The sequence below is a fragment of the Pseudorca crassidens genome, chromosome 10 (genome assembly GCF_039906515.1).
Source record: "Pseudorca crassidens isolate mPseCra1 chromosome 10, mPseCra1.hap1, whole genome shotgun sequence".
Lineage (NCBI taxonomy): Eukaryota > Metazoa > Chordata > Mammalia > Artiodactyla > Delphinidae > Pseudorca > Pseudorca crassidens.
The window spans coordinates 12,006,532-13,132,040 of NC_090305.1; the positions used below are offsets into that span (position 1 = coordinate 12,006,532).

The 1,125,509-nt window shown below is 42.3% G+C and overlaps 3 protein-coding genes, 6 long non-coding RNA genes and 1 other non-coding gene across 32 annotated transcripts; 7 read left to right on the forward strand and 3 right to left on the reverse strand.

The window, feature by feature from the left end:
• Positions 1–124,089: 124,089 nt before the first annotated feature.
• On the forward strand, positions 124,090–141,384 carry LOC137232967 (uncharacterized). The gene is made up of 3 exons (XR_010947255.1): positions 124,090–124,301; positions 137,487–137,593; positions 141,232–141,384. It is a non-coding gene; the product is annotated as an uncharacterized lncRNA (long non-coding RNA).
• Positions 141,385–282,171: 140,787 nt separating this feature from the next.
• MYLIP (myosin regulatory light chain interacting protein) lies at positions 282,172–326,547 on the forward strand. Of its 2 annotated transcripts, XR_010946675.1 has the most exons (10): positions 282,172–282,458; positions 283,568–283,758; positions 295,219–295,404; positions 296,701–296,898; positions 297,436–297,600; positions 298,550–298,970; positions 300,593–301,006; positions 302,560–302,720; positions 305,781–305,919; positions 325,936–326,547. XR_010946675.1 is itself a non-coding variant. In XM_067752061.1 (7 exons), exons 1-7 carry the CDS (start codon positions 282,372–282,374, stop codon positions 300,680–300,682), a joined length of 1,338 nt encoding a protein of 445 aa, XP_067608162.1. In that variant the 5' UTR covers positions 282,172–282,371; the 3' UTR covers positions 300,683–302,379. The 2 variants fall into 2 exon arrangements, 1 of the variants encoding a protein (XP_067608162.1); XM_067752061.1 differs by lacking the exons at positions 302,560–302,720; positions 305,781–305,919; positions 325,936–326,547 and having other exon boundaries at positions 300,593–302,379.
• A 39,487-nt stretch (positions 326,548–366,034) lies between these two features.
• On the forward strand, positions 366,035–449,454 carry GMPR (guanosine monophosphate reductase). Of its 3 annotated transcripts, XM_067752060.1 has the most exons (10): positions 366,051–366,145; positions 375,380–375,505; positions 416,530–416,649; positions 418,849–418,932; positions 421,968–422,141; positions 429,903–429,984; positions 433,662–433,768; positions 442,261–442,303; positions 444,451–444,610; positions 449,020–449,454. In XM_067752060.1, the coding sequence occupies exons 3-10, from the start codon at positions 416,605–416,607 to the stop codon at positions 449,198–449,200; spliced, it is 876 nt and encodes a 291-aa protein (XP_067608161.1). In that variant the 5' UTR covers positions 366,051–366,145; positions 375,380–375,505; positions 416,530–416,604; the 3' UTR covers positions 449,201–449,454. The 3 variants fall into 3 exon arrangements, with proteins under 3 accessions (XP_067608160.1, XP_067608161.1, XP_067608159.1); XM_067752059.1 differs by lacking the exon at positions 375,380–375,505 and having other exon boundaries at positions 366,035–366,145; XM_067752058.1 differs by lacking the exons at positions 366,051–366,145; positions 375,380–375,505 and adding an exon at positions 409,734–409,969.
• Positions 379,584–382,748, forward strand: LOC137231591 (uncharacterized). Its single transcript, XR_010946681.1, has 2 exons — positions 379,584–381,453; positions 382,042–382,748. It is a non-coding gene; the product is annotated as an uncharacterized lncRNA (long non-coding RNA).
• On the reverse strand, positions 449,064–453,150 carry LOC137231592 (uncharacterized). Its single transcript, XR_010946682.1, has 2 exons — positions 452,248–453,150; positions 449,064–451,381 (listed from the first exon to the last, which is right to left on the reverse strand). It is a non-coding gene; the product is annotated as an uncharacterized lncRNA (long non-coding RNA).
• Positions 453,151–454,241: 1,091 nt separating this feature from the next.
• On the reverse strand, positions 454,242–849,411 carry ATXN1 (ataxin 1). 9 transcript variants are annotated; one of them, XM_067752054.1, is made up of 8 exons: positions 849,273–849,411; positions 750,432–750,553; positions 697,946–698,074; positions 642,832–642,889; positions 604,231–604,359; positions 481,749–481,875; positions 474,727–476,779; positions 454,242–459,959 (listed from the first exon to the last, which is right to left on the reverse strand). In XM_067752054.1, the coding sequence occupies exons 7-8, from the start codon at positions 476,617–476,619 to the stop codon at positions 459,429–459,431; spliced, it is 2,424 nt and encodes an 807-aa protein (XP_067608155.1). In that variant the 5' UTR covers positions 476,620–476,779; positions 481,749–481,875; positions 604,231–604,359; positions 642,832–642,889; positions 697,946–698,074; positions 750,432–750,553; positions 849,273–849,411; the 3' UTR covers positions 454,242–459,428. The 9 variants fall into 9 exon arrangements, with proteins under 9 accessions (XP_067608155.1, XP_067608156.1, XP_067608152.1 ...); XM_067752055.1 differs by lacking the exon at positions 481,749–481,875 and adding an exon at positions 667,074–667,124; XM_067752051.1 differs by lacking the exons at positions 481,749–481,875; positions 849,273–849,411 and adding exons at positions 841,198–841,312; positions 848,016–848,029.
• LOC137231590 (uncharacterized) lies at positions 680,514–686,179 on the forward strand. 5 transcript variants are annotated; one of them, XR_010946678.1, is made up of 3 exons: positions 680,514–683,286; positions 683,585–684,941; positions 685,112–686,179. It is a non-coding gene; the product is annotated as an uncharacterized lncRNA (long non-coding RNA). The 5 variants fall into 5 exon arrangements; XR_010946677.1 differs by having other exon boundaries at positions 683,585–684,016; positions 684,535–686,179; XR_010946680.1 differs by having other exon boundaries at positions 680,514–683,473; positions 683,585–686,179.
• A 193-nt stretch (positions 849,412–849,604) lies between the features above and the next one.
• On the forward strand, positions 849,605–909,882 carry LOC137231593 (uncharacterized). 7 transcript variants are annotated; one of them, XR_010946686.1, is made up of 5 exons: positions 849,605–849,731; positions 850,315–850,711; positions 856,504–858,149; positions 861,376–861,596; positions 875,120–881,351. It is a non-coding gene; the product is annotated as an uncharacterized lncRNA (long non-coding RNA). The 7 variants fall into 7 exon arrangements; XR_010946685.1 differs by lacking the exon at positions 849,605–849,731 and adding an exon at positions 909,145–909,882 and having other exon boundaries at positions 849,786–850,711; positions 875,120–875,253; XR_010946684.1 differs by lacking the exon at positions 849,605–849,731 and adding an exon at positions 902,879–906,249 and having other exon boundaries at positions 849,786–850,711; positions 875,120–875,253.
• On the reverse strand, positions 870,199–870,305 carry LOC137233237 (U6 spliceosomal RNA). The gene has a single exon (XR_010947396.1). It is a non-coding gene; the product is annotated as a U6 spliceosomal RNA (small nuclear RNA).
• A 120,055-nt stretch (positions 909,883–1,029,937) lies between the features above and the next one.
• Positions 1,029,938–1,037,854, forward strand: LOC137231595 (uncharacterized). Of its 2 annotated transcripts, none has more exons than XR_010946690.1 (3): positions 1,029,938–1,030,051; positions 1,030,241–1,033,403; positions 1,034,807–1,037,854. It is a non-coding gene; the product is annotated as an uncharacterized lncRNA (long non-coding RNA). The 2 variants fall into 2 exon arrangements; XR_010946691.1 differs by lacking the exon at positions 1,029,938–1,030,051 and adding an exon at positions 1,030,105–1,030,175 and having other exon boundaries at positions 1,033,324–1,033,403.
• Positions 1,037,855–1,125,509: the final 87,655 nt, after the last annotated feature.

The window sequence follows — 1,125,509 nt, forward strand, 5'->3', positions numbered from 1 at the left end:
GTGGAGTTCATACTTTCTGGCAGGAGAGCCTGCCTGGGGAGTCTCATGTCTCTCCAATGAAAGCAGGAGCCTCCTGCCTAACCGGAAGCTGACCAACCTGGCTGTTCTGAAAACAGTAGCTGTGGCCACGACAGCAATGACAGTTTCACACCTGCTCCATGTGAAAAGGACTCTGATCATTTCAGTCACCTTCACACAACGTGGAATCATCAGTGTGTGCAAATCGCAAAGGGAAAAAGTACTTGATACAATTGACTCTCCATTCCTTGTGGTTTAAGACACTCTAGAACCATCACTCACAGGGCTGGGGCAAGCTCAGTGTCCTAGAATTTACAGCTGTCAGCTAGGACGATGGTGTCTTCCCTAGCTGGAAAAATGTCTCAAGACTTTTACACTTTTTACAAAATATTGTGTTAAAATTGTGTAAAAAAAATTGTGTAGGCAAGTATTGTCATTGACAGGCTATTTACATTTAAGATAGCAGGTTCAGGACTTCCCTGGTGGCCCAGTAGTCAAGATTCTGTGCTTCCAACACAGGGGGTGTGGGTTCGATCCCTGGTCGGGGAACTAAGGTCCTACATAATGCGCCACACAGCCAAAAAATTAAAAAAAAAAAAAAAAAAAGATAGCAGGTTCATTTAGTAATAATAATAGGTAACATTTACAGAGGAGTTATCTGGTGTTAATTTTTTCCCTCCAACAGCCCTGTGTGTGAGGTATTATCTCATTTTACAGACAAGGAAACCAAGACACAGGGAGTTTAGTAACTTACCACACAGCTGGTAAGTAGTAGGGTTGGTTCCAAAGCCCACATTCTTATCCATACACAATGTTAAAAATTCACATATGTAACCTATGTGCTTCTTATCTTTAGTTGCATAATTGATTTTGCCGTGTGGACAAAGGCCATAAACAAGGGCAATGTGGACAGCAGGGAGGTACTAAAGCATAGCAGTCCGAAGCATGGCCTCCCAGTTAGATAGAAATGAACTAATACCTCATGTCCAACACATACATCTGTGGGAGGCTGGACAAATTAGCAATGTCTTGGGACCTCAGTTTGCTCATGTACAAAATGGGAACGATAAAGATACATAACTTATAGGATTGTAATGGTTAAATGTGATGACTGTAACAATACCTAACATTTATTGTATGCTTATTTTTGTGTCAACTATAAGATGCATGAAAGTGACTGGTTTCTCCCTTGACACGAGAAAAGCATTTACATAAGTTATTACTATTGATATTATTATTATTTTCTCACTCCGTGTCAAGCCCATTTTGACAAACTTCAAGAAATCGTTAACTTCTTTTGGTTTAATGAAATTCTGACCCACTGAATACAGTTCTTAATAACTGGGTCAGGGACAGAGCTCAGAAATCTTCTTTGTTATGTGCAATTTCACCTATAATTTATTTTCCATTTTAATCTAATGCATAATTGAACACACTTTTTAGAATATCACATTCTATATTGCTTCTATTATTCTTGGAAAGATGTTATCTTTGTCATAGGGCATGACTAAATCTAGCTGAATCTCCAACTTCCCAAGGACCTGATAAACAGGCGTATTTCTCTTCACAGATTAGTAAGGAGGTGGGAATTAAGTCTGAATCCTAGTTCTTATCTACAGTGTAGGACAAAATAATCTACAGTTAAAGTAACTTGAAATCATAGTCGTAGTTCCCTCTTGGGCAGAGTGGTGGGGTTACACTGCAGCCCTCAAGGCTACCTGTGAGCTGCAAAGGGGTGAATGCCAAACAGCCTTCATTTTCTAATCCATTTCACAATCCATTCTTGGCAAGAAGCACTTTCTACCTTTCCAACCGTCAGATTCTTAGGCTGGGCAAATTGGGGACAGCTTTTCGATTATGCATTCCATTCCTTCCCAGCTTACAAAGTGATTTCCCATCACCAGCACGAGTTATCAAGGGGAGAGCCGTCTTAAGACACAAGCCTAAATTACAGAGGCAGTCCCGAGGTGTACGCAGAAGCACTGAAGAATCACAGATATAATGAAACGGGGTGAGCCTGCTACTACCTGTGCCCTAGATACAAAAGAGGCTCGTCTGATAGCCTGGGAAAGCGGGCGCCAGCACCCCATTTTATGAGGGGGCTGCTGCTTCCACTTTTCCACATCAGGGAGTCCTATGTCTTAGTAATTGTCACAGGAGCTAGAATTGGACCCCTTAAAAAAAGTAGCCACGTTTGGGTCACTATCATCAAGCAGTCAGGCAGTCTCTTGATTGGGGTCACCTGGACGTAGACTAGTTGCGTAAAGTTTGCTTTCTTCTTTCTAGTCAGTGTTTCTTCTAAACCCTGTCTTCTTGTCCCTCCCCCACTGGCCTTCCCACTTTCTTCTAGTAAAACCAGCTTTTGCCCCCTTTATTCATCAGTAAAGTGCTAGTATCTTCTTAAGGCTTTTATTCTTGTTCTCCCAACTCTTTCCATTACCAGAGACCAAATCCTTGAGGAAAGGGATTAGGAGACAGTGTGATGGAGGGGCCACTGAATCCGAAGATTAGAAGTTAGAGGGCTGGATTCTAGATCTGCTATGTAGCAGGTGTTGTCACCCACCCGTCCACTCTGGACCTCAGTTTACCTGTTGGATGGCTAAATTGGAGAATCTGGATTTTTATAACTCATAGGCTCATGGATCATTAATGATACTCATTTTGGAGAAGAGGAGAGAAGAACATTGAAAATTTTTTTTCCAACTCAATGTTCTGCAATTCTAACAGTGAGTGTTAGAATCTAAACTGGAGGAACATTTGGAGGCTGTCATCACACCATCCCTAAATATATGTCTCATCAAGGGCACGGAGATGGAGAGAGAAACGGGCATGAGTTCAGTGCCTTTGTTAGTGAGTGCTTGGTACCTGCAGGATTCTCACCATTGCTCTTCTTTTATTTAAGATTTTAAAAATTTTTTAAATTTATTTTTGGCTGTGTTGGGTCTTTGTTGCTTTGTGCAGGCTTTCTCTAATTGTGGCGAGCGGGGGCTACTACTCGTTGTGGTGTGCAGGCTTCTCCTTGCAGTGGCTTCTTCTGTTGGGGAGCACGGGCTCTAGGCACGTGGGCTCAGTAGCTGTGGTGCATGGCTTAGTTGCTCCGCAGCATGTGGGATATTCCTGGACCAGGGCTCGAACCCGTGTCCCTTGCATTGGCAGGCGGATTCTTAACCACTGCGCCATCAGGGAAGTCCTTCACCATTGCTCTTTGAAGGAGATGTTGTCATCACCAAAGTGCAGGTGAGGAAATTCACATTTAGAGAGGACTTGCCCAAGCCACACTGCTAGTAAATGGGAGAGTCTGTCAACTTCCCCATTCTCTGTCTGCCGTAAGACTGGCCCTGGAGCATGTCTGACTGAAAGATAATTCTGAGCGAATTCCCAGGATTCCAGAAGTGGGAAGTCCCAGCTGCTCTGTTTGCTATTCTCCAACAATTTTTAGAATTCAAAGAGTGAGGATTTCTCTAGACACTGGAGTCCAGCACAAAGGTGCAGTTGTACCAGAGACTGCCAAGGAGCACGCCTTACCTGGGCCACTTGACCCATAGGTGGGGGTGGAAGACCAGCTGATGAGAACTTCACCTACTTCCAGGTGTTGAAAGAGGATGGAAAGGTCTTCTATTGTGCCCATCCCTTCCCTGCTAGGGAGGTCAACTTGTCCCAATTTGCCTGGGATATTGTCAGTTTTAAACCTGGAACTCCCAGGTTCAGCAAACACCACTGTCCCAGGCAAACTGGGATGGCTGGTCACACTACAGTTTCCTGAGCTCTGAATTTCTGTATCTGGGCAGACAAGCCTTCCATTCCATCTACAATATAAATAAAATTACATCTCTGCCTGTTGAGATGTTACCTCATCGAATTTGGAGGTTGTGTTTAAGATTGTTGGCTGCAAAATAGAGATGTCTGCGGAGTATCCAAAATTCATTTTGGGGCTTTGGGGCAGGAGGACGCTCAAATGAGCCCAAACCTGGATATAGCGAGAAGCCTTGTGATTATTGGTTGGAAAAGCCATGCCACAGATACAACCTCACGAACAAAAGCAATAACCAATGGGCTCAGACAAGCTCCTGATTGACGCTCCAAACTGCAGTAGATTTGCAATCAAACTACTTCCCACCTGGGTAACTGCTGGGTGAGAATCGTAGAGAGCTGCTTATTTAACTGGGAGCTACAGTTAATGCTTCTCCTCGGCCAACATGGGAAAATCAGGTAGTTAATTGTAAAATGCAAAAGTTAAAAACTTAACTTTTAACTTAAAAAGCTAAAAACTTGCAAAAAGGTAAAAAACTTAAATGTACACACACACAGAAAGATATGCCACACCCTTGTTCTAATAGAAAGAAGGAACAGAGATTCCCAGAATTCACGTGACAGAAATGGACACCTTCTAGCGAAAGGAAAAGAGAATTGCCATTTGTTGAAAACCATGCGAGGCATTTAACAGATAGCATTTGATTCTTTTAGTAACCCTCATTTTACATGGCTGTTCCACTACCCAGCCCCAACCCCATCCATTGTACAGATGAGGAAACTGAGGCTCAAGCCCAGGGAGCAATTGAAGGCTTGCCTAAGTTCACATGGCTGTCTGACTCCATGCTTTATCCAGTATGCTGATTGAAGGCTAGGACACAGAGAACTGGCTTCATTAGTTTGTCCGAGGCAGACCCTGTTACACGGGAATTACCTTCTAATTTTTGTGACTAGGGAAGCTCACAGACGGACAGTTCTTTAGCACAGCTTCATCCTCCAGGAGACAACTTGGGCCCGGATGTGGTTACCGAAGACCAAATATCTCCAGACAGCCCTGTACTGCTGGAAGGTCCAGAAACCAGAGGGCCTAGAGACAGCCAAGCAAAGCTTCCCAGGAGTCCCATAGCAGGGGGACCCAAATGTGACTGAGCATCAGAAAAGGGGGGGAGGGATGCAGCCAACAGCACCCTAGTCTCACCCTCTGGTGATTCTGATGCTGTGGGTCTGAGGCAGAACAGAAAGTAAACTTTTAACGAGTCGATTTAACCACTACCCAGTTTGGGAACCACTGATTTACAAGATAAGACACAAAACCTGGAAAATGAGGCCTGCGTCCTATTTCTTGCTCAGCTACAGACACAGGTTTGAAGGACAATTTTAAGTCTTAAGAGTCTTTTGTGATGGCGAGAAGGGATGAATTGCCTCACGGGCGGGCAGAACGCGGCCCAGCAGTCATTTATCAACTCCGTGCCTTGATTTCCCCAAATGCACCTTGAGGTGGCATCTGAAGGTGCTTTTCTGAACTCTTGTAAAGATAAGTTAAATGCATAATAGAATACATGAGCTTTTAGGAGGAGAGGAATTCCACCTGTTATTATTGAAGCAGCATTTACTGTAGTAGCTCAATAAAGTGCCACTTTTTGTTCTTCATCAGTTTGGAAAGAAGATACAGTTCTCGAGTCATGAAGCCCATAAAAATCTCTTTCATGGGAAACTACTTAGAGCCACGTGCATGGTTCTCTATCCTCAACGGAGAAAGCAGCCAGCAAGAGCCCCCACCCACCTCACAGACATGCGACGTAGCCTCACGTGTCTTTCCCTCATGGGTACAGTGACCAATTATTCATCAATACTCCTGAGTTCTAATTCTCATTCAGTAGCTGATATAGGAAACCTTCACAGAATCCCTGGTGTGCAAATGGACGTTGTCTCAAAAGTTCATTTGGAACTTGGAAAACTATCAATACAATGTATTTAAACTACGGTTGGTTCCCCTCCCCTCCCCGACATCCATAAAATACCATTTAACCTAAGCGACACCTAAAGTCTTGAATGAAGAAGGGGATAGAACCTAGTGATGCAGTTTAGCAATGTGTCTATGGGGAAATACATCCAGCACAGTAAAATTACCTACCAGCCGCAGTGAGCTCTGGGGTCTGGGACACCTACCTTCCTCTAGGAAAAAGAATAGTCTGGAACAGCTGGCCAGGGAAGAAGGACACTCAGCTCTACATGGAATTTGGTGGCTCCTATGACCTGGCTGGGTAAGGTTGGGGCTGGGTATTAAAGGGGCAGGGATAGGATTGTTGGCTCTTCAGTTTGGGGATGGAGACGTTCAGATTAGATGAAATGATACTCCAGGAGACAGGAATGGGAGGGTGGAGTGAGTTGAATGGTGGTCCCTACAAAGATATGTCCATTGGAACCTGTGGTTGTGACCTTATTTAGAAAAAGAGTCTTTGCAGAAGTAATTACATTAAGGATCTTGAGATGGGATCACCCTGGAATAGAGTGGGCTCTAAATCCAGTGGTAGGTGTCATTAGAAAAGAAGAGAAGGGGGAAGACTCAAGAGGAGACCACATGATAATGGAAGCAGCCACGAGCCAAGGACACCGGGAGTTCCCAAAGCTGGAGGAAGCAAGGAAGGATCCCCTCCCAGAGCTTTTGGAGGGAGCGTGGTGCTGTCAACACCTTGATTTGGGACTTCTAGCCTCCAGAGCTGTGAGAATAAATTTCTGTTGTTTTAAGCCACCCAGCATGTAGTAATTTATTACAGAGCCCTAGGAAATCAACACAGGACAGGACACAGGACAGAGGGTAAGGAGCTGCCAGGAGTCAGCTCTGCCAACCCAGTGCCCAGAGACCTCCTTTCTTTCCTCAGCTGGTTCCACCCTTCTCCTCATCACCCACTGAGTTACCTACAAGCCTCCAATCTGGTTGACCCTAGATGGCTAAAGTACAGATTTTTTTTTTCTCCATAAGAGCAAATTTAGGAAAAACAAATGTTTGCAGACCATATACTTTTTCTCCAAAAAAATATTGTTTTTTTTTTCAATGAGAGAACTGTGCGTAGGCATTCTTGTATTATTTCTTACCAAGATCACAATGGTTTCTGTATCAACCAATTCAAAGGACTTATTTTCAGGCCTTACCTTTCTTGATGTCTCCAATTGTTCTGGAACCATTGACCACATTCTTCTTGAAATGCTCTTTACTAGGTTTCTGGGAGCCTTCTTGCCCCTCAGTATTTTCTTCTACCTCTCTGACCACACTCTGTCCTTCGTACCATGTTCTACTCTATCCAGCCCCATTTTCTCCTTTAATTCTTTACTTTTGTTACTTATACCCACAGCTTTAATTGACTCCATGCAGTTGATTCCCACACTTCCAATCTTGACCTCTCTTCTGACCTGCTTGCCCAACTCCCTCCTACGTATTTCCTCTTGGACTTCTCAAGGGCATCTGAACACAGCATGCCTCAACCCCAACTCATCATCTTTCCCCTCCAACCTGGTCTTCTTTCCAGTATTTCCAATTTTGGTGAATGGTTCCACCTGTTACACAAGCTAGAAATGTAGGTGCCATCCTTGATCCCTCCCCGCTACACTCCCATTTCCAATGTCGCCAGGTTCAATGATTTCTTTCTTCTAAATATCTCTCAGATATGGTCATTGTCTCCACTCTGGTTTAAGCTCCCATCATCTCTTGCCTTGACTATTGCAATGGTTTCTTAACTGGTCTTCCCCATCACCCTTGCCCCTGTATTCCATTCTCTATTCTATAGTCAGAGTGACTGTCTTAAAAGGCAAGCCTGTGAGTGCCATCTTCCCTCCTTCCCTCCACTGCTTGAAAGATAGAGAACAAATAAGCAAGCAAGCAAAGAAACAAAAAACAACTCCTGAACCCTGGCTACAGATGCTGCATGGACCTGTGGACTTTCTTGGCCCAGAAACTCCCTATCTCCCTACAATCTCGGTCCCAGTCACTAGTGACTACTTTTAATTTCACCTACCTGCCATGGTCCTTTCTACCACAGGGCCTTTGAACATACTTTCCCTACCTTCTTTGCCTAGTTGACTTCTAATTATTCTTCAGATCTCAGGTCAAGACTTCCCTGGCCTTACCCCTATGCTCATAGCAGCACTATTCACAATAGCCAAGACATGGAAACAACCCAAATGTCCATCGACAGATGAATGGATAAAGGAGATGTGGTACACATATACAGTGGGATACTACTACTCAGCCATAAAAAAGAATGAAATAATGCCATTTGCAGCAACATGGGTGCAACTAGAGATTATCCTACTAAGTGAAGTAAGTCAGAAAAAGACAAATACCGGATGATATCACTTATATGTGGAATCTAAAATATGCCACAAATTAACCTATCTATGAAACAGAAATAGACTCACAGACATAGAGAACAGACTTGTGGTTGCCAAAGGGGAGGGGGTATGGGGGAGGGATGGACTGGGAGTTTGGGGTTAGTGGATGCAACCTATTACACACAGAATGGATAAACAACAAAGTCCTACTGTATAGCACAGGGAACTATATTCATACCCTTGGATAAACCATAATGGAAGAGAATATAAAAAAGAATGTATATACGTGTATAACTGAGTCCCTTTGCTGTACAGCAGAAATTAACACAACATTGTGAATCAGCTACACTTCAATTAAAAAAAGAAAAAAAAGACTTCCCCGGCCTTTTTGACAAACCAAATCTCCTAATCTTCTGTCCTGCATTGTATACTCCTCTCCTTAGCACTGGTCACACGTGAGCCTTCGTCTTAGTTTAGAGGGTAGTGGGGTATTTTATGTTAAAGAGGACTTATTTCTCCCGTCATCAGTGTCATTTTGCCAAAAACCATAGGTGGTTCCTATAATTAGTTGACTTTGAGAGGTCTCACTGATGCTGAGTTGAAAATAGGGATTGATCCCCATCCCTTTCTACTGTTTCCTTAGCTGATATTCTTGGAAAACAACTGGTGATTCAGAAAAGCTCTTTTGAGTTCTTGAGCTCAAAAGTCTGGTGGCAATAATATTTGGAAATAGGACACCAAATGGCTGAAGACATTTTTCCTGGGTCAAAAGTATCTCCTTTTCCCTGTTCCACAAATGAGAGAGTCATTTAGGTTAGCAGGATCCTCTTCGGAAGAGAAAAATTCTCCTTAAGCGAATTCAGATTCATTGGTACTTTCATGAGAATTACTGTGACCAGGAAAACAACTTCTAGCTGATACCCTGGAAGTTGGAAGATTTGAAATTTGATGGAAGGTTTTTCTTCTAATTTTATGTTTCTGAAAATCGATGTGAGCATATGATTTGATAATGTCTTTTTCCCCTGAAAAAAAGCTGTTTTTAAATTGACAATGCAATTTTGATTTGATGGAATCTTAGCACCCTGTCAAACTTAGGATGAAGGGCTAGCAGGCCTGGGGGTGTTATGTCAGGCCTGCTGAGGAGGCTCGAGGCTGTCACAAGGGTACTGATCTCCTGGGGCAGGGCAACTGGGCAGTGTGGAGTGAGTGAAGTCGTGAGTCAAGTCCTGGAGGGATGCTTTCTGTTACATGCAAATAATTCACACTTTCCCCGGGTTATACATAAAACCATTTCAGCTGTAAGTATCTTTTCTAATCCTTTACAACTTTACATTTTGACCTCTAGTCATTCCCTGCATTTCCTTTCTCTTGCTCCAAACCTGTCCATTTAAATTTTTCTGGTATTTGGTGTGGCAAAGGGCTTTATGAGGGATGCAATAATTTTCCCCTTATCTTCAAAAACTAAATATCTGGGAATTCCCATAATTCACCTGCCAAACCACATCTCCCAAGGTTCCTCTCACACTTAGTACAAAAATACTTCGGCAGAGTTTAGTTTATGGAAAATATGGGCATAAGACGACCAGGTTTGCCATCACAGAAAAGGTTCACGCTCACCCGGTTGTCATTTTTACAATACAAAGCATTCATGCAAGATTCCAAAGATGCTAGTTTTCAGACATTTGGGAAGAAGCAGCTGGTGAGTTGCAGCAGCAAAGCTGTGCGAAGCCCGGAGTTCCCTCCTCCCCTAGAAGGTTCGGCCCATCATTCACCGGCACGGAGAGAAGAGCAGTCAGTGTCTGGCACACGCCAGCGGACTCTGACGGACTCGGGACAAAGGCTGTTTGCTTGCTGGGCTTGCTAGTTCGTCTCCATTTGCTCTGCCCCCAAATCACTTCTCTGCCTTACTCTGCGCTTGGGAAGGCTGGTCCTTAACAATCATCACCCGGGCTGCCCTGCCCTCCACTTCCTGTTGTGAGCAGCCAATGGGAATCGCACAGGAGCCTGGCAGCGGCAGAGAAGTCAGGGTGTTTCTTCTCTGCCCATCCCTGCGCTGGCAGCGCATCGATGACCGTCCTCTCTGGGACTGCAGCCCTGCCTTCATTGCTCTCTGCTCGGGCCCATGGGTGGTGTGGCTTCTGCTGTGTCTGGTCTCTGGGGGTTGGTATATTTAGCCATGCCCACACCTGCTTTAAAGTCTCTGCAGTTAAACTACCTACTCCCTAAAAATAAAATGACAGTTTCACTCCACTTAACGAACAACTCTTCTACCAACAGCAATCGTAATATCCACAATACTCCTACCTCTCACACCAATACTCTCCGTCTTCCTACAGGAGTTTAGGTGAGATCAGACCAAGAGCCTTCAAAGCCCTAAGCAAGTATAATTTACTTAACTCCTGCCCAATAAGGATTGCAAGAGTATACCTCACATCAATTGAATGCAAATCAAACTTTAATTAAGCTAAATCCTCACTAAATGGAATTCTATCTCTCGGCATGATCTCAACCGATTCCGTGGACTATGCTTGTGTTCAAGAGGATTTGATGCGGTGCAGTTGGGTTCCTAACATTCCCCCAGAGCTTTGTTCTCGCCACTTACTGTCCCTTTTGAGACCACTTTGGTCACCCGTCCGACCAGGCCCAGGGGCGGACAGTGGAGGCTTTCCTCGGACGCTCGTCCCCTCCCAGCGCACGCACGTCCTCTGCAGCCGCTTCCCCTCTACCTCCACCCTCTCCTCTCCTCCTGCCCGCAGCTCACCTCAAACCCCGTCCCCTTTCCTGTGGGCTTTCCTCTCCCGCTGAGCTCTCACCTTGACCAGAAGGATTTTATCATCCCACCTTCTCTTTTTCCTCTGGTTTCTGTCTCTCACAGTCTCATCACCCCCGCCCTCACCCGCATCCCCGCTGCAGCTCTCTGCCCCCCACCCCATTCTCTCGATCCTCTCCTTTCCCAAGACCTCATCAGTAGCTCAGCCTCCCTTGCCTTGTGAGAGGCCGGACTCTATGACTTGTCTCTGATCCTTGACACTGTCCGCTTCAGTCCGCACTGTGTTGCCTCGAAGCACAGTCTCCACTCACTGGACTCAGTAGCCATGGTCCCACTGCCCTTGGATTAGGGTCCAGCCCCCTCGGTCGGCGCCCTAGCTCCCACTTCCTCATCTTGTCTCTTGTTTCTTTTCCTCACAGGTGTCCTCCACTTAAGACAATTCAGGCCACCTGATGGTCAACAAATCTCCTGTCTTCCTGCCTTTGCGTACATTCTTCCCTCCCTATGGAATGTTCTCTCTTTCAGCTCAGCAAGATGGAAGCCTACCTGATTTGGGCTCAACTTAAAAGCCACTTCCTCCGTGAAGTTTTCCCCAATCTCACCGGCCGCAAGCAATTCCTCCTCCTGGGTACTCCCCGCCTATAACACCACACTAGCCTCTGCGAACACGTTCGCTCACGTTAACGCTGCCAGTTGAGTTGGCCGGTCCCCTTGTGCTCTCTCCGCTACTAGATGGTAAATAGGAAACTAATGGGTGCCGGAGAAAATGACTTCACTTAGAACGAGGAGATGGGACTCTTAAGTCAACCTACTTAGGAACCTTGGAAATCACTTACTCTTTCTGGATTTATGTTTCCTCATCTAGAAAATAAAGTGGTTACACCTGGTGTCCTTGACCTTCTCTGCCAGGACTAAGGCTCTATGAACTTATTGTCAGACCTCTGAAGTATAGCCTATGAGATGCATTTATTTTCTCTCCTTGCTTCTGCCTCTTCTGTGAAGTGGTGAGAATTGGACAACTGGGCGTCTTCTCAGTGGCCGGTGGACCATCCAGTGATGGGGCGGGAAGTATGATGGTGGCTAACAGCATGGGCTTGGTTGATACCAGGTAAGAGCTTAAAGCCAGCTCTATGCTTTGTAGCTTTGCAAACTCAGGCAACAATTTAACCTTTCTACACTTTAGTTTTCTCACTTACAAAATGGAGATCATAATAACATCTACCCCAGGGGGTCGCTGACAGGTTAAGTCAGATAAGTTAATTCATTCCTCAGTCTGCTCCTTAACGAACGCCCATTAAATGGAAGTATGAGCGTGGAGACCTACCTCTTCTTAAGCCACCATGGAAACTATTTAACCAGGAGAGGAGAGAGGCCCTAGACCCCCGATGCACTTTAGGCTCATTGGGGAGCTTTGAAAACATACCATTGCCTGGGCCCAGGTCCAATCGGACTGAATCAGAATCTCTAGGGGTGGGGACTCTGGCATCAGTATTGTTTAAGAAGCTCTCCAGGTTATGCTAACTTACAGCCAAGGCTGTGAACCATTCCTCTAATGAGTATTTAATTGACCCCAGGAGAGGAAAATCCACGTGTTGAATAACTAATTCTTAAGTCATGCTTCAGAGGAGTTTAAATTCTGTGGACAAAGAACTTTCCCAATTCAGGGTCAGTAACTAAACTCACGTGTATCTCCTCAGCTCTTCCTGGTAGGCCTAGATACAAAGCTGCCTGCCTGAGTGAGGAACGGCCCTCATGAAATGACTGGTGACTCATCCTTCCCAGCGTGTGAAATTATTCTGGAGGCGTTCAAATCCCTCAATGCTCTAACTGATGATATGGATTTAAAATTCAGAATCTCTAGTCAACTACTTTTTTCAGTTCCCTGTTCCAAACTATAACTTAATAGGATGTCACCATGGAAACAGGTATTTCTATTTAAGGACCAAGCCTCCCCTTGGAAATTTATCTCGTCTATCTTTTGATTATGATCAATGAGAGGTGGTGAACAATTGAGATTTGTATCCATGGAAAATGTGTAAAAGATCTGGATTTAGATTCCTAAGGGTGGTACAGCCCTTTCTCTGAATCTGTTAAGGTTTCATTTGTGATAATAAGATACTTATCCCGTTGTGGAAAGAAGAGAAAAAAAAAAAACCTCTGCATTTCCCGAATATTGTTCAATGTTGGGTAGATATGGTTCCAAATATGAGAAAGAAAAGTTACCATTATAATCTGCCTCACTTTCATTTTCTTGGGCTCCGAAGGATAGAACCAAAAAAACAGTCCAAGCCTATTTCAGTCTGGTTAGAGGGTGTCAGAAACCCTGGGTCTGGGGTCTGCACCCCAGGTTTCCATCCCACTGAAGAGCAGTGGTCCCCACAGCCTGGTTAGGTAGTTGCTGGGCCCTTTTGGGCCCTTCTTGATCCTAACAGTCTCTGAAACATCCAATCATCAGACACTTTGACCTTCACGGATAATGGGGAAAATGAAAGGAAGCAAGGAGGGAATCAGGTGGGAAGGGGACTGCGGGAGAAGACAGAGAAGGGCAGGGACAGGTTGCTTGTGCCAAAGACGCATGTAGCCCTGCAGGGAGGAGCTGGTCTCAGAAAGTGTGGCGGCGTTGTCATGTGTCAATGTGGCTAGTCTGCACTGTGCATCCCAGATGTCCCCCTCCCTGCATATTTCCAGTTAGGGTGGCCCACGGTGACATTTTACGCAAGACTGGAGACATCCACACTGCCTTTGTGCTTAGCAGCCCACGCACATTATCACTTATCTGCTGGCACGTATTGTTGGTGTAGGACAGTGGCTGGCCTGCAGCTACCTCACCTCCTCTGGGACCCTCCCTCAGCTTTTCAAACCCCTGGGCCAGGCGGCTGTTTAGCTCCGTGACAAAGGGGTCTAGCTTCTGCATCTTGCGGGATAAAAGCTCATCATCAGGTTGGAGGCATAAGAGGATGACGTGAGTTTCCATCCTTCCTGTGTGTTCTGGCTTGTCCGCAATGTCCCCCAACTTTGTAAGGAAGCGTTTACAAATTGCTTCTGTATGTGGCTCACGGCACAGTTTATGGTAACTCATCATTTCCAGCACGCAGAGTATCTCCTGGTTGCTCCTGCAGCCTGGTCAGGCTTCTAGGTCACTGTCCCATCTGCTGAACCCCCAGGGGTCAGTGAGTGATTCTACTGTGCGTGGACTCTCTCCCCAGCCAAGTGAAAGAGGCTGATGTTGGGATCAGTCAGAACAGTTCTACTAGCAACAGCAAGACACCTGGTTTTTCTTATTTGAAATTGTGCCATTTCTTCTCTTCTTTGGTGCTATTAAATTAAAATTTTTTCCAGAACATTCTTTTTGCCTGTTATAGACTCCCTTTGCACAACCTATAAGCTATTCATATTATTATACAAAATACTACTTCCATTTGATAACGTGTCAAGCTCCCAGAAGCCCAATCACATTTTAGTAACGTGCAGCAAGGAACCAGTCCGTGTTTATGGGGCTCCAGTTATAAAGGCGGCTGAGCAGTAAGAATTGCAAGAGATTCAAAGATGCCAAGGACAAGCTCCCAGCCCTCAAAAATCTCACCGTCTGGATAAGCTCAAGGACCAAGGCACTGAACTAGGAATGCACACCTTTGAGTCAGGTCAAGGCATAATTTTCGTTCTGATCCAGCCCCCCTGCCAGAGGAACAGAAGTCCCCAGTTGCAGCCAGCCACAAGCATTTACAGCTTAGCTTGGTCTACAGGAGACTCGAGCCAGCTCGGCACATCCATAGCTTTTACTTGCCCAGTGTTTACATCTTCCAAGTGTTTTTGATAAATTCCAAAACAATTTGGAGATGTCACAGAAATGGAAGTCACAAGTTTTTGTTGCTGTGGCACTATTTTTAAACAACTTGTGTTGGATTCTCTTCCTGTCTGGGCTCTAGGTGGCCTCTTAGTTCTGCCCGGGACCGCTAGTGCCTGCGGTTGTACAAATATTTGGAAGGAATTGAAAAGAGGTACAGATGCAATGAGGGGGACCTGCCTAGTGGGTTGACTGCTGACACAGTTCGGTGTCTGGTTCAGCTTTGAACATTTAGGGTAAAAATAGGGGGCTGTCTTACCGTGCACAGCCTGTTGCCTCCGAGGCTTACTACTAGCCAGAGTAGTAAGGCGAGGAGGCGGTCCCCTCTCCCAGTCTTCTGAGACCTTCTTCAGTGGGGAAAGAACTTCTCTTGAAGGTGGCTATGAGGGCGCCAGCTGGGTGGGGTCAGCGTCAGGGATTCCTGGGAGGGCACGGTGGTGTAGGCTCCACACAGCTGTGACAGCCAAAATCAACACCCCCCAAGCGTGCATCATCTTCTTTAGCCAGGTCTTGGAAGGTCCTGCAGGTGGTAGTGATTGCTAGAGTTATTAGGGACCTTGGAGGAAAAGGCTGCTGGGAACTACCTAGTCTCCTTTTTTTTGCCCGTGGGAGTGAGTTCTAGCCGAGGGGATTCTTCCTTGCACCAGGTCAGCCATGCTGGCACTCAGAGCGGCAGTGGAGTCAGGGTGCTGGGATTGAGGTGCCTGCCGAACTGGCAGAGCACCTCCGTCCTGAGGCACAGGTGCGCTTGCTGCAGCAGTGGCACCTGTGTCTGAGGCGCTGGGCTGTGCGGATCTCCTGTGGAACAGAGGTCTGGGTTTCTGGGGCTTGCTGCCGTGACACAGGCCCCAGGATGACAAGATGCAGCTGTGGCTCAATGTACTTCTTCTAATTACAGGCCTGGGACTGGGCGAAAGAAGGTAGAGCTAGAGAAAGGGTCTGGGCACTCTAGACTTAGAGGCTAAGAAGGGGAGTAGCCTCCAGTGAAGAAGAAGGCATGGCCAGAGAGGTAGGAGGACAACCAGAGAGCTCAGTGAGAAAACTCTCAAGAAAAAAGAAGTGATCAATTGTCAAACACTGCTAAGAAGTACAACGCTGCTCTTGGATCTGCAAGATGGACGTTGCTGTATAATAAAATTTGGCTTGCCTTTCTCCTGGGTTCTTTGGAATTATCCAAGTGGTAGGCATGTCTTTTTTATTCATGGTGTGCCTTGATAATTTATGCTAAAGAGGTGACTCGGGGTGGGCTCCTAGATAGCTTATGCTAATGAGATGATTCATGATGGGGGTCACCCATGCCAGAAAGATCAACCCTGTGTTTGGAGGGTTGGAGCTTTGAGTCCTGTGATAGCAGCCTAATTTTCTGACCTTGGGGAGTAGAGAAGGGCTGGAGGTTGCATTTAATCATGAGGCCAGTGATTCAATCAGTCATGTCTATTACTGAAGCTGGCTGGAACTTTCTGGTTGGTGGCCACACTGATGTACTGTGAGGGTGACATGCTCTGATTCCATGGAGAGGGGCACACAAACTCTGTGTTTAGGACTCTCCCACACCTCGCTCTGTGAGTTCCTTCATTTGGCTTCTTCTGATTTATATCCTTCATAATAAAACTATTGTATAATCATAAGCATAGTGCTTTCCAGAATTCTGTGAGTCCTTCTAGTGAATTATGAAACCTGAGAGTTGCGGGAACCCCTGAATATGTAGAGGTGGGAACCCCTGAATGTGTAGGGGTCACACTGATGACCACACCATTGGTCATAAGTGTGGGTGGCCTAGGGACCCCTGATCTTGCAACAGTCTTCTGGAGACTGAGCCCTTAACTCGTGGTGTCTGCACTAACTCTGGGTGGCTAGCATCAGAACTGCACTTACAGCAGGGGTCCACCAGTAGCATGGATGAGTGGTGTGCTAGGGGTGGAAACGTGAGAATAGAGGGTTTAGAAGAAAATATCAAGAAAGATGTGAAGACTCAAGAATAGACAACTTCGGGGCATTCTGTTGGGAAGAGGAACAGAAAAATGGGATGATAGGATTATACCAAACTTCTCTAAAATATTGATTATCGGTTTATAAGGGGATAAAATCCTAGACAGGCATCCACATGAGTTGTTTTGGAAGAGCAGGTATGTATTGCGTGGTCATGATTAGCAAGTCATACAGAAAGAGAGTAACCCACGAGGAAAGGCAGAGAAGTAGTATTGGAAGAGGCACAAGAGTTGGGGTGTTTGAATGACACAGCTAGTCTGAGAACACAGAGTAGAGGCACAGGGTAGGCGAAAGGAGTGGGAAGAAACTGATCCAAGGTAGGGCGTGAGGGGATGGATAGGAGAGGTCAGGATGGCCGAAGAACTGGGCCACCACCATGGCTCTGAGGGATTCCAAGCAAACAGAAAAGCCCCAGCAAAAGAATTCATTTACCAATGGATCATCTGGGCTTCTCAGCTTTAACTGGCTGTGGGGTGACCAGGGCCATGAGCTTATGTCTTTCTCTTAGTGGTCCCAGCACAGTACTTGGTGCAGATGTTCAATAAATGCTTGCTGAGTGAATGAAGCTTTACAATACTACCTACTTTGTCAAATTTGAACCCCCAATTCCCCCCTCTCCCATCATACCCTCAAATTGTCTATGTGGGAATCTAACAGTCACGATGAGCTCCACTGGGTGGAGAAAGTGCTGGCAAGCCAAACCGGATGGACACCTGCTGGGGACTTCTGAACAGTAGTTCCTGAACGCAGATGACTCCTCAAGTCCTTGCTAACAAAAGAATCTTTGGTTCCATGACCTCCAGAGAGGCCAAGAGAAATAATAATGATGGCAACAATTAGAATGTCAATAACACATACTGCCTGCTTACTGTGTGCTAGGCACTGGGGTAAACCATCAGCATGTATGCTTTCGTTTACTAATACCTGTGAGGTAGATACCATGACTAGGTCCATTTTACAGATTAGGAAACTGAGGTGTAGAAAGAATATGTGACTTGCTCGAAGTTGTCCTGCTACTGGTGGTAAAGCCTTAACCCGAAGTGTGCCTTGACTATTGGGCCAGTGGTTCCCACATCTGGCTGCACATTGGGATCACTTGGGGAGCTTTGAAAACCCCCCAAATCCCCGGGTTACAGCCCAGACTTGATGACATTAGAGTGTCTCAGATGAGAGCCAGGCTTTAGTATTGTTTAGAGATCTGCAGCTGTTTCTGGTGTGCAGCAAAGTTTGGGAATGACTTACTAGGCTATATTGACTCTCAGAAGTAGGTTGAAGTGGCTAAGTGATGGCCTGGGGTGTGTAGGAGAGAGTGTTCACCCCTTCCTGCTCCCTCAGGTACAGAGCAGAGCTTCCCAGGTGGGGGCCATGCTGAGCAGAGAGGATGACAGTCCTGAGGCTGTGGTGGCAGGTCTCCCTTTTAGTTTCAAGTTCTCAGCCCTACCCTGCAGACTCAGAGGAGGGCAAGCTGAAATATTACAGAAGACAGGATTAAATTGATATGAGATTTATTATTATTGTTATTTTTATCATCATTCTACAATTTAGATCAGCCAGAACAGTTGTGTCCTTTTTTTTTTTTTTTTTTTTTTTGCGGTACGCGGGCCTCTCACTGTTGTGGCCTCTCCCGTTGCAGAGCACAGGCTCCAGACTCGCAGGCTCAGTGGCCATGGCTCACGGGCCCAGCCGCTCCGCGGTATGTGGGATCTTCCCGGACCAGGGCACGAACCCGCGTCCCCTGCATCGGCAGGTGGACTCTCAACCACTGCGCCACCAGGGAAGCCCAGTTGTGTTCATTTTAATAAGCTAATGAGTACTGTAGGAGAGAGCCTCCCCCAGTGATTCATGGTGATGTATTACATTAAATGTTAATTGCCAAGACCAGAAAGTTTAAAAAAAAAAAAAAAGACACCCACACTTTCCCTGTAACCTGCCCTGCAGGGAAATTTCTCAGCCTTGAGCTGGATATTCCTGCGGAAAATGTAACCTATAAATGCAGCCCTATCATTTACAGACAATCCACTAGGAGAGACCATAAACGACTCTCCCTTTCCAACAGCGTGCACGGGAAGGAATTTGAAGGATACAGCCTGTCTCAATTTTGTGGTGCAGCAAGACCAGGCCATCTATTACAGCCAGTAAAATGAAGCAGACAACTCGAGGGTCGTGGAAGCCATGAGGCAGTTGGCACCACCTGTGATATCTCAGGGCACTGAGTACAGAAGGGCTTTGGAGTGAGGGTGAGAGGTTATATGCCAGATGATTGAGTGCATAAAAATAATCGATTGTTTGCAGAAAGCACATGATAGCCACACTCAGGGGCAAAGCAGGGACTGTAGGGGTGATCCTGTCTGTCACAGAACAGCTTGGTCTCTTCCTGTCCTCACATGTTGTATTTGCCTTCTGTTATAATGGGGGAGTTGTTATATTTTGTGTTTCTAGAACCTTCTCTGGCAGGGTTAAGAATGGAAATGGGGGTAGGCGTGGAGTGTATGAGGTATCTGTGTGGTAAGGGCAGACCTACATTTTAGGGTAAAGGAGGGGGGTGTTACCTATTAGCACCTCTGTTAGTTTCCTATCGCTGTGTAAGAAATTACCCACACATTTAGCAGCTTAAAGCAATACCCATTCATTAACTCACGGCTCTGTTGGTCAGAAGTTTGGGCATAGCATGTCTGGGTTCTCTGTTCAGGGTTCCACAAGGCTGAAATCAAGGTATTGGCTGGGCTGTGCTCTCATCAGGAGGCTTGACTAAGGAAGGGTCTGCTTCCAAAGCTCATTCAGGTTGTTGTGGAATTCAGTTCCTTGTAGTTGTAGGACTGTGGTCCTATTTCTTTGCTGGCTCTTAGCCAGTGGCCACCTGCATTCCTTGCTTTGTGGTCTCCTCCATCTCCAAAGTCAGGGATGGAGAATGTCCTTCATGATTCAAATCTTTCTGGCCAAGAATAGTCCTATCACACTGAAGAGATCACCTGATTAGATCAGGCCCACTGAAGGTAATCTCCCTTTCCTAAGGTCGACGGACTGGGAATCTAATTATATCTGCAAAATCCCTTCACAGTAGCACTTGGATTAGTGTCTGAGCGAATAACTGGGCAAAGGGGTGTGTACACCAGGCCACACCTGAGAATTCTGCCTACAACAGCGTCTTAAGTCAGGTTCTGAGAGCATGCTAGTGGTCATGAGTGGTGTATGGACCCAGTAGCGAGGCCGTTTCTGGGCACATCTGCATGCTTGAGGCTTCCTTCCCCGTGACCCTTGGACACTACAATGCTTGGTCTATGGGTATGGTGTTAGAACTGGCAATAAAATCTCACAGTGTATATTTGTTTTTTGCATGGCTTATGGAAATGTTAACATTAACTCACTAAGGAGTCCTGAGGCTGACCTTTCCCAGCAATTTACTGTGGGACAATTAGTGAAGGAGAAGAGCTGTTGCTGTTGGAGGAAGAGAAATACAGGAATAAATTAATAAAAATGGTTTTACTGGGCTTCCCTGATGGTGCAGTGGTTAAGAATCCACCTGCCAATGCAGGGGACACGGATTCGATCCCTGGTCTGGGAAGATCCTACATGCCATGGAGCAGCTAAGCCCGTGCGCCACAACTACTGAGCCTGCGCGCCTAGAGCCCGTGCTCCGCAACAAGAGAAGCCACCGCAGTGAAAAGTCCATGCAACACAGCGAAGAGTAGCCCCCGCTTGTCACAACTAGAGAAAGCCCGGGCGCAGCAACAAAGACCCAACACAGCCAAAAATAAATTAATTAAATAAAGAAAGAAAGAAACTAAAAAAAACAAATAGCTCTTTTTAAAAAAATGGTTTTATTATACTTCCCACTTAGAAATTGTGCATCACAGCTAAATCAATGAGTTTGAAAACGCATCTATCAGACGACAGCCTTTTAGATATCTCTGTAAAAGGAAGGTCTAGTCAGTTCTTTCTGAGATGAGGCCAAGATGGAGTCGACTGAGAGGTGCAGAGTGCGGCCTTAGCTGAGGAACATGGCGTGTGTGATGTTAAAGGCCACATCATAGAGCCTGGTGGGGAAGAGGTATAAAACCAACAAGGGTGGTTGGGATGAGCAGGGGAGAGGAGATGAGAATTGAAGGGGCTTCAAGACATCACCAACGCCTGTGGCTTTTCTGGGTGCAGAGTGAAGGTTACTGATATGAATATATTTATGAAATACCAGGCATTTGGCTAGATGCTGGGGTACAGGTGTGTTCCCTCCCTTCACGTTATTGGGAGAAACCAGGACAAGGGCCGAGAGTCTTAATGACCAGTGGTAAGAGCTACGAGCAACGCATGTGGAGGTGGTGGAGTGCGGGGCACACACCTAATTCCAACTGTGTGTCAGGAAAGTCCAAGCTGAGTCTTGGAGGGAGACTAGAACAATCTACCATTTATTTGTCCGTTTCCAACACGTGTGTGTCTCATAGGTAATGAGAATGCCTGTCCAAGTGCCAGACTCACAGGAAGCATTCAAGAAATATTAATAATTACCATCATCATTGTTTCATACCGTTCCCTCCACCCCCATATACATTCTTAGAACTTTGGATCTGAAAGTGGTGGAGAGATGATCAATGATCAGGTCTGATCTCCTCGTTGTCAGGTGCAAGGTGAAGCGACCCAACCTAAGGCACTGGGTTTGTCCGTCACCGGAGTGACTGGCATCCTGTTTCCCATTCTAAGCGCTTCTGCGGTGGTTCTCAAACTTGAGTGTGCTTCAGCACGTGAAGCGCTTGATAAAACGCATTGCTGTGCCCCTCTCACCCCCGCATAGGTCCTGATTGTTCAGTTGGTCTGGGTGGAGCCTGAGAATGTGGATTTCTAATGAGATCCCAGGGATGCTAATGCTGTGGGAAACCTTGAAACCACTGCTCTGCAGCATGCTGTCATTCACCTCTGTGGACGGTGCTTGCAAAGTGTTAATAGAACATCAGATAGTTGGTAATTTTACAGTGGACATTGATGAATTTGACCTTGGAGGCAACTCGCTCTAGTGAAGAATGGCTACCCAGAGGAAAAGGCCTGAAGTTCTCTGCCAAGACGGTGAGCAGTGAGGATTTTAGGAAGGTTGTGATCAAGAAGGGAGCCACCTGCCTGCTTGCGACCTCCTGTATCCTTATGCTGGTGACAGAGCAAAAGACAAAGCACTCAGCATTTCCCAGAGTGACTCAGAAATGATTAATACCCACAGCTCCTCGAGCGGAAAGGTGGGCATGCAAGATGCAATTAAGATGATAAAGAACCCCAAGAAGCAGTGCTTAGCAGCAAGCCGGGGACGCTAAGGTGACGAGGAGAGCTACTGCCTGTCTCTGGCTCTGCGGAGACCGTTTATGAGATACAGAGAGACGGGGTACATGATTCTGCCAGGCTCATCAGGAGAGAGAAGAAAGGTAATTGGAAAGGTTATTTCCAAGACGTGGGTGTTTCTTTGTCTCCCTCCCTGGAAGGATGTCCCTGGAGGGATGTCTCCCAGGAAGGATGGAAGCTCCAGCAGTCACTGATAACGGTGTTGATGAGAATTTCAATGGGTGGTGGGTGGAAAAAGCGACTGTGATTTGGTTTAAATTCAGACTGTGTCTGGCTTGGCTAGTAATTGACAGAGGGAAGTAAATGACCCGAAAGAGGTACTCAGCGTGATTCAAAAGTCTTGTGTGAAATTCTAAGGCAGCACAGGCTATATACGCAGGGCCAGCTCTGTCAGGCAGGAGAAAATCGTTTCTGGTGCTGCTTTGCCTCCCCCTTCTGCCATTCTGGACACCCTGACCTCTCTCCGGGGCCAGGTAAAGGCTCCTGTGCGCCATAAATATTCTCATTCCTTCAGCAAACTGCTGTAAAATCAATTAACTAGATTCATACCAAATGACCAAATGGTGATTTAATGCATCTGTTTAGGTCATTGGCTTCACTCTAATAAATAACCCTGTAACGGTGGAAGGGAAGCAGAGAGGGGGAGAAGGTAGCACCGGGCGTGTATATCCAACTGCCCACTCAGCCCCTCTGCGTGGATGTGTAATAGGCACCCCGCTTCCACGGCTAAATCTGAGCTAATTTTGCCCAGCCTCTCACCCGGACATGCTCCTCTCCTAGTCCCCTCCACTGCAAGCCATTGGCAGATCCTTCTCAGTCTATCTTCAGAATACAGCCTTAATCCTCCCCACTGGACTCCCTGCGTCTACTCTCTCTCCCTACAGGTAGTTGTGCACAGAGCAGCTGGAGTAATCGTTTAGAAAAAGAATAATCAGATCATGTTGCTTCCTCTGACCTCAACCTCCAATGCCTTCCCCTAAAAATTGGCCTGAAATCCAGTGTTCTTATACCTCTCAGGCCCTGCCTGAGCTGGCCCCTATCTGCTTCTTCTCGCTCACACACTCTTCCTGATCTGCTGACATTGTCTCTTCCTGCCCTTGAACACCCCTATTTCCATCCCAGAGACTTTGCACTTGCTTTTGTCCCTGAACGGGATTCTCCTTTCCCGAATCTTTGTACAGCCTACTCCCTCATTTCCTTCCTGTCTCTGCCAGATGTCACCTCTACGGAGAACTTCCCAGGTCACCCCCACTCACCACCACCCCTGGTGGTGACTTGCTGGTATATTTCTCGTCTGTCTCCTCCTTAGAAGGTGGACTCTTTTAGGACAGCAACTATGTCTTGTTCCTGGTTCTAGCCATAGTGAGAATAACACCTGGCACATAGTAGGTCTCCCAAACTATTTGTTGGAGGAGTGAGTGCCAGTTATTAGGAACTTGGTAGGCAGGGACTTGTGGGTATGTATGCATTGGCTAATCTGTGCGAGCCACACTCTGCATGGCAGGCACCATCGTCACCATTTGACACATGAAGAAACGGAAGCTCAGAGAGACTATGTAACTCTTCCAGGATGATGCTGTTGGGAAATGGGCAACTGTGACCTGCCCTTCAGCCCTTCTGGGTCCCCTGGCAGACTAACAAGTCAGATTTTCAGGGCAGAGGAGCCCTTCGAGCACATCTCTAATGATGGTGTTGACAGGAATACCAACTAGCACTTACCAAGTGCCTGCATTGTGTCAAGCACTGTTTATTTTCTTGTCTAATCTTCCTAGTAACCCTTTGAAGAGGTATTTATTCTTATCCCTGTTTTGTAAAAAGAGGAAAGAGAAGGCACAGACAAATTTAGGAAATTTCCAAGGTCATCTGGCCAGTAAGTGGTGGAGGCAGGACTCGAAACTAGGCGGCTGGACTCCAGAGGCCTCACACGTAACCTCAGTTCTATCTGCTGCAGTCACCCAAACCTGAACCCCGACGCTGTCTTCCCAGCCCCTGGTCTGGGAATAGTTTCCTGGTCCCTCATTCCCCTGTCCTTCCCCCGTGAGGGCTGTGACTTTGTCTGTCTTATCCTTTCCTGTATCTGAAGTGTCTAGAGTACCAGGCACTGAGTGGAAAGCAACAGAGGTCGGATAAATGAAGGAAACAGTGAAAATTTCAATAGGGAATTTTTCTATCATCAAATTGCTTAAAATTTCCCGTTGGAGCCAGTAAGTCTTTTAACAAATGTTGCCACCATGAATGACTGATGTTAAGAAGAGTTGGCCTGTAAGTTTTTGACTTTGGAAGCATCGAACAGATGCTTGTGTTTATGAGAAGGAAAAGATTTTCCATCATCTAGAACTCTGTCACTTTGTTCTTTCTACTACATTTTAGAATCTGGAAAGGATAGAGCATTAATGAGGGCCCATGGAAGAGATGCAGGGCTGGAACAAACTGAGGAAGTTGCACACATTTGCACAGATAAAGCATGTGCAAATGTGCGTGTATATATACACAAATCCCCGTGAAGCAGTGTTAACAGTACAAGTGTGTGTTGTGTGTGTGTGTCCTATCATTCAGGGTCTAGTCAGGAAACAGAATCCGCGTGAGTTACTCTAATAGAGAGAATTTACTCTAGGGAATTGAGTAAACAGCTGTCCAAGGACAGGAAAAACAAAAAGGGAACAGCAATGTGACAGAATTAGCACAGAGACAGTGACTGCAGGAAGCAACTGGAAGCTCTAGGGCTGGGAGAACGAAGGCAAGAGGCTGAGGTCTCCAGAACTGAGAAGCTTGTACGGGGGCCCACATGTGTGACAGCCCTCTGGGGAGGACTGCCTGACTACTGCCCAGGAGCTTGGAGGAGGAACCCCTGGAGCTGGGAGACAGAGGGGGTGTGGGCTCCGGGAGCCAGGTTCTGGGAGAGTGAAAAGAAGCTGGCAACGGGAACCACCTGCAACTAGAACCGACCTACAGGTGCCACAATGTGGGGGTGGGGTGCACACAGGCACAGCAGCAGGTCCCTCTTCCGCCTCCCCCTTCCTGTCTTCATCTAGCACCCCTGACTGCTGACGCCTAACAGGGAAAGGACAGTCTTAAAACTGCGCCACTCAGATGGGATGTGAACTCACGGGCTGGGACTCAAGCTCAGCCAAAACTCAGATTTGGGACTTGAACCCACTGTCTTTTTTTTTTTTCTTAATTTATTATTATTATTATTAGTTTGGCCGTGCTGTGCGGCTTTCGGGATCTTAGTTCCCCGACCAGGGATCGAACCTGCGCCCCCTGCAGTGGAAGCTCGGAGTCTTAACCACTGGACCGCCGGGGAAGTCCCTGAACCCACTGTCTTTTAATTAAGATTGCACACCTGGTCTCAGGACTTAATGAAGCTCGGGTTCTGTTTGTCTCAGCAAAGAAGAAATTCAGGGAGAGGCAAAGTGATAGGTAAGATGTGGATTTATTTAGAGAGATACACATTCCACAGACAGAATGCGGTCCGTCTCAAAAGGCGAGAGGGGTCATGGGAGAAACACACTCCACAGACAGAGCATGGGCCATCTCAGAAGGTGAGAGCAGCCCTGAGATATGAGGCGGTTAGTGTTCATGGGTTGGGTAGTTTCATAGGCTAACAAGTGGGAAGATTATTCCAACTATTTGCGGGAAGGCGCGGGGATTTCCAGGAATTGGGCCGCCGCCCACTTTTTGGCCTTTTATGGTCAGCCTCAGAACTGTCCTGTGGGTGTGTCATTTAGCTAAGGCATTACAATGAGTGTGTAACAAGGCTCAGGGTCTACTGGAAGGTGACTCTTCTGCCATCTTGGAACTAGTTGGTTCCAGCCAGTTTATGTCTATCCTCAAGGACTATGTCATTCTTTTAAAGGTTGTGCCCTGTCCCCTTCCCTCCTGTTTGTCTCACTCCAGTATCACTGAGCAGATTGTAGAAGGGAATTTAGAGCTGAGAGAGAACACTTAATGACACACAGACAAAGGTCCTTCACCATGGCCAGTACCCTGCATACCCTTTACAGGAGACTTAACATTTATTTGGACCTAGATTGTTCACCAAGATGCTCCTCACCAGCCTCCCTTGAAGGTTCTGCATCAAAGAATACCTTCCCCTGGTCCAGTCCTCACGAAGAGAATAGACACAAAGATGCGTCTATTCTCTACTTTCAATAATATGACAACTCTTAATTAAATAATATACTAACGTGTATTGACCACTCTCAGGTACACAACATTTGCAAATGTTATCTGATATAATCTTCATTAAACTATCTCAGTAAGTCTAGTTAACAACCACCACCACACATAGTTACATTGTTTCCCTTGTGATGAGAACTCTTTAATATCTGCTCTCTTAGTAACTTTCCAATACACATTGCAGTGTTATTAACTAGCCTTACTGTGGTGATCATTTCACAATATATACAAATATCAAATCATTATACTGTACACCTGAAACTCATATAATGTTATATGTCAATAAAAATTTTTAATAAAAAAGGAAATAAGCTTTATTATCATTCAGATTCCTACTGGAGCAATTTTAACTAACAATGCTTTTCTTTGTTCTTGAAAACTTACCATTCTGGTTAATGGTTGACCCCAATTCAACTATAAGGCCTACCTGAAGAGAGCGCAGAGTTGTTCAGAGAGTGATTCCCGAGAATCATCTGGAGGGCTTGCTTGTTCAGATGGTAGAATCTAAGGCTCCACACCGGATACACTGAAAAAAGAAAAAAAAACCCTCTCAAATGGTAATACTTTTATCTCCAATTTATGGACGAGAAACTGAGGCACATAAGAATAAAGCAATTGACCCAAATTTATAAGTTCATATGTGACTAAGTTCTTGGACCTGCGTTCATATCTTTTCTACTTTATTGCATCTAATCCCTTAGTGAATAAATCTCTAGATGGGGACTCAGTTGACTTCAGCATAGAATAGAGTTGTGGTTACAACAGATGCTTTAGAACCAGAGGAAGCTGGTTTTGAGTTTGAGCTACGGTTCTTGCTACGTGGCAAGAGTGACCATGGACAAACGGCTTAACCTCACTAAGCCTTAGTTTCCTCATCTTGAACATGGGGATAAAACTAGTATTTGCCACAGAGGTTATTTTTAAGGATTAAATGAGATAATTCATACACATCACTTAGTATCATTTGTTACACACAAGTGATAATAACAGATAGCTTTTTAAAAAGTTATCATTATTTTCCGAAGTAAAATTGGGAAATCCTTTGTACTTCGGTTGTAGGACCTGAGGATGGTGGTGGGAGGTCCACTGCTAAGGTAGACTGATAGCCAAGTTGTGGAGCATTGGGCTGTCCCACAGGCCCCCATGGTCTCGGAGGAGTTGGAGGCTGAAGCCACCTCCAGAGGTAAGAAGGGCAGCGGTGGGAACAGTAGCAGCTGAAGGGTGGGCATCTGTGGCAGGTCAGATCTGGAAGATGCAGAGAGGCATGACCTGGTCAAGACACAGCAAATGGCTCCACCATCTTCTGCTTGACATCTGGGAAGAAGTTTCACTGGACTCCACTTCCCACATCCTGCCTGGGGTAGACTGAATGCTGGTGTTGAAATTCTCAGAACTCAGTGCGTTCATTACTTTACATGGTAAAAGGGACTTGCCGATGTGATTAAGTTAAGGATCTTGAGATGAGGAGATTATCGTGGATTATCTGAGTGGGGGGCAATGTAATCACAAGTCTCCTTATGAAAGGAGGCAGAGATCAGAGGAGGAGAAGGCAGTGTGGTGATGGAACCAGAGACTGGAGTGATGGGGCCCAAGGCAAGGATGCAGACAGCCTCTAGAAGGTGGAAGAGGCAAGGAAGGGCTTCTCCCCCTGGAGCTCTCAGAAGGAAACAGCCCTGCGCGCACTTCGATTCTAGCTCCAGAAGACTCATTTTGGAACGTGATCTCCGGAACAATAAGAGAATAAATCTGTGTTGTTTTCAGCCACCAAATTTGTGATAATTTGTCACAGCAACTGCAGGAAACTAATACGTTGCCCAGCTGACTTAGTCATCCCTTCTTTACCACTTTTATCTCTTTACTTTGTTCACACCTATATTACTGCACAGATAATATCAGATCCCACTGTGTTTTCTTACTTTTCTATCTCTCCTACTAGATAAACAGCCAAACTCCTTGAGGAGAGGAGCCTCAAGAGGACTGAGAACGTAACAGGCTACGTACATACATACGGGTGACCCGATTAACATGTGGATGGGTTGGAGGGTACTTGTTACTCTTCTGAGCAATCTCAAGTCTGTGACTATCTTTATTTAAAAATTTATTTATTTACTTATTTTTGGCTGCATTGGGTCTTCATTGCTGCACATGGGCTTTCTTTAGTTGTGGTGAGCAGGGGCTACGCTTTGTTGTGGTGCACGGGCTTCTCATTGTGGTGGCTTCTCTTGTTGCAGAGCATGGGCTCTAGGCATGTGGGCTTCAGTAGTTGTGGCTCACAGGCTCTAGAGTGCAGGCTCAGTAGTTGTGGCGCACGGGCTTCATTGCTTCATGGCATGTGGGATCTTCCTGGGCCAGGGCTCGAACCTGTGTCCCCTGCATTGGCAGGTGGATTCTTAACCCTTATGCCACCAGGGAAGTCCCAAGTCTGTGACTATCTTACAGGACCTTCATAAGCTCCCCTCCTTGGCTTAAAAGCATAAAGATGGTGTCAAGAATAAAAAACAAAAAAACAAAAAACTACACTCTGAATGTATACCCACAAAAATGACACATCCGTGACCCCTTTGATATTTCCCTGGCTACGGTCAACTTAAAGTTCAAAGCAATAATCTTCCACTGAAGGATCAAGACTAGAAAGAGGGGTAGGAGGAGAGAGAAAACGTTCGGAGCTATTTCGAAGAGGAGTGTTACAAATATAATTGAAGAAGTGATCGGAATATGCAGCACCGGTTATTCTAAGGAAAATAAATTCATGAGATTCAGATTTCAGCATGACAGAGAAAAAAGGGGATGTTTTTCACATTCTCCACAAGATGTTCAGCAAGACGAATCTGTCGAGAAATGGGGGGAAAGGTCACACAAGAGCCAAGGGAAAACCGTGGATGGAATTCGTTCTGTCACATGGCATCATCTCAATTAAAATATTACTGGGGGACTGTCATTTAGACTCTTTCCAGAATCTTTTTTTACAGAACATTGACAGGGCTTGTTTATTCAATAGGAGAACCTCTGAAATCTTGCCATTAGGTTTGCAGTCTGAAATAATTAATGTGTGAATTGGTCTATTGCCTCTATTTTGACAGGAGCTGTCTCAGATGTGTGAGAACTTGATGGTAAACAAAGCAGTGCGTCCCCTGAGATGCCCAGAGTTTGTGGAATTCTACTAGAAGGTGCCACATCTGGGGTTTGCCCCACAGGGTCACAGGAATCTGGAGACCAGACACACTCCCTGGGATGAGGTCTCCGTAACAGGAAATAGACTGCTGGGAGAAGCGTGGTTTAGGGGAGTGTGGCACAGACAACTCATGCTCAGGATGAGTGGTAGGTACAGTGTGGACTCAGAAACCAGTCCTGGGTGGGGAGGCACCGCGTGGATTTATTTGTAATGGTTGCTGATTTCCAGGGTGTAAATATTCCTGCCATAGCTGGTTTCAATTAACAGCAAAATTCTTGAAGAGTTAATGACCAGCTCTTGTTGGCCAGTACGAACCAGCTCCAGCATACCACTGCATGGGTGTGGCTTGCAAAAGGCAGGCATCAGAGGGAATACACGATAGGCAGAAGACCAAATTGAGAAATTACAGGAATAGACTGCAGGCAGGTCTAAAGCGGGAGCTTGTCTGTGGGGAGGGGGCATGTGTTGGGAAACTGACCCACGATTTACCAGTCTTGCAATGACCTGCAGGAAAGTGCTGTGGTCGTTGCCGGCTTTTTGCGTCTGGCAGGTGAGCGGACATATGGCTAGAGTCTCCAGAACTGGGAAAAATCAGGAGAGGACTGGATAACAGTGGTGCCATTCTATTTTATTAAAAAAAAAAATTGTTTTTGACTCTGCATTGTGTGGCTGGCAGGATCTCAGTTCCCCGACCAGGGATTGAACCTGGGCCACGGCACTGAAAGCCTGGAATCCTACCACTAGGCCACCGGGGAACTCCCGTATTTTATTTTATTTTACTGTATTTTATTTTAATTTTTTGATGGTCTACTACGGGTCACATGCCATATTAGTGTCTGTTTCTTTAAATCCTCCCGACAACCTTGCAAAACTGGTGCATTATTTGCATTTCTTAGCTGCAGGTGAGGCAAGAGGGGTTAAGTACTTGCCTGACATTGTGCGCTGGTAAGTAGAAAACACTAGGGTTGGAATCCAGGTGTTTCTCACTCCAGAGTCACTTCCTATAATTGAGCTGGGGGTGGGGGGAAAGGTGGGAATGGGAGGAGATTGGACAAACTAACCCAGCCCAAGACTTTCTTTCCTGAGAAGCAGTGTCTCAAGCTCCTGTCAAAGCCGGACTAGCTTCCAGAGGCTGTCACAATCCCAGAGTCCTAATTCACTGGGTTTGGCCTGGGTCCAGCATCTGAGGCCAGGGATGACACTAGAAGTCAGATGCTAGTTAAGTAAGTTTCCGGGCACCCAGCGCATTTACAGCACAGCCGTGAGCCCCTCAGATTGGGGTTTAGGGAGCTGGATATGGCCATCTTAAAACGGAGGGGGCCAGCCAGAAGGAGGTAGAGGGTCAGAAGCGCAGCTGGAAAGAGTGGCGTTCAGGGCAGAGTTCCACACTGCGAAGGAAGTAGACTGCAGTAGGGCATTTCGGGAATGCGAGACGGGTCACAGAGGGGTGTCTCCCCTAAGTAGAGATTACACAGTGCCCACCACGTGACCACCCAACCCTTTCTCCCAATTTACAGAGGCCGTTTTAAGGGAATTGTTATTGAACCAAAAGAATGATCAGAACCATACAGATAAATACCAGCTCCAGGGTCCCTTAGGAACTGAGCTGGTGATTTAATAATGCAATTAGCCTTGGGCACCCTCAGCAGCTGATCAAATCACCCCCGCAAGATGGTCCTCGTGCCCCAAGTGGCTCTGTGCAGAGCTGAGACGGAACAATACTGTCCTGGCCGACAGCAGAGGTCTCAACCCTGTGCCTTGGTGGCGGGGAGCTTGGGAGTACTGCAGAGATTCTGGGAATCCCTCTGTGTATACGTGTATTATCAATCAGTGGCTCCTCAAGGTACAGCTATTATCCTGTGGACATGTTACTGATATTTGAAACAGGAGAATTTTATACTTAAAAAAAGGAGAACCAGAACGGGAAGGCAACAACTGAGACAAACAGTTTAAAAGCAAATCATTTTCGTTAATTGATAGTGGGCAATCTAAAACCTTTCCCCAAAACACTGGTGTATGTGTATGTATGTGTGTGTGTGTGGTGTGTTTATGTGTGTTTGTATGTCCTTGGTGTGAAAGGGGAGAGAGGGAGGGAGGGTGAGAGAAGGGGGGGAAATGAAGTATGTCTTGACCACGGGGCTATGTGGAAGGCCAAGCATGTTGGTGAGACGGCAGGAAAAGAGCCAAATGGAGAGACAGCGAATATGGGCTGAGACGAGGATGAAAGAGAGAATTCAGTGCAAGCTCTGAGGAACTGTCGGTTTGCCCCCAAGGTTCCCACGTTTCTCAACAGGATTCTGATTCATGAGCGCCCAGTGTGTTAGGGACCATCAGGAATCCATGTCTGGTCTTGATGTCCAGGAAAGGGAAGGGAGTGGAGGAGGTTTTGGGGTTGAGTGTCTGACTCATAGACAATTGGGCTACAGGGACATTGGCAAGCTCCCGAGCAACTGGCTGCTTCATTTACTCTCTGCTGGAGGGACACGGGCCCAGTTCGGGAGCTGGCACGGCAGTCTGGGGCAGAAAGCAGGGAACAGGGCACTTTCTGCAGCACTCAATCCCACAGCCTCCAGCTGTCACCCCACAGAGACTGCCAGGACAGCTCCCCATGGGGATGGGTCAGAGGACCCACGGCCAAGCTCAAATAACTGTTCTTCCAAAGAGCTCTTCTTCATTGCTCACCACATCAAAGTTCTACCCAAACATTTCATTTGTTCTTCTTGTAAGGTGGGATTGTAATGAATGTAAAAACTGGAGGATAAATGCTTCCTTCACTATCTCTATTTATTTATTTATTTATTTTTAGTATTTTAAAGAAGATTTCTTAAACTCTAGTTTTAAATTCACTAAGTGAAAAATGGTATATTTAAACCCTGTATTTACATGAATGAAGGCAAATGAAAGATTAGAAGAGAAATAATATTGCAATATTACATTAAAACTAAATATCGTAATTCCGAGGAAAATTTTACAACAAATGAGGACATCCAGCATGAACTAATCATCTCTTTTCAATCACAGAGAAATGTACCAAATGCCTACAAAACAATACGGCTTTAGAATAGCCTGCTTCAGAATGCAATCATCTTAAGTGTTGTCTTGTGGATTGATTAACCCAAAAGAACTTGGTGGTGAATCTGCTCTCTTTTCTGAACAGGACACCCATTCATCACTATTCTTTTTCTTTCTCTTAAAATGATAAGCCTTGAAATATCAGATTTTGGGTAGGAGTTTTCAAGTTCATTAGCATGGAATTCTTATAACTCTTATTTCTCATTACTAGTCACAAAAGTAATTCACATTCATAGTAAAACAACCGTAAAACATAAAAAATGAAAAATAACCCCTTCCTTAAAAGAATCAAACGTAAAATCCTGCATAGTCTCGGCACCCGGAGTTAATTACTATGCAAAATTTGGGTGCATTACCTTCCAGTCTTCTTTCCATTTTTTTGAAAAACAAAATTAGGGTCATAATACACATTGAGTTCTTTGTATTAATTTTTCCTTAATTTTTAACATTTTCTCACATTGTTAAATACTTTTTAGAAACATAATTTTAAGGATGGTATCATAAATTACTTAGCCCTTTCCCAATTCTTGAACTTTTTTTTTTTAATATTTTGCAATTGTGAAAGTACTGTGATGGATATTCTTGTATAAAGATCTTTGAGTGAATCTCGATTATCTTCTTAGGATCAATTTGTAGAAGAATTGCTAGGTCAAATAATATGAAGAGATTTAGGTCTCCTGATGTAGTGAATGTCTCTCAGGTCTTTTTAGCATTTGGACACAAGTGAAGTCACAGACTCACAGTCCTTGGTATGTTTTAAGAGTTAAATAAGATACTCAACCCTACTGGCAAAAGGAACATCTAACATAGAGGTGTGATGAAGATCAACACCCTTACTTGGCTCAAAAGTAGAGCAATGTCTGTGATTCGACTGAACAGGGGGCTGTCTTACATTTCGCCAGCAGCAAGTCCTCCCAGGGTCATCGGGAGACTCACCTGTTGCTGATCTGACCTGAGCACCTGTACCTTTTCAAGAAGCGGCCAGCATTCACAAGCTCAGAGGAGGCTGGCTCAGTAAGCAAAGGGCTGTAAACTGAGATGTGATTTGTTTTTTATCCCATAATCCCAAAGACTTGTATTGATGTGCGTTTTCAAAACAAGAGGTAATGAACTCAACATTCAACATTACAAAAACAAAAAAAGTACACAGCTTTTACTAGCCTGAGGACCTCTCTTTTTTTTTTTTCTTTTTTTTGCGGTACGCGGGCCTCTCACTGTTGTGGCCTCTCCCGTTGTGGAGCACAGGCTCCGGACGCGCAGGCTCAGCGGCCATGGCTCACGGGCCCAGCCGCTCCGCGGCATGTGGGATCTTTCCGGACCGGGGCACGAACCTGTGTCCCCTGCATCGGCAGGTGGACTCCCAACCACTGCGCCACCAGGGAAGCCCAAAGGACCTCTCTTCTTATTTGAGCACCTGCAGTTACTTGAGTCTCCTCTGTAGCTTCCTTTTCCTCTCCAGCCTACCAGGGAGTGTCTAGAGGGCACTTCACATTGGTTGACGGTCCCTCAGACACATGGGCACCCTCACTGCTGATGTGCCTCTGAGATGCTCTGAGATGCACTTCTCTGCTCTGGGCTGCCGGTGCTCACCTTCCCTCCTTTCTAATATCCAGTGACAGAGGGACCCCATTAAGAGATTCTTGGGCTGGGAGCTGTTATAACCTCTGTACTAAGAATCTCTGGTTTCAAATATAGATTTTTCTCCCTAGAACATCCCTGGTGGCTGGATCTGTGCTTGTGTCCAAGTACTTGTGCTCTTGCCAATGCGCTTGGAATCACTACCTTGTCCATTTGGAGAACTTGTTGCCTGACAAGTCTGTCTGATTTTTCTTCCCCATGGAGGATTTCCTTCCAAGGACACTGTTTTTCCTCTTAAAACTTAGCGTCAGGTGGCCCCATCTCACTTTGCCAAGCACGTCTGAACTTCAGACAAAGACATATTCCTAGATAGTTCCAAGACAGCTTATAGGCTCACCAGCAAATCAATGAATTTAAATAGATATTAGGGTAGAAGGTCATTACCAGGGATATTCCAATATCAGTCAACATGTCAACATGTCTGACTAAAGTGTTCTTTAGAAAGGATGTGTCCATTTCGTTTCCAAGAGAAGCACCTACATCCCTAAGCCATCACCAGTATTATATGCCATCACCGACAAAAGGTTTTTGCCAATTTAGAGGCAAAAAAAGAGTATCTGGTTCTTTTTACCGGCAATTAGTTAGTTATTAGTAAATCTGAATACTTCTTCACATGTTTACAGTCTACTTTTCTTTATTTGGCAATTATCTGTTCTTTTCTTTTGCTTAATTAAAAAAAATCTTGAAATAGACATCTTTTTCTCATTAACTTTTACGTTTTACGGATGTTAATTAACCATCTGTTCGCCAGGTGGGATACTTTCAGTTGCAACCAACAGAAAATTGAAGGGATTTATAGTCTCATAAATAAGAAGACCCACGTAGGGCGGCTCTGAAATTGGTTAATTCAGGCGCTTCATGGTGTCACCAGGGACCCGGGCTCTTTCTGTCCTTCCACTCTGCTAACCTTTGTATATGGCTTTGCTCTCAGCCTCACATCTTCATGGTCTGGAGATGCTGGCTCGTAATTCCAGAAATCACCTCCTCATCACAACATCCAGAGGCAAAAAGAGGCTCTTCTCTTTCATGAGTCTCTTTTCAAGTTTGAGGAAAACTGTTCCCAGAAGCCTTCAAGCCACCTTGCCTTCACAGCCCATTGGCCAGAACTGTATCACATGACCATAAAGACAGCGTCATGGGCAAAGGAGACTACTGTGATTGGCTTAGATCAATCACCACTGGAGGGGTTTCCCTGGTGGCGCAGTGGTTGAGAGTCCGCCTACCGATGCAGGGGACACGAGTTCGTGCCCCGGTCCGGGAAGATCCCACATGCCGCGGAGCGGCTGGGCCCGTGAGCCATGGCCACTGAGCCTGTGCGTCCGGAGCCTGTGCTCCACAATGGGAGAGGCCGCAACAGTGAGAGGCCCGTGTACCGCAAAAAAACAAAAACAAAAACAATCACCACTGGACCCTGAATAACATGGGGGAGGAGTGGGTAAATACCTCAACGAAACAGGGCTCTCTCAGTAAGGAAGGATGGGAGAAAGACCTTTGGATTTGCTTCCAATAGTATCTGCCACACCACGACTTTCATATGAAGATTCTAGTTTTGAAACAAAAATAGTAGCACATCTGAGATCTTTCTCAGAGCAGAGGCCGTGATGCCAGGAAGGTCTCTTCATTGCTAACATGCAATCCTTAGCAGAGGTGCCTGCATCTCACTGGGGGTCAGAAGATTAATTCCTTAGCTCCATTACAGTGGTCCCTCTGCATAGCTCAGACTCCCCCAGCTTAACAGGCAGAGATGTTAAGATCAAGGAGTCTGAAAATATTTCCTTTTCTCCTAACAATTGCTTGGAGTTCTCAAGTACTTCCTTTTCCTGAGAGGAGCATGAGGTATATATCTAGCCCTCATCGAGACCAATTCAGACATCTGTTATGTTCCCCTACTCACCTGGCAGGTGTGTGAGTTTCCCATGACCATAAACTTACAGGCTTAAGACAACACATGTATATCATTTTACAGTTCTGGAGGTCAGAAGTCCATCTGAAATTGGTCTTACTGGGTTAAGATTAAGGTGTCCACAGGGCTGCATCTCGTCTGGAGACTCTGGGAAGAAACTCTCTCCTTGCCTTTTCCAGCTTCTGTAGGCTGCCTGCATGCCTCAGCTCATGGCCCCTTCCTCATCCTACAAAACCAGCAATGGCCGGTTGAGTCCTTCTTACACTGTATCACTCTGACCTTCTTTTCCATCTTCCTCTTCCACTTTTAAGAACATTGTGATTACACAGGGCCCACCCAGATAATCCAAGATAATCTTCCCATCTCAAGGTCACCTGATTAGCAGCCTTAATTCCATCTGCAACTTTAATTCCCCTTTGCCGTGTAACCAAATGTATTCATAAGTTATGGGGAGTAGGATGTGGAAATCTTTGGGGGAAATCATTGTTCTGCCTCCCTTTCCTTTCCTCCTCTATAATCTTTACTGTCATTGTGGGTTTTGTAGCTCTCAGAGCATGGTTGTTAAGGTACTCTGGCCTCAAAATTGTCCTGCTTTGGTTTTCTAGAAGCCGTTTCATTCATCTCCCTCTGGGCCCATAAGGGCTGTGCCTCTGGCTTTTTGCTGAAGACTCAAAATTTGAAATCAGATCGAAGAGCTGAAATATCTCGTCTTCCAGTCTTTCTAAGACTCTCTGCTCCTAAGAATCAATATTTCTACCCAGTTGCCCTTTATAGAACCTCCATCCCACTCTGCTCCTATTTAGGGTCGTACTGTGTGTATTCGTTCCTCTTTCTATGGCCTCCTTGTTGGAATAAATCCATCTCGGAGCAGAGAGTGTGCTTACTCCTTTTTGGCTTCCTTCTACATGAGTGTGGGAAACACGTACTAGGAAGGAGTTAGCCCAGCTCTAGGCTCTGATGGGTCCTACAAGCTGTCCTTTATATCAGACATTGCCTTAGGTTATTTCAACAGGTCAGAAGTAATATCCTTTCGCTCTTCTTTCCCTCTTCTTCCTGATCTCATTTGTTACACAACACGCTTTCTCACCATTCCCTAATCCAAATTAATCACGATGGGAAAATCAGAATACTCGCAGGTGGGGCAACACGGCAGCAGACAGCTCATAAAAAAACAGAAAACAGAAGGAATCTGTGCACGGTCCACCTGGCACTTAAGACTTTACACTCGGTCGGTCTCTGTACATTATCGGTGATCTGGGAAACACTAAAGATACAAGTTATTTCTCTATGTTTGATGAGTTCAGTGTTAGCATTTGAATCCCAGTAACATAAAAATGTCCAAATAGAAAGCTCAATGAACTCTCACTTCAGAACTCAGACTGAAAATTGTGGATCCTTAAGAGATCTATATTTCACCAAATGTAGAGCCCTTTGAGGCTAAAAGCCTTAGCGGAAGCCCCATAACCCTCAGGCCATGTCTGAAACATGACCTGGTATAAAATTGAAAAGAATAAACATGTTTGAATCATGCTGATTTAATTTTCTTTACAAACTGGTGTGGAATCCTTGCATCATTACCTATTTGGGGTTTCTACAACCCTGGAATGCGGGTGGATACTTACCGCCCCTGGATGCATTTGAATAATTAGTCACTGGCTTCCGAAGATACGACGCTCGGCTGCTGAGGGTCTGTATATTTTTTGAAAAACTGATTTCAGCAAAGGGTGTTTTTTTTTTTTTCATCTCTGCTTTTTAAACTAAACACCTGGTTTCCATGAAACCCCAGGCCTCGAAGGCTCCTTTCCAGCTAAACACTAAAGAAGGCACCTGAGTCTTTTTTCCACAACAGACAAGAAGCAGGAACAAGGGATTGAAATGAAACAGCTAGAATGGGGCAGGGCCTGGCGCCTTTCTTTTCCTTTTCTCTCCTTGTCACACTCAGGCTTGACGGTACAGCTCTGTGCTGTCAGTCAAAGCTTCTACCAGGCATTATTTTCTTATCATTTATTCTCCTCTCTTCCCATCACGTCATTTCTTAGAGCCCTATAATTACCCAGCCTGTGCATCTGGGCTGTCAACAGGCTCTTCTGAGTGAAATATAACTAAATAAACTCCTTTAATGAGGAAGGACCGGCATCCAAGGTGGGTCCTTCTTCTTCAAACTCTTCTACGGTTCTGGTCGGCCTCACTCTCCTGGGACTGCTTGCTTATTCACTGCAATGCTAATCAGACTTCCTTCCAATGAGGGTGAGACTCTCACCTTGCATTTCAAATTAAGCCCACACTCCCAGGAAGCCCTGTGTTTGTGTAAGATGTGGAAACCAGCATTGAGAATACGGAGGATGCTCTCCTCTTGATCAGATGCTCATGAGAGGGAGCTTTGCTGGTTTGCCAGCTCGATTCCTTCTTGTTTTAAAGCATTTAGAATGTAAGCAGCCCTCTGGAGCCAGCTTATGAGTTTTGAAGACTTGGTCTACTTTGCAGTCCTGAGGGGATTATCCCTTGTTCCCTGCGGTGGGCAGAATAATGTTCCCTCCCATAGAGGCCCATGTTCTAATCCCCAGAACCCGTGACTATGTTACCTTACATGGCAAAGGGGATTTTGCAAATATAATTCAGGTTGAGGACCTTGAGGTGGGAGATGATCCTGGACCATCTGGGAGGGCCCAAGGAAGTCATTAGGGTTCTCATAAGGGGAAGAGGGAGGTAGGAGAGTCAGAGAAAGAAGTTAGCATGGAAGGAGAGGTTGGGGTGACGTAGTTGCTGGCTGGGGTCACAAGTGGGGGCTACAGACGCCTCTAGGAATTGGAGAAGCCCAGAAAGCATTCTACCTTACAGCCGAAGGAACACGGCCCTTCCGACATCTTTGATTGTAGCCCAGAGAAACCTGATTCAGAGTTCTGACCTCCGGAACTGCAGGATCATGAATCTGTGTTGCTTTGGGTCCCTAAGTTTAGGGTAATTTGTAATACCAGCAAGAGGAAACAAGTGCATTCCCCCAACCAAAACGTGTTTTCATTAGGGTCTTTTAGTGGCAAGGCTCCAGTGCATCTCAAACAAGGACATGTTTATCCCAGGGAGACCTGTGTTCAGAAGCCCGCGCTCCACCCCCCCCCCACCAGGAAGAGCAGGACCCGGAGGTGGGTCCGGGAACCCAGCAGGACACCCAGTGGCGCTTGGCCTGACCTGGCTCCTTGGCAAGTTTCTTACCGCCACACCCCCACCCCCCCTCGCTGGCTTATCTCCCCCTGTTCTATGCATTTTATGTTTCATTCCTGATCTGTTTCCTTTCAGTTCCTGCTTCCTCAAAACTTTGCCCTGAGAATGGTGCTTCATGGCTGCTACCCCACCCCAGACTATTTCATCAGCCTCAGATTCTGTTATCTGTCCCGTTCTTTCAGCTCACGTTCCTGAGGAGACCCTGACTGACCCAGCCCAGTTACCATACTCGACCACGTCCCAGGTTGCTGGTCAGCCTATAAATGGACTGTCTTTGGCTCATGTGTCACCCCCGGTCCCATCAGCTGTGGCCAGGGTTCAGAGTGCTGGGTGAGAGATATGGCTGCCTGTGAGCTCTGTCCACTGGGGGCGTGGCTGCCGAGAAGGGGCAGCAGGTGGTGAAGGTAGGGGCGCTGATGGTTATTGAAGCCAGTTTAGGGCACAGACACTGACTTGGAAAGTTGCTTTTCTTCCTGAATAAGGAGTATAGAAAAAACTTCCTATGAAATCTCTTCCTGATAAACCCTAAGGAGCCTTGGGAAGCATTGGGGTCTGCCACCTTCCCCCCTCCCTCCCTTGCTGACTCTCCAAACAAGAATGAATAGCCATTTAGGTTGCTTCCATGACCTGGCTATTGTAAATAATGCTGCAGTGAACATTCGGGTGCATGTGTCTTTTTGAATTATGGTTTTCTGAGGGTACGTGCCCAGTAGTGGGACTGCTGGGTCATATGGTGGTTCTATTTTTAGTTGTTTTTTTTTTTGCGGTACGCAGGCTTCTCACTGTTGTGGCCTCTCCCATTGTGAAGCACAGGCTCTGGACGCACAGACTCAGCGGCCATGGCTCACGGGCCTAGCCGCTCCGCAGCATGTGGGATCCTCCCGGACCGGGGCACGTACCTGTGTCCCCTGCATCGGCAGGCGGACTCTCAACCACTGCGCCACCAGGGAAGCCCCCTATACTTTTAATTTCTCTTTGCCTTGTTTTCCTGACTTATCAACTTTAAAATCAATAGAATTTATGATTTTCTAAATTGTGTTAAATAAATAAAAATTAAGCACCAACCTCCCAAGATTGTTGTTTGGATTTTGCATGGAGGACACCTAGCACGTGCCTGGCCAAGAGGAGGAGCACATTATTTCCATCGCTGTGTCCCACTGTTCCTCTCCCTACCCTGCCCTGCAGCACACCCTGCTGCCCATCACAGCACTCCCTGCTTTCCATGACTAAACACAATGTTCATGGACTCTCTGGGTCCTCTGTCTGCCTTTCTATTTAGGTCTCCAGACAGGCTTTTGAATGTGAGCAGGATGAGTAAATATGTGCTTCTGTACTACACGGGCCGCACAGGATGTTACTTTCTCTGCAGTATATCAAGAAGTATTTTTTTTCCCCTTTAAGAAATGGATAGATGTTCTTATATTTGAAGATATTTGAACATGAGTGTATTAGGGCTCTCCAGGAAAATAGAACTAATAGGATACACACACACGCGTGTGCGCGTGCACACACACACACACGCATTTATTATAAGGGACTGGCTTATGTGATTATGGTGGCTGCCAAGTCCCAAAATCTTCAGTTGGCAAGCAGGAGACCCAGAAGAGCTGATGGTGTAAGTTCCAGTCCAAATCTGAAGGCCTGAGAACTAGTAGAACCTATGGTGTAGTTCCAGTCTGAAGGCTGGTAGGTTCAAGACCCAGGAAGAGCCAATGTTTCAGTTCAAATCTGAAGGCAGGAAGAAACTGATGTCCCAGCTCAAGGCAGTGAGGCAGGAGGAGTTCCCTCTTACTCAGTCTTTTGGTTGTACAGTATTTGAGCCTTCAACTGATTAGATGAGGTCCACCCACATCAGGGGGGCAATTGACTTCACTCCGTCTACTGATTCAAATGTTAATCTCATCCAGAAACATCCTCACAGAAACACTCAATAATGTTTGAACAAATGTTTGGGCAACTATGGCCCAGCCAAGTTGACACATAAAACTAACCATTATGGTGAGGATCTCTTCCATGGGTCCAGAGGACAGCAGCTGGGACCCTAGGTGAGAACACCTGGCAGGTGGCTTACTGTAGTTGCCCCGTCCATCCTTCTTTACCTAACATTTCTCATTCCCTTCTCTTGTCTGGCTGGCTTTTTTGCCTAAATGATTTAGAACATTGGGGCCCCTAATTATCCACAACACAATTTGGTCAACTTTGTGGCAATCATGATATTTTTTGGGAAATATGCCCTTTTGCTCTCCAATTTTGGTAATGTTACTGCAAAAATCAAGCCAGCAGTTTCCTCTTACTTTTCATCCCAGAGATTTCTGTCCAAATACATCATTTATTGCCTTGTTTCCAAGATACATTTCGCACTCTTCAGTCTCAGATATCTGAAATCTTGGAACATTTCTTGCAGAGAGCCCCAGGAGTTCTTGCTGATGCTGGCACTGGATTTCCCCTGGTTTCAGAGCATGTCAAGTAAAACAGTGCTTCCTGCCTTAAAGGAACATAGCCCCTCCATACTGTTCTGCATAGTGGCTGTACCAATTCACATTCCCACCAGCAGTGCAAGAGTGTTCCCTTTTCTCCACACCCTCTCCAGCATTTATTGTTTCTAGATTTTTGGATGATGGCCATTCTGACTGGTGTGAGATGATATCTCATTGTAGTTTTGATTTGCATTTCTCTAACTACAAATAGAACTACCATATGGCCCAGCAATCCCACTACTGGGCATATACCCTGAGAAAACCATAATTCAAAAAGAGTCATGTACCAAAATGTTCATTGCAGCTCTATTTACAATAGCCAGGAGATGGAAACAACCTAAGTGCCCATCATCGGACGAATGGATAAAGATGTGGCATATATATACAATGAAATATTACTCAGCCATAAAAAGAAACGAAATTGAGCTATTTGTAATGAGGTGGATAGACCTAGAGTCTGTCATACAGAGTGAAGTAAGTCAGAAAGAGAAAGACAAATACCATATGCTAACACATATACCTAGAATTTAAGAAAAAAAAATGTCATGAAGAACCTAGGGGTAAGACAGGAATAAAGACACAGACCTACTAGAGAATGGACTTGAGGATATGGGGAAGGGGAAGGGTGAGCTGTGACAAAGCGAGAGAGAGGCATGGACATATATACACTACCAAAAGTAAGGTAGATAGCTAGTGGGAAGCAGCCGCATAGCACAGGGAGATCAGCTTGGTGCTTTGTGACTGCCTGGAGGGGTGGGATAGGGAGGGTGGGAGGGAGGGAGACGTAAGAGGGAAGAGATATGGGAACATATGTATATGTATAACTGATTCACTTTGTTATAAAGCAGAAACTAACACACCATTGTAAAGCAATTATACCCCAATAAAGATGTTAAAAAAAAAAAAAAGGAACATAGCCCCTAATCCTGGGAGTTCAGGAGAGGGCAGGGTGTTTCATTCAAAAGCAAAACAACTGAATACCTACTTTCAACATGTGAAAATAACAAGTACTGGCACTATTACTATTTCAGGCATTATAAAAATGTTTTCTTTTCATGGATAAGTTATGGTGGTGGTACATTATTAACTTCTATGAATCTTTAAAAAATTATTTTATGATCTTGCATTTGTTGAATTATAAAGTCCCTTTACCTAGAATCATACACCATTTTTTAAGGGCAGAAAGGACTATGGAGTTTTTCTGGTAACTTAGGCCACAGAGTTAAGCCACATGGCTGATTGTGGACTAAGCCAGGAATATCACTCATGTGTTCCTGTTTCTCCACATCACACAGTCTACCAATGACACACTGACGGCTGCAAGTGTTCTAAAAGTACCTCTCCTCCAACCGTCTTTCCTTGCACACTTGATTTTTTTTGTGTGTGATTCCTGAAGGGGCAGATTGGCATTGGCTTTTGCATTTTTTAAAGCCAAAAGTAGGTTTGGGTATATTGAAGACCAGATGATGGCCTTCTGAAATGTAAGAGCTATATAAAACCAAATAAATAACTAAATTACTTTTTTTTTTTAAAGTAAAGGAGTGTTTGCAGATAAGGCAAAAGTTACCCTTGCAGCTAATGGAATTCCCTGAAATTGCACTGAAACCTGAAGAAGAAGAGATTGAATAAAACTAAGACCTGCTAATTGACTCCCATCTGGGAGGCATTTTAGTTTTGATGACATCAAGAGGTTGTTATTAAATTGATGATTTCATTCCTTGCTATTCCTTGGATAGGAGGCATGAAGAGGGGATTTGGCCTGTATTTTGTGGGAGGGAGAGTTGTAGAACAGAGCAGAAGCTCAGAACTACCTTTTCTCCTGGTCTCTACACTTAAGAATGTCTCTTTCTCATTTTCTGAAGACCTCAGGAGAGGGATCACATCCTAGCAGTCACCTATGCCTGTCCAACCACTGCCACCTCCCTCCAGGTACGCCATGGCCCTCCTGTATGACATGTGGACACATATGCCAATGGGGGGACTTTTGTGACCTCCATAGCTAAGTACGGGCTACAAAAAGCAAACCAGCTCTGCAAGTCACACAGTCTAACAGAGGACAATGTCAGAAACCCATGTCAGCATAGAATTTAGCTGATTCTCATAAACCTCTGGTTTTCTTTTTGAACTTAGGCTTCATAATTTTCTTGTAATTTTCTCCCATGTGCTTCGAAGTATTTATTTTCAAAGAACATTCAATTAATTTATTTTCCAAAATAATGGGAGGAAATTGCCATGCAAGCAATAAAAATGTTTTCTGAACATGAATAATTCCGGTACTGTTTTAGGACAACCAGAAGGATAAAATAAAATGATAAATCAGCAGCTGGGAACATGGGATTTGTGTAATTCTAGAAAGAACCAGTAACTTTAAAAATTATAAGTTAAAAAACTGATATTTCGGCATTTGAGATCTCAATAATTCAGGTCACATTTCAAAGATTGCCCTGGGTAATTTATTGTTTCCAGTTTGACATCGATAGGTGTCTTGCCAGCATAAAATGGAATGCTACAGAAACCGAATGTAATATCCTCTTTTTCCAAGCTTCATTCAGTGTCTCCTGAGAAAACGGGTTGTGTCAGGGTTCATGTGTAATCTACTCTTTCTGGAAGTGTGTTAGAGAATTACCATGTGGATAACACTTAAAAAGTCCTTCCTGGGGCATTTTATGAGAGAAGTATTATTCATGTTATTTTGCGAGCAGGATTCTTAAAACACATAAACACAATAATTAAATGGGATATGTAGTAGAGGGTTACCAAGCTAATTTTTGAAAACCAGTAAGTTATCAATAGATTACAATAGGCCAAAAAAAAAAAAAAGTAATGAGTATCCAATCACCACACTGTACACTTTAAACTTACACAATGTTACATGTCAATTACATCTCAATAAAGCTGGAAAAAATAGCTTATTAAAATGAGAATTCTTTCTCACATTTAGAGATGTTTCAAGCTCAAACTAAATATTTTCTTTTAAGTATCCAGTTTATCAAACAAGTTCAATAGAGTACAAGTAGAAAACTGCTGTATTATTTTCCACCTCTGCCTCTTTCAACAGGCTCCCTCAACTCACTCCTCCCTGCTCCTGCATACGATCTTGGGCGGGTCCTAGAACTTTCCCAGTCATTTTCATAACCATAAAAAGTGCACTGGTCACATTCAAGAAAGAAGTCCAGGTCCTGCAAAGTCCCATACAATTAAGCTCCTGTTCCATCTAGGACCTGCTCAGGGTTAGAAAGCAGTCGGGGGGGGGGGGGGGGGGATGGGGGTGGGGGAGAGGGGTGTGGCCAGCAGCTCCATTTCCACGCCCTCCTCCTCATTCCCCATCACCAGGCAGCATCTGGGTCCTCCAGGGCTGCAGGTTGGGGAAGGAAGAGGGAAGCCACTGGAGGGCTCATACTTGCCTGTGTGGTTGTAGTATAATGTTGGGCCCCTGGGTGGCTCAGAATTCAAATGCTGATTTCCCTCCTGTGGGCACCTGAGCAGTTCTTTTGGAGGTTCTTCTATCTCCAGGTCCCTCTCACCTTTGCCTCCTCTGCTGGCAGCTGATGAGCTGCCCTAGGTCCCCAATTTCTGCAGGCCCACCCTCTCCGGTGGTCACCTGGCCTCTCCAGGCACCCTCCTGGGAGGAGGTCCTCTCCAGGTGACCCAGTGTGGCTTCCTTCTGCAGAGGTCATCTCTGCCCCATGCGATCTCAGACGTCTTGGGCTCTCCAATGTGGAAATGCAGGCCATTTACACGCCAGCCACATCCCCTCCCAGGCAGGTGTCAAGCACTAGACCCTGTGTTCCTCCAATTCCAGGGACTGAAACAAGCTCTCAGAGTGGTTCACTCGAGGCCTCTCATACCAGCAATTTACTCTCAAATGGCTCAGGAGAGAGGTTTTTGTATTATAATGGTAATTTTTCTGTGCATTTGAAATTGTTCCAAAACTTAAAAGAAAATCATGTATATATATTACGTGCATAAATACATATGCTAAAAACATAATGAGGCTATATACTATATACAAAGCCTATATCCTGACTTTTTACTTAATAGTTTGTTATTAACATAACTGTATTAATATATGCAATATGTATAAACATTTTTAAAGTATATACAGTTCATTGTAGGTAGATACCATAATTTAACTAACCAAGCTTCTCTTCTCATACTTTTAGATCACTTATATTCTTTTAATATAATAAATTGTGCTACAATGAACAAATAGATTTGGACAAAGATACCATTGTTGTGCATAATGAAATTCAGGGGTCTGGTTTTTCTGCACATTTGCTAAACTGTAAGGAGGCTCTTATCTTAATGTCAGTTATGGACTATTACTCCATCCATGAAAGCCAGAAAGGACTGATTTTTCCCTGCTTCAGAGTTCTTTCTGACTAGGCTCACCAACCTTGGAAGTGACATCTCAACATTGTGAATTTTCTCCCATTTAAAAATCCAAAACAAAGTTCCTTTCAACAGTGTCAGAGCGCATTAGATCCAGAACACAGCCATTGGGTTCATGATCAGAATGCTGCCAGCACCACTGGGTTATAATGAGGAGACAGAAGTGATGATGGATATGGGACATGGCTAGGTATGCAGCTTCTTTCTATGACTGTGTTGAGGAGAAGCAAGCTGATTGGCCAGGTCTTTTAAAATATATTTTTTAATGCTGTATTAGAATTCTGTTGAATACCTATATTCAGTGACTGAGATGTTGGGCCCCAGATGTGCTGACAATGATAATAATAATACCTAACACTTACATGGTGGCTTAAGGGTTTCAAAGCCTTTTACTTGTATCATCAAATCTGATCCTTACAGACTCCCTGAGAGGTGATCAGGGAAGGTATTAGCATCCTCATGTCGCTGATCAAGCAAGCAAGAATGGGAGTTGAGTTTGTGCTCAAAGTCACAATGATAAGAAGAGGCAGAGCTGAGATGCGGATTTCTCACCATCTGCTCCATGTTCCTGGGCGCCCAGTGCTTCCGCCCCACAAGCTGCCCCACCCTCAACTTTCCATCTGGTACTTCTGTCCACACAATTGTTCAACAGACTGTTTTTCTTTTTCTTTTTTTAAAATCACCTCTCACATCCTATTTATCATGTCCTGCCATTTTACTTCTGAAACATATCCCAAATCTGTTTTATTCTCTCCATCTCCACTGAGTGCATCCCTGTCCAAGTCAGCATCATCCCTCACCTGGACGAGGGCAACAGCTGCCCACCTGGCCTCCGCTTCCACTTCTACATCGCATGGTCTGTTCTCCACAGAGCAGCCAGGGGACTTTCCTAAAACACACAACAAATTCTATTCCTTCCCTGCTCAAAAACTTCTAATGGCCCTTTGAATAAACTCTAGAAGTCCTCACCCCAGCCGCTCGTGCGCAAAGCCCCACACGACCTGATCTCTTCCTGTCTCTGACTTCCCCCATCCCCATCTCTCAACTTTTCTTCCATCTCCTTCTGTGTCCCACATCTCCCTCTATCTCCCACCCTCTCCCATCCGCTCCATGAGACCCAGCCACGCTCAGCTTTCCCTCTGTTACTAGAACACATCAAGCTCACTGCTGTTCTATAGTCTTTCAAAACCTGAAGCGCTCTGTCCCCAGTCCTTCCTCTGGCTCTTTCTCATCACCCCAGTCTCCCCCTGAAGACTGCTTCTTTAGAGAAGCCATTCCTGAGCAGTACTTCGTCTGAAGGAGACCCTGTCACTCTTTGTCATGTTGCCCTTTGTACCTCATCATGGTACTTACTTTATTTGTTTATTGTCTATCTTGATTCACTAAATACAGTCCCATTTATTTAACAAGCACTATATTAATTACTATGAGTCTGGCACTGTGCTAAGTGTCTTAGCAATATTAACTCATTTAATCCTCATGATGACCTTTATTCACTTTTCTTAGATGAGAAAATGGAGGCACAGAAACTTCCTCAAAGTCACCCAGCTCGTAAGTGGCAAAAATCAAGATTTGGATCTAAGCAGTTTGGTTATGTGTCCTTGCTGTTGGATGGGGGTCTTGTCCATTGTGTATAACCCTGAATGCCCATCACGTAGACTGGTGCCTGGCTCAGGTAGGTACTCAATAAATATTTGTTGAATGACTGAATGATTTCATGGTTTCCATGGAGACCCTGACACTGGGTGTCCATGAGCTTGTCCTGGGTAAACCCCCATTATCTGTCTGATCCTTAGACCCTTGGTATTATTCAGGAACTGGACTAGTTAACACTTTCTGAGCTATTTCAACATCAGCTTCAGCCAGAGTAATGTTTGAAACTAAAGCTATCATCTGCCTGAAATCTACACAATGACAACTAACATTTACTTGGTGATATATAGTTTCTTTAGTGCTTTCCACATGCATCTTCTCATTAACAGTGGTCAAAAAACAAGACAAAACAAAACAAAACACCATTTCAAACCCCTTCGGGAGATTAGATGAGACTGAAGCAGTCATTCCCATTAGCTCAGAGGGTGAATGTAATAGCTTTTCACCTGCAGTTAAATTCAGAGGCAAGCAACCACATGCTATGAATCCGCCTGTGTCAGTAACATCCCCAGGGAACAGTTACCTGAATTAGTAAGACTAATTCTGAGTTGGCAGAGTTAGAGCTTACTGAGAATGTCCAGTTATGAGCGAAAAAAAAAGGTGGGAGGAGTTAGATATGGCAGGGCCAGGTACAGCCATGTTTATTAAATACTGGGGTTTTAAAGAAACCATCTCCCAGCTTTGTACATTTCCCTCCTTGGTTTCACAGAGCGCTCCCATCATTATACTGCTGTCGACCAGCCCTGATCATTTCCCTTATTTCCCTTAAGCCTGCCCTCTCCTAGTTAGCCTACGTTCTGACCCTTTCTAGGTGCATCCCTGCCTTTAAAACATATCTTTCCTGTGTCCCATTACCTCGTGGATTCATTAACTGAGTAACTAGTTCTGATAATGGTCAACTCCAGACGTTACAGGAGAGTTGCTTTTTCCGTGATCACTTCAGTACATGGTACTTTAGTTTTCGCATTATTGTCTGTCTTCCCCAGTGGGTTACAGGCAACATGAAGCTGGTCTGGTGCAGTGTTAAGAGTATGGGCTTTGATGGCAAGCTGCCTAAGTTCAAATCCTTGCTCTGCCACTTACTAGAAGTGTAAGCTTTTGCAAAGTACTTCATCTTTCTGTGCAACCATTTCTTCTTCCATAAAATGGGAATAATATAGCACCTCTGTGAGAGGGCTGTCATGCAGGCTGTATTACTACATAGAAAGCACTCAGAACACTGCCCAGCCCAATGTAAGTGTTACATCAATATCATTATTGTTGAAAACAGTGACAAGTTTTGTACTCACCATAGCTCTCACATACATAATAAGTACTCAGTAAACGTGTGATGGGTCCAATCTCATTGGTTTTCTTCATTACAAGTCTCTATGGATTACAGTAGTATTTGTCCCAAATAGTACTACACCAGAAACTCCTTACAGACGTTTAAAATAAATTTGTAAAAGAGTAATAATTTTTGCAATAATAAAAACAAAGCATGATATTATGAAATTAATAACTGGGTTTTTTTTTTTCAGTGAGAGAGAGAAAATTGTTTGCAGTCTTTTAATAAGATGGCTCTTCAAGCTGGGGAGAGCTGTAGGTCAACACCCACATCCAAACGTGATCCATTACTTTGAAGGTCATCAGGAATGGTGGCAATATTTGATGACTCTGTTAGCTGGTTCAGGATGTTCAGATCAAAGATGGACCCAGAAATGATGGAGAACTCACTCTACACCTGTGGTCCAGCCTAGCTCTGTTAAGTCCAGCTGGTATCTGTTCAACTGCAGGTTACCTACAGATATGTGAGTGTGGAATTAGTTTACTATTTTAGCTACTGAGATCTTGGAATCGTTTGTTATGCAGAATTATTACAGTGTAAACCTCTCTAGGATGGAAATTGGTACAGGAAGCAGCATATGGCCTAAAATGTATGTGGCAGTGGCTTTGAGCTCCATCAGCACATAGTAAGGAAACAATAACAGAGGTTGGAAAAATGATGACCCATGTTATGCAGTGGCAAAATATTTGGCAAAACTGTCACCTGTCAAAATCTGAAAGGCAAAAAATGTACCAAAAGAGCTTAGGAAGAGGGTTAAGGAGGTTTTGAGACAGAATATCAATGGTGTGAGCTGTTTGTTACAAGTTGTATGTCATAAAATACTACAAGAAAGAGATGGCATCTGAAAAGAACTGGTTGATTTGCAAGCAGAATAGAGAAGAAATATATAGCGCTCAAGAATTTTGGAACTTTCAGGGTTGAATGGCAAAACTGTTTCTCATCTCCAACCAGTAAAATAGAACGTTGAGAAGTTCTATAAGTACGAAAAACCTACTGAGGCTGAGCCTCCAGGGAAAAACCAAATCAAGCTTTTAAAAGGCATTGAAAGGATGAAAGAGGTGCCTAATCGATTTTTTTCTCCTACAGCGGGGCACAATGGACCCACAGAAGCCTGATATATCAAAGTAATGGCTAATAAGTAAATCGGATATCTCAAAAAAATTGTGAATATGATTTTTGTCACAAAGAGTTGTCTAGAATCAAATACAAAAAACCAACAAAGTTTTGAGCGAGTATCTTGCCCAAAGCACCATAGGCTGGTTTAAGAGACTGATCTTTCAAGATGTAAAAGTATCTTTGGGCCTCCAACTTTCTACAGGCAGGAAGCAGTCTGAGAAAGCTGCCCCGCTGCTAAGGAGGTAGAGGGACCAACTCATCCTGGTTTGCCTGGGACTTTCTTCTTTTGGTACTGAAAGTCCTGCAGTCCAGAAAAACCCTCAGTCCTGGGACGGTTGGTCACCCTTCAAGGAGGGCATATTCTATAATGCTGTCTTTTATGTAGCCAAGAAACATAATGAAAAGGAAGGAACTCCAGTCAGTAGAGTCAAGAGTCATGGAAAACAGTGGGCTTGGCACCCGTTCCCACGGAGCAGAGCCAAGGCTTAATTAAGGACCATTTCCTATCCCTTAGGGTCGGGAGACCCGATGTGATTTCAGACTTGCAGAATTTCAGGTGCCCCTGACCACTGCCATCCTTCCTTGACCCACCTTGGTTAGAGCCATGGTTTCAGTTGTTTCACACTCTGTGCCAGAAAATGTTCAGGCCCCATTTGGGATTTTCCCAGGGACCCCTTATGAGCTAAATGACAGGCCCAGACAGACCGTAAAATGGGGTTTATTTCACTGGCATACAGTTACTGAGGGTCCTAGTTTTCCCTATGCAGCAACAGGGAGAACTGTCAGGGGTATCCCAAGATAGCAACCCTGAGCTGAAGGCCTGATTCCCCTCAGATCTATGATCCACAAAAGAGAGTGTTAGATCAGGCTGTTTTGGAGCAATTTGGTATGAATCGTCTCTCTTTATGTGATTGCGCCAGCCCGCTCTGAGGTGTCTGAGTTGCTCGTGCCCAGCCTGTGAGAGATCATCCAAGCACAGCCCACAGGTCTAATCTGCGGTAGGTAAGGTGGTAAGTAGCTGACTCTGCCTCCCTAAGATGCTGAGAACAATGGACACAGGAAAGAATGTTGGGTTATGTTCCTTAAAAGGTGACTCTGTCTATGGTATGCACTTAGACACCTTCAATCTACTCTTTAAAGTCCTAAAGAAAGATATATTGCTGTGGACATTTCATGTATCCAACAAGACTGGAGGTGTAGAAAGTTTTAGGCTAGAGGGGTCTTTTAGCTGGTTGAATCATTCATATGGGTAAACCAACTCAGATGCTGTAGAGATGACGCTATGGTTTTACCAAATCTCATTTCATTTTCTTCTTCCTGAGCACAAAGGAGTGTGTCTTCCCAGCCTCCTTTACAGTGAGGTCAGGGCCATGTGACTGGGTTTTGGACAATAGCCATAAGACCCCCTGTCTTCTATCACCTCTTCCATATTCTCTCTCCCCCTTCCAGAGCTATCTTCCGTGACATGTACCTGCCACATTTAAGCTGGCAGCACTACAAGATGGAAGGGGCTTGGGATGCCTAGGTTACTGCTTGCAGGACAGACTCCCAGGAGAGCGGCCTGGCCTGCTTTGGACTGTGATGCAGGAGAGATTTGGGGATTGTTTGTTATACCTACTAGCATTGATTACCCTGACTGCTAGAAAAGGCCAAAGGAATGAAAATGGAGACTTCACCATACTGTTTTTCTCTTACCTCAGATTCAACAACTAGTTTAACGTGACATCAGGATTTGTCACACATGTCATTGATTGGCCTCATAGTTTTTGGTTGAAGTTGGGTGGTACAGGGAAGGAGGAGATACTAGGATGCAGTGTGTGTCATTGAATGTCCTTGTTCAAAGGATGCACCACAACTGAGCAGCAGAGGTCAGAATATAAAAATATTTACATATAAGAGTCTAAAAACAATGACACCAACAACATAGTTTCTTTCCTTCTTCCAGGCTTCAGGACAACTATTCACATCCAACCCCCTGGGGATCTCCCTCCCCATTCCTGTTACTTTTCTTTGTTGGTTCCCAGAGGACCCATTCACAAAGTATGATACATTTATTTCTCTCTCATCAGAAATAAACCCTAAACGTGGAAAAGTTCATACCAGCCCTGATGGCATGCTGGGAGTTTAAACTAGCTCGGAAGTCTCGCTGAGGCAAAGATTTTATATTTGTCTTAAAGCCCTAATAAGGTCCTTAACAAGCAACAAAAATGAACCCACTCCCCAAGGCACTGACCTGGAAGTGTGTCTTTGCTGTTTAAATTATGATTATAGCTTTCTGAGCTACGGTTTGTTAATGAGCTCTAAATGGAAGTGTTTATCTCAGGAGGAAGTACTGTTTCTTCCTCTTGTCCCTGGTGACACACTAAACATACTAATTGATATGAAGCTGATTTTTAGGAGACAGGAAAGCCCCAAGGCCTTTGTCATATTGACAGTTGTGGCAAGAGCCATCACAGGACTTGTCACATAGTCATCATAGGGCTGAAAACAGGCTACTCTCATTTCACGGCATCCCTGGAGCATATGGTTCCACCAGGCTCTAGTAGTTTACATCTCATGCAAAGAGCCGCCCTTCTTTTACTTGCCCTTATTACCTGCATGGGGACCTTCAGGAGCTCTGGGAAATGGCCCTCTCCTTTATATTTTATGAAAAATGTCATATCACTTTATTACACTGCCTCCAATTTTATCCATTAGAGAGACATTTGGATGAAGAAGACCAGGTAATCTCCTCTTCAAAAATGGGGTAAACTGCAACACAGATGGACGACAAAGCATCCATCCTTAATGCATACAGAGAATATGCAGACCAAGGAGAAAAAAAAGTAGACAAATTGAAAGACAAAAAAAGAGGTACATGAAAATATGAAATATCAATGGTCAATGAGCTCGGAAGTCTTTTATTAAACAAATTAACTTTACCAGTAAGTAAAGAAAATAAATGAGATATAATATAAACACCACGAAGAGAAATGGCCCCTTGCCTCCAACCAAACTGGAAAGTATTTTATTTTTTTTACAGTAGCACCTAGTGATATTGAGGGTGTGGGGAAATAGGCAGGCATTTTTAAAATATTGCTGGCCATGGAGCAGAGTAAATTGGAGAACTATTTGGAAATATTTACCCACGGTCTGGTCTTAAATTTCACTTCTAAGGATTTATTCTAAGGAAATAAATATGAATGCATATCAAGATTTATCTAAGGAATATTTATTGCAGAATTACTTAAAATAATAGAATTGGAAGACAACCAAAAATCTAACAATGGGGACTTGGTAGAATAAATTATGTAGCACCCAATGATAGAATGCAATGTAGCTGTTAAAAATGAGAGTCTAGACTACTTAATGATATGAAAAAATATTTCTGACATGTTAAGTGAAAATGGTGAGTTTCAAAAAAATATTACCCCAATTCAGAAAATTAAAAAGAAAAAACATATTTACACAGAAAACAGATTGAAAGGATACACACCAAAATGTTAGTAGTTATTATTTTAGTGTGATGGGATTTTTTTTTCTGTGTGTGTATGATGATTTTCTGTATTTTTCAGTGTTTCCAGTAGGAGACATGTATTTCTTTAATAAGCAGAGAAAAGGTCTCTTTTTTATTTAAAACATGAGAACTTCTCTGCAAAAGTTCAGGTGGAAAGTTACTTTCACAGCCACTTGTACTAGCTTGGCTGGCTAGCTTTTTGTTGAACCCTAAGTGAGAACTGCATGAGATTTTAGAAAGAGAGGGAAGAAAATAAAGGCCATTTTTTAGTTTGGAGCATTTGAGAAGAAGCAGACCAGAAGCTCCGGGAGACCATGGGTATAAGGTGACAAAGGGAGAAAGACCCACAGGTGGGAGAGAAATATAGACAAGATTGTGAGAAAGGCTGAAGACTACATTGTCTGCAGTAGGTACCAATGCTTTACCCTCTATTATCTTTCCAATACCCATTTGGGAAATAGGTGATGTTTTAGCTCTTTCAAAAAAGGTATTCATAAAGAATAGCTATGATCTTAGGCTACTACTGAACGGGAGATGTGCCTTTTCCTTTCCCTTAATTTTTGGAAAAGATTTACTAGGAACTGGGGATAATGAGGAGGAGAAACTGTAAACCATTTTAGTGGGATACAAAATGGAACCAATAGAAAAGGCAATTTTTTGGTCCCTGCTATAGCAGATTGAGTTGCCAGCAAGCGGAGTGGATGAGTTGACCTGACAGGATCCTTTTCAGCCCTGGGGTGATTTGCTTTCTCAGGCTTCAACTTCTCAGTGCTCCAAATTCTTTCTATATGAAGGTCATGTACAAAGTAAGTACCAGGGTTTGACAGGACCTGGGTTTCTGATATTGCATATGGTGTACATCAAAGATCTCTTTCAATATATCAAGTAGTAAGCAAAGAGATATGAGTGAACTGGAGAGGTCAACAGGGATGGAGACAAGACTGGAGACCCTGTCCCATTAGGGACAATGGAAGAAAACTGGACTTTTTTTTGGCCTGGAAAAGAGAAGCTTTAGTGGGCACAGGATAGCTGTCCTCATCTAATTTAAAATGTCGTGAGGAAGAGGGAATAGATTCCTTCTGTTTGGTTTCAAAAAGTAGAAACAAGGACCAGAGATTACTAGGGCGTTAGCTGTGTTTCAGGATAAGAAAATTCTAATAGGTGCAGTTGCTAAGCAGAGGATTTGTGAGGAGGAGTAAAAACTAGGTGTTTTTGTGTATGGTGTTAGGAAATGTTCTAATTTAATTCTTATAAACTCAAAATGGATTAAAGACCTAAATGTAAGGCCAGACACTATAAAACCCTTAGAGGAAAACATAGGAAGAACACTCTTTGACATAAATCACAGCAAGATCTTTTTTGACCCACCTCCTAGAGTAATGAAAATAAAATCAAAAATAAACAAATGGGACCTAATGAAACTTAAAAGCTTTTGCACAGCAAAGGAAACCATAAACAAGATGAAAAGACAACCCTCAGAATGGGAGAAAATATTTGCAACTGAAGCAACTAACAAAGGATTAATCTCCAAAATATACAAGCAGCTCATGCAGCTCAACATCAGAAAAGCAAACAACCCAATCCAAAAATGGGCAGAAGACCTAAATAGACATTTCTCCAAAGAGGACATACAGATTGCCAACAAACACATGAAAGGATGCTTCACACCACTAATCATTAGAGAAATGCAAATCGAAACCACAATGAGGTATCACCTCACACCAGTCAGAATGGCCATCATCAAAAAATCTACAAACAATAAATGCTGGAGAGGGTGTGGAGAAAAGGGACCCCTCCTGCACTGTTGGTGGGAATGTAAATTGATAGAGCCACTATGGAGGACAGTATGGAGGTTCCTTAAAAACTAAAAACAGAACTACCATATGGCCCAGCAATCCCAGTACTGGGCATATACCCTGAGAAAACCATAACTCAAAAAGAGTCATGTACCACAATGTTCATTGCAGCACTACTTACAATAGCCAGGACATGGAAGCAACCTAAGTGTCCATCGATAGATGAATGGATAAAGAAGATGTGGCACATATATATACAATGGAATATTACTCAGCCATAAAAAGCAACAAAACTGAGTTATTTGTAATCAGGTGGATGGACCTAGGGTCTGTCATACACAGTGAAGTAAGTCAGAAAGAGAAAAACAAATGCCGTATGCTAATGCACATATATGGAATCTAAGAAAACGGTATTGATGAACCTAGTGGCAGGGCAGGAATGAAGATGCAGACGCAGAGAATGGACTTGAGGACATGAGGTGGGGAAGGGTAAGCTGGGACGAAGTGAAAGAGTAGCACCGACATATACACTACCAAATGTAAAATAGATAGCTAGTGGGAAGCTGCCGAATAGCACAGGGAAATCAGCTTGGTGCTTTGTGACCACCTAGAGGGGTGGGATAGGGAGGGTGGGAGGGAGACGCAAAAGGGAGGGGATATGGGGATATATGTATACTTTTAGCTGATTCACTTTGTTGTACAGCAGAAACTAACACAACATTGTAACGCAATTATACTCCAATAAAGATATATATATATATATAAAAACTAGGTGTTTATCTTTTGATCCCTTGTTGCAGGTGAACTTCCTGGGAGGCAGACTCAGAGATTAGCTGTAAGAGGTTATTAGGCAGTGTTCTTGGGATCAATAATTGTGGAAGGGAAGGAAGCAGGATTGTGCAAAGGGAGGAGAGCAGGGATGCTGTCGCATTGGAAGCTTCAACGGATCCTACAGAGCGACTTGGACATGGAATGTTCTTTGAGAGCTATTCTGAGTTTGAGTGAAAGGGCTCAGCCTGTATAAGACCTCTGCCTCAATCAGTGGGCCCAGGCTGCCCCAGGAAGGCAGCATGGCCTTGGGAGAGAGGTCCCCTCAGCTAAGGAGTCTCTCATGTTTGAACAGGGATCTGGGTGGTTCATTACAGCATTCATCATGACTTGGGAGAGGGTAGGAGTTTTAAACAAGACAGAAAAATTGATTTGACTATATTAAAAATAGGAACATCTGTTTGTCAAAAGATGCCATAAAGAAAATACTTACAATTTGGGAGAAGATTTTAACACACACAACTGAGAAAGTACTAATATCAACAATATATAAAGAGTGCCTACATAAAATCGAATAAATAATACAGTAAGAAAATGGACAAAAATCATAAACGGGCATTTTATGTAAGAATAAACATGTTCGATGATGCAAGTATTGGAGGGCGTGTGGATCAGCAGAATTTCTTATACATTGTTGGCAGGAGTGTAAATTGTTAAGACTGCTTTGGAAAAGTTTGGTATTACCTTGGAAAATTGAATATTCACACCATATAATCCAGTAATTCTGCTGGATTCTACACATGTATAAGAATAGACATAGAAGCACTATCTGCAATAGCAAAATCTCAGAAACAAGCCAAGTGTCCACTGACAGGAGAATAAATAAAGGTACATGTACACAATGGAATATTATATAGCAATGAAAACAAATGAACTACAAGTAGCCATCTGGATGAGCCTGAGAAATTAAACATGCACTGAAAAAAGTAAACCTAGAATATTAACTACAGTATGATATCCTTTTTATAAAGTTAAAAAGTAAAACTAAACAACATATGTTGGGAACACATATATATGTAATAAACTAGAGATATGTAAAAACAAGAGAGTGATCAACAATACATTAGTTATCTTGGGGGAGGGAAGGTTGGGAGATAGGAAGAATACAGAGCATATAGGTAAATACATACAATTAATATCAATACTCTAGTTTTTGTGTTGGATGGTAGGCTCATGAATGTTTATTATATTATATTAATAAGTGAATAAATAAATTATTGAATAAATAAATTTTAAAAATGTAAGAGGAAGCCATGTTTGAACCAGTGATGATGGTGTGTCATGAACCAGGGATTATGATTAATTTAAATGATGCATCTGAGGTCCAAAAAAGGAAGTGGAGCAGGAGAAACAGGAGGGGAAAACCTTCTACTGTTTTTAAAGTGGCTCAGGGAGAGGCTGCAGGTCCCATCTGTCGGGAGTATGGTGCTCATAATTTCCTTTAGAAACAATACAGAAACATAAGGGACTGCTAACTGAACATTATAGTCATTCTCTCCCCCCATGTGGAGACCCCACGACCCCAAAGACAGCTTAGGGTACATGTCCATCCATTCTTCAGATGAGTCTGTTGTCCTACTGTAAATGACCTGCCTGAGTGACATTTCAGCCGTCTTTCAGATGGAGACATTTGACTGTTTTGATTATTCCCAGTTACTTCACAACAGCAAAGGAAAGGTCCTTTAGAGGTTTTTATGGGAGAGTACTCTGCTGCCAGGGGCGTTTACTTCTAGGTAATAGACCTGCCTGTGTTGTGATTGGAAGTCTTGGGCAGTTGGGATGTCTTGAAAGTGGAAGAGGTGCTTTGGGAGATGGGGAGTTTCAAGCAGAATTAAGAGAGGCATTTGGGGGATGTTACTGAGAAGATTTGAGCTAGATGACTAAGGTACCTTCTACCTCAGGATATGAGTCCAAGTTCAACCCTCCTCCAGAGGGCAATCAGAGCAGACCACCCTTTATTTGACTGAATGCTATTTTAAACTCCACCCATCCCCCACCCTCTAGGAGCCATTTGGTCCTAAGTTCTTTTAAGTTAGATTGTAACACTAATTAGATATCTAGCATATGGGGATTTATGAGCCTTGAAAATAAGGACCACGCAATCACAAGGCCAAAAACATTTTTATCAAGCTTTTCCCCTTCCCTGCAACAAAATCCCATATTCACAGAGATAAAGATGAAATAAGAGATGTGATTGGTAGCCTTCATGTATCTGTATATTTCTTAAGATAACAAGTACCTGCAACTGATCTTGACAGCTAGAGAACTATTCACTCAGGTTATTTTTTTCTCATAGTTTTTATCTGGCATCTTGTTTGGATTACAGGCTTCTCTGGATCAGCTTGTGATTTGATTGTCTGATCAGGGAACATACTCATTAAAAATAAATGTACAAAGAGCTTTGGAGATTGAAGTTTCATGCTTTATATGTTGAAAAGAAAGAGGTCATGTCAGCTAATCAGCTTCAACACACATAAATGCAATTCCCAAGCCTCTGAGTGCAGGGTTTAAAGAAGAGATGATGAACCCAACCCATTCACAAGTACTGAGGGAGGTTCCTTGAGTGCCTGGGTAAATTTGGCTTCTACTGAATACAGGCTGACCACCCAAGTGGCCCCACTATGGGGGCTTACCGGCCCGTTTAGGATGGGTCTAATAGGCTGATTTTGGAATAGTTTACTCTAAGAGTCAGGATAGTTTAATTGCATTTATTTAAGCATTCTGTTTGTACAGTGAACATGGGAAGTGACTCTTTCTAGGGAAAATTGTGAACTTCTATTATCTTCTTTAGTATCTTTTTCTCCTTCAACATGATGTTAAGTATGGGAGGGGAAGCATGGGCTTTTGAATTAAAAACAAAAAAGAAAATGTGCTTCAGACTAGCTCTGTTACACGCCAGTTTCATGACACTGATAAGGTATTTTACAGCTTTTTTACTCATTTTTAAAATCAAAAGCACAATTATACCCACCTTAAATGGTTGTGTGAGAATTAAATGAAACCAGTTGTTTATGTGTTTTGAATATACTTTGCTCTGAAAATTATTTAAGGTAGCTTATACATAAGGCTCTGTTAAAGACACATGCACATAATCACACATGTCACATACAGATGCACATACTTACACATATACTATTCACAAATGTAGCATAAATTAAAAACCCAGATAAAAGATGAAAGGAAAACAAAGGTGGAAACACATAACGAAGACAAATGAGAATTAAAATATGAGTGGGATAGAAAAAAGGAAATCTTGTCTATAGACTGCTTCACAGCCTCCATAATATAAAAAAGGAACCAGTTGTCCAAGAGAACTGCCAAATATCATTTGTTCCAAGACCAGGCAGGAAATTTTTCCATGTAAAGAAGACAGTGTATGAAATAATGGCAAAATCTTTGACAAGGGGCTTACAGTTCATGTGATGATGAGCTTCATAGGGCTGTCTGTTGTATTGATTTTTGATGGCATTACACCAGAGTAAACACAACCAGAAAAACAAAACAAAACATGTAGAAGTTGCCTGGAATGTATTTCGAAGTATCTTCCACTTTGATGATCTGGCTTGCCCCCCTGGGAGAATGGATGAACTATGTATGTTTCAAGCAATTCTTCCTGAACCAGACAATGTCAGTGAGCCTATAACAACAAAGTGCTGTAGAACTATGTGTACTTATTCTTCTGGTACCTCTAAAACTCACCAGAAATCTAGCTTGTGTCCATACTTGTGGACCTGTCATGATTACAATGCAGCTCCAAAGACTTCTCTGTGATAAAGTTGGCTTACAGAAACTTAAAGGGTCATTCCTGTTAGGAATATCTGCATTTTAATAAGCAACTCTTGAACATCCCAAACCCCTAAAGGTCCAAAGGAACGGGTCTTTTAATGGGAGTGCTCTGTTCACAATGGCAGGAGGGGTTTGAGGAGATTTTTTTTTTTTCTGGAATTTTGTTATCTACATAAGTGATCATGACTCCATTACATATAAACTACTTCCCTAAGGAGAGATACAAGGTCCAAATCTAATGAACTTTTTTTTGTTTAATTTTCAATTTTTTTTTTCAAAAGCTATCCATTTTACAAGGCAAAAACTTTCATTGACTCTGCATCTTCCAAGACAACTGTTGCTAATGGAAGCTTGTTCCTAATATGTCCTTCATGATTCCAGGGTGATTTTGCCCTGAATAATCTTACTCTGTTCCCAGTAACAACATGCCATTCACAACAAGATCTGATGGGAACAATTTATTTTCAAATTGATTTTCCCTTCTGTAAGAAGCTCTTACCATTCGTTTTATTTAAAAGTTCCTTCTAATTAAAGCACATTATTAAAAAATTCAGTTTCAATCTTTATGCCATTAGGTAGGAAAATGCTCTGAAAATCAAATAGCTTTCAGTGTCACAAAAGAAAATGGATTCTTCAAATTGGGAGTTGCTTTGGAAAGAGCTTTCTATCTGGAAAGCTGATTAATACTTTCTTTGTACCAATTCATTAATGTATAACAGTCAGTCAGAAGTGGAGGCTGTGATACTAACCAATTTTATGGAAAGGATCACAGTAAGCAAGATGACGTCTTTTAGCCTCTATACTCACAATGTCTTTGGCTAATGGAAGCCACAATTGCTCACCTGACACCTACAAACCCTTCTCATTAAAAAAAAACAAACCCCACAGTTATTTAGTTGCTTTAGACTAATAGAGTCTGTATGTTCAGCTGGAGTTCATCAACGTTAACAATGGGAAAAACCATACCATAAATTGGTTCTATGTATCCTTCTAGGTAAAGAAGAGTTTCTTTCCTTCTTTCTTTTTAACTGAAGTGTAGTTGACTAAAGAAGAGTTTCTTAGGGGCTGAAATAGTGTCTCTCTCAAGGAGGAGTGTTGTTTTTAACCAAGTTGTTTTTATCCATTTTACCTGGAGAAGTCATTATTCACAAAGAGAGGGGTGGGCATCACTTTTTGAAAGGCTGCAAAACCATTACATAGACACATTCATTGATTGTACCAAACTCTTTCTGACCAATTCCCTGGAGCCCTGGTGGATACAGAATGAGTCCAGGAAGGGAGTGAGATTACGGTTGGTGATCAAACTGATGGTCATTTGGGAAGGGGGTGTATCAGTTGAATTCCAATCAGGAGACAGAAAGCACACAGTAATTTAAGCAGGGGAAATTTACTGTAAAGAATTATTAAGCAGTGATAGCGTAACTATAAAAATGTAAAGATAACTCTAAAGGGTACTACCATAGGGCTGAGGGAGAGTATCCGAGGAAGGACAAACTTGTGACGGTGCCTTCCCCAAGCCTGAGGCTCAGAAGGCGTAGTTGAAGCCCACTGGGTAGCGGAGAACTTTGCTGGGCTGCCAGTTCTAGAGCTGGTCTGTAGGTGCCAGGCAAGTAGGAAACATCCCTCTGAGGTGCAGGTAATTGGGGCAGGTGCACAACAAGGTGGGCAGATGCAGAGAGAGTAGGGGTACCACTGTGAGCACACGGCCTGGATTGCTGGGTGTCCACATTGGGAAGGCCATGAGAAGGTGGTCACCAGGCCCACGCAGGGCTACAAAGTCATTGAGGGACTGCAGATATGCAGCTGGGGCAGAACACCACCAGTTGTGCCCTCACACATGCCCCACTAAAAGGCCATGCAATAGGAACAAGAAAAGCAAAGTGCAGTAACCAGAACCTGGAAGAGAAACCTCCTACCTCCTGCAGTGTCCTTGCAGTGCCCTCTATTGACAAAGCTTATATCACATTCAATGTAAAGGAGAAAAGCTTAGGGTCCGGTCCATTCTGGCAGAGCAGGTACTGAAGGATGCATTTGGAGTGAAGAGGCAATGCATTGATAACTGACTCACTTATGGTGATACAGAGCTACTTACAAAAGTAGTGAGAAGGTAGGAAGGGGGAGGGAACCGGCAGTCCCATCCACCTCATATGCCAGAGGAATTAGCCTTTGTGCTAATGTACAAATGCTGAGATTTGTAGAACCTGGTCTAAATGGATGATGGGATAGACAACAATGATGCTCTACTCGGGTACAATTGTGCTGCCAATCCATAAATTTAACTAATTGCTTACCAAACAATTAATTTTGTTCCTGATAGCATAAGTGAGTAGGTCCTACCCTATGTATTGCTACTGTCAAAAAAAAAAAAAAAAATTCAATCAAATCAGCCAAGTCAGGGAAGAAATCATGTTTGTAGCTAGGGGTCAGGTAGCAGGAACAATGGGTTGATCTTTCAGTTTTCAGACAGCTGATGGAGAATCTATCAACTCAGCTTTGGCAACAGTTAAATAGGCCCCTGTACTTTGGGAGGGCTGTAAGGGAGGCACAGAGATGACTTTGACAATTGCTACTACAACAGTCTAAGAATCAAAAATAGTAGCTTTTAATGCCCCCTCCCTGTCTTCCTATTACCATGGCAACATGAGACTGCTCCACATGTAGCCCATTTGTAGACTTTCCTTGACATTTCCCGTAACCCATTTTCAACCTAGATGGCATTGCTAGAGGGGGAGGGAGTGGGCAAGGCGGGGGCTCGTACCTAGTCCTCACATTTGCTAGGAATTGCGGCACCTCCCACCCTTTGGCGTGTGGATTCAGGCTCCTGGTCTTCAGAGGCTGTTTCTGCTCCCCAGGAGTGCTCAGAGCTGCATATTACTGTGCCATCAAGATATGCTCTAAATGGAAATGCATTTTTTAAATTAAAATAAATAGAAAAAGCCACCATGGGGGCTAATACTGGGAACACGTGGGAAAACGCAGTTGCCTTTGGTTAGGAGCAGAGAAACAGCCAAATACATCTATCATTGATCACAACAGGCTACAGCTAGTTTGTCGAAAAATAGGACATCTCATGGGTCTTTTCAGTTTTACAGACAGTAAAAGTTCAACCAAAAATTTTTAAAATGTGCTTGGTCTCAATGACTTTGGGTCTATAATGTATAAAGTGATGGTGATAACGATTATCACAGACTTGTGATAATAATTTGCTTAATATAATCAACTTAGGTAAATCACTTCAAATTACTAAATTGTATGTGTGTATGTATCTATATCTGTATATCTTGCATTTCTCAGACTTCCCAAATAATTTCTGACTCTTCATAAATCCTTACACCATGAAGTAGATATGATCGGAATGAAAAAAATGTTATTAAAATTTGGTTTTACCGAGCTTATTTATAAGGAATAGTTAAGAATTTTAAAAGGAATTCATTATCCAACCATTAATAGTTACCAACATGATGTAGAAAGTCTTTGTGTGTGTGTGTGTGTGTGTGTGAGAGAGAGGAGAGAGAGAGAGAGAGAGAGAGAGAGAGAGAGAGAGAGAGAGAGAGACATTCTATGAAATGACTTTTGCAGAGACATTCTGTTGAATGACAGAGTGCCCTGACTGATAACAGGACTTAGCGGGGACGTGGCGGTTTTTCATAAGTGAATTACGTTTAGAAGATAATTATGTTTGGAAGACTTTTCTGTTTTCAAATTTTATTAAGCCCTATGGGGACTCTCAGAATTACTTGTCTGGAATCATCAGTGAATAAGAATAAATGGTAATTCCATGACAGGCCTGCATATTTCTCTTCTAAACCAAGAAGGTGACACATGGGCAAGGGTGCTGTTGAACTTCTGAGTGTGCTGAGAGCCACTGGGGACCCAGCTAGAGAAGTCAGGAGAGTTGAGAAAAAGGCTGGTGGGGCAACTTTGAATTGTCACAGTTCTATCAATACATACCAGGCCACGTTTGCCCCTTGTCTGTGGGAGGAAGTGAAAAGCAGGAATTGTCGTTTCCATTTAATGGATAAGGAAAAACTCAGAAAGGTCAAAGGATTTATATGCCCAAGGCCACATAGCTGACATGTAACAGAACTGGGATTGAAAACCCAGTCTCCTAACTACAAACGCTGTATTCTTTCTAGTTCATTACACTGACTCATATCCGCCAAGTTCCTTCTCAAGTTCTAATTTTTTAAAAAGTCCACAAAATAAATGTGTGGAAATTAACAGTGGATGGGTGGTGTACTTCATTTTGTAAGGATAAATGTCTTCCTTTGTTGCTAAATAATAGTAATAGACTCTAGATATTGCCATAAAAAGTATTTAATAAAAATGCCTTAAGCATTCTTTATAAAATCAGAGTTAAATGAAGTAGATTAAATCTTAATAAGGACAGCATATGATCAGGCCTCATAACCAAATAAGGTTTGGTAATATTTTTAAGGATGTGTTAAGTAAATAACACATCTTGCTCTAGTAAGTCAGTGTGCAATGTCAAAATTTAACCAAAATTGTTCCTGGAAAATAAAGTTTCCATGTTACGTACATGTGATGTACTTTGTTTGGGCTCTCATGGGATGGAGCAGGAATGCGGAAATAGAAAAGCATTTGTTAATTCTTTTTAGCTTGTTCCTTGCAAAGAAACAAGAGCTGGCAGCTTTAGGAGTGGTAATAGGAAACAATGTCCTCGGTACAAAGGAAATTGCTGGTTTAGACTGTAATTGGAAATGATTCACCACTTTACTAGCTAGTGATTTTTCAGCAACCTGGATAAAAGTGATTTGAAATGTGCTGTCATACTGGGTGAAAAGAAAACTCAAAGCCCTGGTCCTAATAACACCTCCAACCAATAACCACACAAAACAAAGTGACTTAAACTTGTTTTGACATGGCTTCTGAGAATTTCAATAAACCTTCCAAGGGATCTAGAGATACACTATAGGTAGCCTTAAAGCAATAGTTTTCTATCAGTGTTTTGCTCTTGGTAGCCCCCAAACATTATGAGGCATATCACTATTAGAAACAGTTTCACTGCTCTGTGTGAGGTGAGTAGAAAGATTAAACATAATACCTGCTTTTACCATCCCTAATGCCCTTTGAGGCCCCTGGGGTACTTCCTAAGGGAAATAAGTTTAAAAATTATTTCCTTGAAAAACATTTATTTGTTGGTAGCCTCTGGAAAAACGTCTGAAAAATCATCTGTTACCTTGCCCTTAGAAGTTATAGAAAATTGTCTCACATTTCATATGCCCAAAGGTATAATACATGCATAATTATGGATGAACTGTCTTTGCATAAATTTTAAACTATTAAAGCAATTAATGATTAATGACTAGATTAGGGAAGATGCTTAGTCTCTTCTGGAATCCCAAACCCATCGGCCCCCCCGGGAACAGCTGATCAAAAGGACATTCGGAAGTACCTGGCTGAGGGTGGAGGACAGTTAGAAGGAAGGATTTCTGCTGCCAGTGATTTTATTGTAAGCTCAGATATGTAACGTTATCTGAGTGATTACAATGAAAAAAAGGAGGGATTCAAAAATACTGACATGATAATATATAATATCAAGATGAAAAGAAGAGTATCTTAGAAATGGTTATTCTTGAACTTAGCCTTGAATATCAAGGAAACTTGAGCTAGATCTGAGCTTGGTATACAATCTCAGAATGTGTAATTAGTAACTTTTACATAATTTTATGCCGATACAGAGGATGTATCAATATACAAGGTATTTAATTCAGTAGCCAATCCACTAAACAATTAATCAAAACGTTCCAGAATGCATTTTTGAGATACTTAATCTGCAGATTGACCATAAATACAAATGTTAATGTACTTCCTTGTATCATAGCCAAATTGTAGGTGTTTAGAGAACATTTAGGAAAACTCGCTTTTACTCTTAATCATTTAACTTGAAAATAGTTAGTGGTGCACTTTTGAATTTAAACTCTTATTAAATACCTTACTATCTCAGCCACATCACTAGTATTGGCAATAGTTTCTTTTCTTCTTTATTTTTTTGGCTGCGTCGGGTCTTAGTTGTGGTGCACGGGGGTCTTCGTTGAGTCATGCGGGATCTTTTGTTGCAGCGTATGGGCTCTGCGTTGCGGCGCGCAGGCTTCTCTCTAGTTGTGGCACACAGGCTCCAGAGCACATGGGCTCTGTAGTTTGCAGTACGTGGGCTCTCTGGTTGAGGAGCGCGAGCTCAGTAGTTGAGGCGCGTGAGCTCAGTAGTTGTGGCACGCAGGCTTAGTTGGCACACAGTCTCAGTTGCCCTGTGGCATGTGGGATCTTACCTGACCAGGGATGGAACCCATGTCCCCTGCATTGGAAGGCAGATTCTTTACCACTGGATCACCAGGGAAGTCCCAGGCAATAGTTTCAAATCCACTGATGTTGCTATATCAGAAGTGATTTTTGTCCCATTTTGAATTTCTGCCTTCTTTCCCATATTGTAACCAATACAGTGATATGGTTATAAGGCATTATTAATGTTACATACTATTATTATATACACAACATTTGAAAATCTCTAATCATAATCATCACTATGACCACAATATTTTTATTGTACTCAGAAAGACTGGCCAGAGATTGGTTTTTCTCTCTGCATAATTTATAAACTCTCTGAGCTTCAGTTTCTTCATAGCCATAAAATGAGGGTTAATAATATCTACCTTCTATAGTAATTATGGCGATTAGATGAAATAAGGTATATAAAAATGCCATAAACCCAAAGAATTATAAAATGAATTGTGGAAATATAAAAGCAGAAGCACAGGAGATAAGTTAGATTATAGTCACACAAAAAAGTCCCTTCAACTTTTGCTGCCACCCTTTTATGGCTCAGGTTGAGCCATAAATGAAAATGCCCTAATGAAAAGGTGTGTGAGATTGCTACCGTTTCCATTTTTTGAATGCAACTCTTAGGTCTTCTGCAAGCTCAGATGAGCAGCTTGGGGAAATACTAGAAATACCTAAAAGCTAAAATGCAGTTCTAGATAAAGCATCTGAAGTTTTACAAGCTTTTTACAATAACTGCGTTTAGTCCTGACACAAATAGAACAAGCCTTGATCCAATTCCTTTTAACTCTTCTCTAAGGAAACACAATAAGTCATCTCATGAGATATTTTTAAGTTGTCTGTCAGCCTTACTGTCTCTTCTTCTCCTTTTGTCTGGCAAAAACAATGTGTTAGTCCACGAAGCAAAAACCTATTATTGAATTAATGCCAAGAATTCTGGCTTCTAATGTTTAAGGTGTTCTCAATGCTAGAATATTCTGGGCTCTTCATAGGAGGGTACAAAAATGACATGAAGTAGAAACAGACTTAACCCAATGTAATATTACAGATGAATTAAATATCAAGGGTTTTAAAAATCCATATTGTCATTTAGGGTGAGCATGATGATTTTCAAAAAGAATAAGTGACTAGTTGACTTGTCACCTTCTATCTGCTGCTGTCATCTGAGCCTATGTTCCTGCCAGGAGAACTTCCTCCTGCCCTCTCTGCCTGGCTGAAACCTACTCATACTTTAGACCCAATCCCACTTTTACCTGCTAGGGCCACATGAACCTAGCATGACCCCTTGCTCCTTAGAATGCCTTTCATACGTACATAAATCACCCAGGTGGCTTTAAGAGCAGCTTTTGCCTTCATTTTTATTTTTTGACATTTATATAGTCTAACAAGTGAAGTTTGTTATCAATGTTTGAACAATTATTTATTGTCACTATTATTATTATTGGTTACATTAATATATTTCTTTGGGGTTTTTTTGATTGAAATATAGTTGATTTACAATGTTGTGTTAGTTTCAGATATACACTAAAGTGATTCAGATCTATCTATCTATATATAAAATCTTCTTCAGATTCTTTTCCACTAAAGGTTATTATAAGATATTGAATATAGTTCCCTATGCTATACAGTAGGTCCTTGTTACTTATCTATTTTATATACAGTAGTGTGTATCTGTTAATCCCAAACTGCTAATTTATCCCTTCCTGCCCCACTTTCCCCCTTGGTAACCATAAGTTTGTTTTCTATGTCTGTGAGTCTATTTCTGTTTTGTAAATAAGTTCATTTGTACCATTTTTTTTATTCAACATAATGAGTGATATCATATGATATTTGTCTTTGTCTGACTTACTTCACTTAGTATGATAATCTCTAGGTCCAACCACATTGCTGCAAATGGCATAATTTCATTCTTTTTTATGGCTGAATAGTATTCCATTGTGTATATATACCACACCTTCTTTATCCATTCATCTGTTGATGGACATTTGGGTTGTTTCTATGTCTTGGCCAATGTAAATAGTGCAGCTATGAACATTGGCATGCATGTATCTTTTCAAATTAGAATTTTTGACTTTTCTGGTATATCACCCAGGTGATTCTTAATCATGTGCTACCTTCAATTGTTATTTCACTTTTCATGTGCACATCTCTTAGCTGCTCATTTGGGCCACAAGCTTCTTGGAGGCTGAAGTAGGGTATATTTTCCAAAGTTTCATATCTACAGTATGTGCATGGTAAATAGCTTTTAAATTAAAATGGATTTAATTGATAGACGAGTTTTAAAGGTGGTTGATTAACATTTCCCCAGCAGCTATAGCATAAAATTCCAAACAGAATTCTGCCATTTGAGATGTCAGAGTATGATTTCAATGCCTGATTTTGTTGCTACAATACAGGTCTCCCAAAGAGGACAGAGGCTGCTGTTAAGTGTCAGAAGGTCAGAAGTGTCCGTTAATTTTCTTTGGTTTCGGAAAAGGAATTGAGAAACGAACCTGTTTTGCTCACATGTTGAAGGACTGCATTTCTAACTTCTATATGCAGTATTTAATTCCACTCTGGATTTGGGCGTAAGTTGGATTAAAGACCTCCAAGGCAAATTTTTTATTATTCCCACTCTGGTTTACCAGGTAAGAAGAAGTAGGGGGCTACACATCAAGCCCCAAGTTAGTTTTCTATGGAAAATTTAAGAGGATTGTTTTTATTTAGCAGCTTTTGAAGTGCTTCCAAATACCCCATCAGAATTTGTAGACCTTTCAGGAGAGAAGAGAGACTCGTTGTGAAGGTGGTTTAATCAGGAGATCAGGATCCAAGCAGCCTCTGGCTTCTCCCAGTGTGAAGTTGGGATTACTACTCTTCCTGCCATTCTCCATCCCTTCTATTTTCTTCTCTGTTTTCTAAAGGCTTTCCAGTCCCCATTTTAATCTGATTTACTTGCATTTGGGGTAACTGTGACGGCTTTCCAATTTGAGAACATTGGTTGATTTTTAAATACTTGTCAGTATTTAAAATCAGTGTGTGATTTGGGAAGTTTCTTCTTTAGGCCATTTCCCCCCATTTACCCCAGAATCTGAGAGTTGGAAGAGTTTGGTTTTGTAACCAACTCTGCATAATTCACACAGCCCTCTGCTTGTCAGAGATCATGTGAGCTTTGAGTCCAAGGGAAAAACTAGTTATTATATTTAGAATTACAAATCCCCCAAACCCAGAAAAGTATCTAATAAACATATAGCGTTTCACTGGCATATAAAATCAAAGTCCTGGGAGGGACTGAAGTTCTTCAAAGGTTATTTTTCTTAACATTATTTTTCCCTAACTCATTCCTAAATTTGGTGCCGTACTTTGCTCTTAAAATTTTCCAGGGAAGAAAAATTTACTACATTCTCTGGCCTTGTTTTAATGTTTGACAGCCATTGAAATGAGAAAGTTGTGTGAAACCAAAACTCTTGCTGTAGCCTCTGCCTGACCTCACTCCTCCTGTCTTAACTGGAGACTGGGATGTCAATTCGTGCACAAGCATTAGATAGAACCCATTCGCAGGGAGCTCTAGGGGCTTAACATTCTGGCTCGGGCCATTTCTTTTGACCTCTTCTCTGGTAATGAAGATGACTTTCTACTTGCCTCTCCTGAGTTGCACTGTACACGCCACCCGCTCTGGTCTGTTTTGTCTCCTTCTGTTCCCTGACACTTGCATCTTGCTTGTTCCTCTGTGTGTGCTTTGTTTATGCTGTGTCCCCACCTGGCACACTGTGCTCTGTATCTCACCACTGGGATGTAAACCCCAGGAGTTTACAAGCAGGAACCTTGTCTTTTTCACTTGCAGCTGTATCATTAGATGTGTCTCAGTCATGTCACTCATACTGCATGCCTACAACTCCACACATATTGGTTAAGTGATATTTAATAGTTAATATTCAAATTCTACCCAAACATCAAAGCCCTTCTCCAGAGAAAGAGAACAGCATAACCTTTCATTCAACACAATTACATGGGTGTCTACAACATAACCAATATTGTGCTTCTAAATTTGCAACTACAGTTATATTCAGTTGTTCTCTCTTCCAAATTATAGGTTTTCCTTTACGTTAAGAATGAGCTTCCTACAATTGTTGATGAGTAAAAATATTGGGCCTCAATAACACATTAAAGTAATATCCTCCAATTCTGGACTGAGACTGCAATAAGAGAGTAGATACCATTTATCGAGGGCTTAGTATATTTATATAACAAATACTCATATAGTACTTATTGTGTGCCAGGCACCATTCTCAATTCTTAGGGCTTTATAAATCTTAACTCACTTCTCTTAAGCATGCTGTGCATTAGGTACAATCATTATTCCTATCTTACAAGTAAGGCTTCTGAGGCACAGAGAGGTTAAGTAACTTGCCCAAAGTCACACAGCTAGCAGAGTCAGGCAGTCTGCTTCGAGAGCCTGGGCTTTAACCACTTCATCATATTGCTGTTTTCTTGGTACACCACTTGAGTCCAGGTTTTATGTTCCTACTTCTACTTTCTGCTGATGGGGACAACTTTCAGTGCCCTAGACTGCCACTCCTTCTACACACAGATACTGGTTTTATGAGTCAGAAACTCAAAGTTGGCTGTTTCCATTCTCAGCCCACATTCAGCATTTCCAAGGCTTGCTTTCTTCTACTCCTTTCTGTTATTTATGAACACACCTGTCTCCCTGATGCAACTGGTAGCAACTGTGAAGACAGCAAATCTCATCTCCCCTCCCTCCCTCCATTTTCCAGAACACAGTACAGTGCTTTGGACATAGTAGGCATTTCATAAGTATTTGTTAAAGAAATACATATGTTTAGAGAGATTTTCCTGTTCTTTTATTTAAAGCCAAACTGCTCATAAGAGTTAAAAACACTAAAACTCATGTCACTTCTGAGCTGGATTACAGGGAAAGTAAATAGAGAGTCCAGTCCAGCTGTGGGAACACAGGCCTAGGTGAGCACCCAGAGAGCCCTTGAACCTGGAGACTAAGCAGTCTTAACGTTTTCAGTGGTACAGTGGCCAGGAGCTAACAGGTTGCATTTAGGGAGAAGGATGAAGTATGTTGTTAGAAGATAGTTTCCTCTGTGGTGGTTTTAATAACACAGTCAAAAATATTTTATGACCTTCTAGGATAGTTCTTATCTGAGAAGGTCTGTGGTCAGTTAAAGATGGCCACACATTCTTTGCTACTTCATCATTCAGCAGTGGAGTCTAATTTCCCTCCTCTTGAACTTGGGCTGGACTAGTGATTTGTTTGACCAGTTGAATGCAGTGGAAGTGATGCCACATGACTTCCATGTCTAGGTCAGCAGGAGCCTTTTGGCATCTTCCTTGGCCTCTGGAACACTCGCTCTTGGAACGCAGCCACCATGCTGTGAGGAAGCCTAAACAGCCCCCTGGGGAGGTCAGCATGGAGGGGAGCCAAGGTCTCTGGCTGAGAGCCACAGTGGAGGTCCCAGCCTACAGCCAGCACTGACCCGCCAGTCATGTGAATAAGTCATCCTGGACTGGACCCTCCAGCACATTAAGCCACCCCAGCTGACGCATGTGGAGCAGAGATGCTCTGTCCCAGCAGGGCCTTCCCAAATTCCTGACTCAAAAAAATTGTGAGCAAACTGAAATTGTTGTTTAATGTCACAAGCAGTAGAGAACAGCAGCAATGTCATAATCTGCACAGTGAAAACCAGCCACAAACACAGCCCATCAAAGAGCTTTTAACGGGCTTCCCTGGTGGCGCAGGGGTTGAGCGTCCGCCTGCTGATGCAGGGGACACGGGTTTGTGCCGGGGTCCGGGAAGATCCCACATGCCGCAGAGTGGCTGGGCCCGTGAGCCATGGCCGCTGAGTCAGTGCATCCGGAGCCTGTGCTCCGCGGCGGGAGAGGCCACAACAGTGAGAGGCCCGCGTACCGCAAAAAAAAAAAAAGAGCTTTTCACTTCATACGTAATTTTTCCCAAAACATACCCACTAGTACTACATATTTGGCCTGCTCTCACCCCTTGAGTCATGCGGTGCTTTGGAAAGAAACTGTTTGCTTCACACGTAATGGTTCAAAACTGTATCCAATGAGGAAAATAAAACAAAACTGAACAAAACCCTATGGCTCCGTTATTCTAGGATCAAATTGTGAGGAAATTAAAATGTGACACCCTGCACTGGAAAAGTTCAACACATAAGCCCATGATTGCTTTAAACCCACATTTATGGTATTAAGAAAAAATCTAGGCCTTCAACTAGATCAAACATTTACTAGATCAATTATTTCAGAGGAATGTTATAGAGCTGATGTAAGGCCACCCCATAATATAACAGGCAGAATAAGAATATCTTCCCACCTCTAACCCTTGAAGCCTATTACTAAGAGCTGATTCATTTGTCTTTATAGGATCCTTTTTAAAATGCAAAATATAGTGGGAGGGTTAACACAGTAACAGTTAATACAGCTCTCAATCATTCACAGTTAATACAGCTCTCAATCATTCACAGCTCTCAATCATTCACATTTGCTGTGCAGCAAAATTCCAGTTCACTGTGTAAGCATAGGGGGAAATGGGGTGACCTCCCGAGGAATCAGGCAGCAGGAGGACGCAGGGCATCTGGGAGGCAGAGAAGAAAGTCTGGGAGACAGAAAGGTGTAAAAAAGGGAGGTGGGGAGTGTCTGAGAATTTCTCCTCCTTTATTGGCGTCTTTTAGGCAGACCAAACTTCTGAGACTTACAAGAACTTTTGATAAATCCAGGCTTACAAAGGGTTAAATGAAACAGCCAAGAGTCCTCAGTTGTTCTCTCCAGTTATTGTCTCATCATGTTCTGCTTCCTCCCAGTGTCACCTCTTTTCTGGCCCCTTTCAAGTGCTCTTTACAATTGGATGTGCTTGACCTCTCGGTGACCGTCATTCTCAGTGGAACGGGGTATTCCTTCCTCTGCTCTCCCCATATGGCCTCAAATTCTCCTGGCCTTATAGTTTGGCAGACTGAGGTTTATTTCCTACAAGTGCTGTTTTCTTCCTCTGTGATGCCCCATAGCTCTGGTACTGGCATCTATACAATGCAGTGTACTTGTTACCCATTTCTCTTCCCATTAGACTCTGACCCTCCTTGACAGAGGGGAGATTTTTCCATGTCCCTAGAGAATGGGACAGTTATGGCATACGCTAGACCTTCAACAAACATTTGCTGCTTGAATGGCTGGCCGAAGGGATGAACGGACAAATAAATTGCATTTCCCTTGAAGGTAGAGTTTGTGTTATACCTCCTGCGTCCCTGGTACTTAGCACAGTTCCTTGAACAGAGCCTAAAGTCAGTGGATGCCCTTTCAGCATAATGATCATTGGAACAGGTCTTTAGGTGATGAGTTATGTGTGTTTACTTTATTTCTTTGTTAGTTATGCCAAACTTACTCCTGAAAATGATTTAGAGTAACTGAACATTAGAATTAGGCTTTCCCCCCAAATATCCTACAGACTGCAGGATGGTTCTTCTGAACTCCGAAGAGTCAGCTGGTTTTACTGCAACTTATATGAGCAAACCAGAAACCATCAGCCCTTGAGCAATGGAATCCTGGGTGTGGTATTTGCATGGTTTAGCCCAAGCATGTCCCCATCCTGAATGGGACAACCCACTTACAAGGGAAGGGACACATGGTCAAGTGATGGTTTTTAACATCCTGTCACAACTACGTATTTAGCTGGACTGTCAACAAAAAATGAATGTGTTCTAAAAGTCACTTGTCAGTTTCAGACCCATTTAACTTCCTTTAAAACAGATCACATGCCCCTTGAAAGCAAAGACTATGCTTTTAAGCTATTTGTGCAGTGAATGTCTATAACTACTTTCAAATTTATGGGATTATAAGGCCAGGTCTTCTCATGCCCTAAAAATTGGAGTCCAGCTTAAATTAAAATGGTCTTCTGACTTAAACCATGAGTGCCCTGACTGGCAGGCTCACAACTTCCTCTTTTTACATTGACTAAAACGTTCTTTTTCTTAATCTCACCCTTCCCCCACCCTTGTCTTTCTCCCCACCTCAACAAAATCACCAATTTATCAAATAACTGCTGTGGAAACTTCATTAGAGCTGCTATATTTTACTTTCAGTATCACCCACCCAGGGTGCCTTGCCGAGTGAGAGCAGATGTGCTTTCCTTGGCTGACGGCCAGGCCAGCCACTGAGCCATCACTCCTGAGGTGCGTGTTCACTTCTGTGAGCTCATCACAGGAAGGGCAGCTCTTTCCAGAGAGTTCTCTTAATGAGAGAAAAAAATCTGTCTTGCTTTGTGCTTTAAGTTGTCTGCCCCACGTGCTGGAGCCACCTCTGCACAATAGTCCAGGGGCAGAGAATGGGGCTCTGTGGTGTTTTGTGCTGCACAGAAAGTCATGTTTTTGTTTTCTCTCCTGATCCAGGCAACTCTGTGTACCGCTATAAAGGGGATTCAGGCTAGAGCTGACAGCCCCCCAGGCCCTCTTCTGTTTTGTACCATCCCTTCTCCTCACTCACCCAGAGCTTTCCCAAGTCCCTCTTGCTATAAATTGAATTTTGTCCCCCAAAGGAAGATGTGCTGAGGTCCTAACCCCCAGCATCTCAGAATCTGACCTTATTTGGAGAGAGGCCCTTTATGGAAGTAATCAAGTTAAGATGAGGTCATTGGGGTGGCCTGTAATCCAGGATGACAGGTGTCCTTATAAAAAGGGGAAATATGGACACACAGACACGCTCAGGGAGAAGATGATCATGCGACTGGGGTGATGCAGCTACAAGCTGAGGAATGCCAAGGATCACCAACAAACAGTAGAAGCTAGAGGAGGCTGGGAAGGACTCTCCCCTGGAGATGTCAGAGAAAGCACAGACTTGCTTTTGGACTTTCAGCCTCCAGAACTGAGACAATAAAATTCTGTTTGGGTAAGCCACCCAGTTGTTGGTGCCTCGTTACAGCAGCCCTAGGAAACTAATACTCCTCCCTTCCCAGCACTTGAAACAGCTACCTCAGAGGCCAGGGTCCCCCATCATTATATTACCACTCTGGCCACATCCCAAGTGGCAATTCTTTCTCCTTTTGCCCTCCAGCTACCAAAACTTGTCAATCTTATGTTCCACTTCCCCATGGCCTTGGCCTCTGCAATGATTAAGTAGTAATGAAGTGACTAGGAACAAATGTATTGTAAAGCAGAAAGGGTGGGCTGACAGATTAATTGGCACAGTTATCAGTTTATATAACATTTCCCAGAGGTTTCTTAGGAAGAATAGCTTACAATGATGTTTCTCAAACTGAAGTCTGAGTTCTCGCTGAGAATTTTTTATCCTGTGTTTGCATTTACAAGACAATCCAAAAAAAAAGTATCAATTTTCTATGCATAAAATTAAAACTTCCGTTTTGCCGTGGTTGTTACAATTGAATGCAATTATTATAGAAGACATTATGTTTTTTATTTTTATTTTTTCCAGCTTTATTAAGGTCTAATTGATAAATATTAATTGCATATATTTAAGATATACAATGTGATGTTTTGATGTTTGATACATCGTGAAATGATTACCACAATCAAGCTAATTAATATATGTTGTATAATCATCTCACATGGCTGCCTTTTTCTCTGGTGAAAGGACATTATGTTTTAAATCAATTTTTCTCAAACTGAAGTTTGTAAGACACTTTTTGTTTTCCTTTAAGAAGAGCCTATTTATTTCTCAAAATTTACAAACACTGCTACATAAAAGGAATGGTCAGAGAGGAACCTGGCTGAGGGCACTTATGACACTCTGCAATCTTACCACTTGCCTATTCTGATACTGAGCTGGATCTCATTCAATGCCGAGCCAAATTTGCTAGCTCATCATTAGCTATTACATGTACCTGTATATTTGCTTGAGGTTTTTAGAACATAAAAAGGATTGTTCACCTGTCTCTCTGCCCATTTAAACTGCCTTTGTGCATGACACTCTCTTTTCCCCTCATGGAGCACATATGTCATGAGCTACTTTTAAAATCAATTATTCAGGGTCTTGGAGGCTGGAAGATGGAGCAGAAGTTCCCTGGAGTATTTTGAAGTAAACATCAAATTATAAATGAAGCACTCTTTATAAATAGGTCAAAGGAATGGGGAACAGGGACATAAGTGGATGGGCTAGATTCCAACCCCTGCCTAACCCCCAGGAAAACTTTTTCCCCAGCATGAGCCTGAGTTCACCTGCTGGGAAAGCGCTTGGGAATCCTTGGGGGTAATGCCCCTGCCTCTGAGTCAAGTGAAAAGGTTCTCTGATTCACAGTGTGTGTGTGCACGTGTGTGTGCACGTGTGCGTGTGCGTGCGCATGGGGAAAGAATCCTCTTCTCCAGGCCAGGCTCCTCCCTCAGCATTATCAGCTAGTAAAGAAGACATGCTACCTCTGCTAAGGTTGCAGAGAGGGGAGAGTGGGCTCAGAGCAGGAGGGCAAAGTGGGCTGGGTGGCCTCTGGCTCGCAGGAAGCCCCGTCCAGGCCTCCCTCCCAAGGCCTGATTTCCAGCCCTCCCACGGCCTGTCCAGGGCAGAGGGCCTTAGCAGCTGCTTGCAGAAAGGTTTAGACAAGCAGAAGAGCAGGAGACAGTCTGACAGGGGGTGATTTTTTTGGAATGGAATGATGTACAAGGTTTATAATTAGATTCCTCATTACTCTAAGTTTCCAAAGCAGGCCAGGCAACTCTATGGATCAGGCCTCCAAAATGGCCTTCAGGGGCCACAGGCTCTTTTTGCTCTCTCTTCTTCTCTCCATAGAAAACAGTTAAGTAAACAAGCCACCCTGGAAACTTCCTCTTACTGGACCTCTAGGAGCAGCAAGGATTAACCAGGCCTTGGCTGAGGAACGACAGGTTATGTGAGCTCTCGCCAGGTACTAGAAAATCCATCTTAAACACCCTTGCACAAAAATCCCCATAATGTTTAATTAAAATATAATATGTATACATATGCTTATACACTTTTATATTATGTGATCTTTTCATCACGTGTGTTATGTTTTAATTAAACACTAATCAGTTAAGTTTCAGTTAACGAAGGTAAGCTCTAAAGATCTGCTGTACAGAATGGCTATCATCAAAAAGAACATGAATAACGAATGTTGGTGAGGATGTAGAGAGAAGGGAACCCTTGGACACTGTTGGTAGGAATGTAAATTGGTGCAGCCACTGTGGAAAACAGTATGGAGGTTCCTCAAAAAACTAAAAATAGAACTACTATATATACCACCAAGCAATTTCACTCCTGGGTATATGTCCAAGAAACACTATGTAATTTGAAAAGATACATGCACCCCAATGTTCATAGTAGCATTATTTACAATTGCTAAGATATGGAAGCAACCTAAGCGTCCATCAACAGATTAAGAAGATGTCGTATATATATACACACAGACACACAGACACACACACACACACACACACACACAATAGAATACAACCCAGCCATCAAAAAGAAGGAAATTTTGCCATTTGCAACAACGTGGATGGTCTTAGAGGGTATTATGCTAAGTGAAATACGTCAGACAGAAAAGGACAAATACTGTATGACATAACTTATATGTGGAATCTAAAAAATACAACAGACTAGTGAATATAACAAAAAAGAAACAGACTCACAGATATAGAGAACAAACTAGTGGTTACCAGTGGGGAGAGGAAAGAGGGGAGAGGCAATAAAGAGGTAGAAGATTAAGAGGTGTAAACTATTACGTATAAAATAAGCTACAAGGATATATTGTACAACACAGGGGATATAGCCAATATTTTATAATAACTATAAATGGAGTATAACCTTTAAAATTGTGAATTTTTATACCATATACCTGTAACTCACATAATATTATACATCAACTATACTTCAATTAAAAAATAAAGATCTGCTGTAAAATATGGTACCTGTAGTCAATAATACTGTATTGTACACTTAGATATTTATTAAGAGGGTAGACATTATGTTGTACTCATAACATACTAAAATAAAATACAAAATATATTTAATAAAAAGTAACCCTTCTCCTCTCCCAGATCTTCAGGCTTTCTCTTCAGAGGCCATTTATCCTACCAAACATGTTTCTATGCATTGACAAAACCATACATGTATCAGTGGACACATATGTGTTGTTTTTTACATACATGGGAGAATATCATACCCAATATTTGGGATCTTGCTTTATTCACTTAACAACATACCTAAGAGCCCTTTTCATGCCTACACAGAGCCATCTAACTCATTTTTAAAGTCATGGGTACTGCAGTGAACATCTCATACATACATCTCTTCTCAGGTGTGCAAGTTTATTTGCCAGATATATTTGTAGCAGTGGAACTGTTAGATCAAAAGTATATGAATTTTTTATTATGATAGATATTGACAAATTGCCCTCTAAGGAGAACATGTTGATTTACATTCTCTGCCTGTCTGCACTCTTACTGGTGCTGTACGTTTTTAAACTTTCTGATCTTTGTAAAATGTATAAGTAAACAAATGTGTCTCAAGTGACTTTCCTGCTTCCGGTCTTGCTCCCTTCAATTCAGTAAACACCCTGCAGCTTGTGTGATGTTTCTCAGACGTGAATCCGATCCTGTGACTCAACTCAGCACAAAACTCTTCCATCTCCTCACTGTCCTTGGGATAAAGCTCCGTTTCTTTGACTGGCTCACAAGGTCCTTAGTATTTGGGCCCCTGCTCAGGGCCACTGTCACCCTCTATGCTTCAGCCATGCTAGACGACTCTGCCTTCCTCAGACAGTCCTGCTCTCCCTCACGTCCACCCAGGCCTCTCCTCTGTGCTCCTCCTGCCTGAGGACACTCTCCTTGGCCTGTCTCCCCTTCTCTGGCTCATTCCTACTCATTATGCTGGTTTCACCTTCCATGTGGCACCCACTAGGTAATGATGGGGAGCACCCTGGCTGCCTCCACAGTCCCCTGAACTTCACCTTTTAAATTATGTAACATTCAGCATGTAAAAAATAACATATATATATGTACATATATGTAAGTTATGAAACATAACCATAACAACAAACACCTACGCACCTACTAACCCACCTTAAGAACCAGCTGGCTGCCAACACTGTAACATGTACTGTTTTCCTTGCCACACTGGGTGGTAATGGTCTCTATACTTGTCTCATTTCCCACCATAGTCTCAGTTCTAGGGGCCATGGGTCTGGGTCTGACTTGTGCATAGTGATATCCCAGGGCCAAGCACAGGGCCTGACAAGTTTTATTGCAGGCCTTAACAATATTTAAAAATTGAATTTAACAATATCCAGAAAGGGAATACTTAAAAAAAAAAGTAACCAGGTTCCCAGAGAGCAGGCTAGTCATTAAGAACCTACCACCAGTTCACTCTATATAATTTGGGTCATTTTTCTAAGGTCAAGGGTCAGTCTGTAGAACTTAAACCTCCTTCTCTGGCTCCTTTGGTGAGGCTAGGCTGCTGGGACATATTTCTTTTCTTTCTTTTTGTTGTTGCTGTTGTTCATTTACATTTTCAAATTGTTTATCAACAAGGTTGAACAGCTTTTGAGTTACCAGCAATTCACCTTAATGTGGTAATTGCAAAGTGAATGAGTTTATTTTCCTTATTCTTTTTTAAAAAATTAATTATTTAGTTAGTTATTTTTGGCTGTGTTGGGTCCTCGCTGCTGCGTGTGGGCCCCCTCTAGCTGCCGCGAGCGGGGGCCACTCCTTGTTGCAGTGAGCTGGCCTCTCATTGCGGTGGCCTCTCCCATTAGGAGCACGGGCTCTAGGCGCGCGGGCTCAGCAGTTGTGGTTCGCGAGCTCTAGAGTGCAGGCTCAGTAGTTGTGGCACACGGGCTCAGTTGCTCCACAGCATGTGGGATCTTCCCGGACCAGGGCTCAATCCCGTGTCCCCTGCATTGGCAGGCTGATACTCAACCACTGCACCACCAGGGAAGCCCTATTTTCCTTACTCTTTAAAATTGTCCTGGTCTATGATTTTAAAACATTTTTTGTTTGTTTTTGAATTGCAATCTTTACTACTCTTTACATGGTATCGAATATTTATTAAAAGAAGTAGAAAAAAGAGAAAATCACTTTGCTCTTAATAATTCTTGGTTCTATGCGGTCATTCACTGATTTGTTCATTTAACAGATGTTTGAGTGCCTACTGTATGCCAGGCATGGTCCTATGTGAATAAAGCGGAAAAAAATCACTGCTCTTGTGGAACTTATATTCTAATGAGAGGACACTGGCAAAGATATGTGGTAATAAAAGGGAAAGTAAAGCAAGATAAGGGGATGAGAAGGGACAAGTCTGGATGTTTCTTTAAAAGAGGAGTTCTGATGAGGTCTCCCTGATGAGATGATATCTGAGCAGAGAAATCAGTGAAGGGAGGAGAGAATCAGTGGAGGTACTGGGGGTGGAAGGTGAGGAGAGGGGGGTCCCCGGGTAGGGCACACCTGGCTGTGTGTGCACATTCATGCCTACTTCATAGAATATCCCAAGCTATAATGTTGCTGTTTACATTTTATAATAGATTCTCTTAGATTTGATAGAGCTTATGGGTTGAAAACACTACCTTAAGCCCCCAAAACAACAAGTTTCTCTTTACTTCCAGGCCCCTGATGGCTCCTGGCCCTTCACTAAAAATGTAGCTTCACCCTTGCCTGCTTCCTGTTGACTTTGAATGAGAAGGTTGCTCAGCTACCTACTTCCCGTTTAGCGAGGCTCCACAGAGAAGAGATGGAGGAGGTCTAATGAGATGACACCTATGAAACCCCAGTGCATGTACTTGCATAGAAGTTTATTGCTATTTTGGTTACTGTTATGAGCTTGGAAGTCAGGGGTACTCAGTACAGTTGTATTTATCAAGAACAAAGATGTTCATTCTCTTGTGTATTAGGAGTCAAGCCATTCAAAGCGTATGTGTATTTCTATCTCTCCAAGCAAGCTGGGACACATTAGACCAAACACCATGTGGGGTGGTCTAAGCAAAAATAAAAACCCCAAGGAGTTGCCTCTGTTGGGGGGGCTCCTCAAAGACAAAGGTGGTCCAGGGCCTGGCATCAAGTAGCCTGAAAGAGGCACCAGAGAAAAGAAAGGGAGGATTTCCACACAGGATGGGTGGAGCGGAAGGGAGGGACACCACTTAGTGGGAAACAAAACAAACATATCCAGTACAAATTTGCACAACAAGAGAAAGAACAGAGGGTTTACCGTGCCAGTTAGAGAATAAATAAAATGTGCATATTGGCAAATTGGCACATGGAATGAACAGGATGAGAAACAGTCGATCAAGAAGGATTATTACTGAAAAGAACCATGACTTAAAGTGTAGCTCGACTCCAGCTTCAGAGTTTCTAGGGCTCTCGAGGTTTGGTTAAGGTGGATGGAAACTACCTCCCAGCTATGTTCACAGTCATGTCTGCAAAAATAGAATTGCGACAATGGGAAAAGCCTGAAGGCAGATAAACTGCTGTTCATATTCTGTCCACTCATGTGCTGCTTCAGTTTAGCCTTACTAAACAGGCACCAACCTGTAGAAAGATGGGGGTATTTCCCACTCAATCATTAAGGTGCTCTCGCAAAGGAACTGTCTACCAATAAGATGCATTTGAAATGATGGTAAGAGACAACAGACTATTAAATAGTGGAATAATGAGAACTTACAGCTCACTTTCAAGGTCTCAGGAAAACAAAAAACAGAATACCTCTGAAGAATTTAGGAGTGCCTCTCTTTCTCTATCCTTCTCTCTGTCTCTCCTGCTTTGCAGTATTTATGAAAAACTAGTAAAACAATTTTGCATGGTTATAGATTCTCCAATCAAGTTTCCCCTGGGTTACTATTCAGACAGACTTAGGAGAGAATCCTACGGATGATAACGACCATGATAATAAAAGTAATTTCCATCATCTGCCTAGGCCATTATGGTTCATAGAGCTCTATCACTTACATGGTCATGTTTATTCTCCACGAGAACACTTAGGTATCATGTATCCCTGTTTTATAGATGAGAATGTTGACCCAGGCTCATGCTGCCAGCATTGGTAGATGGTAGAGGTCAGAAGAACAGAACTGTTAGGTCTAAACAGGGCTATGTATTTTATCTCCCTCTGCTTTCCTCTCTGCCCTGGTGGGAAAGAGCACCAAGCCCTGGCATTGATCCTCACCCTCGCTCCGTACACTGTGCCACTAACTTATAGTTCTCACGTGTCGGAACCTCTTTATGACCCACAGCGGTTGGAAGACAGAGAAATGGCTCACCCAGGTATAGGCAGAGGTGAGCAACCAGGGGCCTGCCTGCCAGCCTCAATAGGCAAGAGGACTTCTAAGGTCAGCTTCCCAGAAGCTGGGGCCCTTGTTCTCACGGCAGAGTTAGGCCCTCGTAGGCACCAGCTCTGTGTCCTGTGCTTCTTTCAGCAATCCCGTTCTTTGCCTCTTGCCAGAAAACAAACCCTTTGAACCAGTGTTTGTCAAAGTATTCACCAGACTGTTCTGGAAGACGTTATGAGACACTGGGATGGTGGAGGGGGTGACAGAAGGATTCTGTGATCAAATGAGCTTGGGAAATGCTCTTGAAGATTTATAAGCACATTAGTATATTAAAGTTTCTGGGAAATCCCACAGTAAAGAACTATTTAATTTTATTTATTTCTGTGGTTCTGAACCTCTTTCTTTCTTGTAACCCCTATTAATGTCTAGAAGAGTATTTCTTTACCCATTATTGAGCTGCGTAATTATGCAACACTCCAAAATATACCAGAGCACAGAACGTTCTAGAAATGCAGAGCTCCCTGTACATGACTTGGTACACAGCTTAAGAATGTTGAAAAATTTGAGGCATTTTCTAAATCTGTGGGGGTCAAGGTGCACTACATATATAAAAGAATGAAACTATGACCAATTAAACAACCGTGTTCATTTGATAATGGTCTAGATCAGGGGTTCTCAAATTTTGCTGCAATTAGAATCACAAGAGGAGCTTTAAAAATTTTGATGCCCAGGCTGTACCCAGACCCATTAAATCAGAAGCTGTGGGGTGTAACCAAGGCATTAGCATTTGCAAAGTTCTCCAGGTGATTTCATTGTACAGAAAAAGTTGGGAAGGAAAGGTATAAATGATTATCCTAAAGCAAAGAGCAGACGTGGGACTGACAAAAGCTTCTGGGAACTTATCTGGGCCACTTAAAAACTGTCCGTGAGTTTATGAAATATCTCCCCTCCTGGAAAGAATAAGACAAATGCTACAGACTTGGCTTACCGTGTTACAGTCCTAATCGGTAAACATGTGTTCCTAATATGCCTGATATTGGTTTAATTATACACAAATAAGTTTGGCTTATTGTAATTGCAGAAAGCTGCAGATGTGAAGTTTTAATTATCACATCATGTGGCATTTTAGTTCAAGATGGACAAATGCAAGTTATAATGAAAGACACTGAAGAGTTGGCTTAGAAAACGAGTTTTGGGGGATATACAACATAATTGGCTTCTGAACCCACTACTGAATTCAGAATGCTGAATGCTCTGTGGGAAATACTTCCCTTCAAAAACTACTTGAATAAATATTCAGATCATGAATACACAGTAACAGTGGCTGAGAGCTAAAACTCAGGTTATTTTGATCACTCCAGAGAGCCATGAGGAAAGAGGAGACACTTAAGATGGGATGGAGTCAAGAAATTTTTAGAGCATAGAACTCTCAAGAAAGGGCAGACCTTAGTGAGGTCATGTATTGAGTTTTGAGTGGTCAGGAATAAAAATAATACTAGACTTTACTGAGCACTTCCTACAGGTCAGGCTGTCCTGTAAGTGCTTTACCTGTTACTTCATTTAATCCTCACTGAGGAGGGAGGTACTGTGGTTATCCCTATTTTCCTGATGAGGAACCTGAGGAGACTAAATGAGCTAATGTATGCCAGGTGCTTGGTGCCGTAGCTGGTACATGACAAACACGCAACAGTGGTAGCTCCTAATTTTTGGATCACAGAATCACAGAATGTTAAAGTTGAAGAGAATTTAGAGATCATTAGTGAGACTCATTTTGTTCCTTAAAAAGAAAGTAAACAAATAAAACTGTAATAAGAGGGGAGTTCAATATTTGGGGTCTGCCTTTGATTCAAGTCATTCAAGTGAAGCAAGAGGAAATGGCCATTTCATTTGATGCTCTAGGAAAAGATGTCTATAATCGATAACAAAATTTAAGTGTCTGTTCTTAAAGATGGTGTCATAAAGGCTATACTGTCTCATCTTTATCTTGTAGTTTAAGAATTGTTCCTGCAGTTCAGGTACAGTGCCACCAGCGGAAGATAGGAAACTACAGTCACTTGGATCAAGCTTCCAGGTGTTTCAGCTTTTCTGTGATTCAAGATAATGGGTCTCTGATTAATCCACTCTCCCTCTAAACAATAATAGTGCATTTTCAAATTTTGAATAAACTATATATTTTCTAAAATATAAAAGTAAGCCGTCTTTGAGAAAACTCTCTACAGAAAGATAATACCTTAGAAATGGGATTTAGCAAACTTTTTCCATAGAGGGCTAGAGAGTAAATATTTTTAGGCTTCATGAGCCATGCCGTTTCTGTTCCAACTATTCAACTCTGCCATAACATGAAAACAGCCATAGGCAATATGTAAATGAATGATTGTAGCTATATTCCAATAAAACTTTATTTACAAAACCAGTTGGCGGGCTGGATTTGGCCCATGGCTTGCTGATCCCTGCCTTAGAATAAGTATTACAAGTTCAGTTGCCTACAGTGAAGCAGGGTGTGTCCGGTCCCTGACAAGTCAGTGAGCACATCTTCCATTTAATAGCTGACCCCACTCAGCCCCGGCTGATGATGGCCGTGCAGATGTAAGCCCAGCGTGGCCCGATCCTTCTATTTTTCAAAAACAGCTGGAAACAGATTTTTACGTGAGAGTTTCTGATCTTTTAAAATTTGGCCATTTATTCAGACAGCCACTACCCTGGGTACTCAGCAGAACAACTCGGCAGATTGCATCTGGCCCTGTTGTGCTGCTTCTGCTGCAGAGCAATTTTTAAAATTAACCAATATGCTCAAGATATAGATGTGGAGATTTCTACCATTCTTCTTTTTTTTGTTTGTTTTAACTGAATAAATCTGACATGCAGCACTGTGTAAGTTTAAGGTATACAGGGTGTTACTTTAATACACTTATATATTGTAATATGATTGCCAATGTAGTGATATTTGTCACATTACATAATGATAGCAATATATTATTGTCTATATTCATTATACTGTGCATTACCTCTATGGCGTATTTACTGCTTGTTACCGTTGTCCTTCTTAATATAAGCAGACTCTTACAGAGCACTGATTAAATGGCAGGTCTTGTTCTAAGTGCTTTATATGTATTAGCTTATAAATTCTCCTCACAACCACCTTGTAAGGTATATGCGATTACTATTTCACCTCAGGCAAAGGAAGGTTGAGTAGCTTGCCCAAGGTCACACAGCTAACATGGGGCAGAGCTGGGATTTAAATGTAGGCAGCGTGAAGGTGGAGTCTGTGCAGGGAAATCACTACACTGTTCCTGTCTCCCTTCTGGGGCTACCGCCCTTTTTCCACCCTGCACTAAACTTCAGCAACAGTGATAGAAGGAGGGAGAAGGACTCTTTTTCTCTCTCTTATAACTGGACTCAGGGCTCAGGGTCCCTTCCCAGTCAACCTATCTTTCTGTTCTGGGGACTTGGTGGCTCTGGGAAAAGTCACGTCTGACATGCCTTCCTCAGCGGCCTGTGTGAGGCACGCACCCAGCAAATGTCAACTCAGAGGTTTGGGTCATTCCATTACCCTGTTTGTATTTTATTATAATTATTTTTCTGTAAAGCCCCACTCTGCTCTTGAATTTGGATTAACTCTCCATACAATATTTGGTTTAATTATCCACCTTGCTTTTCTAATTTGTCCTAGCAAGTCCCAAGCAAATGACTTGAGATATGTGTGGAAAGATTTTTTCTTAAAGTCATAGTGCTAAATTTAGGGAAAGGAAAGAGATGAAAATTGTTTTGAAAGGACAGTAAGAATTCATATCTAACTATGATGAGTGGAAAGTACACTAGTTTTGAGAGAGAAGTGTAAATTTTTATTTTCTCTAGCAAACTTAAAAGAAATTGCAGAGTAGGTTCTTGTATCATTTTTCTGAAATGCAGCTATAAGTTTTACTGTTGATTTTTGAAGATACTCTGTAATTTCAGCTGCAAAGGCAATGCAGGAGGCAAAATAAATTATAGTCCCCCTTTTTAAAAAAGGCAAATACTTCTGAGAGGCCATAATTTAATGTGCAATTCTTTATTCAGCAAGGCTTTCCTTCTAAAGCCCAGGGAAGCTGGATTCTATTGGGAAAGGAAAATAGATAGTTTTAGAATTCCGGGGTCATGTGAGGCCCATGGCAAGAAGGGATGTGGCTTTATGTTAAAAACGGGGCTTTCCTGGAACTGTCCCAGATTTAAAACTGAAAGCCCCATGTCCCAGGAATCCTCCCAGGCCCAGGCAAACTGGGATACTTGGTGATCCTAAAATATGATTTCCTGTCTAGCTTCCTGATCCCATGCTCTCCTCTCCCCACAGCTAAGCCTTCCTCACCTCTACTTGCAGGTGTGGCCCCCAGTCTCTAAATAATCTCCTTCAATGTTTTCTAAACTTCTTTGATCACAAAGATCATCTGGATGCTTGTAAAAACACAGATTCCCAGGCTGCCCTCGTTTGGGGCAGGTCTTGCGAATCCGTAAGTTCACCAAGAAGGCAGGGGAGAAGTTCGGGAAGCAGGCCCTGGGTAGCCCATATTCAGCTGCGATACAAGGCCCTCTGGTCCAATAATGAGGAGACTCAGCAGTGATCCCTGAGTTCTGTGGTCTGACTTAGACCTTGGCCCACTGCTAGCATTTGGCTTTCCAGAAGGGTCTGTACTCACAAAGATCAGGGACTGTCTCTGAATCTTTGTCCAGAGGCTGATCTTCCCTGTTGGTGGACAGAGGTCTCTGGTGTTTCCTGCCTTTCTGAATCTCTTAAAGAGCTCGTTCTGGTTGTTGCCCTCTTCTCTCTCCGTACTCTGACATCACCTACCCGCCCAGAAGGTGACCTCTTGCCTATCATCAACCTCTGTAGCATAACACTTAACTCCACCTGCAGGGGTCCTGGCCTCTGCCAGCTTCTCCCACAGACTGCGTTTAACACTTTTCTGTCCAGACATTTTAAGAGATTCAACAGCATGAGAAGAATGCAAAAGGCAGGGAATGCTTTTGAAGGGTGTGAGTCCCTGAACTGACTGCTGAGGTTGAATTCCAGCTGTGTGACCTTTAGCCTCAGTTCTTCATCTGTAAAATGGGGGCAATAACAGTGCTGTAATGACTTCATTACATTGTTGGCAGGGTCAAATGGGAAGATATCTGTATCGCAGTTAGCACAGTGCCTGACACATATCAAACTGTTAGCTGTCACCCTCAATGTTATTATTACTGGTGCTATCACAGTCATCATTGTTGCAATGATTGTTTTTTACCAGGAAGTAAGAGAAAGGTACAGAAGATAAGGTAGGAGGAGGTCCTTTATCTTTTTAAAGAACTGTCAAGGGCTTCCTCTGCACCTCCCTCCTCCGCATCTCTTCAGCCTCCTCATCATACCAAAAGATTACAGCAGCCATGTTTTCGAGGTGAACATCAGGATCTATGACCTGGCCATTCAGTAGCAAGGAGTTAATACCTGAACCCTTCTAGAAAATTCTGGCAATATTATCATTATACATTTGACCTCTTCTTAGAGGACCAAGAATTTGGGCTAGATTATTAGGTTCAATAAAGATGCACTGGATGTATGAAAGCTTTGGTGACCTGCTCTATGAACCCAGCCCCCTTTTGTATTGTGAAGTCCCAATGGCCAACTCACATCTGACTTTTAAGGATATAACCTTCTGCTACACCACCACCGAATGTATCATGTTCTGCCCCAACTCAGTGCATCGGAGTACTCTTCAAAGGGAAACACATTTACATGAATCAATTTATCTCTCATTTCATATCAAAGAAAGCCAATCAGATTATTTCAGCCCAGGGAATCCATTACTAGAGGAATAATTTTGCCTTCTAGCCCTTACTGACGAACAGGATTCATCTTATTTGTGATACTCACATGAAAGGCAAGACCCTCGGCAGATGAAAGAAAGACAATTGCCTCAGCAGAACACTTCAGAAGCATACGCTCAAGGATTGACAATGGCGCTGGTTTTCCAAGGTCTCTCCAGATGGAAGGGCTAGAGCAGAGGAAGGGCCAATTGCACTGTTAATTCAAGAACCGCTGAGTGCTCCAAAGTGTGGTTTTAGCAATACATATTCTTGACCCTTGGCCTTTTGTATTGCTGAGCTCCTCAACAACGGCTCAGGCTTTCCAGTGGTGGGAGAAGCATTCTGATAACAAGTTTTACAGGTTTCCCATCACAGCTAGTATTGCACAGGCATTGCAAATTTAGAAGGTGTGGACCAAAAACGTCTCCTGCCGCATCAGTCAACAAAGGATGTTGCAGCCCTCAAGCCCTCAGCCACTGCAGCCGCCCAACTGTGCACCCTGAGGGGATTCAGGATGGAGAAAAGCAGGATACTGCCCCTCAATAGTTAAGGTGCCTATCAAAGGAATGATTTCAATGAGCCCAGACTCTTGCACCTTCCTATACATTAACTTGAGATGTCTGATTTCTTCAACAGTCATCTTCTGATGTCCTGACTCCCTGGTTTTTGTGGCAGAAACTCCTATTTACCCTGCTCCTCCCTCACCTCTTCTTAGTCCCTCAGAGCTACCTGCAAGGCTACCTCCTGGGCTGAAGTCCTCAGAAAGACCACCAAATAGAACATAATTCTCAACTTCAGGGTTGTGAATTTTTCTTTTCAGTAAACAGTAGGATGAGTCCCACCCATTGTGGGATTGATGTTCTTTGAAGCTTTAAGGTAAGTAAAGGAGGTCCCCTGGGAGCCCCCGTGAACCCCAAATCTCAAAGAATTTTCACCAAAATTGCAGACAATGTTATTTCAGTCAGAAATGTACTTCTCCAAGGGAGAAGTGAATGCCTCTCAGAATCAGGAGTCCAGACTCCCTCAGTAATAAGGCATGTGGCTGCCACCAACCATGTGACTTTGTGCCTTTGACTTGGTTCCGTGGTGTAGGAATGAAGAGGTGCTCCTTGCAGGCAGTGGGTCGTGGCTCTGTAGGGGCCCAGGTTGCCCCTGAGACGCCTTTAAAAGCTCACTCGCGTGGGGCATCTTCTGTGCTGTCCATTCAGACCACTTCCACTCTGGCGTCCTCTTCCTTGGCCGTTCTAGTTGGCACCGTAGAGCTTAGCACTCTAGCATTTTAGGCATGCTAGAGTAGCATCCTCAGCTAGAACTGTAGGCCCCTTGAGAGCAGAGGCTGTGTGCTGTTCTTTGTGTCTCTCACAGCTCCTGTAACCCCAGTGGCTGAAGAAGATGAAGGTGGTGATGCTGAGGATGGTGAAACCGTGGGTAATCATTAGTTAAATCCATTTCACCTGTAACCTGCCTTCACTAATCAAGGTCGTTTTAATTGTTGCCACAGAAGGTTTGCATGTCCTCCCAGTGGCAAGAAGCCTTAACAATGAGGTGTTTGAGGTGTTTTCCAGGAACTTGGAGTCAGCTGTGTCTAGTTTGAGCTGAGCTGGTTAAGACTAGAGAGGACCACGACCCTTCAACTGGGCATGTGCAAGTGTCCACTTGGTGACCTTTTGAACATGGGAAGACCTGTAGCTCATTACGCCTGCTCAGAACAACGATTACCTCACCTTTTCCAATCACCTTTCCCCACGCTCCACTCCCCCTGTCCCCATGCCTCAGACCGGACCGCCGTGCTTATTCTTTATCCCATGAAGACTCTGAGCCCTTCACCTTTGGGGAAGTGGATTTGAGGTTTGTTCTCTCATGTCTTTGCTTGGCTGCCTTGAGAATAAACCCTCTCTTGGATGCAAACCTTGGTGTCTCAGTGTTTTGGCTTGCTGCACGTCGGGCATAAGTGATCCTGGTTCGGTAACAATAGTGTTGATGAGGACGTGTTAGCAACAGGCGTAACCAACATCCACTGACTGCCTAAGCCAGGGCAAAGCCCTTTTTATGGGTCTTCTCACTTCATCCTCCCAGGAACTCTTTGAGGTACAGATAAAGAAACTGAGGCTGGAAAAGGGCAAATGGGGTTAAGGTTACTGTAGGGTTGCACAGTGTCCTCCAAAATTCATGCCGGTCTGGAATCTGTGAATATGACCTTATTTAGAAACAAGGTCTTTGTAGAATCTATTAATTCATTTAAGATGAGGTTGTAGGGGAGGAAAATATGGGTTTCCCTCAGTCTTTCTAAGTTCTTAGGTGGGGATCCTGTAACCAAAACAGATTCACAAGAGAATAAACCAACAAAAGTTTATTATCATGTATACTTTCTGTATACATGGGAGATACCCAGAGAATAGTGATTAACTCTCAGAGGTGGCTTAGAATTTAGGCTGAAATACCACCTTTGGCTAAAGATGAAAGAGAGAGGAGTGTGGAGGAGGCTGGTTATGGGAAGGTGACCAGGAAAAGCTTTAAGGTGAGCCCTAAATGCAGTGGCTGGTGTCCTTGCAAAAGGAGGGAAATTGGGACACACACAGGGGATACACCCCGGGAAGACACGCCATGTGAAGACGGAACACTGTAGCTCTGCTGCTAAAGCTGAGTAACACCAGGGACTGCTGGCGACCACCGGAAGTGTGGACGGAAAAAATGCACAACATAAAAGTTGAGAATTATGTTTTATTTGGCGGACAAAGTGGAGGGCTTAAGCCTGGGATGCAGCCTCTCAGATAGCTCTGAGAGAGGCTCCGAAGAGGTCAGGGAGGAGCCAGGATATCTAAGAGTTTTTGCAACAAAGATCAGGGAGTCGGAACTTCAAAAGATTACTGTTAATTAAAGAAAACCAGATATCTCAAGTTAATTTTTTTTTTTTTTTTTTTGCGGTACGCGGGCCTCTCACTGTTGTGGCCTCTCCCTTTGCGGAGCACAGGCTCCGGACGCGCAGGCTCAACGGCCATGCCTCACGGACCCAGCCGCTCCGCAGCATGTGGGATCTTCCCGGACTGGGGCAGAAACCCGCGTCCCCTGCATCGGCAGGCAGACTCTCAACCACTGTGCTACCAGGGAAGCCCTCAAGTTAATGATTTTAACACTTTAATATGTATGGGGAAGATGCAAGAACCTGGGTGCTTGGAAATCATTCCTTTGAAATGCACCTTAACTATCCAGGGCCAGTATCCTGCTTTTCTCCATCCTGAGTCCCCTCAGGGCTCACCATCCGGGGTGCCTGTAGTGACTTGGTGGCTGCAACAGCCTTTGTTTACTGATAGAGCAGGCAACATTTTTTATTTCACAGAAGCTAGGAGAGAGACCTGGCCAGATCTTCCCTCGGAGCCCTTGCTGGGGATCCCAGCAACCCACCCAGCTGATACCTTGATTTCAGACCTCTGGCCTCCAGAACTCTGAGAGAATAAATGTCTGTTGTTTTAAGCCACCCAGTTCGTGCTAACTTGTTACAGCAGCCCTTGCAGACTACCACAGTCACATAGGAGTCTGATGGATACATGGTTGACTAACTAACCTGGGCAGTGACCTAAACCAGCCTATAACTCAGCTCCCCTGTCTGAAAGATCTGGATGATGTCAGCTGCTATGAGATCTGCCACAGCGTCATCCTTGGTGCTCAGCATACCTTGTTCTTTGTGTTAAAGCATTTCACAAAGTACAGCAATCCAAGTGTCTGATATGTGCAGAGCACCTCTGGAAGCATCAACCAGGGGGCACCTGGGCCCCAGGCAGCTTTCCTGGTGGCTTTGTAACCTCGATGGAATATAAGTGGCCCCCAGAAATAATCCCACCCACCGCCAATTTTTCTCAGGCCAATCCTTCAGGTTCAGTGAACTAGCAAGCAATGTCGTTGAATCAGGGGTGATGAGCTGTGCCCAGGGTGGCCTGAAACACCAAGGCAGCACGTTCAGGAGAAGGAAGCGGCATGAAATCTACTTCCAGTGAGTTAAAGTGGAACTGTACTCATACTGGCCTCCCCGCCCCTGTTCCCACCTAGTCTTTCAGCAACAAAATCGTGACATTTCTCCATTTCTCTAATGCACTGTAATATGCAGCATTTGCAGTGGATGGAATTGCCACATGGGGGTTTTGGACACTGGTCTCAGAGGAGGCAGCCGTCCCATGAGGAGGTCTGTGCAGACCCGGTGGGAGGGCTGTCGGGACTGCCAACCCAGCCCAGCTCCTGCCGGCATCTTGACAGACCTGAACCACTCTTATTTTAACTCACAGAATTGTATGTTTTTCTGCTCTTACCCTTTCCCTTAGCTAGATTTTTTTTTTTCCAATATACCCATTTCGACTCAAAAGGAAATTTTAATAGGGAAGAAATAAAATCTTCACCTTGCTAGGAAACAAACAGGAGTTGGAGAGGTCAGAAAGTGTTACCAATTAAAGAATAGAAAAAAAAAATTGTGACAGGCAGACCACACGGAAATGTTTTTCATTTATTCAGAAAGTCACCTAATAGAAAGAACCAGTCTGTCAGAAATACTAACCGGGCACTGGCATGGATTTAGAACAAAGACTACATCTATAAACAGGAACACCCATGTTTTGGGGGATCTGAGCTAGATGGCAGATCTGTTTATTAATATACCTGGGATCAGAGATGCCCAGCCTAGTTAGACCTGATTGAGAGTCACTTTTCTCGAATCCATTGTGCTTGCAACACCTGTCTGCTTGAGATAAGAGAGGGGCCCAGGAAGGTGGCAGAATCGGCATCTTGCCTGGTTAGACCAGATATCGGGGTTGGCTTTATCTAACGGAGCTGTGTGGCTTTACATCCCCAGTGTAATGACTGATAACGTTATTTGTTTAGAAGTAATGTACGTAGTACTACCTAAGTGTAAAACCTCTCTGAATCTTCCCAGCCAGCCAGCGAGAGCTAGTTGCTGTTGACATCTTCTCCAATTCACAGATTAGCAAACTGTTCTGAGGTTAAGCATCAGCTTATAATGATTAGTATTTGGACCCAGACAGTCTGGAATGAGTAGGCTATGCTGTCTTACTAATCCAGTGGGCTCTTTATCACAGGAATTGCTAGCAAATTTTCATCCCAGAAATATCTGCTGAGATTCTGAAGTGCTGGGTGCTATGCCTGGTGCAGGGGTGGGTGGTGGAAATGTGGATCAGACACAGGCTCGAGCCACCAGAAGCCAATCTTCTGCTGGAGAAGACAGACACCAAAAATGAGGAGATGATGGGCCGGGCATGGGACCCCTAGAGAGTCTCCTGGTTTAGACTTGTGCTGGTGGTATCAGGACAGGCTTCACGAGGGAGGCAGATCTCATAGGATGAAGGGAGAGTGAGTGGGCGGAGCGTGCATACGGTGTGTGGTGTGTGTGCAGCACGTGAGGTATAGATGTGTGTGAGCTGTGTGAGGTATGTGTGTGTGTGTGTTTAGTATGTGCGGTATATGTATATAGTTTTATGTGTGTGTCTCTGAGGTGTACGTGCAGGGTGTGTGTATAACATGTGAAGTATAGGGCTGTGTGTGTGTGTTTGAGTGTGGCGTGGTGTGTGTGGTGGGAGATGTCTGAGTGTATGAGGTGGGCATGTACAGTTATCCCTCGGCATCCTCAGGGGATTGATTCCCACCATGGATACCCAAATCCAAGGATGTTCAGCTCCCTTACATAAAATGGCACAGTATTTGCATATAACCTACATACATCCTCCAGTATACTCATCTCCAGATTACTTACGATACCTAACGCAATGTAAATGCTATTTAAATAGTTGTAAATACAATGTAAATACTATGTAAAGTGTTGCCAGTGTGTGGCAAATTTAAGTTTTGCTTTTTGGAACTTTCTAGAATTTTTTTTTCCCCAAATATTTTTGATCTGTGGTTGGTTGAATCCGTGGATGTGGAACCCATGGATATGGAGGGCTGACTGTGTGTGCAGTATGTGAGGCACATGTGCATGTTTACATGTGTGTCTTTGAAATGTATACAAAGGGGATCAGAATATATTACCCCATGTGGCGTACGAATTATTTTGAGCTAAAGGCGACTGAGAAGAAGGAGCCACAGGAAAAACTCTCTGCCCTCCTCCTCTCTACCTGAAAGCATAGCATAAAATCCCCTTCGTGAAGGGGTCTCCCCTCCCCTCTCCCATCCCAGGAAGGGAGAGTGAAGCTTATCATGGAAACAACACTGAGATGAGTCTCATAAACAGAACCTTACTAACTAACCCTTATCTTCCCCATTTTATTAGTTTTCCCCGCTTATTTACCTTCCCACAATTCACTGCCCCTAAAGTCTAAACCCCTTTCCCTTTGTCTTGTCACTTCTATGCAAATTTATTGCTCTTTGTTAAAGTGATATATAAAGCCCTTGGGTCTAACTGCTTCACTATTTTTCTATGAAGGTCACTGTATACATATGTAATAAACCATTTCTCTTGTTAACCTGTCTTTTGTCAGTTTAATTCATAGATCCCAGCCCTGGAACCTAAGAGTACAGACAAAAAATTTTTTTTCCTGTCCTACATATATGTGGGGTGGGTTTGTGAGGGGTGTGTGTGTGTGTGTGTGTGTGTGTGTGTGTGTGTGTGTGTGTGTATGTGTGTGTGTGTGTGTGTGTAGTATGTGAGGTATATGTGTATATGTTTATGTGTGTGTCTGAGGTGTATATGTGGGTTTGTGTATGAGGTATAGATAGGTGTGTGTTTGTGATTTGTGTGTGGTTATGAAGTGTGTGTGGTATGAGATGTATGTGTGTGTGAGGGGGGATGTATCTGTAGTGTATGAGGTCTGTGTGTCCCTGAGGTATAAAGGTATAAGTGAGTGTGTGTGTGTGTGTGGTGTGTGGCGTGTGTATGTATGGTGAGGGTATGTATGTGTAGTATGTGAGAAGTGTGTGTTTACATGTGTGTCACTGATATGTATGTGGTGGGTGTGCGTGTAGCAGTGGAGGACGTGTACCAGCAGACCCACCTGTGGAGTCAGGGAGTGAGGAGAAGTGAGGGTGGAGGTTGCACCCGGAGCTGGATCACAGGGAAGCAGGTTGTGTTGTGATGCCAGCTTCCGTGTGAGACACACATCCGTCTCTGATAGCAAGAGCCCTGAGCACCCGCGGGGAGGAAGTCCACAAAGTCGGCTCTGAAGACGAGTACAGAGCCTAGCGAGAGGGGTAACAAGGACGAGGGGTGTTTAGCCTTTGGGTGGCTGAGGTTCCAAAGGTCTACATCAGGGAGAGCATGCTGGGCTGCCCTTCAGCAGATGAGACCCTGGGAGAGGTCCTCAGAGCCCCCGGCGTGGAGGTGGGGAGGCAGCAGGTCGCGGTTTTGAGCTGCAATCCTGCTCCCTCCATCCACCGACTGTGAGATTCGGGATAAGTCTTTTATTGTTCCCGAGCCTCATTTTCCTTCCCTGTGAAGGTAAAGGAAGGCCTTGCAGGGAGGTTGGGAGGATGACATGAGTAGTAATGTGTGTGTCTCGTGCCTCATGGGCACTCAGTACAGTCAGCTTTCTCTAGGCACTTAAATCAGGGCCTCCACAGGTAACCGCCTATGATATAATCAAATAGAGGTAGAATGATATGGGGGAAATCTGGCCCCAGGAAACGAAGGCAGTAGGTGGATTAACTGTTACTTAAAGGATGGCCTAAGTGTCTTGGTTCGGATGCTTTCCGTTTATGTGTATGAGATCATTTCTGAGAGAACTACATCCCAGCTCTAGAGGCGCCTCCAGTGAGCGGCTGGGGAGGCACAAGGGCTGCATCCAGGAGGGGTCAGGTGCATTTGGGAGCATAATGATTACACTCGCTCATGCTAGATCCCTCTGAAGCCTGGCTCAGCCACTTATTACCTGTGGGAACTTACACAAGTTCCTTAATCTCATGTCTCCATTTTCTCATTTATAAAATAGAAACACTCGTATGTATCTCAAGTTAATGCACACTAGGCACGCAGAACAAGGCCTGGCATGCTGTAACTACCATGTAAGTAGGAGCTCTTACTCTCAGTTTTCATCCTAATGGCCTTGTATTTCAGTTCTTCCTCAACTCCTTGGTTGTTCATGCCCTGCTTCCTTCCTTCTACCTCGTGAAAAGAACCTACTCTTCAGTGCCTCATTTATGCTGATTGAGAACGGCACTCAAGTATTAGACCTTCTGGGTACGTTTTCATATTAACTGGGAATTATGTCTTGAGCTTAAGGGTGAAGCTGCCAACTGTGTATAAGGGAAGGAATTTGGAAAAATGGTTGGGCTTCTCCTAGTTTCCTGGAATTTCCTCTTTGAAAGCATAACACTCATTGATATATATCCTATGGTGAATATAATCCTAAGAATTGATCATTTATGGTTAAAAGATATTTCAGAAATATCTTAGAAAGACTAGCACTGAAGTTTCTTATGTCAGCCTATCTTAAACTAGAATTGTGTGTCTGGGTGTGTATGTGTGTAGTCAGTGTATCTTTGATTGGAAATGTATATATATAGAGAGAGATAGATATACAGATATATAGATATGTAACATATGTTAATTTTTTCCTCTTTAAAAGAAATGCATGTACATCAAATTTGATAACTTATATGCATCAAGGACACAATCAGAGTGAAAAGACAACTATAAAATGGGAGAAAATGTAAATCATATTTCTGATAAGGGGTTAATATCCAGAATATATAAAAAACTCCTACAACTCAACAACAACAAATAAAAACCTGATTAAAAAGTGGCAAAGCGGGCTGGGAGCTGAGGCTAGGGCTTCAGAGGTCAGATCCCAGGGAGAGGACTGGGGTTGGTTGTGTGAACACAGCCTGATGGAGGCTAGTGTGCCACAGCTAACTGGGAGGGAGTCCGGGAAAAGTCTGGACCTGCCTAGGAGTCAAGAGACCATTGTTTTGTGGTGCATGAGGAGAGTGGATTCAGAGCACTGCCTAAACAAGCTCCAGAGACAGGCGTGCGCCACGGCTATCAGCACGGACACCAGAGACGGGCATGAAATGCTAAGGCTGCTGCTGCCGCCACCAAGAAGCCTGTGTGCGAGCACAGGTCACTATCCACACCTCTCCTCTGGGAGCCTGTGCAGCCCGCCACTGCCAGGGTCCCGGGATCCAGGGACAACTTCCCTGGAAGAACAAACCACGCACATCAGGCTGTTGTAACGTCATGCCAGCCTCTGCTGCCGCAGGCTCGCCCGCACTCCGTACCCGTCCCTCCCCCAGCCTGAGTGAGCCAGAGCCCCAGAATCAGCCGCTCGTTTAACACCCTCCTGTCTGGGGGAAGAACAGACACCAGAGGGCGACCTACAAGCAGAGCCGGGGCCAAACACAAGGCTGAACCCCAGGAGCTGTGTGAACAAAGAAGAGAAAGGGAAATTTCTCTGTGAGCCTCAGAAGCAGCAGATTAAATCTCCACAATCAACTTGATGTACCTTGCATCTGTGGAATATCTGAATAGACAATGAACCATCACAAAAATGAGGCAGTGGACTTTGGGGGCAACTACAGACTTGGGCCATGTGGCTGACAGGGTCTTGGTGCTCCGGCCAGGTGTCAGGCCTGAGCCGCTGAGGTGGGAGAGCCATGTTCAGGACATTGGTCTACCAGAGACCTCCCAGCCACTCGTAATATCAATCAGCAAGAGCTCTCCTATCTCTTATCTCAATGCTAAGACAGCTCCACTCAACAACGAGCAAGCTCCAGTGCTGGACACCCCATGCCAAACAACTAGCAAGACAGGAACACAGCCCCACCTATTAGCAGAGAGGCTGCCTAAAATCATAATAAGTTCACAGACACCCCAGAACACACCACCAGACGTGGACCTGCCCACCAGAGAGATCCAGCCTCATCCACCAGACCATAGGCACCAGTGCTCTCCACCAGGAAGCCTACACAACTCACTGAACCAACCTTACCCACGGGGGACAGACACCAAAAACAACGGGAACTATGAACCTGCAGCCTGTGAAACGGAGACCCTAAACAGAGTACGTTAAGCAAAATGAGAAGACAGAGAAATACACAACAGATGAAGGAGCAAGGTAAAAACCCACCAGACCAAAGAAATGAAGAGGAAATAGGCAGTCTACCTGAAAAAGAATTCAGAGTAATGATAGTAAAGATGATCCAAAATCTAGGAAACAGAATAGAGAAAATACAAGAAACGTTTAATGAGGCCCTAGAAGAACTAAAGAGCAAACAAACAATGATGAACAATACAATAAATAATATTAAAAATTCTCTAGAAGGAATCAATACCAGAAAAACTGAGGCAGAAGAACAGATAAGTGACCTGGAAGATAAAATAGTGGAAATAACTACCACAGGGCATAATAAAGAAAAAAGAAAGAAAACATTTGAAGACAGTCTCAGAGACCTCTGGGACAACATTAAATGCACCAACATTCTAATTATACGGGTCCAAGAAGAGGAAGAGAAAAAGAAAGGGACTGAGAAAATATGTTGAAAACTTCCCTAATATGGGAAAGGAAATAGTCAATCAAGTCCAGGAAGCGCAGAGAGTCCCATACAGGATAAATCCAAGGAGAAACATGCCAAGACACATATTAATCAAACTATCAAAACTTAAATACAAAAAAAAATATTAAAAGCAGCAAGGGAAAAGCAACAAATAACATACAACGGAATCCCCATAAAGTTAACAGCTGATCTTTCAGCAGAAACTCTGCAAGCCAGAAGTGAGTGGCAGGACATATTTAAAGTGATGAAAGGGAAAAACCTAAAACCAAGATTACTCTACCCAGCAAGGATCTCATTCAGATTCGACGGAGAAATTGAAACCTTTACAGACAAGCAAAAGCTAAGAGAATTCAGCACCACCAAACCAGCTTTACAACAAATGCTAAAGGAACTTCTCTAGGCAAGAAATACAAGAGGAGGAAAAGACCTACAAAAACAAACCCCCAAAAATTAAGAAAATGGTAATAGGAACATACATATTGATAATTACCTTAAAAGTAAATGGATTAAATGCTCCAACCAAAAGACATAGACTGGCTGAATGGATACAAAAACAAGATCTGCATATATGCTGTCTACAAGAGACCTGCTTCAGACCTAGGGACACATACAGACTGCAAATGAGGGGATGGAAAGAGATATTCCATGCAAATGGAAATCAAAAGACAGCTGGAGTAGCAATTCTCATATCAGAAAAAATAGCCTTTAAAATAAAGATTATTACAAGAGACAAAGAAGGACACTACACAATGATCAAGGGATCAATCCAAGAAGAAGATATAACAATTGTAAATATTTACGCACCCAACATAGGAGCACCTCAACACATAGGGCAAATGCTAACAGCCATAAAAGGGGAAATCAACAGTAACACAATAATAGTAGGGGACATTAACACCCCACTTTCACCAATGGACAGATCATCCAAAATGAAAATAAATAAGGAAACACAAGCTTTAAATGACATATTAAACAAGATGGAATTAACTGATATTTATAGGACATTCCATCCAAAAACAACAGAATACACTTTCTTCTCAAGTGCTCATGGAACATTCTCCAGGATAGATCATATCTTGGGTCACAAATCAAGACCTGGTAAATTTAAAAAAATTGAAGTCTTATCAAGATATCAATTACAGGAAAAAAATCTGTAAAAAACACAAACGTATGGAGGCTAAACAGTACATTACTAAATAACCAAGAGATCACTGAAGAAATCAAAGAGGAAATCAAAAAATACCTAGAGACAAATGACAATGAAAACACAATGATCCAAAACCTATGGGCTGCAGCAAAAGCACTTCTAAGAGGGAATTTATAGCAATACAATCCTACCTCAAGAAACAAGAAACATCTTGAATAAACAACCTAAACTTACACCTAAAACAATTAGAGAAAGAAGAACAAAAAAAAAACCAAAGTTAGCAGAAGGAAAGAAAACATAAAGATCAGATCAGAAATAAATGAAAAAGAAATGAAGGAAATGATAGCAAAGACGAATAAAACTAAAAGCTCGTTCTTGGAGAAGATAAACAAAATTAATAAACCATTAGCCAGACTCATCTAGAGAAAAAGGAAAAAGACTCAGATCAATAGAAGTAGAAATGAAAAAGGAGAAGTAACAACTGACACTGCAGAAATACAAAGGATCATGAGAGATTACTACAAGTAACGATACGCCAATAAAATGGACAACCTGGAAGACATGGACACATTCTTAGAAAAGCACAACCTTCTGAGACAGAATCAGGAAGAAATAGAAAATATAAACAGACCAGTCACAAGCACTGAAATTCAAACTGTGATTAAAAATCTTCCAACTGTGATTAAAAATCTTCCAACAAACAAAAGCTCAGGCCCAGATGGCTTCACAGGTGAATTCTATCAAACATTGAGAGAAGAGCTAACACCTATCCTTCTCAAACTCTTCCAAACTATAGCAGAGGGGGGAACACTCCCAAACTCATTCTACGAGGCCACCATCACCCTGATACCAAAACCAGAAAAAGATGTCACACAAAAAAGAAAACTATAGGCCAATATCACGGATGAATATAGATGCAAAAATCCTCAACAAAATACTAGCAAACAGAATCCAACAACACATTAAAAGGATCATACATCACGATCAAGTGGGATTTATCCCAGGAATGCAAGGATTCTTCAATATATGCAAATCAATCAATGTGATACAAAATATTAACGAATTGAAGGAGAAAAACAATATGATCATCTCAGTAGATGCCGAAAAAGCTTTTCACAAAATTCAACACCCGTTTTTGATAAAAACCCTCCAGAAAGTATGGAACTTACCTCAACATAACAAAGGCCATGTATGACAAACCCACAGCCAACATCTTTCTCAATGGTGAAAAACTGAAACCATTTCCACTAAGATCAGGAACAGGACAAGGTTGCCCACTCTCACCACTGTTATTCAACATAGTTTTGGAAGTTTTAGCCACAGCAATCAGAGAAGAAAAAGAAATAAAGGAATCCAAATTGGAAAAGAAGAAGTAAACCTGTCACTGTTTGCAGATGACATGGTTCTATACATAGAGAATCCTAAAGATGCCACCAGAAAACTACTAGAGGTAATCAATAAATTTGGTAAAGTAGCAGAATACAAAATTAGTGTGCAGAAATCTCTTGCATTCCTATACACTAATGATGAAAAATCTGAAAGAGAAATTAATGGGAAACACTCCCATTTACCACTGCAATAAGAAGAATAAAATACCTAGGAATAAACCCACCTAAGGAGACAAAAACCTGTATGCAGAAAACTATAAGACACTGATGAAAGAAATTAAAGATGATACAAATAGATGGAGAGATATACCATGTTCTTGGGTTGGAAGAATTAACATTGTGAAAATGACTACATTACCTAAAGCAATCTACAGATTCAATGCAATCCCTATCAAAGTACCAATGGCATTTTACACAGAACTAGATCAAAAAATTTCACAATTTGTAAGGAAACACAACAGACCCCGAATAGCCAAAGCAATCTTGAGAAAGTAAAATAGAGCTAGAGGAATCAGGCTCCCGGACTTCAGACTATACTACAAAGCTACAATAATCAAGACAGTATGGTACTGGCACAAAAACAGAAATATAGATCAGTGGAACAGAATAGAAAGCCCAGAGATAAACCCACGCACATATGGTCACCTTATCTTTGATAAAGGGGGCAAGAATATATAGTGGAGAAAAGACAGCCTCTTCAATAAGTGGTGCTGGGAAAATTGGACAGCTACATGTAAAAGAATGAAATTAGAACACTCCCTAAAACCGTATACAAAAATAAACTCAAAATTGATTAAAGACCTAAGTGTAAGGCCAGACACTGTAAAACTCTTAGAGGAAAACACAGGCAGAACACTCTGACATAAATCACAGCAAGATCCTTTTTGACCCACCTCCTAGAGAAATGGAAATAAAAACAAAAATAAACAAATGGGACCTAATGAAACTTAAAAGCTTTTGCACAGCAAAGGAAACCACAAACAAGATGAAAGACAACTCTCAGAATGGGAGAAAATATTTGCAAATGAAGCAACTGACAAAGGATTAATCTCCAAAATATACAAGCAGCTCATGCAGCTCAATATCAGAAAAACAAACAACCCAATCCAAAAATGGGCAGAAGACCTGAATCGATATTTCTCGGAAGAAGATATACAGATTCCCAACAAACACATGAAAGGATGCTCAACATCACTAACCGTTAGAGAAATGCAAATCAAAACCACAATGAGGTATCATCTCACGCTGGTCAGAATGGCCATCATCAAAAAGTCTACAAACAGGGCTTCCCTGGTGGCACAGTTGTTGAGAGTTCGCCTGCCAATGCAGGGGACACGGGTTCGTACCCCAGTTCTGGAGGATCCCACATGCCGCGGAGAGGTTGGGCCCGTGAGCCATGGCCACTGAGCCTGTGGGTCCAGAGCCTGTGCTCTGCAATGTGAGAGGCCACAACAGTGAGAGGCCCGCGTACCGCAAAAAAAAAAAAAAAAAAATCTACAGACAATAAATGCTGGAGAGGGTGTGGAGAAAAGGGAACCCTCTTGCACTGTTGGTGGGAGTGTAAATTGGTACAGCCACTATGGAGAACAGTATGGAGGTTCCTTAAAAAACTAAAAATAAAACTACCATATGACCAAGCAATCCCACTCCTGGGCATATACCCTGAGAAAAACATAATTCAAAAAGAGTCATGTACCACAATGTTCACTGCAGCTCTATTTACAATAGCCAGGACATGGAAGCAAACTAAGTGTCCAGCGAAGATGAATGGATAAAGAAGATGTGGCACATATGCACAATGGAATATTACTCAGCCATAAAGAGAAACAAAACTGAGTTATTTGTAGTGAGGTGGCTGGACCTAGAGACTGTCATACAGAGTGAATTAAGTCAGAAAGAGAAAAACAAATACCGTATGCTAACACATATATATGGAATCTAAAAAAAAGGTTCTGAAGAACCTAGGGGCAGGACAGGAATAAAGATGCAGATGTAGAGAATGGACTTGAGGACATGGGGAGGGGGAAGGGTAAGCTGGAACGAAGTGAGAGAGTGGTATGGAGATATATCCACTACCAAATGTAAAATAGATAGCTAGTGGGAAGCAGCCGCATAGCACAGGGAGATCAGCTCCGTGCTTTGTGACCACCTGGAGGGGTGGCATAGGGATGGTGGGAGGGAGATGCAAGAGGGAGGAGATATGGGCATATATATATACGTACAGCTGACTCACTTTGTTATACAGCAGAAACTAACACACCATTGTAAAGCAACTGTACTTTAATAAAGATGCTAAAAAAAATTGCAAAGGACTTGATTGACATTTCTCCAAAGAAGATATACAAATGGCTAACAAATTCCTGAAAAGATGCTCAACATCACTGATCATAAAGGAAATTCAAATTAAAAGCCATAGTGAGATACCACCTCACATCCATCCATCCTTCATGATGGCCACTACTAAAAAAAATTACAACAGTAAATAGCAAATGTTGGCAAGGATGTGGAGAAACTGGAACCCTTGTGCACTGCTGGTGGGAATGTAAAATGATGCAGGTGCTGTGGAAAACAGTATTGCATTTCCTCAAAATATTAAGAGTAGAATTACCATATGATCCAGCAATTCTACTTCTGGGTATATACCCAAAGGAACTGAAATCAGGGTCTCAATGAGATATTTCTACACCCATATTTATAGCAGCATTATTTACAATAGCCAAAAGGTAGAAGCAACCCAAGTGTCTAGTGACAGATGAATGAATAAACAAAATATGGCATACACATACAATGGAATATTATTCAGTCTTATAAAAAGGAAGGAAATTCTGCCACACATTACAACATGGATGAAACTTGAAGACATTATACTAAGTGAAAAAAGCCAGTCACAAAAAGACAAATACTTTATGATTTCACATATATAGGGTACTTAGAAGAGATAAGGGGCTGCGGGGAGGGGCAAAGGGGGAGTTATTTTGTGGGTATCGAGTTTCAGTTTTTCAAGATGAAAAAAGTTCTGGAGATTGACTGTACAACAATGTGATCTGTTCAATTAAAAACAGTTAAGATGGTAAGTTTTATGTGCATTTTACCACAATAAAAATTTTTTAAAAATTTTTTTAAAGGAATATGTAACTCAAGATAGATTATCATGAGTTGAAATTAATGTCAGTTTTCCAGTCTATATCTACACGTAATATATCTAGAAACAAAAATCTAATTTTATAGAAAAGACAATTTTACAGATTGCCAGTGACTACCAAAGTGGAATTTTAAAAATAATTGTAACTGAAAGGGAAATGTGAATATTTTGAATTTGAATTATAAAATACACTATTTAGGGCAAAGGTAGGGAATCATTTGAGAGCTACAGACCCAGAAGGGAAGATAAGGACCACGCAGAAATAAAACCAACCTAATTTTCTTAAGTGGAGGGTTTTTTTTAAGGAGAGCCATTAAAATGTTTTATTTTATTCAAGTGAAGTTAAGCAACAAGATTTCACACAACGTGTGCTGATGTATATATACTTTTCCCAGCTCCCCATTGTGACTAAAGGTGTATAAAGAAAGAGAAAATGAGGAAGGAAGGCAAATGACATGGAAGCAGAGGGTTCTGAGGGGCTAGCTGAGCTGCTCTCAATGTCTCTTATCAATATTCAGAATTTAACGGGGACTCTAGCCAGCACGCTAGCCCCAAACGACAAAGGCCACAAAGACTCCTGAGTTCAAGTTTCAGCTGGGAAGTCCTTCTCTTTCTTGGCCTCCCTTCAGGTTCTTTGCGCACACAGAGAAATTACTTATAAAACCTTGAAACAGAACATTTCTCTCCCTTGCCCCACCTCCTTTTTTAGGAGCTACTGGCTAGGATACTGGTTATGTGAAGGGCTATAACCTATTGTTTCCTGGCCTCAGAATGGCAACTAGCGACTTCATCAGTGAAAAGGGATCTGGTTTCACTGCAGTGACTGGAATTACTTTGACAGGCCCTGCTGAGGTGCAATTCGGTGACTCCGCAGACAGGATTTCCTGGGGAGGATGGCAGCTGTTAGTCCCATGGCCACCGGGGAGAACTGTCCCAGAGCAGGCTGCGCTGTTGCTCCTGTGATATTGTGCTTGCCTTGCTAACACCCGAGACCTCTTTGTCTCAGCTCCCGGTGGGAAGGGTCGAATGTTAACGCACGGGGTCTTTCAGTTCTGACAGGCGGCCCACCATACTCCCGCCCTAACTGGTCTTTCCTGTCACACACAGGACTGAACAACCTTTGGAATCAACGAAGGGGCAATAATAACAGTAAGACCTTGTGTTCATGTGATGTTTGCATGCTCTGTATAAGTCATGTAATTTATACCATCTTATACAATCATATGCAATCTTATTTGAGAACAACGGCAACACAAGTTTGACAGGGTCAGTATCTTTCCCATTTCATGGAAAGAACTGTAAAAGGAGGCTCAAAGGGGGGCACAAAATGCCAGTAATGTCCTCAAGCCCACCCAGTGAGTTAGTTACAGTGTAGGGGCTAGAGCTCTGTTCTCTGGACTCTACTCCGAAGCTTATCAGAAGCACAAGCCCAAGAGAATTTTGTGGCATTTCCTTTACCAACATTAAAAGAGTTACAATGTACATTAGAAAACAGCTCCATATCACGAAAGGACCACTTGGCCACTAGGTCTTAATTACAACTATTTTCTCCACTCCTACCCTGCATGAAACTGGATATAGGGTCTTTAGCTGCTACAGCAAATTTCAGCGGTTCTATGTTGTGTTGAGAAACCAACATCCAGGATCTGAGCTGGGTCTCTGATCCCCCAGCAGACCCACTGGTTCCTGAGTGACATCTCTCCCTTTTCTCCTAATACAGACTCCTTAGTTTTTCCTGGTAACGAGGAAAAATTTGAATGGCGTATGCAGTATTTGATGGCCAACTGTGTCTCAAAAATAGGGTTGCCATATTTAGCAAATAAAAACACAGAATACTCAGTTAAATGTGAATTTCAGACAAACTACAATTAATTTTTAAGTAAGAGTACGTCCTAAGTATTGTATTTTATCTGGCAACCCTACTCATAAATGAATAAGAAAGAGATATTTTGAGTTGTTTGGCTGCATTTAACAGCTATTATGACAGCCATCTAATATTCTCCAGATTTTATTTCCAGGGAATACCTCTTATTTTAAAAATATGTATTTTTTGTCATCTTAACTCTAATAAGGCACTTCTAAGTTTCAGATAATTAAATTGAAATGGAAACTCTGATCTCTTTGTGAATTTGGGTTCCAGTTTGTAAAAGATGATCTCTTCTACATTCGAATTAATTGAATATTGAATTAGAAGGAGTCTAGTTAATTCATCAAGAGAAATTTAATTTCGTTGTTGACTTGAAACATCTGAGTCCTCAAGCAAGTGCTCTAAATTCACCTAAGATGAAAACTTACAGCAGAAAAGGGAAGAATGAAACTGCCTATTTGTGAGATTAAGATGGACAGAACTGTCTGCTGTTTACATAATTAAATGAGATGTATGTGATCATCTCCATGGTAATAGGTCACAGGGAGACATTCAGAGTAGGGGGAGATCAAAGGTTTGGTTTAATAGAAGGTTTGCTTATGGAGATATTAAAAAATCAAACAGAACTGTAATGTCTGTAACATAAGGGATGAAAGCTAATACGTACCCAGCGTAGTGTAACATGCCTTTAATAGCGCTTATCAATCGAAACCTGCATTTTTCTTGAAATGTAAGGTTGAGAAAAGTGCAGAAGGATCCTGGCAAGTTATAGGAGTGCCTGAAAGATTAAAAAACTTCTTTAAAACCTGGTGTTTTATGTCAAGTGCAGTTGTCAGCTCTGGCTCAATTGTATCCATCCTCACTGTACTGTGATTCATGTGGACAGACATATTTTATTGCTTTGTACCCGGCTATAACCTTATGCAGCATTAGAATGTCAAATTCAAGTTCACCTCACTCCAAGTTAGGAAAGCACAGTGGATATTTATGAAGCACAATGGAACTCCACTTCTGGGAAATGAATCAATAAAGCTGTGTAGCCAGTGGAGATGGAGGGCTATGACTGGGCCATCTCCACGGTCACAGCAATTCACTGATTCAAGTCAACAAATATTCAGTGAGGGTCCTCTAGGTGTCAGGCACTATTCTAGGCACTGGGATTTGTCAATTAAAACAAAACAGATTTAAAAATTCCCACTCTAATGGGAGGATTATAGTCTAGTAAGGGGAGACTAACAATCAAGGCCATTCATTTGTTTGTTCCATAAGCAAATATTCATTGAACCTCTGTGTGCCAGGCACTGTTGTAGACACTGGGATATAGTGAACAAAACAGACAATGATCCCTGTTTCATGGAACTTGCATTCTAGTGGGAGGAGCCAGACATTAAACAAATTAGTAAATTATATGTTAGGAGATGATACACACTAAGGGAAAAAATAAAGCAGGGTAAGGGGAAATAGGAATTTTTTTGGGCGGGGCGATGAGGAGTACAATTTTAGATGGAGTAGCCAGGGATGGCCTCGCTGACAAGGGAACATTTGAGTAGAGACCTTAGGGAGTGATGGAGGGAGCCACGAGGCTTCTGGGCCCCAAGCGTCCTTTGGCTGGGGGCAGGCATGTAATCCAAGGCAGGCTGATCACAGTGTCTCTCTGGGATTTTTCAACCAGAGCTGACCAAAACCTACCATTTTTCCTCTGCTTCCAAAGCTGTAGAGAGAGAAGCCTGGAGCTGCTTAAAGTGCCCTTGTTCATGAGGAAATAATGATGGAGTACAGAGAAAGAGGGGAAAGAAATGGAGAAGATGGTCACGGGGGGCTAGAGACCCTGGGTCATGTGAGCTCTGGGGCCAACCCCCTCCTGTCCCTTCAGCAGCTGGATTTTATGAGCCAACGTTTTCCTTCTTTTGCTTAGGCTAACCCCAGTTGGGTTTCTGTGACTTTCGAGCAGACAGTGTGACCACACGGAAGGGAGCCAAGTGGCCATTCTGGAGCAGAGGGCCGGGGGTACCATCAGCATTTGCTGGAGGTAAGTCACCCGAGAGCACCAATTCTTGATGGCAGGTGCCTCGTGCAGGAAAGCTGAGCTATCAGGGGCCCTTGCCAGAGTAATGTGTCCCAGATGTTTACCACTTAGGGCTTGTAAATCTTCAGGAAAAATTTTAAAAAGTAAGTTGGGCTGGCAACTTTCTCTTTGGTCAAGTAAGGGCACGAGAGAATAAATAAATACACCAGCTACCAACCACTTTCACCATCAGTTCATACAGGATGGGGGCATCTTCGAACCCCAAAGGGGGAGCACAGAGTCCAGAATAAAGGATGGCATTGTGAATGGAATAAAATAGTGCTGTGAAAGACCCACGTTACTTTCCTTGTTTCACAAGGGGCTGGAGAAAGCTCCTCAAAGACCAGCCTCAGTGACTGGGAACTACTGCCCTAGAGCACATAGGAGTTAAAATTTCAAGGAAGAAACCAAGACTAAAGGGCCAGGTTGCTCTTCCCAATGAGGTGATTTGTTTTATTAGACACTAAATCCCATGGGTGAAAAGGTTTTGTTGCTGGCCTTGCCTTGAGGGAAGGTAGAATATTGACCTTTTATCATTGGAGAGAGAGAGAGAGAACATAGGGTTTTGATATCTTGGGATACTTGTTCCCCAAGGCTGGCCTTTTAGGAGTTTGCTCAGCCTGCGTGAGGAGGTAGTCCGACCCTGGTGAACTTTATATAACCTTTCACACTGGTCCCTAGGCCTTGGATAATCTCTAATAGCTATGCTGTGTTACTTCCTTAGAATTTTCCTTTTCTCTAGGATGGCTGTTTTCCTGAGCACTGCCTTGTGCTAGCCCAGATGTTGGCAAAGTTTTTCTGTAAAGCACCACATAGTAAATGTTTCAGGCTTTGTGGGTCACACAGTCTTTATTGCAGCTACTCCACGCTGTTGATGTTGTGCAAAAGCAGCCATAGAGGATATGTAAACAAATGGGCAGGGCTGTGTTTCAATAAAACTTTATTAACAAAAACAGATGGAGAGCCAGAGGTCCACAGGCCGTTGTTTGCTGACTTGTGCTTAGACCCTGTTTCAAAAGTACGATTTAACCCTCTCTTTTTGTTAAAGATGCTGATGAAGTTTGTTGCCTTTACCCAGGGGTAGAGGGAGTGGGGACTAACTGTTGTACTCTTACTAATACCCTAGAACCTGGACTTCCCTTCTGCCTTACTACTAGGACCTTACACCATATTTATTCTCTGTAAAACAGAACCCCGGGCTTCCCTGGTGGCGCAGTGGTTGAGAGTCCGCCTGCCGATACAGGGGACAGGGGTTCGTGCCCCGGTCCGGGAAGATCCCACATGCCGCGGAGCGGCTGGGCCCGTGAACCATGGCTGCTGAGCCTGCGTGTCCGGAGCCTGTGCTCCGCAACGGGAGAGGCCACAACAGCGAGAGGCTCGCATACTGCAAAAAAAAAAAACAAAAAACAAAACAACAGAACCCCAATATTTTCATTATGTGGTGTTTTCTTATGAACTTATTTGCAAATGCTTTGACTGATAAGGGAGTAATATCCAACATATATAAACAGTTCATACAACTCAATATCAAAAGAGCAAACAACCCAAATAAAAAATGGGCAGAAGAGCTGAAGAGACATTTTTCCAAAGAGGAAATGCAGATGACCAACACGTATTTAAAAAGATGCTCAACTTTGCTACTCATCAGGGAAATGTAAATCAAAACCACAATGAGATATCACCACACACCTGTCAGAATGGCGGTCATCAATAAGAACCAGATAACAAATGTTGGCGAGGATGTGGAAGAAAGGGAGACCTCATGCACTGTTGGTGGAAATGTAAATGGGCACGGCCACTGCGGAAAACAGTATGGAGGTTTCTCAAAAAGTAAAAAGAGAACTACCATATGAACTAACAGTTCCATTCCTGGGTACATATCTGAAAAAAACAAAAACACTAATTCAAAAAGATACATGCACCCCAGTGTTCATAGCAGCATTATTTACAATTGCCAAGATATGGAAACAACCTAAATGTCCATCAACAGACGAACGGATAAAGAAGATGTGGTACAATATATACAATGGAATACTACTCAGCCATAAAAAGAATGAAATAATGCCACTTGGAGGAACATGGATGGACTTGGAGGGCATTATGCTAAGTGAAATAAGTCAGATGGAGAAAGACAAATATTGTATGATATCACTTATATGTGGAATCTAAAAAATACAACAAACTAGTGAATGTAACAAAAAAGAAGCAGACTCACAGACATAGAGAACAAACCAGTTGTTACCAGTGGGGGAAGAGGGGCAACATAGGGGAGGGAGAGTGGCAGGTGCAAACTACTGGGTGTAAGGTAGGCTCAAGGATGTATTGTACAACACAGGGAATATAGCCAATAATCTGTAATAACTCTAAATGGAAAGTAATCTTTAAAAATAGTATAAAATTTTTTTAAAAATTAAAGATAAATGATTTCTTATACCAGGAAATAAATTAAATGTTCTACCCAACCTAAAATTTTTTTAAAATAAATAAATTAATTAAATGTTCTTGTTACGGACTGAATTTATACCACCCCCAACCCCCAATTTATGTGTTGAAGTCCTAACCCTCAGTGCCTCAGAATGTGACCTTATTTGGAAATAGGTCTATTGCAGATATAATTAGCTAAGTTAAAACAAGGTGATACTTGAGTAGGTTAGACCCTAATTCAGTATGACAGGTGTCCTTATGAAAAGGGAAAATTTAGACACAGATACACATACTGGGAAGCACCATGTGAAGACTGGAGTTATGCTGCATAAGCCAAGGAACTCTTAGAAGCTCGGAGATCTGGAATAGATTCTTCCCTGGTGCCTTCAGAGGAGCATGGCCCTGCCAGTACCTTGATCTCAGACTTCCAGCCTCCGGAACTGTGAGAGAATAAATGTCTATGGTTTAAGGCGCTCTCTGTGTGGCACTTTGTAAAGGCAGCCTTGGGAAATGAAAAAGGGTGACCCAATGTAGACCAATCATGGATCTCACCTCTCACAATGGACATGTCAGTAACAACAAGATAGAAAGTGGGCATTCCTAAAGAGTGTCACCTGAGATTATAGACTGAAACAGAGTTGTTGATGTTTTCCTGGGTTGATCCAGCTTTATGAGGAGACGGTGTCTGGGCCTCATTGGGAAGGAGCACAAGGCCAGATGCCAGGGCACTTGGAAGGGCCCACCGTCCACATGGGTGACATACTAGGCCTCCCTGGGAGAGAACTGGGCTGCAGGGGTGCTGCTGCCTCTTCCTCGTGTGTTCAGGGCACCTAGTTTCCATCAGTTCCTCTGTCTTGCTGGCTTGGGCTTTTTTCTTTGACTCTTAGGTATTTTTTTTGGTATTATTTAAAATTCCCTATTTCCCGCTGATATCAAGATACACAGAAGTAGTCCAAAATCTGGTGGAGTGAGCTTAAATGTGAGTCACACAATCAAATTTATTTTTAAAATCTAACAGATTTTTGGTCTCTCTCAGCTGAAAGCATGTATTCTTCACATGAGCCTTCTGCCCAGATCATGGGAAGGAGAGACTTTCTCAGGTTTATCTTTCCTTAAAACATGTACCAGGGATACATCCTTCAAGGGTAAAATTCTGCTCTTCCTTTAAGCCTTGCTGTACAATTTCCTGGCAGCCACCAGAATTCCAAACACTAATGACTATTCCAAAATAGGAATACAACAGCTCTACAGATAGGTAAGCCAGTAGAACTGACGCACCATTGTCATTCTTCTATTCCACAAGTTTTGACTGAACTTCAAATATAGACCCTACTGTTCCCACCACCATTTTGTAGGCATTCCAAAAGGTATGGCAAAAGATGCTTGACATCACTAATCATTAGAGAAATGCAAATCAAAACTACAATGAGGTGTTACCTCACACCAGTCAGAATGGCCATCATCAAAAAATCTACAAACAATAAATGCTGGAGAGGGTGTGGAGAAAAGGGAACCCTCTTGCACTGCTGGTGGGAATGTAAATTGATACAGCCACTATGGAGAACAGTATGGAGGTTCCTTAAAAAACTAAAAATAGAACCACCATATGACCCAGCAATCCCACTACTGGGCATATACCCTGAGAAAACTATAATTCAAAAAGAGTCATGTACCAAAATGTTCATTGCAGCTCTATTTACAATAGCCAGGACATGGAAGCAACCTAAGTGCCCATCATCGGATGAATGGATAAAGAAGATGTGGCACATATATACAATGGAATATTACTCAACCATAAAAAGAAACAAAATTGAGCTATTTGTAATGAGGTGGATAGACCTAGAGTCTGTCATACAGAGTGAAGTAAGTCAGAAAGAAAAAGACAAATACCGTATGCTAACACATATATATGGAATTTAAGGAAAAAAAAAATGTCATGAAGAACCTAGGGGTAAGACAGGAATAAAGACGCAGACCTACTGGAGAACGGACTTGAGGATATGGGGAGGGGGAAGGGTGAGCTGTGACAGGGCGAGAGAAAGTTATGGACATATACACACTAATAAACGTAGTAAGGTAGATAGCTAGTGGGAAGCAGCCGCATGGCACAGGGATATTGGCTCGGTGCTTTGTGATAGCCTGGAGGGGTGGGATAGGGAGGGTGGGAGGGAAGGAGACGCAAGAGGGAAGACATATGGGAACATATGTATAACTGATTCACTTTGTTATAAAGCAGAAACTAACACACCATTGTAAAGCAATTATACACCAATAAGGATGTTAAAAAAAAAAAAAAAGAGTCATGTACCACAACGTTCACTGCAGCTCTATTTACAATAGCCAGGACACGGAAGCAACCTAAGTGTCCATCGACAGATGAGTGGATAAAGAAGATGTGGCACACATATACAATGGAATATTAGTCAGCCATAAAAAGAAATGAAATTGAGTTATTTGTAGTGAGGTGGACGGACCCAGAGACTGTCATACAGAGTGAAGTAAGTCAGAAAGAGAAAAGCAAATACCGTATGCTAACACATATGCATGGAGTCTAAAAAAAAAAAAAAAAAAGGTTCCAAAGAACCTAGGGTCAGGACAGGAATAAAGATGCAGACGTAGAGAATTGACTTGAGGACATGGGGAGGGGGAAGGGTAAGCTGGGACGAAGTGAGAGAGTGGCATGGACATATATACACTACCAGATGTAAAATAGATAGCTAGTGGGAAGCAGCCGCTTAGCACAGGGAAATCAGCTCTGTGCTTTGTGTCTGCCTCGAGGGGTGGGATAGGGAGGGTGGGAGGGAGATGCAAGAGGAAGGAGATACGGGGATATATATATACATATGGCTGACTCACTTTGTTATACAGCAGAAACTAACACACCATTGTAAAACAATTATACTCCAATGAAGATGTTAAAAAAAAAAAAGGATGTGTTTGCCAATGTTTACAACACCAATTGTAAAAGAGGCCAAGGGTTCAACAGACACTTGGCATTGATCTTTTCAAATGTTGCCTCAACTCAGCACAGTCCACTAGGATCTTTGTAAAAGGATGTTCTGTCACGTTCAGCATCACGGCCTTAACCTTATCTTATTTCGTCAGTTTTCCCATTTCCCGCTCCTGGTTTTTCACCAAGCTCTCTGGCTCTGACACCTGCCCATCTCAAGACTTGACTGGAAAGTACATGGAACTGCCCATTACTGCTCTCCCTCCAACACACTTTCTGTGCCCCTTGGTCCTCTTCTGGTTCCCCTTCACTAGCAGCCCCCCTGAAGTCCACCCCATTTAGGCATCATTAATGGTACTTCATAATATGTTCTTACTCTTCCTTCTTCTACCTTCTAAACTCTCCAGCCCCAAGGCCCACTTCTGTAGACGTGTGCTCCTTGGGAGTTCTGAGCAAGAGGAGGAAGCACTATCAGTGGGGTAAGGATGGTGGCACCGGGCTTGGCAGTCGGGCAGAGGTGGCTTCCTAACATTTAATTGCTTAAACCAGTGGTGAAAGCTTTTGCTTTGGGATCAGCATTCCAGACGGCACGCTGATTAAACAAATGGCTACCCTTGCCTAGTGGACACAAACCTGCTCTTTGGTGGGTACTCAGTAATGGTGGCTATCATTGGTATTATTATCATCTCTCTGTTAGAAGCTGACTGATAAATCAGGTCATGTGTACCCTAAAGCTCATGGAAAAATGTCTCTTCTGATACTCTCAACAATTTGAATTTGCCACTGGTTTAGTGACCCTAAAATCTACCATTATTTTGAACTGTGTTGGGTTCTATGATTAAAGAGAAATTTGAGACCGTAATCTCTGTCCCCAAACATTATAATCCATTTGAACAGAAGATAGATGATACTTTACTTGATGAAAGGCTGGACTCAGAGTCAGGAAGCCTGGGTTGTAATCTCAGCTCTGCCATTAAAAAATGATGCAATATTTATCAAATTGTTATTGGATTTGCTTCAGTTTTCTCAGCTATATAATAGAGGTAGTTGGACTAGATATTCTCTGAAGAATTTTCCAGCAACAACAATCATTCATAGATCCGTACAATAGATTAATCTGTTTTGGGTGCTGGAGATACAAAAGTAAACAAAATAGACAAAGCCCTGACCTCATGGAGGTTACATTCCAATGTAAGAGACAGAAGGTAAATATAACATGTAAGAAAACATCTAGTATGTCAAATGGTGAAAAAGGCAGAGGAGAAAACACAGCTGGAATGGGGAAAAGAAAGTCTAGTACAGCTTGAGGAGTTGACTGTAATTTTGAATGGTGAAGGCCTCGCAGAGAAGGTGACATTTCATCAAGTCCTTAACAGGCTGAAAGGAATCCAGCCATGTGGCTCTTGTGGGACATGCCTTCCAGGTAAATTAAACAGGAGGATGTTCTGGAAGGAGCACACCTGGCATGGGTTAAAGAATAGACAGAAGATTAGTGTCACTGGAGCAAAGTGAAAGGAGGGGAGAGGAAGAGAGGAAGTGGGAGAAGTGATGGTGGGGAGTCCAGATCAAAGGGCCTTGAGGTCACTGTACAGATTCTAGATTTTGCTCTCATTGAAATGGCAGCCACAGATGGGTCGACCAGAGGACTGATGTGGTCTGGCTTATGTTCTAAAAGAATCCCTCTGGCCACTGTGTGGAGAGTAGTCTGCAGGGGAGCAAAGACAGAGCAGTAGTCAAGATGAGACCTCATTGTGGCTTGGGCCAGGGAAAGGGCCATGGAGCTGGAATAAGTCAGGATGTATTTTGAAGGTAGAGCTGGCAGGATTTGCTATTGGATTGGGTATGAATCAAAGAGATGAGTCAAGGACAGATGCAGAGTTCCTGGCCTTGGTCTGAGCAATGGGAAGGACTTAGTTGACATTGAGTGAGATGGGAAATACTGTAGATGGAGCAAGTCTGTGGGAGAAGATTAGGAGTTTGATTGTGGGAAAGTTACATTTCAGATTCCTGTTGGGTATCCCAGTAAGCTGCTTGACATATGATTCTGGAGTCCAGGAGAGAGAGAGCTAAATCTTGAAGTTGTCAGTTTATAACTGGTATTTACAGCCGTGAGATTGGATGTAAGGACCAAGGGAATGACTGTAAATAGAGAAGAAAAGAAGCCCAAGTCCAAGTCCTAGGGTATCTGATGGTAAAGGGTCAGGAAGATGAGAAACCAGCAAAGGTTCCCAAGCAGTGGTGACCCATGTGGTAGAAGGAAATACAGGAAAGTGTGGTGTCCTCTTAGAAGCCAGGTGTGCAAACTATTCTAAGGAATCTATAATTCTAGGACATAAAACCGTCTGAAGAAATGAGTAAATGGCCATCATAGGTTCATGCACAGGCAATTAGAATCCATTGTTCCCTGAAGTTCCTGTGAGCCCAGGGCAGGGCTGGTATTAGTCTCCAGCCCTGGAGGGGATCTGGGCTGGGGAGGTGGGAAGGAGGGTCTGCATAGAAGTTGTTTATGGATTTATCCTTCAGCCTTTTCTAAGCAGGTTATAACTGGGACTGACAGAGTGTGGTCCTACGATGAGGTATGAGTCAGACAGCAGAACAGAATTTGATGAAAGAAAAAAATTTTCATTTTGGATCAAAATTCTTCTCCACCTCAAGGTACTAATGTTTTATTCCTGTGCTTTTTTACCCACACTGTTAATTATTTCTTGATCAAAAACATGTGTCTGGGGCTTCCCTGGTGGCGCAGTGGTTGAGAGTCCGCCTGCCGATGCAGGGGACATGGGTTCGTGCCCCGGTCCGGGAGGATCCCACATGCCGCGGAGCGGCTGGGCCCGTGAGCCGTGGCCACTGAGCCTGTGTGTCCAGAGCATGTGCTCCACAATGGGAGAGGCCACAGCAGTGAGACGCCTGCGTACCGCTAAAAAAAAAAAAAAAAAATGCGTCTGGATAATACCTAGGCGGGTCAGCTGTTCCCCAAATTCTTTTGAAACGCTGAATTTCAAGTTCTGAAAGTTGCATCTCCTAGAAGAGCATCTGAAGATGAAAGTCAGACTCTCTCCCCCTCAGCAATGAATTATGTGGACCTCTCTTATTATTCCCTCATTTTTAAGAAATGGAAACACTTTCACAATGTCTAATGGGCTCTTCACATGTTATTTCACGCACCATTAACATAACTGGATAATAAAATTGATGTTTAAAATACCCTGCTTGTCCCATGTAAGGTGAGAATATGCAGTGACTGTGATTAACCCATGACAGAAGAGGGCAGGCGCAAACAAGGACAGTTCTGAAGCTCAGGACGTGGGTGCCCTGCCTGCCCACTGGGGAGAAAATAATAGTGAGAATAATTATCGTTTTATGGTCTATGCCCATTCCCTTATTCAGTCTCCATATAAATCACATAAGGAAATACTGCCCCATTTTCTTGCAGAGGAACCTCACATTAAGTAGATTACTTGGATTCCCTGTCAGAAGGGGTGTATTATGCACTGAATTGTGTTCCCCCTTCAACAACATTCATATGATGAAGTCCTAACCCCCGGTGCCTTCAAGTGTGCTTGTATTTGGAGGTGCAGTTTGCAGAGCAAGTTGTCCTTCCGCGGGAGAAGAGAAAAGACACGCAGGAAGAGAGGGTACCGGTGCAGCCTCCAGACCAGGGAGATGAAAGATAAAACTGCCCTATGATACCGGTTTTCTGGGAGGCCCTGCTCTGCTTCCTGCCCTTAGATTCAGGCAGGGTCTCTGTATCCTTCCAACAATCCCCTTCATTCTGCCTGGATTGAGTGGATTTGTCTTCCTTGCAACCAAGCAGTTGCTCACCAAACCAGTCTCCAAGCCCACGCTCTTTCCTATAGGTATAGTGTGTCAGAGGCCTGATAAACGAATCCCTCACAGCCCAGAGACTTTCCTGAATGTACAGGATCGCTCTTGTTCACTACAGCCTTATTAATCTTATAAATGTGTTTTAGATGCTGCATTTGTCAGGGTTCTCCAGAGAAACAGAACCAGGAGGAGATCAGGTTACGGTGCCTAGAAGGGGTGGGGCTGGAGGGAGCCAGGAGACGGCTGGCAGCCTATGGGGGGATTTGGGATTAGATATAACAGCAGCTTGAACCATGGTCACGGTGGTGGGACTGGAAAGGAGGAGACATTGGCTGAAAACATGTCTGAGATGGCATCTACTCCACTGGTGACTAAGGGAGGAGCTGGTGTGACCGTGGGGTCTGAGGCCAGACTGAGTGAATAATGGGCCCAGTCACAGACGTGCATAGTGGAGAAGAGAAATGTCAGGTTCTGAGGGGAACACGGCACATCCTGACCCGTGTCCACCGGGCATGCCGCACTGAGCTCCTTTCTTCACCAATATCATCACTACCAACCATCACACTCAGTCCTTCCACAATACAACAGGGGCAGACCTAGGATGTGTGCAGACTGAAGCTTATGCAACTTGAGGGGCCCTTTTTGAGAAAGAGAACCGGTAAGCAGCTCTTTGCAGGAAACCGCCCTCGGCAGGAAGCCCCTTCTCTTGTTGCTTTAGCAAAGCTATATCATAACTAACTCTGAAACCAGGCGCCCCCAGGCTCTACTCATCTCTGGCCCAAGCACACCTTTCAAATCTTTTAATCACACAATACCTTGCCTAACTTGTCAGTTCTTTCTACAGATCAAAGAAACGAAGAATAAGTATTGAACAGATGACCAGATCCCTTCCTAGGTTCCCTTCAGTAATCTTCCGAGCAAACTAAGTGACCAAACTGTGTGAACAGGATAACACCTGGAGAAAGATCATGAGGAGGTGACAAGCCTGAACATAAACCTGCACATAAACCTGCACACAGCGCAGGGTGGTGATGACTCTGCCCCCCCACTGTCTCAATGATTAACTGAGATGACTTCCCTGTTTCCTCCGAAAAGATTTCATGGTCCAGCAGAATCTTCAGAGGTGGTTTTCTGGGGACGTTGGGTCCACCATCTCCCCAGATTGCCAACATTCTGATGAAAGGCACCTTTCCTTTGCTACCAACATTTGTGAATATTGATTTTGTAAGCGGTGAACAGTGGAACCCCCAATTTGATAACAAAACCAAATTAGGAACAGGGTCTTGGAAGGGGGCTATGCAAGCGAGGAGCCCTGAAGCTTGAGTTTCATATTTATACTGTTCAGTCTACCTTTAAACACCAAGTCAACTGCTAAATACATTCTCACCTAGGCTCACATTTATTTGGGGAACTCTCTGTTTTTTTCTTAACGAGAAGCTCCTGAAAAGCAAGGAGGATGCCGCCTCCCTGTGCTATGTGGCAGGTTCATGGCTAATATCTTGATCTAATCACCTACGGAGTTCCCTGCTTGAAACTAGACCTTGGTGCAGGCTTTCAGAATTTAAAAGTCCTTGAGCCTTATAAGGGGGGCTATGAAATGGCTATAAAACAGACCTACTAGAGAATGGACTTGAGGATATGGGGAGGGGGAAGGGTGAGCTGTGACAAAGCGAGAGAGAGGCATGGACATACATACACTACCAAACGTAAGGTAGATAGCTAGTGGGAAGCAGCCGCATAGCACAGGGAGATCAGCTCGGTGCTTTGTGACTGCCTGGAGGGGTGGGATAGGGAGGGTGGGAGGGAGGGAGATGCAAGAGGGAAGAGATATGGAAACATATGTATATGTATAACTGATTCACTTTGTTATAAAGGAGAAACTAACACACCATCGTAAAGCAATTATACTCCAATAAAGATGTTAAAAAAAAAAAGGACCCCTGGGCATAGGAGGGACAAAAGGAGGAAGCAAGGTAGAGCTGACAACTGAAGACCATGGCAGTGGTGACAGCGGCAATGAATGCCAATGGGGAAGGTTGATAGGGGAGACAGAGGGGGAGGGGAAATTCTAAAAAGGCAGAGAACCCAGAAGTAATTGGGTTTACCTAAATTTGGTCACGATAATATTTTCTGCAATCAAGCAGAAGGTGAATCATTTAATTATGATTAAATTCAGTTATGGGAAAGAAAAACAGGCTCCATTTCTTGTTCATCCATGTATAAGGCTTGCAAATTTGTACCTGCTCTGCATATTGAAACAATGCCCACTCCCCACAGGCATCACTACTGGGTGGTGGTGAGGATAATGCCTGGAATTAGTACTTTTGCTCAAGTACTAAGTTCTCTTACTGCAGATTGCACTGAGCTGTCTCAGATGACTTGTTCACTGATTCTCAGAATGCTCTTTGAGTGCCTTCTCTGCTTAGCAACAGGCGTAGCACATTGAGGGGACAGATGCATATCAGATCCGATTCTTTCCTTCAGGAGTTCCCAGTCTGGGAAGTTACTGAAATACGAGAGAACAGAGTTCCACTGGCATTTACGAGATGATGATGAATTGGGGGCTGGAATAATCCCGACCCTTGCTAGTATCCATGGACCAGTAGCATCAGTATGACTGGGAAATTAGGAGAAATGCAAAGTCTCAGGCACTACTCCAGACCTGGTGGATCAGAATCTACATTTTAACGAGATCCTCAGTCCACTGTCCACACTTTAAAGTTTGAGAAGCACTGCTCTGGGAGAGTTGATTCATGAGCAGAGCTTTAAAGAACAGGTAAGATTTGTAGAAGTTTAATATATCTATTGGTGTTAGATTTCTTTAGGACTTAGTATAAGGAACCCTCTCTGTAGCCTTGATATTGAAAGCCCTTCTGATTAATAAAATGAAGCTGGGATAAAGGTGAGCAGGGGATATTCAGGCAGAAAGAAGATGGAATTCCAAAAAGCAAGGTCATTTGGAACAACTAATTATCTAGATATGAAGACTGAAAATACATGAATGAAACCCTACTTGTTCTTCTGAATGTAGACCCTTGTGAAAAAATTTATATTTGTAACCATCCTGCTCGGCATTCGGTTAAGCCCAAAAGAATTCTTGCTAGGATGTGTATAAGAAGCCCTCCTGGAAACATCCAGACTTCTTATATTTAATTTTATTTCTTATGGGATGTAACAGTTCATCTTAAAGACCTGCATGAGAAGTGCCTCTCCTGGGTAACTAACTGGCATCTCTAATTTCTGAAGTTTTATAGAGCATGGATTCTTTTGTTTCGTAGAAGAACTTAAAAAATGTATCTGTCTACTCTGCCTTTGGCCAAAGGGAAATAAAAGTATTAGTGATCCTAACTTGAAGGTTTTCTTTTTTGTCAGATGATATCCTGTCCTCTCCCCTCACAAGTGTCTTAGCTTGACCCCAACCTCCTCTCTCTCCCCCACCGTCTCCACCCCTTCTCCTCTTCTACATCTCCCTCCCTCCGCCTGATCCCCCACTGTAGCTTCTATAATCATCTCCACTGCAGTCACGTTGTTCCACACACACACACACATGCTAATAGTCTCCCAGGCTGTAGTTGTTTTTCTACCCAGGTTGCCATTCCCTTTGCTTCTCTGAAGCTCAAATGTCACGTTCCCAGCTGTTAGGAATTATCCCACATCTGGACCCCATAGCATTTCTTTGTGCCTCACAGGACTTTCAAACCTGTAATTTTGTGATGTGTGTCTCTGTTTTGAATGTCTCCTTAAACTGTAAACTGCTTGAAAGCAAGGATTTTGCCTTATTTAGCTTTATACCCCACAACGTCTGACAAGACAAAGAGCAGGTGTTTAACAAATCACTGTTGAATAAATGAATAATGATAGCTAGAAAGATGAGCAAAAAAGTTCTTGACAGAGGAAAAAAATTCTCAGAGATATGAATGCCGAGTGGAGTGAGGGGATGACGATGTACATTTAGAACAGGGTTCCCCAGATGTTTTCTGTAAAGGGCCAGATAGTAAATATTTTAGGCTTTGTGGTCCATGCAGTCTGTCTCAACTATTCAACTCTGCCGTTGTACTAGGAAAGCAGCCGCAGGCGATATGTCAATGAATGGGTGTGTTTTGTTCCAATGAACTTTACTTATGGACACTGAATTTTGAACTTCATATAATTTTCAAGCGTCACAAAACACTATCCTTTAAAATTTTTTTTCCAGCCATTTAAACCTTTAAAGGCTATCATCAGCCTGCAGGCAGTACAAAAATGGGGTGGGTGGATTTGGCTCTCAGGCCACAGTTTGCCGACCTCGATTTAGAAAAATGATTAAAATATTACAATTAAAGAAGATTCACATCAAGGTCAAAAGGACAATGATTGAGTAAATTATAGTACAATCACTTATGAAATTCTTTGCAGCCAATTAAAGTAATAAAAACTATGTAGCAACATGGAAAATGCTATGATAAACTGCAAGTTGAATAAAGCAGCCTTGAAAATTATGTTTGATTATAACTATGTTGAATGAATCTTGAATAAACTATCTGCAAATTATGTATGCACAAGGACTGAAAGGGAAAATGAAGGCTGTTTGATTTGTATGAAGTTGGGACTATGGATAATTTGTTTTTCCCTAAATGTGAGTATCAAGCTTCCTTCCAATTCTCAGGTTCTATGATGCCATTACCATGGATATTCAGCTCAAATTAGTTCATTAAACGATCTCTCTTTGCAGACATAAAAGGAAGAGGACATAATTTAGAGAGGTCCGAGGTCAGGAGAATTTTAGACAGCGTTCCAGTTAATCACTGCTTCATTACGAACAGCCCCACACTTAGTGGCCTAAAACAACCACCGTTTTATATTGTGCTCACAGATCCCGTGGGTCAGAAACTCAATCAGGACACAGTAGCAATGACACATCTCTACCGTCCAATGTCTGTGGCCTCAGTTGGGAAGACCAGAGTAGCTGCAGGTGACTCGAATGTCTGGGGACTGGAAGATCCCTCTTCTGAGGTGGCTTCTTTACCTCCCACCTGGACCAAGGGGAGGGACGACTCCAAGGATGCTATATTAGTTTCCTGAGGCTGCCATTTAAAAGTTCCACAAATAGGGTGGCTTCAACAATAGAAATGTATTGACTCACAGTCCTGGAGGGTGTTGGCAGGGCTGGTTCCTTCTGAGGTTGTGAGGCAGAATCTGTTTCACGTCTCTCTCCTCATTTCGGGTGGTTCCCTGGCCATCTGTGGCATTCCTTGGACTGAAGGCGCATCACACTGATCTCTGTTCTCATATTCACATGGTGTTCTCCACACACCTGTCTATCTCTGTGTCCAAATTCCTACTGTTTATATGAACAGGGGACATATTGTATTAGGCTCCACCCTACTGACTTTGTCTTAACTGGATTACCCACAAAGACCCTCTTTCCAAATAAGGTCACACTCACCAGTACCGGGGGTTAAGACTTCAGCATCCCTTGAGGGATACAATTCAACCCATAATAGCTGAGCTCACCTGTTCATAGCGCCTACACATGGCCTGACCACATGGCCTGGAGCTGGGTTCTGAGAGGGAGCATCCCCAAACTGACCATCCTAGGTGAACTAGGTAGACGCCGCATGGCCTTTCATGAACTAACTTTGGAAACCATACTTTATTGGCGGAAGCAGTCAAAGATTTCCCAGATTCAATAGGAGGGACAGAGACCTCACCTCCAGGTGACAGGAACAGCAAGGAATTTGCAGCCATTTTTAAAACCCACTACAAGGAGGGGTTTTTAACCCAGGATTTATGGACCCATTGGGAATCCACAGATGGCTTCCAAAGGGTCTAAGAAACCCCAGAGGCTATGCAACGTATTGCATGAGCTCAAGTTCTTTTTTTCTGAGGCATGGGTCCACAGAGCTCATTCTGTGTTCGAGAGGGTGTATGACCTACAAAACGATCAGAAAGTACTGGAATATTGAATCCATCGGCTGCTTCTAAACAGAAAAGGACACTCCTCCCTTTCTCCAACTCAGCAAAAATGTTTTCTGTCTCTGGTTTGACAGCAGAGCCAGCCTTTCTCCTTCCCTGAGGCAGCTTCTGCCATCTGCCAAATGGCATTGTTCTGCGACCCTGGTGTCCTTGAAGCAGCTCAGCAGCCGTAGAGGGAGGTCCCAGTGATCCCAGAATGCTCTGGCTCCTTGGTGCACAGGGATGGACTGAGAAGCAGCCTGTTTCCCCACCTCCTGACCTGGGAGGCTCTGTGACACTCTCCACTCCAGCATGAGAGACCCAGTGAAGGGGTGGGCTCCTGCCACAGCACTGGCCCTTCCGGTTGTCCTTCTGACCTCGTTCATGCCTCTGTGCTATTTGTATACCTGCCTGTCTCCTCCACTAGCTAACAAACTCCTCATTTCTCTTTATATTAGAAAATATTTAATACGCTGTTTTGCATATGATAATGCTCAAAACGGTTGGTGGTTTCTGAGCTGCAGAAAAAGCTGAGCTGCAGAAAGTTAGACCAGGTCCCCAAGGACTCTGGAACACGGTGCCTCACGGGCTCCCCATGCTTAGGAAAGTCTCGTTTGGGACACGATATCAGCTGCAAACAGGAGCCACAGGGTGAGGTAAGGAGACTGGAGGGGGGGTGTGGGGAGTGAAATGTAGAGCTGATCTGGGTCTTAATCATAGTTCTGTCACTGACAATCTGTGGGGCCCTGGCACGGCATTTCTACGGGGCGTAGTGGAACCACAGTGTCACTCTTGCCTCTCCTGTGTAACAACTGTGAGAGAGGCAGCTGGTGTACTGGGTAAATGTTTGGTCCCTAAAGCTGGACTACCTGGGTTTGTGTCCTAGCTCCTCCTCTGCTGCCTGTGACCTTGGGTGTTCATGAAATAGGCCTCCACTGCCTTGTCTGTAAAACATCCCTTCCTGAGCTCACCAGCCTCCATGGAGTGCCCTCCGTGAGACAGGCACTGTTCTAAGTGCTTCACACGTATTCACTCCTTTCCTCCTCGGAAGAGCCCTACTGACCAGGTAGTATTATTACCCATTTACCAATGGTGCAACTGAAGCACAGAGAGGGGTTAACACGCCCACAGTCACATGCTGCCAGGGCGCACGACTAGCACTTGAACCAGCCAGTCGGGCTCCCTGGGCCTGTTTGTGCAACCAATGTGTCACCACACAGCTTCCTGTCCTGATGAGCCTAAGCTGCTTAGCACGTAAATGCTCAAGAAATGTTAGTTGTTAGTAACGATCATTCCTAGTTTCAGTCTCATCTTTAAGTTGGGGCTGATGCCACCTAATTCATGGGAGGAAAGGACACAGAAAAAGCACTAAGCTGTGCACCTGGGGCTGAGATGCCTGGTTTTTTGTCTTTGGTGTCGGCTGCATGGCAAGTGGATGGGCCCCGGGCCCCAGTGACACAGACTTGGGGACCTTCTAGCTTGCACAGTACTTTGCTCATGGCAGATGCTCAAAAATATGGTTTACTCAATTCTCCAGAACTAGAGAACTCCCACCAGTCCTGGAGAGGCTATTTTAGAAGGACTGAGAGGAAGGATACTAAGTGCTTGGACAGAAATAACAATTGATCCCACCCCTGATTTCAGTCCTAGCTCCAGAAAGAAACTCGCTCCTCATGCAATATATAAGCCTCCCAGCAACCTACTTCATGCTGGTTTCGTTGAGCCCATGCATGGATCTTGCTACCTTTGCTCGTGCATGACGGCTGCTGCCCTGTTCTCACTCTGCCTGTGCAGATCAGTAGTGTCTGTCCCAGGCTTCTGGCTGCCACAGGCTGGGGACCTTGTCTACTTGCTCACTGTCAGTGGTGCAATGCCAAGTAGCAGGCTCAAAAACGTCACTTGGCTGATTCAATAGCTGTTGAGTCTGTTGGAGGTGAAGTCTAGTCCTGGTTATTTACCATCTTGATTTCTTCTCTCTCTGCCCCTGTCTGGGGTGGGGCAGCAATTCTGGGTAACTGTGCTTGCTCTGCAGACCAGCCTTTTCTCTCATGTGGACTGTCCCAAAGTCTACATGGGGGAGTAGGGAGGGAGAGGCATGGCTGAGAGCATTCACAGGCCCATTGGTCACTACCACAGCCGCAAAGGCCAACTTGGATTTCTGCAGGAGAAAGCTTACATTTTGATCTCCATCTATCTGATGGTTCTGAATTGGGGTACTGAAGAGAGGAGAATAAATAATCCACTTAAAAGCCCTATCAATCAGAATGCATGGGAAACGGGCCTGTGGTCTGGCTGGAGAGAGAAAGCCTTCCTGGTAGACAGGAGATGGTCTCTCCAGGCCCCTGCCTGAGGAAAAGGAAGGAGTAAATTGATAAGTTGGGGTCTCTGGCACAAGACCACCTGGGTTCTGGTCTGAGCTCTCACCCTTCCCGGCTGTGCTACTGTGGGCAGATTAGTTTTTCTCCCTTCTCAGCTCTCCCATCTGTAAAACAGGACAGATCAGAGCCCCCTCCCTCATAGGTGTGAGGCTTAAACAAATTAATTCATATAGAGCACTTTGGGCAGAGGAGACACTGAGTCTCCTTTAGAAAGCCCCCAATAGATGTGAGCTATTATTCTCTAGAAAAACAGTCCAGAGAAATGGAGAAAAAGAAGTCACTATCAGACGCAGATACAGAGTGTCTTCGTCTAGATGAGCTTGGGTAAAACGCAGCAGCATTTAAACATCTGGGCTGGCACACTGCTAAGATGGCCAACAACAACTCAAGGCCCGAGAAGGGTGAGGAAGAAGGGGATCACAGGGATCTGCAGGAGGGAGCCTGAGAGAGAGGATTCAAGATATCGTTCCAGCCATTAAGGGAAGCAGCTCAGCTTCAGCGTTTGGCATTCCTTAGCTTCTGTGCCTGCACTCACCTCCTCCTGGAGCGGCATCCAACCCAAGGCTCAAGAAACAACATTAAGAAGCCAGAGACAGTGATCCTACCCAGGAGATTGATGAACACGATCTCCCGAGTGGAGGGCAACGTGAATACATCTCAGGACCCACCCTCCCCCTTGGGCGTGCTGTGGTCCACATGTCTGTGTGCTTCCTGTCATGGCGCTGGTGTGGTACTGTTTTGATGTATGTAAAAGTAAGACTACCTTGAATGAAGTTGCTGTTTTCTTCTGAAGTCTGTTTGCAGCCTGTTTAATCCTCCAGGGACATTCTGAATCTGATTCCAAGAATAACTTTGGAAAGTTAATAAAAAATTTTCTGAAAAACACTGGCAAAGAGGAACTTCCACAGTAGCAGACAACTGTATGGGGCTGGCAGAATCCTGGCTCTCAGTGAAATCTTGCAGCGTGGGGCAAAGATTCCAGAGGAAAAGAATTCTGGGAGGAGAGTGTTTTACAGAGGAAGCACTAAGTAAATCCTCACTCATGCAGTGCAAGTTTTGACATGGAAGTCCGTGTTTATAGGGGATCGGGGCCAAAAGGAAGGCCCTGTAGGTTTCCACTAGGCTGCAAGAAAGTGGATATTAAATGAGAAAGGAGGTGTAGGGGAGAGAAAAGAGACCATGTGGAATGAAAACAAACAAACAAAAAAAGAGTAAGTAGAGAAGGATGAAAGAGAGGGAGTGCTAGAGCACGAGAAAATAGAGGGTGTGGGAAGAAGGAATATTTGATCCTCCACCTTCCTCAAACTTTTTTTTATCACAGTATATGCATCTCTAAGAGGCAACTTTATCTTGAGAGACTGATTTCAAACAGCAAGGATGCTCATATTGCTAACATTGCTAATTGACTAATGCTAATTGACTTATATTGTTCAACACTGTGCTTCCCTTGCTAAGTTACTGCTTAAGACCAGGCAGAAAGAAGCCTGGCTAATTACCACATGAGGATGGAATTGTGTGCCTGGAGGAAGAGCAACATCTTTGCCATAGAAACGATAATATTTATTCTGTGCTGGCACTGTGCAAGGTTCTGGGGACGCATATGGCTGTGGGTGAGACCCAGTACCTGCCTTCATGGCAATTACCAGCTAGAGCAGATGACACACGTTAAATGAGCCACTGAGGTTTTTAAAGAGAAAGGTGTCATGTTCATATTTATATTTTACTAAGAGTTCTCTGGCTATGTTGTGGAGAATGCATTAGAAAATGGCAGAGTTGGAGGCAGAGAGACTGGTTAGGGGGTTAGAAGGCTGTTAATAGTAGGTCAGTTGAGAGATGATGGATGCCTGGGAGAGAGAGTAGTAAATGGGGTTAAAAGACATTTGGGGTAGAACTGGCATGAATTGGATATGGATCAGAGGAGAATGGGGTAGGGGCATTACTCACAGTTTCAGACTTGACCAACTGGGTAGAGGGAGTGAAATTTACAGAAATACAGGGCCTAAGGAGAGAAGCAGTCTGTTGGGAAACGATGAGCTCTTTGTTGTGAGGGATACAGTAGATTGAATCACTTGACCTCTGTTCTACACTTCTTCTGGTGGCCCACCCTGTACTCCAGAATCTAGACAGCCCAAAGCTACATGGTTTAGGTCCATCAATCGGCTACACTCACATGAATCTTGAATTCAGAGCAGAGGCGACAGAGTCCAAAGCATCCATCTGGCTGAGTCAAATCTAGCAGCTGTAAGAGCCTCTGAATCAAGTGATTTTGACCACAGCTGCCTGCCAGATGCATCAGAGCTAAGCTTGCATTTGGGACAACAGGCTTCTAATTCCTCAGCTTCTTGCTGTGGCAAAGATAGCACTTCCCCTAGAGGGTTAAATCTGCAGCACTATTCTGGGTGTCATTCCTGGACACCTCGCCTGGAACCTTCTCTAGTCTTTCCAACAATGCTTAAGCATGCAATTCCCTGTAGAAGCCCTTAAAATATCTAGAATGTTTCTGCTTAAAATATCTAGAATGTTCCTGCTATCAGCAACTAAAACTTAACAGATATACTAGAAGCAGTGAGCTTGTAGAACCTGCAAGATATGCAGATATTAATACATGGATGACACTCAGATACATGGGTCTGCAGTTTAGGAGAGAGGACTGGACTGGTAATTTGTGAGTTGTTGGCATACAGATTGTAATGGGTGAGATCACCTGGAGAGATATTGCCAAGAAAGAATTTGAAAGGTGAGAAGAAAGGAGGGCCTAGGACAGAAACTTTGGAAATACCAGTTTTTGAGAGATGGTTAGAAATGTTAGTTGGTCATTGGAGGAAGAGGGCTAAAAGGTAAGAAGAAAACCTACCTTAATATCACAGAAGCCAGAGGTAGAAAGTGGGTCCATAAGAATGGATCAACGTGGCAGATGCTGGAGGAGGTCAGGCAAGGTGAGGGCTGGACATGTCTATTGAATCTGGTCTTTGGTAACCTTGGCAAGAGTTTGATTATAGTGTTGGGAATAGGGTTCAAATTAAAAGGACTTCGGGTTGAGGGAGAGAGAAGGAAATTGATACTGTGGGAGTAGGCAGTCTTTTTAAAGAAGGTTGACCATCTCTAGAGGTGATGTAGGATCAAGACCAAGGGAGGGAGGTTTCTTTGGTTTGTTTTAATGCTTAGTCAAGCTAATTCATCCCTCCCCCCAACCCCGTGAAGCATCAGTGAGATAGTACGTAAAATTGTGATACGTATTTCATCTAAATAATGAATCTTTCATGTTGGAGAAAGAGGCACATGTTTGGTGGTGATGAGATGAAGTCAGGAGAGAGTTGTCTTGGGGGAGATAAAGGAGAGGAGACATTATGTATTTTAATAGCTGTGAAAACATAGGAGGGGGTGTGATCCTGATGCTGGGATAGTTTTAGGCAGGGGAAGGGGTGTAGATGAGGAGATGGCTTTAGATAGAGGAAGGATGGGGCAAAGGGAGCAGGTGCATCAGGAATTAGACGTTGTGAGCAGGAAATCCAGGACATGCAGTCTGATGGTATTTATTCTCTTTGTACAATAATAGACAAAGTTCTCTTTTTGGGGGTTTGTGGAGTGCTGAGGATTGGAGATTTCAGGAGAGTGAATAACGTCTTAATGGTCATTCTGTAGAATGAAAGAGCAAAAGCTCACTAACTTCCCATCACTGTCAGGAGCCTGCTTGGGTTTAACAATGAGGAACTGATGGAGGGATCAATCCATCCTAGAGAGATTGGTTCCAAATACAGTCATTCTGTCCATGATACAGACAGAATAAGGGGGAAGCAAGGGGACAGTCACCCAGCAGACACAGTCAGACACTCTGCTAAATGGGTTGTTGGGGAGGGGAGCAAGAATGTGGGTGGATCATGGCTAGAGCAGGATAGATTTCGCCAGAGAGAAATCTCACCCTCGAGTCATATCTTCTTTGCCAGGAAGAGGAAGCAGCTTGCTTTCTTGGTGAACAAAGGCTTAGCTTGCGTGAACGTCTCTGGAGAGAAATGTTTTTGTACATCAGGCTGGTAATTAAAGGCTCCTAACAAACCAAGTCTCATTACTCAGCTTAAGGAGCTGCCTAGATTGCGTCTGGCACGGTGTCAAGTGTCTGCTCGGCACAAAGCTGAGCTGGAGGTGGCCCCTACCCGGGGAAAGGGCCCAGGCTGGGGGCTCACTGAGACCTGCCTGTCCTGCCTGCCTGCCATCTCCCCATCTGCACCCCTTCCCTTGCACCAGGCTGCACTGATGGGAAACAAGCAGGTCCTCACACTGCTCAGGCTTCATTGTTCTCTTTTCCAGGTATTTAAACAAGCTGTAAAGAACAGGGCCATGTCAGCTGCCTGATTCAGTAAACATTACAATGATTAATTGCTGGGATCTCAGTTGCTGTAGGGAACCCCATGCAGGTTAAGTTCTCTCAGCCTCGAGGAAGGCTGCTGCCAGCCGTTCTTCACTAGCCAGCAGGAAAGTCTGTTAGAATCAAAGTTCAGATAAGGTAACACCATTAGTTCCTTCTCCACAAAATAGAGCTGTGTGGTTTGCACTTCACAAATATTTGTGTAATTAATCACTTTCACTGGGGCATGGGGATAATACCTTAGTTTTGTAAAATGCTTTCAGGTTTGCAAAGTACTTTCCCTCCTATCATCTAAGCCCCTCTTTGCTGTCAGGTGTTATTTCTTATCCAGATTAGTATTAATATTAAAAGCAATCACTACCACCACCACAATAGCCGCTGACTTTTATCAACAGCTTTCTACGTACGGGGCACTGTTTCACGTGCATTACAAGTAGCGTGATCAGTGGCAATTAGGGAAGCCAAAAGAAGGAAAAAGATTATGGGTTTGCTGTGCACAGATGACATTTTGCATGTTAGCCAGGGGGACCCGACAGTGGCATGCATTTTTGTACAGTTCCTTGCTAGGAAAGAGCTTGCTTCCTGCAACTAATTTCAGTATTTCTCATCATTCTTTCCATGGCTCTCAAGATGTTCCACGATGTAGGTCCTTCTCTGTATTATTCTGAACAATCCTACTCACTCTAATGAATAAGAACAGCTAACACGGGACACGTCTCTGTACCAGGCTCTGCTGTGAGCAGTTTCTAGGCATCCTCTCATTTAATCCTCACAACTATCCCATGAGGTGGGTAGAACGATTATCCCTGTTTTCAGATTAGAAAACTGAGGCATAGAGAGGTTAAGTGACATGCCCAAGGTCACTCAGCAAGTAAGTGGCAGGCTGGGAACCTAATCCAGGTGGTCTGGCTCCAGCGCCCACACTCCCGGTCACCATGCTGGGCTGCGTGCCTGATGGACCAGGTCATTCCTTTCAGTCAAGCTTGGCCCCAACTTGAGGAACATGGGTTGGTGAGCCAAGATGAAACCTATTTGCTCTAGAGAGAGGTCAGGTGACCCCCTGAGGAAGCTACTTCTCAGTCTTCAATGTCCAAGTTCATTGCTGTTTTCACTGTACCACGTTGTCACTCCAGGTCTCAGCATCTGAAACCGGAATACCAAAACGTGTTGCAAGAGGCACGGGTCAGCTGCTTTTTTGAAAAATCAGGCTTTTGGGGGTTGGATGGTCACCAATTAAAACTCATTTTTTTTCACTTTCCTCCAAAGAAATGATTGTTTCTCTTATCCAGAAGGGAAGAAACCACCAGAAGCAATAATTTGCCTGGCCCTCCTGCCCTACCCATTGGCCAGCTGTTCTGTGGACGAGAAATGTCCTGACTGCTGGGGCCAGAGCCCTGTTTCCCATGCTCTGCTTTCTGGGTGCTGACTGCCTGCCCTTTGGCTGCCCCACAGCCCCACCTGCTTGGGCTTCCCAGGGGAGCTGGTTTGGGGTGTGGGTGGACCGGGAAGTGAGGTCAGGCACCTGATCCTGGTCCTTCACCTGGGTGCCCTCCTTACGCCGGTATCTTTCAGCAGGAAGGGCAGGGCCCCTTTCATTCTAGACAATGGAATGAAACACACTATCACATGTGTAGTACACAGACAACTGGGTGAATGTTTTCCCTTCGCCAGCAGAGCATGAGACAGTTCTTACACTGCAGAAAGGGTGCTCAGCCTGAGGCCTCCTGGTTTGCTCCCATGAAAATGGAATTAGTGGTTTGTAAAAGCAGAACATTCCCGAAATCATCCCTGAAAGAGCATCATTCACCATCTTATGGGCTACATATTTCATTTGCCCACTTGACTGTCTCTGTAGCTTTATTTGTTCTGAGTTGTTTTTTTAATTCAAGTCACAGCTTATCACCAGTTTTAAAATGTGCCTAGAAGTGGAAAGGGGCTTTTCCTTATAAGAGACCGCCAGCATTGCCAAGGGTGACCTCCACTGTTCCTGCAAACAGACCTGAAACAGCCGGCCACACCCACTTCTGAGCACGTTTGAAGGGCTTAGTAAGTTGGGCCATAGGAACCCCTTGGTGCCACACTCCGCAAATGCTGAGCATTTTCAGATGATCATACATGATGTGGTTGCTAAAGACACAGCTTATGTGAGACCTGAAATGCCACAATTGTTTAAACAGTCCTGAGAAAATGACCCTGAAGTCACAGGTACGGAGAGGAAGTCCATTTCCTCTCCACTTGCAAACCTCCCAGTATGTACACACACACACGCGTGCACGTGCATGCATGCACGCATGCACGCACACACACACACACACACACACACACCACTAATATATCCTGAGGCTATCGAGGCTCCAGAAAGCACCAAAACACCACACTGTGCACAACTTCATTTAATCTAAAACCCTCCAGTTCTCAACCCTGGCTGCACATTACAATCCCTGGGGGATTTTGAAATCCTGATGCCCAGGGCCCACTCCCAGAAGTTCTGACTTAATTGTTCTGGGGTGGGGCAGGGTGGCCAACTGCGCCTGTTTGTCCGGGACTGAGACGTTCCCAGGATGCAGGACGTTGCTAAAATGAAGAACATCCTGAGAATCTGGGACTAGTTGGTCACCATGCGTGGAGATAGTTTCTCTTTGTAAGTGTTCCTAGTGATTCTAATGTGCAGTCAGTGTTGAGAACAACTAGTCTAAACTTACACGCTGAGGACAGGTAACAAGATTTGAGAAAATACTGTTCTTTTGTAGAGGATTCTTTTAAAATGACAACAACGATAATAATAATAATATGAGGCCCTTTGTAAATGAGACTTTCTGACCAAATGGCACCCTTCCCACTCGGTGAGGGTCCCAGGAGAGTCACCACACCCAGGGAGCAGCTTGCCTATTTTCTATTCTCATTGGACTGAAATCCAAACACTGAGCCCCTCTGTTGAAGTGGGGAGGGACCACGGAGTCGATTATTTTACAATTGAAGAAGACCCAGTGCATTCCACGCTGGGTCCCATGAGCTGATGCCGTCTGGCAGAAACACCCAGCAGCTCAGACACTCTTCCTTCACTTTCCAGTTGGCTTTCAAATGACTTGCTTACATCCAACAAGCCTTGTAATAATCACTTGTTTATATCCATCCAACTTTCTCCTGAGTTGCTGAGCTGAGAGTGAGAGAAGAGCATGTGTTTCTGGGAAATTTCTAGATGTGCAGTGATTCTCAACCCTGGTATTGTATTCAATCACCTGGGAGGCTGTTCAAAACCTAGAGCCCATCCCCAGGCCAATTAAGTCAGAATCTCAGCGGCTTGGGAACCAGGCAGTACTTGCTGAAAGCTCCCCAAGTGATTGTAATGTAAAGCCAGGGGTGAGAATCACTGCTTTGGAGCCTGGTTCTCAAAGTGTGGGACCTGAACCAGCTGCTGTCAGCATCACCTGGGAAATTATAAGAAATGCAAATTCTCAGGTCCCATCCTGGACCTACTGAATCAGAAACTGTGGGGATGGGCCCCAGCAGTCAGTTTTAACAAGACTTCTAGGTGATTCTCCTGCACGATAAAGTTTGAGAACCAGTTTAGATGGCAAGATAGTATTTTTGCAAAATCTGCTGCGATACTTAAACTGTTAACTGTTGCCTCTAATTTCCTTGTCTGCAGCAAAACCCAATTTGCTCTTCCTGATGATTCTCACTAATAAAGTGATAAATCTTGGCTCATCTAGGATGAAGAAACACAAAAGATACACCTGAGGCCCTGCTGCTATTTCTGGTCTGGGAACCAACAAAGCAAAAATAATCTTATGAAGCAATGGCGACAAATTATTTGGTCTCCTATAATTAAGGCATCTGTTTTAGTATTGTTTTATAAAGTTTCTAGTCTTTACTTATTGTTTCTTTATCTATCAAGCTTGGAGCAGCCAGAAAAAATTATGCCCCAAACAGTTTTAGAGAGATACTTGGTTGGAGTTCCCTAGAGAAATCTATGATACTATAGGAAGGGGTGATTATGATGCAGAATTGAGGGTAGAGAGCCTAAATTCGCTCTAAGAGAGAAGGGTTGAGGCAGGCACCGCAGGAGGGAGGAGAGGGTGGTCATCAGTAAGCTGAGTCAAGAGACGCAAAAGCTGAGACGACTTGTTCTCCAATCTGGAGAGTTACTGAAATTTTAGGATCTGAGATCTGCCCCAAGAGTTACTGAGGGGCACAGATGAGTGATTTTGCATTGGGGAATTTCAGACCTCCTATTCCTTACTCACCCCCTCTAATTTATAGAACTAAATAACAGAAAAAGCATTTATAAGTTCATACAGTTTGGGTAGCCAGAATGTTATTTTTTTTTCAGTAAAAATCAAAGAATATTAGGTCACCAATTGACACTTATCCAGACAAGTATATCTATTATGTAGTTTAATCCTCATAACAACACTCAGGTGAGTATCATTGGCCCATTTTTCCAAATTAGAAAACTGAGAGTCAGAGATACTAGGCAAGTAACTTAGTCATTAAATGACAGAGCTAAGATTCTAATCCAGGTCCGTCCAACTCTAAGACCTTTGTTTACTTCCTTGGTCCAGAAAGGTATTAATTGGAGCCGAGGGCTGTGTAGCCAGCTGACAGGTCTACATCCAACTACAAACAAAAAGATGAGCCCAGAACTTCATTCCTACAGGTGGACATTATTGAGGGCAATTCTCTACGGTGTTTATATACATCTTGTAACATTTTCTATCCCAGAAAGATGTGGTTTAGCAAAGATAGAGGTCTCTCCAGGGCAAAAGGCAGATTTGTTTCCTGACTAGCATAAAAAAAAGATCCTATCTCCTTCAACAGTAAAGGCTGGGCAAGTTTGGGGTTATAAGATTAGGGGTTTCAACAACTCAATAACAAAAAAACAACCCAATCAAAAAATGGGCATAGGACCTAAATAGACATTTCTCCAAAGAAGACATACAGATGGCCCACAGGCACATGAAAAGATGCTCAACATTGCCAATTTAGAGAAATGCAAATCAAAACTACAATGAGGTATCACCTCACACCGGTCAGAATGGCCATCATTAAAAAGCCTACAAATAATAAATGCTGGAGAGGGTGTGGCGAAAAGGGAACCCTCCTACACTGTTAGTGGGAATCTAAATTGGTGCGGCCACTATGGAAAACAGTATGGAGGTTCCTTAAAAAACTAAAAATAGAACTACCATATGACCTAGCAATCCCACTCCTGGGCATATATCTGGAGAAAACTCTAAATTCGAAAAGATACATGCAACCCAGTGTTCACAGCAGCACTATTTACAATAGCCAAGACATGGAAGCACCATAAATGTCCATTGACAAATGAATGAATAAAGATGTCGTGTATATATATATAATAGAATATTGTATATATATACAATATATATAATATCAGCCATAAAAAAGAATGAAATAATGCCATTTGCAGCAACATGGATGGACCTAGAGATTATCATACTAGTGAAATAAGTCATACAGAGACAAGTATCATATGATATCAGTTATATGTGGAATCTAAAATATGATACAAATGAACTTATTTATGAAACAGAAACAGACTCACAGACATGGAAAACAAACCTATGGTTATCAAAGGGAAAAGGCAGGGGAGGGATAAATTAGGAGTTTGGGATTAGCACATATAAACTACTATATATAGAATATACAAAAAGGTCCTACTATATAACCCAGGGAAGTATATTTAATATATTGTAATAAACCATAATGGAAAAGAATATGGAAAAGAATATATATGTATAACTGAATCTCTTTGCTGTACCCTAGAAAATAACTTAACATTGTAAATCAACTATACTTCAGTTAAAAAAAAAAGATTAGGGAGTACAGCTCAAGGTTCCTAAGTTGTGACAGGCCCACTGGGTGCACAGCATCTGTTCACCTGGGCCTGCCTCTGAATTGCCCCCATGGGACTTAGAAGCCAAGGAGAACCAGTATTGTCATGACTAATAAAGTTTTTTGCGTCTGGCCCAGGAGTCTTGTATCTTCTTCCAGCATCTACGAAACCATGGCAGGCTAACCTAGCTTGCAAGCAGGGGAAAGTCTCAGAGCCTTGGCAGTTCCTGACATTGACTCCTAACCTGAGTATTACACATACCAGCACACTGTGCTCCTTCCCGCCTCTCAGTGCTGAGTGGATGCAGCCAGCTCCCTGGAGCTCACCTGTTGGAACCTTCTCACCATTCTGCTGCTTCCCCATCCATCCTGCTGTGATTACTGAATCTAAGCAGTGACTAGAATTGACAGGTGGGAATTAGGAAGATAGCCTTGGCAGATGTCAAATTCAAAAAGACCTGAGACTCTCACATGTGCACCAAACCGAAACACCAGTGCCCTGGAACCACAGCTTGAAAGTGACGTTAGTTGTTTAGGCCACTTTTCACTCAATGTGGCAAACGTTTTTGGAAACTCTTGTCATTAACAAGATGGAAGCTCATACTTAAAAAGGAAAGTGAAAGTGACACAATAGTCACCTACCTGTAATTTCTTCTCTTTAATCCCAGCCCTGTCCTCTGAAAACACACAGACTAAGATACTACCCCCATGCCTACAGCCCCCAAGTCTTCTCATTCTGGATTAAATATTTTCTGGTCCATTAACCACTTCTCCTTAAGCATAGTGATCAGACCCTTTACGATTCAAGTCATTCTCCTCTGAATATGCTCCATTTTATCCATCTCTTTGTCTAAGTCCTTACAGAAAAGTTATTTGGTCTCTGAATAGGTGATGCCTGCATACAGTACAGAATTCAAAAGATACGAATATGTTTCCTTCCCACTCAACCCCCAGCCACCCACTTCTCTCCTCCAACCCCTATTATTAGTCTCTTGTTCTTTCTTCTAAAGATATCCTCTACAGAGTCGATATTCATTGAATGGGCTGAACACACAGGGTACAACCAGAAGACAGCTTTACATTTTTTTCATTACTACCTTTAAACACAGTGAGCAGAAGTTTGTTTTCTTACTTATTGCTAGCCTATCCGCTGAAACTCTTTAGGCATTAAAAGGCCTATTCTAGCACGAGATTGAAGCCTCAATCTTACATTCAACACAATGCTTCTCTCTTCCTTCCAGCTCAGATGGGACCTTCAGACCAGGGACCAGCAGCGGGGTAGTGGGACATGGTTTGTGGCTGCGCTGTGCATCGATCTCCTCTCTCTGCTGCTTCTGGTTCCTCTAGGGTAAGGGGTGCAGGGGCGGTTAGGGGGGAAGGGCAGAGTCTTGCTCCAAGAGTGCTGTCCTGATAGGTCTTTGATACCTCTGTGACCACTGGCTATGCATCTATGTAGTCTCAAAGCAGAGTACCTAGTAAACACTCAACAAGTAGTAATGAATTTATGAGTAAATGGATGGATAAGCTCAACAAATTAGTAGGTATGTCCAGATTGACAAAAGATCACAAGAAAGACAAACAAAAAATAAGCATTCTGCTTATAGCTCTGCTTACCACAGCAAGGCCCAGAGAGGAGAAATGATAAACGTGTGTTCAGGTTAAAACTTTGTATCAACAATGGCCTTTTGGAAAATGTACTATGCAGGACTGTATTAACATAATACTAGTGTGGAGGATAGTAGAACTCTGTATTAATATCCCTAGTTCTCAGTTTCAAGTTCTCTCATTTTGCATGTAAATAGTAGATATTTTTAAACCCAAAGCCAGATTTTATGTTTATTCTCACTAAATTTTATCCTTTTAGTTTTCTTTTCTTTTTCTTTTTTCTTTTTTTTTTTTTTGCGGTACGCGGGCCTCTCACTGCTGTGGCCTCTCCCACCGTGGAGCACAGGCTCCGGACGCGCAGGCTCAGCGGCCATGGCTCACGGGCCCAGCCGCTCCACGGCATGTGGGATCTTCCCGGACTGAGGCACAAACCCACGTCCCCTGCATCGGCAGGCGGACTCCCAACCACTGCCCCACCAGGGAAGCCCTATCCTTTTAGTTTTGACCTATTGTTTCCCTCTCTTGAAATCTGATACTTACCTATTATCCAATACATAATTGGCCCTCCAAGATTTTTCATCTATAAATATAAGATCACCCATAAGTTTAAGTGAACTACTGAAGATATTGACCAAATTCAAAGCCAATAGAAATCCTCCTCTAGGTTGACATACATTCACTTTGGGCCTCTCACTGTTGTGGCCTCTCCCGCTGCGGAGCACAGGCTCCGGACGCGCAGGCTCAGCAGCCATGGCTCAACGGGCCCAGCCACTCCGCGGCATGTGGGACCTTCCCGGACCGGGGCACGAACCCGTGTTCCCTGCATCAGCAGGCGGACTCTCAACCACTACACCACCAGGGAAGCCCAATAACACTCTTTACCTCCATATCAATTAAGATTAAGTTCAGCTACATGAAACAGAAAAATAAATAAGATAATTTAGTTCTTTCTCACTTAAAGTAAACCGAAAATAGACAGTGCAGAGCTGGTATGGCAACTCTGAAAGATATCAAGGACCAGGGGTTTTCTTTCTTTCATCTCCCTTACATGTGGCTTCTATCTTAAGACCACCTGTGATACTGTGATTTATTAAGAAATATATATTTGGTCACTCAGATGTGACCAAAATATATTCTTCATATATATCTAGTCTTTGTCCACAGTTCTTGACTCACACCTTCTCAGACCCTCTGAATCTCCTAAGTGTTGAGGGTGGCAGAAGTGTCTCTTGGTATGTTAATGAGACGAGTTTTGGATCCTATCTAAGGATGGGAAAGTTCTAATCCTCTAAGCATGTGGAGAACCAACCATGTGATTAGAGGTCTGCCCCCTACCCTCCTGCCCATCAGGGGATGGGAGAGGACATGGAGGTTGAATCGATTGCTGATGGCCAATGAGTTAGTCATTCATGCCTTTGTAATGAAGCTTTTATAAAAACTTAAGAGTAAACAGTTCAGAGAGCTTCTGGGTTGGTGAACACATGGACATTTGGGGAGAGTGGTGGGCCTCGAGAGAACATGGAAGCTCTGTGTCCCTTCCTACATATCTTGCCCTATGCATCTCATCCCTCTAGCTGTTTCTAAGTTATATCCTTTTGCTATAAACTGGTGATCTGTTAAGTAAAATGTTTAAGTTCTGTGAGCAACTCTAGCAAATTAATTGAACCTGAGGAGGGGGTCTTGGGAACCTCTGATTTACAGATAGTTGATCAGAAGCACAGGTAGAAACCTGGGCTTGCTACTGGTGTCTGAAGTGGGGGAGGGCAGTCTTGTAGGACTGAGCCCTCCGCCTGTGGAATGTGATGCTATCCCCAAGTAGATAGTGTCAGAACTGAGTTGAATTCTTGGACACCCTGCTGATGTTTGAGAATTACTTGTTGGTGGTGTGGAAAATGCCCCCTCCAACACATTGAAATTGGTCTCAGAACACCAAAAGACCATTTAATGGCTCAAGATAACTGCTGGAGCTCCAGCCATTACATCACTAATCCAGACAATAGGGAGGACAAAGGATAGAAGGAAAATGTATTCCTTCCTTTGAAGGAGTCTTGAGTACATTGGGTTTCTGTTGCTGAGGCAGAAGGAGATAATAGACACTGGGTTGGGCAATTGACAGTATTCCCATGTCAGGCGATAAATTTCACTTAACTGGAACGTAGACTAGTTTCTCCAGAAGGACATGAGAGAAATTGTGTTAAATTCCTTGCAGCTTTCGTTACTAATAAAAAATGAATTCCTAAAGAGATGTAATCTGCTGGCACGTTTACTGGGGCAACAGCTGTGACAAGACAGATGGAGGGCTCTTTAGCCCGGTTCTATTTCTCATACACACCCTGACTTTAAAAGCCTCACCCCACCCCACCCCCAGGAGCAGAGTTTAGTCACTGGAGCTTGTAGGGTTGTGGCTGCACCAGCCCCACCCTCCTCTCACCTCTGCCCTTTTCAGATCCTCTTGGGTCCTGAGGGAACCCCTGAGAAACAGACTCTTGCTCAACCAGTGGGACTGGACTGGATGGTTAAGTAAGATTTCTGACAGATGCTCATTGCAACTGGCTCAAAATTGATCCTGACTGTTTTTCTTAGGAAAAATCCTTGGAGGCAAAGGCAAAGGGGAGGAGGGGAGGAGCACACTACAGGAAGAAGAGGGTGGAGCTGGTGGGGATACAGTTACTCTGGACTTTTCATCTTAACTCCTCAAACTCAACAGCCAGGAGGTTCATCCCCCATCACCCACAGGGTGAGAAAATTTGGGCCCTTCTCTGAGATCAAGGAACTGGGTGTGCAGAAGGTAAGGCTAGCTGTTTTGCAAACTAATCTGCTAAGATTTCTGAGGATTGGAAGAGTCGTTAGAATTGAGGAAAGTCTATTACAACACTTCTCATGCATCAATGTACACACTGATCACAGGGGATCTTGTTAAAATGCAGATTCTGGTTCAGGGGGTCTGGCTGGGTTGAGACCCAACATTTTGCATTTCCAACAAGTATGATATCTGACTAAGCTGTAATTGCTGGAGCCTCCATTAGGGTCATGGCCACTGTTGTGGACTAGAAGTCTGTGTCCCTCGCCCGCCCAAATTCATCTGTTGAAGTCTTAACCACAGGTGTGGCTGTATTTGGAGATGGAGCTGCTAAGGAAGTAATTAAGATGAAATGAATAACTGAATCACTTTGCTGTACACCTGAAACTAACACAACATTGTAAATCAGCTATACTCCAATATAAACTAAAAATTAAAGAAAAAAAAAGATGAGTCATAAGGGGGCCCTGATCCAATAGGATTAGTGTCCTTTTGAGAAGAGATATCAGAGTTCTCTCTCTCTCTTTCTCCCTCTTTTCCTCTCTCTCCCTCCCACCCCCTCTCCCTCCACTCAATCCCAGAGGAAAGGCCACGTGAGAACACGGCAAGAAGGCAGCCATCTACAAGCCAGGAAGAGCGTTCTCACCAGAAACCAACCATGCCAGCACCTTGATCTTGAACTCCCCGCCTCCAGAACTGTGAGGAAATGAATGTGTGTTGTTTCAGCCCCTCAGTCTGTGGTATGTTTTTATGGCAGTCCAAGTAGACGAATACGGCTACTGTGATGTCTGCTCCAGACATTCTGGCCCCATGACGTTTAGGAGTTCTGGAGAATCAGAGACTCCTGTGCTCTAGGACATGACAAGGGACAATCTCAAAGCCCAGGCAGGCTGACTGCTCCCTGTACTATATTTTACCCCACCCTGATGCTTCAATTCACAACTTCATTAGTCAGTGTATATCAACCTTAGCTGCACATTGGAATAATCTAAGAGCTTTAAAAAGCTACCCCTGCCTGGGTCCCACCCCCCAGGATGCTGATCTAATTGGTTTGGTGTATGGGCTGGGCATCAGGATTTTTTAAAACTCCCCAATTGATTCATTCTACGGTTGAGAGGCACGGCTTCAAGTAAACAGTTTAGGGCCAAGAAAGGGGTTAATATAAGCCTTAACTCTGTTGAGGGAAAGAATATAGCTCTCTCTATGTGGGTGTGGGTGTGTGAAGGGATTGGCAACAGCAGGAAAGGGTTTGGGAACAAAAGCCTTCACTCCAGAGTTGCAAAGGGAACAGGAACTGGTCAGCCTAATTTCCTGCAAAAGTTCTGATCTGCTACAGAGGCGTGCCCCCTCTGTGATGAAAGGTTAAAGAACTTTCAGAACCAGGCTGTGGAATTTAGTTAAGTGAGAAGTAAGTCCCTGATGGGTAATTCCAAAGCTTATTCATCCAGGAAGGCTCCCCAAATGTCAGTGTCAGCCTTCTGATCAATAAAAATCTCCTCTTCTGCTTTCTTGTGGCAGGAGCTCCAATTTCCCCTAGAAGCGCCGAGTTGCACTTACTATTTTAGTAGACAGGGCCTCACAAGAGATAAGGCTTTTATTCTACTTCTCCTTGGAGCTCTCTGAGTTCCCTCTCCTACCCTGAGTCACCAGAGTCAGATGGCCCTCAAAGAACAATTTTGAACTGAGATACTAAAAGGAAAACAAAAGCAAATGATATGATCTCTTCTTCCTTCATTTATCTGTTTAATTTGTGTTTACATTTACCAATGTTGCACTGTATTGCTCCTACCAAGTCACACTGCACTTCATTGATTTCTGGAATGAAGTTAACTGCTCTGTAGCTGGGCTCATTTTTATCCATAACCTGAGGATAATTCCAACACCCACTGGTGATTCAATCCCCATCTACTTGTGGATTTAAATGATCCTACTTGACAACCTCAGATGCACAGTGCCTGGGTTTGTTGTGCTGGATGAAGCAGTACATCCAGGTAGTAGGCATGTCTAGGAGCTAGATTAAAGATTTAATAGATGCAAACGTCTCTAATTTAGAGGTGCTTTATCTTGTATGTGGTGGGAATAAAAAATTGCATATCCCATACCTGGTAAGAGAAAACACTGAACATATTGTACCCCTTTTAATTCTTACAGCAACCCTATGAGAATAGATATTATTATAATTTCATTTTATAGATGAGGGAACTGAAATTCTAGGACATTCGGTAGTTTCTTTGCCCAAGGTCTTGGCACTATTAGAACTGGGATTTATGGTCTGGCCATTACATTCCACTGCTCCTAGGAAAAGTCTGATTGTCCCCATTTTATGGGGGAAGGAATTAGGCTCTGAGTCTAGATAACCTGCAGGAGGTTTCCAAACAGGAAGATTATAGCTTGCTCAGCTGCCATACATCTTTCCATTGCCTTTTTTTTTCCCCCCAAGACAGTCATGAGCCTCATCACTGATGGAAATGATCTCCATCTCCATCTCACCATTTATGGGATCTGATAGTGCTGATGGGTTGGTTTCTGGAATTTCTAGTCATTATTGGGCTTTAGGATAGAGACTTCTTTTCTTTTATCCCTTCAAAGGTCTTTTCAGGAAGTGGTTAAGCGGGCCTGAAATTACATGTGAAATCAGATGACAAATTTTTTTAAAGCTGTGTTTTTTCTCTCTTAGCAACAAAATATAAATGTGAGCACTTTGCCCTTTTCTGAGATTTACAGCACCCTCTCATCACCTTCTGGTGCCAGCTTCACAGTGATTGGTCTTAACACCTGGATGGCTAGAGTTCTACAGTATCTCATCATCATTTCTATTTAAGAACATAATGAAAATGCAGCTGTCTTAAAGTTACACAGCTTAGAACAGGATGGGATCCTTTACCAATATGGAGGCCTCTGTGACCCAGTTCATTGGAAGATCTTAGCTGGGTTTATCCAGTGACTGGGTGGGTTTTGCACTGGCCTCTCTGACAGGTCTTCTCTGGATCATTGTTCTTGTTATCTCTGTGACAAGGTTGGTGAGGGTTAGGCTTGTGGTTTGGATAAAGTAGTTCTGGATTAAGATCAAATCTTGGCCTCATCAGCAATATAATCTGTTCTACGAATGGAAGTAGTTGGTGGAGTCTGACCAAGAGTAGGTGAGGTTGGTACTTACTATTTAACAGACCCCCACTAAGGCCCCAGAGGCCTCAAAATACCTTTCCTTTGTATCACTTTGGCTCATATTGCCCATCTTATGTGGACTGAAATTAACCCAATTACCTATTTTTACACTAGATCTCAGAAGTTCAGCCGCAGGATTTCAATTTTTCTCAAAATACAAAGATGCAGACATTATGCTGGGAGACCTTGAGGAAATGGTCAAGGTTTCTTCTATTAGTACATGTTAGGTCATTAAATTAGGCATCATAACTTTAGACAGTGTTGTGATTTGAATTGTATCCCCCTCCCTGGAAATTATGTTGAAGTCGTAATCCCTGCTACCTGTGACTGTGACCTTATTTGCGAATAGGGTCATTGCCGATGTAATTAAGGTAAGATGAGGTCATACTGGAGTAGATGGGTCCTAATCTAATATGACTGGTGTCCTTATAAGAAGAGGAGAGGAGATACAGACACACAGGGAGAATACCATGGGAGGACAGAGGCAGAGACTGCAGTGATGTGTCTATAAACCAAGGAATGCCCAGGGCTGCTGGAAACACCAGTAGCTGAGAGAAAGGCATGGAACAGATCTTCTAGAGCCTTCAGAGGGCACAAGGCCCTGCCAATACTTTGATTTCAGATTTCTGGCCTCCAGAACTGTGAAAGAATCAATTTCTGTTGTGTGAATCCACCAGGTTATAGTCATTTAAGGTCATCACAGGAAATAAATACAGATAGGAAGGAGAGGCTGGCCTTGATGTAGGGGTAGTGAGTTTCCATGGAGCTAGAATGCAGGGTGCCATCTCCCTTGATGGCTGTAGATCAGAGGCAGGAGCTACCAACAGCTCTGTGTAGGTAAAGGTGCAGGCCTGGGGTTCAGTCCTCCAGGGAGACACTCCTGCAAGCCAACCAGAGTTCTGCTAAGGCTCTGGGCGTCACCTTCAGGAGGAGCCTGAGATCCCTGAGCAGAGCCACACAGTTTACAAAGGAACAGGTGCTTGGACGGGTGCCTAAAGAAAGAGAAGATAGCCCAACTTTGTCTAATTTTTTTTTTTTTTTTTTTTTTTTTTGCGGTAAGCAGGCCTCTCACTGTTGTGGCCTCTCCCGTTGCGGAGCACAGGCTCCGGACGTGCAGGCTCAGCGGCCATGGCTCACGGGCCCAGGCGCTCCGCGGCATGTGGGGTCTTCCCGGACCGGGGCACAAACCCGTGTCCCCTGCATCGGCAGGCAGACTCTCAACCACTGCACTACCAGGGAAGCCCCCAACTTTGTCTACTGCACAATTCAGCCCAGGCCATTTCGCTAACAGGAGACAGAACAGGTCAACTCTTCTTTTTGCAAAATCTCAGAGTTAATTGACCCAGCGCCTGATTCCTGCCTATTTGATCTTGCACCACTCTCCTTAGGGTTAACTTACATTCTCCATTCATATTTTTCCATCTCCAGCGTTGCCTATCTCTGTGTTTATGGCCTGCCAGGAAGATGGTCCAGGAAGCCAGTTTAGGTGCCTTTTGTCTATTAATTCTACTAGGTATCCAATAAATGTTGGTTAAGAGATTTTTACTTTTCATCCAGTAACAGATGTCCTTTGAAGTGAATGCTATAGTGCATTCTCTGGAATCCCCCTCAGGACTGAGGCAGTTATTCTTCTGGCTGCTGGGAATGTTGGCTGCTGAGAGCTCACAGGAGAATCCCTCTCCAGGGACTGCCTTTGCCTGAAGCAAACTGTCTTGCTCAAGTTATTTAATGAGTGGTCACTGCAGGCGTACAAAGACTCGCCACCCCTGCCTCAGGTCAGCACGTCTCTGAAGGGTCATCCCAGCTCCAGAGCTCCCCAGAGGACTGGCTGAGGCCTTCAATGCAGCTGCATCACTATTTGACTTCTGTCCAGGCCTGCTTCCCTCATCTTCATGCTGGTCTTGTTCCTGAGAGCACTCCCGCCTGAATACCCCAGCACACAAATGTCAGTGTTTTCTCCAGGGAACCTGATCTAAGATATGTCAACCTTTTATACATATATATATATATATATATATATATATATATATATATATATATATAAAATACATACAGAGAGAGAGAGAAGAGAAATACATTGACCACATTTACTGGTATCGATATGGAATCTGGAATGCGAATAGCCATAGGCAGGAAAATAGAATGCTACCATGTCTCTGCATTGTCTCTGTCCTCAGCCTGATGGCTGGATCTTTAAGGTTCTACTGCTCCCCAGGGGCTTATGAGTTCTGAGCACAGTGCACCTGCTTAGTAAATATTCATAGAATAGGGTAATAGGTGAGTGTTCATGGAATTCAGCTTGGTCCTGGGATGAGCTAAATAGGTCTTTCAAAGAGTTTTTTTTTTTCTCTTTGTGATGAGAAGAGTCATCTTTGGAGGGTGTATTAGTTCCCTAGGGCTGTTGTAACAGTAACACAAACTGAGTGGCTTAAACAATGGTAATTTATTGTCTTACAGTTCTGAAGGTCAGAAGTCTGAAATCAGAGTGTCAGCAGAGCCCTGATTCCTCTGGAGGCGTTGGGAAAGGATGTGTTCCATGCCTCTCCTTTAGGTTCTGGTGGTTTTGCTGGCAATCCTTGGCATTCCTTGACTGATAGGCACATAACCCTAATCTCTGCCTTCATGTTCCCATAACGTTACCCCTATGTGTGTGTCAACATGTCCGAATTTCCCATTTATAAGGACACCAGATATTGAATTAGGAGCCTGTCTTACCCCAGTACAACCTAACCTTAACTAATTATATCTTCAATGACCCTATTTCCAAATAAGGTCAAATTCTGAGGTACTGGGCATTAGAACTTCAGCATATGAATTTGGGGATTCAACCATTTTCTATGGGGGTTCTATTTCTGGTTCTGGGATCCCAGAATTTCCACCATGCCCTGTGTTAGAAATACTGGGGCTGCAGAAGGGCCAAGGGAAAGAAAGTGTGACCTGCAGCAGTGGGGTCTTAGTCAGAGGGGGCTGGGTTCTAGTTAGCAGAGGAGTGGAATGTTGAAAAGCTTCACCTTTGCCACTGAGGCCTGACTGGATTGGGAACAGATTTCATGCGTTTAGCTAGTGGATGCAAGCACATAAAAGAGGTCCCATCCTTTAACTGATGCAGATACTTCACCCTCAAGGAAAGGAGTATAATTCCTCACTCCTTAAGTGTGAGCTGCACGTAGTGATTTCCTTCTAACTTGTACTGTGTGGAAAAAGGAGAAAGAGGAACCTTTCAGTAGAGAAACGTGACAAACACCACCTCAGTCAGGTGATCCAGGTTAGCATCAACAGTGCTAAGCGATGTTGACCGTACATACCAGGACATGACGTGATGAAAATGGAACTTCACCTCTGTGATCTTTCTCCCCCAAACACATAGCCCCAGTCTAATAATGAGAAAGCCATCAGACGTACCCCAACTGAGGGACAAGCTACAGAACACCTGACCGGTACTCCTCAAAACTCAAGATAATACAAAATATGAAAAGCCTGGGTAACTCACAGCCAAAAGAAGCTGAAGGTGAAAGATGATTAAGTGTAATGTGGTGTCCTGGACGGGATCCTGGAACAGAAAAAAACATTAGGTTAAAAACTAGAGAAATATGAGTAAATTATGGACTTTATTTATTATTAATGTATCAATATTGGTTCATTAATTACAACAAATGTACCATACTAATGTAAGAGGTTCATAATAGGGGAAACTGGGTGAGGGGTATAGGCAAACTCTATTTTCACAATTTGTCTGTAAAACTTCTAAATAAAACATCTTAATCTCCTAAAATAAAAACGTTTTAGAAACCGAATTTATAAAGTACCACCCTAAACTTCCAGTCAGAAGATAAATAAGTACAAGGAATATAGTGTACAACATAATGACTGTAGTTAATGCCGTTATCCATTCCAAATGAAAGTTAAGAGAGTAAATCCTGAGTTCTCATCACAAGGAAAAAATTTGTTTTTCTTTTTTCCTTTTTATTGTATCTGTATGAGATGATGGATGCTAGCTAAATGTATTGTGGTAATCATTTCACAATATATGTAAGTCAAACCATTATGCTTTACACCTTAAACTTATACAGTGATGTATGTTAATTAGCTGTCAATAAAACTGGAGGGAAAAGTACCATCCTTTGATTACGCTCTCTGAGCACTGATAGGTCAATCCTGTGTTGAAAGAATTTACCTTTGCTTTCACTGGGCTTTCTTTTGTCTCTTTTGAGTATATCCTTAATCATATACTAAAGGATAATTGTTGAAAAGGCACCCATGTCTCTGTCACTAGTCTATGTCTCTGAGTTAGTGCTGCCTACATGCTCGAGATTCTCTCATGAGACACGTCTTTGTACGTCTATTCTAATCCAGTCATCCTCAACCTTCCCTTTTCCAAATATTTCTGTAGAATAATTATCCACCTTGGCTACATACGGAGTCACCTGGGAAGGTTTTGCAAATCCTGTTGCCCAGGCCCCAGCCTGCTCCCCAGGTGACCCAATAGGCAGCCCGGCTCGAGAAACACCCCCAGGTGCTACTCTCCCTTGGATGCCATCTGTGTTATAGGTAGCTTACTGTCCCACGAACTACAATTCCACCTATTCCTACTTTAAAAACTTGGGAAGTTTGCATTTCTAAAACTTTAATAAAGGTTTTCTTTTCTCCTTTTTTCTTAGCAAACAGTTTTGCCTCACAGCTACTCAAGAACAGAAGGTAGGTAAAAGGTTGTTTATTCTCAGGAGAAATATTTAAAAGCAAGCAGGGACACTGACCAATCAGACCATTGGTGGAGCTAAATAATCACTCAGGGGCTCATTGGCCGAATATTAGCCCTGTTTATTCCACCCTCGTCTCTATTTAACCAGAGAACTAAAAGGAGAAGCTATGGAGGGAAAAGAAAGAAATATGATTCTTAGTGCTCTTGGCTTGCTTAGAGTAATGGCAGGACTGAAGCCCCCAAGACACAAAACCAGAGGTTCTAGCAGCTGTTCTGCCCCCTCAACAGAGGGGAACAACAGGTGTGACCCCAGAACTTTGAGAAGAAAGCAAGATGGGAGCTACTCCACCTTGAATTAATTTGCTCCAGGTTTTATCCCCTTAGATTATGATTTGTACCCCTCTGATGCTTTCATGAAGTTGTTGCCACTGGGAAACATGTCCAAGGCTCACCTTTACTCTGTAACAGAATCAGTGCTGAATCCAGAGAAGATTCAATCTGTTCCCTTCTCCGGTATGACATGAGAATAAAGGGGTCCAGAGTCCAGGTCTTTTATTTTTTTAACCTGGACCCTGGGAGCCAAAGGACAATCCTGCCCAGGTTTATCTTCCTCCATTACTGGTCAATTGCTTTGACCTCTTGACCTTGCATCTGGCTAAGAATCCATGGGCAGCTCTAGGTTTGCCCCATCCAGCAAATGTTGATCTAACCTTTTGGGTCTCCTGACACTATTACGAAATCTATTCCATCAGAAACTAAGTTTTTAAGAGAGGGAGAACTTTGCTTTTGTTTATTGTTTGTTGTTCAAAGAGTATTTATAGAAAATTGCAATATTACCCTTCCACGAGAATCAATCCACGTGTTGCCACTTTTACAAGCTAGGAGTGGAGAAAAGGTATTCTTTGTTTTAGAACGAAGGTTCTAATACCCTATTCCTGTTTTTCAGTTTCCTGCTACATGCTTAAGAAGATCTTTCACTGTCCATTAATTTTGCTATAAAATATTTACAATAAATAAAACAAATAAATATTAATTTTGTCTGCATAATATCTTTCATGATTTCAAATGATTTTTTAAAATGAATCACATACATGCACAGGATTGTTTTGCTTACTTTCTATTTCCAGTCTTTAAAAACTGTTTTGATAAACTAAAAACATGTTTCCAACACTAAATATCTTTAAAACTTTAAAGGCCAAAACAAAATATGATAACAATAAAAAAAGGCAATGTTTAGTCCAAATAGACACATACTACTGTTGAAAGTTAAAGTGGTTTTCGTTGGGATCTGCATCAGGGGTTTAACTGCATTTTCCAATATTTTTGCAGTCTGAATGTATCTGCTGACTAAAGTTAATTCTGTTAAATGGTATTTTCCCAAAGTTTTCCTTTTGTAGTTTCTAATTTGGTTTAATTTGGAGAACGAACATTCGCCGTACATAGAATGACAATGAAACATCATATTATAGTAAAACTTGTATATATGCCACTTTATTTTAAAATAAATGTTTCAGCCAATTCCCAGATACTTGTAATCTTTTTACTATTACTTGTTAATGAGTTTATGGAAAGCAGTAATACTTTTGTAAATGATTCATTATTCACTTGAAAATTTTTCTGCCTTCTGAGTGTTTATCATAATGAGTCATTTAAATAAGTATTTTATTGAAAACAAATTAACTGAAGAATAGTTTTGCTTATTTTGAGTTACATGTTGCAAAATTGTTATGATACTGACTTGATGAAAATTTGTTTTCTAATTATGTTTTAAATTAGGAAAGTAATATCTGCTCATGTTTCTTAGGAGGTATAAACAGCTCCCCAATCACTCTCTTTTGTTAAAGTTTAAAACAAATTTTTTAAAGTATAACCCATATAGAAAAATTTACAAATCACAGGTGTACAACTCAGCGATTTATAACAAAGCAAACACCCCAATGAATAACCACGAAGGTCAAGGTAAAAAACATTACAAGCACCTCAGAAGTGCCCCTTTCCCTCCTCAAACACAACCATATCTTGATTTCTAACACTAGAGATGATTTTTTCTGTGTTGTACTTTATATAAATGGAAGCCCACTACATGAATTCCTTTCTGATATCTTCATTCAACATAATGTTTATGAGATGCATTTTTATGATTGTATGCAGCTAATGACGTCCACCATCACTGCTTTCATTTCCTTGTGTGACCATACACGAGTAAGCTCTCCTACTACCGATACATAGTTTGGTTGCTTCTAGTTTGGGGCTTGGGATGGTTAATTTTATGTCATTTGACTGGGCCATGGGATGCCCAGATACTTGGTTAAACACTTTGGATATTTCTGCAAGGGTGTTTTTGGAGGAGATTAACATTTAAATCTGTAGACTGAGTAAAGCAGATTGCCCTCCTAATGTGTGTGGGCCCTATCCAAACATTTGAAGGCCTAAACAGAACAAAAAAGCTGACCCTCCCCTGAGTAAGAGAGAATTCCTCCTGCCCGACTGCCTTCAAACTGGGACATCAGTTTTTTCCTGCCTTCAGACTCAAACTGAAATGTCAGCTCTTCCTGGGTCTCAAGCTTGTTGGCCTTTGGACTGGAATTATACCATCGACTCTCCTGGGTCTCCAGCCTGCTAATTCACCCTGCAGACCTTGGGACTTGCCAATTTCCTAACTGCATGAGCCAATTCTTCATAGTAAAATCTCTTTTTATCTATCTATCTATGGCCTATTGATCTCTCTCTCTCTATGTGTATATATATATATATATATATATATATCTGACATATATATATATATATATGGTCTATTGATCTCTCTCTATATATCTGACATATATATATATATATATATGGCCTATTGATCTCTCTCTCTCTCTCTATATATATATGGCCTATTGATCTCTCTATATATATCTGACATATATATATATATATATATATATATGGCCTATTGATCTCTCTCTCTCTCTCTCTATATATATATATATATATATATGGCCTATTGATCTCTCTCTATATATATATCTGACATATATATATGTATATGGCCTATTGGTCCTCTGATGAACCCTGACTAACACAGGGCTCTTATTAATAATATCACTGAACATTTTTGAACATGTCTTTTGGTATAGACGTGCATGTGTTTCTCTTAGCTACATATCTGGAAGGGGAATTGCTAAGTTGAAAGGTAAGCATATGTTCACCTTTAGCAGATACTGGACAACAGTTTTCCAGAGTAATTATGCTTGCTTTCTACCATCTCCACCCTATCCACCAGCAGGGCATGAGTGTTCCCCTTGTTCCACACCCAAGACTGATAATTCTTCTTTTACTGACAATTCTTCTCTTATATTACTGACAATTACTGACAATTCTTCTTCTTTACTGACAATTCTTCTCTTATATTATCTTATATATATTATCTTTATTATATATATATATAATATATAATATATATCTCATATATATTATTACCAAAGACAACTTTGGTGTTGGTCTTGCCAGTCTTCCAAATTTTAGCAATTCTGCTGGATGTGTACAGGTATTGCATTTTGATTTTAATTTGCTTTTCTTTGATGACTAATGCAGTTGAGCACCTTTTCATGTATTTATTGGACATTTAACTATTTCCTCTTGTGAAGTGTCTGTTCAAATCTCTCGTCTATTTTTCTAGTTGGTTGTCTTTTCCTTGATATGTATGATAAAGTTTTTACACTGACTTTAGTGTAAAAAGATGATGTCCCCAAGATGACTGCTATAATATTTCCAGTCCCACAGGTTCTTCTAGAGCTTTGCCACTCTCCCATCGAGAGGTGGAATCTATCTCCACTTCTCTGGAACCTCAGGGGGCTTCTGTTGACTGCCTTGCCGAATAGAGTCCAGGGGAAGCACTGCTCTGTAGCAGCTGGTACATTTTTAAAGGATGCAATAGCCTCTCAGATTTTAGTCTAAGTCATAAAGGCAACATAGCTTCTGCCTGGTTCTTTTTTGGAACACATGTTTTTGGAACCCTGAACAATTATGAAAGGAGTCTGGCTACCCTGAAGCTGCCATCCTGGAGAACCCACCTGGGCAGGCTACATGGACATAGAGATGCCAAAGAATCCCTAGTCCTCATCTGTCCAGCCCTCTAGTCTTTACAGCTCAGGGACCAGACATGTGAGTGAGGGAGCCTCCAGGATGACCCCAGGCCCAGCCATCATCTGACTGCAACCTCACAAAATGCCTTGAGCCAAACCACCTAGCTGAGCCACTCCCAAATTCCTCACCCCCAGAAATTATGAGCGATAATGACTGTTGTTGTTTTAAGCCATAAATTCTGGGATGATCTGTTATGCAGCAATAAGAACCAGAATAATAACTTACTGTAAAACCAGTGAGGGTGATTAGACCCATAGAAAAAATGAAGAGAGTTGACTTGTCTCACTCAAAGAAAAATATTCCAAACATTAAAATCAAATCAATGTTCTATTCTTATTCTGTACAGCTACTTGAAATGATGTATATTTTAGTTTGCCTCATATCTGAGAAAAGGTTTTCTGTACAGATTTCTTAATTTTTTTCAGAGTTTTTATCTGGCATTCCTTTTTCTTGTTAACAGAAAAGATGATTGCTTTATATTTCGTATTGAAATCTACTTTCTTCTTGAAGACATTCTTCACAGAGTCCTCTGACTTTTTGGGGCTCACTCCTTCCTAGATTTGCTGCACAATCGTCAAACTGGGATTTCGTTTCAGTATTCTCTGGATTAGTGCCTTATGCTTTTGAATCTCATGCTATCCTTTCTCTTGGGTTCCTTGTATGTTCTGTTAGAACACATGCTTAAGTAATTTGTTAAAGATGCATGAAACATACAGTTTCTTTGTCATTGTGTATCTGTAATCTTCTCAGTTTTGCCTTTACACTTGATTGTCTGGACTCCAAATCTCTCTCGGTGTTTTAGACGTTACGGCATTGTCCTCTAGCTTTCAGGGTTGCTGGAGGTTTGCTGTCCATCTTATACTTGTTCTTTGGCGGTAATCTACTTTTCTTCCTGGAAAGCTTCGGGATTGTCTCTTTAGCCCTCGTGTTCTACAGTTTCTTCAGATGTGCCTACATACAACTGAGGGTCATTTTATTCAAAATCTTGGTATTTGTTGGATTTTTTCAGTTTTTCAGACCTGAGTCTTTTTTCAGATCAAGGTACTTATGTATTTGATTACATCCTTCCTTCCATTGTTTTTAGAACTGCTTTTAAAAAAACACTGAGCCTTTTTAAAAATCTATTTTTACTGACAATTCTTCTCTTATATTATCCATGTCTTTTTCTTTTTTATCTAGCTTTCTGGGAGATGTCTTCACTTTAAAAATCATGTCCATAATTGGGGCTTCAACTATTTCCATTCCACTGTCTAGATCTTTCACTGAATTCTTAAAAATTCTGATAATCATTTCAAATTTCCAATAATCCTTTCTTGTTCTCTGATTCACTTTGCCCCCTTAGCAGCCAGTACTTTTTTAAAGGATGCAGTAACCTCTTGAATCTCTGTGAAGATAATTAGATATTTTATAAGATATCTCCCATTATTTTTCCTCTGTTTCCTCAAAAGCCAGTCTGTGTTCACCTCAGTCTTTATCTTGCATCTTGTTGATTTTCCTCAAATGTCTGGTGATCCTTTGTTGACTATTCATATGTACTAAGAACTATATTGATAAATATAGGTTGACTGAGTGGATTTCACTAATAGGTGTGTTTACTCAGAAGGCCATTTTCTGAATGGGAAGGCTGAGTATAGCCCTGTGTAAGTGGGTGGCTTTGCCAGCCAAGCCTTCATTTAGCCAGCAAGTTCAGGACCATCACTACTGCCCAAGGCAGAAGAGCTTTACCTGGGGGTAGAATTCCACTTCAGAGTGGAGATGGATTTATGTCCATTGTGGAGGCTCTAAAGCTGAGGCTAGACAATACTTCTTTCTGCCTCCACCCAAGCTCCCATTCCCTTCAGGAAGATCTTACTCTCTTCACAATGCAGTCATTGGTGCTCCAGCTAAGGATAAAGAGCTGCTCTGTATGTGGAGTGGGAAGGGAGGGCCTGAGTGGCCCAGTTGTTCTGTGGTTTGTCTGTTCTGTGGTCAACTCCCCTGATCACTGCCCCAGGCCCTTGTTTGTTCTCTCTGCCCACGTGCCCCAAGCTTAGAGCCCCTCTAGGTGAGGATCCTGGCTGAAGACTTAACACTCGCATGTTTTGGCTTGTGCATTACTCTGCTTTGCTACATCAGTATGGTCCCATCTGCTCTCTGACTCCCAGAAATTTATCCAAGTCATTGAACTTTCTGCTGTGGACATTCTATTTGTTTTCAGGATTCTAATAGACTTAGCCTTTATATATCATTATTGACATTTCAATAGGATCTTGGGAGAAGGGGTAGGCAAACGCACATGCTCTGTCTTTTTGAACTGGACCTAAAACATTTTATTCAGTCATTAAAGCATTTCTACATTTCCCTAAAACAGAAAGAGAGGGCATAATTAATTGTATTAAATTTTCTAATGGAAAAACAGCAGGTCTAAAATGTCAGAAGAATTATCTTGTCCATTATCACCTTCCTAACAATTAGAGTAGCATAGCTGTTAAAAGCCTGGTCTTTGAGTCAGACAACTTAGGGCAGACTCTATGTTACTCCACTTACTAGCTAGGTGAAAATGTGCAATTACTTAAAGTCTCTGGGCCTCAGTTTTCCCATCTGTAAAAAATGGGCATAATGATGCTCTTTTTGTGGGTTTTGTGATGATTCAAGTATTCAGCATAATGCCTGGAGTGTGGTAATCTATTAGTGGTAGCCAGTAGCAGCAGCTGCAGTAATATCACCATCAACCCAGTCAGGAGACATTTTCCCTGTTATTCTGTCTTCTCCTAGGAATTGTTGCTCTAATTAACCAGAGTTATGAGACCTTTATGGGTTTGAGTTTTGGTTGGTTGACCTTCAATCCCTGCCTCTGGTTTAATCTCCAGATTGCAGGGAGCATGGCGACGATAAGAGAGCACAAATTAAATACTGACGATGGAGCAGCACGAACATAATCAGAGCACACAATGGTTTTATAGCAAAGATTTTCCAGCATTTATCTCATTTATTCTTTCAAAACATTTTGATGTATGTAGTTTAGGTATTTATTGGATTTATCCAATCTACTTTTTTTTTTTCTTCTTTGGAGCAAGTTAACTTTCTGGGTGTCTGTTGTGGAAAACAGTAATAGTTTTCCCAAGTAACAGAGGATTTTCAAAAGACCCATTGGTATCAATTGTATTCCTCCTGATACCCGGGCCTTTGTTCTAAATGATAGAAATACTTAGTTTTAAGAATTAAGACAGGAATGCCTTCGTAAACCTAGAATAAAAAGCACTGCCCTACTCTAAGAGTTTAAACTCTTTGAACTCTTTTTTTTTACATGAATCAATCCTACACAGAGCTCCAATATATAAAATAGAGGGAAGCAGAGCTTCCCTTGTTGAGGAAGGGGTGTGGACCAGAACTCTGCCCACTAGGCGGCCCCTCTGCCTTCAGCTACTGCCAACATGGTGGCTACAGTGTGGCTGAGTGGTGGCTTCTTGGGCTCTAAGAAACAGAGTTTGAAAACCATTGATCTGACTTATTCCAAGGACAAGTTTTCCTGTTTCTATGAAAAAGCTACCATTTTTGAGTGCCTTTTTGTTGTGCCCAGCCAATGTCCACAATAGTTTTAATCCTCCCAATTAACCACTCCTGGGAGGCATTTACTATCCCATTATTATAGTAAAGAAATCAAAGTCCAAAGAGGTGAGTAACTTACACAACATCCCACAGTTAACAAACAGAGGATTTGGCTTTTTACTCATGATTGGTTCCAAATTCTTTCTCCTGCCTCAAAATGAATAAGGAAATCTCTAAATTCCTTTCTAGCAATAAAATTTCATATTTTCAAGATACCTTTAATGAGCAGAGTACAAAACATTGATCAAAACAATAAACCCTGAGCCAAACTCAGACAGAGAAGGAATAATAAGTACAAACGAAACAGAACATTTGAGTGGACACAGAGAAATCAGTTTTAACTATTTGGCCAGCTTTCTCTAGTCACTGGCTTTTCCTAAATTTATTGTAGTGAGAAATGTCATTTCTGATGTTTCCTTCCCAAGTATCTTTGCTTGGTTTCCTCTTTTTTCAATAGAAACCCTTGTTCCTTACTTTCCGGCTCATGGCCATTGGGTTCTTTTTGTGTATGGTTGATGATCTACTTTCAGACCTATTCATTTCTTTACTGAATTTTCTGGGCTCTCATAATGTGCAAGGCAGTGCATTAAGTGTCCAGAGTCATAATCCCTGGCCTTCAGGCACTTATCAACAGGTTGGAATGAGGGAGCCATACCTGTGTGAGATAGCGAGGAACACACACCACACAGGCACAGAGATTATGACAGGAATGTAGAGGTGGGAGGCGTCACTGTGCCTGGTCCAGTCAAGACAGGCTTTCTGTAGGAAAAGGAGCTTGAACTGAGCCTCCGGGATAGACGGGGCTTTGAGTGAAAGGAGAGGGGGAGGTGAGGATAATTCCAGGTGGGAAACAGGCAACCAGTAGGACCACCTGGTTGGAGAAGAGGGTATGTGTCTGTCAGAAGGTACTTAATGCTGACCCCATTTCACTATGGGAATGCAGGCCCAGAAACAGCACCTCATTCCTATGAGCTGATCTTGAGTCTTTGGAGAAATAAAAATTAGTGTTTCACAAAAAAAGAGAAAAGGGCACTTGCACTTACGATGTTTTTCCTTGTGTCCGTCCTTCAGGGAAGGAATTGTGTGGGTCAAATTCCTCCTAAAACAAAACTTTGGGATTGTATTCATTTCCTAAGGCTGCCATTAAAAAAGTACCATAAACTGGATGGCTTAAAACAACAGAAATTTTCCCTCTCACTGTTCTGGAGGCCAGAAGTCTGAAATTGGGGTATTGGCAGGGCCATGTTCCCTCTGAACCCTGTAGGGGAGAATCCTTCCTCCCTCTTCCAAGCGTCTGGTGGTTTATAAGCAATCCTTGGCACGCCTTGGTTTTTCAGCTACAGCACTGTAATCTCCGCCTCTGTTGTCAAATGGCTGTCTTCTCCCTGTGTGTTTCTGTTCCCTTCTTTTAAGGACACCAGTCATAGTGGACTAAACTCTTCCACCCCCGACTCCAGTATGACCTCAATTTAACTAACTACATCTGCAGCAATCCTGTTTCCAAATAAGGTCACATTCCAAGGCACATGGAGTTAGGGCTTCAACATATCTTTTTGGGGGATGCGAGTCAACACACAACAGGGATGAGCAGGACAACTGCGGACCTTTAAGATGAGGGTTCTGGCTGAAGAGGAAGAGTGAGATTTTTGAGGATCCGTTAGCATCTGCCTCAGAGACTGGTCCTCTGGAGGGCCCCCCCACAGACCACTTTTTGGCTCCTTGAAGAAAACAGTTTCAGATGAAACTAAAAGAGTGCTTTCCCCAGAAATCTCTGTGAGACTCTGGGGTTGTGAAACAGAGAATGAAGCACAAATGCTGGGAGAAGGAGACAGGGGAGGAGAAGAGAGGAGAAGGGAAGGGATTCCCAAGTGGCTAAGAGTACTTGTTTGGCGGTACTCAAGAGTATCATCAGTATGACTTTGTAACCACAGAGCACGATGGGGACAACATGGAGACTCCAATCCAACATCACTTCAATCCTCATGAGATATGACCCAGCCAAACAGGAAGAATCTGGAAAGGGTATACAACTCGATTTGTAGAAGAGAGAATAATTGAGAAAAGTTAGCTATCACTTGGAGTAAGAGTAACATACCATATCTGCTACCACAGCTGATGACCTAATTGGATATTAGTTCAACTTGAACCCAGAGGCCAAGTTGCAAAACCAGTCCTGATGGAAAGATGCCTTATTGTCAGGGAGTCCATAAAAAGTATTTAGTAGGAGAATTATCCTGAATAACTGTGGGCACATGGGTCCTGGATAAAAATCTGATGGATAAAGAACCTCAGCTCCCTTAAGACACATCATAAGAACTTTTGGAATAATCACAGGGGCTTTGGGGGAAGGTCCCACAATCACTATGCAGAGACAAGCCTGCGACGGATGTGTGAGCGTCTCCCCTCTTAGACAAGGAGTCTTTGCTCCCACCCCTGTCCCCACACCGTCGGTATTTGGAGTGTGGTAGGTCCTCATTGCTTGCCAAATACACAAAACCTGACTTCAATAAAAATAAAGCAGGGTGTGAACAGAAAGGCAACAACAAAGAAAAAATTCAGCAAAGGGTGGCATTTCACCTACAAATGTAGATAACTATTGCCCTCTCATTAAGAATGTATAAGAATGAATAGAAAGACAAATAGGACAAAATTAAAAGTCTGGAAAGAGACAGAAGAACACATTTAAGGTATGAAAAAGGTGCTATCTCAAAAAAATGGGGAAAGTTGGATTTTTTAATAAAAGATGTTGGGACAACTGAAAAGCCATTTGGAAAAATATGAAATTGGATCCATACATCATACAGAATACCAGGAAAAACTCCAAATGGGTTAGAGATCTCAATGTGAAAAGTGAACCCATTTATTTTTCTAAGAAAACTTGGGTAAATTTCCAACCTAGTAGTTGGAAAGCCTTACTGTGACTCACTGTTCAGAAGAAATAAAGAAACAGGTCGATAAACTTGTCCAAGCATTAACACTATCTTTTGTGTGGCAAAAGTCAAAAGACAAATGACAAACTGGGAGAAATACGTGCAACTTATATCAATAAGGGACTAAGCTCCCGAATAGTTAAAGCACTCTTTAAATAAAATATCATCAACAAAAAAAGAAAAATTAACAGAAAAATGGGTAAAATGTACAATCCATGAGAAAAGGAGATGGGCTTTAAAAATATGTTCAACCATACTTGTAATAGGAGAAATTTATATTAAAATTATATTGAGCTATATATTGATATTATACTGAGATTGGTGAAAACTCCGAGTTGAACAATACTTTCTGTTAGCTGGGCTTAGAGCATCTGGCACTTCACATATTGCGGGTGGTGGGAGTGCAAAACAGTACAAGCTCTATGGAGAGGAGCTCAGCAACAGCTCACCAAGTTACATATGCATTTACCTTTTGACCCAGCTCCTTGGAAATCCCCTAAAACACATCTACCTCCACCAATATAAAACATATTTGTATAAAGCCATTAATTGCAGAATTATTTTGTAATAGCAAAGGATTAGAAAGAGAAATGTCCAAGAATGAAAACCAGTGAGGTGAATAAACTAGTACTAAGGGCCTAGAACACAATGGAGTGCTTGGCAGCCATATAAAAAGAATGAGAGAGTTCTGTAGACACAGATTGTTCTACAGGATACACTGCTAAGCGAAAAAGGGTGCAAAATAGTAATGTGCTGTGCTATATTTGTGTATGAAATCAGAGGAAATAAGAATATAAATATACACACACAAATATACTATACGTTCATGCATGTATGTGTGTCTAGGTGTTCTGGATCTTTTGTAGAAAGAAATACTGGAAGAATAAACCGGAAACTATGGTCACCTATAACAGATGTGAGTAGGGGGCCAGGGAAGGGGGAATAGGAATGAAAATGAGACATCTGTGAGAAAGACTTTTTATATCATTTTGATTTTGAACCATGAAAATGTGTTACACAGTAAAAAATAAAATCAGGCAAAAAGGAAAAAAAATGAACACATTAACCGGATCATTGAACAACCATCAGAAATCAGAGAGATTCCTGAGTTGAAACTTTCTCCATAAAATGATAATTACTATACAAGCCCTCTGGCACTCAGCAACCTCTGGAAATATTAATAAATATGGGGGATGAGCACTCGGCCCAGGTGCCCCATAACAGGCATAACAGGAATTGCCTGGAAAGAGCGACGGTAAAGACTGCTGGCTCTGGAGACATGGAAAACTTGGGTTGAATCTGCCACTTGCCACTTCCTGGAAGGTGAGTTTGAGGAAGTAACTTAAAAGTGTCCATCAACAGATGAATGGATGCAGAAGTTGTGGGATATACATACAACAGAACATTCTTCAGCCTTGGGAAAGAAGGAAATCCTGCCATTGGCAATACCACGGATGAACTCTGAGGGCATTATGCTAAGTGAGACAAGTCAGACAGAGAAAGACAAAAAAGCCAAACTTATAAGAACAGAGAGTACAGTGGGCTGGGGGAGGGGGGGGTTGGGGAGATGGTGTTGAAGGTACAAATTCATAACCAGTAGACAGATTAGTCCTAAAGGTCTAAGGCATGGCATAGGGATTATAGTCAAAAACACTGTGTTATAAACGTCAAAGTTGCTAAGGTCTTAATTGTTTCCCACAAAGAAAGAAATGATAATTATGTGACATGATAGAAGTTTAAGGTGATGCTACTGAAGTAATCATATGGTAATATATACATTTATCAAAATCAGCACAGTGTACACCTTGAAACTTAATATCTGATCCTGTTTCATCACCTGTAACACGGGTACCATATGGATTAAGGGAAATATTGCACAACATTGTCCCTGGTTCACACAAAATTAGCCCCATCCCCCCTCTTTGTGGAAGGTCTACAAATCCCAGGGACAAGAGGTGACCGTGTAAGCGAGCAGGACCCTATGAGGCCTCCCCAGAATAGAACCCACCCATGTTGTCTGCCAGCCTTTTGTCTGTAGGAAAACTTTAGTCAAAGAATAAATTTAATCAGAGAAGTGAGAAAATGCAGAAAGAAAGGAAAACAGTCAAACAAGACAAAATAATACTTTAGCCATTAAACAAAGTCAAGGACCTTTAGTTCTTCCTCAAGGACCATAAGTACTATTCTGAGCCACGTCCTTTGAGCTGTTTTGCAGCTACTGAAACCCCACCAGGTGGGAGAAGTGAACTGTCTGCTGCCCAGAAGCACGCAGATCCCAGACCAGTTGGAACCAGCAGGTTGATGATGCCGACTCCCACTTACCTCACCACCAACCAATCAGAAGAATGCCCACGAGCTGATCACGCCCTGCTCCCTGAACACTGTAAGACTCCTCACTAAGCCTTCTTGGGCGGGACACACAGTCTTGAGGGCATTAGCCGGCTGTGGGCCCCCTTTGCCTGGCAAAGCAATAACACTACTTCTTTCTACTTCACCCAAAACTCTGTCGCCGAGATTTAATCTGGCACCAGTGTGCAGAGGCCGAATCTCAGAAACAGCCATGATATCAGGAGACCCACAGCCTCGGGAGGAGAGGGACTCAGGAAGGAAGTGCACCTTGCTTTGTGGTACAAATGGCAGTTCAGGTGCTGGTCGCCCAGATCTGGCAAACACTGGAAACAGAAAGTTCCCCTGGAGAGCCTGCAGAGCAGGGCACCGAGAATACCTGTCCAGGGACCCAGAATTTAAACCCAGTCACTTCTGGCCTCCACTGCCTGCTTCGTTTTTCCCCTGCAGCAGTTTCCCTTCCTCTCTGGAATTCTCCAGAAATGGCTGTGAAAGAGTTTAGATTCCTTTGTTCTCTTTTGACCTTTGACTAAGAAAAGTGATTCAAAGTCTGCTACAGTGCAAAAAATGAGCTTTGAAAAGTACCTGCAGGAGATCTGAAAATCTTTGAGCTCAGTTTGGATGTTACCAAGGACCAGACCTGGGATTAGTTTTGGTTTGGGGGTTCTTTTTGTTTGTTTTTTTATAATTCTTTCTTTATTTATTTATTTTTGGCTGTGGGTCTTCGTTTCTGTGCGAGGGCTTTCTCTAGTTGCGGCAAGCGGGGGCCACTCTTCATCCCAGTGCGTGGGCCTCTCACTATCGCGGCCTCTCTTGTTGCAGAGCACAGGCTCCAGACACGCAGGCTCAGTAGTTGTGGCTCAAGGGCCTAGTTGCTCTGCAGCATGTGGGATCTTCCCAGTCCAGGGCTCAAACCCGTGTCCCCTGCATTGGCAGGCAGATTCTCAACCACTGCGCCACCAGGGAAGCCCTGGGATTCGTTTTTTATTCATATAATTTTGTCTCAGGAAAAGGCAGAAACACAGATGCACCTCCTGCACAAACTGTCAAGGTTTGTGCAACTGAGGGATGTCGACAGAAAGCAAGGGGCCCCTGGTCTTGGCTCCAAAGTCAAGTCGCTTTCAGTAGATACTGATTCCAGGTATGGAATCAATTTCTGAGTCTGGCTGATTAAGGAAGAAGAGAAAAGAAACCGAAAACTATAATGTTTAGGTAAATCAGTCTTGAAGACACACTGATTGACTGATTGATCATTTATTCATTCATTCATTTTACTCATCAAATAAACATGTATTGAGTACCTGTTACACCAGCCTGCATGCTGGTTGGGGAAGACAGAAACAGAGAAACCTGATTAAGGTACTCGCCATGAGAGGAGAATTAAAATCAGGAGGGATTTCCGGTTCTTAGGTTTGGAAGGAATCTTAGAGGTCATCTCACATTACTCCTCAAGATCAGATCTAGCAACTGAAGCCCAGAGCAGTCCTACCCAAAGCGATATAGCTGATTAAGCGCAGAGCCAAGAACAGGCTTGGGTCTCCTAACTCCAAGTCCAGTGCTATTTCCATTGCAACTTGCTGGTTCAGAGAAAAATTCTCGTGTGTCGGAGAGAGGAAAAAAAAAAGAGAGCTGGAAAATATGTATTTATTTGATACAATGAAGAAAGGTGAGTTGATGGCTTAATTTTCCTCCTTAAAATTCTGGAGGAAGAGAATTCCTTAAAGACAGGTGCTGGATGGGTAGGGAAAATGTATTTAATTAATCATTTCAGGATTCACTCACAAATATGGGCTTCTTGGGATAATATCCATTAAGATCCTGAAGGAAGGCCTCAGTGTGCTTCGCTGCATTAGTGAAAGATGAGTCACCTTACTATCTTACATATTGGCTTCCTCTTCAAAATACGTCCCTTTGAATAAAAAGGCCTAGCTATCGTGGTTGAACTCAGATTCACTTGGTCTCCATGGCAACAACAGCAAATCCCCACAAGTCACCGGAAAGGGGCACTTGACATCTTGAAGCACAACAGACAGACCCTTTACATCATAGCGGTTCCTCTCACTGCTAGAAGGGAAGGAGACACCATTAAACACACATTCCACAGCTGCAGAATAAAAACCTCTGCACCCAGCCTGATTCTTGAAGCTGTTGCTGAGTTCAAGAGTCATTCATGAATGTCACTACTTGTAAGCTGACAATTTCAGATGGCTCTCTGACACTCTCCTCCACCACGCTTACCCCAGCCCAAACAGAATTGGACCTAGTTATAATTTACATCTATCAGAAGCTGGTTCGGGTGCATAAGATAGACCATCCAAATGAGCAGTGACTTAAACACTCAAGGTTTTACTCTTTCACTTAAAAAGTCTGTAGATAAGCAACCTGATGCATTTACAGCTACCGAGCAAAGCCTTTAGTAAACAAGGCTCCCTCCAATAAACTGCCCCACCATCCATCCCTAGGGTATGACTCTCTTCCTCGTGGTGCAAAAGCTATCAAACTTCATTCTGCTGGCAGATGTGGAAAGGATTTTGTAATGTATGTGTGCCAGCTATCTTTCTAGGAGGCTCTACTGCAATTGCCGAAAAACGTTTGTACAAATATCTCATTGATCAGTACTTAATTATGTGGTTACACCTGGTTGCAACAGAGGTAGGGCAATATAGTCTTGATTCCTAATAGCTTTGTGCCCTTTTAAAAGGCAAAGTTTCTATTATAAGGATGGAAGGGAGCCAGCAGTCCCTGGTATAACATGTAATCTAGGTCCTTTGAAGAGCTACCTGAACCGTTTAATGCCTCTCCGTACAAACGGCAACTCAATTTTGGCCCCTAACTCCAGTCCACAAGCCCAGTGGTTAAAATGGTCTTCATATAATCATGGGCTAGTGATCCCCAGGTGACGATGTTGGTTGGAGGGGTTACCGCTTAGTGTAGAAGCAGTGATGTAATGAAGTTACCAGGCAGGGGGGTCTGGGGACCTCCATGCGTGACTAGAATTCATGGGCAGATGTGTCTCCAGGTGGTTGTGTGCTCCTGTTCTCTCAGCAGCATGCTTGGGCTGGGGCACACCTGGACACAATGAAGCAGAGGGATGCCACCCCACTCCTGTGGACCCACTCATTGACTGCTGAAGCCAGAATATGCATTTGGGGGTCAGCTGCTGAGAGGAGGCTGGGAAACCTGGGGACTCCAGGGCCTGGAGGCCCAGGTGCATGGAGACTGGATTCGGGTACAGCATCTTCTGCTAGGTTATTTATGGGATAATCCTGCTTGCCTCTCCCTGGAATTAGAGAGGGTCATATTTTCAGGGTTTATAGCTTCAAGGAGGGAAGGCCACAAAAGAACAACTTAAAATAAGACCTCTCAGCCTTTGAGATTCAAAATAGACTTTCGAACTCCCAGCAGATATAATAGGTTGTCAGAAAGGGCCTTTGTGTCCCCGTGCCTGGCTCCTGAGTATTAAAAGCAAATGTTTCTGCCATAAGCAACAGATCTGGAGAAAATGCTTGATCCTATGACATAAGAGCCAATGTGCTCAGCTCTTAAGTTTTGATTCCATCTGGGGACAAGGAGACAAGGAGAGTCAGGGAGGAGAATAATAGAGAAGAAATGATGGGCGTCTGTACCCTGCTGCCTTTGGCCTAGTCTTGAAAGGCAGGGTGCCATGGTTCCTCTACATCAGTTTGGGCGTTTTGTGCCTTAAATTTTCCCTGGGGTTTTGAGAGATGGTAGGTACCCATGGTGTCTGCTTTTTCACTGTGACACAGGGAAGGAGAGATGACAGCAGGGGACACCTGGGGAGATGGGCCTGAGGTGCCTTCATGTAAGCCCCCTGCAGACCTATGGAGCACAGGAACTGTGATGTTTTCTCAAGGGTCCTAGAGGAAAGGATGCGGTCCAGTGACAGAGGACTTGGGGGCAGTGCACTAAGGAGATGATGCTGCGTGTACCCAGGCCAGCCGGTAGGGCCAGCTGACCTCCTCAATGCTTTGCCTTTCCACAACCTTCTCAGAGTTTATGTGGCACCCCAGGGAGAGAGAGCAGCAAGTTCTGAAATGACTCAGAGAACTCTGACTTGCCATGTCAAGTCACTTCTGCCATCAGTAAATATGGGGCTCAAGACAAAAAATAAGTACAGTTATGATAAAACAAAGAGCTCTCCATATTGGGCACTTCTGAGTTTGTGGCCTGAGAAATTCGAACTTGCTACAAAATTGTATATCATCCAGCTTATTTTAAAAACTGGATTTTATTTCGTATTACCTGAATGAAACAGTAAGAGAAGGATGTTACTTCTGGGAGGGCCTCATGTGAGTAAATAAGAGTTACTGGGGGGTTTCTTGCAATTCTTTATGAATAATTTTTTTTTGCTAGTAAACACATTTAATCAAATACTGTTTAATCAGGCATTATTCATATTTGTGGATAAGCAATTGGATAGAAATCAAATAAGGATATTCCGTAATCAGCTTATCAAGGGGTCCCAGCAGAGACCCGGCCCTGGATCTTCACAATCTTCCAATTATCCCTGAAATCTTACTGGTTAATCTGCAAGATGGGCCCTGCTGCTCTGCTTAGCGGCTCTAGGGTAGTTATGGGCATGGGGCCCCACGGGGAGTTGTAGTGTTTCTCTTACATGTGTTATGGCACCTCATGCCCTCAGTGCATTTCATTCTCTCATCCTGGAAAAAATAACCTATCTGTAAATGCCTTAGTGGAGGGTCTTCCCTGGGCCTGTGGGCTCCTGTTCTGGTCACTATATTAGGGATGATTCTCTTTACCCATTGGCTGCGACACTCGGACTTGTTATGTCACATCTCTTAGCCTCTATTTTCTTGGGATACTCACACCTTCCGCATGGAAATGTTGTAGGAATTAACATAACCCTCAACAGCCGGCACATAGTAGGTGCTCATCGTGTTTCCTCCCTTTCTTGAAACCTCTTCTGGAGTGGAGAAGAATGGCTGAGAGTTTCCTCCACCCCCAAATCCTATTGGAATTTCTGGATAGAATTTGCTGAAGTTCTGCTATAACCAGTGACATATTTTGAGCCCATCCACAAACTTGTATATTCATACTTCATTTTTTATTTTTAAGAGATCTGAATATTTGACTGCTCTTCAGTAGGAATACTGGGAAGCCTTGATATTTCTCAAAGGGAAGAATGATTTGTCAGTCAGATAAATGTGTCCAAGCTACTTGACATACAGGAGCCCATTGTTTCAATGTTAAGTATTGAATTATGTTAGACAAAGATCAGAACGCTGCTTCTAACTTCCCAATGGATGCTAAAAATAGCTGGGATACTGCAGTTTCATTATCTGGAACAGGGGAGAGGAGACTTAAAAAAATTTTTTTAAAAAAGTCTAGCTGAGGGCCACTCAAAGTCAATCAAGGTCTATTTCAATAAATAGCAACTAAATGTAGTGGCTTAAACAAAGAAAGAGAAAAAACAGAAATCATTTTCTATATTGGCTATTAAAATAAAGGACACCGAACATAAAACTCTATCCAACAAACAGCAAAACATAAAATCACATGCTGTAAGATTTTGATTATCTGGAGCCCTTTGGAAAGCAGCTGATAGCTGACTTTTTCTATGTAGCTCAGGATTTATATTTTCAAGCAATGAATTTTTAAGACTTTAAATGGAAATCTCTCTAAAATAGATCACACTCTTTTATATATTCTTTAGCAGAGTATAAAGAACATAATTTAACCTCTTCCTGACTTGGGATTTCAATTAATTCTTTTTAATATCAATTATTATACGGTCCTGTGTTAAGACAATGACGCCCTCAAAATCAGTTTTAAGTCCATGGGACTGTTTGCCTCTTTATTAGTCCCAGATTTCTGCGTTTATCAGTATTTTCTCTCGCTACCTGCTGTCACTTCTCACTGCTGTCATATGTCCATCTTAAGTGGACATATGACACTTCCTCCTTCCTTATTGCTTTCAGTGATTGGTAAATCCAATCCAAGTTTGTTAAAGCTATTTGTAAACTAAAAATAAATTGATTCTGAATGAACATTTGAGGGTTTGTGAGGAAGGGGTATGAGTCTTAGTGACTGAACTTTAAGATACATTTTATTCAGAGATTTATTTATTCATTTATTTATTTATTTATACTCTGCTGGTTCTCAACTATACCTGGTTATCAGTTGATGTGTAATACACTAAAACTTTTCATAAACTGTAAAGTGCTGTACAAATATAAGGTACTGTGGATATCTTTAGAGACTTTTGTATAACCTGCATCATTCCCGACCCATAGGCATGCCCAGCTGTTTTAGGCCCTGAACTGATCACGCTTGTCTACATACTGGTGGACAAGTTATTATTATGTGACTGAGCAAATACAGAAAGATGGTGCTGGGAGTGGATTTTATATTTAGGGCCCTGGATCATGGATTTTATATTTAGGGCCCCTAGTTAGCTAACAACTACTTGGTGCAACAAGCGCAGCAGGGCATCTTGGCCACCAGGCTGTTGCAGGCTGGGTACCGGTCCTGCCAAGTGGTTGAGATGTGCTTCTAGGCACATCTCTGTGATGCCTGGAGGTGGTGGGATCTGGGGCACCTGGAAGCCTCAGGCCGGCCTCTTTTTGCCTCGAGCAGACTTAGTCGTTTATCTCAGTTTGCTGTACAAATATTCTCACTTTCTCTGTGTGTCCTGGTGTGAAAATGTGCTGAGAAGGGCTGGCGTTAGGTAGCTATGCTGATTGCTAGGGGCCAGGCTCAGGGGTATGGATGGCTTATGCTTTCCCAGACCTGCTATCTCCTGGCAATGCTTTGTTCTTGTCACAGTAACAGGGACATCTATGTGATTGGGTGGTCCAAGAGGTCACTGTCACCAAGCTGCTGACCCAGCCCTCTGTGAGACAACCAAGCTGGTCCTAATATGTGGGAATTGTTTAAAATTAAGCTCATTTGGGACTTCCCTGGTGGCGCAGTGGTTAAGACTCCACGCTCCCAATGCAGGGGGTCTGGGTTCGATCCCTCATCAGGGAACTAGATCCTACATGCATGCCACAACTAAGAGTTTGCATGCCAAAACTAAGGAGCTGGCAAGACACAACTAAGAAGCCCACAAACCGCAACTAAGATCCGGTGCAATCAAATAAATAAATAAAAATAAATATTGAAAAAAAATTAAGCTCATTCAACGTGTGCTTATTGAGCACAGACACTGTGATAAACTCTGGAGATGCAAAGGTGGGGGACGTAGGACCCCCATCCAATGAACTTGAGAGGGAGACAGGTGTGTGATGATGTGATGGAGGAAAGCCCCACACAGTTGTGGCCTTCATAAGGGGACGCCTGTCCTTCCTTTATCCCCCAACCCAAACAAGAGATGAACATAGTGTGGCAACAACACCCCATGGCACGTTTGAACTCCTGGGTGGTATAACTGCTTATTACGTGATTGAAGAATCATGGGTCCGTGAAGCTGGTAATCCTGCCATTCTACCTGCAGGCCTCTAGTCCCAGTCTCTGGAGGCCCCCCGGGGCATCCGACACGTTTAACCACAGAGCAGGAGAGCAGGTTTAACGTCGCTTCCTGCCACACTGCAGATGCAGACATGAAGTCAGCGAGGAAGCAGACACAGTACAGCAGTTTTCCTCTGAGCCAAACAGCTTTGCAAACAGTTTGTTAAGCCTGAAAACGGCACTCTGAGTTAAGTTGACATTTTTGTTGAGAACAGTTTGGAATTTGTCAGATTGACCCAACTGGACTTAAAAAAAATCTTAGTCAACCATTAGGATAATAAGTTTTGACCTACAAGAATAGGAGGAAACCAAACAAGTAAAACAAAGCCCGTCCAAGGATAGCATCCTAAGTGCCTTGTTTTACAAATCCACGGAGATTTTCAGCTTCAAAAGGAAATACGTTAGGCTTCCCTGGTGGCGCAGTGGTTAAGAATCTTCCTGCCAATGCAGGGGACGTGGGTTCGAGCTCTAGTCCAGGAAGATCCCACATGCCGTGGAGCAATGAAGCCCGTGTGCCACAACTACTGAGCCCACGCACAACTACTGAAGCCTGTGCACCTAGAGCCCATGCTCCACAACAAGAGAAGCCACCGCAATGAGAAGCCCACGCACCACAATGAAGAGCCAATGCAACCAAAAATAAAATAAAATTTAAAGAAAAAAAAAGGAAATATGTTTACTTACGATTCGAAGGTTGTGGTTTCCTTCTTAAACAAAGTGATATGAGATTTTGTTCAGATAAAACTTGAGGGCTTTGTTCCTCTGAATACCTAAACTCTTTAGATTGAAGCTGGGGTTTATTCCTTCTATCCAGTAATAAGGACAACTAACACTAGTTGAGCATTTGTTGGGGACTGTGACAACTGTCTACATGAATTATCTCTTGTTAATCTGAAATACAGGGCATTTTTGGTGAGTCATATTTTATATTTCTTTAGTGTTTCTCACAAACATTGCTTGAGAAAAGATTCAAGGGATACAAGAGAAAGAAAAATGGGCTATCTCAATACGTATATGGCATCGCTGTTGTCTTGGCGATTAGCTGAAGCACAAGATTACTTTTGCGAACATGATCATTCCTCCTCCGAGACTAGCTGTATTTTGAAGAGTTCACATGATCCAAGGACAGAAGCTGTGTTTGCTATACATTTGGATTCCTTCTTTGTACTGTATGGAACCCAATAATGTACCAGCAATGAACTCAGTCTCCCATATTGAGAAAAATGCTACTTTGGCTGTGAGGAGGTTTCATGAGGCAAAGATTTTTAGACACCCTGAGCAGAATTTTGTGATTTTTCCAGGAAAGGTTCCTGTTTGCCAGGAAAGGTTCAGATGTCTGGAACATCTGAAGTACATGCGCTCCTGGATTAATGAATATTCCAAATTCAAGCAACTCAAGGGTTGTGTTGAAAACAGGAAGTCTCCTCAGAGGCCTGGAGACCGGAAAGCAATTGCAGGGCTCTGCCTTTCCTTCTCCCAGGGCAGCCAGCTCACTGGGCTCCAGTCACACCGGCCTCCTTCAAGCCACACACAACCCTTCTCATGCCTCAGGGCCTTTGCACCAGCTGTACCTTCTGCCTGGAAGACTCTCCCAGCCCAGCTCTTCTTAAGCCTGATTATCATCATTCCCCAGGTCTTAGCTCAAAAATCAAGATGCTTTCCCTGACTCCCTTATCTAAGTTAGATCTCCCCAAGTGAAGGCATTTATTCTAATCTATGATTATCTTGTATGTTCACTTGTTTACCATCTGACTCCTTTCATTTCCACATAAGATCCATGGCTACAGGGCCTGGGTCATGTTCACCACTGTATCTGCACTGCCCAGCACACTGCTCAGCACAGAGTCATGACTCCATATGTACTGAGTGAGTGCATGAATGAATGAGTAAATTAATTAGTGAATAAATGAATAACATTGAATTTAGCTATTTTAACAAGATGGGGTATTATGAGATATCACATAAGCCTTCCTACATTTACAGTGTTGTTTCTCTGAAAGATGCCCCCATTGAGCATGCAACTTGGGAGTAATCGATAGACTACATAGAAGGGTGAAAATGGGCTAGGACATAAAAAAGTGGGAATAACAATATGGAGATATTAAATTTGCCTCTGAAGAAGTGTAAGGAAAGTCTGTTTGCCCTTAAATAATCTTTGTCTGAAAATATCCCATCTCTCAAAATCTTGTCACTCATCACTGTTTCCCACTCTTGATATGACTTCTCCTGAGAAAATAGAAATGTCCACCCACATTCCTGAATGCCTCATGCTTCCCATAAAAATTGGGGTGGACAAGCAGGGGAGAAAGTATATTGGAGAGGTGTTAAAAAGCCTCTTTTTAGACCCTAATTCTATGGTCTGTTTTAAGGGAGAAAATCCTATCTTAAGCCTTAGGCTTTTGAATCTGTGAAAGTCTGAAACTAACACAGTAAGCTGTTGTCTACTAGGAAATGAAGCAAACAAATATAATGCTAATTTGATGGGTGGAGGGAGGAGGATATTTATTATGAGAAGCCCAGAGTTGCCTGCAGGCTGTGGGAGAATATGGGCTTCTGGAGGAGGGGGAGAAGACTGGAGGAGTTTGAAAGAGGAAAACAAAGTCCTCTCATTCTGAGACCCTTCCCCAGAGACTAAGAGGCTCAGGTGGAGTTTGGGGGTTAAAGGGAAAGGACAGGAGCTGCCCTTTGGGAAAGTTCTTGGATCTGTGCTTCTAACCCCGTTTGCAGCAAAGCTACTGGAATTCTCCAAGGCTTAAGAATAGGAGAAGCACTGTGGCCTCAACTGTGTAGAAAGAAAGATGTTGGCAATGCTTAAAGGTTCTTGTGTCAACATAAGGGTAAGTGGGAAGCTGACTCCCTGCTGCTGAGACCTGTCCCCAGGTCTTGGAGACACATTCTTGGATTAAAATCTACCAACATAAGCTCCAAAGAGTCACCATCTCTTTTAATAAGTCCTAAGTACCACTTGAGGGGTGTCAGGTACCATAAAGATCTAGAGAAGGAAAAATGCACTTCCAGATGTGGGTCAGAAAGGCTTCAGGAAAGAGCTGACTATGAGAGCTGACTATCCACGTAGACCTTTGCTGGATAGAGAAAGAGAAGCTCTCGGGTAGAGAGACCAAAACAGCAAGAGCAAAGACATGGAAGAAGCAACACAGGGGCAGCTGCTAGAGGCTGATGTGGAGACCTGCTGTATTTGGCTGGGAGGAGAGGAGGAAGTCCACTGGCCGCTGGGCACCATGGAAGTGGGAGCGATGTCAGCAAGGAGAAGAGTGAAAAAGCAGATGCTGACGACAAAGGGGACACACCTGAAAAATACCACCTTTTCCAAAGATTGATGGGTTTTAACTCTCCCGAGTGAGGTATTCATTTATTTACCGACAGATATTTGTTGAATTTCTACTATGTTGCCAGGTACTATTCTAGCTTTGGGGAGAAAGCAGGGGTCATTATAGACAAAAGTCCCTTCTTCCATGGAGTTTGCATTCTAGTGGGGAGCAGAACAGAGCCAGGCCAGGGAATGACGTGTCAGGTAGAGTCAGTGGCACAGGGACCATTTTGTCTCATGCCTGCAAAAGCAGACAACTCTCCTTCCCAAGGACTCACTTACTCATTCATTCATTATTTATTTATTCATTCACTTTGCTTTCTAGAATTTTTTTGCCAGATACTGTGCTAGGCACTGGAGCAGAGCTATAAACAAGACAAGTAAAATCCATCCCTTTGGGAGCTCATGGTATAGTAAACATGCAGCAGATAAATAAATAATATAATTGGAAGTATGATCATTGTGATGGAGAAAAATAGCAGGGAGAGAGGGGGAATTCCCTGGTGGCAAGTGGATTCTTAAGCGGTTAAGAATCTGCTTGCCAATGCAGGGGACACGGGTTTGATCCCTGGTCTGGGAAGATCCCACATGCCAAGGAGCAACTAAGCCCCTGTGCCACAACTACTGAGCCTGCACTCTAGAGCCCACAAGCCACAACTACTGAGCCCATGTGCCACAACTACTGAAGCCCACACGCCATAGAGCTTGCCCACCACAACTACTGAGCCCATGCTCTGCAACTAATGAGCTCACATGCTGCAACTGCTGAAGCCCACGCACCTAGAACCTGAGCTCCGCAACAAGAGAAGCCACTGCAATGAGAAGCCCACGCGCTGCAATGAATAGTACCCCCATTCGCCACAACTAGAGAAAGCCCACACACAGCAAAGACCCAACACAGCCAAAAAAAAGAGAGAAGTGAGCGGGTTCTGAGGGGATGATTGAACAGAGAAGGGATGAACCATGTGCCAATGGGTGAAGAGTAATCCAGAGGAGAGGAAAGCAAGGGCAAATGCCCGGGACAGACTGAGCTTCAAGTGTCATGGAACATAAGTTCATGGGTTGTTATATCTCTCCTCTCCTCTCCTCTTTCCTTTCTTTCCTTCACTTCTTTTAAACACACTCTACTTCTTAGTAAGGACCTGTGTAAATCAAGGCCCCTCTTACTACAAGGGGAGAAACAGTGTGACATCATAGAAAGAGACCACTGGTGTCTAGTTAGAAGACTTGCCTTTGTTTTCTCATCTGCAAAATTGGGGTCGCAGTCCATATGTTCTAGTCTCTTGTTCACAAGCATCGAGCCTCTGCTTCGTGATGGAAGAGGTACCAACAAATGTTCTTAAGAGGGAAGGAAGGTGAGCTTCTGCCCCCTGCCAGGCTGGCTTCCTCCACACATTCTGGATCCTCTCTAGTTCCATGGCTGCATGTAGTGACCAGGGCGGGAAAGAATTCCACTGGACCGCCTCAAGGTCTGTGCCATAGAGTTGAAAGCTTTGCTGATGTGTGTGGTAGTGATCAGCGAAGGCACTTTGGACCCTTGCCTGGTACCCAGTAGGAGGCACAGAAGTTCTGAGAGCTGGAAGCTGGAAAGAGCTGGTCTGGGGTCCCAAGAGGTGACTCCTTCTCAGTGCATAGAGCAGGGGCATATTGGTGTGATAGGCAGGGGATCCCTGCATGGCTACAGGCACCATTAGTTGGCTCACTTTCATTCGGTTTCCCCTGAACCCCTGACTCTATGCACTGCAGTGTGGACCAGGGGTTCTAGCCTGGGAGTCTGGTCTGCAGCATCAGTGCCTCACTGGGGCGGAGAGTGGAGCTTTTACTGATGAAGAGAGTGAGGCTCAGGCCGAGGGAGGGACTTGCCCAGGGCTATGCAGTGGTAGGACAAAAACTTGAGTCCAACGTCCCTGATATAGGATGGCATCTTAAAGGAAGACCGTTATGCTGAAAGAGGAGGTAGAAGCATCCTAAACTTCCAAAGACAGCCCTACCCGTGGCAGTGACTCTGCACCCTGACTGCACAGAACAATCACCAGGGGAGCTTTTAGAATTCCCGGTGCCCAAGTCTCACCCCAGGCCAAATAAAACAGTATTTCTGGGGCTGAGTCCAGACACCAGTGTTTTTTAAAGCGTCCCAGATGGTGCCAACGTGCCACCAAGCTTGAGGTGCACTATCTAATGGCAAGCTTGCGGATGGCTGTTGAAAATAAAAATACAGTCATTTAGAAACTCTCTCTAAAACAAAAAATAATACTGATAATTTGCTCCTTCTTCTTTTCCTGGTCAATTCAAAGCAGTCATTTTTCAAGATAAAAACCTGGGTTAAGGGGGTGTAAAAGCAGGAGTAAAATTTATAATAAATTACTAAGTGAGAAATAAAAGCCATAAATAATGTAAAAATGAGAAGAGCTGAAAGAACTAGGGCAGGAAGCAAAGCCAAGAAAGTAGAGAGAGGTCACTTGGGGAGGGTCTGTGGGTCTGAATACCAATGGAAGAAGGAAAGCTAGTGAGTGAGTCCTGCCTTTTTTTGTTGTTTTAAATTTTTATTCATTTATTTATTTCTTGGCTGTGTTGGGTCTTCGTTGCTGTTCACGGGTTTTCTCTAATTGCGGCGAGCAGGTGCTACTCTTTGTTGTGGTGTGCGGGCTTCTCATCACAGTGGCTTCTTCTGTTGCGGAGCACAGGCCCTAGGCACGCAGGCTTTAGTAGTTGTGGCTCGCAGGCTCTAGAGCGCAGGCTCAGTAGCTGTGGCGCACAGGCTTAGTTGCTCCACAGTATGTGGGATCTTCCTGGACCAGGGATCGAACCCGTGTCCCCTGCATTGGCAGGTGGATTCTTAACCACTGCGCCACCAGGGAAGTCTGGTCCTGCCTTTTTGAAACTTCAGAGCAATAAGCACCTTGGATACCTGAGGGAGCTCAGCCTTTACAAATAACTAACAAGCTCCACCACAGGCAGCCAGAGCCTCCCAGGAAGGATGGTCATGGCCCAGCGTGTCCAGGACCGAGCAGGGATGTTGTAAAGGGCAGTGGAAACGCAGTAACACTAGCCTCAGGCGTTCGCTCAGCTAGGAGGTGGGGTGTGGGCAAAGTGTACCAGAATCCATGGGGGACAAAGAGGGGAGAGGGGCTTTGTTCAGCTTGAAGGGCTCGGGTGATTTGGACACACTCCTCCCCTCTCCTCTTCTGTCCTCCATCCCTCCGCTGAGAATCACTGTCCCGAAAAGGCTCCCCTGAAAGCCCCAAACATTCAGGAACTTTGTGATTAGCATATTGTGTTCACTTTCCAGGTGGCTCCCTGAATGACCAAACTGGTAAGGGTAGCAGGTAATGATTTCAAATCATTGTCACTTGAGGACCAACTTTAGTCTCAGTAGTGGTTCAGTCAAAACCTCTCAAGGGGAGGAACATCAGTCACTGTCCTTTGATCAACAAACAATAAATTCTCTGAGCAGATTTGCTTCTGACACATTCCCAGCAAGCTCAGGCTGTGAATGAAGATTTGTAAACTCCAGGTATTTTATTAAATGGTAATCGTTTCTTTGCTTTATGGTTTCAGAATAATCCTTCCTCCCTTAGACACAGTGCACTGAAGAGAGGACTTCCCAACGTAAGCTTCACTCGTCTGAACTGGTGATTCTTTATCATCAGTTAATTATGGTTGAAAGTTGAGAAGGTCCATAGGATTGCCAGGTGTTTGGGGACAAATGGAGATCACTGAGTTTCATAAGTGACCTCGATTAAACTGTAGCTGAGCTGGGGCAAGATAGTGAGCTGTGTATGTGGGTCAGCTTTGTTCTCAGGTATTGCAAGAGTTATGTGTGTGCAGTTCCCTACTTCAACCTCTTTGACCTGCACAAAAACCTTCTTGAGAAGATAGAGGAGTTTAGATTAAGAAATACTCATTATGCTATTGGAAGACCTTGTCTCTAAGTCTAGAATATGTAAACAGTTACTACATGACTCTGGCTGAAGGGAAAAATCTGCATGAAGATTTTTCTACTTTCTTGGTATACTTTCATTCAGTGCCAAGTGGCATCTTTCCCTGCTTTATAATGTGGTATTGTTATGGACATGAATGTTCATTTCCCCCACAAATTTGTATGTTGAAACCCTACCCCCCTGATGGGATGGTATTAGGAGGTGGGGCCTCTGGGAGGCAATTATGATTAGAGGCAGTCATGAGGCTGGAACAGTCATGAATGGGATTAGCATCCTTGTAAGTGTCATGAGAGAGCTTGCTTCCTCTCTCTGCTCTCTGCCACGTGAGGATACAATAAGTCACCACTCCAGAAGAGGAACCTCACCAGAGTCCAACCAGGCTGGCGCCCTGATTGCAGACTTCCAGGCTCCAGATGTGCGAAAAATAAATTCCTCTTGTTTATAAGCCAGCCAGCCTATTGACTTTTTAATAGCAGCCTGAACTAAGACAGGTATATTTGAGAATGTTCTCAAAGCATTGACTGGAAAGGCAGATATTATCATCAAAGTGTGGTTAAACAAATATCAACACCCTCAGTGATTCACAGTGTTACTATGGTTTCCTGAAGAAAGAAAACAAAAGTTCCAAATTGGCAGATCGGCATAAGCGGTGCATGATGAGATATCCTTTTGAATGTCTAGCTTAGGAAATGGGTGCCTTTGATGTGAGCGTGTGTAAACGTGCTTCTGACACCTGTGTGTAAATGCATAAAGCAAATATTGAGATGCCAGGCCAGCAGAAACTGCTTGGCATCCACATAGAAATTGCCAAACAAACCTTTAGCATCACAACTCTATAAAACTAATCCTACTGTTCCCATTGAATCATCTAAAATAAGAGGAGATCTCTTTTGCCTGCACAGAATTAGTCAAGCTCCTCTTCTGCGTGATTACATCTCTGGCAGAAGCCTCCTTTGGGCCTAACCCACTTATTTAAGCATGGCTAGTGTTGTACACTGGTTAATGGGAAAGGGATATCTTGTATCTCTTAAAAAACACAACAAGGTTGGGAAAAGAAGAAATAGTCACAAGTCGTTCGATTGGCAGCTGGGAGAAAAGTCAGCCACAGGCTCAGCAGTTGAGTATGTCACTGACCCCTGGGCTCATCCACAAGAGCACAGCAAGAAACAGGCTTACTGACAGAACATTCAGAATCCCCAAAGCTACCCGGCCCAAAGTCAAGCCATGTTCTGGGAGTCCACTGACAGCTGCCATATAGACTCCAATTGGGAAAGATCATGCCTTAAGGAGAAATAGTATGAGTTGGCAACCTTTCTGGTAAAGGCCCAGAGAGTAAAAATTTTAGATTTTGCCAACCATGCGGTCTCTATCACAACTCCTCAGTTTTGCCATTGTAGCACAAAAACAGCTACAGATGATACGTAAACAAATGGTCATGGTTATGTTCCAATAAACCTTTATTTACAAAAGCAGGCCCTGCACCAGGTTTGGCCGAGGGCCGAAGTTTGACAAACCTCTCCTCCCTGATTATATCATTGAGAACAGTATGGATGAGTGAAAGGTGCACATGTTCACCAATTACAGAATACGATTTTTAGAGGCAGCCTAGGGTAGCATGAATTCAGATCCCAGCTCCACCACTTCCTAGCTGGACAAACTTGAGCAAATTACTAAAGCACTCCATGCCTCAGTTTATCCATCTATACAATGAGGGCAATAATAGAACTTAGTGCTTGGGTAGTCCCAAAGCAGACCCTGAGGAAAGAACTTAGGCGCAGGTGATTACTTGAGAGGTGATCCCAGGAAGCACAAGTGAAGGAGGGGGGGCAAGTGAAACAGAGAGAACGTCATGCAGAGCCATCAAGGCGTGGGTCAATCCTGAGGGGAATGGGGCGTAACCATGCCGAGGACCCTCGGAGGTTCTGTGTAGGGTGGAGCAACCAGGATGCTCATCACCGACAAGCAGTCCTCACTACCAATCCACACGGAACAGTCCACTGGGACTGCAGGGGTAATCGGGGTGGACCGGGGACATGTGAGAGTGTCTGGCACAGTATGTCATGGGGTTATTAGAAAGATGATGTGAAATAATATTTGTGAATCACTTAGAAAAAAACGCCTGGCATTTAGTAAGTACTATTTAAGTGACAGTCAAATAAAGAGTGGACATCCTTCGAAGCAGTAGGAAGAATATTAGGCATGACAAAAACTAAATTGTTGAAATTATGTATCTCTAAAGGCAATACTGGTTGAAAATTTAAATAAGTTCCACAGTGGATCATGAAGGAACACGAGAAATGTTGGGAAGGACGTAGGTATTATAGGCAGCGGCCGCTCCAACATTCTAAAGCTGTGACTTAGTACTCAATACTACATTAGCTAATGGCAGTGATGCAGAGTAACTCTAGTGAGGCTGCGGACAGGCTATCAAATAAAGCTCACACCATATTTGGTGTATGCAGAGCTGTTACGGTGGCATGGCAATCAGGCACAAATAATATGCCATTTGCATAAATTACTATAATTTGTATTACTTTTATACAAGCAAATAAAAGTTTTGCTCTTCTCACACTGTCTTCCAGTATCTAAAACTAGGAAGATATTGACCATTTATCCTAATACGGTTGAATCATCCCAACCACCTGTGTTCAAGGACGAGGGCCCTGAATTGTATCCTGTGTAGTTTGGGCTTCCCTTATTTACAACCTTCCTGACTCTGAATTCCACTCATTCTCACTCTGCAGGTCTCTCCCAAATGCTCCCATCCATGGAGCTCACTTTTCCATGGAGTTTTAAAGCACACTCACATGTTCCCCCTTTTCTTTTCCTGAGTGTTCTGGCTGCCAATGGGCTCTGTCTGGGGAAGGGGCCACAGTCTTGTAACCATATTTTGGCAGGTTGGGGAGAAGGATCGGTGACCAAGGAGATCCTACTCAGGAGGGGACAGGGAGCACAGAGGGAAAGAGCACAGTAGCTTTAGCATCTAGAAGTCCAGGTGGATGGAAGGTGAAGCGTTGGTCTTAACGAGAAATAGGTGATGAAAAGACAGTGCTCGCACCAGTTGGTTCTTGTTTCCGGGATTCATCCGCAAAAACCTGGGCAACAATCTTTGGCACTGGTCAGGAGCTGTACAAATAAGCCTTTGATTACTTCCACAGGCAGGAGAAATGACCTAGAGTGGGAAGAGGAGGAAAGAGCCGTACCTCCTACTCAACCTCGCCAGGCACCCATGTTACTAATGTAGAATAATCTTCACAGACATTTCTAGACAATAGCGTGTGTCTCAGTCAAAATGCTTTTGCTCACAAGAAAGAGAAACAAAACCAACTGAAAGTGGCTTAAACTAACAGGAAATTTAGTGTTCTACAAAAGAAAACATCCATGGTCATTAAATTCATTGCTTCAAAAAAAGGTCATCAAGGATCCGGATTCTATTCTGCCAGCCTGGGTGTATCATCCTCATCCTTAGGCTCACTCTCCCCATGGCTGAAGATGGCTGCTGCCTTTTTGTGCATCACACACAGACACAGCCACATTGAGAAGAAGAAGAGACCATGTGTTCGTAAATGTCTCTTTTCAGAGTGAGGAAACCTTTCCCAGAAGCCTCCCAGAAGATCTTCTCTCTCAACTCATGGGTCACAATGGACCACAGCTCAGTCCTAAACAATCCATGGGCAAGAGGAGTAGGAACACTGAGGTTGGCTTAGATGGGTTAGGATTTGCCCCTGTAGCTGGTCTGGGGTTGGGATCAACCTCCCCTGATTCATGTGAGGGAGAAATAGATTCCAAACCAAATTTGGAGCTCTGCCGACAAGGCAGCAGGTGGATGGAATGTTGCCTGACAACCGACAGTAGGATTTTAGAGAGATCATGAAGGCCCACCTGATACTCTTTTACTTCCTGAAAGCTTTCCTACTTATCTGCAGGTGGCTAAAACCTTTTTAAAGGTCCAGAGGCCTTTGAATACGCAATTTCGAAAGAAAAGCACAAACATATGAATATGGCTGGAAAATAGTGGGAGTTGCATGAGTTTCCCTTTGTTGGGATGCATGCCTCCCCCACCATTCTTTGCGCCCATTATGGGCAGGAGACTACTATTCATTGTGTCCCCAGTATGCAGCTCAGGCTGACACTCATTTCCTGTCTTGCCAAGTCTCCCATGTGCCTATCTTGATGGGAACCATGATGAGACACAGTCCAGTCATGCATCCCAGACGTAAGTCTGACTTATCCTGGTCTAAATGGTTCCACCCCAGGCTGATTTGGTACCTTTTCTTGGTCCCAGTTCTTGACAACATATTTTTCAGAGAATTTATCCAAATTTAATGACTATACATACACCCGCCCCTTAAGCCTGAGCTGTTGTTTTTCTCCTGCATATTTAGTCATAGCGTCTCCATTCTCCACCAGCATCAAGTTCCAGAAGACACTTCTCTCCTTTATCTTTAACCAAGTAACAGTCTACAGATTAGTTTGACATCTATTATTGTTATACCTCTATGGTTTTGCTTTTGGTTGAATTTATCATTTCCTCTAATACCTTGTTTTCTTAAGTTCACATTTCCTGCTTTCCCCACCAATCGTCTCCTCTCCTGAGACCCATAATCCCCACTGTTCTGTTCTTGCCAGTCATCATCTACCTATTATAAAGGAGCCTCCATCAAACTCGCATTTCTATCAGCAAAAGATAATCTGTGTCCACAAACACAAAATGGCACGGACATATACACACTACCAAACGGAAAACAGACTGCTAGTGGGAAGCAGCCGCATAGCACAGGGAGATCAGCTCGGGGCTTTGTGACCACCTGGAGGGGTGGGATAGGGAGGGTGGGAGGGAGGGAGACGCAAGAGGGAGGGGATATGGGGATATATGTATACGTATAGCTGATTCACTTTGTTATACAGCAGAAACTAACATGGCATTGTAAAGCAATTATACTCCAATAAAGATGTTAAAAAAAAAAAAGTTAAGAGAAAGTACCAGAAAACAGTGCCTCACAGGGTGGCTGAAAATATTGAATTTGATTTCCTTCAGCAGGTACCCCTTGCTGTTTACACAAGTACAGTTATTAAGACACCAGACATGATTTTCCTTGTAATAAAGTTTCTATATTCCTCTGCTCTTTGGAGAAAGTAATAAACTGCTGGGTACACAACAAGTCCAATAAATACCCCCATACACTTAAAAAAAAAATTAAAAAAGAGGCAGTACCAGACTTACAAACGTCTCATACAAATGGCCAATTTGTATGTACACCATCCCCCCACTCCCCATCACCTCCTTCAATGCATATAAACTAGGAATTGCAACATGCATAAATTCAGTGCTTGTAGAAGCCTACCAAGTGGAAACCTAATGTTCTTTTCCCTTCTACAGCTGATCCTATTTTGTACCCCATGCAAATGGATGCTGATATTTATATAACTTTAAAGGGCTTATAAAGTCCACAAAGGAATCTGACACCCATATTAAAGTTGTATCCTTAGTTCACCTCATTGTAGAAAAGTATTGCAAAATATTTGAAGTTAATTCCCATCTGGCCACCTCCACAATAGCTAACCACAGCAGGAGAACTTAGACAAAATGAATTCCAGGCATGCCTGATAATTTGTTTGCTGTATGACTTTAAGCGAAAGCTTTAACTTTCAATATATATTTGATTTTCAAAATAGGCTTCAGAAGAATACAGTGAATGTAACTGTTCCATTGAGGTGTGACAGACTGTCTCAGGGTTCTTGGAGTCTGCTGTGGATTTTGTTGATTCATGAGGTTGGGTTATATTTTGCAAACTGTCTTTAATAGTGTTTATGTATATTATACATACATTGTAGGATCTTCTTTACTCCACTGTGGAGATTACTGCATAGGCTGTGAATGTCTATTCCCAGTGGAGCATGCTTTCTGCTCTGGAAAAAAAGAAACCATGAGTTGATCAGAGATGGGGTGTTAGAGCATATTTAAAGGCACAGAGACCAGTGGTAAGAATGAGTTTATGGAAATACTTAGTACCAGTCCCTAAGGGAGTAATCACAGATAGACTTTGAAGCTGCTTAAGAACTGGCAGCATCATAGATTTTTATAATCACCCTAGTAGCTGCACTAGATTAGCCTAATGTAGTTCTGGCACATAGAAGATGTACAATAACCACTTGTTGAACTGAGCTGAAGCTTAAGAAGAAGGACTGAGGCTTAGTACATGCAAGAGGGGAGGAGCAGCTAACCCTTTTTCAGAAATGAATTAAATCTCAATGCTCTTTTATCCGCTTCAGAGTTTGAAGTCTATTTTCCTATGGTCAGTGCTTACAGGGGAAGGAATGGGTAGCAGAAGAAGATACAGGAAGAGGTTATAAAGATAACAGCTCACACTTACTGGGAGCTTACTATAGACCGAATATTATGATGATGGCTTACGAGGACATCAGGGGAATGAAATGAAATTCTGGACCCGTTAGCTTTTAACTAACTTTGTTCTTTAATTATGAAATTAATTTCTAATATTTCTTCATAGTATTCCAATCTACCTGGGCATTTTAAAATAAAGCAAAGGCATTTTAGTTTGCTCTTATACTTGAAAACTCATGATGAAACAGTAATGAAGGATTTCATTATGTCAATGAAATGACAGCTGTGGATATAGCCAGACTGGTGTTGATTTATAAAGAAAAAAATTGATTGGCCAAATTTTAACATGGCTTTGGACATTAATCACAGTAGTCTTGAAAATAATTTATTCTAACCAGCCTGCCATTCTCCTCTGGGGCATAAAGAAGCAGTGTGCTTGGGGCTAAACAGGAGAGAAGGGCTTACTCATTCATTTATTTATTCAACAAATTGTTATTGGCTCTTATTAAGTGTCATGCGCTGTGCTAAGCACAGCGGATACAACAATGACTAAAACTAACTCCTTCCTCCCAAGGAGCTCATGTCTAGAAGGGAACACAGATATGTAAACAATTAATGTCAATAGAGTATGAAAAAGATTTTAATGGATGAACTATCAAGTATAAGGAGCCTATAAGAGGAGCATCTAATCCAGTCTTAGGGAAGAAAGGGAGAGAAGAGGAAGGCATCTAAAGCAAAGTCCTGAAGGATGACTTATCAGGAAGCCAAGAGCAGGGACAGGAACATTCCAGAGACAGGGAAGGAACCACCATCAAACAAAGGCCCCAAGATCATGGCTGTACACAGGAAGAAACAAAAACAGTGGTGGAGTCACATGGTGAAATGGGATGTTGATGTGGGCATTCAGGCCATATTCCTAAGGGCAACAGGACAATAATCATTAATCCAAGTGGTATAAATAATTGAAACGACCGCCAAAAGAACTAGGACAGCAGGCATATGAAATATGTCTCGTGAGGTTTGCAGCATGACTCCCAGCACTTTAGGCTCGTGACTTGCACTTGCACATAGTTGATTGCGTGAATCGAAATGTACACTAAAAGCGAACATTTAATGATATGTGCACATGTATATTCGTGTAGGCCTATTTACTATTGAGCTGCATGGAAATTGAGCCTAAATAACTATAATCAATAGTGCTTTTACAGAGTTAAGCCAATATTCTTTTCTCACCCTGTTAGCTCCTAAATATCTATTATCAATGAAATGTCATCAACTGTTCCTCAGCTCACAGCTCACTTGCAGATTATATACAAGTTAAAAGACAAAAATCCAATATATTATTTCCCAGGATCTGGGGTTCTTCCCATCACTTCACATGCTCCATGTTGAAATAACATTATGTATGAGTGAATCAAACAAGTGAAGTATTGTATGGTTAAACAGCAGTAAGGCAGCAAGTAGATTTTGAAACTATAATTAGTTTGGGGAGGAGCATTTTTATGGTGAGACATAAAAAGAACCACAGAGTAAAAGGCTTCTAAGGAAAGGCCAGAGACCATCTGGATGCATAAAAACAAGAGGGCTCGTATGGTCATTAAAAGGTCTTTGGTTACTGTCATTTTACATCCGGGTTTCTCTCTTCTTTCTGTGACTGTTTTTACACTAAGGGGAGTTGTACCTTTAGCAATGGAATAAACTGTGCAGTCCATAACAATTTTGAACAAAAGTAATAAATCAATGGAAACAGAGTTGGCGAAGGCTATACATCAAAGATTGCCACCTCAGTAACTGCAAACACAGAAAGAGAAATCTTTGTAATTTGCATATTGACTAGTATGAGCTTCATTAGGCTGATGGGAGCTACAATGAGACAAGCTTCAGATCATCAGATGAACTAGCCCTAGAGGAACTGCGGAAGCCCAGGGCCCAGGCCAAAAGCAGGACAGCCTTTCTCCTACCACTCCTAGTTATGGGTTCCGTCACTATCTTACTGGCGGGGAAGGAGGGAGGGATGGATTGTTAGCAGTAGAACAACACAAGAGCTGTATCTGAACATTATTTCAAGTTTGCTGTGTATCTCCCTGCATATGGAAGGATAGTGTTCTCAGTCTTCTTCATCTCTTTTGTTTCTTTCCATCCCTGGTGATCTGAAGTTATGCTATGAATGGTAATCAATGTCCGCAAGAAAAAAAATTTTGGGTCCTTTTGATCATTTTTGCAAACCAGCAACGCTGGTATCACTTGGGTACTCGTTAGAAACAGCAGAATCTTGGGCCCTACCCCAGACCTACTGAATCAGAATCTGTATTTTAACAAGAAACCAGGTGGCCCCAATGATGTGGGTGAGCCACACTAAAGAATCTGAAGCACGTTGTGAGACTCTAAGAAGCCACCATCATCCACCAGCATGGAGCCAGGAATGAAATCTTCACAACCTTCACGACAAGGGTCACCTGTTGGATGGATCCAGGACACCGGGAGAAGTGGAGCAGAAAGGGAAAACTGAAGGGAGAGGAATGTGCAGGGCCTCCCAGGAGCACACTGAGGCTGACTCTGAATGAACTGGGAGGTGACGCAGCAGGGTAAGTCACATTTTGTTCTATTCTTTGGGCTCTTCTTTACTTGTAATCAGCTTCTTGTAGAAACGCATCGCCTATATGTGTGCTATTTTATGTTATGAGATATGATGACTTATCTTTCGAGTTTTCTGAGGGTAACTTAGTCTTTTTTTTTTGTTGTTGTTATATGTGGGCCTCTCACTGTTGTGGCCTCTCCCGTTGCGGAGCACAAGCTCCAGACACACAGGCCCAGCGGCCATGGCTCACGGGCCCAGCCGCTCCGCGGCACGCGGGATCCTCCTGGACTGGGGCACGAACCCACGCCCCCTGCATCGGCAGGTGGACTCCCAACCACTGCGCCACCTGGGAAGCCCGTAACTTAGTCTTGTTTAAAAATGTTAGTTAGAGCACATACTTTGCTGGCTTTCACTGATCTCTGTTGATGCAGGACCCAAGTTCTCCACAACGTTTGCTCCACAACTATTCGGGCGACCTTCCCAAAGGAATTGCACATGTGCTCCCAAGCTGTTACCATGCGGCATCTGTAGGATCTCCTGGGCTTTTCTGGATAGACCCACCTTTACTAGGGAGAGTTGCCAACGTTGAGCATGCGTACCACTTCTGTTGGGTTCCGCTGGGCCTGGAGGGCTGTGGCCCATGCTGACTGGACTCTTGCAACACCGTTGCTAGAGAGGTGGAGCCCCTATGGGCCAGCAGCCAGGTGAGGAGGGCATACGCTTGGAGAGTTTCCAAAGCCTCTCACCCTGATATATGACAGAATTTTCAGTTTTTACCCCCAATCCCTCTGAAACTTCCATTGGACCTGGCCTGTGAAGATCCCTCTTACACTGAGACTTTTTCTTTTGAGGTAAAGGTGATTTACAATATTTTGTTAGTTTCATGTGTACAGCCTAGTGATTCAGGGGTTTTTTGCAGATTATATTCCATTATAGGTTATTACAAGATATTGGGTATAATTCCCTGTGCTGTTCAGTAACTCCCTGTTGCTTATCTATTTTATGTAGAGTAGTTTGTATCTGTCAACCCCTTGCCCCTTTTCTGGTCCTCCCCCAACAAGCTTATTGAGTTAGTTTGAGTTCATGAATTCTTTCCTTGGCCCCATATAAAAATGGACTTCTGATGGGTCCTCCCCACCAATCTATCCTAAATGTTCAGATATTTCTTAATCCAAGAGATTCCACAAAGCTGAAGCTAGGCTGGGACTCCCACTACCTACAAACCGTATTAGAGAAGAATTCATACCTCAGCACAGATTCAGCTCTCTTAATGGAAGTATTTTTAAGATGCACTAAAATTTTTTAAAGGCATCAGGGAATTTCCAAGAGCTTTCCATTGCTATTGTATCAGGGCTACTTCTCACACTCAAGTCCTCTCTTTATGTCCCCTCTCTCTTCCTTGCAGTGGGTTCAGGGACTCAGCCTGCTTTCCCCTCCTGGTGGTGGCAAGAAGCCTCTCTATCCCAAGAGTGACTGCCAAAAGGGGAGTAGTTTCCACAAATATTCCAAGTTCTTGCTGTACCTTAAGACTAATACATTGAGTTTCATTGTTAATCCCTTTAGGAAACAGACCTGGGAAAATAAAGACTAGCTCCAAGGTAAAAAAGGATCCGAGTGCATCCAGAACAATGTTACATTACAGAGTATTTTCCCTTCCACATTTCCTGCACTACTCTCCCTACCTCTTCACCTCCTCTCTGCCTTCCATTTTGCTCTGTTGTTGGGCAGAGAAAACACAATTATCTGTCCACAAATAATCTGTCTCAAATTCTTCCACCACATCCACAAAAGAAAGGCAGAAAAAAATGAGGAAGAAAATGTAGAGTTTAAGTTACGCCCCCAGAGTCTGAAGCCTTGAGTTTGAGATCCAGATCTGCTATGCACTAGCTGAGAGATTTGGAAAATTTGCTTAATCTCTCTGAGCCTCAGTTTACCCATCCAGCAAAGGAGGATAACTATACCTATTGCCAGGGTCTTTGTGAAGGAAAAAATGAAGTATTTCTAAAAGTACCTGAAGTTCTTGAATATTGCCTGACACAGACGATATATTATTTATGAAAGTCTTTTGTCATCTCTAAGCCACTATATAGTTTTTAAAATTAGTTTTATATATATTAGTTATATATAAATTAGTTTTAACATTATATATATAATATATGTGAAACTAGTTTTATATATGACTGTGGTTTTTACACTCCTTGATTTCTCTGAGGTTCTAAGTCCACAGTCTCATAATTGTTCACACTTTGTAAGGCACAAGATAAATAACAGCATTTTATTTCAACTAAAATTTTGCCTTTCATAACTGAAAACTAAATGGCCCTGAAATGAGAGATTTGGGAACATGCTGCTAGGACCATAAAATTCCTAAATATAATAAAACCCTTCTTAAAAAAAGAAAAACTTAAACTAATGCAACTAGAAAAGTTGTACAATTAAAAGTGATTCCTATTATCAACATATACGCACCCAACATAGCAGCACCTCAATACATAAGGCAACTGCTAACAGCTGTAAAAGAGGAAATCGACAGTAACACGATAATAGTGGGGGACCTTAACACCTCACTTACACCAATGGACAGATAATACAAAGAAAAAATTAATAAGGAAACAACATATGCTTTAAATGACACAATAGACCAGATAGATTTAATTGATATTTATAGGACATTCAATCCAAAAATGGCAGATTACACTTTCTTCTCAAGTGCACGTGGAACATTCTCCAGGATAGATCACATCTTGGGTCACAAATCAAGCCTCAGTAAATTTAAGAAAATTGAAATCATATCAAGCATCTTTTCTGACCACAATGCTGTGAGATTAGAAATCAATTAGAGGGAAAAAAATGTAAAAATCACAAACACATGGAGGCTAAACAATACGTTACTAAATAACCAAGAGATCACTGAAGAAATCGAAGAGGAAATCAAAAAATACCTAGAGACAAATGACAATGAAAACACGAGGATCCAAAACCTATGGGATGCAGCAAAAGCAGTTCTAAGAGGGAAGTTTATAGCTATAAAAGCCTACCTCAAGAAACAAGAAAAATCTCAAATAAATCATCTAACCTTACACCTAAAGGAACTAGAGAAAGAAGAAAAAACAAAACCCAAAGTAAGCAAAAGGAAAGAAATCATCAAGATCAGAGCAGAAATAAATGAAATAGAAACAAAGAAAACAATAGCAAAGATCAATAAAACTAAAGATGGTCCTTTGAGAAGATAAACAAAATTGATAAAACATTAGCCAGACTCCTCAAGAAAAAGAGGGAGAGGACTCAAATCAATAAAATTAGAAATGAAAAAGGAGAAGTTACAATAGACAGTGCAGAAATACAAAGCATCCTAAGAGACTACTACAAGCAACTCTATGCCAATAAAATGGACAACCTGGAAGAAATGGACAAATTCTTAGAAAGGTATAACCTTCTAAGACTGAACCAGGCAGAAATAGAAAATATGAACAGACCAATCACAAGTAATGAAATTGAAACTGTGATTAAAAATCTTCCAACAAACAAAAGTCCAGGACCAAATGGCTTCACAGGTGAATTCTATCAAACATTTAGAGAAGACCTAACACCCATCCTTCTCAAACTCCTCCAAAAAATTGCAGAGGAAGAAACACTCCCAAACCCATTCTATGAGGCCACCATCACCCTGATACCAAAACCAGACAAAGATACTTCAAAAAAAGAAACTTACAGACCAATATCACTGATGAATATAGATGCAAAAATCCTCAACCAAATACTAGCAAACAGAATCCAACAACACATTAAAAGGATCATACACCAGGATCAAGTGGGATTTATCCCAGGGATGCAAGGATTCTTCAATATACGCAAATCCATCAATGTGATACACCATATTAACAAATTGAAGAATACAAACCATATGATCATCTCAATAGATGCAGAAAAAGCTTTTTTTTTACAAAATTCGACACCATTTATGATAAAAACTCTCCAGAAAGTGGGCATAGAGGGAACTTACCTCAACATAATAAAGGCCATATATGACAAACCCACAGCAAACATCATTGTCAATGGTGAAAAACTGAAAGCATTTCCTCTGAGATCAGGAAAAAGCCAAGGTTGTCCACTCTCACCACTATTATTCAACATAGTTTGGGAAGTCCTGGCCACGGCAATCAGAGAAGAAAAAGAAAGAAAAGGAATACAAATTGGAAAAGAAGAAGTAAAACTGGCACTGTTTGCAGATGACATAATACTATATATATAGAATCCTAAAGATGCCCCCAGAAAACTACTAGAGCTAATCAATGAATTTGGTAAAGCTGCAGGATACACAATTAATGCACAGAAATCTCTTGCATTCCTATACACTAATGATGAAAAATCTGAAAGAGAAATTAAGGAAACACTCCCATTTACCCCTGCAACAAAGAGAATAAAATACCTAGGAATAAACCTACCTAGGGAAACAAAAGACCTGTATGCAGAAAACTATAAGACACTGATGAAAGAAATTAGAGATGATACCAACAGATGGAGAGATATGCCATGTCCCTGGATTGGAAGAATCAACATTGTGAAAATGACTATACTACCCAAAGCAATCTACAGATTCAATGCAATCCCTATCAAATTACCAATGGCATCTTTTACAGAACTAGAACAAAGAATCTTAAAATTTGTATGGAGACACAAAAGACCCCGAATAGCCAAAGCAGTCTTGAGGGAAAAAAACGGAGCTGGAAGAATCAGACTCACTGACTTCAGACTATACTACAAAGCTACAGTAATCAAGACAATATGGTACTGGCACAAAAACAGAAACATAGATCAATGGAACAAGATAGAAAGCCCAGAGATAAACCCACACACCTATGGTCAACTAATCTACGACAAAGGAGGGAAGGATATACAATGGAGAAAAGACAGTCTCTTCAATAAGTGGTGCTGGGAAAACTGGACAGCTACATGTAAAAGAATGAAATTAGAACACTACCTAACACCATACACAAAAATAAACTCAAAATGGATGAGAGACCTAAATGTAAGACCAGACACTATAAAACTCTTAGAGAAAAACATAGGAAGAACACTCTTTGACATAAATCACAGCAAGATCTTTTTGATCCACCTCGTAGAGTAATGGAAATAAAAACAAAAAAAAACAAATGGGACCTAATGAAACTTAAAAGCTTTTGCAAAGCACAGGAAACTACAAACAAGACGAAAAGACAACCTCAGAATGGGAAAAAATATTTGCAAACGAATCAATGGATAAAGGATTAATCTCCGAAATATATAAACCACTCATGCAGCTCAATATTAAAAAAACAAACAACCCAATCCAAAAATGGGCAGAAGACGTAAATAGACATTTCTCCAAAGAGTACATACAGATGGCCAAGAAGCACATGAAACGCTGCTCGGCATCACTAATTATTAGGGAAATGCAAATCAAAACTACAATGAGGTATCACCTCACACCAGCTAGAATGGGCATCATCAGAAAATCTACAAACAACAAATGCTGGAGAGTGTATGGAGAAAAGGGAACCCTCTTGCACTGTTGGTGGGAATGTAAATTGATACAGCCAGTATGGAGAACAGTATGGAGTTTCCTTAAAAAACTAAAAATAGAATTACCATATGACCCAGGAATCCCTCTACTGGGCATATACCCAGAGAAAGCCATAATTCAAAAAGATACATGCACCCCAATGTTCATTGCTGCACTATTTACAATAGCCAGGTCATGGAAGCAACCTAAATGCCCACTGACAGACGAATGGATAAAGAAGATGTGGTACATATATACAATGGAATATTACTCAGCCATAAAAAGGAACGAAATTGGGTCATTTGTAGAGATGTGGATGAATCTAGAGACTGTCATACAGAGTGAAGTAAACCAGAAAGAGAAAAACAAATATATATTAACGCATATATGTGGAACCTAGAAAAATGGTACAGATGAACTGGTATGCAGGGCAGAAATAGAGACACAGATGTAGAGAACAAACATATGGACACCAAGGGGGAAAGCAGCAGGGGGTGGGGTGGTGCGATGAATTGGTCGATTGGGATTGACATATATACACTGATGTGTATAAAATGGATGACTAATAAGAACCTGCTGTATAAAAAAATAAAAACAACATCAACAACAACAAAAGAAACCTGGACATCTTTTCTTAGGTTTGAAAGCTATTTGTATTGTTTTTCAAAGTATTTAGAAATACTTAGAAAATAATGTAATACTACACATATAAGGCAATGATGTGCACATTTAGCTTTCAGTGGACTCCTAAACGTTTTTAACCTGGGTTACATATACTATGTGTCAGAGGATGACACTCATATTCAAAGCCAGAAGTTCACCTGTGTTGCTATCGGGATTAACAAAACTTCATTCCTAAAAAAAAAGTGATTCGTACTTCTAAAAGCTCTTCTAATCATGTCAACCTACAGATTATATTAAAATAGAGGAAATCTGAACAAATAAATATTGTAAAAAGATCAACACACCTCTTGTCTTGGTTTTGATAATCAGATTATTACTTGAATTTCATTTAATCATAAGTAATTTTTTTTCTCCCAAATTTAAGTGTGAGCACAGACATCTATTTTCCTTGGTTTTTGTTTTTTCCTCTTGAGTATTCCGTGGAATTGAAATCAAAGTGATGTAAAGTTCACCCTTTCTGCCGCCTCTGGTCTTATGTTATAATCTGATAGACAAGGCATACATTTCTTTTCTCAGTTCTAAAAATACCGAACATATGTATATATATAACTGATTCACTTTGTTGTAAAGCAGAAACTAACGTACCATTGTAAAGCAATCATACTCCAATAAAGAGGTTAAAAAATAATAATAAATAAATAAATAAATAAAAATACTGAACCCCAATAGCCAGGAGTCAACTGTAAAAATTTAATTAGAGTTCTAGGAGAAAACATCTCAACTCAGAATTGGTAATTTGGCTTTAAAATTAGGGTAAAGGAGAAAACTGATGCTCAGCGGCTCCATTCTTGCTGTCCCCACCGCCATCCTCCTTTGTTGGGGTCCCCATGGTTTTCCTAGGAGCAAAACACCCCCAGGCCCCTGGCTAGCTAAGAGATCAGCCTCGTTGATATGACCTTTTACTAGGACACATATCTGGAAGGTCGGTGGGGTGGGTCTTTTAATCAGCAAGCTGACATTTACATGAAGTCAGAGTGTCTTGGCCATAACAAAAAGCTGGTTTTCACTACATTTAGAGATGGCTGGTTCACCTTTTTGCATCTTTCTATGCCAAGTGTAGAGCTGTAACTCAATTAACATTTTCATTTCAATCGAGTTAGTGATCTTGTTCTTGACCTTGTACTCAAGGACCTGTATAATTTAGCTGAGAATATAGCCTTTTGCCATATTTATAACTAATATATTAGCAGACTTGGGGGACATGAAAAGCTAAAAGAATATAGGATCCATGTCCAAGTACCTAGAGAAAGCAAGAATTAAAAATAATTTGGGGAGATGGACTGGGTCTTTTTAAATATATGTGATGTTTCCCAGTTGGAAGAAAATAGCTGCTGGGAAAGTGAGTTGGAGGTCAAAGTTTTAGGGATACTTCAGTCTTACTGACGTGCACTCAATTTCACGAGAGTCCAAGCATGGTTGCCTCTTATTTTCACCAATCCTTATTTCCATTCAAGTGATCCCTAAGACTAAATACATGTATGTCTTATTATATAAAAGCCATCTGTTCAGTTTCAACATTATGTTACGTTCTTCCCCCCGCCAGGTTTATTGAGATATAACTGACATATACTATCATGTAAGTTTGTGTACAATGTGATGATTTTATAAATATATACAGATATACTTCTATATCTATATATATTATATAGAGAGAGGAATGATTAGCAAAATTAGGTTAGTTAACACATCCATCACCTCACAAAGTTACCTTTTGTGTGTGTGTGTGGTGAGAAGTTTTAAGATCTACTCTCTTAGCAAATTTCAAAAATACAATACAGGATTGTTAACTATAGTCATCATGCTGTACTTTTAGATCACCAGATCTTATTCATTTTTGTAACTGGAAGTTTATACTATGTTACATTTTTTTTGTGATTTTTTAATAGTATATGGATTTTCCAATATTGGTAAAGATCTTTTTGATAATTCCCTTAAAGATTTTTTAATATACAAAACATTAAAACTTTCTTGAAACAATAAAAGGCTGGGAGTCAAATGGTAAATATATCCATGGTAAAATAATGGTGCTGTTGTTTTTAGCACCATGAAGGGAGATGTAAGGTAGGTAGAAGAATAGCATGTTGGTTCTAGAAGAGACTTCAGAGATCAACTCAACCCTCCCATTTTACAGGTGGGAACAGAGGCCTGGAGAGTGTTCATGACTTGCCGGAATCACATCCAGTTCTCCTGACAATTCAGTAATTCTTGTGCACCATAATTAAATCACACAATGATTGATTATATAACCATTATTTTTAAAATGTTTAAATAAACATTATAATTAATACTTATAAAATTACATGATTTGCCTTACAATCTTTGACAAGGATATAAACTGAAAAGTGTATTATTACACAAAGCCTCTTTCCTCTGTCCAGGAGCCAGACTGGACCTAATGGATCCTGAATTGTTGGTTTCCCCTCATGTTCAAAGCAATAGGAAACATCCAGCTGTTTCTATAATAAAGAGTCTTATTTGTTTTAGGAAAACAATTTATTTAAGAAGCTTACCAGAAACCTTTCAAAACTGAGATATTATCTGTGGAATAAACTATTCTGCTTAAAAAATAAATATTTAAAATGAGATCATTTGATTTCTATCTATCATTGCTGTACAGCTCTCAGGATTCTGGAAAAATAAAATATATGTCTTTCTTCCCTAACCTAGAGATAAAATTTCACTTATTCTTTTCATGAAAGAAAATTCGTGAAAGAAAGAAGATTCAAAGCAATTCCAATCAAAAGCCTAACAGGGCCTGTTTGATTTCCTTTTGTTTTATACAAAAAACTAACACACTGACTCTAAAATTTATTTATAAATGTTGAGGGCCGCAAGCAGTCAAGGAAAGCCTGAAGAAGAGCGAAGTGGAAGAACTTGCTCTACCAGACATCGAAACTTAATATAAAATGATGAAAGACAGCGTGGAATTGTTACAATGGTAGACAACCCAATAAAACAGAACAGAGTCCTGAAACAGTTCACGTGTATATGGTCATTTGATTTTTGACAAAGCTGGCACCGCAGAAGAGTGGAAAAAGGATGATCTTTTCAATAAATAATGCTGGGTCAGTTGAGGTCCACGTGGGGAAAAAAAATATGACCTCTGCCATAGACAAAAATCCAGTCCGGTATATTATTAATTAAAGTAAACTATATGCCAATATTATAATTGTAAAAAAAGATTAAGTTGGGCTTCATCAAAAATAGGAACGTATGTCCTTCAAAAGACACAACTGAGAGTTAAAGGCAACTGAACAAGTAGATCTGTGCTATACTCAGCATACATATAGAATTTCTACAACTCAATGAGAAAAAGATAAAGAACTCTACATGAATATTCAGCTAGACATATTTCATTTTGAGAGTAAGTCCATTCCTTCTCAGAATTTTTTGAGCTCACTTTTGGGCACAGTGTTTCCTACCCTTAGAAAACTACCTATTCCTCAATTTAAGCAGTAGTTTCAAAATAAAGAATGTGATGGCCCTGTGATAGTAAAGACAAGGAGATAGAAGTTACTTCGTTACTTGAGTTACTTCAAATCTGATATTCCATGTGACCTTTTGGAGTTTTTATTTGTGTTTAAAATTTAAAACAATAAAACAGAGTGCAGACTGCAAGGTGTAATTTTGCTTTTGGCAATGGAAAATTTTACCTCATGCATGAACTCTTTTATTGAGTTTGAATAATATTTTTAAAATTTAACTTTATTATTTTTAATTGTTAGTTTATTTTAAAATGAAAGAACAAATCAGGAAAATTATTATTACTGATAATTATGTAATTGCTTCCAAAACTAATCTTATCACATAAAGTGTTATAGATACTATCCAGGTGTCAAATACTCTACATTTTTCTGCTACCTTGGACTCAAAAGATGTGTAAGATCCCTACTCAAAAAATCTATAAAATGTTATTGGGAGATATTAAAGATGTAGATAAGTAGAGAGGTATATTTTGTTGAAGGATTGAAAGAATTATTGTAAATACATTAATTCTCTTTAAATTCTGTATTACAGAATTAACTTTGTATTACAAAGTCAAATCAAAATCCCTCCAATTTTTAAAAAATGAGACATAAAAGAATAAAAATAAATTTTAATACTTTAAAACTAAGAATATGTGCTTACCAAAAGTCACTATTAACAGAGTAAAAAAGCCAGAGAGTGAGAGAATTATTTGAAATACATATAACTGACAATTAACTCATATCCAGAATATATAATTAAGAAACAAATACATAATTAACAAATATATAATTAAGAAACAAAACACTGAAAATAATCCAAAAAGCCAGACACAAAATAATGCACACTGCAGATTTCCATTTATATGAAGTTTAAAAAAAGAGGTAAATTTAAATTCTAGTTTTATGACTAGATAAAGAAAATGTGGTATATACATACAATGGAATATTAGTCAGCCTTAAAGTAGAAGGAAATACAGCCATTTGTGACAACACAGATGAACCTGGAGGATATTATGCTAAGTGAAATAAGCCAGACACAGAAGGACAAATACTGCATGATTCCATTCATGTGAGGTATCTAAAACAGTCAAACTCACAGAAGTAGAGAATACAATGGTGGTTGTGGGGGGGGGGGGCGGGCAGGGTTGGGGGAAATGGAGAGTTGCTATTCAAGGGGTATAAAGTTTCAGTTACATTAAGTCGAATAAGTTCTAAAGATCTGCTGTACCACATAGAATCTATAGTTAACAGTACAGTATCATGTACTTCGAAAGTTAAGAGGGTGGATCTTCCGTTCTTACCACCAAAAAACAAAAACAAGGGACACAAGGAAACTCTGGGAGGTGGTCGATATGTCTATTACTTCAGTGACAGTTATGGTATCACAGGTGTTTGCATAAGTCCAAACTCATCAAATTGTACACATTTAATAGGTACAGTTCTTTGTATATCAATTACACCTCAATAAAACTATTATAAAAAACCCCAAACTCTAGTTTATCAGGGATGTCATCTTAAGTGGCAAAACCATACAGAAAAGGAAGGAAGTGGTTAGCATAAAGGTTAGCGTAGTGGACATCTTTGCTTGGCATAAGGTTGGCTTGTGGGAGGCTGAGAAGTTCTATTCCTGGTTACATGGGTGTGTGCTTTATGGCAACTCATTGAACTGTACATTTGTATACACTCCTCTGGTTTTGTGTTTAGTTCACAATAAAAACATTTTTCTAAGTTAATGGGAAATGATAAAGTGAGAAAGTGAGTCTATCTAGACTTCTCTTTCAAGAAGCGTGGTTGAAGGTTCTGTCCGGCCTCTTTAATGAATCAACCAGGCCATATGAACTTGTGCCGATGCCATGTTGTAGGTGAACTGGGGCATGTGTGGTTCTTTTGGTAAATATCAACACCACAATAGTGAAAACTATTAGCCTTTCTGTGATGAAGTGTTTTAAGAAAAATTACAGACCACGTAACAATCCTCCTAATACTACAGCCCTGCCACCATCAATCTCTGAATCCAGAATTCTTCCAGGCCTGGTCTTTGTTCTCTCTCTGCTCCTCATTCCACAATTCTCTTGGTTTCTCTCTGCCCATGGTGGCCTCATACTTTGTTTATTTCTGCCTAGCCCCTTCGACAGATGGTTTTGAACTGCCTAGCCAGCCTTTGGCCCTGACTCCTCTCTCAAGTCACAATTCTGTTACTGCTTTCGAGCTCAGATACGAATGTTTACACCACCCAGCAAAGAGGGGTACAGAGGTTGTGCCCAATGTAATTGAAATCTTGTAACTGCAGAGGTGCTTTATGTGCAGGTTCTAACATGGCATATGAATCATGCATAGGATGCAAGTATTCTGGTCTAATGGGTTAGACATCTTGGCCTTGACTAGGTGTCCTTTAAAACTATTAGCTCACAAAGTTTAAAAAAAGCAAAATATTTTACTTAAGGGAAGTATTCATAGTCAAGTCACATTGCTGGAGCATTTTAGAAATTGATTCCCATTTCCAGTAGTTGAATGTATAATTTAGTGTTTATTAAGTATATGGTCTAATGTTATTATTTATGTTCTAAAAGAGTCAAGAAGAGGTAGTATAAGCAATAACTTTATCTGAAAATGTGCATGCTATAATAAAAGTAGATATAAGTCATCTTAAATACTGCATATCAGTTTTTAGTTCATTTTATTAGAAATCTTTGCATTTTCCTACAAATATAAAAGGTATCCTTTTATTTTTCCATATCAGAATGCACTTCCTTTGCACAGGAAGAATGACATATTTCATAATAGGTATTTAAAAATTCTGAAATAGTTAATGTTGATGTTTTAATAAATGACAAATGACCACAGTGTTCTAGGCAGGTATAACTCACTGTTTGATGTTTCATTTTAATCCAGTTTTCAGTTAACACACACTCTTCTGGTATAGTAAGGGAAGAAAATGAAAGAATCTTTCTCCCTGGAAAGCTAAATATTTCAGTCGGGTTTAAAAAGTATGTGCACGAGCCCTACAGCAGTAGTAATGAATGATAAAGGCCATTCTCCAAGGATTTGGTATAACACGGTCATTTTTCACCACTATTATTTTTCTGTCATTTTTTAAAAAAACCCATCCCATTGCCTTTTCATGCTATTATGTGTGACTTTTTTCCCCTCAAGATTTCTGGGCTGTTGCTATCACAAAAATAATGATGAAATTTTGCTTAATGTTCTTTTGCTCTTGAATTTCAAATGAGGAACTCTGCACTGTCTACATCTCTCACGTTGCCCACCACAGGCCTTGTTCATGCAAGAGGAAAAGGTCTCCCCAGTACTTAACCAATCCATTTATTTTGGAGAACAGTAATTTCACCAGTAAGCAGCAATTTCATCACTTCTACAATCCATTTCCACCAGAATGAAGAATAGTTCTGAGATGAATTTACATGATGCCACTTAGGTATCTTTCTCCTAAATTCAGTCAATGAATCCTGCAGAGTGCTTAGGGATGCTGTAACAAAACTAATAAGAGTATATTGTATTCATTTATTCTACAAATATTTATCATTGTCTACCATTAGCCAGGCATGTGGCTAGGTACCAAGGATACAATATGGAAAAGACAGACATGGTCCCTGCCCTCATAGGAGACACGAGCTCATGTTAACATGGAAAAGCTCATGTCCCAAGTGTTACAAAAGCACAGCATACTACTGGAACACCAGGAGGGTTATGTGATCGAATTTTAGGGAAACAGAGAAGGCTGCCTGAAAGAAATGATAGCTAAACAGGGACATAAGCAATGAATAGAAATTAGGCAGGCAAAAAAAATGAACCAAAGAGAGAATATTAGTTACTTCAGTTGGAGTGTGGATTTCAGGGGAGGGGTAGAGTGAGGGCAGTATGCCAAGATGAGGCCAGAGAGAATGCAGGAGGTGGAGGGCCAGATTTTTAAGGACCTTTTAAAATGAGATAAAGACTTTGGATTTGATTATCTGTGCAACAGGTAGAAAAACACTGGTATTTTTCGGCATGTGCAGTTCTGGTACTAGAACTGGCTTCAGAGGAACAGAATCTTAAGGATGAGTTCTCTGAATTGGTGACTGTTCCATGTCAATCCCACGGGAGTCCTCTGGGGCTGTCATTGGAAAGCTGCTGGATGAGTCTTAGTGCTTGGAGGATCGTGGGGCACCCTCTGATCTGATGAACAGCACAAATAACAAGTGGGTAGTGGCTGACATGGCTTTGGAATTAACTCTGTTTCACTTGGCTGGGAATTTTCCTTTTGTGCACTCAGCTTGAGAGTGAATTTGGAGGGAGGAAACTAATGATTAGGTTGGGTCTGTACTGGAAAAGTTAAGGGCACTGGTCAAGTTATTCTTCCCGAAGCATGACTAGCAGTTGCTGAAAATAACACCAGCATTGCTAAGTAGAGAAAGGATCATTTGCAAGGCTTGTTGTTTCCCAGCTCCTGGTTTTCTGTGCTATGTAGGTTAGGAAGGCAGGTCGCTGTTCAGGAAGCAGGGTGCAGGACCTCCCCTGGCGCACAGAGTGGTCACAAACTCAGAGAACTGTGTTCTTCACCCCAATTTAGGCTTAAATTGAACACAAATGTCAGTGCAGACCTTTATCACATCCTCATGACTGTACAATTGAGAGAGACTCCTAACAGCCTCCTCCTTCAGGCCACCCCGACTCTTGGGCATCAGCTCCCTAGAGCATCAGTTCTACCATGTTTCTCCTCTACTCAAAAACAACCAATGGCTCCTCAGTCCCTCTAACAGTGGTTCTCAGCTCTAACTGCATTATTAGAGTCACCTGGAGAGAATTTTTTAATACTAGTGGCCAGACACTTGAATCAGAGCTATAGAATGAATGCTTGTGTCACCCCCAAAAATTCATATGTTGAACTCCTAACCACCAATGGGATGGTATTAAAGGGTAGAGCCTTTGGGAGGTGATTAGGTCATGTGGGTGAAGCCCTAATGATCAGGATTAGTGCCCTTAAAAAGGAGACCTAAGAGAGCCCTCTTGCCCCTCTGCCATGTGAGGACACAGAAAGAAGATGGTTGTTTATGAACCAGGAAACTCTTAACAGACACCTAATCTACCAGTGCCTTGACCTTGGACTTCCCAGCCTTCAGAACTGTGAGAAATAAATGTTTGTTATTGAAGTCACCCAGGTTTTGGTATTTTTGTTGTATCAGACCAAACAGACTATGATAATCAGCATATCAATATTTTTTCATATCTCCTTAGGTTATTTTAACATGCAGCAGGGTTAAGAATTGTTGACCTGTATGACAGAATTTAAACTCCTTAGTTTGATATTCAAAATCATCCAGAATCTGGTCCTCACCTACATCTCACCTGGTGTGGTATGTCCAGAACACTTTCCTACCCAGGAAAAAAGGATGCTGCAATTTCATGCCACATCCTCCATCATAAGGTAAGTCAGATATATACCAGCATGTGGGTTACCTACTGCATGTGCAGATGGAGAATGGTTTAGATAAGAAAGGATAGAAATGAAAAAAAAATAGAAAGAAATGAGTTTAATAGTGTCTACTGATGAAGATTAATGTCATTAGTAGTAGGAAAAGACAAGGTAGCTGTACTTTGAAATCTACACAACTATTTTCTGGATTCTGTTCACACTTTTGATAGGGAGGCTGTGGCAACAGTGGAAATAGAGCTGGTGATTGTTTGACTGGGATGACCTTTGGGAGTGAAGAGGTGAGAGAGGTGAAGGAGAGCAAATATAAAAGTTCATAGTCCTGTGCAAGATCCTTACTGATGCTCACAATAGATGATCCCGGTTTAAATTTTTAAAAAAACCTTTCTCTGAATTTCTCTGTCCTCTGTGTTTTGAGAAGCTGTAGCAGACATTTTTTTCCTGAGGTTGACATTTTCATCAGAAGAGAAAGCCTGGGGACTCTGATAATAGCTGATCACAGGAATCCTGGATGACCAGTGTGGGTTCCCCTGCCTTGATTCTACTCTAATTAGGTGATCACAGCCATCTCTCTTGACATGTCTGCAAGGTGCTGGAGATACTTGGCAATGAATCTGTCAGTCACGCAGAGAGTACAAATGGGTTGGGTCAGAGGTAACCAGAAACCTTGCCTTTATGTCGCATTATTTATTTGGAAATTGGTCCACAGGCATGGAAAGGAGGATATAAAACACGGTAAATATATACTACATATGAACCTTGCCATATTTTATTCTAGGTTAAAAGATTTGAAATTTGAGCTATTCTATAGTAATAAAAATGAAGAAAAATTTCACATAAACCCAGGAATACTAAAGAAAGCTATGAATAATAAATTTGGGTAAGTCAATACTGTTTTGATATGCTAGCATAACTTGCTACTTAAAGGAATTCTGTAATGAGTATTTTTGTAATACAAGAAAACCTCCTGTAAGGCTCTCTGCATTCTAAATTGTTTTACAATTTTGATTTTTCTGAAAGTTGTGTATACCAAGCTACTGTTAGATAAAAGACATTAAATTGGGGGTTGTGGTTGTTGCCCCTTTGTCTTGCTTTTCTGGGTTATTTAAGCCATGATGACAGACCTGAATGACTGCAAATCAGGGAAATTTTTTTTAATACTTAGCTCTAATGGTATGGGGCTCAATTATACGCTGCCTTATGCAGCGAGGAGGCACAAAATGAAACCCATCTGAGCACAAATCGTTGGCTCCTCTCTTCCTCCTGTGTCCTTCCTCGTGTCCTGTAGACACCTGACTTTTGAGGTGTCTACTTCAGAGCTGCAGGTTAGGGACCCAAGAACCCTTCTTCATTGGGAGCTCTACTGGGGAGAAAGTACTCTTTGACAGTCAAGACATCTTTGGCTCTAAAGCACACATTTATAATCAGATCCACTCTTTTCAGAAAATCAGGAACAGGGCACCCAAATGCAAACCCAAACTTCGCACAGCTTGAGCTTTTCAAAGTAAGCAGGGAATAATGACAGCGAATGAGCCAACACTGTGCTAAGTGTGTGATCCACACACCCTCACTTAGTCCACAGAGCATCACTGTGGGCGGATGTTACTCTATCTCCTTCCTACAAATGAGGGCCTCTGAGGTTAAACTATGTGCCCACAGTCATAGCTGGCAAGTGGCAGAGTTAGAATTTTAACCCAGGTGGTCTGGCTCCCTAGTAAATGCTCCAAAACAGTATGACCTCACTGGAGTTGCCACATCATTTCAGCTTAGCAGTGAGCTGTTATTGCCTACTGAATCCCTTTTCGGCTTTCTGGATCTTTTTCACAAAAGCCCTCTAAATGCCCAGGCTTGCTGATTATATATATATATATTTTATCTTTATTTATGTATCTTTGCATCCTTCTAGAATACACTGCAAAGGAATGGTGATGGGTGCTGCTTATTTGTTTGCCTATTTATTACCCCTGATTTTGGACAACACTTTTAGTCCTGATACAGTCTTCATTTCCATCTGTCTTGAGGAAATGAGATGGAGAGAGAGAGAGTGTCCCCACTGATCCCTGTCATAACTGATAAAGTTCCATTGGGACAGAAAGCCCTCACTGGCTTCTCAAAACCTCTGAATTAGGCTTTAAAAAGGGCACTGGGGTCCAAGCACAAACAGCAAATCTTCCTTCCAACTCCGTTTTTAGACCAAACAGTTGTATAGTACCTACCAGAGCACAGTAATGGCCAAAGTTTATTGTTAATTTTGATCACCCCAGTGGGTATCATTGTTCCAGCCACAAAGAACCAAGGTTACCACTGTTACTGAATGGTAATACAGGGGGTACATAAGCAAAATTTATGTGAAAATAAGCAGCAAATAGTCTCTGAATACTTATTTTATGTCAGTCACTAGAGATGGGATATTGATCTTCACAATGTAGCAGAGAAATAAGACAATAACCATGTAACATCATCTGTAAGTGCAAAAGAAGTTCTCTAGACTTTTTCTCAGTCTTAATCTATTTTTTCCTTCGCTTTTCCCCTACCACCTACTACCCCTCCCCCCTCCCCCCACATCTCCTTTGTGTGCCCTGTGTTTTTAGAGTCAATGCTGGCTCTCATGGCTGATTTCCCGTGAAGACCTCAATTTTTTCATAGCGGCAAAGATAAACCTGTCCCAGCTTTATCTCATATAACAAATTTAATCTTCTTGAGTTCTACTTCCTCAAACAGTTGACAGGCTCATCCAAAGGTGTTAATTGCTTATAAAGTCTTAACGATCATTTATATGTTAACAATCACCTATAATATCTTGACTCCTAGGAGCAAGAATTGAGCTCACAAAAACAATAGGTATTGAGAGACATGAACGTCCTGTTAAGAGACAAATTTGTCTAACTCTGCTTGCGCTTTTTAACATGAGATTTCCAGTCATGTCACAGTTTCCAAATTGAAATCCTTGCCATTTATCTGGGCCTTCTAGAGACTTCTCTGACCTGTATGTAATTTAAGAGGAGAATTTTATTTTCCTTTGTAAAGATTGCTTTTATCTTTTTTTTTTTTTTTTTTTGCGGTACACGGGCCTTTCTCACTGCTGTGGCCTCTCCCGTTGCAGAGCACAGGGTCCGGACGCGCAGGCTCAGCGGCCACGGCTCACGGGCCCAGCCGCTCCGCGGCATGTGGGATCTTCCCGGACCGGGGCACGAACCTGTGTCCCCTGCATCGGCAGGCGGACTCTCAACCACTGCGCCAACAGGGAAGCCCAAAGATTGCTTTTGTTAGTCAAAGACATCAGCAGCAAGTTTGAATTTGCATTTTAAATTTAGAATGATTTATTTCCAACGAAAAGTGTATCACTGCTGCAGTTAGTCTAGGAGTGACTAGGGGACTAATAATTTATACTGAAAGACTATTAGAAATGTGAGCTTCCTTATAAAGGAAAAGATTGGCACACTTGACGTCATAATTTAAAACCTCTATATGACAAGAGACTCCCTAAACACAATTATGTGACAAACAACAGACCTGGAGAAAATATGAATACTTGCAACATACATAATCAAAAGGTTAGCACTAAGACTGCAGTAAGAAGCTCCTAGCACGCAATAAACAAACAGCAAACCACCTAATTTATATGGGGAAAAAAATAAAAACCCTCAGAGAAAAACACAAATGATGAATAAGCACATAATAAGCTTAACCTCACTAATCAAAGATGTGCGAACTTTCTGCTTATCAGATTGGCAAGGTTATATAATATTTAGTGTTATTGCTGGCAAAGAGCACTGCCGTGTTGTCTGTGTAAATTGGGAGTCAAGTGGCCTCGGTTCTCTGTAGTTATTCAACAACATTTATCAAAAATATGTGTCTTTTTGACACAGCAATTCTTCCAAGGATCTATCTGGCACAAATATGTGCAAAAGTGGAAAACATGTATGTTCAAAAATCTTAATTGTAGCATTGTTGCTACAATTGTTGTCTTGGAAACAATCTCAGTGTTCACCCCCAGAGGAATGGATAAATGCATCAAGGTACATGCAAGCCACACATGCAAAGCAGCTGAAAAATGAATGAGAGAGTACTCACATGGAAAGATATTACCTGCTTTGTATTTTAAAGTTCCAGGGCAATTTCTATTTCTATGTAAATAACAACAAACACCATAATCATGTCTGTGGGTATAAGTGTGGATGTGTGTTTATAAAAAAATGCCTGGATGATCCAACTGTTGGCAGTGATCTCCAGACAGAAGCCTGGGATTGGGGCAAAGGAATTTTTTATTTTATTCATTTCTAAGTTGCATTTTTAAAAATTACTTTCATTATTAAAAAAAGAAAAGTTCTGGAATTTTCTTATAAAATAGTGTGCCAAATGACACAGATTCCACTATAGTGTTTTCATGTTTCAGAAGAATTATGTATCTCTTTAAATGCTCCCATTGATAATGCATATTTACTCATTTACTCAAATTTCCCATCAATTCTTTAGAATTCTGGAACGTGCACTGCACAGAAAGTCAGGATATTCAAGTTCTAGTTTCTGTTCTATCATGCCCTTGTTGCTCAGGTATCCCCCAATTTTCAAAAGTTCACTTTACGCCACTTCGCTTTTACAAAAGACTTACATTAGCACCTGTTTTTGCTAAGGGAAAGAAATCCAAAGAGTATTTTCGCGTTTAGAAAAACAACTGAAAAGCAAAAATAGTTTCAGCATTGGTTTTGCAGCAGTCGTTACCGGGGCAGCGCCCACCGGCCCCACCCCACCCCTGCCGCCTCCCCAGCAGGAACAGCACCACTAAGCCCCTTCCCTATGCTCAGCATCTCAGCATCAAGCCACGATAGCTTTGAACTGTGTCTATGAGCATTGGTCCTTCATTTCCATTTACTTTTGGCATCTGTTAGCAAGATGCGTCCTAAGGTAACTGCTTCTTCGCTTTATACCACTTTGGCTTCTAAAAGGTTTAACAAGGGTGTTCAACTTTCAGATGGTGGGGAAAACATGTTATCTCTTTGCAGACCAATCATTTCATGTCTCCGAATCTCTGAAAAACGAAATCTGGGCACCATTTATTGTTCTCTAACTCTGGTCCCCGCTGACCCCAGGCTCTTCTCCACACCTATCTACCACCCACCACCCTGCTTTTCAACCAAAGCAATTCTGTTTGTCTCCATTTTGTTTATTTATTTATTTATTTATTCACCTAAGATTTTGTCTGATTTCTGAGCAAAAGTCATTTGAAAATATACGGAAGAGATTATTTTAAGCTCCTTCCAGAACAAATACTTCTTGAGTCTATGAAATCCAGGCTCTGGTCAGGAATGCAGACCTTTTAGTCAGTCCTTAAATTACCCCAGCCTGGAATTACCCCTGCCTTTCTCCCTGTGCATCAGGCCAGAAACACAGACCTTTTTTATCTTTCCCAGAACATAAAGTTGAACTGTACAGGCTGCAATGGATATGAATGAGAAAGGTCAACACACATGTGCCAGGAAACAAGGGGCAACATGGACTGCTGGGGAAAAGGGGGAGCTCTTCCTATCCCCCCCCTTCAAATGACCATTGGATCAGTTGGCGTTGCTCCTGGCACAAGGGTTTTGCTTTTGCTTATGAACATGCTCTGTTAAGAAATAATAGTGGGCAGAGATCCGTGCGAATACATTCACTAGGGAGATGTAATTCAGGCTTCACAGTTAAAGGTCAGACCAGAAACCAGCACCAGCTCTCAGTCAGCAGCCAAGGGAGGAGAGAGTCAGGGCCTGATCTTCTCTCTCAAAGCCAATGAAACACAGGGCCTGTGTTCAGGGTCAGCTCCATTCATACCGTAAGTTGGGTAAAATTTAACAATTGGGTGGCCTTTTCTTTCACTTGGGTGAAAAAACAAAATCAAGAACTTCTAGAGAGTTCTAAATGGAAGCAGACATAGCAAAGTTAGAGCAGATGTTACTCCACTGCTGCTACCCATCCCATCCTTTCAAGACACGTGATATAAACTCTACAACTCACCTCTGACATCACTGACTGCATCACAAGGTAAGAACCCATGAAACTATTTGCCAAAGTAAGAGGCAAAAAAAGAGGGTCAAGATACAGCACTCATTTGTCATATTCTCATTTGACAGCCCAAACATAATCTGTGAGGCCACCTGAGAAGTGAAACAAATAGATGGGTTACTTATTTATTCTAAACTATTTTTTCCATAAGAAAGTCTTAGTAGCGTGCTTAAAATATCACAGACTAAACCTACTTGACTCCAACTCACTGAATCCCCAGTTTCCTCTCAACACCTCTCTCTATATCACATATTAAATTCATTCTTATCCTTCGGATTTGTGTTATTGAAGGGAGGGCTCTGTGCCCTATTTTTCTTACATGCCCCCAGAGGTCCAAATGAAATGTAACACCCTGTAGACTAAATATAACTAAACTGTTTTGCCATTAAAAGGACGTGATACAGTGTAGAAGCAATTTGAAATATGTTACTTTGCTAAATAAGCATATTAAATTTGACAGAGACTTCAAAGCATAAGCTACAAAGGAAGGGAAGAGTAGACAGATGGGAAACTACCTCTGTGATTTAAAAAAATATAAATTTTGATCACCAAAGGGCTACTATGTAAACAACTTTTCAGCACTTCCTGTGTGTCAAGTTTTTTATATAAGTTAATTACTGACACAGTAATGCTGAGAAACAAACTACCCCAAAACTCAGTGGCTTAAAACAATAAGCATTAGCTCAGCAGTCTATAGCTTGGTGATTTAGATTGGGCTCAGCTGGGTGGTTCTTCTCATAGGGCTTGGCCTACATGTCCGGGGACTGATTGGTTGTCAGCTTCAGTTGGAGTCATAAGGTTAACTGGATCAGGTGTCTCTCACCCTCTAGCAGGCCAGCCCAGGCATGATTTCATGGTATTATCAGAAGGCAGGAACCCGAGCAAGTCCCAACGTCCAGGTGCTTTACAAGCCTCTGCTTGCATCATGTCTGCTAACATCCTATTAGCCAAAGTCAGTTGTATGGTTGAACCCAGGGACAGAGCAGGAGGAAGGGCACTCAGATTTACAGAGGAAAGAATCTGAATATGTGAAGAAATCAAGAATTAGAGCCATAAATGCCATCTCCCCAGAGACTCTGTACTAATTTAATTGACTTCATCTCCTTTAACTTCACAATAGCTCTAAGAAGTTATTACTATTATCCCCATTTAATAAATGTGCATACTAAGGATAAGAGAGGGAAAGGCTAACTAACTAACTGGTAAAGGACAGAGCTACTAACTTCTTCTGCTCTAATATGTGATCTGTCCCCACACATTTCTAAGTTTCTTAGACCTTTATTATTTACCAAAAATACGGAAAATTATGGCAGAGAGAGAGAGATTTGGCAAAATTCAGAACTGAAGAACCTAGTCGTCTTATTCCATTTGTGTCATGAATCTTTTCCAAAAAGAATGGATTTACTATATGTAAGTTATATACAAATAAAAGACAAAAGAAAAGAAAAAGAATCTGAGTTGACACCCAAAGAGAATACCAACTAGAGTTCTGGGAGGGAACCAGTCAAAATGACTCAAAAAAAACATATGGAAAACTAATAAATAAAATACCAAAGAACATTCTGAAAAGTCAAAGTATTGAAAGTCATTTGTCTTTCCAGATACTGCAACACATTAAAAAGTTACAATAATTTTTAAAAGTACTGTCATGTGAATTGACAGACAAATCAAACAGACCAGAAAGCACAGAAGTAAGGCAGAATCCACATAGGAATTTAGACTGTGATAAAGGTGACAATTCAAATCAGTGAGGAAATGATGGATTGCTTCATAAATGATGCTGTGGTAACTGGATAGTCCTCTGAAATTTTTATTATATTTCTGCAATACCTTACACTATAAAAATTTTACATCTATCAATGATGTAAAAGTGAAATGAAACAGTAATAGCATGTGAACAAAATACGAGAGTACGTTTTAAACACATGCAAAATGAAGGAAGATATTTTTAGGTTTGACATAAAACACAAGTCCCACTGCAACCCAGTCAAGGGACTGTGGAACACACCTCAGAATTATCCCACTGAGGAGGGAGGAGGCCAAGTTATTTATCCAGAACTCCGGGAGCATTAATTTCCAGCACTTGTGGCTATTGCAAGGAACCTCCACAGTAGGCCAAAGGGATATAAGAGGGCACCAATGGCATCTGATAAATATGGGAAACAAAAATGTTATGGGTCATTCTTTAGGTGAAATAGTGAGAGATAACTCTCCTACTTCCATGCCTTCGTTCTGCACTCATGAAATCTGGTTATGGGAGGATGAGCACCAAATGTTGATTGCTTGTTCTAAGTATGTGGAACATCTTGTAAGACAGCCCTCCAGATTGTAAAAGGTTTGGTCTTGCAACTACCACCATAGTTGGATCTTGCAAAGTCCATCCCACCTTTTTTTTTTTTTTTTTTTTTGCAGTACGCGGGCCTCTCACTGCTGTGGCCTCTCCCGTTGCGGAGCACAGGCTCCGGACCCAAAGGCTCAGCGGCCATGGCTCACGGGCCCAGCCGCTCCGTGGCATGTGGGATCCTCCCGGACCGGGGCACGAACCCATGTCCCCTGCATCGGCAGGCGGACTCTCAACCACTGCACCACCAGGGAAGCCCCATCCTACCATTTTTAAGGTCAGCTTTTCCTGGGTGACAGGATTCACAGTAAGACCAGTGAACCCCACGTGTATGTGCCTATTGCCTATCTTCTGCAGTAAAATGAGTTCTTTGTTCAGAAGCAAGACCACCTTTGGACCATCAGGCCATGATGCCCAAGTAGAAGAGCTGCTTGAATTTCAACTTGAACCAGTTACAGAGCCTCTCTAGCTTTGGGCCACGCTCATGACCACCATCTTTAAGGGTTACTTGGCAATAGGTTGGAGCATTGTGCCTCTTTCTTAATGTCAGAGAATGTAACATGATGCAAACTGTCTTTCACTTTGAAGGGGACATCTTGAATGTCTCACAAATCTCCAGAATCTTCACTGAGATTCACTGAGGTCTCTGAATTCTCATGAGATTTATCACCCACCTTATGGCACATACGTGTTTTATCAAGGTATCTCGGGTACTTGATACTTTTTGCTCAATCAGCATGATCTAATCAATAGAGCCATGCCCTATGGGATGATGAAGTGATCGAGGTCTCTACAGATAGATTAAGGCAGCCAACAGGATGTCAGTAAGGATGTGTGGCTGCTGGATAAAAGCAAACTGCATTGAGTGGTGTCTACTTATTGGTTAGGAAAAGCGTGTTTGCCAGATTGACATCTGCATATCAGGCTCCAGGGACTGTGTTGATTTGCTCCATAAAAACAGATTACATCTGTAACAGCATCTGCAGTTAGAGTCACTACCAGTTAAGTTTCCTAAAATCCAGCTCTTCTCCCAGACCTCCAGCACTCCTGCACAGCCCAAACGGAGCTACCTGTGTGTCAAGTTTTTAAATAGGGAGACAATTGCAATCAATTCTCACACATTTTCCAGGTCCTTGATATGGTCATTAATTCTGTAACTCCTCCTAGGATGTGGTATTGCTTTGAAGTGGGGCTCCCACGTAGCCCATCTTTCCATAGTAGCCCTCATTCCAGGAGTGAGAGAATAAGTGTGGAAATTTTTTCAATTGCCAGATTATGCATTCAGGAACTAGACAAATAAACTCAGGGTCTAGTGTGAGACAAATTCTAATCAAAACTCTCTTATGTCGCTAAAATCCCACAACACCCAGTCTGACCAGTGGACCTGTTGTCAGGGTCCCCAGGAAACTCTGGATACTGAGATGCTTGTGGTGCCCATACAACATTGCTTCTGACCAAGGAACTCTTTTTACCAAGAAGAAAAGTAATGAGCTCACACTCATGGGATTCTACTCAAAGACAATATCCAGAATTGCCCCCAAATCTGGTATCCCTCTTTCCTCCTTGCACAGGCACCTTGGCAGGTCAATGCAGAACTCTTTAGGGAAGGCTAAGAAATGTATAATACACATAGGTGGTAATGCTGTGTGACCTTTTTTAAAGGAATGAGTCTCCCCTGCATTTAGGGGTTTAGAGCCTGTGAACTGGCTCAGATAGGGAAATTTGGTGGGGATCTGAGTGTCCTCTGGTGAATAGTCACCAGGCCTAAAGTTTTATCAGTTATATAAATCAGGCCTTAGAAGGTTGCCCATATAATTCAGTACTAGAGATGAATGATCCATTATCTAGGACAAAAGATTTCTGAAGGGAAAACCATTTTGATCACTGATCTGGCCCTGCTGCCTCTTGCAGTGACCACACCCAGCTTAGCTCTCATGGTTAACTAGGCCTCTGTCATTCTGGGATCTCACCATCCTCACTGCATTCAAGAATCCCATTCCAATGGCAGGACCTCCCACCTTCATCCCAGGCTCACTGTCAGAGCCAGTTTCCTATCTAGAACACTATCTGCAAGGGAGCCTGGGAAACATCATTTTTAGTTTTCTAACTCCTGTGACACAGGAAGAGGCTTGGAATGGATGCCAAATCCAATAGATGAGAACTTTATGAGAGAAAGAGCATTTTCTGTGAATTTGGAGAAAAGGTTGAGCTTATGCTCATGAGTAAGATAGATGAATGGATTAGGAATGTATGCGGGGTGTACAGAGAAGCTTCTTCAGTCTAAATGGGTAGGGAACATGTCCTTTTGTAAAACTGGTCTTTTGATCTCCTCAAAAATAAGTATAAGAGGACACATACAAAGCAAAGACCGACCAAATACAAACTTTTGCAGTCAATAAAAATCATGTTTGCAAAGAATATTTAATGGTGTGAGAAAGTGCTGATTATATCACACTGAATGAAAAAGGGGTTACACAAGAGCATATATACATTTTTAAATCTTTTTAAAATAAATTTATTTATGTATGTATTTTTGGCTGCACTGGGTCTTCGTTGCTGTGCGTGGGCTTTCTCTAGTTGCAGCGAGCGGGGGCTACTCTTTGTTGGGGTGCACTGGCTTCTCATTGCAGTGGCTTCTCTTGTTGCAGAGCATGGGCTCTAGGTGCCCGGGCTTCAGCAGTTGTGGCACGTGGGCTCAGTAGCTGTGGCTCGCGGGCTGTAGAGCACAGGCTCAGTAGTTGTGGCGCATGGGCTTAGTTGCTCCGCAGCATGTGGGATCTTCCCCGACCGGGGCTCGAACCCGTGTCCCCTGCATTGGCAGGCGGATTCTTAACCACTGTGCCACGAGGGAAGTCCCGAGCATATATACATTTTAAATTAGTGTGTGGATGTGTATACACACATGCACTGTATACACATATGTTACACACTCATATACTGGAAGGAAGCATCTCAAACTGCTAAAAGTGGTAGTAGAACCACAAATGACAATATATTTTTCTTTTAAATATTTTTCCAAAATTTTTGCAATTATGTCATTTTAAAAGTTAGAATTACTTTATAAAAAATATTATACCACAAGAAAATGGAACAGCTAATGAATGTTTTGGTTACAGTCTAAAAACGACTAGTGTCATCATTATTCTACAACCCTAGAATTTATTTTCTAACATAGTGTAAAAAGAGAACACTTTAAAAATTAGGCCCAGGATTGGGAGAGAAAAATGTGTTTCTAAAACCTTTAGTTTGGGCTTGATCTCAGAATCATGGAAGTAAAAACTAAACTCTGGACACTTAGCCTGATTTCATGTTTGACTGTAGCAATAAATCCTCCCATTGTTTTTAAATGAAAACATAGATGAACTCCTAATATCCAAAACAAACGTAAGTGAAGTGCTTCATTTGAAACCAAACCCTCTAGCAGGATGCTTAACTTTATGAAAATCCACTTGAAAGCCACTGACCTAGTCCAACCCATCATTTTCCAGATGAAGGGATCTCCAGAGGGAAGGGGCAAATCTACCCTATAACCAAAGGTCAGATAAGAGGATGTCCCCACGATACATGCAGGAGTCTATGGCCAGGTGCCTCTTATCACCATTCAAGGCATGAAGTCCAAGATACAGAAGGAAATCACGTCTCAAAGGGCTGTGAGAGGGCAAAGTCAAGGGTCCAAACCATGCGGTTGCCTTGAAGGATCAGAAGGCAGGGACAGAATGCAAGGGCCAGCTGCTGCTTTTCTGAGACTCTCGTGATGGTTTACAAAAGTACTGCAGGTTGGTTTAAGGAGTTGGAATGGCACGGACCTGCAATAGCTTGCTGATGGCCACATGACCCTTAGGACTAAAAACCACATGTCCCAACTCAGTAAGATGGCCTGGCTAATTCACACACACACACACACGCCTGCCTGCAAGTAATCCTCATAAACTTCACGCTCCCATATCCACCTAACTTGAACAGTCTTTACTCAGCGTACTGCCAATCCAGTGGATAATTTCATTCATTTTCCTACTTGGCATCTCCTTAGTGCTTTCCTTTGCCCATCTTCTCAGAACTCTACAGCCCTCTCCCATTGCATCAATTAGCATCTAGCTATGGTGATAAAACTTTGGTGTGCCTGATAATCATCTGAGAAGCAGGATTAAAACAATGATGTGGGGTCCCAATTCCAGAGGACCTGGGGAAGGAGAGGGTACAATTTTACATAGATGGCCCTTGAATCACAGTTTGAGATACACTGAACAATATGGTCATGATTCTCAGTCTCCAGCCCAGTCTTTCTCCAGGGCTCAAGGCCTAAAATATCAACTGCCTAATTAATTTGGACAAATCCTCTCACGGTAAATTCATCATGCTCTTATCCACCCACCCCCACATCTACTGTGTCCTTTCCCCGCTTGCTGTGGTCCTCTACAACTGTGAGCCCATTGTTGGCCTTTGCTATCTCTTCTCCCTCACTCATTTCTAATGGCTTAAGCTCATCCAAAGACAGGAAGAGCCACTGACTTTATACTGATCTGTCATCCCCAAATTTCTGAGTCCAATCATTGCAATGGCTGCTACCTGCTTCAATGAAGGGAAGGAGAAAGTACAGGAATAAATATATGACTAGTTCCATGCCCTTGTGAGTTTCCCAAAACACTATTATAAAAGGCAATTTGGTAGTCAATTTTTATTGAAGCTTCAGGACTAATTGAGGGACAGGGAGTAAAAGCAGTGAGCAGGGTTGTTATACAACTGATTGCTTAAAACTGAATATTGAGCAGCCTTATTCTCAAAACTCCTTCAGTCAATCCCCTCCCCACCTTCTTCTCTTCTATTCAGGCCACACCTCCTTCCATGTGGCTCTGGCTCCCTTTGAGCTTTCCTTCCTCTCCTCCACGTGCACCCTCTGACACTCCCACTTCGTGGGCATAGCTCCTGCAAAGCAGAGGAGCTGTCCTTACCTCACCCAAGCCCATCCCAGTCACAACTGGAGAGCAACCTCCACAACTAGAGTGAACCGTCAGTGGATTTTAAATACAGAGATGTTTCTCCTTCAGGAAAAAAACTGCTGCCAGCTCTCAATCCAACAATTTTTTCTCCCTGTGTCATATCATTACTTGGCTCTTCTCAAATTGCTTTAGTATTAGCCACAGTCTGACCACAATGGTATTTTTTATTCCTTTCCTCTTGTGAGGGTGGTTGTCAGCTGTAATCAGGTGTTAATGAGGCTGGCCTGGGGTTCAAGGCTCCTGAGTAGTAGTTAGCTTTGTACTGGTCCCAGGTGGTAGTCCTTTCCTCCCTCCTGTTAGCAACATTGCCAATGCATGTTGTTTATTACAAGGAAGACCAATGTGGGGGAAAAAAGAGGGGGGTGTGGGGAGACCTTTTTCTCATTAACCCTAAAAGATCAAAAAAAAGAACTAGAACCCCTATTTCACTGAGAGTTCTGGTTAGTGAATTTTTATGGTAATATTTAGTGGCTCCTGGTGGCCTAGGGTTTCCTTGGTAAAATTAGGTTGGTTCTTGTTAAATCTCTTCTTAGACAAGGCAACAGGCTCTGCTTGTCCTTGGTAATAATTATAATTAGCACTTTCTATTGAAGGTAGCCTTGAAGAAACTATGCTTTCAATTTTTTAATTTAAAATCTAAGACCTTACATGTGCCAACAATGGATATATCAATGGCAGAACAGAGCCCTTGCTTCACCTGGAAACAGGCTAGACAGGCATGTTTATTTCTAAAGAAGAAAAATTTTTAAGTCATTCAGCAATCATCTATGAGTAGGGAGAGATAAGGCTGATGGTCTGATGACCATTTTAACAGGGACTGAACCAATTATAGACATAATTTTGTTAATGTGATTTGTTGATGATGTCAATATAAGAGAAGATATGGCCTGTATATTTCTGTAAGGACTTTTCTTAGCTCCAGAACTATCTGGGTAATTTTGAGGAACATACTATCCAGTAGGGTCCTTGGTTTCAACATTTATCAAATGAGGGAATTAATATTTCTAGATCTCTCCATTGCTCTATGACCCTTTTGCCCGCCCCCCGCCGAAATTTTTTTTCAGTAGGACTAGCAATACAGCCTGTTCCAGTGAATAACATAAACCCTCAGGCCTCTGTGCCATTCTTATGTTGGACAAATTCAAAATTGCTCTTCTACTTCCATTAAGTGGTCCTTTTTGGGATAATGGATCCTTTTGAGAAGCTGATGGATGCTATGAAACTTCTCAGTTTGGAAAAAAAATAAGAGGAATCTATACACAAATACACAACATAGTACATATGGTTTTAGAAGATTCACTGACCTCCTGAAGCCTGTCAATGGACTTTGTAAAGGGCCACAGGCTCCCGTTTTTTAAACTCTGGACTAAATGTTAACTTTCAGATTCCATCCTTAGGAACGAAGATGTAAACAAGGTCTGTCAATGGGCTACGGGATATAGTAGGTTCCAAGAAGTCTCTGGAATTCTATGCAAAATTATATGAATCTGTGTTCAAGAAGAGGGCCTCCAGTTTTCATCAAACCCTCAAAAAGGATCTATGACCACAAGAAGTTTAAGAATTACTATTAAAGTTAAATTGCACCTGGAAAATCCACTGAATTACTACTTAATTAACACAACGATAGGAATAGGGCCCAAAGGTGTGTGGGAATGGAAATCTAGCTAGAAAGATGTTAAGAGTTGTCCAGGAAAACATAAGGAGGGCCTGATCTGAGGATGACAGTGGAAACAGAAAGGAAAGAACGAATGACAAAGGCATCTTTTAGACAGCCAATCCCACCCTCGTGTGCTTTGTCATGAATGGGTTTTCATGGATGAGTGATCCTCTTCCATCACTGGGTATTTTTAGCTCTATCTACAAGTTATCCCTCCTGATGTAGGGGTTCCATTTTCCTTCTGGCCTTATAGCTTTCTGAAACATAATACATAAATAATTCATCCCTAATTTTGGAAGGATAACTTGAGGCTCCTGATGTATGAGTGAGGAATAGAAAATGTTTTGCTGAGTTTGATTTGAGAAGCAGTATAGAGAAAAAGAAGACCCAGCTATGGGGAAAAGTGGCTTGAGAAGCTACTGGGGGAAAAAGATTTCTGCGAGAGAGAGAAGAGAGATGAATCTTTAGCAAAAGGAACTCTGGAGAAAAGCAAAGATGTTAAAAGAAAAGGAATATTTAAGAAGCTATGCTGTGTGGCATGCAATAGAATGCTTTACTGTACTTTCTTACTGATGCTTTAGTAAAGTCCACATCATGTAGATTGGCATAAACCCATAATCTGGACTAATGGTTTTCAATCTTGCCTATACATTATAACCACCTGAGGAACTTCTAATCAATACCCACAGTGTTGGCCCCATCCCAGATATTCTGATATACTGGGTTGGCCAAAAAGTGCCTTTGGTTTTTAAGTAAAAATAAAAGATACATGTTTCACTTTCACCAAGAATTTTATTGAACAACGTATTCACCCTTTTGGCAGGATGAATCCATTAAGAGGCCATATATACTGCTTCTTATTGGCACTAAATAACTAGTTCCCTGCCCTTGGTGTCTCACCCTCAGAAGGTATTTATCAACATTTTACTTCTAGGCCAAGTAAATGAAAAAGAGAGTAAGAACCTACCCAACACTGAAACTACCCTCTGGATGAAAAAAGAGCAAAATGTTTGGGATAAATGAAAACATCCAACACAACCCTTGTTTTGCTTAAATAATTAGCCCTTTAACATTGGTTTCTTATTAAAAATCATTCACAGTGGTAAATGACAGGAACTCTGGTTTATAGTGATATCGGGTAAAAGAAAAAGAAGACTACCTTTAGAAGAGCTGAGGGCCTTTCCTCACTGGCACCTTGTAAAATCATGAAGGCTTTTGTCCCACAGCCAAAAGCCTTTCCCATAACTCACCTCACAGTAGCAGGGGACATTTAGCACTGTCACAATGTAAGTATTTGGGGCTCAGATTTATACAGAAGCATAAACACACACACACACACATACATGTATACACACATAATATCTTAGATATATTCATAAGCATACTCACACGTGCACACACACACACTCATATGATTCCTTTTAGCTGATTCTGCAAATTCTTTTCTTGTTCGTAATATGTGGAAGCAGTTAGCTGGTACTACAGTGACTATTCCAATTTTTAGGGCAATGAAACAGGTTGCCTGCAAGCCATAAAGACTCTTTAATTTTTAAAAAATGCCAGTGTTTTGTTTTTTGGCAAAATTTGTTCCTTACTTGCAGAGGACAGAACTGTAATTGTACAGTAAACCTGCATTTTGTCACTCTGAAAGCTGCTGGCATGCCATTTGTTCAAGAACATGACACTATGGTTATCCTCCTAGTACCTGAATTCTAATCAATTTTCAGGGTTGTAGTTTCAGTATGAAAAAGAAAACAGAAAGAAAGGATGAATCAAAAGTCTAATCCTGAGAACTGAACAGAGCTAGTGAGAGCCCACGGGCCATTCTAGAGAAAGGAAGATAATCTTTAATTACTCTAGAACAGCTCAAACTTAGTCCAAAGTCCAAGAGACCAATGCCATTGAGTTAAGAAGATCAGATTGATTATAAAACTATCTACGTAGCAGGAAGTATACTGATATGAAAAATGCCTTTATACTGACACATGGAATATAATTCAGGCAGGATGTGTTTTGTTTTGTTTTACCATAACAAAGTAATAAAATGAAAACCCAATCATGATACCAACATGATACCAAGCCATTATGGAACTTTTTTTTTATTGAGTCTGAACACAATGGCAGAATTTTGTGCCACTTTTTAAAAGCACTACCTATTTTGATTCAGTGACAAAAACAAGTTTGTTTCCAGGGACAGTGGTTACTTTCCTTTTGCTTCTGTGAGCCAGGACAAGAGGGGAATTCAATCAGCCATGTGTTTACTGAATGCACAGAGGAGAGAGGAGAAACCATCCAGCTGGGGAACTACATGGTGAAAGGCGTGGGGTAGGGATGAGCAGAGAACCATGGAAGGCAGGATGAAAGGACGCTAGTGAGACATGTGTTGGAATTCTGGAGAAGATATATAATCTCCATGCCTCAGTTTTCTCATCTGTAAAATGGGGATACTAATAATATCTACTTCATGGAGTTGTGAGAATGATTAAATGAGTTAATACATGTAAAGGGCTTAGCACAGCCTCCATAAATATTAGCCTCTATTAGTCATCTTTGACTCATCCTTCGTCTACCTAATACATCCAGCTCATTTCCAAGACTTACAGATTCTATCTTCACAATATCTCTTGCATCACCTCCATGTTTTTCATTTCCACCACTGCTTTCCTAGTGCTGGCAGGTCCTCACTATTTCTGATCTGAAATTCTGTAGCAACCTCCACAATGGCCTCCTCACCCTCTACCTCTGGTCCATTGTGTACACTGAGACCAAAGTATTGATGAGAACCACAGATCACAGCCTTCCACTGTGCAAATAGCTGGGAGTGCCCTGTGTCCATAGAATGAAGAACCTGGTACTAAGGCTGTGCACCCTTCGGCCCCCAGCAGGCTTCCCCGCTCTGTCTCCCACTACTGTCCCCAGTGTCCTCTATATATCAAGCCTAAGCATGAGGCACACATCTGAAAAAAACACTGGGCGTTCCCCACACTGTTTCCTGTGTTCAGCATGGGCTACATCCGGGCTGTCCCTCTCTTCTCTCTCCCCCACTCCCTCCCTACCACCCCATCTGAACATTTCTGCTTGTTAAAATCATACCCATTCCTTCTGTTTGAGCTTAAATGCCACCTCATCTGTGAACCAGCCTCCCTCCGGCTCAGCAAACAGATTTAATGTCTCATCCTTGAATCCTTATAGCACTTTCTGAATATTTCTCTAAAGTAATTCCCCCCCCACTATGGTACAGTCATGGGTATTTGTGTAATCTTTTTTTTTTAACATCTTTATTGGAGTATAATTGCTTTAGAATGTTGTGTCAGTTTCTGCTGTATAACAAAGTGAATCAGCTATATGTATACATTTATCCCCATATCTCTGCCTTCTTGCGCCTCCCTCCAACTCTTCCTATCCCACCAATCTAGGTGGTCAGGAAACACTGAGCTGATCTCCCTGTGCAATGCAGCTGCTTCCCACTGGCATCTATTTAACATTTGGTAGTGTATATATGTCAATGCTACTCTCACTTCGTTCCAGCTTACCCTTCCTCCTCCCGTGTCCTCAAGTCCATTTTCTACATCTGCGTCTTTATTCCAGTCCTGCCCCTAGGTTTGTCAGAACCTTTTTTTTTTTTTTTTAGATTCCATATATATGTGTTAGCATACAGTATTTTGTTTTCTCTTTCTGACTTACTTCACTCTGTATGACAGACTCTAGGTCCATCCACCTCACTACAAATAACTCATTTTCGTTTCTTTTTATGGCTGAGTAATATTCCATTGTATATATATGCCACATTTTCTTTATCCACTCATATGTCGACGGACACTTAGGTTGTTTCCATGTCCTGGCTATTGTAAATACAGCTGCAATGAACATTTTGGTACATGACTCTTTTTGAATTATGGTTTTTTCAGGGTATATGCCCAGTAGTGAGATTGCTGGGTCATATGGTAGTTCTATTTTTAGTTTTTTAAGGAACCTCCGTACTGTTCCCCACAGTGGCTGTATCAATTTACATTCCCACCAGCAGTGCAAGAGAGTTCCCTTTCCTCCACACCCTCTCCAGCATTTATTGTTTCTAGACTTTTTGATGATGGCCATTCTGACTGGTGTGAGATGATATCTTATTGTAGTTTTGATTTGCATTTCTCTAATGATTAGTGATGTTGAGCATCCTTTCATGTGTTTGTTGGCAATCTGTATATCTTCTTTGGAGAAATGTCTGTTTAGGTCTTCTGCAAATTTTTGGATTGGGCTGTTTGTTTTTTTGATATTGAGCTGCATGAGCTGCTTGTATATTTTGGAGATTAATCCTTTGTCAGTTGCTTTGTTTGCAAATATTTTCTCCCATTCTGAGGGATGCCTTTTCATCTTATTTATGGTTTCCTTTGCTGTGCAAAAGCTTTGAAGTTTCATTAGGTCCCATTTGTTTATTTTTGTTTTTATTTCCATTTCTCTAGGAGGTGGGTAAAAAAGGATCTTGCTGTGATTTATGTCATAGAGTGTCTGCTTATGTTCTCCTCTAAGAGTTTTATAGTGTCTGGCCTTATGTTTAGGTCTTTAATCCATTTTGAGTTTATTTTTGTGTATGACGTTAGGGAGTGTTCTAATTTCATTCTTTTACATGTAGCTGTCCAGTTTTCCCAGCACCACTTATTGAATCAGCTGGCTTTCCTCCATTGTACATTCTTGCCTCCTTTAACAAAGATAAGGTGACCGTATGTGTGTGGGTTTATCCTCTGGGTTTTCTATCCTGTTCCATTTATCTATATTTCTGTTTTTGTGCCAGTACCATACTGTCTTGATTACTGTAGCTTTGTAGTATAGTCTGAAATCCAGGAGCCTGATTCCTCCAGCTCCATTTTACTTCCCCAAGATTGCTTTGGCTATTTGGGGTCTTTTGTGCTTCCATACAGATTGTGAAATTTTTTGTTCTAGTTCTGTGAAAAATGCCAGTGGTAGTTTGATAGGGATTGCATTGAATCTGTAGATTGCTTTGGGTAGTATAGTCATTTTTACAATGCTGATTCTTCCAATCCAAGAACACAGTATATCTCTCTATCTGTTTGTATAATCTTTAATTTCTTTCATCAGTGTTTTATAGTTTTCTGCATACAGGTTTTTGTCCCCGTTTATTCCTAGGTATTTTATTCTTTTTGTTGCAGTGGTAAATGGGAGTGTTTCCTTAATTTCTCTTTCAGGTTTTTCATCATTAGTGTATAGGAATGCAAGAGATTTCTGTGCATTAATTTTGTATCCTACTACTTTATCAAATTCATTGATTAGCTCTAGTAGTTTTCTGGTAGCATCTTTAGGATTCTCTATGTACAGTATCATGTCATCTACAAAGAGTGACAGTGTTACTTCTTCTTTTCCAATTTGGATTCCTTTTATTTCTTTTTCTCCTCTGATTGCTGTGGCTAAAACTTCCAAAACTATGTTGAATAAGAGTGGTGACAGTGGGCAATCTTGTTTTGTTCCTGATCTTAAAGGAAATGGTTTCAGTTTTTCACCATTGAGAACGATGTTGGCTATGGGTTTGTCATATATGGCCTTTATCATATTGAGGTAGGTTCCTTCTATGCCTACTCTCTGGAGAGTTCTTATCATAAATGGGGGTTGAATTTTGTTGAAAGCTTTTTCTGTATCTATTGAGATTATCATATGTTTTTTATCCTAAAATTTGTTAATATGGTGTATCACATTGACTGATTTGCATATATTAAAGAATCCTTGCATTCCTGGGATAAACCTCACTTGACCATGGTGTATGATCATTTTAATGTGCTGTTGGATTCTGTTTGCTAGTATTTGATTGAGGATTTTTGCATCTATATTCATCAGTGATAGTGGCCTGTAGTTTTCTTTTTTTGTGGTATCTTTCTCTGGTTTTGTATCAGGGTGATAGTGGCCTTGTAGAATGAGTTTGGGAGTGTTCCCCCTTCTGCTATATTTTGGAAGAGTTTGAGAAGGAAAGGTGTTAGCTCGTCTCTAAATGCTTGATAGAATTCACCTGTGAAGCCATCCGGTCCTGTGCTTTGTTTGTTGGAAGATTTTTTTTTTTTTTTTTTGCGGTAAGCAGCCTCTCACTGTTGTGGCCTCTCCCGTTGCGGAGCACAGGCTCCGGACGCGCAGGCTCTGCGGCCATGGCTCACAGGCTTAGTTGCTCCGTGGCATGTGAGTTCCTCCCGGCCCGGGGCACGAACCCATGTCCCCTGCATCGGCAGGTGGACTCTCAACCATTGCGCCACCAGGGAAGCCCTGTTGGAAGATTTTTAATCACAGTTTCAATTTCAGTGCTTGTGATTGGTCTGTTCATATTTTCTACTTCTTCCTGGTTCAGTCTCAGAAGGTTGTGCTTTGCTAAGAATTTGTCCATTTCTTCCAGGTTGTCCATTTTACTGGCATATAGTTGCTTGTAGTAATCTCTCATGATCCTTTGTATTTCTGCAGTGTCAGTTGTTACTTCTCCTTTTTCATTCTAATTCTGTTGATCTGAGTCATCTTCCTTTTTTACTTGATGGGTCTGGCTAATGGTTTATCAATTTTGTTTATCTTCTCAAAGACCCAGCTTTTAGTTTTATTGATCTTTGCTATCATTTCCTTCATTTCTTTTTCATTTATTTCTGATCTGATCTTTATGATTTCTTTCCTTCTGCTAACTTTGGGTTTTGTTCTTATTTCTCTAATTGCTTTAGGTGTAACAGTTGTTTATTTGAGATTTTTCTTGTTTCTTGAGGTAGGATTGTATTGCTATAAACTTCCCTCTTAGAAGTGCTTTTGCTGCATCCCATAGGTTTTGGGTCATCGTGTTTTTATTGTCATTTGTCTCTAGGTATTTTTTGATTTCCTCTTTGATTTCTTCAGTGATCTCTTGGTTATTTAGTAGCATATTGTTTAGCCTCCATGTGTTTGTATTTTTTACAGTTTTTTTTCTGTAATTGATATCTAGTCTCATAGCGCTGTGGTCTGAAAAGATACTTAATATGATTTCAATTTTCTTAAATTTACCAAGGCTTGATTTGTGACCCAAGATATGATCTATCCTGGAGAATGTTCCATGAGCACTTGAGAAGAAAGTGTATTCTGTTGTTTTTGGATGGAATGTCCTATAAATATCAATTAATTCTATCTTGTTTAATGTGTCATTTAAAGCTTGTGTTTCCTTATTTATTTTCAGTTTGGATGATCTGTCCATTGGTGAAAGTAGGGTGTTAACGTCCCCTACTATTATTGAGTTACTGTTGATTTCCTCTTTTATGGCTGTTAACATTTGCTTTATGTATTGAGGTGCTCCTATGTTGGGTGCATAAATATTTACAATTGTTATATCTTCTTCTTGGATTGACCCCTTGATCGTCATGTAGTGTCCTTCTTTGTCTCTTGTAATAGTCTTTATTTTAAAGTCTGTTTTGTTTGACATGAGAATTGCTACTCCAGCTTTCTTTTGATTTCCATTTGTATGGAATATCTTTTTCCATCCCCTCACTTTCAGTCTGTATGTGTCCCTAGGTCTCAAGTGGGTCTCTTGTAGACAGCATATATACGGGTCTTGTTTTTGTATCCATTCAGTCAGTCTGTCTTTTGGTGGGAGCATTTAATCCATTTACATTTAAGGTAATTATCGATATGTATGTTCCTATTACCATTTTCTTAATTGTTTTGGGTTTGTTGTTGTACGGCTCTTCTTTCTCTTGTGCTTCTTGCCTAGAGAAGTTCCTTTAGCATTTGTTGTAAAGCTGGTTTGGTGGTGCTGAATTCTCTTAACTTTTGCTTGTCTATAAACCTTTTAATTTCTCTGTCGAATCTGAATGAGATCCTTGCTGGGTAGAGTAATCTTGGTTGTAGATTTTTTCCTTTCATCACTTTAAATATGTCCTGCCAGTCCCTTCTGGCTTGCAGAGTTTCTGCTGAAAGATCAGCTATTAACCTTATGGGGATTCCCTTGTATATTATGCGTTGCTTTTCCCTTGCTGCATTTAATATTTTTTCTCTGTATTTAATTTTTAATAGTTTGGTTGATATGTCTTGGCTTTAAAAATACATCATTTAGGAGATTTGGAATGTAAGTATAAAAATGGGACTTTGTTTAGAGTGTGTGTGTGTGTGTGTGTGTGTGTGTGTTGCGCGCGTGTGCTTGTGCATGCACACGTTGGTGGTTTTGGTATCGAGTATCTTATAATGATTGAGCAGTTTTCTATCTACAATGAATACTTTAGAAGAGTTTACGTAACATAGGACATATTAGCTCCTCTGGGTCAGAATACATCTTTAAATATACTTTCTTGTTCCCTCTGTAGTATTGGATTTTCAGTTTTACAGCCTTTTTTTGCTATAAACATTACTCATTTATATTTGTATGTTTAAGTATATGTTAGATATTTAAGTATATATAGATATATAAGTATAAAAGAACAAAGTTTATATATTTTAAGTATCTATTTTGCTAGATTTTAAAATATATTATAATAAAGCTTAAAGAAGCAGTGCCTCATTTGCCCATTTGTAATTTCATAAAGAATCAATATTGTAAAGAACAAATTGTACCCCTCTCTTCTTTGGAGATATGAAAGGATGAAAATTTATGTATTTTCATTTGTGTTTTCACCTGCTAGACTTGGGATTTGGAATTTTATATAAATAAACTAACTTATGAATATATTTTATATATTTATATAACAATTTTATAGAAATAAACTAATAATGTCTTTATTCAGGAGGCATTTGATCTCTGCAACCAAATGTTTGCCTTGTGGAAGTAAGGTGTTACTGGTTTTTTTTTTTTTTTGCTGCTTCTCTTACTTATAAGTTAATAAATGCATGTTGTAATTTGAAAAACATATATACATATATGTGTGTGTGTCTTGCATGTTTCTCCTGTAGGGGACTCTCTGCACTTCCTGGACTTGATGGACTATTTCCTTTCCCATGTTAGGGAAGTTTTCAACTATAATCTCTTCAAATATTTTCTCAGACCCTTTCTTTTTCTCTTCTTCTTCTGGGACCCCTATAATTCGAATGTTGGTGCGTTTAATGTTGTCCCAGAGGTCTCTGAGACTGTTCTCAATTCTTTTCATTCTTTTATTCTGCTCTGAGGTAGTTATTTCCACTATTTTATCTTCCAGGTCACTTATCCATTCTTCTGCCTCAGTTATTCTGCTATTGATTCCTTCTAGAGAATTTTTAGTTTCATTTATTGTGTTGTTCATCATTGTTTGTTTGCTCTTTAGTTCTTCTAGGTCCTTGTTAAACTTTTCTTGTATTTTCTCCATTCTATTTCCAAGATTTTGGATCATCTTTACTATCGTTACTCTGAATTCTTTTTCAGGTAGGCTGCCTATTTCCTCTTCATTTGTTAGTTTGTGGGTTTGTACCTTGTTCCTTCATCTGCTGCATATTTGTCTGTTTTCTCATTTTTTTAACTTACTGTGTTTGGGGTCTCCTTTTTGCAGGCTGCAGGTTCATAGTTCCCATTGCTTTTGGTGTCTGCCCAGGTAGGTGAGGTTGGTTCAGTGGCTCGTGTAGGCTTCCTGTTGGAGGGGACCGGTGCCTGTGTTCTGGGGGGTGGGGCTGGATCTGGTCTTTCTGGTGGGCAGGGCTGGGTGCGGTGGTATGTTTTGGGGTGTCTGTGAACTTATTATGATTTTAGGCAGCCTCTCTGCTAATGGGTGGGGTTGTGCTCCTGTCTTGCTAGTTGTTTGGCATGGGGCATCCAGCACTGGAGCTTGCTGGCTGTTGGGTGGAGCTGGGTCTTAACATTGAGATGGAGATCTCTTGAAGAGCTCTCGCCGATTGATATTACGTAGGGCCAGGAGGTCTCTGGTGGCCCATCTGCTCTCCCACCTCAGAGACTCAGGCCTGACACCCAGCTGGAACACCAAGACCCTGTCAGCCACACTGTTCCTTGCTGAGCAGCAGCAGCAGCTGCTGCCAGGAGTGTCTGCCAGCTGCTGTCCCTGGGGGGCCCAAGGCATGGCAGGACATGGGTCATGGCGCCCTGAGTCTGCGGCACGGTTACCTGGGCTGGATTGCGTCTGGGGCCACCGCGGCAGCCGTGAGAACTGCAGGGCTGCCGCTGAGTGGGCCACCAAGTGGGCCGTGGCACGGACAGTCTGCAAACTCTCAGCCCTGGTGGGGCTGCACGCAGCATGTCCACACTCGGCCTGGACACTGCAGAAATGCTGCTCAGGGGCTCAGATGACCAGGGCGGGGTTCTGTCTGTAATTTCTTCCTATGCTCCCTTACTGACCTCTCCAACTTCTCCACGCTTCTGGGCATGCAGCTCCATCCTCCTTTTTTTACTGTGAGCTTTTTCAGGGCCTGGCCCTCTGTCTTACTGATCTTTGTCTCCACTGTAATACCTAACCTCTATGGTAGCACCAAACCTACACTGAGAGCTCAATAAATGTTTATGGAATGAAAGACGTGCATTGCAATTAAAACTTGTTGATTTTGCAATGACCAATGTAAACACACACAAAAAAAATGGTGGTTGGAATAACCCACTGTGAGAGACACAGTTGGTGTGTGAGAATTTGAGAATATATTTCCAGCATTGAACTGAGGCCACTTGACAAGTATATAATTATTGTGGAGGTGGTGCCACGTAGCCTCTTGAAGCACATGGAAGATATTCCTTAAGGAATTCTTTGCCCTTTGTCCTACTGTTTAATGAGGTTTCCCAGACACCTGGGTTCCTAGGAGAGAATAGACTATTCAATGGTAAATACCTATATCTTCATGACATATGTATTTTCCATAGAAAATTAATAAATTGGTGCTTTGGTTTGCAAATTAATGCAGTGTGGAATCTTAATTCAAGGCCTGATCATTGCTGGCAAATTGCCAGAGTGTTCTAGCTGTGCAGGTTGCTAAGGTTTGGTCCTGCCCTTGGATGCCCTACTCAAGGCCTTAGAAGAAAGAACAAAAGGAAAACAAAAAACACCCTTTAAGAGCCCACCTCTCCTTTTATTAAAACAAGTCTAAATTCCCTTTTGGGCCTCAGACTACTTCTGGACCTTCTGATTCACTCCAAGTCTTTATAAGTCATCTCTCCTCCCCCTCCACACTCTGCTCGGGGCCAAGTCTAAAGATCAAAGGAGAGGACATGAGAGTGAGGATCTCGGACTGGTAACTTAAAGTGATCTGCTGGCCAGGGAGGGAGAGCCAGTGTGTAACTTCTGCCCTCCCAGGCCCTCTGTTTTTCCTTTAGAGCCCTCCCAACCCTCCTTGCTCTCATGGAACCATCCCCACCTCTTTCTCAGGCTTGGTTTGTCTCTGGGTGGGAGTCTCTGAATGTCAGCCTGTGTGCATCTGTCTCTGCTAATCTGTGATGCTATTAAAGTCGTTAGGATTGTATATATCAATATGCAAATTTATGCAACAAATAATGCGTAACTTAGCATTTTACTTTTGAGCCAAAAGACAATACATGATTACTTACACTGATTTTATGTCCCGAGAAACTTCTGGTTATTGAAAAGACTTCTCTGCAACTCGTCTGGTGTAGTCCTTGTCTCTGTTGCTGCTCTGCCACCAAGAGAAGGCAGAGGGAACGTTACTGATAGGACTGAACATATTGGAATGGGCCCTAAAAAGTAAAGCATAAAAGAGAGGTGTACAAACTGCTAGCATATGGAAGCCAAGAAGGGAAACTTTAAGCGGAAGACACTGAGCATAATCATTTTTAAGTGGCACTGTGTGAGTGGGAAATGTTTCATTAACGAGTCCTTAGAGAATTGAGTTCTACACTAGAAAAGGAGGAATCAATAATCTTAAATGACCTGAAAAGAAAGCAAATACATGCCAACACTCATCCACTCCATAGAATTAATGAGCAAAGCAGCCAAAGTTTGCTACATGGATCTAAGAAATTATAAGAATAGATTTTTCATGAAAGTGAAGTCCTTTTATTTTCTATTCATTTTATTACACAATAAAGCAAGAAATTTAAAGGAGCTAGGTATTTTGAGAACCTCATTGTTTGAAAAAAGATCAGAAGTGTTTTTTTATTCCCAATCTTCTTCCCCTACTCTTCAAGGGCAGCCAAGGTCATTTCTCACTCCTAGGGCAGCCACATTCTGCACCGACAAACACTTAAGCTAATGATTCGGGGATTGTGTTTCTTTGTCAACTAGCCTCAAATTCATGATGTTTTAAACTATTCTCCAAGGAAGTCTGACTATCCAAGCAGCATGCCCCACACCTCTAAGGGAAGAAGCCTGGAGGAGCCTATCGGTGCAGGAGGTGGGTGCATGATCAGGACCAAGCAGTAAGTGAGACGGGAGGCGAGAGGCAGCCTAGCCTCCACCCTGCATTTACGTACAGAGATGTTTCGCCCTGCAGCTGACTCCGCAACACACCAGTTTCTTTTCTTCTCTGCCTCCTTTTCTCTCCTTAGGTTCTCTAGAATCCCATCTGTCAGGGCTTTTTATGCTTCCACAACATGTCAGTTAGTATCCCTTTGGGTTATATGTAACAAAAAGCCAACTACAGAGGCTTAACCAAATTGAGCTTTATAAGCTGAATCAAAAGTCTAAGGGTCAGCAGACTAGGGCAGATACTTGAGGAAGTCATCAAGGGCCCAGGCTCCTAGTTTCTTGCTCCACTGTCCTTACTGTGTGCTTTCATCCCAAGGGTTGCAGGATGGGTACTCCACATACAGAAATGGTGTCTACATTCCAAGTCGGAAGAAAATGAAAGAGAAGGGAAAGGGCATAGGCCAGCTGAAACTATACCTTATCAGATAAACAAAAACTTCCCTAGAGGTCCCTCCCTGTAGACTTCAATTATGCCACCAAATCTGGGTCACATGGTCACTCCTAGCGGCAAGAGACTCCTAAGGAGGTGAATATTTTTAGCTGGGCACATCATCATCCTAAATAAATTTGCATTTCTCTTTGTAAAAAAGAAGGAATGAATTTGGGTAAGCAATTAATTAATGAAGAATATTGGGGTGCACTTATCACATGCAGGTAGTCTTACAAGGTGTTACATGAAATAGAAAGGTGTCAGACAATCACATTACTTATTGTATAAACACTATGGGAGTTTGGGAAAGGGCAGGAATACTGTAAGACCTGGTACTGTCTAGAGTAGGAATCTGCAAGGTGAAAACTATTTTCCACATGAAAAGATGTTCAACATCACTGTCACTAGGGAAATGCAAATCAAGACCACAACATATCACTTCACACTCACTAGGATGGCTATTATCAAAAAAAGCAGAAAATAAGTGTTGGTGAGGATGTGCAGAAATTGGAATCCTAATGCACTGCTGGTAGGAATGTAAGTGGTGCAGCCTCTGTGGAAAGAGTTTGGTGGTTTCTCAAAAGGTTAAAATACAACTACTATGTGACCCAGAAATTCCACTCCTAAGCATAGACCCCCAAGGATTGGAAACAGGAACTCAGATACTTGTATGTCAAATTCACAGCAGCATTATTTACAATAGCCAAAAGATAGAAACAATCCAAGTATTCACCAACAGGTGCATGGCTAAACTAAATGTGGTTTATATGTTCAATAGGATGTAATTCTGCCATAAAAAGGAATGGAGTTCTGATACACAGATACACTTTGAAAACATTATGGTAAGTGACATAAGGCAGACACAAAAGGACAAATACTGTGTGATTCCACTTATATAAAATACCTAGGCAAATTAATAGAGACAGAAAGTAGATTAGGGGTTATCAAGGGCTGGGGGGTTGGGAATGGGTAGTTATTGCCTGATGGCTATGGAATTTCTGTTTGGAGTGATGAAAAAGTCTTGGAAATAGATAATGCTGATGGTTGCACAATATTGTAAATATAATTAATGCCACTGAATTGTACACTTAAATATGATTAAAAGGCAATTTTGGTTAACGTATCTTATATGATAAAAATGTAAAAATGATATTTTATAGTAATACTAAGATATCACTTGCCCCTTCTACACTCATTCTCTCCTGCATACCCAGTGGCATTTCCAAGGGGCTACAGGATGGGTGAAGACATCATCCCTCTGGTGCCTAATGGAATGTGTGTTTATGTGGTGCTGTGTTTAAAATATTCTCAGTTTTAATTTCCAAAATAATCAATATTGATTTCACCCACATAAACAAAGGCTTTTTAGGCTCCTCGATAATTTTTAAGGTCCTGAGACCAAAACGTTTAGATACCACATCTGTAGATTGTGCCTTGAGCAAAGTACCATTTAACAAAGATTGAATTGAAACGAAGGTCTGAGAGAGGAGGTATAATTTCAGCCAGACCCTGAAACCTGAGAGGGACTCAGGTAGGGAAGATCATAGGGGAGGATGTTTCAACCTGGGACAACCATCCGAATCTATAGGCTCAATTTTTTTCCCCACCAAATACACTAGACAAATAACACTTATAATTGTGATATACTCCACCTCTTTTCTTCAGAAAAATGAGAATGCCATCATCACAAGGACACCCTTACCAATGACCCTGACTCTGTTGATTACAGTAAAAAATGCCTCCTTTTGGGTGTTCTGGTCTTTTTGTTTGTTTGTTTGTTTCTTTTTGCGGTACGCGGGCCTCTCACTGTTGTGGCCTCTCCCGTTGTGGAGCACAGGCTCCGGACGCGCAGGCTCAGTGGCCGTGGCTCACGGGCCCAGCCACTCCGCGGCATGTGGGTTCTTCCCGGACCGGGTCACGAACCCGCGTCCCCTGCATCGGCAGGTGGACTCTCAACCACTGCGCCACCAAGGAAGCCCAGTGTTGCCTTTTTTTTGGCTTTACGCAGGCCTCTCACCGTTGTGGCCTCTCCCGTTGCGGAGCACAGGCTCCGGACACGCAGACTCAGCGGCCATGGCTCACGGGCCCAGCCGCTCCGCGGCATGTGGGATCTTCCCGGACCGGGGCACGAACCCGCGTCCCCTGCATCGAGCAGGCGGACTCTCAACCACTGCGCCACCAGGGAAGCCCTGTTCTGGTCTCTTTAAATACCAAGAGGGCTGCATGTGACACCTGCTTTACCTTTAAAGTCACTTATAAGGAAAGACTTTTCCTTTATAAACAGCACCTCCGTGAGACTCCGTTTCCCCAGCTGTCAAATGAGTGCAATAAACCAATCTCTGATGTTCCTTCCACTTCTAAATTTAAAACTGGAATTGTCACCAGCAAAGCCCGTTAACAATCCCTGGGAAGTAAAAATAGAATCTGGGTAATAAAGTCTAACCTTTTTTTCTATTCTTCTCTTTGCCTTTGTGTTTAATTTCATTTGCTCACAGGGTGCCGCGAGCAGAGGCCTCGCACCCGGCACTTCAGACCCGAGTTCCTAGCGCCGACCGTCCGCACTGGACACCTCAGCTCACGGAAGGTGTACAAGTGCCAGACACGACACTGCGATTCAAGATGGCGGCGGCGGGCCGCGCGCAGACACGCTGCGCGCGTGACGCTTGCGTCTGGAGCGTGCGTAGCACAGCTGCGGCCCCCTCCCTGCGGAAGAGATCCCTATAAAGCAGCCCCGCCCACGGCCTGTGGGGAGAGCATGCGCTGTGGCGCGTCAGCGCGCACGTCTCCGTTCTTTGATCAGAGAGTAAGGCTTTCCTTTGCTTCGGAACCAAACTCGGCCTCATTCTTTGGCTCGAAGGACACTGGGCAGGTGGACCCTTGCTGGGGCCCGACTCGGGAAGGTCAGTAACAAAATGAATGTCACCCGCTCTGCAATGGGCATAGAGGGACAAAAGAGCAGTGCCTGCCGCTTGGCTGCTAACGTCAGGCACGTGCACTCGTCAGGCCTGTGCTGGTTTCAGGAACATGCAGCCTGTGCAGCCAGACCGGGTCCCACACTTGGTTCAGTGCTCTGCTGCTGCAATCTTGAAATTCTAACAGTTCTTGAACGAGAGGCCCTGAAGTTTCCTTTTGCACTGAGTCCTGCAAATTACATAGCTGGTCCTGTTATATAGGTCGTTATACAAGAGTGATTAAGAACACAGATGCAGTGTAAGCATGTCTGGCCCCAATCCCTGGTCTACTGTTTACTAGCCGAGTAATTTTCACAAATGACTTTCTCTCTAAACCTCTATTTTAACCACAGGTAATGATGATGGTGCACCAACCTCATAGGGTAGCTGGAAGAATCCAAAAAGAAAATGCATTAAAAAAATACTTAGTGCAGCACTCAAAATACAAGAGAGTATGCAGAAATATTAGCAGTTATGACTTGCTACGTTTCATTTATTAAATTCATTCAATGAAATATTTATTGACCACCTACTATGTGCCAGACTCTCCTGGGCACTTGAGCTATGTCTGAGAATAAAATAGACAAGGATTCTCACCCTCCCAGAGCTTATGTTTTTCAGGGTAAGAGAAAAACTTGACAATGAGCACGATGAATATAACCGATGCTATAGTAGTTTAGAAGGAGGGAAGAGCTATGGATAAAAGAAAAAACAAAGCAGGATAAACAGGGAAGGAGAGATATGGAGAGTGGGTTGCAGCATTAAATAGGGAGCTTCAGTGAAAAGACAAGATTTGAACAAAGACTTAAAGGAGGTAAAAGAATGCACTAAATGGATATCTGGGGGGAAAATATACTAGGAGGCATTTCCTGAGTAATGGGAGGGGGATGGAGGTGGGAATGCTTAAAGGCGGAGCCTCTGCTAAAGTGATGTCCTTCCCAGCGAAAGGCAGAGAAGTCTAGAACCATCCACCAGCACTCCTTGTCCACAGCAGTGAGGAAATACTGTGTAATTGGCAATTGCTAAAATGTTTTACACAGTTGGGGACTGTAACTCCAGCATTTGCATGCCTTTGTCTGATAACAACCAGTTAGTGAAATCTCTCATTTTCTTACAGTTTAACTTTGAGAAATAAAGACGGAGACAGAAAATTCTTACAAATATTATTGCAGATAACCAAGAGAATAGTTTGAGCTAGGAAACTCAATATACAAATAATTGAGCTAGGATGGATCATGAAAGAGCAGACAAGGAGAGAGGACCAAGACCAGAACCAGGACAGAGGCGTAGCTTTCAGCCACACCTGGGAAAGGCTTTCACCTTGTTGATGGTGGAGGATGGTTAGTAGGGACCAGGACCACCCTACGTCCATCCTGTGTGCTATATGGTGGGTTTTTCATTGTAAACAATTCAGAAATTTCTGTGTTGTTTTAGAGTGGGAATCTGCTCTAATCAAGGTGTAATTAAGATCTGAACCAGATGACCCAAACTGGCAATTACCAGCAAAATTCTGGTATCTAGGCTGGATGTTCTAAAAAGCAACATTTATAGAAAGTATCCTAAACAAGGTACTATTCCTATTTGAGAATGCCAAGTGGCATGAAAGAATGAAAGAAAGAAAAAGAAAGAAAGAAAGAGAGAGAGAGTGAGAGAGAGAGAGGGAGGGAAGGAGGGAGGGAGGGAGGGAGGGAGAAAGGAAGGAAGGAAGAAAGGGAGAACGAAAAGAAAGAAAGAGGGACACATACAGTGATTAATTACTGTTTATACCATTTGATGCTTTTGTGGTCCAAGGGAAACCTGTAACTTTTAAGATAAAAAAGATGCCCAGTGGGCAAATTGTCAATCATGAATTGTTTAAAATATAACTTCAAACCCCAAATATAATGGAGTTGATTTTGAATCTTTTGCTGAACAAAAGTAAAAGAAACCATGAAGTGAGTGTCATTTAACATTCTAAAGGCAGTACCCTTGTAACTGGGGTAATTAGATGTTCACAATAGAAATTTCAACCCAGCGTGGTGATTCAGTCTCCACAGTAAAATCTCAATAATTTAAATCCTGCTAATGCACGCAAGAACTGTGCTGAACTTTACCTTTACTTTACCGCTATGAGGAAATAGATTGCTTAGTCAAATTAAATATGAATAAGGATTTAGATGGGCTACTTATCAAGATAGCAAAACACTCCTTAGCAGCACTATTTGCCTTCAATGTACTAATTACAGTAAAAATTGAAAATTGTGTTAGTGTATATTACTGGCTTAAACTTCACTTTAAATAATTTTTATTTTATATTGGAGTATAGTTGATTTACAATGTTGTATTGGTTTCAGGTGTACAGCAAAGTGATTCAGTTATACGTATACATATATCTATTCTTTTTCAGATTCTTTTCCCACATAGGTTATTACAGAGTATTGAGTAGAGTTCCCTGTGCTATATCGTAGGTTCTTGTTGATTATTTTAGATGTTGTAGTGTGTATATGTCAATCCCAACTTCCTAATTTATCCGTCCCCACCACATTTCCCCTTTGGTAACTGTAAGTTTGTCTTCTAAATCTGTGGGTCTGTTTCTGTTTTGTAAATAAGTTCATTGTATCATAGAGTCCACATATAAGTAATAGCACATGATATGTGTCTTTCTCAGTCTGACTTCACTTAGCACGATAATCTCTAGGTCCACCCATGTTGTTGCAAATGGCATTACTTCATTCTTTTTTATGGCTGAGTAATATTTCATTGTCTATATATACCATATCTTCTTTATCCATTCCTCTGTTGATTGTCATTTAGGTTGCTTCCATGTCTTATAAATAGTGTGCTACAATGAACATTGGGGTACATGTCTCTTTTTGAATTATGGTTTTCTCCAGACATATACCCAGGAGTGGGATTGCTGGATCATATGGTAGCTCTATTTTTAGTTTTTTAAGAAACCTCCATACTGTTCTCCATAGTGGCCGCACCAATTTACATTCCCACCAACAGTGTAGGAGGGTTCCCTTTTCCACACCCTCTCCAACATGTATTGTTCGTACATTTTTTGATGATGGCCATTCTGACCGGTGTGAGGTGATACCTCATTGTAGTTTTGATTTGCAGTTCCCTAATAGTTAGCAATGTTGAGCATCTTTTCATGTGCTTTTTGGTTATCTGTATGTCTTCTTTGGAGAAACATGTATTCAGATCTTCTGCCCATTTTTTGATTGGGTTGTTTTTTTGATATTGAACTGCATGAGCTGTGTGTATATTTTGGAGATTAACCCCTTGTCAGTCACATCATTTGCAAATATTTTCTCCCATTCTGTGGGTTCTTTTCATTTTGTTTATGGTTTCCTTTTCTGTGCAAAAGCTTTTAAGTTTAATTAGGTCCCATTTGTTTATTATTGTTTTTATTTTCCTCACTTTAGGAGGTGGATCCAAAAAGATATTGCTGCAATTTCTGTCAAAGAGTGTTCTGCCTATGTTTTCCTCTACGAGTTTTATAGTATCCCATCTTACATTTAGGTTTTTAATCCATTTTGAAACTTCACTTACTTTAAAACATGGTGTTAATTCAGATAGTAATTTATTTTAAAATTGTGAACTGTATACTGTGTTAGGCAGCTTCTAGTCTGGCTGAAACTCCTTCAAAAGGGAATCTAATTGCTTAGTAAGGGTTGTCTTCGGGTTGATACAAATCACATTTCTGGATAGAAATTTATCCTCGAGCTAACTTGCCATAGGAAAGAAGTCTCTGTTCTGCAGCAGATCTTTGAAAGCAACTTCTAAAGAGCTGCCATGTGGCAACTGTCAAGCTCCTACCTGAATGCTGGTTCCCTGGACATCTAAAACTATTTTTAACCAGCTTTGCACATCTTCCACTAATAAGTGATTTCTCCAGCTCCACCGTTGTACTGCAACTCATCAGTTTTCCCGAGCACAGCCTAAATGCAGGCATTTGTCCTTGTCACAGATCTGCTGTGTGGTTCGGTCTCTTCTGTGCGATATTGCCTGGGACACATTAGGGCTTCTTTTCTCTACAGTGATACACAGGTGCATCTTTGTGCTGAGCTCTGGGGTTGATCGCCTGCCTGTCCTCAGAAGCTGGTCAGTGCTCCTCACCGTCTTTTCTGCTGGCTGAGCCCCGTGGAGGCTCACCCTAATGACCCTGCTTAAAGAGAAAGAACAAAGGGGAGGAAATGGCTGGTACATTGTTTTCTTTGGGAATTACTGTACAGCACAGGCAACTCTGCTCAGTATTCTGTAATAACCTATATAGGAAAGAATCTGAAAAAGAATGAATATATGTATAACTGAGTCCCCTTGCTGTACACCTGAAACTAACACAGCATTGTAAATCAACTATACTCCAATATTAAAAAAAAATTAAATTTAAATAAATAAAGGAATGGAATGATGTGTCTGTAAGCTGAGTTGCCTCCTTGAATCTGTCAAAGGATAAGTGAGGTGCATCAAATCCTCCTGGAAAGAAACAGGAGAGCATTGAGCTCTACCTGCTCCCCAAGTCAAAAGCACCCCCTGGGGAGTGCACTACTCTGAGAGTAGCGAACAGTTTTGTCCCAGAACAAAAAGTTAAAAGTCAAGATCTTTCTTGTTCATGCTGGGATCTGAAGACGGAGTGTCTTCTACTTCTTAGAAAGAAGTATACTATGGAGAGGAGCAGTTCAGTTTACAGAACAAGTGCAAATTACCAAACCCAAAGCTTACCTTAACTAATAGGCTAATGGGAGATGTGATATTCACTGTTAACCTCCTGTTAATGGTTCCCCCTTCTTGGGGGAAAGGCATTTAGCATGGCATACGGGTGTCTTTGCTATTTATCTCTACTTCTAAGTGGTTCCTGTTTCCATTTTTTTTCCTCTTTTGATACTTTAGAACAAGTTTACCAATAGTCTTGAATGCAATATTTGTTTATTCCAAAAAAACATTTATAATAAAATCATTGTAGAAGGAGCTCTAAAAAAAAAAAAAAGACAAACAGGGGCTTCCCGGGTGGCGCAGTGGTTGAGAGTGCGCCTGCCGATGCAGGGGACACGGGTTCATGCCCCAGTCCGGGAAGATCCCACATGCCGCAGAGCGGCTGGGCCCGTGAGCCATGGCCGCTGAGCCTGCGCGTCCGGAGCCTGTGCTCCGCAACGGGAGAGGCCACGACAGTGAGAGGCCCGCGTACCGCAAAAAAAAAAAAAGACAAACAGACGCAGAGACACATCATAAACAAATACATATGCGGCCACAACATCACTAATCATCAGGAAAATGCAAACCATAATGAGATATCACTTTATATCCATTAAAATGACTATTGTATTAAAAAAAGAATCATAAATATGGTGAGGATTTGGAGAATCCAAATTCCCATTGCTGATGGGAATGCAGCTGCTGTAGAAAACAATATGGTGGTTCCTCAAAAAATGAAACATACAACTACTTTATGATCCAATACCACTTCTGGGCATTTACCCAAAAAAACTGAAAGGAGGGACTCAGATATTTGGACCAATGTTTGTAACAGTGCTATTCTTATTTTCTCAAAAGGTAGAATTAACCAAATGTCCATCAATGGATGAATGGGTAAACAAAATATGATACATACATACAATGGAATATTATTCAGTCTTAAAAAGGAATGAAATTCTGACACATGCTGCAACATAGATGAACCTTGAAGACATTATGCTTAGGGAAAGAAGCCAAGCACTAAAGGATAAATATTATATGATTGCATTTATATGAGATACCTAGCGTAGTCAAACTCATAGAGACAGAAGGCAGAATGATGGTTACCAGAGGCTGGGGAAGTGGGTAATGGGAAGGTATGTTTTAATGGGTACAGAGTTTTAGCTGATGCAAGGGTTCTGGAGCTGGATAGACATGATGGTTGCACAACCATGTTAATGTACTTAATGCAGTGAATTGTACACTTAAAAATGGTTAAAAGCATACATTTTATGTTACGTATATTTCACCAAAATTTTTTTAAAAAGAACAAATGTGAGCAAAGGGGCAGAGTGGGCTTCAGTAAGAGTCATTCCATTTGCAAAGGGGGAAATTACACTGAAAATTGCTTTTGCCTGTTCCTTGCGGTCAAAACTTAACTTGTCCTTCATTTACACTGGCTGAAAAGTCTTCAAAGAAAGTATTTATGCTATCAAATCTTATCATAAAATCAGATAAGAATGTTTAGGAATTCAGAACATCAAAGGAAATTATATAATTTCATGGCTAATGTAGATAAATTTTTTTGTTTTATTGGCAGAGCCCACATCAGCTGTTTCCCCTGAGGACAGTGCAGCAATGGAACACTTTGGGGGGGTTCATTTTTATACATTTTTATACGCCAAATGGGGTAGAGCCATCGCAGAGGCACCACACAGGAGGATGGGCCAGCATTGAACACTACCTCAAGGATGCCAAGAGCAGGTGAGTGGAATAGAGTCAGGGCAGGGTCAGTGTGTACCTGGGCCACGGTCCAGGCTTGTCAGGCAAACACCCCTGGAATGGGTTTGTTATTTCTAACCAGTTGCTTCCTGCTTCTTTGCCTTTTGCCTGCTTTGACGAGGCCAGTCCAGTTGGTGTTTGTCAAATCAGGTTTAAAGCAAATGTATCCCTTACCCTTATTTTCTAAATATGATTGATAATTTTTAAAACTGGGGGAAAAAAGTTAGACCTGCATAACAACTCTTGTCAAAAATTCCAGTCATTGAAAATCTCCACCATGGCATGAGTCAAAAAAAGTACGCTTTCAAGTGGCATGATTCATTTATTTTATGCAGACACCTGTAGCTTGTTACCTAATGCAGGTCTGGAACGTGTTTTACCTTGCTTGAGAAACCTGTAGTTCTCATCTCTTCATGCAGATGCATGTACTATTTCACACACTGCCATAGACCGCTCTATGGCTATTTGAGTAATTGAGATGGAAAACCTTCAAATTGTCATATTTGGGCCCAAGAAACTAAGGGACTTAAAAAATACCTTGGCATGACAGTAGTCTAATAAGATTATCCCTATTGAAGCAATTATTTTTGGTGAGTGCTATGACTGTCCTCGATTAGATGGCTTTTCAAATTTTCATTAGAGCCTTCAGCAAAGTTAAGTGATTTTTTCATCCTCACGATATGCAACAGAATTTCACACTCAGCTTTCTGTCAACATCTCAATCAACATCAAGATAGGATTATTGCTTATACTTTCATTTGGCCCTCTAGCTCATGGAGATAGCTGCCATTTCTGCAGAAATTTAAATGACCAACATTCTTCAGAAAGCCAAGAACTTCACAAAATTTTGTCCTCTTCAGTCTCGGTGACACTTCAAATAATGGTGACAAGGAATGTAAGTTTAAACGTCAGTTCTCTGAACAAGGCTCACTGCTCTAAAATATGTCTTCATTTTCCAGCTTCCCTTCTTGAGCCTTGAAAAGCTGCAAACAATTTGCAAGGGCAGAAATTACTAAGAGGTTCTTCTGTTTCTGGCACTGTTATAGATAAGGTGCTATGGACAACCTTTCCTCTGAAACAACTGAAAATGCTGGGTAAGGTTTTTAACAATCATTGAAAATGCATCGGGCTTCCCTGGTGGCGCAGTGGTTGAGAGTCCGCCTGCCGATGCAGGGGACGCGGGTTCGTGCCCCGGTCCAGGAGGATCCCACATGCCGCGGAGCGGCTGGGCCCGTGAGGCATGGCCGCTGGGCCTGCGCGTCCGGAGCCTGTGCTCCGCAATGGGAGAGGCCACAACAGTGAGAGGCCCGCGTACCGCAAAAAAAAAAAAAAAGAAAATGCATCAATGAACTGGCAATAAAGAAAGGCATCCACAGAGGCCAAACGTCAAGTGAAAGCAAGAAAGTGGAGATGGAAGCAAGCACAGAAGCTGGCTTTCACCCTGGGAGCAGGGCCCGACCCTGGCCACCTGAAGCTTCTGCTCTGACAGCTGCGTGGGGTGCAGGAACAAAAAGACAAAGACAAGGGCCCACCCAAGGTGGGAATCTAATAAGAGACACTGCAGAAAGCTGGGATGCCAAAGGCTCTCATTGTAAAGGTCTACCAGAAATAAACCTGCTTCACAGGTTGAGACAGAAAAGAAAAAGGTAGCTGGCTGGAAGGGAAAACAATTTGACTCCAAACATTTACAGCCGAAAGCTGACTCTTCTGAAGATTTGCTGTCCAAATGCACCCTACCTATGTTGTCCTACAAACCTCAAGTGAGTAAGTTAAAGTATCATGGGTCTGTAATGCCCACAATAGCCTAGAGAAAGCCAACACAAATCCTTGCTGGATAAGCTGAAAGGAATTATATACCAATCCTCAAAGAAATTCTACAAACGAAGCATGAACCTACAGTCACATATACATGCACAAATACACACACACACACACACACACACACACACGCACGCACGCATATTACAAAGAAATAAGCCACCAATGCAAGAGCCATTAGAAATAACACACAGCAAAATCAAAGCCACAAAAATTTTAGATGTTGGACAGAGACTAAAAATTAAGTATTATTTAATTGTTTGAAGCTATAAAAGAGAAATTAAAAATATAAATTAGAGACAATAAAAATAATGGAGGTAGGGAAAGGAAAACTATTCATTTTATCAGTAAAAATATATTAATTAAAAAGGAAAGCTTAAAGGACTTACTAACAACAGAACAGGCCCAATTTAAGAAAGAATCAAGTGAACAGGAAAATGGATTTGAAGAAATTACTCAAAATGCAGCATGGAGAGACAAGGAGATGAAAAATATGAACGATTAATGAGAGTCATGGAGAATAGAAGGAGAAAATAAGATATACATCTCATGGCAATTTATTTATAAGAGAGAATGAGGGGCTTCCCTGGTGACGCAGTGGTTGAGAGTCCGCCTGCCGATGCAGGGGATGCGGGTTCGTGCCCCGGTCCAGGAAGATCCCACATGCCGTGGAGCGGCTAGGCCCATGAGCTAAGGCCGCTGTGCCTGCGCGTCCAGAGCCTGTGCTCTGCAACGGGAGAGGCCACAACAGTGAGAGGCCCGCGTACCATAAAAAAAAAAAAAAAAAAAAAAAGAGAATGAGGCAGAGGAGATAGTAAAGAGATATAGTTTCTAAAATTGTTGCAAGATACTAATCTTCATATTCAGAAACTAAAAGAAGGTATAGTGGTCATATATTAGTTACTTTAAAATAATAACCATTCATTGAGTGTAGGCACTGTAATAGCATTTTATATATGGAGTAATTTCACAGTCACACACAGGCTTCCAAAAATGTATCTTTATCTTTGTAAAACTCAATGTTGTGTTCCATCTCTAAGCCCCGTTCTGTCTTATGCAGACACTTAATCCAGTGGCTTCTATGTGAACTCAGTCTGTTTCAGTGACTTGTTGAAATCCTCTTCTCACCGTTCCCCTGCCCTTCTCTCCTGGAGGCATCTGTCTGTCTGTTTCAGTGACTTGTTGAAATCCTCTTCTCACTGTTCCCCTGTCCTTCTCTCCTGGAGGCATCTGTCTGTAGGGAGGGATCTGTCAGCTTCTTAATCTCAGTCAGCGGTTCTCAACCCTGGCTGCTCATTACCATCAACCAAGTCGCTTTTGAAATATGGGAAAGCCCAGACCCCACATATATTGATGGATACTCTGATGTCAAAGCGTCGGCGTGGAGCCCAGGCGTCCATATTTTTAAATATTCCACGTGGCTGAAAATCACTGATCTCAGCCCCATAGGGACCCTCTGTGACCTGAGGGACTGCAGGTCAACCTCAGCCCATCTGCTTCTCACCCCTGACCGTGAACAGCAGCCTTCTGTAACTTTAATGTGTGTATGAGCTCCGTGAGGTTTTTTTTTAAAATCGTTGATCCTGATATATAAGTTCTGGGATAGGGCCTGAGATTCCACATTTCTAACATAATGTCCAGGTGATGCTGATGCTGTGGTCTATGGACCCCACTTTGAGTAAATAGCAAGAGTGTACAAACTAAATCATCAATTCCCAATCTTGATTCCACACTGAAATCACGTGGGTAGCTTTAAAACATAGCGATGCCTCTTTCTGTCTCTCTTTAGAGACCCCCCAAGACTGAGAGGCTCTCCCTTAAACAAAGACCTCGAGTGATTGTAAATTTGATGTGTTGACTTGGCTGGATGACAGGATGCCCAGATATCTGGTTAAACATTACTTCTTAATGTGCCCATGGAGGTGTTGCAGAAGAGATTAGCATTTGAATTTGTAGAATGAATAAAGTATGTTGACCACCCCTGCCTCTGCCCCAATGTGAGTGGCCCTCATCCCAATCTGTTGGGGGCCTGCATAGAACAAAAAGGTGAAGGAAGAGAGGGTCTGCTCTCCTTCTGCCTGACTGTGGAGCTGGAACGCCAGTCGTCTCCTGCCCACAACACTCCTGGTTCTCAGGCCTTGTGGCTCTGGCTGGAGTCTCCACTGTCAGCTCTCTGGTTCTCAGGCCTTTGAGCTAAACCACCAGCCTCCCTGGGTCTCCAGCTTGCAGATGGTAGACCATGGGGCTTCTCAGCCTCCATAGTCACATGAGCCAATAACTTATAATAAATCTCTTTCCAGATATAAATATGCACCTCCTGGTTCTGTTTCTATGGAGAACCCTGACTAATAGGCCTAGGCAACCTGCTGACGCTGACTGTTCCCCTGGGGCTCTGGTGCCGGGGATCTGCTCAGACGGCAGCCTCCTGCCCCACCTCATCCTTGTTCCCACTCTAAAGCCCCTGCAGGCTCAGCAGCTCCCTTATTGCTGTTTTCTCTCACGCTTGCACCAAGTAATGTTTTCCTCCCACGTGGGGACCCTGGGATCTTTGAGCCGAGCTGCAGCCCCATCCCTCATTTGGAAGACGCCAGCATCTTGGGATGGCCAGTAATCACTCACCCCGTCCCTCACCGTCCTGCAGCCAAAAGACTCGGGCTTCTCAGGGGACCTGTGGGGGAGGGGACTTTTCTACTCTCACGTCCCCCAAACTTCACATGGGAGCATCTCCTGGAACCTTTTCCTATGCTCTCAGACTTCCTCCTGGCAGGATATGGACACCCCGCTAAGCTTTCTTTTGTTTTGTTTTGTTTTGCGTTACGCGGGCCTCTCACTGTTGTGGCCTCTCCCGCTGCGGAGCACAGGCTCCGGACGCGCAGGCTCAGCGGCCATGGCTCACGGGCCCAGCTGCTCCGCAGCATGTGGGATCTTCCCGTGTCCCCTGCATCGGCAGGCGGACTCTCAACCACTGCACCACCAGGGAAGCCCCCTCTAAGCTTTCTTGGTTTCTCCCCCAACACTCGCCTCCTCTTCAGCTGAGAGAGAGGTTCTTTATGTCTAGGAGGGGGTATAAGCAAGGAAAATCTTTTCTCCCTGTTCACATCTCCTTTGATGTCTGCTTTGTCTTACAGTGTCAAGGTGCCTTTTAAACTTAAAAGCAAAGAAGTTGGTACCAAGACACAGAGAATGCGTGTAACTTAGCCAAGGACACCCAGGCAGCAGGTGAAGAGTCAGGAACCAGGCGGCAGACACTCATCCCCAGCACATCCAGTGCTGTCACACCAGCCTCCCTGTCACCATGCCCTGTGTTTAAAGGAACATCTGGTACCTTTAAACTACGCAGAGATTCTCCGCATGTAGCTCAAAGGGCTTCTGAAAGCTGTAGCTGGAGAAGAAGATGAATTCAATGGCCAAAAGAAAAAAAACATTCTGTCTTCCTTCCTTTTCACCTTAAACAACCCACGCATGTATGAGGAGCACAAAAGGCATTACTCCCCAGAATCTTCTAGCTGTGTACGCAGTGAACTAAAAAAAAGGAAAAAAAAATTTAACCATATTTTCAAAAGATTAAGGAGTTAATCATGACCTAAAGACAAAAGCTCAGCTTTCAAAACAAAACCTCTGTTAAAACATCCATTCTGACAGTAAGTGTTCCTGATGTTATATGTGAAAAATACAACATAAAATGTGGATGTATTAATAAAGATTAGAGGGGATAAAGTTTTGTGGTCACATTAAAAGTAACTAACATTACAGATTCTTATTCCTTTTCAGTCATCTTAGATTATCAGGCTCTAATCAACAATGATGTGTATTCAGCTGTGAGTCAAAAATACTTTTACAATTCATGTTCTTATATATATTCTGGTTTACTTAAGGCAAAGAATGATGTCGGATAATTCCAGCTGTGCCTACATGAGGCAGATGTTTCAGACTTAACAATACGGTATGACTGGGAAAACTGTTTTTTTATAATTTTTCATCTGCCACAAATCCTGAGTACATGGAAAGATGTAATATGAAAATATTTTGAAGCAGATAAAATTCACATCATTATGAAATCTCTCGGGAGTCAAAATTCAAGTCAGTAAAAACAGCAATTCTGGAACAAGTCTTTTCAGAACCAAAAATATTTGTTGCAGGAAGCTTTGTTATCCTTACTTCTTGCCCCAAAACTCTGGGAAGTTACGGCGAGTAGGGTGAGAAGCGATCTGATAATAAAGCTCTTGTCGGCTAGAGACTCACATATTGAGAGCAACCAAGGAATTAATGAGGTCCCCTGAGTTCATGAAGGGTTCACCTCATAACCAGAGAGATAGAAATTATTTTCTATGTTTGCACGACATCGGAGAAATAATTTCATTATAAGCCTTTCCTTATTACAATGCATAAAGTGTTTTTCAAAAAACATTCAATATGAGTATGTAATGTTCTCATTGTAATCACTGTATGTGTATCCATGTGCCTAAGTCTATGTCTTTTCAGTAGTTTTGATTTCTAATATCTCTCCTGTGTGCCATGATCAAGAATTATTAACAAGTGTTTGTGAAAAGTATTCTTTATGTTTATGAAGTTTTTAGAAGTTCAAAGCATGTTTCTTCTATCTGCACACAGCCTCTTAAACATATACATATATTTCCTGCTTAAGACAATTTCTTAGCAGGAATTAAAGAACTTCAGAGTGAGATGATCATCTATGTGCCCATGAGACCATGAGAAGTGATAGGTACTTGGATTCTATTGCTGAATTTAGGACCAAAATGTGACTCGGGAGAGAGAGTGATGGGACAGCACAGGGGCTGAGGGACTGACTACATATATTGGAGTCCAGTAGATTTTCCACTGGCATCTGGCCTCCTCCCCCATCACAATAACTGGAGGGAAGTGGGGATTGATTGGTGTTACAGTGGGTGAACCTTCCCTAGGCACTATTGAATCAATTTCTCCTCATATGATACTTCTGAAGCCCCAAATACCCAGCATCTCTCAATTTAAGGCCTGTCTGCTCAGTCACAATAGTTCAACCAGAGCTGATATGCTCTTCCTGAATCCTCTGCTTACACTTCTCATGATGGATGGTAATTATCGAGTTACACTTTGGTCTATTCTGCTAGAATATGAGCTCAGGAATTCCTTGAGCTCAGGACTTGTGTCTCATTTGTTGTTGTATCCTTAATACTTAGAACTGAGCCAGGTACACAATAGATGCTCTGAAAATCTTTGTTGAATGAGTAGATTGCCATAACGGGAAGACGGGATGTGGGGAATCTATCCCTTAGGATGCTTTCAGCTAAGTAACAGAAAGCCTAACTCAAAGTGGCTTCAGAGTTCCCGGCAGTTCCATGGTAGCATCCAGGTCCCGGGTCCTTTCTGTCTCTCACTCTGACTTCCGTAGTGCCGGCTTTCTGCTGGTTCTCTTCAAGTTTGCAGGGTGGCTTCCTGGAGGAAATAAGGCTGCACAATTCTCTGTTTGTGTTTGGAGCTAGAGAGTGCCGACAGTCCTTCCTTTAGCTGGATTGGGCCTCATCAGGCCACATACCCAGCCCTTAACCACTAGCTGACACCTGGGGCCTGGGTTCCTGAATCAGTAAGTAGCCAGGGGAGTGGGATTACCATAACTGATTTAAACTGATCGCGGTCTTCTCTGAAACAGACATCAATTCTCCAAACCTTATTGCTCTTCTACAATGAATGAGGGCTGGGATGGAGTTGAGAGAATGACACACAATGTCCACCATAGGGGTGCAGGTGCCAGTAGAGATCTAGATACACCATTAATTTCTAAGTAAAGTGATTGCTGTTGTCACGTTTTCCCAATCAGTGCTAGTCTTTTTACAAACACCAAAAAGTCTATATCAGATGTCTATGCTGCATCTTGGCAATGCCACACAACAAATGAACAAGCCCAGGGTTTGAAGTTTGGTTACTATTGCTTTTATGGCTGGGGATCCAGAAATTAAGTTCTACTCTATCAATAGATGTAGAAGAGCTCAAACCCAAGACAAGTCTCCTGGAGATTTGAAAGCACATTCAAGTATGAGAAGAACTTGCTTAGAAGGGATGGCACCTTGTCTGGGGTATTGAACTACTGGAGATCAGCAAGCAGGAGACCCAGGGGCAGAGTGTACTGCAAGGATAATGTGTAGGGAAACCTGGGGATTAGGGGATAACAAGATGCTTTTCCGGTAGTCAGTGATGGGAATTAGACAGTGTCACGGCCCAGACTGAGGTCTCATATAATAGCATCTACCTCTGTGTCCAGGACACTTCTATGCTATCTAGACTAATAAAGCATCCATGGGAGATAGCTCTTGACATATTTTTGTTGGTTCAAGGTTGGCCTGTTATTTACTCAGAGCTACTCCAGTTTTCACCTTTGCTCGTGCAAAGTCTGTTACCATGATTGGAAAAAGCCCTGGCAAACTGCCTGGTAAACTCCAGGCAACAGCTAAGGAGATTTTTACATTTTCTCTTTCATCTCTTATATAAAAGGAGAAGCAAGAGTATTTCTTTCCACAGAAGTGATAACAATTAACAATTGTTAACAATTGTTAACAATTAAGTGATAACACTTAAGTGTTATCACAACAATTAAGTGATAACAATTGACTTTACTGTTTCCCAAAGCAAGCGGAGTACACTTATGTCTCTTTTCAAGAAAACGAAAGTTATCCCAGAGTGCAAAGTGTACAAAGCTTAATACTCAGCATAGAAATGAAGTCTTCCAAGAAAATTGGATTTTAATCATTGCCCTGTTGTAATGCTGGCAGAGCAATCTGTGGTCAGGAAGGGGCCACGGTGCACCAGAGAACCAAAGGCTACAGAGAGTTATCATTTCTGCTCAAATACCTTTTGTGAATTCACACAACAAATTATGTTTCATTTTTATGCTTCACAAAAACTTCCAGAAAAGACAAGAGTTCTAAAAAACTAAAATCTCCTCCTCCATAAAAAACTCTTTCACATAAGCAAAGCTTTTATTTCAGCTTTTACAGTGCTCTTTGCCATTTTGTGCTTTGTCCTGAACTCTTATAAAACCAAGATTTGGCTCTTTTATAATTCATGGCATGTTATGTTTTCGACCCTTGGATTTTCTTTAGACAAGGAAAGTGATTATACACTTCAGTTCTATTGCATGGGGCAGAGGGTCTTTATTTTTCTATGAAAGCTGAGGATTTAGACTTTTCCTGATAAAATCAGGTACCTATACGCTGCTGTCTCAAAGTCTAGCAAAAAATATAATCATGTCACATTTTTTAAAACTAATTGGATGAGAAGGCAAGCTAAATCAGTAAAAAGTTTGAGTTACAGAAATACAATTTTATTTGCTTTCAAGCACAGATAAACTCAAGTCAGGTTAATCAAGTAGTGTCTGATAAAGGTCCTTTGAGGACTTGCTTTAGCAAATAAACAAGGATGAAGTGTAATTATCACAACTCATTGATTAGTATTCTTAAATACCACTGGTTTATGATTAGCTCACCAGTACTCCTGGTTTATTTTTATTTCACTTCAGTCTTGCTTGTGTAGGTGCAAACTTCTCAAGTTTATTTACTTAAGTACTTAAAAGAATCTCGAATCTTTTTTGCAATGTTAATTTGCTTAATAAAGCATGATTTCAACCATACCGCTTTGTAGTCAAGGTTTAGAGGGAATCTAAGCGTTAGAGGGGTCTGCAGCTAAATGATCTTTAACTCTGATTTGATGGTGCCCTTCAGTGAAGTGTGGTTTAGTGGAGGAAAAAATGAAAAGACCTGGGTTGGAGACAAATTATTAACCCTCTCTGATTTTATTTGCTCATCTGTTTGAGGTTGATCTATACCTCCAAAGACTGTATTAAGATGTATTAGCTTTCAAAATTGCTCTTTAAACAGGAAAGCACTATTCAAATGTTGGGTATTATTACTATTTCAAAATCTGGATTGCTGAAACTCAACCTAATGAGAGGTTTTTTTTTTTTCATGTATGAAAAGAACTTGTTCAGTCAGCATTTTCCCAGGGTGAATCACTCCTTCTAAGTAAGGAAGCTTATTGGGAACTCATCTACCTTTCCCAGGAGTCCAGAGGGCTACCCTGTTTGCAAAGTGTTATCCAGGGGGTTCAGAAAAACAAACTTACCTCTCCTGGAGCAGCCAGACTAAGGTCTGTCTTATCCAAAAAGCCTGCTGTGATGACTTCATCTCAGTTATCTCTCTGCCTCTTCTGTGATTAGATAAAATTCAACAATTACTGAAAACCCTCCAGGGAAAAGACCACTTTGCTGGGTGCTGAGGTAGAGGGTGAGAGGGTGGTAGGACCTGAGATGGAAAGAGGGCTCAAGGGCACAGCCAACAGTCCACTGGCCCAGTCCTCTGGAATTCGCGGTCTGCAGAAGGACACTTGTTGGACGTTCCCACCCTATCAGGCAAGTAGGGGTAAGTGCAAAATAGAGATATAAAATGTGTGTAGAAAGGGGAGATTAATTTGGCCTGGGAATGTCTAGGAAGACTTCTTAGAGGAGATGGGATTCTAGCCACATCTTGAAAAAATGTATGGGATCTGGGGAAGACAGCTGCCTTCTCACTGTGTCCTCACGCGGCCTTTCCTCAGTGCATGGGCTTCGAGCAAGAGAGGTCTCCTGTTTCTTCCTTTTCTTATGAGGGCACTAATCCCAACACGAGGGTCTCACCCTCATGACCATATCTAAATCTAATCACCTCCCAAGGCCCCACTTCTGAATACCATCACATTAGGGGTTGGACGTCAACATATGAATTTTTGGAGGGGGTGGATATAAACGTTCAGTCCATATCAATAATGTGTGCAGTAAACTCAGGTCCATGCAAAAGGCAGGACTGCTGTTGGCTCTGTACCAGAAGGAATAGTTAGGGCCCAGCTCCTTGTTTGAAACAGGGGTGGAAAACTGGAACTACAGAGAATAAAACTCAAGGTAATAATATCTCAGAAAAGAAAGCAGTCACGTATTTTATAGCTTTTCTCATATGGCTGTATTTTGCTTTATTTTGATCGATTTTTCAACCTCACCATATTGTATGTACCTTAAGGCCAATAAGTAGGTTTTACATCTGTTTATCCTCTATGGCACTTAGGCGAATTATATGATCAGGGTAAGCATACATACAAACGCACACACACACACACACACACACACACACACACACACATACACACCCCTCAAAGGACATAGAAATAAACAAGAACTTCAAAGTCACAAGAGTTTCTTATTTTGTAAGCTATTTCTTATTTTTCTTATTTTTTTATATTTTTATATTTTTTATATTTTTATTTTTTATATTTTTATAAATATTTATAATATTTTTTATATTTTTCTTATATTTCTTATATTTCTTATTTTGTAAGCTCCTTTTAGTGTTAAGTGATGGAGAAATTCATACTTAGTATCACTGTAAAAGGTTTTAATTTGCTGAGTAACCTTCACACAGGAAACTTACCCAATAGAAAAGTTATCAGATACTGCAAAAAGACCATGGTCCCTTGAAGCCACATTTCTAAAGGTTGCAGTGGTTGGGAGCCAGGGGGATTAGTAAATTGAATGTCTTTATTACCATTACAACCAAGCAAAGCTAAAGGATCCCCTTCTTTCTCACATAGGCACACACAGAAATATAGATACAGACATAAGCTGACTAGAATTCTAAATAGAGCGTGTATGAGATTCCTACGGCTACTGTAACGAAGTAATACAATCTTGGTGGCTTGTAAAAATAGAACTGTATTCTCTCATGCTTTTGGAGGCCAGAAGTCTGAAATTAGTATCATTGGGCTAAAATCAAGGGTCAACAGGGCTCTCTCCTTCCAGAGGCTCTAGGTTCTAAAATGCCTTCCTGGACTCTTTTAGGTTTTAGTGGCTCTGGCATTCCTTGGCTTGTGGCTGCCTCACTCCAATCCTCAAGGCCAACGTCCTCAAATCTCTCTGCTCTGTCTTCACATCACCTTCTCCTCTGTGTGTTAAATCTCCTTCTGCCTCCCTCTTATAGGATATGTGTGACTGCATTTAGGGCCTACCTGGATAACCCAGGATAATCTCCCCATCTAAAGATCCTTAATTTAATCACATCTGCAAAACATTTTTTTTCCGTATAAGGTAACATTCACAGGTCCCGTTGATTAGGACATGGATATCTTGCAGGGGCCACTTTTCAGCCTACCATAGAGATGTTCTTATGACCAACCCCAGGGACCCCATATTATAATTATTAATGGGATGATTATCCAGTGTGTAGGCTATTTGGGCTTTTGCTTTCCTTCTCCATTTCTCTTTTTTCTGCCCCGTTACCCTAGGAGTTGGGAGACGAAACTCAAAGAAGTCAATTTAACAATTATCCACTCCAGTCAAAGGTTGATGAAGAGCTTCATTAGTTGACTAAAATGAAAATCATATTACCTGGGATTTATTTATTTCTTGCCTAATTGAGTTCAGCTAATCAAGAATCAATGATATATGTTCAGTAGAGAACACAGAGGTAGGTCAAATAAATCCTTTATTTTCTTTCTGTATTTTCTTTAGGCTTTTATATTGCTAGTTTAGCAAATTGCAAATTAATAAGCCATGGAGAAGTGGATTGTGAAATTCTGACCTAAGAGGCAGGTTCCGTTTCTATTTACTCTGCATTTACTCTGACCAGTCACTTCACTTCATTGTGGGAAGTTTGAAAAATGAAAATAATGGTTATATTTACTTTCTGTATGTCGTATTAGGATTCTTTAAAGACAGCAGGTGTAACGGATTCATATTCATTTTGTACAAAAGCTTTAGAAAATAAAGCATTCTAAGTGTGCTTTTGTGTTTCTAATGAAATGTTTAAAACTGTGGTTTAAATTTTTGTAAATTCATTCATTCACTTATCTGTTTATTCAGCAAATATTTACCCAGTGCCAATGACCTGTCTGCCACTGTTCTGGTGGCTGGGTACTTTAAAAGCCTGAATGTGCCTGTAAGACTCTAAAAGCATGGCTTAAATACTGAGAGAATCTAGTTGAATTAACGTATGTTGGTTTGCACTCCTAAGAAGAAGGGTGTTAGAGAAATCTGAGTTATGGGCCTTCGCTTGCTCCTTTGAGTTTCAGGCAGCAGTGGCAATGGTGAGCAGAACATAGAAGTACCTCCTTCTGATTCCTCCCAGCCTGGCTGCATCGGAAAATAGCCTCCAGCCAACTAGGATGGAGACTGGAAGGCATGCCTTTGGAGGGTTTAAATTTATGTTTCAACAGTCCCATGTGAAATAAAGGTCTGGTCGATTAACCAGTTGATTGAATCAATGAAAAGAGCTAGTCAAAATTATCCTAACTCTGGAAAGGATTTTTTTTCATCTAAATAACCCACTGTAAAAGCCTAATACATCAATCAACTGAATAGTGATCATTATCAGGATATCGGTTTGACAAAGTTTATGTGATTTTAGTGCTAAGTAGACACAAACTCAAATCTTGCGTAGATATAGCCTCCCTTTCTTCTGTACATCCTTCATGGCCTGACTTTGTATGCTTATAATTTTTATTATTAAATAACTATCTATTTTAATGATAAACTCATTTCTTTCTTTATTAAGACTATTTACAATTCAGTCTATATTAGGATGGTTGACTTTCTTAATTGCTTGGTATGCACTAAAACCAAGAAGCAAATGAATGTAACTTAAGGAGAAAACAGAGCTAGCAGTTGAGAGGAGGATTAGGAAGGACGTGGCACCATCCTGGTACTGACCTGTGTCTGACCCAGAAAACAAATTCTCTCCTGTTTGGAATGACGAGGCTATTGTTTGGCAGGGAAGACTGCCTCTACTAATTCATGGATTTCTTTTCTTTTTTTTTTTTTTTTTAATGTTGAGCCTTCTTTCAATTTATTTATTTTTATTTTTGGCTGTGTTGGGTCTTCATTTCTGTGCGAGAGCTTTCTCTAGATACGGCGAGCGGCGGCCACTCTTCATCGCGGTGCGCGGGCCTCTCACTGTCGTGGCCTCTCCCGTTGCGGAGCACAGGCTCCAGACGCACAGGCTCAGTAGTTGTGGCTCACGGGCCTAGTTGCTCCGCGGCATGTGGGATCTTCCCAGACCAGGGCTCAAACCCCTGTCCCCTGCATTAGCAGGCAGATTCTCAACCACTGCGCCACCAGGGAAGCCCCATTGATTTCTTCTCCTCCTAGAATGTGAATATAACATTTACTTCAAGGATAATTTCTGAGTGTCAAAGACAAAAATACTAAGGTATTTGCTTGACATTTCCATACACCAAACGTCCTATCTACTTTTTTACCAAGAATTTGATAGTATCCAAAGTGGGTGGCTGGGTTTTACCTATTTGCTCACGGGTGTTTTAAGAAAATCATTGAGTACAAATAAGTATTTATTGGGACTCAATAGTCAGTTCCCAGCTTTCCGTTGTCTTCTCCTTCCCGACAGCCCACAACTTCTTTTTCAGAATTATTGATCAGGTGATAGTTTTATTACTTAGCTTCAATGTATTGGATCTAGGCTGTCCAGATGACCTGACATGGCTAGGAAGGATTATACCTTGCACTGATGTGACAGTAGGGGGACAGATGGGAGGATGCCAAGGGCTCTAGGTGAAGCAGAAAGGAGCAGACACTGGTTCTGCCCATTGCTAGCTACCTGATGAGGACCAACAGATCTACCCTTTCTGAACTGCCAATTTCTCCACTATAAAATGTAGGCAGTGATAAGCCCAGTGATCGCTGGGTTGACGTACTGAGTCAAATGAGGGTCTTCATTTACCTAATGTGCACAGTAAGTGCTGACTTGATAGGGCTTATCTATATCCCGTTCTTTCAGTCCCAACCAGCCCTCCATACCTTGCCATGAGGAGAATTAAGTAGAAGAGAGTCTTTTGTTTGACAGGCACCCTTTCTCTATCAAGCCTATACTTTTTCTCTGGTGAGTGGGTTTAACTAGTGCAGGTTTTACCTTTCCGTCTTGACTGTGAATTAATTCCTTAATGGTACGGATTTTGTCATACTCACCTTTGTATGGCCACCATCTTGCAATGTATAGCTGTTTGTTTCACACGTGTATGCTAAAATGAAATGAAAAATAGATGTAGAACCCACCAGAAGGTTGTTTCTCTTCAAATATGAGTATAGATGAATTTATGCATTCACGCGTGCATCAGATTGTATTGAGTACTTTTTATGTGAAAGATGCCCAAGCTCCTCTTATCAGCTGTAACACGCTTCAGATCTATAGAAACCCATGAAGGAAAAAAGTTGAGCCCATGAAGGAAAATAAGCATAGCCATTTTTAATGACTTATCTGAGGTAGTTCAGCTATTTGAATACCTTTTCACTGCAAAACACTACTATCCATCTATGTAGGTACCTTTTCTTACCAGGATCCTCTCATGTACTGAAGCCCCAGTCAGCTTCAGTTGAAATTTTCACTGTTTTGAACAACTCATTCCTCATTTTCTTTGCCTTGAGGAACTCAGAACACTCCACATACCTTTACTGTCTTCTCTGCAATCTTGCCTGTTCTATCTCAACAATCTGTTAACTCCAGACCGTCTTTGCCTTGCATCATCTGAGAGAATAACTCACTAGCAAGTGAAACTGCCTTTGTCCCAAATGATAAATAGTAGTAGTAATTAACAATAACAAGAGTATGGCTAATACTTGCACAGCACTTACTCTGTACTAGGTGTTATTCTAACTGCTTTACACTTAACTCACATTCTCCCTCTTAGGTAGGTATTACTATCCCCATTTTGCAGGTGAGAAACCTGAAGTTAAGTAACTTGCTCAAAGCCCTATATCTGGGAAGCAGTGGAGCTAGAATTTGAACCCAGGCAGCCTATCAGAATCAGTGCCTATACCCACCAGGCTCTACTGTCATAGGGTTCAACGAACAACTGCAGGTCAGCTACATTCAGAGCTTAATCTATACACAGACAGGGGCTGCATTATGCAGGGGAATTTGTAGGGAAGGACCTTGGAATTTGACAGGGACTGCATTATGTGGGAAAGTCCTTTGAACACTCCCAGGACTCTGGGAGTATCATCTAGTTAATCTGTAGACCTAGAGGGAGTCCATGTTTCTGCTGTATGGCCATGATACCTAGCATGAGCACTGTATTCAGGTGCAGCCCAAGATAGGGCTGTAGTCTGTAGTAGATGCTCAGAAAATACTAGCAAAATACAAAGCCATTATTAGATACAAAAGGGAGAGAGCTTCAACCTTCATGGCTGTAGCCAGTAGACCTCCCTCTTACGAGATAAGGAATTTATAATGTCAATGTTGCTTTTCTGTAAATCCTTGTACTCAACATAATATGGTGATGTTCTCAAACTGAGTACAGGTGTCTGCTGCACCAAGCGTATTACTCATGGCCGCTTTATTTACACTGGATTATTGTAATTTAAGTTGGCTGCCGTTATAGTTTGATGTTCAGCAGCTTGCAAACTTGTTTAGCCAATAGAAACGAAGAAGTTTGGAGTCCAAGAGGAGATTCTTATTTCCAATATGTATGCAATAGAGTGATTTGGTGTAGGGGTGTCAATCTGATTACTTCAATATCTGTTACCTGAATAGCTCAAAAGGAAATAGAGTCTGTTTCAGTCTTATCTTGTAGACTGTTATAAGACCAAATGAAATCACGTCTATACACTGTCTTGAGCTTTTTGGTGGAAAATACATTATAACCAGTGTGTCTTCTTGTTATACATAATAACTTGTTGCTGGTAACAAGCTCAAAATTACTTGACATGGAATGTGATCGGGAAATTAATGTCAGTCTCCTTTGCACTTATTTTTGGAAATGGCCAATTTTCTAAAATAAGAAATGGAAATTTCCAGGGGCAAGTGTAGAAGATTAGAATAAAGTTTTCCTTTATTTTAAAATTCTTCCCCAAACTAAAGAACCAAAACCAACTCTGTGTGTTGGGGGAGGGGGTGTAATTCTCATGAATCAACTGGGTCCATTGATTTCAGGAACTATTCAATCCCTATATGATGGGGGAGGGGGAGGGTTACTGCTCTTCTCTTGGTGTGGTTTCTATTTCTGAACTACTTACTATGCTCTATTCTTATCGTACACATTGATACATACCCTGAGGTTCTTTCTACACTTGCAAAGTGGACTGAGGAGCAAGCCACTACTGAAGATGACCTGAGTCACAGTAACGTGACAAAGGTGTTACGACTTTGTGACCGTATCAGATCTTGGCACAGTGGGAATAGGCAGAGGCCGGTTCTGGGCCTCTGGCTCAGTCACTGGGATCCAAGGTCATCTGCGACCACGGAGGCAACGTCACGAGCAGAAGCCTAATCGCCACGACTGATCAGGCAAGGCAGGCACGGGTAGCCCGACCAGAGCCTTTCGAGAGGCCACAGTCCAGGTGTGAGGCTGGGGTGGGAAATGGAAGCGTGACCAAGGACCTGGCATAGAGAGGCCTGTGTGGATTTAGCAGAACCTTCTGTGGCCGTTTTAACTGACTTCTATGCCTACAGGCTCAGGCAGAGGCTTTCACTGTGAGGCAACTCACAAGCACCTGATGAACTCTGGCCAGATACTTTGGGCAAACAGAAGCAATTGTACAGATTTGTATAGGAATTGTTCACTTTATGTGGCTGAATAAAGCCTGGGACCAGAACTTTGTTCAATAGAAATAAGATACGCCTTCCAGGATTTTCTGAATTTGTGTCTCAATCAATTTCATTAAAACAGAGCAAAGTCACTCAACAGGACAGATATGAGAAGTAGCTGATATGAATGGAAACTCACCCAGAGTGCTGTCTGATGGATGTTGATAACACCAATCCAAGGTAGGCCAAAGGTCTGTGTGTCCAGGCGAGGTGAGGTCAGGTGCTCAACACAAGGTCAGAGGAGTGCAGGGCTTAGGGGAGCCTGGCCAGCAGGAAGGATCATTACTGTCCGTTTCACAATTCGACCTTGGATCTAAAGGGTCTGGTGTGGATGGCCCTGAAGAAGTTTGCATTTCCTCTGCTTTTGGCCAAAGGTGGATTCCCTCATTTGAGTCCTGAGATTGGAAAGAAAAATAAAAGACCTTAACAATACAGTTCAAAATATTTCACCTTGTGGAATAAATGAATTTGATTGAACCATGTGAAACTGTCATCTGTGACCTTAACAAATTCTTATTGCTCAGACATCCCTGTTAAGTGTTGTTTAATCACATTGGCATTGTTGATTTATTTATTGCATCAGTGAAAGAAACAGAAACTAGTAAATGTAAACACATCAGTTAGAGGATGTTTCTCACTCAAGGGATTTATTAGTAGAATGACCTTAGAAGTTGTTATTTCAAGTCAGACAAAGCTGTATAAAGAATCCAAAATTCAATCGAATATAATGTTAAGTATTTTAAAGTGCTGTATGGTCCTAAAACAAAAGAATGAGAGAATCCATCAAGTTCCAACATCTTTAAAATGGCATTTCTTGTGATCCCATCAAGTTCAAGGTGTAGAGTTAGAAGGAGAACGACATTTATTTGTCTTAAGGATTTACCAACTTGAGTGGGAGCTGCGGGCTCTTAGTAGTTGACAGAAGAGCAGTTCACGTGCTTAACTTGAATCCAGGGGAGGGGCAGGTGATCACTCCCCTCTTGAATTGAAGGTACCCTTGACGAAACATCTGTAAATAGGTTAAGCACCCCCCACTTGGAGTCACAAGAGAATCCAAGCAGCTTCCCACCTAAATCTCTATAGTAGATATCATCAGTTGCAACAAAACTGGCCACTAGCAGCCTGAGGCCCTCCTGTGTATAATGACCAGATGAGGGCTACATTTCAGAGCACTCTGGAGCTCAGCCCAGGAGGTTTCCATTCTCTTTCAGCTACTGTCTTCCTACACCTGGAGGGCACTTGCTGTCATCGTAGACCCCTTCTCTTCCGTGTCTTTTCTATGCAAAAGGCCAACAATGGACCCTCACCAACATAGCCATACTGGCCAGGAGACAAGGCTACAAAGATGATTCTGGAAAAAGTCTGCCTTGGCCCCAACTAAGTGAACCCTGTGAAATTCTCTCGACCATCCTCAAAGACACAAGCATTTCATTGTGAGCTGGCCCTACGTCACTTCCAGAGACACTTGGATAACAAACCACAACCACATCCGATTTACCATTCAAACTAGATGAGGCTAGTATCCCAAAATATTTAAAAAACCAAACAATCTGGTCTTTGGTATAAACAGACTTATTTGTTAGTCTTCAGCTGGGGAGGTAAACCCACCCATGTGCCACCATTAAGGGGTTGACAAACTCAATTAAAACTGTAATATGTACTTAGAACATTTCTCAGTAATCTGTGAGGTCCATACCAGATGGATCTAGAATGTCCTGCACTTCAGATATTGACATTGAAATAGATGAAAAATAACTTTGTTAAGGCTTTTTTCATTGTTCCCATAAGAAAAAAAAAGATGAGGCAGATTCGTGCAAATTTTGGAGAAAATTTAAGACCTCAGAAAAGTCCTAGAGGACCTTCCACAGCCTTGTGGCAGCTTCAGAGTAAGAGGTAAATGATTTAACCAAGACCACAACCAAGTTTTGAAGAACTGGATAAGGAGGCAGAAGACACAATCTCAGGGCTATTAGCATGAACCGGAAGGAAAATCACCAGGCTAATACCAGTTGTAGGGTGCACAGGTTTTGCTTGCAGCTGTAGTTTGCTGCTCGCTAAGTAGAAGATCCTTCTTCCTTCTTCTCATCTTGATCATTTTCCCTCAAGTGTCTCTTACAGTGATGATGAATAATCATAATCCTTAGAAAGGTATGATCATAGCTTCATGACTATATAGATTTAAGTGTGGATTCGTACACCCAGGAGCAGGTTGACAAGAGAGACCAGCCCCTCCATCATCAAAATAACTTGATAACCCATATCATATATTCTAAATGTTTAAAACATAGCTAACAAAAATATTCCTGATTTTTCACTCCCTCAAGGTCATAGCCCTTTTGTTCTTCAGTAAATACTGTGACTCCCTTTCTTTTAAAATGAATACCTGAATTTCTCTTCAGATATATACCACACTTTGTTTATTACCCTTGCTTTCAAAATGTATGCTTGGATCTGGTTTCAAAACATGGGCTATGGGACGCAGTGGTTGAGAATCCACCTGCCAATGCAGGGGACACTGGTTTGAGCCCTGGTCCGGGAAGATCCCACATACTGCGGAGCAACTAAGCCCGTGAGCCACAGCTACTGAGCCTGTGTGCCACAACGACTGAAGCCCGCGCGCCCTGAGCCCGAGCTCTGCAATAAGAGAAGCCACCACAATGAGAAGCCCGCACACCGCAACGAAGAGTAGCCCCCGCTCACAGCAACTAGAGAAAGCCCGCACGCAGCAACGAAGACCCAGCAACGAAGACCCAGCAACGAAGACCCAATGCAGCCAAAAATAAATAAATTTATTTTTAAAAAAACAAAAACACGGGCTAGAGTTTATATTATATGTTTGGTAACTTGTGAGTACAAAGACCTAACTAACTTCCCTTGTGGACTGCGGAACAGTTTCCAGAAAGGTGGTGAGGAGGGAGGCTTAGGTTATAGTCAAAACAGAACATTTTTAAAAACAATGTGTTAAGAATTCAGATGAGGTAGTGACCTGACTCCTAGCTGGTGGATGCTCCTTCATTTCTTCTTGCATGCAGATTTTTTTAAGCAAAAGCCTTTTTTTTTAAAAAAAAAATCACTAGTAGAGGGAGCATTTGCTAACATAGATCTTTAAAAGACTTTAAAAGGTTATTTAATGTGTTCATAAATTTGAAGCATGAAAGTGTGAACAAAAGTGTCATGGAGACCTGATTCCAGGTACTGTTATATTTTCATCTCTTATGTTAACAATAGCCATCTGTGTTGTATTCATATAACAAATTGGAAGAAAGTTGGTATCAGACAGGCTGAAACAGTTTTTAAATAGCAAGAGTGAGGGCAAAGGGCAAAGCCACTTAATGAATCAAGTTATGTTTTAGAGCACTCATTCACTCATGCACTCAGCATTTATAGATTGCCTTCTGCGGGCCAGACCCCATGCCCAGCACCATAGTTATAAAGCTTAGTAGGGTGAGATAAAGAATAAAAGTACTAAATGACAAGCAGAACAGTGGAAAGATTGACAAGTTATAAGAGTAGGGCAGAGAAACGAGTGCTTAATTCTACTTGGGAGAAATCTCTCAGAGAAGATCTCTGGGATCTTGAACTGATTTGAAAGCATGAGAATTTTTTTCCATTGGGTTTTAGAGGGAAGGAACAAAGAGATTCTAGGAGAGACAAGCACATGTTCAAGTGCATGATTCAGCATGGCACGTGTATGAAATTTCAACTATTTAATATTATTGGAGCAAAGTGTGCAGAGGACAGAGCAGCAGTTGATAAGGCTGAATTTTAGTTAATATCCAATCTTAAGTCACTACTGTTGTCTGTCTCTTCTTTATTCTTTTTCCCAATTCAACAACTAGTTTCCTTTATTACCTTTCCATTTTCTCTGCAATTCCCTAAAAAATGGAGTCAAGGCAAATGTTTTTAAGGGTCATTGAATTAAATTCCAGATACGCAAGGAAATGCTGCCACCTGCTACTCTCAGAAACCGCCTCCTTGTGCGTCGATGTGTCATGCCATCAAATATTCCAGTAGGATTGCTAAGGTGATGGCAGTCTTCTTCAGGGATGCAGAGTCAGAGTCCCTATCCCAGCTTCTCCCTCTGTGAGCTCTGTGCCCTGAGTAAATTACTGTAGCTGAACCCCAGTTTCCTCTTCTGTGAGATCTGGGCAGCTTCACAGGGTTGTTGTCTTAAATACCATGCAAAGCCCTCAGACAGAGCCGGGCATGGAGCAAGCACTCTGAAAGGTGGCTGTAGCATTGGGGTGGGGATTCATGTCCACACAGGCTTCGGAGCCCAAGCCCCACTCTGCAATCTTTAAGCAGCAAAGCAACACTGCTGCTCCCGTGGGAGAGAAGGGAGAAAGCTGAACGTGGTCCCTCCCTTGTTGTACGGCAGGGTGTGTTCATTTCCTGTGACCTCTGTAACAAAACCCCACAAACTGAGCGGCATAAAACAACAGAAATTTATTCTCTCGCCATCCTGGAAGCTAGAAGTCTGAAATCGAGGTATTTGCCAGGTTGGTTCCTACTAGAGGTTCTGAGAGAGAATCTGTTTCATGCTTCTCTCCTACCTTCTGGTGGTGGCTGACATCCCTTGGTTTGTAGGTGCATCAGTCCAATCTCTGTCTCCATCTTCACATGGCGTTCTCCCCTGTGTGTGCCTGTATCTCTGTTTTCTCTTCTTTTAAGGACAGCAGTCATTGGATTAGGGCTCACCCCAATCCAGTATAAACTCAATCTTTTTCCAAATAAGGTCACATTCACAGGTGCTGGGATTTAGGACTTCAATGAATCTTTTGGGGGACACCATTCAAACCATAATGTAGGGTGGAAAAGAAATAACATCGTTTCTGTTTAGTGTTCCACTTCCTGCAGTGCCCTGGAACACCTTGTACCCTTTGTCTTGGCAAAGGGACAGCAGGGAAGAGAGAGCTTTTCCCACAGAAAACCTACGATCATTCAATCTACACCAAGCAACACTTGGACCAGTCCATGGGAAAGCAGAGCAGTGCCTGGCAGGATTTTGGATGAGAGCTTATTTCTCTCTTTCTCGTTGATAGTTTCAGAAAGGAGGACTTAGGTTGTCCACTGACCATTTCTACATCTTCTTTCCTTGAGCCTCTGTCTTGACTGACAGCATGAAAATAAAAGAGCATGTTGAAATGCCTCCTGAGCTGAAGGATAGTGCAATGGACACGTAGAAAATTGTCCCTGTGAAATATGCTATCTGCTTCCAACTCCGCCCCATTCAGGTAGGAAGAGGTTCAAAGTGTTCATCATATGGTATCTTTATTAAAACCTGCTCAACTATCTGAGTTAACACTCTAGCTTTAGATCAGAATGGATAAGACTTTTTGGTTATGCTTGTCAACACCCAAAAGTTGGTACAGGCATATCTTGTTTTATTGTACTTCACAGATACTGTGTGTTTTTTTGTTTTGTTTTGTTGTTTTACGAAGTGAAGGTTTGTATTAACCCCACATCCAGCAAGTCTATTGGCACCTTTTTTCCAACAGCATTTGCTCACTTCGTGTCTCTGGGTAACATTTTAGTAATTCTCAAAATACTTCAAAATTTTTCATTACCATTATATTTTTTCTGGTGATCTGTGATGTTTAATGTTACCATTGCAAAAAGATTACGACCCACTGAAGGCTTAGATGATGGTTAGCATTTTGTAACCATGAAGTATTTTTGAATTAAGGTATGTACATTTTTTTAGACATAATGCTATTGCACACTTAATAGACTACGGTATAGTATAAACGTAACTTCTGTATGCACTGGGAAACCAAAACAATTCATGTGACTCGCTTTATTGCAATATACGCTTTATTGCAGGGGTCTGGAACCGAACCTGAAGTATCTCCGAGGCACACCTCAATTATTTTATTTTCTTCTTGGTCTGTTAAACTTTTCTATGTCTGTCATGAGAAATAACATTTGGAAAGAAGGACATACAGGGCATTAAGAATATCAAATTATTTGCATGCATGATTAAAACTTTTAAAAAATCATTTAAGATAGCAGAATTGCTTTGAAAAAAAAGGTTTCAATCCTGAACTGTGAGTGCATTTCAAGATTTTGGGATGAAAACCAGGTGCCTGTAGCAGCTGTCTGAATTTTGTCATGATCAGCAATGACGCAAAATCCTGTAGTAGTAACCCTTGCTGACATGTCTTAAAATGTATGACAGTTAAGGGGACTCCTCCCCAAATTCATCTTGGGCACTATTTCAATTATTGTTAAATTGATTTTACCTTACAGATAATCAAAAAAAGTAGACCATGGAGTCTGCATTATTGGCTTATTGAATATAATTGTTCAGCCTTTCTTTGTAGTTATAAAAGAAGAATCAAAGGCATACAGCACAGAATTCTCTGGAAGCAGCATTGCACTTCTATTTCCCATATGTATCTTATTGGGTCCTTTTAAATTGTTCAGAACCCTCAAGAGGGGCCACGTCCACATCAAATCACTTTGACCAAACAAAGGTGTAATTAATACTGATCTTTCAGCCTAGTTTGACAACAATATCTGATCTAAAGTACAAGTGTGAAGTCAGCCTACAAAGGATTAAAGCTGCTACATGGTATAGCAGCAGGTCAATCTTGCTTCAAAGATGAAACAAAGTCCAACAAAAGACCAACAGGTGTTTAAAGCCTGGTAAGTTAAAGGTGTTACAGTAAATATAGTATTGAAAAAGTCATAGCCAGAGCTTCGGTTGAGACTTGTTAATTATGACAATAAGAGGAAAAAGTTGGGTTTTGATGTTGCTGTACTGTCTTAGTCTGTGCAGGGTGCTATAAGAAAAATACTATGGACTAGGTGGCTTATAAACTCAGAAATTTATTTCTCCCACTTCTGGAGGGTGGGAATTCCAAGACCAAGGTGCTGGCAGATTCAGTGTCTGGTGAGGAGGGCCCACATCCTGATTCATGAGCATCTTTTCACTGTATCCTCACGTGGCAGAAAGTACAGGGACATCTCTGGGGTCTCTTTTATAGACATTAATCCCATTCATGAGGGTTCCAACCTCATGACCTAAACAACTCCCAAAGGCCCCACCTCCTAATACCAGCACATTGGGGGTTAAGAATTCAAAATATGAATTTTGAGGGGACACAAACGTTCAGTCCACAACATGTCCCAGGCATATTCCAAGAATTCCCTTAACTTAGTTTTTTCTAATGCTCAGAGATCTTTAAGATGACATCAATATGGCTGACACATAAAGGTAGTTACCTACGTGGGTTAGATCAAGCAAGGGCATTTTTATATCAGGAAATATACAAAGTATAACAAACATAAATATATATATAATATAATATATGAAAATATAACAATTTGAGCTTTCCTTAGATCGTTAGATATATTGCTATGAGTTATGCCAAAATGAAATGTCCAAAGGAAGAAAATCAAATCCGTGTTATATTAGTTATACTGGAAACCATGCTGTTGTTGTGTTTTTGTATAATAAAATTTGCCCAAAAAATGAAAGCATGACTTTGATAAGAAAAAATAATACAACGTCTAAAAGCACAGACTATCTTGCTTTTTAAAAATGTCATTCTAGGGCTTCCCTGGTGGCGCAGTGGTTGAGAGTCTGCCTGCCGATGCAGGGGACACGGGTTCGTGCCCCGGGCCGGGAAGATCCCACGTGCTGCGGAGCGGCTGGGCCCGTGAGCCATGGCCGCTGAGCCTGCGCGTCCGGAGCCTGTGCTCCGCAACGGGAGAGGCCACAACAGTGAGAGGCCCGCGTACCGCAAAAAAAAAAAAAAAAAAAAGTCATTCTAAACTAGGAGCCTGGAACTGTCGTCTTAAAACTGAACTGCTTCCTCTTTTAGTCTAACATAGTACTGAAATGTACGGCTTTATCCTAAAGTAGAACTGACTAAAATGTAGCATATAGAAAAAGTATAAAGATTTTTTAAATAAACTTGTAAAATCTAGGCACTGAGAAGTTTCTGAGTTAGATATTTTGTTGTGGTTAGGTAAACAGTAGCTAAAGAGAGAGAAACGTTCCAAGGTGAGTTTTAGATGATGTCTTAGTTCCTCATTGGCTTTAAGCAAACTTGTGATGTATAAGGACAAATTTTTTCCATTCATTTTTTCACCATGAAAATATTTTCCATTGTAGTTCAGGGAAGGGTGGAAGAATATCTTTTTTTGGCAGGCGTAAAATGCCAAATAGTATTGGCAGTCAAAGCTTGTTGTGGTGGGCTTTCCTGGTGGCGCAGTGGTTGAGAGTCCGCCTGCCGATGCAGGGGATACGGATTTGTGTCCCTGACTGGGAAGATCCCACATGCTGCGGAGCGGCTGGGCCCGTGAGCCATGGCCGCTGAGCCTGCGTGTCCGGAGCCTGTGCTCCGCAATGGGAGAGGCCACAACAGTGACAGGCCCGCATACCGCAAAAATAAAAAAAAATAAAAATAAAAACTTGTGTGGTACAAGTATACAGATCACACAGACATACTGTGTGGTCGCCTCTATTTTTATTTTCTGTATTGTTAATGGAAAATAACCGACTAGATGGTCATCTCTCTAGCCTCTACCCCCACAGATGCTCTGCCAGATGGCTGAGAAACACATGGTAAATTTGTTACCTAGGGGATGGCATCTTTCTGATGTTCAGTATTTCCCTTTGCTTGTGGCCCTGGGTCTCTGAATCTGATGACATTGCAATCCTATTTCAACCAGCAGTTGCTGGGAATGTCCCAACTAGAGGTTTTGTGAATTGCCATACCGGATGGTGCATGTCTCAGTCTTCCCCAACAAGGACTGAGTTTATCGCTGGCAAATTGAAAACAGTGATTGATGCAATAATTGCTGACAAGGAGCTTTCCTTCTTATTCCAGCCACTGTTTATTCCAGCATCTGTAAACGTAAACTTCCTTAAATAGGTTGGTTATGGGTGGCAGCAGCAAAATGAGAAGAACTTTGTTGAAACCTTTGGATCCTGGTAAGGAAATCCAATGAGAGAAAACTCTTATTGTGGCCTGAAAGTTGATTAGTGCTCACTCCTCCTGAAGAAGCAAAACTCTTCATTCTAATGTCTGTCTTACTGCTGCCCCTATAGGAACATCAAGTAAATGAAGTATTGGATTATAACAATTATTTGTTGGAAAGGTACCAGCCTGGGCTAATATGGGTAGGAGGAGGGATGGGATTGATCCTAACCTGAAACCAGAGGTTTGTTCTGAAACACACTCTGCCTGTGTAATTAAAGACGCATTTTCTCGTTTTGAAGGTAGAGCCAGGAATAGGTTTACCTTCTGCTAAGCTGCTAAGGTTGTGCTCAGAAAGTGGGCTTGCTTGTACTCACTGGGTACAAGGGAAACACAAGAAAATTTGAATGCCACCAGCCATTAGATCCCTAGCAAGAAGAGGACAAGAGATTCTGTTTCTCTCTACTCTGTAGGGGGCCCTGAGCATGCAAGGGGGTGGGAGAGGGAAATATCCTCAGAGTCTGCAGGCACATCTCAGGCACATCAGTCTGCCCCAGAGTGAGGGGGCCACCATTTTCTCTCTCTTTATGGAGTCATCTGTCATGGAGAATCCCCAGGCAAAAGCAATTAACCAGCTTTTAAGAATATATTGCAATATACCACTAGTATTCTTTAGGTTTTAATATAGCAGTTGCAACTAAATTTAAACTGCCATCCTAAATTCAAGTTGCCTGGGCCAGCTGTATGTGTTAGGGTCACCAGCTTCAGCTAGCTCAGGAAAGTCGGCCAGCCAAAGGAAGGAAGTCTGTTACAAAGCGGTATTTGTTTGAGAAAAATACAGACCACCCCCAAACTCCCAGGATTCTTCTGCCAAAAATGCAGCATTTACATCAAAGTCATCTGAGTTTCAGTAGACATTTGGAGAGTACCAGTTTCCATGGTAAGTCCAAGGAAGATATAGTTTCCCCAACTGTTGATCTTTGAGTACAACCTAAAAATGGCATCACATAGGAAAGCCTGACCCACTTCAGTTTGAGGCATAAGATCACTTTCCGATTAAAGCTGTATTAATTCAGAACCTCCTATGCTATTGTATAGATAGTAGATAATTAATGCCTGCATTCCTTTTCATGGAGACTGAAGGAAGCAGTAGGATATCCTGGAGAAAATTCTAGGAGTGGAAGCCAAGGGTTCTTCTGCTGGTCCAAAAATTTGTTGTGTGATCTTAGGCAAATGACTTTAAATCTCTGGACCTAGCCTCCCAGTCTGCACAGTGCAAAATTATATCTGGGTCTCTTAAGATCAGACTCAGCACTAAAACCCTAGCAACGTCTAGCTGTGCTGTAGCCTAGAAAAACTGTTCAGCTTTCATTTTCAAGTCTTATATCTAGAAATATACTTTCCAATCTTCCTTGACTTGTGCAATTAATATTTGCATAGGAGAATTTCCGCAATAATATTTCGGAGATAGTTACTCTGTGCAAAAATGCAAAACTCTTAAGTGTTTCAGCACGTTACATTTTTGAGTGTTTGCATTGTGATTTTTCACAAGACTGTTTCTTCTTCTTTTTACTCTTGAACATTAAAATATTGTGAATGATTATTAACAAAACTGTGGATCAGGATTGAGTTTGCCTGCGTGAGAAAGGGTTAAAGTTACCCTTCTAGAGTGTCTTACTCTCTCCTGTCATAAATTTTGGATTTTCTGACAATATAGGAGTAAGTAAACATTTTTAACCAGTCATGGGAAGTTAAAACACACACACACACACACAAACACACACTTATGTACGTATGCATATAGGCATGTCTATGTATATATGAAAACCATGCTAATTTTCATCAGATGTTAAAAGCTAATTACCAGGCTCCACTTACATAGTGCTCTAGAAATATCTATCAGGCAAAACATATAATATTTATAAAAAGAAGCTTTATTGGGCAAAGGTCCTAAACCACAAGATATCATATTCAAATCAAGATTATAAGCACATTTAAACTTCTACCCGTCTTAAATCTCTACCTGTTTCACTTCAGATCCCAGTAAACCAGCCTTACTTTCACCGGTTTTTACAACTTGGAAAATGATTTGGCTTAAGTTTCTTGGGAGATTCTTGTCCTAAGAAATCTCTCCACGTTCTCACCATTACTGTGAAAGTCTCACATTTAAGAAGTCTGCTGTAAGCAAGTCTAGATTTGGAGAACTAGAGATTCTCTTCCCCCAACCTTACACAACTCCAGACAGTTTTTAAGGGTGTGTGTGTGTGTGTGTGCGCGCGTGCATGTGCATGCGTGCTTGTGTGTGCACACACGTTTCCCCTTCTCATTTTAGCTTGAACAAACAAAAGCGATATATGCCAACTATTTATTTACAATTCCAACATACCTAAATAAGATTCAATAAAAACTCTTTGAACCTGTTTTATCACAGTAACTGTAATAACCAGTCTTCAAGTCGTATTCAGCTTCTGTCACAAATTATCTCAAATAGGAGTTGAATTTTACTTACACGCCCATAAAATAGAACCATTTTATTAAATATTTATAGTAGTATCATTTATGCACTATACAAATATTTATGTAGCTCTTCGTCTATGCTAGGTACTTTGCTAAGCACTGAGTACTCAAAAAGCAAAAATCCAAGAAAATAAAGATATTATACTAAAGGCTATCACAAGACACCCTCTTATAGACACTCGCTTCATCTAGAGCTTGCTGCTTCTCACTCCCTTCAGAAACAAATCGTAAAATGCATAGAATCCAAGCGACGCATGAGGTTCTTACCACGTCTTCTTTCCATGCCAGGCTACTTTAAAAATATGCAAACTGTGTTGATGAGTATAAATAAGCTCACAATCTATTCAGTGGGATTCCAATGTGCAAAACAAGAAACTTTATTTTCTTTAATGGATCTTATCTTGCTCTTGAGCTCAAAAGTGCTCCATTTTTGGTCAATTAAAAAGTGACAGATTGGGCTTCCCTGGTGGCGCAGTGGTTGAGAGTCCGCCTGCCGATGCAGGGGACACGGGTTCGTGCCCCGGTCCGGGAGGATCCCACGTGCCGCGGAGCGGCTGGGCCCGTGAGCCATGGCCGCTGAGCCTGCACGTCCGGAGGCTGTGCTCCGCAGCGGGAGAGGCCACAACAGTGAGAGGCCCTCGTACCGCAAAAAAAAAAAAAAAAGTGACAGATTATTTTGTAACATACTGTGCAGAAAGAGTAAATGTGGCAGGCCTGAGACTGCTGTCTTTAGAAAGGCCAGCTTGCAAGGTTGGCCCTTGGCTGGCGTCTGGGAATTTGGAATTGGGAAGGGTTCTCACCAGTCCCAGAACTGATAAGAATGATTCATGGTTCCCGGGCTGTCTATGCAAACAACATGGTTTATGCTGCACACCTGCTTTGCTTTGGAGAGTCTGAGATTTTGGCACCTGCCAGGCAGAGGGTGCTTATGTGTGTGACCAACTTGCAAAACAAACCCTGGGCCCCGAGTCTCTAATGAAATTTCCTGGTAGACAGCGTTGTTCATGTCCTGTCACAACTCATTGCTGGTTGAATTAAGGGTGTCCTATGTGACTCCACTGGGAGAAGACCCTGGGAAGCTTGTGTCTGGTTTCCCTGGACTTCATCCTCTGTGCCTTTTCTCTTGCTGAATGTACCAGGTAGCCTTTCTCTGTAAGCAGTCTTAGTTGTGAGTACAACTCTGTGATGACTGCTGCCAGTCCTTCTAGAAAATCACCAGACCTGGGAGTGGTCTTGGGGGCCTCCAACACACACATAATTATTATCTTCTATGTGCCAAGCACTTTTCTACACCTGAGGATATAGCAGTGAGCAAAACAAAATACCTGCTCCAGGAAGCTTACATTCTATTTGGAGGGGGTAGAGAGAAGACAGGGAGAGGAGGAAGGCGTCAAGCAATAAAATATAAACAAGCAAATTATGGACTGTGCCTGATGGTAAGAGGTGCTATGCCAAACAAGAAAGCAGGAAAGAAGGTATGGAATGTAGTCATGAAAGGCTTTGAGTTAAGAGCGGAAGGAGGTAAGGAAGTGAGTCGTGGCAATACCCAGGGACAGAGCTTTCTAAGCGGAGAGAACAACTGGTGCAGAGGCCCTGAGGCACAGCATGTTCAATTCAGGAATAGCAAGGGGGCCAGTGTGGCTGCAGGGCAATGAGCAACCAGCAGGAGAGGTAGGAGATGGGCTGGAGAATGAGGGGGACCAGATCACGTGGGCCATTACCAGTTTTCTGGCTTTTATTCTGAGTGAGACAAGAAGCCATTGGAGGGTTATGAGAAGAGGAGTGATTTGATTTTAAAGCATCACTGTGGCTGCTTATGGAGGACACACTGTAGAGCGGCTAAAGCAGAAGTAGGGACATGAGTGTAATAGCCCAGGACTTGTAGATGGATTAGATGTAGGGTGTGTGTAAAAGAGAGGAGCCCTAGGTTCTAGGGCTTTTCTCCTGAGCAATTGGTGAGGTTGTCATTTATTGAGGTGGGAATACTGAGGAAGGAGCAGAGTTGGCAGATGTGGAAGTAGGTTGTTTTGGGGTGTGTTAAGTTTGAGATGCCTAATAGTCTAGCAAAGTTGTACAATTATTTCCATTTTGTAGATGAGGAAACTGAAGCATAGAGAGGTTAAGTGACTTGCTCAAGGTCACACTTGGAATCATCAAAATTAAAGTGACTCTCCCAGGGTGCAAGAATAAGCACATTTGAATAATAAATACATAAACATTATTTAAATAGTATTATAATAAATACAATAAAAAACAAATATCATTGTCATTAATATGCTGCAGCTTATCAGTGTACGGTTAGTGGCTAAGTGATCTACCAAAGCCCAATTTTCCCCAGATAATTGTCTATTGGGAACAGAAATTCCGGGATTGTGCATTGCCATTTGATACTGGTTTCCAGCCTAGGATCAATGAATGATAGTTTGGGGACTGTTGGGCTTCCCTGGTGGCGCAGTGGTTGAGAGTCCGCCTGCCGATGCAGGGGACACGGGTTCGGTGCCCCGGTCCAGGAAGATCCCACATGCTGCGGAGCGGCTGGGCCCGTGAGCCATGGCCACTGAGCCTGTGCATCCGGAGCCTGTGCTCCGCGATGGGAGAGGCCACAATAGTGAGAGGCCCGCGTAATGCAAAAAAAAATTTTTTTAAAATTAAAAAAAAAAGATAGTTTGGGGACTGTTGAAATGTTTCTTCAACATTATTGTCACAATGATTTAACATTTTGATTTGCGTGCACTTTTAGAACTTTTTAACTTTAATACGGCAAAGAAAACACAGAAATAATCTTACTATGCATTCCAATGCAGTCACTGCACAGATATTTTAAGTAATAAATTGAATTATTCATTTAAAGGAGAGACGGCAATATCACTGAGATAAATATATAATCATTTGAATAAGTGGTATGCAATTGTAATTAAAATTCAATACTTTTTATATGTCAAGTTCATGTTTGTAAATATCTTACTTTACTATATCTGGAGGCTGCATTGATAGTTTTATTTTTTTAATTAGAGATAATTACATTAACCTGACATACATTCCCTTAACCAAGGGACCAAGGGCAACGATACATCATGTCAATATCTTCTACCCTGACAGGGTGCAACGGGAATGGCACCTACAACTCTGCCTCAAACTCAAATTGAGGGACATTCTACAAAATACCCAAGCTGTACTTTTCAAAACTGTCAAGGTTGTGAAAAATGAAGGACGTTTGAAAAACTGTCACAGATCAGGGGAGACTAAGGATACATGACAACTAAATGTAATGTGGTATCTTGGAGAGGATCCTGGAAGAGAAAAAGAGCATTCGTCGAAAAACTGGTGAAATCCAAAAAATGTCTGTAGTTTTATTTAATGGTATTGTACCAATGTCAGTTCTTAGTTTTGACAAATGTATCACAGTTATGCAAGATATTAACATTAGGGGAAACTAAGTGAAGGGTGTATGGAAACCCCCGGGGACTATCTTTGCAAATTATTCTAAAATAAAAAGTTTGTTTCAAAAATGACTCCCTTAATATATATCTACTCATAAGTTTGCTAAAATATAACTTGCTTTGGGAGCTGAACATTTATTAACTCAAAAACATTTCGATACCCCTACTATTTGTCAAATAGTTCAGAAAGGACTGGTTTAGCCTGCTGAATACATTATTAAGCAATGAGAACTCAGGTTATATTAGCCCAGATGACAACCCATTTTCTACTTTCAAGAGTAGAGGAGGAAAAGTTTTGAAAGCTTTGGTTAGAAGTGGAGGAAACCAGATAATGAAACCACAGACATAAAATAACAATCTGTGAGGATTCTATTCAAACTAGGAGTTTTGAAGAATATTAACTATTAATAAGTTGGATTGATGACCTGGAACATAACTTCTGATTGAGGGGGAAAGGCCATGCTTTAGATTCTTTTTCATGAAGATAGAGGAAAGTAGATTTTTTTAACCACATATGAAGATCAAAAAGATAAAATGGGGGCTTCCCTGGTGGCACAGTGGTTGAGAGTCCGCCTGCCGATGCAGGGGGCACGGGTTCATGCCCTGGTCCGGGAAGATCCCACATGCCGCGGAGCGGCTGGGTCCGTGGGCCATGGCCGCTGAACCTGGGCGTCTGGAGCCTGTGCTCCGCAACAGGAGAGGCCACAGCAGTGAGAGGCCCACGTACCACAAAAAAAAAAAAAAAAATGTTTCGCTTCCTCACACCTGTATAATTTTATATTGTATGTCAGCTCACCCTTTAGAAAACCGTATAATGTACAGTAAGTCATAACCAGGAAGGTAGAGACTAAAAAAGGAATGCCATTCTTTTACTGAAACAAAAGGACAAAATAGGAGAAGAAAATTCCAGGATCAGCACAAATTTAAAGAATTCTATAATTTTAAAGTTCTGCATTTAATCTTAAGGTCAGTATTGCTAGTTCAAAGAAACCATTTGGAATAAACTGTTTTGCTAATAGGTCCTTTTTTTTGTTTGTTTATAAGTTAAAAGTCTAGCTAAGCCAAATAATGATGGAACTACCAGCATAACAGTTTAGTGATTTTTTTAGTAGTGAAACAAAAGGCCACATAGAAATAACCCTGACTTAGAACTATAGTCCACACTGATCATCTACACTTACCTAGATTATGCTACAGTCTCTACAGATGATCTAGAAGTGCTTTTCTGCCGATCAGCTATCATACCACCTACTTGCATTATATTAGTAGCCATGACTATGCTGAATGAATTGTGGTCACCACAGAGGACAGTGTTGATAGACCTACTTTCCAAGAGCCCAAGGCAAAAGGCTATTTAGGACAATGCGGCCAGTTCAATAAAATGATGAATCAAGTTCAACAACAACAAAATGTAGCCCAAGTTAAATACTTCCTCACATATTCAGTACAAAATGAAAGAAAATCATATAAATTGGAAAGCAGTAGAATTAAACTCAAAATGAAATATAACTGGTAATTAGAATTTTGATAATGAAGTTTCAGAATATATACTCAACAGCAGTGATTTTTAATCATTTACCAAGTAAGTTCCACTAAGGAAGAACATATAAGAGGCAGGTTCTTTTAAGGTAGCAGTAGGAAATTCTGAAAACGATTTTGACGTAATCTAATCAACCACCTTCTTTTCCAAATGAGGAAACCTATGGAGTTGTAACAATGGCCAATAATTATTGTAGGCTTATTGGGTGCCAAGGACCCTGCATAATCTCATTTAGTCCTCACCAAAATCAAACAGGCAGGTAAACTCCTCAGAGATTATGAAACTTAGACTAAGCAAGGTGAGTAATTTACACATGATCACATAGAAAGTGGCAGACTTACAACGGAATGATCTTACAGTCAATGAATAGGAAACATTGGAGGTTGGTAACAAATGACTTACCATTTAACTTAGCTCATAAGCTTTTAGAGAAAGCATCGCTTTATTTCTCTCTGGAAGTATCTCAGACATTGTCATATTAAAATATATACTTGGTGTGTGTATATATATATATATATATATATATATATAAAGACATCCTTCTGTATGAAAATGTCTTTAGTATGATTCCGCTTGTTCCTCCAGTTAAATTGGTTCCTTCCTTTACATCTGAAACTACATGTTGGTGTTACTGGAAGAACCGTCAAAAGGTTCTGCCTTAATATTTGTCCTGGGGCAATGAGATGATATTATTATAATTAACAAGGTTCAAAGGACTTTCAGGTAAGTAGAATGTATGGTATGTTAGAAAATAAGAAACATGGGCTTAGTAGAATTTAAGGACTACCAGAACTACTACTTTTCCAGTAACCTACTTGTCCAAGTATAAATACCTGCTAGATATTATTTGGGGAAATAACCTGAATGTTAATTAGTATCTTGAATTGACAGAGTGGGTAGAATAATATTAATATTTATCCTTTGAAGTGTAACTAATGGAGTTTCAGTCTATTCATAGTGGAACTCCATATCAAAGTTCTATTTCTTTGGTTAGTTTAAAATACCTCATAATGTTTCGAGTAATGCTAAGGAACTACAAGAAGACTATTTTTAATACTATTTTTTTTTTTTTTTGGTACACGGGCCTTTCACTGTTGTGGTCTCTCCCGTTGCGGAGCACAGGCTCCGGACGCGCAGGCTCAGCGGCCATGGCTCACGGGCCCAGGCTCTCCGCGGCATGTGGGATCTTCCCGGACCGGGGCACGAACCCGCGTCCCCTGCATCAGCAGGCGGACTCTCAACCACTGCGCCACCAGGGAAGCCCATACTATTTTTTTAGATAGCAAAAGCAACGGCGACTCATTTAAATTTCTAAAATAAAGAAAATTAGGTGGTTTTTAAAAAAATTTCTTTTTATAAATTCCTGTTAACCAAAATAATCACAGCCAACATTTTTGTGTATTTCCTTCCAGGTTATTTTCATTCATAGATTTGGTGTGTATTTTACATTCTGTTAGTAGTTATATTACCCCAATGGTTCTTAAACTTTAATCAACAGTGAAGTGAGGAGGGAGGGGTGATCCTAAAGGCTCTGCCACCCTGGCAGATTCTGTCTGCTCTCTGTTCTTCTCTTCTATTATTTTTGCTGGGTATGGGGGATGCTGAACCCCAGGGGCTGGTCACCCTCAGAGGCCTACAGGAGAATCTTCCTCTGGGGTGGAATATGCAGACAGAGGCTGAGAGTATCCTGAAGGTGAGCACCTAAGGGTTAGACAGGGCTGAGGTATCTGATAAACCAACCACACAGGACTTGCCTGCTATGTGCCACTTGACCCTTGCATACTTTTCCTGCTCCTTAGGTGGCTGTGACACTCATTTTCCATTGCCACACAAAGGGAGGGAGAGCTGACAACAGGAGCACCAGCAGGAGAGCTGCAAGGCAGTGAAGCAGTATCACCAAGTGACCAGAGTCTCGTTATTAGGGAAGGTAGGAAGGTTACTGAAACTGGTAAGAAGGTCAAGGGAACTGAATAGTCCCAGCGATGAGGGAGGGACTGGTGAACAGTGAACCCTTTTCATAGTTTAATTTCTTTTGATGAAAGCATACAGTGAGGGCTTTGTAGCTTGGAAAACCTGCAAATAAATGAAGGTTAGTCCAGTGAGGAATGGCCAAGCCCTCACAAAGCTGACTGTCAACCCATCTAATTGGAATTTGATCGCAGCAATTAAGGGCAAGTGTCTTAGCCTTCTCTCCTTATGACCTCCAAATAAGATTTCAAGTTTGAAAGCCCCATCTATGACGACAATTAATTTCGGAAACTGCAAAAGTGTGTGAGGGACATTAAGGAGAAGGTCTGGCCTTTAATAAACCCTTTACATTTCTTTGGAATAGGTGTGTTACATTGTGTTATCTTTGCTTTTACTTTAAAAATGATTATTCTCAACCTGAGGCATATTCTACAAGATCTATACTCTTCAAAATATCAATGTCATAAAAGACAAAGACTGATGAAATGTTCCAGATCAAAGATGGATAAAGTGTGACAACTGAATGCAAAGCATAACCCAGAGTTTTTCTTTTGCTATAAAAGACACTAATGGAACAATTGGTGAGATATGAATCAGGTCTGGATATTAGATAATAGTATCACATCAAAGTTAATTTCCTGATTATGATAATTGCATGTGATTCTGTAAGATAATATCCTAATTTGGGGATATGTGGATATTCATTTCAATTAATTCTTATCCTTGAAGTATTTAGGGTTAAAGGTAGCATCATGTCTGCAATTTACTCTCCAACAGTTCAGGAAAAGATTACATACATAAAGAGAAAGAAGGATAAAGCTAGTGTGATCAATATTTGAGGATTCTGGTGTAAAACTGCATGGAAATTCTCTGTACTATTCTCTCCTGTAAGTTGAACATTATGTCAAGTAAAAAAAATTTAAATAATAAAAGATGGCTTTTAAACCTTAAAAAATGTTTAACATGGTCTTATTAATATTACATAAATATTGCAAGGCACCACTGTAAATACTTAGGATAGTTTTAATTATTGATAATGTGTTTTCCTTTTCATGACATACACTAAAATTCTAATGGCCAAACATGATTTTACATTTATAGTAAGGAATGATCTAACTGGTCTTACTACATATCACCAGAAACAGCAAATCCCGCCAGTCATCCACCAGCAAGAATTGTCCCCTAGGAGAGCTGATTTACACAGCAGTACATCAAATGGATAAGAAAGGCACAGAACACAGGTGAGCGATTTAAAGGAATACTACCATTTTACACTGTACATTTGAATATCACTTTTTCTTTTCTAAGTATTTTTGCCCATATTATCTCATTTTATACCCTGCATTCATGTACCATCTAAGACTTGCTGTTTTTAAAGCAGGCATTTTCACAGCTAGATGAGATTTTTAAAAAATCTATATATATTTGAAGATGGTTAGAAACAACTACAATCTGAGAAAGACCTCTTAATGACTGGAGCTAGAAAAGGAAGGGGAGGATTTCATTATTCTCAAAGCACCTGGAAATGTGAATGTTGCTTATTCTTAATCTATCACAATGCTGAAATCCAACACCTGCCTTGGGCTGTTTGTCTATGATAAATCAAAATAGGTTTTAGTCATGACAAGAACAATGATATCAACCCAAATAGAATCTTGTTTCCATGAGTATATATTTGCCCTACTCTATTAAACTCAAGCCAATTAGAACTTTGTATTACAAGATTTCCATCTAAATTCAACCCCAAGATAAAGAGATTTGCTGTCTGAACATTGTTTTCCTTGCATTTACCACTGGTGGCCAGATTCTGAGAAATGGATGAAAAAAAAAATGTTTAGGGTTGATGGAAAAGAAAAAAATAATACTGAATTTTAACTTTCAGTATTTTAAAGGAAAGCCACGTTCAAATGTAAGGATTTTTAACAGAGATAATTTGTCAATTATTTACACATATAATTCTCTTGGACTTTATCTTCAAATATGAAGAAAATAAAATGCAGTTATTTTTAACAATGGATATAATTCAGATTCTACTGTCACTCCTCTGCCTAATTTCCCCCTTACCTTCAAGCTCATACCCTGCCCCCAAACATCAAAACTTTTCACTGGGGATTTGCCCTTCTGGGAAGGCTTTCCCCACAGATATTCATTCACAGGACTCCATCTATCCATCCCCTGCATCCTTTGGGTCTTGCTTCTGTAACTTTCTCCATGAGCCTTCCATGGCCAATTTATCCAAAACTGCAAATCATACCCCACCCCAACTCCCCATACTTCCTGTCCCCCTGCCCTCAGTCATTTTTTGCTTAGCATTTACAGTTTACTTGCTTATCTTGTTTATGGTCTATTTACCTTCCTGGAATGTAAGTTTCATGCGGGAAGTTTTGTTATTTATTCCATCCCTAGTGTCTAACACTTTTTTAGCATATCTTTCATCTGTTAAATAAATGAATGAGTGAATGCTAAAGACCAAATAAATAATAGCAATAATAGCTTATCAATGAATAATAACAGCAACAACAATAATAATAATAGCAGTGAGCAAATTTATGAACTGTGTACTGTCAAAACTATCAGTTATAAGCATTTTGTTTGTTGGTTTGTGTCCTTACTTTTTTTTAATTTTTAAATTACTTTTAGTGTGGATAAATAAAAGAATATGTTCAAATTTCACAGTAGTAAGCAAATTCCACAGCAGACCCTCAGCTCAGTAAACACTAGTGTCTCCTGTAAGCATGTGCTAGAAAGAGTTTTACTCTGGGTAACAAGTTACTATGTTGCTCAGTGAAAATGTGAACCAAACCTCAATTGATGAGCTACTAATAATTCCTTCCTCAGGTCAATATGAATAGATATATATTTGAACTTATTCATTATATAGAAAATGTATTAAGATGGGAAATGTGTGTGGGAGTACATGGAATTGGTGCATTCCTAAATGTTATGGACTAAATTGTGTCCCTCCCCACCCCCAATTCGTACATTGAAGCCCTAACCCTCAATATGATGGTATTTAGAGGTGGGACCTTTGGAGGCAATTAGGATTAAATGAGGTCATGAGGGTGGGGCCCTCCTGATGGAATTAGTGCCCTTATGAAAAGAGACACCAGAGAGCTTGCTTCTTCACTCTGTCTTTCCACCATGTAAGGATACGGGGAGCAGGCAGCTGTCTAAAAGCCAGGAAGAGAGCCCTCACCAGAAACTCACTATGCTGGCACCTTGATCTTGGGCTTTCCAGCCTCCAGAACTGCAAAAGAAGACATTTCTATTGCTTAAGCCACCCAATTTATGGTATTTTGTTACAGCAGCCTGAGCTAACTAAAACACTGAACAAAATTAAAAACCAGATCCTCCAAGGTGGAAAATAAGAAGTAAACATTCCATATATGTAGGCAGGTGGACTTCTCACCTTTCTCTAGAATTACTCCTTATAATTACTATTATTGCCTCCATACTGTCCCAAGAGTGGTTCTATATAATTTGTTTTTGTTTGTTTGTTTGCGGTACGCGGGCCTCTCACTGCTGTGGCCTCTCCCATTGTGGAGCACAGGCTCCGGACACACAGGCTCAGCGGCCATGGCTCACGGGCCTAGCCGCTCCGCAGCATGTGGAATCTTCCCGGACTGGGACACAAACCCGTGTCCCCTGCATCGGCAGGTGGACTCTCAACCACTGCGCCACCAGCCCGGTTCTATATAATTTAAAACTCAGATGCAAGTGAGATCCTGAGGTCATTCCCACTATATTCTGTACAAAGCTAAGACAGGACTGGGCTGTTTGGACAAGTTTTACATGTGATTAAGGGATAACCAAGGGTAATTACATAAAAACTAAGGTCAGCACAAGACCTGGTTTGCTCTCTGGGCTTCACAGTGCCCATCTAGGCCTAACTCTTGGTGGGCACCAGATTCACACCAACCACTGGGGCGCACATGCTCAGACTCTTCTTCTGGAAGTCTGGGCCTTAGGAAGGGAAGCATCTTTTGCTTGAGCCAACCTGAGAAATTCCCACAACCCCCACCTAATGACTGCTGTGTCCCTGGGCTCTGGTAGCTGAAACGGCTCTGATGGAGGGCTAGGGTCTGAGGTTCAGATCCATCAAACCACATAGGGAGAGACAAGGTTGCTTTCCCTCATCCATGGATGCAGATGGCTTCTTGTCCAACCTCTCCCAAGAATTCTGAACCAGGGGAGAGAAGGGGGAGGAAAAAGCAATGGACAGAGGATGCTGGGTACTTATAGCTACTGAGAGATTGCCAGGGAGAAAGCAAACCTTTGTTTTCAAGTCATTTTCAAATCATCACGATCTCTAAAATCACAGCAAGGACAAAATATTGAAAAACTGAGGCAAGGGTACGATTTGCATATCAAGTGTTATAATGTATGCAAATGTCAGGCACAGTAAGTGAGCTGGGGAGAGGTGGTGTGGTTGAAGCTTAGTGAGAAGTTGCTTCACCCCGAATCACTCAGTTTTCATTATCTTGTTTAATAAGAGCTTGTGGTTCTTCCAAAGTATGTAACTGATTTCATGTCCTTTTGCCATTTCTATAGCATTTCTAACAGTGGTCGTTTTATCCCTGGAAAGTTGGTACTACCTCATGAGCCACTGATTTTGAGAGTGGCCACACCCACTAAGTTCTGTGTCACCCCCGCACACACACAATAGATCATGCTAACCCCGTTTTTACAGAAAGGTATGCTCGGACATGGTGTGAGGGGCAGGGAAGGGGGGTGTCATTACAGAGCAACTGGTTAGAACACCTACCAATTAGGACAGGTTTGTGAGTTTGAGCCTCGGGCACACTGGGTCTGTCCTCTGTTCCATGGCTCCCAGCTGCATCCCTAGCATCTATCTATCTACCCAACCTCATTCAAGATCAGAATGATTGTACACCTTGTTGTGGGTGGAATAACACTTGCATATCACCAGACCTGAGAAGCAACTGCCTGATCATTGATCATCTCCATAAATAGAAGACAGGTATTAAAGTATTACACAAAATGGTTTTGTTGTCACACAAAACCTGCCAAATTGGAAATTATTTCCCAGATCTGAGCATCTCTCAACTAAATGTTACATGCCAAAGAAATAAACATGTCATAAAGTGTGACATATCAGGGCATACTAGGAGTAAGAAGGAAAATAGAGAAAACGGTAATATTTCAGAAAATTTAAAAAAAAGAAGAAGAAAGCTGAGAAACAGTAATAGTTGGAATTTTTTCATGGAGGTTGTTCTTTCTGTTTATAATTTTCCTAATATTCGTAACACTAGGTTTAGATTTGGAACTCCCACGGCAAGTGTCTCTTGCTCTCTTGATATTTCTCCAGAAGTTCATGTGCAGTATTTGATTATATCACAATCAAAATTTAGAGCACATTGCATGCAAAGTACAAAAGTAAAACATCAGTACTAACTGGAAATGCCTGATAAAATACACCTACTTCGTTTTTTCCCTTGTACTTTTCAATCTTTTCTAAGTAGATTACCATAACTCTCACAACTAGGAAAAAAACCATTTAAACTGCCTGCTAATTAAGACAATGCTATTTAATATGTTCCAGAGTTTGTAACACGGGCATTGCCTATTCTCTCTCCATTCCTTCTTTGACTCTTCAGACAGCCAGTTTTGGAAATGAGATGCTCTGCTTTGATGGTAGGCCAACAGCAAATTAAACTACTCCTGAATTTCACAAGTCTAACATTTCAAATGAGATTTCAGCTCACTCCACACAGTGTAGCACACTTGTGCCTGATGAAGCATTGCTGATAGAATAATTAGCTTGAACAATGTGTGAAAGCCAAGGGACAGTTTTTTAGGCAGTCACTAACTGTTGTTCCCTCTATGCTCTTACAAATGAACGTTCAAGAGGTGAAGAGGGAGAAGGGCCTTTCCTTTGACCCAGCACAGGATTTCTGCAGTGGTGTGTGCAGCGTTTAGAGAGGAATGCACGTGGAGAGGTATCCAGCCAGCCAGATCAGACTTCGTTTGCAGCCAGATGACCACCACATCTTATCCTACAAATATTATCTGGTGCTCAGTCTTGAGCCCTCATATATGAGAGAGTAAAAGTGTGGAGTCTGGGTGTCTTTGAACAGCCACTTAAACTATGGTTTCTATTTTTAAAATCTACCTTCACGCAACTGATCCTTTTACTTTGCTGGTTAATTTTAATGCTATCTTTAAAAGATGATAGCTAATCGAGAGTGTAAGATAGCAGACACAAGTAACATGTAGCACCTCTCTGGCTAATCTGGAACTGCGAGTCGCAGCTCAATCCAATATAGTTACCACCCCCAGGCCTGGGTGTGCAGGCTTATTTTGGAGTTAGACCCAGCTGAGGCTTGAAACTGGCTCCAGGCGTTTCCTAGCATTACCAGACAGTGGGATCCTCTAGGAAGCAATTCTACTGTGGGCTTTCTATTCCCGCACCGGGTCTTTGAACATAATTCTGCTTTCTCACCCAGTAACCAGCAAATTCAGCCTTCTCATTCCTGACTAACCTGTCTCTCCATCTCTCTACTCAAGGAAAAAAATTAGGAAAGAAAGAGAAAGACAAGGAAGAGAGAGGTAGATTAGGGTCTCCCATTTCCTGTATATGCTAAGAGAAGCCAGTATTCCTTTTCTTCTTGGTCATGATGATTTCTGTCCCCTCCCCAAGTGCCGTTTTTTCCTACTTTTAGCATTGTTTTGTTTTAAGAAATCCTTCTCCTCTAAAGTCTTATCTGGTGATTCAATTTCAAAACCAACTGGAATCTTTACCAACCATCCCATAGCCAAAGCATAATCTGGGTTTGTATTAAGAAATATCCCTGGTAAAATCCCAAATATCTGGTGTTTGGTTGTTTTGTTTTTTGATTTTTGTTCTTGGCCAATCAATATGTCTCCCTTTCCATTCATTCATGCCTAGTCCCTGCTGATTCTGTGAGCTCCCCAAATTTGTGTACCAAATTCCCTTTTGCTTAAATTAGCCAACTTTTGGTTAGTCGTCGTTGGTTTAGCCAGCTTAGTCGCTCAATAAACAAAAATGTTAACCAATACACTTGGCCTCCATCTTGCCCCTCACCTCTTCTCCCGGATCTAAAATTTCTAGAGATTAAGCATAGATTAGATAACAATTATCCAAATGTTATCTCCCAGATAAATTTACCAGATCAGTAAACTGAAAGTAAGTGAATGAGGAACAAGAGCTGATACAAGACGGGACTATTTCAGCAGCGCAATATCATGAGGTGTATTCTTAAAAGACACAAAGAAAGATGTGAGTGCGCATGCCCGTCTGCAACACTGGTGGTCAGGACTTGGTTTCGTTTTAGCCAGAGTCGGCTTTAGTGAAAGACTATTGGAGGAGCCTAACCAGTAGTCTTCTGCTCTGATACCCTTCTTACTTCTTCAGAAATGAAGACAACCAGGACAGAGATAATTGGAACTTCGGGAAAGGGATAAGGACAGAAGTCATAGGCAGGCAGTGACAGAGCTGACGTTACAGGTTTCCTTATATGTATCATGTACCGGGTCATTCAAGTGCTTTTTGTTTTTTGTTTGTTTTGTTTTGTTTGCGGTACGCGGGCCTCTCACTGTTGTGGCCTCTCCCGTTGCGGAGCACAGGCTCCGGACGCGCAGGCTCAGTGGCCATGGCTCACGGGCCCAGCCTCTCCGCGGCATATGGGATCTTCCCGGACCGGGGCACGAACCCGTGTCCCCTGCATCGGCAGGCGGACTCTCAACCACTGCGCCACCAGGGAAGCCCTCAAGTGCTTTTATGAACATTATCTCTGCTGCTCTTCACAGCAATGCTGGGGAAAGGCGGGGCAGAGATTGTGGTCTCCATCTGACTGCTGAAACACTGAGCTGCAGAGAGATGAAGTCAGTTTTCATCGGTCCAAAGCTGAAACCCACATCTCTGGCTTCTCCTATAAAGAAACCAGAGGTAGGCTGAGTAACGCGTTGACTAAGAGAAACAAGTGGTAAATGAGGGAAGACTTGTAGACCTTCAATTATTAATACTTTCTATTGAGATTCAGAGATAAGTCCGTTACTCTGAAGGTGGGGATAACACCTGGTTGCCTGAGAGAAGGGACTGGCATTGGAGCAGGTGCTCCATTAATGTTTAATGAAAAATGAGCTAAGACGTGAGATAGGCCGGACAACCTGAGAGAGGGCCTTAGTGCCCGTACGGGGTTTTGATTCTGCACAACGGGTAAATAGAAGCCTTTGGAGAGGTTTCATAGAGAAAGCACTAGGTCAAGCTCCCTGGCTTATTGAACGACAGCAAAAACTTTTATACTCATATTTTGTTTTCTCAATGACGAGGTCTAAACTAAAGAACAAAAATTCCGCCTTCCTACAGCCCACTGAGGCAAACCCCAGGGAAATCATCATTTTCTTTTCAGGCTTTGGGGTTGCACTCTTTGCTATCTGCTTTCACCACGACGACCACCACCCCGCCCCCCAAACGCGCTACTGGAGCGACCCAAGGCTTCTTTCTGAAGGCGGTAGCTTGGAGGCGTTTAATCACTGTATATTCAAGTCCGACAGAAAGGCGAGCCCACGTGGGAGCCCCGGGCGGTCGCTGGCTCGGAGCAGCGTCTCCCAGCGAGCAGAGGTAGCAAGCGCGTTCCGGGGCCTCCCTCCTTGCGCAGCGCTCAGCCCCCGCGAGCTACCACCTCCCCGGCGGCCGGGGGAACTCAGCCGGCTCTGGGAGGTCGGGCGGCGGCCGAACGGCCGCTGCTATTGGCTGGTCGGGCGGCGGCGGAGGGGCGGGGCCTCCGTGATTGGCGGGGGCCCCAGCCGGAGGGGGCGGGGCCGCTATATCAGAGAAGTCCCCGCTGCGGCGCAGGCAGTCGGGCTGCTGGAGTGCGGCGACGTCGCGGGACTCGGAGAGCCAGCTGGCGGGCGGGCTGGAGAGGGGGTGGCGGGGAGGGCGCGGCGGCTGCGGGTTGCAGGGCAGTGGTCTGCAGGGCTTCAGCCTCCCGAGGGCCAGCCTCGCCGAGCCCGGAACTGGGTCTGAACCCCGCGCACAGCAAAGACGAGGCGGCTGTGGCGGCAGCGGCGGCCCCAGCCATGCTGTGCTATGTGACGAGGCCGGACGCGGTGCTGATGGAGGTGGAGGTGGAGGCGAAAGCCAACGGCGAGGACTGCCTCAACCAGGTGAGGACCAGGGGCCAGGCGCGGGGTCCAGGCCGGTTCCCCGAGGCCGAGGGGCCTCGCTGTGGCGCCGGGACGCGCCGCTTGCCGGGGTCCGGTGGCGCAGCGGCGGCGGCGGCGGGGTTAGTGCGCCCCAGGCGCCCGGCCTGCGCCCCCTCCTCCACGAGGCCGTGGGGCGCACGGCCCCTTCGTGGCGTGCCGGGGGCGCGTGGTGGGGTGGGGGTGGAGGGCGCGGGGGACGCGCGGCGGGCCTGCCCCCCTGCCCCCCAGCCCGGGACTTTCCCGGAAGAAGGAGGCCCAGCACACCTGCCTCAGGTGTGTGAATGATGCCTCCTGTCGGGTCCCCGCGGGGCCTGGCAGCGCCACCTGCGTCCCGGGATGAGGTGGCTGGAGGCGGTCGCAGGTCCCTCGGGTTGCTCGGCAGAGACAAGCAGTGCCCTTGTCTCTTGATGCTTCTCAAATGGAGAAGCATTTCTTATGCACCTCCTTGCATCTCCCGATTCGCGGGGAACGAGAGGACGGTAGGTTTGGGTCGTGGACTCCTCGGTTGTCTTTAAGCACGCGTTTCCTTAGGAGTGAGGAGGAACGGTTCCAAACAGTGCATAGTGGTGTGGCAGAAAATTTGATCTCAAGTGAAACGCTGTGCCCTCCAACCCCCTCGACCTGAGATGTTTGGAAAACCTCCTGCAAAGCTTAGCTGACACTTGTGGCGTGTTTCCTCAATGTGTTTGCTTTTTTGGAGTCCAGATGGTTAAAATTGTCCAGATAATAAGCTGCCAGATCAGCTGTGCAGATTGTGCTAGTGGAGGGAATTCCAGTGATTGGAATAAAAAGGAAAATACCCCGTGGATTCCCGTCCTCAGCCTTTCTGGAAGGCTACATTTTGAGAACTCCTTTTGTGCCTCTATACTACATCTAGTGGTTTCGCGTCACTGGAGCCTTAGAACTCTGTTGTTTTAGCTGACAACAGGAATTGTAACACCGTTGTTGAACTTTGTTATTTTTTTTAAAAAAAAGAACAGTCAGGAATCTTAGACTCAGATGGAGCCTTTGGGTTTGCTTTGACCACATGGACCGCTTGCTCATCCACACTGCATTCATTTTTGTTTTAGGTGTGCAGACGATTGGGAATTATAGAAGTTGATTATTTTGGACTGCAGTTTACGGGTAGCAAAGGTGAAAGTTTATGGCTAAATCTGAGAAATCGGATCTCCCAGCAGATGGATGGGCTAGCCCCTTACCGGCTTAAACTGAGAGTCAAGTTCTTCGTGGAGCCTCATCTCATCTTACAGGAGCAGACTAGGTAAAGTGACGCTAAAATAAACCAATGTCAAATAGACCTCTGATTCCATTTAGGAAGGGCCACTGCACCTTCCCAGAGATGTTCATAGGCAAATTTGTTTTGATACAGAGTGAGTTGGTTATAACTTAGAAGTTTTCCATAGCACAGTTCTTTTGTTGAGGTGAAAAGAGAGCTGCATAGTTGGCCTGGGGTACATTTTCCACCTCTTCTGGTGTTTTTCTTATTTTTATAGACAATGGGAGAGTAAGGTTGAATTCTTACAAACACTTGAGATCAGTGCCACAACGCAGAAAAATTAAAGAAAGAAAGAAAAAAGACCTAACTGACTTCCTGATAGTGGCATCTACTGCCCGATAGTAACCTCTGTCTCAGCAGTGTTACTACAGGTCATTGCAGACTGCTCTAACAGAAAGCAGGAAACAGTTCCTCTTGGGTTACTTAAACTTGGTCAACTTCTTCAGCCTAGTGTCAAGTTACAGTGTGTAGCAAAGAGCTCTGTCCGAATTTTAAAAGTTTTTCAGTTTCTTGAAAACTTAGTCAGAAAACTCTTTTAAGGCCAGTAGTAATCTAACACTACCCCACAGATAGTTTATACATGATTGTTGGGTTCAGATTGTTAAATTTATCTCTTCTAGAAAGCCACCACTAGTGGTAGACAATTGGAGCATGTGGTTTCCTTTTTCAAACAGAAAATGGATTCTCCCCTGGACTGGCTGTAATACTTTTCTCAAGGATGAGCCAAGCTAGGAAACTGGTGTTTAATATTTACTGCTGAAATGCAGGAGACCTAAATCTTATAGTGGCATGTAAAAAAAAAAGAAAAAGAAAAAGGAAAATGACTACTTTTAAACATGGTAAACTTTGGATCTTAGTTCTAATGTTTTTCATAATCCTTTGGATTGGAAATTTGCCATGCACATAAAAAATGTGAGTGTGAGAATTATGAGTAATGAGTGAGCCATATCCTTTAAGAGTTTTTAACATGTCATTTTTTTGGTTGTTTACCAGAGGACGTATAGACACATATTTTGAAACACTATTTATTTGAATTTGAAATCTCTCCTTTGCCTTTTTATGGAGCTTTAAATGGTGAGAGAAGTGTTCAATTTTGTATCTGAGGGAAGCTAGTATATTGAATTCTTAGTGCTCCTGAAAATATGTTGCAAAATATTCAAGTGATTTCATATTTAAGGATGTTTTAGCTGTCTATATGAATCAGGATAGGTTGGGTTTTTTATTTTTTTATTTTTTTTTAAATTAAAGCGGATTTGTGAAGTGCACACTTTGCACTTCAGTGTGCACTTCAGTGCACTTCAGTGTGATAACTTGCAGTTGAGTAAGAGAAAATAATATATATATTATATTTATATAATATATATAATATATATTATATATATAATAATATATAATATATTATATTATTTATATATTATTATATATAAATAATAATATATATATATAATATATATATAAAACACCTTGGAATTTTCATTGTGTAGCTTTATCATTATTTTGCAATTATTACAGGGCCTCCAGATTCAAATCTATTTTGATGACACAGGTTTATTTTTTAAACCTGCAGAAACTTGGAGGACCAAATACATCATTTAAACAATGACTGAGGGACTTCCCTGGCGGTCCAGTGGTTAAGACTTCGCCTTCCAATGCAGGGGGTGCGGGTTTGATCCCTGGTTGGGGAGCTGAGATCCCACATGCCTCGTGGCCAAAAAACCAAAACATAAAACAGAAGCAATATTGTAAAAACTTCAATAAAGACTTTAAAAAAATGGTCCAGATCAAATAATCTTAAAAAAAACCCAGTGGCTGCAGTCATAATATAATACGTACATCTGTATTATAAATGCTTACAGATTTTACAATTTGCTACTAGTCTTTACCTGTGCTTTCTTGTAATAGAGTGAATAACTATTATCAGCTCCATTCTATTCATGCAAGAAATAGAGATATTTTATGAATTAGAATTGGAATCAAATTTCCTACTTTATTGACTCAATTGACTTTGACTCGAGATTCATGTCTAATAGCACTCAAACATTGCACATACCTAGTTAGACTAGGTAATTTTAATTGATTTTCATTCCTTTTGAAATTATACTGAAAAATTCATGTGATTTTGACTTTTAAAATATTGGTGTGTTTTACTTGTTTTTGTGGGGTTGTCTGAAATAAATACAGAATTTTAAGAAAATGCCACCTAAACTTTATATAGCATTCTGCTTTAATAACTAGATAAAGTGCGTTGTAATTAGCATTGTACCTTTTCATTAGGATCAGTAGTCGTGCTGCGTCGAATGTAGTTACAATTAGCATTGTGTTTATGTGCATGATACTACGGAACAGAAATACTTATTTTCCCTAATATTATGTTATCAAGATAAAGCTGGTTGATAAACTTTTTTGATATTTAATCATTTGTTGTAAAATATTCATATAAAATGCCATGAAAATAAAATCGATCTGTTTACATGGTGAGTAAGCTCAGCTTTGCCAGTCCAGTTATGAGAGGTGATATTTTCCCAGCTCTTCATCAAGTCATGAGGTCAAGTCATCAGTCATTTGCATTTAATACTCAGAAAGTGTCTGGACAGTTTATTAAATGTGCTGAAATATCCTAGCCAAGTTGTCTCTGTGGACAATTAAAGCAGCCTGCTCACAGTAGCTGGCCTGACTGGGGGCCAGTTAATATATTAGTTTGCATTAGATTAGGGAAGCTGCTGTGAGAATGACAGGCAGGAAGGCCTGTCTGTAAGAGCAGAGCTCTAGGGGCAAGGCAGAAGCCCCTGCGTTCTGGGTCCAGCTCAGCAGTCTGCCTCCAGCATGTACAGCCTTCCAAGACTTGAGCCCAACTGAAAACCCTGAAAGAGATTCTTTAAATCCCTTCTAGCAGTAGACTTTTTTTTTCTTGGCTTCTGCTTCCTCTCCATATTATTTTCCTAATGCTTTTTCTAAATACATTTCTCTGAAGAGAGGAAAAAATATATCCAATGTCTGCTTAGATTGGTAGATAGAGTTAGTCTGGCCTCTGATGTGGCCTGATTTTAGATTTGATTCTTTACCTGGATAATTATGTTTGCTCTGGAATGGGGGATTCTGGAAAGTAACCAGAGAGTTTTGTTTAGACTCAGCTGGCACCTTTCAGAGATTGGCGACAGCAGGTGTTTTCAGCAGATGTTTGCCATGCTATGGATTAAAACGAAAAGTGAAATTAATATATTCCAGAAGTAAATCTGAAATCATAATCATCTTTGAAATTATTACCTTTCAGAGGCTTTCGGTTATTCACAGCAATTCAGACCAGATTTTGTCAACATTTTCAAAACCAGAGATTAGAGAATTATATGCTTCATCTTCAGGGATGGTAATTATACCATCCATTCCCAGTAAAATCTTCCTGTTTCTCCTTGACTGCCACATTTTAGCAGAGCTCTGTGTTCTTTGCTAGAGGCACCCTGCTTGGTTAAGACTTACCAACACCTGAATCCTCTATCCCAGAAACCAATCCCAATACAGGGGCTCTGTGAGTGCTGAACTACATGTTCATGGAAATGCTATAATCCTGAACGTTGCATCTCATTAGGATCTTAAAAGTCGCGAGCAGTGATGCGTTTGGCTTCAGACCCCAGCTCACTCATCACTCCCCGGGGAAGCCTTCTCCAGGCGTGCTCAGGAGACTAAACTCTCCCAAGACATCGTGTAGCTTTCCTTTATAGCATTTAATGAGTGTGTAACACTCCATTTACTTATGTGACAATTTGCTTATTGTCAGCCGCTCTAATAATCTAAAATTCCATTAAGCAAGGAGCTGATCAACCTTGTATACCCAGAATCTAGCCAGTGCTTGGTGTGTAAATATTTGTTGAATCAATGAATTAAGAACTTGGAAATAAAAAAAAATAGGGTTAACTGATACTGTGATAATATAAATTTTCTTATAGGTATTGAAATGTTTGCCAGTTTGCTTCTATAACTTGAAAAGTTTGAGAATGTCTAAAAGAATTCTCACCACTAAAAAATGTTTTGTAGTGATTTTTCTCAGTTAAGAATTTGCTCAGTGCTTGGCATTCTTTTGTTTGCTTGCTTCCTTCCTTCGCCCCCTCTACCTCATTCCAAGGCGTTTGTTCATTGTGGTTGTTCTTATCTAGAATGAACTACCACGCTCCTGGACCTTTTATGAAGTTCAGATAGTTTTCAAGCCACAGGCTCACTTTATCTAATTTCACCCAATTTGTAGGTCCTGACTACTTATTAAACTCAATTTTTCCCTGTCTCTCAACAAATATTACTTAGACAAGTGAAAATCAAAGGAAGATGGCATCACTGAAACCCACAAAGCAAATGCCACATGCAAACTATAGGCAGGTGGGGGTGGTAATCTCAAATCAGTACACAGCTGAATCACATTGACCCTAGCCAGTGCCTGTAATCACATTCAAAGTCTTATAAAACATCATCAGGCAATGAGAAGCCCACGCATCGCAGCGAAGAGTAGCACTCGCTCACCGCAACTAGAGAAAAGCCGGCGCGCAGCAACGAAGACCCAACGCAGCCAAAAGTAAAATAAATAAAATAAATTTAAAACAAAACACATTGTCACGATGGTAAAGGTTGATTACAGAATTTACCTTTGTGTGATTCAGGATGGGTAAATTCCATAGGATGCATTGCAGGAGTATTATGCTCTTCATATCAACTACATGCCTAAGAGTGGAGTGACACATTCTTTTTTTTTTTTTTTTTTTTGGTATGCCCAAATACAACACAGCCTCCAGGAAAGTAAAAAATGGTAAAGACAGACGTGTATATTATTTCCAAAGAAAGTATTACTTACATTTCTGAATTCTTATTTATCTTTTAAGTTTTTCTTTCTGTTCAGAGTACAGGACGTTTGTGGTGGTATATGGTTATTTTAGCCACAGACCGCCCGCCTGGGCCCCTTCAGTCTCTTTTTGAATTTCTGATACTTATATATGTGTATGAAATATCAGAGAACATTAGAAATTGATTTTTATGTAACCAAGATGAACAGTTCATTTTGAATGTCATTATAAATAAAATTTGAATATTTAAATGGCACAAAGGGCAGATTCAGGGTGACCAGTGGGATCAGGTTCCAGCTTTATTTATTCTCTGAGTCGTGTACCACTACAGCCCGATCCCAGACCTCTTCTGGACCTGATAGCCCTCCACACTAATCTAAATTGTTGAGAAAGAGATTGTAGTTAATGCTCTTAAACTACAAGATTGCCCGGACTGTTGTTTGCCTAGGGACAGCTATCTACTGTGAGTAATCATATTTTTTAGAAGTCCAGATTTTATGCTTCCAAGTGTTTTTCTGCTGTGAGTTGTAACTACTTTTGAACTTAGGAATTTCCCTCACCTGTACCCTCCTTATCTTTTAACTGCCTTGGAGCTGAGGAGAAAGCAAATTTATCGGTGATTCCCATTTTGCATTTTGGGCTTTGAGGAGGAGTTCCTTAAACCTGAATAGAGACCTGACTTGGTAATTATTGGCTGTGACAGGTTTGTCAATTGTAAGCCTTCCATGAAGTGTGGTAGATGTGATGGTTCATTTTAGGTGTGGCTCTTCATTTGAATTCTGAACCTTGACCCTAGGGATTTTAACTGGTGTTATTTTCTCAGCCTCTTACTATGAAAAATTTCAAATGTACGGATAAGTTGAAAATTTTTACAGTGAACACCCAATACCTAGATTCTACTATTAACAGTTTAATATACTTGCTTTATCACATATTTATCCATTTATTGATCCCTCTATCCATCCATCAGTCTATTTTTTCATGCTTTTCAAAATAAGTTGTGTGTGAGTACACATCTCCCTAAATACTTCAGTATGCATATCACTAACTAGAACTCAGTATTTGCCTACAGTTCTTTTTTTTTCTTTTGATTGATACAAAATTTATATATGATGAAATGCCTAAATCCTAATATACCACTTAATGAGTTTTGGCAAATGGATGTACCTGTTTAAACAAAACCCTTATCAAGTATGAACCATCACTCCAGAAAGTTCTCTCATGCCTCTCTGCAGTCGTTCCCACCCCCCCTTCCCTACCGCCACCCCACAACCAGGTTGTATGTTTTTCCAGCATAGTTTAGTGATGCCTGTTCTACTTCATGTCAGTGGAATCGCACAGTATGTACTCTTTTGTGTCTGGTTCCTTTTGTTCATCATAAATTTTTCGAGACCCATCATCTTATTGTATACATCAGCGGCTCGTTCCTGTTTATTGCTGGATAGTATTCCACTGTAGGAACGTGCTGCTGTTTGTTTATGCATACTCCTATGATGAATACCTGTTTTCCAGCTATCGTGAATAAAGCTGCTCTGAGAGTTCAAGCACAAGTCTTTTGTAGACATGTGTTTTCATTTCTCTTGAGTAAATGAGAATGGAAGAGCTGGGTCCTAGAGGAGGTAATTGTTTAGCTTATAAGTAACTGCCACATCTTTTCCCGAAGCGATTGTACCATTCTGTACTCCTGTCAACAATGTACAGGGGACCAGTGCGTCTGCATCCCTGCCGGGTTTCAGGTGGGTTTATAGTGGTAGCACATTGTGGTTTTAATTTCTACATCTCTGTTGATTAATAACACTTTCATGTGCTTATTGGCCTTTTGTACATCTTTTGCGAAGTATCTATTCAAGTCACTGGCCCTTTTTTATTGAGTTGTTGTCTTTATTTTTGAGCTGCACAAATTCTTTATATATACTAGTCCTTTGTCAGATATATGTTTTATAAGTGTATTTTTTTTTTTCCTGTGGTTTGCCTGTGTTTTTAATGCCTTTTGATGAGTAGAAGTTTTTAACCTTGGTGAAGTCTCATTTATCCACTTTTTTCTTTTACGGTTTTTGCTGACTGCATCCTGAGGGGAACCTACCTCCAAGTCGTGAAGATACTCTCCTATGTTTTGTTCTAAAAGGGTTACAGTTGTAGCTTTTACATTTAGGCCTGTGATCTATCTTGAGCTGATTTTTGTTTCACTGGAATTTAAGATACAAAACAAACCTATAGCAATTCTGTTGTGACTTGATAATTTTTAAATATAACTTGGCAGTTCGAGCTTGTGGTTTAATGACTCATTGGACTGAGGCGGGCATATGGGTGATCTCAGTTGGTGTCTCGCTCTGTGAGGGACAAACCAGCCATTACAACGGAGGGCCAAGTTCAGTCAGTCTCTTGGGGAGAAATTCACTTCAGTTATTAGGACTGGAGACTTTTTAAAAATAGCTACTTAGCCATTTTCGCGATGTCTTAGGTTAGTTACTTAATTTTGAGTTTAATAGTAAATGTGGAGATAGTTGTTTTATATTTGTGTCATGAAAAGCTCTTCAAAATTATGTAACTGGGAAGATAACTGGAGGGCAGTAATTGAGAGTAACTGTGATGAGCAGATCGACAACTCCCGATTGGTTTGCAGAGAGTTCTGCTTTGATTATTAGATGATTTCTAATATGATTTCTAATGATTTCTTTATGAGACAAGCCAGGGTTTAGAGGAGAGTGCTCTGATTACAGTTCTCAAAAGGTAAATGACCTAACTTTATTCCGTAAAGCTATGGAAAGGAGTTCATTTTAAACATAGAGGAAATCTGAAGTACATACTCTGAAACAAAAATATATTAAAGATATGTGACTCTTTTTTAAATTAAAATATGACATATCCTTATATTTATCCCCCCCCCCTTTTTTTTTAAGTCTTCCCTAATGCTGCAGCAAGTGTGAATTCATTAAATGCAAAGACATGAGTTAGCTAGAATGTTTCACTTTGGGGCTCCAAACCCCATCCATATATTGAAAATGTATCCGTTTTCTTAGTAACTGGGTAAAGCTTGAAGAGTCATGAATTTCAAGGTGCAACCAGAACAATGTTTAGAAAATGAGCTTATGTCTGTTAGGACATATTCATAGACATTTGCTTAAGACAAAGAAAGCATTTTTTCCAAAGGCTTTCTTTCTGTTTATGATTCTAACATGTAGCCTAAATTGAATTAGATAGGCCAACCACTTTTGATCTTTAGTTAAAAAAAAAAAAATTCACTGCAGGCCTGACTTCTTTGACCACATCTGCTCATTTTGATATTATTGGTAACTTTTAACCACTTTACGAAATGGGAGGTGCAGGGCGGGGTGGGGGGGAATCCACGAGCCAGACAGTTACAGGCCAGATGGTTGGAGAGAAAATAATAGGAGAAAATACTTGACTGAAAACCACCCCTAATTATTGAGCCATCACTGGATTCCGTGTGGAAATGTTTCTGTATGCCCTGCCATCCTCCCTCTTCGAAAGAGCACATTAAATAGAGTCTGCAGATGGCCTGCCACCGCGTGACCTTTGCTGTCACTGCTGCACGTGCTCTTCTCCTGGAGAGCATAAACTTATCACCCAAGAGCCAGTTTGTAGCCAGAGTTATTTTGATAGGATACATTCCTTGACACCAAAAGGCTGTACCTTCCATCGAAACAGGAGCGATCAGATATATTCACCCTGGGACCTCGGCATAGGGCTTGGCACAGTGGCGATGCGTGGCAGATTTGTTGACTTGAAATGAAAAGGTTGCTTGATAGCCATGAAATGGCAAAATGCAGGAAGGGCCTTACCAGAAAGTTTCTGTAAATGATGAGGAGGATTTTTGTACTCACAGGGTATCGACCGCAGTGCAGCCGAGAATGTGGAGTATGTTGAAAAGGATATTGTCCCCCACCTCCTTTTGGAAAATTCTGACTCCCAGACCGAGGAAGGATCACATTACTCTCAGGCTGCTGACCACCTGTTAACATTTTGTTACTGCTGCTGCTTTGCCTTTGATTTTGACAGCTGTCTGTCCAGAAGTCGGTCCTGGATAGTTTGGAAAAGGAAATTGGATCAATTTTGAAACTCTTCTTTTGCAGGCTAAACTAGTCTCTAACTTAATACTTAGGAAATAAGTTAAAAGACATTTTCACATAAGCAGTAATTAAATTGAGAAGACTTAGTTGGGGTGATACCCTTAAAATCTTTCAGCACATACTTCTTTAATGGAAGTACATATTTAGGTTTTTGGGTGATACCCTTAAAATCTTTCAGCACATACTTTCTTCTTTAATGGAAGTATATATTTAAGTTTTTGTTCCCTATTGACATGTCCACTGATGAATGCAGAGACAGAGGTACCTTAATCAAGATGGCATTTACCGAACAGTCCTCTAAAAAGCTTTCTGAGGGCTGAAGCAGTGTTGTAACACCAAGATTTTAAGGGACGGCTAGACCTCAGTCCTCAGATAGCTATTTTAAAACAAGTTATTTTTGTAGTTATTTCTTTGCCCCAGTAAGGACCCTCTTCTCAGTTTAGCAGTATGTCAGAAATACTTTAAAGACAAGCAGATGTTTGGGTTAATAAAAACCATGCTTATCTTCTTCCAGTGCTATTATGCATTCTTCACTGTGATTTCTTCATAGGGTGCTTTGAATAAAGAAAAAACTGCAGTGTTTGGCAGAGTCTGATAATTTTAAACATTTCTTTATCATTATAGAAGGCACAAAATGTTGAATTTAAACATTTCTTAAAGGAGGATTAAATGGCTCTTGTCAGCCTGAAGTTTTGAGACTCTCAACAGAGCCCCTCCTTGTATTTCTAGCCTCAAGTTCCCTTGCCTCCTTTTTTTGCATTGTTCACGTTATGCCTTCTACCTGGATGTCCGACACAAGGCTAGCATATAAAGAAAAGCATCTCGAGGACTGGAATAAGGGTATCCAGCTGAAGGGGGGGAATTTAGGAACCCTGTTCAGAGCTTTACAATGATGATCGTAATTCATTTGTTAACAGAAGGAATAGTATGGCGTTGCAGCATGTTTGAGAGACTGTATTGAGTCATCCAAGGAAGGTTATACATTTGCCAGAGACAGATTTCATAATCCAGGCCAGTGTGCCTATGACAGTTTAGATACTCTGTTCAGAATCTTCGGCAGCACGGATTGGCAGCCAACAATATGTGAAGTTTTCCAGGATTTCTAATTCTCACATACCTTTCGGTAAATGTAGAATGCAGTGTTGTATACAATTAGGACAGGCTCAGATGGAATGGAACCAGGATGGGGATATAAACTAGTTGCAGACACGTGTAGTTTTACGTACATTTATAGAACTCTGATGTTAGAGGCACTTATGAAGTCAGCTCAGGTGCAGCTAAATACTAGAAGTTAGAACATGTCAAATATAATAGAGGAATAGATAGTTTGCATGTGATATAGACAAAAGGGTATCCAAATGAGGGGACAGGAGGAGTGGCCTTCAGGACAGAGGGAACAGCAAGACCAGAGACGTGGGGGCGTGAATGTACTTGGTTTTTCCAGAAGGAGGAATTGTCCCTTTCCTGGGACGTAGTGGCTGGAGGGAATGACAGGAGATGTGGCTGGAAATCTGGGGCCAGATGTGGAGAACCCTGGGTTCATGCTGACAGTGTGCTTCCTCGGCAAACAATGGGGATCTCTTGAAGGATTCTGGGTGGAGAAATGGCAAGTTTATATCAGAAGCAAGCAACTTGGAAGGTGGATTCACAGAGTCTAGAAGAGAGATCAGCTTAGAGGATATTGTAAATTCTCTGACAGTTGAGAGCTACAAGTAGGATAGAGGAGGTAAAAATGGGAAAAACGGAACTGGATTTAAAGAGTTTTCAGAGACAGAGGAAGATGAAGAGTCAAAAGTGAGTCTGTGGTAAAAATAACAAATCAGTCTCTGGTTTCCACTGGGAGAAAAAGTGGGTTTGGGGAGAAAGTTTGGCTTTGAAGAAGGTGAAATTGGGATACTGAAGACCATCCAGTGGAGAAGCCTGTTAGCACTTGGATATTTGAATATGATCCTTAGGAGAGAAGTTGGGGTTAAAACTAGAGATTTGGGGCTTCCCTGGTGGTGCAGTGGTTGAGAGTCCGCCTGCTGATGCAGGGGACACGGGTTCGTGCCCCGGTCCGGGAAGATCCCACATGCCGCAGAGCGGCTGGGCCCGTGAGCCATGGCCGCTGAGCCTGCGCATCAAAAAAACCTAGAGATTTGAGGGTCATTTGAATAAAGGTGAGGCTTGTAAGATAATAATTACATGTCAAGATAAAGTTTTTCTGATTAAGATCATTTCTTTTAAATAGTGTAATGCAGAAACGTGTACATAATTATTTTACATTTTGTAACTTGAATGTTACTGAACTTGTCATAGTTAGACTTGTTTTGTTTGGGTTAAGACTTTTTGTTTCAGAGAAACTTAATCCTTAGACTTACTTTGCCTTACTGCTCATGATAAAAAAGGGTCTGTAACTGTAAGCATTTTTAAGGTAGCTTTCTTCCTTGCTCTCTTTTCCTTACTTAAATGGGATTATGAAGTTGCTAAGCGATTGGGTCCCATACCAAGTTAGTCCCTCAGCATAACCTCACTCTCACATTGCTTTGCAGGCATATCTTTTTCTTGCATATCAAGGAGGCCCTCCTGGCAGGCCACCTCCAGTGTTCACCAGAGCAAGCAGTGGAACTCAGTGCCCTCCTGGCCCAGACCAAGTTTGGCGACTATAACCAGAACACAGCCAAGTACAGCTATGAAGAGCTGTGTGCCAAGGAGCTCTCCAGTGCCACCTTGAACAGGTGAGGCTGCAGTTCAGGCTCATGTTTATTGTCACAGATCTAGCAAATTTATAAGAATTTCCAGAAGAAAATCAAACTATGATAGATACAGGTAATTTGTGAGGTTGAGACTAGACCATTGCCCAATATAACCAACTATTTTCAACAGATTCTTAGCCTTTTCTTTGAGAAACTTACAAACACAAAACATAATCCACACAAATAAATGCCCTTATACAAAATACTATATAACAGGAATTGTAGCATCTCTGACCTTTTAAGAATGCATATCTCTTAAAAAGTCTGTCATGTTTATCAGCATTTTCTTCATCCCAGCAAGGATTAAACCAAGAGACCTAACAAAGATGTCTTAATTATCTATTCCTGGGTAACAGGGTTACCCCCCTAAACTTAGTGGCTTAAAACAACAAAATCATCTCACAATTCTCTGGGTCAGGAATCTGGCCGTGACCCGGTTGGGTTCTCTGGCTCCAGATCTTTGAGGAGGCTGCAGTCAAGCTGCTGGGGGGGTTCAGTCTCATCTGAAGGCTCACACGAGGGAGGGATCTGCTTCCAGTTTGGCTCAGGTGACTTGTTGGCTGGCCTGTGCCTTCACTACAGCGGCCTCTTCGGGGGGGCTGTTTGATAACGTGGGGACTGGCTTCCCCAAGGACGAGCAGTTGAGTCAGAGCAAGAGCAAACACCCAAGACGGATTCAAAGTCTCTTTATAACTTAATCTCAGAAGTGAGTGACAGCACATCACTTTGGCTGTATTCTGTACATTAGAAGCAAGTCATTACTCCAGCGTACACTCAAGTGAAGGAAGTTACATGAGGGCATGGATACCAGGAGGTGGGGACCTTTAAGGATGGTATTGGAGGCTGTCCGCCCCAATAGATAAAATAGATCCTGCATTTTTCAGTTGCAAATGACCTAATCAATCCCATATAATGCTATATTATAATGAAACTTAGAAAGCAAATCTAGACAAATGGCATGAGACATTGCTACGTATAAATTTCTTATGTATATTTTTAGAGATTTTCCATAGTTCTTTTAATTCATCCCCATCTGGCATCCCCCATAGTTTTTTCTCCTAATGATTTAATAGTTGAGATCTTGAACAGTGTCTTAAAAGTATTTTACAATAAGTTTGCTAAATAAATGAAATATCAATAGTATATAGCTTTGAGTTTTTGTGATTCGTAAATGACAGTGTCAGTATAATTCACTAGTAAAAATGATACCGATTTATCTCTGAAGACTACATCAGTTAATCTCTCTGTATGCCTCTCTGCCCTTTTGGTGTCTTGCAGCATTGTGGCAAAGCATAAGGAATTGGAGGGGACCAGCCAGGCTTCGGCTGAATACCAGGTTTTGCAGATTGTGTCCGCAATGGAAAACTACGGCACAGAATGGCATTCTGTGAGGGACAGCGAAGGGCAGAAACTCCTCATTGGGGTTGGACCTGAAGGAATCTCAATTTGTAAAGATGACTTCAGCCCAATTAATAGGTAACCCAAATCTTAAATTTTTGTTTAGACCTACGTGTGTACGTACTTTTGTAGCTCTGATGGTGAAAATAGGAAATGGAGAGGGATTTACTAGACAGTCATCCTTTAGGAATAATGTGTTTCATTTTGGGTAGGTACATTCATTTTATTCAGGCCTTGATAACCATTCCAATATTTTTTTTTTAAATATAGGCTCAAGTGTACTGATGTGACAGAGTTAATATTTTTCACATGTCATCCACGGCTATAAAAATCTCATTTCACACACACACACACACACACACACACACTCACACATACACACACTCACACACACTCACACTCACACTCACACTCACTCCAAAACTTGCGCCAGTGCTCCTCTCCAACTCTTTTCAAAGAGCCTTCATACCTAGGGAGCAGAGTGCTTATCTGACGGTCCCAGGCAGAGTGTCTGGCTTTATGGCTGGGCCCTGAGCACATGGGAACCCTGCAGAAGCACACACACGGTGACCCATCTCCCCTGGGCTTGCTCACTTTTCTCTTCCCACGTTTCAGGATCGCTTACCCTGTCGTGCAGATGGCTACCCAGTCAGGGAAGAACGTGTACCTCACCATCACCAAGGAGTCTGGGAACAGCATCGTGCTCTTGTTCAAGATGATCAGCACCCGGGCAGCCAGCGGGCTCTACCGAGCCATCACCGAGACGCATGCTTTTTACAGGCACGTACCCCCGTGCACCCCATAACCCCAGCGTCTGCCACAATGCTGAGATTTCCAGGTGACAGCAAGGCTCCTATGGTTCCTGGTATCACTGTGTCAGTGAACCTTGTATAGAGCTTAAGAAATCGGTTGTTTTCGAACCCTTCATTTCTACCATAGCAGTGGGGTCCTTCTCAACATCATCCTGCTTTTCCCTCAGAGTGTGTGTGTGTGTGTGTGTGTGTGTGTGTGTGTGTGTGTGTGTGTGACAGAGAGAGAGCTTCACTCTACTGCTTATCTCTTAGCCCTTTCCTCAGAGCTCCCCTTCCCCGAGGTGACTGAGCGGTGGGGCCTGTTCAGCCGCCGCTTTTGCCCTTTTCCCGCAGGATGACCCAAGTCGTCTTTCCTTCCTGGGAGAGCTGCTACGCTGAATCCTCAGTGTGTAGTGAGGATGTCTCGATAACTGTATTGATAGCCTTATTTCCAAGGGTGCTTTAAAGTAGACTTGTGATTTGACTCAAATATTTGGAAAGTTTTTTAAAAGCTAAGAAGTTTAATTGGCAGGCAACCAACCCTTTTTTTATGTTAAAGTAGACACACACATTGTGGAGCAGAATGGAAAATTTGTAGCAATTTTTAACATAAAGCCAAGACTACAAAGAAGAATTTCCTTTTTCTTGCCATAAGCTGCTTTGGACTGTAGTTCTGTCCCTGGAGGTGGAGGTGCCCTCTGGTTTACAGCTGCCTGATCAGGGCTCCTTCCTTTGCAGACACTTGAGAAGCACAGAGGTAGAATCATTGAAATACCTAACACCTATGAAACTGGAAGAATTCATTTTCAAGCACACAAACAAAAATATTTAATGTCTGCTCCCATGAGCATCATTATTCACAGCAGTGTTTAAGGTCTGGCTCGTGGGGATGCCCAGGCCTGTCAGTACTGAGGTGGGTGTTACATCTCTGTCCGTAGGTGCGACACGGTGACCAGTGCCGTCATGATGCAGTACAGCCGAGACCTGAAGGGCCATTTGGCTTCTCTGTTTCTGAACGAAAACATCAACCTGGGCAAGAAGTATGTCTTCGATATTAAAAGAACCTCCAAGGAGGCGTATGACCACGCCAGGAGGGCTCTGTACAACGCGGGTGTGCTGGATCTCGTGCCGAGAAGCGACCCCAGCCCTCCAAACTCTCCCCTGAAGTCCTCGGAGAGCAGCATGAGCTGCGGCAGCTGCGAGGGCCTTGGCTGCCAGCAGACCCGGGCCCTCCAGGAGAAGCTGCGCAAGCTCAAGGAGGCCATGCTGTGCGTGCTGTGCTGCGAGGGTGAGATCAACTCAGCCTTCTGCCCCTGCGGCCACACTGTGTGCTGCGAGGGCTGCGCCACCCAGCTCCAGGTGAGGATCTTCCCAGCTCCAGGTGAGGGGGCGTTTCCAGCTCCAGGTGAGGTTCCTCCTGGCTCCAGGTGAGGGTCCTTCCGCCTCCAGATGAGGGAATGTTTCCAGCTCCAGGTGAGGGGGCATTTCTAGCTCCAGGTGAGGGTCCTCCCAGCTCCAGATGAGGGTCCCCCGGCTCCAGGTGGGGGTCCTCCTGGCTCCAGGTGAGGGGGTGTTTTCCAGCTCCAGGTGAAGGGGCGTTTTCAGTTCCAGGTGAGGGTTCTCCCAGCTCCAGGTGAGGGGTCAGCCGGCTGGCATGGGCCAGGTGCTGACTTGTGGAGGCACAGATGGAGAATGTCCATCTCCATCCAGAGGGTCTTTGTATCTGTGACTTGGAAGGTGTTGCCCTTTGGAAACAGTTTGGATTAGCACACTCTTTTCAGCAATGTAATTACTAAATCACAGGCTTCTTTCAAGTCCTGGATATGAGGTTCAGATTCACAAGGTACCACATCTAGTTAGTGGCTGAGCCGGGCAGTGGAACCCAGGCCTCCTGGGGGCTGGTCACCTCCTTCTCTTCCCTTTTCACGTTGTCTCTGCTGCTTGACACGTCGGAGGATGGTCTTTTTTGCTTACTTGTATTATTTGGGAAAGAATTCTTAGAGTTTTGAGTGATAGTTAACTCTCACTTATCCATGGGTGGGTTGTCGCCTCATTTTTTGTGATTAATTTCCTTTTGGTACTGCCTATGCCTCCGAGGTCCCCTTGGATTAGCTCTCACTTAGCAAGTCAAACTAATTTTAATATTAGTAGAAAAAATAAAAGCACCTCTTACATAGTATCATTTCTTTCTTGCACCTTGCATTTCCTTTTACAATATTCTCAATTTGTTTTCATTTCCCAGAACGGTTGGCTAACTGTCACTGTAATTTTACGTAAAATTAGCCCTAAATAACATCTAGTCCCTTGGAAGCTGCTAATTTCAGAACTATTTTTAGGGCTATATATGAGCCAAGAGGATGCCCATGTCTTCCTTAGAGTAGATCACGCTCCCAAGACGAGTGATTTCCCCAGGAGTGGTCGTGGATTTGCCTTTTTCATCCACATAGTCTGATTCTCATGCCTACGGTGCCCCGTGTGGCTGAGGAAGGGACATGCTTGCTGAGAGGCCAGCCAGGGGTGTGGAGCTGTGACCTGTGACTAGGAGCGGCCATGCTCACCGGCCACGTGGCATCCCCCCGTGATGCACCCTGAGCCCGCTGAGCCAAGGACACAGTCTCCGGGAGGGTCTCCTGCATCCCTGCCTGAGACTTCATCATCAGCCCATGTAGGGACCACAGCCTCATTGCACAGCAAGAAGTCTTCAGTAATCACTTTACTCACGGTGCCTTGTTTAAGAGTTTGACTGAAAACCTGATTAATTTCATTCATTTATACTTTTTCCTAGTATTTATTTTTAATCCTTTGTCAGGTATAAAATGTCAGACTTGTTAGAAAGCAAAGAGCCCTCCCAGTGGAAAGCTAGAAATAATTGTGACCACAACGTATTTAGAAAAAGCACTGTAATAGGTACCATGGGTGAACACTGAAGACACAGACCCTTGGAAGTGTCCTAACCCGTACTGTCGGCTTCTCTTTTCCAGTCCTGTCCTGTCTGCAGGTCACGGGTGGACCACGTCCAGCACGTCTACCTGCCGACCCACACCAGTCTTCTCAACCTGACTGTGATCTGATCTGCTGTGCACTTACCAGACATGCCATGTCTCCATGAACTGCACTGGTATAAACTATAAACATGATAGATTGTGGAGAGAATAAATACTCCAACGCCCATCTGCCGTGCAACGTTTAGGGGGAAAAAAAAAAAAGGAAGACTAGAAACAGTATGACTACTCCTTACCGCCAAAATGTACCATGCGTAGAATCAGCACGTCTGGGTTGGTGACCAGGAAGAGCTCTGGGACCCAGACACGTTCCTTGGACTTTTCTTCTTTTTATGATCAAGTAAAGAAATCAGGAAGATCTTTGACGTCAGTTAGTGGCAGCATAGCCCAAAAGTGAGTACCTTTTAGAAACTGATGTTTAAGTCTCCTTAACGTATCCCAAGGTAAGTTTCCTACTTGCAGCCAATTTTGTAAGGATTCATTTTAAGGATTTACTTGGTTCCTTTTGTACGGGTCACAGAGCTCTGGACATTTTTAATAGGAAAATTTTTCTTAAAGAGATAGTTGTCATTTTAATGTCATTTCTGTTTTTCTAACTTGTTCAAGAAAGATTGGGAGGCAAACATATTTAAAAATCGATTCGGGGACTTTTTTTTTTTTTTTTTGCCGTACACGGGCCTCTCACTGCTGCGGCCCCTCCCGTTGCAGAGCACAGGCTCTGGACGCGCAGACCCAGCGGCCACGGCCCACGGGCCCGGCAGCCCCTCAGCATGCAGGATCCTCCCGGATCGGGGCACAAACCCGCGTCCCCTGCATCAGCAGGCAGACCCTCAACCACTGCACCACCAGGGAAGCCTGATTCGGGGACTTTTTAAAGTGGACACAAAGTTGTCAGATTTAAACCAGTCTAACCAGTGGAAAAAAGATCCCTCCACGTGGATGGTGTCCTATTCTTTCCCCCTCTCCTTACCCTGGCCCCAAGCCTTTCAATTATAAAATGCTACCAGTCTGGTTAGACGATTTCTGTGGAGTAGTCAGCACTCCTTGGGCCTCTTGAGTTGGTGGAATATTTTAAGATTGAAAAGGGAGCACATGTTCCTTGGAAGGAAGAGCATTGCTCGCTGAGATGAAGCTTCGCCATGTACAAAGCAGGGGTCGTTCGTGAGTTCTCCGACGCACCCTGCTCCAGCTTCAGCCAGTGGGGTTGCTTTTGCTTGAGCCATCAAGCCTTTTACAGCCTTATAGTAGGTATCCTAGATATCATAAGCTTTTTTTTGGTAGTAAATGCTTAAGTATTAACTTTTTGTTGTCCCTCTATATGTTTTAGAGGGGTTTCGGGGGTTTTTTGTTTCTATATTCTTAATCATGTTTTCCACTCCCACTTGGGCATTTTGGAACCTGGTCAGCTTGTTGGTTTTCTAGGATGTCTGGAACCTGGATGACCTTATTGGGTGCAATACTAGCTAAGTTAAAGCTAGAAACCTACACTGTCACTTTACTGAGATTTCTGAGTATACTTTTCATATTGCCTTAATGTAGCAGTAATGTGTTTATGCATTTGTTTCTTTGCACAGACATTTTGTCAGATATTAAAACTCTACTTTTTTATGGCACATATTAGCATATAAGCCTTTATTCCAAGAGGTATTTATTTTTTCACTTGTAAAAAAATAATGTTTCACATATAAAGAACTCTGTTATATCTTAAAGGATTTCTGTCTTTTATATTTAGGATAATAAAGATGTTAAAGCAAACACGGGTGTTTGTATCTTCACAGTTATTGTCATTTAAGCCAGATTTTATTCATTTAATAGAGCATGGATAATGTCATGGTTGGTATCTAATGTGGTCCTTTGTGGAAAGTTTGAAAATGTTTAAGGTATTGGCTCTAATCAAGGAGACTCTTTACCCAGTTACTCATTCAGCTATGTTTTCTGGTTTATAGGATTGGAATGTAGGTGAAAATAGGGTAATATACACAAGCAGACGAAAAGTAACAATTGGGAAAAGGACTGTAAAGTATTGGAGAAGGAAGGGAATGGCGAAGTTGGAAGTTAAAACTCTAAACCCAGATGATGCCGCTAGTGCGTTGCGTGGTCAGGACAGGTGAGTGCCGGGCTGGGTCCTAGCAGAGATGGCCTCAGCCCACAGACTCTAGGGCTGCATTCTATAGGGCGGCTAGCCTGCTGCTGCTGGGACCTCGCTGCCCTGAGTGTGCTCACTTGTGTTGCTCAGGAAATACTTTGTGGAGTAGAGAACAGTGCACATAATATATGTAACTCAGAACTATCTGTCACAGTCAAGTAATTTCAGCTGCTACAGAGGTTCAGTTCGGTACGAGTGCAATGATTTCAAGCAAACAACTTTTTAAAAATCGAGAAAAACAAGATTTGTTTTCCACTATTCCTATTCCTAAGTCAACCTCCCATCAATTTCTAGGAACTAACTTATTTATTCAATCACATTTATTGAGCACCTGCTAAGTTATTATTGAGCACTGGAAATTTAATAATGATCAAGACACGAATGATACAGGATGCCCATGTCATGTACTTAAACCTGTAATTTACACTATTTGCTCTATATATAGAAATTAAATAATATTCAAAATGATAGAATATTAACACTGGAGGGGATCTTAAATGTGGTAGTCTCAAAATGCTGGCCAGAGTAATGGATGGATGGGTGACAGGCCAACAAATGGATAAGATATTGTTCACCCCGCTACACCATGGACTCCTCAAGCTCAGTGGCTAACATGGAAACTACTGTATTACAAGGTGACTTAGGAGAGCTAAAAGAAAAGTGCTGTGTAGGCACAGAAGGTGATGGTTAATTCTCCTTAAGAGCCAAGGGTAAGGGTGCTTCACAAAGACCCTTTGAGCTGAGCCTGAACATTCTAGTTGAATTTTACCAGGTGGAAAAGAAAGTATATGGTGCATACAGGGTTAGAACGCAGTTTGGGAGGCTGGCCCCTCCCCCTGTGGTCAATGAAGTGGTAAGAAATGAAGTTCTGAAGGGAACGTGGTTAGAGTTACCGTGGTGAGCGACCTTGAATTCCAGGCTTCACTTGGACTTGGTTCTCCACTGCCTTCAGAACCAGGAACTTTGGGGATGGGAGAGTGGCAATCAGATCTGGTTTCTTGCATAGGGAACACAGAGAGCCACAGAGGAAAGCATACACAAGAGCAGGAAGAGAACAGAGGCAAGAACTCAGTTTTGATCATCTTTCGACATGAAAATGAAACAGATCAAGAGCCTTCGGAAGTATGAGCAGTATTTAGTGAGACAGAGGAGTCATACACCAATTCTGCTTATATCTTGGAACAAATAGTCGTTAACAGAGGGACAAACAGGGGAGCAAGCCATGGGGGTAGGAAGGGAATCGAATCTGGTTTTGAACATGATGCATTTGAGATGCTTGATGACTGGCAAACCTAGGGTCTGTTGAAAACTTGGACTGGAACTTACAGAGGATGGAAAAGGTAAAGAGAAGCATTTAGTGGCCATTACATTTAATTGATATTTGAAGACATGACAGTGTAAGAAGTCATCATAGGGAGAGCATTAAGGGGGGAAATGAATAAAGCTGAAGATGGAACCCTGAAATGACCTAGACCTAAGGTGGACGGTGAGAATAGGAAGGAGTCTGAGAAAGACAAAGGGACGAGGAAAAATCAAGGGACTGAAAGCCAAGCCCGGAGACAACTTCAAACGGGCGCGCCCGCTCCGTCCAAACAGGCAGGCCAGCAGAATCAAGGAGCTGGAGGGCCAGAAAAGGCCGTACAAATGTGGCAATATCAGGTGGTCCCAGGTTCCAAGAAAGAGTGGGTGTATTTTGAGATTGCGGGCATACTCCAAGGTTGCCAGATTGTAGAGAGCTATGTATGAAAGTGAGACAGGGACATGAACGTGATAAAGGGGGGCCGACATGCATTGGTGACAAGGTGGAGTAAGTCAAGATGGTACCGTAGGAGGCGGCGGGCTCAAGAGAAGCGTTTGCGTTTTGCATTTTAAATGGGAGGACTCGGGGGCCGTGGAGAGGGTGAGTCAAAAGGTACAGCAGAGAGGAATCAGCGTTGGAACTCTGGAGAAACAGAAGCCTCACGAGGCTGTTCTGCCAAAAGTCACGATCCATGAGATGTGAACAAAAGCATTCTTTCATCCTTTTATTAAGGGTTACAAAAAGGAGTGGTGAAGCTAGAGACATTTCCCCCACCCTATATGTCTACACTGATCCTGTTGCAGATGTCGAGCTCAGATGCAATGTGGGTACATTCTGGGGTTGTCCCCTTAACCCTGCCATTGAACATGGAGGATCAGAATCCCCACGGGTGACTACTCTTGGGCAAAGCATGAACTCTTCCAAGAAAAATGTGAGAAAGAAATGCCCTATAGCCCAGAAGTTTGAGCAAATTTCCAAACACAGGCCTTGGGAGAGTGCATGTATGAGTCACCGCAAGGAAGCCTGAAGCAGGATGGTGCAACGGATGCTTTGGCGCTGAGAGAGCTCAGAATAAACCAGGAAGCCAATGTTTTTAAGATAGTTTTACCAAGCAGTGGAAAACGAAGCCTACGTGGAGTTTGAGCACAGTCAGAATTTAAGACCAGATGCAGCTATTTTTGCCTTTCTCATTGCTTATCATATTTACTGCCTTCTCACAGAAATCCTATAACATTGCAAATTACTTTTATTCATATTTGCAGAATCTCCTTGAAATGAGTTTGTTTAAAAACTGCAAGATGTTAAAGAGTTAGCCCTATGCCTTTTAAAAACCAAACTATGTCAAGACCACACCAATTACACAGATTTAACACACCTGCCAGATGCTTATGGAAGAAAATACACTTCAAGCAAAAGCTAAACATCTGTTGTTCATAAACTTGTGCTAATGCTAAGGGGAAGCAAAATCTCAAAAGCATAAGCAAGCCTTCTATCAAGGAGCAATTCCTGTGGTTGAGAAGAAAACTCCTATACACGTGTGAAACAAAAAGATGATAGTTCTAAGACCAATAGTATTGCACATACATGTATGTATATATGTATATGTGTATATATGCTTAAAACTTTTCATAAATGTTTAAAGAATGTGAAGAAGTCACTGTGGATTGGGTGCATTTGGGGAAGGCTTTTTGAAGTAGATAAGTTCTTTGCCTTGCATTCAGTACAGAATTTGGATTGGCGGGAAGGAAGACAAAGCAGAGGATGTGGAAGAGCCTGCAGGTGAGGGACAAAGGGTGATAAAATAGGAAGAAAGTAGAACCAAGTCATAAAGAGACTTCTGGAACAAAGATCCTAAGTTTGGTGAGTGTGTGAAAGATACAGTAAGATCTTTCTTTATCTGGGGTTCATTCGGTTTTGTTTTGTTCTTTTGCGGTACGCGGGCCTCTCACTGCTGTGGCCTCTCCCGTTGAGGAGCACAGGCTCCAGATGCGCAGGCTCAGCGGCCATGGCTCACGGGCCCAGCCGCTCCGCGGCATGTGGGATCTTCCCGGATCGGGGCACGAACCCGTGTCCCCTGCATTGGCAGGCGGACTCTCAACCACTGCGCCACCAGGGAAGCCTGGTTCATTCGGTTTTTATTCATGAACTTGGACATTGATTTATTAACTCAGCAAATATATATTAAGCACCTGGTATACATCAGGCTCCCTGTTAGGGCTAGAGCTGTAGTTCTCATCCGGGCTGATTTTCTCCCCAGGAGGCACTGGGCCATGTCTGAAGATGGTTCTTTCTCATCACACCGAGGATGGTGTGCCACTGGCATTTAGTGGGTAGAGACCAGGGATGATACACAGGACAGCCCTCACACCAAGAAATTTTCTGGCCCCAAATGTCAATATTGCTGCTGTTGAGAAACACTGGACTGGAGGGTTCGGATATCCTAGGTGAAGTCCCTGCCCTTTCAGGATCACAGGGGGAGCTGACACTGTAAGCTAAGAATTCCGGTGCACTACGCTCCATAATGAAGCAGGTACCGGGAACTATGGAAGAGCAGAATAAGATGCCACTCACTTTGCTTAGGGTTGAAAAGATTTCTGGAAGAAAGTCACATTGCAGATGACTCTTAAAAGATGAATTGAAACTTGCCCAGGTAGGAGGTGTGGGCGGAAGGAGCGTGTTCAAACATGCAGCGTATTTGGGACCAGTGGGTAGTTTGGCGTAACTGGAATATAGGCTCTGTGGTTGGAGGGGATGGTGCGAGATGCGGCTGGGAAGTTAGGTTGGGACTACATCCAGGAGCGTGCTGTGGGCCCTATTCATCTCTATCCCAGCCACACTCGAGAAGGACAATGTCCACCAAGGCAACCTCGAAGTAGCTGGGTTCTGCTGTTCTGTTTATGGCACTCTTGTCTGTAGATTTCATTTCCTCATCTGGGCTCCGGTAAGCATGTGTCCTCTGAGTTTTGAGTAAAGGTAATAGCGAAATAAAACTCTTGCTGATAATTTGTCCTAAAGATAGAAGCTGTCAGATAATCTTTCAGAGTTTAAAAGCTCATGTCAATATTCCTTCAGATGAAAAGAACGGTAGGATAAAAATATAGCAGGGCTTATTAGTAACATCTTACCCATTTTTTCCCTAAATGGTTAGAACATACTGCCTTTCTCCGCTCTTTACATCACCGTTTCTGTTATTAAAGCTGTCTATTTTTCAGTTCTAAATCCTGGGAGGATTTTCCCCATGAATTTAACATGACTGAGGAAACTTGCTCCAGGGTAGAACTTTGCTGCAAATTACCTAACTGAGACTAGGCTGCTTAATAAAGAGACTAAAAATGAATCACAGGCTTTTTGTAGCTTCAAATGTGGAGTTGCCTTTCTCCTTCACCCCCAATTTCATGATTGTTCATAACAGAAAGAGGCCAGCTTTATACAATGATTTCATGGAAGAAATGTCCTTTGTGTTCAAAACTGGAGGCTGCCGCTGATACGGGCCAGGAGAGTGTATGTGGAGAGAGTTAGGGGGTACTACCTAGTACTCCTAGGTAGGGGAGCTACCATTTCTAAGCTTCTTCAAAGGCCACTCCTGCCCATGCCACACGATGCTTATCACTGGGGGGCGTGCATGACACTCCTGGGGTCAGGCAGTGCCTTGTAAATGGCGCTCAGGTTATCTGTTCAAGCCCAAGTCTCTGCATGTGCATAACCACCACCTTACTGGGTTTTAGGTATTATGTAAGTTCTACCAAGAGCAAGTGTATACAAATAACCCATTATACTGGAAAAGGAACCTTAAAGCAGAATTACAAATCTTTCTCAGCGCCCCCTCTTCTGCTTTCTGACTCTTTGCAGGGGAAAGTGTAAGGGGTACCCTACACTCTAGTCTGTGGGAGCCTTGAACCCCGCCCTCATTTTTCAGTAATTGATTCTGGAAAGCTTTTCCTTCTTCCTATCATCCTGATGTTTGAAAGTTCTTTTTCCTTTGGAGAAGCCACCAAGCTTCCCCTCTCCCTTCTGGTATTTAACCTAAATTTATGCACAGTACTAATTAATACTCTTTGGTAGGGTCCCTTAGCATGGATGTCAACAGAGGTCCAGCACCAGAGGCTAGACCATTCTAACGGCTTTAGGGGAATCAACTCGTTTCATCCTCACAATGTGTCCGTGAAGTAGGTACTCTTTTTGGCCTCATTTATAGATGAAAACTTGAGGCACAGAAAGATGAAGTGACTTCTAAAGGTCACGGAGCTAGAAAGACGGAGAGCCAGCAGTCAATTGTGATGTGATTCATAATAAAAATATATATTCGGTCTTTGTCACCATTTCTGGCACGGAGCTCCTAAAACCCTTGGCATTTCCTTAGTGATGAGAGCAATAAATATGTCTTGGGTTATGTTAATGAGGTAACTTTTGGACCTCGCCTTGCCAGGGTCCCCATCCATGAGATTAGAGGGTCAGATCTCTCAGTCCCATCCCCCAGCCTCTGGGAAGGGGAGAGAGCCTGGAGCTTGAATCAATCACCAATAGCCAGTGAATTAATCAATCATGCTTATGTAATGAAGCCTCCATAAAACCCAAAAGGAGAGGGTTCAGAGAGCTTCTCGTTGGTGAACATGTGGAGACTTGGGGCGCCTAGAGAGGGCATGGAAGCTCGTCACCCTTTCCCACACACCTTGCCCTAAGCATCTCTTCCCTCTGGCTGCTCCTGGGTTTTTTTGTTTTTTATAACGAACTGGTGATCTAGTAAGTGAAATGTCTCTCAGAGTTCTATGAGCCGCTCTAGCAAATTAATCAAACCTGAGGAGGGGGCTATGGGAGCCTCTGGTTTATAGCCAGTCAGAAGCATAGGTAACAACCTGGGCTTTCGATTTACCTCAGAAGTTGGGGGAGAGCAGTCTTGCAGGACTGAACCCTTACCCATGGATGGTGTTAGAACCCTTACCATGTAGATGGTGTTAGAACTGAGTTGAATTCGCGACACCCTGCTGATATCTGAGAATTGCTTGGTGGCGTGTAGGAAGCCCCCATCCCTGACACCCACACTGGGATTAATTCACAGATGCAGGCCAGTGGGGTTCTGAAGCCCCATCCAACATGGCGGCAGAGTCACACAGGGCCTCAGATGGTCTCACCCAGAACGTCTGAAGGGACTTAACGGCAAAGAAATGGTTTTGCTTCTTTGTTTGTTTGTTTTAGTGAGCATGGTAGCCCAAATGTTCTCCACCCCCTTGAGTCTGAGGGTACAGCTGTTGATTGCAAGAATCCTCACTATTCGTGGTTCTTATACTTCTGCTTTGAAACAGCCCAGCTCCACCGCATGAAGCAGTTTTTTAAATCATCATGTGTTTACTGGGGGCGGGGGGGAACCTTAAACAAACAAGGTATACAGGTAGATTAGGGGATGGGATTAGGAGTCTGGGATGTCCAGCACTGTGTTTTTGACCGACTGAAAGGATTGTTGAAAACAACTGAAGGACTTACATCTTGGCTAGCTTGTGCATTTTCAAAGTATCATTGTTAATACCCATTTCTTCGCCAGCCCAACTCAGCTGGCTTCATGTTACCACCAGTAATCCCTGAGGAGAGAGCAAGAGCCTGGGCTGGTTAGGCCTTTGAGTTGGAGGGGAGAATGTGTGTGCACTGCATCCTCTTTCTGTAACCAGCACGGTGGACGCTCGGAGGGCAGCCCCCGTTCCAGGCCCACACCCACCAGGAAAAAGGCCAGCATGCTAGAGCCAACTCCACAAAGCGTTCTTGAGAAATGGATACTTCGCTCAAGACATTGAGGAAAGATAGGAAAGGACTCACATTATATATACACAGTGTGGCAAAAATGTCTAAAACCCCCCATGCAAGCATCTCTGTTCTTCCTTCCCAGACATCGTAAGCAGCAACAAAGAGAGGAAACAAGAAAATGAGCCTAATAAATATAAGGAAGGAAAATACGGAGGAAGAAAGAACAAAGGAATGGAAAATAGTTTTCTTTAAACTCAGGTGAACCAAATATCTTTGTTGGCTGAGTTAGCAAAGGAGAGTCAGCTGGGGGGTGATAGTGAAATAAACTCGAAATGGAAGTATTTGTTCCTTCTTTTCTCTTAAGGGCTGTTTATTACTTATGAACCATGAGGGTAAAGTGCAATGTCAGGAGAGTGAAGATGGTAGAATTCATTCCTTACTGTATGTCTCTGACCATCGATAGTCATCCCTCAGTAGCCATAGGATTTGGCTCCAGGACCCTTCACAGATTCCAGAATCTGCAGATGCTCACGTTCCTTGTATAAAATGGTGTGGTATTTGCATATAACCTAGGCGTGTCCTCCCGTATACTTTAAATCATCTCTGGATTACTTGTAGTACCTAATACAATGTAGCTGCCATGCAAATAGTTGTCACCATGCAACAACTTTCAGTTTTGCTTTTTGGAATTTTGTTTTTTCAAATGTTTTTGATTCATGGTTGAATATTAGAATATGGAACCCACAGATACAGAGAGCTGACTGTATATGCAGTTTGTCAAGAGACGATGCAAGCCACATCTGTTAATGGAAGCCTTCACTGAGGCTTGGTGCAAGAAATCATTGGGTTATCAGTAGATCTCAGCTTTTCAGCTCACAAGTTGCTCAACTATACTGTAAGAGGAAGAAAGTGAATGTCAGGGCCTCAGTTTACTGCCCTTGAACTTGAATATCAGTGGCTTAGAAATGAAGGAAAGATCATATTTGAATGTAAATGTCTAGCTTGCTATCCTGAATCATCTGAGTCGTAAGATAATGCCCCTGTTTAAGGAAAACCAAAGACTGCTTATCTCAGTGCTACTGGGTGTCAGCCACCAGGGCCAGCACCGCCCCAGGTACCTCTTGACAAGGCATCCAGCTGACATATTACTGTTTGACACATTGCTGCCTATAAACACATCTGCTCAGGGCACTTGCCACTGCTAGCAGAGCTCAACCCATGCTCCTTGAAAGTCAAAATCCTTCATCACTTAGCCTCTACATACCTTCTTAGACTGGGTTTTTGTTCCACCTGTTATCCCACCAGTGCTGAGACTGGAGTAAACTATTCAGCTCTTCTGAATGTGGTTTGCATCCCCTCTCTTCGCACTCCTGGACCTTTGCTGAAATGTTTCCTAATGCCTGGAGAGCTTTTTTTTCTTGCCTCTTTGCATCGTGGCTGTATTCACCTGACCTAAACTTTCTTCAGGCTCCAGCTTAAATCTCCCCACTTGCACAGATTCTTCCACGAATCTTCCCTTCTCTGTCAAAATGAATTTCTTCTTCCATTATAACTGAGAGCACTGTGCACCAACACACAGCATCAGAGGGTTTTCGTTTGCATTTTAATGCATATGCCTGGATTACAGTAGTTACTCCTTTGTACTTACCGTTATCTAGCATACTATATATTTACTTATTTATTTCTTTATTGTCTGTCTGCATAAAGCACAGGGACTTTGTCTGCTTTGTTTATTGCTGTATCCCCATTGTCTGAACAGTGCTTAACGGATAGTAGGTACTCAATAAACATTTTTAAAATTAATAAGTGAGTGACTCATGGGAGCCTAGAAATCCCAGATTGCCCTCATCTTTCCATCGCCTCAGAGTGGCTGGCAAAGTGCTTTGCACATGATTCTCGAATCCAGCTGGATTCAAGAGCCAGCCACCGGGATCTGGCTATGTATATCTCCTCTGCTTTGAAGAGGAGATGCGGATTTAACTGCGATTGTACGGCTGTAGTGCTGTGAGGCAGGCAGACATGATGGAGGATGAGACTCTTACAGGAAAATTCTAGGTTAATGGGCAACCCTAATTGCTAAATCTAATTAGGAAGAGGAAATCAGTTAAATTAAGAATCCTTCGTGTAAGAGAACCCAGTAAGAAGCCGTTGGGCAAAATTTTTCATTTCTCATTCACTTCAATCAGCTTCCTTAAGAGAAGGCAGCAAGACAGCAGGACTTCAGCAAGAGTATTTTATTGGCCCCAAAGCTAAGCTCTCATGACTACAGAAACCAAGAGGAAAGGACAACCTGGTCTTTGGCTACTAGATTCTTCTTTGGCATGTGCTCGGGAGGAAGCTGCCATGTCGTCTCTCCTAAGATTGAAAGGATTATCACTGTGAAAGCTCAGGCTCTCATGCTTGAGTCTTTGCCAGCATGCTTCCAATTTGGAGAGCTAATCCCCCTAATTGGGTACAATCAGACCCATCTCCACTGAAGCCAGCAACACAGAAGCCCCATGCAATTCACCTCTATTGCTGAAAAAGTTACTTGTCTTCAGTTATTTGGTCTGAAAAGATAAATCCTTTTTCCCGTTAATACTTGCAAGTTTAAAGTGTTTCCATCCTCATCTTCTGCAACACCTTAAGAATCACAGGGTCCATTCCTTTTTTCTGAGAAATCCAACAAAATATATTAAAAATGAAGAGATACAATAATATGAATATAAGAATTACCAACATCAATTCCAACAGAATTATTTTATGTAAATACATGTAGTCAGAGCTCATATTCAGAAGCAGAGTGGTAACCTTAGTATCAGCTCCATCAAGATTCTAGCTAAGCTCTGTCACGAACAGTGTGAATTAGGGCAAGCAATAACTCTGATTTCCTCATCTATAAAGTAGGGATAAAAATAATACCTATTCACAGTTATTTTGCAAAGATTAAATGAGATAACGCTCATATAGCACTTAGCACTGCACCTGGAATATAGGAACCACTCCATAAGTGAGGAGTGAATAAATGAATAAACTGCCAGGTATCCTTCAAACCACTGATCCAGACCTGCTACATTTCTGAGACAACAGGACTTATTCTCATGCCCCAAACAAGTGGGTCCCAAGGCTGCTGTTTACAGCTGTTCTGGTTGTAACCTAAGGGGCACCATTCACAGTTCGTACCCCAAGGATTTGTATATTAACTATTACAATTTTACTGCATATTACAATCCTTTTCTAATAGATGGAAAAGTATCAAGAGGAAGGGGAGACTTTTTCTACTTTGCACAAAGGCACTGTACGGGCAAGTCCTGGCCCTGGGCAGTAAAGACAAGCATTGGCGCCAGCTCCCTGCATGAAAGCAAGCTGGGTTAGATGACTGGTTTTAGCCACAGTTGAGCTCATTCACAGGACTCTAAACACTATAAGTATTGTTGAATAGGGCTGAAAAGCTGCTCTCACTGGACAGTCATTTGGTTTGTAAATGTTAGCTACTGTGTTTGCTGTCCTTACTATAATCATTATTTCATTTTACCGTATTATTTATTATGTTCGAATTCATCACAGAGCCCATGCTTGTCTCTGTGACGAGACAATAGTTTGTCAGCATCATCTACCTGCCATAATGAAGATCAAAAGGCAAACCAAGTTAGCATAATGCCATCCTGAAGCCAGCCATCCCTCCCTGGAATTAGGCCCTCTGCAGACCCAGCCTCCCTCTTTGGACTGAAAACAGGTCCTGAATCTGGACAGAGGACCTGAACTACCCCAGCTGGCTAACTGGGGGATGACAGAAGGATGGGCAAAATAAAACAAGGTTTGTGAGTTCTGGGAAGCAAAGTTAACCATCATGGCAACCACAGGGCAGCAATCAGAGATGGCCTTTTGAGTGGCTACCTGAACAAGGTGTCCTGGGAACCAGAAACAGTCACAAGGACAGGCTGTAGCTCCAGCATAGGAGTCTCTCCCTTCTTCAAGCCCCTATAACACACTATTTGTCCCTCCCTATGTCAGACTTATACATTGCGTGGTCATCTTCCTGGAAGTGTGTTCATAAAGGGCAAAGGATACAAGAACCATGACTCCTCTCTTTCTTTCTTTCTTGTTTATACTGCAATAGCAAGTCCATGCTGGTTGATCCACCACTTTCGCAATACACTTCTCTCTATCTTACTTATCGTGGTGGTGGTTACACAACTATATCATTTCTGAAAACCCACAGAACTGTACACAACAAAAGAGTGACTGTTATTGTGTGTGAGAGGTGATGGCAGACACCATTGTTGCCTACCCAGTAGCCTTTCTCCCATACCCTGCCTGCCAATTCCTCTTGTCATTGGTTGGTTTAAGAATGACCTTTGAAAATGAAAACGCAATGTCAGAGATATTTGTATCTCCACATCCATAGCAGCGTTATTTACGATAGCTAAGACATGGAAACAACCTAAGTGTCCATCAGCAGATGAATGGATAAAGAAGATGTGAGATATATATGATAGAAGAGTGTTAAGCCATAAAAAAGAAACAAATCCTGCTATTTGTGACAATGTGGATGGACCTTGAGGGCAATATGCGAAGTGAAATAAACCAGATAGAGAAAGAAAAATACTGCGACATTTGGCATAATTCTTACCAGTCAAAGATGTGAAGGTGTGGAAGCTTCTGCTTGTGTTCTTTCTTGAAAAAGCGGTTTTAGGGGGGCTCATGTGCCCTCTTCTTTTGTGGCTTTCGGTATTGTGTGAGGATGTGATGCCTGGAGCTGCTACTGCAATCTTGTGAAGATGAGGAGAGCTAGCACACATGCAGAGTATGGCAGATCAGGCAGGTCATCCTGACAACACTGAGCAGCTGAATTCACTGACCCTGGAGACCGGCCCACCCTAGCCCACTCCTACTACCTCCTGACTTAACCGCTGGGGGAGGTAATACATTTTTTCTTATTATTAAAGCTGCTTTATTTGGTTTTCCTATTACCTACAGCCAGAAACATTGTGATTAACACACTGGTGCCATGCTGTTAGAAATGGGTCAGGAGTCCTGCTGTAGAGTTGTATCCAAGAACAAACACACAGCAGATGTCTGTTATGCCATTGCCAAGATACACTTTGTTTTGTTGCAGCATTGTCTCTTGATTACCAGTTGGCTTTTGCTACCTGTGGAGCCACTTGAACCTAATTCAACCAATAACAAACTCTAGAAACTTAAGGCAACAGCATCTTTAAGGCTGTCGAAATTTGTCTTGGTTTCCATGATGATCCATTTCCTTTTCCTCCTCTCTTTCTGGGTCCTTTCCTGCTGGATGAATACTCCATTTTCAGCCCCTCACATGTATAGTCTCTTACTGAGTCTGCTCTCAGTGGGGCTTTCCGATGACTTCTTTGTTGTCTTCATCTGTCTAAAGCTTCATCTTTCTTTAGCATTTATTTTCATCTGAAAACTCTATAGGGACTTCCCTTGCGGCACAGTGGTTAAGAATCTGCCTGCCCATGCAGGAGACACGGGTTCAAGCCCTGGTCCAGGAAGATCCCACATGCCGCGGAGTGACTAAGCCTGTGTACCACAACTACTGAGCCTGCACTCTAGAGCCCACAAGCCACAACTACTGAGCCCACGTGCCACAACTACTGAAGCCCGCACGCCTACAGCCCATGCTCCGCAACAAGAGAAGCCACTGCAATGAGAAGCCCGCGCACCGCAACGAAGAGTAGCCCCCGCTCGCCGCAGCTAGAGAAAAGCCCGCATGCAGCAATGAAGATCCAGCACAGCCAAAAATAAATAAATTTAAAAAAATTTTTTAAAAACTCTATATTCTTCCTTTCCTTCTTTTCTTGACTTTGCATAAAATCAGGGTGGTCCAGTGAAAGTTATGTTTAAGAATTAATGTGAAGAAAGCAATCTTTAAATCCTTTATGCCTTTTTAAAAACCGCTTTATTCATCACCTTATTGTTTTATTTTTGTTTTTCATATTTTTCCCTGGTTGAAAATGTTTGTCATCCAGGTCATTGGAAGCCTCTTTAGTCCTATTGAACTCTTTCAGATTCGACATCTTTGTCCTTTGTTAACTGAGATTTGATGATCTCCTTATTAATCCAACAGAAAGGGCCCCTCCCCTATCCTTTCTGCTCCACAGCTGCAAGAAAAAAAATTATTTGCCACCGGCATCTTGCAGGCAGTGTGCCAAGCAAGCAATACATCAGGCAGCCAACATTTTTCATCAGAACTCAACCTATTTCATATATCTTTCCCTAAAACGCCTAGCACAGTCATTTGTTGAGTAGATGCTCAATAACTTAAATTTTTTTGAATAAACTTAAATTGAATGTTTATAGTCAGTACTAGATGACAAGCAACACACAAATTTTGGCTCCTTTGGAACCCATGGAAAAGGACCTCAACACTGGCAGCATCTTGAGATCCCAATACAGTTCAAGCAACTCAGGACCATCAAGAGCTGAATATTTGTGCTGTGAGTTATCTAGTTCTAGTCCTTTGCTTCACCTTCTGCTTGCTGACACCTCTTGTTCTAATATCTAAAATATCATTATAAAATATCTAGTATGTATAAATTAGTTAATTGGTTAAATGCCAGGAGTTTGACCATAAGAGGAAAGGTTTGGGAATCTTAGGAGAATTACAGTATCCAGAATCTTAGCCTTCATGAGGAAGGAGGCAGGATGGAATTTGTATGAAGATTCTCAAAATGTCCACTCAGTTTATTATTACTATTATTATTTTTAGATGTTGGGGGTAGGAATTTATTAATTAATTAATTTATTTTTGCTGTGTTGGGTCTTCGTTTCTGTGCGAGGGCTTTCTCTAGTTGTGGCAAGCGGGGGCCACTCTTCATTGTGTTGCGCGGGCCTCTCACTATTGCGGCCTCTCTTGTTGCGGAGCGTAGGCTCCAGACGCGCAGGCTCAGTAGTTGTGGCTCACGGGCCTAGTTGCTCCGCGGCATGTGGGATCCTCCCAGACCAGGGCTCGAACCCGTGTCCCCTGCATTAGCAGGCAGATTCTCCACCACTGCGCCACCAGGGAAGCCCCAGTTTATTATTATTTTTGATTGCAGTATGATATCATACAGGCTTTCATATCTTATTTTTGCTCCTTCTATCACAAGTCCTCAGTTCTCACCTCTGGTGGCAGCCAGATTTCATTTCATTTATTCATTCATTCACTTCAACAGTTACTTATTGTGCATCACCTGGGGGCCCAAGCACACTTCTGGGTGCTGAGTATGTATAACAGGGAGCAAAACAGACAGAACTCCTGCCCTCCTGGAGCTTACATTCTAGTGTGAGAGACCCTGGAATGTAATAAATCCATAAACTCAGGAAGAGCTTAGTTCTTTTTAGATAAATAAAGCTGAGTAAGGAACTGTTGAGGGATGGCCTCTCTGAAGAGGTGCTGTTTGCAATAAGGCCTGATTTTAAGAGACTTCTTATTTTTGAACATTCTTTACCCATTTCCTTCTTTTGTCTCTGTTAGAGGTATCTTTCAGCAAGAATAGAAAGACTGAAGTCTAGTGATGTGATGTTGGGAAAGCCCCTTTACTTCCCTGGTCCCCACTTTCCATGATAGCAAAATGAGGTGGCTGGATCACCCAGAGGCTCTTTGCAGTTCTGAAATAATAACAATTTTGTGTTAATAACACTTTATTCCTACAGAACACACACAAGAAATCCCTCTACTCACTATTCGACTTTTCTAACAGTTAACATCTTTTTTTTTCAATATCAGGAATCTAAGTGGTCAATACTCTTTTAATGTTTGTCTGTGGGATCACTTTGTTTTGTAAATTGTGAAAAGAGAAGTTGGTACAATCCTAGCATTTTCATGAAATAGGAAACATGATTCAGACATGTTGGTAAGATATACAATACTGGGGACACATCTTCCGTTGGGGTTTAGATTGTCAACAAATTAAACCAGAGAGATGTCTAAAGGGGTTCTGATCTTGTCTATTTCTGCTTGCTCTCCTTTTTTTTAAGGGATGAAAAGTTCAGAAAACTCAGGTGAGAAATAAGTAAAGAAATAAATATTGAAATCTCTTAAGGCAGCTGTATCTGACCAGGAAAAACAACCACTAAAATGTTTGTCAGCGCAAGGGGGAAGGAGGTAACAGTGTTGATATTTACAGACCTCTGGTGCTCATTTTACCTCGGGGAACTTTATGGACATAAGATGCCAGCCCTCTCAACAGTCAGGGCTGCCTGGTTAAAAGTCAGGTCTCATTATCTCCTGGTTAACAATTCACATTTTGAAACGGAAGACCTAGACTCAAATGTAATCCTGTCTTCAGGCTTGAAGAGAAGTAAAGCACTATTTTAATCTAATACATAAGTAAAAGCAGGAAAATCCTCTCCGGACAGTAGAAGATGTTCATGGTTCTATTGTACTTCCTGACTGTAAATGCGTGAAAGAAAATTTCAGGAGAAAATATTCCCCAAAGTAACCTTTTTAAATGTTAAACCACTGCATTTTGGAAACCGAGATAAAGAGCTTTGTACTCCCAGCTATTTCTCTGTTCCTTTTCCCTTAACTAAACCTCCTGTGTAATAGTTTCTTTGGTGTGCTTTGTTTTGAAGAGATGTTTCATGTTGCTGCCGTGCCTTGTTTCAGGAATCAGAGGCGCACGGAGTCAAACTTGGCCTTTGGAAAACAACCCGGATAATGACTGCCTGTAGTTATATAAATGTTTAAATAACAACGGGTTTTTAATTTAATTTAATGTAGGAAAACTGAGCACATCCTTACCCAATGCCTCTCCTTGTAAGTGGCTACTGTGTCCTGTGGGTAACCTTAGGATAGAACCTGGTAGCACAATCAGAAACATAGTAGGTGCTTTAAAAATATTTAAAAGATGAATGAATGAATGAATGAGTGAATGCTTAATAAATGTGCTTGGTCTGATCCTAAAACAACTTTTTCTTCCCTTTAGAAATTTGGCCTTTTAGTTGTCACTTTTTAACATGTTAATTTCTAAAGTATCTGACCATTGAAGAGTAATTAACAACAGAGAGTAATTGACAATATGCCTTGTTTAACACTGTCCCTCCTTCCCAAATAAATTCATGCGTTATGACCCTCCAGAGATGGATAGAACAAAACCAGCTGAGATGGGAATATCTGATGGCTTTTTCCCCCCCACAAACTGTCTTGTATTCAGAGCAAAGCCACAGTTTCAACGGCCTCAGGCGTCCGCACTCCAGGCTCACTGCAGAATCTTCCCTTACTGACCCTAGACTTGTTTAGCAGAGCCTAAAGTCACCAACCTTCGGGGTAAATTACCCTCCTCCCCACCCCTCAACATTCCCAAAGGTTCATCTCAAATTCTGTTTGTCAAAACGGGAAGTGTGCTTGGTCTCACCACTTGAAGCCAAAAGTTTTAACTATATTCTTTGCTGTTCCTCCAGAAAGACACTCTTCTGAAGTTTCCCAGATCTTACTTTGAAGTGCTCTCTGGAGTTAGCCAAACAAATAGGAAAAGTCTGAGTAAACTATGCAAGAACAGCAGCCAGTGGATAATTGGATGAACCTAGCAATGCTGGAACTTGCCTGACCCAGGAGAGAGGGCAGCGCTGAGAGTGCAGTTTTCAGGTCAAAGCCCCGGGGTGCTGACCACCACGGTGGGGAGGTGTGTGTAAAGGAGGGTGCCTTAGGCACCCACTCAGGCAGTAGAGGGAAATGCTTAACCCCTGAGGTATCTCTTCCTTGTGTTTATTTACTCATTGACAACTTGGAGGACCCTTTAGCATTCCTAGAGAAAGCTCCAGGGTATGAGAAAGTATGCAGTGGAATGGGGGTGTGGGAGTGCCCCCTTCTCCCCAGACACCCTGTCCTTTTCTCTCCACTTCTCACAGATACAGAATCTCCAGGCACTGAATCTACTGGTGATCTCTGTGACCAGACACAAGCAGCTTCCCCAGAGGGCAATGTGATCTCAGTATGACACAGTCACGTTTTTTTTTTTAAATAAACAGCTGTTATTTAACTTATGGAAAAATCTTAACAAACAAAAGGAACAAACAATAATAAGCAAACACCTATGCCCACCGCCAGGAGAAGGCAGGTGTGAATAGTTGGCCTATTCACTTTAGTTCTTTTTTCTTTAAGAAATAAGATTTTATAGCACCCTCCCTCAAATTAAGTATCTCCACAGCTATTCTCATCATGGTTTCTTTTACAAATTGCTTTGATTTTAATTATGAGCAATTCAAAAGTGCAAAAACAGAATAGAAAATGATGACTATCTTTATACCCACCATCAAGATTATTTATTTTGCCTTATTTGTTTTAAATCTTGCTCTAACTTCCTATTCTAGAAACTTTCAGGCATATACAAAAGTAGGAAGAATAGTATAATGAGTCCATGTACCCATCAACACCCTTCAACGATTATCAACTCATGGCCTTGTGTTTTTTTGTTTGTTTTTTTAAGAAGATGTTGGGGGTAGGAGTTTACTAATTTATTTTGTTTATTTTGGCTGTGTTGGGTCTTCGTTTCTGTGCGAGGGTTTTCTCTAGTGGCAGGCGGGGGCCACTCTTCATCGCGGTGCGCGGGCCTCTCACTATCGCAGCCTCTCTTGTTGCGGAGCACAGGCTCCAGACACGCAGGCTCAGTAATTGTGGCTCACGGGCCCAGTTGCTCCGCGGCATGTGGAATCCTCCCAGACCGGGGCTCGAACCCGTGTCCCCTGCATTGGCAGGCAGATTCTCAACCACTGTGTCACCAGGGAAGCCCCATGGCCTTGTTTTATCTATAATATAGATATAGAGGATATAGATTCTGTACGTCCATTCACTTCTACCCATCACATTAGTTATCTATGAATATTTCAGTATGTGTCTCTTAAAGATAACTTAAAAAACATATCTGTAATGCCATTATCATACTTGAAGATAATGATAATTTACTAATATTAGCCAATATCCAGTCAGTGTTCAAATTTTCAAATGTCTTATAAAAATTTTTTTATCGTTTTTATGCTTGAATCAGGATTCAGGTAAGGTGTACCCATTGCCATTGATTTGATACAACTTTTAAATCTCTTTTAATCTTTAAGTGTGTCTTCTTTATTCTCTCCCCCAATCCCTGTGCCTTGTAATTTACTTACTAAGAAACCAGGTCTTCATTTTTCCTGTAGAATTTTGTACAATGTGGATTTTTCACCCCCGTTGTGTTGTTTAACATGTTCTTGTGTCTTCTGTATTTCCTGTAAATTGGTTATTGGGTCTGGAGGCTGCTTCAGATTCTGGTTATTTCTGCAGGGCTTGATGACTTCATGGGGGGCAGGGGTGCTCTTCCAACAGGAAGCAGATAAAGTCCGGTTGTCTCTGTGATATAGGCAGCCTTGTTGCTCAATGCCTAGATTCATTCACTCATCAGGTGTTGCAAGTTGATTCATTTCAATTCTATCATTCCTTCATACTTATAGCAAGAATATTTCTATGAAGAGAAAATTCCCTGTATCTCCTATTTGACTATCAATTGCATGGTTCCTTGGGAGTGGCTGGATTAATGCTTAACCAGTTTACAAAATAAGATAGTTGTTTCCTAGAATCTTCCAGTGATGATCAATTAGGTTCTTGTTTGTTTGTTATTATTATAAACTTACGGATTTAACATATTTGATGTGTTTCAACCCAGTGCTGTTGTTTTTGGTTTTGATGGTTAAATTGTCCCATCTTTGGCCAGTGGGAGCCTCTTTAATTGGCTCCTGAATCATTAGATGTGACTCTTTGATACCTTCCTTGCTATCTGGTATGACAAGTTGTTTCTGGCTCCTCTGATACATTTCCTGCCCCATACCAACAACCAGTGCACTCTAGGAGATGCTATTAGAAACATTAATCTGGGCTCTAAGGCTGCTCATTCGTAGTAGGTGGTCATTATTTCTAGGCTATTTTGGTAAACAAAGTTGGAATATATATACTTTTCTTAAGATGAAATATATCATGAGTTTATGCTGATAATTCCAATTCAGATTCTGGTCTAACCTCTTTGATCTTCATCTGGACCTTCTTTTTCCCACATGGAGAATCTTGAATCTGAAAACAACAGAAAGGCTAGAATTCAAAATAACAAAATTACTCATTTGCTGTCTCCCACAAAACACGCCCAACAGTTTCAGAATAATAATATCAACCCTGTCGCTAACAATAGGATTCTTGAACACAGTTTAAGAGAGTCTTGTCTGTGTGTTTTGGAAGACCTTATATTTTCTTAGTGTGTCTTCTGTCAAGGACATATTGTCAAACTCTTGTGTGTAAAATCACTTAGAATAATTTTCACTGTGTGCTTTCTGCCACCTGAATGTATATTCAGGTTCATTGCTTTTATTTTTACTTCTTAGATTTTATTACTTTCAATTTAAAATTGTTCAATTAATTCCAGGTTTTGTAATTAGGTATAAAATATTTACATGGTTCCAAAGTCAAACAAACAAGACAGTGTTTATTCAGAGAAATCTAGCTTCTATACCTTTCCCTTTCCCTAATAAAATTGCCATTTCTTAATGTTTAGCCTTCCATTGCTTGTTTGTTTTTAAATAAAAGCAGAATATGGGCTTCCCTGGTGGCACAGTGGTAGAGAGTCCGCCTGCTGATGCAGGGGACACAGGTTCGTGCCCCAGTCCGGGAAGATCCCACATGCCGCGGAGCAGCTAGGCCCGTGAGCCATGGCCACTGAGCCTGTGCGTCCGGAGCCTGTGCTCCGCAATGGGAGAGGCCACAACAGTGAGAGGTCCGCGTACAGCAAAAAAAAAAAAAGCAGAATATATGTATGTGTGCATGTGTGTATGTGTGTGTGTGTCCCATTTCTTAGCTAAACAGTGTCATGCCGTACATATTCTTCTCTACTTGTTTTTTTTCTTTTTCAAGCTACAAATATATCCTGGAGGTCACACCATACTGGCACAGAGATTTTTCTTAGTACTTTTTCAGCTGCATAGTACTCCACTATGTGGGTGTACCTTAGTTTATTTAACTAGTTTCCTAATGATCAACATTTGTTTCCAGTCTTTAGCTATTGAAAGTAGTCCAGTTATGACAAGCCTTGTACATATGTCTTTTTATCTTTTCCCAGGAATCTTTGGTGGGACTCTCTGAGGTTGCTGGGTCAAAGAGTAAATGCACATGCAATTTTGTCAGATATTGCCAAATTCCAAATACCAAATTCTGTAAGGGTTCTACCATTTTGCATTCCCACCAGCAGTGTATAAAGAAGCTTGTACAATATAGCTTTACCCACAGCTTTACCGATATAGTACCTTGTCAAACTTTTAGATTTTTGTTAATCTTTTAGAGAGAAATGGATCCCAGTGGAGTTTTGATGTGCATTTCTATTTAAATGAGTTTGAGTAACATTTCATATGATTTAAAGATATTTTCATTTCTTTTTTGGTGAACTCTCAATTTCTCTAGTACTTTTTTCCACAGCAGTGCTATTTAATATAATTCCAGTGATGGAAACATTCTATACCTGCACTATCTAATATAGTAGCCACTAATCACATGTGCTGTTGAATATTTGAAATGGGGCTGGTGTAACTGAGGAATTAAATTTTTTATTTTATTTAATTTTAATTAATTTAAATTTAAATAATCACACGTGACTAGTGGCAACTGTTTTAGATTGCTCAGGTGTATCAGGTTTTTAGTCTAGTCTCTCTTTTTAGAAACTCTTTATATATCAGGGGTACAGCATGAGAAAGAAGCAGTCCCTGACCTTTGAGAGGTGGCCTGCCTCAGCTGGACCTCAGTGCTGCCAGGGGTTTGCTAGGTACTGACGGCTAGATGGGTGTCCCCCGTTGGATATAAAAATCTGGTAGAGCACCGGTATGATTCAGACAAGGTCACTCTGCCACCATGATAGCAAAGCAAAACAAAACAAAACACCATTTGAGAGTCTTTTCTAAGCACAGACAAAAACAAGGTTACTGTGTAAATCACAGAAAACTAAACAAAAAACAAACACACACACACACATCTTCCTATACTGGCTAACATGGGCGACTGCTGCTTCTCTACCAATTGTGGCTTTAGCTTTGATTCATTTCTCCCGCCCTAGAGATAAGGTTTAATAAGATAGTCAATAATAGATTTGCTTACTGTTCCCTGACAGCATCCAATCCAGAGCCAAGCCCTACTTCCTTGAACCCTCTCCAGAGTTGCCTAACCAAACCCCAACTCCTGTAAAAAGTCATTTTCAAGACTGCCTTCCTGAATCCCACTGTGGTACCCCGTGGTGGACAGTCTCCTTTGTTACAAGGGGCTTAAATCCAAACTTGTTCATCCGCAGGTGTGTGCTTGGTGGTCTTTGGCTGGAGGGCGTTGATTACACTTTGCGATTTCAGTTACTATTATTCTCCCCAGTTTGTCATTTTCCATTTTACTTTACTAAAGTCTTTTTTACTATGCAAATTTGTATTTTTAAGAAATAAAAAATAATTTTAATTGCTCTGATTCCAAATCATAGCAAAGGAAAATTTCCCCACCCCCAAGCTATAAAGGAATTTATTCATATTTGCTTCTAGTACTTGTCTGGTTTCATTTTTATATTTACATTTACCTGGAATATATCCAGTATATGGTGTGAAAAAGACATTAACTTTTTCTAAATGGTCATTCAGTTATCCCAGGACCACCAATAAAAATCTAACTTTTCCTCTCTATTTTGAGATGCCACCTTCACTGCATTCTACATTTCTGTACTTAATTAGGTCTATTTCTGTATTTTCTCTTCTCTTCCATGGGTCTATCTGTCCATTCATGTGCAATATCACACTGTTTTAATATAGAGGCTTCATAATATATTACTTCTGGGAGGGCTAGCCCCCTGTCCCTGCTCTGCATTTTGGGGTTTTCCTACGATTCTTGGGGATTTTCTTGCCCTTCTAGATGAATTTATAATCTAGTTGTCTTGTTCTAGGGAAAAGCCCTAATGTTAACTTTATTGGGATTACATTAAGTTTATAAACTGACTTAGTGAGAACTGGCATGTTATGGCTGTTGAGTCTTCCTACCCAAAACCATGGTGTGACTTTCCAGTTTTTCAGGTCTTCTTTTGTATCCTCAGCAGTGTTTTAGAGATGACCTCACATAAGTTCTGAGTGTTTAGGTTCATGCCTGGGTTTTTTTGTTTTTGTCTTTTTACTGTTGAAAACAGTGTCCTCTCTTCCATTGTATCTTATATTGGATTTTAATTAGTGTATGAGAAGGTTATTGGTTTTATATGTTAATTTTGTAATCTGAAACTATTTTTATTGTTTAAGGTGGTTTTTCACTGGTTCTTTGGAAATTGCATATATGTAAAATTATGTTGCCTACAGAGAGTTTTGCCTCTTCCTTTCCAATTTTTATCCTTCTAATTGCTTTTTCTTGTCTAATTGTATTGGCTAGTACGTCCATCCCAGTGTAAAATAGTAGTAAAGATAATGCATCCTTGTCTGTTAATCACGTTATTGAAAAGTTTTTAATGTTACCACATGAACTAAAATTTTGGCTTTCGATCATAAAAAGGAAGTAGTCATCAATTTCTATTCTATTGAGTACTTTTAACATGAGTGAAAGTTCATGTGATCAAATGCCTTATCCACCTCTGTGGAGATGATTGTATGATCTTTCTCTTTAGCTCTCTTAATATAAACGATTATATTATTGAATTTTCTAATAAGGAATCAGCCCTGCTTTCTCAGAATAAATCCCACTTGCTTGTTATATATTTTTAATGAGGTGATCTATTGTGTGTTTTAATATTTCATTTAAGATTTTTTCCTATGATATTCATAAGTGACATTGGTCTGGAGTTTTCTTTTTGATGCAATCTAGTGTACTTTTTAGTATAGTCTTTCCAAACCTGGATGGTACAAAAAGAGCACTGGGAAACAGAGTTAAAGATAAACCTAATTCCTGTAGCAACTAAAATGGAAAATGGAAAATGACACGAATGATTTCAGAAAAAAAAATCCAGATCCCCTATTTGACAGGAAAAGAGAATTTACATACCATTCATGTTTGTGAGTAAAATAATCCATTGCTACTTATTTTTTAACTCTCCCTGCACAGCAACTGTAATTAGAAGTGAGTTCTATACACACCTTTTTTTGCAGCAGCTATTGCCAAGCACATCCCCAATTTCTAAAAATGCTTTTATTCTTTAGCAGAGTAAACAGCAAAAGGTGCTTAAAGGCAAATAATAATAAATGTGCGGGGCACAGGAGCCACACATGCCCAGGGTAAGTTTCTTGATGCCTAAAGCCATTTGGCTTTGAAGAGAGCTAAAGAAACAACCGTCTGATGTTCAGAAGTTAAGATGAAAAAGTTAAAGAGCTACCTCCCCAAAACCCATAACCCCAATCTAATCATGAGTAAAACATCAGTTGAATCCTAACTGAGGGACATTCTACTAAATTCCTGACCATCACTCCTCAAGACTGTCAAGGTCACCAAAAACATGGAAAGTCTGAGAAACTCTTACAGCCAAGTGGTGCCTAAGGAGTACTGAAGACTAAATGTAATATGGTGACCTAGATGGGTTCCTGGAACAGGAAAAGGACTTTAGGTAAAAACTGAGAAAACATGCATAAATCATGGGCTCTATTTAATAACAATATTATTGGTTCACTAACTGTGACAAATGTGCCGTACAAATGTAAGATGTCAGTAATAGAGGGAAATGGGTATGATGTACATGGTGACTCTCTGTACTATCTTCACAATTTTTCTGTAAATCTAAAACTATGCTAAAATTAAAAGTGTATTTTTAAAAAGTTAAAGGAGCTTAAAATATAATACAGGTGCACCTTTTCTCCAGATGCCAAAAAATATAGAATTAGACCAACAGGTACGTGCAGAGATGCTCAACATCACTAATCAGGGAAATGCAAATCAAAGCAACAGTGGGATATCGCCTCACGCCTGTTAGAATGGCCATCATCAAAAAGACAAGTGATAAATGCTGGCGAGGATGTGGAGAAAAGGGACGCAAATTAGTGTAGCCACTATGGACAACATTATGGGGGTTCCTCCAAAAATTAAAAATAGAACTACCATATGATCCAGCAATTCCACTCCTGGTTATGTATCCAAAAGAAATTAAAACAGAATCTCAAAGAGGTATCTGCACTCACATGTTCATTGCAGCATTATTCTTAATAGCCAAGATACAGAAACAACCTAAGTGTCCATCAATGGATGAATGGATAAGGAAGATGTGGTATACATATATATACAATAGAACATTATTCAGCCATGAGAAAGAAGGAAATCCTGCCATTTGCAACAACATGGATGGACCTTGAGAGCAATATGCTAAGTGAAATAAGCCAGACAGAGAAAGGCAAAATAAATGGCATCACTTGCATGTGGAATCTTAAAAAAAAAAAAAAAAAAAAAACCTCATCGAAACAGAGAACAGATTGGTGGTTACCAGAGCGGGGCACTGGGGTGAGAGAAATGGGTGAAGGTGGTCAAAAGATACATACTTCTAGTTATAAGATAAATAAGTTCTGGGGATGTACTGTACAGCATGGTGACTACAGTTAATAATACTGTATTGTATATTTGAAAGTTACTGAGAGAATAGATCTTAAAAGTTCTCATCACAAGAAAAAAAAATTGGCAACTATGTGAGGTGATGGATGTTAACTAAATTTGCTGTGCTGATCATTTTGCAGTATACACAGGTATCAAATCATTATGTTGTATGCCTTAAACTGATACAAGCTTGTATGTTCATTATACCACAAAAAAACTGGAAAAAATGTAGAACTGTATTCTTGAATTCCCTATCAGTTTTTTCAAACTACCCACGAGTGTCAACTCAATTTGCAGTTTGCTTTTTCACTCAGACGTATATTTAAGCTTGTTTTGGTGAAGACGAGTGGTGGGTGGAGTGAAATGGGGAAGTGTTTTGGAAGAAAATCAAGATGCAGAATCAGAGTCCCAGGAGGGACAGACCCACTACCTTCCTTTGACGAGAATTTGCTGATGGACAGTCTTCTTTTCTTTTCTCTGATCCTTTTCTGTCTCTCCTTCTTTCTTTTTTTTTATTTTGGGGACTTGGTGGGTCAAGCCTTCAATGGAAAACAGAAACAATACCACCTTGAGGCCTCTCTAGCTCCTGGTGGTGAAAACATGGGAGGCTGCCTTGTGGTCAGTCTGGTGGCTCCAGGCTTTTTGGGTTCCTGTTTATTATTGGCTCTTTCTTGTTGTCCACAATCTGTCCCAGAAAACATCTCAGCTCAATCCTTAACCCTGGTCTCTGGGTCAGTATTTTCCAAGAGGCTTAGCTTTGATTGCCCTGTTATTCTGCCCAACATAGAGATAAAGCTCTCTTGTTCTTTTGGAAGCAGCCTAGAGTCACCACCCGGAAGATGTAACTGAATCTTCCTCAAGATGTCTATAAAAAGGAACCAGGCCCAGTTCCTCAGATGCATTTTAAAGACACCCAGGGCATTTTTACTCTGTTCTATGAGCCGTTTAACGATGTGGTGCTCGTTCAGGAAACCTGGGACAAAATCCATTGCAAAAGAGTTCATTATTTCAACCAGGAAGCAAACTATTCTGAGTTTTGTGACATATCAATGTACACAAGTCAAAAGACACAAACACAAGGCAGGCCTAGATGTCACCAATGGCAGCTGTTGTCCAAACAGCTGTGGGGACTGGGGCATGGCCGGCTGCCCGGGACGGCTGTACATTTCAGTCCACTGGGGATCTGAACCTTGAACTTAGAATGTCCTTACTGCAGTGAGTTCCCTTTCCATTGTGTTCAGATCCTCTTCAGTTCCTTCATATATTTTCTATGAGTAGAATGAAAAAAGGACTGTTTGTGGTTTGATTCTGGTGCAAGACAGGGAGCTTGTTTGAATTAACACAAAAATGATTTTAAAAGGAGGATATGCTCTTAGTCTTTTGGGGATACTTACCCAACGCTGTCAGGCTTTTAGAGAGGGCAGCTCTGTTGTTCAAAACATCCCAGCGTGACACAATAGGTTTTTGCCTTTAACATTTTATTATGGAATATTGCAAATATATACAAAAGTAGAGACAACTGTACATATAAAGAATCCCCAACCTCAACAATTGTCCCCTTAAGGCCAATCTCATTGGACATATACTTCCAATCACTCCCTGAACACATTCCTCCCTCCACCTGCCCCAGTATTTTGAAGCAAATCCAAGACTTTAATCTCCTCTAGAAAGATTCACACCTCTAAAAGAGTAGGACTCGTTTTCAAAACATAACCACTATTCTGTTATCACATCTCACAGTTGGAAAATAATTCCTTAATACGTTCAAATATCCAGTCAGTGTTCACATTTTTCCATTGCCTCATAAGTATTTTTTGAATGATTTACTCATTTATTTTCTTTCTTTTACTTTATTTTATTTATTTTTTATACAGCAGGTCCTTATTAGTCATCAATTTTATACACATTAGTGTATACATGTCAATCCCAATCACCTAATTCATCACAGCACCACCACCACCACCACCGCTTTCCCCCCTTGGTGTCCATACGTTTGTTCTCTACATCTGTGTCTCAATTTCTGCCCTGCAAACCAGTTCATCTGTACCATTTTCTAGGTTCCACATATATGAGTTAATATACGGTATTTGTTTTTCTCTTTCTGACTTACTTCACTCTGTATGACAGTCTCTAGATGCATCCACATCTCTACAAATGACCCAATTTCGTTCCTTTTTATGGCTGAGTAATATTCCATTGTATATATGTACCACATCTTCTTTATCCATTTGTCTGTCAGTGTGCATTTAGTTTGCTTCCATGACCTGGCTATTGTAAATAGTACTGCAATGAACATTGGGGTGCATGTGTCTTTTTGAATTGTGGTTTTCTCTGGGTATATGCCCAGTAGTGGGATTGCTGGGTCATATGGTAATTCTATTTTTAGTTTTCTATGGAACCTCCATACTGTTCTTCACAGTAGCTGGGTCAATTTACATTCCCACCAACAGTGCAAGAGGGTTCCCTTTTCTCCACACCCTCTCCAGCATTTATTGTTTGTAGATTTTCTGATGATGCCCATTCTAACTGGTGTGAGGTGATACCTTGTTGTGGTTTTGATTTGCATTTCTCTAATAATGAGTGATGTTGAGCAGCTTTTCATGTGCTTCTTGGCCATCTGTATATCTTCTTTGGAGAAATGCCTGTTTAGGTCTTCTGCCCATTTTTGGATTGGGTTGTTTGTTTTTTAAATATTGAGCTGCATGAGCTGTTTATATATTTTGGAGATTAATCCTTTGTCCGTTGATTTGTTTGCAAGTGTTTTTTTCCCATTCTGAGGGTTGTCTTTTCGTCTTGTTCATAGTTTCCTTTGCTGTGCAAAAGCTTTGAAGTTTCATTAGGTCCCATTTGTTTATTTTTGTTTTTATTTTCATTACTCTATGAGGTGGATCAAAAAAGATCTTGCTGTGATTTATGTCAAAGAATGTTCTTCCGGCCTTACCTGGTGGCGCAGTGGTTGAGAGTCTGCCTGCCGATGCAGGGGACACGGGTTTGTGCCCTGGTCCGGGAAGATCCCACATGCCGTGGAGCGGCTGGGCCCATGAGCCATGGCCGCTGAGCCTGCGCATCCGGAGCCTGTGCTCCGCAAAGGGAGAGGCCACAACAGTGAGAGCCCTGCATACCGCAAAAAAAAAAAAAAAAAGAGTGTTCTTCCTATGTTTTCCTCTAAGACTTCTAGAGTGTCCAGTCTTACATTTAGGTCTCTAATCCATTTTGAGTTTATTTTTGTGTATGGTGTTAGGGAGTGTTCTAATTCCATTCTTTTACATGTAGTTGTCCAGTTTTCCCAGCACCACTTATTGAAGAGACTGTCTTTTCTCCATTGTATATCCTTGCCTCCTTTGTTGTAGATTAGTTGACCATAGGTGCATGGGTTTATCTCTGGGCTTTCTATCTTGTTCCATTGATCTATGTTTCTGTTTTTGTGCCAGTACCATACTGTCTTGATTACTGTAGCTTTGTAGTATAGTCTGAAGTCAGTGAGTCTGATTCTTCCAGCTCCGTTTTTTTCCCTCAAGACTGCTTTGGCTATTCGAGGTCTTTTGTGTCTCCATACAAATTTTAAGATTCTTTGTTCTAGTTCCGTAAAAAATGCCATTGGTAATTTGATAGGGATTGCATTGGATCTGTAGATTGCTTTGGGTAGTATAGTCATTTTCACAATATTGATTCTTCCAATCCAAGAACATGGTATATCTCTCCATCTGTTGGTATCATCTTTCATTTCTTTCATCAGTGTCTTATAGTTTTCCGCATACAGGTCTTTTGTCTCCCTTGGTAGGTTTATCCCTAGGTATTTTATTCTTTTTATTGCAATGTTAAATGGGAGTGTTTCCTTAATTTCTCTTTCAGATTTTTCATCTTTAGTGTATAGGAATGCAAGAGATTTCTGTGAATTAATTTTGTATCCTGAAACTTTACCAAATTCATTGATTAGCTCTAGTAGTTTTCTGGGAGCATCTTTAGGATTCTCTATGTAGAGTATCATGTCATCTGCAAACAGTGACACTTTTACTTCTTTTCCAATTTGTATTCCTTTTTTTTCTTTTTCTTCTCTGTTGCCGTGACTAGGACTTCCAAAACTATGTTGATTAATAGTGGTGAGAGTGGACATCCTTGTCTTGTTCCTGATCTTAGAGGAAATGCTTTCAGTTTTTCACCATTGAGAATGATGTGTCCTGTGGGTTTGTCGTATATGGCCTTTATTATATTGAAGTAGGTTCTCTGTATGCCCACTTTATGGAGAGTTTTTATCATAAATGGTGTTGAATTTTGTCAAAAGCTGTTTCTGCATCTATTGAGATGATCATATGGTTTTTATTCTTCAGTTTGTTAATATGGTATATCACATTCATTGATTTGCGTATATTGAAGAATCCTTGCATTCCTGGGATAAATCCCACTTGATCCTGGTGTATGATCCTTTTAATGTGTTGTTGGATTCTGTTTGCTAGTATTTGGTTGAGGATTTTTGCATCTATATTCATCAGTGATATTGGTCTGTAATTTTCTTTTTTTATAGTATCTTTGTCTGGTTTTGGTATCAGGGTGATGGTGGCCTCATAGAATGAGTTTGGGAGTATTCCTTCCTCTGCAATTTTTTGGAAGAGTTTGAGAAGGATGGGTGATAGCTCTTCTCTAAATGTTTGATGGAATTCACCTGTGAAGCCGTCTGGTCCTGGACTTTTGTTTGTTGGAAGATTTTTTTTTTTTTTTTTGTGGTACTCAGGCCTCACTGTTGTGGCCTATCCCTTTACGGAGCACAGGCTCCAGACGCGCAGGCTCAGCGGCCATGGCTCACGGGCCCAGCAACTCCATGGCATGTGGGATCTTCCCGGACCGGGGCACAAACCCGTGTCCCCTGTATCGGCAGGCGGACTCTCAAGCGCTGCGCCACCAGAGAAGCCCACATTCTTTATTTTAAGTTCTATTTTATCTGATATGAGTATTGCTACTCCAGCTTTCTTTTGATTTCCATTTGCAAGGAATATCTTTCTCCATCCGCTCACTTTCAGTCTGTATGTGTCCCTAGGTCTGAAGTGGGTCTGTTGTAGACAGCATATATATGGGTCTTGTTTTTGTATCCATTCATCAAGCCTGTGTCTTTTGGTTGGAGCATTTCATCCTTTCACATTTAAGGTAGTTATTGATATGTACGTTCCTATTACCATTTTCTTAATTGTTTTGGGTTTGGTTTTGTAGGTCCTTTTCTTCTCTTGTGTTTCGCACTTAGAGAAGTTCCTTTAGCATTTGTTGTAGAGCTGGTTTGGTCATGCTGAATTCTCTTAGCTTTTGCTTGTCTGTAAAGCTTTTGATTTCTCCATCTAATCTGAATCAGATCCTTGCTGGCTAGAGTAATCTTGGTTGTAGGTTCTTCCCTTTCATCACTTTAAGTATATCATGCCACTCCCTTCTGGCTTGTAGAGTTTCTGCTGAGAAATCAGCTGTTAACCTTATGGGAGTACCCTTGTATGTTATTTGTCATTTTCCCCTTGCTACTTTCAATAATTTTTCTTTGTCTTTAATTTTTGCCAGTTTGATTACTATGTGTCTCGGTGTGTTTCTCCTTGTGTTTATCCTGTATGGGACTCACTGCACTTCCTGGACTTGGGTGGCTATTTCTTTTCCCATGTTAGGGAAGTTTTCGACTATAGTCTCTTCAAATATTTTCTCGGGTCCTTTCGCTCTCTCTTCTTCTGGGACCCCTATAATGCGAATGTTGTTGCGTTTAATGTTGTCCCAGAGGTTTCTTAGGCTGTCTTCATTTCTTTTCATTCTTTTTTCTTTATTCTGTTCCGCAGCAGTGAATTCCACCATTCTGTCTTCCAGGTCACTTATCTGTTCTTCTGCCTCAGTTATTCTGCTGTTGATTCCTTCTAGTGTATTTTTCATTTCAATTATTGTATTGTTTATCTCTGTTTGTTTGTTCTTTAATTCTTCTAGATCTTTGTTAAACATTTCTTGCATCTTCTTGATCTTTGCCTCCATTCTTTTTCCGAGGTCCTGGATCATCTTCACTATCATTATTCTGAATTCTTTTTCTGGAAGATTGCCTATCTCCACTTCATTTAGTTGTTTTTCTGGGGTTTTATCTTGTTCCTTCATCTGGTACATAGTCCTCTGCCTTTTCATGTTGTCTATCTTTCTGTGAATGTGGTTTTTGTTTCACAGGCTGCAGGATTGTAGTTCTTCTTGCTTCTGCTGTCTGCCCTCTGGTGGATGAAGGTATCCAAGAGGCTTGTGGAAGTTTCCTGTTTCCCTGCTAGTGTTGAGGGTCCCCTGCAGAGGTGGGGGGGTGGCTCTCTACTCATTTATTTTCATATTTTGTTTTAATCTGGATCAAAATAAGATCCATACATTGCAGTTGTTTGACATGTCTCTTAAGGCCCTTTGATGTATAAAATTCTCTCTTTGTACCTCTCTTGCATGGGCACAATTTTATTTCTAAGAGAAACCTGGTCATCTCTTCACAGTCTGGACTAGCCAGAATTTTTCTACAGTCTGGATTTTGCTGTCTATTTCCTCTTGACATTGTTTAACATTTTACTCCGTCCCCTCACAGACTCCCCACTCCCTCTCCACCACACACCTGTTTTTTCCTTTTTAACTTGGATTCGGTGAAGTAAAGCTCTTGAGGTGAAACTCAGGGACAATAGATGGCACTGAATACGTTCTTCTTTTGAGAAGGTGACTGTCTCTGGTGTTGGGAGGTGTTTCACTTTTTTCCCACGGATACCAGCAGTCCACCAAGTCACCCCCTAATTTGTCTGGAGGGTTGAAAGGATAGCAGTAAATCCCAGAACACAAGCAAACCTGCCTATTTATTTTCTAGAGTTTTAAATAAAAGCACCCAAGTCCTGAGTCTCAAGGAAGCAGCATTTGTCTACACAAAGCATACTCTTCTTTACAGCAGCATTTGGTTTCTTTTAAATAACCTATTTTTACTCAGTTAACCCACCCCACTCCTGCATGCCATCTGTCTAGCCACAGGGGAAAAATAAGGAGAGAAGAGAAGCTGAAATATTTAGTATGTTGCCACCTGAGTCCATTTAGATTACTTCACACAGACTTAACACAAACAACCTGTTATGTTGATCCTAAAACAGACTCCTTGAAAACTCCATGCCCCTCTTTTCCTTTCCCTTCCTGCACCACCTGCCCCTCAATCCCCAAATGTTTTAATGAAAGAGCAATGGACCAGCATTGTTGAGAAGGAAATGCTGAGCTCTCTCCCAACTTGAGATTTGATTCAGATCTTTGGTCCACACTCCCTGACCTCAGGAATTAAGGACTGCTGTCCAAACACCCAAGGTTTCCTTCCCATCACAGAACTGATTATCAGTTCAGTTCTCTAAATCTCTAGAGAGTTCAGTTTTTCTTCCCTCTTTTTTTTTTTTTTTTTTTGGTGCGCGGGCCTCTCACTGTTGTGGCCTCTCCCGTTGCGGAGCACAGGCTCCGGACGCGCAGGCCCAGCGGCCGTGGCTCACGGGCCCAGCCGCTCCGTGGCATGTGGGATCTTCCTGAACCGGGGCACGAACCCACTTCCCCTGCATCAGCAGGTGGACTCTTAACCACTGCGCCACCAGGGAAGCCCTTTTCTTCCCTCTTAAGCGAGGTCTGGCTGGAAGAGGAGCTTTTCTAGAACACTTGGCAGAGCCTTTGGTTATGCTCAGTGCAAAACAGGCTTAACTAAGTCCTCTCCAAGGGGGCCTTCTGTGTCCCCCGCAGGGGACTTTGCTCTTACTCCCCACCTTCCTCAACACCCTGCGTCTCTGCTCTGCCTCCCCAGTGGGTTAAGGACTCTTGGTTAGTCAAAGGAAAAGAGTAACTGGTCAAGGAACCTGCCCCCACGGTATTACTTCTAAAACAAAGGGCATTTCTTGAGTTAGAATGGGAGAGAGAAAACAAATGGGTTTCTACTAAGATCTGCTAGTTCAGGGGAGTTGGTTCAATGAGGGGTGTGAATCCCCACCCCAGCCTGCCTTTGTGCCGAGGATTCCATGACCTTTGTGGTCAAAGCCGTGACTCCAGGTAAAATGTAAATGCCTCAGATGGTACAGTGGTGAATGGTGTACATGATCTGGAATCTTAAAAACCTGGAGTCAGATTCTACCTCTGCCATTTATGACCTTTCCTACTTTGGGGAACTTTACCTCTCAAAGCATCAGGTCTCTCATCTGTCAATGAGGAAATTGAAATATAGACTTCATAGGGTTGTTGTCAGGATAAAAATGAGATAGCATCTCCAACCTACATCAATAATATTGGATCCCGAACTTTCCTCCCTTCCCCCACCCCCAAGGGGTAATAGAGTAAGCCATTTATGAGTCAATAAGATGAATTATTCTGCCGTAGCTTTTCCAACTATAGCAAAGCTGAAATGAAATAAATCGCAGGTTTTGTCAAGGGAAAAGGCTGCAGAGACAGAACTACAGGATAGGCACTCCCTGTGTTTATAGAAAATTTTTAAATGGTAGATGACAAGAAGAAAGTAGAAAATGTAAGAGCAGAGAGAAGGGCATCAAAGAGGAGACAGGTGAACCCCAAAGGTACATGTCCTCTGTGTTGGCAGTTTTGTCCCTTGCTAGTTCTGATTTCATACCACATGTCTGCTTTTTTGGAGACTTTAAAAATGACACACAAGCCAGAAAGGAAAAATACTCTGGTTGATATATTGCTGCCATAAAGGCAATTTAAAATAGAGGTTTAAAGATTTCAGCTAATTTTCCTAGGCAAATGAATCTTCCATATTACAAATGGCACCATCAAAATCTAGTACGTTGAACTGGAATATCTATACATGGTTTTCTCCAGGGAAAACAAGTTATCTCTTCCAAAGGACCCAGTCAAACATCTTTGAGAAGGAGTCATCCCATCCCTGAAGATATGTAAAGTTGCACCCCTCAGGCAACTAGGAGAGAAGGGAATTAACCTAAATTTATTTTCATGAAAGTAGAAATATGCTGGAATCCAGTTTTACTGAAATGGTTGAAATGTACCATTTAGTTTATGTAGTCTCATTAGAGCTGTAGACTGGTTTTATAAAACATACATATGGAGCCTATAACACATTCTCTATTTTCCTCATCAGCAAAAGGAAGTAAGAACAAAACTGAATGCCTCTTAGGAACTCAATTCTTCATACAACAGTATGGAGTGGGATTGTTGTAAGAATCCCATTTTTCAGCCAAGGAGTCTTATGTCCAAGAGTTACTTGCCTAAGGTCAGTAAGTTAGTACAGATTAACCAGGAGTCCCACTTTAGCCTGCCAGTTCCAAAGTCCTCTTTTTGTTGCCACACTCTGCTTTGCTCTGACAACAAATGAACAACATACAAGAAAGTTCTTAGTAGGCACTTAGTAAACGTTAACTTCTCTAAATCCTCCCTTTCCTTCTTCAAAACTTGTATGCAGCTCATCGTATTAGTGACTGGTCCCTACCATAACTTAAGGACCAGAGGACTTCCCTGGTGGTCCAGTGGTTAGGACTCTGGGACTCTGTGCTTTCATTGCTGAGGGTGCGAGTTCAATCCCTGGCCGGGGAGCTAAGATCCCGCAAGCCACAAGGGGCAGCCAAAAAAAAAAAAAAAAAAGCATTAAGGACCAGGGGTTCTAAGAGCTTCCCCCTGCAGGGGTACAGAGTAAAAGAGGGTCAAGACAGTTTCTGAGAGTAACACACACACCGACAGACACACACACAAATACACAAACAAAACATAGAACACACAGAATTCAGGATTAAAGGCTAAATGGAAATAAGCTACGTCTAATAGGTCTACATTAAGGGGGGGGAAGTATTATTGACGCCCCCCCCCAAATAGTGAGTAGATGTAGTTAGAGAACTGAAATGATGGGGGCAGATGATTGGGAGGAACAGAGAAAATCTAGAAGAGTTGTTATTTTTGTAAGCACAGCAGCCTGGCCAGCGAATCCCAGCAGAGGGCTTCGGATATAGTAGTGCTCAAAAAAACGTGTGTTGAATGACTCATTGAATTTGGCCATTCTGTTAGCAGTTATAGCTTGCCATGCATACAATTAATCTGGCTACAGCCATGGTTTCCTAGAATGAAGTTGGCTGAAATTAATACAGAGAGCTGTGGTCTAGTTCACAAATAAGTTTAGCAGGTAAATCCTGGTTCAGTGTAGGATGTTCATGTCCTAATTCCTGAGGGGAACAGGAGTCTATCAAAAGCCCCAGGTCAGGTCCTTCCCAGCACATAGCTTAAGACTCACTGAGAAGTGCTATTCAGAGCCTGGCCACCAGAGTAAGAGATGAATGTGAAAGATGGTCTGTAGATCTTCACAACATGTCTAGGGCTGTGTCTTGCAATTGGTGTCCTGGGACAGGCTGAGCCCTGGAAGGACCAGGTTGGTTATGTCTGGTCCTTTCCTAAAATAAAGTTGAAGAACAAACGGGGACACAAGTGTCTGCAAACTACTATTGTCAAGTGTTCTTTGCAATAATTTTTTGAACTCAAGATATGCCTCTTAAGCATGTTTTTCTTCCTAATTTTTTTTTTTGCGTTACACGGGCCTCTCACTGTTGTGGCCTCTCCCGTTGCAGAGCACAGGCTCCGGACGCGCAGGCTCAGCGGCCATGGCTCACGGGCCCAGCCGCTCCGCGGCATGTGGGATCCTCCCGGACCGGAGCACGAGCCCGCGTCCCCTGCATCGGCAGGCGGACTCTCAACCACTGCGCCACCAGGGAAACCCTTCCTAAATTTTAAAAAAGTCTATTCTGTAAGAAATGGAGCCTATACGCTTGTTTCCTGTACTCATCAAACTGATGCCCAGTTAATGGGAGTTGATGACCAAATATCTTTCTATTAAAAACAGGAAAATATCTTTCATTCACTTAAACAGATTAAAACTCGAAGATGTTTGAATTTGGTTTGAACTGTGTTGCCATAAAGCTTCAAGTGAGATCTCTAAACTAGAAAAAGCATTTTCTAAGCCTTACTCTCATTGTCATGCTTGGCTTTCAGAGTTCCTTGATACGCACAATACACATTCTGCTGAGAATCAGGGAGAAAAAAGGTAATACTGAAACCACAAGACCACAGTCAACCTCATCCAAGTCCTGTCAATTAACTCTTTAAGACCCTACAGAGCAGTTCGATGACTAAGCTATTCAATCTGGTCATAAAAAATGGTTGGAACCTCTACCACCACCTAGAGGTCATTGAACTGAACTGCAAAAACAAGGGGAAAATGTTATTGCAGTGACTGTAAAGTCCCATGCATATTATGGTGTTTCCATTACCGTATTGAACTGACATAATATTAGATCCCTGAGAGAAACAGATGATCCTCAGGAAAGAGATAGTTTCCAGCCTCCTGAACATAAAGTAGGTCAAAGAATGGGGAAGACCATCTGGAAAAAGAGGTTGTTCCAAAAATATTCCTGACTTAGTTTAAGTTGCCACTTCCTGTACCAGCAACTATATTTTGAAGAACATATGTTCAACACGTGCTCCAGAGAGGCAGCCATTAATACCATCATCTTGCTTCCTGGGGAAGGATGGCGTAAGGGGCAAACAGAAATGAATATGTTGGAATCCAGCTTTTTTGTGGTTGTAGAATCCTACCATACTGTTCTTTATATCCTGGAACCTAGACTCCTTGTTCATTCTTGATTTATTTAGGCAAGATCAGAAGAAGCAAATTTAATATGTATCCCATGATTCCATTCCCTTGAAAAAAGAATCATTTTCTTTTAATGTTTACGGAACAGATCAAAAACGTCCCATCTGAGACACTTGAGAGAAGGAAAAGGAAAAAGAAAAAGAATAAGAAAGGGTCTCTTTTTCCTCCACATACTACTTTAAAAGAAATATGTCTTCTATGATTCAAACTTTGCCTCTCAGTAAAGGTCTCAGTCCATTTTGTATCTCTACAACCAGGTTGCTGGTGACTCTGAAACCACCTTAGGTCTACTCTGGATTTGGGTGGACTTCTTCTCTGTGGAACACCAGCAGAAAGTTTGGATGTGAGCTATTGGATACCAAGACCCTTCCCACAACCAAACAGACCTTCTGGTGGAGGTTCTGGAATTGGCTATTGGGTCTTAGAACCTGTGGCCAATGGAGCAGATTGTTATTTAGTCTGTAGGGAATCTCACCAATGCATAACTACTTAATAAATGACCACCAGGATCCTCCCTGGAGACCAGAGAAGCCTGTGGATACCTCCCCTGCCCTCTCCCTCTTGCCCTTTCCAAGTCAGCAGTATCTCCCTGGAAGGAGTTTGTACACATGTCTGGTGCCCCACGTTTTGTGGCTGCTGCCCAAGGAATGGGCCCTTGTATTGCCTGCCTCTGATAGCCAAAATGGCTTACATTTATAAATCCCACAGGACTACGGAAAACAAAGAAGCAGTTCTCAACAGGCACAGGAACTCTACACCATATGGCTATCCGCCTGGATGAAGCCCAGAAAGAGCAAGCAAAAATGCCCATCTTCCAGTTTCTCCCTAGAAGATACTTAACTACATGCTTTCCCAGCTGCTCTCTGAAAGTCTGAGTTCCAGTCAACCTGCATCTAGGTGCTGACTGCCATTCTCCCCTTTGGGACAGTCACAGATCTTGGCATACCCTAAGCTCCTGGGAGGCACCAAGAATAAAGAAGGCAGCTTGGACAATCGCAAAGATTTGAGAGAAAACCAAGAGCTTGGGCCAAGTTGATTGATGAGGTTCACCGTCTATACAAAACCACTGCGTCAAGGCTGGGAGAGTTAGCTGTTTTATCTAATGCACAGAAGCCAACACAGAGAATTGAGGAAAATAAACAGAGGAATATGTTCCAAACAAAAGAACAAGATAAAACTCCAGAAGCAGACCTTAATGAAACAGAGACCATTGACTTACCTGGAAGTTCAAAATAATGGTCATAGGGCTTCCCTGGTGGCGCAGTGGTTGAGAGTCCGCCTGCCGATGCAGGGGGACACGGGTTCGTGCCCCGGTCTGGGAAGATCCCACATGCTGCGGGGTGGCTGAGCTTGTGAGCCATGGCCGCTGAGCCTGCGCGTCCGGAGCCTGTGCTCTGCAACGGGAGAGGCTACAGCAGTGAGAGGCCCGCGTAGTGCAAAAAAAAAAAAAAATGGTCATAAAGATGCTCACCATGGTCAGGAAAATAATGCATGAACAAGAAAAGAATTTCAACAAAGAGACAGAAAATATTAAAAAGTACCAAATGGAAATCACAGAGCTGACAGATAAAATCATTGAACTGGAAAAGTCAATAGAGGGGTTCAATAGCAAACTAGATCAAGAAGAAAGGATCAGTAAAGTTGAAGACAGGGCAGTGGAATTCATCCAGTCAGAGAAGCAAAAAGTAAAAAGAATTAAAAAGGGAAGAAAGCTTAAGGGACTTATGGGACACCATCAGGCAGGCCAATGTATACACTGTAGAGGTCCCAGAGGAGAAGAAAGAGAGAAAGGGGCAGGAAGCTTATTCAAAGGAGTAATGGCTGAAAACTTCCCTACCTGGTGAAAGAAGTAGGGAGAGTTTCATACACGATGAATCCTAACAGACCCTCACCTAGACATATTATAATTAAATTGTCAAAAGTTAAAGAGAAGGAAGGAATTTTAAAAGAAGAAAGAAAAAAAGCAACTTATTACATACATGGGAACCCTCATAAGACTATAAGCAGATTTTTCGTCAGCAACTTTACAGGCCAGAAGGAAGTGGTACAATATATTCAAAGTGCTGAAGGAAAAAAAACCCTGCCAACCGAGAATATACTATCAGACAAGGTTGTCCTTCAGAATTGATGGAGAGAGAAAGAGTTTTCCAGATAAGCAAAAGCTAAAGACAAGTTCATCACCATTAGACTGGCCTTAAAAGAAATTGTTAAAGGGAGTTCTTCAAGCTGAAACAAAGATGCTAATTAGTTACAGGAAAACATATCAAAGTATATAACTCATCAGTAGAGATATTAAGTCCTGAATACTCTAAAGTCATAATGGTGGTAAGTAGATCACTTATAACCCTAGAATGAAGGTTAAAAGACAAAAGTATTAAAAATAATTAGAACTACAATATAATTTGTTAATGGACATACAGTGTAAAAAGATGTCAATTGTGACATCAAAATCATAAAATGGGGGCAGTATATATATGTAAAACTTTGTATATGTTCAAAATTAAGTTGTTATCAGCTTAAAGAGACTATTATTAATATAAGATGTTTTCTTTTTAAAATACAATAAAATGCACGAGCATCAGAGGGCCACATCACTAAAGTACCACCTAGTGGTCCAGCCTCTTGCCCCGAGCATCCTACTGTGAGTAGAGCTGAATGGAACTATGCCTATAGATGGGCTACTTAGAGCATGAAGAAGGGGAGGGCATGCAGACCGCCTTGTGTCTTCTGGGTGCTATGTGTGGTATAATGAATGACTGCTTGACATCCAAAGTGATTTGAAGTTAGTGAGCAAAATTAATAAGTAGACTTCAAAATTAAGTTTTCTTCCCAATTGGATGATGTCAAAATGAACTGCCTGCAGATGGTTTTCATTGCATGTAAGAGGAAAATGTGTGCTTTTGCCAGGTTTGCCCGCTTTTGCGTCTGGGACTGTGGTGGGGTATTGAATGGTCTTCTGTGGTTAGAAGCTATCTCCTTTTATGGTGATGCCAGAGGTAGGATTGGCTCCAGGGATCTCAGAGCATTCATCTTTCCACTCAAGAAAATTGCCTTCCACCCAATGTGATTCTTTGAAACACAAGGACAATAGAGTTCACTGAGACTCTCTGCTGGTAATTAACTGCCTTGGGGCCCAGGATTCTCAGATGGGAGCTCAGCATACTTCTTTCATTACAGGGAAACCATTCAGACCTCCTTTGATGAAAGCAACCAGAGTTGGCCGTGGAAAGAATTAGTATACTTTAGAAACAAGCAATTTAGAAAAGCAACAGACGGTAGGTTTGAGGCATCTCTTTAATCCAAATGGGAATGGTAAGGAAAATGTCACGAGAGAGGTTTGGACATGTTAGAGGTTTGTGACAAATCCAGGATAACAGAGAAAAAAGTATCACATGGCTGTCAGACAGTGTCCAGTGAAATCTCAGTTGGGTGAGAATGGCATCGACTGAGTTGGAACCATGTGAAGAGGGGGGTCTCTTGAGTTACACTTGGTGGTTCTAAGCCTAGACTAAGGCAATAACAGAAAGACCAGTGCTGTGCAAAGAGAGATTCTCAGAGAGGTCTCCTCAACCATGGATAAGCCAAGGCATGCCCTGAAAGTCGTGAGTTGGGCTGAGGGCAGGTAGCTCTGTTGAAAGGGAAACTTTGCAACCTATAGCGGAAGCTAGAAGGGAAAAGGTAGGAGAGAGTTGGGGCCCAGAGCATCCGCTGCCCCGGTGCCAGTTCTGGTTTCAAGATACACATCCTTGCTAGAATAACTCTTTTTCATCCTTTAAGCGCTCTCCAGGCTGTGTGTTTTTAATTAAGAAAACTACAACTCAGAATCTATTTAAATTACACTGTGAAAGTTGAGGCCCTTGAACTAAAACTTATAGAGGCTTAGGTCTAGTAAAGTGGTTCCAAACAGAAATGCCTGAGAAATTTGATTCTTTTTTTTTTTTTTTTTGGAAGGCTTGAGGGTAGGAGGAAGCAGAAGTAAGAACTCTTTAGGACTTTGTTATATGAAGAGCTAGCATTCCTCTAGGGTTTCAGATGGAGTGTTTGCTCTTCTGTGATGATGGTGATTGGCGATCAGGATTATTACAGCTAATTATAACCATTTTGGGGGACTGCTAGGCACAACGTGAAGTATCGGATTCATGGGCTCTGTGGTATACCCGGCTTCAGGAATTTGGTTTTTTCATCTTATGCTCTCATAGTACTTCAAACTGCACCAATCCCCAGACACCCCTTGAAAACGTGCAATCAGAACCACTGTTTATACGTGCAGAAACAAAGACACACATTGTTAAGGGAGAGATTCAGGGGAGTCCAGGGTGTTGTATGACTGGGGACATTGCTCCTGACTCTTGTCCTGTTACAACCACCATTGAATACAGCTCTTTCCCAATCCTCTCGCTTCCTGTGCTTCTGTGTCAGTGAGGTCTAGCTTTCCTGTGGAATTTTAATTATGCTCGTTTGGACCTATGCTAACCTCCTGTTTGTGCAATGTCCTGGTCTTGAACATATAGAAGCCAGTAATGTCATGGGGCAGGGGGCGATGTGCCTGGGTAGACTGCCATCTATGTCCACATGTTCCAACATCACTGAAAGGACTGGATTCCCTGATGGTTTTTCCATCTTAGCATTTAACTGTCCTTTCTAGAAGATCAGCCTCCCTTTTCACCTCTACACCACAGAAACCACAGAAACCACAAACCAGAGTTATAAATTCTTTAAGTTAAAAAATTGACAAGAAAGGTCAAGTCCTTGCTTTAGAATTAAGCATTCTCAGCTTGAAGGCTGTCCTATCTTTCCTGTAGCTCGAAGTCTATATGCTTGACCAGTAATAGTGACCCAAGGCTGCTCCTCTGGCAGGACCTTCCCAACAGGTCAGGACCTCTGTGGAGTCAAAGAAAATTATGGTCACCCTGTCCAGTTTCCCATTCTTTAACTGGTTTATAAAAATTAAAATTGAATTGAGTTGAATTGAATTGAAGTGTTTAGAATAATGGCTGATTCATGCTTGGGGAACAAACATTTATTCATTCATTTATTCATGCAACAAAATTCTGCCATCCTGAAGCTCATAGCCAAACAAATGGCTTTCAGAAAGATGCCCAAGGGTACAATGAGGATGGAGAAAACACTTGAAAATCCAAAAATGTAGAGCCCAAACTTGCTAAATAAGAATGACAGGGTCTACCTTAACAGCAATAGAGAGATTGGAAACAATGAAAAATTACGTCTAAAATTTCACAACTTGAAAAATTTTTCAATTTTATTTATGGAGGCTTATGTTTCTACACAACCAAAGGATTTCAAAAATGGGCTACATCAGAGGGATCTTGGGGAAATGCTTTAAAATAATGAGGCTTTTGAAAGCAAAGCGTGTGTTGCAGAATAGGCTGTTCATTTTCCTTTGGGGTGGAATCATTTCCAGAAACACAGACCATCTGAGTTCGTAAAACAAAAGCTTGAGTTCCAATAATATGGACTTTGAGCAGATTTCACTACTCAGTTTGAAACATAAACTTGAAAGGAAACAAACAAGGCTTGAGGCCCAAATTCAAGCTTTCCAAGGACAGGCCATTGGTGCGCAGAGATCCGGGATAGGAAAATGGGATTCTCTAGCTGGAAGTACCAAGTGTGCTGTAACCTCTCCCTGCAGAGGAATGAGCTATCCCTCTAACCTCAACCCGCCAGCTTGATTTGGGGCCTTTGGCAACATTTACTGACTCCTGGCACCATCAGTAAGCCCAAAGGAACAACTGCTCATTTGGTGCAGATGGCAGAAAGAGAGCTTGGTTGGGAGATCTGCTTTGATACGCTGCTGATTTTCTCCAGCTGAACTTCCACAGCACTTAAGACAACATGATTTCCTTTTGCTTGGTGGAAGCAATGTCAGTTTCTGTGGGCTTGCGATACTTGTATATTTTGAGAAGAGGGAAGGGTGTCCCTGCACCAATAATCTTTGACTATCTGGAAGCTCAAGAACAGAGATAAATGAAGCCCCAAAGGCCTAGGGCATTTAGTTAGAGTACAGCAATCACTCTGGCCCTTTATATAAACCATGAACTGCAGTTAATACACTGTTCGCTATATAAGTTAAGAACATTCAGACTCAATAAATAAATTCAATAAATATTTGATGAATGAATAGATGGTGGTAGAAACCAGTCAATACTGTAAGTCCTCAGTGGGTGTTTCAGGGGGGTTTTGATCCATTCTCCTCTTCAGCCTCCATAGGTAAAAATCTAAGCTGAACTTAAGCTTAACTTGAAGGACATGGGTGAAATGAACTGAAAATAAAAGCACTAGGTCTAGGTCAGTCACAGAGTGAATAATAAGTGCAGCCACTACTATGTGTTGGCCATAGTTTGGCAACCAGCGTGGTTGGGCTCTTTTGAGAAATAGGAGTCTAAAATGGTTAGACTCCTGGGGTCAAGAACCAGAAGAAGAAACCTGTGGTCCTTCTGCTCGACCCAACAGATTTTCACTGCTTTCTCCCCGAAACACATGCTTCTTCTCATCCTCATCTCTTTACTCTCACTGTGCCAGACACTTGAAATGCCCTCACTTAAACACTCTACCTGTTGAAATTATACTCATGCTTCCTTGTCCCGCTTACTTAAAAGCTGCCTCTTTTATGAGTCCTTTCCAGCCTGAAGTTACTTCTCCTTCTTTTGAGGCTTTGTAGTATCTTTTTTTTTTTTTTTTTTTTTTAAATTTTGCAGTACGCGGGCCTCTCACTGTTGTGGCGTCTCCCATTGCGGAGCACAGGCTCCGGACGCGCAGGCTCAGCGGCCATAGCTCATGGGCCCAGCCGCTCCGCGGCATGTGGGATCTTCCCGGACCGGGGCACGAACCCGTGTCCTCTGCATCGGCAGGCGGACTCTCAACCACTGCACCACCAGGGAAGCCCTGTAGTATCTTTGTAACTCGGGGTACTTAGATATTTCCTTGCACTGGTATTATTGGTGAGCTTCTCTTGTCTATCCTACAAATTTATAAATTCCTGGAGAAAAAAATAAGTGTGTGTGTGTGTGTGTTTACATATATCTTATCAATATATATTAATAATAACATGACTTGGGAACACGATGGATGCCAAGATGGCAATGGATGTTAATTCAATAAACTAAGCCTCATGCCTGGCACAGGGAAAGACCCAGCTATAGAAGGGCTCATTCAACTTTTCTCTAAGAATGTAATTTCTTAGACCCACTCATGTAACCAAGATGTCAGCAGAGTCTCCCTGCCCCCTGGTATCAGAGATCTGATAACCTCGTTGAAACCCTACTTCTATGGCCTGAGATAATGCAAAGCCCTCCTCATAATTTCTGCAAATTCTTGCACCTTGTTTCCTCCTGTCTCTCAGCCTCAATGCTCTCATCTCCAGGCCTGCTGACTCCTAAACAGCCTGCCAAGCTGTCTCTTCTTGTTTCAGCAAGAAGTTCAACCACAGCAAGCAGTCCTGAGTGTTTTGTAGACGTTATTCAGTTGCAGCACAGGGACATTCCACAAGTTCAGGCTCCTCTACACTCCCTCTTCTCCCCTCACCATTCTGGAGTTATAAATAAATCCCTCCTCCCTTCCCTTGTACTGGCAACTATGCCTATACCACGTCCCTTGGGGTTCTCATCTACTACCTCAAAGGACTTACTACAGAATTTCTTCCAGACCTATATGGTGGTCTTACAAGAAGAATTCTGGAGAATATTTTCTCCATTCATTGCCTGACAATATGCCACCATATTGGACCATGATATAAGGAGCCTGTTTGGGGTCTTCCGGTTTTCCATATACTTAGAACCGGATCAATCAGTATTGTGTGCTTTTTTTTGCTTTTTCACTCAGTCTTCCTTATTTCCAACTCTTAGCTCCTAGTTCTGATTTCTTTCATTCATTCGTTCATTTATTTATCTGAGATACATTTATTGAGAACTTACTACGTGCCAAGCACTTATTTTATAGAAACAAATAAGACCAATTCCCTGTCTCCGGGAACTTGGTTAAAACTGAGCCTGACTTACCTATTTGTTCACCTAGTCGAAGGAAAATAGTTGTAGGTATTTCCTCTTATACTAAGAGGTAACGGCTCCTTACACGACCCAAGACTCTGACCAAGTACCAACTGCCTACGCTTTTAGTAGATACTTGGGCATCTTGGTTTAGTAGAAGAAATTAGTAATAAAATTAAGCTTAAGACTAACTGAATATTAGACCTAAAGAAATATCTGAAACCCAAAACAGCTAGTTGAAAGTTAAAGAATGGGCTTACTTACTCAATCCTTTTGGAACAGATGAGGATGTTGTGAAAATAGCCTTCCTCTTGTGACCTTTAAAATGTTCCTATGAAGACCAAATATCTCTCTTTCTTGAATACAAATACTTTCCTTTAAATATCCTTGAACTGTTTGATCAACTTCTAGAACTAAAACACTATGTACCTTCATTAGCTATCAAAGAAGGAGCCAAATATTTTGAAATGCTTGTAATCTTTTTAAACTGCTGTATCAAGATCAAACTTACTTTCTGACTTACTGAATTGTAGAAAGAAGAGCATAAACTATACTAAAAATCGGGTGACTTTTGCTGGCACTGTAAGGGAAAGAATGGAAGGGAAGTAATACTTATTAAGTATTTCTTCCATGCTGAGGGCAGTGCTATGCACTTTATATGCTATTTTCTTTAATCCTGAGGGGAAATCTCCTTAAAGTAGAAACTGCTGTATTGTTGTCCCCGCTTTAGAGATACGGAGAAGGTGAGAGTGAGTCTGACCCGTGACTCCAAAGCTCATTCTCTTTAATGGTGATTCCGTTTAAACAGGGGATTTGTCTCCTTATCGCATGAACTTCTGAGAGTTAATTCATGAGCCCCCACTCAACACTCAGCTGCAGAATTCCAGAGATACTTTGTCCACAAATTATTAAGCTGTAACTCATAATTTCATGGGTATTTTTGTTTGCATGAGGATTATAGTTGACACATTCATTTGTAGGAGGAAAATATATTTCTTGTATTTCCTTAGAATGGTACAGAGGGGTGAGGAACTGCAGGTGGGGTTGTTTATAGTCCTCTAGTATCTGACTCATTACATTTTGTGTTAAGTAACATTGATAACATAGCAGCTGATAAAATCGATCATTTTGAAATTCAAAGAGAGAGGTCCTCTAGTACAGTGTTTCTCAAATGTTGGTCTGTACACAGGTTAATCAGAATCACTTGGTTAGTGTTACAAAAATACAGATTCTTGGGGCTCTCCTAGGCCTTCTTCAGCAAAGTCTTCAAGGCAGGATACTAGGAATCTGCATGTTAAAGTTTCTAAATTGATTCTCAGTCACAAGGTTCCTGCCTTTGGAACCACTTAGCCAAGTCTATCTTCAACTCAGTAGAAGAATCCCCCCAACACATCTCTGACTTGTAAGCAGGGCAGCCTCATCGTGGACACATACGGAGGGAGAGAATTTACAACTTCACAGAGAGGTTTTGTTTGGGGGGAGGGGGTTTTTTTTCAATGGGATAACACTGTTAGTTTCTTAATTTAACTTAAAATATGTCATCTTAAAACTTCCATTCATTGGTCCCAAATCTGCCCTCAAAAGATTCACAGGATACATGAAATTCCTTACAATACGAGCCTTCAAATATTCAAAGACAACTAATACAGTTTGCCTTTGATGTGTTCTTCTCTGGGCAAAGGCATTCCTTTAATCCTTTCTTATTGGTCACATATTCAATAACCTTCCCTCTATCAAAAAGACAGTCCATAGAAGATCAAATCCAGTAGCCAAAATAATAAAAATTAATAGTATGGAGTGTAAATTAAAATAACATTTTATTTTATTTTGTACTCATCAGAATGGCAAAAATTAAAAAGAGCAATAATATTTATTGTTGGTAGAGATGTAGGGAGAAGAGTATTTTATGTTCCTGGTGAAAATGTTCAGTTATACAGATTTTTGGAAAACCATCTGGCCGCATCTGTTAAAGTTAAAACACGTGCACACTTTGACTCAATCCCACTTCTGGCAATCTATCCCTCAGACATAAAAAAAACTTACGTACAATAAAAATGCCACATTTTGGCAAGAGTAGGGAACAATCAAAACTATCATACGCTCCAAGTAGATGTTTAAATTGATACAACCACCTTGAAAACCTGTTTGTCCGTGTCTTCTAAATCTGAACATATGTATGCCTTGTGATACAGATGTACCACTCTTTGTATATGCCCACCAGAAATGTGTACATATCTTCACCAGAAGAAATGTAGAAGAATGTTGACCACAGCACCATTCATACTGGCAGCTACCCAAACATTCATGAAGATTAGAATGGACAAATTAATGGTCGTATCCATTTATTGGTATGCTGTACAGGAATAAGAATGAACACATTATAACTCCAAACATCAATATGGGTGAATCTCAGAACAGAAGCCGGGCATGACAGAGTCCAAATGCATGATTCCATTTATACAGTTTAAAAACAAAATTCAGAGAAATCAAGAGGGTAGCTGTTAATGACAGAAGGAGGCATAATGAATGCTTCTAGGGACCTGGTAATGTTCTGCTTCTCGACCTGAGTGCTGATTAAATGAATATGTTTAGTTTTTAAAAATTTATTGAGCTGTATACCTCCAATTTGTGCACCAAGTTGTTGTTTCCCCAAAATAATCACATGCGTAGGATTTTTAATGCATTGTTCTTAGTGAAAAATTGTAAAAAAAGCAAATGCTGATCAGGAGAATGAGATGGCCAATAAATTATTGTATATCCACATTATGGATAGTATACAGCCATTAAAATGAATGAATCGGGGCTTCCCTGGTGGCGCAGTGGTTGAGAGTCCGCCTGCCGATGCAGGGGACATGGGTTCATGCCCCAGTCCGGGAAGATTCCACAAGCCGCGGAGCGGCTGGGCCCGCGAGCCATGGCCGCTGAGCCTGCGCGTCCGGAGCCTGTGCTCCGCAACGGGAGAGGCCACAACAGTGAGAGGCCCGCATACCGCAAAAAAAAAAAGAATGAATTGGCACTATACCAAATGATGTTAAATTATTTTCTTGAGATATTGTTAAGAAAAGGGAAATTTAAAAATTATATATTATTCCCATTTTGGTAAAACAAACAGTAACCAAAGCAAGAACAAAAAGGGCATTGTATATGTTAAACCTTTAATCCTCATAACAACCCTATGATATTGTAGGGTTATTATTCCCATTTACAGATGAAAAAAACAGAGGCAAGAAAGACTGACTCACCCAAAGTCACAATGCTGGTATATGGTGGAATTTCTGGAAGCTAGAGAAAGTGAAATGGTAGAAATTTCAATGTCCATCTAGAACACCACATAGAGAACTCTCTTTATCAATATTTAGCCATTAACCAAAACTCTTTGGAAATGGATGTTCTATAAGGTGCAAAGCCAGCTAGTAATATTACCATCCAGTCAATGTATAAACGTCTTTGCATAAGACTAGGAATAAGCTAATGTTTGTGGAGCGCTTACCAGGAGTCTAAGCCCTTTCCCTACCTTTCCATTAAACAACCCAGCTACACCGGAACAAGTACTGCTGATCACCTGCATCCTGTAGATCAAAACAAAATTCCGGGGCTCATCTTATTTAGCCAGTCCTGCTGCTCCCTAATGTGCCCACGCACATTACCTATGACTTAATGGAAATCACATGGGCTCTAAAGTTGGCCAATCTGGGTCTGTATGAAGCCCCAGCTTTTTACCAGCTGTAGGACCTTGAACAAGTTATTTAGCTTCCATGTGAAATTCTATAACAAGAACTTCATGGAATTGTTAGGAATTAGTGAGATAAGGAGTATGAATCAGGAGCATAGCACCTGGCACACTGCAGGCCACCTGTACAGGCTGATGTCCTTTGGAACATGGAATACCCTTCCATTGCCATATTCCACCCTTGATTTTTAAAATTTTTATTCTATATTGGATTATAGTTGATTTACAATGTTGTGTTAGTTTCAGGTGTACAGCAAAGTGATTCAGTTATACATATATACATATCTATTCTTTTTCAAATTCTTTTCCCATTTAGGTTATTACAGAATATTGAGTAGAGTTCCCTGTGCTATACAGTAGGTCCTTGTTGGTTATCTATTTTAAATATAGCAGTGTGTACATGTCAGTCCCAAACTCCCAATTTATCCCTCTCTGCCCCCTTTCCCCTTTGGTAACCATAAGTTTGTTTTCTATGTCTGTGAGTCTGTTTCTGTTTTGTAAATAAGTTCATTTGTATCATTTTTTTTTAGATTCTGCATATAAGCGATATCATATATTTCTCTTTCTCTGTCTGACTTACATCACTTAGTAAGATAATCTCTAAGTCCATCCATGTTGCTGCAAATGGCATTATTTCATTCTTTTTAATGGCTGAGTAATGTTCATTGTATATATGTACCAGATCTTCTTTATCCATTCATCTGTCGATGGACATTTAGGTTGTTTTCATGCCTTGTAAACAGCAATGTAATGAACATTGGGACACATGTATCCTCTCAAACCATGGTTTTCCCCAGATATATGCCCAGGAGTGGGATTGCTGGATCATATGGTAGCTCTATTTTTAGTTTTAAAGTCCATCCTGGTGGAAAAAATACCATTCTATTTAATTTTGAAACCTGTAATAGTACAGCTTTGTAGCACAAAGATGAGTATCCAAGTTGTGTAGATTTAATATGAATACCATTTATTGAGTACTACTGTGTGACGGACACTGAGCTATGTACTTGATATACATTATCTCGTTTAATCCTCCCTGCTCTAAAAGGCAGTAAATACTAATATTGGCATTCAACATTCACTCCAACTTCCTTCTGGTATGCTTTTCTCTACTTTAGAGGCTGGAAAGCTAAAAACTACATTTCCCAGACTGCCTTGTATCTGAGGTTATTGTCTGGAGATTTCGGTTTCCCAAGTTGGATGAGATTTGGAGGGTGGAAATGAGAAGGAGGCTTTGCTCCTGCTGTTTCGCCTGGTCATAGGATAGTGGGGGCATGTACTTTTCCCCCATCATCATCAGAGGCTCCCGTGTCCAGTCATAGCTACACGGTGTTATGAGGCATGGCATGGGGCATTCATTTTACTGGTACTAGCTGTAGCGAGCAGCCTTCTAACCACAGTGGCTTCCTAATTGTAAGGGCTCCTGAGTCACAAGGGTGGTATCCTCAGGAGCTCATGGCTTCCTGACCTGAGAAGAGGCAGGAGCTCACTTTGATTTGGTTCTGAAGTGCAGCTTTTGTGAGTCTGCTCCTTCTGGCCTCTCAGTGAATCTGTAAATCACTTACTATTTCTTCCTGTGTAGATTAGCTAGCACGGATTTTTTCTCTGCAACTCAACCCTAACCAGTACCGGTAGGTATTGTTATGGTTATTTTACAAGGAGGGAAAATGAGGCCCGGGAAGGCTAGGTAACTTGCTCAACTGATCTTCAGCCTGGGTGGATATATTTATACTCTCTGAAGCGGGAATCATGACACAGCACCATCTTTCATGAGGCCTCTTCATAGAACTGAACTCCACGAGGACTCCTCTCTCCTGGGTCTGGTTGTTTGAGGCATGTAACCTCCTCACTCTGAACTTCATTCTCACGAGGAACAGGTAGGAAAACATGGCCTCAATGGCAGAAATGATACTTAGTACATGCATGTTTCAGATGTATTTCAGTAGTACTTTCCTCCTGAGAACTTGTATATCTTATAGCTAAGACATGGAGATTGATCTGTTGGTAAATAATTGTGCCTGTATTAGCACTCTTGGTTCAGACTTCAGATATATCAGATAAAAAAATACTAATTATACTGATTTTTTTTTTCATTTCATCCAGGTCAAGCTCAGATCTTATCTGCTCACTCTTTCTTTCTTCCTTTTCTCCCTCCCTCCCTCCCTCTCTCTATCTCCCTCCCTCCCTCTCTCTCTCTCTCCCTTTCTTTCTTCCTTCCTTCCTTCCTCTCTCTCGCTCTTTCTTTCTTTCTTTCTTTCTTTCTTTTCTTTCCTTCCTTCTTTCTTTCTTCTCATGAGCCTACAATATGCCAGAGTTGTCGGGGTAATAAAAAGATGAGTAAGTCACATTATGTACCTTCTAGGAACTCAGTCTTCTGAGAAGTTTAGCTATACCAACAAACATACAAAATGAAGTGTTCTATAATATGGTTACTCCCTAAGTTAGAAGAGGAAATAACCAGCTCTGCCTGGAGGAATCAGAGAAGGAAGACTTTACAGCCTGTATGGTCAGGCCATTCAAGATGGCTATTCTCTATACATCCCCTGCTCCACTAGTCCCTGCTTCACTCACATGACTATCCAATTCCCTTAATTATAGGTCTTAATCAGGAACTGCCTACGTGCTTGCCCCCGCCCTAGCTGCTGGTTTCCCTGGTAACTGATGAGCTAACCTGACGTCAATTCCCCCTATAAATGGCGACCAACTTCTCCCCTGAGTAGTGATGGTTGTTGCTGTGTCCCGTTTGCTGTCTACAGTGAGGTGTTGCTCCAGGACCTTTTGCTGCAAATGTGTAAGATCCCCCTATCCAATAAACCAAAGATGTCTCTGTCACTCTTTCCCAGCTCTTTCTTTGGTCTCGAGGCTGGGCAACTACAAGGCTTGCTGGCCTGTGGGGTGCAGCCCAGCACAGCCTTAACAGGAGTTCACTCAGCAGCCATGGAAACTGCATGGGCAGAACCACTAAAGAGGATAGTGCTCTGTGCTACATTAGAGAGAGGGGAACATCTGGGAAAAAGCTTGGGTGGTATCATGTTGTTGTTTTTTTAAAATATGTGTACAATGCAAAGCAGATTTATTTGCAAGCCCAGTAATGATGGTTGGGATACTAGATAAAAAGGAAGCAGTCTTCTGACAAATAGAGAATATCAAGTCTCTTAAGTAGCTGGTTTTGGGACTCACTGTAATGGGAAGACTTGTTGTGTTGCCTTCAAAAGTTAAATCTCTTCACCTGAGGCTGCAGCGGGCTTTTCAAATAGGGCTTCCCACTGGGCTAGCTCTTCTAATTCCTTCCAACAGCCAAGATGGTATTCCAGAGAGGCTATGTCCTTCATCTGTTTATCCAGGAACTCTCCCACACAGTCTGAGAGAGCAGCTTCATTATTGTCAGAAGCCGAGGTCTTCAGGTCTTGCAGGACCTTGCTTAACATGATCTCCAGCTGCAGAGCTGACCTTAGAGCTTGTGAGCCACTTTCCCAGTTATCTCTATCAGGCCTCTTCATCAACAGAAGACAGATGCTACCCTCACGTTTTCTTAGCTATCTTAGGTCTCAGGATTGTTGAATATAAGTTGTCTGTGGGACCGTCTTGGAAGAACTGTATGGTGAGCAATTTGTAAATATGGTACTGGTATCAGAAGTGCATCAAGGCTTGCATTGTTAGTTTTTCTTAATGCTTAGCTCAAATCATTACCTTCAAATGTTCGTGCTTAACCCACTTCTCTATAGGTTGTTTTTTGTTTTTGTTTTTTTTGCGGTACGTGGGCCTCTCCCTGTTTTGGCCTCTTCCGTTGCGGAGCACAGGCTCCAGACGCGCAGGCTCAGCGGCCGTGGCTCACGGGCCCAGCTGCTCCACAGCACGTGGGATCTTCCCGGACCGGGGCATGAACCCGTGTCCCCTGCATCGGCAGGCGGACTCTCAACCACTGCGCCACCAGGGAAGCCCTAGGTTGATTATTAATTTGACTTTTGAGTAGCTGCTCATGTTCTTAGCCTTTTGGGCCTGGGCTTTTGATTTCGTTTATAGAATTTTTTAACAAATTAATTTAAAAAAACATTTTATTTTGAAATAATTTTAAACTTACAGACGAATTTTAAGAATGATATCAAGACCTTCCCTATACCCTTCACCCAAATTCGGCAGTTTTTACCAGTTTTTAACACGTGTCACATTTGAGTGCTGTGTGTGCATGCACTCTCTCTGCGCGCGCACACACACACACACACACACACACACACTAATTTTCTTTGAACCATTTGAGAGTACTCTGCAGACATCATGTCTCTGTACTCTTTACTAGTTCAGTGTGTATTGTCTAAGACCAAAGCAGTAATCAAATTCAGGAAATTTAATATTGATGTAATACTTTAATTTACAATATTATGCCAGTTTTACCAATTGTCCTAATAACATCCCTGCAAAGCAATTTTTGATACATTATCCAGTCCAACAACACATTGATATTCTTTAGTATAACTAACAAGTCCATATTATTTTGAAAACACTTCGTTGTCACGAATTTATTTTTAATGTGGGCTTTTCATAAAGTTTATTCAAAGATCAACAAACCCATTCCCCTTAAAGAGATCAGTCCAGTCTTGAAAGGACTAAGTTTGGAGGATAAATTCCCTTACTTATACACTGAAGTATCAAGGCAAAAAGTAAAAAATTTAGAGGGAAAGATTTGGAACTATCTGTTTGCTGTGTGCCAGCAGCCTAAGAGGTGAAGGAAAACAAAACTGTTTCTCACTTCTCTGTCAAAATCCTGGCATGCGGTGGACCCTCTGTTGTCACAATTAACTGCAGAATCTTGACTGATGAATGGGCATTTTTTAACCCATGCTGACCATTTGAAATTTAAAATTAGCAACGTAATTCTATTTACTGGGCCACTGATTGAAGGGAAATTGCACTCAGCTGATGAATTTCCATGTGAAATGGGTCATGGCAGCAGATGGCCTTCCAAGAAGCAAAAAATAACTCTGGAGTTGGTCGCTCTTTCTTCTGGCTTCCGAAATTGAACCCTGCTGCCTGGGAATGTGACTGCTCAAACTACGTTAAGGGAATTTGGGGTGTCAGATCATCGGAGGGAACTGTGAGTTGTTAAAGAATAATAATTTGATCTTAAATCACCATATATTGAAATCTGAGTATAAAACTAATGCTAGGTGTCAAATCATAATTAATGTTTATTAAGTACTCACTGTCACTGGTACTATTCTAACTACTGCACGTGTATTGACTTGTTTAATCTGTAAACTATGAGTGAGGATTATGGTCTGCATTTTACAAATGAGAAAACAGATTTGGAGAGTAAATTGGTCAAGTTCAAAATGAATGTTTTTCTCTTTTGTCATATGAAACATTTAACTGAAGCCCCAGGAGATTTTATCTATATTAAGCTCTAAAAGATCATATTCATACTGTGTTTTCTAAATACATTTCCCAGTTAAAACAAACAAAACAAAACAAAACCAGGGCACCTGGAAGAAATCATTCCAGGTCTGGTGCTAGAAATGTACAAGAAGAACCTAGTACATCTTGTCCTACCAAAACATCAGAAATCCATCAAAAGCTATGTGGATTGTGTCAAAAGGACTCAGGAGTATTGGGCAAAAGGGACAGATCTGAGCATCAATAAGTGTGATAATTAAAAAGGATTTAAACACATAGAATACGTTTATTTAAACACATAGAATATGTCTAAATGTAATGGTTCATAATAATAACAGAACAGTAACACACTGATAATTCTTTACCAGCTCAAGGGAACCAATGCACTATTTTGAAAACTTATCAGTAGAAAGAATCAAACTTCTTTTTTCTTGCCCCTTCTACAGGAATTGTATCTCAGTGTAACCAAGTATTTAACAAGAGGAAGTTTATTTTTACAGAAGTAATCTAGCTAATAAATGAAGAAGGGATGATAGAAACATCACTATTTGTAATGCCTAATGAATTAGTGTTTTTAGGCAATGATCAACTGTGGCTGATAACATCAAAAAAGGGACATTGTACGTCTCTCAGTGGAAGTATTCCACCCACCTATATAATAGTCTTGCCAAAGAAACCAAACCAGAATTTGTTTATCTTACAGGAAGTACAGAGGACAGAGGAACATGCTAAGAGACACCATGGGGATGTAATCTGGACTAGGGGAAACTCAGGACAAAGGGTCCAGTTTAAAAAAAAAAAAAAAAACAAGAGCAGAAGTATAAAGAGGGAGAATCTTTTCATTAAAATAGGCTTAAATTATTAACCAGTGGTAATATGTGGACCTTTTTGGATCTTATTTCAAACTATATAAACAAAATACAACAAAAAAACTAAAGTTAGAACATTTACGGACAATCAGGAAAATAAGAACACTGATATTAGGCTTATAGTTGCAGTTTTCAGGATATGATATTAAAGTTATGTTTAAAAAAAAAGAAAGCCCTTGTCTTTAGAGATACCTACTGAAATGTTTTCAGATGAAATCATATGTCTAGGATTTGCCTCAAAATAATCATGAGTGGTTGGGAAAATGGATGGTGGCACAAAGAAAAAAGATAACTAATGACAGTTGCTGAGTTAGGTGACATGTACATGGAATTCGTTATACTAGTCTCTCTAGTTTTGCATATGGTTGAAATACTCCATGTTAAAAGCATGTTTTTAAGGTAGCTTATACATCTAAAATTGAAAGTTTATTGTTTATTGGCTATATGATATAATGCAATGTTTCTTAAAGTACATTCTTTGGAACATTAGTTCTGAGGATGTTAATTGATGTCTTTCATATAACAGGTTCTGCTATTAGATTAGAAAATACCAAATTAAACAGGTTTCTTCACTACTCAGAATCTTAAAGATGTTGATATAATTCTCCAAGAGGATATAACATGTAAAGTTTCCCCCTACTTGGTCCATAGAATTTGTTTGTTTGTTTGTTTGTTTTGCGGTATGCGGGCCTCTCACTGTCACGGCCTCTCCCGTTGCGGAGCACAGGCTCCAGACACGCAGGCTCAGCAGCCATGGCTCACAGGCCCAGTCGCTCCGCGGCATGTGGGATCTTCCTGGACCGGGGCACGAACCCATGTCCCCTGCATCGGCAGGCGGACTCTCAACCACTGCGCCACCAGGGAAGCCCCTAGAATTTTTAAATATCCTTTTATGGGCCTAGTGTTCCACAGAATGTATCTTAGTAAACACTGATGTGATGGACTGAGCCGCAGATGAGGAGTCCTCAGAACTTGATCCTTGTTCTGACTCTGATAAATTGGGTTATCTTAATGTCATCTTTCTGGCCTTCCTTGCCATCCAGCAAAAAGGAATATGAACAGGTCAGCAGTTTTGGGGGTTTTTTTTTGATGTTTTTATTCATTGAAACTTTGTGCAAATGATTTTTTTTTCTGAAGCTCAACATATACAGTAGATCAAGGCAGATTAGAAGGTAGTTGAAGGAAGATTAAAATCCTAGAGGTCTTCCCACTGGACTTTTTTTCTCCCTCTCATTCCACCCTGCCACCCCTGGCAAAGGCTCTAAAGAGTCTCCAAGGAGAACAGTTTGGAAATTCTGAGTGAGTGGGTGTCTATTGTTTCTTATATGTTGGGGGGAGGGGATCGCTGCTTATGCAGTGCAAAATTCAGAGAAGTTTCTGAACTTTCAACAGTTGAGAAGGTGTTTCTCAGCAACACCTCAAAAAGTCAAGATGCTCCTCTTGGTGCGAGTAGGACTCTGGAAGTGAGCAGTTAGAAATGGACTGAGCACTGAAGTTCTGGAACAAACACTCAAGACGTGGGTCAAGTTTGGAATCGGAATAGGAATGCAGCTTCTGGTTACAATGACAGTACTTGTGCTGGCAGTGTGCTTGTGGTCCCACTCCAGGCAATTTAAGGATCTCACATTCCAGCAGTGCATATAAGTGAAAAAAGCTTGCAGTACAGTGGCATGTTTCTCCTATCAATATCACCTTTGAAAGGAAAGATGGTGCCCCTGAGTGCTGTTCGGGGCTGTGAGAGTCGACCACTCCAAGGTTTGCCTCTCAAGCCGAGATGCATGCAAAGCTCAATTTCTCATCCTCCTCGGAGATTCCTCACTGTCCTGCCTTCAGGAATGACTAAAACAGTTTAATGAAGCCTTATGTCAAGTGTCATGTAATTGTATTTAAAATTGATATTGCCTTTCGTTCCTATTTCTGGGGTTTTGTAGGTCTGTATCTGGGGTGTTTGGGAGTCATATGCCCACAGGTGGTGCAATGGACTTCCACAGCACCCAATCCAATCCTCATCCGCAGCAACATGCTTAGGAATTGACCCAGCTCCAGACATCTGAGTTAATTCCAGCAAACCCATTTCCTATATTCACGTCTGGGATGGGTACAGGGTCCAGAGTTGGCAAGTGATCCAATTTGGCTTTATCAGACCACAGGGAAGGCCCTTTGCTCCATGATGACAAAGAGCCTCCTTTTCCCCCAGTGGATGTGAATTATGAAGCTTGAGCCCCAAATACTGCTGACAGCCCTCCTCCCACAAAAGGGGCCCAGCTAGAGGATGAAGCTAACGCTGGAACAGCATTAAGGACAGGGGGAGTAGCAAGGTCCTTGTTTACATTTTTGAACCGCTGAAGTCACCAATAACTAAGCCCACACAAGCACCTCTGAACTTCCTATTAAGTAAGATAAGAGATTTCCTTGTTGAAACTATTGGAAACATCGTTATTTGTCAGATGGTGCCAAAAGCATCCTCCCAGTTAAAAGTAGCAAAAGCTAGAGTGGAGTTTTTTGGTAAATTACTCTTCCTATGAAATACTCTTGAGTGAAGGAACCATATCATATCCATAACCATTCTGTGTGCCATCACATAGAATTAAAAGAATTTTAAATTTTTGTCCATCTATTCTAATTTACATTTCCCTGATTATTAGGGAGACTTAAATTCCTTTCTGTATGTGTATTAGCCTATTGGATGTCCCCTTCAGTGAACTGCTTAATTATATCCTTTGCCTATTTTTCAGCTGGATAGTTTATCTTTTTCATATTGATTTTTTTAAAGTTATAAATACATTATTTATATAATTCTTGTTATTTACTTGTGTTCCCTGGAAATACCTTCTCCCATTCTAAGTTTGTTTTGATCTTTGCTCTTGGTCTTTTACTGTGTAGAAATTTTAATTTTAATATACTTGAACTTATTTTTTCTCTATTGTTTGTGCTTTTCTGATACATTGCTTAAAAATTATTTCATACTTATAGAACATAAAGATCTCTTATTTTTTTAATAAAAATAAAATTTTCCGGGCTTCCCTGGTGGCACGGTGGTTGAGAGTCCGCCTGCGGGTTCATGCCCCGGTCCGGGAAGATCCCACATGCCGCGGAGAGGCTGGGCCCGTGAGCCATGGCCGCTGGGCCTGCGTGACCGGGGCCTGTGCTCCGCGACGGGAGAGGCCGCAGCAGTGAGAGGCCCGCGTACCGCAAAAAATAATATTAATAATAAAATAAATAAATAAAATTTTCATTGTTTACCATTAGATATTTACTGCACCAGAGATCTATTTTATATTTAATGTTGGATGGGGTCCTGAGTATTTTTTCTGTACAGATTGCCCGTTTTTCCAGAACCATTTATTGAATAGAAAGACTTTTTCCTCACTGATATGTAATGTTAACCCTGGCAAATACCATTTTCCACATAGGATCACCTTTGTTTCTAGGTCTCTAGTCTGTTTTATCGGACTATTTGTATATACCTATACCTGTATTACACAGTCATCATTGAATAGCCATATACTAAACATCTGTATCTTGGTCCCTTACTTTTCTATACACATTTCAGTATCAGTTTGTCAAAACCATCCTGTTGGGATTTTGGTTGATACAGAGACTAATTTTAAGAGAATAGCTTTAAGACGTTTAGCCATATCATCCATGACATGGTATAATTATTTCTCCATTATTAAAGTTTTACATACTTTGGTGAGGAGATAAAACCCTTCAGTAATCTATAACACTTTATCATGTATTCTAAAAGATAAAACAATCAAGTAACAAAAATACGCTTAATGTTTTACTGCCTTGAAGAGATGATCAATATCAAACTCTCCTTCATTATGTTGAACAAATACTCTCACTCTCTTTTTACAATGTATTTTTTTAAAATCTCTTTTCAAATGTAGTAGCTGTAAGATCTGAGGTATGTTAGTCCCTGGCTCTGGACTCATCTCTTCCTGGATGCAGATCTTTGGTAAAAGACAAACCTATATTTAAAATTTTGAATTCATGGGATGTTTTTCTCCATAGTTCCTTCAATAATGTTTTCTAATTTTTCTCCAAAACAGAATTTCTCATCTTTTATTGAGTTTGTTCCTTGGTTTCTGTTGCTGATATGGAAGATTTCCTATTTTCTATTATATTTTTAAGTTAGATATTGCTGGAGTATAGTAACATTCAATTTGTATGATCATTTTATATTAAAATTGTAAATATATACACACAATTTTCTTGAAAAAAAGTTGAACACGCCAACAGTGCTGGTGAGAATGTAAAGTGGTCTAGACGCTTTGGCAAATAGTCTGGCAGGTCCTCAGTATTAAACACAGAGTTACCATATGACCCAGTAAGTCCACTCCTAGGTATATAGTCAGGAAAAATGAAAACGAATGTGCACACAAGAGCTAGTATGAGAATGTCCATAGCGATATGATTAAAAGTACCCAGAAAAGTAGAAACAGCCCAAATGTTCATCAACTAATGAATGGATAAAAATGTGGTATATCCATATGATGGAATATTATTCAGCAAAGCAAAGGAATGAAGTACTGATACAGGACACAATATGTTTGAACTTTGAAAACACTATGCTAAGTGAAAGAAGCCATTCACAAACAGTGACATGTTATATGTTTCCATTTATATGAAATGTCCAGAATAGGCAACTCCATAGAAACAGAATGGGCTGGGGGCGAGAGGCAGGAATGGGGAATGACTGCTAACGGGTGTGGGATTTCTTTTGGGAGTGATGAAATATTTTACACTGATTGTTGTGACGGATGCACAACCCTGTGAATATACTAAATATAATTGAATTGGACATTTCAGTGGGTGAATTGTATGGTGTGTGAATATCTCCATAAAGCTTTTTTATGCAATTTTTAAATTAATTTTTATTGGAGTATAAATTGCTTTACAATGTTGTGTTCGTTTCTGCTGTACAGCAAAGTGAATCAGCTATATGTATACATATATCCCCTTTTTTAGACTTCCTTCGCATTTAGGTCACCACAGAGCACTGAGTAGAGTTCCCTGTGCTATACAGTAGGTTCTCATTAGTTATCTATTTTATACATAGTAGTGTATATATGTCAATCTCAATCTCCCAATTCATCCTATCCCCCCTTCTCCCCTTGGTATCCGTAAGTTTGTTCTCTACATCTGTGTCTCTATTTCTCTTTGCAAATAAGTTCATCTGTACCATTTTTCTAGATTCCACATGTAAGCAACATTATACGGTATTTGTTTTTCTCTTTCTGACTTATTTCACTCTGTATGACAGTCTCTAGGTCTATCCACATCTATGCAAATGGCACTATTTTGTTCCTTTTTATGGCTGAGTAATATTCCATTGTATATATGTACCACATTTTCTTTATCCATTCATCTGTTGATGGACACTTAGGTTGCTTCCATGTCCTGGCTATTGTAAATAGAGCTGCAGTGAACATTGTGGTACATGGCTCTTTTTGAATTATGGTTTTCTCAGTGTATATGCCCAGTAGTGGGATTGCTGGGTCATACAGTAGTTCTAATTTTAGTTCTTTAAGGAACCTCCATACTGTTCTCCATAGTGGCTGTACAGGAATGGGGAATGACTGCTATTTACACTCCCACCAGCTGTGTAGGAGGGTTCCCTTTTCTCCATGCCCTCTCCAGCATTTATTGTTTGTAGACTTTCTGATGATGGCCATTCTAATAGTTGTGAGGTGATACCTCATTGTAGTTTTGATTTGCATTTCTCTAATAATTAGTGATGTTGAGCATCTTTTCATGTGTTTGTTGGCCATCTGTATGTCTTCTTTGGAGAAATGTCTATTTAGATCTTCCCCCCATTTTTCGATTGGGTTATTTGTGTTTTTGATATTGAGCTGCACGAGCTGTTTGTATATTTTGGAGATTAATCCCTTGTTTGTTGCTTTGTTTGCAAATATTTTCTCCCATTCTGAGGGTTGTATAAAGTGTTTTTTTTTTTTTTAAGTTTAACCTGAAGAGTCTAGAGATAACTTCCATTTACAAGAAGTATGAGGGGATAAAGAAACATGTTAAATGATACCAGGAAGTAAACATGTAAATCCAGAATAGAAAATAATCTACAAGACAACTGACCCAGTTTCTTCAGGAAAGGAAAAGGGAGGGTAGAGTACTCTGGTTTGTAGGAGACTCAGGAGACAAAACAATCAAATGTGTTGTGTGACCTTGCTTGAATCCTGATTAGGCCAAAGCAAGTGTAAAAAGAGTTTTTTGAGATTATTGGGCAACTGTGGTTATGGACATGGAATTGGGTGATACAAAAAAAGTTATTGTAAATTTTGTTGTGATTGATAATGATATTGAGGTCTTTAAGGAAATATCTATATTTTTAGAGAGCTATATTGAAGTGTACAGGGGGTTAAGCTCTCCAGGATTTGTTTTGAAAATATTTTAGCAAATAAAGAAAGGGGGGAAAGAAACAGATAAACAAAAGGACAAAAGAATTTAATTTTTATTGTTGAATCTGAGTGATGGATATTCTATTCTTTCTCGTACATGATTGAAAATTTATCCTAAAAAAGATAGGAGGAGGAAGGAGAAGATAAATGATTTATATAAATTTGACATTGTATGTATTGAAGACATTTTTTAAAACAAGTTTTTCAGTACTTTTAATTTAATATATTTCTGAAGAGTTATTTAAGTTCTTGAGGCAGTTTTGTTGTTAATTCTAACAATGTACTTAGAAAGAAAGCACAATATATTTATAAATGTTGGACTATTGGAGTGGTATACTCTATAGGAAAGGTGTTTTAAGTTTGTAGAAGAAAACAAGTATTACGAAGTTCCCTAAAAAGTTATTAGAAAAATCAGTTAGACATACAAATAAAATGATAACATTTCTAAGGTACACTAGATTTTTAAAATTATGTTAATAATTGAATATTAATTCTTAAGGAACAACTAAACATAAATCATTATTTCTGCATACAAAAGCCATCCTTGCGGACACTAAAGAGTCACATCAATCGTACAGTTTAAAGAATAACAATAAGATAAACAACAGTGCACCCATCCTCCCTCAGATTTATATACTGCTGAATTGAATCTTCATAATTTTATTACTTTGGATGTATCTTTATACGTGTGAAATGTATGAAGGCCAAAAGAACAGTGGCTTAACCATGATAGGAATGCATTTTCTCTCTCCTAACAGTTTAAGCATTCCTGGTGGATCCAGAGGCTTCATGGTGTCAGAAACCAGAGTCCATCTCATCCTACCATCCTCAATTCATGGCTTCCATCCCACACTCTCAGATGGTGTATCCAGGTCTCATCATCACCTCCACATTCCAGCCAGCAAAATGAAGAATGAAATACACTCGGGGCTTCCCTGGTGGAGCAGTGGTTGGGAGTCCGCCTGCCGATGCAGTGGACACAGGTTTGTGCCCCCGTCCGGGAGGATCCCACATGCCGCGGAGCGGCTGGGCCCGCGAGCCATGGCCACTGAGCCTGCGCGACCAGAGCCTGTGCTCCGCAGCGGAAGAGGCCACAACAGTGAGAGGCCCGTGTACCGCAAAAAAAAAAAAAAAAAGAATGAAATACACTCCTTTTGTTTAAGTGGTATCATAAGCTGGTAAAAAAACATCACTTCCCCTCACATCCTCTCCTTATTTCCTTTCTTCTACTAACTTTAGGTTTACTCTGTTATTGTGTTCCTAGCCTCTAGAGTTAAATCTTATTTCTTTTCAGTCTTCCTTGGTTTTTAATTATGATATTTGTGTCTACCACTTAAATTGCATCCTCAGTCCTTAATATGCAGTAATTTCACTTTTTGTAAACTCCCAATATTTAAAAATTTTCAATGATAATTTTTGTTTAAATTAATATTTTTATTTCTAAAATTTTAATTAATTCTTTTTTATATCTTCCTTTTTTATTTATGCTTGGCTGATTTTTAGAAATATAATCTGTTCTACTTCATGGATATAATTTCCTTATCTTGCTGAGTATTCCAGGCATAACTATTTTTAGGTCTTTTTCAGAATGTCCTTTACAAGTTTATCCAGAATCAATTTATTTCCTGATTGTTAATTTTGGAAGCTGTTTTTGTTGTCATTCTGTTTTTTGTTTGTTTGCTTAGTGTTATATTCCTTGATATGTTTTGGAATTGGGATTTGTAGGATAATCTTGTCTTTGACTTTTTTTCCCAAATCATTCTTTCTATTCTGTCTACAGGGTTTGCAATTGCCTCTGTTATTACAGTCACCTCTATTCATTACAAAGTCTGAATGGACCTCTCTGGCCCTTTATGATAAAAGTGAAATCACAGATATAATGGAAGCTTGCCTCCGTTTCTGATTAAGAGGCTGTGTCTTTGTCCATCTACCTCCCCAGATATGCAGTATTTTATACATGGTTCCATCAAGCAGCATTTTTCAATATATATTTTTCTTGAGTCAGACTCCAGCAGTGAACCTATCCCAGCCTCTCAATTTATGGGAATCACTGTTAGCACTATTCATTTTCCAGGAGCTGAATCTTTTTGCTACTCTTTATGCTTGCATTCCTACAGTGTAGTGGCCAATTACTTTACTTCCTGCTTATTGTTTTGTGTTTTTGTTCTGCCATTGGTCTATGGAGACATGTACCCCATGGAGATGTTTGGACCACAAGGATGTCTTACTATGTAGGCAGACATTTTTGTGTTTACTAAAATCTGTTTCTTCTATTTTTTTTTTTTTTTTTTTTTTAAGTACGTGGTCCTCTCACTGTTGTGGCCTCTCCCGTTGCGGAGCACAGGCTCCGGACGCGCAGGCCCAGTGGCCATGGCTCATGGGCCCAGCCGCTCCGCGGCATGTGGGATCTTCCCGGACTGGGGCACGAACCCGTGTCCCCTGCATCGGCAGGCGGACTCTCAACCGCTGCGCCACCAGGGAAGCCCCGTTTCTTCTATTTTCACAGCACAAAACTAGCCTACATTTATAACCTCCTTTGCAATTTGGTATGGCCATATGACTAAGTTATGGCTAAGCAATGTGGGCAGAAGTGATACATGACATTTCTAGACCTGTCTCAGAAAAAACCTCTGCCACATCATGTCCCACGCTCTCTGTTTCTCTTAGTCATCGGCTGGAAGTGAGGTACTCTTCAGAGATGGAAGAATTACAGAATTGAAGGAGCATGGGTCCCGGAGTCACTGCATGGAAGGCAGCCCCTGGACATCTGATTGAACTTTACGTGAGTGAGAAATAAACTCTTATTGTATTTTACCCCTGAGATTTCAGAGATTGTTAACAGTAGCTAGCAGTAATGACACACAATGTCTTTCTAATTTTGTTTTTATATTTACATGTTCTTTACTGTTTGCCTATTTTATATATTATTGCTATGTGTTTGGGGGCGAAGGGAGGTCTCAGGGAATAAATCCATAAGGCTATTTTGGCCAGATTTCTGACCAGACATTTTGAATAATCTCCACATAGCATTTTCTATTCCTGATCAAGACAATATCAGTTGCACAGAAATGTGAAATAATGCTGTCATTGAAAACTCATAGCAATGTTTCTGTGAATTTTATCTCGACCACTACAGCAACACCCTGTACTTAGAGCAAAGCATGACTCTTAGGAGCCCTGGATTTATTTGCTGCTATTTTCGGAAGCATCCAGTAACAGACTCCTCAACACAGACCCATCAGTTTCAAACTGCTCGATTAGACGTGTTTTTGCCAAACCCCTTAAATATAGGCTATTGCTAGACCAGTGGCTAGCTCTGTGGCAAGACCCCAAGGTACAATTTGTCTAAAGACAGTCGGCACTCCCGATGCATCTTCAATCCACTTGTAGTTAACCAAGCCATCCCATAGCAGGAGAGAGCTGCCTTCTTTTATTAGGAATAGGAACGAAGGTCTGAGTCATCTCCACCACTCAAGGCAGGTTTTGCCTTGTGGCTTGACCATATGCCTGCTCTTCCTTTGACACACGGTGGATTCTCAAGAGCATACTAAATATGTCACCTGAGATTTCTGTTTTGAGATGACAGCAGAAGTACATGCCTCTGCCTGTCAAGTCGGATTCTGTCACGGGGCATCTCCTGCTGGGGTCTTTTGAATTCAGACTTTCTCCTCCCAGCCGTCCTCTCACATGCTTGCTTCAAATTGTTGTCAGCATCATTGCATTGCTTCTGAAAAGCAATTTTGCAGATCATTTTACTCTGGGGTCCTCCCTTCCCTGGGTGCCGCTGAGATTAAGACAGAATAAACTCCCATGTAGTGTTACCACAAGAGGTTTCCCATAATCTTCTCTTTGCATTTTTTCTGTGAGTTTTACTTATTTTCATTTTTTGCACCTCTGTTTCCTTTGAGTTCCCCCACTGCATTCCCTTCCTAATTTTTTGGCAATCCTTCATTTCTTTATGTTGACTATAAAGAAAAAGTTTCTAAATCCTCCTTAAAGCTCATCTCCCATGGATGCAGCTGTAGAACCAATTTTGCTTCGGGAGACTAACCAGAGTAGAATAGCTTTAAGGAATCTGTGTTTTTGTGTTCATGTGGACTTTTCTGGGAGGAAAATCCATAAATTTTATTAGAATCTCAAAGTCAACTGGGACTAAAGAAGTTTAAGGACTATTATTATTGTCAAACTAGTTTTTTCCTGCAACATCCTAGCAGTGAGGGGTGGAGAAAGCTTTTAGGATCGGTTTTTCTAGTTTATAACACACCTTGTCTTCTGTCAACCTCACCAGTAAAAATAATAGATATTTGAACCCAAAGCCCTGAATGTTCTTAAACTTGATAACAACAGGAAGAAAATCAAGAGCAAGGTTAAAGACTTAAGACTGAAATATAATTCCTGTTCTGTTTCAATTGCAATAAAAACTTTCATTTTGAATTAAGTGGTGAGATTAGAGGAAAGGACAAGAGTGGCAGAGCAGGGAAGAACTCTTTGAAAAGCTCTGTGAATTATTTAAAAATCCTAATTACAAATTTAAAGTATAATTGCAATCATTTAATTAAATGTATCATAGAAATTAAAAAATATAAATGGTCACTAATAAAGGAAAGTGAGAGAGGTTAATGAAGAGATTACAATTCAAAGTAATGACACTAATCAATTCTTAGCCTTCAGTATATTAACATAAAAGAGCTAGTTCCTTCTAAGAAATCTTTATTAAAGGAAGGTATTTTTTAAGTCATATGATTCTTCTGCCGTTAATTTTATGAAAGGTCATCCCCCTTTCCTTCCCAATGGTTAATGCAACTTCTCCTGTGGAAATGACTATCTTCATTTTCCATTTCCATGACTTTCTTGGGGTTTGGCTTCACCAGATGTCCTCACAGATCTGTACTTTTGCTTCTGGCCTCTGGGCGTTTGTTCCTGACCCCCCTCAAGTCATCGTTACCAAATGTCTGATCAGTTGGTGTCTAAGAGCTTGATGGAGCTTGAATCCTACTGGTGACACATAAGCAGCTGTAGACCAAGTGTAGTCAGAGCTCAAATGTTTCTTCAGGGTCCATTGCCTTGCTTGACTCTCTGTAGTCAACATTCCTTACTGTGAGCCCAGCTGGCTGCTTTCTCTCCTCATCTTCACTTCATGAGCATTGCCTTCCAGAGCTTTCCCCAGCAAATCTGCTATGGAGTCCCAACAGCAGTAGGGGCTCAAGACACCACATACAGAGAACAGAGAAAGAAATCCCCCCAACAAGCCCCAGCTTCTATTGTAATGACGCAGTTTGCTCCCTGTTCCTGATCAAATCCTTTATAGGAATTGCTCATATACGGTAAAAATATTTTTAGTCTCTTTTCATTCTTTCTACTATTTGGCATCAGCTGAGTAACAGCATCCCCAAAAGTCAGGAAACCCTTAAAAAGGAGGAGAGGCCCAAGGCCAGTGAATCCATGAAATGGATAATCAGCCCCTGAATAATCAGGATCTGACTGTACCGTAAACAACCTCCTCCCCCCTTTCTGGGAGCCAAAGGCAAAGCACAGCCAAAAACTCTCTGGAGGAGATCCGAGAGATTTCCTTCTGCACACACCCTGCCCCCACCCCTACCGTGCAGTCAGGACCATAAACAATCCCCCTTCAGCTCAGACATATCTTTCTACACATGAGTAAATTTTCTGGACTTGAACATGAATGCAACTGACTGGCTTAGAGTTTGCATAAGCACTGCTTTGTGTCTCTCTGAGTTTTCCCCAGTGCACATTTTTACATCTGCTGGCAAAGCCAGGCAGTGGCACTCAGAGGGGCATTTGAAACCGCATTTTTTGGCTCATTAAATCTATTCTACCGATGTTGCACCCCATGTCATTCAACCTATTTTCAAGCCGTTTTCTCAATGGGGCACTTCAAGGAGGTTGGGCATGGATTTTGCTAAAAACTGGATTGTGTCCATAAGCCTCATCAAAGCCAGTTTATTCTCAGGCTCTGGCAACCTTTGAATAGCTCTTCCACCTTTGCAGGGCTGCCCCACAAAGCCTGCTCTGCACAGTTTTCCTGCAAACCAAGACGTTTATTTCATCTTGTTGCTGAAGTCTTGGGGGCCGTGAGGTTACCTCCAGTGAGGGAGGAGGGTCTGTTTCCACCTCACAGCAAACAGCCGCCACAAGTATGTACAATCTCAGAGGTCTCTTTGGATACCTTCCAGATCCCAGCCAATCAGGGAAGTGCTAGAAGCACAGAATGCTTGAAAACATTAGAAAAACATGCCTGACTTGGAGCTTTCCTCATTAATTAGGATGGCCTACAGAATTTGTTGACTCTAAGTCTGAGAAGAAAAGAACTTACTTGGTTAGTAGCTTGAAAGAGCAGTGATTTTCTTTTCTGTGTCGATCTGCAGAGGGCAGTGCGGATGGCGGGCAGGAGCCGGGAGGTTTGTCCAGGTCATGGCTGCAGTTCTGTCTGCGTGAGCCCCAATCTCTTCCTCTGCGAGCTCCTCCATTTCCCTCTCTGGTTGCAGTCCTAAGGGTGTTAGCCCTCACAGAAAGGGTTCTACATCCGAAGCTGTTCCCGTTCTCTTTCTTTCCTGGTGTCCCAACTCCCTACCTGGGAACACTGTAGTAAACTGACCAAGCACATGCCTGATTAGTGCCAGAGACTTGTTTTGCTCTATTGAAATATACCCTGGGGAGCATGTATCTCTCGATTTGGGGGTAAGCTGAATATTAAGCTTTAGCTGCCTGGCTAAAGAAGCTGGAGCACTTCTGTGATGTCTGATAACAGAAATTCAGCTCCTTAGACAGCTGAGATACAAAAGGCCTTAGCCAGGGCAATTAGGCAAGAATGAAATACAGGAATCCAGGTTAGAGAGGAAGAAGTTAAACTATATTTTCAGATGACTTAATCATGGTTATAGAAAATCCCGAGGAATCCACTAAAGAACCATTAGGATTAATAAATGAGTTCATCAAGGTTATGCAAAAATCAACTGTATTTCTATGCAGGAGCAATGAGCAAACCAAAAATGAAATTAAGAACGAATTTCATTTATAATAGCATTAAAGTAATAAAATACTTAGGAATAAATTTAACCCCCCAAAAAGGTTAGACCCGCTACACTCTGAAAACTACACACATTGTTGAAACAAATTAAATAAGAACTAAAAATGTGGAAAGGTACCGCAGGTTCATGGATCAAAAGCCTTAGTATTAGTAAGATGGCCATACTACCCAAATTGATCTATAGATTCAGTGCAATCTCTATCAAAATCCCAGATGACTTCTTCTCAGAAATTCACAAGCTAACCCCAGATTCATATTGAAATTGAATTTGAAGGGATCCAGAACAACCAAAATAATCTTGAAAAAAAGAACAAAGTTGGAGGAGTCATACTTCTCAACTTCAACACTTATTACAAAGATACAGTAATCAAAACAGTGTGGTACTGGCATAAGGACAGACATATAGGTCAATAAAATAGATTTGAGAGTCCAGAAATAAACTCTCACATTTAGAGTCAATTGCCTTTCAACCAAGATGCCAAGACCTTTCAATGGGGAAAGAATAGTCTTTCAACATATGGTGCTGGGACAATGGGTAGACATGCAAAAATAAATTTAAAACAAGAATTTGGGCCCTATCAAACACCATATACAAATCAGAATATATCAAAACCTATGCAATAGCTAAAACTAAAACTCTTAGAGGAAAACATAGGTGTAAATTTTTGTGACCTTGGGGTAGGCAGTGGTTTCTTGGATATGATACTAAAAGCATAAGCAAATAAAGAAGAGACAAACTGGGCACAATTAAATTTTGAAACTTTTGTGTTCCAGAGGATATCATCAAGAAAATGAAAAAGACCCCACAGAATGAGAGAAAATTTTTTGTAAATCATATATATGATAAGGGACTCATATCTATAATATATAAAGAACTATTGTAACTCAACAACAAAAAGACAACCCATTTAAAAAATGGACAAAATATCTGAATAGACATTTCTTCAAAGAAGATATGTAAATGGCCAATAAGCAGATGATGCTCTACATAATTTGCAATCAGGAAATGCAAATCAAAACTATAATTAGATACCAATTAACACCCACTAAGATGGCTGTAATTTAAAGAAAATAACAAGTGTTGGCAAGAATGTAGAGAAAATTGGAACCTCATATATTACTGGTTGGAACATAAAAGAGTACGACTGCTTTGAGAAACTGTCAGTTCCTCAAATAGTTAAACAGAATTATCATATGACCCAGCAGCTCTACTCCCACATATATCCCCAAGAGAAATGAAAACGAAAATGTATGTCCACATAAACATTTATACACTAATATTCAAAGCAACATTGTTCATAATAGTTAAAAATGAAAACAACCCAAATGTCCATTGGTAGATATATTAGTAAATGTTCTAAAGAGAACAGAACCAATGGGATATATATATATGTTGTTCTGGATATATATATACACACACACATATAAATATATGTGTGTATATATATATGTATATATATATACACACACACACACATACACACACACATATAAATATATATATATGATGAAATTTATTATAGGAATTGGTTCACATGGTTATGGAGGCCAAAAAGTCCTACAATCTGCCATCTGCAGACTGGAAAATGAGGAAAGCTGATAGTTAATTCAGCCTGGGGCCAAAGGCCTGAGAACAAGGGGGCCACTGGCATAAGTCCCAGAGTCTGAAGGCTTGAGAACCAGGAGCTCTGATGTCCAAGGACAGGAGAGGATGTATATCTTAGTTCAAGAAGAGAGAGATAAAATATGTCCTTCCTTTGCCTTTTTGTTCTTTTTGGCCCTTCAGTGGATTCGATGAGACCTGCCCACACTGGTGTGGATGAGTCTTCCTTACTCAATGGCAGCCAGGTCATATTTGAATATTCTTATTCTCCTCTCTGCCTCGAAAATCCTCCTTGTTTGTAGAGAGAGTGGTCTCATTTTTAGCTTATAAAAGCCAAAGTTGACATTTTCTGTTGTTGTGTTTTGTTTTCAAGGCTCAGACTAGCAAGCAACAAAGGCTTGAGGGACCTCACTTCCTGTCTGGCTCCCCAGCGCCCTGGAGACTTGAATCTCAAATAAATGTTTCTGTCAGGAGGCTGAGCTCCCAGCTGTGTAAATTGGTCACAGATGTAATTGCATTTGCCCTCTGCCCTGGAGGAACACAGGCCTGTGGTTGGGGGTTTAGACGTCTCAGAATGAAAGACATTACTCCTGACTCTGGTTAATAGCCGTGAAGCCCAAAATCAGCTGCCACAGACAGGCCAAAGTGTGGCCAGATGTACAGGGCTGTTGCTAGCCAGACTCCAGTCCTGCACAGCCAGTTACCCAAATGGGATCATTTCATTGGCCAGTCAGGCACAGTCAAGACCCAAGCTTTTCCATTGGCTCTTCTTACTTCCAAACATGACTCCAACCACACCCTTCACCCCCCTCCCTCCCTAATGCGCACAGGACCTCTGCCAACATCTCCAACCCTCATTTTCTTGAATAGTAGGCAACGGCAGCCCCAGCACATTAACACTGCCCGTGATATAACTGCTAGAATCCAAAGAAAATAAACAGAGAAATATGTTGCTCACACCCATCCAGTACCCTGAGATCCTAACACAGGGTTGACTTAATCAAACAGCATTTCAGTGGTGCCTGGTGTAGAAATTGAAGCCTAGAGACCGGACCTCAGCAGGGGGCGATGAGGCTGAGTTAGACCAACTCTTTGGGCATTTGAAGCCCTGGATATAGGTAGGACATAACGAGGCTGTCCAGGACGGAGAGTCAGAGCCAGTCTGTACTTTGCTGGGATGGAAAGGGTGAAAAACACTGCCTGACAATCCCTGAAAATACTGTGAAAGGACCTTTACATCATGACAATTCCTCCAGCTAGCTTTCTAAAGATCACCGACCAGGCAGCTGGGTCTTTTGTTCAGGAGCTGCTGGGTAGCAGATCTCCAGGAGACTGAAGATGCGTTGAATGAACTTTTAAACAATGTTTATGGAATGTTCCTATTTCTGGGGTTTTCACTCTCATTAGAGAACTGGCCGACAAGTATATGCTCCAAGCACTGAGACAGACTTGGACTTTCTTGCACCACCTACTGTAACGGGTCGTGGCTAGGGGTGCAGGCTCTGGGTGCAGGCTCTGCCTGGCTTGGAATTCACGCTCTCCCATCTATTAAACTTGTGACTTGGAGAGTCAGTCTCCTCAATTTCCTCATTTGTAAAATGGGAATAATAAAAGGCCATACTTTATAGAGTTGCTAGGAGACTACATAAAATAATTCATGTAACATGCTTTGGAGAGAACCTGGCATATGAGAAAGAGAGGGGGTGGTGGGGGGAGAGAGAAAGGAGGAGGGGAGGAGGGGCAGGGGCAGGGATCATCATGTGATTCTTAGCATGCAATTCTGAGTTCAAAGAACTGAGTGATTTGCAAGAACAAAAGTAGGGCTTCCCTGGTGGCACAGTGGTTGAGAGTCCGCCTGCTGATGCAGGGGACACGGGTTCGTGCTCCGGTCCGGTAAGATCCCACATGCCGTGGAGCGGCTGGGCCCGTGAGCCGTGGCAGCTGAGCCTGCACGTCTGGAGCCTGTGCTCCTCAATGGGAGAGGCCACAACAGTGAGAGGCCTGCGTACCGCAAACAAAAAAAAAAAAACAAAAACAAAGGTATACCAATTCTCATCCAACGATTTATATGAGCTAGTTGTCCAGTGTTTACACTTAGTTATAAAAGCAAGAATAGGAATCAAATTAATGTTTAATTGTGTCTGAGAGCCCTAGAAGTAATATTCATTCATAGGTATATGAACTCAGTGGAGGAAGCACACATCTCATTAATAGATGAATTTCCAATAAAAGTTTACTTTTTACATGTAGTTATCCTTTTCAAAGTATATGAAATATATAGGTTGTTTTGATCAATTGTGTAGGAATAATAAATTAATAGTAACTCAATCCAGATTAATGTTTAATACTTTAACCTTTAGTCACAGGAATTTTTTTAAAACTAATTTTTTTTTTTTTGTTGAAGAAAAATATGATAGGGTGATCAGTAAATGACTCTGAAGTATAAAATGTATTATTACAACAGGATATTGTGGGGAAGTAGAATTGAGATACAAGTTCAAGGAGAAAAAGGAGAAATTTAAAATTTACGTTCATTAAAAAAAGAACTTGTGTATTTTAAATGGTGATGATTAAATGAGTAATGTTCATAGTTTTATTTTAAATTTTCAATATTTGCCATACATCAAACCAGACATTTAATCTTTTGCAATAACTTAAAACTTACGATAAAACCTTTTAGGTGACAGTCTTAAAAATATAAGGAATTGGGGACTTCCCTGGTGGCACAGTGGTTAAGACTCCACACTCCCTATGCAGGGGGCCTGGGTTCGATCCCTGGTTAGGGAACTAGATCCCACGTGCATGCCACAACTAAGGAGCCAGCGAGCTGCAACTAATGAGCCTGCCGGCCAAAACTAAAGACCTGGCACAACCAAATAAATGAATTAATTAATTAAATAAATATTTTTAAAATGCAAGGAATTGGATAGCATTACTATTACTATTGTATAGCATTACTATTACTATCAAAATTACTATGGTATATGTGAAAAATGTTTGAAGATGACCTATTCTACGTGTGTGTGTACGTGTAATTATTCCATTGAGACAACTTTTTACCTTCCTTAAGTCCATGGAAATATAGAAGTCAAGTATATGTTCTAGATCTTTTTTTTTCTATGGCAGGGATCCCCAGTCTTTTCCTGGTGTTATGGACTGAATTGTGTTCCCCCTCCGCAAATGCATATGTTGAAACCCTAAACCCCAATGTGATAGTATTTGGAGATAGGGCTTTTAGGGAGGCAGTTAAGTTTAAATGAGGTCATAAGGATGAGATCCTAACCTGATTGGACTGATGTCCTTATAAGAAGAGGAAGAGATACCAGAGATCTCTCTCCTCTCTCTCTCTCCCTGCACACTCACAGAAGAAAGACCATGTGAGGACACGGCAAGAAGGCGGCCATCTGCAAGACAGAAAGAGACCTCACGAAAAACCAACCTTGACAGCACCTTGATCTGGGACATTCACCTCCAGAATTGTGAGAAAATAGGTATCTGTTGTTTAAGCCACTCTGTTTATAGTGTTTGGTTTTAGCAGTGCTAGCAGACTGTTACACTGATGATGATCCTTTAAATGATCACTTGGAAAGAAATGTTGATAATGAAAGCTGCTGACACAGATGAGGCAGGTTATGAATTAGGCTGCAAGGTCAAGGTTATCTGGCAGCTGGTGATCAGACTGCTGGCAAATATATGATGACTTCCGTATGGTGAGATTTCCTTAATGATGCAGTAAGAAGACTCACTGTGGGCAGATCACTGGGGAATATTTCCTAGAGGACATGAGGTGGGCAATGAAACATGGGAGGTTCTAGGGGTGGCATTTAGGATGGAAAGATAGTATGACCAATGGCTCCGAGGAGAAGAGGCCATGACTGTGCCAACTGTGAGTAGACCTGAGGCAAATTTTACCCGCAGAGGAGTGATGGGCTCTGTCCCTACCCTGAGATTCACCAGCACAGTTACATGGAAGGGGTCCCCAGTTGCTTTGTGCATGAACGCACTTTGCCCCCCAGTTTGATTTAAACTCTGTTAGGCTAAGGACTCCTTGACTGACTTTCTCCACTTGCTGGGACCTTCTGCTCTTCTGCATTTCCATCTTGGTATGGAGGGATCACATCCTCCCAGGACTTTCATTATCACCTCTACACTCTCTCCTTTATTTCTGTATCCTTTAGGACATCACATGGCTGCCCACTCCCTCAGACTCCACCCTGCACCTCTTCATTCATCAACTCCCTCAGTACCTTCATGGACCTCATACAACCTGTGAATATCCTAAAAACCATTGAATTGTACACTTTAAAAGGGTGATTTTTATGGTATATGAATTATATCTCAAATTTTAAAGTTAGACTACTATATTGAAAAAAATCATCCCTATAAAAATATAACTAAGAAATGGGCTTCCCTGGTGGCGCAGTGGTTGAGAGTCCACCTGCCGATGCAGGAGACACGGGTTCGTGCCCCGGTCTGGGAAGATCCCACATGCCGCGGAGCAGCTGGGCCCGTGAGCCATGGCCGCTAAGCCTGCGCATCCGAAGCCTGTGCTCCGCAGCGGGAGAGGCCACAGCAGTGAGAGGCCCTCGTACCTAAAAAAAAAAAAAACAACTAAGAAACAGATTGAAATACGGAATAATTTTTATTCTGCTAAGATTAAATGTTGGTGTTTGATAATCAATATAAAATTTTATGATATTTGTTTTAAATTGTTTTAAAACCCATTGGTAAATAATTGAACAAAGATAGTGGAAGCATGGGAGAAATGAATAGAGTGAAGGGCATTTCTGTAGGAATGAGTCTGGGTAAAGTGCAGGAGGAGGGAGGCAATGAGAGACTGGTGGGAGATCTATCTGGGAGGAGAATAAATGCTGGCTGAATGAATAGAGTTTCACATTTTTTGTATTAGGGTAAACAGGAAATTAACAGCAATCGCTTGCATTAACATTTGAACAAGTTTTAACACTGCTATACATGCCAATGGAGCCGGTTTCAGACTGAACCATTTTGTATGGGACGTGAGCTTGCAAATGGAAAGACGAAGAATTCTGAAAACATATGCTGGTGTCAGTTTTTACAGGCAGTGTTTGAATTTGCATTTTAATGTTATGAGAAATGTCTTTAGTGAATAAAGCCTGTGCTTCTGGGTAAAGGATAGTTTACCCTCTAAGGGGTTCTCAATTCTTTGACTCTCCACCTCATTTGGGAGCTCCTGGACCTTCCACATTCTAAAGCAGGGTTCCTCCCAAAGCAATCACCACCTCATAAAATGTACAATGGGCTGGGCTTTTTATTGAAGGAAACAGTGATACCATCTCAAGAACTTTGCTTTATTTCTCCCCATCCAAGCAGAAAGCATGTGGCGGTGAGTAGGTACATTATAAAGTTGGAACTAGAAAACATGTTTATGGCATAATGATTACAGGGCCCCAGTAAACATGAAGAAAAAGCAAATGAGGATTTAATATATCATGAATAACATAATTTACTGAGCTTAAAAGATCTTGAGAGAACATTATAGACCAACGTTCTCATTTAAAATATGGGAAAACTGAACTCCTCTTCTGGGAAGATGGAGAAGTACTTTTCACTATCCCTTCTGCTAATGCGACTGAAACCCCTGGACGTTATATATAAGACAAAGGTAAGAAAACTCTGAAAGGTGGAGAAAAGAAGGCAGACTAGCAAGGGAATCTCAGGACCAAAGGACCAATTCTACACAATGTCTTCCAGAAAAGAGAAGAGGAAAGATCACTTCCCAATTCATGGTTATGAAAAAAGTCTTACCCTGATAACAAAAGCAAAGACAGTACCAAAAGCTACAAAAAGCTACAGCTAACATTATACCTAATGTTGAAAGACTAATTTCTCCCTAAGACTGGCAACAAGAGAAGGATCTCTGATTTTATTACTTATATTCAACATAGTGCTGAGTTAAAAATACAAAATTAAAAATACAGTACTGGACTTCCCTGGTGGCGCAGTGGTTAAGAAGCTGCCTGCCAACGCAGGGGACACGAGTTTGAGCCCTGGTCCAGGAAGATCCCACATGCCGTGGAGCAACTAAGCCTGTGCGCCACAACTACTGAGCCTGTGCTCTAGAGACCGTGAGCCACAACTACTGAGCCCACGTGCCACAACTACTGAAGCCTGAGTTACTAGAGCCTGTGCTCCACAACAAAAGAAGCCACTGTGATGAGAAGCCTGCACACCGCAACGAAGAGTAGCCCCCACTCGCTGCAAATAGAGAAAGCCCACATGCAGCAACTAAGACCCAACGCAGCCAAAAATAAATAAATAAATAAATTTATAAAAAAAAAAAAATACAGTACTGTCTATAATCAGTCAAAAAATGGAAATACCTTTTCAACAAATGGTGCTGGAGCAATTGGACATTCGTGAACAAACAAATTGAACCTTGACCTAAGTCTCACACCTTATACAAAAATTAACTCAAAATGGATCATGGACTTAAATGTAAAGCATCAAACTATAAAACTTTTAGATAAACAGCATCAGAGAAAGTCTTCAGGATCTAGGGCTAGGCAGTGTGTTAGACTTGACACCAAAAGCATGATTCATAAAAGAAAAAAATTAATAAATTGAACATCAAAATTAAAAACTTTTGTCAGTGAAAGACCCTGTTAAGGGGATGAAAAGGCAAGCTAGAGACTGGGAGAAAATATTTGCAAACCACATCTTTGACAAGGAGTTATATCTAAATGATATAAAGACCTCTATAGTTTCAATGGTTAAAAAAAATCAGGGCTTCCCACTGGTGGCGAAGTGGTTTAGAATCTGCCTGCCAATGCAGGGGACACGGGTTCGAGCCCTGGTCCGGGAAGATCCCACATGCGGCGGAGCAACTAAGGCCGTGCACCACAACTACTGAGCCTGCACTCTAGAGCCCACGAACCACAACTACTGAAGCCCGCGCGTCTGGAGCCTGTGCTCCGCGACAACAGAAGCCACGGCAATGAGAAGCCCGCGCACCGCAATGAAGAGTAGCCCCCGCTCGCCGCAACTAGACAAAGCCCGCGTGCAGTAGCGAAGACCCAGTGCAGCCAAAAATAAATAAATGGCCCTTAAAAAAAACAATCAACCCAGTTAGAAGACTAATCCAAAATTCATAGACAGACATTTCACTGAAGAACACATACAGATGGCAAATAAGCACATGAATATATGTTCGACATCATTAGGGAAACGCAAACTAAAACCACAGGGAGATCACTACACACCCAACAGAATAACTAAAGTAAAAGACAGTGACTCCAGGAAATGCTGCCGAGGATGCAGAGAAACTAGATCACTCGTCGATTGCTGGTGGGAATGTAAAATTTTACTCTGGAAAACAGCTTGACAGCTTCTTAAAAAACTAAACACACGTCTACCATGTGACCCAGCAACTGCGCTCCTGGATATTTATCCAGAGAAAGGAAAATGTGTATTTATGCAAAAACCTATACACAAATGTTTTTAGTAGTTTTATTTAAACATCTCATAAAGGAAATTTTAAAGGTTGATAGGATCCTAATAGTCATTGAGCATTCAACATTAACTGTCTAATAGAAGGGTAGACCAGATGACCATTAAGTTCTACTTCAAATCTGAAAGATTGATTTTATGTAAAAACCCTCTGCTAGGTTTATGAGAGAACACGAAAAACAGGTGTCCCTGACTTCCAAAACTCTCACCTGTAAGGCCAGTACAGACAGGGTTGGAGATAGGGAGACCACTGCAACTGAAGCTGTCTATGGGAATGAGGATACAGATCAGGGGCATTGAGAGGAGGTAACCTGAAAATTAGCCGTAATGCCCAGGGTCACAGGTGATACATGGAACTTTTGTCAAGGGGAGTGTAAGTTGAGACTCTAAGTGAATAGATTGTTCCTAGAGTCAAAGAGGTCAGGGATGAGGTCTGTGTTCTGGAAACGGGAAGGGATGGAGAGAATTGTATTGAGACAGGCAGTCAGAGTGGTGAGGCTGGGTTGTTCAAGATCACGTGCCACCATAAGGATGTGTATCTCTTTTATGCAGTGCTCTGTGGTCATTCTCCAAAATTTCCAACTCCCAGTTCTTTGTTTTTGTTGTGTTGAGTGTTTGTTCAAGTTTCTCAGTAAGTATGTGTATGGTGACAACTCACTGTCCTTTCAAATATTAGTCATTTCTGTCTAAAAGAAGGAATCATAACCCACCTCTACTTCTGATGCTTGCTTAGCCCCAGCCTCAGATGATCTCTAGACTATTAGAGGAGGGGGTAGGAGAACACTGCTGACCTTAAACCCTTTTAAATTTACTGCCCTTCTTTTCTTCCCTGTAGTATTCAATAGACCTATTTAACCCAAGTTCTTTGGGATATATATATAATCCCAGTGTTTGTCTGTCCTTCCTCCTCAGCAGGGTCTGAATTTATCTGATGACTGCCAGCCATACGTCTGTGTCAGATGGGGCTTACCCTTTAGTCTGCCCTATTTGTCTGGTAAATCACAGTATTATTCTGGGTGCTTTCCTACTAAGGCAGACAATCAAAGCATAGGCAGCATCTCTTCTGAGTCTTTTTTCTAATCCCTGCCTTTAAAATTCTGCCCACCACTGGAGTGTAACACCTTTATCAATTTCCTCTTAATTAACTAGACTCTCTTGCAACTATCCCCATCATCAACCAATATTTGTTAAGAATCGCAGAGTGTCATTGTTGGACAGGGAGAGCATTTCATTAGAGCAACTATGAAACGTTACTAATGAGTAGACACAACAGCAGATACAGATATTTGCAATCTGGGGCGTCTGAAAAACTGTAGATTCGAAAGCAAGTGTCAAAGTGCCCTCTAGTGGTGCATACAGCACACTGACTGTCGGTGTCCTTTCTCCAGAGCAAAGGGAACACAGGTTGCAAAGATACAGGACTACTGGAAACCTGGCTTTTTGAATCCTATTCTCAGTTTCTTCCAGAAACCCTGAGATTCAGACAGGATGTGACACATGAAGATTTAAGTTATTAAAAAGAGGCTTCCGGCATCCAAGACCAGGAAGAGATAATGAATACGGAGAGGCTGTAGAAAACACTACCTTGTATGCTAAGGATGAGTGTCCTCGGCCTTTCTTACCAGTCTGCTCGGAAAAATTGAGTTCTGTTTAGCAGTTTTTCAGCCAGGAGTGACACTCTTTTATTGGATAATGATTTATTGAGTTATTACACGTTGACCTAGAGGGAGCGTGTCCACTAGGCCACTTCTCAATTTGATGACAAGAGAACAAGTTGGGCACATCTCCAGGAGAGGGACCCCAATCCACTGCCGCTGATCTGCCACAGAGCCCAGAGGCTTTGTGTGCCGGTGTCCTTAGCTACACCAGTAATGGACGTGGAGATGTGTGCACATCAATTTTTATCCATCTGTCATGTTTTAGAGGAATTTTCTATATCCCTTTTAAAATGGTAAGTTGCTTTGGCTATCGAGTTAATTTCCTCTCTTAATTAAATGAATTATCCCCCAAGAATCTAAGGCTTTGGTGATCTCTGAGAATGCTTTCAGATGTGAAATAGAATTATCCTAAGTCTTCTCAAAGCTCAGCTTATTCTATGTTGGGCCTTAAATGAGGCTTAATTGTACCAGAATTTTACTATATGAGATATTCCTTAAGATGGGTAGCTCACCACCTGACACGTGGAATTCTTTCTATCCTGTGGCAGAGTGGTGTGTGGTTGAGGTGTATATATTAAGCTTCTACATGAAGCTGTCAGTCAGAGATGGGGCAGATGCCCCCAATTAATTTCAATATTAACATAAATGTACTGAAATAATACAGTTGATCAAACATACTAGGTGCCACAAAAGAAAATAGAGGTGGTCTTGCATTTCATCAGAAACAGAGAAAACAAGGCACCGACTAAAAAAGTTGAAAAGGAGGAGTCCGTTTCATTCCTAAAGAGAAAGTTAGTAAGTATGCATATTTGTAAATCTTGGCGTTTTTCAAGGAAGACGTCTTAGGATTTTCAGTTGATGTTGTTTTCATTTTTAAAAAGAGGTTGAAAGAAGGCAGAGAGATCAAAGAGAGGAGCTGGAAATTAGGAGCTCTTTCCAAGACAGCAAAAGGGAGGATGAAATGTTATGGATTTGAAGGAGACAGCATTTGACTAATGCAAAGAACGAGGCGAGAGGAAACGAGAGACATCCTTGGCGAAACTGAGAATAGGAAACACGCGACTCAAGTCTGAAGCTTCTCTATTGAAAGCTCCAAACTGCCCTCCGGCTGCCCCCAGCGCCCAACCCCCCTCCCAGCTCGTAGGCCCGCCAGGCTTCCGTGTCTTTTCTCCCTCCGAAGAAATTTCACCTCAAAAAACCAGAGGCACACTGAAACTCTTGACTTCTCGCGGAGGCTGTGGAATTTCAACATGAGGTAACAGCTCGGGGAAACCTACCTAGCATGATTCAAAATCGAGGGACGGCCTGTCCAGGGCCCCTAGTAAGTCCGTTTCAGACATCCAAGGGCTGGAAAGTTACTGAAGACAGAAAGTTACAGATTCTCAGAAAAACCACATCCTATAGAAGCGCAGCCAGCTTGGATACAGCTGGGGACCAAAACAGGTATGAACCCACCCCCTCTTTCCTGCTGTTTGCCCTTTGAAGCCCAATAAAAGATTCAAACGCCCACCCCTTGTGCCAAAGCCACTCCATGCGTCTGGCCCCTTTCCTCTCTTGGAAAGTGAATAAAAACTCTTCTTCTCCTCTTGCTAATATTTCTGTGAATTCTTTCACAGCCTGCGTTGGTTCACCTAACATTTCATGCTAGACTTTCTCCAAGGGGGACAAACACTTCTCAGGAGCTGGGGTGGCAGGAGCCTGAGGTTGGTGAAGAGTGAAATGTATGTGAAAGTCTATGTTTAGTCTTTTTTTTAAATTTTAATTAAAAAAATTTTTTTTGAAATATAGTTGATTTACAATGTTGTATTAGTTTCAGGTGTACAGCAAAATGATTCAGATATATATATATATATATATGTATACTTTTTTATATTCTCTTCCAATATAGGTAATTACAAGATATTGAGTATAGTTCCCTGTGCTATACAGTAGGTCCTTGTTGGTTATCTATTATATATGTAGTAGTGTGTATATTTTAATCCCAAACTCCTAACTTATCCCTCCCCTACTATGTTTGTGAGTTTGTTTGTTTGTTTGTTTTCTATGTTTGTGAGTCTATGTTTTCTATGTTTGTGACTCTATTTCTGTTTTGTTTGTTTTCTACGTTTGTGAGTCTGTTTTCTGTTTGTGAGTCTATTTCTGTTTTGTTTGTTTTCTATGTTTGTGAGTCTATTTCTGTTTTGTAAGTAAGTTCATTTGTATCGTTGTTTTTAGATTCCACATATAAGCGATATCATATGGTATTTGCCTTTCTCTGTCTGACTGACTTCACTTAGTATGGTAATCTCTAGGTCTATCCATGTTGCTGCAAAGGGCATTATTTCATTCTTTTTTATGGCTGAGTAGTATTCCATTGTATATATACACCACATCTTCATCCATTCCTCTGTTGATGGACAGTTAGGTTGTGATACATGTTTAGTCTTTAACATGAACACACATTTTGACATTACTCATTAATTCATCTGAGTTCTTTTTTACATAAAATAATATTAACAATAACATCACGGTACCATTTATTAAATTATACGTTCCAAGCACAGTGATAAAGACTACATATACATTATCTTACTTAATCCTCTCATGAAACCTCTTAAAATGGGTATCAATATTATCTGCATGTTTACATGAGCAAATAGGCTCAGAACGGAGGCAAAACTTGCCCAGGAATGGCTGACAAGTGGTAATGCTGGGTTTCAAACCCAGGTGTGTCCTGTCAGCAGAATGACCTTGAAAACTGGACCTCTTCAATCAGATAAAGCCATGAGAGAAATCCAAAATTCAATTCGCTACCACTGTAATATCTGTAAGAGTGGCATGATCTCAACAGGCGAGAAGTTTATAAAAAACTTTTCAGGATTCCATCAAGTTCAAAGATTTTAAAAGTTGGCCAGAAGTGAGATCATACGTTAGGCGACAAAACAGGTTGAAAAGGTCGTATGAAAAGGTCTCACTTGCCAAAGCTGACACGATTTAAGCCTCAAAAAGAGAATAATGACTGTGCCCTCTGATATATATTAAATCTGGAAAACCATGGGGTCTATAGTGAGATGCAAAAAGTGAGAATTAACAGGGTTTTTTTTAATCTATAAAAGCAGGTGAATAGAATGCATTTTTATTGAGCCTTGTTATTGCTGTTGTTGGCTCATTTATTAAATCAATGAAGAATACAGAATGTAGAAAATTAACAATTGAAAAGCACTGACTGACTGAAAGAGAATATCAGTTGACCAGCTTCATAAGTAATAACCTTCAGTCACTGAAAATCATCTAAAAATACAAAATTTAATTATCTATAATGTTCAATATCTGAAAGGGTTATGTCATCTCGTTTTTAAATATGAAAGAATGGAAGGTTCCATGAGGCCTGGAGACCTTCGAACGTGATAGGAACGCATCACGTTCGAAGATCTCCAGGGTTACAAGAAGAAAACATTCACACATCTAAAGTTTATCAGTGAGGTGGGAGCTGGGGCCTCCCGTCTACTCCTGCTGGAGTAGAGAAGAATTAGGTCAGGTGCATAATTTAAATCCAGGGAGACCACTGCTCTCTTGTTGTCATGGAGTCATAAAGGAACAGCAAGAACCAAGCACGTTCCATCAGGGTCACAAATGAGAATCCAGGCAGCCTTCAGCTGTAAGTCTCCCTCAGTAGAGAATGTTGGTGAACTGGTAGGGTGACCATCTTCCTTAAACGAATAAGTGTTTTTCAACCTGGGGGGAATTAAAAATTCAGAATTAAGTACAGAAATGCTTAAGAGAATCAGAACACTAGTGTCAATACCCTTATGTTAAGAACGTGTCTGCATATTTGGTATTTTGCCTGTAAGACAGCCTTTTCACTACAATTTGAAATGTGTGTTTGTGCAATCGACTTAAACGTATGATTTTAAGGTGAAAGTCGTTCTCAGTATTGAAACTTCTAAGAGAACTTTGGGTTTACTTTAGTTTATTGGATTTGTAACAATTACTTAGTTCTCCGGAAGGTTTTGCTTGGTATTGATAAATCAGGTCACTGCTGACTTAAAAGGGAAAAGCTTAGGTTGATGCAGCTGCTAAAGGCACTTCCCCAACAGAACATCAGCCCTGGGTCTTGGCACCTTTGCCATTTCCTCATCCAGCCCCTCCCTACCTCTAGTTCACAAAAGGGGGCTGTGATAGAAAAGGCTGCCCGCACTTCAGCGGGCTGCTTCCTCCATCCGGTCACAAATTCTAGGTACAGCCAGATGGGTTTTCCATGGCCCCTATGTCCTCCACCCTGTCCAAGACAATGCATAACACTCAGCAGCGTGCTTGGGCACAGAGGGGACAAGGGAACAGATTAAAAAAATGCTTGCTTGTGTCTGGCTTTTCTAATCTAGCAGCTTCTCATCGTGTGCTTTGCCCTGTTTGTACACGGTGTCGTTCAGGGAACCCAGTGCCATCCCGCACAGCACCCAGCGGTGACGTTATCAAACCTGCCCCCCCCCTCAACCTGGCAACTGACTCTTTTAAACTTCCTTGGTCAATGCGATATTCCCATGACTTAGTTGTAATACTTCTAGTCTCTGGATGGCCCAAGGCTCTCCCTTGCAGGAAGGCAATCCTATTATTACAGCAAAAAATTGTTCCAGAAATAGTCTCACTAGGGAATTTCCTTGCTAGGAAATTTCTCTTAACATAGTTTCAGCCCAAGGTTCTCATTCTAAAGAACAAGTTTTCCAACATGTATGCAAATGGCAACCATGTAATTTGTACCACCCTCAGAGCTCTGGCAAAGTAGAAAGAAAGAAAATGAAACCTCAAAGCAAAGGTTAGGTAAATTTGTTTTAAAGGGCCTGAGGCCCTTCCAGGGATGATGCGTGGTGCATCTACAAGCCAGGGAGCCACAATTCAACTGGCTCAAAATACATGCAAATATCAGGAGGAGATCCAGAGTCCAGCTCTTCCTCTAGTACCTGGAGGACACATTGCTGTCATTACCAAAGGTCACTTATCTTCCAAGGTTTGTAAAGAGTGGGTGTGGGTGCCCCAACATATTTATTCCTGCCAAAAGTCTGATTCTCTGTAAAAGAACATTAGGGGGAAAAATAACTGCCTCTCACCCAGGCAGTTTTTCTTCATCACCCCTGATGACTATGTGTTCATTTCACCACCCTTGGGAATAGCGACATCTCATGGCAGGTCTGGCCCGTGATGCAAATGGAGAGCCAGAGACAGCAAACCCTGGCTACCTCTTAACTACCGGCAGAGAAGTTGGCCCTGACAGCCCTGAAGTCACTTAGAGGAGGCAGCTTTCACCACCCTGTGGTGGCTTCAGCCCACGAGGTGGAGAAGAGTTGACCCTGTTCCATCTTTGACTGACAGGGGAGTCCACGGTGAACATGGAAGAAACTCCATGGAGATACAGAAGAAGTAACTTCAGGAATAAACTAGAAAACCTCAGAGCTAATGTTAGTTAGGATTCTTATCATCTTTACTTCATAATACGCTGCTAGGGGCCAGGGTGAGGTGAGCTAGGCACCTCAGGTGCAGACTTGAAGGAGGGGCTCAGGCAAAGGGCCCTGTGTGCTGGCCCCGCACTCCTTCCCCTCTTCTCGCCACGTCTATTGTCTTCAAGACTCTCTGTATTCGTTTGCTAGGGCTGCCATAGCAAAGTGCCACAAACAGGGTGGTTGAAGACAGCAGAAATGTATTCTCTCACAGTGCTGGAGGCTAGAAGGCCCAAATCAAGTTGTGGGCAGGGTCGGTTCCCTCTGAGGGCTCTGAAGGAGGAGCTGTTTCATGCTTCACTCCTAGCGTCTGAGGACAGCCATCAACACTTGGCATTCTTTGGCTTGTAGATGCGTCACTCCAATCTCTACCTCCACCTCCACCTGGCATCCTCCCTATGTGTCTCTCTCTTCTTCTTCTAAGTTGGCCAGCTCTACTGGATTAGGGCCCTCCCTAATGACCTCACCTTAACCTGATTACATCAGCGACAACCCTATTTCCAAGGAAAAAAAGTCACAGGTTGTGGGAGTTGGAACTTCAACATGTCTTCTGGGGGGACACAATTCAACCCATAATGGTCTCTTACAATAAAGGTGAACAGTTCTAATCCTTGGAAGGGCACATTTACAGCCAGTGCCAACTATACATCACTGAGCAGCAAACCACCCCCATAACTTAGTGGCTTAAAACAAGAACCATTTTCTTTGCTCGTGATTCCGCAGTTTGGGCTGGGCGCGGTAGGGCCATCCTTCTGCTGTCTTGCCAGTGGTCACTCACATGGCTGCGTTCAGCTAGTGGCTCAGATGGGAGCAGGGCTCAGCGGCAAAGGCTGGGCTTCTCTCTCTCCATTAACTCTCCGGACCTTTCTTTTTTCACGTGACCTCTCCCCCTGGTCTTGCCAGCAGGGTAGCTTGTCTTCTTAACGGTGGGTCAGCACTCCCAAGAGGACAAAATGGAAGCTGCTAGATCTCCTTAGGCGTAAATCTGGAGTTGGACACAGCATCATTTCTGCAGCATTCTATAGGTTAAAACAATTTCCAGGGCTAGCCCAGGTTCAGGGGGAAGGGAAAACCCAAGGGCCTGAATACCAAGAGGAGAGAGTAGTTTGAAGCCACCAGTATACGAGCCTATCATAGCCTAGTAAAATATAGGTACAAATGTTTGCCCTTGTACATCCACAGAAGGGGGAAATATGATGAGGAGAGGAACCCCTTCCCTCTTAACGAACTCCACATTTCATAGTCTAAATATTAAAATTGCAGCTAACAGAGAGGTCCTTAACACTTTCCTCCTCCAGGGAAAGATCATGACCCTTTTATAGATCCTAAAAGTCTAGCTGGACAAACGCAGTAACCTTTCTCAGCTGTTGATCTTTAGCACCCCTTTCAAACAGCCTTTTTGAAATTTGCTACCTTTGTTCTAAAAGTTCCACTTTGGCCCCATCTACTGAGTGACATCATATCTCTCTTCTTCCCCGGTCCTTCTCCCCTGCTGACCACAGGCCAACCTTGGAAGAGCTCAAAGGTAGTCATGGGGATGCAGATGCAAGAGAAAGCCTGTAATGTGGGTGATTAAGGAACTGAGGCATACGAGTCCCCAGGACTCTTCCTCCTTTCCTGTGATAGAGTTTTTAGAAATGACGAAGTTTCAAAATTCTAAGGCTGAGATCCTTTTTTCTTTTTTTTTAAGTGAGGATCAAACTTCATTTTTTAAATTATTATTATTTTTGGCTACACCACGTGGCACGTGTGATCTTAGTTCCCCGACCAGGAATCAGACCTGTACCCCCTGCACTGGAAGCACAGAGTCTTAACTGCTGGACCACCAGGGAAGTCCCTGGGGTCTTTTTTCCTTGATAGGCCTCTGTAAAAAAATTTTTTTAATTTGAATTATAAATAGAATAATGAATCAACTGAATTTTAAAGTTTAAAATTAGATTTTATAATCTGTAATTTTAATACATTAAATATTGACTTTAAAAAACAAAGTAAATCTCTGACTAGTCTCCCTGCGCACAAAAACACTCTCAAAGGTGCTAAAAAATGTACATCTATATTTAATATGTATGACTCCCTCTGGGCTGCTATCCATAAAGTGATAGTTTGGTAAACTGTTTTACATTACTACCAGACATGAGGAATAAGAGGTAATTATGAAGGATATGTAAACGTGGGAAAGTTCTTTTGTATAATGTAAAGCAGAAACTGTTCTCAAGGAGACAGTGAGGGGTGCTGATTAAAAACTTGGAGTTCAGAATTGGTGACCTCCATCCAAACCCTAACTTGCCATCTACTCATTACTGGCGTTGGGTAAGTCACTGAAGCTCTCTGTATTCGTTCCCTGGGCTGCCATAACAGAGTACCACAAACTGGGTAGCTTGGAAGAGCAAAATGTATTGTCTCACAGTTCTGGAGAGGAGGAATCCTTCCTCATCTCTTCCTCTGCCAGCCATCCTGACATTCCTTGGCTCATAAATACATCACTATAATCCTCCATCTTCACAGGGCATTCTCCCTATGTCTCTGTCTTCACATGGCCATCTTACAAGGACTCCAGTCCTATTGGATTAGGGACCCACCCTACTCCAGTATAACTTTTCTTAACTAATTACATCTGCAATGACCTTATTCCCTAATAAGGTCACATTCTGGGATACTGGAGGTTAGGATTTCAACATATGAATTTTTAGGAGACATAATTCAACCTGTCATGCTCTCCACCTGTCATGCTCTCTAAGGGAGGTCACTGCCTAGCTCAGTGGTCTGCATAAGGAAAAGTCAGATTACAGGTGCAATGCACAAGGCATACTATATTGTGTATATAGAGTATATACACAGTAAATGATAATTAGTGTAGAAATGGACCAACATGAAATTATTGACCCTATGTAAGATACAAATTACAAATGTAAAAATTAATAATAATTATATCTCTGGAGGAATTGTGCAAAATTTTTTTTAATGTATTAAGTATTCCTCAAGTCAGCTGAACTTTGTTTATTACAATGACTGTGAACTTGAGGTGTTGGCAAACATCAACAGCATGTCAACGTAGAATCCATCAAAAAATTTGAAGATGGCTGTGCAAAGAAGTGGCAGCAATACCCAAAAGTAGCAGTGGATGGTGCAAAACTCACTGCTTTGGTGCTGGGGGATTTAAAATAGTTACTTTCAACTTTTGATTCTTTAGAGGCTAGTTATCTGGTCTGCAGATTATGGAAGCCCTTCTGCACTTAAGACTTTCAGACTCTACTTGTTGTAAGCAGCCCTGCCGTCATCATTAAGACATTCACCACCAGGTGCCCAGTGATGGAGCAGAGAGGAATGAAATCGTTGAATTTTGAAATAGATGTGCATTTTTGGAGGGTTTCCTGTTTCAGTTACTATGAAAAATCATTAAGGACTGTTATGGACTGAATGTGTCCCCCCAGAATTCATGTCTGGAAGCCTTAACATCCAATGTGATGGTATTTGGAGGTGGGGCTTTTGGGAAGTGATTAGATTTAGTTGAGGTCATGAGGATGGGACTCTGATGATAGTATTAGTGCCCTTATAAGAGGAGGAAGAGACCAGAGCTCTCTCTCTGCGCCATGTGAGGTTACAATGAGAAGATGGCTGTGTACAAGCCAGGAATAGAGTCCTTTTCAAGAACTGAATCTCCCAGTACCTTGATCTTAGACTTCCAGCCTCCAGAACTGTGAGAAATAAATGTTTGTTGTCTAAGCCACCCAGGCTGTGGTATTTTGTCATGACAGCCTGAACTGACTAAGACAAAGGGGAAAAGAATAAGGGATTCAATGTTAAAGCAAAAAGGGGTCTTAGGGAATATGTAATCTAACCCTTAATTTAGAGATGATAAAATTTGTGGCCCCAAGAGGTGGAGTGTTCTTCTCATTGTTACATGGTTTGTTAGAAAGCATGTTAGAAAAAGGCCACATAAGAATCTGGATACCCTAAACCACACATCCCTAAATTTCTGGTCCTTCTGATCAATATGTGTTGAATGAACGAAAGAAAAATTAAGAACTTCAAATATACAGTATGATAGTGCATGAAACAGTGGGAGGAAGTTTACACTCTCATGGTTTGGGGAAGTGAATTTTAATGCAGCACACTTCACACTGGGGTATTTGGACCCCTGGGTCACTCAACGGCATTCCAAGGCATATGCAGACAGGAATGGTTTGAAGACAGAATCAGTTTCCATCCTTGTGTTCAATTTCCATCCACCAGTGATGGAGGATCAGGTTCCCTTTTCACCCCTGCCCTTGCACAATTGTACAATTGAGGTTCCCTCCTTCCCCAAAGAAAGGCATCCTTCCACTCAACCTGATCTTCACTGTGTGGCATTGTCCTGGGGTAGAAAACCCCCGGGTGCTCTTTGAAATATTTGTGTGAGTGTTGGAAAAGGGTACAGATCCTTTGGCAACTTTGGTTTCTAAGTTGTGCTTTCCAGAAAAATAAAGAAGGACATAATCAAGGTATCAGCTGGTAGATCATCGTTATAAGTTAATGTTAGTGATAGATCACTGTTAGATTTTTAGCATTTAACACAGAGATCAAAGAAATTGGCGACATTGCTATAACAAACCTCCTTCATTCCCATCTACTTACATGACCAAAGTTTCTTATAACTTCTATCTACAAAGACAAACACAATAATAGGAATGGAATTGATGCTGAACTCTGTCTCATTCTAGCAATAAACAGTAGTCATGAACAGGTACAAGAATTAACAGGGGAGGGGAGTCCTATATCTATGTAGGGCTTCACATGAATTCTAGTTCTTTACTTTCGGCTGTGTGAAAGGTTTGTACTGCCCCACCCCGCTGTGAAGTGAGGTGTGGCCATGTGACTTGCATTGCTAATGAAGTGTGAATGGCATGGACGTGTATCACTTGCAGGCAGAGACTTTAGAGCTTTTGCACTATTTGCCACGCTTCCTGTTTCCTGCCCAGTGATCATGGAAACACATGTTGAGATGAAGCCTCCAAAAGGCTGGGTCCCAGAGTAATGACCATGAGCAATGCCTCTTGCTAAATGGAACAGTCGTATTAGCAAGAGATACACTTGTGCTGTGTTAAGTACCTGAATATAATCCAGCCCCTCCAGATGAATAGGTTTTTTTTAATTTATTTTTTTACTGAAGTATAGTTGATTGACAATGCTCTGTTCTGCTGTACAGCAAAGTGATTCAGTTACACATATATAAACATTCTTTTTTTAAATATTCTTTTCCATTATGATTTATCACAGGATATTGAATGTAGTTCCCTGTGCTATACAGCAGGACCTTGTTGATATCCATTCTATACATAATAGTTTGCACCTGCTAATCCCAAACTCCCACTCCATCCCCCCTCACCACCCCACCTTGGCAACCACAAGTCTGTTCTCTATGTCTGTGAGTCCATTTCTGTTTTGTGTGTTATATTTTAGATTTCACATATAAATGATATCATATGGTATTTGTCTTTCTCTCTCTGGCTTACTTCACTTAGTATGATCATCTCTAGGTCCATCCATGTTGCTGCAAATGGCATTATTTCATTCTTCTTTATGATTGAGTAGTATTGCATCGTGTGTGTGTGTGTGTGTGTGTGTGTGTGTGTGTGTGTGTGTGTGTGTATCACATCTTTTTTATCCAGTCATCTGTCAATGGACATTTAGGTTGTTTCCGTGTCTTGGCTATTGTGAATAGTGCTGTTATGAACATAGGGGCGCATGTATCTTTTTGAATTACAGTTTTTTTCTGGATATACGCCCAGGAGTGGGATTGCTGGATCATATGGCAACTCTGTTTTTAGCTTTTTGAGGAACTTCCATACTGTTTTCCATAGTGGCTGCACCAACTTACAGTTCTACCAACAGTCTAGGAGGGTTCCCTTTTCTCCATACCTTCTCTGGCATTAATTGTTTGTAGACTTTTTGATGATGGCCATTCGGACTGGTATGAGGTGGTATCTCATTGTAGTTTTGATTTTCATTTCTCTAATAATTAGTGATGTTGAGCATCTTTTCATGTGCCTGTTGGACATCTGTATGTCTTCTTTGGAGAAATGTCCAGACGGATAGTTTTAATAAAAAGTACTTCTTAATGAAATTTTACTTTTGATGCTTAATAATTATTTATATACATAATTTATTTAAGTTGTTTTGATCAATTGTGTCAAATAAAAGTCATAGTTCAACCCAAAAGAAAATGTGAATGATTAGATCATTATGATCACAGGAAATAATAAAGTATAAATTTTGATTTCTATGATTTTTGTGGCAGAGAAGTGTGATGGAGTGATCAAGAAAAGTGTTTTATCCCAATGCAATTCATTTCATAAAGCTTGAAATGGATTACACTAGGATAAATTCCTGAGGGAGATATGGAATGGAAATAGGAATTGAAGGACGAAAAGGAACAATATGAAATTTCAACTCTAAAAGTAGAGTTTTTTTCATGTATTTTTCAACTGAATGATGATAAACACTAAGTAGTCCTGTTGTTAGTTTTCATTTGATATGTTTAAAAATGATATGTTTTCACTTGAAATAAGCTAGTAATTACATCTTTTGCAACTAAATTTACAATTAAGAGTTTTAGATTTCAATTAAAAATATGCAAGAGAATAAGTAGTTTTAGAGGGATACTTAAAAAAATTGAAGGTGACAATTCTTATCTATCTAGGGCAGGGTTGTCTAAACCTTGGCGCTTTTGAAATTTTACGTTGGATAATTTTTTTGCTGGTGGCCGTCCTATGCACTGTAGGGTATTAAGCAGCATCCCGGGCCTCTGTCTACTAGATGCACTAGCATCCCACCTTCCTAGCTGTGACAACCACAAATGTCTCTAGACATGGCCAAATATCCCCAGGGAAAGCAAAATTGTTCCCACACAAGAACCACTTGATCTGTGGGTAAATGCTTTTTTTGTCTTCCTGTCTCCACTCTCTTCAAAGGCGTGAGTTGTCCAAAAACGCTGACAGTGACCCTAGGATCCCCTCAACCTTATTCCTATTCTTCTGCAAGCTTAAGAGAAGTGGCCAAGAAATGACATCTTATACCAGAACCAGTAACTCATTTATATTTCCTGCCTGCCCTGGCTACCCCCGGTATAAATTGAATTCAGTTTTGATGAAGAATGAGAAACTTGAGTTAGCACTGCTCAGGGCTGTTCCATGCCAAACTACTTTCTGCCCAGTATTACATTAGCTACATGAACACACACAATAATACACAATAATTCAATATGTCCAGGAGAAGAGAGATTTTGATTTTTTGGAGATCTTACTGATTCTTAACAAATGGGATATTTTTAGTACTTGAGGAGTAATAGGTATGGGAAAAGAGATTTTATGAATCAGTAGAAGCAAAAATAAAGGCAGCTCATGAAGATAATGGGCTAAGGGTCAACAGCCAAGTAGAAAAAAAAGAAGAGTGGCTGTCACCTTGTTTTGTACATTCTGCACGTACACCAGCCTGAGCTGAGTGCTGAGGTCTTCATTCATTCGCGCAGGAGGAGGGAACATTATGGCCTCATTAAACATCTGCAGAAGCCAGATACTATGTGGATATTTAGCTTTTTTTGGCCTGAGTTTTGGGCTGTTTTTCTTGCAACCCTATTTAACAACTGCAGTCCTGAAAGGACAAGAAGAACACAGGGAAGAAAGCTCTTGGTTTGGAAAGTCTAGAGAAGCTAATTATTTAGATGCTCAAAGGGGTATGTGAAGAGCCAGGAGACCAGATTTGATTTGAGTTTGCCCCCTCTGGTACTGGAAGAAAAAACATCTGCTTCTTGGGGAGCCCAGAATAGTTCAGTGCTTGGTTTCTTACTGTGCTCGGCTCTCACAAGAGGACCCCTTCCCTTTAAAAATTAGAATAAATCAAAAGCATGATGGGGGAGAGTGCTATGAGAACACAATGTTGAAATGCTTCCTCTTGCTTGCTCTCTCCCCTTATTTTTCCTCCAAATTTTCATAACCTCAAGGGAATAAAAAGCAAATTACTTATCATTATTGGCTTCTCCACTGTAGGAGAAGCTTAACTCTTCCTACTGGTGTCCCAGGCCACCTAGTCACTGAAAGCAAGAATGCAGCAGTCCTGGTAGCCAGCTGATAGCAGATGTTAGAAAGTAGAGTATGTGGTCATTCACCAGAGGGCAGACAGCAGAAGCAAGAAGAACTACAATCCTGCAGCCTGTGAAACAAAAACCACATTCACAGAAAGATAGACAAGATGAAAAGGCAGAGGGCTATGTACCAGATGAAGGAACAAGATAAAACCCCAGAAAAACAACTAAATGAAGTGGAGATAGGCAACCTTCCAGAAAAAGAATTCAGAATAATGATAGTGAAGATAATCCAGGGCTCAGAAAAAGAAAGGAGGCAAAGATCGAGAAGATGCAAGAAATGTTTAACAAAGAGCTAGAAGAGGGCTTCCCTGGTGGCACAGTGGTTGAGAGTCCGCCTGCCGATGCAGAGAACACGGGTTCGTGTCCTGGTCCGGGAAGATCCCACATGCCACGGAGCGGCTAGGCCCATGAGTCATGGCCGCTGATCCTGTGCGTCCAGAGCCTGTGCTCCGCAATGGGAGAGGCCACAACAGTGAGAGGTCCGCGTACCACAAAAAAAAAAAAAAAAAAAGACATAGAAAAATTAAAGAACAAACGAACAGAGATGAACAATACAATAACTGAAATGAAAACTACACTAGAAGAAATCAATAGCAGATTAACTGAGGCAGAAGAATGGATAAGTGACCTGAACGACAGAATGGTGGAATTCACTGCTGTGGAACAGAATAAAGAAAAAAGAATGAAAAGAAATGAAGACACCCTAAGAGACCTCTGGGACAACATTAAATGCAACAACATTCACATTATATGGGTCCCAGAAGGAGAAGAGAGAGAGAAAGGACCAGAGAAAATATTTGAAGAGATTATAATTGAAAAATTCCCTAACATGGGAAAGGAAATAGCCACCCAAGTTCAGGAAGTGCAGTGAGTCCCATACAGGATAAACCCAAGGAGAAACACGCCGAGACACATAGTAATCAAACTGGCAAAAATTAAAGACAAAGAAAAATTATTGAAAGAAGCAAGGGAAAAATGACAACATACAAGGGAACTCCCATAGGTTAACAGCTGATTTCTCAGCAGAAACTCTACAAGAAGGGAGTGGCATGATATACTTAAAGTGATGAAAGGGAAGAACCGACAACCAAGATAACTCTACCCTGCAAGGATTTCATTCAGATTCGATGGAGAAATCAAAAGCTTTACAGACAAGCAAAAGCTAAGAGAATTCATCAACACCAAACCAGCTCTACAACAAATGATAAAGGAACTTCTCTAAGTGGGAAAAACAAGAGAAGAAAAGGACCTACAAAAACAAACCCAAAACAATTAAGAAATCATCATAGGAACATACATATTGATAATTACCTTAAATGTGAATGGATTAAATGCTCCAACCAAAAGACACAGGATTGCTGAGTGGATAGAAAAACAAGATCCTTATATATGCTGTCTACAAGAGACCCACTTCAGACCTAGGGACACATACAGACTGAAAGTGAGGGGATGGAAAAAGATATTCCATGAAAATGGAAATCAAAAGAAAGCTGGTGTAGCAATACTCATATCAGAAAAAATAGACCTTAAAATAAAGAATGTTACAAGAGACAAGGAAGGACACTACATATGATCAAGGGGTCAATCCAAGAAGAAGTAACAATTATAAATATATATGCACCCAACATAGGGGCACCTCAATACATAAGGCAACTGCTAACAGCTATAAAAGAGGAAATCAACAGTAACACAATAATAGTGGGGGACTTTAACACCTCACTTACACCAATGGACAGATCATCCAAAATGAAAGAAATAAAGAAACAGAAGCTTTAAATGACACAATAGACCAGATAGATTTAATAGTTATTTATAGGACATTCCATCCAAAAACAGCAGATTACACTTTCTTCTCAAGTGCTCATGGAACATTCTCCAGGATAGATCACGTCTTGGGTCACAAATCAAGCCTCAGTAAATTTAGGAAAATTGAAATCATATGAAGCATCTTTTCTGACCACAACACTATGAGATTAGAAATCAATACGGGAAAAAAACACAAAACATACAAACAAATGGAGGCTAAACAATACGTTACTAAATAACCGAGAGATCACTGAAGAAATCAAAGAGGAAATAAAAAAATACCTAGAGACAAATGACAATGAAAACACGACAATCCAAAACTGTCGTGGGATGCAGCAAAAGCAGTCCTAAGAGGGAAGTTTATAGCTATAAAAGCCTACCTCAAGAAACAAGAAAAATCTCAAACAATCTAACCTTACACCTAAAGGAACTAGAGAAAGAAGAACAAACAAAACCCAAAGTTAGCAGAAGGAATGAAATCATCTAGATCAGAGCAGAAATAAATAGAAACAAAGAAAACAATAGCAAAGATCAATAAAACTAAAAGCTAGTTCTTTGAGAAGATAAACAGAATTGGTAAACCATTAATAAGACTCATCAAGAAAAACAGGGAGAGAACTCAAATCAATAAAATTAGAAATGAAAAAGGAGAAGTTACAACAGACACCGCAGAAATACAAAGCATCCTAAGAGACTACTACAGGCAACTCTATGCCAATAAAATGGAGAACCTGGAAGAAATGGACAAATTCTTAGAAAGGTATAACCTTCCAAGACTGAACCAGGAAGAAATAGAAAATATGAACAGACCAATCACAAGTAATGAAATTGAAACTGTGATTTAAAATTTTCCAACAAACAAAAGTCCAGGACCATATGGCTTCACAGGTGAATTCTATCAAACATTTAGAGAAGAGCTAACACCCATCCTTCTCAAACTCTTCCAAAAAATTGCAGAGGAAGGAACACTCCCAAACTCATTCTATGAGGCCACCATCACCCTGATACCAAAATCAGACAAAGATACTACAAAAAAAGAAAATTACAGACCAATATCACTGATGAATATAGATGCAAAAATCCTCAACCAAATACTAGCAAACAGAATCCAACAACAGATTAAAAGGATCATACACCATGATCAAGTGGGATTTATCCCAGGGATGCAAGGATTCTTCAAAATACACAAATCAATCAATGTGATACACCATATTAACAAACTGAAGAATACAAACCATATGATCATCTCAATAGATGCAGAAACAGCTTTTGACAAAATTCAACACCCATTTATGATAAAAACTCTCCAGAAAATGGGCATAGAGGGAACCTACCTCAACATAATAAAGGCCATATATGACAAACCCACAGCAAACATCATTCTCAATGGTGAAAAATTGAAAGCATTTCTTCTAAGATCAGGAACAATACAAGGATGTCCACTCTCACCACTATTATTCAACATAGTTTTGGAAGTCCTAGCCACGGCAATCAGAGAAGAAAAATAAATAAAAGGAATACAAATTGGAAAAGAAGAAGTAAAACTGGCACTTGCACTTGCAGTTTGCAGATGACATGATACTCTACATAGAGAATCCTAAAGATGCCACCAGAAAAGTACTAGAGCTAATCAATGAATTTGGTAAAGTTGCAGGATACAAAATTAATGCACAGAAACCTCTTGCATTCCTATACACTAATGATGAAAAATCTGAAAGAGAAGTTAAGGAAACACTCCCATTTACCATTGCAACAAAAAGAATAAAATGCCTAGGAATAAACCTACCGAGGGAGACAAAAGACCTGTATGCAGAAAACTATGACACTGATGAAAGAAATGAAAGATGATACCAACAGATGGAGAGATATACCATGTTCTTGGATTGGAAGACTCAATATTGTGAAAATGACTATACTACCCAAAGCAATCTACAGATTCAATGCAATCCCTATCAAAGTACCAATGGCATTTTTTACAGAACTAGAACAAAGAATCTTAAAATTTGTATGGAGACACAAAAGACCCCAAATAGCCAAAGCAGTCTTGAGGGAAAAAAACGGAGCTGGAAGAATCAGACTCACTGACTTCAGACTATACTACAAACCTATGGTAATCAAGACAATATGGTACTGGCACAAAAGCAGAAACATAGATCAATGGAACAGGATAGAAAGCCCAGAGATAAACCCACACACCTATGGTCAACTAATCTATGACAAAGGAGGCAAGGATATACAATGGAGAAAAGACAGTCTCTTCATTAAGTGGTGCTGGGAAAACTGAACAGCTATATGTAAAAGAATGAAATTAGAACACTCCCTAACAGCATACACAAAAATAAACTCAAAATGGATTAGAGACATAAATGTAAGACCAGACACTATAAAACTCTTAGAGGAAATCATAGGAAGAACACTCTTTGACATAAATCACAGCAAGATCTCTTTTGATCCACCTCATAGAGTAATGGAAATAAAAACAAAAATAAACAAATGGGACCTAATGAAACTTCAAAGCTTTTGCCCAGCAAAGGAAACCATAAACAAGACAAAAAGACAACCCTCAGAATGGGAGAAAATATTTGCAAATGAATCAACGGACAAAGGATTAATCTCCAAAATATATAAACAGCTCATGCAGCTCAATATTAAAAAACCAAACAACCCAATCCACAAATGGACAGAAGACCTAAATAGATATTTTTCCAAAGAAGACATACAGATGGCCAAGAGGCACATGAAAAGCTACTCAACATCACTAATTATTAGAGAAATGCAAATCAAAACCACAACAAGGTATCACCTCACACCAGTTAGAATGGGCATCATCAGAAAATCTACAAACAATAAATGCTGGAGAGGGTGTGGAGGAAAGGGAACCCTCCTGCACTGTTGGTGGGAATGTCAATTGATACAACCACTATGGAGAACAGTGGAGGTTCCTTAAGAAACTAAAAATAGAATTACCATGTGATCCAGCAATCCCGCTTCTGGGCATATACCCAGAGAACACCATAATTCAAAAAGACACATGCACCCCAATGTTCATTGCAGCACTATTTACAATAGCCAGGTCATGGAAGCAAACTAAATGCCCATTGACAGACGAATGGATAAAGAAGATGTGGTACACATATACAATGGAATATTACTCAGCCATAAAAAGGAACGAAATTGGGTCATTTGTTGAGATGTGGATGGATCTAGAGACTGTCATACAGAGTGAAGTAAGTCAGAAAGAGAAAAACAAATATCATATATCAACACATGTATGTGGAACCTAGAAAAATGGTACAGATGAACCGGTTTGCAGGACAGAAGTTGTGACACAGATGTAGTGAACAAACGTATGGACACCAAGGGGGTAAAGCTGTGGGGGGTGGGGATGGTGGTGTGCTGAATTGGGAGATTGGGATTGAGATGTATACACTGACGTGTATAAAATTGATGACTAATAAGAACCTGCTTTATAAAAAAATAAATAAAATTAAATTAAAAAATTTAAAAAAAGAAAGTAGAGTAGGTGATTTTCTCCTTTCATCAAAGCTAGCAAGAACACTAAATAATGTTTTAAAATGAGAAGAGTCTGGGTATAGCATGGAACACAACATTGAAGAAAATGTAGCTAATGGAATAATCCAGTCTTCCTGCAACTCAGCCGAATGTTATCACCAAGGGACTTAACAGCACCTTTTATTTGAAGATTCTAAAATATTTGACGTAGTGTACCAAACACGTGTCACATACTTCAGACCTTTGTCATTCTGTTTGCTCTCTCTCCAAGGCATGGTTCTGCCTAAAATAGCTCTCTGGTGCTCCTGGGTTCTGTTACAAACCCCAGAGACACATTCTAGAAGTAGAAATCAAATTAGATCGCTTTTTTGTTTAAAGTTTCTTGGAGGCATTGGAGAATGGTGCTCTACGAATCCAGTGAATCAATAGGTATGCAATGAGATTGTCATCATCATCACAAATGCATAGTTAATGAGGACAGAGGCCACAGGGGGAAAAAGTTGGACACTTTGATTTAGGCTCAACCTCCTATAGTAATGGTCAATGAGAAAAAGAAAAGCATGTCTCATATGAGAAGATCCTAAGGTCTGTAACGCTTAAAATTCTCAAACCAAATGTCATGCAAAAAGGTTATTGATTCACTAGTTGGCTTTTGTATCACACAAACCTCAGTGAAATGCTCAAGGTGATGGAGCACAGTAATCCTAACCAGCTGAGTAATAACAATAAAAGGCAGGGGGTATGTTTATTATACAGCAATAATTAACATGTGTGAAGTCATTCCGAAGTTACAAATAAATGTCTGCAGAGGTCAGGCAAGCAAAATAAATATGTAAATCAGGCTGGGGGTAATATGGTGGGAACTGGTGGGATCTGCCCTGAACTGGAAAATATATCATCTGCTAATAGCATGAACTTGCAATTACAAAAAAGAAAGGGGAAAAAAAGCAAAACAAAAACACTGTGCTAGTTAAACCAGACAGGTCAGGTTTAGGTGAGAAAGCAAGTTTGCAAGCCCTGTAAATAGCACTGGCTCTTTCTTAGTCACTAGTACCTACCCTGGTCCCTGGATGAAATCTTTGAGGACAGGTTGATAATTTGTCCCATTTATGGAAACAGCTTAGTGACTCAAGAAATATTTGAGTTATATAATAGGATCTTTTACCTACAGAATTGCTTTCCCTGTGTTATGCTGTGGGTTTACCTACACAGACAAATGTCATAAGAAAAAAATCATGTGAAATTCCTCATGTTTCCCCACAATGTTCTCTTAACAAAGACCCATGAGAGAAATGCCTTTTAAATCTCACTTCAGGGACAGGAAGAATCCAGGACTTTGTTTTCATATTTATGGCCACTGAATTGTGTAGCCACGCTTCATTCTTTTTTTATTAACTTTTATTGGAGTATAGTTGCTTTACAACGTTGTGTTCGTTTCTGCTGTACAGCAAAGTGAATCAGCTATATGTGTACATACATCCCCTCTTTTTTGGGTTTCCTTCCCATTTAGGTCACCACAGAGCACTGAGTAGAGTTCCCTGTGCTATACAGTAGGTTCTCATTAGTTATCTATTTTATACATAGCACATTTCATTCTTCTCCCACTATTTTGGTCCTAGAATTCTGAATGTCATATTTGGAGGTCTTTTTTTTTTTTCATCTTTATTGGAGTATATTGCTTTACAATGTTGTGTTAGTTTCTGCTGTACAACAAAGTGAATCAGCTATATCTATACGTATATCCCCATATCCCCTCCCTCTTGAGCCTCCCTCCCACCCTCCCTATCCCACCTCTCTAGGTCGTCACAGTGCATCGAGCTGATCTCCCTGTACTATGCAGCCGCTTCCCGCTAGCCATCCATTTTACATTTGGTAGTGTATATATGTCAATGCCACTCTCTCACTTCATCCCAGCTTCCCTTTCCCCCACTGTGTCCTCAAGTTTGTTCTCTACGTCTGAGTCTTTATTCCTGCCCTGCCACTAGGTTCATCAGTACCATTTTTTTAGATTACATATATGTGCTTAGCATATGGTATTTGTTTTTCTCTTTCTGACTGACTTCACTCTGCATGACAGACTCTAGGTCCATCCACCTCATTACAAATAACTCAATTTCATTCCTTTTTATGGCTGAGTAATGTTCCATCGTATATATGAGCCACATCTTCTTTATCCATTCATCTGTGGATGGACACTTAGATTGCTTCCATGTCCTGGCTATTGTAAATAGTGCTGTACTGAACATTGTGGTACATGTCTCTTTTTGAATTATGGTTTCCTTAGGGTATATGCCCAGTAGTGGGGTTGCTTGGTCATATGGTAGTTCTATTTTTAGTTTTTTAAGGAACCTTCATACTGTTCTCCATAGTGGCTCTATCAATTTACATTCCCACCAGCAGTGCAAGAGGGTTCCCTTTTCTCCACACCCTCTCCAGCATTTATTGTTTCTAGATTTTTTGATGATGGCCATTCTGACAGGTGTGAGGTGATACCTCATTGTGGTTTTGATTTGCATTTCCCTAATGATTAGTGATGTTGGGCATATTTTCATGTGTTTGTTGGCCATCTGTATGTCTATTTTGGAGAAATGTCTATTTAGGTCTTCCACCCATTTTTGGATGGGGTTGTTTTTTTTTTGATATTGAGCTGCATGAGTTGCTTGTATATTTTGAGATTAATCCTTTGTCAGTTGCTTCATTTGCAAATATTTTCTCCCATTCTGAGGGTTGTCTTTTTGTCTTGTTTATGGTTTCCTTTGCTGTGCAAAAGTTTTTAAGTTTCATTAGGTCCCATTTTTTAAATTTTTGTTTTTATTTCCATTACTCTAGGAGGTTGGCCAAAATCTGGAGGTCTTTTTAGCTTTAGCAACATGTGATGCATTTGTATGTGATCATTTTACCTCTGGCTTTTATTATTCTCCTCATATGATTTTCCTTTCTCCTTAATTCCGTGATCTATATATCCTTTTGTGCAGACTTTTTTTTTTTTGGTGTGCTATTTCAAATCCATTGAGAATAGAGTATACATTAACTGAATTCAAATGGGAACTTGGAAAACCTACATATACCATTTCTCAGTAAATGGTTATAGGATTAGGACCATGTTCTTGTATACCCCCAAATGACATTGCTTTAGAAGAACTGAATTAAGGTGGAATATGGTGGGGTGGTGGTGAGGCAGGGATGAAATGTATTATATCAAGAAGATACTTAAAAAAAATACACATGATTTACTTCATTTATTTTTTCATGACATTTTTTACTGTGGTAAAATACACATAACAAAAGTTACCACTTTAACCATTTTAAAATATACAATTCGGCAACATTATGAACATTTACAATGTCATACAACCATCACTTCTTTCCATCTCCAGGAAATTTTCATCACCCCCGTCAGAAACTCTGTACCCATCAAACACTAACTCCCCAGTCTCCCTTCCTCTCAGCCCCTAGTAACCTCTCTTCTACTTTCAGTGTCTATGAATTTGCCTGTTCTAGTTTCCTCATGTAAGTGGAATCTTACAATATTTGTCCTTTTGTGACTGGGCTGATTTCACTTAGCATAATGTATTTGAGGTTCATTTATGTTAAAGAATGTACCAGAATTTACTTCCTTTTTAAAGGCTGGATACTATTTCATTGCATGAATATACCACATTTTGTTTATCCATTTATCTGTCCATGGACATGTGAAGTGTTTCCATCTTTTGACTACTGTGAATAATGCTACTATGAACATTGATGTTCAAGTGTCTGAGTCCCTACTTTCAGTGCTTTGGGGTATATACTCAGATCATACAGTAATTCTGTGTTTAGCTTTTTGAGGAACTGCCCAACTATCTTCCACACACTGTACCATTCCCACCAGCAAGACATGTGTTCCAATTTCTCTACCTCTTCTCCAGCGTTTTCCATTTTTAAAATAATAGCCATCCTCATAGGTATGAAGTAATGTCCCCAAGATATATTTTTAATTAGAGGAGTCTCTCTATCCAATTTGACATAGACTTTTGTTTTTCTTTGGGAGGCACTATAGGTAAGAGGGCTTGCCTAGAGGAAGTCTGTAGTCAGGCAGATCCTAGTTTGAACAGCTCTGTTTCACTTTGTTTCTTTATCTGTTAAATGGGAATAAAAATAGGCTGTACTTCATAGCTGTGTTTTGATAATCAAAGGAGACAATGCACCTCAAGGGTTTAGTGTAGGCGCAAGTAGAGAGTAATGACTCAAGAAATGGAAAGGACCAGTAGCCATACTTTACCAAATGTGACTTGCCTTCAAACTTGTGTCTGACAAATGACTCAGCTGGTCCAGTCACTGTTAATCCATAAACCTTAGTGATTAAGTGACTGTTGTCAAGTTCTATTTGCTGGTTAATGATGGATTAGGTCGTACAGATCAACCCTCCCTCTAAAAATAATGAAAAATACTGGACTTAAAATAACAACAACTTGAAGCTTGTTCAACATCGTAGAACTGAACGCACTTGGAAGCTCATGGGCCAGTTTTTGCCCAAAAGTCAGTACCTGGAGAGGTAAGCACATTAATTGAGCATCAGCCTCTCGTGTTCCCTGGGAGCATCTGCTGACACCACTCACCTCTACTTCAATTCAGCATCTGACCCATGCAAGGAAGAGGGTCTGTTAGAAGACCCTGCCCACACTAAGTGGGGACCCCAGAGGACTAAATCTTCAGGGTTAGCATGAGGAAGATCTACACTCAAGTCCCAACCTCTCCCCACTTCTCAGCTGAGTGCAAAGAGGGCTGTTTGACTATTGAGCAGAATAGTCAAAAAAAGGAAAGAGAGGGAGATGCTTGAGAAGTTGTAGCCTCAATGCAGTACTAGCTCCATTAAAGGAAGTACAGTTAGATTTACAACTGACTTCTTTACAGCAATAGTGGAGACCAAAAGCATTGGAGAAAGATTTTCAGTGTGCTGACAAAAATGACTACCAACCTAGAATTCTATACCTGGGGAAAATATTATTCAAAAATGAGGACAAAATAAAGACATGTTCACATAAATAAAAACTGAGAGTTTGTCACAAGCAAAACCTCACTAAAAAATTTTCTAAAGAATATTCTTCAGAATAAGAGATCCATCCCACCTAGCAGGACTGAGTTGCAAGAAGGATAAAGTGGTAACATATAGGTAAAAGTAATTAGATGGTGATTTAAAAACAACAAAAGCAGCAGCAGCAGCAATGATATTATCTAATGATCTATTAGGGTAAAAATAAATAAATGACAGAGAGACTCAAAATACCATACAAAAATAGCATGTAAGTCAGGAATGGGATGAATGGACTTAAAGTGTTCTGAGATCCTTGTATTATTGGGGGACGGGTAAAGATTTTGATAATTTAAAATTAAGTTTATTAACGAACTTAATAAGCTAAACACACATGTTATAATTTCTAGGAACTGAATAAAAAATAGAAACAGAGAATATAACTTTCATATTAGTAGAGGAGGGAAAAAGCAAATGATAAAAAATTATCAGTCATGAATGCTAAAATTAATAGAAGAAACTTCAGTGAGAAATAGGATAGTTGTACAGCCTCAAAATATCTCCCCAAATTTATTTACTCGGTGGTATTTATTGCTCGGTGGTATTAACATATATCAGCAAATTCTTTGACACTCTTCCCTCCAAGAGGTGGAGCTAAATTCCCTCCACTTGAGTGTGGGCTGGCTTAGTAACTTGCTTCTAGTGAATAGAGCATGGACAGGGCAAAATGGTCACTTTACAGTGGAGAAACCTGGCAGACACACCTCACCCAAGTCATCAAGGTTCACATCGCCAGTAATAAGTCACATTAATATTGTGAACCCCTGATATGATACAATGAGAAGAGTGCTTCACCTCTGTGGCATCCCCCTCCCCCTACACCCACCCCCCCATAACCCAAGTCTTACATTAAGAAAACATCAGGCAAATCCAAATTGCGGGACAAAATACACGACCAACTCTCTTCAAAAGTGTCAAGGTCATGAATGATAAGGAAAGTCTGAGAAACTGTCACAGATTGGAAGAGACTAAGGATGCTCTTGGTGCTGACTACTAAATGAAACGCCGTTTGAAATCCTGATTTGAATCCTGGAACAGAAAAAAAAAAAATAGTAGAAAAACTGGTGTGACAGACAGGTCCTAGGGTTGCCTCCACGATCCCCACCTCCTGGAGCTCATGCCCTTTTATAATTCCCTCCTGTTGAGTGTGGGTGGGACCTATGACTTGCTTCTACGCAACAGAATATGGCAAAGTGATGCAACATTACTCTGGTGATTACATTTTGTTAAACAGGACTCCATCTTGCTAGCAAACTCCGATTCTCTCTATTGCCAGCTCTGAAGAAGCATGCTTTCAGGAAATATGTGGACATGTTGGAGAATCCCATATGGCAAGGATCTGTAAGTAGCCTCTAGGAGCGGAGAGAGGCCTCTAGCAAGAATCTGAAATCCTCAGTTCTGCAGCTGCAGGAAATGTATTCTCACAACAATCTGAGAGAGCTTGAAAGCGGGTCTTTCCCCAGTTGAGGTTCTGATGAGATCACAGTTCCAGCTAACACCTGCATTGCAGTCTGATAAAACCTTGAAGCAAAGAACCCGAGTATGCCAGGCCCAAACTTCTGACCTATAGAAACTGTGTTTTTAAGACTGCTAATTTTTTTGTAATTTGTTACATAGCAATAGAAATGAATACGACTGCTAAAATCCAAAAAAAAAAAAAAAGTTACACTTTTAAAACCTCAAATTCTTTAAGTTTTCAAATTTAGGTTCCTAATCATCTTATTCTATGTTTAGCAAATTTTACCATAAAGAAGCCTTTGAAAATGTTTAGTCCTGTTCATAAATGTAATTAAATTTCTATAAACATGTTACACTGCATATTTAAGTTTAATATATTCATTTTCCGTTTAGTGCTTCAATTGTTTGACTTAAGTAAAATCTTCCCATGTGTTTAAATAACTCATAAATCTAATAAATTTAAATTATAAATAGGTTGAGCCTCATGTTCTTGTGACTATTTCAACACTGCATACAGACTAGGTAAGATTGTAACTTAAATTAACAAATTGTAGGAAAGAAAAAATAATTTCCCCTCTACCCTTCTAAGTTCTTAGCTGAGACCCCTGGAACATGATTTTGTGCCTGGGAAGAGGGCAGGTATGATGGAACATTCCAGAAGGAAAGGAAATGAAATGTGCAAAGTGAGCTTCTGTCTCTATCCTAATAGAAAGGGAGTGGGCAGGAAACCAAGAGAAGTACCATCCCGGTAAACGAGCAATGTCACCCTAAGGAGACTTTTCCTTTAAGACAGGGCAGCAGACCAGTACCGGTCTGTGGCCTGTTAGGAACCGGGCCGCACAGCAGGAGGTGAGCGGTGGGCAAGAGAGCGATGCTTCATCTGCCGCTTCACATTGCTTCCCATCACTCACTTTACTGCCTGAACCATCCCCCCCTCCACCTATGTCCATGGAAAAATTGTTTTCCATGAAACCAGTCCCTGGTGCCAAAAAGGTTGGGGGCCGCTGCTTTAAGACATCGTAGGTAATAACGACTATAAAGCCCACATTCACCCCTGTAACTTTAACCCTAGGTAGATGCTTAATAAGGTTAGTTTCTTTTCCCTCTTGGGACGATCATTTTTAAATAACCATACCATAGAATAATTATATTTTACTTTTATTCATTTATTTATTTTTTTGCGGTATGCGGGCCTCTCATTGTTGTGGCCTCTCTCGCTGCGGAGCACAGGCCCCGGACACGCAGGCTCAGCGACCATGGCTCACGGGCCCAGCCGCTCCGTGGCATGTAGGGATCCTCCCCGACCAGGGCACGAACCCATGTACCCTGCACAGGCAGGGCAACTCTCAACCACTGCGCCACCAGGGAAGCCCTTTATTTTGTTAATTAGGAACTTAAGATCAGAATTAAGTTCCCTTTCACTACTTTGAAAATAAGCGGCCCAGCTGGCGGCCTCACAACGATCCAATAAGGGTCATAAATATTTCGTAGGCTCAACTAATTGTGGCAACTTTCATTCTCTCCCAGATAACCTTCGTTTCCTTCAATGAACTTCAAGAACTTCCTGTGGGACAAAGATGATGAGAGCAAGTGGGATGGCTAAGAATTTTATCATTTGCAGAATTTGTGTTAAATGAATATTTTGATGTGTCTTTATGGTCAGCTGTACCAAATATGAGTTCATTGAGAACAGGTCGAGCCTACAGACAACTGAAGAAAATGAAAGGTGGTCCCTGCCTTGTGCAGGTTGCAATCTAGTTTGAGGATATAAAGCATAAAGTCCATAATGTTACGTGTGACCTCAAATAAATAGCTACCATTTATTGAGTAACTATGGGAGACACACACAATTTAATTCTCTAAAAACCTGGGAGAGGTTAGCATTAAACGTTTTTCTTCACCTTTTGACTTATGAGAAAACTGAGGTTTAGAGAAATTGACTCTCCCAAGGTCATCCAGCTATAAAGTGGTGGGGTCAGGTTTTGAACCCAGGCAGAGAGGTCCCAGGACAAAAGCAGCTTTAGTTAACGTTGTAGTAAGTTTTAAGGACTGAGGGATTTATATTTAACTTTACTGAGACCTTGGCCAAATTATTTCCTTTATACGGTCCTAATTTGCCTTATCTGCAAACCAGCTCCTTCATTTGGGTTGTTGTGGAGTGAACGAACATGTGCAGGCCAAGCACTGAAGCATGTTCCTAATGCATAATGACGGCTCCGTGTGGTCAACAAGTGAGTTAAAAGTAAACTGACGGGCTTCCCTGGTGGCGCAGTGGTTGAGAGTCCGCCTGCCGATGCAGGGGACACGGGTTTGTGTCCCGGTCCGGGAAGATCCCACATGCCGCGGAGCAGCTGGGCCCGTGAGCCATGGCCGCTGAGCCTGTGCGTCCGGAGCCTGTGCTCCGCAATCGGAGAGGCCACAAGGGTGAGAGGCCCGCGTACTGCAAAAAAAAAAGTAAACTGACATCACCCATAACTCTCAGAGGGACTCAGGTCCCTCGAATCCCAGAATCTGCGCTGACTACAGCCATCACACTTTTATGCAAAGCATCCAACCCCTGAAATCCAAAGGGAATTCAAAAATTGCCTCAACAAGCCCACTGCTGCTAAATACATTCACCTGCCCAGTCTCTTTTCCTAATTCGATCCAACTTCCCAGGGATTTCTTAGTTTTTGGCACGTGAGAGGTGTAACTCAGCACCCGATGGGCGCACGGGGCTTGAAATTAGAGAAAGGAGAAGGGAAGCCTTTCAAGGGGAGGACGTTTCCTCGGGTAAGGCGGTCATATGCCCAGTCTCCCTATAGGGGACGTCGGTGACAGTCAAGACGGTGTGCATTCCCTCTCCTCCCCAATCCCCGCCACTTCGGTCATCGCGATGAGCAAGGCCGTCAACAGGGGCGGGAGGTGGTTAAAAATGTCACACAAGCGGGTTTCTTAGCATGCGTCTGGTCTGTCCCCAACTCGTCGGTCCTCCCCCTCCCCCGTCCCCTGGGCCCCGGCCGCGGGGGGTGGGGCAGGCGGCGGGGCGGGGGAGCGGGGCCGGGGCGGAGCCCCCAGGGCGCGGGGCGGGCCGATCGCGGCTGCAGGTGTCCGCAGGCCTTAAGGGCGCGGCGTGCGCGCCCGGCCGAGCACCCGCCGCAGCCCAGCAAGCCACGCGTTCCTGCCGCCCCGCCCCCTTTCCCCACTCCCCCGCAAGCCCCGGCTGCTCCCGCCCCCCAGCCCGTGCCGCAGGGAGGAGTTGCGGGCTCCCGCCGCGCCGGCCCGAGCGCGCCGCCGGCGCCATGCCCCGCATAGATGCCGACCTCAAGCTGGATTTCAAGGATGTCCTGCTCCGACCCAAGCGAAGCAGCCTCAAGAGCCGAGCCGAGGTGGGATCTTTTGCCCGGGTGGCGCGGGGGAGGTGGGTGCAAGGCGCTGGGATGTGCCAGCCTTGCTAGCTTTTCTGTGGGACGCTGACCCCCTTTGCCCTCCTCACCACTGTAGAAGGGGGAAGGGCAGCTGGTTCCCTGCCGTGACTGGAGGTGTCTTTAAGGGGTCCGACAACGGCCTAAAATTCTAAATCCGTCCGGTCGGGTGGACGAGGGGAGGCACGCAATAGAACTAGACCCCAGAGGAGCGAAGACCAAGGGGCCAAGTGACTTAGAGAGGATGGCGGGGGGGGGGGGGGGCGGTGGTACAGAGAGCAGAGACGAAGTATAAAGGGAGAGGAGATTTCGGGGCAGTGTCTCTCAGTGCGGGGAACTCTGGCTGCTTTAGTAACAGGTCCAGCAATGGAATTTTTTTAAAACGTCTGCAAAACGGGGAAACGCCGGGGCAAAAGTTCAGGGTTTACTTTCTGCGTTTCAGTGGATTTCTGGGAGTGGGGCTGCAGACCTGTGCCTGATGGTACCCACTTACCGGACCGCTTCAGTCCAGCCCAGCGTTTGGGAAGCTGGGAGCACTGAGGTGCGGGAGTAGGGGTGGAGGCGTTATTGCTGGTCCTGCCTTAATGAGAGCGAAACTTGAGGAACAGGTGGAGACCAGACTGGACATAGCCAGGGAGGGGGGCAGGAGGAAGGTCAAGCTGTGAAGGATAAACTAGTTGCACACAAAGGCAAGAGTCCCCCGGAGTCGTGTATCCCGGTGACCGTGGCTTTGCGTGGCGGGCCGAGAGCTGGAGCCGAAGGGGAGGAGACTGCTGGGTCTGGAAGCGGGGGCTGGAGAAGTAAACAGCAGGAGACCGAGCCAGCCTACTGCTCCATCCGTCCCGCTCCCCGGACCATAAATAAATCCCCTTGCGAGGCCCCGGGCTGCCTGCCGGTGCCCCCGCCTGACTCCTAACTGCAGTGCCTGGTGCCGCCAGCTGAGGGCTTGTTTGAATTAAGGAAGCCTGCTGCTGCTTTAGCCAATGACCAGGCCCTCCCAACTCACCTTCTCGAGCGGGAGGGTCAGCAGCTGGAGCCGGGACTGGAAGAGGCGAGGAATGATTAACCCTTATCCCCCTGGATTGCTCAACTCAGTTCTTGTCCCCTATTGTGTCCTCCCGGGTGCTAAAGAGCGGGGGCAGACACTTAGAAGAACAATAAACAGCTGCGATCGCAGGCCTTGGTCTCCTGAAGTCTAAGCAGTAGCTGGTACCTGAGTCCAGGCCAAGATGAGATGTGGGGATTCTGGGCAGACTAGTAATTTGTTGGCCTCAATCGTCTGAATATTCACAATTCACTTAGTAGAGAGAAACTTACTTTAAGAAAAGTTATATGTTCAAAACAAGGATATATTATGTGTATTTTCTGAAGCAGGAAACCTCTTGTGAAGGTGAAACTCAGGATTATGTAATAAAACGAATTACTGTTTCCCAGGGAATCGTGTGACGTTGTCGTGCATCATTTGGTTTCATGATTTGGGCTGATTGAAAGTGTTAATGTCCCAGCTTCCCATGACACCTTGCAGTCTACGTGTACACATAGCAGTGAGGTCTCTGTGTCCTTGAGAAGTGTTTTCATATTTCCACGTTTGCCAGGTCCCTGCCTGGAAACCTGAGTTCACTGGCGTTGCCTTTCCATTTGGTTCCCGTCATGGTTTAGCTGCCTGCTGGCCACCCGGTATCACCTGGCTGCCTGCTTCAGTGATGTCCAGGGATCTAGGTGGACCTCTAATCCCCTCTCAAGGTTTTCTCAGTTTGCTTGTGGATGCCTGAAATTTCTTGTAAGCAGATGAAAACTTTGCATTGTACGACCAGATAGAATCCTAAATGTATGCCTCCAGGCAGAAGGATACCTGAGTGTAAATTTGAAACTAAATGGTAAATGACCGGACTTTGAGCCTAACCAGAGAGCAGATCTGAGTGGTACCAGGAGAGAAAACACTGGAGCCAGGAGAGTAAAGCATACCCTGTGGAAGCAGAGTCTGGCTGGGAAGGGAGAGTTATGACAACTGACAAGATTTATCACTGCAGCAGTTTTGCTAAGAGCTGGGCCTGCTGCTGTGAGCAGGAAATGGAGAGAAAGGCAGAGTGCCCTTCACTCGGAGGTTTAGTGCTTCTGCAAGGGGATTTCCACAAGTGTCACATAAAATGAATTTGAGGTCAACTCCCAGAGGCAAAGGCTGCAGGTGGAGATGGCCCAGGTTGCCTTCCTGTGGTTGTAACAGATCGGCAGTCATCCTCACTGCCCATCCATTGCCCATGCTCATGTCTTCACAAGGCTTTGGGCCACAAGAATAAAGGGCCACAGGGCTGTGTGGGAGCATTTGGGTAATCTTTTCAGAGGAAGTGACATGGTTGTCCATTGGGCAAGAACTTTGTCTTTCTTTGACACACTGGGGAGGTGACATCGTCCCTTGACTCCCTGAGCATTTTCTTCCTTGGGACCCATTTCTTATTCCAGTGTCCCACCCTAGTCCTTAAGCTAGGAAGATTTTTTTTAAAAAACCGCAAACTTAACACAACCATAACTTTGGAAGTCAGACAGTGGAGGAATTTGCACTGGAAAATTGGCCACTTACTTGTCCTGGGACAGAAAAGACATGACCTGACGAGCTATCAGTCTCCTTAAGACTCCTTAGTCGTTTTTTCACCAGTAGTCCAGTGACAAGTGGACCGGTTCTGGTGAGTTCTGGTCCAGCTTCAGTGGACAGCAGGCTGGCCCGAGGGGAATGAGAGCATGGCAGAGTAGAGAGACTATCGGCTGGGAGAAAGAAGGTCCGGGTTCTTCCAAGCTCTGAGCTAGTTATTTTATTACCGGGGCTCTGTATTAGATTCCTGGGGCTGCCGTAACAAAGGACTGCAGACTGAGTGACTTACACAACAGAAATGTACTGTCTCGCAGTTCCTTCTGAGGGCTGTGAGGGAGAAGAATCTTCCAAGCCTCTCTCCTGCCTTCGGGGTGTTTACACATAACCTTGGTGTTCCTTGGCTTGTAGACGCATCATTCTGATGTCTGTCTTCCTCTTGAATCAGCATTCTCCCTTTCTGTGTGTCTCTGTCCAAATTTCCCCTTTTTGTAAGCACACCAGTTCATACTGGAATGGGGCCCACCCTAACGACCTCGTCTTACCTTGATTATCCACAAAGACCCTATCTCCAAGTAAGGTCACGTGCCCAGGTACTGATGGTTGGTATTTCAGTACCTTTCTGGGGAGACGGTTCAAACCGTACCAGCTTCTGTAAATTTTGCCCTGTGGCGTTGGAGGGTGTGATGAGGCTTGCTCTTAATGCATCAGAATCGCCTGGGGAGACACTCCAAAATGCACGTGGTCTCCAACACAAAGGTTCTGCTTTATTAAGTTTGGGGTGGCCTGAGCATGTGTATTTGGGGAGTCACCCCACCGTGACTCTGGTGTGCACACAGACTGGCCACCGGAGCCTTTGCATTTGTGGAACCCCGTGGCTCTCTGGTACTGTGTGTGGCTGCGTGCGCATCTCTGAATCCTGACACCTGACGGTGAAACTTCCAGGGGACCGAGCGCGTTCAGAGGGCCGGGCTGGGGCCTACCACGCATTGCCCTGAAAGGCTGGGGGCCAAAACAATCTCATCCTTACCGCTCAGCCAGACATTAATTTATTTCACCCTTTTTGAGCCACTGGGACCACAGAGATGAAAGGCATTGCCCCTACGCTTCGACTTACAGTCTACAGGTGAGACAGATAATGAATAAGCTAATAAGAGAATTGCTTTAATCACACCAGCCATAGATTTAGGGAAAAGAGGCCCCTACCCCGGGCTCCACTTCTGCTCCCCCGTCCCCTCCTCACTGGGCAGGGCTGAGGGCTAGGCCTTTCCCTCTAGGCCATGCTCCAGATACTCAGGATCCTGGATTTCCTGCCCACATGATTTCGAGCTGATTCCAAGGCCTGCACAGGGGGCCTCTTCCCCAGGTGTGTTTCCCAAGGGCCAGCCTTGCGGCCGATATGCTCGCCTCTAACCTCAGAGTGGCCGGGTGACCGCTGTTTGCGGGGATGGACGTGTGTGCATGGAGCTTAGTGTGCAGACTGGGGTGTCCATGTGGGCCCAGAAGGATGTGCGTGGGAAGAGACGGGGCCAGGGCTGGCTCCCGTGGCACCATGTTCTGGTGCTTTCCAGGTCATTAATGAAATTGTGTTGTAAAGGTAGGAGGATAGAACAAAATTTGTGTAGCAGCTTCTTACACGTTGCTCATAACGTTGAGATGTTTAGAAACGTGGCAGGTGGGCCTCTATTTGTATTTTGGGGCCCCCAAATGTTGGGCTGCAGGACTATGACGAAGGTATGTTTAAAGAACAGCAGAAACATGCATTATTGAGGCCGGAGAGGGGTGGCTTATTTCTGTGCCCTTTCAAACCAGGCTTAGCAGAGAGAGGGTTTGGAGGTGCTATATTTGGTGCGTGGACCAGCTGTGGCAGGTTAAGTGCCAAGTTTTGTTTCTGGTGGCTAGAATATTTAAAATATTTCTCTCCATGAACAACTGGTCGTCTCGGGTGTGTGCGTGTCTGTGTCCTTCCGTCTGCGTGGATAAGGTCGGGGAAGATATTTTATTTCTCGTTCCTAGAATTAAGGATCGCATAGGCTCCGCCGTACGCAGGAGAGTAGAAGTGAGGGGAAGAGTTCATTGCCAAGGCTGACCTTTTCCACGGAGAACTGTTTTGCAGCGCCAAGAAAAACCCACTATGAGCTCAGCTGGGTGCAGAGCGTGGCAGCCCTCCTCACGTTTCTTGGAAGGAGTATAAGTAATTTGAGACCAAGGAATTCCGATTGTTTTAAGCCTGCAAAGCCAAAATGTCCACGCCATTAGCAGCCCAGAAGGGTGCAACTAATAGATCCCCTCAGTTACCTTTCAGGATGCAGATCGAACTTGCTTCACTGCAGTAGAACCAAGGATGGTAATGAAGGAAGTGGGGAAAGGGATGAGCTGCCTTCCACAAGTGCTCCGGCAGTGACAGCATCTCATCTCCCCTCACTGATTGCTGTTTAAGGCCAGCGCCGCCATGTTTATGACCTTGTTAGCCCAGGAAGCCTTCTGTGGTGGGGGAGCGTGAGGTGTGAAAAGGACCTGAGGTGCCCCCTGGTGTTCTGACATGTTGATGGCAAGGTGAAAGTTACCTCCAACGAAAAAATAGAAGAAGCCTCTAGATAAATACTGGTAGGAAATGATTACCGCTGCTGTCCTCAGTCAGCCAGGATTAATGTAGGTCCAGATTCTTGTAGAAGCTTAAGATTTCCACCTGTGTTTGTCCTGCCAGTTCTCCTTGGGAAAGTGCCCCTTTCCAGGAGGGGCTGTATCCCTCAGGGTCCTGCTGAGGAAACGAACATTGCTGAATATTTAAAACAGGAAATTTAATACAAGGCATTGTGACACAGCTGAGACACCGGATGGAATACCGAGGGACCCCAGAGATTGGCAGCAGACAACCCACTCCCAAAGGGGAGGTTCCCAAGGCCTGGGATCACTCTGAGCTGGGACCAAGGCCATGCAGGCCAAGGCACAGGGGGTCTGGGAGAACTGCTCTGGCTACACCCAGGGCCACCTCCCCCACTGTCTTCCCATGTCCCACCAGTGACCCCATTGCCCAAACCCAGCCAGAAACCAGCCTGGGAAGTTGAGCCTGCTGGGGGGTGGGGTGGGGGGCTTGGGATAAGAGCAGAGCAGGGGAAGGATGAGCCACTGCATCTGTGCGCACACAGGCCCGGGATCTGCCCTGGGTGGAAGAAGCGATTTCGATCCTGCTAGCTCCTGGCCAGCGCCTGGCCCTACCCACTGCTTTTGCTGAGCCTGCCTTCCTGGCCTAGCTCTCGTTCTGGATTCCCTGTCGCTTGAGTTGGTCATAAATACGCTGAGGTTGGAGTTATGGTAGAATTGGAGCTGTTTGCAAGTCAAAGGAACGAGTGGTTATGTGCACAGACATGGCTGCAGTGTCCTTCCTCCTGGCTCTTTGAAAGATGCTGATAGTTACAAAATAGCTGAGAAGGTTGAAGGGCTAAGGGAGTTACGGGTTGCAGCTGACTGCAGGGTGAATTTGGATCGCCTGGTTCTCTCGGAAGGTGAGAATTAAAGGGAGGGCCTTGGTTGGCAGAGAAGAGTGGAGTGGATTTTCCCAGAAGGGGAGCTGTTCCTCCAGTGCTAGGAAGGGGGTAAAGGTGACTTGTATGTGGGTGCTTCGGGCTATTATGAACCGGGCTGGGGCCAGAGGTGGCAGGGGGGTGGGAGGGGCTGTTGAAGCGGGGAGCACGCAGTGCCTTGTACTGGTGCTTGAGGGTTGTAAGGACCCCAGCTCAGTTTTTGCACCTGGATGACAACCCAGGCCTCCCTTTCCTCAGGGACTCACCTGTCTTTGGAACCCCTGGCCCAACCCCTAAGAGAATCCAGGGACCGAGGGACCTACACTTCCTTTGTGTCCTTTCCACTTGCTCCAAACTCTAGAAGGTCTACCCAAATCACATAACGAGCCAAGGACTTCTTTTCCCTTTTGCAACAGGTGGATCTCGAGCGAAGCTTCACATTTCGGAACTCGAAGCAGACCTACTCGGGGATTCCCATCATTGTGGCCAACATGGACACCGTGGGGACGTTTGAGATGGCAGTGGTGATGTCACAGGTAGGACGGCGGGCTTTTTGCCTCTGAGAAGCACACTGGACAGGTGGTCAGTAGCCCACCCTGGACTTGCTCAGACACAGGGAAGAGGAGAAAAGTGAGACACTTCAGGTCATTCGCTGCGGCCGAACTATTTGGTTCTGAGTCTGAGTGTTGCTACAGGCACTTCGTTTTCTCTCTTCCATCAGAAGGTGGATGGAGTCTGGACTTTGCCTTCAGGGAGATGGTCTAGACCTGCATCCATTTTCTTTCTTGAAAATGCTCGTGATCCTTTTGGAAATTAGAGACACAAAAAGAAGTTGGACATTGTGCCATATTATACAGTTGGATGAGTGTTGTATTAATAGAAGAGTGACGGCACCTTTAAAATGAAGACAACCTCTTTGTCTGTTCTGTAGCATTTATTACATCATTATGGAGAAAACTTAGGTGCCAAGCACTGATTGTAATGTGTATGATGCGGTCACAGCTCATACAGGTGGGTTCCTTATACAGATGAGGAAATCGAGGCAGAGAAGGAGAGGAGAGGTCAGTTGGCTCAAGGCATTTAGGCAGGTAGTCACTGAGCCAAGATTTCAAACCCAGACTGACTCCAGAATAAGGGATTTGTCTCCCAACTTACACCGACAGATACTAGTACAAGCTCAGGGTCCCTTGAACCAGCTGCTGTCTCGTTGCCTGTAAAGGGAGTAGCTAGCGCCCTACCTTTAGAAAAATAAAAACAAAGTTATTTGTGGGCAAAATCTTCATCTCCCACATCTGTGTCTGCATTTGTGTCCAAGGTTCGGTGCATTTATTCATCATAGATGTGAAATGTCTGCTTCTGATGCACAGAGTATGTGCATCTATTTCCGTAGCTAATGCCCGCCAAGTGAAAAGATAAATCCAATTAGTTGAAAGAGCTTCTTGCTGTGGACAGCATGTCTAACCTCAGGAGGTGCTGGGATTCACTATTAGCCCGTGATTAGAAGGGAGATTTTCAAACAAATTATGAAGTCACAAAATGGAGTGGGGGGTGGTCTGTCTGAGTCCAGGATCAGTTGCCTCGTCTGTCCGCCCTTAGCCCCCAGTGAGCTTTGGGCCAGAGGCTAATAAATTAATTGCAAAAGGAATTTGTATTTTTTGCTCCCTGTCTTCTCCTCCCTCTGCTGTGATCAGCCGTTGCTACTAATGAATTACGTGTTTGCGTAAAAATGCATGGAATCAGGGGGCAATAAGTAGCCCTGATGAATTCACATATCAGATTAGTAGTCCGTGAAGAACGGAGAACTTGCTGTGCTCTTCCCATTTGCACAGGAAAGACTCCCCACGAATGACAGTATGCACTGAAATAGCTAATCATGTGCGGGTCCTACGAATCTTCCATTTCTAAGATCCACTGAGTTAGTGTCTTGCATTAATAAAGTCGTAGAATTTTAGGAGAGGGGACTGAGAGAAGTTAGGAGCGAGGCCCTGATACAGGAGGAGGAGCCTGGGTTCTGCATTCGGATTTGAGTTTGATTCTGGTCTTCGCCCCTTTTTGGCCAAGCGATTGTTAAATTTCTTAAACTTAAGTTTCTTAAGCCCCATCTCTGCCCACGAAACTACTATTGCTATACAAAGTCCTGAGAAGCACATGAAATAATGTATGCGAAGCGCTTGCACAAAGTAGGTGTTCAGTAAACACTTGCTGGGTTGATAGTCATAGATTTAGGATTATGATTTATGTACTTCCCTCCCTCAAGAATACCAACTGCCTGATGGGTTTAGCTTTTAGCAGGAGATGTTTAGATTGTGAACCCAAAGAAAAGCTTTCAGGTAGAAGTTGAGCTTCTTTGGGGTTGACTAAGCATAACTTTGCCCTCAGGCTGCCCTGCTGATGGGCAGGGGACCAGCGCTCTGTGCTGCTCTGGCCTCAGTCAAGTGTGGGCTGCCCAGGGCTCTGAGAATTCTCCCTATTCCACCCCCCTGCCTCCTGGCATTGCCTCCTAAATCTTGAATGCTGTGTTGTCTGATCAGATTAGAGTGGAAAACAGGTTTTGTGATTTCCCTAGTTACACTTTCATCTGTTTGGGCCTCCTAGGAGCATATTCAAAGCAAATTAAGCCTGAAGGGCTGGAACACCGGATGCTTTTGTATTGGTGGATCACCCTCGCCATATGGAGGAAGGGGGGGTGGAACTCCCTTGACTTCTCGTCCTAATGGTGCTGTTTTATTTCCTAGCACTCCATGCTTACAGCAATTCACAAGCATTACACCCTGGATGACTGGAAGCTCTTTGCCGCTAATCACCCAGAATGTCTGCAGGTATGACTCCACCCTGGTTATAAATTAACATTTGTTGCAGGGGGAAGAAAATCTTTTTTTTTTTCATTTTTGTTTTATTTATTTTATTTTTTTAACATCTTTATTGGAGTATAATTGCTTTACAATGGTGTGTTAGTTTCTGCTTTATAACAAAGTGATTCAGCTATACGTATACATATATCTCCTCCCTCTTGCGTCTCCCTCCCATCCTCCCTATTCCACCCCTCTAGGTGGTCACAAAGCACCGAGCTGATCTCCCTGTGCTATGTGGCCACTAGCTATCTATTTGACATTTGGTAGTGTATATATGTCCATGCTACTCGGAAGAAAATCTTTAGGGTTGTCAAAAGGATTTGAATTGGCAGCAGATAGACACACAGAGTCCTAAGGAGAAACTGGGGGAAGGCAGTAGTGGTCCCCCAGCCGTTGATCATTGCCAAGAATTTGCCAAGGAAGCCTGTACTGTATTCTTTTTTAAAAAAACATTAGGATTTACCTGCAAGGAATATCTTTTTTCCCTTGAGAAGTGAAGTGTTCTATCATGAGAACTTGCAGAGGACCTGGCAGTGTTTCCTTCCGGGGAACCGGTCCGTTCTAAACGTGCCTTTTGACCAGAAAAGATACCTAATTATAGCAAGTTGTTATAATTGGAGCTGAATATAATGGAGCGGAATAAACAGCATGCCCTCCAGGATGGCTTTAATCAAAAAGACAGATAATAAAAAGTGTTGGCGTGGATGTGGAGAAATTGGAGTCCTCCTACATTGCTGGTGGGAATGTAAAATGGTGCAGCTGCTGTGGAAGACAGTTTGGCAGTTCCTCAGAAGGTTCAACATAAGAGTTCCCATATTACTTAGCAATTCTGTTCCTAGTATAGACCCAACAGATACAGAACTATATGTTCACACAAAACCTTGTACACAAATGTTCACAGTAGCATCATTCATGATAGCCAAAAGGTGGAAACAACCCAAATGTCCATCAACTGATGAATGAATAAACGAAATCTGGTATATCCATACAATGGAATATTCACCAGTGAAAGGGAATGAGATATTGATTCATGCTACAACATGGATGAATCTTAAACATTTTACCAAGTGAAAAAGCCAGACACCAAAGGCTGTGTACATGATTGTGTTTACGTGAAATGCCCAGAATAAGCAAACCTGTAGAGACAGAGACAGAAAGTAGATTAGTGGTTGCCTAAGGCTGTGGGATGAGAGGTTTGAGGGTGAGGGCTAAAGGGTGTGGGAATTTCTTTCTGGGGTGATGAAATGTTCTAAAATTGATTGTGGTGATGGTTGCACAACCCCAAAAATACTAAAACCATTGAATTGTGCACTTTCAAAGGTGAATTGTTTTTGACTGTATCTCAGTAACACCGTTACTGAAAAAAAAAAAAAGCAGTTTGAAAATAACAAAAGTCCCGGTAGAACACACCAGACTTTGATCCAGGCACACGTCAGTGGTTCTACGTCAATGCCACAGAGGAGTCTCTGCATTTAGATGCTTTTCTACATGGTGAGATCATCTGTGATTGGAGAATGACTTCATATTGTACTGCTTTTGAAGTTACACTGGCTCCTTTTTTTTCTTTTTTTTTTTTCTGTGCCTTGACTATGTGTGGATTTTGATGGAGAAGGTGGTTTCAGAGATAAAATAGTTCTGGCTCACTAGTGGGTCCTTCCTTTTTCCCATATTTTATTCTAATGGATTATCTCTGTTTCACCTTCTTCCCCTCTTCTCTGGATGAAGTTTGAGGAGCATGAGTTTCCAGCAGTGCATGATTCATCAGAACCTTGGCTTTTTCATTACCAAGTGTCCTCATTTCACTTACTGCCCCACTCCCACCAAATTAGAGCTCATTAAAAAGGGAACATGGTACAAACTCAGTGGCACAGAGGGAAACTAACCAATCTTGAGTTTCACCTGCTAAACTTTAACGGAAATGAAGGAGAAAATAAAATTGGTAGCAGAACTCGGAGGGAAAGAACGTGTGGATTTGGGGCACAGGTCAGACCGTAAACAGGAGGAGTGAATGTATCACATTACCAGTCCGCTTACATTCAGTATCTGAGTTGTAGCTACACTGGTGTGATTTGGAGGGAATAACAAAGGATTTTCAGATATGTCCCTCGTCTGTGGCTTATAGTTTAGAAATATGAGTTAGAATATAAACATTATATAAATTTATAAAATATAAATATCTCATGAAAGGTGAGATGCCGACTCTGGCCACAATCCCATGGGTCAGTTTTGTTGAGGCATAAATTACTAAAATCCAAAGAGCAGATTTTGAGCGGAGCAGCGGGGTGGGTTGGAGAGCGCCAGTGCTGAGGAGCTTGGGGGAGAGGGTGTCACGGAGGAGACTGTGCTGGCTTCAGGTGTAAGCACGTCCCAGTGCAGATGGGGAGGATCCTTTCGGCGCTCATTCATTCTCGCACTTTGGGACATTTTGCCTCTAGAATGGAGACGCTAAGACTGGCAGCAACCCGTGCAGGTTACGATTTGCATATTGTGATAATGTTGCATTGGGAGTGAAAAGGAAAACAGGAAGGGGTTTTATCAGAGGGGTTTTAGACATCTTTCCCTCCTTCCTGCCACCTAAGCGAGATGCTCAGGGTGATGGCCACGGCTTTGGCACAAGGAACCTGAGCAGACCAGCCACCCTGGCTCTCTTTACCTCTCCTCTCCTCCTGGAGGAGAATTTGCACCAGCAGCTCCACGGTTCCGAGTTCCACGTGGAGAGCTTGAGGAAATGAAACAAGAGCCAGGCACGAGATTGTGTGGCTGAGGTCCAGGGCTCCGGATATGTGCAGTTTAATGGTGGGACAGACGGCAGAGTCAGTTCAGGTAACTGAAGAAGTGAATCTCCTTTACCTCTGCTGCTGCATGTTTCTTGAGCCGGTCCACTGTGTGTCTGTCTGATCAGGGTGAACCTCGGAGGGTCACGGTGCTGTGCCCAGAACAGGCGCGTGGATGGAGGCAGGGTTACTGTTCGTGTCTTACGCCTCTTGGTTTGTTTGGTACAGCATATAGCCGTGAGTTCGGGCAGTGGGAAGAATGATCTGGAAAAGATGAGCAGCATCCTGGAAGCCGTGCCGCAGGTCAAGTTTATTTGCCTGGATGTGGCCAATGGATACTCGGAACATTTTGTGGAATTCGTGAAGCTCGTCCGGGCCAGATTTCCAGAACACACCATTATGGTAGGTATGGTGGGACGACGTCCTCTGGATGGGGAAGCAGAGAAGACGTGTGTGGGGTGTGCGGGGAGCTGTGTTCTCTTCGTAGCTTTTGCTGCCTTCTTCTTAGCAGACTAGTTGAGAATCAGCAGGAAAAGGAGAGGCAGCAGCTCTGAAGATCTGAAAACTGGCTCTGCTCTAAAAATATACATATAAAATCCAGATCAATGCCATAAGGTCTTCGTCTCTGCTAAATATCCAGTGTTTCTTACCATGTGAGACCGTTAAACCAAGGTCTGTGTCACTGCTTAACAAAGGGTATATTTTTAAAAATGAAAACATAACTGGCTTTCTGTTGAACATATTTATGTCATCTCTGCCCCAGTCTCCTCGCCAGTAGAAAACTCTGCTGTAAGAGTTGAAATCCACAATGTGAACACTTCAGAATAGTCAACAATTATTTGCAAATCAGTTGGTGTCTTGTTTTATCTAACATCTTTATGTTTGACTTTTCCTGGCTTTTGGGGGGTATTTTCCTAATTTTTAACACCTTTGCTAGTTGGAATGTGTATATCTCTTATTGCTGGGAAACATAGATTTACAGAAAAATGAACTAGAAGCTTCAGGGTTAAATTTGGGCTTTTGGAAAATCTATATTGTAATTGTGTGTCTTTACTAGTCTTAATTAACATAGCAATTATTGATTGACCCCTAGATAATTTACCTAACTCTCCTTCTACAAATTTTTTTGAACCCAGTTTTCTCTTTCTTTTCTTTTTTTAAATTTGTTTTATTGAAGTATAGTTGATTTACAATGTATTAATTTCTGCTGTACAGCAAAGGGATTCAGTTATATATACATATATTCTTTTTCATATTTTCCATTATGGTTTACCACAGGACATTGAGTATAGTTCCCTGTGCCATACAGTAGGATCTTGTTGTTAATCCATTCTGTGTATAAAGTTTGCATCTGCTAATCCCAAACTCCCACTCCAACCCTCCCCAATTCCCCCTCCCCCTCCTCCTGGGCAACCACAAGCCTGTTCTCCGTGTCTTCCTTTTACAAATTTTTAATTTAATTTCTCCTCACATTTCATCATTTTAAGGAAGTTGGGAGACAGGAATTAGTATTTCTGCTGATGGAGTTGAATCATCTGTTAAGGATTTCCAAAAATTTTTAAGTATTTTTATGCTTTCCAGTCATGTGAGAAGAAAGCGTCAAGCATTGTCCCAAGGTCAACCAGCTGCACCGTGTCTGAGCTGGGTGGGAAACAGCAAGATTCATTTCACCCCCCGCCCATGATGGTGCTGCCAGCATTGTCGTGTTTTTGATAACAGGAACACCGTTTGCTGAATACCCGTGTTTCAGGAGGCTCACCTTTGTTCTTTACAACATCTCTGTAAAGAGTAGGAACCGTTGTCCCAAGTTTACCACAGATGAGGAGTCCTAATTCCTGATTCTTTGACTGTGGGATTTTCACAAGGTCATACCCACGTTGAGCGGCAGAGCTGGGATTTGAGGTCAGGTTGGTCAGAATTCAAAGTCCAGGCTCTGGAGACCTGTTAACATGCTCTGTCCTTGTTAACTTTAGTGATGAAGCTCCCTCCTTCCACTAGGCCCCAGGGAGACAGGCGGTGCAGGAAGGGTGTGGACTGGCGGGGCAGGGAAAGGGCATGGTGGCAAGTGCAGGGCCTGGGGGTTGCTGGGGTGTGGGGCGTGAGGCAGGGAGGGGGAGATTGACGCAGAGTTCCCAAGGACGCCCGGGCAGCCACCAATGGCAGGGGCCTCTGCAGCGCCTGCCGGCTGCCCAGGGAATATGTTCTCGTTGTTCGTGTTGGTTTCCCTCATTGGTTGGCGAGGTAGGTGTTTCTTCCTCAGCTGTGCTTTGCCTGCACTGACCCCTGAGATCTGTGATTCACTTGGAAACCTCCGGTACTCCTATGTCCTTGGTTTTTAGGAAGGTAATTTCTCTCATGGCTCTGGGAGGCATTGGGAGGATGCATTTGTCTAGTGTTTGGAAACTGAAAGGTATATAACACGGGTGCTGAGTGCTATTGTGATGGTTACACTGTAGTGAACGGAAGCGCAGCTCAGAAGTGTTGTTGGTAGAGGCTGGCGATTCCTGGGTGTCTGCATCAGGGGCGACGGCTTGTTGCTTCTGGTGCCCAGCACATCCTGGATTTATGTGGAGCCTTTTTTCTTGTCTTTCACCTAAGGCAAGCACTGCCACAGGTCGAGAGGGGGGAAGCGGGGATTTTTAGAAAATGTCATTGGCAGAAAAGGGTCCTGTGAAGATGCTGGGTGTGAGAAGAGTGTGACAAGTCCTCTGGGCCTTTGCCTGGTGGCTTTCAGAGAGGAAAGGGAATGATGTGTTCTTGGGTGTATTCCAGGTACTGTGGAAAAAAGGCACTAGCGTGGACCAGGCTCTTCTCTTTTAATAATAACTCGTCCTGTGTAAGACAAAGGCACCTATTGTACTTTAAATTGATGGGAAACTTCATCTTGGGTTGAGAGAGTTTTGAGGGTCACGCAGCCAGTGCGAGGTGGGCCTGGGGTCCAGCGCCTGTCCCCAGGGCCTGGCATCTCTCCTTTATACCATGCTGCAGCCAGGCCACCTGCCAGCTCAGGCTCATTGGTATGCAGAGGTCCCTACGTTGGGTCTGGGAAGTACCTTTGTGCTGGTGGCTTGCTCTTTTTTTTTTTTTTTTTTAAAGATTCTTTTGATGTGGACCATTTTTAAAGTCCTTATTGAATTTGTTACAATATTGCTTCTGTTTTTATGTTTTGGTTTTTTGGCCTCAAGGCATGTGGGATCTTAGTTCCCCGACCAGGGATCGAACCCACACCCCCTGCGTTGGAAGGCGAAATCTTAAACACTGGACCGCCAGGGAAGTCCCTGGCGGCTCTTTCTGATCTGGTCCCGAGGACATAGGCCCGTGACACCTAATCTGTTCAGATGAGACTAGCTCTGCTCCCCTGGGGAATGTCAAGTCAGCCACCATTGGCCGATCCCCAGCTAGCCACTGGCACGTCCTTGGCATTTCCATGTGTGGCCAGCGGCTCAGGCACCTGCCTGGGTTCTTTCTCCAGCTGTCATGGTCAGACAAGGTTCTGAGCCCTGTGGAGGCCCTGCCTGCTCTGTGCCTCTTCCCGAGAGGCGGACGCCCTTCAGTGTTCCTCACAGGTGTCAGCCATGGGCAGCTGAACGTACCTCCTTGAAGCACAAGGGCCCTCTCAGGCCGAGTTACCTGGATTTTGTTTTCACCCTCTTTCTGGAACCAGTGTGAACTGAAACTGCGGCAGAAGCTATGACAGGCCTCAGAGATTCAGCCGATGTTTGTCTCTGAGAGTCACACGGTAAACTCAGTTTCTTGTGCCGTGCAAGGTGGTTATTGCCCTGGTAGCATCTCCTAGTCCCTGGTTGCATGGGTAGGTAAAGGGACACCTTCGTGGGCATGGGAGAAGGCTCTGGCATTAATGTTCCAGCACCTTCTGTCAGGTGTTGGCCCCCAGGCCAGATCTAGCCTGCTGACCTCTGCCTTAGATCATTCTGCAGAGAGGATTTTTCTTGGCAAAAGGCCTCAGAGGAGCTGGTAGAAAGTGGGTAGAGAAGTTATCGTTTCATGGGTATGAAATTTCAGTTTAGGGTGATGAAAAAGTTCTGGAGATGGTTATTGAACTTCCTTTATAAACCTTACAGTGACAACGATGGGTGGGTCTGATCAGTCCCGCTTTATAGCAGGATATATGCAGACTTAAAGTTGAAGCTATTTTCTTAAAATTTCATGGCGAGTGGGAGGGCCATCATTCAACCCCAGGGCTTTCTGAACTTATTTTGCTATAGATGTCTGGGTCTAAAGGAAAGCTGGAGAACTTGGGGCTGGTTCTTGTCCAGAGGACTTTTTAAAATGCTACAGAAGTACTTGAAAGGTTTGTTTTGTCCCTTTTCATGCCTTTTGCCTGGACCCTCATACCTGTCTTGGACATGGACAAGCCAGAGGGGTGCCTGGACTGTGCTTGGCCTCCCCAGGAAGAGGGGTTGCCTAGCGGAAATCTCCCCTTGCCTGCTTTGGGGCCCAGCTGAGGGTCTGTAGCTTCTGTTTTGTCCTGGCTGCCCGGTCATGACTGAGCCGGATGTCACGTTCTGAGCCTCTGGTATCCATTGCCCACAGGAGCTGCTTCAGCCAAGATAAGCTGACTCCTTGCTAATCACCCCCTGCCAGCTTCCCTTACCCGGAGCCTGCAGGCTGCCTGGGCCACGGGCTGGGCTTTCCCCGGAGCCCGATGGCGCTCCCCTGGCCACTCTCATTTCTGAATTTGTCTTTTCCTTTCTGCCCTTATTTTTGCCCTTCTTGGTTTCAAACTTGAACAGACAGATTTTGTTCCTGCAAGTGGACACTCTCCATCCTCTCCTGGTCATCTGCATTCTTGTTGTGTGGGCCTCAGGCTGGAAGCCTTTTGTAATCACTCTGGGTTTTTCCAGGCTCAGCCCTCTCTGCCGTGACTGCGTCTGACCACTGGTTCAGGATCCTGCAGGCGGTTCAGGGGACACGAGGACACCTGGGGGAGCTTCTGGGCTCTTAAAATAGCATCAGCTTCCTCCATGCTTTTAAACCTACTTTGACCTCATACGGTTGTACCTGGTATGTTCATCCTGAGCTGATTTGAATTAATTTATTTGGTGTAAAGTAGGCCCTTTTAAAACCAAATGGTTTGTAGGAGGCATCAGGTTTGGGGGGGGGATCCACAATGAAAATGAAACCTTGTAGGGAGCTTAGAGTAGCTTCTTTTAAGTGTTTTATTTTAACTTATTTTTATAATTAACTTTAATTTTATTTTAAAAATATATTTTGAATTTTTAGCAAGTCAACCAGGGAGGAAGAATGAGGGCATCTTGCTTCTTGGGTTCCTAAGTTCTTTTTTTTCTTTTAAAATTTATTTATTTTTGGCTGCGTTAGGTCTTCGTTGCTGCGTGCTGGATTTCTCTAGTTGTGGCGAGTGGGGGCTACTGTTAGTTGCGGTGCGCGGGCTTCTCATTGCGGTGGCTTCTCTTGTTGGGGAGCACGGGCTGTAGGCGCATGGGCTTCAGTAGTTGTGGCTCGTGGGCTCTAGAGTGCAGGCTCAGTAGTTGTGGCGCATAGGCTTAGTTGCTCTGCGGCATGTGGGATCTTCCCGGGCCAGGGTTCGAACCTGTGTCCCCTGCGTTGGCAGGAGGACTCTGAGCAACCAGGGAAGTCCCCTACTAAGTTCTTTTTGAGGTTCAGAGTTCATGCTGGTCCTGTGCTTCAGGAAAAACACCCTAAAAAAATCAATCACAATTATTAAAGTAATACAATTTCTACTGTCAAATCCAGGAAATTGTAAAGAAGAATGATTAATAACAGTCAGAATATTCCTTCATCTAGACGTAATTTGTCAGCATTTTGGTGTATGTTTTCATCTACACCTATGCTTGTCTAACAAAATTGAGATCTTACTATTTCTTTCTGTTTCCCCTAACATTACACTGAAAGCATTTAAGCATTTTCCCATGGCATCAAACCAATCTTGAAAACATCACATGGGGCTTCCCTGGTGGCGCAGTGGTTGAGAATCTGCCTGCCAATTCAGGGGACGCGGGTTCGAGCCCTGGTCTTGGGAAGATCCCACATGCCTGCGGAGCAACTGGGCCCGTGAGCCACAATTACTGAGCCTGCGCGTCTGGAGCCTGTGCTCCGCAACAAGAGAGGCCACGATAGTGAGAGGCCCGCGCACCGCGATGAAGAGTGGCCCCTGCTTGCCGCAACTAGAGAAAGCCCTCGCACAGAAACGAAGACCCAACACAGCCATAAATAAATAAATTAATTAATTAAAAAAAAAAAAGAAAACATCACATGGATGGGTCATAGATTGTCGAACCATTCCCATTTTGGGGACTATATTTGCAGGTTTGCACTGTTACAAATAATACATCTTTGTAGTTAAATCTTTGACCTCATTTGTGATTACTGCCTTGAGAGAGAATCCTGGAAGTTATTGGATCAAAGGATATATATACATTTGCATTTCTCTACGTGGACAAATTGTTTTCTGGGAAAACTTGTTCTGGAGTAGACATTCTACCGGCAGAGAACGAGCGTCTGTTTTCTCTTCAGTGTTTAGTCTTTATAATCATTGATAATTTAAGTGAAAAGTGGTACCTCGCTGGTGTCTTCATTTAAGTTTGATTACTAGTGAGGTTGAACACTTTCCCTCTGTTTGTGGCCACTTTTATTTCTTTCATTAGTTTGTTCATGTCCTTTGGCAGTTACTCTGTGAGGTGGTAGCATTTTTCTTGTAGATTTGGAAGAGCTCTTGTAATGTTAGTGACTCTTTGTCATAATTGCAGATATTTTTCTCCAGGTTGCTTATTAGTTTTGTTGATTATATGTATGAGTGTGTGTGTTTATATGTACACAGGTTTTTAATTTTCATATAGATGGATCTATATATATATATTTATTTTTGTTTTATGCTTATTACAAGTATTCAAAGTTTTCTTCTAAATCTGGGAGACAACTTTTAATTTAACTCATTAATCCATTTGAAGCTTATTTTGGTGAAAAGTATGAGTAATAATCTGTATCTTTTTCCAAAAGATCCCTTTCCCCAGCTCTGTCTATTGAAATACTGTTCTTTCCTCAATGACATGTAAGGCCATCTTTATCATGTACTATATTCTCCTGTGTTCCAGTCCTTTTTCTGGGCTGTCTGTCATTTTCCATTATCAGATGCTGTTGGAATTAAAGTAGCTTTGAGCCCTCCTCATTGTCCTTTTCCGAGATCCTTTTATACAAAGTTAAAAGTCACTTTGTCTAGGTGGAGAAAGAAATTCCCTCTGGGAATCAATTCAGCGAAAAGACACTTGGGGCTTCAATGCCAAAGAATCAGTCGCACAAGTTAGGGATGCATTTCCCCAAATAAGACTTTGCATAGTTGTGAAAATTTGAACAGGCATCTTGCCAAGTATCCTATGTACCAGCTGAAGGATCCACAGGGCAGTGAGTTGTAATAAAAAGGGCTATTTTTGTGTTCCCAGACTCCTGCGGTGAAAGAACATACACTATTTTCAAACCAGATGCATCCTTCTGGTTTTTAGATTCTGCCACTTCCTGGCTTATGTGTTTATTAGGACCACAGCTTCATGTTGTTCTGCAAATGATGTACGTTCCAGTGCTGTTGGGTTTGTCTGCCCTTTCATATCTCGGTGGGAACCACTAACCCTAGAGTGGGATACCCAGGTATTTTCCCAACTGTGAGGTGACCAGTAGTTCTCTAATCCTGGGTTCCATAGAAGTTCCTCAGGGGGTTTACAGACTGTGAACAATAAAGATTTTAATCAGCAGAGACAGTGTTTCATTGCTTATTTTATGTATTTAGGTTCTCTGGAAGATTTTGTTTTGTCCATCACTGATAGGTTCAACAAGCCCTGACCTAGATAGTCTAAGGTCTCTTGCAGTTCTAAAGTCATGTAATTCTGTAGTTCCTCATGCTATCAGCTCACCCAGAGGTAGCCCCGGGTGTCCAATTCTGTGTTCTTGTTAAAAGAGAAGAAAGGAAACCTGGAGAAAACTCTAGCCCACCAATTTCAGACTGAAAGTCTATTCAGGGATTGGTCCATTGTTTTCTCCCATTTTCTCTTTTGTCCCCCGGCTGCCTGGTGGCTTCAGAACATGCCCCTCCTTATGTGGGGTTCCTCCATCACTTATCTTTGTTCCACCAGGAGTAGTTCATGATCTCGAGCTGTGTTCCTTCTATCCCAGGCAGGGAACGTGGTGACGGGAGAGATGGTGGAAGAGCTTATTCTTTCAGGAGCAGATATAATCAAAGTGGGCGTTGGACCAGGTAAGACTTGCTGGGAGCACAGCAGGGGCTGTGGGCGGAGGGGGGCGAGAATTGGGATTTGGGGCTTGGAGGGACCGGAGATGCCCAGAAGGTACCCCATGAATGATCCATCCTCAAGTTTAAAGCACATTTCTTTTGGAAGTTATCACTGAGCTTCTGATCAGAAGAGGCTCCTGAATAGAAGTCTCATTGAGCTGCTTTCTGATGCCTCTGGGGAGGTTCTGAATGAACTTGAATGTGGTTTGAATGAGCTCTTGGTTTCAGAACATTAACGGGGAAGAAAAGAATGAGGTCTCACGAATGATCCCATTCACCTTGAAGAGGAAGGTGAAGGGTGGAGAATCCGTGGGGGCAAGTCTATGTGAATGTTCGAGGGACCCCAGACATTGCAAATAGGCATGCAGCTGTGAGGTCACGTTCGAACTTGACCTGTGGCTTAGGCGGTTCTCATCTCTGGCTCCTCCCCTGGTACATCTCCATCTCAGATTTTGCGGCATCCTCCTGGGCCTTCTCTCCCAGGATTGCCATTGGCATTTTGAACTGAGGAACGAGGAGGAACCTTTCTATCCTATACTGGGCGCTTCCATTTTCTCTTGGGGCCGCTTGACGCTGGCCTTGCCCTTTGGCCAGACGGGAGCATGAGCTTCCATATTTTTAATGTTTTCATTGTCACATTGTAAAATTCCTCCTTGCACATCCATTATTAACCAAACACTAAAACTGAAGAGAAGGAAAGAATGAGATACACTTTTTTTTTTTTTAAAGAAACCCATATTTTATGTATTCATTTTTGGCCGTGCTGTGCGGGATGCAGGCTCTTAGTTCCCTGACCAGGGAGTGAAGCCATGCCCCGTGGAGTGGAAGTGTGGAGCCCTAACCACTGGACTGCCAGCGAAGTCCTGAGATACACATTTTCATTTGGGAATAAAAAGTAGCAAAGATTTTTTATAGGTATCATCTCCCCGGAAGACACTACCAAAAAAGGAAGCAAATAATAAACCAATATGAGAAGAGTCTTTGGGAAAGCACTGCCAGGATGCAGAAGACATCGTTGTGTTGTGACCTGGCACCATTGTCAGCCTTGAGGAACTAGGGTGGACATGAAGAGACTCTTGGGGAGGGGGAGCCCTGTACGCTTGTGAAAGGCCCCGAGCTTTCACTTTGGTCTTTACTGGGTGTCTGTCATTATTGAAAAGTCAGAGGATAAAGCCCAGTTCCTGCTTACAGGGCGCTCTGCCCGCCTAGAATGGGCTGTAATAGATTAGGCTTGTAATAGGGTCAACTAGGCTGATAACAGGCCGGGAAGGCTCTTTTCCCCCAAAGCAGAGCGCGCACCAGTCACCTGTTTAATTGAGTGTCTCCTAGCTGCCGTCGTGCTGGGTGGGTGCTGTACAGGATGTGAGGTGTGGAAGTGGTCTTCTCGGCCCTCAGAGCCGTTCTTGATGTAATCTTGAGCGTTCAGCCGCCCTCGTTTCCTTCCCAAACGTCCTCTATACATGCAGTCTCTTTGCCCGGAGGATTTATTGTCCTTCCACTGTCGCTGTGTGCCTCCCAGGCTGTCTGTTTAGAACAGGCGTGACTGAAGGGAGTAAGAGGCTTTCTTTGAGCCTGATGTATTGGAGCCGCTTCTGTAAATTTATTGGAGGGGATGCTTACGTTTCACGAATTCTTCAGCATGAAAACACTGGGTACTGTCTAGATGACAGGATTAAAAAAGGTTCATTATGGAACAACTCCTGGCACTTGGGAAAAAGCATTAAAAATGCACCCCTCGCCCCACCCCCTGCTCTGGGCTGGTACCCAGTTTCTCCTTTCAACCTGGGGCTTAAGACCACTCCCACGCCTTGGCCCTCGCCTGTACAGAGCTCCAGGCCACTGCAGCTGGGCCCCTGCCCTCCGCTGAGGGTCTGGCAGATGAGTGGGAAAGGAGAAAAGCGAATTCTGAGCCAGAACCAGAGGTTATACAACTCCAGTTGTGCCTCGCACAGTGTGTGCCTGGGACAGGGGTGCCTTGGTCAGGAGAGAAGGTCATTGGCCCCAGGGTAGTGAGTGGCCCGTGTTGTGCCCTGCAGCCCGATGCTGGAGAAGGTGGCTCCCCAGTCCTGGTTTCCCTGCTGGAGCCAGGCCTCAGGGTGTAGCCGTGGTTCTCCAGTTCTGTCCCTAAAGACACCCCCCTCCCCCCGGGAGAGGTCTGTGGGAAGCTGAGAAGCCACTGGTGGTGGTGGGGAGCCTCGCCCGAGGGTCCGGTGGGAGGGAGGAGTTCACGCCCAGCATTTACACTGGCCCCAGGGCACCCCAGAGGCGACACCACCAGACCTGCAGGAGGGACTGAGTGAGTGAGTGGTGAAGCCGTAGAGACAGGGACGTGGGTGACTCATTCATTCTCGAGTTCACGCATTCTTTCTGTGACTATTTATAGCGCCCTTATTATGTTCCGGGCTCTGTTCTCAGCACTGGATTGACCACACTGAATATCCAGGGAGCTTACCCTCCAGCAGAGAAAACAGATCCTCGGTTCTTACGCAAATAATGATTTAAATGCTGTTTTTGAAATGAGGGCTGTGATGAACAACTTCCCTGCGGCAGTGACATTTAAGATGAAGCCTGAAAGATGAGAAAGGGTTGGCTGGACCAGGGGGTTGGTGCAGAGGGGAGCGCTCCACAGAGAGAACACCCTGTACAGAGGATCCCCGAGGTGGGAGGAGCTGAAAGGGCAGCGTGGCTGGAGCCTGCCGAGTAGGGGCAGGAGGAGAGAGCGGGCAGAGCAGGGGAGACAGTCCGGAGCTTGATCCAGGTGGTCTCGGGGCGGGTGCTCGCCTGCTGGGAGGGAGGGGGAGACTTGAGCAAGGGGCCCTGTGCTGGAGAGGCCCGTGCTCTTGGCGTGACTCAGAGTGGACCTCCCTGGACTAATACCCTGCAGGCAGTCAGCCAGGACTGGAGTTGACTGGGGAGGGCAGAGGTCTAGGGGATGAAAGCATCCAGGTGGCTGCTGTGAGTTCTGCAATGGAAGCTGACCTCAGAGTCCTGGCTGGACTGGGTGGGAGATGGGCCACGAGCGGGTGGGGGCCGGGAGGCTGGGGCATGGAGAGGACAGAGCCGAGTCAGAGGGAGGCTGCAGGAATGCCCTGAGTGCGGCTCCCTTTTCTCAGGGGCTTATTGCAAGGCTGGGCAATTTTCATCCCTCTTGTCATTTAATCTCCCTCACAGCCCTATGAGGTTAGTGCTTTTATTTTCATTTTACAAGCGAGGTACCGAGGCTTAGAGAAGTTAGTAATTTGACAAAGGTTGAAGGTCAGGGAGGCTCAAGGTCATGGGAGGCATCTGGAGTTCCCTTGTGGTTGCGTGGCAAGTGAAGGAAGGTGGGAAAGAATGGAGTTGAAGGATGGAGGGTCAGTAAGTGGGAGCTGATGTCATAGAAGAGAGTGACAAGGTGTAGGGTGGAGTGTCCTGGACAATAGCAGATGACGGTGATGAGGCCCTGAAGGGACCTAAGGCCAGATGGTGGCCACCTCCATTGAGCTGTGGGGCAGCCCCATGGCTCCCCTCCCGCCACTGTGGAAAGTTCACCCCCAGAAAATTGGGGCAGGGCTGTGTGACGGTGATGGAGGTTCGTTTTGTATCCCGTTCTGCTCGTTCATAACCATCTCTCTTTGGGGTCTCCCTCTTCCTCCATCCAGGTTCCGTGTGTACCACCCGCACCAAGACGGGAGTGGGGTACCCGCAGCTGAGTGCTGTGATCGAGTGCGCAGACTCGGCCCACGGCCTGAAGGGGCACATCATCTCGGTAAGTGTCCAAGTGGGGCTGGTGGAAGGGTCTGGGAGCATCTGAGGAAGGCCCCTGCTCCCTGGCTGCCCTTCACCTTGTTGGCATCCTGTGGGCTCGGGAGTGAGCCAGGCACATGGTCACGGCATTTGGTGACAGTCGACCCTACTCCCTATGGATTCAGCTCGAGGTGGTGGGTAGCATGACGGGGGGATACGTGGGGAGCTTTGAGAAAGTGAGAGGGCCACGTGTTAGCTTGCTAGGGCTGCCGTAACAAAGTGCCCCAGACTGGGTGGCTCAAACAAGAGAAATATATTGTCTCACAATCCTGGAGGCCAGAAGTCCAAGATTAAGGCGTCAGCAGGCCGTGAAGCCTCCAGGGAAGGCTCTGTTCTGGGCCTCCCAAGCTTCTGGTAGTCCCTTGGCTTATGGCACCAGAGCTCCAGTTTTTACGTGGTGTCCTCCCTGTGTGCATGTTTGCCTTTGTGTCCAAATTTCTCCTTTTTATAAGAACATCCGTCATTTTGGATTAGAGGCCCATTCTACTCCAGGGTGACCTCATTTTCGCTAATCACATCTGCAGTGGTGTCAGATGCTGTCACCGGTTACCATAGTGAGGGCAGATTGAGTAGGATGTTGGGGGCAGAAGTTAGATTTTTGTGGGTGGAGAAATGTATGGGAAGGAGATGAGCGCAGAAGCAGAGTCAGTGATCATGAAGCTTCTGGAAGTACAGCACCTCAGTACTCAGCCACTAAATGTCAAGGATTGAATGAATGTCAAGTTAATCCTCCATTTATCTGTTATTCTACTCCACCTTTATCGACATGACCGTCATTCACATAGTTACCACGTCTCTCCCCTTCTAGATGAGATGCTCAGAATAGGACAGAACATGTCAGATATAACTGGATGGACTTGGACAGAGCTATGGCTTCCACTTATGTGGGTGATACATACACACATGTATATTATATATAATTAAGTTATGTATATTTAATATATATATATAAATTCTGAAGTGGTGGTGTATTTTTAGTGGTGCTGTAACAATGAACTCACACTGAATAGAGTAAATTAAATCTTCAGACCTTTTCACTGGTCCAGTTGCTAAGCCGAGCTCCCACATTAAGTAACTGACAGATTATTTTGTAAAAATCCAGATGTAGTAAATTACATATCCTGGTGGAATGATCGCTTGTTGATTTTGGCTCAGCATTTCAGCTGGTGAGGTTTGATTTCTGGACCTGCTTTGAGGGTATAATACTCTTTAAAAATCCCTATGTGCACACCATCTCATTTGAGTCTTACTATGGCATTGGAGCCCTGCAGCCGTTGCTTCCCCGCACGTGCCTTGTTACAACCAAAAGGAAGATCTAGTTCTTTGACTCGTGGTCCAGCGCACACTCCCTGTGCTCCTTCTAGTTCTTCATCCAGACTTTCCATCCATCCATCCATTCAGTCAGCACGTATTCATTGAGCATCTCCTGTGTGCTAGAAGGTGGAATAAGTGACCGAAGATTTATTGGCTGCTGACAGAGTTCTAAGACCTTCCAATTAATATCTTTTCCTTTTAGCTTTTGCTCCAATGAACAAATTAAAACCCATTTATTGAACAACTCATGTGTAAAAGGCTGACATAGAGCCATCATCCTACCTTTACAGAGTGTGTTGATTGAACTCACTGGAGTCACCAAACAGCACCGTCCTCCAATATGGTTCTCAAATGCTCGCCGTAGCCTCGTGTTGGGCCGGCTGCATGACATTCACCAGGGAGACTTTTCACCATAGACATTCCTGGACCCCATCCTGTTGAATTAGACTCTTCATAGTTTGCCCTCCAGAGCACCATATGTAATTAGTTATAAGTCTCCATTCACCATCAAGTGTCTTAATAACAATTTAGACCGTATATATCTTCCTTGAGTGGCCACCATTTCTGAATCAGTGGAGGTCAAATTAATGAAGTTTTACTATGAACTTATTCTGAGATCCCATACTTGTGTCTTTCTAGAAATTTCCCAGTTGCTTAGTTTATAGGACCATTTGGGGAGTAGGGGTGGAGGCTCTGCTTGCACCACAAGTGACTCTGAAAATCAGCTTGGGATCTCCTTACCCACCATCATTTTATAGCTTATGTCAGCAGTTCTCTAAGTGTGTGCCCAGACCTGGAGTATCATGATCAACTGAGGACTTGTTAGAAGTTCTTGGGCCTCGTATCAGACCTACTGAATCAAACCCTGAAGGTGAGGCCCAGGAATCTTTTATGAAGCCCTCTAGGTACTTCAGATGTGCTCCCAAATTTGAGAACCAGTGGCTTCTAGAGTCGAGGGTCGGTACACACAGGTCGGGTCCGTGTACCAGAGCCAGAGCTCTGTCTGCTGGCACCCAGGGAACAGCTTCTGTGAATTTCTCAGGAACAGTGACAGCCCAGGCTGGTGATACGGATGCTCCAGGGTTCTTATTTTTCCATTGATGGCCAGAGCTTTCCTAGATGGGGTTAGAAGTTCAATCTGTAGTGCAGACCCCGTGAGTTCACAGACTTATATAGGTTCTGCACCCTTGACGTCAGTTCATTCCTTCTGACCAGCAGCTGAGTGTCTTGGGGTTCAAAGCAGCTGTTTTTCTCACTGTCCCTTTGTCTAATGGAGTTTCACAAGCAGGTTTCTCCCACATGCCAAGAGTCCTAAATCCACTGGAAACCCATCAACTGTTAGGATCCTGCCACTTTGTCCAGTTTCCTTCCAGCTGTCTCATTTTACACTTTTGTTGCTGAATTAGCATGTCTGTGCTACTGAAGTTCAGAAGGAAGCCACAGCAGGGGGTCGGTTACACCCAAGAGGCTGGACGTGAACTGTGGTCCACGTGGGCTTCTGAGAGGCAGAGGACTGAGAAATCCAGGACACCTCCTGGGTAGGTGAAGATTAAGGTGTGACCAGTTCATTTTGTCTTGTCATCTGCTAGGGACATGACACAAAGGAGAGCATTTTAAAGGTGGGAACAGCATTAGAGGAAGTAATGGCTGACACGTATTGAGCAGCTGCTGTCTTTGGGGCACGGTACACCTATAATCTCTAATCCTTGGAACAATCTAGGTATTAGGTAGCTGTTCTCTTCGTTGGACAGGTGTATTAGGGTTCTCTAGAGAAACAGAACCAATAGGGTGTGTGTGTGCGTGTGTGTAGATACAGATTTATTATAAGGAATTGGTTCATGCAATGATGGGGCTGAGAAGTCTCAAGATCTGCAGGTGGGTTGGCAAGCTGGAGACCTAGGAGAGCCGATGGTGTGATTCCAGTCTGAGTCTGAAGGCCTGAGAACCAGAGAGAGCCAGTGTTTCTGTTGGAGTCAGCGTCCAGGGTCCCAGTTCTAAGGCAGTCAGTCAGGAAGAATTCTCTCACTTGGGGAAATCTCAGCCTTTTTGTTCTATTCAAACCTTCAGGTGATTAGGTGAGGCCCACCCACATTAGGGAGGGCAATCTGCTTTACTCAGTCTGCTGATTCATGTGTTACTGTCATCCCCAAAACACCCTCACAGAAACATCCAGGACAATTTTTTGACCAAATGTCACTCCATGGCCCAGTTGATGCCTAAAATTAACTGTCACATCCAGTGAGGAGACTGAAGCTTTGAGACCTAAAGTAACTTGTTCAGCATCACACTGCTGGTGGGGGGCAGAGCCAGCTCTCAAACCGAGGTCTGTTCATCTCCCGTGTTCCACTCCTTCCCTTGACCACCCTCATTTAGAAAGTGTGGAGACTCCGAGGGTGAAGGGCTAGCTGAAGTCACCAAGAATGCAGGGTTGGCCCAGCATCCCGGGTCTGCTCCTTTCCCATCACACTGCTTTGGGGGACTTCAGCTTAACCTGTGCTTATAGCTCACCTTTTCCCCACAGGGTCCCCAAGAATGTCTTCAAGTGAAGGGATCAGAGTCAGAACCCAGTGAACCCTTAGGAAGGGGAGGGATTGGAACAACCAGATGAGTTCATTGTCCACTGATACCCAGAATGGCTTGGACTTTGTAGTGCTTCACAGGACCTAAAAAAAGGTCCTGTGATGAGGTTGGCTGGGATCACTATTGTCTCTTGACTCAAGGCCAAAATTTTAACCAGTGCATTTGATAAAGACCTAGAGAGCGTGCTTCTCTAGTTTGAGGAGGGAATGATAGAGGTCAAGCTGATTCAAAGTTACCCCTGACCCCCTCCTTGTCTACACCCAGTCAGTAGGGCTCTCATCCACTCACTGACCCTCTGCAAAGAAGGAAAGATTGATTGGCAAATTTCTTATTTTGTTGATTTAATGTAGTTGTTTAGGAAACGGTTAGACCATTATTTGGAAAGGCCTAAACAAAGTCATTCAAATAATTTATTTTGAGGCTTGAAGAATTCCCCAACCAAAAAGGTTTAGCCTAGAAAAAGTTAGAAATATAAAGGAAATTAAGATTACTGGAAATGCCATCTTTTTCAAAAACTTTTACTAAAGTATAGTTGATTTACAATGTTGTGTTAATTTCTGCTGTATAGCAATGTGATTCAGTTATACATATATATATTCTTTTTCATATTCTTTTCTATTATGGTTTATCACAGGATGTTGGATATAGTTTCCTGTGCTGTACAGTAGGACCTTGTTTATCCATTTATACATAATAGTTTGCATCTGCTAATTAATCCCAAACTCTTCATCCCCCTCCTTCTTGGCAACCATAAATCTGTTCTCTGTATCTGTGAGTCTGTTTCATAGATAAGTTCATTTGTGGCATATTTTAGATTCCACATATAAGTCATATCATATGGTATTTGTCTTTCTCTTTCTGACTTACTTCACTTAGTATGATAATCTCTAGGTCCATCCATGTTGCTGAGAATGGCATTGTTTCATTCTTTTTTATGGCTGAGGAGTATTCCATTGTGTATGTGTACCACATCTTTTTTATCCATTCATGTGTCGATGGACATTTAGGTTGTTTCCATGTCTTGGCTATTGTGAATAGTGCTGCTGTGAACATAGGGGTGAATGTATCTTTTCAAATTAGAGTTTTGTCTGCATATATGCCCAGGAGTGGAATTTCTGGACCATATGGTAACTCTATTTTTAGTTTTTAAAGGAACTGCCATAGTGTTTTCTATAGTGGCTGCACCAATTTACATTCCCACCAGCAGTGTAGGAGGGTTCCCTTTCCTCCACACCCTCTCCAGCATTCGTTATTTGTAGACTTTTTGATGGTGGCCATTCTGACCTGTGTGAGGTGATACCTCACTGTAGTTTTTTTTTGTTTTTGTTTGTTTGTTTTTGCGGTATGCAGGCCTCTCACTGTTGTGGCCTCTCCCGTTGCGGAGCACAGGCTCCGGACGCGCAGGCTCAGCGGCCATGGCTCACGGACCCAGCCGCTCCGCAGCATGTGGGATCTTCCCAAACCGGGGCATGAACCCGCGTCCCCTGCATCGGCAGGTGGACTCTCAACCACTGCGCCACCAGGGAAGCCCCTCACTGTAGTTTTGATTTGGATTCCTCTAATAATTAGCGATGATGAGCATCTTTTCATGTGCCTGTTGGCCATCTGTATGTCTTTGGAGAAATGTTTATTTAGGTCTTTTGCCCATTTTTTTGATTGGGGTGTTTGTTTTTTTGTTATGGAGTTGTATGAGCTGTTTGTATATTTTGAAAATTAAGCCCTTGTTGGTTGCATCATTTGCAAATATCCTTTCCCAGTCCGTAGGTTGTCTTTTTGTTTTGTTTATGGTTTCGTTTGCTGTGCAAAAGCTTACAAGTTTGATTAGGTCCCGTTTCTTTATTTTTGCTTCTACAGAAATGCCATCTTAAGATAACCACTGCTAATGTTTTTATATGTATGCTGCTAGACGTTTTCAGAGTTTACTCTTAAGTAGGGTTCTAGTCTCGTTCTTCCATTAGTATAGCTGTGTGACCTTGGGCAAGTCACTCAACCTTTCTGAGTCTCCCTCTTTGTCTTTCCCCACCTATAAAATATCAGCTTCAGGTTCTTGTGGTGTTTGAGTAGAAAAATGAAGTTTGTAACGATCCCTTGTTCGTAGCCGGTGCTTGATTCCCATTCCCTCTGCCCACTGCATGCTGACTTTTCTACTAAAATATGTTAACACTCTTGGAAAACAAGTAACCCTTGGAATATTTGCATGTTGTTTTTTAAAAACTCCGTGCAGCTACACATGTTCGTGTATGAAAGTAAGCGTGTCTGATTGCAGAGCTTTCCCCATACTGCTCTGCCTCCTGAGAACATGAAAGGATGCTTTAACCACTTTTGGAAATTACCTATAAATGGTAGTAGGGAGAGGACTCCTTGGCTGTAAAGCGTTATGTGACGTTGGGTTGCATTGGGTTAAACTGCAGTCCCGCGCGTTTGCTCTGCATTATGTTTCATAAATCCCACCACAGCACAATGAACAGACAAGGCCCCTATGTATGGCTTCCTCTCTGTGGCACATCACAAAGTCCTATTAACTGTGGACATTTTGGCCCATCCTGGGAGAAGACCTCATTTTCTTGGGGCCCCAAGAGCACAGACTTTCTGAGTCAGGCCTCATCGCTGACTACATGAGTGTGGCATTTTCAGAAGCCAGCACGAACCACCCTAGTAGTCACGAGCTAATCACTCACTAGTGAGTGAGCAAAAGACTTAAGGACACACTTTTGTGCGTGTGTGTGCACGTGAGTAACTTTTTTTTTTTTCTTTTGCGGCACGTGGGCCTCTCACTGTTGTGGCCTCTCCCGTTGCGGAGCACAGGCTCCGGACGCGCAGGCCCAGCGGCCACAGCCCACGGGCCCAGCCGCTCTGTGGCACGAACCCGCGCCCCCTGCATCGGCAGGCGGACTCCCAACCACTGCGCCACCAGGGAAGCCCCGAGGACACTTTTCTTAAAGTCAGATCATGTTAGGGACCTTTTTATTGGGAGCATGAGTTTATTTAATCTTTTGAGGTTATAAGTTTGAAACCCTATTGTGAAGAACTGGTTTAGATAAAAAGATAAAGCACTTTAAAAATAATGGCAGGTCAAGTGAAGGGCATGGAGGGGTTGCACCTTTGAAAGAGAAAGTAAATATGCTGGAGATTTGAAGCACCAGCAGGATCCACAGAGCCTTGACTGCCTTCACGTGAAGGGCCTTGGCCAGGTACCTTCTGTGGAGAGACTCTGCCTCTGAAACAATTGCTCATGAACCCGTGGCCCTCCAGGGTCAGGGAAGCCACAGGTGAATCATGTACTTGATCAAGGAGGAGATAATTGCCGTCAGTAAATATTCATAAAAGCCAGAGATTGAGCCTTCACACCTGCTTTTTGGTCAGAATTGCAAAGAAGCAAGGAAGCAGTATTTTGAGGTCTAGCTCCCGGAGGGACAGGGCTAAAAGCATATCGGAAAAGAAGGATTGAGTCACAGAGACCCACGTCCTCAGCTGGAGATGCTATTTGTAAAGTGGTTTGTCCCAGTTCCACGGAGACGCCCTCCAACTCCAGGGCCGCACGCACCTTCCTGCCATCATCACACAAGGTAGCCCGGGTGGCCTGGGTCTTCTGTGTCCTTCCCAAAGTGTGTCCCCCCTCCTGGGGACAGGCACTTCCCTCCGAGACCCGTTCTGGGCTCTGTCACGTCACGCCGGCCCCGAGCACTGCCCCGGCTTCCGGTGCCTCTGCTTCTTGCCTCTCCCTGCTGGGCAGGCTGCTACCCCAGGCCACCTCTCTGGCCTTTTCCTCCTCGGACCTCACACGGGCCACATTGCCAATAGGAGGTAAGCAGCCTGGTTATTTTGTGCCTCTTGTGCTTGTAAGAAAACACAATGGGTCTGTGTCCTAGTACCTTTGTACTGGGTCCCTGGTGTTGAAACATAAGCCCCACGGCCAAACCGTGCCGGGCAGCCCAAGGTGTCGGGCAACTCTACCAGGCACTGAACCAGTGTAGGGTCCTGTGTGGGTCCAGTGGGTGTCAGGAATGCATGTTTGACTTGGAGGTAACTGGATACCGTACAGGAAGGTGACTAAGAGACACGTGGAGTGGCTGGAAGTATAAAGGAGCGAATTCAGTGTCCTCTCTGGCTCATAAAGTACTTCCGCTTTTGTGCTAAATAAACGTCACTTCACACCGAGCAGCGGGGGAACGATGCCACTGAATGATGGTTATGTGGCTGGCCAGTGGCCAGGCGTGTTGAGCACGGGCTGGCAGAGGATGAGGTCCAGCCCCTGCGCCCTGCCCGCTCAGCAGTTCCTGCTTCTGCATCCCAGGAGGGGTGCAGGTGCCCGGGATCGGGGTGGGGAGGGGGACAGGCAGTGGGTGTGCAGACCTGAGACCGGACTGACGGGGCCTGGGGACCAGAAGGTGCGGTGGTGAGGGGAGCGTCGGGCCTTGGCCCTGAGGGTTGTGTGCTTGGCTGCAGGCAGGGGTGGGAGGAGGGGGCTGGACCAGCAGATGCCATCGAGTGCCCCCAGGGGAGGGGGACGGCCGGCCAGGCTCCCACTGACAGCCTCTCTTTGCTTTTTCCTTTTTGAAGGATGGAGGCTGCACGTGTCCAGGAGATGTCGCCAAAGCCTTTGGTAAGAGGCCACAGAGGGGGAGGGGAGGGAGCTCCCTGCAGGGGTGCCGGAAGGAGGTGGCAGACACGTTAGGAAGTTCAGGGCCAATCCTGAGTTTCCTCTCCGCCGATTTCAGCCCCTGATTGGCCCAGATCCTGGCATCAGTTTGGTTCCGGTTGGTGGCAGAGCAGGCCGAGTGCCCAGGGATAGATGGAGGGGTGTTGCCCTGTGGGCCAGGAGTGGGTGAAGTCATAGCCCAGAAATCACCACTGGGAAGGCTCAGGGTACCCGAGGAAGAGGACTGTATCGGGTCTGAGACACCGAAACTTCAGCGAGGGGGTCTTCGGAGCCTAACGTGGGGGACTCCTGAGGGAGGGACGGGAGCCCTAGATGCAGTTCCTCACCACAGGCTGAGGAGTCTGTGTCGCACCAGGGGCGGCAGCGTCTGGCTGTGACCCCGCAGGGCTGGGCCACGGCGCCCCAGCCAGGTGTTTTCTTGGGGAGGCACTGGGAGGTCCAGCATCTCTGCGTGCTGTGCTCTGAGCTGCCGCACAGCTGGGGAACCCCACCTGTGAGGTGAGGCCATGTGTGCTGGCAGGGACATCTCTACTGTTGATTTTTGTGCTGCGTGTACTTATTACTGATGGGTGTTCTGTCTCGGGCTCCCTTGTGATAGGGCACACGGTGCACCCTGCCCAAGTGGTGTTTGGACTCCCACTCCGGCAGCTTTCCCTCCCCGCGCTCCCCCAGGAAATGCAGCCACGCCTGTGGAGGGAGAGGGACCAGGTCGGGGCAAAATGCTGGTTAGGAAGGGCACGAGAGTGTTCAGAAAGGAAAATAATTGGAAGCCACTTCAAAGCATTGTTTGAGTGGATCTGTGCTCTGTGTTCCTGCTGTTTACATCTGCCCCTGGGGTTGTGGTTTTTGGGAGGCCTGGCCAGACACCAGTTGTCCTCTGCCCCCTTATAATCACGGCAGGGGGGCGGTCAAGGAGCCAGCAGTCGTGTTAGGGACCCTGCAGGGAAGAGTCTGCAAAGCTTGCTGCCAAGTAGAGAGGTCCTGGGCCTTGGTTGCCTGATTGCCAGGCCCAGGGGCCAGCCCTGTAGCCCCTGCCTTCCGTAATGCTGGACGGAAGGGACTGGAACACCTGATGCACGCCCCAAAGTCCTCTTGTAAATATTTAAGTGACCAGATGGAAGCAGTCAAGGTCACATTTCAGAGGATCCTGTGTTTGCTTCTCCTTGTCCTTCATCGTGATTACTTAACAGCATCTGTACGCTGATGTCCTCCTATTCTGAATATAAACCCTCAGTAGGACTCGCTGAGGGTGGGGAATAGTGACTGTTTCTGTTTCTTCCACGTGTGCCTTTCACTTTCCTAACAACTAGTTACTGCCCATCTCCCATGTGCCATGTGCTATAATAAACACTGAGGACACAGCAGTGAGTTAGCCCCACCCCGTTCCAACTATCCGTGGTCCTGATCCAACGTAACCTACGAAGGCAGTTTCAACACCCCAGTCTCCTGTGTACCTATCCTGGAAGTTTCATGTCATTTGGTGATTAATATGGGGTATTGTTTACTCTGGAAGTCAAATGTTTATCACAACAGAGGTGCAGGTAGAGTTTTACAGGATGTATACACGTGTGTGTGTGTATGTGTATGACGTGCATACTTACAGGTTTCTCTCCTTCACACCCAAGCTCTAGTGCAGGAGGTTCTGTCTGTTCTGAGGTCCCTTCATATCTACACTGTGTGAGAGTGCTGAGAGCTTCAGGTAGACCAGATGCCTGATGGGGACATGGCAGAGGAGTTACTGTATTATGTATGAGATTGGACAACATGCTGAGGTGCTGCCCAATTATTAGTGTTTCTTTGATTTTCAGAGAGTTAGACCTGTGGAAGGTGGTCATAGATAGGAAGTCATCAATAACCATTAAGGATTGTCCACTGTTATTAGCCACCCAAGCTTCAGTAGGCTAACTTGTTGCTTGGAGCTTCCAGTGCCCTTCTGCCCTTAACTTTTTTCCAAGTGGGGAGGCTGAGCTTTTCTCTGATCACAGCCAGGAGGAGGGAGGGTGAGTTGGTAGCACTTGCATCTTTCCGGAGCCGATTTTCTCTGAGCTCTTTTCTCTGCTGCTTCTTTTCGTCCCCACTTCGGAGTGCAGGAGCCGGAGCAGATTTTGTCATGCTGGGAGGGATGTTTTCGGGCCACACTGAGTGTGCTGGAGAGGTGATCGAGAGGAATGGACAGAAGCTCAAGCTGTTCTATGGGATGAGCTCAGAGACAGCGATGAAGAAACACGCAGGAGGGGTTGCGGAGTACAGGTATGGAGGGTGGGTGGAGTGGGGGTGGGCAGCGCCGTCACCAGTGAGGTTGCGTTCCCCGGCTCCTTACAGAAATGGGGTGGAAGTGGGTCTCAAAGACTGCGAGTCTGTTTATATTATAGTACCACAGGAAGGAGCTAGAACACATACATATTTCTTAATTAAGATGTTCAATTAAAGAAATAACTGTATGGCTTAATTTTTTTTTTTTTTTTTTTTACTGAAGTACAGTTGATTTACAATGTTGTGTTAGTTTCAAGTGTACAGCAAAGTGATTCAGTTATATATACATAGTCATCTATTTTTTTTCAGATTCTTTCTCCTTATAGATTATTACAAAATATTGAGTATCGTTCCCTGTGCTATACAGTAGGTCTTTGTTGGTTATGTGTTTTAAATATAGCAGTGTGTACATGTCAATCCCAAACTCCCAACCTATCCCTACCCCCAACCCTTCCTTCCTGGTAACCATAAGTTCATTCTCTTTTTTTTTAGATTTGCATGATATATGATTTGTCTTTCTCTGTCTTACTTCACTTAGTATGATAACCTCTAGGTCCATCCATGTTGCTGCAAATGGCATTATTTCATTCTTTTTAATGGCTGAGTAATATTCCATTGTATATATATACTCCACATCTTCTTTATGGAGTATATGGACATTTAGGTTGCTTCCATGTCTTGGCTATCGTAAACAGTGCTACAATGAACATTGGGGGTGCATGTATCCTTTCGAACCATGTTTTCCTCTGGATATATGCCCAGGAGTGGGATTGCTTGATCATATGGTAGCTCTATTTTTAGTTTCTTAAGGAACCTCCATACTGTACTCCATAGTGGCTGTACCAATGTACATTCCCACCAACAGTGCAGGAGGGTTCCCTTTCTTCCATATCCTCTCCAGCATTTATTGTTTGTAGACTTCTTGATGATGGCCATTCTGACTGGTGTGAGGTAATACCTCATTGTAGTTTTGATTTGCATTTCTCTAATAATTAGCAATGTCGAGAAACTTTTCATGTGCCTCTTGGCCATCTGTATGTCTTCTTTGGAGAAATGTCTGTTTACGTCTTCTGCCCATTTTTTGATTGGGTTGTTTTTTTCAGTATTGAGCCACATGAGCTGTTTGTAAATTTTGAAGATTAATCCCTTGTTGGTCACATATTTTGCATATTTTCTCCCATTCTGAGGGTTGTCTTTTCATCTGGTTTCTGGTTTCCTTTGCTGTGCAAAAGCTTTTAAGTTTCATTAGGTCCCATTTGTTGATTTTTGTTTTTATTTCCATTTCTCTAGGAGGTGGGTCAGAAAGGATCTTGCTGTGATTTATGTCAGAGTGTTCTGCGTGTGTTTTCCTCTAAGAGTTTTATGGTATCCGGTCTTACATTTAGGTCTTTAATCCGTTTTATTTTTGTGTATGGTGCTAAAGAATGTTCTAATTTCATTTTTTTACATGTAGTTGTCCAGTTCCCAGCACCACTTAGTGAGGAGGCTGTCTTTTCTCGATTGTATAGTCTTGCCTCCGTTGTTGTAGATTAACTGACCATAGGCGTGTGGGTTTATTCTGGGCTTTCTGTCCTGTTCCATTGATCTATATTTCTATTTTTGTGCCCGTACTATGAAGTCAGGGAGCCTGATTCCTCCAACTTTTTCTTTCTCGAGACTGCTTTGGTTATTTTGTGTCTCCATACAAATTTTAAGATTTTTTTGTCCTAGTTCTGTGAAAAATAGGGATTGCACTGAATACGTAAATTACCTTGAGTAGTATAGTAATTTTGACAATATTTATTTTTCCAATCCAAGAACATGGTATATCTTTCCATTTGTTTGTGTCATCTTTGATTAGAAAACATATCTTGCCTCTTTGAAAGTAGCTATAATTTTCATCCAACCAGGCTTTGCAGTGTTTGGGGCCCCAGAAAGGCAGTGCAGAGCAGAAGTACTTGGGGATAAGTTGGAAATGGAACTAGGGGTATGTGTGAGTAGGTATGACTCTTGTTCAACCAGCCCCGGAGGGGACCCTCCAGACTTCCAGGCCTTGTCCTGATAGAGCTGGTGTGGAGGCTGAGAGGAGTCAGGCTATAAGTGGCAGGCAGAAAGATGGGTCTCCCACTGCATATGATACAGGGGTGGGCGAGACCACCTCACAGAGGTCAGGCCTTTTGGGAAGAGTGCTGTGTGTCACCTGCAGTGGCTCCCACAGGACTCTTCCCTGCCTCTGGGCTCAAGCAGTTGACACAGGCAGTATTTTTAGGCATTTAATTATGTTACTGTGCAGAAGGGATGCTCATGTCTGCTTATCCGCTCCACTTGCATTTTAATTGTGTGCACGTGTGTTTTAAGACCGTTGTGACAGAATATACCCACTGTCTCGCCCTGCTCCATAGTCTGTCACTCCTTCTCATCAGAGTTTGCACTGATGACGAGCTGTGCATAGGACAGGAGGCCCTGCATCCTTAGAAGGATGGAAACTCAAGACTCCTGCAGATAGGTAGGGAAGGCCAGACCAGACTCGAGGGTGAACAGAAGCCAAGGAGCTGGGGAAAAAAAAATCCTCTCCTGTGATTTCAGCAGGGTTTAAACAAAAAAGAAAACAGAAGATTTGGGAGTATCAAGACTCAGTTCCAGAATTGGATTCAAATCTTAGCCAAGGAAGGAAAGTGCTGAAGTACCTTAATCCAGAGGCAGCCTGAGCCCTGTAGGCTGCATCTGTGTTTTCTCTCTCTAGGTCTGTCTCTGTCTGTCTCCCTCCCTCCCAGCACCTGATGTCTTCCTGAGAATGATTCTCCGTCTTTGATGTTGTATTTAATCAAGGCAGAGTTATTTATGCTTTACTAGTTCTTTCCCACTCATTACCCACTTAGTTCTCTTGCTGTCCTTGGGAGACAGATCAGAGCCCTTCATTTTACAGATGAGAAGACTTGGGCATCAACGATAAGTGACTTGTAAAAGATGCCATCACCACTTAGCAAAGAAGCAATGCTGAGGAACTGGAGGATGTCCAGTAAGCCTCGGGAAGGCCGTGGAAACCGCTTTTAAAAGATGAAAGGGCCATCACTTCAGGCACACGTGCACGTGTTGGTCTCTGGTCACAGAGTGCAGTGACGCCAGTCACCTTGGGTGTGGCCAGGGGCCGGCTTCGTGAACTTGGTGCTGTAAACCAGCCACTAACTAGGCCAGCCCTTGGTCTGCTGGATGGTTTAAGTTGCTAGATTTCACCCGAGGGTAGTCTCGCAGGTGTAGATTGCAATGCTCAAGAATTACTACGCTTTTGAAATTCTAGGTAATAACTTTTTGATCAAGAGATGCTACTTTTTCAGTTGAAGAGACCAGCTGAAGAAAGTTCCAGAATTTAGTTAATCGTTAAAATTTCCAGATGGCCTGACCCTTAGATGCATGGATTGGAGAGCTCCTTCTTGTAATGTCCCTCCTAAAGCAAGTCTGGATTGTATCTCCATCTTGCAGTAAGGGGACGTGACGTGGAATCAGCAGTGTTAGACTCAGCAAGGACAGATGTGCTCTAGTGTTGGTGCCACGTGCCAGCTCTTCTGAATTTCTCAGTGTCCCCCTGAAAACTCAGAAGACGCTAACCAAAGCCCTGCAGCCTACGGTGCTGAGAAAGTCCTTAGTTCTGCTCTGGTTCCACCTTTCAGGAGCCCCGCGCCACGCCCGGGACAACAGGCATAGTGATTTGTGCAGACGCAGGGTGGTGAGCTGGGGCCTGGGGGCAGGGGCACCCAACAAGGGCCCTGGGAAGACAGGCCGTGTGAGTGGAGCCACTAACCTTACTAGCAGAAGTTTCCACGTCACCTCGCGGTGCTTGACTTGTCCCTTTTCTCCATCCCTTCCCTCCTCCTCTCCGGCTTGTCCCCTGTGAAGGTGCTCTGTCTGACCCTGACTGGAGAGCTGGCAGGGGTTGGGGAGGGACGCTCTGGGCTTGTTCCGTTGTTGATCAGGGAGAGCAAGCAGGAGAGACGCTGGTGGGCAGTGGTCAGGAGGTCTGTTCCGCTGTCCCGTAGGTATTCTGGGGCTCTGGGTCAGTTGGAGGTGTGTGTACAACATGAACAGAGACTGGAAAGGCGGGGCCGGTTTTCGATGGGGACGGAGTAGTGCACACTGCTGGGGAGGACGTCGCCCTCCGGGGTGACGGTCCGGGTCTGTGACTCTTCCAGGGTTGCTGACGGGCTCTGGGCAGCCAGCAGCGAGGTCACGCATCTTGGGTAGGAGGAGTGCCTTCCTCTGAGATGCTGGCCTGACCTGTGTGGCGTGTGCAGCAAGGCCGATGCGGGCGCGGGGTTGGAGGGTGGCGTGTCGCTGCCCGAGTGCCTTGGGCTACGGCTGGGAATCCTTCTGGCCGGCTTCTTAAGGGAAAAGAACCAGATTGAAAGAAAAAACCTCCCTTTTTCTTCCAGAGCCTCTGAGGGCAAGACCGTGGAAGTGCCTTACAAAGGGGACGTCAAGGACACTATTCTGGACATACTCGGAGGACTGAGGTCTACCTGCACCTACGTAGGGGCCGCCAAACTCAAAGAGCTCAGCAGGAGGGCGACGTTCATCCGGGTGACCCAGCAGCACAACACCATGTTCAGCTAACCTCGAGATCAAGGACGAGACGATCTCCAGCCACCAGAAGCGTCTGCACAGGCCTGCTTTCCCATCCCCCTCCTCCTGTGACGGCAGAGGTTCCGGCTGATCCCAGAAGCAAGGCACTTCCTGGGTCAGCGGTTGGCGCTTAGCTGCCCAGAACGTGTAACCTCCTTGTTAAAACTAATACTCACGCCTTTTTCTTTTCTTTCCTTTTTTTTTTAAGAAAATGGTTTCACTTTAATATAATGCTGTGAAGACTTGCCTGCGTGCTGGAGTCTGCATTTGCAGGACCAAGTGGTCGGGGGAGCTGGGGGGTTTTCTGCCTTCTTCCCACGCTTGGCTTTTGGCAGTCAAGGTACCTGGGGAGGGGAGGGCGGGAGGGGAAGATTGAGGGGAACCACAGCTAGAGGAACCGGCATCCCCTCCATCCAGCTTTCGGTTGCTGGAAAAGAACAAAAGCAGTTGACAGTTGAACCTGAAGAATCTGATTCCGGCAGGTACCCCCACGGTGCGGTGACGTGTTTCCACCACCTTCCTTGCACGTGCCTTTTGGGAGCAGGTCCTCTATTGCTGCTGCTTCTAGGAAGCTGTCCCCGTCCCGGGTTTTCATTTGGTTTGTTTTCCCCCATCTCTTCCCTCTCCTCCTCCGTTCTGGCTCATCGGGTTGGCCTCTCGAAGACAGAATATTATTTTGACGTTCCATGAGATCTTTTATTGAAAGGTTATCCACTGAAAAGTTGGCAGGTAGAGAGTCCCACTGGAAAGCAACCAAAACCTTGAGCAGTGCCTTCCTAAAAGGCACTGGTTTAAAATCTGAGCTAGAACCGTTCCCTTGTCACGGTTTCCAGGAAGGACCACTGGGCACTACTGTATAAGGGTCTGTTCATTGGTGACAGTGGTACTTCCTTGGAGAAAGGACCCGTGGCCTTGGCAGGGCTCCCACAGCAGTCCACTGTGACACTTGTCTAAACCGTGAACACGGATGAATTGATGACGCCCGGCCACTTCTTTTGAAGCATTATTTGAATATTAGGACCGGGAGGTGTATGCAGCCCAGGGTGTTTTACTTTATCTCCTTTTAAACGAGGCGAAAGCAGCAGATACGGGAGTTAAATGTTCTCTGAAAAGACAAGCGACGGCCCTGGAGCAGAAAGGAGCCACACACTCCTGCTGCGTAAGAGCGAATTAATTGTCCGATGTCCATGGTGACTGACACCGTGTGAGGAATCCAACCAAACCACGGCACTCCAGGAACTTACAGGGCGGAGTTTAGTCTCAGAAGAGTACCTTTAAAGGTCCAGCAACTTGAACTCTGTTGTAATGCTTTTTGCGCCTCAGTCCATTCAGAATACATCTTATACTTGTAGAAACACGAACGGCTACACACTTGAGATGAGGGTGTAGAGGATGTGGAACATCAAGCAAGATGTGGGGCATTGCTGGAAGCACCCCACCTCTTCTGTCTGCTTGTCTGAGGTGTAAGCCCCATGCCGTTCCTGTGGAAGACGTGTTTGACACTTGAGCCCTCTAGTGTGTTAGCTGCAAGAGATTCATTATTTGCAAAATAAGGGAGAGAAGTGGAGAAGTCTTAAGTCCATTAAAATGGACGAGCAGTAAGTAATAAGGAAACTTCCAGAATGGCATCGTTCTCCAGGCTCCTGGTCTTGGCTTTTGGGGGTCACCTTCTCCCATCAGGCTGGAGCACACGACGGCACCCCTTTGGGCAGTCCTCTCCACGGTGATGGGCACCTGCTTGATCCATCTCGTGCAAAGATTTTGCAGACTACCTGCTCTTTGTTTCCAGGAAGGCAGGTCCCTCGCTCACCTGGTTTTTAGGGGAGCGAAAACGTGACTGACTGCAGAAGCCAAAACCTCATCAGGATCATTTTGAAGCAGAGGTTTCACTTCTAAGGGCCCCTTACCCGCTGCAAGTTCATCTCTTGCCTCTAGTAGCCGTGGGCATGGGGGAGCCTGCTGACTGCAGGGCTTCCTGTGCAGGGGTGGGTGCCAGTGACTAGGTGCCGTTCACCTTAGGCGCCTCCACCTGTGGGCTCCTGCCGTGCTTCTGGTGGTTTCCAGGTCTGCCTCGTTGCAGCATGTGAAGCCAAGGCTTTTCTCTAATCAGTATGACTGCTTCAGGTAAGTCTCACAGCTACTGGACCCCAAACTTGTCAGGACCTTTAGCATCTAATAGTAAAACAAACAGCAGGGAAGGCAGCGGTTCAGCCCGCTTCGCCAGACTTGCCCACGTCTGCCCAGAACGCTCTGGAGGATGAGGACCTGGGCAGCCTTGTCTGGGTTACAGGGCTCAGCTCATCACTGCTAGTTTACACACCAACGTTCTCTCTCTCACACACTAGCATTCACAATGCGTTGGAACCTCAACTCTTAAGTCCTAAAGGAGAGTCCTGGTGAGATGTCCCCATCCGTGAAGCAAGAAGGCAGTAACAGGAAAGGAGTTACCCGTCCCTGCCTGGGCTAAGCGACAACTCTGGATTTAATGCTGAGAGCTCTCTTCCAGCTCTGCAAACCCTTAGGGCTGGAAGGATTTGATAGCCACGTGTGCAGATGCGGGCAGGGGGCTTCACCTGCTTGGGCCCTGGAGGAACTAGTTTCTGGGGCAACTGCTGAGCCTCATCTATCTGAGACTGGGCACCGTGCAAACCTCTGAGTTTCTAACAGGGATGAACTACAGGAAACACGAATGAACTTTCCACCTTCAGACAACTAACCAGTGTACAGCAAAACTGTACAGAAATGGATGGATAATGCTCTGTGAGCCAACAAAGATGCCAAATACTGTTGAAAAACAAAAGTTACCTCATCTCTTACAAACAGCAACGCTCAGATAGGAGGAGTAAACATGAACGGAACCAGCCAAGACATCAGATGTTGAAATGATGCCTTTTATCATTTATCATCTGAGGTCTGATTGACATCAGATGCCTTTTATCTCAGAATCTCCTCTCAGGCAAGACCAACAACCCTCTCCCCACCCCCAAAATTAGTAGGAAAGGCAATGCCTCACGTCACCCTCTCCACCGCACACCTACCCAGTGATGACAGCAGCTTAAGTAAGAGGGAGGAATTACGACCATATCCTCAGCCTCGTCTTCCTCCGAGGACCTAACACAAGGCAAAGACACATTTGCAATTGGCACTGTTATTTTATTAGTACGAGTATACTGAAACAATAAACTTGTACTGGTATACAGACAATTTATTTAAAACAATTTTGTTCAAATTTTGAATCAAACATTGTTTTATTATAATAATGAAATAATTTCTACCTAGAAAACCTGCAAGCACCGTCAAAGAAAGGGACCATAAAATTCAATAAACAGACTCGAGTGTATCCTACAAACAGACACACCACGATTAGAAAATAGAATATGAACTCTTCCATTGTTTTTAATATTCGTTTTAAAAAAGCTAGTGCAAGTACAATATTTTACACTGGAATTACAGAGAGTATGCACGCATATGGAAAAAAGTTCTCCTGTCATGATAGAAGCTCTTAACTATGTATGCACTTAAAATTTTCTTTTCAATAAGGTGCAAAACATCATTCCTTCCCTAGTTCTCCTCTGTACTGGCCATGTCAGTCTGATAGTGCCCTCAGAGGTCTAGTGTCTCTTTTTCCCTTGGCCGGTGGGAGGCGTATGATGGGGAGGTTGGTGGGTCGTGAGCTGATACTAAAAAATGCAACAGTGTGACTCTCAGAGATGGCTCTGGGACCAGGACCCCACTGGCTAGAAATTAGGACTCTCATCTTAACCGAAGGCCACCACGAATACTGGCTGGGCTCAGCTGGAGCCTTTCAGCTGACACTGATTTGGGTTTACAGGGAGCAGTGAAGGCTGAGGAGGAAGAAACCTCCCCGAAAGGCCAAAAGGGCAGTTATTCACAGAACTGAATGCACAGGTATCAAGTTTAATGTTCACTGACTAAAGAATTCACCCCACTCCTGGACCGGATGATTTACGAGTAGGTGGTTCACGTAAGAAGCAGAGGAAACCTACACACCCAGCTTGGTAACCGCTCAGCTTTGCTATTCCAGAGGACAGAATGTTACCTCGGCAAGGATGACTGTAAACAGCGCTTCCAAAGGGGGCCTTCAGACTGGCCATGGAAAAGGAGACTGGCTCATCGGCCATCCCAACAGCAAACGAACAAACTAAAGGGAAAGAAAACTTGGGTGAAATCTCCAATTATCTGCAGTGGAAGACTGGAGTCCTTTCAGATAAGAAAAGTGACGGGAATTCTTAAGAGACTGTTACTGTATAGATACTACCTATTGGCCAGAAAGCACTTAATTTTAATACAGCTGAACCATCTGTATGCGAGTCATGAGGATATGAAAAACTGAAGCTGCTGTCCCCTCCCGCCATCGTACAGGTAAACGTCAGCTACCAGAAACGTCGCATGTAACGGTAAGGGAAGGGCTGAGATTCTGAATTTAAGAATTAAGAGGGAGATTTGCTCAGTATCCCCCCAGCTGTCCAGTTTCTGCTGGCTAACTTGATTTCTGGACAGAATATGACTTCTGAGAAGTTGCTCCACATTTATTTTGGCCTCTTAATAGTAAAGAAGAAATCAAAACCAAAGTAAAACAAGGCATTTCAACTGAAATCCTTGTTTTACCCCACCCCCCCATTGAACTGAGGTGTCGGGGGGAAAGAAGGCTGAACGTTTTTGTGTGTGTGTCCTCGTGATGAGTCCTGTTTTCTTGGTAGCTAGGATCCCTTGTTACAAACACTTCTTGTTCAGAATTATATTCTTTGGGTTTACTGGAACAGGAAGTGCTGAAAATGTCAATCATCATCTCTGAAGAAAAAGGAGTTGCAATGGCTTAAGAGTTTAAGAAAGGGAGCTCAGAGAAGTACTTTCGGCATAGGAATGAACAGTATTCTCAGATTGCAGAATACAGAGTTACTCTCCCTCAGAAGAGGGTTCTATGTAACAGAAACATAGAGGAAGCATAGGTATAGTTGAAGAGCCTTTTACGTAGTAATTCTTCCAGGCCATAACCATACAAATCTGATCATTTAGACATGACACATTTCTATATACAAAAAAAACATGTAACTTTCAACCTTTATGTTTTTTTTTTTTTACAAACAAGTATGAAACTCATTGTTTCAACAGATCCATATCTTTCAAACACTGAATGAATCATTTCGACATTCATTTTTCTTTTGTGCAATTTTTAAAAACATTACCTGTACTCCTCAAAGTGAGTGCTTCAAAGTTTTTTTTCTTCAGCTTCTCAAATTAGGTGTACATTAAAAAAAAAAAAATCCCACAAGGTATAGTGCTACAAGAAAAGATCCTATCAGTAAGGTAACATATTTGAAGCGAGGTCATCTATGTAAAAGAAATCTCAGCTCCGGAGTAGAGGTGTGCAAACAGTTTGGAGTTTCCCTATCAACAGAAACACAACACTGTCCATGGAAAAAAAGAGGAAACCAACCCAACACAATGGCATATGCATGTGCTTTATAAAAAAGTATATTCTCTGTATAGTTATTACTGGATGTGTTCTTAAAATTCTCTATTTCAGAAATTCTGGGTCGAAAACAAGGTGGAAGCAAAGACCTCCACTTCACTTTAAAAACCAAAAAGCGTAATTCCCTTTGCTTTCACATCACCCCGAAGAAGCTGGATTGGGCCACAGAGACCGCTGGCCCTTTTTACACCTGGGATCATCTCGGGTGACTAGGAGATAGGAAGTGCAAAGGGTTTTAGGAGAAAACAGACCATGGTTTGTTGAGCTGCCTGCAGTTCATGAAACAGTGGCCATGACAACCAGCACAGCTCAAAAAGCCTGGCCTTCAGTCCACAGAGCTCTGCTGCTTCACCCAGATCTGAAATAGCATGGCATTAGTGTCTTCAAAAGCATTTGAGATTCTTTTTCTCTCTCTATGAAATAGGTTTCCTTAGTAGTCACAGATGTTAAAGGGTATTATCAATTGTTTCCTTAAAAAAAAAAAAAAAACAAAAATTCCAAAGCTACACAACAAAAATAAATTTTGGCAACGTATTTCAGTAAAGATCAAACTATGTGCAAAGAGTGGATTTTATGATTACTAGGAGCTACTGTTCATCTCGAACATGCAGCATTATATTGCAATCTATGCAGTATCTAAGGAGAAATCCACAAGATGCAGGAAATCCAAACATTCCTTGAAGTTGTACATCCCTACTCCAGAAGAGTCAAAGTGCTGCTTCTGGACACATCAGTGTACCACACACACGCCAGCCCCGTCCCTGAGTTAGAGGTGTGAAAGGTTCCGCAGAGTTCCTTAGAGGGGAGAAGGAGGGGTGCTGCCACTTCCCGGTGGGGGACAAAACCCAACACACTCACCTAACAGAAAACACAAAGGGTCATGATTCAGAGTGAGAAATGGGATTGACGACAGCAATGAAAAAAAAAAAATCATCCCAAAACAAACTGGGTGAGTTGGAAAAGACAAAAAAATTGACCAACGTAGAAAATTATCCTGAACGTCCAAATGAAAAAGCAATTTTGGATTTCCACTTTAAAAGATTTGAGGTAAGTGGCATCCATCTCTATCCCCACCTCACCCCCAATGTGGCCCAGACAAACTGAAATAGTTCTTACGTTAAAACATTCTAAGGAAGGAACAGTCATTTTATGTACTTAGAGATCCCTATAAAGAGAGGTTCATGTTTGTTGGTTAGTTGTTATTTTTCCTTTTCGCCCTGACTAATTTCTTGGCGATTGTGCTCCACTGTAAACGCAAAAGGCCTGCTGTTACTAGTTTCAAAATGGAAAACAGGAGAGAAGAACGAGAGACGGGTTCAGTAAATATTGCGAAGTGGACACGGTACAGAGGCACGTGGCTGATCCTCGTGGGCTGCGCGGCACGGAAGGGTTTCCATGCCTGTCATTGTTAGGTTGGCTACGCAGGCGCAGTGACAAAGGCTGCTCTGGGGGCCTTGGGGCTCGCCAGTGTCTGCAAACAAGAGGAGGCCCCTGTCCTCTGGATGTTCTATTTGAAGAGAGAGCTGCCACAAAGGAGTGGTGACCACTGTTCACAGGTGGCCCCTTCCGTGGCCACCGGCCGGACGCTTGGAAGGCGCGCACACGGCGGGCCACGCTTCCTGCCCGCGCCCAGAGGCTCGGCTCGAAGTCTCAAGGACACAGACCTGCCCACTCGCGGAAAAGATCGTGGAACATGGGTTGATCCTGGCACTATTGCTCCAGAGTGCGCCTCAGAAAGGACTCTGTCTCCCTCCCGTCTGCACTGCACATTCGCTACTCCTCGTGGTGACGGGGGAAGTGCCCTTCTCCCCTTCCACCTCCTTCGCTTTGCTCTTTCTGCAACAAGGCGGCAGACAGGGCTCCCGAAAGAAAGCTCCCTGCCCCAGGATTCGGCATCCGCAGCGGGGCAAACGCGCAGCAGGAGGCCCTCCCCTTCCTGGCTCCTTCCTTCCAGCCCTTCTCTGGCCAGAACAGGAAAGAGGGACCGAGTGAGGAAAAAGCCAAAAGGGTCTGAGCTTCCTCTAGAGCACACTGATCAGACTCTATTGGCACGGAAAGTATTGCACGTGCTAAAGAAGAAAGTGAAATGGGACAATGTTTAGAAAGAACCAATTATTTGATAATTCCTATACCTGAAATAGAAGCACAAAAACGATGATGATGTTCCTATTGCTCCAAACCATGTTATGTTTTCCCATTTTAGTGTTGGAGGTGTGGATCCAGTTAGTTCGATACTCGAGAGAAGCCAGAAGGTGGTGGGTGTTTCTCTGAGTCCACATGAGTTGCTGTAATTAGTGGTACTGATGAGGACAAAGTCTATAATGGCAGCCCCATATTCCTCTTACCATCAAAACAAAAAGAAAAACAAAGCCTAATAATTGCAAGTGCCCTGAGCAGAATATATGGAAGATTAAGCAAGTTCTCTGAACAGAGACATTTAAAAAAATACAGCACTAAATAAGCAATATGACTGCAAGAATGGACTCACCCAGCTCTCCGCTAGCATGCTGAGAGGGTAATGAAAATCAAAGAAAGTCAAGGACTGGATCTAGCTATTCTAAACCTATTCCAATGTTTTTGGTACACCCCAGAAAATGGTTTGTAAAAATCATTAGTTCTGCTGAGAGCTAAATGTGAATACTAGATAGCCAAAATGTGGGTTGACATTAGAATTTTTTTTTAATTGGTGAAAAATGGAAAAAGTACTATTCTCAATGGTAAAAGAAAAATCAGGTATTTGTTCAGGTAAGTTGCAGCCATTCCAAGTAAGGATATTTAAAAATTTCTCCCTCCTTATAAAACATTTTTTTTTAAAGCACTTTAAAATGCACACTCAAAACCCACAAACAATATTTCAGATCTCTGGGAATAAAAGGTTTCAACTGTGAAATACCCTTTTCTGGGTTTGTACCAAACATTAAATCTTGAATTGATTTCAGATGGAAAAATAAAAGTCATTCTGAAAATAACATCAGTAACAACAACAAAGTAATCGTTTTCTTTTAAAAAAAAAAAAAAACTTGCTCACATACATAAACGTCTTTATGGAAAACTCTCTCAATGAATCTGAAGAAAATTCTCAGAGTTGTCCTGCTAAGACCTGGTTTTATGTGACAGATGCGGTAAGAAGACCAAAATGAATTCTGAAAGTAACATAACCTTATAAAATGGCCTAGAGTTTAGGCAGGTTAGAAAGTAATTTTGCTACATTTATTTATGCTCGTTCAGTCCCCCAAACCTTTCCCACAATGTTATTGGATAAAAACTGCAGGAATATCACACAAATTATAAACTCAAGATGTGCAAATCGCAAGGTTCTTTAAAAGTTCGTCTTAAAAAGAAAAACACTGGACAAAAGTGAGTATTCTTTTTTCCATCCCTTTCCTCTCAGTTCCTCTGCCAGCTCTGCATATGCTTTTAATTCCTTCTCAAACATCAAAGTGAAGAGTGCCTCCTGTCAGGCTGTACTTGGTGGTCATTCATTGTCACATACTAGTTCAAAATTCACATTCATCCCATTAAACCACATTGAAACTTTCAACATCTTGCTCCGTGAGAAACTCTGCAGAGCTGAAATGTAGTTACAGTGTTGAAAAAAAAAGAAAGCAACTTAGTTTTTCTTCCCAAAGAGTTTAAAGTGAGATACAGTACTTGTTGAATGAGAGACCAAGATGCTTGGTAATAAAGTGTGAACAGTATTTTAAGTGCTTAGAGATAGTAATATATATGCTCATCTTCAAAATCTAATTCCTCACGTCACACTGGAATCTGAAAAAAGTGGCACCCGAGTTGTCCATAGTCATGAACTATAAACAGTACTAGAGTTAAAAGACAGAAGATTTGCAAACCCAATGCGAAGAGCTTCCGCGGCTCTCTTGTGTCTATCTCTTGGGAGTGAAGTCAATGCGATTAACCTGATTGGTTTTCCTAACACTGCACAGAGACCAGGGTGGGTTTCACTCTCCGCCACCCCTGCTGCCCACCCCCCGGGTGCGGAGCGATGGCAGCGGGGGCTGCCCTGCCCACCACGATGCCCTGGAGACATCACTGCACTAGTAAAGCAGAAACGAAATCCCATATTTAAAAAAATATCAGTGCAGTCAGGCCCCATGGGGGGAATATATATCTCTATGATTAAAAGTCGCTTTTATTGTAAAATATGTTGGAGGAAAAAAAATGTTCTTTTACACGGTTAGTTTTCCATCTGCTGTCTGACGGCCTCTCTGGGATGCCCTGAACCTGGGGTCCTGATGCTGATTTTGCACGTGAGAACCTCATGAGGACATTCCCCTGGACCTCCAATCCCGTGCTGAGAGCAAGAGAGAGCGAGGCAGAGAGAAAGAGACCCTCACCTGCCGTGGCACCCGGGCACCCTCACTTGCATGCACGCACGCACCCCCTGCAGCCCGTTGTCCTGAAACCGGGAGAAGTCGGCACCCCATGGGTGCATCTGCACTGCTAGAAAAGGCAGGCACCGTGAGGCCACGTTCATTTCCACCAGGACGCCTGCCCCAGCCCCTGCCTGCCCACCCCACTGAGAGACACGCGTGGAAAAAGCATATGCACCATCTCCTGCCCAACCCCCGCTGTAACTCTAAGGACAAGGTTATAACAGAACCCTAAAGTAAGAGGATAACATGTAAATACTGTGTTATTTAGCCTACAGTACAGTAATCTGGATACAAATGATAAAGGAGGGCCAGATTTCCTTTCCCCACACGGCCTCTACTTGCCTACATTAGAGCGGCCTTCAATGCAAATCTTAACCTCCTGAGAAATGAGAGAAGGCTTAGGAAGAGTCAAAGGTGGCTCGTCTTCCGACTTCTCCAGTTTGCGGCTCTCCGGCGCCGACCACCTCCTCTTCCTCGTGGCCGCGGGCTTGCTGGGTTCTATTTTGGTGAGCAAGGGCACGGCAGGCAATCCAATTTTTTCTGGAAACTTCAGTTCGCCATTCTCAGAGAGCATCTGGGCACTTCCCTGATTGATCCCGTTTTCCTGCTCGGCGTACCTGTGTCTACTGCCCGCGAGGCCGTCGGTCTTTGAGTGCTTCAGCAGGACACTGGCGGGATCCACGGCCTGGCCCTTTTTAACAGAGCCATTCTTCAGGTTCTTGAGGGTGAGCGAGATACAGACATCCCCAACGGAGAGTTTAGAACACGGCAAATCAAAGAGCTGGCTGGTTCTCTCCGGGCAACAGGATGACCAGCCCTGTCCAAACACAAAAAAAGGATACTCTACCAAAACTTCCACGCTGACCTGTGGGAACAGTGAGAGACAGGGAGAGGGAAGGGAAGGAAGAAATGAAGACATTTTATTCTTGTTTTATTGTATACATTACACGTACACAGACATACATACGCATAGGTGAATGGCAAAAAATAAGACTCAGTTCCCCAAACCTCCTCCACCAACAGATGCAAATGAGGTTCTTAACTTTCTGCTGTACCTGTACTTACCATATATAGATGTTGGGTAGAAGCCGGTAGAAGTCCATTCAGTATTCAAAATATCGTTTTACTGTGTATCCTCTCTACAGCTGGTCTCCATTAAAACAAGTCAGTGGAGCCCCAAGGATGACAGAACACCTGCTTAGTGTTCGGCACTGGGCTAGGCGCTGCACGTGACTCAAGCCCAAGATATATTCTTGTGTCTTATTAGCTCACCGGACAGATGCTATTCTCGTGTATAACAGGGCTGAATACGGATCAGAGTTAGATTGTATTTAAGCCCCATAAGGCAGGCACTTATGTGCTCAGCACTGTGTCCCTGGCCCCTAAAAGAGTACCTGGCACATGGTTGAAACTTAATATTTACTGGATAAATGAATGCGTACTCTTGGAATTTAGGGGGAGCAGAATCAGGGAGGGCTGGAGAAAGCAGGGAGGGCTTTCCCAGGACCCCAAGGATGGGCAGGATTTGGAGGGGTTTGAGGGTGAAATGAATACAGACAGCTCAAGGGCTTGGCCCATCCACATGGGCAAGCCCCAGGTACTCAAATCAGTCTCTCTTTTGTTTGAAAAACAAATATCGAAAGCAGGGGAAGCCCAGTATCCTTTCAATACCCGCCGTTTTCTCTAGGCTACTATGTGCCATTCACTGTGATGAATTTCAATAAATTGAAAACAATAGTCTTGGTCACAAAGGAGTTCACAATCCAATGGGCAAAAGAGGCACATGAACGATAACTGCCGATCAATGTGGCGAGTGTGGTCACAGAGTGGGGCTCTAATACTCTGCACGGGATTAAGCTGTTGGAGGGCGAGGAAAGGCATGGAAGAGGTGAGTAAGGAAGTCTTTTGGGATGAGGATACACTGTGCTGAGTTTTAAAAAACAATGGGACCGGAGGAGAGAGGAATGATTGCAAGGAGAAGACATTCCTGGAAGTAGGGTTATGTGAACAAAGGCAAGGAGGTGGTCTGTGTAGGGATTTGCAAACTTCCAGTGCCAAGTATTACTACCGCCATTAAATCAAGTTGAAATGCCCTTGAGGTTTGAACAGTTTAATTTTCATAGAAATTTAATTTCTTCAACTTTATGCTATATAAAAAAGAAAAAGAGAAGAATGAAGTAGTTTTAAACAGTCAGTTTTCAATGGCTTTTGTAGATGCAGTAGACCAGTTAATTTGGACCAACCTTCCTGATGAGGACCACGAAATACTCTAAACAAAAAAAACTCTGGACAAAATGTAAAAGAAATGTTTTTCTTATGGCAGTAGACACAAAATATGCCAGTAAAAAAGTCATTGGGTCAGGATCAGGAAAGGGTGTTGGCCAGACATTTGAACCTGGTGTTTGATGCTATTTCCCCCCCTAAGGATATCTGTACATTCCAAAGCGGGGCAGTTAAAGTGAGCTTTGGGTGGTCTCAAGAGCATGGGAGGTGGGTTTCAGCGGGCAGGGAATGGAATTCAGGGTAAGCCACAGGAGGGTACTCCCTCAAAGCACTGAATTCTAGAAATAAGGTGAAGCAGAAGCAGACAGTTCCTCTCAATGTCTGAAGCTCAGATTTTAATCATCTCATTCATCCCTAAAATTAAATTAAGGTCTTGAATTATTTCCACAATTTTTCAAATAAAAGACGTTCAATTAAAAAAGGGGGAGGAGGTCCATGAGCAGAAGAGATGAATAAAAACCAGCAGAAGCAACAGATAACATAAACAGACCCACAGGGGCTTCTAATATAGAGTCACCAGATGTAGACTTTAAAATGACTATGTTTACAATATTTAAGGAGATCAAAGACAAAGTTGAGGATTCTGATAGAGAACTAGAATCTATTTTTTTAAAAGATCCATGGAAATTCTAGAATGAAAAAAAAAATACAGCCACTAAAATCAAGAATGCAATGGATTTTACCACAGAATAAACATGGTTTAAGAGAGAATTAGTGAACTGGATTTTTTAATTATAGAGATTTAGAAGAAACTATACAGAATAAAACACAAAGACAAAAGGATGGCTAATACAGAAGAAAGGGTATGAGACATAGAAGACTCATTGAGAAGACCTAACAGACATATAATTTGAATCCTACAAGGAGGAGAGAGAGAAGATAATGGCTAAGAATTTTCTGATACTGATAAGAGACAATAAACCACAGATTCAAGAAGGTCGAAACCCCAAGCAGGAAAAATAAAAGGAAATTCTCACCTCAGCAGGTCATAGTTTAACTGCTGTAAATCAAAGTCAGGAAAAGAAAATCTTAAAAGCCCCCAGAACAAAATATACATTACCTCCAAATAAGCAAGAGTTAAATTTATAGTTGACTTCTCAATAAAAATAATAGAAGCTAGAAGACAATGGAATATCTTTCAAGTATTGAAGAAGAACTGCCAACCAAGACTTCTACACTGAGCAAAAAGATCCTTCAAGAATGAAGGCAAAAAATAAAGACATTTTTTCAGATAAATAATAACTGAGAGAATTCACCATCAACAGATCTGCATTAAAGAAAATACTAAAGAGTTCTTCAGGTAGAGGAAAAATGAATCTAGATGAAAGTTTGCAGATGCAGGGAGGAATAAAGAACAATGAAAATGGTAGATGTGTGAGCAAATTAAAATAACATGGTTGTCCCTCAGTATCCACAGGAGATTTGTCCTAGGACTCCCCAAGTATACCATAATCCAAGGATGCTCAAGTCCATTATATAAAATGGCACAGCATTTGCGTATAACCTACGCACATCCTCTGTATACGTTAAATCATCTACATTACTTAAAATACAATGTAAATGCTATGTGAATAGTTGCCTGGGAACTACTCAAGTTTGAGGAAATTCAAGTTTTGCTTTTTGGAACTTTCTAGAATTTTTTGCCCATAAATATTTTCAACCTGTGGTTGGTTGAATCCGCAGATGCGGAATCCACAGATATGCAGAGCTGACTGTATTGACTAAATACAAGAATATTGAAAATGTTCTGTTGAATTTCATACACAGGCACACATACAGAAACAAATAATTAAAATATCCCACTTTAAATGTAGTGAATTTCCATGTAATTTACATGGATTATGGCTTTTCTACTTAACCGTTTTATCTTTTTTTGATAACTATGATTAATCCAGTTTTAGATACACTTTTTGAATGGTATACTTTATTTGCTCCATAGAAGACCTAAGTGTTTTTAGAAAAAACTAGAATGAATTTATATGGAAGCCTATTACTATAGTGTGTATGTGAGCATGAGTCCATATAAATGTGCCTGTTATCAGGGGGAAGTTTCATTGTTCTGGGTTATCTTAACGTAAAGAGAACGAAAAAGTTTTGAGTTTCTACTATGTCAAACATTCAGGTACCCACTTTACAAAAAGCATTTTGTTTGATACAATATACTAAGTGAGAAAAATACTGTTGTTCTAATTTTACAAATAAGGAACTATAGTTTCAGAGAGATTAAATCACTTGCCTAACGTCATGACTATATATTGATGGAGTTGGAATTTAATCCCTGTCTCTTTGGCCCCCAAACCCATTTTCTTTTTCCTCTGTTCCTGATCTCTGCCCCTGTGAACAAAGGTATTGTAATACCATCAGAAGACACGACCTTAACATTTCCACTGCTCCAAAAGTGGGGAATGTTACTTGAAATAAATAGGATCCAATGACCGGAGGTCATGGATTTTTTTTCCTGATACAAAAAGTTGTGAAATAGCATCAGCCTTATTACATCTACTATGCAAATCAAGTCTCTCTATATAAGTGTCATGAGGCTGATACAGAACTACATTCACATCACACATATATATTTGCATGTACATACGTACAAATATACTTACAAGTAATAGTATCGGATGGGGATGCCAACTGAGTTCCAAGTGGGAGGACCAACCTGGAGCTGGCTCCATAAATCCTGTCCCTAAACCTCTTAAAGCCATTAACATCATACACTGAGCAGAGGGAACAAATCCTACTTCAAGTGGCGACTGTTTGTCTGCATTTCCTAGATGATCCCCTGCTCTTGGGCAGAGTCTCACTGACAGCCCAACACCCACTAACGAACAAGTTCTCGCTGTGTGAGCCATATTATACACATTCCTCAGAGCAGCCAATATTCATGTTCTGAAAATAACTTCTACTGTATACAAAACTATTCGAAGACTTTCACATGTTGCCAAGTATCTGCAGACTCACTAAGAAGAAATGGCTTCAAAGCCTTTGTGACAAGTAACCTTACTGATGACTCTGTAAGCTGTGATATAGACGCACATCCTCCCCATTACAGACACCATATTTTGGGGCATTTTGAAAGCCCTTCATTATTCCCCGAACTATGAAGGCAGGTCTTAGAATTAAACGCTGTGAGATGGTCGATAGTTTGAACAGCCTACTTAAAACTTCATGCAAGAAAAGTGATGAGAGAGAATACATGAGAGGCGCTGAAAAGAGCCAATGATAATGGGATTTATTCATTTATTTATTTTGGGGGGTACGCGGGCCTCTCACCACTGTGGCCTCTCCCGTTGCGGAGCACAGGCTCCGGATGCGCAGGCTCAGCGGCCATGGCTCACGGGCCCAGCTGCTCCACAGCACGTGGGATCTTCCCGGACCAGGGCACGAACCCGTGTCCCCTGCATCAGCAGGCAGACTCTCAACCACTGCGCCACCAGGGAAGCCCAATAATGGGATTTATTTTAACCTAGAGAACTTTGGGCAAATTTTCTCTGTCACGTCAAAGGCTTGCCTTTGGTCCCTTCCTCGTAAATTCTGGCTTTGTCTTCTCCCAAAAGTGATTTGCCCTTCTGGGAAAAGAATGTCACCCCCTCAGCTGGGTCCACACAGATCAGGAGCAAAACGTTCAGATAAATCTGATCATTGTAAGCAGTGGACTGGATGGCTCAGGCCACATGTTATTTTTCTCCTAATTATTTACCCTTGCTAATACTTATCCTCACGAATATTCTTCCCACCCTAATTATGTAGCCTGAATTATCTAGATAATGCACTTTTTTTTTTTTTGGTCTGCATGTATGTGAACTAAAGTAAGTTTTTGCCCTTTCATTAGTAAAAATTAAACTCTTGTTGCACATATCTCAAATAAGCAAACGAAAGTAAGTCATAATAAATCTATTTCAATTTCGTATTTAGGTTTGTCAGAAGGACATAAACATTCTTAAAGATTAACTGATCATTAACAGTTAATGAACAAATCATACCGACAGATTTTTCGGTGAGAAAAATGGTTGGGTCTGTCCTCTTGAAACTCCCTTGGAGAGGAACATTATCTGCCTCAAAACATGTTGTCAATGCCAACGGGTACTATCTTGATGGTAGGATTTTGTGACATGATGTCACTTTAAACCAGAAATGAGTCTGAATTAGTTGAATTTGAGGTCCATGTGGGTCTCCCTCTGGGTGCTGAGAAATATTATTGTGTTCACACTTGAGGTTTTGCAGTTTTAATAAAGTTCAAAATCTAACACTGAGCACCTGCGAAGTGTTAGGGACTTACTGTTTAAGACCTAGTACTTGCCTTCAGTGAGGAGCCAGAACATGTATGCAAAACAAGTGACTGCACCAGGGCTTACGTGGATACGGGCAACCATGTTACCTGGTGATGTCCACTTGGATATCTACGGGCAACTCAAACTTAACGTGTCCCAAACAGACCTCTTCATATTCCCCTGCCCACTGGCGCCTCCTGGGTTCCTCCCCACCTCTAGGGGCAGCGTCCCCATTGTTCCAGGGTTCAGGTCAACGGCCTGGGCATCATACTTTACTCGACTCCTTCTCCCAGACCACACACATCCAAATTACAAGCAAATCCCATTGGTTCTCTCTTCCAACTACAGCTAGAATGAGACCATTTCTCACTGCTTCCACCTCCACAGTCCTGGCCAAGCCAGCTTCTCTCACGGGGAGAAAAAGCCTCCGTGAATAAGCCTGGCGTGGTCTGCATCCCACCCCCTCCTCCCTGCACTGTAGTGACACTGGTCTCCCTGTTGGTCCTTTCACTCCAAAACACTCGTGCCTCTGGGTCTGTGCATCTGCTATTCCCTCCATGTGGAGTCCGTTCTGCCCTGTGTCCTCCCATTCCCCTTCTCAGAGACAGCGTCACCGACCACCTATTTAAAATAACTACCCTCCGGGCTTCCCTGGTGGCGCAGTGGTTGAGAGTCCGCCTGCCGATGCAGGGGACACGGGTTCGTGCCCCGGTCTGGGAAGATCCCACATGCCGCGGAGCGGCTGGGCCCGTGAGCCATGGCCGCTGAGCCTGCGCGACCGGAGCCTGTGCTCCGCAACGAGAGAGGCCACAACAGTGAGAGGCTCACGTACTGCCAAAAAAAAAAAAAAAACAAACAAAAAAACTACCCTCCATCCTTATCTTCCCCACCCCCACTAGGCTGCTTTACTTGTTTCCCATAGCGCTTATTATCTTTCGATGCATTATTTTGTTTACTTCCATATTTGTCTGTTTCACCTCTTCCCATAAACTCCCTTAAGACTATATGTTCCATGGGGGCTGAGATATTGCCTGCTTTGCTCGTTGTTCTATCCCCAGGGTACAGAATACGTCCTGGCATGTAACAGGTGCTCAGTACAAATCGGAAAGACTATGCCTTCCACGTGTCAAAAACGCCGCAATGGCACTACTGGCCAACAGAGGTCAATGTTTAGACGCTGGAGAGGCTCTGCCTGGCCTTGCTGCCACCAGCCAGGACTAAACTGGGCTTACAATCCTCCCCAGGGAGAGGGGCTGCGCCCTCCCTGGGTCTTGCTGCTCAGCCCCCAACAGACAGCTTTCCTGGGTGAGGCACAGCTGCCTCACTCCACGTTCCCCCGTCAGTCAGATGCTGAGCTCACCCTGATTTCACTGAATCACACTTCAGTTACTTTCTCTCCAATCTTGAGGTTCCTTTTTGCTCTTTCAGCCATGCTAATAACCATTAATTCACTTTATGATCTTGTGGGGGTTCAGACAGATTAAACTCCAATGAAAATAAACTCATGGGGGCAGTACCATATAAAGTCAAAGCATGTTACATAACTCCTGGCAGCTCGACACAGTCCATTTTTTTTCATCCCATAAATATATCCTTTTCCAAACACTTAAAGCAGTCTGGAAGATGAAATGGGAGCATGAAGAGCCTTTGTCCTGGTGTCAGCTTGAGGCCCCTCTGCCTTTCATCTCTGGATGTCTTGTATCCAGCACCTCTCTTTTTTAGGAGTGATCACCTCCCATCCTCCTGTGCCCTTTTCCCGCCCTCCTCCGGCTGCTGCAGGCACGCCCGTCGCTCACCACTGCTCCAGAGAGAAACCTGCCCTCCCCTCCCTCCCTCCAGCCCCGCTAAACCAACTCCTCTAAAACGATCACCTCCAGCTTCCATTCAGGATGAAGAAACCAAGACAGGGAGGCAACACGTCCTCACTGCTGGGCTGATAATTATTTATTCCATGTCACCTTCCTGTGTTCAGCAAAATTCCTTTAGCTACTTAGTTGAAGACTGCCGTATCTAAACAATGCATGCATATACGCATACTTATGCTGTTTGGTTGTACTTTTCAATGGTAGATTGGTGCTATGTCTATATACACACATATGTACGTATATACACACATATGTACGTATCACCAAAAGCAAGCTATAAAGAAAACAAAAGGTCTGTTGCTTAACTTTGTCTCCATTTTCCTTCACAAGAATCCCTGTTTTCACATATGCGAAGGGCATCTGTTTTACAAAACGTCTTTGCTTGAGCCTATCACAAATGTACAAATTCTGCCTGCATCTGGGAGCAAGGACATCGCTCAGAAGCTGGGTTTCAGTGATGACGTCTTGCTCTTGGTGAAATGATTACATTGGGAATCCCTAACTTTGTCTGCAAGTGAAGTTCTTGGTCCGTTTCACCTGCAGAGAAAAGCCAGTCTGCTTTCCTCGAAGGCCAGTTTGCACAACCACATTCCACACATCAAGAAAATCAGAGAACCCTGGAACAAAGACGGAGGGGCTGACGGAGAGCCCCATTTACTTCGACGTTGAAAGATCATTAATAAAAAGTCACACCTCTTCAATCGAGTGTAAGAGCGTCGGTGAGTGTTCTATTTAAAACATTTCATCACATTCGCGCTAAGCCTGACTCAGTCTTTGGTGGAAGCTGTTTCATTGAACCCACATCCCCGCGCAGAGACGCCTCCAAACACAAACCCCAAGTGACGGATGAGCTAGGTTCTTCTCTCATTGTCACTTGGCTCCCAGGGCCTCCACGGGACCCATGCGGCAGGTGACCAGGGCAGGTCTGGGGCACACGGGTCTATCCCACTTGCCCTCCTCCCCTGGGGTCTTAAAATGTGTGCCTGAAAGAACTACGGCATGTTATTTAGGGCTAAAAAGAAATGAGCTCTCAAAGCCACAAAAAGACACGGCAGCACCTTCAACGCATGTTGCCAAGTGAAAGAAGCCAGTCTGAAAAGGCTACATACTATAGGAGTCCAACTGCATGACATTCCGGAAAAGGCAGAACTACAGAGATGGCAACAGATCAGTGGTTGCCAGGGGTGTGGGGTGGAGTACCGACAGGTGAAGCAGGAAGGGTTTTTAGGGTGGGGAAACTAGTTTCTAGGACACTGGGAGGCTGGATGCGTGCTATTACACATTTATGAAAACCCACAGAATGTACAGCACAGAGTAAACCCTAATGTGAAGTATGGACTTTAGTTAATAACCATGTATCAATTTAGCTTATCAATTGTCACAAGTAAACCACAAAAATGCAAGATTTTAATAACAGGGGAAACTTCAGGCATCTGGGAACTCTCTGTACTTTCTGCTCCATTTTTTGTAAACCTGAAACTACTTCCAACGATAAAGTCTATTTTTTAAAAAGCTATAAACAACAATGGTCCTAGAGAATCTGCTTCAGTAAAACACGTAATGGCTTCCCTGGTGGCGCAGTGGTTAAGAACCCGCCTGCCAATGCAGGGGACACAGGTTCGAGCCCTGGTCCGGAAAGATCCCACATGCCGTGGAGCAACTAAGCCCGTGCACCACAACTACTGAGCCTGCGCTCTAGAGCCCGTGAGCCACAACTGCTAAGCCCACGCGCCTAGAGCCTGTGCTCTGCAACGAGAAGCCACTGCAATGAAGAGTAGTCCCCGCTCACCGCAACTAGAGAAAGCCCGCACGCAGCAACGAAGACCCAACACAGCCAAAAAAAAAAAAAAAAAAAAGTCCTCTTTGCCTTTAAATAAATAAATAAATAAATTAAATAACACATGTAAGGTTCCCAAGCCGGGGGCACTTACATCACACACAGACTAAAGGAGAGCATTTTTCTTCTTTTGTGGGGAGGGGGAGGGAACACACACACACAAACAAAAATGTGTTCGACACCATTTCTCTGCTGGAGCCTTTCTGGCGTTAGAACTGAATGGATTCTCACCCATCACTGGACCCCAGGCCCGGTAATGAGCTCTGCTTTGAGGGAAGCCACTACCTATTTTCTGATTCATTAGGGTTCATATCCACCAAGCCCTCCGTGTAAAATGTCTGGCAAGTTGGTTTGCCTTGGCTGCTAAGGGACCACACAGGCTTCTGCGTGGCTTGCGTGAGGGCTCTGGCTATTTTTAGGCACCAACTAATCCATTAACTGCATAATGCTGCCACTGATGGCTCACAGAACGCGGCAGTCAAAATAAAAAATAGTGGAATGAAAGAAAAGCCATCAGTAGACACGCAGCGATCACGTCATTATAACACGCTGTAAAGGCGTGCGTGCGCGCACACACACACACACGCGCGCACGCGCACACACACGACAGTCGGGAGGAGAAAATGGCACGGAATACGAAGCAGCCACAAAGGAGGTAAAAGGAAGTAGTCACCTTCCTGAATCTGGGACGCGACAGACGGCCCTAAGAACAGACGGAGGCCGGCACTTAGGAAAAACGCAGTCAACGACCAGTGTCACCCCAGAGCAGCTCACAGATAAACTGTACTACAATTCTGACAAAATGTCGTGTACTCTTCAGAAAAGTTGAGCCTGGGAAGAATGAGATGGAGGCGTTGGGTGGCTGCTCAGACAGAACACTGTGTGCCAGATGGAAGCCCAGGGCCCCCCAGGGGGCGCCATCCCGGGCAGGGGGTCCCCCGGTGGGCATGATGCTTAGATCCTCTCTGCAAAAGAAAGGGGCACGAGCCCGTTTCTGCACCGGTCCTCTTACTGATGTGCAGAGTGGACCACCCAACGACCCCTCCAGTCCAGCTCACGCTCAGGAAAACGCAGACTGTGTCACAGGCACACAGGCTAGCATGAGGTCACGGAGCCTTCCTCAGAGAAGCAGCAGGATGGGTACTCCTGGGCCACTCAGGGGAAACATGCCACAGGAACAGTGGCAGCGTAAAAGGGCTCACTGTGCTCACTGGAAATGGTCAGCCTTCTTTCTAGACTTTTCTAAACTGTCTCTCCTTCCATAAACTCTTTGGAGAGAATGAAGCCTTTTATTCATTTTTCAGAAGCTAACCTTTCTCTTCTCAGGGCCAAAGTCACCCAAGTGGAAGCAGGGAAAGGAAACTAACATTGGCGAGGGCCTACTACGCGCTACCTACCGTGCTGGTTCCTTCAAACGTATTTTCTTTCATCCGTCTGACAACCTTCTTTCTTTGCACTACGGCGTAAACCGAATGGAAGGCGCATACGTAATTTGTACCATGAAGTATGCGTGCACTGATCTGTACGTGGTTTGCACGAGCTCCAGAGCGGTGGATCCAGGTCCTGCATTTTCTGACCAGCTAACCTGCTTCCCACCCAAGCAGACCACGCTCCATCCTCCAGCCGCATCACACCAGCTCCCACGTTGATGCTATCACCTGGGGATCCCTTCTGGGACTCGCCACGGACTAAGGAGACCACGGGTGGCTCTGAAGAGGCTTCATGTGGTGTGCACAGGCTAACAGACAATGCCTGGGACGCCCTTTTTGTTCTCCCACGGCACCGGCGTGGGGGAACTCGGATGCAAGGACGCTTTGCCTGGGCCGAGAAATACTGCACTGGGTAGGACAAAACCTCACGGATGGTGACGAACACGCAAAAGCATCTTTCTCCTACGCTGCCTCATCTGGAGCTTTAGCTGGAGACCACCCTGGAGGTGTCTTTCACACAATAATAATTCGGAATTTGGCTCCTGAAAACAATGCCCTCAGTGAAAACTCCCTTGGCTCTATCAGGGTGGCTTTCCTTCCAACGAGGTCTATGCGCTGATTATAAGCATGAAGTCAGGGAAGTTTCCCTTTATGTCCCCCCTTTGGTTTTTGCTTAGTGGATGCTAGTAAATTTTGTAAGAGCTGTTCTGCACGGCAGGAAAGCAAGGGATTACAAAAACGAGAAGAGGCCCAAGATATGATCTTGTATAAGGAATCATTTGCCCATTCTAGCGATCAGAAAACCCCCAGCTCTGAGAGGTGAGACCACTTGCCTTGCAGCCAACCAGACCCCAGGCTCGTGGCTTCTCCCCACCAGCCACACTACATTCACCGGGGATGCCCGTGGTTGGTTATGAAGTCAAGCATCCCTGTGGTCCTGCTTCCGTGCAGGATTTATGGCTGGGGTCATAAAGCCATCTGTCCTCTAGCAAACCACCCCTTCCTTCCACAACTTCCCCAATCCAATTTGTGAGTTTGCTCATTAAGTGCAACACTTTGCATGCTTCTAAATCTCCCTGTGGGTGCAAGTGTTAGTGATTTCGAATCCACGGAGCAGACAGACCAGGGGAGAAAACCCCACCGAGTGCCGCTGAGGATGGAGGGAAGTCCTCAGCCCTCGGAGTGTAAATTAAATCCAGGCCTTCGTTTTCTGTCTCCCTTCCCTCTCCCCCTCTCACTTCCTCTGCTTCCCTCCTGACTCTGCTCCTGTCACTTGTGGTAAACACAGCTGGTGGAGTATTTTCGCTGTGATGACGTCAGCCTGTTTCTGATAGGCTTTGGGGTAAAGTGACAAATCACTGGTGGCGTCGGGGCCCCGCACGTGTGTCTCTACAGCGTGAAACTCCAGCCACCCTTTGGAGCCGAAGCCACAGACCTGTGAGCAGGCCCTGACAAACACGCTGCCTTCTAATTTGCACCTTGGCTGTCAGCGAGGAGACTGGTGGTCTGGCGATGGGAAGGAAACGAGACTTCCCACATGGAAGCCGACTTCACCATCGTTTAAGCGTTCACTCTGCAAAGGATCCAGCGGGGCAAACAGAGAGATGCTTCCTCTCTAAGAACTGCCGGGTCGGGTCGATGTGAAACCTAGAGGTCTGTGAAGCTCCTGATGACTACGGAGGCTGCCAGGGCCTTGGAGATGAGCCCTCAGCTCAGAGCTGCTCTTTACGGAAAGAGATGCTAGGCCGGAGACAGCAGCATTTTCAAAATCACCCCTCTTTCCATGCCTACCTCTCTTCACAGTAGTGCTTTAAGGATTAAAAGGACCATGAAAAAACATGTTTACTTCTCCTTCTTGTTTATTTTCCAGGCTTCACCTGGGGTCTGTTAAAAGACAACTTTGCTAAAGACAGCTTGTTCTTTCAACTAGTATCCACCCACCCCTAATCCATGTAGGACAGTGGGAGTGAACAGAAACTACAGATGGGTAGTGAGTTCTAAATAATGACGCCCTTTTCCAAATATTCTCATTTTTGCTATATATATATATATATATATATATATATATATATATATTTAAATCAGAACTCTGAGAAATCTTTCTTGGGCCTTACGAAAGCCTACAGCAACATCTCACCATAAAAAAAGAAAAGTCTTCGGGGCTAAAAGCTCCTGGCAACACAGGTCCCCTGATATCGTGCACGATCCCACATCCGGACATTCACAAGCAGTTCTGGAAAATGCTTTGGAAAATCGGGCTCCCCTACCTCACTTGATCTTTTTCTTTTAAATATACTAAAAACAATTCAAACCATTAACTAGTTTATTTTCTTTGAATGTCCCAAATACCAGCTATGCCATGACCATTTTTCAACTCATTTCAACCTGAAGGAGGTGCTGTCACATCTGAGTGTTTCAAAGTCCTCAGTGAGGGGCTTCCCTGGTGGCGCAGTGGTTGAGAGTCCGCCTGCCGATGCAGGGGACACGGGTTCGTGCCCCGGTCCGGGAAGATCCCACATGCGGAGCGGCTGGGCCCGTGAGCCATGGCCGCTGAGCCTGCGCGTCCGGAGCCTGTGCTCCGCAACGGGAGAGGCCACAGCAGTGAGAGGCCCGCATACCACAAAAAAAAAAAAAAAAAAAAAAGGCCTCAGTGAAACCATTTCCAGAGGGAGTGAGTCTCTACCATCCACCAGGGCAGTTTCTGGCCTCGGGGCCAAACCTGATTGACTCCAAGCAAGCTAGGCAGTGAAACTGCTGTTTCATACACATGGGCAGAATAAATGCATTCAAGTGATTTAAGAAACTGGAGAAGAGTGGACTGAAGGAACCCATGGAAACTAAGAGAGCTCATCATAGTTCCAGTTTTAACAGGACTCAGCTTGGCTACATCTGGTCCTTGGGGTTCCTATGTATCAGAAGTCCAGGAGCTCACCTGGGACAGCCCTGGCTTTGCAGACGATATTAACCACGCCTTTTATTCTCTATATCTGATGCTTTGACATCCTGGGGCCTTGTTGACTCTGGACGAACTGTGCCTCCCTGGGTTAGCTCATCGCTAGAGACAGCTGACAGCTCACCTGCCTGGGAGAACGTCCTTCATATGCAAAGCAAACACCCACAGCCCAGCCACCTCCTCTGTGGAGCTTTCACTCTCTGGGCCACTGTCCACCAGCCCTGATCACCCCAGGGCCAGGTACCAGACACCCAGGGACAGCTCCTGTGCCCAGGGCCTGCTGAAATGATTCCAACTAGCCAATCCGAAGTCTGCCTACCCTGCCTCACCCACTCCTTCCCCCTGAAACCACGATCAAGGCTCTTGCCCATGTCTTCTCAATCCCAGTGCCTCCTGACTGACCCTGGTTCTTCCCCATGTGGCCCCGCATGGCACGGCACAAACCCTCCTCTTGGCATCTGAGTATGACAAACTATCTTCTCAATGGCTGTTGTATTCTCATCTGTTGGCCTCACCATACCTAAATAATAACAAAACCTACATTTTACAACAAAGACATGTCACGGGGTGTGGCCACTCTGAGCACTTAACGTTCTCACCTTAACCAGCACTTTTCCAGACCAAAAGAAGGGGGGGGAGGGGAACAGATGACTTTTCTTAATCAGGGTTCCTCATCTAAACCACAGCACAAAAAAACAGCTTGAGTGGCGATCTTCTTAATTGTCCCAAGAATGGTACCTGACCAGCCCCACTCTAGACACAGAGAAGTTAATTCATGACAAACAGCAGGTGCTTTGGTGTACGAGGGCTTAATTCTCTTAGAGAACGTGGCTGGGAAACGTGACGAGTCTAACTTCCAGGTGTAAATGAAAACCCTGCATCATCCCCACAGCCACCGACAGGTCTGCCTCTTGGAAGAAACTCACTGCCGGGAAGCGGTGAAGGTGGTGCGGCGGGGTGTCCCCCTACCTGTGTGATCTGGATGAACGTTACCTGTGCTCGGTGATCCCCGACAGCGAACTGTATCACGGCGACGCCCGGGCTGTGGCTGTCCTCGATCCTCTCCACAGTGCTGGAGTCGATCTTCAGGTCGTTGCTGATCTCCGCACTCTGGATGAAGTCTTCTGTTTTTAAGTCCTCCACCTTCTTCAGCTCCCCGTTGGCCAGCTGGATGATGGAGCCTTTCATGAAGTAGGGAGGCAGCGTAGGGGGCGCGGCTGCAGGGGATGCCACCGACTGCACCACGGGCAGGTGGATCTGCGCCTGCACCATGGCTGGGTAGGCGGCCTGGGTGACCAGGGCCTCGGGGCTGAAGTTCTCGCTCTTGGGAAGGGCGGTGGTGACGAACGTGTGAGGCACTGCAGCAAACTGGGGCGACGACGTGACGATGGCCGAGGCCGCCCCCGACCCCTCCATGTCAGCGCTGCCCACAGGGATGAGCAGGGGCTGGGTGCCGGGGAGGACCAGGTGCGGGGGCAGGCCGCCGGCGTAGGTGATCGCTTGCTGCTGGCTGCTCAGGTAGCCGATGACGGGCGGCTGAGTCCCTGCGTAGAAGGCTGTGGCCGGCAGTCCCACCGGGAGGGGCTCCGAAGCACTGTGTGTGGTCTGAATGACCGTGTGGGGGGACAGCGTGGCGACGGCGGCGGCCTTCACGCCTTCAGGGCCCAGGGCCTGCTGGGGAGACAGCGCGTAGGACCGGTGCCCGGGCTTCCCTAGGTGCAGGCCGCTTTTGTCGTTGAGGGCGGAGGGGGAGGCCTCTCGGTGGGTGACCTGCTGCACCTCCAGGTCGGCGGCAGGGGTGCTACTGTTGGGCAGGACCATCACAGAGGCCCGCACCCCGGAGGAGTCGCGGCTGCCGTAGTCGGCAGGGCTGGGGTGGACCACCACGTGCCTGGACTCGTACGGGTGGGGAACGGCCTTGCCGCCCGCCTTCACCAGGCCCAGGTCGGCCGCGGTGGGCGCCCCGTACCTGCGGCCCTTCTCCATCTCCCCGTTCAGGATCTCCTTGGCCTGCGCGCCCTGCTGCAGCCGGCTGCTCTCGGCTTTCTTGGTGGCCTCGCGGGTGACAAAGTGGCTGCCGGAGTCGCTGTACTGCACGACGACCTGCGGGGAGGGCCCCAGGGTGAGCGTGTGCGGGATCATCGTCTGGTGCGGGTGCAGGTGGACGGGGATGGCCGGCGGGGAGGCCGGGCGCGCGGCGCTCTGCGGAGAGCTGGAGATGTGCATGTACTGGTTCTGCTGGGTGGGTGGTGGGGACCCGGGGGTCAGGAGCCCCGCGGTCCTGCCCAAGTGCTGCTGCTGCTCAGCCTTGTGTCCCGAGGCTTGGCTCAGGCCGCCCATGTTGGCCAGCAGGGTAGAATAGGCCTCCAGCTGGGAGCGCTGGGATGGAGTGGCGGCCCCCGCGGCCGAGGCCACCGCACTGGTGACGGGGCTGGCCGTGGGGGAGATCAGCTGAGAAGGGATGAAGCCGGCGTAGGGCCCGCCGTACTGGGAAGAGCCGATGAACTGTAAGGTATGCGGCAGGTGGGCGTACTGCACGGGCGACACCGGGGCCCCGGACTGCGGGGGCGGGTACGCGGGCATCGTCGTGGTCGCCGGGACGGACCGGGGCGCGCTGGGTGGGGAGTAGTCCAGCCCCGCGGACAGCGCTTTGTGTAAACCTATTCCCTGCTGTAAACCGAGCTCTGCCGGGGGCCCCGCCGGCCCTAGCCGCCCGCCCGCGTGGCCCCGGCCGCTCGCGTGGCCCGGGAGCCATGCCACGCCCTCCGCGCGGTGGTTGTCGCTGGGCACAGCCGTGGCCTTGTCCTCCGAGGGCCGGCTGGTGGCGGGGATCTCGCGCTTCTTGGGAGGCAGGCATTCGTTACTGCGCTCTTGGTTGGATTTCATTTTTCGCCGTCCCCCCTCCACGGTGACCGTTTCACTCTCTGGCTGGCTCTGCTTTCAGTCTGATAAACGGAAAGTCACATTTGATTTCTGTAGGGGATCCAGGCTCTTCATGAGGAATCATCTCCCTGTGGGTGCGATCCGCCAGCAGCCGCCCTGGAATCTGGGAAAAGGAAGAGGGTCGGGACAAGGGGAAGAGGAGAGGGAGGAGAGAGGCGATCAGAACATCAGCACCGGAAAAGAACGTCCTCCTCGAGATTGAGACTAAGCTTCTGGTGTCAACGTGAATTCCAAACACACCCCTGCCCCCGCCCGCCCCCACATTAGAGCAGGTAAAACGCTGGCCGGCCGCACTGTTTAGGACGTCAGCAAGATCATTACAACATGCAGCAAGTCAAAGCCTCTTTTTTATGGATTTAGCAAGTCTCCTAAGACACCTCTCTCAATACCCTCTTCTCTTTTTCTCTTTCCAGAAGGTAGACAATGCGTTTCTTAGTTTCGCTTCCAGAAATGCCACTCCCACGCCTTAGCTCTTCTTTACCTCGCTGGGCAATCAAACGATGCCCACAAGGTGGGTGACACCAGTGAAGGTCAGCCAGACCTACCCTCTGAGCCAGGCACTGGGAGGACAAGGTTAGGAACGGAAATCCTCAGCGGACTTCATACCTTGTCTCTGAGTCCTCCTCTGCCAAAGGCGCTCCTGAGAGATTCCACTGACTCTGGGTCCATACTGGATCTACAACGATTCTCTCTTCCCTAACACACGCATGCACGCACGTGCACACACACTATACACAGGCCCACTCAGCAGAGGGAGCCCCAAGTAATCGTGTTCTCTACAAGTTTCCAAACAACTCCCAGTACAGCTACTCACATGGTAACAGAAAGCCAAAAGGAATCTGTTGGACAGTTAAAACAGGAACATGGTTATGGTTTTAAAAAAATGCAATAACCAGGCTGAGGCACCGCGGGTGTGCTTAACGAGGGTGGCTTTACGCTTGCTCTACCTCTGCCTCTCACTTCCTTTCCAAGTGGTCTTTGAATTTTCTCTCCACACGCTCCATAAAGGGCCAACCCACCCTCAACCCTACAGATGAAACCTCTGCTGGACCACTCAGGCCCGAGTGTTTCAACCTGGACATACAAGTAGTGAGCCTGGAGCCAGTTTTCATGGACACCTAATCTCAGTCTTTCAGGAACCACAGAACTCTGTTACCATGACTGTGTAGGCAGACAGATGCCCACCTGGCAAGAGGCAGATCATCAATGGAACCAACAGGGACCAGGCTTACAGGCGGCAGTTGTGAGGGCCGCCTACAGGTAGCAGCTGCAGCCGTGAGCCATGTCACGCGCTGTGACCCTGGGAAGCCCTGGATCAGGCTCTGGGAATTCCAGGCCCTGGGTTTTTAGCATTTCTCCTACGCAGACCCGCTTTTCTATAGTCTGATGTTAAAACAGACACAGTTAAGGCAGCAGTTTTCAGCACTACCCTCCCCGACCTAGGGCTCTGTGTGTCCCAGATAACTCCGTTCTGTATAGCCTTCTCTTATGAAAGGCATGGCACGTAATTTACACCCAATATGTGCAAATAGATTAAGATGACAGTGCTATTTTCAAAACAATGATAGAATAAAATTAAACTACAAAAACTGAAAACAGCTGCCCCTTTTGACTACTTAAAAAGTACTGATAACTGATCTTTTATCTCTAGGTTTTAAGTCACGCTAAGAAAGAACTGCATAAACTCTGTTCCCACACAGACTAGCAAAGGAAAGTCATTTAGGAGATGGACTCAAAGCGAACTGTTCCATGCGCCCCCTGCTGGCTCCACAGCAGCACTGATCCAATAAAACCCCACAGGATTTCATTAGGGAAGTTCATGCAAGAGTAGTATGTCAGAATCCGGAATGAGAATATAGTAGGCCCAGCCAGTAAGGCACTAGGTTAATTAGCCCAAGGCAGCTCTAGGCAAGAAAAAATAGCGGCATAAAAGTCCTTTCAAAGCCAAGTAAAATGTCAAATGCATTCAGAAAGAGGTCCATTAGCAATGCAAATGTAAAACTGCTGTACAACCGAATGCACCATATACAAACCTAGAAAACCCCTCTGAAGGTACTTTTAAAAAAAGAACTCAGCTTTAGTGAATCTGAATACGAATGCTGACTTGGTTCTCGGCAGTGCCTTGGTTTATTTACACTGTGTTGTTTTTTGAAAGACACTGGCTGACTCCGTTGGCCCTAAAGATCTCTGTATAGATTCCATGGCTGGTCTGCTAATGGACCAACTAGGACCATATCGGCCTTACCACACAAATTCAAATATACTCTTCTGAAAAGCTGTCCATTGATAAACATCTTTTCCAGATAATACAAATGATAAATCAAGGATACAAAGATTAACTGGAGTGACCTGGGGCCAAACTGATACAAATTTCAACACTCCCTTCTCCTACCTTTAGGAGGACCTTGTCTCCTATTTACCAGCGCAGCTTGGAGGAGTCGAGTCTCTCTAGTTCTGGGGCATGTGTCCCTTCCTCTGTGTTTCATTAGCTCTCTATACTGTCTGTCTCTCTCATCAGGGGAAATCATCGTGAGGATAGGGACTGTATCTTGCTGTATTTTCAGTGAACCACGAGAGGGCGCCACAGGACGCCACCATGTCCCTGGTACATTGGATGATAGTTCATAAATTAAAAGAACAGAGAGGTAAATTGCGAAGGTGCAAAGTACAGCAGGGAAAAGGAAGGGAGAAAGAAAGAGACTAGGAAGAAGAGAAGAAAAAAGGAGAGTGGATGTCTGCTTTTAGGGTCTCTTTCTAGCTGCAGACACATGGTCTCCATGTCCCTCATTGCCTTTTCAGTGCTGAAACGCACCAGTGGTTCACCTGGGTCCCGGAGTTCACCTCCGGATGTACCTGTCGCAACAAGAGACACGGGGCCACACACCACTGTATAACTGCTAAGTTCCCGAAGAGCCACACATGCAGATCACAGGCTTCAACATTATTATTAGGAAAGGGAATTAGGAACAGGGAATTAATAGATGGATCGAGAGAAATTTATTTAGGGTTCACTACATACAATTTGCCTGCTAATCGCTGTTCTGAATACATCCATCTTAAGCATCTTTATATCTACATTTGTATCTCTCTCATCAGTATCTTAAAATTTAGCTCAGTGGCAATAAGACCTTGCTATTCCAAGTGTGGTCCTCAGACTACCTCCCCCGGCAGCTTTAGAAAAGCAGAACCTCAGGCCCCACCCAAACCTCCTGATTTCAGAGTCTGCATTTTAACAACACCTCCAGATGATTCACATGCACAGCAAGGTGTGAGAAACTCAGCTTGTCTGCATAAGCTTCTAAGTAAAGTAAACGTCTGGAGCCTCTTCTGATGGAGTAGGTGCTGGGAAACCAAACTAGGTGCTGTGAGCAAACAGAATCGATAGAGCCTGGGAGATAAGCAGCTAATATTTAGGGAGAACTCAGCTGTTTACTTTGGGGTCACCTAGACCCAATACAGTTCTAAGTAACAGATGCTCCTTTTCTTCTGGCTCTTTCCATCTTCAAGAACTATAAGGAAATACACTTCAAAAAGGCTGTTATTGTACATTTTATGTATAATTCAATCATCTCCAGGAGAAAAAACAGACTTTAATAAAGGAAGATATTTATATCTTTGATATCATTCAAAAATCCCCAGAGGCCCCCCCCCCACCCCCATTAACGTGGATTCAGATTGCTTCGGAAGTGTTAGGAAAATGAGATGATCCCCACTGATTCCGAGTCCTGTAAATAACAACCAACTGCTCTGAATGGAAGACACTCCTAGAATCTGATACATACAGTCCTAAAAATGCATTCCAAGGTCAGGGCAATAAACTAGGTTGCTCTGCCCAGCACCCTCCATCCTGCGAGTTTCTCAGTTTGAGTGAAACCCATGACTGTCTGGCATGTATGTCCATGCACAGCAGAGACGTGGTTTCGGTTTTAAAGAGGAGGAAATGCAGCCTGGTGAGCTTGTGTCAGTTCTGGAAAAAAACATATGACCATTTAAAAGACAGAACACCTGGACCTGATGGGAGAGGTCACTAGGACATGGCAAGGATTCTTGAAGTCCTGACACGCAAACCTCTTGCTTTACTAAATTATTACACAGGAAGATCTGTGTAGTGCAAGGGCACTTCATTTAGGTTAAATATTAAAAACAGGCCCAACTCTGATATCCTTGAGGTTTCTGGGATGGAGAAGGGTGGGTTGGATGATAGCGTAATTAGATACCTTCATGGTTGACTGAAAAAGAATGCCCCAAAGGAAGTGGATCACATATTCATTCATCAAACACTTACCTTGTTTCTAGTATGTACAGTGGACCTTAATTATTCAGTGTCAGCATGGGGCAAATGGTATGCCAGAACTCTATTTTCAGTTCTATTCTGTTCACCATTTTATTAGTGTTTTGGTTATCATATTTAGAGGTTAACAGAAGGCTAAAAGGGATGCTTAATATATTACTGCAATTAATATTCAAACATATCCTGAGAAGCTGGAAGTGATGGCACAAAACCAAAAAAATAAAGATGAACGAGAATAAATATACATGCCCTGCCCTTGGTTTCAATGGCTCAATTAGTCTAATAGCAGGGTTGGAGCAATCTGACTTAAGAATAGTTCACATCAAAGAGCCCAGGAATTTTCTGTTTGACCATCCATTCAATATGAACCAACAGTTGGGTATGATGCCTAAAAGCTGGCGTAACTATAAGCTTCATTTTAAAAAGCACAGTATTCCCAATAATGGAATGAATACTGCAGGAGCATACGGCACTGGTAAAGCCACAAAGTCCTGAGGCAAGGGGACACTGGTGGGCATGCCCAGGGTGGAGCGATGGGGTTAGTGGGAGGTCTGGACCCAAGACAGGTAAGTAACAGCTGAGGCAACTGAAGATGTGTGGCCTGGGGGACAGAAAAAAGCCGGAGCAGAGGTGCAATGCTCAGATCTATAAAGGGCCCTCCGTGGAAGGCAGGAGAGCAGAACTGACCTCCAAATTACATTGATACACAGTTGACCCTTGAACAAAACGGGTTTGAACCGCGCAGGTCCACTTATACGGGGATTTTTATTTCAATAAATACCTGCAGTACTACATCATCTGCAGCTGGCTGAATTTGAGGATGCAGAACGACCTACATGGAACGTCGACCAGGGAGCTCGAGCATCGGGGGCTCCTGGAACCAATCCCCCGCAAATACTGAGCGACGGCTATATACAGTAGAAATGAGAAAGTAATTAGAACTGTTAAAATGAGCTGGGCTGCCTCATGAGGTAGGGATCCCCGTGGCATCCCAAGTGTTGAGGCAGAGTTTGGAGACACGAACTGATGGTCCCATGTGGAAGAGAGACACAATCATAGGGATGAGAGGGGGAGAAAACGTACAGGGCACCGCTGCACTCCACCTAGCACTAATCAGGGACTGCAGGGGGCGTGGCATACCGTGTTAGAGGCGGAGTTGATTAAGGAAGTGAGAGAGAGATCTTCATACTTCACAGGCTTGCCAGCAGGGACCCCCCAGCACATCACCCAGCACCAGGCTCAATGAGCCCACCTAGTGGTGATCCAGGGCACAGCAGCGCTGAAACCTCAGAGGAAAAATCCTACAGAGTCAGAGGTGGAGAGCCCTGGATGCTATCACGCTGTGTAAACAAGCTCTCTCTCCCTCTAGGGTCACCAAAAGCAAGTTCAAGTCTGCACCAGGGTGCAGGACCCTTCAGTCAGTGAAGTGACACATGCCACACAGGGCTGGGAAGGCAGGGATCTGCCATGACCATCTACAGCTGAGATGTTAGTGGAATGAGGACGGGCAGGAGAAAAGAGTCCCTCTCTTTATATTATTAGCACCAAGAATAACAGTTTGGGGGGGCCCTGTTCATCTATAGATTTGGGGGCAATGAATACAGTGACTAAATGTAATGTAATAATTAAAAAAAATTAAATCCACCTGTAAGAATACAGTTGCATTTGGGTGTTCCCTGGCTCAGGGAAGCTCTGAGGGCAACAAACTGACTCGGAGTCACTGTTCTGATCACATCTCCATCTCCTTGATGGAAAGATGCTGGAGGGGACTCTTCAAGACGCACAGCCGCTCTGCTGCCCTTCCTCCACTGAACTCCTCTGCTTGGCATGGAGCTAACCCCGCCCCCCCGGTCTCCCCCCTCCCTAAGTCGTGCTCCCTCATCTGCTTCTAACGTCAGCATACTAGAGTGACAGGCTTCCTCAAGCCTGGGTGAAGCTCCTCCTTGGTTCCTGGCTTCTGCCATTATCGTATCTCATCCACGTGACGATTGTGACACCGGGGGGTGTTCCTAGTGGGTTTTGCCACCTCTGGAAAAACAGGGAGATCTGTCCTCTGGGTGGGTCCACCGCACGGGGATGTGGCCCACTTCTGTGTCCGCAGGAGGTCAGGCCTGAGAGAGGAGGGCAGAGGGGCAAGGCCCACAGCTGGGCTGGGCTGTCCCTGGCTCATGTGGGATGTCGCCGCAGCATCTGAGCAGCCAGTGTCCCCTGGCAGCCTGCCCGTGCTGGAACTCCTGGAAAGGCTCAAGGAAAAATAATCACTTGAAAGGATATCCATCTGGACTGAAACCGGTCCCAAATGAATTGCCCAAGAGACGTCGAGTTTGAGTTTTTAAGAAAAGCCGGAAATGCTTTTCTGTCAAGACCTTCCCTGGTTCAATACGTAAGCAAATGCCTTTCTGCTCTCAAGGGCTGTGTGTGCCAGATTAGCTACCCCGGGACACGGGAATCTCTGTTTGCCCACCACTCTGGCTGGAGGCTGGGAACCATAGGTGCTTTCCACGACCCCATAGCAGTTCTCACCCTGCCCCGGAGTGAATTGTTTTAAGGACAGAGGGACTGCTGTGACGAGGTGCAAAGAACTGGCCACAGTAACATGGTTAGAATTGGGGTTAGGAGACAAGGATCTGTCAATTTTTGACTCTTGATCGAATGTTCTTAGCACAACAGTGAGAAATCTCACTTCAGAAGTCGTTCAGCACTCACTTCCACGGGCATCGTTGGAATATCAGGATAAAACATTATTATTACTGATAGGAAGGTAACATTAATATTCTTACTAGGACCAGTAGGGGGAGGACACAGAGAGTAGTAGAAAGAATAGGCTGGGGTGTAGGTAAAGGACAAGTTCAAAGCCTGGCTTCATCTACCAATAACAAGTGCTGTCGAGGACAGCGGGCACATGGAGAAAAGGGGGCCCTCCTGCACTGCTGGTGGGAGTGTAAACTGGTGCAGCCATTGTGGGAAACAGTATGCACGCTTCTCAAAAAACTAAAAATAGAACTACCATATGATCCAACAATCCCATTCCTGGGCATATATCTGAAAAAACTCGCAAAACACTCATTTGGAAAGATATGCGCACCCCAATGTTCATAGCAGCACTATTTACAATAGCCAAGATATGGAAACAACCTGTCCATCAACAGATGAATGGATAAAGAAGATGTGGTATATTTATACAATGGAATACTACTTGGCCCTGAAAAAGAATGAAACTTTGCCATTTGCAGCAACATGGACAGACTGGGGGGGGGCATTATGCTAAGTGAGGTAAGACAGAGAAAGAAATACAGAATGATACTGCTTATATGTGGAATCTAAAAATACAACAAACTAGTGAATACAACATAAAAGAAGCAGGCTCACAGATATAGAGAACAAACTGGTGGCTACCAGTGCAAAGGAGAGAGAGGCAATATAGGGGTGGAGGAGGGGGAGGTACAAACTTTTGGGTGTAAGATAGGCTCAAGGATGTCTTGTACAACACGGGAAATAGAGCCAATATTTTGTGGTAACCGTAAATGGAAAGTAACCTTTACAAATTGTATAAAAATTAAAAAAGAAAAAAAAAACTAACAACCCTGGCCTCACTCCTACTGCCTATGGAATCTTTCTCTTTCTTGTAATTTTTATTTTACTCCAAATTATACATGTGTCCAGTTTAGAGAGTAAGCATCTCAACAGTGTGTAATCTTATAGGTAATATCTCTGCTTATAAAATGGGGAGGAATTAGTATGCACAGTGCCTGGCATCGTGCACACACTCAGTAAATGCTCACCATCCTAACTGTAACTCAGCAAATGCTTCTTCCTGAATCCCTTGTTTTCACCCACACTGATGGATCACTAATCTCTCCTGGTTCCATGATCAAATCAACACAATACCTTCAAACTCTCAATCCTTTCCAGCATCTGGGTTTTTCCTCACACCTGTGATTTACACAAAAGAAAAAGCCATGGATGTTTGAGAATTTATTTTCTTTCTTCAGCTGGTAGAAGGGATTATAGTTACAATAGCTCCCAATGCACAGGCCCCCATTCACACCCAAAAGCATGAAAGCCACTCCACAGGTACAAGCAGAATCAACAGAAAGGTGAGATGCTAAACTCGAGCTTGGCGTGTCTCTGTAAGGGTTAAGTGTAATGGTTCCTGGTTCCACTCTGCCTGCTCTTCCACAGCACTTAGATGAGTAATTCCCCAAAGGCATGGTGGGGAAATGCAGAATCGTCTTTCCACATCCCACAGGGAAGGCTGCCAGCTGTCTTCTCACACACACTCTCATAAGCTCCGCTACACACCACACAGCAAGGGGCCCGTGGTAGCTGGAGGGGGCTTAGTCAGATTCTCTCAACTACCAGGGTGCTGGGGTTCCAGGAGATTAGATGGCCCAAGTTTACAAACAGAGAACACGAAAATCTCCATCAAGTAAAAAAAATGCCTTTCTGGAACTGAGGCAGTCTGAGACAGTCGTGAGGCATTTGTTGCCCTTGATGTGGGTAGGTGGAAGGAAAGTGGAAGGTTCTGTATAATCTTGAACTAACAGGTCATTCCTCCTGGGAGTTCCATGATGGGGTCCCTTCTGTGGTTGTCTTCCAGTCTCTGGGACACTATACAACTCTACCACCGTCTTGGCAACAAAGGCCCTGAGACCTCCTGGGACCCAGCAAAGCAGGTATGACAGAAGCCACTGGGGCTTTCTTTGTGTAGACTATAGATAGCAACGCTTTTCATACAAGCAACAGCCAGTGTGTTATCATCCCATTGTAAAGACCAGCACACTGAGGCTTAGCGTGTTACGGGACTCCCCTAAGGTTACACGGCTCATAAATGGCAGAAATAAGATGAAAACCTTGACTCATCTAATGCAAACACCTGGGTTCCAGTTCTCGGATTAGGCAGTAGATCTGCTGGTATATAGTGCAGGATTAACCCTACCCAAACAGACGTCTGGCCTTTGTCTTTGGCTACTGGGAGGTCCTGCCTATAGAAGTCTGTCTGTTTGCCTGGGGGCTTTGACCACCAGTCTAAAGTATAATTTATGAGGGGGGCTTTGGGCCCCATGCGATATCAGTGCCAGCCTCTGGAGGAATTCAAAGACTAAAGTTACGCACCCAACCTCCGGGAGGAGCTGAGGATAAAAGATCAACCACGTGGGTGGTATGAGACTGAGCTCCAAGAAAATCTCTAGACACCGGGGCTCGGAGGAGCCTCGATGGGTGGCAGTACTGTGTGTGTACTGTCACGCTGCGGGACTGGGAGAAGGTAACGCCCCCCATGACCCCACGAGGAGAGGACACCTGGAAGCCCCGTGTCTGGACCCCTCCAGACCTCTGCCCTATATGCCTCTTCCTTGGTTGATTTTAACCTGTGTCCTTTCTCTGTAGTAAAGTGTGAACGTGAGTACAGCAGCTTTCAGGGAGCTCTGTGCTTCTAGTCAATGGATGAATCTGAGGGTGGTATGGGGGACTCCCCCCACCCCAGAACCTATAAGTGGTGTGAGAAGTGAGGGCAGTCTTGTGGGAACTGTTCTCTAACTTTGTAATTGGCTCATCAACTCCTTCTTATATAGCACATGATGAGTATACACTTAAAATAAACAGATCAAGTAATAAACTAAGCATAATAAATGAAGTTCACCGGGGTTCAGGGAAAAGAATGTAGGACCAAGGACCAGATAAATCCAAATCTCTACATTCCAGAACAGTGGCCTGTGGCCAGGCACATGAATGGAACAGAATGAGGGAGGAAAACACCGCCTGGGACAACCTGATCTGGCTTAGGGTCCCATAGGGAAAGTCTCCCTGTGGCAATTACCCAGTGGCACACACATGTAAGCAGCACTGAGCGTGTCACTTTTCTGCGTACAGAGTTCCAGGTGTTGGAGCAACGGGGGCAACCCATCAGCTACTTGCTGGTGTCTCAATGTTCTCAGTCTGCTGTGTGGAACTGACTTACTAGAAATCTCCCAAGGCCCCGTGGAGGCTGAACAACCCAACAGACCAAATACAGGGCTGGGCTCCATCATCTGGCTCTCCAGAGTTGTTTGGTTTTTTTTTTTAAACAAATTTATTTATTTTTTTTTATTTTTCGCTGCATTGGGTCTTCATTGCCGCGAGTGCTTTCTCTAGTTGCGGCGAGCAGGGGCTACTCTTCATTGTGGTGAGCGGGCTTCTCATTGCGGTGGCTTCTCTTGTTCTGGGGCACGGGCTCTAGGCACGCGGGCTTCAGTAATGGCGGCTTGTGGGCTCAGCAGTTCTGGCTCTTGGGCTCTAGAGCGCAGGCTCAGCAGCTGTGGCGCATGTGCTTACTTGCTCCACGGCATGTGAGATCTTCCTGGACCAGGGCTCGAACCCGTGTCCCCTGCATCGGCAAGCGGACTCTCAAACCGCTGCGCCACCAGGGAAGCCCCTCTACGGAGTTTTGAGGAAGTACTTCCTCCAGATCACAGAAGATGCTGTGTGCATGCCTGGGACAGTCCAAGCTGGTTGTGCTGTGTTCCTCAACAGAGAAAGGGACAAAGAAAATGGGGTATATCCATACAATGGACTGTAATTCAGCCTTACCACAGAATGAAATTCTGATACGGACTATAAGCTGGATAAATCTTCACAAAACATTATGCTAAGTGGGAGAAGCCAGACACAAAACGACCAATATTATATGATTCCACTTGTGTGTGGTCCACCTAGAGCAGGCAAATTCACAGAGACAGAAAGTAAACAGAGGTTACCAGGGGCTGGGGGGAGGGGTAATGCGGAGTTACTGTTGAGTGTGTATATAGTTAGTCTGGGATGATGAAAAAGTTCTGGAGCTGGACAGTGGTGATGATTGCACAAAAATGTGAATGTACCTAATGCCACGGAAATATAGACTGAAAAGCGGTTAAAATGGTAAATTTTATGTTATATATATTTTATCTCAATTAAAAAAACTTAAATTACATATCATGATTTTAAAAGTTTGCAAACCAACTGCAGTTTTGTTTTTAAACTTCACAGTGCCCCCTTCCCCCAAAGTTCTGCTTGGAGCTACGTGGATCCCCCCAGATACCTGCTAGAGTTAGCCCGCTTTCCATGGCTGGACGTTGGGGTGTCTCTAAGCTCTTACACTTGTGTGCATTTTCACAATGAGAACTGGGAACCATAAGAAGTTAAGAAGCATCTGGCGAGGGTGTGGAGAAAAGGGAACCCTCCTGCACTGCTGGTGGCAATGTAACTTGGTGCAGCCACTAGGGAGAACAGTATGGAGGTTCCTCAAAAAACTAAAAATAGAACTACCATATGAGCCAGCAATCCCACTCCTGGGCATGTATCCGGAAACACTGGAACTTGAAAAGATACATGCACCCCAATGTTCGTTGCAGTACTATTTACAACAGCCAAAACATGGAAACAACCTAAATGTCCATTAACAGATGCATGGATAAACAAGATCTGATACATATATACAATGGAATATTACTTAGCCATAAAAAAGAACGAAATAATGCCATTTGCAGCAACATGGATAGACCTAGAGATTATCATACTAAGTGAAGTCAGTCAGAAAAAGAAAGACAAATACCATATGATATCACTTATCTGTGGAATCTAAAATGTGACACAGATGAACTTATCTACAAAACAGAAACAGACTCAGACATGGAGAACAGACTTGTGGTTGCCAAGGCAGGTGGGGTGGGGGAGGGATGGATTGGGAGTTTGGGATGAGCAGATGCAAACTATTATATACAGAATGGATAAACAACAAGGTCCTACTGTATAGCACACGGAATTATATTCAATATCCTATGATAAACAATAAGGGAAAAGAATCTGAAAAAGAATGTATATATATGTACAGCTGAATCACTTTGCTGTATACAAAGTAACATAACATTGTAAATCAACTATACTTGAAAAAAAGTTAAGAAACATCCACGGAAGGCAGCACCCCACCCTCAAACTATCCCACCCCTGCCCACTCAACACAGAAGGCTGGCCAACATCACTGCCCTTGTGTTCTCCCCTTGGCTCCATCATCAGGTAATGTCAGTCCCACCTGCTAAATCAGGGGTCAGTAAACTTCGGTGAAGGGCTGCCCGGTAGATATTTTCAGCTCTGCAGGCAGCACAGTCTATCGGAAGGCCTCCACTCTGCCGGCGCAGCATGAAAGGCGCCCTAGATCATCCATAAACAGATGGGTGCAGCTGTGTCCCGTTCCAGCTCAAACACACTTGGCTCAAGGCCTTTGGGTACGTGGATTCCCTCAGCTCTATCTGAACACTCTCCACTCCAGCCACCACCCCTGCACAATGCCCCTTGCTGCTTGTTTTCTAACCCAGAGGTTCTCCTACCCAGACTTCCCAGATGACGTGGAGGCTACCTGTCTGGGGACCATACTTTGAGAACCATGGCTCTAACCTATCTTCGAGGTCTTTTTTTTTTTTTTCTTTTCTTTTCTTTTTTTTTGCTGTGGATCTTTTTTTTTTTTTTTAAGCCTTTTTGAATTTGTTACAATATTGCTTCTGGGTTTGTTTGTTTGTTTTTATGTTTTTGGCCACAAGGCATGTGGGATCTTAGCTCCCCGACCAGGGACAGAACCGACACCCTCTGCGTTGGAAGGTGTAGTCTTAACTAGTGGACCGCCAGGGAAGCCCCCCAGGTCACTTGTTTTATGTTCTCCCCACCCCAACCCCATGCCCTCTCCTCGGTGCTGCTTAAGACCATGCTTTATCTTATCACATACACACCATCCTCTAACTGTCTGCAATCCCCACCTAGGCTAACACTGCCGCTGGCTCCATGCCTTTGCCCATCACGGCCCCCCTGACTGCGACTTTCTTTTGTAATCATTCCTAACATCTCGACAAAGCCACTCAAGACCACTGCAATGTTGCACAGCCCTTCCTTCTCTCAGGCTCACCAGCACTTACATAATGTGTTCATTGTATGCTATACTTATTTTCATGCCTCTTTCTCATTAGACTGTAAACTCCCTGTGCTGGATACAGACTGAATTTCATAACCCTGTGGGATTCTAGGGCTGCTGTCCTTTCTTTGTCGGTTGACGGTTCTCATCCTGTGTCTGTTGCTGTTCTGTCTCCCTTAGAAGTTGGCTACTAAAAGGCAAAGTGTTTCTGGATCTTCTTCTAAATTTTTGGACGTGATCGTACAGTGTTGGATCAAAAGTGGAACTCATGACAGAGAGACATAAAATACTGTGTATCTGAAAAGCATCTGCCCTTAGAGATTCCATTTCTAGCACGGATTCTCATGTGAGATTATGAACCCCAGATAATTCCCGCAGCAAGAAGTAGAAGCACACCCTAGGAGATGTTTTTAAAGATGTGGGCGACACATCTTTAACCTCTAAAAATCCGCATCCCATTCTCCAAAACTCTGTCCAGACTGTCCTCGCATTAATCCCAAGGAAAGGCTGCTGACTGTCTTTGGATGTACTGGAAGGAATACGTATTTACAAAGACAGCAATTTTACTGAAACCAGCCTAAATCAAGCATAGAAAGAGAGATGAGCTTATAAAGATCAGCCGAGATAAGAATTCTCTCTGAAATAAATGTTTGTTTTAAAACCGGGGGTATGACTCATACTCGCTGAATGGGTGGCTGAGTTCTGACCCTCAAAAGATGAATGGTTCATTTTGAAAAGCAGAGCAAGTGGGAAACCTACACTCTACCTCTATTGTTTTCTCCAGAGGGAGGCTGCGCAGTGGAGCCCAAGATGCCCCGAGTCCTTTCCAATCTCCAGCAAAACGGACAATGGGATGACTTGCTCCCTGCAGCTGTTTTCAATCAAAACGCTGAGTTAATTACCACGGCCCCTCCCGGGGCTCACAGGCAGCCCAGCACGAAGCTGGTGGAACATTAAGGACGCTGAATGAGCTGCCAGAAATTTGGCTGCCAAATTACCCCTCCTCACCTTGGCTCGGCACCATTAACTTAATCAGGTATTCATTCAATAAGAACATTTTACACTCTCCCTGGAAGGCTGCCGCTGCCCTCCGAATGTGGCACACTGTCAAGCAGACAGCACTCAGCAGGAAATGTCAGGGACGGTTTTAGCTTCTTTGATTTAATTTCGGGTCTGGGAAGAAGGGAATCCCCCGCTCCAGGCAGGACTTCTTGCCTACGCCATGAAGGGAGGCTATGATGAAGAGCTGGTCAAAGACTAAGGAGACAGGCTTTGCTTATTCTGTACACTTAAGAGACAGCCCACGCTTTACGCCATAGCTCTTACTGCTGGGCAATCCACAGATGGTTGGCTTTGATGTCACAGGGACCTGGGAGAGACTCGTGGCTTTTGGCATTTGGTGATTGGTGACTTCAGGGGAGGTATTCAACTTTCTAATCTTCAGTTTCCTCTTTAAGAAAACAGAGATAATAATAAGCTCTATTTCATGGGATTCTTAGGGAACAGCATGCAACAATGCATCGCCCAGCACGCAGGCTGGAGAACCTCATAGAAAGCTGCCCCGGCAATGAACCGCTTCCAGGCATCAAATGACCTCCCCTTAAGGTGGCTGAGGGCACAGGAGTGGGATTCTAGTTGCCAGAGTTGGAATCCTGGCTCCTTCGCCCACCGGCCGTGCCTCAGTTTCCCTATCTCTATAGTGAGAATACTACCAGTACTCAGCCCATGTAGGCTTGTTGGGAGTTCACACCTTCAAAGAACATAGACCAGGGCCTGGCCCACCGCACGACCTATACATATTGGCCGCTGACGTTACAATTCCCTCCTGAGAAGGGCCCTCCCTCCCCGCTTCCTTCACTTGGGTCATATTTTCACCTGTATTGAAAACACACACTTGGAAGACCCTGCGACTCCAAGCAGCTCCCTGACCCATCACAAAACAAGCAGCGCCTTAGTGGATATTAGTACCTGTGTAATCAGCAGTGAATGTGTATATGGCATTTTCAGGGAGGCAACTCTCTATGGGCCTTCCTTGTTGCTGCATATCTTGTAAGTAGAGGCACTGACTCTTTGTTCTAGGCTTTTTTCTTTTAATTGAAGTATAGCTAAGTTACAGTATTTGTGTTCGTTTCAGGTGTACAGCATAGTGATTCTGCTTTTTTGCAGATAATATTCCATTATAGGTTATTATAAGATATTGGGTATAATTCCCTGTGCTATACAGTAAATCCTTGTTGTTTATCTATTTTATGTATAGTGGTTTGTATCTGTTAATTCCATACTCCTAATTTGTCCACCCCCCCTTCCTGGATTATTTTTTTAAGGATGTTTGTATAGGTTCTAGCCTTAGAAGATCTCTTCCTCCAGAGCTAAGGGGCAGGTTTGTTTGCTGCCCAGTATAATAAATATAATAACTGCCTCTGAGGTTAAAAAAAAAACAAAAAACAAAAAACCACGTACTTGCCTCCCTTGAGTTCTTTCCTGGGTTACTTCATGCAACACACGTGCCACTCAACTGTAGTGAAGACGCTGGGTACAACAGTCTCTAAAAGGTTCCTTGCTTCACCTCCGCTAACGAGGAATTTCAAGTCTCAGCAGCTCAGAAAGTTTACTAAGTCTCTAAAACTTCTTCTAGAAAATAATCCATACTAGTGCATTGGTATTTTTTCCCCCTAACTGGACTAAAGCCTTGCCTGCAGAACAAATGATCAATCACATCTACATTCCAAAATAAAATTCACATGCACTCATGTTTTAAATTTGGAGGTGTTCGTATTATCTGTTGTGTCTTCCTGCAGTATCAGTAGAAGCCTTCTGGTTTATTTGAACGTGGAGCACGGTACCCATTTTAGACACAATGACTCATCACAAATTAAATCAGTCCTTTTTCTATTTAACCTCTCTGGAATACCCATGCCCTCATGAGCATCTCTGCAACATTATAAACGCACAAAAAATGGCCAGTTATTTTATTTAAGACCCTAATAGCAAATGAAAGGCAACACATAATGCTGCGGGAGGCTGCAGGCATCGAATGACTGTAATCTATAACAGGCAATAAAATGTTTAATGGACAGACAGAAATGCAAAAAAGTTAAGTCGGTGCCCTGTTGACCACAAAGCTCATTTTCTTCACTAGCACCGTGGCCTCGAAAGATAGTTCCCCTCTCTGAGCCTCCGTCTCCTCGTCTCCTCATCTATAACACGTGAACGATGATGATAATGTTTTCAAAAGATTGCTGTGCGATGAAAGAAGACGATGCATGGGGAGAAGTGCAACGTCTCTCACAAAAAATCCGAATACGTTCTTTTTCCTGAACGTCAGCTCCAACTGCCTGTCAGGAATCTTCAAACTTCCCCTTATCACCCCTCTCAAACCAGCATCTACACTCTGCTTCCACACTGGGGCCATTGTTTTGCACCATCTTCCCAGGTCTAAAGCAGCATTGATTCTGATGACTCCTTACCACTTAACCACTTACCACTCCCCTAGAGGTATCGATCTTTCTTCAAAATGTCTCAACCATTAGGGAAAAAAGTCACACCTGTCCCTTTTTTTCCCCCATCCCCCCACAGAGTAAGGAATTTGGCCTTTGTTCCCGATGCCCAAAAAGGACTAGACTTTACCTTTGGCTTCTGGGAGATAATCTATGTCATACTTAATAGGAGAGTATAGGGTGGGGGGCCTTGAATCACAGCAAGTGACTTAACCCAGGGCTCTGCATCCTCATTTTAAAATGATAATAATAACAGTATCTACCCTGCAGGGTTATGGTGACTATTAAATGAGATTAAGTATATTAAGCGCTTAGTGCAGTGCCCAAGCACAGGGTATGCATGCAATACGTTAGCTAAGAAATGTTACTCGTATTCAGTAGGAACTATATCCATAGTAACCTCTTTTCCTTTAGAATTATGAGAAGATGATGGAAATGGTCAGAATACTCTGAGAATTCTGTCAACATATTCAGTATTTGCCTTATTTGCCACAAAGCATTTTCATTTTGAGTTTTGCTGGTGTTCTTCTTCTAGGAAATCTATTATTTTTCCCGATTGATTTTTTTTTTTTATCGTTCTGCTTCAGACTGAAGTATGTAGGATCAATACACTTCCCTTACAATGTAATTCCAACAGAGTGAAGGGAAACTAGGCCTCATTTCAGTGTTTTCAGCTCCTATCCATCAGCACTCCCTGATTTCACGATGTGGGCTACAGACAGTCCCAGCTGTGTGCTGAGGACCCCACTACATTCCTGGTCTCTCATGGAGTGTACTTTAGATTGGGAAATGGGAAAAAAAGAAAGGCTTTTATTTCACTCTGAGATAATTTCTTAAAATAAGTTAGGCTTTTCCTAAAACTAGTAAAAATATAAATAAAAGAGGCTCCCATTAGAAATGTCTTAGTGTTAAGTAGAAAAAATGCACCCCTTTGATTTTCAGACATATGATCTCCCTGTCTGATACACTCATTTTTTTCATAAGAACATGTCTCAAAAATTGGGATCTTTCTCTGCTCTGTAGGTTTGAAAAATCTATAGTTTGCTTCCCTTTTGCTCTGGTTACCTCATGGGGTGGTGGGAAGCCTGGTGAAAGCCAGCAGGAAAGCAGCCACTGAGTCGATTAATAATGTTTCCAAGGTAAATGATACGATGAACCCATCATAAACCTAGTTAGTAAAATATACAAAGTGTCAGCTCCTGAGAACTTCACAGAAAGCTCTCAACAGGCAATCAGAAAGGGAGCAGCCTGGGAGGCTTCCCCAAGCCGCAAACAGTCAGGTAGGAGTTAACGCTTTGGTCGGATGGGTTTTGTTTTCTGTTTCACAGCTGATTTGAAATTTTCCTCAAGGACAGTGTGGAAGATGTTTAAGTAAATGCATGGATTTACAAGCTTACTCACACTGACTGCCAGGACCACTTCGTGGTGAACGCTCAGGATGGTGGGAGATCTTTAGGTGACCATAAATGACCATAGCCAGACACATCCCGAAGACTGGCTTTGTGGTTCAACAGAAGCATGATGGGAAAGTTACAGTCAGATTCAGTAACAGAGGAGGGCGGTAGGTGTGCCTAGCTGTGGGGATCTAAGAAAATATACCCCTCAAAAGGGATTATTTTAACAAGGCAGAAAACAATTTCCCTGACAGAAACGTGGCAGGGAAAAGAGCTCAGAGAACGGGGAGAGCTGTTGCGGGGGGTGGGGGGGTGGGCAGCTTTAGAACGTTGTGAAAGTCTCATTAAAAACAACCACAAACACGCTTGGCCATTATCCAAATGAGTGAAAAATAGCTTTGTCTATGAGAAAAAAGAAATTAAAACTGTTCTAAGCATTACGTTTCTAGATCACAATTGTACATGAATACATTACAGTGAGGGCTCCCTGAGCCAGTTATCAGAAACACTTGTGACTCTAAAAATACACATTCCCTGTCGTTGTCCAAGACTCAGCAGATCCGTGCTGGGACCCAAGAATCTATATTTTTTAAAACTCCTCTGGTGATTCTGACCAGCAGCTAAGTTTGGGAACCTACTACACCAGACGCACTGGCAGCATGTGAGAAACATCTGGGGACATTTTTAAAAAATCCTGCCGGTCAGGCTACATCCCAAGCCCACCATGTCATAAAGCCTAGGGTGGGACCAGGCATCCGAAGTTTCCTCCTAGGTTGAGAATCACCCCTTAGACCCTAAGTTCACATTCATTAACATACCCGCCACCCCGGTACCTGACATACAGCAGGGCCTCCACCATAAAGCCAGACGCATGCCGTTTCTAAAGCCTACAGACGTTCCAACTATAGAAAAACACAAATGAAATGCTGAGTTCCAGAACAACCTATGAATGTACTGAGCTCCAAATTTATTTGTCAGCCTATATGGAATTTGCTTTTATTAAACCATGCTTTTCCCAGAAAACAAAATCTAGGGTTTTTGGGGTTTTTTTGAGATGTTTACAGGATAATTTCCTATGATTTTGGGGGGCAGAGCGCTGCAAGAAGCCTTGAGTTGCTCAAAGGCCAGCCTCTAGGTCAAGAGGAAAGCCTGGCTGGCTGGGGCCTGACGTTGTCTGGCCTGTGACACGGATAAGAAATACTCATCCACGTCAGGCCCCCAGTTCTGATAAGCAGGACGCTCCGTGTTGCTCAGCTTACATCTTACAGTCAGGAGCACAGACAGCCTCCGTTGCCACACCCTGCCAGCTGCACGCCCCTCTGTCCTGTAACACATCTGACTTCAGCGCACCCTGAGTCTCCAACTCCCCTTGCGCACGGCTTTCCTCCTTCTCCCTCCCTTCGGCAAAGACCTCTTGTTGTGTATAGCGTCACTGCCTCTAACTGGCTGCATAAAAGAGAGGGCAGGTCCACAGCTTTTTCCCTTGGCCTGATCCAGGCTTGCTTCAGGTGGCTGAGAGCAGAATCCAGCCCACTTTGCTGTCCACGGATGCCACTGTCCTTCTACATGACCTTGACACGAAGTCCCTGTATCAGGGCACCAAGCAGTGGTAATTCAACCGCACGGACAACCGCAGTGGTGCTTCGCTGCCGCCTTCCACACTCCTCAGCGCTAGGAACACCTACTCTTAGTGACAGGTGACGCATCTGCTGCTCTCCTAGCAGCCTCTTCTAAGTTCAGAAACAAAAAAGAGCAGTTTCAACCCTGATGCATGAGCTTGGTGGCAAAGAGGAGCCTCAGCTGATGAGAAGGGCATGGCTTTTCCCTCTCTGCTCCATGAGTCCTCACCCACCCTTTAGACTGACCACTAGAGCTACCCCCTCTTGCCTTCTCCTGTGACTATAAGCACCACAAGCTCCAAACACCACTCCTTAGAAACAGCAGATGAAGGGCTGACCTTGGCTGTGCCACTGATCAGGCTCACTCCTTCCTTGGGACCCCCCCGCCCCGTCTCTCCTTCCTGAGAGCTCTGACCATCACCACGCCAAAATAACTAACAGGCACGCTGCCTCGAAACCTCGTGCTTACATCTATGCCACTTAGAGCAAATAAAGCAAATGGCTAGATTTCTTATCTCTGGACACACGGAGACACCCAAGAAGTGATTCCCCTCCTCCTTTTTTTTTTTTTCTTTCTTAGCGGTACGCGGGCCTCTCACTGTTGTGGCCTCTCCCGTTGCGGAGCACAGGCTCCGGACGCACAGGCTTAGCGGCCATGGCTCACGGGCCCAGCCACTCCGCGGCATGTGGGATCCTCCCGGACCGGGGCACGAACCCGTGTCCCCTGCATCGGCAGGCAGACTCTCAACCACTGCGCCACCAGGGAAGCCCTCCCCTCCTCCTCTTTTGTTTCTTGCCCACAGTGCCCACTCTTTGGACAAAAGAATCGGGGACCAATCCATGACCAAATGCACAGGTCATGGACTTTTTTACCTCTTCCTTCCTCATCCTCTTGACTTAGAAGTTTCAACATATATGTTTTTCTGACCTAAATTGGCCTTCAGTGGAAAAAAAGGTTCCACTGTTCTCTCTCACTGAGTTTCAAAGCTAAGGTGAACCGAAACAGGGCTGTATTTAATTCCCAGCATCATCTCCTTGCTGTTGGCAGTGTTCTGGGAATGGTGATATATTTTGCCCTTCAATGAATACTTTTTTTAGACTCTGCAGTCAAGGCCCAGATAATTGTTGGTAAAGTGCTTTTCAATTTTCCTTGGCAGGGAGGTGGATTACATAACAAGGCCTCAGTTTCTCATTTTGTATACTACCGAGAACAGTGTGAACTGTTCTAAAACTAAAGAATCATCATGAGACCAAGAAAGCTGCTTGCCATTCTTTGGGGGAAAGCACATCACTTATGCAGATTACCCTAGATTATCTGATTTTTTTAAATCCTAGCATACTAACTATGTACAAACTTCTTTTGAAGCAGGTTTCTCTTCTAACAGTCGCTCAAAGACAGCAAGCTGGTTTTTAAATTAAGTATTTGTCAAACATTTTGGAGAAGATAAATTTAAGGAAACAAAATTGACAGTATTCAGGAAGCACACTAAAAAAAATATATATATATATGCATTTAGTGTTGATATTCCGGAGGTCTAGATTCAGAGAGCAGGAATCACGGAATCAACAAATATAAAGGGCTGTGTGCGACTGTGAAATGGGGTATAATACCGTCTCTCTTTATTTTTTTCATCAGCATCCTTAAATGCTAGTTTCAGCCTAAAGCCAAGAAACCCAAATCAATATGGAATTTATACAAATTCCACATAGGTGTATATTTTTTTATAGTTATTCCATTTATACACTTATCTTATAGGTGGCAAAACTGACACCCAGAGACATCATGGGTATTACCAAGGTCATATAACCTTGTTGTGTTGTTTTTTTTTAAAAGAAGATGTTGGTGGTAGGAGTTTATTAATTTATTTATTTTGGGCTGTGTTGGGTCTTTGTTTCTGTGCAAGGGCTTTCTCTAGTTGCGGCGAGCGGAGGCCTCTCTTCATAGCGGTGCGCAGGCCTCTCACTATCGCGGCCTCTCTTGTTGCGGAGCACAGGCTCCAGACGCGCAGGCTCAGTAGTTGTGGCTCACGGGCCCAGCCGCTCCGCGGCATGTGGGATCCTCCCAGACCGGGGCTCCAACCCGTGTCCCCTGCATCGGCAGGTGGATTCTCCACCACTGTGCCACCAGGGAAGCCCCCCTTGTTGTGTGTTTTAATGAAATGCAGAATCAGGACAAGAATTCAGTCCCTCCAACTCCTACCCCATTACACTTTTCCCTCCACGCCCATCTCCCTATGCAGGAGGTTCCCGGGGTCTAGGCTAAAGGAGCAACGGTGAGTGTGGAAGAGAGGTGAGAAGAATAGGAAGGCTTAGTGATTGACTGAATTAAGCCAAAGGAATCCAGAGCACTCAAGTGGGAATAAGAAGGGCACAATGCTATCGGATGAATGAAACAGGAAGGATGTTACTCTGGAGAAGGAGAGGAGCATGAGTTTAAGACTCATTCAGTGTCACATGGCTCTCTGCCCGCCAAGACTCACTGCAGGGACAGGATTTCAGAAGCAGTGCTAATTAACAGCCCAAGAGGGAAGCTGAGGCTGACAGAGATACACCAAGGAGGACAGTAAAAAAGGAAGGAGGGCTTCCCTGGTGGCGCAGTGGTTGAGAGTCCGCCTGCCAATGCAGGGGACGCGGGTTCGTGCCCTGGTCCGGGAAGATCCCACATGCCGCGGAGCGGCTGGGCCCGTGAGCCATGGCCGCTGAGCCTGCGCGTCCGGAGCCTGTGCTCCGCAACGGGAGAGGCCACAACAGTGAGAGGTCTGCGTACCGCAAAAAATAAAAAAAAAAAGGAAGGAGAGCAAACACCTTCTTGACCACTTCTCCTCAACAGAGGAAAGTGGTCAAGAAGGTGGAAGATAACTAAGACATTAACTCTATTAAATGGAGCTGAGAAATTGAGTAAGACGAACTAAGAAAGGCCACTGGTTAGACCAGTGGTTCTCGGTCCATGCTGAACATTAGAAGCACTGGTGAGCTTCTAAAAGATACTGACTCAGAATCCGGGTTAATGACCATTGGATTAAACTGCATGACCACAGATGACTTCAAAAAGAACTGTTTTATAGTCCTACTTTAAAGGAGGAGAATGGATATATGTACTAGGAGACATCTTGAATGTGTTCTCCAGGTCCTGTATTTAATGGCTACATTTGCATCATTGATTATCTTATTTTAAATTTATGTATGTCAATGGGAAACAATGTCCTTGAGTAACATATTCAGCATTTGGAAACCTCATGCCTGGGATTATACTGGCTGAGCCTCCCACATCATCAGGCAAGTGCTTGAATAAACAGATGGGCTTTGTACAAGTGCCCTGAGAGCCAGGGAACACGATTAGGTTTCAATTCAAGGGAAGTAAACCTCTTGGAAAATACTGTTCGTGTGGTTTGCTCCCTCTTCAACGGATTTTTAAGCCTCGGGCTCATTCATGGGAGCCCTTGAGCCAATCTCAAACTCCTAGGATGGTAAACTCGGTGAGAGGTAACGCAAATCGTTATTAGTAACATGATCGCGCGGGTTTACATTTGAAGAGAGACAGTGGAGGACCACACCCTCCCCGCTCCACACACACAGGCACACGCAGTCCTGTCTCCATCATCCCAACACATCACCAGAGTTCTTCCCTAAAGTCGAAAGCTGGATTCTAGAATAGCCCTGTCCATTTGTGATGGACCAACCCACCAACGTAAGAGGTTTGAATCCAGCATGTGAGAATGTCTTTACCTATTCTAAGATAAATGACTCCCAGGGACCAGGCTGCATGTAGCTGGCAGCTTCTTCAATGTTGTTGTACATTTACAACAGGCATTTATTTTAGGTCATTAAAATGATCAATAGTTGATATTTCTCTGGGCCCCTATGGAAAGCGAGTAGTGTAATACCCAAAGCCACGAAGCATCCGAGAGGCAAGAAAAGTTAGGAAGATGGCTCTGTACAGGGACATTAACTTCATAGCCAATAGGGTACTAGTGATGATTATAAAATCCGGAGTAATGTGGGGGAAAAAGAGAGGAGATAGAACTTAATGTTTCACTCAAGTTCTGCTCTGAAACAGGACACAAAAAGGATACCGCACCATTTGGTATTAATTATTTTGGTTCATGCACATGGATAATTATTTCTACAGCATTTAAGATCTCTTTAAAACAAACGTAGTTTGCACATACACACCCACCTTTTAAATTAAGCCTTTTAACCCCTTTTCCAGAGCCTTGAGGAAATTGCTGATGGATTGTCTCAAGGGCAGCACTCTGGGAGTAAATGTGGATTGTAGGCTAAAAAATGTAACTGGCCCCTAAAACTTGTATAAACAAATTAACGAAAAGGACATTACAGCATTGAGGGTATAAACAAGACAACTCTTGACTTTAACTTGTAGATTTGTTTTTAATGTTCAAGAATAAATTTTACTCCCAGAAGATTCCACTGTTCTCTCTCTTCCCAAATTTCTCCTCCTCCGTTCCTCCTGTTGTCTTAATGTCAGACCCACAATTCAGTTGCCCAGTTTGAACTCATTGCATGAATCCTTATATTGGAATTTCCTGTGAGGCCATACTTGAGTGAGGAACTTCTGAGCCTAAAGGATCAATGTTTCTGGACTCCTAGGAATCATTCACTTAAAGTGTTTCCTTACTGACGCTGTGTGCCCACAGCGATAAGAAAGCAGTATCTGGGCTTCCCTGGGGGCGCCCAGAGTCCGCCTGCCGATGCACTGGACACGGGTTTGTGCCCTGGTCCGGGAAGATCCCACATGCCGCGGAGCGGCTGGGCCCGTGAGCCATGGCTGCTGAGCCTGCGCGTCCAGAGCCTGTGCTCCGCAACGGGAGAGGCCACAACAGTGAGAGGCCCGCGTACCGCAAAACAAACAAAAAAAAACAAACAAAAAAAGGCAGTATCACATTGCATAATTACCTGGTGAATTTGGGCAACTCTAGAAAATTCAATGGCTTCCTTTACCCTGCACCTTCCTGGTCTGACTTGTGGATGCCCTTAGGTTCCCTGTAATAAGCTGGCCAAGTCAGACTTCCTGCAGACTTTCAGTACCTCGTGCCCTGCAGAACTGCTGAAGCTTGCTTCAAACCAATGCACAAACTGAAGGCAACAGAGGCCGTTCTTGCCCAGCCGCACCCCATCATTAATCAGCTTGCGATGGAGAAACAGCGCAACTAGATCTCCTGAGTGGACAGGATCCGAGGCCCGGCTCTCAAAACTATTTGTAAACATCTGGAGCATTACGCCCCTCAAGCAAGAAGCTAGCTCTAGTCTGGGCACTTCAGACAAAGGATAGTGCTGCCATCGGGAGACATTCCCGGGAAGTCACTCAAGTGTCCACCTGTTAGCCCTGTCTTCACAGGCTCACACTCTCTCATCCTGGTCCTGGTTCCCACCCTCCCCTCCCACTGCCTTGGCCTCCATCACCACCATCATCATCACTTCACTCCTGCCTGGTCCCTCTCCTATTATCACCTTTCCCCTCTGGAGTGAAACAGAAGGACACTTTCCTTGCCTCTTCCTGCCAGCAGCATCCTGGAGATGCTGCTGTCTTTTTTTTCTTTTTTTTTTAAATGGAGGGTGATGTTGGATAGAGAAACATGTCTGAAGCCTATGCAGTTAAACTAAGATTTCAGATCACTTTTGTGTCAGGATATAACGTGAAAATCTTACTCTCACTCATACTATACAAGGTTCTCTACTCATATAGATATTATACTCAGTTTATGGCCAGGCTTAAATCCTAGCACTTAATTTCATCCCCTATTCATTCACTAACAAGCCTTTATTGAGTGTCTACAATGTATTAACAAGAAGCAGGAATAATAGCTAATATGTATAAAGCACTTACTACACGCTAGTGTTTTATATGGAAAGTCTCATGTAAGGTAAGCACTCCCCTAGTTGTCATAACATTTGATTAAATGAGATGGTTTGTAGGTACAAGTACACAGCTATATAACATATATGTGTGTAATTCCTTTGTAACTGTTCTCTCCCCCATTTCCATCCCGCCCCTGCCTATTTTTCTCATCACGCTTACTACATTATTTCATCCTTAACAGAGTTTTTCTGGAAAAATGGATGCTTATTGGATGTCGGCTGGCCATTCAGCTTCAGGACTATGAGAGGAAAGACACAGAAAACCTCAAGACTCTAAGATCCCTGAGGGCAAGCAGATGTCTCTCTTTTCCCCAACCCCAACGCCCTGGCAGAGTGCCTGACACATACTCGATAGGCACACGCTAAGTATCTGTTACACAAATCAATTCCATGATGTGCTAAGTATCACGTCTCATCATAATCCTGAGCATTTAATAATATTTGCTGACTGGGCTATTCTGGTGCCCCACATGCCACTGAAAGATGCGAAACAAAATTCGGGGTCAATTCAAGGTTCCACAATGAGTAAATAAAGTTTGAAATGGGACTTAAGCCAGGGTTTAGCAAAAATTGATGCTCTTTGATGTGAATTGATCTATTCAACACGGTCAGTCTAACCACAGAAGAAGACAAAGTTTCTCCTCCACACAGAGACTTGAGTTCTTTCTGAGATTTTTAAGGTGGAGCAAAACCGGTGGGTACGTTTCCACCTCCACCATTTAAAACTAGCTCGTTTTCACTGCATTCTCAAAGTTTACCCATTTTTCCCTCCTCTTAGCCACTCCTTTCTCCATTCTAGTTTGTTTACTGGATTCACTTGGGGTGGGGAGTGGAGGCAGGAGTTTGTAAACTTTTCATTTCTCCCCAGGCAAAGGGTGACACGATGTAATTGGGGGGCCTGCTGAGATAAGTACCAGAACAAGAGTTAACGGATAAATATTAGGGTCATGACATCTGGTGAAATCTCTCTATTAAGTGACTGTGAAATACAGTAACAACCTGACGTGGCCACGTCAGTGGGAGTTTCTCGGGGCATCTGCGTCAAGCAGGCCCTAGAAATCATTTTGATTATGAGACAACACATTTGGCAGCAGGAGATGGCTTTAATTTCTAAGCTTAGAGCTTAAAACTGTTCAGTTTACTAAATCCACCATCTAGAGTCTCTTAAAGGTGGATCTCGAATGATGACTGAAGACCTCCTGGTATTTTAATTACACTCAACACACTGGCCCTTGGGCAGCTGATAAAACTGAAGTCAGACAATCAGAAGTACCTTATTTACAAAAAATAACTCCCCAAGTTGAATTCCTTGTATTTGATGAAGTCAGGGGAGGGGCGGCACCATTTTTGAAATGATTTCATGCCAAAGTTCTGGATATCTTTAGGTTGTAAGACAAAGGCATGGTTATCCCCCAATAGCCCAACAAAAAGTGTGGCACTGCATGAAAATCACGCTGTTCATGAGTATTATCTTCTACTTACAGTCCACTATTCATTAGAAAGTGATCCATTCACTGAGATCATTCAACGAACACTGTATGGACTGGGAAGAATAGGGTCATGGGATATGAAGCAGAATATGACCTGGTGCCTTGTCTCCTTCAAAGAGCTTCCCATCAGGAAGTGGGGACAGAGGGCATGACTGATGATTACTGCCCGAATCTTCCCAGCACGATGGTGCGAAGCTAGGGGTGTGCGTGTTGTGGATCGAAAACACAGGTGTGTCGTAAATCAGCACCGAGGTTTTTTTGGTTTTTTTTGCGGTACGCGGGCCTCTCACTGTTGTGGCCTCTCCCGTTGCGGAGCACAGGCTCCGGACGCGCAGGCTCAGCGGCCATGGCTCACGGGCCCAGCCGCTCCGCGGCATGTGGGATCTTCCCAGACCAGGGCACGAGCCCGTGTCCCCTGCATTGGCAGGGGGACTCTCAACCACTGCGCCACCAGGGAAGCCCAGCATGGAGTTTTTAAAAACAGTATAACAAGGAGGGCTAACACTGCACTTATTGGTTTTCAAAGTGCTCATTCTTCCTTCTGCTTTATACTAGAGAAACATCAAAATGACATTACAGGGGCTTAACCTCCCTAGATCTGTTACTGGAAGAAAATTACAACATAATTAGAAAACCTCTGACAAAGTATTTTATTTCTCATCGGTTTTCCAATTCTAATCAATTCATAGCGCTGACTACAGTCAAAGAGTACATTCAAACTTGCAAACTGTTTACAAGCAGCGTTTAGGTAAGACAATGGAAATCCTACTGCATCCAAAAAACCTGAAATGATCTCATATTTAATAATTACCCTTTCTTTTCCTTCCCTTCCTCCTGCTGGAGAAACTTCCTGCTGCTTCTCTACACTGGTGTAGAATTACTTCTGTCTGAGTCTAGATATTAATCATCTCCACTTACATACTTGCCTGTGATGGGTCCATTCAGAGTCCCCCGTGTGCACCATCCCCACCTACACCAAAGTGAAAAAACATTATTGTCCGCTTATTTCTTTGTTCCCCTGACTTACAACTCACTCTGACCTCTTCTCAGCATCAGGGATTATGTGTATTTCTGTAGCTAAATCTTGGTCAGACCAATAGCAACATTAAAAAAACAAAGCTCAGATGTCTACCTTTTATTCCCTATTGATATGGAAAGGGGACCTTTGCGGTGAGTTTTCATGACATGTCTGCCTGTTAAAAACACTAGCATCGACATATATACACTACTGAATGTAAAACAGTTAGCTAGTGGGAAGCAGCAGCATAGCACAGGGACATCAGCTCGGTGCTGTGTGATGACCTGCGGGGTGGGATAGGGAGGTGGGAGAGAGGCTCCAGAGGGAGGGGATATGGGGACGTATGTATACATGTGGCTGATTCACTTTGGTATACGACAGGAACTAACACAGTATTGTGAAGCAATTACACTTCAATCAAGATCTATTAAAAAAAACCCCAACAACAGCAGCAATAATGACAATTCTACCACCACCTCCACCTGCCTGACCACATGTCTTCCTGGAGGCTAGCCAGATACTGGCAGTTTCCTAGGAAACCACATTATACCACACAGCAATACCACATCAATTCAGAACCCTCCACCTAGCTCAACTCGGGCTCTGGCATCCTATGAGCTGACCTCTTTGCTATAATCAGGAGCACACACGGACTTAGAATGTAACAAAAGCAACTCCTGGATGTTGTGGGTTGATCAAGAATCTCAGAGACACTTAAAAATATAAATGCACTGAATAAAACAGACCCAAACCTCCAAGCATCCCACGTGTAATATAGTCACAAACATCCTGTGGAGGTTCTGGCTCAGAATAGAAGAGTCCTGGTTTTAATTAGCTACTAAAATGGAGGACTGACTTTAAAAAGTACAAACGTGTGATTTCTTTTTTCGCTTTGACTTTCAAGAATGATCTTACGCATTCAGTCCAAACCAGAGAGTTGTAACTCTTAGTGACTTTCTCTCTCAGTTATCCTGGGGGAGTCTTCCTGCCCTCCTCGGCCGCCATGCCTGTTTTAACAGACAAGCCATGTAGCATAACACAACAGTGCTGCGAATGTTAGTAACCTTAGCAGGTGCACACAACTCTCATGGAAAGCACACATTTCCTTGTCACTATTAATCATGTGAAGTGTTGACAGTGTGGGATAACATCGTGTATGTTGACCCTGGGGAGGGAGGTCGGGGGAGAGATGGGGCAGCTCTAAATTGCTGAGTGACTGTGTTTATAGACATCGCACCTTGCAGGAAAGATTTCGTTTCTGATGCACAAATCAACCGAAGGATGCTGATCTAGGCCTGAAAACACAATCTCAGGTCTAAAAAAATGGGGCAAGGCCAATGAAGGTATATGGTTCAAGTTGCCTGATTTTATACACTTGGCATACACTAAAATTTGACTGCATAGGTCAAATTTTCCCAGAAATGTGAAATCATGCCCTTCTGAGCTCAAAACTTGTGGCTAATCATCGCTCGTCCCAATATCCATTCTCCTCACTTTTCTTAGAAGTAGAAACCTTGATTCTGAATGGACATCTCTCTGCCCAGCTGAAAGGCTTATCTTCATCATCCCTTGCAGCTAGGTGTACTGAGACTCAATTCTAGCTGACATGAAGTCAACAAAAATGTGCTATGATACCTCTTGCAAGTATCTTTGAAAAAGGTGGCCTTTCTTTTCCTTTCCTTCTTCCTGGAATGCTAATGTAAAGGCTGGAGCTTAAGCAGCCATTTTGTACATGAGAGATACACAAAGGATGGCAAAACAGAAAAGATAGGATTGGGTCCCTGTGCCTGTTTAGCTGCCATATCTGTCCTGGAATCCTACCTCCCAACCCCTTTTATGTGAGAGAAAAATAAATGTCTAATATTCTTAGCCTTTGTGTATGTGTGTTGGGGGGATGGCATGGAACTGCACCTAATCCTGTTACAAATAGACCTTAGAGGTCATAATAGACTTCATTTTACAAGTAAGGAAACTAATGATTAAAGATCAACATTGATAAATGTCTCAATCAGGGAAGCAGTGTTGGCAAATTAATTACACTTCTGTTTAATCTTCTACTTCTAAAGATAGATGATGGAAGTTCTATTTTATATGCCCATCAGTATCTGTTAAATGAGAGTAGTTTTACATTTCACATGTATCTGAATTTCTGAACCTCCAAGGTTTTCCAACTGGCACATCTAATCCCAAATCACACATACTCAAGGAATAAGATGTTAAACAATACAAAATGTAAAGAGAGGGCTTCCCTGGTGGCGCAGTGGTTAAGAATCCGCCTGCCAATGCAGCGGGCACGGGTTTGAGCCCTGGTCCGGGAAGATCCCACATGCCGCGGTGCAACTAGGCCCGTGTGCCACAACTACTGAGCCTGTGCACAGTTACTGAGCCCGCCTGCCACAACTACTGAAGCCCGCGTGCCTAGAGCCCGTGCTCCGCAACAAGAGAAGCCACCGCAATGAAAAGCCCACACACTGCAACGAAGAGTAGCCCCTGCTCTCCACAACTAGAGAGAGCCCGCGTGCAGTAACAAAGACCCAATGCAGCCCAAAATAAATAAATTAAATAAACTTTAAAAAAAATGTAAAGAGGCATAGGAATGAATAGACTTGAGAAATTCTTTCCTGTTTTGTTCATTAACTGGCACACGTCTTAATCTGCATCTTAGTACGTAAATCTATAAAATTATATTAATTTGCCCTGATGTTTTAGAGAGGGCTAAATGAAGATTTTCAAATTTGGGGGATGAGTCAGTATCTGAAATGTTAAAAGAGTATCTTTATTTCAGATGCAGACATAGAGAATGGACTTGAGGACCCGGGGAGGGGGAAGGGTAAGCTGGGACAAAGTGAGAGAGTGGCATGGACATATATGCACTACCAAATGTAAAATAGCTAGTGGGAAGCAGCCACATAGCACAGGGAGATCAGCTCGGTGCTTTGTGACCACCTAGAGGGGTGGGATAGGGAGGGTGGGAGGGAGACGCAAGAGGGAGGAGATATGGGGATATATGTTTATGTATAGCTGATTCACTTTGTTATACAGCTACTAACAGTTCTGTTATACAGAAAATAACACACCATTGTAAAGCAATTATACTGCAATAAAGATGTTAAAAAAATAAATAAATAAAGTACAGTTTATGCTGGAGATGAGAGGCTTCCCTAATTTGAGAGAATATTAGGACAGGGCCTAAAAATTCTGTCTTTAATGGCATCCATGAGGCCCACAGCCTCAGATTAGTGTTGCATCACTAGCTCCTTTGGGGAATAAGAATGTGAATATTTGTTGGGACCAAGGGGTTTATGTAGCTATTGTGCTGGACTCTATGAGCTTGACTGCTTTTTATGCATCTTACACAAAGTGAAACAATAAAGTCTTTTTGAAAGTTAAAAAAAATATATTTATTTCAATATGCTTGCAAGACAATGAATACACTGTAAAACACACTCCCAGGTGCTTTTACAGAATAACCCTCTGAAACTAACGGCTATTACTAAACTGACAAAACTCAGTACATTCAATTAATGAGAAAAAATAAACGAACTGCTTTTACCTGGGGAAGCCGCATACCCCCAGCCTACAATCTTCACTTCTACAAATCACGCTGTGGTCATTAAAAATAGAAGGAAGCTTTCCCCCTTTATGTTACAGTAATTTCAAATTGTCTACCTAGTCTTCTAAAACTCCTCTTATTTTAAAATATTCAAAACAAAAATTGTAACAGAGGGATGGGCAATATGTGGTTTCCCCTATTCTGCTCCACCTCCAGTAATATCTCTGCCTACTCCCAAGGACAAATAAACCCAATATCCAACAGAGTTCTTTTGTCCCCTAGATACGGCCCCAAAGTTTGGAAGAACAATGTGCATCCTTGCAAATAAAAGGCATGCACCGTGGAGCAGCAGAGTCAGTCTTGCACTGCGTGATCAATTTTACTTACTTGGTGAATGCCCATAGGTGGGGTTAACCTCTAACATTTGGGTGCATCTACTGTTTCACTCTTGGCTTCTCAGCAACTACAGACATTTAAAGATGTACAAAAGGGCATAAGTCTTCAGTAACCTCCACCCTCCACAAGCATCTCTGATAATCTCCAACGTCTGCTTAAATTCTAGCTTACCTTAAAGATAAACTGCCCTTCTTTATTTCATTCTACCAGGACTGAATCCTTTACTGGAGACTATTTGCTTTGGAAAATGAGTTTTCCCTTCTTCTGCAAAGGATGACTGCCGTGTATAATAGTCTCTGAAATGCTAACGGAAACCAAGAAATCGCCTGTCATGAACTATGAGGCTATTAGTTATGAACAGCAATATTGATATTTACCTTCTGACTTGTCATGCTGGAGGGCAAAGCAGAAAAAACCTGGATTTCCCTGACTTCTGTGCCAAGATAAAGAAACCATCTGCATCTTACCTCTTCTACCTTTTTAGACAGGGAAATAATGTCAGTGGTGATAATGGTGTCGTAATTGCCATTCAAAGCACTTTCACGTGATTATCTGACTTGCTCCTTGCAGGAATCCTGCACGAGGTGGGTATTATGAATACTATAATGTCCAGAAGAGAGAACGGATGCGGAAGGTTAAATGATATGCTCCAGGCAACCCAGATGGAGAAGAGCGGGGCTGTTGCTTCCACGGACAAGTTCCGGAAGAGCCGTTCTTACCACGTTAATCACTTACCCAACCCCCGCCGGACACAGTTTTTAAATGCAACTGGTTTTCATTTGGGTCCGCTCTTTTCTTCAGTAATAACCATCAAAGCTCTGAAAGGTACAGCTCTATTAAAGAACAGAAGCTGCTGAAACTGCTTTCCTATTGGTTTTATAAAGTTTCAAGAGCAAACATTAAAAACTGAGTAATGTCCTAAAAAGAACGAGCACACAAAGATGGTCTTAAGAAAAGTTGAGACAGCCATGAGAGAAGAAATAAGTTTTTTTCCAGATGTCTAGGTTATCACCAAAACTAATATTTGTAATGTAGAACTAAAATATTTTTGTTTTTTCTGACCTAAAAATAAAATGTGCTCATACTGAGAAATACGGAAACTTAAAAAATATAAAAATTGCTCATAACCCCACCAACCTGATATATCCATTATTTACATTTTGATTATTTTTGGTATGTATATGCATAAAATATATAGTGTGTATATATAATATATATAATGTATATACATATTTAAAGCTCACATTTACCCATGTGTATTTACAGAATTAGAATAATTCTGAATACACAGTTTTAAATTCTACTTTCTTTCACTGAACACTGTATGTAATCCGAATTACAGGATGCAATCAACTATTTTTTAAAACTAGTTAAAGACCAAATAAAACTGGAAAAACCTTACAGTACAGTTTGCAACTAATTGTCGAAAGCCCTTGGTAAGTAATTTTGGCATATAAATTAATGGAGCTAAGTCTTAATCAGTAAGTACTGACTGAATCCAAAGCAGCTGGAATCTTTCAGAGAGGCAGGCTTGGGGATGTGATGGCAGGTAAGGCAGAGTCCCTGATGCTGGGAGCTTACATTCTAGAGTCTCAGAAATCAGGGAAATACTGCAAATTTGAGTGAACTGGGCTCGATATGCGTTCACACTACCTGGAAAGAATGGTTTTGCAAAGCAAATGAATGGTATATACTATACTAAGAACAACACTCACTCACAAGAAGGAACCATAGTCACTGTAAAAGTATCCAACTGCACACAAATATTTTGTTAATTACAAATGAATGTCACTCAGGCACCTATATATGCTAAATACGAGCTAATACGGGAACTAAACATGATGGTGTTACATTCCTTTTATGCTTCTGACTTTCTCTAAGCACGTGTGAATACGAGAGGATGTGCTGCACCAAAAACGCTTATGATCTTTGCAGATGCTAATATTTCTAATTAACACGAGTCCCATTTCAGCTGGTCAGGTAAGAGGAAACGTGATAGCAAAAATATACAATATGCTGATCTGCTCTTCAAAGCACCAATATTTAAACTGAAGTGACAGAAGAGTTTTAATTTGGTTTAATCCCAGGTGTCTAAAGAGGTCCCAGAAATTTACACATTTCTTTGACTCCTTTCTCTGCTGGACCACGTGATATTGCAAAATTTCTGTAATATAATGACTGTCTGATTAAATGCAGGGCAGGCCAGATTCAGTAGCCAGTTATCTCTACATAATATTGTTGATACAGATTTTCTTAAATCACATTTTCTTAAAGTCAACCAGTCAAGGCATTTGGCAAACCTGACCTACTTCTCTTTTATAAAACTGGAAGGAATATTAGAAAAACAGAAAGTTGAGCATCTCAATGAATGCCAAGAAGAAGGCTGTGCTTTGGAAGAAAGGTTGGCATGGAGCCTGGATCTTCCCACGTCCCTGGCCTCCTCAGAGCCAGGGCCGTACCAGTGAGACAGAAGAGAAAGGCAATTAAGAGAAGCAGAAGGTACGGAGAGAAAGAAGAGAATGAAAAAGAAGTTGAGAGAGAAAGAGAGAGAAACTCACAGGTGGAAGAGATGGGTGAGCTAGGAAGAAACTGCAAAGAGGTAAATCCCTCCAACACAGAAATGCAGTAACTCCACTGAGTCCATCATACATTTAGCCCCAGACCTGCCCATTTGGAGAAAGTGGATTCCATTTGGCAATGGCTGGCAGTAATTGTCATTTCTGAGATGCTGAGGGCCCACGTATGCAACCCATTCACTCTTTTATGGTAGCATTTAATAGCCAAGACTCTGAAAATGTGGCTGGGCTACAGTGGAGAAGGTAGGGATGAGAGCGTTCTATGGCAGGAAGGGGGCATGTGATATGATGTTGGACAAGAGGCCCAAGTGGATGTCCTGGTCTTGCCACCTCAGCCACTTCTGTTTAAGGCTCAATCTAGTCCTGGAAATCTGCAACCATCACTTGTATTCTTATATCCACTACGGCTTGACAGTACAGCTCTACTTACAGATGATCCGGCCACCACTTAAAAAGGATCTAACATTACTTGTTTGTGCCTTGGTTTTTCCATTTATACAACTGTTATTTTATTTTCTATCTGCCTCATGGGAAGGTTGATGTGCACCAGCAAAAGGCAATTATTAGCAACAGGTAAGTGAAAGGTAAATGACAAAGAGAACTTTTGATCAGTCCTACCCGCATTTCTGGGTAGATGAATCCAGCCCATTCCGGGAGGCGGTTTGGAAGCCACTTCTTCATGAGGTTAATGGCAACATACCCAGGTTAGGCCTGCTTATCCCCTCTCTGTCCATATGAACTTTGTAGCGCTCTTCCTATTGCTGGTAACAACCTAGTTACACATCGACATGTAATATCAGTGTTTGTCTACAAATAGACAACACTGCACATGAAGCACAATGACGTAAACCATGTGATAACATCGAAATGACACTTGAACAATGTAGCAATCACTCGATAAACAAATTCCTTAGAAGTTGCTCTGCACCTAGAAGACACCATAAGCTATTAGGGCGGGGGCAGGGGGTAAAAAAAAAAAAAAGACCGTATCCCTGTTAAAAAGGAGTTTACGGACCAGTTGGAAAAAGTAAGGCTCGCACATAACAAAATGAGAGGACAAAATCATATTCGGTTAAGTGCCAAACTGCAGAGTATAGTCAATTCGCAAGGTAGAAGGTGTATGAGAAGAAACAGGAGCTTAACAACTTTTCTTACTATAAAACCATAGTGCCAGTCGGCTTAAACATCAAATCTGGTTTCCCACAACTGATTAACCTGAAAATGGTTTAGCACAACACTAATCCTTTAACAATCTATAAATGCCTCCTATAATAAGTTCCACAGAGCCCTTCCTTGGATTCATAGTGATGAGGCACCTCTAGCACGTTCTTCGATGCTTGTTTTAATGAGCACCTCTGGACCTTAATGAAATATCATAGGTCCAAGTGAGCATCAATTAAAGAGAAAACGTCTCAAGAGGTATAAATGGCGATGCATCAACCATGGCACGCTACCGCGGGTTAGCAGTATTGAAAGGATGCTGTGAGCAAGCAGCTTGAAATAGTTCAAGCTACTTGCTTAGGAATGTGCCCTAAAGATGAGCAGCTCCCACCTCTGTCTGATGTGGAGATAAGCTGCTGCATGGGATAAAAGGAGGACACCCCAGCACACAAATATTATGGGAATACTGCTGAAGAAGAAACTCTGAAAGAAGAGAAATACATCTGTTCCACATAGAATACCTTTGGTGAAACCTGCGTGTTTTCTTCTATTTTTCCAAGGCAAAGAGCAGAGCAGAGCATTAGCCAGAACCCCTGAAAACTGCCGAATTTTGCAGAAATGCAAACAGCCTGACGGCCTGCGTGGCAGCAGTGAGCCCTGCTAACTCTGCTTCCCGAGAACACTTCTTGGGCGGGCAGAGAAAAGGCACCCACTCTCCCACATACCTGGCGACGTGGCAGAAATGCCACAGAGGACAGAGGATGAGAAAGGCTGATCAAGCCAGGACAGCTCCCCGCCCCCAGTAAACAGAGCCCAGATGTGCTCAGACCCCAACACCACATCAGAAGAACACCAAGGAGAAAGGGGTACTAAGGAAAGCTCCTGGATTATCAAGAAGGCAGGAGGACTTGGAAAGGATACATTATTGCCCAGGTTCAACTTCTCTGATTCCCATGACTAAGCCATCTTCAACAGAAAACTCTTTTCTTCCCCACCCCCCCGCCCCAAACACTTTAAGAACTACAGCCCTGCTGCTTAGGGTCCAAAGGAAGTATGTGCAGGGAAAGTGTCTCTAAGGACACAGCTGTCAAAGATTCTGCAATTCCTTTATCTACTACAGATGCTAACGTGTATCCGCAGCCCACCAAATGTCCCTCGTGCCTGGTTACAAAAATAGGAGAATTTAAAAATTCTTTATTCTTCATTCTCTCACCCTGATGATCACGGCAGTTTCTGGGGAGGAACCCTTTATTCGATTTTGGATCCTGAGAAACGCTGGGCAGTATGAACTCCTTGTGATTTGTAAATAAATGCTGCGTAAGTTCCCCTGATAATGTTTGTATCTTTGTGGGGTTTTTTTTTTTCCTGTTTATTGCCCTTCTATGACTGTGAATAATCTAAGGACTCTCTCTAACCCCGGTTTAGCCATCTGTGCCCTATTCTGATATGGGTCCGCCTCACTCATATTAGACCAACATTGATTCGAGAGTCAAAATCGTTCAAGCTACTTGCTTAGGAAAATACACGCCCTTGTGAATATATTCCACGGCCTCTATGTTTCCTTCTGCTACAAGAGAAAAGACTGACTAGGGAAAGAGAAAAAAAAAAAAAAAGAAGCCTGACCAAAATGGACTCTCTGTCCAATTAGCTACAGAGTTTCCAACAGGGTTTTACTTCAGACACTGTGCAATTTAATGCTCTCCACAACCCCTGGGCACTGGTGTTTCCTGCCTCCGCAGCACGGCTGCCTGCAGGACGGCACATGGAACGCTAATAGCACACTTATTATTAGATTTTCTGCATGGTTACATAAGCCTACAAAAGGGGAAAATGTAAATGATTCCAGAAGATATTCTTCATGTGGTTCTCATGAAATCTTTAATATCTTAAGATTTAGAAAGAACCCTCCTGGCTAGATACAATCAATTTTCATGCTTCATTAGGAAAAAAAGTCCTTTTAGTAATGTCAAGGAAATGGCTATAGACAAAAGAGGAAAAAATTACACCCTGGACAGAACAAAACCCCAAGGCACTTTGGACTAAATCCTTCCTTCGTGCCCACAGCATATTGGAAATGAAAAGGAATATTCACTTGGGGTCTGTGGGGATTGTATTTGGACTAGTCTGTCTACCCACAGGATTTCACTTAATCCAGCGTAACTCGTTATCGATTGGCCAATTTTTTATGAATCTGAATAGACTGTAGGTTAAACCGACCACCGTGTGCCCTCCAAAAAAAAAAAACCCACATTGCAGTGACATGAAGGAAACAGCCAACGTAGAGCTTGTGGATGAGGAGGGGCTGGAGGGAGACCCCCATACACTGAGTTTCTTCAAAGGTAAACAAGTAAATCACACCAGTGTATTACTTTCCTTTTAATTTAAAAACTATAGCTCTTCCAGACACTTTCCCTTTATTTATTAAAAACCAAGGATACCAAAACACATTTTTTTTTTTTTTTTTTTTTTTGTGGTACGCGGGCCTCTCACTGCTGCGGCCTCTCCCGTTGCGGCACACAGGCTACGGAAGCACAGGCCCAGCGGCAATGGCTCACGGGCCCAGCCGCTCCGCGGCATGTGGGATCTTCCCGGACCAGGACACGAACCCGTGTCCCCTGCATCGGCAGGCGGACTCTCAACCACTGCGCCACCAGGGAAGCCCCCAAAATACATCTTTTAAGGATGCCATGCACATTATGTTTTCTACCACTTGAATAACTGTTGGCAAACTCTGAATTCCGCCCTCCCCCCCCCTTTTTGTTTATACCAGATATTGACACCAAATTCTACTTTTTGGTCTCAAAATAACCTGTCTTTAGAATTGTTCAGTTTAAAAGCATTGTCATACTGTAGTTACATTCACTCACGGAAGTTACTGTGCACAGGGAATGGTAGACATTCCTGAACGGTGAGAAACGAACACAGAAATACCTGCCATCCAGGCTAGGGACCCAGCCAGCTAGTTTCAAAACTGTTTCACTCACTCACTCACGTGAGCGCCCCCATCAATTGATTTCCAGATCCTCAAGAATTAAACCATAAAAACCCCGCATATTTAAATAATAAATAAGATCGCCAGAGGCCATATTTATAACTGCAGATAAAAAAAGCAACATGATCACTATTTCTGCCAAAAGCCAAAAAATATGTCGACCTCAAATGAAGTAAGTGTGAAGCCATTCCACTGGACTGGACTGAACAAGGCAGCGGCTCAAAAGGCTTTTGCGGACACGTCAGCTGACTGGTGCACATGATCACGTTCCATCTGCACAATCGCTCCTTTCCCGATACTGCTCTTCCTATCGGCAAAGATCTAAAGCCAAAGGACTTGCCTTTCTTGAAAATTAAGTACAGAGTTTGAAAAGAGCTTCCTACCTCCCACTGTCCCTCCAATCACCAAGAACCTACTGGAGTCAGATTATACTGGCTTCTGAGGTGTTGGAGGGTCACAGGTGGACAGGTTACACTTCCCGTTCTGCAGGAGCCTGCAGTCGTGTCGGGGAGACAGGCACCAAAAAAAACCTGTCCCAGCACACTGCCGGCAATGCTACTCCAGGGCAGGGGGAACAGTGCTCTGAGTGGAGAGAGGGAGAAGACTGTGCAGGCACAGGCAGCGAGAGGGGCTGCCGCTGGGAACAGAGAAGACAAGATCTATACCTGAATCTGGGAAGATGAGCAGTAACGAAAGAGAGGACCACATTTCCACAACCAGGGAGGAATGCATGTAAAACCGTGATGGCAGAAGAGGGTGCAGGAGGCTTGGAGAATGCTATGGGATTTCCTAGGGCTAGGTGAGTTACAGCTCTGTTGAAAGGAAGCATCATCATAAATCACAGTGTATATATGGAAAAGGACAAGCGATTTAGCTCACTTGGGGACAGCGAAGCCCTAAACACCTTCCACCTACTCCCTGATGGGGAGCGTAATCTCCCGGACCCTTGGCTCTGGGCTACTAGGCTTCCCTGCTGGCCCCTCACACACACACACTCCCTGCCCACTGCATGCTGTGTGCTGCTACGCAGGCCACTCTCCTTCCTTCTGCCCATCCATGACGGCCTTAGACTTGGAAGCTCAGGTTCAATTCCCCTCCTGCCCATGCATTACTTGCCCACTCCTGCCTAGAAGCTCTGACTATTTACTGCCCACACCCCTCTGCTGGCCTGTGCTAACTCGGATGGCGCTTTGTGTCATGACAGCAAAGTACCTTAGATTTACGTATCACTTTATCACTCACAAGGGTCACATACATCATTCCCTCTAATATCCATAGCAATCCTTTAAGATTGGCATTAGGCCCATTGTCCAGATCAGTAAACTGAGGGTCAGAGAGGTTACATCTCATGGTCATAGAACATGTAACTTGTGGAGCCAAGACTGGACTCCTAATCTCCTGAGCCTATGAGCATTGCTCTTTCCATTATACTACTGGGCCCTCCTATCAACCTATTATTAGGATGCTATTTGCTTGGAATAAGTATGTGTTTTATCTTTCACAATGTACGTGATTTGGAAGAATGCCCTCCCATCAAATATATTTCTTTGTGTCCTCCACGACATAATGCACCACAAGCACACAGTAGGGACTCATTCATTCATTTGGTCAGTTTATCAATGCCTGTATACTAAACACCTACTTTGTGCTAGCCAGGCACTGTGGTAGGTATTAGGGAAACAAAGACCAGAAAAACGAAGACTCCACATCTTATTGGGAGTCAGGCATATGTAGAGGTCAGTATAGTGAAGGTTAATAAAAGGCTCTAACACAGGCCTCTATGAGATGCTGGTAGGAAAGAAGGCAGCAGCAACTCACTGCCCACATGTATATGGGCAGATAAAGGTGGGTCATCTCTGAAGATCTCCTCAAAATGGAGCTTCAAAGGATATACTTAATAATTGGCTTAGGAAGTAAGGAAAGAGGGAGGAAGGGAAAATAAGAAAGAAGGAACAAAGTCAGAAAATACAGGAGGGCCAGCATGGACAGTGCATGTCGGCCTGGTGGGGGGGCGCGGAATGTTTCTGCTTTCCGAAGGCATGCATTGGTCAAGCTGTAGGATTTCTGCCAAGCAGGGCATGTATTTCTGACTTCGTTCAGGATGCAATCCAGTTGTCCATCACGGACTCGTGAGCACCCCCCGACAGGCCCAGATTGTGTGCACAGTGCAATGGGGCCCTGGGAACAAGGCATTAGGCTCTCCGCTCCTTAGAAGAGAGGCCGGAGGAGGAGACAAATGCAGGGACCTTTACAATCCAAGCCCAAGGGACAGAGACTCCATGTCTCATCTGTTCACAAACTTTCAGTGGGTGCCCACTGCATGCCAGGTGGACTAACAGTACGATAAAGCTAAGCCTAACAGTCCTTAAATATTATGAGGCAGCAGGCACTGTGCCCTCGTTCCAGGCTTATTCAGAAGCTCGACTCTGGTCTGACAGCCCTGCAAGTCCCTGCGTCTGGATCTCTGTGTTTGGGCTCTTGCAGGGAGAGAGTAAGGAATCCACGTGATGTTTTTTTAAAGGCTTCTCTACCTGAAAATGCCAGACACATTTCAGATGTCAAATCTAATGCGACGCTCGGGGTGGGTGACTGATCCATGTGAGGGCTCTAAGTGGGTGTAGAAGCCTGTCTGGCGGATTGCCTTTTCCGCACATGCGCATTCCAGCGTTCACAGGCTCGTAGGCCATAAATAGCTCTTAGGGGAGTGTGAGATTACATCACAGACTCGAGAGGGACTTGTTACCTGCAATCAATGAATGCCTGACACTCTTCTCCCTAAAAGGGGACTCTGCTGAATGAAGGGCCGCTAGACTCAGCCTGACCCCTTCAAAACCATCACTCGTGAGCATTGTTAGGGGTTGAACTGTGCCCCCCTTACATTCATATGTTGAAGTGCCGACCCCTGGTATCTCAGAATGGGACTGTATTCGGAATTAGGGTTGTTGCGCATGTAATTGGCTAAAAAGGGGTCAGACCGGAGAGGGGTGGGCCCCTGATCCAGTGTGGCTGGTGTCCTTGTAAAAAGGGGAAGTCTGGAGTTATGCTGCCATAAGCCAAGGAACAGAGAGGCCTGAAACAGATCCTTCCCCAGCACCCTCAGAGGGAGCATGGCCCTGACACCACCTTGATTTGGGATTTCTAGTCTCCAGGGCTGTGGGAGAATACATTTCCGTTGTTGCAGCCACTCAGTTTGCGGTGCTCTGTTATAGCACCCCTGGCAAACTAATACAGGCGTATGATGTCCTCTGTGTGTGAAGGAATGACTTTATCATCTAGCGATTGGGATTCAGTTGTCATGCAATAACAGCGCCACTGAAGTCCTCTCAGCTTGTATCGCGCCTATGCACCCAAACCACAGAATTCTTACTGAACGCTAAAGACAGGTGTGTTATATTATACGGTGACCTGAGCTGTCGCTCTTCCAGAATGGACAACTCTATCACCCAGGTTATCCACACTGGGCATTACAAAGCAATCCACAATTTCTCAGGTAGGTACCAAAGAGGTATTCAATCTAAGAGCCACTGACATTTCTGTGTTGATACATGTCTACACTTTAAAACACTGAGTTTTAAACACAGTGCTTTACAACACTGAGTCATACAGAACGGAAGTTTATTCAAAATAGATCAAACAGCCTGAATTAAGTCTCCACTCATTGATAACTGGCTATTATTAGTAATTTTACCCATTGTGGAACTAAGAATTCCCTTGGAAGTTTCTGCTTTTTCTGGAAATAGGATTAGCTGAGAAAATTAATAATGCAAGGAAGCTAGGCGGTAAGGGTGGGGTAGGATGAGAGGACAGGATGTTTAACTATAGAACTATACATTTAAAAAAATCCACACCTCTTTTATAGCAGCTTTCTGATTTCCATTCCTCCATGGCCTCCAGGGAAGGTGCTGACTTTCTATGTTTGTGACCATAACCCATGTAGAGACGGAGGCTGGCTTTCCATGATGTGTGTCCCATTTAAAGGAAACATAAATCTGACACCAGGAAGAGCTAGCAGTCAAGATTTTGGGTCTTGGCCAGCATTTTCGGAGGCGGCATGGAGAGCAGGGGTGGATGGGAGGGTGGGGTTTAGGGTGAACCACTCTATGGTGCCAGGCACAGGAAGACGTCCTAAAGAGCCCTTTTACACCTCTCTTCCCCGAGCTGCAGTTCACGTGGCAACTGCTCATCTGGCCTCCCACCTCACCTTACTCTTAGAGGGCCCCCCGGCTGGTCTCATGCCCCTCCACCACTGGCCACCGCATTTCTCTTGAGGGGCACTTTGGCCTAATCTCAGCGTAATCATTCACCTTTCTGATCTCACAACAAAGAGCAGGCTAGACAAGCAGAGAACTAGTCCTCAGATGGGGAGGGAGGGAGGGAGGGGACTGCAGATGTGTATGATATGTAATTTTTTTCTTTTATTTGCGGCACATTCCATATTAATGCACGTGGAACTGGGAGGACGCCTACTTAGGAACACTTCGTCACACCAAACTTATTTCCACTTGAGCTCTTTATGCTACTAAATGCACTTTTCAATTATATGTCCTTTTCTTTTTCCAAACTATAAAATTTAGTCTTTCACTTAATGGGAGAGGCAGTAAGGCTTAGTACTCATAGTAAATGCTCAATATATTTCATCCATTATTGATGACAATTAATACTGGATTTATACCCCAATAATTCACCACTTATTAAGACATAATTCTTAAAATATAAGTTGCCCACACACACTTTCTTGTTTATGGTCATTAGATCATCCCGCTAATAGCTTTGCCTGAACAACAGTCATTTAACATCGAAGTGCCAGGTACTTCACTAGGAACCTGGAGACAGAGATGTGGCTAAGATACCATCACTCCTGTCCCCCATGGACGACAGGGTTGGTACACAAGGAAATTTGAGCTGGGGCTCTCTTTTCGCCAACAAGGTAAAGGCCAGTGTGCTAGCATAACCTGCTTTTGAAAGGTTACGAATGCAATGCCAACTACAGTATGCTTCACTTTACTATCATGAACTTGGGTCAAAAAAGGAATTCTCGGGCTTCCCTGGTGGCGCAGTGGTTGAGAGTCCGCCTGCCGATTCAGGGGACACGGGTTCGTGCCCCGGTCCGGGAAGAACCCACATGCCGCGGAGCGGCTAGGCCCGTGAGCCATGGCCGCTGAACCTGCGTGTCCGGAGCCTGTGCTCTGCATCGGGAGAGGCCACAACAGTGAGAGGCCCGCATACTGCAAAAAAAAAAAAAAAAAAAAGAAATTCTCCATTTAAAGGGAAAACCTGGGGCAACTTCGCTGATCTGTGAACAGAAAATTAGTCAATACCACTTTATACCTACAATTTTCAAATGGGCATGCCAAGGTTACACGAAGTATGCGGACTGTATTCTCTCTCTACTCTGTCTTCAATTCTATTTTGTACTTCCAAGGGACCCATGGACCCCACTGCAATTTATGTAACAATATTTTTATTGTTTATATAACAATACTTTTATTATTTATGTAACAATACAAGTGATACCACTTTTTGAATGGCAAGATGATTCCACCTCTTTCACTATCAGAAAGTTGTATCTATGCTGCTTCAGGTACACCTGCCTTTTCTGACTTTCTCCATGTACCCAAGACAGTCAAAGCTTTCAAAAATACTCTCCCATTGACTGTTTGAGACAGGGACCCCCTACAGAGACTTGTGATTAAAAAAAAAATTGAACATGGGGTGAGTCCCCAGAAGGTTCTCTAAAAATAGTGTGTGACCTTCCTTTGGATGGAGTGAGTATGAGATAGAACAAATAGCACAGATGGCAAGGAACATAAATGTGTGATATCTCTTCATGTCCACTGCCACTTCTATTCAGCCTCAAGACTTCATCCATTCACTGAAGCAGCAAGTGCTCACTGACTACCTCTCTGTTCCAGACACAGGAAACAGAAGATCTAAAAGACATAGTTCTTGTTCCCAAGTTCATAGTACCTACTATGCAGACACTCTCAAGAGAATAGACAGTAAAAATCCTACATGGGCAAGAAGCACAGCACGGCTCAGTAAGACCACGAGGGGGCAGTCAGGGTGGACTTCTTGGAGGAGACAGCAATATTGAGTGTGCAGAATACATAGAAATTATCATATATGAAACTAAAGAGAACAGCTCTAGGCCAAGGAAGGAACGTGTGCAAAGGTGCGTGGAGTCACGTGAGGGAACATGGCCCGTGGAGGGAGGTACAAGTATGGAGTGTCAGGAGGGGAGGAAGGAAGTTGGCAGGGCCCTTCCCTACCCAATATGTCTCCTGAAGGCCATGGAAAATCTCCAAAGGGCTAAGCAGGGTCATTTTCATATTAAAAAGGTCACTCTGGTTCACAGGGTGGAGGATGGTGGGAAGGCAAGTTCTACAGGCAGGGAGGACAGTTGGGAGGATCTTGCTCCAGGGCCACTGGGATATCAAGAGGTCCAGACTGGTGCGGGGCAGCGTGGATGGTGAAGAGGAGCCAGGAGGAGAGAGATCATGCAGGCAGAGCGCACACCACGGGTACTGAACAGCCGGAGGTGGGAACATGTACGAGCAGGATGGGGGCTTCTGGCTTGGCTACTGCCATTCACACAGGGGATGCAGGAGAAATAATGTAACAGCTTCTTTCTAACCCAGGGCTTTAATTTCCCATTTTGACCCTAGGATAAAGTTATAAATTTTTAACTTAGCATCGAAGGCTCTCTCCAATCCTCTACACACAGTGGGTACTCAATACACATCAGCTGATTTGGTAACTTGAACAGACACACCAGCAGAATCTTCTCCATCTAACAACACATCGGCATTTTCTGAATTACTACTTTGCCTTCGTGAAAGAAGCGGAACAGCTTGGAACTTATTCAAAGAATAAGTGCAAACATTTCTCTGATAACCTGCTAATCTCTAACACATTTTCCCGCCTGATACAGGATTCCAGTCCATTCATCTGATTATCCCCAACAACTGCTCCAATCTTACTCCTGGGTAGGGGCTCTGTCCTCTCCTTCACCCTGAAAGCTATTCATCTTCCACAAGGTAAAGAATTTCTAGGTAGAGACAGATGCTCGTTCTCAGAGAACAAGACATTATCCCCAAACACGATGACACATCCCAGGCTCTACGGCAGCTTGCATTATTGGATCTTTTTTTTTTTTCTTCTGGCAAAGAAGCCATAATTCAGGAATCTATGCAAAAATCATTAAGCAAAGGTTGCCCCTCAAAGTTCCCATCCATCACGCCTCCCCTCCCATTCTGCCCTTCCTGAGATGACAACGTGTCAGCCTGCTTGTACGCACGTCTGCAGCAAGGTCTTCGCCTTGCTTCTGCAGCTGCTTTGTAGACTGCCGGGGAGGGGTGACAGCCTGCTCACCACGAAAAATGCAAGTTCAGGACTGGAGGTGGCTAAGAGCATTTTAACATATTGGCAAAGACACCACAAAGTTAGAATAGTTATGCTGAGAACTTAAACATTCCCTTTCAGATCCGACTGAGTCCTCAACTTAAAACTTTTACATAGAAGGAGACATGGATGATGAAACAACAAATGGGCAGGAATGTTGTGTTCCTCTAGAAAGTCAAGAGAGCAAACAGGAGCTCCCTGAGCTTTCCTGACCTGCCGCCTCAGGCCCACCTGGATATCAGCTCCCTGGTGAAGGAGAAATACCCTTTGTAAGGAGTACAGCGGGAGACAAAAAATAGGGAGACAAAAAATAAAAAGGAACAAAGAAATGCACATCACGACTAAAAGAGGTACATAGAGAGCAATTACCATAACTCCTTAGGCTGACAGACTGAATGCCTACAAATAGGAACAGAACACCACTCCCTTACATCGTTTCCACAGATGTCTGTTTTCCCACTATTTCCTTGAGGACAAAGGTCACATCTTAATCATTATAAGTATGACATGTTTAATAGCACCTGATATACAACAGGTGGGTAATAAATGCATCTGGAACAAGGGATCAAGCAAATCCCTGAATTACAGATTGATTAGAAAGATGAATGGCTCAATGATGGCCAAGGACTAGCACTTAAACTAACCAAGAATACTGCCCAGAGGGTGTGTATCCAGCTGAAGCCCAAGTAAGGTCCTCCTGCTGCCCTCCCCCCTCCCCCGCCGCCACCACTGCACTAAACTGTCACTCTTCTCTGCAGGATCATCAGAAAGCTTAGACAGAGCCCCTCTGGAGGCACAGAATAAACTAGACAACTTAGAGAGACCAGAACTTCCTCCCCTGTACACTCAGAATGTAAGGCCTCTCCACTGGCCACAGGGTGGAGGTGCTGCCATGCTCCTTTGAATGGTTCAGAGTCACGCTCAGGCTGTGCTTCGCCAGTGATTCTCAACCAAGGAGGGTGATACCCTCTCACGGACATCGGAAAAGGAATGAGGGCATTCTGGATTGTTACAGTAACTTGGCGACACGGCTAGAATGTAGTGGGCAGGGACAGACCAGGGGTGCTAACTGCACTGCAAGCAGCAAGAGAGTGTTCGTTGCTGAGGACTGTGCTGCCTGCTTCCTTGTGAAACACTGACAGTTTAAACATTCTCTAGAATAGATGGCGTTGTCCTAGGGTCCTTCTGTATTTAATTCTCTCTGCATAAAGCATCTAATCGGGTTATCAGACATCCTGCCAGGGTCTTCTGTCTGAGGATATCTACAATAGTAACACTGATAGACAACATTTATTGGGCATCACTGCATGCCAGGTGCTGAATCTTTACAACAACAAACTTGGTGGATACTATTTGTGTGTGTGTGTGTGGGGGGGGTACGCGGGCCTCTCACTGTTGTGGCCTCTCCCGTTGTGGAGCACAGGCTCCGGACGCGCAGGCTCAGCGGCCATGGCTCACGGGCCCAGCCGCTCCGCGGCATGTGGGATCTTCCCGGACCGGGGCACGAACCCGCGTCCCCTGCTTCGGCAGGCGGACTCTCAACCACTGCGCCACCACGGAAGCCCCTGGATACTATTTTTTAATTCCCAGATGAGTAAACTCATTCAGAGAGAAAAACTCAACTTAGCAATAAGTGGAGGAGACCAAGGTGTGAACCCAGGTTCCTCTAACCCCCAAGTTCATATACTCAGCCATTAAACAACCATCCTGGTTTTGAGATCAGGCAATAACCCAAAGCCTGGTATACACAGGGGAGCATGTAGATGCCCAGGGGCTGGGGCAGAGCCCTGACCACTGAAGGAATCTCATAACCAAAGAACCTTCAACCAAGGTGAAAGGGACTATAGGTCCCTGGGCAGTGCTGCCAGCTGCAGTCCTGGGAAGAATCCGACCAGCAGCAATGGTGCATTACTCATTTTGTGTATCTGTCTGGGCTGGCAGTGTAGTCACTGTGCTGCAACTAAACGTTCAATCTGTTCCCCGCGAAAGGAGGTGGCACTTGCAATAATGTCACTGACCCAGGAACAGTGCTAAGAAGTACTGTGCACACTCACCTTCTGTCAACCTCCCTCATCTACTCACTGCACTAAGCCACGTTCTTGCTATTCATTTACCAGAGGTAAGACTTCCTCCCTGCAAGGCATGTATATGGACTATTAATTTGCCAACTCTTTATTTTGCAGCTAAGGAAAGCGAGGCTTGTTCAAGGTGATCTAACAAAGTATATGTAACGTCTGGCTAACCTGAGCTTCCTGGACTTTAAATTCGCAGCTGGTCGCAACCTGCAGGCTCAGGACCACCCTTGTGCTAGTCCTTTAAGTATGAGATCCTTGACCCATTACCCTGCACTCTTGTTCTACCTCCCAAGTGTTGGCAGTTGAAATCCTTATCTCTGAACTCCGGTGTTCTCACTACTATGTCTTCAATATCTGTTGCCCTATCACCACCTTCCTCGCTAAGCTCTATTACCCTCTGTGGCCTGGATCTTGGACCTCACCGGACTTCAGTTTTATGCGTGCATACATTTTTCTTGTACATCTCCTTGTATGGTATGCATGCAAATAACTTCCTCTCACAGACCGATCTGCCTTTTTGATGCTTGATTTTGTCCTATATCCACAACTGCAACCGCCTGGCTGCGCAACAGATGAACGCTGGCCTTGCTCCCTGGTTTAGAACGTGGGCGGTGAGACCCTTGGGTGTACCTTAGCTTCTGGCTCTGTTTTCATTTTGGCTTCTCCACCTCTACCTATGCCCTGATTATCCATGTTAATGGCAGTCATTCATTCATGAAAAGCAAGATGACAGACTCAAGGTATCAAAAACAAACACCCGCAAAAGCAAGCAACAAAGCTGGGATCGTGGAAAGCACATGAGACAGGAAGCAGCAGGGTTCCTGTCTCATTCTGGCCCCGCTACAGGAGCATTGTAAGGAACATAAGATAATCGTTATGGAGGTCTTTCAAAAACAAGAGAACACGATCCAGATCAAAACTATGCTAGCGATGGATTCCGGTCTTTCCTAAAGAAAGCTTTTTTCTTTGAATTTCCTATAATGCAGCATCACTATCACCATCAAAACTGAGCACTGAGGGGGCTTCCCTGGTGGCGCAGTGGTTGAGAGTCCGCCTGCCGATGCGGGGGATGCGGGTTCGTGCCCCGGTCCGGGAAGATCCCACATGCCGCGGAGCGGCTGGGCCCGTGAGCCATGGCCGCTGAGCCTGCGCGTCCGGAGCCTGTGCTCCGCAACGGGAGAGGCCGCAGCAGTGAGAGGCCTGCGTACCACAAAAAAAAAAAAAAAAAAAAAAAGAGAACGTGCCAGAAAGCTTTGTCTGCCTGGTTGGCAACAGAAATGATGCTGGCTAGTAATCATCAAAAACCTTGCTGCCTTCTCCTTTTCAGATGGCTATTCTGCCAGTCTGTTCAATTTGGGGGAAATTCCAATGCTACCATCAGAGACAGGACATGTGGGGAGGGGTGCTAAGAGCAAAGACAGAACTCGGGCTCCCCAGCTGATACCTAAGGATGCAAAAACGGGCAGTCTTAAAAGTCCCTTAGAATTGAGCTTAGTAGCAGCTGTAAACTGGATAACTGCCAGTTATAATAACTTGTTTCTAAAATAGCCTAATTCCCTCCCTTCCTCCTCAGAATTCTGAATACCTGACAAACTATTAATGGTCAAATTAATAGTTAAATAAATAATAAATTAATTTTACGCTTATTGACTTGCTAGACATTTTCCCCAACCCACTCTTTATCTCTAAAATCACTAGTCAGTGGTTCTCAAAGTGTGATCCTCAGGACCAGCAAGATCACCATCAGCTGGAAGCCTGTTAGAAATGCCAGTTCTCGGGACTTCCCTGCTGGTCCAGTGGCTAAGCCTTCGTGCTCCCAGTTCCCGGGGGCCTGGGTTTGATCCCTGGTCTGGGAACTAGATCCTACATGCTGCAGCTAAGAGTTTGAATGCTGCAACTAAAGATCCCGCACGTGGCAAAACGAAGATCCCACGTGTTGCAACTAAGACCCAACGCAGCCATATAAAGAAAGAATTAAAAAAAAAAAAAAAAGAGGGACTTCCCTGGTGGTCCAGTGGTAAAGGATCCGCCTTCCAATGCAGGGGACGCGGGTTTGACCCCTAGTCAGGGAACTAAGATCCCACATGCCACGGGGCAACTAAGTCCACGTGCCACAATTAACCAAGCTCACGCACCTCAACTAGAGAGCCCGCACGCCGCAAACTACAGAGCTCACGGGCCCTGGAGGCTGCGCGCCACAATTAGAGAAGAGAAAACCCGCACGCCACAACTAGAGAAGCCTGCACGCTGCAACGAAGAGCCCGCGCACCACAGCGAAAGATCCCACGTGCCTCAACGAAGATCCCACGTGCCGCAACTAAGACCCAAGAGAGCCCAAAAAAATATATAAAAAATAAATTAAAAAAAAAAAAAGCAAAGAAATGCCAGGTCTCAGGTTTCACTTTGGACCTACTGAATCAGAAACTCAGGGGTGGGGTCCAGCAATCTGAGTTTTAACAGCTCTCCAGGTGAGGCTGACCCACTAGAAATTTGAGAGCCATGACCACAGAAGTCCCCTTAATGTCCCCTAAACACACCAAAAAGAAATAAGAATCATTTTCTTTCAAGAATCTTCAAAATCTTAGTTTATCTGAGTGAATTCATAAGCAAAACAATAACATGTTGACATTTTTGCTTGATGAAGACTATTTTTTTTTTAGAACTACTAAAAGATCACACATTTCCCCAACACAAAAACAGCATATGACTTACAAATTCTCAGGAGAATTATGGTGAGTTATTTTGTCTTAAAACACATGACTTGACCACCACATTATTCGCCTGCAAATATGTTTACCAAATTCATGATAGGTGACCCATGTGTTTGAAAATCCTGGTCCTAATGGCATTAATGTTTTAAGTCCTGCTCAAGAAAACAAAATGCAATATTTCAGATGGGACTGAATTTTAAAATATGCTTTTTTGCAATTAATCTACAGTAAGTATAATACATTTTCATATAATACATTTCTAACAAGGAACCATTGCCTCTTTTCCTGTTAAACCCCCCATCCCCTGCCATATTAAATCTATGCTTGGCCCAAATATCATGGGTCCATACATTGGTGTGGTCTTCTTAGGCTTCAAAATAAACCCAATTCCTGAAACACATCTAGGAGTAAGTTAATAATTTAGTATCTGAAATACTGGTTTCGTTGGCTTGTAGGTCCTTTTGATGGTGTTGAATAAAAGCTGCCTTTACACATTTTTTCTCTGTGTTTCTAGCCTGGCTTCTCAAATTCTCCACAGTCACAACATGACTGGTCAACCATGAGGCCTCCATCACATCACCTTCTGATTAAAGAAGGAGGTACATGTCACCTGAAGGTCCCTTTCCCAAGCATGGACATCATGAACGGGCTAAAATTTTAATCCATTGTTCCCCAATGGCCATTTCCTCCTGGACCTTTTAGGATAGCTAGAAGAAGAAGAAAAATTACTATTCTCTCCTTAGGAATAGTTTCTAGATCCTTCTCTTAATCACCAACAAAGAGATCCTGGCTCTAAGTCGTCACTGTCTTTCAAATAGTTAAAAAGTTGAAACTTTCAAATACAAGCCCCAATAACTAAATCCATAAAGCATTCTCATAAACTAACACCCACTTTGTTAGCCAGAGGGAAATACAGTAGAAAATGTGGGACCATGAAGAGCTGGCTCGTCCAGAGTCCACAGAAGTAGAGATCCATTTATGGCTGCATTTTCCATGCTGGTTTTCCAGGATGGTCCTCAACTTGCTGACTCATGGTATAAGTTTGCGCTTTAACGCAATCAAAGAGAAACAGTGGTGTGTTGGAGCCAGCTTGTACCAGCCGATCGCTAAATATGCGAGCTGAGTGTCAAACACAACCATTATTAAAAATTAAACTATATAAACTTACAATTCAACAAGTTATATTCAAAACTCATCACTCCATAATTATTTGACTCAATTTTACTATTATCTATATGGTTGAGGTTAATTCCATCTACTTGCATAGTGAAAATACTGGGTTGGCCCAAAAGTTCGTTCGGGTTTTTCCGTAACTTCTTACGGAAAAACCCGAACGAACTTTTGGGCCAACCCAACGCTATGTACTGGTGAGTTACTACGCATCTGTTCCCAACCTCACAGTGGATGATGTCCTGTTGATGGTGTGAAATTGGTCACTGTGGGAGTATTTACATCACAGGAGTCAGCAAATGCTACAAATCAGAATCCCTGTCATCCCCAAGCCAGCAGCTGAACTTTTAACAGCAACTATGGCATCCATTCCAGCTTTTTCTTAACGGGACTAGAACTAGAATTCTGAAGGCGAGAAGAGTAGGGCTAGGGGACTTTCCATCACTACAGGCACAGGCACGTACCACCAAGCCACCTACCACCAAATCATTGTCAGTCCAGAGTTTCCAATTAATCTATTACTGATTTACTATTTCTATGATCTGCGATGGAAATTAGTCTGACTCAGAAACGTAACTGTGTGTGTGCATCACCAAGAACTCACACAAGAATCATATCTGCAAGAAAAATAAAAGGCCCCTTGACATTTGTATGGACCTCCACCAGGCTCACAGAGTTTGACGGATGAGCCCATCATCGAGTCCTCATAACTACTTCTATGTTGAGTTTCATTATCCACATTTAGCAGATGAGAAATGTTAGTTCAGGTGACCCATCCAAGGTCACAATCTAGGAAGTGGCACAGCCAGGACTCAAACCCAGAAATCCAAGTCCAGTCGATGTTCCTTAGCTTCTACCACAGATTACTGCTTTTTATGTCAGTCTGTTTCGAAAATGGGAATTTTTTTTTTCAAATGATCAACATCTGGGTTCACTTTTCTCCTTCCTTTGGTTAGCAATGCAGCCAATGACGATGCACCCACGTCTACAATGGATAGATAATGACCCCCAACAGCCCTGTTCCCTTCCCGACCACACACAGAAACTATGTCCACACTGCAATGGCCTAGATAAATCAGATCCAAACACACTCAACATGAATTCCTAAAGATGCCGTAGGCATGTGAGCATGATAAGGGAGTGTTTCTATGCTTTGGAACTAACTTATTCACACCCAGGGGAAAGATCTGCAGTATCCAATTTAAATCGAATCATAATAGTGAATTAAAAAGGCAGGTTCTTGCATTCAGTGGTAAAAATGGATATATATGCATGTGTGTGTGTGTGTGTATAGTTTGTTTTATATAGTTTATTTTACACACACACGTATATTCTCCATCGGGGGGAGAAAACTATATACACATACATATACACATGTATGTGTACACATGGGCATATACACATATACATACACGTTTTTCCCCATAGTTTGTTTTTCCCCATTCTTAGGGAGCGATACAGCAGAAAACAAAAATCACTGCCCTTTATCAGATATGTACACATTTTATCCTTGCAATATGTCTAAAATGATTTTATGACTAAATCCTGGGAAAAATGTGAAGAATGCCTGGCTAGATACATGCTTTTCCAGTAAAAACACAGCATTGCTTATTAACAGCAGCATTTGGAGAAGGCTTTTTGACATGATGTACATTTTTGTTTTAGCTTGAGACTAAATCCTGTTTGGATCTAAGTTTTCTTTGGCTTGAAGAGAAAGTTTAACGGATTGTACAAGATAGGCCCTCGGGCCCTACAGGGCATGTTCACCCCCCAGGGCCAAATGAAGTGCTAGCCTGTTAAAGTGCCTCTTGTTCCAAGACCAAGCCAGGGTTAAAACCTTGAGATGTTTTCTCAACACGTTGAGCAGAAATAACTCTAACAACAGGAAAAAAGCACGCCCATCTGTCCCCTTGTCAGGATTTCTGAGGCTCAACTGACTGACCTCGGAGCTGGAAAGCATTTTAGAGGCAGTGGAAGAAAAGTTAAATGTGGCCATGGACGGTACAAAGAAATTCTTAGCGGTCCGGAGTGAATCACTAATACTGGGATCCTGAGAATAGATTATGGAGTTTCCATTTTATCTCACAATTTTGGTGGGTGTGTGGTGATGACTTAAAATGATGTCAGGTTACTGAGCCAACATTTTCTTGGAAAGAAATTTCCCTACTGTTTTACTCAAACTGTAAGTAAATGGGGCTGAGGCGCTGGTCTGTGCTGAGGGCACTTTAAAGTAATCAGGCTGTCAAATTAAAAGCAAACACTTTCTCAGCATTTCTGAAGACTGAAATAGTGAAAAGTGCGTTGCCTTCTAAGTATATCAGAGTTAAGTCATTTCTGCCTCGTGGTTCCACCAAACAGGAGGTGGATGTGTACGGGAGGGCCCCTAACTCTCCCTCTAACCCACTAGACCTCAACTGGGGAAAATTCTGTCCCCCAAGGGGCACTTGGCAATGTCCGGAAACGTCTTTGTTGTCACAAACGTGGGAGTGAAAGGTGGGATGAAGCTACCAAGCATGCAGTGGGTAGAGGGTGGGGATGCCGCTAAACGTCCTACCATGCACAGGACAGCCTCCTGCCCCCAACCTCCCGCCTCCAACAAAGACTTATCAGGCCCCAAATGTCAAGAGTGCTGCTGCGGAGATTCCCTGCTCTCACAGGAAGCAGAAGTCATCAGCCACAGAATCTTCCATCGACATTCTAACTGGTTCCTGGGCCCCTTCAAAACCCTTCTCTTCCATGACCTACATGCTTGCTACTCATGCTGTGGTCCACAGACCACCAGTATCAGCACCACCAGCGAGCTTCCTAGAGATGCAGAACCTCACGCCCCACAGAGGACAACGGGACCAGAAATGTGCATTTCACCAAGAACGTCAGGGGACTCCTATACACTTTACAGTCTGAGGAGCGTCGTGGAAGCATCCCTTTCACCCATCCTCCAGTCCTTCCCCACAGGGCTGTTTGTCCTTCTCCTGCTCACTCAGCATTAACTCTCTCCACTCTGCCCTCCGAATACGCAGATCTAGTAAAAACAGCTATCCTTTCCAACGTTTTTTCCAAAATGTCCCCTGCAGCAGAGGCTCCCTGCAGACGCCAGTTCACGCGACGGCCCCTCCAGGAGACGGCAGCTCCACCCCCGACAACTCCGAGCGGGCTCCACCCCTGCTTCCTCTATCCTCGTTCAAAAATCCCTTCTCTTCTGATGACACAGCCAGGCCCAGATGACAGGGCCACCTGCTTACATTTATTGCTTCAAGGTACCAGTTTTCAAGTCGCGTTCAGCCTTTACAGGTGTTCTGGGTACCTGGCTGACTGGCATTCCGATTTGGTCTCACCCCAACCATGGAATTCTTCAGGGACCACATGGATGGACATCTTACACGAGGACTGCTGGTTCTTTGATCTTTTCGACAATGGCAATCCCCACCCCCACTTCAGAACATTCATGCACTCATTCATCACACATTTATGGTGCACCCCTTTCATACCTGACTCTGTGCTAAAGATTATTAAGAATACCGTACTGTCCTTGTCCCCAAAGAGCTTACAGTCTAGAAGAGAGAGGGGGCAGGGAAAGGCTTCGATTTTGGCACTAGCGAGGGGCTTCAAGAATTACAAGTCAGAGAAAGGCTCAAAGAATGTCATGGTCTGACCTTGCTGGGATGGGATATTTGGGTCATCTTTGTTGGCTAACCCTCTAGCCCACATGCTGGTCTGAGAACCAGGGCCAATGCACAGAAATGAAAATACGGTATGGCGAGGTTGTCATGACACCAAATTTCTTTGATTCCTTCTGAGATCATATTATTCTTACTTTGGGGACGTTAAAACGTCCTTTCCTTTTTGAAAAGATTAGGAAAGTTATTTTAAAATGTCCTTATATTAAAACAAAGACTTGACATACATATATTAGTTCCCCATCAATTTCACAAAACTCATCCTTGAAAGCTAGCAGCAGCTCTCACGGTCTGCACAGAAGGGCCTGCTTCCGTGGGGAACAGTCCAGGTGGAGTGAGTTAGAGTTGCTTTGAAGCCACATTTGCATGGCTCTTTACACAAGACAGAGAAATCACCAATTTTCTTCATTAAAAAAAAGGACTGATGGAAATTACAAGAGTGCCTATATGCCCTTATGCCACCCCTTTGTTACCACCACTAATGGAATAAAATGTCTGAGAGCGACTGTGCACATCTCTCCATGAATTCAAGAAGTTCTTCTCATCCCCTTTCCTAGAGGCAGGGGAGCTCCAGACCTTGGGGACAGTGGTTGAAGTTTCAATGGGCCGAGTTGAGAGGTTAAAAGCCCTTGAGGGGCTTCCCTGGTGGCGCAGTGGTTGAGAGTCCGCCTGCCGATGCAGGGGACACGGGTTCGTGCCCCGGTCCGGGAGGATCCCACATGCCGCGGAGCGGCTGGGCCCATGAGCCACGGCCGCTGAGCCTGTGCTCTGCAACGGGAGAAGCCCGCGTACCGCAAAAAAAAAAAAAAAAAAAAAAAAAGCCCTCGAAACCGTATGGCTTTTTTTTTTTTTTTTTGAAGAGGGTGCTTTTCCTCTTTGGAATGCTCCTTCCTGTAGGAATTTGCATGCAAATCTGAGGCTGCCTCTGAGATAGAGGATGTCTCTGCCCCAAGTAGGCCCAGGAATGGTCAGCGTGGGTGATTTCTGCTCTTGGCCTCAGAGAGCGAGCTTCCCGTGGGCGCTCTTTTCCTTAGGTTTGTCTTTCCACTTCTCCTCCCAATAAGGTGATTCTAAGTTGCAGGCAGGGATGGGAGGATGAGTCTCTCGCAAGGGCAGTTGGGAGGGCTGGATTTTAGTGACGGCCTTAGGGCTGAGTCCCTGTAGGTCCCCTCCTGCTACCTGTCTCCTTGTGTTTTGATGGGAGAGACTACTGAATTTTCAAGCTCACTCACCCCTCTTCCTTCATCTCCCTTGCTGTTTCCTCCTCTGCTATAACACGAATCCTGTCCCTGGTTTACACCTCTCCTTGCTCTGTGTTTTCTCTGGGTGCCTTGTCCACTCGGAACTTGACCGCTCTGCTCTGAAGACGCCCACGTCGCCAACCTCCAGATTCACGTTCCCAGCTCCTTATATCTCGCCTGGCGGGCTGTCTCTACAAAGCCCAGAAACGTCCGAAACAGAGCTCAGCATCTTCCTCTCCAAACCTGCTTCATCCACTTTACTTCTTACATCTTCATTATGCTTCTACTAGTCGAGGAGCATGCTACTTGTAGAAAGATCTCAGAAGGCGAAATCACTTAAGTTTACAAAGAAATCAGGTAAGCCAAAAGAGAATTTTTGAAAAACAACTGAAAAGTCAAGGTGCTCAATATCTATATTCATCTATTTATCTATCTGTCTAATGTTGGATACATGAATGCATTTTCCTCTCTGGATGCACACTATATAGAAATCTGATTTTCTAACTAGAATCTAATCTAAAATCTCGTCCCTGACTTTCCTTAGAAGCAAGGTATCAAACAGAGAAGGGAAGAAGGAAAGAAAATTCTTGGATGAAGCACTGAGGACGACGTGAACTTCTGCATTCTCTCTCTCTAATACCTTTGCCAGATTCTCTTAAAAGCACAAAAACTGGTTTAAAAAGGACCGGGAAATCACTGCTAAGTTATTAGGACAATAAGTCTGGTTAGCTAAACAGGAAGCTTATTTCATTAATATTGTACTTTTGTGAACAGGGGGTCAATTTCTCTTTTACTAGGCATGTGAAAACATGTTGTCACAATCTGGACAGTTACTACCTCCTCAAGTCAAGCAGCTGGTGAGTGGTGAGAATGTGGAACTTAACTCTGACAAGAGTGTAACACTTTACGAGCCAGTATAAACTACTTATCCACCAGTAAGCTGGCTTCTAGGATATGACGCTGGTATTGTTGCAAAGCTTGAAAGAGTGGAAACAGGGAGAGCTGTGGCTGAGACTTGTATCTTAGAGCAGATGAGACAGTGTCAAAAAAGGTCCAACCATCAACAAAAACAACCACTACAGATTTCGCCTCTAGTAGAAGGCGTGCCCACCGGTGGAGACCCTGTGAGTCTCTAGTTAAAGAGGAAAATAATCAATATTGACTTTTAACTGTTCAGTTCTCAGCAGCTGCAACAGAAGTGCAATTGACCCTTGAACAACATGGGTTTGAATTGCGTGGTTCCACTTACACGCAAATTTTTTTCAACAAATATGCAGCCAGCCCCCTATATCCTCGGATTTGACAAACCTATACACTATTTGAGGTTGGCTGAATCCGCGGATGTGGAACCTGTGGGTACTGGAGGGTGGACCCAGGACGTGAGCATCCCTGGATTTTGGTATCCACGGTGCGTCCTAGAACCAATCCTCCGTGGATACCGAGGGTCGGCTGTACCATGTTTAAATCTCATGAGTGTAACTGAGTATTTTTCCCCCGTAGGGTCAACAGCCCTGCCCCAGGGATCTCTTGATTCTGAAACCTCAGCTGCTACATTTTCTCAATCACTAGTTGATCCATGTGATTAAAGAAAATAAGATCTTCCTATGTTGCCCATTATTTGTTTCTAGGCCTATCACTTGCTGGTCACTTATTTCCCTAGAATTTGGAGTATTCTCTAAGCACGTTTCAGACTGTTCCCCCTTTCTTTTTATTTGCCCTTTTGATGTAGTTTCATAAAACAGGGACAGTGTATATTGGTCAGGAAGATTTTATGGGTTCTCTAACTTGTTTTTTTTTAATTGTCACATTTACAATGTTTCAGGTGTATGGCAAAGTGATTCAGTTATATATATCATATGCTATACATATTCTAATATTCTTTTCCATTATAGGTTATTACAAGATATTGAATATAGTTCCTTGTGCTATACAGTAAGTAGGTCCTTGTTGTTTATCTATTTTATGTATAGCAGTATGTATCTGTTAATTCCAAACGGGTTTTTAAAAAGTAGAGATAACTGGCTTATAGCAGTGTTCTTCTGGGTGACAACAGACACGCCAACTCACGAGCTAAGAACGACAGAAGAAGAGAGACAGAACACATTACTTCTGAGATCCTTACCACCCAGGATCAGGGCTATAACGCACGCAAGGCTCAGCTGCAACAAATTAGGAAAGCTAGGTCTCCTTTCAAGTGAGAACCATTTCCATGGGCCCAGACCTCTCCCGTTCTCAGTTATCTAACTTCCAGCTCTCACTGACATTAAGCAGGAACAGAAAGCATCTGATGTCAGAGCTGCCTCCTGCCAGCCCAAGGCTAGAGTCTCCCCACTGCAGAAAATGAAGAGGACGCCACTGCACGTGGAGCTTGTGGCCCTCAAAGTTGCTAAGCTTTGGTGCAATTACACATGAGAACTATCTTCTCTCCCCCGAGCATCAAATGGTATCTTACGTCTCTAGAAAGGTTTCGCAATACCCAAAACCTTTTTCTCGCCGGCCAAATGAGTCAGGTGGTTTTACTCCAGGCTGAGTTCAGATTTGTTGATACAGAATTTTTAATAACTGTTAAGACAACGTTTTGGATTTTGAACGTCTTGTTGAGTGTACATGCATATACATACATAGCTGTACGGGCGTGTCTATACATAAACATCTAAATATAAACACACCCCACCCCCTGCAACGCGCACACAACACTCAGAAAGACTGGGCCTCTAGCGGGAGGTAGAAGTCTGCCCGATCGCAAACCTAGCAGAACACATCCAACTGTGGACCTGCGCCACCGCCTTCACAGCAGAAGCAAACACACAAGGCACTTCATGCTGCTTCAGACGACAGCAGGCAAGAGGATGGAATCCCAGGGCCCTGGCTTCCCAGCTGAGAGATCGGGCTTCTGCCATTTCCTAAAGCAGAGGAGCTGACTGGCTCTTCGGGCGAAGCCACTTTTCTATCACATTTATCATGCTGCTCCTTGTCAGTGCCATCCTCTAACCGCTTCTCCATCCTCCTCTGCCCCCCGCCCCCCCAAACTCTCCTGGCCCTGAAAGCAGCAGTGGTATCAGCAGCGGCCAGTCTATGGGTGCTGGGAATTCACGCGACTTCATGTGCAACTCTTGAAATAAACGTCAAAAAAATAAAATGCTTTCCCTGCTATGGTTAAATAGCAGGGTTGATGCTATTTATACTTTATCAATTATGCCATTGATGCTATGGTTGATCTTTAAAAAAAATTAAATATGACAACACAGTGACACTTGAGGGAGCTCTAAACGTCTAGTGGCAGGAAAAAAAAAATGTTGAAATTATATAGTCTAAAATTTAGAAGAGACGTTCACATTTAGGGGATTGATACTGAGCCGAATTCTGGCTTTTGCTGGTCCGTGTGTCCATCCTTGACAGGGAACCAGAGCAGCTGACGGTTAACGATACGAACATAAGTGCGTGCACGGCGGGGGCTTGCGGGGGAGCAAATCAAACTCTCCTTAACTTCAGAGTTCTTGGCCAAAAAAGGAGGCCAATTATTCTTGGCTTCCACATGACCTCTAAAAAGCATTCCCTGGAAATCTTTTCTTGGAGAGCTCTTTTAATCAACAGTATTTAAGAGACAGAGGAAAATAACAAAAGAAGGATCAGAGAAAGTGAAACTTGTCGAAACCGGGCATGTTTCGCTTTCCCATTTTCCAACAGAAGATGCTTTGGGAGGAACGTGCCTTCTAGTTCCACCCGTGCCCTCCCAAAGCCCCCAGTGATGAAAGGACATCTGGCCCACATCTTCCCTGGGGGCCAGACCCAACTAGACACAACAAGCTCTGATCCGACAGGCCGTGCGAGAGATTGGGTTCGGGCCATTTCAACACGCTGGGGGTCTCTCAGGCTCAGCCTCCTACTTGACTTTAAAGTCCAAGCTCACTGGAGCAGGGCAGAGCCCACCGAGCGCAGTCCTGTCCTCGGATTCACATCCTCGGGTTGTAGTCAAGCTGCGTCTCCAGCCCCCAACCCACACGCACGCGCACACACACTCCAAGGGGGCCGTTTTCTGATCCACATCCCGTGAAATGCCAGCGCTCCCTCTCAAGCAGCTCATCTTTCAGCCACAGGGGTGTGACTCCAGGCAAGGGGCTGCCAGTACAGGCTGGAAAGGCCATCCAGCCAAAGCACACACTCTTATTTTATATGCATAACGATCACTTTACCAGTCACCCGGCTTTTAGTCTGGGAAACTTTCTTCCTTCATTTAACAATATTTATTGAGCATCTAAAACATTCGTCCACCACGCTTGGCTTGGAAGATGTCCTGGTATCTGTCTAATCTCTCAAAAGCAAGCCTTTTGCATCTGGAGCTCTCGGAATATCAAAGGTCACCTGGACACAGGAATCCACATTCCAACCCCTTGCCCTGCCCTGGAATAAGAGTGGGATCCGCGTGTGAAGTGCATTGGCATGTGTTCCCCCGCGTGTCACATGTCAGCAGATAAATCTGCTCTGAAATAAGTATATCGCAGGCACACAAAACTTACTAGTCAACTTTTGACTAAAGACGGTCTCGTAGGGAGCTGTCTACTTTCATCATACTAATAAAAGCCAAAAGTAACAGCCGTGAGCTATAAACGACTATATGGTGAGAGTCAGGACCTACATGATATTTTTTATTTTATCCTGAAACACCTTTATTTCCCAGCCTACCTCCTTTCGATTTTCCCCGCCTACCTCCTTTCAATTTTCCTCAGTGTCCACTATGACGTCATGCACCTTGTGGATGGAAATTACCTGAGCTATAATTCAAAAAGCTCTCAGGGAGCTGGGCCCAGAAATGCAACAGACTGGTCATGCAGGAAGCAATAAAACAACCTGTTTTATACAGCCTGGGTTTCATAAATCGTTAGCACTACACGAGAAGCGATCTCAGAGGTGAACGATGCCAAGCTCTCCTTTTGACAGCTGAAGCGCCAGGCTCCCGGTTGCTATGGTCGATTGGAGGAGACCCAGTCTTCAACCACAACTCCTGCCCGCCACTCCTCCCACAGATCACTTACAGCACATCCTGTCCCTCCGTCTTGGCTAATATATTCATGCATCTCATGTGCAAAGTCTGCTAATGTCCTTTACAGAACACTCAGGCAATCAGTGCTCCAATGAAGACGTTAAGTTTACTGGAGGTGAAAGAAGAGGCAGCAAATGGGGAGAGGCGATGGCGCTGGGGGCTGGGAAGGGAATCTGGGCTTTGGGGCTTTAACCCTGCTCCCCACTTCTTCATGAAACAGCAGTGCATTAACTAGCACAGTGCATTAACTACCCCGTGCTCTCCATTTTTGGAAGGGAAAGACCGTAAATGTGTTTGGGATGTTTTCTTCTACTTTAAATGCAGACGAAGTTGATGGCCCACAGCCCTTGTTTTCTCTTTCTCTCCACCCTCTATAATTTGCCTTCATTAAATTAAAACAACAGGACACTAAAGAAGTGGAACCCTTGGAGGAATGGTGAGGTGGCTAGAATTTTTGGATTCCTTTTCTCTCTAAGTGAATCACACCCAGAAGAACCCAAGTGAAATAGCTTTTCAAGAAACTAAAGGAAACTTTGAGCAAGCCCTACCGTGATTCACTCCCAGTCAGCTACCAATGGAGCCATCTCTAGTTTCAAGGTACTGCGAAGACGAATGAGCTTGAACTTAACACATGTACTGCATTCATAACCTCTGAAGGCTTTACTAGATGTCCTACTTCCTTCATATCTGCCATATGGAATTAGATTGGTGCAAGTTCACAGCAGGAGGAGGTCAGAGGTCATCCATGGGAAGCTGTGGCTCAGAGAGATGATGAGACGTGGCCAAGGTCATGGAGGAAGTAGCAATGATGTCTTAAGTTTAAAAGGTCCCATTCTAAGGCACTACACTCTTACCTAAAGTTTTAACTTTAGGTTAAAGACAGAAACACATTATTAAAATGTTTTTTAAAAAAACATTCTCCCCTAAGGCTATGCCTTTACGATGCAAAATAATATGGATGGAATGAATGGAGCCGGATACTGCATGCAAACCAATGCCTAGGTGGACACTGGAATGGCAGTAACTCCTCTCCCTGGGGCACTCAGAGGTCACCAAAAGATGACCTCCTCACGGTCAGTCTGTCTTAAGAATATGTCGACACATGTTCCTCAAAAGTATCTGTATCACCCTTCGGATGCTGAGGACGGTTTCATTTACAATATCTTGTTTGCTTATATACATCACTTTCAATTAGATACTGCAAGCTGTTTAGTAAAAACCATACTTCAGTTAAAGAAGTGGAGAAGCAAGGAGAGACTAAAATGCTCAAGGACACAATACTGTCAGGGAGTCGAGGAATTAGGCTAGAAACCTATGCTCTGAAATCCTGTAGCTAGAAATCCTGTAGCTAGAAGCCCAGCTGGAGGGTATGAGCTGCTGCACACCTGCTGTGAATCTGGGTTAGTCTGGGTGGCCTGTGACGTAGGGGGAGAGACGTTATATCTGTATAGAGGCGCGTTTGATGAGACTTATGGCAGCAAACCAACAGTAGCTGATACATGGTATCTGAAGGTCAGTATTTCTTGGATCTTCTCAGCAGCTGGCAGTCTAAGGAGGGAACTGACTCTGAGTAGAGGGTCAGGTGGAACTGGGAGGGATGCTGGAGGGGGGCAGAGTGATGTTGATAAAAAGAGACGTAACAGTGGGAGCATCTACCAACCCAGCCTCTCGGGAAGGCAGCGGAAAGGGACAGTGGGGTCACAGCGAATGCGACTCTGCCATGTTTTATGGTCTGAAAAGAGAATTTTTAACACTCAGGAGGGAAGGGACACATTTCCCCAACTCTGCTTGGTAAAAGAGTAAAAGAATGACCGATCACCAACCCTTTTGACATCAAAGGGCAGAAATAGGAGCTGATGAAACATTCCGGAAGGATGTCTGGGGGTCATACCATGAACATAGGGAGGGATGGAGGGGGGAGGGGGTCACCACGAGCCTGGCAGAAGCAGGGCTGGAAGGCGCTTGGGAGAACCTTGGTGACATCTGAGGAATAGGCAGGAGGACAAACAGGCTGGGAGGTGGCTGGGAGTTTGAGGAAGAAAGTATTGTCTTATAGGTACCTTAATGCGTACTCCTCGAATGTACCCTTAGGATGGTACAGGCTTGTGAAATGTGACTTAGTGTCTCTGTTAAATTTTTAAAAAAACAGTAGTTATTTTATATAATGTCATCACCAAAGCTGGCTTTCACATTTGTTCCCTGCCCCCCATTTCTAAATCCAGTTCGCTGTTAAATGTGTTCATGTTAAGCTACTGAGTGAAACATTTCTTTCACCAAATAGGTACCCTGAAGATGAGACTGAGGAGTATGCTGAGAAGAAAGAATATGACGAGGACGATGATAAAAGTTAATGGGGGCTTCCCTGGTGGCGCAGTGGTTGAGAGTCTGCCTGCCGATGCAGGGGACACAGGTTCGTGCCCCAGTCCGGGAAGATCCCACATGCCACGGAGCGGCTGGGCCCATGAGCCATGGCCGCTGAGCCTGCGCGTCCGGAGCCTGTGCTCCACAACGGGAGAGGCCACAACAGTGAGAGGTCCGCGTACCGCCAAAAAAAAAAAAAAAAAAAAAAAAAAGTTAATGGTAACTTAGGCCACACCATCTGATCGGCACCATCTAAATTCATGACATGTATTTTGTAATTTTCAGAACCTCTATGGCTTTAATATAAGGAAAATGAGGACAATATGGTTAACTAAATTGTCCAAATTCTCAAGGGTAGGTAGCGGAAGTGGGATTTGAACCCCAGTGTGTCCAATTCCAAAATCTACTTCTTATTCTGGCCGCCAGCAGAATGTTGGGCACACGGTAGGTGCTTAATAAATACTGGTGATGGAACAAATGAACTGGCTGAAACAATACAGGGCTTCTAACATTTAGCCAGTCAAATGACACAACGCGCTTCATTCTTCACAGAAATTGGTTACATATACCTCAGTCACTTAACACAATAGAAACAGTCATTATAATTGAACAATGTCACTAGATCGATATTTCCTGCCAAGGAATAAATGACTCTGCCTTGCTTTGACATTTATTTCCGAAAAACTGAACTCTGCTTTGCCCCGACATTTACAAATCAGCAGGAGACAGTTACCCCGAGCGGCTGCCTGTTCTGCGGAATTGCCTCTCCTTTTGTCTTCTCTATGCAAAGCACAACCATAATAAACGCAAATTAATAAAAAAACAAAAACAGTAATTGTAGTTGTTATGTGTACCTACTTTTTAAACCTAGTTAAGAATCTGACTTGCAGTTTGTGTAATTTAAAAAGCCAGTTGATGGAGGTCTAGGGTTGTTCCAAGACCATTTTAAAAAGCTCTCAGACATGCAGAAGCCAGGTCCTTCCTGGCCCCTTCACCTCACATATCGTGGTCTGCGGTTTAAAAAAAAAAAAAAAAAAAACAGTTGGTTTTGTAGACGCTCCACACAAGTGGAGGCCCCCTGCTGGCCTTCTGTGGAAGCGATGTCTCGGCTGACTGATGCTGGATGAGAAAAGTAAAGCAAAGAGCAGGTTTAAGCTGCCTCCAAAGCATGCTTTATAATGAGCCCTTCAAGAACTGAGCTTGGGTTCATGTTCTTTGGCTGGAGAGGATGGGTATCAAACTACCAAAAACGTATGAAGAGCGTGACCCTAACGGCTGCCGTGAGATAGAAGATGACACTGGGGGCGGGTATAGGGAGACCTGGGTTCTTATGTTGCTTCAGCCTCTTGTCTTCTGTGACCCTGGACAAGTCACAACCCCAAGCCACCTTCCTCTCCCCCCGATTATACGTTCGATTTTGAAATACTGGGACTCCACGGTGTGCTTAGTTGAGGTCTCTTCCCTGAAGGAATTTATAACCCAGTGGATGATACAAGGCCTCATATCATAAGCCAATGAGAGAACCAAACAAGTGCTGAAAGGCCTTTCATGGAGGAGAAGAAGCTGAGATGACCTTTGAAGAATAAACCTCATTTACAAAGGTGAGGCACAGGAAAACATGCCTTGCTAACCTTGCCTTGGGATTTCTGACTAAGACTTCTTCACAGGCTCTGTCCGGCATTTGTGCACGTAGTAATATTTGGGAGATGATGTTTTAACCAGTGGTTTGTCTAATAAACCCATGTAAGGGGATGTCTTCTACATGAAGTCCCCTGCTTTAAGCAGGGTTAACAGATACAAAATTCAGAGATATAAAATGATGCAATTCTTTGCTTTACTAATTTTTCTAATTTTTACTGATTTTTCTTCATTTTCTAAGGGCTTCGGGCCTCCCTGGTGGCGCAGTGGTTAAGAATCCGCCTGCCAATGCAGGGGACACAGGTTCAAGCCCTGGTCTGGGAAGATCCCACATGCTGCGGAGCAACTAAGCCCGTGTGCCACAACTACTGAGCCTGCGCTCTAGAGCCCACGAGCCACAACTACTGAGGCCGTGTGCCACTGAAGCCCATGTGCCTAGAGCCTGTGCTCCGCTACAAGAGAAGCCACCGCAATGAGAAGCCCGTGCACCGCAACGAAGAGCAGCCCCCGCTCGCTACAACTAGAGAAAGTCCACACACAGCAACGAAGACCCAACGCAGCCAAAAATCAATAAGTAAAACAAATTAAAGGCTTCATCATGAGCATCCTTTAAATTGGAAACCTCCAGTGAATGACAAGTATATCAGAATCACATATATTCAGGTCAAACACATCCTCTGTGGAACAAAGTAAATTTAAGTGTTCTCTCATGTGTAACAGTGCTCATCTTGAATGAGAATGGCCAATGCTAAAAGATGTGAAATACTGGGGCTTCCCTGGTGGCGCAGTGGTTGAGAGTCCGCCTGCCGATGCAGGGGACGCGGGTTTGTGCCCCAGTCCGGGAGGATCCCACATGCCACAGAGCGGCTGGGCCCGTGAGCCATGGCCGCTGAGCCTGCGCGTCCGGAGCCTGTGCTCTGCAATGGGAGAGGCCACAACAGTGAGAGGCCCACATACAGCAAAAAAATAAAAAAATAAAAGATGTGAAATACCTAGAAAATAAAAGTCTAAAGGATGCTTCCTGATATTAGCCACAGTCTATGCTCTTGAAAATAACTTAGGCATAATCAATAATAGTTATATATTACTAATTTTCATGTCTTATTGACTCTAGGTCTGGCTGTCTCTATTAGTCTTACTAATACTGTGTGTTACTTCAACATGGATATTGAATTAAAGTCAATGGTAGATCTTGTAATAAATTAATAAGTATGCAAAACACACAAAAAAAGGGAAATTCAGGGTCCTACTCGTGGGTGATGCTCAGTGAAAGCCCTCGACAATCTGGTTACTGCTGCAAACTGGAGCAAGTTTACGCCCAGTCGTAGCAACACGGACCTGATATTTTCCTATGAAGACAAGCAGAAATCCAGGAACCCTCACCCACATTCTTCTTCAAGGTAAAAAAACAAAACAAGACAACCCTTGCTGACTGCATCAGGATTTAAGAAGTCAGGGAGGGGGTAAGGTAAGGATAGGAGAGAACGAGAGTAAGGGTGCAGGTCAATGACGAGGTTCAAGGATGATAAAACTCTTGCCCATAACTGACCTGGGAGAGAAATGAATGTCATCGTAGTGTGGAGGTTGCTGGTTCATGATGTGAAAAGAGGGGACCCGGTTTCTAGTCATTCAAAAATCCTGGCTCAGATATACCTCATGCCTCTCTCTGATTTCCTCCAAAGGAAGTAATTTCTCCACCCACTAGAATCCAATCTCGATTCATAACATGATTCCATGTGGTCCCTGTGTTTAAGTTATTGCCTTACCTCCCTGAATAGACTGTCAGCCTCCTTGAGGTCAGCTTGTACGTTTTAATTCATTTCTCTATCGCCCAGGAGCTTGCTTGGGGAGATATTACATGTTAGTTGAACATATGACCAAAATGCATGAAATATAGGTTTGCTAAATCAAGGCAGTAAAGATGCTGTTGGATCTTGGATGCAAATTCTGAGATGTTATCATCTAAGTTAATGTAAATGTGGATTCCAGGAATTGTGAACTATAGAATACAAACTCTGCCAAGTAGCAGAAAACTTTCTAAAAGCTTTCCCTTTCGCTGTGCACGCTCCCAGGCATCCAGTCCAGACCTTGCATGCAAACACTCAAAGGTAAGAAATTTAGTGGGGTTTTTTTTTTTTTTTTTTTTTTTGCAGTACACGGACCTCTCACTGTTGTGGCCTCTCCCGTTGCGGAGCACAGGCTCCGGACGCGCAGGCTCAGCGGCCATGGCTCACGGGCCCAGCCGCTCCGCGGCATGTGGGATCTTCCCGGACCGGGGCACGAACCCGTGTCCCCTGCATTAGCAGGCGGACTCTCAATCACTGCGCCACCAGGGAAGCCCAGAAATTTAGTTTGAAGTAAGTCAGGTCTTAATCGTGAGACTATTAAGATTAATACACTGCCTTAGGTAGCCTCCTGTGTGTCCTTATCTCCTAAGGGTTTACGTATACTGTAACCCAGTCTTCCTTATCTCAGGAGCCCATTAGAGCATTATAACTCCATTGCCCGCATTCCTTTTTACCCATACGGTACAGTACTTTAATTTTCCCTTTCCAAAAACAGAACAACAAAATCAAACTCCACCAAGTACTTAACTATATTCAAATACCCATATAATTCTATCTATGGCAACAGTCTCCGTCTGTCAGAAATTGTTTCCAGCATCCGCCACCTCCATGGACAACAGAAGAAAATGGGCCTCAGTGTCACAAACTTCGGCACCTCTCAAGGAAATAATTAAACCTCCTAGGACGCCCTCACCCACACCCTAAGAAATCTGAAGGGTGTGCAAAACCCAAACCCAATTCAACACCCATAATAAAAGCCCTTTACTTTAGATAAAGCTTCATCTTGAATTTCTTTGTCTCTCTCCCCCCACAGAGTAGTAAATTTCCAAATTCCCCAAAGGTCATGAGTTTGGCAATGGAACAACGGCACCCTAACGGGGAGAGCCTTGGTGAGAGTCTGCTTCTCTCAAGGCCACTCCGTGGGGCTGTTGTCTCTCTTGGGAGCTACAGGCATCATCAGAGTGAATGAACACTGGGCACAGTGGGAAACTCAGTCTCTGGGGTGATGGTGGAAAACTGGGTACCTGCCACCCAGTGGGACAGGCACCAAACCAGACCTTCTGGCATCGAGGTGCTGCCCTCTGGGGGCTGTCTGCAAAGGAAAGTCCTAAGATTCTCAAGTATTGGGGTGATGAGGTATCTGTCTATTCACAGGGGGAAAAGGATTCTCCCAATTCCTTCCCAAACCAGCTTGAAATGGAAGAAAAGGGAAGGTAAATAGCACTTGCTGAAATGGTTCAAATGTGCCAGTGATCATGCCACGTGTTTTATCTTTCATCTTCACACAGCCCTACAAAGTAGGAACCGCTGCTCCACAAAGACCATCCGAAGCTCAAACGGACGTCCTCAAAATGACACAGCTAGTGTATTACAGATGCAGGATTCAAACCCAGGCCTGGATAGCTCTTAAACTCCTGTTCTTACCACATACCACAGTGCCTTTTCAAAAGGAAAAACTGGTTTTTAGGTGCGAAATGTAGTGTGTTCATTTTGTAGAAAGCGAGACTCCCGACTCATCCTTTTTGTTATAGACTTGGATTATCACATCCACTTATTCTTAGTCTGACCCTCTTGTACAGTGGGTTCATGTCCATAAAATGGGAACCTAAAAATGGAAGCCTATCTAGCAGTTATATCTTAGGCAACAAATGTTTAATGAATGGGAGTCAGTGGGTGAGAGAATACATGAATGAATGAATCTGACAAGTCCATACTGGGACTGAATCGGTAACCTTGGTCTTCAGTGCATCTTAATCACTATTTTTTTTTTTTTTAAATCCATGTGACATTACATTTTGGTGTCTGAAGAAAAAGCCTGCATGGTTGATGCTGGTCCGGCCTTTTTCACTGACACAGCAGCCCACCTGACACAGTGCCGATTTCTATGAGCCGCTGAACTTAGCCTGAAGCCAAGATGTCCTTTGGAAGGATGTAGCTTAAGGAAATAGATATTAAAGAGATGGTTATTTGGGCAAACAATTCAAATTCCTGTATACATTCTAAAAGTGAAACACATCCTCCAACAGTCAGAGAGTCAGGAAAATCAAACACTGTTTCATTTTGAGTTTTGAAAATAAAATGCTGCGTATAGAAGACATGCTTTAATTCAGGGGATAAAACCTGAACTGCTTTCTGGAGCCTAAAGAAGCTAATTAAAGTGTGACCAGCCAGTGATTATATACTCAGAGGTGTCCCACAGGCCCTTAGATTTCCACAGCTCAGATAATCTCACTCGTGGCTATCATTTATACCAGGTGTCAGATGCTTGGTACAGAAATGGATTTCTACCGTATCATCTCACTGTTCAGGCAATCCTGGTCAATTCCTTGGTATACTGCACGTTAAATGAGGTGGCAAGACGCTTCTCACCAACTGAACTATCAGGAGAGTGAGGTTATAATGCACATCCATCCAACCCGTTTAGGTATGATCCCCGAAGTTACTAAAGCCCTGGCCTTCATTCTCTCTCCACTCAGCATCCACGCTAAGCTATATTATAAGGAAGCCAAAGATAAAACAGCTTCTGCATAATGAAACGCTAATCCCCGGAGTGTGACGCCCACGGCACAAATGAATGCTAGACAGAAGATAACCAAATGTCTAGACTTATTCAAACCCGCTTCTCGGAGTTCAAACTTGTACTCAAGGCTTTATCAGCTTACGAAGTGTAAACTGGTTTAAAAACACACAGCTGAACGACAATAAAGAGCTAAATCCAGTAGAACCTCTTCACTTGGGCCTCTTGATTTGAGTTAGTCTGTGTTTATCTATCCGAACACAGTAACTGCCTTCTTAAGCTGACAGCAGCTTATTGAAAATAATATACAGTTTGCAGCCTCTGAAAGAGACGATGACCTTTGTCCTTCCATTTACTAAATATATTGGTAGATTGGTAGATTGGAATATTTCCTGATAAGTCCGTTTTTCTGCCTCCTTAAAGTTAAATTAATAATGTCATACAATTTAAAGATCTGCGGGATTTTGTTCAGTACAATGGACTGAAAGTATGGCTCTCTGGGTTCTAGAATGATGATGTCATTACATCTCAGACATTTTACCAGGAGCCTCATTTCATTTCTATAACAACTCTCCAAGGGACCCAATTTCCTACCTAGGATACTAACTGCATCCTCTGGCAAATTAGCTTACACCTTGGTTTCTCCAACAGAAATGATAATTTTAAAATATGAAGGATTATATGGAATAAAAAGATGGCCAATTAATTCATATTAAGCACCAAAACAACAGGTGGTATATAAGCATATGTAATTTTAATATACATAATTCATTTTTATGTCTTTGTCAAGGTACCTCTTAAAACTTAATTTCTAATGAGAGTAAAAACTGAATTCGAACTTTGGAGATCACTTCAACAGAGGTTAGATATTGATACGGAAGGCCTCATTGATTTGCATCCCAATGGAATGTACTGATTCATGCAGGGGGGTTTCTTTGACATTTACCTTTCATTATGCAAGGAAATAAAATTCACTAAGAAAAGTGACAAGTGTATTATATATCTCTTTTGCACAAATATTTTTATTGTACAACTGTAGGTTCCAGCGGAGTTATTTCAACATCTAAGTCCTAGTTTTCCCCAGGCAGGTGGGAAGTAGAGCTCGGTAGGAAGCAAAAGCAGAAGCAGCTGAGAAAAGCATCCAGGAGTGAGTTGTGCCCACTGCTCCAGCCTTGGGGAGGACCCAGGACACCACATGCGGCAACTTTAATTTACCCTTCGCCTGTTTGATGAAGTCAACGTACAGCTAAATAACTTTTTATTATTATTCTTTTATCCCCAGCTTACTGCTTTTATTTTTATGTTTTTAAGTTTTTAAATTGTATGTATCTTTAATGGAGGTATAGCTGATTTACAATATTATGTAAGTTTCAGGTGTACAACATAGAGTCACAATTTTTAAAGGTTATACTCCATTTATAGTTATTATAAAATATTGGCCATATTCCCTGTGCTTCACAATATATCCTTGTAGCTTATTTATTTTATGCTAGTAGTTTGTACCTCTTAACCCCTCACCCCTCTCTTGCCCCTCCCCACTTCCCTCTCCCCACTGGTAACCACTAAAGTAACATTTTTATTAATGGGAAAAAAAAAAAACCTTAGTTATAGCCAAAATAAATACTGTTCTGCTGTTATCTAGAGCCTTCCTGCTTCAAGTATGGAACAAAATAGGGCTCTGAGAGCACAGCACCCCTCCCCATCTCTTCCGGAAGCAAGAATTATCTCCAGGCAGGAAAAATAAGGTGAGGACATTTTTAATTGTTTTTTTCCTCCCCTCAAATGAGTGAGGAGAATTATGCCCAGTGAGGGGAAACAGAATCAGTACCTAAGTCAAAAATGTAAATAGGATTGTAGGTAAATGTTTAATTTATTCGTGGGGAAAAAAATATCAGGGTTTCTTGAGCATCTATTTTCGCATTTAGTGTGCTGATAACAAATGGTCATCATCTCGTTTCTGTAAAGCAGTGTTTATGAATTGAGAAAAAACTTGAGTCAATAATGTATGTGTCTGGGAGTACTTGAAGTAACACAACTTATTTTCTTAGAAGGATCCCATCATTTAGATCAAATTAATGTAAAATGACTTTCTCCCCCCAAACCTAAATTAGAGAGATTTTACTGGCCCAATAATTAACACTGCATTACACATCTACTTTCCTTTGTACCCTCTGCCCCTATGGCCTTTTAATATAGACAAAGCTTTTGCTATAACCATGGAGTATACAATAGAGCAATCTATAAAATATAAGAAAGAATAATGCCTACCTTACAGGGTTGTTGTGGGGATTTAATGAGACAGTTCATGAAAAGCGCTTAATATAATGCCTGGTACATATTAAGTATTCCATAAATGTCAACTATAATTATTCTTCTCCTCAATGTAGAAATTTCTATTTAATAAAGAGATGTTTTCTAAAGAAATCTCCAACTTATCTTGCACACCATACATTTTAAAATAATTACTCTACATAAAATACCTCAGACCCCTCTCTGAATCCCATCCCATTTCCAATGTATTTCTTTCTTAGTTCCTACCTCTTTCTCCTTTTATTATGTCATGAACATAGCTGAATTCCTCTCACAGACCTTTAGTTTCTGAAAAGCAGAAACCCTATTTCATTTATCATTGTATACTCAGTAGAATATGGCTTAGCACAATGTATAGTATAGGTTTTTGGTAAGCATTTATTGAATGAATAAATGAATGCATTAGTGAACAAAGAAATACATGATGACATAAATCCTAGGGTCCAACAGGCAACTACCCCACCGATATTTTAATCTTTTTGAACATTTAGTGTTCCTTTCACACGTCCCAAATTGTTAATTCTCTAGAATACACTTAAAAAAAAAAAAAAAAAAGGTTGTCTGTTAAAAGGAAAAGGTCCATCCCATGTTGACTGAATTTTTAATAATATTAGTGGCCCCAACCCCAGTTTGTTTCATAGATAACATCTGCTGGAATTTTTGGAAATTTTTTGTCATGAAGGCAAGGCAAACACCAACAATAATTTCTAAGCCATAGTTCTTAAGGGAAATCAGAATAGAAAGCATTTGATTATATGCCTACTTTAACAAATAGAGGGAATTACACCCTTTTTTAATGACCCACCCGGCTTTTTGCTTTATGAATACTATATCTAGCTACCAAACAATTGATGTCATTTGGGTTCAAAAAACAAATCCATGACTCTGTCCCTGTCCCTAAGAAGGCTCATCATAAATTATCAACATCTCATGCTTTAAGGATATTGCCATTCCATGCAATAGTACTCTGTACTTTGAGACCTGAGCCAAATTATATTGTTCTACTGAACATATACTTATCAAACTCTATACAATGTTATTGAAAAGTACACCAGCAATGATGATCAATTCAAGTCAAATTATATGCAGTAACCATAACTTATATAAATGTGTACTTCTTGACAATTTACAGACTATTATAGAAGGGCAGGACTACATAAGTCTAGCATGGGATGACTGACAGCAACTGGTGTGGGATGTCTAAGTTTTACCTTTTTATCAAGAAGAGACAAATTGGAGCAACATGGGACGTCCATGTTTAGAATATGATTCTCCAGTTTAGAATGTAATTCTTCCTTTAAAGACTTGGTTTAAAAGGCAACTTCTCAGAAGCCCACCATATTAATTCCATCTTTAACCTCGGGGCTCTTGAGGTTAAAAACTGTGTGAATGAATGAACGAATAACGGACAAGAAGGAGTAGTGAGCTAGGTAATTAATGGGAGTGTGTGTCCAATTACTCTAAGACGGCAAAAGATTGAGAAGTGAACACTGTCCAAAAGATATTTGGCACATAACAGGTGCTTAAAATGTTCATTAAATGGAAAAATTAATGAATAATTCTTTGTTGAACTGTTTTTATGTAGGAGGTACACTTTCTCAAATTATTCTCATTGCCAAAGTAGACACTATTCCCTGTGCTATTATTTTCTTCCCCTAATCTTTGAATCCCCGGTTCCCTGTGAAAAGTTCTTGTACGTGTACAAAAATGGAATTGGGGGTGTCGTACTAAGTGGTACGTCTCTCTGTAGACACATGAACTCCCCCCTCAACCACGCCCAGCAGAGTACTTCCAGAAATGCTTAGTCTTTGGAATAAAGTAGCAAGTGCAGAAATCCACTGCAATACAGAGCATGGTGTATGTCAAATCAAAGAAGAAACAGAAGCATGAATCACTCATGAGACTGGGATAGTTTGACCATAGAATCCTCCAAACTCTAAAAATTGTAGGTGTTAACAACTTAGTGTAAATGATGTTACAAATTTCTGTTTGTTCCTTACATATCTGATGTGGACATCAGTCACAGTCTGGAATTTAGTCAATGCTTTCCTATTTCAAGATGTTTCAGGGGATGGAATATACCACACATCATCTATGTGCGAACCCCAAGTTTGTCCCCAGCCTCGGACTTTATGTCCACAGAGCCTTCCCTAGTTAGTCTTCCTGAACTAGCTCCTCCATTTACTACCCACCCTAAGCCTCCATTTCCTTTTCTACTGAATGAGGATAAGAATACATGTACCTTACAGTTGTCATGAGCTTCTGATGAGCTGATGCTCGTAGATATTTTAGCACAGTGCCGGGCACATAAGAAATGATCAATAAGGCCATATATGACAAAACCCACAGCCAACATTGTTCTCAATGGTGAAAAACTGAAACCATTTCCTCTAAGACCAGGAACGAGACAAGGTTGTCCACTCTTACCACTCGTATTCAACATAATTTTGGAAGTTTTAGCCACAGCAATCAGAGAAGAAATAAAAGGAATCTAAATCAGCTAAGAAGAAGTAAAGCTGTCACTGTTTGCAGGTGACATGATACTATACATAGAGAATCCTAAAGACTCTACCAAAAGACTACTAGAGCTAACCAATGAATGTGGTAAAGTAGCAGGATACAAAATTAATGCACGGAAATCTCTTGCATTCCTATACACTAATGATGACAACTCTGAAAGAGAAATTAATGGGAAACACTCCCATTTACGATTGCAACAAAAAGAATAAAATACCTAGGAATAAACCTACCTAAGGAGACAAAAGACCTGTATGCAAAAAACTATAAGACACTGATGAAAGAAATTAAAGATGATACAAACAGATGGAGAGATATACCATATTCTTGGATTGGAAGAATCAACATTGTGAAAATGACTATACTAATCAAAGCAATCTACAGATTCAGTGCAATCCTTATCAAACTACCAATGGCATTTTTCACAGAACTAAACAAAAAATTTCACAATTTGTATGGAAACACAAAAGACCCAGAACAGCCAAAGCAATCTTGAGAAAGACAAACGGAGCTGGAGGAATCAGGCTCCCTGACTTCAGACTATACTACAAACCTACAGTAATCAAGACAGTATGGTACTGGCACAAAACCAGAAATATAGATCAATGGAACAGGATAGAAAGCCCAGAGAGAAACTCACACACATATGGTCACCTTATATTTGATAAAAGAGCCAAGAATATACAGTGGAGAAAAGACAGCCTCTTCAATAAGCGGTGCTGGGAAAACTGGACAGCTACATGTAAAAGAATGAAATTAGAAGACTCCCTAACACCATATACAAAAATAAACTCAAAATGGATTAAAGACCTAATGTAAGGCCAGACACTATAAAACTCCTAGAGGAAAACATAGGCAGAACACTCTGACATAAATCACAGCAAGATCCTTTTTGACCCACCTCCTAGAGAAATGGAAATAAAAACAAAAATAAACAAGTGGGACCTAATGAAACTTAAAAGCTTTTGCACAGCAAAGGAAACCATAAACAAGACGAAAAGACGACCCTTAGAATGGGAGAAAATATTTGCAAATGAAGCAACCGACAAAGGATTAATCTCCAAATTTTACAAGCAGTTCATGCAGCTCAATATCAAAAAAACAAACAACCAAATCCAAAAATGGGCAGAAGACCTAAATAGACATTTCTCCAAAGAAGATATACAGATTGCCAACACACACATGAAAGGATGCTCAACAGCACCAATCATTAGAGAAATGCAAATCAAAACTACAATGAGGACACTTAGGTTGCTTCCATGTCCTGGCTATTGTAAATAGAGCTGCAATGAACATTGTGGTATATGACTCTTTTTGAATTATGGTTTTCTCAGGGTATATGCCCAGTAGTGGGACTGCTAGGTCATATGGCAGGTCTATTTTTAGTTTTTTAAGGAACCTCCATACTGTTCTCCATAGTGGCTGTATCAATTTACATTCCCACCAACAGTGTATGAGGGTTCTCTTTTCTCCACACCCTCTCCAGCATTTATTGTTTGTAGATTTTTTGATGATGGCCATTCTGAGAGGTGTGAGATGATATCGCATTGTAGTTTTTATTTGCATTTCTCTAATGATTAATGATGTTGAACATTCTTCCATGTGTTTGTTGGCAATCTGTACACCTTCTTTGGAGAAATGTCTATTTAGGTCTTCTGCCAAGAAGATGTGGCACATATATACAATGGAATATCACTCAGCCATAAAAAGAAATGAAATTGAGCTATTTGTAATGAGGTGGATAGACCTAGAGTCTGTCATACAGAGTGAAGTAAGTCAGAAAAACAAATACCATATGTTAACACATATATATGGAATCTAAAAAAAAAAAAAAAGGTCATGAAGAGTGTATGGGCAAGACAGGAATAAAGACACAGACCTATTAGAGAATGGACTTGAGGACACGGGGAGGGGGGAAGTGTAAGCTGGGACAAAATGAGAGAGTGGTAGTGTATATATGGACATATATACACTACCAAATGTAAAATAGCTAGAGGGAAGCAGTCGCATAGCACAGGGAGATCCGCTCGGTGCTTTGTGACCAGTTAGAAGGGTGGGATAGGGAGTGAGGGAGGGAGGTAGACGCAAGAGGGAAGAGATATGGGGATATATGTATATGTATAACTGATTCACTTTGTTATAAAGCAGAAACTAACACACCATTGTAAAGCAATTATAATCCAATAAAAACGTAAGAAAAAAAAACTACAATGAGGTATCACCTCACACTAGTCAGAATGGCCATCATCAAAAAATCTACAAACAATAAATGCTGGAGAGGGTGTGGAGAAAAGAGAACCCTCTTGCACTGTTGGTGGAAATGTAAATTGATACAGCCACTATGGAGAACAGTGTGGAGGTTCCTTAAAAAACTAAAAATAGAACTACCATACTACCCAGCAATCCCACTACTGGGCATATACCCTGAGAAAACCCTAATTCAAAAAGAGTCATGTATCACAATGTTCACTGCAGCTCTATTTACAATAGCCAGGACATGGAAGCAACCGAAGTGTCCACTGACAGATGAATGGATAAAGAAGATGTGGCACATATATACAGTGGAATATTACTCAGGCATAAAAACAAAATTGAGTTATTTGTAGTGAGGTGGATGAACCTAGAGTCTGTCATACAGAGTGAAGTAAGTCAGAAAGAGAAAAATAAATACCATATGCTAACACATATACATGAATCTAAAAAAAAAAGTTATGAAGAACCTACGGGCAGGACAGAAATAAAGACGCAGATGTAGAGAATGGACTTGAGGACACGGGGAGGGGGAAGGGTAAACTGTGACAAAGTGAGAGAGTGGCATGGACATATATACACTACCAAATGTAAAACAGATAGCTAGTGGGAAGCAGCCACATAGCACAGGGAGATCAGCTCAGTGCTTTGTGACCACCTAGAGGGGTGGGATAGGGAGGGTGGGAGGGAGACGCAAGAGGGAGGAGATATGGGGATATATGTATATGTGTAGCTGATTCACTCTGTTATAAAGCAGAAACTAACACACCACTGTAAAGCAATTATACTCCAATAAGGATGTTAAAAAAAGAAATGATCAATAAATGTTATCTGTTGTAGTCATTATTGCTGTAATTAATAACCAAGCCTATTCGTATGATCATTCCATTACTATGTGCTCACTTGCCCAGTAATAATCCAATTTTTATAAGTGTATTTTATAAATTTTTATCTTTTTCATTGAAGTATAATTGACTTGTATTCACTTCAGGTGTACAACATAGTGATTCAATATTTTTACACATTACAAAATGATCACCACTAGAATTTTAAAACTTATATTTAGAATGAATGAATCAAAATGTCCAAATGACTTGCAATAAAAAGGGATACTCTCCTCCATGGTGGGGTGTAGTGGTGTGCACGGGAGAGGCCCTGGGCCCTCGGGGTGTCATTCTCAGAGGACTGAGGCCCAAATCGGACCTCATTCTTTGGAGAAATCAGCAAATACGACAACCAAGGGTGCAAGGGGAGCCTTGAGGAGAAAGGTATACGAAGGAAGCACAGCTGGATGTGTGTGGTGAGCAGATTTCCAAGGCTGCTAGGGGTTGAGGTGCTAGGGGCAAGCAAGGTTAGGCTGGGAGGGAAAAAGGCGGTGACACATCCGAAGGAATCTCGTGGCTGTCTGCCAGCGATGGGCAAAGTCCCCTCTTCTACCCCAGCGGAGGGCAGCGGGCGTGTGTGGGGATGGTGACAGACAAGTAACTGCTCATGTTCTTATCTACTGAGCTTCTAAAGGGTGAGCCCTCATTCTTTGGCCTGCTTGGCCATGATCAGAGCAGATTTATTCTGATGCAGAGAGATGCAAGGACAGAGGACGGCTTGGGGGAGACAGTAACTTTTTATACAACACACACACTGGTACACACAACCACGTCACTGCCTCTGAGGATGGAGCCCGCAAATACTCTGCTGGAACATAAATGCACTCTTCAAATGACAGAGAGTCACACATTAATGCAAATTATGTAAATCCTCACTAAGTAACTTGAGTCAAGTGAAAATTACAACCGCATCAAGGTTCTCTATAAACGTTGAGTTGGAGTGTTGTACGCTGCATTTTGTTTCTGTGGTGGGAAGGTGGCTAGAGATATGGTGGTATAACTGTCACTGTCCCTGGGGACCTTCAAACAAATGAGCTATCTTGTGATACAGCTCCAGGATGCCAACTTTCTAAATAAATATTAAAATGCATTTATTGTCTGCGTCACTTAAGAGGTGGAGGAAGAGCGGGCCATGATTTGAAGACTTGCATATGGTTTTATTTAACAACTGCTCAGCTATTAGACCACCTAGAGTATTAGGAAGACGGTCTTAGAGTTACACTGGTGTTCTGAGTATGTCTACACAGCGTGCATGGAGGTGGCCATTCATAAATGGTCTTGTTACTCTGTCCCAAATGGATAAAACTCAGACCCAAACAATCCACATTTAGTAGCACCCTGACATTGCCTAATTTGTATTCACTGTGCAAGTCCTTACTCTCAGACCTGAAGGCACTATTAGAAAGTGAGAAAACAGACATTCCTCTTAGGAAGCTGAAAGATGACTTTCTAAGCTGCCACTGGATAGAATGACCCATAAAAATAACTTGGAAGGCTATTACCTTACAACCAGAGCATGTAATATCTAACAGCTACAGACTGTGCCTCTCTTCTGTGTATTTTAATTAAAGATTTCAACTGCGAAGAGACAAAAGCTGAAAATGTGTACATAATCCATCTAATTTTGCATAATTTCTCATTAGCTGCAGAGCGGATTGTCACCCTGTGTGACCCTGATTTACATGTGATATACGCACATTTAGGGGCTTGTGGCATAAAAAACGCTCTGGCTGGGTATCAGCAGTCCTCTTTTTGACTTGCACAGGAAACCATAAGGTTCCCAGTTGGAATTCAGTAGAAGCACATTAGGCAAGGGGACAGTTTTGTATTAGGTTCATGCAACTCAAGTTGCCAGGGTAGCATGAGCTGTTTACCAACTGGTGTTTCAGGCCTTCCAGTTTTAAAGGTTTTTATCTAATACAGTGTGAGAAGACAGAAGTCCACATGCATCTAAGGGTGCGATTATTCACACGAAAACGAACACAGCACACGGCCCCCACAGAGCAGTCAATGGTGTCACTTGAACAGTGGCAAGGACCCAGAAGAAAAAAGCAAAGAAGCAAAATCAGTTATTGCACTAACAGTTACTTTTGCCCACCTCTCCTTGGAGAAACAATGACTAAAATAAGTAATGTTTAAAGAATGGACTAGTACAGCTCTGAGATCAGAGGATGGAAAGTAATGTACAAATGCTCAGACTTGTGAGGGTTGGAGTCTTTGCTTTTCTTCTGAATGGGCACTTTTCAAAAATATTTTGAACGTGAAAAGCTACAGAGTTAAACACTGGGCCGCCTCCTACTTTATAAGGTTACACGCAGGCCCGAGGGGAAGGCCAGGGCAGACACACGCAAAGCTTCATACGTGTGCCGGGGAGGGGCGTGCGTGTGCACACACACACACACGTTCCTGCGTGCCAAGGCAGCGATCAGGACGACCACACTATGACAAATGCAAACCGACCACAGGTAAGTCCCAAGCTCATGATGTTCTATGGAAATAAACAGAGAGAACACGAAGTTTAGCCAAGACTGACTTTCAAGCCCACTTCGTGGATACCGTACATTTATTTCTTCTAGTATTTGATTCTCAGCGCCTGTTGCAAAGACAGTGTTTACACAGGATATTCAACTTCTGAAGGACGTGGGGGTTTGCTTTCTGCCTCTGTGTGTAAGAAAGAATGGTAAAGCCATATCCCTACTCATTCCAAGGTGGAGCAGAGCTGTCTCAGCTCCTCGCAAGGATTCTCCTTAGAGAGGCCACACAGTTGGAGACGGGAGGCAGGGAGACTCTGCATCAAGATGTATCAGAGGCACAGTCCTCTGGCAACGCACTGAGCGAATGCTTCTGCCAACAGAGGGGCTTCCGTGGGCTCGCAGCGTGGGTGAGCTGGAGGGGGCCGTGCACAGTAAGTGGGAACAAGCAAAGTCCAGATCACACCCCTCTCCTCCACCCACTGGTGTCACCATAGCTGCTATTCTCCCTCCTCTTCTGACACCTTCAAAACCTTTGCCTTTGGGCTTCCCTGGTGGCGCAGTGGTTGAGAGTCCGCCTGCCGATGCAGGGGACACAGGTTCCTGCCCCGGTCCGGGAAGATCCCACATGCCGCGGAGCGGCTGGGCCCGTGGGCCATGGCCGCTGAGACTGCACGTCCGGAGCCTGTGCTCCGCAACGGGAGAGGCCACAACAGTGAGAGGCCCGCGTACCGCAGAAACAAAAACAAAAAAACCTTTGCCTTCAATGAATGGAAGCTCCGAGACACCTATAACCTTGTTTGCTGAGGTTCTTACTCTTTGACTTGAGAAGATCCCCCCTTCTTGGAGTAAGACTTAGCAGAGACGGGTTTTGAGTCCCTCCACCTGGCAATTCTACATCAGTGAATCCTATTCCTAATTCTACAGTGAAATCTCCCTAACAAATTGAGGGGCAACAATAAAAAAGAATGAAATATTGCCATTTGCAGCAACGTGGATGGACCTGGAGAACATTATGCTTGGTGAAGTAAGTCACACAGAGAAAGACAAATACTACATGACGTCGCTTGTATTGTGGAAATCTAAAATATAATGCAAACGAATCTATATGCAGAACAGAAACGGACTCACAGATACAGAACACAAACTTACGGTTACCAAAGGGGAAAGGGAGTGGGGGAGAGATAAATTAGGAGTAGGGGATTAACAGATACAAACTACTATAAATAGATAAGCAGCAAGGATTTACTACACAGCACAGGGAATCATACCCAACATCCTGTAATAACTTATAATGAAATATAATCTGCAAAAAACCCTAATGAAGCACTACGCTGTACACCTGAAACTAACATAATACTGCAAATCAACTATACTTCAATTTTAAAAAGTTACTTAATAAAATTTAATTAAGCTTTCAAAGAGTAAAATATTTGGATTTATGTAAATTATAAAAAATGAGCAGCAGAAATAGTAAGAGGCCCTGCCAGTCGCCAAGCAAACCAGAAATGGAATTCACTCAACCGGGCACGCCTTTATTTCTCATTGTAGAGAGCCGGTTGTGAATCTTTTCCTTCCAAGAAAACCTCCTCAGGTGGGCACATGCTACCGGAAATGAACACACGGCAACAGCAGGGGATGGGGTAGAGATGTTTCTTTCACTTGTATTTATCCCTGAGCTCTCCAGTTTTTAACCTTGGCCAATGAGGTCTTATTTTTGTTTTTTTCATATTTTTCTAAGGCAGAGGGAAACTAGGAATGTTAAAGGTTTCCTACTAAAAAATACTTCATTTTCAGTAAAGTGATTAAAAAATTATTGCCTTAGCATTTTTGAAGTTTATAACGGAGTACTGTTGACTATAATCACTGTGCTGTGCACTAGATCTTCAGGACTTATTTATCTTCTAGTTGCAGGTTTGTATCTTAAAACATCTCCCCAATTCCACCCTCATCAAGCCCCTGGTAACCACCATTCTCCTCTCTGCCTGTCTTAACTGTTCTCACCATGAAGAAGAAACGATAATTATGTGACGAGACAGACGTGTTAGCTAACACTATAGTGGCAATCATACTGCAATATATAAATGTATCAAATCAACGTGTGTGAGTTGATCATAATCACACATCAATCTCTGAATAATATTTCACTTGTTAATCCACAAGTCTGAGGATTGGAGTGCTGCCTCTGATCTATTACCTGTTCAAGTATGATCAACAGTCCTGAAAGCCAGTGGTGAGACCAGCCTGGAACTCAGGGGTTCTGACCTTCAGTTCCTTTTGTAATTGTTGCTACAATGTAATTGCTCCTAGAAGCCAAAGCAGAGGTACGGGTTCAAATGAAGGCAGGAAAGAGGCATACACACATGCGTGTGCAAGTGTGTAGGAGTGGGCTGCACACGCCATCATTCCACGATTTGGAACTATCCACACAGCTCGTCTGGAAAATCACAGTGGCAGGAAGGTGACTTTTGAACCCTGTTGGGAGCCTGTATTGACTACACCTCCCTCTACGACCTCCAGGGGTTGTATCGGCAAACGCTGGATACTTAACATCAGTATCAAGTTGGCTAACTTCCAGGGTCTGCCCCGTGGTCCAGGCACAAGCACACATCAGCTCATGCCTCCTGAGAAAGTGGTCATTTCATGAAGAATAAACCAGAATTCTCCTTGCTGTCATTACCTCCCCTCCCCACTTAGAATGGTGGTTAGAGGGATGTTTAAGGAAGCCTCTGGAAGATCTTGCTGGGCATGGCTTTGACATAGAGAGGATCGTCTGGGATCTCTGACAGGGTTAGGAGTCAAGAGGAGGGAAGTGTTCTAGGGGCCACAGGAGTGTGGGTGCTCCACGATGCTTTAGGAGCCATTCAGAACCTTTGGGAAGATTCAGAGCAGCTCTGGTCGAGCTGGAAGCAACCCTATCCCTGGTGCTGTATCTCTTCTGAGGACCTTCCAGAACCATCTGATGGTGTTGGGTCTGGGCTGGGGGCTCTCCGCTGCATTGTGCACCTGGGCTCTTCCAGGAATGGCTGTTTCTGGTGCCTTTGCAGGCAATTTCACGATGTGTCCACTACGTATAAACGTAGTCAACCAAAAGCAGAGCAATGTTCTAGCTATTGCCTTTTCTTCCCTCTAAAACGCTACCAAGTACTAGATCTCCTTAATTCTTTCATATTTTAAAGCATATAGATATGTTTGACTTCAGGGTTCCACGCAGCAGAGCAAACACAAATATCTACAGGACCTCTCTGAACTCACAAACTTCACAACTGGGAAAACAGAGACCCCACTTCATTTCACTGTGCCAAGCTGTTTACCCAAAGTGACCCATCAGGCACTTGCATTCCTTACTCAAGTGTGTTAGTTTAAGATGCCTTTTTGTACAGCTGCATTTTAAGAGTGATTACTCCTTAACTTACTGTCTAGAAATGCTCCGAATATATTTTACTGGAACAAAAAGTCTAGTTATAGGTCACAGAAAAGCATCATTCTCACCCCCTGGATTCTGCAGATTTCCCCTACCTTCTTAATCATCCTTCAGATTTTTCCCTTTTCCTTCGAAACAGCAGATTTCAGTTTTCCCTAATAATCCGACTCCCTAAATAAGGCTTCTGCTCGGACATCTATCTTGTAAACACCAAAGAGTTTATTATTAGATTTACTCTTTGGGTCTCACGACAGCCCTCCCTACGTGTGCTATTCGCTTTTTCGAAATTTAGCAATGAGAAGTCATTTGGGAGAAGGTCCCTCCTGTGCCCATCAGACGCTCCCTAACTCAGCCACAAATGTGGCTGCAACAGCGGAGTCAGTGGTCCACATCCCATACCAAGTTTGCCCGTGAGAGCTGACCCTGGGTTCCAGAATGAGGGGTGTGCACCGTTTCAGCACGCTGACACTGGAGTCAGACTTCAGGGCTAGCCTCAAGATACTCACAGACTGATATTAACCATGGTCTGCTACAAGCATATGGAAAAAGACAGGCTGGAGCAGATCACGAGCAAAGACTCAGTGGCATATTTGCCCACAGTCCTGCTACAGTGGCATAGCTTGGAAAGAGCGTGAGGCAAGGCATGCATCCAGTACTCCACTCTGGAAGGGGGATCATGTGTGTGGAGGGGAATCTATAAACCTTGGAAGGACAGAAGGCAACATGGCTTGAAAGTTAGGAGTAATGAGCCGCTTAGGGGGAAGGAAGTTGATTCTGTCATTCATTCTGACAGGGCTTCTTAACGGGAAAGGAGAGGGCTGAGAGTACGGGATGGGCGGGGAGACACAGAGAGAGGACAGAAGGGTGAAGCCAGCCAGGCAAATGAGAATGAGAAATTGCAATTACGGACCTTATGGAGGAGCTGCTGGGAAGCTACTCTGGCCAAAGGAAAATGTTGATTGGACCAGTTTTCAGAGAGAAACAGACAGCCCTTCTGCAAGCAGATGGATGACAAATCTCTGGGAGGAGGCTGTGTTGTTCATGTGTGAAATGGTCTTAGCCAAAGATTAAAAGTGCCAAGCCATGTATGTAAGCAGCAGCCACCTGGCCTGTATGTGGTGGGGTGTGTGTGTGTGTGTGTGTGTGTGTGTGTGTGTGTGTGTGAAGGATGCAGAGACATTGGCAGCAAAACCTCTAGCTGAAAACTCCAGGACCATTAAACTAAGTGAGTCTCCATGTGTACATCTCCCTCTCGTGCATGCGATTTCCTCTCCCTCCCCCCCTCCCAGCACCCTCCTGCTTCTTTAACCCTTCTCCGTCTTCTACAGGTATCTCCTCTCACGGAACAACAAAACTAAGAAACTGCAAGTAAAAACTCAAATACAAGGCAGGATCTAGGGACTTCCCTGGTGGTCCAGTGGTTAAGAATCTGCCTTCCAATGCAGGGGATGCAGGTTCGATCCCTGGTCGGGGAACTAAGATCCCACATGCCATGGGGCAACTAAGCCCACATGTCTCAACTACCGAGCACATGCGCTCTGGAGCCCACATGCTGCAACTAGCCCACTCGCGTGCTGCAAGTAGAGAGGAGCCTGCGCACGCCAAAAAAAACCCCTGCATGCCACAACGAAGATCCCGCGTGCCGCAACTAAGACCTGGCACAGTCAAATAAAATAAATATTAAAAAAAAAAAAAAAAGGCAGGATTGCGATGAAGGGACCAGAAATAATCTGCCAGGAAAGGACAGAGTCAGAACAAGCCCTTCTCTCCCCATAAAGCCTGTCCTCGCGGACTGGATTTCCTGGGGAGGTAGAGCAGGAGGGGTTTTTGTCGAAGTGCACAGTCTGGGTCCAAAGGTGGAGCCCCACGTGCCCTTCAATGAGGTCCATAGCTCTCTCCTGGGCAGATGTCATTCCTCACCAGGAATTCTTATTGTTCTTTTGAGGTTAAGGTAAACCAGGTTTCTTGGGAATTCCTTGGTGGACTCAGCGCTTTCGCTGCCAGGGCCAGGGTTCAACCCCTGATCTGGGAGCTAACATTCGACTAGCCATGCGGCCAAAAAACAAAATAGTAAACCAGGCTTCTCAACCCCGGCGCTGTTGATATATTTTGTACTGGATCATTCCACTGTGCAGGGGGGTTGTCCTGTATATTATGGGTGTTGAACAGCAACCCTGGTCTCTACTCACTAGATGCTGGTAGCACCTCCCCAAGTTGTGACGACCAAAAATGGCTCCAGACAACATGCCTCCTAGGGGGGTGGAGCTGAGATGGGAACCACAGAGACGAATCTTATACAGGGTTGGTTGGTTCCAAGTGGAGATACCGTCTCGTTCTTTGCATGAAGGTTAAACACACACAAATTCATAAACATACGCTCACACGATATTATTAAAGACTCTAAGGACGGGTGGTTCTCATTTCTGATTGTTTTCATACTTTTATCCACCCGATTTGTTGTAAATGCTTCCAAAGCTTGAGAAGAACTTCAAGGGCTCCATTTTCAAAGTGCCCTTCAGTGTTCAGAGCACTGAGCCCTGGAAACTGGGAGGGAAGCTTCAGGCAGGATAAACGCCCATTCTTTCCCTCAGCTTCTGCAAAATAATGCTGCATACATATGCATGCCTTATAATCGGGCTCTGCTGACTGTCTGCACCCAAAAGAGAAAGCAGATGCCTAAAGATGATTGGAGAGGTTTTCCACAGGGCTCTGAGGTTGTTTTGAAATACTCTGATTCCTCACAGATTTTCAGTGACTGGAGGGATGGGTCTGGGGGGCACAGGGTTTGCTGCACTCTGAATGATTCAGCTGACTCAACGGAACAGATCCGTACGTGGCTAGATGCACCTGAGCTGACTTGATATGTATGGATTGGGTCTTTTCTACACGTAAAGTCCGGTTGTGAGAGCTCAGAGCGTGAACAAAATGTGGTCTCTGTTTTCTGGCCGATCGGGGATACTACTGCCAGTATTTAAGTGCTTACGCAGTACTGTAAGAGCTGTACGTGCACTCAACCCTCACTACGCCTTTGAGAGGGAGCTATTAGTAAGCCACGTTTGCAAATGAGGAAACTAGACAGAGAGGTTAAGTACATATCCCAGTTACAGCGCTAAAATAGATGGCCTAGTAGAGGGGGGATCTGAACCCAGGGCAGGCTCACGCCAGCGCCCGCACGTCTAACCAGCATTCTGGGCTGCCTTTTCTGCTAAAACAGCTACACAGCAAACTACATGATCAGGCAGGCTGTGCTAAGCATTATAAATAGCGAAGGAGTAGAAATAATAGAGGGATCTAGGAGCCCCCAAAATGGACAGACTAAGTGGCTTTGCAGTTGGAAGGGTTTTGGAGGAGATGGGGTGTGAGCTGGGTGCTGAAGCCTGGGGAGGATTCTGATGGGCTGGGTCAGAAGGAGGGGAAATTGGAGGTGAATGTGCAGGGAATGCTGGAATTATGATGGGGGTCAGGAATGTGGGCTACTGATGGCGAGCAGAGGGGAGAAGGGCTGGGAAGGCTGGCAGAGGTCACCCTGGCCACCAGTCACTGCCCTTGTTCCGTCTTTGCTGTGTGCTGAGAGCTTAGGGGTTTCTGAGGAGAGAAGTAGCACGTTTGAGCTGTCTCTCTTCCTAAGAAACCCATATTCTGCTCTACTACTTCTTCCCCATAAAAAGAAATCCCCCTGTTCTTCCAAACTCCTTTTTCTTTATTGACGGGAGACTTCCCAAATTTCTCATTGGCGCTACCCCATCACGTTTTTAAGTACACGTGCCTGAAAGGCTTGCCACTCAGGCAAAATCACAGTCTCCGAATAAGTAAAGCAACCGAATTCGCCTGGAATGACATTGTTCTCAGTCTCAACACCCGCCACGAAAAAAGAGTTAAATGTTGAAAGGAAAAGAATTCCCGAAACTGACTGATGAGTCAGTTGCTCAGAACCCCCACTGATGAGGTGCTCGGACCCCCGTTCCCGCACTCCTCGGACTACCATTGGACGGAAATGGTCAGATAAGGGGTCATGGGTGGGGAGGCATCTGTCCGCTAGTACATTTCAACATGAGTCACCAAAGCGCCCACATTTCTGATTTAGTTTTCCAGATCACAGCGGCTACTGAAGTAAAGCTATGCAGTTTGTTCAACAAGAACCAAAAAGAATAAAGGAAGGAGGGAAGGAAGATAGGACAGAAAAGAAAAGAAAAAGAAAAGGCCCACCCTGCAGAGGCCACGAGTTATTAAAAAGCCCAGCGTGCGGTCCCCAAAGCTGACAGTTACTATGCGTAATTAGCGCAAAGCAAGGTTCTGTACAGACACACTCTCTCCAGACATGTTTTTGAAACAAGGGCTCTGCCTTTTACCATCAATAATTTGTCTTGTTGTATGTTGTTACTTACACAGATGTTCCATAATTTTTTGCATATGGTTCAGCCAAAGAGAGCTTTCTCCCCTTCCATTTTTGGGAAAGACGCAACTGCCTGTGTGAGGGAGAGGAGGATGTCTAGTTTTTACATAATTTCTATGGTGATGATAGGGGTGGATGTGGGGGTGGGGAGAGAGTGTGAGTGAGTGAGTGAGTGTGTGTGTGTGTGTGTGTGTGTGTGTGTGTGTGTGTGTGTGTGTGTGTGTATAGTAACAAGATTCTCTACCCAATCCTGCCAACCGCACTTTATCTGACTCTCTTTACTGAGTCATTCCGATGGGATTTGGGAGTACTCGGTACATACAAGGTTCATGGCGTTGGCTGGGATAACACATTATCGAAAGCCTCTCTGAAAAGGGTTTGAATATTTACAGAACAAAAAAGAGGCGGGAGAGATGCAAATACATTTGAGATTTTTTTTCTTTCTTTCTTGGCGGAGCCTTTGCAACTGAGGACAGCAGAGCCCTCTCGTGTTTCTCTGACCTTGCTCGGCACCGTCCAATATGCACATATACGGTATCAGAGAACGTCTCTGCTCCATGCTTTCTTGGGAAGGAAGGTCCGTGTGCAAGTGGTTTATCTGGGGTGGGGGTGGGAGTGTAGTTATCAGAGGGAGGGGTGAGGTCAAATCCAAGCATACTGGGATTTGAAGATAAAGAAATACGACTGGCTGAAGAGAAGAGGAAGAAAGGCAGATTAAAAAATATACATCTTCTTTTTTATTGCCATACCACCAATTGAGAGAACATTCTGCTGGGGGGGATGTCTGCCAAGGACTTCTAATTCAGTTTGTTCCACCGTTTTATTTTTAAACTCAAGTGCAGATTTTATTCCTGGAATGTTATAGGATTGGTGTGGGCAGAAATGGGCAAATTTACTTCGGAGGTGTTTTATAACAACTTGGAAAAGACCCTCTAAAAGCCTTCAAAGTCCATTTCAGGGGTGAATGTCATTTCCTTTTTCTTCAGAAAGCTACCTTGATTTTTTAAAAATTTTGTTACAAAGGAAGACTTGACTATAATTTGGAAAGCATTTCAAAATAACGATACTATCTATTAGGCATTTACTATGAGCCAGGCAGGGTAACAATTTGCCTTCTCTCTCTCATTTAATGCTCACAGCTCTCTCTCACATATGCGTGAGAAGCCAAGGCAGGAAGGGATGCCAGAGCTTAAACTCAAAGCCCGATCTTGACAACATCAAATCCTTCTTGGTCACCATGTAATTATGCTTCCAGGTATCAATGTCTGGCAACACATACATTTAATTAAATAAATATACAAACTCGGCCGTTAGGCTACTATCTATTATTCTAACAGGATGGTGGCACAGGGAGATTCCTCAGCCTGCTTTTCTGGTGTTGATGCAGCCAAAGGAGGCTTACAAAATTTGTCCAGTCTCTGGGCAAAAGTTTTGGTGGTAGGCGTGTAGGGCTATCAAGAGAGCAGAGGAATTGGTGGATGTGTGTGTGTATATATATATATTTGGTACGCGGGCCTCTCACTGCTGCGGCCTCTCCCGTTGTGGAGCACAGGCTCCGGACGCGCAGGCTCAGCGGACATGGCTCACGGGCCCAGCCGCTCCGCGGCAGGCGGGATCCTCCCGGACCGGGGCACGAACCCACGTCCCCTGCATCGGCAGGCGGACGCTCAACCACTGCGCCACCAGGGAAGCCCTGGTGGGTATATATTTATTTCAAAATGCTGATGGCACTAATACCCAAACTTGTTCACCACCCTACCCTGGCAATATTAAAGACGGATAGAATATCCCTCCCTACCCCCGGCCGCCAAAAGCATTTACTTCACAAATCGATTTTCTCTGCCACCACTTATTGCCGCATTTTGCTCAGTGATCCTGAGAAACCTCATGGAAAATCGCAATGTTACATTTGTTAAATTGACCCTGCAGGGCGCTCTACCACTAGTACATGCATCATCCCAAGAGGTAAAAAGGCGAGTCTGCCAGGCTCATGCTGAGAATATCATCATGAAACCAAGAAGGATATGCAAATCTGTCTGTTCTAGCTCATTTGCATAGCCTTTCATTGGCTTTGCGGAACCTCTATACTAAATGTCAATTTCCTTTTCTTTCCTAAAGCTTATTAGCTGTTTGTGATGTTTACAGTTTGAAGACCAAACAGATTTAATAGCTAAAACATTTAAGCTATATAATTAAAAAGCATGTGAGGAAGAGGAAAAAAGAGGCTCCGATGTAGATCAAACGGAGAGATGTACTTGTGCTGTTAAAATATGCTTTCCAAGTTTGGAAGATGCAGAGGCCTCATGCATGTCTGTGCATGCATAAGCACCACCACAAAATTTGCTTAACTTACTTTTTTTTTTTTTTGCAATGATTTAGAAAAAGTAGAGAGATTTGCTTATGAACAACCAAGGGCTTCAACCTAGTCACTGAGTACACGTTTTACTCATGACAAAGTCTGCCAACATCTGGGCTGGCATTCAAACATTCTGAGTTTCTATGTATTCTGATTCCTCAAAATAATATTTTAAAACTCTTTTGATATTTTCTGAGGCACCACGGAGCTCAGTCCTCACCTCTCAGTTCAGAGTGAATCTATTGCAATAATATTCTCCTGTGAAGAAGCGCAGAGAAGGCCTTTCCCACGTAGCATTTATACACAGCATCAGTGCCACAAATACATGATGGGTTCTGAACCAGAACCCATTTCCCTTGTGTGTCAGACTCAGGGACTGGGTGACGGTTTGGAGAAACCTTGGCAATGTCTATAAGTGTGTGTGTGTGTGTGTGTGTGTGTGTGTGTGTGTGTGTGTGTGTGTGTGTGTGCGTGCGTGCGTGTGTGTGTGTGTGTGTGTGTGTGTGTGTTACGCGGGCCTCTCACTGTTGTGGCCTCTCCCGTTGCGGAGCACAGGCTCCGGACGCGCAGGCTCAGCGGCCATGGCTCACGGGCCCAGCCGCTCCGCGGCACGTGGGATCCTCCCGGACCGGGGCACGAACCCGTGTCCCCTGCATCGGCAGGCAGACTCTCAACCACTGCACCACCAGGGAAGCCCTCTATAAATATTTTTAAAGTAATCACCCGAATAGGAAGCAGTATCTTACAGACATGCTTTATGGAATCAAGTGTAGAATCTTTTGTACTTCAAATATGGCATCTGAGTACAGTACCTACTGCTATTAGTCCTTAGTTCAACAGCTCTGCCAAGAAGTAATTGGTGGTCCACACCTTCGGAATACTTCTTTACTGTCAACTTCAGAACAGTTAGCTGATACCCCAAATTTCACATGGGCTACAGGAGAAACAACTATTCAACCTTAAATTAAATTTTATGGTTGGCTTTAAGAAAAGAAATGCCAAACATTCTTAGGAGATTCTGGAGGTGGGCAGAAAACAGCAATCTGCCACTACAAACAGGTTTTTCCAGGTTAAGCATCTCCTTGCCACCTGGAGCCCAGGTGAAGCCATGATAAAACATCACTGGAAAGCTTTAATACCACTGGGGCTACAGGCACATTTATATCTTGATGGAATGCAGTTGTACAGCTCCTTACTGTCATAGACAATCCATCCTGTTTTAAATGCCTTCCTCCCTCTTGATGGTGATGGGCAGCAGAATGAAACAGGTTGCATTCAACATTATGAAAGAGAAAGCAGGCAAGAAAAGCACTCAAAGTAAAGGCAGAAATGGTGATGCTCCAGCCACAGTCCACAGACCTAGGTCTCACTGGCTCTACTGATGAGTTATTTCCAAAGCTCAGGCAAGCCAGTAATTAGCTCTATGCCTCTATTTCCTCATCTGCTAAAGGGTCACCACACATCCTTTGACCTCAGAGAATTTTTGTGAAACTGAGAAGCTTACAAAAAGCACTGCAAACACGGATGCCAAACTATTATCTCATAACTCAATGTGCCCAAATCAGACGGAGACAAGTGAAACCCCAAATTAATTTGATACCATATGCTATGGGCTGCATTTTCCAACAGCCTTCAGAAATTGGCATTTATAATATTTGTGGGTTCATCCTTTGCTGTGTACAGAAACATGTGCACACATCAAAACAGACCCAGTTAAATCTTAATTATCCGGTGGAGGACTGTCCAAGATTCTTACTGTTTCTCCTGTTTCCTGTTGCCCATTTTTTAGCCTCTCTGGCAATTCTTCTGTGATCAAGGAAAAGAGATGGCACGTAAATCAATAAATCCCTTGCCTTCGTCAGTGTAATTTCCATGATCTATGCCCCCTCAGCCTCAATTGGCAGAAATAAGTGAGAAGGCATTATAAGTGTGCTCCCAGCTAGATGTAAACATTTATCTGCATTATTGGGAAATGAAGTATGCACATACATTAACTGAATTGCTCTTCACTTTCTAAAAATTTACTTAGCAAATGGAAATTTTTCTAAGATCTGTTTCTTCCATAGTGCTACATCTAAGTAGCTGCCTTTTAAAATAAAGAATAAATTTTAACCTTTCTTTGATGAGTCAGTGTTATCAATAACCACCCATTCATTATGATGCTATACCACACAGCATAATTTTCTATCTGCTTTTGAACACTCTTTCCTCTTTCTTTGATCTCAGCCTAACATGTGATACATCTCAGTTATTTCTTCATTCAACAAATCAAATACTTACGCAGTGTCTCCTATACGCCAGGCACTATGCTACTAGGAGCTAAGGACTGAATGAGGAAAACAGGAGTTGTCCCTACTCCTGGACAGACTGCATTCTATTTGGGGAGAAAAGACATTAACGACACAATTACACAAATACATATGCTTGTATGTGAAAACAGCTCTCAGAGAAAAGTATAGGATGATGGGGAACAGTTGAAATTGGTGTAAGAAGGCCAGGAAATTGGGGCTTCTAGAGAGAGATGAGGGGACTAGCATGGTGGCAGTGGAAACGGAGAGAAGTGGGTGGATCCAAGAGACGGGATCAGTAGGACTTGGTGACAGACGTAGAGGAAGAGAGAGAGAGAAATACCTCAAGGATGACTTTTAGCCGCATCTGTCTTGGGAAAGTAGATGACGCCAGTAACTGGGACGGGGCACGCTGGAGGAAGATGAAGTTCAGTGGGATGGAGAGGCTTATAACCTGGCTTTGAACATGTTAGGGTGTGCCTTTGTGATTTCCAAATGGTGCTGCTGAGCAGGCAGCTGGATGTACAGGTCCAAGATTGAGGAGAAATCTGGAGATATAAATGTGGGAGTCTTGGGGCCATCAAGAAGCTGTGGGTTGGGATGACATCATCTAAGGGAAAAACATAACTTGAGAAGTGGAACGTTACTGGGGACTAAGCTGTGAGGAACACCAACACTTAGGGGGATAGAGAGAGCAGGTAGAGAAGGGACACCTGAAAACTGCATTAAGGAGGAAGGACCAGAAAGGCAGGATGGAAATCAGAAAAGAATGGTGTTAAAGAAGCCAAGGGAAGAAGGTGTTTTAGAAAGGAGGGTGTGAATAGCACTGGCAAAGCTGCTGAGATATCAAGTAAGTGGAGAACTACTATTTTGAAGACTCACAAGAAGATCCAATGACACGGAAGTCACTGACAACCCCAGCAGGAGATGGGAGTGTGGACTGGCAGGGGGCAAAGGCCAAACTGGAGCTGCTGAGAAATGCCATCTCCTAACAGAGGCATTAGAGCATCGTGGACAAGGATGCAGGCTCTGAAGACAGACTGTCAGAGCTGATGTTCTGGCTCCTCCACTCAGCTAGGAGACCTAACGTACGTTACTTACTTTCTCCGGGGCTCAATTTTCTCACCTGCAAAAGGGGAGTCATAACGTCCTTGGGGGACTAATAAATGTAAACCACTCAGCACAGTGCCTGACATATATTAGCTGCTCGATAAATGCTAGTCCTTTATTATTACTGACACTCTCTTAACCGACTGAGTCAATATTTATTGAGCAGCTACCTGTCAGGCACCATACTAGACTCTGGGAAAGAACAACAACAAAAAATCATTATTAGTCCTCATGGAGATAAGCAAAACGTTTCATGATGAGGTATTTTCTACTAAACGGTGATAAATGTTAAGCAGAAAAAACACAGCAGAAAAGGGGGTTAGGGCAGTGGTCTAGATTGCCATGTTTTAAAGTTTGTCAAGAAAGGCCTGATAGAGACAGTAACGTTCGAGCAAAAGCCTGAAGAAAGCAATGTGGTGATTTAGGGAAGAGCATTTCAGATTGAAGGAATGGAAGGTACAAAGATCCTGGGGTAGGAGGACAGAGGAGGGAGGCCTTAAGGCTGAGACAGAACAAATGGGGACTAGAGTGTAGGAAACAAAGTCAGAGGTGGGAGTGCTTATTGATGTGTTTTTGTTGTTTTTTTTTTTAATTTTATTTTTTTGGGGCTGTGTAGGGTTTTCGTTGCTGCATGCAGGCTTTCTCTAGTTGCGGCGAGCGGGGGCCACTCTTCATTGCAGCGCACGGGCTTCTCATTGGGTGGCTTCTCTTGTTGCAGGGCACGGGTTCTAGGTGTGTGGGATCCAGTAGTTGTGGCTCGCGGGCTCTAGAGCACAGGCTCAGTAGTTGTGGTGCACGGGCTTAGTTGCTCCTCGGCATGTGGGATCTTCCCGGACCAGGGCTCGAACCCATGTCCCCTGCATTGGCAGGCAGATTCTCAACCACTGTGCCACCAGGGAAGCCCAATGTGTTCTTTTTAGGCCCTGATAAGGTCTGTGTACGATGATTAAAAAAAAGAGGGGGGAGAATACTAGAGGAAGGAATAAACTCACTAATGTGCACCTGAGTGGGAGTAAAAGGATATTACATTGAATCAAATTATGGGGAGAAGAGGGAAGAGGAAGAAAGGGTTACCTGGAGTTTCAATATTTTTTCCCAGCTTACTGAGATATAGTCAACACACAGCCCAGTGTAAATTTAAGGCGTTTGGCATAATGACCTGACTTCCATATACTGGGAAATGGGTACCACAATAGGTTTAGTTAACATCCATCACGTCATATAGATACCAAAAAAAAAAGAAAAAAAGCTCTTTTCCTTGTGATGAGAACTCTTGGGACCTACTCTCTTCACTTTCAGGTACACCACACAGCAGTGTTAACTACAATCATCATATTGTCTATTACATCCCCAGGACTTACTTCAGTCTTATAAATGGACGTTTGTAAGTTCTGACTACCTTCAGCCAATTCCCTCACCTGCTAGCTCCCACCTCTGGTAACCACAGATTTGATCTCTTTTTCTAAGAGTCTGGTTTTTTGTTTGTTTTTAAGATTCCACATATTACACGAGATCATACAGTATCTGTCCTTCTCTGGTTTATTTCACTTAGCATAATCTCCTCGAGGGCCATCTACATAGTCACAAATGGCAAGCTTTCCTTCATTTTCATGGCTGAATAATATGGAATTTCAATATTGCTCAGAGTAGGAGCAATACCCTTAAAGGGGGGCATTAAGGATATAATATTAAGGAATTAATATAAATATATCCATTATAGCAAAAAATAAAAACCTACCTAAATAATTACTTATATGGAAAAACAAAGGCTAGGCATTAAAATGATTATGTACAGAGAAAGGAGAAAATAGATGGGACAGAGAGGAAAGACAGACTTCAAAACTTCACTTGTTTTATAGGTTCAATTTTAGAAATATTTATAAAAACGTTTACATAATTATTGAACAAAAATAATTTTCTAAAAACCTCTTTGAAAAACTTCAAATAAAATAAAATAAATGAACTTAAATGTATATCCAGTTACTGGCATAAACATACGGAGAGGAACTATTCCAAGTGATCCCAACACACTGTAATGTAACTGTATATCCCTAGCCCAATGGACTGAAAACCAGAACAAAACTAAACAAAAAAAGTGAGAAGGTTTTAGTAAGCATACTGTTGGAGTGTCACTGGCGTTTTTATTCAGAAATTATGGTGCGTGTAGTGTGGGGTAAAGTACATGAGTAACTCGTGTCGGTGTGATTGAGAACTGCTACTTTCAGCTTGAAAAATAAGGAAATACTGGTGTAAGATGAATGAGATCGAGTTTTGTGGTGCACACCAGTATAACCTCATGATGTATTTCACCTTAACATATATATATACACACATACACACACATACTCTCTATATAAATTTATAGATAGAATTGGTTCATTTCCTAGCTCTGGCTGTGCCCACTGAAAAGGCTGAGAAACAATGACAGACCCAGTCATGATGAGCACCCCTGAGCCCAGACTGTGGTCTCCAAACACCATTGCTTGCTAACAGGAAACAGGTTTCCTTGGAAAAAAGCTGATCCCAGGTCTGAGGCAGGAAATGTACAAGATGAGCCTGGAACACACTGTCACGTGAGAAAGCAAGACAGCTATCAAAAAACAACTAGTACGGTATGAAAAGGACTCAGCCGCCAAACTGAATAGGTTGCCCATCAATAGTCAAAATGAGGCCATTTGAGCATCAGTAAGGGTAAAAACTACAATGGAATGAAACACATCAGATGTATCTTACTTAAATTTATGAGCTTACAGTAATGCTTTTAAGAAATGGTGACTGGGGGGATTATGAAAAACCTTTATGTTGAAAAAAGGCAAAGAATCAAGTATTTACGTTGCTTTTTGTACAAAACCTGAAGCACTGAGTAAACAAATAGTAGATGAGGGGAAGTTTCTCTTCATGAACAATGATTCCTGCTAATAAACGAACAAAGAATAACAGAATTAGACTAGCACCGTTTTGCAATCCCCTGTAAATTTATGAATTTAAGCAAACATCTCATTGCAAAAGGATATACTACTAACCAGTGAACTCCTGACGGAAATACACAAGACCGACTATGAAGTTGTCAGGCAAAACAAAGCGAAGCAAACCGAACAATGCCTCAAGGACTTCCTAGCAGTTCCCAGGAAGTGCAGGAGACAAAGGAACGTGCCTAATACCACCGCAGAGATACAACCATCAAAATCCAGATGGTGGATATTCTACTGGACAAATGATCTGGTTTCTTGAACAGAAAAAAACTAAAATAAAAAAAGAGATGGAACCAGTAGCTTAAAAGAAGCAGCTTAAGGGACATAAATAGACTACTTGTATCCTGATTCATGTAAACTGTAAAAAAAAAAAAAAAAAAAAAAAAAATCCTACAACATAGCAAAAAGATTTTTAAGACAACTAGAGAAGTATAAATACTGGATATTTGATGATATTAAGGAATTATTGTTTATTATGTTTTAGGTATGATGATGGTATTGTGGCTTTGTATGAGAAAAAGAATCCCAACGGTTTATATACATACTAAAATATTCACGGATGGTATGATGTTGGGAATTTGCCTCAAAACAGTCTGGGTACAGGGGTGGGGTAGATGAAACTGCCCTGATGGCTGTTGAAGTGGGGTGATGGGGTATGGGAGTTCGTTTTATGATCTCTCTACTTTTGGATAGGTTTGATATTTTCTATAACGTAAGATTAATGTTCCTTCAGGAAGTCAACAGTGTTTCTCAAGTGTGGTTTCCCACAGCTGTCACTTGGGGTACTTATTAAATTTCATATTCTGCACGTTAGTCTACTCGGGGTACTTAATAGCAGTAAAAGTCTGCCCAATCCTGATTTCTGAAGCACAATGCCTAGGTGTGAAGCTCTGAAAATTGCATATATGCAGGTGGGTCTTCTGCACACCCCATTTCGCTTTACTTATTTGCATGAAATAAATTATTTCTACTTTCAAAGAGTTTTAAACAATTAAATCTCAAAACTTTTTCCTACTAAAAAACCTTAGAGTAACCTAAAACATCCTTCACACACTGTTTAATTTCCAATAAAAAATTTCCTCTCCATGTCACATGTCAACAAGCCAGTGATTTTCACCACCTATTACGGGAGTAGGGTATCAGATCATACTTTTTAAGGTTTGCTGAGCACTGGGGGTTAATAAACTAGAGCAAAGAGCCTAATATAACTTGGACCAAGTCACAGAAATGTGCCTCTTTTATGGACGACAAGCTTAGCGACAGAAAAGATGAGCAAAACCCTAAACAAAATAAAAAACCTGATCCCATCCAGCTACATCATCAGTTCGACAACTGTCCCCTAGAGTCACAGTCCCCTAGAGACAGTGCGGGGCCACTGTCCCCTAGAGTCACAAGAGCTGTTTTTCAAAAAGCGGGGCCACTGTCCTTAACACAAAAAACGCACTTCTGACGACGGTACTTATCTTTAGAAGCTAGCAATCTGTTGAATGACTCGGTTTCTTCCGTGAGCAAACAGTTTACCAGGATGATGAACAGTCGCCACCAGACAGCAATAGCAAAGTTGTGGACGAAGAACAGAGAGTACAAAGGGGCAGAATCAACACTTACTGAGCGTCACTACGGTGCTGGTGGCAGTCTTTGAAGCTTTGTATAAGTTTTCTAATTTAATCTTTCCTGAAGCATGTAGCTTTTTACACTTGTTTTAAAACGCCAAGCATTTTACCAAGGGGCTTCAGAGCATCCGCATTTTTAAACTGAATTTCTCACTATTTAGCAACTAATTAAATTAAGCATTCCATGTGTCATACAGTAGACTAGCACTTAACACAGGGGTTAGTTCTAAAGTTCCCACCCAACACGAAGTGTGTGTGGGATCAAAATCAGCCTTAAGATTTTGAGATTTTGAGGTGTCAAGCAGATCCTAACACTCTTCCACTCAAATGTTTCAGTGGCTTCCTCCACGTGTATGGAGAAATCTACAGGCCTGGTCCTCTTCAAGGCTTAGAAGGCCATGTACGATCTGATTGCAGCCGTGAGATACTCCCTTATTTCCTGCCCATCACCATCCTTTGCTCTGCTCTGGCATCCTGGCCTCCATGTTCTGTACCACAAGCCAGACACAATCCTGTTCCGACCCAGATTTCTTCTCCTCTGGCAAAATCACACAGTGTGTTCCCTTCATGGGAGTTTTGCTCAAATGTTGTCTCTCTCTGTCTGAGGAGCTGCCCTACCTCTTTCCCCCGCCATTCTGATTCTTCTTAGCTTACAATCAGAGCGTTTCAATCAGAGCGTTCATCACAGCTGACCTTGCAGCATATATTCCCTGTTTGTTTGCTGTTTATCTTCCACTCTAGAATGAAGCTTCTGAGAGGCGGGGGACTTTGTTCACTGCGCTGACCCAGCACCTGTAAGAATGCTGGCACAGGGAAGGCACTAAATATTACTGAATGAATAGAAAAGTCCCCTAGAGTCTAGGGCCTGGACCATGCTTCAAGGATAGTCTAGAAGGTTTTTGTTTATACCACCATGTGCAATAATTACCTCAAACACTGAAGTTTAGAAACCACTGAGCTAGGCTAAGCCACGAGGGGAAAGTCTGTAGCAGGTGTGTGTGTGGGCGTCCAAACCGCTGTGCCTCGAACATCCCTGGTGGAGAGAATTCTAAAGCATTCTTGCTAGCACGAAGCATTTCCTTAATCCCGCTTTGATAGTAAGTCTCTGTATCTTAAATATTTAGTTGATTTTGCTGTTGTTGTTATTGTGAGGGTTAAAGGAGATGATAGCAGAGTTCTCCAGAAGTGAGACTCTTTTTTTTTTTTTTTTTTTTTTTTGCGGTACGCGGGCCTCTCACTGTTGTGGCCTCTCTCGTTGCGGCGGAGCACAGGCTCCAGACGCGCAGGCTCAGCGGCCATGGCTCATTGGCCCAGCCGCTCCGCGGCATGTGGGATCCTCCCGGACCGGGGCACAAACCCGTGTCCCCTGCATTAGCAGGCGGACTCTCAACCACTGCGCCACCAGGGAAGCCCCCAGAAGTGAGATTCTTAGTCATCCTGATAATTAAAGGTAAATTCCATTCTGGCGTGCTGGAGATTACCCATGGACCAGCACACTACCAGGTTTCTGCATATCTCAAAATGTTTCTCCTGTCATTGCAGCACATATACTGCCATCCTTTAATTAGAAAGGTTGTAGCTCTACCCTTATTTTTCCCTTTCTTAACATATAAACTTAAGATCTTCCTATGGCCATTTCCATGTAAGTGCACAAGTAAGCATCCTAGCATAGCATGGGTACATGACATTCAATTACTAAGGCCAAACTACACAGCCCGAGTTCTTGTCTTCAGTGAATTTTGGCATAAGAAGTAAGTGTGTGGTAGAAAATGGTATAACAAAATTGAGATATTGGCACTGGAGTGACCTAGGTAACCATGCTTACGTTAGCAAAATGTCAGCATGGAAATCAAAGATTGGACTCGCCATGCAAAACAAGGTTAAGTGGTGTCTTCTGAAATGGAATAGACAGAGATGGGTCCCCAGGCTTGTACGTTTCTTCTTCTTTTTCTCTTTTTAAAGACATCACTGAGAATCTCATTAATGTTATAATTTGAAAGGTGTTTTCTGCCTCTAATGGAAGATTTAGACTAGCTGAGGAAACTATCACTGGTTCCCCATATTACAGCCTTACCAATTAAAAAATGCAAATTGTTTCATACTATTAATGATTTCAACTTCGAAAGAAGCCACTTCTACTCTTCCTTTTAAGTGAGTTAAGTTTTAAGTGGCTAAGTTTAAGTGAAAAAAATATCCTGAGATTGCAAGGTAGCTGTTTTTAAAAAATACAATACCCTGTCATTACTTGCAAGTCCTTATTTTAGGGAACCAAGATTTTCTCAATACTGTGCAACAATATTAAAAAAAAAAATCGTCAACAAAAGGGAATAAATTGGAAACTGAAGTTAGAAAAGCCTACAGCTGTCATCCATAACACTGATTTCAAATTTCTGTGTTCATCCACAAAGGCTCCTTGTTCTTTTTCTGGGTTTTATAAGTCAGCTTTATACATTGAAATCTAACAAATTTTTCCTTTATCAGTTTTATATATTGAGGTTTCACCTAAGACTGTGTTTGAAAAAGGAACTGATACTAAAAAATAACAATAAAGTGAACAGGGCCCTGCAGGGGTGGATATCTTAGAATTTGGAAAGTGAAGAAGAGAATATTGTTTGCTGACCTGTTTATTATAATATTAAATTCTATACTTTTTTTTAAATGATTCATCACTGCATGTAATATATTATACCATGGAAAATATCAAGTCAATGCCTTAAAATAAATATTTTGGACTCAACTGCAAAAAAGAAAAGAAAAGAAAAGAAAAGAAAAAGAGCTGGTACTAAAAATATTTGTAAATCGTCAAGTAAAGGCAGTGGATGATATCTGTACCTGTGGGTGATTACTGCTGTAGCTCCTGCCTAAATACGGGCAAGAAAAGAAAAAGAAAAAAACAGAGCTCTTGGGCAACTTTCCTCCCACATGATAGCAAACACTTGGATGTAAGTAATGTCTCCATGGTCTATTTAATCTTCTTTTTCATGTTTGGAGTTAAGCAGGCAAAGGGCTGGAGGCATCATGGATGCAACGTGTTTGCACACGTGAACAGTTCTCAGAGAACAGAGGGATGGGGGTAGAAAGAGTTTCATCTGCCTGTGATACCGTGGCCCCTGCCATCACCTTTCCCACTGGGTACTTTCTGATTCAAGGGAAGGAATGTGCTGTGGTGGAGAGGGCATGGGTTTTTTATTACTCAGACTGACTTAAGGTCAAAACCAGCATGTTTATTATTAGTAGAGTAACTCTGAGCTGACTCACTTCCGTTTTGTCTAGCCTCTCTTATCTGCAACATGGAGATGGCAATATCCACCTTGTCGAGCTACCTCTCCATCTTACAAGAAATAACACATGAGAGTCACCTAGCCCCAGACTCAGGGTTCAATAAATAGCTTCTGCCCTGCTCTTGGGACCTTGGAGGAATGCCGACCAGCCTGCTGCAGCCACAGGGATCGGAGTTCTATCTGCGGAAAGGACTTTCCAGGCAAGAGATGCAGCCCACCCTGTTCCTGAGCGCCACGAAGAGGCCCTTCCAGAAATCCAGCCATGGGCCTCATTCTAACCTCCTTGAGCCCCACTTTGGTGGTAGTCTGTGAACACGCCTGATCCAAGAGGAGAAAACAAACAAACAAACAAAAAGGGCAGGAGAGGAGCAGACTCCTCCAAGGCCTGATGCCGGACGGAACAAAAAGGCGGCGTCGACGTTTTCTAAGCATTCAATGGGGGCGCCTTCTCTCCACATTTAAAAGCAGGCGTGTGCCACTCCAGCTGTTCAAATCATATGGGGCTGAAAATAGTAGAGCGGAAAGAAACGTGGCCTTTGTAATTAAGAGTTCTTTTTTTTGCCCCTTCTCAAAGCCAACAGGAACAAACTGAACTGAAACTTGGTTGTTTAAAAGGTTAAAAAGTTGTCATCCCCCTGGGTCCTATCTTTGGCCTTGCTTTCTTTGTCTTTCTAAGATGCTGAAGATGTTTGCTGAATGTACAGAAAATGCGAGCACACATGGGGAGTGGCATTGGCAACGGCTCTCCTAGCATCACTGGGGCAGGGCAGTCCTCTTCCCAGGAAACCAAACAGCACGCTACTCACTGATCCCTTTTTTTTCCTCTAACTCATGAGCTTGTAATGTGGTTAACGAGTAAGATGGCTGCTTACTACAAGCAGGGAGAATTCTGCAAACAGCATTCAATTGTATCCCCAAACAGAAAGCTTGGAATTTGGTGGAAGAGAAACAAGGTGTTTGGTGAGCCCAGAACCAGAGTCAAGACTGTGAGCTTCTTCAGGCCAAAGCTTCTAGTTCCTTCTCCCGGTACAGGGCCTGTGGCTGGCACTCAATAAATATTTGGAGAATTACAAAATGCAGGAATGAATAAGGGATGTCCAGAACTGCTAGTGAATTGTACCTTATGGGAAAACCTTTCCGGGTTTTGTAAATAGTGTAAAATTAAACTCAGCTAACAAAACAGGAAGATTTAGGGGTATCCATCTCATGTCCCAGTCTTCCGAGAAAAAAATATTAAATATTTCTGGATATATATATTGGAATATTACTCAGCCATTAAAAAGAACGAAATAACGCCATTTGCAGCAACATGGATGCAACTAGATAGAGATCATCATACTGAGTGAAGTAAGTCAGACAAAGAGAAATATCGTATGATATCCCCTATATGCGGAATCTAAAAAGAAATGATATAAATGAACCTATTTACAAAACACAGACTCACAGACTTAGGGAACAAACTTACGGTTACCGGGGGGAAGGATGGGCGGAAGGGATAGTCAGGGAGTTTGGGATCGACATGTACACACTGCTGTATTTAAAATGGGTAACCAACAAGGACCTACTGTGTAGCGCAGGGAACTCTGCTCAGTGTTACGTGGCGGCCTGGATGGGAGGGGAGTTTGGAGGAGACTGGATACATGCATATGTATGGCTGAGTCTCTTGGCTGTGCACCTGAAACTATCACAACATTGTTAGTCAGCTATACTCCGATATAAAAAGTTAAAAAAAAAAGGGAACAAAATTGGCTCATGTGTAGAGACATGGTTGGACCTAGAGTCTGTCACACAGAGTGAAGTACGTCAGAAAGAGAAAAACAAACATTGTATATTAACGTATGTATGTGGAACCTAGAAAAATGGTACAGATGAACTTATTTGCAGGGCAGATGCAGAAAACAGACGTGTGGACACGGGAGGGGGGGTGATGACTTGGGAGACTGGGATTGACATATTTATAACTACCATAAATAGAGCTAGTGGGAACCTGCTGCATAGCACACGGAGCTCAGCTCCATGCTCTGTGGTGACCTAGATGGGTGGGATTGGGGGGGGGCGCGTGGGAGGGAGGCCCAAGAGGGAGGGGATGCATGTATACATACAGCTGATTCATTTCTTTGTACAGCAGAAACTAACACAACATTGTAAATCAACTATACCCCTATTTAAAACAAAAGACTTTTGCAGTCAGTAGGGAAAATTAAACAGGCATCAGAAACAACATTTAAAAAATATGCTATTAAAAAATTTAAAGCATAGAGTCAAATTTAGGAATTAACGCAAACGGACCAAGGAATTTCTGAAACTTAACACCAGATTCAGAAATGGACCTAAACACGGTGATCCATGTTATGCTACACTCTTGATTCTTGCTCTTGTCTTGGATATTATAACAAAGAAGCGTCCTGGATACATAAAGAGGGAGATAACCTCACATTCAGGAGGACTCAGAAGTGAACATCACTGTGGGAGACACAGGGGTTTATCAAGGAAGGAGAGCACGCCTTCAAGCAGCACACAATCTAACGAGCAGTAAGAACCAGCCTGATCTAACGAAGAAATAACCACAAAAATAAAGCTATAGGAAAAATGATACTATTAGAAAATAGACAATCCAGCTACAAATATAGGCAAAAACCCTGAACAGACGCCTTACTACGAAAGATCTGTAGGTGGCAAAGTAAGTATATGAAGAGATGCTCCAAATCACAGGTCATTAGGCAACTTCACGTTAAAACAACGAGATACCACCACTCACCTACCAGAATGACCAAAATCCCGAACACGAACACCACTAAATGCTGGGGAGGACTTGAAGCAACAGGAACTCTCATTCACTGCTGAAGGGAAGCAAAATGGTACAGCCACTTGGGTGGAGAGTCTGGCAGTTCCTTACCAGATGAAACATACTTTTACCACGTGATCCAGCAATCACACTCCATGGGATTTACCCAGGAGAGGTGAAAACTTATGTCCAAATAAAAACTTTTATGTGGAGGTTTATAGCAGCTTTATTAATAACTGCCCAAACCTGGAAGCAACCACGATGTCCTTCAGTAGGTGAATGGATAAACTGTAGTACGTCCGTGCAACGGAGTATTATTCAGCGATAAAAAGAAGTGAGTTATCAAGCCACGAAAAGATATGGAGGATCCTTAAGTGTACATCACTAAGTGAAAGAAGCCAATGTAAAAAGACTACATACTGTATGTATTGGTCCAACTATCTGACATTCTGGAAAAGGCAAAACTAGGATGACAGTATAAAGATTAAGGGTTTGGGGGATGGGAGGCAGGGGGCTGTGCTCCATGAATAGGTGGAACACGGGATTTTTAGGGTGGTGAAACTATTCTGTATGATACCGTAATGGTGGGTACAGTATCATATACCATTGATACCAATGATACCATATATCATTATACCTTTGTCAAAACCCACAGAATGTACAACAGAAAGAATGAACTCAACTGTAAACCTTCGACTTCAGCTAATAACAATATATCAATATTGGTTAATAACAGGGGACACTGTGCTTGGGGTAAGGGCAAGGCAGGGAATGTGGCAACTCTCTGTACTTTCCCATCAACTTTTCTGTAAACCTAAAACTGCTCTAAAAAAATTAAAGTCTGTTAATTAAAAAAAACAAAACTGTACTGTCAGCTGTTTGAGATTTTTCCCTCCAGATGACTTTCCAGATACTGGCTGGGGCCCAGTGGAATTCATCAGAGAAGATGCCATCAAGATGACTCCCAGCCAGGCTTTGAAAGACCAGCAGGGACTGGTTTGTGAGTCAAGAACTGGGAGGACATGGTGTTTCAGATGGAGGTGACAGGCAAGGCTTAGAGGTAGAACCCACTGGGAAGAGTGGCCAGCAGAGCACTGCACTTGACCACAAGACAAAGGTCACAAGTTGACAAGTAACTGGAGGTAAGAGTGGAGGTGTTGGATGGTACTTAGGAGTCCAAAACGGGATCTGAGGGCTTCCCTGGTGGCGCAGTGGTTGAGAGTCCACCTGCCGATGCAGGGGACACGGGTTCGTGCCCCGGTCCGGGAAGATCCCATGTGCCGCGTAGCGGCTGGGTCCGTGAGCCACGGCCGCTGAGCCTGCGCGTCCGGAGCCTGTGCTCCGCAACGGGAGAGGCCACAGTGGTGAGAGGCCTGCGTACCGCAAAAAAAAAAAAAAAAAAAAAGGGATCTGAAAGGTGAGTGAGGTCACTCTGGACAACTGGGAAGGGACATGACAGAGTCAAAATGAGGTACAAGGAAGCATCTGTTAGGTTTAGGCCAAGAGACACGAGAGAAAGTGAACCCCACTACAGGTGAGGTTATCAGTCATTAGCCCTGAGGGAAAGTCAACAGAAGATACTGGGAATCTAAGGGAAAGTAAAATTTCCAAGAAAAGACATGCTGAGCTATGTTAAGGAGGCCAAGGTGGAAGAGTAATACTTTCTCAAAAGTCCTGACCAGGAGGAGGGAACCCAAGAGCGTAGCTCTCTATCAAGCAGGGTCCCTAGATCTTCTCCTCATTCAGGTTTCTCATCTTACCACAATTAAGGGCAGAGCAAGAGACCTACAGTGGATCCCAGCAGGAAAGAGAATGAGAGGGAGGAGAAAGGGCACCTGCAACTGGTGAAGCCAGAGAATGGTCACTCTTATATCCATGCACTGAAGAACTCAGAAGCCATAGATGTTTTCAATACCTATATTTATTAACAAGGAAAAACGTTCACAACAGATTCCTAAGTGAGAAAAGAAGGTTCAGAAGAGTCTACCAATTATGATGCCATTTTTGTAAAGCTGCCTCCATTTATTTGTATATGTATGCATAGAAAATATTCTGGAAGAAAACACTCAAATGCCAACATTTACGGGCGACAGCAACATGGTAGGTTTTTTATGTTGCTTCTCTGTAGTTTCCTAACTCCTCTAAAAGCTATTGCAGAGATTACTTCTAAGAGACTAATTTTTTCAAATGGAAGAGGTAACGCTCTTTCCATCTCGTAACTCAAGCCTCCAATAACGTTCTCCTTGTTAAGAGTAGAATAGCCAATGCCTTACACAAAAGCCAGTGCTCGCTTTAGATCACCGTGGTGCAGCCTCTCGTGATACAAATTACGTCAACAGCCACGTCTGATGCCTAAGGGAAAAAAGCAATGGAAATTCCAGAGAACTAAAGTTAAAAAACGTAACGGCAGGAGCAGCAACAGCAGCGGCAAAGAGAAATGTCTGGAGAGGGAAGGAGACAGACCTCCACATATTCCCAGCACTTGTTTCCTGGACTCTGGAGGAGGGTTTCTTGATTAGTCTATTTAAAAAAAATTGTTATTGTAAAAAAAAAAAAAAAAAAAACAAAAAAACCTCCTGGCTAAAAATAACAGTAAAATGCACAAGACATGCAGAAATACCCCATGATGCAAATTATTTATGGAGATAATGTAGCAACGTGACCAGGAATTAGCATGCCTCACAGTTTCTCCTCAGCTGAGATGGGTTCCCCAGCCACAAACCTGAGGGATGCATGGTCCAATCACCAGTGCTGGATTGCGATGTTTGTTCTTATCCATCAGAACTGTTGCTTTAAGCGGGGGGTGGTGGTGACGGTAGTGGTCCTCAGGGTAGGGAGGAATGGTAGAGCGAAACAGGTATCTAGCACCAGTGCTTTAAAAGATTATCTTTATCATCTTTCCTAAGCTGACAGTTTCATCTTGAAATCTGTTACAGGAAATACCTTTAACCAAAAGCCATCTGTTTGGAATTCTCCCTTTCTATGGGCATAAATTCACTACAGCTATTTACTGTAGTTCAGTTTTTAGGCATATTGCAATTATCTTTCCTGTAACTTTCATTTCTATTGCATTAAAGTAGGAATATAAGAGAGCCAGCAGGGAAAACTTTTTAAGAACAGTTCACTTTAAACTTTATTACCTGCTAACAACCCTGTCCAAATTCTAGTAGGGGAAAAAGCCAAACTATTTTCTAAAAGAAGACTAAAAGATTGTCTGAAGATTCCATTTATTCCTGTTTTTCTCTGTTCCTTATAAAACATGGATATGCTGTTGGTAAAGCTATCCAATTTCTGTTTCAATCTAGTGACCGCTGAATATTTAACTCTGTTTACCTACCAAACAGGGAACTGTAGCAATAATCACAGAATGACAGCGGGAACAACAATATAAACCAAACTGATAATTTGTCTCCTATTAACCTTGATAGTAACATCACTGAGAACTAACACACTCTGAGGCTAGAGCCTAATCATTTAGTTTGGAGAAAATAAACTCATTTACAAGGTAATAACCACTACCTGATAAAGGGGGACATACTGTGAGGGAGTGTATGTTATCCCTGGGCTATGAGTATACAGTGAGGTACACAGTTACAACTCAACACACATCATACTAACCAAAGGAATCAAATCCCAGCCCCCTTTCCAAGGAGATTACTATTAACAATGTGCTAAGCTAATGCATGCGTTTATAAAATGTCCGTGCCTGATACTGGAGATACTGAGATTTAGAACCACCAGAAGTCCTCAGTGCTGCTTGAGAACGTACACTGAATCATTCCTCAGCAGCAAAGGGAGAAAACCAGTACATTACAAGTCATGCCCAGAAGGTAAAAGGGACATAGTCTCCCGCCTTGCTGTCTTAATTTTGAATGGAAGAATGTACACTTACTTAGATTAATGCTGCTTCTGAACAGAAGCACAAAATAGTGGGTAGATTTGTGATAGAAAACTATTTGAGAGGTTGAGTGATCATCTGGATCAAGTCTCTGCACCTAAAAACATAGGGAGGCAGATTTGAAGGTTTCTAAAATCTTCCAAAACTGTACAGTGGACAGAGTTGCTCTTCGGTCACCCAAAACTAGAAAGGCAGAATTTTTTTTTCTTTTTTTTTTTTTTTTTTTTTTTTTTGCGGTACACGGGCCTCTCACTGTTGTGGCCTCTCCCACTGCGGAGCACAGGCTCCGGACGCGCAGGCTCAGCGGCCATGGCTCATGGACCCAGCCGCTCCGCGGCATGTGGGATCCTTCCCGGACCGGGGCACGAACCCGTGTCCCCTGCATCGGCAGGCGGACTCTCAACCACTGCGCCACCAGGGAAGCCCCGAAAGGCAGAATTTTAAGATTCACCTGCAGACACAGAGTGGGCACTCAATAAATGCCTGATGAATAAATGAATGAATGTTTATTTAGAGCTGTCTGTGTGTAACATTTACTAGGGCCTGAAAAACCAACATAAATTGTACAAGGGTCCTGTCCTTAAGAAGCTTCTAATCTATCAGAAGATACACAATATAAATGAGCAATTTTAATACAGTGTGATGTTTGTAGTAATAAGGCAAGGCTATAAATATAGTAATATATGTCTAATATAAATTAAAATAAAACAGACGCAACAGGGAGCCAACAGTTAAGAACAAGGGAGAGGGACAGATAAAGCTTCTAAGACAGGATTTGATTAAACTAATTCACAACAAGGCACTAAAATGTTATCTATAGCTTCTGTCCCAGGGTCAATTGCATTTTAATGTAAAACAAGAGGAAGGTTTGCTCAATTCTAGAAGACTAAACTGCTCTTAGTGGCATTTCAGGTATCAGGTGAGAGATGGCAGAGAAGATTCTTCGAATAACACTATTGGGCAGAAAGTCTACCTAGTTCGATCATGAAAAAGGCTCAAAGAGGGTAGGTGCATGTCTTCTTCAAACAATTGTATCCAGCAAGCACATAAAAGAGAGCTGGTGAGGGGCTTCCCTGGTGGCACAGTGGCTGGGAGTCCACCTGCCGATGCAGGGGACACGGGTTCGTGCCCCGGTCCGGGAAGATCCCACATGCCACGGAGCGGCTGGGCCCGTGAGCCATGGCCGCTGAGCCTGCGTGTCCAGAGCCTGTGCTCCTCAACGGGAGAGGCCACAACAGTGAGAGGCCCGCGTACCGTGGAAAAAAAAAAAAAAAAAAAGAGCTGGTGAAGTGTCTTGAACAGATGTTTGCACACCCATGTTCACAGCAGCATCATTCACAACAGCCAAGAGGTAGAAGCAACCCAAGTGTCCATCAATGGATGAATGGATTAAAAAAAAGTGGTCTATACATACAACAGAATATTATCCAGCCTTAAAAAGGGAGAAAATTCTGACACATGCCCCAACACAGATGAACCTTGAGGGCATTATGAGAAATGAAATCAACCTGTCCTAAGAAGACACATCCTGTATGATTCCACTTGTTTGAGGTACCTACAGTAGTCAAACCCATAGAGACAGAGGTAGAATGGTACTCGCCAGGGGCTTGGAGGAGGGAGGATAGAGAGTTAGTGCTTGGTGGTATAGAGTTTCCATTTTGCAAGATGAAAAGCATTCTTGGATGGCAGTGATGGCTTCCCGACAGGTGAATGTACTTAATACCACTGAACTATACACTTAAAGATGCACAGTTACGATGGGAAATTTTGTTGTGTGTATTTTATCACAATTTTAAAACCTGGGAACAAAAGGAAGTTGGTGAAGTACACCATAGCTTTGAAATTGATATGCAACGTTTTTAGAGCATTATAACGATTGTTATTAGTTATTATATGTGGAAAGCTATTGCGGAGACAGCAGAACAGATAGCGTGTGTTGATTAGATGGGCAGCTGCTTGCTTCGTAATGTGTTTGAGAAAATGACACCCAGAAGACCTCCTCCAGGATCAGCTGCAATTCCACCATTAAAAAAATTCAATCCTTGGGTCCCCGAGCTTTTGCCAAGCGCAACCATCCTGGCCAAGGTCCCTATCAGCTTCATATGTCTTTATGAGACTGTTTCTCTACAGGTCAACCAAGGTGCATGAACTGATTTGAGGTATTCGGGAGAGGGGAAAGATGAGGTCCAAAAGGAGAAGAGGAAGTCCAGACAGTGAAAAAAACAAGCCTGCAGGAACTGGTGAAATCAAATTGTGCTCCTTGGAAATTCTCTCCATGCCACTGATGACCTTTCGCCACAGGTTTTCATAGAAGCCTAGCTCTGCTCTCCATCCTGACCCCTCCCTTCTATCTGAAAGACTCCCAGCAATACAAAAAGTCACGAGGCAAAACTCGGAAGGAGTTTAATCCTAAAATCAACACGGCTTCTGCTAAACAATTTTCAACTGCGGCTACATATTTCATCATGGAAACTAATTTGGAGTTTCCAGTTTCACAAAGTGTGGTCAGCAAATCTAAGAGTGAGATGGAATAAGTAAATGGACAGGCTTCAGAACTCTGCATTTCTGAGTCAGCTGCAATGAAAAGGTTAGGTTCAAAGAATCTAGATATGCGAGCGGTATAAGAGATAAGAGAGTGGATCAGAAGGGCTTTCATGTAAGCTATGACTTTATGCCCCTTATCTGAGAATCTGGGGCTAGAGAGACAGCTGAATGCAAGGCTCCTGTGCTTTCTGGAGTCAGGCTGCTCCTCTGTCGCTGGGTTGCCTTCAGGAGAGCACACCAGGGATATGGGTGTCTGTGTGCGTGTGTGTGTGCACATTAGAGAGACAGAGAGATCTACTGTGATATCAGGAGAGTTTACTTAAAAAGGGGGAGAAGCAACAGTATTCTGAACCAGGAGAGCCTCTCTCTCGTTATAAGATCCTCAGAATACTTAGCAGGCATTACGGTCTCCACACCATCTGTCAGACCTTAGCTGACGTGACTGCCTCTGTACATTAATAACGGAGGTGATCAAGGGTAGCTTCAAAGAAAGTTCCCCTCACTCAGACTTCAGCGTATTATTAAAACTTCTCAAAAAGTATAGGGGGTGGGTTTCTTTTTTTTTAACATCTTTACTGGAGTATAATTGCTTTACAGTGGTGTGTTAATTTCTGCTGTATAACAAAGTGAATCAGCTATACATATACATATATCCCCATATCCCCTCCCTCTTGCATCTCCCTCCCAGCCTCTCTAGTCCACCCCTCAAGGTGGTCACAAAGCAACAAGCTGATCTCCCTGTGCTATGCGGCTGCTTCCCACTAGCTATTTTACATTTGGTAGTGTGTATATGTCCATGCCACTCTCTCACTTAGTCCCAGCTTACCCTTCCCCACTCCCCGTATCCTCAAGTCCATTCTCCACGTCTGCATCTTTATTCCTGTCCTGCCCCTAGGTTCTTCAGAACTTTTTTTTTTTAGATTCCATATTTATGTGTTAGCATACGGTATTTGTTTTTCTCTTTCTGACTTCACTCTGTATGACAGTCTCTAGGTCCATCCACCTCACTACAAATAACTCAACTTCATTTCTTTTTATGGCTGAGTAATATTCCATTGCATATATGTGCCACATCTTCTTTATCCATTCATCTGTCGATGGACATTTAGGTTGCTTCCATGTCCTGGCTATTGTAAATAGTGCTGCAATGAACATTGTGGTACATGACTCTTTTTGAATTACGGTTTTCTCAGGGTATATGCCCAGTAGTGGGATTGCTGGGTCATACGGTAGTTCTATTTTTGTTTTTTTAAGGAACCTCCATACTGTTCTCCATAGTGGCTGTATGAATTTACATTCCCACCAACAGTGCAAGAGGGTTACCTTTTCTCCACACCCTCTCCAGCATTTACTGTTTGTAGATTTTTTTTTTTTTTTTTTTTTTTTTTTGCCGTACGCAGGGCTCTCACTGTTGTGGCCTCTCCCGTTGCGGAGCACAGGCTCCGGACGCGCAGGCTTCAGCGGCCGTGGCTCACGGGCCTAGCCGCTCCGCGGCATGTGGGATCTTCCCAGACCGGGGCACGAACCCGTGTCCCCTGCATCGGCAGGCGGACTCTCAACCACTGCGCCACCAGGGAAGCCCTGTTTGTAGATTTTTTGATGATGGCCATTCTGACTGGTGTGAGCTGCTACCTCACTGTAGTTTTGATTTGCATTTCTCTAATGATTAGTGATGTTGAGCATCCTTTCATGTGTTTGTTGGCAGTCTTTCAGGAGGTGGTTTTGATCAGTGTTAATTTTAACTGTGTACTCATGTCCCTTGTGGATTTATTAGCCTGGTTACATTGCTTCAGGTACCACAGAAAGCACAGGTGGGTGAGAAAATAAGGTGACAAAACCCAGTGAAATAATACACAGGTGGCAGCATACACACACCTGCATCTTCACCCGCTTTTCAAAAATAAGATTCTATTTTCCTCCTCTACACTCTACGTGTTCTCAGACAGATTGAATAAGCATTTGTAAAGAGACATATATTATTTTGATTAATATTTCACGCAAAACCTCTTATTGTACAGAAAGAATATGGGAGTTGGACCTTCCTTTACCTATATGGCTGGGCTCTCTCCTTCACCTGCCACTGTTCTAGACTCTGTGCTGGAAACCAGACCAGGTGGAACACAGCAAACCGTATTTTCCTTTCAAGATCAGATGCAATGAGTCAGTGTTTGTGCAGTAATCTGCTAGTAAAGCAAACAGGCAGAATTGAGAACTCCCAAACACGCCGTGTCTTCATTTCCATTTCACAAGACAATGAAGCTCACCACACAGGGACATTTTAAATGAGGTCCCCTTCCACACATCGACCCGTCCTTCACGTAACTGTTTGAGACTTTCTGCTAAGAATGTCTAAAATGCTTGCTGTTTCTCAGCAGCAAACAAATGCCTTTAGCCTCTGACCCAGGATCGGGGTTTCTCAAACCCTCTCCTGTCTGAAAATGTGTCCCCAACCAAGTAGCAGTACCTGGCGATCACCCTGCCAGACACGGGGGCCAAGCCTCTAGCCCCAAAGGGGCAGAGCCATTCCCTCGACCGATTTCAGAGCTAACCCAACACCTGTATCAGTGAGCACAAAATGAAGAGCTAATACCATCAAGTATCCTCACCAGAGGTTGGTTTTAAAACTCTGTAAGTGGAGAAAATGTAGGACTCTGAGCTACAAAATTGGCCCGCCTGCTCCCAGAGGACCATGCTCTGGGCTTTTAGCCCTCCTTGCCTTGTCTTCCTCTATCCCCTTGATTTTACTTGCTGTCAACTTCACGGTCAGGGAAGGTGGCCCTCAAAGCAAAGAGCACAACTCAGGCCACGCAGCAGCCTGTGCCACCCTGTCTATGCTCTCTGTACTTCCTATTTTTTACTGGAAAATTTAAAAGAAAACAAGGCAAATTTTTATCTGCTTAATGCACATTTAGGTGTCCCCTGCCCCCATCTTTTTTGATCTAGAAAAGATAGCACTTAGCACATGGGAGTTATAACCCCAAAGCCTGAAAAGGACCCTGCCAACTCCCACCCAATATCGTGCAGTTTCGGTGACAACAAACTGGGTCCCAAACGGAAAGGTGAAAACCACAAGTTCTCAGTCTCAGTGAGTTGAATTTAGTGAAATGAAACAGTCATTTCTATTTTAGTATTTTTAAAGAGTGACACTTAATAGCACAGTTAAAAGGTCACTTCTTGAAATTAACGAGTGAGCCCTGGTCCCATCCGAGGGTAAAGAAGGCTTTTTTTTTAGAGGGTCTGAGGGCCCCTGGAACACACTGCCTATTTTGAGGTGTTACAGGGAAACCTGTTGGAAAGAAGAGTCTTCAGCTGCGGTGGCGCTGTAATATTACCTGTCAGCCAAAGACACTTTCTTTATGGGTCTTTAAATCAGCCCATCGGTAGGTATTTGTTCAGAAACCCCAGTACACAGGAGCGGGCAGGACCCCACCAGGAAGTGATGCAATAAACGTTGCCTGCAAGGTCTGACTCCCTTAATGTGTTCTGAGCCCTCCCGGCAGACTTCACATAGACACTGCGCATGACCTGAGCGCCTCTGCCCTTCTTTGGAGGCTCACCATCCTCTTTTCTGGTTCCACTGTTTAGAAAGCCCATGTCAACCTGGAACCACCTCTCAGTTGCAGTGTTTCTCTTTTCTCCAATGATCCCTGGGATGCCTCTTTGGAAACCTTGCTGAATTGCCTAGGCTAACAAATGCTTTTAGGCATTTGCCGTTAACCGAGTTTTTACATAACGAATTGATGATGTCAACATCCTGCTTAAAATCTTTCAAGGACTCTCTCCTGTCTTCAAGATACAATGCAAACTCCTCCGCAGAGCTTTCTGAAAAGACACTTGGTGATCTGGCCCCTCCCTTGGCACTTCTCACCTGCTCTGCTCTAGCGGCTCTGGACTATTTGCACTTTTCCAACATGTCATGTTCTCTCTCCTCTCTGAGCTTGGCACACGCTGTCCATCATGTGACCAACTGAAGCTGGCATTTCCCCCATCCCTTGAATCTGGACTTACTGGGTGACTTGCTTTAGCCACAGGGAAATTAGCAAAGATGCTGCAAGGAGAGGTTAAAAAGCACTTGTGTGCTGGAGCTCATCTTCTCTTGCTGCTCCCGGGAGCCCTGAGATCGCAATACGAAAGCTCAGACTAGCCTCCTGGAGGATGAGAGACCACGTGGGGCAGGGACCAGCAGTCCCTCTCCCAACCAGCCTTACAGCTGGACATACGAGTGAGGCCATCAAGGACCAACCAGTCACAGCCAAGCTGGCTAGCCTAGAATAACCCAGCTGACTCACAGAATCATAAGAAATAATACACACTTGTTGTTTTAAAGCCACTGAACACTGGGGTGGCTTGTTACATATATATGCCAACTGATACACCCACTTTGTTTCCAGGTTAACACCTGTCGGTCCTTCAGGTCTGGGAATGAAGAGTTCTCTGAGGCCAGAAGATGCCACACTGGTTTCCATCCATGGCATCCTCTGGGTACCACTAAAAGAGCCCTGGCCACAGTGTAAAGGAGTTGCCTATTTTCTCATCTCTTTTCCCACTGACTGGAAGCTCTTTTTAGCTGTGGTGGATGCCTTCCCTAGTGCACACACCTAGTAAATACTTGCTGAAAGAAGACACAGGAATGTATACCTCTATCTTCTGCTTTTCTCTATCTTTAATTTCAAAGAATTAGACGAGGTAACTTTCACCTATCACCACCTAGACATGGTAACCACATCAAAATATTATAGTTTTTCTTTTTTTTTTAGAGTTCCACTCATATCAATAGCCTTTGGGAATCTCCCTAACTCTTTTTACAGATGAGACTATTGTATCTTCCAAACTCACTGTACCTTTCAGTTTGACTAATACGAAAAAATTCACCTAAAATTCCAAGGCCCCTTAGAGTATGCACATGGATAATTCTGACAAATGCTCCTACCTTCACCATCATAATTACTCTACCATATATGTCAAAGAAGCAGAAGACTTTGACAATACATAACTGACTTCGCTGGCGATGCAATGACACTGACAGTTCATGACAATTCCTATTACAGAGGAAACATCTCTACAACAAAGAGACTAGCGAGTAGCAACTGTTCACCTGTTCATTTCAGCAACACATCACGATAGATTTTGTTTTGTGAAATTTATTATCCTAACAGCATTATAGCTGCCACGGTGACTAGGGAGCAATCCCTGGGCTAAAATTTAACTCACATTATCTCATTTAGTTCTCTCAACAATCCTGCAGCATAGGTATGACCAGCCCTATTTTACAGACGAGGCAAATAAGACTCAGAGAAGGGGGTCAATTTCCCCAAGGACACACAACTAATGAGTGGCAGGTCTAGGATCTGAACCCACAGATGTGTCCAAAAGCCCTTATTTGGACGAATACCTTTAAATCTCATGTTAGCAAATGGAAGTAAGAACTACCTTCCTTCGGAAGACATGGAAATAGAGGCACTGAGAAACAAAGTAGCTTGCCCATGGTCTCAGAGGGCTGGGAAGGAGAAGAAAACCCAGGCGTCCATCCTTAGCCTGATGCTCCTGTTACTGGACCAAGCCCAAGGAACCCCCACTGTCTCCTTAGTTGTTAACAGTTAGATTCACACCTACCTCTGTGACTGACAACAACAAATTCAACGGGGAGAGATAACAGGTTCTTTCTCTTCTAGATGTGCTTCCAATTACTGTATATCTAGATAGGTTGTGAAAAAAAACAGTATGAAGCATGAAGCTCATGAGTCGTAACTGGGCTATGACCTGCTTTACCAGATTTCTTTCAAAAAAGCAACCAACCTAGAGAAGGACTTTAGTCTTCCAACTTTAATGTAATTCACGGTCTGTATCTACTATTCATATCAATATGACAGAACTGATTTCCTTGCCTGTGTACCATGAAGAACAATGAACACTTAGCATTAAATATTGAATTAAGAGTTACATAATGATCCTTTCCAAAAAAATCAACTCTGCTTCTCCATCATATCAAAATGTACCTGAGGGCTTCCCTGGTGGCGCAGCGGTTGAGAGTCTGCCTGCCGATGCAGGGGACACGGGTTCGTGCCCCGGTCCGGGAAGATCCCACAGACGGCGGAGCAGCTGGGCCCGTGCGCCATGGCCGCTGAGCCTGCGCGTCCGGAGCTTGTGCTCCACAATGGGAGAGGCCACAACAGTGAGAGGCCCGCGTACCGCAAGAAAAACAAAAATGAAAACAAAATGTACCTGAGATATTTATCGTTCTAGAAACACACAATGTCTTCCACAGTTTAAACCGTTTCAACGACTTAACGTAATGACCTGTTGGGCACACCACATGCTTGTCAAACAAAACTGATTTATTTAAGAAACATCTTGGAAACACAGGATGCTCTGAAAGTACAAACAACTCCCTTGGAGTTTCTTTTTTGTCCAAGTATTATTTCTCTTAGTTCCAGTTCCAGATATTCATTATCTATCCTTATTCTAGGTATGAAAGGGGCATTAATATATGCTGAGTATATAAAATGTACTAGATAGGAGTGCACACCACTGCTTGAGTATACAGAATGTACTAGAAATGCTCGGTTACACCCTAACTGGCTTCCCCGGCCTGAAGACACAGGTACATGCTGTTATCTCAGCTAAGTCTGGTCATTCTGTGGAGCAAATACTAAAAGATCTCTGCAAATACAAAAATTCTTTTAGTAATGAAAGGTACTAATGATATTTTATGTCACTGGTGGGCTTCAAGTGTTCTGGGGACGTCCCTTTCACCAGATTCCCTGGCTCCCCAGCACCCTTTTTTTGTGAAAAATGTCCTGACATCTCCATGCCAAGAGAGACAGAGGTACTCCCTAGGAAAAAATGTCAGTCAAAGGCACTGGCTAGGGGCTTCTCTGATGAAATGGCTATGGAGTTAAGTCCCCAAGATATCCACGGTCAGTTGACTGCCCAATTTTAGACTTAATCTAGGCAACGCCAACTAAGTTAGGGGCTTTAAGATAGAAGGCTTCTATGTTCTTTTGGATCCAAATCAGAAGAGGGGGAAAAAGTCATTTAATGCCAATTCAATTTGACATCAACGGCGGAGAAGAGTAATTAAAGAGGACAAGGGGTGTTCCTTTGCAGTGCTGCGAACACCGATAATCACTAGAGCCCAGTCAGAGAACTCCAGTTACACTCAACTGCTTTCAGGCCACACCTGTCAACAGGAAAAGGACTGGGGTGTTCCCCTTTATCCTCCTCCCTTAACCTCTGATTCCTCCCAAATATCTACCCATGTCCCCAACTCTGAACACCAGTGCTGATAAGCAACGGGAACATTAACCCAATTCACAAGAAAAACTGACACCATCTAATGTTCTGAGATCACCTAACATCCTGGCCCGGCAGTCCCCACATTCTGCCTGGACTACCCATTAATCAGTCTGTTATTCTCCATGGGATGCTATCCGCACCAGAAAGACCATGTGGTCCACGATCCTTAGTAAGTGACACTCCCATGATACTGACATGCTCTTCCTGGAGGCCTGCCCAGATGAAGGAAATGGAAAATCCTCCTTGAGCAAGGTGACCGCCACCTCCCTTCTGACCCTCTGGAGGCCTCCGTCTTCCACTGCCACTCCTCTTCTTGCCTTTAGGGAAGTGCCAGCCAGCAGGTTGCTAGGACAACGGGCGTCATTGCTGGGGCTCAGAAATAGATCGCCAGCAGAGTGGGCAACCTGGACTGTAAATTCTGATGACAGCAACAAGATACCGATTGGCAGCTAATCTGCTCCACTAAAGGAATGACAGACTAACATTACCCAGCGGACAGCTCTCACCTTGACATACTATCCTTTAATCTGCACTTGTACTTGATGTGGTGGTGACAGAGAAGGGGTAAGAAACTCACTGAAGATACAGGCTGAATGACTATTCTGAATTATGTGAGCTTGTAGATATGCAGGAACCAACTGACATTTATATATTTATTAGTCTCCTGAAAGTGGAGGGAGGGAGGTTGTTCATAGCAGAAGCAGGAGAGCCAGAAACAGATAGAACAACTGAGGTTGCCAAAGAAAGGGAAGGGAAAAAAATCTGTTTGCACAGGCAATAGCTGTCCCTGTTCTGAACAACTGCATCCTAACCTCATACTCCCTCTTCTTGGAGAACAAGGAAGAAAAGACAAAAGACACTGAGAAACTAGGGCTTGCCATGGTAGGAGAAGCGAACAATCTTTGTGTCCAGTTCTCTCTGTTCTGCAGGGTAAGGTTTACAATGCTTACAGTGGATAGCAACTTGTAGGAGACCCAGACATTAAGACTGCCTATCAAAGTCTTGGATTTTAGCCCTGGAGAAATTACAATTTTTCAGTTCTATGCAAGCTGCAAAGACTGCAGGAAAAAAAAAAAAGAAAAATGAAATGAAGAGCAACCTAATGGAAATTTTCAGAAAACAATTTTAGCAAGAGCATTTTCATTTCCAGATATGCAAAACATTGATGTCCCAATGTCTGTAAGGATGGCTGATGTACAGAATGAAAGATGTAGCACAGCCCAGTACCCGTGCAGGGGTCCCAAGCAGCAAATCCTGTTGGCACCGTGGACAAGTCCTAGCGCTAGACAGTCGTGGCCGGAAGGGAGATGGTCACAGGACGTGTGTGATAAAGGTACTGGGAAAGAAGTAAGATTTACAGGTGGAAGAAGCTGGTGAAGAGTCCAAAGAGCATGACAGGAACTTGAGTTTTGGAAACAAAAAGATTCTGAAGGAGGTTGCCGTCTGTATCCCATTAACGTTTCCACTTTGGGGGATTCTACTTAAGGAAGTTGTTTCAGAACAGAAGCACAAATAGAAAACTGACATTGGACTTCCCTGGTGGCACAGTGGTTAAGAATCTGCCTGCCAACGCAGGGGACACGGGTTCGAGCCCTGGTCCGGGAAGATCCCACATGCTGTGATGCAACTAAGCCCATGTGCCACAACTACCGAGCCTGTGCTCTAGAGCCCGTGAGACACAACTACAGAGCCCACATGCCACAACTACTGAAGCCTGCGCACCTAGAGCCCATGCTCCGCAACAAGAGAAGCCACCGCAGTGAGAAGCCCGCACACCACTACGAAGGGTACCCCCTCTCGCCGCAACTAGAGAAAGCCCGTGCACAGCAACGAAGACCCAACACAGCCAAAAATAAATAAATTTATTTTTTTTAAAAAAAGGAAACTGATGTTGAAACACTAAAATCCCCCAACATAGTAAACTTAGCTGTTTGAAACCCATCTCACCTAAAAAGCATTTTATGCTTGTAGAAAATGACTTTTTTGAATCATGTAACATTCTTATTCAGGTGTCTGCAAAAGGTTAACATAATCCTCAGGACACAGAGAAGATGGGTTAATTCTTTCAATCTAAGAGTCCCCCCTCTTGGAATTTATTACATAGTAAGCACTGGAAATTTAATGTGAATATATGTTGAGGAAAGGAGGGGTTAAATGATTTTCTGGTCTTAAAAAAATGATTATTTTACAAAAGTGAAAACGTGGGAAATTAAAAGAATGAAATTATCTGTTTCTCTTTATACATTAGTCCCAAAGAACAATTTATTTGCTGATAACTATCAGATTTTGTTTTGGCTTTATGACAAAATGTCATTTAGTTCCTATCTGTGCCTTACTTTTTCTCTAAGAAAGCAAAGGAGAAACAACCACCTTTTAGAGGAACAACGAAAATAATTTAAATACTATGAGATGATATACTTGGAGAGAAAAGGCTTTCAGTCATTTCTATACCGTCATACTCATTTATATTTATAACGAAGATGGTAGAGCTGATCGATCTCTGATCTCTGTCTGGAAGAACTTTCCGTGGCTTAAGATTCCCCTTCCAGGGCAGCACTCCCACCCAGTCATCCTCGCCCTTCCTTCTTTCTGTGTGTACCGCTTCTTCCACAGCAAGTGCTTCAAAGAAACACCACTTGAGAAATACATTTTTAGTTTCGGGTGTGGTTTCTGTCCGAAGTTCAGCTGAAAACACTACGTTTTACATGGGTTGGGGAGGCACCATTTCTTTAAGTGGCTCAGGTTCTCGCTTCAGCTTTTGCCTATAAATATTTATGTAAAATGACCCTAAAGAAGAATGGTTCCCGTGTCCTCCAAGTCCCCACTCTTTCTTTGTCAGTGGTCACGGCTCATCATTCCTGATGGAAAGACATTTCTGGCTCTGAGGTCTCATCTACCCAGATGAAGAAGCAGTTAAAGAAAAGACTAGGTTGGGGGCTTCCCTGGTGGCACAGTGGTTGAGGGTCCGCCTGCCGATGCAGGGGACACGGGTTCGTGCCCCGGTCCAGGAGGATCCCACATGCCGCGGAGCAGCTGGGCCCGTGAGCCATGGCCGCTGAGCCTGCGCGTCCGGAGCCTGTGCTCTGCAACGGGAGAGGCCACAGCAGTGAGAGGCCCGCGTACCACAAAAAAAAAAAAAAAAAAAAAGGAAAGACTAGGTTTATCATGTCTCCCTCCCTCCCTCGCCTTCTCAACACACACACACAGACACACAGACACACAGACACACACACACACACACGGCGTTGAAATCCAGCCTCTGTTTCAAGACCTAATTCAGACGCTCAGCACTCTGTGAAGCCTCCCTTCCCTGAAAGCCCAAATCTGAATAATCTTACTCATCACCCCTTTCGCAGCACCCGACTCTGCCCCTCCCAAAGTGATTGGAGAGAGGAAAATCCCAGCGAGCAGTGAATGCAGACTACCCATCCCTGCATCCCTAACAGACCTGAGCACACCTTGGCACACAACCACCTTTTCACACATAGGATTCATTGAGTTCGAAACTTAAATAGAACATAAAACCTTTTTACGTAACGGCAACTACTCAGTTAGAAAGCAGTCTGACCAGGCTGTGGACACCTTCTCTTCCCCCACAGGACACGGATATTGTAGAAGGTACAAGAACATTTGTCCTTCCACACCTTCTGAGGGTTCCAAGTATATCCCTTTTCCCCTCCGAGATGCTGAGGGGAGCAGGCTGAGCACGAGGGGAAGACGACACGAGCGGACGGGGGTGCCTGCGATGGGCCACCCTCTGCCGAGACTCAGCAAGTAGGGCTGACGTCAACTCTCAGAAGTGGCAGCTCATGCAAGGCCCCCCACCCAACTGCAAGGCAGCAATGGCCGGGAATGAGTGACGCCGTCGGTAAGAAGCAACTGGAGGAAGCCTGGGAAAGGGAAAGACATGGGTGAAAGAGAAAATTCCAGAAGACTCGAGGTTACACAAAGAACACCCAGAGTACCTGCATGAAATATGAGAGCCTCTTTGCCTTTATAACACGCAGGTCCACTGACAGGGCCATTACAAGCCAGGATTAAAAAAAATGAGACTTCCCCCCTCATTTATCGAATAGTAAAATCTCCCCTTTCCTTCTGACCCCCTTATCTACTTAGGTTTTTTTTTTTCTATGAGAGCACTAGAGATCATTAAAAAAATCTGGTATCACAGATGGCAAATCTAAAAGGCACAAATTGACACACAGGGAAATTCCCCAATTGCTCTGATTAGAGTGTGTATGTGTAATTCCCTCACTCTGGAGACTAGAAATTCAACTCCCATTTTTCAAAGCTTATAAAGACAGCATAATGCTGTCTAAATAGGCACAGAGGTGTTTCTTTGAGTCTTTCCATTTCTTCATAGGAATAATGTAACTCCTGCTCTCAGAGCAGTTACTCTGAAAAGGGGTCAATAAACACAGAAAATTCAAGAAACCTTGACCCCTGTGATCTCAAAAGCCACATAGGATGATGCCTCCCTAAAAAAGTGTTTGTCAACTTCTCCTTGCACACCAGAGGGACGCTCAGTGGACTCGGTTTGTACCGGTGCACTGTTTTTTTTTTTTTTAATTCCGAAGAGTGCATCAACCAAAAGAAAAGAAAATGAAAATGATGCCATTCAGTAAACGGTGAGTTTCTAGGTAGCCTTGGCACTCCAAGTCCATCTGCCACTCTGAAAATAGATGTCAACATGAACAGTGATCAAGTGATAGGATTATAAGGCAACACTCCAACCCTTCACAGAATGCCAGGGCAGGCCGTTCACAAACAACCCATACAGCAAAACACTCAAATGGAAAAGGAGAGGAAACACACACAGTGTAGAATTCAAGCATCAGAAAATCCCCAAACTCTACTGATAGTTCTATAAAACGCTTCTTTTAAAAAAAAAACGGCTTCTTTTCCCACATTGACTTATACACATCATAAACATTTAACATCTACTTCTAAGGAAAATACAATGAACTGGTCTCTCCATGCCTGCCTCTACCTGACCAAACTCCTATGAGATTGAAGCAGCTCTCATCAGAACCATGTTTATGGTCCTTTTCTGAATGGCTTAGGCCCACACGTGAGAAGCCCGGGAATGTGTTTATTCTGTGCTTAGTTGCTCAACAAATATTTACTGCATGCCCACTACAGGACAAACAGTATTTTAGGTGTCGTGGATTCACCAGGAATAATGATGATGATTATCCCTGCTTTCATGGAGCTTACAGTCTAACTGAGGAGACGGCTGATTAACAAATGCACGTATAATATGCAAGGTGCTTCAAAGAAAAATAAAGTAGGCTAGAGGATGAGAGGGGTGGGGTGGGTGTTATTTCATAGAGGCCAGGGAAGGCTGCTTTAAAGAGGCAACATGGAGAAGACCTACTTAAGGAAGCTTAAGAGACGCTTAGGAAAGAATTACAGATCGCTGACTCCTTACCTATATACTTAATATTTGAGTACAGAGGTGGACTGTTTTTAGGAAGTTAAATTTCCAAAGTGGTTCATTTTTAATTTTCAAGAAGACCAAGGAGTATGGATCCTAAATTTAAGTGACTAAAACTCTATTCTCAGAAAGCACTCAAACACCTTTCCATTGTCACATGGTCCCTGGGAGGGTCCTCTGTAAAGGGTAACGGGATGGTGACAGACATAATAATTCTTTTTTTGTTTTTTTAACCACAAGACTGTGCTCAATGTTTCAAAAGCACTTGTAAACTGAAGTTGTACCAAATCACTGACGCTTAGAAGACAAACGAGAAAACGAAGGTCCAGTCGGCCTCATCTAGGCTGATACTTGAAGCAATGTTAGACACCCAGAATGACCAGAGCTCACTAAACTCAACTTTCTCATGTTACTCAGGATAAAATGGGTCCCCAGGGCTTTAGGGGGCCCCAGGTTATACAGGCAACTGCAGCATCATGGGTAAAACCCAGGTCTCCCGACTCCTAGGTCAGTCTTCTTGCCACTCCTCTCTGCATAAGATACCGCACCTCACGGCCAATCTGAGACACTTTCAGGACCAAAGTCCATCTGCTAGAAAGATGGCGGCAGATTTGAAAGGTGGTTAATGGGGCAAACAGAGGAGAACTACACGGGTAGTGAGTCTAGGGCACAGCGTGCAAGGGCTGCTGAGGATGGACACCACTAATTCCAACGGCTGCCACGACCATTACTCAAAAGTTCTTGTACCCACTATCATACCCCATCTACGTGTAAGCACACATCCTTTGAAAATCTCCTGCCTTCCCGATTAAAATGGCACAGCTTCGGGGTACCGAGGACACCAAAGTAAGAGGAGACTGTGAATTCAGTGTTGTAAAAATGCACCAAGATTACAAAAGGTTACTAATTTCAAAAGTTACTGAGAAAACTGGAACCTCCCCCACCTCCCCAAGTGAACGCAATTTGGAAGAAAAAGTTTCTAGGAGTTCAAAAGAATCTAGCATTTTCTTCCTCTCTCTCAACCCACTCCATTTAAAGAAAGATTTTTAAATGACTCCAAGTTGGCCATGTGGCATCTTAAGGTTTACACCTTGGAACGTCTTTAAAACCTCACTTCATGTTTGAGATCTGACGGTTATCACATAAGCAGTTCAAAGCTATGGTTTAAAGAAAAAAAAAAACACACCAAATTCGAAACAAAAGCTATCTTGATTATAGTAACTGCAGTGTTCTTTTAAATGTAACCTGAAACCTAAAGCACTTTTCCATAAGACACTTGTTTCCTAGGATAAAAATGCTTTAAAAAACATTACCAGAAGTGCACTCTACCAGCTGCCTGACTGGGAAAATACTTTCAAGAAAAGCACACTGCTACTGTAGCACCCAGATCCAACAGGACCCACAAATTATTCCTCAAGAGTGGTAGCAACCTTTAGAATATGAGATGTTTTTTAGTAAGATTAAAGTGTGTTGCAAGAGGCTCTGCTCCTTCTGGGGAGCCCACACCAAGATGGCGACATCAGTAAACAAGCAGCATAGAGCAATATACAGACTCATAAACCAACACTTCATGGGGGTCAGTGACTTGCCCAAGGTTGCAGACTTACTTGACCATAGGACCAGGAATAGAATTTAGGTCAGTAATTCCAGGAGCTGTATACTTTCTACCAGAGCCAATGTGAGCATATGTACAAAATGAGAGCACATGAAAAAACCAGCATCTTCCACATCCATTTACTCTGAGGCACTGGGAGATTCTGAGTTCAATAAGCTTATTTTAATATGACTATTTAACCCTCAGGAAGTATGGAGAAATATGCGTATTTAATACAAATTTTTAGAAAACCAAGAAATAAAAGCTCAGTGGAAATCTTTCTTTTCGATGCTTTTCCCCTGATATATGCCCTCATATTATTGCATTTTGCTCATTCAAAATAGCTCACATAACTGAAACATATAGTGGTATATGCCTGGAAAAGTTTCTTGACCAAATTATTAAGAAGCTGAAAACTTAATATAAAGTTATTTATATATATATACACACACATATACATACATATATGTATATTATATATAAATACATATTTGCATATATAATACATACACACAATATATATTGTGTCTATATATATATTATATATTTAAAATATATATTTACACACACACACACACAAAAAAAACCAAGTCGAAGTTGGCTCTTCATTTTCTAAAATTTCAAGGTAATATGTTCATAGGCCAGCCTGGGTTTCCTGTAGTTTTACTCTTTCCTGGTCAAAACTCTTCTAAACTTTTTTCTTTTATGACACAGTCTAGCAATGAGGTAAAGCCTCCAGAAAGCAGCAGAGCCGGGCAGACCCGTAAGTTTTGTGCTGGATGAGCTTCTCGAAGCCTATAGCGTGCCTTCCCTTCAATTACTGGATCCTAAACCTCCTCATGAAAGGTGACCAGCAGCTGACACACAAAAACTACTAATCTCAAAATCCCAACCCAGTAGCCTGATAAAAAGCAATAAATCAGCCAACTTTAAGCAAGAGAAGCACCGAACAGCTGACTGTACTCGCATACCTCAGATTTTTGAAAGCCAGAAAAACATTTCATTCCAATCAAAAACGTCACATAAATAAAATAATTGCAGGGTGCAAATCCTGGTTGGGAAACCTTAGCCTGGAAGAGTTTACCTCCTACCCACAACCTAAAAGAACTGCCAGAGCCCAGTTTAAAGAGGCTGCTCTGAACCTGATACTATTAACCGCACCAGGAGAAAGGGCGTGACCGCACCAGGAGAAAAGGGCGTTCCTACACTGAAAAAGTCACTGTCTCCACACTTGATCCATAAGAAGATAATGAGCAGTGCCCCACAGAAGCTGAGAGAAAGTCAAGTTCATGGTAAACAAAAACAGAACCTCTCCCCTTAAAAAAAAAACGAAATTAACTGGAGGATCACCTAGAGCTAATGCTAATACCACTTCAGCACCCTGGCTCCTGCATCCCATGATTCACAAATCGTTACAAGGCAAGTCGCTGCAGAAGCGAATCTTGTTAACTTACAACATTCACTGTGCACGGTTCACAGGTAGCCCCAACCTGTCCTTCACCATGGAGACTTCCCAGAAGAAGCTGGAGCGCTCCTGGGCCCAGGCGTGTCCTTTCTTCCTTTCACAGGGAAGGGAGAAGTACCTAGCATAGGAACAGAACAAAAGAAAAAGAGAAAGGTGAATACATCGTCAAATCCCCCGTTGTCTCAACAAACGAAGTTCACGATCAATTAGACTGATGGATAATTCACCAAAGACCATTCTCCAGTATGCTTTGCTGAAAAAGGAAATGCAGTATTTTTGCTCTTGTCCCAGGAGACAGCACGGTGCGGCCAAGCCTGTCCCCCACCCCCATCCCCACCCCAAGTTGAAGCCAATTCTGGGAGACTTCAGATGGCAACCCAGCTGAGACGCACACTTGCAACACAGCCTCAAAATAAGCTACTTGAGTTTGCTCTCTTGCAAGGAGGAGGGAGCTAGAGCAATCACCTTCTGCCATTTTCATACCTCACTGGGTGGCTGGGAAGACCAGTAAGCTCACTCTGGCGAAGCACTCACAGTTCCCGAGAAGAAAGGCGCCACGTAAACACAAAGGATTATTAGCAGTCAGAAGCCTGTTACTGAGCTTGGAGCCAGAATATAAAAGCCAGCTTTGGCAAGGCACCCATATCAACCATCCCCGGGGCACCCAAACGTCCAAATGTTTCTTCTTTCACCGAGGGGTCAAGGGAAGCAGAGGACTGGAAACAGAGGCATCTAGAATCTCAGGGAGAAGAAAAGTAAAGGCCTGGATCAGGAAGTGAACAGGAAAAGGAGATGAAAACTGGTGAGAGAGGCATGTGCAGGAACATGATGATTTGGTCCACACCCCTCCCTCGGACTGCTGTTCTGCAGTGTTGAGTGCACTGGACATTTGCAGGGCTGTGAAATTTTCCACTTGGCCATTTGCCATTTCCACCCACCGAAGTGGCACATTGAGGTCCTGATGGAAAAGGACTGGGTGATTTTTGTGTGTGTGTTGCTTTTAAAGCAAAGACCTATTCACATCCTGATTAAGTTTACTCTCAATATCTCATTAATAATTTCCACACCTGGATTTCTTGATTTTTTTTTTCCCCCTCCTGTAAGACAGGGCCAGGAAAAACTTTTCCTGGGCCAATATTATCAAGGTGTTTGGACTTGTGTACTTTTGAGGAGCATGCCTGAGGTATGGAAGCTTACCGGAGTGGCTTTGGGGATGACAAGAAACAGAATTTAAATGCTACTCTGGAATCTTGTTTGCTTCCCAAATAAATCATCCACAAGTACCAGTCATGTTTTTCTTTCAAAGTCATAAGCGTACATTGAACAAAAATGGGAATCCCAGAATTAGCACTGTGGGTATAGGAATATTTTCGATGGAAAAATGTGATCTCTTATCTCAAAAACAGGCAAGAACGAATAATATCAAATCTTAGATTTGGAACTGGCAAAAAACTGACAAGTAGACCTCAAAATAAAGAATTTTTTAAAATGCAGAGAAAAAATTAGGACGAAAGGGAGAAAGGTGTCTGCTATTAATACAATTAACCATGACTTTTATAGTGAATTCAGTTTATAAAGTGTTTTTTAATCGAGGTATAACTGACATAAAACATATTAGTTTCAAGTGTACAAACTGCTTTCTTATTCATTCATTCACTGGACACATTTTTACTTGGTGCTCACTATATCCACCAGGTTCTATGTTCATAATGGTGAACAAAACAGACAGAGGACTATGCCTTTAAGAAGCTCATTGCTGCAAGAGGAACAGATATTGAAGAATCAGAGTATACTATTTTTAATATTTGCATAAAATTCGAAAAGCAGATAGGCATTAAGAAGGACAAATAAACACTGTGATCTGCAATCACCCCATAATGGGGTAACGTCACTTAGAAGAAAGGTCTTTCTTCCAAAGTAACACTTCAACAGGGAAGTAAACGATGAGCGAGAACTAACCAGTCATCACGTTTCCGGGCAGAGGAAACAGCCTCTGCATTATATAAGTGCGCTGACTAGACCTGTACAATTAATTTCTGTTATTTCATCTTTTTCCCCTGACTTTTTTTTCCCAATTGTGTCCTCTTGATCAAGAAATGAACGACAGAACTGTTCTCCATACCTTGAAATAAGAAATGATTCTTCTTTCCAACTACTGGGCCATCAGAGCAACAAACTAGTAATTTCTGCTAGAGGAACATTATTCAGTGCAGGCATGACACTTGATGTGACAGAAAAGGAAGACTCTAGCTTCCTAATTCATCAAAAATAACCCCATCATCACAATGAAATAAAACGAAGCTTCCTCTTAAAACCCTCCCCTAAAAGGGCTAAAGACAGATCATATTACACGTAAACTTCTAAAAACAAAAAACAAACAAAAAACCACCTCTTAGTACCTTCTATTAGGTTCCAAATTCGCTGGCTTCCTCTTGACTATTAGGATGTTTTTATTATTTCTCTCCTGGACCGAAATGGTATTTTTCCTCACTTTCTAGAGTGTCCTGTGCACCTTCGCTTTTGTTTCTTGGTTTGGTATCTATTTACCCAGGTATGCAGCATGGTGCACAGAAATAAAAAGCGACGGAAATGTTGTGTTCATCTGAACTGTCTTCTTGTTCCCTACCATCCCAGAGCTGGTGCAACTTAATGTTTCCACTAAGGAAGATCAGGAATTTGCTTTCTTCATCCTACAAAACGAAGGCATCCTCAGACAGGCTCATTCATGTTCTCCTGTGAATGGAGTAAGTTTGAAAGTCTGTTTGCAATGAATATGCCAAACGTCTATCTGAGCCTGTTTACATTTAAGACACCGGATGAAATGCAGTATCTCCTACGTATCTGGTTCCTCATATAACTACCAAAATATTAAGAATCCTCCAAGTTCAAAGTCGTGAAATCCAAACCCTCACTTTGACTTAGGAGTCCTGACAAGCTTTAGCAAACTCAGGAAGAAAGAGCAAGAAGAAAAACTTTCTGAAGCCGAGTGGTCCAAAACCCTGCCATGAGACCTGGGAAATTATGCCAGGCTGACAGCTGCATCCTCCGTCCAGAGATGAAAGTGACACAACGCCAATTTCTCCTTCCCCTGACTGCCCACAGCACTTACAGCCTTTAGCGAGCATTCTGACCCGAGGTTCTTTTCAATTCAGCACTGTTAAATAAATCCAGTGAAGTATAAAAAGACAATGTAGGCCTTGAAAGGCTCCAAAAGTTTACAAGCTCCTCGATGAAAGAAACCTTGCCATGCCCTTCTTTTGCAGCCTCCTGGTAGTGCTGAGTAGAAGAGCCTGCACTTAAATTAAATGATCCATATCGCAAACCAGTTCTACGACTTAACCTTTATGCCAAAGGAAGCACTACTCTACGGCTATAATTTAAGCCCTTCTCACTTTTCTGCCCTCCAGGGACTTGGAGGTCCTACATGCCTACCATCCGAGTGAAAGTCCTGCATGAACTCAAGAACAATTAAGTTATAACTTACCCTTCTCTCTCCTGTTCTTCCAATCCATTATATTTTTGGTCACTAATGGCTTTTGAGCAGTTGCCATCTCCTTTCAAGATTTACAACCCCTCCCCCCCCACCACCAGGAGACTTTATCCTCGATCCTCCTAGCTTTTCAAAAGCCACCATTAAGGAAACCCTCGTGGTCCATGGAGGAGAGATGCGGATGCTCTGAGGCAGTGGCTCTCAAACCTGAACCGTCACCGAAAACACCTGGAGGTCTTGTGAAACCATGTTGCTGGCTCCCACCCGCAGAATTTCTGATCTAGGAGGTTTGAGGCAAGGCCAAAGAACTTGCACTTTTAACAGGTTCCCAGGTGATGCTGAGGCTTCTGGTCCAGGAACCACACTTTGGGAACCACTGCTCTAAGTGTAAAGTCTTTCTGTCAATTACATGGCCAGACAGAGTATATTTAATCACTTTAAGATGGGTACATTAGAATAAACAGGTATCATTCCTTCCAAAGAAGTGACAAATGACCAAACAACCCAAAAAGCCCACACCACTTTATAATCTGTGAAAACTCTTTGGGGCTCTTAGTCTGTCTCCTACTGGCTCCAAGTCCTGTTGGGGTCAATTCTGCCCTCTGTCTCTCCTACAATCTTTTCACCCCCTCTACCAGAAACTTCTTTGCAGCCTAAAACGTAATCATTGCTATCCCTGAAAGATCTTCCCCAGACCCTAATACATTCCCAAATGGCTGTCACCGCTCCCCTGTTCACCATAAAACATGTTAAAGTGTAGTATAAATTCAACACTGTATTTCATCAGGTACCTCTTAAAACCCTTAGAGTTTGATTTCAACACTTTTTTTTAAGTAAACTTCCTTCTCTTTTAAAGGCCAGGAATGGCTCCCTGTCTTCTAAATGTAGTGGCCTTTTCCTAACTGACTCTCCTAGAATACTTGATAAGGTAGTTCCTTAAATTTTCTTTTTATTTAGTGAACTAGCATTTTTGCCTGGACAGCATCTTTCTGGAATGACCTCTCCCCCCATTTTCTTTGTTATTTGGGCTGGGTTGACCTCATGCCTTGGGCCCAAAGACGGGCATATGCAAACTATTATATATAGGATGGATAAACAACAAGGTCCTACTGTACAGCACAGGGAACTATATTCAATATCGTGTGATAAACCGTAATGGAAAAGAATATAAAAAGAGCATGTATGTATAACTGAGTAACTTTGCCGTACAGCAGAAATCAACACAGCATAATGAATCAATTATACTTCAATAAAATTTTAAAAATAAATAAAGATGGGCATATGATCTAGGCTTGGAGAATCAGAATACATATCCCTCTTGCCATGATGACAGGATGTAGGGATGGGCATGTAACCAAAGCCACACCCATCAAAGGTCTCTCTCAGACTGGCTGGAACTAAGAGGAATGAGATGCCCTCTCCATGGAAGCATGGTCTCCTCAGAGCTAATTTTACCACCTTGTGAGGAAAGCCCACATGAGGGTGAAGTTCTGCAGCAGGGGATGAGGCTGAAAGACAGAACGTCTGAGTCCTGATGACAGTGAGGTCCCTTGGATGCAGCCATGCCAAAAGTTACATTCATTCCTGTATCTTTTAGTTACATTGTGATAGACAAAATTCTGAAGTGGCTCCCAAGATTCCCTGTCCCCTGGTGCCCACACACCCTCTCCTAGTTATTCAATCAAACACAATCTGGGTGCTGCTGCTGCTGTGAAAGATTTTGCAGATAAAATTAACATCCCAAATCAATTGACCTTAAAACAGAAAGCCCAGCCTTGGTGGGCCTGACCTAATAAGGCGAGCCCTTCCAGGACAAGCTCTTCCAGGAATGAGATTCAAAACATGAAAGAACACATTTGGGGGTGGGAGGGGGGCATGGCTCTCACCAGAAGCTAAGACTGGTGCCCATCCCATAGCCAGCAAAAGAATAAGGGCCTCAGTCCTACAACCACAAGGAAGTAAATTCTGCCAATAACCAAAGGAGCTTGAAAAAGGACGGCAAGCCCCAGATGAGAATGCAGCCCAGCTAACACCTTGCTTTCAGCCTTAGGAAACCCTGAGTGGAGAATCCAGCTTAGCCACGGCTAGACTTCTGACCTACAGAAATGGTGGTTTTAAATCACTATGTTTATGATAATCTGTTCTGCAGCAATAGAAAACTAATACATAGGTGATACAATAAATTCTTTTTTTGTTTGTTTAAGTCACTCTGAGTTTTACTTGTCTCTTGCAACCAAAATGTCCCAGTACTACTCTTGATTTCTGAAACAGTACTATTCTGATGTTCCTAACATCACTGACTGCTGTTCCTCTTGCTTGGGTTTTGTCCCTTCCTGTTATTCCTTCTAACCCTAGGCTATGTACTCTCCAAGGTGACGTTCTCGACTCTCTTCTCCTTCTATAATAATTGCCTTGTACTGCATATGACTCTTCAATCTGTATCCTGGCTTCTCCCCCAGTAAGCTGCTGGATATATGCAGTATAAATAAATTATGTCTGTTTCAAAAGTTCTATTTTTTTCCACCAAACCAGTCCTCCTTTTATTTCTGATTCATGCTAATGGCACAGTTGTCTTCTCCTCTTTTCTCCCAGAGTCTACCAGTTGTCAAGTCCCATTAAGCATGCACTCTACGCCCACGCTGCCATGCTGGCTCAGACTCTGTCCTCTCACGGCAGCCTGATAATGGTCTTCTTGCCTTCAATACTCTCCCTGCAAACCTCTGAGCCATCCCTGTCGGATCCTAAAGTAGATTATACAACTCCTCCATGCTGCACCTTCATGGGTTCCTCCAGCTTGCTGGAAGTCTCCTAAAATCTGATGTTTAAGACCTTTACCATCTACCCCCAACATGCTTTTCCAACTTCATTTCCCACTTCTCCCCTTATGCGTGTTGTACCAGCCAAACTGAGGTCATCTCTTCATCTCCAGGAGCTCACATTTCTACTCTCTATGTAAAAATTCAAGCTGTACCTACTAGGACCAGCTCAAGTCCTACCTTTTCCAATCACTCTTTCCTTCATCTTCCTGTGCTACAACTTTCTCAATCAGAAGTACTTTTTTTTTTCTTGGATGTGAACTCCTATGGTTTTTATTCCTTTTCCCGAGGATACTAATCATTTTATTCCTTATCCTCAAACAGGCACCATTTCTCCAGACTGTAGTGGACTCTGCAAAGGCAGGGTCTGTGTCTGTCTTCTCTTTGTAAGTGCCACAGTGCTTCTGCAAAGGGTAACCCTTTGACGAATACTTGTTGATTACCTGACCAAGAAGGTGGTATTTTCCTTTCTTCCCTCTGACGTGTCCTCAAGTCTCCTTACTCTGTGAGCTCCTTGCTGGTGGCTTGGAGAAAAATCATGACATAAGCCAATATGGAAACTGCTCAGTCAACTGACGAAATGCTCTATAAGGGCCTTTTTTTTTCCCAACTCAGGCCCAAAGCTGACTCTTGGTATTTTCTTTCTGAGGGAGAAAAGAGCAGCCAAGGTTGCTGCCAACTGTAGAGTCCAGAAAAGCCTCCTGTGGATCAGCTCAGCCCAGCAGGTCCAGAGCCTCTGTCTCCACCCTGCTCACAAGGGAGTATCCACGGCAATGGGGGGGGGGGGGGGGCGCCAAAACTCCCCTTTCCCAGGAATGGCAACACAGTAAGACTTCAAGAGGAGCTAGAGGGAGCTGACCAGTGGGAGGAAGCCCAAACCTAGGGTATTCTGAAGAATATGACTTGTTCATCACATCACGCCATCCCTCTTCAATCAACAAATCAGTAAGCTGTGCGATGTATCCATTGTAAAATCTTATTCCGAACTGGCAGTCCCTGAACGTCTAGCACGCACTTGGGACATTTCCTATTGATGTTCACTGGTTTGTGCTTAGGTGATGAAAACTAAAAGGAGCATCTGCCGAAAGAACATATCATCAGAGATAAACATGCTAGAAAAAAATCCTATGATGAGACGTTAAAATAAAAATTAATTCATGTTGATCCATGCCACTGTTTCCTAGGATCAGCGCAGCTTATCACAAAAGGTAAGGCTTTATCCACACACATATAGACGCGGCAGGTGTCTGTATGTGTATGCTGGTTATATCTCCTTACTGCTATAAAGCAAAGTTTGCTAAGAAACACAATTATGCACCCAGAGAAAAGTATGTCTGCATATCGAGAAGAAAAGGGAAAAAATAAACAAGATCTACCTAATCTGCACTGAACAGCCATAGAATGACGTCTCCAGGAAATTAGGATTTTAAAGACCAAGATGGCTTGTGCTCCTAATTGACAATTTCTCCCTGGCCCTGTTTAATACTCTACTCCCAAAGGGGGTTGCTAAAGCCCAAGAGAAGGCACTGTGGCTCAGGAGACAGAACCATCTGGATCAAGAAGAAGCTTAGAGACCACACTGCGGCTCTCCATCCCCTGGGTTACAAGTCCCTTTCAGGCTGCCAGGAGCCATCACACACCTTCTCCTGGGAGGAGAGTTTTATTCATGCCTGCTGGAGAACGTCAGTGATTAGTCTGGGTGTTGCAGAAGCGCCTGGTAAAAATGGGGACGGTGGGGACTGAGCCTGTGCTCCATGCCTTGATCGCTTATAAAGCGTTTATAAATCATGAGCTGTTATGGTTCCTGAGTAGCCTCTGCGAGGAATCCCCTGGCTTTACATTTCATTCTGTGTCTACTCTACTTTTCTCTCCTTTTTATAACAAAATTAGTAAAAATCCTCAGAAAAAAATTTGAATATGTGCCTCTCATTCTCTTCTTGCCATAATATTAGGAGTTGTATGATAGTATCCTCAAGTATTCTGTTGGGCCTGACTTCACAAAATACCAAATGGTAAGTCAAAGTTATTATAAAATGACAAGACAGAATCCACATATACTCTCCAGCCCAATGCTTTTGGACAGATACAGAATTCACCAAAGGTATTAAAAGCAGAACTTTGGAAGCATCCTATCAAAGCCATGACTTTCTTTTTACTTAATGAAACGTTTCTACGTAAAAGCATGGCTTCAACCAGGACCTTCAGCCATGCCTTAAAAGTTATAGTATTGGGCTTCCCTGGTGGTGCAGTGGTTGGGAGTCCGCCTGCCGATGCAGGGGACACGGGTTCGTTCCCTGGTCCGGGAAGATCCCACATGCCGCGGAGCGGCTGGGCCTGTGAGCCACGGCGGCTGAGCCTGCGCGTCCGCAACGGGAGAGGCCACAACAGTGAGAGGCCCGCGTACCACCAAAAAAAAAAAAAAAAAGTTATAGTATCGTTACGTGATTAAAGGCTATGCAAAGATCTTTTGAAAAACAGAATTATTTCCCCAAATTCAAAATCAGCAACAGTTTAACTATCCAACGTTGCATAATGTTTGGATCAACAGGATTGCCATAATTACATTAAATCAACCTCATTTGTCTTCTTTCTGTACGTTTTATTAAATTGAAAGCCAAAAATATAATGACTCTGTATTTTATCCTTTTTTTCATACTATTCCAGGTCGCTGCCTCCTTGTTTAAATATCACAACTTTCTGATGCAATCAGAACAAAAGCATTAGAAGACAAAGGCACTATTTAAAACTTCTCTTTTGGAGGAGGCTTAACAAAACTATTCTAGCTTAAAACTGAGATTTCAATGGTCTCAGCTGCGAAGACCAAGGAACAGAAATGCCACTTGGCATTAAATCTAGGGATTACCTGTTGAAACACCAAAGGCAGGTAGACTTTGATGTGGGTTACTTGGTGCCAGGAAAGTACCGAGAAATACAATTATTCTTTTTTTATGAACATGGAGTTGAAGATTTGATACTGTATTTGGAGCAAAGATTTGTTGCGTGGAGGGTGTGGGTAGCACCAGGGAGGGAGGCTGGGAGCAGGCACACGCACACATACCTACTTGAACTACATACAAGTAATGCTGTATAACAAAGTACCTCCTATTCCGTTAACAGGGAAGAAACTCCGTATATTCTATTACAAGTTAATCGCCACCAAAGGAATGTTGCCTATAAGCTTCAGTTACACATAATGGCCCATTCCTGGGAACCCTGCCTCCCAGGTAATGAGCATTAAGCTAAAGTACCTTTGTTTAGCTACGGGAAACATCCTCACCACACCCACCTGTGAAAGACTGCAGGAAGGGGGCTTCCCTCGTGGCGCCGTGGTTGAGAATCTGCCTGCTCAATGCAGGGGACATGGGTTCGAGCCCCGGTCCGGGAAGATCCCACATGCCGCGGAGCAGCTAGGCCCGTGAGCCACAACTACTGAGCCTGCGCGTCTGGAGCCTGTGCTCCGCAACAAGAGAGGCCGGGATAGTGAGAGGCCCGCGCACCGCGATAAAGAGGGGCGCCTGCTTGCCACAGCTGGAGAAAGCCCTCGCACAGAAACGAAGACCCAACACAGCAAAAATAAATAAATTAAACCACATTAGAGAATGACTGAAAACACTTTAAAAAAAAAAGAAGAAAGACTGCAAGAAGGAAGAAATTAACACATCGGGAGACTGACCCGAACTAGGAAGTGTTTGACTTCACTCCCTCCCCTTTTAGTAGAAAAGAAGCCTGCATTGTAACTCAGGCAAGATGGTTCTTTGGGACACCATCCACCATCTTCCTGGTCTGCAGGCTCTCTGAATAAGGTTGCTATTCCTGGCCTCAACAACTTGTCTCTCAATTTATTGGCCTGTCCTGCAGCAAGCGAAGGAGCTTGGACTCAGTAACAATGCCACTTGCGACAATGTTTTAAGGTCAAATAAAGGGCAATATCAACTAGCACAGGACCCCAGCAAGATACATCCAGAGTTGGCCTGCAGAGTCCTGAAACTCAATTAAAATACCTGATCACATTTCATTAAAAATCACACGAAAATTCCTTACATAATGAGGATCTTAAAAGTTTCCTACATCACTTTAAAAATAAACTTAAAACTCTTCAGAATTAGCAACACCTGTTTGTCACATGCCTCTGGAACCCACATGGTAGGGAATGGCGCACCCCCATTCCTACTTGAAGAAGGAGTAACAGACTTTCTCCCCACCATCTTCGTCTTCCAGGTTTAGGGGGTTTATCCTAATATCATGGCTCAGGGGATTCTCACACTTAGAACTCCTCCCATATCAAAAGAGGAGAAAAATCTCACTCCTTAATTGTTTTGTCGAATAAGCTCTCCAAAGTTCATTTTTGTTACCTTTTTCAGGCAAAATAAGAGGCCTTTTACAAAAATTCTATTGCTAAAACAATGGAATTCTCCTGGGAATGACTTCGTTATGGAAATGAAGTGACAGCTTCTTTTATCTAGCCAGGCAGAAAGTCTGCATTTATAAAAGGCATTCAGAGCACTCAAGTGCTGTGCGTGGGAGGACAGAAAACGCTATTTTTAATTCAGATCTCAGCATTCCTCCCATACAGGTCTTTCAGTATAATCATACTAATACTGATCTAAAAGGAAAAAAAGATTCCCAATTTCTGCTGACCCCAGCAGAAAAAGAGGGGGTGGGAAGAAAGAAATTAAGAGAATGTTGAATACAGCTTCCTTCCACTTTAAGACCACTGCCGGCTCAGAGATCAACCTCCAAGGCTATCAGAGCTGACTATTATCCAGAATGAAAGGGACTTAAGCTCTGTAACAGCCTTACATCTTTCTCATACAAATTTACATTTTCCTACCTGTGACTTTCACTGTACTGAGCTTGCAGGAGCCACCTGGGCCTGCCAGGAGAGGCTATGCAGCTTCTCTCATCTGTCCCCAAGAGTTTACATTCTGTGGTGATGCTGTGACGGATGAGTCCATTGAAACCCAATTTCAAATTTTAGCAACTGGAAGCCCTCTTGGGTAAAGCGGGAGGCACCTGAGCTGCTGCGTGGGCAGATGCAGAACTTTCCAGCTCAGGTGTGGAATCTGCAGAGGGACCTTTTACATGGCTGCCATGTTCCCCTGGCTCTGCTGGGGAACCAAAGCCTGAGGAGGAGTGATGAATGCGGTGCTGGTAAGAAGTGAAGACCAGTGTAGATGACTCTGCAGAAGCTGACATTGGAGGAGAAAAAGTAGAGGGTGAGAGTGGAATCACAAAGGCTAAATGATAGAACAAGATCCTTTAGTAATGTCTAAGGGGTTGGTTTAAGACCAAAAGTGAAGAACAGATGGGGACAGAGAGAGTTTCTAATCGAGGTAAAATTCACATAACATAAAATTCACCATTTAAATCATTTTTAAAGTGTACAATTCAGTGGTTTTGATTACATGCACAATGTTGTACAACCGTCACCATTACCTAATTCCAGAAGATTTTCATCATCCCCCAAAGAAACCCCATACACATCAGTCACTCCCCATTCCCTCCTCCTTCCAGCCCCTGGCAACCACTGGTCTGCTTTCTGTGTCTATAGATTTGCCTATTCTAGATGTTGCATCTAAACGGAATCATACAATACACGGCCTTTTGCGTCTGGCTCCTTTCACTGAGCATAGCATTTTCAGGATCAGTACTTCATTCTTTTGTCTGAACACTGGCTGCATTGCACGTATAAACCATAGTTTGTTTATCCGTTCATCAGTTGATGGACATTTGGTTTGTTTCCACTTTCTGGCCATCATGAAGAATGCTGCTATGAACATTCTTGTAGATGTTTTTGTTTGAATGACTGTTTTCAGTTCTCTTGGGTATATACCTAGGAGTGGAATTGCTGGGTCATGGTAATTCTGTGTTTAACCTTTTGAGGAAATGCCAAACTCTTTTCCACAGTGGCTACACAATTTTAAAGCAATTTATATGAGGGTTCCAATTTCTCCATATCCTTGCCAATGTGTTATCTTCCTAACTTTTTATTATGGCCACCCTGATGGACATAATGTGGTATCTCACTGTGGTTTTGATTTGCATTTCCTTAACCACTAAAGACGCTGAGCATTTTTTCAACGTGCTTATTGATCATTGGTACATCTTTTTTGGAGAAGTGTCTATTCAAATCCTTTGTCCATTTAAAAATTGAGTTGTCTTTTGGCTGTGCAGTTCTACGAGGTCTACATATTCCAGAAACTAGACTCTTTATCAGATACATGATTTGCAAATATTTTCTCCCATTTGTGGGTGGTCTTTTGACTTTCTTGACAGTGCCCTTTGATTCACAAGTTTTTTTTTTAATTTTGATGAAGTCCAATTTACTTTCTTATGTTACTTGTGCTTTTAGCATCATATCTAAGAATCCATTGTCAAATCCAGTGTCATGAAGATCTATTCCTATGTTTTATTCTAACAGTTATATAGTTTAAATGGATTAACAACCTAAATGTTAGAGCTAATTTTTTGCATATGGTGTGAAGGGTCTAACTTCATTCTTTTGTATGTGTCCCATGTGTCTTTTCCAGCTGTCCCAGCACCACTTGTTGAATAGAGGTCACAGAGATTTGAATATGGAGTGATTTCAGTTCATTCTTTTTTAAAAAGTTTTTTTTTCTTCCAAAAATATATATCATTTTGCAAATTTACTTAACTGACTTTTGGTTACAGTGAACACAAGTGAATAAACTTGTTTTCCTCATCCCACATTTTGAGAATGTAGCAAGTCTTCAAGAACCTTGACTCACCAGGGCCATAATCCTGAGCTTTAGGGGTAGTCAACAAGCTCTCGGTGGTGCTTTTGCAAGGACTGATTTCCAAAAGCAACAAGTAGCTTGAAATTGCTGGGATTTCCATTATTTTCATTCCATTTGTTGCCATGTTTCTTCTGCTCTAGTGAGCTGCTCCCGTCCTCAGCTTTCTAGAGACCTCTGTTCTTGTTCCCACCCCAATACCTGCTTATTAATATTGGCTCTTTGCAGAGAATTTAGTAATCTAACTCACAGTAAGTCAGGTATAATATTCTTCTAGCATGATGTTTAGGTCCTTGTTTTAAGCAAAAAGAAAGAATAAAGTACAGGTTGTAGAATTCTAGGCATCATCCAGTCAGCCAGCAGAAGAACTGGAGACGTTCAAATCCCTCTAAATCATCATGTCTCAAACTTGGCTGCACATTGAGATCACCTGGGAAGCTCTAAAAATACTGCTGCCCGGGATCCACCAGCAGAGCTCCTCACTTCATTGGTCTGGGGTGCAGCCCAGGCAACAGGATTCTGATATGCAGGCGAGGCGGGGAGCCAGCGCCCTGCAGTCAGGCATCTGAGGTCGCTACTTACTCCTCCAGGTCTCAAAAGTCAGCTCCTTCCTGCCACTGCTCGCAGGCAGTTAGGAATGTACACTCATCCATTTTTTTTTTTTAAGTTTTACAATTTCAGATTAAAACTAACAAAAACAGTTCTCTATAGTCGTTCTCATTTAATCTTCCCCAAAACCGTGGCAAAGGAGATTTTTTTTTTTTTTTGTGGTACACAGGCCTCTCACTATTGTGGCCTCTCCCGTTGCAGAGCACAGGCTCCAGATGCGCAGGCTCAGCGGCCATGGCTCACGGGCCCAGCCGCTCTGCGGCATGTGGGATCTTCCCGGACCGGGGCACGAACCCGTGTCCCCTGCATCGGCAGGCGGACTCTCAACCACTGTGCCACCAGGGAAGCCCAGGAGATTTTTATTATTATTATCAATGACTGCTGAGGAATCACACTCTGACAGATTAAGCAGCAGCCCCAGATCACAGCATTTGAAGTGGCAGGGAAGGGATTTTCAGCGCAATTCTTCCAACCCCAAAGTCTATCATTTATGCTGTCTCTCTCAGTAATTTTAAAGGGGCCAAAAGTTATGAATGTGGTCATATAATTTGGTACTGGGGCCCATGGGGGAAATAGCAACTGTACATCTTCCGTCCAGCACCCATTTTGCAAGATGGGGCTCGGGAATACATACAGAAAAGAACGGTGGGCACTGTCCCTGCTATTCACTGTTCTTTCTCTCTGTTGCATGTAAGTGGGTGTGTGAATGAGTGTGAGCGTCTCCATACAAGGGAAGTGGGCCTCGGGGTACACCCAAATTCAGGAAGGTATGACATGACTCCAAAACTGTAGCTGGGTAGGGTTTCCAGAGATGGTGGGACAACAGTAATTCTCTCCAGTATGGGATAAGACTGGCAACAGGCCATGAAACACCTTTATTGTGGTACAAAAGCAACGAACACAGAGGAAACTAACACTTCGTTCACTTGTGAATTTAGTCTCATGCCTAAATCTGATTACCAAGCTCAATCAGTGGGAAACAGAAAGACCCAAGGATATCAGGCAAAAATGCCCATACTTAAATATTCCTATTGTTAGAGTAGAGAAGACACAACCTCCACATGATATCATCCTGCCTGTCAAAGCATGGGACACGTTCACAAGCCTTTCCACCATAGTAGCAAGTAGAAAAAAGAATTGATATAACATATTGGTTATGGTAGGAGAAGCTGGGAAGTGAATTTCAAGTCACTTTTCCCTCTTCTTTCTAATTGTTGCACTCAAACAAATGTGTGGGTCCATACATGAATGTGTGTGCAACTACACACATACACACACATACCAGGCCTGTAGGAAAACAGATTTCAGTCTGGTCATTTTGCATATATCTGAAAGACTAGGGGCAGTGGGCTGCCATGCTTTAATTCTGTATCTGTGTATTACTATGTAAGGAAACTGGGAGAATTTCTATACAACAGATTGGGAGCTGGAAAGGAGTAAGAATTTGCTGGAGGTTTTCTTAGGCCAGTGTCAGAAGTTGGTTTGATGAGAAAAGTTTTCCCAAGTGGGAGTTGTAGCTGCTTGTCTCTTAATTGTAGTGAATCTGTCAACTTTCTTTCCAGTGTATCAAGACTTTACTCTTCAAAATCATTCTCTGTGTGCCCTGAATTGCTATACTTTTAAGCTAACTACTTCTCAAAGTGCTGTTTAAAAACTGACATCTCCAACCATACCCCAGGCTTAGAATATGTCTAAATTTGCACAGTCTCATTGGCTCTCACGAGAGTGCTACTTAAAAAAATACACTTGACAGCCAATCTCTTGAAAATGACTTGTGCAGAAATTGTGTTCAAATTACTTTTTATCAAGAGATTTAAGAGAAAAATGTGGTTTTCTTTGTAATAGGCTAAAAATAATGATATCCTTTATCTTCCACTGAACACGTACATATGTTGTATAAGCTGCTGCATTTAAACAAATTGAAAAACAGTAGGATTCTGGCTTCCGTCCAGAAAGAAACAGAACTTGCCCAGAATATCACTGTAAGCATTAAAAAATACAATTAACTATTATTTTCCACCAAGTTCAATCCTACATACAGAATCAGATTGTCAACCAGGTCCAAGGTATCAAACTATAAAAGCTAATGTCTCAACAACAGACAGGAAACTCAAAAAAAAAAATGACTGCAGTACAATTTTACATGAGGAAGAGAGAATGAGAGGAAAGTGAGTTTATATTTCTACAAATTCCTTTTGAGTTACTGGGCAATATGTTATTTAAATTCACCCTTATGGCAACAGTACACAAGTCATATCCCTAAAATATTCCCACTGAACATTTTATTGAATATTTATGATGTGCAAAGTGCTGCTAGGTGAGGTTCAGAAATGGAGAAAACATGTTCATCTCTCTGAATACTGCTTTGTAAAACATAAAATAATTGTTACCAACTCTAATAATTTTTGGTGATCCTTCATCACCAGTGATTTTCAAATGTGTTTTTTTAAGTCAGAACAGTGCCTTCAAATGAAATCTTATATATCAATGGAAACCTAATACATAAACTAAATAAAACAGACTATTCACATTGACCTATTGTTTCTCCACCTGCTACCTGCCCTGCATCACCACCAAAGACTTCTGGAGGCGTCTGGGAGGCTTTGAGAAATCCTTAGGCCACTGGTCTGGGGAGTCTGAAGTCCTTAACATGGCATACGGTACCCTCTGCACCTTCACTCCTTTATTTCACAGCGTTATGAGCTCACCACGCCACCAGCCACGACACATCGTTAAGTCATCAATAATGGAGTGCCAACTGTTCACTGCATGCATTATGCACCACCTGTTTGTTCCCCATGCTTTATCCAAGCTGTCCCTCAGCACGTGAGCCCTTCATGTCCTTCACCTACATGACAAGTGCCAAGACACCACAACGCTGCATAGCTGGGTACTGTCTTAAGTCCGTATATGCATTCATTTTTGCCTCACCATGATGGGTGGTAGTTATTGTTCATGTGGCATTCATGTACACTAACTTGTAAATAAGTCAAGGACAGAGAGTATATTGTATTTTCAATTGTACAATACAATTTAGCACAGGTATTAGCACATAGTAGGGGCTTAATAAATGTTTGTTGAGTGAATGAAGGAAGACGGATGGATGGATGGATGAGTGACATGGGTTGAACCATTTTCATCCAACCCGTGGAAAACATTTATATAAGTATACATAGACATATATAGGTACATACTTCACAAATTATGGCAAAATACACAGAGCATAAATTGTACCATCTTAACCTTTTTTAAGTTCAGTGGCATTAAGTACATTCACGCCAGCTTCTTCACTTCCCCTTTGCCCCACCTGCTGTATATCATCTCACGCCTTTTCATCCACACTTGGGACCTCCCTTAGTGCGAAATGTGGTCAAGACATATGGTCAGTGAAACTTCCTAGCTACTAGCTAGCAGTTTAGGTTGCTAGAAATGAGTTTTCTGGATTTTTCTCTTAAGCCCTCGCTGATCCCTATTAACAGGAACTGTTAGGAGTCAGCTTTCACCCCAGGACTCTTTGGGGCTCCACGGAATGCATGCCTTTAAGAAACAGATGCATGTGTGTCAAAGAGCCTATACCTAATACACATAGCTTATATGTGATATCCGGACGATTTTATGTTCCATATTTTAACATTTCTGAACTTAGGACTGGTTTTATATATCATGAGCACATAAAAAAAGTGAGAGCATGTCTTTCATTCCCCCAGGAAACTAATCATTAAATCTATGGAGCACCTTATCATCAGTGGATAAGAAATCAGAGAAAGCCGGTATATATTTTGTATTTGTACAGTTAGATTTCTAGTTTAAAGTGTTTGCGTCTCATGATCACATTTTTGATCTTACACTTAGAGGACTCAAAGTAGAGTAGAAGGACTTAAAAAGGGTGACAAGTCATTCTGGTGGCTGGTAGAGGCCAGCAGGTGACCCGGACGCCAGGCTGGGATCCCATGCTAACTGCTACGCCCTAAAAGTCTCTACTGCTCTGGCCTCAGGTTCACCGTGTATAAATTACACAGGGCAAATTAACATTCAAACAGGGTTAAGATATTCCTGACCTCCTTCCTGCACCAACATTCAGTACCTCTCTGGCTTCGCCAAGAGTCCTCAAGGGGAAGAGCTGAGATACCCCCAACTCTGCACGGCTGGCTGGGGCCAGTTGAAGGGAAGAGCCCACCTCTTCCTGTGTTCAGCTCCCCTGCTTCCACTTTTGTAGCTCTCGTTCTATTTTCCGACTTGGATCACAGATACTACCTTCCACTTCATATCAGCTAACTACATACACCCTCTGGGGAGCCTAGATCACTGAGCAAGGGGCCAAAACTCAGCCAGACACAATCTAAAGCTCTCCCTCTCGGCTGCGATCAGCTTGGATATCTAGATACGCATGAGGTGGGCAACCGGCCCTGATTGAAAGAAGGCAACAAGCACATCGCAACCCACATGTCAACCTTGACTCATCAGTATGCCTACCAAGTTTAACCAGCCAGCACCAATACCACCAGATTTTGTTTTTTTACCAAGAAATAAGTAAACAGCATGGAAAAGGTCCCTATCAGGTGTGCCTAGGATGCTGGTATCAGTCCTATTTTTGAGTTTCTATCATTAGGGTGGGCTGGACATCCCAAATCTTAAAGTTAATAAGGTAAAGAACACCTGTGGGCTTCACAGGAAGAAATAAGGGCACCAGCAGCCTACTAGGAAGTTAGCCACAGCAATGAGATCTGGAGATTTCCCCTTGCATAAAAAGGGGGGAGGGTGGCATTTAATATGAACACAAGACAGATGTGCTGAAAAAGTAGGCTTTGTTCCTTAACGAAACTGCAGCTGACTGTCTACAGCGTATTTAAATTTCCTGAAATTTTGTACTATAACCAACCCGTGCGCATTGTCACAAGGCCCTCATTCCAAAAGCACGGTCAGGGAGAAGGCAAATGAGGGTCTCGGTGATAACTTCAGATGAGTGAGAACAAACTGCTGTGCTTCTATCTTCTAGACATTTAAGGAATTTTATTGTTACTTCACTTGCCAGACTAAGTGAATTATAAAAATCTCTGCTTTCTCATAAAAGCCTCCACAGACCCAGGCACTGTGAACGATGTCACAATGAGCAGTACACTATCCCTTTTCCTCCCAGAAGAAATAATCCTCTTTTTGTGATTCTCCTTTTCACTTCATCTGCGGGACAGTGCCTACTCCCAGGCTGAGAGGATCGTGGTTTGGGCAGGGAACTGACCGAAAAATCTTGGCATCAGGGTTTATTATAAACTGAGTTACACAGGAATGGAAGACCATTGGAAGCCCTGGAAAAAGGAGAACTATTACCAGGGCGACGGAGAGGCTGGACCTTTTAGCTGGTGATTCGTTTTCCTTTGTTCACATGCTGTGATTCATCCTTTGGGCGACAGCAAGCAGGCTGTATCATTTTCAAGTTCATCATTTTATTAAGAACCGAATCCAATGAAGAAAGTGTTTTAAGGAAAATGGTCATTTGGAGGTTCTAATGATTTTTCTCTAGTATGGTCTTATTTAATACTTTTACATGAGCAAAGCTGATGCTTGCCCACCCCCTCCCCCTTTTTTAATTTCCAGAAAATAAGACATTTTCTGTAGGTCAGGTCACCAAGCAGTAGTTTAGAAAAGGACAATTTTAGCTTTAATTCTTCTCCTCACTTCTTATTTAATGGTAGCAAACCATTTAGATTCTCTGGAAAACAAAGAACCTATTTTTATGCTGAGTTCAAGAATTCTGATGTCTTGTTCAGAAGTGTTAGGAGGATGGATGAGTTACGGTTGGTAAATCACTTTGCAATTCCCAGGTCAAAGACGTGAAATGAACAGTATTAGTATTTGTTTTAGGGAAGTCAAAGTGATGAACTCTGCCCAGTGGGCCTAATTAGGATGCAAAGCTTGTAACTTAAAGGTAAGAGGAAAAATATTTTTGCAGTACTTATTTTTACCTAATTCTCTTCTATGCTAAGAGAGTAAAGGGCATGCTTGTGATTACTGATGACACTGTATTAAGTTGATAATGGTAAAAATAAATTAAGATGGATGGATGGGTAGACAAATGACCAGCTGGCGACCAAATGCATATATTCCTCCCATATTATATATTAAGGCTGCTTCTTCAGAACCCTCTCTTCCTTACCCAAATTATCACTGCAGAAACAGATCATCATGCTTCGAGTCTTAAAATATAATGGAATTCCTGAATCAAATCTATGAGATTTGGTTAAGAACTTTCAATACGGATTTGTCCAGTTTTTGAGGTAACAGCGATACAAATCTTTTTGGTTTAAATATTTGTTGCTATTCCTCCCTTTCTTGCCCAAACTGATAAAAATAAAGCTTTTCTATTACATTATGCTTAGAAATTCTCTAAACTGTAGAAGGTGCCTGAAATTCATGAAGAAATAAATGGATGGACAGATGGGTCCGCTTTGCGAAGTCAGAATGAACCCTGAATGGTTTCTTATGCCTCTAGGAAAGACTGAACTTCAAACAGGCAGGACAAGTATTTTTCTTAGCAAACCTTTATGGGAAATGGGCTCAATCACTACTTAGTGTTTAAGGACTTTCACTGTATGGAAACTTCCTTACACTGAAGTCTCCAAAGCCAAGTTTATAATTGACAATGTATGCCTGCGTATAAGGCGAAGGGAAGGTTCTTCACAAATGTATCCCTCAGAAAAGATTGAGTTCTAGTTTTGCATGCTTACAGAGTCACCTAGCAGCACTGCTGTTTTTTTCTTTTCAAGGAAGAAAAGAGATTTAGCTAGTAATTATTCTTGGGAGTACGACTTTACAGTTGAAAAGAATGAATGTCACATAAATAAAAAAGGATTTTAAAGACTGCTTTCTAAAGCAACACAGTAAGTGGTTATGCTGTATAGTTCGTAAATACATACTCACTGGAAGGATAGAAAAAAACTCTCTCAATATTGTTTGGTACCCATATTGTTATAGTAATGGTCCCCAATATATCATGCCTCCTTGTCCATGTTCACGTAAACTGAGCTTGGCTATGTGATTTGTTTTGGCTGGAAAGGTATTTAAAATGTAATCAATAGATATAGACATGGGTACTTGTGGCTTGGGATAAAATTCTTGGTGACAGCATCACACACAGATTCAAAACATATTTGTATCTCAAATGACTTAGATGGAAGTCAAGATAATCTGCCCTGGAATGCTATATCAGATGACTTATAAAGTGGTTCAAAAGATGACAAAGACACTAGCACTATGAAGTTGTAAACAAATTATTTTTGTTTACAAAACTAATATGAAAGTAGAAAAAAAAGGAATGTTTTTAAGTTAATCTACTATGACTTCAAAACATGCTTGTGGGCTTCCCTGGTGGCACAGTGGTTAAGAATCCACCTGCCAATGCAGGGGACACAGGTTCAAGCCCTGGTCCGGGAAGATACCACATGCCGTGGAGCAACTAAGCCCGTGCGCCACACGTACTGAGCCTGCGCTCTAGAGCCTGCGAGCCACAGCTACTGAAGCCCATGCGCCTAGAGCCCGTGTTCTGCACGAGAAGCCACCACAATGAGAAGCCCGCACACTGCAACAAAGAGTAGCCCCAGCTCGCTGCAACTAGAGAAAGCCCGCGCGCAGCAACAAAGACCCGACACAGCCAAAAATTAAAAAAAAAAAAAAAATGCTTGTGAGGCTAAATACTTTAAGTATAAATCTGATTCTTTGAGCTGAATCTCTAACTTCTTAAAATGTTTACAGTCGGGCTTCCCTGGTGGTGCAGTGATTAAGAATCCGCCTGCCAATGCAGGGGACATGGGTTCGATTCCTGATATGGGAAGATCCCACATGCTGTGGAGCAACTAAGCCCGTAGTGCCAGAACTACTGAGCCTGTGCTCTAGAGCCGGCGAGCCACAACTACTGAAGCCAGTGAGCCACAACTACCAAAGCCTGCGTGCCTAGAGCCCATGCTCCACAACAAGAGAAGCCACCACAATGAGAAGCCCACACAGCAACAAAGACCCAATGCAGCCAAAAATAAATAAATATATTTTAAAAAAATGTTTACAGTCAAATTGGCAAAAAAAAAAAAAAACCTCACTGAAAGGATGGATGATAGCTTAAACTTGAACATGTATCTCACACCCAAACCTCTTCTTGATCTGTAGATCTGAAGACGGAACACCTTACCTGAAATATCTACGAACAAAATAAATGTCTCACCACCCCACACCCCTTAAGATAGCTACTATCAAAAACACAGAAAACAAGCACTGACAAGGATGTAGAGAAAGTGGAACCTTTGTGCACTGCTGGTAGGACGTGAAATGGTGAAGCCATTGTGGAAAACGGTACAATGGCTCCTCAAAAAATTAAAAATAGAATCACCATACAATCCAGCAGTTGTACTTCTGGGTATTTTCCCAAAGAATTGAAAGCAGGAACTTGAACAGATATTTGTACGCACATATTCATAGCAGCATTATTCACAAAAACCAAAAGGTGAAAGCAACCCGAGTGTGAATAAACAAAATGTATATACATACAGTTGAATATTATTGAGCCTTAAAAAGGAAGGAAATTCTGACATACACTACAGTATGGGTGAACCTTAGGAAAGTTGTGCTAAGTGAAATAAGTCAGTCCCAAAAGGACAAATACTTATATGGTATCTAGAATCCACTTATATGATATACTGAGAGTAGTCAACTTCATAGAGACAGGAAGTTAAACGGTGCTTGCCAAGGGCTGGGGGAGACGAATGGGAAATTATTATTTAACGAATGTGGAGTTTCAGTTTTACAAGATGAAAAGAGTTCTGGAGATTGGGGGCACAACATGTGCAGACTTAACACTACTGAACTGAACATCTTAAAATGATTAAAATGGGAAATTCTGTATTCCACCACATTAAAAAAAGAAAAAAGAATGTCATGTACACCTTAAACTCAACATTTTCAAAATTCTGTTCTGTGCCTGTTCTCCCCATCTCTGTGAGCGACACATTCATTTCCTTACTTGCTCAAGCCAGAAACCTAGGAATTATCCTGGTGACCACGTTCCTATCCTTCATCCACATCAGAAAACTACAAGTCCTGCACAGCTGACCTTGAGAACACAGACGTCTTGAACTCACCTACCTCTCTCTGAGGTTCCTACCACCATTCAAGTCCAAACCACTATCACTTCCTCTCAGGCCAACTACAGGTTTTCCTTCCCCATTCCCTGCTTTCTTGCCATCCTCTAATCCACCCTGCGTGTTTAAGCCCTCACGTGGCTTTCCAGGTACTTAACAGAATCGAACCTCCTTGTCAGTTCCAAGACTCCTCACTATCTGTGGCTTGCCAACTCTAACTTCATAGCCCTCTAACTCACCCTGGTCTTCAGCCACATGGGTTCAAGATCAGGTTCTCTGAATGTGCCAAGCACTCCTTATCTCAAGGCTTTTGCATATGCCAGTTGCTCTGCCTATCTTCAGGTTAATGTCATCTCGTAAGCCAGGCTTTTCCTGCCCACCCAGGCTAAAGTGGCTCCATCCCTCCCCCTTGTTATTTTTTCTCATTTTCCCTTTATTTCTCATTATATATATTCGTTTACGTATTTACCGTCTACCTCTTCCAGTTGACTATAAGCTCCTTGAGGGCAAGGCTTGGCCCTACTTGCCATTCTTGGCACAAATAAAAAATCATAATGTCAGATGGCAAAAAGTGTTATGAAAAGAGCAAAGCAGGGTAAGAAGCTATTTTAGACGACGCGCAAGGATGGAGATTCGTTCAAGATGGCAGAGTAGAAGGACGTGCGCTCACTGCCTCTTGCAAGAGCACCAGAATCACAACTAACTGCTGAACAATCATTGACAGGAAGACACTGGAACTCACCAAAAAACATACCCACATCCAAAGACAAAGGAGAAGCCACAATGAGGCAGTAGGAGGGGCGCAGTCACAATAAAATCAAATCCCATAACTGCTGGGTGGGTGACTCACAAACTGGAGAACACTTATACCCAGAGACAAATTACAACAAAACACGATGATCCAAAACCTATGAGATGCAGCAAAAGTAGTTCTAAGAGGGAAGTTTATAGCTATACAAGCCTACCTCAAGAAACAAGAAAAATCTCAAATGAACAATCTAACCTTACACCTAAAGGAACTAGAGAAAGAAGAACAAACAAAACCCAGAGTTAGCAGAAGGAAAGAAATCATCAAGATCAGAGCAGAAATAAATGAAATAGAAAAAAAGAAAACAATAGCAAAGATCAATAAAACTAAAAGCTGGTTCTTTGAGAAGATAAACAAAATTGATAAACCATTAGCCAGACTCATCAAGAAAAAGAGGGAGAGGACTCAAATCAGTAAAATTAGAAATGAACAAGGAGAAGTTACAATGGACACCACAGAAATACAAAGCATCCTAAGAGACTACTACAAGCAACTCTGTGCCAATAAAATGGACAACCTGGAAGAAATGGACAAATTCTTAGAAAAGTATAACCTTCCAAGACTGAACCAGGAAGAAACAGACAATATGAACAGACCAATCACAAGTAATGAAATTGAAACTGTGATTAAAAAATCTTCCAACAAACAGAAGTCCAGGACCAGATGGCTTCACAGGTGAATTCTATCAAACATTCTGAGAAGAGCTGACACCCATCCTTCTCAAAAGCTTCCAAAAAATTGCAGAGGAAGGAACACTCCCAAACTCATTCTAGGAGGCCACCATCACCCTGATACCAAAACTAGACAAAGATACTACAAAAAAGAAAATTATAGACCAATATCACTGATGAATATAGATGCAAAAATCCTCAACAAAATACTAGCAAACGGAATCCAACAACACATTAAAAGGATCATACACCATGGTGTATGGGATTTATCCCAGGGATGCAAGGATTCTTCAATATATACAAATCAATTAATGTGATACACCATATTAACAAATTGAAGAATAAAAACCATATGATCATCGCAATAGATGCAGAAAAAGCTTTTGACAAAATTCAACACTCATTTATGATAAAAACTCTCCAGAAAGTGGGCATAGAGGGAACCTACCTCAACATGATAAAGGCCATATATGACAAACCCACAGCAAACATCATTCTCAGTGATGAGAAACTGAAAGCATTTCCTCTAAGATCAGGAACAAAACAAGGATGTCCACTCTCACCACTACTATTCAACATACTTTTGGAAGTCCTAGCCACGGCAATCAGAGAAGAAAAAGAAATAAAAGGAATACAAATTGAAAAAAAAAAGTAAAACTGTCACTCTTTGCAGTTGACATGATACTATAGAGAGAGAGTCCTAAAGATGCCACCAGAAAACTACTAGAGCTAATCAATGAATTTGGTAAAGTCGCAGGATACAAAATTAATGCACAGAAATCTCTTGCATTCCTATACACTAACAATGAAAGATCAGAAAGAGAAATTAAGGAAACAATCCCATTCACCATTGCAAAAAAAAACCTAGGAATAAACCTACCTAAGGAGGTAAAAGACCTGTACTCAGAAAACTATGAGACACTGATGAAAGAAATCAAAGATGACACAAACAGATGGAGAGACATACCATGTTCCTGGATTGGAAGAAATAATATTGTGAAGATGATTATACTACCCAAAGCAATCTACAGATTAAATGCAATCCCCATCAAATTACCAGTGGCATTTTTTTTAAAAACATAACTAGAACAAAAAATCTTAAAATTTGTATGGAGACACAAAAGAAGACCCCGAATAGCCAAAGCAGTCTTGAGGGAAAAAAACGGAGCTGGAGGAATCAGACTCTCTGACTTCAGAGTATACTACAAAGCTATAGTAATCAAGACAATATGATATGGTACTGGCACAAAAAAATATAGATCAATGGAACAGGATAGAAAGCCCAGAGATAAAGCCACACACCTATGGTCAACTAATCTATAAGGAGGCAAGGATACAGAACGGAGAAAAGAGAGTCTCTTCAATAAGTGGTGCTGGGAAAACTGGACAGCTACATGTAAAAGAATGAAATTAGAACACTCCCTAACACCATACACAAAAATAAACTCAAAATGGATTAAAGACCTAAATGTAAGGCCAGACACTATAAATCTCTTAGAGCAAAGCATAGTAAGAACACTCTTTGACATAAATCACAGCAAGATCTTTTTTGATCCACCTCCTAGAGTAATGGAAATAAAAACAAAAATAAACAAATGGGACCTAATGAAACTTAAAAGCTTTTGCAAAGCAAACTACAAAGACAAAAAGACAACCCTCAGAATGGGAGAAAATATTTGCAAACAAATCAATGGACAAAGGATTAATCTCCAAAATATATAAACAGCTCATGCAGCTCAATATTAAAAAAACAAACAACCCAACCAAAAAATGGGCAGAAGACCTAAGTAGACATTTCTCCAAAGAGGACATACAGATGGCCAAGAGGCACATGAAAAGCTGCTCAACATCACTAATTATTAGAGAAATGCAAATCAAAACTACAATGCAGTTATCACCTCACAGCAGTTAGAATGGGCTTCATCAGAAAATCTACAAACTAAAATCTACTTGATTTTAGTCCAGAGTTTTCATCCTACACTGCCTGACAGTCCATAGTATCACTTCTACTTACTTTTCCAAATGTATCTCATACCTTCCCCACCCCAGGCAAATGGGCTGCTGCTTGTTCCTTGGACATACGCTTCATTTTCCAGAATCTATGCTTTTTGACTCATTTGCCTTCACCACCCCTACCCACCGCTGCTGCAGACTAACCGAAACCTCAACTCCAATTTCAAAAATCACCTTCTCCATGAAAACTTTCCAGATCTTCCCAAGCAGAAGCGATCATTTCCACCTCTAACTCCCTAAAGCACGTTTTTACTTTCATTGTACATTTCATTACGTTCTGTCTTATGCCCTAATTACTTGTATACTTTTCCAAGTCCCTTTTTAGCTCATAAGATTCTGGAGGACACAGACTGCATCACCTACCACCTTGCTACTCAACTATTCTTTTGTTTCTCTAAGTGCGGTCTTTGGCATCACCTGGGAGCTTCTTAGAAATCCGGAATCTCGGGCCTCACCTCAGCCCTGGAGGGTCAGAAACTGCATTTTAACAAGACCCCAAGGTGATTCCTAGGCACTTGATCAAGCTCACACTAGCCACTCATTTCATACTTGACTGGTTGAGCTGACTAGAAAAAAAATTCATCAGAAACAGAATTTACACAATTCCTTCAAAAGATAATCATGAGTGAATAAAGCTTTCGTTATATAAGACTATATTAAAGCTCCAGAGTCAGCAAGCAGAAGGTTAACTATATATATCAACCTTCTGCGTGAGGAAAACAAAGTTTGCCTTGGCCAACTAAACGGCTGAGAAAATTCTGAAGTTTTATAAAGCTTGTCTACTTAAGGGTAGGAAGCCAGCAGGGGACTTGCCCACTATTGCCAATAGTACAATTCTCCTTTAGTGCATCGGTTGGCCGTGAAAATAGTTACATCAAAGCTTTAAAGGGTCTTCTGTCACATCCAGTAGACTTATAATACAGATGTGCTACAGACCTAAGAGTTCTCCTGCTTTAGTGGAGCAATAGTACTTCTTTCTCTGTTCTGTAACAATGCTTTGGATTTTTTTCCTACGTGGTAGACAAAGCATAGTAAGGAAATACAGACTTGACGTGACACTCAACTCCTGTGAAGTGGGTGTTGCGTTTCCTTGGGGATGGGAGGCCGTGGCAGTTGGGACCGTCCTTCTTCAAGGGCCCCGTGCTGGCCACTAGGGGGCATCCGCACGCGAATCAAATTATCCTGAGTTCAAACAGGAGAAACCGTGCATGGGGATTTACAGGGCACCTGCCTCTATCTTCCACTCCCCCTCATAAATGGACAGGCAGCAAACATAATAATTCCATAATAGGACTTATCCCTAACCTTTGTCTTGTAACACAAGAGACACTAAGTGAATAAGCTTGAGTCTATTGCAGGACTAGGGGTAGAAGCCTGGAGCACCTACCTTCTTCTCCAAACTGCTCACTCATGATCTCAGAAATTCAAGTTAATACACCCACTGCAGAAGTGGCCTTCAGGGAGCAGGGGACAGAGAAGTGAGGCTGCGGAGGCTTGGAGCAAACAGGATGGACTCTGTGGGGCATCAGCAGGGGTGAGAAGGTCAGTCTCAGGCCACCACGCTGCCCGAGTGGCTGACCCACTGCCAGAGGACCCTCCCAGGTGGCCTGGCTTCCTCCTGCACCTGAGCTGCTAAGCGTGCGGCTCTGACCTTGCTCCCATCCTTCTCCTCACCAGGTCCCTCTGATGTCTGTGCAGACTCGAGGGGAAGTCTAGTGACAGGACAGGATGCCCCGAGGCAGCCAGGTGTGAGCTGGCAGAACACACGGGGCACCCCCTCCCCTCAGCCTCACAGCGACAGGAATGTTCTCACCCTCAGAAGTTCTGCCACCCAGGCCGATAGGAAAGGTTTCACCACAGGGTTTTAATACACTGTCCCCCTTCCTCAGAAAGCACCACTTGTTTGCATGGCCCTAAATAACTCCTGCAGAAGACACAAGTGACTCTGATATGGAGCCATGGAATCTACCACGGTCACAGAACCTGGAAACAGCTGCATGTGACCACAGGCGCATCTCCAATCCGCCCCTCAACTCTGTAGGAAAGGAAAGCACTTTACAGTAACAGGGAAGCGACTGCTTTGTTTACTGTTCTCTTTCAATTAGGAATCTGTACTCCTTGGACACCTGTTTTTCAAATACTAAATTTATTTTAAAAACAGCATTTCCAAGTTCTAAACATTTAAAAGGCACTCTTCTCTTAAGACAGAATCAACTTTAGAACCCAAGCCTTTTTTTTTCTCCCAATATGTCAGCAAGCAAAGAGCAACAGAACGGGCTGAGCAAAGCCTATGGCTGGCCCTGCGACCTGCCTTCTCAGATTTCTCCCCATAGGTTTTCAGACACCAAGAAGCGCAGTTATACTCTCCCTCCTGCAAGTCAGAGCAAGAGCCAGAGTCAGTAGCAACAGCAGAATATGCATTAAAACAGTGACAAGAAAAGCGGCTCAGACCCCCTGCCCCACACGGCCACCATCTAACCAGCAACAAACAACAAGCATCACTTTCTAGGAATTTGTTAGCGGCTGTGATCACGTGTCCTCCTTACACTCAGGTTTCCTTTGACCAAATATTACATAGCAACAACTTGGTTGAAAGGCCCCTGGGACTCACCATTGAAAAAGAAGGCTTTGTAAATGACATATCTGTTCGGTATCTGCTCTTTTTAGCACAGGCGCATTTCAGAAGTTCAGCCAATGGCTGGAGAAATGTTTGGGACATTGAAAATCCCCTCTCTGGCAACAGGGCTAATCTCACGTATGAATTTTTCAGTCCCTGAGTTGAGAAGACGTATTAAATACCCAGCAACGTGTTTATCTTCATTAAACAGCAAACGCCCTTTCAAACAAAATCCGACAGGACAGAGATTACCGTTCATGCTAATGGAAAGTGATCAAAAGCCCAAGATGCTTTCGTTAGCTTACTCTGAAGCCTGTTCCTGCTTGAGTTTCTCTGCAAAGTACATCAAAAGAACATAGATATCACTGGAGACTCGAAATGTTTACAGTCTTCTAGTAACAAGTGAGAAACTACTCTTGAAACTATACAAGGTGGGGAACAAAGCTTACTGCCACCTTCTCCCTGAAACATAATACAGCACAATCTATAAATAGCTCAGCGTTTCTGTTTAAATGTACAACCTCCCCCATCCCAAACATGATGGAGGTTTCCGATCATCTTGCTATTTCAAAGGAATCTTAAGAATCAATCTAACAAATTGTGGTGATTTTATGGGCTGGTAAGAGGGCTTGAAATAATGGGGAATGCCAAGTGTCTCCCACTCGAAGCAGGGCCCTATTCCTTGCTCAGATTGGAGATGGGGCAAAGCTTTCATAGAGAGGAGCAGTTCTCTTGCCAACTAGGGCAAGCGGGAAGGTCTACCCACCAAGGGCAGTGTCAGAAGGGCCAAGGGCATTCCAGGGAGAGCGACGGCGACCTGAAGCCCTCCTCCTCTATCACACTTTCTGCACCTCTGGCCAGAGATGCCAGCTTCCCAGACCCACACAGAAAGCAGAGAAGAAGAAAGGCAGGAGGTTAGGAGTTTTCTTCTCCCCTGCTAGCATCTCTCCAACTCCAGCCTATATTCAAGGAAAAGAGACCTGGGACTGATGGACTCCTGAATCCCAGGGACTCAGCACTCACTCTGGTTCTTGGGAGCTAAGAGTTGAGGTGTGTGAACTGCATACAATTTAGCTTCTCTCATTAGACTGTCCTCTGCCACTAGAGACAGGCGCCTATGAAATGTGATACGACTAGTCCCAGAAAGTAAAATGGGAATGCAAAACATTCCCCTTCTGTCACATCAGCCTTCTTTCTCCCTTCTATCAAAACTAGCACTCTCCTGTCAGACTAAAACGACCAAGAAAGCAATGTGCAGTGGCCTTGTGAAGCTCACATGAACTGTCAGCTTGCAAAATCTTGACCAACCAGCAAAATGTTGCCACGTGTTTCCCAGAGCCATGGGGAGCTTGAGTCTGGTAACGAGGCAAACCAGCAGGAGAGAAAGACAGTTCTCACTGCGTGGACGGTGAGCCCTCTCTCATCAGGAGCTAGATGCTGCAACATTTAATTCCACGTTTAAACGGCCCACGTTTAAGCCATTATCTCCACTAGAGGGCCACGACGGAGATGAAATTGCAGCCTGATGACTTTGCTGCTGATTTAAGAATTGATCCTAAACCTTGGGGAGGGCAGGGCAGGAAGAGATAAGGTTGGGGTTAAGACGATACGCAGTTACTCAAAGGGGGCTTATCTTGGTCTAAGGCTACTGCCAATTCTACCCAAGAAGCCTCAACTCATAGAACAACACTGTTACCGAAATAAGCTCAAGGGCTTTCCCTGGTGGCGCAGTGGTTGAGAGTCCGCCTGCTGATGCAGGGGACACGGGTTTGTGCCCCGGTCCGGGAGGATCCCACATGCCACCGAGCGGCTGGGCCCGTGAGCCATGGCCGCTAAGCCTGCGCGTCCGGAGCCTGTGCCCCGCAACGGGAGAGGCCACAGCAGTGAGAGGCCCGTGTACCGCAAAAAAAAAAAAAAAAAAAGCTCAAAAAATATATAACATAGGACACCTTCAATAGCCACCTGGGCTCAAAAAGTCAGTCTCAAAAAGGAGTCTCCAACTCCCCCCCTTGTTTCTTACATCCACACAATCATCCCGTTTTGGTCAATTTTTTCCTTGTAGTGTCAACCACATCTGTCCCTTCATAATGCTCCCAAGTTTTCAAAGTCTTATTTCCTTTTGCCTGTAATAACCTCCCAACCAGGGCCCCCGTCTCTGGTTTTCTCCCCACCATCTCCTGGGCCGTGAACACAGTTGTAAAGCTAATCTCACTGAAACAAGGCTGGTCCCATCACCAGCTTGCTGAAAGATCTCCAGTGATTACGAACCCTCAGTTCAGGACCCGCTCCACAGCACTGCCCTGCTCACATTAAAACAAAGACAGGCAGGGCCCCTCCATCTCCACCGACCACCCCCCACAAACCAGAAACAAGCCCCATTTTCTAGGAATCTGTTAGTGGCTGTGATCCCTGGGACTCCCAGCATTCAGGTTTCTTTTTTTTTTTTTTTTTGTGGTACACGGGCCTCTCACTGTTGGGGCCTCTCCCGTTGCAGAGCACAGCCTCCGGACGCACAGGCCCAGCGGCCATGGCTCACAGGCCCAGCCGCTCCGCGGCATGTGGGATCTTCCCGGACCGGGGCACGAACCCGTGTCCCTTGCATCGGCAGGCAGACTCTCAACCACTGCGCCACCAGGGAAGCCCTCAGGTTTCTCTTGATCAAATACAACACATGGAGACGTGGCTGAGAGGCCCCGTTCTTTGGTCTGACACATGTGCTGTGACCCCTCCCTACCTTTCCAGTGCGATCTGCCCCACTCTCTATGAGCATACTGCTTTCCATATTGATTCACACACAGAGTTTCCAACTTATTTTTCACAGTCGGCTGCTATGCTGGGCTCAGCCACGCTTTGCCCCTGTCTGGAACCCCCTTTCTCCATTGATCTGGAGGTGGATGCTGCCATCTGCCAGACTCCAGGACTGGAGGCAGCAGGTGCACGTGCGAGAGAGCCTGACGCAGGGGAGAGACGGTGCAGTGCAGTCGAACACACCTGGGCTGGAATCACGGCAGCATCCTGGACAGGTTAACCTCTCCTTAATTCAGTTTCTTTGTTTTAAAATGAGGACAGTAATCTCTACCTGGTTCAGGAGGAACAAGGCTAGAAGGGCAGCTGGCGCCAGATAACGCATGAACTGTGACTTCACGCAGGGGACACACAGTGACAGGGCCGGGACAGGGCTGAAGCGTGAAAGGCTGGGCTTTATCAGGAGCTCAACCACCAGCTAGATTGGATTTCATCTGTTCATGTCTTCATGATCTTCCACTCACTGTGGCTAATCAATGTCAGCTCTGTTATTATTATTATTTTTTAAATAATGCTCTTTTAATTTTAATCAACATCTTCAAGCCAGGCTTAGTTTTTCCAAGTCTGGGTTCGGGGGCTGTCACGTGCATTCCTGTTATAAACACAGTCAGTCACGAGTGACAATTCATCGCTACGTTCGTTCACTCCTTCACCCTACAGATACTCATGGAGCACCTACCGTGTGCTGGGTGGGAGAGACACAAAAAGGAACCTGAGGATTGGAAAGGTGGGAGCTTACGTATAAAAGGCTGAATGCCTTGTCTAGGACATAGCAGGTGGTACATGCCCTTTCCAGGGCAAAGCTCTGAAGCATTGCATCGCTCGTGTAATTCTCCAAGTTTTCTCTCTCCCCCTGTGATTACAGGGAGGTCTCTAGCTGGTAGGATGAAAAGATCCATGCAGCCTGCATCGGGGAGCCATGCGTGGAGGACGGTGTCCTGCAGAGACACCAGATTCACAGCGCATGCTGACTGAGGGAGAAGGAAACTTCTACTTGGTTAAGCCAGTGAGAGTTTAGCATTGACTCTCTGAAGCATGAGGCCCATCCTATCCTGACTAACACGATGACTTTCATTTTCTCTACTATCACCATTTGGCAATTAATCATGTGTCATAATGCCTTGTGATTCTCATATTGACTGCCCTTTACTTCTTTTGATTTCCTTAACTTTACCTGTCATCGCACCTCTTCAAGTAAGCAAGGGCCTGTTAAACACGACAACCTTAGTTTATACTCCTGGGTGCTCCTTTTCACCCTCCAACTCACTTCCTCTGACCTGCCATTTCTCCCCAGATTTAGCAGTGAGCCTTACACAGAGCAACTGTAACTCGTAATTGATGATTTAACAATTTTCCCATTAATAATCCCCCAAATATAATGACAACTATTTACTTTCATTAACTAATACCACTCTGCTGGTGTGGATAATTAGGAATTAAGCACAACAGCTACTATAAAACTTCAGGGATTCATCCAGGGACCTACATCAACCATGGCTAATCACAGGTTGGCTTGGTGATCGTTTCTTACTGTGGCCCTGTTTAACGATATGCATCTGGGCTTCTAGGGTTCCCATTTAGTCATTCATTCGTCCGTCTATACGGTCCTTTTCTGAGAATCAGCAGACAGGAACAGCTATAGAAACAGACTAGCTGTGAGACCATAGGCTAGTCACCTCAACTCTCTATGCCCCAGTTTCCTTATCTGTGAGAGTTAAAAATGTATCTGGGGTTTCCCTGGTAGCGCAGTGTTGAGAGTCTGCCTGCCAATGCAGGTGACACGGGTTCGTGCCCCGGTCCGGGAAGATACCACATGCCATGGAGCGGCTAGGCCCATGAGCCACGGCCACTGAGCCCATGCGTCCGGAGCCTGTGCTCCGCAACGGGAGAGGCCACGACAGTGAGAGGCCCGCGTACCAAAAAAAAAAAAAAAAAAAAATGTATCTGGTAAGCTTGTTGTTGTGAGGATTACATACATTAATACACGCAAGTACTTAGAAAGTTGTTTTAAGCACTAAGACACAGCAGTACCTGGCATGTGGTAAAGAGTGCTAATATCACTTACATTTACTGAGTACCTACTACATGGCAGGTATTACAGAAACAGGGACATAAGGTTTCCCAGTTCCCAAGGAGTTTACAATCCAGTAAAGGTGATAAATATATAAACAAATAAGTGAACTTAAGTGTTACAGAACCATATCCAGAAAGAGAGCACACACAGGTGTACACACTCAAAGAAGATGCAGACATGAGCGCGCACACACAACTCCTGGCAACTGGTTACAAACAAAAAGGTGCTCCTTCCCCTTGGAAGAAAGGAAACTGGAAGATTCCATTAGAACTAACAGATGAACTGAGTGTTATGATATGAATAGGTATGTGCCAGGCAAGATGGGGCACAAGGACATCCAGGCAATTAAACGTGAGAAGAGGCATAAAAACATTTAATGTATTGAAAGGTTTAATCAAATGCCTTCTATGTGTGTGTATAGCTTCGAGTACTGCAATACAGCAGTCAATGATACGGATGAGGCTTCTGCTTTCACTAACGTTCTAAAAGAGGAGACTAACAATAAACCAGTAAACAGATATACGAACCAAGGAGCTACGAAGAAAACCCAGTGGGTGAGATGGCCAGAGGGAGACTGGGGACCAAAGCGTGGAGAGTGAGAGGTGAGAGCAGAGCCCGAGGCCAACAGCACACTCCATTCCTCTATTTTCTATGGGAAGGATTTTCTCAAAGCCCTCCTGGCCTTTTTTTACTTCATCCTTTTTCTTTCCCAAGGATGTGGAGTGAGGTAGCTGGCTGGAGGCTAAACCCGGCGTGGACCATGCCTCTCCTTGAGAAACTAACTCCACTGGGTAGGGTTAATCCACCACTGGGTAGAGTTAAAATGTTGAGCACGGGGTGGGGGGCTGTGCATAGAACTGGGGTCTCTTTTTCCTTCCTTCTTCACGCAGACAGTGGCCTGCAGACCCAAAACTTTCCTGCGGGTAGACTGTGATCAAGCCCAGACTAGAGAATGAGTTGGGAAGCTCTTTGGTTCCCAACCTGAGATACAACTTCTAACTCAGTTAACTGTCGTCAGTCACCGAGGTGCACCCTGGCTCCATCTGCCTTATGGTTACACTTGTATTGGTTCTCAGTTGGCTCAGGACTTGGGAAGGGAAGAGTACCCTTTGAAGATAAAGGCTTTTATACAATAAAAACCTTCCCTCCTCCAACAGACCTCAAAACTAAATTAGGAACTACTATCCTAATCTATCAAACCTGTCACCTTATTGAAAAATCCTTCCAATCTCTTACTTAATAGCTCCAAAGACATGGCTAGGGGTTTGACTGAGAGGCCTGGCCCAAAAGGTATAGTAAGGCTAATTCAACCAAAGTAGTGAATATTAGGCGAGAAGAAGGCGGCGGCGGGGGCAGGGATGACTTCAGTGCCACTGTGAAACCCTATGGTACACAGGTCATGGTCAGTAGCCACAAAGAGGAAGAAGAGGAAATGTGAAGTCTTTAGATATTCTTACCTTGTGATTTCATATCTACATTTTTTTTTTAAACCACAGCAGTTAAAGAATTTCTTGAATTTATCTTTTCTCTGAAGAATTTAAAAGAATTTAGTATATTTTCACACTTGCCTCAAAGCTTCCTTATGAGACTGGATGAGACTATAATGTTATCATGAAGAAATATTAATGTATGGTTACTATCTACAGCGCTGAGTTCTGAGCATTAGAGAAAAAAATAAAAAACAGATGAAGAGAAAGATAGATGGTTCCTGACCTTGCAGGCCTTACCCTCTAACTAGAAAGAGTTCAGGCCCACAAAGCATTATGTATTAAAAAAGGAAAACAAACCAAATGTCAAATAGATGGTAAAGATTTTTTAAATGTTTCAGGAGTTTGGGGGGAAAAAAGCATCTGTTGATATCAAGAGTGATTATAATGGTTTCATGGAGGATTTGAGAGAAAACATCAGAGAAATGTTAAAACCTCAACCCCACACACTGGAGAGACTGCAATTGGAAACTGCATCTCTGGTGGAAGCGCCTAGAAGGTGTGCCACGTGCACTGATTTCTGGGTGCAGCCCTACCGTGCCTGGCACTGCACTCTGCCCCGGAAGGGGTCTCCTCAATCCCTGTGGAGCACATTAAACGGGTCCTCTGTTTCCCTAGATCTCACACCGCTGTTTCCCTGCCCACTTTCCAGCCAGGAGCAGCTGACCGCAATATACAGGAAGCAGTCTGCCCACTGAGCCGCCCTGCCAGGGCTGCTTGGTCACAGGGATGATGAAAAGGACAGACTCTCCGCCGACTTGGCTTTGCTGAGGCAGGGAGGCTCTGCCAGCTCTGCTGGCACACTCGGGGCCCTGCAGAATTTTACTACAGACACCGCCTCCCTCCTGGAGTCCCCAGCTCGGTGGGGACAGGAGGCAAGTGTTAATAGCAGAGATAGCAGCCCACACTCTCTACAGGAGGGGAAAGGCGGGCCAGGATAAGGTGGAAAATAAAAGGAGGCATCGGGGCTGTGCTCAACCTGCCCGGGATACACTGGCTGCCACAGTCATTATATTTTTTCTGGCTGCAGAGACATGTTGCTATGGAACCAACACATGCCATTGCTACTTGGCCTCTAGCAAATAAAATCCCAGTGCTGGCAAGAGCATTTCCCTAGATTTCCCTTAAAGGGACACCATCGAGGCCGAGCACTGTTCGAGCTTGCAAACAACAGCAGCCTTGTTCCCGGGTCCAGCCACCCCGCATATACCATGAGCTGGAGCCCAGTGACACATGTTTTTACAAGGCGGACCCGCGTGCAGCATGTGGACCTGTGTGGTACCAAACCCAAGATGTGGGGATCAGCCTCTGAGCTGCTTTTTGAGAACTCACGGCTTCGGTGTGTGTTTAGTTTTCCCCCAACTGGTAAAAGCAAACAGCTTGTAGTATTTGGGATAATGATTTGATACCTCCTGACTGTCGACTTCAAGCTGCTTGCGACCCAGCAGGAAACCGAAGTTGCCACAGGTGGTCGGCGTGAGTTCAGGTGAAACTTATTTTATCGCTTTGCCATTTCTTACCTCACACCCCCCTCTACCAGTTTATTCTTTACTTAAAGAATAGCACAAAATAGGCAAGGAATTTAGCACATTCCCCCTTTCCTAAGGCCCTGAACTGTGTCCTGTTTTAGTCTTTATCAATCTCTTAGTTCCAGAGACCCTTTGATTCCCTAGGTAGCAGACCTCAGTGTCCCATGTTATACTTTGGTGTGCTCTGGGGATAAACCTTCTGGGCTTTTCTTGGATAAGATGAGGAAATGGAAACACTCACACTTCTAATAATGCACAATTCATGCACACGGAGTATGGGGAGACAGGAGAGATCAATTTTAGAGTAATACGCAGGCGGACGGTCTCTCAGCAAATCAGCAATCCATGTCCTAAATTCCGTACAGTGCGTTGGTAGAAAGCAGACTATCTCTGCACCCTGATAAGCAGGAAAGTCAAGTTCCTTTACAGGGACTCCAGTAAGGGCAGAAGAGAAGCCCCCATTTGTTAAGGTAAAGTGATTAAGTTGGCAAGTGGGATAAAATAACGGACACAGGCTCTCAATACTACACTTGGGCCAATCTCTAGAGGAGATGGAACATTCTGGAAATAAGTGCACCTAGATCATCAACCTAAATGAACATGATCCAGAGCCAGGTCTGACACAGGCATCTCGAAAGAACCACGGGTAGGTTCACCTTCTGGGATCCCATATTTGTATATTCGCCGTAACACCCCACAACTGTGCCCTCACGTACAAAGCATAATTTTTTTTTTTTTTTTTAGTGAAGAAATGTTTCTCCGAGAGTCTATGACTGCGGGCCAAATTTGCACAGCAATGCAAGAAACCTGCTAAGCCTCGCTCTGCAGGTGCAGACAGCCCTGAGTGGGGGGCGTGCCGTGCTGCAGTTGGCCAGCAAGCACCTGCAGGTGCACCTTGGCGTCTAGCTGCAAAGCAGGTGGACCACCGAGTCCCAGCACGTGACGGGGCATTGCAAATGCGGTGGTTTGGTAAAGGCGCAAAGGAGACAAAAAATAGGCCCTCTCAGGTGATGTCCAAAATGGAAACGTTCTGGGTACCTCCATGCAGTCAACCTCTCTTGTCTTGGTAGTAACCAAGTGATTATTAGAAAGTTAAGTAGCAATAAGCATCACTCCTGACACCTGCCTTAGAGGGACGTTAGCATTAGTTTATCAGGATTACATCGGATTGAACTGCCTGTAACTCTGTATGCCCAGAAGGTACTGGGATTCAAAGGACAGCTCTGTGTGGGGTTGTGATGGGGGAGGGCATGACCCCACGCAGCTGAGAGTTAAATGCCTCTCTCATAATCTAGGCTCAGATGCCGGGGTTGGGGGAAGCCCTCAGGGCCTCAGCTGTCCCATCTGGACACAGGAGCTTTCTTTGCTAGATGAGCTATAACATCCCATCTAGTGCTCACATCCTATGATTCTCTGTCGTGGTGTTAAAACAGTATGTCACATGAACAAAACGAATGGGTTCTCCTTGCCCACGGCCGTGTTTCTGTGCATCAGCCACTGCGGGGGGGGGGGGGGGGGCGGGGGGGGCGGGAAGAAACTTCCTACCTCATCCCCTCTGCAAACTGAACAAGGTAATAGTAACGGTGGTAACAACTCAGAAGAGACAAAACCTGTGAACAGCCAAAAGAAATGGCAGAAAAACACCAGGGGAAACCCTCCCCTCCAAAGGGAAGGGGAAATGTAATGAGTACAAAGAGTCTCTTGATTCCAGGTAGGAGAAAACTCCCAGAGAATGAGTGCTTACTAAGTAACGTGAGTAAAAAATATATATAAAGGAGTCAAAGGATTACTCACCCTGTGAAAACAGATTGGTTTCTCTTCACCCAGAAAACGGACTAATTTCTTTGGAAAACTGGAAGAGAAAGAGATTAAAAATAAAACATTAAATCCATCCCATAAATCAGCACAGGTATGCAGGCCGGAGAGAGAAGGAACCCCAGCGCCTGGCCCTCTGGTACTTACTAGGTGCACAATTAATGTCTGACGAACGTGGAAGGCCCACTGCTTGGCTGACTACTTGAATTTTAAAGACGGAGCTTTGACCAATTAATATGTAGAAAATAATCATATGCATGGTTCTCTTATCTCGAGATGCGTGAACCTTTGACAAAGGAGCGCCGAGGCGCCGCAGGTCTGCAAGGGGGTCTGCTAGTTTACCCAGCCTCCAGACGGAAGAGCCCACAGACGGCGACAGAGGCACCTGACTTCCTGGGCAAGGGGGTCCTACACAAAGAACCTGGAGAGACACCCCCGCTGCGTACCGCACACGCTGACCAGGCCATGACGATACTCCTAGCTCCTCAGCGGAGAGGGAGGCTACCATTTATAGGGGGAATTGAGGCCAGGTGGGCTCATCGGTTACCAGGGAAACCAGCAGCTAGGGCGGGGGCAAGCACGTAGGCAGTTACTGATTAAGGCCTATAATTAGGAGCATTGGATAGTCATGTGAGTGAAGCCGAGCCTGGTCGAGCACGGGATGTAGAGAGCAAGGGAACAGCCATCTTGAATGGCCTGACTGTACAATACATACGCCACATATACTGTGGTGCCTGGGAAATCATTTTTTAGGTGGATCTTTAAAAATGTCGTGTCTGCACCTCCACCGTGGAGCTAAATGAAGGTGTCTTCATAGTAACCAGAGCATCCCATCATGTCACTTTGCCTTCTCCCAAAATGGGGCACCCACAACTCCATGCATCCCCCACTGAAGTCCACGATCCCAAGGGGATCTATAATCAAGCTCCTACGGGAACGTGGACTGGCAGAGAGGCACCGGGGGCCACATATCAGGCGGACGGAGTAATCCCGTGAGGAAGCCACAGTGTCTGAGATAAAGTGTGGGAAAGAACCGAGATGATGTGCATACTGGAAGAGGAAGCCTGTAAGACAAAGGGAGATAAGGCAGTGTGACAGCCACGGACCGTTTAATCTGCATCACATAAGGGGCTAAACTCAAGGTCCAAGTTTTTAAAAATTTCCAGAGACTGTTTTAAAGATGCCTTTGCAGGTTCGGCAGGGGGTGAGGCAGTGCTAGTCTAGCTCCCGAGACTGGCAAATTTCACACAATCCCAGAGCATGGGGGATTCAGCCTCCAGCTCTAAGAAGGCCACTGCTTTTCCTTCCTTTTCCCTAAAAGGAAAAGAGCACTGAGGCCTCTAGGGCTGTATGCAGTGTCTCCTCCTCAGGATGTGTCCACTGGCCAGAGATTCCCAGACCCGGCGTTTCAGAATCTTCTAGGCAATCTTCTCCTGCAGAGTCCCAGGGGGAAGCTCACCTACCCTACCGCCAGCCTGTGAGAGGAGAATTAAGGGCTACTGAGACCACGTGATTCTGCCTTGAGAAGTTTACACTCTAACTGAAAACACTGCAGGGAAACACGGCAAGCGGTGAAAGACGGTCCACGCTGGTAAAATCTCTGAGCACCTTTTGAAAGCAGCGCTTTAGAACCCACTCACGTACATTAACCTTTTCATCCTCAAGGCAGACGAGATCTACAGTGAGATTCACCAAGACCCCAAACGCTGATCTTAGAGTCAGATCTGAGCCTGAGTCTCATTTCTGTCACCCACCAGCTGTGCGACGCGAGTAACATAAACTCTCAGAACCCTTTCCTCATTTGCATGATGGCGGCAATAGTACCGACTTCACATCATGTTTCAGGTTCTTAGTGCGGTGCTTGGCACGCAGGAGAGACTCAATAAAAAGAAAACGCTTTCACGCCGTGTGGCACAACACGTCTACAGATCTGTGACAAACGACAAGACAGAGCACGCTTTTTTATAATTTCATGATTTATCAAAGATGTGGGAGCTTGTGTTCCCTTTCTCCACCCACCAAAATGAGGTGAGAAAAATGAGAACAAAGTAAAACCATTTACTGTGAACACTTAGATAATACAGATAAGGGAGGAAAAAACCCCAAATAATATAAATCAGCAAAAGTCCCACTAATAATCACTTTGAACATTTTGGCTTCTACGGCTCCAGGCTCTCTCCTATGCTCAAGTGTACAGAGTATATTATGCATATACTTACATAAATAAAATTACATACATACAATTTATTCATAACATTCTATGTTAGCATTCGTATTGTTCTGCAGTCTAATATTTTACTTGTTATATTGTAAACCTCTTTTAACATGAATAAATCCATCTCCATCATTAATTGTTTAAGAGCTGCAAGAGTACTGCGCTGAAAGAAGGAACACTAAATGCATATTTGCTGATTTACAGAATCTATCAGTGTCCCACATTTGTGAGAAATGACTACACCTGGGGTGGTAGTGGGTGGTTCTTTTGCTTCTATATTTTCGGTAAGAGTCAGAAAGACAGCTTGTTGTGACCACCTAGAGGGGTGGGATAGGGAGGGCGGGAGGGAGGGAGACGCAAGAGGGAAGAGATATGGGGATATATGTATATATATATATAGCTGATTCATTTTGTTATAACGCAGAAACTAACACGCCATTGTAAAGCAATAAGGATGTTTTAAAAAAAAAAAAAGGAAGAAAGGCAGCTTGTATAAATGTCAGAAGTCTTGGGGACTTCCCTGGTGGTCCAGTGGGTAAGACTGCGCTCCCAATGCAGAGATCCCTGGTTGGGGAACTAGATCCCGCATGCCACAACTAAGACCCGGCGGTGCAGCTAAAATAAACAAACAAATAAATAAATATTTTTAAAGAAATATCAGAAGTCATAACAAAATAGTGTTTTGGTTTGAGTGCGTGTAGCTGAGAAGAATACCAACTAGTACATACACCACAGAAGAATAATATCACAAATTACAATATTCAGTGAGTATCCAGTACAACATTTTAAAGACTAGAGCTATTGGTGGATAGAAATGCCTATTTCAAGTGTGAAATGATAAATCTGAAGTTCAAAAAGTGTCCCTGTTTTTCAGTCTGATTATGGTGGAGTGCCTTAAGGATACAGAGAAAAGTAAACTGAATATTGTAAACCCTTGAGTGAACATAAAAATTAGAAGCACGCTATATGAACTTGAAAACTTTAAAAAAATCAGAATTTATCATATTTAGAAGATATCAAGAGTTGGAATGCTCATGTAGTCTCAACATTTCTAATCTAACTTCCTTCTCAAAGAGAACGGTTGGTTTGGGAAAAACATATGTGATACAGCTTAACTGAGTCGTACGACAGACACAGCGTTGTCCTTGATTGAGAAAATTTTGCCATACCTATAACTGTGACTGACTAGCATCATTTCAGGAAAATACTACTTTTGGGGGGAGGCTGGGGAAGTGAATCTATCCCCACGATCGGCAAAATGTTTAGAGCGAATTCTTCCTCCAGTTATGACTGTAACCCTTTAAAGTACTGTCAACACTGCTCCTACAAACAGGCAGGAGGTGGGGGATTGCCAGGAAGCAGCAGAGAAAGAAAGACAGGACATACTGTGGCAGCAGAGAAATGCCAAATCAGATACCAGTGGAAAATCCTGGAGAGAACAAAAGTGGAGAAACATGGAGCTTGATTTGTGAAACCAGTTGATAACTCCTCCACACGCTATACCTTCCAACAAAAGTTCATGCCTTGTCCAGCTTATGTAATTTTTAAAGAAAGTGACAATTTGTGGTGGGGCTCATGCTCTTAGAAGAGATTTCTACGGTCCTATTTTGACCATGAGAAATAGAATCAACATTGGGAGATAAAAACTCAGACCTTAAATTTTAGCCCTGGATGCAATCAGAGAAAGCATCTCTTCAACAACTTCCACTAGGGACTTCACTGTATCAAGGAATATGGACTGAGCTACTTTTAACAGATCTCTTTTTATGGTACAATTCAGGAGTCTCTGAGATGTTCCTAGATCTAACCATGAACTTCTTATAGGGACAAAATTTTTGCTTTGCTTCACTCTCTTGTGGTCACTGCTTTCTCCATGAGAGAGAACCACATGGTCAGGCTGTGTTGTATGCTATATAATGTCTCTTTTATGCAGGGAAACCTAATGATACACATTCTTAAATTTGCTTTCAAATTTGCTTTTGCATCCCTTGATGATGTACATGGGATGGCCCGGAGCACATTCTGTATAGCAGACCCAGCCATGGAAAATGATGATTTAGATTCTAATGTCCCCATCTGATTGTGTGTCTCTGGTAAATATGACCTAGCCAGGAAAACTGGACTGATACTCTCCATTCCACACTTACAATATATTTTTGGACTACTGACTTTGGAAAATTCTGTCTTGCCATTGTATAATGTCATCCTAAATAAGCACTGGATTCCTTATTATTACCTACTACACTTAGTGGGTAGATAATTATGCCGACAAGTTTTTATCTATTATCTCTAATCCTCACAAAATCTCTGTGAAACAGTCCCATTGTGCAGATAACAAAAACAAGGTTCAAGACAAGTGACCTAGCCAAGGTCATATAACCAGTAGGTGACAAGGCAAGAATTCGAGGCAAGGTTTGTCTGGGTTTCAAGGCCAAAGAGAAAAGAGATGAGCACCATGGCACGGAGCATGTGGATGTCTACATGAAAGTCCCAGTACATAGCATTCTGTCAAACACAAAAGACAGCACCTGCTTTCACTAAATAAGCAGGTATTTCTTTTTCAGGTTATAAAATATACAGGGGCAGCAAGTGAGGATGTTAGAACAAACGTCGCCCACAACACTGAGTGTCAGGTCATGCTTTAGCCATCCAACAGGTGCTGGGCAAGCATTCTTCAGGCAGAGCAGCAGGACCGAAGTGCTGACAGTTGCAGTGACACAAAATGTAGCCTCGGCAAGTCGCTCTAACAATTACTTCGCATCATTCTGATTATGAGCCACAAGCATGCAATCAACAGCACAGAGATGATCTTAAATTATCTCCATCAGCATTTTACTTCAGCTGTCAAAGCGCGGCAGACGGAACATACTCTCATCTGACCTAAACGCAATGTTAATGGCCCAAACACAAAGAACGTGCAGGAACAATAGTGGCACAAGGGCAGTGGCCTTGCTGCATGCCATTGGTTATAATAAATGCCCTTTATTTCATTCAACTTTTCCATTTACGACCTCAGAGTAAATAAATATTGATGTGTTTCTCATCTGATACATTTGTCCACAGTCTAACTCAATAGAAAGACTTAAGTAGGCTTACACATTCTCCAGACTCTATATTGCATGTTGTACACATCTCTACGATCCAATTCCATTGTAAATTTTTGTGGGTATGCATCTCCTCCACTCAGTTGTGGCCCAGCTCTGAGAGCAGGGAATTTATGTCATTTATTTCTGTATTCCCAACATCTAGCCCTGGCATATATAGTAGACAATCAAAATATGCAGAAATTAATGAATTCTCCTCGGACCATAAATAAGAAGGCATGCTTACTGAGTGACCCCCAAGTTGTTCTAAGGGCAATATCTGAATTCCAAAACTTGTCTACAAATTGAAAAGATGATTATAAATAGATACCATGAAACTCAGTAGATCTGTTCATAGGGAGTAAAAACATACAAATACAAAAATAAGGAAATACTGCCCTCATATCAACTGAAGAAAATCATTTGCAAAGGGATTCTCACCAGACTACGTTCAACATTAAGGCCTGTAACTTAAGGAGGAGAGAGTATTTTGGGAGTGGTTTCCAAGGGGAGTAATTAAAATCACTATAGGTTAGAGAACCAGATCTGGAAGAGAAATACTGATTATTAGGTTACAGGGGAAAAAAGAAGTCAGCTTTCCTTCTCAAAAAGTAAAGGAAAATGGCTACAAAGTTTTCAACAGATCGGCACTATTACAAACCAACGCCTATCACTTCACGAACGGTCGGGGCAGTAAGACTCTATGAAATGGGATAAGGACTCTATTTTGCCTTTAGATAAATATTATATCTACAGCAAAATGTGACACTTCACCAGATTCATCCATTATTGAGATCCTATTTGGATTGTACAAAATGGTTACCCTGCCACTCTGTGTGAGAAAGTGACACAGGTAGATGCAGATGTCACTTCAGGTAGATGTCACTCCTGGCTTTATGATTTCCTGGGCGTCTGTGTTCGTGGGTGAGTATGAGTGTATGTGTGTGTGCAGGTCTAGAATTTCCAATGATCTCAAAGGGTTTTATATATAATCGTTCAAATTTAACATTCTTGAATTGCCAAAACACACTGTATAAACCCCTCAAAGTCAGTACCCATACACCTTCACCATTCTTCTAGCAATCAGCATAAGTTCACTGCATGAACGGCCAAAAGGTTCAAGAGAAGGCATAACAAAATCAGCAAACCAACAGCACCTCTAAATTCCAAAACTGGCCATCCCTGCCTTAGCAAGGCTGCACCTCTGGCTTGGAGGGAGGGGTAGAAGAAGCATGATGCTATTTTTAGGGTGAAAGCAGCAAGTTTTCTGTGTTCTACACTTCAGGGCCATGTGCCAGCAGTCTAACTCTTCTCACTGCAGCTAAAGATCAGAGCTACTTCGCCAAGGTTCAGTATAAATAGGGACTATCACAGGGGAAAGGCAAGTGTCAGACACTATGACTTTAAAAAGTGCTGCCTGTGTTAGAAACATCTCAGTCACGTCCGGCAAGCAGCCCTGGTGATGCGGGATGCGAAAGTTACTGCCCCAATCAAAAACAAAGGCTTAATTAAAGAACACAGTTCTGGACACAAAGTTGGAGTTCAGTAAATTCTCAAAAGCCATACTATCTTATAGCTACGTGAGCTTTACAGCTCTCAAACTGCTCCACTATAGAGTGAACGGTCAGCCATCAACATCACTATGCTATGTTTTAAAAATGGTACCTCTTTAAAAAAAAAAAAAAAAAAAAAAGGAATCCCAGTTGGTTTAAAAAAATTTTAAAAAATGGTACCTCTTAAATGTCCAGAATAGTCAAGGTCTAGCAAACTTTTCTGGTAAAGGGCTAGACAGCAAACGCTTTAGCCTTTGAGGGTCTGACAATCTGTCAAGACCACTCAGCTCTGCCACTGTACCACAAAAGCAGCCATAGACAATACTATACATATGGGCATGGCTGTGTGCCAATAAAACTTTATTTATAAAAACAGATGGAGGTGGGATATGGCCCATGGGCCAGAGTTTGTCAATCCCTGGTCTAGAATATCGTTACACTGGGAACATAAAAGACAGCGTCTCTGTTTCCTCCTTTTCCCCAAAAGAGCTTTTATTTTTACTTATTAAAAATTGTCAGATGACAATATCACACGCTATCCAAAAACAGTGACTGGTTCATTTCTGCAGTATTCACCATTGAACTTCCTTCACAATAAGCAGGAAGGGCAAATCTTTCAATGTCAGATGGAGTTTTTCAGAGTGGCAAGTCCCTGCGCATTTATCTCTGCATGACACACTCGCAAAGGGAATAGGCTGCCCCAGAGAACCCTGCATAAGTGCTCAGTAGTCTCCTGAAGCAGCGCCCTATCTAGGCAAGCAGGGAGACACCTGTGCGAGGGCAAGAAACAAACCACCTGATTAAAAACAGGCAAAGGACCTGAACTGACGTTTCCCCAAAGGAGATACACAAATGGCCGACAAACATATGAAACAATGCTTAGTATCACTAATCATGAAGAAAAGGCAAATCAAAACCATAATGAGATACCACTTCACACCTCTTAGGATGGCTCTTATTAAAACAAACAAAACCAGAAAACAACACTCACTGGCCAAGATGTGGAGAAACTGCAACACTTGTGCATTACTGGTGGGAACATAAAATAAGGCAGATACAGCTACTGTGGAAAACAGTATGACGGTCCCTTAAAAAATTAAATATAGAATTACCCTATGATCCAGCAATCCCATTTCTGGGTACATACCCAACAGAACTGAAAGCAAGAACTTGAACATACATGTATACATCCATGTTCACAACAACCTTCTTCACAAAACCCAAAAAGTGGAGGCACTCCATCGTGGATGAACAAAACGTGGTCTGTACACACAATGGAATATTATGGGGCCTTAAAAAAGAAGGAAATCCTGACGCATGCTACAAATGGATGAACCTTGAGGACATTATGCTACATGAAATACACCAGTCACAAAGGGACATATACTGTATGATTCTACTTATATGAGGTACCTAGAGTCATCAAATTCATAGACAGAAAGTAGAACGGCTGCTGGGGCTCAGGGGAGGGGTAACGTGGGGAGTTCGTGCTTAATGGGTTCAGAGCTTGAGTCTGGGAAGATGGAAAGCATTCTGCAGATGCATGGTGCAGATGGCTGCACAACAATGTGAATGTACTTACTGTCAGTGAACTGTACACTAAAAAATAATAAATTTTAACTGATGACTAATAAGAATCTGCTGTATAAAAAAATAAATTAAATAAAATAATAATAAATTTCATTTTATGTATATTTTACCATGATTTTAGAAAAAGAAGAGCCTCGTCGTGATCACTCGGCCCTTTAAGGGAGATTTTCAGGTGATCTCTTTGGACCAGATTATCCCAAGGAGGTCCAAGTCAGCCATGATGAGAGGGCTCGTTTACAGGAGGCAGCTGAGGAATTTCAACCAGGCTTGAAAATTACAATTTGACAGCCTCCACATCTAGGGATCATTTGGACCAGAAGAGAATATGAGCGCTCCTATTGAAACAGAGCAGGACCCAATGGTCCTTCCCTCCCCCATGGCCTCCACCTGCCTTTTGTCTGTTGAAAAATTTTAGCCAAAGAATAAGTTTAATCAGAGAAGTGAGAAAATGCAGAAGCAAAGGCAAACAGTCAAATAGGACCAAATAATAATAGTTTAGTCGTTAAGCATAGTCAAGGACCTTTAGTTCCTCCTCAAGGGCTACAGATAATATTCTGAACCATATCCTTTGAGCTGTCTTGTAGATACTGAAACCCCACCAGGTGGAAGAAGTTTAACTACATGATGACCAGCCTGTAGCCATGACAGAAGCTGCCACCATTCCGAGAACTGGTCTCAAGGAAATGGAACAGACCAACCCTGGAACTGAAGCTTAACTGTACTTAAAACAATCATGATGATGCTGATAAGACCACCCCGTGACCAATCAGAAGATGACGGGCAGAGCTGCCTGTGCTGTTTCTGCATGCAGCCCCCTCCTTCTGCTTACACACCCCTGAAACTCCCCTTTAACAGCTCTTGCCCACTGACTGTCAAGGGCAGGGTCGACAGTCGGCCTTTGGACACGAATCCACCCCCGCCCCCCAGGTTGCTGGCCTCCAAGATAAAGCAAACTTTCCTTTCCACCAACCTTGACTCTTTATTGGCTTCTGAGTGGCTGCAAACAGCCTGACCCCACTTTCGGTAACACTGACTCAGAGTGAACTCGGCACCTAAGATATGTTCTATGGCCAGAATACCTGCACTATTCTCTCCTGAATGCTACAAGCTCAGAGATTCAATATGACCGTGAATCCGGAGTATAGTCAATGACGGGTAAGAATAAAAGGAAAGTTTACCTACTCGATGGAGGGACATAGGAAAGAGCAAAGAAAGGTAAAAGAAATCCCTGTAAGTAAGGCAAAGCCACTGTCTTTATTCTTTTTTTTTGCGGTACGCGGGCCTCTCACTGCAGTGGCCTCTCCCGCTGCAGAGCACAGACTCTGACGCGCAGGCTCAACGGCCATGGCTCACGGGCCCAGCCGCTCCACGGCATGCGGGATCTTCCCGGACCGGGGCACGAACCCGCGTCCCCTGCATCGGCAGGCGGACTCCCAACCACTGCGCCACCAGGGAAGCCCACCACTCTGTCTTTTTTAGGATGACGGTGAAAACCTACAATCTCCAGCTATGATAAGAGAAGTTGGCCTCCCTAACCCCACTCTCCTTGGTCACAGGTGTCTGACCACTTTTAGTTGACTCTCTTGAAACATAAGCTTCTCTGAGTCTAATTCTGCACAATGCTCAATACCATAGACCATGCACAAGAGGTGACCTCATGAAAACTGTCTGTATGTGCATAGCACTCTTCCAGGGATTACTCAGGTATCCTTACATCCTTGCAGAAGTCAAGCTAACAGAGGACTGCATTACCTACTACAAGCAGGTTTCTCAACTGAAGGAAGATGATACCACTTCTTCCCATATTCTTGATAAGAAATAGGAAGATTCTTTGAAGTCGACCCAACCGTAAGGAAGGAGGAAAGTCCTACAGCCACGTTGCTTATATACGACATTGACGACCACGCTCAGGTGGTGACGGATCTTCTCCTACCCTAAACAAGGGGGAAGGCTAGGTCATTTTCTAACTCGGTTATCCAGAATGGCCATTAGAGGGTTCCAAATATCCCAACTAACTACAACATTTTCTGACTGTCAGAGCTTCAGCCAACGTGACATAAAATGCAATTTTCGTTCAAGGGCACACATCTCTATTGTAACCATTTTTTTTTTTGACAGTTCCTGTCAGAGAATTCAAAGCACTGAAGGGAAATGTGTACATGGGGGAGAAAAAACTGCTGCAGGAAAATAATAAATTCGGGGCAAGGGTATATACCAGATTTTTAGATAGCTAAAGCCACTGGTAAACAGGGACATGTTTAATAACCAGCTGGAGGGAAGAGAGGAGCCCTGGTTTGTAGCGTCTGCAGATTTCTGTAAACGCTCCCACCATGACCGACTTCAGGCTAGCAACATGATGCCAGCCTGTTCTCAATATTCCTCGTGAGAACCGGTGCAAGCTGGCTCCAACACATCCTTGGCTGAAGCCCACTTCCTTCATCCCACCAAGATCAACAAACCCTGTTTCATATCTGAAACAAACCCAAAGCTAAAGTCCTTCCTTAATTCCAGGCCTCTTCTCAGGCCCTAAAAGACATCGGTTCACACGTCCACATCTTTCCTTCCAGTCTCCCCATCCGAATGAACCTAGCTCAAGCCCAACTGTGTATAAGAAGCCTCAAATGCTCTTCGATCGCACTAGCTTTTTAATTTTCTGTGGCACTTTTATAATACTGTCCCCTCTTGGATTCTAGAGGGTTGGGTTCCATGAGGGCAGAGATGGGTCTCACAGCGCTTAGCCCAGCATAGAGTCTGACCTGGATTGAGCTGAATGAAACCCACTGACTTGACCAGCTGGGCTGACACTGTCCAGTGGGCCCCAGTGAGCGAGGCTCACCAGCTAGGACCCGATGAGCAACGGAGGAGGACCTATTGGCACAAGGGTGCTCACTACTCTACACACCTAACTTCCACAGCAGGGAGGGACACTAATATTTGTTGAGCAGGAAATTTCTGCAAGCCCCAGTGCCCAGATCTTAGTTTCTAACACCGTTTCCCAGTAAATGGAACCAGGGCTCTTTGGAGAAATGGCAGATTGTAGAACTGGGGCAGGGAATATTCAAGATGTGTGTGAAGGGGATGCGAAGGAAGGAAGGAGGGAAGCAAAGAGGGAGGGAGGGAGGAAGGAAGGAAGGAAGGAAGGAAGGAAGGAAGAGGAAGGAAGAGAGGAAGGAAGGAAGGAAGGAAGGGAGGAAGGGAGGAAGGGAGGAAGGAAGAGAGGAAGGAAGGAAGGAAGGGAAGAAGGAAAAAAACAAAGCAAAACAAAAAAAACCAAAACACAATGATGGGGGCATATCAAAGGAAAACAGACCTACCAATGGCCAATAATGGAACAATTTAAGAAACAAGATAAATAACATGGTATAAGATTATAATCTGAAGTATAAAATAAACACTCATGAGTTTATACTGATATAAAGAAATGACTGAGTAAATAAGTAAATGGGGGAGACTAGACAAATCTGCTGTGCAGAAGAACTTGGAATAATTCATGTGTCAATAGATATACACCCTCAAGGAGGTGGAAAGCAGCTCCCCGCCCCTAGGTGTGGTTCCTTCCAAAGAGTGTAGTATGAAAGGTGTGGGGAGGGGGCTGTGTGGGTGAAAAGAGTAACTCTGAAGTGCAGAAACAGGACAAACATCACCTCAGCCAGGTGATCAAGGTCAACATCGATAGTGGTAAGTCACGTTGACAGCATGTGCCCCTGATATACATGACGTGATGAAAATGGCAACTTACCAATTTTGAGGAGTACTGATCATTTTGTTGAATGTCCTTCAGCTAGGGTTTTTCTAATCATAACAAAAACATAGGAAAAACCCCAAGTGAGGGACATTCCGCAAAAATGATCAGCACTCCTCAGAATTGTCAAGGTCATGTCAAGTCCGAAAAATTGTCACAGTTTAGAGGATCCTCAGGAGAGATGACAAATAAACGTATCATGGTGTTCTGGATGGGATCCTGAAACAGAAAAAGGACATCAGGTAAAAACTAATTAAATCTGGGCTTCCCTGGTGGCGCAGTGGTTGAGAGTCCGCCTGCCGATGCAGAGGACACAGGTTCGTGCCCCGGTCTGAGAGGATCCCACATGCCGCGGAGCGGCTGGGCCCATGAGCCATGGCCGCTGAGCCTGCGCGTCCGGAGCCTGTGCTCCGCAACGGGAGAGGCCACAACAGTGACAGGCCCGCATACCGCAAAAAATTAAAAAAAAAAAACAACTAAGGAAATCTGAATAAACGATGGACTTTGGTTAACCATGATTTTAAAAATTTCTGCCAGGTACTCTGTTAGGTGATTTACATATATCATTTTGCTTAATCCCCAAAATGCTGATCAATGCTTTCATTCCCATTTTACAGACGAAGACAATGAGGAGAAAAGAAAAGATATAACTATTTTGCCCAAGATAACAGAGTTAGCAATTGGTGGAATTCCAGTTGAAACTCATGTTGAATTGTTCTAAGAGCTTTAGAAGTTTTAACTCATTAATCCTCACAACAGCACAATAAAGCGAGTAGGACTATTATTATTCCCCTTCCTGGTGAGGAAACTGAAGCTCAGAGACGCAAGGTGAACTGTTCAGGGTTGCACCGCTGAGGTTGGTCATCATAAAAAGGTTTCTCAGAAATTGCTTATCTGACCCAAATACAAATGTATCTGATTATTTTGGAGCATCTCATTAAAAGAAGTTGGTTTCATGATTTCTCCTTTTAACCTCTTTCACAGAAAATCCCACCCCTTCCCCCATCCGCAGTGCAAGACGGCACTTTTGCCAACGTGCTGCAATTAGGCTATTAAGTAACAGACATGAGGCCAGTGTTTATTAATTAGCAAAAAGCCATATAGGATATGAGCTCTAGACTGCAGAGTTTTATATTCCACACGGACCCTCCAAACCGTGTTTGTGGCTTGGATGGATTTCAACACTTGTCCTTATCACAGATCAAAAACACATCCTTATTGCGCTGGTCAATAAACATCTTTTAAATAGTGCATTCATAATAAACATATCTATTTCTTTGATAATTTCCATGAACTTGGTTATTTACTCACTCGGCCTTCAATTCTTACTTGATCTTAGCTACTTTAGGACTTTTTTGTTTGTTTCACATGAAGTTTTTCTTGAGAGATAGGAGTTAATTAAATGATTTAGGGAAAATGTGCCTCTTCTGACTCCGATACCAGATTGTTATTATCTTTTATGAAAGTTAAAATCTATTCCAGATCATTTTAAGTGTGCACCGTCCTGAGTTTAGATGCTTGACAAATTCATTAGCGCCGGCAAATGTTAAAGCTGCCTAGAACATTCCCTGCTCTCCTGCTCTGCAAACCGATGGCCTCGTCAACTGCTACAGGAAAAAAGTGTTTCTATTCTGCCAAGTGATGCCACCAAGGGCAAAAGCCAGCTCTCTGCTTACCCTCAGGAAAGGGCTCTTGTGCACGAGTGTGTGTACGTTAGCAATGACTTCCTAATCAGAATACAATCACGGTACAGGCAAAAAAAATAGCCGTTTGGTATAGGAAGGGAAAGGTCTTACTTCCCAGGAGTGATGCAGAGACTCACCACATTCTCCCAATCTGATTACAGTGAGTTTAAAGGCAACTTGCCAGATTAGGGCATTTGATGAAATGTTTTGAAAGAATTAAGCTCCTTCTACCTGCACAAGAAATATACCTCCTTGGGACAGGAATTCCCTTCTCTGTGCTCCTGATACCCTGACAGTGAGAGGCTGTAAGTGGTCAGGGCACCAACTCTGGAGCCTATGCCTGGGTTTGAATGACCTTGGACAAGTTATTTAACCTCATTGTTGTCAGAGGCTGAATTTGCATAATAATGGTTGTAAGGCTTACAGGATTAATACATTAAAACGCACTAAGAACAGTATCGGCACATAATAAGTACTATACAAGCATCTGTATAAACATACACAACAAAACAGCTAATTGCTACCCAATGATTCCAAAACAAGTATTATAACCTACCCTCTCCCTGCCCCCCCTCCCCCACTGCCCTTCACCTGCCTACATGCTCAAAGTCTGTTCATTTAAGACCTGCACCTATTCCAATGTCATAAGGCCTGGTCTGCAACCACAGGGATGCTGGCAGACAGAAACTCTTATTTGCCACGCTAAAGTGTTTATCCAGATTAAATGTATAGCTAAAACTATAGAGTTTACCTCTCCTTTTTTTTTAATTTTTTTTAACAGCTTACAGTCTTATTCTTTTTTTTTTTAATTAAGTAATTTATTTTTGGCTGTGTTGGGTCTTCGTTTCTGTACGAGGGCTTTCTCTAGTTGCGGCAAGCGGGGGCCACTCTTCATCGCGGTACACGGGTCTCTCACTGTCACGGCCTCTCTTGTTGCGGAGCACAGGCTCCAGAGGCGCAGGCTCAGTAGTTGTGGCCCCAGGGCCTACCTGCTCCGCGGCATGTGGGATCTTCCCAGACCAGGGCTCGAACCCGTGTCCCCTGCATTGGCACGCAGATTCTCAACCACTGCGCCACCAGGGAAGCCCTACTTCTCCTTTTTTAAACAAGGGTTTTTTGCATGCATATTTTATCATCATGCTTACTTCCTCTCTTTTCTTGTATTAAAAAATCTTTTCATCTTCTGCTCTGTCCCACCCCACGATGAATTTTTAAAAAAGGAAAGAAAAAGCACACTAGCCAGCTAGCTCAGAACTAAGTATCTTGCTCTGAACCTCACACGGACAGTATTATACACTGTCATGGCAGTTTAACAGAGAAATGAAGTCTAATGAGAAGAGATAAGAGAGAAGCAGAGATAAAAGAATTCTTGAAAAATCAGCCCCAACAGTCCCACGAAGGCCTGGGTGGCCTGAGAGCTTATTAATATGGACTGCCTCTCAGCAAGGGGCATGTAATTCGCTTGCAGTAGTTTCCTTAAAACTATGTCACCCTCACACCGATTTACCTTTAAACAAGGACATTCTGTAACCAGGGATCCACCTATGTGGCTTATTCATCCGATGGGCCTCAAGGTCACCGACTTGAGTAACACGATGAGAATGACCTCATTCACCCACTATAGAACCGTTATATCACCGATCAATACAGGAGGCCTCTGCACATTGTCAACAAAGCCTTCTCCAGGGAGCGCCCTGCATACGCATCAGAAACAAATTACACCCTTAAAGGCAGATGACACACGGAACACAGAAAGCTCCTTTCTGTAAGGCAAAGCCTTTGTTCGGTGCGAGAGGAGCACCAATCCAACCTCAAAAAAAGGGAGAAAGAAGAGAATCTTTGACATGACGTTTCTCTTGCCTTTCCTCTCGAACACAGGATGCATCTTCTGGGGGCTCATGAGGCAGGAGGGAAGATAAGAATGGAAGTACGATTACAAGGGACTGTGATGCTGAGGACCAAGAAACAGCACACCTGGCACATCCATTAACAACGTGCCTTACAGCACCAACTTCACAAGGCATGGTGAAATAATCAATAACAGTAACAATAATAAATGTGGGAGACTGCTCACCATGTATTAGTGATTGTTCTAGTTAGTTTACAAATATTAGCTCTAAATTTAGCTCGCTCACAACCCAATGCCATAGGGTCTATTATCATCCCCATTGTACAGATGGGAACACTGAGGCACAAGGAAGTTAAATAAGGGGCCTGAAGTCACACTGGTATGTGGTTGGAGTTGGGATTCAAACCCAAGCAGTTAGGCTCTGGAGTCACTATATTAAACTGTCTAGTTAACACCATCACCACCAGCACCAGCACCAAGAAGTTATCTTTGCGCTTCTTCTGCACGTGCTTTGTCTCTCTTCTTGGAATAACCGTCCCAAACATTTACTTATGAATTTCTCTCCCAGCAGAGCCTTCCACAGGGCAGATGTTCAATGCATGTTTGTGGAATGAAGGGACAAATCACTGATTCTAATTAATCCTTCATTCATTCTGTGAGACAGACGGAGAACTTACGATTAATCTTGTTTTCAGATAAGGAAAGTGAGGCTCAGGGAAATCAAGCGACTTGTCCAAGGTCAGATTGCCTAGAATATGCACTCTTCCACAATTTACCAGTGGTTTTTAAATTTTAAAAACCATGGGACTTTTTTTTTTCTGATAAAGTATTTTTTTATTTATTAATTTATTTATTTTATTTTTGCTGTGTTGGGTTTTCGTTTCTGTGTGAGGGCTTTCTACAGTTGCAGCGAGCGGGGGCCACTCTTCATCATGGTGAGTAGGCCTCTTACTGTCACGGCCTCTCCTGTTCCAGAGCACAGGCTCCAGACGCGCAGGCTCAGTAGTTGTGGCTCACGGGCTTAGTTGCTCCGCGGCATGTGGGATCCTCCCAGACCAGGGCTCGAACCCGTGTTCCCTGAATTGGCAGGCGGATTCCTAACCACTGTGCCACCACGGAAGCCCCCACGGGACATTTTTAAGAAAACAAGATCTATATAACCTCGAAATATAACAGAGATAAAGGAGAGAGGTCAAGTGCAGCGCACGGGCCTGGTCTCTCCAGAGCCTGCAGGGCTTTGCAGAACGCACTTGGAGAAGCAGTACAGCATCGTGCAGTGCTGCCAGGACATCCGACCCAGAACAAAGCACGGGAGAAGAGGGGACTCTGCCCAAAGCCCCCTAAACTCCTAGAGAGCGTGACCCGCCTCTTCCCTCAAGTTCCACAGATCTACTGACTCACGGAAGGAGGCCCAGGATGGCATTCCTTCTCCTTCCTAAGCATCAGGGTTCGCCTCCTTTCCCCCTCAACAGGGCGAGGCTCACCCATTCTTCGCCTCTCATGCATCTCTTTCTGTTTCCTTCTTTGGAGCTGTTCTGTATCTGTTCCTGTTGCAGCCCTGGGGGTTTCCCCTACTGGTAACTGGAAAGGGGGCAACCTCTTGTGACCTAGTTTTTCATCACCAACCAGAGCAGGAGAAGGCAAAGCATGTTCAGGGCTTTTTTTTTTTTTTTGGTACGCGGGCCTCTCACTGTTGTGGCCTCTGCCGTTGTGGAGCACAGGCTCTGGACGCGGAGGCTCAGCGGCCATGGCTCACGGGCCCAGCCACTCCGCGGCATGCGGGATCCTCCCGGACCGGGGCACGAACCCGTGTCCCCTGCATTGGCAGGCGGACTCTCAACCACTGCGCCACCAGGGAAGCCCCATGCTCAGGGCTTTTTTGCAAGCTGCTCCTGAGGACTGAACATCTTCGAGCAGACCTGGAATTCTTCCATGGCAGACTTCACATGGAGGGAAAGTTGGTCAGGGAGAAGGGAGCAAGTTTTCAAGGAGAGTGCCGCAGGCCGACCTGCATCTTGTCGCATCCTGTCACGCGGAATCTCAGCGGGCAGAATGTCTGAGCTGGAGGGGACCTCGGAAAGCCGTGGGTCCAGGCTCCCACTTAACAAACAGGTAAACTGCCTCTCAGTCATGTAAGCTGACTTGGCCAAAGCTAGACACTGGCGTGGCTCCCACAAGGGACTTCTGACAGTAGGAGGTGACTCGCAGATGGAACCAAAAGGACTTTCTCGCCATGTCAAACAATGAGAGGCAGTAAAACACTCAGGATCGGACTGAATTCACGTATGCATCTGTGGAAACCATCTCTTAAGATCTTCTGGGAAAACTAAAAACTGCATCACTCAGAATTACTTGAAGCCTCGTCAAGTGCTTTAAGGTCCTATAATGTGAGGTGCAACATGGAAACACATTAAAAAAAAAAAAAAAACCTTTTCCCACGGCCTCCATCGCTGTGGAATATCTAGTGGGTGAACGGGGGAGATGGGAGAACCCAGGCTTCTGATGGGCTCCCTGTTTCTGCTCGAATGTGTGACACGGCCACGCCATCACTAGCATACCCTATTTGCATTCGTTCCAGGTAAGATTTCATCACAGCCTCCTGTTTATTCATTCCTTGATATAAATCTAAACTGCTCCCTTCAAATAGCAGAGAGCACTCTGCCTCAGTAAGCGGAAAGAAAAGATCATAGCAAGGGAAGCGCCGCACCTTCATCTTTTCCCACCCCTACACCTGCCCTGCCCCTCACGGAACTCTTGGCTGTTCCATGGCAGGGCTCTCGATGGGAAGGAAACGTGGTAGCCCTCCACAGTCCCAAATACCTTGGGAGCCTCTGTTAAGTCCTACTCTAGGTGAGCCCCGGCGCCTTCACAGCAGCCAAACACAGTAACTCACAAGGAGGAAAAAGCCTACAATTTTTGTTTTTTTAAAGGCTACAGTCATGTGTCAGAACCTGGAAGAGGTCGCTGGGAAACAAAAAACGAATTCTTTACAGAAAGAGAGGCATTAAAATACGGCATGTCCACACATGATCTTTGGGGAATGACATTCAAACACATGGGACACACCAAGCACGCGGGGTCACAGCAGTTTCTGCTCGTTCCTTCCCACTGTGGCCACCCCTCGTTCTGTTGGGGAAGCAGCATGTCACCCAAGCACCGCTTTTCCTGATGAAAAGTGATTTACGGTGCCTTTTCCTGTGAAAGGAAAATTGATCCCATCATCTAGAAGTTTATATGTAAAAGTGCTGTTTCTAATTCTTCGCACTTTGGGATCAGATACATTTTTTTTCCCTCCTCTGTGTGTATTTTTAAAATAGTAAAAATCTTCCTAAATGACAATCTTTTATCAGCTTGCACCTATGCTAAAGGAAGGTTCCGTGAGACTCTAAAGGAAAGCGTGCTGAAAGAAAAAGAATCTTCAATTACCTATAAAGTCAACTCTCCAATGTCCCTCCAACCAGGGCACATGTCACAAATTTTATCCAGTCATTCTGTTTTCCTATGTCCTAACCACTACAATTTCAGCTATTTTCTAAAGAAAGAGTTCAAGTATGGTCAGAGCTCAGAGGAATTGAGCTGTTTTCAAGCATTACTACTTGAGTGCTTTTAGAGCTTCATGTTTGAGTTAAAGATGAACTCTTAAAAATCAACTCTAACTTCTGGGCTTGGGGCTAGAAGCCAATGACATCCCCTAGGGTCACCGAAGATGCTGCTTGCTGGTCAGACTCATCCTGCTGGTGCTTTAACATCTTAGGCCAAAAGTAACAGAGACGCTCACTCCTGAACCTGACTCAGTTATGGGATGTGAAAACACCACAAAATTTAATGTCTTTACCAATAATTCCTTTTCACTATGCGTTTCAAACAAGATGCTCAGAGAAACATTAGGGCACTGGACCTTGAGTTAGATCGCTCCAGTCCTGGGTCTGCCATCAACCTGACAATGGAAAGTCACAGAATTTCTCTGGGTCTCAGCTTCTCAATCAGTAAAACAACGGGGTTAACGGACTTCTAAAATCCGTCACAGACTCCCAGCCTCTGCTTCCATGCTCCTCCGCTTTCCCTTTGCCAGCAGGGACTGAGCGTGTTAGGAAGGTTGTGCCTTTGGCCCCGGAGGAATGTGACAACGGCCTTCCTTGCGTTGTTCCCACAGTAACCAGAGCCAGCTGTCCGGGCCGGCCGGCCAAGTTAGGGCGCAAGATCGCACACAACTAGGAACTCCACTGGGAGGACTGGGTCTCCAGATTCCCCACCTTCTTCAGGGCCCTTGTCAGCAGGTCGGCACAATCCTGGAAACATAAGAACGGGTCTGTGATCTTTACTAAATAACATCTGAGGGTTTAAAATCTGGACTGTAGCCACCACCATTTGGGACTTACCCTAATCACAGTCAGAGGATTCAGGTATATCTTTACCTTCCGGGGTCTATGCAACCTCTCTCTGGGGTGCTATGGGGTCGGTGTCATCTAGAATTAGTAAGTATTTTCCAAGCATGTTGGCACGTTCTGACACTAAGGCAAAGATCCTGGGATTCAAGCGAGAGTGAAAATCTCAGATGACATTCTCATCTGAAAATCTTGGGGTGAGCCAAGATCTGTAAACACGCTTCTGAGCAGGACCCACCATGAAGGGTTTCCTTGTTGCCTGCAGCCTGCATCTGAGCTACTATTAAGGGAGGATCATTGGAAAGCATTACCATTATTTTTAGCTTTTGTAGGAGGGAGGAGTTTTTGAAAGGGCAAAATGGAAAGGAATTTAGGGCAAGGGTGGAGGGAGGAGAAAAGATTAGGAAAAATAAAGACTTTCAGGAGAGATAAGCAGCTTCCTCCTCCTTTCTTAATATACTGGCTACAGCATCAAGGATTTGGGGTCCAGATATCTGGAGACAAAGAGGCTGTTGGAAGGAAATCATTTTCCTCTGAGTGTGCCCTCCATGCCCTGGGATTTTTCACTTTCTCAACGTAACAGATGAGGCCACTCATAGAAGCTTTCTTGGGAAAGAGTTTGGTAATTCACGTTGGATTTGAATGCTGTTTTAACTTTCATAGATCCCAAAGAAACACCCTCTTTGGACCTACAGAGATCATGAATGTTCCAGATTAATAGGAGATGAATGAATTCCTCTTAAATGACCTTGTAACTTTAAAAAATAGCAAGGTGGCGTCCAGCAGCTTCTGGGGAGACCATGGTATGGGCCGAGAACATACCATTTTGAGAGTTCTTTTTTCTTCTTCTCCCTCCTCTTTCTCTTCTTCCTCTCCTTCTCCTGCTTCTTCTTCTCCCTCTCTCTCTTTTTTTTCCTTTGCAATAGAGAGTAAAGGATCTCAAAGAAATGCAAAGGCCAAGGCATGTACCCCTCAATTCAGGCCTCCTGGTAAACTGCTGGCACTGCAAGTTCAAATGCCATTGAGCTCATAAGGATCCTTGTAAAACACAAACACTTCATCACAACTTGTTTGCCTGCTAAAATTCTGAAAGCAAGATTGCAGAATATTCAAGTGATCATCCTTGTGGCCCAGAGCTTACACAGGCCCAGAGCTAACAAGGGAACACTAGAATTAGGTTCCCACTTCCAAAATAGGACCTGAAGAAGTTTTTGCTATAGGAGAAGAGTTGCTGTGTTTTGTTTAATGGAACTAAATTTGTTCTCATTTACATCATGAGCAAGCGGCACTTGGTAGCAAAGAAAGTCCTGAAAATATTCACATTCAGTGAACGCGGCTGTATGTATAATTAGCCGAGATTTATTTTAAAGTACGCTAATCCTTTGTACTCTTTTCTACAATTCACACTGGTGAGGAACAGAGAGCAGATTTGGAATTTATTATGAAAGCACAGGCATCGTATTATCTGTTAAAAAATTAAAAAATGGGGAAGGAGTCAGAAAGTCTTTATTAATATACATATTAGGATCAGACCAAAGGAAAGGGCTTGCTTTCTTTCAGAGGAGTTTGTGTTCAGGAGAAATCAGTGAACTGAACAATAGCGTCGGGTAGGAGAGGAGATAGGAAGAATCAAAGGTACACATTTTAGAAGCATAAAATTTTTTCTGAGGTTGTTTATGGAAAACGTCACAGTACAAAAGACTTTCAATAGAACACCGGATATTCATTACCCAGCATCAAGAATCATCAACTCATGGTCCCTTACATCTTCAAGCAAATCCCAGACAAATCACTTAATCCCTAAATATTTCAGTATGAAGTGTAGAGTTTTTAAGCTCCGTCATTGTCCTGAGGTCCCTGAGAAGCCTAATGCCCCAGCGCCATGCTGTCAGACAGTGACAGAGGCCAGCCGGGAACCCAGGTCTTCTCACTGGAGGCTGAGTGATCTCTCCTCCAGGACCCTCTTGCCCTTACAACACCTACCACCTGTTTTAACTGAACCCTGGCCTGCCATAATGTTAGCACAGAAAACACGCAGTACACTGGTTGGAAATCAGGAAATCCTGAATTTTAATCTCAGCTTTGCTGTTTTTCTGAACCTTAATTGCCCCAACTATTAAGTAGGGATATGAAATTGCCACTAAGAGATACAATTACTTACGACATACTTAGAAAAATCGTGGACTTTCAACTTATAACAGTTATTTTTAATATGTTTTCATGGAGTTTGGGAAAAGATGCTAAAAGCCATGAAACTTTAGAAAACTACTGTGAGGTGAGGTCTCCTATGTGAATAAGTTGGGACGGGCATACATAATTATTATGTAACTGTACCCTCAGCGCCTTTCCATGACAAGTTTATTTATTTTTCACATATAAATTTGGACCAACGATTTCAACACAGTGGAAGTTTCTAGGGAAAACAAATGTTTCATATACTATGAATCAACATTTCCCAGCGAGGAGAGAGGCAGTCCTTCCCCTACCCCACTCCAGCCCCAGGAGAGGAGGGGAGGGAAGGTCCAGCATCTTTTCGAGAAGGAACAGGCAAGCCCATGGAAAGTGAAAAGAGAAAAGAAACATTCCCTTTCTTTGTCATGGGTTTTGCCAAAACTCTAACCAAAGCAGACTTACAATAGAACACAAAATATTCCCAAGAAAGTGCCCAATGCTGGAAACATCATAACAGAATGCAGGGTTTTGAGTAAGTGACTGAAATATACAACTCGACTGCACCCTTTTCCCTTCTCAAACACACACAAAGGTACCATATTTGAGGAGATAATGGGAGTGAGGTAATTGTAACTTTTAGGAAACCCCATTCTAAGTCAACTCCAAACCTTGAGATCAGACTTTAAATGCACTTGCTGTCAAAAGCCAAGCCACAGGAAATCGTGTCATTTTGAATATAGGCTGGCAACAAACGCATACCGTGTGCAGCCTCACCGTAACATCCAAACTGTGGACCAAGTGTCACGCAGAAGCAGTTGGGTCTGGGGAAACGGCCCACCCGCCTGTGTTAGTTTCCTGGGGCTGCCATAACGAAGTGCCACAGACTGGGGCCCTTAAACAACAGAAATTTATGCTCTCACATTCTGAAGGCTAGAAGTCCAAGATCAGGCAGGGTGGGTTCCTTCTGAGGGCTGTGCGGGAACGATCTCTCCCGTGCCTCTCTCTATCCTAGCTTCTCGTGGTTTACAAGCCATCCTTGGCGTTCACTGGCTTGTGACAGACTAACTCGTCTTAATATGGCATTCTCCCAGCATCTCTGTCTTGGTGTCCAAATTTCCTTTTTATAAGGACACCGGTCATATTGGATTGGAGCCCATCACAATGACCTCATCTTAAATTGGTCATCTGCAAAGACCCTACTTCCAAATAAGGCCACACTCACAGATACTGTGGGTGAGGACTTCAGTATCTTTTTGGAGGGACACAGTTCAACATATAACACCACTTCATCCCCACTCAACTTAAGAGAGGTAACTGGGGAAGCTGAGCCACCTCCCATGGAGGTTCCTGTTGTGCTACGGAATATGCCACCAGTGCCCTATGAGGCCCACCACCGCTGAGAAGAAACACTCAGGAATATGCATGCAATGCCCATGGACACACCCTAGCAAACCATCGCTTGGCTTTAACATGCTATCTTGGTTCCTTTCCACTGCCTTCCCTCCTGCGCCCATTCTCAGCTTCGGCCACGTGGCTCCCATGCCATCTGCGTATGAACTTGACCCCTTTCAACTTCAGGATAGGAGAGAAGTCCATCAGAGGCTTCTGCCAACTTTGCATCCTCTTCTACGTATTCAGCGTGCTTCTGTTCCTCCTCCTTTTATCCCTTGCACATTCGGGGCAAGCCAACAGGTATCTCCGAAAAAGGAATCAGGACGTATTTTTGACCTCTTTCTATAGCCAGCACAATTACTAGGCCACCAGACAAACCATGAAGGTTATTGCTGAATATGCTCTTTGGCAGTTTTAAAAGTGTTTTTCAAGCATGATAGTTGCAGAACATAATTATTCAACAACTCTAATAGACAGCAACAGCATCATTAGTCCCAATTTACAGAGGAGGAAAGTGAAGCTCAAAAAGGTTAAGAAATTCAGTAATGGACTCACCGCTCGTAAATCAGAACCAAAATATGGATTCATCTCTTCTGATGTCAGGTTCTGCAATGTTATATGATACATAATATGACACAGTCTATATTAAATTATCAAGAAGGACTAAAAGTTTTCTTTTTTTTTGACTCTAAGCGGTATGGCGGCAAGAATAAAGCCTTCTGTATACTCCACGTTTTAAAACGTTTTCCAAAATGTTTCAATGTTAGGTTTTTGTATCCTTATAAAAATGAGGTGTGTTATTCTTAGGCCCATTTTACAGATGATAAATGAAGGTAGAGGTTATGTAATTTGCCTAAATGAACCAATGAGCTGACCATGGAGCTGGAGTAAGAATCTCTGCATTCTAACCCCAAAATTGGCATGACTTTACAAAGAAGAAAATTCAATACAACTTCCCTGGAAAGGAAACATCTGGAAAGAAAATAATGTAAATGAAGGATAAAAAGCAGAAAATCAGATACATTTCCGTATATATACGTGTGCAGGCAGAAGCAGCACACGTATATGTCGTGGATGTCAGGATGGATCCCTGCGCCATGAGAGAGGCCATTCCAGAGGACCACTGATGCCCCTGAGAACGAGTACAAGGCTGTTCTAAGCAGGTCACACGAGACTTTTGACTGGTGAAGGAGGGAAAGTATGTTTTCTAGTTCATCACAGGACCCAGGATTCCTTTTGGTTTCTCACCACCTGCATTCATGACAGAAGGCTTCCAGAAGGAAGGGAATCTGAGCTAATTCTAGAAGAATGAACAGTTTTAGAAAAGAGAGGTAACAGACATACGTGTCCCAATATGGCCAACGGACCACTGTAGTTGGAGGGGCGTGTGTAGAGACGTGGCAGTGAGAGAAGAGACGGGAAAGAAAAGTGGCGGCCACATTATGGAGGATCTCGAGGGTCTTTCTGAGTAATTGAGATGATTCCATAAAATCTGAAGGAGTTTAAGAAGGGTTGGAGCAGGGGAATCACCTCATCCAGAGGCACTGTGTCTACTGACTTTACGTGAATGACTCTCAGACCCACAAGTCTAGCCCTGCCCTCTCTTCCGAGATCCAGATGCTTTTCAGAACACCTGCTGGGCATCTCTACATGGATCCTGCTGGCACTCCCAGCTGGGCATGTTAGGACTCTACGGCTCCCTCCAGACCTAACAGTCTATGATTCTAGTTAAAATTGACATTTTCCCTTGGGGACGCTGAAAATAAACAGAAAACAGAGAAGTCATATTCAACAGGCAGGGGGAAAAGAGCAATGTCCTTCAACTGAAAAAAAAAAAAAAAATCTGTTCGTCATCTCTCTTTGTGCCCAGGCTCTTAAGTGAGTAATGCATCTGAGCGTGTGTGAGAACGTGCCATGTGCATCCATGGTGACGGTACCCAGGAGGCAGAACTAAAGCATATTCTCCAAGGACACATGCTCTCAATGACAAGCCAGGATGGCTTTCTTGCCACTCAAAGCTGCTCCCTTGCACCTGGAGAGGCTGGTTCTAGAAACAATTCAAGTACAGAATATGAATCCTGCATTGCTAACTATGTTAAGCACGCCATGCTTCTAGACACAAAACAGCTCATGCTTATCTCTAGCCAACTCCCGCCATTTCTAAGGAGCAAGCAGCCCCTGAATGTCTAGGAGGCTCTGTGGTAGGGAGTTTCCCCCAAAAGATGGGTAAAGCGCCTTCAAGATGTCCCTATACAAGGAGTAAATGTGTTTTCCTGTTAAACTTTCCCTCCGTGGCTGCCAAAGAAACAATATTGTGAAAACCCTCCCTTTAGCAGAGAGCAGAAGTGGCACATTAACGCACACGGTGTGTTTTGAGTAAGGTGCAGTTTATAAGGCTGAGAAATTTCGCTTCTCTTTTCTGGACACAGCTTCCAAAAGCAAAAATTATGAGTGTAGGCAGGCTGCCACGCCACACTCTGAATTTATAAAATATACACTTTTCACAAGCCTACCTCCACAGGCCCACATCCAACACTCAGCTTGGGCGGGACAGAAACCATCATTATTCACTGTCCAGTCTTGACCAGAGGATCCGGCCAGAACACAGTCTCCTGGGGTGCTGTCACCTTGATGCCTCTGTACCTGCTGGTCCACACCCGAGCTATTCAACTCAGCAGAGCACCCTGATCGTACACTGGATTCTCACTGACAGTAACTTGACCTGGGCCCTTCTGTCTAAGGGTGGGGCTGCTCCGTGTATCCCAGAGGATGTAATACTAAATCACTAAAACCACAGAGAGCAAAATGGCTTCAACGGCAGAAGCTGCTGTGGGCAGCTGCACATATACCCTGACTCGTAGACTCTTCAGAGACAGTATTCAGATTCTACTTTCTTTCAGGCCACTGACCTCTAGGATCTGTGCTTCTTGGTCAATTGGCAGTGCTGAGACACACAGTAAAGAAAACTATGGGTCTGCTAAGAGACCTGACCCTACAGACCTACATTACAACAGCCAAGTATACAGTCCAAATATGGTACAGCTCAAGGGCTATTTTGATGGATTTATTAAATATCTGTAATAAATCCATAATATAATCCATGATGCTCCCGTTTATTTTCCTTATAGAGAAAAACTGTCACCCCAAACTCTCTAAGGTCTATCTTACTCCTCTTCCCGTTCAGGAAACTCTGGATCTTCACGACAGTCTTCCCTGGCCTCCCAGGTGGGGGTCAGGTGCCCCTCCTAGATGCTTCCACCACTTCCTGTATTTCCCTCTTGTAATGGACTAGTTCCTTTTTAATCTACTGTACTAAAATAACTATAACCTAGCACCACGGGGTAGGGACCCTTTTAACTTTGGTCCTACTTTAGTATTTCAGTACTTAGCACCCTACTTGGCACTCAGGGGAATCTCAAAGAATGTTAGTTGAATGACTGACTGAAAACACAATCCATGCTCTGAATAACTGCTATTTATTCATCCAGTACACGATCGGTACAATTACCTCTTACTCCATTCAGCACTAACCATGGCCCTCAACAGTTACCCGTGGGCCACCATCACAGTTACTGCTTTCGCCACCTTAATTAGGAGAGTGTCCTTACTCCCAAGTGAGGCACTGAGCTTGCTCTACTTCAAGTCAATCAGGAGCCCAAAGCTGTTAGAGCTTTCTCCTTCTAAAGCGCCTGGAGGCCTGAAAGAATCTTAAAACAGAGAAAGCTTTAAAAAAGCTTAAAACAGGCAAAGCCAAAAGCGCTTGGGGCTGGGAGCACAGAAACCATTTCTGGGGAGGAGGGGGTACCACCGTGAGCGGCAATTTTCATGCGGTTCTAGGCTAGCGCCCTTTAAATAAGAAGACATCTTTTATGAGACAGATGCTTGCACAATAAATTATAAATAGATTAGGGTAAGTTTATGCCACAACACACAGTCATTTAAGATAATTTAATCGAGGGTCAAAAATAATTGGGGGGGAAAATGATCGAATCCACAGGAGAATAATCTATGAATGATAAAACGAATCACGGAAAAGACGATCCTGGCAAAAGAACCGCTTTTGTTCAAGTCCATCAGGTAGTTTTTCCTGAAAACCTACTATGTACTCAGCACTGTGCAGGATTTGTAGAGAATGTGGAAGGAATCACTTCCAAGGCCCGGAGCTCATTCCCTCTCGCTGGTCTCTATACCCACCCCCACTGACGCTGCTGCCACGTTTCCAAAATGCAAATGCAATAGGGTCCTTCAGGTTTACATCTACCACCATCGTAACCATAATCCAACATGACAAACAGGACCCTACTCAGTCCCAGGGCTGAAAACCTCTCCTGTCTTTCACTCACAACTCTCCATCCATAACCTGGGACTCAGCCATACTCTCTTACCCACACTTCCTTGGGTTTAAGACTCCTTGACTCCTTCAAGCCTATGCCTTTGAAAATGCTGTCCTTTTCTACCTAGAAGCACTTCCCAAGAACATCTTGCCTGCCTAGTCTGCATAACTCATCCCTCTGAGAAGTCTTTCCTATAAACACCCCTTCATCCCCGGTCCTGATGTGACAGTCTTTTTACGAGTTTCCCCAGAACCCTCTGTATATCAGGGTCGTGGCATTTGACGCATGCAATTCCCCCCTCCTTCCCTCCGCCCTTGCTTCCTCTGGTCCACCTACGAACACTTACTTAGCAACTGCTCTCTACCAGGCCCTGAGCTATGCTAGGTGCTTTGGGTACAACATCTCTTAATAAATCCACACGAGACCCTTGAATTGTAGACATGACTTGCGGATGAGAAACTAAGCTCAGAAAGGTTCAGTAACTCGGTCAAGTTCACACAGCCAGCAAGTGGCAGTCAGGTGCTTCTGCTCCAAGCCCTTGCTCTTTCCTTCTCAACACACCAACTCACAAGAAGGTGAGAAGACTCGCCCAGGATTCCCGCCCAAACCCCCGTGTTTCTTGCAACCTGAAAAATCACACACATGGTTTTGACATGTGACCAGCAGGTGCAAGTTGAAGGTGTGCATGTCCAAAATCAACCGGGTGGGCACACCCAGGCAGTCTGTGCACTTCCCAGGACTTTCTCTTTCCTGCATGTCACAGAGACGGTTTTGTAGTGAATCCCAAACAGCACCCATCAGCTCTCTCTACTTTATGGAGTCGGTCTAAATTTCTTTGGTTTTTAACCACAACTGCACCAATTCTGCATGGCAGATGTTTCCAACAAGCATCAAATCCTCAATTGTTACCATCTAGTTCAGCTAATGTAAGGGACGGCCTGTCCTCGTATTTATTACTACTAGAGTAATGTCATGTTCGGGGTTAGCACATAAAATACCTCTCCAGTTTCTTTGCAAAAGATCAAAACACTTTTTTTTTATGGCAACATCAAAAAGAATCAACATGTAAACATGTTTCAACAGGCATTCTTTCTCCCTTCAGTGATTTCTCAATATTTGGAACACTGTATTAGTCTGTTTTGCTTACAAATGGTAAAATACTTCCCTATTTCTTCTAAGCCTTTTCTGAGACTACTATATTTGCTGACAATTAGTGCTTGGTGCCTTTCTTTGGGTAATAATATTTGGGGGGGAAAAACTACCCTAGAAGTATTTTGGTTTATCACATGCCTTGCTTTGGGAGTGAGGAAAGTGGTATCTATTTTTACCTCTTCTTTCTTTCCATCCATTCTCCCTTCCTTTCTTTCTTTTCCCCTTTAGCCTTTACTTAATCCTCCTGGTGCTACCTCCTTGTATGGCTTCTTAGTCTTTTCACTTGACTGGCAAAGAAAAATAGCATGAGATTCGAGTATGACTGCTGCCTTCTTCCGCTAAGCATGGACTTCCCACTCAAACCCCTGTCAGTGCTGGTGAGGAAAATCAGTCTACTATCTTATCACGGCAGAAGAACTGGCAGAGCAGGCCTTCCGTCTCTGCAAACCATTCAGTCACATCCAGCATTTCCAAAAGGCTTTCTGCTCAAGATAAAGCCCTGTAAATGCCCAATGAACATAAAACATGCCAAACCCCAAAGACAGCCTCCTTGTACATGGGGAAACTTAAGAAGCATTCCGTTAAACTGGGGACCCACGCAAGGCTGTCCGCCATCATTGCTATTAAAAGCATTCTGGTGGAAGTAGCCACTTTAATTGAATAAGAGAAAGAAATAAGAGGTCTAAAAATTGGGAAAGAGGCAGTAAGATGATCATTATTTGCATAGGCTGTGACTGCAAATCTGAACGAGTCGGCTAAACAACTGTTATAGACAATTAGAGGATTCTGTAAGGTAACTAACAAAAGTAATATGCCAAAGTCAATAGCCTTCCTAAGTGATGACCAGTAAGAAGACATCCCATTTTTTACAATAGAGATAAAAATGTAAAATGGCTAGAGATAAACTTGATGAGAAACATGCAAGATCTAGATAAAGAAAATAGTTTCACACTGCTGAAGGACAGAGAACGTATGTCAACTGGAAAGCTCTACCCTGCTTGTCCTTGAAGAAGAAATCACTAATTCTTCCCAAAGTAATCAATAAACTTGACACGATGTCCAAAAACACCATGAGAAAGCTAACTCTGAAGTTCATATGGAAAAATAAACAGGAAGGACTAGCCACAAAAAATGATGCAACGAGAAAGAAGGAAAGACTCCCATACCAGATATTTAAAATACTTTAAAGTTCCAGAAATTAAATCAGTATGCACGGGCACACAAGTAGAAAGCAAGGTCAACAGAAAAGGAACAGACCTAAACACATACGGGAATTCAGTGCATGACAAAGGTGGCAGTGCATTTTAGTGGAAGAAAGAAGGACTTTAAATAAGTGGATGGCCCCCTGGAAGAAATAAAGTCAGATCCCTAGTTCACATCCTACACTAAAATTCCAGAGCGACCAAAGATTTAAGTGTTAAAAATGAAAATGTAGAAGTATTAGGATAAAGCTTGAAAACATGACATTAAGTGGAAGAAGCCAGTCACATGGGACTACACATTGTATGATTCCATTTACATGAAATGTCCAGAATGGGCGAATCCAGAGAAAGCAGAATAGTGGTTACCAGGGGCTCTGGGGTAGAGGGAATGCAGAGTGACTGCTTAATGGGTATGGGGTTTCTTTTTGGGATGATGAAAATGTTCTGAAATTAGATTGTGGTGATGGTTGTGCAATTCTGGAACTCTACTAAAACCACTAAATTGTACACATGAAAAGGATGAATTATGGTATGTAAATTACATCTCAATAACGTTATGATTTTAAAAGTACTAAGAAAAAATGAGACAATTTTTAAAACATGATGTTTGAGTGGAGAAGGCTTAAGTATGTCAAAAAGTTAAAAGCAAAAAAAAAAAAAAAAAAGGTCTGATGAGTAAGACTACAGAATTTTGAAAACAAATCCTGCGAGAAAGAAGCATAAGAAGTCAAAAAAGAAATGGAAAAATTAAAAAATTCAAGACAAAAGGACTAGTTTTTTTGAGCTACTTTGTGCTCCTAAAAATGAATTAGCTGGAAAAGGCCCAAAAACCCAGTAAAAAATGGGCAGTGAAAGTCAATACACATTTCTCAGAAAATAGGAATGGCTCTTAAACATATGAAAAGATGTTCGATCATCACTCTAACAAGCAAAACTCATATTAAAGCTACTAAAAGATAGTAGTTTGCACCTCTTAGATTGGCAAAGATCATGAAGTTTAATAACACTGTCTGTGGAGAAAAGGCACAAGCCCACAGCGCTAGTGGGAGCGCACATTAGTACAAATGCCAAAACGGAGGGCAATTTGGCAAGGCTCACCAAAATTAAAACTGCACATTCCTTCTGATCCAACAATTCTACTGTAGCAATTTCTCCTCCAGAGAGCCTCACTGATATAGAAAATGTTATTTACAGAAAGTAATTCACTGGAGCATCGTGCATAGTATAAAACGACTGGAAACGAGCGGAAGTCCACCAATGTGGGGCTGAGTAAATTATAGCAAAACCCTACAATGGAATACTATTTAGGTACTAAAAAGAATAAGGCTGTTCCCTATGTTGTGACAAGAAAAGTTTTCAAGGATACATGGTTAGGTGAAAAAAGGTAGAAAACAGAAAAGTGTGTATGGTGTAAACAATGTGTTTTAAAAACCCCGTATTGGGCTTCCCTGGTGGCGCAGTGGTTGAGAGTCCGCCTGCCGATGCAGGGGACACGGGTTCGTGCCGCGGTCCGGGAAGATCCCACATGCCGCGGAGCGGCTGTGCCCGTGAGCCATGGCCGCTGAGCCTGCGCGTCCGGAGCCTGTGCTCCGCAACGGGAGAGGCCACAACAGCGAGAGGCCCGCGTACCGCAAAAAACCCCACAAAACCCGTATTTTTGCTCCTATAGTTTTTATAGTTACAAAATATCCCTATATTTATATTTTATTTATATATATATTTATGTTTTTTATTTTATTTCTATTTTATAGTTATAAACTATCCCTAAACAGATCCACAAGAAAATGGTAATGAAGCTTTGCCACTAGGAGTGAATCTGGCTGACTTGGGAACAGAAATAAGAGACTAATTTTTCTTTGTACCTCTCATTGTACCCCTTTTGTACTTTTAGTGATTTAAAACAAATTAGTTAATTCTTTTAGTTAAAAGAAAGAAATGAGAAACAAATATGACAGGGATACCGAAATACGAAATGAACAAAATATGTGGTCTAATTCTGGACAGTTCTTTTGGTTATTTTTAACATAGGTATATTCAAGAAAAAAATCAATAACTTTTAAAAATCCCTTACAAGGGATCACCCAGGAGGCTGATTCAACTTTCGCAAAACAGATGCATTCAGCTATAAGCTTCCTATACACGGGCCTTAGGTAAGACTCCCACCTCCACCAACACACACCCCTCCAGAGTGGGCAGGGCTGCCTCCAAGACCACGTGTCTAATTCACTCTTCATAATTCACTTAAACCTGGCCTCTGCTGCAGCTGGAGATGTGCCAACCAGACAGGTTCGTTTAGATTTATCCTCAGGACACAAAGAAAAAGACCAAGTTTGCCTATTTCTACTCACTGAATTGTTAGGTCTCCCATTGGCCATCAGTTGAATTTAGAACAAAATAGCTGTAAAAACGTCCTGACAAACACTACAGTGAATTCATCAGACATTCCCTTAAATGCTTATTCTAAGGGGGGTGGAGGGGAGGAGGTGTAAGATGAAAGGGTGGAGACCCCGCTGCTCCGCCCAGCTACTCTCTGACTCTCCTTGGAAGGAGTCCTGGGTGCTCAGGCAGGATAGACCGGTCCGTGGGTAATGGGTCATCAAAAATACAGGATCCTGGATTCAAAACTTTTCATATTAACCCTCTCACAGAGATTACAGCATATCTGTGTATTTTTAACCTCATCTATCAAGCAGAACTTTTTGGATTCCCTTGAAGACGCACATCTATCATGGCAAGAGCTAGCAAGGCTTACTTTCCCCCACTTTATGACCTTCCTAAACCATTACAGCTGATTTTCCATTGTCCATGGGATAGGATGGAGGGCAGGGGTGGCTGAAATTCACAGGTAAGCCCCAACTTTAGCTTAGTCAAAAGTGCCAACATCCCCTTTCGTAGATTAGAAAATTAACACCTTTCATGGTCCCTTCTCTTGTGTCCACAGAGGAGAGAATGGGGTGATTAGTGAGGCTTGTACACAGCTTAGAGAAACTGCTGAAGAAATAAAATTGAAAGAATTTTGAGAAACATTCTACAAAACTCAGGCTTTCCAGCCAGCTGGGCTTCAGGGAAAATTCCTCTGAATCCTTGATGCCTTGGTTATCTAGCACATCGGTTATCTAGCACATCTAGCAGTACATCGGATACTAGAGACCAGATCCACTTGTAGGTCTAAGACTGCGGGTCGGCGGGGGCAACGCACAAAATTCAAGGGAAAAGGAGAGAGGTGGAGGAATCACGTCGGGGTCCCTCGAGATTTTCATAAAGCAAGAAGAATAAATGTTCCTCCACAGAAAGCAGGAGTCATGGTAAGTTCTGAAGAGAGAGGAAAGGTTTGGAACGGGTTCCACGGGAAGTGTGACAGCGCATCTGCTAGAGAAGCAGCCATGGGGACCCGTCCCAAACTGAAGAGCAAGGATTGACATCAGGACCAATACACTGGGTTTGGGGACCTCTGAGAAGCTGTGTAAGTGGCGGGGATCACCCAGGGTTGGTGTCTGGAAAGGACTGTGTGACACAACTATTGGGAAAGCACAGTGAAACTTACAAACCATGACACCTCGGCTGGGGATGGAGACAGTGAGCCTGAAGGCAGCTGAAACAATGAGGGCGACAGCGGGATTCAGCGGAAGGGAGGGGAAGCAGGGGGCCTGGAGGCTGTGACCAGAGAGGGGAATTGCAGAGCTGGAGGTTTCAAGGTTTAAAAAGGTCCAAAGGATATTGGTTCAAGTTGAGACACAGGTAGTAGGCGTGGCAGTGTTTGCAGGTGGCTGAATTGAAGGAGAGACCAAATCTCAAGATGAAGAGACTGAGCAACGGGAGGGCAGAGGGTTGAGTCAGGTTGACCTGACACCAGCCAGCACCGGGCTGCGATGATGCGCCCTCACTCAAACAAATGGGAATATTTCATCATCATTTTGTCAGGGGGAACACAAATGCTACTCCAGGTCCAAGGGCACATGATGAAGAGCCTTGAAACCATGTCCCTGACTTTTCACAACCAAATCAGAGAAAGGCTCATAAACAGAAGAGAATTCTCTGAGAGACAAGCAGGTACATGACCTGGGTTAACATTATCATGAGGGAGGCAACAGAGAGCAGTGCGATTAGGAGTATACAGATGTGGGGCTTCCCTGGTGGCGCAGTGGTTGAGAGTCCGCCTGCCGATGCAGTGGACACGGGTTTGTGCCCCGGTCTGGGAAGATCCCACATGCCGCAGAGCGGCTGGGCCCGTGAGCCGTGGCCGCTGAGCCTGCGCGTCCGGAGCCTGTGCTCCGCAACGGGAGAGGCCACAACAGTGAGAGGCCCGAGTACCACAAAAAAAAAAAAAGAGTATATAGATGTGGATCCAAATCCCAGCTCCTCCAACTGCCAAGCTGGACACTTCAGGCTTTATGGAGCCTCTTTAAACCTTAGCCATCACATGTGTAAAGCAGAAACACTGCAACACATGCATGATGCTTAGAAGAGAGGCTGGTGACAGGGAACTATATTCAGTATCTTGTAATAAACTATAATGGAAAAGCATCTGAAAAATAATATATATGTACATATATATATGAATGTATAACTGAATTACTTTGCCGTACACTAGAAACTAACACAACGTTGTAAATCAACTACACTTCAATTTTAAAAAGTAGGTTCAATGGTTTGCAAGGCAGAAATAGAGACACAGATGTAGAGAACAAACGTATGGACACCAAGGGGGAAAAGCAGGGTGGGGGGTGATGGTGGGATGAATTGGGAGATTGGGATTGACATATACACACTAATATGTATAAAATAGATAACTAATAAGAACCTGCTGTATAAAAAAAATAACAAAATAAAATTCAGAAAAAAAGAGAAGGGTTTCCCTGGTGGCGCAGTGGTTAAGAATCCGCCTGCCAATGCAGGAGACATGGGTTCGAGCCCTGGTCTGGGAAGATCCCACGTGCCACGGGGCAACTAAGCCCATGCGCCCCAACTACTGAGCCTGTGCTCTAGAGCCCATGAGCCACAACTACTAAGCCTGCGTGCCACAACTACTGAAGCCCGCGCGCCTACAGCCTGTGCTCCGAAACAAGAGAAGCCACCGCAATGAGAAGCCCGCTCGCCGCAACTAGAGAAAGCCTGTGCGCAGCAACGAACACCCAACACAGCCAAAAATAAAATAAATTTATTTTTAAAAAAGAGAAAAAAGAAAAATAATAATAAAATAAAATATAAATAAAAAGTAGGTTCAGAAAAGAAGAGAGGCTAGTGGTCTGTGATTAGCAGACGTTAATTGATGTTCTTACTCTTACACAACTACGTACTCAAGTAAAATTATTTTTAAGAGAGATAGGTAAGAAAAGAGAAGAAACAGTAGTGAAGCAAACAAATGTATGAAAAGGAAAAAAAATCATTATCTTAATTCCTAACTGCTTAAAAGTAAGCTACCCAGAGAAATGAAAACATGTCCCCACAAAAGCTGGTTCAGGAATGTTCACAGCGGCATTATTCATCACAGCCAAAAAGCAGAAACAACTCAAGTGACCATCAACTCACGATTGGATAAACAAAACGTGGCCTCTCCATACAATGGAATATCATTATCATAACAAGCGCTGAGCACTGATAACAAGCTACAGTGTGGACAGACCTTGAAAACAATATGCTAAGTGAAAGGAGCCAGGCACAAAAGTCCACATATTGTACGATTCCATTTATATGAAATGTCTAGAACAGTCAAATCGATACATAAAGAAAACAGATTTGTGGTTGCCAGGAGCTGGCGGTGAAAGGTCAGAGGAAAATGGAATTCACTGCTAACGGATACAGGGTTCCTTTTGGGGGTGATGAAAATGTTCTAAAATTTACTGTGGTTAGAGAGTTGCACAATTCTCTGAATACAGTAAAAAGCAGTGTACAGTTTAAAAAGAAAAATGTTAGCTACGTGGTTCTGAATGCTTCCTGCTTCCCGTCTCCTGAATAAAGACTCTTCATCTTTCCTGGGTGAGAGGTCCTGATGGGCAGAGCATATGAAATGCACCATTCCAGCAGTTCCTTTACTTATAAATATCAGAAGATATTGATTCTCCTCCTGGAGACATTCTCAGGTAGGTGTCAGGGAGGTTCTTTCTCTTCTCCTTTCTCTCTGCTTCTTCCAATCTTGGCTACTGCATTCTGTTTCCCCAGGCGTACAGTGGGTAAAAATCAATATCTTCTTGATCTTTCACAGGCAAAAGCTTTAAGGTGGACAGGCCTTTTATACACAGTTTAAAGCTCCTGAAAAATACCGAGCGGGCGCTCTGAAGCATTGCTTTTTGGCTTCTCCACGCCACGAGGACAGAGTCCCTAAAAGCAGTGCTTCCTCCAAACTACTCCACTGAACAACCAACATCGTTTTCTTTGGGGAACAAACTCCAAGGAGAAAGTATTGAAAAACCATTCCCCACAGTGCATTTGATGTTTGATTTATCTGATAAACATGCCCATAATTACCTAAAAAGTAACCTCATAATACTATTGGTTCCAGGAAACCAAGCTTTTTCATAAACGTCCACAAGTGTTTTTAAGGAAATACTGATGTTAAAAAATCAGAAGACCAATTTATTCCTTTGCAACAATAACCATCACAACAATAATAATGATTATTATATATTTCCACATGACTCTGAGGGTCTCTGGGTAATGCTGGCTTTTGTCCACACACACAAAATGCCTTTATTATTTGAACAGTCCAGGAATCAAATATGGAAACACTGCTCAAGGAATTTCCATGTAAACCATTTTAAAACATAATGAAGTCTTTTTAAATGTTAGTCTCTTCATCTTTCGGCTTCAATGTTCAAGGCTGAATATACGAAACAAACGATAAAGCATCATGTTTTATAACAAGTTACTCTGGTCAGTGGTGTGCCAGCTATGAGGCATAACCTTCTACTGAGACAAGCACATTAGGAAACTGTAAAGTAGCCCACTGGGCCCAATTTCCACGAAGAGGTACCAACCCCATTAGGTGTATACAACCTACAAATGAATCCAAGAGCTATGGGAGCTGGTAAACTGCATGCATGACTCTAGATGGAGGGGAGCGGGGGGGTAGCGGGACGGGAGTGTCTAGGAAGCAAGAAAAAGGATTTTTCATGACATTGGAAATTAAGAGAAGTTTATATAAGATTTAAGTCGAATAACAAGAATAAATCTGTCATGTATCTCTAGGTATCTAGAAATCTGTAAACTGGAGCTGGGCATAAAACATAAATCCGTTCAACAATGATTTATAGTCTACACTTGGCATTTCATGGTTTTTTGTTGTGTTTTGTTTTGTTTTTGCGGTACGCGGGCCTCTCACTGCTGTGGCCTCTCCCGTTGCGGAGCACAGGCTCCGGACGCGCAGGCTCAGCAGCCATGGCTCACGGGCCCAGCCGCTCCGCGGCATGTGGGATCTTCCGGGACCGGGGCACGAACCCACGTCCCCTGCATCGGCAGGCGGACTCTCAACCACTGCGCCACCAGGGAAGCCCGGCATTTCATGTTTTTGCATCTAAATGTTAAGAAGTACAGCACCCTATTCTGCTTTTGCTTGGGTAAGGTTGAAAAATTCAGATGGTATCATGTTTCTCATGGGGTCTTAAAAAGGCAGCTTCAAGAGTTCCCCCTTAATTAATGATTTCTGTTGGCATTTTAGATCTCTTGAATTCCCCTAAACATCCTCTTGCAATATTGGAATAACTTCTAGCTACTCTTGTAACATTAACAGCAGTGTACTTATGGGAAAATGTATATGTCTTTTATATGTTTTGACAGCCAATGCTCAGTAAAAACCTCAGAGTATTTGATTGTAATGCCTCACTTTTATAGAGTATTCTACCGTTCATAAAGGGTTTCTTTGTACGAAGCCACAGCTTTGCCGTTCAATTTCTATAAAATATTTTCAAAAGTATTAGTCAATTAATGAACATTTAACATAAAGGTGATCCGGAATCTATGAGGACAGCTCAGGGGAAAAGGGACTGCAACCTGGAGACGGCAGAAAAATCATGACATCAAAATTATTCTCATAGTTTTGACAGTAAAGAAAAACCATCAGGAGACACGACAAACTTAAAACCAAAAGGAAATGTTTCTTGCATGGGCTGCAGTACGGTTTTAAACAGAAGGGAAAGATGATTACACATGCCTGCTATTCACTAAATATTAACTACACTAGAATCAAAATCTGAGCCTGAAAGTACAAGTCAGAATAACAGCTGAAACAGTTTCTTAACATGGCAGGCGTGCATGCATGTTCAAGGCAGGGAACAATGTATTCTTTTTAATATGGAAGCACTTCACCCTGACAATCTAACTATGACAAGCTTACACAGTCCTCAGCATTCTACCTCTGAACAGAACAACATCAGTAACATTCACGATCATATTCTGTCAGCTGCTCTGCTAACAGCAGAAATTTCTACTTGTATATGGATAGTAAGTTCCCCAAGAAGGGGCATGTCTAAGACCAGGGTTCCATCTGTTTGCTTAACAATACAATGCTAGCAAGAATATTTCTGTGCACACATTACACGTACATACGGATTAGAAATAAACAAGGTTTGTAATCGGCAAATGGGCTCCGTGGAGCAAATAACTGATTCATCACATATTTGTAAAAGCAAATATAAAATCCATGAATTATGTCTCTGTGCTGACAAACTAAAAACTGCTTAGAACTTTTACGTTAACAGGGCATTCTGCTGTGATCAGTTGGGTTTTTCCCTTTATGTGTGAAACACACACAAAAGAGAATTACAAACTTCACAGTTCTCTAACCTTTACAAACCAACACAGTAATTATATTGCAAGATATCTGACAGCCCAGCGTAATATGAGAAGAGAATTCCTTTTTTCCCCACTTCCTTTAAATAGCTCTCAATTTTTCTACAATTTAAAGACTGCCTGAGCAAAAGATTTTCATAGCTATGAATCCTACTAAAGATAAATTGAGAGATAAAATAAAATCACTATTCCAAGTCACAGAATATTTGAGGCTCCTCCAAAGGAAATGTTTCTCAACACATAAAGACAGTATTAAATTTTAAGAGTGAGGCTATTATCAAAATGAAGGCACAGAAAAGTAAACACAAGTTAACTTGACAAGCCCATACTGGTAAAGCGCAGATAAATGTTATCTCTGGGTTATACGCCTAGTACAGGCAGTCCTCAACTTATAAATGAGCTACGTACAGAAAGTTCATTTGTAAGTCAGTTGTTTGGAACTCCAAACTCATTTTCTCAGAGAAATGATGTTATAAATAAGGCTTGATCTTATAGGAAGGCAAACAAGAGCTATTAAGTCCATAATGTAGACAAATTCTAGTACTGACAGCTCTCAAGCAAGCTGCCTCTATGCTAAGCACAGAACAACAGGTACCTGAATCAGGAGGAGGTGAGGGAGAAGAGGGTTTCTTCTTCCTTACCTGGAACTTCTAAGTTCTTTCTGGCATCTGCCTGCCTTTCTTTATGTGCTCCCCACACACACACCCACCTTCTGTCTAAATGCTTCACCTGAGGCCATGTAATAGAGCATGAAAATGATTTTATATAGGAAACCCTCAACCCCTCTACCCAAACTCCCCTTCTTCCGTCCAGCCATCTGACAATCAAAGGCCAATAAATAGTTCAGTTCAATCAACACTTGTTTTCAGAGTTTTCATGGGAGATATAATCTTGGGCGAGCAGAGTGGGGAAAACCACCACACTCTGAGAATAGAACACAGACAGTGAGCCATCTGGAAGGACTGGGGTAATTTCAGGAATTCCTTTGCTACTTAGTAATGTTAACTAACAGGAAGAGGACCCAGCTCCTGGGACGTGCAGATGAAAAAACTCAAGTAGAAGTAGGTTCCTGACCAATAGGCACAAATAAAAGCCTGGGACGGCGGTGGAGGTGCCGTCTCCTAGGAGCAGCATGTACAAAGGTCCTTGCCTTTCCTTGTGAAGCCAAACGACTGCTTGCTCTTCTTCCCATTGAAGATAACATCAGGGAATGCACATGTTCAGATCAAGAGGGTCTGAAGGATGCAGAGTCCTGATACATCGACTCAGTGGGATCCTGATTTTCCAAGGATGGAGGTACTGTGATATCCTGCAAATAACTGGGTACTCACCCACGTACACACCCAGGGTGCAGCTGGGATGGAGGAAGAGGATGACACCCGGCTCGGGAAGGTATCCAGTTGAAGCAGAGGCTGGTTTGTGTTTCAACAAACCAACTTCCCTGACATACAGGTTGACATTTCCCAGCTTTACCTGCAATTAGGTATGTCCGTGGGACTAAATTCTGGTCCAGGGAACGTGAAAGAGAACGATGTGCGCCACGTCCACTAACAAACCTCCAATGAAAACATTCACTCTCTCTCTTTCCCCCCAGCTGCTGGCCAAATTGCCGCAAAAGATCGTGAAGTTCTCCCAGTGACCCTAGGGAACAGCTGAGCCGTGAGATGGAAGGACTCTGGGTCTGGGAATCACCACCATGTGGAGACCTCCACCCCCAACTGTGGAACCCAAGTTAACTATAACATGATTGAAAAAGAAACTTCTATTGTGTTCCTCCCTGAGGGTTGGGTTGTTTTTTTACTGTGACATCCTTGCCCTCTGCACCATCACCTTTTTGTTGCATCTCAGGAAAAGCCCTCTATGTTCACCTACCCTGAATAATCCATTAAGCTGGTCTGTCTCCAAACTAAATGGCCTCACCCCGCTGAGATTTTATTATGCTTCTAGTTTTTCTAGTTTTCCTTCTTCCTTCGCCGTGGTCTATATATTTAACACTAGAGAGCCTTCTTACTCCCTGGAGAACTGGGTAAGTAAACTTGTTAAATCATTCACCTTCATTTCAGTGTCCTTCTAAGCCAACCCTGAGATACTCAGAGCCCCACCTACAGGGTCAAGTACAGGATTTGGGGTCTTTCATTTTTCTCTTTGCTGAGAAGGCTTTTTCCTATTATTTCCTGATCTCATAAGTAGATTAGGGTCGCGGAAGTATGTCTGCTGGATAAGAAAACTAGGATTGTATCATATTTATGACAAAATTCACAGAAGTGACATCACTTGAATTTTGTTAAAAGCAGCTTGATCACTTCATCCTCATATATTCATTCATTCAGTTTACTTTTAATGGGAAAGGGGAGAAAAAAGGCTAAAGAAGGAAAGATGAGAGTGAAGAAGGGAAAGAATCTATAAACATCCTCCCCCTCTTGCTCTGTAAATGTCCCCCGTATTTCATTATTGGCTGTTATAAGGTACAGTAAAACTCTAATATAAATTTAAACAGATTCTGTCTAATCCTAAAACTTGCCTTTCTATCCTTACTCCCTCCAGCAGCAACCTTCTGGCACTTTCCACCCTCATCTCTTTGTTGCATCTCTGAAAGGCCCACGAGGTTGAATGGTCATGCGCTTCCCACGTGGCGTCTTAAGAAATAATGAATTAACCTGTTTGATGTGTGTGCACCACCTCTTTGACAAAGGATGACCTGATGGATTTCCCAATCCTTATGGAACTCGCCTGAGGGTTACAGAGCAGAGATTCCATCTGCCTTTACCTTGCAACTTTTTTGAGAGTAAGTTCAAAATGGTGCTCCGAGGTCAGCATATGACTTCCACTTCTGCTGCCAAAAGAAAACGAGTCACTCACTGTGGTAAATGCACTCAAAAGCTTCAGGCGCTCTGAGAAGGGAAGAAAAGTGACTGGCCTCTATGGGGCTATGGAAAGACCCACTGGACAAAGTAAGTATTTTTCTATGGAATCTTTACATAGAACCATTGACTACGATTACAATGTTTTTAAAGATTTTTTTTGATGTGGACCATTTTTAAAGTCTTTATTGAATTTGTTACAATATTGCTTCTGTTTTATGTTTTGGTTTTTTTCTCTTTTCTTTTTTTTTGGCTGCGAGGCATGTGGGATCCTAGCTCCCCGACCAGGGGTCGAATCCACACCCCCTGCATTGGAAGGCGAAGTCTTAACCACTGGACCGCCAGGGAAGTCTCTACAATTACAATTTTGAAATAAGTTCCCTACAAAAAAATCCTGAAGTCAATACATTAGCTAAAAAGGACATAAAAAGCTTCTTTATCCTGCCACTTTGAACATATGTGCCTCCACAGCAGGCCCACAAAGGGGGCCCCGTAGTCACTTTCCAGAGTGTTCTGCCATTGCCAAAGTCCACTCTACAAAAGATGTCATTTCTTTTTACATTCTCCACAAAACATCTATTCATATTATGAAACACACTGCCATTTAAACCATGTTTTAAACCCACCGTAGGCAAACTCACATTCCATGGAGAGTTCTCATTGTTAAAAAGGTATTTGAAAATTAAGTTTACGTGCTGTAAAAGTGATACTCAATTCTGGGCTTGAATCAGAACCACAATTTTATGTTTTTTTAAGACACAAATCTGATGACTGCCAGCCATGATCAAATGTGTAAGTCCAAGTATGCACAAGGGAAAGACACCGCCGATTGTGCCCCCACCCTGATGTTACCCAAGCCCCAAGACTAACTCCCGACTGTAGGGGTAACAGGTCACAACTGCTGATTTGGAGGGCACCAGCTTGCTGCAGAGATAGAAAAATAGTGTCATCTTTGAGCTATCTGTGGACATGTGTGTAATAACCGAGGAAAATAAGGAAATGAACGCTACCGAAACTCTTTCCTAAATTACACAGGTTGAGGGACAAGCCCGAGAAGAGAAGAATGACATGACTAAACCCAACCAGAAGAGCATTCAATATGAGCCCACTCATTATAGCAACAAGTGAAAAAGACACAGAGCCTGAAGATAAGGAGCTTCAATTAAGCACACAAGCCGCCCTTTTCTATTTCTTCTTCCATAAAGTTCATTGTGCTTTTATGGTATTTTAGCTTTTATGTCTGGGACCCCTGGGACCCAGGGACCTCTACCTTGGTGCAGTTAAAGGAGTATGTGTGGGCTTTTCCTCAATAAAATGGTGATTTGATAGAGAGGTTTTCTGTGAATTGAGTCTGAACAGTAGGCTTGACATCTTTATCAAGCAGAGAGAAATGCCAACTTGAAAAATACCTCTGTTCATGGCTGCTATTAAAAAATAGAGTAATCCTCTCCCTTCTTTTTACTTGGAAGACAGGGACCGGTTCGCTGGGTCTGCCCTGGTAACGTATAAATTCATTCAGTCCAGCTCAAGCCATGGACCTTCCTGCTCCAAGTCTCATTGTAGGCAGACATTGTGTTTATACCCTATTTACCCCTCCTTCTTCACCTAGAATACATAATTCTCCAATGCAGGCACTCAAATATCTGCAGAATGAAGGACTTCAGTTACTGACATCAGCACCACCTGTCTGTAAGCTTGACCCAGGGATTTTCATCGACGACTCCCCCTCCATTCCCATATTCATCAATCACTACATTCTATGATTCTACCTCCTCAAAGGTTTTTGGATATGTTGCTTCCTCTTCCTTTTCTGACCCCCCATCCTTCCCAACCTAGGCCTCAAATGAATAGGCTCTCATTACCTACTTCTAACTCTTAACCCTCCGACCTCCATCTTTCCCAACTCCAGCCACCCTGGATATCCTGTCACCAACTGCATATATATATATATATGCGTTCGTTGCACGATATATATATATCGTGTCACTGAGTCATTTCCTTGAACAAGAACTTGCAACTCTGCATCACCTGCCCTATTAACTTCAAACTCCTCTGCCAGGTCTTAATGATCCTCCCATCTTCCCCAAAGCTGCCCAACTTTCTTTCACACTGATCTCCAGCAAAAATACACACATCACTCAGCCACACAGGTCACCTGCATCCCTCCCTCGTGCCTTTGTCCCTGCTGTCCCTGCAGCCAGAACAACTTCTCAGTGTGCCCCACCCATCATATCTAGCCCTCCTTTCAAGGTGCAAATCAGGTTTTCCTTCTCGAATGAAACTCTTCCTGGCCACTTCAATCCCCAGCCGCCTCTCCTTCCCCTCAATACCCACTCAGCCCATAGCTGGCCCCTCCATCACAAGTTCTTAGCTGTATACTGTCATGTATGGCTCTGTACTTGCTTCTCGTGGATTGGTATTGCACCCTTCAGCAAGATTTTCATAAAGATAATTTTTGATTTACAGAGAGCTGCAAAAGCAGGAGTGTTCCTTTGTACCCTTCATCCAGCTTCCCCGTAAGTCAACATCTTACATAACTGAAGAACAATGATCAAAACTAGAAAATTAACCTTGGTCAGTACTGCTAACTAAACTATAGAATGTACTAGGATGTCACCAGTTTTTCCACTAATGTCTTCCTCTGTTTCAGGATCCAATCTCGGATTTCACCTTGCATTTAGTTGCCATGTCTCTTTCATCTCTTCCAATCTGTGGCCATTCCTCAATCCTTCCTGATCTTTAAAGAACGCTGACATTTTTGAAAAGTAGGTGTCTGATTCATTGATTGATTGAGTCATTGATTCATTCATTAAACAACTGATGTTTAGGGCCTTGTCTTGGGTGCTAGACTGACAACAAATAAAACAGTTCCTTGGGCTTCCCTGGTGGCGCAGTGGTTGGGAGTCCGCCTGCCGATGCGGGGGACACGGGTTCGTGCCCCGGTCTGGGAGGATCCCACATGCCGCGGAGCGGCTGGGCCCGTGAGCCATGGCCGCTGAGCCTGCACGTCTGTAGCCTGTGCTCTGCGGCAGGAGAGGCCACGGCAGTGACAGGCCCATGTACCACACACACACACACAAAAAACAGTTCCTTTTTTCAATATGTTAACAGCCTAGTTAATAGAAATTCATGTGGGTGTCTAGACGTCCTTGATAGAAGTATGTGGAGAGCACACGTATGCTCCCGTTTTCAAAAGTTCGCTTCGTGGCACTTTGCTTTTACAAAAGACCTATACCAGCACCTATTTTTGCTAATGGAAAGAAATCTGAAGAGGATTTTGGCTTTTATGAAAACAGGTGAAAAGGGGAAATGGTTTTAGCACTGGTTTTGCAGCAGCCGTTACAGTGGCAGCGCACACCCCCAGCAGAAAAGTAGCACCACCAAGCTCCTTCCTGGAACTACAGTAAGCATCTCAGCATCAAGACACCACAGGCTTGAACTGTGTCTGTGAGCATCTGGGCTTTATCTCCATTTGTTTTGTGCAGCCATTAGCAAGATGTGTCCTAAAGTCATTGCTTCTTCGCTTTAAGCCATTTCGGCTTACGAAAGGTTTCACAGGAACACTCTACTTTCGGATAGCAGGGAAACCTGTACGGTGATGGGTCAAATGGCAACACTGTAAATTCTACCTGGAGAAGAAAACGTAGGGTGACAGGCAGGCAGGAAAGACCTTCTTAAGAAAAACAGCATTTTGTTTCCCTTTTTATTCCACTGCTCACTCTATAAAAATAGTGGGCATGTAAAATATCTAGAGACAATACTATCATACAGTTAGCGGGTACACTCTGCCTCTCCATCTTCTAAACTATAATTCCTAAAATCCAACACCTCAAGGGCACACTTTTTAGGAAGATTTAATGTAGTAAACATAGACTCTTTATATAGTGACTATGTGCTTTACTAGAAAATTTGCAAACGGTTTAGGTAAAAAAAAAATCTGAGAGGCCATTTGTCTTAATCCAGTTTTCAAATCCAATTTCATAGTTTTTATTCCTTCACAGGGAATAATGAAGAGCAAATGAGAAGCATCATCAATCAAAGATGGACTCCCTAAGTTTCTTGACTTAATTCAATTTTCTTGTACTGCTCCTACTGTATTTTGCAAACAAAGCTGTTCTTTTCTACATGTGATAGTTCAGCCCTGCAAACACCCTCAGAAATAACAAACAAACAATCGGGCACATTTTCTGCCACAAATTTCACTCTGCAATATTCTTTATCCGAAGCATTTTGAATTCCAAGCAAGCAGAGACACGTCTGTATCGCAAGACCTGCACACAATAGAGAATGTGTATTTTTAGACCCTTATTGACACTTAAATCTGTTAATATTTAACTCCTACTACTGTTCTAAAGGAGGAATAAGCAAACTCTCCTGCACACACAATGTTACATCAAGCACTTTAATTCTAACAGTAAATGCTGCCGAAAGGAATTCTACTTTCACTATTTCCTATCACCCTTTCTAATTAACGTCAATGTGTCTTTTCCATGGGAGGGTACATACAACACATGCACATATGTGCTATATCTGTGGATATCCACACAAATGCACACATATTCATAAGTGCAACATGCAAATACACTCATATGCATACGGACTGGCCCCCATGTTAGTATCCACTTATAAATAGAGCTTGTTGCAGTCCCCGACTTGCATGGGAATACACACAAACAGCATCTAATCCAGTTGATTTCCTTTCATTAACTTTTGTAGGAGATTAAGATAAAATACTACAAAAAAAAAAAAAAAAGCCAAGTAGACACTTCATGGAGTCTGTGATTAAGAAACACAGAAGCTAGGGGCTTCCCTGGTGGCGCAATGGTTGGGAGTCCGCCTGCCGATGCAGGGGACGCGGGTTCGTGCCCCGGTCCAGGAAGATCCCACATGCCGCGGAGCGGCTGGGCCCGTGAGCCATGGCCGCTGAGCCTGCGCGTCCAGAGCCTGCGCTCCGCAATGGGAGAGGCCACAGCAGTGAGAGGCCCGCGTACCGCAAAAAAAAAAAAAAGAAACACAGAAGCTAATGAGACAGATGGGCTGCTGCATAAAGAGAATTTCACCACACCAGCCCACACTTTGCAGAGATTTACTGTGCTTCACCTTTTCTGTTGCAAAGTCTTCATCATTTAGCATCTTACTTATTTGACTCTTGTCCCTCGCACAGACCCCCTCCTATTTCTGCCTAAACCTTCTGAAATGAGGATTATTAGATAAAACAAGACAACATTCTTTTTTTTAATCTGTTATTCAAGGTTTACACAGAAGCAATATTTACTATAAAATCATGGGGTTTCTAGCTCAACAGATAGTGGACAACTCTGTTAACAGACAGAGCTGGCTGGAAAATTTTTAGAAAAATCCCATAAACATAGAAGAATTTCCGGGCCAGAAAAGCGAGGAGCTGAAAAAAAAATTCACGTATATTTTAAAATTATTCACAATAGATTTTTCCTCTATGTGACTGGTCCTCTAGGTTATCCTCAAACACACAGGCGATCACTGTCCTAAGAACTTCTCCATAAAAACGGTGCATATTTACAGAAATAACGTATGTGGAGGGCCTTACAATTCACCACACACTTTTTATGCATTCCTACACTTGATCCTCACAGCACCCCTGTTAGATATAATTATCTCTATTTTACAGATTTAGAAAAAAAAACCCTCAGATTTTAAGTGATTTCCCCAAGGTTACAAAGCAAATAAATTGTACAACTGAAACTCAAAACCAGAATCTGTTACCAAATCTCCTTTTTTTTTTTCCACAACATGAATTTAATTTTCCTTAAATTCATTTTGGTTCTATTTTATAATAGTAGACTATACGAACTCTGCTCCTCACCTAAAGATTTTATATGCTTCTAAATGAAACTACATATTTTTAAGTTTTCCCTATATATATTTTTTAAATTCTCTCTTTTCTGGTTAAATTGAAATGCCCTGGTTCCTTTAGTATCTGCTTCCATTATTCCCTGGAATCTCCCTTTTGAGAGATCTGCTGTCCTATTATCTGATGATCTATTTCTGTGTTGATAACTCTTCCGTCTGAGCTTTTTTAAAAAATTGTTGTTGTGCACATTGCTTAGTATTTTTCAATTTTATCCACTACAACGTCCGTGATCTTGCTCTAATATTAATCACAGTGCTAACTTCTACTCTAGAAAACTTAAAGAATTCTCCATTTTTATTCAACTGCATTCGTCTACCAGGTACATTTCTTGAATCTTCCTCCCCAGTCACTGTTATTGCCAAGATCTTTGAATTAAACAGTAGGGTTGTCCTTTCTTTTTTTGGGGGGAAGGGGTTGTCCTTTCTTATCTGCAAGTTCATCCTGCCTGAGCCATTTAAAAAAGGTGCTTTAACGTAACAACTTCTCAGTGTAGTATATTCTGATGTCATAAATACGACACCATGATATCATCCTATGCAGGGGGCAGAAGGAGGACGTGGCTCTGAAAGACAGATCTAGTCATGTGCCAACACAGCCTGATAATTAGATCACTGGGAAAAGAGAGAGAAAACGCACAAGATTAGAGCCAGATGGGCTATCAGACAAGCCCCCTCTCTGGTGTGTGTAGGAGATTCCTGACTGTGGGCACCATCAAGCTTCAGGAGCCGAAGTCCACATCGTCTAACCCGCAGAGATAATCCAACTTTAGGGCATGCCATCCTCCCTTCCTGTTGCCCAGCTCTGCTTTCCCAGCTCTTTTAATTGGATTATTTTGGAATCTGCTATTTCTGTCTCACTCCTTTCCCCAAACTGTCGTATAAGTACTGCAGCTTGACTATTACACAGCTGCCAAACTTCACTCCAGAGATGGCTGTATTTCAGTGGCAAGTGAAGTGATGCTCTCTCTGTGCCACGTGAATACTAGCTTAAGAGCTTCAGCACCTGGAGGGGGTTGCCTTGGTGCAGGAAAGAAGTGTTTTGTTTTGTTTTATCATCATCACTTGAGGGGCAGGTCATTAGCTCCACCTGAACACGAAGGAGGAAACAAACCAAAAAACACTCCACACATATACACAAATGCATGGAGAGAATAGAAACGGTGGCTGGGACTTTTCATGGGTTCTTTTCTATGGGGACTTCAAAGCCTTAAAACATCAAGGATGGGGCTTCCCTGGTGGCGCAGGGGTTGAGAGTCCGCCTGCCGATGCAGGGGACGCGGGTTCGTACCCCGGTCTGGGAAGATCCCACATGCTGTGGAGCGGCTAGGCCCGTGAGCCATGGCCGCTGAGCCTGCGCGTCCGGAGCCTGTGCTCCACAACGGGAGAGGCCACAACAGTGGGAGGCCCACGTACCGCAAAAAAAAAAAAAAAAAAAATCAAGGACGTAAGATGATGATGTCTTTCAGAAGCAGAAGAAGCCTCAGAGAGTAGTCCGCTCATGTTACAGATATAAAACTTGGAGGCACAAAGTGAGTACCTTGTTCAAAGCTCTCCCCTGATCCCCAGACCCAGGGAGTTCCACTTGAACTTGGGTTCAGCCATGGACGCACTCAGAGGGTCACATCTCCACCAGTGGAACCAAACACAAACCCAGCTTCTAAAGCATATGATATCAGTACTTCATTTCTTGTTTTGTTTGGTTATATTGATTTATTTTTGATACTCAAGAAAAATCTCTACCAGAAAAAACAGAGTGTGAAGTAGCAGGGAGAAACAACAAAGCAGAATTAGTAGTAGCAGATGCTTCAACCATGTGCCAGGCCAGGAAATGTTCTAAAAGTTGATTATGTATGTAATCTTCACAGTGACCTGTTGTCCTCACTTTCAAGAAAAGAAAAATGAAAGATACAGAAGAAAGAATACTTCTAAGAGAAAACAGGAGGCAGAGTAAATTGCCAAGTCATAGAAATGACCTTCCCAAATTTTACTCAAAACACTTAGTGAAAATCTAAATAAATATCAATGATATACTTCTCATTTAATCTAAAGACATAATCCTTGATACTGCTTGGCATCTAGAGGCATGCATCTTTTGTTTCTTGATAATTCAAACAGAAGAGTATACTACTCCCACGAATTTCTATATACTATTTCTAAATCTTACAGTGATAATGGTTCTTTCAATAATCAATGAACAATCAATGACTCGCTATCTGAACCCTAGTGAAATGAAAGGCACTAATGATATCTGAGGGGGTCCTGAGTTGGGGGAAAAGGGGACTAAATGATCTTCACGTTCCCTTCAACCTCTAAATACTATAACACCAACGGCTATAATAGGTAATATTCTAGAATTTAGAAAACATACTCAAATACTTCATCTCATTTGATAAACTCTAAGAGAAAAAAAGAGTAATTTAAAAAGTACCACAGAATACTGACACTTTGATATTTCTACTTCTAGTCATCACTCACACTTTGAAGAGTACAGTTTGCCAACACTGAGAGCAGCATTAGTGTATTAGGAGGGAGGAGATCTCTGCAGCATTATGCTTCAGCACCCCAACATGGAAAAGGAAAACTAAATAAATAAAACAGTAGGCTTCGGTATCAACCATTTTCTCATGTGTTTTACTGTCAGATGACAAAATATTCTACTTCATTTCATGAACGGTAAGAGACCTATGGGAATGTTTGCACACTGACACAGTAAATTATATTATTTATAAGATTTTTCAAAGAATAAAATGCTTTATACAGAAGTCTGGTAAATTATTTTAGACACTCGAATACACTCCAAAACAGTTTTGAAAAGCTATGCCTACATATAAAACACTATGTACCCTGGAGTCTTTGTCTCTACGTTTTTCATTTTGCCATGAAAAACATCATTAAAGTGTCTCAAAATAATACCTTCCCCCAAACTAGCTATGAGTTATGCAGACTACCTCCAGACTGAAGGAACTAGAGTGGAAAAGAGAAGAACATATTTATGCTAAAAGATGATTTTGGAGAAGATCTCTATTTTAAAGATTTAATGAATACCAGTAGGGTTTTCTTAACCTTGGAAATGTACATTGCAAATCCCAGTGTGTGTGTTGGGGGCTTGGGTGGAATGGGTTGGGAGTGGGATGGGCAACTAAACTAAACGAACTGGGCTTCTCAAAGAAAGGAAAAGTATTTGAGTAAAATATATGGTAGAAGTTTGAGCCCCAGAATAAAGCAGTTGACTAGGGAGCAATAATACAGAAGAAAAGGGTCCCTCAATGATAGTAAAGCCAAAGCCAAAAATGTAGCCTTTCCCAAACCCATGTTGAAGGTCAAAGGAGATAAAATAAATCTCTAAGTGGATTTTATGATTTAAGAGACCACTAAAAGCAACCAGGAGTGGAGGGAGGAAGGTAAGAAGAACCACAATCCCACAAACAAGCGGAGTGGAAGGGTACCAAAATACTAAAGAGGCCAAGAGGTGACAACTGGAGAGACTATTTCGATCCAGAAGTTAAATCTGTTTAAAGTTAACTAAAGTTAACTGTGGTTGCCCACAGAAGGGAAAATTGATCCTAGAACTAATCTCGCTCTCTAACATGAAGGCTGGTGGATAAGGTAAGAATAGGGATGTCATGAGTCAAAGTTAGAGTAAGGTCAATGTGTTCTGGTGAAGCCACCACCTCAGTTCTTCTTTTGTGTGTGGTTGAAAAAAGAAAGTACCACCCTATATACCATGAGCCATCCACTCTCCTGTCTCACATGTTTATACAGTCATAGAATAAAACACCCATTTCACAATCTGTTAACAGACAGATTATCGATAGCAAGCTTTATTTCTATCATCTAAATTGAGATATCGGGGGCTGCATGATTTTTATGGGCTCCGACAATCGTGCATCCAAGACAAGTTTCACACTTGTCTTCTCTCGGCACCTTCTTCACGTCCCAATCTGGTCCTGCTTTCAGTGACCACAACCTCACTGCTAGCCCCTCTCCTCTAGTTCTTTCTGCCTGCACCTTCCGGATCAACAGGTCTTTTTCTCCACTGGTTTCTCCACTCTCTCATTTCAGATGCACTCTAGACCTCCTTTTAGAATGGTCCAGATCGTCTCCCCTGTTCACCCAAACCAGGTTCTGATGCTGCCACCGGTATCTGCCTTAGAAACGAAAGCTCCATCAGGGCAGGCCCTTGTCCACCTTGTCCCATCCCGTATCTCCAGTGTTTAGAACTGTGTGAGTACATCATGGCCCCCAAAGAGGTATTTTCTGAATGAATAAATGAGGGATGAATGAATAAATGAGATCAGAATTTACAGACATCATCTCGGTTTCTTCCAATTCAAAATCTGTGCTCTCACTCTGTCCTGGCAAAGCCCAAAGGCACCCCAAAGGTCCTATGGGACTCTCTGAATTGAGTTCTCAAGAATGATTTGGCCTGGTCTTGCAGAGAACTTTCCCACATGATTGCAACAATGGTCTGGTTATGGAGACAACCCAAAAGTGCTGTGAAATGTGGTTAAATATTCCCCACTCTTCTGCCTCCCTAAAGAAATTTCATCCTGGTAAGCCCCTACTAATCAACGTGTCTGCATATCTGCACACCAGCATGCACAGCTAGAGAATCCTTTCTTCCTCTCTGTTTGAGTCCCTATTGATTCTGTAGTTGGGGAGGAATCAAAGTGCTATCCAAATACCAAACATCCCATATGGCGCTGTTACCACCGCCCTTACTACGGAGATGCTCGGCCTTCCTACCTAAGCTCGCAGGAGTCTGGCAGAACACGACGCACTCTTTTGCTGACCTATCTTTGCTGACACATTCATTGTCCTCTCTCCCTTTGTGAACTTATTAATTTTGTTGAAATAACATATGTACGTGCATAAGCCCAAGTTTCATTTTCTTATGCGTCCTCGTAATCATTACGAGAATAATTTATGGTCCACTAAAGAGGAATTCTTAAGCTAAACTGTCTTAATTGGGAATTCAGATGTTCCTTTTTTACTGAAAAGTACAGAGCTGTTCAAATTAGACTGGAACTTTGGGCCAAAATAAATGTACATACACAAGACTTGCAGAGTCTCCGGTGAAAAGCATTAGCTGAAGCCAGACAAGTCGCCGTGGGTTTGTCTCCTTGATGCCAAATCACGCTCTGACTTTTTCCTTCTACATTGCAGCAACCTTATGATGTGGTTCAAGGGTTGAGGGACTCGCCCTTGTGAAAGGAAGCTTATTTAGTAATGGGAGAACAAGATGAGCCTAGCAGGGCAGCTCATGTGTGGAGCTGGACCGTTAGCGATTCAGTGCAGCTCCAAGGGGCCAGGAAGCTGGCCTTATCCAAGGTCCTTGCTGTATCTCAGGAGTCAGGCAGCCGGGGGTGGGGATGAGGCTCTGTTCTCACATAAGGGCTGCTCCAAGGGACCCACTGGTCAGTGTCATAGACAGTTTTGACTTCATAGCTCTGTGGTGAATGGGTCTCTGACTTGCAGACTTCAGTCAGCCAGTTTCTCCAGAACTGGGATTACTCCATTAATTCTAATAAAAGCCATTCAGAAATATATTATACCTTTTTTGGATCCCAGAGGAGGATGAAACAAAGGAGGAAGAAGGGAAAAAACAGTTTTACAAGAATGGGATTGTACCATGGTTAGCGTCATACTTTGCTTTTTTTACTTTGATCGTGACCATCTTCTCATAGCATTAAATACTCTTTTGGAATAGGACTTTTAAATGATCTCACATATAGTTCCTTGTAAAAACACCCTGTGAGATGGGTACTAGTATTATCTAAATTTTATAAACTTAGACTTTGAGCTGTATAGTAACTTGCCCAAGGTCATACTTCAAGAAAAGAGCAGAGCTGGAGTTTGAGCCGAGGCAGTCTGGAACCTGCTGTCTGATCGACTGTGATCCACAGCCCCTGAATCATACAGTACGACCATAATTATATTTCATCCTACTCCCAATGTTCGATGGGTATATGTGTATGTATACAGACACACATGTGTATATAGTGTTATACATACACACATATGTATGTGTATGCATACACACACACATATACACACACCTGCATACGTACATATATATATACACACACATACATGTATATTAATTTCAGATCCATGTTTAATGATGGCTGCTTTTTATTAAATACCTTTTCATTCTTATTAAATAATAAAAAATTATGTTTTCCATTGAAAAAGTATGTGATCTCATGGTTGTCTAGGACCCCATGCTTCTTGATTTAGTATTATTTCTCAAATGTTAACTATTGGTAAGTTTCAAGCATGCTACTGTCCACAGAAGAAAGGTTCTTCAAAATAGTATTATTTAAAATAAATGCCCCCTCCCTCACAACCACCACACCCAAAAAAGGGACACATAGAGGCACCATTTCTCAGAATCAACTGGCAAAGACTCTTTGTTTTCAAAATTCTCAGCACTGGCAAAACTATATGGAAGTAGGTCTCTCGTATACTGCGCCTCTGGAAATATAAACTGGTCTGACTTTATGGGAAAGTAATTTGGCAACAAGTCTTTGTTGTAATTTGTAATTTGGCAAGAGTCTTAAAACTTGAAAACTCTTAAATTTAGCAATTTACTGCTAAGGAAGTATCCCAAGGAAACCATTAATAATGGCAACTAACATGAAGCCATAAGAACATTCTTGGTAGCATAAAAGCAAAAAAAAAAAAAAAAAAAAAAATTAGAAACATCTTAAATGTCCAACTAGAGAAGATCAATTAAATGTATTTTAGGATATGTATTCAGTGGTATGCTATATATTTGTAGATAAATAACTTGTAATGAAAAGATGTTCATTATTGCATTGCTGAGAGGAAGAAAAAGGTTAGGTGATAGCATATGTTGCACTGTTCACCACTACCATCTGAGGGTAGTCTCTCTAGCTGAATTTATAAACACAATGATCAGAGTTATCCCTTTCTTATTAATGCCTTTTCATCATCCAAGTCAGTGAGCTCAAAATGAATAGAAGTTAATTTCTTTCCCACAAAAAAGCAAGGGTTCCATTTTTACAGAGATGGAGAGAATAAACAGATGGAAGACACGTGAATCTACAGATGTATGTTTATGTTGTCCGTGTGTGTGCGTGTGTGTGTGTGAATAGACATGTAAACATCCCCACCACTATCTTAGAGATTTTACAATCAAATGATAGTTATTTTCGGTTAAAGATTTCGGAGATATTTACCTGTACCATGTGCTTTCATCACAATGGAGAATCATAAGCAGTCAGCTCCTTCCCAGCAGATCTTTTCACACAGATTTTGCTTGAGCAGAAGGGGAGACAGTAGAGAAACTCAATACAAAAAGCCTAGACCTGTAATTACAAAAACAATATTCCCACTGAGTTAGGCAGTTTTCTGTGGTCTTCATTCACATTAGCTGAATTCTCAGAGAAGAAAAACATATTTGCATAATCTCTCTCCCTCCCTATCTCTCTCTCTCTCTCTCTCACACATGTACACACACACACACACACACACACACACACACACACACACACCCCACACCACACACACAGAGATAACACACGCGAGACAATTCAGAATACCAAAAACTCAGCATGCAGACACACAGCAGGTCCTCACCTCTGAGGATGAGAGGGCTCTGCCTGCCAGGGGGTTGCTTCCCAGCCCATCTCCTGACCTTAGGAATAACACCATCAAAATAACCCTATTCCTTCCCCTCTTTCTCTAATTGATCCCAAAACTTCTGAGAAATGAAAAACAGTTAGTTCTTCCCCAGAAAATGTCAGAAACATTACTGAATCTGACACTTTCTAAGATTCTTTCTAGCCACAAAGGTAAGCAAGTTCGGTACATGTATTTACCATAACAGCCTGACTTTCACTTTATATATTTTTTAATTTTATTAATTAATTTATTTATTTGGGGCTGTGTTGGGTCTTCGTTTCTGTGCGAGGGCTTTCTCCAGTTGCAGCAAGCGGGGGCCACTCTTCATCGCGACGCACGGGCCTCTCACTATCACGGCCTCTCTTGCTGTGGAGCACAGGCTCCAGACGTGCAGGCTCAGTAGTTGTGGCTCACAGGCCTAGTTGCTCCGCGGCATGTGGGATCTTCCCAGACCAGGGCTCGAACCCGTGTCCCCTGCATTAGCAGGCAGATTCTCAATCACTGCGCCACCAGGGAAGGCCTTGACTTTCACTTTAGAAACTGTACGTGCCCCTCTGTTGATGACTCCGGTGAAGCACAGTATCACTGATACTCAAAGTCATCACGGACATTTACTGAACACTGACTATGTTCCTGGCACTGTGCGAATGCTTTACATACAATACTCCCCTCCACCGCACCCTGTGAGGTAGCTAGTAATCATTATTATCTCTCTTATTGACAAGAAAACTGGGCATTTGTAGGGCTAGCAGATGTTAAAGGCAGTATTTAAGCCATTATCTTTCACGCAATCTATGCTCATAATTTCAGTGCTTTATCACATCTCCAAAATTGATCTGATTATCAGCACTCTTGTACTTATTATAAAAAAGTTAAATATTAATTCAATGTCACCTTATTTTTCCCCAGAGTCAATATGTCACCTACCTCTTAGCATTACTAACTCTTTTTGAATTTGATTGTCCTTTGATTTTAGTTTCCAAGCTAAACTGAAATCAACATGATCATATGTCCATCAGGAGTAAATTTATAGTTATTTCAGTAAATTTAAAATGTCGATTAATCCCAAATCCAGATGCCAAAACACTAAGGAAATACCTAAAGTCGAAGTCCTACCCAAATGGCTAAATTTCATTAGAAAGAAAGCAGATAATAAAATCAAGAGCCATATGTGAATCCTTACTTTAAAATACGGAAGTAAAGAGAGGAATTTCTATATATTATGTCCATGGAATAAAAAAAAAACACTTAAACATTTTAACCTATTTACAAACTCTACCTACTATAGGTCTTAGGATGACTGCGCACAAAATAGACATGAGCGTATCAAGAAATCAACAGTTATTTATGGGTCACATATTAACTTCCCTTTTGTACCTGTGTGCGGATGCCATTATTTGTTTGCACTATTCTGGTTACGCCTCTGTGCCTCTGAGCCTGCCACTCCCTCTCATTAGCATGCCTTTCCCCTCCTTGCCAACTAGAAAATGCCTACTCATTCTTCAAGGCCAACCTCCAATCTCAATTCCTTTTGATGTCTTTCTCCACCTCTCCTGAGGTTTTCCGGGAATCCAAGCAGAGGGGGTTCTGCCCCCTCCTATGTTTCCCTAGCTCAGCAGTGGCACCAACATCACCCTGACATTGTCCTTTCCAAACTATGCCCCATTCCCAACCATCCAGTCACTGAGTCTGCCACCAGCACACACCCTTCCCCTTCTCTCCCGACCACCACCTCCGCTCCAGGCTGCCCTCCCATTTAGCCTCCCTGCTTCCCTCCCTGCCACCCTACAGCCCCTTCTCCTACAGCCCATCCTCAGCACCCGCCCAAAGCACTGCAGCGGCTTTCCACAGAGCTTGGATTCTGACCATGGCTCCCAGGGCCCAGTGTGATCCAGCCCTTGCATTCTTTTCCAGCCTGCATGCAGCTCTTCTGCCTTACTTTTCATTCCTGAAAAGTACCTAGCTCTTCTAGGCCTCAGACCCTTTGCACATGATCTCCTCCTTGCTGAGACGTCTCCCCGAATCACCCACCTTCTTCATCAAATGACCTTGTACTCTTTCCTCCTTCAGCTCAGTCCTCTTCTCCTCAAGGGAGCCTTTCCTGATCTCGGCCAGGTCACTACCCCCTACTACATGCTTTTACAGAATCACTCTCTTCCTTGTTACACGGGTCACCTTTGTAATTTTACTTTTTTTTTTTTTGCTAAATTCACCGATGAATGCTTGTTTCCCCCACTAATTAGTAAGTTCCAGGAAGGCAGAACTGTGTCAAATTCTTGCTCATGCTTTTATCCTCATTGTCCAACACAATGCTAGGCATGTTATAGGCACTCACTAAAAATCTGTTGAATGAATAAATGAGAAGAGGAGGGAGGGGGGGAGAAGGACATCCCTTATCATAATTTAATGAGTGTTTGTTGAATCAATCTGCTGATGGCTTTTCAACACACAGAGCACAAGGTCCGCCCTCCTTAGAACAGCAGGCCAGCCTCCTTGTGATCTGACCTCAGCCACGATGGCCCTCCTCCAGCTGCACTTGACACTCAGCCCCTCTGAATCCCTGTAGCTGCCTGACCAAGCCTGCCTGGCTCCGGCTCCTGCCCCTGCCCACACCCTGGTCTATTCTTTTCCCTCTGCGCTTTTCTCTCTGATCATCTTTTCAAACTCAGACTCACTCTTCAAGTTTCAGAGCTAGGGCTGATTGTCTGTGAAGACTTCTCTTAAACCTTCTGGGGAGCTGAGGTCCCCTTCTCCCATTTTCCTACAATACCCTGTACCTACTCCTATTAAAGCAATTATCATATTTTCTTGTACTTGTGTCTTAGGCCAAGTTCATCTCTCCCAGTACATTGCTAAGTCCCTTAAAGGCAAGAGGGGGTGGGTACTGCCTCATCCCACTCTCCCCGGAGTTTAGCATAGCAGCCTGGCACATAAATAGTCAGTAAATAAATATTTGTTGAATGAACAAAAGAAAGTTTATAGATATATGAAATATGTGTAAAGCTCCAGAGTTGCATATTTAAAATATCAATACATTATTAATATAGTATATTTAAATTATTATTAAATGTTGTGAGGCATAATGGTTACAAATTCATCTGTAAAATGGGCATAATAACACCCACCTCACACAGTAGTTGGGAAAATTAAATAATATATATGTATATATATTACCATATGTATATAATAATATATAAGCATATATATGTAAAATATTTATATTCAAATAATATATAAGTATATATATTATCATACATATAATAATATATATAAGTATATATATTACATATATATATAAAATTATATATAAGTAAAAAAATAATTTTTTTTTTTTTTTTTTGGCTGCACGGCATGCGAGATCTTAGTTCCCCAACCAGGGATCAAACCCGTGCCCCCTGCAGTGGAAGCGCCGAGTCTTAACCACTGGACCGTCAGGGAAGTCTCCATAAGTAAAATATTTAGTACAGAGTTCAGCATACTGGAAGCACTCTATAAACATTATCATTAGGGCAACCAAGGTGAATTTATAATTCATGCTTCAAATTTAACAGTTTTATTTGCCAACATTTTTTCCTATTAAAACATTAATTAGCATTAGCATCTCTGTAAGGCCACAGAAAGGTGATCAGAGAGGTCCTCAGCAAACTAAGGATAAAGGAGAGTTTTATTCACTACAGCTGAAGGGCAAGTTATTGTTTCAATAATCTGCAGTGTGTGTGTAAAGGCACAGACACTTCAACACGAAAGAAGCATTTCTGTCCAAAAATTATCTATAAAATCTAAACGATAGAAACAACAAATATTATCATTCAAACGCTATAAACGTTTAGCTGAAATAATTAGAAACGCTTACTGTGAATTATTTCTTTTGCTAAAAAAACAAGATAGGGATACATATTCATCCATGTCTTTTAACTACTGGACAGACTTTATAAATATTACGTATTTGTCTAATGAATATGCCATAAAAACGTTTGAATTAACAGCCAACACATTCCACGTGTTGTCTATTAGATGCTATTCTGATTTAGAATTGCTAAAATTTAACAGACTCTGCAAAGAGGGGGAAAGAAGCAAAATAATTCTGCAACAGGTTTTTTAGGAAAAATAATGTAAGAATGAACTGTTTACAAATGCTACCAATACACAGCTGAGCAGAATATACTGGCAATAGTTTATTCTGCAAAGCAAACTTATAATTTAGTCTTATATTGCTCTTTCTGTTGCACACTTGCTGAATTTAAATAACAAATACTGAACTATTTTATATATACTGTGTGCTACTGAAATATAAAGTACTATCATTATTGCATTTTGAGATTTCTATTCTCAATTCATCTTTATCTCTGTGATAAATGACAAAACCCAAAGCAAGTTAGATTTCTAATTGGGGCTTGACCATTTTCTGAGAAGTAATAGAGTTACGAAGGGGAAATATAGAAATGCTAACTTCTTTTTTTAATTGAAGTATAATGGATTTACAATGTTGTGTTAGTTTCAGGTATGCAGAAAAGTGATTCATCTATACGTATACATATATGTGTGTGTGTGTATATATATACTCTTTTTCAGATTCTTTTCCATTATAGGTTATTACAAGATATTAAATATAGTTCCCTGGGCTATACAGTAGGTCCTTGTTGTTTATCTATTTTATATATAGTAGTGTGTATCTGTTAACCCCAAACTTCTAATTTGTCTAAATTTATCTAAACTCTAAATTATCTAAATTTACTTAAATGCTAAATTCTTAACTGTTTTACCAGTAGGATACTAAACTACTTTTAAACTGAATTATAATTCTATTCACTGGGCACAACTATTAACCAGTTTAACATAATGCAAATCTATTGTGCTTTGCAACATAATTAAGATGAAAAGGTAGGACAAACAAATTTAGCAAAAAAAAAAAAAAGTTTTGATTTACTTAGATAATATTTCTCTGAATTTCCTATTAATTTCATTATCATGAAATTATTATTTCATTATCATTATCATTATCACTTGTGTTTGTGTCATAAAATCTGGTGAAATCTTAGAAATTTACAAGGCAAAATTCCTCTTTATTTATGCTGGTCCCTCAATAGGGAATGCCCTTCTTACCAATTCAAATGTTACTCTTCCTTTAAGATTCAGCTCAGATGTCACGTCCTCTGTGACATGCTTCCACATATACTGTTATTTGTTCTGTCATGTAATGAATGAGCCATTTCCCTCTCTACACTGTGAGATCCTAAGAGTCATTATCAGGTCTCTGCATTTTTCATAACAAACTGCACATTCCTTTGCACATTAATATTCTCAGTAAAGACTGGTTCAATGTGTCAACGAACACACACATTTTGATACCCTTAAGACTATGGTGAAAATGTCACTGCTTGTGATCTAAAGTTAAAGGTTAAAGAAAAAAAATCCATTTTTAGTGAAATGAAACTCTTAGCATTTTCACTTCCAGATGCATCAGCATTGCATAAAAGATGCTAAAACTATTTTAGAAAACAGACATTCTGCACATTTTCCTCTTGGAGAATTAGTCTGAAAAATACCAAGCCACACAGGGGCCTCTGGGTGTTCTCAGGACAAACGTGCAGTTGGGTATTGATTCCACACACTCCTTCAATGGAAATCCAGAGGAAGATTCAACCTCCACCACACGGGCATGCCACACATTACTCTATGCAGTTGCTCAAGAGTAAGCTGAGGACCCCCTGGAGACGTCTGCCCTCGCCTTCCAAGACTGGCCAGCACTTTAGTGATGATGCATCTGAGCAGGAGAGAACTTTGGTACCCAGAGGAGCACCACACCAGTCCTGGCATATGTTTTCCACTTTCATTGTCATTCTTATTCCCACATGGACCAATCTCTCACATATAGCCTTTTAATTTTTCAAGATTAAGCCTCTGTGATAATTTGCCTGGCTGCATCACCTATGACATCATTATACACATGCCAAATCCCTCCTCACTCAAGGCCACGTTCTGCTCAGAAAAGAACAGTGGGCAGCAAAAGAACAAGTTTCTCCTAATAAGCTATCCAAGCTGATTGTCCACATTCGGAACTATTCATCACCATTGGGACAATAAATATGGAGTTTCCAGAAGGTCTCGCCAAGCCTTATTTAATGGGCTCTCTTTTCTCCATGACCCAAGATTCTCTAGGCGTTCTGTAGGAACAGGAGTAGAGGGCTTCTGTGTCTCCTATCTCATCCCACTTCGGGGATACTGTCAGCTTCACCCTATATCCTCAGCCACCCAAAGGACCCCAAGGATTTCCCTGTCATACCACATCTTTTAAACACTCAGGTGTAATGTCAAGACACTGGAGACTATGAAAAGGGACTATAGGGACTTCCCTGGTGGTGCACTGGTTAAGAATCCACCTGCCAATGCAGGGGACACGGGTTCGAGCCCTGTTCCAGGAAGATCCCACATGCCGCAGAGCAACTAAGCCCATGCACCACAACTACTGAACCTGCGCTTTAGAGACCGCGAGCCAGAACTTCTGAGCCCGCACTCCACAACTACTGAAGCCCACACGTGAAAAGCCCAGGCTCCACAACAAGAGTTGTGAGAAGCCCACAGTGAGAAGCCCGTGCACCACAACAAAGAGTAGCATTTGCTCAGCACAACTAGAGAAAGCCCGTGCACAGCAATGAAGACCCAACACAGCCAAAAAATAAATTAATTAATTAAATTACTTTAAAAAAAAGGGACTATGATAGGAAATAGGTAGAATATGGGAACAACAAGGGGAAATTCTGGTTTATGCTATCACCTTAAAATATTTGTATTTTACAAGATGTAATAATGTTCAACATGATAACTATGCCTGATGACTATATGATACAGATGAAAGTTATTAAGAGAGTAAATCCTAAGAGTTTTCATCACAAGGAAAAATTAATTCTTTCTTTTTCTTTTTTGTATGTATACGAGATGATGAATGTTAACTAAACATTGTGGTAATAATTTCACAATACACGTAAAGTCAAATCATTATGCTGTACACCCTAAACTTCCGTAGAGCTGAATGTACCTCAATAAAGCTAGAAAAAATTTTTTAATCCAAAAAAAATTTTTGCATTATGCAAAATTTGAAATCTACAAAAGGATGCACACAACATGTATATAATCTATGACGCACAGCAATAAAATGAAAACCCATAAACGTACCATCTCATTTAAGACATTACCAATAACGATGCATATACCTATCTGCTACTTCCCTAAGCTCTCCCCGACCTCTTCTCCAGAGGTAACCACAGTCCTGAACTTTGTATCATACCGTAAAATATATCATTTAATTTTGCTTGCTTCTAAACTTTATAAATAATTCTATCTTATTATATATAGACTTCTGTGGTTAGTTTTTTTGCACCCAATGTTGCTTCTAAGATTTAACTATGCTGTTGGTAGCAGCTGTGGATCGTCCATTTTCACTGCTGTATAATATCCCTTGTGTGAATGTTTCAGTGTTCTACTAATGGATTTTTAAAATTTTTAGTTTCTAGTGTTCATTTTATTTAATTATTTTACTAGAAACAATGCTGTTTCCAGTAGAAACAATACACATACGCAAAGTTTCTCTGGGGTACTGCCTAGGAATGGATTGATTGGGTCATGGTATATGAATATTCACTCTTACACAATGCTGCCATATTGTTTTCCAAAATGGCTATGCCAATCTACACTCCTACCAGTAGTATACACCTTATCATTTTTTAAACTGTGAAAACATTTTAAAATCAAGGAGAGCTATGTGATCTAAAGCTGGTGCTCTTATTTTATTGGCCCAAGTTATGAATGTTCATAAAGAAATAAACATCGTATACCTCTCTCTCACGCTGGTGAGTTTATATTTTGTTCCTCACTAAACATAGCAAATGAGAACTACTTCCTAAGATATGTTTATTTTTCCACCTTCAAATGGGGCATTAACTAGCCACTTAGACTAGACTGAGGATAAATGATTTGAAGGCTCCACTTGGCTTTATTTCCCAATCATTCAATTCTTAAGCAAGGTGGCTACCAAAGGTGTCAAAGAATGATCTAGAATACTAAGGGTCCCAGGGACCAAAACTGCCCACTTGGAACAGGAAGTCATGTACAAACTTAAACTACACAAAAGTATGGCAAATTGAGATAATTCTTTAATTTCCTTCAATATTAAGAGAGAAACAGAGGACCTGTATTCAGAAAATTATAAAACACTGATGAAAGAAAACAAAGATAACATAAACAGATGAAGAGATATACCATGCTTCTGGATTGGAAGAATCAATATTGTGAAAATTACTATACTACCCAAAGCAATCTACAGGTTCAGTGCAATCCCTATCAAATAACCAATGGCATTTTTCACAGAACTAGAAAAAGAAATTTTACAATTTCTATAGAAACACAAAAACCCCAATTAGCAAAAGCAATCTTGGGAAAGAAAAACAGCTAGAAGAATCAGGCTCCATGACTTCAGACTATACTACAAAACTACAGTAATCAAGATAGTATGCTGCTGGCACAAAAACAGAAATACAGATCAATGGAACAAGATAGAAAGCCCAGAAATAAACCCGTGCGCGCATATAGTCACCTTATCTTTGACAAAGAAGGCAAGAATATACAATGGAGAAAAGACAGCCTCTTCAATAAGTGGTGCTGGGAAAAATGGACAGCTACATTCAAAAGAATGAAATTAGAACACACCCTAACAGCATACACAAAAATAAACTCAAAACTGATTACAGACCTAAATTTAAGACCGGATACTATAAAACCCTTAGAGGAAAACATAGGCAGAACACTCTGTGACATAAATCACAGCAAGATCCTTTTTGACCCACCTCCTAGAGTAAAGGAAATAAAAACAAAAATAAACAAATGGGACCTAATGAAACTGCAAAGCTTTTACACAGCAAAGGAAACCATAAATAAGACGAAAAGACAACCCTCAGAATGGGGGAAAATATTTGCAAATGCTGCAACTGACAAAGGATTAATCTCAAAATATACAAGCAGCTCATGCAGCTCAATATCAAAAAAACAAACAACCCAATCCAAAAATGGGCAGAAGACCTAAACAGACATTTCTCCAAAGAAGATATACAGATGGCCAACAAATGCATGAAAAGATGCTCAGCTGAAAAGATGCTCAACATCATTAATCATTACAGAAATGCAAATCAAAACTACAATGAGGTATCACCTCACACCGGTCAGCAGGGCCATCATCAAAAAATCTACAAACAATAAATGCTGGAGAGAGTGTGGAGAAAAGGGAACCCTCCTACACTGTTGGTGGGAATGTAAATTGATACAGCCACTATGGAGAACAGTATGGAGGTTCCTTAAAAAACTAAAAATAGAACTACCGTATGACTCAGCAATCCCACTACTGGGCATATACCCTGAGAAAAACAGAATTCAAAAAGAGTCATGTACCACAATGTTCACTGCAGCACTATTTATAATAGCCAGGACATGGAAGCAACCTAAGTGTCCATTGACAGATGAATGGATAAAGAAGATGTGGCACATATATACAATGGAATATTACTCAGCCATAAAAAGGAACGGAATTGAGTTATTTGTAGTGAGGTGGATGGACCTAGAATCTGTCATACAGAGTGAAGTAAGTCAGAAAGAGAAAAACGAATACTGTATGCTAACGCATATATATGGAATTTTAAAAAGTGGTACTGATGAACCTAGTGGGCAGAACAGGAATAAAGATGCAGACGTAGAGAACAGACTTGAGAGCACAGGAAGCGGGTAGGGGAAGCTGGGATAAAGTGAGAGAGTAGAATTGATGTATATACACTACCAAGTGTAAAAAGGATGGCTAATGGGAAGCAGCCGCATAGCACAGGGAAATCAGCTCGGTGAGGATGGGAGGGAGATACAAGAGGAAGGGGATATGGGGATATATGTATACATATAGCTGATTCACTTTGTTGTACACTGGAAACTAACACAACGTTGTAAAGCATTTAGACTCCAATAAAGACGTGGAAGAAAAATAAAAAGAGAAACAGAGGGATAAATAACTGAAGTAGATGAAGAAAAGCCTTATGAGCTTTTATTTTAAAACAGCAAAAAATTTTTTAAAACCTTTGTAATTAGGTTTTTCCAGGCTTAGGCTTAAGGAAAAGGCTTCTTCCTTCCCAAAAGATCAAGGTCAAAGCTGGAGGCTACGCTACTGCAAGTGTGAGGTCCAAATCATCCAGTTCTACATCTTTCCCCCAGGTATCTACAGACCTGGCTGGGTCTCAGTGTAGATTTAGCAAATAAAGGGCATGAGGAGGGGCAAAGAATACAATGAACAGAACCACTTCCTGGTACAATGGTAACAACGGCAGGACAGCACCATAGCAGACCCTGAAGTTATTTGGGAGAGTAACTATAACTAGTCTGCCTTCTTTGACTAATAGGAACAGAGACCAGGGCAACAGTCTGTGAAACCTGGTCAGCTTCACCCAATACTGTTGTCAACAGTTTCAACTTTCTTCCCCACAGCCATTTATTATTGGTAGTAACCACTCTCCGAATTTTAAATTATCTTGACCATGTTTTCGCATCCCTTCTCCATTCTGGTCTCTTTCTTACTGGTTAACCCCGACAAGCAGACAGATCTGTGAAAAGCAGACAGTTGAGGGGAGAAGGTAGAGTTGGGCACCTTCACCTATACAATGGGTGTCTCTGAACATCTAGATGTGATAAAAAGTCAAACAAACAAGCAAATGGTATTAATGCCTTAAGTCACCTATTTGAGATTTTTTGGTGTCTATCAGTGAGGTATTATGCTTCTTATTAGACTCCCACACTGCTTTAATTAAGCAGGGCCAAGGGGCCTTATTTTTTTTGTTGTTTTGCGGTACGCGGGCCTCTCACTGTTGTGGCCTCTCCCGTTGCGGAGCACAGGCTCCGGACGCGCAGCCTCAGCAGCCATGGCTCACGGGCCCAGCCTCCCCGCGGCATGTGGGATCCTCCCGGACTGGGGCACGAACCTGTGTCCCCTGCATCGGCAGGCGGACTCTCAACCACTGTGCCACCAGGGAAGCCCCCAAGGGGCCTTATTTTAATCATACTGGTCATACCCTCTCTGTTCCGGCCAGAGAGCTGGAACCTAGTCAGGCAGTGTTAAGAGAACAGCCTTTCCTTCTTGATCAGCCTTTCCTTCCTTCCGCTCCCATTGACTTTCTACTAAGAGCATACGGTGAACAAAATTTTGATATTTAGTATCTGGTGCTGGATGCCCACAAATAGGATGAGGAAAAAAAAAATGTGTCTGTAACCTCAGGTGAAATTCCAGATTATGAGACAGCTTTCAAGATTGGCAAAAACACTAAAATCAGGGACTTCCCTGGCGGTCCAGTGGTTAAGACTTCACCTTCCAATGCAGGGGGTGTGGGCTCCATCCCTGGTGGGGAGCTAAGATCCTACGTGCCTCGTGGCCAAAAAACCAAAACATAAAACAGAAGTAATATTGTTAACACACTGAATAGAGAATTTCAAAATGGACCACATCAAAAAAAAAATCTAAAAATAGAAGGTACTAAGATCATCCCATTTTACAGGATCCCTTTGTAACACGGATACGTACAGATCCTATTAAAACATAATCATCTGCCACAACTGCAAAAAGCTTTTATTTAAAATGACGTTGTATTCCGAGGTTATGTTAAAAGTGTGTCTGGCTTTCTATTCAGCGACTAGATGATCTGTTCAGGAGAATTGTTGTACTTCGTTGTAAGTGCTTAAGGAGGGACTAATTAGTCCTCCCCCCCCCCCCCCCCCCCGCCCTTTAAATTCCTATGGGGAATGAGGTCATGCTCAAAGCACCAGGTGGTGGTCTCTTCAAACACTACAGCAGCACAAAGGGCAGCGCTTTCCCGAGGCAAAACAGGTATGAGGGCAAATCTTCCGCCAGGGGTATGTTCTTCACTGGCAGGCAGGGAGAACAAAAAAGCTAAGCTTTGGGGCTTCCCTGGTGGCGCAGTGGTTGAGGATCCGCCTGCCGATGCAGGGGAAACAGGTTCGTGCCCCGGTCCGGGAAGATCCCATATGCCGCGGAGTGGCTGGGCCCGTGAGCCACGGCCGCTGAGCCTGCGCGTCCGGAGCCTGTGCTCCGCAACGGGAGAGGCCACAACAGTGAGAGGCCCGCGTACTGCAAAAAAAAAATAAAAAATCTAATCTTTTGGTGTAAGATCTTGCAAAAGACCTGTTCTGACGCTGGACCACCCGCCCACGAGTTCATCCCCTCTCCTCCACTTACTGCGCCACGCGGTCCCTTCCCGCTCCCTGATTGGCTGTCCCCTTGGCCCAGGCGCACACCTCCAGGGAGCAGGGTGGAAGTTGGGACCCAGGGGCTGCTGCTCCAACCCCAATCCTTCCTCCTCCCCATCTGCATCCCAGCACCCACAGGGGAGTGCCACGCTCTGGGACACCAGCCCACAGTGGCTCCGTGGCAGCGTGCCAGTGGTTTGAGCTCCTACTCGTTTCTACAAGAGCCATGGCAAGCAAATTAGAGGTTATAAACACCTCCGGTGGAAGGAGGAAAATTCCTTTGGGCTTTGTAAGGGAACTTCGTCAGCGGTGAGTGCCTCCACAGTAGAAAACAGATGTGCTCACCCAAGCCCCTTAACCCTGCTGGCATGTGTGGACCGCCCCTTCTGTTGGCTACAATCAAGGCAGCAGGGCAGGAAAACATTTCTTGGGGAAGAATGTCTCTCATGTTCAAGGTCACTGTGGGCCCCCAGATAAGCTACATAAAGCTATTTTCAACGCAGGTAAAGCATACTCCTAAATGCAGTGTCGCCAAATTCATTTTGAGAGAGGTGGCTGGAAGTAAACTATTTTGCTCCCAACACGGGTTAAAGTTTTGTTAGAAAACCAGGAAAGCACACATCCCTGGCCAGGGGACAGCAAAGAGAAACCGTTGAGTTCCAAACTGTGCTGGAAATAGAAGCAAGGGAGCAGTCTAGGATTAACTAAAAGCAGCAGTCAATTACGAACGACGCTTTGATGCATGTTACACAGCTTGTCACACCTTGCAGGGGCTGGTTGCCAGGGGGTGTGGCTTTCAAATCAAAGCCCTCCAAAAAGTCATGGATACCTGAAATTCCATAATTAGAGTCTTTCCTTTGGTTTAAAGATTCCCTCTCTCTCTCTCTCTTTAAATTTCAGAATAATATGCTATCTTGGAAGTGGAATATCCAGACATCCAAAAAAAGAAACACACACACAAACATATATGCAAAGAGAACAGGTTTTGAATTAAAGCTGAGCTTTACCACTTTCCAGCTCTGGAACTTTGGGGAAGTTATTTATTGGCTTGAGTCTCAAGTTCATCAGCTGTGAAATGAGACAAACACCTGTCTCAGAAGGTTGGTGCAAAGTTGAAGTTCAATTATGTACATAAAAGTATGTGGCCCACTCATAGCAGACATTCAGACACTAGTTTTCCTCTGCTTTTTTACAGAAGAGGTCATAATAGGGGAACAAGTGAGGACAACATGAGGACGCTGGCTTCCTGATGTGGAAATGATGGGAAGGTCAGCAGAGATGGAGATGGGGGTGGCAGGAGAAAGGGCCACCTGGGACCCAGTGACAGAATCTGTTTCACAAATGTGCTGAGGTCAGCTTCTGCTCAAGGGCACGTGGTGGCTGCAGGCTGACATTTATTTGCAATGTAGACTGGCTGGCAAGCTGTGAACCTAGAAACTGGCCTTCGCCAAAGAGCCATGCCTAGCCCCTCCCAAGGCTCTCCCATGCTTGGTGTCCAGCTGGGGAAACGAGGCATTGGGGAACATCTGAACAGCTGTCCTATCGGGTCACCTGCAAGGGCGTGGGTCAGGTGAAGATATGAGCGGGTGGCAGGCAGGGAAGCCAGTAGCAGAGATTAAATGTAGCTTCCAACTTGCTGAAGCCCAATGATGTCAATCAGACCCCACTGACCCACAGGCCAGGTCAGTGGAGCCGGAGACTTTCCTACCAACTTACCAAGGACAGGCCCCACACCAAAGTGTGTAGCCAGAGATGGTTATCTTTTCCTAGGCATCAGTATCTCCACACTTAGGGATCGCCCCTTAGCTCACCCTGGAAAGCCAGCCATCCTTGACTTCCAAGGCGTGAGCTAAGCAATCTCACCAGTCTCTCAGGTGAATGGACCAAACAGAGAGGTCTAAAAATGGGAGGAGGGGAGGGGCTCTAGAGCAGGCTGAGGCAGAAATATATTTTTAGGCTGAGAAGAGTTTCGAAATCTAAAACGCTTCTAGGCAGAAGATAAACCTTCCCCAAATTTCCTTCTGTAATTGCTGCCCATAAAAATCAGCTTAACCTGAACAAATAGGAAGGAGAGAGGGATTTTTAACAATAAACGGTAACAGCTAATACAAGTAACAGGGGCATTATTTAGAAACATTAATAGGTCAGGAGACCAGCCCTTCTGTTTCCCCAAAAGGCCTCCTTGGAGCACTGTGATCTGCAGACCACATTTTGGAGATCACTAAACCGACAGTGTTTACTGCTGTAGTGGTTACTGGAGTGGACTTCAGCAGATTCACTTTTAGAAAATTTCAAAATATAGAAGTGGGAACAGCAATATACGTGCATGGAAATCTTGTAAGTGGTTTATTGTGTTTTTCTTTATGCAACTGTAGTGAATTATTGGCCATTATTTTCTATCTAATAATCAAGATGAATAACTTTGGGTTGATTCATTCTGTGTATTATCTATTACAAATGTGAAAATTCCAGTTAACCTTTCCCTAACCCCCAGTATACTTTTGGACCATTCCCTCCTTCCTTCCTTTGATGAGTTGTGTACGCAAAGAATCTGGCATCTTTTTTTTTTTTTTTTTTTTTTTTTTTTTTTGCGGTACGCAGGCCTCTCACTGTTGTGGCCTCTCCCGTTGCGGAGCACAGGCTCCGGACGCGCAGGCTCAGCGGCCATGGCTCACGGGCCCAGCCGCTCCGCGGCATGTGGGATCTTCCCGGACCGGGGCACGAACCCGTGTCCCCAGCATCGGCAGGCGGACTCTCAACCACTGTGCCACCAGGGAAGCCCTGGCATCATTTTAATACTAGTTGAGCAAAACCATTATGGAAGGTAAATAAAAGCTTCATGCATACAATGCTTCCCAAAGCCAAAGGAAATGATTTTGGAGTATCCACATCACTGATTACATTCCATCAGCAGAGATAATTAAAAGTTGACTATAGAATAATATTAAACAGCAGGCACAACTTTTTGAAAATTTCTCCCCGGTATTAGACATGCAAAAACACCAACTGAATGTTCGACGCTAATCACATTCATCTCTTCTTAAGAGCAGAGTATAATAAGTGGGTAGCCTAAATGGAATGCTTTGAACAGAACGCTTCACGATCGTCTGATTAGTCTAAATTTAAAACTCCAACAAAGGCAAGGATTATTCTTCTTGAGGTTCAAGATGCATGAGGATTTGGTGATGAAATTCCTTTAGGAGAGCAAAGAAAAAAACCTGCTATCTACAAGCTGCCAGTGTTTTATGTCTGTATAGTGTTTTTAAGTCAAAGTCACCATTCATCCAATGATAAATGTTTGTTTGAATAAATGAGTCAAAGAAAAGGCCTCAGAATACAAGTTTCATCGCCTCTAAGTTATGAATCAGGCAAAGCCATGTTCATCAGCCCCAAGCGCACAGGCTGAGACAGGTTAAATGTCGGCTCTCACCAACCAGGCCAAAGCCAGACCTGGAAACCCAACTCATGTCCTTTGATTCTTAGAAAATGACCCAGCTGTTAGGGCCTGTTGCTTAGCTGCCTCACTGCAAACTCAATACAACTGGGAATGCATGTTATCTAGGCCAGGTGAGGTAAGATGAAGGAAGCATAACAAAGCCGGGCTTGTTCCTGAAATTATTACAGGTAGTCACACACACAGGAAAAGGAAAATCCCCATCAAAACGCTAAAATTAAAGATTAAATTCTTAATGTCTTCACTCTAATGAGACACCTGGAGTAAATTACTCAGTGCTAGCATTGATACTATACCAAGAGTGAGAAAAAAATGAGCCTGCAGGATACTGGATGAGAGGTGGAACCTGGAGTTTCCCCAGGGGGCTTCAAGTTTATTCTTCCAGGAACACTGGTAACACCCATCTTTTTTCCATTGTGACCTTCTAACAGGATGCAATCCCTGAGCCAGCTAGACACTTAAAATCTATTTGTTTCAATAACTCAGAGGAGAAATGTAACTAGAAGATTTTTTGCAAGTGGAATCTATTTGGCAAGCAGAATCTGTTTCTATGAGAAAATTCTCATGCATTTCAGAGGGAGGGTTCTCAAATCGTAAATCTTGAAGTTTTCAAAATTCATGCCAAGGGAATGAATATCACCCCCATGCTAAGCTATCCCTGGTGAGCTAAGCATAAGCAGCAGAGCACGTGCCCCAGCATCTATTTTTCTGATCCCAGAGGAAGGTGAAACAGAGCTGTCCAGACTCAAATCGTAAAGTAGGTAAAGTCTGTCACAGGATCCGTTCCCTCTCGTCCCCTAAGGTGCCTCCCCTTAGGCCCCAGGGGTTTCTGCTCTGTTCGTCGCCTTTTCCACCCCAAGCTGCGGACGGTAACACCGGTGAGGCATCGTATTGTTTCAATACGAATATACGTCATTCATTGTTTTGCCTCCTAAAAAATATTCGTTTAAACCTTTTCTCTTTTAAATTGAGGGATCAAAAGCTTTACTTGCCTTTAAATTCCAGCATCAGCTAGCAGCCAGCCTTCTGAATTGGGAGACAGGATAAGGTAACTCCCCTATTTGTAAAAGGTTATTTTGTTTCATGTGCAGGCCTGCCCTAAAGATGGAAATCCATTGAAATCGCAGGTGGGGTTCATACGCCATTCTGACCGGGGGCAAAAACTCTGTAACTCAGCCTCAGTTACTCACGTATAAAATAGGAATTATTATTACAGATTATAATATTATAACAATTATGAGACAATGAATATAAAGTAGCTGGCACATTGCTATCCTAAAGGCTAAACTATCCTCGGAAAGGACACAGTGGTTCCCAAGTGCAGTTAAATGCAGCCCCGGGTTGATCCAGCCACATCTGCTAAGGGCCAGAATCCCTGGGAACTCAAGAGCCTCGTTCTTACCGGTTTCTCAAAGCTTCTGGCCTCAGGCCATGGAGCCAGGCGCCCCCTAAAGGCAGGCCTGGGGTTAGTCCTTCTCTGTTACTGTTCTTTTATCTGGCTCTTTTCCTGCCTGAGAGCATCTCAGCCCTTTCCCACTCCTCTCCTCCCCAGCCCCCTGGTCCCAGAAGCCTAGAGATACCGTGCCATTCCTCACTGTGCCACCCCCTTCCCAGGCCCCACCCTCTACCCTGTAGCAGCGTAGACATAAACTCAACATGCACTGGGAAACCCCAAAATTCGTGTGACTGGTTTTACTGCAATACTCGCTTTATTGGGGAAGTCTGGGACCGAACCCGCAGAATCTCGGAGGTCTGCCTGTAATGAATTTTTCATGGGGAGACCCCCAAGAGCCCCCCCAGTTGAGTTTACACAGCCTTGAGCCCCTGGCACCCAGAGCCTGATTTAAAACAAATTTCCCACGAGGAAAGGCACATTTCGAGGTGAGCAGATGACCCAGCCGAGAGAGAGGCCCCAGCACCGTGAATGGGAGTCGGGGTGGGGGGGACTTGCAAAGCACTGGGTTTGGCTCACCCTTCTTGAGGAGGTCCGAGCTAAATTTTACAAATCAAATATCACCATTTTGGCGAGGTTTGGAGAGGCAGGAGAGGACGAAACCACAAAAGAACCGGGAGGCTTCGACCAGAAACAGGGGAGGCATGGATGCTGAGTAGGGCAAACGGGCTGCTGGGCAGAGACTGGCCTGGAAGCTGCAGTGAAGGGAGAGAAATAACCGGACTGGGGCAGAGGTCGGGGTAGGGAGGACACCCCAAGGCGAGGTTCACGGAAGGCAATGCAGGGGATGCTTGGAAGAAGCACCCCGGGAGCTCTCAGTCACAACGTCGGCGGCATGAGGGATGTGTCTCTGCAAGGGTTCTCCAGCTCAGCATCTGGAAGCACAGTCTCCTTTAGGAGCAGCAGGACCTGGTGGGAAGGGCTACGGAAGCAGAATCCACAAACCAGGGGTCTCCTTGTCTGGTCCTCTCCTGGGATAAGACCTTGCAGAAGGGAGACTGGTCAAGGCCCTTTGACCAGGTCTGAATATGGCAAGAAGACAATGGGGAACAGTTGCAAGCGCTTCCCAAGAACCCCTCAATAAAGAGAGAAAGAAGGGCAGGGTCAAGAAAATGCTGCGCCCTTGGGTTTGGGAAGAGGTGGATACGGGGAGGCCCAGCTGTTACAGGTGGGACCCAGGATGGGTATATGTGATACTAGGTGGATTACATCCATGCACATGTATGTATCATATTATATACTGTATCTGGAGAAAGAAAACTGCACTAATTATAGACATCAGAAAGCAAATCAAGGAGTGAAAAATGATCAAAATTATTTTAGCTGTGGAAAAGTAATACAGATTAGAGTCATTTACGTGAACTGCTTCCACTAATGCCCAATGACCATGCAGCACAATATCAATGAAATGTATCAGGAACTGTGTACTCGATTAACTCGTGTAAGTTACATTTTATGACAATACTGAATTCTGTTTTATATGTTCAGGCTTCTGATTTTGTGATGCATATAACTGCAGTGTCTGGGAGCTAGAAGGGACCTTAGGGACATCCCTGACTCTAACCCTTTCATTTAAGATGAAACGGAGATGAAGAAGCCGGGGTTTAGAGAGGGTATGGCTTTCCCGAGGCCACAGGAGGACTTGTGTAGAGCAGGGGATACAAGAGCTGCTCGTGATACCTGCCCCGCTCCAGGGCTATCCTTAAAATGCTGTGCGGCCGGACAACACGGCAGGGACGCAATCCCTTTCCCCACGTTCTGCAACACCATCTGCTCACAATTCAGCATTATTCAAGGAGCTTGGAGAAGAGGTAGGATGCTTGGGGGGTGGGATAAGCTCAGGGATAGAGATGTTGGCGCTTTCAGTTAAGAGACTTTTGATTGATGTGATCGTTAGAAGAATTTACAGTCTCTCTCTGTTAAGAAAATCAAGAGGAGAGTCAGCACGGGACAGTAGGAAAAACGTAGTTTATCCAGTCAAAGACCCTAGGATGAGCCGCAACGCTTACTAGCTGTGTGGTCTAGGACAAGTTATAGAAACTTCCCAAGCCTATATTCCGCCAGCCATAAAACGGGCAGTAATGGTACTTATTCAAAGAGTTGTGAGATTAGATGAAATTATATATTAAGAACATCTAGCACAGCACGTGTGGCTCAATCAATATTCAACATTCTATCAGTATTTCTTTACTATAGTCTCCTCGCCTGGTGCCACTAAGAAAGTCTCACCTTTGAACATACTGGGTGGGTAACTGGATGACCAAGGCCAGGTATATGTTATTGCACAGATAACCTTGTAAACCTCCTTCCAAAGTGTCAGTGTTATATTCATGGATAACTTCAAACTAGAACGTCACCGTGGAAACTCTAAGGGAGAGTTGTAAAAGCCAAGTCTGTTTCCATCTGGAATGTGAAATGTCAAAACACAGGCAACCTTGATCAATCATTAGGAACCTCCTCTTGCTTTCCATTAAAATGTCCTTGTAGAAAACAAAGATACCACAGTTTAAGGGTATCCCCAAATTGCCTTCTTGATCCCTGATGGGAATCCTTGCTCATTTTCACATCCAAAGTCCTCTAAAAAATTGATCAAACATCTTAACGCGGTTAACCACAGGAAGGCAGCTCACAACATGTCCTTCTGGGGATCCATGAACTGGTTTGAAACGTCCAAGGCTGCGGAAGAGTAAGGCACTGCCCCGTCCACAGAGAAAGACCCCTCGACCCATGGTGAGCCCACAAGATTCTACGTCTGTCTTCTTATCACGCCTCCTCCCCACGTATAATTCTATCAGTACATGAGAGATTAAAGTCTCAGGGAAAAACGTCAGGAGTCTGTGTCTTACGCTATCAACAAACCCCCAGCTGACACTGCTACATGCACAGTGACATTTCAGTAGAAGCCTCTGATTCTGTCTGCAGGCCTGAACATTAGTCCAGGTCTGTTCCCACACTCCCAGCAATACTGCCTTCCCTCTGTTCTAGAACTGTCTGTGACCTAGATGTTCTGGCAAGCAAGTAAGCAAACCAGCTCTACCTCTGTCTTCTCTCTCTCACACACTCTCTCTCCCTCTCCAAGGTTTTTCTTTCCTGAGTCACCTTTGTTGCCAATAATTGAAGCTGGACCAGCGAAAGGGGAGAAAACCCAAGCCAATAAATAAGGCTCCTCTGGCTCCATTAAGCCCCCGCCCATCCTCTGCCCGTGTGTACTCACTTCACTTTTGTTGCTTCTGACTATATTGTGTTCAGATGTGGAGAAAACTATTTTTTTCACTCTTATTCAAAGATATGACACTGTTGTTGTTTCTTTAAAACACGTTGGCATTCTTGCTCTTCCTTCTAGGAGAGGGACTTCAAGGATCACTGAAGCTTCTGGGGTGAAGCAATCATCTGCTAGGCTGAAAAAACAGAACCTAGCTGCCACTCCGTGCCAGGAAAAGTGCACAGGGTGAAACAGGCATCTCTTGGAATCATCAACATCACTGAAGGTGAAGGAACTGGTTGCTACTCAGGTGTTTTGCATCTAATTCGACCATGCAGCCTGAACCTAGTGAGGACCATTACAGGATAAAGGATTCAGGTGTAGCTAAAACCCAGTGCAGCCAAAATAAATGAATAAAATAAACAATAAATAAATAAAATAAATAACAAATAAATAAATATTTTTAAAAAGACAACAGAAAGCACCAAGGAACTTCCCTGGCGGTCCAGTGGTTAAGACTCCATGCTTCCACTGCAGGGGGCATGGGTTTGATCCCTGGTTGGGGAAATAAGATCCCACATGCTGCGTGGCATGGCCAAAAAAAAAAAAAGAAAAAGGACTGGAGCAAAGGAATACTAGGAAACTTGAACATTTAAAAGAGAGAGTTACTGGGCTTCCTTGGTGCAGTGGTTAAGAATCCGCCTGCCAATACAGGAGACATGGGTTCGAGCCCTGGTCCGGGAAGATCCCACATGCTGCAGAGCAACAAGCCCATGTGCCACAACTACTGAGCCTGTCCTCTAGAGCCCATGAGCCACAACTACTGAGCCCGTGTGCCACAACTACTGAAGCCCGCGCGCCTAGGGCCTGTGCTCTGCAACAAGAGAATCCACCGCAATGAGAAGCCTGCACACTGCAACGAAGAGTAGCCCCTGCTCGCCACAACTAGAGAAAGCCTGCACGCAGCAACGAAGACCCAAGACAACCAAAAATAACTAAATAAATAAAATAAATTTATTTTAACAAGTAAAAATTAAAAAAGCAACAGTTACAATGTTAATATAAAATCAGAATTAAACACTGAAAGCATTAAACAGGAATGTCATTTTTCCTGACAAGGGGTACATTCTAAAGGAAAGTTAAAATTGTATGTGCCAAGATAACATAGCTTGGAACTATATAAAGGAAAATAAGCAGAGACTGAAAGACACGCAGTAGAGTTGTTGAACTACCCCACTGCTGTTAGTCCTTGGAAAAGGAAGCAGATGAAAATTTAATAAAGATACAGAGAAGTAGGGTAAAATAATAAATAAGGCTCATCTGATGACTAGATAAACCTGGTAATTAGAGCGTGCATCTTCTGTACTGGGACTCATGGAACATTAACAAAAACTAAGCGTGTGTCAGGACGTCAAAGAAACTTTACAACGTCTTGATATTCTGTGACCACAATGCAGTAAAATACTCCACAGTAATAAACAAAAGCATAAACAATTCAAATAAACATATACATTTAAAAAATATTCTTTTAAAGAGGTTTAGAGTCTGAGAAACACTAAATTTTGCAATGGCAGATGGAGACAATAAAGATAAAGAGAACATGATATATCAAAGTACAGGCAACCAATGCTCAGAGGCAAAGACTTGAAATATTCTCATCATGAAGAAAAACTTGGGACTTCCTTGGTGGTCCAGTGGTTGAGACTTTGCCTTCCAATGCAGGGGGTGAGGGTTCCATCCCGGGAGCTAAGATCCCACATGCCTCATGGCCAAAAAGCCAAAGCAGAAGCAATATTGTAACAAATTCAACAAAGACTTTAAAATTTTTGAAAAAAGAAAAAAAGCTCAAAATGAAAGAACAATCAACTCAAGAAATTAGAAAAGGGAAATGAACCTAGGGAAAGCAAAATGAAGGTAAAAAACACAAAAATAATGACAGAAACAAGTTCAAAATTTTAAACAGAACAGATTTCAAAAGACGGTCCTTAAAAATATCCCTAAGTAAAACAGATTTACTGTTAACTAAATGACTGCTCCGAAGAAAGAACCATGAACTCAAATTAAAAGATGAGCAGTAGGATAAAACTAAAGATATTGAGGATATTTTCAATTTTAAGAATGTGTAATACCTGCCTTTCTGTTAATAAAATTTTAAATATAGAAATGGCAGATTTTCTAGAAAAATTAAAATCTTTGACATGGCATTGGAATGTTTTAGAAGAAATGAAAGCTAAAAGCATTAAAATGTAGGAGACAATATTTTCATTATTAGAAATGCTATTATTGCCTAATTAGAACATCTAAGGGAGTTAGCCGCAAGACTTCTAGAACTTAGTGAAGTCAATAAGATGGCCAGTTATTAGAAGATTCACATGTGTGCATGCATGCACACTGACACACACACACACACACACACACAGTTTTTCTATAAACCAGCAATAAGCTAAAAATATAAGGGAAATAAAGATCAAATACACAATTATAACCAACACTGTAAAATCTCTAAGGAAAATTTAAGAACTCATATCCTATGAAAACAGGAATGTAAACGAAGGGACAATGGAAGTCTTGAATAAGACTATGTAAATACATGGATCAAAAATAGTAGGGGTGGGCTTCCCTGGCGGCTCAGTGGTTGAGAGTCCGCCTGCTGATGCAGGGGACACAGGTTCATGCCCCAGTATGGGAAGATTCCACATGGCGCGGAGCGGCTGGGCCCGTGAGCCATGGCCGCTAAGCCTGCGCATCCGGAGCCTGTGCTCCGCAACGGGAGAGGCCACAGCAGTGAGAGGCCTGCGTACTGCAAAAAAAAAAAAAAATCTACAAACAGTAAATACTGGAGAGAGTGTGGAGAAAAGGGAACCCTCTTGCACTGTTGGTGGGAATGTAAATTGATGCAGCCACTGTGGAGAACAGTATGAAGGCTCTTTAAAAAACTAAAAATAGAGCTACTATATGACCCAGCAATCCCACTACTGGGCATGTACACTGAGAAAACCATAATTCAAAAAGACACATGCACCCCAATGTTCACTGAAGCACTATTTACAATAGTCAGGACATGGAAGCAACCTAAATGTCCATCGACAGACGAATGGATAAAGAAGATGCGGTACATATATACAATGGAGTATTACTCAGCCATAGAAAGTAACAAAATTGGCTCATTTGTAGAGACGTGGATAGGCCTAGAGTCTGTCACACAGAGTGAAGTAAGTCAGAAAGAGAAAAACAAATATCATATATTAACGCATATATGTGGAATCTAGAAAAATGGTACAGATGAACCTATTTGCAGGGCAGGAATAGAGGCACAGACGTAGAGAACGGATATGTGGACACGGGGTGGGGAAAGGAGGGGATGAATTGGGAGATTGGGATTGACATATATACGCTACCAGGTGTAAAATAGATAGCTAGTGGGAACCTGCTGTATAGCGCAGGGAGCTCAGCTTCGTGCTCAGTGGTGACCTAGTTGGGTGGGATGGGGGCAGGGAGGGAGGTCCAAGAGGGAGGGGATATATGTAGACATATAGCTGATTCACTTTGTTGTACAGCAGAAACTAACACAACATTGTAAAGCAACTATACCCCAATTTTTTTAAAAAAAGTCAGTGATATCAAATAGTAAAAAACAACAAGATGTAATTTTTAACTTATCAAATTGGCAAGGTTTTTCTTTCTTTGTTTTTTTTTTTTTAGGTAAAAAGTGGATTTATTTAAAGAGAAACACACTCCACAGACACAGTGTGGGCCATCTCAGAAGATGAGAGTGCCCGGCAAGGTTTTTCTTTGTTTCTGTTTTTTAATTATAGTACTTAGTGTCGTCCAAGAGTGCAGAACATGGACACTCTTTTTCCCAGTTGTTGAATGCTAAAATACAGTACTTGAATAATATATATCAAAAATTGTATAAAGGCTCTTACTGTTTGGGCCAACAGTCCTAGTTCTAGAAAGGAATCCTAAGGAAACAATCAGAAATGTCCAATAAAGATAGTCGTTCAAGAAAATCCAGCACAGCCTTACTAACAATAGCAAAAAATCTAGAGAATTAAATGTTCAGCACATTAGGTTACTTATGTAAATTATAGTATCTATTAGAAATACGAAATGATACAGGCAATAAAATCATGCTATGTGGGATTGAAATGGCAATGCAACATGTTCATAACATATGGACCAGTGATAAAGAGGCCTCACAAATAGCCCAGTCAGTGTGATCCCTTTGTTGAAAAATGTATAATGTCTAGAAACACTAAAAATGTCCATAGTTATCTTGTGGGTGATTTGCCCTTCATTCTCTTCTGTATTTCCAGTCTTTTTTCTTTCTAAATGAATATACTTCACTTCTGTGATCAGGGGAACAAGAGACGGAGCAGTGTCCATAGTGCACTTAGTACAGTACCTGGAACATAATAAATGCTCAATGAATATTAGTATTGGGTTGGCCAAAAGGTTCATTCGTTTTCTTCCATAAGATGGCTCTAGTAGCACTTAGTTGTCTTTAACTTCATTCAAAACCATTTTGTTAGATTGCATCTGACAGCTATCATATCAGCGTGCATTTAAAAAAAGACATCAAAATTTCGAATTTTTGTGTAGCCATTTTAATATTGAAGATGGCAGGAAAATAGCAACATTTTCGGCATATTATGCTTTATTATTTCAAGAAAGGTAAAAATGCAACCGAAATGCAAAAAAAAGCTTTGTGCAGTGTATGGAGAAGGTGCTGTGACTGATAGAACGTGTCAAAAGTGGTTTTCGAAGTTTCACGCTGGATATTTCTCGCTGGACAATGCTCCACCGTCAGGTAGACAAGTTGAAGTCAATAGTGATCAAATCGAGACATTAACTGAGTACAATCAATGTTATACCACGCAGGAGACAGCAGACATACTCAGAATACCCAAATCAAGTGCTGAAAATCATTTGCACCAGCTTGGTTATGTTTGTCGCTTTGATGTTTGGGTTCCACATAAGCTAAGCGAAAAAAACCTTCTTGACTGTATTTCCGCATGTGATTCTCTACTTAAACGTAACGAAAACGTTCAGTGTTTAAAACAATCATGACGGGTGATGAAACGTGGATACTGTACAATAATGTGGAATGGAAGAGACTGTGGGGCAAGTGAAATGAAACACCACCAACCACACCAAAGGCCAGGCTTCATCCAAAGAAGGTCATGTTGTGTATATGGTGGGATTGGAAGGGAGTCCTCTATTATGAGCTCCTTCTGGAAAACCAAACAATTAATTCCAACAAGTACTGCTCCCAATATGACCAACGGAAAGCAGCACTTGAAGAAAAGCGTCCAGAATTAGAAAACAGAAAATGCATAATCTTCCATCAGGATAACGCAAGACTGCATGGTTCTTTGATGACCAGGCAAAAACTGTTAGAGCTTGGCTGGGAAGTTCTGATTCATCTGCCATATTCACCAGACACTGCACCTTCGGATTTCCACTTATTTAGGTCTTTACAAAATTCTCTTAATGGAAAATATTTCAATTCCCTGGAAGACTGTAAAAGGCACCTGGAACACTCCCTTGCTCAGAAATATTAAAAGTTTTGGGAAGATGGAATTATGAAGTTGCCTGAAAAATGGCAGAAGGTAGTGGAACAGAAGGGTGAATACGTTGTTCAATAAAGTTCTTGGTGAAAATGAAAAATGTGTCTTTTATTTTTACTTAAAAACCGAAGGCACTTTTTGGCCAACCCAATATTATTTTGGTTTTAGAACAACAATTACACACTCCCCCTTTCAAAAACACTTTTATAATAGAAGAAACTTTGAATTTATTCCTATGCCAGAGGAAAACTAGAAGTCGTCAAAGGTTGTATCGTCTCCAAATTGTTAAATATTCATATTTACTCCCTTTCCCCTTTTCTCTCTCTCCCTGTCTCTCTCTCTCTCGCAAACACACACACACACACACACACACACACACACACACACACAGATTAAGGTCCTCATGTCCTAGAATCCTGAGAAGTTCTGGGCAACAACTAATATGCAGCCTTAATGGAGATCATTTGAGCTCAGCCAACAGTCCACCATGGTCAACCAAGGTCAGAAAGAGATGGCTTTGATAAAGAAGCCAGATAACCTAGGAGAACAGAGGCTGCTGATAACCAACTGGCCAACATGTGATCCAATGAAAGGCTTTTATTGTTCCGTGGTACACACGGCTTTACAGCTGGGTGAGTAAAGCACTGGGGAAGGAGCCCCAGACATGGAGTCAGGACCCCCAGGTTCTAGGACCCCCACCAACCTAGGTTCTAGGACCACACATTCTCCTCAGTGACCAAATGAGGACTCTCCAGAGCCCCCATCAAGATCTGGGGTTCTATTAAAAAGGGTGACACCCTCGAACATTAGTTGTTTTATTTGTAACTTCAAAGCCGGCTCCTGTATCCCAAAACAAGCAAAGAAAATTAAAAGAATAAATAAAGCATTCCGGGCATCCATAATATTTATTTCGCTTTCTCCATCCGCGTTATTTCAGTAACTCTAGCAGGGGTAGAAAAGTGACAAATGAGTGCAGATTACAAGGCAGCACATGTTCAGGACAAGGTCATTAGATGCCATCAGAAACGGTCTAATGACACATGCATTTGGGAGATAACACAGCTCAGTGGGTTATCTATGAATCGTTCCCACTCGAAGTCTCATCTACTGCTCTCACACAACCACTGTGGTCACTGAGCCTAGACAATGGTGCTGAACGGGGCATAGGATGTTAGCTGGAGAAGGCAAGATGACCAAAAAAAAACCACCAAAATTGGCTGAATCTGAAATGGGGAGGGGGGGATCTTTGCACATGCAAAACACAAATAGTCCTAAAAGGGGACATAATTATTTGTTATGAAGATGCATTCAGGGGCATTCATCTGAAAAGAAGGAAAGATGCTCTATGCAAAAAAAAAGTCACATCAGAATCAGTGACAGATGACAGAAGGCAGAAGAGTGGAGCCATCAGAATAGGCTTTGGTGTCAGACACTCTGGCTTTAAATTCCAGCCCTCACCACTCACCAGCTGAATGAATAGGGGCAGGAAGTTTAAGCTGTCTGAACCTCCATTTTTTTAAATCTGGAGAATGGTAGTAGCAATATCTATCTCAAAGAATTACTGAAATGATTCAGTCATTCATTCACTCAGTGCATAATTATTGAGCTTCTAGATGTGCCAGGCCCAGTGCCAAACGCTGGAGCGACAAGAGTGAGAGAAACAGCCACAGCCTCCACGTATATAGACTCTAAGTCTTTCTTAGATTCTGGTGGAAGAAGAGAATCAAAAGGGCAATAAGGAAAAATTAACCCAGCTACAGGGATGGAAGGTGATGTGGGTGTTACTTCAGTTAAAGTGACACCTGAGGGCTTCCCCGGTGGCGCAGTGGTTGAGAGTCCGCCTGCCGATGCCGGGGACACGGGTTCGTGCCCCGGTCAGGGAGGATCCCACATGCCGCGGAGCGGCTGGGCCTGTGAGCCATGGCCGCTGAGCCTGCGCGTCCAGAGCCTGTGCTCCGCAACGGGAGAGGCCACGACAGTGAGAGGCCCGCGTACCGTAAAAGAAAAAAAACAAAAACAAAAGTGACACCTGAGCAGACACCTCAACCAAGAGAGAGGGAGTGAGTCATCAGGAGGGGGAAGAAATCAAGTAGAGGGAGCAGTAAGGCAAAGACCCTGAGGCAGGAAGAACGTTGCATTCAATGGGATATTTGTAAGAAGCTTTTTAGCTCAGGGCTCAAAAAAGCATGTGCTCCAGATGATGGTGATGATGATAGCGATGACGGTGACGATGGTGATGGTGGTGATGATGGTGATGGTGGTGGTGATGGTGATGATAACGATAACCCAACAACAGAGTACAAGGGATGTGAGAATAGGCACAGCCCATGTTAACTAAAGGAACAGAGTGACAAAATTAGTATTGAACACAGGAGAACTGATTAGAATCTAGAGTAATATTCAGTTATAAAAATTGTACCTCTATTTTTACTCCTATCCTTTAATCTGACTTCGTTCTAGAAAAGCTTCTCTCTGAAAATTCTATTTCATGAATGTAAAATTATTTAATAAAAATATTCTTTATGCATGATCTGTTTTTTACCCAGCCATCTTCCTGTTGGTTTTTAGTCTGCTAGTGTAGCGTGTATGTGGTATTTTAAAGAGTTACTATGCAGGGTACTTAGAAATTTCGTAGGAGCATTTAAACGGCAGAAAATGCTGCTAGCTTTCATTTCCACATATACTCTCTGACAGAGGGAAAGAGTTTTAATACATGTCTTTCTAGGCTTTTAGCTTTTTCTCAACTGTCTCAGGATGAAATTTTACTTTACTTGTTTAGTTATGGATATTTCTGAAACTTTACAAACAGATTCACTCATATTGTAAGAATTTTTCTGCAACCTAACTTTTTTTTTGGCTTAATATCAGGTTGTCGAGATTTCTTTGTATTGCTCTACCAAGTTTTAAGATCATTTCATTTTCACTGCTGCACGGTATTCTATTATTTGATTATATTATAATTTACTTATCCATTCTACTTTGATAAACATTTGGGTGGTTTGGATTTATTCTGTAAACCATTATTAGTATCAGAAAAGCTGTGATGGACAGCATACATGTTTTCTGGTACATGCAGAAGATTTCCTAGGGAAGAGATTTAAAAATGAAAACAGCCTAGTCATCGGGTATATATACTCATCTTTACTGGATAATGCTTAACTGTTTTCCTAAATGTTTGTACCAATTAACACTCCCACCAGAAGTAGATAAGCATGAAATGTCATTTTTCTAACTTAGACCAAAATATCCTCTTTGCCACAGGGAATTCCAGACCTCAAATAACTCCAGTGCCAGTTCCATCTATAGCCTCAGTCAATTCAAAACTGGTCTTTGAACAAATCCAGACTTAAAGAAATTTCAATTCTGTTGAATTTCTGGCTAACGCACCACAATCGACTTTGCAAGCAAACAATATCCCCCCAAGAACAATAATAAATAATCACATATTGCTGGTGCCAGGGTGCAAAACGAAGATGTTTCAATTGACGCAAACGTGCTTACAAAAATATTTTGGGTATCTGAATTAATCTGAACCAAATTAAGCATAATCTAGATATTTGTCCCTAACCCTTTATTAAAGAAAGGTGCCTTTATTTCATGGCATTTTTATAACTGGACTTGCCAGACAAAAAACATGTGTGCCTTAAGGAAAAAAAGTATTGAATTTACTCTCTTCAAAAATATATCAGTTATGAATATACTAAAAGCCATAGAACTGTATACTTTTAAGGGATGAATTTATGGCATGTGAATTATATCTTAATAAAGCTGTTGATAAAAGTGTATCAGCTAAGTGAAATACGCCCATCACAAAAGGACAAATACTGTATGATTCCACTTATATGAGGTACCTAGAGCAGTCAAATGCATAGAGACAGGAAGTAGAATGGTGGTTGTCAGGGGCTGGGGGAGGAGGGAATAGGGAGTTATTGTTTAAAGGGTACAGAGTTTCCGTTTTACAAAATGGAAAGAGTTCTGGAGATGGATGGTGGTGATGGTTACACAACACTGTGAACATACTTTATGCCAATGAACTTTACATTCTAAAATGGTTAAGATGGTAAATTTTATGTTGTGTGTATTTTACCATATATATATATATTAGAAGTGGAGGTGGCTGTGTTTGTTTCAGTATCAGGTCATGTTCAAGCAAAGAGATGAGTTCTTTTTGCATAAAGTCACAGAGACTGTGCACCACAGATTGGGCACTGCATCCCTTTTTTTATTTTCATACGCAATACCAAATTCCAGTGCACACATGTACAGCAGCATATACTGTGGGTGAGAAGAAGGTTTAAAAAAATCGAGTCTAAAGTTACTGCTCACATTACAACCTTGACACGACAACTTTGCAAAAACAAGGGCTTAAATTTAACAAAATATGCCACGATTAAGAAAATGCTACTACCATATGCCCGAGGGGACTGAGTCACGCCTGCAGTTTAACTCCTGAATTTTTTGACTTGACTTTCTGTATGTTTAAATTCTCATCACACTGCAGCTTCAACCTTTGTTTCTGCCACTGATCATATAATGCATCTCTTATTCTCTGACATAATCTCTACCATGCAATACTTGGTTTTGAACAGCACTGAGGTTCAGAGGACACTTTGAAAAATGTTAAACGATAAAAACTGTCAACGGTGACTGGAAATGGAAAAACAGCCTAGCCTTTTTTGATGCCATCTTTATGCCTAGAACAACCTTCCCACTCCCACTCCCACGTCCATCAAGTGAGCTACATCTCTTCCTTCTTTCAAAGTTCACCTTAATTCACTTCTCTATAATGAAGACAGTCTATAATGAAGACAGCTGTGGTAACAGCAGAAGTGGAGAAGAGAATCCTGTCTACCCCCAGGGGGCAAGGAATGAATGTTAATTTCTGTCCATAAATCTAAAAGAGCGTAAATTGCACAGATTACATTTTTTTTCCTCGAGATGATTTTTTAAATTAAATTTTCATATTTTTAATTGAAGTATCATTGATTTACAATGTTTCAGGTGTATAGCAAAGTGATTCAGTTATATATATATATTCAGTTATATATATTATATATATAATATACTATATATATTCTTTTTCAGATTCTTTTCCATTATAGGTTATTACAGGATATTCACTATAGCTCCCTGTGCTATACAGCAACTCCTTGTTTATCTCTTTTATATATAGTAGTGTGTATCTGTCAATCCCAAATTCCAAATTTATCCCTTACCCCACTTTCCCCCTTGGTAACCGTAGGTTTGTTTTCTATGTCTGCCAGTCTATCTTGCACAGATTATGTTTTTAATGTATGTCTGTGCAATAACTTGTATCTGTTTTTTCCATCTTTGCTCTAAGAATCTTCCATGGTCCCTGATGCAGGGATGACCAGCACTCTCAAGGGGCTTGAGGAGTTACATAGCCTACCTGTCAATTACAAGGCACTGAGTCACACAAACTGTATGTGTGACTCACCGTGTTCCTGCTCAGAAGCCCACAATCTTTCTGGGGAGGCAAGGCACGTATCCCGTGCAGAAAGCTAGTAATAGTAGGCGATTTTTCAATTTACACACATTTATTCAGCAAATAGTTACTGAAGACCTACTAAATGCCACGCATTCCACCCAGACATTCAGGACAAAAATATGACTAAGACGTGGGCCCAGGAGAGAGACAGATGGGGTTCAGTGTAGAACCGTTTTATCATGGAGCCTTCAGAACACTACTGGGTGGTAAAAATAGCAGATTTTCCCTCTCCAAAAAAAAAAAAAAATGCACTGAACACACAGAAGTAATCCAGTTACTGAGTGAGCATTCTGGCCACGAAAACATATTTGGAATGAACACAGTGATACTTCTGATGCTTTCCTCCTTAGAACCAGCGTCCCAGACACACGAATTCTCCAATACCCACTGAAAGGCAAATGACCAGCCGATCCTAATGCAAACTTGCCCCCATGGAATATTTGAAAGGAATCTGCCTTCCCTGACAGACCCTAGCCTCAAAAAAGGCAGGGAGAAAGTCCTGTGTGCACGATGCCTGTTGCAGAGTGAGTAATTAAAAACATTTATGACATTAGCATTTTAAATTCGCTGGCTGCATATTATGGTAAAATCGACCTCTGAAAAGCCCGTTGAAATGGTCATTTAAAGACTGGGTGATGAATATAATCCATAATCAATCAATTATGAATTCAAGGAATGAACCAAGTCCATTTACAGATACTGTTATGGGCTGAACTGTGTTGTGCAACCCCCCCGCCCCCCAACCTTCCCGCCCCTCCCCGCCAATTTGCTAGGTTGAAGTCCTAACTCCCAGTTCCTCAGAATGGGACTGTATTTGGAGAGAGGGCCTTTAAAGAGATAATTAAGGTAAAATGAGGTCACATGGGTGGGGTCCTAGTCCAATATAATTGGTGTCATTAGAGGAGATCAGAACACACAGACAGGGAGGGAAAACCATGGGAAGACACAGGGAGAAGATGGCCGTCTACAAGACAAGGAGAGAAGCCTCAGGAAAAAGAACGCTGCTGAAACCTTGATCTCGAACTTCCAGCCTCTAGAACTGTAAGAAAATAAATGTCTGTTGTTTAAGCCACCCAATCTGTGGTACTTTGTTATGGCAGCCCTGGCAGACGATTAGAGATGCCGAGTACCTGCTAGGGACAGAGCTATTGCCCTGTAAACAGTCATTTTGGAAAGACAATGTGAAGTAGCAGAAAGAGAGTGCTAGGACAGGAACCAGGAGCCCATCTACACATTTCTGGTTCCAGTCTGAACTCTTGGTCAAGCCATTTTCCTTCTTCAGGTCTGCTTCCTCCTTTTAAGGTAGGAGTTGAGATCACACAAGCTCTAAGTTTCAGGTGACCTAGAACTGTATGAAGCCATGTGACGAACTCAAGGCGGCTTCTAGGATATGACAGAAACCACAGGGAGGTGTGTCTGCTCTTCCTTCACGACATTCAGCCGGTACAGGAGGCTCTTCGATCACTTTCCATCTGCTTCTTGAACCACTGCATTAACATCACCCAACATCCAAGTACAAGATGCTCTCCCAGCAAATCTCCTATCACAAAAGGGACAGACACTGCCACTCAGCTCCACTGGACCACCCAGCATCTGGGGAAGATCAACTCGTGGAAGCAAGCTGAAGAGAGGTGAAGAAGAAACAAGAAAAGGCTGATGAATGGCTCCACACATAGGGTGATTTTAGCATATTCTAACCAGAAAAGAACTGATCATTCTGAGCAAAGATGTTAATGAGTCCTGCAAACAGAAATTACCACAACAGAACAATAGACATCTTAAATGATTTTTCTCCTCCAGCAATATTGGCACTAATGATCACAAAATCTTCAACAGCAGTACAAGTAAAGATAAAGACACAATCAGACAACCTTGGTACAGCCTCAGTACAGACACACACTGGAATGTCTGTTCAGCATCTGTTTTTCTGGAAATTGCCTAAACACACAGGTGGGAGCAGGCCTGTTCATACTATATGATTCAAACCCCAGATACACCGTGGGTTGTTGATTCTGGGTTTTGGTTTCTTTGTTTTGTTTTGTCTTCCAGTACCTAAGGCCCAGCTGCCCCACCCTTTGCTAAAGTCCATGAGACACCCTCATGTTCTTATCAAAATCCCTGTTTCTCTGAAGCTGCCTCTGATGAGGCAATAAAAAGAGTACTAATTAGTAAAGCCATATTTCAAAAAGAGACAAGTAGGAAGGTTTTCTTTAAAATAAAAACCCAGTGTTTAAAAAATGTTTATCAATGTTGCCTGCTTAGAGCCTCTATAACCTCTAGTGGAAAAAGCGATTCTTTTAAATATCCTGACCATTTATTAGATATTATCAAGGTGAGGATGAGAATGTTTCCTGGGAGGGTGCCTTCCATGTTCCTGTCCGATAAGCCATGTCCATACTGACAGAATCACGGACCTAGACTGGGTCTTAGGACTCCTCTTACTGGGGCAACTTCCTTCCAACTATGGGCAAACACCAGGTCTCTCTCACTCATTCATTCCTTCAGTAAGCATTTGGGCCCCTCTGTATTTTGTGACTCTCCTGCTGGGGGTCAGAGGCAAACAGGAGAAAACCACATATGCCCCAAGAGGAGTTCTTCCCAAAGGAGGACACAAGCCATTCTGTCGTTAAGCGGAAGTTGTGAGGCCAATTTAAAGAATCAGTCTTATCACTTAACAATATATCTCACATACAGATAAAGAAATCCAAGGGCCTAAGTGAGTACAGGACAGTGTGGGCCACATGTACACACAAACATATGCTGAAGTACTGTATAGGTTGACTCAGAGGGGATTTGTTAGAGAAAAGCTGATAGAAGCAATCACTTCAATGCATAAAGGTATAGAGAGCCTAGATCTCCAAGTACCACGCTGGGCAGAGCACTATATGCTCATCTGTAAATCTGCACCAGAGGAAACAAGCAATGATCATACCTCCCAAGTCCTGACATTAAAATAATGCATTATTAAAAATGAGCTTCTTACATAGAAAACTAACATTCTAAGAGTTTAGGAAATCAGAAACACTAGAATAGGAAGTAAGGAGATGATACTGGTCAGAAGATATTAAGAAGACAAGCCAATAAAAGGGATCTGTTCACAGAATGATTCTAAATACGAAACGGTCAGACTGATACTTAGAAGTATGGCTTTTAATAGAAATGACATTAGAGAGGTTTCATTATGTAAATGACAGTTAATGGCAATGACTTATAGGTCCGCCTGAAATGCCCCAAGCAGTCATTTGCATTTTTGCAGTAGCAGAAATGTCAAGGATTTCTCTCACTGAATCATGAGGGACCCTTTCGCTGGTGTACCATAGCTTTTACGATCTCAATAAGAAAGACCACCTGTGCCCTTAGTTGCTCTTAGGTAATAATAATATATACTCTTAGATGATAATAATAATTAGGCACATTTATGTGCTGACTACCTTACATGTAGAAGTCCCATGAGGCATGATTATTATCCCAGGTTCATTGTTGAGAGAATGAAGTCGCTTGCCCCGGGTTCTCATGGTTATTAACAAACGGAGGCTGGATTTGAATTCTCGTCTCCCTCATGGACCCCAAGCCCATGCTTCTTTCCACTGCCCCGAACATCAAATGGTCCAAACTCTGGCGGTATCATGACCATAATGCTTCAGAAGGTATACAGTGCCTGTGTAGGTAGAGGTGGGTCTGGAAAGATGGGTACATCTGGCAACCCCTGTGTGTAAATATCACTATCTGCTCCCACTCAGTGGCACCTACATTTGCCACCTGAGACCCCTGGATGTCGGTGCCACACTCTGGCCAGCTCTTGAAATGCAAATGCAAAGTATTCAAATCACACCGGTGTCACAGGTTGAAATCCCAGATCAGTCCAAAGCTAAATCGTCTGTCCTACATCCACCCTGGAGGTCTCACTGGACATTCCATCAATCTCTGAAGGCAGCTGGATTCCCTCCTCACCACTCCTCAGTCAGATTCTTGGTTTCATGATCCACATTTCTACAGGACTCTCCCTTCCTTAGTTCTCAATGATTAAAATCAGTGCTCTGAAATCCCAAGGTGACTGATTGTAAAACTCCCATCTCAGCCACACACCTTCATTAGAATGGTAAATCAATAACAGTTTTGTTTCAGCTACCTTTACTCATTTCCCCTATACATCCTTTGAGGAATTCTCCATCAAATAACTAAAACTTGACATCGGGAGGAAAGAAGAAGAGATGAAAACCTCTAATGCTTGAAAATAGAGTGTGAGTTTAATGTCAGAGCTGGTTTCGAATCCTTGTTCTGTATCTCACACAGTAGCTATTAATCTTATTACTTAACCTTTGTCTTGTATCATCTGTAAAACAAAGGCAGTAACGCTCATCTCCTGAGGTGGTTTTGAGGTTTAAATAGGAGGTTATAGGTGCTGCTCCTAGGGGGGTGCCCAGGAAAGGGTAAAGTTCCTTCCTTTTCTGCTTTCTTTGGTCGCCCAAGAGTGTACTTCCCCTAATCACTGTTCTTCCCTCACTGCCTCCTCACATAAGCCCCAGCCCCTGGCCTGTGTCCCACAGGCTGGAGGCATCCCTCCTGGGGCAGTGGGGGAGGGATTGAGTCGGTCCTGTCACCCCGTAAGGGTGGCCTGCAAAATGTGCTCCTCTGTGAATACTGCCACAGGCACAAAGACAGCTGTTAACAGGATGCACGTGGCAACATGCCCGATAAATTAAGGCAGGAGGTAAATGCTAGGTTACACTATTATTTCCATGAGATTGGTGGGCAGGAGGAAAACACTGAGCCTTTGCTCTCCTGAATTTCTTCTGAACTGAATTCCTACCGGCAAGATTTTTGTCAATGACCCAGAACCACTTAAGCTTCCAGGGAACCAAGCAACAAAGCGGACCAAGACTAGATAATGAAGCCCGGGGCTGGGGGGCTGGGGAGGCAGTAAGAGTCCCACAGTCAGAGGTGTGCATTGCTGTGCTGCACAGCAGTGCTGCATTCACAGCGCTCCAAAAGGCGGGAGGGGCTTTAAGAAAAACAAAAACCGAGAGTTACCATGTCAGCACTAGAGTTTCACAAACACCAACCTCTACAGAAACCAGAAGATGTGAAATTGCTAGACAATCTGAAGGTTAAAGGAAAAGCATATTTTCTTAAAGTGGAAAATAGATGAGAATTGTCAGTACATTAAGTACTCATTTTTAGAATCTTTTATTGATAGACGGTCATTTTGTTATAAAGAAACATTTAAAAAGAGGCATGGATAGCTAACTTGGCCACTTCGTAAGATTTTCTTGTTTGATAGATTTAGAGATTTAAGGCATTGCCGTAAATCTTTTCCAAAGAAGGAAGATTATAAACAAAGTAATTAATTAATTAGACAAACCAGCCATTGACAAGCCTGGGGAAATGCTTTTTTTTTTTTTCTCTCTTTTTCCAGTTTTGGAGGGAAAAACCTTGGAAACAAACATGACCTACTACACCTACAATTCCTCATTTTAATTTTTTTCCCCAAGCACCCACAAATCCAGGTCACCCAAGTTTAAATCCCTGACCCAAAGCCTACCATCCGGAGTCCTCAAGGGGCTGCCACTGTGTTCTGTGTTTGCCAACAGATGCTGTGACACACCCCTCCCCGAGAGGCACCTGCCTCACTAGAGTGTGTAACGTGGCTGCCAGGGCGAGACGGACATGTCGGAAAAGGCAAATACCCCACGCTGTCCGGGGGGTTGGAGCAAGTATCCTGAGCAGCTTCAAGCAATTAGACCTAAGACTCGGAGCTAATTAATGGAAACTGAAGCAAAGATGGTGACAGCTCAAAGCCAGGGTGTGAAGCTCACGTCATCTGGTAGAGAGAAACTCAGGAGAAATCTCCTAAGGGTAGGACATTAATGCTTGCACTTTGCTTTGCAGACTAACACATTTCGTTTAGAAACATGTCTTTACTCTCTGGAGAGATTTTATAAGGTGTTGACCTGCTACTAATTCTGGCAGTGCCTACACCACAGCTCACAAAATAACTCTTCACTCATTGGATTCTGATCACCCAGCTGCCATCATAGGGAAGGATGTCCTTCACTCCAACTAAACAAACCTATTTGTTGTCCAGCTTCTGTATGTCCAATCCTCACAAGCGATCATCTCCAGTTTGAAATGCCCCTTTGTCCTCCACTTCACACCATCATGACTCTTTCTTCCTATAAAACACAGTTTAAACCACCTTCTCCCTTAATCCCATCCAAGCGAACCCTGTGTAGTTCCGGCATCCACGCAAACAATAGACTTAGCTCTTATTTCCCACTGACATAGATGTCTCTATAGTGTAAATGTTAATCCAACTCAGGACTAATGTGTAACTTTGGGCAAGTTACTTCTCCTTTCTGGGCCTCAGTTTCCTCATCTGTAGAAGGCAGATAACAAGAATCCCTATGCTGTGAGAATTAAACATGTATTTATTTATTTTTGCGGTACGCGGGCCTCTCACTGTTGTGGCCTCTCCCGTTGCGGAGCACAGGGTCCGGACACGCAGGCTCAGTGGCCATGGCTCATGGGCCCAGCCGCTCCGCGGCATGTAGGATCTTCCCGGATCGGGACACAAACCCACGTCCCCTGCGTCAGCAGGCAGACTCTCAACCACTGCGCCACCAGGGAAGCCTTAAACATTTATTTTTAATGTGTGTGTGTGTGTATACGTGGACACACGCACTTAGGGCATGCAAAGAGCTTAGCACAGTATTCAGTATTCCCGTACGTGGTAAGTACTCAGAAAATGTCTACTGCTTTCAACAGCGTGACTATTATTACTGTCACTCTGTTACTTGTGCTTACAGTTGTACTGGTCTCCACCGCTTGATTACTAAACTCTTGAGAGAAGGAGCTATTCTTACACAGGGCCCTGAAACTAAGGATGTGACAGAAGTTCAGTAAGTGTTAACTGAACAACTAAGGAGCAACTTGGCAAGGACTCAGGTATTTCAGACTCAACCTACACTGCTGATTACAAAAGCTCATTCATATGTGTGAGTTTAGGCAAAAGCAAATATAATTGTATCTGATTCTTTAAGCAGGAAAAGTGGTAAGATAAATAAATACTTCTGAACCTGCAGAGAAATGAATTGTAAGCGGGCTTCAAAACAAGAAAGAAAATCTACTGTGGCCTATGAACATCTCCAGAAGCATCTTGAAGATATGACTGAAGAAAAGGCGAGAAGATAGCAAGGAAGCCAGCCCAGCACTGAGCACTAAGACAAACCTAAGCCTTCTGTGCTGGGGGAAGGGCAAGGAGCTCAGGCCATGCAAGGGAAATACGGTTCCTTGAAAGGTGTTTTCCAGGTGCAAGTTAGTTACCCCAGGTCTCAACTCTAACCTCAGGCAGTGCTCAGTTCACCCAGTAAAAGCCACCTGCCCATGGAGAGAGACATCCACCTGAATTTGCACCGGGGGTATTTCCCACCTGTGTTCTAGACCACCACTAACTCCTGCCTTCCTTCCACCTGCTCCACTGCTGTTCTTACCATTTTCATTTCCCTTGTAAGTCAGATGTCTCTTAATCTTCAGATACGGAATGTCCCAGGCAAAGGGAACTTCCAAGGATTATCCAGGCTACTACTGCCCTCCTCTTATAGAGGAGGAAACTGTTCCAGGGAGGTTAGTAATTTTCCAAAGGTCACAGAAGTAGTGGCATTGCAGGAACTGAGACCTGGATTGTGTGACCAGTCCCCTCCTCCCAAAGCAATCTAGTTTCCAACGCTGCAGCATCCTGCCTGCTTGCTTCTCCCCCTTCCCAGCCCTTCACTGTGGCTGCTAAGTCATCAAGGTAAGTTTTGTTGTCAAGCAGGCCATTGGAACAGGCCTCCTTGCTTTGGGAGGACAAAATATACTTGGCTCTTTCTACCCTGCGGTCACTCGGCTCTGCAACACACGTAGCGACCTTCTGCCCACACCAACTGTCAGTCACCCTTAACAGTCTATGACACCATATCTCCCTAAGATTCTTGACTAATAAGAAAGTTAAATGGCTAATAAATAATATCACGATTAATTTAAAACCCTTTTTATAGACAGATACTTTATTCTTTTTTTAAAAAATGGGTATATTTTCTTGGAGTCTTTCTCTAGGTGCTAATTCAGCAGCCAATGTCATGCCTTGAATTCCAGGTGCATTAAAAAAATAATCTCAAGTAATCAGCTTTTACACCTGACAACAGACTGGGAACAATAAAAGAACTCTTTGGAAAAGGAAGAAACTAATTTCGCACACTAGAAATCAACAGCTGCTTCTCAAATCAAAGTTACTTGCAACAAGTAACTGCTTAGTAGGGAAAATAATTTACCTTCAAGTAACCATGTCACGCTAGGATAAAATGTTTCACAAAATAGCCATTAAATTAGTTTTTCTTTAGGTGGTGTGGGGAACAAGAAAAAAAGCGATATAGTTCAATTTTACTAAAAACTCCTAAGAAACTCTGATACACTGTACATGCTCCAGGCAAATGGCAAGCCAGAGGGGACAGAGATTCCCAGGAATATGTGAATCATAATTGTTAGTCATCAGTTTGGGGAAGTTAGGAAACAGTTCCTATCAGTTAAACATATCATTATTTGCTAAGTGTCCAAGATATAAATTTCCTTGGAAACAACTGGTGAAGGTACGAAAGGCTATGCCCAGCCTCTCAATTTCCCTATTTTGTGGACTGGCAGATTCAGAGGAATTTCATATATTAGTATGAAGGAGAAATGAATATATTTAATTAATATACACATAAGCACATTTACATATATTCCTAATCAGAGGTGGATCTAGTTTGCAGGGTCTGAAGCATATAGTTAGGCAAGGGATGGAGGGGTGAATAGGGGGAGGAGTGGGTCTTTAAAAAAAGAGTTCATAAAATTAGATACCGGGCCTTAGAAGGGGCCTGTACAAGTGAGAGGCTTTGAACCTGAAGTAGCATTAGCTTCAAGACAACCGTGCCTGGTCCGTAAGACACTCGGCATACAGGTGACCATCACAAGGGTGGGGACACTCACAAATGGCCAAGCTCTACACAGTTCATTACAGTCCTCTCCAACATCAAGTGTATCATAAATACTTCTGCACACGTTTTTGCTGAGTTCAGATGGCCACAGCAGAAATGTTTCAACAGTATGTTTTAGATGAGCTGTTAAAAGAATTCCAGCATGTGGCTTGACTACCGTGGCAGGAAAACCTGTCATCCACAGTAATTGATTATGCAGTGATGCCTATTCTCTGGAAACCCATCTAAAGGTTCCTGAGAGGGTATCTCAGATCAGTGTCACCATGTAACTAAACTCAGTGGTTACAATGAAATGTGGATGACGGGGGGAGGCACGGTGTCCCTGAAATCAACGAGCTTAGGTTTGGGCTCAGGCACGGCTGGTGAAAGGGCCATTTTACAACACACTCTGCCCTGCGCCAGGAACCCAGTGCGGGGAAAGCCCTCCGGTGCATCTTACTTACAGCCGGAGAAAATGAGGAGAGAGAAAAGTCTCTGAGCGCCTCAACTTGAAATCAATCCACAGAGCCCCTGCACCAGAAGAAAAGATGTACCCTGAAAGAAGATTCGAGAATCACAGGCCTCTGGGATTACAGGCAAATGTCTACCTTAGGCCAGCAGAAAGTCATTACTGTTTCATTAACTTGCAGGAAGTAGATTAGCCCTTTCCGGGCTTTCTTTCTTAAGGCTCTCCGAGCTCCAGGGTGCCAGTGGAGTACCGCTTAGATCAGCAGCCGCGGCTAGAATAGAAATCTGAAAATAAACCAATCGCTCTGACACGTCAACTCACTACTTTTAATTGTGGCTCATTAAAGATGTAAATAGAAGATGAATTATGTTCATCTCTACTACAATTTCATTGCTGCAGTAAAACGACGCTGCTTCTGCTTCTATGCAAAAAGGAATACTTCTGCCTTGCGTAGTATCACCGCAAGTGGAGGGCTACGATTCACCAATTTTTCCAAGATCAGCCATCATGTGTTTCTGCCTGTTGTTGGACAGAGGCAGGTAGACAGAATGAGTAGTTTAAAAATCGCCCAAAAGAAGAAGAAAAGGCAAGTCGGTCAAAAGATGGAATCTAAAACATTCTGAACCCTTCTTAGTAGGCATTACAGAAATGCAAGCCTGATTGCAGAAATTCTGCAAAGGATTCAGGCCCAAGAGGGGCTAAAACCAAAGTGAGGAAGAATCTGTGCCAAAGAGGGAATGTGAAACTAACAGGAGTTTGATTTTTGTCTTAGATGTGTTATTTTCTTCAGTTACTCATGAGAAAATCATTTTTTCCATATTTTCTATTTACCCATATTCTTATAGGATCTAGTTTCTGAAATTAGAATAATTATATCTTATTGAAGATTATTGATACAATACAGTATTGAAAATACACACAAAAAGAATATCTGAAACACTGTGCTAAAAATCAAATTAAGGGTCAGACACAAAGGGACGAATATTGTATGATTTCTAGGTATAAGTGGTACCCAAAGTAGGCAAACTCACAGAGGCAGAAAGTAGAGTAGAGGTTACTAGGACCTGGGGAAAGGGAGGAACAGGGAGTTAGTGGTTAACAGGTACAGAGTTTCTGTTTGGGAAGATGAGAAAGCTCTGGAAATGGACAGTGGTGATAGTTGCATAATATTGTAAATGCACTTAATACCACTGACTTGTACACTTAAAATTGTTTAGGGCTTCCCTGGTGGCGCAGTGGTTGAGAATCCGCCTGCCGACGCAGGGGAGGTGGGTTCGTGCCCCGGTCCGGGAAGATCCCACATGCCGCGGAGCGGCTGGGCCCGTGAGCCATGGCCGCTGAGCCTGCGCGTCCGGAGCCTGTGCTCCGCAACGGGAGAGGCCACAACAGTGAGAGGCCCGCGTACCGCAAAAAAAAAAAAAATTGTTTTAAAGTGGCCAATTTTATGCTATATAAACTTACTGCAATTAAATATATACATATATATATTTAAAAATAAAATTCAGGACACGTGCTGGATTGATGGCTGGGTCCCCGAGACAGAGTAGTGCCGGTTCATTGACTCTCCCAAGTGGATGAGAGTAGTACAGGCGAGGAAAGGGGCGAGACCAGTGTGGATGCTCACCAGGAAATAAATGTCCACTCCTGCAAAGGGGGTACAGCGGCAGCTGACCTTAAACCTCCGAACGTCGGCACCAGCACGGGTGCCAAATATTCAGAAGTCCTGATTTAAATGCGTTAAGCGGATAATCTGATATGTTACAGGATCTTACTCAATTTCATAGAGCAGATAACCGCTCCAAAATTTGTCAAGTTAATAAATACAGATTTAGGTTGAATTTGCATAATATGTGCTTGTAAGTTCACTGGCCATTACCTTTGATAGTCGGAATTGAACTTTCTCTTTCACTAAATGTCACTCCAAATTCCAGGCACCATTTGGAAGCAAACGCTGCTCTGGGCCAGCTGCTAAGTGTTTTTAGTATCATAAATTTGGTTTCAATCAGGTAGAAGAAGCAAAGCACTTAAGGCTCTTGCAATGTACTCACTCCCAAACTCTATTTTACTGTGAAGGACAAGTTCACTCTACACACCAACCCAACAGAGGACACCAGGCTCTTACACAAGTGGCTAATTTGATGGGCTCCTAGAAATGACCACCTGCCATCAGGGTCATTTAGAAGGATGCTGGTCCTGAGGACAGTTGAAAATAATTTCTTTCCCATCAACTCCAACAAAGTAGATTAGGTCCTTGTAGGGCTTTAGTTTCTCTGAAAGCAGCAGAGTGCTAACAAATGCCCTTTAAACCAGCAGAAGAGACAACCCTAGTGGAGACTGGAAATCAGAAGTGGCTCGACAGAGGGAGCGGGTGATGGCAGAGTACAGGCAAGGGGTGGGGGAGAGTCCAGGGTTTGAATCCTAGCTTTATTCCTATAAGCTGTGTGATGCTCTTCAGCACCGATAACCTCACGCATTATAATGACATACAACTTGAATGGAAAAGTCATACTCATTGTCTTTAAATTTTTTGGTGAGGATCAGATGAGATGAAATAGGTACAGACACAAAGAAACTGATTTATTAAGTATTCTTAAATTCGTTTTCTCTTTAAAAGGTAAAATGTACAAAAAGTGTCTCCCAAGTTTTGTCAAGGAAGCTTTTAAAAGAGACTCCACCAGGGTTTCCCTGGTGGCGCAGTGGTTGAGAATCCGCCTGCCGATGCAGGGGACACGGGTTCATGCCCAGGTCCGGGAGGATCCCACGTGCCGCGGAGCGGCTGGGCCCGTGAGCCATGGCCGCTGAGCCTGCGCGTCCGGAGCCTGTGCTCCGCAACGGGAGAGACCACAATAGTAAGAGGCCCGCGTACCGCAAAAAAATAAAAAATTAAAAAATAAGAGACTCCACCAGTATTTACGGACTATCCACCAGGTTGAAGGTCTAGTGCTATTGCTCGTGGGGAACACAGGGATGTGAACGATGTGTCTTTAATTTCGGGGAACTTAAGAGTCGAACAGCAGATGAGTAAATCACTGCTAAGTCTGATCACGACCCTTTTCTGTTCCAAAACCTTCAATGGCTCTCCACCACTTAAGAAAAAATTCCAACCCTTAATATGAGATTAATTCAATTGTTCATCTATAAAATGGGGATAACTATGTTGCAGTGAATTGCAATCAGAGCTAATTTATGTAAAGCACCAATCTCAGAAGCTGGTGTGAGATGGCTTATTCAATCAGTAATTCACATTAATTATTGTTATCCTCATCATTATTAAATCAATGTCTTTCCTCCCAAACTCTCATTATTCCACCTCACACACCTTACACTGGACCAAACCAGTCCCCAGGGTTCCTCCGGCACACACAGCCCCTCCCTTCTCACCTCTGTCACTCTCCGTCCTGTCTGGAACGCCCCGCTCCCGCCTCTGCCATTTGGGACCCTAGCCTCGCTTCCATGTCTAGCCCAAAACCCCTCCACCAGGTTCTCCCCATCTCCAACGAGACCAAGTCTCTCACTCCTCTGTGTTCCCACGGCATTTCCTCACCTTCCCTAACTGGGCTCACCCCCAGTTTCCCCTTCCCTAATTGAGCGTAAACTCATAAACTCAGTTTGAAGGAAGGCGAAGGCTGGAAACATTTCATTACAAACTGAGGAACCGTGTAAGTGAATACCATGAAAGTGACATGATCGTAACAGTTAACATTTTGTTACGGCTTTATGTGCATTAACTCATTTGGTTCTCACAACTCTGAAAGATGCTGCTTTATTTTCCCTATTCCATGGACGGATAAACCAACACCCAAAGAGGTTAAGTTACTTGCTGAACATTACACAGCTAGTAAGGGGCAGATGTGTATTCAAACCCAGGAAGTTTGCCTCTAGAACCTACACTCTTACGCTGCATGACATTGTCTCCCAACAGCATTGTAGCAATTTACTATGTACTATTTTTTAAAATCTATGGGACTTCCCTGTGGCCCTGGTGGTCCAGTGATTAAGACTCTGTGATTCAAATGCAGGGGGCGTGGGTTCGACCCCTGGTCAGGGACTAGGATCCCACAAGCTGCACAGTGAGGCCAGAAAAAGAAAGAAAAAACAGTCTATGGATACACTGTTAACCAGTGTATGGAGTGTAAAATAAATATGAATTTGTGGGTAATACAGTTAAATGCTGTAAAAAAAAATTTATGATGACTGTAATCAGTTCTTTCGGGGCTGGATTTTAAAACTTCAGATCCATCAAGATATCCTGTTCTGTAGATCCTTAAAGTCTCAGGAAGAGACTTCCTAATTGAGGCCACTATAGCTTACAGACACATCTGCCTGTGCTCACCAATGCTAAACAACCTCAGCAAACTACAGCCACAGCATCACCCCATGGACCCATATACATGGTCTGCAGAGGGCAGTTCAACAGAAGCACCTACTACCCTGGTAGCACCTGAGGCTGTAATGAAAACTGCAGTGGTCTACTGACTGCTGGAGTTTTTGTCACCAGGTGTTTAGGATGCTTTCGAGTACTGGCTCTCAACAAAAGGGCAATTTGACAGTCGGTACCTCCTGGTAAATGAACTGCAGCAGTCACGGGGCATCACTGCAGCCCCGTGGATGGTGCACCAGAGAATAACTAACAGTGAATGGCGAGTCTGCATGCAATCACGCAAGCCCTGGCCTATTACTGGACGCATCTTCCAGACAGCCAAAGGGTTGGGCTTTTACATGAATGCAATGCTCAGGACAGGAAAAGAAGAAAATGTGGCAAAGGTTCTTCAGTGTGGCAAACAGACAAAGATCAACTAACATGAAAGGCTGAGAAGTGATGTGGTATATAACGCATCTCGTCAGTGCTCAATGTTGTTTGTTGACTGACCAATTTCTTAATCTGGTCATCTAATGATGGCTCAACTTTTGGCATAATTTTATAGGCAAGAAAACTGAAAATTGGGTAAGAATATCATGCAAAAAACCTGCCAAACCTCAATCTTGCTGAATAATTCATTAGTTCTAATCATTTGTCTATAGATCCTCTTGCATTTTTATGCAATTGTATCACCTATCACCTAACATTAATAGGAAAAATTATACATAATGTTATAAAATATACAAATATTAAACAATCTTACCCTGATGACAAAATGTTCTTTAAAAAGATGCATAACACGCCTCATACATTCATCCCCATCAAATCCCATTCTGAATTCCTTGCAAACAAGTGCGAATGATGATTTTTAGTGGCATTTTTAACATGTGATACTAAAAAACCATCCTATTCCACCCTTTGAAAAGGAACTTTCAGGGATGCCAAATTAATTTAAGATGACTTTTCATTTTATTTAAGCCAAGATGTTTTTTTCTCCTTTGATTTTTTAACCAAATAGAATTCTTAGAAATGAAAAAATAGTAACAAGTGTATTTCTAGGGTAGAATAGACTTTCGGAATTGAAAATGTTACATCAATCCTTTCCTGTTATCCAGTCTTGGCTTTTTAAAGTCCCTTAGGAAAAAAATACCACATATTCATATTACGTTGCCAGCACTGGATGTGTTATTTCTTTGGATTTCTGATTTGGCCGATATGATTTTTCATGACATAAAACAGTTAAAAAAAGCAATTTCTAGTAACTTCACAAACATGGCTACTGAGAAGCTGACGTGATCCTCCCTGATGTTAGAATTTTCAAACACCAAAGATCTACCCTAGCAGTTTAGCGAAAATGGTCTGATGCTGAATTCAATGACTTTTGTAAAAATTATTTAACCAAAAACATGTACTTTTTATAATTTTTACAAGTTAATTAGCACCGAGCTTATCTGAAAAATGTTACATCTCACCTGAAGGATTACTTGTATATCTATAAATGAAGTCTTTCCTTTCTGCTCACCTTCCATAAATATGTGTTAAGCTATATTATATGCAGGAATGGGCTTAAGACTTGGAATACAAGGTTTAAAATAAACCGATCTCCACCCTCATGAGCCATCCACAGAGACAGTACAGAAACAAAGACTTCTAGTACATGTAGAGGAAGAGGGGACATTTCCATTAGGCCTCAATGAATGAGGAGTCCACTGGGTAGAGAAACAGAATTTCATGCAGAAGAATCAACATGAAGAAAGGCATGATTATTAAAATACACAGTACGTTCGGAACCGAAGGAAGCGTTGTGTGGAGAGATGGGAGGGATGGCAGATGAGATTTAAAGGCTAAGCTGATAATGAGTTTCTAGGAGGTCACGAATGTCACGCAACGAAATCCACATTTCATCTTAAAGGGAAGGAAAAGCTAACCAAATCCTTTAAATGTTTCCTTTCATTTCATCATATTCATTCATTACTCCAGAAAACACCAAGAGTATTATTTTTTAAAAAAGAAGTACCAATCGCCCTCTTATTGTAAACATCTTCATTTTTGCTTTATTTACTACTAGTCTTTTGTTGACAGGCACCATTTTCACCATTATTTTGTAATCAGTGTGTCTAGACAATTTTGAATTATGAACTTTACACTTAATAGTGTATTAGAAACACTCTTCCGTACTTCCGCATACTGTCAGGTTTTTTCAGGAATAATTCAGTCAGATCCTTTCTTTAAGAAGGTAATTCTTAAAATAGTAGGACGAACGGAACACAGAAAGGAAAGATTTAAGACAAGAATACACTTTTGGAAGTGGCTGCAGTGGTCCAGGCAAATGATGCTACAGCCTGAAAGAGAACAACGGCGAGGAGACAGGGAGAAGGGGTCGACTGTAACAGATTTAAGAGGCAAAACCGCAGTACGTGGTCAAGGGATGAAGTACCGGAGGAGGAGGAGGTGACCAGCATCGATGATGAGCTGGTTGGCGATCCTGTTTCTCTAAACAAAGAATCCATAAAGGGAGACAGGAGAGTGAGTGACAAGTACAGGTTTAGACTCAAGTTGCCGACACCTTTGGAATATTCCAATTGGAGCTGTCGGGGAGGAAGTTGGAAGCCAATGACCTTAAACTCCGAGGAGGAAGGGAGAGCAATGTTAGTCATTCGAGCAGAGCTGGTAATGATGCCACGAGGTGATGATGCCTTCCGGCAGAGCGCGTGCAGGAATGAACACGGGCAAGTTTCCGTTTTCACTCCAACAGTGTGTAAATGTGGCCGTTTAGTTCTAATTTCTTTTGAGGCAGTGCGAACACCTCCCTTCGAAGCTCTCAAATTCTCACCAAGGAAGGGGTACCTTCCAAGTCAATCGACATCAGCTTTGATGATGCCTATTAGAAGACAATTCACTGCATTTCCTGAACCGGTGTGGTTTCACTTACAGTTATACCAAACCACACAGCTGCTCTGAAGGACTGATGTAATTATTAGCCCGTGATGGTATCAGGAGAAGAGTGAGTTATAACACATTTCACAGAAGGCATGCTTGGTACTGCTTTACGGAACAGCAGCTCAGGGACGTGAAGGGTAACTAACTCCTCTGAGCTGGAAAGCATTTAAAGAGCTTTCCGGCGATGGCATTCAAGGAGGGTACTAGGCTGGCTCTTTTCTTCTGTCTGCCTTCCAAAAGCAGGGCCCATGATTCAGGTGGCCGTTTGGTAACCCCGCAATTCTCAAGGCTGCCTCACAGTAAACAACACAAGTGACACAGTTTCTAACTAGACAAATGCTCTTTAAAAAACAGTTTTTCTCTTTTCCAACCACGGATGGCCACTTAAAAGGAAATAAAGACCTCCCAAACAGCAATGCCAGCATCTGGTATTTTGCGAAAATCACGTGCTTTCTCATGCCTTTAATTTTCTCCCTAGTTATCCCTTCACCTGAAAGCCTTTAACAACGGCTCGAAGACGCTTACATCAACAACTTATATCTGGAAGAAGCCAAGCAGATGAAAATCTAGTCAGCTCTCCAGGAAGCACATATTAAAATGCCTCTTTTGCCCTTAATGTTGCTTTGGAAACCCATGTTTTTTTCTTCTTCCCTTAGCTGAGAATCTGAGAAAAAGCCCAATCCCAATCCACTCTGGTATACCTTTCTGCTAACCACGCCTCCCGTAGTCGAGATTAGACAAGAGACCGAGAAGAAGATGCTTCCCCGTCACTGTGCTTGAATGTACCTGGGAACACACACTTTATTCAGCTTTGGTACAACTTTGCTAAGAAAAACTGTGACAAAGCAAGAGTCAAAGAAAGCTGCAAAAAAAAGGGTTTAATGCATTTGGTAGTGGTTATCCTAGCAGCTAATAAATTTCCTGATTCCCCTACTTCTTCCCTCGTAGGCTGCCTGTGAGTTCTTCTGTTTGGTTTCCGACTCGAACTGTCAGACGTTCTACCAGTTCTGGATCCTCCAGCAAGGCCCCTCAGGAGGTGCACCAGAAGCAGACACCACCCTGTACATCTCTTCTGGGTCATCCAAGCCCAGGCAAGCCCTTGCTCAAGCAAGTGGAGGAGGGAAGGAGGCAGCCAAGTGTCACCATGGCTACCTGTGAACATGAGATTCAAATCCTGAATCCGCTGCCGCCACTGTGGGTGCTGTGATGTGTGTCCACTGCAGCTTAACTTTATCCCTTCCGGCGATGGGACCGCTCTCCTGCCACCCAAACTGACAACCTGCTAGCCCTAACAGCTGAAAGAAACACCACTCAAAACGAACTGCCAAGGGCAGAAGGTGTGGCTTTGGGAGCCCAGGATAGAGCATCTAGGTTACCACAGCACTGCGTTCATCCTCAGAGCCTTCGCCCGTCCCGTCAGCTCATCAAGTCCAGCTCCCACAGCTGATATCCCTGCTCTACTAGACTTAGGGTTACTGCCATTACCAGGGACAGTCAAGAGTCAACTGGTGACAGAGAAAGAGACATAAAAAGGTTTCCAAAGGAGCCTCTGACCTAGAGGAACGCTTCACACATTTAGACAAAAAGGGGTTTCTCAGGGTTCAGAGAATATGCTGACTTCATATCCGAAAAGGTCAGGAGATTGAAGAGATATCACAACTACCATGGTTTGATGCTGCTTAGATCAACAAGCAAGCATTTCCTGGGCACCTACTATGTGCTCAGATCTGGACCCTCTGCTGTGGGCGACGAGGCAAAGAGGAGGATGAAGCAGCAGCCTGAGACACTTGCTCACAAACCTCAGTGCGCAGGAGCTATCTGTAGTGAGTCTCTTGGGCTCAGCATCCCCAGAAATTCTGACTCATCGAGCCTGGGGTTGCTAACTCTGCAGCTTTAATACGCACGTCCAGGTGATTCTGATGGGGGAGGTGCTGGGGCTTAGACCACCTCTGAGAACCACCAGGCTATGATCTGATTCCTGCCCTCAAATCTGCAACTCACAAAGCAATGCACGGCCATAGAGTTTGTTTTTGTTTGTTTTGTTTTTGTTTTTTTTAAGATGCAGGCTCTAATTGTTATAGGAGCTCATAAGGAGAGGCCAGTCAGTAAGTCCTGAGCATTCAGGGCAGACTTTGTGAACATGAGCCGGGCTTGGTGGTCAGGCGGGACTTGGATAGAAAGAGACAGCCCCCTGCAGTCGTCTTAACTCAAACTCCCAATTCAGCAGGACAAGGCAAGAAGGCAGGCGGAGACAGGAGCTACAACGCTGTCACCAAACAGGTAGAGAGGCTTCCTATGTTGACTGCAGGGAAGAGACTGTCACCAGGAGAATCATAAAACTGGCATCTTCAGATAACACTGTTTGCGTTTTCATTCTGCCGCATTCATGTGGTTTCCTGCACTTCGTAATTTAACATTTTTAAGAGAAAAAAAATGCTGTTATGAAACCCAAATAATGCACTGCTCTGAGGCAGACAGCCAGCTGCTAACAAGAGTGACATCTGAGCATCATTTAAAGCGTCATTTGCAGCTCTGCTTCAGAAAAGGGACATTTAGTAAGAAAGGGTTCCGTTCAACGTAAAACAAAGTTTGAGGCTCCACAGGGTTAAAGAACTGGCAGATGACCCACAACACAGTGACTGCAAGCACAGAGAAAGAAGAAGCGAGATCCCCAACAGAAAAATAGAAGACAATAATTCAAAAGAAACCCATCTCGTTTATTCGAATATTATATTCATAGAACACTGCGCCATGTTTTCTGTAATGCTGCAAGGGAATAAATTATGAACCAGATACTGCAAGACCTGCTTGACCACAGGGCTGAGTCCCAAGATCAGTGCCAGAAGGAAGGAGGACCCCAGGTGCCTCTGCCACCTCTTCTTCACACTGGCTGGTCCAGGGAGCCCCCTGCGAATAATGACTTGCCAAGGGCACATGATAAATTCAGATGAGCAAGAGTCAAAGGGTAGTATTATTTAATTAACTTCACTAGAGTGAGCTGTGGAATTTTAAATTTGCAAGCAACCTCGGACATCATCAAGATAGTGGTGTTTTTACAGGTGACTCATTTCAAGAGGGTGGATACATTGTCCAAGGTCACCAAGATATGTGAGCAGAACTGGGCTTCCATCTGAGGTCTCTGTTTCCAAGAAATACATTGAACTAGACTGATGAAACTCACTTGGAAGTCCACATTATTTTGCTGTAGGGTTTGGAATTTATTTAATATTTATTTATAGTTTGGAGCATTTGCATTCCACCCCCGAGACTGTCATTCAGGGTACCAAGACTGTCATTCAGGGTACCAAGACTGTCATTCAGGGTACCATGTTCAGTTAAAAGGTTCTCAACAGACCCTGCTGAACAGGATCTGGAAACTTCCAATGCCTCTCACCTTGCTCATCCCAATACTTCACTTATAGGATAACAAACATGCCACTAGATTGAATATACTATCTCCTGTATGATTAATCCCCTATGCTCTCCACTGAAACGGAATATATGGAAGATAAAGTCTGTTGTTTGTGTGTTTAGTTGTTTGGGTTTGTTTTGTTTTTTTCTTTTTGGTCTTTCCTAACCACAAACGCATTCCGCTCAAATCCTGCTATTCTGCAAATTTCAGAAAGGAACACACTAAGTCAATGTCATTGCTCTCTTGGCTCAGCAGCCCTGGATCAACATTTCCTCAACATCCTGTTGCTTGGGTTGTAGAGAAATAACCATGAACTTGAATAAGATGGCCCGGGACACCAAATGAACGATGATGGATGAAATTTACAGCTAATGAAAGCCAAGTCCTTCGGATGACTTACCCAAGACCATTTGCATTTCAAGACCGTTCGTGCGGGCTGAGGTCTCCTCTTTCTTGTTCATGGTCTGTAGCAGCACTACTCTGGAGGCCTCAAAATAAACGCTTTCATTTTGCTCCAGAATGCTGCAGTGAAACAAAACACACCACCAAGTCAGAATGAAAAATAAATGCCACTTCAAGCAATTCGTTGATATTCAGGGGGAAATCCCTGGCCTTTCTCAGATGTATACTTTATAACCTCAAACAAGCATGTTAATTTCCAGAATGAAGCTATCGCACAATTGATCTCCATATGGAGCCCCAAAATACTGGTGATGGGGAGGGAGGGAGGAAGAAGAAAAAACAAAGCGCCTGCCCGACAGGTGCTGCATCTTATGACATCTACCACTGGTAATGTGCTTGCAAAATTTCAAGTTTACTAACCGAAATAAGTAAATAAAGAAGGGTTCATTACGTTAAAACAGAGATACTGATGTGCAGTTCTCGAGGGCAGAAAGTGGAGAAAGTTATGTTTCAAATTAAAATTCATCTGATTCTGCCCATGAAAGACTCAGACTGAATGAGCTAACAGTAATATTTTTAAATGAAGTCTACTTAGGATTGAACAGAAAAGGCCAAGTGTGAGAGACAGGACATTTTCCATTTTGCACTACAAATAGGTAATTGATGGGTTTTCATTCTGACTCTTGACATATCTTGATAAATACCTTCTCCACCCAAGCTGGAAAGCGGCATTTACTTTACACACTGAATATGAAATGAATGGGTAGAATATGCATGCCTCTTTACCCCCACTCAGAGCAGCTGATAAAGCCCACACATTAGAACTGTGTGTGACAAGGTCGCTCTGAAAAGCTCTCTTCTGCCCTGTGAGCTTCCAAGGCTCACTTGTCACAGGGTGTTGTTCTAGCCTCTTCTGATGCTTAGTCAAATCCACCCCACTGTTTGTTCTTTGACAATGGCCATTTGAGAGCCTGGAAACGGTCTTCAAAAGGCGTTTGCATCCTTTTTGAGCCTTTTCTGAGCTCTTCCGCATCTATTCGGAAAGCCCATTGGAAGGTTGTCACCCTGTTCTCTAACTATGGTGACTGCATCCTACTTGTAACTGTAAACCCTCTATGAATCTCCAAAGGTCCCGAGGCAATCGCCAAAGCTCATCATCAAATGACCCAATTGTAAGAGAGAGGATATACTTCCTGTGCCTCACTAGGTTGCTGTGTGAATAATCAATTCCTTGAAAGCCTTCTGAAGCTATTACTTTATAGAATACACAACGTTTTTTAAAAGGACTTTTTTGGGGGGGGAGTTGTGTATTACTGGTTAAATTCACGTAGGCACTTAGAGATTTTGAGGAGGAGAAAGCCGCTCTTGGTTAACATTTAAACAAGTGAGTTGGGTGTAAGGCCGTTATATTTTCAGTCTAGCTGGAAGAGCGACTGCCTGAAAATGGCAAAGGCTTTTTTATTTTCTTGATGCTAGCAATACCCACCGAAAGTGAGGTTCTAACGATTTTATTAGTTTTCTGAGCAGTTTTCATGAAATGTTAACTCAGCTCCCACTCAAATGTGTAACAGTAACATATTGATACAAATCAACACTGAGCCAGGAAGTTCAAAGCATGACAAACTGTTGTTAGCTTACCGTTTTGGTAAAAACAGAATTTGGAGAGAGAAGGATTTAAGTGAGCCCACTGAGAGTTATTGGCTGGTATCAATCTTCTTTTACTAAAAATAAACTGCTGCAATTCTCTTATTTGTTTCCAGCTTTATGTCCTGGTACTTTAGAACTGGAAATGTCTTTGTCATCTAGTCCAAGATTCTTCTGCAAATAAAGCTGCTGGCCCAGAGAGGGTGAGGAACCTCTTAAAATCACAGAGCAAGTTAATCTGTGCCTTGACTAGACTCTGGGTTTAATCACTCATGCCCACCGACTCTTAACGGGCATAATGTCACGGAATGTGATGTTAGGTGTTGGTTTGAAAAGTTTACCAAAAGCACAATACTTTCTCACGGTACTCTTTCTCTCTTTTTCTGTTTTATTCTTGCCCTAAAGAAAGAAATTTATTTCTGGACTATATTCTGGTCACCAAGTAGAACCAATTGATCTGGGAGAAGCAGAATGCCTCTATTATTAGCTCAGGGCCCTTTACTGGCTGCCAAAGACAGGTGTCCAGAGGAGTAAGGCTCAGACTATTTGCAGAGGAGAAAAAAAAAAAGGCTCATCTAAGTGACAAGATTTTCCATCCTTATCTCTGTAGATGTGAAGAACGTGAAAGTGATTCATTTTGTGATTTATAGCTGACCCTCAATTACACATAGTGCAACAAGCATGAAACAATTTTTGAAACAATTTTTATCAAAAGAAAACCACTGAAAATTCTACACACCTCCTTTTAAGCAAGAACTGCAATATATTTCCCTCCTTCGGCCAACTTTTCAGCAGTGCTTCTAATCACCCACCAAACAAACTGGCTTGAGTTTAATCTCCTTTGCTGCACATTCTTGTTTGCCAGCTGAAGTTACAAACAGAGATAAGACCAAAAGTCCAGAAAGGAGAAAAGAATGCCAGAGGCCTAGAGCATTCATTGATATGCCGGAACACTGAAAGTTAGCTACGTAAACAAGGACTTCACTCCAGATGATATCCTTACAGGATTTTAAAATTTGGTAAGTATTTTCGTGATTATTTTCTGAACAGTTATAAGCAGAAGCAGCAGCAAAGTACAGTATATCAATGTAAATCAAAAGCTGTGGTCTAAAAGCCGTGAGATTTTTTTTTTAACCTTAGTTTTGCAGCTAAGTGGATTTTTAAATTTAAGTCACAATCTCCTAAGTAGAATTAGTTCCTTATCTATCAAATAAAGGGACATAAGTATTCTCCATAATGAATTCTCAGTGATAATTCAAGTTGTTTTTATATGCAACTGAGTATACCATATCAAATAAAATCTCTACAATTTTATCTTATATGATTTATTAAAATTCATTTTTATCCTAAAATCCAACAATTAGACACAGATTGCATAGAAAGAGAGTAATGGGTTCATGGTGGAATAACCCCTCAGTGGGGAATTAGTGTTCTAATCCATAAATAGTGCTGGGCAAGTTAGCTTTCCATCTGGAAAGAGTCAGATCCCTCCCCTACACCATTCAGAAAATAAATTCTAGATAAATTAAACATATTAATATGTGTTTACACAGACATACATTTATACGGCATTTATTATACATATTTATATCATTTTATAAAATAAGATACAAAAAAAATGTTATAACCACAAAAGGCCTTGTAGGCCATTGTACAGACTCTGGCTTTCTACTTTAAGTAAAATGGGAAGACACTAGAGAAGCCTGAATGAGCAAGGTAATGATATGCCTTATGTTTTAAGGGATCTTTCTGTCTGTTGTGTGAAGAATACATTATAATGGGACAAGGCTGAAAACAGAGCCCACTTAGGCTACTGCAAAAATTCAGGTGAGACAATACATGGACCAACGTGGTGATACTGGGGGAGGAGGTTATGAGAACTGGTGAGATTCTGGATTTATTTTGAAGGTCAAGTTGACAAATGGTATAAGAGAAAGAAACGAGTAAAGGATCTTTCCAAATTTTTGACCCAATCATCTCTAAGAATGGAGCCGCCATTCACCAAGATGGAAAAAACTGGGAAAAGCAGGTGTTGGGGAGGCCCATTTTTCCATATGAAGCTTAGGATGCCTATTAGACATCCTAGTGAGGTATCAGGTAGACCCATGGATGGATACATTGGAATTCACCGACATGTGGACAGAAGATACAAGTGAAATCATGAGTTACTGTTACAGGCAGCCTCCAAGATGGTTCCCTGTGATCCTACCTTGATATTCATGCCCTTGTATAATCCTCTCCCCATGAGTATGGACTGGATTGAGTGCTTCCAGCCAACAGAGTGGGGCAGTGGTAATGGAACGTCATTTCCAAGATGAGGCTCCAAAAAGACTGTGGCTTCCATCGTGACCTCTTGCGTTCTCTCCTGGATTACTCACTCTGGGGGAAGACAACTGCCAGACTGTGAGGCCATCCTGTGCAGGGGCCCACATGGCCTGCTGCCATCTGTGTAAGTGAACTTGGAAGCAGATCCCAAGTGCACACACCCCGCCCCCATCCTTCAGATGAGACTGTAGCCTGGGCTAACGGCTTGACCGTAACCTCACGAAAGGCCTTAAGCCAGAGACGCCCATCTAAGAGGCGCCCTGATTCTTACTCATGGAAAGGTGAGATTGTAAGTATTTGCTGTTTCAAGTCACCAAGTTTTCGGGTAATCTGTTACATAGCAATAGATAACTAAGACAGTTACGATGTGCAAGGCACTGTCTACAAATTTTAGATGACTTTTTACAGTTGGAGAAACTGAGTCACAGAGAAGTTACATCACTCGCCCAACACCACACATATGGGATGGAGGTAAGAAACAAACTCAGATCATCTGACTCCAGAGCTTCAGCTCTTAATGACCGCATGTCAAGACCCGTCTGGAGTAAAACAGATAGCTAACGGGAAGCAGCCGCATAGCACAGGGAGATCAGCTCGCTGCTTTGTGACCGCCTGGAGGGGTGGGATAGGGAGGGTGGGAGGAGGGAGACGCAAGAGGGAAGCGATATGGGGACATATGTATATGTATAGCTGATTCACTTTGTTATAAAGCAGAAACTAACACACCATTGTAAAGCAATTATACTCCAATAAAGATGTATTAAAAAAAAATTTTTTTAAAGACCCTTCTAGAGTAACCTATTCTCCAACTTTGAATGTGCATACCCGAAATTTGACTTTCTACTGCAAAACGTGCTCACACAACATAGTTCATACAATCAATGGCCCATATGCATTTTTACCACATTTCTTAAGCTGCCACATAGCTTTACAATTCTTCAATTTTTGATATCCCAAATACACTACAATCTATACTCAACTGTCAGAGAAGATGGAAAAGCAGCCTCTTGCTGCGTGAAGAGTAACCTCAGTCTGGTTAATCTCAGTCTGGTTAACCTGGCTGATTTAATTATCAAAGAATTTCCAGCACAGTTTGCTAACGCTCTAATATATTCCTATAAACTGAATGTGGTTCTGTTGCTCATGTAAAGAGTTCTCCCTCACACTACTAAGTGGTAGGGAAAAAAACAAGATACTGAATAAGACAGTCACAGTAAATTCTGCTTGAATTTTTTAAATAATAAGGGAACATCAATTTTCAGTTCACAACAGAAAGTCACTAAGGATGCCAACAATATTAAGTTTTGTTTGTTTGTTTGTTTTTTGTGGTATGCGGGGGCCTCTCCCGTTGCGGAGCATAGGCTCCAGACGCGCAGGCTCAGTGGCCATGGCTCACGGGCCCAGCCGCCCTGCGGCATGTGGGATCTTCCCGGACCGGGGCACGAACCCGCGTCCCCTGCATCAGCAGGCGGACTCTCAACCACTGCGCCACCAGGGAAGCCCCAACAATATTAAGTTTTTAAGTAGGAACTGGCAAGACCGGAATATAAAAAAACAAAAGCTCTTGAACTGTATAAAATACAAAGGCTGTGGTCCCTTTAATTATTATAACAAATTAAGACTTTTCCATTCTTTCCTTGACACAGACATGTGAAATACAGAAAGAGAAAGAAATGATCTCTGCACGTCTGCCTCAATGCAAATTTAGAAAGGCACTGTCGCCGGAAAGGGCTGCTGCTGGTTAATCCATCATTCTTATTTTTTAGGAGGGAAACGCCCATCAGGTAGCAGCCAGCAACATGTTCCCCATCCACACTGTGGAATATTTTTCTTTTGTTTTAACTGTTAGGATTGTGCCCAAAACCAATGGAAGCCAAAGAACTGGAAAGGAAGAGTCATAAAAAAAAATACAAAACCCACTGCCATTTACAAATCTTTGTTACAAAAACCGACTGTGTTTTATAAAGGCATGTGATGCATCGCCAAAGGGATCTTTTGCCATTTAAAATACCGAACAGTAGTAATCGCTCCACAGCTAGGCTGCTGGGACTTAACGTGCAATTTGCACAATTTGTGTGGGGATGAGATTACTTTGTCTTAGGACACAAGGAACAGATGTGTCCTAATTAACACAGAAAAATGTTTAAAACAGAGTTTTAAAACATATGAGTTTGGAAACAGAAGTTAAAAACAGCTTCAAAGATTATAAGCAAAATAGTACAATACAACAAAGTATGAGTAGTTTTCTTTTTAAAAAGAGAGGAAAAGAGAGGCAGTCAGATGAGGCGGTAAATTTCCATGGGCCTTCCTCTAAATAAAGTATGAATTTCAAGGAAAGTACCCGATAAAAATTGCTTTTTTATTTTTGAAAAATGGGGTCAGGGTAACATATATCATATTTTAGCCAGTGTGGTTTAATGGGCTGATAGATTCCATTGTGGAACACTATGTTATCCTAAAAATAAAAAGGAGAAAAAAAGGTTGGAATAAATTTGGGAAACACATTTGAGGGACTCTGGTATATTAATATGTATGGTAAATCTCTAAGAGGGGAAAAGCGTGCATCTTGGCTCAAAATATATTTGAACACAGAATACCTTTTTCCAGAAAAAATAAGCCATCAGTAGACATGCACTGACCAGTATACACCCTGGTGAACAATACACTAGGCCAGTGGTTCTCTAAGTTTTTAGTCCCAAAGTCCCCTTTACACTCCTAAAACGCACTGAGGACCCCCAAAGCCCTTTCAATTACATAGATTACATTTAACGATAGTTATATTAGAAATGAAAACTGAATTTTAAAATAGGTATTAATTCATTTAGCTTAAGTAACAATATACCCATTGCATGTTACATAAAATAGCAAAATAACCACATTTTTTTCAAAACAAAACGTTAAGGAGAAGAGTGGCACTGATTTACGTTTCTGCACGTCTCTTTAATGTCTGACTAAACAGAAAACAGCTAAATTCTCACATGTGCCTCTGAATTCAATTTGCTGTGATATGTTGTTTGGCTGCAGCACACAGGGAGAAAATCTGGGCCTCATTTTCAGCTAATGGTGGAAATTCTTCTTTCATGCTACACCAAAACTCGACAAGGGCTAGTTTCTTAAAGGGTGGTAGCAAAGCAGAATCTGAAACTTATCAATGAACTCCTTGTGCTCTGCTCTATGAAAATTCATTGGTCTGACTTGCCTTCTGGATGGCTCTTTTCCCATGCATGATTCTGTAACATCAAGCACTGGTCACTGGAAGTGACCACTGACTTAACACAGATTTTCGACCAATGTTCATTATACAACATCATCACACAACATGCAGTGTCTGAAAAGCCCCACCATACACTTGTGACAGAACAGAAATGAGTACCCAGTACTATCATAAAAATAGTTTTGATCCTGTAGGTGTCCTCCCTCTTGCCCACCCAAAAAGGTCTTGGAGGTTCTCAAAGTGAGAACTGCTGACTAAGGTGACCGTCTAAGCTCTGCAGATCCCTCCCAGAAGAAAAGCACAGAACTTCGTTTCCTTCCTGCCCTTGGCTTCTGTGAGCCTAAACAAGGCCTGTTAACCCAGGCTGGCCACGTCCATGACAGAACCCATGAAGGATAAGTGGGACAGGATTAGCCGTGAAGAAAAGATTTGGTTACTGGGATTCTCCCAGGTAGGGATCTGTGAAAGGTGTACATTTTAGACTTCTCTGGCAAACACTTTCTTCCAACCTAGGCCTTAATAATCTAGGAAGGATTTGTCTTAACTGAAGACAATGAATTTTTTAAGTACTCTGAAAGGGATTCAGAAAGGCCTGTTTCATGAAATCAGTTAATGAAGTAACTATGTAGTGACGAACCATTATCTCTTTAACAACTAAAAAGAACTACTATACAACTCTGGTTATCTCTGGGTGTCAATGTACACATGTAATAATAATAATAGCTAATATTTCAGTGTTTAGCTTTCAAATTATCTCTTTAAGCCTTACAACCATCCTAGATGGCAGACACTTTCCTATTTTTAATAAACGAAGAAATGAAGTTGCATGGGGCTAAATAACGTATTCGAAGGGCTGAACAACTAAGTGATAGATTCAGGACTTCAACTTCTATCTGTCTGACACCAAAGGGTCTGTCTCTCTTAAGTCCTCACTGTGCTGCCTCATTTCCAATTAACCGTTTACTGAACTTCAGTAATGCAGATTCTTCCTCTGGCAGTTATCCCCCAAATGATGCAGCACTCTCATCTGTTTCCTGTTGCAAAGCGAAGAGGTGTTCGATGAATTGGCTCAGAGCCCACCCTGATAAACGTACAAAGCAGCAAGATTCTTTTGCCTCCCAAAGCAGAATGATCACCCATGGAAAGTGAAGTCTCACTCAAAAGCCACGTATATGGCAAGATGATGTCAAGTCCAATCTTTTGATGCTGAAAACGTCATGAGGATGGAGTACTGGTAATGACATTCTGTAAACAAAACCCAAGATACCCTCAGCTCGTATTCCCTTCTCCATTCCTCTGAAAGCACATTTATTAAACATGGGCAATGAAATGCCTGTCATCTCTAAGGCAGGCGAGTAAGGTAAGGGAGGTAGGATTATCCTTTTCAAATGCTTTCTAAACCCTTAGTTCCCTCGGGTCACTATAGTCTCTGCCCATTATTTCCCTCACATCAATGGCCTTTCTTCTGCTACTCCAGAATCATTCAGAACATACTGAATACCTTTCTAGGTTAGTCTTAATCATTTTCCAAGGCCCAGCTCAAGACACCTCTCCTCCCAGAACTGGTCCAGCTCTTCCTTTCCTCAAAGCGCCTCTGGCAGGGACCCCCATCGATATGGGTCTCCTGTGCACTCTCTGACTGTGGGTGACGTGGCCTCATTTGTGTGAGTCTCATCTTTGACAAGTATTTGGAGCTGGTGAGGGTTCTCGAGACCTTCTGGAGAATCTCCTACAACACTTCCCACATCTCTGAACACAAAATATTATGTTTGCTCCTGTTTCTCTTCACTTGGATGAACACTGAAGAACATAAGGATGTGTTTTTATGTCAATTTTATTTTTAAACATATTTCTCTTCAGTCCCACAATTAAACAAATTAGCAGTGTCATTCAACCAGAAGTTTTAGATATGCTGAAAGAGAATAATAGTCTATAGTACAATACAATCAATGGCATTCACTGAGAAGCTCCATGCCAGTTTATCTGTGACATTCCATCCTAATGCGAATTGATTTTAGGAGAAAGTAAGACAGTATATAATAACTCTTGGCAAAAAAAAAAAATTAAATAAAATAAAAAAGGATGGATTTGGGGTACAACCTAGAAAACCACTGATCATGTCTTGCGCTTTCTGAATGTTCAGCCATTCTTAATGACACGCTACCTGGTAGTCCCATGCCTCACTGAAGTGTGCTGTACATCTCTGTTTCCAATATGAATGCCACAAAGTGCCATGGAGCTTTTTAACGAATATTAAAATATTCATTTTAATATTAAAAAGCCTGTGGATCAAAAAAGACTACACTATACAGAAGAATCCAGCTCATTCTCTTGGCATTGTAGTTACTCTTTAAAATTATGCTACATAACTTTGTATAAAATGACACATTCTAATATCAAGTGATAAGAACAAAAATCCTTCAATACTATGTCCAACTCATGAGATATTTCATTCTCCTCCCAAACTCCTCTTTCTCTCAGACAAACCAAGTAAGTTCAAGGCTTGTGTATTTGCAAGCAACGTGGTTAGGAGCAGACCTGTTTTCTTGTTTTGTTTTGTTGCCATGCCAAATTTCTGTACAGAAGTTAAGAAAGGAAAGCCACCGTAACTGCTCTTATCTAATTACGATGACAGATTACCTAACTTAAATACTGGATTCCCATTTGTAAGCTCCATCACTAGATTGTAATTCTGTAAAATTAAAGGCCATGAAAATGTTGGCCTCCCTCTGAAACTTCACAGCCTGACCTTAACCTTCTTTGCATATATCATTCTTGGTGGAAATTTTCAACAGCTACAAAGGTGCGGGCAAAAGGGTGTGTCACATCTTGACTTCTTAGTCGTATTTCCTGAGGTTGCCATTTTTGTACATTTAAAATATTTACTTATGGCAACATTTAAGTAATTATAGTTTAGGAAGCACCGTTCTCTTTTTTTTTTTTTTTTTCTATCTTGGTAGAACCCCTTCAGTGTGCTGTACCACAAAAGGGAAGTTCTCTGAATCAGGCATTACTTAGTGAAGGGCTAATGTTCATACCTGGTAAATACCAAACTTCTTGCCTTGAAATCTGAAGTGAGTACTCTTAGTTTGGCAAACATTGTTATCCTGCCTTTCACACTGGACACTAGGACAGCTCTAGATGAACACTGCCCTTTCACCTCCACATTTACACCAGTGGTGCCCACAACCACCTGTTCTCACTTCTAAGCACCCAATACCCCAGACCACCCAAGGGAAGCTGAAGATGCCATTCGCCATGGTCCCCAACCAAGAAGAGGTAATCTAAAGAGGTACGCTAACGAGTCATCAAGGAAAGCAGGCAAGCAATGTTGGGTGATAGGAGAGAGTCTGGGGGCCCATCACTTTTATGGATCCATTAAGCCTATTCCTAGTACCCCGACATCACTGAGTTGCCCAAACTAGAAACAAACAGCTCCCACACCTCTGCCTTCCCCCTTATTCCTCAAGTGAGCTGTACCAAATTCTAATCATTCTACTTCCTGGTTACACTACTTGAATCCTTCCCTTTCTGTCCCTCCAGCATTGCTGCCTCTGCTCTCACCCACCCCTCCTGCCCGTCCACCAAGATTTCCAACCGCTCTCATAGTCCTCCAGTCAACTTTCCAGACTGCCACAAAAGCCGCCTCTAGAAAACACAGATCTGATGGCTGTACCCCCTCAAACCAGGGACAACTACAGTACTCTTCAAACTATCAGTGAAGAGAAAGGGGAATGCAAACAAATACACCAATAGAACATACTCTGAGACTCCCACCACCCTTCCCCTTTTGTTGTGAATGGGCAAGAAAGAAGGGATCTGGAGAAAATAGATGTGGAGAATACGCAAAGGGCCAAGAACCAACATTTCATTCACATATTTCTTTCTGGGTTTACTTGGCTGATCTGTATTTTGGGTCTTTAAAAAAAAAATTCAACTTGACTTTCAATCATTAAAAATAATCCTAGAAGCATGTCCTGTTATGCATTGCCAAGTTGCATTGATGCAATTTCATTACTTACTTGAAAGGCCACATATTAAAAACACTACTAGCAGTCAAACTAAAGAAAATAAAGTGATTTGAGATATTTTTTAAAGCAGTTACTAAAACAGAAACAAATGTTATTTTCAATCTCTGGCTCACTGTAAACTGACAAGATATGAATATGAATTTTACCAAGTAATGTATAATAACTGCTTCTGCTCACCACAATCACATGCCAACGGCTCAATGCTATATAGTTCATTTGGATGTTACATGTGGAATATGTCATCTAGATAACAAACCATCCTCATTAAAATAGACTTACTCTAGCTAATTTTTGAGATTGTGACATCATTCACATACAAAGCTTAGTAAATACTATTCTCAAATTTGATTTTACAAAAGTCATCGCCAAGTTTTCAATTTCTAAACAAGTGAGAGATAATACCTGACAAATTGTAAGGTGATGCCATAAGTTGTCTAAATCGTAGTCAATTCACCAACATATGCATTAAATATGTGTTTTGGAAACAAATTCTGCCAGGTGCTTGTCTGGAGTATAAAGTATTTGATACGATGGATCATGCCCTTGGGAAGATTAGTCTCCATCTGGGAAGAGAGTATGTACATAAATGGCACAACCTCTTTGCAATAAAGTGAGAGAATAAGAGGAGAGCCATGGGACTACAGAAAGGAAATCATTTTATGTAGGAGACGTATCAGGGAAGACGCCATAGCAAAGGTAGGCCTTAAGGACTGGATGGATAGGAATTCTGAACTCTTAAGTTTCTACTCCTAAAATGGAAGTCCCAGAAAAAGCTTCTAATCAATGTTTCTAGAGTTAGCATTTATTGAGCAACTGTTCTGTTAAGAATTTCATAAATGTTACATGCGTCCCTATATTTATAGCAGCACTATTTACAATAGCCAAGACATGGAAACAACCTAAACGTCCATCAACAGATGAATGGCTAAAGATGTGATATATATATATCCAACGGAATATTACTCAGCCATAAAGAAGAACAAAATAATGCCATTTGCAGCAACATGGATGGACATAGAGATTATCACGCTAAGCAAAGCAAGTCAGAAAGAGAAAGACAAATACCATATGATATCACTTACATATGGAGTCTAATATATAACACAAATGAATATATCTACAAAACAGAAACAGACTCACAGGCATAGAGAACAGACTGTGGTTGCCAAGGGGGTGGGGTGGGGGAGGGATGAATTGGGAGTTTGGGATGAGCAGATGCAAACTATTATATACAGAATGGATATACAACTATTACATATAGGATGGAGTCAGTGAATTCCCGAGTCATTAGTTCTTGAACATTAGTAAGCCAAAATCGTATTTATATCAACACAACAATTAATCACACAGAGAAGATGACAGTCTTAACAAGAACAATCAAGGCTCAAAATCATTATATACTTTGAATATAAATATGGCTTGATACAGTAAGGATTCGAATATGCCAGAAACAAATCTCATTCCCACAAATGTAACTGAAATGACAAGAATGTCAAGAATTCATATACTTAACATACTTATTTATTCTGTCTTCCAATATCAGTACTATGTAATAGTTTTATCTTACACTAAATTATTAAGATATATATTTGTTTTAAAATAGTTATTTACATTTTGTTTCTCAAAGTGTGATCCAAGAACCTTTTATGTTAAATGTATCACAGGAGAGTGCACATTAAAAATACAGCCCCTGGGGCCCCACCCCTAACCCACTTAGCCAGGCTCTTAGGGCCCAGGAATCTGAATTTTCAACCAGTCCTCCCCTTACCCCCAAGTGAGCATTAGCTGCACATTCAAGTTTTCAAACCCTTTGTCTGGAGTTTCCTCCACTACCTGTTTCCCTCTTGGTTTCTCTTCTATTGGAATGTATCTTTGCCACTTTAAATAATTACTTTAAACATTCTCCAAATGCCTTCTAGTGGAGTGTAGTCACACCACACCAAATGAAAGAAAACTTGCTTCTAAAAACACTGAAATTATACCACTGAAAAGAGGATTATTTCAAACCATTTTTATAAACCTTCTTTCTCAATATATAGCTCGAGTCAGCAAAAGTGGCACTGGTAGATGCTTTGGGTTCCGCGTAGGCAGAATAAGGCACCCCCCAACCCCAAAAATGTCTCCATCCTAATCACTACAACCTGTGAATGTTACCGTCCACGGAAAAAGGGATTTCACGGAAGTGATTCAATTAAGAACCTTGAGATGAGGAGGGTCTCCTGGATTATACAGGGGGGCCCAATGTAACCAAAGGGTCCTTAAGAGTAGAAAAGGCTGGCAGAAGTGAGTCAAGGAAGAGGTGACTGCAGGGGAAAGGGACAGGAAGAGGCACTGTTGCTGGCTTTGAGAAGGGAGAGAGGGGCCACAAGTGCCTCTAGGAACTAGAAAAAGCAAGGATCCCTGGAGCCCTGCTGACACCTTGATTTCAGCCTCGTGAGACCTGGGTTGGCTGTCTGACCTATAGAACTAGGAGATAATAAATCTGTGTTGCTTTAAGTCCCCAAGTTCGTGGTCATTTGTTACAGCAGCCCTAGAAAACTCATACAGGTTCTCTGAAGAAAAGGAAATAAACACTCAAATTACCTCTAACACAAAGGCCACAGTACAGCGGCCCACATCCTTTTCAGCCTTCCCAAACAGGTAAAAAGATAGAATCCCAAATGTTCATTTGCAGACAAACGAGATATGGCCCAAACAGTTTCCAACAGCACTGCCACTTCTCTTATCCGTCTCTCTCCTTATCCTGCTCTTGCCACTCAGACCTGCAGCCTATCTGCTCACCTTCCACCAAGACAGCCTGGTTTATCACCTTGGAAATTACAAAAAGGAGAGGGTCTAAGTCAGGGCTTCTCAACTCCAGCACTATTGACATTTAGGGCCAGAGATTTTTTTTTTTTTTTTTTTTTTTTGGCGGTACGCGGGCCTCTCACTGTTGTGGCTTCTCCCCTTGCGGAGCACAGGCTCCGGAGGCGCAGGCCCAGCGGCCACGGCTCACGGGCCCAGCCGCTCCGCAGCATGTGGGATCTTCCCGGACCGGGGCACGAACCCGTGTCCCCCGCATCGGCAGGCGAACTCCCAACCACTGCGCCACGAGGGAAGCCCCAGAAAATTCTTTTGTTGTGGGCACTGTTCTACGCACTGTAGGATACTCAGCAGCGTCCCGGGCCTCTATCCACTAGAGGCCAGCAGAAACTACCCCCGCTCCCAGTTATCACAATCAAAAATGTCTCCAGACCCTGCCAAGCGTCCCCTGGGGGCTGAAAATGGTCCCAGGCTGATACCCACGGGTCTAAGGCATATGTCAGTTTAGCTGGTGCTCTGTGCTCTCTCTTCCTCTCCATCAGTTTCTCCCATGGAGGGGGAAGCCTCCATCATGTGCATATATTTCACTTACATTGCAGCTGGTCTCATTCAAACTCAAGTTTCCCATGAATTCAGTCTGTTTGGCATTGTAAAGCAGCGCTAAGTCAAAACTCAACCACAGGCCTCTTTTAATGGCCCCACTACACTTACTCCCGGCCACAGGCCACGGAAGCATGGCCGTTCCACAATGACCCGCAACCCAAGGCTGCCAAGGAGCTCAGAAGCCATTCCGCCGCTATAAAGGCCGATGCTTGCTATTTCACGGTTACGAAGAACTCTCTAAAGCTCTCTGCAATTTACTACCTCTACACGATTAATAAAAATCCTTGCAATCACAAGGTTTAACACAGTGTAAATCAAATATGCAGATGACTGACTTAGCTTGACTCTGATGACAGAACAGATGTTTGGGAATCAGATCCCAGGAAAGAGCCACCATCTCAGAAAAAGAGCATCAGGCTACTAGAGAAAGAGAGAAGTTCCTCAACAAGGTCTAAGAAAATGACTTAAACCAAGATGTTAAGATCCTGTCTTACGTAGTTCTTAATTCCATTCAGACGTTCCACATCAATTTCAAAATAGCAAAACTGTAAATGGAAAACACAGCTCCTATTCTTACTGAAATCTTTTTTTTTTTTTTTTTTTTTTTGCGGTACGGGGGCCTCTCACTGCTGTGGCCTCTCCCGTTGCGGAGCACAGGCTCCGGACGCGCAGGCTCAGCGGCCATGGCTCACGGTAGCCGCACCGCGGCATGTGGGATCTTCCCAGACCGGGGAGCGAACCCGTGTCCCCTGCATCGGCAGGCGGACTCGCAAGCACTGCGCCACAAGGGAAGCCCTTACTGAAATCTTAAACAAAAAAATACAGCTTCTAAGATTGGATATTAAATTCATAGGATCACCATAAGTGTAGTCTAGATGGAGGTGGGTATCCAAATTGCAGAGATTGGTGACTTTACAGAATGTTCTTCCAGGGAATAATAGCATATAAATCCTTGGTACCTACAAATAACCAGTAGCATTTTAACAGATCAACTTAACTGCAACCTCCGTACATTAATCCTCCATAACTATTGCCATCGTAATTAATTCTAAGACTTCAGAATTTTACATTTTTCTCTCAATGGCCTTTCTCCAAGTGAACAATATTCTTATAAAGTCTGAAAATAATATCACGTTACCCTGAAGAACTAAGGGCCAAGGTCCTGAACCAAACAACGTGCTCCTTTTGGATTTTCCTCATTTTAGGTAATGATACTGGCCTTTGGCAGTCAACACTGCCAGCCACAGACTCAAATTTTCTTTTACCTTTTTGGAAGATGTTACACATTTTCAATTTGTTTTGAAGATCTGAAATTCAAGCATTTATGACACCTGAAGGGGGAAAGCGAAAGGAAAGAGTTTTAAGGGGGAGGTGAAGATGAATCTTCTATGCTATGGGAGTTTGGGATTGACGTGTACACACTGCTATATTTAAAATAGATATGGGGCTTCCCTGGTGGCGCAGTGGCTGGGAATCCGCCTGCCAATGCACGGGACACGGGTTTGAGCCCTGGTCCGGGAAGATCCCACATGCCACGGAGTAACTAAGCCTGTGTGCCACAACTACTGAGCCTGCCGCTCTAGAGCCCACGAGCCACAACTACTGAGCCCACGCACCGTGTCTACTGAAGCCTGCGCACTCTAAAGCCCGCACACGGCAATGAAGACCCAACACAGCCAAAAATAATACGTAAATAAAAATAAAATAAATGTATAAAATAGATAACCAACAAGGACGTACTGTATAGTCCAGGGAACTCCGCTCAATACTCTGTAATAACCTAAATGGGAAAAGAATTAGAAGAATAGGTACATGCATATGTATGACTGAATCACTTTGCTGTACACCTGAAACTAACACAATGTTGTTAACCAACTATAATATAATTTTTTTTAATTTTAATTAAAAATTAAATAAATAAATACGTTAATTAATTAAATAAAATTGGGTGCAGGGCACTGCCAGGGAAGACGACGACAGGGTGGGGTGGGGAGGAAAGACACTTGGACACCATTACATATTGTCTCCAAAATACCAAAGTACTGCATTATGAATGAAAACATCAAGAAAGGTAACAGCACGGAGACTGTGTCTCCAACCTAGCTACCCTCATCAGGCTGGCAGTGACACCACCTTTGGAACTAAAGTAGGAAGGCTGGGTGAGTTTGCAATCTGGTGAAAATACATACAAGCTAAGATTTCTAAAAGACTGTTTACTAACCTATACTCACCACTTTTATCTGGCTTGTGGAGAAGAGCAGGGTGATGCTCTTAAAAGGACTGAGTTGGAGGGTTTTAGTCCCTGCCAGACTTAATACCTCATAACTGTACTTTTTACTTTGAAAGTTACTCAGGTTTACAACAGACTTTTATAAAAATAATGCATAAAGTAGCTCCTTATTTCTAAACCCACAATTACCAGCATATGAAACCAACTCTTGTTAGTCTTAGCACTGGTTTTATATATCTTTTTCGCTGCTAGGGAAACTGAAACATCTTATTGCTACATTCAGCATTTGCTGAGTGCCTACTCTGTGCTAGGCCCCAAGGACACGTATGAATAAAACATGGTCCTTGCACTCTCCACGTAGTGGTGGGATAATAAAACAATCAATAATAACAAATAATAATAAACAACGGCAAGGAGCGTGCCAGAGCCATAAAGAAGAAAGCAGTACAAGCGGCAGAATGGATATTTTTTTCCTGTAAAAAAGGATATAAACTTGGGTTTCCTACCCTTATTCCCAACTCACAAATTATATTTTCTGTTGTGGATGGCTCATGATGACCAAAGAATTTCAGTATGATTCTTTTTGGTTGGAAACCTCTCTGGAACAGATTTAACTACAACACTGGCCTCTACTCTGGAATGTTCAGCTGACAAAGACAAGTTTTACACCAGCAACAATCACTGACTTTCTTCTATTCCACCACAAGATCTAGCATTAGCATGTTCATTTTATCCCGTGTTCGCTGTAACCCCTACACGATTTTGTTAACATTTCGGATCTGAGCTTTTAACTCATTTGGCTCTTTTATTTTATTTTCACTTATTAGCTAACAATTTTTTAAAAAATCAATGAATAATGTCTGAGTGGCCACAGGTAATAAAGCACCACGGGAAATGTACGAAGGGACAGCAGTTTGCCCTTGTCCTAAAAAAGCTCTCCAACCTTAGTCCAGGAGACAAACCTGTAAACAAATAATAAGGCGTGAATCAGGAGACTGTGGATGAGCCCTGGGAGATGACAAGCAACGAACTTGGCAAGTGAAGGGCTCCAAGTTGGAACACAGGTATTATATGTAGACTGGGGGAAGGAGTCTTCTATTTTTAAATCCCCCTCCCCAGAATGAGCACTATTTGAAAACCCCACCTAGGTAAGAAGACAGGGAGTCACATAACGCTTAGCCCACAACACTTATTTTTAAAAGTCATACAATACTTGAGATGTTTGATTATAACATTTGAGATGAAATTATTTCTCAGCTCTTGGCTTATTTTCCCTCTATACCCTCATCATTAGGTCTGGAGTGGTTTCTAGTAGCTTTTTCACAGATGGCTAGCTATGGGGGAAAATCAATATTGGGGGGAAATTTTTTTATATACTACCTGGAGATTATTTTGCAATATATAAGATCAAAAGCCACAAAACATGTTTATTCATAGTTCTGGCCGTGCAGCTTCTCGGCAAATCCGTCGTAGGACTAGGATCAAACATGTGAAAAAGATTTTACTAAAACAATGCTTTATCACAAACTTATTTTTGATGTATTTTGTTTAAATGTCTCAACAGTATTAGAATGGTCGAATTAATTACACTAAAAAAAAATTTTTTTAACCCTGTATACTAGGATTTTTCTCCAAATCCTGTTTATTCTACCCATTTTACCTGTATCCTGCTTCATTCATACCGGTGAAGGCTGATATGTTTTCAAAGGAGTGTTTTGAGGGTTACTCTTCAGGTAAAATTCAACACGACCGTCTGTCCTTTCAAACAGCTAATTCCTTTTTTTAAGAAGCTAAATGTTCACCTACATTCGTTTTTCCACTAGATAACAAAGTGTGAATGTAGGCAAAAGGCAGTTGATGAAATTCAGATAAAATTGTTTACAATCTTCTATTACTGCTCTTCATTCATTGTTTTCCTCAACCATCACACCCTGTTTTCTGTATCTACCATGTACTTCAAATTGTCTATGAAATTTTAAAAAATTCAGTGGTTGTCTGAAAGTGTCTGGCACATGATGAACTTATGTGGTTGTTTTTTTTCGTGCAACTTTCATCCATGGCTGTTTGCCTAAAAGACCTGCTCGAGCCAAAATGTTGTTTGTTTGGTTTTTTTCTAAATTCTGGCAATCAATCAGATGTAGCTTTCATTTGTGCCACTTAATTTTAACAATGGCAGAAAAAAAGCCTTCTTTATAGGACTGAATTACTTTAATTTTGCCAGTCAGAAATGACAGAAATAAATTAATGGGGTTGATGTCACATGGCAAAAATGCAGGGTAAATTACTCTTCTATGACAGATATAAGTGAAATCTGTACAATGCCAATGTTTAAATTACTTTCAGGATTTTCCCTGACATTTTTACTTCAAAATCTAACTTCTTGGGTACTACTTTAATTTCTCTTGATTTTTGAGAAAATGCACATGTTTGTAGCACATAAGTCTTAACCAACTATGGAATACCTTGAGTTATTTACAGGAAAATCTTATTTTCAAATTCTGAATAACAATGTCATGTACTCTAGTATATCAATCACTATCATGTTCATTCTGTCTTACATCAGAAGGTGGTTTTTACGCCAAAATGTTACTTTTTTTAATCTACAGATGGTTTGATATGCTTTGCTGCACAAAGAACCTGGCTGTCTTTTGGCTGGTACACTTTTCCAGCTAAAAATGAGAAACTGAAGACAGAAAGCTGAGTAGGAACAAAAGATGGGGAATTCAGATAGACTTCTACAGCATATTTTCATTATTTATTTTCTCTAAGAGATCTGAATATTCAGCATGCAAGTAATGTTCTCATTTGAATATAAATTGACACCACTATTTTAATTTCACAAAAAAAAATCTGTGGAATTTAATCTACCAAAAAGGGAGGAAAAAGGAAAGAAAGAAAAAAGGAAGGAAGGAAGGTAAGGAAAGGAGGGAGGGAGGAAAACAATAGTAGAGTGAGTTTTTATGTCGGTGGTTAAGTTCAAACACTAAACAAAGGTCATATATCATTCAAATTCACTTTGAAAATCCCTTAACTTTCCCATAAGACACTACAAACATGATTTTGTGTAGACAACTCTTGACAGCAACCTTCACATACACAAAGTCTGGGAATTGCTGAGTTAGACTCATTGGAGGGTCACACAATAATGTCTGAACATTCAAATCATTCCTCTCTTAATATAAGTATTATATCCCTAGAGTGAAATGGAAGGTTTAGCTGAAGCATGCTAAAGTGGTAGTGCTTTCCAGCAGGTTTTAATTCATTCTGTTGGAACAGGAAGCTTCTTTAACTCTAGCGCCTACTAATAAATTTATTGTTGCTGTAGTTTAAAAAATCGTGGCTTCACATCTTGAGTTCTTAAAATGGTGGTATGAAGAGTAACTTTAAGAGTGATTTCTTCAAAAAATATTTAATCTGGTTGCTATTTTAAAAAATTAAACACATAACCAAATAAGTGCCAAATATTTTCTAAATCCCTTCATACCTCTTTTTTTTCCCTTGCTTCTCTGCTCTTTTGGAGTATTTTACCCCTGGTCTCCCACATCCAGTACTGATAACTCTAACAGAATGTGTAGGACTTAAGTAAGTGAGGATGCTGTCCTGCCTCCTGGCTCTGTATCCCGGATTTGTGGTGGGAGAGCAGCCCCAGAACTGACCTGTGAGGAGGGTCAGGGGGCAGAGCTGCAGGCAGCCCTGGGACAAGGCTACTGCTTTTAGGAGCCTCAGGAAGTCCGCAGACATCTTGTTCTACCCCTTCCCTTTCTTCCTTTTCATTCCCAAATCTACAATGTCCTGAGCTCCAAAATAAATTCTCATCCAGTGTACCTACACTCCAGCAGGTTTAAAACCTTAAAGTAAAACATTATGAGTGGGCTTCCCTGGTGGCGCAGTGGTCGAGAGTCCGCCTGCCGATGCAGGGGACGCGGGTTCATGCCCCGGTCCGGGAAGATCCCATATGCCGTGGAGCGGCTGGGCCCGTGAGCCATGGCCGCAGAGCCTGCGCGTCCGGAGCCTGTGCTCCGCAACGAGAGAGGCCACAACAGTGAGAGGCCCGCGTACCGCAAAAAAAAAAAAACAAAAAAACATTATGAGTGTTATTCACTACTGATGAGTGATGAGTGTCATTCACTATTACACATAAAGAAGCCCACTGGCCATTTAATTCTTAAACAGCCAGAAAGAAGGGCAAGCATTACCATGAATGTGGGACACGGGAAGTGTGAAAGGGCTCTTTTTTTTTTTTTCTTTATGAATTGACCAGCGTGTGCTTAAGGAAACAGTCCATTATTTCAGAAAACACGAAATTCCATCATAAAAAATTAGGAATGATTTGAATTATTACATCAGTGAGAGACTAGCTTCTAGAGATTGAAGGATGTCATCAAAGAACTGAAAAATTAAATTAGTGGTGGAGCTAAGAGAAAATTTTGTATGGGAAAAGGTTATGCTGGGGGGAAGCATAGAATTTAGGGGCGATCTAATAAATTCTGAAGGAAAGGGGACATGACAGTGATGACTGTTATTACTCCTCCTGGACTTTTCTGTGCTCCAAGTAGAGACATGGGGATCCTTTCAGGGGGCTACTCAGTCCCTTTGAAAGTCTCTATCTCTGTGCATCTCAGCTGCACATTTTGGAAGGAAAGGTGCCACTGAGGATGACAGAACAATCAACCATGTGCCCAGGTAAGCCCGGCAGTCAGGCTTGAACAGCCTCCACTGAAATTCTATCCTAAGAATCCCAGGGTGATGCCACAGACAACATGTGAGACCGGCAGCCTTTCCAGAGCTGCCACAGTCAGCAGTATTTAGAGAAAAGGCACAAAGTTGTCACACGTATAACATGCGCACTAAGGAACACCACATAAGAGCCAATGAGAACGACCCTGGGGCCCTCCAGACTCATGCACGTGAACAAGGATGAGCCACCAATGAGCAAGGCTGCATGGGATCTGTGGGATCTGCGGGCACGCTCTGACTTCAATACCCCAAGACTCGGCTGCACACCTCTATCTCTCCCATTCCCATTAGCTCACCCTTTTCTGGCTGAAAAGAGCTCAGTGAATCAATGGCTTCTGTTGAGCTGTTTATATATTTTTCAAGTCCTGATTAGGCCATTAGTCACTGAGCATATTGCACAGTCAACTCGAGTAGCTGCAATTATGCAACTTCCCAAGAACATACCGGGAGTATTTACAGTGAGACCACAGTGCCAGCAAAATGTGAAATGGAGATTATCTGTCAGCAATTTTAAGAACCGTGCACTTCAAGGCCAAATGAAATAGACACGTGGCAGATAACAGAAGCTGGGAGAAAAAAAGATGCATGATGAAAGGACCAACGTTTACTCTTCCGAACACAGCCGAGACCTGAAAATGAGAGCTCCCTGTACAACAAACAAGTCCCAGAGAACGGTGCTCGATGTCACCTGTCCCCCTTTGCGGTAACGTCCGCAAGAGCCTTGATGTAATGCGGCCACCAAAAGCACAGAACTACTGAGTCTTGACCTCATTCTCGGGGAGCAGCTGGTTCCCCTTTAGAGTGCCCCCCACACCTGCCCCAATCTGTATCCAAACACAGTGAATATCGAGTCTCACGTGAAGCATTTCCCTCTTCCTTTCGACTATTCTCACTTTTTATTTTCAAAATCAGCGAAAATTATGCAATTCGATATTCGAGGATTTCTCATCCAAAGCAACAGAGAACACTCATGGAAGAAAAAGAAAGGAACATGTAAAAGGAGCACTTAATTTCTTTTATCAGGATGCTGAATCGCTTCCACACGCACTGCCTGGGACAAACTGACGACAAACATGAGTGGAGTCTTTTTCAAGAAAATCTGCAACCTCCCAGCAGAGAAACGGGAAACTATGGACCATGAGAAGTGGGTCAGCGCCTCTACATTTGCTGGACGAGTAATAACATAAGCAAGAACCTTCCTAAGAGTGTTTTATAGTATTTTTCATGGCAAGACTACTACTTTTTAGTCTGTTAATCCACACTTTCCTCCTTCTATTCATATACTTTATATGGTATTTATGGGTTGAGTTATATATTTTAGCTGAACTTGGAATGACAGTTTTTTTTAAGAGGCTGCCAACATGGGTCAGGAAGAACCTCAGAAACCTGGCTTGCAGTGGCTCTGCCATAAGGAGCCTTGACAGCCAAAACCAATCAGAAAGTTGATGAGATCCAGGTTTCCAAAACATAAGCGAAAAGAAAAGGCATCCTTTGCTTTCTTCCATCTGGCCTTTTCAAAAAAAAAAAAAAAAAAACTCAGGTTATTTACCAAAAAGGACTCCTTTTGTAATGTCACCAACCACTTGCTCGTGTGTTCAGTGCAAATCTAGACATCCAGTCGTCGGTCTAACTTCAAGCAAGACGCAGCTTTCTCCACCTTGGACCGGGACAAGGTGTGGAAGAGATATGGTACCCAATGGGCCAACACACCAGAGGCATCCAACACAGCTGCATTCTAAATGAACGGCGGCCCTGAGTCTCTCCACGGACAGCCTTCCAAAACTAACTGTGGCTGTGAGGATGAAGACGGCAGTTTCTCAGCTTCAGCGCCTTTAGGGTTATTTCAACTTTCCGCCTCTGTTAACCCTCCTGCAGGAACTTTGGACACAGAGCTCTCCTTAATACTCACAGGCAGGGACGTCCAGAAGAAAAATGTCTCACTCCTCCTTAGGGAACTGAAGACCCGAGCCCTCTGTCTTCCCTTTTTTTGGAGATTAGATTCGAGGGGCTTGAAGATGACCTGAGAGAGCTTATGACAGACTCCTGGATTTCAGCTCAGGACAAACAAACCTTTCACATGAGTCCTTGCAAACAGACAGAGTTCTGTTTGAATGTTTGAACCCCATATTCTAGTACAAACATGCTTGGCACGCTTAGTGCCAGAGTTTTCTTCTTGGCAAACTGTTCTGCCGCCACTATGGATATTACCACCACTTCAGAATCCCTGCGACTTTCCTTTCCTCCCTTGCTCCCCCCGCCGTTCCCATCTCCCAGAGATCTTATCTGTGCCCAGGCTGCAGGGGCAGAGGTTGTGCCTCTGGGAGCCTAGGAGCTGTCAGCGCCCCTGGCAGGGGCCTGGTTCGTGCCACACTTCTTCTCCTGGTCCCTCCTTGGTCTGGCACGATGACAGAATATGGCCACTTTTTCATCATGTGTCTGCTAGCTCAGATGCCGACCACAGGGCCGACAAATTAGCCAATGGTTGATGGCTTGAAGGCACGGGGACATCTAGGAGTACCTTCAACTCCAGGGAGATGGTAAGGAGAAATCACCTTTCTCAGCTCTCAGCTCTATTCCTTTGGGAAGATCTCAGACTCTCCTGACAGTGGGAAAGCAGCAGCCCTCAGAAATGATCAAATCCATCCCCCCTTCCCATTTTAAAGTTCCCCTTATCGGAGGCTCAATTCCTTATTGGATCACGGCCAAATGATCAAGGGCTACTTTTTATAGGCATTGAAACATAAGAGCTGGAGGTGGTCTTAAAGATCATTTGATTTCGTGGTTTCATGAACTGAAACTCTATTATTAAATACAGAGATCCCTGGGCCTCAACCTGCCCCCCTCCCCCAAGCCTTTAAGCTCATTCAGTAGAGGCTGGTGGGAGGCCTAGAACTCTCCAGGGGTTTCTGAAGCCACATTTGAAAACCACTGATGTAATCCAACTTCCTCATTTTCCTAAGGCCCAGAGAGGCTAGGGTATTTGACAAAGGCCACACAACGGTTAATGACACGCCTGAGACGCCAACCTAGTCCCTGGTGTGTGTGCCAGGCCAATGACATCCTTTTCCTGTACTTCCTAAGTATTTAGTATTCTGTAAAACCGTAATCATTTAGTCTCTGCTAATAAGGATAATGTCTTCTTAATGAATACATAATTCAATTTCTTTGAATTTATTATATAACCTCTACATTTTTAGAGTCTCATATGCAAGTTAAGTGTCACCTTCTTAGGAGTGTTTTCTAAAAGAATAAAGGATTCTTCATTAATTCACCTTCGTATTCTAAAGGTGAGAGAGACTTCACGGGGAACAAATCAGAAGCACAGTGAATGAAACTTTCTTTCAGAAAACCGAGGAAACGGTCAATGGACTAACATATTTGCTAACTTCTACAAACAACACACACACACACACACCCCCTTCAGCTTCTGGCTCCAGGAATTCTTATTATGCGGGGAAAAATGTTAAAAGCATTCACTGTCATATCAGGTGAACTTGTAAGAGCGTGGGAGGTTTTGTTCACTATAGTACTCCATTCTGATCACTAATGCCGTTTACATATTAGCTTGGAATACATACTGATAGTAAAGTAATAAAACTGCATTTTGCTAAACTATTCTAAAATGAAGGCTTTTGCCAAATGACCATGGCGTCTCCGGCCCACCATTCCCCACCCCCGTTACTGAGAACGAGTCCCGTACGGGGCTCTGGGTTTTCCCTTTACTGGTGAGGAACAAACAATTGAATGAGTAACAAGGAGGACATAAAGGGGGCCCCCCCGCCCACAGACCCGGGCGTCTCTGCACATTCTGAAAGGCAGGCACAGAACTGCTGCTGCACCCACGCCACATGCCAAAAAACCACCACTTTTAAAGTCGACTTCTTATAGAAAACCCAGCTGTCCTCCCTGTTACAAGCTGAAGAGAATACTGCTTTTTGCCAGTGGTGAGATGCATCAGTTAAATCGGCCTCTAACTTACACAGCTGACAAAATGTTTACAGGTGATAAAAAAGAAGTTACAGTTTACTACGTGGCAACAAATCAGGAAACAGAGAAACCAGTCATTGCTCAATCTTTAAACTGTTAAAAGCTGAAACATTCTCCAAGTGCTACCAAGCCCTTAAACAAAAATATAATTTCACAAAGTGAGATATTTTCTTTTTCGATAAATTCTTTTGAGAGCAGAAATAGTGACTTTAGCTCTGCCTGTATATTTCTAAATATTTCTCTGTTCTATATGCACACTTTTAAAAATGGAATAGCTCCAGGAACAAAAAATTTAAGTAACGGGTGATTAATATAATTGTATACAAATTCTAAATATTTTGGATAATTAAAAGAATGGCATAATACCAAATTTCCGTAGTTGAAATTTCTGTATTTTTGAAGACTCCTCCACACATGCCTGCAAATTCACAAAAATGCAAATTCACAAAACTTACTCAAAACATATTGACTTTTAGCTTCTTGATACTATATCTTGCAGGGCATGATGGCGCAGGCAATAACGTTTCCAGTAATACCTTGTTACACAGATTATATATAATCATCCTACAGTAAATAACACAGAGTCTAAAACTTAAAAACCACATCAGATTCTGAAATACATAATGTGTCCTTCTGAACTTCCAACCATATAGTCTTCTGAAGTAGCATATCCAGAAGCATGAAAAACAGAGGCCATTTCCAATCTGGTAACACACCATGAATTAGTGAATTATCTTCATAGTTCTTGCCCTAATTAAGACCAATCAGAAAAGCACCCATTCAATATTCCAACACACAACCAGAGTTTCTGATTGTGTAATTATTCCCCTCACAGGGGTCCACCTCAAAGGTATGAGACACACAGGTTTTTGAGGATTATACTGGAAAGAGATGTTTATTGAGGAAGAATTACTTAGGATAGCCAAACTTGCCTGAAATAAAGATTCTCTGCCACTGGACCCACTCAGTATTACACTCCAGGCTAGAAACAAAAAAGATTAAATAATATATTCATATGGGGAGCCAATTTTTCTATCACTAACAAGCAGAAAACCTTATGAGACTTTTAAGGCAAGATTTTTTTTAAGCCCTACAAATACTTAAGGACAACCTCCCCAGACTTTTTTTTAAAAAACACAGTTTATTTAAAGACGTAAATGAAGTCAATCTAATAAACAACAAATATTTACTGATAACCTTCTATGTGGCCAGGATTATGTTTCTAAGTCCCATGACCTTTCAGGATATTTACAAAATTATTTAACTTTCTAAAGTATGTCAATAAATAATGCAGTCTTCCAAAATGTTCCTGGGGCTGTAATTCCATCTAGTTTCTATGATGACACTATAAACCTTGGATGGAATTACAATCTTAATGTGGACAATCAGGGTGCGTTACTCTACGTGCTCGGGGAATCCATGATGAACTCAGCTTCTAAAATAATAACCACCAGGCCTTTGGCATGTAATTACAACCAGGAAGCCAAGCCATCTACTGGCTAGTACATGAGAAATGTTCCACCGAAAGTACCTCTCACCTCACCGTAACAAAATCTATTTAATACATCTGAAAAACTGCTTCATCTCCAAAATTAAAATTTCTACTTTTGTGATAAGGAAATAACCACAAGAGTTTACTTCACAGATATGTTAATATATATCAGTGGTGACAAGATTATCTGATACTACCAGTGAAATCTTAGAGTCTTCTCGTATCACCTTCAGACACCTGAAAGGTAAAGTCCACAAAGTGCAATATATAAAGAAACAAGGAAAAAAAATCATACTCAAGAGCCCTATGAAATTACTGGCATTTCTTCTAATTCTTTGAGAGGAACCTGACACCTATTAACATACACAAAGCAAAATGCCTGGTGTCTGTAAGAGGGGAAAAAGAAGATTTATCTGGAAAGATTAAACTCAGGGTTGTAGAAAAATGAACTTAGAAACAAACCCAGAATTTCCCTGGGAAAACAAAAGACAATGATACTATGTGTATTTTTGTTTTGTTTTTTTTTTTAGAACTGAAAATATCTTTAATCAAAAAAAAAACAGACCATTTTAATATAGCCACACTTAAGGGGAAAGGATTTACAGAGGTGTACACCAGGGGGCGGAATCTTGGGAGACATCTTAGAGTTTTTGCCTACTACAGGGAAAAAGCAATATTTGAAGATATGTCCCAGGTCACACCACATTTAGCACCTTTGCTCTTAACCACTGTGCTAAGGGAATTGCACATCAAATACTAGAACACCACAGAACTGGGCTCAGGATCCTAAGGGTATGGCAGGATTTCCTCTAGAGCCACTGAGGACTGACTCACCCCCAGGCCAAGTCATCACCTTTCTTCCATCTTTGCAGGTCAATCTAATATCCTACTTCTGGATCCAAAATTCCACTTCTATGGAATAAACGACACTTATCAATGTAAATACTCTGTGTGTGGCTCACATGTATTTTTCAAGTTGTCACAAAAGACAATGATACTATGAATCGGAGTTCTTTTTTTTTTTTTCCCCCCAAGCAGCCTGGATAAAAGAAGAAAAACAAACACACACACACACACACACACACACACACACACACACACACACACACACACACAAGTACCATGGGTAATGAAGGAAAAGATGCATAGAAATTCAATCTCTATATCTGTATTTAGGACACATATGGCTTTCTTCATCATACCTAACTTTATTTGGTACTTGTAGAGGTCACCAAAGCTCTATAAAATCAGTATTGCCATAGCAACCAGGAGGCTAAAAAAAAAAATCCTCTGCCAGAAATCCTCACCAAACACAATATAAGACATAGAGAAATTGTCCTTTCACTTGGCCACCTTTAACACCATCATGCTTCTAATAGCAAAGGTATGTGACATTCCCATGAAAACTCACTTCCTCCAGGGACCTCCTGTGGATTATGTGTCACTGAGTTCCTGTATCACTAAGACTTGAGAACTTACTAATAACATTAGCTCTTGAGTTTATTTTCAAACTCCAGGGACTTGTGTACACTGCATCACAATGATTACCTGAAGTAAAAAGTAGTCAGATAGTGGACACTAGGTCAAAACAATTTTGATGAATTTACATGAATATGAGACATATCATTTAGTGGCTTTACTTAAAATACCTTCTTGCTTAAAAAAAAAAAAGGACTAACGCAATGTCTGTCTCTTGGGAGTCTGTCCCTCCCTATAAACTGAGGAAACACACTTGGTACAAGTGAATAAAGAAATAATTCTTGAAATAGCTCTGAAGTCGCAGAAAGAATAAGTGTAAAGAGGGCTCTAAGCTTAACTCCAGAGGCAAGTTGGTACAGTACTAGAATACCAACTCGGTTAAGAATTCAAGGCTTCCCTGTTTGAGGACTCTATCTCAGGGACAGGCAAAACCCCTAACTTTGGCCTTCTCCTTGGGCACCAAGGAGATTCATAAATGGTTAAGTAAGTACCTGCTTAACACTGAAGCAGGTTAACATTGAAGGCTGAGTAACTTTTGACAAGTTGTAACATGCTGTTGACGTAATATAGCCATCCTCACTCAACATAATATAGCAAACCGAAAAATACAAGAAGGGTAATGGAGGGAAAAGGGAATTCTTTATATGCCCACTTTCCACAGAATATTCTCAGTGACACTTGGTGTCCTGTGCCATGACAAACGGTGCTACCTAAAAAGTTGTGCCATTCTAGAACTACCAATAAACTATTTCATAAAGTTAAATTTAATATCTTGAGTTTCCCACTAATGATACTCCTGACAAACATCAAAAGCTGGTTAGAAAGCTCTTTCCTTTCTCTCAGTGCTTTACTGAACGGAAGCATGGCAATATGCTTGGTGATGTGTGTGTGTGTCTGTAAACACATGACCTTTCCTATATGCAGCAGGAATTTCCTGTCTGGTATATTTTAGAGCAAATCAAGACAATACTCTTCAGGACAGAGCCTGTGAGTCAGGCAGTATTATGGGGCTAAAGTGCTTGAGTCTGCTTAAGTCATAGGAAAGCAAGTTTAAAGGCCTGGGGCTGTTCTATTCCAGACAGAAAAGAATGGGAAAGAAGATGAACTCTGTTGGCCGTTACAATGTTTTTCGACATATGTTCTCATTTGTTTCCTCATTTGGAGTTTACAGTCACTATAGGAGAACAAGACTAAACAAAAAATCAAAAATGGTATTTAAGACCTACTGTATAGCCCAGGGAACTATACTCAATATCTTGTAATAACCTACAATGGAAAAGAATCTGAAAAAGAATATATATAACTATATATTTACATATAACTGAATCACTTTGCTGTACACCTGAAATACTGCAAATCAACTATACTTCTACTTTAAAAATTTTAAAGTTAAAAATTAAAAAAAAAATTTTAATGGTACTATTCAGGTCCACGGAAGAATAAGTTGTTTTTTGAAAGTATTATTTGTGCTCTGATTGGTGAGGCTCTCGGAAGAAGAGACAACCCCGATAGATGACGATCTTCAGTACTCAACGCCATCAGGAACTTGACCTTCTCCAGTCTATACGGCCCACTGCTGTTATGCCTCCACTTGGAAACTAGGTACATGAAGGACATTTATTTATTCACATTACTGGAGAGATTAACTCCAAAGTTCTCCTGAATGTCTGACAGGTCTTCAGCAGCAACTTATTCTTTACAGGTAATTAACCTCTTGATGGGCTTAGAGCAGTCACAGCGTTAGAAGCCACAACACACTGATAATAAGTTATAAACCCGGGGAGAGGATAATTGTAAAACAGATTTCCAGGCTCGTTGGAAAATATATTTCCACTTATTGAAAAAAAAGTACACTCAACTTTTCAGGAATATCTGAATCGCAGAATTGCAGCATTGGCAGGGACCTCAGAAAATCACTGTACTGCGACTTCTTACACTAATAACAAGAAAATGGAGGTACCAAGAGGGAGAGTGGCTTGCCCAGACATATTCTACTGGACCCAAATTAGGTTAGCGCTGCCTAAAGTCAGACCTGATTACTCAGCGTGACAAACTCTTTCCCATCCAAGCCCCTTCATAAATCATGCTGGTGCCGTTTAGACAACCCATGCCTCCTGCCCTGAGGTCACCTGATTACATTTTAGGAAAGGACTAGGAGATAATGACTAAGCTCTGAAAATGGAGAATGAGACGAAGCAAAAGCGGGAGATGAGAAGAGAGACAATAAGAAAAGAGCCAAAAGACAACTTATTTCAGTGCTTGCAACACCACTTGTGCCTTTCCTAATTTAAATGCATGACGAAATAACGTGCTGCAAGCTTCATGCAGTCTGCAGTGACGAGGACGATTTCTGGCCAGGATCTCATGGAATGTGTCACAGAAATATTCCTTTGGAACAAGGTCCCAAATCATGACTTGCTCCTTTCATCACTAGGTCTCATGGCAAAGCTTCTGAGGGTAGGGACCTGGTCTGTCTTGTTCACTACGATACTCCCTGAACCTCGAGAATACGCAGCCCAGAGCAAGTACTCTGTAAGATTTACTGAAAGAATGAACAGAAACTCCTAAGAGGAAAGAAGAAGAAATATGCATAGTTTGGAAATGCATACGCAGTATTATCATTTTCTCTAAGGAAAAATGAAAAAACACCTATTTGAAATGTAAACAGATGTGAAAAGATAGGTTTTTTTGGCATCTATAAAAAGTTAAAAATGTAAAGCACCTGTGAAGCAGTTACCATCACTTCCATTTATTAAGTAGGTACCATTAGTTAAGCCAACACAGTTCCTGTGTTATAAAGAGTGTACAGCCCGAAGCGCAACACCAAGAAAACACGTTAATTAAAGGGTGGTAAATAAACATTCACTGGGAAGACACCGTGAACAAATAATTTCAAAAAAAAAAACCATGCAAATGTAGTTGAAATAGAGTAGAAATGGAAGCTCTAGGCACTGGGTGTTCAGACAGAATAAAGGTGATCATTGTGTATTTTCTAATGAGCTCTATATATTTATATAATGGACCTGTTTGCAACCACTGAAATCAACATTTCTCTCTGCTTTTAAATTCGAACCTGTACTTTAGCAGCTCTATCACAGCCACAAATAAACTATCTGACAAATAATTTGGACAATTACTTTGGGTCCTCAGACAACTTGCTAGCTCTCTAATGAAATAAACTTATAAAGTATAAGTAGATATAATAATATTAACAAATGTAATTATAAGATTTGCCTATTTTTAAGAATTCAAGAAAGACAATTAGATCTAATTAATACACACACATTCACACAATGAGAAGTAAAAACAAACAGCTTATTCTTTAAAAAATTTTAATATGATTTTAGCCATTATGAATGCACAATAATAATAGTAACAAAAGCAGCACCACTTTAAAAAATAAAGGCTATTAAGTAAGCACTACAGTGGGTGCTTTACATATATCTCATCCCATTCTTTCCAAGACAGTGACTATTCTACCTTTTTGCTTTAGAGATGAGGAAACGGAGACTCAGAGGCTAAATAATGTGGCAGATTTGGGTTCAAAACCTCAGTCATAATGATCCCAGACCCCGCATAGGTCTCTATAGATAGGAAGATACCTCTAGATGCATTGCTCTTGATATACTCAATGGCGGTGTATCTGTACACTGAGCAGTCGGGGCAGCATCATGGTGAGAGCTAGGCTTTGGAACCCAAGCTCCTGGGTTCACATTTCAGCTCTGCCACGCACTAAGTTGTACTCCCTGACCCCTCTGTGCCTCTGTGTCCTCATCTCTAAACATGGGAATCATAACAGTACCGAAAGGACTGTTATCTACCAGCTCATAGGGCTGTTGTGAGGATTAAATGAGGTAATTCACATACAGCGCAGAGAACACGGTAAGGACTCAAGACTCTCAGTGTGTGCCAAGGTTTAGTATCGTTGGGAATGCTAAAAAGGACACTGAATTTGGAGTCAAGTGGTCTCAGCCACTATATATATACACCATGTGACCTTTCCCAAGTCACTTCAACTTGCTGCGCTTCATCTGTCATAAAAAACTAATGAACGACAAGGTACGTGACAGTGCTTTAAAGGCAACGAGAAAGTGCTCTATACTACCACGTCCATGTGAATTATTATCAACTTTCAGCCTCTCAAAACCAAAGAAGCCATCTTTTATTACATTCTCTCCTGCCTGAGAATTTAACATTAAGCGCTAGTTCCAAAGTCTTCACACTGGACTCCCTATAACAATAGAACAAATGTCCTGGTCATTCAGGACTCGATCAAACGGAACTCTATTAACTATCTCCTTCTGCACACCCACCGTGAGAAGGTAATTGCTGTTCACCATGACCCCAGAGCACTCCAAGACTCTGAAGTACCTTCAGGGAAAGATTAAATTATGTTCACCCTACTTTATTATGAAATGTATTTAATTATATTCAAATTCTTTGAAAATTGATGAGCTAGGGGGCTTCCCTGGTGGCGCAGTGGTTGGGAGTCCGCCTGCCGATGCAGGGGACACGGGTTCGTGCCTCGGTGCGGGAGGATCCCACATGCCGCGGAGCGGCTGGGCCCGTGAGCCATGGCCGCTGAGCCTGCGCATCCGGAGCCTGTGCTCCGCAACGGGAGAGGCCACAACAGTGAGAGGCCCGCGTACCGCAAAAAAAAAAAAAAATTGATGAGCTAGGAAAAGCACAGAGAGTAAGTCACAGGTTCTCTGTTCACTGGAAGTCTCTGCTCACCATCCAACCCCCAATAACCCTTTATCAGAGTTTACGCTAAAATACACCCCACCCTGGCATAAGAAAAACCGGGAATCCAGCATGATAATTACACAAGTTGAAAGAACTTTGCCCTGCATAACCCTCAAGGACCACTAATGTGCAGAAATACTAAAGTCGAAATCTTGAAACAATGAAAAATTTATAAACTATGTAAGATTCCCACGTTTCGAATATAATTTTGGCTTTGTTAATAAGGAGTTTAAACATCTGAACAAGGAATAACATAAAAATATACCATTAACTATCTCATTTTCAGTACTTATAAGTGTAAAAACAGATGAGTCATACTGACTATTACGCTCCTCAAAGAAGGAAAATAACATTTTGTTTGTTCATTTTGTCCCGTTTTACAGAAATTATGTGTATGCTAACGAGGAACATAACGTACAAAACAAAAAGTTATACTGTATCGGGGTATGGCTATTTGCCTTTGTTAAAATAACTTGAATGCTGTTATCTTTTCCAATTAAAAACTGGGACACAAATGTGTCTTAAATACTGTATTTCAGTGTTAGGAGAAAAAGGAATAGTCATCCATTAAAACCCTCTGTTCAACAGATGGTTCCCTTCTGGAGAATTCTGGAGAATTCAGGAGGTCCTCCCATCTCTGCTTGAACATCTCCACTGATGGAGGTCTCATTACCTCTTCAATCAGCTTGTTCTATTTTTAGGCAGTCCTGATGTTAGAAGGTTATTCCCCAAGTGGAGTCCAACTCTCCTTACCTTAACTTCCTTCCTGTTCTTAGTTGGGCCCGCTGGACCCACTTCAGTAAGTGAGTTCACTTCCCCTCAGGCCCTTTGCTAGTTTCACTCATTTTATCAGTTAAATAATGACCTGCTTCTACTCACACTTTTCACTGTTATCCTACAAACCATGATGGCCACTCTTGTATAACCATGTACCGCCAGCTGAAGGGGCTCCTCGGCACCAAGGCTCCTTGGAGACTGTGATGGCCCTGGTCCTAGGGCCATCGTGGGACTCTGTGGACTTACCTGGGGCCCAGCTATCTATACACTGTTTCTATGAGTTCCAAAAGTCAGACTTACAATCTTTCTGAAAAGGATCCATTTATAAACTACTGTTTTTACTTAAGGGGAAAATACGCCTAAGAAAAACCCCACAAGGTATATAAATTATCACTGTGCCTTCTTACCTATCTTATGAGCCGAGTAAGTATTTTGGTGTGTACGTAAAACTCCACAGCTGCTCCTCCCTCAGCTAAAAGGAGCTGACTAGAAGCACAAGTGGCAGTGCTAGCAAACCCATACTATTCAGATCACCACCTCTCCTCTGCTTCCTGGGATCACAGGGGCTGAAGAGAAATGCCATGGGTTTCTCTAAGTCACCAGTTTCTCAGGTGTTTACCTACGTACCCCATGCCCAGCCAGGCATGTGGGACAAATCCAGAGCTCTGGGCCCCGCTGGCACTGAGACTTCTTCTGAAGCTCCTGGTCTATACCTAACAGGCCTCCATGTATACCGTGCAGTACACAATGAAGTCCTATAAGATGTCTTAATAGTAGCTTTGTCTTGAATCGTAAGTGGCTTAAGCAAGAGAAGTGACTGTACTTATTTTTATTATTTTATCCAATGCCCATTTGGGTCGTAACTAATTTTTTTAAATGTCATGCACACTCACAGCCTCTGCCACCCAGAACATGGCCAGGACTGCCTTGGGCCAAACTGAATAGCTGGAAAGAGTCAGGGGTTAGGATTAGGGTATACAATCCAGCCCAGTAATTTTATAAGCTTTCTTATCTAGTTTCCCGTAGGTTTACAACAGATCAGATATAGGCAAATGAAAGGAGCTTTAAGACATGACAACCAAGAAAAGTGGATAAGACAGAGGCCATGGCATCAAGAAGAATTATGAGCTTCCGGGGCCTCATGCATGACTCTACTTTACCAGTGTAATAACTTCAGAGAAATGACAATAAATCTCTAAGAAAAAAAGTTAAATTACGTTCATTCTACTGTACTCTATTTAGGAAACTTCTGCATTTCACATTGATTACTGCCTGAAAATGTTGAGGTTTTTTTTTTTTCCTTCTAACAAAGTCAGCGCTTGATGTATTTAAATATTCTGAGTCAACAGTCTATTTGAAAGCAGTTAATTCCAGGAGTACACAAAATTAAATATTTAAATCTTTACTAGAGAAACATGAAGTAAGAACAAAAGTGAATAATCATTAAGAAACTCTAAAGAAGTAATGGGCTTGCCTTCTCTTCTGGAGAGGAACATCTGAAGGAAAGAAAGAAATTTACTTTCGGACCTATATTGGTCAGAGGTCCAGCTGTCACGAAGCCCCTAGGTTTAGGCGGACCCAGAGAGTTTTGAAACATCTCTCACAGGAATAATGGAAAAAGGGTTTTCTCCCCTTCTCATTTTCAAGAAAAAGGTAGTTATGACTCTAAAAGCTAAAGGGAGGAAAAAACTAGGGACACTTTTAGTGCAGTATTTTCTCAGCTCATCTCTCTCTTAAACACCCTTGTTATGTGGGTATGATACTTCCATCAGTAAGAGTTTTAGGGAAATGCTGGCAAGGCTTCTTTAATCCTCTAGGACGCTGCCCTGCACTTTAAAATGGTGGTGTTGGCACTATTTAAGTGGAAACACCCCAGCAGGGTGGAGAATGGGGAGCCATTACACCTACCAATGCGTTTTATTTTAAGTGGATTTCAATTGCAACACATACATTAGATAATTTTGCTTTAGATTATAAATCAGGAGAATTCCTTAGCATATTATTAGCATATGGTCCAAGCGTCCATATCCACGGGTTCAAGCAATAGCAGGTTGATAGGATTTGAGCATCCTCAGATTTTGTTACTCTTGAGGAGTCCCGGAACCAATCCCCCAAGGGAAGACTGTGTAATTAAGTATTAAGCACAAAGTAATTCTAAGAGCAAGTAAATCCGTTATTACCAAATCGTCACAATCTCCACTTCCTTAAATATCTGTTTACTTTTTCACCCTCAGACTCCTTGAAGGCCCTTCTCAGGCCTTCTATTCCCTTCAAATCCCAGTTATTGAGATGCTATTTAGAATACAGCTGTTTATTCATCTCTTTAACAACACTTCTTCCATTCTGTTTCTGGACTAAAAGCACTTTAGAGCTTTTATTAGCTGCTTCTTTGCACTTAAATTTGGGGGGGGGGGGTGATCTCTGGAAAGCTAAGCCTAATATTTTTCCCTTTTTAAAATTCTTTATTTTTTAAAATTTTTATTGGGGTATAGTTGATTTACAATGTTGTGTTAGTTTCAGGTATACAGCAAAGTGAATGTGGTATACATATATCCACTCTTTTTTCGAGTCTATTCCCATATAGGCCATTACAAGGTATTGAGTAGAGTTCCCTGTGGTATACAGTAGGTCCTTATTAGTTTAAAATTCTTTTTTTCTATAATTTTTTTCCCTGTAGTTGCCCACCACTCCCCAAATCCCTCATAAAAGAGACAAACTCTCACTGGGCTTAATTCTCATTTTTTTTTTTTCTGGTTGTTATCAAGAAGATAATCTATTGTTTTTTTTTTTAAAGAGCCAAAATAGAACCTAATTATCATCTAGTGAAGCATCTTTTTACAGTTGATGAACCAAGGTAGAGAGATATTAAGTAAAAATAGTGGGGAAAAAACCCTGTATTTACACATCTCCACCACTGATAGTACAGATACTGTGTAGGTGTTCACAGATGTCAACAGATTTCATCCTCACAAGGCACAAATGAGTCAGGAATTATTATACCCATTTTACAGGTGAAGAAAACTGAGGTTCCAAAATATTCCATAATTTGCTATAGGTTTTTCAGTTAGTAAAGGAATGAGCCTAGGATTGATTTGTTTTCTTCTGTACCTCACTTTTTGTTGGGACCTTGGCCACATGACCCCTAGGCTAGTGGTCCTGTGACACCAGATTGTTTAGTTAGCTTCAAATGTTTTTAATTTACTCATGTGGTGCTGCCCTCTCCAGAGAAACGACCAACCTGTGCCTCCCCAAAGGGACCAAACATTGCTTCCTTCTGAATTTTTAACCCACTTCTAACAAAGCTAAGCATGGATTAAACAACATAAACTAAGTCTCCTCACGGCACCTAAGTACAAATAAATAATCAACTCCTGATAGCCAATGGGTACCGTTCTCACCAAACAGCCCAACCCACTAGGAAGCGACCCACCAGGCCCTGGGAAGCTTTGCCCAAGGAAGAGAATGAGGTCCCTTCCTGAGTTTGGAGGGCCACCCTGCACGCACATCTCACCCACAATGCTTCTCGACTGCTAGGAGCACCAGGAGAGCGGACTTGCCCATCCCAATCATCCATTCCAAAGGCACAGCAAGAGATGATGCTACAGAGGTAACGAGGGGGGAAAAAAAAGTATAACCTTTTGGAGTATAACCTTTAAAAATTCACTATGTTGTACACCTGAAAATTATACAATATTGTACATCAACTATACCTCAATTTTAAAAATTCTAAAGAATGATGATTAAGAGAAAAAAACCAACCAACAAACAAAAAAGTGGCAACCAGTTCCACCTCTCAGTGATTAACTTTTCACCTGCACTGCAAATTGACTATGTTCATTATTTCTTTAAGCAGCGCCTAGAATCTTCAAGTTTCAACACATCACTCTATCCTTAGTGAGTCCCACTGAAGAAGGACTTCATGGATAAATTACTGTGTTCACGTGTGGGAGGCTAGAACAGAAATGTGTTTGTGCTGCCTACAGGACCACCACTCACTACCCCTCCCACTCTCACTCCCAGTACCTAGGAGGTGACGCTTCATTGTTCCAAGTCTATGCTTAACACAACACTGGGCTTTTCTTAAACAAATAAACCTTCTTCTAGACAGGATTAAAACAACTAGTTGCTATGGTACACCTGAAATCATTAAAACCTATTCAACATATGTATATACACTTTCCCCATTATATGGTAAGTACATATATTTCAATTAAGTTAAAATAATAAATATTCAAGGCCAACCCATTTTAAAACTAATCTCAATAAAAAAAAAAAATCCTAACTGAAGCTAAAAAACTGTGTCCAATGAAGAAAAAACACTCATCTAGGTGTCTCTGGAGAGCTGGTTTTTTCAGTCCCAGTTTAAATACACACAAGCTGTGTGCTGTAGGGTTAGTCTAATTTAACCTCACTACGCCTCAGATTTCTCACCTGTGAAATCAGAACATGAGGTTAGATTAAGGCCCTTTCAGCCCTAAAATTCAGATTCTATGACTGTCCTTCCAATTCAATAAAATAAAATACAGTGTTTAACATGGCCTGCCTTTTCAATGAAGCTAAAGGTTTTTAAAAGGCAGAAGAGCTCCAACAGGTCAAGAAAACACAACCAGGTAAGAATTTTTAAAAATTTAACCCATGCAACACCAAGTCTGTCCAGAAATTAATATCTGATCTTGACTTCCAGAAAAAGCCCCGTTTTCATTCTCTTTTGTGCAACGTTCAGTTCACCACCGGACAAGAAATGTGACGAGCCTGCTGAAGTTCATCTGTGTTCGCTTATCTGTTGTGTCCCAGGGTTCAGTAGCTCCCCCCGCAGAAAGAAACTTCTCCATTACTCCTAAACCGCATTGAAAAGACCAACAAAAACAGCGCAGAAACAAGCAAGCAAAATCTTGCTGTCAACCGTCTGAAACTGTTACAAATTACAGGCTAATCTCAGAAGCTGTGACCTCACCACCCAGCCTTTGACAAATTGAGTAACTATTTCCCTGTCAGAGACTATGAAATGAATAAAAATAAAAGGGGAGTGGAACGCAGTAGGTTAGGAGGAGGTGAGGATAGGAGAGCAGAAGGAAAACGAACACATCTCACTGAATTCAGAGGCAGATTCCAAGTGGCTTTCAGGGAGGGTTGAATTCAGAAATGGGAGATGCTGCTGCACTGTTTATTCATGGTTTTTACCTTTGGCTCCTTAGGGTGAAGTCTGAAGACTGTTTGTGGGTCATAGTAAAAGAGAGCTCTCAAGCACAATGTGACTTCCAGGGAGAGCTAAGCCAGACCACACTGAGTGAGCCAGCCCAGCAGATACTGAAAGGTGATAAGCAGAAAAAGAGACACTTGTTTTTATTAACAGAAGCCCTCACCAACTTCCTTAGACTTCCCCAAGTGCAATGTCAGACTCGCCTGATTCTGAATAAGAATCCACGGTGCCCCTTAGCAGAAACACATTCAGACTTTAGGACTTGACCACCTAGATTTTACTCATCAGCGTTAAAAACCATACATGTGTACACTTCCGAGGAAGAGGAAGCAACACAGTACTGAGTTAAAAAAAAAGTAAAAATTCTTCATCTGCTCAGGATGAAACACACTGCTTAAAATACACTGAATGACACCTAAAATGATCTGCTGAATGAAGACAAAAGCTATTCTGAGCCAAGGAAAAATAAGCTATTATTAAGCGATGCAGACTTACTCTGTGATTCTCACTCTCTTCTCCAATTACATGTTCATGAAACACATGGGGCAGGCAGGTCGTGCATTTCGGCTTCCCTAACTATACACATGCTGGGGTCTTCCCTGACTTTCCCTAGGACTGCTCCCTCCTGCTGGTCCAGCTGGTGATTTGCACAGGCTCTTTGGAGGTGCCCAACCCTTTAAGAGGAAGTGCTGGCAAGGATCTGGGAATGGACTTCTCTGTATCTGGGGTACAGACGAGAACACACTCCCTGTTCTGCCTCTGTGGTCATTATGTTTCTGCTGGGTACACATCTCGCCGTGTTCTGGACTCCCTCCCCACGTCCATTCCTGGCTGAGGATGTGATCAAAGAAGGGCAGGAGAGGAGAGCCAAGTTTAAGCTTACCAGGAGATCAGATTGTCTGGTGCCGAGCAGAAGTCGAGAGATAATGGCTGAATCCTGGCCATTTACAGAGCAGCACAAAACTAGTCCTGTTCCTTTGACTGCGGCGGTTGCCATGGCCGACCCAAACAATATACCCCAGCTTCTCTCCTCCAGCTCCGTGAACACCTCCCACAGACCTCCAACGTGGGCCGGAGGAGGCCCAAACGACTCCCTGATAGGAATTTAGAAGCTGGAGAGGACTGAAAGGGATCATACAGGCAGGCCAGCCCTGAGGGGGTAAAGTGGTTAGCAGACACTCTGTTTTTAGCTGCAAGGCTCTGCTTCCTGAGTTGTCACCCAATTCAAAGTGGAAAACAGATCTTAATAAGGAAAAGAAACCGGCTAAAAAAAAAATCTCAGCTTGGGAAAATGACTATCACCTTTAAACTTTGATTTTACTGCAATCAGCAAAACAAAATGGGCAAAAAACAAAAAAGGAGGTAACATCCTGGATACAGCAATTTCTGAACAGAGGCAACAAGGGAGTGGATGTCAGTGTCTCGGTCGTGGGTGATAAGCCCTGGGAATGGCATGAATGTTGTGATTTTCTTGTTTAAAACAAATTCCTGTTTGAAGACACCATTTTAAAAAAATCCAGACACAGAAACCACACAGAAAAAAGAGAGAGAGAGAGAGAGAGAGATTACCCTAAAAATAAACCACAAATGAATTTTTTATAATAATTTTGAAACTAAAGACAAACCAGGCCAATGCAGGGGATTCAGGGGACAGAGCACCTGGACACCAGACCCAGCTCGGCCACTGTCCAGCTATGCAAGCCACTGTCCCCTGTAGCCACTCGTTTCCTAATCTAAAAAAAATGGGGGGAATTGAGTGAACCATCTTTAAATTTCCCAACAACTCGAAAATTCTCTTTATAACCTCTATGAACAAAATTGCAACTACGCTTGAACAAAACCATATGAATGAGAAAAAGAGAGGCGGAGATGAACATCTTAATTCTAACCGTGGTTATGCTGCACCGTGGGGTTAAGGGTGATGCTTCCCTACTTCTCAATCTTCTTTATTTGGGAAACTTTAGCCTAAAATAAAAATTACAACGATAGGATAGGGGTGACATACAACATTGCGCGTGCACTTAATGTCACTGAATTTTGCACATTAAAAATGGTTAACATGGCAAGTTTTATGCTATGTATGTTTTGCCACAATAAAAAAATATAATTCTGTATAAAAGAGGGGAAAAAATACGATGGAGCCTACACTGCATGAATGTTTTGGAGGTGGGCACCGAGTTAAAAATAAAAAAAACACGGAGTTGAATTTTCATTTCCTATCTCCTTTAATTTGTTCTCCAGGGTCTGCTAAGCCCAGTTTCCACTTCTACCCACATCTGAGAGAAATGGCTTATCTGCCGTTTTACAAAGCAGTTCCTTAGCCATCTCTGCCTCTCTCTCCCCTTCCCCACCAAAACCGGCTGTCATTCTACAGAATCAGTCAAGGGCTACAAATCACTACTTCAAGGTCCTGCAAGGCACGCCATCGAAGAATCTGTACAGATCAAAATCTCAAGTGCTTACTTGCCTAGGGACTGCCATAATTTGAGGTGTTGCTTCTTTTTAAAGAATAAAAAACAGATGCTCTGAGCTGATGAAAGTAAATGTCCTTTCAACACATCCCTTCTCTAACACTTGAAACTCTTACCAACAAGAAGTGCTTCCCACACTCAGTGCGGTCGTTTCTGCACTTCTTTTTACTTTTTCTTTGAAGCGGCAGTGCAATGCGATTCTCTACCTGGGGTCAAACGATGCCTTACAGGGAGCCTTTGGAGGGCACCCCAAAGCAGGCGAGCAGGCAAAGGGAGCTGCTTGACTCCAAGGGTGACACCCGAGGACACCATCTCCCTGCATCAGAGCCAGAGTAATCCAATGCTTCTCGACAAGCTTTACAAAAGTCTCCAAGTTACATACACAGGCTTAGTCATTTCCAAACTTGTTCACAAATATACACCTAAAAGCATTTCTGCCTTGCTCTGTAAGCACTCCAGTGTGGACTAAGAAAAGGGGGTGGGGGAGCAGGCAGTGCCAAAGAGACCAGTGAACTGAGAGACCTAATCCCAGCCCTACTCGTACTTTGGAAGCCTCGCAACCTCCCCAGGCTTATTCTCTTGTCTGTCAAATGCACAGACTGGACCAAATCATCCTCAAATCCCTACAAGCTGAAGCACTCGTGAATATGATGACCACTGCCCGCAGCAATTTACATAACAAGCCAAAATCCAGGTAGTGACCTCACTCCAGGACTAGAAAGGTAAAGGGACAGGAGGGTGAGCAATGAAATCAATGGTACTGGATCCCAGATCAAAACAACTAAGAAACCATCCGTTTTACCCAGCCCCATACTAAGTTACGGGAGATATGTAAAGAAGTCTGGTTCTTAGCGAAGCAACTGTAACAGACAGACTGAAATTGAATCATGGAACCGAACAAAATCAAGTATGTTAAACACCTAGTTCACGTCTTTCATTTAGTAACCAAGTAAGCTGCAGAGGCCCCTCTGGAGGTCTAGACCTGTTTATACAACTATGTGCCAGACACGTTTACCTGCAGGCCCTGCTGAGCTCTGCTGGGTCCCCCACCAGAGGGAGTGGTAGCCCATCCAGTTATCCCAACCAGAAGCTCCACCCTCTCACTCACCTCCAACGTCTAATGAGTCACCAAATCCTCCGGGCGCTGCCGCCTCATTTACATCTCTCCACTCTGCCCACTCTTTCCATCGTCACTACAAGCTCCCTGAGAACCAGGGACCTGTCTGCCCAGGTCCAGGCGGGATCCCCGGCACACAGGCCAGGGATGACCATGGAGCAGGTGCTTCATGGTTGTTGAGTAAACATTCCTCTGTCACCTGAGTTTCTATAACTATTTCTCCTCTGGGCTCCCTGCTCACCGCCTGGGTCCTTATCACACCAAATGCCCAGCACAAGAAGAATGGGATTTCTAAAACACACACCTGATTTTTCACATCCCTGTTTCAAGTCTTTCAGTGGGTCTGCATTCCATTCCAGATAAAACCCAAAACTCCCAGGTTTGGCACTCCCTCCTGCTCTAGACCTTGAACCTCTCCAATGCTGTCAGGCCAGCCTCGCTTCAGCTGCTTCTTCAGCCCACCTGTATACCATTCTGCACTTTATTGTCCCTTTTTGTACACGCTGTCTAGGTTACTTGTCTAAACTACTTCGCATTCTGAAAAGCTTAGTTTGATGGACATGTGTCCCGAAAGGCTCGGACTCCCTCTTTCCGCCCCTGAATCTGATTTAGATGCCCCTTCTCTTTGGTTCTGTAACATACATGCATCACAATGCTTAACAGAAAAATCGTTGAATCTGTTGCCTGCTCTCAGCACCAGAGGCCAAAGCCCATATCTTATCTGATGCTTTAACCTCAGGACCTAGAGCAGAATTTGACACATAATAGGGATTCAAGAAATATTTGTTGAATTAATGAAGAATGGAGAGGAGGGAGGGAGAGAGAGGAAAGGGCTCAAAAGAAAGAGAAGCCCCTGAAAGGATTAAGTGCTTTTCAAAAGGTTAAGTAAAGAGTTAGTGTCAGAACTGGGTTAAGAACCCAGTCCCCCTGATTTTCTCTGATGGATCTTCCATCCTCCAAATCCATGCTATCAATGTTTTTTTTCAAGGATCTCTACTCTTTCTGACCCTATCACCTCCTCCTGGAAGATCCCCTATAGTTTTACTGACTACTCTCAAATCCCTCTCTCGTATCAGCTCTAAGCTTATATATTCAATTATCTGCTACCTAGATGTCCCATTGGTGACCCAAATTTAAAATAATAAGAAATAACATAAGGGGCTTCCCTGGTGGCACAGTGGTTGAGAGTCTGCCTGCCGATGCAGGGGACACGGGTTCGTGCCCCGGTCCGGGAAGATCCCACATGCCGCGGAGCGGCTGGGCCCGTGAGCCATGGCCGCTGAGCCTGCGCTCTGCAACAGGAGAGGCCACAACAGTGAGAGGCCAGCGTACCGCAAAAAAAAAAAAAAAAAAAGAAATAACATAAGTACATTTCCCCCTGCCCACTGCAAGAAAAAGAGCAAAAACCCAAACCAAAAAAGCAAAACACTTGTTCCTCCTAGGTCACCTGAGCCTCCCTATGCCCATTCATACAGTCAGTCATCTTAGACAGAAATGTGGAAGTTAGCATTTTTTTAACTCTTCAATTTTTTCTAAATTATCATTTCTATACCAGGATATATGCCATGTCTTTTAGGTTTTGCCTCATTTAACCCTGCCAACAAAACCCTGATAAAAAATTCATGCAACTAGAATTCAAGAAGGTGATAGGGTAAAAAAAAATTAAAGGAATTTAATATATTTGCCATTCATGCTTAGCACCATCACCTTCTCTTTCTCTCACATGTGTCAAGACCTACTGACCGTTCCACAGTCCTCCCACTCTGACGGCCACTGTCTTCACTTGCAACCTCTGAAACTCTCCGGGACTAGTGCAGTAGATCCCAGGTGGTATCTCTGTCTCCAGTGTCACCCCCTTCAATTCAATCCTCCACTTTGCCAGAACAATGAACTTGCTGAAAGTATCAGTTACTTCCGGTTCCAAACAAGATGGGGAAGTTGCACGGGCTGGAGGTTGAATCATCTCAGAGTTATGCCCGTTAACTAACATAAGTATTTAGGGAAACTCTTGGAGGAAAGAAGGTAGTTAGGTCTCAGGATCTTTCCTGAGACAGGAAAGATCTAATGGTTATGAATTAGGGAGTGATCTGGGGAGCAGGGAAATTATTGGTAAGTCTTAGAGATAACTAGGTTTACGTTAAGATAAAGCTAGACACTATAAGAATAAAATAAAATGTATTCTTCTAAAACCAGCAAAAGAAAATTCAATCTATCCAAAGGAAGGAAGGAAAGCAGTTTAAAAAAAAAAAAAACCAAAAAGAAATGGCATTCGAAAACATTAAGCAAGACTAAAAAGTCTTAATAAAAATACTTAAAACAAGTAAAATTGGGTGTAAAGTCACTAACTAAATAACAGAGACTAATATTGCATTTAAACTATACACAATACGTAGGGGAAAAAAACAGCAACCCATTTAAAAGTGAAAGTATAAAACAAAATTAAAATAAGGGATTATAAAAAAGAAGATAAAAACAAAATCTAGGATAGTACTTTTAATATCAGACAAATGGAATGCAAGGTAAAAAGCATTACAAATGACCATGAGAGATATTATGTACCAGCAAAAGGAAAAATCAATAAAGATTTTATGATCATGAAAATATATGCATCTAACATAATGGCCTCAAAATTTTAAGGCAACAACTATGCCAAAAAACAGGTAAATCAAAAATGTATTTAGCAATCAACAAAAAAAGGAAAGCTTAAAAAATCCCCCATATTTCTGGGAATTAAAATACTTAACTATTAAACAACCTGGGGAGGAAATAAAATAGAAATAACTAAATACTGAGTTAAGTAACAATAAAAGTAATATATATCAAAATCTGTGTGGTGCAGCTGAAACGTGAGGATTCACCCCAAATCCTTGGCTGCAGTCTGAACAGGCTACAGCTCTTATGGCCATACCCATATCACAGACTTGTAGACAAGGAGAATTACCAGAGCTAAAGAACAATTTCATAAAAATTAAAGGGTACTCATTAAGAACATATAATTCATTAGGAAGATATAATCCTAGAAATGTATGCACCTGTGCACCTAGGAAAAGAAAAGAATAAATATTTCAAATCAGTGATCTACAAAAAGGAGAGCAAATTATACCCGAAGTAAGAACTAAGAAAGAAATAATAAACATAAGAGCAGAAATCAGTGAAACAGAAAATCAGCAACAGTTTGTTCTTTAACTCGTAGCAAGACTAATCACAAAAACAAGAAAACAAAATAACATTAATAATGGAAAAGGCGATATCGCTAGAGCCTACAGATAATAAACAGATAATAAATATTACAACTATATGCCAATAACTTAGATGAAATAAACAATTTCTTCAAAAAAATAGAAACATAATTTACCAAAACATAACCAAAAAAAAAACCCCCAAAAAATCTGAATAGTCTATCTGTTAAGAAAAATTGAATTCATTATCAAAATCCTCTGCACACAGCGATATAACTGTTCTGTATCCTGATTATGGTGACAATTATGCAATGCTACACATGCGTTAAAACTCAGAACAGTAACCAAAAAAGAACATTTTGCTGTATGGTATTTTTTAATTAAATTAAATGCTTTTAGAATCTTTGCACAAAGAAAACTCCAGGCCCAAATGTTTTCAACTATTGAATTTCACCAATTATTTTTAAAAGAAATAAAATTTTACAGAAGTTCTTTCAGAAAATAGTGCAAACAGGAACACTCCATCACACATTGTATAAGAGCAGCATAACGCCAATACCAAAAGCCAGCAGATACTACACAAGGGAAGAAAATTAAAGACAATTCTTAATGGGCATAGTTGTAAAAATACTTAATAAAATATCAACCAAAAAAAAATTCAGTAAGAGGTAAAAAGAATAATACATAATGATAACTTGTTTTTACCCCAGGAACTCAAGGTTGCTTTAAAGTTTAAAATCAATCAATGTAATTTACCAGATAGAGGAAAAAAACTATATGATATCTTATTAGAGGCAGAAAGAGAACTGTACAAAATTCAAAATCCATTGCTGATAAAAACAAACAAACATCTCTAAGAAAACTAGAAATAGAAGGAAACTTCCTCAATCCAATAAAGAGCAACTATGAAAAAGTTATAGTTAACATCACACTTAATGGTAAAAGAGTCAATTCTTTCCCCATAACGTAAGGGACAAGGCATGGTTATATCTCCCCTCACTAATAAGTGAAGTTAGCAGTCCACAGACAAGGTCAATGCACAAAAATCAATTGTATTTCCTTATCTAAACATCAAACAACTTGAAAACGAAATTCTAAAAAGTTAAATGTATGGCAGTATCAAAAAAAAAACCATAAAATACAGTTACATTTTACAAAAGACATGCAATGCCTCTGCACCAAAAGTAGGGAGCCACTACTGAAACAAATTAATAAACAAAAGGACAGAGAGATACACTATGTTTTCGAATTGGAAGTCTCAATATTGTTAATATATTTATTTTCCTTAAATTGATCCCTCATAATTCAATGCAATCCAAACAAATTCTAAAAGGCTTTTTAAAGAATTACAAGTCAATTCTAAAATGTGTATGGAGCTCTGAAGGATCTGGAACACCCAAAACAATCTTGAAAAACAAGAATAAAGTTAGAGAACTCACAACACCTGACTTACCATGAAGCTACTTTCATCGAGTCAGTATGGTATTGACATAAGTTTAGCATGAAGATCAATGGAATAAAACAGTCTTGAAACAGAATAAATATAGTCAGCTGATTTTTGACAAAGACACTAAGGCAATCTGATGAGGGAAGAAAATCTTTTCAATCATTATTTCACAGATTTCAATAAATCTACGAAAAAAATTGAACCTTGGCCTCTGCCTCACACCATACATTAAAACTAATTTGAGACAGGTCAAAGGTTTAAATATTAAGGCTAACCTAAAAAGCTTCTGGGAGAAAACTTAGGAGAACTTCTCAGTAACCAGAGGGTAGGCCAAACCTCCATAAAGACACAGAAAAAAATATTTATCTTAAAAAAATAAGTCAGACTTCATTAAAATTAAAAACTGCTTACCCAAAAACACAGTTAAAAAGAAATACAAAGATAAGCCGAAACACTGGGGAAAAAATGTTGTAATACATACATCTGGCAAAAAACTTCTATTCAGAATATAGAAAGATCTCACACATCAAAAAAAGGCAACCAGCCCAATTTAAAAAATTGTCAAGGAACTTGAACAGAAACTACAAAAAAGAAGATATATAAATGGCCAAAAAGCACATAAAAAGATGCTCGACATCATTAGTCATCAGGAAATGCAATTAAAACCATGTGATACTACTTCATTGAACAACTAGAATAGCTAAAATTAAAAAGAATGAGGGGCCCAAATGCTGGTGAGGTTATGGAGTAACTGGAACTTTCTTATACTTGTGGAGGGAGCGTAAAATGCTACAACCACGTTAGAAACCAGTCAGGTTCTTATAAAGTTACACACCTTCCCTATGTCCCAATAATTCCACTCCAAAGAGAAATGAAAATATATGTCCACAAAGACTTGCACAAGAGTATTTACAGCTGCTTTCTTCATAATCGTCAAAACGTGGAAACAACCCAAATGTCCATGAACAAGTGAGTGAATAAACTGTAGTACACACACACACACACACACACACACACACACACACACACACACGGTGGACTACTAGTCAGATTTTTTTTTTTTTAAACCGTGAACTGATACATGCAACAGCTCGGTGAATCTCAAAAAGGATAGTTAAACAAAAGGAGGCAGATACAACAAAGGTACCTACTGAATGACTCCGTTTGTATGAAGTTCAAGAACAGACCAAACTCATCCATGTGAAAGAAATCAGAGCGGTGGTTGAGTATGGGGGGATGGGAATTAACAGGCAGGAGAAATAAAGACTCTCTCTGGGGTGATGGGCATGCCCTACATCTCAAGTAGGGTGCTGGCTACACAGACGTATCCAGTTATCAAAATTCATTGAACTGTACATTTAAGATGTGTGCATTTCACTGTATGTAAACTCTTCCTGAATAAAAATGAATTTAGTAGTGAAGAGAAAGATGTGCTTTCCATCTAGAGTGTCTGCCTGGGAATAAACCATATTCTTCGTCAGGGAAAAGCGAAATGAGACATGCTTCAGTGAAAAAGGCCGTTCAAGGGAGACCAAGTAAGAAAAAGTCAAAGGCAGAGGAAGAACAGTGGTCTGGTCGAGTGAGAAGAGAAATCAAGACTGAGTCAGAAGGGGGAGGTACAAGCCAAACAGGAAGACACGAGTGAGCTGAACGTAAGTAGTAGAAAATAACAGACGTACAACTGTGTTTCAAAATAATCCAGCTACTGTGTTTAACTCCAAAAAGAACTAAAGGCAATTTTATTTGGAAATTGTCCCCTTCTTCCTTCGACACCTCTGTTAATCAAATGGGAAACAAGGAGAGGGGAATTCGGGGAAGGTATCAACCTGAACACATCCCTTTCTTTTCTTTTTTTAAATCAATTACCTTCAATATAATCCAGGGCTAACATCCTGCCTGTGGCATCTGATCACTGATAAACATCAAGAGGTCACATGTTCCTATTTATGTATTTACATATACACATGCTAGGATAATGAGATTCACAATCTATTCGTTCCTTTAATAAGTGAATGAAACTATGAGCACGAGTCCCTCTGAGGGAGTATCCTAGTTAACTGAAGCCGGCCTTGGAACCAGAGATAACGTTACTCCTCCTTCCAGTTGAATTAATAAGACAAGCAGGAGATGACTCACAAGAGCAGTTGATGAAGCAATTAATGCCAACTCTCTCTCTTACTCATCCCCTCCAGTTTAAGAATTAACCCTAGCTGAAAAAGGAGACACCATGTGAGCAAACTGAACTTTACCATACCACGGAGCTATAAGGGATGAGTAGGAGGGTTTCTGTCCAAACTCTGAATCTAGGGGGACCTCTACATGATTAAGCTTCAATAAGACTGCATTAATCAGCACTGCTTCCTCAATTTCAACTTACCAATGCTGGCTTTACAGGAATTGCTTTCTGAGACTTTCCTACAAAATCAGCTTACTCACTGAATTTTTAAAAAGGAGAACAGAGCCAAAAGACATCACTGGCCTCTGGTGCACACACATGTGTGAATAAGCATCTCCGGATTCGAGCTGATGCCGCGGAATAACGATTTGTCAATGTTATTTAGGCTACTTGTGTGAGACCTGCTTAATCCCGAAGTCCCTTCTTGTTTCTACTGGCTGAGGTATCAAGAGAGAACCAAATATTCAGGAGAAGGAAAGAATCTCAGAAAACATCTAGTTTAGGCGATTTCGGTGGGTATGGAGGACGGGGTTAAATATTAAATTCAATTGGTTTTTCATAATGCATACAGTTCTCCCACCATCCTACTACCTGCCCTCACCCTTAAAGGGTGTCCCTAGGACCACAGCATCAGTATCATGGGGGGAATTTGTTAGAAATGCGTATTTTCAGGCCCCAACAGATTAAATCAGAAACCCTGGGGCCCAGGAATCTGTGGTTTCACAAGCCCTCCAGGTAATTCTGATGCCAGCTCAGTTTGACAATCAGTGCCCCAGGGTATGCTCCTCTGGCCCAGTGTTTCTGAACCCCCTATCTCTCCGCTGTGTCGGATGGATAAAAAGTTAGATTCAATTGCCCTAGTTTTGCAGTACCGGAGTCCAGAGAGCTTAGGTCACTTGCCCGGGACCACAATGTTGAAGAGCGGCCAAGCCAACATTAAAAACAACTCTCGTGCGTACGGGGGTTTATAATCTGTTCAAAATGCATTTCCAGGGCTTCCCTGGTGGCACAGTGGTTGAGAGTCCGCCTGCCGATGCAGGGGACACAGGTTCGTGCCCCAGTCCGGGAAGATCCCACATGCCGCGGAGCGGCTAGGCCCGTGAGCCATGGCCGCTGAGCCTGCACGTCCAGAGCCTGTGCTCCACAGCGGGAGAGGCCACAGCAGTGAGAGGCCCGCATACCGCCAAAAAAAAAAAATTGCATTTCCAAAAGAACCCTGTGAGGTAGTCAGAACTGTTATGATTATCCCTCATTCCCAGATGAAAAGGCTGGGTTCGGGGAGGTTAAGGCCTTAAGTCTATTACAAACTAAGCACCAGAGCTGAGACCAAAGCACCCCATTTCCTGATCTCTACATCAGTGTTCTTGCTGCTCCTGCTGAGGGCCTGGCACCCCTACACTGCATGCCCACGCACGTGTGCCAGCACCCATGTGTGTGAGAATTTGCACACTGAGAAAGGATGGTAAATAACAGGAATCCCATGTCTTAGGCGGACTGTAATATTAAAAATAATTCAATAAAGCATAACAGTCCAATTCTGACTGGCCCCATGAGCACGCACTGCTGCTACTCTAATTTCTCACTTCCGCCCACCTTTATGAGCTGCCCCCATATCACCAGATTTAGAAGAACACCATCTGACTGAGCTGAAACCCACTTGGGAGGGCACCCACTCCCACCAACATTTGTAAACAGCTTCCCCAAAAGAGGGGGATGGCAAATTCCCTTCAGCCTTTCTGATCCAGTCCCTTTTAAAGCTTTCCTTTTTAGCACTTTTTAAAAATACATATTGACACATACACACTGCTACATATAAAACAGATAACCAACAAGGACCCATTGTATAGCCCAGGGAACTCTGCTCAATTTTCTGTAATAATCTAAAGGGGAAAGGATTTGAAAAACGATACATGTATATGTATAACTGAATCACTCTGCTGTACACCTGAAACTAACACAACACTGTTAATCAACTGTACTCTAATATAAAATTTAAAAAATTTTAAATACCTATATTCACTTTGGAATATACAGATACGACAAAGAAGGAAATACAAATCTCTCAGATGACACTTAATATTTATCCTGAGTTTCTTCCTAAGCACAGACACACCAATAATTAATAATATGTAAGTATTACTTAATTTTTTTAAATTTGGAATATGTCACATATTGTCTTGTATACATTTCTTTGAAAGCTCTATGAAACAGAATATTTATATTCTAATTCTAGTTTTAACATGCTGCAAAGAGGGGTTATTAATGCACTAAACTAATTAAAAAATTTATCCTAGGTGAATTCTTATCTAGATCAATTCCAGGAATTAAGAGCCATGGAACTTGCCAGCTAATTCACACCATACAGTGTCAGGAAATCACAGGAGCAGGCTTACTGAACTGCAGTCTCTACCTAGTCCACTGCTTTGGGCGTGAACGTAAGTTGGGTTCTTTCATTTTCAACATTATTACCTGCAGTGGACATACACTCCCCCATGCTCTCCATACACCCACACTCTGCCCCTTCCAGGCCCCCATTATTACTCACTTGGGTAACAAAAGGTCTCACAACTCTCCCCTTTGAACTCATCCTCCACACTGGGTCACATCTAAGACACACTGCATGTACCACCAAAAATAATAAAAATAGGTGACGGTACTGGGCGCATCTCATGGGATGCTACACGCTTTTCATACATGGTTGTATCTTTATGACAACTGTAAGAGGCAAACGTTATCATGCTACTATTATAGATTAGTATTCCAAGGCTTCAAGAGGTTAAATAACTTGGTCCAAGTCACACAGCTAATAAGATTTAGAGCAGCACGTCTCTGGAACCTATATACCATTTATTTGTTAACTCAAAAAATGGCATGTCTCTCTGTCATCAACAGCAGTAGTTCCCAATATTATTTTTTAATCCAAAATTTTGCATACTTTGAGCAATAGATATTTAACTCTTAATATCTGTTAATCAAGAAAATACACAGCGATCAAAAAGATACTATTGGTTTAGTAACACTTTAAATGAATTTTGGGTTGATGAATCGTCGTATCAGCCAGCTACATATATTTGGGATGAAGCTCTGATTTCTGTTAGTGATATTAATTACTAAAATTACACACAATGCTTATTGCGCACATGGATGGGTAGGCCCTCTGTTATAAGAACTGTGGTCTCCCATGTGTTCTGAAATCTACAGGTTAGAAACCCCCAGAATGTAAACTGAAGTCCTCATCATGAAATGCCATGGGCTCCGCTATTTGGGCCCAACCTACATTTCCAACTGTGTTTCCTGTCCCCGCCTCGTCACATACTCTTACACCCTACCTCTGGCTGTGGTAAGACAAGTATTCCCACACTACTGGACTTCACACCTTGAGGCCCTCAAGACACATCCATTGCAAGCCTCTGCCTGAAGAACTCTCTTTTGAGACACAGCTCAAACATCTCCAACTCTGTGGAGCCACCTCTGACAACACCCTTACCCACACCCCGCCAAGGCCGAATTAACACATCTTTCCTTTTACGTGATCACAGCCCCACGATGACATTTAAACACACTGCAAATAAAAGGATGTGCAAATATCTGACTCTTGTAAACAGTGCTGCAATGAACATTATGGTACATGACTGTTTTTGAATTATGGTTTTCTCAGGGGATATGTCCAATAGTGGGATTGCTGGGTCATATGGTAGTTCTATTTTTAGTTTTTTAAGGAACCTCCATACGAACCTAGGGGCAGGACAGGAATAAAGATCCAGATGTAGAGAATGGACTTGAGGACACGGGGAGTGGGAAGGGTAAGTTGGGACGAAGTGAGAGAGTGGCATGGACACATATACACTACCAAACGTAAAATAGATAGCTAGTGGGAAGCAGCCGCATAGCACAGGGAGATCAGGTCAGTGCTCTGTGACCCCCTAGAGGGGTGGGATAGGGAGGGTGGGAGGGAGACGCAAGAGGGAGGGGATATGGGGATATATGCATACGTGTAGAGCTGATTCACTTTGTTACACAGCAGAAACTAACACACCATTGTAAAACACTAACACCCCAATTAAGATGTTTAAAAAAAAAACAATCTGAGTCTTCCTCTCATCCAAATTTCCAGAGGATAAGGATAGCATTTATTCATCGGTGTCCTTAGCCCTTCCCTCCACTCTTAGCATCGGGTAGGTGCTGTTAAATGAATATCGATGCCAGCCTGGCTGGTGATTTTACCTGGGGAAATCAGTTTGGAAAGTAGCTCCTGCCACTGAAGAAGCTCTATTTCAGTGTGTTGCAAGGGCTTATCATCTGTAAACCGTAAAACTCCCAACGTTCCACCTCCAAAAGTAGGAGGCGAGTACTCACACAGGCAACTGGAAAATCTGAGTTCAGTTTCTGGCTCTCCCACTAAGAAGCTCTGTGACCTTTACGCAAGTCTCATTCTTTCTCTAATCCTCCATTTGTTCACCGAATTTGGGTGGGAGGAGTGGGACTTCGAGTTCTTCCCTGTTGCAATTCTATGACTTGCAAATTCTACAGACCAAGGTTGGCAAACATTTTCAGAAGTGCACCCAATAGTAAATATTTCAGGCTTTGTGTTGGCTTACCATCCCTTTCACAGCTACTCAACTCAGGTCTGTAGTTAAACTGCAAAAGCACCCGCAGACATTAGATCAATGAATGGACATGGCTGTGTTCCAATAAAACTTTACAAAAACAGGCAGCCGGCCAGATATGGCCCACAGGCCATAGTCTGCCTACGCCTGCTCTGGGCAGATGCCTCCATGTTGCTGTGCAGTTCCCAGTGCTTGATCTGAAGATATAATTCATGGGGTGTTTTATTGCAAAGTCTCTGAGTGTCTTATAAAGAATACAACAAGGAGGATAACAAGATACATACCACCACTCCCCTCCCCCAGGAACCTGGAAACGGTGAAAAGAGATGGCCAAGTCAAAGGTTTACGGTAAGAACTAGACTTAATGGCTTAGAATATGCACATACCAAGTCAATGAAGAAAGCAACACACCACCACCACTGCCCCCTGCCCCAGCCAGTACCTGTGAATTACGTTCATATATTTAAGAAAAGATTGTGTCTTCAGAAGGGGGTATGGGCTGGCTCGGCCAGGGAAATAGAGTCCCTAAAGCAAACGTGGGCAGTGTCAAGCTGTTGGGGGGAAGAAAGTGGCTTCACTGGCTAGACCACCCTAGTGAGATGACTATAGCCAACGACTGAAGGGTTTTTGGTCCCACTAGAAAAACATCCTTCTCCTGAGATGAACAGAGAAGCAGACTGTGTTAGATGGGTGCTACTGAACCCACTTCCTTGCTCACGAAGCAATTACCTAACTCCCTATAAAACGTTTCTCGAGGAGACGTGGGAGATGCAGGTAGCAGTAGTATAACCCCTACTGCTACCTGCATCGAGAGAGCAGCAGTTTCTCAAGGTGAATCAATAGAGTAGCTCCCAGCTACGATTTACATTCCACGATAGCTTGACACAGAGCAGGCGCTGGTCGTGGGGACCTGAGGGTACATTAGTGATGTGTTTCACTGTGAATTACCACGCCAGCATAACGGTGCCAGCTCCAGCTAGACGTTACTTAGCTCTGAGTCAGTGTGGCAAGCCCTGGACACAGACCTGAAGCCACCTCTGGGCTGAGGGGCTAAGGGTGGCAAGCGTGTGGAGACCCAGCCGGCCCTCTCTGACGGCCTGGCTGGCATACCACTTTCAGCTCTGCTCACTTTAAACTGGTTCCTGCAGTCCTTATGGGACACTGAAGCCAAAACACTGGCTGCTTCAGGACAGAGTTTATGTTTGCATCCCTATGTACGTGTACAATGAAAATTGGCAGCAGATCTAAGTAAATAATCTAAAAACCGGAGCTAAGTCAAAACAAGCAACAGGCAAGTACTCACAGTCCTAATCAGCGACTGGCACAGCTGTGACCATAAAGTGTGATGAAGTTCATGTAAGGTTTATTTAAAAACCTCAATTGTGGCAAAGGGTCAGTGATGTCCAGAAAATGCTAGCTCTTTTGCCCTGCTGAAAAACAAAGGCTCAGTACTGAAGTCGGAGAAGTTTTAGCCACAAAAATATGACAATGAATTGTGCCTGGTAATATGCCTGGAGTAAAATGAAACAGAGGGCACCAGAAGGTCAGGGCCTGCTTCCCTAAATCATGCCAGGATATGCGAGGCCAAACGGCCCCAGACCAAGGAGGAAAATCAGAGCTCACTGCGAAGGAGACGGAGTATGAAGCACCTCCTTTCCTGTTCACTGTGACACGATCCAGTTTCCTCCTTCTGTTCCAGAACTTCTAACCTACAGGTCATGCTCACAGTCACAGAAGAGCCGATGGAATAAGTGAGTTCCCAAGGAAAACGCTTACTTTCCCATTTGCAGTGTGTTTCACTGGCAATGCTGTGCTCTGAGGCACGATCCAAGTAAGAATTAAATATGATATGCTCGTTGGTCAATTATCAAAACGTAAACTAACGGCTATAGCGGACACCATCTGAGCTGCCAAGAATGTGAACACTGTGATTCTAGTAGGAAAGAACACTCCCCGCCCTGCTTGGTCTTCGGCTACGTTTGCCCTTGACTACAACATGCTCACCTATGTGTGTGTATAATGTAGAGACAAAGATGACCGTGAACTTTGGAGCCTAGCTTTTCACTTGGAATTTCCAAGGAGGAATTCCACTTAGCCTAAGTGCAGCTATGCAGCAATAAAGTTGTCATTTTCTAAGTATTTCTACCTATCAAAATTTTGGAAGTGGCCTTCTTTCCCTGACCATCGTACTTCTTGGGGACGGTGTATTAATTTCCCATCACATTTAACGTAGTGCCTTGCGTAAAATGAGTATTCAATATACAGCTGCAGGGCTGACCTCACAGTATCAATACCAATGAACAGAAATCCGGCCTTCCAAGTAACTTTATAACATAAGCCAAATGCTACATAACAGAAAATGTTAGTGGCTCTGTAGTCCTCATTCTCCTTATATGGAAAACGATGAAGTATTTCTATATTAAAAACTCCCCAGGGCAGAGTGAACATGCCTATCTTTCTATACCCCCCAAAGCAGAGGACGAAAGAGCAAGTTTACTTCACTTGTGCAGACTGAGAAATCACCTTTTAAATTCATGCTAAACAGCTAAATGGAGCAGCAGACTGTCAGAAACTGTCAAGTGAAATAATTATTGATTGGAGCATTAAAATTAAAAATGAATGTAGGTTAATAGACGAAGATGGCTTGAAGAAAAAGCATATAATCTAAAACTAGAAAAATCAGACAGTGCATCTGCCAGTCAGGCTTGTCGGGCTTAGAATGAAAGAATTCAAAGGAAACGATGATAATAATGAAAAAAACTTAAGCACACATGGCCTTTGTGGAGGCCTAGGATAACGGAGCCAGGCTCTCCTGATGGCCCGCACCCGACTTGCCCTCCCCTCCCTCAGACATTGACATAAAGGCCGGGAGCTGGGCTGAGAGACTGAAATTGGTGGTCATCAGCTCAGTGATCTTCATCCTAATGGACTCAATCATGGTCTCCACTCCATGGCAACCCTCCTCCTGGAGAGGGGTGTCCTTCAATAATACCCATCCCTGGACCGACAAAGCTCAAACGTATGGCTATACTGAGCTGCAGATCCATGTGTGTAAGTTAACGAACACCCAGCATCTCCACTTCTCACAGTTTACATACCCAAAACAGAACTCTGGAGGGCACCACCACTGCCCCAGCCTCTTCCTGAACCAGTCTTCCCCTTCTCCGTGAAAGGTACCACCATCCTGGATGTTCTCTTTTCTTTCCTCGCGACTTCTAATCCATCAAACAAATGCCCTCTGCTCCCCTGTGATGCAGAACTGAAATCCACCCGTTGCTCTCCATCTCCCCCACTACCCTGGGCCTCTGCAATAGCCCCTCAGCCGTCTCCCTGGTTGATTCTTCATCCACCTACAACTATTCTCCCACAGCACCCGAGCCATCTTTTTAGAACAACGGAGATGCCGTCACTCCCTCTGCTTAAATGTCATCCATGGTTCCTGTAATGGGTTGAACGGTGGGCCCCAAAAAGATGTGCTCATGTCCCAGAGCCTGTGACTATGACCTTTTGTGGAAAAAGGGTTTCTGCAGACGTGCTTAAGGATCTCGAGATGAGATCATCCTAGATTACCTGCGTGGGCCCTAAAACCAACGACCAGTGTCCTTACAAGCGACAGAAGAGGACAAGACACAGACGCAGAGGAGAAGGCCGTGTGAACACAGAGGTAGAGACTGGAGTGATGCTTCCGCAAGCCAAGGAATGTCTGGAGTCACCAGAAGCTGGAAGAGACAAGGAAAGATTCTCCCCCGGTGCCTTCAGAGAGACAGTGTATGACAGCTTGATTTCAGACTTCTCCCCTCTAGAGCTGTGAGAGAACAAACTGCTGTTGTTTTAAGCCCATCAAGTTTGTGGTAATTTGCTAGGGCAGCCCTAATTCAGTCTCCTAGCACATGTAGAATAAAATCGAAGTCCTCTGGCCTCTCATGCCAGAATTAAAGGCTCTTCCTGACCTCAGGGCATTTGCTCAGCCATTCTCTCCACCTGCAGTGCTCTTCTGCTGATTTCCATCTCGCCCCCCAGCACTCCTACACATCACTGAGGTCTCTGCACAAATGTTACATCTTATGAAAGGCTTTCCCTGACTTCCCCAAATAAAATCATCCTCTTGCAGCCACCATCACTCTCTTTCCCCTAACGTACCCTGCTCTGATTTTTGTCTGAAATACAGAGTACGTTACGGATTTACTAGTGATCTGTGTCCCCTACAAGAAGGTAAGCTCTCCGAGGGCAGGGGCTCACACTGCACTCGTTCGGTTATATACCTACCCAGTGTACACATTATACTTGGCACCGAGGAAACGGTCAATAAATATCTAGTTGCATAAAAAGGAATAAATTATTTTTCCTATCTTCAGCTAAATTAAAAACCTGACTTGATAGCACCATCAAGAGATACTCACTTAAGATTTTCTCTCTGTTACAAGTCCAACAGGCTACCATGATTTTTGAGACTCTCTGAGGGTTACAACCATTCACCCACTCTCTTCTATCAAAACGCAGTTGATAAAGTGTGGCTTTTCCACGTTTATTACTAGAGTCAAGATAAAGCACAGCGTAAAGGAGAGGCCGAGATCCTCTAGCTACCAGCCATGTGACCTTAGGTAAATAATTGCTCTCTTTGAGCCCAGAGAATGGAATGCTGAAACTTGCTATGTCTGTACCCACAGGATGGCCCTGAGAACCAACTGAGGTCATTTATTCAACAAAATATTTCTTCGGATATTGTGCAGGCCAGATGTTGTGCCAGCATGGTGACACAGCCAGAACTCAGACAAGGAATGTCTGCCCTTATCAAGCGCAGAGCCAAGTGTACAGTTTTGCAAACTGTAAACTGTGCACATGTAAAGGGGGGCGCAATGTGTGCCGGACACTCCAATGTAATCAGCTCCCCACTTCCAAACTGTTCAAGGCCTCCTGCTCCGCATACTTCTTAACACAAACATAAACCAGAAGACAGGTCTGCAAAGATACTGATTACCCTCTTCGCTCAATCACTCGCACATTTCCCAAAGGCACCTCATTTGTCCCCCGCCGAGCAATTTCTAACACAGAAAAAAATCAGGAGCTACCATGAACAAGGTTACAGCACCTCGTCATCTCAGAATGGGGATGCGACAAACCACAAGATGTTATTTTTTCGTTATCTCAAAATAAACACACTGTGTTTTAAACATGTACCAGGTGGGTTTGCAATGCCAACTTAACGTAGTTCATCCGTGGCCATGTCACGGTCATTTTTTTTATTAAAGTGTAGTTGATTTACAATGTTAGGTTAGTTTCAGGTGTACAGCAAAGTGATACACACACATATATATTTTTTCAGATTCTTTTCCATTATAGGTTATTACAAGATATTGAATATAGTTCCCTGTGCTATACAGTAGGTCCTTGTTGTTCATCTATTTTATCAACTCACAGACACAGAAAACAGATTTATGGTTGTCATGGTCATTTTTAATTGTGTAAAAAAGGTAACCCATGGCTTGTTTTCCGTAACTCATACTTAACATCTTACCCTCGAAGATATCCGGACCTTTCAATTTTACATTAGTGGTTCTTATAGAACTTTGGAGGGACAGAGAATTCTTTGAGGATCTGGTGAAAGCTACAACCCTCGCCCCAGAAAAACACATATTCGTATAACATCATGTAAATACAGTTCCTGGGGAGCCGTGGGGCATTCTGAGAAAGTCCAGTGACCATAAATGCAGATTCCCCACCATCTTACTGCAGTGTCAGCCCACGGGCGCCTCGCCCAGCCTCCTCCCCTGATCACCCACCTGTATTTCTCTCCCCTTCTCTCCTCTTGTATGAGTGCCGAACCCACAGTAAATATTAATTTTAAAAATCCAAAATAATAGGAAAAACCTTAAGCTTAAACAGAGAAAATATGTCAAATTATAAAGCATCTGAGTCATTATAGTAACCAAACCTGATTCTATACCAGCTTTGCTAAGCACTATTAATAGTTTCTATAATTTAGGTTTAATTTAATGTTTTCTAAAATTAAGGTTTTGTCACTCAAGTTCTTTAAATGAATAAGTTAATGCATCTAACTTGCTAAAGTTGAACATATAGTGTTGCTTCCCCTGCTCTGTGAGTAACAACACCAGCAGTAAGTGTGAGTAACAATATGGCAATAAGTGTGAGTAACAATACTAGCAGTAAGTGTGAGTAACAATACTAGCAGTAAGTGTGAGTAACAAATACTAGTCTCCTACTCTGCTCAAAAGCTTTGTTACAGTTAGGAGTTAAAAGAAAAAAATTTTTTTAAACTATGTAAGATTTTTTCTTCCAAAAAAGGTACAAAGAATTTTTATCCAGGAACTTTAAATGTGCACTGTCATGCATAAAGTTGTCTTTAAATAAGGTTGGTATGCTACATTTTAAATACTTAAGGTTATGTTCATATAAATATTTATGCAGGCTTCTTTATTTCTAAGAAGAATCCTACCAAGGATTAAAAGCCAGTGCCATGATTTATAAATCATTTCACCTAAAAATTCTAAACTCTGAATTCTTTAAAGTTATTTTCCAATAGAAGAGGCCATTCCTTCAAGAGACAGAGTGACATACTATATTATCTTTCTTTCATACTTCAAGATTTCAGGTGGGCCATCTCTGGGGACATTTTCACTTTATAAAAAAGACGCCTTTTTGTCATCCTTTAAAAGGCAGTCTATCCTTACACACTTAAAATGAGTTCAATTACCCACAGTCAGATTGCACAAAACTTATTACTATAAATCATCTACCAAAAAACAAGCTATGATAATTTCTTAATCCTAAAAGAAGGGCTAAGAGACAAAATTCAAATGCAATCTTTTAAAGATAAGAAAATTGCTACGTATCATCCCTTTAGTTAAACCTTTTATTTATAAATCTAGCAAATTTCCCTGTGTAGACTAAATTTCCTTAAGCTTTTCTGGACAAATTCCCTGCATTCAACAGCATAAGTTCCAATGTTTAGTCAGAAAAGAGGCTATGGAGCATTAAGATAATTACACAATCTGAACTCCTAAGTATATATATTTTTTAAATTAATAACATAGTGTACTTCCTTGCTTAGAAGGAAATTTAAATTACAAAGAATCTGACTTTCAAAATTCCTGAACGCCAAAGCCATTAAAAACAGCCCGTGAGCCATGGAGCTTCACGAAACATTTATCACAGTATAACATTTCTGTAATACGAAAGTTTCTGGCCATCACGTAATTTCAAATTCATGTCCATGTTCACTCCATCCACAGTGTTTTTTAGCATAAAACTAAAGCGTGTTGATTCCGGCACAAATCATAAAAGAGACTATGAGGAATGTTCAAAGTAACCTCAACCATGATGACTTCACATTCAAAAGATTTTTCTCATGTTAATAACATTTAAATCTTTGCCTCTGTCTGACTCAACACGCCTCAGACTGGAAGGTGAACCAAATAAGCTCCTTCAGCCAGGTGTGGGAAAAACTTCACTGTCCTAAGTACGAAGTGGATGGCAGTCCATTTTTCAACTGGACAGGCTAAACATGGGCACATTTCATGAGACACTGAAACAGGCAAGGAGGAAAAAACAAACAAACAAACAAAACTTACCTCCAATTCCTCAGTAGGAATCTAAAGAAAATTCATAAATCTCAGCAGGTTCTTTAAGGTGTCTTTTTGATTAATGGGAAATCCAAAGTCCCCAGGCATTCAGATTCTGTGCGCGTCAATGTTCTCCTCCAAGCACTTATGGTCATAAAGGAGCTGTAACATCTTCTTCCATGACAATGGCCTCTAATCAAATCAAGTGTTCACCCTCAGATAAGCTAGGACCTGGGACCTGGAACCCTTTGTTGCAGTGTTTGCACCTGGACTAACCTCTCCTTGAGCAACAAAATACAAAAAAACTATATGGGACTAAAACTAGCTGCGTCCATGTGCAGTTGGGGCAAACTACAGACAACAAGATACAAAAAGCCAACTGCCACTTCTGAGGATCCAGGAGCAAAAGCAGGGTACTGGGCATGCCCCCTGCACACAGTACCACCAAAGGGGCAAGAAGACCGCCTAAGCCGCCCCTCCAGCCTGACCCCTGGACCCATCCCTACCCTCGCCACCTGTAAGGAACCAGATCATCCCTCCTTGGGGAGTGAGCAAGGGAACCTGTTGTTTTTGCTCCCTTCTGCTGCCGCAGGGGCCCCAGAAAAGCCTCACCTGAATTTCTTGTCTGGCCTCTTATCATTTTCTGTTGGTAAGAATCCCGGTCAGCAATGATACTTGGGAGGGTATAATTTTACTCCATCCACCGCCACCACCAGAGCAAGCAACTCCATGAATAGGGTGGATGGAAATAGTCCCTGGAGCTGACTATAATCTCACCGTGATAGAAAAATTCCGATGTAGGGTGGATGGAAATAGCCTCTGGAGCTGACTATAATCTCACCGTGATAGAAAAATTTCGATGGGCCACTTGATGAGACAGACGAGGGTTGTACAAGGACAAGCAGTACCTGGGCAGCACTCCTTCTTAGCACTGTGCAGATTCACATCTTCCCCAGCAAGGTCAAGGCCCAGGGCTATTCCCACTTAGACCAGAGAATGACAGGAAGTGGAGAAGCCGGAGGCCACCATGGGGTTCCCAAACAAATGCAGCTCATTTTAACTAGTCAAACCTGTTGATCAGTAATGGTCCACTTGAGGGAAGGAAGGTCAGAAGACTGAAAATAATTTACTTAGTAAGTTTTAAAGAATGAAAGTGCATCTACGGTTTCCACCCCACAATCCCTTGGACAATTAAAATGAAAAGCACATTCATGTCTTTTTGCTTTACATGGTGTATCTTGCTTTGTATCTGTTGGACACTGGACGCCTTATCTAGAGCCTTCTTAAGCAAGAAAGCAGAGTTTTCTGTTTACTCAGGTTTCCAGAACTGCTATTTATTACTCCACTACAGCGTGTTTTCATTCCAGAGGAGTGTGATTGTTAATTTGTTATTGCGAGTTTCTTAAGGAGTCAAAACATCCAGAGAAAAGCATGAGCTACACGGGTCAATAAAGGCTAGAAAATGTCTCAACAACATGGAAATGACTCGCTGCCTAAAGATCTGAGGCTTAAGAAACACTCTACCCCTCAATTCACGGTAAATTTGTTCGGATGAAACAAAAAACAGCTCGGACCAGTTTTCAAATCAGAAACCAAATTCAGAAAAACATCTAACTTGAAATATCCTATGAAGAAGACTTATAAACTATGTTTCCCTCCTCTCTCTAATCAGTGAGGTCAATTATCACTTGCACTCAGGGTACATATTTGGTTACTGCCTACTCCCACCTTCTCTCCTCCAACAAAACTTTTGCCCAGATAAGGGAGAGAGTCATCTCCATACAAACGGACTACACTCAGGCCAGCATTCTTCTGCACCATTTTTAAAAAAAGAGGACAAAGCATCCAAGGGAAGCCTAAGCATTTCTATGAGGAAAGACTCCATACATGCAGACCTTTTTGATCAATTCAGATCCCAGTGCACAAGGAGCAAATACACAGGGGCAGGAATGATCAGTAAATATTTGCTAAATAAAAGCAGCTGGCGTTTCTCTATCCTCTTGACCCCGTGTCCAGCAAGTTCCCCTTCCCCACCACACCCAGAGACATTTTCCTTTTGGTTATAACATGGAAGCCAATCACTGGATTAAGATGAAATACTAGGAAGGAGCTCTTCACACTCAGTGAACTATAAAAAGTTGGAGGTGGGGTGTTCCCAGTAATATTCGAAGAGGTTTCAGTATAAATCTTAGTGTCACTGCTAAGCTGAATCAGAAAACATCTAAGGTCACAGAACTCATCTTTGAGGATGATGCCAATTATCATTTTTCAATACAAATTACCAAGACCTCTTGAACACGATTATGTATGACACAGAATAATTTCTTAACAGGGTCCTGTTTCAGGTGGCTCTCCCAAGAGTTCAAGCCATATGGAGCCTAATTAAATAGTCAACTTATTCCCTCCTTGGTCTGAACTTGTATGACATAATATTTCAAAGGCTATTTTTTTCCAGAGAGTAATTCACTTGAAAACATAGTGGCTTATTACCAAAAGCCTCCTCAATTATGAAGTCATTCCTCTCATGTACAAAGACGGTTACAGCCATAAATAAATGGCCAAATTCCATTCCGTCTCTTTCTATCTCTCCCTCCCCTCTCTCTTGCCCTAGTAAATTTAAGATCAGTAAGTTCAAAATTTTCAAGTATTCATAAAATCATAAAGTAAATGGATGCCTTAAATATGATAAAGGAACAATCAATTTATTTATTTATTTATTTATTTATTTATTTTTGCGGTACGCGGGCCTCTCACTGTTGTGGCCTGTCCCATTGCAGAGCACAGGCTCCGGACACGCAGGCTCAGTGGCCATGGCTCACAGGCCCAGCCGCTCCGCGGCACGTGGGATCTTCCCGGACCGGGGCACGAACCCATGTCCCCCGCATCGGCAGGCGGACTCTCAACCACTGCGCCACCAGGGAAGCCCGGAACTATCAATTTTTGATCCAGATGTAGATAATTAGGGAAGAGGAATAAATGAAATGCATAAGTAATGCCAAAATATTAAGACGATGGTAGAAATTTCAGCTACTGTGTGTATATGTATATATATCAATTCTCCTAACATACCAAAAATAATAATAAGTGCTCGGTAAACTGGGTTCAGATAAGATGCCTAATATGAATAAGAAAATAAGCCCAAATTATAAACTTTTAAAAAGAGATATAGTTTCAAAGAAGCAGACACACAGATAGAGAAAACAAACTAGTGGTTACCAGTGGGGAGGAGGAAGGGGGAAGGGGCAAGATAGGGGTAGGGGGTTAAGAGGTACAAGCTACTATTTATAAAATAAGCTATAAGGATATATTGCACAACACGGAAAATACAGCCAATATTTTATAATAACTATAAATAGAGTGTAACCTTTAAAAATTGTGAACTCACTATACTGTACCCCTGTAACTTATACAATACTGTACATTAACTAAACTTCAATTAAAAAAAGATATAGTTTTAAATCTCTTAAGTACTTACAGAAAAACTTCAAAATGAGCAATAAATTATTAAGTGAATACACTATGAGAGCTTTATATTTATATTATATAAAATAGCAATGCATGCAAACGGGGACTTCTAAAGTGCTTTCTTATGTACTCTTTTCCTTTCTGATATACTCAATATTTTGTCTGTGATATAATTTGTATTACTTTTTAGCACAGAAAATCTTTTTTCACTGGCAAATTACTAATATAAACTCAGATGTGGACACGAATTCAGACCACGAAAGGATCAAAATGAACAAAATTTCTGTCCAATGAAAGTGAAACCTTCATCATGTAGACTGTTTCTTCCATTCACCAAGCAGAGATGCTACTGGGCACAAAAATAACTAATGCTGTCCTGAGCAACTGGAGAGTGGACATTCATTCACTCCTTCTACACAGATTTATGCACATCTGTACTACTCTCAAACGATGAAGCTGCAAGGGAAAATTTAGAGGTCACTTAGTCCAGACCCTCATTTTACCTGCAAAGCTCTGAGGATTAGAGAGATCAAATGCCGTGAGCATGCTGAGTTTATTAGAGAGAGGGAAGCAGGTTCCTTTCCTCCCTGACCCTTGCTCTTTCTGCCTCACTGCCCTGGACCCTGAGAGGCGGCAAGAGCCCCCAGTCACATGGAGGCTGACTGGGAAGCAGGACCTCTAAGAAACGGAATGAAGCAATAATGACACGATAAAATGAGCTGTGCAGACAAGTACACAGGAACTGAGGGAAGTGGGGAAGGAGACTGGTTTAGGCTGAAATAGCTGGGGAAACCTTTCCGTCCTGGAGAAGGGGAGGCTCATGCTGGACGTTCACGGCAGGGCAGAATGTGGGAGTAAAGGCAGAGGGGTGAGGGAAGAATCTGAGCCAAGCCTGGTGGTCAGAAATAAACACGATATGCACAGGCAAAGGCTGAGACCTGGGGTGGACACCAGGTTATGTCCACACTCTCTACCACCCTCGGTCACCCTCTCACCCACGCCACCACCACCACCTCCCACATGCCTGTTACTTTGCCCTAAACACTACACAGATAAATTAGAAAACCCCAAAGGAGAAAAATAACATGGTAACAGTACTAAGCATCAACAGCATTTACCAGGTACCAAGTGCTCTTCTAAGTGTCTTACATATATTGATTTATTTAATCCTCATGCTGATTATAATCCCCACTTTTCAGATGAAGAAACTGGGGCATTAAGTGACTTGACCAAGCTAGTAAGTGGCAGGGCTGGTATTCGTATCACAGGAAATACAAAATCCTGGGATATCCAACGATAACCGAACACACAGGCATAACAGGCCAAGTTTAAATAGCAGCTTCAGAAGAGCTTGGCACCCTGTTCCCTATCACATAGCCTTTATCCCTTCCTGTTCTCCTGATAATTCAGTGCCAATTGCTAAGGATTCTTAAGGCTGCTGTCACACCTCCAGGGCTACTTCCAAAAGCCCAGGAGAGCTGATCCAAGTGGTACCTCAGCAATCCAAACACAGTGGACATCTGAGACAAGCCCTTCTACAGAGAGATGGCTGCCATCTGGCAACTGAGAACGAATTTCAAAACCATCCTCCCTTTTTGTACAAAGTATCTGGCCATGGAGTTTGTTATCAGCAGAACCAGGATTAAAAACTGTGACCTTGGACTTCCCTGGTGGCGCAGTGGTTAAGAATCCGCCCGCCAATGCAGGGGACACGGGTTCAAGTCCTGGCCTGGGAAGATTCCACATGCCATGGTGCAACTAAGCCCATGTGCCACAACTACTGAGCCTGTGCTCTGCGAGCCACAACTACTGAAACCCGCGCACAGCAACGAAGACCCAACGCAGCCAAAAATAAAATAAATTTTTAAAAAAATTGTGACCTCTGTCTCTTCTCTCTCTCACCCTTATTAAGGCGTGTATTTGTATTTTTGGCAAAGCTGCCAAAGGGAAAACATCACAGGAGCCTTCTTGTAGGGTTCGAGGTAAAATGAGTAACAGCTGGACGGAAAGAGCAAAGAGAAAGTGAGTCATGGATACGGTGCTAAATCTATAAGCTTTTTCTCTGGCTTTCTTTGAAATGTTTTCTTTAAGCTCAGAGCTGGAGGCTTATATTTACACACGGCACAACTCCACCTGAGACTCCAGAGTTAGGCTCTCAGTAACATGGAAAGCTCATAACCTTTTGTTCAAATTGCAGCATCTGGACCTGCAGTACTTATGTCCCTTTTACAACAATGTAACCTTACATGAGGCAATTTAACTGCCAGGGCTTGACCAGGGAGATGTGGGTTAGGGGGACCTATCAGCGACTGGTTTCCTGAGACCCGACAACTTCCTGCAATGATGTGTGGCTCTGGGCACCACAAACTAAAAAGCCCTCCTTTGATTCTCAATCCCCATGGTTATATCTTACTTCCACCTATGGATTCTGGTCCTTCCAGCCGATTGCTGACACACTAGGAAGGGGAAACAGGCCCACTGACCGTAAGTCACAAGGGTACTTAAGTGTTTTGTGCTTGCTAGTGTTTCAGGCATGTTAAGTGTTGGACACTCTTCTTCCTTACTCCCCGGATGAATGAAAAACCACTGAGATCACTGCAGGGGTAGCAACAGACTAAAGAGAAATAAACTTTTTAAAATAAATAACAACTTGGAATACCCTTTTAAAAATAAAATTAAATGTCTTTGTATATTAAATGATATTTGTTACTGCTCGATTACAATTTAAATTGTAACATTCTAAAGGAAAAAAAATCCCTCTATATAAGGTGGAACTTATAAAAAAAAAGTCTGAACACAAAGCTTTCTGGAATTAAAAGGTAAAACTATATATATATATTTTTTTTAATTCTACAAAATACAGCAAGAGTATTAGAATAAAACCCTCTACATTTCTTAGGAGCCATGTGTACCAAGACTTATTTATAGTACCCTACATAAGGCTTGCATTCATGCCCACGGCTCTTTTATAATAAAATTTTCCTTCAAGTTCTCCTTTTGTTGTGAACTTGTTATTGCCTTCCCACTGGCTATACACAACCACACATGTCTTTCAAAAGCTAACTGAAGCACAGAGAAGTTAAACATGATTTATTCAAGGTCAACTCTCCAGTCAGTGGCAAAGCCATAAATACAGCCTCTCCACCGCAGAGCGTTGTGGGTGCTGGGCCACACTGCACCGTGAAGTTTTGACTCTTGATTGCTGTTTTCAAAATTCCCTTGGGTAGGGGCTTCCCTGGTGGCACAGTGGTTAAGACTCCACGCTTCCACTGCAGGGGGAATGTGTTCGATCCCTGGTCGGGGAACTAAGATCCTGTAAGCTGCGAGGCACGGCCAAAAAACAAAACAAAAAAAAACAGGGTGGACAGAATGAACAAAATAAGAAGATAAAAGCCAATCTAGGGCTTCCCTGGTGGCGCAGCGGTTGACGGTCCGCCTGCCGATGCAGGGGACACGGGTTCGTGCCCCGGTCCGGGAGGATCCCACATGCCGCGGAGCGGCTGGGCCCGTGAGCCATGGCCGCTGAGCCTGCGCGTCCGGAGCCTGTGCTCCGCAGCGGGAGAGGGCACAGCAGTGAGAGGCCCGTGTACCGCAAATAAAAAAAAAATTCCCTTGGGTATTTTACAGCGGCTCATGTTGACAAGCCAGAAGGAAGCAGCTTTTAACAAACTTCATTAACATTGCACAATTTCACATTCTTGGGCCTATCACACATACCAATTCGTTTTTAACATAGGCATTTAAAACTCCCTTTAAGACACTGTACAATTGGCTCAAATATATATGAATGGGACAGGATTTAGTAGCCTAAAGTATATCCTGTTTTCTTCCCATTAAATGCAGCTGAATCACAGTGCATGGTAAGCAGTTGGTGCAAAAAGAAATGCTCTGCAGTTAGGGCAGCACTCAACTGCACTAGACCCCGTCCTAGGATAAGAATCGCATGAACAGTGCCTGGCAAGGGTGAAAAGGCGGCTCTGGGAGTGCAACATGCATTGGCGGGGGGGGGGGGGGGGGGGGACGACACATCACAAGTACTGAGCTGCACTGAGAAATGAGGGCACCAGAGCTATCGTAAAAAAAAACACTCACAAGCGTGTGCAGATTAAACAGATAACAAGAGGGATTTTTTTCTTTCTGTTTTATAAAAAGGGAGGTCATTCCTCTCGCTTTCAGGACCTTAAAAATTAAACCAGAGTAGCCAAGGGCTGGAAGGCTTTGAAGAGAGCCTCGAGCATACTTCAGGACCTTAAAACCGGGAGAAACCTAACCCCAGGGAGTTGTTTACTCTGCTTTCTGCTACCACACTCCAAGACAACTTGATCGAACAAACGGGCATTTTATTTTGCTGCTATACCTCTATCGTGAAAAAGCTCATTTGCCATTTTATTTTTATCTAATCATGCTGGCTGTTTTTCGTCTGTCTCTCTCTCCCGTCTACCCCCATCCCACCTACACTGGCATTCTCTGTGGTCAAAGAATCTGTTTCAGTATTAGTGTTCAATATAACAAATGTCAAGTAAACACTCTACACACTTCCTGTGCTATTTAAAGCATCCGAAGCAATTATTTGCTCTAAAGTATTAAAGTGTAAATTTTCTTAGCTGTGCCAATTCTTATAGTAATAGCTGTCACAGAACCGTACTTAGAATACTCAAATGCAGCTTTTAAATCAGCTACACTCTTAGGCTACATTTGCCAAGATTTTTCTAGTTTCCATATTTTTACAGCATGTTTTTGAGACAATGTACAAAACTGCAACAAAGTGTCATATGTAGCTCTTTTTTTCATATTTTAAGTTATTAGTAGGCACATTGGTATCTTTGAGCATAGATTTTTCTCTAAGCAAAAAGATGAGAGAGAGAAGATATAGACAGACACATATGCACACTTTAACCTCAATACCATACTGCTTTTTATTACAGGCCAAAATTGTGACCTTTGAAAAAAATCACATTTGATAAAGCTCCAAATCATATAGTTAGTTCATAAAAGGGCCCCTAACATTAGTTCTGTAAAGAGTGCATGCTATATCTATACCTACAAACACATGCAACGCCAGAAAAAATTAATACAAGACATACATATATAAATGTGTATGTGCAAATGACTACATACAGATACACACATATGCCTTTATAAGCACTTTTATGTTCAACTAGATGTGATTATTTTTAATCTTTTAAATTCATTACATATTTTTGTAATGACATGGGAGTAACTTAAAAGTAACCTAGCTCTAAGCCCTTAATAGCTAAGAGTGCATTAAATTGCTACCTTCTCCTACAGAATTGCATGACCCTTGGAAAAAATTTCATGCAACAGGGTACCATTTGCAAACAAAAACCAAAAACCTCCTTTGCTTATTTTTTTTTTTTTTTTTTTTTTTTTTGTGGTACGTGGGCCTCTCACTGTTGTGGCCTCTCCCATTGCGGAGCACAGGCTCCGGATGCACAGGCTCAGCGGCCATGGCTCACGGGCCCAGCCGCTCCGCGGCATGTGGGATCTTCCCGGACCAGGGCACGAACCCGTGTCCCCTGCATCGGCAGGCGGACTCTCAACCACTGCGCCACCAGGGAAGCCCTGCTTATTTTTTTAATGTAGTTAATTATTAGAATGTACTTTTCAACTGATGAAAGAATTATATTATTCCCACCAGGCCCGAACCCATTTTGATTTTTACATATTGTACAAGGTATTTACTACTTGCTGAAAGACAGCATTCAAGCATTAGGGGACAACAAGGTTACACTATCTTAACATGTTCTACTCAATGGCTTCTGATTGTGTTATGAAGTGCCTGCACATTGGTTACCAAAAACGTTTCGCTATTTTAAGAGTCACACTATCAAGGAACCACATGTCTGTATGGCTAATATTTGTGACTTATAACCTGACAAGCTTTTTAGAGATGTGTCAGCCCAAGTCACATTAAATCACCCCCTCAGATGGTCTGTTTCTTAGCATCCCTCCAGAGCACGCCTTGCTTGAGAGGGGATGCGTCCTTCGAGAGCACCAAAGAAACTATCACCCCACCACAAAATCCCCCATACCAGTCATGGCATTTAGGCCTGCACATCACAGCAGAGGACACTCTCCCTGACCTTTTGACGCAGATCTGACTCAGTTCCTCTTCATGCCCCACAATGGCGAGAAAAAGGAGGGATGACCGAGAGATGAGATGGCCGAGCAGCGAGGAGAGACGAGAAAAAGGAGGGAAAACAAAATGAGCATCTGGCTGGGATACGTTTTTGTGCACTTCTGTTAAAAATGTTTTCAAACATCATTTTTCTTTAGTGGTTACTTCTGAGGTGGGAAGAAAGGTGATGTGATGGGGGAGGACCCCACAGAGAGGACATCGAATTCGTGGTAATTATGAAATCTGGGTGGAGAGTTAGTTGAGTGCTCACTGAATCCTTATTCTTTATAGTTTATCTTGGTTTGCAACTATGCTTTTGTATATAGCTCACATTCATGAAAGCAATCTTGCAAGTCTCACGATGACACGGGTGGTAAGCGATAAAGTATAATTAGTTAAGAGCATAGGGTGTGAAGTTAAAATGGTATGAGTTGAATCCCAATCCTCCCAGTTACTAGTTGTGTGACCTTGGGCAAGCTACTAACCCAGTTACCTTATCTGTTGAGTGGAGATAATAACTACCAACTAGGTTTACTGTGAAGACTAAGTGATCAGCACAGTGGCTGACATACCCTAAATCCTCAATATGCCAGCTAGCCATTACTATTATTAAAAGGATAGGTTCTCTGCACAATGACCTTTCTTTAGTGTGTGTGCTGTTTCTTTTGTTTGGGATCATGAATCTGGTAAATCAATATTCGCCAACCAAATGATTTACTGAATAAAGATATCAACAATCAAATGCAGTTTTTTAAACTGAAAGGCCATATACTGTTGTCCAGAAGATGCCGAAATGAATGAGAGAAACAAATTTAACACTCCCACAAGCAAAGTGTGAAGAACTTGAGTATCCAGGCACCCTTTCCGGGGAGTCTAATTAATATCAGCAATGTCAGCTGTCTCGTATAAGAGAAGATCAATCCAGCACTAACTTTAAAGTCTAAAGACATCTACCATTCAGGACTTCCCTGGCGGTCCAGTGGTTAAGACTCCGTGCTCCCAGTGCAGGGGGCAGGGGTTCGATCCCTGGTCAGGGAACTAAGATCCCACATGCCACATGGTACGGCCAAAAAAAAAAAAAAAAAAAAATAGGACATCTACCGTTCACCCTTATGAGTATTCAGAGTGCACAAAATGTTAAATCCTAATATCTTACATTAGCAAATAATAATTAGCAAAATCCATGTGTATCTTTTTAAAAGCTATCCCGGGCTTCCTTGGTGGCGCAGTGGTTAAGAATCCACCTGCCAATGCAGAGGACACGGGTTCGAGTCCCGGTCTGAGAAGATCCCACATGCCACGGAGCAACTAAGCCCCTGCGCCACAACTACTGAGCCCGCACTCTAGAGCCCGTGCTCCACGACAAGAGAAGCCACCACAGTGAGAAGCCCACGCACGGCAACGAAGAGCAGCCCCCGCTCACTGCAACTAGGGAACGCCTGTGCACAGCAATGAAGACCCAACACAGCCAAAAATAAAATTTAAAAATAAATAAATAAAAATAAATAAAAGCTATTCCCCCAATAATATTGAAAAGGAAATCAAAGATTAATTTGTTTGAAGCCACAGGCCACAATTTATTCAACTTTATTGTTCCCTCTGGGCATTCATAGGTTTGCAAGAAATGAACAAAATGAAGTTGAATGTAAATTCAGGAGGTTGGACAGAAAGATGTGTAGGGTCTCTTAAACATCATGAATGACAAACTGCCCAAATGATCAAACTATTAAATTCTGAGTTTCATGAATGACAAAGTACCTCAATAATCAAACTATCATCAACTTTAGTTGATCTTCATAGCTAAACTCAAGAATTAGCTGCTACGTTAATAATGACATTTATCGAAGATATTCCTCCTTCCTTAATTTCAATTTATGTGAGCATGGTCAATCCACAGCTCTTAATTTCAGTATTTAATTCTATTATCACAGTATTAAGAGTATGCCTAGGCTCTAAGTGTCCGGAAGCATAAACTGGTAACTCTGAGAGATACATATGTTTCGGAGCCAAAGGAAGAAAATTAAGACACTTCCTTTTTTTTTTTTCTCTCTTAATAATTCTTAAATCTCCCTTTGGTGTATTTATTGAGCATTAGTTGTTATTTAATACAGTGGCTCTCCCAGGAGAAAGAAAATCAACGAAAAAATAAGACTTTTCCAGGGATAAAGAGAGAGAGTTGCAATAGAGAAATACCAGAGGGGAATAATCTTTATTTTATATAGCAATTAGAACCTTATAAATAGAAAATATACTTTTAAAGTCATAGCATCGGTTTAGAACTGGCCAAAACTGAACATATTTGGAAAGTTACTGATTACTGGTGAAAACAAAGGAAAATCCAAACTGAAGGATTAAATTTCTCTCAAAATCAGTCACTTGCATGTCTGTACCTCTGTCATAAAGTGTTTATGAGTTTGATATATATTCCAGGCATACGTCTCCTTCCAGAGAGCAGAAACTCCTAACCGTCCATATTCCAAACTGAAACAGATCCATCAGCATTTCACCTAAGAACAGTTCCTAAAAGCTATTAGCAAAGGCTATTCATAGACAGAGAATCAAAAGACGTAAAGATTTTCAAGTCAAAATGTAATGCTTGGGCTTCCCTGGTGGCGCAGTGGTTGAGAGTCCACCTGCCGATGGAGGGGACGTGGATTCGTGCCCGGGTCTGGGAGGATCCCACATGCCGCGGAGCGGCTGGGCCCGTGAGCCATGGCCGCTGAGCCTGTGCGCCCGGAGCCTGTGCTCCACAACGGGAGAGGCCACAACAGTGAGAGGCCCGCGTACCGCAAAAAAAAAAAAAAAAAAAAAAAAAAAATGTAATGCTCTTTAAGTTTCTGAAGCACATGCTTAGAGAAAACTTTCACTAAACAGAAAAGCAACAGCAAGACCATTATCCCTTCACAGAAACCAGCAAATAAAGAATGTATGCACACAACACCTGGATTTGCTTTCCTGTTTCTTTGCCAGTGACTTTTATACATACATATATATATATATATATATGATTAGCTAACTGTCAAACAAACATTCAGAGCACTGAATGACATGCAGTCACACAGATATACTCTCACACAAAAGAGAGCAAGGCTGATGCTATTTCAGTATCATGAAATATTTTCCTAACCATGCACAGATGGAAGTACAGACTTTTCTGCCAACCGCCTGGTTCAGAAACTTTGCTCTATTTTTAATTATTTGGTTCAGAGGACCCATTTGTGATTAACTTCTGTGTTGGATGGCACAGCAAATAAAGTTCCTGACCCACAGCAAAGAACACTGAGAGAAGCTTAATTACTTTTAAACAGCAAGTGTAATATTGTAAACCATGTGTAGGGACAACTAATTTGTCAAAGACCTGTTGATGGTTCCTGCAGTTTGAAGCTGTGGAGTGTATCAGTAAAACAAAAATCCAGGAGGTCTTAAGGAAGTGACACCAAAATGAAGTGGGTTTTTTCCTCCTCTTTTTTTTTAAATGGAGGTATCACTGACATAAAACATTACATTAGCTTCAGGTGTACAACATCATGGTTCAAGATTTGTACACACTGTGAAATGATCACATTAAGTGTAGTTACCATCTCCTAATGACGTTCTTAATAATAAAGAAATGTTGGTCTTTGAGAAACAACAATGGAGTGAGAAATGGAGAGTAAAGAATTAATAGTGTCGCAAGGACTAATCTTATTAGCACTAAAAGTTTCACTTTTGACTGGGATCGGAGAATGGAATGCCAAAGCTTTACGCACAGGAAATAGACTCAGATGCAAAGAGAAGTTGGTCAGGAAACTCAAACCATAGAATTCAGAATCACACACTACAATTGCTGAGCAGATAAAATCCCAGAAGAGAAGCAGAAAGAGAAGCAGTGGTCTAGCAATAAGGCAGAAAAGACAGTCAAGGTAAGAATGGAGCAGGTTGGAACTGTTTTATATTTTTAAGCTCTGTGTTACTTTTTAAAAGCTGTTTCCAAACAGAAAACAGTAAACCCAAGTATCAAATCAGTATAAATACAGAAAGGAAATAAAATATAAGGCATCCAGGTAAGAACCCTGAAGGTAGAATAGAGCTAAAACCTAAAAGACATTTATTCCTAGAGAAGTTTTCTTTTGATCAATTTCCCTAAAATTTAAGTCTTTGATGTACCTGGAAAACCTCAGATTCTACTGAACAATAGGTCACAGAGAGCCAAAATGTTTCAGGAGTAATAGTTTGCAAATGAGTCCAAGATCAATGCCAGAATGAGATGGGAATTGAAAAAACTCAACAACAAGCACCTAATTTCTTCTTGAGAAGTGTACAAATGGAGAATAACAGAATACCCTTGGCAGGGGGATTCTGAAGTCCAGCTTCTTAAACCACTATCACTGGCTACTAGCTTTTGGCTGGGTTGGTTGACATGGCAAGACCGTTAGAAGGACACAGACAGAGTTGTGGGCAATTATGAAAGTTCAATAATTGGAAGCAATTCAGGGAGCCATCATGTGGAGGAAAAAAAAGTGATCTGTTCCAGAAAGTCCAAAATAAAGTTGACTCCTACTATACATATTCATATTCTTCCTTCTCTACTATGCAAATCAGTGAAGTATATGCATGGGTATGTGTGTTGGCAAGAGACTAGAATATTTTTTAAAAACAGAATTAGAAAAAAAGCACATCTACGACTGAATTATTGATAGTTGCAAACAGTTTCATAACACCAATGTAGTATGATTACTATGGGCCACAGGCCATGGCTTAGAAATGGTTTTTATTTCATTTAGAAATGTTTCTATTTGCTATAACAATAGCCACTGTGCTGGGATGGGATTTGACCTGTGTCTTTGTCCATAAAACAATCCTATAAAATATGTAAACATGAATTCAATTTTCTTTAAGTCAAGAAAAACAAAACTATGGTTGTCAGAACAAGAATGGCTTTCTGTGGGATATTCTAGTTAAATGAAAGCTATTCAACCTGAATCAATTGCTGTATCCATTCTCCAATACACAGCAGATTTATATTTCACAAGGTTTTTGACACAGAACAAAATGTTACTGAAATACCTCTTCCATTCCTTTTGTCCTACATAACATTCCAGGGGCTGAACTCCCAACATGGGGCATATATTTGTCAGCTTCTGTTTGCACTGGTTCTATTCTAGTTTGTCTTTGTTGCAAATTTTCCGTGTTGACCCTTTCCTGGCAAAACATTAATATAGACTTTTGGTTGTGTTGCAACTTGCAATAAAAAAAAAAAAAAAACACTTACATTTTTATTCTGCACCATCTTTAAGCACCTGTAACTATTAAAAACAGGCCCTGCTGTTTACACCAATGACAGAACTTTTTTTATATACATCTGCTTATATAAACACTAGAAATTCAGGGAGAAAATTATTGCGATCCAACAATCCACACATTCCTACGCAAAACCAATCACTTGAGGATTTAAAAGCTAGATCTGTGGCGAGAGACAGGCTAGAACTAGCAGGAACAAGTCTGTACAAGATGAATTTATCCTCCACTGCCTCTCCGCTCCAGGTCATCCCAGGACTACGCTTGTGGGAAAATGCCAAGATGGAAAGAATGGGTTGGTGCCTGTTTTCTAGCATATCTGTGTAAAAGACTCAACAAGAGCTCAGAGCGAGCTGCTGCTCTGAAAGGGACAAAAGGTGTGGCGCTGCAGCATGGTCCTGGCCATTGAATGCCTAAGCCTAAGGCAGCTCAAACTCGGTCAGAAACGGATTTCAGACAGTGGGGAGCTACAACACTGGATCTCAGGGATGATGTCCAAGAGGTGGTCTCTGAAGCTGGGTGTCATCCTTTAGGGTGGCCCAGAATTAAATGGTGACGCATTATGCCTCCTGGCGAGTTCATATATACTTTGAACGGCACAGACACCAAGTCCCGTGGACTTCCACCGAAGATCTTGGGGCAAGGAGAGACGTCCACCAGCGCTCTCTGTGACCTGTTAGAGAGAAACATTCTTAGCTACTCCGTCACCAAGCAAAACTCCCCAGCTAGGCTATAGCGCCTTGACTCCTAGGAAAAAGCTGTAAAGAGATTGCCGGGAGGAGGCCTACAAGAGAGATGGCCTTTGTCTGGTTTGCAGAATCACTGAGGAGGACTCCACATATAAAATCTAGCTTCCGTAAGCCTCAAAGAGAATCAGATTCCAAGTATTTCTGAAACCAACAGCACGGTCGTCAGCACCAGTTACTTCTGCAGAGACAGAAAAGGCTTCATAACAGTTATTATACGTGCTTCTGGCATCAAGAGATGGATGGTGATTTCTACTAAAAGATTAACTGCTAGATGTCCTAGGACAGCAGATACTCATCATGAAAGCAACTCAGTGTCTCGCACTGGCTCTCTCCAGACCAGGAGGCATACCTCTGATTCACAGGGGGCTGCGTGAGCTTCCTCTACCCTCTTTTGTAGCATCCAGCAGAAAGACAGGAGGGACCTACCCATATGGAAGTGACCTGACTGTAATGCCTTCCCATCCACATAGGAAAGAACTTCCCAGAGAAGATGGCATCAGTTTTCAAGATTCCATGGATGAGATCAATACAATTTCCTGATGTTTTTAACTTTGCTGACACTGGTGCCTTAAAGGAAATATAGCTCGAGAAGCTTAACTTTAAAGGTGTAGTGGCTGCAGAAGAAAAAACACTCTCTACCCATCCGTCAAGTTCAAGCTTAGGCACTACAAAAACTAACGTCAAAATTTATAAGAGGGAATGGTGTACATTCAAGGGGCTGTACTCTTGTCTTTCTCCATCTTCCCAGCTCCATCTCAAAACTGCTCTATTAGGCCCCTTGGATGAAGCCAAGTTCTGTCTTTTCAGTCTACAGATTCAGAGTCACAACTGCATAAGGCCTGGGGGATCTCGGCTTCAGAAGGTGATGGAGAAAGCACTGAACTTCATGCAGGTTGCAAGGCCCAGGTGACAGCACAAGCCATGTGTGTTTTAGCCCTGAAACCTAGCAAATCTGTCAACCTCTTAGGTTTTGTTTCCTCCTCTAGAAAAGGAAGAGGACACTCTCTGCTCTAGGGAATCATTAGGACTCCCCAGGGCAACCAGTCATACGAGGCACTCTGACTCCTGTGATATGCTATTATCAGCTGAGATGGACCCATGACACACTAGCCACTGCACACGGTCCAGATGACTGTGGTCCTTAGGGCTATGTTTACTAAATTGGAGGCCCAGACTGCAAAACACCACCAAGAGAAAAGGGTAGTTGTGACTAGTCCTATAAAAGAAACAGGAAAACACGGGACTTCCATCCCAGTGAAGTCTTTGAAGACCCTGCACATTTAAAATGGAAAAGTTTAAAAAATTTTTTTAAGGAAATCGTTTCCTGAGACTTCAGGGTAAAGAGTAAAAAGTGCAGCATTTAGAGAAAGAAACTCCGAGATTAGTCAGGTCATTGAATGTTCTCTGCACAGCAGAATAGCAAACAGCTAGTGTTTGTTCATTTTCATAGATTAATAACCCTCTCTCCAGGGCTTAAAGATGATACGAACTGTGACTTCCAGAGTTTTGTTTGGAGAAGGCTCAATACTCCTGGGTAAGACCCATGTTTCAAGGACACATGCAAAAATATTTCTTCATTTCACATTGCTTCTTACTCACATTGGCCTATTCTAATCTCTAGGATGACCAAAATGGATCTAAATCTTGCTGGGAGGGAAAAAAAAAAAGAAAAAGTAGTCTTCCCCCTGGTTTATACAGATTGTTAAAACAGTCCTGTTCATTTGGATGACTCTGAGATGGAAAAAAATATATAACCTGTTCCTTCTGAAGAGTACAGAGAAGTACAAAGGGTTACAGAGGCTTCAGCAGAACAGGAAAGCCCAAGTAAAACACCAAAATTCGGGCTTAGATGCTATCACTGTATTTCTTTCAAATGCAACAGAAAACAAGGTTTTATGGAAGAAGATTTCTAAATAAAAACTAGATAATCTTTTCTCCTGTCAACAAATAATAGGTAACTTGTCTTATGGGCCTACGACCACTTACAAAAGGAACAAAACTGCTAATCTTATGAAAAGTGTCAGATCAGGCACCAGAGCCAGCAGCCAAAGAGAAACATTCTTTTCCCAGCTCCTTATAAAAAGACTGTCTTCCCAAAAAAGCCACAACTTGGGGTCATACTTCTCAATGGTCTGGATTACAGCACGGAGCCTTGAAAAGGGGAAGAACAATCAAAACAAAATTCATCCAGAGTCCTTTCTGCCCCCATTTGGAACTTGCCAGAACAGAGCGAGGTAGAAAGGGCTTTGGGGCGCTGCAGTGGACAATGGGCCCAGGCCTCGGTTCTAATGTCAGACCCTTTTCCATACCTGTCAGAACCTCCATCAGAAGCATGCAGACCCTCACGTCAGTGATCACCAATGAACACCCTCTCCCTGGAAATGGTATTTTCACCCACCACCAACAGGGCAACTTCTAGACGAACTCATGTGCAAGAGAGAGGAGGTTGTCCCCACCAACTCAAAGGGGCAGGGACACCACGGTCAGACCCCACCAGCCCCATTCCTCCTGGGCGGGGTCACGCAGAGGAGGGTTTCAGGGCTCCCTGGTCCATGGCGTGCTTTACCTCCACTTGACCAACCTTGCTTAAGACTCCAGAACTACTCTCTTCCAGATAAAATGATCTCCTTGGGAAAATTATCCCACCAAGAACTTTCACCTGAATCAGAGAGCAGGGTCACAAGAGCACATGAGGGAGACTGATCAAAGCAGAGAACAGGTGTTTAGGAGGTGAACCTCAAATCCACTCATTCATCCCACAGGTTAGCGATGTTTCTAAGAATCCTCACATCATCGAAATCCAACAGGAATTTTTTCATTGCAAAGAAAGACAGTTTTAGACATTCAAAAACACGGTAATTTTGTTTCCTGTGTTGAAGTTCAATGATAATAGTGTTTGGTGTGGTTATAAGTGTAGTGCTATAAAATTTAAATATCACTGAGCAAATCCAGCAATCTATTCCGTATAGCTTTTGTTCCAGAAAATTCGTCACTAGGCTTTTCTTTCTCCTGAGCAGAGCCCTTTTATAAATTTTGGTCACCTTTATCACTCATTCTTTGATGCACAAAGGTATTCAACAGATGCCATAGCTTTTTCCACCACTGTGGTCCACTAGGCCCCAGGGCTGGCTCCACACCACACCTGTAAGTCATGGTCTATATAAAGAGATGGAATTGCATCCAATTTGCATCATACAAACCCACACCGTAGGGGAAATGCTTACATTGATTGCAGCCCTACTGGATGCCAAATGCCAAGAATGGTTGGTGGGGGGAGGGGGGAAACAGTCCTCGCTGTCCCTGCTGTCACTGAGCTGGGAAAAGAGGTGCAAAATGTTACAACAGGAGAAGAACAGCAGGGGGCTCTGGGAATCCCCGACAGGCAGCACAGGACTAGTCCCTCGGCTGCCCGAGGAAAGGACTCTAAACCAAGATTCAAAGTTAGCCACACAGATAGAGGTGGGTAGTTGGATGTCAAGGGGGAACAGCACGACTAAAAGCTGGAACATAATAAGAAAGGACAGGGCACTTTGAAAGAGGAAATGCTAAATGACGGAAGCAAAGAAGGGGCAACAGATGAGTGACAGTGCCGGGGAGATAAGCAAGGGACCCCAAAGCTGCTGGGCCAGGTTAAGGATTCAGAACTTCAATGAAAAACCAAGGAGGTGAAACAGAGATGCAGACAGATGTCTAAGAGTAAGAAATGTTCACTTTGGCCTCGGAGAGGAAAACGGGTTGGACCAGAACAAGTGCACATTGAGAAAGGCCATTGAGGAGGGACAGCACATCCTAAACCACTGCAACCCAGCAGGGCCACTGGTCCCAGTTCAGGTCTGGAGACCAGACTCCCCCAGAGCTCCATACCGGGGAAACTGCCCCTGCCCTCCTGCCCGCAGAGCTCTCTCCAGGGAAGAGCTACAATAGCGAGGGAAGCTGGGCAGCAGTGGGCCCCTCAGTCTAACCTGGATGAAAATCAAACCCGCGAAGCTCACTCCTCAGCAGGTGGCCTGTCGGACTAAGTGAGCAGAAGGTGTGAAGAGCCCAACCCAGGATCCTCGAAGAAGGGTTCAACCTCGCCAAGCCTGGAACTCCTATCTCTCCAGGCCCACGGGAGGGAGGCTGCCAGGCCTCCAGCACGGCCCCCACGGCAGGGTTCCCCGAGAGAAACGGGGGTCAGCAACACAGGGCGGAGAGCCCCAAAGGTGGGCAGAGGAGACGAGACATCTAGGAGACTGGCCCAGGATGGATCAAGGTCAAGGAGTGAGGAACAGGTGGGAAGGAAAGTAGAAAGGGGCCCTCGGCAGTAGAAAAGTACTAGGGTTTCAACAAGGAGCGGTTCCCTGGTGTTCAACAGGGGAGCGGTGAGCAGTTGAGAATGAGGACTATTCCAGCCAAGCCGAGCAGCTGGCCGGCCAGGTACAGAATGTGAGCTGCAGTCATCTCCCTTCTTCCTTCCAGGCTGGCCCTGGGTATGATCACAGAAGAAAAGAGACATCATAGAAAATCTTGGACTTTCATACAACAAAAAGTCAGAGAATCCAAATGAAAAACAATCGGACTGGGGAAACAGCTGCAGTACATATGACTTTAAGAAAGATCAATTTCTAGAGCACACAAAGAGCTCATAGGCACAGATGAGAAATTATCAAGACTCCCCGTTTGCTAATTATATAAAAGAAAATCAGTAAGTAAACACAGATGGAAATGTTCTGCGACTGAGAGGGATCAAAGGAATGCAAATTTTAAAACCAAGAAGCCTATTAAATTAGCCAAAAAAGAGTAAGTCCCATAATTAATCAGGTTGAAGCAAGACATAGTCGTATATCATCAGTAACAATGTAAATGTTGTCTTTTACAAAGCAGTTCAGAGCAAGGCCCCTCCGTCTAGGAATAAGCCATCTGACGTGACTGCATCCTAAGAAAATACTTAAGTGTACAAAGGTAATCACTGCAGTTTTATAATAGTAAACAATTAGAACCAACTCGAATGTCCACAAATAATACAAAACCTAAATTAAGAGAAAACAACTTGATGGTATATTATATAACCTTTGCAAAGGATAACTGTCCAGTCTAGGTTGCAAACCAGAATGTTTATGCTAAATAGAAAAGGCACAAGTGAAAAAAGATATATGTTAAATTGTCAAGAACTAAAAGACAACACCTAATAGTGACTTATGGACTGGGATGGTGGAATCAAAGGGAACTTTTGCTTTCATTGGTTTTCTCTTATTGTAGTAAAGTATAGACAACAGATGTTTAAAATGTAATATTTCTATCCATTGCACAGCAACTAACACCCTCTTCTGTGGAGCAGGTGGACCTTCAGTAGAACATCACACCCAAAACAGGGAAGGCGGTCCAGGCCCTCCCAAGTTTCAATGGTCCGTCTGGAATTCAAACCTGCCCACGAAGGACTGTGAAGGGCTCCTCCTACCCTGAGTACCCCCAAAGATACAACTCTTTCCTTAGTTCTTGTTTTTTTTTTTCCAGCCCTTAAATTCTATACTTTTCTCTCCTTTCTTTTCTTTAAATTATGTACTGAGATCCTACCACAGGCAATATACAGTGAATGCTCATTTGATCCTTCCAGCAATCCTGTAAGATAGACCTTGTCATCATCCCCATTTTACAGATGAGAAAACTGAGGATCAGAGATTTAAGAAATGTGGCCTGGGACACACAGCTAAGGAGCCAGGGCTAGAATTCAAACCTTAACCTCCCTGTCTTCAAAGCCCTCACTTTTAACACCCCTATTGCCTCTTCCCTTCCTCTCTGCCTATGAAACAAACAAAACAACAAGACGAAACACTCTTAAATGTCACCTCTTCTATTTGCACTGGCTGCCGAAAAACACTATTCAATGAGTCAAGAGACATCAGTATGAACGGTTTACAAATGAACCAACAGGACCAAGTAATGCTATGCACACTAACTGGGAAAGTTGATGCAGAAGAAAAAACGAATTACCTCGAGCCTCAAATCTGCACCTGCAGGTAAAACCAAATGACATCCAAAGGATTTCTACTTGTAAATTAAAAGCAGAATGTGACCCTCGATGCTACTGCAAAGAGCTGAGCTTCTGCGCTCTCCTTACAAAAAATTATTCCATAATTAGCAGAAAGATTCCTTCCAGTTATAACACAGCCACTCCAGAAATGGATGTTGTTTGGGGCGTGGTAGCAAGAAGAGCAAAAAGGAGCCGAGGAAGCGGTAAGGTACGAAATTAATAGAGATGGGGTGATAAATGATTTTAGGCACCCCTTACGACTTACTTTATAAATAATGACACGATAATAGCTGAAAATGTAAATTCTAATTAGATACAAAACCGAAGAAAGTCAAACAACAGCTAATGATGTTTGACAGAGCAAAGGTCTCTGGGGGAGGGTGGGGGCAACCGAGAGAAAGAATTACAATAAAATCTATTCATGGGACTGTGCCGTGTTAGAGATAGAAGAGGCCCGAGCGATCACTTCTTTCACCCGCTTTCTAATGGGGAAACTGAGGCCCAGCAACGTAGAGTGGGTGGGCCATCTCACCTTGCAGCAGGGCAGTTAAAAGAAATTCGGTCTCCCCAAAAACCGCCCAACAGCTTTCTACCACACCCCCACTCATGCTGTGGTGTCCTGGAAAGCTACTCCATTTGAAATCTTATTTTGAAAAAATGGATTAAACATTCTATGAATATTAAATTCCTTTTTAATAATTTTCGAATGCACAGGGGCACACTGAAAAAAAGAAGCCTGGTTTTTATTTCTTTTGGAAAACTGCACACCGCTCAGCGTTTAACCTCGTATTGAGTGAAATATTAACAGGCCATATAATGGTTTCAGTGTTCCTTCAGTAAAGCTAAACAGAATTCGAAAAACATATCCCCCAGGCCTACAGTGGAGTTTCTGGAGCACACATTAAACTCAACGCTCCACTCAACAAGCCCGTCACTGTTAAGTAACTCATCAGAAAATAAAGAGGGAATTACCAAAGGGGAATTGCCAAGCAATTAGTTCTCTGAAGCAGATGACATACAACTGCTGTAAGGGAGGAGCTTCCCCGTTAGTCATATGTCAGAGTCAGAGCCTCCTAATCTGTAAATAAAATGCATCACGTATGATTACAGCTCGGATGAAGGCTGGGGCTGCCATCCGCGTGTGCACAGAGGGCAAATCCCGAATCCTCCTGTTCCGTGTGTCTATAAAGCAAGACTTGCCTCTGAAGACATTTTTTTAAAAAATATCCTTGGTAATTTTCTTTCTTTTATGGAAGTATAATTGACCTACAGCACTCTGTTAGATCCAAGGGCACAACAGAGCGATTTGATGGTTCTACACGTTACGAAATGATCATCACTTACATTCTTCAACTGTAAGAAAGACAGACTCTTAGTTTTCCCTGGGCAGCCTAAGAGAAAAGTGATCTTTCTTCTCTATCCTTGAGCACAGGCTCCGGACGCGCAGGCTCAGCAGCCATGGCTCATGGGCCCAGCCGCTCCGCGGCCTGTGGGATATCTTCCCGGACCAGGGCATGAACCCATGTCCCCTGCATCGGCAGGCAGACTCTCAACCACTGCGCCACCAGGGGAGCCCCTCTATCTTTCTGACATGAGTTGGTCAAGACTCATCACTGGTCCAGTGAAGGTGAGAAAATGAGCCTGGGCGGGGCAGGGACCAGAGATGAAGGGACAGGAGGGGCAGAGGTGGGGGGGGGGGGGAGGGAGGGGAGGGGATACAAGCTCTGAGCTTCCCGATGGCCTCCCTGACTTAAGTGTGACCTCCTTTCACCCCATGTTTCTTTGAGTTGGACTGGGTGCCACCCACCATCTATCAAACTGCAGAGAGAAATAGTTCCTATCGGGCAAACCTTGCAAACTGAGCACTGACCCAGTGAAACGCTTTCAAGAGTCAAAAGTTCATCACCTCACTTTCAAGAGTCAAAAGTTCATCACTGGACACCAAACATTTGGAGCCCAACTTAAGCCAATCCCCTGAAACACAGATAAGCATATGCCATGGTCATCATTTTCTTCAATTAATAATTATTGAAAGTGCGTAGGAATCTCAGGGAGGAGGACAAAGAGTGAAAAAAAGGGAAACAACACAGCAAAGACAGCCTGTATGTGACCCTGAACAGACAGGCACACCTGGAAAAGGAGGGCTCATCGTCCACGAACCTTCTCTGATCCTGACCTCTGAGAGCCGGCCGCACCTCTGCTGTGGGTATTTAAATACTACTCCTGGGCACACCTTGCCTTACAAGAAGGGGCTGAGGGCTTGAGAGACAGTGCATGGCAGCAGTTAAGAATACAGGCTGGGGGATTCCCTGATGGCACAGTGGTTAAGAATCCGCCTGCCAATGCAGGGGACATGGGTTCGAGCCCTGGTCTGGGAAGATCCCACATGCCGCGGAGCAACTAAGCCCGTGCGCCACAACTACTGAAACCTGCACGCCTAGAGCCCGTGCTCCACAAAAAGAGAAGCCACTGCGATGAGAAGCCCATGCACCACAACGAAGAGTAGCCCCCACTCGCCACAACTAGAGAAAGCCTGCACACAGCAACGAAGACCCAATGCAGCCAAAAATAAAAAATAAATAAATTTAAAAAAAAAAAGAATACAGGCTGGAGTCCCAGCATGACTCTACCACTTAACAGCTGAGCGGTCTTGGGCAAGTGACTTAACCTCTCTGTGCTTCAGCTTCCTCACCTGTGAAGTGCAGATAATAGCAGTGCCTACCCCAAAGGATTGCAGTGAAGATTCAAAGAGTTAATACACAGAAAGTGTGGACCATTGATCATCTCCATATTTCCTTTAGGGTCTTGCTGGCATAATGCCTCTCACATATTAGATGCTCATTGAATCTTTGCAGACAGCATGGTCTGCCCCCTGGAGTTGTTGAGTTGTTTTCTCCATTCCTGTCACTCCTGTCCTAACCTTCTTGTCTTTTATGAAAGGTAGGTAAGTCACAGCCTCATTCTGGGCCATTTAGGGGACTACAGACACCCCATCAAAAATAACTCAGGTTAGGGGGCTTCCCTGGTGGCGCAGTGGTTGGGAGTCCGCCTGCCGACGCAGGGGACGCGGGTTCGTGCCCCGGTCGGGGAAGATCCCACATGCCGCGGAGCGGCTGGGCCCGTGAGCCATGGCCTCTGAGCCTGTGCGTCCGGAGCCTGTGCTCCGCAACGGGAGAGGCCACAACAGTGAGAGGCCCGCGTACTGCAAAAAAAACAAAAACAAACAAAAAAAAAAACCTCAGGTTAAAAAAATATCTTAAATAATCCTCAAATATTCCTTCATTATATTAAGACTGACTCCCCAATAACAGCAATATAACCAGATAATGTCCAGCTTTCTCCTTCACTTTGAGCTATGTAGTCTTTCTCCCCAGAGCCAAGGCTCACTAACTCTACATTTTCTATAAAGTATAAATGAGAAGCCAAATTGTTCAGAAAACTGTGACTAGTAGCTGGAAATATATATATATGTATATATATACACACACGTATACACACACACACTCAAGTAACATTTAAGAGTCCACAGTAAAGTTATGAAACACACCCATATTAATGTGATTTATCAAAGTACAAGAAATGAATTGCCACAAATGAACAACTGCTCCAAAGTCAAGTAGGTGGCATAATGTGATTTACGCATATCACATGAGATAAATAAATCCACGGTGGAAAAGATCAAAGGCAAAGCTGGACTCGTTGTTAATGTGTACAGGGCTTCACTGAAAATCTTCTTAATAAAACTGTTTAGAGGAAAATAGAGGGATCATTTGTTTAAATGAAAAGAGACACTGCATGTGCTGAATTTCAAAAGCAGCATTCATTTTTATACACACACGTTAGATCTGGCTAAAATTAGCTCAAGTTTCTATTTTTTTAAAGGTCTTAAAGAATAAAGGTTTCAATAAGATTTCATTGAGCTAAAGCTCAGCCCTGAGTTTCCAAGGTGCCTGAGTGTCTAGGGAAGACGCCCCCCGCCCCCCCCCCCGCCATTACCCACCCTGTGCATCATCCCAATTTCTCCATCCTCCCTCCCTTCACCCCAGGTCTTAAATAGGAAACATACAAAGGCTGTGCCACACCAATGCTCCATTTCTGCTGCCTCCACTGCCTCTTACTTCCCCCTCTGCATATTCCACTCTGGCTGACGTCATCACTGAAATACACTCATCCCGCCTGCCTGTCAAACTTCCTGCCAGGCGCAAGAACCCAAAGCCCAATCTCAAAGATGACTTTCATGCCAATGGCTCCTCCAAATTTATCTCCAGACCGGACCTCTCAGTAATCTTATTCCCACACTCTACTGTCTGCTGGACTCCAGGAACTCAGATGTCCACCAGCACCTGGGCTTCTGCCTCAATGGCCTCATCAATTACATACCATGCACTTGCTTGTTATGGCCCTGGCACTGAAACGGTCACCCTCACACTCTCCATCTCTTCCCACAGAAATGCTAACCAGTCTTCAGAGTTCAACTCAAACTGTCCCTCCTCCTCCAAGTCTTTCCCCATCATCCTACTCAGCATCATTCTTCTGAATTCCTTCTGTGTTAGAACCTGCCCCAGTAAGTACAACCCACCCCATTCTGCCTTGTATTAGTTATTTCAGAGCATTTCTTCCTCCCCCTACTTGACCACGAAGTATATAACCTCCTCCTAGTAGCTCTTACTCACTCTGTGCAGTAGTAAAAAAAAAATACACAGTGAATAAATGAGTGAATCACTTCTTTACATAGACAGTGCCTGTGAATGGGGTAGGTCAGAAACTGCTAGAGCTGTACTGTATTGATAAAACAGCCAGAACCAGAAATAACTGTAATCTAGGTTTTATTTTATTTTTTTAAAAAAAGAAAAAACCTTAATGAGTGTAACAGAGTACAACGTGAATGATACTGTTTCCTTGCTTACACTTAGCCATCAAATTGTGAGGACTGTAATGAGGCCACTATTTATGCAAAACGTTTAGCTAATGCTTATAAGCTTCCTTTAAATGCGAGCCTAGGAAATGTCAGCTGCTTAAAACTCAAGGTGACTCTGTACTGCTTTGTCAGTAATATGAGTATTCCTATGACACTTAATATACTGTACTATGTACTATAAAAACCTGGATCTCTTCTCAATAAGCTACACATACTGACCAAGAGATAGGACTGTTTGCTGCCCGTTTTTTCCACAATAAATTCTTGAGACATTCCTGTTTTAACACATGATTCTCTTTAAACACCACAGGTTGAAAAAATTGCATGTGTGTTAACCACATATGCAATTAAGCCACTTCCCCCAAAACTTCAAGGTGAGGATTTTCTGCCTAAAATGGATAATACCCCGAAGAGAGAAATTAGCAAGAAGACATCGCACCCCTTTCAACGGAGCTGACACTTGTAGACCTTATGAGGCTTAACTCTGCACAGAATTCTAGAGTTGTTCTATCTCCTTTGAAAGACGCTTTCCCTAACCCACAGCCCATAAAATGTAAAGTACCCAGCTCCATATTTCACAAGGATAGAATGTGTATGATAACTTCCTCTCTCTCCCCTGCCTCGCCCCCCAGTAGGACTTTACTGACCCCCCTTTCTGAGGCACAGTACTTCCGGCATTCAGGTATGTGTGTGTTTTTACTCAGACCACAAGTAACGTCACTTATGCCTGCAACTCAGCAGTTCATCCTACGATATAAAAACAATACACAGGCAACCTGCATCAGGAATCAAGGTAGACTAACACAAAGTTCCGAAAAATAAATAAAAGACCCGTTGGCTTTGCAGGGCTGCAAATGTCTACAATGTTGGTCCAAAGACCAAGGTACAGGGATATTTACTTATTCCGAGTCATGTATGGTTGAGAAGCAACCGTCACCAAACAAGAACATTACAATCATCCTGTCAAGACAAGTCACAGGTTCACAGTGACAGCACAGGTTCATGGATCATAAACCATATACCAGGTACTACTCTGCTCAGTGTACAAACATTACGTCATTCCATCCTCACAGCAGCCCTAGAGAAACGTCTAATATTATCTCCAACTTACACAGAAGAAACTGAGGCATAGGAAGGTTACAGGACTGCCCAAGTTCACAGAGGCAGCTCTAGATTTTAAATTCAGACAGGCTGGTTCCAGAGCCCTGCGCTCTTACCTCAAACACCATGGAATTTCTATGGAAGTTAAACACTGGATCTTAGAAGCCCGGGGTTGGTGGGGGGGGGGTTGGGGGGGTTCTTTATTTAAAGAAATCTACTGAATCAGTTTCAAAATGAACATTTTGATAAAGCAAGTGTTCACCTCTTATACGTTAGCTGAAAATCCAGAGTTTTGTATGTGAGGTTTGGTAAAAGTGGACTGTGTATCTCACCAAGTAAGGAAATCCCACATGACTCAGGAAGAGCCGCCCAGAGACCACCCGATCCAGCCTTTGCCAAAGCTGTGGAACATCAGTATGACTCCAAGAGACCATTAAGGCTCATTTTGATTCAGCAGATCTAGGGTGGAGCCCCTATTCTATTTTGTTTAACCTCTCCCGGTGATTCTGGTGCCCAGCCAGGCTCGGGAACCTCTGAACTAGTCTATTTCCACAGCTTGGAGCAGGACTCCTCCCAAGGCAAACAGAAAGAAGGGATCTATTTCACAATCTCCTCCGGTTGCGAATACCAGTGTTCCCAAGCCCTTATTGCCCCAACTTCTAACTAACTTCCACGGTCTCCTGATTTCAAGTAGGCACTCTCCTCTTGTCTTCCCTTCAACAGTGAACCATGAGTCATCAACCCTGCATCCACCCTGGGTCTGCATGACTCTCCAGATGAGAAAAATTTACTGTACATGAAGAAATCAGGAAGTTGTAAAATCCAAACAGACACAGAGAGATTTGAGATCCAACAAATGCGGGTTGCTACCAAGCGAGCCCGTCTCCCTACACAAGGGTCATACTACAACAATAACCTAAACCACGACTTAAGATAAACCTTTGGTAGCAAAACTTTCTCACCAGCTTGAAGTACAGGTGACAATTAAAATGATCAGGCCCAAGCCCAACACACACAATAATCAACCATCCACAAAGTCAGAGGTAGGCTACTTCATAACCCAAATAAATCAAAAAGAGAAATACTTGAATCCGAGCTTTAAAAAAACCTCTCGGCGATTTCTCAATTTCCCACACAATAGAGTTTGCAAAGACAATTATCTTGAACAGTCTACGAAGTGCTAAAGTACGGCTAGTAGGCGACTTTCCCAGGTCAGACTTTATCCTCAGATGGAAACTAGAGAGCATCGCAAAACTCTCACCTGATGGGTGACGCACTTTCCTGCAGTGGCTGCGGAGGACGAGCCTGCTGTCCCAAGATGCCAGACAAATCTGCAGCTTGAATGGACCACCCTGGTGATTTGCTGCACGATCCTCCTGCAATGGTCCAGGGGGTGCAGAAGAGGAAATCCAAAATGAGAAACAGAACGGATGGCTTTAAAAAAATAATTCCACCTGCAAGGGCCCATGCACTGAAATCTAAACTTTAAGAACATCACATTTTGCATTGTTTTAGGAGAATTACACAGCTACCAGCCAGCCCAAAAGGCAGGTCTGGTTTTATTCGACAGGGCTCAGAGGGAGGCCAACACACAGAAAGGTCATCCCTTCAATCAAATTAAGAGCTTGGTCTCCCCATTTGAGACAGCTACTGTCATTCTTTTCTCTAATGATTCCAGCCAATTTCCTCAGAAACACATGCTGGTAATCACAGGACTATCAGGTGAAAATGGGCATGGACTGAATAGTAATTGAGCCAGGGTCTAACTTTCATGAGGCATATCTTACTATCAACATGCAACTTTGAGGCACAATCATGAAACAGAGCACAGTTATTAGCATACCAGTCTAATGGGATAGAAGACAGAACAGAATGCAGGAAAAAAAATGTTAAGTATGCATATACTCACTAGACTTTTTTTCCACTAAACTTTAAATGATTTAATTACTGAATGTATGTCTACTTGACTTTCATTCTGCCACAATATCTTAAGCATGTTTAAGTAAAAATTACCCACTGTATGATGAATGAGTGAATGTGTGAATGGATGAATGAAAGAGAGAATGAATGAATCTTCCATATACCTTTCCATCAGGGAGCTTGGTGCTTGTAGTAGGTTTTGTGAGGTAAAGACCTATGCATAGAAATGGAAGAAGTTGAGGACTCGATCTGCTAACATAGTTTCCAGCACTATCTATTTAAATCATGTTTTTAAATACTGGTAGTTCCCAACTGTCCACATTAAATAAAATCAGTAGCACAGTTATTATAAACTAATCCCCAAACTAGTCATTGCTGGACTGAGTTTTTTCAGCCTTTGATTACTGGAGCTGATCTGCATATTTGTTTAGGCTGGTTTTAAATTTAGTTTGGGTTTCCTAAGCCCACGCCAGGTAACAGTAGGAAGGAGAAGGCCCAGGATTATATTGGGTGTCAGAAAAGAACTATTCTGGAGCTATGAATATGATCTCCAATGTGAATAATCTGTAAACAGGTAAGTGAGCCAATTATCCTTGGGTACATGGCAACACATCTCATGATTATTTTCATCCATACACACTCACTATTTTTAAGAGCACAGCCCAGCTGGAAAGGAAAATAATTTCGATTGCTTTCCAACACTGCAAAGTAATGAATAATAGCCAAAGTATTCTTACTTCTAGCTAATCCATTCACCAAGTATTTATTTAAGCATCTACTGCACGCCTGGGACTGATATGCAGAAGAAGGAAGTTTTCTAGGCCTTGGTTTCCCCACATGTAATCAGTAAGTGTAGACAGACAAAGAACGAAGCTGTTCGAGACTATAACGTCTCTCAAGTCCTTGGAAGACACTGTCCTTCACTAAGAAGCTTGTTGAGTTACAAATATAAATAGTGGCCAAGTTAAATAGAAGCTCATAATATTCTATTTATTCTTACACAGCACTTGTTTTAAGGGCCTGGGACGGGGTAGAAATCTTGATTTTATCTAGTAACATCTCAAATGAAGCATCAAAATACTTGATCATCATTTTCAAACAAGGTGCAGGTACCGTGGATTTGCAAAGTGCTTGCTTTATGAGCTAACAGTTGAGAGTGTTGCCTTGTGTATCGATGTATGTGCACACCATCCTATTTACCTATCACCTGGCAGATAAGGTTTTATAGAGTCCAAATTACAGTCTCCTCCTATTCTGCTGAAGTGCAGAGAACAGTCAAACATGATGCAAATGCTGTAAAATATTAATTTACTCTCACATTGGTATGCCTACTTATTTCAAAAGCATTTGTGTTGCTACACCAGTTAGACTAACTCGAAGAGTTAACATAACTTGCTGTGTTCCACTGGAGGGAAGAAACACAAGGATAAAGCAAGGCAGAGTGGACTCTGTATTGCAAAAACATACAAACAACATACCAGAAAATAGCCTATGGACTGTTTTCTGTATCTGCTAAAAATGGAACCCTTAATATTTAAAAAGCACAGCAGGGCAACATAACACAATACTATTAATAGTGGAAGACAGAAAGATGGCTTAAGTAATACTGATGTGACAGTCAGTAAAGAGGTGATAATATATAAATAATATGGATACAGGATATAATATAAACACTTCGGGGAGAGTAGGCCAAAGCTAAGGGTGCAATAAAAGAAAATTTGCCGTACGCAGTGACAGAAAAAATACATTTTCTTCGAATGTTAGAAGCATAAATGTTTACAGATTAGCAGCTATGACAATGATCACTAAAAACTTCTGCTAAATTACTCATTCAAAATGTGTCCGTTAAAGAACACCTAAATAGAAAAAAAGGAGTTCCTCTTAGCCTGAATCCAAACACCATCATCAGGGGAACTTCTGCCCCCCGAAAGCCTCAAACTGTGATTACACTACAATGAATTTTCTGAAAAGTAATTTTCAGGTTTAGGATACAATTTTTGCTTACGTTATTGCCATTACCATTGCATTTTCATTACTCCACAAATGCGATGCATTAAAAGCTATAAAAAAATCAATGAATCAGTTCTGCTCACATCAAATATGTCAAAGAGAATATAATGTTTGTTGCTCTTTTGTCTTTAATAGTTCTAAAATGTGTTTTAGTACATTTGAGATGGTAATAGGTAGTACACATATTTACAGTACATTGGCCTGAAAACTTCAGGTTTGTAAGGATTATAAAATATATTACTACACTGATAAAGACAAAGATACATAAATTATGAAACAGGAAAGAGATTTCTGAAAACTACTTCCACCAATAAAGATTAGTTACCTAAACCTTTTTATTACTCCTGTAATTGTAAGTATTCACATATTTTTAAAACCTTGATCCAATTACAACTCTTTTGGCCAACATCTGAAAATATTCTCCAACACTAGCATGGAGTATACTCATTATTATACCACCTCTTAAATTCTGAATGTGTATTTTATTAAACTGAATTGAATGAAACTAAAATTTGAACAGCATAATTGAGGACTACGAAATTCCTTAAAAAGGAGCAGTCTTGTGTGGAACGCCCTAGAACAGAAATTATTACCTCTATTGGGATTTCTATGATTTCTTATTTTCAATGCTTTTCACAAAATAAGGAGAGCCTGCTTCTGATAAGTTTGGAAGTATGAGCAGAACTAAATCTGCTGTTTGAAGCAGTTAAGCTGCACATATCAAAAGATATAAAGCAATGGAAATCAAATCATGTCTCCCCTATAAAAATAATATCCTGCCTTGCTGTACTATGTCATCTTACACAAGTATTTAAGCTTTTCATAGTCTAAACTATGTGTTACTTGCAGACGACTATAAACGAAAGAATTAACATTCACTCCTACCTTCACTAAATTTCAGGCTTTTAGTAAAAACATGTTTATCGACTAACTTCTTATAGGAAACAAAATGAGCCAGTGTTAACCATGCGTTAGTCATCAAAAACTATCATTCAAGGTAAGTGCAAACAGAAAATTCACTTGACATTTCAGAATGGAAAAAAAATAAAGGCACATTTATACAAAAGGGATGTGAATCAAACTCTGTACCAGGAGTCACAGAAACATGCTTACTGATATTTTAATAATCTCTTAAGGCTGGCCTTTCCGGGGACTCCCAGACAACTGAGTTAGGTCTGTTGAAACGTAAGGCCAGTTACAGACATTTCATGTATAATTTGATGGCTAAAGAGTTGTCCTTGAATTCTTCTCCGACAGTATAGGACAATTCAGAGGCCGGGAAGCCTAGTTATGATATTTCTAATGAAGTATCACTTCTGTTTACCAAACCCTCTTCAAACGAAATCCAGAAGGGAAAATATTGACTTTCACAGTTCCCAATCAAGCACATTTTTCATACTTATTTTAGGATGAATTTATTTGTACACTGAAAAATACATGTGCACGTTTGGCTGCAAGTGAAGCGATTTTCTGTATATTGTACCTTGTAAAAGGTACTCCAGGACCTCCAAGGTGTTATGTAAAACTTAAAACTTCGGCGCTTTATTTTATATCCTTGCCTCCCCCATCTATTTACCTCCTGGAAATAATGGCCCATTTTAAACACGGCAACGCTTGATCTGAGCAGGTCACAATCACGTTACCAACTACATAAACTCGCAAAATGGTAGAAATTCATAAACACCCTGTGAGGAGCACTAAGGATCCCTCTCAACAATCTTAGCCCCAGAGGAAAATAAAAGGATTTAACTAGGGGGCTGTAAAACAGTAAACTGACTGGCAGGGTCCCAATGACATCAAAACGTTATTATTCTCAATTATTTTTTCTTTCAAATATCAGAGTTATTAAAATACTCTCCCTTATTTGGATTGCCTGAGCAACAGAGAGCTTCAGCAACCAAAGCTACTTTTCTTTCCTTTTTTTTTTCCCAACAGTAGTATTTTTCTGTGCTCAGCAGGCTTAATAAGGTGGTCCCCTAATACAAAGAAAAAAATGCTGTTCTCTACATTATTAAATGCCCATGAAATTATATTCCCAAATAGAGTACAAGTTATTGTGCAAAAGCACCATACATTATCAGTCTACCAGCTATAGACCTCCATCATCTCTTACCTGAGACAAAAACCTTATAACCTACTACCACAAAGGTAACGATCATGGCCAAGAAATCCAAGTTAAGAATGAATACATTCAGAATGACTGCCTACTATCAGTAGCATTTTTTTGCTATTATGACGGCCGTCCAGTTTTCAAATCTGACAACGGGGATATCCTTCTGGAATAAATTACTTCCGCTGAATAAATCCGTTAGAAAACCAGTCGCGACTACTGGCAACTTGAGTTCTAAAGGATGACTTCTTCTGCACTTGAAAGGGTTAAGTGCCTGCAAGGCCAAAGGCACCAGACAGCCTGCAAAAGAAATGCTGCTTTAGTCAGCTCTGAAAGGTTTCTAACAAGTACCAAATACTTGTTGATCTGTTCACAATAAACACCAGCAGGATTGTCGGGCTCCTCTCACTGTCTGGGGAGATGCATTTACATACTGCACCCAGTAAGCACAGCTTGTTGGTCTCCTTTATAAAAGCTGAGTAACTAGAAGCATCATTCAGTGTCTCCCGTCCAAAAATGACAGAAAGAAGATGCAGCTGAAATAGTAAAGTCTCTCATCTGGCTGGGGCAGCACAAATACTGTGCATGAAACACTTGGGAGTAGTCCAGGCACAAGACAAACCCACCTGAATGGACGGAGGAACACTGTCTGTTGCCATGGCAGCCTGATCTAATTACATGAGTGATCAGAGCTGGAGTAAGTACACCGAAAACCTACACCCGCTGACAGGTATCTACGAGATGAGAAAGGCAGAAGGTTCAGGGGAGTCCTTCAACCTCTGCTTTATGTAGAAGGTGGCACTCAAGCCCAGTTATCTGTGGAGCTGCTAAAATATTGACTGATGCAGGCACAGAGGGCAATCAGAGGAGATTAAATGCCAAAGCATTAGTCGTTATGGTGCAGTCCCTTTCCAAGAGTTCATTTGCAGGATTTTCTCATCCTTCTCTCTGGTGGTTTCTTCAGGCAAACACTGCATTCCAAAATAGGCTGAAGTGTCAAACTACCTTCACCCACCAAATAAACCACACGGTGGGCTTAAGACAGGGGCTTCTAGGAACTGCAGGGCTCCTCAGAAACCCAAATGAAATAGCTTAGCTAACACTGTCGAAAAAGTAACTAGCTGTGCCTAAAAATAACCTTAAAGTAACTACCCGCTGCTGTGAGCGATATGTAACGATTATGTTTAAATATTAAGAACAGCCTGCATTATAAAACACAAACGTCAATGAGATGTGACTACAAGATTGGCAAAGAACTTATTTGCATACACACATTCCCATGCATGCACCAGGATGTGCACGGAGTATGCCACTCCAAGCCATTAATTTTTATTCTGTGGGTTTAATAGGGTCTTCTAATTTTGCTAATTGTATCCTGTGGATCTCACAGGGAAACTAAGAATCTCTTCGGGGACAGAACCAGTTTGTAGGAGTCCCTACTGCACAGCATACGGTAAACAAAATAAAAATAGCTTGCCGTTCTCGTTAGCCACATCGCGCATTATATAACCAGCTTCCGACTGGCTTTTTTTTTTTTCCCCCTTACTACTCTTCAGCAATTTCCCAATCTCCCGAAGTATTTATATTACCCTCTTATCTGTAGGATTATATACTAAGAAAGCAAAACAAAACAGAGCAGCCACGGGATTGAACCAAACCCCACAGTCCTTGGAAACTGATTTTTTGTTTGTTTTCTGGCAGGATCTCCACCCCCACCCTACTTCCACCCCCCGCTAAGGTTCTTGCTCAATCTGCCTCGAAAACCTGAATTGTTCCATCGCTTCCAGTCAGCCCCCTACGTGGTCTGAAATAAAATGAAAGCACCAGCCGCGGAGTTCAGGAAGGCGGCCTGAGGGCGGTGGGGAGGGGGGGGGGCCGAGAAGGGGTCGGGGCGGTGCGGAGTCAGCCAAGTGGCCACTGAGGGGGCCCTCTCCCCACCGCGACGGCCCCAGCCGCCCCCTCCCCCGCACGCGCGCGCGCACACACTCACAATCGCACGCACTCACTCACACTCACGCCGCGCTCCGCCACCGCCTCACCTCTTGCTCAGCCCGGCCGGCCCCCTGCCCCGCCCCGCCCCCTGCGGGACCGGCCTGCGCGCAGCGCTGGAACCACGTAGGAGGTGGCGGCTGCGGTCGCAGGAGTGGCGGAGCCTCCGGCCCGGCCCAGAGTGAGCGAGCGGCGGGGCTCCAGGGCGCATCCCAGTTCCCGCAGCGCCGCCGCCGCCGCCACCTCCTCCTTCCCCTCCTCCCGGCTTCATTCACCCTCCCAGCAGCCGCACAGCCGTTTACTCCGGCGCGGGCAGGGCAGCGCCTGCCACGGCTCCCCGGCTCCGGCCACGGGCGCTGGCGGGGGCGCCGGCCCGGGCTGGGGCGCTCGCGGGCTCCCGGCTCCGGGCCGCTGCGACGGCTGCACATGATCAGGAAGCTGCCGTACCAACAGGGCGGCGGCGGCGGCGGCGGCGGCAGCTGCAGCCAGGGCCGCCACCGCCACTCCGGCCGCGCTCCCGGCACCGCACACCCGCTCCCCCAGTACCCACCCCTCAGCGCCCCCCGCTCTCCCACCGCTCTACGCCCGGCCACGCGCGCGAAGTCCCGGCGCGGCCGCGGGCGCAGACCCTTCCCGGTCCGCAGCCGCACGTCCGGCCAGGCCGACCTCCGCGGGGAGACCCCCACCCCGGGGCTCCGAGGCCAGGCGGCCCCCGCGGGCAAGCCCAGCCCTTCTCCAGACCCGCTCGCTCTCGCCGCCCTCTTCGGGGAGAGGAGTGAGGAGGGGGCGGCGGGAGGAGGGGGCAGCGCGACCCCCGGCCTCCTCCTCCCCCTACGCCACCTCCAGGGAGGAGGACATGGCTCTCCGCACTCGCGGCCGGACCGGCAGCCGCCGTAGCGGGGCGCCGCCGCCGCCGCCGCTCTCCCCGCCCGCCCGTGCCCCCAGCCCGGGCGCGCCCCCTCGCCTGGCTGGCGCCCACCCAGCCCCTGCAGCCCTCCTGCCAGTTGTCCCTGCTCCCAGAGCGGGGATGTCGGCCCGGGAAGCTGGAGCCGGGGAAGGGTGTATGTACACACACACACACACACACACACAAACACACACCACAACACAACGCGTCGATTTCCTTCGCTCCTCTTCCAGCTGTTTTCCGTGTCGCCGAATGGGGTTTGGGGTTTGTTTCCTGGTTGTTGCTTTTGCCCCTCTAGGGAGAGCGGGGGTGGGGGGGGAATCTCAATCTAAATCATGGGAGAAGGAGATGGGGGAGGGGGGAGAGAAAGAATCGGAGGAGAAAAAAAATAGCCACTTACTGTAAAGTGTAAATGGATCTGGGGTTGCGTGGGGAAGGGGGGGCAGAGGGAGAGAAACAGTGTCTTGCGGCTGCTGTAGCTCTGGCTGCTGCTCCACGGGGCTTGTTTTGGATCCCCCTGCAGTGAAACAGGTCCTGTACGGCTCCGCCACTGTAGTAGAAATGATGTCTGCGGTATACTCTGCTCTCTCCTCCTCCTCCTCCCCCCGCCCCGCTCCTCTCCCTTCCCTCCTCCCTCCGCCCGCCCTCCCTCGCGCTCTCTCGCGCTCGCTCGCTAGCTCGCTCCAGTATGTAAATGTGTAATAGAAGCCAAATATGGAGCAGTTGGCTGCCGCCGCCGCAGCTCTGGGATCCGACTTCGGGGGGGCGGGGGGGGCACCCTCCGGCGGGCGGCGGGGCGAGCAGCTCTGAGCACGGCGAGCGCACAGCGCGGCGGCCGGTCCGCGCCCTTAACCCTTCGGTGCGCGCAGCCCGGGCTCGGAGGCCCCCGGGGAGGCGGGCGCGTTTCCCCAAGACCGGCTCGGGATCGAGGGCCGCGGGGCGGGAGGGGTGACCGGGGCCGGAGGGGACAGTGCTTCCAGGTTTGGGAAAGGGGCGGGGAGCTGAAGCGATGAGGTAATTTTAGCGGTGACCGGTAGGTCCTCGCGCGCCTTCCCGGGTCCCTGCATCTAGTTGGAGGGGACAGAGCGACAGCGGGGTGCAACTCAGGGACCCTGGAGGACTCTCCGAGGGCTGTCGAGCTGCAAGTCGGAGACCATGAAATACCCCAAGTGGGAGAGGAGGTGGGCCAATTCTGATCCCGACGTTCCCTTCGTCCTGGGCGCGCCGACAAGCGACTAAGAGGGCTGACTCCGATCTTCACGCATGTTAACCCTCAAACCGGTTTAGCCTCAGCGTTCCGGAAGCCAGCCCACCGAGCCGCGGGGATTGTCTTGGCGTGCAACTCAGGAAAGTTTTAAGGGTCCCCCTGTCTGCACGTGCACCCTCACCTTTCCTGCCTACGAAAGCTGGTGACCTCCCTGCTCTCCCTTCTCTTTCTGCAGGTCCGGAAATCTGCTCTGGGTATGGAACTACCCAGCTTTACCCTGGGTAGACGATCCGCGCACTCCTCTCGCCGCTAATTCGGGATCATTAATTTCATCGGAAATGAGGCAACCAGTGTAGGAGATAGAGAAAGCAAACCGAGCATCAGATGGCAGTTCTCGTGAATCCGCGCCGGAGAACTTCCTCTGGACTCAAATTTAAGTGCGGTTCTCAACTCCTCGGCACCCCGTCCCTCCGTGGGTACCACCGCCAGGCGTTAGCTGGAAGGGAAGGACTCTTCTTTGGAGGGGTGGTACCTGGCCAACAGGTGTGGCACCTGGAGGAAGAGAAGGCACGGCCATGCTAAAGGGAGCTCAGTGCGGCGTTTTCCTGGCTGCAGATAATTCTGGAAGACCGGTAGGTGTCGGGGCAGCATTTGACCTCTTTCAGGTGCTTAGAACCAAGTGTCTAGAAATACGATCCTTACAACGTAAGTTTTTCTCTGGAAGCCTCCACTTGACTGGAAGCTGTATTTGAGAAGCCTTTTGGCTGAATTTACTTATGACCTAACGGTTAGTCACCAACTGAAGCAGGATACAGAATCACCAACAGAAATGTGTCAGCTTTTAAACAACTGTATTATAGAGCCAAGGTGCTGCAGAAATAAAAATCAGCACCCTAGCTAGGAAGGTGTAGAGCCCCGGAAATCATTTTTTTCTCACATTTTGAAATACCATGCACATATACATGGCTATTTTTAAAGAACCTACTACTACTGTTTACTCGTTTCTACAACTTTTTTTTTTTTTCACTTAAAAATCAATGATGGTTACAGTTTAAGCCCCAGGTTATTCTAAAGTGACATTGTTGGTCTCATTACAGCCTCTAGTGGACAATTAAAATCAGTTTCCTGAAAAGGCTCTGCCTGACAAGCATTATCAAGGTGAAGGTTAATATCTCAGAAGGCAACCGGGTAGTAATGTATCTTTCCCCCCTCGGCAGTGCCGGTTTCTGAAAGGAGCAGAAGCTGCTAGCTCTGCACGAAAAAGACGTATGCTTTTTGAGGCAGGTATTATTATTACTGGCCTGTGAATAAACAGAGAACTTCTGCTCTTCATTTCAGTTTCAGACAGCTTTCATAAAAAAATTAATTCATCTAAAATATTTTTATAACAGAAAATATTGGTTGCCAAGTTTCTGGCTTAACTGAGATGTTTTCATTCCAACTCCTCATCTGCAGACTGTCCCATCCACCTCCACTCTATTTTTAGACATCTTACATTTAGAGAATTTGGGGTTAAAAAAAGAGCAATATTTTCATTATTACATATTTTAACAACCTTCAACACATTAAAACACATAACTCAGATTCGAGTGAGTCAGTTAATTTAAATGTTCCCTCAAGGAAGCTAAATACATTTATTACCCAAACAGAACAATTAAGAACTGTGTCATTTACTTACCTAGGCATTAAGGTTAAAGCCAGAAACTGCCATTAAAATTTGTAACTATTTCTTCCTGCAAGGTCCAACATAAACATAATACTTATGATACAGTTTCACTACCTTTAGTACTGAAATGTTGTCGTTTCAGGTGGCAAAACTTTAAATGTACAGTCACAAGTAACTGGCCTTGATTCTTTAAAAACAATACTTTCTCATGCAAAAAAAAAAAAAAACTCAATGAAAGAAGAGCAGGGTTTTCAAGAAGCCAGTAAGCAAAGATGTAGTACTATGCTCCTAGTCATAAACCTGATACTATATTCAGGCAAGTGTAAGTCGAACTTTGAAATTAAAGGAAATTGAGAAATAAGGCTCGCTGAGCCATCCTCCTAATCTGGGTTCTGCATTGCTTAAACACTCTTATATCTACTTCACTGTTTTGGTAATGTCTACTTTTGAAGGTTTAAAATGGCCTATCAAGTATATTTTATATCATACAATTACATATCACATCTTGCTTCTAAAAGCATAGTCTTCAAAGCAGCACCAGCAGCATCTGGAAGCTTTTTAGACATTCAGAATGAGAGTTCCACCCCAGACCTACGGAATCCCAATGTGTGTTTCAACCAGCTCCCTTCTCCCCGCCCCCCCACCCACCCCACAGTGATTCCTGAGTGCATTATAGTAGGAAAAACACTGTCTATACTACAGGGCTCTGTCTAGATGAATTTGGCCACAGATGCAGAACTTAATTCTATTTATTCTTTTTTATTCCCTTCCCCTTTTATTAATTTGCACTTTTAAAATGAAAAATTATTACATTTTATGCTTTGGTCAAATAGTACTGCATTTCAGAAGGGCCCTGATTTATGTACAAATCTGCATCATCATTGCCAAGAGAACACTCTGTAAGGAATATACCAGGGTCTTGAACATGAAACTTTTCTTCAGGGCAGCAGAGGGAGCACAAGAGTACTTAATAAAGCAAGTGTACGGGCCCTCCACATTGTAAGGGCTTTTTAAATGTAGTATATGTCTTCACTGGAAGTAGCCTCTTACATAGTTCAAAGCAAAACAAAGACAAGCAAACACAAACGGCTCAGCAGCTTGTAACAACTAAATGATTGAATGGATTGGAAGTTAAATAGAATATAGATATAATTATTTAGAGTTTTAGGCTTGAATTCTTAAAAGAAAGTGGACCTCGGTAGTCATACTTGAAAAAGATGCCTTAGCTTTTCTGCAATGAAAAATAAAGATACACAACACAGAGTAAGGCAAGTGAGAGTCACTCCTATTTATCTAAAAACCTTGGGGGTCAGTTAACCCAATACTACATCAGATAAGTTCACTTCATTTGGAGTCAAATATGTTGGTAAAAGTATAGGTACTTCTCACCATGTTGACTTTCACAGTAATTTTAGGGGTTTATCTTTCATGTTTGCAGTGGAGAGGATTTACATTTCAATTGCACCTTTGTAGCTTTTCATACTTTTTACAGCCCTTCCACACTGCATCTTCAAATGCTCCCAGGAGGTGGATAAGACAGGATGTTTTGGAACTGGCTCGTGCCTGCGTAGCATTGGGTCATTCAATAATAACAATAATCCATTGAGTTGTTCAGAAATGAGGGAAATCATAGAGGTCTTTACAGTTTCGAAGATTTTCAAAGTTATTAGATAGTATTTAATAAGTGAATATTTAAATGAGACTTACGAATAGAGACAGCCTTCATTCTTGAGCTATGTTTTTTATGTGTTTATCACTTATTTACCACCAGCCGTTCACTGTGCATTTACAATAACTAGGCCCTGAGAATATAAAGATGAGTAAGACATTTCCGTCTGCAGTGAGTTCACAGCAAAACAAACCTTATCTTTTGAAAAATGTCTGTTTTTACCATGATGAAACTTAAAGATTCGTAGTTGATTGATCCAGTACCTTTCAGAATCAGTATATTGATCCGACTTCCAAATATGAGAATCAAATACTAGGATCATTAAAAATTTGGGTGGTGGGAGGGCAGCTGTGTAAATCATCGGCAAAGTTATTTATAAAGCTAATATTAATACTGCAAATTTGTAAAACAAAATGTAAAGTTACAACATATGTTTTGTCTGAATGCCTTGTCTATCCAAAAAGACAAAATCACATGAGTGAATTTAAATGATAAACATTTAATTATTTATAGCTTCTTAAAAAATTGTTAAAAAGAATTTCCTCCTATGCTAAAGAAAGATTTGCCAAATTTTGGCCTGGAGCAATTTGTTATGGCTGTGTAATAAATACCTCAAAGTTGAATTTTTAACGGATACACTGACAGACCCTTAACCATGGTATTATAAGGAGGGTGTTAGCCCACATATGTCATTTAAAAATCTGAGCAAATCATAGTGTGCCTGCAAAACCAATATACTTTCCTTAGACTGTACTTCCAAATAAAGCTGGAGAGACCAGAAAAGCAAAATAAACTAAAAACAGAAGTGAAAACCACTCACACAATAGACTCTGAGGTCAGCTCGCCACACCCAGACTGAAGTCACCGGGCTCTGTTTGAGGCACAGAGACTCTTAAAGGACATGCTTCTGAATCAGCTTTCTTGACCCTCCACCAAACTATAGCAGCCCAGGCTTCTGGGTAATGAAAGTGACATCACCAATAGTCAAGAGTAAAATTAAAATCATTGTATTTAAACATCTGCCAACAGTTTATGACTTAAGAGTACACACATTAGGCAATTTTAAATAAGATTCTGTCTACAATTAAAAACAAATGCTTTAGTATATAGGTCTGTACTGTCCGATATGCCTATTAAGCACTTGAGATGGGTTGTAATTGTAAAATCTACCTTAGATTCTAAAGACTTAGAACATACACACACACACGCATACATATGCACATATACATATATTAAATATTAAAATGAAAATATTCTGCATATATTAGGTTAAATAAAAATCTTGTTAAAATTAATTTACCTGTTTCTTTTTACTTTTTAATGTGGCTACTATAAAATTTAAAATGACATGTGTCCATTACATTTCTAGTGGACAGCCCTGGTATTAACAATGGGGCTGGGAAGGTGAAGGAATTAGTTCTAAGAACCCATAATTGGAGACCTTAGGCATGGCTCTTGGCAGTAGTGTAGTAGTAACTTAATTACTTTTCTGCCTTCCTGAGGTTTCCCCCTTGCAGTATAGAACATGCACCTTACCTCCTGTTAAAATGATCTCTGAGAGTAAGCTATTGGTGAAGGCATAATCTCCTTGGTAGACCTGATGTGGGCCTGGAAAACAAAAATCTGTTAGGCTTATCTGTTAGACTAAAAATTCGTTAGATTCAGTCTCTTGAGGTGGGGTGGGGGAGTCCTCAAATACTTTGCCAGCCTGGAAAGCTAATGGAAATTTTGCTCTCTGTTTTAGAAAGCACAAGCCTTCTGAAGTTACAGCTGGTTACAGGCTGAATGGTTGGGGGTGATACCTTTTAATGACAGATGGCTTTGGGCATGGATAATGAAAAGTATACTATTGCTACTTCACTAGAAAACAAATCAAAGCCACCAAAAGGAAATCTGTATGTTTGTTAAACAGTTTCTAATATATTTAGTATAATAGGACACATCAAAAGGAAATGAGATGATTTTTAACCGTTGTTATTTATTTTGCAAGCAAGACCTAGACACATTTTCACTAATGTAACTATGTCCGACATTGAACGTAATGCAATGACCTATGAAATAACAAGAGTTTGTGGTCTTAATCGTCTATAGAACATAGTTCTTCTTACATGAAAAGAAAATGAACAACATTTTAAGGCTTGGAATGAGTGAGTTGAACTTTGCTTGGTATTGGCCACAAGCATTTGGAAATCTATTAAAAGCATTTCATTAACAACTTGGCATTTTGTTTCCTCAAAAGAAATACATTTTCCAAATTAAAATCAGAGCCCCCAAAAAATAAATAAATAAAATAAAATCAGAGCCCAAAGCCACCATTGTTTACACTTAAGATAGTGATAGTTGATGGGTTGTGAGGGTAAAGCTTAGGGTGCCTTCAAACTAAGATCAGGGGCAACAACAGACTAAAAAACCCCATCAAATCGTTGTTCTAACTTCATGACATTAAAATACATAGCATAAGCTCTCACAGTTACTTTATTTTTCTTGAGTCAATACCGGCTAGGAAAAGCTGATCCAAATGAGGGTCAGGGTTTAAGACAACTGTTTTATGAGGAATTTACCAAGTTTACCCCGAAGAGGAAGAGTCAGAGAAAAATGCATTGGCAATTCGCTTTTTGACATAAACAGCTAGAGGAGACTGTCCGTGTCAGGATTTCAGCAGGGGTTGTCAGGCAGTTCGGCATTTGCAGAACCCGTGTCCGTCAGGCCTCTCCAAAGTATAACTGCTGGGCGACTTTGGGGGGGCTCTCAAGACTGATGACTGCAGATCCGGATTTGCTCTGTGCCATGGCACAGACATGAAGTGATAGCGCCTGTCACAGATGCTTTCTGACGGAGCAGAATAATAGCACTCAGACTTCAACAGTAAATTACAAACAATCCCTTTTTAAGTACAAAATGAATGCACAGAATGGGAGACCCTGTCAGCTAGAATGGGAGTAAATCAAGTAGGAGAAGACAAATTGTTCACTCATACCACTACAGCCAGATTCTTAGGCTGCTAACCGTACTGTCATAGGAGAGCTTTTCTTCTTTGTCAGATAAAAAGAGACATTAATCCTCCGCTATAATTCTAATCAATATGCCAGGTATCATCGGATGCATCTCCTCTGAAAACCGATCAAGTTACAAGGTGATGCCTTCCAACCCCTCCCCCATCTCTGGTTTAAAAGTTGTAGCTGAAATACCAATAGTAAGAACATGTGACCCCAGCACTCCCAGCGGGAGCTTTTCTGCAGTCAATTTCATAATGACTTTGCTCCGCCTCTCTGCTCAGCACTTCCTTCCCCCTCACTCTCCTCTCTCCCCCACCCCCAGCAATGAATCATCCCGCATTTAAAGAGACTTAGATGACCCAGTGTGAACTTTACAGGCATCCTGTACATTCTTATGCCAAAAAAGGGAGTTGCTGTGTGACAGAAACCTAGGCAGATCCCGATGCAGATCTCAGAAGTGGGGAGCTTGGGTGCTTATCTAGGAAGATCAGTGAGGAGTTAATTTTCCTAGATCCTGGTGGGGATTCAGAATTGCCTATCGCAGTTCACGATCAGGTTTTTAAGAACCCAGTTCAGCTCTTTGTGCAGAAAGGAATATATCAGAGACAAAAATGTTGGCAGATCTCCTTTATGCAATCAGGGCAGAGGAATTTATACCACATCAGCCTTTTGATTTCTTCAGATCTGGCTGAGGGTGGGGTTTCCATATTTGTGCTTTGACAAATGTGTCCAAGAATGAACTCTGCCTTAGAGATGCTCCGAATGTTCTTTCAGGTTACTGTGTGCTGATTTGTGCATTTAATATTAAAACCAGAAACATTCTTGCCCCTTCATTTCTTTAATACCGTTTCTGAGTAATACAGATTAAGTAGACAATCTGGGCCTTGCTTTTAGAGACCTTTTCACCCCACTTAAGGCGGTAAAGAGTGGACCACCTAGATAACATTGTGCTTTTGCATATACTTTCTCTCTACCTGGGAAGCCCTTCTTTGCATGGCGATCTTTCCCCACCCTCCAGGACCCAGCTCAAGCACCAGCACTTCTGCAAGTCTTCCCTGATTATCACAAGACTTTGCAGCTCTGCCCAATGTGTGAGTCAGAGAAGTGCTATTTTCTTATTCTTTTTATTTATACAATATATATCTTCTTAACTCTGACAGAAAAAAATCAGGGCCATAAGCACAGATGGAGATTATCCTAAGTGAGAGCGTCTCTTATCTAATATTTCCTTTACTCCCAAACCCATTTGACCTCCACTTACGATTTCACATGTAACCGTTTTCCTTTTATTGCTCCATTTCTGTGGCTCCCCCCACTGGTCAGTTCTCTACGTGAGTTCCTGTTGCCCTCTGTCATAGGTTGAACTGTGTTCCCCGAAAGATATATTGAAGTCCTAGGCCCCAGGAAAGTGAGTGTGACTTTATTTGGAAATAGGGTCTTTGCAGATGTAATTAGTTAAGATGAGGCCTTACCGGATTAGGGTGGATCCTGAGTCCAATATGACTGCTGCCCTCCTAAGAAGAGGAGGCACAGAAACACAGAAGAGACACAGGGCGGGGAGGAAGGGTACAGGAAGACAGAGGCAGAGCTTGGTGTTATGCTGCCACCAGCCAAGGAAAGCCAAGAATGGCCAGCAACCACCAGGAGCGAGAAGAGGCAACGAAGGATCCTTCCCTAGAGCCTCAGAGGGAGCAAAGCCTTGCTGACACCTTGATTTTGGACCTCTAGCCTCCAGAAATGTGAGAGAATATATTTCTCTTGTTTCTGTTTTGTGTTGTTTTGTTATTTATTTATTTTTGGCTGCATTGGGTCTTCGTTGTTGAATGCGGGCTTTCTCTAGTTGCAGCGAGCGGGGGCTACTCTTCCTTGCAGTATGCGGGCTTCTCACTGCAGTGGCTTCTCTTGTTGCGGAGCACGGGCTCAGTAGTTGTGGCTTGTGGGCTCTAGAGCACAGGCTTCAGTAGTTGCGGCACACGGGCTTAGCTGTTCCACGGCATGTGGGATCTTCCCAGACCAGGGCTCAAACCCGTGTCTCCTGCATTGGCAGGCGGATTCTTAACCACTGCGGCACCAGGGAAGCCCTGTTTCTCTTGTTTTAAGCCACCCAGTTTGGGCTTATTTGTTACAGCAGCCCCAGGAAACTCATACACCCTTTTTATGAGAGCCGTGGTGACAGCTCTGTTGCATTCTTCTTTCTTCTCTTTATTTACATATATGGCCCACTCTCCTCTATAGATACACATAGGTAATCAGTTCTGGATGCATGTTTGGTCTTTTAGCCATGACAGTACCAATATACAAAAGTTTCAGTGGAATAGGAAAGTTGTCAAGAGAGTTCTAGAAGCACCTCCCCCTCCTCCCAGAAACATCTGGCCTCTGGCCCAGAGGCTCAGACGTTGCTGCGGGTCTGAGAGAGGGTGGTGTCCTCCCAGACTGGGCCTCAGCTCAAAGGTCTTCCCAGGGCTCCCTGGCTCCGTCTACTGGTGCCAGGATGCACCTGCTGCTCTCCTCTTCAGAGGTGGCATTTCCATGTGTGGAGTGGGGTGAGGAAGAGACTAAAAAAGCCAAATCAATTGTTTGGCACGGAGGAGGAAATACAACCCCCAAAACTGCTGCTTTGTTTTAAACTGTTCACTCAAGTCTTATAAAAGTGCTTGTGAACACCTCAGTCTTTCTGAGTCTCATCTTCCAAAAGCACAACTGGAAGCTCATTGGTTTCACAAGGCTTTCCCCAGAAGGTGGAGGGAGGCCTTACACTTGAGCCCAGGATCCCGAGGTATCTCTTCTCTAACAGTCACCAAGAGACGGACCATACAGTTCTTGCACACATGTCTCAGTAAATGGCAGCTCCATCCTTCCAACTGCTCAGGCCAAAAAGCATCTTGACTCCTCTCTGTCTTTCACACCCCACATCCAATCTGCCCCAAAATCCAGTTGGCTGTCCCTTCTGTATCCAGAATCTGACCATTTCTCACCATTTGGGCTGCTACCACTGGAGATGAACCACCACCACCCTTCATCAGGACGATTGCACTGACCTCCTAAATCATCTCTCTGCTTGCACCATGTCCGGCTCAGGCCATAGTTGAGCATCTGCATGAGGTGATGCCACAGCTCTGCTCCAAAGCATCTGATGTCTCTCTTCCACTTGGAGTCAAAATCAAAATCCTCCCATGGCCTCCAAGGCCCCACACAATCAGGGTGCCCTCTGTCTTCCAGATCCCATGTCCTCTCTCCCCTCCCTCCTACAGCTCCAGCCCCAAACAAGCCAGGTGCTCCCTTGCATCAGGGCCTTTCTACTTGCTGATGCCTCACTTGGAATGCTTCTCCCTGAATATCCACATGGCTCACTCCCTCGCCTTCTTCAGTCTTCTTTTCTTAAAAAAAAAAAGCAAACTAAAAATCTCCCAGGGGCTTCCCTGGTGGCGCAGTGGTTGAGAGTCCGCCTGCCGAGGCAGGGGACGTGGGTTTGTGCCCCGGTCCGGGAGGATCCCACGTGCTGTGAAGTGGCTGGGCCCGTGAGCCATGGATGCTGGGCCTGTGCGTCCGGAGCCTGTGCTCCACGACGGGAGAGGCTGTGGCGGTGAGAGGCCCACGTACCGCATCTGACCACCCTACTTAAAATTGTACCCCCTGACTTTCCTGATCCACCTTGCTCTGCTCTATTATTCCATCAGTATATTACCTTAGAACATTCAGAGTCATTTCCTTTAGTTTGTTTACTGTCAGCAGAGCAGAGGTTGTGTCTGTCTTAGGCACTGATAAACCTCGAACATCTAGAAGAGTCCTTGGCACATGACAGACACCCACTAAAGATTCATCAACCATTAAATGAATTAATGAATCAGTAATATTTTTCAGGACCTACTATGTGCAAAGCCTTAAGCTCCAGCACAACAATTCCCTCATTAGAAGCTAATCCAAAACCAATGCATCTTGTCCACACTATGGTAGATGTTCTGTTTACTTGATCTTTGACTTAATTATATCTGGTATACCTAGTAAGGCTGAGTTGGAATGAGCTGAATTTCACATTCAGACTCAGATTTGTGAAGAATTTTTAAAACACAAAATTTGAAACCAGAATTGAAAATCATGTACAAACGTGACAGCAAGTTTTGAGAACAAACAAAGTAGCACAGCTACAGCTTCCAATAATCATCATTTTTAAAAGCTACCATTTATCAAGCTCCTATTCTATGCCAGGCAACATGGTAAGGGTTTTGCACGTGTCGTTTCATCTAAATCCCCACCACAGTCCGGTGAGGTGAAGATCATGCTTCCCATTTCTTAGATGATCAAACTGAGGCTTGGAGTTTAAAGGACCTGCCCAAGGTCCAAGGTCACCCAGCACTGGTTTCAAGGTGAAGTTATCCACCTACGTAGCCTGAGAATTTTTAACAAGTCATTACCTGAATGAAATAGGCCAGGTGGAGTCATAACACTGAAATGTAATATTGTAATATTTTGGCTAAAGCAACATTTTTAATACTAATTTCTATTAGATTTTATTTTTGAGTGAATAATACATGTATCTCAGAAATGAAAGCTAGTGATTATTATTGAGGATTGAATATTCCTACATAAACCAAGTGGCTTCAGAGCAACCTAACTGGTTACCCAACTAACAAAACTATACTCCAGCTTATGACTTTTTATCCACACTGCTACATGGCTGGAATGACTCTCACTTGAAGTCCATGGTCACATTCAAGGACCCTTTCCTATTAGAAATTTTGACTCAAATCTGGTACATCCCACTATAGTAAGGTCAAAATAGATTGTAAAGGGCCCACATGAATTCCCATAACTGAAGGACTTAATTTCCTTTCAGTTGACCTGTGTTTGACTTCTCTTGTTCCACCCTTGAACTTCCCAGAGGCCACTGTGACCAGAACTCAGGTGTAGGATCTGAAAGTAACCTGGCCACACAAAAAAGTATAAAACACTACCACCTCTTCACAGACTCACTCCACTTTATATTTGAGGGAAACGATCCTGGAAGCGGAAATACTTCGAGAGTTCAACAGTCTGGGAAATTTAAAGGAGGGGGAAAAAAGCCCTGCATTTCCAAAGATCTGAAGACAGAACTCTGCTCTCTGAGGACAGCAGGAAGTAAGAAGACCCGATTCGTGGCTTCAGGAGAGGAAAAGAAAAGAGCCCCACAAGGAAACTACCAACAGATGGTAAATACATTTTTAATTCTTCTGTCATACTGTGTGGACTTGTACACATTTGTCCTGCTGTGTTAGGCTCCCAAAATAGCTAGCCATGGAATTGCAGAACAGTTCGGCTGCAATTTGAGATTTAGGAAACCGTGCTGGCTGACAAAACAGGAAGGGCTCATAGTAGGATGGAGTGGATTTGCTCCCAGTTTGCAGCTCCTCCATGTGGCATTCACTGTAGCTCTTAGTGCAGGAAGATTCTCTCACATGTCAGGTCTCATTGATGATGTCTTAAAACGTACTATTTCAAATTGTCCTCCGAGCTCTAGTTACAAGTATTAAACATGGACATGATCTACGTGGTAACTCTCAAAGGTTAAAAGGAGTATGATCCATTTACTTATGGATTCCAAATTTTCCAGGGAGCATCACAAACATATATGGCAGCCTGGAGCGCTATACTTAGCCATTCTCATACTTTTCATTTTGGCATAATGTTTCCATAGAATAGCATGGGAATTCCAATGCCAGAAAAAGGACCAAATATGATAATGGATTGCTCTAAGAGGAACCTAAGGAGATAGGATGCTAAAGCATATTCAGTTGACTCCACATCTAAGACGTGACCTGAGATGGGTACCAGGAAATGAGTTAGGTTCCCAGTCCCAACACCGTCTCCCAGTGCAACAGCAAGAAAGAAAAAGTGTTGATGAATCCAAGTGGATGTGGAATAATGGGGAGAGGGTGGTCTGTTACTTAATTGTGGTCTAGAAATATCACTTACGCAACTACTAGACCTGGAAGGATCCTTACAGAATCTAGTTCTTTTTTTTTTTTTTTTTTTTTTCATTTTATAGACAGGAATCTCCGCCAAAGAGTTGCAGGAAATTGGCAGAGATTATACAACTGGTTGATGGCAGATTCAGTACTGGAACCCAAGACATCTATTTCTCAGTTCAATGTTTGTTCTGCTTTAGCACCCACAGAAGGTGGACATTTCTGTGATAAGCAAGATCTAATTCTAGAAGACCTTTCTCATAGTAATCTTCACTCTTGGGTTTTTATAAAGCAAGATGATGGAATCTCTGACTGGTCTATGAATGTTTGGGAAACTGGTAGATATTCTTTATAGCTAAGGTTTCAGGCTTACATATATTTGTTAATTTCTGTTCTAAACCCCTGTGGATTGTGTCTAGATTATATAGCTATCACACAATCTGGCACAGCTGGGATCCTCTTGTCATGAAATAGCAGGGAAGATTGGTACATAGGGATTAAAAAGCATTGGCAAAAGAGAACAGGGAGTTTATGCAATAACTTCCTACCCTGAGCCTTTCTGGTCGAAGAATTTCTCCTAGCCTCGATTCAAGAGAAGGGTGGGTGGGAACGAAAGGGGATTATTATCTTCTTAGTGAAAGAAAGGATACAAAAACACTTAAGAACTGCTCAATTTGATAAAATCTTGATTTTGCTTAGTTTAAGTTTCTACAAGACTGATTATATTCTTGTTCAAATGACCTGTACGTTCATAGATAATTTTTCTAGTGGGTACATATGTTTACTAATGAAAACTATTCTCAATCAGCTATTTAAGAAATGTTATTTTTACCTTTTTTTTTTTTTTAAGAAAGCTAATCGGTACGCTTCATAGCTACTTTAGCAATAAGGTCTCCTAATCTGGCAGTTCTGTTCAGCATTTTGATTTGTTTTTTTCTGCTTGTGATTTCATCAATGTTCTTTTCTATTTTTGTGGTGGGGAAATTTTTACCTGTTGTGTTTAAACATGGCATTCTCTGCTTTGAGAATCCATTTGACCATTTTGACCCCTCTGGCTAATTTTACTATCTCCGTTGTCTAGTTACAGATTTGTGGGTGGGGGAGGGTAGAATTAAGTGAATTCTTTGGAGGAGAGCAGTAATGAAGGCACACTTTAGGTTATTTCATTCCTGTGATCCAAATTTGATTATCTAGCTAATATCACTAGGGACATCTGCAGCTTTAATAATTACATCTCAAGGCCTAAAGAAAAAAAAGAAGAAAAATTACATTTACTACACATTCACATGCAGCCTTTCAGAGAGTTACCATCTGAAAGCCTGTTTGGCTACTTTAGGAAAATAGATTGATATCAAGATTCTGCTTTAAGAGTTCAAGTTCAGTTGACGCTTTGTTCTTTAAAAAAAAAAAAGCTAGATTTCAACAACTGTTTTGTGTAGAAGGGTTTAGCATTGCTTATCTGAAAGAGTAAAAAATCTAAGCTATTGATTTTATCTTTCCTTTTGGAGGACAGTTTTAGGATTTTTTTTCCCCTAGAAAGTTTTGAGGCTATGATTCATGTTAAAAGTGCCCTGTTCCATTATATACCAACACAGCTTTGAAGCTGTCTCTGCTTCTAGGTCAAGGGCTCTCCCTGTGGCCAGATGCCAGTTTTATCCTTGGACTCTCATGATCCTCAGAAATAAATCAACTTTCCAGTAAAATCCTGTGACAGCTCTGTTTTACATAAAAGTACGCAGCCTGGGGATGTGATACTGTTCTGTGTTTTAGATGGAGAAGAAGGCAAAGAAAACATCCATTATCAATAAGAGACAATTCCAAGTGGAGCCATTATTACAGAAATCAGAGGGCAGCTGGGTCGGGGGCGGGGCAAAGGTACCACATTCATTCTCCCTGCAGCATCTCTAACCCAAAAGCTTATTATTTGTGCAGAAACAAAAATACAAATGACTGTAAAGTGTTCTAATCCACATGTGGCATGGGTCAGTACAGTCCATGAGTTGAAAAAGTGCTGAGTAGGTCAGCTGTCTTAGGTCAATATTTCTTCCTTGCGGCAAGAAAAGAATGAACGAATTACTGCTACACATATCAACGCAGATGAATCTCACAATATTGGAAAATAAAGGAGGCTACACACAAAATAAGGTATGCTGTATCATTCCATTTCTATAACTTTCAAAACCACACAAGAGTAATCTATTGTGTTAGAACTAAATATATAGTTTACCTTTGATGAGGAGGGAAAGGATTGTGCCAGAAAGGGGCATGAAGATGGCTTCTAGGGTGCCAGAAAATTCTATTTTTTGACCTGGGTGGTGGATACAGAGGTGGGTTCTCTTTGTGATAATCCATTAAGCCATACATCTGTGATCTGTGCCTTTTTTCTGTAAGAATGATTTACTTCAATTTAAAAATTTAAAAATAATATCCCTATTGGGAAAGACAAATTTAAGAAATATTAGAAAAGCATTTTGCCTAATTAAACCAATGGATATTTATTACAGAGAAACACAGAAAATTCAGATGAGTGAAAGAAAAAAATGCACAAAACTTCAGTGTAGGGCAATGGGGACACTCCTACACTGTTACAGGAAGTGTTCATTGCTACTGCAGTGTTCGGTTAACTCTCTGGCATTATCTATTAAAGATATGCATATCTGGTGACCCAGATTCCCACTCCTGGGTACATATCCAATAGAAATATGTTCATGTGAGCACCAAAAGAATAGCAACTCTATTCATGATAGCCCCAAACTGAAAACAGGCCAAACTACCCATCAGCAGTACAGTGGATAAAGTGTGGTATATCTAACCTTGGAATACCATACAGCATTGAAAATGAATGAACCACAATACCCTTAGCATGGATGAAACTGAGAAACCTAATGTTAAAAGACCGAAAGCTAATGTTCAAAGATAGAGATAAAAAAATCGTTATGTTCCCATTTACTTAAAGTTCAAAAAACAGGAAAAGATAAATACGTATAAGCATCAATATACACTTAGGTGGTAAAACTAAAGAAAAGAAAAAAAAAGAGGTTATCGTAAAAGTAAGGGCAGCAGGGAGAGAGTGGGTTGTCATTGGGAAGGGGCGGATGGAGGGCCCCTGGGCCATATTCTGTTTATTGATCTGGGTAGTGGTTAAGCAAGGGTTCACTTAATAAAAATTTATTAAATTATACTTTTATATATCATGCATTTTCCCCAACATGTGTCATATTTCACAATAAAAAGGGTATAAAATCGCATGAAATCCAATTATTCAGAGATAGTTATCACTTTAACACCTGGATATGTATATTCCCAAACCTTCTTTAATGCAATATATACATCTTATCCACATTGCTTTGTAGCCTTTTTTTTTCTTTAATAATATAATCTTCCAGAAGAAACTCTTTGGGTTTTCTGTGTTTTTTTTCAATTCCCATTTAATTTTAACTAACAGTAAATATCATACAAGCTTTATGCCCCTCTGGAAGGCTAAAGCCATGGGGTGTCTTTCAGGAAATTAGGTAGCTTTAACCTAAGCTACAGCGATTCATAAACCAATCTGCAGGATTTTGCCATAGCTCAGGGGAGACTTTTCCTTCTCTGTTAACAGTGCTGCTGCTTCAAAAGAGAAAAGCCTCTCTCCACCTCTTCAGTGCTCTTTTCAAAAGGAAAGGCCAGGCAATGAGGGGAAAGGCTAGTAGGGGAGTGGTCCGGAGGCTTGGTGGGAGGAGGGGGTCACCCTAAAATGTATTCTATTACTCGTCATGCTGCGCCTGGCCTAGGAAACATTATAAAGTATTGAAATCGGTCAAAAAATGATCAGGGCACTTTTTTAAAAACCAGAAAGTAGTTCCTTTGCTTTTCTTGCCCTGGGGGCAGTAAAGTTTTCTTCCCTCTGCCTGGAACATGCTGCCCTTCCCCCTCGCCCTCATCAGCAAGCATCCTCCACTGTTCTTCTTTACCTTTTAAATCATCTGCATATTTCATCCTCTTCATCATGACATGGTTGAAGAAAACTTCTATGAGCATCCAAGCCTGGGCAGTGACCCCACGAGAGCCCCATGGCACCCTGGACTTACCACATTACAGCACTGGTCACCTTATTTTGCAAGTGCCTATTTTCCTGTCCACAAATACTCTGCTAATCTGTAAGCTTCATGCATGCAAGGACAGTGTCTGTTTCACCATCGTGACTCCAGTCTCTAGTACATATTGGCACCCAATAAATATAGTCATTGAATGGATGAAAAACAGTTGTGAAATGAGATGTGGCGTGGGGAGAGGAGTTGTGATTTAAACTATGCTTTCCCAACTCACTTCACCTGTTGGTACACAAATGGCTTCAAAGAGTCCAGTCAAATGAACAGAGGATGGATGGTTCAAAACTCTAAAATCTACAGCTGCTTAATTTCAAATACTAACTAGTAATAGCAGTTTGCATTTGTATCTTGTTTAATATTTCATTAAGCAGTTTCACATATTTCATACAATTCCAACAACAAATCCTCCGAGTTGAACTAGGGGAGCTATTAATATCACCGCTTTATAGATCGGAAAACTTCTGAGCGGGTTTAAGTAACTAGCCTCACATTATATGATTATTTTTTACTGTAAGCCAGGAACTGGCGACCCCTTAGGGCTGCAAGTGGAAACACATTCAGTGTATACCACGTACGGATATATATATCTATCTATATTTTGTATAGATATATTTTTAGGGAGTAGGGACATAAAATAAATATGTGACACCATTCTGATTTTTTATCTTTCAGAAGATATTTCCTTTTTTTCAAAGCATTTATTTTTTAAGCTTTATTTTTTTAATCACAAAACTAGCACATATTTGGTAGGAAAAAAGCACAAATAAGAAAATCAAAATCACTTATGATCACATTGAATAGAATATCTATTGTTACACCATTTTAATAACTCTGACTACATATTAAGTCTTCAGCTTTTCTAGAGTGAGAACTCCCCTCCCACACTCTACTCTTTTTCTTTTTTCCCCCCACTCTATTCTTTTTTTTTAACATCTTTATTGGAGTACAATTGCTTTAAAATGTTGTGTTGGTTTTTGCTGCATGACAAAGTGAATCAACTATATGTATACATATATCCCGATATCCCCTCCGTCTTACATCTCCCTCCCACCCTCCCACCTTCCCTATCCCACCCTTCTAGGTGGTCACAAAGCACCTAGCTGATCTCCCTGTGCTATGCAGCTGCTTCCCACTAGCTATCTATTTTACATTTAGTAGTGTATATATGTCCATGCCACGCTCCTCGTCCCAGCTTACCCTTCCCACTCTCCGTGTCCTCAAGTCCATTCTCTATATCTGCATCTTTATTCCTGTCCTGCCCCTAGGTTCTTCAGAACCTTTTTTTTTTTTTTTTTTAGATGCCATATATATGTGTTAGCATACGGTATTTGTTTTTCTCTTTCTGACTTACTTCACTCTGTATGACAGACTCTAGGTCCATCCACCTCACTACAAATAACTCAATTTCGTTTCTTTCTATGGCTCAGTAATATTCCATTGTATATGTGTGCCACATCTTCTTTATCCATTCATCTGTCAATGGACACTTAGGTTGCTTCCATGTCCTGGCTATTGTAAATAGAGCTGCAATGAATATTGTGGTACATGACTCTTTTTGGATTATGGTTTTCTCAGGGTATATGCCCAGTAGTGGGATTGCTGGGTCGTATGGTAGTTCTATTTGTAGTTTTTTAAGGAACCTCCATACTGTTCTCCATAGTGGCTGCATCAAATTACATTCCCAACAACAGTCCAGGAAGGTTCCCTTTTCTCCACACCCTCTCCAGCATTTATTGTTTGTAGAGTTTTTGATGATGGCCATCTGACTGGTGTGAGGTGATATCTCATTGTAGTTTTGATTTGCATTTCTCTAATGATTAGTGATGTTGAGCATCCTTTCATGTGTTTGTTGGCAATCTGTATATCTTCTTTGGAGAAATGTCTATTTAGGTCTTCTGCCCATTTTGGGATTGAGTTGTTTATGTGATATTGAGCTGCATGTAAATTTTGGAGATTAATCCTTTGTCAGTTGCTTCATTTGCAAATATTTTCTCCCATTCTGAGGGTTGTCTTTTCATCTTGTTTATGTTCTCCTTTGCTGTGCAAAAGCTTTTAAGTTTCATGAGGTCCCATTTGTTTATTTTTGTTTTTATTTCCATTTCTCTAGGAGGTGGGTCAAAAAGGATCTTGCTGTGATTTATGTCATAGAATGTTCTGCCTATGTTTTCCTCTAAGAGTCTTATAATGTCTGGACTTACATTTAGGTCTTTAATCCATTTTGAGTTTATTTTTGTGTATGGTGTTAAAGAGTGTTCTAATTTCATTCTTTTACATGTAGCTGTCCAGTTTTCCCAGCACCACTTACTGAAGAGGCTGTCTTTTCTTCATTATATACTCTTGCCTCCTTTATCAAAAATAAGGTGACCATATGTGTGTGGGTTTCTCTCTGGGCTTTCTCTTCTGTTCCATTGATCTATGTTTCTGTTTTTGTGCCACTACCATATTGTCTTGATTACTGTAGCTTTGTAGTATAGTCTGAAGTCAGGGAGTCTGATTCCTCCAGCTCCGTTTTTTTCCCTCAAGACTGCTTTGGCTATTTTGGGTCTTTTGTGTCTCCATACAGATTTTCAGATTTTTTGTTCTAGTTCCATAAAAAATGCCATTGGTAATTTGATAGGGATTGCGTTGAATCTGTTGAGTGCTTTGGGTAGTACAGTCATTTTCACAATGTTGATTCTTCCAATCCAAGAACATGGTATATCTCTCCATCTGTTTCTATCATCTTTAATTTCTTTCATCAGTGTCTTATAGTGTTCTGCATACAGGTCTTTTGTCTCCTTAGGTAGGTTTATTCCTAGGTATTTTATTCTTTTGGTTGCAATGGTAAATGGGAGTGTTTCCTTAATTTCTCTTTCAGATTTGTCATCATTAGTGTATAGGAACGCAAAAGATTTCTGTGCATTAATTTTGTATCCTGCTATGTTACCAAATTCATTGGTTAGCTCTAGTAGTTTTCTGGTAGCATCTTTAGGATTCTCTATATAGAGTATCATGTCATCTGCAAACAGTGACAGCTTTACTTCTTTTCCGATTTGGATTCCTTTTATTTCCTTTTCTTCTCTGATTGCTGTGGCTAAAACTTCCAAAACTATGTTGAATAATAGTGGTGCGAGTGGACAACCTTGTCTTGTTCCTGGTCTTAGAGGAAATGGTTTCAGTTTTTCACCATTGAGAACGATGTTGCCTGTGGGTTTGTCATATATGGCCTTTATTATGTTGAGGTAAGTTCCCTCTATGCCTACTTTCTGGAGGGTTTTTATTATAAAACGTGTTGAATTTTGTCAAAAGCTTTTTCTGCATCTATTGAGATGATCATATTGTTTTTCTCCTTCAATTTGTTAATATGGTTTATCACACTGATTGATTTGCATATATTGAAGAATCCTTGCATTCCTGGGATAAACCCCACTTGATCATGGTGTATGATCCTTTTAATGTGCTGTTGGATTCTGTTTGCTAGTATTTTGTTGAGGATTTTTGCATCTCTGTTCATCAGTGATATTGGCCTGTAGTTTTCTTTCTTTTCCCCACTCTATTCTTTATCTTCAAATTTTTCTGAGCTATTCTTGGCCATTTGCTCTTTTATTTGAATTTAAGAATTAGGTTTTACTAAAACTCTGTTGGGATTTTTATTGGATTTGCATTCTTTTTATAGATTAATTTGAGTAGAATTGAAGATTTTACTATATTGGTTCCTCTCTTTCATAAACACAGTATATTTCTCCATTAATTTATGTCTATTTTAATGTCTTTTTTAAAATATGGAAAGCTTCAGAAATTTGTGTGTCATTTTTGCACAGGGGCTGTGATCATCTTCTCTGCACTGTTCCAACTTTAGTATATATGTTGTCAAAGCGAGCATTCAGAAGAAATTTCTTAACTGTTGGATTATATGAGGAGGGAAAGGTCACATATTCTTTTTGCTATTTATGAGACTGAAAAAGAGATTAATCTGGACTAATTATTTCTCTCAAACATAAAAGCATTTAGTTGTGTGCTGACAATGGGGAAAATGTTTCTGGCTTTTGCTATCTTGCCCCTTCTAGTATCTAAACAGAAACTCTTTTTCTATTGATGGTCTTGACAGAGCAGTGCAGCAGGACAAAGGGGTTGGGAAGACGGGGGAAAAGAAAAGGAAAAGAAGATGGCGAGATATGACTAGGAAGAGGGCTGGGGAGGAGGGACAGCTGATTGGGCAGGTGAAATGGGTGGAGAGCAGTGGGGGCGGGGGGGGGGGGAGCGCATGACAGCAAGTGTGGATTCTCTGAGTTTTGCTTTTCTATAAAACCAGCAGTATCACTTGGGATCTTATTAGAAATTCAGAATAGTGGCCCCACTCAGATTCACCCAATCAGAATCTTCATTTTAACAAGATCCCCAGGTAATTCTTATGCACATTAAAGTTCCAGAAGCTCTTAGTCGCCCCCAACCAGTCTGAGCCAGTCCTGATTGGTGTCATCAGCCTTAGACCTATTAATAGACAAAACTGGTTTGGTTGCCTAGAGACCCGGAAATCTGGTTCCTCCTGTAGATGCTGAGTCTCAGAGTTCTCTTACCACTTTGGCCAAAGCCTTGAAACTCCAGTTGGCCTCAGTTTCTCTGCTACGCATGTCAGTTCTCAGCAGGGATTGGATCCTAGCCCTGGACCCCAGCTTCCTCAGCTCGGGTCCTCGTGCTTTGCCAAATTCTTGCTCTGCCCATTCCTCTGGGAAGCAGGATGTACTTTTCTACTCCCTTCTCAGCTTCTGCTGGGGACCTGCTGTGACTGGACCAATCACCTGGAACTGTGCCTGATTTTGACTATTGTCACCAGGACTTATTCCAAAACTGCTGGCAGAGAGGATGCACTCAGATATCCTAACAGTCTGGCCCAATCTGTGTTAGTCATGCCCTGTGACCGCTGCACACTGGTCTGCCTTGCTGCCTCCCGGGGATGGGCCAGCTTCTGAAGACAAACGCTCTGTCCCCTCTGTCACACTGGATCTTGGCTTCTTCCCCCTTCCCATGGCCTGAGCTGATGTGGTCCCAACCTGCCTTGCACACCAATGTCTCCTACAAAAGAGAAGGAGGCCAGCAGAGAATGAGGGGAGCAGGCCTCAGCCCCTTCTCTCTCTTAACTTCTGTCACACTGGGACTTCATGGCACGGCTTGTGTGTAGACCTTGAGGTTCCGAGCATTGCCCTTGGAGCCCTTCAGGTAAAAGATATCCTAAAAGTCCTGGACGACTACTGACTACAAACGGGCCCAGTGGTTTTACATAACTGGTACTTTTGGGTCCTTTTTCCAAGGTGGAGAAAAATCTTTGTGGCCTGACTTACTTTATCAAAACAGGCCAATCCACATGGAAGCTCAATAATTTCCCTGGTTACCATGTAACCATTTCACTTTGACTGATGGTGTTATACGTCCTGCCATGCTCAATTTATTGTGGAACATTATACAAACCGTATCACATCCGCTACCGTGTTTTAAGCCAGCACAAAACGGTATGAAGTTCACAACAATCAGGTTGGCCGTCAGTTATAGAGGCCAATTTTTATATAAAAATTACTCTCCACTAATTAATAGACCACTGACTATATCTTTAAGACCGTTGCATCATTTCTATTCCTAAGAACTATTCTTATGGTGATTAAAAAAAGAAAAAAGACGACGACGAAAAAGAAGAAAGAAAACAGAAAGAAGTGTGGCAGCGCCCACAGGAGCTAAGTAATGGTGTGGGTGTTGTTTCCGTTATTACATACGTAACACTTTCACAAGAATCAAATGTCTTACAAAAGAAAATACAAATTGCAGTAAAGAGGCGATAACACAGTAAGACACAAAGAAAACAATTACCCAAAGGAAGATTTAAATTTGGCATCAATCGTCTGCAGCGAAAGAATGGATAAGTACCCACTGACTCTGTACATACAAAGGTAGGCACGTGGCAGCATTTGCCACAGTCAGAAAAGAAGTTCCATGTAAAGCAGAAGGAGAAGTAGTAATTAAAAATGTCTCAAATCATTTTGAATAAGAAATACATACTATTTAATGAAGTCACTCCAAGTTTCCAAAGTTGCATGACAATCTCATTGAATGAGCAGAGATGGATAAATATATGATTTTCCAAAAAGCAGTCTTGGCCAAGCAAAATCAACGGTCCAGGAAGAAGTTCCTCAAGATTAGCAAGAGGATATGGATAGGAAATAGACCTATTCATTGCACTTTTCTGAAGGTCCAGATTTTCTCAGGATAGACTTTATTGATAAATCATGAAGAAACTGTATTTGAAGTTAGTATAAAACAACCAGTTTGGGGCTTCCCTGGTGGCGCAGTGATTGAGAGTTTGCCTGCCGATGCAGGGGACACGAGTTCGTGCCCCGGTCCGGGAGGATCCCACATGCCGCGGAGCGGCTGGGCCCGTGAGCCATGGCCACTAAGCCTGCGCGTCCGGATCCTGTGCTCCACAACGGGAGAGGCCACAACAGTAAGAGGCCCACGTACGGCAAAAAAAACCCAAAAAAACAAAAAAAACCAATTTTGATGGATAACATGAAAACTCTCCTTTAGTTGCTTTCAGTTTTATGCCTGATGTTATGTCATTATTTGAACAGGGTTCCAACAAACCATTCAAACTTTTGGAAAAGGGGAAACCTGGTACGGGGGGAAAATACTCTCAGGAAAACTGTCTAAAATGTTGCAGAGGCTTAAAAAGTGATGAGTATATACAACAACACATCACTACTAGTGCTATGATAACTTTAGTATGTGCAGTTACGGTCAAACCACTCAAAATTACAATGTCATTTGTCTTCTTTGTATCTCTTTTGTTTTTACAAGTCACATGGCAAAATCAACAAATACTACATCATCCCTCTGAGGATTCAGCTGTGGAAAAAGCATCTGCTAGCTCATCTCTAGGGTAGCTATTATTAGCTTGCTTTGATTCTCTCATACGATACGTACCCATGCTTATTAAGCTGTTTGTTTGCCTCCTTTGTCATATTCCTCTATGATTATGACTACCGCTATGCGGTGAACTCCAGTGCAACCCAGAGGTACCCACTTCCATAGGCCCTTCCAAAATTGATGCAATCTCCCTAGTTTTAAAAACATTATTTGGGGGGGAAAAAACCATGCAACATCATATTTGCACTGATATTAAACCTTTCTATAGAAAATATTACAGTACCTGTACTGGATTGTATAGTGTTACCCCCACCCCGCAGATCCATGATCACTCAGAACCTGCGAATATAACCTTATTTGGAAATAGGGTCTTTGCAGATGTAGTCAAATTAAGATGATGTCATACTGGATTAGGGTGGGCCCTAAATCCAATGACTGGTGTTCTTATAAGAAGGTCCTGCAGAGACACGGATGTACAGGAAGATCATCAAATGAAGACAGAGGGAGAAATTGGAGTGATGCAGCTGTAAGCCAAAGACTGACAGTAACCATAAGAAGCTAGGAGACAGGCTCAGTACAGATTCTAATCTCAGAGCCTTTGGGGGGATGTAGCCTTGCTGACACTTTGATTTTGGACTTCTAGCCGCTAGGACTAAATTTCACTTGTTTAAACCACCCAGTGTATGGTATTTTGTTGTGGCAGCCCTAGGAATCTCCAGATTATGCAAGTAAGTACTTTAAATTACATAAAGACTTGATATTAACTTTCCCTTAGATGATGAAACTAGGGGAGGAAAAGGCTACTTGTCACGTGATATGGCAAGTCTAGACCAAAGATGGGATTAGAAACTGGTCATTCTGGCATCACAAGGCAGGTAGAACTGTAAAAGACTGAAAGTTTCAGGTAAACCACTAAGACATTGATTTCACATTTTAAAGTGAGGTATAAGACCTCCATGTTGCAAAATTTGCAACACAGGTTGTCAAAATCTGATTACATGGCTTTTCAACCCCTTACATATAATAAATACAAAATACATTAAAAATGAAAACTAGAGATTCGAGGTGAGGGTTTTTTTGTTTGTTTGTTTGTTTTACAGTACGCGGGCCTCTCACTGTTGTGGCCTCTCCCGTTGCGGAGCACAGGCTCCGGACGCGCAGGCTCAGCGGCCATGGCTCACGGGCCCAGCCGCTCTGCGGCATGTGGGATCTTCCCGGACAGGCACGAACCCATGTCCCCTGCATCGGCAGGCGGACTCTCAACCACTGCGCCACCAGGGAAGTCTGTGAGGGTTGTTTTCTATAGAGTCGTCTGTGGGCTGGGTGTCCTCCCCTCAACCAATCTTTCTAAATCTCTGGGGGCAAATAAAATGTGAGTGGTTCCATTGAATCAGATGTGGGCCACTCACAAGAGAAAGCAGACATGGGGTTATCTTGCATCCTTTCTTTTTTTTTTTTTTTGCGGTACGCGGCCCTCTCACTGTTGTGGCCTCTCCCGTTGAGGAGCACAGGCTCTGGATGCGCAGGCTCAGCGGCCATGGCTCACGGGCCTAGCCGCTCCGCGGCATGTGGGATCTTCCCGGACCGGGGCACGAACCTGTGTCGCCTGCATCGGTAGGCAGACTCTCAACCACTGCACCACCAGGGAAGCCCTTGCATCCTTTCTAAGAGGGTCATTTGGATGGGTAACCAGATGAACAAAAATATGGAGCTGGTACCAGATTCCTGGGGTCCCAGGAAAGAGTAAGTGATTGGCCATATTAAGATGTATCCATTCATCTGCAGGGAAATCCAGGTGAGAGAAGCCCTACCCTGGAGCATCTCCGGAAAACTCATATAAACCAACAAGAGAGGCAACTTGGTATATCTGTCAAGGCGAAAGAACTCTGATACTAGCTCGTCACACGACTACCAGGCAAGTAAGAACTTTCTTGCTCCCCTCTCCTTATCTTCCTCCCAGTAATCTAACCACAGAGAAGTGTGCAGTCACCTTCTGAAAACTGCAGGGGGCAGGGATCAGAAAAGAAAGGGCACATGGGTTGCTCTCCTAACCCAGTTGTGGCTCTTTGTAGGAGGCTGAGATGGGGATGGGAGAAACCTGTCGATGTTTTTACTGTGACATGAATCCAGACACGTTAATTACTGACCAAAGGATATATTTCCTGGAAGTGACTAGAAGAATAAAAAATTGATCTAAATTTCACCCAAGAGCAGAGAAAGTGCTAACTCTGTGGAATAAATCTGAAGTGTTGCTTTATGATTGATTACATCCTATGAGTCACACTTGTTCAATGTAACAGTTACATAACCATTTCTAAATGCAATTGAATGGAGCAGTTCTTATAGAACCTTCTGTAGCGTTTTCCCCTATGAAGTCACCGTGTTTCTGTCTGAAATCTGGAAAATTATATGTCAAATTGTCCTCAAAGAGAATTTTGTCCTTTTTACTTATTGTTTATCAGCACTTATGAAATTTCTAAACTGAAAAGCATTATATGCTTGGTACAGACTAGGTGTTCAATAAATGTTGAATTAACAAAGAAATGAATGGGCAGTGAAGAGAAATCCTGATTGCCTGGGTTCTTTATAAACCCAGGCTATCCTCAGATTTCTTTACGGTAGAGTAAGAAATATCCCAGGTTGGTGATTTCTGAGACATTCCAACCAGACACTTATGGTCTCCTTACATGGAATTATAAAACATTAGCATTAGAAGGAAACTTAGGAGGTGATTCAGTCCAACCCTTTCATTTTACAGATGAAGGCCCAAAGAAGTGAAATAATTTGATTAAGGTCACCTTTTTCTATAGTATCAGTGCTAGGCCTGGAGACTCTGACAGCTGACTCATAGTGACCTTATAGTGACATTCCTTGGTTTCTGGGCTTCTTGATAGCTTGGCTTTGGTGGAGTGATAGCTTATGTTCTCTTGTTAGTTTTTTCATCAGTAAATCAGAAGTTGCACCTAAGAAGCAAACATGAAATATCTACTTGTGCTCAGAATTGCACCTATACTTGGAATAGAGTGAGGAGTGAGGACCACCAACTGCCCTCAAGGAGCTTATAGCCAAGTGGGGGAGACCGACAAGTAAAACACAACTATAATGAAGTGGGCTAAGTGCTATGAAAGAAAGAATCACAGTGAGCTACTTAGAAAAAGCACCTCATCCAGACTAAGGGTCATGGAGGGCTTGTTAGAGGAGGTGTCATCTGAGTTGAGTCCTGAGAATGAGGAAGTGTTAATAATCATGGTGTGTTTGGCAAACCCTGAGGATTGTACTATGGAGGTATCAGTGAGTACAAAGGGGTGGGAAGAGAGATGGGTTAAAGAGATAAGCAGGAGCCCAAACATGGAGGGATTTCCATGCTATAGTAAGATGTGTATACTTTATAGAAAGCCTATCAAAAATGACTGAAGTATTTTTTTGCAGGGGACTTATGAGGCCTGATTTCTGCCTCAGATATAACAGTCTAGCTACAGAATGGGGAACAGCTTTGAGTGGGATAATGTAGGCAGAGAGGCCAGCTGGGAAACTATTGAAATAATCTAGGTAAGAAAAAATGGCAGTAGAGATGGAAAAGGCAAAAGAATTTCAGAGCAATGTGCTAGGGACTGACTTGTGTACCCCTCTTCCCATAAAGCCCAATGTGACGGTATTTGGAGATGGGGACTTCGGGAGATAACCAGGTTTAGATGAGGTCATGCGGGTGCCCCCCCCCCCCGATGATGGGATTAGTGCCCTTATAAGAAGAAACACCAGAAAGCTTGCATTCTCTCTTCACCATGTGAGGGCAAATTAAGAAGGCAGTCCTCTATAAGCCTGGAAGAGAGTCCTCACCAGAAACTGAACATGCTTTGATTTTGGACTTCTAACCTTCAGAACTGTGGGAAAATAAATTTCTGTGTTTAAGCTAGCCAGTCTGTGTTATTTTGTTATGGCAGCCCGAGCTGAGTAATACACAAAGGAAGTTGAATGAAGGATGTGGTGATGTATTAGATGTAGGGAATAAGGAGAGTGAGGAGCCAAGGGTTGGATGAGTGTTCAGACTTACTGTGTAAAGAGGGAAGCCTAAGAAAGGGAACACTGGCAGAGAAAGGGGAAACTTGGTAGAGACCAAAGAGAGTAGCCAGAGAGATTAAGGGAAAACAGAAGAGGCCAAGAGAAGGGAGGTTTTTTTTTTTAAAAAAGAAGATAATGTTCAATTGTGCAAATATTATAAAGATGTCAAGGTAAGGTTGAAAGGTGTCCGCTGGCTTCTGTGATAAATGCCTTTGGAGACCTTGGCAAGAATTGTTTCAACACTGTGAGGGCAGATATGATACCACAGTTGATTGAGGAGAGAATGAGATGTCAGGAAGTATAGACAGCTAGTATAGAAAGCACATTTTAGAATCCTTGCTTTGAAATGAGGAAGAGAAGTGGATAGGTAATGAGAAGGGAAGGAAGCAAGGGGGATTTTTTTAATGATATAAGCTTTTTAGGAGGGATGACGTTGAGGACATACTAGAAGAGAGGCAATAATTGATGAGCAAGGCTACTGAGTGTGCAGGCCACGATGGGCTACACAGCTCAGATGCAGAGACTGGCTTTAGAAGGAGAGGCTTCATCCTCCATCATGGGAGGAAAGTAAGAATGAATGCAGATGTGTGCAAGATTGTAGGTGCAGAGTCAGTCCTACCTGATGGCTTCCATTTTCTTCATGAGGTAGCAGGTGAGAGTGAGTGAGGTAGGTGGTGAGATGTTAGGAAAGGGGATGGAGGAGGTGGCTTCAGTGACTTGTGTGAGGAATGAGAGAGAGAAACAGAGGGCTGACGATAAACACAGTAGGCATGGCTGGCAGCATGGGGGCAATTGGAAATTTTATACCATGGAATTTTGGTGCACCAATTCCCTCCACTGTGCAATTTTTCTTCTTCATACTTAGCTGCCTAAACATAGAAGAAGGCAGAGAATTACGCTGTTACAAAGTTTGGGTTTTGCCAGTGAATGAGAATGAAGGACAATGGGAAGAAAGTTGAGGAGGTCAAGGAAATAAAAAGTTAGGAGCTCAGAGGATTTCTACTTCTAGGGATATGGAGTAGACGTATTTTCCCCATTCTTCCTGCTACGTATAACTAACAAAATGCTGGATATTATACACAAAACAAATGTAAAAAGACTGAAAGGTGAAGCAAAGAAAGCAGACCGGCTAGGGATCTTGAGAGTGAGGAGATGATACAGTGGTGAGTTCCCTGGGTTTTCCTTTTGTCTCATATATTGCAGACTCAGAGCGGAAGAAGGTGGCAATCCACAAACACAGACAAAAAGGGCCCCAACAAAGGTCTGCTTTCTCTAAGGACAGGAAAAAGGCAGTCTAGAAAGATAGAAAACTTTTAGACAATAAGAGCTTTACCAGCATCAAACGTTACAGAAAAAATACTGACCCCACCTTCACCAGCAAAGGCTGAATTGGGGGCCTAGACTTGCACAATCACCAAGCTGTAACAAAACATCCTAACCCCTTTGCTGGAATTTCATCCTTGCTGGGTGGTAGTTCCTCCTCCTGACCCCCCTACTCCCTAGCTCTGGTATTGGTTGAGACCAGATAGGGAGCACCGACCAATACTCTCACCCTGAAGTAACAAGGCATTCTTCCCTCTCCCCACTGGGGTGGTGTCAGAGAACGCCTAGGAGTAATGAAGAGCATCCTCCCTTGACTGTCAACAGAGGCCGAGTAGGACCTGAACTTCTACCCTCACCTGGCAGTAATGAAGCAGTGTCTACCACTCCGTCCCCAGCAAGAGCAGTGTCAGAGGAAGCCAGCTAAAACAGAAGGTTGAAATAAGATCCAAAGTCTCAAAACATATATCCCAAATGTCCAGGTTTCAATAAAAATTACTTGTCATACCAACTGTATTAGGTCCCTAGGACTGCCATAACAAAGTATCACAAATTCGATAGCTTAAACAACAGAAATTTATTCACTCACAGTTCTGGAAGCTAGAAGCCAGAAATCAGGATGTCAGCAAGAACATGTTCCCTCTGAAGTCTCTAGGGAAGAATCCTTCCTTGCCTTTTTCTAGTTTCTGATGGCCCCTTCTATTCCTTGTAGCTGCATCACTTCAATCTCTGCCTCTCTCATCACATGGCTGTTTTCCTTATGTGTGTGTCTGTGTGTTCTCTTTTTATAAGGACACTAGTCATTGAATTTAGGGCTCACCCTAATATACTATGACCTCACCTTAACCAATTACATCTGCAAAGACCCTATTTCCAAATAAGGTTACATTCTGAGATTCCAGGTGAACATGAATTTATGGGGAACATTATTCAAGCCACTACACCATCATACCAAGAACCAGGAAGGTCTCAAACTGAATGAAAGAAAACAATCAAAAGATGGCAACAGCTACATGGGAGATATGTTAGAATTATTCGACAAAGATTTTAAAGCATGATAAAAATGCTTATATGAGCAATTATAAAAACACATTAAAAAAAGAAGATCTCAGCAAACAAAAAGAAGATACAAGAAGAAACAAATGGAAATTTTAGAAGAGCAAAATACAATAACCAAAGCAAAAGACTCAGTAGATGAGCTGAAGAGTAGAGAGGGCAGAAGAAAGAATCAGTAAACTGGAAGACAGAATAGAAATTACCAATCTAAATAACAGAAAGAAAATATGCTGAAATAAAAAATGAACAGAGCCTCAGGGACCTGTTCTATACAATAAAAGGTTTAACATCCATGTCATCAGAATGTCTCTGGAAAGACAGGAGAGGAGAGGGAGGACTGAAGAAAGTTCTCCCAAAAATAATGGCTGAAAACTTCCCAAGTTTGACAAAAGATATAAATCTATAGATTCAAAAATCTAAGCGAATCCCAAACAGGATAAATCCAAAGTAATCCACCCTAAGGCACATGATAGTCAAACTCCTAAAAACAAAAGATGAAGAAAAACATCTTGAAAAACAGCAAAAGAGAAACACTGTATCTATAGGGGAAAAACAATTCAAACGACAGTGGATTTCTCATCAGAAATCATGTATCACAATATTTTTAAGTGCCAAAAGAAAAAATCCTATATCCAGAAGTATCCTTCGTGAAATGAAGACACTCTCAGATGAAGGAAAACTAAAAGAATTTGTCACCAGCAGACCAACCCTGAAAGAATGGCTAAAGGAAGTTCTCTAAACATCAGGAAGAAAGAAAGAGCCAGTAAGCAAAAATATGGGTAAATATAATAGGTTTTCCTTCTACTCTTGAGTTTTCTGAATTATGTTTGATTGGAGAAGCAAAAGTTATAATACTGTCTGGTTCTAAATATGTGTAGAGGAAATAAGAAAATTATATATATATATATATATATTTAACTTTTATTATGTATGTTACAAATATTTCTTCCCAACTTGTTCTATATATATATTTGTTCTTGTTGTTGTTTTTTTATCTTTTGGCTGCACCGCACAGCATGTGGGATCTTAGTTCCCCAACCAGGGATCAAACTGACATCCCCTGCATTGGCAGTGCAGAGTCTTAACCACTGGACCACCAGGAAAGTGCCAGAAAATTATATTTTTAAAGGGGGAGAGTAAAGGGATGTAAAGGGAGGTAAGGTTTCTATACTTTACTTGAACTGTCAAAATGACGACACCAATAGACTGTAATAAGTTATGTGTATATATAGCATAATACCTAGAACAACCACTTAAAAAGCTATACAGCGAGCTTTAAAAACACTATAAGTAAATCAAAATGGAATTCTAAAATAACCAACAGGAAGGCAGAAAAAAGAAAACAAGAAATAAAGAGAACAAATAGAAAACAAAAATGAAATGGCAGACTTAAGTCTGAATATATCAATAATTACATTAAATGTAAATGGTCTAAATAGAGATTGGAAGAGAGGATCTTTTTAAATGACCTGATTATATGCTGTCTATAAGATAAGTTCACTTCAAACATAACTCTAGGCGGGTTGAAAGTAAAGTGAGCAGAAAAGATATATCATGGAAACGTTAATCAAAAGAAAGCAGGGATGGTATATTAACATCAGATAATGCAGACTTCAGAACATAGAAAACTACCAGACAGAGAGGGACATTATATAGGAATCCAAAATGTCTATGTACCAAGCAAAATTGGGTATAAACGAAAAGATATTTAGACTTATCCACAATTATATTTGGAGACTTCAAACCCTTTTCTTAACAACTGGTAGAACAGGCAGGCAGAAAATCAGCAAGGATATATAAGAACTCAACAATACCATCAAATAATAAGATCTAACTGGTATTCACCGAACACTGAATCCAACAACGATAGAATACACATGCTTTGCAAGTGTCCACTGAATGCATGTCAACATAAACCATATCCTGGGCCATGAAAAAAAAAAAAAACCTTCAACAAGTTTAAAAGAACTGAAATCAGGCTTCCCTGGTGGCGCAGTGGTTGGGAGTCCGCCTGCCGATGCAGGGGACGCGGGTTCATGCCCCGGTCCGGGAAGATCCCACATGCCGCGGAGCGGCTGGGCCCGTGAGCCATGGCCGCTGAGCCTGCGCGTCCGGAGCCTGTGCTCTGCCATGGGAGAGGCCACAGCAGTGAGAGGCCCGCGTACCGCAAAAAAAAAAAAAAAAAAAAAAAAAAGAACTGAAATCATACAGTATATGTTCTTTAACCACAGTGGAATTAAACTGGAACTTGATAACTGAAAGATAATCGAAAAAAATCTCCCAGCATTTGCAAACTAAACATCATAGTTCTAAATAATTCAAGGGCCAAAGAGAAAATCTCAAGAGAAATTAATACATCAAACTGAATGAAAATTAAAATTCAGCATAGCAAAATTGTGGATGCTGTTAAAAGTAGGACTGAGAGGGACATTTGTAGCACCAAAGGCATATATTAGAAAAGGGGCAAAGTCCTAAATCAATAATCTAAGATCCCACCACAATAATGTAGAAAAAGAGAAGCAAATAAACCCAAAGCAAGCAGAAGAAAGGAAACAATGAAGATGAGAACAGAAATCAATGAAAATGAAAACAGGAAAGACAATAGAGAAAATCAATGACACAAACCCTGGCTCTTCAAAAAGATCGATAAACTTGACAAACTTCTACCAAGACTGACAAAGAAAAAGAAGAGAAGACACAAATTACCAATATCAGGAATGAAATAAAAGATATCACTACAAACATCAAAAAGATATTAAGGGAATACTATAAAAAAAAACTTACATAAATTTGACAAAACAGATGAAATGGACCAATTCTTCAAAAGCACAAGCTACAATGACTCACCAAATATAAAACAGATAATTTCCTTTTCCATTAAGGAAACTGAATTTGTAATTTTTAAAATTTCCTCCAAAGAGATGTCCTAGCCCAGAGGGTTTTACTGGAAAAATTCTGCAAAACATTTAAGGAAGAGTTAATACCAATTCTACACAATCTCTTAGAGGAAAAGAAAAGGAGAGATCACTTCCAGCTCATTTTATGAAGCTAATATTATCCTCATACCAAACAAAGATGGTACAAAATAAGAAAACTGCAGACCAATATTTCTTGTGAATAATGATGCAAAAATCTCTAACAAAATATTAGCAAATAGAATTCAACAGTATAGACAAAGAATTATACACCATAGCTAAGTAGAGTTTAGTCCAGGGATGCAAGTCTTATTCAATATTTGGGAATTAATCAATATAATCCACTGTATTAGTAGGCCAGAAAACCTAGAGATAGATGCACACACTTGCCCAATTGATTTTTTACAGTGGTACAAAAGTGAGTCAGTGGAGGAAAGATGAAGAAGGAAAAGGAATAAAAGGAAGAAGAAGGGGAGGAGGATAAAGGAGAGGAGAAGACTGAGACTCCAGAGTTAAGAAACTGGAATGTTGCTAAGTGCCAAGAGCAGAAAAGTGCAAGGTTTCTGCAAGACTTTGGAAAGGATGCTTAACTACTTGACGAATTATTTTTCTCACTCCAAACAACTGGGTTGGATTCACTGGCACTTTGGTGAAGCTGTCCTGAGAAGCCACTTCTCTTTTCCATTTTTTCTTGCTGCCCCACAACTAAAGAACATAGAGTAGTTTTACTTACAAACAGGGTTAAGTCAACTGGGAAAATCAGGGGTGGGGAGTCAATCTGGGTCGTCCAAATATGGAGTGGTTCCTGGGTCAATATCCACCACGGAGGCCGCCTCTTCTATCACTTTCCTGCCCCTTGGTAATGGAGCCTTGATTTCTTGGGGTAGCCTCACCTGCTGTTCCTGAGCCTTTTTATGAGGGTAGATGGATCCTGGAGAGTGGGGTATGTCATAGGGGCTGGGGCCCCCTCAGTTTGTGTAAACGTGAGTTCTGATCACATGCATGACTTCCTTCTGTATCTCGGGGTCCTGAGTATTAACGTTGGCATCGCCTACCTAACCATCCTCATATACAAAGAAGAACTGTGTGCACACATGTTTGGACACAGGGCACACCCAGATGTTCCATGCTTCTGGACGTCCTTAGATGTAATCACTTCACTAAGTGCTACACAGTTTAGATTCCAACTCTGCAGGAACCTCCATGACTTTTACAATAAATAGTGCTAGAACGGCTGGACATTTAGAGACAAAAAAATTGAACCTTGACCTTACACAATAATTAACTCAAAATGAAAATACCATATAACCAAATAAAACAGAAACCTATATACTTTCAGAAAAAACAAAGACAAAAACAGGAGAATATCTTTGGAATCCAGGGCTACACAAAGAACTCTTAGACTTGATGCCCAAGTATGATTCATAAAAGGAAAAACTGATAAATTAGACTTCATCAAAATTTGAAAGTCTGCTCTGTGAAAGACCCTGTTAGATTAAAAGAACACGATACAGACTTGTGAGAAAATATTTGCAAACCACATATCCAGCAAAGGACTCGTATCTAGAATATATAAAGAACTTGGAAAACTCAACAGTAAAAATACCAAATAATCCAATTAGAAAATGGGTAAAAGACATGAAGAGACATTTCACCAAATAGGCCATACAGATGGCAAATAAGCACATGAAAAATGTGTTCAACATCATTAGCCATTAGGAAAATGAAAATAAAAGCCATGAGATATCACTACACATCAGAATGACTAAAATAAAAAATAGTGACACCACCAAATGCTGGTGAAGACGTAGAGAAAGTGGATCACTCCTACATTTGGTAACCCCAAATAGTGCAGCCATGCTGGAAAAGTTTGCAGTTGCTTTAAAAAATAAATGTGCAACTACCGTATGACCCAGATATTGCGCACTTCAGCATTCGTTCCAGAGAAGTGAAAACTTATGCTCACACCAAAACCTGTCCATGAATGTTTATAATAACTTTATTTGCAATAGCCAAAACCTGGAAACAACTTGACTGTCCTTGAATGGGTGAATGGTTAAACAAACCACAATACATCCATATCATGGAATACTGCTCAGCGATAATAAGAAGAAACTATTGATATAGGCAGTGACCTGGATGAATGTCCAAAGAATTACGCTGAGTTAAAAGAGTCAATTCCAAAAGTTTACGTACTGTATGATTCCATTTGTATGATATATGTTAAATGACAAAATTACAGAAATGGAGAACTGGTTGCGGGGTTGAGCAGGGAATGGAGGTAGGAGAGAAGCTGGTGTGGCTATAAAAGGCCAGCATGAGCCATCCTTGTGCTGATAGGAATATCCTGTACCTTGACTGTAGCAATGCTAACATCCTGGTTGTGGTAGTGTGCTGCTCCTTTGCAAGATGTTACTATAGGAGTGAATTGGGTAAAGGGTACATAAGATCTCTGCATTATTCCTTACGATTGCATGTGAATCTACAGTTATCTCAAAATGAAAATAGTTTTAAAAGTTAGATACCGGGTAGATCACTCCAACAGATAATTGAATCACCATGTCTATGGCTGGACTTGGGGTACAGCCAGAAGTTCTGCCTGGGATTCATCTCTTACACACCCTCTGCCACCGCCTCCAAGCTGTCACTGTTATCCAAATGGTATGGGGCTCTGAGTCCAAGGCTGGAGTTCTCTTCAAGACCTGCAGTAACCTTGACACTCTGCTCCAGGGAAACAGCCCTTGATCCCACGGTCATCTGTATTCACCATATTATCTGAATGTCTCAAAGGTCTCAAAGGCCTAGGTTTGGGACAAAGACGCCATTATGGCTGAAGTTTTCAGCCAAGGGTCATGTGCTCTGGGGGCAGGTGCCAGCTTAGCACCCTCAGAAGGCCAGACCGAACTAGCTGCACCTTTGTGGTCAGCTCAGTTTTACCATGTTCCAGAAGAGCAACAGTCCAGAGGGCCCTCCTCTTCTGCCATAAGAACCTGACCGGCCTTTCCTAAGACAGTATTTGCTTGTAGTGTCTAGTCAGCCCACGCTGATGGGGAGTCGAAATTTGAATTGACAGTGTTTAAACTTCAAGGCAACCAAACTGGAAGAGACTGAGATGTTGGTTTTGTTTGTTTATGTTTTTTAGTATCTTTTATTTAACTCCTGAGACGTACGTTGAAATGTCCTTCTATTTGGAGGTCATGCTTTTACTCTTGACGTTTGAAAGCACAATTTTAACATATTTATTTATAATAATTAGAGTGAGTTCTTCACATATGAAAAGTACTAAAAAGAAAAATTCACTGAATAATATTAAGTAGCTTATATTTATGTAGCACGTATTATGCCCAAAGCACTACTGTAAGCACTTATAGATATTAGCCTCTGTATAACCATAGGAAGCAGCTCTATTATTATCCCCCATTTTACAGATACCATAACTGAGGCATAAAAAAACTTGCCAAGGTTACCTAGAGAATACATGCCAGAGGTGAGATTTTTAACCTAGCAATCTGGCTCAATATTCCAGGCTCCAAACCAATCAAAAATACTGTTAGGACCTTAAGGGAGATATTGTTATTTGAAAAGTCTAGGTTGTTCCTATTGGCCAGGGGGGTAGGGTGGGTGGCTTGCGAGGTCACTTACAAGGAAATCAAAAAGCTTTTACTATATTCACATCTCACTCAGAAGACTGAGTACTTCTGCCACCCAGCAACATCCCTAGCAACACCTGCTATAATAAATGCCTTGTTTTCCAACCTTATACCTTCATCCGGGAATCTTCACTATCAGGGAAAAAGCACTAAACAGGCAGAGTTCTCCACTAGTAAGTCCACGGGCTTGAGCAGGGCTGAGTCTCAGTTTTCTTATTTGTAAAATGAGGGATGGGTATTTGAAAAATCTCTAGGAATTCATCTAGGTCTTCTCATCTGTGACCCTGTGAAATATCCTCATCTTCCAGCACTGCCTGGATCACTGTCCCATGTTAAAAATAAAGTGATACCAACCAGAATTTATCTTGGAGCAAAACAGTGTTTAAGAAACTAATACATCAGTGGGTCATTTGTTAGGAAAAGTAGGTCCCAGTTCCCTGGGTAAAGGAAGAGTGTAACCTACAATATGGGATGAAATTCTGTGTTTAATGAATGGAATTTGGATTTTTTTGCTCCCCGCTCCCCCCGGCAAGAGAGGCAGCAAAAGGGAGAATGAATGAGCAACATGGCAGGGCTCCTGAAGGATTTTTAAAAACAGGGATGACTAATGTTCAGTGTTAAGATGTATACATCATTGGGCTGTAACCCGTCTCTCCAAACCCTTCAGTAACAATGGCATCTCAGAAAGGCTTGTGTAAGTGGTTTTTAGTGGAAATCAAGAAAAGAGGCGGGGTTTCGGTGGAGGGAATGAATGGATGGTGAATGATTCCCAGTGGAGCAGACAGTGGGCACGTGGCGGGTGCGAGGGCTGGATTTTCCAGGAGGCCTGGCGTAGGGATTCAGGCCTGTCCAACCTAGAGCTTAACGGCAGGGAGGGCCCAGCTGGCATCTGGCTTACACAGCCTTTTCCCCCCCTTTACCACATTCCCTCCGAAACCTCTGCCAAGCCTTTTCAAATGGCGATCTACCCACTCCTCCAGGTTTTTAGCAACTTTGGTTAAGACACTTGCCCTACTCTGCCCTGATTTACAGTTATTAGTATATCTGCCCTACGTAGTCTGCTGGATTGCATGCTCTTCAGGGATCCTGGCCTCATAACGCCAAACATAGTAAGTACTCAATAGTAATTTATTGAATGGAATTTGCTCCTTAGCCTTCCTCCTCTATTCTCCTGGGGGCTTTTAGCCGGAATGAGTCACACTGTTCAGACACAGTAAATAATAATAATGACAATGAATGTGAACATAAAAGGGGTTTCTTATTTTGAAAAAACATTTCTGGAGGGCTTGCAAGGAGGAAAGCACGTATGTGTGACAGGGCTGGTGGTGTGGGGAGTGAGCCTTAGGTATTAAACCGCTAGCTCTTCAACGGCATCTTCAGTTGACCAAGATCCACGTGGAATATACATTCATCCCCCATATAAAAGTCACCCAGATGTTTCCGAGAAAACTGCGGAAACAAACTTGAACCTCATGACTTCTATTATTTTGTAATAGAAGGTTTAAAGCACAGTGTGAGCTTTTTTTAGATGCTAAGTTCCCTGAGTGGTGTGTTGTTAATTTCATCTTGATGCAGGGTGCCAGCAGAACTCAGCATAGAATCAAAAGAGGAAAATCACTTTCTTGCAGCTCTGGTACCTGGTGACCAGGCTTAACGTTTATTTTTTATTCACTCCCAGATGAAATGAACATTCTTCCCACAATGATGCCGTTTAGATATTTGTAACGTATAGATAGGTGCTCCCCACTGACAATCACGGAACTAAAGAGAATTCCTTGCTAAACCATAGCTCTGTTACCAGCAAATGTGAAGTCCCTACCAAGCATGAATTGATATTTGTACACCATTACCTGCTTCTCTTTGTGAATGAGACCTTGCACCACTGTGTTTTTCTTATTTCTTCGCACTGGGTATAGATTCCTACCTGCCCTTATGCATATTCCTGCGAGCTCCACATCAGGAGATATTGTTCTTGTACAACCCAGGGAAAATTTGATGATAACATTGTCTGCTTACTAATGAGCTTCCCTGTACAGAAGATGATAAAGCAAAATCTGATCACAGTCGTTTCCCCAAACATGCTTCCAGTCTGTTCGTCTATTTCTTTGGAAGGCTTCACAAAATTTGCACCCCAGATATTCAGTGAGAATCAGTTTCTTCCTAATCACAGTGTTTTCATCTGAATTGAAGCCTTCCCCTAGAGCTGTGATGTTCCTTCCCAAGTCCTGCTCTTATCCAATCACTATGATCTTCAATGACAATTTTTTCCTTTTATATCTGTCTTACAATATTTCCTTTTACTATCACTCAGTTCAGTGTGGTTCTTTAAATAGGTGATGTGTAGGATGGGGAGGAGGGTAGAGTCAGCGAGCAGGCCAAACAGCCTGGACCCCAGAGGGGACCGCAGCAGGCCGTCTGCAAACCTCTGGCCCCATCATCTTTCCTCAAATTTTTGAAAAACTTCAGGACGGAAGGAAAATAGAAGCTAAGGAATTTTCAGCAGTAGGTGGGTGGTCTCTTCATCCGGCACATAGGATGGGTACAGTGTGTGAGATGCTCACGCATCCCATAGTTTGTCCTGGGGTCCAAGCCTTCACCCCTTCCTTATTACCCTTCTTCTCTTCCTCTTTGTATTCATGATTCTTGTGGCTAATCTAGTGAAATCTAAAATAGCTGTTCTAAATAGAAACATCTACAAAACTTCATGGGGGGAAGGAGGAGGAAGATGTGGCACTCCAATGAACAGCCTTCGCTTTCGGTTTGCTTCTACAAATTCCTTTAGGGCTGCCAGACTCTTTGGAGTGACACATCACACGGCATCACGTGCATCCAGGTGTTTAATAAGTTAATGAATATTAGTTAACAACGAACAATAACAACACAAAGCTTGCAATATTTTACTTGGTCTGTGAAACTAAAACAGAAGCCACTTTATATTCTTTTGGGAAAAAAATAGGAACATATCTACTCAATCACATTAGCCTTCTCCATTCCATCTGGTTAAGCTGCCTACAGAGCCCTGTCTCCATCATTATGACTGCTTTCCAGGTTAGGACACAAACAGACACGTGGCCTCCTAACTCTGTCTTCCATTGCAGATTCTTGTCTCTTTCTCAGCACTTGGCTCTATTCCTGAATCCAAAAGGCTATTCTCAGCCTAGGGTTTGATCCTTCCCTCCAACACCTGTTGTCCCACAGAGGAGTCTGGGTCTCTTTTGCTCAGCGGCCATCAAGTCTTGGGAACAACCTTCGTCAGCTTTTAAAAGTAATACCCACTGCAGGGTGAGGCCGAAGTGAGTGATCCTGCTGATATAAAATTGTCAGCTCCACTATAGCCTCTATCCCTACATCTGTCAGACAGAAGTCCCCAAGGAGTTAGACTGAAGAAAGGGATGATGGTTTGCCAGAGATGATGTAAAGATCTGTCCCATATCGTGAGTACAGCCAGCAATTTGTGTGTCAAACTCATGTTCTAATTCTATCACTTTCCCCCCTTTTTTTTTCCTTTCCCCTATGCAATCTGTCCACTGAACAAGTGGGAGAAGGGCAGTACCAACAACACAGAGTCTATATGGCGTGGAAGAGATCCCATACACTTCAGGGGAGTTAAAAAACTTGCTCATGTTTCCCTATTTTAAAACCCTATGGTACCTTTTTGCCAACATTTACCAATGTGCTACCAACTATGAATTTATGTGAAGATTCATGCATGCATTTTGGAGTGATAATTCCATATTTAACATTTTGCTCAGTCTTTCTTTTAGGAAAATTTCTGTAGTCCCCAGTGGATTGTATTCCATAAACCAAGGTCTGAGAAAGACCAGAAGGTTGGGGTGAAACTGAAGGTGGTGGATTTCACAGGAGTCCTTGGCAACTGAGAGGACTTCAGGGTAGAAAATCATGGAAACAAAGTATCTTTACAGCTTAAAAAAAACACAAATAAATAAGGAGAGAAGCACTCTGAGCAGTAGGTCAGAATTGTTATATGCATATAATTTTAAATAGTGTTTTCAGATAAATACCGAATATTCCATTTTAGGTTCAAACATAAGGGTTAAAGTCAAAATTCTCTCTTCCTTCATATTTGATAATAGCCCAAGCTGATTCAACAAAGAGAAATCATCATGCTTTTCCTGAGGGAAAAGTTGATAAGCCAGCTCCCATTCTCTTCATTTGTGTATAAACAAACACTTCATCTTAAGAAGAGTCTTATCAGATGGTAAACATTTGGAAGTTACTTATTCTGAATTCAGAGCAGCTCCTTTGGAAAATAAAAAACTCATTTTTAAGCTGATTTACAAGTGCAGATAATTTCCCTAGATTCAAAGCTGGCCTCCCTTTTTTTAAGCAGGCGGTCCTGAAAAAAGGGATTATCTAGAGTCATCACTTAAAGTGGTCGAATCGTGTAATCGCCAATATTTCTGCCCCCTTTCCTCTGGTTTCTCCCTTTCCCACACCCCACAGACATCCATGTTGCCCTTAAAAGTCAGATACTCAGAGGAATAATGAACCTGGGTGGAAGGGAGCCTTAGTCAGTGCTCCACCTGGGGACCAGGGCAGAGGCCTCAGGAAGTCCCTGATCTGTGATTCAGCTTTGAGTCCTCGTATTCCTCCAGGCTTTGCCCTGGAAAGAGCAGTGCCAGGCTGAACCTGGAGTTCCTGTTTATTACAACTTCAGCTGTTTGCAGCAGGGAGACAGGCAGAGTCCTGCTCTGATTGGCTGCCTTTCTCTGATGTAACAGCTGGCCCAGCCAATCAATAGCCGGTACTCAGAAAGCACAGAGATGAATTGTAACAGCCAAGGCCCTGGGAACAACAACAAAAAAAGAGCAACTACCCACCTAAACAAATCCATACACACGGCTCCTGGAGGGGCCCCTGAGAGAGAGCCTGCTCTTTTCTGCCAGAAGCCCTCTGGGCAGGCCTGTTCGCTCCCCCAACTGCTAGACACTCGGCCGAGTTTACACCATCTTCAAAGTAGGTCATTCCAAGTAATCTCAGCAGAGGAGGGATACGCTGTCAGCCACAGTCCGCAGAGCCTGCTGGAGGCCCAGACCTTGCAGCGGAGGCTGGAACCGAATGCCGGGCTGCCCTGCGGAGGCGACTGCTGCTCGCTGATGCTCCCTAGACTGGCTTGCTTTTAAGCAAATTCACTTTCTTGGCTGTTTACAATTGGTCAGGGGCTAACCATTCTGGACCAACCTCCAACAGGACTTAAATGTTCACCTGAGTGAGAATTCATTACAAGGAAGATGGTGTCATCTTGATTCAGTTCTTTGTTCTTCGTGCTGAGGAAAACTTCATTGTTATTCATGAGCTAGTGAGTTATTTCTAATAAGGCCTGCCGATACCCCCCCAGGAGAATGCAGTGATAGACAGACAGATGCATGCAGCATTTTCCTAAATAACATACTCAGGAATATGCATATAAAACAAATGCATTGCTCATTAAAAACATAAACCTCCTACATGTTCTTAAACATGTAGAACGTGTACATTTTTATTCACACACACACTGATAACAAGGTAAACTCCACTTTCTTGATCAATGACATGTATAGCCACGTGTCAAATAATGTTTGAAAGATATATATATTGTCTTTAAACATGACCTACCTTCAGGTATTATTTTGAAGTTACATTGGCTATGCTGTTTCCTCAGCCTGCAATACCCACCCCCGCCCCTGCTCTTCTGCTGACAAAACGTACACACCTTTAAACCCCCCTCTTAAATTCTTCCTCTTCAGGAAACCTCTGGCTCCTGATTCTCAGTGATTATTTCTCTCCATTCAGAAACCCTGCAGCAATAAAAGTGGCTGATAGCACACACCTAGGAATAGCTTAGGTATGATGTGGCCGATCTTTAACTGTTTATTACACCGTAACTCCTGGAAAGCCAGGGCCAGTGTCTGGTGTTTCAATTGTACATCACACGTACTTAGCACATATATTGCTTTAAGGACAATGGGAGAAATGAAAGGGATGAGGAAAAAAGAAAACTAACATTGATTGGATGCCTAGTAGGTACCAGCTACTGCTCTAAGATTTCTATCGATTTTTTTTTCATTTAAAACTCATAACAGCATTAGAGTGGAAGATTTGCTTTTCATCATTTTAAAGGAAGCGGAGGCTTAGAACAGTTATATAATTTACCCCAGATCAAACAGCCAGTAAGCAGAGGAACCAAGATTCAAGCACGGCTATTGGACTCCTTGCCCTTTCTACTACTCCCCGATTCTCAATCTTGGTTGTTCAGCTTTTAGAAATTTCAGATGCCTAGCCCCACCCCTGAAGAGTTGGACTCAGATTTCTAAGCCCAGGAGACCAGGGAGTGTTTATTTCCTTAAGTGCTATGTTGCCAGCATAGACCTGGCATATAGGAGCAGCCAGTACTTATTCCTTAAATGAATAAGTGACTTCAGTCCACCTGGAGGGGTGGTTCTCGGGCCTGGCTATATATTCGGATCACCTGGACGGCTGATTAAGCAATGCCTCTCTCTCTAGGCCCTACCCCCAGAGATTCTGATGCAATTGGTTTGGGGTGGGGCGGCCTGGCAGGCATCCTAGTTTCCAAAAACTCCCCAGGCGATTCACATGTGCAGCACAGGCTGAGAACCATTGGTCTGGAGTGAGGTCATGGCATCTGCAGATTTTTAAAAGCTCCACAGGTAATTTTGATCTGAAGCCAGGGCTGAGAACTACCACCTACACATCATGCTGCCTCTCTCTGGGTTTTATAAATGGGAAAGCATTACTTTCTAAAAATAATTCTGTCAACAAGTATGGGCGTGCTTACCCATGCACTGCAGTGTACCCGTTCGGGGTACATTCTAGAAAAAACAATGTGGCCTGCTGTCGCCTGATTTCTAATCTGTAATCGGTTCAGTGCTAACTTGTTCTTCGATTTTTGTCTGTCACGGACTAGTTGGAGAATGATTTATGAAACTGATAGATCAGGAGTCGTTTTGCAGGTAGGAGAGAGAGAATGAATATCTCGTCTACTAAGCTAACCTTCATAAGCTTCAGTAATCAATTTATGTGATGTTCGTGCACTGATGTGCATATTTTCGCTTAGGAATACATGGGGGGAGAGTGGGGAAGAAAACGTATTAAAATGTACAGCTCTCTGCAAGCAGAGAAATGGCAAGAGGAGAAGGAAAAAGACCATGCCTTCATGGAAACCCCAGACACGTTTCGTAAGGCCTCTAATGATCTGGAAATCAAGGAAAATTACAAGCCATGAGTTTATACGTTGTTAGCTTTAAACATTTCTTAAAGTGCATTATCTAGAAAGTATCAGAAAACAATTTAATACTGGGGAGAAATCTTATTACTTGGTGTAATAAGCCCAACAAAACCTGATGCATTAAACATTTCGGTAGAAGTCGTCTTACCATCATATAATTATTAAGAACACATAACAGCCACCGTTAAGAATCAAGGATTGGGAACATTTTAAAGAGCAAATTACTTTACAGTTGGGGAAAGCAACTTTTTATATGCGCCGGGGCATTTGTATGCAATTAATGAGGTGACATTATTGAGCCCCTAACTGTGTGCCTGGCAGCCTTTGACATCTATTCTCACTTAATCTTCACAACAAAGAGATGAAATAGGTACTATTATAATCTCCTTTTGCAGATAAGAAAACTGAGGCCCAGAGAGTCTAAGTAACTTGCCCAAGGACCCACAGCTAGTAAGTAGTAATTAAACATGGATTCAAATTCAAGCAGTGTGATTTCATAGCGGATGATTTTAACCAGAAATACATGAGAAATAATATTTTCCTTATGCTGATTTTATGTTCTTTTAAGCAAGTGCATCTTTTTCATTTTATGTGACCCTGACATATGGTAATCAGAGAAAACAGATTTCTGGAAGGAGAGCAACCATTGCTTCATCCCCAATTTCATTCCACACACCACCCCCCAATTAGTTTCCACCGCTAAACACAATTTCTAAAACACCTTTCTTACAGAACTGAAATGCAGTTCAATATGTGAAGCACCGACTGTGTGTAATGTTACCAGGCAGGATTAGAAAATGAGCAAAATACAGCCTTGCCTTTAAGTATCTTTTAGGAATGAAGACAGATCCTGGCATCCCCATTTAAAATCCTCCTGTCACTTTTTTCCCTTCGTATGAGTTCCGAATCCCAACCCAGCCTTCGAGACCTGCCTGGCATGATCTGGTCCCTCCACATTTTTCAGCTCTAGGTCCTTCCCTCTCCTTCATGGGAGTGAGCTTCAACCATATTGGGCTTCTCTTGGAGACATTAAATGCGCCACATCCTTTCCAAGGTCAAGGTCACTGCGGGTGCTGTTCCCACCGTCTCACAGTCCCTTCCTGCCCACTCCTGCAGCTGGATACTCCTCTGCATCTCACAGATCTCAGGTCTAACATCACTTTCTCAGGAAAGCCTTCCCTGACCGGCAGGGACCAGGTCCCAGCCCTCTGCTGAAACCTCTCATAGCGTCTTCTTTTCATTCATGGAACTTAACCACTGTCTGTGTTACTTATTTGTGGAGTCATTCGTTGAGTGTTTCTGTAAAGTCCCAAGAGGAGGGAGGAGAGTGTGTATTACTCTATTTCCTGAATTTAGCACCCTACATTCTACCATGTGATAGAACCCAGATATTTGTTTTAAGATATATCCTTCCATCGAAATGTCATCTGTCCCTTTGGTCCTAGGGCTAGTGATGGCTCTGAGGTCACTGATCCCAGGGTTCTGCTCAGTCCCTTGTTCTTCCCACATGCCCTGCTCACACCTCCTCAGATTATCCTGATGTTAGTGTGTCACTTGCTGGGATTCTGATACAAGTAAGAACTAGAAAGGCAAAAAATAAAATAAAATGAGTGGTTCAGATAAAAATAAATTAGTGGTTTTAGAAGCATAGAGAAAATTGAATACTCTTAACCATTTTAATCTTTTCAGTTAAATTTCTAAACATCACAGTGGCTAAGCATTTACTTGAAAATTAAACGTATATTTGAAGAGTGAATTGATACCAAGTCAGGTTACAGCATATTAGAGGCTGAAAAGCACAATTCAGTTCTTGTAAAACAGGCTCCAACTTAAGCTAAACCAGGTAAGGGGATCCAGATGCCCAAGTGCATCCTGGCTTCTACTTACAAAACCACTTGGGGATGAGGAGGGGGGCTTTTTAAAACTTATAAAGCAAATTCAACTTTATTTTTCTTAAGACAAAAATTGAATCTTTCCATAGTTTTCAAAGGCTAGAAATCTGAAATCAAGGTGTTGGCAGGGTCGTGCTCCCTTTAAAGGCTCTTGTCTTTTCTGGCTTCGGCTGGTTGCTGGCAATCCTCAGCTTTCCTTGGCTTGTAGCCGCATCACTCCACTCTCTGCCCTTGTTGTCACATGGCCTTCTTCCCTCTGGGTATGTCTGTGTTTCTCCAAATCTCTCTCTCCTTATAAGGACACCAGTCATTGGAGTTAGTGCCCATCTAATCCAGTATGACCTCATCTAAATTTGGTTACATAAGCAAAGACCATATTTCCAAATAAGGTCACATTCACAGGTATTGGGATATTAGGACTTAAATACATCTTTTGGGGGGACACAATTCAACTCACAACACACATATATATGTACATAAAACCAATTCTTTTCCTCCTTTCTCCTCCTATTTTATATAAGGAATGTTGGTGCTCGTTTGAGTCTCTCTTTTCATTGGTCAATCTAGATACAGGTCTGTCAGTTTTCTTGGCAGTTGTTAACTTTACAATTTAGTCTTCAGATTACAAAATATCCAGGTGGTACTGTGACTGAACTAGAAGCAGAATTAATATCTCCCAAATACGGATGTGGTAATGGACAGGATTTTGCACCTTCTCTTTTTGGGAAGAGGGTGAGGATATCTTTATCTTAATTCCAATAGTTGCATGCTGGTAATGGATGCATGATGTTGCTACTGTTTTATTATATGGAAGTTTAATTATGGTGAGAATAGTGCTAAGTAGCCAAAGGGGTAGACTATTTTGGTTATTTATGGGAAACTGATAGGAAATTGACTAAAGAGAGAAGTCTTTTTTTTTTTTTCTGCTTCTGATGGAGCTTCTGAGTCAGGGCAGTTCCAGCAAACGCTGTGGCAGAGTGTGCCCTGCATTCACGGAGCTCTGATTGGCAGGTGACTTTGGGCTCGTGGTCTCCTGCATCTTCTGTGTCAGTGTGGCTCCTGGTTTACTTCATCTACTCCTTCTCTGATGCTCTTCCTTTCTGTATATAGACCTGAGTTTCCGACCTATATAATTTTTTTTTTTTCTTTTTGCGGTACGCGGGCCTCTCATTGCTGTGGCCTCTCCCGTTGCGGAGCACAGGCTCCGGACGCGCAGGCTCAGCGGCCATGGCTCACGGGCCCAGCCGCTCCGCGGCATGTGGGATCTTCCCGGACCGGGGCACGAACCCATGTCCCCTGCATCGGCAGGCGGACTCTCAACCACTGCGCCACCAGGGAAGCCCTAATTTTTTTTTTCTGAAGAATTTCTTTTAATGTTTCTTGCAAGGCAGGTCTACTTGTGACACATTTCCTGAATTTATGTTTGGCCTAAGAAAGTCTTTACTTCACTTTTGAAGGACCATTTCATTGGATACAGAATTCTAAGTTGTTGGATTTTTCTATCAACACTTTATATATCTCTCTCCATTCTTTTCTTGCTAGCATGGTTTTTGAAGAGAAGTCTGATGTAATCCTTGTCCTGTTTCTCTGTAGGTAAGGTGCTTTTTGGTTTTTGTTTTGTTTTGTTTTCATCTCCAGTTTCTTTCAAGAGTTTCTCTTTGTGTTTGGTTTTCTGCAGTTTGAATATGATATTTGGGGGTATTTATCTTGCCTGGTGTTTTCCAAGCTTCCTGGATCTGTGGTTTCGTATCTCTTATTAATTTTGGAAAATTCTCAGCCATTACTACTTCACATATTTCTCCAGTTATTTTCTCTCTTTCTTCTCCTTCTGGTATTCCCTTTATACATATGTTATACTTCTTGTAATCGTTCCACAGTTCTTGGATAGTCTGTTCTGTCTTTTTTATTTATTTTTTCCTCTTTTCCATTCAGCTTTGGAAGTGTTTATTGACATATCTTCTAGCTCACTGATTATTTCCACGACCGTGTCTAATTTACTGATGAGCCCATCAAAGACATTCTTCATTTTCGTTAGGGTATTTTTCTTTTGGCCATGCCATGCAGCATGCGGCATCTTAGTTCCCTGACCAGGGATTGAACCCGTGCCCTCTGCATTGGGAGCGCTGAGTCTTAACCACTGGACCACCAGGAAAGTCCCCTTGTTAGGGTATTTTTGATTTCTAGCATTTCCTTTTGACTCGTTTTTAGCTGCTTACATTACCCATCTGTTCTTGCATGTTGTCTACTTTTTCCATTAGAGCCCTTAGCATATTAATCAAAGTTATTTTTAAATTCCTGGTCTGACCATTCTCAAATCTCTGTCATATCTGAGTCTGGTTCTGATGTTTGCTTTGTCTCTTCAGACCATGTTTTTTGCCTTCTACTATATCTTGTAATTTTTTGTTGAGAGCTAGACATGATGTATGGTGAAAAAGAAATGGAGGTAGATAGGACTTTACCACGAGGTTTTATGTTTATCTGGCTAGGAGTTAGGCTGTGTTTACTCTTTGTTGTAGCTGTGGTGTCAGAGGCTGAAGTTTCCTCTAATGTCCTTATTTTTGTCTCTCCTGTTATCTTTGGGTTTTCCTAGAGACTACTTAAAGAGTGTCTGAGGTTTACGGTTCTTTTCCCCGTAATCCTTGTTATTTTACAGGAGCCCTAACTGATGTGGTGGTAAGGTATGAGGGGAGCGAACACATTTTATAGTCCTATCATTAGATCTCAGTCTTCCAGTGAGCCTGAGTGGGGTATTTCCCTTCCCCCATGTCAAAGGCTAGACCAGACTGGAGTTGGGTATTTCCCTTCCCCTGGGTTGGTTATGATCTGGTAAAACCCCAGTGAGTTACAGTTAGTTAAACAGTGTCCCTTGAGAGCAGGCTTTACTGAGGGAACAGGATGCTCTGGGCTTATTTCAGAATGTTTACTTTCCCCCTGCCCCTGCTGGAAGCATGAGGGGATTTTTCTCCCATTTTCACAGTGGGAACCTGGTAGAGCTCTTGCAGGTAAAACTCAGGAAAGTGTGCGGGCCCCTAAACCTAGGCTGCCAGGAGTTTTTAACTCTAGAGCTACAATAGACGGAGCCTCCGGTAATTTATAAATTACAGTTTTAAGTGCTCCAGTCATGGGCTTCTGCTTCATGTAAGCTGTGATTCTCTGTATCTGCCTGTCTGTCTCTCCAGTTTGGGGGCAGCAGTTTGCTCTGTGATCTCCATTCTCTGACGGATCTGAGAAGAGGCATTGAATTTTAGTTTGTACAGCTTTTTTCTTATTGTGAGGACAGAAGTGACAACTTCCAAGCTCTTTACAGGTAGGACTGGAAACTGGAAGTTTCAGTTTCAACTTCAAACTGGAAGTTTCAAAAGTTTCCAAATGCAACTTTTAAAGTTTTTAAGTTTTAAGATTTTAGAAAATCTGAAAAATACATTTTTTTTTTTTTTTTTTTTTTTTTTTGCGGTACGCGGGCCTCTCACTGTTGTGGCCTCTCCCGTTGCGGAGCACAGGCTCCAGACGTGCAGGCTCAGCGGCCATGGCTCACAGGCCCAGCCGCTCCGTGGCATGTGGGATCTTCCCGGACCGGGGCACGAACCCATGTCCCCTGCATCGGCAGGTGGACCCTCAACCACTGCACCACCAGGGAAGCCCCCAGAAAATTCTTAAGTAGAATATAAAAATCACCAATACTTCCACTACCCAGAGATAACCACTGTTAAATTGTATATGTAATACTCTTTCAATGCCTATGTATACGTACTTAATATATGTAAAATACTTTTCAATAGAATTATGCTATGCTATCCATAGTTTTATAAGCTTATTTACCCACAAAACAATGTGTTATATATCTCCCCATGTCAGCAGCTGTTCTTACTTTTAACTGTTTATTAGTTGCAAACACTGCAAAATATTTGGTCATATGAGCACATCATTATTTAGTTTGCTTACTTAATTGGGGGTAACAGCAGAGAGGTTAAGGTCATAAATTCTGGGATTAGATTGCCTGGCTCAAACCCTAGTTCTTCCACTTACTAACTACATGATCTTAGGCAAATTATTTATCTCTCTATGCCTCAGTTTTCTCACCTGTTAAATAGAGACAACAATCCTTTTTGTCATGAGGATTTGACAGGATAATAAAGAGTATTAGAACAATCACTTATTCAAACATTTATCACATTTCATTGGCAAAATTAATTTAATTTAATATTTTTCACATTAAGGTCTATAACTCACATGGAATGTACTGCTGTATTAGTGTAAACTGGGAGGAATTTGATTTTATATTTTTTCATATGGACACTTAGTTGTCCCAGAATTATTTATTTATTTGGGCCACGCCATGCAGCATGTGGGATCTTAGTTCCCTGACCAGGGATCGAACCCGTGCCCCCTGCCTTGGAAGCATGGAGTCTTAACAACTGGACCATCAGGGAAATACCTGGCAAGATTAATTTTAAAATAATCTATTTTGCATCTTGTTTGGATACAAAAATGTCAAATATTTTAATGCATGCTACAATGACTTGCCCCGTGGTAATTTTTCCGGGGTTGGGGGCGGGGGCAGGAGGGCAGTATTAGCTGTTTCAGCTGGCTTGCCAGCTTTAGTTGCTTCTCCATCTCATTTTATGATCAAGGATATGCTTTGTCTTCTACTTATGGGAAAACTCGGTCCTGAAGACTCGTCAGACAAAAGATGTCAGAGGTCTGAAGGTACATACCTTCCACCTGAAACCATGAATAGTGTGGTGGAGAAATGATGGTTCTCTCAGAGTTGGAATGCTAATCCAGAGATCAAACTCAAACTCGGTTGTGTTATTATTGCATCATTTCCATTCTAAGATTAATGACAATATTTTATGCAAACAAACAAGCATAAAAAACATACTAAACCAAAGCAAAACAAAACCCTAAGCAAACGATAACTGCAAACTCTCTCAAAACCACTTTTTCTTAAAAGCTCATGGTTTCTTTGGATCACTTTATTATTCTCATGTCATTAATTTCTCACTGCCACGCAAAGTCTAAAGACATTAAGAATCTTTTTGTTTGTGGGTTTTATTTATCGAGCCCTTCTGACGTTCACTCACCTCTCCTAAGCACGACTTTTCTGTATAGCACAGGTTACCAGTATCTGTAAGCATAAAAGAAACCAGTGTCCCTTGGGTCCCACTGTTCTAACCAAAACCTGAGTCTTTTTTCATGCCCCTCTCTCCCTGTCACTTCCCATATCTGATTGGCTGCCAAATTCGTGTGGGTTCTTCTTCCTCTGGAATGTCTCTCAAATCCATCCCCCCAGTACCATCCTAACACAGACCCTTATCACTTGCTACCTGGCCACTGTAATAGTCTCCAGGCCATTCTTCTGGCCTCCAGATTTTCTCTGTTCAAATGTCCATTCTTCTGGCCTCCAGATTTTCCCTGTTTAAAACCTCTCTCCAGAACATTTTTGCCTCCCCCCAGTGCTAATCTGATCATGGAACTCTCCTGATTGAAGATGAAGCCCAAATGCTTTTGCATATCATTCAAAGCCCACTCACACTCTTATTCACATTTTCCAGACACATCTTGTGGCAATTCTTCCCCTTTCCGACTCACCGTCCTCCCAATCCCTGCTTTCCAGATCACCCTGCCTCACACTCCAGCTCCACCATCTTTATTTACTTCATCCTACAAGGCTTGGTTCAGATGTCACCTCCTCCCCCTCCCCCTTTCCTTTTTAGGCAGGATTAACTGCTCTACCTTTTGTGCTTTCTCAGTGGGCTTCACATAGGATAAACCACTTGGTACCATATTATAGAGCAGATGTACATGTTCTGTATCTCCTGGATCTGAGCTCTGAAGGCACTAATCTGAACCACACTGGTTTTTATCTTAGTAACTGCCCTTTACCTCCCAGACCCAAGTAAACAGTATGTACTAAGTAAAGCTTTTTGAATAATTGGCATTCATTCAAGCCCAGTGTGAGACACTGTATATTCTTGAAGGTAAACACAGATCTAATTTTGGAATCTAATGTTTATTGTTGTTGTTGTCATCATTAAGCTACTAGGAGTTTCAGGGACTGAAAACTGTGTTTCACTGGGGCAGGACCATCTAACTATTGCAAGCTACGCTTACTTGCCTGCAAATGGCAATTCTTTTGCTTGAGGGCTACAGGTAGACACGTTAAAGAAAGTAAATACTGAGCTGGTAGCGTCCCTAGAGGCAAGTTGGCTCAGTACTCTTATTTTACAGACGAGGAAACTGAGACCTGAAGAGGTTAATGATCTTGGCCAATGTGAATAGAGGAGGGAAATGGAATAGAGATGTCATTCCAATTCAGAGTACTTTTCATTAAATCAGAGCTTTAAAAAACAAAAGCTGTGATTAAGACTTTTGCTAATTCAAATTAGTCTTTTCCCTAGTTAAGCTGAATTAAGGATCTATAGTTGTAGCTGATTTTTTTTTAACTTCTTCAATTTTTATTAGAAAGCACTGACCCACATATGTTAAGGTGAACATGGATCTTTTCTTACCACTTATCATCAGAGGATGCTAGTAAAGTAAAGTGAAGTAAAGCACCCCCTGAACTTGAAAATATCAGCTTGGCAACACTAAGAGTTCATACATAACTGGTGAGACCAACTGTAGGAGTCACTTAGGAAAGAATATCTGAAAAGCCATCAAGACTATTTGAAGTACATTGGTTATAATTTCAGGGACATGTGAGTAGAATGTGATTTTACTAATCTGATAAGTTGTATTATACCATAGAGGATGGCCTGCTTAGAGTCTCTAAAAGGGAAAATTAGAGGGTAAGGATTGTGTTCCTCCAGTATCATCCGAGGACCGAACCACTGGATCTGGGATTCACGCGCATCACGATCACTAGAGAGGGGTACTCTAAGGTAAGGCATGGATGGTTCATCCACCAGGCTTTCCCACAGCCTCAATAAAGTTCTCTAAAGGATATCCAGCCACCCTCTTTGGTTCTGACTCTGTGCTCCCCAAACAACTTTCTGGTTCCAAATGGACTTTTCTATATTGAGAAGGTGATCTAGACCATAAACTTTAAACTTTTAGCCATAAGAAAGGAAGAGCTTCTATTACAAATTTTTAAATTGATATTACTGTTTATGCATCAGTCTCTTATGAGGTTGGTTAATGAGAACCAGACCTCCTGAATCTGGGTACACTGAAAAAAATCAGATGTCCAGATCTGCAAAGTTGAAGACGGGACTTTTGGAATGTCCTTGTTACTATAGGATATTTCCACTGACTGGGTACTCAGTGGTAGTTTTGTGTCTCCCTTCTCTAACTTCAACCCTAGATTAGTACTATATTTTAAGTTGAAAGGAATCATTAAAAAAATGGTAACAAGGGGGGCGCTTATTGATAGCATTTCCAATATCCACTTGCATTTTAGGTAGAAGTGTATATATTCGGCTGTTCTCTCTTCCTTCCTCCCCGGGACCCAAATTGGTAATTGATTCCCAGTGTACCATGAATGGGTTATAGAAGAACCAAGAAAATTGACCTCCTTGGCCGATGTGAATGGAGAGGGAGGGCACTGAGCTCTCTGAACCAGCACCTGTGGTCTAAGGACTGCACCCAGGCTCCCTGATGTCCTTATACAAATATTGTTTGCAATGTTTTGTGATGGGACAAAAGGTGGAGGAGAAGCACTCGTAACCAGTCTTAACACACGAGAGAAGGGGAAGCACCAGTACCCAACAGTCAGTTGCCTTGGCCACGGCAATTCCTGAAGAAGATGGGCAGGTGGTACCATTTTTCTCTTGAATTCCTGCTGGCCCAAGGCCCACAACTCGAGGTTGGGCCTTTATGCTGTTCCTACCTCCTACTGCAATGGTGTCTGTGTTTAGCTTAGTTTTCCAACATCATTAATTAAACCACTACTCCCAGGGAAGGAAAAGCTATGGGAGCCAAATCATATTTTTCCCACCAGGAACCACAGATCTCTGAGTCTCTTAACTTTGCAAAAGAGCCCGTGGTGCACCAGATGCCAAGAAGGACTGGGCACATTTGTTCCTCGGCACACGTACCGAAGACAACTAGACAAAATGATTCCAACCTAGGCCCCCCTGGTGCTAGCTTCTGGCTTTTATTACTTTTTTTTTCTTTTTCAAAAATAAGATTCAATAAATAAATAAATAAGTGGAAATAAATGAAAACCTCCTGGCTATTGAAATATGTTATGCAAATTCCACAGTGTTTTTATTAGACAGAATAAATGTCTGTGGCTGAGGCATCCAGGTTTGTTCCAACTACTAAACAGGCCTGGAAAAAAGCCATCTTTGGGGCAAAAATTAGACTATGACCAAGCACACAGAAAATTCTCCCTTGAAAAGGGTTCACTTTTTAATTTTTTTTTTAGCTCTCCATAAAAATAGAGTCTTATGAGGAGAATTTCCAGAAGCCTTTAGTGAAAGTACAGGAACAAATTAGGACCATATACCCTAACACTGGAAAATCATAAAACATGAAAAAGATACCTTTTTTCCCCCTTTGCGGAATTTTCTTTTATCATTTTCTAATTTGGATTACGTAACACCATTATCTATCTGTACTAAATGCTACAAGTATTTTATTTTATACGCAATTTACCAAATGTATAGTAGAATACATTTTATGTGTAGCATAGAATTAGAGCAAGTACTGTCTTTTTTAAATAACATCAAGGTTACGTGTCTCCTGCTACTTTTGCTGTTTTAGCCCAGAGTAGAAACATATCCACTCACACACAGATCACCTTGTTTCCAAATTATCAGAACTGTTTACGCAGTATGATATATAACTATTAGGAACAACCCGAAATGAAGTACACCTGAAAAAAGACTACAAGGCTCAGTATTTTTTGCCACTTTTCTAGGCTCACAGATGCAAAACGATAGGAAATTCCGGAAGAAAGGAACAAAAGCATTGAAGTTATACAAAAGATGATGCAGTTGGCACAGCGGAAAGACCACTTGAAGCTAGAATCCAATCATGTCACCTTCAAGTCCAAGATCTCCATTTATCCAACGCATGGCTTTGGACAATTCATTAAAACTCTCTGAGCACCATTTTCCTCATGAGCAATACAGTATTAAGGGTTTGCTCCTGTCTCACAAAGTTATCGTGACACTCAAATATATGAATGTTCTAAATGTCCTTTATAAAGTATGGAAGTCATTACTTAACTTAAAAAAAAAAAAAAGGAGAACCAACCCTACAGTAATTATTGAACGTCTACTAAGTGCCAGGCATTGTACCAGGTGCTTTGCCTATGTTTGTCCCACACAACAACCCCAGGAGGTAAGAACTGTTATACACGTGTAAGGACAGAGCTGTCACCCACAGGGCCCAAGCCTTTCTTTGCCTTCCGATCCTGGTAATCCTGTCTCAGTCCTCAAATCTTGGCTCTGGGGCTGCTGGGGTTATTGGGAAGAAACACCAGGCACCTTGCACTTGGCTTTATCTCCTCTACTCTGTAGCGCTGTGCACATAGCCACTTGGCATAGCCCAGAGTGAAGAAGTGGAGCTAATCTTTAACTTTTTTCTTCCACTCCTCTCAAATGTGCCAGATGATGGAAATAGACGGTGACCTTTCCGTTAAGGCAAAGTAAAACCGGAAATGATGACACCATCCTCCCAGGCAGTGACCTATGGTGTTGCAAGTCTCCTGGTGTTTCTCCTTCCCTTGGCTTTGCCCTTTCTTCTTGCAGAACCTGCTCCTCATCTATCAGTACAGGGTTTGTTTTTAGCTCATGTTCTGAAATATTTATGTTCTAGTAGCCAACTCGGAATATGGGATAGAGTTTGTTCTTGGTGTTCTCCTGTCCGTATCAATTGGATCAAAGGGAGATCCATCTGGAATCCACTTAAGAGTCCTTCCAGATGGTAAGCTTGCTTCCAGATTATATTGTAGTAGGAGAGAAAGAAATCACCGAACGTAAACATTGTAGCACCAGGGAAGGCCCTGTAACCTTATTTCTTTCAGGATTTTTCAGGGCTTGGAATGACTACGCCTGCCTTAGATTTTCACAGGAAATGTTTCCTCTGCCTGAACCTCAGGCTTAAATTAGGGGCCTTTGGAGAATTATGGTGTTATTTACAGCCAAACCCTGCCCATCCACAACCACGGTTAGGGGCTGTGGCTTGATTCTTCTTATTTTAAAAGTTGGGATGAATTTAAAAAGCTGTTATCAAGGAGTTCAGGGACGTTCGTTGTCAAAGTGCCACCTACTGGATGCAAGCTGGTATTTGGCTAATTCTGAAAAGCAGAAGATTTACAGCAAACCTCAACTGCCCCCAGCGCATCATCATGTTAAAAAATGATAATTTCCACTCGCAAGATAAGTGACCCTAATAAAGATCACAGACGAATGGATAAAGAAGATGTGGCACCTATATACAATGGAATATTACTCAGCCGTAAAAAAGAACGAAATTGAGTTATTTGTAGTGAGGTGGATGGACCCAGAGTCTGTCATACAGAGTGAAGTAAGTCAGAAAGAAAAACAAATACCATATGCTAACACATATATATATATATGTGTGTGTGTGTGTTAGCATATATATATATATATATATATATATATGGAATCTAAAAAAAAAAAATGGCTCTGAAGAACCTAGGGGCAGAACAGGAATAAAGACGCAGACACAGAGAATGGACTTGAGGACACGGGGAGGGGGAAGGGGAAGCTGGGACGAAGTGAGAGAGTGGCATGGACATATATACACTACCAAATGTAAAATAGATAGCTAGTGGGGAGAAGCCGCATAGCACAGGGAGATCAGCTAGGTGCTTTGTGACCACCTAGAGGGGTGGGATAGGGAGGGCGGGAGGGCGACGCAAGAGGGAGGGGATATGGGGATATATGTATGCATATAGCTGATTCACCTTGTTATACAGCAGAAACTAACACAACATTGTAAAGCAATTATACTCCAACAAAGATGTTAAAAAAAAAACAAAAGAACAGATTAAAAAAAAAAGATCACAGGGTTGTGTCTCAGAAGAGGCAACGTGGTGGGCTCTCTTTTGAACAAGGGGTGGACTCTGGACATTTGGAACCTGGGCTCCAAAGCAAGCAATTTTAGAAAGGACACACACTGACTAATTTCTTCAGCTACCACCCTTGTAAATGTGCTTTGCCTCAGACTTGCCAGCCCATGACCTTGTGTGGTCTGGAAACTTCCATTCATTCAACAGAGAAACAAATATTCAGTCATTCATTCGTTCACTCACTTTATTGAGGGCCTACTATGTGACAGGACCTGGGCTTGGAGCTAGGGAGATAGGCTGGTGATGGGAAGCAAATTGCTGGCGGAGCCTGGATCATCCCTGTTGTCACTAGCCGGGCACCTTTCCTATTCTGACTCAGCTAAACTTCCTGGCAGTGTGCATTGGCCACCCCCCTCCCATGCTCCTCTCCCCCAGCACACACCCCTGGGACAGTGGGAGTTGCTGGGTGGAATTTGCACTTCTGCCCTGAACTTGCCCTGGCTCCCTACAAACCCGGGTCCAGTCAACACAGGAGTCACTGAGGGGCAACCTCAACTGGCCCGATAAACTACGTGAGCTTGCTCACAGGCCCCTGGCTTTCAACCCAGGAAAGAAAGGTCTGGACCTCGACTAAAGTTCTTTCGGACCTCGACCCAAACACAGGCTAGTAAGCCTGGCAATCTTATTTAGCTGATCAGCCAGAGACTGTAGGCATTTTTCTGCAGCCCAGATGTCAACTGCCCTGTGGTCAGAGTGAAGGAGTGACAAGTGAGGGGTTCCTACGTACTTACCCACACTCCCTCCCGAAAGGCCACAAACTGAGTCCTCAGCATTCCTGTGGATTTTAATTGCAGTTTGGGGGCCCACAGCCCTTAGGAATGCAGATTCCATAAATTAGAAATTGTGGTAACTGAGACAGACCTGAAGTTTACATTTGCAGCATCTGTGAAGATAGGGTTTGCACAGCAAATTAAAGGAATTCCTTTATGGAATTCTTTTTATACCTAGCTGAAAACAGAACCACCACCATACCCCCAAGATTGGGGTCAGAGACTGCAGACTAAAGTTTATGTTAATTATGAGAAGAAACTGTTTTCGAGTACCCTGGAACTCTCTATAAACACCTACTCAGGTACAAGCAACTGCATGTAATTTTTATCTGTTTCTAAGCAAGCATGTCATAGGAACATTGCGTTATTTTAGGCCCACTTTTTAATTTCTATAAGGGCTGGATTTGATGGGCTGATTGCAAAGAAGTCCAGCTCTTCGCTAATTCAGGTGGGCTTCTGCCCTGTTATTCTGAAATTGATGAGATTGTCCGGTAGTCACAGAGCATCATTTAGAAGGTGCTTTGAGGTCATTTAGCCTCCAGGCAGAGCTGTTCCTAAAACTATTTTAGACCTGTGGTAGCTTATAGTGTTATCCTGCTATCTGTATAATCATTGCAATTAAATGCCACCCCTTCATAGATCATGCTTTATTTTTGCCAAGTGCTTTAACCCTCATTTTAACTATACCGGAGACAGTCCTAAAATGATTATTTCCTGTTCTCCAACAGGGAGAACGAGGCACAGTGGGCACCTCTCTCTCACTGGCTTCATGCCTCCGAATCTGCTCATTATGAGCCAGGAACAGAATCCTTGCGTCTCGCATCCGCCTCGTTTTGAAAAGCGCTCCCCCAACTCCCCCCGTCTTAAATGCCTGTTGAAGTAAGCTTCAGCGTGTGCCTCTTCTCTCTGGTTTGAACAGAGAGAAGAGGTATGTTTGGGGGTATGTTTTCTAGCTTCCAGAGGATGCCCTGCTTCCCAAAGTATTCAGAACACTGTCATCTCCTGCAGATGTGGAAACCACCAAGGAGGAGCGGGGAAGAGAAGGAAGGGGTTAAGTAAAGGTGGGAGGGAAGGAGGAAGCACTGCCTTTCAGGCTCCTTCCTTCCCAGGCATCAACTGGCCATTCAGGACCAGGGCAAGGCTGCCCTCAGCAATCCCTTGGACAGGCGCTAGGTGCTGGTCCAGAAATCATAAAGCTGGTTTTTGTTGAGTGTTTGTTAAAGGGACAACATGCCGAGCGTCATCCCGTTTCGTCTTCACCTCAACCATGGAAGTCAGGAATGTTACTATTTCCGTTGTATAGACAAGGAACCCACAGCATAAGGAGAGGCAGTCATGTGCTTAATTAAGCTCACGGAGCCCACGAGGCTTGTCTGACTCCAGAGGCCACTCACAACTGAATCACCTCTCCCGAGAGCCCAGCCCGGGGAGCAGGAACAACGTGGCGGAAGTTTCAGGTCTTGTGCTACTCAGACTTGGGTGGCCCAGCAATAGGAGACGGTTGGCCATTGCTGACACATCTGAGTCCATATAGAGAGAAAATAGACAAAGCCTTAAAACGGCAGCGCTGTGGGGCTTCCCTGGTGGCACAGTGGTTGAGGGTCCGCCTGCCGATGCAGGGGACGCGGGTTCATGCCCCGGTCCGGGAGGATCCCACGTGCCGCGAAGCGGCTGGGCCCGTGGGCCATGGCCGCTGAACCTGCGCATCCGGAGCCTGTGCTCCGCAACAGGAGAGGCCACGGCAGTGAGAGGCCCACGTACTGAAAAAAAAAAAAAAAAAAGGCAGCGCTGTGGATTGCTGGAGTCTCTGGCACTATCTTTTTTTTTATTTTAATAACACTTATTTTCCAGAGAGCCTGAAACCCTTGGATGTACATGGTGTATCATTCCCAGGAACTCTTTTGTCATGTCTATTGGCAGAACTTCGAATTGCGCATTTCACAGTCTGAATAGGTGTGCCAAAGTCCAACGTTTAAAGGAATGAAAAACCCTTCCCTCTGGAGTTTTTATTCATTCACTCAGAAATTCATCAGAATGTGAACAGCAAGTGTGTGCCAGACACGATGCTCAGCAGCAGGATGTCAAGGTGAACATGATGGGTTGGGTCCTTCTCTTGTGGAGTCCATAGCCTGGGACCGCACTGGGGTTGGGGAACTCCAGCTGTGGACCAAATCTGGCCTGCTGCCTGGTTTTGTAAATAAAGTTTTATTGGAACACAGTCATGCTTATCCATTTACACATGGCCTGGGGCTGATTTTACCCTATGACAGCAGAGTCGAGTACTTGTGACAGAGACTGCTGGGCCTGCAGAGTCTAAAACATTAACCATCCAGCTCTTTACAGAAAAAGTTTGCTACCTCTTGTCCTAGGATAGCATTTATTTATCAAGCCTGCGTTTTTTTTCTTTTGGATAGAACATGTATTTAACCCCAAACTGGTTATCCATGAGGGTTCTCTACTATCACAATTGCTTCCTATGAAGAAAAATGGTCGTCACAGAGGGCTCAGCAATGCTGAGAAAAATGTAAAATTATGTAATAGAGTAATCATCAACATTTCCTGAGTGTTTGTTCCTTGCCAGCCAGTTGTTCTAAGCGCTGCACATATGTTAACTCAGTTCTTGCGATAACTCTATGCAGGAAGCACAGTCATTATCCCCATTTTACAGATGCGGACTGGTTAAATGACTCAGCTGAAGCTCAGGGCTGGAAGGAGCAGAGCTGAGTTTAAACAGCGGCAACCTGGCATGCGCTCTCCTCCGTTACTCTACATGAGGACGTGCAGAGGGTCGGGGGTCATGCCCAAGTGGGTTGGAGAAGAGGAGGAAATTCCCACCTCACCGCCAACCCCACAAGTGGCAGGACAGTGCTGGCCTGGTGATTGTGAGGCTGATTCTTAGCCCTAAGAAAATCCTCATCCAAGAGACGATGAGTCTCTCTCTTGCTTTCTATACTCAGACACATTCTCTGAGTTAGAGGAGGATGAGCTCTGAGCTTCACTGTAATTAAAGTGCTTCTCAGATGCGGATGTGTCTAATGCCTCTGCTAATGCTGCTCCGTGGAGGATGCTTTGAAATTCATTAAAAAAAAATAAAATAGAAGCACTGATTCATTTTGTCAGAAAGAGGAAACAGCGAGGAGCAAGGAGCCCTTTGTAATTTATTCCTGTATCACTTTCTTGGGGATTCCCAAGACCCTAACTGGCAGGCTCTTCCCTTTCCCCTGACACCCCCTGCATCCTTCTCCCCACCCCCAGGGTATCCTTGCCCCTCCCCCAACAAGGTTCTTTCTAAAACGTGGAGGCCGCTCTTGGGGTTCTTGATACATAACACTGGGACCACATGTCTGAGTAGGGGACAGTAGTTTACTGAACTGAGGAAGCATACATAACACAGTTAAGAAGTCTATGGTCTTTATATATCTTCAGAATTATCATGAAGGCGTACCCCCCAGGTTATTCAAACTTTCTTTCTGAACATGACATTAGTTGATGACAGTTTGGTAAGTTTCTGTGGTCTGTGGTTGTCCACAAAGAACCACTGGTGCCATTCACAGGACCCTGTAGAAACGTAAGTTGCCCTAAGAATGTGTAGATGATCTTTTCTGGGTCTCCCATGCGCTGGAGCAATTGGAAAGTGGGATGGAGCCTTGACTGATGTGGGAAATCAGAGCCACCCCCATGTAGGCCTTCCCCTGTTGTGGGAGTTTACACAGCCATAGCTCCACATGTACCTTCTAAAATCGGTATTGCCACCCAATACCTCTTGTACCAGGTCCTGTGCCATAGGTCCATATAATGGGACACTCACCAAATGAGTTTTCTAAGTTATGCCTTATTTCATAATCAGCCTGAGTTCTGTCTTTTTTGTAGTTTTGAATTTTATTTTATTTTTTTATACAGCAGGTTCTTATTAGTTATTTATTTTATACATATTAATGTATATATATCAATCCCAATCTCCCAGTTCATCCCACCACCACCGCCCCTCCCCACCCCTGCTTTCCCCCCTGAGTTCTGTCTTAACCCTGATATAACCATAAGTATAACAAGCAAACGTATGCAATCTCTAAAACATGCATAGAATTACAAAAAAGTCAAAGGTACCTACTTTTAGGTCTGACAAGCTATTCCCTCCATAGAATTATGCACCGCAGTTCCCGCTGCTCTATAAAATCTTTGGGAGGCCATGCATATCATATGCAAGCAATACCAGCAGGCATTCCTAGAACATTTAAATAGCCTGTCTCTATAGAATTAGCTCGACAGCCAGCACTGGAGAAGTTAGGAGATAATTATGTCTTCCATAAAATGAAGTTCTGTTCTAAGGAGGGAAGGTGGCCAAGACGCCAGGTATGTTTTTCTTTTTCTTTGTATCTTGGCCGTCCCATGCCAAGACACATTCCAAGCCACCCTGTGGCTCACGTTTCCCTCTTTCCTGAAATGACTTTATTCTCTCGGCATTCACTGGTAACTATCACAGTGAAAATATAGATTTCATTTATCTCCAGGATTTTATTTGGGACACGCTTTGGGGCTCTTGCATAACCTCTTTGAAAAGAGATTTGCAAAACATAATGATCTAGTCCTCTGCTTTTCTTTCTGTAGCTCAAAATAATCAAATTAACAGGTAGAAAAGATTGGAGCTCTCTGTTTTAAATTTGTGCCAAACTGATTCAAAGTTAACATATTGTGGAAAGGGTTATATAAATAAATCTCAAAGGGCTCTTGCTGAGCCCGATTTCTGATCCCAGTTAGCCAATCAGTCTTTGAGAAACCAAGGAACTAGTGAATAAGGAGGTAAGGGGAAAAATCAGGAGGGAAAAGAGAATTAGTATAATAAATTCATGCCCCTTGTGTGGTGTCTTTAATATAACAGTCATTTTATATCAATCCCTGAAAAAAAGACATTATTTGGAAGAAATATGGGGCCGCCCCCAATTACATCTTCTGATATCACAACTATAATGCAGTGCTGCCACGCCAGTGCTTTAGTTTGAGCGCTGCACAACTAAAGAGGGCTCCATTCCTATTTTGATCTATGTGGATGGACTTGATGACTGACATTTCTTCTCTGGCACTGCACCCTGGCTTCCTGCCTTCCCTCCCTAGCTGTGATCTGTACTCAGTCCTCAAAGTGAGTCCTTTTTTGGCCACGCTAGTTATCAGCCCAGTCTGGCACAGTCTGCTTCCTGAAGGTCCATCCATACAAGCCACTGCTCTCCTAGGTTTGCCCCATTCTGAAGACAGAAATTTGGACACTAGCTCTGTTCCTGGCAATGCCTAGTGACTTCTTGGCGTAGCCCTGGCTCCCAGCCAGAACTCTGGGGTCATCAAGGAATCTATTGTTTATGTTTTGTTTTGTTTTTTTTAAGATGTTGGGGGTAGGAGTTTATTTATTTATTTATTTTTGCTGTGTTGGGTGTTCGTTTCTGTGCGAGGGCTTTCTCTAGTTGTGGAAAGCGGGGGCCACTCTTCATCGCGGTGCGCGGGCCTCTCACTGCTGTAGCCTCTCCCGTTGCGGAGCACAGGCTCCAGACGCGCAGGCTCAGCAGTCGTGGCTCACGGGCCTAGCTGCTCCGCGGCATGTGGGATCTTCCCGGACCAGGGCTCGAACCCGTGTCCCCTGCATCGGCAGGCGGGCTCTCAACCACTGCGCCACCAGGGAAGCCCTATTGCTTATGTTTTTATTTCCAGTCATGCCCTTAACCCCCTACCCCAGGCTTTCCTGTCTGCCTAGTCCCTCTTCGTCACTGGTATGTCTGGAAACAGGAAAAAGGTTCCCAGAATTCTCCCCTATTTAGAAAATAGAGGAGGAGGACAGAGAAAAGAAGAAGGAAACACTGAAGTTATCCCCCAAAGACCCAAGCCTGTCCCATGCCAGTCCACCTTGTCAAGTGCTGATCTGGCCCTTAACATAATTTTTGTCATGGAACCTGCAGACAGCTACAGAGTCTTTTATTTTGAAATAAAAGTGTTTTGAAATGATCCTTTCATCAAAATCCATTTACATCTTCCTCTGAGATCTTAAGAAAGCTTGTTTCAGTCACCAATGGAGAGATACCAAGTGCTGCTTGTCCCACATATTTGATTCTGCTAAAAATATTCCACAGCCACCTCTAGAAGCCTTACTTTGTCTTCTGGAGCATTAGCTAGCTGGCTCTTCATCACACCAGCCTCTTCTGATTCTTTCCTTTTCTCTCTTTTTTTTTTTCTGTTTCAAGGACTCATTTTCTCTAGAGATGAAGGGACCTCAAGAAATCATCTAATTCAGTACCTTCCATTGAGATAAGTAAGATAGGTTTATCACCATTTTACAGAGGAGGTAACAAGCCCAGTCAGAGGAAGAAACTGGCTTCAAGGCACAAAAAACACGTAGATACCATAAGCTGTGGCTGTGACTTAGTATCATCTGGGGACCAAGCTTTCGGGGCAATTAGAATAGGATCTCTGAGGGTGGTGTTTAAGACTGACCTGCGTCAGAATCCCCTGGAGCATCGGTTAAAGAGCAGATTGCTGGGCCTCCCTAGAGTTTCTGATCCGGAGGTCTGGGTAGACCCAAGAATTTGCATGTACAACCAGTTCCCAGGTGAGGGGATGCTGACGCTGCACGTGTGGGACCCGCTGTGGGAACCACTGGTGCTGGGAAACACTTTCATGGGTGGGTTAGTAAAAGAGAGATTGGCTTGGAGGTGAGTCAGCGATTCCCTGGCCCACTTCAAAATGCTCCATTCCCTGGTCAGTGACCTAGGAACTCCGACCAGTGTGAAGACCTAACCACGTGTCTCCTGCAAGTTGACAGACAGGAAGTTCTGCGCCAGATGATTCTCTGTCTCCTTCAGCACCTTCTTCCTGGACTTTGGTCTCAGCACGACCCTTCATCTTATCCCCATGACCCCAGGACCCTGCCATTCTTCTGACATCCGGGTCACTGTGTGTCCAAGGCCCTCCCTCTGACCCCAGAGAGTCTTTCCCTGGGCTGTGTGCCATCCTGCCAAAACCTAAGCCATGCCTCCCTTCACCTCTCCATGACTTGGTGCCCCTGGTGCAGGGGGCATGCCAGTCTCTCAGCCTTGCCCCATTGCTTCTCCTCGCCCTGTACTGTGTGTTGAAAATATTCACTGGCCAGCTGCTAGGCCTCTTTTGCCTTCAATATACTTTCTTATTGAGACCAGCCTAAGAAACTGGTCATTTCTGCTTGAAACATTCACATTCCTAATGGCTCACTAACTAGATTTCTGATTCTTGTCTGAGAGATATCTCCTTTTTAGTCCATTTGCAAAGAAGAGCTGATTAACATACCTAATTCATTCACCTGTTTGCCAAACATTTATTGATGTGCTATGTGACTAGCACACTATCCTAGATTTAAAGACAAGGAGAGAAATGAGACACATTCCCTTCCCTCAAGGAGCAGGAGGGGAGATAGGCTTGCAGTAGGAAGCCCAGTTCAGTGTGATGGGTGCAAAAATAGAAACCTGTGCCAGATACAGTGGTTTATCAGGGTGGGAAGGTGCAGTTGAACTCCAGGCCCTGGTTGGGTTTAGCAGGTCCTCCATTTTCGTGGGACCTGGGCTTGCAGGTTTCTAATCATGACTGCTTGGCAATACAAGGTTGATTTATTTATATAGGAACAACAGCAAGTATGTACAAGAGACAAAGAGTTATTCTCTCCCAGCAGTGTGCTGCGCGGGGTCACAGAAAGTCTGTTCCTTGGAAGGGGTTTCAAAGGGAATATAAAGTGTTAAGTGAGCATGGGGGGGGGGGCTTCAGATGCTATATGTGAAATGAGTGGATGGACCTCAGGTTAGGGGGGCACACCCACCCACAGAGCTGGGCTAGGACCTGGAAGAGGGGAGAGCAACAGGAGCTTCTCTTGGGTATGGGAGGAGCTTAGAAGCATAGGCTGGAATCGCCCTAAGTTTGCTGAGGGCCTGTCCCCACCATGTGGTTTCACCCTAGGCTGCTCTGCATTTTCCATGGTGACTTGCTTGAGAAAACGGAGACAGCGCTTGGGGACCTGCAGCTGGCTCCCCTCGGGAAGATGACCCTCAGGGTGGACCCCAGCTTTGCCTTGGTCAGTTGAAGGGGATGTTGGAAACAAACAAAACCATGGAAAATGGTGTGGAGGTTCCTTCAAAAACTAAAAATAGAGTTACCACATGATCCAGCAATCCCACTCCTGGGCATATATCTGAATAAAACAAAAGTCGAATTCAAAAAGGTACATGCACCCCAATGCTCACAGCAGCATTATTCACAATAGCCAGGACATAGAAGCAACCTAAGTGCCCATCAACAGATGAATAGATAAAGAAGATGCAGTATATACACACACATAGTGGAACACTACTCAGCCATAACAAAGAATGAAATAATGCCATTTGCAGCAACCTGGATGGACCTAGAGCTTATCATATTGAGTGAAGTAAGTCAGAAAGAGAAAGACAAATAAGCTATCACTTATATGCAGAATCTAAAAAATAGTACAAATGAACTTATTTACAAAACAGAGTCATAAACATAGAAAACAAACTTCCAGTTACCAAAGAGGAAGGGCAGGGAGGGATAAATTGGGAATATGGGATTAACTACCACATAGAAAATAGATAAACAAAAATGATTTACTGTATAGCATAAGGAACTATATTCAGTATCTTATAATAAATTATAATGGAAAATAATTGAAAAATATATATATACATATGTATATGTATAACCGAATCACTTTGCTGTACATCTGAAACTAACACAATATTGTAAGTCAACTGTACTTCAACTGGAAAAAAAAAGAAACAAACGAAACCCTGCCAAGTGCCCAGGGCTGAGGGAAGAAGTGGCCTGAGAGGTGGATGTTGAGACCACTGAGGACGTGGTTGGTGCTCACCGAGTGGTGAAAAACTAAGCACAATTCTGAGATGCATGCAGACTAGTGGAGAGAGATGAGAATGACTCACGAAGCAATCCGGTCATTACTTTTCCACAATTTGCTGACCCTTTCTGGGATCCAAGGTGCTTCCTTCTATGCTGTGGATGTGGTTAAGTAGAATTTTTGTAAATAGAATCTTTTCAAAAATATGTCTGGGCAGTTGCTATTTAAAGGCAAAAGATAGCAAATGTTTATCTGGCAAAATGAATAATCATCTCCCATTTTACCGGTTTCTAAAGGCTGAATCAAAAAAAGTTTTTTGGAAGAGTGGTACAGTCCTTCAGCGTCATTGTTCAGTGGACAAAATCTTCCCTGAGTACTTTGCCACTTTCTCTAGCTTCCTGAGGGAAACTCTAGATCCACATCTTCCTGCCTATTCGTGAGGACTCCAATCAGTTTTATTCTTACCCTCACTACTCCCACCCCAGATAGGTCCCTTCTGATCTGTACACTCTTATGGGAAAAGCTGCCTGTTCTGAATCTCCTTCCCTCAGTCTGCTATTCTTTGCAAATTTGATGAATGTTAGTGGATTAAATTCTTATGAGAACATTTGGTGAAGGCTTTGGGGGAACTAGTACTTTAACCCAAAGGAATGTTTGTAATGATCTAATGGAATTGGAGGAGGTACTTCTGGCTTAGAAGGTTTTCCAACAGCTCCCCACACTGGACATGAGTTGAGCAAATTCTAAGTGCAAATGTATTATATGTACTCTAAGTTCCATCATGAAAGAGGTTCAGAGAACAGCAAAAAAAAAAAAAAAAAAAGCCCTCTGTACTGGAAAAATAATTTAGGAGAAAAAGTGAAAAGAGTTGGGACTCTGCAAGGTGGGGAAGAGAATGCTGGAGAGGAAAGATTAACAGTAACTTAAAATACATCCAATAGAAATATATGTGAGCTGCATGAGTAATTTTAAATTTCCTAGTAGCCATATTAAACAATGTAAAAGGAAATAGGTAAAAACAATTTGAATAATATGTTTTATTTAATCCAATATATCTAAATGTTATCATTTCAATATGTAATCAATACAAATTATTTTAATGAGCTATTTTATGTTCTTCACACTAAGTCTTAGAAAGCCTGTGTGTATTTTACAGTCAAGTATTTCAATTTGGACAAACCACGTTTCCTGGGTTCAGTGATCACATGGGGCTAAGTGGCAATGTAATGGACAGTGCGGGTCCAGACCCTAAATGAGGCTGCTAGGAGGTGTATCCATGAGGAAGAAACAAGAAGGAACTTAAGCTGGGCAGGTGAAGGCAGCTATACAAATATGGAGGCCTGGGTACCACCACTTTTAAGATTCTGACTTCATGGGTCTGGGGTTGGGCCCGGGCATTAGGAGTTTTGAAAAGCTCCCCAGGTGATTCTACTGTGTAGCCAAGGCTGAAAGCCACTCAGCTAGAGGAGGCATTTCGCCAAAGTGAGAGGACTTCCACATTAAAATGAAAACTTTGACTGGGGGATGGGGGGGTTCATCATCTCTTGTGTCCAAATTTAAGAACTGGAAGGAAACTTTCAGTATCATGGCGTCTTCCATCTTGTTTTACAAATGATGGAAGGCCAGTATTGGGTATTACTATTTGGTGTTTATAGATGATTTTGTTTGCTTGTTTATTTGCTTACATCCTCGATATCTCCCTCCCACTTTTTCTTTCTTTACCTAGAAGAGGTTTTTTAAACTCACTTCTGTCTGGATTGAACTTGGGGGTATGTGCTGATGATTCCAAAGCCCCATCCAGTTCTGAGAGGCCATGGTTATCTTCTCCTAGGCTGACTGCAGGAATCTTTACGTATGACAGCGCCACCGGGTACACAGGATGAAGAGCGAAGTCCCCACCTTAGAACTGCCTATGAGAGGACCTCTGTCCATTCCCTGATTGCCATCCTCCTTCCCATTTCTCTGAGACAGAGAAAGGTTTAGACCTGTGGGTCTGATTTATAACCCACATTTTCAGGGCTGAAGCATTTTCTCGAGTTCCTGGTAACATAATGGGTGATTTCTGCCAGCAAGTTAAATATTTAGAAATAAAAAGACATACTCTACTGCCCAATAAGAGCAGTTTTAATGAAGGTCGTATATGGGGTCCAATGTGTTAGACAGAATCCTGTGTATAGTTGATATGTAAATGTCATCACGTAGGGAGAATTGAGTACATAGGGTGCTGTCACCCCCAGAGAGGATGGCAGGATCGGTGCTGAAAACAGACCTTGTGAAGAGCTCAGATAACAACCTTCTCATTTATGATACCTCGACCCCTTCAATACCTCTTTCATAGAACAGTAAATCACTCTCTCGCTGCTTCTTGTCTCTAAAAGTGGGTCATCTTCAGTGCTTGCCTTTCGGTTTCTGGGAAATGTCTATTGTCTTCTATCCTCTTGTTTAGCAGCAACGGCCAAAAATAATGAAATAGACAGAGACTAGCCACTCAGGTCATTGAAAGAGCAAGCTGGAATTTTGTCCTTTGCTCCTTAAGGCTTTGCAGTTGATTTGTATGGGACCAGGTTTGTACCAGGAGAGCACAGGAATAGGTTATTATTTAGCTTATTATTCTCTGGTTCTAATAGATGTATAAACCAAAATTCTTATGAATCTTCTCCAAATTCCTTTAAAAAAAGCCCCCAAACCCATGGTAATAGCTGTTTGGGGCCCCTTTCTGAGGATCCCAGGGGAGGTTCACTGGTGATAAATGCTGGAACCCCAGAAGAGAACAAATTGGTCTCACAAGCAGCCAGTGACAGCCCTTCTAAATACAGCTGCTTTCTTCATTAGAAAACTAAAAATAGCCCTGATCATTGCAGGCTGGTTTCACTTTAAGCCTTCTGCCACATTCATTTGTCTATTTCATTCAGGGTTTCTTCAAGTCTATGACACTGTGATACTATTTCAGCTGAAAAGTGCATTGAAGAAATGTTTTCTCTCCCTCCCCCATGTTCACTCCAGATGTCCCCAACTCTCCAACACTGTTTGCTATTAGGAGAACTCACGGGAATCTTCCGGCATCCTTCCCATCCCCATCTGCTTCACTCATTTTTGGAAAAATAAACACCATCCACGTTGCAAGCAAGAATCAATTATTAGGGTTTTTTTTTTTTTCCCAAGGAAATGTTCATTACATGTCTGATTTTCTATGGACAGCTCATGAAATATTGAGTACAACTACCCTTTCCAGCTGATGTAGGATTTTACTAGATTCTCTGCTCAGACTTAGTTTGAAGAGACATTTTCACCCCTCTGGGAACTGGCGGACTCTGTGGCCGCTGGCAAAGCCAGCTTCCTTTCTAGCTTTAAGAATAATAAGGAAACCCACTGTGGGGGGCAGCCTATGTGAGGTCAGTCTGTGGCAATCAGGGAAAATGTATGCTTAGTCCCTGCCCTTCCCCATCTTGCCTGGCTAAGGAAGTTGTTTTGCATTATGCATGGAAGTGGCACCATAATGATAGGTAGGTGGGTCCCTTGTGAGGTCTACAGCAGTCTGGTCCCGTTATCTTTCCTCCTTTCAGCGTCCAGGGTATTGAGGGAATGGAATATAAAAGGGGAAAAAATTGGAGGAAGAGCAAAAGGAATCAACCAGCTGCTTAATACTATCCATTTACAAAAGGTCCATTTACGAAATGGGCTTACCAAGCCATACCAGGAATCATTTATAATTAAAATATGGAAAATAAACCTCAACCCTAAATCCGATCACATTGTATATACCCTTGTATATATAAAAGTATGATTTTAATGGCTTTAATAGAAATGAAAATCCTAAAGATGAGAGCTAATGTTGCTATGGAAACTTTTACATGTCTTGACTGCAGAACTCTTAGTTTAAATTTGCAAACTTAGTATCACATTAGCTTTTTTCACATTGGATTTCTGGTTGGTCTTTTAAGATAAAAGGAGAAAAACTACATGTCATACTAGTACTTCTTGTTATACTCACAGCCAAAGGAGAGAGTGGTTTATCATCATTTGACACTTTTTTTTTTTTTCTGTCTGCACAGGGAAACCTCCATCAGGGAGCCTACCTAAGGGCTACACAGGTTGACGATTTTAGAGTCAAGCGTGATTAATTCCGTGCCAACGTTTTCAAAATTTGAATGATTTCCTTTTCTCATAGAATTAGATGTCCAAAGTCTGAATCAATAGGCAGGGGGGTCGTGAATTAAAAAACCCAAACTGTACAGGGCTCAAAGCCCTAGCAAGAGTAGAAGGAGCTCTGAACTCAGCACTCAAAGGCATGGTGATGCCTGAAGCCTGTGCTCATTTGCTGCCACCACGCATGGCTCTAGGCAGTTGGGCCCTTCGTGAGTCAAAGCAATGTGAAAAGAATGCCATTTGGAGAACTGCGCAATGATCATCTGGAAGGCTTGAATTCCCTGTCCCCCCTCTTTCTCCGTCGTCTCCTCCCTTACTCTCAGCCCAGCCTCAGCCAGGGGGTAGGGCAAACGTCGTAAGCTTTAGAGTCAGGTGGGCCTGACTATAAAGTGAGCTCCACCATGGGGCGGGTTATTTAACTTCTCACATACTGGGTACTTTACCTGGCACACAGCAGGCGCTCCATCAATGTTCTCCTCCAGCTGAAAAGTGGGCACCATCTTTGGGGCCAGGAAGGGGCAAACTAGATCCAGGCTGCATCTACTGAGTCCTTGTGAAGTGGTCATAAACTCTTCTCCCATCTCTACTATCACATATTTTGATTGTTTTCACCTAAATCAATCCATTTACTCTGAAACTCATTCACCTGTGCTGTGATGGCCTCGTTTTGGTCCCTGTTCTCTTCTCAGTGCCTTGCATGAGGCCTGCATAATATCTATTATATGCAGGTGTGAGACATGGGGGTACGAGGCATGTGTAACTTGGGAGGGGGGGGCTCTAATTTAAAAAATTTAAAAATACAGAATCTGGTTCAGGGCTGAGGAAGGAGTCCATGCAAGTGTGGTGCCCTGAAACTAAAACTTTGTAAGCATTACATTAAATCTATCCTTGTCTGAGGAAGAGAACCGGGTCCTGAGAACTGTTAATGAATGATCACCTGCCTTTTTGTGACCTCGTATGGTGCTGGCACCTTGTTTTGGTCCTACGACAATTCGATTTAGGTCTGTTACTTGAGATGCTGACAAATAATGAGAAACCATCATACTCACAAAGTATGTCCAGATGGTGTGGGATGGATAGCTATGAGACAGTATCATGGGAAAAATTCATAATGTGGCTTTTATCAATAACCTACGTATCCATCTGTTGGGGCCACCATAAGAAAATACTACAGAATGGGTGGCTCAAACAACAGAAATTTACTTCTCACAGTTCTGGAAGTTGGGAAGTCTGAGATCAAGGTACTGGACAATTTGATCTCTGGTGAGAGCCACCTTTCTGGCTTATAGATGGGCCCCTTCTCATTGTGTCCTCGCATGTCCTTTCTTCTGTGAATTCCCAGGGAGGTGGGAGAGGGAGAGGGAGTGAGGGAGAGGGAGAGGGAGAGGGAGAGGGAGAGGGAGAGGGAGAGGGAGAGGGAGAGGGAGAGGGAGAGGGAGAGGGAGAGGGAGAGGGAGAGGGAGGGAGGGAGGGGGAGAGGGAGGGAGGGAGGGAGAGAGAGAGAATCTTGTCCTTTTCTATGAGGCCACCAGTCCTATTGGATTAGGGCCCCACCCTTGTGACCTCATTTAGCCTTAATTACCTCTTAAAAATTGTATTTCCAAATACAGTCACATTGGGGGTCTGTGGGCTTCAGTGTATGGATTTTGCCGGGGATACAATTCAGTCCATAGCACTTATTGGGCCAACTTCTCTGGCTTCCTCTCTGGCTCTCATTTGAGGAGTCACCTCTTTAGGCTTCAATACACTCATCAGACCTGAGGATAATATTAGAGCAGGGTGGGGTAGAGTAATACCTCCAGGAAGTAGGATCAAATGGCACCCTGCACAGAGCAACTTTCCCAGCAGAGTGTTGAAAGGAGGGACTAGGCATGTCACAGAGAAATGATTTCCTTGGCCTCTGATGAAGCTGTGTTTCCTTCCCTTTCCTGCTTTTTCTCTTTTGTATTTTATTCCTCTTTTTTCTTCCTTCCTTCCTTCCCGTTTTCCTTTTCTTCCTTTCTGTCTCCATTTTTAATAGTATACAGTCAGACACAGTGGTTCTTGGGCCTCTTAGGGATGGTTATCTGCTTTTGATTATCCCAAAATGAAAGGGCTGACTTATGGGTAAGGAGCAGGGAGGCAGAGAGGGCTGAATAGATGGGAGGGTGGTGGGAGGTCGGGGTGGTGTTGGTGTAAGACCCGAGAAACTACTGCGTTACCCCACGGCAGGGAGGAAAGAGGAATGACGGTGTGAAAACGGAGTGGTAGGTGCCAGCACAGAGCAAGAAACACCCCAGGTGATAACTTTGGGTCTCAATTTTCTCATCAGTACAAAAAAATAAAAAATGAAAAACGCTGAAGTAGAAAATCCCCAAGGTGCCCTCAATCTCTGCTCTTCTGTACCTCTGTACCTCTTTCTACCTTACCTTACTGGGAAACGGCATTGATAAATAAAACACTTTGGGTGCCTGGTTAAGAAAATCATTATGCAAATTCAACGTATTGCTCAAATTAATTCTAATGAGGTTCAGGGGGAAAAACAAGTAACAACCAAAACTCTTTAATAAAGTGTTCTAAAAAGAAAAAAAGAATTATCGCCCACTTCTGCACTTCCTGCTTTTGGCAGGGACTCGAAGTGGAAATCTGAAAACACTGTGAGACAGTCTGTTCTCATGGTATTTCTAGCTGAGAACAGGAAGGAGGGGAAATCTCATATGAGTGAGAGAGCCTGTTTTTCAGTGATTAGCAGGCCAAAGAAGTTTCCCTGGGCAATCAAGCTTGACAGCACCTCTAGAAGTTCTACCTTTATCTGGTCAGCAGAACAGATTTTCCCAGGAGCCCCGCCACAATCACCAAGACCCAACTCTAATCCGCAATTGTTGCTGAGCGGGTATTCTCCCCGAGGCTAGTGTTAGGTGCTGGAGACCTGGATATGAGCCGTGTGGCCCCTACCCTTCTGGAGCACAGAGCAAAGTTGGAAGGATAAGGCATCTATAAATGACAAATAACTACAATGCTAAGCAGCATATGCTGAGTGCTAACTGTGCCGTGCACACAATGCTAGGAAGGAGCCTTCCACACGCTGCACAAAATTCCTTATTGGTTTGTTTTTGCTCTCTACCTCACCACCGGGCTCTCATCACTCATTGCTGGCGTATTCTGCACCTTTAGGCATAAAATGTTTCTTAGTTCCTTGAACTCTTTTGCCCATCTTGAGTCACAACAGACTGCCTTGTGTGTGATGCCGATGAGTCACTGAGGCCGAATCCTGTTCACATACGTATGTAATGATTAACGCACGCTGATTGGCTAGGCGTGCTAGAACCAGAAAAATCCCAGAGTCTAGACTCGTTGCATTGTCCCTAATTACCTGCCAGACGGTCACGTGCACTGGTGTGTAAGGCGACAGCAGACACTCCAGGGAAATGCCCTTGGTCACCATGACTCCAACTGAGTCTCATAAGTCACCTAAGGTGTATGTCAATGGCATCGTTACGACCAGGGCCACTTGAGGGCTCCGGGGGGGAAGGTGAGTTTTCCCACCCTCATCCCATCCCCGAGACGAATACGGGAATCCCCGATCTGAGAACAATTCTCTCACTTACTGAGTGGCAAACTTTCCTGGAAAAAGATATAAATGATCTGATTTTCTCTTTGAAATAACGTAATGGTGAGGATTATGTGCTGAAAAAGGAACTACTAACACTCAGTGTCTTGTTGAAATGACCACCGTTACCATCTTTAATCAACTATTTATTTACACCTGGGTGATATGCCTATAAAAATGCTTATAAAAGGGTATGTAAATTAAAAGATATAGTTGGAGGCCATCACCTTGAATTTACTGTAATGTTTTAACCTATGTGACTGCTTTGTGCCCACAACAGGTGAGAGGTTGAGGGAGGTGGTGGTGGTGGCATGGAATTCAGGATTTCTCTGGGTTAATTTTGTACGGATTTTTGAGAAAACCTGGGATCGCTTCAGGGGTTTTTATTTATTTCCTGTTGGGAATACGAAAATGTATTAGACACAGACTCAGCCATCGAAAGAGCATGTGATCCACTGAGTAAGGCAGAGACCCAAATAATACAAAGTAGGTAAGAGGACATTGGGTAGGGAACTCTGTAAAATGGGAGTTGAGTGTAGAATGTGATCATCTTCAACGTCACAAATTAAAACGCCTGTATAAGGTTATCCTTTTATAAACATTTTTTTAATGCAAGTTCATTGCAGGAAATGTATAAAATAGAGAAAGGCACAAAGACAAAAGTAAAAATCACTCCTAATGTCACCTGGTGAAAAACACTGTAAAATGTCTCTGAATGTCATTCTAGTTACTTTTCTATGCATGTCTACTGGAATTATATCGTATCCTGTTTTACAAACTGTTCTTTTCCTTTAACAATATGCTGTGAAATATACTGTGCTTATTTTCCCCACATGATTTTATGTCCTTCTACACTGTGATGTGTACTGGTTGCATAATATTTTGTCCCACAGATGCAATGCACTTTCCTATCCCATCTGCTAGAGTAGGCCATTAAGCTTGTTTTCAGTGTCCCACTAATATAAGCAATGCTGTGATGAGCATCTTTGTATATAAATATCTGTGCACCTTGCTGATTATTTCCTCAGGATAAATTCCTTAGATGTGGGATTGCCAGATTATAGGTAAGGAAATCCAAGCCCAGCAGCATGGCTGATACGCGAGTAGGAAACAGACAAGATGAGAAATTAACCCACTTATTTCAGAGATGCTTGTTTTTCATTATGATTCCTTTATACTGTGTAAACACTGATCCTAGAGATAGAAATGGTCATCCTAGGTCTGCCAGCAGAAAGCTTTCCTAGATTTTGGCCTGCCATTTTATCAACACTAGTAACTTTACTCTGAATTTGGCTGACACAACTTTTTTTTACCTGCCTTTAAAATGCATGAACAGACCCTTCCTTACCTTCAACTCGCTGTCTTTTGACTCCTTAGTGCATTGGTACTTCACAGGGTCAAAAATCACAATTCTAGCTGATATGTCATCAAACTCAAAACCAAACAATGAATTTCATAATACACCCACAGTGTCCAAGAAAAAAAAAGTTTTATCTCAGCTATACACATGGAGGTATTAATTTTAAAAAGCAGTTACAACTTCCACTAGAGCTCTCCATGTTGGTCATTATATTTAGGGCAAAAACATCATCTGACTACGGGCTAAGGATACTGATATTTTCACAAACATACTGGAAGATATGCATCTGAAATGAGGTGGCCAAAGGCACCTAACGCATCACTTTTTAGAGGTCTGCTTCCAGTATCGTCAGTTTAGGAAATCCAAAAGTAATTCCGTATTTTCCACTTTAGGATCTCAACACTCTCATTTGTTTGTTCAGTCCCTTGAACAGCTATTGTCTGAGGGCCTGTTCTGTACCTGGAACATGACTCAGCTGATGCTCTCAAAAGCTCCTAATCTCATGCAGGAGCGGGTAAGTGAAAAAGGTGTCACAGTTATTAGGACAGGAGTAAAATGTACTGATGGATCCCTTTCCCTCTTTTTCACTTTCTCCCCTTTGCTCTACCTCCTCTGAGTGTTCCACTCGCTGCCTCTCCCCTCCCTCACATCAGTTAATTCCAGGAAGGACCCGGACCAGGGGTTAACAGGGAGTGCAAGATGGCAGCAGGGGATTCTGCGGGGCTGGCTGGAGCCAGGGGACCAGGAAGCACAGGCTGCAGCAGGCTCCCTGGTGCAGCCCCGCCCTGAACATTTGTGGAGCCTGGGGCCAGAGCACAAATGGAGGCCACTTACCATCTGCGGAAACACATAAAAGTTGTAAATCAAATTAATAAGCTGTTAACTAAAATACAGCTTCAGATGGACAAAATCGAAAAAATATGTGGAAAGCTATGGTTTTGTATGATAAAAGTTGGAAGACTATCAAGCAACTGGATTTAATTATTGCTGTTCATATATGCATGTTCTGTTGATGGGCTGGCAATGTTTGGATAAGAATGAAAGGATACGTACACTCCGGGGGAAACAGTGATTGTCTCTGGGACTGGGACTGGGGGCATGAAGAGGGGTCTTTTACTTATTGGCTTAGGTAACTTTTTAAAGACATGATAAGAGTATGGGTAATTTTATTTTCTTTTTCTCTGCTTTTCTCTATTTTTCAAATTTCTAAAATAATCATATGTTGCTTATGTAATTTGACAAAAATTTAAAAAGGAAGAAAAGTCAAGACTAGAAAACTGTTCTAGGATAGGAAACTGTCTCATTAAGCTGAATTCCTAGAAAAAGACTGTATTTCAGTTTTTAGGCTTATATGACTTAAGGAGTTGACTAAAATTAACCCCAGATACACCGAACTTTTTTCTTCAAGAGGTCATGGGGGAATTGGAGAGGTGCTCCACTATCAAAAAATGACCGATAGAGAATATATTTTAAAAAGTACATGCACAGCCATAGAACTTATTGCCTGACTTTTTAAGGCATATTATTTTTACAAATAATCAAATGTTTCTTCTTCAATGAGCTCAGACATTTCAGGATTATTTCTATAATAAGATGTCACATTTACTCAGCGATTCCAGCTTTTCAAAGTGCTTCATGTTAGTCCTTTCACTTTTATCCTCACAATAACCCCACCACGTAGGGAAGGTGTCATCCCATTTTCCAGGTAAAGAGAACAAGGCTCAATATATTGCGATTTGGGCCCACATGTTACAACTAGTTCCCAGTGGAACCAAGACCGGAGCATAGGTCTTTTGGATCTGAGTACAGTTCTCTGGCTACTGCTATTAATAAACTTACACAATGAATTTTCTGGAAAGTACACTTATTTCTCAGAAATTTTCGTAAATGTCCCCACTCTTGTTTTTCCTTGTTTAAGGGCACTTATCTTTAAAAGGCTGCCAAAATTTCTCTATGAGCTACTGAAGAATACTCAGCACACTTTGAAGAGATGCCTGACTCCCCGTAAGTAATTCCACAAATGAGGATCTTCATCGACAATGCTAATTAGTGCTAAGTACCTTTAGAGGTGCCTTCCAGGCTAATGTCCAAGGATGCAACACATGGGGGAGGAAATTATAATAACCTCTCCCTCAGGGACTCAGCTGATGTTTTGTGATGGTGAGAGATCATAAGATTTTACTCAGTGCTTAAAATATGCATAAGTACTATGTTAGTATTATTTTAAGATAGACAGTATCTCATTGACTTCATCTATTTTTTCAACTGGGATTATTTTGTAATAGCAAACATTTTACTCATACTCTAGAAAAAGTACACTTTTAAAAGATAATTTGGATGAAAGGGTCAAAAGGTACAAAGTTCCAGGTTAAAATAAAGTCATCTACAGCATGGTGATTACAGTTAACAATACCGTATTGCATATTTGAAAGTTGCTAAGAGAGTAGATCTTAAAAGTCCTCATCACAAAGAACAAAAATATTTTTGTAACTATGTACGGTGACAGACGTTAACTAGGCTTATTGCAGTGATCGTTTTGCAATATATACAAATATTGAACCATTATGTTGTATAAGTTAAAATTTAAACTTAGAAAAAGAAGAGGAAAGCAGAACGAATAGTAAAAATGTCAGGAAGAGAATTAAAGGAATATAAAACACCTCTTTGTGGACGTAAGGAAGAAGGTCCAAGGCAGGTAGTGCGTGCCACTGGGCCATTCCTGAATTTTAGTTCAGAGAGCTGGAGTCACCAAGGTGATAGGTGTGCTCCTCCGGCATGCAGACCTTTGCTTGCCTTTGTTTATAATGCCTGGCAAGTGAAAGGGCATCCTGTGTTACCACCTAGAAATAGCCAACTTTACAGTCTAGGGACACTCTTCAAGTCCTGTGTGATGGTCCCAGGATGAGGCACTGATTGGGCAGAAGGAAGAGTAAGATAATAACGAAGTTCTGGAGAAGCTGTCCTTGTAACTCTGCTAATGACCTCAACACGATCTCCTTGACCTTTTTTGCCAGCATGGGTGCTCCCTGATGGAAGTATTCTGGGATGTACCTGGCTTCTGTGCTTGTCTGTCTGAAGGTGAACAGCATTTTAACTGTAAGAATATGATTTCTGCCTCTGAAAGACTGAAGATAAAAAATTAGAAAACATAGACACCAGACCTCTCTCTCCCTAGGACAGAATTCGCCAGTACTTAGGCAAATACGTTTTATTCCTATACATTCATTTTATTCATATCCTCATCATAATTATGTTGATACATTACTATAACTAATCAGTCCTATTGGAGAAATTAACAGGCTCCTCAGAGCCTTAGAGAAGGAGTGTCTGCTTCCTCCATTCACTGATTTCATGCCACCTTCGACCACGGTAGCAAAATAATTACAGCAAAAAGCCGCCAGCAGATCCTAGCATTTGCAGGGTAGGGTCATAATTGAACAAAACTGTTAAGAAGTATGAGAAGGTCAGCTTTCCACTGACCTTAGCATTTATGTAACACCAGGGAAATCTTAGCGCATCTGTTATTTTAAGTGGGCACCAGTGATTCGGAAAGCTAAAAGCAGCTGTATCTAAGCCTTTTAAAGTTTTCTTAGCCATTGACTCATGTTTTATCATAACCCTTGGTTGCTGGCAACCTGACTTTTAGCCAAGCAAACAATAAACTGAGAGCATAAACAAAATTGCTCCCTCACTTTTTTATAGTTGAGGAATCTACTTAACAAAATCTATAAATTTCCACAGACATAAATCCCTGAGCACTACCCTGCAGCTGCTTAAAAATCTAACACCACCAGGAGTTACTCTTCCGAGCAGGCTGTAAACCTAAGCAGGGTGACTTTGTATAATAGATACAGTCTGCAGGGAGATTTAAACATGATTAGAAACAAGAGGGAGGGGATATGGGGACATAGGTATATGTATAGCTGATTCACTTTGTTACACAGCAGCAACTAACACACCATTGTAAAGCAATTATACTCCAATAAAGATGTTTTTAAAATAAATAAATAAACAAAAAACATGATTATAGTTCATAACTGTAACAATTAACACAAAGCCGTATTCCCTTAATCAGAAAATCTGAGTTTCAGGTGTTGAAGTTCAGTGGGGCGGGGCAGAGGTACTGCCGCTCCATCCGCCAGGGTTGCCTGACAACCTACCTTCTGCGGATGAACAGCCTTGCAAAATAGGTACGGAGGTCTAGCTCTCTTTGTCCCTGTGTTCTACAATTTCCAGGAAGCTGGCTTTCCACACTTCTTTGAGAAGGGCAGGTGGAAATCTAGGAGGCCAGCGTGGAACCTTAAAGCTGACACCGCCAAACCTCAAAGCCAGCCCAAGATTTCACAGGGGCAGAAACACAGCCTGGTAGGGGTGCCAGGACAGCTTCGTGGGAGGGCTCTTTTCCCAGACCACCCCAAACGAATAAAGAGGCGAGCTTGCTGTGCAAATGTAGCGTTAGGATAAGTCTCCTACCCCCTCTCACCAGAGTGTCTCTCTTTAGTTCTACCCACAAAGACATTGCGTGGTTAATAGTAAAAAACAACAAAAACAAAAAAAAACCTGACTTGTATAAAGTTATTGGCAGATGTCCCAAACCTTGACCTCCACCTAGAATTTCCTAATGACATTCAGTAATAGAATAAGCCAGTCTGAGGAGTATGGTATGCATGTGTATTAGGCTAAATCTAATTTTCAGCGACTAATCCATCTGAGCTACGCGGCTCACATTACGGGGGATGGAAGTCTGAGCACTACGTATTTAGAGACTCAATAAAATGGGTTACGCAATGAATCATGGGGACCTAATGCCCTATGCAACAGTGGTGAATTCAACACTGGCAATCCTTCACAGAGCTCCCAAGCCGGGGAGGGAGAAGAAAAGAGAAAGAACTCTTTGATAGAAAAAAAAAAATTCCTCCACGATGCAGTAGGATCAGACCAGAGGGGCACCCAACTCAGGCATGCAGAAACTGGGAAGACTTCTGGGAGGAGTCCTATGGAAGTGGGACCCTGAAGCATGTGTAGGCGGCAGCGATGGGAGTGGGGGAATGGGAGGAAGAATACTGCAGACAGAGGTGAGGCCAGGTTTAGATGTCGGTGGTGAGACCCCACGAAAAAGCAGTCAAGACACCATCAGTCACCTAGGGCTTTGCAAAGTCTTGTGAGATTTGGGCTTGATCCTAACAGCAATGGGGGCTGTTGATGGGTTTAAGCAGATCCGTGATATGATCGGATCTGAATTTACAAAACATCATTCTCCATTTGGAGCTGATTTCATATTGAGACTCTCTACTTAATATTTTGCAAATGATGACTGCAGCCGGATGCATTACTGTCTGTGTGTAACACGGGAGTATACTATTGGCATTATTATGTAACTCACGCTGTCATGTTTTAAATGACCCTAGTGCATCTAAAACAGTAATAATTGTTATTATTTGATAAATCATAAGGTCATACAGGAAGCAAACAGCAGGGTCAGAATTGCAGTGCTGGCTGTTAAAGGAACTTCAAATTCGGACAAATTAATTAGGAATGAGGAGAACAGAAAACTTAGTGACATTGGCATATCTTCATTTTATTGAAGAGTCTTGTGGAAAAAGTCATCTAAAACTATTAAGAAGGTTCAAAATTAGCTTTGTATCGAGGATGGAAAAATAATTCCCCAGTACCGTTGAACTGGGGATAGCATCTGGACAATTCAGCCCGTGGCAGAGCTGACCTACGTAATACCACCACAAGCCTACACAGGATTTTTTTGTTGTTGAATTTTTAAATTTAATTTAAAATAGATTTTTTATACAGCAGGTTCTTCTTAGTTATCTACTTTATACATATTAGCGTATATATGTCAATCCCAATGTCCCAATTCATCCCACCACTACCGCCCCCCGCCACTTTCCCCCCTTGGTGTCCATACATTTGTTCTCTACAACTGTGTCTCTATTTCTGCCTTGCAAACCGGTTCATCTGTACCATTTTTCTAGATTCCACATACATGCGTTAATATATATTTGTTTTTCTCTTTCTGACTTACTTCACTCTGTACGACAGTCTGTTTTATCCCAGTTAGACAACTGAAGTTGCTTCTCCAGTGTGTTATGAGCCTTAGTTAATTTTATTAGTGCATGCCCCTATCTGAGAAATCACCTATCATCTCCTAATCTCACGTGTGATGTTTGCTTCAGACGAAGATAACATTGCGCTTTTGTTAATTGCCTGCTTATCTGGGCTGACATTTCTAAACCCACACAGAAAGCCCATAACTTTCTGTTCAAGAATATTTTAGTGCAGCTAAATGAGCATAGAACTGTTGACATACTGTATAACAAAAGGGTTGACACACATTACTCTGGAACCAGTGATGTAATCTCAGATGGTGTCACCTTACAGAGCTCAGGTGTCCTTAAAAAGAATCTGCCTCTTCCCGAACTCTCATGAATTTCTACAATCCTGTCCCTCAGAAATCTAGAGGCCTGCTAAGTGGTAACAACCGAAATGAGATGCTGTCACATGGGAATACTAAGCGAGATAGTCTAAAGAAAGCAAAGAACTTCCTCGAGAATAATTGGATTAAACGTCTTGTTCATAGAACAGACTCGATCTGGAGAGGCAGACAAAATTGATTTTTATGTAGCTTCCTAGCTGTGCCTGCAGAAACCAAGCTCTCCCCACACCCGCTCCTGCAGCAGTTGTGATCATGACATGACAGTCCTCTCTCTCCCCTCTTTAGCTCTGGTTGTAGCTCAGGCTGCAAATAAATTGCTAACATTTAAGTGCATCTGTTGCAAAGACAGAAGCTCAGAGGACACTGGGGAAATTTCAAACCAAATTTCAGGACTGAGCTCATAAAAGCATGCACCATCTGTGGAATTTTGCTCATATGCATCGCTATAATGGGGGGGGAGACAATAGACAGGGGGGAAAAAGAGAGCGATAAAGGATTGCGTAATAACTGGCTTTAAAACCGAAGTCTCTCTTTTCAGATCAGTTCGTAGGGGGTGTTTGGGCCAGGCAGGATCCCAAATACCTCTTCTCACCCCAAGAGCTCTGCCCCATGGGGACTTAGTTGCATGAATAGGTTACCTCCAACTGATTGTGCCCCTGTGTCTAAACACATCCCCCTCCCCATACTTGACTTGTGCAAGGACTCAAGACTTTCCATCTTTCCTCCTTATGGTTTACTTGAGACTGAGGCTGAGTCTAGCTCTTCCTCTCCGATCATCCATGTGGCAAAACAAAACCAACCCAGATCATTTTCGGTGAAGTCTGTTATATTGCTATAGTGCAGGGAAAGGCATGTTCCTTCAGAATCCCTTTCGAGAGGACTGAACTCATGGTCTAACAAGCTTTTCATTGTTTGTGATTTTCATTTCCCTCCACAGTTTAGGGCACTTTGGAAAAAAAATTTCTATTCAGCACTTCTCCACTCATAATTCAGGAAAAAAAGAGTCATGAGGTATAATAAGGATAATTAGCTCTGACTGAAGATAATAAGCTTGCATTATAGAGCCGCTCTACTGAACACACTCTCCATTTATCGTTTTGTGTACTCTCTGTCAAGGCTAATTATGACTTCCGTAATTACTAACCTGTTGAAAGAACAAAGGAAAATGCAATGCGGTACTTAAATAAATAACAGTTTCTTCCAATACCATCTCAATAAAACTCTTTTAGAACAGAATCTATCCTTACAATCTTACAGTTAAAAACTGCTGTGGTTTGTCCTCAAAAGTGTGATCAGCTATTAGAAGGTTGGTTTTTGGTGTGTATGTATGGAAGTGAGGGTTGAGTTCCTTTCATTTAGATTCTTGTAAAATAAAGATCTCTGGGAGCGATGATCTCCTGCTTAATAAGGTTCAACATTGATGTAACATGTTTCCTTTCCATTAATTTGTTAACCCTGGTGCAGTGAGGGAACAAGCCCTGTGTAAATGGCCACATGCTTCCCCTGTTAATGTGTCTTAATCCAGACCAGCAGATACTTGTCTTCTCCCCCAGCAAAGAGATACCGTGGATTATGCCCAACCAAAGTGGAGAAATATGGAGACAAATATAGTTCTCTCTTTTTTCTAGGGGTGATGCACATTAGGAAGTTTCAAAACACAGGAGGATGCAGAGAAAAGGGAACCCTCCTACACTGTTGGTGGGAATGTAAATTGGTGCAGCCACTATGGAGGACAGTACAGAGGTTTCTCAAAAAACGAAAATTAGAACTAACATATGACCCAGCAATTCCACTCCTGAGTATACATCCGAAAAAAACAAAAACACTAATTTAGAAAGACACATGCACCCCAGTGTTTATAACAGCATTATTTACAATTGCCAAGGAATGAAAATGACTTAAGTGTCCATCAACAGATGCACAGATAAAGAAGATGTGTGTGTTTAGAACAGCATTATTTACAATTGCCAAGGAATGAAAATGACTTAAGTGTCCATCAACAGATGCATAGATAAAGAAGATGTGGTGCATATATACCATGGAATATTACTCAGCCATAAAAAAGAATGAAATTTTGCCATTTGCAGCAACTTGGATAGATTTGAAGGGCATTATGCTAAGTGAAATAAGTCAGACAGAGAAAGACAAACACTATATGATATTACTTATATGTGGAATCTAAAAAATACAACAAACTAGTGAATAAAACAAAAAGCAGAAGCAGATTCACAGATAAGAAAAAACTAGTTGTTACCAGTGGGGAGAGGGGAAGGGGGAGGGACAATACATGGGTAGGGAATGAAAAAAAGGGTTACTATGGGATTACATGAAATCATGTGTGTGAAACTTTTGAAAATTGTAAAGCACAATAGAATTTAAACATCTCTCATTCAATTAAAAAAAAAAAAGAGAGAGAGAGAATTCTGGGATCTCAGAAATAGCAGATTTATACAGAAAGGACTGTCCACACCAGACACACAGAGTTAGATGCCTTTGTTCTTCTACCGAAATGGTTTTCCTCCCTTCATCTCTTATGAAAAGATAAAATGAGAAATGTTGTTAAAGAGATTGCTGAATCATTGTCATTCACTGGTGAGGAAATATAGAGAAAAAGGAAGGTTCAAAAATTGGGATGTCATTCTGATTTCCAGAAAGAGAATGAAAGTGACTTCTGGCTAAGATGCTAGAATGCATTATTTATGAGAAGAAGCAGTGACCACGAGGAACTAGCACTGATTCAGTAAGAACAAATCCTGTCAAACAAAATTCATTTCTTTCACGTGTATCAGGCTTGCAGATAAGGAAATCACCTAGACCTGGACCTGCCTTCTTAGTCTTTATTTGGCCCTTCATTAAGAAAGTCACAAAACCGCTCACAATAATCTTGTCAAGGGGTTGGCAAAACATTAGCAAATATTATAGTCATTATTACGAGTTATTACAAATAACACTGGAGGTGTTTAGAGAGAAGAAAACAGGGCAATGAAGGATTTGGCAATATATCTATAAGAAACAACAGAAAAAAACAGATAGATAAAATCAGATATTTTGGCCAAAAAGAAAATTAAATATATACATGTGAGTGTGTATACATAAAATTATGATGCGGAAGGGTGATTAGACTTCTATGTGGCATTGATGAGTAGCACTTGGACCACACTGAGAAGAGTGACAGGGACCCAGATTCCAGTTCAACCGTCAAAGCTATCCAAAGATGTAATGGATTGCCTCAGAATGTTCAGTAAATACACTACTACTGCACAAGCCCTGAAGGAAATTTAAAGACCAGATGGATAATTCACTAAAACGACCTTTGCAGTGGCTACTTTACAATAGAATAGAATAGAATTATTATACAGTTTAGAGCACCTCCACGTATCTTCTTGTCTTAAATCCCTTCCAGGCAAGTTGAAGCCTGAGGCTCTGGCCCAGGTAGAGTTTTAGGAGAAGGGGTTGAGCCCATATTGAACTGGTCTTGTTTAGGGCTCCTGGGTATGGATCAAAAAGGGGCTGACTGGGCTTCCCTGGTGGTGCAGTGGTTAAGAATCCACCTGCCAATGCAGGGGACACGGGTTCGAGCCCTGGTCCGGGAAGATCCCCCATGCCGCGGAGCAACTAAGCCCGTGAGCCACAACTACTGAGCCTGCGCTCTAGAGCCCATGAGCCACAGCTACTGAGCCCGCTCGCCACAACTACAGAAAGCCCGGGCGCAGCAACGAAGACCCAATGCAGCCAAAATTAAATAATAATAAAATAAATTTATAAAAAAATGGGGGTGTGGGCTGAACACTGCATTTTGGATGAAGGCCATCTTGGGAAGTTCCAAAGTACTTTGGAAAAGATTGTGCTGAAAAGAGTGGCAAAGACGCGTAAGAAGAAAAGTCTGTAGCTGGGGTTGGGTGACACACAGCTAGTGGAATGGAGAGATGGACAAAAATCCACCACAACCTCTGTGGATAGAGGGAGCGAGGCCTCGGGGAAGTCTCCCCTGGACTTGACTTGTCAAAGGCAGGCAGAGAACTCTTAAGGACATCAAGCCAGTTCCAAGATTATCACATGTTATCTTCATGACTACCCTCTTGGGAGGACAGTGAACACACTCATGTCCCCATTTTTCAGAAGAGGACCTAGGACTCATAGATGTAAAATTTCCACACAGCAGGCCTGAGGCAGAGCCAGGCATACAACACTGGTCTTCTGATTCCAGTGGACTGTATCACGCAAAGGTGGATATAAGAACACAGATAGCAGATCAATGGTTAACAGAAATAAATGTTTCTTATTTCCCTGGCATCCTCTTGTCCGAATTTCTATAATTTCTGTAGCTGTAGGTAACTCTAAAACCTTATGGGTCTCCCCATGGATTCACTTGTAGGCCTACCTTTCTGATATGTTTTCAAGATAGAGTTCACATGCTACCAATTCTTTTTCCAGACTCTGTTTTAAAATTGTACTAGATGGACATTCATTTGCCCTTGTTTATAATTACAGATGAAAGGAAATTGTCTCAGCCTCTGAGGAGTTGGACATTTACAGCTACTCATTTGCAATTAGACAACTTACAGCTATCAGTCTAAAAGTAAGAAGATGTGTTCCTTATTAGCCTACAGTCAGATTCCGAAAGTGAAGGCTGGGCCTAAGTGTTCCGGAGTAGTTTGGCTTACGAAATCACCTGGGCACCACTGCGTTTATTGTGGAAAGAAAACTCACTCCCACGTTTACATCTTTAAAAGCGAACCATCTGCTGAATCATTTATTGGGGTTAATCAAACAGCATCATTAAGAAGCCACTGCTTATCCTTCTGAAAATGATTTTTTAAACTGGTAAAGACAGCTACATATAATAAATTAACAAAAAGCTATAAATATGCAAAGAGGGCAAACTGATCACTCCTAGGCATAAGTTATTTCAAAGGAGAAGCACAATTACTGTTTGTGATCATGAGAAGAGTTACAACCATTCTAAGTCGGGTGCCATGCTCTTTGGAACATGAGTCTCAGTTTCCCAGAGACTGTTGAGGCTCGCGTTGAGTTAGCGGAGGGAGGAAGGAATTTTCTAGCAGAGCTTTCTTCTCACTTTAGTTGAGCATGATTATGAGCTGACAGAGGGGTAAAGAGGCTCATAAGGAGGGGTTCTCAGTCTTAATTCCTGGGATCTTTGGTGTGGCTGTTTCATCGGGGCATTAGGAATTCTTGGAAGACTCTTGTTGTCTCATCTGCCTAGTGTAGGTAATTATGTAACGAGGAAGGTAATTCTGAAAACCTTGTGGGACAAAGGAAATGGCAGTGTTTAGTTTAAACCAAGCTCTCAGAATGGCAAGTTGAACTTCCCTTGTTTATCTTCACCCTGCCTCCAAACATCTTCTTCTTCCCTTTCCATCAATCCCACTCAATAGTCATGTTCTGTTTCAATTTCCAGTTCACTCCAATAGATAACTCATTGCCCCATATCACATTGTCTAATTGATGGAATCTATGAGACTTATCTCCTTGTTACTTTATGTTCTGACATACTGTGGGAGATATAAAAATTTGTTAGACACAGTCCTCATCTGGTTAGGAAGACTATCCCTGTGTAAAAACAGAGCCAACGAGATAATCGGGGAATTCAACGCCAGACAATGGTAAATTTCTGGCACTTGGTACAGACAATCAGAGCTATAAATTCAGAAAAAGAGACTCTTTGGGCTCAGGCAATCAGAGAGAGCTTCTCGAAGATGAGATTTGAGTTGAGCCATCCATGGTGGCTGGAGTTCACATAGAAATCAAGTCCATGAAACTATTCCTGAGTGTTTGATACAAGTGTTACTCAAATGTAGCCATTTAATTGCAAAACGACTCAGCCCAACTTCTACATCCTTAGTTTGTGTGTACTCAACATTCTTTATTATTCCTCGATGTTCCAGCACACCTAAATGGACCTGTTAATATAATATTGTGCTGTGATTGTAGCTGGATTCAGGTTGGAAAGCAACCTGGTGAACCAAGGCAAGGTAGAAACAATAACGGAAAGGTTAACATAGAGGTCATTTCTCTGAAAACAGCTGAGCTGTCAGAAGCACAGCATAGAAATCAAAACAAAGGCAAGAGAATAAAACTCAGCAGATAAACAGGAACTAGGTGAATCAGGGTGTCAGCAATCATGTAAACATAAGATGCTGGACAAATGGACACCTCAAGACTGAATTTGCCTTCCACGGACAGTCCTATGGACTTTGTGGTGGAGTAAAACTACCATGGCAACAATTGGATAGGCTAGACTCAGAAACAGGGAGTGATTACTTAGGAGAGGAGGTAAGATTATGCTGAAGTGAAGTATATGGGGCAAAACATAAGGGCTAATCTTCATACTCAATGTGCTTTTGGGGTCTCTACTAGCTCATAGTTTTTACTTAGCTCAATTCCAGATAGTAGAGCAAGAAAATATGTGATAATATTATATTTAAAAATTGGTTGTGGGGAAAAGTGGTCTTATTGGTCCTGAAACATGCTAAGCTCTCAGAGTGCTGAGATTTGATCTAATCAACACCCCAGGAATATCAAATGCCTGCTGCAACTTCCAGGTCAATTTTTCACATACATCTAACTAGAGCATTCATCTTCTCAATGTAGACAAATTTTATTATATTCAATGAAAATGCTCATGTAAGACCTTTAAAAACCAAGACCTGCATGTTCTTCATGAAAATGTAAGAGTCCCTGACATTTAGGGTAACAGAAGGAGTTGCTCTGATATTCTCTGCTAAATTTACAAGATTTGGCTAAAACCCCAAGCGTCTGTCCTATCACAGTAGAGTATTAGTCACTCTTGAAAGGATTTAGCGTACTGTACTCTGCTGTGTGTGTTAAATGCCATGAACTATATGACTGGTGGGCAGATCCAATTCCCAGATCCAAGCTCAAGCAATTAAAAAAAAAATTTTTTTTTTTTTTTTTTTACTATTGACTATATATAGTCATTTAGTTAGATTAACTGAGCTGAGATCTAAGCATTCAAATCCTTTGTGAGAGGAAGAGTAGAACGGCAGAAAGGAGTCATAGAGTGCCCATTACAATTAGAACAGTCTTTTAAAGATTGTCTAGCGTAGCATCTCAAAATGATTTCCTGCTGGTTCTGAATGATAGCAGCATGTCACCAAGAGGAAGGTTCTGAGATCATATAATTTGAGGGACATTAAGTGAAGCAAAGCTAAACCAGTTTCTTTGCTGTAGAACTTCTTAGACACTTTCATGTACTAATATGCATTATGAATCCAGAGGGTCACAAGCTTATTTCACTGAGACTCTTTTTCATTTTATGGACATAGTGTTCTAAGAAATATTCACCTACTTCCTTTTCAGAAAAGAAAGCAAGATATAGAGTGGTCGAGGGCTTTCCCTAAAGTTACGAAACTACCTTCATACAAATAGCTCTAGGATGATTTACTTGAATGATGGACCACAATGGTGGTATAACACTGCATGAAAAGTGGAGAAAGACAGGGTGGTGGTCATTTCTGAAGCACTTATAGGCTATAGATTTGAGTTTTTGAGAGGTATTTGGAGAAGAGGCATAGGAACAGAGAAAGCAGCCCTGTGCCAACCAGACTGGGTGAGTGCGTGTGATCTATTGGGCCATGCAGAGCCCTGGCACAAGACCACAGCTCTCAGCTCCCAGAGAAACTCACCATCAGCTATCTTCATATTGACTATAATCTGCATGGATATTTTGGCCTCAAGAATAGAACTAGACGTATTGACAGATGAATGGATAAAGAAGATGTGGTACATATATACAATGGCATACTACTCAGCTGTAAAAAAGAATGAAGTAATGCCATTTGCAGCAACATCGATGGACCCAGAGATTATCATACTAAGTGAAGTAAGTCAGAAAGAGGACAAATACCATGTGATATCACTTATATGTGGAACCTAAAATATGACACAAATGAATTTACCTACAGACATAGAGAACAGACTTGTGGTTGCCATGGGGGAGGAGAGGTGGGGGAAGGATGGATGGGAGTTTGGGATTAACAGATGCAAACTGTTACATATAGGATGGATAAACAACAAAGTCCTACTGTATAGCACAGGGAACTACATTCAATATCCTGTGATAAAACATAATGGGAAAGACTATGAAAAACAATGTATATATATGTATAACTGAATCACTTTGCTGTATGGCAGAAATTAACACAACATTGAAAATCAACTATACTTCAATAAAATAAGTTTAAAAAAACGAATAGGACTAGATGGATTTCCCAGGGGCAGTGTGTGGACCTCCAATTAAAAGAGGGCACTACTCTCTAAAAATGAACATTTGTGGTAGCTTCTAAATCTGGGAAATAGTAACCCAGTGTATACTAGTAATACATTTTTTGTTTGTTCTAAAATTTTCACGGGACTATTTTTCCAAGTATATCTGGAAAAAACACTATTAGAGAAGGACTTCACTTTCCATTAACAATTTTAAGAGGAAAAGTTTATAGTAGGATATGTGACCTATAGATCCCAATGTGTTACATAAATAATACAGGAAACTGCAAAATGTTCTTATGTGAAGTCACTGCACAAGATGCATGTTTAATTAGCACCTACTAATAAAACAGATGCATGTGAAATTATTTAGGGTGACACGTACAATTCTGAACAATACAATATCTGCTCAGGATGCCAAGGGCATGCAACATAACCTGTTTTTAATTGAGCATTTCAGCACCAAACAAAATAAGAGACAGCTTGTGTTTTATATATTTCTGTAGTACATCATTATCCAACAATAAATGCAAAAATAATTTACAAAAAACAAACTTTAAGCAGAAAAAAATTTAAAGGCACAGAATTTTTTTGAATTTAGCTGTTCCACAATTTTATGGGAAAACTAAGCAGTGGATCAATACCACACCGGTTATTTTACTTTTTTTTTTTTTTTTTTTGTGGTACGCGGGCCTCTCACTGTTGTGGCCTCTCCCATTGTGGAGCACAGGCTCCAGACACGCAGGCTCAGCGGCCATGGTTCACGGGCCCAGCCGCTCCGCGGCATGTGGGATCTTCCCGGACCAGGGCACGAACCCATGTCCCCTGCATCGGCAGGCGGACTCTCAACCACTGCGCCACCAGGGAAGCCCCACACTGGTTATTTTAAAAGCAAAACTTTAGTACTTTTCTTTTAACTTGACCACATTATTTTCAATAAATTAGAAGAACTACCTTTGAAGAATAGCCCAGAGCATTCTTAAAGATATAACTCTCAAATTCAGAATTTATTTTGACATTGTAAAAACTCAAAAAGGAAGCTTTCTTTTAGTTGAAATGGGTTCTTTCCCTACACACACACACACACACACACACACACACACACACACACACACACAGCCAAAGAAATGACTGGCAAATCAGATGGTGGAAAATAGCAGAAAGAGAATATATAGCAAGACGCCCTTAGGAGGTTTTAGTATCCAGTGCTATCCTGGGAACTTCTGAGTATGAGTACGGGGTTGCTTAATCACTCTTTGGCAACAACTGTGACATTTATAACTGGAATGAATGTCAAAGGCAATCTTGAAGGAGAAAAAAAATCCACAGAGTATTGCTTCTTGAGATATAAATATGGAAAGGTCAAAGGGCAGCTCCTCCTGTTCGCCTTGAGACCATCCATGGTGGTGGCTATGGTTTATTGTGGGTATCTGACCCTCATATCTTTAAAAAAAATAATAAATTTATTTATTTATTTTTGGCTGTGTTGGGTCTTCATTGCTGCACGTGGGCTTTCTCTAGTTGTGGCGAGCAGGGTCTACTCTTCATTGCGGTGCGCGGGCTTCTCATTGCGGTGGCTTCTCTCATTGTGGTGGCTTCTCTTGTTGTGGAGCACGGGCTCTAGATGCGCGGGCTTCAGTAGTTGTGGCACACAGGCTCGGTAGTTGTGGCACACAGTCAGTAGTTGTAGCTCACAGGCTTAGCTGCTCCGCGGCATGCGGGATCTTCCCGGACCAGGGCTCGAACCCATGTGCCCTGCACTGGTAGACGGATTCTTAACCACTGCGCCACCAGGGAAGGAAGCCGTGACCCTCATATCTTTTTGATTTCAGGACCTATTGTGCCTCTTCTTTCAGACCCAGCAACTGCCTCTTCCTCTTGGCCCATCTCCCTGCTCTGTCAACGTAACCCCGCTCTTATAAGTCACTGCTGAGATGCCCAGGTTCTCAGTCCTGCAGCATCATAGTGGGACCCTGAAATGAATTTACTGCTGGGTTAAAATGCATGAAGGAATCTGAATCTTATTTTGACCTGTAAGAACTATGGATTTAGAAATCAATAGGGAATATTTTCCCCTCTATTCTCCTTGCAAAATTCGGGAAATATTTTGGGTGCCCACTGTATTTGAGGTGCTGACCTGGGTGCCAACAGATGAAATAAGCCTGTTCTCAAGGAGGTTACAATCTGGCAAAAATCACAGTAGGCATTTTTTAGAGGATGAAGAGGAAGGAGCTAGGATGAGAACTTATAGATGTATGATTCCCTCCCTAGCAAGGCAGCATAGGCCTTTGAAGTAGAATCCTGGCTTAATTGGAAAGACCTATGTCTTTGCTGTTGTCCAACTGGTTTCATGCCTCCTCATTCATACTTCTGATTAAATATTTCCAAGGTAGTTGTCAGTACTGTACCCTATAAAGGTTGTTGTGCACTCACATCCTATACGATAAGGTATAATTTATTTATGCCTGTCTTAGCAGAAAGGATTTAAAACGCCATATATAGATACATTGAAGTTTTGTCTGCAACAACATGAATGTATTTTAAATGCAAATGCCTCATTATTTAAAGGAATATAGTGCTGAATTGTTTTGCAAAATAAAAAATACTTCTGAAATGTAAAAATTAGCCTAAGTTCTCTGGCTTAAAAGTCTGGATTTGTGTATGTTTAGTTCTCCAAAAGTAACACATACTTATGCATATTTCTTAGGTGAACTACTCTAGCATTGACTTAAGTCTTTGCATCTTATATTTTATATATACTTTATACACTGCCCTCATTTTCCTCTGGTTTCACTTTTCTCACTTATTTCTTCTGTTTTATTTGTCTTCTTCTTATACTATAAGTCTCTATGGAGGCTGCTTTAAATCCTTTCTGTAACCAGATGAGGTATTAATAAATAAAATATAACTATATATTTTCTTTCTTCCTATGACACAAGATGTCCTCGTGTTGATATGCCAGACCTAGTTCAGAGGCAGGAGAAGCCTATTCAATTCCACGGTGCCTTTCAAAATACTCACTAACTAATGGACAAAGAAGATGTGGTATATATACAACAGAATATTACTTGGCCATACAAAAGGATGAAATGTTGCCATCTGCAACAACATGGATGGACCTGCTGGGTATTAAACTTAATGAAGTAAGTCAGACAGAGAAAGACAAATACTATATGTTTTCACTTATATGTGGAATCTAAAAAATAAAAAAAAAAAGGGAGTGAATGTAATAAAACAGAAGTGGACTCATAGATCTGGAGAACAAAGTAGTTACTAATTTGTAAACACTAATGGGGAGAGGGATGGGGTGGGGCAACGTAGGGGAAGGGGATTAAGAGGTACAAACTACTGGGTATAAAATGAAGAAGACACAAGGATGTAATGTACAGCACAGGGAATAGAGCCAATATTTTGTAATAACCTTTAATTGAGTATAAGCTATAAAAATATTGAATCATTATGTCGTACACCTAAAACGAATATAACATTGTAAGTCAACTGTACTTCAATAAAAACAAACAAAAAACATTCACTAACTGGGCACTGGTAAAGCTCTGTTTGGTGTATAATTTAGTAACACACTAAAAAAGCAGGGCACGCGTTTTCACTCTTGAAGACACGATTAACTTGTTAGGTCAGAAGGGTGTTTTCGATATAACTTTTGCATATGAATAAGAAAAATCCCAGGCTGCCAGCTCTTTAGCCTCCCTGAACATCAGAGGCCGAGAAAACAACATTTTCAAACCTTTTATGTATCAACAGAATAAAATATTTTGAAGACACACTAGTCACATATGGCTCTCCCAGAATATCACAATCCATGAATATGAGTGTTATTGTTTTTTGTTCTGCAAGAAAGCTTCACACGCTCTTTCACAGATATGCCAAGTATAGCTTGATTCATAATAGATTCATAATAGACGCTGAGAGATGAATACATGAACTGACTGCAAAGTAGTTACCCGTGTTTTATTTGCTGTTGACAAAGCCAGCAGCATTTTCTTTGCTTTGGAGTGGGAACAGGGAAATTTAACTATGGGATTGAAAAGCAAATGAGAGGAGTGTAGGAAACTAGCTGTGTGATGAGGGGACTTCAGTGTTTTTTCACCTCAGTGAGTCCTTTACGAAGTGTGTTTTTTTATAACAATTTCCCTTCACACTGGAATGAGAATGGTAAAGGTGAAATTATCTGAAAAATCCTTTTGTATGCTTTGAGGGAAAATATGATAAAACACATAGAACTATTTGAAAGCCGATATTATATACTTTTGCTTTTGTAATTCAGAAAACCCAAGGAATTGAAAAACCTGAGTTCTGGTTGCCACCAGCTGTGTGACCTTGGACTTCACTCTGTTCGTCTGGCTCATTTAGTCCACTAGCATTTAGTAGGACCTTCAAGGCCTCCTTCTGCATAGAAGATGCATAGATGGAGCCCAATTCTCTTGGAACTGACAGTCACTGGGCTATATGAGAGAGAAGATATATATAAAACCAGACTACAAATTTGTAAAACTAAGTACTCTGGGAGTTTAGCAGTTTGAACTAAGGCATCTTGTAAAGTCTTTTTGAGCTCTGTGATGCTACAAAAACCTTGTCCTGACTAGGAAGACAATTTCTATGTCTTAAGAAATAATTGACTAATACATAGGTTGACCATCTTAGGAACGGGCATGACCCTTACAAACTTCGTGATGGAGCTGGTAGGAGTTAGTAGGAATGAGCACTGGGTCTCCAGGTAGGGGCAGGGTGTGGGGCTAGAAGTTGAGGCTCACCATCAGGGCAAGTAACTGGGAGTGGGAAGTCCAAAAAGAGATGGCAAAGCATCCCACTAGTTGGCCAACTCAGTGTGGAAAATTCAAAGCAGGAGACTCAGACAAGCAGGACAAGAAGCTGACATGGAAGAAGGTCGTCAAAAAGAATAGGTTTACAGCTTCTGAGAGGCGGTTCACAGCCATGGTGATAGCTGGGAAAGGAAGAAGCAAAGAGTCACAGTCCTGGGGCAAGTAGAGAGCTGGAGTGTTCACTAAATAGGAAGTCAGGAGCAAGGATCAGGAGAGAAGAGGCAAATCGAGGCAAAGGGGATGTGATGCTAAAGACTCAGCTGTTCGTCAGAAAATTTCAATCTCCACCCAAGCAATGATTGAGAAGTGAAGGTAGGGCAGAGTCTGAAGTGAGAGGTCCTGGTGGTGGGGCTACGGGATGAGGAGGAATTCAGGGGCAGGAGATGAGGCCAAGGGCTTCCCTGGTGGCGCAGTCGTTGGGAGTCCTCCTGCCAATGCAGGGGACACGGGTTTGAGCCCTGGTCCGGGAGGATCCCACATGCCGCGGAACAACTAAGCCCATGCACCACAACTACTGAGCCTGTGCTCTAGAGCCCATGAGCCACAACTACTGAAGCCTATGCGCCTAGAGCCCGTGCTCCGCAACAAGAGAAGCCACTGCAATGAGGGGCCTGCACACCGCAACGAAGAGTAGCCCCCGATCGCCGCAACTGGAGAGAGCCCATGTGCAGCAACAAAGACCCAACACAGCCAAAAATAAATTAAAAAAAAAAAAAAAGAGACGAGGCCAAGGTCTACTTTTATAAACTAGGCTTCCTCAGATATAATGAATCCTCTTTTCACTGATGGATGTCCATTTGTCTTAAATGTAGTATATTAGAGCTCTCCAGAGAAAGAGAACCAATTAGCTGTTGTGTCTGTATGCCTGGAGAGGGGGGAGAGAGAGAGAGAGGAGTCAGTGTCTTATTAAAGACATTGGCTCACAGTTGGCCATCTGTATGCTGCAGAACCAGGAGAGCTGGTATAATTCATTCTCGGTCCAAAGGCCTGAGAGTCAGGAGAGCCCATGCCTGAGGGCAGGAGGAAGTGGATATCCCCACCCAGGCAGAGAGAGCAAATTCGCCCTCCCTCCACATTTTTGTTCTCCTTGGACCCCCAGTGGACTGGATGATGCCCCTAACAGAGGGCATAGGAAGAGATACTATCCACTTCTTCCAACCCTGTAGAGTGCTGACAGGAGTCCTGGTACCATTAAAGCCTCTTCACTGCTGGTTTGAGAACAGTGAGGAAGGCGGAGCCATGGGGTCACAAGGAGACAGATTAGGAGCTATAACAAGTCACATACAAAAGGAAGTCTAACTTACTTTTAGACTTCCAATTAAGTGAGCCAATGAAATTCTTTACTAAGTCAGTTGACTTAGATTTTTTGTCACTTGCAGCCAAAAAGCATCTTATCTGACACAGCAGCTTAAGTGGGGGCCATTTCAACATTAACAAGCTAGTCTACAAATCACATCTGATCCTAGATAATTCTAAAAGCAGAACCAAGTCATTAAGAGAGAGTCAATCAATTTAGTAACATTGGGCCTGCTTCAATTCTGAGGCTGTGTGGTATACAGCAATGGACCCGACTCTGCTTCTAGCTCTGCTTCTGCCTTACAACCTGCATATCCATGGACAATCCCCCCGGCTTCTCTGGTTCTCTTCTGTAGTGCGAGGGGTTTGAGTTACATCCTCTGTAGACTGTCTCTGCTCTACAGTTTTGTTTTTTTTTAAAACAATTCACTCAAACTCAACAATACTAGTGAAAGCACTTATACTCCAGGCATTGTCTTAGGCACCAGAAATAGAAGGAAAATCAAAGCAAAAAAAAAATGAAAATTATAAAACACTTTCTACAATGTGCATTCCTACTGTGCCATAAGGTTTTTGTTTCCTTAATGCATTGACAAGACAGTAACAAATATTTGTTGAATAATACTTTTTGGCGATGGAAATGATAATTTGCTAGAGCAACAGGAAAGCAAAATCACATTTTAGCTGGAAAAAAGAGTATCCAAAGCTACAATTATCTCATGGTCTGTCACACCCAGAAATTTCAGGTGAGGTAAGAATAACTAGTCACGTCGCATTCTGGAGTCCTGGGGGCAAGAAGGAGAAAATAAATAAAGCGGTAGGATAGAGGAAATGAATGAGGCCCACAGGAGACTGAAGCCTAGTGAGCTAATAAAAGCTGCCGTGAACAACCTCTGCAACCTTTCAAATGCTCTGCCCTCACGTCTTACCTACCAATGGATCATAGGGAAATAACCATAACATCTCTGTACATTTCTGCGTAACCATCAATGGCCACAGAAAGTGGCATAATGATCAACTCTCTCCTCTCCTGTCTCCAGCATCTTTCCTAACAGCCTTCTAGATATGCTCAATTGAGACTGGGTTAAAACCCAGTTGGGAATCTGCTCTTCCACTGTCTCATTGAAACTTATGACAGGTAGCTTCAACCTCTACACGTGCTTGTCTGGAATTTGCAAGAACAGATATCCCGGGAACAAGGCTCTAAAACAGAGGTATTCATTCTCTCAGAGGTAATGATGGTCTTGGGAGATACTAGTACCTGAAGGCACAGGTTAAACTTCATGGTGTTGGTCTTATCAACTTTACTCAAAGATTTGGTAGATGGACCATTTTAATTTTAGTACAAACATGGAGGAGTGTTTGTGTGTGCGATCCATTTTTCAGCAATTTTTAAGATAAAACAAGATACTTAAAAAATTTTCAGGCTTGCCTATGCCTCCTTCATGCTCTGACCCCAAACCCTAAGATGTACTCTTTGACTCTCCTTTGCCATTAGGGGATAATTCAGTAGAACTATTTAAAAGCCATGTCCCTAAAGAATGTAATTTTCTTTCCCCACCTTACCAACACTTGGTTGTACCTTCCAACACCCAACTCACCCCAATATTAGTAAGTGGAGAGTTGTTGCTGAGCTGTCGTGATTTTTGAGAGCAGTAAGACAAAAATGAATTTTCTAAGATATACTGGGGGGGTGGGGACAGGAAGAATGAGAAATAATGGAGGGAAGTGTGCCTCTGAGAGGTGAGAATAAAACTGACCTTCTCACATCATTAGAGAGAGGTGAGAATAAAACTGACCTTCTCACATCATTAGAGTGTATAAAATTCTATCTCCACTTCTCTGGGAAGAACTTTTGAGGTAGGGGTTGGGATTTTCCAATTCTAGAAAATTAAATTAGCTCCTCAAGTTTAAAACTTCATAGAAGTCACCGCAGTGAGTAGAAGATGGAAGGGGGTGATGGGGAGACTTTTATTCCCCTGATTTATCTGTTCTTTGTTTTGGTTCCTAACTAGGTCATCGTATTGGCAGGGGGCCTTCAGCTTCAAACTGTGTCTTTTCACTGTTTCCAGTCATTTTCATTGAAGGGGAAACCTTTTTCTTTAATGAAGGGTCCCAACAACCTGTTATTTGGAAGAAATCTTAGTGAGAAGTGGGTCATCCTTAGAAAGAATGTGAAAGAGGGGTGGGTGGGAGGAGGAAAGGACTTCTTGAAAGGAGATCAAATCTCACTGGTAAAACTCAAAGTGTTTTTGGAGATGAGTTGTCTCTTAGAATCCTTCTTTGCTCCCTAACACCACTATCATCATGCTGGTTCCAGCCATTGTCACAGGGAGACCTGCAACGTCACCTTTCTTTTCATCCATTTGTACCAGAAAAATTTATTGACCACCTATACGTGTTGGCATGAATGCTAGAGAGAAAAAGATGAATGGCTTCTTTTTTTCAGAAAGGTCATTGTCTAGAGGGTAACCAACACACAAAGAGATAGTCATAAGGTGGCAAAAGAGTAGTGAGAGATGCAAATTCTGGTCACTATGGAAGGTCCAAAAATGTCACTGAACTGAGCTGGTAGTGATCATGGTGAATATTTAAGATGGTGGCTTCCAGGAAGAGATGATGGCCGAGAATGATCTGGTTCCATCTACTTCTTCAATTCATCTAATTCCACTCTCCCCTATTCACTAGGCTCTAGCCACAATGGCTTCTGTTTTTTTGTTCTTCTAACATCCTACCCTCTTTCTTGGTTCCGAGCCTTTACTCTTACTGTTCCCTCTGTAGGAAGTACTCCTGCTCTTGGTTTGGCCGGTTCCTTCTCATTCTTTATTCACAGGGACTACGTCTTAGACTTCTGACATCATTCATTCATTTAATAAAATTAACTGTGTATCTGAAAGCCCGGGATCAAAGGTGTAATCTGTTCTGTCACCCACCCCTAGCTGTGCTTCTGACCGTGACAGATTCTGGAAATGCAAAATTGCATAAGACATCTTTTTTCTTGAGACACACACACAGCCTTATGGGGGAAATAGGTAATTGCAGCACCAGAAATAGAGAGGTATTTTCTTCAAATCAGGATTTAGGAAGAATGTGTCCCCATTGCGAAAAGGGTCCATTGGGCCACATATCTACTTGTCACTGCTGACAGTCTCTCCTACAATCCATTGGGTAGGAAGAGAAATGTTCTGAAGTCTAGCTAATGACTCCATTCACATTGCTGGAGTGCTTTAAAGCTTTCAAAGGAAACTAAACTTTCAGTTCAACTCAAGGAAAAGTACATTACCACTACCTGCTGCATCTGTTGGTTTGTGATCAGGAAGATAAACCCTTTGGTTCGCGTGGGTCTTACTGAAGCCACGGGAAACAAGCTGTTGGCTATTCACTAAGCAGTAGCCACTGGCTAGGCAGAGATGATGGCCTGAGGACCACTGTTGGGCCTCTGAAAGGAGCAGAACTGGCAGTGACTGCACTTTCCCTTTTTCTCTTTCCCCGCCTGGCTTTCCAATGCGGTTATCATTGCTGGTTTTTGTTTGTTTGTTTGTTTGTTTTGCGGTACGCGGGCCTCTCACTGCTGTGGCCTCTCCCGTTGCGGAGCACAGGCTCCAGATGCGCAGGCTCAGCGGCCATGGCTCACGGGCCCAGCCGCTCCGCGGCATGTGGGATCTTCCCAGACCGGGGCACGAACCCGTGTCCCCTGCATCGGCAGGCGGACTCTCAACCACTGCGCCACCAGGGAAGCCCTCATTGCTGGTTTTGACATACTGTGCTTTCTGAAGGGGAAGAAGGAAATGTGGTGGTGAGATGATCTGGGGGAGTCCTGTAGGAGGATGGGATGGTCTGGTTCCCTCAATAAAGTCATCTTGTGTCAGATATAAATGTCACTGTGGTCGCTGTGGTCATCCAATTCTTCTATACTATAAGCCTAAGTAGATACCCCTGAATTTACTTATTCAGTTATTTGCAAGAGTGAAAACCAGAAAGAGTATGGGTGAATGAATTCCACCTGCATTTCATCAGGAGCTATTATCTCCTCTACTGGGCCTTTGACAAAGAGAAGATGTCTCTATCCTTTTGTACTTCTATCTCTTTATCTTACTCAGCTTACTCTCCAGTGAACTGGGGGGGATGGCCAGAGGGAGAAGGAGGAAATTAAATGGCTTGGATAATTCCTAAGATGGATATTTAGACCTAAAAGTGTCAGCCAGGCGTCTTGGATATTCTTGTTTCCTCTCTTCCTTTTATCACCCCCAATTCACCCATCTCGTGTGTGCCCTGCTCCCCCAACATAACTGCTTACTGCCAGTTCAGGGCTGAGGTCTCCCAGCCTTTAGCGTTGTTCTTCATTACACACATGTAACAGGGACATTCAGTGCTCACTAAATATTCCATGTGTACCCCTGTATTCCCAGCCTCCTTTGAGTTAGATTGGAACCATATGACTGGTTCTGACCAACGGATTGGGAACGGAAGTGAAACTTCTAGGTGAAACTTCTGGGGTAAGGCTGCTAACAGCTCAATGTCTCTTCTATCCCTCTCTTTTGTTGAGCACTGCATACGCCAGATGATGTATCTTCAAGAGGAAATTATATCACATTTCATATAAGCAAGCAACAAACCTTTACTGTATTCAGTCTCTGAGATATAGGGATTTGTCTGGTGCTGCAGTTAGCTTAATTATCCTAATAAACCCCACAACTGAAAGCAGTATTCTCAGCCCTTATGTGTTTCAAAACTTATTTTAAAATACTGTTTTTTGGAAGCACATTTAAAAGACTTTAAAAACATAAAGCAAGTCAGCAATCATTACTGCACAGACATAGCAGTGGCATAACTATGTCTTGTAACACCTAAAAATTCATCCACAGTTATTGCACTCCTTTCTCTATGCCCTTCACCATTGTTCTTGTTTGAAAAAGAGTGTTTTGTATCTGGCCAGGTTCTCCTATAGACTTATGGGGAAGGTTTTACATGTTTCAGTAAACATGCAATTTTTTATGTGTACCAGCCTATTATGTTATACCTCTTAACTCTTTTTTTCCCCTAAATTAACGCCTGTCTTTCTGACTTAGAGCTTCCAGGTTAGATGAGAAAGACATGAGGAGAAGCAGGCAGACGATTTCTGGAGGGGAATGGTGGAAGAGGACGGCTCATTCATGAATTTAAGGTGTTCATGGGATATAAGAGCTACACCTCTTAACGTTTAATGCAGCCAATTCGTGCTCTGTGCTGTATTTCGTGACCTGGTCAGTTCAATATTTCTCCTACAGGCATTTCTATGCTAGCATATATTTTTGGTTAAAACACACTTAAATGTTACATAAGGATCAAACATGCAACAGTGTCTGTGGTGTCCCAGTGTGCTCCATATGTATCACATCACATTCTTTTTCCAGTCTTTCCCAAACTCTCCATTCCCACTACTGTCATGCTCAAAACTCCAAACTTCCATTACTACTACTTTCCCCCAAATCCTTGCTCATGTTATCCTCTCTTGTGTTAATACCCTCCTTCTTTTCTCCTTTTACATTCCCTATTCTCTCTCTCTCTTCAACAGGCCAATTTCTACCAATATTTTAGAATCTAGCTCAAGTATCACCTCCTCCACAAAGCTTTTCCTAACTTTCTCATTAGCTCCCAGAGCATCCTGTGCTTATTTCTAGCATAGCAAGTATCCAAGTACAATTCACTGGGTTTTAGTATATTTGTGGATATGTGCAACCATCACCACCACCAATTTTAGACCATATTGTTCACCTCAAAAAGAAATCCCCTACGCTTTAGCTATCACTCCCCCTATCCTCCCATTCCATCCCCTCCCTTCAGCCCTAAGGAGCCACTAAGCTACGTTCTGTCCCTATAGGTTTGCTTACTCTGGACATTGCATATAAATGGAACAATATGAACAGCTTCTTTCACTTAGCATGTTTTCAAGGTACCTCCACTCTGTTGCATGTGTCCGTATTTCACTCTTTTTTACTGCTGAATAATATTCCGTTGTACAAATAGCATATTTCTGGATGAGATTAACACTTGAATCAGCAGACCGAGTAAAGCAGATGGCTCTACCTAACGTGGGTGGGCCTCATCCAGTCAGTTGAAGGCCTGAATAGAACAAAAATGCTTAGCCTCCTCGAGTAAGAAGGAATTCCTTCAGCCGGACTGCCTATGAGCTGGAACATTGTTTCCATTCTGCCTTCAGACTTGAACTGAAACTTTCGCTCTTCCTGGGTCTTAAGACTACCCATCTTCAGACTAGAACTACACCATCAGGTTTCCTGGTTCTCAGGGCCTCAGACTCAGACTGAAACTACAATATTGGCTCTTCTGTGTCTCCGGCCTGCTGACTGCAGATCTTGGGACTTGTCAGACTCCATGATTGCATAAGCCAATTCCTTATAATAAATCTCTTCTCTAACTATCTGTCAGCTGTCATCTATCTACCTGCCTCTTAATGGTTCTGCTTCTGTGGAGAACCCTAATACAGGAGGGAACATGCCAAGAACTAACATTTTTGACATATTTACATATGTCCAGATGAACATTCTTGGCATGTATGGAATTTCATGACACTGTCTCTTTTCGTTATCATAGTACTACAAGTAGCATCCTCACTATATGCGTTGTCTCCTTTGAATCATTAAGCTAGGCTATCTAAACATTTTCTGTACCTCTTTTAATAAAAGACCTCTTTTCAAATCAATTACTCCTTGATTATCCAGGTGAAGTCAGTGATAATCATATCCACTATTGTTTATTTCAAGTGCTACCTTCAAAACGTGTGCAGTTTAAAAACATAGTGTAGATGAGTATTTATACGTTCAGGAAACACATATCAAGTTTTGTTGATCAGCCTGACTTCTTGAGAGTTAAACTGGTTTGTTTTTAGAATAATCTTCCCCAAAACTTTGAGAAACCACAATAAAATGGCAGTTGAGAGAGTGGCATTTTTCTATTATGTGCCCCAGTAAATGAAAGTCTCAGCTGCATAATTTCTAATCTGCATTATCATGCACCGCCCCCCTTCTCTCCCTCTCTTTTATATTACATTCACATAGATCCTATTATCTGCTCCAACAGAGATCATGCTTACAGTACACAAAACTTCCCTGGAGGGTTTTCCATTTAAAGCAAAAGAACCACATCAACAGTACTTCAGTGCAATGCTCTAGAGAGATGCAAAGCCTACCTCTGACTTCCATTGTGGGGGACTGTATGGCATTTATCTTCTCACCAGCCTCAGTTCAAACTCAGCAGTGAGGCTAAGCCTAGAACTGGGAACTGGCTTCTGAGAACATCAGGGGAACAACAGCCTTTGCTCTACCATCTATTTTTGCCCAGTTTTAACACTGAAGGGCTTAGGAAGAGAACTGACAACATTTTCAACATTAAGCTTATTCAATGTTTCTCTGTTGCTACAATTAAGCATTTGAGAAGCATATGTGCTGCCTTTCAGTTCAAACCTAATCGTCCATTCTGACAGGTCACAGACAAAAACCAGGATAATGACATTCTATCTTGATCACAGGATCCAGACACACCAGTCTGGTTATAGATCAGAAAAGAAAACAACCACCCAAATGCTGATTTAATTTCCTTTTCCTCAAATATTGAGTTCATATTGAAACTGAGCATACCAAGTGCGAATTTTGCTAAGAATAGCACTCTTAGTGTTATATGAAATCTGCAAAGGTTCCTCCAGGTAATCATAAAGTCCTACCGTGTTATGGCCCATGTTCATTTCCTTTTCTATACGTTCAGACCCTAGCTTGTACATTATCCTATCTCTCTAGAGAAAATGAAGGGGATAGTTGCGGAGATGATCTATTTTGGAAATTTAAGGAAAAATGACTTTCAAAGATCCAGAAAACTGAGGGGAGAGTGATGTAAATTATTTTGACTAAGCATCTAACCTCAATTAGCTTGATCATCTCCTCAATGCTCCCTTTTCTTTTTGTGTTGGTGCCATTCCAAGTTATCAATAATCTAGTTGGAACAGTCCATTCAAGCTAGAGTGAGACCAAGTGTCTTTCTGGAACCATGGCTTAAAAGGGAATCATGCTTTCTCAAGCACTGCAGTACAATACTTTCTTCCCATGGCCCAGATTTGGTTCCCATCCAGTAACTTCCATGAGGATAGAGGCTTGGAGGATGTGATAAGTAAATGCCCACTTTCAATTTCTGGCTAGCTCTTCTGCCCTGAACCCCTGTCTATTCTAGCAAATGGTCCTCTGCTAAGTAAAACCCTTCAAGCACCAGGTGGTAGTTTGAATAATGTCACCCCCCCCCCCCCCCCCCCCCCGGCCAGGATGTCTACTTCCTAAATCCCAGAACCTGTGAACATGTTACCTTCCATGGCAAAAGGGATTTTGCAGATGTGATTCAGATAAGGATCTTGAGATGAGGAGATTATCATGGATTATCCAGGTGGGTCCACTGCGATCCCAAGGTCCTTATAAGAGGGAGTAGAGGGGATCAGAATCAGGGAAGGAGATACAATGACGAAAGCAGACTAGGATTGAGCAGGGTGTGAATCAAGGAGTTTGAGCAGCCTCTAACAGCTGGAATAGTCAAGGAAAAAGATTCTCCCTTAGAGCCTCCAGAAAGAACACAGCCTGGCTGAACAACTGTAGGCTTCTGACCTCCAGAACTGTAAGACAGTTAACTTGTGCTGTTTAAGGCACCAAGTTTGTGATGATTTGTTACAGCAGCAACAGAAAACTAACACACACTCCTTCCCTGTTCTAGCCCCATAGAAAAAACAGACCTAATAAAGCATCACTCCTTGCTGTCTTTCCCTGGATTCTTCAGAGCTGAGCTCTGAAACTGGGTTAGAAGTGGCGGTCAGCCTTCCGAAATTGTATTTGTGATTTTGTGTCACATGCATGTTTTTAGAAAAGGAACCCATAGATTTCATCAGATTAGGAAATTATGATCTCAAAGTTACAAATGTTACTCTTGATTGGGCACTCCCCACTTCACATCTTAACCCCCAGCAGGCTGTGGGTGGAGTAAAAGAAAAAGCGTGAGAAAGAGAACTTTGAAAATATCTTCGTTCCTTCACACGTGGTCCTTCCTCCACTCCTAGGGATGAGGCTGAGTGGGGCTTTGTTCTAAAATGAGGTTCCTGTGTGTCCTGTTGGTGCTATTCTTGTTTCTTACACATGCCGAACTCTTCCTCAGAAGGCCTTACTCATTTCACTGAGCTTGGGGCTGGGTGATTCTGCTGGAGCCCTCACTGCTCCACAATGCATGGTGGCGGTGGTAGTGGACAGGGGTGTCCATAGGGACATAGCATCACTCAGTTATTCTATGTGATCCTCAGTTGACGTGCTGCCTGTTACACGGCGTCTAAGGGCGTCTCTGTGATGTGCAGCCCTTTCCCATGCCTGTAAGGATGTGGAGGGGGTAGTAGAAGAAAGAGTTTCTCCTCTCCAACCCCCTAACGATGTATTACTAATATAATCTCAAACACAAAGTGGGAGAAACAAGTTATTCAGAAATAGAGACAAGGTGTTATCTGAAGAGGATGCTATTCACTGTCAGTGTAACGCAAAGCAGAGACGAAGCTTCTATACCCTTCATTGTGTAGCAGTTGTTACTTTGGCTAAGATGAGCGTAATTCCATTTTCTTGTGATTCTTTGGTGCCTGCCAGGACAGAAAGGCTCTGCTCACTTTACATCTGCTATACCTTTAAGTAGTGACATGTGAGGGAATTGCTGTGTTGTTTGTGTCAGACAGCCATTTTCCCCTAAAATACTTACTGTTACTCCATATTTAATGAATACCCACTGGGTACTGGGCAATGTCCAAGACACACTGACAGTCCCTGCCCACACACATGCGTGTGGCAAAGGCAAGTTGGCAACTGGTGCTAGGATGTGCTTCTCGGACCGTTGTGGATGGCATTCTTCTGAGACAAAGAGTGTCAACAGCAACTCAGATGTAGACTTCTTCCAAGAAAACTGTAAAAGAAACTGTTTGCATTTTGTTTGCTTAGCAGCAAATTATGAAAGAACCCATAACAATGACTTGACAGTGCATGCAGAAACATTGCCGTTGCCAAGGACTTTCACATCGGCTCTGTGTCGTTGATTCTTGCCATTTTTTGAGGCACTCAGGGCAGTTGTTACTATCTTCCCAAGGATATGGTCTCCAAGAGGTTAAGTGACTTGTCCAAGGAGAATATGCCAGCAAATGTCAGAGCCAAGAGCAGAACCCAGCTATTCTCTCTTTTTTTTTTTTTTTTGCGGTACGCGGGCCTCTCACCGTTGTGGCCTCTCCCGTTACGGAGCACAGGCTACGGACGCGCAGGCTCAGCAGCCATGGCTCACGGGCCCAGCCGCTCCGCGGCATGTGGGATCCTCCCGGACCGGGGCACGAACCCGTGTCCCCTGCATCGGCAGGCGGACTCTCAACCACTGCGCCACCAGGGAAGCCCTATTCTGACTCTTGATTTCAGTGACTTCCCCCGCTACCTGGATATGACCGTGTCTCTTATCAACTAAGGAGCTTCCAAGCAGAAATTATGAAGTCTTGTATTTTAATCCTGCTTTCTTTCATACAATGGGAGAGCCTAGGAATTTAACGTGTCTTTTCCATCAGTAAAAAGCTCACTCCATACAACCTTTATGCACACGTCACTAACTATTTACTGATGTTTTGGCATACATAAGGCAACTAGGTAACTGCTCAGTTAAATGGAATTAAAATTCTCTTTGGCTGTGACTATCTTTAAAAATGGGAACATTTTCTAAAATAGAGTTTTGTTGTTAGGCATTAGTTTGAGTTAAACATTTAGAATCACCTTTAGTTATACACTGTGTGCGTATGTGTGTAAATCACTGAGTTCCCTAGAGCTCCACAGAACATGAATAAACATATGGACTGTTCTCTTACACCTACCCCACAAGTCTGAGTATTGAGGATTTATATAGTTAGAGACTATGTGGTGTAAATATGTATAAATTTATATTGTGTTAATTTATGGCATGCGCTACAGAAGGCTGTTTGCAAGTTGCAGTGTACTTCTTCTCACATTTATGCTGAAATATTCATTTCTGTGTTCCTTCCCCATGTTTCCCTTTGTCTCCCCACAGATGTTTAAGCGACTCGTTTTCAGGGGAGCCCATGCGTCTTGGGAGTGTGCTTACTGAATACAGGGTCCCTATCTGGATCTGGCCGAAGGATACCCGCTCTTTCCCTTGGGATCTGCCTGCTTCTGTTACGAAGACTATTGCTCCAAAACAGCTGCTCTGGGTGGCTCCTGTCCTCTGGCCTGATGTCCTTGAGCTCCAAAGAGCAGTTCTAAGTAGATGAGCAGCATTTCATTATTTGTAAAAGGGAGGAGGGGGGACCCTTACACTTCGTGGCTCTTTGCCGAAGAAGCTGAATTTATATGAGAAGGGCTCCAATTCAGTCCATCTCTAGTTACTTGTGGTTATGTTGAAGGGGAAAGCGTGGTCAGAGATGAATGAAATTCACAGAGTGCTCGGGAACCACATTTTATTTGACCTCTGCTCTTTCACCAGTTTAAATTGTTAAAAAGGACTCTTACTGACTTCCTTGAGTTCATCAATGTCTTCTTTCCTGGTCCTGCCTTGGGGAGGTGTGCTAATGGGTAGGGGATGATGAAGAAGGAGGCTGTGGGCAGGAAGAGGAAGAAAAACAAAGCCCCAAATGGAGTGAACAGTCCCTAGATGATCAAAAGCTGGCTGTAGATGGAAAGAGGTTTGAAGTACCCAACAGTGCTCTGAGGCAAGGCAATTACCCGCACAGATAAGTACCTGCTCTCCAAATTTAGGGAAAATTAGTGTTTTTAGATTGTTTAACTGCTTTTCCTCTGCCCTTAGAATGGCACTGCTTATGAAATTTTAGGAGAGACCTATTGAGGGAATAATGGAATCACCTACCCTAGGGGATTACACAAGGATTTGTTGATCAAAAGAACTGCTCTGCAGGTGTCTGTCAAGCGCTGTGAATTCACCTGTCCTCACAATGACCCATTAATGGCAAACCAGCATTTGTATAATCCTTTAACATTTTCCTTTAACTTTCTTTCTTTATTTTTAACATACATTGCCTCATCAACTCCTCCCAACAATCTGGTAACATTCAAAGTTTTAACAGAGAAAGAAAGGAAATCTTAGGTAGTTAAAGTGAGCATCCTAAGGTCACACACTTGGAAAACAGTGACAGCCAGAAAGCAAGCCTTGATCATTTTTTCCAAGTTAAGGATGCTGAGCTGGTACACTCTACCATCAGGAGTCGAGTGAGAAAAAAAATCTGTGTCTAAAATGTTTATTTAAATCTGTTTCGCCAACTCATCTGGTGTTCCTGCCACGTTTCCTCAATGTCCTGAATTTCTCTGGATTTTATTTTTTCACACCAGCCACACCCACTGAGAATGTGGGTACATATGTCCAGCTGGAAAAGAAGGTTCATATCTGGGAGTAATAGAAAGTCAAAACAACAAAGGGGTGTGTGGGTGGATTTTGGTCTCGGAGTTGTTTAAACGCGGTAGAGTTTGAACTTCAGGTAATGAGAAGCCCATAGAAAGATTTTGAGAAATAATGAACACCTGCCAGGACTTTTGAGAAAGCCCTTCACGTACAGTCTTTCAGTGAATCCTCCTAACAACCCTTCAAGGAAGAAACAACATTATTATCCTACTGTTACTCTTCAGGAAGGTGAGGCTCAGAGAAGGGGCGACATTAACAGATTGGGCAGCCCGTCAATGGTAAAACGGGGTCTCTAAGCTGAGCATAAATTGTGCTTTCGGAAGTTTGATCTGGGAGTGGCCTGTAGAATGTATAAGAGAATGTACTAAAAGGAGGGAAACATTTAAAAGCTATTGCAGAAACACATGTAGCAGATTAAGTTATAAATCTGAATGCAAACAACTCTCAGAACCATGATGTAGATCACTGCTCTTCTCAGGAGGATAGAGGAAAAGGACGGGTCTGTGGATCTAAAAACAGGTTCTACTCAACTATGTGTCTTTCTCTTCATCTGACAGATACGTGAGTAACTGCCTTCATTTACCAAAAAGTCTGAGCACAACGTAAAATCATGCTACTCAACTGAACTGAAAAATGTTCCCTATTTTCCAGAAGTCTCTGAGCACCATGTGTGAGAGAACACGACAGAATAGAAACTGATTATGCAAAATGTGTGAGAGCGAACTACAGCTCTTGGTGACATGTGGCAGCCTCACTGGGAAGGGAGAGCCGTGGAACTCTGGGTGCCGGCTCAGGCTGACGGCTGCGTGTCACAGGCTGAGAGGCAGGAGAGGGTTAAAATAGGAGTTTATGGGCTGTAGCTCATAGCCCTTGGAGCCATTCATGTGCTGCGTGCACATGCAGGAAGATATCCTGAGAGATGACACTCAGCTGCGATACTCACATAGAGGCAAAGAGGAAAATGCCATTAATTTTCTTTGTTTGTTTGTTTGATGCTACGTCCCAGGGTCCTTACTTCTAGGCTTTGTAGATCTCTCTAAAGATATGAATATTCCATGAGAGACCCTCCCTCTCAATGTAAAAATTGCAGAAGCTCCTAAGAGGATTGTATGTGAGTTCTCCAGAAAAATGGAACCAAAAGAATATCTATCTATCTATCCATATATAGATTTATTATAAGGAATTGCCTCATGCAATCATAGAGACAGAGAAGTCCCAAGCTGGAGACCCAGGAGAGCTGATGGTGTAAGTTCCACCCCCGAAGCTGGTAGGCTGAAGACCCAAGAAGAGATGACGTTTCAGTTCATGTCTGAAGGCAGATAAAAACTCTGATGTGCTATAGCTAAAGGCAGCTGGTTAAGAGGAGTTCCCTCTTATACAGGCTTTTTGTTCTATTCAGGCCCCCTATTGACTGTATGAGGCTCTTTCCCAACCAGGGAGGGCAATCTGCTTTACTCAGTCTACTGATTCAAAAGTAAATTTCATCCAGAAACATCCTCACAGAAACACCCAGAATAATGCTTGACCAATTATCTGGGGGCTCCACAGCCCAGTCAAGTTGACACACAAAATCAACCATCACAAGAATGGAAATGGTCACAAGGTTGGATAAAGGAAGGATGGGAACACAAAGGGGATAAGAGCTTTTAAGTACCTGAGAATCCCAGACAGAGCAGGAGATCAAAATGTCATTCTGAGGAAAAGCCTCAATTTGTCCAGCAAAGCTGTCTTGCACAGGGAGCTATCCAGGGTACTAGGCTGCTTCCACCTCTGATTCTCCCTGGCCTAGAGGCCAGAGCCTTCTGTTTTGTACCTGACATCTAGTCTCTACCGTGGACTTGACTTCAGTTCTAATTCATTGCAGCTTCCTCCCTCATCTGTGTCCTGACGGACCTCACTGATCCCAGTAGCAATGACTTGCAAGCATCAAGCTTAGTCTGGTTTTGATAACCAACTGCACCCAATGCTACTTTCACTATGGTTTTAATAAGGGACAGCCTGTTTCTTGGATGGTTTCCAACAATAGTGGTCATGCTCGCATGTGTGCACACACATATACACACGTCATTAGACTGTGCAGCCATAAGGCTTGTATTTTTAGATGCATTTTTGCATAAGCACGTTTGAACTTATGTTCAAAATGTCAGATCTTGCTTTATGGTGATCTAACCAAAAAAAAAAAAAAAAGAATCATATGTACAGATTTCTCTAATTTAGATACACATGAGTATATACAGAAGCTTGTAGCAGTCAGTGTACAAAAGAATATGTCATCAGAAAAGACTTGAAGAAATACAGAATGAACTCAGTAGATTGCTGTCGAATGCCTATTCTGGCCATGGGGAAATATACAAAGAGAAAATGATGGTAGCTTCTAGAACAGGCTGGTGATTTGAGCTTAGGAATCTTATTCCCTGCATCTTAATTTTGTTGTAAACGAGCAACTGAATGTCAAAGAGAGGGTGTCTCAGACTGAAAAGGCTCCCACTGGACAGGTCTGGGAAAATCTGAACATGAAAAAAATTAAGTATAGTAATGAAATGTAAACCACTGAAAAAGACAGGAAATCATGCATCCATACTGATAACAAATGGATAAATAATTCAGGGAGAAAAGAAAACTCTTGCTTACAGTTGAGTGCCAGAGACCAAGTAGTAAAAGTTGGAAAACTATTTTGCAAGCATCATGGTAAAGATGGAATCAGGAAAGTGTGTGTGTGTGTGTGTGTCTGTGTGTGTGTGTAACGGAGAGAGAGGACAGAGAGGTGGAGGAAGGAAGGGGAGTTTTCTGAAACACAGGGAACTCTTCCCCGAAATTTTGGCTGGCAGTGATGAGAAGGAGGCTGGTCATATTGGGCCTCAAAGAAAAATTGGGTTGGCACCAATCTACTTCTCCATTATTTAAAATATAGTAGATATTGGAAAAATCATGTAGAAGATTTGAAGGGATGGTGATTCATGAATTTTATACCAAGCCAAAGCATTGTTTTGAGAAGGAAACAGAATGATATTTTAAGCTATGCAATGACTTTTAAAATATACAACTCATATATTCTTTTTGACAATCACTCTAGGTAACTGAGTGATTAAGCAAAGTAAAGTATTCAAGAATGGAGCAGACCCAGTATAAAATCACTAAAAATGAGCCTTCAAACAGTTTAAACAAAAGTTATTCTAAATAATATTAATTATTTAGACTGTATGACTGAAGAAATCAAAGAAATCAAATGCAACTGTCACTAATATTTCCTGCAGACAAAGATCTCAGCCTAAAATAAATGATAATAATAACAACTGAAAACTCTGAAATTCCATCTAAAATTCCATATTAACTAACAAAAATTGTGGTTGGAAGGGGGAGAGGGTGAGAAAGTGTGAATTAATTTCAACACTATAAACAGACATTATATGAGTCAGGAAACTAACAGGAAATGGGTAACTCACTCAAATGGTGAAATCAAGGAGAGATTAATGAAGAAATGATTTATCATAAACCTTATACAGGGTTACGTGGAACCAGCAATAGATGATGAAACACCTTGGCAATGGTAACAGCAAGTAGCTGTTACCAACCCCTAAGCCTGAAGAGATAAGGGAAAGGAATGGTTTCTGGAACCTAGAGAGAGCTGGAGCTGGAGTAGTAACTGTAGAACTGGCTTTCCATCAGGAGCTGCTGCCTTCAAGAGAAGAGCACTGCCAACACACAGCCTGACAGGAAGGGAACCAGGAGAGTAATAACGGGCTCTTTCCTCACAGCCTCCCATCTCTTGCCAGAGCCTCCCACTGACTGACCCAGCTGAGAGCCTGAGGATGGGGGAACCCAGTAGAAGGCCATAGAGGACAGCCTCTGAGCCTTCAAGCAGATTGGAGAAGGATGGAAAATGGACCCGAGGAGAAACAGAATATCTCACACGGACGACGATGAGAGATACTTTTAATTTATTGATATTCACATAAATAGAGGTACAAATTTTTTAAATACTAGGAAATCACTAGCATAGCATTTCTGAATTAATTTTTATAGAATAATTGTTTCACTAAAGGTTCACTAAAAAAGGGATTCTGTGATCAAATAAATTTGGTATATCCTGTATTCTACTTTTGGAGCCTAAAATTCATTAATAAACTAAAAATTATATGAAGAACTACAATAAGAAGCATTTTAAAATTTATATCATCGTAAAAAAAAAAAAATTTATATCATCCTGAATCCCCAAACTTACTTAATGAGAGAATTCTTTAGTTATAAATAAAAACCCTTACAACCCATGAAACCTTAGGAAACACTGTACTATCAGGTTTAAGAGTATGAGGTCTACTTTACAAATCACAACCAACAAAAATATTCATAATAATACTAAAGTTTTTAAGGTAATTACAGCAAGGAGCCCTAAAAAATAGAAAACTTAATAACAGAAGACAAGGATATCAGTTATGCCCATATGTAAAGGACAAAACTCATAGGAAGACAAAAACTTCAAAAAAGAAAATCCAAAAGAATACTGTCCTCAAGAAATACATCTAAAACTAAAGAAGGTTAAAAGTAAAGCTTTGAAAATCATATGTAATTGTAAAACACAAAAGGAATTTTCTTTTGAATTTGCCTTTGGCTGGGCATGGAGAGGGTAAGGGAAGAGTTTAAATGTTAGAGCTAAAGTGTAAGAAGAGAGAGTTAATATTAAAATTGTGATATGTACATCTAGAAAGCTAGGCTATATTGGTAGGGAAAAGTATTATGATTTTTTAAAGTCTCCACCTTTTATGCTGTAAGAGTTATACCTGGTGGGTCAGTTTTAGTTTATACTTGAGGTCTGTAGTAGAAGCACATGATAAAGAAGAAGTCAAAAATCCCACCTTTCTCAGCTCCCCAGAATGGTGAGAAAATAAGGAGCCAGGAAGAGAAGAAACCAATGGTCAGACATGCGTCAAGATCGGCCCTTCCCAGGATCAAGTTTCAAGTTGGAAAGATATATTAGGTTAAGAAAAATGCTGATCACAGATGAGCTTGGCTGACCCACTTTCCTTTTGAGACTGTGGAAGGTGATTATTCACTGCCTGTCCTCACAACAAGCTGAGGGTGACCACATCAAGCTAAACTCTGATCGTGTGGTGAGGCAGAAAAAGCTCCACAGGAACTTCCAGGTTAGGGATAAAATAAAGTATTTCCAGCGTGCCTCATGGAGAAATGCCATAGGCAGCTAGGAGTGCTATCTGGAGAGCTTGCCAGTGTGGGCTTTCACGCAGTGGCCCTATACTTGAGGCTGTGGGGCAGGTGGTTCAGGCTGGGGGAAGAATGGGAGTCCTAGCCCGTGAGTTCATGGGAACATGGGTTCCTTGGGCCAGTGAGACTGAAGTATATCCTAGTCATCAAGAGTAGATAACAGATGAATGGATAAAGAAGATGTTGTACATATATACAATGGAATATTACTCAGCCATGAAAAAGAACAAAATAATGCCATTTGCAGTGATGTTCATGGACCTAGAGATTGTCACACTGAGTGAAGTAAGTCAGACAGAGAAAGACAAATATCATATGATATCACTTATATGTGGGATCTAAAAAAACGGTACAGATGAACTTATTTGCAAAACAGAAATAGAGTCACAGACATTGTAGAAAACAAACTTATGGTTACCAATGGAGAAAGGGGGAAAGAGATAAATTGGGAGATTGGGATTGACATATATACACTACAATATATAAAACAGATAACTAGGGGCTTCCCTGGTGGCGCAGTGGTTGAGAGTCCGCCTGCCGATGCGGGGGACACGGGGTCATGCCCCGGTCCAGGAAGATCCCACATGCCGCGGAGCGGCTGGGCCCGTGAGCCATGGCTGCTGAGCCTGCGCGTCCGGAGCCTGTGCTCCACAATGGGAGAGGCCACAACAGTGAGAGGCCCACGTACAGCAAAACAAAACAAAACAAAACAAAAGACAAAAAAAAACCCAGATAACTAATAAGAACCTACTGTACAGCACATGGAACTCTACTCAGTACTCTGTAATGACCTATATGGGAGAAGTATCTAAAAAAGAGTGGATATATGTATATGTATATGCATATGTATAACTGATTCACTTTGCTTATAGCAGAAACTAATACAACATTGTAAATCAACTATACTCCAATAAAAATTATTTAAAATTAAAATAAAAATAGATAGACATTGCTCCCTAGACATGTTGCTACAGCTCCAATAGAATAACCAGGAATGGAACCAGTTGAATCTCTGTTCACTAGTTCTGGCTAGTGGCTAGTAAAAATCCACTGCTCACTTGACTCACACTCAATCTTTCCTCTGCAACCACAGGGATAGGAAAAACACATCACTGCCTCAACACTCAGATACCATCTAGGAGAGAAGTGGGAGGGATAGAGTGACCAATTGTTTTAATTTCCCTGGAACTGAGAGGTTTCCCAGGATGCAGGACTTTTAGTGCTAGAACTGAAACACTTTGGAGGCAAACTACTACATATTGGTTACCCTAAGGGGATGCAGAACTCTGAAAGATTGGATACTATGTTCTCATCCAAACAAAAATTGAGCTAATTCAAGAGACAGTTTAAACGGATGCAATGGAATGATTCATCCAAATTGGGCTAAAATTTAGTCTCTGATCCCCCCTCTCTTCCACTGGTCTTCAGCACTTGAGATCAGAGCAATTACAGACCAGTTTTGCTGTACATCTGAATGTGATGTGATATATCATACAAAAGAAAAACCATCACAATAATAGCAAAACTAAATAAACAGCACCACCAAAATAGAGTGGAAAAAACCCTGCTTATTCTTGTGAAGGATTAACTGGTACAGAATTTGCTCACCTGCTGTTACAACTGGAAAAGCAGATAAATTATATGAAACAACTGTTTTCAGACACTGAAAAATAGGGAGCGCAGGACGATGACCTCTAGAGGAGGAAAGCGAATGAGTGAGTCCTGTGATTGCTGCAGTTTTCACCTGGAGGCAGTTTCCAGGCCATAGCACAGGTTGGGGAAACCCAAACACAACACAGCAGTCTTGTTGAGTTAAGAAAGCCAGAGATGAAGTGCAGGGAGGATAAGGCAGCTACATTTGTGGACATACGCTGGAGGAGAGGGAGGGACAGAGAGAGAGGGAGAATATAAATGCTCCAGAGATGTGCAGAGAGGTCTCTTGATTTTTGGGGGGCTGAAAAAGTTTGGTAAAGAACCACCAAAAAGAAGCTGAAAATTTCCCAAGCTTACATAGGACTGGGAATAGGTCACATTCCCACCTGTCAGAGGGAAAAGACTGTGTAATAAATGGGCATTGGGTACAGAGTTCAGAAAAGGCTCTCCCTAGCAGTGAGGCTAAATTAGTCCTAGACTAAAGGTTTCTCAGGTTTATTAAAAGCAAGCCATGAAAGAATCAAACTGATGTGAAGTTACTTAACTGCATGCAGAACGAAGTCCCACACTAAATGAATACAACACAATCTAGCAACCAATAATGTAAAGTTCACAACGTTTAGTATCCAATAAAAATATTAACAGGCATGCAAAGTATCTAGGAAAATATGACACCCCTAATGAGAAGAAAATAATCAACAGAAACAAACCCAGAAACAGCAGAGCTACTGGAATTAGCAGACAAGGACCTTAAAACAGCTTTATGAATCTTGTAAATATGGTCAAGAATATTATGAAAAAGATGAACATGATGAGAATAGAAAGGAAAGACTAAAAAAGAACTAAACAGAACTTCCAGAAATGAAAAACTCTATAATTGAAATGAAAATTACAGTGAATAGGATTAACAGCAGATTGGACATTGTGGTAAACTTGGAAACATAGCAATTGAAGCTCCTAAAATGAAATAAATATTTTTAAAAGCCTGAAAAAAGTGAACATACCATCAGGGATCTGTGGGAAAATATTGACAAACTTGACATATGTGTAATCAGAGTTCCAGAGGAAAGGTATGAAAGAAGGAATAGGAGAATATTTGAAAAAATGCTGACTAAATTTTTTCAAAACTTGATGAAAAGTATAAACTTACAGATTCAAGAAGGTCAATGAACTCAAGCAAAAGAAGATGAAGGAATTGACACTAGGGCATATTATAAGCAGATTACTTAAAACCAGTGACAAAGAGAAAACTCTAAAAGCAGCAAGGACAAAAAAAAAGACAGAGTATATTCAGAATAACAAAATAAGTATGGCAGCAGACTTCCTGTCAGAAATAAAGCAACTTAGACAACAGTGGAGCAACACCTTCACAAACAAAACAAAATGCTATCAACCTAGAATTCTATTCTAAGAATATCTTTCAAACTGAAGACAAATAAAGACTTTTCAGACAGGTAGAAGCTAAGAGACTTTTTGCCAGTAGTACTGTGCTACAAGAAGTTTAAAGAAAGTTCTCTGAGTGGAAAGAAATTAATATTACATGGAAATTTGGATCTATATATAAAAATGAAGGAATAAAAAGTGTGAGAAATGAAAAATATGTGGGTAATTATAAAAGACAATGTTTTATTCTTTTAAAATGCCTTTAAAAGATAAGTGCTTAAAGCAAAATTAATAAATAAAATATATTTGGGGGTTGATGATATATAGAAGTCAAATGTATGATAACAGTGGTGTAAAGGAAAGGAGAATAGAAATGAAAGTATACTATTGTGAGGCGCTTACATTATACAGGAAGTGATATAACAACAGTACTTGAATATAGACGGTGATAAGTTAAAGTTGACACCTTGGAGCCAACACTAAAAAATAAAACAAAGGACGACAGCAATAATGGAGATGGAATCCTGACTAATACTCAGTTAATGCAAAAGAAGGCAGGAAAAGGAAAAAAGTAACCAAGAACCTATGGGACAAATGCCAAGGTGATATATTTAAATCCAATAAAATAAAATATTACATTAAATTTAAGTGGTCAATATATTCCAATTAAAAGGCAGAGATTGTCAGACTGGATCACAATGCAAGACCTAACTATATGCTACAAATAAGAAACTCATTTTAAATATGAAGATGCGTATAGGTTAAAAGTAAAAGCATGGAACAGATAGACTATACAAATAGTAATTAAAGAAAGTTGCATCAATGGGCTATATTAATATCCAACATAGCAGACTTCAGAACAAGGAATATTATGAAAGATAAAAGGAAAGATTTCATAATAGCAAAGGGATAATTTCATAGAGGAAGACATAAGAATCCTAAATGTATATGCACTTCATAGAGCAAAACACAGATGAAGTGAAAACTGATAGAACTGTAAGAAGAAATAGGAAAATCCACAATTATAGTCAGGATTCCAATACCTCTCTCTCAATAATTGATATGGCAAATAGGCAGAAAATCTGTAAGAGTTTAGAAGACTTGAACAACACTATTAACCAGTTTGACCCAACTGACATTTATAGAATAAGCCATCCTACAACACCAGCAGAATCCACATTCTTTCAAATGTACATGGAGAATTCATCCAGATGCACCACATCCTGGGCCATCACACAAGTCTTAATGAACTTTAAAAGCATTAGGATTATGAAAAGTATGCTCTCCAATGACAAAATAGGTTCTCTGGAATTCACTGAAATAGAATTTAACCTTTACACACTGACATATTTTCTAATGTGACGAGAAGTGCTCATTTAGTTGTCAAAAGAATCAGAAACACAATTCAAACTAACTGAAGCAAAAAGGGAATGAATTGGCTTATGCAGCTGAAAAGAACATGGAGCTCACAAGGTTGAAGAGAAATCGATAGGATAGGGATGTAGAGATTAACACTTGGGACTCAATGCCATAGGTCACAGTGTTGTTCTGCTCTGTTTTTCTCATTTATACCAGTCTCTGTACAGTTATTCTCAGGACAGTCTCAACTAACATGGTGGGAAGATAACCCCAGATTGGGATTGTCACTTCCAGCAGTTCCAGTGTCTATATATCAGTCCCAGGGAGGGATGCTGATCAGTCAAGCTTGGTTCACCTTCCTACACCTGTGGTTGGGAGGCAGGCTCTGATAAGAGGATGAGAGAAGAAATCTTGTTGGGAAGTTCACAACCAATAGCCGTCATTGTCTACTATAGAGAGTAGTCTGAAAAAGAAGCGATGCTTGATCTGAGTGTTTTTTTTTAAAGGCATTTGTAGTGTGGATAAGATCATCTCAGTTTGCAAAGCTTGTATGCTCATAGGCTGACAAAATTGCAGGAGGTCCACCAAAAAGTTTTAATAGATGGTAATCCCCAGTCTTCTCCAAGCATGGGACCCTACTAACAACCAGGTGTCAGGAAGTGATTTTTCCATTAAAAAGAGCAGGAGATGAAGATGGGACTGGTAAGCCACATACGTTCTATAAAAAGTGGTTAAAGAGCTCAAGAGTAGAGCTTTGTTTATTCTAGATGGTTAATTCAGCTAGTCAAGACAGCACGTCGGCCTCTTAACCCTCTTGTCTCTAAAAAAGGAGCAAACTCTATGGAACCTTCTTCTCTTCCTCAACTCAATGTTTTTGGAATTGCAAGAGACCTACCCTCTATCCTCCTGCATAAACCCTGCCCCTGGTCCCCTAAACCTATTTTTGAAAGAACCATTTGGTAAAGTAGCTTCCTCTCCTTCCTCTATAAAAGGCCACGAAGAACAGGGTCCATTTTCTTCATACCCATGCTGAGCTCATTCTAAAATGATATTCAAGCAGCTATTAGAAGGCTGCTATTTACCATTTACTAGCTGTATTAGTTTCCTATTGTCAGTATAACAAATTAACACAAACTTAATTGCTTAAAATACAAACTTATTCTCTTACATTTCTCGAGGTCAGAAGTCTGAAATGGGTCTCAAGTCCCATAAAGTAGGGTTGCGATCTTTCCAATTAAACAAGTCTGAGACTTAGAGAATGAACTTTTAGTTACCAGTGGGAAGGGTAGGGGAGAGGGATAGAGTGGGAGTTTGGGATTGACATGTATGCACTGCTATGTTTAAAATAAAATGCCTTTCCATGAAAAAAAGTCTGAGAAGTCCAGCTGGTTGGTCATTTGCATTTAGCCCCCTATATGCCATAATAACAATGGAAATTGCCCTGCCCTGGAAGTGGCTCCTGGCCCAAATTGAGTGCCCTATCGGGTCTTAGATGGTGATACCAGACCAAGTCCCTGTGCCCCAGAAACTAACATAGGCTTTTCTAATTGATCCCGAGAAGGAGGGCAAGTCCTGAGTCCCAGCGTCAGGAATTGGGGCTGCATAGGAACAAGAGGTGGTGGAAGGGATGGATATCTTGGCATAATGGCCACAGAGGCTGGAACAGCTACCTCAGCTGGAGGAGTTAAGGTTTGAAACGACATATCCTCACCCTCGTTCTCTTCCTTTTCTTATTTTCTCTGATGTAATAGCACAAATGCTTGCACATAAAGGATTTCATCATTCTTCCCTGCTTCTTCACAAAATAGATGTAGAGTCATTCAAAAGCCACTGTAAAACCATTAAAATGATGCCTTTTTGCTTTGGCATCAACCAACTGGGAATACAATGCAGCTGAAAAGAAAATTGGTTACTGCTGTGACATACAATTTAATTACTAAAATTATGACTGATATCATTTACCAGATATACCAGAATTTTAGGAGTTCCATATAATTTCTAGAATGTGTATATTAATAACGTTTTACCCATATGATACAGTCTAAGAAGTGTTATCACCATTTATTTGACAATGCTTCTCACGTGAGTTAACATACCAAATAAGCCTAGTTAGTTTAATATTACGCTCTCTCATATGGAGAGAGAGGAAATAATTTGAGGTATTTCAGGGACCCTTTGGAAAACCCCAAAGTCAGCCAGAGGTCAAATGAACTTCATTTAGAATTTGATCTTTGGGAATTTTGTCAAAAATTTCACAACGTTTTAACCAGTGATAATAAAAGATCACAAAGGCAAATACAGATCACTTAAAGAAACTCACAGTTATCAAAAGCAGTTCAATATTTAAAGAACTTTGTCCTCTTAGAGAATCAAATTCAGGCTTTGTACCACTTTACCTTTAAAATTCATTTTCTTAATTAAGTTCAATCTTATCTTAGCCAATCCTGACCATGACAAAACTGTGTGCCTCTTCCACAAACCTTCCATAACTTTCTGTATCCATATTTATCTGTCTCTCACTTTCTCTTCCCCTCAGAAACAACCAGCTCTAGGACAATACCACCTTTTTCCCTTTAACAAAATGCATTTTCATTCCTCATACCTTCTTCACTGAAAACACACATTCTACATCTTTGCATACTGAAATGTTTCTCTTATAATTCTTAACCTTAAAACCTTAATCTCTAGTGAAAACCAAGGAGCAAGTAATTGTCAACTGTTTGTCATACCAGCATTTCCTGATTGACAAAGTTATGCCTAAGTCTTCGTCTCCTAGGAAGGCAAAGGTAGGAAAACTTGGACCTGCCCAGCAATTAATGTTCTAATGTTTTATTCTATTTAAAATGACCCAGACGGTCAATGAATTCTCTTCATTCAACTTAGTTTAGTTTTAAGTTACAAAAATCTGGAGAGACTATTTTAGATAGACATTCAAGACATTCCCAAGACATAATTATTCCTATGGAGTAAAACTCTTACACCTCATTTACCTCTATTTTATTTACTTAAAAGCTTTGTCATATTAGTTTTCTTGCTGACAAACTCTGTAACAGGAATAATAAGGTCTTATTTGATTTCTAGTAAACATAGGTACAATAAAAGCATTCTATTTAATGCTGATGACTGTAAAGACACGTCCATATTAATCACACCAACAAACTTAAGCTAACTTTAATACCAGATATTAATTCAATACTGAATATTTCCTAGATCACATGAACACAAAATTCATTCTGGCCTGTTTCTTTTATATTTGAATGTTTATATAAGGGCTTAGTTTCCTTTAAGCTAATTAAATAGACCTCTTTTACAAATTAACTTTGGTGATGCCACACATCTATAACACATGTACAAACAAACACAGGGACCTCACAGTTTCCATTCCAAAATTCCAGCCATGAGTCAGCTACAACAATGTAAAACCCATCAGTTACAAAAGAAGTTGGATTCAAATTGGGTTTCTTTCTGGCAGATGGGACAAGTCAAGGTCACTTGCCTAGATCACTAAAGCGTTTTTACTAATATTTATGGAAAAGACTTTTATGTCTATTTGCAGCTTTTGGTGATTTTAGGAACCAAGTGGAACCTTCCTCTTCTTCCTGGGAATGTCCCCTCTAGGCTAAGAACAGAAAGTGTTTCGTTTTGTTTTCCTGTTCCTTTCCTCCATTTGACATCAGTAAAAGTTTTAAATATCACAAAGCTGATTTGGCTATAAATGGAGAAACAGTACCAAACAAAATGAAATGAAAAACCCAAAAGGACAAACAGAAAATCCTAAATAAACCTTCAAGTTTGGTCTTGGGGTTTTACATATACCAACGACACAGGAGACCACAATGTAATTAACACATCAAGGGTAGTAGTACATGGTGCACAGGGTCCCAGGATAACCCTTTCTAAACCCCTTGTGGAGATCCTAACAGGTAGTGTGGCCACACGTTGTTTCAATAAGATATCATCCTCCTCTCAGCTGTAATCAGATCACTTATCCAAAACGCACCTCAGAGGACTTTGTTTAGGGATAGTTGAAACATTTCCCATTTTTAAAGACAGAAATTCAAGACAAACAAAATACAAGTGGCACACACAAATGCTAGCATCCAAAGAAACAAACAAACCAGTTCAAAAATCAGGTAGAAGTCCAACAACTCTTTCCTCTTTCCAACAGGGTACCCCACTCAAATACAAAACAAATTGGCTTATTCCAGAGAAAAAGCCCCAAACGAAGAGAAAATGCAACTATTTCCCCTCTCCAACAGGGTACCCCAAACAAACTGGCTTACTCTGCAGAAAAAGCCCCAAACAGAGAGGAAAATGTTTCCGGCTGTACACACCAGAGCGACTTACCCTTCTGTATGGAGTCTGTCAGCTCCCAAATGTCGATTCCTTCCTCCAACTGCCAAGCGCTGGTGAAGCGGGGGCTGCTTTGGGGAATTTTGTTTTTGTTTTTGTTTTGTTTTGCGGTACGCGAGCCTCTCTCTGTTGCGGCCTCTCCCGTTGCGGAGCACAGGCTCCGGACGCGCAGGCTCAGCGGCCATGGCTCACGGGCCCCGCCGCTCCACGGCATGTGGGATCCTCCCTTACCGGAGCACGAACCCGCGTCCCCTGCATCGGCAGGCGGACTCTCGACCACTGCGCCACCAGAGAAGCCCTGCTTTGGGGAATTTTGAAGGAAAGAGCCCAGGACAAGTGGCCTGCGGCAGCTGCTACAACCTTAGCCGAAAACTCCCCAACTGGGGCCAGCAGGCCACGAACAGCAAGGCTGCTGGCTAGCTGCTTGAAAATTCATTACCGAATCTAAGCTCACCTGTACTGTTCGCTGCACGACAGGCCAATAAATCGAGCGATGAATTGTTGAGGCCAGGAATAGCGACCTTATTCAGAGAGCCGCCTGACCGAGCAAATGGTGGACTCACGTTCCAAGGAACCACCTTGCCTGAGTTAGAACGCAGGCTTCCTTTATACTAAAAGGGGAGGGAGTAAAGTAAAACATTTCCTAGTTCCAGGTAGCCTCCAGAGGGGATGTGTTAATTTCTTCCTGCCTGCAGTCCTTCACGGGGGTGGGGTGAGGGTGGGGGGCTTTGGGGGGGGGTTGGGGGGGGTGTCTGGTCAGGATGTTTCCTGTGAGCTAAACAAAGGTTTTTCAGCTTTATATTCATTATCTGGGAGGCAGGGTTCCCAGAGATGGGCCATTATGTATAATTTTAGCTTATAGGAAACATCCCTTCGGTGAATAACTTGTAATAGACTATAAAGGTTCTTCCCTATTACTGAAGGGACAAGTGCTGAAGATAGCTCACATTCGGAGTTTCAGATTCAACTCCCGCCTCTTCCCTCACTCTAAATCCACAGAAAAATTCTATTTGGGATGATATCCCCTGTGCCCATGCTTCCTGTGGCAGAGTCAGCTCCTTGCTCACAGAAAAATCTGTGTCCTTATTTCCCATTGTATAATTGTCACTGAGCAGTAGCATCTTTGGGTTTCGGAGCAGCCAAATGGCTGAGCTCTTTGTAGTGAAGTGTGAACTAGAACCTCCAAGGGAACACTCTTCTTGCTCTTTTGCAGTTGGCTGTTGGTTTCCAAGGACTCAGGCCCTCCTGGATGGAAGAGCCATGATATGGAAGGAGCCTGGGACCCCTGAATCACCACTGGGTGAAACCTGTCTACCCACCAGGAAATCTTCACTGGACTGTTAAACATGTAGAAATTAACTCCTATTGTGTTAAGCCACTGACATTTTATAATTTACGGACGGCTCCTAATACTTGAAAGTAATTCTAAGTCAACAAGGGGTAGCGCTGGAGAATTGTTAGAATTCTCTGCATCTCTACCTAAGACTGAGCAAACATCCACTGCTGCTGAACTCTATGAGCCAAAGGTGTAGCAAATGATTGCGCATAGGTTGTTCAGCCTGCTGAGGGTTAATTACTCTGATACTTTTGCATGGGGAAAACACAAAAATGAGGAAAGAGGTTACTGCCATTTTCTCCCTTTAATTAATTAATATACTTAGATATATAATATATTTAAATAATATGTACATATTATATATAATAAATATATATTATATATAGCTAAATATAAATAAATTACATATATAGGATATGTATATGGGTGTGTGTATGTGTGTATATATATATAAAACAAGAGTAGCCCTGCATTGCAAGGGATAAGGAAAGTTTACAAGTTTGCTCAGGGGCTTAAAATTCTTAGGTCCATCACTGAGTTATAAATTTGCTGCTATATAATAAATAATCAGAATGAGGGAAATAAAGATTTCTCTGTGGTACATGAGTCTGAAGTTTGGAGAATAGAGGGGATATATTGTGAATCATATTCTCATAGGTGAGGATTTGAAAACGGCAAATTTGACTTATACTGGTAAAAGGCAGTTTGCCAGCCACAGAATTTTTGGGTAATTTCATAGGCTGCTAATCAATTTCAGAGGAGTGCAACACACAATAGGTAGGAAATAACGTGGAAAGAGGTGAGGGGCAGGACCCTTCATAGCAAGGAGAGAAAAATCCATGGCGTTACTCTGTGTCACTCCAGCTTCATAGTTCTCAATTTGCAAATTAGTTACATTTCAAGGTTCATTGTCATTTATTCATTCTTTCATTCATTCATTTAATAAATGTTTATGTAGTAGCATGGCTATAGCTTTGGAGATAAAATGATAAATAAGATAAGGTCTTGCTATGAGAACAAGTATACTACTCTGGATATACAAACGAATAATTGTGATACAAGAAAATTTTCATGACGAAAGTATGAAAGTCAGCTGTTTGGAAAAAAGGACATGTTGTCTTCAATAAATAACTGTATTGAAAATGGCTGGAATATAAAACCAAAGGACCAAAGCCTGTTTGACCCATAATGTACCTAAGACACAGTTAAAAAAAAAAAAAAGGGTTATTTCAGCTACCTCTTATGGTCTTTCATTTTACCATCTTATTTTCATGAAAGATTAAGACAGAGTAAGCAACCCTGAACATGAGTAACCTGTTATCATTCTATATTTAAATAGAATAAAATCTTAACACATCAGTTGCTTCTCTAGCTCTTCCATATTACAGAATTCCATTGTATTAGACGAAGTATCCAAATTCTTCATTTTCTAGATAACACAAAGTCTTCACTTGAGGGAGGGAGATGGTCATTGCCGAATAAACCTAGATCAGTGGGTGGGAGTGTCTGGAGACCAGCAGCTTTGGAGCGGCCTTAAGGTACCTCGGGGGATCTGAACTCCTGTGTCCTCCCAGCTGGTAGAGTAAATGAGAAGACAGTTCTGAGCAACTGTGTCATTCAGGCTTCTGTCAGGAAACAGATGCACGCTCAACCAAGATTCTGAGAAACCTTATTGAAGGGACAATTTACAGAGGTATGGACAGGGCTAAAGCTACCAACAAGCAATGCTGAAGCACCCAGAGGCTGACAACACTAGGAAGCTGTTTCCATCTCTAGATGTGAAGGAGTGTCTTAGTCAGGAGAAAAAATTAGACAGAGAAACAGAACCAAAAGGATATATATGTATGTATTGTACGGAATTGGCTCACGCAATTATGGCGTTTAAGAAGCTACAGGATCTGCAATCGGCAATCTGGAAATCCAGGAGAGCTGGTGGGTCTGAGTTCCAGTCTGAGTCCTAGACCGAGTCTGAAGGCCTGAGAAGCAGGAGAGCCAATGGTGTAAGTTCCAGCCTGAGTGTGAGTCCAAAGACAGTCAGATAGAGAGAAATAATTTTCTCTTACCTCAGACTTTTATCCTGGCCATCAAAAGATTGGATGAGGCCACACTCTGGAGGGCAATCTGTTTTACTTAATCTACTGATTCAAATGGTAATCTCATCCAGAAACATTCTCACAGACACACTCAGAAATAATGCTTAACCAGATATTTGGGCACCCCACAGCCTCATCAAATTGACATGTGAAATTAACCACGACAGAGGCACAGGATGAATAGGGTTCTCAGAGCCTTGCATGAGCTGGAGTAGCGAGTCTTGAGAAAGGATCTGTGGTCGAGAGAGGCACAGCTGCTATCAGAACAGCTCCCAGGCAGGGAGGAAGAGGAGTGAATAAACACCCCATTCTTTCTCTCTGCACACCCATCTTCTGCCAGTGCATTCCATTGGCCCAACCCAACCGAAAGCCAGTGGACCTTGGAGTCTGAGTGATACAGTCAGTGGTGTAGGGCAGCCTCCTGGGGCTCAGGGCAGGCAGACGAAGAGGAGAATAGGAGGAGGGGCAAATGGAGACTACCCAGCACAGAAACTCCAGAGCTTTTTTGGAAGTACTTAGTAAGGGAAAAGACGGTCACTTATAGCCAGGGAGGGCTTAGAGTCATTTTAGATCTTAGCATTAAACAAAATGAAGCATCAAACCAAAGAGGGACTTATTTCATACCACGTATATAAGTTTCGGGCATCCAATTGTATATGAATGCATTTATTAGTTAGAGATCTATAATTCTGAGAATGTATTTGTGTGTACATATCTCCTCTTTAAGGCTGTAAGCTATTGTAGGGAAAAGACTACCTTAGAGTTTTATTTTTCCAACAGTGCCTTGAACATGGTAGGTTTCCATAAATATTTGCTGAAGAACTATTTCCACTTCTTTTCTTTGAATCTCATAGTAGCTGATGAAATGCAATATAAGAAAACAAGACAGGTCTCCTAAGTGTCATATGGAATCAGCCAGGGAGACTTTTAGCACAGCAGGTAGTGAGGATGGAACTAAGTTGCTTTGTCTAAGACTTCTTAGAGCTCATTCATTCCACAAATATTTACGGAGCAGCCATGCTGTGCCAGACAGTGTGTTAGGCTCTTAAGATACAAAGATAACGTTTTCAGGAAGAAATCTATTAAGTACCTGAACTGCTCATTTTGTTGACATGCAACCAGCCAATTTCCACACAGCTGTTTGGGCCAGCCTTACAGACATCTGAGTCAGTTAAGCCAATGAGATGAGCTGCTCTGACCCATGTATTCTAGCCCCGTAGAAAAAGCCTTCATTTTGCTGTCCACAGCCTTACAGCAGATTTATTCCTTGACTGAACTTGGGTAACACAGACACAGTGCTATGGGTCATGACCACACAAGTTTAATTAAGCTATGGCTATACCACTTACTCAAAGCTCCTCCCAAGACTTGGGCCCAGTGATGAGGGGCCCTTGAAACTGAGGAGTTCAAGTAAGAAGAGTAGTCACAGAATAGTTAGGCTTTCTTTACTAATGTCAAATGCCAGCACCTCCCTTGGGGGAGCATCTTTTGTATCTGCAGAAAAAACAATGTCCCCCATCCATTCATTTCAACTGGCTTCCCCTTCTGGACCCTGAGGCATGAAAAGCTGCTGTTTAGAAGCCAGGAAAATTCAGTGGGGAAAGGAAATCTCTTCAAGAAATCGTGTTGGGAGAACTGGGAAACCACATACGGAAGAATGAAATTAGACCTCTATCTTAGACCACTCACAAAAATTAACTTGAAATGGATTAAAGACTGTGATATTTTGATTTATAATAAGAAATATATATATATTTGGTCTTTGCCCTGTTCCTGGCACAGTTTCTAAAACGCTTGGAATTTCTTAAATGATGAGAGACATAAAGGTGTCTTTTGTTATGTTAATTAGGTGACTTTTGGAAAGCCCAAGGTAACCTAGGATGGGACTGGTTTCCTGGGGAACCAACCAAATGGTTAGAAGGTTGGAAATGGTTAGAACTGAAACTTCAGTCCCACCCTCAGACCTCCTGGAGGGGACAGGGGCTGGAGATTGAGTTCAGTCACCAATGGCCAATGATTTAATCAATCATACCTATGTAATGAAGCCTCCTTAAAAATCCCAAAGGGTAAAAAATAAAAATAAAAAATAAAAAAATCCCAAAGGGTGGGGTTTGAGAGCTTCCAACATGGTAAACATATGGAGATGCTGGAAGTGTGACACACTCTGAGATGGCATGGAAGCTCTGAGCCCCTTCCCACATACCTTGCCCTATGCATCTCTTCCATCTGGCTCTTCGTGAGTTATATCCTTCTATAATAAGCTGGTACAGTAATCTAGTAAGTAAAATGTTTCTCTGAGTTCTGAGAGTGACTCTAGAAAATTAATCAAACCCGAGGAGGGGGGTTGTTGGAACCTCTGATATATAGCCAATTGGTCAGAAGCACAGGTGACATGCTGGGCTTGCAACTGCATGTGAACTGGGAGAGGGGGAGTCTTGTAGAACTGACCCTGTGAGATCTGATATTATCTCCAGGTAGATAGCATCAGAATTGAATTGAATTGAATTGTAGGACACCCAGCTGGTGTCAGAGTATTGCTTGGGTGTGTGGAAAAAACCCACACACATTGGAAAGACTTAAAAATGAGAACTGAAAGTGTAAAAAAAAAAACCTCCTTGACACTGGTCTTGGCAATGATACTTTGGATACCACAGCAAAAGCACAAGCAGCAAAAGCAAAAATTAATAAATGGGACTACATCAAACTACAAAGCTTCTGCACAGCAAAAAAAAAAAAATCAACAAAATGAAATGACAACCTATAGAACGGGAAAAAATATTTGCAAATGATTTATCTGATAAGGGGTTAATATCCAAATTATATAAAGAACTCATACAACTCAATAGCAAACAACCCAAACAATAAGATTTAAATTGGGCAGAGGAACTGCATAGACCTTTTTCCAAAGAAGACATACATATGGTTAACAGATATATATGAAGACATCCTCCACATCACTAACCATCAAGGAAATGCAAATCAAAACCACAATGAGATGATCACCTCACACCTATTAGAATGGCTATTATCTAAAATACAAGAGATAAGTGTTGGTGAGGATGTGGAGAAACGTGCACTGTTGGTGGGAATGTAAATTGGTACAGCAACTGTAGAAAACAGTATTAAGTTTCCTCAGAAAGTTAAAAATAGAACTACTGTATGCAATCTGATTTCTGGGTATATATACAAAGGAAATAAACATAAGATATTGGGCTTCCCTGGTGGTGCAGTGGTTGAGAGTCCGCCTGCCGATGCAGGGGACATGGGTTCGTGCCCCAGTCTGGGAAGATCCCACATGCCGCGGAGCAGCTGGGCCTGTGAGCCATGGCCGCTGAGCCTGCGTGTCCGGAGCCTGTGCTCCGCAACGGGAGAGGCCACAACAGTGAGAGGCCCGCGTACCGCAAAAAAAAACAAACAAAAAAAACCAAAAAAACATAAGATATTGAAGAGATATCTGCACTCCCATGTTCATTGCAGCATTACATATAAAATGGAATGTTATTCAGTCATAAGAAGGAAGGAAATTCTGCTGTTTGCGACAGGGATGTATCTTGAGGTTATTAAGCTAGTGAAATAAGTCAGAGAAAGACAAATACTGTATAAAATCATTTACATATGGAATTGAAGAGACAAACAAACAGAACCAGAGGGTAGAATGGTGGTTATAGGCCCTGAGGTGGGGTGGGGGAAATGGGGAGATGTCAAAGAGTACAAACTTGCAGTTATAAGGTGAATAAGTTCTTGGGATCTAACTGTACAGCAAGATGATTATAGTTAATAATACTGTATTACATAGTTGAAAGTTGCTAAGAGAGTAGATCTTAAATGTTCTCAGCACAAAAAAGAAATGATAGTTTGTGACATTGAAGTGTTAGCTATGGTGGTAATCATTTTGCAATATACAAGTATATAAATCAATGTGTTGGACACCTCAAACTTACACAATATTATATGTCAATTATATCTCAACAATGCTGGGGACAGAGGAAAGAAAAGCCACTGTTTACTTGAGCGGGTTCTCTCAGAGCAATACAGCACTGTTTTCCAAGTTCCTTTTCTAGAACCTTGTCTTGCTTCCATAATGCTGGGAAAGTGGATTGGAGTCCCCTGCTGTTTGTGTCAAAAAGCAATTCTTTTATGTTGCTCCATGATAAATACTGCTCAGACATTTTGAGTCAAAACTGTGAAATATCCCTTATTGCCTTGCCATTATCCATTCTATTACTAGATTTAAGACTTGTGAATAATACCATATGTGACCTTGGTTAGAGGTTTCTTTTTTTAACCAGGACAAAAACCAGTTGAGTGATCTCTTCAAGTAGGGTGTGTCAGTATTTGAACATTCTACATACTTGTTAAGAATCTCTATTATTTGATCTCAAAAATTTCTGTAACAGGATGGAATATATTTTCTCCAGAATTTAACTTTATGCCCATTATATCTATCATGGGCTCTGAGACACATATTAGAATGACTGAACTAATGTCAATCAAAGGTTTACCCTGAGTAGTGTCGATCAAAATTGAGAATTTGCCAGCTTGCTTAATATGATCATTAGTAATATCTTTTAATTAACTTTCTGATAGTCTCATTAGTTGAACTTCTGGTTTAGAAATGAGAAAAATATGGATGACATGTCTTCCCTCTCCATTTTCAAATTTTTTTTTTTTTTTTTTTTGGCAGTACACGGGCCTCTCACTTGTTGTGGCCTCTCCCATTGCGGAGCACAGGCTCCGGACTTGCAGGCTCAGCGGCCATGGCTCACGGATCCAGCTGCTCCATGTCATGTTGGGTCTTCCCGGACCGGGGCATGAACCCGTGTGCCCTGCATCGGCAGGCGGACTCTCAGCCACTGCGCCACCAGGGAAGCCCCTATTTTCAGATTTTTGACTCAAATTAATGTAGCTTTTATTTTATAGATACCTGTATATATATTTATATATTATAAGCTTTTTGTATTGGGAGATATTTTTATATTTGTTTCTGCCCCCAATAAAGCATTCCCAAATACAGTAACTTTACATATAATAAATACTCCACAAATGTTTGTGGAATTGAATCTATACAAGTTTTTTGAAAATGATAACATGCAATAACAGGAATAAAATATTCAGCAGAAGACTTGAAGGTAAATTTGAGAATTTCACTCAGAAAGTATGAAAATTAGACATGGAAAATAGAAGAGAAAACAAAATTAGAGACCCAAATAAAGTTCTAGTGAGAGAGAAAAATACAAAAATGAAAGGGGATATTATCAAATAAAAAATTTTAAGAAGTGAAAAACATGTATTTACAAATTTAAAGGGCCCATTGAGGGCTAAAGTGAATGAAGAAAAAACTCACAACAATTCACATAATTGTGAAGTTTCAGAACCTGGAATAAGGAGTAAGCTTAAAGGCTGTTAGGGGAAAAAGAAGGTCAAAGACCAATGATTAGTAATCATACGGAGCTGCTTTTTGAACAGCAAAATAGGTGGCTATAAAACCACAAAATGGTATTTTGAAAATTCTGAGGAAACATTAGTCCAACCTAGAATTCTGTACAACAAAACTATTATTAATCAGTATCAGAAGAAAATAAAAACATTTTGGGGTATTCAAGTTCTCAAAAATCTGCTTTCCATATATCCTTTCTCCTGAAGCAAAAGGAAGATGTGTTCCACCCAAGCAAAGGAGTAAACCAATAAAGAGGAAGACAGGCAACAAGAGATCAACACAGGATCACAGAGACTTTTTAGTATTGTGGCAAAGAGAAGGTCCAGGATGAAAGCCACATGTTAAGCCCAGGGGCCCAGAGTTCAGATTACATCAGGAGGTGAAAAGGGTTTCAGGAGACATACCGATGAGGGAAAAATTAAATGGATACAATTCTTTATCATTTGCTCATGCTAAGATGATTTATTTTACATCTGTATAGGAGTGCTTAGAGAAGACAATCATGGTTTACATTGATGAAAACACCAAGGCAACTATCAGCTCCAGAAAAACCCCCAAAAATTTGTATAAGAAACTAAATATATTTATATCATGTTTTGTATCTCAGTTTGAACAATTTTAACATAATCATAATAACTATTGCTGGGAACATGAAGGAAAAGAAATTATGTGTATGTAAATGTATGGAAAAGAGAGTGTAAGAGAGCTAAATTTTCATCTCCATTAAAGAAAGATAAAAATTGTTAAGTTTAAAAATCATAAAATAGTAGTATAAGCCTATTATTTAAAAATATTGTGGTACATATAAAAAGAAACAAAAGAGGTGAAAGTGATTATCTCCTTAGGTGAGCAGAACTCACAGGTGGAGAATAGTGGAGCTGAGCATAAAATAAAAATTAAATTAAAAATCACATCATGATTTCCCCAAATTCATGCAACTATATTAATATAATATAACATAACATAATGTAATATAATTAGTTTGAATGGGCTACTCAGTTACAATCCTTAATAACAGAAATATTTGAAACTAGTATCTTAATTTTGTCAACTGATCTAAATTAGAATTTATTATTTGTTATTTATTATTTTTTCCTATTTATATGCAAAAGTTACTGAGAAAGCTTAAACATTTGAAAAAAGCCATTTTGAAATAGAAAGTAGCTAAGTAAGGCACAGAAGCTAAGTTAGCACTCTGAGCATTAAACTGTGCCATTAGCTACCCACCGACAAAAAATAAAATTATTTAATTTTTAACTTGAAGAAAAAGAAACACAAATTAGGATGGGAAGACAAATTTTTCCTAGCATTAAGGTCTTAAAAGTATGTAAGGTGTAGATCATTATAGAATGAAAGGAATACTTATCTTCATGTGAACTTGGGAACCTAAACCAGTCCATCATTAATCTTTCTTAAATATTTCCTTGTCATTCCATTCCATATGATCATCTTTAACTTACACTAATTTGAGGGCCTCCTAATTGGATTCCATTTACTGATTGAGAAAATATTTAAAGATACTGAAATCTAATAAGAGGTTGAGAAAGCTTCAGACCAAATTCAGAAGAAGGAAAGAACCCAGAGATATAACGATGTAAGCCTAAGAGTCAAAGATACTTTAGCTTTGAAGGCAGTTATGATCTAGAAAAAATGGGCATGAATTTTGTTTTATAAAAGCTTCACACACACATATATATAAATATATAATTAATATTTACAACAAATGTACCTTGTATATTGGGAGGGGGATAAATAAAGCTAAAGATTCTTGTACTCCTTAGAGAGAAGTGAACTGTACTAACTAATATTTGAATTTAATATATTATAGGTCTTTACTATAATTCCTAGGGAAACCATTAACATAATAGAAACTAATAGTAGAGAGGAACATGGAATAATAAAATAGAGTCAATCAGTCCAGAAGTAAGCAAGGAGAGAGAAAATAAAACATAAAATAGGTGAGAAAGAAGATGATAGATTTAAACTTAAACCCAATCTATATGAGTAATTATATTGAATGTAAATGGACTAAATGCTTCAATTAAAACACTAAAAATTGTCAGACAGGATAAAAAACCAAATCCAAGTATATAATACTTAAAAGAGAAAAATATAAAGCACAAAGCAGTCCTGAGGAAAAAAAAAACAAAGCAGGAGGCATAACCCTTCCAGACTTCAGAAAATACTACAAAGCTACAGTAATCAAAACAGTGTGTAGGGCTTCCCTGGTGGCGCAGTGGTTGAGAATCTGCCTGCCAATGCAGGGGACACGGGTTCGAGCCCTGGTCTGGGAAGATCCCACATACCGTGGAGCAACTAGCCCCGTGAGCCATAATTACTGAGCCTGCACGTCTGGAGCCTGTGCTCTGCAACAAGAGAGGCCACGATAGTGAGAGGCCCGCGCACCGCGATGAGGAGTGGCCCCCACTTGCCGCAACTGGAGAAAGCCTCGCACAGAGATGAAGAGCCAACACAGCCATAAATAAATAAATAAATTAAAAAAAAAAAAAAAAAAACAGTGTGTAGTGACACAAAAATGCACATATGGATCAATGGAACAGAATAGAGAACCCAGAAATAAACCCACACACCTATGGTCAATTAATCTTCGACAAGGGAGGCAAGAATATACAACAGGAAAAAGACAGTCTCTTCAGCAAGTGGTGTTGGGAAAGTTGGACAGCTGCATGTAAATCAATGAAGTTAGAACACACCCTCACACCATGAAAAAAATAAACTCAAAATGGCTTAAAGACTTAAATACAAGACACCATAAAACGTCTAAAAGAGATATAGGCAAAACATTCTCTGACATAAATCATACAAATGTTTTCTTAGGTCAGTCTCCCAAAGCAATAGAAATAAAAGCAAACATAAACAAATGGGACCTAATCAAACTTACAAGCTTTTGCACAGCAAAGGGAACCATAAACAAAATGAAAAGACAACCTACAGACTAGGAGAAAATATTTGCAAATGATGCGACTGACAAGTGCTTAATTTCCAAAATACACAAACAGCTCATACAATTCAATAACAAAACAACAAACAACCCAATCAAAAAATGGGCAGAAGACGTAAATAAACATCTCTCCAAAGAAGTCATACAGATGGCCAACAGGCGCATGAAAAGATGCTCAACATGGCAAATTATTAGAGAAACTCAAATCAAAACTACAATGAGGTAGCACCTCAAACCAGTCAGAATGGCCACCTTTAAAAAGTCTGCAAATAACAAATGCTGGAGAGGGCGTGGAGAAACGGGAACGCTTCCCACCTACACTATTGGTGGGAATGTAAACTGGTGCAGTATGGAAAACAGTATGGAGGTTCCTCAAAAAACTGAAAAGAGAATTACCATATGATCCAGCAATCCCACTCCTGGGCATATATCCAGACAAAACTATAATTCAAAAATATACATGCTCTCCTATGTTCATAGCAGCACTATTCACAATAGCCAAGACACGGAAACAACCTAAATGTCCATTGACACATGAATGGATAAAAAAGATGTGCTACATATATACAATGGATTATTACTCAGCCATAAAAAGATTAAATAATGCCATTTGCAGCAACATGGATGGACATAGAGATTATCATACTAAGCGAAGTCAGAGAAAGACAAATACCATAGGATATCACTTATACGTGGAATCTAAAATATGACACAAATGAACTTATCTACAAAAAAGAAACAGACTCAAAGACATAGAGAACAGACTTGTGGTTGCCAAGGGGGAGGCAGTATGGGGGAGGAATGGAGTGGGAGTTTGGTGTTAGCAGATGCAAACTAGTATATATAGGATGGATAAACAACAAGGTCTTACTGTATAGCACAGGGAACTACATTCAATACCCTGTGATAAAACATAATGGAAAAGAATATGGAAAACAATGTATGTATATGTATAACTGAATCACTTTGTTGTACAGCAGAAACTAACCCAACATTGTAAATCGACCATACGTCAATTTTAAAAAAGTAGAATGGCCAAACTACAGTGTATTTATACAATAAAATACTATACACAGGTGAAAAGGAATAAACTGAGGCTACACACTGTAATATGTACAAATCTTAAACACATAATGTTGAATGAAAGAAGCAAAACACAAAGGAATCATATAGTATGATTCTGTTTATAAAAGTTCAACAACAAGTAAATGTAAATTATATCATTTAGAGATACATATATAGATGGTAAAATTATAAAGAAAAGCAAGAAAATGACTGCCTTAAAATTAGGATAATTGCTACTTCTGGGATGAGAGACAAAGTATGACCAGGAAGAGGCTTATGGTGGGTTTCTGGGGTATAACAATGTTCTATTTCTTGACCTGGGTGATAGTTGGATAAGAATTCATTTCTAATTATTCAGTTTACTATAAAGTCATATTTACCTATTTTTTTGTATTCAAGTTCTATTTCTCAATTGAAAAAATTTACAATTCTCAAAACAGGCTGTATTTCTCTTGACTATATTTTTCTTTTCATTTAGCTGACAAATATCTGATCTTTTTTTAATGGTCCTCATAAATTCCCCTTTTCTATGACTCTTTCCTCTTTACTTCCAGACAGAGTTAGATGTTGCATTTTTGCTACACAAATCATCTGATAAATGTCTCTGCTGAAGCATTTACCCCCGTGTAATGTTATCTGTTTACATGTTGGATTATGTGTGTGCATGCACATACATGTGCACACATATGTGCACGCACACACATATACTTACCTAGATGTGTGTTGTCCAATATTAGAGGCACTGGCCACATGTGCTCTTGTTTTAAATATAAATTTATTTATTTTTACTTATTTATTTTTGGCTGTGTTCGGTCTTCGTTGTGCATGAGGGCTTTCTCTAGTTGCGGCAAGCGGGGGCTACTCTTCATTGTGGTGCACGGGCTTCTAATTGCGGTGGCTTCTCTCGCTGCGGAGCACAGGCTCTAGTTGTGCGGGCTTCAGTAGTTGTGGCACGCAGGCTCAGTAGTTGTGGCACATGGGCTTAGTTGCTCCATGGCATGTGGGATCTTCCCGGACCAGGGCTCGAAGCCTTTTCCCCTGCATTGGCAGGAGGATTCTTAACCACTGCACCACCAGGGAAGCCCACCACATGTGCTCTTAAGCATCTTAAATACGCTAGTCCAAATTGAGATGTGTTGTAAATTAAAGTACACATTGGATTTTGAAGCCCTAGTATGAAAAAGGCATAAAATATCTCAGTGGTTTTTTTTTATTTAAAAAAATTTGGGTTACAATGCTTAATGTGAGACTCAACTCAAAATGGATTAAAGACAAATATAAGACCTAAAACTCCCAGAAGAGAACAGAGAGAAAGCTTTTTGACATTGATCTTGGCAATTATTTCTCAGATATAACACAAAAATCATAGGCAACGAAAACAAAAATAGACAAGTTGGACTACATCAAACTAAAAAGGATCCACAAAGCAAAGAAAACCATCAACCTATGAAATGGTTCTCCCATTTTTTTGTAAACCCTACATCTGATAAGGGGTTAATATAATTAATTAGTATATTTTTATATTAATTTAATGTTAGTGATAATATTTGTGATATATTAGGTTAAGTAAAATAAATAATTAAAATCTATTTTACCTGTTAACTTTTGCTTTTTGTTAAATGTGGCTAGTAAAAAGTTTAAAATTACATATGTGGCTTGCATTGTTTTTATCGACTCTTTGTTCTTTCAGGGCAGGCTGTTGGTCAGGATTCTATCTCACTATATTCAACAGAAAAATCTCAAAATAACAGTGGTCTGAATAATTCAGAACTTTATTTCTCAGGATCAAAGTAGTTTCAGAGATAGGCAAGTGAGGGCTATATGGCGGCTTCATCAATTCATAAGGGACATAGGTCCCTCCAGCTTTCTGCACCCTCATCCTTGTTCGTAAATATGCTCATCAGAGAGGCTTCCCTTCCCTGGCGGCGCAGTGGTTGGGAGTCTGCCTGCCGATGCGGGGGACACGGGTTCGTGCCCCGGTCCGGGAAGATCCCACATGCCGTGGAGCGGCTGGGCCCGTGAGCCATGGCCGCTGAGCCTGCGCGTCCGGAGCCTGTGCTCCGCAACGGGAGAGCCCACAACAGTGAGAGGCCCGCGTACCGCACAAAAAAAAAAAAAAAAAGCTCATCAGAGATAGAATTGCAAATGATGCCAAAATAAACTACAAGTAAATATGTATTTACCTCCATTAGAATCCATTACAGAGAGAGAGAACTTCTGTGGGAGGCTCACAGAGAGCATCCAGATACATTGTTTTTGAAATATTTACACTTAAGATGGAAATGTTTTAACTTAGGTACCTAAAGGAATGTGTAGTTAGCATGTCTTAAAGTCTCTCCTTCAAATATCAGATGTTTCAAGTGAGCTTTTGCCAAGGGCTGGATCAGAGGCAGGACTGAAATCTCCTAGGAGTGCCTATGAAGAGCCTATGTTTTGTATTGTTGATTAAAGAGAGAGCCATATGCTTTAGATAACAGGTATGCAGGTGGCAAAGCCAACATTCTGTTGTGCAAATTTAGTATCCTGACTTGTATGCTAGCCCAGATGGGGGGCTACCCTATTTGTGCACACAGATGATAACAGGGTATCTGTGCAAAGCCAGATTTTACTCAGAAAAGAACTTTGAATCAGTGAATGCACTTGAACAAGAATTTGGTTGAAAACCCTCGCTCAAAGGTGGATTAGAGTTTGGGACTGGGAAAGGGCAGGTGGAACAATCTGGCAGTTTCAACTGTAAAATAACTTAAGCATAGTCTGGGTAGAAGAATGAATTTTAGAAGGGTGGACCCTAAAGAGTTAGCTGAACAATATATTCTGAGATTCTGAATAAGTCAACCTGTGGCTAGGGATTTTGTCTATTTGAACGTTGGAGACTGTCTAATATCTACAGCGATTATAGTTTTTGTTTAGTAAATGTGTGTTAGCCTGATAGCAAATTTTACTCACACTATTGTTTGAATATGTGGTATAAGTTCAACACTTTTTTTTCTTTCTGGTTTTTCCCCCCAAGATTCCTTCCATTGCATCATCCTACCGTAAAGCTTCTGGCCTGGTTGGAAAGGATGGAAGTGGTATTTTCTCTACAATCAGAAGAACTCTATGAACTAGGTCCTTCAAGTTTGGCCAGTGCCACACTAAAGGGAAAGATAAAGAGTTTGTAATATCTTCTAAGATAATAGCTTGGATTGCTTGTTTATACTTGGCTGCATAATCCCTCTGAATGACAGAAGCTGAATATTATTGCAGTATTTCAGCTGCAATAATCCAAAATCTTTGGATTCTATTTGTAATGTATTCTCCTATTTTTTAGGTAGATGAATTCCTATGGAGACTAGATGAAGGTCATCTGTTTGTTGAGGCAAGTGAGGAAACAGCATTGAACTTTTAAAAAATATGACCACCCTTCCGGCTAATCTGTACCTACTTGATTCTGCAGTTTATTGTTGGCAGTCCTGGCTGTCTAGTAGATTATAAGTCTTCTGAGAGCAGAGATCATGTTTGTTGGTCCCCACTGTACACCAAGCTCCTAGGATACTACTTTAAGGACTCAGTAAGCAACCAGGAAATATTTTTTGAATGAACAAATAAACCATGAAAAATCTGGAATCTATACTCAGATGAAATAAATTAACCCAGAGATGACTCATGTTCATCTAAATCCAAGAAAATTTGTCTTCTGTAATGTTGAGAAGAAAGCTGATGTAGACCACTGAAGAGATGAATAGTAAACCAATGAGTCTCTAATTTGGGGCAGATGTGGAACATTCCAGGTTAAATGTGGGGTGGATTTCACTTTGAAAATACCCTGAATGAACTACATCTGAGGAAAAAACTAGGACAACCAATTTGACAAAAATTGGAGGCCACTAATAAAATGGTATAGAATTTACTACACACGCACACAGACACGTACACACTCAAGCTGAACACCATCAGTGGATTGTGTCAATGGCAATATCCTGGTTGTGATATTACACTTTAGTTTTGCAAAATGTTACCATTGAAGGAAACTGGGCCAAGTGTATAACAAATCTCTATCATTTCCTACACTGTGTGCAAACCTACAATTATCCCAATAAAATTCCAATAAAAGCAAAAAAATAAAAATAATAAAGAAGGTGAGAGAGAGAGAATTGTGAGAGTACTCATCAAAACTGTCAGAGTCACAAAACATTGGAGACCATCAAATTAAGACGGAGCTAAAGCAATTCTCACTACGAGCCTGGGAGCTTTCTCAGCTTCAGATGATGGAACAGTTGCTTAAAACAGATATTTTCCCCAAAGTCAAAACTGGGATCCACAAAATGTTAAGAGATTGTGGGAGATTTGAAGTCGAGAGAAAGAATCCGTGAAGTTAAGAAAGACTGATGCTCTTGGTAACCTTTTTGCGGAAGTCACACCAGAGGCAGCTACTCTTTCTATCTCCACTTACTGTTGGCCCTGACAGTGAAGTGTAATACTTTGGGGCTCTATATAATCTAATTTTGTAAAAGGATATTTTTCTTTTTAACCTTGCCATCTTTTGTTTTTCCTTTTCCTTATTAAAAGTCTCTATTAAACTGAAATAGGGCTTCCCTAGTGGCGCAGTGGTTGAGAGTCCGCCTGCCGATGCAGGGGACACGGGTTCGTGCCCTGGTCTGGGAAGATCCCACATGCCGCAGAGCGGCTGGGCCCGTGAGCCATGGCCGCTGAGCCTGCGCGTCCGGAGACTGTGCTCCGCAACGGGAGAGGCCACAGCAGTGAGAGGCCCGTCCGTGTACCGCAAAAAAAAAAACAACTGAAATATACTGCTTATCCAAAGAGGAGAGTCAATATGGCTTTCAGCTTATCTATAATTTTTGGTTAGGTTGATTGAGGTAGATATCTTGAAAGCATGCTTTAAATCTTTCAATCATCTCTTGTGATTATTATTAGCTTCTCTCATAATCCTACATCTCTAGTTTTGTATATTATCAGATTCATTCATTTGTAGTAGTATTGTTTTGTTGCAATAAGAGTGTTAGAGATAACAAGATGAAAAATTCCTTCAATTTGATTACATAACAAAATCAATATTTTCAAGTGTCCTTGTTACCTTTTAAAGCTGTCAGTATATATGTTCGATTTTTATATATTTGCAGCAATATTATAATGACAAATTAAAGTTATGGTTCTCATTTTTGTTCCATGGATTCATTCATTCACCTTTTATTCATTCAATTAGGATTTTTAATTATAAATAAGCACTTGCCACTGTGGTCGGAGTAGATTTAAGGGGAGAACGAATGTCATTCAACCCAATTTAAAATATCCATTTTGAAAATAGAGAAAAACTAAAAAGTGAAGATTACTCTTCAGTACTATTCACCCTTGATTAGAAATATAAGCAAAGTTCATCACAAACTCACCCAATATGCCATCAGTGAATCGTCATCATGTTCATTTTGTCCTTATTGATTCATGCAGACATCCCCGCGGAAATGACCAATAGGGATAAATCTTCACTTTTCTTATTTTCTGTAGATGAAATTTTAAAGAACCATTGCCAAATCTGTCATTCAATTTTCCAACAAGTGTTTAGTAAGCTAACGTATGCTGAAAACTGTCAGAGTGATACCCCACATTAAAGGAATCTGTGTGACCATTAGTAGGTAGGACTGGTATATGAGGATGGACCAAGATGATCCCATCATGCAGCTGGACCAGAAAAAGGAGGTGTCCATTCTTGCTACCTGAATAAAATGAATCACATTCACCTGATATTCCACAAGCTGACCCTCTAATGACAGCAAAAATCAGTGTAGCCAGAGCCTTTGCTTCTACCAGAATTCCTCTGCCTTCAAGCTTAAGAAGAATACAAGGAGGAAGTGAAGCGTCGGATAAGGAAGCATTTTCTGGAACACGGGGTAATCTGTAAATGGGTGATATTAACATCTACAAGAAACATTTTAAAGTCAGAATGTTTATATACCTTTTCACTTTCAAGGAAAAGATGAATGGTCACCAGAAGACACTCCGGGTGTCAGAAAGAAAGGCCATATTTCTCTTTGAGGACATGACCCTAAACAGCTCTATATTTATTGACCTGTTGTTGGCGAGGCCTGACCTATCAGGGCCAAGCATGGCACTAAAAGGAAGGATTTGGGCTTCATCTTTGGAGTGAAGGTCTTGCAAAGAAGTCACGCAGATACAGGGCAGGATATTGTTCTGGGACTGCTGAGAAAGAGATAGGCTGAGGGTTAGGGTTAAGCTTCCCGGGGAGAGATGAGCAGAGCAATTTGCCTGAGTGTTTCTACTGATGAAAATGTTATCCCACAAGATTCTACCTCAGGAGGAGAATCTTGGTTAAAGCCTTGACCCTTTAATCTGTTCGCTTTCAAACAGTGTGAGATCTTTTTGCTCATCGTCAGGAAGACATACAGAAGATCTTGACCTTTCCTACCTGATCCCCTTGACTCAATTTCCTTTCTTGGGAGGTGAGCTAAGCATTATTTGGATGTGTACAGAGTCTCAGTCCCTGAAGAGCTGAAGAATTCTGGTCAGGTTCTTGTTGGGAAAGAAAGTTATGGGTCTTTTGAAAGGAAGGCTACGTCAGCAGGCCTTGTCTACCTCTGTCTTAAAGATACGTACTATGGGAGCTGACGGCATTTCTAGCTAGCTTCTTAATGCTTTTCATAATGAGAGAATGGGGTAGAGACATTAGTATACAAGACTTTGGAAGTCTAGGTTTGGGGAGGAGGGATTCAATTTACCCAGTTCTTGCTTTGAAGGCTGACAGCTGTTAAAAAGCTTCTAATGGTATTGTGAACTGTCCTCTGTTGGTCCTCTGTGTCTGAAAGCCCAGATTTGTTTCTAAATTAAAATCTGTCAAATGCTCATATAGATGAGTGTTTTCTGGGTGTAAATTCTCATATACCGCTTTCTCAATCCATGACATGGGCTACTGGAAAGCATGGATGATGCCAGAAAAGCATATTTAAAGAATTTTGAGTTTCAATTTTTTTTTAATTGAAGTAGAGTTGATTTACAGTGTTGTGCCAGCCTCTGCTGTACAGAAAAGTGACTCAGTTATATACATGTAGACATTCTTTTTTTTATATTCTAGCATTTTGAGTTTTAGGGTATACTCTTTTCAGGTAAGGGCTGATTGTCCTAAATTATACAGGAAACGTTTTTCCAAGAACTTATCTGAGGGACCGTTGAAGCTGAGCTCTTATTTTCCGTGTAGGATATTTTTGGCCTGTAATTTTTCTTGCCGGGAACTATGATTTTAGATGTGGCGCTTTAGCCTTCCCCAGGGGCCTATCTCTATGATCAGGAAGCTCTTTTAGATTTGGTACAAGTGACCTAACTCTTTGGAGCAGCTACGACAACCAGGTAAGTCCTATATTCACTAAAACAGCTAAGGGCTAATAACAAATGGGCCCTACCACCAATGTGAGTAAGTCCTGTTTGATTTAAAGCCAACAGTCAAACAAACAAACAAACAAATAAAACTGTAAAGGACAGGTTTAAGCCATAAACTGAAGTCTCTGGCTGAGGCTTCTGGTAGAGATCTTTAAGGGTCCTGGTGATTCAGCTGATGGATCTGATTTAAAACTAGAATATAATAAACCTGCAAGGGAAAGGTAAGTTACAGCCTGGAGTGAGGTCAGGGCATAGGCAGCTGATACAGTTAATCTCTCTGTCAGGCCAGCTACATTCAAAATTTGGAAGCCAACAGGCATTTTTTCCCTTCTCATTGAGATCCCCATTCCTTTCCCCCCTCTACTCTATTAGACCATGAAGTGCTTTATTTTGACTTGCTTTATAGACTCAAGGTTATAAAGTGAGAGTTTATTGATCTTAGTTCCAACAAAACGTCTTTCATTTTCGTTAAACAAAATGCCTAAAATCTGTTATGTTGCAAGTAATAAATTTGTACTTTCCGTCTTTACAATAGGCTAAAAATGCAGTTAAGAATGAAGCCAACTCCTCAAGCTCCATTAGAGGCGACATGAATTAGTTAAATCAAATTACAACACAAATTCAGACATAAAAAAAAAAATTTCTCGGAAAATCCATGTCTATGATTCCCAGCTCTTCCTGGAGCTGAAATTGTTATTTTTCATATTCTTTCTGCCTGTAAGAGTATTATTGACAATAATAAAGAATATTTTGTAAATAATTTTAAATTTTAGAAAAGGATAAAGGGGAAAGTAAAACTCAATCTGAATCCATTTATAATAGCATGAAAAGGATAAAATACTTAGGAATAAATTTAACAAAAGAAGTGTAAGACTTATGTACTGAAAACTACAAAGCATTGTTGAAAGAAATTAAAGGAGATTTAACTAAATGAACAAATATCCCATGTTCATGGATCAAGGGACTTAGTATTATTAAGGTAGTAATATTCTCCAAATTGATCTACAGATTCAATGCAATCTGTATCAGAATCCTGACTGCCTTTTGTTGGGCAAAACTGATAAGGTGATCCTAAAATTCAAAAGCAAATTCAAGGAACCCAGAAGAGTCAAAACAATCTTGAGGAAAGAGAGCAAAGTTAAAGGACTCTTACTTTCCAATTTCAAACTTTACTACAAAGCTACAATAACTGTGACAATGAGGTACTGTCATAAAGCTAAACATATAGATCAAAGGAATAGAACTGAAAGTACAGAATTAAATCCATACATTTATTTATTTATTTGGCCATGCCATGCACGTGGCATTGGGGATCTTAGTTTTGTGACCAGGGATTGAACCCGTGCCCTCTGCAGTGGAAGCACAGAGTCCTAACCACTGGACCGCCAGGGAATTCCCTAAATCCATACATTTATGGTTAACTGTTTTTTGACAATGGTGCCAAGACCATTCAATGGGTAAGGAATAGTCTTCTCAACAAATGGTGCTTGGACAACTGGATATCAATGAAAAAGAATGAAATCGGACCCTTTCCTCAAATAATATACAAAAATTAACTCAAAATGGATCATTGACCTAAATATAAGAGTAAAACTATAAAACTCCTTGAAGAAAACACAGGCATAATCTTTGTGACCCTGAATCAGGCAATGGATTCTTAGATATGACACCCAAACCACAAGCAACAAAAGAAAATATAATTGGACTTAATGAAATTTAAAACTTTTGTGCTTCAAAGGACACTATCAAGAAAAAAGACAACTCACAGAATAGGAGAAAATATTTGCAATCATATATCTGATAAAGGACTTGTGTATAGAATATATAAAGAACTCCTACAACTCAATAATAAAAAGACAAATAACCCAATTGAAAAACAGGCAAAAGATTGAATAGACATTTATCCTAAGAAGACACACAGATGGCTAATAAACACTTGAAAAGATACTTGAAATCCTTAGTTACCTGGGAAATGTAAGTCAAAACCACAATAACTATTTCACATCCACTAGGATGGCTAAAATCAAAATGACAGACAGTAACAGATATTGGCAAAGATGTGGAGAAAATGGAATCCTAATACACTGCTTCTGGGATTATAAAATGGGGTAGCCACCTTGGAAAACAGTTTGGTAGTTCCTTAAACTGTTTAACATAGAGTCATTATATAATTCAGCAATTCTACTTCTGGAAAAGTAGACTCAAGAAAATTGAAAACATATGTCCACATAAAACTTGTACATAAATATTCATAGCAGAATTATTTATAATAGTCAAAAAGTAGAAATTGCAAAAATGTCTACTAACTAATGAATAGATAAATAAAAATATAATATATCCAGGCAGGGGGATGCTAGTCTACAACAAAGAGGATTGAAACACTAAAACATGCTGCAACATAGATGAACCTTGAAAACATTATGTTAAATGAAAGAAGCCAATCACAAAAGGCCATGTATCGTATGATTCCATTTATATGTAATTTGCAGAACAGGCAAGTCCATAGAGACAGAAAGTGGATTTGTGATTGCCAGTGGCTGGATGTAGGGGACAATGGGGTAATAACTTCTAATGGGTACAGAGTTTCTTTTGGGGTGATAAAATGTTCTAACATTAGATATTGTTGATGGTCTACAACTTTGTGAATATGCTAAAAACACTGAATTTTTACTTTATTTTTTTTCCTGCCCCAAATTCTTTAATGGCTCCCTATAACCTCCAGGATAAATTCTAGCAGCTGGAACAGGGCACTTAACACTTTTTATCATCTGATCTCAGCAAACCAAAACAGCCATATCTATTGCCACAGCCCCTACCCATTTCCTCATGCTCTCCCCGTGCCTTAAATGTTACCAACACTGATTGCTTGTATAAATTTTTACTTTAAAAGTGTGAATTTTCTAGTATGTGAATTATATCTCAATAAACTTGTTATTAAAATTAAGCCAATGGGTTATCATTTTTAAATAAAGATGGCACTTGTGAAAAAAATACATAACTCAATCTGAGACCATATTACATATTAATATTAATAAAGCTAAGGCTATTCACATGTTGGGGTACATATGTACATTTGCACACACACACACATTATTTCCACAAGATTTTGATCAAACAGTGCATTCTGTGTTTACTCTTTTTCAGGTAACAGCATAGCCTTTCTTCCAGGGACACCAAATATTCCTGTAAAGCAGGGTTCTTCCAAAAGGTGAGAAGAGTACCACTGGGGATACTCGGGACAATTTTAGTTGGTACTTTGTTGAACACTTTTTATTTTAATACTTATCCGTTTATGTTATTGTGTACTGAAAAATATAATGAGCACGTCAAACTCATGTCATAGATATAACTGCTTAGGATCAGGATAGGCGGGAATATATGTTTTAAAAACTGAGAAAATTTAAAGAAATACACTAAGTATGTAATAGTAGGCCTAAACATAGGGCAAAAGCCCTGAAATGGTACTGAAATAACTGTGGTTTAAAAAAAACCTCTTCCAAAATACTTATTTTAATCACGTCATAGTATTTTGTTGCACAGGTGGGTATAGCATCACTCAGTCTCTCTTGATGGGCCATTGGGTTGTTCACAACTAGAAGTTGTTATTCTGGTGAGTCTCCCCAGTGCCCAGCTGGTGCCCTCCTTGCCATGGCTGGCCAGGGGTGGCTCACAGAGGAAGCGGAAGTAGCCAGTGAAAACCTTTCTAGCAATCTTCAAAAGCAGACTCCCTTGGAAAAGGTTTGCTCCTGTAAGTTCAGATTGTAAATTTACCTGATGGATGCACTGGAGTATATTTTAAAGTTACATATTCTTGTGGCAAGGCAGGAAAAAAGAGGGTGGCCAGTAGCCATGATGGGTGAAACCACTTCCCTTCCCTTCAGTTCTCCTTGCCCCATGCTTTGCTCTCCAGGATTCAATAACTGATGAGTCCTGAAATGGCGATAGGAAAACTTGGGGCTCTTCCCGCAAGAGATCTCTCTCTCTCTCTCTCTCATTGCAATCACTTCCTTCCACCCCCTCCCCAAGCAAATGGGCTCAGAACAGCAAGCCAGCTTTATAAAACCAGCTCTGAGAAGGACAAAAATGCCTGATCTGTGTTTAAAAGGCAACACCATGTATTTAGAAATAACCTGCTTTCAGGAAATTCAGAACAATCTTCTTAAAGTTCTGCTGGAGCGAGCCAATTTCTCTTTTAGGGTCACTTGTTTGTATTAATAGAAATCCATCTGCATAAAGTGACAGTCTACGTTCCTGCTCCCCCGCCTGCCACCAGATGGAGACTTGGTCAAAGTGGGATGCTGTCTTTCACACAGATGCCAGCATATATAAAAAGACAAGTTATTGGTGGAAATTATAATAGATGGAGATTAGGACCATTCTAAAACAGACTTGGATCTCTGCTTTTGACACAGGAAATGTTGTTTACACCGTTTCAGCGGGATTGCCAAAAATATACCAGTTCCACGCTAAAGATAATTACTTACACTACTTACTAACAGATAATGCATCCTTCCGAGTAAGTTTTTAAAAAAATTTAAAAAGAAACTCCTCCAGTTAGCACTTGTTTATTTATCCTTTTTACTCACCTTTCCTTGGCAGTTCCTAACCCACCTCTGATCAGGACTCTCTTGACATTGCTGGTGACTGGAATACCTCATCCCTCTAGATACTACCATTGGCCCAAGGCTGTAGCCCTCAGTCAACCCCGTAGCTAGTTAAGTTCTGTGACCTCTACCTTCTTTACTTTTCCAACCATCTCATACCAGTCTCGTGCAGCTCATATCTTGTGGCCAGTACTGTATGAGTTATGACAATATAGGGTCTCAAACATGGTGGAAAGCAAGGAGAATTGGAATCAGGGAGAGTTTAATTCATAGAAGTTGACGTAGAAATACTGGGAGTTAAGAAATATGAGTAACAAATAAAAGTCTCTATTTATCCCTAACCCTTCATCCCAACCTTGAAGGTAATTTTTGGATTTGTTTGTTTCTGATATGTCCTGCCAGAAATTTTCTAACCCTTTATAAACATAAATGGTTGAAATTTTCAAAGTGTGACACAAATGGGAGTACAACTAAACATCTGCTTTGTACCTTGATATTTTTCAATGAACAATGTGTCTTGAATATTCTTCCAGACCAGTACATGGAGCTCTACCTGATTCTGCTTGGTATTATATTATACGGATGAATGGAAATGTCTTAAACTCTTCCTCCTACTGAAGGGCATTTAACTCATTTCCAGTTGTTTTACCATTACCCACAAGGGTGCAGTGAACAGCTCTCTACAATGGACTTTAATCACCTATGTGAGTACATGTGTTGGACAACTTCCTGCAAGTGTAATGGAAATTCACATTTATTGAAAACAGTGAAATTGTGATTGTCCCAGAAACCTTGGTTGCATAGGCAGAATAATTAAAACTATTTTCTGCTCAAAAATAGCCAAGTAGATCTAAGGGAGAAGTGACTTTCCCATTCACTATCAGCTACAATTGAAAACGCAGAGGAAAATTACCCTCTCATTTGGTTTCTCCTCAGGGAACATTTAAATGATATTCCTGCCCCAGAAAAATCTGCAAATTAATAAAAAATTATAAGATTTCTTAGTATTATACTTTTGCAAAGTGCAGGGCATGACTGGGCATGGAGGTCTGAATAATTCAAAAGAGAAAACAAACTAAAATACTCAAGATACATGGCCTGAAAATAGCCAGAAGATGGAATCAAAAGTGTTGTTGGTTTTCTTTTTGTTTTACTATATTGATGGATGCCATTCAACTATCAAATTTTGGAGGAAAATATTATTTTAATATTAAAAGAAACTTGTATATGTCATGATGTACAATTTTAAATTTACATAAGTTTTTTGATAAACAGGAGGTTTTGAAGAAATTTTATTCTTGTTACAGGTTAGTCTATGACCCTGGTCCCCTATACATTTACCTCTGCCATTAGGGGTATATTTATGTCAAGTTTTCACTGGACAAACCCATTAAACTTTTTTCCATTCCTCATTTTATAAGATTGTGTGCCTGTGTGTATACATATCTATTTAAAATAACCCCACAAAGGCAATTATAAATGGAGAGCTCGTGGAATCAGTAATGTTAGCTATTGTTAGAGTAATACATTATTCTGTGTTGAAGTTAATACATATTAAGGCCAAAGGTAGTAAAATTAGATGTAAACTTCTGAAGTTATGGATTGTTTGACCCTGACTAATCTTAGGTCAAGACAGAGAGTAGAGTGGAGGATTTTGAGAAAAAAAATTTTTTTTTAATAATTTAAAAGAGAGAGAGAACTATACTCAATATTTTTTAATAACCTATAAGGGAAAATAATCTGAAGAAGAATATATATCTCTACTGTGTTGAACACCTGAAACTAACACAACATTATAAATCAACTATACTTCAATTTAAAAAAAGACAAAAAAAGAATTAAAAAGAAATAGTGAACAAATTTTCTGTCCGTATGAAAAGGACTTTCATGATGGCTCCAAGCGTTTTTTGAAACCAGAAGTACAGCATTTCATAGGATATTTCCTACAGCTTTATATTTCTCTCAAGGCCTGTGGAATTATAGCTATTTCTTCTACCTGTCCTGGCGTTATGTAAAAGTAAATGCTTTACCTTATTTGTCTTTGTTCAGTGTCTCCTTTTATAAAGATGAATGATGACCTTTGTGACTTCTGAACACCAGCGATAGGTTATTTCAGGACTTTTTTCCTCAATAGAGCAGCCTCTTTTTTTTTTTTAACCTTTCATCTATTTTGGAGTTAAGCATTGGCAGTATTACCCTGGCCCTCTTGCTTTGGGAATGACTAAGAAAAAAAAAATCAGCTTCTTAAAAGGATTATCTTTTTAGTTTTTTTTTTCTTTTATCCTTAAAACTCTTCATACTTGCCCAGCTTTTTGTTTCTATTTGCATCTGAAATCTGTTTTACTTGGTGGCCAGTTGATATGCATTCCATTTCTGTTTCTAGAGTTACTGGCATCTTCATCATCCTTTCACAAGTAGAAACACTGAGGCCACAAAGGCAATAAGGGCTTGGCAGCATCCTCAACTCGGTTTTTGAAGGAATTGAGATCATGAGATGCCGAGTTTTCTTTCCAACCATGCTTTCCCTCTTGTTTCGTAACTGGCTCCTTCTGAACTCTCTGGTACTTCAAGTGATGGGGTTATAAACAGTGAGTAGCTGGTGAGGCAGAAGCGGCTTCTGCATCCAGCCTTAGACACTCAGGAAGGGCTAGCCGAACATTAGGATAACCTTCATAATAGCTCCTTAATCTTGTGGAAGGAGAAGAGCAGCCTCTTCAAGGATGTTAATCAAACAATCTCTGGTCTTCTGTTCTTTCAGTAAGACTATACCTTGCAGCATTGAATTGGAGGAAGCATGAACTTCAGACGGAGAGCTGAAAAAAACCTAGATTCTAGACTGGCTCAATGAGTGTGGGATTTGGAGCCACGTTTTAACCTCTCAGCATTCTACTTTGTAAAATAAGAGTTTGCTCTTTCATTTTTAAGTTTCTCTTCCAGCCCTATCTACATTCTGTGATTCTTCTGAGGTTGGGTAAATGCCAAAGAATTGTGAGAAATAATTCTAAGAAATATCAGTGTTCTTTTTGTCTTCTAACTTTTGTTAATTTTTTAATTAAAGACTGTTGTTTTATCAAGCAATTCTTTAAAAGTATAAGCAATTCATGCTACTCTTAATGACTGGTAGTATTTTAATTGGTTTTGGGGGAAAAAAGGTATTTGCTCACACTGTTCATTAAAGTACTAAACAAGGAGTACATTTAAGTTACCATGATTGACCCTGGTGGTAACACAAAGATGAGTAAAAAGCAACAAACCATCTCTATCCTCAAGCAATATATGGTGTACATGCATATGGCGAACTCTAACACCAAGTGTAAAATGAGTACAATGAATTGATGTAAAAATTCAGAGGAAGGGGACATTATTCTCAGTGGGAAGACCTGGGAAGTCTTTGTGGAGAAATTCACTTCCTGGTACTAGTAAGTATTCAGCAGAATGAGTGAGGTTGCATGTGAACTAGACCATCGAGGATAAGTAGGAAATTAGTCATAATGAGTTGAAAAAGTAGGAGATCAAGGCAGAGGGAATGGTGTGAACAAAGGTGTGATATTTTGGACATATACAAAAAAGAGTTAATGTCTAGCCAGGTCTGCCAGCCCCCAGAGCCCTCCTCTCCTGCAATTGTGTCTATCTGACCTCTACCCCCAGCTTACTAATGACCTCTTAGACCCTGTGTGTACACATGCACTTGTGTGTGTGTGCGTGTGTGTGTGTGAATCTGATATTCAGTTGCCAATCAAGCCTTGATTGTCAACCAGGCCTTGTCTTGTTTCTGAGGCCCACCCCAGTACTAATCTCTAGATTTCTGTCCCGTTTCCTGGACCTGACCCCATATTTAGTAATCAGCCTGCACTCCAACCTCTCTCAGGTATAAGCCCCACCTCATTCTTGGTCTTTCAGCACTTTAAAGATGTTGATCCACTTTCTTCTGGCCTCTATGGTTTCTGAGATGTTCACATTCCTTCAAATCATTGTGCTCCTGTGTGCAATGTGTTATTTTTTTCCCTGACAGCTTTCAAGATTTTTTTTCATCTTGGGTTTTCAGTAGTTTGATTATGATGTGTCAGGTGTGGTTGATTTTGAGTTTATCATACTTGGAGTTCGCTAAGCTGCTTTAATCTCTAAGTTTATGTCTCTCTCCAATTTTAGAAATTTTCAGCTCATATTTTCTTTTTCTTCTCTTTCTGGAATTCCCATGACATATATGTTAGACCTTTTGATATTGTTCTAAACATCCCTAAGGCTCTTTTTTTATTTTATTTTTTTCTCTCCGTTCTTCCAGTTGGATAATTTTTATTGATCTATCTTTAAGTTCACTGACTCTTTTCTTCCTGTCATCTCTATTCTGCTGTTGAGCCTACTCAATCAATTTTTTAAATTTCAAATATTTTATTTTTAAATTCTATACTTTCTAATTAGTTCCTCTTTATAGTTTCTATTTCTCTGCTGAGAACTACTTTCTTTCCATTCATTGCAAGTATTTTGAGGTTTATTTCATGGATCATAGCTATAAAAGCTGCTTTAAAATCTCTGCCCGAAAAAAAAAAAATCTCTGCCTGAAAATGTTAACATCTGGGTCATCTCAGGGTTGACCTATGTTGCTTCTCTTTTCCCTTGAAGATTGGTCACATTTTTCTGGTTCTATGTATGTCTGAGCAACTCTGCATTGTCTCCTGGCCATCAAGAATATTATGTCATGTAGATTATTGTTCTAATTCTCTGGAAAGTGTTGGTTTTTTTTTGTTGTTGTTGTTTGATACCTAGTTCTATTCACACTGAAAGTTCTGTTTTGCCTTTTGTGGGCGGTAGTTCTAATCTCAGTTGAGCTTTTAAAGCCTTTAGTATGCTGCTTTGAGGATGTCCCTTGTGTGTGCCACTTAGGGATTAATAAGAGTTGGGCTGTGATTTAAATATCAGTTCAGTTCTCAAAGCCTTGGCTATGTTGGTTTGGGTCTGATCCACACATGCACTTGTGCAGGTTCATAAACAGAATTATGGATCCTCTTGTGTAGTTCTCTCTTCTCCACACTCTCTGGCCCACAAAGCCCCCTTTTCCAGCTCTCAGTCCAGAAAGTGGGAATATTAGCTCAGTTTTAGGTACCTGCAATGCTGACCCCTTCCCAGTTCTGTGCTTGGGGTTGCCCTCAGGGCAAAGCCGGGAGAAAAGGGAAAAAAAGACTCGAGAAATTCAAGTTGCCCTGTTGACTTGGGCTTAGTTTCCAGAGTTCTCAAGTAGTTACTTTTTGTATCTTGTCCAGAGTTTTTAGTTGCAATAGGTAGGAGAGGTAGGCTGTAGTGGGCGTGCCCTCCTCTGCCAGAAAAGGAGTGTAAGTTCATGTGGAAAAGTACCTTTTCAAGGAGCTTGGAGAGAAAACAAAGAAGGAGAGAGCAGGATGGAACCCTGGTAGGGAGGCAGGGTGGAGAGAAGGATGCTTTAGAAAGGAGGGACTTGCTTAAAAGCCATGAGACCCATAGGAGAGGTAAAATAAGAAAAATGACCTGCCTCAAAGATGAAACTTTGCTAAAAGATATTAAAAGGACTCTGAAAATTAGGTCCATGCAGGCAGATCATGGCGCAAGGTGGAAAGATGGAGAAGTCATCTGTAAGGGAATAAATTCCCCAGGTTGCTTTTGTTTTTCTTTTTTTCCTTTTCCGTGGCTTTGACCTCTGAACTACCTCAAGCACAGAGATGGGAAGGGGGCTTCTGAGGTGCAGGCTGCTAAAATGCAGATAACAACCCATTTTTCTGATCTGAAGCGTGGGGTGATGGCGTACTTGTGGGCCAGAGGGTAGAGAGGAGAAAGCCATGGAAGGAGATGCATAATTCTGTTTATGAACCCATACACTGTATGCATGGTCAGATTGGGGAATCAAGAAGAAGAGATGGGATTCAGGGCATAAATGGTGGGTGTGGCTTAGAGGAGAGGAAGGATGCTTTTTTCTCTGAGATGGAAGAAAGGACGTGAAAATGAATGATGATCCCCAGAAATTTGGGGGGTGAAGAGAAAGGAAGCTGAGTTGGCTGATACCTTACATCTTGCTGAGATCACCTGCCAAAAGGGAGGGGGGCTGGGTTGAAGAAGCCTTTAGTTAATCAAACCCTCATGAAGCGACTTGAATTTAGTTGCTGTGCTAGCACCGTTTCATCTCTGACTGTAAACCCTCACTGTTCCCATAGGACCTAAATGCTGGGGCAGAACTTGTCAGGAGACAACTAGGTCTAAACTTGGGTAGCATGTGCATTGCATATTCTCTCCATTTCTAGAGTTGAAAATGGCTTTGGAAAAAAAAATCATACAATTATAATATGTGGACCACAGAAGAAAGAAAAGTTAGCAATGTTCTGGGAATCCTGCCCAGCTCTTTTATGATTCTGAGTAGTAAAGTTACAACAGGCCACATGCAAACTTGTTTGGCAGATCGTGGGCTAAAGTGTGTGTGCTTAGTCAAGGCCTCTCACTCATCTATTTCATTTTTTGCCAGCATCCCCATTATTAATGAAGAGCGACTGAGCCTCATGGCAGGTTTGAGTTAGTGCTGATGTAATTGTCCATTATCTTTCTTGTAATCGCTTTCAGGCAGTTCAGATGCCTCCCTTCTATTTCACAAGATCTGACTCCCAGCACTCTGGTTCTTGGTGAACCAAAATGCCAAGTCACTTTAGATCGGGTTTCTTCTGCCTTTCTCCTCTGAGTCCTAAACTGTGCACCCCTTCCACTTGCAGAGAAAAGTCATTTAGAGATTTAACGTTGATTTCATTTCTATTAACCATGGTGCAATATCAACATTTTCCTCCAGGCAAAGGTACAAATGACACATATTTTCCATGTGCGGTTGGTGTGTGTGTATGTGCTCTAAGACTGTTTTTATTAAAACAAAGCAAAATCTACTTCCTGTGAGATTCAGTGTTTTGTTGTTAACCGATGGGGCTGTGTGTTTCTATGTTAGAGTCCCCTTCGGCTGGGGTAGAGACCGGAGGGGTGGGTACCGAGCAGATTCACCTGAGAGTGTCAAAGTGCTCTCAGATGAATCTGAGGACAAGGAAAGAAGAATGCTTTAGAGAATGGAAAATGACAGGGAAATGGGCTATCAACCACAAACTGTCAAGCTGATTAGTTTAAAATTAATAACGTGCTGAGCGATGATCTCCCCTTGACTTTGGTGGGGATTTAATATGTGGTTCAATCACCCAGGTAATCTTGATTTTTAAGTGAATTCCAATGTCAAACTAAATAGGACACTAGTCTCATGAATGAGCGTTTGTCTCAATAAGTCAGAATCCAGTGGATGGGTTGATGAGCTCTAGAAAGAAACTAAGCTGTAGAAGCCTAGATATTTAGGGCTAAAATATATATATTTTGAAATCATCTAGCCCAACTTCTTTATTTTATAACCAGAAATGGAAACATAAGAGAAGTTAAGCAACTTGCTAAAGGTCACACAGCTCATTACTGACACGTGTGTATTTACTCCCTATGTGCTTTCCGTTGTACTGTGAAGGTTTGTGCTTGTCTTGCTGCCTTTGCTGTGTTTCTTTCCATTGAAATGTTAAAGGTAGTGGAGCATGGGAGGAAGGGGAGAGTTTGCAGAAAAGTCCGCCCCCGGAAAAGGACTTGGTTTCTCAGAAGGGGGTGGCTTCAACAGGTTGATACGAATTTATTACTAGATTTTCATTCCGTTAAGAGAAAGCCTGTGATTTTCACTCTAAGAGGACTCTAGGTACTTAGAGACTTCTCAGACCTTCCAACAGTTAGCAATGATGCCAGACCAGAGGCTTCCTTGAGCTCCAAGCACTGTTATTGGTATTCCTGCCTGTGCATCCTCTCCCCCACCCCTTGAGCTAACACACAAAGCCCATCATCTGATTACGATGGACATGTTGCAAACAGAGTTAAGATTCTGTAGATGCCTTTAGACTTGGTTAGCCTGAGAGTTTTCCCTTGAGAACAGTCTCCAGAGGAATGCTTCATGAAAAATGCTGGTAACTTCCAGGCAACTTAGAAACAGTGGGTTTTATTTACATGTTCAATGGCCACTTTCCTATGTACGCATTTACTCTCCTCCACGTGGGCCTGTCTGATGAAGACAAAGCCAGGTAAGGATAGTTTCTAAGGTGTTATTTAGGAAGTAGACTTTGCCAGTGTTGCGAAATCAGAACAGGCGATCAAACATTTTCCAAGTCAGGGTAGGGAACCCAGACTGACCAGATGATCCTAGAAATTCAGTCTCAGGACCCAGCAGCATGGACTTGAACTAGCCTGTCCCAAAATTCTCATAGCCAGGCTGCTGGGGGGAGGCAAATATCCTAATTCAGGCTGCAGATTGCAGGAACCAGACATAGGTCACCTGGGAAGTGATTCTGAGAAAGAAGGTAGCTCAGCTACGCTACTCAAGATTCATTCAGACATAGGCTATAAGCTTAGACCACATCCCTGGTCTCAACTGGAGATGCTTTTCCTCCCATAGATACCCAAGTGACTGCTCTTAAACTTCTTTTATTAACCAAAGTAGACACATTTACTTGTGGAAAGAACAGGAGGTTTAAAATCAGAAGTTCCAAGGTCCACATCTAGTGGGAAGAAAACCACAACTGGCTGTAGGGCTTCAAGAAGGTCGTTTTTAACCTCTTCATATCTAAGGGTCCACACCTCCAAAATAATCTCTACAGTCATTTCCAGATAAAAATTCTGTGTTTATTGCCCTGTCAAGGTCACACAATGCAGTCATTATAACTTCTTTCACCTGGACCTGAACAGCACTTCTGTTTAGCACTGGATGCTGTCTCCCTCCTTGAGGTGTGTTCCATGGACCACAGTCAGTGGAAGTTTGTAAGAAACGCACAGCTCAGCCCTTGCCCCAGACTTACTCCATCAGAACCTACAGTTAAAGAAGATCTCCGTGTGATTGGTTTTTAGAAGCACTGCGCTATTGGACTCTCAGAAAAACAGCCTTGAGACTGACAAATTTCGTCAATCCTGTGGTTTTCGGGGGTCTCTATGGGTAAAAACAAACTAAAACGTCTATGTTTTGTTTGTTACATATGTACATATAACAAATAAACTGTATGTGTGAGTCTGCTACATTTCACATATTTGGGTATGTATATACGTAGAATCCATTTTTGTACAGAGATGCATCCTCTCAGTAAGCTGAGCTCTGTAATCTAGCTCTCGTATCACCTAGCAACTAGTCTGGAGTACCGCGTTTGCAGGACTGTGGCAGGAACTGGTTCCACAGTGATAAACAAAGTACAGGTACTTTCTGCCCTCCTGGAATTTGTAGTCCAGTAAGAAGTTCTCACAATAACTAGAAAATAGAGACCATGTCTTTCACATCTCTGTGTCTTCCAAAGGGTCTAGAACTAGAACAACACAGTAAATGTGCGATAAGCTTTGCTCCAACTCAAATGATAATCGCAGAATGCCTGGAAATTACCTGAATAATATTTTGCAATTGTTCAAGCTGCTTGAACAAAACCCAGCAGGAAGCTGAGAAAAATGTGGTTTACCTTTTAATTTATTCTGTTTCTTCTCCTATTATCAAACTTGGAACAGTTTGTCAGGTTTTGTTTGTAACATATAACTTTCCAAATGCAATAGAACCATGTTTCTCATTACACATAAGTAATATTTGGTTAAATATTACCTAAGCTGTTTCTACATGATAGGGGAAAAAAGATTTCAGCAGAAAATAAAGCAATATGTTTGGTTGGAACTTGTTCTACTTTTGGTTTTTTCCATATTGGTTTCCACCTTTGTTTCAAAATGTTTGTGTCTGAGGGGAGATTTCCGGACCGCAGTATTTTGGTTGAGTGACAGTGACTTGTCAGTTCCCCACCCTGTCTTATCTTTAATACTTTCTTTGCAAATTAAACAATAGGAAGATGGAAAGATATTTTGGCTCTATCAGTGCAGAATGATTTGAAAACACCAGCCTAGTAAAAAAAAGTCACTGGAAATAAGAGCGTAGGGAAAATCACAGAGCTGGAAGAAAACTTGGATGAAGTCTGATCATGTGGGAGGGAGGGTGGGATGAGCGGGGGCCGAGGAAAAGGAGGCCCAGAAGGGAGAAATGACTTGCCTAAGGTCAATAATATTTTAGGGAAACGAATGGAAATGCTTTTAGAGGGATGCCTATGGTTTGTATAAAAGGTTCTCTAGTGAAAAAAAGCACTATATGGATTTTCACTTTTATAACCGATGTATGTACACAAAACAAACTGTGAGGTAGGTGATATTGGTTTGCAATAATCCAAATGCCTTTCTTCTTCTGTTCTTCATTTTAATGTTACTCTGTTGACTTTTCTCCAGCTTCCCTTGCTGGTTTTTTTCGTTTGTCTACTTGTTTTATCAATCCCTGAGAGATATGTTGAAGTCTCTAACTATGACCGTGGATGTGTCTGTTTCTCCTTTCAATTCTGCCAGGTTTTGCTTCATGTGTTTTGAAATCTGTTGTAAGGTGCATTCACATTTAGGATTGTTACGTCTTCTTGGTGAATTGATCCTCCTGTCATTATGTAAAGTTCCTTTTTATCCTAACAGTTTTCCTTTCCCTTAAGTCTCCTTTGTCTGATTATTAATACAGCTACTCAGCTTTCTTTTGATTAGAGTTAGCATGACTTATCTTTTCCTACCCTTTACTTTTAACCTACCTTTATCATTGTATTTAAAGTGAGTCTCTTGTAGACAGCATATAGATGGGTCATGGATTTTTTTTTAATCTAACAATCTCAGTCTTTTATTATTTATTTAAATTTATTCATCTATTTATTTATTTTTGGCTGCATTGGGTCTTCGTTGCTGTGCGGGGCTTTCTCTAGTTGCAGTGAGCGGGGTCTACTCTTCCTTAGAAGTTGCACAGGCCATAGCACAGGGAGATCAGCGTGGTGCTTTGTGACCACCTAGAGGGGTGGGATAGGGAGGGTGGGAGGGAAACGCAAGAGGGAGGAGATATGGGGATATATGTATATGTATAGCTGATTCACTTTGTTATAAAGCAGAAACTAACACACCATTGTAAAGCAATTATACTCCAATAAAGATGTTAAAAAATAAATAAACAAAGTATTTATGAGACTGAAAAAAAAAAAAAGTTGCGCAGGCTTCTCATCACAGTAGCTTCTCTTATTGTGGAGCATTCTGAAGTCCCAATCTCAGTCTTTTAATTGAGGTGCTAAGATTACTTCCATTTAAGATAACTATTGCTATTTTGGGGCTTCCCTGGTGGCACAGTGGTTAAGAGTCCACCTGCCAGTGCAGTGGACACGGGTTCGAGCCCTGGTCCTGGAAGATCCCACATGCCGCAGCGCGACTGAGCCCATGCGCCACAGCTGCTGGGCCTGCGTCCTGGAGCTCACGAGCCACAACTACTGAAGCCTATGCTCCTGGAACCCATGCTCTGCAACAGAAGAGGCCACCGCAGTGAGAGGCCCACGCACCCCAGCGAGGAGGGGCTCCCGCTCGCTGCAACTAGAGAAAAAAACCCGCACACAGCAACGAAGACCCAATGCAGCCAAGAATAAAAAAATAAAATAAATTAAAAAAAAGATAACTATTGTTGTGTTTAGATTTAAGTCTACATTTTATTATCATTTTCTGTTTTATTCCTCTCTTTTCATCCCTCTGCTTCCCCATCCCTGCCTTCTTTGGGGTTATTCAAATGTTTTTTAGTATTCCATCTAAATTTTTCTATTTTGTTTTTGGCTATATCACTTTGCATAGTTCTTTGTTTGTTCGTTCTTTAGTTCTTGTTTTTGTTTTCCAGTGGTTTCTCTAGAGATTATAATAAGTATACTTAAATTTTACAGTCTACTTAGGGTCAATATTTTATCGCTCCAAGTGGAATGTAGAAACTTTACCACTATATAGATTCCTTTGCCTTCTTCCATTAATGCTGTAGTTGTCTTATGTACTATAACTATATCTTTTGAAAACCCAATCAGATACCGTTATAATTTTTGCTCTCTATCATCCCACATATTTTAAAGAACAAAAGAAGTATAGTCTACTACATTTCCCTATATACCTAACATTTCTATGGCCCTTCCTTCATTTTTTTTTCTTCCTTCATTTTTAATATTACAAAATTCCATCTGAAACTTTACAACTTTCTGTCTGAGCTTTCTTTTATAACTTTCCATTTTGTTTTGTTTTTGTGGGGTTTTTATTTTTTGTTTTTTTTGTTTGTTTTGGGTAGGACTGCTGGTTAAGAATTTTCTTAGTTTTCCTTCTGAGACTGCCTTTCATTTTCCTTCATTCCTCAAGATTATTTTTGCTGAATATAGAATTCTGGATCGATAATCCTTTTCTTTTGGCACTTAAAAAATATCACGCCATGCTTCCTTCTGGCCTCCATGGTTCTTGATGAGAAATTCACAGACATTTAAAAAATGTCATGCCACCTCTTTCTGCTTTTGTGGTTTCTTATGAGAGATACACAATTAATTGAAATGTTGTTTTGACTGCTTTTAACACCTGACTTTAGTTTTTAGCTGTTCATTTACGATGTATCTTGGCATGGATTTCTATGTGGGTTTCTTTCCCCATTTGGAGTGCTCTGAGCTTCTTGAATCTGTAGGTTGATGTCTTTCACAAAATTCAGGAGATTTTCCGCAACTGTCTCTTCAGATATTTTTTGTGCACTTCATTGTCTCCTCTCCTTCTAGGACTCCACTAACATGAATATTAGATACTTTGGTATTGTCACATAGGCCCCTAAGGCTCTGTTTATTTTTTTTTCAATATTTTTTTCACTCAGTTGATCAGATTGGATAATTTCTATTGCTAATCTTCAATTTACTGCTCTTTATTTTGTCATTTCATTCTGCTATTGAGCTCATCTAATGAGCTTTTATTTTGCTTATTCTGTCTTTTAGTTCTAAAATTTTTATTTGATTCTTCTTTATAATTTTTATTTATTTAATGAGAAATCTATCATTCTATCTCTCCAGCCACTTCAAGAGGATTTATTTTTAATCAAATTTGGTAAAGTAGCAGGATACAAAATTAATGCACAGAACTCTCTTCCTATACACTATACATACAGAATTCCTATACACTAATGATGAAAAATCCGAAAGAGAAATTAAGGAAACACTCCCACTTACCATTGCAACAAAAAGAATAAAATACCTAGGAATAAACCTACCTAAGGAGACAAAAGACCTGTATGCAGAAAACTATAAGACACTGATGAAAGCGTTTAAAAATGATACAAACAGATGGAGAGATATACCATGTTCTTGGATTGGAAGAATCAACATTGTGAAAATGACTACACTATCCAAAGCAATCTACAGACTCAATGCAATCCCTATGAAACTACCAATGGCATCTTTCACAGAACTAGAACAAAAAATTTCACAATTTGTATGGAAACACAAAAGACCTCGAATAGCCAAAGCAATCTTGAGAAAGAAAAACGGAGCTGGAGGAATCAGGCTCCCTGACTTCAGACTATATTACAAAGTTACAGTAATCAAGACAGTATGGTACTGGCACAAAAACAGAAATATAGATCAATGGAACAGGATAGAAAGCCCAGAGATAAACCCAAGCACATATGGTCACTTTATTTTTGAAAAAGGAGGCAAGAATATACTGTAGAGAAAAGACAGCCTCTTCAATAAGTGGTGCTGGGAAAATGGGACAGCTACATGTAAAAGAATGAAATTAGAACACTCCCTAACACCATACACAAAAATAAACTCAAAATGGATTAAAGACCTAAATGTAAGTCCAGACATTATAAGACTCTTAGAGGAAAACATAGGCAGTACACTCTGACATAAATCACAGCAAGATCCTTTTTTACCCACCTCCTAGAGAAATGGAAATGAAAACAAAAATAAACAAATGGGACCTAATGAAACTTAAAAGCTTTTGCACAGCAAAGGAAAACATAAACAAGATGAAAAGACAACCCTCAGAATGGGAGAAAATATTTGCAAATGAAGCAACTGACAAAGGATTAATCTCAAAAATTTACAAGCAGCTCATGCAGCTCAATATCACAAAAACAAACAACCCAATCCAAAAATGGGCAGAAGATCTAAATAGATGTTTCTCCAAAGAAGATATAAACCATGAAAGGATGCTCAACATCACTAATCATTACAGAAATGCAAATCAAAACCACAATGAGGTATCAACTCACACCAGTCAGAATGGCCATCATCAAAAATTCTACAAACAATAAATGTGGAGACGGTGCAGAGAAAAGGGAACCCTCTTGCACTGTTGGTGGGAATGTAAATTGATGCAGCCAGTATGGAGATTCCTTAAAAAACTAAAAATAGAACTACCATATGACCCAGCAATCCCACTACTGGGCATATACCCTGAGAAAACCAGAATTCAAAATAGAGATGTACCACAATGTTCATTGTAGCACAATTTACAATAGCCAGGACATGGAAGCAACCTAAGTGTCCATCGACAGATGAATGGATAAAGAAGATGTGGCATATATATACAATGGAATATTACTCAGCCATAAAAAGAAACAAAACTGAGTTATTTGTAGTGACATGGATGGACCTAGAGACTGTCATACAGAGTGAAGTAAGTCAGAAAGATAGAAACAAATACCGTATGCTAACACAAATATATGGAATCTAAAAAAAAAAAATTGGTTCTGAAGAACCTAATGGCAGGACAGGAATAAAGACGCAGACGTAGAGAATGGACTTGAGGACACAGGGAAGGGAAAGGGTAAGCTGGGACGAAGTGAGAGAGTGGCATGGATATACACTACCAAATGTAAAATAGCTAGCTAGTGGGAAGCAGCCACATAGCACAGGGAGATCAGCTCGGTGCTTTGTGACCACCTAGAGGGGTGGGAGGGAGACGCAAGAGGGAGGGGATATGGGGATGTATGTATATGTATAGCTGATTCACTGTGTTATACAGCAGAAACTAACACACCATTGTAAAGCAATTATACTCCAATAAAGATGTTTAAAAAATAAAAATAAAGTGGATTTATTCTTACTTCTTGGAGCATATTTGTCATAGCTGCTTTAAAGTCTTTATCAAATGATTCCAATATCTGTATCATCTCAGAGTTGACATTTGTCAGTTGCCTTTTTCCATGCAAGTTGAGATTTTACTCATTCTTCACATGTTGAGTATTATGAGGTTTCATCCTGGACATTTTTGATTGTCATGAGACTCTGTGTCTTATTTAAATCTATGGAGAATTTTGAAGTATTTATTTTTCCAAATAAGCTGGTTGGCTCCAGAGAGCCTTCAGGAGTTTTGATGTCTATTCCATTTTCAAAGCCTTGCACTACTGTTGAGATCAGCCTTACATTTGCACCATCCAGAGGCCGTTCTAGGACCTGAGCAGGAATCCACCCCATAGGCCAGCTCTCAAAGCCTATGAGATGCTCGTTAGGATTAAATTTATTTGTGAACAGTTCATGGGACTGGAGATCCATAAACACTTTCATGGGTTTGCTTTCTGGAACTTCTCCTTCTCTGCCATCTCCACCATACAGTCCAGTTTCCTGAGGCTCCCTTTTTGGTCTTCTGAGGTTTTATTTGTCTAATATGCCACATACTTCTTACAACGTGCCCATATCCAGGGCCAAGAAGTGAGAGGACAAAGAGAGAGAAAAATAAGTAGCAGGTTCCCCTCACCTTCTTGGGACCACAGTTCCTCTTGTTTGAGAAGAAGGACCCCTCCCTCAGAGTTCAAAGTGCCTATTGGCTACTGGGACCTAGGGAGCAAGAGAACAGGAAAAGAAAAAAAATATAAAAACAGGATTTCTCCTATGCTCTCTGTATATTGGGAGACTACTTTTCTTCTTCTTGTGCTGGAACTAAAGGGCTTCTCCTGGAGATCTTTCTGTCTGTGCCAGTGATCACTTCTGGGTCTCAGGATGCCTTGAGTTCAAGCCAAAAAGAAAAGAAAAGATAAACTCATGGTTTATCTTTTGATGGTTTAGTGAGACTAGAATTCTGATGTTCTTCCCCAATCTACCTGCTTTTTTTCTTATTACTTTTTACTTTTCAGAGCCCTGGAATAGCTGCTCCATGCAATCTGTTCAAGATTTATAATTGCATTCAGTGGGAGAGATGGGGTGGCCTGTGCTTCTCCATCTTTCTGGGAATCAGAACTCCAGAAGTTTTAAAGATACAAAATAAAACATATACCTAGGTCTCTGTCCCAAAGATTCTGACTTTGTTTGTATTGGGGGAAATATGAGCAAATGTTTAGTTTGGTTTGGTTTTGAGATAGCCCTTGTGATCTGAACATATAACAAAGTTGAGAACCTCTTTCATAAGCAAAGATAGTTAAGGGCAGATTTTATTTTAAAATCCACAGCTATGGTTTATTACCATTTTTGCCAGACACTCTGCTGGTTATGTTAAGGATCATTCAACTGTATTGAATATAGTTGAGTTTACACTGTGGATTGTGTTGTACCTGGTCTTGAATTCCTACCAGGACATTCATTATTTGTGTGATTTTCAACAATGTGCTTGACCTCCAAGCCTCAGTTTTGTATCTGGGAAATGGGGATAATACTAAAATCTACACTGAAGGGTTGTTGAAAGGATTAAGTGAAATAATGAATGTAAAGCACAGAGCAGAGGGCCTGGAATGTGACCAGTATTCAATAAATATTAACTATTATCACCACTCACATTTTATAGGCAAGAAAATTGAAACTCAGACAGATTAAGTAACTTACACAATATTTCTTTCTAGTGCTTTTTTTTTAATTGAAAAGAAACTAATATTTACTTTAAAGGGAAATGTTAGCATATTCATTAGGTTTAAAAAAATTTTTTTATTGACAGAGAGTTGATTTACAATGTGTTAGTTTCAGGTGTAGAGCAAAGTGATTCAGAGATATATATATATATACATATTTTTCAGATTCTTTTCCATTATAGGTTAGTATGAGATATTGAATATAGTTCCCTGTGCTATACAGTAGGTCCTTGTTATTTATCTACTTTATATATAGTAATGTGTATCTATTAATCCTAAACTCCTAATTCTTTCCAGTGCTTTTAAAGTTACATCACCCAGACCCCTAAACATGAGATGGGGTCATTTATTGTGATTGAAATCGTTCAGATATAGTTTTACTTTTTTGAAAAAGAAGTTTATCCAACCATCTAAATGTTCACAGGTGATAGATAATTAAGGAGCTGTAGCTTTTTCTGGGAAGCCTAAGTGTGAGCAGTGTTGTGTGTGGAAAGCACTTTTTTTTCTCTAGAAACCTTCAGTGACTTCTTGCATTCACATGTGCAAATGCTCAAGCTTTTGCATGGTGATAGAAGATAAGTAAATACCAGACCTGTCATTTTGTCTTCTGCTACTTCAAGCCCAGGAACAATAATTTTTTTTTTGGAAAGTTCTTGAATGGGATGCATACTGATTTAGGATCGTGTTCAGAGGCATCAAGTAAATGATTGCTGGACATATAATCCAGGTGTATGTATAATACATAGTATGACACAATATTTGTGATTAATGTATAGTGTCCTATTATCCAGCAAATTATTTTTTTAATTTTATTTTATTTATTTTTTTATACAGCAGGTTCTTATTAGTTATCCATTTTATACATATTAGTGTATATATGTCAATCCCAACCTCTCAATTCATTCCACCTCCACCACCCCCCGCCACTCCCCCGCCTTGGTGTCCATACGTTTGTTCTCTACATCTGTGTCTCTATTTCTGCCCTGCATACCAGTTCATCTGTGCCATTTTTCTAGGTTCCTCATATATGTGTTAATATACAATATTTGTTTTTCTCTTTCTGACTTACTTCACTCTGTATGACAGCCTCTAGATCCATCCACGTCTCTACAAATGACCCAATTTCTTTCTTTTTTATGGCTGAGTAATATTCTGTTGTATACATGTACCACATCTTCTTTATCCATTCGTCTGTCGATGGGTGTTTAGGTTGCTTCTGTGACCTGGCTATTGTAAATAGTGCTGCAATGAACATTGGGGTGCATGTGTCTTTTTGAATTATGGTTTTCTCTGAGTATATGCCCAGCAGTGGGGTTCCTGGGTCATATGGTAATTCTATTTTTAGTTTTTTAAGGAACCTCCATACTGTTCTCCATAGTGGCTGTAGCAATTTACATTCCCACCAACAGTGCAAGAGGGTTCCCTTTTCTCCACACCCTCTCCAGCATTTGTTGTTTGTAGATTTTCTGATGATGCCCATTCTAACTGGTGTGAGGTGATACCTCATTGTAGTTTTGATTTGCATTTCTCTAATAATGAGTGACGTTGAGCAGCTTTTCATGTGCTTCTTGGTCATCTGTATGTCTTCTTTGGAGAAATGTCTATTTAGGTCTTCTGCCCATTTTTGGATTGGGTTGTTTCTTTTTTTAATATCGAGCTGCATGAGCTGTTTATATATTTTGGAGATTAATCCTTTGTCCATTGATTTGTTTGCAAATATTTTCTCCCATTCTGAAGGTTGTCTTTTCGTCTTGTTTGTAGTTTCCTTTGCTTTGCAAAAGATTTTAAGTTTCATTAGGTCCCATTTGTTTATTTTTGTTTTTATTTCCATTACTCTAGGAGGTGGATCAAAAAAGATCTTGCTGTGATTTATGTCAAAGAGTGTTCTTCCTATGGTTTCCTCTAAGAGATTTATAGTGTCCAGTCTTACATTTAGGTCTCTAATCCATTTTTAGTTTATTTTTGTGTATGGTGTTAGGGAGTGTTCTAATTTCATTCTTTTACATGTAGCTGTCCAGTTTTCCCAGCATCACTTATTGAAGAGACTGTCTTTTCTCCATTGTATATCCTTGCCTCCTTTGTCATAGATTAGTTGACCACCGGTGCATGGGTTTATCTCTGGGCTTTCTATCCTATTCCATTGATCTGTATTTCTGTTTTTGTGCCAGTACCATATTGTCTTGATTACTGTAGCTTTGTAGTAAAGTCTGAAGTCAGGGAGTCTGATTCCTTCAGCTCCATTTTTTCACCTCAAGACTGCTTTGGCTATTCAGGGTTTTTTGTGTCTTCACACAAATTTTAAGGTTTTTTGTTCTAGTTCTGCAGAAAATGCCATTGGTAATTTGATAGGGATTGCATTGAATCTGTAGATTGCTTTTATTATCCAGCAAAATTTAAATAACCAGGAACATCTCCCAGGTTTTCTAAATAAAGGGCATCAAATGATATTTTAGTTTCTTTGCTTCTCTTTAATTTTAATTTTCCTTTCTAGTCCTTCTTTTATAATTTTTAAACAGAAAAAGTATGTTTTTCTTCAAGGCAGAGGAGGTCCTGGTGCTTTCCTATGAGAAGTTTTATCATCATAATATGATTCGCTATTTGAGAATCAGAATGGTGGCTCACTCTGACATTTTATCAGCCAATTTATCAACAGGAATAGCTCTTTGGAGGTCTTCATTCCATCATGTAACATTATTCACGGCAGAAGGATGACATCTAGAAGAAATTGAATGTACCTTTTAAAACCACGCTGCTGAAATATTCACCACCTGTAAATGTTTTCTTGGTCTGTATGTGTAGGTGGAGGGAGGTGGAGTGGTGGTAATAAAGTGGGAGGGTCGGGAGGGGGCGCTAACTATACAGGGGAAATGACTCGGTTAATTCTCTTACGGTAAAGGTCAATGTTTTCCCAAATCCAAATTTGACATTCAGAACAAATCTAACTTCTCTCACATCTTCATGGAACAATGACGAGTCCTTTACTTCGTGATTTCTATACCTTAACCTTCTAATAGCATCTTTTGCTTCTTTGTCAGCTGTCCCTGGTAACTTGCAATGTTGAGGACTCAGCTTTGACAGTCAAGGGTCTCACATGACCAACTGCCTTTTGTGGAAGTCTTATTGCATGGGAAAAAGTTGTTACACAGGCATACGAGCAGTAAGGCCCAGTAAATGTCTCTTTCATGCAGAAACTAGCATAAGCACCGACGGCAATACCTTGAATGGGGGAGTCTTAGAAATGATCCATGACGTAGTTGTAGAAGGCCAAATGTTTCCTTGGAAAAGGCTGTGTGCTTCTGACACAGGATAGGAGAACCTTGGCTCTGAATTGTCCCTACTATGTGTACACAAAGGGCAGAAGGCTTTTAAGATGTAACGTGTCTGCTAATGCAGCTTATTTGAACAGAGGTTGGGATTGGACGCACAGGCTTAGAAGAGTACTAGATTGTTTTAGAAAAAATACAAAGGTGTCAAGTTGGGTTTCGATTTTCATTTGTTAACAGTATAACATGGTGGTCTGGGAGTAGTTGTGTCTGGAAGAAAAAGACAGATGTCCATAGCTGATCCCAGTCATACCCAGGGTGGATGTCCCACTCTGTGGCATTTGTCCTGCCAGTTCTTCTCTTTTTAGCAGACAATATGGAGGAGGTGAAAAAAGTTGGATTTGACTCGGCTGAGTCTTGAGCCTGTTATTTACCAGCTATCAGTGGGACACATCTCTGCTCTGAGCCTCTGTTTCCTCATCTATTCAGTAAGAGCAACACCATCAACGACCCACTAAGTTATGATGATTAAGAGAGAGCAGTTAAAAACGTTGAAAACCGTAATGCTTTAAATAAATGCTGATAATAACAATGGTAATAATAATAAACATTTTTAATGGTAAACATTGATTGGACGTGTATAATGTGCCAAGGACTGCCCTGAACACTTTTTGTAGGTCTTCTCACTTGATCTTCACAGCAACTGAATTCATTCTTCCTTTCTCTCATTCACTTATGTCCAAATTCATGCATTTCATTTTGCAAATAAAGAGTTCAAGCTCCCTGAAGGGAGAACACACATCTCTCCAATTCGCTGGATGACTGGTATAAATATCTGAATACATTTAGGTCAGCAGTTCTCAAAACAAGGGGCAATTCTGCCACGTAGGGGACTTTGGGCAACGTCCAGAGACAGTTCTACTTGTCACTCCTGGAGGGAGTTATGGCATCTAGTCCGTAGAGGCCAAGGGTGCTGCTAAACATCCTACAATGCACAAGACATTCCCTTACAAGAAAGAATTATCCAGCCAAAATGCCCAGCGTGCTGAGGTTGAGAAATCCTGATTTAGATAAATGAAAAAAATAAGTCACTAAATGAACGCATGTGCCGAACAGTCTCCCAGAACATGATGTGTCGTGCAAACTCTATCTAGACATCAGAAGACTGCAAGCTCTTCATCGTTTTCTGATTCTCGCCTCACATCATTCCTTCGTGCCCCTAATTCTTCATTTTGTGTTTGATGAGACTTATCCCAGCAGAGATAACTGCTTCATTCACTTCGATGATACAACAACTAAATAAAAACCAGAGAGAAATCCAGACAATATTTTCTCCAAAGAAGATCGTCTGTCCCCCTACCTCTGCAAAAGGGGCTTTGCTGAAACAATCTTTCTGAATCCATCTGGTCAGCCAAAATGAAAACAGCAGCCAATCGGAGCAAGTTTAAAACATGATCTGTTTCTGGTTCTTTTTAACTTTCCATCTTTATTTTTCCTTTTACTCAATTTCTGACCTGCTTTTAATTTACTTTATCTTTCCCAATTATTCCTATTTTTGTGAGTGATCCTTAATTTCTGGCATAAGGCAGGGAATAAGCAAATTAAATAGCAAAGAGAGGTATTCCAATGTGACATTTTTCTCACACATTTTCATTTTCCCCACCAGTATTTCTTGGACAAGGTTAAGGAATTTTTTTTTTTTTTCTGTTAAAAATCACTAGGGACTTCCCTGGTGGTCCAGTGGTTAAGACTTCGCCTTTCAATGCAGGGTGTGCGGGTTCGATCCCTGGTCGGGGAGCTAAGATCCCATGTGCCTCGGGGCCATAAAACCAAAACATAAAACAGAAGCAATATTGTAACAAATTCAATAAAGAGTTTAAAAATGGTCCATATCAAAAAAATCTTAAAAAAAAAAAAAAAGAATCACTAACCTAGCGTATAAAGTAAGCTACCAGTAGAAGCAGCAGCCAACAACCAACCTACTGGGGGTGAGGAGGGCACGGGGAGAGAGACCAGGGTGAAAGATAGAGAAGATATTTGATCTGCTTTACTTCTTTTGAGGAAAAAAGTACAACTTTGATTCACAAATGCAAAAATATGCACATGCTTCAAGTACCTATTTTCCAAGGAAACCAGACAATGCATGAGAAAAAGAGGCTGCGAGAAAGAGGAAGAAGAAGGAGAAAGACTGTGTGTGTGCACAAAAGGAAGAGCAGAGCAGAGGGACAGCTGAAGGCCAACCTCTCCCAACCACCCAATTAAACAATTCTCTGCAACTTCCATCTCCTCGGCCTGCCTCCTCAAAGCTTCATTCTCCTGTCAGGCAAAGCCTCCAGAGAATATCTGTCTGTACAGATTTTATGGTGGGACTTAGGAAATGTAAAATGAAAATAATCCTTTTTACTTTTTCAATGTTTTATTAGTCTTTTATGGCCCACAGGAAGCAGGAAGGATTTATTTCTTCCTTAATTATTTGCTAAGCAGTTCCCCTCTGTTCCACCCTCCCTCCAAAGTCACCAACAATCCTCTTTCCCTTTATAGGATGAACTAGGATGACATGGGCCCTGTCCTCCCACCACTTACAGTCTCCAAAATAAATAAACAAAACAGACACACAGAGGCCAACTAAGGAGAAGTCAGAGCAACTGGCTCAAGTATAAGCAAAAAAAATTTTAATTTTTTTTTTATTTTGTAATTGCTTTTCTGCAGTGTTCAATTCCGCAGGGGGAAATGGTTGCCAATTTTACACACACACACACACACACACACACACACACACACACAATCCAATAATTGGCTTGTTGGCTAAGGTGACCAACATTTGAAATAATAGGTATTTTTTTTAGTCACAAATGATGCCTCTTCGATGTTAGTTATCTTGTGTAAAAATTTCTGGTAAATTAATCGCTCTGCTGTTTGACTGTTGAACATTAAATATCTGATCTTCCATAATTTCAACATTAAAGGCTTTTTCTAATTTGTTGAGTTTACATCACCAAAGCAAAATGTCTTTGCCTAACCAAAGACATGTTTAGCTCTTTCAAGATTCTGATAATAAATAACTCTAAGATAAAGCACAAATTGACCCTAATACTGAGTATACAATTGGCAAAACAATTTTGTGAAGGAAAGTTACAGAAAACAGGGAATTCTTGAGGGAAAAGAATGGGATATGTATCTTATCATCATGGGATAGGAAATTCTGAAGTGCTTGGAAAGAATCATTCATTTTCCTGTGAAGGTAAAAACGGTTCATTATTCCCTTGTTCCTAACCTGCCTTGATGACCTAAGGATGAATGAACGATATCACAGGAAATCATGTAGAAATTTTATAAGCCACAATTACTATCTCATTTTCATAGCAGTTGCTGTTTGTGCCCTTGTCTCTAAAAGTGTCATTGTGTCTTAGACTGGTGGATGGTCCAAGACTTTGTTGGAAAAATGTCACCCAGGTCTTCAAAACTGATTCCAGACTCTTCTCACTGCTAACTTTCCATCAGATGATCATTATAAACCAATGCTTCAGAGAGGGCTCTTCTTCCCAAAGGCGCTGCCTATTTTCTGATTGCTAAGATATTGAAATGTTATTACTAGAAATTCATTCACACATTCCATAAATATTAAAGGCCTCCTGGACACATGAGAAGACAAATCACAATCCCTCTCCTCAAAGAGTCTGTGGATTTGGTGTTTGAACTAAGGCAATAATGGATTCTGAAAGTCCATTAGTAGGCTACATACTGTATGATTCCATGTATATGACCTTCTGGAAAAGGCAAAACTATGGCAATAGTAAAAAGATCAGTGGTTTCCAGGGGCCGGGGGGAAGGTGGGATGAGTAAGTGGAGCATGGAGAATTTTTAGGGCAGCAAAACTACTCTGCATGATACTATAATGGTGGATACGTGTCATTATATATTTGTCCAAACTCACAGACTCTACACGAAGCATGAACCCTAATGTAAACTATGGACTTAGGGTGATTTTTATGTGTTAATGAAGGTTCATTGATTGTAACAACTGGATCACTCTGGTGGGGAATGTTGATAATGGGGGAGGCTATACATGTGTGGGAACAGGGAGTATATGAGAAATCTCTGTACCTTCCTCTCAATTTTGCTGTGAACCTAAAATTTCTCTATAAAATAAAGTTTATTAAAAAATGTCCACTAGTAAAATGTACTCTATCTTGGAAAGGGCAAAACCTTCCAGTGATCAGCTCTTCTGAATTCTAAGAACCCCTCGGTTAATTCAGTGCTTTTCCACTGCCAACAGCCAAAAGCTAGATATTGGAAGGGGATGTGAGGAAAGAAGGTTTGGGTGGGGGCACTTTTACAAAGATATGTCTGAAGAATGGGGCACTATCCAGAGAAAGAAAGTCTAAATAGACCATTGTGGGAAGGTAGTGAGCAGGCAACATTTGTTAGAGGAGGTTGGGATGTGGAGGTTGGTAGGGCAACATGAAATTAGAGTTCTATAGAAGGCAGGCGTGCTTCAAAAGACAGTGTGACTCAAAATGAGTCAAAGACCTAAATATGGGAGCTGAAACGATGCTCTTGAAAGAAAACAGAGGGATAAATTTTCATGACCTTGTATTTGGCAACATTTTCTTAGATTGACACCAAAAGCACAAGCAGCAAGAGAAAAGAAATATATTGGACTTTGTTAAAATGAAAAACTTCTGTGCATAAAAGGATACCACTGAGAGAGTGAAAAGCCAACCCACAGAAAGGAGAAAATATGTGCAAATCATGTATCCGTTAAGGGTCTAGTATTCAGAATGCAGAAAGAACTCTTACAAGGTAATAGACAAACAACTCAAAAAATGAGCAAAGGACTTCAATAGACATTTCTCCAAAAAAAGAGAAAAAGATACAAAAGGCCAACAAGCACATGAAAAGATGTTCAAAGTCATCAGTTACTAGGGAAATGTCAAAGTCACAAAACATACCACTTTACTCTCACTAAGATGGCTATAACCAAAACCAAAACCAAATACAGACGATCTTAGTGTGTTTAATAAAGTAATAAAAATACCTTAACCCTAGCCCTAACCCTAAATACTGGGATTTGGGGGCAACAGACTGACAGTTTTGTTGTTTGCAGAATTACAATCTGCATTGCACATAGAAAGGATATCGCCACCTTTTGTTAAATCTGCACTTTCTAAATATCAAAAAAAAAGGGGAAATGGGGTATAAATCAATTTTTGTATAACCTGTTTGAAACATCAGTTCTATTTGCTTAATATTACAGCTTTGCCCCTTTTTCTGTAGGTCTCTTGGGATCCTGTGTAGAAACTATTCTCATTAAACACCAAACAGTTAAGTCCATTCTCTGGTACCAGCTACAAATTTGGCTTCATATTCTACTTAACAATCTAAATAAATGGAAATATTTCTAAAAAGGAAAAAACAATGTGATTACATTTACTATTTTGCCTGGCTTTCGACTAACAGGCGAGATATCCCAGCACTGTGGTTGCATTGAGAGATTGGCTCGTAGGTTGTAGAATTGCCTGCTTTCTTCTTGAACTGGGTAACATACAAGTCTCCTACAGGTCCTTATTGTCAAAAGAGGAATACTGATCTTACATAAACCACAGACGGCTGTCATAGTACCTCTAGCTGGGGAAAAGTTAGGATCTCATTATAGGAGGTGGAGGAATCAGGCTGCCATATACTTTTGCCTGGTTCCTAAGCCTTTCCATTCCACCATGCTACAGTCCAAACTTCTCAGCCAGATGGTCAAAGCTCTTCACAATATGACACCACCTGTTTAAACACCTATTTCCAAACTTCATAACTTCAGTTTCCCACTGTAGTCAGGCTGATCTTCCTTTTAGCTTACAAACACGGCTTTTCATTCCTAACTTCAAGCCTTAGGTTATTTCCCCCTCCTTACTCTTACCACCTACTTTCCTGTCTCAGCACATACAATCCTTCACCATCTTCGGAATGCAATTCGGTCCCCATGTCATTCATGAAAAATTCTGGAATCACTCCAGCGCCTGCGTAATTGACGTTCATTAAAAATAAACAAATAAATAAAAATCACTTTGAGACTAATTATTTGTATAACTAATCTGGGTCCTTCACCGTTGTTGGACACAATGGTTTGGTTTAGTCAATTTCTATTTCACCCTCTTTCTATAGCAAAGTTTCTATAACCTCAGCACTATTGACATTTGGGGCCAGATAATTCTTTGTCATGAGGGGCTGTCTTGTGTATTGCAGAACGTTTAATGACATCCCTAGCTTCTACCCACTAGATGCTAGTAGCACTCATCCTTCAGCTGTGACAACCAACAAGGTCTCTGACATTGCCAAGTGTCTCCCGGGCAGGGGAGGGAGAGCAAAGTCACCCCCACTCGAGAACCCCTCCTAGGGTACCTCCCTGAAGCTCAGAGGCAAGAAAGCTGAAAACCACATTTCTCAGACTCCGTTGCATCTAGGATTCTGGACAGGAAATAGGTTCTGACGAGCAGAACTTGTGCTAGATTTGAAAGGATACAGTGAGGTGGGGACCATCTTTCTCTACCTTCGGCTGTTTTCAAATGGCAGAAAGGGTTGTGAGGATGCAAAATATCTCTGCAGCGATATTCCATGTCCGCTCTCCTGGGGGTTGAGAAAGTGCTGTGTGTATGTGTAGTGGCTGTGGGGTGGGATGAGGGATGGCTGGTCTCAGGGTTCCAGATCCCACTCAGTTTCTGAGTGTCAAGAGACAATTTCCCTAATTGCCCAGTGCTGGCTACTTGCAGATTCCAACTTCCTGATTCCTGAATAGCAGTTGTCAAAGTGAGGTCTTGAACTCAACAGAGCCTCTGGTGCCTAGCTCCCTGGTGGTCAGTTCTATAATGTTAGAGTCAGTCCCAAGGGCCATTGAGAGTGAACTGAAACCTTCCACAATTTTTTTTTTTTTGGCGGTACGCGGGCCTCTCACTGTTGTGGCCTCTCCCGTTGCGGAGCACAGGCTCTGGACGCGCAGGCTCAGCGGCCATGGCTCACGGGCCCAGCCGCTCCGCGGCACGTGGGATCCTCCCGGACCAGGGCACGAACCCGTGTCCCCTGCATCGGCAGGCGGACTCTCAACCACTGCGCCACCAGGGAAGCCCCCTTCCACAATTTTTTATGCACCTAGTTCACGTCATCTGTCTTTCTTTTTCTGAATAAAATAAGTAGTTTCTCTTTCCTGCACTGAACCCATATAATGCCTTACCTATGATTATTTTATTCTTTCACGAACTTCCTTTCTTTCTGAGTAGTTAAGCTTTTTACAGGAAGGAATCACACTTCTTTCTCTTATCTGCCGCCCATAATTGTCATCCAGTGCTTTGCTCAGAGTGGGAACAGGAAAGCAATTCAATTCATTTGTGTATGGCATTCAACTGAAAAGCTGCTCAATGAATAAAATCCTGGAAGAAGGGATGAAAAAAAAAAGGACACCCCCCATCCCAGTTGTCCCTCCTCCTCAGTGTGTTATAGCACCTGGATGTGCTCATCTGAACCAGGAGAGAAAAACTGCTTCTAGTGGGAAACTGTTGTGAGACTTTCTTACTAATGGGCTCGATTATATGCTCCATTCCAGGCAAAGGGTCATACAGAGTATCCAGAACACACACTCTCCCTAGAATCGTATCAATCAGGCGTTTGGCTCTAAATATCTATTCGCTGATGACTCCCAGGTTTACGTCCCCAGGCCTGGCCATTCTCCTGGACCTCAAACTTGTATATGTAAATGTTGATTTGACATCTCCACTTGGATATCTGATAGTCATATTAAATGTAACATGTGCAAAACCAAACTCTTCTTCTAGCCCAGCCTGCTTCTTTCACTGTCTCTTGCTTCTTCGTTTGTAAATGCCAACATTATCCACTCATGTCAAAAATGACTAGAAATAATGACTAATTTCTCCCTTTCCCTCAACCTCCGCTGCCAGACTATCAGCAATCCTGTGTTTTAACTCAAAAATCGATCTAGGGCTTCCCTGGTGGCGCAGTGGTAGAGAGTCCGCCTGCTGATGCAGGGGACGCGGGTTCGTGCCCCGGTTCGCGCCCCGGAAGATCCCACATGCCGCGGAGTGGCCATAAGCCATGGCCGCTGAGCCTGCACGTCTGGAGCCCGTGCTCCGCAACGGGAGAGGCCACAACAGTGAGAGGCCCGCGTACCACCAAAAAAAAAAAAAAAATCGATCTAAAATCCATCCATTTCACTCCATCTCTGGTGCTATCACCTTGGTTCAAGCCACCATCACCTCACCAGTTTCAATGTTTTCTCTCTTTCTCCCACATTTTAAAACAAAACTTGGATCATGTCTCTACTCTGTTTAGATCTGGTCTGTAGCTTTTCATCAGAATAACGTCAACACCCTTTAATCCACTGAACACAGCTTTACATGGTGTAGCCAGTGCTCAGCTCTCCAAATGCATCCTGTCCCATTCTCCCCTTACTCTTCATGCTGCAGCCCCAGGTCTTTTTTGTGTTCCCTGATCTCCCAAGCTCCTTACTACCTCAGGGGCTTTGCACTCGCTTATCTTATCCCTACTCTGGCTCTTTGCATGTCTAGTTCTTTTTCTCTTTCAGATCTTGGCTCACATGTCATCTTTCCAATATGTTTTGCTTGATCAGCCCATGGTAAGTAAACCCCACCCTCGAAGTCATTCCTATCCTATCACCCTGGTAATTTCCCTTAGCCGTCATCAGTATCAAAACTACCTTGCCTACTCATCTGTTCTTTTGTTTATTGCCTGTGTCCCCCCCCCACCCCGCCCACTAGAGGACTAGAACTCTCATTAGGGCAGGACCATGTTTTGTCTCACTGCTGCATCTCGGCACCTGAAACAGGGCTCAGCACATTGCAGGCCCTCAGGAAATAGTTGTTGAATGAAGAGTTGAATATGTTCTTATCCAGGTTATTTCATTGTGGCAAAATACATATAACATAAAATTTACCATCTTAACCATTTTTAAGTGTTCCGTTTAATGGCATTAAGTACATTCACAGTGTTGTGCAGTCATCACCACCATCCACCTGCAGAACTCTTTTCATTTTGCAAAATGGAAACTCTGTATCCATGAAACAATAGCTTCCTGTTCTTCCCTCCCTCCAACCCCTGGCAACCACCATTCTACTTTCTTTCTCTATGAATTTGACTACTCTAGGTACCTTATATAACTAGAATCATACAGTATTTGTCTTTTTGTGACTGGTTTCGTTCACTTAGCACAATGTTCTCAAGGATCATCTACGTTGTAGCATGTGTCAGAATTTCCTTCGTTTTAAAGGCTGAATAATGTTCCAATGTATGTATAGACCACATTTTGTTTATCCATTCATCTTTCTATGGATACGTGGGTTGCTTCCACCTTTTGGCTATTATGAATAATGCTGTTATGAACATGCGTGTGCAAATATCTCTTTGAAACCCTGCTTTCAATTCTTTTGGGTATATATATATCCAGAAACATAATTGCTGGATCATATGATAATTCTACTTTTAATTTTTTGAGGAACTGCCATACTGTTTTCCATAGAAGCTGCATCATTTTACATCCCCACCAACAGTGCACCAGGGTTCCAATTTCTCCACATTCTTGCCAACACTTGTTATTTTCAGTTGTGTTCTGTTTTTTATAGTAGCAACCCTAATGGATGTGAGGCGGTATCTCATTATAGTTTTGATTTACATTTCCCTGATGATTAGTGATGTTGAACACCTACTCACATGCTTTTTGGCCACTTGTATATCTTCTTTAGAGTAATGTCTGTTCAAGTCTTCTGCCCATTTTAAAATCAGGTTTGTTGTTGTAGGAGTTCTTTTTGTATTACAGATACTAAACCTTTACCCAATATATGGTTTGCAAATATTTTCTCTCATCCTGTGGATTTCCTTTTCATTCAGTGGATTATATCCCTTGATGCACAGAGTTTTAAATTTTGGTGTAGTCAGTGAGATCAGCTCGGTGCTTTGTGACCACCTAGAGGGGTGGGATAGGGAGGATAGAAGGGAGACGCAAGAGGGAGGAGATATGGGGATATATGTATATGTATATCTGATTCACTTTGTTATAAAGCAGAAACTAACACACCATTGTAAAGCAATTATACTCCAATAAAGATGTTAAAAAATTTTAAAAAATGAAATTAAAGAAAGTTTCATGTCTGTACACTGGAGTTTTTATGGTTATGAAATTTGTACCCACCATATGAGAACTGTAATTGCAATGCAAGGCAGTATGTGATATATGCTGTATCAATTGTAGAAGCAAAGTGTTTTATGATTTCAAAGAAAGGAGAAAGCATACCTACTGGAGTTAAAAAAATTTTTTTTTGGTGTAGTCCAATTTATCTTTTTTTTTTTTCTTTTGTTGCCTGAGCTTTTGGTGTCATATCCGAGAAATCATTGCTAAATCCAATGTCATAAAGGTTTCCCCCTATATTATCTTCTAAGAGCTTTACAGTTTTTGTTCTTGTGCTTAGATCTTTGATCTATTTTGAATTAATTTTGGCATATAATGTAAGATAAGGATCCAACTTCATTCTTTAGCATGTAGATATCCAGTTTTCCCAGCACCATTTTTTGGAATAGACTGTCCTTTGGCCAATGAATGGTCTTGACATTTACAAAAAACATTTGTCCATGTATTTGAGAGTTTATTCTGGGCTTTCTATTCTATTTCATTGGTCTATATGTCTGTCTTTATGCCAGTACAACACTGTTTTGATTACTGTGACTTTGTAGTAAGTTTGGAATCAGGAAGTGTGAGATCTCCAACACGGTCCTTTTTCAAGATTGTTTTGGCTATTCAGGGTCCCTTGAGATTCCATTTGTATTTTAGAATGGATTTTTCTATTTCTGCAACAACAACAGAAAAGTCATTGGGATTTCGATAGGAATTGCATTGAAACTGTAGACCACTTTGGGTGGTATTGACTTCTTAACAGTACTAAGTCTGCTGTTGAATCCTGTTTCATAGTATCTTGTTAAGAATTTTTTCATCAATATTCATCAGGGTCTGTGGTTTTCTTTTCTTGTAGTGTCTTTGTCTGGCTCTAGTATTAGGGTGATGCTTGTCCTCCTAAAATGAGCTTGGGAGTGTTTCCTCCTCTTCAATTTTTAGAAGAGTCTGAGGAGGCTTGATGTCATTCTTCTTCAAATGTTTGGCAGAATTTGCCAGAGAAGCCATCTGGTCTGGGCTTTTCTTTACTGGGAGGCTTTTTATTACCGATCAAATCTCCTTACTAGTTATAGGTCTGTTCAGATTTTCTATTTCTTCATGATTGAGTCTTGATAGGTTGTGTTTCTAGGAATTTGTCTATTTCATCCAGGTTATTCAAGTTCTTGGACTACAGTTGGTCACAGCACTCTCTTACAATCCTTTTTACTTCTGCAAAATTGGTAGTCATGACCTCGCTTTCATTTCTGATTTTAGTTATTTGAGTACTCTCTCTTTTTTCTCTTAGTCAATCTAGCTAAAAGTTTGCCAATATTGTTGATCTTTTCAAAGAACTGAAAAGACTGGTTCTTGGTTTTGTTCTTGTCTATTTTGTTTAGAACTTTAAAGGGAGGGGGAATGAAAAGAAAATAAGTACCTTTAAGATAATTATAAACTTGACTGGAAAGGAAAGGAGAGATTGTTGAACTGAAAATGACATCATCACCACTTAGGTATGAAATTGGAAAAATTTTTTTGGCATTCTTCATTCCAGACACAGCCAAGCATGGAAAAGAGGGGCTTTATTGTGTGCTCCATGCAAAACAGATAATTTTTTAAGCTTATATTTACATATATGCTTACTATGTGCCAGACACTATTATAAGCACTTTACATGTATTAACTCATTTAGTCCTCTTAGTAACCCAGTGAGGTAGGTATTATTATTAGTCCCATTTTACAGACGAGTTGACTGAGGGAGAGAGTTTAAGTCATGACTAGTAAGTGTCAGAACTGTGATTCCCACTTAGGGACTCTAGCTTCAGAAATGCTATACTACTAATAAGCACATCCTTTTGATGGATGAAATAGACACATAAATCGGTCTTTCCTTTAAAGTTTGCCAGTAGGTAAACTGGCAAATGAATGCTATTTAGAAGCTACCAATGAGATGGCCTTGAGATATGCTATCCCAGCCCAAAAAGCTTGTTCTTAGGGCTTTGGGATCCAGGTCTTCCCTATTCCAAGCTTTCTTCCCAGTGTCCGGACATCCACTTGAATCTCTGTGGTGAACATATTACTTGCCAAGCTTTACCATCACTCTGACTCAAACAGTGTCAGAATCATGGTCTGCAATGCCAAGGTGACACCGTGCTGGGCACTTGGGCATGCGTGATCAGTGTTACGATAGGCACCCACACTTTGGCCCCTTCCCTCCCCTGTGGCATCTGTCCCATTTTCAGACCTACTGTGCTTCCTTTATGTTGTTGCTTTGGGCTCATCAAATTTCTCATATAAATCCTGACTGCTGTCTTCACTTCCAGGCTGAGCAATCTGATAGGGCCTGTTTTAAAAGGTCATTCTTGTTATTCGTAGAGAACAACAGCAACCAGAGCAAAACAGAGTCCGTACGTCAGTGCCCTGGTCAGAACCTTCCTGGGAATTGGGGGAGAGGAAGGCGGATGGAAACCTACCTTGACACAACGCGGTACCACGGCCCTGACGCAATAATCTGTAAGTACATATATGCACATATGCGCAGTAGTCACAGATTTCTTCTCTCTCCTGCTGGAACACCGAGTCAGGAAAAATATTCAGAGCCTGAGCCGGGACGTTGCTAGTGAAGCAGAGATTTCAGGTGAGAAGTAAATGTGCAGAGCGGATGCAGTGACCTTTCTTATTTGCAGTGTTTTCATTCTGCAGCTTGCACGGCAGGGACCCTGACATCAGAGGCTCTGATGGCCCGAGGCTGTGTTGGAGAGGAAATAAATGAGCCTGCCCTACTTCCACAGGCGCTGGTAATGTGTGCGGCAGGGAACCTGGGCCGGGCGAGATGTGTGTAGCCGAGCGACCTCTAGTGCCTGAAAGCGGGAGCTGCATCGCCTGCTCCAATGGGCGGAGGGAGGCCGAGGGGATCCTGAGTTTGAAAGCACAGGGTTTGTTGGGAAGATCCTGTTTGTCCAGCGCCGTCCAGGGTGTTAGGGAGGATTCAAAGGAATTACAAGCAGGCAAACTTAAGGAGCTTATCCTCTGGCTTGGGGAAATCAAAAGAGCATATGGTTTCTGTATTGACATGAGGCCATAGGAGGAGTTTCTGAGAAGGGAGAGAACACCATGGATGAGTAATCCCGGCAACTGAACCTGGAAGGGCGAATGGATTTAAGATGAAAAGAGGGAGGGCATCCCGGGGATGGGAGAAAACAAGCCGGCAGGAAGAAAAACCTTGACCACGTAGAGCAGAGATTTCTAATGAAAATATCTGATAGTCTGTGGTATTGGGGTGATTGACAGCGAAGCCCAAGAATGGAGGATCCAGCCCCTCTGGGCTCTCCAGAGGACCCTGCTCAGGTCTCCGCTACGGAAAACCTCCTCGCCACCCAGCCTGCCCAGCTCTTGCAGTCAGAAGGGAGCCCAGCAATCGCTCTTTCTGTCCCAATGTATGGGGAATGATGATGGACGTTTGACAACATGATCATGGGCTGCAAACTCAAATAGTACCGGGCCAAAGAGTTAATGTGAAGGCCTGAAACAGATGGGGTGGAGGATTCTGGCACTTCAGCGATGTCCGCTTTCGTTTTACATTTTGCAGAGACATTTAGCCAGCCTAGAGTCCTCAATGCAGCAGGAAGTAGTGGAGGCTTCTTCAAGGGGCAGCGGTGATTCAGCCCCGGCCAACTGTTAGGGTCAGGAATGCAGGTCTGAGTGCCAAGTATTCCACGCCTGCACAGGAAACACATTATCTAAAATTTTAGGTGACGCCTCTCCATGTTTAAGTGATGGGTCTTTTTATTTTTTAATTTAATTTTTATTTGATATTGGAGTATAGTTGATTTACAATGTTGTGTTAGTTTCAGGTGTACAGCAAAGTGATTCAGTTATAGGTATACATATATCCATTCTTTTTCAGATTCTTTTCCCATATAGGTTATTACAGAATATTGAGTAGAAAACATTGTGTGGATCAAACAATGCATGCTGTCCCTTTATGAATCGGGGTTCAGTTTAATCACATTTATTCTGAAAAATGTTTCAAGATGCTGAATTAAATAGACAAGTTTTACTATAAATCTTATGACTTGGGGGAAAGGTACTGACTTTGGGGGCTGCCTTAATTTCTTTTTGGTGAGAGTGGGAAGTGTTTTTTCTCTGATGGTGGCCTTGAAAAGAGCTTGGGCTAAGTTCCTGAAGCCCTTTGCTCCTGTCTCTCTGCCCCTCACTTGCAAGTCCGGTCACCTTCCTGAGCCACCGTTTTCTTTTTTTTAAAACTGATGTATAATTGACATATAACATTATACATATTAATTTCAGGTGTACAACATAATGATTAGATATTTGTTTGTAGTGCAAAATGATCACCACAGTAAGTCTAATTAACATTCCTTACCACACATAGTTACAATTTTTGTTTCTTGTGATGAGAACTTTTAAGATTTACTTCCTCAGAAGCTTTCAAAGATACAGTGCAGCATCATTAACTATGGTCACCCTGCTGTACATTACATCGTCACGCCTTATTTATTTTGTAACTGAAAGTTTGTATGTTTTGACCACCTTCATCCATTTTGCCCACCCCTATCCCCCATCTCTGGCAATCACTAATCTGTTCTCTGTATCTGTGAACTCAAGTTTTGGGATTTCTTTTAGACTCCACATATAAATGAGATCATACGATATTTGAGCCCCTGTTTTCTCATTAGTAAAATTGGCAATCTAATTAGAGGTCATTTTAGCACAACAATCTATGATTCCTAAGGCACCATCTAGATCTAAAATTCTGTGATTCTTGCTCCAGTCTGAAAGAGGGTGTGTTTTCCAGCTGACCTCACCTTACAGAAGGCTCAGAGAGAGTTTCATTTTGTGTGCTGGATTTCTGTCATCCTTCAAGGGAGGCAGTGCAGAGTGGCAAAATCACTGTCAACCTTGGCCACACATTAGAATGAACTGGAGGGTTTGGCAACAAACCCAATGCCAAGCCCCATTCGGAACCACACAGGCAAACTGAAGGGACTCTGGGGATGGGTTCCAGGCATGGGGATGTTGCGATGGCTCCTCAGGTGATTTGAATGTGCAGCCAAGATTCAGAGGCACAGGCATAGGCAGAAGTAGACTTTCAACCCAGCATCTGGAATCTGACAAACCTGGGCAGTGGCAAGCCACATTTGCAGCCTGAGGCAAAAGGAAAAAATTTGACCTCTGTACACACTTATCAAAACACCCTCCCCTAGTTCAGACAAAATGAGAAAAGTTTATAAAATCTCTACAATTAGAAATCAAGACTGTATATAAAGTCTGTGTTGTCCAATCTGTTCTTGAACTATGGTCAACCTTGGCCATCAACGCATTGGGGACGCAAGGTCCTGCAGTGCTGGGAGCCATGAGTTGACTGGAAACAACCGTTCCTGCTGCACAATAATGCAGGGTCATAAAACAAACCAACAGTGTGTCTTTATTTAAAATTACGGGGACCTCCCTGGTGGTCCAGTGGTTGAGAATCGCCTTCCAATGAAGGGGACGCTGGTTCGATCCCTGGTCGGGGAACTAAGATCCCACATGCCATGGGGCAAGTAAGCCCGCGCACCACAACAAAGAGCCCACGCACTGCAATAAAAGATCCCATGTGCCACAACTAAGACCCAACACGGCCAAGAAAATAAATAATAAAAATAAAATTATGAGAATTTGTTCATTATGGATATTTTTGCATTCATTTAGACTTTTAAAAAATATTGAATTTAAATATGATTTACCTTGATTACTGAGGTTTTTGCAGCCCCTCCCTCTCACAGTGTGCACCTGAGGAGAGTGTTTCACTCATCCCATCCTAATCCCAATTCTGAACCTGGGTGTAAATCCTGCTTCTGCTTGGGTAAGTTACTTAACCAATCTAAGCCTCACTTACTTGTGTGTAAGATGTCGTTTATGCCAGCCCCTCCTTTACAGTGCTGTGAAGTTTAAATGAGGTGACGTGGTGAAGTGCCCAGCCCAAAATGGGAAGCCTCTAATATGCCCTAATGTGGGTTGGCTAATATCATGTACAAAGGTTGCACAATACCATGGTTCTAATTTGCTTATTCCAAGAAAGTTGGCTTACCTGGGGTTTGCTGGTTCTTGGGTATAGGACTGGCGTTGTCTCAACATTGCAAACTGTCTCCAACCAAGTAATTCTAGATTAAAGGTGTTCAAGCTCTTCCATAAAATCCTAGGGATACCCAAATAACCAGATGTTATTGACAGCTGAACACTGACTCTATAAATTGCCTGATAGGCATAATTATTTTAATCTATTTTATATTTTTGGATCTGCGCAAATTTTATTTTAATCAATTTAAAGAAAGAGTTTGTAGATTTAAAATAAGTTTGAGAATTATGCTTCTAGATCTTAGTTCTCAAAGTTTAATGTCCATAAGAGTCAGCTGGGCATCTTGTTCAAGTTCTCAAAGTTTAATGTCCATAGCAGTCAGCTGGGCGTCTTGTTCAAATTCACGTTCTGATTCAGCAGGTGTAACTGCTGAGGTTCTGCATTTGTAACAAGCTCCCAAGTGGGAGCGGCTACATAATTCATGGGGCTTGGTGGGAATGAAAATTCAGGATGTCTTGTTCAAAAATTAACAATTTCAAAATGGCGACAACAAAGTATAAAACCACATGCAGATTCTTAAGCACGAGTCCCTGGGCTACTCCACAGGCCACACGCCCATGAAGGCAACCCTGCTCCCAGGTGACACCAGTGCTGTTGGCCCATGGCCATGCTTTGAGTAGCAAAGGTCTAAGCAGCGGTGTCCAGTAGAACTCCCTGTGATAATGGAAATGTTCTATATGTGTGCTATTCAATACAGCAGCCACTTAGCCACATGGGGTTGTTGAGCACTTGGAATGTGGCTAGAGTGACTAAAACCGGTTTTATTGAATTTTAATTAAATTTAAATAGCCCCATGTGTCTGGTGGCTGCTGCATTGGACAGTACAATTTGGTTGTCAGCTTTCTCCAGCAGGAAATGTCCTATTCATAAGCACATTTTCAGTCTTCAGGTTGCCTAAAGAACATTATAGTCAAGGGAAGTCAGACCAGATCTTTTTCTTTACGTTTTAATAGATTTATTATTATTATTACTTAATCTGACAGGGAATGCTGCTCCAAATAGTCTCATGGAAAAGACCTGGCCTTTTGGTCTGGGAAATAATCATTTTTTTACATTAAAAATTTTTTTGTACTTACTGTGGAAAAATATTGGCAATTCAGATGTTAAAAGTTTCTTGTCTCCCGTCGTAGGACGTGATTGACAGCCTTTAAGTGCTTGTCTGCGTCTTTTAAAATGAAAGTGACTGACACTCTTCAAGAAGAGCACACTTTCCTGCAGCCTGGAAATGTGACTTGATCGCCCTGATGTGAAGATGGTTTTCAGGTGTCTGAGCAGCTCCTCAGGCTTTTTTGCGGTACGCGGGCCTCTCACTGTTGTGGCCTCTCCCGTTGTGGAGCACAGGCTCCGGACGCGCAGGCTCAGTGGCCATGGCTCGCGGGCCCAGGCGCTCCGCGGCATGTGAAATCTTCCTGGACCGGAGCACGAACCCGTGTCCCCTGCATCGGCAGGCGGACTCTCAACCACTGCGCCACCAGGGAAGCCCCTCCTCAGGCTTTTAACCCTCTGTGGTCAGACATCTTGTTTCCGGTCATTGGACTGAGCCTGTGCAGGGAAGACAGACAGAACTCGCGGGAGTGCCACCAGGCTTGCTATTATGAACCAAAGAGGCACTTCAATTCTGAAGGGCTTTTTTTTTAGTTTGGTCTGTGTGAAATCTTCAAGTTGCTAAATTGCTAATCTCCAGAGAGGTTTTCTGGTTTCCAAACTCTGCTCAAGACTTTAAGCTTTCTTTTTGAAACAGGATGAACTGGGCACTCAATGAGAGACAGAGAGATTTAAAATCTAACTCCTTGAGTCAAAGAAATGGAAGTAAGAAGATGCCACGAGAAGTTTGGGAGACCAGGAAGGAAGGAAGGAATGTGAGAAGGGGCTCATTTAAGAATAACAGCCAGAAACCAAAGCTCCATCCAACAGGAATTTATAAGTATCAGGAAAAAACAGCCCTTGGTTTCTGTGACTGCTTTTTCTTTGGATCTTAGTTGGTTCTTGACATCAAAGCACAAAGCACAGGAGGGATTAAACATTCTCCAAATGGGTCACTGCTTGGCAGCCCCGAGATACACTATTTAGAAACCTAACATCTGGAAACAGACCCAGGAATCTATAAGAAGTTAGTAAATGATAGAGTGACAGTAGAGGAAAAGGTAGTGTTATCCAAAAGTGTTAAGTCAACTGGCCAAATATTTGGGGAAAATAAATATTGCTCAATACTTATACTCTACAACAAAACAAATCCCATATGGATTAAATATTTATATGCTAAAAATAAACAAACCCCCAAACTATAAAAGTGCTGGTGGAAGAGTGGAATTTCGGGGTCAGGGGTGTGTGTGTACTTAATTTGACCACAGTTTACTCTCCCACTGGCAGTGCAAGGGTTCTATGTCTGCAAATCCACACCAATACCTGATATTATCTAGTTTCTAGTTTTTGCCATTTAATAAGGCATAAGTTTATTTCAAAATGCATTTCTTATATTATTAATGAATTTGAACATCTCTTCAAATTCTTTTTAGTTTTTTGGATTTCCATTTTCATAAAATGCCTGCTTATACCCTTTGCCCAATTTCTACTGGGGTTTCTGTATTTTTCTTCCTGATTTGAGAAGTTTCCTTGTGTATTCTAGATATTAATCCCTTGTTAATTTGCACATTGCAAATACCATTTTCCTCTTTGTCACTCTAAAAAGACCAGTGTTAGTAATGTTAGTCTTTGCTGAACAGAAGTCCTTCATTTTGATGCAACAAAATCTGTCTCACAGGATCCATAAGTGGATGCAGGATTGTTTGTGATGGGAAGTTGGAGGCAGTTGGAATGCCCATTGCTGGGAGAGCAGATTGGTGAAATGTTAGAGGCACACCAAGGAGGGCTGACTAGAAGTTAGAAGCAAGGCATCAAATGCACACAGAACATCAAGCATGGATCTTAAAAATGCAATGCTGAGTGAAACAAGTAAGAAGCCTAATGAGATATATAACACAATATCATTTATGTATGTCAATTAAAATGCATCAACATCATACAATATGTATTTAGCAAAAACATATGCAAATGAAAAAGATACATATTCAACACCTTAGAATGGTTTTATGAAGGGGAGGACTGGAATAGGAAATGGGGATTACAGGGAATAAATAAATAAGAGAGGAGCCTAAGAAGGATCAATCACTGATAATATCTTAGGAAATGAATCAACTGCGCCTGAGTATTCCACACTCAACCACAGAAGAAAAAAGTACAGGTAAATATTTCTATCATGTGGAGGTAAGAAAAGACTTTCTCAGCATGATGCTAAAGACAAAAACTATAAAGGAAAAGGATGTTCAAGCTAATGAAATAAAATATTTTTGAATTATAGTAAATATACATAGCATAAAATGTACCATTTTAACCATTTTTAAGTGTGCAGTTTGGTAGTGTTAAGTACCTTCACATTGCTTCCCAACCAATCTCCAGAACTCTTTTCATCTGACAAAACTGAAACTCTGCACCCAGTAAACTAATCCCCATTTCCCCCTCCTCCCAACCCCTGGCAACCACTGTTCGATGTTCTGTCTCTGTTCATTTGACTCCTCTAGGTACCTCACACAAGTGGAATCATACAGTATTTGTCCTTTTGTAACTGGCTTATTTCCCTTCGCATAATGTCCTCAAGGTTCATCCATGTTGTAGCAAGTGTTAGATTTTCCTTCCTTCTTAAGACTGAATAATATTTCATTGTACAGCATTTGATTTATCCATTCATCTGCTGATGGGCAAGTGGGTTAGTCCCACATTTTGGCTATTGTGAATAATGCTGCTATAAACATGAATGTACAAATATCTCTTCAAGACCTTGTTTTCATTTTTTTTTGAATATATATCAAGTGGAATTGCTGAATCATATGGTCATTCTATTTTTTCAAAGTGGCTTTGAAGAGCCACTTACTCCTAATATGAAGGGTCTACATTCAGCCACAGAGTGGCCATGGAAAATTCCCATTATGTGGAGGTCAGCAGGGAGAGTCACACATCTCTAAGGGGACCCCTGACCCTCTGAAGATGGCAAAGGTTGCCTGAAACAAATATTACAATAAAAATGTATTATTAAAATTTTATAAGATGTAACAAGTATAATAGAAATTTACGTAATTTAACTTTCCAGTGGTGTGATTTTGAAAGATTTTAGCAAATATACTTCTGAGGTTATTAAAGCTGCACTGAGACTTGTGGAAACCCTCGTGCGACAGGCAATGCTTCCTTTGTAGTTTCACTTTAGCTACTTGTGCACATGTGCAGGTGATATACTTTCCATCTCCTTTCAGAGCCTTTCTTCCTCTTTTTATGTGGTGCTCTGTATATGTAGATCTGCTAATGTGAACTCACTCCCCGCTCCCCAAAGCCGTGCTGTGTCCAGGAAGTTACAAACTGGAAGTAGTTGCATTGAAGTGAAGGCATGGGGACAAGTTTTAAAATGGGGAAACTGGATTTCTTTGGCCTGGAGAGGAAGAAACTCAGTACAGGATAGTGGTCTTTAAATACCCGAGCTGCTCAAGAAGCAGAGATTACAAAAGACAGTGCTTTCTAGGAAAGAAAGCTGTCCATCAAAGAACTGGGCTCCCTTGAGAAGTAGTGAGTTCCCCATCCCTGGAAATGTTTCTCCTGTAGAGAACATTGCTCCAGGGGGCTGAACCAGATGAAGGTCCGATGAAACACTGGGGTTTTGTGACTGACTGAGCACACAACTGCCTTATGAAAAGATGAGAAGAAGACCTCAGTGGGAATTGTGTGTCTGAGGAGGAGGCTTTGTGGCACATGCCTGGCAGCACGTGGAGAACGAGATTGGGATATAAGCTTGATGTCCTTAGTGCCCTTTTTTCCAGTTAACTATCAGCCCCCACTGGGCCGCCCCACCCACTGTCTCCCAGTCTCTCTCCACCACCTAAACCTCCTTCCTCTTTGCCTACTCAACCCTAACCATTTTCTGAAGCCTCTCTTCCTCCACAGAACCTTCTATTAAAACTTCCTCCTACTCACTGCCGCATTTAATGGAGATGTGATTCAAAGTTACTGATAGAGATCATGGGGCTCTACCCACCTGCCCACTCACCACAGAGCAGTAAGACGTCAAAGTTAAGAGAATGGCCTTTGCAGTCACACCAACGTTAGAATTTGAGTCTTACCAAAACTACCTATTACTTCCCACCCCTCAGCTTCGGTTTCCTCATCCGTCAGTTGGGGAAGATGATGCAAATGACAGCTCATGTTTGCACCAGGTGCTAACTAAATGCATCATACACACAACCTCTCCTGAGAGGTACGTACTCTTCGTTCTCTGCACTTGACCACCCATAGGATTGCAGTGAGGCACGGAAGCGCTTCACCCAACCTTGCCCCACCCCCACTCCCAGTGCACACTTGGTGCTGCATAAATGCTGCCTGTTATTGTGATAAGTCAGGTCGTGGGATCTGGTGCTATAGCAATGGTAGACGTAACTCCACTCTTTTCTCCCCACGGATCATGACAACCTTGAGAACAGCTGGTCTCTACAGCAGTTTGGCATTTATTCATCTTGGACTGTTACTGGGTTGCTCACGAATCTATGTGTGTCTTGTCTCTGGAGGATAAGAACTATTGGTGACACTCAGGACATCTCCCCCAGAGAGTGATGAGCCTCTCAAGCCCACGGGGTCGTGGTGGCTGGAGAATGCGTGTTGGATTAGGTGGATCCCAGCTGGGCAGTTCCTCTAAGGCTGGGGAACGGCGCTTTCCCAGATGCCAGACAGATGCCTTGCAGAGAAATGACAGGCTGTGGGTGGGACCTCAGATAATGGAGAACTCTGGGGCCTCACAGCCACCAAGCTTGCCTTGGCAACAGCTCTTTTCCCTGTTCTCGTTTGAAAGGGAATTATGTGACTGCTGGCACTAGGCAATTATCATTTGTGAACATTTTTTCTCTTGTGTCATGTCAGAGAAAGGCACACACAAACCTTGCCTGTGAATAGTACATTCAGGAATTATAGGCATAAGCCAATCTAGTTTTAAAAATGATGTTGCCATCTAAATTCTATTAAGCCTACAATGCAATCTCCCTTAGACCAAAATATTCTCTTTTCACTTTCTTTTTCTCCAATTTAATTTGATTTTTGCTCTTTTCAGAGGATACACAGAAATCGGGTTAGGGCTTCGTCGATTCAGTATTGCCCGTAGAGAGCTTCTTCCCTTTCTATTTCAGTCCATTCTCTACTTCTTCCTTAATCCACTTTTTGCCCAGCGAATATTCCAAGAAGAACTGGACAGAGATAAATCATTTTGCCTTGGAAATTTATCAGGTTGAAAAAAAATAAACAATCTGCTGCCCTCCGAAACTCAGAAAATCACGTTAGCCTCAGGTACCAAGTCTGTTTATTTTCCTTTATCCTAAGGGATAGATTTCATTATGAAAGCTGGGCCCAACTGAATGTCCAAAGCAGTCCCTCATAGCCAGGGAGTGCCAGAAATAATAAATGAATGTGTTTGCTATTGAAATGGTCCAATCGCGAATTCAGAAGGAATTATATTTGGTTTTTTGGAGGGGTTGAATCATATAGGTTTTAAATAATAATTCTGCAAGTTCAGCTCTTTTTGAGGGCATGCAGAATCACTTGAATCACAGGAATCACAACTCCTGAAAACCCAGAGAGTAATTGTTATAACAAGACTGAAGCAATATTGCTTTTTATGCAGCTTAAGGTGTAAGCAAATATTTCCTCTTAACACATTTCTAATGTTTGGTACAGTAACGTTCATCAGATTTGACGAAAAGAGACATACCTTTTTAAAAATCCAGGCTTCTCTCATTCCTTCCCTTTCTGTATCCAAGAAAATGAAGAAGAAAATACATAAATTAGAATAAGGCAAGTAATGGAGTCTAAGTGGCGTGTTTCTTTCTTTCTTATAAATTTTAGTTACATGTTGACTTGTAAAGAAGGAAAAGGACTCTCTGTCTACAAGATCTGGTAAAAAGTGCCTTTCTGTTCTGTAGGAAAGGAAAATGACGGAGTAATAACAATATGATAATATTTCCATCCTGGCAGGCAAAGCAACCTCATGGATGTTTAGTGCAGCTAAGGAGAGCGCTATGATCTAGAATCATTTGAAGGCGCATCTCTGACAATTGGGAAGCCCCAGTGAAACTCCACATAAAAACTCAGACACCCTGGCCTGTGCACTACCTCCCATATTCTGGTCAGCTTTGCTACCACCCTTGGTCTGGCTTCACACACTGGCATTCTAGCCCCCTGGGATCCTGCCACCCTTTGACATGATGGACTTGATGTTGCAATGACCTTAAAAGACATCTTTCTGGTAACAAGACTACTAGGTTACAGACATCCTTGGTTACAGCCCAAGCAATGTGGCTTGGAACATTCTCCAACCAGGAAGGCTGGGCATGAATCAGTGGGCATTTCTCATAGTCTAAAGTAGAGTCCATGTTCTTCCAAAGAAGAATACAAGTCATTTAATCTACAGGGGCAAGAAAGAATATATAAAGGCCCATGAGCAAAATCTTGATCTCTTTGTCAAACTTAAAATTAGATTCATCAGCAGGGGGACCTTCAAGATGGTAGAGGAGTCATACGTGAAGATCACCTTTCTCCCCACAAATACATAAAAAATACATCTACATGTGGAACAACTCCTACAGAACACCTACTGAACGCTGGCAGAAGACCTGAGACCTCCCAAAAGGCAAGAAAATCCCCACATACCTGGATAGGGCAAAAGAAAAAAGAAAAAACAGAGACAAAAGAATAAGGATGGGACCTGCACCTCTGGGAGGGAGCTGTGAAGGATTCCACACACTAGGAAGCCCCTTCACTAGCAGAGACGGGGGATGGCCCAGGGGGAAGCTTCAGAGCCACAGAGGAGAGCGCAGCAACAGGGGTGCGGAGGGCAAAGCGGAGAGATTCCCGCACAGAGGATCGGTGCCGACCGGCACTCACCAGCCTGAGAGGCTTGTCTGCTCACACGCCGGGGTGGGTGGGGCCTGAGAACTGAGGCTCGGGCTTCGGAGGTCAGATCCTAGGGAGAGGACTGGGGTTGGCTGCATGAACACAGCCTGAAGGGGCCAGTGCACCACAGCTAGCCGGGAGGGAGTCCGGGAAAATCTCTGGATCTGCCAGAGGCAAGAGACCATTGTTTATGGTTGCACAAAGAGAGGGGATTCAGAGCACCACCTAACCGAGCTCAAGAGACAGGCACAAGCTGTGGCTATCAGCGCAGATCCCAGAGACAGGCACGAGATGCTAAGGCTGCTGCTGCAGCCACCAAGAAGCCTGTGTGCGAGCACAGGTCACTATCCACACCCCCGCTCCTGGGAGCCTATGCAGCCTGCCACTGCCAGGGTCCCATGATCCAGGGACAACTTCCCCAGGAGAACACACGGCACGCCTCAGGCTGTTGCAACATCACTCTGGCCTCTGCCACTGCAGGATCGCCCCGCATTCCGTACCCCTCCTTCCCCCCAGCCTGAGTGAGCTAGAGCCCCCTAATCAGCAGCTGCTCTAACTCCATCCTCTCTGGGCAGGGAACAGATGCCCTCAGGCGACCTACACGCAGAGGCGGGGCGAACTCCAAAGCTGAACCCCAGGAGCTGTGCGAACAAAGAAGAGAAAGGGGAATTTCTTCGTGCAGCCTCAGGAGCAGCAGATTAAATCCCCACAATCAACTTGATGTACCCTGCACCTGTGGAACACCTGAATAGACAACGAGTCATCCCAAAATTGTGGCGGTATACTTTGGGAGCAACTGTAGACTTGGGGTCTGCTGTCTGCGACAGATTTGTTTCTGATTTTTATGTTTATCTTAGTGTAGTTTTTAGCGTGTGTTATCATTGGTGGATTACTTTATTGGTTTGGTTGTTCTCTTCTTTTTTTTTTTTTTTTTTTTTTACGGTACACGGGCCTCTCACTGTTGTGGCCTCTCCTGTTGTGGGGCACAGGCTCTGGACGCGCAGGCTCAGTGGCCATGGCTCATGGGCCTAGCCGCTCCGCGGCATGTGGGAACTTCCCGGACCAGGGCACGAACCCGTGTCCCCTGCATCGGCAGGCGGACTCTCAACCACTGCGCCACCAGGGAAGCCCTGTTCTCTTCTTTTTTAAAATTATTATTATTTTTAAAATTTTTTCATTTTAATAATATTAATTAATTAATTTTTCTTTATTTTTCTTTCCCTTTTCTTCTGAGCTGTGTAGCTGACAGGGTCTTTGTGCTCTGGCCTGGTGTCAGGCCTGAACCTCTGAGCTGGGAGAGCCAAGTTCAGGACACTCGTGCACCAGAGACCTCCTAGCCCCACGTAATATCAATCAGCAAGAGCTCTCCCAGAGATCTAAGTCTCAATGCTAAGACCCAGCTCCACCCAACGACCAGCAAGCTCCAGTGTTGGACACCCTATGCCAATCAACTAGAAAGACAAGAATACAATCTCACCCATTAGCAGAGAGGCTGCCAGAAATCATACTAAGTTCACAGACACCCCAAAACACACCACCAGATGCGGCCCTGCCCACCAGAAAGACCAGATCCAGCCCCACCCCCCAGAACACAGGCACTGGTCCCCTCCAACAGGAAGCCTACACAAGCCACTGAACCAACCTCACCTACCTGGGCAGACACCAAAAGCAATGGGAACTATGAACCTGCAGCCTGCAAAAAGGAGACCCCAAACACAGTAAGTTAAAAAAATGAGAAAACAGACAAATATGCAGCAGATGAAGGAACAAGGTACAAACCCACCAGACCTAACAAATGAAGAGGAAATAGGCAGCCTACCTGAAAAAGAATTCAGAGTAATGATAGTAAAGATGATCCAAAATCTTGGAAATAGTATGGAGGAAATACAAGAAATGTTTAACAAGGACCTAGAAGAACTAAAGAGCAAACAATGATGAACAACACAATAAAAGCAATTAAAACTTCTCTAGAAGGAATCAATAGCAGAATAACTGAGGCAGAGAACAGATAAGTGACCTGGAAGATACAATAGTGGAAATAACTAGCGCAGAGCAGAATAAAGAAAAAAGAATGAAAAGAATTGAGGACAGTCTCAGAGACCTCTGGGACAACATTAAATGCACCAACATTCAAGTTATAGGGGTCCCAGAAGAAGAAGAGAAAAAGAAAGGGTCTGAGAAAATATTTGAAGAGATTATAGTTGAAAACTTCCTTAACATGGGAAAGGAAATAGTCAGTCAAGTCCAGGAAGCCCAGAGAGTCCTATGCAGGATAAACCCAAGGAGAAACATGCTAAGACACACATTAATCAAAGTATCAAAAATTAAATACAAAGAAAAAATATTAAAAGCAGCAAGGGAAAAGCAAAAAATAACATACAAAGAAAACCCCATAAGGTTAACAGCTGATCTGTCAGCAGAAACTCTGCAAGCCAGAAGGGAGTGGCATGACATATTTAAAGTGATGAAAAGGAAAAACCTACAAGCAAGGTTACTCTACCCAGCAAGGATTTCATTCAGATTTGACGGAGAAATTAAAAGCTTTACAGACAAGCAAAAGTTAAGAGAATTCAGCACCACCAAACCAGCTTTACAACAAATGCTAAAGGAACTTCTCTAGGCAGGAAACACAAGAGAAGGAAAAGACCTACAAAAACAAACACAAAACAATTAAGAAAATGGGAATAGGAACATACATATTGATAATTACCTTGAATGTAAATGGATTAAATGCTCCAACCAAAAGACATAGACTGGCTGAATGGATACAAAAACAAGACCCATATATATGCTGTCTACAAGAGACCCACTTCAGACCTAGGGACACATACAGACTGAAAGTGAGGGGATAGAAAAAGATATTTCATGCCAATGGAAACCAAAAGAAAGCTGGAGTAGCAATTCTCATATCAGACAAAATAGACTTTAAAATAAAGACTATTACAAGAGACAAAGAAGGACACTACATAATGATCAAGTGATTGATCCAAGAAGAAGATATAACAATTGTAAATATTTATGCACCCAACATAGGAGCACCTCAATACATAAGGAAAATGTTAACAGCCATAAAAGGGGAAATTGACAGTAACACAATAATAGTAGGGGACTTTAACACCCCACTTTCACCAATTGACAGATCATCCAAAATGAAATTAAATAAGGAAACACGGGCTTCCCTGGTGGCGCAGTGGTTAAGAGTCTGCCTGCCGATGCAGGGGACACGGGTTCAAGCCCCGGTCCGGGAGGATCCCACATGCCGTGGAGCAGCTAGGCCCATGAGCCATGGCTGCTGAGCCTGCGCATCCGGAGCCTGTGCTCTGCAACGGGAGAGGCCACAACAGTGAGAGGCCCGCATACCGAAAAAAAAAAAAAATAAGGAAACACAAGCCTTAAATGACACATTAAACAAGATGGATTTAATTGATATTTATAGGACATTCCATCCAAAAACAACAGAATACACTTTCTTCTCAAGTATTCATGAAACATTCTCCAGGATAGATCATATCTTGGGTCACAAATCAAGCCTTGGTAATTTTAAGAAAATTGAAATCATATCGAGTATCTTTTCCGACCACAGTGCTATGAGACTAGATATTAATTACAGGAAGAAAACTGTAAAAAATACAAACACATGGAGGCTAAACAATACACTACTAAATAACCAAGAGATTACTGAAGAAATCAAAGAGGAAATCAAAAATTGCCTAGAAACAAATGACAATAAAAACACGACAACCCCAAACCTATGGGACGAAGCAAAAGCAGTTCTAAGAGGGAAGTTTATAGCAATACAATCCTACCTCAAGAAACAAGAAACATCTTAAATAAACAACCTAACATTACACCTAAAGAAATTAGATAAAGAAGAACAAAAACACCCCAAAGTTAGCAGAAGGAAGGAAATCATAAAGATCAGATCAGAAATAAATAAAAAAGAAATGAAGGAAACAATAGCAAACATCAATAAAACTAAAAGCTGGTTCTTTGAGAAGATAAACAAAATTGATAAACCATTAGCGAGACCCATCAAGAAAAAAAGAGAGAAGACTCAAATCAACAGAATTAGAAATGAGAAAGGAGAAGTAACAAGTGACACTGCAGAAATACAAAGGATCATGAGAGATTCCTAAAAGCAACTATATACCAATAAAATGGACAACCTGGAAGAAATGGACAAATTCTTAGAAATGCACAACCTTTCCAGACTGAACCGGGAAGAAATAGAAAATATACACAGACCAATCACAAGCACTGAAATTGAAACTGTGATTAAAACTCTTCCAACAAACGAAAGTCCAGGACCAGATGGCTTCACAGGTGAATTCTATCAAACATTTAGAGAAGAGCTACCACCTATCTTTCTCAAACTCTTCCAAAATACAGCAGAGGGAGGAACACTCCCAAATTCATTCTATGAGGCCACCATCACCCTGATACAAAAACCAGACAAAGATGTCACAAAGAAAGAAAACTATAGGCCAATATCACTGATGAACATAGATGCAGATATCCACAAAAAAATACTAGCAAACAGAATCCAACAGTACATTAAAAGGATCATACACTATGATCAAGTGGGGTTTATCCCAGGAATACAAGGATTCTTCAATATATGCAAATCAATCAATGTGATATAGCATATTAACAAACTGAAGGATAAAAACCATAGGATCATCTCAATATCTGCAGAAAAAGCTTTCGACAAAATTCAACACCATTTATGATAAAAACTCTCCAGAAAGTAGGCATAGAGGGAACCTACCCCAACATAATAAAGGCCATATATGACAAACCCACAGCCAACAAAGTTCTCAATGGTGGAGAACTGAAACCATATCCTCTAAGATCAGGAACAAGACAAGGTTGCCCACTCTCACCACTATTATTCAACATAGTTTTGGAAGTTTTAGCCACAGCAATCGGAGAAGAAAAAGAAATAAAAGGAATCCAAATTGGAAAAGAAGAAGAAAAGCTGTCACTGTTTGCAGATGACATGATATTCTACATAGAGAATCCTAAAGATGGTACCAGAAAGCTATTAGAGCTAATCAATGAATTTGGTAAAGTAGCAGGTTACCAAATTAATGCACAGAAACCTCTTGCATACCTATACACTAAAGATGAAAAATCCGAAAGAGATTTTAAGGAAACACTCCCTTTTACCATTGCAACAAAAAGAATAAAATACCTAGGAATAAACCTACCTATGAAGACAAAAGACCTGTATGCAGAAAACTATAAGACACTGATGAAAGAAATTAAAAATGATACAAACAGATGGAGAGATATACCATGTTCTTGGATTGGAAGAATCAACATTGTGACAATGACTCTACTACCCGAAGCAATCTACAGATTCAGTGCAATCCCTATGAAACTACCAATGGCATTTTTCACAGAACTAGTACAAAAAATTTTACAATTTGTATGGAAACACAAAAGACCCCAAATAGCCAAAGCAATCTTAAGAAAGAAAAATGGACCTGGAGGAATTAGGCTCCCTGACTTCAGACTATACTACAAAACTACAGTAATCAAGACAGTATGGTACTGGCACAAAAACAGAAATATAGATCAATGGAACAGGATAGAAAACCCAGAGAGAAACTCACGTAATATGGTCACCTTATTTTTGAAAAAGGAGGCAAGAATATACTGTAGAGAAAAGACAGCCTCTTCAGTAAGTGGTGCTGGGAAAACTGGACAGCTACATGTAGAAGAATGAAATTAGAACACTCCTAACACCATACACAAAAATAAACTCAAAATGGATTAAAGACCTAAATGTAAGGCCAGACACTATAAATCTCTTAGAGGAAAACATAGGCAGAACACTCTATGACATAAATCACAGCAAGATCCTTTTTGAGTTACCTTCTGGAGAAATGGAAATAAAAACCAAAATAAACAAATGGGACCTAATGAAACTAAAAACATTTGCACAGCAAAAGAAACCATAAACAAGACAAAAAGACCACCCTCGGAATGGGAGAAAATATTTGCAAATGAAGCAACTGACAAAGGATTAATCTCAAAAATATACAAGCAGCTCATGCAGCTCAATATCAAAAAAACAAACAACCCAAACCAAAAATGGGCAGAAGATCTAAACAGACATTTCTCCAAAGAAGATATAAACCATGAAAGGATGCTCAACATCACTAATCATTAGAGAAATGCAAATCAAAACTACAATGAGGTATCACCTCACACCGGTCAGAATGGCCATCATCAAAAAATCTACAAACAATAAATTCTGGAGAGGGTGTGGAGAAAAGCAAACCCTCTTGCACTCTTGGTGGGAATGTAAATTGATACAGCCACTATGGAGAACAGTATGGAGGTTCCTTATAAAACTAAAAATAGAACTACCATACGAACCAGAAATCCCGCTACTGTACATATACCCTGAAAAAACCATAATGCAAGAAGAGACATGTACCACAATGTTCATTGCAGCACTATTTACAATAGCCAGGACATGGAAGCAACCTAAGTGTCCACTGACAGATGAATGGATAAAGAAGACGTGACACATATATACAATGGAATATTACTCAGCCATAAAAAGAAATAAAACTGAGTTATTTGTAGTGATGTAGATGGCCCTAGAGTCTGTCATACAGAGTGAAGTAAGTCATAAAGAGAAAAACATATACCGTAGGCTAACACATGTATATGGAATCTAAAAAAAAAAAAAATTGGTTCTGAAGAACCTAGGGGCAGGACAGGAATAGAGATGCAGACGTAGAGAATGGACTTGAGGACACAGGGATGGGGAAGGTAAGCTGGGACGAAGTGAGAGAGTGGCATTGACATATATACACTACCAAATGTAAAATAGATAGCTAGTGGGAAGCAGCCGCATAGCACAGGGAGATCAGCTTGGTGCTTTGTGACCACCTAGAGGGGTGGGATAGGGAAGGTGGGATGGAGATGCAAGAGGGAGGAGATATGGGGATATATGTATATGTATAGCTGATTCACTTTGTTATAAAGCAGAAACGAACACAACATTGTAATGCAATTATACTCCAATAAAGATGTTAAAAATAAATTATATTCGTCACTGTTGGAGAGATGAATGAATCTGTCTAGATATCAATAAACATAAACCAATATGAGTATGTCTGTCTGTCATCTATCTATGTATTTATCTATCTATCTTTCTATATCTATCTTTTTGTCTCTTTATCGTGACATGAACATAGTTCCAGGTAATACGTTTTGCTAGTACTTACTAGACTCTATGCAACTTAACTTGGCACAATAAGGTCATGATGTTTACTCTCTCTTTTTTAAATGAGCAAAAGTAAAGTAGCTCCTCCTTAGGCAATGCAGCAGGCAAAATTGTGTTATCAAATCACTGTCAGTGACTCTAAGCAAGCTGTAGAGAAAACCCTCAAAAATGAAAATTGACTGGAAAAGAAGGCTTGTACCCTTTGTAAAGCAGACATGAACACAATTACAATTTGTCTCAAACTTTGCAGGCAAAGCTACCTTTGGATTGATGTCAAATAGGGAGAATTTCAGCCTGAGGACACTTTTTTTAAAAAAAATTAATTTATTTTATTTTATTTATTTTTGTCTGTGTTGGGTCTTCATTGCTGGTCGTGGGCTTTCTCTAGTTGTGGCAAGCGGGGGCCACTCTTCATTGCAGTGCACAGGCTTCTCATTGCGATGGCTTCCCTTGTTGCAGAGCATGGGACCTAGGTACACAGGCTTCAGTACTTGTGGCAAAAGAGCTCAGTAGTTGTGGCATGTGGGCTCTAGAGCACAGGCTCAGTAGTTGTGGTGCATGGGCTTAGTTGCTCTGCGGCATGTGGGATCTTCCCGGACCAGGGCTTGAACCCGTGTCACCTGCACTGGCAGGAGGATTGTTAACCACTGCGCCACCAGGGAAGCCCGAGGACGCTTTTTAAGGAACTGATCAGTACTGGAGAACAGAGGAAACAGAACTAGAATGGGCGTGTTAATGGAAACTCCATCTCTGTCATGCCTGTAGTGTCAATGAGAGCACAACCATGGAATGGGTACCACAGAAGCAGATAATCCCTGTTCCTATTTCCCCACCTTCAGCCTCCCAATCTGTCATTCTCCTAAAGTAGGAATTGTTTTCCTCCTTTCTGTTTTTAGTTGGCAATTATATCTGAGCACTGAGGTGCTGCCATCATGTTCTTGTAAAACATCCTGGAAGGGAAGCCAAGGTCCACGACCACAAAGAACGCTTGAGGATCTTCAGCATAGCCATAGAGGCACAGCAGAAAACGACCTCAGTCAAATCATCATGCTGCACGCCTGAAACTCATGTAGTGCCGTATGACAATTTCACCTTAATAAAACTGGACGAAAAAACAATTAAATTTAATTAAATTAAAAAAAGAAAACACACCTCAAGGCAACTTTACCGTGATGGACCATCTTTATTTATCAAGTGTCTAACTTATCATTGGCTACTTTTGTTTAATAAGTGTCCGCCTATTTACTTGTTCACATGGAAATGATGTGTCGTTAACATTATCTGAAGCCAATGTAATTCATTCAAAGGGTCCCTGCTGAGTGTTCTCTCCGTTCTCCATCTCCATTGTCTGGGGAGGGTCTAGGGCATGATGCCATCTGCTGTTTCAACAAACAAGCAAAGGGAAGGGCCTGGGGTTAGGTGATATGATATGGCGCTTTAACTCATGCCTTGGAACCAGAGCTGAGCCTCTGTCTCTTTAGCGACTGGAGGGAGTAGAAGCACAGTGTATGGGCACACACTGAAGGCATCACACCCTTACTTCCTTTTTTAAAGGGCAAAGTCACGTTGAGTGGAAGGTGTTGTTGGAAAAAGAAAATGAAGGTCCAGGGGATTGGACTGTGGGATTCTATGTGTTGTTCTCATCAATTCTATCTCCATTCTAGGGGCTGTTTGTGCAATAGTGGGTGGATAGCTTTCTCTCTGGCTTTCAATTCATTCTAGTCCATTCTAATCCAATTTAATTTCTCAAAACACACACACACACACACACACACACACACACACACACACGCCTTCATCTCCACGTGGGAAGGAAAGGGAAGAATAACCGAGGTGACAGCGGAAGTCATGAGTTCGGCAATGAGTGGGCTAAGAGGACAGCAAAGGATGTAGACAAGGCAGCAAGGAGATGCTCTGGACCGATGGCCATGAGAAGTGCCAGTCGCGGGTAAAGCATGGAGGACTCAGGAGGTGAAATCATATCAAAGCTCTTTTATCGGCCCCATCTGTGGTCTCACCCTGTTCCCCAGGTTTTGTTTTTCTCCCTTGGTGAGACTTTGTACCTATGTGCTGGGGTAGAGAGGAGTGGAAGCTGGGTTTGGCAGAAGGGAAATAGAAGAAGAAGAATGAAACAAAGGTGAGAACTGAAGGCCGGCTAACAATTCCCTTGATTCCCCAGTTTCTGGATGTTGCCTCTATGTTTGTCCTGCAGAGTATGTGATGACGAGACCCAGTCCTGCAGATTCAGCAGCTGAGGCGTGAAAATTGGAATTGAATACTTTTGGAGAAGGACACATTTGTGATGGGATAAATGAATGACTATGTTCATTCATCAGAAGCTACGATGCAATGAATTTCCAACTGGTTAACTTCTAAATAACAAGACTTGCTATAATGAAGGCTGAAGGGTACTTGATTTTGGTTCTTATACTATAAAAGACATCAGAATTTGCACTTATTTTAAGTGTGGTAGGAAGCTCTTGATATAAAGAAATAGCAAATTCTGACCAGTGGGTCTTCATCTGTGTGGGCAGATATCTGAGAAACGAAAATGATTCCGAAAATGAAAAGACTATGGTGCAAAGAGAAAGAAAAGTTGTAGAGATAAGGTTGGCAACGCCTATCCAAGCACCACTGAGTGGGGAAGACGCTCTCAGGCTGATGGGAGTTATGTTCCCATCTTAGCGAGGGATGTATCCAACTATCAGATTCTATGCCATCAAACATTCCAATCCAATTCTGATGCCATATTCACCAATCCCCCTATGGTGATCTAGCTTCCCAGAGAGCTTGCGTAGGGGGAGAAGACATTGTTCAGGTCAGTGCAAATTTCTGAGCGATCCAGAGTTACATTTTCTATCATCAATTAACACACTTAAGTGTTATGCATCTATTTTAATATTCTAAGTGCAACGCTCTGGTTTTCAAACTGAGTCAAAAATGACATCTTACAGAGCTCACTTCTTTCAGAGCCATAGGGAATAGTCATTATCCAAATCAGCAGTTGTTTCCAAATACACAGCTCCTGAAATCAAGGGAAGCCGACACCGACAAGGAAATCAGATTGTATAAGATTAGTCAATTTTGAAGGCAACTTAAGTGAGTCATTTCACACTGTTGACTCAACTGGTTTTGTATTGGTTTTGAATTTACATACCACACGCTTCACTTTCCATTACTAATTTCACCTTGCTCTTTAGCCTGCATTTATGCTGATGGCACAAAACTCGTGAGCTTTTCATCCTTTCTAGCTTAAAGATGCTCCTTGAGGTAATTATCCAGTCTTTTGGGATTTCTCCTCCTGTTTCATTGATGGGGCCATTCTCTGGGTCTTCCCAGAATCTGCAGTGGTGTTGCCTGACCTACCTGATCTTTTGGGCATCAAGTTAGCTCCAAATCCATTGCCTCTGGAGTTTAGGTCCCTACCCTCTGTGGAGGGAGTAGAGACATGCTGCTCAATTTGGCTTTTATTCCAAATCATGGTCAGAGTGATCTTTTAAAAACTCAGATTTTTTCCATCACTCTTTCCCCCAAAGTATTTAAAGGCTAACCATTGCTCTGACAAAGTTTCTTTCTTTTTTTTTTTTTTTCAATCCCCATCTCCCAATTCATCCCATCCCCCCTTTTCCCCCTTGGTATCCGTATGTTTGCTCTCTACATCTGTGGACAAATTTTCTTAACAAGGTCAATGGAGCTCCACACAGACTGCTCCTGCCCCGTCCAGACCCTCATCAGGCTCTATATTCTCTCTGACCCCTGACCCTGCTCCAGCCCCACCAGCTCTCCTTCCTTTTATACGACACATTGTGCAGCTGCCCACCACAGGGCCTTAGCACATGCTGCTGCCTCCACCTCGAATGATCTTTCTCCCCTCTTGCCTGTTTAACTCCTCTTTGTTCTTCAAATCTCAGTTCAACCATTATAAATTTAATGGATGAATATGCTGTTAAGGTATTTGGATGTATCCTTTTCACGGCAAGGTTTTCAAAACTGTTGTTCAGTTCTGGTATACTCCAAAAAATTCTGTTTTCTGAAGCAGTGAAGCATACCATTAAGGTTTAAACCCTCACTGCTCTAAACACTCAAATGATAAATATCTATGCATTTGTCCACTAATCTCAGACCAATGAACTTTATTTCTACTTAGAGTAACTGTGAAGATGTTAACAAACAGATCTTGAACTGATAGGCCAAACCCTTAGTAGTAGCTCAGTGACTATTAAAACACAGCAAGATTTCTCAGTTACTTCTGACCAACAGAATAACTGCTTTTAGCTACCTGTGCCACATCAGATATTGATGAATATACAGGGTTTTTTTAATGACATTTCAAGATGAATTTGGTTGACTAATATATATTTGGTCATATTTTTCTCCCAGGCTCACGTTATAGTCACAAAATCATAGTGACTGCATGCTGGTTGGAATAAGTGAGGGGCAGTATATGGCTTTTGATTTTCTAAAAATACTGAATTGTAATAACTTTGCATACCTGAGGCCTTTAGTATAGATCCAATTGAAAAATAAACTTTTAGCAAACCTTGGAGAAGGTTCCAAGCAGCAGGATGTACTAACCTAGGAAATAGTCACTCTGGTCAGTCACCTACGTAGGCTGCCGCTGTTGTTTGGGTAAGTAGTTTTGTGCGTTCGTTGGCCAAGTGCTGTGAAAGCAGATAAGAAACTCTTGTACACACACACACACACACACACACACACACTATGCACACATACAAAGTTGCAATAACTGAACCTCAAAGAAGAGACACAGATTCTCTTACGAGCTGAAACTGAATGAAGCTATGCATCTCAGTACCTGTTATTGGAATCCAAAGGGTATTCAGGCATCAACTGGGGCATTTGTTAGCTACTCGACTTCTGAAATTAACTCAACAATAATAATCGGGAATAGAAATGTAGTAAATGACAGAGTACCCAAGAGGAAAATGTAGGCTCAAGGTCTGGGTTCCCTAGCAGAGAACGTCCATCCCCCAGCACCCTTGCTTGAACACAAAAAGTTTTAAGGAAGTGATGTGACCCTGGCCTCCTTTTGCAACCATAACTAGTGGGCAAACTCCACTCTTCCAGTAGACAACACTCCAGCAACTTTGGGTGGCCGTTCTAACAGAACGGCATCATTGTCAATAGGGCAATGAAATATACACCCTCAGCCCCAAAGACTCTGTTTCTCGATGCACATAGATGTATGTTTGGATGCATTGTCCTGGTGTGCATGTGAGCTCACTTCTCGTTCTTTCTCTTTTCTCACTTGTTAAAACGCAAACTTCAATATCTTAGTAAGAAAGCTTTTCTTGGAAATAGATTTAGAACACGTGGAGCTAAGTCTATACAAGGGAAAAGGACGTTAATGTTAATTTCGTAACGTGGAAAATACCCTCACAACAAGCTTCCTCTAAGAACTCCTTTGTATCTCTCCCACAATGATACAAATGTCTTGCTGTAAGTCAGGGCTGTTACCGCTGAGTTTTTCGCAGTTAGTAATGGAGGCTTCTAATCTGCTTGCACAGACAACAGGAAATGAGTGACTTTAGGGCCTTGGAAATAAATTATTGGGCCTACGGAGCCCAAGGAGGCGATGTTTTGGGGTCACACGTTTTCATCTACAAAATTACTTCCCACTTATTCCATTTGTGAGTCCTTAACCTTTGTTTTTTCTATACACCATTGCCAGATTGATTTTTCTGAGGAGAGCCCTGCTCAGCCCTGCCTTGTTCAGAGGCTGCTGTTCATCTTTAGACTGATGTAGAAATTTTCATCCTGTACAGTTGAGACCTGCCCATATAAAATTCTAGCCAATAGTTTAGTCATGTCCACCCCCATGCCCCACCCCCATCACCCTACTTCCACTCTGTACTTGAGCCCAAGTGGATGGCTTTCTGTTCTCTGTATATCTTTCCCCAGCCTGTCTTTTAACATCTTTCTTGTCCCCTAAAATCCATCTCAAGTCTCATCTCTCTGATGAAACTTTTTCCCGGGTCTCCCAGTTACATAAGAGGCCCTACCCTCTTAACTACAATAGATCTGTATTCCTCCTAGAAGTGTGTGCACTTACGTCAACGCCCATCCTCCAGTCAGAGCTCCCCCAGGGCAGCTAATGCATCCTAACCTCAACTCTGTGTCATAGTTCAACCTCTGCAGCACAGTCCCTTGCTCAAAATGGATATCTGTGGAAAGGAACTGAATCAATGTATTTTCCACTTATTTATAAACAAGCAAAAAAGTGTCGGGTATTAGATGGGGCTAGGGAAGAGAACTATCAGATAAGAAAGGTCCACAGACAAGTGGTTATCTTTCTTCCCTTTAGAGAAGAAAGAATATCTATCCATCCAGTTCTCGTACTAACCTGTTACTATCTCATGCTATAAATATCCCAGGGAGAGTCAGAAATAGCAAAAGAGAAAAGTGGGGTTTCTGATATCATGGGGCCTTGGGAGTGGAGGGGTCTTTACTTGTCCCCAGACCCATCTTAGAGAGTCTGTGAATGGTGGGGAAAATGCAGAGAGAGGGGGGCGGGATTTGGGAAGCAGCTGACCACTAACAAGAAAGCAGGTTAAACAAAGAATGAAGTAATGCCATTTGCAGCAACATGGATGGACCTAGAGATTATCATACTGAGAGAAGTAAGTCAGACAGAGAAAGACAAATATCATATGATATCACTTTTATGTGGAATCTAAAAGAATGATATAAATGAACTTATTTACAGAACAGAAACAGACTCACAGACTTCAAAAACAAACTTATGGTTACCAAAGGGAAAAGGTGAGGGGGGCGCAGATAAATTAGGAGTTTGGGATTAACATACACTACTATATATAAAATAATCAACAAGGACCTCCTATACAGCGCAGGGAACTCTACTCAATACTCTGCAATAACCTATATGGGAAAAGAATCTGAAAAAGAACTGATGTATGTATAAGTATAACTGAACCACCTTGCTATATACCTGAAACTAATACAACATTGTAAATCAACTATACTCCAATATAAAATAAAAATTAAATGAGAAAAAAAGCAAGCAGGAGGGCGTGGTGAGTGGGGGGATGGGAAGAGAGAAGGAAAATGGGTCACTAAAATGGAGATAGAAGACATTGCAGCTGGTTGAGGCCAGGGCTGCTGAGAAGCCACCACACAGCTCTGCCCTTCTTGTAACTTAATCTCCACCCTTGCCTCTTCGTCTATAAAATGCCACAGAGGTGATGTGGGTCCAAAGTGCTGGAAGATTCTTGAATTAAAAGGCACTATGGAAAGGCCAAAGCATTACCATTATTATTATAAGGAACGTGTCATAGCAGAAACAGACACCACAACGCAGAATTAAAAAAAAAAAAAATACCATGCTGTCAAATTCGAGAGTGACTGGCTGTGAGATAATCTGGCAACCACAGTGGAGCAAGTGTTCAGGAGAGGTGAGTATTTTTCCACTCTTCCAGAAGGCCGGGAGCATAAACAGCAACAATTTTTGCCTCAATCTTTCAGGCGTGTCCATCACATGAAGCTTTCAAGTTGAATGCTGAATAAAATACCCTAAACACAGCAGAGAGCAAGCCCAGACTGAACATCTTGAAAGTGGTAAGCTGAGAGAGAAAGCATGCCCATTCCACGTGAATGTTTCGGCAGTGTCAGAAAATGCAGCACGTTGAAAAAAATCAGGCTGTGGCTTTCTTCAGCGAGTTCCCTTTTAACAGTCCAAGGGGAATTCGCGTTTTAACACAGCAATTTAGGCATCGTTAGCATCAGAGCGGGGAGCAGTTAGCTGGACACCACGTGCTCTGTGACAAATTAGGACGCCCTGAAAGCAGAGAAAACTTACACAATAGGTGTGTCCCTAGCACAGGCCAGCGCTTCGCGCCAACCACGTGCATGAGGTGAAGCAAGATCAGCTGTGTCTGTGTGGATTCAGGACCAAGGGCACGGTGAGAAGAGTGGGATGCTGGAGCGACAGACTTGCCCACCAGCAAAGAGATTGGCTAATAATAGTCGTGTTTGTACCAGAGAGAATTGAAGCCACAGCAGAAGGGGAAACTAAAGACATTAGATTTTAGTAGAGCTAATTTTGGAAGAAGGGGGAAAGTGCTGAGGGAAATGAAACAGGATAAAGCTGTAGAAGAGAAAGCCACGAAGGAAATAGAAAGTGTGCAGAGAGAAATGAATGCCTTTCCCAAATCACTACAAGCTACCCAGTCATAAATATTCCAACAGCGTGTTAAAAAAAAAAAAGGAAAGCCAAGGTGGATTAAAAGTGAGAATCAATAGCAAGAGAAACAAATGCTGTGTGAGAAGAATTTGGGGAAGGATAAGAAATCAAGGATTGGCTAAAAGACAATGATTGAATGAAAATAAAATGTGGAGAGGTCATTCTTTGGTTGAACAAACACCTCTGATCGCTCCTCTCTATACATTGTCCTCCCAGCTCCCTTTCTCTCATCCTATAAATAATCCTATTTGTACTTTTCTGTCTGGCATCTGCTTCCATCCACATCCATTGTGATTCAGGTCGTGTTTACTCCCATATTTATTTTTAATTGCTAAGGTCATTTTATTTGTTTATTGACTTATTTATTTTTGGCTGCGTTGGGTCTTCATTGCTGCACGCGGGCTTTCTCTAGTCACGGTGAGCTGGAGCTGCTCTTCATTGCGGTGCGTGGGCTTCTCGTTGTGGTGGCTTCTTTTGTTGCAGAGCATGGGCTCTAGGCGCTCAGGCTCAGTAGTTATGGCTCGTGGGCTCTAGAACGCAGGCTCAGTAGCTGTGGCACATGGGCTTAGTTGCTCCACAGCATGTGGGATCTTCCCGGACCAGGGCTCGAACCTGTGTCCCCTGTGTTGGCAGGTGGCTTCTCAACCACTGTGCCACCAGGGAAGTCCCTCCCATATGTTTTTGACTGAAGGTAGGGAGGTGGGTTATCTGAAGTTGGGGTGATGGGGGGACCCACCGTGGGGAAAATACTAAGGCTTTAGGCGATGGCTACCCTGCCTGTTAAGAATGCTTCCCTCAACATCAGAACAAGACGTGACTGAAAAACTTCTGAGGTACACACCGAATAAGTCAAGATGTTGGCAAGGGATATTTAGAACATCATCACGACATGGAGAACACGGTCACTGAGGGAGGCACAGGCAAGCATCTCTGCCCCACTGTTCCCTTGGGGACATGGGAAGAAGGCACACATCTCTGGGTGGCTTTGCACAGGGTGTGAAAGGCACTGGAGACTGACAGCTTTTAAGCCTTAACTCCCTAATAAGTAGGTCAAGTGGAAGTCTGCAAATGAAAAATGAAAAATCAGGAAGGGGCAAAAATTATACCTCATGGCTAAATTACCAGCAAATGACTCCAATTCAGCATGTTGAAAAGGGGAAAAAAAAATGATAAAAAGAAGCATCTGGTCTGTGGAAATTCAATACATTTATCAGCAAGCACACATACTCTGAAATCCAAACTAGCATGAGTTTTCATACTTCGTTTTCACAGATTTTTTTTTGGGGGGGGGTGTCTCAGTTTGGTGGGTAGCTTTTATTTGGTACAAAGAGTCCAGAAAAAAATTCTAGGCGCTACGAATTACTACCTACAGGTGAGCCCTTGTGACCCCCGTCTCAGGGCCCTGCTGGGAGCTGGCCACAGGTCAGGAATCCCCAGCCTGCTCCACCTCTGTGTGCGTTACACTTAGAGGAGAGGGACAAGGCTAGGCTTTCTTCATATACCTTTTACAGTAGAGACAGTAACACTTCCTCACTAGGAAATCTGGGGGCTATAGCCAGCTTGGCAACAGAGGGCTCAGGTTGACTCCGGGGAAGAGGAGGCGATGCTTGGTTATGCTGATGTCTGAGCTCGTAGTACGTGAACAATGGGAAATTGGAAGAGGGCTGTACTGGGTTAAATAGTATCGCCCCCAAAATACACGTCCATCCAAAATCTCAGACAAATGTAATTCGTTAAAATGAGGTTATACTGAATGAGGACGGGTCCTAGATCCAATGACTGGTGTCCATATAAGACACAGATACAGACAGACAGACCACACACACACACACACACACACACACACACACACACACACACGGAGGAAAGATGACCATAGGCAGATAAAAGCAGAGTCGAGTGATGGAGCTACAAGCCAAGGAATGCCGAGGATTGCCAGCCACCACCAGAAGCTAGAAAGAGGTGAGAAAGAATTCTTCTCCATCCTTTAGAGAGAGTACAGCCCTGCTGACACCTTGATTTTGGACTTCTAGCCTCCAGAATATGTGAGCGAATAAATTTTTGTTGTTTTAAACCATCCAATTTGTGCTGCTTTGTTATGACAGCCCTAGGAAACTAGTATATGTGAGGACAGTCACAGGCAGGGAGTCTGACAATAAGTTACAAAAGGAGTGAGGAAACAGTCAGAATAACTACAAAAAGCTGACCTGAGGACAATAAAAGCACAGCCTCTCAGGACCTTTTACCATAGAGTAAATAACCCGATGTAGCCCACACACACAGTTGGGGATGGAGGGGAAAGCGAGAGGACATTTTAAAAATCAAGTCTCAGACAATTTTGATGTGCTTGAAAGTAACACTTAAATCCTCATTGGCCAGATACTGCAAAGGGAACCGTGGGCAGGGGCAGAAAAGAAAGCATCTTTTGTTTCCAAGGGGCAGTGTTTTTAGCCGCACCCTGCTGGAAGCTATTCCTTCCCATTCAAAAGCACGGGGGAAAGATAAATCGCTCCTCCTAACAGGTTGCAAGGAGAGATCAGAGGGTTTGCTAGAATCAGTACAGTAGAAGATTCAGGGACCTAGAATAAACTGTAGAAGTCGGGCTGGGAAGACGTGTGGGGCAATTTCTTCTCAGGTATTCTACATGCCCAAGGCCAGTTCCTTCTTCCATTCTCCAACGTGTGGTCCCAAGCCTTCAAGACTTCCCCTGAAGCCCCAGACCTCTCCTTCTGTTTTCTTCTTTCTTGGTTTAGTGCATCCTTGCATTTCTCTACACAGAGAAAGTTCAGGCCATCCACTATGCATGCATTCAACCTCTTGCCCCCTTCTCCGTAAGTACCCATTGTATGTCTTTCCCGCCTATCCTGGAAGAACAGGATTCTCCCTCGTGTTCAAAGTCAACTCTTCCACCTGCACTCTGTATCTTCTCATCTTCTTAGAGACCTTGCTCCTTCAGCTATCTTCTCCTTCATGTCCCTCAGTATAAAATATATTCAACCCTTCTCAATTGAGGAAACCTCTCTCTGGCTTCTGGGATAGCTCCCATCAACCTCAATAATTACCCATTTCTAGTCCTTCCCTTCTTGAGACTCCTTGGAAGAACAGACTGTATTCAACAGGTGCTTTTTGCACCATCCTGCTGTAAGTCAGGCTATTGGCCCTATCATTGCACTGAAACCATCCTAGCCAAGGTGACTGCCAAATAAGACGGCATTTCCTACTCTTATCATAGGTGATATCTCTGTGGTATTTGGCATTGCCCTCTTTGAAATTCTATTCTGTGACTTAAATGACACTACTCTCTTCTTGTTTTTCTCCTACTTCTCTGGAAACTCTTTTTTATCTTTTTAAGATTTTTTTGATGTGGACCATTTTTAAAGTCTTTGGTGAATTTGTTACAATATTGCTTCTGTTTTATGTTTTTTGGTTTTTTGGCTGCAAAGCACGTGGGATCTTAGCTCCCTGACCAGGGATCAAATTTGCACCCCCTGCATTGGAAGGCAAAGTCTTAACCACTGAACTGCCAGAGAAACTCATTTTTAAATCCCCTTCCCTTGATCTCCTTTTGTCTTGGGATTATCCCATGGTCTTCCAATAGCCCCCCTTTTAAATTTCTGAGCCCTCTCTTTTTCACTCTGAGAGGAAGATGCTTGGAAAGCCTCTGCCCAAAGAATGTCATCCACACCCATATTTTAATACATGCTGATGAATCCAAAATACGTGTCTAAAGCTTTGCTCTTTCTCCTTACTCATACTCCACGGCCTCTCCCAATTCAACACGTTCAAAGTTCAACTAATCGTCTTTGTCTACTACTCCTTTACCCACCCCAACCCCCAATCAAAAACCCTTGCTCTCCCCCTAAGCTTCTTTCATTCACTACTGATAATTCAGCTAAGGTTTCTTGAAGTACCGGATATACCTAAGTGCCTGGTCCTGAGCTTGTAGAGATAAATGAGACCTCAGAGAACAGAAGGAAAGAAAGACAAGCAAACACATAAGTTATAGTTTAACAACAGAAGCAAAACTAGAAAGATGTACAAGATATAGAGGTAGCGTGGAAGAGAAGATGGTTATCTGGATCGGAGTAGGAGGGAGATTAGGTCAGCAGTGCCAGGGAAAGCTCCCACAAAGAGCTGCTGGTCTGTCACTCTCAATGCTCACCGCTACTAATCTCCACCCCAGCCTGAATCCTGGGAATTTTCCTGGAGTCATCTCCTACACCTATATCAATTTCTATCAGTTCTACATGCAAAAATCTCTCAAAACCTGTCTCTTAGACAAATTTAGTTTATCTCCTAATGGGCTTAACTCCTATTTCACTCCCAATTCTATCTCAGTGAGAGCAAGGAGTTCGCCCACTTTGGTCGCTTATCTATCGTGCATGAATAGATTAATTTCTGTACAAAGTGGATGCTTAATTTTGTTGAATGTAGAAATGGTCCAGAATGAGATTCCTAAAACTTTTATCTGATCATGCCACTTTACTCTCTACAAATCTTCAAGGCCCACTCACTGTGATCAAAGTAAAATTGAAAATTGCCTTGGCAAACAAAGCCATCTTTACATTCCGGGCTCTGCAGATTTTCTCAGCAGACATATCACTCGTTCCAGCTTCTGTGTTTTCTTTTCTTTGCTCTCCCTTAGAATCCATTTACCTTTCTGGTCCTCCAGATGGACTTTTCATCATTTAAAATTCAGGCATCTTCTTTTTATCTCTCCTATTCATCCTTTCTGTTCCAATAAGACTATGACTTGTCCTTGACTGTCTGTGTTCTTAGGCTTTCACAACATTTATCACTAATTATCTCTTTGACATATTCACTTCCCCCATAAAATTGTGAGATCCTTGAAGACAGAGCATGGGAGTCAGAACAACAACAACAAGAAGTCAACCTAATTAGCATGTGATGGTGTCACTCTTGGGTCAAAGAGAAAACCACAAATAGAGACAAATACAGGCTGATTTGAGATTCTCCTTCTACTATACACATATTGCTATCTCTCAGGGTAAAATTATATTACATTTATATAAGAAGGCAATCAAGCGTGTAATATATTTAGAAAGATTTCTATCAAAACGGTTGAGATTTTTTTAAATATTTGGGAGCTTACAGAGGATAAGCTTTAATTATCTAAAGACTCATTGGTATGGAACACCTCATTGCCTTCTAAAACTAGATAAATGGATATATGACAAAGGTTACGAAACATGCAGCAATACCTTCAGAACAAATGCGAGATGACAAACTCTGCTGGTGTGATCTGTAGCATTAAGCCCCAAAGGAAAAACTAGAAAGACCATGGATAAAAGCCACAAAACTGGGGGGACTATAAAACATTCAGCAGGAGAAGGGAAGGGAGGGACAGAGTTCTAGATGCCTGAAAGAGGTCTTTCTTCTTTTAGACGTAAAGGGTAACTGCTGCTTATAAAGTGTTTTCAAAATCATGATATTTAGCGTGCCTTTGACACTCTTGATTTACAAAGCATGATTGTGAATATCAACTAATCGATCAACCTGCAAAACAGTCTTTAGAATTCAGTAATACTGGATCCCAATTAAAGAGGAGCAAACATGCCTGGAGAAGCCACGTAAAATCCCATGGTTGGGTCAGAATCTTCAGGAGCAATGAGGTCAGCCATTGCAGGTGTAAACTGCAATCTTAGTCTTGGGTCAGTGTCTCCCAAGTTCTGGAAGCTTCATAAGATGATAAATTAGTAAAGGACATATTTTTTTTTCCCCAGCTTTATTGAGAAGGACAGATATTTTTACTTTTAATAGTTGATTATTGTAATGAGACTTTGGATAATTTATAAATATAGCACCTTATTCATGATTTTATAACGCTTAAGATGAGTAAAAAATATTAAAAAGGAAATCTATTCAGAGAAAAATAGTGATCATAGTGACATTATGTGCCTGTGGAAGAAGCCACCAGGGTGATAGGTTTTGGCAAATTCTAAGTAAGAACAAGTCTGACTCTTATTATTTCAAATTTGTGCCTGTTTAGTCTTCATGTCTGAACTAAATGATTCTAAATTTGTGAGATTTTTATTTCTGATGTGGAGTTAAAGAGAAAAGGATAGAAAAGGGGGATGATCTGAGGAAAAGGAGGCAGGGAAAGTAGGGAAAGCTTTATATGTAAGTTCTAAACGCCAGTTAAAGAAACCCAGCAGAAACAAGTCCTCTGAATACAGTGTACAAAACAGTCTTCATGAAGCTTCAGCTCTATTTTATTTAGAATTTGGCTCTCTTGAGTGCCCTGGGGAGATAGGCATCTCATTTTTCAGAGGGGCCGAGAGAAATAGCAATCGCTCGCCATTCTTCTTGCCAACGTCTTACACAAACAGCACACAGCAGTGGCTCAATCTAACAGACAACACAGAGCACTCAGAGCCCAGTTCTCTTGGTAGAGACGAGGCTCCTAGATGGGTTGACCCAAAAATAGGATATTTTTGAAGTTCTTTTTTTTCCCCCTTTTTTCAAACTACTGCTTCTAATTGCATACTTGCAGTTGATAGGAATTTAATAGGAAAAACTAGACCAAGAAATGTCAGAGGTGACACAGAGACATGTCAGGTCAACTCTGCAGAGGTCACAGAAACAGGAGCCAGTCACCAGATTTGCCAGAAGAAAGGCCTGGAACATCACATTTCAGCCACTAAGGGATGTTCTGTGGTCTCCTACAGAAGGGCCCAGCCTCTGCCGTAGGACACCTCTCAGCCTCATCTCTGACCACTCCAGCTCAAACAGTCCATTCTCTCAGCCTAGTGGGAATCTCTTTGTTTTTCAAGACTCAGCTTGACCTCACTTCTTTCAGAAGATCCCTGGTTCTTGTGTCCTGAGTTAGAGCCAATGCTCTGGGCTCCTGTAGTGCCCTCTCCCTTCTCCTTTTGCCTCTCTCCCTCCCTCCCTCCCTCCCTCCCTCCTTCTCTTCCTCCTTCCCTCCCTCCGTTATTAGATCCTTCAGCAGATATTTACCAAGCACCTACTATGTTCTATGATTGTTCTAAGCACTAGAGCTATAAAAGCAGCACCTGTTTTCATGGAGGGTACATGGTGGGCACAGCCTCCCGAAACCCCTCCAAACTTTAAACAACATACTTTTGGGTTTTTGTTTTTTTGTTTTTATTGAAGTACAGTCGATTTACAATGTTCTGTTAGTTTCAGGTGTCTGGCAAAGTGATTCAGTTATAAATATACATATTTTCTTTTGCAGATTCTTTTCCATTATAGGCTATTACAAGATACTGAATACAGTTCCCTGTGCTATACAGTAAGACCTTGTTGTTTATCTATTTTATACATAGCAGTGTGTATCTGTTAATCCCAAGCTCCTTATTTATCCCTCTCTCGCCCCCTTTCCCCTTTGGTAGCCATAAGTTTGTTTTCTATGTCTGTGAGAACAACATACTTTTTGATAATAAAAGTTCTGTGATGACAACAAAAAGGGTCACATGTGGTGACCGGAGGAGGGAGGGTGGTTTACTTTAGGCTGGATAGACAGAAAGGTCCTTTCTGAAGAGAGAATTTTAAGCTGAGACCTTGATGACACAAAAACGCTGTAAAAGGAAAGATCTGGGAGGTCAGTGTCAACAATGTAAGAAATGGTTCTAAGACCAGGAAGAGCTCTTGGGAGTTTTCAGAACAGAAACAAGGCCGGGGGGCTCGCGTGGATGAGTGAAGGGGGGATCAAGATGAGGTCAAAGAAAGAGGTAGGGGCCAGGAACCACGTGCCTTTTTAGGCCATGGACAGGCATGTGGATTTTATTCTGAGGGCAGTTGGAAGCCACCTTAGGTGGCTTTCAACCAGGGGGAGGTGGGAGGGTCTTCTCGAAATCACCTGATGAGTTATTTTAAAGACGTGCTTGTTTGCCAGACATTCTGATTCCTCAGGTCTGGGGCAGGCTGGGTGTCGCATATAGTGAACCATTGACCAAGATGCTCTGTAGACACATCTGACTTGACATGTTCAAAGTCAGACTCGTCATCTTCCCCTCATTCATCCTTCCTTCCCCTATGTTTGACCAAACCTGCTTCTCTTATATCCTATTCCAACATTGGCAGTTCACAGTCACCTAAGTTGGAAATCAGAGTCCTGCTTTATTTCTCCTTCACTGTCACAATGAAATCTAACCAGACTGAATCCTGTTCATTTTATCATCAAAATATCTCTTCATTTGGTCTTTCCTTGCCACTGCCAACTGCAGTAATTCAGACTTTCACTACCTCTCATCTGACATTCGTAATACTCTCCTAAACTCGCCCACGGTCTCCATGAACAAAGTTATCTTCCACACCTCAGTCAGTGTTCTCTTTCTAAAACAAAAAATGTGATAACAGTGGGCGAATCTCTGTCTATGAGGGAGTCTACTGACATTTCCTTCCCAGATATCGCTGACTCTCTTGCCTGTTAAATATCACTAATAACTCCATGCACTTACAGAATAAATTTCAAATCTTTACTAGGGTTTATCAGACCCTTTTGAATCTGCCCTAAAAGTATGTCCCTCACACCACTCTAACTCTATTTCCTACAATTACTTCTTGCTTCTAGACTATGCCCTGCCTTTTCATGCCTCTGTCTTCTCACAAGCTCTTTCCTCTGCCTAGAATGTCCTTCTTCTCAAGCAAACTTCACTTGTTTTTCAAGTTCCAGCTCAAATGAATCCTCTAAAAGTGTAGGTGCTGCATTCTTAGTGCCCGCACATACAGCATTTAGCACTTTATATTTTCAGGACTTCTGGTTTCAGTTATAAATATCTGAATCCCCATGAGCCTCTGAAGAGCAGAGCCTGGGTCTTATTTATCACTTTATTTCTAGCACCTAGTGTAGTATCTGGCACAGAGAGCTAAAAAAGATATTCGTTAAATGGATAAACCAATGAATTACCTTCATCTTCCACCCCCATTTGCTATGTATTTTGATATACACCCCCTCTTTGCGAGCAAACACAAAGAACAAACAAGATCCAAAATTTCAAGCCAGTTCTGTTCAATGGCCCCCATGGATTCTTCCTCAGTCACAGCTTTAAATAATGTAAGGTGATGCTACATTGGAATTATCGTGGCACAGCAACGGCATCTGAGATTTAACTGAGTTTAGGCCAAAAGATTTCATTTTTCAAGTGGTTTTTGCCAAAGTGGCTAAAACAGAAACAAGCAGGCACTGCTTTAAATATAGTTTGCTTCTTCTTCTGTTCAGGGAGTTACTGGCCCACTTTGAAACTGGTGAAAGCTCTCCAGGGGACAAAAGCAATGATCATTCCTTTCAGTTTAACTACAGGTAGGACAGCCACTCAGAGACACTGAAGGGTTTGAACTATTTGTCCTGGCACTTTCATTTGGGTTTACCTGACATAGTGCTCTGCTAAGAACTTACTAATGAAAAAGCAACGTTATTAATGGTTGGCTGTGCTTAGAAGTTTAGGCAAGGAGGTCAGCAAGCTCTAGAAAGAAGGTGTCCGTATATCTCCCTTAGACAGAGTTTTACCCACTGTAATCACAAAGCAGAACACAGGTAGCAAAGGCGGCTGCAGGGCTGAGCTGGGAGACTTTTGACACATAAACATGTAGAGATACAGCTGGAGCCTGGGAAGAAGGGGACTACCATTGCACAGAGAGGACCTCTGTGTTGGTTCTCTTCAATTGTTTACCTGTGTCCCTCTTTGCCTGGACAACGGGAAGGGGCTTCACTGAGCCGCGCTCTCACTCTATAGAATGCCTGTTGCCCAACTTCAGGGTGAAGCCAGTCCCACACTGGCCGTTTTCCATCTCTTCACTGTAAAACAGGGGAATTCAGGTCTAGGAGAGTGAGAATCTTTGAGTTCAGAGGAACGAAAGATGGCTGACAAAGGGGTACGGCACACACCAGGGAAGTCTGCATAGAAGTTCTGGTCTTTGAGCATAGAAGAAAACACAAGATTTAGAGGTTAAGAGAGGAGGAGAGTGCTGCCCTGAAGGGAATGTAGATGTGCAGAGGGCAGAGACAGAGCAGGGGGAAGTTTGTTCCAAGAACAGTTAGTAAACCTAACTGGTAGGAGAACTGAGTCCCACCATATCTGTCATTTAAATCTTTAATCTGCTAATGTTAATTGAGTTCCTTGTATAGGCTGAGTACTGTACAACAGGCCTGAGGAGGTAGAAAAAAAAAAAAAGATATAGTTTCTGTCCTCAAATAACTCAGAGTCTAATGGAGGAATCAGCCTCCATTAGAGCAATATGATCGATGCTATGGTAAGAGGTATCATTAAGTGTCTTGGAAGCACACAGAGAGGACAGCCTAATTGCCTGGGGGATCACAGAAACCTCCACGGAGGTAATGACATTTGGAGTGGCTTTTCAAGATAAGCAGGAACTTGCTAGGTCTGCAGAAGAGAGCGCCAGCAAAAAGAGACTCTCCTAAACCTTCCCTGCACAACTGCTCTCCATGAACCCTCCAGTACTTCCAGTTTCCTTAATGGTTCTCATCTACACCAGACTCATCTTCAGCCCACTCTTTCTGCTTGTTACCTGTCGTGTGTGCCAAGCTCTGGATGCCCTTTCCTGAATGCGGCGGCCCAACACCTCCCTGAAGCTTTCCACGTGGTCTCTATAACCCTCGTTCTTTGGAGAAATGACATGACTGCTGATACATCTGAGATGTCCAGTGATCAGGCAAGACAGTGTACAGCAGTGTAAGGGCTGGCATAAACGCCTACAAAAGAACCACTCACGGCGATCCTTCTACGCCTGTTCCCAAAAAACATCTCAGGAAAATGTGATGCCAAGTTAGCAAATGGCTGCCACTACTCCAGCCCACGATGTTCTCTCCCCGCTTGGAAATTCTAAAACGCTCTTAGTTTGTACTGCCAACTTTAGAATATATAAATGCATCATTTTAAAAATAAATTCATCATTTTAATTGTTTCTTATGTGCCACTAACTAGACAAGAGTTGATGGTATAGTCAGCTGTATCTCCCTAACTTGACAGTAAGGTCCCTCATGACAAGAACCAACTCTCAAATTCTTCTATAAGGAGCATGACCCTGCGCCCTGGGACACCGCTAGCAGTCCCAGTCATACCCATTACGTGATGACCCTACTTAGAAGCCTACCACTAACCAGCCCTGTACTGGAAACATCCATCCACTCAATGGAAGGTACCCAGAAAATATTCGATTAATTGATTTTCTCCAAATTTTCACCAACCATCTGGTCCTAAAGACAAAATGTCTCAGAGCTTTGCCTCGGCTGTGACAGCAGTGCTAAAGTATTCACTGGATCTGATACCATTTCTTTTATGCAGATGATGCCTAAAGCTACATCTCTGGCCCTGACACATCATGAGATCTTCAAGAATCCCACTGTCCTCTAACTCCAGTCACTTAAACTCAATATGTCCGGAATTTAGACTCATCACCTCATCCTCAGGCCTTCTCTTACTCCTTCCTTCCCTGTCTCGGTGAATGGCATCCATTCTGTGGCTCAAACCAAAACCCTGTGAGACACCTGTCATTTCTAACAGGAGGAACCATAAAATTTACCATTTAAAGTAGTGTGTTCTTGAGAGTGAAGGGAGGTGCTAATCGTAATTACTGTGGCATAACCAGAACTGTTCTGGACAAACCAGGACCCATGGCGACTCTCTGCTTACTTTCTCTTACCACTTGATGATCAATCAATCAATCATCACGTCCTGTCAGTTCCATCTCCTAAAGACCTCTCAGGCTCTGGTGCCCCCCTTTTTGTGGCCATCATCTCTTGCTCTCAGTTTTGCAAGTTTCCAATCCATTTTCTACCTAATGGAGGGATCTTTCTGAAATATACATTTAATCATTTCACCCCGTGCTCAAAAACTCTTCAGTGGTCTTGCATTTTTTTAAGAAACAAGTTCAAGCTCCTCAATCTGGTCCCCATTTACCACTTCAACATGTTTCCTCATCGCCCTTGTCTCCTATTACCCTTGCAATTTATGCTACAGCTTGAGTGCAGTACTTCAGATTCCCTGCAAATGCTGTACTCTCTCATCATGCAGCCTTTACACACACTCTGCCCAGAGCCCCGAACCCTTCTGTCTCCTCACATATATCACATGGTGAACTCTTCTTCATCCTTCAGTACCCCTGCAATCTTACCACCAAGGTTTACAACTAGCCTCCATCCAGCAATTGGAATGCCTTAGCTAAAATACAAATCTAACTATGTCACTTCTTTGATTAAGCAATTCAGTGATTTCTGATCTCCTGCAGCAGAAAATTCAACCTCCTTAGTAGATCTCTGGAAACATTGATTTACACTCTGCCTTTGCTCTTACCATTCCTTGTGCCTGGAATGCCCCTCCATATCTGGGGTGGTGCTGGGCTTGAATCTTGGTTCTAACACTCATTAGTGGACGATCTTGGGCAAATTTTTTTTTTTACATCTTTATTGGAGTATAATTGCTTTACAATGGTGTGTTAGTTTCTGCTTTATAACAAAGTGAATCAGTTATACATATACATATGTTCCCATATCTCTTCCCTCTTGCGTCTCCCTCCCTCCCACCCTCCCTATACCACCCCTCCAGGCGGTCACAAAGCACCGAGCTGATCTCCCTGTGCTATGCGGCTGCTTCCCACTAGCTATCTAGCTTACGTTTGGTAGTGTATATATGTCCATGCCTCTCCCTTGCTTTGTCACAGCTTACCCTTCCCTCTCCCCATATCCTCAAGTCCATTCTCTAGTAGGTTTGTGCCTTTATTCCTGTCTTACCCCTAGGTTCTTCATGACATTTTCCCCCCTTAAATTCCATATATATGTGTTAGCATACGGTATTTGTCTCTCTATTTCTGACTTACTTCACTCTGTATGACAGACTCTAGGTCTAGCCACCTCATTACAGATAGCTCAATTTCGTTTCTTTTTATGGCTGAGTAATATTCCATTGTATATATGTGCCACATCTTCTTTATCCATTCATCTGTGGGTGGACACTTAGGTTGTTTCTATCTCCAGGCTATTGTAAATAGAGCTGCAATGAACATTTTGGTACATGACTCTTTGAATTATGGTTTTCTCAGGGTATATGCCCAGTAGTGGGATTGCTGGGTCATATGTTAGTTCTAGTTTTAGTTTTTTAAGGAACCTCCATACTGTTCTCCACAGTGGCTGTATCAATTTACATTCCCACCAGCAGTGCAAGAGGCTTCCCTTTTCTCCACACCCTCTCCAGCATTTTTTGTTTCTAGATTTTTTGATGATGGCCATTCTGAGATGATATCGCATTGTAGTTTTGATTTGCATTTCTCTAATGATTAATGATGTTGAGCATTCTTTCATGTGTTTGTTGCCAGTCTGTATATCTTCTTTGGAGAAATGTCTATTTAGGTCTTCTGCCCATTTTTGGATTGGGTTGTTTGTTTTTTTGTTATTGAGCTACATGAGCTGCTTGTAAATTTTGGAGATTAATCCTTTGTCAGTTGCTTCATTTGCAAATATTTTCTCTCATTCTGAGGGTTGTCTTTTGGTCTTGTTTATGGTTTCCTTTGCTGTGCAAAAGCTTTGAAGTTTCATTAGGTCCCATTTGTTTATTTTGGTTTTTATTTCCATTTCTCTAGGAGGTGGGTCAAAAAGGATCTTGCTGTGATTTATGTCATAGAGTGTTCTGCCTATGTTTTCCTCTAAGAGTTTGATACTGTCTGGCCTTACATTTAGGTCTTTAATCCATTTTGAGTTTATTTTTGTGTATGGTGTTAGGGAGTGATCTAATCTCATACTTTTACATGTACCTGTCCAGTTTTCCCAGCACCACTTATTGAAGAGGCTGTACATTCCTGCCTCGTTTATCAAAGATAAGGTGGCCATATGTGCTTGGGTTTATCTCTTGGCTTTCTATCCTGTTCCATTGATCTATATTTCTGTTTTTGTGCTAGTACCATACTGTCTTGATTACTGTAGCTTTGTAGTATAGTCTGAAGTCTGGGAGCCTGATTCCTCCAGCTCTGTTTTTCGTTCTCAAGATTGCTTTGGCTATTCGGGGTCTTTTGTGTTTCCATACAAATTGTGAAATTTTTTGTTCTAGTTCTGTGAAAAATACCAGTGGTAGTTTCATTGGGATTGCATTGAATCTGTACATTGCTTTGGGTAGTAGAGTCATTTTCACAATGTTGATTCTTCTAATCCAAGAACATGGTATATCTCTCCATCTATTTGTATCATCTTTAATTTCTTTCATCAGTGTCTTATAATTTTCTGCATACAGGTGTTTTGTCTCCTTACGTAGGTTTATTCCTAGATATTTTATTTGTTTTGTTGCAATGGTAAATGGGAATGTTTTCTTGATTTCACTTTCAGATTTTTCATCATTAGTGTATAGGAATGCCAGAGATTTCTGTGCATTAATTTTGTATCCTGCTACTTTACCAAATTCATTGATTAGCTTTAGTAGTTTTCTGGTAGCATCTTTAGGATTCTCTATGTATAGTATCCTGTCATCTGCAAACAGTGACAGCTTTACTTCCTCTTCTCTGATTTGGATTCCTTTTATTCCCTTTTCTTCTCTGATTGCCGTGGCTAAAACTTCCAAAACTATGATGAATAAGAGTGGTGAGAGTGGGCAACCTTGTCTTGTTCCTGATCTTAGTGGAAATGCTTTCAGTTTTTCACCATTGAGGACGATGTTGCCTGTGGGTTTGTCATATATGGCCTTTATTATGTTGAGGAAAGTTCCCTCTATGCCTACATTCTGCAGGGTTTTTATCATAAATGGTGTTAAATTTTGTCGAAAGCTTTCTCTGCATCTATTGAGATGATCATATGGTTTTTCTCCTTCAATTTGTTAATATGGTGTATCACATTGATTGATATGCGTATATTGAAGAATCCTTGCATTTCTGTGATAAACCCCACTTTATCACGGTGTGTGATCTTTTTAGTATGCTGTTGGATTCTGTTTGCTAGTATTTTGTTGAGGATGTTTGCATCTATGTTCATCAGTGATATTGGCCTGTAGTTTTCTTTCTTTGTGACATCCTTGTCTGGTTTTGGTATCAAGGTGATAGTGGCCTCGTAGAATGAGTTTGGGAGTGTTCCTCCCTCTGCTATATTTTGGAAGAGTTTGAGAAGGATAGGTGTTAGCTCTTCTCTAAATGTTTGATAGAATTCGCCTGTGAAGCCATCTGGTCCTGGGCTTTGGTTTGTTGGAAGAGTTTTAATCACAGTTTCAATTTCAGTACTTGTGATTGGTCTGTTCATATTTTTTATTTCTTCCGGATTCAGTCTTGGCAGGTTGTGTATTTCTAAGAATTTGTCCATTTCTTCCAGGTTGTCCATTTTATTGGCATAGAGTTGCTTTTAGTAATGTCTCATGACCTTTTGTATTTCTGCAGTGTCAGTTGTTACTTCTCCTTTTTCATTTCTAATTCTATTGATTTGAATCTTCTCCCTTTTTTTCTTGATGAGTCTGGCTAATGGTTTATCAATTTTGTTTATCTTCTCAAAGAACCAGCTTTTAGTTTTATTGATCTTTCCTATTGTTTCCTTCATTTCTTTTTCATTTATTTCTGATCCGATTTTTATGATTTCTTTCCTTCTGCTAACTTTGGGTTTTTTTTATTCTTCTTTCTCTAATTGCTTTAGGTGCAAGGTTAGGTTGTTTATTCGAGATGTTCTGTTTCTTAAGGTAGGATTGTATTGCTATAAGCTTCCTTCTTAGAACTGCTTTTGTTGCATCCCATAGATTTTGGGTCGTCGTGTCTCCATTGTCATTTGTTTCTAGGTATTTTTTTATTTCCTCTTTGATTTCTTCAGTGATCACTTCGTTATTAAGTAGTGTATTGTTTAGCCTCCATGTGTTTGTATTTTTTACAGATCTTTTCCTGTAATTGATATCTAGTCTCATAGCGTTGTGGTCAGAAAAGATACTTGATACAATTTCAATTTTCTTCAATTTACCATGGCTTGATTTGTGACCCAAGATATGATCTATCCTGGAGAATGCTCCATGAGCACTTGAGAAAAATGTGTATTCTGTTGTTTTTGGATGGAATGTCCTATAAATATCAATTAAGTCCATCTTGTTTAATGTATCATTTAAAGCTTGTGTCTCCTTATTTATTTTCATTTTGGATGATCTGTTCATTGGTGAAAGTGGGGTGTTAAAGTCCCCTACTATGAATGTGTTACTGTTGATTTCCCCTTTTATGGCTGTTAGTATTTGCCTTATGTATTGAGGTGCTCCTGTGTTGGGTGCATAAATATTTACAATTGTTATATCTTCTTCTTGGATCGATCCCTTGATCATTATGTACTGTCCTTCTTTGTCTCTTCTAATAGTCTTTATTTTAAAGTCTATTTTGTCTGATATGAGAATTGCTACTCCAGCTTTCTTTTGCTTTCCATTGGCATGAAATATCTTTTTCCATCCCCTCACTTTCAGTCTGTATGTGTCTCTAGGTCTGAAGTGGGTCTCTTGTAGACAGCAAATATATGGGTCTTGTTTTTGTATCCATTCAGCCAATCTGTGTCTTTTGGTGGGAGCATTTAGTCCACTTACATTTAAGGTAATTATCGCTATGTATGTTCCTATTCCCATTTTCTTAATTGTTTTGGTTTCGTTATTATAGGTCTTTTCCTTCTCTTGTGTTTCTTTCCTAGAGAAGTTCCTTTAGCATTTGTTGTAAAGCTGGTTTGGTGGTGCTGAACTCGCTCAGCTTTTGCTTGTCTGTTAAGGTTTTAATTTCTCCATCAAATCTGAATGCGATCCTTGCTGGGTAGAGTAATCTTGGTTGCAGGTTTTTCTCCTTCATCACTTTAAATATGTCCTGCCAGTCCCTTCTGGCTTGCAGAGTTTCTGCTGAAAAATCAGCTGTTATCCTTATGGGGATTCCCTTGTGTGTTATTTGTTGTTTTTCCCTTGCTGCTTTTAATATGTTTTCTTTGTATTTAATTTTTGACAGTTTGATTAATATGTGTCTTGGCGTATTTCTCCTTGGATTTATTCTGTATGGGACTCTCTGTGCTTCCTAGACTTGATTAACTATTTCCTTTCCCATATTAGGGAAGTTTTCAACTATAATCTCTTCAAATATTTTCTCAGTCCCTTTCTTTTTCTCTTCTTCTTCTGGAACCCCTATAATTCGAATGTTGGTGCATTTGGTGTTGTCCCAGAGGTCTCTGAGACTGTCCTCAGTTCTTTTCATTCTTTTTTCTTTATTCTGCTCTGCAGTAGTTATTTCCACTATTTTATCTTCCAGGTCACTTATCTGTTCTTCTGCCTCAGTTATTCTGCTATTGATCCCATCTAGAGTATTTTTAATTTCATTTATTGTGCTGTTCATCGTTGTTTGGTTCCTCTTTAGTTCTTCTAGGTCCTTGTTAAATGTTTCTTGCATTTTGTCTATCCTATTCCCAAGATTTTGGATCATCTTTACTATCATTACTCTGAACTCTTTTTTAGGTAGACTGCCTATTTCCTCTTCATTTGTTAGGTCTGGTGGGTTTTTATCTTGCTCCTTCATCTGCTGTGTGTTTTTCTGTCTTCTCATTTTCCTTATCTTACTGTGTTTGGGGGTCTCCTTTTTGCAGGCTGCAGGTTCGTAGTTCCCAATTGTTTTTGGTCTGTGCCCCAGGGGCGAAGGTTGGTTCAGTGGGTTGTGTAGGCTTCCTGGTGGATGGGACTGGTGCCTGTGTTCTTTTGAATGGGGCTGGTTCTAGTCTTTCTGGTGGGCAGGACTACGTCTGGTGGTGTGTTTTGGGGTGTCTGGGAAGTTATTATGATTTTAGGCAGCCTCTGTGCTAATGGATGGGGTTGTGCTCCTGTCTTGCTAGTTGTTTGGCATAGGGTGTCCAGCACTGTAGCTTGCTGGTCATTGAGTGAAGCTGGTTGCCGTGTTGAGATGGAGATCTCTGGGAGTTTTTCACCGTCTGATATTATGTGGAGCTGGGAGGTCTCTTGTGGACCAGTGTCCTGAAGTTGGCTCTCCCACCTCAGAGGCACAGCACTGACTCCTGACTGCAGCACCAAGAGCCCTTCATCCACACGGCTCAGAATAAAAGGGAGAAAAAGTAGAAGGAAAGAATTAGTAGAAGCAGAAAGAAAGGAGGGAGGGAGGAAGGAAGGAAGGAGGGAAGCAAGGAAAAAAAGAAAGGAGATAAAGTAAAATAAAATTAAGATAAAATATAAAGTTATTAAAATAAAAAAATAATTATTAAGAGAAAAAATAAAACGGACGGATAGAACCCTAGGACAAATGGTGGAAGCAAAGCTATACAGACAAAATCTCACAGAGAAGCATACACATACACACTCACAAAAAGAGGAAAAGGGGAAAAAATCATAAATCTTGCTCTCAAAGTCCACCTCCTTATTTTGGGTTGACTCGTTGTCTATTCAGGTATTCCACAGATGCAGGTACATCACGTTGATTGTGGAGCTTTAATCCGCTGCTCCTGAGGCTGCTGGGAGACATTTCCCTTTCTCTTCTTTGTTCTCACAGCTCCCGGGGCTCAGCTTTGGATTTGGCCCCACCTCTGCGTGTAGGTCGCTGGAGGGCGTCTGTTCTTCACTCAGACAGGACGGGGTTAAAGGAGCCACTGATTCGGGGGCTCTGGCTCACTCAGGCCGGGGGGGAGGGAGGGGCACTGCGTGCGGGGCGGGCCTGAGGCGGCAGAGGCCGGCGTGACGTTGCACCAGCCTGAGGCGCGCCGTGCGTTCTCCCGGAGGAGTTGACCCTGGATCCTGTGAGCCTGGCAGTGGCGGGCTGCACAGGCTCCCTGGAAGGGAGGTGTGGAGAGTAACCTGTGCTCGCACACAGGCTTCTTGGTGGCAGCAGCAGCAGCCTTAGCGTCTCATGCCCTTCTCTGAGGTCCGCGCTTTTAGCCGCGGCTCGCACCAGTCTCTGGAGCTCCTTTAAGCAGCACTCTCCTCGCGCACCAGGAAACAAAGAGGTAAGAAAAAGTCTCTTACCTCTTCGGCAGGTCCAGACTTTTCCCCGGACTCCCTCCTGACTAGCCGAGGCGCACTAACCCCCGGCAGTCTGTGTTCACGCCGCCAACCCCAGTCCTCTCCCTGCCTCCGACCGAAACCCGAGCCTCAGCTCCCAGCCCCGCCCGCCCCGGCGGGTGAGCCGACAAGCCTCTGGGGCTGGTGAGTGCCGGTCGGCCCTGATCCTCTGTGCGGGAATCTCCCCAATTTGCCCTCCGCACCCCTGTGGCTGCGCTCTCCTCCGCGGCTCCGAAGCTTTCCCCCTCCGCCACCCGCAGTCTCCGCCCGCGAAGGGGCTTCCTAGTGTGTGGAGACCTTTCCTCCTTCACGGCTCCCTCCCACTGGTGCAGGTCCCGTCCCTATTATTTTGTCTCTATTTATTCTTTTTTCTTTTGCCCTACCCAGGTACGTGGGGGGTTTCTTACCTTTTGGGTGGTCTGAGGTCTTCTGCCAGCGTTCAGTAGGTGTTCTGTAGGAGTTGTTCCACGTGTAGAGGTATTTCTGGTGTATCTGTGGGGAGGAAGGTGATTTCCGCGTCTTACTCTTCCGCCATCTTCCCAGAAGCCTCCTTGGGCAAATTTTTAACCTATCTTTGTGTGTTAGCTTTATCCTCAGTTCAGTACAATAGGGATAATCATAGTATGTATCTCAGAGAGTTTTTGTGAAGATGACACAAATGAGAATTTTAAACAATGCACATAATCAACTTTCAGCAAATATTAGCCATCATCATTAGTATCCTTATTGTTACTGATGTTCTAGACATTATCTCCTTCAAGAAATTTCTGTTCAATTTCCAGGTTTCATTCATTCATTCAGTAATACTTTTTATTTTATTATAATTTAGCTTTTTATTTTATTATATTTTAACTTTTTATTGTATATTGGAGTATAGTTGATTAACAGTGTTGTGAGAGTATCTAGTGTACAGCAAAGTGATTCAGTTATACATATATATGTACCTATTCTTTTTCAAATTCTTGTCCCATTAGGTTGTTACATAATATTGAGCAGAGTTCCCTGTGTTATACATTAGGTCCTTGTTGGCTATCCATTTTAAATATAGCAGTGTGCACATGTCAATCCCACACTCCCTAACTATATTCAGTAATACTTTTTAAACCCATACAGTCTTCCAGAGACTCTCTAGACACTAAGAAATAAAGATGAATCAGGTGGTCCCTGCTTTCAAGAATACCATAGTCTAATTCTTCTCCCAGATCCCTTGTGGTAATTTCACCGTAATATCCCAACATCATCTGTTCATATGTGGTACCTTCTCCATGAGGTTGTTGACTCTGTGGTCCTCAGAGTCAGAAATGGATGTATTCACTCTTGATCCCCCAGGGCCTAGTACACTTCCTGGCACATAGTAGGTTCTCAGCTAATATTTGTCTGACTGAACAAATACACATTTCATCATTCTAGTCTTAACACAACTCTTATCAAATATTATGCAAGCAAGTCTCAAATTTATAGAAACCAGTTTATACCAGTTCTAAAAACTGTCCTTGTTTCTGCTGTGCCGGAGAAAATAAAAGTGCTACTGTACTCTTTGTCTATTACTGCTGATGATTTCAGAAGTCTGCAAACCTTAGAGACAAAATATGCAATAGCCTGTTATAAGTTATGGATGGAAGTGAAACAATATCTATTTTGGTTAACTTTTCTTAGTAAGCTCCATAACAATAATCATTGTATATTTCTCTGAAGCAGTCCTGAAATTTGTACTGCGGACAAATTTCAGCAAGGAGCATCCAAACTTAAAGCCATCTGTCTGTCCCTCTTTCCATCCCTCCATCCACCTATCCACCCATCCATTCACCAGTTAATGTCAGTTAAGCTTAAACTCTATCACAAAATGGTGTCAAGACACTAGAGTCTTATGCATTTCAGTATTTCTTTCTTTTTTTTTTTTTTTTTTTTTTGCGGTACATGGGCCCCTCACCGCCATGGCCTCTCCCACCACGGAGCACAGGCTCCGTATGCGCAGGCCCAGCGGCCACGGCCCATGGGCCCAGCCGCTCCGAGGCACGCAGGATCCTCTCGGACCGGGGCACGAACCCGTGTCCCCTTGATCGGCAGGCCGACTCTCAACCACTGCGCCACCAGGGAAGCCCTTTCTTTCTTTTTTAATATTTTAATTTTATTGGAGTATAGCTGGTTTACAATGTTGTGTTAGTTTCAGGTGTACAGCAAAGTGTTTCAGTTATACATGTACATATATTCATTTTTTAAAGATCCTTTTCTCGTATAGGTTATCACAGAATATTGGGTAGAGTTCCCTGTGCTGTCCAACAGGTCCTTGTTGGTTACCTATCTTATATACAGTAGTGTGCATGTGTTCAACCCAAGCTCCTGATTTATCCCCCTCTCCACATTTCCCCTTTGGCAACCATAAGTTTGTTTTCGATATCTGTAAGTCTGCTTCTATTTTGTAGATATGTTCATTTGTATCTTTTAAAAATTAGATTCCACATATAAGTGATATCATATGATATTTGTAGTATTTCTTATAGAATTTTCAGCATTAAAAGTAGGAGAAAAGAAGACTATATGGATGTGTCATTTCTCCTTAACACGTTTATTATCGGTATTTTTATCTGATCATAAGCACTTTTATCAGCGTTGATGATAAATATGCCATGTTTTGGGAAAAGCTACCTTTTTAAAAAAGATTTACTTATTTTTATTCTTTTTTATTTTTGGCTGCGTCATCTTAGTTGCTGCATATGGGATCTTAGTTGAGGCCTGCGAGATCTTTCGTTGTGGTGCGTGGGCTCTGTAGTTTGTGGCACGTGGGTTCTCTTGTTGAGGCACGTGAACCCAGTAGTTGTGGCGCCAGGGTTTAGTTGTCCCACAGCATGTGGGATCTTAGTTCCCTGACCAGGGATCAAACCTGCGTCCCCTGCATTGTAAGGCAGATTCTTTATCACTGGACCACCAGGGAAGTCCAGAAAGTTACCTTTTGAAGAAAGCAAAATAATTTTTTTACATTGCTTTGGGAAAGCAAACCTGAGTAAATAGGTAAAAGTCCTGAGGATTTAGTAGAGCTGGGACTTCAAGGCCTAATGAGCAAATGGAGAGAGATGATCATATGGTTCTAAGTTAAACAGTAACCCCCCCAGCGCGCACTTGGCAAACTGTAATCATTACCAGTGCTGAGTGTGCTGATAACACTAATAAATCTAATCCTCCAAACCAAACTTAATTGACCTGGAATAACTACAAAGAATACCAGTCATAGTAGAAGAGAACATGCTTATCATGAACTCTATAGCTGCACACTCTCAGAAGCAATGCGTCAAGAAACACTTTCTTTGAAGAAGATCCCACAAGAACAAATGTGTCACCATAGTCCATGGTATTCCACCCTCTCCAAAAAGTCTGATCTCTATTGAATCAAAGAAGAAAAATCTCCAGGCTTAGACACGTCATTCCCTGCATAGTTATAGAGCTCCACCTGCTGCACGAGGCATGGGCAGCACACCCTAAAGCCAGGAAATCTCAGAGGGGATAAAAAGATGGGATCAAACCTGTGCTGACAAGGAAACAATCATGCACGTAGTCTCACGAGAGCTCCTTTTCAGAAGCCCTGAGCATGCCACCCTTCAGCCGAGCTCAGTTAACTTCATTAAACATCAACAAGCAAAGGTTGTATTGTTACTCGGTAGAGTCTATCCCTAAGGGATACTCAGGAAGTTGGGGGAATGTAGGACAATTTCCAAGCTCACCTATCTTCCTTCTGATGAACGTGGGGGAACTTTAGCTCCTAATCCTATACAGAACCAATACAAATATATCCAACTGTGAATAGCTGATGATAACATCACAGAAGAGTTGCTTTCTCTCTCTGTTCCGAAACCACGGCCACATTTTCCAGGTGTTTCCCTTGAGAACGGACCATCAGCATCTCATAGTGTGTGCTGCCCACCTGCTGTTCCGGAAGCAGCAACCCACGAGCCCAGAGGAAATATCTGAGTCATTTTCTTCTCTGGAGTGCTTTTTTATAGCATGCCTCTTGTCTCGGAATCTGAAGAGGCTGGCAGGTAGGACTTCCTCCATGGAGGACCTTGGGGAGACATTCCACCAAAGAACAACTCTCAAGCCTTCTGGTCTCTCTCATCTGAAAGATCCTAATTCCTCATTAGTAATTAGTCACTGTTTTCTAGGATTCCCAAAGGCTTTCTGGTTACCTCAGAAAACATAAATACTGTCTTTTATGTTTAATCTGTGGATTTTGCTCTGTCTCTTTGAATTCTATTTTGCTGGTTACTTACTTATTCTAGAATCATCTAATGGAATCATCAGCTCAATAGTTGGATGCTTCCTGTCCTCTCCTGCTGTCCAGAAGCAGCTCTCTGCCTGTTGGCAATCATCTACAAGGGGACAGCCTCACAGACAGGGACCACAGGAGCCTCTGAGAGACCATGCAAATTAGGCCAGCCTTTCCAAGTGCTGAAATGAACTTGCAGGAGTCTTGCAGGCAAAGGTATATTTTGGGACGTCAGCACTGCATATTGAAAGTTAAATCCCCTGTTTCACATTAGTATTTCTCTCTCTCTCTCTCTCTCTCTCTCTCTCTCTCTCACACACACACACACACACACACACACATACACACTGAGACACACAGATACAGTCTTTCATTTCTCATTGTGTCTGATTGTCTCTTTCTGTATCAGTCTGTCTTCTTCATGACTTTCCACTCTTTCTGTTTCAGTCTCTGTGACTCTGTGTCTATCTTTATCTGTCTAGTTCTCCCATGTTACTTTTCCCAGTGTAGTCCTTTCATTAAAATAAGAAAATCCTATTGTTAAATGGCTGCCACTAGTTGGTCACATGAGTCAGTGTGACCTACCCCATTTATAGGTTATTCTTGTACTATAGAGACCTGATTGGATAAGGGTTTTCCAGGTAAGAAGAAACTGATGATTTTGTATTCCCAAGATTTGGATGCTTAAGAATGGACTAGCATGGGAATTCCCTGGCAGTCCAGTGGTTAGGACTCTGAGCTTTCACTGCCAAGGTTTCAATCCCTGGTTGGGAAAGTAAGATCAAAAAAAAAAAAAAAAAAAAAAGAATGGTCTAGCAGTCTGCCAAAAGACATATAGAGAAGAGGAAGAGGCATGCCATGCCTCTGGAAATATGGAGTGCCCCGTCTTCTAACCACACCCAGGCAATAATCAGGAATTCGATAACTTCACGAGGAGTGTCATGGAGCTGAAGCCCAAGTCACATGACGCCATCAGAATTCAGATGAAGGCTCTTCTGAAGATTTTAGAAAATTGATTGTATTCAATCCTTGCTATAAGAATGTTTCAAATCAGCCTTCCACGAGTTTCTGATGAATAGAAATACAGGCAATCTCTTGTATCCATCCCTCCCCCACATTCCTATCCAGTGGCCACATCAACATCTGGTGGACATTCTGAGTGAAATCTTAACCAATTTTCATAATTGGGAGGAGGAAAGTGGAGCGTAAGAAAGAATAGGAACGATGAGCAGAGTGTACAAAAACACTGGAGGAAAGTGCTTTTTTAAAACTTGGAATAAATATGTTCCAAGTTGGGAAAGGGTGACTAAAATAAGTGAAAATTAACTAAAGTTACTCATTTCTAAAGTAGATTCGAAGAGAGTGTTTTTCACATACTAAATTGGCATAGATTCTAAACTGAGAATAACTAGTGCTGTTAAAGATACAGTGGAAAAGGGACTTTTAGGGACTCATAAAAGGACACAGAGGTTTTGGAAATCAGTCTGATGGAACATTAAGATCCTTAACATTTTTTTTCATATCCATTGACATAGTAACATAGAATTCTGGGTAGGATTCTAAGCATATATTCTGAAATGATTTTAAAAATAATAAACAGAGATGTTCATTACAGTATTATTCATCATTGCATAAAGAAAGAAAAATTGGAAAGAATTTGAATATCTACCATTAGGGAAATAGTTAAGGAAAATGATTTGCAGATAATTTTAAATATAGAGAAATGTTTATAATACAGTGTTAGGAGAAAAGGAGCAAGATATTATCTAAACTATGATGATAGGAGTAAGAAAAACTGAATGTGGATTTATAAGTACTTTTTTCCTTTTGAGTTTCTGAGGTCTTGCAAAGTCTCTACAATATACCAATGTTACTTTAACAATCATTCTCAGAAACCTGTAGACTCAAAGACAGAAATTCGAACACTTATATAAACCTTGTGACTCGACCCACCAACCAATTCTCTGATGTCTGACTCCCTGAGAAAAGAAACTGTATAAATGTTTCCTTCTGAGATTCTTAGACTCTCTGATAACTTTCTATATTTATCCTTTATTGAATTAAAATTACCACAGCCCTGATTACCAAACCACATGCAAGATTTTCAGAAATATTTTGGAGCAGCTTCCCATATCCTCCAGGGTTTTTCTGTAGTTGCAAACTTCAGAGGGTTTAGGTAAACTGAATATTACATGAAAATATAGTGTTATAAGTTGACTTACAAAAGTTCTTTGGTAAGATTTTAGTAACCATATTTTCGTGAATAAATGGAACTAGGAGAGTGAATCATGTCCTGAGATGTCTTTGTCTGGGAAAGCCTTTCTTAATTAGAAATCTCTCCCCTGGGGCCTTAGGGCCAGGTCCAGGGTGCCACAGGACTGTCAACCGTACCCACTTCCGTTTAATTTTAGTAGGCTCTCACAGAAGCTGTTGGTCTGATAATTCAACCTTGTTCTTAATTTGTATATTCTGGATAGTTGTAGTTGTCAGATATACGTACAGGGAATATTTTCTTAACAATGACATTTTTTATAGGTAATCTTTTTTTTAACTTTTTATTTTATATTTGAGTACAGTTGATTAACAATGTTGTGTTAGTTTCAGGTGTACAGCAAAGTGATTCAGTTATACATACACAAGACTTTAAAATTTTTTCATGAAATACAAGTTGTTGGCTTTTTTCCTGTTAGTTTTAGTGTTTTTATGTCCTTTCTGAGAAACATTTGCCTACCCCAAGTCACAAAGATAGTCTTCTATGTTTTCTTCTAGAATCTTTATAGTTTTAGCTTTTAAGTACAGGTCTACGATTTAGCCTGAATTAAGTTTTATGAGGCATAAGGTAGGGTTCAAAGTTGATTTTCCTCATGCATTTGTTCAACTGTTCCAGAACTATTTTGTTAATAAAACTTTACTTTCCTTATTGAATTCTCTTGACACATTTGTTGAAAATCAACTGACCATATATATGTGAGCTTATGACTAGACTCTGTTGTATTCCACTGCTCCGTTTGTATATTTTAACACCAATTATCACACTGTTTTGTTTACTGAAATGTATACTGAGTCTTTAAGTCATACACTGTAGGCCTCCCAACTTGGTTCTTTCTTCCCTTCCTCCCTCCCTCTCTTTCTTTCCTTCTTTCCTTTCTCTTCCTTCCTTCCTTCCTTCCTTCTTTTCTTTCTTTCCCTCCCTCCCTTCCTTCCTTCCTCCCTTCCTTCCTCTCTCTCTCTCTTTCTCTCTTTCTTTTCCAATATTGTATGCTATTCTAGGTCTTTTACATTTCCAGATACATTTTAGAATGAACTCTTCAGTTGTGATTTTGACTGAGAGTACAGTTGGCCCTTGAACAACATGGGAGTTAGGGGCACTGACCCTCTTCAGAGTTGAAAATCCACATATGACTTATAGCTGACCCTTAGTATATGTCGTTCCTCTAGATTTGCAGTTCCGCATCAGTGGATTCAACCAACTGCTGACAGTGTAGTGCTGTAGTGTTTACCACTGGAAAAAAGCCATATAAGTGGACCCATGCAGTTCAAACCCATGTTCTTCAAGGGTCAACTGTATATTAAATCTACAGATAAATATGTGGACAATTGACGTATTGAGAATATTGAATTGCCCTATCCATGAAGATGGTATTTTCTTCCATTTATTTGCATTTTCTTTAATTTTTCTCAGGAATATTTTATAGTTCTCAACATGTCTTGTGTGTTCTTTCATTAAATTCATTCCTTAGTATTTTATTATTTTTTTAAGTTCTGTTTTAAAGGAATTAAAAATTTACTCTCCTATTCTTTACTGTTTGTTTATAGAAATGTAAAAGATTTATGCATATTGATCATGCATCCTGTGAGTTTGCTAAATTTACTTATTCTAGTAGTTACTCTTTAAAATATTTAGTATTCTCTATAAAATATCACATTATCTGCAAGACCACTTTACTTCTTAATTTCCAATCTGTATGCCTTCTTTTCTTACAGCTTTAAGATAAAAATCATCATAGAAGAAACTGAACATACTTAATTATTACAGTTTGATATGTTTTGACACATGTATAGCCCCATAAAACCATCACTGTAATTAAGATAGTGAATATATCCATTACACTCAAGTTTTTTTGTGCCTTCATGTACTCCCTCTTTTCTACCCCTCCCCATCTAAATTTCTTTATTTCTTTTACTCGTCTTATTGCCTTGACTAGAGCTCCAAATTACCAATATCAAAAATGAAAAAGGGAACATCACTGCAGATTTCACAGATATTAAAAGGATAATAAGAAAATATTATGACTACCAATACTTGACAACTTAGATGAAATGGACAAATTTCTTGATAAATATAACTTAGACTGAAACTGAAAGAAATGGAAAATCTAAATTATTCTATATCTATTAAAGAAGTTGACTGCATTTTGTTCCCTCATTTCCAAAAAATTCTCCCAGACATTCCCAGTCATTCCTTTTGTTTCAATGATTGTCTCTACCCTGATGAATTCCAAATCTCTATTTCCAGACCAAACTTTTCTCTTGAGCCCCAGATCTTATATCCAACTGTCTATTTAACTTTTCCACTTGAGTGTCCAAACTCCACATGCCTCAAGCTGAACTCACTACATTGTCTCCCCACCTCCACCCGACCTTGTCCTTCAGTGTTCCTAATCTCACAGGAATGGGACGTCCAGGTGCTCCCATCAGAATCCTGGGTGTCATCCTTGACTCCTCTTTTTCCTCAGTCCTTCACATTCAGTCAGTCATTATGTTGCCAGTTGAACCTCCTCAAAATCTCACAAGCCCATCCAATCCCTTCCAACCCCACTGTATTATACTAGTACAATCTACCTTCAGTTCTCACTTCGATTCTACATTTGTATTTTAACTGTTCTCCTCTTACTCAATCTTTTCTCCCTATAGTCTGTTCTCCAAATTGCCGCCAAACTGGTATTCTAAAACTGAGATTTAATCGTGACATCCCCCTGCTTAAGATCATTATTGGCTCTGCAATGAAGTCCAACTCTCTTAACATTCTTATGGGCCCTGTGTAATCTGATTGGTGGTTGGCTCGTCAGCATTCTGAACTTTCCCTGCCATAACACTAATTACATGATAATATCTTGAAACGTCTGTCTTTGTGCTTTTCTTTTCCCAGCATCCATATACTTGCGTGACTTTTCTGTTTGTCAGAGGCATTTACTTTGCTTGGAGGAAAAGTAGAGTTAAATTAGGAATTTAAAAAGCAGGAAACAGTCAATGTTCAGAATTTCTTTTTTTTTTTTTTAAACCTCTAAACAGACTTTTGAATATCTGAAGAGAAGTCCTGAGGGAATCAGAGAACAGAGTTTAGACCATAAAAATAGAAGTAGGAAGAGGATAAAAGGAAAGTGGAGCATTGCCTCCCCACCACTACATATAAATAGAGGGTCTGTTGGGCTGAGAATCGGGAGTGTGGAGTAGAAGATGGGCATGACCTTAGAAAAGGTGGGGGCTGGGAATGAGAGGCCTGACTGGGCAGGACAGATACAGAGAAGCAGGGTGAGCAACAGAAGAATTGCTAACCAGACTGAACAGCACTAGGAATTCCTGTTGAAGCTGAACCAGTGCCTGCAGACCATCTGTTGCCATTCTAGGGCATATGACACTCTACCCAAATGGTGAAGTGTTAGCTCTTCACCTTGTCCTTGGCTGCTTCCATTATAACAGTTCAATTGTTTGTTACTTTCCATATGAAATGTATGGGTAGTCACTGCTCTCCTCCATTTTTTAAAAGCTTAGGATACTCATAAATTCTTCTCCCAACAGATAGCGTTGGGGCCCTGACACCCAGAGATGAGATAGTAGACAGTCCCTGCACTAAGACTTAGGTGTAACTGGACAATAGTGAGAAACATTTCTATCACACACTTACTATATAGTATTAAAATCACTTCTTTACTTTTCCTATCTTCCATTAGACTGTAGGCTTAGGAAGGCAAAGACCTTGTCAATCTTGGTCAACATTAGGCCCCAGTGCCCAGTGCAGAGCCTGGTATGTTGCAGGTGCTCAGTAAGCACTGTTTGGTTAAATCAATGATTTAATAAAGAATGAGTGATTTTAAATATGTTGACTTTAACTAGGGAGAATATCAAGATGGCAATGCTTTTTTATCCTACACATGTAAGGTTGAACACTTTTAGAAATTAAGTTAGGGAACTAAATTATTAATAATTTTAAAGTATTTCCTGTTTTGTTTTTAAGACTTCCCAACCTTGGAGGCCTGTTTGCAGTCTCCTATATGCATTCTTCGGAGTCCTGTATATATTTGGCGTTTCAAATGATAAAGCCGTTGAAAGCATGGCACCAAGAGGGTTGGAGCAGGCATACGTGTCATCATGAGGAAACTCCATTCCTTCCTTTTGCAAGAAATAGTTTGACGGACATAAAATTATAACATTAAACTTTTTCTTTTCTACGTGTGGTAGAGTGAATAAGAGTCCTCCAAAAATGTCCATGTCCTAATCCTCGGAACCTGTTATCTTACAGAGCAAAAGGGATTTTGCAAATGTGATTAATTTCAGGATTTTGAAATGAAGAGATTACCCTGGATTCTCCAAGTGGGCCCAATGTAATCACAGGGATCCTTATAAGAGAGGCAGGAAGGTCAAAAGTCAGAGGAGATGTGATGATGGAAACAAAGTCAGAGGGAGATTTGAAGTTACTCTGTTGCTGGTTTTGAAGATGGAAGAAGCAGCCATGGACAAAAGAATGCAGGCAGCTGCTAGAAGCTGGAAAAATCAAGGAAACAGATTCTCCCCTAAAGCTTCCAGAAGGAACATAGTCCTGCTGACATTTTGATTTTTAAGGCTTCTGATCTCCAGTATTGAAAGATAGTAAATTTGCATTGTCTGAAGCTACTAAGTTTTGGGTCAATTATTATACAACCATAGAAAACTAATGCAGTTCTATAAACTTTATTAGTTGCATTAGGCATACTCAGAATGCTAGCTGAGAGGGGTTTGGAAAGAGCTTAATGAGGTGACACTCAACTGGGACAGAACAGGAATTCTATAAACAGATCAGGTGATGCTAAGGAATTTAAATTATTCAGTTATGTATAAATTGCCTAATGAATATTTATAAGCATATGTCTGAATATTATAAACATATCCAGATGATATACACACACACACACACACACATATCACACCCAAATACACACATATACACTATCTTGAGAGAGGTGTAAACAGAAGAGTGTGATAAGACTCTTTTGGGATAAGAGTACCTAATCCATTTTTAATTACATATGACTTACCCAGATTTTCCCCATATAGTACTTTACTTGAAAAACTATTGTCAGAGTTAGTCTGACCAGTGTTTCATGGTAAACCAATGATTGATTTCACTGGGTTTTTCCTAAGAATATGAAAAATCCTGATCTTTGAGCAAAGCTGAAAAAATATCAAGGTTAAATGTATAAATAGAAGCCATGAGTGGTGCCAAGCTCTAAACCTGAACTCTGCCCCAATTACAATGTTTTGAGAGATACCAACGAGACCCTCTCAGCCAAAATGTACTCTCCACTTTCATCTTAATGTCTGAAATTCCATTAGTAGCCATTTGTTCAATTATGTTAGTAAGAGCTTGTGCGTTAGTCTTCTCTTAAAATGCCAACATCCATAGGATAGGGAAACTCTCCACGTCGTTACCACCAGCTACTTTAGCAGGAATAATTCATATAGATTCCTTTTGAGGAGAGTAGGAGATGGGGAAGGAGGGGAATATTAAAAAAAGAAGAAAAGAGGACACCAGAATCTGCCTAAGGCTGGCCATAGCGAAGTTTAAGAACTCTGTACTCAAGCTGTTATCAAACTCAGCTGCGAGCAAAATCACAAAATAATAATTGCTAAATGCACTAACTGCTATCTCATCTATGCCTACAACAGCCTGGTTTATTAGGTGGTAATATGATTCCAAATTTAAGGAGGTACAAAGTGACGTATAGAGCTGGAGGTGAACAAGTCACTAAATAAGTGCCTGGTCTGTGGGACTCATTATGCTGCCCCAGTTCCTCTCGCGAACCTTATCTTTGGTACCAGCCTCTTCCTCCACTGCCTCCCTGACTTTCCATCTCAGATGCTCTGTGCTTTCCTGTCACCCTGTCACCCAAAGCCTCTCATTCTAGAGCCCCCATTTGATTGGCTTCAGACTTCTATTTCTTCCCTCAGTGGCAGAGCTGGGGTTCATTTAACTCAAGGAGGGTTGCAGAGGGTTGCAGAGGGCACAGAGATGCTCCTGAGAGGACTCCCATGGGCTTAGCTGGAAGTTCAAGGGGGCAAAAAGTTAGCACCCTATTGATTCAGTAACAAGCAGCAAACAATGACCATACCTGTATTTATTCAATGGCCAATGAAGGCCACTTTTGCAGGGTGCTATGGTAGCTGCTAGACAATTGAAGTCAGTGTTGGGGAAATCTGAGAGCGTGCAGTGGAAACACAACCACATGAGCGAGAAGACTTCAGTGTAAGAAGAATAAATCACAAAGAGGGTCTTGTGCTGGAGCCCCAAACAGTGATCCCGGATTGGAATTGGAGCACAAGAAACAAAGCAAGAGCCTGATTGCTAGAATAGGTGAAAGTCAGCTGAGCAGCAAGTGTGCCTCGACCTTGATCTACTCAGCTGAGGAAGTTTCTGCTGACTTACTAGAGCTCAGCCTGCAGCTGACGGTTGTATAGGCTGAGCCAGTGTTTTTCAAGCTGCGGGTCATGACCCATCCGTGGTCATGAAATTGGTTTAGTGGGTAGTAAAGAACACTCTTGAAAATAAATAAAATAGACTGGAATGGAAGAGAAAAGAAGGTAATGAAGGGCACTGCACATAGTAATGGTTTCAGTTGAGGTACAGGTATCTAGTGATGTAAAATACATTTCTCAATGTCACAGCCAAAAGAAGTTTGAAAACTTCTGACTTGAAACTAGAAGATACAGGCCAGGAAGCCAGACTAATGATTATGTTTAAAATATTTTCTGCTTTTTCCAAATGACTGTGAGCTAAGATAATATACCAATCCAGATAGTGGTGTGGCTGCATATGAAGGAATTAAATAATACAGCCTTCTTCATGGAGATATTCCACATATAGCCCCACTTGAGAAAGAAAATTGGGAAATAAGGACGGAGAGTTTTTAAAGCTCAGTGAACTATTAGTTGTTTCCATACCGAGTTACTTTACACGTTGACGAAGGTATCACATGGATCCTTAGCTCAGGCGTCGTTGAGCTGCTCTGCCTTCATGAGACCATGAACTAGGACCAGCTCTGAGGAACTCCCTCTAGCCAGCATGGCAGTGCCCTTGTGCGGTTCAGTCATGAGGTCGTTGACAGCTAGTGTCAACGAATCCAAAATCTGGATCTGAAACCTCCCTTCGCCTTTGTTCCACATCTTCAATTACTCACTAGATATTTTCACTTCAGATCTCCTTCCACATCCAATCCTTTCCAAAAATTGTATCTTCTTTCCCTAAATACACTTCAGCTGCTATCTTTTCTGTCTTTGTTAATGGTACCAACACCCTTTCAATCACTCATGATTTAAAGTTTGGAATCATGTTTAATTTTCCTCTTCATTCCCCATAGGCATGTACATATACTCCCAGAACAGAATAAATATGTATTGAGGTGTGGTCTTTTTGGTCCCAGGTTCCCCATTTCCAATGTCTGCCTCTTATCACTGCCAAAAAACAAAAAACAAAAAACTCTCCTAAAGTAATCTCTAATCACACTATTTCTCCTCACTGAACAAGTGGCTCTCATTTCCTGCTATGAGGCATTTCATTTTCTGACTGTTTCCACTTTTTAACCTCAGACTCCTTCCCTCTGCCTCCTCAAATATAGACCCATCTCCACCAATCTATTTAACAAACCCTTAAATTGTATTTTCCCCAGAACTTTTCTAAATGCCTTATACATATTAAAACTTTAACTGACAGAAAAGCCCTGTGCACAGTAGGTAATATCACCTCGCATTTTTACATAGGAGAAAACAGAAGCACAGAGAGGTGTATGAACCCAAAGGATACCCATGTTCATGTATCTCATCTCTCTGTATCCCGGGAAGGTCGTATTTCTTTTACCTGCAGTGTTCCCCTCTCCTGAAATGCCACTGATCTACCTGTTAGTTATAAAGATCCTACTTATCCTTCAAAGCCCAATTGCCAGCTTTATCCTTTCTCCTTGACAACTTATCTTTCTTGAAAACTCCAGGTCTCAATATTGATCGCCGTTGATTCCTACAATACTCACCCTCTTCCACACGTAAGTTGGCGCTTGATGACATAGCTGTCTTATATCCCCCTAACGGTTCCTGTGCAGGAGTCTTACCCTGGGGGCAAGGACCATGGCTTATCATGGTTCTGCGTCCTTCCCCCTCATTCTTTCCTTCTTTGCCATTTTTACGCCTCCTTCCCCTACCCCCAGCCAGGCCTTGCAAATATTGAGTACATGAAAGATACTCCCCAAATAATGAATTGACATTGAATTCCTTTCATAGGTAGAGTGGGGTAGCCTGGCGTGTTCATTCAGGTCCTCTGAGAAGTAAATAACGAGACAGAATGAGACTTACTGGGAGTCTCACTTATGTAAGAGATTTCTTGGGCTAAAAATGCTGTGAGGGAAAAAGAGGAGAGTCAGTGGAGGTGGGAACAGTCTTTAGAACATGATGCCGGGCTAACCCCTATGAAAGAGAAGGAAAGGAAGGAGGGTTGGCTAGGGAGACTCTCAGACTGCAGCACAGTTCTAAGACAATCTTGGTCTAACAGCTATGGAGTTCCTAAGCTGAAGTCCCCGGTGGGAGGAGTCTCACAGCAACAGGCTGCGTTAGGACTCTGCCGAGCCAGATCCTTGCCCCGAGCAGACTCCGGGTAACTGCGGCCTGGGTGTGGACACAGAGGTGGATTTGGAGCACAGCAGTTTTGACCATCATTCAATTTTGCTTCCTGCAGCAGAAGATCTGAGTGGCATGTTTTCTTGGCCATTACTCCTGGGATACTACAAAGAACACTGGATTCAAAATCAGAAATCTTACCTTTGCATCTCAAATGTATCCATCACTAACTCTGCACCTTCATTAAAACTCATCTTCGTCCCTTCATTTGTAAAATGGAAATGGTCAATAACTCAGAGACCTATTGTGAAGACCACACATTGGCAAGAATACACAGCACTCTGTCTACACTGCGTGTGATTTCATCAGCTCTATCTAATTGTAGTAACACCTGACATTTGTGAAACATCTCATGGGTCACAGCAAGTTTTGTTCCAGCCAGTGATCCTGTGAGGAAGGCAAGACCAGGATTCTTTCCTACCTCCACTGCCCTCCTGGCTCTCTGAGAGATAGAATGGCTCTGGAGAGGAAGTTGGTGTGCTGAATTCAGATGGGGACAGGATGCAGAGCCCACTTGCACGTAGGGCCTGGTTAAAACCATGGCAGGTGAGGAATCAAATTACTGAGGGAAGGGCTTCCCTGGTGGCGCAGTGGTTGAGAGTCCACCTGCCGATGCAGGGGACACGGGTTCATGCCCCGGTCCGGGAAGATCCCACGTGCCGCAGAGCAGCTGGACCCGTGAGACATGGCCACTGAGCCTGCGCGTCCGGAGCCTGTGCTCCGCAGCGGGAGAGGCCACAGCAGCGAGAGGCCCGCGTACCGCAAAAAAAAAAGAAAAAAAAAATTACTGAGGGAAAAACATATGTAAAGGATCACATGGGCCCTGGTGATCCAGGTAGATGTGCACTGGTCCAGAGCATCCTCTCAACCTGAAGGCAGCCTGGCCAGGTCCAGAGTCTAGCAGGTCACAGAAAGTGAGTTCTGATCCTGGCATAGACACTGACTGGCTGACTGACTCGCCCATCCTCCTCGTGCAGGTGGAAAGGGGCACACAGGTGTATCTGGCAGATCTGGGGAGAACTTACCTCTGTCTATGTAGGAGCAGAGGGCTCATCCCCTTCCCTTAATGGTTCTGGCCCTCAAGAGTAGTATCAAGTAAACAGTCATAGAACTGGCTCTTCTCTGCCTGGAGAAGCATGGGAAAGTCAAAGCCAGGGGCAAGGAAAACTTCTTACTCTTCTGTGTAATATCAGGTTCAAAGAGTGCCAAAAGCATCTGCAAAATCCCTGCAGGAACAGCAGTAGCGAATTTGGGAGGAGCTGGCCCATGCGCTGGAGGTTGCACATACACAGGGGGTAGAATTAGAAAAGAAAGTAAACAGGGTTTCTGCTATGGGTTGACATATGTCCCCCAGAGAGATAGGTTGAGGTCCTAACCTCTAGGACCTCAGAATGTGACCTGATTTGGAAAGGGGGTCTTTACAGAGGTAATCAAGTTAAAATGAGGTCATCTGGGTGGGCTATCATCCAATGACTGGTATCCTTATAAAAATGGGAGATTTGGGCACAGACACGCACACATAGGGAGAATACCACGTGAAGATGAACGCAGAGATTGGGTTGATGTTTCTGTAAGCCAAGGAAGGCCAAAGATAGCCAGCAAGACACCAGAAGCTAGAAGAGGGGAATGGAACAGAATCTTCCTCAAGCCCTCACAAGGAAGCAACCCCACTGGCACCTCATCGTGGACTTCCAGCCTCCAGAACCGTGAGGCAATACATTTCTGCTGTTTAAGGCACCCACTCTGTGGTACTTTGTTACACACCAAGCAAACTAAGGTTCTCCAGGAGCTCACCCAAAGTGTCATCTGTGCTGAAGGAGAATGGGACTTGTCCTGAGGTCACTTCTTTACTTCTAGATGAGGTCAAGTTCACCTCCTCTTCCTCTGCCTCCACACCACTGCCCCCCACCCGTCAGCTCCTAAGGTTTATCCTGGAGGCGTCTGGGGGATGTGGTGACGTTGTGGGGGGATCAGTGTAGGTAAGTTGGGGGAGGGGGAGGGATGGTTAGTGCGGGTCCCTTTTTCCTACTTCGCCTCTTGCCGGGCGTTTGAACAGAACAAAATAAGACCAAACGCCATCGATCAGACTTACCTCTGGGTCAGAAAGCCAGCTAGCTCTACGACTAGGCGGAGCACCGGGGCTCACGCAGCTCGGCGTCTCTGAGCAGCAGAGCCCCTGGGCAGCACCCTCTCACTCTTTCATCACCCAGTGAGTCTCACCTGTTTTCGCACAAACGCAGGCCCCCTTTGGGTAATCAGAGGAGGAAAAAGCAGATCTGTGGAAGGCAAGGTAAGGAAATCCATGCTGGGCTGTCCAAAATTAGACCGGAATCCTCACCACCTAGGAAAGCAAAGCACTACCCTTCTCTGCGAGCCTGGATTACACGCATGTGTTGGGAGTGGGATTTGCGGCGTAGACCTGAATTGTTCCAGCCTCCAACACTGCACCCAGACCTTAAACGGAACCTCTGTCTGTGGGAACTTTTGACAAGAGCTGGCAAGCTGAGGTTTTCTTTGAAATGTGGACGAGGGCGTAGCACTTGCTCTCACGTGAGGGGCAGGGCTCTCCAGCCTGTGTGAGCTGCAGGGTTTGCGCGTCATCAGCAGGAGGGGAAATTGCCCTGGTAAATTACCAAGTGGGGGAGATAGGAGTCAGGATCGCCATAGCGGAATTTACTGTGAAGTTCCAAGATTCTGTGAGAAGAAACCATTCTGATGTGTCATGTCGTGCATGCTATGCCTCTGTTAAACAAGAAAAGCTTTCATTTTAAATCATGAGAAAGCCATGACACATGATTTGAAAATATTCTGCCCTGCTTTGCCTTCCCTTATGGCAAATAAAAGTCTTGAAATAAAAATGTTTCCACTGGGGCTTCCCTGGTGGTGCAGTGGCTGAGGGTCCGCCTGCCAATGCAGGGGACGCGGGTTTGTGCCCCGGTCTGGGGGAATCCCACATGCCGCGGAGCGGCTGGGCCCGTGAGCCATGGCCGCTGAGCCTGCACGTCCGGAGCCTGTGCTCCGCAAAGCGAGAGGCCACAACAGTGAGAGGCCCACGTATAGCAAAAACAAAAACAAAAAATGTTTCCACTGATTTTCAGATCTTTGCATGGGTTGCACCTTTCGTCACACATTCTCTCTGCTATTACTCACCGGCAGCTTTAATGGAAGTTATTAGCATGAATGAACACTCTTTCTTAATGGCTGAATCCTGGGTGAAATCGTTTGTAAAGCCCAAACAGTCAGACAGAGAAAAGCAATTAATAGAATTTGCCGTCATCTGAAAGAAACTTGGCTTGTCCGTGCAGTTAGGTGCTGAGGGAAATGAATATGGTGGTTGATTATCAGGAAAAGTAGACTGAATCTTGCCCTCGGGTCAATTCACAAATGTGCTCCAAGTGGAAAACCCAAGTCTGCGACCTCGAGGAATTGCACAAATGTATCACAAGACAAGATCTGGCCCAATGCCAGAAGCTGATGAGGTCAAACTCATGACTCAGAAAATATGCAGTGGACCAGGCTCTCATTCTGTTGCTTTCCACTGTTGAGCGGAGATCTCTTCCACTTTTCTCCTGCCCCCATCTCCTGTTATTAGAAGTACAAATGGGATTCCCAGGTGTTCAACTTACGTAATCTTGCAAAGATGCGACATGTACTCTCTCATCCCATAGCCTGATTTTCATTGTGGCCCTTCTTGCTCTGTCTGGAGGCATTTCAGCAGTTAATGGGAGTGATTCAAATGATCCTACTCCAATTCTGGCTATTTTAAGATCCTTAGCTTTTCTTAGCCATGGATTTCTTCTGTCTAAATCTGCCCGACGGAATTGGAAGCTGCCCAGAATCATCTTCTTTGGAAATTACATTTGTGCATCTAGGGTATATTTGTCGTTCCACCCACGCTCAAGCCACTTTTTGAGAAGTGCAGAGCAAGTCATGTGACAGTCATCAGTGTATTTGCACCCTTTTTTGTTTAAAAACATAATCTGCATTACAAATTGCACCAATTCCTCTATGTAGTAAGTCATCATTCAATAAAAAGCCCAAATGTATGCCTGTCACATCCAACATAATAAACTGCAAGTAAATACATCTTTTCTTAGTCCAAATCAGTCAGTAAATGATGTCTTTATTTTCTCTGTTATGCACCAAGTTTGCAATCAGCTTTATTCTTGATTCTCTCAGGCCAAGCCCGCACAGCTTAAGAGCAGTGGAAAGAGCGTGCTTTTGTCAGAAGCATTTGGACAGCTGAGGACAGGAACGTGGCCAAAGCCATCCATTTCTCCAATTCACTTTGTTTTACCTCATCTTCGTCAGTCCAACATGATCATCATCTTCATCATAACTTCCATCTAAAAAAGATTTATTACGTCTGTATCTGAGACGATGCTGTAATACAGCAAGACATTGCTCCCTGCCTGCTGTAGATGAGTTTGCTGTTTACAAAGGAGTATGGTGTAGAAGAAACACTTGTGATTTGAAGACAAAACTGGGTTAGGACTGCAGTCTTATCACATACATTAGATACTTGTCTTTGGAACTATTATTTAACCTCTGAGATCCTCTGTTTTCTCATCTACAAGATGAAGATAACAGGTACGTCCCAAAATAGATGTGATGACTTTAAAATACATGTGTGTTGTGCTAGGTACACAGGACCTGCTCAATTAAGCTTTAACAAGTAACACAGATGCGATTTTACGGAAAAAGGCAAGCTACCCTGGCTATATTTACTGTGGACATATTATTAATAACAGTGATTTATCATACTGGCTACCACGATCTCCTTTAATTCTGTAACAAGTAAGGTCGACTCGTCATTTCCTTTTTATAAATGAAGAAAGTGAGACTCAAATAGTAAGCCAGATTTTTCTGCCTTAAATCTGGATTCCCTTTTCACGAAGATCATAACCACTTCAGTGCCCTCTCTTTGTCCTTCAAACAATTCAAGCTTGTTTCTGCCTTTGGATCCTTATATTAGCTGATTTCTCTGCCTAGAAAGTTCTACCTTCAGTATTTTACATATCTGACTACTTCTCATTATTTAGGTTTCAACTCAAATGCCGCCTCCTCAGAGAAGTCTTCCTTGACTACCCTATTTAACGCAGGCTCCTCACCCAGCCATAGCTTTAAGTCTCCCTTTGCACTTTATACCCTTCCACTGACCCATGGCCCTCCTAGCAGTAGAGGAGTCAAGTGACATAGTGGCTAAGACTGTGGGCTCAAGAATTAGGTGGTCTGAATTTAAATTTTACTTTCACCACTTACTGGCAGGGTGACCTTGGAAAGTGGCTTAATCTTGCTTTCTATGCCTCAGTTTCCTCCTCTATAAAATGGGGATGATAATAATGTCAGTGGCAGCATAGAAGCGTTGGTGGGATTAAATGAATTAACACATGTGAATCAGTGTCTGATGGAGAGTAAACACTCAATAAATATTGATTAAGCTTTTAGGGTTATGTGACACACCTCATTCTCTGACAGTATCTCAACTGTTTGTGTTTGTTTATTGTCGTCCTCACCATGACAAAGGCATGGAGTCCCCTGTCTTGTTCACCACTCTGTCCCCAGCATTCTAGAATGGTGCTTAGTAGGGACCCAGTAAATATGTGTTGTTAATGAATGAAAGAACATTAGATGTATGTATATTAGAGACCAACGAGCAAAGGTGTGATGAAAAAGAGGTGAGGACACAGTAGCTGCATATTTAGGTGAGATGGTTTCTGGGGAATTCCTGCTTCTGTTTCACTATATATCAAGGATGTATTCTCTCAGTGTATTCCAAAGCCCTCTGTCCCCTCTGATCTTGTCTCTGGGCACTCAAGCAAAGATCTCATCTAACCAGCACCTCCACACATGTGCTCACGACCCACGGGTGTAACTTCATAAGCTGTTACGACTCAGGAAGAAAAAGGCACGCTAAACCCTCTAGAAATAATAGCAGATTTTATGGCTACTCAAGTAAGGCAAGGCGTGGGCCGACGCTATAAAAGATCAGTATCCTTATAAAAATAGAGCAGGGTCCAGAAAGTGAGCAAAAGGTGGGGGGAGAGGGAAAGACCTTGACAAAAGCCACTTCTGCCACACACACTTCACACACATACACACTCTCACACCATGAAACACTCTCCCATGCAACACACACTCACAGCCTTGATGCTTCTGTGCTTTTCCTTCTGTGATAGGAATCTGTACAGACTCATAGAGGTTGTCCAATTCAATTACTCATCCAAAGCATGAAGCCAGGCCAGGTGGTCATCGCACCTTTGCCTCCATCTCTTTACCTGGCCAGACATCCACAGTTTGGCCTCATCCATCACCGTTTCGGTTACCAGTGCCCTCCTGGCCGCTCTCTTCTGTACCTTACAGCTTGGTTACACCCAGGGTGACCTATGTCCCTGTTTGTCCAGGACAGCCCTAGTTTACACACATTATCCTCAAGTAATTACCAGTGGACGTTAAATTATATGGTCCCCTAATCGTGCTCAGCTTCATGTGTGAGGCTCAGAAGAAGATGCCGAAATCCCAATGGGAGTCACTTCTAGTGTTTCCCCCCAAAGAGCTCCCGAGAACAGCGATCCACTGACTTCTAAGTCAACAGTAAGCTAATAATCTTAGGCTGTCCCATTTCTAAAAGGATGGCAAAGAGATGGAAGAACGTTAAGGTATTGAGGTTATGGGGGAAAGTCGGAATGCAGGTGAGCTATAATAAAGTGTAATGAATTACAACAGAATAGAAAAATCAAAATCTTACTTCTTCCTTCAGCTTCCTAATGCTAAATATGTAAGTAGGTGTATTTTGCCATTTGGAATAAGTACCACTCTGCCTGTAAGAAAAGCTGCCTGTAAAATAAATTTCTGTTTATGATAGCTTATGTTCCTGTTGAATTTCACCTTAAAATATGTCGTTCAGTGTTTGTACCTTCTCCTGGAACAAGTGGACTTAAAAGTCTAATAAACTTTCACTTCTGTATGACTGGGATGAATGCCCACGCAGGTTGAGATTCAACTACTTGCAGCAATTCTTCCCCAAAATGCACATCCTCGACACACTGTATACTCATTTACACAGTCACCACTCATAGCAGGAGGTCCAGAAGATCGGCCTAACAATTCTCCAAGACTATCATTCGTGTTCTCATCTCCTGAATAAGATTCTAATTCTTTGAAGCAGGAAATAAGCTTTGTAGTTTTCTTACTTTTAATTCTACTGATCTTTTTACAGGAATAAAACATGAATACATTCTCCATGTAAAATATTCAAGTAATGCTTTGTACTTTTCTTGTCTACCTGAAAAGATCTTGCACATACTAGGCATAAAATAAGTGTTTAGGAAAATGTCAGCTTTATAAATAGAATACTGTCATTTGGCATATTGGAAAATGCTCCAGGTGTTGTTCAGTTAAAAGGATTTTACTGTGAAATAGATCACACACCCAAAAGAGTGTATAAAACATATGTGTACGGTGTAAACTATACTAATAATATGTGTAATGTTTAAACTATACTAATGATATGAATGCTCAAAAATTTATCATCCCACTTAAGAGACAGAACATTATCAGTACTTAAGAACTGCTCTTCTTGACAAGTTCCATATAAAACCATACTGGAATTTTTGTTAAAATTTTATTGATTCAATAGCTATATACCTTTCTATTGTTAAATAAAATAGAGAAGACCACACGAGGGTATAGCCTAATGAATAAATTATAAGGTAAAGAAACAGAAATTTACCAACCATTCTAAAATCTCCTCCGTGTTCTCTATCCAGAAAAAAGTCAACCACCGTCTTAAATTTTATAGTAACCAATTTCTTGAAATTCTTTATGATACAAGTATAGTCTTATCCATCTTTTCAATATTTATAGACTGTAAAATTAACTTTGGGGCTGTACAGTTCATTGACTTTTAGCACATGCATAAATTTATGTAACCATCACAACTGGGACACAGAACAGTTCCATTGGCCCCCAGATTCCTTCATGCTATGCCTTTGTATTCACATCTTCCTCCACCCCTAACCTCTATCAACCACTGATCTCTATCTCTAGAATTTTGCCTTTTCCAGCATGTAATATAAATGGAACAATATGGCATGTAACCATGAGACTGGCTTCTTTTATTCAGCATAATGCGTTTGAGATTCATCCATGTAATTGGTATCTTTTTATTGCTTAGTATTCCACTGAATGGGCTACCACAGTTTTGTTCATCCGTTCACCCACTGAAGGACCTTTGGGTTGTTTCCTGTTTGAGTGATTATGAAGAATGCTTCCATAAACATTAATGTGCAGGTTTTTTGATGAACTTAAGTTTTCATTTGTCTAGGTTAAATATGTAAGAGTGAGATTGTTGCGTCAGACTGTAAGGGTATGTTTTACTTTGTAAGAAACTGTCAAACTCTTTCCTAAAATGGCTGCACCATTTCACAGTCCCACCAGCCTTGTTTCTTTGCCATCACAAGAATTGCAAGTTTTATACTTTTATTTTTGTTTTAGCCATTCTAACAGATGCATAGTAGTGTATCATTGTTGTTTTAATCCGCCTTTCCTTAATGAGTGATGGTGTTGAGTATCTTTTCATGCACCTGTTTGACATCCCTATATCCTACTTAGAGAAGTGTCTACTCAGATCCCAGTCCCACTTTTAAATTGGGTTATTTATTGAATTTTGAGAGTTCTTTATATATGCTGGATACAAGTCCTTTGATGCATATGAGATTTGCAAATAGTTTATCTCTGTGGCTTCTTTTCATTCTCTTAACCTTGCCGTTCATATTTTAATTTTTAAATTTTGATGATGTCCACTTTATCATTTTTTCTTTTATGGATCACGGTTTTGGTGTCATATCAAAGAACTCTGCCTTACCTAATAAGATTGTAAAGATTTTTTTCCCATTTTCTTCTAAAAGTTTTGTAATTTAAAAGAATTCTTGACTTAAATATAAAGTCTTTTAAGTTGAATTTTGTATACAATGTGAGGTATATAGGTGTCCAATTGTTCCAGGACCATTTGTTGAAAAGACTATCTTTTCTCCATTGAATGACCTTTGTTAAATAAATTGGCCGTATTTGTGTTGGTCTACTTCTAGATTTATTTTCTATATGATTCTTATGCAAGAATCATACTACCCTTAATAAGTGTAAGTCATAGAAATCCAGTAATGTGATTTCTCTATTCTTTCATGAAACTGTTTTGGTTATTTTAATTCTTTTGATGTCTGTGCAAATTTTAGAATCAGTTTGTCTATTTCTACAAAAAATTCTGCTATTTTCTTATTAAAATTACATTGAATCTGCAGATTAATTTGGGAGGTATTAACATCTTAACTATACTGAGTCTTCTAATATATTAGCAAAGCATGTCCATTTATTTGCATCTTTGACTTCTTCAAATGATGTTTTGTGTTTTTAGCATATAGACCCTACAAGTCTTTTGTCATATTTATACTTAAATATTTAATTTTGGGAGCTATTATAAATGGTAATTTTTTAAAATTACAGTTTCCAATTGTTTATTGCTAGTATCTAGAAATAAGATTGATTTTTGTACGGTGACCTTGTATCCTGCAACCTTGCTAAATTGACCTATTAGTTCTAGAGGCTGGTTTTGTAAACCCCTTGGTATTTTCTATACAGATAATCATACTGTCTCTGAAGGGAGATAGTTTTATTTCTTCCTCTCCCGTATGTATGCCTCTTTTTTTCTTGCCTAATTGCGCGAACTAAGTCTTCCATTGTGATGTGGAATAGAAGCGATAGAAATGGATATCCTTGTCTTGCTCCTGATCTCAAGGGGGAAGCATTCAGTCTTTTCCCATTAACTCTGGTGTTAGCTGCAGGTTGTTGATGTTCATCAGGTTGAGGAAGTTCCTTATTGTTACTGGTTTGCTGAGTGTTTTTATCATGAAGTTGTTTTGGATTTTGTCAAATGCTTTTTCTTTGCTTCTTTGGAGATAATCATGTGGTTTTTGTTTTTTAGTCCGCTAATATGGTGAAGTACACTGATTCTCAAATGGTGAACCAGACTTGCATCCTGAGATAAAATCCATGTAGATGTGATTTTTTTGGTACATATTGTGGGATTTCATTTGCTAATATTTTGTTGAGAATTTTGGCATCTACTTTCATGGAGGATATTGTTTTTTGTTGTACTGTCATTGTCCCATTTTAAGATCGAGGTAATGCTGATCTTCTACGTGAGTTGGGAAGTGTTCTCTCCTTTATTTTCTGTTTCACATCAGCCACACGCATGTACAGGTTGGGGCTTCACGGAGAGTTTTATGGGATTCTTTCCTCAAGCTCCTTCTCGTCATGACTTCCTCCATTCTCTTCAGCTCCCAGAGTCCCATTGTCCTAGTTCCTGGGTCCAAAATATAGGATTTTATCTTTCACCTTCTGTTTCACACTTCCCATGGTTGGTTCCACTTCCAGAGCGAAGCAGTAAAAGAAAAGAAACCATGGCAGGACTTCCCCTCCTCTATCAGGTAAAGTAACTCCCTTTACCCCCATTTCTTTCCACAGAGGGAAGGAATTTTTTTCCCTCCAGGAGTTTTAGGTGCCTGTGCACTGCTGCAGCAGTGTTAGCAGCCGTGACTCATTTTCAGGACTAGGTCTTGCCTCATGGAATGGCCAGGAGAGAAGAAAACAGGTGGTTTCTCCTACTCTCCATCCTCCTTCCCATCCCCACCATCTTCCTCCTCTGCTTAGAAGGAAGGATTTTCTCCTGGAGCTTGTTCTGACCATTGCCTATAGCACAGTTCCCGAGTTCAGGCTACAGTGGGACTAATCCAGGAGGTACAGGAAGAGAAAAAAAGAGGCAAGTTTTTACCCTATGCACCATTCTTCAACTTTTTAATTCCTTCTCCAATCTACCTCCTATTATTTATTTTCAGGGTCCTCAAATAGTTGCTTTGTATATTCTGTCCAGGGTTTTTAGTGCTAGGCTGTAGGAGAGATAGCATATAGTGTGCTTACTCCATCAACTGAGACTGGAAGTCTGGTCTTTCCCATTTAAAGAAAATTTAGTATCTATATTAGGCCTCTTTTAATGTTCCCGTCCATCCTTTTCTTTTCCTTATGATTCATTTGCTAAAGGACTTGGGCCATTTGAGCTGTAATACATTTCCCATACTCTAGATTTTGTGGATTAAGACTCAGGTTTGATCACTTTTGCAAAACTATAGGTGACAGGGTATTCTTTCAATGGGAGGCAGATAATGTCTTGCCTATTTTTCTATAATCTTTATAGCCATTATATTCAACCTCTAGATCCATTAATTCATTAGTGGGTGCAATGAATGGTAAAAATGACGTTATTAACTTCCATGATTTCTTTTTTACTGATTTATTGGAATACGTATAAAGAGAGACACATCCCTCTATCTGTTATTTGGTTACTCAAGGGTATAGTTATAATAGGGAGGTCAGGATAATGTATCTCTTTCCTTGCAATTATTATCTTTAGCGAAGCTCAGATTCTTCCATCTTCGATGAGTGTGATCCTCTTCAACTTGGCTACTGAATTTTTTTTGATATGACTCTAGTCATCTTTGATAACTTCCTTGCTACCTGATATAGCAAGATATTCCAGGGACTTTTTGTGTATTTCCTACCCCAAATCTAGAATCAGCCATTTCCCCAAGAATCATTGATATCATTCAGTGGGAAGTCAGTTGTGTTTCAATACCATCATCTAAATGCTAGGGGTGATTATTGCTACTGCGTTGGTCATTGTTTTTAAGGAAGTTTTAATGTATAGACCTAGAAAAAATATATATGAGATAAAATATCTAATGAGCTCAACTGACATTTTCTATTTAAATTCAAGATTACAGATTTTTTACTCGAACTTTTCTGTATTACATTCGTATCTCCTTTCTTCCACACTAAGAATCCTAGTTCCAAAGAATACTGAGGACAATAGATTAGAATACACCATAATTATTTGTTTAAACCACAAAGCATATACAGCAGTCTCATAAAAGCAAGCTAATTCTACCACCACCCATGTAATTACTGAAAATATTTTTTAAAGTTTTCACACTCTCCCCATTTTTCACAATCGTCCAGTATCTACACTGTCAGAGCATATATCCATTACATACTATATCCTCTTCCTTTTGAGCCTCTTTTAGTCTTAGTTCTAAAAGTAACAGTACACTTGATGTTTGCCAATATTAACAAATGTCAGTATCTCTCCAGTTATTTTGGTTGTCTGAAGAGCATTCTTTAGTAGATGCTGCAGGAGGAAGTCATATGAATAATATTCCCTGCATTTATGCATGTTTACTAGTTTGTCCTAGTTATGTTTGAAAGTCAGTTTTGCTGGATATAAAATCCTTAGCTCACATTTTTCTTTCTTTAATATTATATATATATATAATTTATTTTCTGTTGTTATTAGAAGGTCTGACAATAATCCAATTTAATTTCCTGTATAAATTGAGTGTTCTTTTTAGCTAGATGCCCAATGGATTTTTTTCCCTTTTCTTTAAGGTCCAGTAATTTTATTGGAGTAAGCCTGGGTGTTAGTCATTCTAGGTTAATGTTCTCAGGTGTACGGGGTGGCTTTTCCATATATAGTTTCAAAACATTACTATTTCAGCCCTGGCTAACAGCTTGACTGCAGCCTTGCAGTGGACCCAGCTAAGCTGTGCCTAGACTCCTGACCCAAAGAAAACCTTGAAATTCTTTAAGCAGTATAGTTTGTGGTTATTTGTTATAGCCACAATTCAGTTATCCTGAAGTATAGGATTTGAGCGGATTAATGAAATCATGTAAAGTGCTTGACACATTGCCTTACATATATGAGAACTCAATTAGTATTAGCTATAATGTAAGTAACAAAATTCAGAATCCCCCCCCCCAAATAAGATGAAGGAACATTTTTAGCTTCAGATTTCTAAGAATCTGAATACAATGTTTGATAGAAGAATGATATTGCTGAGGTGGTTATATTCACCAGAGGCTCTCATAAGCTAATGTCCCCATGCAGACACTGTGTAGCAAGCAGGACTCTGTAAAGATGTGATATGATTTTTTAGTTTGATGAGCCAGAAACCGCCTTTTTTTTTTTTTTTTTTTTTTGCGGTATGCGGGCCTCTCATTGCTGTGGCCTCTCCCGTTGCGGAGCACAGGCTCCGGACGCGCAGGCTCAGCGGCCATGGCTCACGGGCCCAGCCGCTCCGCGGCACGTGGTATCTTCCCGGACCGGGGCACGAACCCGTGTCCCATGCATCGGCAGGCGGACTCTCAACCACTGCACCACCAGGGAAGACCCCAGAAACCGCTTTTAAATTAGCCATAGTCCTTAGAAACCTGGAGCAAAGTAGATCTTCACGAGTACCATGTATTGCCTCCTTACCCCCGATGGACTGGTCCTATTTTTATATAGTTGGAAGTTGGGATTGATTATGTCTATATGAAGTGCTGAGCATTTAGTCTGCCCCATTGAATCTATCTCACCAGACTGATCCAAGGTCTGAAATCTCCCCTGTGACCTTGCTAAAGATAGCTCAGGTAGCAAACACAGAGTGTAGTTTGAACCTTTCTCATTCTGATGACAAAATCCTCAGCATTCTGCTCCACTTGCTTTCACATAGTTTAAGGCACAAATCAGAACTGTAGTATCATGATGGGGCATATTCTCCCAGCCTATCTTGGAGAAAAACCATACATTCGTTTCAAGCATTTTGCCTGCAGGTCCCCATTGCCAATCTTAATAGTCCATCCTAGTGATGCTTGACTTCACAACCACATGTGCTCAATTAACTTGAGCTATATTAAACCTGTAGGAATCAATCCCACAGATGCCAGCAAGCTTTGGCCTGTGTTACCTCTTTTGCCCTTAGTCCTGTCCTGCTTCTTTGCTCCAACACAAAGAGCCCTCTTGAATGTTTTCCCTGACAGGCTGGCTGGGCTACAAAGTTGCTACCCACATTCCATAGTCAGGCTGCATTGTCTGGCATTACGCTCCACTGTTTACTTAGAACAAGGGTGGGGACATTTTTCTGTAGAAGGTCACTGACCATGAGAGAAAGTTTTTCAGTGGCTGTATAAGTAAAAAGCAGGTAAATATCAAATATAAGGCTCAGCCACTTTGTGTATTTAAAATTGTTAACAAGAAAACAAATGAGAAGAAAACAAATAATAAAAATTATTGTTTCATATCTTGGCTCTTTTTAAAGGAGAGAATGGGAGACAAGTAGAAGGAAGAAAAAAAATAGTGTTGAAAATCTTAAAAATAAGTACTGATGGATGGAGTAAAACTCCAAAGATTTAAGGAGAGCAATTGAACACATACATACATACACATATATAGGTTTTATACATACACACACATATATATGCATATATATTTAATTGAATACTGTGATGGTTGATTTTTTTTCTATTTATGTGCTGTTTATAAGAAACACATTCAAAACATAAGGATCCAGAAAGGTTGAAATTAAAGGATACAAAAAGTTACTCTGTAGAAATATCAACTGTATGTTTTCTATGGTGTATAACAAATAACCACAAACTATACTGCTTAAAGAATTTCAAGGTTTTCTTTGGGTCAGGAGTCCAGGCACAGCTTAGCTGGGTCCACTGCAAGGCTACAATCAAGCTGTTAGCCAGGGCTGAGTTCTCATCTGGAGACTTGGGCTGGGGAGGACCTACTTCCAAGCTCCCTCAGGTTGTTAGAAGAATTTATTTCCTTGCAACTGTAGGATTCATGGCAGCCTGTTTCTTCAAAGCTAACAAGAAAGGGACAGAGAGAGAGAGAGGAATGGAGAGACTAGAACAACATCCAAACGGCCTGTGCTAAACATGGACCTCCTGAGAAGAAGGAAGATAAAATCTTGTAAAATTTACCATAACCACAGGAGTGACATCACATGTGCTGGTTAATTTTATGTGTTGACTTGGCTAAGGAATGCCCAAACAGCTTGTAAAACATTATTTCTGGGGGTGTCTCCAGAAGAGATTAGCATTTGAATCAGTAGACTGAAAAAAGGTCAACCCTACTAATGCAGATGGGAATCGTCCAATCCATTGAAGGCCTGAAAAGAACAAAAAAATGGGGAAACGGTGAATTCATTCTCTCTACTTGAGCCAAGACATCCATCTTCTCCTACCCTCAGACACTGGTGCTCTTGCTTCCCAGGTGTTTGGACTTATACCGGGACTTGTACCATAGTCCCCCCGATTCCCAGGCCTTCAGACTCAGACTGAATTACAGCACTGGCTTTCCTGGTCCTCTAGCCTGCAGACAGCAGATTGTGGGACTTCTTGGCCTCCTTAACCATGTGAGCCAATTTCTACAATAAATCTCCCCATATACATATGTATCTTATTGACCCTGTTTCTCTGGAGAACTCAAACACATTCAATTATATATATTCAATACATATATTCAAATATATATTCAATTGACTACATATTCATATTTGCATGGCTATAATCTCCCAGATATCTTGCCTTCTCTGTGATCCTATCACATTTGAATGGAAAACAAATCAAGAGAAACTAAAATCGTCCAGGTCCCCATTAAAGAAGTTGCCAGTGGTCACTTTTGTATGATATAATTGTGTTTGGGTAACCATGGGATAAGGGAAAATACAGGCTCTTGTTATTTGTCTTGTGCTGAGGATTAAATTGAAGTTGAAGAATCAATTTAGCTCCAAGTCCAAAGTTTCCCCAATCTGGTCCAAATCATTCCCTCTCTTAATTCCATGTGTACACAGCTGGCCTCAGCATAACCTGAGCAACTACTATCTTGTGCTATTTTGTTCCTTCACTTGTTTGTCTTCTGAATCATCATCACAGCTCTTCCACAGTCCCTGTTCAAAGTAAATATCAGTTACTGAAAGAAATTAATATGCCACAGAAGCTTCCTTCGACAACAAAGAACATATTATGGTCACGTTTCAGTACCAGGAGGCTGCTAATTCAGACACAGGATGTTTAAACAGCCATTAAAGATGGACCTTGAAGCACTTTTCTTTGAGAATAAACCATAACACAAAAATATAGGTTTTAAAGTGAATTCACATAAGACTCAATATATACCATATTTTCTCATGAATGAACCCTTTCATTTTACATTCATTTCTGAACCATTCATATCATCTTTTTTTTTTAACATCTTTATTGGGGTATAATTGCTTTACAATGGTGTGTTAGTTTCTGCTTTATAACGAAGTGAATCAGTTATACATATACATATGTTCCCATATCTCTTCCCTCTTGCGTCTCCCTCCCTCCCACCCTCCCATCCCACCCCTCCAGGCGGTCACAAAGCACCAAGCCGGTATCCCTGTGCCATGTGGCTGCTTCCCACTAGCTATCTACCTTACGTTTGTTAGTGTGTATATGTCCATGCCTCTCTCTCGCCCTGTCACAGCTCACCCTTCCCCCTCCCCATATCCTCAAGTCCGTTCTCCAGTAGGTCTGTGTCTTTATTCCTGTCTTACCCCTAGGTTCTTCATGACATTTTTTTTTCTTAAATTCCATATATATGTGTTAGCATACGGTATTTGTCTTTCTCTTTCTGACTTACTTCACTCTGTATGACAGACTCTAGGTCTATCCACCTCATTACAAATAGCTCAATTTCGTTTCTTTTTATGGCTGAGTAATATTCCATTGTATATATGTGCCACATCTTCTGCATCCATGTCACCTTGACTTGCAATAATTTCATGAGATTCTAGCAGATATACCACTTCTTATGGCACTTATATTTGCTGTGAGGGTAAGGGTAGTTAACTGTATTAAAACTATGATGATATTTTGCACATATCAAGCAGCTTTAGAATGAGCAGAAAAGCACCCCAGTCACCTGGACTGCAGCCCTGTTCCCTGCATCTGAAGCAGAATATCATCTGGTCATTTGTCTTTGTGCGGTGGGTTTTTCTGAGGTTTAAATTCATATAGTATTTGTGTGGCTCTAATCTCTCAGATGTCTTGCCCTCTCATATTGTGATCCTATCACATTTAAATGGAAAGCAAATCAAGGGAAACTAAAATTATCCAGCTCCCCGTTACTCGGACATCTATTAGTGCCTCGTCTGGATGTTATATGGAGTGATGCAGATATCCTCTGTGTTTAGGAGGTCCATGTTTAGCACAGGCCATTTGGATGTTGGCTAACAAGAAAATGGCCTTTATGCCACAGGAACAAACTTAAAATAGTTGATTTAACTGGTGCCTAGGAATGTTCCACCTAAACCACATTCCCATGGAGAAAGTCTCCCTGGTTACAGTTTTTATTGGTTGGTTTGTTTATATCTGCCCTATCCCCAAAAGAATTTTAGACAGCTAGTCCCTGCTGTCAGTCTGATATGGTGTCCCATGTATTATTAATAAAAATCCTCCCAGTGATGACTTGAGGATGGGGATAAAGCAAACATTTTGGAGTTTTCTTAGTGCACCATTAAGATATTGCTAAAACCTCATTCTGGCCCTTGCTGTCACTTTTTTTTTTTTTTTTGCGGTACACGGGCCTCTCACTGCTGTGGCCTCTCCCGTTGTGGAGCACAGGCTCCAGACGCACAGGCTCAGCGGCCATGGCTCACGGGCCCAGCCGCTCCGCGGCATGTGGGATCTTCCCGGACCGGGGCACGAACCCATGTCCCCTGCATCGGCAGGCGGACTCTCAACCACTGCACCACCAGGGAAGCCCTGCTGTCACTTTTAATACTTTAACCTATGACATAGATTTTTAAATATAGATGCTATTGTTTTCATTTAAATGGCTAGGATTTTATTTTATGTTCACAAGTAATACAAAGCAAAATGATAACACCTGATCTTAATCTGAAAATGGGAAAGTATTGATGGAGGCATTCTAGGTAATTCTGTCTTCTGGGAAGATTCACCCTCAGGGAGACTAAGGAGGCTGAGAAATAAGGGAGACTTATTTACCCAATTAATCAAGACCAGGAAGTGATGACTTAAGTTGTATACACTTTTGTGATAATAGTAGCAGTTTCCACTGATCAAATACATATTCCATACCAGGCACTGTAATAGGCAGGGGCTTTACAAACATTTGTCCTTTACCATGATCCTACTATTATCACCAACCTACAGAAGAGGAAATGGAGGTGAGGGAAGGTGTGGATGCTGCTCAAAGTGATTCAGCAATGTCAGGCTTCAAACGCAGGTCAGTCTGGCTCCAGGCCTCACCCTTCAGCACGGTGATTCTGCCTCCCATGTGAGGCTGTGATAACACACACGTGACATCAGGAAGTCCTTGTCTGCTCTTGAGATGGCTGAAAGAAGCTTCATAGATTTCATGTGCACCCACATCATAGCTAATTTTGGCCTTTCTTTGGGATAAGTCTGGAGTAACTGTAACCCTCTGCATAGCCCTGGTTCTAATTTGGATTATCAAATATTTCAAGCCTCTTAGATAAAGAGACTAGATCACAGACGTTGTCATGCAGGATATAGTTGGCAAACATTTCCCTTGCAGTCATCATTCATTAGCAGAATTAGCAAGATTAGGATGGAAGAGACCGACACTTGGAGGATTTGGTAGAGAAGAGATTTCAGGAACAACAGGAATGAGTGCTGTCTGCCACAGTCCACCCTTTTGGCTCACCGATATTTTTATATACTCACAGTGCGTATTTGTCTCATCTCCATAAAGATGATCCCAAAGTCCGTCAAGTTATGGCAACAAGCTCAAAGCTCAGTTTCTGAAGCAAATTGAAACCTTAGTTCTTCCTGTCCTGATGCAACGAAGGGAGGTGTGTCAGGGAAGCCAAGAAATTCCCTTGGAAAGTAAAACTGCAGGAAGAAAGAAGAGAGAAGTGTTGTAGTAAACTCATACAATTTTAGCAGAGCAAAGAGAAAAAAGAGAGGAGAGAGAGAGTGGAAGGAAGATGACACCTGGAGCAGAATATGCTGAAGAGGGGTCTTCAGGCGCCATAGACCCTCATCAGGAGGAACTCTACATCCGCAGACAAAATTGGAAAATAAGGGACATTGTTGTTCCAGAAAATGTGTTTTGATATATTAACCCAGAAATAGTAACTCTTTATTCTATACTTAAGTTCTTAGACTCCTTCCTATGCAAATGAGAATCTCCTTAAGATTAAAGGATAGATCAGCATGGAAGTGTATTGTAGCAACTGCTGGTTCCATCCAAACTTCTCTGTTATTGGCAGGACCCTTACTTTTTTGTTTGGGTATCCTTCCCTCCTCTTTGTGACGCATGGATAAATATTTATGAGCCTCAGACAATCATGGTGGTCCATTCCCCCTTGCCAATGATTATTTAAGGTGTGCCTGTCACTCAGTTCTGCCTAAATGAGACATGGGATAAATCTGCTGGGTGGGGCCTATGGAAAAAAAAAGTTTCCTTAAATAGAAGAAATAGTCCCTCTTCCACTCCATTTTGTAGTAGTATCTGGATGTAATACTTCGAACAGAAGCAACAATCTTCTGACCCAGAAGAGGCTAGCCAAAGTCAAGGTTGACCCTCTGAGGAAGACAGGGCAGAAAGGCAGAAGGAATGACATAATCTAACCACTGAGTTAACTGGACCTTAGATCTTCCCTATCCAAGAACTTCTTGCTATGTGAAGTACTGTATCTCATTAATGTTTAAGCCATTTGAGTTGGCATTCAGTTGGTAGCAGGATTTGTTTTAGGCAGTTGTGGTAAGACACACAGACATGGAAATGGTCACCAGAGAGGAGGAAGTTTTTATTATACTCACAGTCTCCTAGAAACAGGAGGCACAGCGTGCCAGGAAGAGCCACACAGGAAGCACTGAGGTAAGATGAGTGGGCAGAGAGAAAGAGAGAGGGGGAAACAGTTGGCAGGAGCCTTTATTGTGGTTTCTGAGGGAAATAATGGGCTTGGTAAGGAAGCAGGCTTAGGACTGGCTAGATTGAATAATTTCTGTGGGCTCTGGGGCATAGGGGTTGTCCCTACTCATCTGGTATCTGGCCCTGGGGTGATTAGGACAGGGTGAGAGTGGCCCAGAGTACAGTCCCCAGCCTTAGGAAGTTTCCAGCATCCTTGATGAAACATAACTAATATGCATGAAACAGAGAACAACAAAATAGTGTCTAATTGAGCAAGGAGCAAATTATAGGCTTTAGAAAAAGGAAAAATTAATGTGGACTACCATTATTCATGAAGCTGTGACAGGAAACCTTGCACCTAAAAGAGTTTTAAATAAGTTTACGCCAAAGTATATCCATCAGTTCCTATTTTATCCTTTAGTGCCTTCGTTTTCACATTTGAAAAACTGGAGGTAACACTTATCCTTTCTCATAGAGGGAAGGGATGATTACCAAGGGAGATCCTTGGGATAAAGGTGCCAGGATGCAGAGATACCTGAAGGAAGAACATTATCTTGTTAACCAAATAGAAAAGGCAAGAAAATAAGAGATAGGCATCAAAACCTGAACAGACTGCATCCATTAACATAACCTGGACTTGCCCAAAGGCACAGTATTGAATGCTTCTGGTATGGTGTTTCTCCAGCATCGTGTTGGCCAGAACTTATCATGTAGATCCCTTTTACCACATTTCTAATTATTTGGCAAACTTTGGAATCTTCAACGAGAGAAAGCAGTTATCTAGTGCCAGGGACTATTTCAAGAGCTTTTGGGGCATGTCAATACACTTAATCCTCTTGAAACAATTCTGTGTGGTAAGCATTATTATTATCACCCTGTTTTACTGATAAGGAAACTTACACACAGAGAAATAGCTTGCCCAAAGTGTCCCAGCTTGCAAATGGAAGCAGTGGTTTTGAATCAAGATAGTCTAACTGGAGCTCCTGCACTTAACCTCCAAGTGGTAAAAAATCTCTCAGCACAACATTGTGAGGCTTTGTAACTGGTTGGTACTGCAAAGCAAAGGAAGAGCCAGCATAAAGCTCCTATTATTATTATTAATATTAATTAATATTGTACAGGAGGTGTCCACAGATTGCAATTTCACTGGCAGACCAGGGAGGGTAATGGGGCCACCTTTACCATCTAGGCACCCTATTAATGATTCTGCATACCGCCTAGTGTGGAGGCCATGGTGGAGAGGGGTGGGCAACAGAGAAACAAAAGATGGTGGCAGGAGGAGGGATGTGGAAGTGGGACAGCTGGAATGGATGCAAAGTGGGGAAAAGGTTGGAAAGCAGGGCAGCATCTTAGGCAGCCAGGGCTCATTCTGTTATTGAAATAAAATTTCCTGGCAATAAATTATCTGAGTATCTCAGGTCTTTTGTCTATGTTGAAATGTTAATGCAATGAACCACATGAGTGTGATTTCAAAATTGGTGGGCCAGCAGCACAAACTGGGAAGTCTTTTGCTTAATTTAAACCTCTAAGACAATGAGATTTGACCAGGGTGAGTTTGTGATCGTTGGCATGTTTACAAAGTCACAGTCTGGGTATTTTTCTTCTGGACACAGGTTATCCAGTTGGCAGGTACTACTATTGTAAACACTGGGGTAGACACTCTGGTAGATGCTGGGGAAATAGATGGAGATGTTCAGCCCCTGCCCTCAAGGATCTCACAGTCTAGTGAACAGTCATACCGATCGTTGATCGATGACGATGCAGCACGTGTGACAAGAGATGGCACAAGCTGCCAAAGAGGCACAGAGGGGGAAAAGCCTGACTATTCAAGGAAGTTTCCGGGAAGAAATGTCATGGCTGACTGTCGCAAAAAGATTTGGAGTCTCCCAAATGGAAGGGAAGGATGAGGAAGGACGTTCCTGGCAGAAGGGATAGGTGGGCAAAGGATGCAAGTATGAAAGAGCATGATGAATTCCTGCCCTTAGAAGATGGTATTTTTTTTCCAACTTAGCATACATTTATTATCTCACAGTTAGGACTCCATGGCCAGGAGTCTGAGCATGGTGTAACTGGGTTATCTGTTTCAGAGTCTCTCACTGGGCTGCCTTCAAGGTGTTGGCCAGTGGTGGGGTCTGATTTTAAGGCTTGACCTGGGAAGGATCCACTTCCAAGCTCATGGGGTTTTTGACAGGATTCAGTTTCTTGCAGGCTGTTGGTCTGGCAGCCTCAGTTCCTTGCTGACTGTTGGCCAAAGGCTGTCTTGAGTTCCTGAGGCCACGAGAGCTTCCCCAACCCAGCAGCTTGCTTCATCAAAGACAGCAGCGGAGAGTCTGCCAGCAACTTGGAACTTAGCATCTTATGTCATTCAGTCCAGAAGGGTCACCCATCATCTTGCTGGATGTCGTTGATTAGAGGCCGGTTACTAGACCAGCGCACACTCGAGGAGAGAAGATTACACAAAAGCAAGTGTACTGGGAGGTGGGGGTTTGAGGCAGGAGCAGCTTAGGAGTCTCCCTGCCACAGAGAGGCCATTCCATGTCTAGAAGGAGACGTAAATCTCTATCCATATGTCCTGCATTGTAAAATACCCTCCCAATTGAAAAACATGATAGAAAATTCTGGCTGGATCTATAACAACCTCCTAATTTGCTTCCCCCCCCCCCCACCTATCTTCCCAGTCACTGCAGGGAATTTGTGCACCTCTCTTGTACCCCTGAAACCAAGCCCCTTCCTGGGATGACAATGTCACTGGCTCCCAGTCTCCTATCTCCTAAATTTCTCCCTAATCTGATTACTACTATATTATTAGACTCCATTATCATATTACCCTTTTTAGCATATAGATAGAATTTTGGGTTTCCCTAAATGCTTAAAATAATTTTTACCCTTTTAAACACTCTTTAAATGCTTTTTCAATGTTACTCATTACCGGTGAGATTTAGTCACCTCTGGCTCTTTTCAAAGGGCATAGCATTAAGGAGATAACAGGTTTTGACAAGTTATTAAAGAAGGGTTAAGTCCACAGATTTCATCATCATTCCTGGCACAGAGTTTGAGGTAATATTTCCTTTTTATTTTGTTACATGGGCTTTAGCACTAACTAATCCCCCACCTGCCACCATCACCCAAGGACCTTACTATGTGAGAGCTTCAGTGACAATACATGGCTTGTGAGTTGCCTGAAAGAGATCAGAGAGTATCTTAGAAACAAAGTAGAATTTGTCTCTCTCTGATCACTATAACCAGAAATGGAAAAGAACACCGAACCAAAAATAGTAGCACCATTTACTCTGACAGAATAGGAAACTAGCAGCTTCTGCTTGTGAGTTTTAGCCTTTCAAGCAAGCAACACCTCTGTGACTCCTTCTACTCATCTGTCAAACAGCAAGGATGATATAAATGCAAATGTATTTCCCTAAACAGCGTCCAGAATTAGTACAATGTTGAGCCCAGTTTGCACAGCTCTGAATTTTACCAAAAGAAAGGCCCAAAATAGCTGAGTAGTCCACCAGCCAAATGGCAGGCCAGGGTTGCCACGGGTTTTAATAAAATTCTATTTATAGCCAGCATCTGGAGCCACATTCACAATTGTCTCTTAAATAAAAGAAATACAGGATTGTTGTGTGCGTCATTTAGAAAACAGTTTAACAGAACATTCTAGCACAGAAATGAACAATCTTGAAGAACAATCTTCAGATGTATGTGGGAAGGTAGAAAAATCACATGCTTTGGAGTCCAAAAATATGGTTCCTAATCTCCACTTGGCTTCTATGGGACTCCCACACCCACTATAGCCTAAGTCATTAGTTCTCAAACTTTTTCACACGGGAACCCTTATCTGCAAAGGGGAGCAAGCAAGTCACTTACTCAGGAATTTGAGGGAGGGCCTGGAGAAACTTCTTGAAATCATAATATCCTGTTTAAAATACTCCGATTTACATGGACATAGAGAACCGTTGCCAGGGGGGAGGGTGTTGGGGAAGGGATGGAGTGGGAGATTGGGGTTAGCAGATGTAAGCTTTTATATATAGACTGGATAAACATCAAGGCCCTACTGTATAGCACAGAGAACTGTATTCAATATCCTGTGATAAACCATAATGGAAAAGAATATTTTAAAAAGGATGTATATATGTATAACTGAATCAGTTTGCTGTACAGCAGAAATTAGCACAATATTGTAAATCACTTATACTTCAATTTAAAAAAATTTTTTTAAATACTCCGATTTACTATAAAAATCTATTTGAACTTTGTGTTCGAATCCATTTTATATGTGTTCTTGGTTTTAAATAAAAATGCTTTAAATTAATTATCGTCATGTAAATTTACCTTCCGAAAGTTGGGCCATGTTTATCATGCGGCATTGAGTGGCCACTGTGGCACATTGCTATGTATGTCGGGGAAGGTGGGGAGGGGTACGTACTCCCTGATATTGAACATTTCAGCCAAAGTGATTATACAAATGAGAGAATTGATATCACTATAAACTCATGACTTCCAACCTCAAGTGGACACCTGATGTGGCCCAGCTGTACAGTGACTGACTCATTGTGTCCCCAGTCTCACAGCTCTGATTCCCCCCTCCCCCAACCATCCTCCTCCAATTCTCCTTTCAGTCTTTACCTTAGGAAGTAATCACTCAGGAGCATTTGACACAGTGGATTACTCCCTCCTTCTTGAAAGATCCTCTTTTCTTGGCTTCCATGATACCACTTTCTCCTAGCTTTTCTTAAACACATCTGGCAGCTCCTTCAGAGTCACTTTTGCATGAATCCATTTCCTGCCTGTCTTCCGAATACTGGGGTCTTCCTGGGATCACTTTTCAGCCCTCTTCTCTTTCAACCCTGTTTTGCTAGGCAACCTCATCTACTCTCGGGGTTTGTGCAGATGATCCCCAAAATTGAATCTCTGTGCTACCACCTTCCTTCTGAGCTCCAACCTTATATCCCCTTTGGATGGTTTCCTGACCTCCCAAATTATCGTGTCTAAAATCGAACACTTTATCTCTGTCCCTCTTCCTGCCTCCCGCAACTCAGTAAATGTCACCCATCCACCCTGTCACGTGCCCAGTATTTGGGGAGGTCATCACTGATGCCTCATTCTCCCTTAACCCTAACATCGAAGACAACGGTAGATCTAGTCTCACTCAAACTACAGAGGGAATCTGTTTACTTCTCTCCATCTTCACTACTGGGCATTCATTGTTTATCACCGGGGGACCATAACAGCCTCCTAATAATTCTCCCTGCTTTAACTCTTGTTCCCTTTCAATTTTTTCTTGAAATAGAAACCAGACTGATCTTACAAAAATATAATTGCATTCATGTCAATCCTCTGTACAAAACTCTTCAACACTTATTATTGCACTTAGAATGAAATCCCAAACCCTTGACATGGCCTAGAGGGCACTTTGCACTCAATGGTACCGGCCTCTCTCTCTCTAATCCAGTATAACTTGGTGTCAGCCTGGAATGTTCTTCTCCAGGTTTTTGTTTGTTTGTTTGTCTCTCCCCTCAAGCCTCAGGTTAAGTGTCTAACCCCCACTCCCATCTCATTATATGATCTCACACTAACTTGTACTTTCCTTTATATCGTTGTGATTAGATGTTGGTCTGATCATTAACTCATTATCTGTATCCTCACCAGACCCTGAGTTCCTGGGGGCAGGGGTCATGTCTGTATTATTATTGTTGTTATTATTATTCCCTCCAGTATACCTCAATGCCTTGACCTTATTAGGAACTCACTAAGCCCATGTTAAATACTGTGGGCACACAAAGAATATGATTGGTGACGCCATTCCTCACTGAGAAGGCTGCATAGTCCTGTGGGGTTCCTAGTAGATGGGACTCAGGATCTCTGGGGTCCGAGCCTGTTTCTAGGAGAATGGTGCTGGACAATCCACTTTTCATGTCGCTGGGCTTCATTTTCCTTATCTGGAAGTTTCCCTGCTCCTGTCTATGCCCACCCCCAACCCACCCCATGATTCCCATCACAATCCCTTTTAAGGCTAGGATTTCTTTCTATGGGGGAAGGTAGCAGAGGGGAATAAAAGTTTTCCCCACAGAGCCTGCCCAACTGTACTGCCCAGCTGCATAGGCTGATTATTATTGGTACTTTAAAGTAGAAATGTAATTAGTGTATTCATTCTTAATTGCATCGTTGACCATGAGTAGCACAAAATCCATTCACCTAAGATTATCCTTGGAGAAGTTTTGGACACAATAAAGGCAAGCTTATTATTACTCCAGCATCGCTGTGGTTTTATTGCCCCCTGGTGGCGACGTTAATTACTTAGCCCTGTACGTTTGAAGATGCTGCTGTTTAAACCGGGGTCCACAGATTTTCCCCTGGAGATCATGGTATTCGCTTCTCTCCGAGTAAAACTAGAGACAAAGGGCGTGAGGGCATTCTCTTGATGAAAACTTCTGTGTCGGCTCCACATGCATTTTTTTCCTTAAGGGCGATTGCTCCCTCCCTTTTATGTCCCTTCCCCCAGGAGACGTTTTTGTCCCCTCTGAGTCGCCATCCAGGGAGGCAACCACCAGAGCGATTAGCCATTTGGTCTCAAGAACAACTGCTTGGGGACCCCCATTTTAGGGAACAATATTCAATCCGATAGGAGCTAGCTTTCACATGGGACTTAGATGTTCAGGAGGCAAATTGTTTCAAATGTATAAAATAATAGAAGAACTACCAACAATCAGACATCTGAGGTTATGTATAATAACTGCATACAATAATTGCATTCTAGGGAAGTGTCACCTGAACACATGTTTTCATGTTTCCAAATGCATTTTCACCCTTCAAATCAGAAGCTTACCCAAGAGACACAAGTCAGCTACTCACAATTGTACATCCCTTTTTTAGCCTTTGAGATGAAGTAGGGAAAAGGTGGATACGGGGAATGTTTCTAATTGATAGAAAATGCTTTAACAGAGTTGAAAAAATATATGTATATCTTCAGAGATGGCTGCATTTATCGTTAAAGGAAACAATTCAATAAGAAGTGACTGTTCAAAAAGGAGAGCTAGCAGTGGAAACGCAGTTTTCCCTGCTCTCTGCATTCCCATTTTTGTCTCTGTAGCACTGGATTTAGAATCAGACAGTTCTGGGTCTGAATCTTGACTCCTTCCTTACCAGTTGTGCTACTTTAGGTAAGTGACTTAAGATTTCTAAGCCTCAGGATCTTCTAATCATCTACAAGATGGGTATAATACCCACCTCATACACTTGTTGTGAAGTTCGAATGTAATATTATATGTAAAATGCTATGCAAAATGTCAGGCACATATTAGGCATTCAAGAAACAGTAGCTATTACCATAACTGTAATTATTCTTAAGGTTATTCAGAAGGGTATGAATGATCTTGAGGGGAAAAAAATAACATAAAGCCAATCAAAGCTAATCGTTTGCATTCGGGAGCAATATTTAATCTCTTTTAAGAAGAGAATCTCTTTTAAGAGATATTATGAATAACACATAATTGACAAATAATATTCGTTTTCTACACTTATTTCTTCCTGTCTCCCTGGGGCAGGCAGAACTCTAAAATGGCCCCTAATATCCCAGGACCCTAGTGTATACCCCCTGTATAATCCCATCTCCTTGAATGTAGGTAGACCCTGTAATTATGATGGGGTGTCACAGTCATGGTTAGGTTAAATTATATGACAAAGGTGAAGGCATTTCACCTAAGGTTCTACATTAGTTTATTTTGAGTTAATCAGAAGATTATCCTGGGTGGGCCTAACCAAATCAGGTGAGCCTTGTTTTGTTAAGCAATTGATTTTATTTTTTTTAATTTATTTTTTATTGAAGTAAAATTGAATTACAGTGTTGTGTTAATTACTGCTGTACAGCAAAGTGACTCAGTTATACATATATATACATTCTTTTTCCATTATGGTTTATCACAGGATATTGAATATAGTTCCCTGTGCTGTACAGTAGGACCTTGTTTATGCATCCTATATATACCAGTTTGCATCTGCTAATCCCAAACTCCCAATCCATCCCTTTCCCACCCCTCTCTCCCTTGGCAACCAGGTGAGCCCTTTAAAGGAGAGTCTGCAGGTCAAAGATAAAAAGAAATAGCAGAGAATCTCTCCCTTTTGTCTTGAAGAAGCAATCCTCAATGAGTTCCACAGATGCAAGAAAATAAATTCTGCCAATAACTACGTGAGTTTGGAAAAGGATCCTGAGTCCCAGCTGAGACCCCAGCCAACACCTTTATTGCAGCTTGTGAAATCCCGAACGGAAGACCTGGACTCCTGACCTATGGAAACTCTGAGATAATAAATGTGTGCTGGGCTTCCCTGGTGGCGCAGTGGTTGAGAGTCCGCCTGCCGATGCAGGGGAACAGGTTCATGCCCCGGTCCGGGAAGATCCCATGTGCTGCGGAGCGGCTGGGCCTGTGAGCCATGGCCACTGAGCCTGCGCGTCCGGAGCCTGTGCTCCGCAATGGGAGAGACCACAACAGTGAGAGGCCCACGTAACGCAAAAAAATAAATAAATAAATGTGTGCTGTTTTAAGCCACTAAATTTGTGAAGATTTGTTACGCAGCTATAGAAAACTAATACGCTTCCCAATTACTGTTACAAGTAATTACTATTACTTATTACTCCCCCCAAATCCTACCATAATATTTACTGGTGTTTTAATTTCCCAAAGAATTGGGAAAAGAGACTAGATGTCAAGACTCTTTCTTTCAGTTATTTGATTGCTTCTTTGACTCATGGGTTATTTAGAAGAAAGCTTTTTAGTTTCCAGATATTTAGGAGTTTATTCAGAGATCGTGTCATTGGTTTTTTAATAATATTTCCAGTATATTTTTCCATTTCTCCCCTCCTGGCCTTTGTGCTATTATCATTGTCATACATTGTATCACATAGGTCATAAACCCCATACTATGTTGTTATTATTTTTGTTTATACAATCAATTATCTTTTAAAAAGATTTAGATAGTAGGAAACATTCCTTTCTATTCATGCATAGTAGTTACTGTTTCCAGTGCTCTTCATTCCTTTGTGTAGACCCATATTTCCATCTTCTATCATTTTTCTTCTGCCTGTAGGACTTCCTTTTCCATTTCTATATATAAGTCTGCTGGTGATAAATTCTTTCAATTTTTGTGTATCTGGACAAGTATGTTTTGCCTTTGTTTTTGAAAGATATGTTCACAGGTTATAAAATTATAACTTGCCCCCCCCTTTTCCTTTCAGTATTTTAAGATGCTATTTTATAGTTCCTCTGTACATGGCAAGTTTTCTTTGTCTGCTATTAAGATATTCCCTTCATCACTGGTTTTGATTGGCTGATTATGATGTACTTTGGTGTAGTTTTCTTTATGTTTCTTGTGCAGCAGATTTCTTGAGCATCTTGGATCTATGGATTTATAGTTTTTATCAAATTTGGAATTTTTTTGTTCATTATTTTTTCAAATACTTTTCCTATCCCTCCACTCCTCTTCAATGGGAACTCCAACTACAGATATTTTAGGCTGTATGAAGTTGGCCTTCAGTTCACTGATATTCTGTTCATTTTTGGTTTTAGTCTTTTTTCTCTGTGTGTTTCATCTGGGATAGCTTCTATTGCTATGTCTTCAAGTTCACTAGTCTTTTCTTCTGCAATGTCTAACTGGTCATTGCAATGGACTAAATGTTTGTGTCCCTTCCAAAATTCATATGTTGAAATCCTAACCCCCAATATGATTGTATTGGAGGTGGAGCCCTCACAAGTTGGATTAGTGTCCTTATAAAAGGGACCTCAGAGAGCTCTCTCATCCTCTTTCCACTATGTGAGAATACAGTGAGAAGTCTGCCACTGGAAGAGGGCTCTTCTCAGAACTCAACCATGCTGGCACCCTGGTCTCAGACTTCTAGCCTCCAGAACTGGGAGAAATAAACATCTTGGTTATAAGACATCCAGTCTATAGTACTTTGTTATAGCATCCTGACTGGATTAAGACTGTCATTAATCCCATTCAGGTTATTTTTTTAAAATCTCAGACATTGAAGTTTTCATCTCCAAAAGTTCAGTTTGAGTCTTTTAAAAAATATTTCCTGGCTCTAATCTTAACATGCTTAATCTTTCCTTTAGCTCTTTGAACATATAGAACACAGTAATCATAAGTTTTAATGCCCTTGTCTGCTAATTCCAACATCTGTTTTAGTTCTGGGTCTGTTTTGGTTGGCTTATTTTTCTCCTAATTGTGGATCGTATCTTCCTGTTTCTTTGCATGCCTGGTCCATTTTTTTAATTAGAATTCTGACAATATCAATTTTATCTTGTTGGGTCCTGGATAGCTTTGAGTCTCTATAAATATTCCTAAACTCTGGGGTGCAGTTCCATTACTTGCACGCAGTTTCAGAGTTTGCTTTTATGATTTGTTAGGTGGGGCCATAGTGATGCTTAGTGAAGGGCTAATTTTTTTCCCACTACTAAGGACAAGTATTTAGTACCTTCTGAGTACTCCAACCTATGCCTACTGAAGTTTTCTAGTCTGACTGGTGAGAACAGGCACTGTAAGAGCTCAGAGTTCCATTCCCTCTAATCCTTTTGGGTGGTTCTTTCCCCAGCCTTGAGTAGTTTTCTTACATGCCTGTGTTGATCAGTCCTCCACTGAGTACTCAAGGGGACACTCTGCAGTCCCCAGAGTTCTCTCTGTCTCCTCTCAGGTACTTTGCCCTGCAAACTCTTGCCACCTTTTCCCTCCCTGGACTCCCAGCATCTTCTCCTCAATTCAAGGACTCTGCTGGCTGTTTGGGGTTTTCCTTCCCTGTACCATCATCTGGAATCTTTCTCAAGGCAGTTAGATAAAGGTAATCATAGGCTCACTCTATTTGCTTTCCATCTCTCAGGGACCACTGTCCTTCATTGCCTGGTGTCCACTGTCTTAAAAGCCATTGTTTCACATATTTTGTTTTTAATTGTTTCTGGTGGGAGGGTAAGTCTGCTTCTTATTACTCAATCTTGATTGGAAGTCTACCTGAATCATGTTACATCAGGGGAAAGGGAAGAAGGTTGGAGGCATCACTTAACCAAATTTTTGATGCTGTCAAGATATATAATAATCATAAGACAGATAATTTTTTAAAAATATATAACAGATTGAGGAAAGAGGACAGGGGAGATGTCTCTTTTTTTCCTCTTGCGGCAACTTTGAAGCATTCTTTGCTTTTTTTTCCTAACAGAATGGGAAATAAAAGGATTTTTATATTGTTGCTAAACTGAATTCAACCCAAGCTAAATGTATTGTATAAGAGGATAACAAGCAGAATATTCCCCTCTAGCAGTTTGAAGGGATATCACATGTGCTCTGAACAACTGAAAGTACAATTTTACTGCATTGTGTGGTGTACTTTGAAAGTAAGGTTCTCCCTCCTAGGTGAGCATCACTGCTAATATTTCTGCAAATATCTGTTACTGTCGCCCTTTCTGCACTTAGCTGGTAAATAGTCAGCCTAATTAATAGTCAGCTGGGATTCACTCTGGAGGGGGAATAAGAATAAACTCAGCAGGAAAGTTGTAGGCTTGCCTACTACGGACAGTTCTTCAGTTCTTTTAATTCTTCAGATACTGCACTGAAAGAGATTGATGGATCCATTAGTGATAAATCCTGTCAGGAGAGAAGCATGTTCCCTGCTGCAGTGCTTCTGGAGCACATCACTGTCCGGGCATAATCTTGGGGTCCCCGTCAGAGTCCCCACTGCCTGTTTGTAAAGTAAAAATACATTTGGAAAAAAAAAGGAGGATTTTTGTCATGAAATACAGTATGATCCTCTGCTGAGTGCTGGAGAAACTCTGCTAAGGGAAGAAGAAACAGTGGGATTCATGCAGGCGACGTGGACTTAGGATCACTGGGTGTAACCATATCGTGGGCCCATAGGTTGATAAATGAGCCCCTTTCTGACCCTCACACACCTTATACAATGAGTATAATAATACACAACCTCCCCAAGAACAAGAAGGAGATGGTACTACTTCTCTTGGGGTTCCACCCAGTCCTATGAGCAATGATGCTGACATAAGTTGCCTCACTGACCTGGACCCTATATTCTCCTAACTCCCGGGCAGCCACGCTGGCCTCCACCCTCTCCCTTGCATGGTCTAAGCATGCTCTGGCGCAGGGCATTCTTGCTTGATGTCCTCTCTGCTTAGAAAATGCTGTCTCCCTCCATCCACAAAGGTCATTTCCTCTCTACCTCTCCTGACCCCTCATCTAAAATTATAGCTCCCCCCCCCACCTCCCAGTTACTTTCTATCCTTTTCTGAGCTTTATTTTCCTGCACAGCACTTTTCACCACCTCCCAGGATATCCGGCTACTCTTTTGTGTATTCCATTGCCACTCTAGACTCTAAGCTCTTTGAAGGCAGGGACTTTGTTTTGGCCTCTCCTGTACCCTCAGCACCTGGAACAGTGCCTGGTGCACAGTAGGAGCTCACTAAATATTTGTTGAGTGAATAAATAAGCAAACATGTAGAACAAATGGCAGGCTACAAAAGTATGTGTGGATGACAAGAAGATTGGCTTGGTTAGGTGGAAGTAACAAATGATGCTTGGCCATAAATTAAAATTCAATACATCAGACAATGGGAGATTTCATGGGAGCCTATAGGTATGGTGTCAGCTGGGGTGTCTGAGGGGCAATCTAGGAAGGTGATGAAGGATTCATGAGAAAAATGAGGCAGGTTGGGTCTGAAACACTTCCCCAAGAATTAGTAAGAAGAGCCTCTGGAAGGACAGGGGCGGCCGTCATCCCGTAGCTGGCTGATGTACACTCCATGGAGAGTGGAACAGCACAGGCTTTTTCTGACCCACACAGTTACTTTACTAGCACCTGAAAGTGTGGTGGCAGGTACCTCACCATGTGCAAAAAGTGACCATCTGCCACTCAAGAGCATTCACAAAACTGAGCTGGAGCTTAGCATTAGCCTTCGAGCTGGCATTCTGAACACGGACCTTTTTTTTAAGAATGAATGACATTTTTTCATTCTAGGTCCACAGTCTCTGCGTGACCCTTCTACTCTTAATAGTTGTCCCTACAAGAATTCCACCTGCCGACACCTGGTTGAAAGGTAGGGCTAAAGCAGATGTTATCACACACCAACTCTGAGCTCAGCAGAGCACCTGACACTTAGTAGGTGCCCAATCCATGTTTGGGGAATTAAATGGAAGGGAGCTATTTCTGCAAACAATGACACTGGTGCCACCTGGTATGGGGATGAAGCCCATTCAGGCACAGGGAATTGAAAAACTGAGTTCCTCTTTCCCACCGGAGGCTGGTCCAGAGCATACTCTAGACTCACACACACTTCTCTGTTTGGGAAAGTTGTCCTTACCTTTCCCCTTCATAAAAAATCTTTCTCTCTCCTTATTTGTTTCCTTATTGTCTCTCTCTCTGTCTCCCTTATTGTCTCTCTCTCTGTCTCCCTCCCCCATCCCTAACTCTCAAAAAGAGTACTTGTACCTGAATTTCAGTCTTCACAGAGAGAGAGAAATCAGTAACAGCCTCCCTGTGATGAATCTCCTGGAGATACTCAACAGACTTTTGAGGGGAAAAGAGCTGTAATTTCCCTCCAAGTAATTCGGACTATCAGGCCCTCACCACAGCTTGTTCAGAAAGAGAGCACGGAGCAGGCAGCTCGCTGGGGCTGCTATAATTGTAGAGCCTGATCAAAGACAAGACAGAGGGAAGGAGAGCGAAGCAGGGAATCATGGGGCTTGTGTGAACCCCACCCGCTCAGAAGGGGGCTTCTCCAGAAGAAAGGAAATTGGCAGCATCCACTGTGAAAAGGGCAATGCTTGCTTTCGGTTGGTGGTAAATGACAAGTGATATTTGCACTCTTTTTTAAAAATTATTATTTTCCTAGAGCTTTGGGGCCTGATGCATGAGGGCTAGAGGGCAGATGAACTGTCCCTGTGGGTCTAAAAATGAGATGTAAGCAAGCTTGTGGTTAAAAAAAAAAACCTAAAAAACTTATCTTGTTCAAAAGCCAGATTATCCAACAAAACTTGTTTTCTTCACTTGCAGTGATGTTAGTTTGATAAAGCTGTGGACTTTCAGTCAGAGTTTAGAATTTTACAACTTTACAATAAAAAAAAATAGGTCAACCCTAAATGTCAAAATATAGTCTAAATCGTCTTAGCTGCCCTGAATTTTGTAATTACTGTGGGTGAGTGAAGCATTTTCCATGCCTATATATATATTTAGTTAGTTATATATTAAATATATATAGTAGGACGATTAAATATATAACCCAATAACCCTAGGAGGTAGGTATTATTGCTATCTCCTATTTTAAAGATGAGTACACTGAGATTTAGGAAGGTGAAATAATTTCCAAGGTCAGAGGTTGATCTCTGAAGCCCAGATTCTTCTCCCCTCTGCTCTTTGCAATGTGGCAAGCATGCCTATGCATATGAATAACTCCAAATGCTTCT

Bases quoted from the DNA above. Each gene is read 5' to 3' on its own strand.
- MYLIP (XM_067752061.1), top strand. From the start codon at position 282,372: ATGCTGTGCTATGTGACGAGGCCGGACGCGGTGCTGATGGAGGTGGAG. The intron at 282,459-283,567 runs GTGAGGACCAGG...TTTTTGTTTTAG, and splicing joins GCGAGGACTGCCTCAACCAG to GTGTGCAGACGATTGGGAAT. The intron at 297,601-298,549 runs GCACGTACCCCC...CTCTGTCCGTAG, and splicing joins GAGACGCATGCTTTTTACAG to GTGCGACACGGTGACCAGTG.
- ATXN1 (XM_067752049.1), bottom strand. From the start codon at position 476,619: ATGAAATCCAACCAAGAGCGCAGTAACGAATGCCTGCCTCCCAAGAAG. The intron at 459,960-474,726 runs GTAACGTTCATC...CTGTTCCCACAG, and splicing joins TCGGGGATCACCGAGCACAG to GTCAGCGTGGAAGTTTTGGT.
- GMPR (XM_067752058.1), top strand. From the start codon at position 409,883: ATGCCCCGCATAGATGCCGACCTCAAGCTGGATTTCAAGGATGTCCTG. The intron at 422,142-429,902 runs GTAGGTATGGTG...CTTCTATCCCAG, and splicing joins TTCCAGAACACACCATTATG to GCAGGGAACGTGGTGACGGG. The intron at 433,769-442,260 runs GTAAGTGTCCAA...TCCTTTTTGAAG, and splicing joins TGAAGGGGCACATCATCTCG to GATGGAGGCTGCACGTGTCC.